The sequence below is a fragment of the Schistocerca nitens genome, chromosome 9, assembly GCF_023898315.1.
Source record: "Schistocerca nitens isolate TAMUIC-IGC-003100 chromosome 9, iqSchNite1.1, whole genome shotgun sequence".
In the NCBI taxonomy this organism is placed as follows: domain Eukaryota; kingdom Metazoa; phylum Arthropoda; class Insecta; order Orthoptera; family Acrididae; genus Schistocerca; species Schistocerca nitens.
The window spans coordinates 246,026,409-247,086,133 of record NC_064622.1 but is presented as its reverse complement, the minus strand read 5'-3'; the positions used below and the strand labels follow the sequence as shown (position 1 = coordinate 247,086,133).

At 41.7% G+C, this 1,059,725-nt stretch overlaps 8 protein-coding genes and 1 long non-coding RNA gene across 14 annotated transcripts; 3 read left to right on the top strand and 6 right to left on the bottom strand.

Annotated features, from left to right (window-relative positions):
• Positions 1-28,060: 28,060 nt before the first annotated feature.
• LOC126204162 (cuticle protein 7-like) lies at positions 28,061-35,330 on the bottom strand. The gene is made up of 4 exons (XM_049938569.1): positions 35,283-35,330; positions 31,446-31,628; positions 30,030-30,225; positions 28,061-28,122 (listed from the first exon to the last, which is right to left on the bottom strand). Exons 1-4 carry the CDS (start codon positions 35,295-35,297, stop codon positions 28,061-28,063), a joined length of 456 nt encoding a protein of 151 aa, XP_049794526.1. The 5' UTR covers positions 35,298-35,330.
• Positions 35,331-84,945: 49,615 nt separating this feature from the next.
• LOC126203658 (uncharacterized) lies at positions 84,946-98,632 on the top strand. Of its 2 annotated transcripts, none has more exons than XM_049938024.1 (4): positions 84,946-84,977; positions 90,793-91,098; positions 94,305-94,401; positions 98,317-98,632. In XM_049938024.1, the coding sequence occupies exons 1-4, from the start codon at positions 84,963-84,965 to the stop codon at positions 98,505-98,507; spliced, it is 609 nt and encodes a 202-aa protein (XP_049793981.1). In that variant the 5' UTR covers positions 84,946-84,962; the 3' UTR covers positions 98,508-98,632. The 2 variants fall into 2 exon arrangements, with proteins under 2 accessions (XP_049793981.1, XP_049793982.1); XM_049938025.1 differs by having other exon boundaries at positions 84,957-84,977; positions 90,796-91,098.
• Positions 98,633-161,600: 62,968 nt separating this feature from the next.
• On the bottom strand, positions 161,601-227,614 carry LOC126204161 (shematrin-like protein 2). The gene is made up of 5 exons (XM_049938568.1): positions 227,502-227,614; positions 193,926-194,301; positions 166,809-166,997; positions 165,387-165,582; positions 161,601-161,677 (listed from the first exon to the last, which is right to left on the bottom strand). Exons 1-5 carry the CDS (start codon positions 227,612-227,614, stop codon positions 161,601-161,603), a joined length of 951 nt encoding a protein of 316 aa, XP_049794525.1.
• A 107,585-nt stretch (positions 227,615-335,199) lies between these two features.
• On the top strand, positions 335,200-384,171 carry LOC126203180 (uncharacterized). 2 transcript variants are annotated; one of them, XR_007540233.1, is made up of 4 exons: positions 335,200-335,342; positions 339,108-339,264; positions 380,521-380,626; positions 380,750-384,171. It is a non-coding gene; the product is annotated as an uncharacterized LOC126203180 (long non-coding RNA). The 2 variants fall into 2 exon arrangements; XR_007540234.1 differs by lacking the exon at positions 339,108-339,264.
• LOC126203179 (uncharacterized) lies at positions 354,326-361,148 on the bottom strand. The gene is made up of 4 exons (XM_049937420.1): positions 361,050-361,148; positions 356,299-356,829; positions 355,470-355,566; positions 354,326-354,612 (listed from the first exon to the last, which is right to left on the bottom strand). The coding sequence occupies exons 1-4, from the start codon at positions 361,065-361,067 to the stop codon at positions 354,338-354,340; spliced, it is 921 nt and encodes a 306-aa protein (XP_049793377.1). The 5' UTR covers positions 361,068-361,148; the 3' UTR covers positions 354,326-354,337.
• A 4,930-nt stretch (positions 384,172-389,101) lies between the features above and the next one.
• Positions 389,102-425,804, bottom strand: LOC126204159 (uncharacterized). Its single transcript, XM_049938567.1, has 7 exons — positions 425,698-425,804; positions 412,188-412,329; positions 411,667-412,067; positions 410,839-410,935; positions 409,840-409,965; positions 409,645-409,767; positions 389,102-389,364 (listed from the first exon to the last, which is right to left on the bottom strand). The coding sequence occupies exons 1-7, from the start codon at positions 425,713-425,715 to the stop codon at positions 389,102-389,104; spliced, it is 1,170 nt and encodes a 389-aa protein (XP_049794524.1). The 5' UTR covers positions 425,716-425,804.
• A 132,039-nt stretch (positions 425,805-557,843) lies between these two features.
• On the top strand, positions 557,844-1,059,465 carry LOC126203420 (uncharacterized). Of its 4 annotated transcripts, XM_049937727.1 has the most exons (18): positions 557,844-557,972; positions 668,745-668,910; positions 842,922-843,113; positions 849,558-849,780; positions 853,590-853,779; positions 887,502-887,853; positions 888,053-889,080; positions 934,901-935,140; positions 942,898-943,023; positions 957,425-957,661; positions 961,586-961,747; positions 978,911-979,037; positions 1,002,101-1,002,228; positions 1,029,139-1,029,225; positions 1,029,307-1,029,349; positions 1,029,481-1,029,774; positions 1,048,345-1,048,495; positions 1,058,252-1,059,465. In XM_049937727.1, exons 2-18 carry the CDS (start codon positions 668,850-668,852, stop codon positions 1,058,538-1,058,540), a joined length of 3,930 nt encoding a protein of 1,309 aa, XP_049793684.1. In that variant the 5' UTR covers positions 557,844-557,972; positions 668,745-668,849; the 3' UTR covers positions 1,058,541-1,059,465. The 4 variants fall into 4 exon arrangements, with proteins under 4 accessions (XP_049793684.1, XP_049793683.1, XP_049793685.1 ...); XM_049937726.1 differs by lacking the exons at positions 557,844-557,972; positions 668,745-668,910 and adding an exon at positions 693,998-694,091; XM_049937728.1 differs by lacking the exons at positions 557,844-557,972; positions 668,745-668,910 and adding an exon at positions 832,267-832,337.
• LOC126204158 (uncharacterized) lies at positions 588,243-598,977 on the bottom strand. The gene is made up of 5 exons (XM_049938566.1): positions 598,954-598,977; positions 592,544-592,696; positions 589,750-590,094; positions 589,404-589,500; positions 588,243-588,512 (listed from the first exon to the last, which is right to left on the bottom strand). The coding sequence occupies exons 1-5, from the start codon at positions 598,975-598,977 to the stop codon at positions 588,277-588,279; spliced, it is 855 nt and encodes a 284-aa protein (XP_049794523.1). The 3' UTR covers positions 588,243-588,276.
• Positions 600,146-651,284, bottom strand: LOC126204157 (cuticle protein 21-like). Its single transcript, XM_049938565.1, has 5 exons — positions 651,261-651,284; positions 649,784-649,909; positions 639,938-640,018; positions 629,580-629,802; positions 600,146-600,165 (listed from the first exon to the last, which is right to left on the bottom strand). Exons 1-5 carry the CDS (start codon positions 651,282-651,284, stop codon positions 600,146-600,148), a joined length of 474 nt encoding a protein of 157 aa, XP_049794522.1.
• Positions 1,059,466-1,059,725: the final 260 nt, after the last annotated feature.

Sequence of the window (1,059,725 nt, the reverse complement as noted above, 5' to 3'; positions counted from 1 at the left end):
CCCGCGCTCGCCTGCCATCCACCTTTTACCGCTCCCCTACAGACAGGGTATTCACCAAAGGTTTTACATTCCACATATCCTAATACATTGCCTACGTATGGACCAGACGCACAATTACAATTTTAAACATAATAAAATAGATTCAATATGGGTTACACTTCAATTCTGTTATAACATTGCTTGAAATTTCACATAAATATTAATATTCACATCTAAAGTTGCTCACAGTTTCTTTAACACAATGACATGAAAAGAAAAAGAAATGAAATTAAAACATTGCTTACACTAATTTATCGAAAATCAGAAGAAAAAATTATTATAGGTACAGTTGTTGTTACACATGCCCCTGTTTCCAGTAAATTTTACTAAGTACAAATTTAATGGGAACACAAAATTTTACATTTATACAGTGGTTCTGAATCTTTATGTGAATTTCCCATCCAAAAAAAAATTTTTTTTTTTTATATACCACAATCTTCCTTTCACTCACATTATGTAGGTCTATACTTTTTAACATATCAAGAACATTTACTTGTCATTTACTTAAGTGCTTTTTGCACAGTCCAACCTCCCATCACAACATTATTAAAATAGCAAATTACCCATTTTTACTAATTTTCTCAAAGAAATAATTTCAAAATCTGGAACACAAACATTTAACTACAAAAGCAAATGCAAATATCTGTATACACTATAAGACAATTTATTGATGCTTGCATTGAATGCCAGTCCATTTCCTTACTTACAAAAAAAAAACACACAATAATATTCAGAAAATTTACTACACACATTTGCTGCCTATTATTCAGACTTAAGCAGTCCATTTCACATCTTTTTACCACATTTCCTGTACCACACTTATAATTCTCCTTTGACTATTTATCTGCCCCATTGGTGTTTGGCAGTCCTTTATATTATGACTCATATACTGTCCACTTTGGTTTTCGGCATTTACCCTTTCCTTTTCAGTCCTTTTCTCCATACATTCTTACATTTATAGTGCATTTGGTAATCTGAAACTCACATAACTACATTAGCACACTGTCAATGGTATACATACATTTACAAAGATTTGTTACATCTGTAATAAAACAGTTTCAGCATAGGATACTGCACATTTACTGCAAATTGCTCTCTGAGTGTACTTATGTCACTTACTCGTAGGAACATACAGTTTCAGGTCCACAACATTTCTTACACCTAAAGGTCTTTTGGATTTTGGGTAGATCGGGTAGTAAGCATTATTGTGTGGAATGTTCTGTATTATATACAGCCCATTATAAATATATTTAAATTTGGAAATTTCATGGTACAGTTCGCTAGACTTTTCGTGGGTTTTTAAAAGAACATAATCCCCAATTTTAAATTTTGAAACTTTCAGATTTTTATCGTGTCTTTTAGATCTAGATTCAGCTTTTTTTGCTTTGCCCTTTTTCTGACTAATTCTTTCTTTTGACTCAACCCCAAACTTGTACAAGGTGGAAACTCTAGTTTTTCTTCAATTAAACTTTTACTTCTGCTGCCTAACAAAATTTCTTCTGGTGGGAACCCATAGTTTCATGATGTAATGTGTTCATGACATTCTCAAAATTCGATATAAATCTGCCCCAGACTCTAAATCATGCCCCTTCCTGTTTTTTCCGCAACGTACCTTGGTCGACTGTCACATAGTCCCAAGATACGTTCCTGACCTGTGAACCATTTATATCTGGCGGCTTTTTCGGTTTCTGGAGTTCAAACTCCTTGCTTACTTGAACTCTTTGTAAAATAAACACTGAGTCGTCCGGTGGCTCTTTCTTTCTTTGTTCAGTCTCAAAATCAGGGTTTTGTTTTGAAACTTCATCATCAATAGATACAATATCACAATTAGCTGAATCCCCATTATTTTCACCAGTACCGAAATATTCGTCATCTGAACCATCATCAAAATCCGACCATTCTGGATCGCTTTCAGGTTCTAACATAAAAGCTTTTCTGAGACAGGCACTAAGTTCTTCCTCTGCATTTTCGTCAGGCTTTAATTTTAATTCAATTTCCTCTTTTGGCAAAACGGCCTCATTATCAGCTTTACTCACATCTACTGTTAATTCATATTTCGTGTAATCCTCGTGGACTTCAATTATTTTTAGGTAATTATCTGCCCCTTCTTCACGGTGCCTTTCGGTAGCAGCTAGTACTGTTGGCGGATTGTTAACAGAAGTTACTTCCTCGTCAATGCTAAGGATTTCATCCTCCAATTCCTGCCTATCATTAACCTTCGTCCTATCGGCAGCACGCGTACTTTGCACGGCGCTATTTACTCTCTCCTCTTTAAACTCGGGCCTCGTCACCTTATCGACGTCCCTACTATCTCCTTTTCCACTAATTAATTTCCTTGCCTCATACTCCTTCTTAAAATCCTCCCACTCACATTGCTTTAGGCCCTTGTACAGATCGTCGATCTGCACACGCCAATCAGTTACTTCCGCTAATTCATTCTCGCCTTTTACTTTATTGCTAACACTGCTAACCGCACCTCTCTGTGTATCCACAGTTTCATATATTACTTCCTGCGCCACAGAATTACCACTCGTAATATTTTCATCAGCCCTTACGGCTATGTTCGTACCTAAAGCTGCCGTATTGCTAGCGGCTTCTCTCTGAACAGCTGTTCTGCTAGGCCGGGCCGTTGCCCTCTGATGCTCCACTTGTCTGTTAACAAGTAGCGCTCTGCGCGGCCGAGATGACTCATTCTGGCTCGCACCTGACGCTTGCTTCGCAACGACATGCTGCGTCGTTCCACGCCTGTCTATAACCTGTCTCATAACATTACTATTGGTTCGGTAACTTTTCTTAAATCGGGGCCGGTATATATTGTCCGCTTCCGTTTGGCCCGCAACGTTCGCGGAAATCAGTTTCCCGCGTCGTTATTATTTTGCGCGGTGTATCCTCTACCGCGACCTGGATAACTTCCTCTTCCTCTGCCTCTACCTCTCTGTATCATATTGACGCGAAACCCTTCGCCGTCATTTCTTTCGTCATTATTACGGTTATTTCTGTTACCAAAATTTTGATAATTGACACGACTTTCGCGCCAATGGTCTTCGTCTTCGACCCTTTCGAGAAACGCTTGGAAGCTGCGATGATTGCTTCCCACGTATCTCTTTGAATCTTCTGGAAGCTTTTTATATAGTTCCCATATTATTTCAGAATCGGATCTTCTTCCTCTTAAATGAGTCAACTTCCGGTACCAATATTCGCAGAAATCTTTTAAAGAATTCCTGCCCCTGTTATCATGAAGTTTGGCCATGATAAACTCGCGCCACAAATGATCCTGTTTTTGTTCGGACCAATATTCTTCCGTAAACTTTTGCTTAAATTCTTCGAACGTCATTCGTTCGGTATTCAAATTAATTCCCCAGCACTTAGCGTCACCTGCTAAGGCGCTAATTACTACGTTTATCTTTTCCTGATCAGACAAGTGTTCAGGAAATATCCTCTCGCAATTTTTGATGAAATCTAACGGATGCCATCCGTTATGTTTCTTGGCGGGATCGAAGCGTTCCTCACCTTCTAACAGCTTCGTAATTGGTGTGCCATTACAGACAGCACCAGGTCTATCTTTAATTTTACTCTCAAGATCGAAATTTTTGCCTTGAATTTTCGAAGTATTTTGTTCACATTTTTGTATACATCCGGTAACCTTCTCACCTAAATCTCTCTCAGTGTCCGAAACTGCCTTTTTCAATTATGAGATTCCGTGTTGACATTCGTTTACGATCTCAGTTTTAAGATCGAAAACTTTTTCGTCTACTTTCGTTTCAACTAGAGGCTCTACTTTCTCTTGGATGTTGAGAATTTCAACATCGAACCTACTGTTAATGTTACCAATTTCCCCCTGCATAGTATCCATATTTTTATTAATGATGTCAATTTCAAATTTCATAGTATTTACCACAGAACTTAAATTACCCACTTTTTGTTCTACCTGTTCTATTTGTTTACTAATTTTAATTCCTTGATCTTCGACCTGTGCTTTAATTTGACTAACGTGTGTTTTAAGCTGCTCGTTCTGTGTTTTAAGCTGCTCGTTCTGTGTTTTGAGCTGGTTACTTTGTGTTTTGAGCTGCTCGTCAACGTGTTTTTTAAGCTGATCATTCTGTGTTTTGAGCTGCTCGGCAACGTGTGTTTTAAGCTGATTATTCTGCCCTGAAATTTGTTTGGTTAATTGTTCAAATAAATCGTTCATGCTTAAAATCTTCACACTGTTTTGTTCTACGGAATCTGTGAGTTCCGACCCTACTTCAGAAGTTTCTTTCGGTTCTTTCTTTATCTGTGGTGAATCAAACATGTCAGTGGATTCATTCACATACCCACTATCATCTACAAAGTCACCCTCTACTTCCTGTTTCATTCCTTGCTGTGTTCGAGGCGATCTCGACATTTCAATCTGTTCGTTAACGTGTTCGTGATATTGTATGCACGCCAATTGTCTTCCGCTAACGCCATCTGTTATCTGGCCGCGTAAACTCCTGCTACTGCCAGCCGCATTTTCCATTACGCTCGGCACATCTACTTTTTCTACGTTCTTGTCCATACTGAACGCAAATTACACCACATTATCGTACTTGACGTTCACTGCTATTTACTTTACTAATTATTATTGCAATTCGAGCCACTGAACATCCACTGTTCGGTATTCACTTTAATTTGTGACCGACAACAACTGGATGTCCTGTCACCGGTAAGCCACTTGTAACGCTACGAGCTCGCGTACGTTAACTTTTTAAAGCCTGTACTATAGTAAGTTGACGGGCTTCACCTTATAAGAAAGGATTTTAGTAAATATGTTGACCGCGTGTACCTGAATGGAGGCAAAATCAGACTTTCACCCACTCAGTAACAACAATGATACGTCAAGCAAGTATAAAGTGTAACTACACGTTAGGACGGGCAAGAAACCTACACAGCAGATGCTACCAATTGTTAATAATACGGTCGCCAGCCTAATTAGGCATTAAGTGAGTTTTTACCTTGTACAAGTGGATGTACGTACAAGCATAACAACACGTAGTAATACTGCATTATATGGTAAATTTTAGAACCAGAAAAATCTACTGAACTAATATTTTCCCTTTTCTGTACTAATATGGACAAGCTATAAATACACAACATGACACTATAATGATTACTACAAACTGCGTTTTGTCTATTGATCCGACTGAAATCGGGCATAGGTTACCCTAGAAATAGCACTTTTGAAACACACATACAATGTTAGTTTTAATAAGGGTAAAACACAGGTAAATTTAGGTTTTATATTGACTTTGACTTTGCTGGTCAAATCAGTTCAGTACACTTCAGAATTTAAATGAATAGGAAAGAAAAAAACGGAGGGGGACGCTGAAACTGTTATGATCAATGTGTTGAAACTATTAACTATTGGAAACATTAAGCACTCAAGATTTACAAAATATGAGTTACTACTCTTTTTGTATTATTACTTCCTCATTTAACTACCATTATTTTTGTCTCCGATTAATTAAGCTTCATTACTAAACCAATTCCATAATTATCTTCCAACTTTGTTAGACCTTAGTTCTTTGCTTATATTTTCATTAATAATAAAACTCCTTAAACATCTTTCTAGCATAGATAGTTCTGCAGGTAATTCTTTTTAACATAAACTTTAAATCTTCATTTCGGGACACTCGTGTTGCACAACATATGGAAAGGACCCTGTCTAGGTTAGTGATAAGGATAATTAATTGCTAGGACAATTCTGGTAAAAGTTAAGTTATTATTGAACAGTCAGGAACAAAATTAACACTGGTCCACACGAATACAATTTTAAAAATTCAACCTGTTCGTGTCGATGCGGCGGTTGGCGGGCGGCGAGATGGCGAGGCGCACAGCACACATACAATCACGGCTATGGCTCTTGGTGTATCGGCACTTTGCTTCTTCTTAGCGTCGCCATCCTTTTCCGTTTAGTGCCTATAGAATATAGCCATGCTGTATAGTCGTCAGAAACGGCACATTCGAGGCTCAATGAACTCACGTTTTCCAAGAGAGCCGCCTCGATCCAGAGCGTGTTTCTCAGACCGATGCCCAACTCCGACTATATGGCTGAGCCCGTTATGCCGTGCCGCGCCCGTGTGCATTTTCCCGCGCTCGCCTGCCATCCACCTTTTACCGCTGCCCTACAGACAGGGTATTCACCAAAGGTTTTACATTCCACATATCCTAATACATTGCCTACGTATGGACCAGACGCACAATTACAATTTTAAACATAATAAAATAGATTCAATATGGGTTACACTTCAATTCTGTTATAACATTGCTTGAAATTTCACATAAATATTAATATTCACATCTAAAGTTGCTCACAGTTTCTTTAACACAATGACATGAAAAGAAAAAGAAATGAAATTAAAACATTGCTTACACTAATTTATCGAAAATCAGTAGAAAAAATTATTATAGGTACAGTTGTTGTTACAATGTTTCCTTCTCTCCCTTTTCCCACTGACGAATTCCAGTCACCCATGACTATTAAATTTTCGTCTCCCTTCACTACCTGAACAATATCTTTTATCTCGTCATACATTTCATCTATTTCTTCATCATCTGCAGAGCTAGTTGGCATATAAACTTGTACTACTGTAGTAGGCATGGGCTTTGTGTCTATCTTGGCCACAATAATGCGTTCACTATGCTGTTTGTAGTAGCTAATCTGCACTCCTATTTTTTTATTCACTATTAAACCTACTCCTGCATTACCCCTATTTGATTTTGTATTTGTAACCCTATAATCACCTGTCCAAAAGTCTTGTTCCTCCTGCCACCGAACTTCACTAATTCCCACTATATCTAACTTTAACCTATCCATTTCCCTTTGCTGCTGGTTTGGGGTGCTATTATGTGGGGCCGACATACGCCGATGTTGGTCATGGGAGGCGCCGTAACGTCTGTACGATACGTGAATGCCATCGACCGACCGATAGTGCAACGATATCGGCAGCATATTGGTGGGGCATTCGTCTTCATGTACGACAAATCGCGCCCCCATCGTGCACGTCTTGTGAATGACTTCCTTCAGGATAACGAAATTGCTCGACTAGAGCGGCCAGCATATTCTCCAGACTTGAACGCTTTCTAACATGCCTGGAATAGATTGTAAAGGGCTGTTTATGGACGACGTGACCCACCAACCACTCTGATGGATGTACGCCGAGTTGCCGTTGAGGAGTGGAACAATCTGGACCAACAGTGCCATGATGAACTTATGGATAGTATGCCACAACGAACAGAGGCATGCATCAATGCAAGAGGATGTGCTACTGGGTGTACAGCAATCTGGAACACCACCTCTGAAGCTCTCGTTGTATGGTGGTACGACATGCAATGTGTTGTTTTCATGAGCAATAAAAAGGGCTGAAATGGTGTTTATGTTGCTCTCTATTCCTATTTTCTCTACAGCTTCCGGTACTCTCGAAACTGAGGTGATGCAAAACTTTTTTTGGTGTGTATATGTTACTGAGCGCCTAGGAAGCAACATAATACACTCATGAGCAGCTGAATTAGAGACACCTATTCAGTAATGCGTTCGCCTGATTACGGCGGCAACGCGTTCCGTTTTTGACACTAACAACCACTAAAAGCATTTGGAACTCATAACTGCCTTCCACTGACGTTGCACTCCATTGTAGATCATCTTTAAAAGTAATGTCTTCTTGTGATTCGTACATAGATGATGTCTGTCATTTTGTGTAATTTATTTTAGATCGCGCAGTCATAGTAAAAGCGCAGAGCTGTTCAAAGGATCAGTAATTTTAGTTAGGAAATATAACAATTGTAATAAAGATTGTTTTTAATATACAATAAATGTATAAGCAGCAACAAAGTTTCTCATTTAGTATAATTAGTTCCCTTAATCATTGATTTCTGTTTAGGTTGGAATTTATATGTTAAAGAGCATTAAGAGATACTAAGATCTGCTTCAGGGGGTAGTCAGACAGAGCCAAATTTTCATTTTAGCGTTTATTATTCTCCGTTGTGCCGTCATTTAACACCCACCTGCAGTAGCGTCTTGGACGTTATTTGATTTCTGATGAAGGCACTAATAGAAGTGTTTAAACCTGGTCAAAAGACTTAAAATTTGTGACCGAGGGCTTATTTAGTTTAATACTACCAAGCATAATTTTTTTTTAATTTTATGTGGTGATCATTGCCTTACGGATTTCACAGTTCCCGCCTTTGTACAGATCTATGAGGTTTTCACTTTGTTTCCGGTCCCACGCCACTCCGGGGGACACCTCCCGCCTACAAAGCGAGAACAAGTTATCTGTCACAATGCGAATTCACGCATGCAGTACACTACAGGCCCGCCAAACGAAGCCCCCTCCAAACTGAGAGCGTGCGAACGCGCACCTTCCTTCCATGTACCGACAACAGGCGAAAAATAGCTCGAAGCGGCGTAGTTCGTCGTCCTAACTGGGCGCGCAGACCCACGCAGAGCCGTTGTGTGCTGCGTGGCGCGGGACGACGCGCTCAGTGTGGATTTGCCTTTTAGTCTTTTCGATTGAGGGCAGGCAATTTCTGAAAGAACTGATTCTCTGCTCACATATTCATGTGAGAAAGTTACCTTCTGATGATCATCAGAAAAACATTCACTTTCGATGATAATAAGATAAACATGTTCTTATTCTCTTGGGTTTTCCTGGTTTCAAGTAACAAGCACACTGTTCAAGGGAACACATCATAAAATTTAGTGAATCAATAAATCTCAAATTTATACTGCATCTCTACTCGTTATGTGTTACTGAAACACTCTTTGTCAAAGTTTTGTAGTTTACCACATTCACTGGTATAACAGAAACACGATCTGCTTTTAAAATAATTTCTTCATAGTCATCTGTTGCCTTTTGTTCACATAGATTCATGATCAAGAAATACCCGTCGTACTTGCTCAGATTGTGGTACATAGAAACGTCCCCTTAGAAAAATTTATGAGTTACTGTGCTGGTAAACCCCTTACGTTATTTGATTTTCAAATAGCTGAGCGGAACTAAACGTAGTCAGACATTTCTCTCTTTACTTATTCTGATCATCACTAAACTGACACACAATATTTTTAGCGCAACGCAATCTGACTTTCAATAATCCCTACAAAAGAATGGCCCTGACTAACAATAACCTATACCTTTCATGAATCACTTACCTCACAAAAATCTTCGTTACTCGAACTACTGCAATACAGCGAGCGCCAATATTGCCAACTAAATAAAAGATTCTAACTACTGAAGGCACTAACTACTGATAGGCATAGTTAGCAAATGAAGTATTTTGATAGAGAACAAACTACGTATTTACCTTAATAGTGTTCAAAAGCCATAATATACGAGGTGCGGCTAGAAAAAAAACCGGACTGATGCTGGAAAAAACATTTATTTACAATTATTTACAATTTCATGTTATCTCCTTCAATGTACTCTCCTCCTCGGTCTCTACACCGCTCCATACGAATTTTCCACTGTTCGTAGCAATGCTGCAGATCATTTTCGGTAAGTCCATACATTACTTCCGTCGCTTTTTCTTTTACTGCTTCAACAGTCTCAAATCTAGTTCTTTCATGAAGAATCTGCCTAACACTTTCCTTGTCAACTCCTGTTAACTCAGACACTGCTTTGATTGTTAAACGGCGATCTTGTCGAACAAGTTTACCGATTTTTCCAATGTTTGCATCAGTTTTTGCTGATAATGGTCTGCCAGTGCGAGTGTCATCACTGGTGTCTTCGCGGCCATCTTTAAATCGTTTAAACCACTCAAACACTTGTGTTCGCGATAAACAATCATCGCCGTACACTTGTTGCAACATTACAAACGTTTCACTTGCAGATTTTCCTAGTTTGAAACAAAATTTGATGTTAACACGCTGTTCTTTCTGTACACTCAACATTTTCCGACGCACAGACAAAACGTCAACTACTTAAAACAGACGCCACGGGCAGACTGAGTGCAGGAGGCAGATGAAACTCGAGCAGTAGGCGGAGCGAGAGTCACGTGACAGGCCACGCGACTTTCAGCCTTATTGCATTCGTTTTATTGTTTCACCAGTACTAGTCCGGTTTTTTTCTAGCCACACCTCGTATATATATCAGTTCATGGCATCCAGTCTTACAAAGTTGCACTCTCTGATGGGTATATCTTTCGGTCTCTTCCAATATTCCTTCAGCTCAAGGCGTCAGAAATATCGTCTGCCAATCAGAATTGCTCTTCTAAAACGGGAGAATGACGTTTCGTTTAAGGTGACCAATCCGGAAACCTGTAGCATCAGCGTTTGGCGTTTGGTGTCTCCCTGTGAAACTCTGAAACTGCATGCTATGTGTAAAGAATGCGTAGGCTGGCCGCTCCCACACAATGTAGCAGAATTTTCTTTTGAGCCAAACACGGGGTTGTTCCCCCCTTTCACTCGGTTCCACGCTGTCCGCTACACGGGCGATCACCGGCTGATATAGGGTGGGTCGTCCCCTGAAGAAACAGGCGTCCTGTTGTGCGGTTTCTCTCCCGAACTAAAAGCATCTGTGACCGTCCTGTCTGGAATGTATGTGTGTATGCCAGCCTCGAGTATTTCAACCACGGTGCGCTTACTTGTTAATTGCATATCGTTTTCATGAATTCATACTTTATCTTATCGAGTTTGGGTTCAAATGAAGCGTCTTGATGTGCGGAATATGGTTGTGAGAGCGGAATATGTAAGCAATGAAGGTCAGCAGACCACGACGTCTTACGTACCTCCCTCCTTCTGACAAAATTTTTGTTGGGGTTTGTCAATGCCGAGGAAAACATTGACTAAGTCAGGCAAAAATTGTTCTTTTAGATTTTCCAATAACCTTTTCTCAGCCATTCTTAACAATTTTTTCTAATGATTTCTTTATAGTTATTGTTTCTATTTTTTTCATTCTACAATTTATGTTTTGTTGTTAGGCAAATATAGGCTGTACAAAGGTTGTTATTCTTTGTCGTTGCCAGTACGTGTCTCTGTTTTTCTTTTTCATTTCCAAAAATTTGTTTTTACAACATTAATTTTTCTAAACTTGTAAGTGTACAGTGTATCATGTTTTAGTGTGGTTATATCTTTTCTTTAGTTAAGCTTGTGTAAATGTCCATAAAAGCTCTGTTGTGTTACTTTGTTTTATTTATTTAGGTATTATCTTTTTCTTTATGTGTCATTGTTTTTTTTGTTTTTTGTTTTTTTTTGTAAGAATGAAGAAGCGTTTCCTCTTAATTCTATCCTCGGTATTAATATTATTACCCCAAAAAGGTGCTTTTTGAATGTTACTTAAAGAAGAAAAATCCTGCACAAATCCTTTTCTAATTTTACATATAAAAGAAATAAATAGAATTTCCATGAGTTTGTGAGATTATATAACTATGCTAAGTGTTTTTACATAAGGTTTAAGGTATCTATAAATTGTGGACTTTACATACTCTCTCTCTCTTTTTTTTTCCTTGCTGCGTCAGATCTGTGCTCGATGATCCCCACTAAAATGCTGGAAGGCGTCGACTCATTTGTATGGGTGTCACAAATCATGAGAGAAGCACTCTAGCATTCGATGCCGGGTCTTACTTGTTGACATTGTCATCATGGAGTGGTACCTATAACCGATGATGATGACTGTGGTTTACTGCATAAACAGTGATGTCTTGGTACTCCTTTGCTGTCACACCTGGGATGGTGTGGCAGTTCGATGACTGTAGTTGACTACCGACGATCGTCACCCAATATTGTGCTGTGACCTCTTGGTACTTCACACCTGGTTCAGTATGGCAATTTGATGATGTGGTAGGGAGAATACTGTTCATTTTGCTGAGTCTGTTTCTAGATAATGTTGATTGGTACTACTTAATATTCCGTTTGCCGTTCGCTTGTATTTGTTTGACGATACAAGGATTACTTTTGGAGAGGTGCTTGTAGCAGTTGCTATGCCTCACAGTTCATGGAAAGACGTTTGTAGCAATTTGCTTTGTAGGATAGGAAAGAAAGGTCTCTTGCTGTCCTCTGCCCTTCTTCATCTTGCATCTTTTGTTCTTCTCTTCTTTCTTGCCGTCTTCTGTTCTTCTTGGGCTAGGAATATGTGAAATTTAGTCTAGGAGTGATATAGGATTTGTTGGATCTGACTGCCTTTCCAACTGTTACTTGATGAATTTGTAGATCTTAGTAATTTTTTGTACCTTCATTGTCGTCTCGTCATGTTATGATTCTCCCCACACCCGTGTGTGGTATAGCAGTGTCGTGACATATGAAATGTCGATGCTGCACGTTGTCCTCCTGAAGTCCAACCTGGTTGCAACCTGCATTTCCAGTGTGGCGTTGGTCTTCATGTTGTTGTTATTGCCCTAAGTGCTTTCTCAACATGTCTGTATCCTCTCCGTCGCTATCTCGAAGCATCTGGTGTTAAGGGAGCTGGTGATTGCTGTTGGTGGCGATGTCCCTCTGATGCGTAGAAATATTTACCATTTTTGTTTTACATATATTTGTTATTTACAAAAAAACTCTGATTTTATATAATGCAAAAATTTTCTGATAGTGGCAAAAATTATTGTATATAGTATATGATATCTTTCCTTTATTCTAATTATGTCCTACCACTTCTTCATTCTTTTAACTGTTGTGTACCATTTAGTGTTTGCGTGCATGTTGTAGTGTACTTGATACTACAAGATATTGTTAGTGTGTATTGTGTCTCTATTTTCTTTTAATTAATGTCTTATTTTGTTGATTCTAAATTTATTTTTTGATTTAGTGGTTAGTACACGATTTGCGATTGCCCCTCTGTCTGTTTCCCTATCTTCTCTTTTACCATTTCTTTCATTCACATTCTTTTAGGTGGCTCACGAGGTAGATGCCAATAATTTCACCTGTTTTTGGATGGCTCTATGGCATTTTCGTGAGCGATCCTGGAAATTATCATTGGCCCTTTATATATTGCAAACAATTTGCTGCATTTATTTTGACTCTTATGTGAAAGGTAATGAGGTTTTTCGAATACCTTTTGGCCCAGTGTGAAGTGTTTCTTTGTGGCAGATTTTTCTTGAGTGATTTTACGTCTAATTGCTGCTGAGCGAATGTTTTGTAGGGCAGAAGCTACGATTTGTCTATGTTGCTTTTGGGGAATAACTGTAAATTTAATGATTTCTTTAATTTTTCTGGTGGATCTACACTCCTGGAAATGGAAAAAAGAACACATTGACACCTGTGTGTCAGACCCACCATACTTGCTCCGGACACTGCGAGAGGGCTGTATAAGCAATGATCACACGCACGGCACAGCGGACACACCAGGACCCGCGGTGTTGGCCGTCGAATGGCGCTAGCTGCGCAGCATTTGTGCACCGCCGCCGTCAGTGTCAGCCAGTTTGCCGTGGCATACGGAGCTCCATCGCAGTCATTAACACTGGTAGCATGCCGCGACAGCGTGGACGTGAACCGTATGTGCAGTTGACGGACTTTGAGCGAGGGCGTATAGTGGGCATGCGGGAGGCCGGGTGGACGTAGCGCCGAATTGCTCAACACGTGGGGCGTGAGGTCTCCACAGTACATCGATGTTGTCGCCAGTGGTCGGCGGAAGGTGCACGTGCCCGTCGACCTGGGACCGGACCGCAGCGACGCACGGATGCACGCCAAGACCGTAGGATCCTACGCAGTGCCGTAGGGGACCGCACCGCCACTTCCCAGCAAATTAGGGACACTGTTGCTCCTGGGGTATCGGCGAGGACCATTCGCAACCGTCTCCATGAAGCTGGGCTACGGTCCCGCACACCGTTAGGCCGTCTTCCGCTCACGCCCCAACATCGTGCAGCCCGCCTCCAGTGGTGTCGCGACAGGCGTGAATGGAGGGACGAACGGAGACGTGTGGTCTTCAGCGATGAGAGTCGCTTCTGTCTTGGTGCCAATGATGGTCGTATGCGTGTTTGGCGCCGTGCAGGTGAGCGCCACAATCAGGACTGCATACGACCGAGGCACACAGGGCCAACACCCGGCATCATGGTGTGGGGAGCGATCTCCTACACTGGCCGTACACCACTGGTGATCGTCGAGGGGACACTGAATAGTGCACGGTACATCCAAACCGTCATCGAACCCATCGTTCTACCATTCCTAGACCGGCAAGGGAACTTGCTGTTCCAACAGGACAATGCACGTCCGCATGTATCCCGTGCCACCCAACGTGCTCTAGAAGGTGTAAGTCAACTACCCTGGCCAGCAAGATCTCCGGATCTGTCCCCCATTGAGCATGTTTGGGACTGGATGAAGCGTCGTCTCACGCGGTCTGCACGTCCAGCACGAACGCTGGTCCAACTGAGGCGCCAGGTGGAAATGGCATGGCAAGCCGTTCCACAGGACTACATCCAGCATCTCTACGATCGTCTCCATGGGAGAATAGCAGCCTGCATTGCTGCGAAAGGTGGATATACACTGTACTAGTGCCGACATTGTGCATGCTCTGTTGCCTGTGTCTATGTGCCTGTGGTTCTGTCAGTGTGATCATGTGATGTATCTGAGCCCAGGAATGTGTCAATAAAGTTTCCCCTTCCTGGGACAATGAATTCACGGTGTTCTTATTTCAATTTCCAGGAGTGTACATTCTTTAATACTGTATTTGGTGGATAAGTCGTGGTACTATGTGGTGTCTCATTAATTACCTCTTGGAAGTGTCGTAGATATATGTCCCAAGTACGATGGTTCTTTCTACAAAACAGCCTACAAAGTGTTCCCAAATCTTTCATGGTACGTCCGTCCGGATTTCCACTTGGTTTCTATTTGGAAATTGGTTTGATTTTTAATTTGTCTAATGTGTTTTTCCAATCCACTGATTTGTATTGGGGCCCATTATCTGAGGCGATCCTTTCCACTCTCCCAACTTGTTGTATAAAGTCCTTTTGAAATGCTTTTCTAGTTGTAAATCCTGTGGCTTTTTTCAAGGGTGTAAGTGTAGTGTATTTTGATGCTAGTTCAATTACAACAAATATGTAGGTGAAGCCTTTCCTTGTTCGTGGAATTGGACCATAAATATCGGTTGCGGCAATCTGTCTTAATTTATCAGGGGTAATTGGAAACATTGGGGGTCTGGTCTGAAATATCACAAGTTTTGACTGTATTCATTTTTTACAACTTTTAAGAACGCGTCGAATACATCGCTCCATGTTTGGGAAGTGTACTGTTTGTTTCATTTTTAGATAGCATTTCTTGGGTCCAAAATGTCCACTGCTAAAGTGGGTGTACCAAAGGTAATTATTAATAAATACGTCAGGGATGCATGCTAACCATTGTGAAGCATCATTACTACGTTTGAAATATAGGATATTATTCTTTACTATGTAATTTTTTCTAATCTCTGAGTTGGCTTTATCGGTAAGTTGGTGTTTGATCTTGAGGAGGGTCTGATCTTTGTTTTGTTCGTCAAGATAAATTTTTTAAAGCATTTGTGATAAAATTTTGGAATGGTACGTTTTTTAGATAATGGATAGTCCGTTTTTCATCTTCAATGTTGATTTTCTGGACCTCTGCCATTCTCTGTGGTAAACGAGACAATGCATCGGCCAGAATATTTTCCGGTGCTGGTATGTATGTGATTGAGAAAGTCATACTCCTGCAGTATTTGCATCCATCTTGCCAAACGTCCGTGGGTTAATTTGGATGAGATTAAAGACTCTAATGCTTTATGGTCTGTGTATACTTGTGTTTTTCTGCCAAACAGAAAATGTCGAAATTTTTGAAACACTCATACTGTGGCTAGAGCTTCTAATTCTGTAATGGAATAATTCTTTTCTGCTTTCGATAGTACTCTACTTGCAAAGGCTATTGTTTTATCTATTTTCTTACCTTTTTCCTCAATTTGTTGAAATAGTACCGCCCCTAGCCCAGTCTTTGCAGTATCAGTTACTAGACAGAACTCCTGACTTAAATGTGGGTGTGATAAACTTGGAGCATTATTCAATGCCTCCTTCAAATTATGAAATTCTTCATCTACTTGTTTATCCCATATCCAGGATGTGTTTTTTCCTGTCAGTGCACACAGTCTAGGTGCTGCAAGTGTGTCTATCCATATAAATTTTTTGTAAAAATTTATCAACCCCAAGATTCCCCTTAGACTTTTCTTGTTGTACGGAATCGGAATATTACGAATAGCGTCTATCTTTTTCTCGTCTGGCGTTATACCTTTTGCAGATATTTTATGTCCTAAAAATTTAATTTCTGATTTTCCAAAATGCGATTTAGTAATGTTGACGGTGACCTCATGTTTTTTCATAATTTGTAGGAAATTATCCAGTATATAATTATGTTCTGCCCAAGTTGCCTCCGCCACAAGAACACCGTCCACATAGCAAGTAATTTTCTGAAGTATGTCGAGATTTAGTATAGAATTTAGACCGCGAATAAAGGCAGTTAACGAAATTTTGAGGCCAAACGGTAAACGTTTGAATTGGTAGCAACGACCAAAGACATAAACACTGTGTATTTTCGACGTGATGGCTCCAATTCTATTTTCCAAAAACTTGAACGCAAATCGGTGGATGAAAAAATCTATACTCCATGGAACTTCTGAATCAACTCTTCCAATTTCTCTGGTCTATCTGTTTCCGAAATTATAATTGTATTTATTTGTTTTGAATCGAGTACCAAACGTATGCTCCCATCCTTCTTACTTACAACTTGTAAGGGTGAATTATATGGTGACTTGGTGGGTTCAATTATGTCATCATCCAACATTTTTCTGATTTCAAGAAACACTTGCTATCGATAACTATGTGGTATGGAATAAGGTGGAACACAAAAGGTTTTATGATCTTTGACTTCAAATTTGTATTGAAAATCTTTAATGCTACCTGTCTTTGGTGCAAATACCTCCGCATGTGATCTCAATATGCCTTCTAAATTTTTTTTTATCGTGGAGCGAAATATCATCTATTTCCTCCATCTTCTTCCTAATTTCTTGATGAATTTCTTCGATTATTTTGTGTGGGAATGGGTCAAGGTTTTCCTCAAACTTATATCTAGGGTGTCTCTTCTCCTCTATTTCATTCCCTTCTTGACTCAAATGTAATTGCTTTACTTTTCCCTGTTCTTTTTCATCGTTCAAAGTTTGAATAAAATACAGTATTTCATCATCTACTGTTACGAAGCCTTGTGGTATGCAAATGTGACCTTACCCTCATTAATGATATCTACACCGATTATCATATCAGCTGTAAGTCTTAGTACGATCATAAAATTGTTTTCAAATTCGTAACCTCGGCAATTGAATGAAAGACGTGTTTCGTATTTCACCTCTGTTGCATGTTTTCCTAAGGCTCCAAAAACTCTTATCCTTTTTCTCCTTAAAATCGGTAATTCTTTCTCTCTATTGCATCTTTCAAATAGGCTTTCTGATATAGCCGTCACTTGACTCCCACTATTTATGATTTCTTGTGTCGTGATTTCACCAATGTTTATCTTTAATGTGGGTTGTATAGTTGTGGATGTTACGATTTCCTTTTCTTGCATCAAATCCTCTGCTATAGATTCATAGCTTAACCTGTGGATAGTTGTACCTTCCCTTTGTGTATGTGTTTGCTTTGATGTTAACTCCGTGAGCAAAACTGTTTGCGACCCATCTATGTCTTCTCGTCTGTTTTCGAGCTCCTGCCTCTCCTTTTCCTTCATTTCCAAACATTCCCGAATGTACTCTCTCTCTATCTCCTCATAGTCACCCATGTTGTATACATTATACGTCTTTTGTGTTCGTGGCGTCTGTGTTTTGTTTTTATCTAGGATACTCTGCTGTTTTATTGATTGTTTTAATGAATGGACGTCAGTTTGCCTAACCTCTTCCGATGTTTCCCGTCAATCTTTACGTTTTTCAGGATTTGGTGGCCTAATTTCTACTTTTGGTTTCCCTTTGCTGTGTTGTTCTTGTCTCTGTGGACCATAATTTCCTAGGTAATTATTCGCGCTCTGGCCTCGCCAGTTGCTGTTTCTAACATCGTGACCGTTGGCATTTTGATTCCTAAATCCATATCCGCCACTGTATGAGTGTCCATTACCGTTCCTATTTCGGTACCAATTATTCTAGTTATCGTTTCTATGCCAATTGTCTCCATTGTGCCACTGTCCTTGTCTGTTAAATTGCCTGAAATTATTGGTGTTAGGATTACGATTATTATTATTATTGGAATATTCGTTCCTAGTCCTCTCCTTTTGCTGTTCCCTTTCCTTTTTTTTTCTTTCACCTTGTCTTCTTTAAACATAAATTCATGTTCTCTTAAAACCTCTTTGAATTCTTCGGTATTTTCATTTTTTCCTACTGTCGCCTGTTGATACTTTACCGGTAATTTCATTCTACATAGACGTATCAGCTCTCTGTTACTATATGGTTTGTCTAGGCATTGATTATTTTTGTCCATTGTATCAAAGAATTTTACCACGCTTTTCTCTCCTGAGTTTTCATATGGTGTCATTTGAAGTAACTCGTATTTAATTTTGTTTTGCGCCTCCTTAGACCAATATCTTTCGAGAAATGCTGTTCTGAACTGTAGGTAAGATGTACAAGTAGCCGCGATCTTTTGGATCACCTCTGCTACTGTCCCTGACATGTATGCACAAATGAAGTAAAGTTTGTGAGCTACGCTCCAGTGGTTTGGTAAGCCTACTTGAAACTGGTCGATGAATATGCGTGCATGCAAGCTACCGCCTTCTTCCTTGAAATGTTGAAATTTTCTAACTGTAAGGAAGTGGTCTGTATCATATCTACTCATAAATCCGGTTTCTGGCTGATTCATGGACTCAAATAATCTGCCACTGCTTGTGTCGTCGTGTTTATTCTCTGGTAATCTACTGCCTGTCTGCCTATTCTCAATTTCCTGACTCATACTCGCGTCATATCGTATCATTGGTGAACAAAAGTGTTGTTCGTGTGTTTCTACTCTCGTCGTTCGTGGTATAGTACCTCTGCTGCTATTATGTTGTGTCATTGGATTTACTGGTTTAGTTGCCTGTCTTTCGATTGGTATCGGCTGAATGTATGTGTTCCGTTTTTCTGGATACTGTGCCTGGTCCTGTGGCATGTCATGTATTACTTTAATCGGGGTTTTCTGTTTCGATATCTGCGCGAGTGTTACGTCTAGCCTTGGTTCTACTTGAACTTTCTTAGACGGCGCGTGTTTGTGTACTGAATTAATGCTTGACGCGCCAGTTGTTTCGCTACAGGTGTAATCGGTCTCTATCTTTTCTTCGATAGTTGTCTCAACTCTGTTCGAAGCTTTTCAAACTGATCTTTGTTTTTAAGTTCTATTTTATTAATCCGCTGATCATACTTTTTCAGTGCAACCTTTGTGACCTTGCTTTGAATTGCTTGTTCTTCCGAAATTCGTATTGCTGTTCGAGTGGCTTTTTTCGTAAAACGTTCCACCTTTTTGTCAACGTTTACGATGTCCAATTGGACCTTGTCCACGTCAGTGCGCAAGTGCTGCTGACCTTGTGTTAGTACCTGAATTCTTTCTCTAGATTCTTTCGCGACTTTTTTTATCTGAATGATCTGACTATCAATTCTGGCGATTCCTTCTTCCATCTGGATTTTAAGCTGTTGGATCTGTGTCTTAATAGCCTGATTGTCCTGTTTCAATTCCTGATCATCCTGTTTCAATTCCTGATACTGTTTTGTTATCTGTGTATTCTGTTTAGTCATACTATCGTTCATTTTTTGTAACATCTCCATGATCGTGTCCTGTCCTGTAACACTACCTTCTGCCGAACTATGTATTCTCGATCTATTGTTTCCTACTCGGTCAGTTACGTCGTTTACTGGGCTATGCTGTGGCGTTTCTAAGTTTGATAACTGCAATAACCCGTGCTGTCTGTGTTGAGGACTAGTTGCGTTTGTCATTAAACCATTACGTGGCGGAAACAACTCCGCATTCTGCCCTCTCTGTTGTGTATGTCTTGTGTTTGCAGGTACAGTTGCGTCTGTTACGGAACCTTTTCGTGGCGCTCGTAACGACGTATTCTAAATGTTTCCTCTCTTCCTCACTGTCTACCTATCTTTGAACGTTAGCTAACTGCCGGTTCATTGACTGTATTGACGCGTATTCTGTCCCTGAATATGCGGCAAACAAACGCGTTTCCTGTGCTCGTTTCGCTTCTATTCTTTGCCATTTCCTACGTGGGCTCTCTATTTCTGGCTCAGAATGTGCCCTACCTGGAATTTCAAATTCTGGAAATTCGATGTTCTCATTCCTTCGATTCCCATCTGTCTGATCTGTCTCAATTTTATCCCACTCTAACTGCAGCTCCCCGACTGTCCTATTCTCTGATTCACCGTCTGTCCTATTTTCAGGTTCACCTTCTGTCCTATTCTCAATAAGCTCGTTTACTTGCTGTCTATCTGGTTCATTCTCCCCCATCTTGTCTACTTGCTCCCGCATCTCGTGGTCGTGCGGTAGCGTTCTCGCTTCCCACGCCCGGTTTCGATTCCCGGCGGGGTCAGGGATTTTCTCTGTCTCGTGATGGCTGGGTGTTGTGTGCTGTCCTTAGGTTAGTTAGATTTAAGCAGTTCTAAGTTCTAGGGGACTGATGACCATAGATGTTAAGTCCCATAGTGCTCAGAGCCATTTGAGCCATTTGTCTACTTGCTGTCTCTCACGTAACCTTTTGGCTTGTGCTCTCATTAACATGGAAATTCTTTCAACACACCACAACCCTATCTACAAAACTGTACGACCACTTACCAGTTGGTTGAACCAACAACAACAACAACAACAACAACGTCGTGACTTCTCGGCTAATGTTCTGTCTCCTCTGCTACAGACTCAAATCTCTACCTGTGCGCTTGCAAAGGGAGAAAAATGATATTTCTTAATTCTAATTTATATGATGCTGCGTCACACTGCTTCTCTGCGTCACTCTGCGTCTGTGCCTATCAAATGAAAATTCTATGCCCTAGCAGCTACAGAAAAATAGTAAAAAAATGCAAAATTTTCCAACACAATAACACACGTCCTTTTCCCTACAATTCTACTTTCTTCACTACCTGTATCTATTCTGATCCCAATCATTGCAATTAGCTATTTAATACATGAAAGAAAGTTCTTCAAAGTGCTACTGCTGCGACCTGCCATACCTAACTATCCTGACACTTTCTTATCCTGGTAGCTTACCTATTTTACTTATCCTGCCAGGGTCGCCATTTTCTGATAGGTGGGGTTGGTATTTTATTCTTTTATTCTGCGCAACGGATTAATCTGAGATGTTGTAACGTTGTTGCTTTAATTTACTATGAAAGCAGTGCTGATAGACAATAAAAGCGGGTTAAAAGCTGTTAGCTGTCTGGGAAAGTTAACCTTGCGTTACTGCGCAACTGTTTCACCAGGTATCCAGTCTAGCGTACCAAATTCCCAACCAGACTAACATTAATTATAATATTTTAATAGTCATACGACAACTGGTGATATATATATAAAAAGACAATTTAAATAAAAAGAAATAAATCAGTTTATATTTGGAAATTTATTTTAACATTGATCATTGAAATTTTAGCATATTAAACTTGATTCATAACTAAACTGGTGCCTTATTTAGGATTGTGAAAATGTGAGATTGTAATCTTACGTAACACATCAAATATGGAGCCAAGATTGGGAGACTGCATACAACACTGCATTCATAAAATAACACATGAAGAACGTTGAAACATATGCAAGAGGAAATTAACCACAACCAACCGATTCAATTTTCACCCAAATAAGTTACCTTCGTAGCACAATCCTGTCCGTCATGTAATTACCACACACTGGTATACTAAATTTATACTAACTCTCTGTGAAATCTTCCCGAAAAGAATAGCTGAGGGCTACTTTGATGATTACACCACATGCTTCCCGTGGTCAACTTGGTTTACACAAAGAGTGTAACTCCACAATAATTTTGATAATTAAAATAAATTTGATCGAAAATCAATTTACAAAAGAAAAACCTCGAACTGGTTACTATCGCCTTACTATTAACCTGATGGGTCAAACAATTGTATAAGCATGTGGTACTGGCCTCACAAAGTACACCCCACATGGGTTGAACATAAAGAAAAGTTGCTATATTGAAAAATATTGTCAACATGAGACGCTATAATCTCACACACATTCGCATTTAAGATTGATGATCTTAGTTAGAGTTACTGATCAACACGTGGTTCCACTTTACTCACAAAGTAGTGACAAAGCAACAACCGGAATATATTCTGAACTTCACACTCGAATTACACTGCGTTGCAATTTAAGATAACATTAGATATTTTAGAGCTAAACCTGAAATAAAGGTGATTAAATTTTCAGTTAGGCTGATCTTAAGAAATCCATTGTCTTACAGACTTAGCAGACACGCGCTTAGCCGGAGATCTTACCACTTCAGATGCTCGCCGCGGACAGACTGACCTGGGCTCCTACTGAGCGTGCTTCCCAAATACAAACGGAAGTAACCAGAGAGGCAGCTCCCTATACCAACATGACAAGGGACGGACAGGACCATACTAAGAATAGAAACCTCTCTGCTTTTAGAAAGCGTAGCTACCTGTTCCGACGTTGGTCCTACTGTTCTCTAGCAGACAGGCTTGTCTGCTACCATCCAGCATGCAACTAGAAATACATTTGCTCATTCATCCTCTCACACAGAAGGGAAGGGGGATGACAGTATCTTATCATATACAGTATATAAAAAAAGCGGATGTAGGTTCTGTATGATACTGTGTGACATGAATTACATATAAACTGTGTTTTAAAGTGTAGTAGTGTGACAGATTGTTCTTCTTTATATGTAAAAGTAACAAGTTCCACTGCTCAGTCTCCTCCCAGATAGTCAGAAACACCACAGTAAATTTAGAAGAGGAATTTATGCCGTAAATGACAACATATTTAAGACATTAACAAGAAAGGAATCCAACAGAGACCTTTCATAACCCGAACGCTCTGGGAAAAGACTGTGCAGGGAATTTTCTGGCCATGCTAGGACATTCCCAAGCAGACTTCTCACATCCAACTTAAACCAAAAATGTAAAGAACAGGCAAAAGGTCACCAGCTATTTGCTAAACACAATAATTTCGCAGATCTTTAGAATTTACCAATCTCAAAGAGAAAAAGAAAACAATCTGTGACACCTATTTAAAAGATAGTGTGGACCTAATTCGGTCAGCAAGTAAAAACAATGGTCCCTGTGTCATTAATATGAAAACAATTTCTGGTTGTTACCCTTATGGAGTTCACCAGTATTTGCTCATTGCAAGAGCCAGCTGATCACAGGAAAATTTATGACTGTTTATTAACAAGCAAAACTTATGAAAATAGCAAAGGTGCCACAGCAATTTAAAAAAAAAAACATGACAATAACATCAGTATTATAAAGCAGAACATTACAATGCACAATCCGCAAAAGCAAAAAAATGATAAGAGAAAAAAACATGTTTTACAAAGTGGTTATCGCAAAAAAATTGTATATCTTATAAAACTTCTGGAGTCGTCTGCTGTAAGGAAATGACACAAAAATTTACAAATTTTTTTACGTAACTACTGGGATACTTGGGTACTGGAGTAGTGCTAGTTAGTGTAAGAAAAACATGAAACTAACGGAAGTTATTATTTATTTTGCAAAAATTCTAAGAAATCACAATGGCACTTTTAGTTATGAATTGAACAAGTTATACCCTGATTCTTTTCGGAATGTGAAGTTACCTCTCAAGGATACGATTCATTAATAAAATTTCTATGCAAAGGTTAAGATGGTTGTTGACTTGGCAGAATGGCTGAGAGGCGCACCTACTCAACTTGAATAATTATCCTTTAGAATGTTGCTAGGTATGGTCAAGGCTGTCGCGTGTGAAATGCAGTGAAGTGTACTGTTGTGGAAGAAATATGAGGCTCGCAATAGCTGTAGCGTACAATACCGTAAGCTGCGATGACTGCTGTCTGCGCCGCTCACTGCTGACAAATAAGATAACTCTCGTTCTATCTGGACTGATCTTCACCAATCAAACTCTCCCTATGCCTTGATGAAGTCAAGGACTCCTATTCACCCCTAGTCTAACTATTGGCGTGGTACAGAGGTCAGATAACCAGTCCACTGCGATGCCACTCAAAATTCGCTCACAGCTGTTTAACTATAACTCTGTCCGTTCACAGCACACAATAAGTGTGTCGGCCAACACAGTGAACAACGCTTAATCGCAAGGACTCAATATAGAGTAGCACTTCGATTTGCTCTCGACACAGGTGCTCTCCCAGTGAAATACTGAGGAGAGACTTGTTCCTCGCTCCAAGAGCGACAACGGAACGGCCTCTCCACGCCAGACGTGAAGGGGTATATCTTTCGGTCCCTTCCATTATTCCTTCAGCTCAAGGCGTCAGAAATATCGTCTGCCAATCAGCATTGCTCTTCTAAAACGGGAGAATGACGTTTCGTTTAAGGCGACCAATCCGGAAACCTGTAGCATCGGCGTTTGGCGTTTGCTGTCTCCCTGTAAAAATCTCTGAAACTGCATGCTATGTGTCAAGAATGCGTAGGCTGGCCGCTCCCACACAATGTAGCAGAATTTTCTTTTAAGCCAAACACGGGGTTGTTCCCTCCTTTCACTCAGGCCCACGCTGTCCGCTACACGGGCGGTCACCGGCCGACATAGGATGGGTCATCCCCTGAAGGGACCGGCGTCCCGTTGTGCGGTTTCTCTCCCGAACTAAAAGCTTCTGTAACCGTCGTGTCTGGAATGTATGTGTGTACGCCAGCCTCGAGTATTTCAATCACGGTGCGCTTACTTGTTAATTGCATATCGTTTACATGAATTCATACAACATTGACTTTATCTTATGGAGTTTGGGTTCGAATGAAGCGTCTTGATGTGCGGAATATGATTGTGAGAGCGGAATATGTAAGCAATGAAGGTCAGGAGACCGCGACGTCTTACAACTGCTTCCACATAGATGTCTGTGAGTTGGTCTGCGTCTTATCAGCGTAGCTGAGACATGCAGAGGTAACTCTCTCTCATCAGTGGACCACTGCTTGTATCTGGCAGTGGCAGGTAAGGATTACAGCTGACGCTACATAATATGTGTACTGTATGCATGTCTGTGATGAAAGAACATGAGAGATCGCAGTATTTATACTTTTTCAAAAACGTTACGATAAATTATATTTAATAACGAGACATAGGTGGAAAGATGTGAACCAACACATGAGCAAGATGTACAGTGGAGGTTGCATAATTTTTTTTTACTGCAGCCTGAGACATTTTTAATGCTATACTCTGGCTGGTTGGAATGAGGAGGGGGAGGTGAGTGTAAAGTACGTAACTGATTTGTTCGTAAATATTGGAACTTACGCACAATTTTTACACATCATTTAATATTATGTAACATGTATGTGACTTTCTAGGAAATACTGTTTATTTTTTTTTAATTTCAAGTGGAAGTGATGTAATGTTTGCTGCATATCAGAAGGTGGTGTCATTTTTTTACATTATGGATTGACTGGATGTAGATAGGAGGAGGGGAGTGGTAAGTGCATGTCAGGAATAATGTAATCTGACACAATTTCTACGCATCGTTTTAATACTGTGCTGTGTTAGTTGTAGACAGAGGGGACAGGATGTGTAATGTAAAGCACAATTTGCTAGTTTCAGTCATCTTAGATTTTTAATACTGCGCTATGATTGGCTGGGGATAAGAAGGGAGAGGGGCGTGACTTGATGCATACGTCGAAAATAAACTAATTTCATACCATTTTTACACATAATTTTGATACTATGCACAAACTGGTTGCCTTTTTTTTTTTTTTTTTAATTTTCCATCCACAATTAGGCTAGTCCTCTACGTTTGGATGTTTAATACTGCATTTAACTGGCTAAAGTTTGGGGAGGGGAGGGATTTTAATTACCTATTTATACAGTTGAGCTATTGCCTAATGCTGCATGCTGACTGGTTGGTGGTAGAGAGAAGGGAGCATGGAATACAATGCATAAAATTGGTCTGTTTTCATGATTTTTAATACTGCACATACTTCTAAACATATGGAGGGGAATGGGATAGTGTTTCAGATTTTCCATTAATAGAACTGGTCTATTTCTGCCATCTTGGAATTTTTAATATTCCATTATAATTGGCTGGGGATCACTGCACTGTAATTGGTTGGAGATAGGGACATAGGACGGTATTTTTAATTTTTGGCTAACATAATTGGGCTATTTCCACCATCTTTGATATTTCATTGGCTCTTTTACTTTTAATACTGCGCTATGATCGGCTGGAGATAAGCAGGAGGCATTGATCCCCATTGATAAGGACGATGATCTCAACGATTAGGATCATGATATCGTGACTTCAAGATCAACTACGACGTCATCCATGATCTTGAGGACCATGGGATGATCTTGACAACGTTTAAGGTCAGAGTGGACCAGAATGCTCATGTAGTTGAATTCTTAAGATTCTAGGTGGGTTAGAACATATGAGGATATACTGCTATTAAACTACGAAATGCAGAGTTGCATTCGAAAAGCTTAGAATCTGTGTTCACGGACTAGCAAAAAGGAGCCCCTTCGGTCACCGGCATAATTCATAAAAATAACGAAGGCTGCAGAACCACTGTAGGTAGATTACAACTAGTAATGAAGAAACACATCTGTAATATCAGTAAAAGAAATTCAAGAATTTCCAGCGATGTCGATCACTTTCAGACGTAGTCAAACAAAATTACTTCGTAAAAGCTGATTAATACAGAACGAAAAGTGCATAATTTAATAGCGATAGGTAACTCCCATATTGGGGTAACGAGTAGGAAGAACATTGTGTTCAGGTTCAACATCAGTTGACAATGGGATCATTACATAGAGATCGCAAGCATCAGTTCAACGAGACTGGGTGGCGTTTTCTCTTCATCATATGAGCAACACCAGATGAGACTAATCTGGATGGCAGAGTGAAGATTTGAACATCACATCTCCTGAATAGGGGTCCCGTGGTTTAAACTCTATGTAGCACTGCTCGGTCCCCGAGATGACATGGTGGCTATAAAGGGCTGGATGATGAGATATTTTGTGTGACTTTTACACCACAGAAGAATTTCAGCACCAATTGTGGAATGATTTAGATTTTCGTCTAAAAATCTGGACATAAATATATATATATATATATATATATATATATATATATATATATATATATATATATATATATATATATATAAAACACTGAAGTGTGGGCATATTTCTGATTCCAGACAAGACGGTAACTACAACTGGTACATGGAGCAACCTACGAAAATCCCATCTTCAAAATTTAGTCTTTGTAGCATCTCATCAACTTCATACTTGTAGGAAGTGGATTATGTCAACTATTTACAAACTACATATGGACTATGTCTAGTGTTAACGTGTCTCTCAGTATCAACTCCCCTACTTACTGTATACTAAGCAATGAACCTAATATTCTTTAATACCCAACAGAAACTTCGATTTCACTTCTTCTATGCCGGAAATTTAAGTAAAGAGTTTCGCATTGGAAAGTGTGTCAAATACTAGAAAACGCAAATCGTAATAGATTAGTACCTTGTTTTCGTACTCAAGAAAACGTGTCACTTCCAAAATTTAGTGGATAAACACTGAGGGTATTCCACTGCATACATCACCTTTTTTCTCCATATGACGTGTAGGCAGTGTAAGAGGTTGTGCTGGAGTTCCAATGAAACATTCTGCACTCATGTCGTGTCTGAAGATAATAATTTCTGCACTCAAACACCATGTATATGTTTAGAAAAACTTTTTTGTTGTTATTCTTATAGACATTTTATTTCTTGTCCCACACAGATTAATAAATCATACAAAACATATAAAAATCAACAGAAAATATATACATACAACTTCAGTAGTTATTAAGACAAACACAGCAGCTTATCTCATGGTTAAATAGGAATAAATATGAAAATGGTTCTGTGAAGAAAATTAGAGAACCTGGTACGCAGCACTTTGAACTTGGACGTTTCAGAACGCATGGTACGACGTGCCTTCAGTAGTAGCTGTGACCGTGTCCGTAACCGCCAGCACCGGCGCCAAATCCAGCGCCGTAGCCTGCAAAAAAAAATTCAAATGTCAGAAACTGAAAAGTACAACTGCATCGCAGATATTAACCTCTGTGACAGACGAGGCAAATTCCAGTTATTTGCACAGGAATTAATTAATTAAAACAAGCCAAGCATAAGGTAGGAGACGAGGTACTGCCGGAATTAAAGCTGTGAGGACGGGTCCTGAGTCGTGCTTGGGTAGTTCATTTGCTAGAGCACTTGCTCGCGAAAGGCGAAGGTCTCCAGTTCGAGTCTCGGTCCGGCACACAGTTTTAATCTGCCAGGAAGTTTCATATCAGCGCACACTCCACTGCAGAGTGAAAATTTCATTCAGAAGCCAAGCATACTTTTTTATGACTTGTAAACCAGAATCAAATTTTATCCTGTACACATGAAAAGTTGTTAAAAAATTTGGATGAGAAAAGAAAAATTAATTGAACACTACAGGGATGAAGATTAGTTCAACATCAGAATAATTTGAAGTAGAAGAGCCTATTGTCACATTTTGCATACGGGTGGAAGCATGAAATCGGAAAAATTACGAAACTTCGGTAGACCTACTGGATGTCCTCGATGAGGTAAATAGTGAAAATGAACATAACTGTAATGTAAGTTTAACGGGAGCATAAACTAAAGGTAAGCCTAAATTACACAGCCAAATTTGATTAAAACGCAGATCCTTCAGAAGTGTAGTTGAGTGTAATGAAGGGCCTATTTCGCATGTAATCTAGGTTAAGGCTAAATAAAATAAAAATGTAAATGGTAAAGTTTATAAAAGGAGAACACAAATCCGTGAAACTACAACATATGAAAGGCGCAGTAGAAGAACTGGAACAGTTCTGTTAACTACGCAGCAGAACAAAACAATATGATCGAGCAAACAAGAATGCTTACTTCAAGAAAATTATTCTGCTAGCATAAAATACTTCGTCTTCACGTTTATTCACGACGTAGTTGAAGCTTTGCTGGTATTTCATGGCACCGCTACCCGAGGTAACTTTTACTCAGACAGTTCTTGTAACATACTTTTTCCGATGATATTTCCTTACAAAAGTTGTTAACCATTGTTTTATAGTGATTGGTGCCGATAGTAAGTTACAGTCTGATCATCCCCTTGTAAAGTGAAATTCGTTTAATAAGACTATTAAATAATGTGGTCTTATTCTAAGTTTCCTTCCAGATCGTACATTTAACTTATTTCTTCTCAGTTGAATTATATGTTTGATCATATAGTACGGTAACAGCCGCGTCAGAAGCATCGGTCGTTTGTGACACAAATGGTATCGTTTTGAATTAAGACTAAGCATTTACCATTGGCTTCAACTCGAATCTGATGATGGCTGTATGCCGAAACATGCTACGTGATGGGAATTACATTAAATAAAGGTGTGACCTGGACGGATATTGTGATAACGAGCACAAATACTGTCCATATACACATATATTGAGTTTATTTCATTTATTGGCTACGTCGCTATAGCATATTCATGTGTCTCTTTATGGGAATACATAAATCATGACGTGATTAATGAGAAACCAGACGGTCAAAAAAGGTTCAAATGGCTCTGAGCACTATAAGACTTAACATCTGAGGTCATCAGTCCCCTAGACTTAGAACTATTTAAACCTAACTAACCGAAGGACATCACACATATTTATGCCCGAGGCAGGATTCGAACCTGCGACCGTAGCGGTCGCGCGCTTCCAGACGGTCAAGATCACTAACTTTGTTAATTTAGAAAACAAGACGTGTAATTAAGCAGTTATTCAGATATTGTGTAGCAAACAACAGTATGTGTATAGAACTCAAATAACTGGTGACACTGACGCAAAATAATGAACAGCGTCCTTGTCCTATTGAGTCGTGAAAGTACCATCCAACCTGTTGCAAAGTATGTTATTGGAATTGCTTACCATGGTGAGAGTGGTGCACGACGGGGTGGAAGCCGGACTTGTCGGCGTGGTACTTGACGGTGCGCACGCTGCCGTCCGGCTCCTTGAGCGAGTACTCGCCAGTCACGACGTCTCCGTCGCGGTGCTCCTTCTGGAAGTGGTGGTCCCCTGTGTGACCGTCAGACACCCCGTATTCGAATTCGTACTTCGGGTATGCCTGGATTTACAGAGAAAACCTTAATACTAGTCTGACACGAGCTGCATAAAAAAATTAACCCCCACCTCTTTGGATTTCAAATACAAAGAGAAACAGAGTTCACTATAACTAAGGGTGAAGCAGGTGGCAATGGTGCTGAAAGACTCGAACTGAAAATTGTGTTGCCCTCAGATGATGAAAATTCCAGCCGATGTGAATCCTAGGTTCTCCACCTGTCTGACCTCCACGTGAGCCAGAGAGAACGGATCAAAAGGAAAGAGCGGAGCCAACCTTAGCCGAGTGTTACTGTCATATCCTTGGGGGGTAAATCGGAAGGTGCTACTAACTTGAAACGTATGCGTGCGGAAGGTCTGTGGAATACACGATCATGCAGTCTTGGTGAGTTCAGCACAACCAATGAGGGAAGAACCTCGGCGAAGACGCTAGAGCAGGGTGCACGTATTCCTCAACATGGTTTGCTTTCTAGTATCGGTAGCTGATTACTGATTACAGATAGAACAGCTAAGTGTATTTCAAGTGAGAGTCATCGGGAAGTATAATGAATCTGAGACCATACGACCCCAAATGACTGAGGAAAACAGTTTCAGTGACATCCACAAAGAGTAATCATGCGAATTAAGGTTTCCCTTAGTGATAAGACATTAATTTTGATGGACTAACGTAGGAGTAAGTTAGGCGTTGCGGCGTGATGCGAGCCAGTTATAAAGGGGAATAAACACGTATGCGTAAGTATTTTGCAACGGATAACTAGCAAAGGGATCCTACTACCCTTTAAGCATATTAGTTGGATTTTCTAGAATGCCAGGGAGCGATACTACGCAATGAACTTAGTTTCGATGTGAGCAACAGGGGCCGGGGACCACCGTTGTTTTTCCCCCTGGTTAAATCAAACTAAATAAAATAAAAAAACATTTTCTAAGTTGTTGGTAGCTTTGGTCTCTCATTATTTCTGTGTTTATCCGTGGTGCATCACAATACATGAACATTCCTGACCAATATCTAAGTAGAGGATCGTACTTCAAAGATAGTGAACGGTCCCATTAACTGTGATTTTCATGTAAACTGAAAGACGGTTTGTTCATATTTATTATTCGCCAGTAAGACACTAAGAGGACACTAGGACGCACTTAATGAGATTAGTGGGAGATAGTCAGTCTTCTATCAACAGAATCGTTTAGAGAAGCGCCGTGGAGTACCGCCGTCACAAACTACATTCTTACCACGTAGTCCACACTGTGTCCTCCGTGTCCGTGTCCATATCCCCCGAAACCGGCGTGCCCCACAGTGACTGGGTGGGCGGGACCCACCACGGGGCCCGTCTGGTGGGCGTAGGAGTGGGCGTGGCCGCACAGCGCCTGCTGGCACTTTGCAGCAATCCCCAACAGCAACAGTGCTGCCAATATCTGAAGACAGGTAATGAAGTAAATTTGTACACAAATTAGCGGCTTCATATATGAAGGAAAGTATCATACATCTGTCAAGTGTACAATCATTTCCTGACTGACTAGTAACATATGAGAAAAACCGAAATGACATACCACCAATCACCTTTTGTAATTATTTATTTCTAGACTCATTCTGAAACCAGACTTTCGTTCCGTCTGATAATACTAATTTTTACCCCCAAAATAGTTCTGGTTACACACGAAATTGTGTCCCAACAAATTCAGAAACCTAATAACCAGCATTATAGATGACGATACAGCTCTTTGGCAATCAGCTGGAATGAAGAGCTGTAACAGTGACTCGTAACTACGTTGTCTGAAATTTATTTAGTAACAGGCTTTCAAACATCCACTCCAGAAATGAACAATGCATGGACAGGTGATCTGTTACTCAGATTTATAAAATAAACAGTTAATAAGTAAACTGTCCTTCAACCACAGAGGACCTACGACGTCGTTTTAGATCTCATTTGGTGAGCAGTTTGCAAAGTAAACAAAACAAAACGTAAAATACAGTGAACTGCTAAAGATTAAACACAAAGTCGGACATGAATGGGTATCTCAATTCACGTTTTAAATGATTTTCCCAAATTCTTGATCGAAGTTGTGCATTACTAAATGAACACGTTTTCGGAGCCAAAGTATTGGTATCTGTATTCTGTCAGCCACTTATCGATTTCTGACACTTTCCCCAAAATATTTCCCTGCTGAACTTTGGCACAATTTGTTATTACTCTTCTTCATTATTTTTCTATGACTGAGTGCCATTAAATTTACACATGCCTTCGCTGTTGATGCAACATTAAATACTGCAGAAATGTTTCGGGGAATATTTTTTCCTAGATCCCTCATTAAAATATTTTGCATTATTTACGTAATTCAGGCCATAATATTGTCCTGTAGCCTCCTCTACGCGCTATCTCATCAATATCTAACAAACGAAACTCTGTAAACCATCTGATTTAAAATATCCGGACACCTGTTAGAGGACACTGAGATAGGAGTGTCCCTCCTTTATGACTGCTTGTCCTGTGCTGGGGACCCTTTCAGTGAAGTGGCAGAACATTCCTCCTCACGAGTCGAAACCAGAGAAGGTAGTGTTACTGGACGCTGTGGGCTGGACAGAAGTCGATATCCTAAATCCCGAAATTTTTCCTCTCTGGGCAGGTCAGATCGTTTCAGGAATGTAATCGTCCACAAACCATCGCCCCACAGCTGCCTCTGCATAACAGCGTGCATTCTCATGCTGGTACAAACAGTCAGCGGCTCCGAACTGTTCCTCTACTGTAGGCGGTGTAAAACTTTTCCTTACCTTCCTCAATTAGAGTTTCCTTAAGCGCAATAAGGGGGGACACACCCCAAATTCGGAAAACACTCTCATACCGTAACACCACCTCTTTCGAACTTAACTGTTGAGACTACACACGATAGCAGGTAGTGTTCTCTGGCAATCGTCAAACCCAGACCATTCCGTCTAACTGCCAGAGGGTATAGCCTGATCCAGCTACCAGCGGCGTCGCCCTTTACGCCATTTCAATTGTCGTTTAGCACTGACTAAGGCAGGAATAGTTGGCTTATGAGGAGCTGCTCGACCATTCTGCTCCACGCAGTGTCACTTTGCTGGCTGGACTGATGGTAGCATTTTGTAACTCACGACTGATTCCCTCCACCGGTTTGAGGCGATTTTGTACAACCACCCCCCACAATGCTCGACATTGGGACATTGTTTTGGTTGTGGTGGTAGTAGTTTTCAGTCCGAAGACTGTTTTGATGTTGCTCTAACGCTACCCTATCTTAGGCAGCGTACAATCATTTAAAACTCCTTACTGTATTCATGCCTTGTTCTCCCTCTACAACTTTCATCTCCCTCCTTTCCTCACACTTCCTTCCATTTCAAATTGACGATTGCTTCATGCCTCAGGGTGTAACCATTTAACCTATCTCTTCTTTTAGTCGAGTTTAGCCATAAATATCTTTTTCCCCGAGTTAGATGTACTACCTCCTCATTAGTTATCTGATCTACCAGTCCAATCTACAACACTTTTGTGTAGCATTACATTTCAAAACCTTCTGTTTTATTCTTATCTGAAGAGTGTGTCGTGCATGTTTCACTTCCTGTAAGATTTTCTCCAGAGAAACAGCTCCGGAAAAGATTTTCTAACAATTAAATATATAATCACTGTCAACAAACTTCTTTTTTTTTTAAGAAACGCGTTTCTTAGTATTGCCAGATTGCACTTTATATCTTCTCTTTTTTGTCCATCATCAGTTATTTTACTTTTCTTCTAATTTTGTGTCTCATTTCCTAGTGTATATCCCTAAGCATCACCTGATTTAAATCAACTACAGTCTATTACTCCTGTTTTATTTGTTTTGTTACTCATAACCTCATTTCATGACACTACCCAGTCCGTTTAACTGCCCTTCCAAGTGTTTGCCCGTCTCCGAGAGAATTACAATGTCATCAGCAAACCTCAAAACTTTCATTTATTCTCCTTGTACTATAATGCCCTTCCCATACTTTGCCATGTTTCCTTATTTGTTTGCTTGGTGTGCAAATTGAATACCACCGGGCATAGTCCACAAAGCTACCTCGTTCTCTCTCAGCCACTGTTTCCATATAGCGTCTTTCAATTCTTATAAGTGCAGTCTCGTTTCTGTGCAAGTTCTATATAAACTTTCGCTCACTGTATTGTATCCCTGCTGCCTTCATAATTCTTTCCAGTCAACATTGAGAAAAGCTTTTGCAAAATCTATAGATGCTATAAGCTTAGGTCCGCCTTTCTTTATACTATTCTAAGATAAGACGTAGAATCAGCATTGCCTCGCGTATTCCTAAATTTCTCCAGTACACAATCTCATCTCTTCCAAGGTCGCCTTCTACCAGGCTTCCCATTCTTCCCTAAATAACTCTTTTCAGTATTTTGCAACAATGACTTAGCAAACTGATGTGTCGGTAATATTCACACCTGTCACCATCTGGAATTATTACATTCTTCTTAACCTGTCTCATATTTGTTGCACACAGTGGAATAGTTTTGTCATTACTGACTCTCCCAAGAATGCCCTATCAAACTGTTCTTGCAGTATCATATATTCATTTGCGATTGAATATTTCTCTTGAGTAAGGGCTATCGGGAAATGGTTATAGCTGTAACCTCCACCCTACTACGAATGAACGGTCCATGACTGCGTTATCTATGGACGTTTTAAAAATTTCTTAATCGACCAGAATACCACAGTCTACAATTCTTAAATGAGGATATCTTAAATGGTGAATACAGAGTGTGTACGACTGTTTCAAGTAGTCCTATTTAGCGTGTCCTTCATTTCTAATATCTACGTCGTCAACGCTAATCTTCCTTCCTTCCTTCCTGTCTTATCACTTTCTTGACGAGTATTAGGTTGTGCAGATGCATGTACGATTATCATAAATTCTTGCGAAAATATTAGGCCACAACTTGTTCCTGATGCAATAGTAGAATACAATCGAATATTTCTCTTGAGAAATAGTTATAGCATTAAGACAAACTACAAATCAGTCAAGTCAATAACTAAGTCGCCAAGTGATGTGAAGCTGAAGAATATCTCAAAGCTACCATTCCAGCTCACCTGCCCACGGATCATGTCTGCTTGTGAGTTCAGGTACTCGGGGCACACTTAAGGTGTAACTGGTGCCACTATTGTCGATCGGTGCCCATTTATACGGGCGGTGCCACAGCGCCCTGCGTAAGCCCCTGAAAAAGTCTGCTCCCGCTTCTTGCTCCACCCCCGCTCGCGCCAAACCGTTTCTTGCCACGAGGTGCCGTGTAGGCCCAGGCAAACGGGAGCGGCGAAAGCCCGGGTCCCCGTGGCGGCCAGATCGTCCGCCCGCATGGCACGCGATTCGGCCCGGCTCTGAGACGCAGTGACCGCGGCCCAGGGCAGTTTCAAAACTCGTCACGGGCGTGCACATATCGGAACGCCCGCCGCTGCTACGTGCAGCTATGCTGTGAACTACTTTCTTGCGGAAATACTGAATGTTTTTTCCCCTATTGAGGCAGTGGTCGCGCCCACCTGACGACTGTAGCCAACCTAACTCTCCTCTTATCGCGCAGCCAGTGATTACGTTGTCGTGCGTGTTTTAGCTTTCCTACCAATGCGCTGTGTGTATTTCGAGGCGTCACTCAATGGAGACGATCGTTCTAGAATGATTACACTGAAGCCTCTGAAGTACATTCGTGTACACATATAAATAAAATACACTCGCGGGAAAAACGTACTTCTTCCTACTTTTTTAAGGCTAGATTTGTCTCAGTACTGTTGTACAGCCACGAGTAGATTATTTTCATTACTTATCTTCGCACTATGTCGTGTATGTTGCCATCCGTACACTTGTACATTCTTTAAGTTTGTCCTTGGCTATAAACCTATTTTTTTTTTTCCTTAGAGTTTCCCCTGGCTACTGCATCTTTGAGATTTGAGTGTTACCCTCTGAACTTCAGGACCTAAAATCGGCCGCATGACACCTCCTGTGGTTCCGTTGTTACTTTTTGTAATTTCTTCACATACAGTTCCATAACCTAAATGTAGCGTCTAAATAATGGAAACATTTTAACCACCGTAGGCTGTCAGTTTTATTCCTTTTATGCACCGTGCATATAAATTACATTACTGGTCTTTTCCGGCCTTAGGTCATTATCAAATGTCAGCAATATGATATCAAAAGTATATTAAGTAAGTAAGACACATTAGCCAACAACATTACACGTGCGTACTATACATGTTGTTTAAATTACTTACAGGATATTGGTGATAAAAATGTTGGTTTCGTGTTACGTGGGGTCTGGCACGTTCCCACACATGCGCATCTCGAAAGTTATAGATACGGTCTTGCAAATACTAATCAGCTTACGAGAACAACTTTCACAACACGTCATGTAGGAAAAAACCTTACTAACAGACAGCTTCCTAGCCCTTGCACATTCGTTTAGCAGCATACCGTATACTTTTGTGCACTCATACATGCACGTAACTGTTACTAATCACGGAAAATGTGCATCAACAAAATAGAACCTGCAGTCATGTGATCACAGCCTCTCGTACATCACTTTGACCACGTCACTGCAGATCTCTCCGCCCATAACTTTGTCCATGCAAAATGACAGGTCTTAGTATTCTCTTTGGTTGATGCACGCTTTCTGCGATTTGTAACAGTTATGTGTATGTATGAGGGCGGAAAAGTACGCAGTATGCTGCTAAAGGAATGTGCAGGGGCTATGAAGCTACCTGTTAGTAACGTTCGACCTTTGTATGTGTGGGAAGGTGTCTGTCCCCACACAACACAAAACAAACGTTTTTAAATGTGACACTCATATCACCAAGATCATGTAGATAATTTAAACAATTATTGTAATACGCAGACGTAACATTATCTGCTAATATATCTTACCTATTTGCTGTAATTTTGGTATTATATTGTAGACATCTGATAATGCTCAAGGCTGTAATGTAATTTACATGCATGGTGCAGTAAAGGAATAAAACAGACATCATCCGGTGCTTAAAATACTCCCATCATTTAGACGATGTTTTTTAAGGTTTATATACAACAATAACTTACTGAAATATATGTAAAATACAGTGTATAACAGTTACATACGTCAAAAGACATTTTGCATCACCCCAGTTCCCAGAACTAATGAAGATAGACGACGACTGTGGATATTGTATCACAGACGTAGTCCCATTGACTCTTCAGAGATATCACTATTAAACGGAGGGTGTCTGACAGCCGATCAGTTCCAGTCATTCCACCAGGAAGGAGGTACACGGCTCGTGTTGTCTCTATTTCAACCTTGCCTAGACGGTCGATACCGCGGTTCGATCGCCTCCGCATTGTTACTTTGTGTCAGGAATGGCTCTCAACAAGGGAAGTTAATAATTTCATGATGTTTGGTGTGTGGGGCGCTGAATTGCGCCGTCGCCAGCGCCCGCTCAAAGTCCCAACTTTCACATAGTCCAATTTTATTCACAGCCCAATCTAGCCACTGTCACGAATGATGATGAAAAGTGGGACAGAAGCTGTAAACAGTGTACAGCAAGACTCATCCAACCAAATAACTTTCTTCCGGTGCTCCATAGTCAAGGTTTTATGGCTTCTGCAGCACGTTTCCATATTACGGGCATCAGCATCATTAACGCGTGGTTTTGAAATCTCAGATAGCCTTGCAGTTCCTTGCTCATGGAGCTCCAACGTTGTTTTGGCGCTGACGGGATTCGCGAGTGCGCCATTCGCCATTCAATTCTGCAGTGAATTGAGTGGTCGCAGTCCTGTTCAAAGGCCGTCCATCACGATCTTTCAACACATACTTTCGTCCGAGTTGTGACTCTGCGGATGATAGTTTTCCGCTTCCCCTGCCTGCGATATAAATCTTCGACACGATGCCTCGTGATATACCAAACACTTTGGCTGTATAGGTTACGGAAGCACTCTCCAAACGAACACCAACAATTTTTCCTACGTTCTAATTCATTTAGTTTCGATACAGTGCATTCAAAACTTCGCAAAACACTGTTCTGGTCACGGCTGACACTTGGTACGTATTGAGGACGCTGTGCAGGTGCCGTCTGCGGCACATCAGCGCATCCTGTAGGCCTCACCAGGATCTGTAAGTTCAAGCATGCATTTGTCGCGGTGTTTCCATATTTTTCTCCAACCCTTGTAATTCTCTTTTGTCTATTTTTAAAGTCCTCACGTTAATGATATTACTTACTTTTATGAGGAACATCACAGTTTGGATACAGATATGCTCCGGAGTTACACTTGCTTATTGACGGTATTGGCGTGCATGAGATGCATCGAACAGAAGACTCATTCAAAACAGAAGTAAGTAGAAATCAAATGTTAAATTCCGAAAAGGGTAGACTAGCAGTTTACTAGAGAAATGTTCCCGTACTTGGCTGAATATTGAATAGTTATTTAAATAACAAGTTGTTAATTTAACACGTTTTCAAGACTCACTAAAAGGTATAAAATCATTTCTCCCAGCCTCATGTGGATTCCTGACACCTTATAGGTAGTCCTGAGAATCTGTTCTCCAGAATTTTTAGTAACTATGACAAACTTGCAAAATTTCAAACGAAAAACGTGGGTCGCATGTGATAGATAAATGATTCATCCATTGTTCACCTAAATCACTAACAGTTTTGTTGCAGTGTAACTGATAAGAGCTGTTCTGTGATTTTTTCTTACAACAGCTACTCTCTACTCTTCCTATGAATATATGTCTCATGTGCCCACTTTCTTCATTTTAAATTTTACGAGTATTGTCGAAACTATTAGAAATTGACAAGACCAAATTTTCTGGACTATCGGTATGTGGTTAGGAATATGTATGAGGCCAGGAGAAATGATTTTGTACAGTTTAGTTCTTGTTAAAAACATTTTATATTAAAAAGGATTTTATTTAAATTGTGCTGTCATAAGCTGTCACCAGCACCCCGGTCATCAAAGATGTAGCAAGAAGATCGATACTAGGCGCTGGATCAAACTCGCCTATCAGGACAGGGCCACAGACAGACTCGTGAGCAACGCGCCGCCAACGCCCTCTTCGCCCCGATCGCAGCCGCTGTCAGGAGGGCTCAGTCGCGGTCTCTGTCTCAGTCACTAGCTCAGTCACTGGCGCATTAACTTGCATCCTAGTTCGACGTCCTTCATTCATTGCATAGCAGAACCTCCACTAGCAGTGAGGCTAACGTGGACTATTATTGAAGAGCTTGATCCACAACACATGGACTCCTGTTTATGTAAATAAAGAACCCTGTTAATACATGTGTGGAATTGTGTCGTACAAAGAGGGAACCAGCCACCAAACCACATCCTCTCCCTTGAGTCCTGTGGTACAGGACGCAACAGTGTCAACGAGGACACTAAATAAATAAATATTTTCTGCTTTTTAGTCTTGCATGTGCAAAATTTTTCAACCGATTTCAAACATGTTGATGAGATTACAACAGAGACATGCCATAAATATCAAGTTTCCTTCAGTTTCTCTTCACCTGTGTGCTCCTATGTAGATCTCACGAAAACTCCGTGAAAATAAAAATGAGTGAGAATCGAGCTTACACGGAGGCTCCAGCAATCGTCGATACCTCGAAATATTCGTGGATGGAATACAAAAATGACGAAATAGCAGCAATACACACTCTCACACACCAGTTAAGAAAGCGAGTTAATATAGCGCTGTCATCTAGCTCAGGGCCATGCTAAAAGCTTCATTCGTCTAGCTCATCAGAAATTACTTTAAAATTAAATGCAGAATTCGACCAAATGGATAGACAGACAAATAAACGATGTTCCCTCCACCACACACCAGACAAAACAGCGACGTAATATTGTGTTGTCAACTACGTCTGAGCTATGTTGAAAGTCTTAAGCCTCTAGCTCACTGGGAAGTTAGTTTAAAATTAATTGCAAGATCTGTATCGAACAGACAAACGGACAAGGAACTGACCTAATAGAAATGTGTTGAAAATGATGGAGATACCATCACAAACGTCATGCGGGTATACTCTGTGCACCAGTGCAGTGAACGAATGGAGATGTGTGAGGACAGAAATGGATCCCACGTTGAGGGCGACCACCACTAACACAATGGATTTTGAAAGTGCAAGTTTAGCAGCACTCTTCTCCTAATAAGTCAGACCTCTGAGCAAGAAGTAAAGGAAACTGAGGTATAATTTGGAAACGGAGCTAAATTTGAGGGTTAATATGAGGGCGTGCTGAGAATTAATGCCTCCAAGTTTTTTATTCTGTTCCAGATATCGGTTGAGATATTATTACATGTCATGCATATTACTTGGTCGGCCTTCCAGCTTCCCTGGTGCAAGTTGCAGCTCTCTGACCTTAGAGGGCTCTGAATCGTAGCGTGCAACATGGCAGTGTATAACATAACTATGTCAGTCCACAGTGTGCTGTAATCGACTTTCTAACTGCAGAAGAGTTTGTCCACACATGGAGCGCCCGCCCCTTCAGCATGACAATGCCGGACCATACACGTCTGCTGCGGCGTTTGCAACAATCCGACGCCTTGGGTTCACTTAATCGATCATACTCCATACACTCCCGACCTGACCCCATTCGATTTTCATCTGTTTCCAAAACTTAAATAGCACCTTCCAGGACTTGATTTTCATAGCGACGACGCGGTGCAAGCAGAGGTGAGGTTGTGGCTCCGTCTTCTACAGTTGATGGTATCAACAAACTGGTCTCTCATTGGTAGAACTGTGTTCATCGTCAGAGTCACAATGTTGAGGAATAAATAAGTAGTCATGAAGAGTAAAAATGTAGACTGTCAATTAAGTCTGTATTATTTTTAAAAAGTTTAAGATCTTTCGCATAAAATATCTCGAGGCATATGGAGGGTATGAAATCCTGCTTCCACTGGATTGCATCTTCAGCAAATGCCACTACAGGGATCTGCACTCCACATCTGGTGTGACACGTCAGGCAACAGGCCCGTCCTTTCATCCCACCAGGTTGGTATTGTCCTGCTTTCTATGCATTCCACAATTTATCATATACAGGGATCAGGGCATCTGCAAAGTTGATATCAGATAAAGTTGTGTGGGCAGCGTACCCTCGTGAATAAAAACTTTAAAATTAGCCAAAGATATTGCAGTTCTGTCAGAGACAGGTAAGGACTTGGAAGCTGAATGAAATGGACATTGTCTTGTAGACAGATTATAAGATGGACATCAACAAAAGTAAAACATATGTATTGGAAAGTAGTCGAAATAGGCCACATGTTCTTGAGGAATTAGATTAAGCTACTGATTCAGGTTAGTAGACAAATTTTGCTACTTGGTGTGCAAAATAATGGACGATAGTCGAAGTGAGGAGGATATAAAACACACACATGCAACAGCAAGAAAAGCGTTCCTTGAAAAGATAAATATGTTAATATATTTGCTGTGAATTAAGGCATGTTGAACTCCCTCCCGCTGCAAGGAGTATGTCCAGCGTTCACTTGCCGGCTTCTCCTCAAACACGTCGTTCGAATACCAGAGCTGTCGCGCTCAGTCTGCGAGGAGCCTCGACAGATGAAAGCTGCTGAGAGTCAATGGGGAAACTCACGGGACTTATCTGTACGTAGGGAGAGGCAAGTCTGCAAGGCATGTAGTCGGAGCAGTCTGGGGAGTCTGGGCCTGAGGTAGCAGCGACTTGTCGTCAACACAAGGAATTGGATTCTGTTCCAGGCGAACAGATGGTACCTGGCGCCATGGGTCCTGGGAAGTCTGTCTTGTGGGTGAGCCTGATTGCACACAGTTAAGGTCAGGTGTGACCTGACACATCTGTACACACTGTATCCAACACGACAGAGGCCAAGCATTGACTGTTGTGATCATTCAAGACACGTAACTGCAGTAACCATTCTTCTAGATGAATTAAAGAAGGAGCTTGTTACATCTTCATTTGGTGTGCTCATCTCAATTTTGGAAGCTATTGCCGTCTTTATTTTGTTTGGAAGTGTAAACCTACCAACTTTGCGAAATATACGATTTATGAACGCTGAATTTGGGGGTGTGGAAGCAAAGTCACCGAGGGCGAGTCAATTAAATGCTGTGGTAGGCGCTCGTTGTTCAAACCTACCGAGAATCTATTATTTATTTATTTATTTTGTGAAACCAATTACATATATCATTGAAGAACTGCATCAGTGTCTGAAGTTGAATCTTTAATTTATTAGTAAGGTTTATTGAATCTAACCTTTAGACGCATTTTTGAGATTTTCAATCTCACCGGGGTGAAAGACTTATTTGCTGTGAGACATCAAGAAGGTCGTTAGTCATATCATAATGCTAAAGTTAACTTCTCATTTCCTTTCTGTGTACATGATGCGTACAACTGACAATATCTGCAAATGGTTCTTTGTATCAGTTATATGCAAAGTTTTGTTAGTGTTACTATTCTGGCACTCACTTTCAACACATTTTAAAATTCACACAATAACTTGATTGCAGTGGCAAAATAATGATGGATACTGAAGTATTCTATTTATGTTTATTCTCGGGTAAAATGGGACAAAGATACTAAACTAATTGGAAAAATAATCTATTGCATGCTATAACCTTGTGTGTCAGGGCAGACCACTTTGCTTAAATACATTGTATTAGTCATACTCTACGTTTTTAGGATTGTGATGAGCGATGTTCACAAAACTTTTAATTTTATTGATATAAAGAACCATTTGCAAATATTATGAGCTCAGTACTCTCACTTGAAACTGATACTTGAGAAGAAAGCTGTTCTCACAAAAATGCTGTACCCATCAGGTACAGAGAGACGACAGTTAACTTTAGCATTGTGATGTGACTATTGACCTCCCTGGCGTCTCACAGCAAGTAAGTCTTACTGGCACCTGTCTTTCTCCCTGGTGAGACTGAAAATCTCAAAAATGTGTTTGAAGACAAGATTCAATAATTCTTAATAATAAACAACTAGGACAACTTCAAACACATCAATGCAGTTATTCAGTGATATGTATAATTGGTTGACAATATGGAAGCACTGGTATTAAAATTCCAGCCTTTAATTTTAACAACTGACATGCTTCGAGTTTAACGACCACTTTGTACAATGCTACTATCACCCAGCAGTTTTTACGTCAAAAAAAGAAGAAAAAATAGATTAAAAGAACATAGGTCGGTAGGTTCGATCACACAACGTCTACCGACAACAGCATTTCATCAAATGATCCATCGTGACTTTGGTTGCACACTGCCCAATTTAGCGTTCACAAATCGTATTGTGAGCTCATGTATCGGAAAGTTGGTAGATTCACACATGCAGAGAAAATCAAGACGTCGAAAGCTTCCAAAATTGCAATCAGTGTACAACCGAAGACAGAATGAGCTGCTCCATTATTTTGTCTGCAAGAATGGCCACCGCAGTTTAGTATCTTAAACAATCACAAAAGTCGATACATGGCTTCTGTTGTTTTCGATACTGTATGTACACGTCATAATGATGTCATATCTGACTTTACTGTGGGCAATCAGACTCTCCCTCGTGCTGAAGAACACAAGCGGACCTTATCTATGGTGTGTGCTCTAGAATGGCGATGCACATAGTTGTGATTCGTGGAAACACCAATGTGCGATGCTTGGGTCTGACTGTGCTTCAGCAGGTCGGTGTGGCCGAGAGTTTCTAGACGCTTCAGTCTGGGACCGAGCGACCGCTCCGGTCGCAGATTCGAATCCTGCATCGGCCATAGATGGGTGTGATGTCCTGAGGTTAGTTAGATTTAAGTAGTTCTAAGTCCTAGGGGACTGATGACCTCACATGTTAAGTCCCATAGTGCTCAGAGCCATTTGAACTGTGCTTCATGCTAACCTGTGCTAGTTGCTCCATTGCCAAAACAGCAGCGCTACTGCAAGAGCTACTATTGTTATCTGGAATATGTTTTGGTAGCAGAAGATTCTATGCATATTAGACCCTGACGGTGTACCTTATTTTATTGTCAGTTGTCCATTACTGATATACCTTTTTGACATATAAGTTGTTGGCCTTGTTTTGAATTACAAGGATTATTTCTTTCACCCATTTGCCCAGTTGGTTCTGTGTGGTTTAACTGTCTGTTTTCTATTATCTCATTGAAGATTTTGTAAGTCGGGTCCAGCTGGTTAATTTTTGAGCTACAGCCTACTTATTTTATTTTTCTTGTCATTCCTTCCAACTTTTACATCTATAAGTGATACGAGTGTTACTGTAAAGCAACAGTTACTTTAAGGTGCAGGAATTTTACTGTGCTGGCGTTTTGTGTTAGATATTAAGTTAATTTTTATCTGGTGTATTGAGTGCTGGTGATTTTCCTTTGTTTTAATTTTGTTCATACATTCTAATTTTCTGGATTACGTTATTAATGAATGTGTTCAAAATTTGTGAAGTATTAATGCCCACACAAACCTCGTCAATTTACTACACACACCGTTTCCCGCACCACTGCTGGTAGGAAAGCGCGGTTGTCTGTTGCGGGTGCATGTTGTAAGCAAGTAAAGGAAGTGTGATATTACCGTGTTCTTGCGCTCTTTCGCCGTTGCTGTTCCAGGATGGTGATTAGAGACGTACCAGGAATGCGTTGGCTGCGACAGGACGAGTTAGCCTATGAGGTTCCCATTCATGGACAAGCCACTGCAGATATGATGCCCGAGTTGATCCAGCAGCTTCAGTTGTTAGTGGGGGAAGCATTGCGGTTAGCATCAGGGGAGCAGCAGGACTTACGCAGCGCAAGTGCTACAATATAGTGCGCATTTACTGAAACTTGGAAAGTGAGCTGCCCTCCTGATCACAGGTGAAGAGATCTGAGGCCAGGGTAGAATATTTTTAAATCCTAACTAAGGATAGGTTCAACAGTGAGGTGCTGGAGGGGCTTCAGTCATACACAAGTAGATTTGACATTAAATGACATGCTGTCAGCAAGATACTAGGGCTAATTTAAACATGGAGCTGGAAAATGAGGTCGTCAAGATCAGGAGTTAGTAGTTCCTGATGTAGAGGTGGTACAGCGGAGCAAAGTCTTCTCCAAGTTACCACATCATCTTTCAGAGATGTTAAAGGAGTGAATGTTCCCAGTGCATTTTATCCCAGTGGCAGCACAGTTTTCGTGTTTTTTAGTATCGCTTGCTGAGCAAAAGGAAGAGTTTGGATTGGGTGACGTTGAAATCTTATAGATGTTGTATTCACAGACTATACGAAGTTTGCTTCAGAAGTCACAACAGGGCAGTAAATTCACAAGAAGTTGCTTTCACCAATAGTTCTGCAAAGAAGTGATCCTGGATAGGGCTACGACGCGACTGGCAAACACTCACTGAGAATGGGAATAATTGTAGGGAAGCCCTTTGGGGAATATTTGAATTGGGTAAAAACTGTGCCAGGGCGTTGTGTCTACCGTGCACCCAGCTAGAGGTAGTACTAAACATTGTGGTGTGGATCAGTCCACTGGACCCTTCACAATGGTTGTCTATCCACCCACAATATCCCAAGACTCAGAAGAGTTGGCGTGAAAGATCTAGAGCATTAGGTAACTATGTTAATCAAGATCGAGAGGAATGAAGCAAAATAGCTGATGTGCACAGAGAAAACGGATGGCACAGGTCTCAAGAGGTGAGGGAGTTCAGTTATTTTATCTGTGGTGCTCAAGGACACTTTAGGCGTGATTGCCCACAGAGGAAATGGGATAGCAATGATCCAGGTGACAGTGTGAAAAAGGTGTGACTTGGGTGGATAGCTCGCTCGCTGCCCTAGGTGAAGGCAAGGATATGACAAGTCAACAGCGAAACCTGACCCGTTTGTATGTTGCAAAATTAATAGTGAGCCACTTTGCACCCTCGTACATACTGGTATTTCAGTGATGGTTTTACTTGACTCACGGTTCAAGTCATATCAGTATGTGTGTATATATCTACAGTTGAATCAGGAAATCTAATTCACAGCGAATTTCAGTTCATTGCATACCTTAGGCTGGGTAAATTACGGAAAACTTGGAGAAATTACGAAAGTTGATGGGAAATACGTAAAGTTGAGGTAAATGCGACAGCAATGTGGATGAATGAGGGTACTTACATGCTCGCCTGAGTGTATGAACATCATTCGATTCCTCCACCGGGCCAATTCATACAAAAGAATTTTGTATTACAGAATGCTCCAGAAGGGGTTATGCTTTGTAAACTATAAAAATGAAAGACACGGTGTCTAAAGGTTCGGAGGTCATGATGACCACCACCTAGGACACCAAAACATTGATCATGTAACTGCATGCAATATGCACGACCAATATAAGGAATCAATGATCTTGGTCTCTTCTAAAACAGTACACCAAGAGATGTGCTAACTCGTCACTGTGGATCATGAATTTAAATGAAGAGGGCGTCACCTTTAGAGAGCATATGTCTCACAAAGTGATTCCACTGAGAAAGTTAGGGGCTAATACAAAGATTTTTACTGAGAGACAATTAGCAGCAGGAGTTCTATCATTTGTTGTCTTGATAAACAAAAAACGACATTCTTCCTCCACCGATGCGATTGACAACTGATGGGGCATATTAACCGTGATCTATCAATGGTTGGAGTGACATCTTAATAGGTAGACTATGTGCTTTCTTCGCAAGCCAATGTATGGCAGAGGGTGCCCTGTGTCACTGCGAGTCACTTCCTTTCCTATTATAATCACAAATAGAAAGAGGGAAAAAGACTGTCTCCATACTTCCATATCAGGGCTAATTTCTTACATCTTATCTTCATGATCCTTACATGAAACGTATGTTGGCAGCAGTAGGAATCTTCTGCTGTCAGCTTCATATATCGGTTCTCTAAATTTTATCAACAGTGTTCCTTGAAAAGAACATTGTCTTCCGTCAAGGGATTCTCATTTGAGCTACATAGCGAGTGTAATCGGATTGAATGAAAAATTACTCACCATAAAGACGACTTTCATGTTCAGTATAATTAATTAATCAATCAATTTGATATCTATAATATGCCATCATATGGGTGGGTGCATGAATGAGGTGGTCAGCATGGTTGCAGTTCCCAGCATGTCTTCCTTGTGGTTGGTGATAAGACGCAGTTGGAAGGTTTTTTTCACTTGATATTGGTTGTGGTGGTGGAGGAGGATGTTTGTGTAGCCACATACCTGTGCATACAAGTCCTCAGACATATGATGAGTGTTATTCCCACAGATTTCAATATTAAATACAGTCAATCAATTTGATGAGATATTTCCTGCCAAAAATGCAAGCAATCAATCAAAAGTGTACCAGTATTTCTGGGGAGGCAATGAGTTGTGGGATTGATGCAGTAATGATTTTGACCTAACTGCACCAGTATCCACCAGTAAGATGTGAAGTGATGTGATAAATGTGGAGGTACCACAACGGAGCTGTTTCCCACCTATTTTTTTTTTCTTTTGTATGAAAAGTGGCACCGGATTCCCAGATGGTGCAGCAGAGGGGTGTGAAAGGAGAAAGGTTGTGGTTTATTATGTCAATTGACACTGATTTCAGTTTCATGTCAGGTGATCCTTCATCTCCAACACAGACTGGGTCTTTCTCCCACCTATTTCCAGGTGGTGGAAGGGGGAGTGGTGAAGGAGAGGAGAGGGAAGGGGGTGGTGTGATGTTCCCTGGTGACGCCACTGTGTACTAGCTCAGTCAATCGCTGCATATCAAGGTGAGTACACACACCAAATTTTTCCAACAAGGAAATCTGCAGCAGTGTAATTACGCAAACCAGACACGTATTTGCTGTACATGCACTTTTCTCTCCAAATAGAGATATCCAACCGATGAAAATTGAATTTTATAAACAAATGTTACATCCTTTGCTATGTAACTGACATTCGTCCAAATTCCATATCATGAGATCCTTCCTCTCAAGCACAGACTGAGTCTTTTTCCCACCAATTCCAAGATAGGTGAGGCGGAGCTGGGCAAGCCACACAAACAAAATAGCCCAGAACTCTGTGTGCCCTACTACATGTAGTCATCAAATTACTCAGATGCAGTTGTCACTGTGTCTCACAATGAATACAGTCCACTTTTACCAACTATGTACTTTTATTTTCAACCACCTTTCCTTTGCAACGACTGTATTCATTCGTCTGGACAGTGGAAAGAGAGAGGCACAATTAGTTTGCGTTTTGTGGTTGCCTGTGTTTTGGTCTTCCAGGTGCGAATAAAACTATTCGAAAGTGTTCCAGCACAAACATTATTTGCTTTGATTTGTACATACTACGAATTGCTAGTATCTGGTTATCGTTGCTTTGTATATGAAACCCTGCGATTAGCGTGAGTTAAGAGTTTCTCACACACATCAACATTGAGGTATGTCCGCAGTAGAGCCCTCCATGCTCCAAATATCGCGTGAATGGTGTTGTGGAGAGGTCAGCATACGTCGTAACTCAGCCTCGCAGTTCCGACAACATGGTGACAGGAGCAGCGCCGTTCGTCGCCAACTCTGCCAGCAGTTGCAGCCCCGTCAGCCCACCACAGCCACAGGTACTGTTTTTTTTGTTCTGTAAGCAGTCTGGCTCTATTTCCTTAATCTGTTATCTTGTGCACTAACAATTTTATTAACCATGGATCCTGTCGGAAAACGAAGCTTAAGAAAAGAGCAATGATCAAGTCAGGAGTAACTAGGCTCTCCACATTTGTTAATAGCTTTCAACAAGGGTCAAATCTCAACGACCTTACAGTTAGGTGTCACTGCCGAATGCAAGAAAAGATGAATTCAACGACATCAAAATTCAGTTAGAGATTGACAATTTGAAAGGATCTCATGATGCAGATACGCAGTAATTTGAAGACTCTGCTTGGATACTGAATCAAAGATAATGACATTACTCCAGTCACATGTTATGTTACCTTTTCATTATGCAAGCTTATGCACTGCACGTGAAATAAAGCTCCACAGCAATTTCATTGCCAAAATTCAATGGTGGCGTTGCAACACTCATGTATTTTTAGGACTAGTTATCAGCAATGGGGCTTAACTGATGTCCAGCCGTATTACACTACGATGTTTTCAGTCGGTGAGATATCTGGAGAATGTGCTGGCCAGGGCAGCAGTCGAACATTTTCTGAATCCAGAAAGGCCCGTACAGGACCTGCAACATGCGGTCGTGCATTATCCTGCAGAAATGTAGGGTTTCGCAGGGATCGAGTGAAGGGTAGAGCCACGGGTCGTAACACATCTGAAATGTAACGTCAACTGTTCAAAGTGCCGTCAATGCGAACAAGAGGTGTCCGAGGCGTGTAACTAATGTCACCCCATACCATCACGCCGGGTGATACGCCAGTATGTCGATGACGAATACGCGCTTCCAATGTGCGTTCACCGCGATGTCGCCAAACACGGATGCGACTATGGTTCAAATGGCTCTGAGCACTATGGGACTCAACTGCTGAGGTCATTAGTCCCCTAGAACTTAGAACTAGTGAAACCTAACTAACCTAAGGACATCACAAACATCCATGCCCGAGGCAGGATTCGAACCTGCGACCGTAGCGGTCTTGCAGTTCCAGACTGCAGCGCCTTTAACCGCACGGCCACTTCGGCCGGCGGATGCGACTATCATGATGCCTTAAACAGAACATGGATTCATCCGAAAAAAAATGACGTTTTGCTATTCATGCACCCAGGTTCGTCGTTGAGTACACCATCGCAGGCGCTCCTGTGATGCAGCGTCGAGGATAACCGCAGCCATGGTCTCCGAGCTGATAGTCCATGTTGCTGCAAACGTCGTCGAACTGTTCGTGCAGATGGTTATTGTCTTGCAAACGTCCCCATCTGTTGACTCAGGGATCGAGACGTGGCTGCACGATCCGTTACAGTCATGCGGATAAGATGCCTGTCATTTCGACTGCTAGTGATACGAGGCCGTTGGGATCCAGCACGGCGTTCCGTATTACCCTCCGGAACCCACCGATTCCATTTTCTGTTAATAGTCATTGGATCTCGACCAACACGAGCAGCAATATCGTGATACGATAAACCGCAATCGCGATAGGCTATAATCCGACCTTTATCAACGTCGGAAACGTGATGGTACGCATTTCTCCTCCTTACACGAGGCATCACAACAACGTTTCACCAGGCAACGCCGGTTAACTGCTGTTTGTGTATGAGAAAACGGTTGGAAACGTTCCTCATGTCAGCACGATGTAGGTGTCGCCACCGGTGCCATCCTTGTCTGAATACTCTGGAAAGCTAATCGTTTGCATATCACAGCATCTTCTTCCTGTCGGTTAAATTTCGCGTCTCTAGCAAGTCATCTTCGTGGTAGCGCAATTTTAATGGTCAGTAGCGTATTATCGGTTGTCATGTGTGCCTCGTGAACCTCGTAAACTAACGGAAAAGTTAACGGTTACAGAAAGTAACTATAAGACTGCGTGGTCCCTGATTGTTGAAGGGTACAACAATCTCAAGTTGATTTGCCTGCAAAAGAATTTCTGAATCTGCCCAGTGTGAAAACTGAATCTGCTAAGGACTTACGGCTGTTGTTGTGGTCTTCATTCCTCAGACTGATTTGATACAGCTCTCCATGCTACTCTATCATGTGCAAGCTGCTTCATCTCCCAGTACGTACTGCAGCCTACATCCTTCTGAATCTGCTTAGTGTATTCTTCTCTTGGTCTCCCTCTACGATTTTTACCCTCCATGCTGCCCTCCAATAGTAAACTGGTGATCCCTTGATGTCTCAGAACATGTCCTACCAACTGATCCCTTCTTCTAGTCAGGTTGTGCCACAAACTCCTCTTCTCCCCAATTCTATTCAATACCTCCTCATTAGTTGTGTGATCTACCCATCTAATTTTCAGCATTCTTCTGTAGCACCACATTTCGAAAGCTTCTACAGTAGAGTCTCGATAGTTCGAGTCTCAATAGTTCGAGTTTCCAATAATCCGAGCCTCTTTTTTTAAAAGAAAAAGTTACAACGATCTACTTTCTTTTTTTTTACTGACATGATAAATAATGAAAACATCATTTCAAAAGATAGACAGGGAGAGTACAGCTCAGTGATAAAGCAGACAACAATGCAATCAACTCCGACGATTAGCTCGCTGCCCTGTTGCACGAACATCTGTTGTCAGTATGGCACGAAATACCCCGACTGCTGCCGGCTGCTACCGATCAAAACTGGAGAGTTCATACGCTGCTGTAGTTCCCAGTACCTGTACTGTACAGTGTTGTGTGTCGTTTTGTTTGTTGACTGTGTGTTCCGTTGTACGCCCTACAGAGATGAGTGCTGTAACAAAAAAGAGGAAATTTGTGCCTTTGCACCTAAAATTAGAAGTACTAAGACGACTTGACAAAGGAGAGACAATAAAAAAAATTGCTCTCTAATATGGTGTCGGTGAAGTTACTGTTGGTGACTGGCGAAGAAACCGACTTAAATTGGAACAGTTTTTTTCTCAGAAATGCTCACACGAATCTCTCAGTCGAAGAAGTATAAAGAAGTCAGACTTTGAAAAAACAAGTGAGGCATTGTTCATGTGGTTTACCCAACAGAGAGAGAAGGGTGCTCAGATTTCTGACCCAATCTTGCAAGAAAAAGCTTTGCTTCTCAGAAACCAGCTGCAGGAAGGAGATGTCAATTTCGCCGCTAGTGTGGACTGGCTCGACTAGTGGAAGAAGAGGTATGGAGTGCGTCAACTAGACGTATGTGGAGAAAAACTATCTGGTGACGCTCAGGCCGTTTCAAAATTTATCGTCGAGTCTAAAAAAATCATAACTGACGAAAATTTGTCTAATGAACAAATATATAACTGTGACGAAACTGTGCTAAATTTTAAAATGTTACCAGCGAGAACACTTGCTTCTTGTTAAGAAAAAAGTGCTCCTGGGCACAAAAAAAGCAAAGAGCGGCTCACAGTTATGGCAGCTTCAAATGCAACTAGAAACCACAAACTAAAACTAGTTGTGATTGGGAAGTCTGCCAAGCCAAGAGCATTCAAGAATGTATCCATCTCAGCTCTTCCGGTTGTCTATACACATCAGAATAATGCCTGGATGAATCAGGAAATCTTCAAGAACTGGTTTTTTTAACTCATTTGTACCTGACTCCAAGAATTTTTTAAAAGAAAGGGGACCGCCATGCAAAGCAATTTTGCTGATGGATAATGCGTCCTCACATCCAAGTGCAGGAGAACTGCAGTGTGACGGTATCCGCGCCTTGTTTTTCCCATCAAAAGTTACGTGTCTCATTCAGCCCATGGATTAGGGCGTTCTGGAAAGTCTAAAAAAAAAAGTATCAACGGCGATTGCTACAGTCAATCCTTTGAAGAAAGTGACTTTGAAGGACGTCGTGTACTGGATTAGTGAATCTTGGAGCGGAATAAAGTCAGATACAGTTTCTAAGTCATGGAGGAAAATTCTACAGGAAAGTATGCCAGACACAGAAACTGAAGATTTAGCAGATGAGGACGATCAACCATTGTGTAATTTAATCAGAAGATTGCCAGGGTGTGAAGAGGCAGAAGAGGTGGAAGTAGGCGTGTGGTTAAATTCGGACGAACAGTTGGAAGTGACAGACTCTTCTATAATTGACATGGTTAACATTCCATCGCAGTGTGAGAGTGACGAGGATGACGAGGCAGAGGCTGCACCGCTGATGAGTCAACCGATGGCTACGCTGCTCTCGAGGCCGCCATATGTTACGAGGAACAACAGCCTGAGGCGACACCAACTGACCTATTGCTCCTGAGACGGTGGCGTGACATTGCCGCGAGGAAACTTTGCAGCTTCGCCAAAAAAAAAAGACACTTCACCATTACTTGTTTAAATAAATAATTGTTATTCTGCCAATGTAAATGCATGTGTAAATACTTTTATTTTAATAAAGTTCATATTTTGACCTGCATTACTTACAATATCATAAAATTTCTTTTTCCCATTTAAATTTCGATAGTCCGAGTTTTCGATGGTTCGAGGTGGTTCCGGTCCCGTTCACCTCGAACTATCGAGACTTTACTGTATTCTCTTCTTGCCCGAACTATTTATCGTCCATGTTTCACTTCTATACATGGCTACACTCCATACAAATACTCTCAGAAACGACTTCCTGACACTGAAATCTGTACTCGGTGTTAAGAAATTTCTCTTCTTCAGAAACACTTTCCTTGCCATTTCCAGTCTACATTTTATATCCTCTTTACTTCGACCATCATCAGTTATTTTGCTCCCCAAATAGCAAAACTCCTTTACTACCTTAAGTGTCTCATTCCCTTTAATGTAATTCCCTCAGCTTCACCCCAGTTAACTCGAATACATTCCATTATCCTCGCTTTGCTTTTTGCTTTTGTTGATGTTCATTTACAGCCTCCTTTCAAGACACTGCCCATTCCGTTCAACTGCTCTTCCAAGTCCTTTGCTGCCTCTGACAGAATTACAATGTCATCGGCGAACCTCAAAGTTTTTATTTCTTCTCCATGGATTTTAATACCTACACCGAATTTTTCTTTTGTTTCCTTCACTGCTTGCTCAATATACCAATTACAGAGAGACCTAAGCCCAATTGAGGTCGTGCAGGTAAGCATTCCATTGCATGAAGTATTACCGTTGCACGTTTTGCTGGATCACATTAACGTGAATCTGAGGAAACAATGTAAATCTGAAGCAGGTAACACCAAAACTTCATCAGCAGAAAGATGTGGTGACATTGCTAGAAACCAGCTGTCAGACGTTAGGATGCACACAGAAAGGATGCAGGCTACCTGCGCAATGAGGAACAGCGCGAGGCGGCTTGAGCCGGAGCGGAAAAAACACCCTTGCTTTCTAATGAGGAAGCACACATTGGCAGCGGGCAGTACGCCTATAGGCGGCGAACCGCGCCTGCCGCCCAGCCGGAATAAAAAAAGACATTCTTTGTCTGCTTTCGGCGCGCCGGCTGGCGATGCGCTGCTCTGGTAGAATCGGATCGCCTGCCTTGCAACTTTACAGAAACCAGTCGGTAACAGAATTCAAGTTACTTATAGCTTCATATATCATCTTCATGCCCAAAATTTCAATAATAGTCATACTGTGATATTCTCGTTGAAGTAAGACGCTGCACGAAAATCGAAAAACATTGCAATGAAAAATATGGGTCGCCATGTTTTTTGTTTGGTGTATGTTAGACCATATCTTGGTGCAAATGAAATTTAGTTAATATACTGAATTTTTCTTTCGACTTGGGATGAGGTCTCTATGTGTCTCCAGTCTCGAGAAAATGGAACTTACGTAGTACATACATTTCCGAACACATGCGCTCTCGAATGAAATATTCATAAGATACTCATATCTCCTAATCAAGATATCAATACAACATTTTGGAAAGTGATACCACGCAAACAGGAGAGTAACTTGTTTTAAAGTTAAAACATGTCACTTTCTTATCTACAGCGATATAGCAGAAGCTACGGTTTTTATTCTATTTTTTCAATTCAGTACTGTAATTTTTTTAAGTCTTCGATAGCTATTGAAAAGAGATCTTGCTAGTATGAATATAAACGAAAAATTTCTTATATTATATTACAGAAAACTGACACAATGAGTTTTTCTGTAGGGTATTAGCCACCCTGGTCGCCTATTGTTTGTTTAATAACACATTTTGTTCTAAGACTCTGTCGCAATAGCTACAGGAAGGTAAGTTTGTGCAACTTACACTGTGTTTTGGCAAAAAAGCTAAATTAAACCTGTCAACGGGATAACTGTTACCCTTAGTCATATGTGATGAAGCTTCTTGATATGGGAAATGGTTAACAAATCAGACAAAAAGAAATCGCTAATTCTGTAGCAGTTTTGGCGGAATCCTGTGATTCCGCCGTATGTTTAATAGTGAACAACTGGGATGGAAACTTACCAAAGGATTTTCTCCCTATTGTTCATCTGAGAAATATGAAAATAATTCGCAGCGGATAGTGTAGCATGTTTCTGTTTCCATCCCGATTAAGAGTGTAGTGGTGAACTTCTCTACCATAATTATCTTTTAATGTGTTGGAGAGATTGTGTACGGTTATAATCTATCTTATCCTTAATCAGTAGTCTCAATCCGTTCATTAAGTAATGGCTATCGTGTTTTTGTAACATTTTTATCCACAGATACAAGGGCAATTAGTTATTTCTAACACGGCAAACTGCATTTCAGTTGTAGAGTGGGACTGACCAAATAAAACTCTTTCATAACTCTGAATCTGTGAATTCATTGACGACTTGCAGAACCTTGCAAAGTATTCGTCAAAGAGAATATACTAATGAATTACAAAATATTTATCGTAAGAAGATTCACTTCTAAGCTCTGTACAAGAATAGGGACGGATAGATTACAGATATTTGTTGTACTTTTTCATATATCAAACGTAACTGAGATGTAGAAAGAAAATCCTTTGGTAAGTTTCAGTCCCAGCCGCTCATTATTAATAATACACTGTGTTATAGGACTTCCCAGCAATTGCAACAGAATTGGCGATTTATTTTCATCTGAATTATTATATCAGAAAGAGACAAGGTTATTGCAATTTCAGAATAATGTTGTAGCCCAGTGTATTTTTAGTAACGAACAGGTGGCATGGAAACTTAGCAAATAATTTTATTTCTGCACCTTAAACCTCATAAAACTGTGGTCCATTAAATGATGAAATGAGAACAAATCAGGTCAATAGCGTTCCAAGAAGTATATCATCGATATGAAAATAAACATGCAATTTTTTCACTCATGTTGTTGCAAGAGCCGGTAGAAAATATTGTTCCATAACCCTTAAAAATTGCATTGTTTCATTACTTGCCAGCGAAAGGTAAAGGCCCTGACTTCGAGTCTCGGTCCAGCACACGGTTTTAATCTGCCAGGAAGTTTCATATCAGCGTACACTCCGCTCCAGAGTGAAAATCTCATTCTGGAATCCTTTGGTAAGTTTCCATTCCAGTTGTTCACTATTAAACATACGGCGTTTTACAGGATTACTCCAAACCTGAAACAGAATTGGCGATTTATTTTTGTCTGAATTGTTAACCACTTCTCATATGAAGGAGCTTCATCAGTTGAGAGGAACGGCTACATTTCTCTTGTTGACAGGTTTAATTTTGCTTTTTTGCCTAAACACAGTATAAAATGCACAAACTCACCTTGCAATAACTATTGCGACAGAATCTTAAAACGGAATGTCTTATTAAACAAGCAATAGGCGACCGGGGTGGTCAGTACCTTATGGAAAACGTCAACGTATCGGTTTGCTGAAACACAAGATAAGAAATATTCACACTAGCAAAATCCCTTCTCAGTAGCTCCGAAGACTGTTACAAGAATTACAGTGGTCAGTACCTTATGGAAAACGTCAACGTATCGGTTTGCTGAAACACAAGATAAGAAATATTCATACTAGCAAAATCCCTTCTCAGTAGCTCCGAAGACTGTTACAAGAATTACAGTACTGAACTGAAAAAAATAGAATAAAAACCGTAGCTTCTGCTATATCGCCGTAGTTCCATGCGTTAATCATATAACAAAATACTATCCCGTTTGCGTGGTATCACTTTCCATAATGTCGTATTGATATCTCGAACAGTTTAGGAGATACGAGTACGTTATGAATATTTCATTCCCGAGCGCGTGTGAGCGGAAATGTATGTGCTACATAAGTTCCATTTCCTCGAGACTGGAGACAGATAGAGAACACCACCCTAGTCCAAAGAAAAATTCAATATCTTAGCTAAATTTCATTCGCTGGAGCAAATGGTGTAACATGCACCAAACACAAAACATAATTTTCATTGCAAACTGTTCCGAATTAAATGAAAATATCACAATAGTATGACAACGAGATGATAGACACTTCAAAATCAAGTCTTTTGGATTAACCGATTCTGTAAAATCGTGTGAGAGAGGCTACAGAACTAACGGTGCAAGCTTTTCGTTCTGACCGTAATGGCACAGCTGCAACTTGACTAGCAGGCAACCGTGTGCGCCCTTAAGCCCGTCCCACACGGAGTAAGATTCGTTGTTATCTTACTTGCCAGCTCATGCGATGGCTCTCTGCTGGCCGGCTGTGCATGTTTCCCGTGATACTCGTAGGTCCGCTGCTATTTTGCTTGTGACGCCTAGTCGTGTTCACTACATACTACCTGCACTGGCCAATCAGGAGTCCTGTTTGGCGACTGACGTCACAGCCTACAACTCTGAGACAACGTGTTAACCCTACAGACTATAACAGAACGTCTCCTTCCGGTCGACCTTCTATATTTCTCAAACGATCGTAAAGAAACCATTAGTTTCAAAAATTTTACCTCACGCATCTTATAGCTTCACTCATCAGCTTCATGATAAACCGCCTATCATTTCGTTAATAGTCATAAGCAGATGATATTGCGACAGAATCATAAAACAACAACCGTTGGGAAGACATGTCAATATTTTTTGAAAATGCCCATTATCGACTTAAAATTAAAGTGAAACTTCCTCACTATGTTGTTCCAAACCCACATTAATTCTCATGCATGCTGCTTAAAATTCATCATTTCAATGAAAAAATCTGTAGACGCTTGAATATTGCAGTATATCTGGAAGTTTCGCATCTTATTCAAATGCTGAAATCTCTCCTCTTTGGCTACTATCATTTTCCGAAATATTGTTTCGATAACTAAAAGCGTTTACGAGTTATGAGGAGTTTTGTGAATATTTCATTCTGGCTTTTTCACTGGCGCGCGAGTTCGGGACGAAGCACCTTATATACGATCCATTCTCTCGAGATTGGTAATAGGTAGCAATATCCTTCAAAGTGTAAATGAAAAATCAATATTGCAGCTACATTTCATACGCAGCAACTTACGACGTAACATGCACCAAACGCAAATTCACAGCAACCTAAATTTTTCGCTGCAAACTTTCCAAAATTATTGCAGTAGTTTACTTACTGCTAAAAATCACAAAAAGTGAGACCATAAACGAAGTGATAGGCAGTTCATCATGAAGCTGTTGAATGAAGCTATAAGAGATGAGAGAATCAATTTTTTTTGCCTAGTAGTTTATTTACAATGGTTTGAGAAAGACTGCAGTTCGGCTGGCGCACGGGTCCTGCCTTTCAAGGAGCCGAGCCAGATGGCTAGCTTCGGCGCTGAATCATACACAACGTGAGAGGTGCGGTGAGCATGCGAGGTAGCCGTCACCCCCCACCTGGGTACCGGTAGAGAGACTGTATTCCCATCGCACCCCACTCAGACTTAATTATAAGTTGGCACAGTGGATAGGCATTGAAAAACTGAACACAGATCAATCGAGAAAACAGGAAGAAGTCGTGTGGGACTATGAAAAAAATAAGCAAAATATACAAACTGAGTAGTCCATCTGCAAGATTGGAGGACATTGTAAGCTTAGGAGCGCCCGTGGTTAGCGTGAGCAGCTGCAGAACCAGCAGTCCTTGGTTCAAGTCTTCCCACGAGTGAAAAGTTTACTTTCTTTATTTTCGCAAAGTTATGACCTGTCCGATCGTTCATTGACGTCTGTGTTCACTGTAATAAGTTTAGTATCTGTGTTTTGCGACCTCACCGCAGAACCGTGCGATTAGTAGACGAAAGGACGTGCCTCTCCAATGGGAAACGAAAACATTTGACCGCAAGGTCATAGGTCAACCGATTCCTTAACAGGAAAACACGTCTGATATATTCTATACAACACTGGTGACGGCATGTGCGTCACATGGCACGAACATGTTGTCGACCGACCTTACTTGTACACTTGGCGAATGGTAAAAAGATTCTTCTACCTTGCCCGATGTGATAATCACTCCCAAAAAAGTGATGAAAACATAAGAGTTTGTCACATAAACTGCAACAAATGAATGCAACAGTTTCACAGTCACACAGTTTTCCCTGTGCTCTGTCAAAACAAGTGTTTTTAATGTTTTCAAATTTTTCCGTGTGTAGACCGTCAAATCCTGCATTAGTCCAAGCAAATCTGAACATGTCCTGCAATTTTGGAGAGCGAAGTTGATTATGTGTGAGTGCCTGAACTTTGATAATTGACACACGATCACCCAAAGAAATACCATCAGATTGAAGTCGCAGTATTTCCTCTTCGTGTTCTTCGTACGGATCGTCAACAATCTCATCATCTGGTACATACAGCCCCGCAGCAATCAGCAAGGTATCGTCATCACCACACGTACTGTTTATCAACGAATGTAGGAAATAATCATACAAATGTTCGACAATCGTTCGATCCCTTAAGGAACTTTCCGATTCCTTACAGTTCGGAAAATATTCATTGACCCTGTTATTGAAGTCGCGAACTATATTTTTACATTCATGTTGCCCACGGAACACATCTCACGTATTTAATGCACTCTCGTCCAAAGTAGCGAACAGTCAACTGCCAGCCAGGGAGCCTCGTTAGCAGGAATACTCTCTCTTCCGCGCGCTGTAGTCGACTGACGTCGTGTGTTTCGATGTTTTAGGTGTAGCGTCCCCATACTACGGCGCAGTTACATCGCATCGGACGGACGGACGGACAGATAATAATTGTCTGAAAATAAAATATTAAACTTGCCGCTCGAGGGAAGACTTGAACCAAGGACTTCTCGTTCCGCAGCTGCTCACGCTAACCACGGGACCACGGCGCTCCTGACCTTACACTCTCCTTGTGTTGCCTATCTTGCGCATGGACTACTCAGTTTGTATAGTTTGCTTATTTTTTTCATAGTTCCACACAACTTCTTCCTGTTTTCTCGATAGATCTGTGTTCAGTTTCTCAAGGCCTATCCACTGTGCCAACTTATAACTAAATCTGAGGAGGGTGCGATAAGGAGGTTCCCTTGTAAGAATCTGACTCCGTGTGAGTTGGGCTTCCGGTGCGTATAGCTGCGCTGGACGGTGCCGTGAGTCAGCACACAGTCTACCGGTTTCTTTCTGTTTCTACATTTAGAGATTATTCATTCTGACAAAATACTACACCAGTCTCATCAACCGGCTGCGAAGGAGAGAACGGAAGCCGGTTGTCCGTATGCTGACTCGGCGCGTTGTACAGCGCAGCTATACGCGCCCACTGGCGCACACAGAGAACGTTAGCCAAGGTGCAGCAGTGCCATTACGGGTAGAACAACAACCTTGAACCGTTAGCTCTGTTGTCTTTCTCGCACGATTTTAGAGAAACTAATCATTAAAAAAACGTAATTTTCACGTTTATTATAGCTTTGTCAGCTTCATGACGAAGTGCCAAAAATTTCGATAATGATCATTCTTAACGTGATATTCGCATCTAAGTACGATACTGGACGAAATCCGACAAGTTTGCAATGAAAAATAGAGTTCGCTATGTTTTTGGTTTTCGTGCGTTAGCTGGCAACGAAATTTAGCGAAGATATTGAAGTTTTCTTTAGACCTGGCAGGAGATCTCTGTCTTCAGAAAATGGAATTGATGTAGGACGTTCACTTCCCACGGCATGCTCGCGAGAATGAAATAATCATAACGTCCATCGTATCTCCTAAACCGTCCGAGATATCGAAAGGAACTTTTAGCAAATGATAGCACCCAACGAGGAGAGTTTTTTGTCATCTGGTTAATATATGGAACTTCCTTATCTACGACGATATAGCCGAAACTACGGTTTTATTTTATTTTATTTTTTTAAGCCCAGTACTGTAACTTTTAAAAAGTCGTTGATGTCTAGTTAAAAGAGAATTTGATAGTATGAAAATAAAAGCGAAATTTTTTTCTCTTATGTAAAGCAAACTGACTCAATGAGGTTTTCTGTAAGGTACTGACCTCCATGGTTGCCTATTGCTTGTTTAGAAAGACACTCTGTTTCAACATTCGGTTGCAATAACTATTGCATGGTGAGTTTCTGCAATTTATACTGTGTTTTAGCAAAAAAAAAAAATTCAAACTGACAATAAGATTGCATTACTCAATGCTCGTCCCTGCTAACACTTCTCTGAAGTAAAAAAGTTTAACAAATCACATAAAAATAAATCGCCAATTCTGCTGTAATTTCAGGGGAATCCTGTAGCCTAGTGTATCTTTAATAATGAACAGCTAGGACTGAAACTTACCAAGGGATTTCCTTTCTACACATAATTTATGTTCGATGTATGAAAAGTGCAGCAAACAGCAATTTACAACTTACTCTTCCTATCCCTGTACAGAGCGAGGAAGTGAATCTTCTTAGCACGAATATATTTTAATTCATCACTGAAAGTAACTTTGGCGAATAGTCGGCAAGGTGCTGTACATCGTCAGTGTTTTCACAGCTTTGGAGTTACAGAGAGTTTTATTGGGTCACTCTTTCTCCGATTCATATATATAATCTGTTGTAAAATTATGATTAAAGAGGTTCATAAAGTAACGACTATCACGTTTTTGTAACCTTGTTATCCACAGATACACATGTACCGAATCTGTTATTTCTAGTAGAACAATGCTGCATTTTTAACACATCAAAAGACAGTTAAGGTGAAGATGATCAACATTTCACTCTGAATGGGGACAGGAACACAGAAAGGTACACTATTTGCTGTGAATTATTTTCATGTTTCTCAGGTCAAGAACAATACTAGATTAAAAAAATAAAATAAAAACCATAGCATCTGCTATATCTCAGTAGATAAGGTCGTCCCGTATATTAACCATGTAGCAAAATACCCTTCTCTTTGCGTGATGTTGTTGTTGTGGTCTTCAGTCCAAATACTTGTTTGATGCAGCTCTCCATGCTACTTTATCCCGTGCAAACCTCTTCATCTCTAAGTAACTATTGCAACCTACATCCTTATGAGAATGAGATTTTCACTCTGCAGCGGAGTGTGCGCTGATATGAAACTTCCTGGCAGATTAAAATTGTGTGCCCGACCGAGACTCTGAATCTGTTTAGTTTATTCATCCTTGGGATCCCTCTACGATTTTTACCCTCCACGCTTCCCTCCAGTACTAAATGGGTGATCCCTTGATGCCCCAGAACATGTCCTACCAACCGGTGCCTTCTTCTTGTCAAGCTGTTCCACAAACTTCTCTTCTCCCCAATCCTATTCAAAACTTCCTCATTAGTTATGTGATCTACCCATCTAATCTTCAGCATTCTTCTGTAGCACCACATTTCAAAAGCTTCTATTCTCTTCTTGTCCAAACTGTTTATCGTCCATGTTTCACTTAAATACAGCCGGCCGCGGTGGTCTCGCGGTTCTAGGCGCGCAGTCCGGAACAGTGCGACTGCTACGGTCGCAGGTTCGAAACCTGCCTCGGGCATGGATGTGTGTGATGTTCTTAGGATATTTAGGTTTAAGTAGTTCTAAGTTCTAGGGGACTGATGACCACGGCAGTTGAGTCCCATAGTGCTCAGAGCCATTTCACTTAAATACATGGTTACACTCCATACAAATACTTTCAGCAACGACTACATTTTATACCCTCTCTACTTCGACCATCATCAGTTATTTTGCTCCCCAAATAGGAAACTCGTCTACTACTGTAAGTGACTCATTTCCTAATCTAATTCCCTCAGCATCACCCGATTTAATTTGACTACATTCCGTTATCCTTGTTTTGCTTTTGTTGATGTTCATCTTATATCCTCCTTTCAAGACACTGACCATTCCGTTCATCTGTTCTTCCAAGTCATTTGCTGCCTCTGACAGAATTACTATGTCATCGGCAAACCTCAAGGTTTTTATTTTTTCTCTCTGCATTTTAACTCCTACTCCAAATTTTTCTTTGGTTTCCTTTACTGCTTGTTTAATGTACAGATTGAATAACATCGGGGATAGGCTTCAACCCTGTCTCACTCCCTTCTCAACCACTGCTTGCCTTTCATGCCCCTCGACTCTTACAACTGCCTTCTAGTTTCTGTCCAAATTGTAAATATCCTTTCGCTCCCTGTATTTTACCTCTACCACCTTCAGAATTTGAAAGAGAGTATCCAGTCAACATTGTCAAAAGCTTTCTCTAACTCTACAAATGCTATAAACGTAGGTTTGCCTTTCCTTAATCTAACTTCTGTGACAAGTCGTAGGGTCAGTATTGCCTCGCGTGTTCCTACATTTCTACAGAATCAAAACTAGTCCTCCCCGAGGTCGGCTTCTACAGCTTTTCCATTCGTCTGTAAAGAATTCGTGTTAGTATTTTTCAGCCGTGACTTGTTAAACTGATAGTTCGGTGATTCTCACACCTGCCACCACTTACTTTCTTTGGAATTGGAATTACTATATTCTTTTCGTTGTATCATTGCCAAAATCTCGTATCGATACCTCGAGCGGTTTAGGAAATATGAGGAATGTTAGGATATTTCATTCTCATGCGCATGCGGTCAGAAGTGAACGTGCTACATAACTTCCATTTCGTCGACACTGAAGACAAATGGAGACTTCCTCCCGAGTCTAAAGAAAAATTCATTTGTAGCAACATCTGATGTGATGTGCTCCAAACAAAAAATCATAGCGACCTTGTGGCCTTTTCACCTCAACACAGAAAAGCACAGTTGTCATAGTTTATCTCCAGAGGGTGGAAACGCGGCACGAAATCCATTCCATCACATCCAAACCAGGACCTTCTACATATACATAAGAGCGGCAGAGTGGGCCGTAGTCTGACTTACGCCAAAGTTGTCTCATCCCAAGCAGTCTTGGTTGACTTCATAGTAGTAGTCTGTGTTTGATAAGGTATTATTACAAATTATATCCTTTTTTAATTTACCCTGGGCTGAATTAACCGAATAATATTATCTCTTTCACCTTAGAGAACTGATGTGTGCGACATAAATAGAATTCAGAGGAAGTGACTTTTGTTTTACCTAACAAAAAATTAGTATTTTCCAACATCAGGATCTCTGGATTAAGTTACTTAACTAAAATAGTGTTTTTGTTTATACCAGATACAGGCCTAGGAACAACTTTCCAGAAGAGAACAAAAATTAAGTTTTCCCGTATCTATATACTTTGATCAAGTTATTTCAGTCAACTAGTATGTTTCATGAAACAATGTTCTTGCATTCAGCAAAAAGGAAAAACAAGAGAAATTGATCTTGACCACATACTAGTGAGTATTACGTCACATTATCACTCGGTAGTGACTGCCACATGTTTGTGTAAGCAAATAGACGACAACAAGATTTGCTTTGCATTTACTGTGGTTAATAAAGATAAAGTAACGTTTACTCTCATTCTTTGACATTTTCGGTGGGGAGATACGCAATCTGTGTGGATAAAACTCCTACGTCAATATCGCAAATGTTCGTGATTGATTACCAGTTTCAGCTCATTAATGAGTCATCCTCAGATCAATCTAAATTGTTGTTCAGTGGGTGACACCCATTACACACAGTCGTATTCTTAGAGCTAAGCTGACCTCAAATGAAAAATCGTAGTTGGTTATGTAAACTGACAATATTAATCACTAATCACATATTGTTACAGTGCCCATATTACCACCCATGTGTACAAACGACATCTCTCTCATACACACTTTCTTGTTACTGTTATGAATATCAGAAATGATATTTTATTTACATCCACTCATGGGCGATGCAGTTTTCATTTCCGCCGATCGTTTGTACACATGTGTGACAATACGGGCACTTTAACAATATTTGATTAGTGCTTAACGTTGCCAGTTTACATAACCGACTACGACTTTACATTTTAGTGCGTCTGAACTCTAAGAATACCACTATGTGTTACGATAGTCACACACTGAACAACATTTTAGATTGATTTGAGGTTGGCTCGTCAATTAGCCGAAACCGGTAATCAATCAAGAAAATTTGCTATCTTCACGTATGATTATTATCCACAAATGTTTCAAGTTTTACTGTTTGATTTCACTATGCGTATTGACAGTAAGAAATTTTCTTCTCTTCGAGGGATGGCTCGGTTATAAGGTTGTCGCACACAGCAACGGTGGATGACCATTATTAATATTATTATTATTTTATAATAGTATTATTAATGTAATAATCAATAGTTCTTCATTGAGGCTGACTGTGTCGCAAGGCAAGGAATGACTTTAGTGTTCATATGACGCGTTGCGAAATTTATCCATCGTCAGATGTCCAGAAGCGATTCTTTATCTGGTATTCGACTTTTATCATTGCGACCCACTAAGCTTGAATGCAGAATTACTGATTTTTCTAATTTCAAATTTGATGTCGCGGATGACAATGACAAAAAAAAATTTGTTCATATGATATAATTACAAATTAACCTTCCACTGCTTAAATTTTGATTTATTATAAGCATTGTCGGCAGAAGACATCAGGCATAAGAAGTCACCCTCATTCTGCCAATGGCCTTGTCAAAAAGGGCAGAGGAGCGGACAGAGGTTCGGGGCACTTTCTTGTCCTAGAGGTGGGAAACTGCCCCTTAAGACGGAAAAATCAGAAATGATCAATGCCATGAGAATGCAGAAAGCAATGGAAACCACTATGTTAAAGACGCATTACGTGTATCCACATGACATGTGTCCCATAATTGGAAAAGTGCGATGAAGATCTCTCCATTGGCAAAAGATTGCGGAATAGTCCGCCTATCAGAGGGGACTGCAAAAGGGGAGGTGACCATGAGAAAAAGATTGAATAACTTATGAGTAGGGGCGCGGAATGTAAGAAGCTTGAACGTGGTAGGGAAGCTAGAAAATCCGCAAAGGGAAATGCAAAGGCTCAATCTAGATATAGTAGGGGGTCAGTGAAGTGAATTGGAAAGAAGACAAGGACTTCTGGTTAGATGAGTATAGGGTAATATCAACAGCGGCAGAAAATGGTATAACGGGAGTAGGATTCGTTACGAATAGGAAAGTAGGACAGAGAGTGTGTTACTGTGAACAGTTCAGTGATAGAGTTCTTATCAGAATCGACAGCAAACCCACACCGACAACGATAGTTCAGGTACACAAGCCAACGTCGCAATCTGAGGATGAAAACATAGAGAAAGTATACAAGGATATTGAAAGGGTAATACAGTACGTAAAGGGAGATGAATATCTAATAGGTGTGGGAGACTGGAATTCAGTTGTAGGGGAAGGAGTAGTAGAGAATGTTAAAGGAGAATATGGGTTGGGACAAGGAATGAGAGAGGAGAAAGACTAATCGAGTTCTGTAACAAGTTTCAGCTGGAAATAGCGAATATTCTGTTCAAGACTCACAATGATGATGATGAAATCCCATACTCTTTGACAGAGTGTAGGGGACGATGCAGGAGACCCGCACCGCAGTACTAGGCAAGATCATAGTGGAGGTGGTTTGTCATTGCCTTCCTCCGACCGTAAAGGGGATGAATGATGCTGATGAAGACGACACAACAACACCCAGTCATCTCGGGGCAGGTGAAAATCTCTGACCCCGCCGGGAATCGAACCCGGGACCCCGTGTTCGGGAAGCGAAAACGCTACTGCTGGACCGCAACTTTCGGGTCAAGACTCACAAGAGGAGGAGGTATACTTGGAAAAGGCCGAGTGATACGGGAAGATTTCAGTCAGATTACATCATTGTCAGATAGAATCCGAAATCAGATACTGGATTGGAAGGTGTAACCAGGAGCAGACATTGACTCAGGTCGCAATATAGTAGTGATAAAGAGTAATCTGAAGTTTTAGATATTAGTCAGGGAAACTCAATGCGCAAAAAAGTGGGATACGGAAGTATTAAGGAATAAAGCGATACGGTTAAAGTTCTCTAAGGCTATAGATACAGCAATAAGGAATAGCTCAGCAGGCAGTACAGTTAAAGAGGAATGGACTTCTCTAAAAAGGGCGATCACAGAAGCTGGGAAGGAAAACATAGGTACAAAGAAGGTAACTACAAAGAAACCATTGCTAACAGAAGAAATACTTCAATTGATCAATGAAAGGAGAAAGGCAAAAATGTTCCAGGAAATTCAGGAACAGAGAAATACAAGTCGCTGAGGAATTAAATAAATAGGAAGTGCCGGGAAAATAAGACAAATTGAAGAAATCGAAAAAGAAATGATTGTCGGTAGGACTGACTCAGCATAGGGAACGTCTAAACAACCTTCGGTGGCATTCAAAGCAAGGGTGATAACATTAAGAGTGCAAAGGGAATTCGACTGTTAAATGCAGAGTAGAAAGTGGATAGGTGGAAAGAATACATTGAAAGGCTCAATGAAGGTAACATTTTTCTGGTGTTATAGAAAAAAAACAGGACTCGATTTAGAAGAGATAGGGGATCCACTATTAGAACTGAAAAGAGCTTTGCCGGCCGGAGTGGCCGAGCGGTTCTAGGCGCTACGGTCTGGAACCGCGCGACCGCTACGGTCGCAGGTTCGAATCCTGCCTCGGGCATGGATGGGTGTGACGTCCTTAGGTTAGTTAGGTTTAAGTAGTTCTAAGTTCTAGGGGACTGATGACCTCAGAAGTTAAGTCCCATACAGCTCAGAGCCATTTGAACAATTTGAAAAGAGCTTTGGAGGACTTACGGTAAAATAAGGCAGAAGGGATAGATAACATTCCATCAGAATTTTTAAAATCATTGGGGCAAGTGGCAACAATACGCCTATTCACGTTGGTTTGCAGGCAGTATGAGTCGGACGACATACCATCTGACTTTCGGAAAGCATCATCCACACAATTCCGAAGACGACAAGGGCTGAGAATTGCGAGAATCATCGCACAATCAGCTCAACAGCTCATGCATCCAAGTTCCTTACAAGAATAATATATACACTCCTGGAAATGGAAAAAAGAACACATTGACACCTGTGTGTCAGACCCACCATACTTGCTCCGGACACTGCGAGAGGGCTGTACAAGCAATGATCACACGCACGGCACAGCGGACACACCAGGAACCGCGGTGTTGGCCGTCGAATGGCGCTAGCTGCGCAGCATTTGTGCACCGCCGCCGTCAGTGTCAGCCAGTTTGCCGTGGCATACGGAGCTCCATCGCAGTCTTTAACACTGGTAGCATGCCGCGACAGCGTGGACGTGAACCGTATGTGCAGTTGACGGACTTTGAGCGAGGGCGTATAGTGGGCATGCGGGAGGCCGGGTGGACGTAGCGCCGAATTGCTCAACACGTGGGGCGTGAGGTCTCCACAGTACATCGATGTTGTCGCCAGTGGTCGGCGGAAGGTGCACGTGCCCGTCGACCTGGGACCGGACCGCAGCGACGCACGGATGCACGCCAAGACCGTAGGATCCTACGCAGTGCCGTAGGGGACCGCACCGCCACTTCCCAGCAAATTAGGGACACTGTTGCTCCTGGGGTATCGGCGAGGACCATTCGCAACCGTCTCCATGAAGCTGGGCTACGGTCCCGCACACCGTTAGGCCGTCTTCCGCTCACGCCCCAACATCGTGCAGCCCGCCTCCAGTGGTGTCGCGACAGGCGTGAATGGAGGGACGAATGGAGACGTGTCGTCTTCAGCGATGAGAGTCGCTTCTGCCTTGGTGCCAATGATGGTCGTATGCGTGTTTGGCGCCGTGCAGGTGAGCGCCACAATCAGGACTGCATACGACCGAGGCACACAGGGCCAACACCCGGCATCATGGTGTGGGGAGCGATCTCCTACACTGGCCGTACACCACTGGTGATCGTCGAGGGGACACTGAATAGTGCACGGTACATCCAAACCGTCATCGAACCCATCGTTCTACCATTCCTAGACCGGCAAGGGAACTTGCTGTTCCAACAGGACAATGCACGTCCGCATGTATCCCGTGTCGCCCAACGTGCTCTAGAAGGTGTAAGTCAACTACCCTGGCCAGCAAGATCTCCGGATCTGTCCCCCATTGAGCATGTTTGGGACTGGATGAAGCGTCGTCTCACGCGGTCTGCACGTCCAGCACGAACGCTGGTCCAACTGAGGCGCCAGGTGGAAATGGCATGGCAAGCCGTTCCACAGGACTACATCCAGCATCTCTACGATCGTCTCCATGGGAGAATAGCAGCCTGCATTGCTGCGAAAGGTGGATATACACTGTACTAGTGCCGACATTGTGCATGCTCTGTTGCCTGTGTCTATGTGCCTGTGGTTCTGTCAGTGTGATCATGTGATGTATCTGACCCCAGGAATGTGTCAATAAAGTTTCCCCTTCCTGGGACAATGAATTCACGGTGTTCTTATTTCAATTTCCAGGAGTGTAGAAGAATGGAAAAGAAAATTGAGGTTGCGCTAGATAACGATCTGTTTGACTTTAGGAAAGGTAAAGGCATGAGAGAGGCAATTCTGACGTTGCGATTAATATTGGAAGCAAGACAAAAAAAAAAATTAAGACAAGTTCATAAGATTTGTCGACCAGGAAAAAGCGTGCGACAATGTAAAATGGTGCAAGATGTTCGAAATTCTGAGAAAAGTAGGGGTAAACTATAGGGAGAGACGGGTCATATACGATATGTACAATAGCCAAGAGGGAATAATAAGAGTGACGACCAAGAACGACGTAATCGTGTTAAAAAGAGTGTAAGACAAGGATGTAGCCCATCGCCCCTACTGTTCAATTAGTACATCAAGGAAGCAATAGTGGAAATAAAAGAGAGATTCAGGAGTGGAATTAAAATTCAAGGTGAAAGGATATCAATGATACGATGCGCTGATGACATTGCTATCCTGAGTGAAAATGAGGAAGAATTACATGATCTGTTGTACAGAATGAACAGTTTAATGAGTACAGAGTATGGATTGAGAGTGAATCGAAGAAAGACGATAGTAATGAGAAGTAGTAGAAATGAGGAGAGCGAGAAACTTGACATCAGGATTGATGGTCACGAAGTACACTCATGCTCATAAATTAAGGATGATTGCAGAATGTGGTGCCACACAAAGTGGCACTACACGAAACTGGCGCTAATGGTATAGGCAAATAGGGAACACACACGACACAGATCTGTAAGTCCACGGTATTGGTGTGATAAGTTGAGGAAACCGTCCCGAAACACATGTGCTACAAAACGCCGCTGTTTCCTGCGCTTGTACCCGACATCAGTATGGGATGTTACCACCATGCACAGGTACACAGGCTGCACAACGGGTTGGCATACTCTGGATCAGGTGGTAGAGCAGATGCTGGGGTATATCCTCTCATTTTTGCACCAGTGCCTGTCGGAGCTCCTGAAGTGTCCTAGGGGTTTGAAGACTTGCAGCGATACGTCGACCGAGAACATCCCAGACGTGCTCGATGGGGTTTAGGCCTGGATAACAGGCAGGCCACTCCATTCGCCTGATATCTTCTGTCTCAAGGTACTTCTCCATTATGGCAGCTCGGTGGGGCCGTGCGTTATCATCCATCAGGAGGAAGGTGGGATCCACTGTACCCCTGAAAAGGCGGACATACTGGTGCAAAACGACGTCCCGGTACACCTGACCTGTTACAGTTCCTCTGTCAAAGAGATGCAGGGTGTAGGTGCATCAATCATAATCCCACTCCACACCATCAAACCACGACCTCAATACAGGTCCCTTTCAAGGACATTAAGGGGTTGGTATCTGGTTCCTGTGATTCGCGCCAGATGAAATACCGGCGAGAATCACTGATCAGACCATACCTGGACTCGTCCGTGAACATAACCTGGGACCACTGTTCCAATGACGATGTACTGTGTTCTTGACACCAGGCTTTACGGGCTCTCCTGTGACCTGGGGTCAGTAGAATGCACCTTGCAGGTCTCCGGGAAAATAAACCATGTCCGTTCAGTCGTCTGTAGACTGTGCGTCTAGAGACAACTGTTCGAGTGTCTGCGGTAAGGTCCCGAGCAAGTCTACCTGCAGTAGTCCGTGGCCGTCTGCGGGCACTGATGGTGAGATATCGGTCTTCTTGTGGTGTTGTACACTGTGGACGTCCCGTACTGTAGCGCCTGGACACCTTTCCTGTCTGCTGGAATCGTTGACATAATCTTGAGATCACACTTTGTGGCACACAGAGTGCCCGTGCTACGACCTGCTGTGTTTGACCAGCCTCCAGTAGCCCTAGTATTCTACCCCTCATAACGTCATCATGTGTTGTTTGAACCATTTTCAACACACAGTCACCATTAGCACGTCTGGAAACGTCTGCACACTTACTCGCTGCACCGTACTCTGACATGCACCAACAGACCTATGTGTATGTGAACTGCTGCCAGCGCCACCGTGCGACGACCACAGGTCAAGTGCACCGCATGGTCATACCCCGAGGTGATTTAAACCCGCAAACCGCCCACCAGAGTGTTGTTTAACCATGTATCAACATTATCCTTAATTTATGAGCATGAGTGTAGATGAAGTTAAGAAATTCTGCTACCTAGGCAGTAAAATAACGGACGGAGCAAGGAGGACATCAAAAGCAGACTAGCAATGGCAAAAACGGCATTACTGGCCAAGAGAAGACTACTAATATCATATATCGGCCTTAATCTGAGTTAGAAATTTCTGAGAATGTACGTCCGGAGTGCAGCGTTGTATGGTAGTGAAACATTGACTGTGGGAAAACCGGAACGGAAGAGAATCGAAGCATTTGAGATGTTGTGTTGAAAATCAGGTGGAATGATATGGCAAGGAGTGAGGAGGTTCTGAGCAGAATTAGATAGGAAAGGAATATGTGGAAAACCCTGGTAAGAAAGGAACAGGATATAGGACATCTGTTAATACATGTGGGAGCGAGTTCCAAGGTACTAGAGAGAGCTGTAGAGGGCAAAAACTGTAGAGGCCACCAGATATTGGAGTACTTCCAGCAAATAATTGAGAACGTAGGTTGCAAGTGCCACTCTGAGATGAAGAGAGGAATTCGTGGTGGGCCGTATCAAACAGGTCAGAAGACCGATGACCAAATAAAAAAAACCTAGGCTGCTGATCAATATCCTGTTGGCTTTCCAAGTTGCCCTCCCTACCTAGGCTCTCCAAACTTAAGGAATCCCGCTCCACTATACTCATTCTAACTAAATCAATTGCTCTTGCGCACATAAACTTATATATTGTCTGGTAAGCCCTCAAATTTTAATATGCGCAACACACCTAATGCATGTAAACAAAAATTGAAAATAGTAAGACACCACTAATTCCGTTACCTCATACATGAAATCAATCAGCAACCTCTACAGCCTCTGAAGCAATTTCACCTCGAAAACAGTGCATCACAGATGATAACGCTGTTCATAAAATCAAGATAGACGAATAAAAACCAATATTACACTAAGACAACGGTACAAACGGAGTGCATGGATTAATTTCTTGTGGAGGCAACTTAATTAGTTTCCCAAATTTCTACTGTTTATCGAAGTTATAACTAACATTCGTTAAAATTTCAACTCAACGAGTAGTGGCCTGTGACGCAAAATGCTCGATCAGCCAGCGAATCTGCACAGGATTCTGAATTTTATACTGTTGAGCTCTAGCCGTGGATCGGAATGACCAAAGTAACCGAAATCCTGTGCAGGCATCGCCATTTCCTTATGTGAGTAATCGACTGAGCCTTTGACATATCCCTCTGTATGTCAGAATGACTTGCGTAGGCTATACTGGGCGATAGTCAAATCCTCTCCATGGGCTCATATGTTTTAATAAAGCTGTAGCGCAATGGATAACTGATAGGACAGGCCTGGCCCTACAAAACATGAGACATGTGAAGATAATAAACAGGGGCATCACCTATGAAACGGAACGCTAGTCCATATCAACCCCTACTTAATATAAACTTCACTGTGAACATATACATTAATAGGAAACAATGAGAAGGTCATTTGATCTTTAAAAAAATGCAGGGAACACTAAATCTGACAACTATTATCATGGGAGAGATCTTATCCAACAGTGAAATAACCTGCCATACCCTGGATAGTTTAGGTGAGTGGGACAAAACTGGGATCTTACAAATGAGTTACGGAAAAAACAAATCTGTGATGAATGTTCAGTCATTGCCTGACTGCACCAGAAGAATGAAAAATTACAACATGCAGATAACATCACTGATCAAGTCATGAATGAGCCTTCACTTGGGAAAAGAATAACTTTCACGGAATCTGTTCGATCCCAATAACGTGCCCAGTAAGTCTAATACCCTAATAACTTAAGCTGCAATTTCTCGCCATATCCTGCTTTCAGTAGTGTGAAGAGTTCCGAGTGCAGTAATCTGCTGCCGTCTGCAACACGTCAACTGCCAATCTACATCTGTGGGCGAAATATAATTTCAGTGCTACCTCAAGATTTCCAAACGATGTCTTCTCTGAATCACATGCGAAGTGTTCTCTCCCCAAACATACTTCTCTCTTCCAGTCTACGCAAACTCCATGCACTAATGAAAGAGGCTATGCGAAATGCTGGGCAATGATACTGTTAACAAACGTTTTACAAAGTTAACCAATTACGTAACCCTCACGTACACAGTTCTGAAATAGCTCCATGTTGCGCTCCCATGCTTCAGGTAAGTTTTTCACTTCAGTCAACAAGTTAGCCTCCAAGTCTGAATTTCTAGGAAACTGGTATCTTGACCTCCCTCCTCTCCAATTTTTAACATTAACCAATGGGGAGCCCTGTACAGCTTTTTAGACAAGAAGATGTTCACGCTGCGTACAGTGGCGCCAGAAAGCCGGCCCCTTCGCTTTACATACACAGGAAAGGTTATGAAACTTACAGGCAGATTAAAACTGTGTGCGGGATCGAGACTCGAACTCGGGACCTTTGCAAAGGTCCCGAGTATCAGCACACTCCTCTGCGGAGTCAAAATTTCATTCTGGACAGGAAAGATTTCTTAACTCAATGCAGCTGCCTCCAGTTCTCGTGGAATGTAAAGATCTGTCTGTGTGGTAGAGTTCCGGCTCCACAGCGTTCCATAAAGGCAAGCCCTCGGCAAAAAGTTCTTTCGAAATATGTGTTGACTGGATAGCAAACCAAGATCCTACACTAGTGCAGGTGCTCGTTACAGTATGTTGTAAGGGTTCTTTAAATGGAGGCGTAGACCCCATATTGTGCAGGACACACCGTGCGAAGAACTGCCATAGTGCGACTCCCTGGTGCTTCATCTACATCTACATTTATACACATACTCCGCAATCCACCATACGGTGCGTGGCCGAGGGTACTTCGTACCACAACTAGCATCTTCTCTCCCTGTTCCACTCCCCAACAGAACGAGTGAAAAATGACTGCCTATATGCCTCTGTACGAGCCCTAATCTCTCTTATCTTATCTTTGTGGTCTTTCCGCTAAATATAAGTTGGCGGCAGTAAAATTATATTGCAGTCAGCCTCAAATGCTGGTTCTCTAAATTTCCTCAGTAGTGATTCACGAGAAGAACGTCTCCTTTCCTACAGAGACTCCCACCCGAGTTCCTGAAGCTTTTCCGTAACACTCGCGTGATGATCAAACCTACCAGTAACAAATCTAGCAGCCCGCTTCTGAATTGCTTCTATGTCCTCCCTCAATCCGAGCTGATAGGGATCCCAAACGCTCGAGCAGTACTCAAGAATAGGTCGTATTAGTGTTTTATAAGCGGTCTCCTTTACAGATGAACCACATCTTCCCAAAATTCTACCAATGAACCGAAGACCACTATCCGCCTTCCCCACAACTGCCATTACATGCTTGTCCCACTTCATATCGCTCTGCAATGTTACGCCCAAATATTTAATCGACGTGGCCGTGTCAAGCGCTACACTACTAATGGAGTATTCAAACATTACAGGATTCTTTTACCTATTCATCTGCATTAATTTACATTTATTTAGTTAGCTGTCATTCTTTACACCAATCACAAATCCTGTCCAAGTCATCTTGTATCCTCCTACAGTCACTCAACGACGACACCTTTCCGTACACCATAGCATCATCAGCAAACAGCCGCACATTAATGTAGATAGAAAACAACAGCGGACCTAACACACTTCCCTGGGGTACTCCAGATGATACCCTCACCTCCGATGAACACTCACCATCGAGGACAACGTACTTAAGTAGTCGTCGAGCCACTCACATACTTTGGAACCAATCCCATATGCTCGTACCTTAGTTAGGAGTCTGCAGTGGGGCACCGAGTCAAACGCTTTCCGGAAGTGAAGGAATATGGCATCCGTCTGATACCCTTCATCCATGGTTCGCAAGATATCATGTGAAAAAAGGGCGAATTGCGTTTCGCAGGAGCGATGCTTTCTAAAGCCGCGCTCATGCATGGACAGCAACTTCCCTGTCTCAAGGAAATTCATTATATTCGAACTTAGAATATGTTCGAGAATCCAGCAACAAACCGATGTTAAGGATATTGGTCTGTAATTTTGGGGATCCGTCCTTCTACCCTTCTTATATACAGGCGTCACCGGCGCTTTTTTCCAGTTGCTCGGGACTTTACGTTGGGCAAGAGATTCGCGATAAATGCAAGCTAAGTAAGGAGCCAATGTAGTAGAGTACTCTATGTAAAACCGAATTGGAATCCCATCAGGACCTGGCGATTTATTTATTTTCAACCCATTCAGCTGCTTAGGTTAAGGCATTGCACCTGCCGCCTACACACTTGTCAGTCTCATCCTTCCACCCCTCCCCCCCCCCACCCTTTGAATGAAGAATAAAACTCACAGGGGGGGGGGGGTCTGACTGGACAGCGAGTCACTGGCCTAACCCTCACCACCTAGCCTAGCTCATCATCGACTCTCATAAGCTACAGAAAATATCACAGGCAAACTGCTTCCAGAAAAGAGAAGGAATTAATATAAAAGTAGACAATTTAATCCGGGCAATCACTGAAGCTACTCACTACAAACGTTCAACATTTATTAATTAACAGCGACAGAACTCAGACTGTGACGAAACGTAGGAAGTGCCAGTTCAGCAATCGACTGATGGGTATCAGTTTAATGTCTTGCTCATTACATTTCATTACTTAAACACATATTCAGGATCTCATGTTCACCGTTGATCTATGAACGTTCCGCTTACTTCGGAATATTTAATCAGTAGTAGTCAGATGGCGTTATTGTTCATTCATGGGTCAAAATTAGTTAAAAAAGGGAATTTTTCAGAGTAATATACTGATGTCGTACCAGTTGTGCACTATGATCAAGTTTAAAAAGAAGTAATGAGCTTGCCCAGCTGTCAACAGCTTTCTCAATTCGAAAGTTAAGCAGTTTTTTCTTCGGAGAATACCAGTTCACTAATATTCGACGTCCTTTTTAGTAACACATCTCAAACGTTTCGAGTTTATTCTTTTTCCACAGTCTCATAGTCCACGATTTAGTCGCAAAGGTCCATTCTCAGGAATTTATTCCTCAAATTAAGGGCAACGCTTGATGCTAGTAGTCTTCTTTAATCCAGGAATGCCATCTTTACCTTTGTTAGCCTGTTTTTACGTCCTCCTAGCTTCGTTTCGCATGTGTTAATTTGCTTCAAAGGTAGCAGATGTCCTTCACTTCCTCTGTGTCGTAGTCCCCAATTTCAATGTTAAGTTTATCGCTAATCTCGTATCTTCTACTCCTCATTGCGTTCGTCTTTCTTCGATTTACTCTCAAACATACTGTGAGCTCTTCGGTCTGGTCATTCCATTTTAAAGGTTTTGCAATTTTTCACTTTCGCTGGGGTAGCAGAGTCAGCAGCGAATCGTATCATTGATAATCTTTCATATTAAGCGAAACCATCTCTTACATCCGTCATTGCTTTTTTCTTGTATACGTAGAACAATGAGGGTGAAAGACTACATTCATTTCTTACATTCTTCTTGTCCGAGCACTTCGTTCATCTATTTTAATTTCTCTTTTGGCTTTTCTACGTATTATTATAACCTGTACTTCCATAGATCGTACATATATTTTCCTGAGAATTTAGAACGTCTTACGACCTTTTACATTGTCGAACGCTTTTTCTAGGTCGTCAAATCCTGTGGACTTGTATTTACTTCTCTTTTGCTTCCATCATCAAGCTCAACATCACAACTGCCTCTCTAAATACATGCACCTCATTAATTGGCGATGCTTCAGTTCAAAAAAATGAATATTGTACAACGATGTTTCACTCCAGATAAGAATTCTTTCCCGGACGTGCCACTAACCGATATTAATTGTTGTAAAAATGTATCCCAGCAACCCTTCTGATTTCATTGTTTAAGTCGGTGATTAATGATTCCATGAATGTCCAAATTCTGAATTATTGTCGACGTAATGTGTAGCTAGATTATACGCTCTAATAAGTCAAGGCAGATGAGTATATAACTCGTACTATAGTTCCACTAACTCGAAAAATCTGTTGACCAAACCATACAGTGGCTATTACGTTGGGAACTTGTTCTCTGTACTTAACCAGTGAGCTATTAAGTGGCAAAAAAAGGTTCCACATTTTTCATTTCACAACAGTTTTGTTTTAATGGTGTCCACAACGTAATACATAGCAAGCTTTTATTATCTCACTGTCGTGTTATGACATTAAATCAGTACAGTGCTAATGGGGTCATTTTCAGTTGCTTGCTTTACTTATGAATAGTGTGAAATATCTGTCAGGGCATTAGATTTTCCTTTCTGTGCGGTGAGTTTTTATATGTTAATTGAATTTTTTTCAAGGCCTCTCTTTTCAGTTTGCTTTTGGTAATCACTTAAATCAACTGTGCATCAGTTACGTGCTCTAAATTTGCACTGTTCTTCTGTCACATTTGCACACGTACACATTGTGTCTCTTTACGTTTAGTTTTGATTACATTCTTTGTAATGTCTTCAAAAATGTAATGTCACGATAGTTCGATCAAATAGTTGTATTTGATCTCTCAAAGGATAAGCATGACAGGTCTCTAGCGCATGTTCCGTTGTTCAGTCTAAGTTAAGGACTAAAATTAACGAAAGTTTACTTACTGTTCACGGAATTTAAGCACTTCTTTCTCCATCTGTACTGAAATAGTCTGAGGATAATCTGAAAATTGTTCATTGACATGTACACCAAGAAAAACGTTCAAGTAGCACTAGAAATGGTGATATTCTTTTCTTCTTCTTCGTCGTCGTCGTCATCTTCTTCTTCTTCTTCTTCCAAGTACACACTTAGAATGCCTCTTCTACAGGGCGTTTCACAATTCATGTTAAACATTTCTAGAGGTCGTAAGGGGACTTAGTAGATCAAGTTTTATATAGGAACCCATGTCCGGAAACTTCATCCAAAGATGCTACAGGGCGTCAAAGTTAAAGGATAGCGTTAGACCGCGCGGCTAGCCGGGCGGACTTATTTCCCTTACTTACTTTCTCAAATTTAAAGTAAAACTAATAAGACAAAAACAGTAACTTCATTTCTAGTCGAAAAATGTTGTAAATTTTATTGAAAAAGTGGCTGGCGCTAAATGTCTTGTTTCTTTCAATCTGGTACTATAGATAAATTTTCAGTTTTTCAAGCCAAAAATAGACAAGGATCTTAAGTCCAGTTAAAACAACTTTTGTCAATGTTTATCTGTTTAGAACTGGCGCCCAATTTCTACACACAGTATTATTTATTTGCGGAAGGAAAATACTCAAGATGAATTTGTTCTGGATTCTGAAACATTTGAAAATACTGGTACTATGGTTTAGTGGAAAATACTGACTTATCGAAACGATAAATCAAGAGTGAAATGAAGAGATAATTGTTCCGTGTAAAACGATCCCCCTAAATTCCACTAAAAAGCTCCGGGAAATGATTGCCTTTACAATAATCAGACAGGTTTTACACAGGGTTAACTTTTATTAAATATTTAGTTTCGGTAAAAACAGTTCTCAAAAGTGCTCAGGTGTAATTTTTAATAATGTTCTTGAGCGCATAGTTTACGCCACGATAACGGCTAAAGGTTTTAGCAAGGTCACGAAACTTCGCAGTCGAGACTAACTACTCGTAAAGCGGATAATAAAAGTTCAAGATATTTAGCGACAATACAGAACGGAGTCGTTTCAAGGTGATGTGTCGTTATCATGAAATGTCTTTTCTTTCTAAACACAGCCTGAATCGTTTCCACCGACTCCTTACTTTTGATGGTCCCATATTTTTCTTTTCGGCGTAAACATTCACACCTGCCTACGACCACTGGTTCATGAGGAAATTATTACAGGATGTTTCTTTTATCTATGAGGGTCTTAATGCATACTTCTGTCATTTTTAAGCATCACTGGTGTTATCATATGCAACAGTCATTTCTATCCTGCTTTTAAAAACGTCTCTCGTGCAGATTTCACAACTGAATACAAATATCATCTATACATAGCCAAGACAATAACTTTTTTACGATGCATGCGCGAGACAGCAGCGTCCACACAGTCGCCACTAGCAACGCAATTTCCTCCATAAACGACCTTTTTTATTTTCCAGAAATGTCCATACTACTAGTGACTATTGTATTACAGAGCACAACAAACGTTAACGGCCCTCTGCAGGCTCTAGAAGGCTATTCTGCTCAGTGAACGCATACTAGTGTACAAAGACGGAAGTAACTTTCACATGACGTGTCATTGACAAGTAACACAGCTCCATGAAAGTTGAATCGTACGTAGAACTATAGTATGGAGCAGAAGATAACTGAAGGATATACACAATGAGACAAACAAAAATTACACTTTTATTCCAAGACAATAATTACACTGAAGTCACCGCGGATCCTGATGGTTCCCTGGACGTTACAAAAGGCCCGACGTGTTCTTAACACGGTGTGTTCACCACGGACGACCATGTATGTTCTGCGTCGTGCTTCCATACGGGCCACAGCGTTGGTTAGTTAGTTAGTTAGTCAGATGTAACACAGATCATTTGAATCATTCTTTTATTGAACTGATGTGAAATGAGTCAGTTCACAGGATATTTATATATGATTAGTGTTAACATTAATAAACACATGATTATTTTTAGTCTTACTCATGAACAATACTTTTTTAATAACGGCAGTTTTTCAATAGAAATTCATTAATGGAATAGAGGGAGTTGTCCAGGAGAAGTCATTTTAAATTAGATTTAAAACTATGCTTCACCACCTGTCAGGCATTTCAGGTTATTGGGCAAATGATCAAAAATTTTATAACTACATATTGTACTCTAAAGGTCATTTTCCCTCTAGTTTTGCAGGTATTTAGGTCACTGTTCTTCTCAAATTGTGAAAGGTTACTTATGACAAATTTCATTAGCGAAAATATGTGTCGTGACGGCGCTGTTAAAATGCCAAGTTTGTTTAAGAGGTATCTACATGACGTTCGTGGATGAACACCACAAACAATTCTTACTGCTATCTTTTGTGCAATCAATACTTATTTGTAAGTGATGCGTTACCCCAGAAAATAATTCTGTGCGCTATTATAGAGTGGAAACATGCAAAATATCTCAGGAAGTTAATACATTTGTTTCCAAGATGAGCAATTATATGAAGAGCAACAGTAGCTGAACTTAATTGTTTGAGAAGCTCAATAAAATGGTTCTTCCAAGTCAAGTATTCATTAATATACAGGGTGTTACAAAAAGGTACGGCCAAACTTTCAGGAAACATTCCTCACACACAAAGAAAGAAAATATGTTATGTGGACTTATGGCCGGAAACACTTACTTTCCACGTTAGAGCTCATTTTATTACTTCTCTTCAAAACACATTAATCATGGAATGGAAACACACAGCAACAGAACGTACCAGCGTGACTTCAAACACTTTGTTACAGGAAATGTTCAAAATGTCCTCCGTTAGCGACGATACATGCATCCACCCTCCGTCGCATGGAATCCCTGATGCGTTGATGCAGCCCTGGAGAATGGCGTATTGTATCACAGCCGTCCACAATAACAGCTGGGGTCATCAGTCCCCTAGAACTTAGAACTACCTAAACCTAACTAACCTAACGACATCACACACATCCATGCCCGAGGCAGGATTCGAACCTGCGACCGTAGCGGTCGCGCGGTTCCAGACTGAAGCGCCTATAACCGCTCGGCCACCCCGGCCGGCTGTGACGTGGTCAACGTTACCTTGTACAGCAGCAACTTCTCTGACGCTGACATTAGGGTTATCGTCAAATGCACGAAGAATTGCCTCGTCCATTGCAGGTGTCCTCGTCGTTCTAGGTCTTCCCCAGTCGCGAATCATAGGCTGGAATGTTCCGTGCACCCTAAGACCCAGATCAATTGCTTCGAACGTCTTCCTGTCGGGACACCTTCGTTCTGGAAATCTGTCTCGATACAAACGTACCGCGCCACAGCTATTGCCCCGTGCTAATCCATATATCAAATGGGCATCTGCCAACTCCGCATTTGTAAACATTGCACTGACTAGCAAACCACGTTCGTGATGAACACTAACCTGTTGATGCTACGTACTGATGTGCTTGATGCTAGTACTGTAGAGCAATGAGTCGCATGTCAACACAAGCACCGAAGTCGACATTACCTTCTTTCAATGGGGCCAACTGGCGGTGAATCGAGGAAGTACAGTACATACTGACGAAACTAAAATGAGTTCTAACATGGAAACTAAGCGTTTCCGGACACATGCCACATAACATCTATTCTTTATTTGTGTGTGAGGAATGTTTCCTGAAAGTTTGGCAGTACCTTTTTGTAACACCCCGTATACATCCAAAAATTTGGAGTGTGCTACCCTACTTACTGAATCCCGCTCTTGTGGTACATTAGTTATTGATAAGACTGTATTTCTTGTACAGACTGAAAGTAGCGTATTTTTTCAAAATTAAGGGAGAGTCCATTTTCAGAGAACTACTTAGTAATTCTTTGAAAAATTTCATTTACAAACTCTCTTGTTGTTTTATCTCTAATGAGATTTGCTATAACATTAGTATCGTTCGCGAAAAGTATAAATTTTGCTTGTTAAATGATAAGTGGAAGGTCATTCACACATATAAGGAACAGAGTAGGACCCAAGATTGAGCCCTGTGGGACTCCCTTTCCGATTTTACCCCATTCACTAAAATTTTCTACCTTTCAGACACTTTCTGAATTTTTTAACACAATCTTTTGCATTCTGTTTGTCAAATATTGTTCAAATCAGCTGTGTGTAAAATTCTCTAAAACTTGAGTTTTTCTGAGAGAGTATCGTGATCTACACACTCGAAAGCCCTGAAGTAATCACAAAAAGTATCAATTGGCGATATTTTATTATTTAAGGCTTGCACTGTTTGATGAGTGAACGTATAAATAGAATTCTTTCTGGAATCCAATCTTTAATATGCTAAGTAAATTGTTCCCAAATGCGACTACGTTGGAGCACATTACTGTTTCTAATATTTTGGAAAGAGATGTCAATAAGGAAACTGGACGATAATTGCTTAAGTCTGCCTTGTCATGAAGTGGTTTAATAATTGCTTACTTTTACCTGCCCGGAAAAATTTCCTGTGCCAGCGATTCATTTCTTATAACACTAAGGATATTATTATTTTTAAAAGGTAAAACGAACGTTACCAGCGTTCATTGACATCTATAACATTCAGCTCATATACCACTAACATTAAAGAAATTACCAAAATATTAATAAATGCCTTGTCTAAACCTTATGAAGTTAGATTGGTGGCAATATAATGCTAAGTAACACCGGCGTATTTTCAGCGTCTGATGAATTTCCTTCTCCGTAATCAGGTTCTTCATCACTGTCATCAAAAAATGGACCACTGTTGTTATTAACATTCACGCCAACCCTCTGTAAGTTCGTCTTACATGAAATGGTTGCGAGAACTGGACAGTTACCTCTGACTGACGTGTGGGAATAATCCCACCTCTTGTACAATCGAAAGAGGGGCCAGCATGCATCACTTGTATCCGTAGACTTCTTTTTAACAAAACAGTCCCTTCGATCAACACTTGGAGAATCGATCCAAGGGACCGCTTTGTTAAAAAGATGTCTTCGGATACCAGTGACTGTGTGCTGGCCCAAATTTCGATTGCCGTCCGGTGTGGCCGAGCGGTTCTAGGCGCTTCAGTCTGGAACCACGCGGCCGCTACAGTCGCAGGTTCAAATCCTGCCTCGGGCATGGATGTATGTGATGTCCTTAGGTCAGTTAGGTTTAAGTAGTTCTAACTTCTAGGGGACTGGTGACCTCAGATGTTAAGTCCCATAGTGCTCAGAGCCATTTGAACCAAATTTCGATTGCACGTGAGATGGGATGCCTACTACACGTCAGGGGACCTGAAGATGGCGTATTGTAATGCGGAAACTGGCTGCACAAATAAAGTAAAACCGGAAATTTAGATTGCTGAAGGTGTTTTCATTTGTCATTTTTTCAGGCGACACTTCCATCACTGTTGGCACCGCACAGTTTTCATCGAAAGACAAGAAAAACTACGACGGATAAAGTGACCACACTAATTCCCACTTTGATTCGCCGACCCCTTGAATTTTGTATGAAAAGAGGAATATTTTCAGGGCATTTTCTCTGAAATGATACGTTAGGTACTAAGTTCAAAAAAAGAAATAAAAAGATGGTTCAAACGGCTCTGAGCACTATGGGACTTAACTGCTGAGGTCATCAGTCTCCTAGAAGTTAGAAATACTTAAACCTAACTAACCTAAGTACATCAAACACATCCATGCCCGAGGCAGGATTCGAACCTGCGACCGTAGCGGTCGCGCGGTTCCAGACTGTAGCGCCTAGAACCGTTCGGCCACTCCGGCCAGCAAAAAGAAATAGGTGGCCTGCAACCTGTGCTTGTAAACAAATACACACTCACAAGGAAACAAAATGCAACCGGATTTCTGTAATTTTTTATATTAATGGTACATGAAGTTCAGAACTCAAATATCAGCCACCAAAAGCTGTTAAAAATACCAAATAAATAGAAAACCTCGATAAAATCGAATTTGAAGTTTCCCGAGCAGCTTCAATACTGTAGTGTGTGGTCAGTTCTTCACTAGACACTGTGGCTCTGTGGTAGAATGCTCCCCTGCCACTTGTGGGGCATGAATTCAATTCCCGACATATGCACATTTTTAAACAAACGGTTATGTTCTACGAACGTTTCCATGTTCTACGAGTGTTTCTATGAAACGTAAAACACACTAAGATGGGAAAATAATCAGCAGTGCTGAAGACGTAATCGCTGGATCAGTGATTCGTCTTGTTTCGGCCAATATTTTTTTGGTTTTTCCCATTCACTTCGAATACCTACGTAATTTAAACTTAAAATTAAACAAATATATGCTAATTAACACATATCAAATGGTCATGTTCTTGAAAAGTGCACGTCTTCTTATTTCTAATCACATGTCGCACACAAAAATCCAGTTTTCATTGCGAATATAAATGTTTAATCACTTATCTTTTATAAAAAGTTTTAATAACGATTGCTTAAGTTAAAGACATTATAAATTAAATTATTTTTCATCTCTATGTATTTTACTCTTCACGGAAATGCTCTAGAACAAACACCTTTCTTTAAAAGCTTGCATCAGTCGGGAATGTAATGTAGGTGCCACACATGGCAGGAAGGCCGTTTACCATAAAGGTACACTTCCTAGTGAAGAGCTGACCATACTTCACAGTACTGAAAATGCTCAGGCAACTTCACAGTCGATTTTCTCGGGAATTTTTGAGAGGTGCATCGAACTGCCTCTGACGTTGATATCTGAGCTCTAAACTCCCCGTAACATTAAAAAAAAGAATCCGGTGCGTGTGATCTCCTTGTCAGTTACGTAACTTTGTTTTCCATTTTTTTTCTTTTTTTTATGATTAAAACTTAATGTCTGCTCCTCATACCAGGGTGTGGCGCCTGCAGCAGCGGCGGTAGGGCTAGCGGGCGACGGTCGCGCGCCAGTGTGAGGGTTTCGTAGTAGCGACGTAGAAAGTCCGCGCCCGGAGACGGCGGCGGGTGTGTCGAATCCCCGAGCCGCGCCAGAGACGGGGCCGCCGCCGGTATAAAAGGCGCGCCGCCTCCGATGGGCGCCGTCACAGACCACACAGCTCCACAGCAGCGCCAGGATGGCAGCCTTTAAGGTGAGGACCGCCTCGGCCTTCTCTAACACTTCCGCTGCTGCTTCAAAGGCTAAGTACTTCGTAGCTCTGCGCCACCCAGTCAAGGGTCTTACTTAGATCTGTCCGTGACGCGAAGTCATGATTCCGGATTGTTTCCGTCTTACAGAAGTTCCGTGTGTGCGGTGGCCTTCAGGTCTTTGGAAGTGCAGCAGATGCCCATTCTGTAAGGGTACAGATACTTTCAGCCACACGAAAGTTCTATTAACTCGTCCGAGTTGCGCGACAGGACATGTCACTGCACGTTACATTCGTGAGCGAAAACCGAAGACACAGATTCACCAAAACTAATTACAGAAACTGAGATGGTGATAAATGGGAAGATTTCGGAGCATTTAGTGAGACGGTAATACTTTTGTCCACCGGAATACGAGTAAGCAACCACGCGGCACGGTGTTCATTCATTTCTTCATGTTCGGATCTCTCACAGGTCTGTTAGCACTCGTACATTGAAAACGACGTTTTAAGTTTCATTCCAGCACAAATTTCATACGTTCGTCCGAAGAGTAAATTTCAGCAGTATCAAAAAACGCTACGAACATAAAAAGTACCATCATACACTGTTGCCCATTAACAGCATATCTATAAATTTTCTACGGCGATAGTAGTAGTCCTATGTTAGTTGTGACCGGTATGTGACTGATGGTTGCATTGATAAGTTATCGACTTAGAGCAACACATTGGATGTTAGATTGGGGCTTTTTCTCCTCTCAACCGTCCACAGAGAAAGAGGAGAATAAAAGGTAAAGTCATAATTCTGGGCGTTTGTAGACACATCGCTCTTGATCACATCATTTCTGCAGTTTATGATATTTCCCTGTATATTGTAGTGGTTTGTAGACAGCCGTTTTGCAGTGGAGCCCTTTGTGTACAATGGTTCCGACGGAGAAAAAGTATAAATTATATATCTTAGTGTTGTGATGATGATTTCCCATACTCCGAGGAGCGTAGGGGACGATGCGGGAGAACCGCACCGCCGTACTAGGCAAGGTCCTAGCGGAGGTGGTTGGCCATTGCCTTCCTCCGACCGTAATGGCGATGAATGATGATGATGAAGACGACACAACAACACTCAGTCATCACGAGGCAGGAAAACTCCCTGACCCCGCCGAGAATCGAACCCGGGACCCCGTGCGTGGAAAGCGAGAACACTACCGCAAAACCACGAGCTGCGGACTTAGTGTTGTAATATGTCATTAATAAATCGGTATTGTAAGTAATCGGCTTTTTAAAGCCTCGCGGCTGGAGGATTTTCAAGTGGATTCATTGCTACAGACAACCAAGAGCAAATATTTAGCTTTAAAGCTACAAAACTTCAAGAGTTTCATTTTCTCTGAATCGAAAGCCACCCGGCTGTTCAAACACGGCTTAACCATAGACCGTATGTTGAATGAAGGAGGCCCGATTGGTAGTTTGTAGTACGGCGTTGACTAGACAGATACTCGAGAACAATAATTTCTTAGCAGTTATTACGGAGAACTGTTGCATTTACAGGCAGCAACAACGCCGATGATGACGACCTAAGTACAGAGACGCTCACTGTTTCAAAATACCCGTCATTAATGGGAGCGAGCCATAAACTGTGACGGCGCCTAGTAGGCCACAGATGCAGAGTCATGTACTTGGTATATTCAAGACAGATTCCTTTTTATATGGAAGATCAGGATAATCGACATGACAAGATAAATCATTTCCTGATACATTACAACTACTTATCGGACCGCAGCTCGAACTCGAAACACCATTTTTTGTGGATAATACGTTTCACGCCGTCGTTCGTACTTCAATGTTTTCAGTTGAGTTAAGCCCCAATTCCCCCAACATAAACTCTAGCATCTCGTATTCATCCACTTCACATAAACTTAGTCTGACGTAGGTAACATCACAAATTGCAAATTATCTCATAAGTTACAAGCAAGCTAATCCTTTTCTTAATGAATGCTTTCGTTATATGTGCAGTACAGATTAAATTCATCTTGTAGATACTTGTAGTTATATGTAATTATCAGTAACTGTCTAATCTACTTTTTATTCAGCGAAATGCTTTATTCATATCATATGCGTTCTCCAAATTATCTCCCCGAAAAATGGCAACAGCGCATGGGGTCCCGGATGGTCACGCACCCAAGTGCCGGCCACGCCCGACAATGCTTAACTTCGGTGATCTGATGGGAACCGGTGTAGCTATTCCGGCAAGGCCATTGCGTCATTTTTGTAGCTTCTGTACAAACAATATCTGTGTAAATCGCACAGCATGTGTAAATCGCACAGCATGTTTACCTGTGTTTGCGACATTCAGTTGTCACATGAAGATAGCCTGAAAAACCGAAGACTGGTTCGTGACTAAATAAATATAACTTTTCAGAACAGTAGAAAATTTTTTTCCTTTTTAATATTATTATCACGTTCTGCCAAGTATGGACGGAAAATTCGGTTAATGGTATATCAGAGATGCTCCACGAACTTAAACAGAAATCGTTGGAAGAAAAGCGATGCTGTTCTCGAGAAACTCTGTGGGTAAATTTAAAGAAAGGATTTCAGACGTTTATGGTACAATAATTCAACTGTTCTCATGATATCCCCCATACGTACAAAGAATAGGTGAGATGAGGACGAACGCGGAGGTGCGCAGTCTCACCATTCCCCAAACCACCCCGCTCCTCCATACACAAATGGAATACAGAGTAGTTAACTTTGATATAAAGTACCCTCCTCCAAGCACTGCATGCCGACTTGCTCAGTATGTATGTATGAGTAGGAGTTGTAATCTAATCTGAACACTTTAATAACGAGTGTATAATTGCAACCGTAGGAAATGTTGCGCACACTGACTCTGCACGCGTTGTGACGTAGTGTGTGGAGGCATTAACACGTGTCAGCAAAACTATTCTATATTCACCTACATTCGGCGTGGATGTCAACACCTCTCGTTAAGCAGTTGTCTAGCTCATCGCGTCTGGAACCTCCTTGTTCAGCACCAATGCTACAGTGTGAAATGCTCGAAATAAGACAAATAAAAAAAGATTTACAAATACACAACGGTTTTATCCTGGAGCATAGATTACTAACGATTGCTCAAAAACTTGCAACAGTTACAATTATGAGAGAAATATTGATCTACAGAATGTTTCATAAATAAAAGCGATATGGTGGAAGTACACGATAAAACAAGAAAAACTTTATGTTTAACACGTGTTCGCAATCGAACCGTTTGCGAGTTAGATGCGAATGGGTGATTACATAACGCTATTAACTTCAGTATCAAATATTGTCCTAGTTAGTACTAACGTATTTGAAATGTAAACTTTTCGATTAAATCCACGCCTCATTGGGCTCAAATTTCATTCATTGGGAATGCGGCAGATGCCTGATCTTCCGCGTTTTGCTACTGATGTCAGATGAAATGCGCGTATCAGTATGGTCCAGGGTGCGAGATCTTATGACCTCGATCCTGGTTTTTCTCTTTGGAGTCATCCCAACAGTGAAATCCACAGCAGTCCCGTTGATACAGCTGAGGAACTGGAGTAGTGAAGTTTACAGTCTTGTCAAGACTTACGAGATAATTCGGCGAATGGGAAGGGGAGGGGGGCGTCGAAATAATTGGCAACTCACTGCAAAGACGAGTGCATTACTACATCCAAATGCGGGGAAGCATGTGAAACGGTTTCTGTAACAGTTATGAGTGTACAGAAAATTATAACATGTAACGTGCTGAAGCACGTTAGGCCATGGCTGATATTTGAGCCCAGTTGGATGGATACCTAATTCAAATGTCTACATTTGGAATGTATTTTATACTTTATACTGAAGTCAGTGTTGGCACGCAATCACACTTCCACAAGTATATCGTCTGATCAAAAATATCAGCCTTATGAAGGCTTGAACTGTGCTCAAGACACAGTTAGTGATGTGTCTGAATGTCTGTGCAGGAATGGAAACCCATTCTTCCTCAGCAGCCGAAACTAGAAAAGGTAGTGATATTGTACACTGGGATCTGAAGCGAAGTCGAAGTTGTAACTCATCCAAAATGTGTTCCATTGGGTTCAGGTCAAGACTTTGGGCACGCCACTCCATTTCAGGAATGTCATTATCCACAAACGACTGTCCCACAGATGCTGCTTCACAATAGGGTGCACTGTCATGCTGATACAGTCATCGTCACTGAACTGTTCCTCTAGTGTACACAGTACATAAAGCTGTAAAAATTGTTCATATCGTTCCGCTAGCGCAATAAGAAGACAGCACCTCAACCACGAAAAACACCACCATGCTGTAACACCACTCACGACGGCAGGTAATTTTCTCCAGGATTTCGTCAAATCCAAACCCTGGCATTGGATTGTCACGAGGTATCACCACTCCAAATCATTCGTTTCAGTCACATATTGTCGAGTCGCATCGCTCTTCACATCGCCTAAAGTTTCGCCTGGGACAGACCACATAAATATGTGGCTATTGAGGAACAGAAGAGGATCGAAGCGTTTAACATGTAGTGCTGCAGAAGAATGTTGAAAATTAGGTGGACTCATAAGGGGCCAACGGTTTTGCCGCAGTGGTAACACCTGTTCCCATCAGCTTTCAGGTTTGGCTAGCACTTGGATGGGTGACTGTCGGGTCTGACGAGCGCTGTTGGCAAGCAGGGTGCACTCAGCCCTTGTGAGGCAAATTGAGGAGCTACTTGTTTGAGAAGTAGAGGCTCCAGTCAGTAAAACTGACAACGGCTGGGAGAGCGGTGTGCTGACTACATGCCCCTCCCTGTTTACATCCAGTGAGCCTAAAGGATGAGGATGACACGGCGGTCAGTGAGTCCCATTCGGCCTCCGAGACCTGCTCGGATCTGCGAGACCTGTTCGGACGGAGTTGAGTTTATAAGACAAGGAATGAGAAGATTCTCCGTAGGATCAGTGAACATGTTGAAACTATTGACAAGAAGGGGCTGGATGATAGGACATGTGTTAAGATATCAGGGAATAACCTCTTTGTTACTGCAGAGCTGCAGAGGGAAAGAACGGCGTAGCAGAAGACAGAGCTAGGAATACATCCAACAAAGAACTGAGGACGTAGGTTGTAAGTGCTACTGAGATGAAGAGGTTGGCGAAGGAGAGGAATTCGTGGTGAGCCACATCAAACCATGACACAAAAAAAAACTGTGGTACCATTGTTCCCCATTCTTTTTAACTACATATGCGTAATCATTGCCGGCCGGAGTGGCCGAGCGGTTCTAGGCGCTACAGTCTGGAACCGCGCACCGCTACGGTCGCGGGTTCGAATCCTGCCTCTGGCATGAATGTGTGTAATGTCCTTAGGTTAGTTAGGTTTAAGTAGTTCTAAGTTCTAGGGGACTGATGACCTCAGCAGTTAAGTCCCATAGTGCTCAGAGCCATTTGAACCATTTTTTTGCGCAATCATTGAGGCAGTTGGGCAGTTAGTAGCTGCTTGGAATTTACGAGTGATCCTGTCATTTCATCCTTACTGCCCCATCCTGCTGTCACTGCTTCATTACTGGCAACACAATACCATCCGCCTCCTTCTACACTGGTTCTCGTGACACCTAGTGGTCAGTTACCCATTACAAGCAGGTACCATTGAATGGGGGATACCATGAACCAGGTAGAGTATCTTACAAACCTTTTGCAGACCCATTTCTAGTGGAACGATCTTCCTTCTATTATCTACGCTTTCGTTCGGGTCAGATTGCGCTGTTAATAATGGTAAACCCTCTACATCCTTTTGCAATGCTGGTGTAGCTACAGAAGCCCCCCTGTCTGTGTGTGTACAGAAGATGTTGGCAGCAGCAGTTATGGCCGCAGTGTGCTTGCACGCAAGCGCAGGCGGGCACGGCGGGGGCGGTGGTGGTGGAGGCGGCCACGGCGGTGGAGGAGGCGGCGGAGGATACTTAGGCCCCGGCGGTCACGCGCACTCGTACGCCTACTTCCACGGCCCCGTGGAGGGCGGTCACCACGAGATCGTCGTGGACGGAGGCGACGGCGGCGGCGGTGGCGGCGGTCACGGGGGCGGCCACGGTGGTCACGGACACGGCGGACACCACCACACCCACACCGGCGGGAAGTACGTCGACTACGTGGTGAGTTACACGCCGCTGTTGTGCGAAACCGTAAGGACACTGAAGCAGTGTGTAACGTGGTCACTTCCAGGCGCGGCGCATGGTTTCCGTACTGGTGAACGCATCCACATTTTGTGATCATAACCGCTTAACTACTACATAACACCAAACGCTAACACAATGATAAGCTCTACGGATAGAAAGTTCAGCAGTCGATGTCACACTTTATCAGAACACACCTCGCTAACAATGACGCATTTTACAGAGATCTTTACTGCGGCGTATATTAGTTTCGCTGTATGCTCGATGTTTTTCGTGTTTTCAAATTTCGAACTAGAGTTGTTTTCTTATGTTTCTCGTGTGTGCTCAATACGCGGCGTTTATGAGTTCGCACGACGGAACAGCGATGTTCCGTGGCGTCACGGGTCCTGTGCTGTGATTGGCTGACAAAAGTAAGCCGAGTAGTCGCCATCTTGGTTAAAGAATTACCGAAACTATCGTGATTCAGTTATTGGTTTTCGTACTTTTACTTGCGTCTGACGAAAATATGTAGTTTAAGTGATACATTTCATTAAATACATCCCCAAAATGCCTCATTTTTAGAACGGTTTGTTGTACTGAAGTGTCGTGAAATGTGACGTCGGCGGCTAAAGGTGCTACGCCTGGATTTGTATCGTGTTTCTAATTTAACTGATATCCAGATCGTGTCTGTGTGCATCAAGTTCTTTCAGTTTCACTCCAAACTCAGGGTCCAAATTTTTGCCAAATAAGTTACGCACTGAATTTGTATTGTGCTGTTTTTAGATTCGCGGTATGCTGCGGCTGTTTTCAAAGAAAAGAAAACTCCCAAGTACTCGGGCACAATACGCTCACAAAAAGAAACTTTCTAATAACGTACTTTACTCCGCAAATGCCGCCAGCAAGTAAGGGAATTCTTAGCAGCTAATAAAGATAACAGGACATTACGCGTACTACTCTCCTCCAGTAGTACGTAAAAGTATCACTGTATGGTGTCACTTATGTTAACTATTGTAGTGCAGTCTAGCGAGACATTTACAAACCTACCTTGCCTTTCCTACAGTGGATAAAACGGGCAACACCAGAGACAAAAAGCTATCTTCAACACTATCGAACCATTAAAATCAAACGTCGATTATTTAATGGAGCATGAAAGTAGAACAGAGACATACAGAAACGGGGATTAGATGGCGGAGGGTCAGCCGCTCTGTTGGTTCCCTTTCGTTGTAAGCGACAGAACGTGAAAATTATGCGAAAGTTGATAGGTTACTCTTAGGCCGAGCGGACAGAACCTTCGGAAGATCTCTAAGAGCTGTACTCCTTCGAAGCCACGCCCCTAAATCTCTACCAGATACAACTAACTGGCATTTCAAGGTGCAGCTTTAGGACAAGCTACTACGTCTTTGAAAAACGTCACTTAGTGTCAACAAGAAGTATTTAATTCTGTGTCGGACTTATGCGAGGCCAGCGTCATGGCACTGCGACACATCGCTCCATGTAAACTGTAACGATTCCGATACTTCATACAACCGACTGAGATGAATGGTACTGAACAATTATCATAAAATTTCGTATTGCAGTTATTAATCTGCGGAAAAGAACAGGCAACAATCTGACACCCACTGAAGCCAGTTGCCTAACTGCAGGCGCCTAGGGCTCCTTCGCACATTTTCTCTGTAAAAGCACATTTTTAAAATTCTCAATAAATGTGCCGAATTCAGCCGAGAATATTGCATAACTGGGGGCCTCAGAAGGAACTCTTCCCGTTGTATTAACACATGCGCTAACGTCCAACCCTTCCCTGACCACGCAGAGCCGGCCGCGGTGGTCTCGCGGTTCTAGGCGCGCAGTCCGGAACCGTGCGACTGCTACGGTCGCAGGTTCGAATCCTGCCTCGGGCATGGATGTGTGTGATGTCCTTAGGTTAGTTAGGTTTAAGTAGTTCTAAGTTCTAGGGGAGTGATAACCACAGCAGTTGAGTCCCATAGTGCTCAGAGCCATTTGAACCATTTTTTTGACCACGCAGAGCAGGACGTGAAACAGGAGGGTCGAAAAAGCATAACCAACTTTAGTGCTACGGGTGGTTTCAATGGTCCCTGGTGGTTCCGAAAAGCAAAAATTGCGGTCGCGCTGCAGTCTAAAGGAGTTTGATCACGTTCAATGCTGACGATGTCCATAGTCAGGGGCTGAAACGTACGATCATGTCAGCAGTGGCACAGGTTCTCAAAAACATCTTCCTGTGTTTCATCGCAGTGCGAACTGTCGTTTTCAGTCGCGACATTTGTGAAACTCGACGTCACTGGGAAAGGGACGGTTTCATTGACACCCTTTATGCCACCTCCCTGAGGTATTTTCGTGTCTCATCTGAGACTTCTGGCTGTCTCTGGAAGGTTATCCTTGGCCACCCATAAGAGAACCGCATGATTTCAATGCTGGGTGGTGCAGTTCTGACCTCCATCTCAGAGGCGTGGAAAGAAGGGGTGAAATATAGGTAAGAGGTGATGTGACGATCTTCCCACCGTGTGACGTGTCCACTTTGCCGAAGACCGAAATTGTGGTGAAATTTGCTGTCAGTGTGAAATCATTAACCCACATTACCATCACACATGAACTTCTGAGCTCTGGCCTGTTTTTCTAATGTTTCGACACTTTGCTGTTTGAAGCGTCTGCGGCCCGAGGGTGAAGTCGCAGAGCTCCATGCTTTTGCACCGTTACAGAGGAAGGTTCTATGCACCTTTGAACCTAAATTTCAAACTTATGCATTCCAATAGGAGAGAATTATGGTGTTTCGGGAAAATGACCCTTTAATTGCGTAGCGCACTGTATTTCACTGACCATTTACTTACAAATGTCACACATACTATTATTAAATTTTAAGGCTTTTTAAATGCAGTGATATACAATGTTTCTAATTAATTATTTTTAACTGTATATCGAATATAAACAGAAAATAAGTAGGCTAGGTCGTTCCGTTATAAGTGAGCCATACAGAGTTGAAGCTGCTACATCTCTTGACAGTTGTTAAGTGAATATACCGCTGCATGTAAGCCCATCGCTGTAACTGAATGTTCACTAATCTGATGCTATCTGTAGCTCCATTTTATATTTACCGTATCGTACCATTAGAAGCATCAAAAGTAATGGTGTCATACAGTTTCGAGATGGTTGTGACAGACGCTGTAACTGAAGCGTTTCTCTCTTTATCGCAGGCTCATCCTCGGTATGAGTACGCATACGGTGTAGCCGACGGCCACTCAGGGGACCACCACAGCCAGAAGGAATCCCGAGATGGAGACAAAGTCGTTGGTGAGTACTGACAACCATTATTTGACAGTAATTTCCTCCTGCATCACAACTGCTTCGTATAATAAACATATATCGATGTCTGTATCTCATCAAGAGAAACCAGTACAGTAAATAATATACGCAGGTGGACCAGAAATAGCCGTGCGAACATTAGAACTGGCCACACTCTGAGATTACGTACGTCATGTGCAACCCTGTTTGAACCAGCATCCGTTTTGAAATAGCCTCTTTCACTGCAGTAACAGTCTTCGTACTTGCAGAAAGGTAGCATCTGCTTCCCAGTAAAGTGGCTTTTATAGAAGAAATGCACTACGGTAGGTAGATTATAAATTATTTAGAGAATTTAGATAACAATGTCGATCCGAAATCGCCGCTGCATAAAAGTTTAGCAAAAAAAAAATGAAACGATCGTATAGCATTGATGGTCGGGAGTCTCTGCCTAGGGAATTTCGGTTGCCGAGTTGCATGTCTTTTCAGTTGACGCCACATTGGGCTACTTATGTGTCAATGATGATGAAGAAAACAACACAAAACCCAGTCCTCGAGCAGAGAAAACCTCCGATCCGGCCGGCAATCGAACCCGTGTCCACCGCATGGCACTTAGACGCGATCACCATTCAGCTAAAGAGTCGAATTGGTTTGACCAAAACGCAGCATGAAATGTCGCATCGCTGAGATCTAGGCCTTGCCTAGTAGATATCAGCACTTGAATTTAGAAGCTACCTTCTTCAGCCACCTTACCTTAAAGTTGTATGGTCCTTTTTGTGAGGGTCAACGGTTAAATGAAATATGAATTCGTCTATAACTTATCGCTAATTTCACCACTTCTAACGGTTTATTAATGTGAAAAATATAAAGATAGTGAGTGTTTCAGAGTTCAGTTTGAATTTTAGGTCTCACAGTAACTGCTAAGCAAGAACAAATCTTAGAGGACGAAAGGGCATTCGACCCTAAATAGTCCCAGGCCAGGTGTAACACTGCAGTGTTAAAACCAACCTAGGGGCTGGGAACAACTTCACCTTTGGCGTTCTTTTAACATACTGGTATAATGTAGAAGAATTCCTTTACAAAATTATGGAATCGAATGAGAATGTTTCGTCCTCCCTGAAGCTATAACAAATTAACAAAGAAATTGATATGAAAATAAACGAGTTTTGCTCCTATATGATGCCAACAGAACATACGAGAATTTCGGCTCTCCCACCTGCCCCATTCATGTGGGTAATCCAGGTGCCTGACTGACGTATTTCCACTAAGGCCGGCAGTCATTGCTGTTTACCGGGGATAATTCTAAAGTAACTGCGGAAAGAAAGGAGGACAATTCGGAATGGACAGGGGATCAGCTGCATATTTTCACAAGAATGAAAATAACCCACTGCAGTTCAAAAGGAATAATGATGTATATAATTACAATACCAGGAGAAAAAATGACATTTACTGCCCAGATTAAGTCTACCTTAGGTCACCAAAATTTTTGAACAGTAACCCAATGATATAATGTGACCGACAACAAAGTTAAATTTGAAAACAAACTGCAAAGTTTCTTCCTGAAAACTCCTACTATGTAGAAAAATTCTTATTTATGTAATACATAAAAGGTAGTGGATAGGAATAATTAATTCCCATCTGTATTTAAGGGAAGAAAAGCTCTTGCCACTGTTCAGCATCTAGCCTTATTTACTTTTGAATGTAAAATAATTTTCAACTTTTGTGGTCCTGTCCTCCTCAGTTGCGCGTAATACTACGGTATATTGATAATTTTCACTTACATACAAAGCTCCCCTCCAAAAAAAAAAAAAAAAAAAAAAAAAAAAAAAACCATAACACCAAAATACAGACAGACACACACACACAGCACAAAAAAATATATATTACACCAAAACACACACACACACATACACAGGGCAAAAACAAAAATAAATAAATAAATACAATAAAATAAAATTAAATTAAATTAACACGACACCAAAACACACACACACACACAAATGCATACACGAACAGACCACAGATACTTCAATAGTTACTCATAAGTTTGGCAGTAATATTCGATCTTTGGCAAAAACATTTGACAGTCGGCAACAGAAACCAAAACATTGCATTAAAACAAGCGCTCAGTGCTTAGTGCTGTGGAATGCGGAAAAAACAGCAAATTGGCGCTCATAGGAAGAAGAACAACACCAAAAATGCAACAGGAGCGTAATATGTAAGAAACTGCCTACGCAACCTGTAAGTACAGTTCAAAACATTACTACTTAATAGGAAATACCAACCACTAGAACTGTTTATAACCTATAGGCACAGTGACAAAAATGTAAATAAAATAGCTAACATATGTACATATTCCAGGCCACTGATGATGCCTTGCAGAAAATAAAGGCGAAACGCGTATGGCACTAAAATTGTGTTTTATTCAGTTGCTGTCAGACGGTCCATAAGTGAAAATTATCAATATACCGTAGTAAAATAATTAGTTTCACATCATTACCATCCATTGTAGAAATCGTCCATGGAACTAATGTAAGTAATTTAGAGAAAACCCGGCAAACCTAAATCTAGGTGGCTGGCAGAGAATAGAATTGTAAAAAGCGATCAAAATCTTTCCGTTCGAAGGCCGTACAGTCCAGAACCGATATTTCAGTCAGGCAAAAACGCCTTGAGCATTGAGGCAATCATCCCACCAACGCATCAGGTTGAAGACATCTGCTTGGTGGTGCTGCATGAAGAACTCCGTAACTGCCTGCTGCACATTCTCGTCCAGCAAGTATGTCTTCCCTTTTTCAAGGGCTTTTTTAAGCGACCGAAGGCGTGATAATCGCATGAAGAGAGATCGGGGCTATAAGGCGTGTGCTCGAGTGTCTCCCAGTTGGGTTGGTGTAACGTCTGCGTTACGACATTTGCGACATGGGGACGCGCGTTATCACGAAGCACCATGGAACTTGGCGCACAATTCCACATTTGTGGTTTCCGACAGACATGCTGCCCTACACACATTGTCATTTGATGTCTACCGGTGTTTGTCCTTCGGCAGCTAAGTTCAAATGTGTGTGAATTCCTAAGGAACCAAACTGCTGAGGTCATCGGTACCTAGACTTACACACTACTTAAACTAACTTATGCTAAGAACAACACACACACACACCTATGCCCAACGGGAGGGCCTGCGCAATCCGTGACATGGCGCCTCAAATCGCGCGGCTACTCCGCGGGGCTCGGCAGCCAAGAAAAGAACACCACGTTGGTGCGTTTGGACGCATTAGATAACAACGTCGGCAAAGTTCGCGTTTCCGCATTTACCGCAACGTACGTCAGAGAGACACGAATACCACGCTAATCCCTTGCCTACGCCTCGGTGCTTGTATATCCGCGTCGGCGCCGCGCTACGTTGCATAAACGCTGCAACAACGCCGTGAAACTGAAACCTTTTATTCGCCCCTTTCACAAGAACTACAACTGAAAACAAAGTCAACTACTCTGATAGCAAGGTGACAACTTCCCTTCATAATTTATTACTCGGCCTCCACAGACATGCAGAATGCATATTTACCTCCTTACTTCAAGTGAAAGGTGCAGGGAACCGATTATCCCTTAAATAATTTATACTTGATTCGAGATACTTTTTTCTTCTTCAATACTAAGAAATACAAATTCTAGAATCCAAACATATGGACGGCTGTTTTGATCGAACCTCGGACGTTCCTAATGTCTTAGGATCTAAATTTTTATATGTTCTCATGTATAAATTCTCATCTTATGTGACGATGTTAAATTAAATTAAAATCCATTCGCTTGCATCTCTTTTCCTGCATACATTTTATTTCCATCGTCACCCCCCCCCCCTGTAAAACACAGAAGCAAAGAGTATGTACTGATATGTATTAAAATTTAACAACAGACTGCGTTTTGCCGTTATAGGAGAGTACACGATTAAGGAACCCGGCGGCAACGTGCGGACAGTGAAGTACTACTCCGACAAGAAGGGCGGTTTCTTCGCCGAAGTCCATAACAGCGGCGGAAACGACCACTCCGGAGGCACCTACGGAGGCTACAGCCACGGAGGACACGGAGGCGGCGGCGGCGGCCACGGAGGCGGACATGGGCACTAGTAATACGACTCGGCGGAACCACTACAATACAAGCTCAGCTTAAGCTTTTTGTATTTTCCTGTTGAATTTTTGTTTGTATATAATTTTTACAATTGAATTTAAAAAATAATTTATTACGATTCGAATACCGTCAGTTGTTCTGTCTTATTCCTGGAGGCGAATAGTCTCACCAACACCCCTTTCAATCTGCTCTATAGATCCCTGTTTTTATATCACCGTCACCCCTATCTAGAGTCCAGACTGTTATTCTAAATGAAGCATATTTTACGGTGAACAGAAGAGCTAAGCAACATGAAATTTCTTCATATTCTTAACTTAAAAGTTGGTACCATTGACTGAAGAGAAATGGAATAATAAAGGACTCTGGTTTCATACTATAAAAGCGTCAGTTAGTGTTACCAGCTTAAGATTGAGACAAGACGACTGAGACAAGAAAGCAGGAATTTGATAAAAGTAAATAACAAAACATATAAAAGTGGGGAGCGTGGGGGTATGGCCGCCCTGTAACTGGCTAAAACTTCTTAAGGAACGCTGACCTGTCAGAACTTTCCATCTGCCTAGCATTCTCTCGTTCTGAGACTTGGTGTCATCCATTTGTAATTGACCCTTTTTGGATTGCAGATGATATGAACAGGCAAAGTGCTGCGTCTTTATCTGCATCTACATACATCCTCTGCAAGCCAACGTACGGTGCGTGGCGGAGGGTATCTTGTAGCACTACTAGTCGTTTCCTGCACCACTCGCAGATAGAGCGAGCGAAAAACGACTATCAATACGTCTTCTTGTGAGCCCCAATTTCACGTATGTTATCTTCGTGGTCCTTACACGAAAAGTATGTTGGTGGCAGTAGGATCATTCTGCCGTCAGCTTGAAATGCCGGTTCTCTAAATTTTCTCAATACTGTTCCTAGAAAAGAAGATCGCCTTCCTTCCAGGGGTTCCCATTTGAGTTCCCGAAGCATCTGCGTAACACTTGCGTGTTGTTAGAACACACTGGTAACAAATCTAAGCTACACTGTTCTGTGTTGGTAAGTCTCAGCTATGTTCAGTTCATTTCTGATGGTAAAGCTTAAATCACATTTAGATTTGTGCGCAGTTGTCAAATGTTTGTGCTTGCTGGTACCAGCAACGTATTAACACGCTGGCGTTCGCAATACTGCGCTGACGCTTTGTTAAAAGTGTTAGTAAAGTTTAGTTAATAAACCCTGATGTATATAGTTACATACTCTTTACAGTGTTCACACTCCTGGTGACCTGGTCATTCATACAAGAAGAATAAAGCAAAAGTCGTACTTTCAGTCAGTTTTCTCTCGCTGCGTATCGGTCGTTCCCGTACGGTGGCTGACATAGATACACAGTAGGATATGCACTCAAACAGAAGACTTTTCTCACAAGTGCCACGAAAGTAGCATATATTCTACGTTTATACAAAATATATAAAAACATAAACGAAAGTCTTTCTGGTATTTGCTTTCTCAATAACAATATCCTCGTCTGATGATACAAGGTAAGCTTTCAAGGCTGGTACTAACTCATGTAAGACTTCCGGGCTAATAGGCCGTGGTCTATATATAAAACTTTCCCCTAACGTTTCCTCTCCGCATGCTGACTGTTGTCTATATAAAGATTCAAACCACCACCCCAGACAAAAAGGAGATGTGATTAAAACCTTGATATACAGGGCGTACAAAGTCTAAGAACGACTTGTTTAAAAGATGAGATTGAACATCTACGGTCGAAATTCAAGAAGAATGGTTATTCCAATAAAGAGGTAGATGGAGTACTCCGCCCTTGGAAGAGAATCAGGGTAGCGAGCAACAACGGCCACCCAACGCGAAAGTTTTCCTTCCATTCGTCACTAAGATTGCAGATTGCATTGGCAAAGTGTTGAGCAAACATGGTGAGGAATCTTCCATCAGATCCACCACGAAGATAAAAGAATGTTTAAGATCGTCAAAAGATGTGCGACATCCTTCGGCTACATCGGGCGCATATAAAATTCCTCGATGTTGTGGACTGGTTTACATTGGTACCACGAAAACAAAGTTAACACTTGCCTGGTTGAACAAAAGAGGAATTGTGGTCTGGGACACATGGATAAATTGACCGTAGCGGAACATGTTCACCAAGAGAGTAATCATATATTAAAATTCAATCAGGCGAGCGTCACATCGACAAACATCTCATTATCATGCGTGCACGTATATAGAGGCTTTTGAGATTTAAAAACACGTAATAATTTTAACAGAAAAGGTGAAGTGTTAAATTAAATAAAATTTGTATGTAAAAGTTTCAGCGTGAGAGTGACGATCGATTACTTTCCATCGAATATGTTGACATTACCAGAGATAATCTCGTAGCCGGCGTCACGTGATGGACTGTGGTGCCCTCTACACTGCCCATATATTTGGTGTTCCCTCGATTTCTGATCACAGTTCACCGCTTTATCTCTAAATATGTCTCCCGCAGTCGAAGAGGAAAAGTTCTAAGTGAATTTCCTCATCTTATCTTCACGAACCCTTATACCAACTTTGACTGTAAGACCTTGCTTACACAACCATGATACTTCTGAATCATAACATAAACAAAAATTCACTCAGAGACTGATAGTGTGGAAAATGAGGATATCATCTCCACCTTACTAAGAGAAACTTCCATAGTTTGAGACTAAAAGTCTAAATTTAATATTGTACAGTATAATGACCAGTAACGTAACCTTACCTTACCGGCAGAATAAAATTTGGAAAAAACATTTAGATGGTATAAAAACGAATGCAATGATTTTAAGAAGGGTCAGCCTCGGGAAAAGTATGTCACAAGCACAATGGCATGGTAGAATTTTCAATATTAGATCAAATAAAAAATGAATTATCATGAATAACTCCGTCAGTTTATTCTTTAAGATATAAATGTCATCTCATTTCCCTTCTGCTTTTGGAGTATCAGGCCATAATGTCTATCGTACAGTCTGCTGCGAAAGTCCTGTCACCCCAATCCTTTTTGGTCATAATGTTTATTTATTTATTTGTTTCGAAAATGTCACAGCAAATATGTGACAAACGTTGATACTTAAAGTTCCAGCTTGTTTAATGACCCAGAACATCAGTATGGGCACCATTATCATTGCGGCAAAAAATTATGCTGCGCCAGGTCCTGTGCGAATTTCACGGAAGCATAGGCAGTTTGATTTCCTTGAGTGCCTCCCTAACAGCTTGCTTCAATTCGTCATTTGTCTGGTATCGTTGTTTCGTGACATGCTGCTTAATATTCGCCACAGGAAATTGTCTCATGATGTCAGATCCGAACTCCCAGGAGGGCACTCGATCGGCGCTGGCAGATGCAATGATCTTGTCCAAATTCACCTCTAGGGTAACATTTGATACAAGAATTCTCTAACGCGGAAAGTGTATCGGCCAAGAGTTCCATCTTGTTGAAGTCAACTGTCACCAAGGATTTTCAGTCTCTGGAGCTCTGGAATAAAACATTCACGCAACATTTGCAAATTAGAACGTTGGTTCAACGCACCGTCAAAGAAATGGGGCTCTATGAGGTACCTACTGGACATTGTAACGCTGATCATAACAAGTGGGGAATTATTCTCTAACTCTTCGTAACAATACGGATTTCCTTGCTCCAGAAAAATAATTCCCCTATTCCGACAAGATCGATAAATTACACATTCGCCTGAGAAGAAAACTTTGACCTGTCTTGGGAGCGTTACAAACACATCGTGTAATCTTGAGCAAGCTTCATGTCTTCGCCGCATGTCCTCATCACCCAACTCATTTTTCGAAAGTTGGCCTAAAAACATTTAATTCCAGATCTTTCATGTGTGTCAGCTTAGTAGTTTTTGGAATTCCAAGTTCATCAGAGCTTTTCCACAATTATTTTATGGGAGGTCTCACCACAGAATCCACCAGAGCTGCACATTTGTTATAGTGTTGACGGTCGAACTGTGCTCTTTCCATCCAAAATGAATCCAGTTCCGGAGAGTTTCTCTTGCCATTGCAGTATCATTCGCTTTGGTGGAGCTTCTATATGGAATCGTGTCGCAAAATCCCGTTGCACATCTCTTATAGTTTTCCCGATGTTTGCATGTTCATGAGCCCATGCACTTGACAGATCATGTGTGCACTATGAGTGCACAGTCCTGACACGTATATCTGAAACATAAAAAGAAAGCTCACACAGCAGATTAAAGTGATCAACTCATAAGAGTCTAAAAATGAGTTGCATAGACACTTTAAATAAAATTAAGCTTATTATTCAGTAACACGTGCAATGTTCCGAGAGTCCTGGAAACATACCTCCTTTCACGTCCTGTATAAAAAGCAGAAGAGATATACCGGAAGAGGAATTCGTCTTTTCACAATATTTTGATTCAAAAAAATCAAACTGTCACTGAGACTGTCCTTTCAACTTCTCGCTAGCAATATGTATGTACTAACTTTAATATGGACTTCTTGACTTTTAATATATCATGTCGCTGTTGTGGTCTTCAGTCCAGAGACTGGTTTGATGCAGCTCCCCTTGCTACTCTATCCTGTGCAAGCTCCTTCATCTCCCAGTACCTACTGCAACCTACATCCTTCTGAATCTGCTTAGTGTATTCATCTCTTGGTCTCCCTCTATGATTTTTACCCTCCACGCTGTCCTCCAATACTAAATTGCTGATCCCCTGATGCCTCAGAACATGTCCTACCAACCGATCCCTTCTTCTAGTCAAGTTGTGCCACAAATTTCTCTTGTCCCCAATTCTATTCAGTACCTCCTCATTACGCATCTAATCTCCAGCATTCTTCAGTAGCACCACATTTCGAAAACTTCTATGCTCTTCTTGTCTAAACTATTTATCGTCCATGTTTCACTTCCATACATAGCTACACTCCATACAAATATTTTCAGAAATGGCTTCCTGACACTTAAATCTATACTCGATATTAACAAACTTCTCTTCTTCAGAACTCTTTCCTTGCCATTGCCAGTCTACATTTCATATCCTCTTTACTTCGACCATCATCAGTTATTTTGCTCCCTAAATAGCAAAACTCCTTTACTACTTTAAGTGTCTCATTTCCTAATCTAATGCCCTCAGCATGACCCGATTTAATTCGACTACATTCCATTATCCTCGTTTTGCTTTTGTTGATGTTCATCTTATATCCTCCTTTCAAGACACTGTCCATTCCGTTCAACTGCTCTTCCAGGTTCTTTGCTGTCTCTGAGAGAATTACGATGTCATCGGCAAACCTCAAAGCTTTTATTTCTTCTGCATTGATTTTAATTCCTACTACGAATTTTTCTTTTGTTTCCTTTACTGCTTGCTCAATATACAGATTGAATAACATCGGTGATAAGCTACAACCCTGTCTCACACCCTTCCCAACCACTGCTTCCCTTTCATGCCCCTCGACTCTTATAACTACCATCTAGTTTCTGTACAAGTTGTAAACAGCCTTTCGCTCCCTGTATTTTTTTCCCTGCCACCTTCAGAATTATAAAGAGAGTATTCCAGTCAATATCGTCAAAAGCTTACTCTAAGTCTACAAATGCTAGAAACGTAGGTTTGCCTTTCCTTAATCTTTCTTCTAAGATAAGTCGTAAGGTCAGTATTGCCTCACGTGTTCCAGTGTTTCTACGGAATCCAAACTGATCTTCCCCAAGGTCGGCTTCTACCAGTTTTTCCATTCGTCTGTAAAGAATTCGTGTTAGTATTTTGCAGCCGTGACTTATTAAACTGATAGTTCGGTAATTTTCACAACTGTCATAATTTTCACAACTGTCAACACCTGCTCTCTTTGGGATTGGAATTATTATATTATTTTTGAAGTCTGAGGGTATTTCGCCTGTCTGATACATCTTGCTCACCAGATGGTAGAGCTTTATCAGGACTGGCTCTCCGAAGGTTATCAGGTGTTCTAATGGAATTTTGTCTACTCACGGGGCCTTGTTTCGACTTAGGTCTTTCAGTGCTCTGTCAAACTCTTCACGCAGTATCGTATCTCCCATTTCAACTTCATCTATATCCTCTTCCATTTCCATAATATTGTCCTTGTATAGACCCTCTAAATGCTCCTTCCATCTTTCTGCTTTCCCTTATTTTATTAGAAGTAGAGTTTCCATCTGATGTCTTGATATTCATACAAGTGCTTCTCTTTTCTCCAAAGGCCTCTTTAATTTTCCTGTAGGTAGTATCTATCTTACCCCTAGTGATATATGACTCTACATCCTTATATTTGTTCTCTAGCAATCCATGCTTAGCCATTTCGCACTTCCTGTCGATCTTATTTTTGATACGTTTGTATTCCTTTTTGCCTGCTTCATTTACTGCGTTTTTATATTTTCTCCTTTTATCAATTAAAGTCAATATTTCTTCTGTTACCCAAGTTTCTACTAGCCCTTGTCTTTTTACCTACGTGATCCTCTGCTGCCTTCACTATTTTATCTCTCAAAACTACCCATTCTTCTTCTACTGTATTTCTTTCCCTCGTTCTTGGCAATCGTTCCCTAATGCTCTCTCTGAAACTCTCTCCAACCTCTGGTTCTTTCAGTTTATCCAGGTCCCATCTCCTTAAATTCCCACCTTTTTGCAGTTTCTTCAGTTTTAATCTACAGTGCATAACCAATAGATTGTGGTCAGAGTTCACATCTTCCCCTAGAAATGTCTTACAATTTAAAACATGGTTCCTAAATCTCTGTCTTACCATTATATAATCTACCTGAAATCTTCCAGTGTCTCCAGGCCTCTTCCATGTATACAACCTTCTTTCATGATTCCTGAACCAAGTGTTAGCTGTGATTAAGTTATGCTCTCTGCAAAATTCTACCAGGCGGCTTCATCATTCCTTACGCACATTCCATATTCTGCTACTTTTCCGTCTCTTCCTTTCCCTTCTATCGAATTCCAGTCACTCATGACTATTAAATTTTCGTCTCCCTTCACTATCTGAATAATATCCTTTGTCTCATCATACATTTTATCAATCTCTTCGTCATCTGCGGAGATGGTTGGCATATAAACTTGTACTACTGTGGCAGGTGTGGTCTTCGTGCCTATCTTTGCTACAATAATGCGTTCACTATGCTTTTTGTAGTAGCTTACACACGCTCCTGCTTTTTATTCGTTATTCTACCTACTCCTGCAATACCCCTATTTGATTTTGTATTTATAACCCTGTATTCACCTGACCAGAAATCTTGTTCCTCCTGCCACCGAACTTCACGAATTCCACTACATCTAAGATTAACCTATCCATTTCCGTTTTTAAATTTTCTGACATACCTGCCCGATTAAGGGATCTGACATTCCACTCTCCGATCCGTAGATCGCCAGTTTTCTTTCTCCTGATAACGTCGTCCTCCTGAGTAGTCCCCGCCCGGAGATCCGAATGGGGGAATATTTTACCACCGGAATATTTTACCCAAGAGGACGCCATCATCATTTAATCACACAGTAAAGCTGCATGCCCACGGGAAAAATTACGGCTGCAGTTTCCCCTTGCTTTCAGCCGTTCGCAGTACCAGCACAGCAAGGCCATTTTGGTTAATGTTACAAGGCCGGATTAGACTATCATCCAGACTGTTCCCCCTGCAACTACTGAAAAGGCTGCTGCCCTCTTCAGGAACCACACGTTTGTCTGGCCTCTCAAGCGATAGCCCTCCATTATGGATGCACCTACAGTACTGCTATCTGTGTCGCTGAGGCGCGCAAGCCTCCCCACCAACAGTAAGGTCCATGGTTTATGGAGGGGAGGAATATATTGTATGTTTTACGAAATATTTTTCTTACATAGTCATTAGTTCGTCTTAATTATTTACCATCAAAGTGAAAAACTAACACTCTTATTATAAAATACGCTTCAGGCTCTCTTCATTTCAGAAAAGGTGAAACTAGTTAAGAATTGATTCATGTATTTATATGTAGATTTGACGCCAAGCTATGAAGTCGAGTATGATACTCATAATCCTAAATATAAGAGTACATATGCACCGATGAGGGCCTAAGAGTATCACACAAAATTTCTGGGAGCAACAGAAGAAGTTTAACAAGATCACGACATTTTTAAACGGGGACAAATGAATGTTTTGTTATTATCTTCTCCACTGCTTGATGTGTGTAACCCACTCAACTACAAGGATTAGGTGAAGAGGCTCAGCAAGCTACGATAGCGATAAAAAGTTAAGAATAATAGTATATTTCCTCAAGAGAGTGTAAGAAGAGTTACAGAACCAGGTCTAATGCACGGCTTTCTGAATTGGGAAGGAGCACCTGGTCTCCGGCACAAATCCGCCCGGCGGACCTGTGTCGAGGTCCGGTGAGCCGACCAGTCTGTGGATGGTTTTTAGGAGGTTTTCCCTCTGCCTCGGCGAATGCCGGCTGGTTACCCTTATTCCGCCTCAGCTACACTATGTCGGCGATTGCTGCGCAAACAAGTTCTCCACGTACGCGTACACCATCATTACTCTTCCACGCAAACATAGGAGCTACACTCGTCTGGTGTGAGACGTTCCCTGGAGGGGGGAGGGGGGGGGGGTGATCCACTGGAGGCCGAACCGCACAATAACCCTGAAAGAGCGGTTCGTTGAGGGGCGGGGAGGGGTGAAGTGGACTGCAGTAGTCGTCTTGGGGTTGTGGACCACTGCGGCTCCGGCGGGGATGGATCCTCTCCGTCGTTTCTAGGCCCTCGGTTAACATACAATACAATACAATACACAACCAGGTGAAATGTAATCAAAAGACATTTGGCATACCAGGTGCCCAAAACAAATATTGAGAACCGTTATTAAACCGCGATATCTTGAAAACACAACAAAAAATCTGAAAAACCATTTCCACTTCCGTAAATATCAGTTAAAGAGGGAAACGGTCACCACTAATAAACACATGTACAGCAGCAAAGAGGTATTCGCCCTTAATGAGGTGTTTCAGCAGCTGAGTTGGCAGTAGATCTAACTTAGCAGAAAAAGCACCTGGTTCCGGCTGATAGCTTGTAGTTCCCCTCCATAATGCGTGTCAGATACACATTGCCGGTTCAAGAACTGACGATCTCTGCAACCCACGCAAAGGAGACAGTCATCTGTTTGGACTGGTTCCCTAAGAGCAACTCGATGGCGACAACCATTACCGTCGATTAAGAGGACAAATCTGGAAAAAATATGGTTGCGGCACCTCCACTTTGCGGCACTGATCATCAAGGAAAACGTGAATGATGCTTCATCAGACCAAAGCCTCACAATCAGTACGAAATTGTGTCAGAGGTAGCTATCTCCCAGTCCCATATGTGGCTAAATTTGGGGAAACGAGCTTAACTAAGTTTTATTTTTGTCAAAAATGTTAAATTGTAACTCACTTTTTAGTTAAAAATGTCTTCCACCTGTTCCAGGTAACCATAAAATACAAAAAATTTAAAAACAATTTTTTTCACGAAACTTATTTTTAAGAGGGTTAGTCAGGGATTCACATCTGTGATTTCAAGCCACAGTTGTCAAAACAAATGAAAGGTTTTGAAAACTCAAGTAATATATACAGTATAAATTTATTAAGCTATTATACGAATTGGTATTTTTCAAGACTCTTCTTTGTATTTTCCTTTGTTTACCACATTCATTTTGGTGTTCTGTCACAGCGGATTTATGATATTGTCCTAGCCATACACGACGCTCGTCTTATTTTAGCTGTGTCCTGATACGTCGCCACGCCTATAACATAAACTACTCTGCACTCATAGCTGATCTCGCAAGCTCCGTGCGCGAATTGTACATCGATGTTGCTTCGGTAGCTCGTTTTAATGCTCATTCAGCGAGGAGTTTCCTCCACACAGTCGGTGACTTCTTGCGCATACTGCAGAATAACAATGCGCGGTGGTTCCAATGTAAGGTGGTTATAATTTCGCACCTTGCAAGGACTCATCTACATTCTTTGCCGTGATTTACAATCGGAACTAGGTATCATCTGATAGGTTTTACATCATATATATGAATATTTACAGAAGAATGACATTGTCACATGCACCTTGTAAGTAGTTGTTAACGCCTATTGCATGAAAGATGATGGATTGTCTTTATTATCATAGCAACGTAATGAATGATTGCTTCTACTAGCAGAGGTTGGAACGCCAATGGGTACGAAACGGCAGGCCCTGGGTGGAAAAGCCCACACAGGTGTGTTGGTCCAGCTTAACACAGGTTGAGTGGCAGGGAATAGCTGGTGTCAGATGCTGGCTGCATAACACAGCAAGTAGCCCAAGACGGGCGATCGGGGCACCTGAGCGCTGAAGCACAATAGAGCGGCGGCCGGTCGCTGTTGTAGCGAAAATGAATACCAATAGGTATTTCCTCACAAACTTTTCGCCCTGGACGACAGAAGACCAAAATATGGTTTGTCGGCGTTCGGAAGAATCTGTAGAGAGGGAGAATATTCCATGGTTTCAAGAATATGATTCGCCTTCTGAAATTACGAGGTAGGGGAGCCGAGCTTTGCTGGGAAGCCAGCGGTGGAGAGAAAAAGGTCTTCCGCTTTGAGTGCCCGTGTTTGATGGTCGCTCAATATTAGCTGTTGTTGGTACAGACGGACTTGCTGTCTTTGCTCTCAGGAGATTTTTACAGTTAGTGAACGGTTAGGCACTGTACTATTGCGAATTTATAAGATTCTCGACTTAGCTTCCAGGTAGGGAGTCGTCGTTAAGTACGCAGCGTTCAATGATTGACAGCACTTCTTCTGTCTATACTCATGTTGAGACGTTATCTGAATTCCGTCCTTGTGGCTGGGAGTTCGCGTTTCTCGTCTGTAGAACACAAAGAGGAGAAGACAGTACTGGATTATATTAATCGGAGGACCGCCTTCTGCCGTCCTAGTGTTTGAATGAGCATTTTTTTATATTTTGTGGCTGGAGCTCTTCCGTCGTCGGAGATGTGTACGAGAAGCATCACTCCGAAACACCGAACACAGTACATATGATGATGTGACTAATTGCTTTGAGATACAAACTGCTTGTAGGGGTGGGTACGGTCCCAAAGTAAATAGGCATACTTGTGTTGATTCATTATGCCTTCCACAAAGACAAAAACGCTCCCTGGATCCTACCGTCGCTTGTTGCAGGGTATTTACTTCCAGGCGTTCGACGCCACACATGCCAAAGGTCATCTGTCTGGTGCAGAATAACACGTGATTCATCTGAAAAGGCCACCTATCACCACTTAGTGAACGAGCAAATTCTAGCATTTATCGCTGACTGACACCACTCAGCTTGGGTGGACGAAGCAGACGCCTCCTCCGGAGGCCCATTCGCAGCGATTTTTCGGAATGCTCGTTGAAGTCACATTATTGGTAGCCCCTTGGTTCTTCTGGGCGGTCAGTTGCTCCACAATTACAAGTCATTTCGTCCATACACATCTCCGCAGCCGTCGTTCATCACTGTCATCTAAAGTCTGTGGCGTACAACAGCTGCGTCTATGTCGGTTTTTGATAGCGCCATTTTTCCATGCACTGTATACAGGGGCACGCAAATAAAGTACAGTCTAAGTCATTTCGGAAATGCTTCCAACCTTCGCCCGAAAGCCAATGATCATGCGCTTTCGGACATCAGATAATTTGCTCTCTTTCTGCGTTACGACACCCTTTATACACCCTCCATTGCTAGTACTCTAACCTGCCGTGGTGAGTGGTTATTGCACGTTGACGTCAAACGTAGGTGTTGGTCGTATTAATGTCACTGGACCGTGTAGTAAATGAACGATATAAAATAATAATAATAGTAATAGTAATAAATCCCGGCAGATTAGTGCCGAGGCCCGGTGTGCCGGCCAGCCTGTGAATGATTTTTAAGGAGGTTTTCCGTCTGCCTCCGCTAATGCAAGCCGGTTCTCCTTATTCCGTCTCAGTTACACTATGTCAGCGATTGCTGCACAAACACTGTCTCCACGTACGCGTACACCGTAATTACTCTACCACACATACATTTGGGGTTACACTCGTCTGGTAGGACAAGTTCCTGGGGGGGGGGGGGGGTCCACTGGGGTCCGAACCACACAATAACCCTGGTTTCGGTGGGGTGGGTGGACTGATGTGGCCTGTTGTGGGATTGTGAACCACTGAGGGCTACGGAGGGACGAAGCCTCTCCAACGTCTCTAGGTCCCTGGTTTAATACACAATACAATAGTAATAATCTCTGATAGAAGGAAAACAGCCGACCGAGGTGGTCGAGCGGTTCTGGACGCTACAGTCTGTAACCGTACGACCACTACGGTCGCAGATTCGAATCCTGTCTAGGGCATGGATGTGTTTGAAGTCCTTGGGTTAGTTAGGTTTAAGTAGTTCTAGGGGACTGATGACCTCAGACGTTAAGTCCCATAGTGCTCAGAGCCATTTGAACCACTTTTTTGAAGGAAAACAGCTGGAGTATGGCGAGAGGTTAGCCACACCGATGATAACGAATAAAGCTTTGATCTCCTATTAAATGTTGCGTGGTTTTGGAGGAGACACATGTTCCAAGGTAGTTTGTTTGACAGTCATATGAATGAAATGAAGAAGGCGATCGAGAAAGAATTATTGCAATGAAAATCTACAGCCAAGATGCTGAACATAATCTGGTCCTACAGCTGCAGAATGATGATGGGTATTTGATATTTGATGAAAGATATTAAAAGAGACATCAGGGACTATGAAATAGATGAGGTAAACAAAGCGTTTGAAAATCACGTTACCTATCTGGTCGCACACAGCCTAAGTGAGGATAGGAAGAACTATCGTGATCAAATAACCGAATTTCACACAGATATCTCACTCTAGCCTTCATAGCTACCTCAAGTCGTCTGGGGTTTTCTCCGACTGTCCATCTGCTGTGCAGCGAGCTACGTTAATTTAAGTATTAACTGTATTTTTCTTACTTGTCACTTCTTCTTCCGTGTGTTTTTGCTTTTAGGAAGCTTTAATTTTCGAGTACTAGTAATAGTGTTCCATAGATTTCGTGTTTGTTTTGAATACAGCCAGGGTCCCTTTAGCCAGCTGTAGTGCCAGTAGTGCTAGTGTTTGTTTTGAATACAGTCAAGAGACTGCTAGTGCTTATTTTCTTTGTGTGCAACAAGAAGTGTCTAGTAACCACAGTTTAGTCAGCTATCAGTCGCCTTTAGTGAATTGGAAGTCTAGTTAAAAGTTGATTAATTCTTTACAGTAAATTGTTGATTTCTTAGGATGAATAGGATGTGTGACTGCTGTGTACGGACGCAGGAGGAGCTGGCCACCGTTCGCGAACAGCTGAACGTGTTGATGGCCGCGGTCAGCCATCTTCAGGCTGCTGCCTCGGAGTTTAGCGGCATGGGGAGTCTGGTGCGTCGCATGGTACACCCCAGGTGTTACACGCTTCACCCACGGTCTCTGCTGTCGAGACATCTTCGCGGGTACCGAGCGCGGTTGGGCCACCCTCTCACCAAGGGGAGTGGCGGGATCAGCGGCGTTTGTGGTGCACGAGGCGGAGGGTCAATGTGGATGCTGGTCGTGTGGCATCGCCCGCTTTGCCGGTGAGTGGACATGTGGCCGCTCCATCAGCGTGGTCCGAGCAGGCACACGGGGGGGGGGGGGGGGGGAAGAGGTTTTTTAGGTTAGAGAATTCCCCCCCTAGGCCCGACAAGACGCCTCCTGAGACGCGACAAGATAGTAGTAGGCAAAACGCAACAGGGAATAACAATATTAATGTGGTAATAGTAAACTGCAGGAGCGTCTATAGAAAGGTCCCAGAACTGCTCTCATTAATAAACGGTCACAATGCCCACATAGTACTAGGGACAGAAAGTTGGCTGAAACCAGATATAAACAGTAATGAAATTCTAAACTCAGATTGGAATGTATACCGCAGAGACAGGCTGGACAATGAAGGGGGAAGCGTGTTTATAGCGATAAAAAGTGCAATGGTATCGAAGGAAATCGAGGGAGATCCGAAATGTGAAATAATTTGGGTGAAGGTCACGGTTAAAGCAGGCTCAAACATGGTAATTGGATGTCTCTATAGGCCCCTTGGCTCAGCAACTGTTGTGGCAGAGCACCTAAAGGAAAATTTGGAAAATATTTCGAGTCGAAGTCCCGACCTTGTTATAGTTCTCGGTGGAGATTTTAATTTGCCAGATATAGACTGGCAGACTCAAACTTTATAACGGGTGGCAGGGACAAAGAATCCAGTGAAATTTTTTTAAGTGCATTATCTGAAAACTACCTTGAGCAGTTAAACAGAGAGCCGACTCGTGGCGATAACATATTAGACCTTCTGGGGACAAACAGACCCGATCTATTTGAAACAGTTAACGTAGAACAGGGAATCAGCGATCATAAAGCGGTTACTGCATCGATGATTTCAGCCGTAAATAGAAATATTAAAAAAGGTAGGAAGATTTTTCTGTTTAGCAAAAGTGACAAAAAGCAGATTTCAGAGAACTTGACGGCTCAATACGAAAGTTTTGTCTCAAGTACAGATAGTGTTGAGGATCAGTGGACAAAGTTCAAAACCATCGTACAATATGCATTAGATGAGTATGTGCCAAGCAAAATCGTAAGAGATGGAAAAGAGCCACCGTGGTACAACAACCGAGTTAGAAAACTGCTGCGGAAGCAAAGGGAACTTCACAGCAAACATAAACATAGCCAAAGCCTTGCAGAAAAACAAAGATTACGCGAAGCGAAATTTAATGTGAGGAGGGCTATGCGAGAGGCGTTTAATGAATTCAAAAGTAAAGTTCTATGTACTGAGTTGGCAGAAAATCCTAAGAAAGTTTGGTCTTATGTCAAAGCGGTAGGTGGATCAAAACAACATGTCCAGACACTCTGTGACCAAAATGGTATTGAAACAGAGGATGACAGACTAAAGGCCGAAATACTAAATCTTCTTTCTCAAAGCTGTTTCACAGAGGAAGACTGTACTGTAGTTCCTTCTCTAGATTGTCGCACAGATGACAAAATGGCAGATATCGAAATAGACGACAGAGGGATAGAGAAACAACTAAAATCGCTCAAAAGAGGAAAGGCCGCTGGACCTGATGGGATACCAGTTCGATTTTACACAGACTACGCGAAGGAACTCGCCCCCTTCTTGCAGCGGTGTACCGTAGGTCTCTAGCAGAGCGTAGCGTTCCAAAGGATTGGAAAAGGGCACAGGTCATCCCCGTTTTCAAGAAGGGACGTCGAACAGATGTGCAGAACTATAGACATATATCTCTAACGTCGATCAGTTGTAGAATTTTGGAACACGTATTATGTTCGAGTATAATGTCTTTTCTGGAGAGTAGAAATATACTCTGTAGCAATCAGCATGGGCTTCGAAAAAGACGATCGTGTGAAACCCAGCTCGCGCTATTCGTCCACGAGACTCAGAGGGCCATAGACACGGGTTCCCAGGTAGATGCCGTGTTTCTTGACTTCCTCAAGGCATTCGATACAGTTGCCCAGAGTCGTTTGATGAACAAAGTAAGAGCATATGGACTATCAGACCTATCGTCTGATTGGATTGAAGAATTCCAAGATAACAGAACGCAGCATGTCATTCTCAATGGAGGGAAGTCTTCCGAAGTAAGAGTGATTTCAGGTGTACCGCAGGGGAGTGTCGTGGGACCGTTGCTATTCACAATATACATAAATGACCTTGTGGATAACATCGGAAGTTCACTGAAGCTTTTGCAGATGATGCTGTAGTATATCGAGAGGTTGTAACAATGGAAAATTGTACCGAAATGCAGGAGGATCTGCAACGAATTGACGCATGTCAATGTAGACAAGTGTAATGTGCTGCGAATACATAGAAAGAAGGATCCTTTATCGTTTAGCTACAATATAGCAGGTCAGCAACTGGAAGCAGTTAATTCCATAAATTATCTGGGAGTAGGCATTAGGAGTGATTTAAAATAGAATGATCATATAAAGTTGATCGTCGGTAAAGCAGATGCCAGACTGAGATTCATTGGAAGAATCCTAAGGAAATGCAATCCGGAAACAAAGGAAGTAGGTTACAGTACGCTTGTTCGCCCATTGCTTGAATATTGCTCACCAGTGTGGGATCCGTACCAGATGGGGTTGATAGAAGAGATAGAGAAGATCCAATGGAGAGCAGCGAGCTTCGTTACAGGGTCATTTAGTAATCGCGAAAGCGTTACGGAGATGATAGATAGACTCCATTGGAAGACTCTGCAGGAGAGACGCTCAGTAGTTCGGTACGGGCTTTTATTTCAATTTCGAGAACATACCTTCAAAGTGGTGTCAAGCAGTGTATTGCTCCCTCCTACGTATATCTCGCGAAGAGACCATGAGGATAAAATCAGAGAGATTAGAGCCCACACAGAGGCATACCGACAATCATTCTTTCCACGAACAATACGAGACTGGAATAGAAGGGAGAATCGATAGAGGTACTCAAAGTACCCTCCGCCACACACCGTCAGGTGGCTTACGGAGTATGGATGTAGATGTAGATTGTTCGATTAAATAACAGCAGTAAAATTTTACAAGACTAAATATTGCTTCATCTTTTGTTGTTACATTTTTCTAAAGTTTTGGAGTGCATATAGGGAAGAGAGATATTTACTGCATGCTGCAGCAATTTGTTCTTCCCAGTTTAGATGCTTGTCTGTGACTGTGCAGAGCTGATTTATTGTTTTTGATACGATAATGGTAAGGTAACTGGATACCACTAAGAAGTATTAGAGTAACTGTTTCACGAAAACATCCGCTGATCAACTTTCGATGTGATATGAGGATGGCATGCGACTTCTTAGATTATGATTTGTGCCCATCATAATACTGAACAAAGTTCATAATTCATACTTAGTATGGCAGCAACAATCTTCTTAAGTCTGGCGCTTAAATACCATCGGATATAGTCAACATGTAAGTGGTAGCTGCAAAAATGAGGCATAGATAAAATATCATTGACGTACTGCGAGAAAAGGAACCCAGCAGGGGGCAGGTCGAAAAATCAGATATTTCCACGATGAGTTCTCCAACGTACCACGTACTGAGATCCGTTTTTTGAGGTAACTGCCGAAGCACAGCGGTGCGCTGTCTGGGAAGTTCAGCTGCTTTATTTACGTCAACAGTCGTGCCCAGTTATCATGTCTAATGTTCTAGAACACACTGTTAACAATGCGCTAAAAACATGCCATTTCTCTTCCAATACGAGCCGGAAACCGCACTAAAATTACGCCATTCTCTCTCTCTCTCTCTCTCTCTCTCTCTCTCTCTCTCTCTCTCTCTGTCTCTCTCTCCCTCTCTCTTTCTCTCTCATTCTCTCCCTCCTTTTTTTTCTGAGTGGTTTGATGCGGCCCGCCACGAATTCCTCTCCTGTACCAATCTCTTCATCTCAGAGTAGCACTTGCAGCCAACATCCTCAATTATTTGCTGGGTGTCTTCCAACCTCTGTCTTCCTCTACTGTTTTTGCCCTCTACAGCTCCCTTTACTATCATGGAACTCATTCCCCGATGTCTTAACAGAAGCCCAAAACGTCCACTTAGAAAAATTATAAATTACTGTGCTGGTAAACTTCTACATTATTTGATACAAAGACAGCTGAGTAAAACTGAACGTACTCAGACGTTCTCCCTTTACTTACTCTGATCATCACTAACCTGGCACACAAATGTCCCTGACTAACAACAACCTATACCTTTCATGAATCACTTACCTCACAAAAATCTTCGTTACTCGAACTACTGCAATACAGCAAGCGCCAATAATGCCAGCTAAATAAAAGATTCTAACTACTGAGGGCACTAACTACTGATCGGCATAGTTAGCAAATGAAAGATTTTGATAGAGAACAAACAATGTATTTACCTTAATAGCGTTCAAAAGTCGTAAAATAATATATATATATATATATATATATATATATATATATATATTATTTTACGACTTTTATATATATATATATATATATATATATATATATATATAATTTTGTGACGTCCAATTAAACAAATTTCCTTTTTCTGACGGACACACGTCCAGATCGTCTTCTCTCAAAAGTCTGGCATCTCTCTACCCACATCCACCATTGCTGGCGGCTCACCTCCAACTGCACAATGCTACGCGCTGTTCACATCCAACTGTCCAGCACTACATAAGCGAATATTCCAACAATGCCAACCAGCCACAGACTGCACACAGCACAGTCAGTGATTTTCATACAGAGCGCTGCGTGGCGATACCAAGATAAAAACCTAAACAGCCTACTTACAATAGCATCCCGTCCCTTGTTTGGGCAGTGGCCAATAATTATTTGCTAAAAATTTTTGTATATTAACAATAACAAATATATCAAATGCACACAATTAATGATACAATCTTGGTCAAAAGCAAAAATTGTTCTCATAAAGACAGTCCTGATTATTCATCACAGTAGTATTTACATTGCACAAAGTCTGATAAGTAAAAGAAAATGTACACGGAAGTAGTGGATTTCCATGCAGTCTTGAAGAAGTAGTGTTGTCCTTCCAAAGGAAAGACAGTGCTAACTCTTGACATGCAGACAGGTAGTGGGCCACAACAGAGCAAACCCACAGCAGAATCAGTAGAAGTTTTGAATAATATTGGTAGGTAGGTCATCACAGAGCAGACCCACAGTATTTCTGGTAGAGATTATGGTATTTTTGGGCCACCAGAGGTGCAGACCCACTGCAGTCATTGTATAAATAATAGTATTGGTGAGCTATCAAAGGTGCAGACCCACTGTAGCCCTTGTAGAGATGGCCAGCAGCCATCCATTCTGACTATGTGGGTGCACAATCGCCACTGAAGAGTCTTGCGGATAATATAGCAAGTCCATGAAACACCACTTGTGCAATCACAAAAAAAATTTGGAATGTCCTTAGAACCAGCAATAATGTTAACCAGTCCCTTGTTGAATTATCAGCACACGTGCAAGCACTAACAGTCCCCTTTTTTCTCTAACTTCTCACATATTGTACATATACTATGACCAACAAAATGTGTGTAGTGAAATGAAACTTAATTTGAAGAGCCAGTGTCTATACAATTACGAAATTACGACATGAGAATACAATTACAAAGGTATAGAAAACATCATTAAAGAACATAATAATACAAATAACATTTGTAGTATTACAGGCTTTACAAAAGAATAGAAATAATCATATACATCAGTGTTACAGACTTATGACATAAGTAAATAAATAAAATAATGAGGAGAGCTTTCAAACATTGACTTCACACATGAGCATTAAAACAGAACAGAATAAATAATGTTCAAACATTTATACAAAGTAAATAACATATTATTAATGCAAATCACATTTGAGGATAACAGTATTCCTCAACATCATAGTGAATGTAGCTTAGTATTAGAAAAATTCTACAACATAGCTCTTATCAGATAAACACATGAAAGACAGGAAGAATACAGATACACAAGGGTACACAATCACATAGCGGAATAACACAAAAGGGCAGGCCAGGATTTATTTTCAGTGTGACATTTGGTACTGCAGTATTTATAGTATTTGATTTGCAAGCAAAATTTTCTTTACTTCTCAGAGATGTCACTTAGTTCATCATTTGTTTCCAAGAAAATCCTATCTAAACTTGTTGTTCCTAAACTCTACTTTTTTGTTCATATCCTCTTTCAAAATAACTATTCTTCATTGTACACTACTTGTTTGGCCAAACCATTTTCTTTTAGCTTCTCAATGCATTTCTTCCATTCATCACAACTCATTCTCTTATATAGCCTACCCCATCTTAAGCTAACTTAAATCTACTGGGCTCAGCTGCATACACTAACGGATGAGGCAATGCAGCAGTGCAAAACAATTAACACAAACAGCAATGACAAAAAATGCAAATTGGCAAAGCAAGCAGCAGTATATCTAAATTAGCAAAGCAAATGCAACATTACAACTAATATGAGCCAATGTGCAGCAACAAGAAAAATAAATCAGTAGTAAAACTGGCTTAATACAACGTAAAATTCAGAAGGACAATACCTGACAAATGCAATAACTTATACCTAAACATGATAAAGCTCAAGCAGAAAAGATACTATATTAAAAATAGGAAATGTCTAACTCATATGTCACATCTTAACACTAGAGTGATGCATCACAATAATTTACTCTACCAAACAAGTTACCAAGTCACTGAAAAAATTATGTATGCAATTCCTTTGAAGGGAAATGTCAATTTGTGTTCCCTTTTTTAAGAAAGTAGTTCATAAAATTATTATTAAATTTTATTTTAACCAATGCTGCAGTGCAGCTAGAAACTAGATATTAAACAAAATAAGCAAATATATACATAAAGCAAGGCATGAAACGTTATTCACTAGCCATATGGCATTTCAGTAAATATCAGAAATTACGAGCTACAAAGTGTAATCATATGTCTTCAAGTATGAGCGTGTCGTATTTGCAATGCTTCCTACAAAGAAATGTCAATAGCGAGGTTAATGGCCTCTGTTTTCTCCACCTAATGGCTATTTTTTTTTCAGGCGACTGTCACGCAGCTGGGTGTCCACAACACATTATGTCAAGGTCACTTACGCTCCTTACCGAAATATTTATGACAGCAGTTTCCACTACAGTGACAGTTTCATACCAACAAAATTTCACTGGTCGAAAAATTACAGTAGAACTGTGTAGAAACGAAATCTCATGAATAGCAGTGTTGTGATACATTCATTCATGTAAACACATTTCATAACCCTTAAAGTACGATTCTTGGTTTCCAACATCCTTTTCACAAACTAGTGTCCCTAACCTCTTCTCATTATTCGTATACATATAAACAAATAATAACATTCCTCGTATAGCATCATCTTATTGATCACAAACATATCTCACCAGCATAATACGCATTACTGTTGTAATAACATCATCATAACAGATCAATCACCTCTCAAATTGTCGCAGCTTCTTTCAATAATATCAGAACCTTCAATAAAGTCATCTACCTCAAACTTACTTCAAAAATCATGATCCCATACCAAATACCTCATTCAAATCTCTCATAGTATTACAGTAGTTCAAAAAAAAATATGAACAGTTCATCGTGAATGACCGAACGCATTCTTACAGCAGGTTCATTCTCTAAGTAGCCACACATAAATTCTAATCTGTGCTCTAATGAGCAGTTGGGAGGAAAACAATGAGAGAACTGATGAAGCCTCGCTTGTGGATGAATGTCATTGCCAGAATTCTCAAATGTTTTCAATTTACTTTAGTAATAAACAGCTTATAGTCAAAATCATCATGTCAGCAAGTCGCATATCGGTCATTGTTACGTCATGTCGGCGGTTCCTTCTCAAAATTCGGTGCATCTTGCCAATTTCTCTCATAATTTCCGAAATGCCCTGTGTTATTATTTTGTGGCTTTTCCGTATTTCTAAGTCCCTCTTCACGTGTTGGAGCGTGAGTCTCCTCTGAAATATGTAATTCTTGTATTACTTGTGTCAACTGATCTTGTACTTCCCAGATTTCTCTATTGTGTTACATATTAATTTGATTCTGATTTTGTTTCGTAATTTGTTCGTACTCTTTTGTGTCAGTAAAGACTACTGGTGTCATTCAGATTATCGTCTACCTTCGTAGATAAATTATTTATCCGATCCGAAAGTTCGACTACTTTCTCTGATTTCCTCCGCATGCCTTTCTGAACCACGTTTCACAGTATCTACTGTGTCCTTTAAGTTTTCCTGAGTTTTTGCAACTTGCATAACCGAATAGGTAGATGCAACTGTGTCAATTTTAGCTTGCAAGGTGTCGTGATTTTCATGAACAATAGTTTGCAGTTCTTTTATGGCTGCTTGTGATTCTGTAATGCATTTTCAGGCCGCGAAAAAATAGGTTGAAAATTCTCACAAATTTGTGTTTTTACGTCATTACAGACTTTTTGACATATCGCTTCGATTTTAAGTAACTCAGCAATTAAAAATTCACGTGTTTGTTGAAGTGTTTCTTTAATTTGTTTCTGATTTTGTTCCATTTCTTGCTGTGATTGTTTTTGATTTTGTTCCATTTGCTTTTGATATTGTTTAATTTGTTGCATTAATTGCACTTATAATGTATTAGTGTCTGGAACATGTTCCTTTGTGCCTATCGGCAGTGCATTTGCACCGGCAGCATTCGTATTTTGAATAGCAGAAAATGTGTCTTGACTTTAACTGAGAAAAAGGTGAGGACGCAAAACCTGAATCTACGGTATTTGTAATATTGTCTCCTGTCATTTCTGGTTCCTGGGGCGAGCTGTTGCAGACCGATCGATCGACAATACTACCCTGTTCACTAGTTGTTTCACTGTCTACACGATTATTTATTGCCTAGTCCATTTCCCTATGCACAATTACCAAATTACTATTCTGAATATTTGTTAATTCATTACACGGTGGCGCTAAAACACTACTCTCGTCTTCACTGTCATTTCTGTTTACTTTGGAGCCTAGTATTACGTTTTTCACACGCTATAATTGTCACAATATTTCACACGATAACACAGAAAAACACAATTAGAAGAGCAAAATAAGAAAACACATAAAAATATCACTGAAAATAATATCCAATTACTTAGAAGCGCAGCTGCGGAATACTTGGTGCAAATCTACATGCACGAAACAACTGTTTTACGGTACAACAATGAAAAATTACAACTACAAAGAAGATTCTCTCTACAATTACGCGCTAGCAATAAACAATAACAACGCTAACTACACAAATTACAAGAAAAAATCAGAAGATTCCAGTGAGGTATCCTCGGCTAAGGGTCGACATATGAAACGTCCACTTAGAAAAATTATAAATTACTGTGCTGGTAAATTTCTACATTATTTGATACAAAGACAGCTGAGTAAAACTGAACGTACTTAGACAGTTCTCCCTTTACTTACTCTGATCATCACTCACCTGGCACACAAATGTCCCTGACTAACAACAACCTATACCTTTCATGAATCACTTACCTCACAAAAATCTTCGTTACTCGAACTACTGCAATACAGCAAGCGCCAATAATGCCAGATAAATAAAAGATTTTAACTACTGAGGGCACTAACTACTGATCGGCATAGTTAGCAAATGAAAGATTTTGATAGAGAACAAACAATGTATTTACCTTAATAGCGTTCAAAAGTCGTAAAATAATATATATATATATATATATATATATATATATATATATATATATAATTTTGTGACGTCCAATTAAACAAATTTCCTTTTTCTGACGGACACACGTCCAGATCGTCTTCTCTCAAAAGTCTGGCATCTCTCTCCCCACATCCACCATTGCTGGCGGCTCACCTCCAACTGCGCAACGCTACGCGCTGTTCACATCCAACTGTCCAACACTACACAAGCGAATATTCCAACAATGCCAACCAGCCACAGACTGCACACAGCACAGTCAGTGATTTTCATACAGAGCGCTACGTGGCGATACCAACATAAAAACCAAAACAGCCTACTTACAATACCATCCCGTCCCTTCTCCTTGTCACAGTTTTTCACATATTCCTTTCCTCTCCGATTCTGCGAAGACCTCATTCCTTGCCCTATCAATCCACCTAATTTTCAACATTCACCTCTAGCACCACACTTCAAATGCTTAAATTCTCTTCTGTTCCGGTTTACTCACAGTCCATGTTTCACTACCACACAATGCTGTGCTACAGGGGTATATCCTCAGAAATTTCTTCTTCAAATTAAGGCCTATGTTTGACAGTAGTCGACTTCTCTTGGCCAGGAATGCCCTTTTTACCAGTGCTAGTCTGCTTTTGGTGTCCTCGTTGCTCCGTACGTCGTTGGTTATTTTGCTGCCTAGGCAGTAGAATTCCTTAACTTCATCTACTTTGTGACCATCAATCCTGATGTTAAGTTTCTCACTGTTCTCAATTCTGCTACTTCTCATTACTTTCGTCATTCTTCAATTTACTCTCAATCCATATTCTGTACTCATTAGCCTGTCGATTCCATTCAGCGGATCATGTAATTCTTCTTTATTTTCACTCAAGATAGCAAGGTCATCAGCAAACCGTATCATTGATATCCTTTCACCTTGAATTTTAATTCCACTCCTGAACCTTTCTTTTATTTCCTTCTAGTTTCTTCCATGTACAGATTGAACAGGAGGGGCGAAAGACTACATCCCTGTCTTACATATTTTTATAGGAGCACTTCGTTCTTGGTCGTCCACCCTTATTATTCCCTCTTGGCTCTTGTACACATTGTAATTTACCCGTCTCTCCCTATAGCTTATCCCTATTTTTCTCAGAATTTTGAACATCTTGTACCACTTTACATTGTCGGACGCTTTTCCAGGTGGACAAAACCTATGAACGTGTCCTGACATTTCTTTAGCCTTGCTTCCATTATCAACCGCAACTTCAGAGTTGCCCCTCTGGTGCCTTGAGCTTCCCTAAAGCCAAACTGATCGTCATCTAACACATCCTCAATTTTCCTTTCCATTGTTCTGTACATTATACTTGTCAGCTACTTGGATGCATGAGCTATTAAGCCAGACTCTTACACTCTACAAACCAAAGCGACTAGCTGTTTTGTTGCCACTTAACGAATGATTTTAGAAATTCTGATCTACCCCTTTTGCCTCATTTGGTGTTAAGTCTGAAACGTCCCCTTTTTAACAATTATACACGAGACTGTGCTTAAACTGACACACAATATTTTGTTAGCGCAACGCAATCTGACTTTCAATAATCCCTATAAAAGAATGGGCCCTGACTAACATTAACCTATACCTTTCACAAATCACTTACCTCACAAAAAATCTTCGCTACTCAAGCTACTGCAATACAGCGAGCGCCACTACTGCCAGCTAAATAAAAGATTCAAACTACTGAAGGCACTAACTACTGATAGGCATGGTTAGCAAATGAAAGATTTTAATAGAGAACAAACAATGTATTTACCTTAATAGTCATCAAAAGTCATAATATATATAGGAGTTCATAACATCCATTCTTACAAATATCGAAACTCCGCCATTTCTCTCCCCACATTCACCACTGCAGGCGGCTCACCTCCAACTGCGCAACGCTACGCGCTGTTCACAGCCAGCTGCCTAACACTACAATGGCGAGTATTACAACAATGCAAAGCAGCCACAGACTGCACACAGCACAGCCAGTGATTTTCATACAGAGGTGGCGTTACCAATAAAAAAACCTAAACAGCCTACTTACAAGTCCTCTAATGCTCTTTAAAATACTGATTCTAATACTGGATCCACTCTCTCTTCTAAATCGGCTAATATTTCCTCTTTTAGCACATCATACAAATCTTCCCCCTTATAGAGGCTTTCAGTGTAATCTTTCCACCTATCCTCTCTCTCTCTCTCCTCTGCATTTAGCAGTGGAATTCCCGTTGCACTCTTAATGTTACCAACCTTGCTTTTAATGTCACCGAAGGTTGTTTTAACATTCCTGTATGCTGCGTCTGTCACAGCAATTACTTCTTTTTTTGATTTCTTCACATTTTTCATGCAACCATTTCGTCTTAGACTCTTAAGTTCCCTGCATTTCCTATTTATCTCATTCCTCAGCGACTTGTATTTCTGTATTATTGAGTTTCCCAGAAAAATTTTGTACTTATTCCTTTCAGCTATCAAATGAAGTATTTCTTCCATCACCCATGATTTCTTCGCAGTTACCTTCTTCGTACCTAAGGTTTTTTTTTCAGCTTCTGTGTGTGTCATTTTTAGAGATTCCCACTCCTTTTCAATTGTACTGCTTACTGAGCTATTCCTTATTGCTGTATCTATAGCCTCATAGAACTTCGAGCATATCTCGTCATTCCTTAGTACTTTCGAATCCCCCTTCTTTTCATACTGATTCTTTCTGTCTAATCTCTTAAATTTCAGCCCATTCGTCATCACTACTGCACTGTGTGCTCCTGGGTACGCCTTACAATATGATTTCGGAATCTTTGTCTGAGCATGATGTAATCTAACTGAAATCCTCCCGAATCACCCTGCCTCTTCCAAGTATATCTCCTCCTCTTGTGATTCTTGAACAGGCTATTACTAGCTGAAATCTATTATAGAACTCTTTCTCCCCTATCATTCCTTGGCCCATGCCCATATTCTCATGTAAACTTTGCCTCTCCTCCTTCCTATACAACTGCATTCCAGTTCCCCATGACTATCCCTTTACGTGCTATATTACTCTCTCAATATCCTCATATACCTTCTTTACCTCTTCATCTTCAGCTTGCTACATTGGCATGTATACCTGAACTATCATTGTCTATGTTGGTTTGCTGTCGATTCTGATAAGAACAACCCTCTGAATGAACTGTTCACAGTAACACACTCTCAGCATTATCTCCCTATTCGTAACAAATCTTACTGCTGTTATAACATTTTCTGCTGATGATGTTATCACCCTATACTTATCTGACTCTGCTACTGTTGATATCACCCTACACTTATCTGACCAGAAATGCTTGTCTTCTTTCCACTTCCCTTTATTAACACCTACTATACCTAGATTTAGCCTTTGCATTTCCTTTTTCAGGTTTTCTAGCCTCCCTACAATGTTCAAGTTTCTGACATTCCACGCACGGACTCGTATAACATTATCCTTTCGTTGGTTACTTAATATTTTTCTCATGGTCACTTCTTCCTTGGCAGTCATCTCGCAGAGATCCGCATGGAGGACTTTTCTCAATGGAGGAATCATCATGACACTTTCTCAGTTACAAGGCACATGTCCTATGGATACACGTTATTTGTCTTTAATGCAGTGGTTTCCATTGCCTTCAGCATCCTCATGCCGTTGATCATTGCTGACTCTTCCGCCTCTTAGAGGCAGTTTCCCAACCCCAAGGACAAGAGAGTGCGCTGAACCTCTATCCGCTCCTCCGCCCTCTTTGATAAGGCCGTTGGCAGAATGAGGGTAACTTCCTATGCCGGAAGTCTTCGGCCGCCAAAGCTGACTATTAATCAAATTTTAAGCGGTGACGGGTTTAAAACCCAGGAGCGAGAGCGTTCTAACTAATAATCAAAGCCGCTACTCCTAGACCACGGGTAATAGTGCCAGTGCTATTATGCAAATAAAAAGGACGAAAACGTGTGTCGTAGTGCTCTCTCCACGAAAAATAGAAACCAGTGTTAATTGCTGAAATGATTATCAGCCATGCTATGATCAACACAAAGAAAGAGCGCAGCTGTCTTTTTTCGGGTGTGCATGCTCTGATGTGACACTAACCATTCCGGCATTGCGAGCGCTACGTTGCTCACAGCTCTAGGTCAATGTCTTTCTTAACAATTCGTTGGACTGGGTTCGATCCCTGCTGCTATAATTTTTTCCATTTTATTTTATACGTCACAGTGTTAAACAATTAATTGTAAAATTTAAATACATTTAAACAGTTCAGTTTCTATATGTAAAATTAATATATATGTTTTAGTTATGATTACCCTTGAAACTTCCTGGCAGATTAAAATTGTGTGCCGGACTGGGTCTCGAACTCGGGGCCATTTCTTCTCGCAGGTAAATGCTCTACCTCCTGAGCTACCCCAGCACGACTCAGGACCCGTCTTCACAGTTTAAATACTGCCAGTACCTCGTCTCCTATCTTCCAAACATCACAAAAGCTTTTCTGCAAACCTTGCAGAACTAGCACTTCTGGAAGAAGGGATGGTAGAGCACTTGCCCGCGAAAGGCAAAGGTGACGAGATCGAGTGTCGGTCCGGCACACAGTATTAATATGCAGGGAAGTTTCGTATCAGCGCACACTCCACTACAGAGTGAAAATCTCATTCATGATTACCCTTGTTTAAATCAAAAGGCTGTAGATGGCGGTGAAAAAAGCATATACACGAGCTCATTAAATACGAAAGTTTTTTTCTGTAATGAATTTGTTAAAGCAAGATGGAATTTTCGTCTTTTGCTGCATTAATTTTATTTGTTAATGGCTAATTTCAGCCTTCTACGCCATTGTCCAAGGATTTTGTGGTTCTGCAGCAGAACAGTTTGGCTTAAATATTGAATCGTCAGCGTTTTTAACCGTGTGTTTTCTATTCCTTATTCCTTTCTGATTCACAAATGCTGTTTTGTTTGTCTGACAGCTTGACATTTACAGATGTACTGTTCTGCAATAGGAGATTATGCATTACATATTAAAATTTGTCAGCGTCGTTACGTTTTCTATTGGTTTTGATTCACAAATGCTTTCGTATTGGTTTGACAGCCTGCTGTACCTTTCTCTCGACTAGAATGTTCAGTTTCAGGCTTTCATTTTGCAGAACTGTTAAGTATCATCCAATTTCGTCAATAATGCATCTATATTCAATGAAACTGGGCATTTACATCTGACTGATTTGACTGTTGCTGACGAAAGCTCGGCGAAAAATGAACTCAGAAATACGCATTTGATGTGTTATTCCTTTCGACACATCGAAATTAAACACATAACCAGTTTGTAGTTGGCATACACTTCTGTATTACAAACACATGCTCCTAATGAAATTAACAGTGACAACGATTATAATAAAAGGCACCTGCCCTACAGAACCACCAGCAGGACACAGATTAAAACATTAATGCACTTATGTCCGATAGACACAGATCTTTCAAATTTTACTCAACCAATTTTCACTAATTAAAACAATGTTCATAAAACCACCATTAATCCAATTTAACTGACATAACAGAATCACACAAACCTTTTAAACATGCTTCATGACTTACACAGAAACTGGCTTTCACATAACTCATATCAAATTCTAAAACTACTTCCAACAACTAAGACATCTTCCATGGTCTGAATTTAAGCAATTCTATCAAATTAAAGGTATTATCAGATTAATACGCTCAACCAGGCTTCTCTTTAGTATTACTCACAGGTACGAGATTCACATTTCATCTCCAGAATATAATAATAGCATATTAAATAGTCTTAAAATGGGGCCGTTTCAGTTTTATGTTGAAAGTTAGTGATGGACGCGAGCAGACCGAAAGGTTCTAACAGATACAGGCGATTCACGGACCAGAAGGTGAAGTAGAACTATACTTAACTTTGAGCTACAATTAATCTTTCGGAAAGCCACAACGCTCCACCGGAAAGATGGAATTGCAGGAAACAAGGTAACCATAGACACCCATCCAGGTCCTTAAATTTCCCTCTTCCACCGTGATATCCCATTCGGAGTGGTCGCATCGACCAACGCCAGTTATCTGAAACATAAACACATCAGCGGCAGACAACACTCTGGCGCATCAGACACACAAAACATATCTGCCCAACTCGTTATAAATAAACCTTTTTTTATACACGGCACAAATGAACCCAAGCAGAATTAACCTACGTGATCACTTGCCCAGTAACGGCTCTTAAAATTTGATTAGCCAATTCTCTAGAACAAACAAATAAAATAATAACATAGAAAAGGAAATAGGAAAAATTATTTCGACCCGCTCTCGAACGCCAGGCAAAGACTTGCGCACTTCTTGGTATGACCTCTAGCTATGCATTAAGCACGGCTTCATGTCTATTTGTTGTGCGTAGCTAGCACTCCCTTAAATGCCGTCAACACATCAGGTGGCCAGACCAAATACAGTGACACGTAACTGAAACAATCAAGATAGTTTTCAGTGCACTCGGGCATTCAGTTAACGTGAACAGAACCCACCAAGACAACAATTCTATGACTCCAGTTCATTCACTTTGAGTAACATGTAACAGACACGAGGGAATCTGTTCTACAACTCTCAAGGAAATCCCAATTACCGTCGGCAGCGGATCTGCATTCCAACGGCTAAACACGCCGCAGCAGCTGCCCACGCCCCTCCATCGTACCGACTCGGCTACTCGCCACACGTCACTGACTCTCACACAGCAGATACCCGAACTCAAGCCCCAGCAGAGCGCGCACGCCGCAGTTAAATAGCCAACCGCCAAAGATGCTAAGATGACAAGCAGGCATCGAAAGTCGACTCACAACGATCGGGATGACAATCGATGGAAACTGGCGCCAGCAGCGCATCAGCTCAGCATTGATTAATCAGCAACCAAATTTCCGAATGTAGGTGTAACAAAAGCAAGAAGTAGGACGTGGCCCACCGACTCAGCTCAAATTATGTGAATAGAAGCAGGTAGATGCCCCTTTCAAGTTCCTAGAATATTTCGCCTGAGTGGACCATTGGAAAAGGTTAAAATACTCTCTTAAGGATTGAAACATAGAGTATGACGAAGTTTCGAGCAATGGCTGTCGGAACTGTGGGGTAGTCGGGTTGGCATCCCCTGTGGTTGGGCAGTACCATGCCTTGCTACGATCTTGACACGTGTACAGTAATTTCCGGAATGTTGCGGAATGACAACGTCCAGGCCAACGAATTGAATGTGTGCATTGGGAATAGCGCGGACGACTGCTTATTTCTTTTTTCGAGTTTAAATTTTAGTTCTTGTGTTTTGCGCTGCGACGTCGCTGGACTCGCCCCGTATGGCTGCCCCTCCCGCTCCTAGGAAGAACGGCCTATCGTAGTGTGGGAGAGGGAACATTGCAGTCAGTCCACAGGTTGCGATCCCTGCACGTTACGCCCTCATGCCCAACATGTCACGATTCAGTTTACTGAATTCTCAAAAAAGAGGGAAAAAAGCAGGTAGGTGATTGGACCACAAGTTTAGTACTTCGGAGGCCAAGTTTCTATTTCTGCCGGTTTCAGCGTTTTTTTCTTTCATTTTATTTTATTCCTCGCAATGTTAAACAACTAATGTACATAAAATTTAAATATATCTGAACAGGTTAATTTATATACGTAACATTTATATGTGTTACGATAGCTACCCTTGCAAGTAAAAAGGCTATAGGCCACGACATTTTGCTCCAGCCGCCTCTGTTCATAAGTAATACATCAAAATCAAAAGGATCAGAATTCTTGTTGAAATCAATCCGCTTTAAGTGCTCGCTTCACGCTTAATGCCGTCAGCCACTTTGATGAATGCACTTGCTGTGCTATGTTCCAGGAAGCCTGAATGGCACTTATCGCGGATGTTATAAGTTTTAAGATAATCTGTCAGTTCACGAACAATGTACTCCAACGGTTTAGATACAGCAGGCCTATAGATGCCTGGTGATATTTGGTTATAATTCTTGTGTACTGGTCGAATGAAGTACTTCCACTCAGTGGTAGATATTCCACTAAAAAGAGAGATTGCAGAGGTCTGTAAGAACTGGAATAATAGTATCGGTAAGGTCTTTAGTTGCATCTATGCTCATTTCATCATTTTCTACATTATGACAAGAGATTACCACGGCTGCTTTTCGTACTGTGTGTGTCAAAACATGTTTTAAGAAAAACGTATCTGTGGATAAAGCTCTATCTTACGGCTAACAGTTTATCGCAACTTGAGACCTAACTGGAAAAGCGTCATATTTCACCTTCTCTATGACGAACCCAAATACTTTCAATAACTTTTCTTATGTCTTGTATTGTTCCAAAAAACCTTACACGTTTCGACTTTCTGTCATTTTCAAAGGCAGTATTATGTCAGTCATATAAAATTGTTCATTAGATACGTAGTATCACGTCAACATTTTCAATCACAGGACAAGTGCAACTGGTCAAGTAGTTTGTTCCACAGTGCCATGAATTTGATTGATTCGTTTAGAAGTGATGGCGTATTACGCACCAAGTGCCCCACCAAAATAACACCAGCGGCGAAAGCCTGTGAACTTTGACAGGTCTGTTGATCGAGCAGTCCATCGCATGGGGCCACCAAGGTCAGTACATATTTTTCCCAACTGTATTTCAAACGAAGGCACACTTAGCATCGAATGGAAATGATACACAGTGAATGCTTAACCATAATCCTAGTTTACGCCTCAACATGCAGTGCCCGACAAAGAAATGAAGCATCCAGAAGCCATGGTCGGATATCAGCGTAATGGGCGAGCTCACATATTGGTAAGGTTGTTTTGACTACGCTGCGGAAGTTTCGCTGGAAAGCCCTTACACATTCTCCGTACATCCCGATCTCTTTCCATGCGATTTCTGTATTTTTGGAGACCTGAAGGAAGACATTCGCGGCCGTAGTTTTCTTCGGATGAAGAGGTGCGCGCCTGGGTACAGTCATAGTTCCATACGAACAGCAATCATTTTTCCATGAAAGCACTCACCGTCTAGTTTCAGTGTGGGATAAAAGTATTAACAGTTATGGCGATTACTTTTGACATAATGAACAGTTTAGCTACTTTTTTCATTTGACTTCCCCTTGTAATTTCGGTTGCTCATCCTACTCACATCTACCCTCACTTGCAGCTGTGGTAGGAGTAATTTTTCCAAGCCAATAGGCCGTAATGGTATTTGTATTATGTCTTGTTTAAAGCTCACCATGCTTTACGAAGCTGCACGTATATGTTACCACATTCCCTACCTTCCTAACACCCTCATGCGCAGGAGAGTTAGGAATGTCCCTGTCCCATCATATACATGTAAATATATGTAATATAATATATGTAAATACAGTAAATATAGGATACAGCACGAAATACCTCAAGACTTCCCCTTCGTAGGGCTAAAATCATCTCAGATCCACAGATCTTATCAGTAGAGCTTCGGCGTCTTCGCTCTGTGTTTGCTCAGAATAGATACGCTTGTAATCGAATTCGAAGTACATTACAACCAACACGCTCTAGACCTCATGAAAAGGCAGGAGCAATGGAGAACTCTACGACGATGTTTTTCCTACCTTATGTTGAAGGCGTGTCGTTAAATATCAGCAGACTGCTCAAGAAACATCAAATAACGTGTGTCTTCCGCCCTCCAGCGCGAGTGCAAACAGTGCTGTATTCTATTAAAGACGATCTAGGTCTAAGCAGCCAGCAATATATCAGATCCTGTGACAGTGCAGTAAATCATACGTTGGTGAGATATAAAGGCTGTTAAAGATAGATACGACAACATAGACGTCACACCACATTTGGTTAGCCAGAAGGTCTGTTGTTGCCCAACACTGCCTTGCACTGGGCGTACCATGCACTATGGAGAAAGAAAGGTCCTTTCGTCCGCCTCCATGTACGGGTCTCTGTAATTAAAGAAGCAGTCAATAAACACTAATTAACGACCTGGTTAACAGAGACACAGGGTCACCATTTACCAAGTCATCAGGAACAGCACTGGAAATTCTAAGCGATCGTCGGCCACAGACGAACGAATCCATGGAGTCAACACAGACGGGTAATCGAAGATCGAACACTTAAAGTGGGCGCAAACACCCTGCACGCCCGTGCTCTAGCCCCTACCTGAGGCTGCGCTTTTCCCGCATCGCGCATGAGAAACAACAAACATGTTTACACATTATATACACTTGGGGAGAGAAAGAATCGTTACATAAGGCGAGAAATAGATAAAGTTTTTAGAAGCTTGCTTTCACTTCATCTGACTACCTCTTCACGTTTGTCGGTGGATTCCTGTGAGTGGGTGGACAGTGCTACGTGGTCGCTTTCGGACTGGATACGGCAACAGATGGTGACGCGTTAAACTTTCAAGACCCATTCTCTTACGCGCTAATCATCGCAATAAGGTAAACCATGCAGCCGCGCTGTGTTCAATTTCACGAACAAACCACTGAGTAACGCTGCGAGATCAGTGTTGGAAGAGTAACTACATTTTGCGCCTACTCCACAAACTTTGCCAATCAAAGATTTTATCAGTGCCGTTGAGCAAGGTATCTTGACTGTTCCAAGTTAGACTGCTGAAGAAATAAGGCGAGAGACATGCAGCGCCGTAACTAGGCTGCCTGCACCCAAGCGGAACATCAGCACTGAAGAAAGAAAAGCGCTCAGTTCCTTAACAGAACGCACAGTATCAGCAATTATATCTGCTGATGCGGGAAATGCTACCGTTCTTCCGCCTGCAATATTTTTCTTTGCGAGATGGTGGATGTACTGCAGGACCCAGTGTATCGTCATCTCCGGAAGGAACCAACGGATGCAGTACAACAGAAGCCATCCACCCTCCTCAAATCCAGCCAATTTCATGTATATCTGATAAAGAGCTTAGCAGTGAAAGCGCCAGTTCCATCACTACTTTATAGCCCTCCTAAGACGTTCCACTTCAGCCCATTATGAGCAATATAGCAGCCGCTGCATACTACCTAGCAAAACATCTGGCTTAACTTTTGAGCTCTTTCGTAAGGAAATGTGAACACCAAATACGAAACTCAGATTATTTTATACAGTGACTGAAGAATTTGCGTCTCGAATTTATTGACGCATTAGTGAGTTTCGATGTGGTCTCCTTATTCACACGACAACCCCTGGTGGATTCATTCCAACTCATAGGAGCTAAGAAGGAGGACAGCTCACATCCTTTGAAAAATATGCTTACCTCGATTTACTTTTTATTTAACGAACAATACTTTGAGCGAACAGACATTGTTAATAGGAAGCAGCTCTTTGTCTCCCCTACTAGCAAAACTTTTTATGGAAGACTTCGAACACAAAACACTATAGTCGGTAGTTTAGAAATCCAAATGTTTCTTAAGATATGGCCACATGGGTCAGCAAAGATTCCTTCTTTTCTGGAACACCTTAACTCCCTCCATCCGAAAATTTACTTCACCATGAAAGCAGAGGAAAATGAAACCTCCCTTTTTTATATGTCTTGGTCTCAGTATGTTCCATAAACCAACTTACACTGACCTATATCTACGATCTACGGGCTTCCATCACACATACCAACACACTGGAGTATCAGGTACTTTCGTTCATAGGGGTAGAGTTACTTCATATCCAGAGAGATTATCAGCAAAGGTTAGCCATCCTCGTTCTGGCCCAGAACGGGTTATCCGATAACCAGATTCGAAATACACTTCAACGAACACGCACAACACCTCAAGAACAGACAGAAGAAACGGGGAACTCTATGAGAATGATTTTCTATGTTAGTGACATGTCTTTTAAGATCGGCAGTATGTTCAAGAAACATCAAATAAAATGTGTCTTCTGCGCTCCAACAAGAGTGCAAACGATTATAGGTTCTGTTACAGACAACCTAGGCGTGAGGAGACTAATAATATACCGCGTGATCAAAAACTCAGTATAAATTTGAAAACTTAATAAACCACGGAATAATGTAGATAGAGAGGTAAAAATTGACACACATGCTTGGAATGACATGGGGTTTTATTAGAATAAAAAAAATTCACAAAATGTCCAACAGATGGCGCTGGACAGCAAAACGTCAGTGACTGCGCATGACAATCGTGTATAAAAGGAGCTGTAATGAGAGAGAGAATCCATCTTCGGCGGTAATTCAGTCGAATACCGCCCTTCGATCTGTGCTGTTCTCGTACCGATCGAGGTGTTAGGTGTTGCAGGTGCCAGCCAGCCAGCCAGCCAGCCAGCCAGCCAGCCCATTGACGTGCAGCAGCCAGCAGCCAGCAGTCAGTAGCCAGCAGTCAGCAGCGGTCCTCGCCAGCGGCGGTCCTCGCCAGCGGCGGTCCTCGCCAGCGGCGGTCCTCGCCAGCAGCGGTCCCCGCCGGCAGCCGGCAGCCAGCGGCGGTCTACGCCGGCAGCCAGCAGCGTCCCCGCTAGCAGCACGCAGCGGTGCTCATCTACGCCGGCCCCAGCCAGCATCCAGCATCCAGCATCCAGCGGCCAGCAGCGGTCCCGCCACCAGTGGTTGCAGCCAGCGGCCAGCGGTGGTCCTAGCTGCCCCCAGCAGCAGCAGCAGCAGCAGCAGCCGGCCAGCCGGCCGGGTCGCCCGCCCCCAGCGGCAGCAGAGTGGGGCTTCGGCCCCAATCTCCTTCGTCATTCTCCGTCCCTCTCTTCTCTGTGTCTCTCGTTTGTTCCTTTGTCTAGTACTGTGTTTTTTTCCCCCTTATCATCATGTCCACCCCCACCACCACTTCTACAGCCACCACCACTGCCATTATCTACACCTCCCCCTCCGCTGCTGCCACCACTATCGCGTGGTGTGCCGCTTCCCTCCCCCCTCAGTCCATCCCCCCACTCCTCACTCTCTCATCTCCCTCCCTCTTTGTCGCCCCGTCCCCGGCTCCTCCCTCCTGCGCCTCCTCTGATCCCTTCCCTCCACTCCCTCCCCCTGCTCCTTCCGTTTCTGCGGCCCCCGCCAGGGTGGTCGCCCGGCGGGCTACTGCCCACGCTCCACTCTCCCCTTCACCTTCATCGTCTTCGTCGTCGGCTTCACCATCGCCTTCGCCATCGCCATCGCCCTCACCGTCTCCGGCGCCGACTCCAGCCCCGGGACCTGCCACTCCCCGCCACATTCCAGTTGTTCCCATCCCCCACACCTCCTCCACCGCCGTCAAGCGCCCCAGCGGCACCCCTGCCTCCTCTGCCCCCAAAAATGCTCCGCCTCGTCCCCCTTCCCCCACCCCTGATGCCATGGATGTCTCCCCGCCCGTCCCTGCCCCTCCTCCTCCTCCTCCTCTACCCCCTCCTCCTACCGCTACCTCCTCTCCCGTCCGGATCCCTCCCTCCTTGAAGCCCGGAACCTCACCCTCTTCCTTCACCAGCATTGTCCTGGTGCCCCCATCTCCCTCCTCACTCCTCACCGTGATTCGGTACTCATCTCCTCCCCCAGCCCTACCCTCCACACAGACCTCCTTTCCCGCATCCCTGTCACCCGCTTTGGCCCTCATGCCTCTCTCACCCCTGCTCCTTCATCACCTCCCTCCCGCCAACCCCAACCTCCGCGTCGCCCGCCAACCCTCACCGCCGTGATCACTCGGCTCAGTCCAGTGATCACGGAGGAGGAGGTTTTGGCGGAGCTTCAGGCCCATCCCCATCTGGAGGTGCGTGCGGTTCGCCGCATCCATAACGCTGCCGGCCCCACCCGCCTTATGCGCGTTTTTTCTGAGCACGCCCCCTCCATAGACCGTCTCCTGAAGGAGGGTGCCCTCCTTTTTAACCAGCGTTATAAAGTTGACCCCTCCCGTTCCCCTCCTCAATCCCTCCGCTGCCAAAGGTGCTTGCGATATAATGCGCACACAACATCTGAGTGCCGCGAGGCCCCCACCTGCCCGCACTGTAGGCAAGCCCACTTTTTACGGCAGTGCCCCAATCTCCAGTCCCCCCCCTCCTGTAATACCTGTAACCTCCCTCATCCCACCTACTCCCAGAAGTGTAAGGCCCAACCCCCTCCTACCACTCCTGAACTCACCATTCCTGTCCGCCCTCTGGACGCCCCCACCCCTCCCGGCAACTCCCTTCGCCCGCCCCCTACCGCTGAGGACATTATCCGATTCCTCACCATTGTCCTGCAGAATGTTCATCCTTTTCAGCGCCCACACACCCTCCAACAGATCTCCCTCGCCGCCCGATCCGTTTTCCACCTCAAAATGTACGCCACCTACTCCAACAACCAGGCCCATTTCACCTTCTCCCGTCTTGACACCCTCGTTTAAATCCCTGTCATGGCGCGACAGCAACGTATCCTTTTCAACAACATCCACTCCCTTCCCGCCAACAAGAACCTCTTCCTCCACACCCTTGCCACCCACCGCGTGGACGCCTTCCTCCTTAATGAAACCTTCCTCCAACCCCACCACACCGTCCACACTTCGCCCTACCTCCTCCACCGCTCCGATAATCCCCTCCCAATTGCGCGTGGCGCAGTTGCCATTGGGCACCATCGCCAGATCCCCGTTCGGCTCCAACCTCTCCTTCCCGACCCCACCGAACACCTGATCCTTAGTCTCTTCTTCCCTGGCCTTACCGTTACCTGCGCCACCATCTATGTCCGCCCCAACGCCCCTATTCCCTTCGACTTCCTCTCCCACGTCGACCGTACCTTCTCCTCCTACGTGATCGCCGCCGACCTCAACATCCGTTCCGCTGCCCAGTTACGGCGGTGGCATCGGTTCCTCTCCTCCCTTCAAGGCGACGTCATTCCCATCCCCCAGCACACCCGTCCCGAGTCCGACTCCACTCCCGATGTTATCCTCTCCTCCCCCAACCTCCTTGGCCGCATAACGGTGGATGTCCTGGAGCCTATTGGTAGCGACCATCTCCCTGTCCTCCTCACCGTTTCAGACGGTCGTCGCCCCCGCCCTGACCCTCGTAATGACCCTCCCCCTAAGTATGTCCATGACTACTCCGGTGCCAACTGGAATGCCTACCGGGATACCCTTTCCACCCAGGTCGATAGCCACCCCTTCACCTACCACCACCCTGACGATGTCACCCATGCCGCTTCCTTTCTCCAGCAGACCTTGTCTGAGGCCGTGGAGGCCCACGTCCCTACTGTCGCCATCCACCCCCACCGTCCTACCTTACCCCCACAGGCCGTCCTCCTCCTCCGTGAATCCCGTCGTCTCTACCGTGCCTTCCACCGCACGCGTGACCCGGACACACTACGACGCCACCAGCAACTCCAGCGACACATTCGTAATCTGCTCACGGCTAAGAAACGCCAGGACTGGCGACAGACATGCACCCGTTTAAATGCTACCCTACCAATAAACTCGTCCAAGTTCTGGTCGGCCTTCCGTCGCCTTACCGGAACTAAACCCTCCCCTTATTATCCTCTTCTCCATGATGATCACCCTTTCCCTGACTCCCTTAGTAAGGCCAACCACTTTGCCTCCTACCTCTCCGATGTATTTTCCATCCCCGATGATCCGCAATTCGATTACTCCCTCTTCCCGGATATCCGCGATCGAACTGACACATCTGTCCCTCCCCTCGCTCCTGGTTTCCAGTACTTGGACAACATTGCACACACGGAACTCAATGCCCCTATCACTACACAGGATCTCATTGCTACACTCCGCACAAAACGCAACATCACTCCTGGCCACGATCGTGTCACCTACCGTCACCTTCATGAAGCTCCTGTCTCTTTCCTCTCCACCCTGGCCAGGCTCTACAATGTAGTCCTGTCCACCGGTTACTATCCCGACCTGTGGAAAACCTCCCGTATCCTCATGTTCCTTAAACCCGGCAAACCGCCGTCCGCTGTCTCCTCCTACCGCCCCATCTGCCTTACCTCGGTCTTCAGCAAGGTCCTGGAATCTATCCTCACCCGCCGCATCCACCAGCATCTCCGCCAGCACCGCCTCCTTCCCGTTACCCAGTGTGGCTTTCGGCCGTCCTTCTCTTCCAACGACCTTCTCCTTCACCTCACGCATCTCCTTTCCCAACAGCTTAATTCCCGTCACTCCGCAATCTTCCTCTCCCTGGACCTCGAACGTGCCTATGACCGAGTATGGCATTCCGGTCTCCTCTTCAAGCTCCAAACCTTCGCCCTTCCCATCAACTTTCTCTCACGCCGTCCTTCCTATGTCACCATCCATAACGCAGATTCCTACACCTTTTTCCCCTCCGCCGGTGTGCCCCAAGGCTCCGTCCTCTCCCCCCTTCTGTACCTTTTGTACACGGCGGACATGCCGCCGCCGTCACCCCCCGTCCACCTTCTCCAGTTTGCCGATGACACCGCCTTCCTTGCCCTTGCCCCCACCCTGCAGCGCTCCCAACACCTTCTCCAATCCCATCTTGACCGGTTCACCGCTTGGTGCAACCAGTGGTTGCTCAAGGTCAATCCCTCCAAAACCCAGGCGATCATTGTAGGCAAAACCACCCCTTCCTTCCGCCTCCTTGATTTCTACATCACCATCTATGGCCGTCCTATCACCCTCACTCCAACCCTTAAGTACCTTCGCGTCACCCTCGACCGTCGCCTCTCCTGGACTCCCCACCTCCGGACAATCCAAGCCAAGGCACACTCCCGACTCAGTCTCCTCGAGCTCCTCTCCGGCCGCACGTGGGGTCTGGACCCCTCCACCATCCTCCACACTTATAAATCCCTCATCCGCCCTATCCTTTGTTATGCCCATCCTGCTTGGATCTCCGCCCCCCCTTCCTTTTATAAATCCCTCCAAATCCTTGAACGCCATGCTCTCCGCCTCGCCTATCGCATCCGTCTCCCCTCCCCTACGCGGATCCTGTACGATCTCATCCCCTTCCCCCACCTCCTTCTTTTCCTTGAAAGGATACGGATCCTGTACACCTCCCGCAAACTCGATCCTCCTCACCCGCTCGTCTCCCCGATCCTCTCCCACACCCGCCCGCTGCCGCGCCTGTATGCCCACGTCCCACCTGGTCTCCATCTCTCCACCCTCCTTACCCTCTCCCAAGGTGGCTTCCGCCAGCTCCCCCTCCCTGATGATGTCCTCCTCCCCTCCATCTACCCCTCCTATCAACTTTGATCCTCCCCCCCACCTCCTGTGTCCTATCCTTTAGGCACCCTCCCTCCCTCCCTTCCCCTCCCTTCCCCTCCCTTCCCCTCCCTTCTCTTTCCTTTCCCCCCTCCCTCCTCCCCACTCCCCCGTGCTTCCCCTCCCCCTTCCTCCCTCCCCCTCTCTCCTTTGCCCATGGCATCTCTGCTCTCCCCTCTCGCTCTCCCACCTCCCCTTCCTCCTCCTCCTCTCTTGGCAGGTCCCCGGACTCGCACACGCATAGTGAACATTCGCGCGCCGGAGATCATCGCCTTCTGTGTCTCGTGTGTGTGACGTCGTTTAGTGTTTTTGGTGTCCGCCGTCCCACTACTACGTTCACTTGTGCCGTCGGATTCATCAGTGTTCTGTGCGCCGTGCCAACGTGTTTTCAGTGTTGTTATCGTCACGTGTGAACGACTCCGTGTTTTTTGTGTCTCTGTGACCTCTCTCTTTTGCCCGTCACTTTGTTGATCATCATTCTCCGTTTTTATACTTTTGTAAAACGCTATGGCTGAAGAGCGGCGTAGTGTGCCGCTGCCAGCCTACCTGATTTGTACAGGTTTTAAAATAACAATAAAGTAAAAAAAAAAAAAGAGAGAGAGAGAATCAGCTGCGCCAGCAGTCGCAGCATGTTGACGTCACTTGAAAAAGCGCTTTCAGTGAAGCTGTATTATCAGAATGGGGAATGTGCTAGTTCAGCGTTACGATCCTCTCGCCATAGGAAGGGGATTCGAACGGGTAAAGGTCCGTTGACAAATGCAGCTGTGGCGAGAATGATTTCGAAGTTAGAAGCCACGGGTTGTTTTTACGATAGACCCCGTAGTGGCCGACCGAGCACAAGGCGTAAAGCTGCTGAGACAGTTCAGGAAGAAATGGAGACTGTAGCGGGTTCGTCTATGCACGGGGAAGTCAGCGCTCGTGCAGTCGCACGTCGCACCGGCATTCCATACTCTACCGTTTGGTTGGCACTTAGGCGTACCCTCCGATGCTATCCGTACAAAATCCACCGGCATCATGAACTGTTACCTGGCGATTTAGTGAAACGGAGGGCATTTGCGGTGTGGGCGTTTCAAAAGATGGAGGAAGATGACGATTGGTTGAGTAACGTGTTGCGGACCGACGTAGCTCATTTCACGCTCCGAGGGTCTGTCAACGCCCACAATTGCAGAATTTGGGCTGCCGAAAATCCTAGAACTGTCGCGGAAACTCCATTGCACGACGAGAAAGTCACGGTATGGGTTGGATTTACCACACCTACCGTTATCCGGCCTTTTTTCTTCGATGAAATGCGTGATTCTGCTTTGGAACTGCTACCGTGACGGGTGAGAGGTACGCCGATATTTTGCAGAATCGCATCATCCCCAGCCTCGCTGATAAACACCTGCTGAAACGTACGATGCTGGATGGCGCTCCACCCCATATTGCTAGAAGCGTGAAAGATCTCTTGCGCGCGTCGTTTGGTGATGATCGTGTGCTCAGCCGCCTCTTTCGTCATGCTTGGCCTCCCAGGTCCCCAGACCTCAGTCCGTGCGATTATTGGCTTTGGGTTTACCTAAAGTCGCAAGTGTATCGTGATCGACCGACATCTCTAGGGATGCTGAAAGACAACATCCGGCGCCAATGCCTCACCATAACTCCGGACATGCTTTACAGTGCTGTTCACAACATTATTCCTCGACTACAGCTATTGTTGAGGAATGATGGTGGACATTTTGAGCATTTCCTGTACAGAACATCATCTTTGCTTTGTCTTAATTTGTTAAGCTGATTATTGCTATTCTGATCAGATGAAGCACCATCTGTCGGACATTTTTTGAACTTTTGTACTTTTTTGATTCTAATAAAACCCCATGTCATTCGAAGGGGTTGGGTTGGGTTGTTTGAGGAAGGAGACCAGACAGCGAGGTCATCGGTCTCATCGGATTAGGTAAGGACGGGGAAGGAAGTCGGCCGTGCGCTTTCAACGGAACCATCCCGGCATTTGCCTGGAGCGATTTAGGGAAATAACAGAAAACCTAAATCAGGATGGCGGGACGCAGGACTGAACCGTCGTCCTCCCGAATGCGAGTCCAGTGTCTAACCACTGCGCCACCTAGCTCGGTATGTCATTCCAAGCGTGTGTGTCAATTTGTACCTCTCTATCTACATTATTCCGTGATTTATTCAGTTTTCAAATTTATACGGACTTTTTGATGACCCAGTATAAAATCCCGTTCCAGTGTGGGAAATCATACATTGATCAGACGTGTCGTACTGTCAAAGGTAGAGGTACAGAATACAGACATCACAGCAGATAAGGTCAGCTACAAGAGTCTGTCGTTGCTGAACACTATCTTGACATGGGACACAGCATGCACTACAGAAAGATAAAGATTCTACTTCCAAGTGCTGGGAATACATCATTAAAGAAGCAGTAGAGAAACAAATAAATATTGACTTGGTTAATAGAAACAAAGGTTTATGAATTAGAGAAGAGTATTGACAGTGCTATGGCATCATCGCCCACAGGGCAACGAGCCATCACCGACGGGGAATCGAACTCCGGACACTTAAACTGGGAGCCAACACACTGCCCGCGCACTAGTTGCGCCACAATCGTTTGCGGTTGCGTTTTTTCAGGGTCTCGCATGTGATGACCGCGACCCATTTCTCCAGCAGGCGGCTGTGGGTGTCGACGACCTCTCTGATTCGTCTACGATAACGTTATCGCCCCACGCTTCGCCGCCTGCGCTTTTCTTGTGAACCAGCGCACATATTGGCCACACACTGCGGCAACACATTAGTAATCTCTTCAGGATGATGAGCAACTGTCTCGTGGAAACTGAACAGCTATCACAACTTTAGCCGATGCGGTACCCATGAACCACTGAACCAGTTTTTACGTCGGGAAAGTCTCAAATAGCACATCCGTCTCTTGACTTACTATACGAGTGCGATTTCTTTGGCCAAGTGGGTTATGTGTAAGATTACTGCCAAAAGAAGGTGGCCTTCAAATCTCATCCGAGTAAGGACTGTCGGTTATGTAGCCTTGGCCAGTTTCGTTCTATTAATAGTATCGATTCAATTAATTTCCAATTTGATGTCTAACATTTTGGGTAGGAGAAAGCCCAACAGTTATTATTAAATGAATTAAAAAAAAAAAAGGTTGAAATGGCTCTAAGCACTGTGGTACTTAACATCTGAGGTCATCAGTCCCCTAGACTTAGGACTACTTAAACCTAACTAACCTAAGGACATCTGCAAGGTCTCTGTTGGATTCCTTTCATGTTAATTTCTTAAATCTCTTGTCATTTACGGCATACATTCCACTTCTAAATTTACTGTGGTGTTTCTGACTCTATCTGGGAGGAGACTGAGCAGTGGAACGTGTTACTTTTACACATAATCTAGAACGATCTGTCAGACTACTACACTTTAAAACACAGTTTATATGTAATTCATGTCACACAGTCTCATACGGAACCTACATCCACTTTCTTTTATATACTGTATCTGATAAGATACTCTCATCCCCCTTCCCTTCTGTGTGAAAGGATGAATGACCAAATGTATTTCTAGTTGCATGATCCATGGTAGCAGACAAACTGGTCTGCTAGAGAACTGTAGGACCAACGTCGGAACAGGTAGCTACGCTTTCTAAAAGCAAAGAGGTTTCTATTATTAGTATGGTCCTGTCCGTCTCTAATGAATTCTCTGATTACTACTTTGTTTTGTGGTTTTGTTTCTGATGAAAGTCTTTGTGTGTGAATGCAGCTTGCCGCTAACTTGGTGTAATGTTTGTCTGTACAGAAGTGTGTCTGTCGTCTTTATCGTTCCTTCACTCTCACACCTGAATCAGTACAGTAAAGTCAGGGCTTCGTGTATTATGATTGGCTGATCCGTAAAAGGACAGACAAACAATTATACTACTGGAGGATTCTAAGTAATTTCTAGAATTACATTCACTCTCTCTCTCTCTCTCTCTAATTTATATGTGTACAATGCAAATATAAATTACTTGAGATCAGCCTGGTCGAATCTCTGGTGGAGCCCTTCGTCTTAATATACAGCGGCTGTCTTGCTAGAAAAAATCTTTACATTTATTATTATGATTATTAAGCGCTGCATTCAGTTGGGAAAATCGATCGTTTGAACAATTCGTTCAGTTTACGACAGATCTAATATTTCAGATGTGGACGAAGCCTTTTTGGACGATTTATAAAACTCATAGATTGCAGGTTCTCTTCGTCACAGCTGAAACTTCCCAATTAATTACAGGCCTAGACAATCATCAATGATTCATACAGAGAACTCATTCTTCTTTCACTCTGTAATAAAATGGTCACAAACCTTATTTCTGATGAAAGATGTATATTGAATCCTTGTTAATTACAGGTTCCGTTTCCGTGTATTTTAAGTCTCAGGAAATTTACCTTTTTACAGGTTTATCATTTCTTTATCTATCCCGCTATCGGCACAAATTTCCCTTGTTCGCTTTAGTGCGAAGAAGAGTATCTAAACTTCTTTAGGAATCCAAAAAATCCTCCCACCGATATTTCCGAAAACTGTTCCCTTCTCTCTCTCGCTAAACTACAATAACCATGGAGTATACATATCTGTACCTCTGTTGTTCCAGAGAATAAACGTACTAGAAAAATACCTTGGCGTCGACGAGCTGTCGGCGCATATCTTACTAGAAAATCTGATCAGATCCTTTTCAAACGTAAATAAATGTGGATGATTTTATTGATTACTATTAATTAGTGCGTGGTAGAGGGTAATTTTCCGTGGGGATATTACACGTCCCTTGTCATGTTGGTATAGGAAGCTACCTCTCTGGTCACTTCCGTTTCTATCTGTGAAGCACCCTCGGTAGGGGCCCATGGCAGTCTGTCCGTGGCGAGCGTCCGAAGTGGTAAGATCTCCGTCTAAGCGCGTCTCTGCTAAGTCTGTAGGGTAATGGATTTCTTAAGTTCAGCCTAACTGAAGATTTAATCACCTTTATTTCAGGTTTAGATCTAAAGTTGTTATCTTAAATTGCAGCGCAGTGTAATTCGAGTGTGAAGTTCAGAATACCTTCCAGTATTTGCTTTGTCACTACTTTGTGAGTAAAGTGGAACCACATATTGATGATCCGTAACTCTAACTAAGATCATCAATCTTAAATGCGAATGTGTGTGAGATTATAACGTCTCGCCTTGACAATATTTTTCAATATAGCAACTTTTCTTTGTGTTCAACCCACGTGGGGTGTACTTTGTGAGACCAGTACCACATGATTATACAATGGTTTGACCCATCAGGTTAATAGTAACACGACAGTAACTAGTTCGAAGTTTTTCTTTTGTAAATTGCGTTTCGATGTAATTTATTTTGATTATCAAAATTATTGTGGAGTTACACTCTTTGTGTAAACCAAGTTGACCACGGGAAGCATGTGGTGCAATCATCAAAGTACCCCTCAGGTATTCTTTCTGGGAAGATTTCACAGAGAGTTAGTATGAATTTAGTATACCAGTGTGTGGTAATTTCATGATGGACAGGATTGCGATACGAACGTAACTTCTTTGGGTGAAAATTGAATCAGTTGGTTGTGGTTAATTTCCTCTTGCATATGTTTCAACGTTCTTTGTGTGTTATTTTATGAATGCAGCGCTGTATGCAGTCTCCCAATCTTCGCTCCATATTTGATGTGTTCCATAAGATTACAAACTCACATTTTCATAATTCCAAATAAGGCACCAGTTTACTTGTGAATCAAGTTTAATATGCTGAAATTTTAACGGTACAATGAGCAATGTTAAAATAAATGTCTAAATATAAACTGATTTATTTCTTCAAGGGCCTCGCCAGGAGGAAATGCGGGGATTTGATTTCTCTAACTTAAGCAACATGGACCAAGGGGATAATTTGATTTCGAATGTTAACGCGTCGGACGGTTCCGAAAATGCAATGGGGAATACTTCAGAGGAAATGCAAAACAGGACAAACGGGCTCACAGCAGAGCCAAAAATTTATTTGCCTCCAACTAACCAAATTAATTTGGCGGAACTCATGAAAGCCTTATTGCATCAAAATAAAAAAAATGCACAAATATCAGAACAATCGTTCCGAGAACAAAAAGAATCATCTGAAAAATCGATCCACGAGCTAGGTGAACAAAATCTGAAAAATCGATCCGCGAGCTAGGCGAACAAATAGACGAAAAACTAATCCAGAAGATAAATAAAGTCGACAAGTCGATGCAGAGTGTGTCACAAACAATAAACAATCTGGCAAGTGAAACAAAAAGTGACATTATGAAAGAATTAGGCCGTACATTTGAACAAATCGATGATCGTCTGCAAGCGTTAGAACAGGGCAAGCGGAATCGCGGTGTGGAATCGAAAGAGAGTGAGGAACAGCTACTTAGGAATTTCCAAGCGCTGAGAGAAGAATGCCAAAGGGAACACGAGCAGGTACTCTCCAGGGCCCAGGAGGCAGAAACGCATTGTCCCGCGTCCGTTAGCAACACAGTAGCGGACAACAGTCAAGAGATTCACGCACTCGAACAGCAAGTAGAACAATTGAAGCAGTCTGGGGCAGAGGACAACAGACAAATACATGATAAGATTGCGGCATTAGCGGACATCGTAGGCACGATAAAGGTGACAGAGAGCAATAACAATGTTACACCGGTAGCGGTCGCAGAGACCAAAGAAGTGCGTTCGCTTCTTAGATTTCAGAAGGGACAGTTCAAAGTGAACATGCGGCACTAAACTGTAACAGACGAATTACAAGAACACGTGGCGCATATGGAAAGCCGCATGGGGTGTGATTCCGAACTCGCCAATAGCACTAAAAAGAGCCGTACGAACAGTGCAGAGAGGGACTGCTGCCACGAGGGAGATTTTGACGACAGGGAAGAATTATTTTCAGGGGCAGACATGAGAAATATAGAAACATTCAAGGGCCTCGCCAGGAGGAAATGCGGGGATTTGATTTCAAACATTTCCTTACGGTGAGAAAGTTTGAGATATTTCGAAATTCGCAAAAAGGAATACATCCACGAGCATGGCTCGAGCAATTTGAATTCTTCCCCCCCGACTGGGCACGTTCACATAAGATAGAATATATGTGTGGCTATTTGGAAGACGAACCGGCGATTCGCATGAGGTCGGCAGCGCGACACTGCAACTCCACTCGGGAGTTTCGACAAGCCTTTCTGTCCACCTATTGGTCGGAAGCGGCACAAGATAGGGTCAAGCATGGCATAATTATGCTGACAAATTTGAATCAGTCTGGTTTCTGCAGCCCAGCACGCCTATTCGACCACATGCTCCAGGAGAAACAATTTCTATACGACCCATACGGGTCCGCGGAACCAATTAGGATGTGCATCACCAAATTGCCGATGTACTTGCGCCACGTCATTCTTGCGGGACGATGCAAAGAGGATGTGGAAACGTTTAAGACACTTCTCCAAGAGTTGGAATATAATACAAGAGAATGCCCGCCTAATCGGGCACAAAGTTATAACGGGGCACAGCAGCGCGACCGTAGTCGTGGCCGTAGTACTAATCAATGGCGTGACTGGTCGTCGCGACGCGAACGGAACAATAATCGGGACCGGCCATATAGGAACTTGGGTAACAGTCGCGAATACAGGTGGAACAACGGAAATGATCGAGGACGTGGTCAAGATCGTGAACGCAACAGTTACGGAAACCAGAATCGATACTACGGTGAACACAATGGGAATAAGAATGTAGGCGGAGCACCACATTATGTTGAAATTCGGCCGGCTAACCCTAGACATAATCCAGAAAATGGAAATGAACAAAATCGGCAATGACAAATGATCAGAGCAGAAGGCGCCCAATCGGAACAAATGAGTGACATGGCAAATGAGTACATAGGGTATATAGAGAAGGAAGATATTAGAGAGGACAGTGAGGAGTAGAGAGGACGGTGAGGAGAAAGAATTGATTAGTTTACATTTGTGACATATGCATTTTGAATAACAGGTTGGTAAAAATGACGATAAAGATGTTTCTATGTAACTGATTGAAGTGATGTTTGTGGTTTTTTTCTTTCCTTGTGCAATTAGGATTTAGGCTGGTTCAAATGTGAAGATAAAAGGTTTCTTTGTGAACGAGTGAAATGCTGTTCATGGTTTTTTTGTGTAAATTGAAAAGAGTCGCTTCTGAGGGAAGCAAGATCTGTGTTGAATTAATGCAAAACTCGGGTGAATATCCGATCTGTGGGTATTATGGGTCTGGCATATCCAGGTCCCCAGCTGTTAGTAGCCTTGTTTCCCATTTTCTGCTTTGACTGCTATTATCTATCTATTACTATTCTATATCTGTCAGTATAAATGAGGATCTCTTACTATAGCATGCGTGCTGTATGAATATTTTAAGATAGGAGAACTCTGATAAAGGAATGAGTAAGTTTAGAATCTTGAAAACAGGATGCAATAATACGATTGTTTAACCAATGGCTTCCCAATATGAGATGATATGTTAATATTGATGATATATGTCTTTTTTGTTTTTTATAGCTGAGTACGTAAAGTGCTGTTTGTGGATATCGTAAGTAGATTGATTCCCTTCAAGGTGAAAGAAGAATTGTGGTTTGTGTAATTTACGTGGGCCCTAAATATTATTGTGGTAGTCAAATGACGAGCAGTTTTCCAGCAAATTGAGAATGGAACAGAAATATGGATCCTTTTTGTAGTCTTGATTGATGTTGAGCCAGAGCCTGACAAATTATTCTGCGTTAATAATTGTCCTAGAAAAGTGACGTTTATGTGTTTTGCTGATGCTGTGAACATTACAGCTTACTGTTTTCGCTGGTGCGGGATGCACTGCAGCCTATATGAGTTGAACTGAAGAAATTTCCCTCTTGAAGGTAGAGGAAGATTAAATAATTTTGATTATGGGACCGAAGGAAAGCTTGGTTTAATGTAAAAAGGATAAAGAAAAACAATGGTCATTTAAACTACAGGAGGATTCGGATCTTTTGTGTGCCGGTGAACAATGATTATATGGTTCTTAGTCCAATGCATATATGTGTGTTTCTTTCAGAGAAACTTTGACTCGTGTATTTTGCAGAGGTTCGATTTAATGGTATTTTTTTATTAAACTGACTCTTGTATTCTGTAGGTGTTCTATTTTTTTTTACTCTTGTATTTTGCAGGTGTTTTATTTATTGGTGTTTTTTTTAGACGTGGACTACTGTACTTTCAGAGTTATTTCATTTATCAATGTTTGTTTTTGTGTGATGTATTAGATTTGTGATATTTTGTTTTGTAAATTCATTCCTGTGGCATTGCTTCGTTTATCAGTCGGATATCTATTCATTCTCATTGGACTGTGATCGATTAGCCTTTGCATGGGGGATATTTATAGTGAGGAACCCCATAAGGGTAACAATCACATAATTAATTGTAGTTTTAGTATAACGACACAGTGTTCATTGTTTGCTAACTAACTGGAACATAGTAGAGTGATTAAATTAGTGCCACAAAATTATTTATATATTTGCTTTTGCGGATTGTGCATTGTAATGTTCTGCTTTATAATACTGATGTTATTTTCATGTTTTTTTTAATTGCTGTGGCACCTTTTCATAAATTTTACTTGTTAATAAATAGTCATAAATTTTCCTGTGATCAGATTTTCTCTTGCAATGAGAAAATACTGGTGAACTCCATAAGGGTAACAACCAGAAATTGTTTTCATATTAATGACACAGGGACCATTGTTGTTACTTGCTGACCGAATTAGGTCTACACTGTCTTTTAAATAGGTGTCACAGATTTTTGTTCTCTTTGAAATTGGTAGATTCTAAAGATGTGTTCAGATTGTTTTTTTCTTTCTCTTTGAAATTGGTAGATTCTAAAGATGTGTTGAAATTATTGTGTTTTAGCAAATAGCTGGTGAGCTTTTGTTTTTCTTTACATTGTTTGGTTTAAGTTGGGTGTGAGAAGCCTGCTTGGGAATATCCTAGCAAGGCCAGAAAATTCCCTGCACAGTCTTTTCCCGGAGCATTGGGGTTAGGAAAGGTCTCCATTGGATTCCTTTCATGTTAATTTCTTAAATCTCTTGTCATTTACGGCATACATTCCACTTCTAAATTTACTGTGGTGTTTCTGACTCTACCTGGGAGGAGACTGAGCAGTGGAACGTGTCACTTTTACACATAATCAAGGACGATCTGTCACACTACTACACTTTAAAACACAGTCATTCATGTCACACAGTCTCATACGGAACCTACATCCGCTTTCTTTTATATACTGTATATGATAAGATACTCTCATCCCCCTTCCCTTCTGTGTGAAAGGATGAATGAGCAAATGTATTTCTAGTTGCATGATCCATGGTAGCAGACAAACTGGTCTGCTAGAGAACTGTAGGACCAACGTCGGAACAGGTAGCTACGCTTTCTAAAAGCAAAGAGGTTTCTATTCTTAGTATGGTCCTGTCCGTCCCTTGTCATGTTGGTTTAGGAACCTACCTCTCTGGTCACTTCCGTTTGTATCTGTGAAGCACCCTCGGTAGGGGCCCACAGCAGTCTGTCTGCAGTGAGCGTCCGAAGTGGTAAGATCTCCGTCTAAGTGCATCTCTGCTAAGTCCATAGGACAATGAATTTCTTAAGTTCAGCCTAACTGAAAATTTAATCACCTTTATTTCAGGTTTAGATCTAAAATATCTTATGTTATCTTAAATTGCAACGCAGTGTAATTCGAGTGTGAAGTTCGACATTACACATCACACACATCCATGCCCGAGGCAGGATTCGACCCTGCGTCCGTATGAATTTCCAGATACTTTGACTGACCACTCGGGCGTAACCAACTAATTTAACTATGAGATCCAGCTAAACCCCCATGTTTGGTGTATTACTCTCCTTACTGATTTTTGAGGCCCAGTATTCATGAGTTAAGGAATATTATGGATAAACAACTCCCATAGTGGGTCGTTAGGCCTTCTAACTCGCCGTGTGCCCCACAAGTATTTATGGTTCCCCAAGACAAAGGTGAAGATAATAGGCCCGTTGTAGACTACCGAGCACTTCACCAGAAGATAGGTTTTGAGTCGTTGTCCTTGCCTGAACTTCTCACATGTTTCTTGGCTTGGCTGGAGAGCGCTGTCTAGCGGTTTTTGGTGTGATTTAAGCCTACCTGAAGAATCAAAGTCTTGACTGCTCTTGAGTCGTGCGAGCAATCACATCAATACTTTTATTTGTAGAACGTCTTTTGGTTTCGTTATAAAGTTATAGTTTGGTGTCCCAGTAAGGGGTGCCCTTGCAGTGCCTCGAGCAGGATTTAAGAACACACTCAGCTCACACTGGGGATCTGTCTACTGGGGGTCAGGAATCTGGGAAGAGGTTGCTAGCTGTGGGGATCCGCTCTCCGCAGTTACATGCCGAATTTTTAATTTGAAGAGCTTTCCCACGCCTACTGGAGAGTCGCCGCTTCCCTCTGTCTGTGTTCTGGACATCGACAAGGCCTGTTTCTTGCTTCCGTGATTGTTGGATATATGCATAAAAACACCATTTCTTGTGTACGGTAAAGTGTCCGCTGCGGTCTGTGAAAAACTCTGTGCCTTGGCTACAGAATTTCGTTTGATGATCTCACCGAAGAGTGATGTAGCTTATATGCCGCCCATTGTTTCAGCCAAAGCCCTTGAAGTGGATCAGCATCTCAGTAATAAGGACGTGACCGAGTTAAACATTCATTCGCCTGTAAGAGGGCTTCCATTTTACTTTTTTCTATTTGTCAATACCTGCTCTAGAAGCACTTACTTTTACTCATACTTCTGGTGCGTGTGTTTTTCAGGGTTAGACATATATAATATTTTTCATTGTCAGTTAATATTAAAAGATCTGTGTGCGTGTTGTAATTTATTTACTTATCTAAATTCTACTTTTTTAATCCTACCTACTTGCGGATCAGACGGACTCAGTTTTCTGCCTTCATATTCTCTGTCATGGTTACAGGTCCATGTGTTACTGGCCCTTAATATATTAACAAAACTTAATCTATTTTCTAGTTGTATGTTTTAGAATATGTACTGGATCGAGCAGCTGTTTGCTGTGTGGGACAAGCTTAGGCTGGTTACCATGCGTTGGTTAATCCATACATTCAGCCTCATTATTTACGTTGGATTTGTCGTTGGTTACTCTTGCGAAGAACTGCTAATGCTTCCTGATTTGCTAATGCTCAATTTCGTATTTAAAATCGGTGTAGAAGTTGCATATTCTGTTATTACGGAAGTTTTTTTTAATGAGTGAAGTGTATGCATGTTGTTGTCTTTGTAATATTGATTTCCAAGTAGGCAAAACTATTGTTAGACCCAGTAAGTGACTCTGGGGCAGTTTTCTAATGTTTATAGAGTGCAAAGGGTTTGTTTGGTTTTATTTACAAAAAAGGGAATTCACTGTTCTAGTATAGAAACGGTGATTTATTTTTTATGTGGGGTGTTCCTGTGAGTTTAATGATTCGTAATTTTTTATGTTAAACTTTGCCTCTGTGGCAAATACGTATCGCTCATCTTTGCTAGTGTTACGTTCAGCCTGTGTGGTAAATAAGTATCGTATATGGATTATTTTCTTTATTCTCAGCGCCTTACCACTCCCAACCCCAGCTCCCTTTTGTAGCACCACTGCCAGGTTAGTAAAATTTTTGAGAAAGTGTGGTGGAATAATGCATTAGCCGCCGGTGGCCAGTGGGCGGGACATGTCGACATTTGTTTTAAGAGAATAAGGATTTGAAATTATTGCAAAACGGACTAGCCTCACTCGCCATAACTTGCCAGCACAACAGGAATGTACAGCGAAGGCAAGACAATGTCTCTATCATCGGGGTTCTGGTGGTGTTACCGAAAACGTGACCACGAATGGCCATTACACAACAAGTGCGCAGCTATCTTGTATAAACAGTCGTCGATTCTGAAACAGACTCAGCAGTACAACGAGGACACAAGGGCTATGCCAGACGTAGAAACGACATTGAGCTAAGGGTTCAAGGACGCCGCCGGGGTATATGCTTCCTCCATTAAGTTCATCTACCAGGCTTGGTGCCACACCACAGCGGACCTGTCGCACCCTCCAGTAGCAGCCAGACTCCTGCCTGGATGCAGAAGTTCGTACCGACGTTGAAGTGTGCGCTTCTCTTGCCACTCGCTTTGCCCGCCTGAGACAGGCTACCTCTGCTGAAATCCAGTACTCACCGCTAATGTCCGTGCTGTGGCTCTTGCAAAATAGCCACAGGCCCAGCACTGAGGGAAAATATCAACAAAACAGGGTGTCTGCACGTGCTGCAGCCTTGCAGCCAGCTGGATGGACGCTAGTCGCCAGCTTACCAACTACCGGTCAACTCCTGTGGAGGAGGGACGTGAGTGCCTCCCTACCACGCCGCATAACCAATGTGTAATTTGGAAATAAAATGCTAATTTTGGCAGCTGCTTCTTTTTCGGCCTCATTGGCCTACCATCCACTCCCACACGCCACCTATCACCTATCCTCCTGACAATGTAACCGCCTCACGCCACCCCGCTCCTCCTCCCTCGGGTCGGGTATAAAGTATTGTCAGAAGTGTCATCAGAGTATATGCCCACAAGGAGTAGATCCAGCTGCCAGTCCCATTTTTCGAAGGTCGTCTGAGGATATGACGTCGGCCATGGAGGATCTGAGAAGCGTCGAGAACAGCGTGAGATCCTTGTGGAAGGAGTTGAGCGCCATTACAAAGATTTTAGGGAAACCGTGGAAGTTGTTGCCAAACAAATAAAAAAAGCGAATGTATGAACGTATTGTGAGGTGACGGCGGAGGCGCTTAGAGTGTCCTGAAGATGCTGTAGTCTGATTCCTGATGATCTACAGAGAGGGGAAGCTCCGCATAAGATCATGCAAATTTCAAGGAAAATGACAGTGTCACACAGATGGAAACATCTTATTGAGTGATAGTTAATACGGTGGCCCAGTTAAGCATGAAAATATGCATACCACACCACACATGGATATTTTAGTAAGAGGAAGGGTCAACTATCTGTAACAGAAACATGTGGTCACTGTACAGTCAGATTTATCAGTTACTATTGGTTATCCGTCTGCAGTTTATGTAAAGAGAATTGCACCAAGCGCGTTTCGCTTTTATTTATAAAGCATCTTCCGCGGTTATTCTAAAAATTAGATATATATACGTTTGTACATTCAAACAAACTAAATGAACATTTAATAACTGGAGAAGGGACTACAATAGTGAAATCTAACCTTGGCACAGGCTGGTGAGCATGATAAAAGAATAATTATGGTAATAAATCACGGATACGGCCAATGACTGCAATAATGGTTAATGGATTAAAGAAAGGACCCACAAAGACAAGTACAAACATAATTAACATGGTCAATTGCTTTATGATACCAACTAGCTGCCTGAAAAAGCTAAAACTGTGCGATTAGCCCCTGATGGAAGTGAACTAACGTAGCGCCGCTACTCAATCGGTAATTAAAACAAGGCTCTCATCCAGAGAGTGACTAAAGTGAAAACTTCCTTCTATATGACAGCAAGTCTCGTCTGGGACTGAGTCCTTGATCTTTGATCACCAGACTGCAAGGGTGTTCACTTTTCAGTCGCTCTGTGTAAAGTGATCTTGATCTTAACACTCTGAAACTTGCCTGTTTCTGAGAGAGTAGGAGTGTCCAACAGCAGCAGACAGAGGGAGTTATATATATCCCAATCTCCATCGTTCAGGGTCATTCCAGTCTCCTTCATTAAGACCTCTCGCCGCCATTTCTTCGTTGACGTCTTCTCTTCGGCATCTCGCCGGTCTACTGCGCTTTCTTCTTTGATGTGGAGTCTATTACCATACACTTTCGTGCTTTCGACATTCATAACGTCTCTGATCCTATCATTTATATTATAATCAAGCTAGGAATATCCACAACTCCGTCTCCAGAAATCCATCTAGACAGCCAGCAGGCGATCTTTCTGCCTCTAAGTTAGTTCCCACAACTCTGCACCATACGTTGTGATACTTTCAATAATTGCGTGGTAAGTGGTATGTTCTGTTCTGTGCGTTATGTTTTTGTTCCAGAGGATACCATTTAGTTGTTTCATGGTCGCTTGCTTTGGCCATGTTTACTGTTTATATCATCCATACTTCTACCAGATACTTAAAATTATGACACCCTTTAACAGTATCAGCACCGAGTTGTAAGTCGTTAACAGCATTTTCTCCTAGTTTACTTATTTACTTACTTATTTACTTTACTTATTACTCCAGTAGTAACTTTGTAAATAAATTAAACAAATTCACCCGAATTTTGTTATTATTAACCACAGATGCCGACGTCTGAGGAGGAAGCCAGAGAACCTCTCCCACGATTCTGTAGTCGACGAACTGAACGGCTTGCGCACAGACACACACAAGAAAATCCAAGCTCTATAGAAATAAACATTATGAACCAATCATAAAGCCTGTTGCAAGGCTTTATAAAGAAACGTTCTTTCATGGCGTGGTTTCTGAGGCATCGACAGTTCTCACGCCACACTATCTCTGAAGGGTAGCACCTGGCTTTGATTTTTATCATTCCTAAGGATTCTTCTCATTGTCGCGAACGATACAGTCTTTTGGCAGACAGCTGGACTGCGCAGAGTGTGGGGGTGGGTAAAGCAAATTCCGCTTTCGACTCCCAGTGCTGAAAGACAGCCCTCAGCACTGAAGAGTTTATGGCCTCTCCTGGCACCTACTACTGTGTCTCTCCAACCAGCTTGGAAGCTTTCAGGTCCGCAGAAAAATGACAAAGCCCTCACTATAGCAAAACAGTAGATGAGAAGAAGCAACTAGCTGGGCGTCACTGGTAGTAGTGAGTACTGTCTGCAGTTACGATGCAGCGTAAGAGACCGACTACATTGACCAAGGGAATAGGTACGTAATATCATGAAATATGTTGCACGACAGTTTGGGGGAAAAGCTGCCATCTAACAGAATGAACCAACTCAGACTGATGAAGGAAATAAAATTTTGCTGTAGGTGGCCGGGTAAAGGGTGATCGAAGCTCGCCTAGAGGATTTACCATCGGGTATGTCGAGGAGAGTGTGCACAGAGTCGCCTACAGGTCTCCATTCAGTGGTGAGATTAGCAACGGGGTGCGAGAAGACTGATGTGTCACTGCATGTGAGGGGCAGCCATGGTGTATGTCTGATTCAGATGAGCAAGAACACATGCACAGTGGAGTTATCCATGGGTAGAGCAGGGGATCAGCATTGTCCAATGGTTATTGTGGATCCTAGGCCGTATATCCAGCAACCAGACCTGCTTTGGATTTATTCCAAATATGACAGTGTGGTAACAGGAGTGAGTTGCTACTAGCAAGGATGGCTCGCAAGAGTGAGAAAATTGGCTCTGAAAGATAGTGGGTTGTTCGTTAATTGGATGGCATGTGACATAACAGTGCTAACTTTCAGTCTTCCAGCCACATTGCCAGATTTACTCACTTGAACATAAAACAGCCACCCCTGCGCTTTTTGGACGAGCTACTGGAGATACTTCCAAAGCAGAACCTAACTTTCCTGAACTGTAGATGGAAATCAGAACTGATTAGTTCCCTGAACCAATTAAAAGCCACACAAGAGCTGTGAACCTCTGGAGAGCGGTTAATGCAGCATGTCAAACAGCACTGGGAAGAGCAACAATGAGTAACCATGACCTCAAGTGTCGTGAAACCTAGCACTGTAGTGGCTCTAACTCTTCTCTACACGGCCTTCATCTATTTGAGGTGGAGGGCTGTACGTCAGACCAGTCCACTGATGATACAAATCCCAGCAGATTTGATCCCTAGATTGTGAAAGGAAACGTGATGTTGTAAAACAAAAAACATTATCTGTTAGAATTTGAAAGAATATAAGGCCATGAAGTAAGCAGGTAATGTCTGCAAATTATCGAAGGAATTGTTTTAACAGAATGTGAGAAACATAGGAGCACATAGTGATGGAAGTTCTGCAAGAGTGGGGTAGACGTAGGCAGATGAATAGCATAAGGTGGAATTTGGCATGTAAATGTTGAACTTTGAAAATTGTACTGCCAGATGTTTTGTAAAAGAAACTCATATATATGACACATGGTTGGGAACCAGTCTTAGGAAAAGCCCAAGTAGCTGGGTCTTCTTTATGGAGGGCATAATGTAGCGCTGCTATGAGGTGAAGAGTAAAATTTATACGGTGGAACCTTGCATTAGCTGTCAGTGACCAGTGGGTGCGATGTGTTGACATTTGGGTTAAGCATGTAAAATTATTGCAAGACGGGCGAGCCTCGCTCAGTGTCTTTCCCGCACACCCCCAGTAATGCACGACACAGCCTAGGCGGTGTCTCTACCATTGGAGTTTCGGTGATGTTGCCGAATACAGGGCCAGGAGTGACACATTAGTACAACGAGTGCACTGCTATCTGGTATAAATAACCGTTGATTCTGTACTGCTACAGAATCAACGGTTATTTATACCAGATAGCAGTGCACTCGTTGTACTGATGTGTCACTTACTTGCACTCCAGCAGTATCACCAGGACGCAGGGGCCATGCCAGATGAGGAGACATAGAGCTACCAGCCACAGCCACAGTATCAAGTCCTCACCAGGCTACCTGTGTGCTGTGCTAATTTCACACACCAGAGTTGGTACGACAGAGCAGTGGGACTGTTTCTTCACTCCAGTAGAAGCCAGACACCTGCAAGGAGGTAGTGGATGGCACCCTGGGCACAGCAGCCACCTTCTGACATCGCAGTTGGCACCTCTCTTGCGGCTCGACTTGAACACACTTACTGAGATAGGCTATGTAAGATTTCAGTCCGCACCCCTGACGGTGCTCATGCTCATGCCACATTGCCGCAGATCCAGTGACAAGAACAGCCATGAGCAATGCAGGACGCCAGCACATGTTGCAGCCAGCTGGACTGACAGTAGCTGCCAACTGACATACTACTGGCCCCCTCGTGTGTGAACGACTACCCACCACGCACAACAACTACAGTATAAGTTGCAAATAAGTGTTAATTCTGAGAGCCGCTTCTTCCTGGGCTTCATTGGCCTGCCATACTGTCTCACCCCTTGGCTGTCCAGCCGCCTGACAATGAACCCAGCGAAGCAAGCCCCGGATCAACTATAGTACCATTTTAACGGTAGCAGAGTGGCATGGTTCTAATCATGTGCACTGATAGGGAAGAAACTTCAAAGGTCTACTGCTTGTTTTGTTGATTTCAGGTGACTGTAGGGGTGGAATCGGCCATGGGCCCGAGAACGGTGTTGGGGATATGTTACCAGACTAAGAACCAGCTCCAATATGAATCTGGTATACGTAGTTTACCTGCAGAAGGCAGCGTACCCGAGTTAGTCAACACCTGGGTGGTGCACCGGATTGCCATCTGAACTTCATGGCTGACACCATTGTCGAGGCAGGGGGGACTTCTGAGCTGTGTGATGCAGTTTGCTGTCTGGTGTGCAGGTGCAGATGAATAGAGTTAATGGAAGACAGAGTGCCTTATATTCATAGGTCTTCAGCATTCAGCCTCATTTGTGTAATAAAGTTCAAGAGTTAAGTATGATAAATAGCGATTTGAAATAAACCCGATTACTGAAAAGCGGTAAAATTATTCAGTACAGCTTGATGACAGTTTGCTGAATTGGAAAGACAGTTCTGGGTGGGATAAACGAAATGGTTCTCTTCCCGACCCAACTTCTCGTGGTGAGGGGTTTGGAACTTCAGGTAGAAACTGTGACGTAAGGTGGAAACTGTTTGATAAATTAGCTAATCAGCTTTAGCCAATAATACAAAGCATTGATAAGTTATCAATAGATAGAACTGGTAGGACTGCAACGGTTAATCGTTCATTTGCAAAATCGGGATAGAGTTCTACAAATTGTCCATTCAGTCATGCTTCAAATTATATACCCGTATACCCATGGTGTACTGATTAGAATTTCATCTGACCTCCTTGATATGGGCGCGTCATTGGTCGGCTTCTGTAGAAACTTGCTACAGGAAAATTTGTCAAGTATAATTAAAAATGAATTGACCAGAAAACACTCTGTCATTGCAAAATCATAGTGAGCGACTTGTCCGGTACATTGAGTATGTTAGGATAGCCGCATGTTCGCTCTTTGCCTTAGTGTTACGGAACTGGAAGCAATAAATGATATTCTAGGTGCCAAGCGTCAAGAAGATAGGTCCCGTATGCTTTTCACTAATAAAACTGAGACTTTTGCCGAGTTAGATAAATTAGTGGCGAGTATATGAACACCCATTTTGGCGAAGAAGGACGCGGCATCCGTAAATGCAGTTTGCAACCCTTTACAGCTAACAGCATACTCCCCGATAACAAACAGAAATAGGTGTCATCTGAGAGTAGTCAGGTCATTTAGTGGGGGACTGTTCAGTGCCCTAAGATAGAGCTCACACCATTGGGTGGTACCTCATGGTAAGAAGTGCCAGGAGCCACTGAGGATCTTTATTAGGGCGAAGGCGGTTCACAGCTCAATTTTACCATTTGCCTGCACCACTTTAAATCAAAATCCACTATGCACTCAACTTGATTCTGGTAGCAACATCTCTTTGCTCGATCAGCATTTGAGGCTGACTGCAGTACAATTTTACTGCCGCCAACTTATATTTCGCCGAAAGACCACAAAGATAAGATAAGACAGATTAGGGCTCGTACAGAAGCATATAGGCAGTCATTTTTCCCTCGTTCTGTTTGGGAGTGGAACTGGGAGAGAAGACGCTAGTTGTGGTACGAGGTACCCTCCGCCACGCACCGTATGGTGGATTGCGGAGTATTTATGTAGATGATGTAGATGTATCTGTAGTGTAGCAAGCAACTTCATATTCATAAACTTCTTCCTTGATAAAAGGTAATCAACCATTGTCATACGATCACTGGCGAATTGTACAGTGTTTGGCGAAAACTGTGTTAATTTAGGGAATCGCTGACTGGCATGGCCGATAAAATTTATTGTTGACAAGGGCCCATGAACTGATGTATTACTTGGTTCTGATTTTTTAAAGAAGACTTGACGTATTCTAGTACACGCAAGTACAGATCCTTTTTCAGTTTCAGCCTAATAAAAGGTGTTTGCTTGGTAACCATAATTATATTCAAGGGCTGTTCAATATCTAAGAGAAATTGCCGCTTTTAGTGTTGCTTATCTGCCCGAAATTGAAGCTCAACAATTGCTGGAAACACCTAGGCAGTTTCTCGATGTGCTGACTGATAAATTAGGGGTCAGTGATAAGAATGAGTACAAAATTCAGCTTACCGATCAAATACCTGCAAGCCAACCCCTTTACCGATTGTCTCCTAAAATAAAAGAAATACGTAAAATTATCGATCAGACTTTGGCGGATGGTGTGATTAATTCGTCAATGTTTCCGTAGACGTAACCAATTTTTCTGATTCCTAAGCTCAGAGGTGTGCATCACCAGTCAATGGTTAATTTCCGGTCCCTTAATCAAAACGTAGTATTAGAATTTGTGCCATTACTGGACCTCTACAACTGCTTTACCTGGTTTTAATCAGACCAATCTTCAGGAGCCATTGGTCAAAGAGTTATAACCCCACGCTACATGTTGCACCGACTGGCATCTGTCTGAATATGCGAGGGCGTGCTAAAAAGTAAGGACTCCAAATTTTTTATGTGAAAAGTCTTAAAGCTTTTTAAGTAAAATAAATGTTGCTAAAATTCTGCCTCTTTGTTCTTCGTGTCTATATATTTGCAACCCCCTGCTGCTAGAGGGCTCCGAATTGTAGTGTGTAACATGGTGTGTGTAACGTAACTATGTCAGCGTGTGAGAAACAGCGTGCTGAAATCGAGTTTCGAACTCGAAGAGTTCGTCCACACACTCCACTTGTCAGCACTCCAATACCAGGCCACACATAAGAGCTGCGACATCTGCAACCACCCACACTTAAAGAACATCCTCGAGAAGAAGCATTGCAAGCAGAACTGATGTTGTGGATCTGTAAACAAAGTCAAACATGCTACAGGGACGGTATCAACAAACTGGTCTCTCGTTGGGAGAATGAGCTCGTCGCCATGTGATTATCTTGAGAAATAAATACGTAGACATGAAGAATAAGGCTGTACAAGATTAATGGCGACTTTTCATTTAAAAAACTAAAGATTTTTCACACAGAAAATTCGGAGGCATTACATTTCAACACGCCCTTGTAATTGTCTCTTTTAAGTTAGCCATCGTGACGGCAGTGTTATCGCATTTTCTGGACACATTGTTAGGGGAGCTCAAATTTGAATGTATTTACAGTTATTTAGGCGACGAAGGTTTCGTTGTGTAGTAAGACCTTCGTTGAACATTTTGATCATTTACGCCAGGTCTTGTGCCATTTGTACGAAGGCGGGCTGAATGTGAAACCCTCCAAGGCTCCTGGGAGATTTCCACTTTGAGACGCACTGTGTGGGATAATGGAATCAGTGTGGATCGATATCTTACCAAGGCTGTCTACCAGTTCCCTCCGGACAGACAAGAAGGGCGTGACTAGGTTTATAGGAATGCTGATTTTTTTCTTCGAAAATTTATCTATAATATTGCCCAATTCGCCACACTCCTGAATCAGTTGTGCCAGAAAGACGAAAAATTTCAGTGGACCGACACCCAGCAATTCACGTTTGATGTTTTGTAAATGGCCTTGGCTACCGTGCCTGTCTTAGCTGTTCCTGATTCATGTTGCAAACTCATTGCTCAAATTCTGCGTTAGCGGTTGCGTTACTCCGAGATTGTGAGGGGGAGCGGAAGCCAGTCGCCCATGCGTCGAGGTGCCTGTCCTCTGCTAAAGTTTGTATGGAGCGGGAAGCCTTGATTGTATCGTTCGGATCGAGAAATGTGAGCTCTACATTGTTCATAAATAATTCCAGCTGGAAATGGAACACCAGGGTTTAACCTGAGTATTGGTTAGGCTCTATAAAACATGAAGGACTGCGCACTAGGTGGTTACAGTCTCTGCCTTCCGTTATTAAGTGAAGGAAATCCGAAGTTCAGAGAACTAAGTGGCTGATGCTCTCAATCGCGTATTCCAATGTGATTCGGAAGTTCTTGACACCCCACAAATCAGTAAGGAATCCATACGTTTCTCTGCTTTTCTGGGAGAAATTCCTATGCAGTTAAATAACTTCAAAGAGAAACAAGATAAGGATACTCAATTAAGGGACGTCAAACAACGGCTTAGAGACAGTGCTGGGTTATTCCATCAATAAAGGCCTCATGTGTTACCGTACCCACTATGTGCCCTTCTGTAATTTAGACCTTGATATTATACCTGTTGAACTCCATCCCTTGTTGTTCAAATTCTGGTTATACTAATTTCTTTCATAATCAGTACTTTTATGGATCATTATACACACTGTGTTTTCTATGGGATATGTGATTGTGTGTAAAATCTTTTTTTGTAAACAGTTGTCTTCTCTTCTGTGACAGCTTTTTATTAATTATGCCTTTGTGTATCTTAAATACAATATAAAACAATATAAATATTACAAAATTAATAACTTAGTATATATACAACCACAAAATGTAAGAGACCACACACTTCATATTCTGCTGTACCAGGCAGTAGATACAAAACAGATGTCGCACTGTTTTGATAAGAATAATATCATGTGTATTTAGAGTAGCTAATGCATTTGTACTTAATCGTGAAACTGAAATCTCTGAAGAGCAATATTCTGGCTGGAAACGAAAGAATATGCATTGTGCGGCCAGCATTGGACACAGATTTGCGCGAGTAGATATGTGGAAGTGCCCAAGTAAACTAACGAAGGCAGCAGCTTATCCAACATCCATATGAATACATAACGGGCAAGAATAAGTCAGCCGGAAAAAGCGCAGGTTTTCTATTGGCCACATTGACCTTTGTGCCTGGATCAGGTCATGAGTTTTCAGTAATACCAACCGTGACCATGATCATGACCATGACCATAGCCTCCGTCCCCAGCGCCAGCTCCGCCACCATATCCTGAAGACACACATAAATGTTCTAAGTTACCGTTTAAAACTGTGTGATATAGCATAGTTAACATTTTCTAAAGTAGCTATCTGGACAACGGATCTATGATCATAGTCAATAACTACACGATATTTTAAACAGTTTATTTACACTATTAACTTATTTTCTAAAGCAATACATGGCCCTCTAGGCTGTAATGTTCTTTATTAATTGTGCCGTTGGCCGATTTCGACATTTATGTCATTTCTCCATCGTTCACGGTCATTCCAGTCTCCTTCATTAAGACCTCTCGCCGCCATTGCTTCGTTGACGTGGTCTTTCCAGCATCTCGCAGGTCTACCGCGATTTCTTCTTTGATTTGGAGTCCATTGCCATACACGTATTGGCCATCTTGAGTCTGGCATACGCTGCCAGTGACCATACCACATTAGGCGCTTCCTTTCTATGTAGTCTAGGATTGTGCTTTCGACATTCATAACCTCTCTGATCCTATCATTTCTAATATTATCAAACCTGGAAAATTCTCAACTCCATCTCCAGAAATCCATCTCGACAGCCAGCAGGCGATCTTTCTGCCTCTGGGTTAGTTCCCACAACTCTGCTGCGCGTTATGTTTTTGTTCCAAAAAATCCAATTTAGTTGTTGTATGGCTTGCTTGCCCTGGCCAATTTTATTGTTTATATCATCTAAACTTCTACCATTGGACGACAGTGTCACTCCCAGGTACTTAAAATTATGACACCCTTCAAAAGTATCAGCACCGAGTTGTAAGTCGTTAACAGCATTTTCTTGCACTTTCAGATATTCTGTTTTAGATATGTTGTAAGCCACGTCAAATATTGTAAATCACATTACGGTTATCCACATGTGCTTGAAAATAACATAAACGTCGAAATCGGCCAATCGTACAATTAATACAGAATATAACAGCCTACTACAGGCCATGTTTCCCCTCAACAAAATTTTTGGAGGCTGTGAACGCACGAAAAAACAAAATTATATTTTTTAACTTGATTTTAGTCTTAGTGTTTGGAATGCTTTAGGCTTGCTGCAACTGCATATATGAATGAACACTGTATCTATTTTAAGAATCTACACACAAATTTCTGCTCTTAATCAAGAGGAAACTGGGTCAAGTGGACCAAAAGACTCCAGTTGCATATTATTTGGAGCAAACAAACATGTTGAATAGCTAATGAATTCATATTCGTATCTACTATCCCATGACGTTTGTTAGATACTAAAAAAGGGCGAGAAGAAGTGTTCAGTTACAACAATTTTTATCACTCTGGAGTTAAAGTAAACAAATAAATGTGAGGCTTACGACCTGTAATATGTCTTCCTGCTCGACGACCTTTCGGGAGTTACTCATTCGCTCGATAAAAGTGTGGATGAGTAGACACCATTCCGTACCTTCTCTTCTCGGACAAGTTCGATGTGGTCACAGAGAACAGACCTGACACCTCCAGTTCACTAGCTAACGATACTAACAATTAGAGCAAGCAGGGTATCACTCTTCCACTTCAGTCTACTAACAAAATTCTAATTCAGATGCACCTCCAGGAGAGAAAACAGCAGCACACTTTCCGTGCAAGACCTCGTTCCATTCAGTTGTGCAATGCAATAAGTATTATCTAAGAACTTCATCTGACACGTTTCCACATCGCTGAAAGGTCCCCTCAAATAGTAATAATTAAATGTAAATCCATAATGAACACTACACATATCTCGATTCTCATTTTCAGGCAGGCAAACAAATAACTCCGCGATCAGACCATGTGAACCACTAGATGTCACCCGATCGCTGTGTCATCCTAAGCGATATTGCGTCATTCGGGTGTCATATGGAAGGGCATGGACTAGCATACCGCTCTCCTAGCGGTGGTAAGCTTGCTAGACACAGGAAAAGCTCCTGGGAGTAGCCGGCATTAAACTCGGTTTCTCCGTATGACAGTCATACAAGCTGACCACTCAGTTACAGAGGCAGAAATATACAGTCAAGTAAGAGTGACCGCTGCAAATGCACGGGATCGATAATGAGTGTGTGACTGTGCTTTTGCTAGGCTAGTTAGTATGTATTCACCTTCCTTGGACAGGGGGAGTCGTATGGGGGCAGGAGGGAGGAGGGGTATGCCGACTTCAGCGATGGAGTCGTGCTCAACGAGGCAGCTATGTGTGGGGGACAGTGTCTCCGCTCAAGAGTTAGATATGATACTTGGTCTCTCATACCTCCCTATTGTGGCCGAGCTGGAGGCTTCTACTTGCAGCCTTTGTTTCTGGTGCGTTTCTTACAGCCCAGGCCAGGCAGTTAATTGGAGAAGTGCCTTAAGAAAGAAGTGAGCCATCGTGCATCAACACTGGCACACGACACCGACGGCTATGAAACCTTTATTCCGGAACAGTCACGTGAGAACCTTATATTAAACACCATTGCTTCGGACCATACCAGAGATTGGCAGTGGACTTTAACTTAATACTGTCAGCCATTACAGATAGCCGGCCGGTGTGGCCGAGCGGTTCTAGCCGCTTCAGTTTGGAACCGCGCGACCGCTACGGTTGCAGGTTCGAATCTTGTCATGGGCACGTATGTGTGTGATGTCCTTACAACAGTTAGGTTTAAGTAGTTCTAAGTTCTAGGGGACTGATGACCTCAGATGTTAAGTCCCATAGCGCTCAGAGCCATTTGAACCATTGCAGACATCTTGTGTTTGTGTTTTTCCGTGTCATTTGTTCTAAGTGATTGCACGTACTAATACTTCTCTGAGTCGCATGATAACAGTTGAATATTGTGTTTCCGAATTTTGATCATTATTACCTCAGCTGAGGAGTCATTTCGAAATAACTATTGTTCGTTGTTCTTAAGATTGATTTCGGGAGTGTCAAAGCAGAATACAATTAACCGGACTCGGCTGTAATTATCTTGTTTCTTTGGTGCTGTAATTTTAAATGTTTTAAAGTTTCAATCAAGTAGGCTTGTGCATCTCCCGTGCTTTAAGTGGTCAGATTTCATTTGTGTTTAAAGGTCTAAATGCTGTTTTTAATTCTGTTGCTTTCTGTCTGTTATAGTACACTGACATTTGTTATCTTGTCCATTTATTATTACCATTCCAATGCACCAGTCGGCTAGTTGAAGGGAACGTTAAAAACTACCCAAAGGTTGTATGGCTTCCATCTATAACATATTCCCTTATAAAATCGAAGGGGTCTTTAAAAAAACAGGAACTTTGTAGTCCTTTGCGTAATTTAAAATTTACCACAAGTTACTATCTTCGTTCATGTGGAAGATATAACCTTGTGAAACGGAATGAAACCTTTTGAAACACACTCTTTTTTTAAGTCTCAAAGCCACAGTGTCCAAACAATAACTATATACCACATCATCGAAGCCAGGAACAGTATTGCGTGCGTGCGTGCGTGTTTGTATAGTGGGGTGTGGGGCAGCGTACACGTGACTGTGTATGTTTGTGTATACGAGATGTGATGCTCTTAATTTCAAAATTTTCTGGAGGAGCATCAAACGTAGACGTTCCATTCCAGCATTTCCAAGGACAAGAAACACCACTTCGCATTTTACATAACAAAATTCCTGCTGCTCTGTTGCTGTTGTCCGTGTGGTTGCTTGAGAAGAGGTGCACGGCACTATGACCGTTAGAACATTATTTTTGGGACACTTCTTCAAACACTTCAACTTCATAATCACGACACGAGGAGCACTCACCGTGGTGCGAGTGGTGCACGACGGGGTGGAAGCCGGACTTGTCGGCGTGGTACTTGACGGTGCGCACGCTGCCGTCCGGCTCCTTGAGCGAGTACTCGCCAGTCACGACGTCTCCGTCGCGGTGCTCCTTCTGGGAGTGGTGGTCCCCCGTGTGACCGTCGGACACCCCGTACTCGAACTCGTACTTCGGGTAAGCCTGTAGTGTCACGTAAAATCGATAAAAAGTTGGATTACACGTTCTCGTGCAGTTATACTGGAAAATTCGAGACGCTTGTGTTAAAGTTATCACGCTCAAAGATCAGGAACATAAATATAGATGCATTAGCACTTAATTCAACAGAACAAATGCAGTAAACAGAAGCGCTGAAAGGCGTGTTACATAATAACTAAAATTTGGCCATAAATGAAAACATGAGAAAATTGAGTGAAAATCAGAGACTACAGGAACTGAAATTAACTACATTCGAAATCTCTAAGGGTTCTCTTTTGTGGTTGAACTGAAAGCACACGATGCTTGAATGCATGAATAGCTAAATGAATTTAAAAGATATGTACATCTCTTACGTCTAGTAGCAGTTCATTGCAGATATTGTGATCACCGGAACCTTAATATGGACCGACTTCACTGTGTTACTTGAATTTTGTCTGCCTCTAACAGCCTTCCTGCAAACACGTCATACAAGTTAATACTTGATGTTGTCTGAACCGTCGTAACTGCCCCACTAGGTGGATTAAACCTGTCAGAATAGACTAACCCTTTTGGTCCCCGCATCCATACTTCAACATCTGACCTGCTGCCTAGGGAAAAATAAGCATTGACACGTGTACCTGGAAGTACTAGCCAACCTAAACACATACTGCTCCCAATAGCCAGAAGAACTGGTCTGCAAATGAAGTAAAGAATAAGGTTATTCAGTACACTGTCCTCAGTACCCAATAAAAATATCTCCACACCCTATATATTTCAAGAAAATCAGTATGCTAATCGCAGTACCATGTGGCACCCGTCGCCTTACACCACCTTTCATATTCAGTATTCGCTGAGACATATCTTTGGATGTCGTATGTCGTATTTGAATGGTTCTCGAGTCAGTTGGCAGTTGATGGTTGGAGTGCTGACACATTATCTGCGTATCCAGTAATGCTGGCAACTGGTGTGTTATGCATGGGGATCATATCAACCTGTAACGCATCAAAAACAGCCTGAAGATGACGCACTGAAGCGTTGAAACTGGGAGCGACAAAATAAAATAAAATCATAAGGTCGGCTGTAGGTGTTTTTATTTGTCACGATGTCATATTCAGAGTCGGTCCCTGTATGCTGAATCTGGAGCATAATGCCCTGTTTCTTATTTTCCAGACATGAACACAACCGCTGATGAGATACGGCACCATCTCTGTGTGCTTGTCTTAGAGACTTACGACATAGTCCACGCTGTGTCCGTGGCCGTGACCGCCGTAGCCGCCGTGTCCGCCGTACCCTCCGACGGTGACGGCGTGGGCGGGACCCACCACGGGCCCAGTCTGGTGGGCGTAGGAGTGGGCGTACCCTCCAGCCAGCGCCCTCTCGCACATGGCGGCCACCGCCAGCAGCATCATCGCCGCACACATCTGGAAGCAATTGGATGTTAAGGTTTAGCCTGCACTCGGCGAGACATTAGATACGTAACTGGAAGTAAACGTAGCACCAACGGTAAACGATACATAAAACAAACAAGTCGCAACTGGAGACGACAAACTCAAAAAAACACTGAAATGACCAATAGGCTCAGTCGTTGGTACAGCTGGTGGCCACCTTAGGTTCATGTGTAGGATACTGCAGCCCATGAAGCGAATTCTTGCTAAACACTCGTGAAACCAATCCTTGAATACTGTCCAGGTGTGTGGGAAACCAAATCAGACAGAACTAACGGGTGATGTTTAAATTATACAAAGAAGGACAACAGGAATGGCCAAAAATTTGTTTGGTCCGCAGGACAATATATTGGAAATACTGAAAAGCATAAGAAGGAATACGTCAAGTATCTCGTGAATATCCGTTTACAAAGTTTTTACTACAAGCTTCACTTTAGGAATATAGGGGTATCCCTATCTATCGCTCATACACTGAAATGAAAAAGCCATGGGATACATGCCTTGTCAGACCTCCTTTTGCCTGGAGAAGTACAGCTGTTCCATGTGGCATGGACTTAACAAGTCGTTGCAAGTCTTCTGCAGAAATACTGAGCCTTGCTGCCCATATAGTCATGGATAATTGTGAAAGTTTTGGTGGTGCAGGATTTTGTGTATGAACCCACATACGTCTATTATGTGGGTGGCCAATTCATTCGCTCGAATTGCCCAAAACGTTCTGCGAATGAATAGCGAAAGGCCGGCCGGAGTGGCCGTGCGGTTCTGGTCGCTACAGTCAGGAACCGCGAGACCGCTACGGTCGCAGGTTCGAATCCTGCCTCGGGCATGGATGTGTGTCCTTAGGTTAGTTAGGTTTAAGTAGTTCTAAGTTCTACGGGACTGATGACCTCAGAAATTGAGTCCCATAGTGCTCAGAGCCATTTGAACCATTTGAATAGCGAAAAATTTTGGCCCAGTGACATGGCATTGTCATCAAAAAAGGTTCAAATGGCTCTGAGCACTATGGGACTTAACATCTGAGTTCATCGGTCCCCTAGAACTTAGAACTAATTAAACCTAACTAACCTAAGAACATCACACACATCCATGCCCGAGGCAGGATTCGAACCTGCGACCGTAGTAGTCAAGCGGTTCCAGACTGAAGCGCCTAGAACTGCTCGGCTACACCGGCCGGCTATTGTCGTCCATACGCGTTTTATTCATAAGCGTTCCACCGCTGTTTGGGAACATGAAGTCCATGAGTGACTTATAATGCTCTCCAAGTAGACCGAACATTACCATTTACAGTCACTGTCCCAGTCCATTCCATGGTAACACAGACCACGTCATTACGGAGCCACCACCAGCTTGCAAAGTGCAATGTTGACAAGCTGGGTCCATGGCTTCTTGGGGTCTGCGCCACACTCGAACCCCACCATCGGCTCTTACCAACTGAAATCGGGGCACATCTGACCAGGCCAAGGTTTTCCAGTCGTCTAGGGTGCAGCCGATATGGTCACGAGCCCAGGAGAGGCGCTGCTGGCGATATCTTGCTGTTAGCAAAGGCATTCGTGTCGTTAGTCTGCTGCCATTGCCAATTAACGCAAAATTTCGTGGCACTGTCCTAACAGATACGATCGTCGTACGTCCCACATTGATTTCTGCGGTTCTTCCACACATTATTGCTCGTCTGTTAGCAGTGACTACTCTAAGGAAACGCTCTCGGACGTTAAGTGAAGGCCGTTTATCACTGCGTTGTCCAACGTAAGAGATAATGTCTGAAACTTGGTATTGTCGGCACTCTCTTGACACTGTGAATCTCGGAATATTGAATCCCCTAACGATTTCGCAAATGAAATGTCCCATTCGTCTAGCTCCAACTACCATTCCGTGTTCAAAGCTCGTTAATTCCCGTCGTGCGGCTATAATGACATCGAACGCCTTTTCACCTGAATCACCTGACTACAAATGACTGCTCCGCCAGTGGAGCGCCCATTTATACCTTGTGTACGCGATACCACCGCCATCTGCATATGCACACCGATCTACCCTACGACTTTTATCACCTCAGTGCATAGGAGCAGCAAAGAAAAGATTGGACTATTTAGAGCATGCGTAGATGCAATCGAACACTCATTCTTGCCGCGCTGCACACACGAATGAATCAGAAAGAAATCGTAGTATGTGGTACAGTGCAAAGTACCATCTGTCAATATTTCATAGTGGTTTGCAGAGCCCAGATGTAGATGTAATCGAGACGTAGAAACAGAGTGGTTCACAGAACATGGGTGTAAATGTAGGCGTAGGAACACCACTGCTGTGTCTGACAGCATTCAGACGGATCTGAAATGAGTTCTCCGGGAAACTACGAAAAGCAATTAAAAATTATGGAATTGTGAAACAGTTAGTGTCGGGGGAGTCATAAAAGTAGAAAATAGCAAAAATATATCCCTGCGTCATGCTACTGATTTTTATGCACACAGATATCTTAAGGGGTAGGAATTGTATAGAAATGACCTAATCATGCGAGAAATCAATAGATTTATGACAGGTAAATTGTAAACAGATGTGGGAAAACCTTATGCTTTCAGGAAATGGCAAGGGGTTCTTTAAAGAAGGCCAAGAATAATTTAACCCCACAATCTTCCCCAATCGAATTCGAGATGAACAGAACTTCCTTTCCTCCTTTACCGCAAACAAGCAGATGGAAGTCGCCCGTGGCGGAGCACGCACTATATGAGACCGATCCCATAACAAAATTCTCCAACACGCCTGATTGTTCAGAGAAGTCATAGGAATTCACAAAAAGAAAAAAAGATAATCTGAACGTACGGATCCAGGATTCCGGTGTAACTGAAAACGAGCATTCCAGATCAAGAAGGGCAGAACCACGGCTATGATGACCAGTAAAATGCCCTCAGACGTGTCGCGACTGGTATATACAGGATGTTTACAAAACAAAGTGTCACATAATCCTATAGGGGCTAGTATTGGCCAAAACTAGAAGAAAAGTGCCTATAACGATAAGTCCGAAAACAATACCTATTGAGATGTGTGCCAATTTGTCCACTCATTCCCATCTGTCACTTGCGTAAAAGTACACACAACAGACAGTGCTCCACATGGCTACCTCGCATTCTGACAAATCCTTCGGCTGTTCTTCGAAGTGAATCACGCACTGTTTCAGACACACTTGGTTCCATTCAGACTGCGTCGCAAGCACTGGGCACACGCTCTCCATTGTCGATGGGCTGAGCAAACACCAGTACCTTCAAACGTCCCCATAACCAGAAATCCACCGTATTCAGATCCAGTGAACGGACAGTTCACGTTAGCGAACCCTCTCGACCTGTCCATCGCTCTTGAAACGTTACGGTATGGTATGGTGCACGATCCGTAGAAAATCGGTTGGTGGCTTTAGTACATGTGCCAGTCGTTGTTTCTGCAAGAGTAACGTTCACCAGTAGCGCTGGTAATTCATCGTGCTGTAACCGACGGTACACACTACCTGTTAATCTCTTTGGTGCGCTATGAGTCTGTTGCCGACAAGTCCTGCCCGTACACTGATATCAATGCGATCCTCCAGGCTTTCTCGAGACTTTGCATCTGCCCAAAAGTGCTTATTTTTATAATTTTCTTTTGCTATCTCTTGTAAGTACTACCCCATTTGTGTATAAAATGCAAGTTCTGAACTCTGGATCTTCAATGGCCCATTTTCAACAAGTAATGTTTTTGGACAAGTCATTATAGGAATTTTTCGTACAGTTTTGACCAACAGTACCTCCTGTAGGGATGTGACACTTTCTATAACAGCATAATGTCTGGCCGCCGTCGAGACTCCAGTCTGTCACAGCAATGGAGGACTAACCTGTGACAATGCTTGTTACTTGTGCTGATGAAATGTCAGAAAAATCGTTAAACAAACATCGGCTGTAGACCCCGTCACAAAAGCCAACAGACAACGCGTCAACGAATGGACACAAAAGCCTCAAAAACTTTGTTCTGTAGAGACAGCTAGGCCCTGAACACAAGAGATCAAGAAAATCTCCGAAAAATCTGTTTGTCAGTTGGTAAAGTATACTGATGTCGCTTGTATGTAAAAGGAGAAAATTCGGATGCATATGATAAGAAACGTGCAAAATCTGTATAAGACAACAAAATTCGGATAGTAAAAAGGAAACTTCCATGACCCGAAGTGTCACAATTAATAAAATATTCCGGGCTATTATGCCGTGGTCGGATGAATTTCACATTAAAACACAATGTTTCGTCAACATCTGCGGAGGATATTTTCAAGGGGGATCCTAGATTCTTTGAGTGTCACGCCCTGATTCCCTACTGACTGCAGAGAAATTTCGTTTATGTGTGTTCCCAGCAATGGCGTGACGTCACATGCCTTGAATCTCCGGGTGCAATTGACGTTGTCGGCTGCTGTCGTCCGCTGTTGCTATCATCCAGTGATGGAAGACTGGTACACTAGTACACGTCTTCTTCATCACTGGGGTCCAGATGTGATTAAATTTCATGCTCTCCTACTTCCTATCGAAATTCCTCGGATGTTCTCTCTGTGGCCTCTCTGTATAGCATTTCGTGGTATCCACTTGTGGCTACCAATACCAGAGTCCTGTAAAAATGAATGTGGTTGCAAATCATGTTCCACAACAGCTGATCTGTCAGTCTCTTCCCTTCTACATTTGGCCTTGTGCTCTTCAAGTCGATTTTTGGCCTTTTTTGTGGTACCCACATACACCACCCCATAAGTATACGGAGTCCTATAAATTCCTGCTTTTTCCAGTGGTTTGCGAGCATCCTTTGCCAATTTTAGGTGATCCTGTATCTTCGAGGTGGGTTTGTCAATTAAAATTGATTAACAGTCACCACAGATAGTCAGAACGACAAGATCTACAACTACATACATACTCCGCAAGCCAAGTATATGGCGAAGGGTACCAGGTACCAGTACTAGTCATCGCCTTTCCTGTTGCACTCGCAGATGGAGCGAAGGAAAAGCGACTCTCCAAAACCTCCGCATGAGCCCTAATATCTCTCACATTATGTTCCTGGTCCTTGCGCGAATTGCACGTTAGCGGCAATAAAAGCGTTCTGCAGTCAGGCTCAAACGCCTGTTCTCTAAATTTCCTCAATAGTGCCTCGTGAAAAGAACGCCGTATTCCCACCAGGGATTCCCATTTGAGTTCACGAAACATCTCTGTAATACTCACGTGCTGACCGAACCTACTGGTAACAAATCTAGCAGCGCGCCTCTGAATTGCTTCGATGTGTTCATTTAGTCCGACTTGGCGGGGATCCCAAGCATTCGTGCAGCACCCAAGAATGGGTCGCACTAGTATTCCACACGCCGTCTCCTTTAAAGATGTACTACGCTTTCCCGAAATTCGCTAACAAAAGGAAGTCGACGACTCGCCTTCCCTACTACCAGTACCTACCTGACGTGCTCGCACCATTTCATACAGGTTTGCAACGTTACTCCTAGGTATTTAACAGATGTGACTGTGTCGGACTGCACACTACTAATGCTGAATTCAGATGTTACAGAATTCCTCTTCCCACTCATCAGCATTAACTTAAAGTTTAGAGCAGGCTGCCATGCATCACACCAACTAGAAATTCCCAGATGTTGCCGCACTGACATCCTTTGTGATAAAAACTAATCATTCATATATTTCGTGGTGACTTTAGCCCTTGTTGCAATGAAAATAATAGAATGCGATATTGCAGTGCAATATCGTATTGATCCACCGAAGTCGGGCACGCGACTTGCACGTAAAATGTCTCACCTGGACGGGAATATACGAGGGTGAGTCAAATGAAAATTCTAAATTTGTAATAAGAAATCAAAATTTCGCGCCGTTATTCTGTAAGTTGTTAAGCGTGCTACAAACAGTGTGCCGAATGGCCTGTAGGTGGCAGCAGAATGCAGATGCACACATACCGTCGCAGTATCAGTATAAAGATGGCTGCCCCACTTGCGACTTGCACTAGGGAAGAACAGTGTTCTGTTATTCAGGTTTTGCGTAGTGAATGTGTGAAACCTATTGAAATTCATCGACGAATGTAGGTTCAGTACGTTTACGCATGTTTGTCACAGCAGCAAGTCTACGAATGGAGTAGGAAGTTCGCAAATGGTGTGACTTCAGTGGAAGATGCTCCTCGTCCAGGTCAGGCACAACGAGATGTGACTCCACAGAACATTGCAGCAGTTGAAGTCATAGTGAAGGAAACCCGCTGAGTGACACTGAATGACTTTGCAGCATGTTTACAGATTAGTCATGGGTCAGCAGACCTCATTGTACATGATGTGCTCCAGTTTCACAAAGTGTCTGCGAGATGGGTGCCACGGCAGCTGACTCCTGAAATGAGAGAACGACGTGTTGACGCTTGTGAAGAACTTCTTCGACGCTTTGAACGAGAAGGTGATGGCTTCCTTGCAAGAATCGTTACTGGGGACGAAACCTAGGTTCACTTCCACCAACCGGAAACGAGGAGAGCGAGCAGGGAATGGCGCCATTCCTCATCACCAAAACCAAAGAAGTTTCGAACAGAACCATTAGCAGGGAAGGTTATGCTGACTCTCTTTTGGGACGAAAAAGGCGTCATTTTGGAGCATTACATGCCTAGATGGACCACTGTCACCAGTGCATCATACACAGATCTCCTAAAGAATCATCTGCGGCCTGCAATCAAATCAAAGCGACGTGGATTGCTGTCAGCAGGTGTCCTTTTGCAACGCAAGGCACCACACTGCCCATACAACAGTTGCAACAATCACAGGCCTGCATTTTGAGTGTCTTCCTCATCCACCATACTCACCAGACCTTGCCCCATGTGATTTTCATATGTTTGGACCACTGAAAGACGCAATAGGAGGAAAGAAGTTCCGTTCTGATGAAGAGGTACGCCACGCGGTGAGTGGTTGTGCGGACTACCAAAAGAATTTTTGCTAAAGGAATTTATGCACTTTGTAAGCGCTGGAAGACTTGCATTGAGCATGGGGGAGATTATGTTGAAAAGTGATACAGCTTTGTACCACTTCTGCACAATAAATAATATTTAAAAAAATATTTAAGGTTTTCATTTGACTCACCCTCGTACATACTGGATGCACGCGTACTGGTTCGAGGCACAGGGTTGACGACGTATAGAAGTTTGGATCTGGCCGTAAGTCGTGCATGGATAACTCAGTGGTAAGGCGACCGCTCGTGATAAGCGGGAAAGCCGGGTTCAAATTCCAGTTGGGCACAGTTTTCCTTGTAGACATTCCATTTTACAACTCATAATTGTCCGTATTCTCAATTGCGATTGCGAATACACGTATACATTTAATGTACAAAATAACAGAACGACTATCTCCCCGGGTTTTGGCGCATCTACTACGAAAACAGTGGGCGTGAATGGATGAGTTCTTGGACTGTGAGCCAAGTATAAAAATTCTTATGCCAAAAGACAACCAGAGTTGCGGATAAAACACGTTTAACCAGTATGAGACCTGTTTCGTGTTAATACTCATTTTCGAAGACACCAAGGCTTGCAGAGTTAATGATCGTTAACTAACTTCAGTGATGTTCATTTGGGACTGTACATGTATGTACCGACATTATTCAATTTTATTTCGGAGGCATATTTAACTTCGGAAGCCTTGGTCGGTTCGAAAACGGGTATTAATACGAAACCGATCACCTATTAACTAATCGTCAATTTTATTCGCAACTCTGGTTGTCTTTTTGCATCTTAATCAGTAAGAGTTACTGCCTCATATCATCAAGCATGCTAGAAGTATGTAACAATTCTGACTGGTTGTACTGATGCATATGTTTGAAAGCGGCTTTACAGACAAAACTGCTTAGTATTGGAAGAAAAATAAAAAGTAGTTTTACTTGATCCAGAGTAGTAAAATAATCATCCAGAAAAGGCAGAGTGCTTCACATGCGACTTAGTCACTTTGTCTGGTTTTGCGCGGGAACCAACACCGGGGAGCCAGGCCCCGATCGCGCGTACATTCCGGTCTGTAGCTCCGACTTTGGTAGGTGGCGTATCGGCTTCCTGCTGAACTAAACTTGTTAGGGGCGGCCTTGGGAAGAAGCTCGAGAAAATCACTGCGTCATTTATCGGTTAACTTCGCTGTGTTTATCTTGGTACACGAACTAGCAGAACAATCGACGATATAATTCAGATAATCCTTATCAGTTGCATCAGAGCCTCTGCATCACTTGAGAACAAGACTGTGGTGTGCAATTAGTGCAACCTCTGGTAGATTAGCGGCTTACTGAACTAAACGCGCTGTACACTTCCAATTGAATTTAGACCGTCTAGCATCGAGACACTTCATTATTCTTGAAATTTGACAGCAATACAAAATAAACGAGGAAGAAACGTAAAGTATGGCGTAAAGTGTGGTTACTGAGGAAACAACACGAATTCGCACAATGAATTTAAGCTGGCTCGTAACGATTGGCACAATTGCTTAAAATGGACGAAAGTATGTACTTTTAGTGTTTCCATCATTAACTGAAAGAAAAAAATACTACGGTTACAATAACACTGACGCTCCTATCACAGGAGAAGTTCGCAGGACCTGAAGTTTACATCATAACCTCTCAATTACTTCTCGCGAGCATTTCTTTACGATACGAAAAGGAAAGTTTTGGTATGTACTCGTTATCTGCGATGAGCTTGTTTTCATGGACGCCTTAACTCTTATAACTCCTTCCTGCAGCTACGCCTCAAATTATCGCTTGTCTTTAGGACTATTGATTTCAAGCAAGCTGCTTCAGTTTCCTTCCAACCAATTCTTCCACCGGTCGGGCACACGCAGCGACCTCCTTATTCGATAGTCATAGATTATTTCGCCTTCGGCAGGCGACATTCGCTATGCTGGATGCTGATGAACTCCTCCAAAGACAGATTCTCTTTCTCTCTTGAACTGTGCGTATATCCGCAACAGTAATTACTTTGTGGCTATAGGTTAAAGGACAGTAGAAAAGTAGATATATCCGTCTATTCCTGATTTTGGATGGAGTGCCACCATTTGGGCTTGACTGCGCGTTCTCATGGACACGATAGGCGCGCTACTCATATCAGCAAGGACTAAGGATGACGCACATCCTTCTTCCTACGTTTCCGCACAATTACGTACAGCCCGCTTCCGTCCTATCGTCAACTGCCTTAGGTCTGGCTCGTTCCTGTTCCACTTACATTAACATAGTTGCGTAATTACCTAAAACTGCCACAAGGCGACATGAAGGCTCCTCTAAGACACTTCAGCCCCTTGACTCTTCTACTCATGGGGTGACGCCAGTTCGTTTATCACATACGATGCACCGTAAATAATGTTCGGTATAAAATTAGTGAATCGGTGAATGTTTCTCCTATATACAGGGTGTTTCAAAAATACTTTTACAAACTTTGGGACAGGTTCCTTACACTAAAAGAAGGAAAAAGTTCACAAAATAATATGTCCCAAAGATCATCCTTTCAATATTATTAATGAAAGTTTAAAATTTATCGGACCTCATCAACCATTAAATAATAAATCCTCGCAGTGTCTTCCTCTTCCTTCTAAACACTCATTCACTCACCGAATCATGGACTGTCACACCATTGCAATTACTAATTGGCGGTTTCGAATGGTTTTGCATGCTTCCTTGACACGTCGATGAAAAGTTTCTACATTCGAGTTGTCTGCTGCATAGACCAATTGTTTAAGGTGACGCCAGAGATAATAGTCCAAGGGACTGAGGTCAGACGAACGTGCAGGACATGCAACTGGTCCTGCTCTACCTATCTGTCATGAAAGATATCAGACAGTGCACCTCGAACACTGAGACTGAAACGTTCTCGAGCTCCACCATACAGAAACCATATGTTTCTCCATATACAGTATGCAGGAGCATTTCTTCTAGTGGGTCTTGGAAAGTGTTCTGAATTAAGTCCATGTTGACAGTACCTGCAAGACGTACTGAGAGAACGTACGGCCTCACCAAAAAGTCACCTATAATTCCAGTTCATACACTACTCTTAAACTGATGTCTAGCCTGTATTGCAGTATGAGGATTGCGATTGGCTCCCGTGTGTTGGTTATGCAAATTCCTTATTCCGTCTCTTTCAAACGTTGCTTCATCTGTAAACAAGACTGAAGAGACAGACAACGGATTGAAAGTCTGTGCAACAAACCATCGGCAAAAGGTCTCCTGTGGAGTTTGACGCGCAACTGTAAGGCCCTGCATACGTTGACGATGATACGGATAGAAGAGTTGCTCGGGAAGTATCCGCGACTCTGAACTTGGAGGTGTGCCACATGCCAGCGCCCTTTGTTTTTCGCTGAGACATGGCTCTTCTTCGACAGACCGTAGGACGTGCTCTTCCTAGTCAGACATATAAGCAACACATGGTCTTCCTCGGTCAACAGTCTATGGTGCTACGGACCCTGTCTCGGCAACGCGACGATACACAGCACCAAAGGTTGGATGACTCAGCTGTCTTAGGTGTGAAACGCCGTCTGTTATAGCAGTGCACGCTCTTCTCCATTGCCATTCGCGTGGCCATACAGAGAAATTATATTTGTCTGCTCACGAAATGAATATCCTGCCATGTTTGGGCGAAGCACTTTCAGTTATCTCACTACCCATAGTACATTTAGACAATAGCCAATTTTAAGACAGTAACAACACATCGCCATTGAGAATACGATAAGACAAACTGGTTCACAGACAAGTGAAACTGTTGGGTTGTACCTGGAAGGCCAGTGACCATCAACTTTCATCAATAACTCGAAAACGAAGGAATTCAGATATGTGTTTATATGGACCCTTTTTCTTATTTTGGTCTAAGGAACCTATCCGCGTAGTTCGTAAAAGTGTTTCTGAAACACCCTCCAACACTGACGAACCAAAATAATACGATCACTAATTAATTAATGTGGTGGTCCGCCTTTGGTATGCAGTACAGCATCGGTTCTAAATGAAATCGATTTCACAAGTTCTTGGTAGACTCCCAGAGGTACACGGCACCAATTTACATTACGATCACGTGCTCTGTAGGGTGATGGTTTGCCTTGCGAACGCAATACAGAAGAGATTCTGAATGTCATGGATTCTACAAGTACTTGGTAGCCTTCTGCATGTGTGTTGTACCATATGTCAGCGCACTGGTCACGCAATTCCCGTAAATTACAGCCAGTTGGTTTGTGGACGCGGTTCTGGCGCTAGATAGTCCCAGATGTGCTCCATCGGCCTCAGGTCAGTTGAATTTGGAGGCCAAGGCATGATCGTGAGTTCACTGTCATGCTCCTCAAACTTCTACAGCACGATTATGGCGTTCTGTTAGGGACTGTTATCCTTCTGAAAGATGTCAATGAGGTCGGGGAACCCAGCTGAACGTTCCCCACAGCTTGATACAGATTTCACCAACTGCTTCAGTAGTGCAGTGCACGTTTCCGAGCAGCCATTCGCCTCGGTAACAGAGTGTTCAGACACGACCACCGATCCGAACAAGAAACGTGAGTGACTGGACCAGGCGACATGTTTCCATTGAGCCACGTTCCAATCTCGACGATCCTGTGGCCACTGCAATCGTAACTGACCATGTCGCTGGGTCAACATGGGTACACGTACGGCACTAGCGCAATGGTGCCCCATGTTCCCACCTATCCAGCTTTACAGTGCGAACACTGCTCCGACTTCCACGTTCTGTGATGGGGCGTGGACGTCCAGCGCCTTGCCTCCTTTTCTCAACCACACTCGATAAGTTCTCACAGTAGCAGCACTGGAACAGCCGAACAGCTTCGTCGATCCCGATATTATCGTTCCCAGTCGTTCGTCTCACCTTAAGTGAAACCGTTTAAAACCGTAGAATGAGTGAAAAACATTCATATAGTTGGCGCAGAAGCAGAGGCTAATTTCATTCAATATACGTGCTGTCTGTTCTTTCGGACATGTCCGACAGAACGGGCACCATTTTGATCCTGCAGCTACTATGAATCAAGAGATAAAGGAGTTAAAGACAAGCAAGGGGCTCTACATCAGGAGTGTATGCATAAGTTGACAAATTGGGTCTGACAGGAGGCCTGTTAGAGGAGTACACGTAGCTGAATGGCCACTGCGTGAAATATCTTGGCTAACGTTCCAAACTCCTATGAGGTGAAACGAGCATATGAGAACTGTGCAAGGGAAGGCGAATGGTCAATTTCGGTTTATTAGGAGAATTTTTAGGAAAGAGTGGTTCACCTGTAAGGGAGACCGCATACAGGACGTTGATGCGACCCATTATTCAGTACCAGGTCGGATTGAAGGAAGGCATCGAAACAATTCACAGGCGGGCTGCTAGATCCGTTACCGGGAGATTCGAACAACTCGTAAGTGTTACGGGGACGCTCCGGGAACTCAAATGGGGATCCTTGGAGGGAAGGCGACGTTCATTACGAGGAACACTAGTGAGAAAATTTAGAGAACCAACATTTGAAACTGACTCCCGAACGATTCTACTGTCGCCAACATACATTCCGCGTAAGGACCACGAAGATAAGATACGAGAAATTATTCCTCATACGGAGGCATATAGACCGTCGTTTCTCCTTCGATCTGCGAGTGGAACAGGAAAGGAAATGACTAGTAGTGGTACAGGGTTCCCTCCGCCATGCGCCGTACCGTGGCTTGCAGAGTATCTGTGTGGTCAACGCATCTGCTTAGTAAGCAGGAGACCCAGGTTTAAATCACGGTCCAGCACAAATTTTCCACTTTCTCGTTGATTTATGTCAATGCCCACTGGCAGCTAATGTCTTTCACTTCTCTGTGTCTAGTTTCATTCGGTTATTTCATTCGACTGGAAAAATACGACTGAATGAAAAAACAATCGACTGGACAATCCTTTGTTAAAAGCAACGGTTGCCCAGTCTCTGCTGTTCAGGCACTCTCGACAGGTCGCCGGTCTTCAGGCGTAACTTCTGAGGCGTAACCGACTGCGCCGAGCGCGGCGGAGGGAATGTGGTCCCGACCAGCTGACGAAAAAAGCCGGTCTTTCTGGAGCGACGATGGTCAGTCTACTACGGTTTGTAGATATGGATAACGAAGATGGTTGAGACAGAAAAGGCAGATGACTCGTGCATTTCAGTCTGCCACGAAGTTCAGTACTACACTACGATCGAAATAGAACTTCCTGCTGGTTTCGAAAATTTCAAGCGAGCAGGAAGCTGATTACTAGCCTTTTTCCCACTTACATCTATAAGCATGAAAGGTAACTCTATCTGCGATTGTCACAAGAAAGAAGAAGCTATAAACCATTTTAAGAACCTTCAACATTGCAGAGCGTCAGCAGTCGTTGGTTAATATATTAAAAAACTAGAAACCCGCCTTGACTGCGAAAAAAGCACCTAAGGTTTACCTAGGTTTCGGCGTAGATAACTACACCTTCTTCAGAACAATAAAACCCACAAGTGCCTAAAAAGACCTTTGTCAATTATTAAAAGAACATTATTTATAAATGTATAGCCATGATGTTCTTTTAATAATTGACAAAGGTCTTTTTAGGCACTTGTGGGTTTTATTGTTCTGAAGTAGCTGTAGTTATCTACGCCGAAACCTAGGTAAACACTAGGTGCTTTTTTCGCAGTCGAGGCGGGTTTCTAGTTTTTTAATATATAAACCATTTGGAATCTTCCTGCAGTTTTTTCGAAGCACAGCAAATCTTCTTGGTGCAAAACCTTGTGCAAATTCATGTACCGATTCCAACAAGCGCTCCAATTTTATTGTATCCTCAAAACATTCAAATATTCAAAACCCTTTCCGATTTTATACGAGATGGTAACGTGTGTCTATGAAATTTCGTGTATTATCGATAGTCAGCTACACTTACACCTTAATTTCCAGAAGTAAGTTCCTCCTTTTTTATAATGTATTTCGTCTACAGCTGTGACCATCTCAAGATCCTGTAGCTCTATACACTGTCCGCCACATGTGTCCACCTCTCAAAAGCCCTTTGCATCGTGGACCGCTGCGAGACTCGTAGGATGAGAGTCAACAAAGTTCTGGAAGGTACCGTCAGAGACATGGAGCCATGTCGACTCTAGCGCGGTGGTCAGCTGCACTACATTTCTTGACTGACGATTCAAGGCGCGAACAGCCCGACCGATATGGTCCCGCAGATATTCAAGTGGGTTAAAATCCGGGGAATTTGATGGCCAGAGTAGTGCAGTAAGCTCATATTGGTGCTCATCAAACCGTGCATGTTCAATGCGAGAAGCTTGACACGTTGGATTGTTCTGCTGGTAGATTCCACCGCGCTGAGGAAAAACAAAATGCTTATAGGAATAGGCATGGTCCCCAAGCAAAGATGCATACTTGTGTTGATCTACAGAGCCTTCCAGAATGAGGAGGTCACCCAGGGAATATTTTCCAGATCACAATGCTCCTTCCTCCAGCGTGGATCCTTTACTTTCGGACGTTTCACTCCGTACACGCCATCTGCCCGATGGAGCATAAAACTTGATTTATGGCTACAGGCCACCTGTCACCACTCGGTGTACGTCCAGTTGGGGTACCGGCGTGCAAAGTCCAGCCTTCGTCGCTAATGAACAGCAGTTAGCATGAGTGCGTGAACCAGATGCCTGCTGCGGAGGTTCATACGAAACAATGTTCACCAACCAGCCATTGAGGAGACCCTGCTGGTAGCCCCTTGGTTCATCTGGGTGGTCAATTGCTCAACAGCTGCACGCCTGTTGCCTGTGCACAGCTCCGCAGCCGTCGTTCACACCTGTCATCTGCAGCACATGGGGCACTACAGTTGCCTCGGGCCACTTTTGGATAGAGCCATTTTGCCATGCGTGGTATAATTTAATCATGGTGGCACTCGAACAGTTTACAAACTTAGACATTTAGGAAATGCTTGAACTTTTATGCTGAATGCCAATGATCAAGACCTTCTGGACGTCAGAAAAATCGCTTCGTTTGAGTGGTTATTACACGTTGATGACGAACATAGGCAGTGGTCACGTAAATCTGAGGAAACGGTGTACATTGTGCCTACAAGGATACTCTAAAATAATCCTAAATAATTGCTCAGACTATTTATATTGTGATTTCTCGGTATAGAAGTCTTTTTTTTATATATTTGCACTTAGCTGTTGTCTAGTATGGTTCCATAAGCCTATATAATCATGGATCGCACATCTCGAGTGGTATCTCCGGTGTTATTTTAATTCTGATATCATTCGAATGCTACCTGCGCTGCCCAGCCAGATATCTTATCAGTGTATGACGTCTTACCCAGTAAGCGTGGCTCCACTAGAGGGATTCACGTTTGAAACTTAACTTTACTGTTTCAACGGTTGTGCATAATTTCTACATCTACATCTACATCTACATTTATACTCCGCAAGCCACCCAACGGTGTGTGGCGGAGGGCACTTTACGTGCCACTGTCATTACCTCCCTTTTCTGTTCCAGTCGCGCATGGTTCGCGGGAAGAACGTCTGTCTGAAAGCCTCCGTGCGCGCTCGAATCTCTCTAATTTTATATTCGTGATCTCCTCGGGAGGTATAAGTAGGGGGAAGCAATATATTCGATACCTCATCACCTTAAGTTGGTGCAGTAATGAATCAGAAAATTCCCAGTCAACACATCAAACAGCTGCGTGTTGAAGCCTCGTCAACTTGCTTGAAACATTAAAGAAGGTAAAGTTGTACACTTCATAAAATGAATGTGCGTTGTATCCTACCACTATAATATAAACGAGTCCCAATTTGAGCCATCAGCTCTAATACTTGAGTGAAACAATTTTTAGGGATCTGAAATGAAATGGTCACGTAGGTAAAGCAGGTAGAAGACTACAGTTAATGGGAAGTGGACTGTGGACAATACAGATCGCCTATAAAAATGTCTGTGCAACTCAGTCTAGAATATTACTTAAGTGGAATAAACCCATACCAATAAGACCAATGCGAGACGTATAGAAAGAAGGGCAGCATGAATAACTACAGGTTATTTTGATCTATGGAGAAAGAACATGGAGATTCCCGAAAACCTGAGCCCTTGGCGACAGAGGCATGCTACCCCGCGAAAGCCCGCTTGCAAAGTTTAAAGTACCAGTGTTACATTAGAAGTCTTGTAATATAATACGACTCCTCTACATATCGGTCCTGTAAGGAACCGAAGAGAAGTTTAGATTAGATTAATTTCAGTGAGCACAGCTGCGTTCAAGCATCATTCTTCCAGGACTCCAAACGCGAATACAACGGGAAGAATTGATGGAATGTGCTCGCAGCCATTCACTTCACAATAGTTTGCACAGTACAGATGTAGATGTAGAACTTCCATTTCTATTTGAATCTTGAGGCGAAATTCATCGCTAAATACATCTTCTAAATAATATTAAAATAATTTAACGTGCTACCATCATTGTAACGACACTTATGACGTCAAATCGTAATGGAAATGATAGTCATTAATAAGACGTTTCAAACTGTGGAAGATACAGACGAAATGTATTCGCAAACTGCGAATACGGTTAGACGTCAGCTCTCAAAGTTAACAGTGACACATGGCAAGTTGTGCAGAACTGAGAATCGAACTCTGATTTCCCACTTAACACGAGCCGTCGCCTTAACCCCTTCTGCTATTAGCCCACGCCTCCTAGACCGGTCCAAAACCTTTTACACTGAAGCGCCAAAGAAACTGGTATAGGCATGCATATTCAAATACAGAAGATGTAAACAGGCAGAATACGACGCTCCGGTCAGCAACGTATATATAAGACAACAAGTGTCTGGCGCATTTGTCAGATCTGTCACTGCTGCTACAATGGCAGGTTATCAAGATTTAAGTGAGTTTGAACGTGGTGTCATAGTCAGCGCACGAGCGATGGGATACAGAATCTTCGAGGTAGCGATGAAGTGGGGATTTTCCCGTACGGCCATTTCACGAGTGTACCGTAAATATCAGAAATCCTGTAAAACATCAAATCTCAGACATCACTGCGGCCGGAAAACGATCCTGCAAGAACGAGACCAACGATAACTGAAGAGAGTCATTCATCGTGACAGAAGTACAACCCTTCCGCAAATTGAGGCAGATTTCAATGCTGGGCCATCAACATGTGTCAGCGTGCGAAGCATTCAACGAAATATCATCGACAGGGGCTTTCGGAGCCGAAGGTTCATCATCCACCCTTTACGTTTGCACAACACAAAGCTTTACGCCTCGCCTGGGCCCATAAACACCGATATTGCACTGTTGATGACTGGAAACATGTTGCCTGATCGGACGAGTCTCGTTTCAAATTGTATCGAGCGGATATATGTGTACGGACATGAAGACAACCTCATGAATCTATGGACCCTGCATGTCAGCAGCGGACTGTTCAAGCTGGTGAAGCTCTGTACGCGCGACCGCTACGGTCGCAGGTTCGAATCCTGCCTCGGGAATGGATGTGTGTGACGTCCTTAGGTTAGTTAGGTTTAAGTAGTTCTAAGTTCTAGAGGGCTGATGACCTCAGATGTTAAGTCCCTTAGTGCTCAGAGCCATTTGAAGCTCTGTAACGGTGCGGGCCGTGTGCAGTTGGAGTGATATGGGACCCCTGATGCACCTAGATACGACTCTGACGGATGACACGTACGTAAGCATCCTGTCTGATCACCTGCATCCATTCATGTCGATTGTGCATTCCGACGGACTTGGCCAATTCTAGCAGGACAATGCGACATCCCACACGTCTAGAATTGCTACCGAGTGGCTCCATGAACACTCTTCTGACTTTAAACACTTCGCTGGCCACCAAACTCACCAAACATGAACATTATTGAACATATATGGGTTGCCTTGCAACGTGCTGTTCAGAGGAGATTTCTACCCCCTCTTACGGATTTTTTGTCAGCCCTGCAGGATTCATGATGTCAATTCTCTCCAGTACTACTTCAGACATTAGTCGAGTCCATGCCACGTCGTGGTGCTCGCGGGGACACTACACGATACTAGGCAGGTGTACCAGTTTCTTTGGCTCTTCAGTGTATCAGTGCGTCCATGATCCTTAGTTCTCGCACACATTATGTGATTCCCTCAAAATGTCATTGCAGTAGAGTCTCGATAGTTCGAGTTTCCAATAACCCGAGCCTCTTTAAAAAAAAAAAAGTTGCAAAGATCTACCTTCTTTTTTTACTGACATGATAAATAATGAAAACATCATTTCAAAAGATAGATAGGGAGAGTACAGCTCAGTGATAAAGCAGACAACAATTCAATCAACACCGACGATTAGCTCGCTGCCCTGTTGCACGAACATCTTTTGTCAGTGTGGCACGAAATACCCCGACTGCTGCCGGCTGCTACCGATCAAAACTGGGGAGTTCATACACTGCTGTAGTTTCCAGTACCTGTACTGTACAATGTTGTTTGTCGTTTTGTTTGTTGACTGTGTGTTCCATTGTACGCCCTACAAAGATGAGTGCTGTAACAAAAAAGAGGAAATTTGTGCCTTTTCATCTAAAATTAGAAGAACTAAGACGACTTGACAAAGGAGAAACAATAAAAAAACTTGCTCTCTAATATGGTGTCGGTGAAGTTACTGTTGGTGACTGGCGAAGAAACCGACTTAAATTGGAACAGTTTTCTTCAAAGAAATGCTCACACGAATCTCTCAGTCGAAGGAGTATAAAGAAGTCAGACTTCGAAAAGACAAGTGAGGCATTGTTCATGTGGTTTACCCAACAGAGAGAGAAGGGTGCTCCGATTTCTGGCCCAATCTTGCAAGAAAAAGCTTTGTTTCTCAGAAACCAGCTGCAGGAAGGAGATGACGATTTCGCCGCTAGTGTGGGCTGGCTCGACTAGTGGAAGAAGAGGTATGGAGTGCGTCAACTAGACGTATGTGGAGAAAAACTCTGTGGTCCGCTCAGGCCGTTTCAAAATTTATCTTCGAGTCTAAAAAAATCATAACTGGCGAAAATTTGTCTAATGAACAAATATATAACTGTGACGAAACTGGGCTAAATTTTAAAATGTTACCAGCGAGAACACTTGCTTCTTGTTAAGAAAAAAGTGCTCCTGGGCACAAAAAAAGCAAAGAGTAGCTCACAGTTATGGCAGCTTCAAATGCAACTGGAAACCACAAACTAAAACTAGTTGTGATTGGGAAGTCTGCCAAGCCAGAGCATTCAAGAATATATCCATCTCAGCTCTTCCGGTTGTCTATACACATCAGAATAATGCCTGGATGAATCAGGAAATCTTCAAGAACTGGATTTTTAACTCATTTGTACCTGACTGCAAGAATTTTTTAAAAGAAAGGGGACTGCCATGCATAGCAATTTTGCTCATGGATAATGCGTCCACACATCCAAGTTCAGGAGAACTGCAGTGCGACGGTATCCGCGCCTTATTTTTCCCACCAAACGTTACCTGTCTCATTCAGCCCATGGATCAGGGCGTTCTGGAATGTCTAAAAAAAAAAGTGTCAACGGACATTGCTACAGTCAGTCCTGCATTCCGAAGACAACGAAAGCATTGTAGGAGCTTTGAAGAAAGTGACTTTGAAGGACGTCGTGTACTGGATTAGCGAATCTTGGAGCGAAATAAAGTCAGACACAATTTCTAAGTCATGGAGAAAAATTCTACAGGAAAGTATGCCAGACACAGAAACTGAAGATTTAGCAGATGAGGACGATCAACCATTGTGTAATTTAATCAGAAGATTGGCATGGTGTGAAGAGGCAGACGAGGTGGAAGTAGGCAAGTGGTTAAATTTGGACGAACAGTTGGAAGTGACAGACTCTTCTATAATTGACATGGTTAACATTCCATTGCAGTGTGAGAGTGACGAGGATGATAGGCAGAGGCTGCACCAATGATGAGTCACACCGATGGCTACGCTGCTCTCGAGGCCGCCATGTGCTACGAGGAACAACAGCCTGAGGCGACACCAACTGACTTACTGCTCCTCAGACGGTGACGTGACATTGCCGCGAGGAAACGTTGCAGCTTCGCCAAACAAAAGACACTTCACTATTACTTGGCTAAATAAATAATTATTGTTATTCTGCCAATGCAAATGCATGTGTAAATACTTTTATTTTAATAAAGTTCATATTTTGACCTGTATTACTTACAATATCATAATATTTCTTTTTCCCATTTAAATTTCGATAGTCCGAGTTTTCGATAGTTCGAGGTGGTTCCGGTCCCGTTCACCTCGAACTATAGAGACTCTACTGTATCGTATTTAAAGGTTTTGAGTGAGTTAGGCATTTGGGTATTAAAATGAATCAGTGGTAACTGGCGAAAATGTGTGCTGGACTGGGATGCCACTTACCGCGAGCTGTCGCTATAAGCGCGTCTGCCCTCCAAGCACGCCGCCCATCCGACCCAAATTCTCAGCCGGTTACCCACTACTGGCGTAACGTCACCTACCAGTGAAACTCTTACTTGTCATTTCGGATTCCCCTAAGGCATGGAGTTTGGTGAGCATCTGCACTGATATGAAATTAGACAACATTGACCAGGGAGTACAGCGACCTGGTGCTATATTAGATTAAAATTAACAGTGGAGATGCAATAATATTTGTTTGTTTACCGGTTTCGGCTTATGTTAAAGTCATCTTCAGAATTTTTGGCCCCCTGTGGCTGTTGCTGGTGAGTCCTCGGTTTTCTCGTGATACCAGAATCGTACACTGTCTGATCGTAGTTATTGTGATCTCGAATATTGATTTTAAGGCTAAACATCCGCACAGAAACAATGGCTTTTTCGTCGTCGTCACCTAATTGATATGTCTAAAGAACAGGCGGCACAACATACATCTATATTATTGTCATTATCGTCATCTTGGCCTATCTTGGCATGTAACATAATTTTTCAGTGTCTGTATGTTACAGTGTTTGTGTAGTACTATTAAATGTCTTTCATATATAGGCCTACATGCTTGTCTGAAGGAATAGACACTGTCGACGATCCATAGCCGTATTAAATAGACTAAATATTTTCGCAGTTTTTTACCTCGCTTCAGTTCCTTCTCTTGTCCATGAGCCTCCATCTGTGCATAGCCCCGCACCAAAATTGCAAATGACGCTCATGTCGATTGAATGTCGGCACTCGAACATACGTGTTGCTATCAGACAACTTACTGCAGGGCTTGCACCGTGTTACAGCTTCTGCAGGTGAGCTGTCAGTCCCCATGGTCTACTAGCCAAGTCATGCGAGTCAACTAACGGGGAAACTTGCTCCGTGTAACATCAGCTTAGCAGTGTCTGTGCTCACCATCACGACGCTGCTGTCCAGTGCAAATCGACCGAATCGGCATCGATGTCGCTGTTTGGCGACAGCAAAAAATTAATCACCTCAAAATCTGTGAGGCTTATGGGGACGAGGTAATCAGTGGCGCAACGGTTCGTCGCTGAGACCAAATTGTCAGCGGTGCGCAAGAATCAACATATTTCGCTATTCCGCAAGTTCACTTACTAAACAGGCACGTAGTCTTCAGCAACCGACGTTGTTATACCAAAAATTAAAGCGATGTGCATATTAAAATAACTCAGCAGTCTATTTTTATGTGAAAAAGCATTTTTTATATTGGAGAATTTCTGAGGGATTAATTTCTTTAACGTTGTAGTATAGAATTGTACAGGTAGCCACTGCACATCCGTGAGAATATTTTGAAGTACTTCTACAGCTACAGCTCTACGTCTTTTGTACCTCATGTACTCAGAAACTTTCCGCCTCGACTCTAGAAGCCCTTAAACGTGTAACTGTGGATGATCTGCGTTTTGTCTTACCTACTTTGCAGGAGGCAATTACTTATTAATCTAGTTTGTTATGCTAATAGCATTTGCGTGCTCGATTCGGAAAAGGACCGCTTACGTCAAGAAGCCGCCATATAACGAAAGAAAAAAGGAATAGTGTGTCGAATTGAACTCTTACAGGAGAATATTAACCACGTGAGTAGCTCTCAGCCACTATGAATTTACGAAATACGAAATAGATTCCCACACCCCTTTTAAGGTGGTCATCTCTCTCGTAAGTAAAGCGAAGTTTCCCTCCCGGACGGCAGTAAGAAAACACGACGTATGGCATTTTTTCCAAGTACTTTTATCCACACCACCCAACTTCTTACTAGCTAACAAATATATTTACGTAGCCTGTAACCAAACCCTGATGCGCGTCAAAAAAATGGTTCAAATGGCTCTGAGCACTATGGGACTCAACTGCTGAGGTCATTAGTCCCCTAGAACTTAGAACTAGTTAAACCTAACTAACCTAAGGACATCACAAACATCCATGCCCGAGGCAGGATTCGAACCTGCGACCGTAGCGGTCTTGCGGTTCCAGACTGCAGCGCCTTTAACCGCACGGCCACTTCGGCCGGCGATGCGCGTCAACGAGACATATGGTACCTGGTACCTGGTACGATGCAACACATTTTCTCTCGGCCAGTTTCGATTGAAAAAATGCGGATTTTGTTGTGGAGCATCGTGTAATATTCCCGCATCAGCCCCTACAGTTTCAGGAAGTTCCGATAGGTGGCGACGCTATATGTAGCCTTCGAAACGGTGTCTGTATCTGAGGTACGTTGCAAGCAGAGAGCTGTGGTTAAGGTTTCTTTGGTGAGAAACCAGAGCATCGCAGATATTCATAGGCGCTTGCAGAATGTCTACGGAAACCTGGCGGTGAACAAAAGTACGGTGAGTCGCTGGGTGAGGTGTGTGTCATTATAGCAACAAGGTCGTGCAAACCTGTACGATCTCCCACGTGCCGGTCGCCCGCTCACTGCTGCGCATTCTGCGTTGTTGGAACGTCTGGACACTCTCATTCAAGGTGACCGACAAATCGCACACAAGCACTTCGCTGCAGAGCTGGACGTCTCTATTCGTAGTGCTGACGCACCCGAGAGGAGCACACGAAACTTCACTGGACTGTTCCTCACCCACTCCACAGCCCAGATCTTGCAGCTTCCACTTCCATCTGTTTGGCCACTTGTTTGGCAAAGTGAAAGATGCTCGCCATAGGAAGCAGAACGTCGATAATGCGGAGGTTTTTGGTGGATCAAGACGAAGTAGTGTAGTGCCGTCTGGCATACAGGCCCTCCCAGTAAGGTGTCATAATGTCGTCGCATTGAACTTAGATTACGGTATGTTAAAAAAAAAAAAAACAAAGAAAAAGAAAAAGAAAACACCAGGGTTTTGTAGCCAAAAGGGTAGGGTTTAATGTGGTGCATTTCAATCCTGAGTAAAACCAAACTGCTTTCAGAAAAAAGAAATGTGTTGCGTTACCTTGGGGAGAGTCCTACAGTGGCGGTCAGCTTGACCTTTTCACTTGTAGAATGTGAAATATTTAAGGAATTGTGATTTAATACAGTAATCTGGTACTTAAACTGATTCCTTATGGATGTTCATGATGATTTCCCTGAATTTTACATGAGCGACAGGTCATGTAGAAGTAAAAGCAAATGGTTTTTCAGCCAGTACAAGTAAAAACAAATGGTTTTTCAGTCGGTACAAAAATTGTCTTCCAGCACCGACCAGTGTCCCTATAGGAAGCCTTTCAAGATTTATAGATAAACAACATTACACAACTAAAGAAAACCATGAACAAAATTCACTATTTCAAAACCCATTGTTCACTTATTGCACTGATCAAAAATAAAATACAATATTTTTTCTCGGTCTGCTGAACCAACACGTGCCCACTCTTTACTGTTTGTTCACTGTGCCCATTAGCAAATGCTAACCTCAAGAATTCTTTCCTACTAAGTGGCATGAAACTGTTGTCTAAATCTTTCGTGTACAGAACAACTACGGTTCTATATCATTGTTGAATGTCTTCTTAAACCTGCCCATCGAAGGAGTTAGATCCACAGATGAACCTGTTGTAATTACTTTTATTCGATCACCTGAAGTGCAGCTTGGGACATGAAAAGACTCAGCTGCCTGCCTTGCTGTCATTGTCCCCGATATTATTTCACTTATTAGCATCATATTCCCTTCAGTCCATTTTCCTTTCATTTCGCCCTTATTCTCAGCCATTTTACACCAAAAAGTGAAGAGGAAGAGTTGTTATTATTTTTCCCCTAACGTTCTGACTGGGCGGTATAGGAAGACAACTGGGCGGCTGGTACTGTACGACGATCAAGCAATAAAAACGACACCTATTGCGTATTGTTTAACACGTGATATCTTGAAATTTTTAGCGTTACAATATCCTCAATCAATACCGTTAAAATAAATGTAGAATTAAATTCGATTGCCCGACTCATAAATGTGTACCACAGTCCTGTGACAAAATTCTTGTGTGCTTCTCTCAGGGGCAAACAACATTAAACTCTAACAACTAATAAAAAACTGAATTCAGGACAAAATGCCTGACGTATCAAGAGCGGGGATCATGGCGTCTTTCAACTCACCGCTTGTATGTTGTGCCGTCTAGTACCACAAAAGAAAACTAGCCTTGGCCGATACTGTAAAACGGTCGATATTGAACATAGTGCCACGGAACACCAGTTTGTTGCAGCTGTAAGACACGAAAAGAAAATTGAGGGTCTGTTAGATGAAGATCAGTATGACTTTAAAAAGGATAAAAACAGCAGAGAGGCAGTTATGACGTTGTGATTGGTAATGGAAACAAGGCTTACTTAAATCAATATGCCTTCGTAGGTTTTGTCGATTTAAGAAAAAAGCGATCGCAAATATATAATGCCGCAAAATATCCGAAATTCTCAGAAACGTAAGTGTAAGCTATATGAAATGACGGTTAACGGATGATATGTATAAGACAGAATAATAAGAATGTAGGACCAAGAACGAAGTGTTCGGATTAAAAAGTATGTAATGCATTCTTTAGCCTCTACTGTTCAGTCTAAACATCGAAAAATAAAAGAAACGTTCAGGAGAAGTGAATGGATATCAACGGTAACATATGCTGATGACAGTACTATCGTCAGTGAAAGTGAAAAATATTACAGGACCTCTTGAATGAAATGAATGAAGTACAGAAAATGAACTGAGGGTGAACCGAAGAAAGCCATCTCCAACATCTGAAGCTCTCTGAAGGTCTGGGGCAACATTCAGAAGGATCCTCACCTGCCTATTCATCAAGATATTTCACAAGTAGAACACTGACGCTTGAAATCAATGAAACCGTCGCAGCGCATAGGAAACAGCCGTATTGGATCCTCTTTCAGTCAATCATTCATCGAAAATCTAGAGCGAGCAGTCATCAGTACTCAACTAACGTTCAGTTAAGCACGCTTGTACGCACATACAAGGGCTCGATCTGCACAGACGTCAGTGGAGGATCAGAATCGGATTCGAACCAGACAAGGCAGAAGTGGTCTTCTATTGCACAATTGGGGATGGGCAGCTCTGTAAATTGCGGCTGTGCTGCCTCCTAAAGGTCAGTCCACCATATCATTGTTGACTGTCTTTTTTCGAGAGTGCAAACAAACAAAGATGGATATTCACCACGCATGAAACAATCGAATGGATCAGGGAACTAGTCCTAGTTTGTACGAGCTTTTGATTGTGCACAGTTAGTGGTGTTACATGCCCGGGTATTCAGAAGTTGCGGCAAATGGCCATGCTAAATGTCTGGGCAAATGCCCAAAATTCATAAATTCTCAGGCATTTATGCATTTTAAAAATTAATTGACAAAAATCGCTTATTAAAAAATTTAAGCTGATATTTTGTGTTGGAAATGGCTCTCGTAACACTGCTTCGTTAGTGGTTGGATAACCAAGTTGAAGAAGCAACTAGAGAGATAGGGGAGAGTTATTAGAGGAAATAAATTTGACTGTAAACATAACATTTTACATCTTTAATGAGATCAGTTCTTGGTGTCGTACACAATAAAAAAATGTCGCTACACATACCAATAAAGTTTCTTTTTGTTTTTTCACTGAAAACAGTTTAATTTTTAAAAATACATTCAACATCAAGAAAAACATTGCAGCCGCTTAATACAGTTAGTATTAATTTTGTTATCAATAATCATTGTTCAGCGATCTTCTGAGATTTGACACGGATTATAAAGTGCCTTACATTACAAAGCGATAACCTAACGACAACTATTTTTATACTAGCTTATCAATACACTAGTGTTCAACGCGGTGTGTGTGTGTGTGTGTGTGTGAGAGAGAGAGAGAGAGAGAGAGAGAGAGAGAGAGAGAGACCGATGGCGAAGAGCGGAGTTGTTACAAAGAAAAAGGATATTATAAACAATAAGCAGGTGTCAGCAACAGGCACCTTCCCTTGGTAGAGCAACTTGGAAAAATAGTGAAAAGAATTAAGAAACACGCTTCCCTCTTCTTTCCATTCGTTGTTGGTAATAAAGCAATGAATGACATACGTAGTTTAAACATTTCCTAATTTTTAATAACGAGAGTATCGCAACTCCCTTATTTTAATTGGTAAATTATACTGTCTAGCAGTAAAAACTTTAAGACGTCCTTTTTTATATAAATGCCCAGATTATGCGCGTAAACTGCTTTGGGCAAATTTCTAGGCAAATGATCATTTATAAATTACCTGCCCACTGAGTATTTGCCTAGCCCACATCAATGCGACATTTGTCTTCAAATGTTGTTTATTTATGTTTGTTTCGATCTTACCACAAATAAATAACGAAAATTATCTTTGTTTCATTTCTGTGAATGGCTACAATCCAGACAAATGTCTTCAGAAAAGTGTTCCTAAAACTTAAATTTATATAGGATATTTAAAATAATTGATAATTCTAAATTCTTGTAGCCATTGAAGAGTTTGCGAGAGCATTTGACTGCTGTCAGTTTTGTTGTTAAAAATAGTGTTCACCGTTTTCCGTTAGGCTGTCTCTATGAGGTATGTCCTACACCAACCACTGCACACCTTACTTTTGTCGACACTGACAAGCAGCAACTCCACGTGTCTTGGACGACTCTCAACATGCACTTATCTGCGAGACTTTACCTGATTGATGGCCATGCTTGTGACTTGTCTCGTGTGGTTACCTTCTATGCGCCTGGTGGCTGACTGGTGTCCCGGGGAATCGCTGGGCAATTTATACACACGGGGCCTGAAGGCTCTGCGTGATATGCCGAAAAACCGCCCGCCCCTCCCCACCGGCGAGTTCTTGCTGCCCGGACAAAGCTGCGACTCGCGAGGGGAAGGGCGCGGCTTGTCGTTTTCTCGCACGTCCTCCGGAGCGGAACTATCTGTGTGGCGAAAGCCGCGCCCCTGTGGCTGGGTCGGGCGCCAAGTGGGTGGGCCTGCGACACGCGACGCCGAAACGCTCGGCTGGCGCTGCGGCTGCCGGCGGTCGCGCGCCCGCGCCCATTCAGACAGCCTGTGAGGAAACCGCGGGGCGAAAACGCTAATTGCTCAAATATTTCCTCAAGGCTCCCCAGCTATCCGCCACGCTCGTTTGTATTCTCGAAACGATTGCTAACTGACTGCCCGTTTCCAAACGAGGCGCAGCGCAGTCCGAGCTGCTCTTGATAGTCTTCGGCCAGTGGATGAACGCAACAGCTGTGTCTGTGCAGTGTGCCACCTTCTGTAGTGCCACGCGGGATTAGCCGAGCGGTCTAAGAAGCTGCAGTCATGGACTGTGCGGCTAATCCCGGCGGAGGTTCGAGTCCTCCCTCGGGCATGGGTGTGTGTGTGTTTGTCCTTAGGATAATTTAGGCTAAGCAGTGTGTAAGCTTAGGGATTGATGACCTTAGCAGTTAAATCCCACAAGATTTCACACACATTTCAACATTTGAACCTTCTGTAGTGCAAACAATTATTGCCAATGCATAGTCGTGATCAGAGAGAGAGAATACACCGGGAGATTGCAGCACGTCATTCAGCGTTTCCTGCAGATCCACACCGTACTACAAGGCCCTACAAGTGGTCTACGGTAAACAGTCGACAAATTGAATAGCAGCCAGTGTTGTGTAAACTTACTCTCGGAAAAAAGTTCTGCTTTTCTAGTATATGGTTCAGAAAATGCAAGAGAAATGTAACAGCACCAAGTTTCAGTCTTCCTCAATTTCGATAGTTTGCAAGGAAACAACTTCCCTCGAAATGTTTTGAACACAGAAAATGGTTTTCTTCCGGTCCGGAACCTTGCCTCTTAACCCCAAGTAACCATTTCTCCTAAAACCTACGGTTTTGAAAAAGGAAACCTGCAAATAAATGCACGTTTAATATATTGCTGTCACGTTGGAGACACATTTATCAGACAAGTGCATTAACTTACAAAACATCTAAAAATATCTAAGTACCTATGAAAAGTAACATTGGTTCCTTCTCGAATTTAAATGTGCAATTAAACGCTGCACTACACACTTCACAATTTTTCTTCGCGTAAACTGGAGCGGATAGATAGCATATATTACTACTAACAAATACTGTATACGGGGTGGTCCATTGATAGTGACCGGACCAAATATCTCACGAAATAAGCATCAAATGAAAAAACTACAAAGAACGAAACTCGTCTAGCTTGAAGGGGGAAACCAGATAGCGCTATGTTTGCCCGCTAGATGGCGTTGCCATAGGTCAAACGGATATCAACTGCGTTTTTTAAATAGGAACCCCAATTTTTTATTACATATTCGTGTAGTACGTAAAGAAATATGAATGTTTCAGTTGGACCACTTTTTTCGCTTTGTGATAGGTGGTGCTGTAATAGTCACAAACGTATAAGTACGTGGTTTCACGTAACATTCCGCCAGTGCGGACGGTATTTGCTTCGTTATACATTACCAGTGTTAAAATGGACCGTTTACCAATTGCGGAAAAGGTCGATATAGTGTTGATGTATGGCTATTGTGATCAAAATGCCCAACGGGCGTGTGCTATGTATGCTGCTCGATATCCTGGACGACATCATCCAAGTGTCCGGACCGTTCACCGGATAGTTACGTTTCTTACGGAAACAGGAAGTGTTCAGCCACATGTGAAACGTCAACCACGACCTGCAACAAATGATGATGCCCAAGTAGGTGTTTTAGCTGCTGTCGCGGCTAATCCGCACATCAGTAGCAACAAATTGCGCGAGAATCGGAAACCTCAAAAACGTCAGTGTTGAGAATGCTACATCAACATCGATTGCACCCATACCATATTTCTATGCACCAGGAATTGCATGGCAATGATTTTGAACGTCGTGTACAGTTCTGCCACTGGGTACAAGAGAAATTACGGGACGATGACAGATTTTCTGCACTCGTTCTATTTAGCGACGAAGCGTCATTCACCAACAGCGGTAACGTTAACCGGCATAATATGCACTATAGGGCAACGGAAAATCCACGATGGCAGCGACAAATGGAACATCAGCGACCTTGGCGGGTTAATGTATGGTGCGTAATTATGGGAGGAAAGATAATAGGCCCCCATTTTATCGATGGCAATCTAAATGGTGCAATGTATGCTGATTTCCTACGTAATGTTCTACCAATGTTACTACAAGATGTTTCACTGCATGACAGAATGGCGATGTACTTCAAACATGATGGATGTCGGGCACATAGCTCGCGTGCGCTTGAAGCGGTATTGAATAACATATTTCATGACAGGTGGATTGGTCGTCGAAGCACCATACCGTGGCCCGCACGTTCACCGGATCTGACGTCCCCGGATTTATTTCTGTGCGGAAAGTTGAGGGATATTTGCTATCGTGATCCACCGACAACGCCTGACAACATGCGTGAATGCATGTGCGAACATTACGGAAGGCGAACTACTCACTGATGAGAGGAATGTCGTTACACGTATTGCCAAATACATTGAGGTTGAAAGGCATCATTTTGAGCATGTATTGCATTAATGTGGTATTTACAGGTAGTCTCGCTGTAACAAACAAAAAAAAAATCGCTCTGATCACTATGGGACTTAACTTCGGAGGTCATCAGTCCCCTAGAACTCAGAACTACTTAAACCTAACTAACCTAAGGACATCACACACATCCATGTCCGATGCAGGATTCGAACCAGCAACCGTAGCGGTCGCGCGGTTCCAGACTGTAGCGCCTACAACCGCTCGGCCACTCCGGCCGGCCACGCTGTAACAGCATGCGTTCTCGGAAATGATAAGTTCACAAAGGTACTTGTATCACATTGGGACAACCAAAATAAAATGTTCAAACCTACCTATGTTCTGTACTTTAATTAAAAACCCTACCTGTTACCAACTGTTCGTTTAAAATTGTGAGCCATATGTTTGTGACTATTACAGCGCCATCTATCACAAAGCAAAAAAAGTAGTCCAACTAAAATATTCATATTTCTTTACGTAGTTGATACCCGTTTGACCTATGGCAACGCCATCTAGCGGGCCAACCATAGCGCCATCTGGTTTCCCCCTTCAAGCTAGACAAGTTTCGTTCTTTGCAGTTTTTTCGTTTGACGCTTATTTCGTGAGATATTTGGCCCGGTCACGATCAATGGACCACCCTGCATACTGTCAAAGTGTGAGTGATTTGCTGCTGTTATTTATTATTTAGATTTCGCCTCATACCGAGTTTACCTATGGAAGTAAACTAACCTTGAACATCTGTATCTTGGAAACGGATAAAGATATGAAGAACATTGTCAAAGTTGTTCGAGAGCGGGATCTTTGAATACCTCGTTAGAGTTTCAGGCACGTGCTGTGCATAGCCGTTCTGGAACCCTCGCTTGGGTTTTGGTCTGCTGGTGACGGCGAAAACATAAAAAAACACTTTTTTGGGGTTTTCCCAGGAACCGCCCATGAACTGATGGTGGCCTCCATAAGTCCCATCAAGCAAACCGTAGACCACATCAAATGCAAGAAGAACCAACCGATTTACTCCATTTCCCTAAGCAGGAGGAAGTGTGTAATTTTCATATTTTGACCCTTTAATGTAGGATAGTGACACTAAGATGATCCTTCATTTGGGTGTACAAATGGTCCCTACCCCAGGGGCTATTCAAAACACTTGATCCTTCCTTTATATCACTCGTAGTACACGAGGTATGAGATCGGACAATCCCGTTTCTAAGTGCGGGCGGTGTTTTGGAACATATTAGGTACGCATGTCGTCACATGCGTACCGATTTACGCATGGTTTAATTAAACATGCATGACACGAGGACAGGTCCTCCTAAATTGAACGATACATTGACGCACTTTATAGCGATCTATCACTTGAAAATGGCAGTATAAGCCCAAATCGGGATCATGGTGAATAAATACATTTAATGATAGGCCTGGAGGAAAACTTTATCCTTTCTAAGATTAGTAGAAGCTGGACTGACATCACGACTTGCCATTCGTCATTCGCTACTTGCAGCATACGACAAGATAACACAGCTTATTGTATGGCGTGGAGCCGGAACTAACTGTGGTGCACTGAGTGGCATTCTGTGGTTTCCCATGACGAATATCACTTCTGTTTGTGACTCTTAAATCGGCACCGTTGTATCCGTAGATGATCTCGCCAAAGGTCACAGAAAGCAGCGATTCTCAAGACAGATTCCTGAAATTATGGAATGGGGAGGTGTTAGATATGATGACAGGAATGATTTGGTAATTATTGAATGGACGCTGAATGTTCGCCATTTTGTAGCAAGGACGACAAACTCTGTTGTCATACTTTTCATGTCCAGGGTACTAAATGGTATATTACACTAGGACATTTCCTGACCTCACACTGCTTTCGACAGCACAACCGCTTTGAGAAACCTATGGTTACATGACTGGCCTGGCCAGTCCTGATTTGTTATATGTAGAAGAGGTCTGGGATGCGATGTGCAAACGTATACTTTCATACCAGCCTTCTGCCAGCAACCTTCATGATCTGACGCATCATGAGCTTCAGGCATGGCAAGAAATTACTGTAAGTAACATTCGGAGGTTCTTTGCTTCCGTGCCACAACGAAAAAAAAAGTGTATTTGTGGCTGTAGGGGTCTTCCGGCATAAGAATTCAACTTCGTTCTGCCAACGGCCGTGTCAAAAAGGGCGGAGGAACGGACAGAGGTTCAGGGCACTGTCTTGTCCTAGGGGTGGGAAACTGCCCCTAAAGGCGGAAGAATCAGCAGTCATCGACGGCATGAGGATGCAGAAGGCAATGAAAACCACTGCATTATAGACACGAAACGTGTATCCACAAGACATGTGGCCTATAATTGAAAACTGTCATGATGATCTCTCCATTGGCGAAAGATTCCGAATTAGTCCCCCATTCAGATCTCTGGGAGGGGACTGCCAAGGGGGAGGTTACCATGAAAAAAAGATTGAATAATCAACGAAAGGATAACGTTCAACGAATCGGGGCGTGGAATGTCAGAAGCTTGAACGTTGTAGGGAAACTAGAAAATCCTAAAAGGGAAATGCAAAGGCTCAATCTAGATATAGTAGGGGTCAGTGAAGTGAAGTGAAGTGAAAATAACTTGTATCTGTAGGACATGCGGCCTGTAATTGAAAAAGTGTCATGCTGACCTCCCTATTGGCAAAAGACTCCAGAATAGTCCCCCATTCTGATCTTCGGCAGGGGACTGCCAAGTGTGAGGTGACCAAGAAAGAAAGATTGAATAATCAACGAAAGGATAAAGTTCTACGAGTCGGGGCGTGGAATGTCATAAGTTTGAATGTGGTAGGGAAGCTAGGAAATCTGAACAGGCAATTGCAAAGGCTCAATCTAGATATAGTAGGGGTCAGTGAAGTGAAATGGAAAGGAAGACAAGGATTTCTTGTCAGCAGCATAAAATGGCATAACGGGAGTACGATTCGTTATGAATAGGAAGGTAGGGCAGAGAGTGTGTTACTGTGAACAGTTTTGAAATAGGGTTGTTCTTATCAGAATCGACAGTAAACCAACACCGACAACTATAGTTCAGGTATATATGCCGACATCACAAGCTGAAGATAAAGAGATAAAGAAAGTATATGAGGATATTGAAAGGTTATTACAGTACGTAAAGGGGGACGAAAATCTAATAGTCATGTGAGACTAGAATGCAGTTGTAGGGGAAGTAGTAGAAGAAAAGGTTACAGGATAATATGCCCTTGGTACAAGGAATGAGATATGAGAAAGATTAATTAAGTTCTGTAACAAGTTTCAGCCAGTAATAGCGAATACTCTGTTCAAGAATCACAAGAGGAGGAGTCGTACTTGGAAAAGGCCGGGTGATACGGGAATATTTTAGTTAGATTACATCATGGTCAGACAGAGATTCCGAAATCAGATACTGGATTGTAAGGCGTACCCAAGAGCAGATATAGACTCAGATCACAATATAGTGGTGATGAAGAGTAGGCAAAAGTTTTACATAAGTCAGGAAGAATCAATATGCAAAGAAGTGGGATACAGAAGTACTAAGGAATGACGAGATACGCTCTCTAAGGCTGTAGATAAAGCAATAAGGAATAGCTTAGTAGGCAGTACAGTTGAAGAGGATTGAATATCTCTAAAAAGGGCCATCACAGAAGTTGGGAAGGAGAACGTAGGTACAAAGAAGGTAACTGCGAAGAAACCATGGGTAACAGAAGAAATACTTCATTCGATGGATGAAAGGAGGAAGTACAAAAATGTTCCGGGAAACTCAGAAATACAAGAACAAAGATCGCTGAGGAATGAAATAAACAGAAAATGCAGAGAAGCTGAGACGAAATGGCTGCATGAAAAATGTGAATAAATCTAAGAAGAAATGATTGTCGGAAGGAGACACTCAGCGTACATGAAAGTCAGAACAACCGGTGACATTAAAAGCTATTGTGGTGACACTAAGAGTGCAACTGGAATTCCATTGCTAAATGCAGAGGAGAGAGCGGATAGGCGGAAAGAATACATTGAAAGTCTCTATGAGGGGGAAGGTTTGTATGATGTGATAGAAGAGGAAAAAGGAATCGATTTAGAAGAGATAGGGGACCCACTATTAGAATAAGAATTTAAAAGAGCTTTGGAGGACATTCCATCAGAATTTCTAAAATCATTGTGGGAAGTGGCAACAAAACGACTATTCACGTTGGTGTGAAGAATGTAAGAGTCTGGTGACATGCCATCTGACTTTCGGAAAAATATCATCCATACAATTCCGAAGACTGCAAGAGCTGACAAGTGGAAGAATTATCGCACAATCCACTTAATAGCTCATGCATCCAAGTTGCTGACAAGAATAATCCACAGAAGGATGGAAAAGAAAATTGAGGATGTGCTAGATGACGATCAGTTTGGCTTTAGAAAAGGTAAAGGCACCAGAGAGACGATACAGACGTTGTGGTTGATAATGGAAGCAAGACTAAAGAAAAATCAAGACACGTTCATAGGATTTGTCGACCCGGAAAAAGCCTTCGACAGTGTAAAATAGTGGAAGATGTTCGAAATTCTGAGAAAAGTAGGGGTAAGCTATAGGGTGAGATGGGTAATATACAATATGTACAAGGGCCAAGAGGGAATAATAAAAGTGGACGACCAAGAACAAAGTGCTCAGATTAAATAGGGTGTAAGACAGGCATGTAGTCTTTCCCCCCCTACTGTTCAACCTGTACATCGAGGAAGCAATGATGGAAATAAAAGAAAGGTTCAGGAGTGGAATTAAAATTCAAGGTGAAAGGATATTAATTATACAATTCGTAGATGACGTTGCTGTCCTGAGTGAATGTGAAGAAGAATGACATGATCTGCCGAACGGAATGAACAATCTAATGAGCCCAGAATATGGACTGGGAGTAAATCGAAGAAAGACGAAAGTAATGAGATGCAGCAGAAATGAGAACAGAGAGAGAAACTTAATATCAGCATCGGTGGTCACGAAGTAGGTGAAATTAAGGAATTCTGGTACCTTGGCAGTAAAATAACCAATGACGGACGGAGCAAGTAGAACAACAAATGCAGACTAACGATGGTAGAAAGGGCATTCCTGGCCAAGAGAAGTTTATTAATATCAAACAAAGGCCTTAATATGAGGCAGAAATTTCTAAGAACGTACGTCTGGAATACAGCATTGTATGGTAGTGAAACATGGACTGTGGGAAAACCGGAACAGAAGAGAATCGAGGCATTTGAGATGTTGTGCTACAGACTAATGTTGAAAATTAAGTGGACTGTTAAGGTAAGGAATGAGGAGGTTTTTCGCAGAAGCTGAGAGGAAAGTAACATGTGGAAAACACTGATAAGGAGAAGGGATAGGATGATAGGACACCTGTTAAGACATGAGGGAATGACTTCCATGGTACAAGAGGAAACTTTAGAGGACAAAAACTGTAGGGGACGGCAGAGAATGGAATACTTCCACCAAATAATTGACGACGTGAGTTTCAAGTGCTACTCTGAGATGAAGAAGATGAAGAGGTTGGTACAGAAGAGGAATTCGTGGCGGGCCGCATTAAACCAGTCAGAAGATTGAAGCCGAAAAAAAAAAAGAGGGTCACTTCTCAGACTGATGTTGGTAGTGGGAATCAGTTTAGAATGAAATGAAAGTTTAATCATTTAATGGCAATTAAATTATATGATGAAATCCGCAAAGTTTGATACATATTGTACTGGTACTTCATAGTGTACTTAGAATGTGATGTTGATAGCAAACACTGAAATAGCGGGGAACTTTGATCTGGGATTGAGAAGCTGCTGAGCATTAAAAAGATAATCATTTTCAATATATAATTTTGCCAAATTTAACATAAGCAATTGTAAAGTGCAATATTTTTGTGGTTTACTTATTATGAGATTGAGGACAACTGTGTAAGTTGAAATGACATGTTTAATGTCGCAATATTAGCACAAAAATACAAGCTTTTACACAGTTTTCGATGTGACAACAAAAAACAGTTGAAAGGATAACGAATCTCGTCAACATCAAAAAGTGAAATAATCCTAAACACAACAATATCAAATATTAAGTCTCAGAAGATTGAATTATCATCAACACTATAATATTAAAGTTCAACTAGAAGTCTTTTTACAAAATTGTTCCTACACTTACGTTATAATGTTGGTCAGTACTACGAAAATCGTCCGATTCCGGTTCAAACTTCGGTACTATTTTTAGGACGACAATCAAGTCTACGGTGGATGGTTACTTATGTGACAAATTGAGCAAAAGATTGCCCAAGGTCGCTCGAGTTTACAGTGGACACAGGATGGTGAACCAACAAATTTACGCCTCCGCGCGTGGTATTTACCTCAAGCTGCGATGAACTCTCTTCCGCTGAAATTCCTATAAAGCTAATTACAACTTTGCTGAATTTTTCAGCAGAAACTTTCTCTATGTTTCTCGTTATGAGGGAGAACATGTACTCATCCCTAGCCTTAGACTGTGGCGATATACACGCTCATAGTTGGAGCAGCGTGCATATTATAATGCCCTCCCAGTTCTCGTAAGAACAATTAACTAATTGACCAGTTCGTTTCTCCTCAGTTGGAACTAAACGATGCTACAGCTAATTTCTAGCTGGATATCAGTCGCTGTGAACGCAGTGTTCACACAAATTACTCCTCTGTAAGGTGCGAATCTGACCATCATTTATTCTGCCACCTTACACAATGATGAACAATATTTATTTGCTACTGAGGCCAAATTTAACATAAACAACAGCGAACAGTTAAGCTCGTGGGAACACTGCAATAAGTTAAAAAAACTTTAAACTAATGTCTTTGAATATTTCAGAGAATTTACTTTTCTAACTTACAACAACGTAAGACATTTGAAGTTCGCACCGAGAGCACTGAATGGATTTAACAATTATTTTGGCTACTTTAAATTTGATATTATAGGCACAATACGAATAACACTTCGAACATTAAAAAGAACTACAAGCTAGCAGACTATGTAACCTCTACGTTGCATTTAAAATAAACCGGGAGCACTGCAAATCAACAAGCATTAGCACTTATTCATAAGCGCAGTCAAGGACAAATTCATAACAAATGAAGGGGTTGAAGATATGGGTTAGCCAACACATGCTAACTGGCTTGAGCTCGGCTAGCGCCCCGAGCTGTTCTAGCAGCACAAATTCTAAATCACACATATAGAATACGTGTGAATTAAATTTACATAACAAATAAATGGCAAATAGCACACTGGCCTCCAGCCATGACAGGGAAAATCAGAGCAGGCAACTGAACGTAACTGACCTACAAGTGCTTAAAGTTAACTGACAACGAAAAATAAACCTAGAAAATGCGTGCATCAGTGGCAGACACTTTACCGCACACGAGACCTGGTGCTCACCTTTTATTCCTGTGTCGTTCCTGTGAGAACTAAGGACCGTGTATGTGGTCATGCCTACCAAGAAAAAACGGGCCTAGTCTAACTCCCCAGTAGGTGTAGGCATCTAACTGAAATCCAGACGCGGCGATGGGACCTGCACAGGTAGCAAGTTCAGACCGTGATGGAGCCAGACTAACAGTCAACCCCCAGCAGATCTCTAGCCTGAGCTGTATGCATGCTTAAATCCTGCCAGAGGCGCTGCAAGTCGGCCACCTTCCGAGACGCGAGAGAAGTCCTAGCTAGGTAATGAAACCCAAAGCAGTTCTGCAAGCGAAAGAATCGATATGAGCAAGTGTGCTCTGCTCAAACACTTTAATGTATCGCCTTGTGTGATAGTTATTGGGCAAGGTGTGCTGGGGGTTGAATTTTTTATTTTGGCAGATACTTACCAATTCGTTTTTACAACGTCGTACCAGCCGCAACATATCCCAGTCATCACGCCTTTCATACGACATGTGGTTTAGAAGGAACCATCCAGACATTTGTCTTAACCGATGTAGGGGAAACCTAAATCCGGATGGCCAGGCGCGGGTTTGAATCATCGTCGTTCCGAATGCGAATCCAGTGTGCTAACCGCTCGCTAAACTTCCTACGAAAAAAATGGTTCTGTAAAAGGTCGTGGTTAACAGTGAGCGAAGAGAAACAAAAGTTATTTTGTTTGTATTGTGTGTTATTTGCTGCTGAAGTATTGTGGGCAAAAAAGTTCACAGAAGACCTACTACAATGTTACACAAAAACACACATACACACACACACATACACACATATTAGTGAGTTCACTTCTGAATACACTTAATTATTAGTAGTTCACGGATTACTTTTGTAGCTGAATAATTAGCATATTTACTATTTTCTAGTTTTTTAAGCAGTATGGTATAATCGTAGGCTATGTAACAAACAATTTGGAAAAGTTCTGTTATACAGCTTATTGACTTTTTATTGGGAACCTGCCAACGTAAACGAGAACTAGCCGCCAATGGAAATGGAAAAGGCAGAAAGACATGAAGACTGGAGATCTACTGTTGACTATATTGCTGCCAACTAATCCACAGACTGAGCACTAAAAGGGGATTGTTACATTCAATATTACGTTACTCCACCTGTGCACGGTAACAGCCTTGAATCCGCTTTGAAATGCTGTCCGGAAAGACTTCGAGGTATTCCTGCTCGAGCCTGTCCCATTAAACAATGACATCCTAACGGAATTCATCTACCGAGTGGGAAAAGTGCCTGCGTTAACCCTTTGAAAATTTCAAGCTGTCCCTAATACGATTAACAGAGTTTATGTCAGCAGGTACCACTGGCTTTTCCATTCCAATGATTTATGACTCCTGGAAGAAAGTATTCACGAGGTGCACATAGTGGCTAGTGAATGGTCGTCTTGAAGAACGAACCCTTCGCTGAAATGTTTATTATAGGGGCTGATACTGCACAATCCTCAACAACCTTGCTTTCGTATTTGAATTCGATTGTGATTATGACATGGTTTTGTTTGGTAGAGATATTACTGGTGAACAGAGGCGACATCCAGCACTGATAAAAACCGTAAAAAGCTTCAAGAAGAACGAACCGATTAAAGGAGAATTCCAGTCGTAAAAGTGTAAAATTGTAAAATTACATAAGAGAATCTGTGACCCGTTGGGGTGGAAATGGTTGTTCGTCCATCGAAGTTCATCTACATCTAGATGTCCTGAAGTATATCCACGATGCTCTAACATCTGGTCACCTGGGATTTGACTCTAGGTAGAATCAGACGGGGGTATTAGTGGCCAGGCCTCTACTAACCTATAAGAGTCATGTGCGTCACTGTAGGAAGTACCAGCGACGGAAGCACATTGCTGTAATTATCTATGGGGCACCTGATACCGTCACCACCAGCAGCAGTGCCATTCCACTGAACTGTGGGAGAGATTCCCGAAGTAGACTGACGGCATCGATCTATAGCAGTCTGCACTAACTACCTTACCAACTACACTGTTCCCAACGCTGCGCCGAGTGCTGAAGCTCCGGAACTTGCAAGGTTCCTTTGGTAGAGTCCAGTATTCCGTGTGATAATCTCTGAGCGTGAAAAAGTTCTCCAGTCAGAAATAATTTATTGCGATGTAATCCGCAGCATTGTAACTGTCAACCAAATACAGGCGTATGACCTCACAGTACGCTACATTGGGAAGTATGCTCTCGATTTACATTAATGTCGAACAGAGAGTTTGGGATGACGCCCTGTTACAATCCTGGAGCGCAGATCGACGGCGGGGATTTCTCGTTGACGGAAAGAGTTGCTCAACGATCGCAAAGAGAATGTGATAACATGACCCGAACGCGAGGATCTTGAAGCGCTGCCATACAGAGAATCACTGACAATATCAAGATCTAAGATGCTGTTGAGCGGTGTATCGACTCGTGCTACACCTTGTGTTTAGATTGCATTGGTTTCCCTTTTCTTCCCCTGACATGTTTGTTTGATATGTTGTCTGTCATTAAGTGGCTGCTTGGTTGTCTTTTCCCTCTGCTATCGATATCTGCGTTTTTGCTTCCGGGAAACTGCTATGGAGGAAGTGAGATCTTTGACCAGTTGTAACCTCGTGTGGTGGCGCGGAGGTAGGGGGTTACGCGCAGAGAGTGTGATGGACACGGGAGGGCAGGGTGGCTCTCCAGTGCGAAACAGGCGTGGTCGGTTGTACCGAGTCGCCACGTGATGTATGTCGGTTGTGTGTAATGAGCGGGTCGAGTTGTCGCGTGACCGTGGCGTGTTGGGTACGCTGGCGACGCGTGCGCGGTCGGATGTGTGGATCCTTGAAATCGGAAGTCGTGTACTGCCTGTTCGAGCATAATTGCGAGTTAAGGTCGTGGAAGGTTTAATCATTAAGTATAATTTTGTGTAACCAGCGACTCTTCTGCCTTGTGCCCTCCGGCGACCGGGTTTCCTGTCCCTGGCACCGGCGTAATTGAAGACAGTGATCTTTCCTCCTCCTCTGGTTACTGTCCGATGGGAGGTGTAGTTTTGGCAGTTTAATTGTTTCGCTATTCTGTCGTGGGTTATGAGTAAATTCATGCTTCTTGTTGGTTGATCATGTGGTCGCTCATTCAGGACTGTGTGGTGTAATGTTTCCTTGCACGAGGTTAGCTCTAATTCTGTCAGCAAGTTAAGCCATTTTATAACAAGTTTTCGCTGGCTAAAAGTCGGTGCAGTGACCAGCCTGAGAGTGGCAATTGTGTTTACGGGCTTATTTAAATTGGTCAGTATTCTGTCTAGCCTGAGCATCCCTGGGTGGGTGATTTGTGGCCGCCTCACACGGGTCCGTCATATCTGTTATGTTCTTATGATATTCCACAACACTTTTGTTTAAAATTTTCTTAAATTCCTCCAAGTTTGTAAATTCCTTTTATTGCCATTAATCGTGTGTTTTCTGAGACCTGTTTAATTTTTTTAATGGCGGTGTTGGTAGCTTCACTACCTCACCGTACTTTATTAACAAAGTTCTGTATTTATTTTAGTAGCCTGTTTACTAATGTTCTTTAAATTTTTAAACTGTTGTATTGCTATAAATTACTTGATTGCCGTTAGCGGTGTGTTCTAAAAGGTTGTTTATTGCCGTACTGGTAGCTCTTGTGTTTTTTTTAATTGTTTAAATTGTTGTAATGCTATAAATTACATGATTGCCGTTAGCGGCGTGTTTAAAAGGCTGTTTATTGCCGTACTGGTAGTTTCTGAAAGATACGAATAAACCATTTGTGAAAATCTCAACTCGACAGTAAACCACTTGAAATTTGGCCCCGTTTCCCAACTTGTGTTGCGGCTTGTAGTAAACGTAACCACTGTGTGTGTGTGTGTCAGCTGTAGCGAAAACTTCTGAAACAGCGGGTCGTTGTTTCTTGTGGTGTGGGAGCACTGCCACGAGCTGGGCTGCATGAAGTGCAAAGTAGCGGGAACCGACGCTGCCTGGTGCGCTGCGGGTCACCAGATCAAATCTGATCATCACTGAATGTTCATTATTTAGTATTTATCGCTTCTAGAAGGTTATTGAAATGTCTTACTTTCCGATATTTGCATATTCTGGAATATTCGATGTTTTGTATAAAAACAGCACTCTCTGTTCAGAAAGCAGTTCCCTTCTGTCTGTACTTTGGGGTTCATAATAAATGTACTTTTACTGCTGTGTGTTGTACTTCATTGACGACTCTGATTTCAGATTTGATCCTCAGTGTGGTTACAACATGACAATATATACTGTAATCGAAGTTTCATCACCAAAAGTACTTCATGCGTATGAATTACTTTGTGTATTACATTGGAATTACAATAACAAAACAGCAGAGGAATCTTCTTATGTGCAAGAACAAATAGAAAACGATAATTGTTTATGATTATAGGATAATACTGAAACGGTCCCAAATACTCTGCCTTCTGACTGATTAACCACCACGATGTTTCAACATAAGATAAGGCAGGTTTGTGGAACTTGTAACTACTTGACTTTCTCTACTGTGGCTCCCTCTGTAATTAACAAGTATGAGCAAAATTACTATCCTCTCTGTACTATACATTTAAATTCTGATAACAGGAATATACTATACTATCACAAGAACGAAATGACTCTGTATACAACATGGCCACACCTGCATCTTGGTAACTGAATATACACTCCTGGAAATGGAAAAAAGAACACATTGACACCGGTGTGTCAGACCCACCATACTTGCTCCGGACACTGCGAGAGGGCTGTACAAGCAATGATCACACGCACGGCACAGCGGACACACCAGGACCCGCGGTGTTGGCCGTCGAATGGCGCTAGCTGCGCAGCATTTGTGCACCGCCGCCGTCAGTGTCAGCCAGTTTGCCGTGGCATACGGAGCTCCATCGCAGTCTTTAACACTGGTAGCATGCCGCGACAGCGTGGACGTGAACCGTATGTGCAGTTGACGGACTTTGAGCGAGGGCGTATAGTGGGCATGCGGGAGGCCGGGTGGACGTACCGCCGAATTGCTCAACACGTGGGGCGTGAGGTCTCCACAGTACATCGATGTTGTCGCCAGTGGTCGGCGGAAGGTGCACGTGCCCGTCGACCTGGGACCGGACCGCAGCGACGCACGGATGCACGCCAAAACCGTACGATCCTACGCAGTGCCGTAGGGGACCGCACCGCCCTGGGGTATCGGCGAGGACCATTCGCAACCGTCTCCATGAAGCTGGGCTACGGTCCCGCACACCGTTAGGCCGTCTTCCGCTCACGCCCCAACATCGTGCAGCCCGCCTCCAGTGGTGTCGCGACAGGCGTGAATGGAGGGACGAATGGAGACGTGTCGTCTTCAGCGATGAGAGTCGCTTCTGCCTTGGTGCCAATGATGGTCGTATGCGTGTTTGGCGCCGTGCAGGTGAGCGCCACAATCAGGACTGCATACGACCGAGGCACACAGGGCCAACACCCGGCATCATGGTGTGGGGAGCGATCTCCTACACTGGCCGTACACAACTGGTGATCGTCGAGGGGACACTGAATAGTGCACGGTACATCCAAACCGTCATCGAACCCATCGTTCTACCATTCCTAGACCGGCAAGGGAACTTGCTGTTCCAACAGGACAATGCACGTCCGCATGTATCCCGTGCCACCCAACGTGCTCTAGAAGGTGTAAGTCAACTACCCTGGCCAGCAAGATCTCCGGATCTGTCCCCCATTGAGCATGTTTGGGACTGGATGAAGCGTCGTCTCACGCGGTCTGCACGTCCAGCACGAACGCTGGTCCAACTGAGGTGCCAGGTGGAAATGGCATGGCAAGCCGTTCCACAGGACTACATCCAGCATCTCTACGATCGTCTCCATGGGAGAATAGCAGCCTGCATTGCTGCGAAAGGTGGATATACACTGTACTAGTGCCGACATTGTGCATGCTCTGTTGCCTGTGTCTATGTGCCGGTGGTTCTGTCAGTGTGATCATGTGATGTATCTGACCCCAGGAATGTGTCAATAAAGTTTCCCCTTCCTGGGACAATGAATTCACGGTGTTCTTATTTCAATTTCCAGGAGTGTAGCTGCAGATGGCAAGCCCATTATGAAAACATCTGGCTGGTAGCTTTTCTCTTCACACCACACTGAAATGATCAATACAACACGCATGGACACCCACAGTGTCGCTTACGAAAAAACGAATACAATGAAACACATAAACAGATATAAATACACAAGTATTACAAGTATTACAGGTGTTGTTGCAGTAATAAAAACATCAAAAAAAAGTTTTGCATCACCTCGGTGCCGAGAGTCCGGCACCTGTACTTAAAATTAGAATAGAGATCTACATATATTTTTCATCATTTTTATTTATCATGAAAACCACACATTGCAAGTTACACCACCATACAGCGGGATCTTCAGAGGTTGTGGACCTTATTGCTGCACACACCGGTACCTCTAATACCCACTGGTGCATCCTCTTGGATTGATGCATGCCTGTATTCGTCGTGGCATACTCGATAGGGTTCATGTCTGGAGAACATGCTGGCCACTCTAGTCGAGCGATGTCGTCATCCTGAAGGAAGACATTCACAAGATGTGCACAATGGGGGCGCGATTTGTCGTCCATGAAGATGAATGCCTCGCCAATATGCTGCCGATATGGTTGCACTATCGGTCGGAGGATGGCATTCACGTATCGTAAGGCCGTTAGGGTGCCTACCATGACCACCAGCGGAGTACGTCGGCCCCACACAATGCCGCCCCAAAACAGCACGGAACCTCCACCTTGCTGCTCTCGCTGGACAGTGTGTCTAAGGCGTTCAGCCTGACCAGGTTGCCTCCAAACACGTCTCCGACACTCATCGGTGAAGAGAACGTGATGCCAACATCGAGCGGTCCATTCGGCATGTTGTTGGGCCCATCTGTATAGCGCTGCATGGTGTCGTGATTGCAAAAATGGACCTCGCCATGGACATCGGGAGTGAAGTTGCGCATCATACAGCCTGTTGCGCACGGTTTGAGTCGTAACACGACATCCTGTGGCTGCACGAAAAGCATTATTCAAGATGGTGGCGCTGCTGTCAGGTTTCCTCCGAGGCATAATTCATAGGTAGCGGTCATCCACTGCCGTTGCAGCCCTTGGGCGGACTGAGCGAGGCATATCATCAACAGTTTCTGTCTCTCTGTATATTTTTGCCATGAGTGAGAAGTGCCTGACTTGCCGTAGAATTGTTAGTTCCGGGGTTTGGTGTGATGGATGTAGTAGTTTTTTTCACTGGGGGGACTGCAGTGGCGTGGGTGTTGGGAAAGTGGATCAGGCTCATCAGTGGTTATGTAGGATTTGCAGCAGAGATAGGAAGATAGTGGAACAGGAGGGGAAAATTGCTGCCCTTCAGGCTGAGCTAGATCAGGCTAGGGAAGATCTGGACAGGTTAAGGAGGGAGAAGGGCAAAGAGAGGTGGGAAGTGGCAACAGGTAGCAGAAGGAACAGGCCTAGAACTAAGTCTGACAGTTTTGTGGTGAATGTCAAAAATAAGTTTGACCTGTTGCTTCAGTTAGAAACTGATGAGCCTCAAGCAGAGGTAGGTGTAGACAGGACACAACAAACTTTCAATAGGAAATTGAAAAAGAATGTAGGAAAGTTATCGAAAAGGAAGAAAGTTTTGTTGTTAGGCAGTTCTCATGCCAGAGGTGTAGGCCAACTTCTGCAGGAGGAATTAGGACCAGAATACCAGGTCACAAATTTTTTCAAACCAAGTGCTAGTCTGGATCAGGTGACAGAGGATTTAGGTTCACTCTGTAAAGGATTTACCAGGGAAGACACCGTGGTTATTGTGGGAGGGCCAGGGAACAGCATTGACAGAGATCCTGGGTACAGTATAGAGTGTGACCTGGTAAAGATTGCGTCGGCATCGAGACACACCAATGTTGAATTTGTATCTGTCCTGAGACGTCATGACCGGCCTCATTTGGACTCTTCTGTTGGGAGAGTTAATTTGGAGTTGGAACGGCTGCTTGGGTCGGGTGCGGGGGCTCATATTGGTGTGGTTCCTGTTGATTATCTCAGTAGGTGGGACTATACCAGGCACGGCCTACATCTCAACAGGAAAGGGAAGGGGAAACTGGCTGGGGTAATAGCAGGAAATTTAAGGGGGGGAGGCACTGCCATGAATGGTAAAATACCAGTGGTTACAGGTGTTGGAGCAGCACCTTTTTTAGGATAGGTAAGACAGAAAGATGTCAAGTTCTACGAGAGGTCAGGATTGAAACAAATCTTCAGTTTAGGAAAGAAATTAAACAGCACAATTCTAGCACATTGGATCACCAATCACAGCTATCAATTATAAATTTTCACCAATCACCAGAAATTTTATTTCCACCAAGTTGTAGCTCAGTCCTAGGTAATTGCATTGATGAATTAAAGTCACCCAACCCAGTTGACATAATCTGCCTCTCTGAACACCGTGTGACCACTGGTATAGGAGGAACTAGGCCTAAGCACAATGAGAAACTCAGACAGGAGAGTACTGCAAATGTTAGAATAAGGAAAGGTTCTCATAAAGGTATAATTAAAAATAATGTAAGTATATTTCATCAAAATATTGGGAGTTTAAAGAATAAAGTAGATGAGCTTCTGGTTTGTTTAGAAGATATAGAAGCTGAGAATGAAATAGATATACTATGCCTGTCTGAGCATCACATTGTTACTGATATGGATAAGGTAAATGTAAGTGGATATAAGCTCTCTGCACATGTAATGAGAGAAAATATGGAGAAAGGAGGAGTTGCCATATATGTCAAAAGTTATCATTGTGCAAAAAGTATAGAAACAAAAAAGTTTTGTGTAGAGAAACATATAGAAGCATGTGCCTGTGAGCTTAAATTAAATAAAGGCACATTTATAATTGTAACTGTATATAGGTCCCCATCAGGAAATTTTCATCTATTTCTGAAAAATTTGGACTCCTTGTTGTGCTATCTGTCAGACAGGGGGAAGCAAATTATTATTTGTGGGGACTTCAATGTAGATTCTCTGAAAGAGGGTAATAGGAAAAATGACCTTGAAGTATTACTCGGTTCTTTCAATTTGACACCCGTTATTGATTTTCCTACTCGGGTGGTAAAGGATAGCAGCTCACTGATAGATAACTTCTTTATAGACCAAGATAAGTTTAACCAGATAAATGCTCAGCCTGTTGAGAATGGTCTTTCTGATCATGGTGCACAGCTAGTTACAATATATGACATAGCTCCATTCAGCAATACTAAACAGTCCTCCAAAGTGGTACGTTCAGTCAACGATTTAACAATTGCAAATTTCAGGGAAAGCCTACAGCAGTTAGACTGGGATGAGGTGTACCGTGAACCTGATGCCAATTTAAAATATAATTTATTTCATGACATTTTTGTAAATGCATTTGAAAACTGCTTCCCCAAGAAAATAGTTAAATATACTCGTAAGAAACCTTGTAAGAAACCATGGCTTACTAAGGGTATAAAAATATCTTGTAACCGCAAAAGGGAAATGTATCTGACAGCAAGAAAGAGTAGTGACCCAGAAACTATCAAAAATTATAAAAACTACTGTGTTATATTAAGAAAAGTTATTAAAAAATCCAGGAGTATGTGTATCATGTCTGAAATCAGCAACTCTGATAATAAAATTAAAACAATTTGGAATATTATTAAAAGAGAAACAGGTCAACCAAGAGCAGAGGAAGACAGTATTACCATCAAATTGAATGAAAACTTTACGAACAAAAAGTCAGAAGTTGAAAATATTTTTAATAATCATTTTCTAAATGTTGTGGATATAGTAGGATCCAGGTGTTCATTAGAAGATGCTAGGCTGTTAATGGAAGAGGCCATACCTATGCAATTTGATACAATTGAAATCTCACCCACTTCTCCCTTTGAAATTAGGAAAATAATAAACTTGCTTAAAAGCAAAAACTCACATGGAATTGATGGCATTTCCAGCAAAATACTAAAAGCTTGTTCTCAACAGATAAGTAAGATTCTCAGCCACCTGTGTAATAGTTCTCTGGAACAGGGCATTTTCCCTGATAGACTGAAATATGCTATTGTTATACCTTTGCATAAAAAGGGGGATAGATCTGATGTCAACAATTACCGTCCAATCTCCCTTCTAACAGCTTTATCCAAAATTTTTGAGAAAGTAATGTATTCAAGAGTAGCTTCACATATCTGTAAAAATGAAGTACTAACAAAATGTCAGTTTGGTTTTCAGAAAGGTTTTTCAACAGAAAATGCCATATATGCTTTCACCAGTAAAATTTTGAATGATCTGAATAACCGAACACCACCCATTGGGATTTTTTGTGATCTCTCAAAGGCTTTTGATTGTGTAAATCATGAAATTCTGCTAGACAAGCTCAAGTATTGTGGCATGAGTGGGACAGTGCACAAATGGTTTAATTCGTACCTAACTGGAAGAGTGCAGAAAGTTGAAATAAGTAGTTCTCGTAACATGCAAAGATCAGCACATTCCTCAAACTGGGGAACTATCAAGAATGGGGTTCCACAAGGGTCAGTCTTGGGTCCTTTGTTGTTCTTATTATATATTAATGACTTGCCATTCTATATTCATGAAGAGGCAAAGTTAGTTCTCTTTGCTGATGATACAAGTATAGTAATCACACCTGACAAACAAGAATTAACTGATGAAATTGTCAATACTGTCTTTCAGAAAATTACTAAGTGGTTCCTTGTAAACGGACTCTCACTGAATTTTGATAAGACACAGTACATACAGTTCCGTACAGTGAATGGTATGACGCCATTAATAAATATAGACCTTAATCAGAAGCATATAGCTAAGGTAGAATATTCCAAATTTTTAGGTGTGTCCATTGATGAGAGATTAAATTGGAAGAAACACATTGATGATCTGCTGAAACGTTTGAGTTCAGCTACTTATGCAATAAGGGTCATTGCAAATTTTGGTGATAAACATCTTAGTAAATTAGCTTACTACGCCTATTTTCACTCATTGCTTTCATATGGCATCATATTTTGGGGTAATTCATCACTGAGGAATAAAGTATTTATTGCACAAAAGCGTGTAATCAGAATAATAGCTGGAGTCCACCCAAGATCATCCTGCAGACATTTATTTAAGGATCTAGGGATATTCACAGTAGCTTCTCAGTATATATACTCTCTTATGAAATTTGTTATTAACAACCAAACCCAATTCAAAAGTAATAGCAGTGTGCATAACTACAATACTAGGAGAAAGGATGATCTTCACTATTCAAGATTAAATCTAACTTTGGCACAGAAAGGGGTGAATTATACTGGCACTAAAGTCTTTGGTCACTTACCAAATAGTATCAAAAGTCTGACAGATAACCAACAAGTATTTAAGAAGAAATTAAAAGAATTTCTGAATGACAACTCCTTCTACTCCATAGAGGAATTTTTAGATATAAATTAAGAAAAAAAAAGAAAAAAATATTAAAAAAACAAAAATAAAAAATAAAGAAAAACAAAAAACACAAAAAAATAAAGTTGTTATATTAACTTAAGTATGTTGTTAAATTAACCTAATTATGTCATGTATTGGAAAATTCGACTCGTTCCACATCATTACGAAATATCGTATTCATGATCCATGGAACTAGTATTAATCTAATCTAATCTAATCTAATCTAACCTCCATTTCCGAACAACATCGCTTTGGTTCACTCCGACTCACCTGGACACTTCCCTTGTTGAGAGCCCTTCCTGACACAAAGTAAAAATGCAGACACGATCGAACCTCGGTATTGACCGTCTAGGCACAACACGAGCCGTGTACCTCCTTCCTGGTGGAATGACGGGAACAGATCGACTGTCGGACCCCCTCCGTCTAACAGGCGCTGTTCATGCATGATTATCTACATCTTTGGGTGGGTTTAGTGACATCTCTGAACATTCAAAGGGACTGTGTCTGTGATACAGTATCCACAGTCAACGCCTATCTTCAGGAGTTCTTGGAACCAGGGTTATGCAAAACTTTTTTGATGTGTGTATTTAGTGTGTCAGTTAACTGTTAGGTACGAAAAGTAGTTGTATGGGCTAGTTTCTCAAATACGTTTTCTGGAGTGGTCATGCACATAGTAAGCGAACAGAATTAGTTTGCTGAGGTGTCTTAATATATCACTAGAGCAAGTGTCCATATCGATCGCAATAACCAAATGTTAATTACTGTATCGGTTCTTGGTGTACAGCGATGTGAACTACAGCTGGAGCTAAATTATTTGTAATACTGACAGGTACTGTTGCATATGAACAATGACGGCATCTTAATCATGTATTCAAATATGTATCCGTCGGTTTATCTTTGCATTCGAAAAGATATATTGGAGGTAGCGATGAAGTGGACATTTTCCCGTACGAACATTTCACGAGTGTACCGTCTATATCCGACATCGCTGCGGCTGGAAAAATTTCCTGCAAGAACGGGACCAACGACGACTGAAGAGAATCGTTTAACGTGACAGAAATGAAAGTCTTCCGCAAATTGCTGCAGATTCCAATGCTGAGCCATCAACAAGTGTCAGCGTGTGAACCATTCAACGAAACATTATCACTGCACGACACAAAGCTTTACACCTCGCCTGGGCCCGTCTTCTCCGATATTGGACTGTTGATGACTGGAAACATGTTACCTGGTGGAATGAGTCTCGTTGCAAATTGTATCGAGCGGATGGACGTGTATGGGTATGGAGACAACCTCATGAATCTATGCACCCTGCAAGTCAGCAGGGGAATGTTCAAGCTGGTTGAGGCTCTGTAATGGTGAGGGGCGCGTGCAGTTGGAGTGATATGGGACCCCTGATACGTCCAGGTGACACGTACGCAAGCATCCTGTCTGATCACCTGCACCCATTCATGTCCATTGTGTATTCCGAACGACTTGCGCGGTTCCAGCAGGACAATGCTCGACAAAGACGTTCAGAATTGCTACAGAATGGCTCCAGGAACATTCTTCTAAAAACTTACGCTGACCATCAAACTCTCCAGATATGACCATTTTGGGTATATGTGGGATGCCTTCAGAAGAGATATCCAACCCCTCGTACTCTTATGGATTTATGGACAGCCCTGCAGGATTCATGGTGTCAGTTCCCTCCAGCACTACTTCAGACATTAGTCGAGTGAATGCCACATCGTGTTGCGGCGCTTCTGCGTGCTCCCGGGGGCCCTACACGATATTATGCAGGTGTACCAGTCTTTTTTTGGCTCTTTGTCTCTTATTTAATAGACGTCAATCATATCCATAGAGCTATGCTTGGAAATCAACTATATTTTCAATTTTTTCTGGTTTTATTTGTTCCCCATTTATACTAAATTTGTACACTTTATTTTGTGCAGCTTCATCATACGAGTAGTCACAACCAATGTCTAACATTCTACTATTAACGATAATTTCAGTTGACATAGGACCTTTGCCTAGGAAACCTTTTTTTTTTTTTTTTTTACTTTTATGACTTGGTACTTTCAAGTTACATTCAGTAAATATTTTTTAAGTTTGAAAAATTTAGGTTCACCTATGACACTGACAATTGAAATCTCGTAATTTAATCTGGAAAGAAAGCTGCTGCTAGACCTTAGGAACCAAACGATGACCATATTATACGGATTTATATATTGTTGTATCGTCTCCTTTCCTAAAAATATAAGTACCAAATTAAACAACGTGAAAGAAAACAGCAGTTGCCTCAGTACAATGCTTACGATTAACAGATCCTGGCGGAAAGGGCACCGCTTAACAATTTCTAGGAAACGTAATGGTACTGGTTTCGAAAAGAGCCCCGGATGTCCTGTGCGCATCTTCGTTTGTGTGCAGCTTGGCCGTGCAGTTGGGCTGAGTTAGCACTGCTGTGGGTATCGCCTTCCAGGAAAGCAACGGCTGTTCTCATTCTCGAAAAGTCGCCTGTAGGAGGAGGGAAGTTTAACTGGAGCGTGCTGAGTCGCTTGACTTCCTTCTTGAAATTCCGTCTTTGCGGCAAAAGCCGCTAGCTGGCTGGCGATAAGTTCCCGCTTCCACAATGAAAACTTGCACATGGATCCCACGCTATCGCGTCCCCAGAAAGTGCTTCCACACTCGCTGACGGAATCTGTGGTACTGAGATGGCATCGACTGAAGTAATTCGTGCAGGCAGTTGTAGCTATTCAGATTTTAGCTCAAGATCGTACAGAAACATTAACGAAAGACAATGGGACCCCATGATGTTCGACTTCAAAATAGATTTCGCACAGAAATCAATTGTAGACGTCAAACATCCTAATAAAATAGTTATTGGCAAGGAACAAAGTGGTTTACAGAACGAGATTTTCACTCTGCAGCGGAGTGTGCGCTGTTATGAAACTTCGTGGCAGATTAAAACTTTGTGTCGGACCGAGAGTCGAACTTTTCTTTTTTTAACAATCATGACTTTATTCAATTTAGTATGTATTTACAAACAGCACATGTCATTAAGAAGTGTTATACTGTATTTCGTTACAGTTTTTTCTTTTATAATTTTCCTTTTTATTACATTCTCATGGAATATCTTTTCGGTGTTGAGTGATCGTTTTGTTTTTGGACTTCGGATGTTTTTCCTTGAGTCTGTTATTGGAATGCTTTCAGTCTTCTTGTGAACTTTTAGCGAAGAAATTTTTATAAGATACCAATGTACGACAGTAGATTGACCGCCTACGCTGTTGCTATTGCTACTTTTCAGTGGAATATAGTATATTTCGATCTTTCGAGGACTTCATAGTTTGGAGGTCCTTATTTTATGTGGAGAAGGTGACAGTGACACTTATCACCGGGGCAATGTAAATAAAACACTTTATGGTTATAATATGGCTTACAATTTTAACATTATTAAGAAGTTGATAGGAAGACTATGATGCATAACAAGACCTGAATAAACAGAATAGGGGGAAACACATATCGAGAGGTAATTTCAATCAATCACTTCATCTTTAGAGTGACTAGGGACGAGATTTCAGCGTAGAATTTAGTCTTTTTTAGGAACTCGGGACTTTTGCCTTTCACTTTCAAGTGCTCTACCAACTGAGCTACCTAAGCCCTCACAGCTTTACTTGCACCTATGCTTCATCTCCTACCTTCCAAACTTCACAGAAGCTGACCTGTGAAATTTGCAAGGCTAGTGCTCCTGGAAGAAAGGATATTGCAGTGACATGGCTTAGCCATAGCCTGGGGCATGTTCCCAGTATAAGATTTTCACTCTGCATCGAAATGTGCGCTGATATGAAACTTCCTGGCAGATTGAAATTATGTGCAGGACCAATACTCGACCTCTGGACTTTCGTCTTTCGCAGACAAGTTCTCTACGAACTGAACTATCCAAACACGATTCACGACCGTCGTCACAACATGACTTCCACCAGCACCTCATCTTCTACCTCCTTTCCTCCATGAGTGCCAGTACGAGGTGCATTCAAGTTCTAAGGCCTCCGATTTTTTTTCTAATTAACTACTCACCCGAAATCGATGAATCTGGCGTTACTTCTCGACGTAATCGCCCTGCAGACACACACATTTTTCACAACGCTGACGCCATGATTCCATGGCTGCGGCGAAGGCTTCTTTAGAAGTCTGTTTTGACCACTGGAAAATCGCTGAGGCAATAGCAGCACGGCTGGTGAATGTGCGGCCACGGAGAATGTCTTTCATTGTTGGAAAAAGCCAAAAGTCACTAGGAGACAGGTCAGGTGAGTAGGGAGCATGAGGAATCACTTCAAAGTTGTTATCACAAAGAAACTGTTGCGTAACATTAGCTCGGGTGCGTTGTCTTGGTGAAACAGCACACGCATAGCCCTTCCCGGACGTTTTTGTTACAGTGCAGGAAGGAATTTGTTCTTCAAAACATTTTCGTAGGATGCACCTGTTACCGTAGTGCCCTTTGGAACGCAATGGGTAAGGATTACGCCCTCGCTGTCCCAGAACATGGACACCATCATTTTTTCAGCACTGGCGGTTACCCGAAATTTTTTTGGTGGCGGTGAATCTGTGTGCTTCCATTTAGCTGACTGGCGCTTTGTTTCTGGATTGAAAAATGGCATCCACGTCTCATCCATTGTCACAACCGACAAAAACAAAGTCCCACTCATGCTGTCGTTGCGCGTCAACATTGCTTGGCAACATGCCACACGGGCAGCCATGTGGTCATCCGTCAGCAATCGTGGCACCCGCCTGGATGACACTTTTCGCATTTTCAGGTCGTCATGCAGGATTGTGTGCACAGAACCCACAGAAATGCCAACTCTGGAGGCGATCTGTTCAACAGTCATTTGGCGATCCCCCAAAACAATTCTCTCCACTTTCTCGATCATGTCGTCAGACCGGCTTGTGCGAGCCCGAGGTTGTTTCGGTGTGTTGTCACACGATGTTCTGCCTTCATTAAACTGTCGCACCCACGAACGCACTTTCGACACATCCATAATTCCATCACCACATGTCTCCTTCAACTGTCAATGAATTTCAATTGGTTTCACACCACGCAAATTCAGAAAACGAATGATTGCACGCTGTTCAAGTAAGGAAAACGTCGCCATATTAAGTATTTAAAACAGTTCTCATTCTCGCCGCTGGCGGTAAAATTCCATCTGCCGTACAGTGCTGCCATCTCTGGGACGTATTGACAATGAACGCAGCCTCATTTTAAAACACTGCGCATGTTTCTATCTCTTTCCAGTCCGGAGAAAAAAAATCGGAGGCCTTTGAACTTGAATGCACCTCGTATTGCGGGTTTCGCAGGAGAGCTTATGTGAAGTTTGAAAGGTAGGAAATGAGGTACTGGTGGAAGTAAAGCCTTCAGTTCGGGGCGTGAGCCATTTTGGGTAGCTCAGTTGGTAGAGCACTTGCCCACGAAAGGCAAACGAGTTTGAGTCTCGGTCCGGCACACAGTTTTAATCTGCCAGGAACCTTCAACAAAGTGGTGTTCGACAATCACTTTCGGACGAGTGAAACTATATAGATCGAGGTAGTGCAGTGGTTAGCCCTTGCGTTTGGAAGGACACTGGTGAGAAATCCATGTCCGCGCATCCTGATTTAGGTTTCCCGCGATTTCCCTAAATCTCTAAATCCAAATATCGGATGGTTCCTTTGAAAGGACGTGGCCGATTTCTTTCCCCATTCTTGGAATAATCCGATATTCTGCTCCGTCTCTGATGACCTTGATTGCGACGGGGCATTAAACTGTAATCTTCCGTCGTTTTTAATTTCGACCTTTGTTTCTTCCTCTGTTTAAAAGTCCGAAATGGCTACACGAGAAGTCATGTTAGCTCGCGTTAGGTTACAAAGAAGATTGAGGTACCTGCCAGCATATACTCTTACTACCATTGTTGTATGTTTGCTTCATTTCATAAAAAACATATTCTGACTTTTCTTGCCAGACACCGGCTGTTAAATATCTAGAGGATAATATGAAAGTAAGGCTGTTATCTACGCTATTGTTTTTTATTGTTAGGCAAAGCAAACTTTGTAACACTGTGCACAACCAAGCATCATTCACTGTTTACGCCAATTAGAGCGCCGTTGTTTTCTGCACAGGATTTTAGTTTAGGCCAAGAATAACGTTAAATCTCTGAAGGCCCAAATATATTTTCTACTTACATTTTATTGCAATATTAACAGTGTGTGGTTAAGGTAATTTATTATCATTATACTGAAATCCAAACAACTTTAGAATATCGACATTTATGCAGTAATATGAATTTCTGGAATCCATAATCTGTTTTACAACAGTTTTTTAATATTGAAGAAAAGAATTTTTTTAAGAACCATTTTTTTTACTTCATTGCAATGCTAAAAATGATACTCTGTTACTTTAAGAACATATCATGCATAAAGGAAATTACTGAAGGCTAGATTGAGAGTCCTGTCACAACGTTCATCTACAGCTACATGGATACTATGCAGATGACACTTGAGTGTCTGGCAGAGGTTTCTCTGAACCAACTTCACAATAATTCTTATCATTCCATTCTCGAACAGCGCGCGGAGAAAAACGAACTCCTACTTCTCTACTCGCGAGCTTTATTTTATTATGATGATCGTCTCCCTATGTACGTCAGCGTCAACAAAATATTTTAGTATTCGGAGGAGAAAGTTGGTGATTGAGGTTTCGTGAGAAGATCCTGCCTCATGGAGAATCGCCGTTGGTTTAAAGATGTCCACCCCAAAACCTGTATCATATCAGTGACGCTCTCTCTCCTCTATTTCCCGATAATACAAAACGTGCTGGTCTTCTTTGAACTTTCTCTATGTTCTTCGTTAATCCTATCTGGTATGGACCCTAGACCGCGCAGCAGTGCTCCAAAAGAGCACGGCCAGGCGTAGTGTAGACAGTCTCTTTAGTAGATCTGTTACATTTGTCGCGTGTGTAGCCGTGCGGTCTGTGGCGCCTTGTCACGGTTCGCGCAGCTCCACCCGTCGGAGATTCGAGTCCTCCCTCGGGCATGGGTGGGTGTCTTGTCCTTAGCGTAAGTGTTACGTTATATTACGTAGTGTGTAAGCCTACAGACCGATGACCTCAGCAGTTTGGTCCCATAGGAACTTACAACAAATTCCCAAAAATTTCCTGTTACATTTTCTAATTGTTCTTTCAAAAAAAGTAGTGTTTGATTTGCCTGCCCCACAAAATTTTCTATGTGTTCTTTCCAATTTAAGTAGTTCGTAATTGTAATTTCTAGGTATTTAGTTGAATTTACGGCCTTTAGATTTGATTCATTTGTCGTGTAACCGAAGTTTAACTGATTCCTTTTAACACTCATGTGGACGACCATACATTTTCCATTGTTTAGGGTCAATTGCCAATTTTTCACCATAAAGATATATTTTCTAAATTGTTTTGCAATAGAATGTTACCCTCGAGGTCATACATAATGTTCTAACACAATTTACGTCCCAAAATCCTGCTGCATATCGACGTTAATGAGATGGGTCTGTAATTCAGTGGATTACTCCTATTGTCTTCCTTGAATATTGGTGTGATTTGTGCAACTTTCTTGTCTTTGTGTAGGGATGTTCCGTTGAGCGTGCAGTTGTATGGGGCTATTGCACCAGCATACTCTGAAAGGAACCTAATTGGTATAGAGTCTGGACGGGAAGGCTTGCTTTTATTAAGTAACTTAAGTTGCTTCACTACTGCAAGGATATCTACTTCTAAGTTACTCATGTTGGCAGCCGTTCTTGATTCGAGTTCCGGAATATTTACTTCGTCTTCTTTGGTGAACAAATTTCGGAAGGCTGTTTTTAGTGACTCTGGTTAGCAGTATTGTCATCGATATTTCCGTTACTATCGCTCAGAGAAGGCATTGTTGTGTGCAGCCGCTAGCATACTTTACAAACAACCAGAATCTCTTTGGATTTTCTATCAGGTTTCGAGACAAAATTTCGTTGTGGAAACTATTATAAACATCTCGCATTGAACTCCGAAGTAAATTTCGAGCTTCTGTAAAACTTCGACAATCTTGAGGACTTTGGGTTCGTTTAAATTTGGCATACTTTTTCGTTGTTTCTGCGAAAGTTTTCTGTTCCGTTTTATGTCCTAAGAAGGATCAGCTCCGCCGTTTGTTAATTTAGTTGGTATAAATCTGTGCTGTCGATACTAATTCTTTGATTTTAAGCCACATCTGATCTACATTTAGGCCTACATTGTTATTTTGGAAGAAGTGAAGATTGTCTCTTAGGAAGTCGAATTGTATTTGCATTTTTGAATAGGTATATTTTTCGTTTATTTTTGGATGATTTTGGAGTTACGGTATTCAGTGTCGCTGCGACAACCCCGCGTTCATTAATCCCTGTATCTGTTTTGACGTTCGTTATTAATTCAGGATTATTTGTTGCTAAGAGGTTAAGTGTGTTTTCCCAACCGTTTACTTTTCGTGTGGGCTCATGTACTAACTGCTCGAAATAATTTTCAGAAAATACATTTAGCACCCTTTGAGACAGAAGCCCTTTTTGTGTTTCCCCCAGACTTTCTAACCTAGAAAACCGAGCAGTTGTAAGATCACAGATTAAGGGTCGACCGCGAAAGCAATCGCACAACTTGCGTACGGGCCGCTAGACGCCGCAGCGAGCGCTAAGAGTGCATTGCGATAGCAGGCGCGCGTGTTGCGTACGGGCCACGAGGTACCGTCACGAGCGCAACCGTATAAAAGTGCCGACGGAGTTCGGCCAGCTCTCACGCCGCCGACACAGACCTGTAGAAGCTGGAGACACTCCGGAATCGTATACTTCGGCTGGCCTTACACCTGCCTTACGATTTCCCCAGCGCTCATCTTCACGACATCGCGGAAGTACCTCTGCTTCGTGGCCTCTTCAAGACGACCGCCCGCACCTTTTACGAACGTGCTGGCCGGTCAAACAACGCCCAAATCCGGAAGCTGAGCCGCTAACTGCCGCGCAGCGTCACCACCAGATGGCCACACCTGCTCGCTGCCTAGCTAGCACTGCAGAACTGTGCTGAGGAAACACCCCTGAAGCCAATCAACAAGTGAGGACACATTACATCAGCATGCATGGGAGGCAAAGTAATAACTGCTGCGAACTCCATCACACCTCGGAGGACAAGTTATCTCCGTGCAGATCCACGCGAGGCCAGCTCTCATTTTGTTGGCATCTCATTTTTGCCTATTCTCTTATTTGCTTAGTTGCTTAGCTCTTATTCGTTTATGGCTCATGTTATTGTGCTCTCTTTCAGCCATTCTTTTTGCTTTGATTTACTCCCAATTGAGAAGTGCTCATTTTGGCATTTCACTTTTGCATATTTCTCATTTTGATAATAATATGCTCCTTAGCTTTTCACATTTTAATTGTTAACGTAGTCTCATGAACTGTTTGTTCATTTTAGCCTGTTCATATTTTGATGTTCTTTAAATACTGTAATAATTATCGGAAGCATTTCTTCCCTTAAACTTGTGTAAAGTATTCTCGATGTAGGATTTGTTCTGTGACACAGAAACTGTGCTTTAAAAGGAATTTATTTTTTTAGTTTGTACTACATCAGACGACGATTTTGTGATATGAGGGAGAAATTTGATGGGCGAATCCATGGAAATAGTCTTAAGTGATCCCCTTTAAATATAAAAATTTGTGTGACACTGAAAGACGTGAAACTGTAGGCACCGAATATATATATATATATATATATATATATATATATATATATATATATATATATTCCACGCCATACAGCCCCTGCTACCCGTGTAGACGCCGTTTAAGAACATTTTGCCAGTTTGAGAAGTGTTTACTTTCGTAGTTGAAGACAACGTCAGGTTTTTGGCCATGAAGCTATTCATATACACGAACAAAGATTCTAGACCTGCACGGCCAAATCAAAGAATGCAGAGTGAGAGAAGATCCACTCAGCGGTAGTTTCCGAACTTCCTGGACGATGGTGGGGAAGGTGCGTGAGGTCAGTACATTGGAGTGACAAAAAATCGTGGGATACCCGGCGTAAAGTAGCAGGTCGACGTGGTTTGGGCTCAACGAGTCGTTGGAAGCCACCTGCAGAAATATTGAGCAATGCTGCCTCTGCAGCGAAAGTATTGCCAGTGCAGGATTTTGTGCACCAACTGGCGTCTGGATTGTGACCCATAAATGTTCGGTGGGTAGCCAAATCATTCGGTCGAATTGTCGAGAATGTTGTTCAAACCAATCGTGAACAATTGTGGGCCGTTGACACGGGGTATTGTCATCGATAAAAATTCTATCGTTGTTTGGCAACACGAAGTACATGAAAGGCTGTAAATGGTCTCCAAGTAGCCGAACAGAACTATTTCGTGTCAATAATCGGTTGAGCTGGACCAGAGACCCATTCTATTCCATGTAACTGCAGCCCACACTATTATGAAGCCACCACCAGCTTGCACTGTGCCTTGCACAGTCAGTCGAGTGATAGCTCTCCTAGCAGCAGCAGCAGTAACAACAACAAAAGCGTATCAGAGTATTGTGAGTAGGCACAACTTCTCATAAAAAGCGACTCATTTTAAATTTCGTCAGTGCTCTTTAAATTCAAATCCTGTGTCTGTGTATTTATCAGGCCATTTTTAGTACAGATAGGAACTGTGGCTGCTGTGTTCTGATGCGGGCCGAATTGCTCACAGCTCAGATGGTGTTGGCTTCAGTCAAGCAGCTTGAGGTTGCTACCAATGAGCATCACTGAAGGGGGACGGCGGGAGGGGGTACAGGGCGATCCAAGGGACGTGCAGCACAATCCACATGCCCCCCAATCAGCCGCTTGGAGTACTTGCAACGTACGGGGGTTTACTGTAAAATTATCGATATATTAAAAATATGTATTGGTAGTCTTAGTCGACCATGAGTTGCTATTTGACTTAAGTTGGCTCTGTTTAAACGCGCGGTTATGCCCCCAGTATCATTAGCATCGAAATTACCATTACACTTTAATTATTAAAGAAAAATATGGTGATTGCTAGCTAAATCAATAATGCGTTTATTAGCATATGATACCAAATTAAGATTTATTCAGAAAACAGGATGAGCAATATTTCTAGCCTAACATGACAATCCAATATACTCGCTAACCTAACTAGCCTATCATTGGCACAATGCATCCTCTTTTCCTAACTACTTATGTCAACACTGAACCCGCAAGTGACTCTATTGAAGTTCTGCCTGAACGGACGCAGACTCAGAGAGCGCCAGTCAAAGAGCTAGCGGAATACGAACTCATTTAGAATTACAGTGCCCTACTTTGGCTGATGATTGCTAATATCACCGTAATTCTCCGTGATGATTACGACGGTCCGCCCAGCCAACGTCGTGATGCCGTCTTTCCTGTGAACGAGCTTGGTTTTAATCTTCAACGTGGACGTGGTTTGCGTCCGTAAACTCCTGAACGCAAGTGTTCAATTGCGGAGTCCGTCACTAGTCAATACTCAAGCTACTTGCACATATGCCAACAGTAGTTGGTCGACTCAAGTGCGCTGCAGCAAAGGTACACATCAGATTGCATATGAACACCACAAGTTAGTACAAATCTCTTTCTCTTCTCATAGGAACAGATAATGCTTGCCCGCATCTCGTGGTCGTGCGGTAGCGTTCTCGCTTCCCACGCCCGGGTTCCCGGATTCGATTCCCGGCGGGGTCAGGGATTTTCTCTGCCTCGTGATGGCTGGGTGTTGTGTGCTGTCCTTAGGTTAGTTAGGTTTAAGTAGTTCTAAGTTCTAGGGGACTTATGACCACAGCAGTTGAGTCTCATAGTGCTCAGAGCCATTTGATTTAGATAATGCTACGTGTGTGGAGTCGTATGCTCCACACTATTCAGACTTGGAGAGTAACCACTGGACTCAATGCCGGTAATTTCTCCAACCTACTTCTCTCCACGATCTCCAAGCAGGGCAGCCAGACACCGCGACTGCTCTAGTCCACTGTTGACCCCCGAGTCCTCCTCCAGAGTTTTTGCAAACCTGGCCGTTCTTCGTCGCATGGATCCGTGCGCTTTAGTAGCCAATCACGACACAGACTACCATGTATCCATGCGCGTTTGTACCCAAACTTTTATTATGTATCTCTACGCGCTCTGCGCCAATCCCGTCACAGTCTTCCGCAAATTTTCCACTGTGGTGCGAAATCGTCTTTCTCTCTTTCGCATATAGTTCCTTCTCACTTCTTGTTGCGATGGCCCAGCCTCTCCCAACGTCTTTGGTGGTCTGAAATGCCAGCCGACAAAGGGGTCCGGCCGCGGCGATCCCGTTAGTTTGACATGACATAAATACCTTCCTTAGGGGTCCCGGCCGTGTTCCAACCTCTGCGGCCATCTCATTAGTTTGACATGACACACACAACTTCCTTTTCTGTGTCCATTCTCTCCTGCCGGTGGGCCAATTATCAATTATTATTCGGTGTATTAGTACTGATTTAACATCATGTAAGGTGCAAAATCTGCTACCTTACATACTGACTGGACTGAGATGATCCCTCAACTGTGGTGGAGAGGGCGTGAAGTTCGTTCCAAGGTGTGGTCGGCAGTGAAAGACTTCCTGAGAGGCCGATCAGAGGATCTCCCCGGTCGTCTGACGAAAAAGTGTTGGGCGCTATCTGTGGCTGATCAAGTCCCATAGCCAGATGAAGTCGCTCTCCCTGTTCCAGAGGAATCCTCTTGGCCTGTAAGCTCTGCGTGGAATTGCTGGTAGTTGGGAGCACTAACATTAGGTGCATAGTAGGGTCCCTTAGGGATATGGTTGGAAATGAGGGGAAGAAAGCCACTGTGTACTGCATATGGCGAGGAGTCATTCCAGATGTGGAATGGTTGCTTCCAGAAGCCGTGAAGAGCACAGGGCGCAACTAGGCGGTGACTCATGTTGGTACTAACGATGTGTGAGATTCTCTCCGGTTTTAGGTGGCTAACTGAAATAGTAAAAGCCGGCCGAAGTGGCCGTGCGGTTAAAGGCGCTGCAGTCTGGAACCGCGAGACCGCTACGGTCGCAGGTTCGAATCCTGCCTCGGGCATGGATGTTTGTGATGTCCTTAGGTTAGTTAGGTTTAACTAGTTCTAAGTTCTAGGGGACTAATGACCTCAGCAGTTGAGTCCCATAGTGCTCAGAGCCATTTGAACCATTTTTTTGAAATAGTAAAGACTGCAAGTCTTGCTTGCAAGAAGAAGGCGGAGTTAACCATCTGTGGCATCGACGACAGAACCGACTGTGGTCCTTTGGTATAGATCCGAGTGGAGGGTCTGAATCAGAGGCTCAGGTGCTTCTCCGACTGTATAGATTGCAGATTCCTCGACTTGTGCCATAGGTGGTGGGTTTCCGTATTCTTCTATGTAGGTTAGAAGTCCATTAGACGCAAGAAGCTGCTGCAAGGGTCGTGGGGGCTCTGTGAAGGTGAAAGGGTACAGTACCACCCGACATTGAAAATAGGTACAACATACTTCATTATGTTTGTCAGAACAACACATTTTTTTTGTAAAATAACTCAATTTCAATTAATACAGCAAAGCCGGATACCAGTGTGGGGAAGAATGACAATTTATTTATTTAATTGATCACATGTGCACTCCCACAAAATAAATCCCTACATCCAGTTTGGTGAGATCTGTGAAATGAATGAATGTATGGTCGTCTGCTAACCACAGATAGTGAATGTGAATATATGATCATCTTTGAGACGATCCTTTGGCCACCTTTGGTGGGACCAAAGAGATGAAATTTACCTGAGCTTTGAGCACCTGAAATGTGGCTGACCAATACGGTAGCAAGGTGCTCCCCACTTCAGCAAAGGTGCGAGAGGACCTGGAGAACGGCCATGTTTCAGCACTCTGCCGCTGGATCTTGTGCTGTTAAGACCTATTTTAGCTGTGCTCCGTAATGACAAAAGAGTGGAGACATGGTATGCATGTGGAATATTTAAGAGTAGTTTCAAATAATAATTTCTCTATTTCAGGAACTTTTGTGGGGAGAATTAAATGTCAGGCAGGTAATATTAATGGGATTGTAGTAATCTTCGGAAGTGACCAACGGTCACAATGAAACCACATGTAGCAATAAGTTGAAATACTTCCGTGTGCTTAAGTTAAGCTGAATTACTAGCGTGTGTACAATAAGTTGAAATATTTAAGAAATAGCGTGTGTACCATAAGTTGGAATATTTAAGAAATGGCGTGTGCAGGACTTGAAATTAGAGACGAGTACTTCCACGTGGTGAGTACTGTGCAAGTCTCAATCTGTGTATGAGACAAAGCATAAAGAGAAGTACTCGTCCATGGTATCAGTTGAGGACTCGCGTGTGTGATGAATACATTCTTAATATTACTTTGTGTGATATGATTCCGTGTGACGCTAGATTCAAACTCTGAGAGAGAAGCAAGGTAAGTCGGCCGTCTATCCAGCAACGCCACTTGGCTTGCATTGCACAGGAAGACGTGCATATATCTCCAGAGTTCATAGTAGGAAAGTAGAATTACGAAGTAGGGCAGTGTCGTGTGAAACCGGGATAAATATTAATTGAAGTGGGAAAGCTGAAAGTGATAATGTTGTGACTATTCCCTGTGTAATATTTCATACTGTAGTGTGGTGTATGTCATGTAATTTGGGTATGTGGGGTTTGCATGGGAGAGTAGCGAGGTAATTTCAAAAGATTAGTGGGTTATGCCTGTTCCTTCGGTATCGCTCGGTCTGGAGGAAAGTTTCGTGATGATTGTCAGAGTCGAAGTGTGAGGTGTAATAAAAGATCCACCATCCTATCCAGAAAGTGCACTGTAGCGTTAAATAATTACGAGACCATAATATAGAGATTCACCAATGCAAAGCCATGCCCACTGGGCGGAATTTCTCATGTGTTATCGTTGTAGGTTATAGAATTTGTGTGTTTAGGTTATAGAATTTATCGGAATAAATAAGATAGTGAAGAGAAAAAGATTGGTGGACTTTTCCTTCGAATTGTATGTTGTCATGATGTCCCGAATTTATAATGTGTGCGCCATTCATATTCAGTGTGGTGGCCACGTGTTGATAAAAGCCGTTAAATAAAAGACAAAAAGAAAATGTGGTATTGCCAGTGCGTAGTGAACAGTCAGAGTTCTGTAAATCACTGATAGTCAGATGTGCGTTTCCGTTGCGTATTATTCATACAGGAGGATAATTTGTAACTTAATTGAGAGTACGAGAGTTCATATTACTCGATAAATAAGAATGAATCCACTCGCTTGGCAGACCACTCATCTTGCAGGCCTGACTGCTTGATGCCACAGTATGAGCAAGGCATGTGGGTGCCTCTCATAATTTCGACCCTGCCAGGATATTTTGCTGTTAGGATTTTCTGTTAAGATTTTTTTTATTTTTGATGGAATATATTGTGATAGCGCTAAGAAGTAAAATTTTTTCTGTTTGCAATTTCTTTCTGGATTGGTGAGGATCTTTTATTTTTTTTATGTAATTAATTGCTATATCGCCCAAGGCTGGAAGATCGTTGTATAATTTTTTTTTGCGTAATGTCCGTAGTACCTAGGTCGCAGTCGAAAAGTATAGTCAGCATGGAGAATAGTGATTCTGGCGTGAACGTAGCAGTGCAGCAGGAAGTAGGTGTCGACCTTGGGTTAATGAGCGGGAACGGCAAACACTCGGAAGGGGCTGAATTGTTCAGCGGACCGCGGCTAGGTGATCCTTTATGCGGCGGGCTTTGTCCACAAACGGGGGCTTTTCCCGACGACGCGGGCGAGCCGGGACTAGGTCAGGATTGCAGTGGTAGTGCAGCTACCCTTAGCGAAGCTACGGTTTCTCAGGCGAACGAGGTGAGCGCACCGAAAGTAGCAAATGACAATGTGCTACTGCAGTTGTTACAGCGGATGGATAGAGATAATAAGGGGAGAGATAGGAAGAATAAGGAAAGATATGAAGCAAATATGGAAAGATTGGAAGCAATGGATAGAGATAATAAGGAAAGATTGGAAGCGATAGATAGAGATAATAAGGAGAGAGATAGGGAGACTAAGGAAAGATTGGAAGCAAATAAGGAAAGATTGGAGGCAATGGATAAGGGAAACAAAGAGGCAATGAGGAAGCTACACACAGTTATCAATGAGTGTCTGTCCGCAGTTAATAATCGGTTAGACGATCTAACCATGTTCAAAAAGTATAGATTAAATACATTCGGTGGTGGAGTGTTTATTGCTGTCAGTAGTAGTTTACCACGTACTGAAGTTGAAATGAATAGTTCCTGTGAGCTAGTACGAATAAATTAATAATTATTTCGTTTTACTGCCCCTCTGCTGTGCAGTTCAAAGAAAATCTGAGTGTTACTTCAAATAGATACGGCACTCATACGCTTATAGTTGGTTGTGACTTCAATCTACCCTCGATATGTTGACGAAAATACGTTTGAAGTAGTTGGTAGGCATAAAGTGTCGTCCGAAATCGTGCTGAATGCCTTTTCAGAATATTATTTTGAATAACTAGTTTGAGAGGTGGCAGAAGTCCCCTCTCATATTTCTATCTTACTCTGAGCAATTCGATTTTCCTCTCTAATTGCATGCGGTGAAAAGTTGCTATTCCTTCACATGCGGACTTCCCACGCAGCGTCTCTCGTCACCTGGGTGGTCCGGTGACAGGCGGGCTCCGCTGATCTTGAAAGGGTTAAGCCGACGGGTGCGAGGGAGTCGAGTGAATGCTTTCCAGACGCCAACATTGTCAGTAGAGCGGCGGAGACACGCCCGCAGGGGCCTGAAGGATCGGCTGGGCTAGAGATTCCATTACTTTGCAGAAACTTAGCGAAAACACTTTCTGGCGGCTACCAATGAGGCGTGGGAATGACTTGTGTCCCCAGGCAGTCTTGGCGGGCAAATTCCCGCGTTTTCTGCTAAATCGTAACTGTGATTGGCTTGCTCAGGACATAGCTCCGTGACGTAGCAAAATCGGCGCAGAAATTGGCACCAAGAATCCCCATTGGTGGAATGGTCGTACTTCGGCAATAGAGTGCAATTTTCCGTCGGTTTTCGAGTTGCTGATTGGAACGTATGACCACGGCCACTGTCGTGGGGGCGGAAGTGTTCTGTGTTCGGTTTGTACGGGTGCTCTAGTGGTAGTTGGCTCTCGCCTTTCGGTCGGAGTAGGTTACAAGACTGAGCTCTCGCTGCTCTGGACAGCCTGCCTTCCGTTGGCTGTCTAATATACTTTTATTTGATTGTAACTGTTTAACGAAGTTGCTGAAGTTTCGACTTCAACGTAACATTCCGAGTACAGTTGGCAATTGAGCGTTCTGCGTACAAACGGCCTATGTTGTCTGTCTTGGGCAGTTTTGGCTAAAGTTGACTGTATCGGAGTTACTGTGTGACTTCGCTTGTTAAAATCAATCACTGTACCGTCAGTGATTGTGTGGCGAGCCTTCTTCGTCTCCCTCAGAGGAGCATTTGTATTGATAGGAAGTCTTTAGTCTGGAACAACCAGACCAGGACAATTTGTTTCGGGCTATACTCGCGACATTATCATCACCACGACGGGACGTCGAAGCAACCAGCCATCGCTTCCGGTACGCCAGATCGTGTCCTTGCAGTTAAGAAGACAGCTTGGTAATGTATGTCCGCAGCACCGGCAGATTAAGGAATTTGCACTGTGATAATCAGAGCTCAGCAGAGCGCGCCTGTTCGTCTTTTCTAACTTTGTTCTGTCTTGGGTGTTCATTGTCTGAGTTCTCACAACTGTAGCAGCAATTAATGTTGGGTTGGCTGTGTGTCTCTCTTAAGACCTGAGTTGCAAGGAATTGGCTCCACATACCACTTCGTCATAAATGTCACAATCTAGTTTAGGGACAACTTCACCTTCACAGCATTTATCTGAGTATCCAATTTGAGCCAATGTGATGTATTGTAAATGTTTCATGTGTTTTGTTTATGATTTTGAGTTTAGTCATAATAAATCAAATTGTTATTTTGGATAGAACTTTCATTCTGTTAATCAGTAGAGCAACCCTTTCATTTCTCACTACGTTACTGAAACTTTCCTTTATTTAATTAATGTCTATCAAATTAAATTATTGCAGGTGCCAAACTCTTTTCTACCCCACTTGCAGAGTCAATTACAGTCAGTTCGCGTTTCTTTTTAGTCCATGTGGAACAGCAAAAGTCGGAGTTAGAATAGGGGGGCTTAGAGCATCATTTATATGTGAAGATTCTCGAAGAATTTAGTGTTAAATACACTACTAGTCCCGGCACCTCGCAAGTTTAGGAGCCCAATAGAAATGTAAATGATCGTGAAAACATACTTGACCTCCTAGCAGCCTCTGCTTCCTCGGAATGGTACTGATCGCCCATGGTACACAAAACAGATCACAATACCATTCGAGAAGCTGCAAAAACAGCATGACAAATTTAAAAGAATGCAAAAAACCAAGATTGGCGAAGTTTTACAGAAGCTCGAAATTTAGCATAAACTTCAGTGCGAGATGCTTTTATTAGTTTCCACAACGAAAATATGTCCCGAAATTTGGCAGAAAATCGAAAGAGATTCTGGTCTATGTAAAATACACTAGTGGCAAGATGCAATCAATATCTTCACTGCACGATAGTGGTGATGTTATTGATGACAGTGTTATTCAAGCAGAGTTTCTAAACACGATTTTCCGAATCGAGATAAATTAATTAAAAATAACCAAAATAATACATAAACAAATTTTTTTTAAAAAAATTTTAATTTATATGTTAAATATAAATGAAGTGCCTGATTAAAGGGTTACCTTGATAGGGTAAATCAAGTAAATAAAAATTACCTTCATTAAAAATTACATAAGACAGAATTAAACTATCTCCTTTAGTATGAAAAACTAACGTGCATCATACACCTTAATGTAAAAAGGTAAGCTAAACAAGCTAATGGGTTCATACCCCATTTATAGAGGTATCAATCCTCTCCTTTTTAATGACCAACAACTCTACAAAACTTCTCTTCCTATCAACATTAATGATAGGAACGATCCTGTCCATTTCATCAAACTCCTGATTCGGAGTTTGAATAGGACTTGAGATCAACTTACTTTCATTTATTCCGCTCCTAACAAGAAATAAAAATATAATAATAAATGAGTCGTCAATTAAATATTTTATTGTCCAAGCAATAGCATCGACAATACTATTATTTTCAATTTTACTGATTCAAATAAAGTATCCAATAGGGTGAGAAACAGAATTTATTCCATCAATAATAATCAGATCTAGATTATTATTAAAGATTGGGGCTGCACCTTTTCATTTATGATTTCCAGAAGTAATAGGTGCTTCGAGATGAAATAACTGTTTAACACTAATAACATGACAAAAAATTGCCCCAATAATGGTATTATCTTATTGTGTTCAACTAAGAACTTCCATTTGAACAATTATCATTCTAAGAATTATTATTGGGGCAATAGGGGGTTTAAATCAAACATCTTTACACCAACTTCTAGCATATTCTTCTATTAGACATTTAGGGTGAATAATTAGATCCCTAACAGTCAGAGAAAACATCTGAGAACTATATTTTATTATTTACTCACTATTAAGATTAATCATGGTTTTATTGTTTAAGCAAATAAACCTATTTTTTATAAACCAAATTTATTCGGCCAGAAATATAAAAACTGAAATTAAATTCAAAATATTTCTATCTCTCCTATCCCTAGGTGGTTTACCGCTGTTTCTTGGATTTCTAAGAAAATGAATTGTAATACAATCATTAATAGAAAACAACATAACAACTATTATAACCATTATGGTTGTATTAACTACAATTACACTTTATTATTATATACGTATTAGATTCTCAGCTCTTATTATGTCATACACAGAAAATTCATGATCTATAAAGATAAAGTCTCAAAAATCAAGAATTATTCTTCCTATAACAGTAATAATTTCAACAATAGGATTGATCTCAACATCAACCTTAATCTCATTATACTAAGGACTTAAGTTAATTAAACTAATAACCTTCAAAGTTATAACTAAAAGAATAATCTTTTAGGCCTTAGTAAAATTTTACACCTCTAGAATTGCAGTCTAGAATCGTAATTGAATATAAGACCTAAAAAATGGTAAGAGAGAAAACATCTCATAAGTAGATTTACAGTCTACCACCTAAAATTCAGCCATCTTACCGCAAAAATGATTATTCTCAACAAACCATAAGGATATTGGTACTTCCTATTTGGAGCGTGAGCAGGAATAGTAGGAACATCAATAAGAATACTTATTCGTGCTGAACTTGGTCAACCAGGATCTCTAATTGGAGATGACCAAATTTATAATGTTATTATTACAGCCCACGCATTTGTAATAATTTTCTTTATAGTAATACCTATTATAATTGGTGGATTTGGTAATTGACTTGTACCATTAATAATTGGTGCACCAGATATAGCATTCCCACGAATAAATAATATAAGTTTTTGATTACTACCACCTTCATTAACCCTTCTTCTTACATCTTCTATAGTAGGTAACGGTGCTGGTACAGGATGAACAGTTTACCCCCCTCTAGCAGGAGCTATCGCACATGGGGGTGCATCTGTAGACCTAGCTATTTTCTCACTCCACTTAGCAGGTGTATCATCCATTCTTTGTGCAGTAAACTTCATTACAACAGCAATTAATATACGATCAGAAAGTATAACTTTAGATCAAACACCTTTATTTGTATGATCTGTAGCTATTACAGCCCTTCTCCTCCTTCTTTCACTTCCAGTATTAGCAGGAGCTATTACTATATTATTAACAGATCGAAATATAAATACATCATTCTTTGACCCTGCAGGAGGGGGTGACCCAATTTTATATCAACACCTATTTTGATTCTTTGGACACCCAGAAGTTTACATTTTAATTCTACCAGGATTTGGGATTATCTATCACATTGTGTGTCAAGAAAGAGGAAAAATTGAATCATTTGGAACATTAGGTATAATTTATGCCATATTATCAATTGGACTAATAGGATTTATTGTATGAGCAAATCACATATTCACAGTAGGAATGGATGTTGACACACGAGCATACTTTACATCAGCAACAATAATTATTGCTGTACCTACAGGAATTAAGGTATTCAGATGATTAGCTACACTATATGGAACTAAATTCAAGTTCAATCCACCATTATTAAGAGCTTTAGGATTTATTTTTCTATTCACAATTGGTGGACTAACAGGGTTAGTATTAGCAAATTCATCACTTGATATTGTATTACATGATACATATTATGTAGTAGCCCACTTCCATTATATATTATCTATAGGGGCAGTATTCGCAATTATAGGAGGTGTTATTCAATGATACCCACTATTTACAGGATTAACTATAAATAATACATGATTAAAAATCCAATTTACAAATATATTTATTGGGGTAAACTTAACATTCTTCCCTCAACACTTCTTAGGGTTAGCAGGAATACCACGACGGTATTCAGACTACCCAGATGCATAAACATCATGAAATGTAGTGTCAAGAATTGGGTCTACAATTTCTATTGTAGGAATCATTATATTCATTGTAATTATATGAGAAAGAATGGTTACAAACCGAGCAATCATATTTAGAGCTAATATAAGAAGATCAACAGAATGACTACAAAATAACCCGCCTGCAGAACACAGTTACTCAGAATTACCATTAATTTCTAGATTCTAATATGGCAGATTAGTGCAGTAGATTTAAGCTCTACAAATAAAGGTTTGACCTTTTATTAGAAAAATTCACTAATGGCAACATGATCAAATTTATCCCTTCAAGATGGAGCTTCAGCATTAATGGAGCAACTATCATTCTTCCATGATCATACTATGGTCGTATTATTATTAATTACAGTAACTGTAGGTTATGCCCTAAGTTATATATTATTTATTGCCTATACAAACCGAAACATACTTCACGGACACTTAATTGAAACAATCTGAACAGCATTACCAGCAATTACGCTAATTTTTATTGCATTTCCATCATTACGACTATTATATTTACTTGATGATTCAGTAGATGCAATAATCACAATCAAAACCATTGGACGACAATGATACTGAAGATATGAATATTCAGACTTTATAGTCGTAGAATTTGACACTTATATAACACCAGAACAAGACCTAGAAAACGATGGATTTCGACTTCTAGATGTAGATAACCGAACAATTCTACCAATAAATACAGAAGTACGAGTATTAACAAGAGCATCAGACGTTCCACACTCATGAGCAGTCCCTGCATTAGGAGTTAAAATTGATGCAATGCCAGGTCGACTAAACCAAGGAACATTTACAATAAACCGACCTGGACTGTTCTTTGGACAATGCTCAGAAATCTGTGGAGCAAACCACAGATTCATACCAATTGTAATTGAAAGACCTTCAGTAAAATTATTTATCAAGTGATTATCTAAGATAATCTAAGGAGTTAGTTAAAATATATAACATTAGAGTGTCAATCTAAAATAACTAAATAATTAGTACACCTTGAAATACATCAGATGACTGAAAGTAAGTAATGGTCTCTTAAACCAAACAATAGTAAATTAACGACTACTTCTGATGGGGAAATTTAATCCAAATCCCTCAAATATCCCCTCTCATATGATTCTCCCTATTCATCATATTTTCGGCTACATTAATTCTATTTAATCAAATAAACTTTTTCTCATTTAAGCCAAATCTTATTAAAAGAGCAGAAAAAAGAACAATTGAGATAAAAAACTTAAATTGAAAATGATAACTTATTCTCAACATTTGACCCATCAACTAACATCTTCAATTTATCATTAAATTGAACTAGAACATTCTTAGGAATATTATTAATACCATCAATGTTTTGACTTACACCATCACGGATTAATATTATTTGAAATAAACTAAACTTAACTTTACACAATGAATTTAAAACATTACTAGGACCAAAATCATTTAATGGAACAACATTCATCTTTATCTCAATTTTTATTATAATACTATTTAATAATTTTATAGGATTATTCCCTTATATCTTTACTAGAACGAGACATTTAGCATTAACATTTGCAATCGCTCTACCTATATGATTAAGATTCATGTTATTTGGATGAATTAATCATACCAATCACATATTTACACACCTTGTTCCACAAGGAACACCTCCTGCATTAATATCATTTATAGTATTAATTGAAACAATTAGAAATGTAATTCGACCAGGTACACTAGCAGTACGACTAGCAGCAAATATAATTGCAGGACACTTACTATTAACATTACTAGGAAATACAGGACCATCTATAGCAATAAACTTAATTTCACTATTAATCATTGGACAAATACTTCTATTAATCCTAGAATCAGCAGTAGCAATAATTCAAGCTTATGTTTTCTCAATTTTAAGAACTTTATATTCTAGAGAAGTATACTAAACCTATGTTAACAACTCACTCAAATCACCCATTCCACTTAGTAGATTATAGACCTTGACCATTAACAGGAGCAATTGGAGCAATAGTTCTAGTATCAGGATTAGCAAAATGATTTCACCTATTTAACATTAACTTATTTGTAAGTTAGAAGCAAATACCTTCGGTGTAGCGAACAGAAACAGTAAATGCAAGACTCTGGTGCAGATTGTACACGTCAGGTTCATTTCAGAGTATGCTGATACAATAGCACCATACTTAGCAATCATATACAACCTCTCGCTCGTTCAAAAATGGTTCAAATGGCTCTGAGCACTATGGGACTTAACATCTGTGGTCATCAGTCCCCTAGAACTTAGAACTACTTAAACCTAATTAACCTAAGGACATCACACACATCCATGCCCGAGGCAGGATTCGAACCTGCGACCGTAGCAGTCGCGCGGTTCCGGACTGAGCGCCTAGAACCACTAGACCACCGCGGCCGGCCTCTGTCGCTCGTGGAAAGATCCGTACCCAAGACTGGAAAGGTGCACAAGTCACACCAATATTCAAGAAAGGTAGTAGGAGTAATCCGCTAAATTGCAAGTCGTCAAGACGTTAACGTCGATGTCCAGCAAAATTTTGGAACATATATTGTGTTCGAAGATTATGAATTACCTAGAAGAAGACGGTCTACTGACAAATAGCCAAGACGCACTCAGAAAATATTGTTCTTGTGAAACACAACTAGCTTTTTATCCTCATGAAGGAATGAGTGCTATCGACAGGGATGACAAATTGAGTCCATATTTTTAGTTTTTCAGAAAGCTTTTAAAACAGTTCCTCCCAAGTGACTTCTAATTAAATTGCATGTGTGACTGGATTCGTGCTTTCCTGTCAGAAAGGTCACAGTTCCTAAAAACTGTCGTAAAGTAATCGAGTAAAACATAAGAAATATCTGACGTTCCCCAAGGAAGTGTTATAGGCCCTCTGTTGTTTCTGGTCTACAAAACGATTTAGGAGACAATGTGAGCAGTTCTCTTAGATTGTTTGCAGATGATGCTGTCATTTACCGTCAGTAGAGTCATTAGATGATCAAAACGAATTGCAAAACGATTAAAACAAGATATCTGTACGGTCCAAAAGGAATCCGCTAAATTTCAGTCATGCGATAAATCACAGAAATCTGAAGGCTGTAAACTCAACTAAATACTTAGGTATTACGTTTGCGAATGACTTAAATTGGAACCATCGCATAGATAATGTTATGGGAAAAGCAAACCAAAGCCTACGTTTTATTGGCAGAACACTTAGAAAACGAGACAACCCTATCAAAGAGGCTCCTTGCACTACGCTTCTCGGCTCTCTTCTGGAGTACTGCAGTGTGGTGTGGGATCCGCATCAGAAAGGATTAACGCGGGACATCGACAAAGTTCAAAGACGGGCAGCTCGTTTTGTATTATGGCGAAATAAGGGAGAGAGTACCACAGATATGTTACACGAATTGGAGTGACAGTCTCTGAAACAACGGCGTTTTTCGCTGGAGCATCACCATCTCATGAAATTTCAATCACCATCTTTCTCCTCAGAGTGTGAAAATATTTTGTTGGTGTCCACTTACATAGCGAGAAAAGATCATCATAACAAAGTAAGAGAACTCAGAGCTCGCACCGAAAGATTTATGTGTTCGTTTTTTCCCGACGCGCTATTCGAGAGCGAAACGGTAGAGAAGTAGCTCAAAGGTAGTTCGACGAACACTCCGCCAGGCATTTAATTGTGAATTCCAGAGTAATTATCTAGATGTAGATGTAGATGTTGTTGACGATTTGGGTCCATGACTTAGTGGGGTCTGCGCCACACTTGAACACTTTTTTTCTTTTTTTGAGTCATAAGTCTCAGAGTAGCACTTGCAACCTACGTCCTCAATTATCTGCTGGATGTATTTCAGTCTCTGTCTTCCTCTACAGTTTTTGCCCTCTACAGTTCCTTCTAGTACCATGGGAGTCACTCCCTGATGTCTTGACAGATGTCCCATTATCCTGTCCCTTCTCCTTGCCAGTAATTTTCCACATATTCCTTTCCTTTCTGATTCTGCGCAGAACCTCCTCATTCCTTAGCTTAACAGTCCACCTAATTTTCAACATTCGTCTGTAGCACCACATCTCAAATGCTTCGATTCTCTTCTGTTCCGATTATCCCACAGTCCATGCTTCACTGCCATACAATGCTGTGCTCCAAACGTATATTCTCAGAAATTTCTTTCTCAAATTACGTCCTATGTCTGATCTAGTAGACTTCTCTTGGCCGGGCTAGTCTGTTTTTGATGTCCTTCTTGCTCCGTACGCCTTTGTTTATTTTGCTGCCTAGGTAGTAGAATTCCTTAACTTCATCTACTTTGGGACCATCAATCCTATCGTTAAGTTTCTCGTTTTTCTCATTTCTGCTACTTATCATTACTTTCGTCTTTCTTCGATTTACTCTTCATTCGTATTCTGTACTCATTAGACTGTTCATTCCATTCAGCAACCATGTAATTCTTCTTCACTTTCACTCAGGATAGGAATCTCATCAGCGAATCGTATCATTGAATTTTAATTCTACTCTTCAATCTTTCTTTTGTTTCCGTCATTGCTTTTTCGATTTTTAGATTTAACAGTAGAAGCGAAGGGCTACATCCTTGTCTTACACCATTTTTAATCCGAGAACATCTTTCTTGGTTTTCGACTCTTATTATTCCCTCTTGGCTGTTGTATATGTTGTGATCGTGCTTTGATGTTTCTTTAGTCTTGCTTCCATTATCAGCGGCAACGTCAGAATTGCCTCTCTGGCGACTTTACCTTTCCTAAAGTCAAACTCATCGTCATTTAATAGATCTTTAGTTTTCTTTTCCATTGTTCTGTATATTACTCATGTCAGAAGCTTGGATGCATGAGCTGTTAAGCTGATTGTGCGCTAATTCTCGCCCCTGTCATCTCATGCAGTCTTCAGAATTGTGTGGATGATATTTTTCCGAAAGTCAGGTGGTATATCGCCAGACTCACACCAACGTGAATAGTTGTTTTGTTGCCACTTCACCCAATGATTTTAGAAATTCTGATGGAATGTTATCTATAATTTCTGCCTTATTTGATCTTAAGTCTTGCAAAGCCTTTTAAATTATGATTCCAGGACTGAATCCCCTACCTCTTGTATATCGACTCCTGTGGCTCCTTCTACACGTCAGACAAGTCCACCCCTCATAGAGATATCCAATATATTCTTACCACCTACTTGCTCTTTTCTCTGCATTTAACAGTGCAATTATTGTTGCATTCTTAATATTACCACCCTTGCTTTTAATTTGCTCGAAGGTTGTTTTCGCTTTTCAATACGCTGTGTCTGTTTTCTCAACAATTATTTCTTTTTCAATTTCTTCACATTTTCATGCAGCGATTCCTCTTTAGCTTCGCTGCACTTCCTGTTTATTTCATTCCTAAGCGACTTGTGTTCCTGTATTTCTGAATTTCCCTAAACATTTTTATTCTTCCTTCTTTCAGCGATCAACGGAAGTATTTTTTCTGTTACTCATGGTTTCTTCACAGTTCCCTTCTTTGTGCCAATGTTTTTCTTTTCAACTTCTGTGACTCCCCTTTTCAGAGATGTCCATTCCTCTTCAACTGTACTGCCTACTGAGCTATTCCTTACTGGCGTATCTATTGCCTTAGAGAACTTCAAGAGTATCTCTTCATTCATTAGTAGCTCCGCATACCATTAATTTCGAGTTGATTTTTCCTGAATACTCTGTTAAAATTCGGCCTTCTCTTCGTGACTTCCACATTTTGATCTGAGTCTATAACTGCTCCTCGGTACGCCTTACAGTCCAGTATCCAATTTCGGAATCTCTGTGTTACCATGGTGTAATCTAACTTACATCTTTTCGTATATCCCGGTTTTTTCCAGGTATACCTCCACCGCTTGTGAATCTTCAACAGAATATTCGCTATTAGTAGCTGAAATCCATTGCAGAACTCAATTAGCCTTTCCCCTCTCTCAGTCCTACTATCAAGCCCATATTCTCCCGTAACCCTTCCTTAAACTGTGTCCCCTACAACCGCAATCAAATCCCCCGTTAGTATGAGATTTGCATTACTTTTTACGTATTGAATTACACATTCAGTGTCCTCAAATACTTCCTCTGTCACTTCGACTTGTGATGTCGGCATGTGTACCTGAACTATCGTTGTTGGTATTGGTTAGGATTCAGTTCTGATGAGAACAACGCTATGAATGGTACACAGTAACTCCCTCTCTGCCTACCTCCCTATTCATAACGAATTCTACTCCCGTTATACAATTTTCTGCTTCTTTTGATTTTACCCTATACTCATCTGACCAGAAATCCTTGTCTTCTTTCTATTTCACTTCACTGATCCCCACTATATCGATACTGAGTCTTAGCGGCTCTCACCAACTGAAATCGAGACTCACCTGACCAGGCCACTGTTTTCCTATGTCTAGGGTCCAACCGATATGGTCACGACCCAAGGAAAAGCTCCGCTTTGCTGCTAGCTGCGTCGGTCGTCTACTGCCACAGCCCATTGACGTCAAATTTCGCCGCACTGTCTTAACGTTCGCCGTACGTCCTACATTGGTTTCCGTGGTTGTTTCACGCAGTTTTGCTTCTGTGTTAGCACTGGCAACTCTGCACAAACGCCTCTGTTCTCGGTCGTTAAGTGAAAGCCCTCGGCCATCATTGGATTGTCCGCGGTGAGAGGTAATGCCTGAAATTTGGTGCCGGCCGAAGTGGCCGCGCGGTTCTGGCGCTGCAGTCTGGAACCGCGAGACCGCTCCGGTCGCAGGTTCGAATCCTGCCTCGGGGAATGGATGTGTGTGATGTCCTTAGGTTAGTTAGGTTTAACTAGTTCTAAGTTCTAGGGGACTAATGACCTCAGCAGTTGAGTCCCATAGTGCTCAGAGCCATTTGAAATTTGGTATTCTCGGCACACTCTTGAGACTGTGGATCTCGGAATATTGAATTCCCTAACGATATCCGAAATGGAATGTCCCATGCATCTAACTCCATTTACCATTCGGCATTCAAAGTCTATTAATTCCCATCTGCTGCGTAATGACGTCGGAAACCTTTGCACATGAATCACGTGAGTGTAAATGACTGCTCCACCAATGCTCTACCCTTCTATACCTTGTGTACGTTATCTGTGTATGTGCATGCTGCCCCATGACTTTTGCTACCTCATTGTAAGTTACCGAGCGATGTGGCGCAGTGGTTAGACACTGGACTCGCATTCGGGAGGACGACGGTTCAATCCCGCGTCCGGCCATCCTGATTTAGGTTTTCCGTGATTTCCCTAACTCGCTCCAGGCAAATGCCGGGATGGTTCCTTTCAAAAGGGCACGGCCGACTTCCTTCCCCGTCCTTCCCTAATCCGATGAGACCGATGACCTCGCTGTCTGGTCTCCTTCCCCAAACCAACCAACCAACCATTGTAAGTTAGGGAGCTTCTAACTTTTCTGTCGCCGGCCGCGGTGGTCTCGCGGTTCTAGGCGCGCAGTCCGGAACCGTGCGACTGCTACGGTCGCAGGTTCGAATCCTGCCTCGGGCATGGATGTGTGTGATGTCCTTAGGTTAGTTAGGTTTAAGTAGTTCTAAGTTCTATGGGACTGATGACCACAGCAGTTGAGTCCCATAGTGCTCAGAGCCATTTTAACTTTTCTGTCACGCCAGCTGGTACGACAGTGAGCCAGTTGGATGTTTCCACAGACCAGTTAACTGGCCACTGTGGGGGCCTTGGGTACTCATGTGCAAATCTCCACTGCCTATGCAAACGTGATTTAATGTATGTGACAAGAGCACAGCTTTGTGTGATGCACAGAAGAAACTTTGGAACAATTTGCTGCAATACATACTGGTCTTCCGCTCAGCATTTTCTTATTACTAACGTGAATAATTCATCGTTTTCGCTCCTTTCCCAATCCATACTGCATAGCTTGACACATATTTCTCAACGGACAGAAAACCTTGAATAGGTAAAAGTAATACCAGTTTTTTTTTTTTTTTTTTTTTTTTTTTTAACTGAGAAAATTTGACCCATATAGTTCCACGAACTAAGTTTTTCCCCTTGACAACGTTTGGTCACATGCAAGTGCAAAGTTGTACGCATTCTTCATAATCTTCTCCATTTTGTGAAGGGAAAATTATTGTGATCCCGTAGTTGATAACGTTTCTGGAAATAAATGTTCCCTTCAGGTACCACCTATGCCTGGAACAGGCTGCCAGGCGCTGTTGATGGAGCAGCAGCCACATGGGAGGCTTTCTGATTCATGTCGACAGTAGGCAGTAGATAATGTCCGCCTGCTTAGCTGGATGGTACCGTGCTTGCCTCCAGTGTACTGGGCCCGGGTTGGAGATTTCTATCGCTCGGGGACTGGGTCTTGTGTTGTCCTCATCAACAGTTCATCCTCATCACCGGCCGCAAGTCGCCCAATGTGGCGCCGAATGAAATAAGACTTGTACTTGTTGGTCGAAACCGACTTGGACATTCCGGCCAACAATGCCATACGCTCATTTAGTAGATAGTTACCAGGAAAGTCTGCCATCTTCGCTCGACAACATTCGCCAAGCAGCTATACTGGTCAAGCCAAAACGATGTAAGGTGTTTTCAAAGTTACAACCCTCTTTCCTTTAGTTCACAAACGAAACTTCTGACGCTTTTTACGACCTAAGCGCTTCATTTAGATAAGGCAGTAACATGAAATCTAAAAATGTGATCATTTTGCGTAAGTCAGTTAGTTCATGTTCTTCCGACAGGCAACAGAAAAGTAGCGACAGCTTTGTAAATATTGGTTTGCATGATAAAATATACACAACTATTCGATTCATTTCACCATCATGTGTAGGTCGTTTGATTTTTCGTACACCACGAAAAGTCGCCCTGTATAAATGTCCTAGCAGACAACGAGGCTCGCTCTCTGCGGCTATCACATACGGCAAAGTGAAATACAGGCAGGTCACGTCGTTAAAAATTGCAGTGAAATGAAGAAATGTTAGAAGGTGATCTGTGCTTGTGCGGAGACTGGCAGACGTAAATTGACTACACGAACGGCTACACTGTACGATCGGCTATCAGCCAGTGGAACCAACAAAATTCAAGTGTTTAGGTGCGTCTGTGATGAACTATTTGGTGATAAACGCTTGTCTAAATATAGCAGTGATGAAAGCAAAAGCCAGACTCAAATTCATTGGAAGAATCCTACGTAAGTATGACTCACTCAGTGTACTCTCTCTCTCAAGAGGGATCAAAGTAAAGAAAAGGACGCTAACTTGAAATAAATTTGTACTGGTTGATTTTAACTTCATTGAAAATATTAAATGCCTAAAGATTCAATTGTATTCACAAACGTAAAAAATCTTGGGGAATTTTGAGTCTTTGAAATTAGCGTAGCAATTTTTTTCTTCTTTAGAGTGGTTCAGTGAAGTGCATAAAATTCTCTACTATACTTTGAATAAGGCGGTGGTTGTACATATTACCTGGATGATTTAGTTGGCTGCTCGTTGATGAAGCTGCGATTTATCTGCAGAAACTGAAACCGCATGTAAAGTTATTACTCCATCGCTATAAATCGGCTGCAATCCGTCGATGTGCTATGACAGCGTAGTTAATGAAAATTCGATGACAGGTCCTCAGGTAGATTCCATTAATCCATTCAAAGCGGAACTAGAGTCTTCTTCCAAATAAAACTGACCGTGTCTGTAGGTTTATGCTACCAGTCCACTTTGCATTTATTCGGACGATCTATAGGACGCCGTAGTACTTTGTAATAAAGAATCTAGGTTTCGACGAAAATAAGAACAACCCGTGCTTTTACATACAGGGCGTCCATAATAAAAGTTGCAGTTTGCAAACTCTAAAGAAAGAGAACCACTGCTCAGAATAACGTCAAATTTGAAGAGGATATTATTGACGCAAGGGGAAACGTCGTGGGACAAAAAAAAAGTAACGAAAATTATACCAATATATAGCGCTGTAAGCATCTAGACGTAAATGGAGTCGGTTACGATTAATGACAAATGAATCGCAAGACGACGGTTATGGCTTGACTTGCACATTACACCATCCGTACTGTTCAATGTGTATGACTACATTATTTCGGCAGTCAAGAGTTGTGGGAAGGTCGTATCACATAGGATTGGATAAATGGGTTTTTAAATGACCTGAGTCCAAAGACGGCATAACAAGCAGAATGACGCCGATTTTTAAATGTTCTGGGACCAGTTCCCCGCAAAGAGCAAAATTACATCGATTACTAACTATCGTGAAACTGGCGCAAGACATGTTCAGTATGCTGTCAACCGTTTTCTGCCACAAGTTGAAATCGAGAAAAAGAATGTTCCGCAACAACAGATCGGAATATCCTGGGGGCCACGTTCAGAATGCGTGCCTTCAGTTCGGCTATTTTCGTAATTGGAGGACAGAGCACAACATCTTTCAGTTAACCCCACAGCCGGATGTCACACGATCTAAGATTAGGCGATTTGGACGTCCAGGAAGTAGGGAAATGACGGCTGATAATTCCAGCAGTTCCGAGGTGCCTATGCGGCAGCCGCTTCATTGGCTGTGCAACGTGCGGAGGATCGCCGTCCCGCATGACAATGATCCTACCCACACATCCATGCCGTTGAGAGGTTGGAATGACGTCGGCACCCACACTCTTGAAGGGTTGGAATGGCGTTGGTGCACAGAACACTCTTATATCGTTTACCAGTGATAGTACTGCACTCACCTCCTCGACCCGCAGGACTCACGTCCTCGGAAAACTACCGCCCTACGATATAAGAGTCGAGAGGCACGAAAGGGAATCAGTGGTTGGGAAGGGAGTGAGACAGGGTTGTAGCCTCTCCCCGATGCTATTCAATCTGTATATTGAGCAAGCAGTAAAGGCAACAAAAGAAAAGTTCGGAGTAGGTATTAAAATCCATGGAGAAGAAATAAAAACTTTGAGGTTCGCCAATGACATTGTCATTCTGTCAGAAACAGAAAAGGACTTGGAAGAGCAGTTGAACGGAATGGACAGTGTCTTGAAAGGAGGGTATAAGATGAACATCAACAAAAGCAAAACGAGGATAATGGAATGTAGTCGAATTAAGTCGGGTGATGCTGAGGGAATTAGATTAGGAAATGAGACACTTAAAGTAGTAAAGGAGTTTTGCTATTTGGAGAGCAAAATAACTGATGATGGTCGAAGTAGAGAGAATATGAAATGTAGACTGGCAATGGCAAGGAAAGCATTTCTGAAGAAGAGAAATTTGTTAACATCGAGTATTGATTTAAGTGTCAGGAAGTCGTTTCTGAAAGTATTTGTATGGAGTGTAGCAATGTATGGAAGTGAAACGTGGACGATAAAAAGTTTGAACAAGAAGACAATAGAAGCTTTCGAAATGTGGTGCTACAGAAGAATGCTGAAGATTAGATGGGTAGATCACATAACGAATGAGGAGGTACTGAATAGAATTGGTGAGAAGAGGAGTTTGTGGCACAACTTGACTAGAAGAAGGGATCGGTTGGTAGGACATGTTCTGAGGCATCAAGAGGGTAAAAATCGTAGAGGGAGACCAAGAGATGAGTACACTAAGCAGATTCAGAAGGATGTAGGCTGCAGTAGGTACTGGGATATGAAGAAGCTTGCACAGGATAGAGTAGCATGGAGAGCTGCATCAAACCAGTCTCAGGACTGAAGACCACAACAACAACAACACGATAAATGTAGCCGTCAACCTCCACTGCACAGTTACCTTTGCAGAATGAACTGGCATCGTCCGATGTACGTGAAGATTTTGCGTACTGGCACGTCGTTGGAGCTGGGAATGGGCTTCGTACATATACAGAATTTTCCATGGCCATTCGTTGTCCACTTCCATTCGAGCAAGAAATTACAGAGCGAACGTTTGTCTTGCAGGCAGCTCAGCAGGAAGCAACTCCTGAACTTAGGTGATTTTGAACGCTTAGGAATGCAGGATGTGTCGTAGGATTTTATGCACCGTACTCACAGGCTTGTTCAACGTTCGGGCAATTCTCCGTGCACTGCATGCTCACACCTCCGCTAGACCCCTCCCGCAATGCTGTGGCCACATCTTCGATAGACGTCAGGTCAACTTCTTTCCTTCTTCTGTAATATTGCACTTCAAAAGAACGTGTCTTTCAGAATTTTGTAATAATTTTCGCCAGGCTCTTAGCACACATCGAACCAACACCTTTTTTCATACTCTTGAATATCCGCAACTTCTGCAGGGCTCCTGGAACACAGTCACCGAGCTTTACTAGCAGCGTGCGATCCTTCATGAAGAGAGTCATGTTGAGCACTTCGTACGCAAACTGAGGAACAGCCGTGTGCTGCGCATCTGTTGATGTGCATATTCTGACGTTTACAGCTCCATCTGTTGTTCAAATCTTCGTTAGATTGTTTTTGTCCCATGACGATTCCCCTTGAGTCAATGTTCAAATCTGACCTCACTCTAAAAAGTGATTCTCTCTCTACAGAGTTTTGAAGCGGGAACTTTAATTGTGAACACCATGTAAATCAGCTTGTATTCTTCACATAACACTTTCTTTACATAAATTCGAACAAATTCTAGTAATGATTCTTTAGTGTTAATGACTTACACTTTCTTGAGATCAAAATTACCGCTTTGGCGGCTTACAACAATCGCCTTGATTTTACAAAGATTCACTCTCCAACAAATCTACTCAATTCCCTGACGTTTCACATAGAAGTGTCCGTTGCATTCCAGCGTCTATTAAAAAATACTGCGAGTGTAAGAGCGCTGAGTGTACTCGCACGCGTTTCTCTTTGGTTTTTAGCTGTAAAGAAATGACTGCTTCAGTACACACCATCCCTTACACCTGCACAGTTCGCTCCATTAAGTAACGTGTGCACACACATGTTAATTACTGGCTAGGACTCCATATCGAACGAAGGACGATGTCCCAGGCATAAATCAATAAGGTTCCAATCCCTCGGTTCCGATCCAGTCTTTTGGGAGGCATCCCCTTGTTGCAAGGCGTATGCCGGAACTGGTAAGCCGCAGTTGGGACCCCCATCGCCTCCACTATCAGATTACCTGAAAACTGGTTGAATGAAACCACGACTCTCGAATGGGCCGTGTTCAAATGGCTCTGACCACTGTGGGACTTAACATCTGAGGTCATCAGTCCGCTAGAACTTAGAACTACTTAAACCTAACTAACCTAAGGACATCACACACATCCATGCCCGAGGCAGGATTCGAACCTGTGACCGTAGCGGTCACGTGGTTCCAGACTGAAGCGTCTAGAACCGCACGGCCACACCGGCTGGCGAATGGGCCGTGTCTCGAACGCCTGCTCCACTCCTGCGACTGGAGGATTAAAAGATTTTTAAAAAATCTTTAAATAAAAGTGTCTTAAGTTTCGTGAGAGAGGCAAACATCTGTTTAAAACAAAGGTGTTGAACTATTAAAGATCGCTGACCATGCTCATCTTACTAAAGTTGACTGATCGACCACAATGAGATAATACATCACGAAGCAGCGCACTCTCAAAGCTCCCGTTCCATTATCAAGTTGGGGCTAACGGATCAGCTAGTGAAGAGAAGAGCTCAGTACGAGAAAGAAATGTTCAACAAGCTGCAATGAGAAAGGAGACAACAAAAGAAGCAATTTTCGTCTGGGAGAGTTCTGCTCGCAATATTCCGAGAGGTCTCGTTCTAGTTCGAGTCATGAAACAAATTACCTAGGGACCTACGGGTGTGTAATGTATACAGTTTCTTCCCGCGCGCCATCTACGCTTAAGTTCACCTGAAACAAAACCTAATTACGCGGTAACACGGCTGACCCCGAGGACAAACTGAAGGTGTCACAGTTATTCGAACAAAGTCTAGTGCGTGCATAATTAAGATCAAGAGCAAAAAAATATCAGGCTACAGCAAATTAAGTGAAACCGTTACGGAGATTGGGCAAGGGCTAGGGGCTGATTCCAATATCACCTTTTGGTTCATGGTCCACCTCCAGCTGGTAATCTGCACCATTAGGTTTTGGCACTAGAAAAATATGTGACGCTTACTGTTAAACTCATGGCCAAATCACCTCGCCAGCCGAAAGTTTCTCTTCAGTGTTAAGTAGTTCTTCATTTTAGGACGAAACAAACGATGAGGAGCATGGCTGACAGGAATTTGATATGTAAACTCAATTTGATAATCAATTTTTTCATTATATTTAATTTGTTGGTAAGGACATTGGGAATTTGATCAAGTAATTTAAGCAATGGTTGAACTTGTAATTCACTCTGATTCACCACTTTAAAAGGGAACTGCTTTATCTTGAGCATTATGAACACCTTGAATATAATTATAGGTACACAACAAATATCTTTTGCCCAACTGAAACTTAAAAAAATCTGTTTTATTGTGTAATCTAAAATGTACTCTGTCTTCTTCATGAATACACAGCCAAGCAACACATTTGTGAACAACTCCTCGATAATAGTAAAAGTTATTGGTCGTGACAAGCCAGGAACACCTGAATTGACACGGACTTCTCCTAACACAGTTAGCAATTCCTGTTGACAGTATAGGATTTCCTGCGGACTGATTGTAAAATAGGAAAATTACAAATGCGAGCATACTTACAATATCACCGATAATCAATTTGAGTCCATGAAGGCACATGCCAATTGATGGATTAAGCAGGCACAAAAAAAAAAAAAAAGAAATGAAATGAGCGTACGGCATCGTTGGCCGGGAGGCCCCTATCGGCGGAAGTTCGGCCGCCAAGTGCAAGTCTTATTTCAGTCGACGACACTTTGGGCGACTTTCGTGTCGGGGATGAGGATGAAATGATGATGAGGGCAACACAACACCCATTCCCGGCCGGGAATCGAACCCGGGCCCGCTTGCATGGGAGGCTAGCACGTTACCACCCAGCTACGCAAGCAGACTAAAGAAGCACAAACAAAGAGTAAATGTTACATCAAAACAGCCTTTACCTTATTACAGCCTTCTGGTGGCCCTCAGGACTCCTCCTGTAAGCTACCGACCAACGGCGTTAGCTGTTTTTAACCTCGTCTCACGGTACTGGACAGTTGCGCACTAGGTGTCTCAATTGACTGCAGAGGAAACAAGCTCTTGTTATCAGATGATGTGTTTTTGGTAGAAGAGGGCTCAAACTCGAATTCATGACTGCCGTACTTTTTGTTACTTTACCAGATTTCTCTGCACACACTACCACCGTATCTAATATGGCAAAAGTGTCCAGACTGTTAGCGAACGGCATAAAAGAAACGTCTTATGTGCGAATACCTTATAGGATATTATAAACCGCTTCTTAACCGTAAGGAAAAGAGCAAACATGGTAATCTGAATATCGTCCATACATTGGACGAGTGACACCATCATGTTTTTGAGAGACCTGAAAGCCAGAACTCAGAAGGCACTGAATTTCTTGAAGCGTCCTAGCCACCGGTCTTGGGGAGCGGATAGCGTGTGTTTTTCTCCATTTTTGTAGGTCTTTCGAGCGATCACGGCTAGACTACGGACGTACACTATACGGATGAGAGGCGCCCTCGTCTCTGAAGATTACTGACGCCATTTACCATGTGGGTGGCTCCAGGTGCTTACAGGACCAGTCTCTGTGTTGAGGCTGGAGAACCGTCATTCACCATGTGGCGGCAGCGCTTGATACGTCAGGTATGTCAGTTCCTCGCTGCTCCCAATTTAACTGCACACCTTACCGTTGCTCGTCCTGTAACGCTTTTTCGTCAGTCGTCCACGAGCAACAGGGCCATTTCGGATCCGCAAGCGGCGTTTGCTGGAGTCACTTGGTGTGGAACAAACACAACCTCAGTTCCAGCGTTTTAACCGCCTAACACCCTGGTTAAGGGCGGATATAGCACTCAAGGAGGCGTGTCACGATCCTCAATCACTTCAGTGTGCCATCCCTTTGCATGCTCTCGCCTGGCTGTTGAGGTACAGTGTTATGCGTCGATGGGAAGGAAAATAGCTGGAAGAGACAGATAATAACTACGTTTCTTTTAAGTCCACAACACTGCCGTGGCGTACCTCCTTCCAGCCACATAGGCGGGGTGAGGTCCTCCTAACTCGTCTTCGCACAGGCCAGAGCCCTATGACGCATGCCTTCTTGCTCCGGCGAGACTTGCCCAATGCGAGGTGCTTGTGGCGTACAGATCACAGTGCGCCACATTTTATTAGAATGTGTTTTATTTTCGGACCATAAGGCGGCAGCACATTTGCCGACAGATTTGCCGTCTGTTTTGCTGGCAATCAGACGAATGTGGTACGACTTTTACAATTTTGTGGATTGTCCGATTTGTTCGCTGAAATTTTAGAGTGCCGTTTTTAATGTGTTATTCGGATGGCTGGCTCAGCCGTGTATTTTCTATGTGATCAGCTAGCCACATATTGCCGGGAATCTCTTTTAGTTTACATCTAGTCTTCGTTGTGTTTCAATTGACAGTTTTCGCACATCTCCCCATTTATGGCGTTGTTTTTCATGGCGGCGCCGCACGACTGCTGAGGTCATCGATCCCTAGGCTTACTCGCCCGAAGGAGCGAAGGAGGACTCGAACCTCCGGAAGGGGGGGGGGGGGGGGGGGTGAACTGTGAACTGTGACAAGACACGCCCCAGACCGGGTGGCTACTCCGCGAGTGTGATAGTGCGTTTGAGCGAGTGATCATGTTTGCGATTGGAAGAGAGTGGGTGCGATTTTATCGCAGTTTACTTTTTAGTTCTTTTGTCGCATTTTGTATGTTATAAACACATTCGTTTCAGTTGTTCTTCGTATGGGCGCTGGTAACCTCGATGTCGAGCGCCCCTAAACCACAAACGCACACACAATCCATCACGATTTTGAACACTCTAAAACTGCTGCTTGGCCGATTCATTTTCATAAAATTAAGAACACTGAAAGTACTCATCAAAATTGAAGGACCAGAACCAAATTCGTTTGATTATTAAACTGGTGTTGACGTAAGGTGGCCAGCTAGAGCTTAGCCTTGACATTGCTCAGTCGCTTCAAGCATCTCATTATGTATTCTAAAACACATACAGGGTAAAATTTAAACACACAGTCACAAGGTGAAGACAATAACAGAAATGAACATAAAACCCTCTCGAGTTTTAAGTGTGACTCCGTAATGTTCAAAATATTTGTGGTAATTTAACACAAAGAAATTTAAAAACACGAACAAACACCTTAAACTATTAACCTCTCATAATTACACATGGGCGTTTGAAGGAAGCGCACCGTTTAATAACTCGGGCATGTCTGGCAGGCATACTTTGAATAGCTGATCCACACTGGGGACTCAGACCAAGATAACGGTCGTCACCTAAAGTTGCACAGCGTTGCACGGGAGAATCCAAATTAAATCTCTATAACAGAGCCTCGCTCAAGGAACAACAGTTTTTGCAGATCTCAACTTGTACTTTAGTTACACTTTTTTCTTTCTATTCCAAACCGTGGTTGGATAGCAAACACCCGCCGCTCAGTATCCGCAAAAACAAAACAAAACAAAAAAACCGAAATGAAAAACGTGCCGACGCTAAGACCCAAACTCTGTACCACGAAGGCAGAGGACAGCAGTATTTCTTCAAATATGATAAGCAGACTTTTCACAGCCATCTATAAGACGACGGACCAGACCTCGGTCCTCGGTGAGCAATTCTTGTTGCTATGCGGACCGGCAAGCAAACGTAGTAGTTCCGAGGAAGCAGCGTGCGTGCGGTTAAATCAGCTCAATACCGGGCCACGCTACCTCTCACGGGACGCCGGCAAACAAGTTGCGTATGAAGACCAGAGAGGTTTAGTGAGCAGCAGATGTCGATTCTACGATTCTAATGCACACACGGCTCAATAATAGTCTTATTGGCGTGTGGAACAGTAACATGTAAGAGGATGAAACTTCATGCTGGCATACTCCTGTAGAAGAGCACTATTGCGACACTGTCTGACGGACGGTACATGAGGAACATCGTTGCACCCTCCCAGACAAAGTGAAGAGGCATAGAATTTAACCCAGGAATTTTCTGTGAACTTTGTTGATCATCTCTTCTTTTCGTACCAACGAATACCCCCCATCCCTCTCGGTCCACCCACCCTGCCCGTCCTTTCACACACCTACACACAAACACACACACACACACACACACACACACACACATAAACACAAAATCGCGCGTATGCGCACACACACAATACCAAAGTAACATAACAATAACCAGTAACATTTTTGTACAAATTTGCCACTGTTGCCAACATGATTATTTTACATGGTCTTTAACTTTGTGTTTCTGATAATTCACCCTTGCTTGCTCAAATATATGCAAAGTATGTTATGTCAACTTGAAAGGACAAGAATCTGTGGCCACTGGAGTTATTTGTATTTATATTTCTGTTCATCTTTGCAACCAAGGACATTCACCATGCTTTGAAACTTTCGACGACAGTGCTTTGTTTCTGCAACTGTTGATAAGATTATTATTTTATATAGGATATGAATAAACTACGTATACTAAATTTTAGTGTGTATAGAGGAGACAGAAAAATGCTTTTTTATGTGGCAAAATATCTCAGGTGCACCATTCCTCGCTAGAGGTCCATGCAGATTTTAACGTCATTGATATTCAGAGAGAGGAATGAAACTGCCGTGCTGGAGATTTTGCTGATGTACTTCTTTTTGTATGGGTGTGTGTGGAGGGAGAAAGGAGGGGGGGGGGGGAGATGCGTTTGGCCTACGAGTCACCTTTAGACATCACAGAAGAGCTGGTTGACGGTTTGGCTGAATCTGCAACCGTCAGTGGTGAAACACCTGGTTGTTTTGAGTGCGTTAAGCAATCATTAGTACGCAGATGCCAATTGTGCACTGATGTAAACAGAGAACATTTTCAGCAACATCTCTAAAACAATATTCATTACACGGCAGTTTGAACAGTCTTACTATCGTCAAAACATTCACCGACCTCTAGCAGATAAACGATCACCTGTGATAGTTCTGACATATGAGAAAGTGTTTCTTTTTACCTCCTCTAAACACTAAATTTTTTCTTTACATAGTTGTTTTACGTCCTCTGTATTCTGTGCTCTTGCAGATTCTAGACATTTTCTTTGTTTACTACAGTGTTTACAAACTACATGTGGTGTTAAATTTCCTGGCAGATTAAAACTGTGTGCCGAACCGAGGCTCGAACTCAAGACCATTGGTTTGTTGGTTTGGAAGCTACGAGACAAGGTACTGGCGGAACAGAAGCTGTAACGACGGGTCGTGAGTCATGCTTGAGTAGCTCGGTCAGTAGAGCGCTTGTCCGCGAAACGCAAACCTTCATAGAACTTTAACGAGAGCATGTTGTTGTTGTTGTTGTTGTTGTTGTCGTCAAGTCTTCGAAGAATTGAAATACGAATTCACCACATCCAGATATTGATGGCTCCAGTACGCCAACACCGACACGTTTGAATGTCTATACGTGAGGCACAAAAATTGGGACCTTAAGATGCATACTGAATTTCCGAAACTGGTTGTGAAAATAAAATAACTTCTCAAATCCCACAGCTTCTTGTCTATTTTCCTTGTTTAATGAAAAACTTGCACTAAAGTTGCAAACACGACAGATATATGACTTTTAGTCGACCACAATCTTCAAAATGGTTCAAATGGCTCTAAGCACTATGTGACTTAACATCCGAAGTCATCAGTTTGAATGTCTATACGTGAGGCACAAAAATTGGGACCTTAAGATGCATACTGAATTTCCGAAACTGGTTGTGAAAATAAAATAACTTCTCAAATCCCACAGCTGCTTGTCTATTTTCCTTGTTTAATGAAAAACTTGCACTAAAGTTGCAAACACGACAGATATATGACTTTTAGTCGACCACAATCTTCAAAATGGTTCAAATGGCTCTAAGCACTATGTGACTTAACATCCGAAGTCATCAGTCCCCTAAACTTAGAACTACTTAAAACTAACTAACGTAAGGACATCACACACATCCATGACCGAGGCAGGATTCGAACCTGCGACCATAGCAGCCACGTGGTTCCGGACTGAAGCGCCTAGAACCGCTCGGCTACCGCGGCCAGAGACCACAATGTGATCGCACCTGTGAATCGTGAGTTTTTATCGCGATATTTCACCTGGACACGCTGAACCACTTGATAGTATAGACATAAGTGTCCTGAAATCATTCACAGTGTGATGCGTTTTCCTTATTCACCAGTGTACTTGTTTACTCTGACGTCATCACATATTTCGGATAACGGCCACGGGAGGCCAAGAGCAATAATACGGTGGCTGAGTAGTATTCATACACATAAACGCACATGACGTTGGAGGTTTAAACCTCTGAAACTCGCAGTGGGAGTAAAATAAACCGTGACTGATGACAGTAAAATTATTGTTTCACTCAATATCAGTAAAAGTCACACTAAAGCATCTCAGAGACTAGAGTCGTCACAGAAGTATTTCTTAACGATCTCGACAAGGTAGCAGGCTTCCATTTGTGGCACTGTTCGTTAGATTGTCGCAAATGCACGCCAATAACAAAGAAATTAAATACCGTAGAGAAATAACATCGCGCCGACAGTAAAGCAAGCTGAACAACCCTCCACCGTGTTTTATGCCTCCAAAACGAATGGGCGTTTTATAGGATAGTGCTAAGTAATCTGTAAACTAAACTGTTATGTTCAGCAGGTACAGCCAGAAGCGAAATTACCCTGGTCTTAGGGGGACTAACAGTTGGTATATATCGCTTTTCAGCATGACTGTAACACATACAAATAAATACTCCCGTTTCAGACGATCTATTGACTCACATTTAGAGTAAGAAGACATGGTTTGGAAAGTTCCGTTTAGGATTGATCTTCGTCTGGGTTGATACATGCTTTACTTAGCACAAGATACAGCCAATACGGAGAAAAGAAAAAATCAGTTGTAGATATGCTTAACAAAGTTTCGGAAGTCAGAGCCAAGGAAAAAAAGTTGTAGGAAATACAATTTCTATTAAAACTTGAAATAAATTATGTGTTACGTAGATGTAATATGGAAATTGCGACTCAGAGATTAAGCACCTTACTAACCGTACCATTAAGCGGTATATGCAAGTAAGATGTTGTAGATTGTAAGCTACATAGCTAAAGTAGCATGCTCCTGAATTAGCTCATCATCTGCTCATTAAATAGATTAAAATTTTGCTAAAGGACTACCTGTATACGAAAAGATAACAACATTCTTTCATACAGTAATTTGCGCTTTCCACTTTGCTTGCAATAGTTCCTATTGTAATTTTAAGTTACAATTCAAAGTAAATAACTGCCCTCTCACAGGAAATTGCACGTCTTCGTGTAATTTATGTTTCTATTGTAGCGACACCACCGTTTAGGATATGGAAAGTTAGTTTTGTGCAATATTCTGAGCGCAAGTTACAGCCAGGTGCGGGCCGGATTGCAGTGAGTTGCGCATACCAGCAGTGGGAAGTAGAAAAGAGACCACAGGGCCGTCAAACTGCTGAAGGAGTAGACGTAGCAGTTTTGCATGTCACAAATCACAGGCAGAAGGGGCCCACTGGCCAACCTGGCGTGTTATGAGTACGTGACACGAAGCGGCGCATATAGCAACACAGAGGCACACAGCCGTGTATAAATAGGTGCAGGTTTCTAACGAGATTCATTCAAGTGTGGCAGCTCTCCTGGACAGCCGGGTGTGTCACACCACCAGCTACACGCAGCAGCAGATGGGGCGCCAGCATTCCAGTGAACGGCAGGTCGCTGGTTCGACCCTTTGAGGCTGATGTGGGGTCGTATCCAGCCAGCGGAGTGTCACTCCATGGCTCGCTACAGTGGGCAGTCGTCCTGGCTTCCAACACACGCCGGCGGCATCCCGAGGCGCTGGCTGCAGCTTCGGACTCTGGATTGTGGGCGCTCGTTGTCGCCGCGATCTCAGCCACGTCAGCCAGAAGGACGCAGCTGGCCGCCTGCGGCTCACACCGAGCGGCGGTGAGTCGGCAGGGACGCAGACCGCCGAGTTAACTGCCAATATCCTGACTACACCGCAGCTGCGATGGCGTACAAGGCCGAAACACAGTGCACGGGCCGCTGACGCAGCCATTCCTTGCCAAGCCATTTCAAAGACAGCAAAGTGGTGTCCTCAGCATTGCGGGACCCGGTGACGCAGACTTAGGGGAACAAAGCACTGCAGTTGGATACAATAAATCACTTGGAAAGCTCGGACAAGTCTTAATACCGTGCCTTCTACCTCTTCCTGCTACATTTGGTCATCCTGATACATTTGGTGGCAGAAGTCGCCACTACACTATTGTGAACTCATACTACTACATTTAAAACTTCCATAAAGCAACAAAAATAATTATTGGAGAAATGTCTGGCAAAAACTGAAACGCTTACTTTATAATACTCATACAAAATGGACGTAATTCAGTATAGCCGGCTGGTGTGATTGTGCGGCTCTAGGCGCTTCAGTCTCGAACCGCGTGACCGCTGCGGCCACAGGTTCGAATCCTGCCTCGGGCATGGATGTGTGTGATGTCCTTAGGTTAGTTACGTTTAGGTAGTTCTAAGTTCTAGGGGACTGATGACCACAGATGTTAAGTCCCATAGTGCACAGAGCTATTTGAAACATTAATTCACCATATCTCAAATCGAGTAGCTATGTTTTCAGTCACAACAAAAACTTATGATCTTATGTTACAAAGTATGATGCAAGTCTTTGTCAGAATTCTCCATCGTCACACAGTTCTCGGGATATCGATTGGATTAAGGTGTATGACAGCGAGAACTTGGATAAAAAGACTTTTACTACACAAGTAAACAAACAATGAATTCACACAAAATTCAACACAGTTACAGAACATATGTAAAAATACGATGGTTAGAACTTATATAGCGACAACTATTTATTCACAACCGATACAAAAGAGTTACATATTTTCACCTGTTTCTGTCCTTCAAAGTAATCACAAGCGTTGTGGAGAACCCATTGCCAGCGATGTGGAAGGCGTAGTATACCGTTAACAGAGCCCGTTCTGTTGATGGTGTGAATGGTGCGGTCTAAAGTTATGGTGATTCTCATGTACAACAGTGATGGTGCTATCCTAACGCGTTACGTTCCTCCACGACAGTTTGTCAATGCACAGTATTACTGTTCGTTATTGGAGCATCACCTGTGTCCAGCTTTGCAAAAGAAGTGGCGACACTTTCCGTGCAACCCACCCATCATTTTGCATGACAAAGCACGGGCGCATACAGTGCAAGCTGTTGCTGCTCTTTTCGGTCTATGGGACTCGGAAGTACTGTATCATCCACCATACTCCCCAGACGTAAGTACTTGTGACTTTGATTTGATTATGAAGATGAAGGAACCACTTTGTGGCATTCACTTCAGAACTGCTCCAGAGATTTGGCAGGCAGTAGACGCTCCATTCGCACCATCAACAGAACAGGCCCTGCTAACGGTATACTACGCCTTCCACATCGCTGACAATGGGTTCTAGACAACGCTGGTGACTACTCTGAAGGACAGTAACAGGTGCAAACATGTAACTCTTTTGTATCGGTTGTGAATAAATAGTTGCCACTGTGGTTGGCCCGCTAGATGGCGCTCCCGTGGGTCAAACGGATATCAATCGCGTTTTTTTTTTTTTTTTTAATAGGAACCCCTATTTTGTATTACATATTCATGTAGTACGTAGAGAAATATGAATGTTTTAGTTGTACCCTCCTAAAGAGGGGTAGCAGCCTTTTCAGTAGTTGCAGGGGCAACAGTCTGGATGATTGACTGATCTGGCCTTGTAACACTAACCAAAACGGGCTTGCTGTGCTGGTACTGAAAACAGCTGAAAGCAAGAGGAAACTACAGCCGTAATTTTCCCGAGGGCATGCAGCTTTACTGTATGGTTTAATGGTGATGGCCTCCTCTTGGGTAAAATATTTCGGAGGTAAAATAGTCCCCCATTCGGATCTCCGGGCGGGTACTACTCAGGAGGACGTTGTTATCAGGAGAATGAAAACTGGCGTTCCATGGATCGCATCGTGGAATGTCGAATCCCTTAATGGGGCAGGTAGGTTAGAAAATTTAAAAAGAGAAATGGATAGGTTAAAGTTAGATATAGTGGGAATTAGTGAAGTTCGGTGGCAGGAGGAACAAGACTTCTGGTCAGGTGAATACATAAATACCAAATTAAATAGGGGTAATGCAGGAGTAGGTTTAATAATGAATAGGAAAATAGGAATGCAGGTAAGCTACTACAAACATCATAGTGAGCGCATTATTGTGGCCAAGATAGATACGAAGCCTACGCCTACCACAGTAGTAAAAGTTTATATGGCAACTAGCTCCGCAGATGACGAAGAGATTGATGAAATGTATGATGGGATAAAAGAAATTATTCAGATAGTGAAGGGAGACGAAAATTTAACAGTCATAGGTGACTGGAATTCGACAGTAGGAAAAGGAAGAGAAGGAAACGTAGTAGGTGAAATGGAATTGGGTTAAGGAATGAAAGAGGAAGCCGCCTGGTAGAATTTTGCACAGAGCATAACTTCATCATAGCTAACACTTGGTTCAAGAATCATAAACGAAGGTTGTGCACAGGGGAGAAGCCTGGAGATATTGGAAGGTCTCAGATAGATTATATAATAGTAAGACAGAGATTTAGGAACCAGGTTTTAAATTGCAAGACATTTCCAGGGGCAGATGTGAAATCTGACCACAATCTATTGGTTATGAACTGTAGATTCAAAGGGAAGAAACTACAAAAAGGTAGGGATTTGAGGAGATGGGAACTGGATAAACTGAAAGAACCAGAGGTTGTACACAGCTTCAGGGTGAGCATTAGCGAACGATTGACAAGAATGGGGGAAAGAAATACAGTAGAAGAAGAATGGGTAGCTTTGAGAGATGAAATATTGAAGGTAGCAGAGGATCAAGTAGATAAAAAGACGAGGGCTAGTAGAAATCCTTGGGTAACAGAAGAGATACTGAATTTAGCATGTATATGAAGATGAAATAGGAGATATGATAATGCGTGAAGAGTTTGACAGAGCACGGGAAGACCTAAGTCGAAACAAGGCCCCGGGAGTAGACAACATTCCATTAGAACCACTGATTGCCTTAGGAGAGCCAGGCCTAACAAAACTCTACCATCTAGTGAGCAAGACGTATCAGACATGTGAAATACCGTGAGACTACAAGATGAATATAATAATTCCAATCCCAAAGAAAGCAGGTGTTAACAGATGTGAAAATTACCGAACTATCATTTTAATAAGCCACGGCTGCAAAATACTAACACGAATTCTTTACAGACCAATGGAAAAAATGGTAGAAGCACACCTCGGGGAAGATCAGTTTGGATTCCGTAGAAATGTTGGAATAAGTGAGGCAATACTGACCTTACGATTTATCTCAGAAAATAGATTAAGGAAAGGCAAACCTACGTTTCTAGCATTTGTAGACTTAGAGAAAGCTTTTGACAACATTGACTGGAATACTGTATTTCAAATTCTGAAGGTGGCAGGGGTAAAATACAGGGAGCGAAATGCTATTTACAATTTGTACAGAAACCAGATGGCAGTTATAAGAGTCGAGGGGCATGAAAGGGAAGCAGTGGTTGGGAAGGGAGTGAGACAGGGTTGTAGCCTCTCCCCAATGCTATTCAATCTGTATATTGAGCAAGCAGTAAAGGAAACAAAAGAAAAATTCGGAGTGGGAATTAAAATCCATGGAGAAGAAATAAAAATTTTGAGGTTAGCCGATGACATTGTAATTCTGTCAGAGACAGCAAAGAACCTGGAAGAGCAGCTGAACGGAATGGACAGTCTCTTGAAAGGAGGTTATAAGATGAACATCAACAAAAGCAAAACGAGGATAATGGAATGTAGTCGAATTAAATCGGGTCATGATGAGGGAATTAGATTAGGAAATGAGACGCTTAAAGTAGTAAATGAGTTTTGCTATTTGGAGAGCAAAATAACTGATGATGGTCGAAGTAGAGAGGATATAAATTGTTGACTGACAATGGCTAGGGAACTGTTTCTGAAGAAGAGAAATTTGTTAACATCGGATATAAATTTAAAGTGTCAGAAAGCCGATTCTGAAAGTATTTGTATGGAGTGTAGCCATGTATGGAAGTGAAACGTGGACGCTAAATAGTTTAGACAAGAAGAGAATAGAAGCTTTCAAAATGTGGTGCTACAGAAGAATGCTGAAGATTAGATGGGTAGATCACATAACTAATGAGGAGGTATTGAATAAAATTGGAGAGAAGAGAAATTTGCGGCACAACTTGAATAGAAGAAGGGATCGGTTGGCAGGACATATTCTGAGGCATCAAGGGATCACCAATTTAGTATTGGAAGGCAGTCTGGAGGGTAAAAATCGTAGAGGGAGACCAAGAGATGAATACACTAAACAGATTCAGAAGGATGTAGGTTGCAGTAGGTACCGGGAGATGAAGAAGCTTGCACGGGGTAGAGTAGCATGGTGAGTTGCATCAAACCCGTCTCTGGACTAAAGACCACAACTACAGTTGGACCACTTTTTTCGCTTTGTGATAGATGGCGCTGTAAAAGTCACAAACATATGGCTCACAATTTTAGACGTACTGTTGGTAACAGGTAGGTTTTTTAAATTAAAATACAGAACGTAGGTACATCTGAACATTTTATTTCGGTTGTTCCAATGTGATACATGTACCGTTGTGAACTTATCATTTCCGAGAACGCATGCTGGTACAGCGTAATTACCTGTAAATACCACATTAATGCAATAAATGCTCAAAATGGTGTCCGTCAACCTCAATGCATTTGGCAATACGTGTAACGACATTCCTCTCAAAAGAGAGTAGTTCGCCTTCCGTAATGTTCGCACATGCATTGACAATGCGCTGACGCATGTTGTCAGGCGTTGTCGGTGTATCACGATGGCAAATATCCTTCCACTTTCCCCACAGAAAGAAATCCGGGGAAGTCAGATACGGGGAACATGTGGGCCATGGTATTGTTCTTCGACGACCAATCCACCTGTCATGAAATATGTTCTTCAATACCGCTTCAACCGCACGCGAGCTATGTGCCGGACATCCATCATGTTGGAAGTACATCGCCGTTCTGTCACGCAGTGAAACATCTTGTAGTAACATCGGTAGAACATTACGTAGGAAATCAGCATACATTGCATCATTTAGATTGCCATCGATAAAATGGGGGCCAATTATCCTTCCTCCCATAAATGCGCACCATTCATTAACCCGCCAAGGTCGCTGATGTTCCACTTGCCGCAGCCATCGTGCATTTTCCGTTGCCCAATAGTGAATATTATGCCGGTTTACGTTACCGCTGTTGCTGAATGACGCTTCGTCGCTAAATAGAACGCGTGCAAAAAATCTGTCATCGTTCCGCAATTTCTCTTGTGCCCAGTGGCAGAACTGTACACGACGTTAAAAGTCGTCGCCATGCAATTCCTGGTACATAGAAACATGGTACGCGTGCAATCGATGTTGATGTAGCATTCTCAACACCGACATTTCTGAGATCCCGATTGTAGCGCAATTTGTCTGCTACTGATGTGCGGATTAGCCGCGACAGCAGCTAAAACAAATACTTGGGTATCATCATTTGTTGCAGGTCGTGGTTGACGTTTCACATGTGGCTGAACACTTCCTGTTTCCTTAAATAACGTAACTATCCGGCGAACGGTCCGGACACCTGGATGATGTCGTCCATGATACCGAGCAGCATACATAGCACACGCCCGTTGTACATTTTGATCACAATAGCCATACATCAACACGATATCGATCTTTTCAGCAATTGGTAAACGGTCCATTTTCACACGGGTAATGTATCACGAAGCAAATACCGTCCGCACTGGAGGAATTTTACGTGATACCACGTACTTATACGTTGGTGACTATTACAGACAGCACCATCTATCACAAAGCGAAAAAAGTTGTCCAACTAAAACATTCATATTTCTTTGCGTACTACACGAATATGTAATAAAAATGGGTGTTCCTATTCTAAAAAACGCAGTTGATATCCGTTTGACCTATGGCAGCGCCATCTAGCGGGCAAACGTAGCGCCATCTGGTTTCCCCTTTCAAGCTAGACGAGTTTTGTCTTTGTAGTTTTTTCGTTTGATGCTTATTTCGTGAGATATTTGGCCCGATCACTATCAATGGACCACCCTGTATTCTATCCGCATTTATCTAGAAGAGCCATCTCCTCGTCTTCAAAAATCTTTATTTGTAATCGAGAAACTTCCCAAAAACATGGATTTTGGGTACAAAACCCAGCTGCGGTTTCCGAGAGGGCTATGCACAGCATATGCTTGAATTTTTACGATGTATTCCTAAGATCACGATCTCGAACAATCGAAAATGTTCTTCGTGTCTGTATCCGTTTCGGAGATACAGAGCTTCAAAATTCCTCTCCTTGTACACGTAAAGTACGCTCGTAAAATCCGCGTGAGGCAAATCGTAGTTTATAAAGTGACGTAGCGCGGGAAAATATGCTATTAAGTGTCTCCGTTATCATCTGGGAATCGCATTTCGTAGTACTGAAGTATAAGCAAACATTTTACTAACGCAAAATCCTGCCTGACGTAAACTTAGTTCTGCGTTATTTCAGTTTTACATAAGTAAGCCATCTCACCAACCCATTTCTTTTCATATAAGTTACAAGACCAGCTGCAGCATGTGAAAAGAAGGGAACCAACGGAAAACGCTCTTTTCAGAGCACACAAAATGCGAATATGTTCCTCTGTTGAAACGTCCCCTTAGAAAAATGATATATGACTGTGCTTAAACTGATACACAATATTTTTAGCGCAACGCAGTCTGACTTTCAATAATCCCTACAAAAGAATGGCCCTGACTAACATTAACCTATACCTTTCACAAATCACTTACCTCACAAAAATCTTGGTTACTCGAACTACTGCAATACAGTGAGCGCCACTACTGTCAGCTACATAAAAGATTCAAACTACGGAGGGCACTAACTACTGATAGGCATAGTTAGCAAATGAAAGATTTTAATAGAGAACAAACACTGTATTTACCTTAATAATCATAATATATATAGCAGTTCATGACATCCAGTCTTACAAATTTCAAAACTGCGCCATTTCTCTCCCCACATCCACCACTGCTGGCGGCTCACCTCCAACTGCGCAACGCTACGCGCTGTTCGCATCCAGCTGCCCAACATTACAATGGCAGACAACAATGCAAACTAGCCACAACTGCACACAGCACAGCCAGTGATTTTCATACAGAGCGTTACGTAACGTTGCCAATAAGAAAACATAAACAGCCTACTTACACTGTATTTAAAAGACTCTGACTGGAAAGTGGGTTACCAGCTGCCTCGTTCTGCTTTCTTCAGCACCTTTAAAACTTTTCCCAAAAAATTTGACATGCGAACATATTCGTGCTTTTTTATGTTGAGAGAGAAGGAGACAGTGGCAGTTGCAAAGAGAGGGAAAAGTAATAAATACTGGAAGATAGCAGATGGCGGTTATAGAAAGAGTTAAGGAATCAATGGCAATGTGAGAGAAAGAGAGGGACACAGTGGAAGAGGAACATAATTGACAGTGACCAGAACAGTGATAGGAAAGGAGTGAAGGAGACAGTGCTGTGGTGGGGTGGGGAGTGGGGTTGGAGGAATAAAGAGAGAGAAAAAGTGGAAGTAGGTGAGAGCCAGTGATAATGAGACAGAGTATATCACAATAACAACGAGGACGAAGGAGATACTTACAATGAGTGTTTTCATAAAAGGAAAGATGCATTAGCGCACAGCGTAGTGAAATCACTTGAAAATGGCATTATAAGTCGAAATCGCAGTCATGGTGAATAAATGAACTTAATAGCTCTCCAAGTGTGAGATGTTGTCCCTTCTCAAACGTTACAGGACTGTGGGCACAAGTAAACAGAATGGAATCGTTCGAGTGACCAGTTTGCAACGGTTCGTGGTGAAACTTCCTGGCGGATTAAAACTATGTGCTGGACCGAGACTTGAACTCGGGACCTTGCCTTTCGCAGACAAGTGCTCTACCAACTGAGCTACCCAAGCACGACTCACGCCCCGTCCTCACAGCTTTAATTCCGCCAGTACCTCGTTAAAGCTGTGAGGACGGGGCGTGAGTCGCGCTTGGGTAGCTCAGTTGGTAGAGCACTTGCCCGCGGAAGGTAAAGGTCCCAAGTTCGAGTCTCGGTCCAGCACACAGTTTTAATCTGATCAGCGCACACTCCGCTGTAGAGTGAAAATTTCATTTTAGGTTCGTGGTGACTCTGCCTGTAATCTCAGTTGTGGTCATCCGCCTATTCGTCAGAGGCAGTTGAAAAGTCCTACGATGTTCTCGTTGCGTAGTCCTTCTGGAATGGACCATGTCTTCTTGCCAAGCTGTTGTCTCAAGTCCATCTAGCCACCACGCGTTCTGCAGTCATTGCACTGCAGCCAACTGTCTGTGTTATCTGTCGGTATGGTGCTCCGCGCCCCTCCTGACGATGATTCGATCTTTCTCACCGTCCGAAGGGTATCGATAACCTGCACGCGCATGCTGTCTTGCAGTCTGTACCTGAAAAGTTTCAGTAAAGGTAGATACACTAGCAAATGGTTCAAATGGCACTGAGCGCTATGGGACTTAACATCTGAGGTCATCAGTCCCCTAGAACTTAGAACTACTTAAACCTATCTAACCTAAAGACATCACACACATCCATGCCCGAGGCAGGATTCGAACCTGCGACCGTAGCAGTCGCGCGGCTCCGGACTGAAGCGCCTAGAACCGCTCGGCCACCGCGGCCGGCATACACTAGCAACCTTCGTGTTTTCATACTACTCTGTACCCTTAGGCACAGTTTTAATCCTCTAGTAAAAACAAGCTCAAGTAAGGATGATTTTAATCAAAATATCACACAGGCGTGGAAATATCGGGATATCGGCTAGACAACTTTCGACCGAAGTGTTCATGGTATGATGTTTTCCGTTTCCTTAAGACACGAATATGTAAACTTCTGCATATGGCGTCTCAAGGTGATTCTTAAACGTCTCGAAAACAAATTCATGATAACAGAGTAATATTTCATAAGCAGTTATGTTAATGTACAGTCCCATTGTTCCAACATATTGGTAATGGACAGGGTTGCTAAGAGATTTTACTGTTTTGTTACTTTTTTCTGCGCGTATCTTCACTTTCACAGCTTTTCTAGCTACGCGTTTCGAAGGCATACCACATCTCAACCTGACATCGTGTTACGAATATGTGCTCTCAAATGTGCAAATGTGTGTGAATTCCTAAGGGACCAAATTGCTGAGGTCATCTGTCCCTAGTCTTACCCACTACTTAAACTAACTTACGCTAAGAACAACATACACACCCATGCCCGAGGGAGGACTCGAACCTCCAGCGGGAGGGGCCGCGCAGTCCGTGACATGGCGCCTCAAACTGCGCGGCCACTCCGCGCGGCACGTGCTTTCATTTATTTATCACTATCGAAATGCTTAAACACCTAAACAAATCTTCATCTGCTATGCGGATGTTGTTAGAGCTGATGAAAAACAAAAAAGCTATCGTACTTCGCTTACTCTCTTTATAAAATGTCATACGTGACCGCTCACTTATGCAACTCATCAAGACAAGCTAAGATTTAGAAGCACGTACACGTATGATACGAATTAATTGTGGTGTAAACACAAGAACGTCTTGCAGAGTCCTGTTCAAGGAGCTGGGGATATTCACTACGTTTTTCCAACACGTTTATTCGCTAATAAAATTTGTCGTAAATTACGCAATCTTTTTCAAACCAATTGGACAGGCCATGGACTGATGTGTATATAATATCCATAAAAACAAAAAATAATGCGAGAATTACATAAAATCTGACTTTTGTTCAACTTTTGTGCAGTAATAATGTAGATAAGTTTTTTTTGGTAGTTATCTCTTTGATGACGTGTGGCTAAAATAACCTAAGAAATACCATATACACCTCAGTGTACTGTACATTTACACATTTTGTGAGAAGTGTTATTACCCTTTTAATTCAAATATATTTAAGACTGTTTTGCTTTTTCTACATCCACGAGGACAGTATCAGTTGGGATCTGAGGTAGGTGCATAGCGTATTTCTTTTTGTTTGTAAATATGTAATATGTATTCTTGTTTCATGACATGTTCTACATCTTTGGGTCTCTCCAAATTATGGATCTATGGAAGAAAAAGTCCAGGTAATCAAATCTTACGCTTCAGTTTAGGACACCAGTGCGTACACCTACAGAAGTACAACCTGACCTTCCACAGAGAGCGTTACAGTGTCATATGCTGTGATGTACGCGCCACGTTTATCTTCCTCGTGGGCCAAGGTTCAGGAGATATGAGTCATAAGCACTGAGATGCGTGAAAAGCTGCCGCATCATGCACGACGTTTTAATGTATTACTTCTTTACTACTAACTCTATTAACAACACGGTTTTGCAAACAGCAGTTACCACTAGATTTATCTGCAAAATTACGTCATTGTACAGCACACAGATCACTAGATACGACGTCATAAAGATTGAGCTGCGTGAAAATGAAACTGCAAGTCGAAATCCGCTCGAGATATAAGTCAAATGTGTACAAATATGTGTAAAATTCGTTAAACATATGTCAAATATAGTGACTGAAAAAAAAATCGCAATACCGAGGAGCTGTGCGATATAAACGAAAGTTGGTAGGCGTGTCTGTACATCTGGAAGATGATGTATCAGAATTCACGCCAGTCGCGGGCTAGGCGCAAATTGAGACGTGTATAGCGCATGTGGCGCGACGCAGCGCAGCGCGCGTTTTTGTAACATCACCGGTTCAAATGGGACCGCGCAAATTGCGACGCGACGCGACTGGGACGCGACACGCGCCTGCGCCAGGTCGCGTGGCGTTGTGGTTGAGGCACAGATTCTCGCGCCGCGCGTCGCGCGTGCCTCGCTAGCACCGTGGGAAATTTGAGGCGGAGAGCGGAAAGGTAGCCCGGCCATATGCTCACATCGGCACGGCGCATATGAGCAGTAGTAGCATTGCCCATACGATAAATTTTGCCTTACCGTGTACTAAATTTCATTGCTTTTGGGTAGTGTTTCGTTTTTCGCCATTTATACGCTCCATCTTTCTTCGTTAATACATTATACTTTCCTGTTATTTATATTTGTATAGTTTTGTTTTATTTTCCTTCTTTCAAAAAAAAATGCATGCTTCAGTAACTGATGAGCCATTGGCCGCTGGAATTGTATCATATGCCTCCGCGATGTTTTCAGATCGCAAGAAGGGCAAGAGGATAGTGAATAAGGAAGCAAGGAATATTATGAAATCATGTGATTAAGAATCTAGGTAGGAAAGTAAAACAAGGTTATCTTCTCGCTGCCTGGTATGCTGGCGTATCTCTACGATCTGTTACAAAAATTTAGAAAGTGATAATCTCCACAGGTGTGATCCCTTTGTGCTCCTGGTAAAAAGCGTCCAAGATCTGAAGTATATAGAAGTCTCACTGTGATTATTCTGATATGGATGTAATAATGTAATACGACGCACTGTACTACATGCATGTGAACATCACATTTCCACTGCAAGCTAGAAACAGTCGAAAAGCAGTCCCAAGTAACAATGTTTCAATTGGTTCGCCCTGATGAGAAAAAGCATTTCAATTGTTGCATGCAAATTATCAGCATTAATAAACTAATTATACAACTTTCTACACAAATGAAGAAAATGGTCGGTATTATTACGAAAGTAGGAATATCCTAAAAGAGCGTTATGATTAGATATATTTAATTTGTTGAAATGTACTGCTGACAAAGGTAGATCTACTTTCATGACAATGTTTTTCGAACTCCAACTACAAGGCACAAATGGCTAGCTTGCGCATTCCTGTCGCGCGCGTCATCCTCCGCTGCTGACAATACACCGACCGTTGTGGTGTGCGACAGATCAGTTCTTTATTTTTCTCAATAACAATTATTTTATTCGCGATTACACATTGTCAGTTTGGCAAGCCGTAGGTGAGTAACCAGTATCTGGCATGTGCCTATCATTCCGCCTGAAGGAACGCTCGTCATTATTTTAATACCGCTCAGATCAAGAGAAGGAATAAAATCCTTTGGTAAGTTTCCATTCCAGTGGCTCAGTGTTAAGAATACGATGGGTTACGTGGATTCCACCAAAATTCTAACGGAAATGGCAATCTATTTTTGTGTGAGTAGTTAATCTTTTCTCATTCGAAGAAGCATCACCGTTTGTAACGGCCACATTTCTCTTGGTGACTGGTTTAACTGTACTTCCTTTGTCACAGTGTAATTTGCCAAACTCATCTCACAGCAGCTATGGAGACAGAATTCCGAAACGGAGTGCCTCATTAAACAAGTAATTGACAATCACAGAGCTCAATAGTTTACGAAAAACCTCACAGTATCGGTTTGCAGTAACATAAAAGATGAAATTTCATGTTTATTTTCATACTAGGAAGCTCTCGTTTCGCTAGCTGTCGTTTTAAAAAATTACAGTCACTGGAGTGAAATAAATAAAAAGGGAAGTATAAGTATTGATATATCGCCATAGATAAGAAAGTACCATGTGTTTAAGAATTGACAAAACACTCTCCTCCTTGTGTGCTATCATTCGCCAAACTTTCGTTTCGATGTCATGAGCGGTTTAGGAGATACGAGAGATGTTGCGAGTATTTCATTCTCGCGGGCGTGAGATCGAAAGTGAGCGCGCTACATGGGATCCATTTTGTCGAGGTCGGAGGAAGATAGAGACCTCCTCCGAAGTCTAAACAAAAATTCAGCATGTTAGCTAAATTTCATACGCAGCAACACATGGTGTAATGCGCACCAAACGCAAAATCATAGCGATCCCTAATTTTCGTTGCAAACTTTTTGAGTTTTGCCTAGCGCCTTACTAAAATGTGTACACCATAATAAGAATGGTCATTAGTGAGTTGATGGGCACTTCGTCACGAAGCTGACACATAACGCTACAAGTAAGGCAAAAATCATATATTTTCAGTGAATAGTTTCTGTAAAATCGTTTGAGAAAGATAACAGGTTGCGCGCGCTTCGGTTCTGTCAGAGCAGAGCGTCGCCAGTCGGCGCGTGCAAAGTATTGTGTAAGCGTCGCAATATGCGCTGGACCCGCGCGACTCGTGCGGCACGTGCGTGTCGCGCTGTAGTGTCGTGTCACGTCCCACGTGCTATACGCGTCTCAATTTGCGCCTAGCCTAGGCTAGAGATGTGTAAAGCGCGTGTGGCGCGACGCAGCGCAGCGCGCGTTTTTGTAACATCACAGGTTCAAATGGGACCGCGCAAATTGCTACGCGACTGGGACGCGACACGCGCCTGCGCCAGGTCGCGCGACGTCGTGGTTGACGCATAATTTCTCGCGCTGCGCGTCGCGCGTGCCTTGCTAGCACCGTGGGAAATTTCAGGCGGGGAACTGAAAAGTAGCCCGGCCATATGCTCACATCGGAACGGCGCATAGGAGCAGTGGTAGTATTCCAGAATGAGATTTTCACTCTGCAGCGGAGTGTGCGCTGATATGAAACTTCCTGGCAGATTAAAACTGTGTGCCCGACCGAGACTCGAACTCGTGACCTTTGCCTTTCGCGGGCAAGTGCTCTACCAACTGAGCTACCGAAGCACGACTCACGCCCGGTACTCACAGCTTTACTTCTGCGAGTACCTGGTCTCCTACCTTCCAAACTTTACAGAAGCTCTCCTGCGAACCTTGCAGAACTAGCACTCCTGAAAGAAAGGATATTGCGGAGACATGGCTTAGCCACAGCCTGGGGGATGTTTCCAGAATGAGATTTTCACTCTGCAGAGGAGTGTGCGCTGATATGAAACTTCCTGGCAGATTAAAACTGTGTGCCCGACCGAGACTCGAATTCGTGACCTTTGCCTTTCGCGGGCAAGTGCTCAACCAACTGAGCTACCGAAGCACGACTCACGCCCGGTACTCACAACTTTACTTCTGCCAGTACCTCGTCTCCTACCTTCCAAACTTTACAGAAGCTCTCCTGCGAACCTTGCAGAACTAGCACTCCTGAAAGAAAGGATATTGCGGAGACATGGCTTAGCCACAGCCTGGGGGATGTTTCCAGAATGAGATTTTCACTCTGCAGCGGAGTGTGCGCTGATATGAAACTTCCTGGCAGATTAAAATCCTTTCTTTCAGGAGTGCTAGTTCTGCAAGGTTCGCAGGAGAGCTTCTGTAAAGTTTGGAAGGTAGGAGACAGAAGTAAAGCTGTGAGTACCGGGCGTGAGTCGTGCTTCGGTAGCTCAGTTGGTAGAGCACTTGCCCGCGAAAGGCAAAGGTCACGAGTTCGAGTCTCGGTGGGCACACAGTTTTAATCTGCCAGGAAGTTTCAGTGGTAGTATTGCCCATACGATAAATTTTCCCTCACTGTGTACTAAATTTTATTGCCTTTGGGTAGTGTTTCGTTTTTCGCCATTTAAACGCTGCGGCTTTCTTCGTTAGTACGTTATACTTTTCTGTTATTTATATCTGTATAGTTTTGTTTTGTTTTGTTTTCCTTCTGTCAAGAAAAATGCATATTTCAGTAACTGATGAGCCATTGGCCGCTGGAATTGTATCATATGCCTCCGCGATGTTTTCAGATCGCAAGAAGGGACAGAGTGTAGTGAATAAGGAAGCAAGGAATATTATAAAATCATGTGATTAAGAATCAAGGCAGGAAAGTAAAACAAGGTTATCTTCTCACCGCCTAGTATGCTGGCATATCTGCACTATCTGTTACAAAAATTTAGAAAGGTATAATCTCCACAGGCGTTATCCCTTTGTGCTCCTAGTAAAAAAACGTCCAAGATTTGAAGTATAGAACTCTCACTGTGATTACTCTGATATGGATGTAATAATGTAATATGACACACTGTACTACATGCATGTCAACATCACATTTCCACTGTAAGCTAGAAACAGTGGAAAAGCAGTCACAAATAACAATGTTTTAATTGGTTCGGCGTGATGAGAAAAAGCATTTCAATTGTTGCATGCACATTATCAGCATTAATAAACTAATTATCCTTCCCCCATGAACCATAGACCTTGCCGTTGGTGGGGAGACTTGCGTGCCTCAGCGATACAGATAGCCGTACAACCACAGCGGAGGGGTATCTGTTGAGAGGTCAGACAAACGTATGGTTCCTGAAGAGGGGCAGCAGCCTTTTCAGTAGTTGCAGGGGCAAGGCTTTTTTTCTAACTTGGATGCCTAAGGAGGGGGGGGGGGGGTTCGGCGAACCCACAGGTATTAAATATGTTTACTGACGAAAAATTACAACTTTCAAAATGGTTTATGTATTTTAACTAAGGCATCGGTTTATAAATGTTGTTAATTGTTATAAATATTGGATTGAGTGAATAAAAAATTGACATATTACAATACAAAATACAGATGTGTTCATATCCAATTGCCTACTCTGAGTCATCAACTTCAAGACAAGAGACAAACTTCACAATTTTTTCTGAATGTGTGTTACACACATGTTTATGACACTGCCCACAATACTGTTTTGGTTTACTTAGATTGTTGTACTTCTGCTTCTTTGTTTTAGCTTTTCTTACACAAATATGGCACCGACCTTTCCCTGCAGGAGGCTGACGTGCTTCTGTTGTCACTTCTTTGATTTTCTTTTGTGGAATAGTCTCCATTGATTGAACAATTTGATTAGATAACCCTCTTGCATTGGCACTTCTTTCTTCTACCTGCAATTTCACTAGTTCCATCCCAGCTTGCAGAAGATAAAGTTTACGTTTGTTGTGTTTCTTTTCATTCCATCTTGGATGTTGCTGGATGAATTTTGTGGTTGCATTGATAGCACAAATGTCGATGAGAGAGTAAAATACAAATAGAGGCCATCTCTTTGTTCCCCTCTTGCAGGTGTACATACGCGCCATTTGATCAATGGTATCAATTCCACCTTTAGTGGGATTATAATATGCATTTATCTCGGTTTTATTCTTCTCTCCTCCAACAGAGCCTTTATCTTGGTGCATTGTTGACAACATCAGTAAATTTTTACTTGGTTTCGTTTTTGCTGTGTAGGACACCAAAGTTCCTGGAGGCCTACGTGTTGGGAACTGCACTAACTCACTGCAAGTTTACAAGATAAATAACAGCTGACTGACATCAACAATGACTTCCTCTGAAAGTAAACCAATTGTTGTGAATATCAAGAATACCAACCAACAAGAAACGCATTGTTGTAGAGATGAGAAATACGAAATCCTACTAAGGGAAATTTTCTATAGCATGGAAGCCTAAGGGGGGGGGGGGGGGGGGGGTTTGTTGGACCCATAATAAGTTTATTTATTTTTTCTTTCAAAGCAGGAATTTTCTATAAAATATATTGACACAAACGTTTCATAAAATAGCCAACAAACAATAACTCAAAGGGAATACGTAGTATGAAAGGTACTTGAGCAAAAGCAGGGGACATAAAAAAATTGTGGGTTCAGCGAACCCCCCTCTTAGGCGTCCTAGGGTTAAGTGAGGCACTGGGAGACTGTTGACTCCGTGGTTTGTAACGGTGAGCCCAGAGCGGGCTACGTAGACCGTTGTGTTGTGGCCAGGAGCTTCACGGATGGCAGTGCCGCAAGTTACGCGCGGCCGCACGCCGCGCCGCCGTAGACGGGCTGCCATAAAAACAGCTGCGGCGACCCTCAGGCCTGGCCTTGGCGCTTATCGGGCCAGCAAGGGCCTACTCGCTTCCGTTCCGTCTTGCGGCGACACATATATCCGCCGCTGTTCGTCTGACGCACGGGACGTGCCTCTGTTTACGTTGTACGATACCACAGATTGTATATATATGGAGCGAGCACAGCCTACTGCGCACGTTCTCAATATCAAACCGAGCTACTCACGTTATTTTGGGACGACACTGCTTGTCTACAATTTTCGGTAACAGCGAAACTGGAATATTACACGTTGTCGCATTGTTTTATACAGGTTTCTCCACGTCTGAGTTTTAGTAACAGCTATGGTGCAGTATTGCCGTTGCTACAGATGTAAAGAGATGCATGAGAAAGGTGGACCAGTTACTTTTCGTAGGAATGTATAACAAATGTATAATCGTAAATGTCATTTTGATATGAGGCACTTCATTTGTTGAAAAATATTTAGACGCAGTATTATAAAGTCCTGTATTTTTAGAGATAATTTATGGTATTTTATTGCCATGTGTTTACAAGACAAGCACTATATAAATTTGTAAGTGTTCACACATTGGTGCTATGCCAATACTCAGATGAAATTTATACATAACAATCTGATTAATTCCCCACAATGTATGCAGGTTCTCAAACCCTTTTGTGTGTCTAAATACATCTGCATGAGGGAGTTCGTATACAGTGTTATTGTAATGTAATTAATTAGAACAGGTTCGACAATATGAACCATTGCAACATCAAAAGTATATATATATATATATATATATATATATATATATATATATTGTTGGCTGTCACTTTTTATCCCGTTACCGAAAAAACGGAAAAAAAGTGGAATCTGAGCTATTATACTGTGGCGAAAAAGCACAATATCATTGCTCTTCACAACTTTCAGCCAACTTGAGTTCCTGCTACGAAATTGTTAAGATGTCCGTAAAACGCGCATTCAAAGTTTCACGGTGCTTCTGAAGGTGATCTACCAGTCGCACTGAAGTAATAACAGTCGGGTACGCTGAACGATATACGGGCTAAAATGCGCCGACCCAGAGTCACGTGACTTGAGCGCAGGAGATATTGCGGATAGAATTTTCGTTCTGAGTGTCTGAATGCTCACTCCACAGACATTACGAGGGTTGAATGAAAAGTAATGCCTCCACCTTCGTTAATTGGGTTTGGATGGGAATATTTTAATAAATCAAATGCAGAAATAATCCTTAGAATGTGATCTTTAATTACCAAATATTCACTTTCCCACATAATCACCAGCAGATGATACATTTCTGCCAATGATGAACATTCTTGGGAAATGCCGACTGTGCTTGCAATTTCTGAGTGATACGATGATCGTCCTGAATCAGTCTGTCAAGAAGAAGTCGACACTCTGTTACCGCAACCAGTCTCACAGTTATCTATACGTCTTCATCAGAAGCATAATGATGTCCCCACAAATCGTCTTTCATTATCAGGAACAGATGGAAGTCAGACGGTGCTAAATCTGGACTGTATGGAGGATGCGGTGGTGAGATTCAGTCTCTGAAGTTCTGCTGTGGTGGCATGTGAAGTGTGTGGTTGGTCAAGCAAAGCAATAATGTGACCCACACATTCTTGTGAAATGCCGACAGTGCTTCCAATTTCTGAGTGATACGATGATCGTCCTGAATCAATCTGTCAACATTTTTCTTGTGAAACTCGGTAGTTGCTGTCACAGGGCGTCCAACTCTTTGGTTGTCACGCAGGTCAGATGTTCCCGCCTCAACATCTGCAAACTTACTTGCCCAACGACGCACAGTACTCACATCAACACAATCACCATAAACTGCTTTCATTCTCTGATGAATCTCTTTTGGGGTGACACCTTCTGCTGTCAAGAATTCAATGATTGCACGTTGCTGAAATCGCATTGACAGGCCGTCTGCGCGGGGTTCCATACTTTACACTGTAACAACACAATCGTTCAATGCTAAGGTTTGCCACTAACTAGAGCTATAGAGAAGAGGCTACAGAACATGATAGTACCTGCCGCATACCAATGCTGCCAACTGTTCAAGAGTTACGAAGGTGGAGGCATTACTTTTCAGTCAACCCTCGTAATACTCTTTGTACGAAACAAGATAAACTGTGGGAGTAACATATTGTTCACAAGACTATGCAAACGTGACGTCATTTTGACGTCACCCGCTGTTCGAAGTCGAAGACAGATGTCTATTGATTTTCACGGTCGTTCGGTTCACTACACGTGAGGCGAACATGACGTTCAAAATAATAACATTCATATCGAGTAGAGAGAACTGGAGCTTACGCTTTTTCTTTGCATGTGTGTACGTCGTCATTGAAGTTACATCGTTTATGAATTTGTTACGTTCTGTATTCATGTGAAACGAGCTGTGGGTGAGAGACAGGGTAAAGTATTGGCAAGAACTAACTCTGAAACTTACTGAAAAAGTGGTGCTAACTATTTTTCCTAATACGCCTTCATCAACTCCGAAAGTGAATCGACTTACTGATTTATCAGCAGAAACAAAAAAGCTGAAGCCAGCCAGCACTGAATCCAATAACGTATATGTTCAACAGTGTTCAGTAAGGTATCTCAACAAAATAAGTTTATTTTTACAAACTCTGTAAACTAGTTTTAGGAGTTGGTCTGTACAAACGCAGGATAGCCATTCCAGCAGACGAATTAAAGTAGCAGATCGTTTACCTTATGTCAAATGAACACATGATCTTTCGAAACACCAACACAATGAGAATCTCTCGAAAATGCGTCGCTATTGGTAAAATTTGTTGTAATCAAATATCGTAAAGCATGACTTTTGTTTGGGAAATGCGCTCTAAAATAACTAGCTCGTAAACTGTTTTTTATACACTTTATAAGTGGCTGTGACTAAATTACCAACTAATTCTGTTGCAAATGTGTGTCTTTTCTATGCTTTTTATTTTGAAAGATAGTTTGCTTTACCAGACGATCAACTGCGAATAGTTATTCTCATTTCTCTGTGTCATGTTTAGCTTGTAAATTATTGGCAATGACAGCACACACAAGAGAGAGAGAGAAAGAGAGAGAGCGCATTTCTATATAGAATATTACAAAACATACTTCTAGTGGCTTAATAAAGAAGTACCCGAATCTTTTAGAAAGGCAAAGGCAAAAAAAGAAAAAAAAAATGGTTATGGCAAGACGCAAACTACCTCCACAACTACCATGTATTCTGTAATCCAATGCCTACAACCACCACAAAAATGACGAACTAAGGAAACGTAAACCTTTGACCTGAAAATTAGAAGTAATTAGAACTATAACGTCACTGTAAGACGTTTAATTAAACAAAGCGTACCAAGAATGACGTGTTTTTAAAAATCATTGTGCCGTTGCCTTCAAACAGCGTACGTTCATAACACGGACGTTACGATAAAAAATCCAGTATGGTGTCTCCAAGCACCCCGCATCGGACGTTAACAGTCGATGATAGCTCTTGTCGTCTTCGATAGCTCGGTTGACGTCAAAATGACGTCACAGGTTACCTGCACTGCGGCTTCACTCCTTCCAAACATGTACTCTGGCTTTCTCAAAGGCAGTGATAGATGTGTCTCTCGTCAGAATATGGTCGTGACTGCGGTAGCCATTGTAGCGGACGACAATGTTTCGTTCTCACTATACCCCAATGTCCTTGGTGGAGAAGCTGTAAGACAGAGGACTGTAACGAACGTGGGACCACGACCCTGGACTGATCATTATCAGAACGCAACAGCAAAACACCACGTTGAACAAAAAGTCTCTCCTGGTGAACAAAAAATCGGCGAACCAACGGGTCCCCGATCCGTGACTTTGACAAGGGCCATTGCGTAGCAACAAAATGCAGAACGGTAGCAAGGACAGGGTCGGCAGCTGTGGCTGTAGCTACACGACGAAAATCAATCGGAAACGATTCGACCACGTCATCGCTTTACGCTTCAATGAACATGCAAGCAAGTTCGGAGGAATCGAGTGCCCTATCCTCAGCAACAGGCAAGCGGGACAACGCATCGGCGTTTCCGTGCTTAGCAGTGGACCGGTACAAGATATCGTAGCGGTACTGCGACAGGAAAATAGACCAGCGAATGAATTTCTGCGCTGTACGTAGAGGTACAGGCTTGTTCGGATGAAAAAGCGATGTCAAAGGTTTGTGGTCTGTGATGATGGTAAAGTGACGACCATACAAGAAATCATGAAACTTTGTAACAACAAATACGAGAGCCAATGCTTCTTTCTCGATCTGTGAATAATTTCTTTGCGCAGACGAGAGCAATTTGGACGCAAAGGCAATAGGGCGATCGTGCGATCCATCTTTGTGCGCAAGCACAGCACCGATCCCGAAATCCGATGCATCCACCATCAACAAAAGGTGCTTCTGTGGATCGAATGGCGTAAGGCAAGTATTGGAAAGCAACGCCGATTTCAACTGGCGAAAGGCACGTTCGCATTCCGTCGTCCAGACGAACGGAACACCTTTACGGCGTAAGCGATTAAGCGGAGCTGAAATGGAAGAGGCGTGTGGAACATATCGGTGATAATAGTAGATTTTTCCCAGCACACTCTGTAGCTGCTTCAAATTCTGCGGCGAAGCAAGTCTTGTATGGCACGAAGGTGCGTGGGACTGGGATGTATGCCTTGGGCATTGAGTACATGTCCCAGGTATGGCAAATCACGAGCAAAAAACACACATTTGTCCTTCCGCAAGCGAAGACTATTTTGTCGCAAGACCTGAAATAATGTTTTCAGATTGGCCAAATGTTCTTCTTCAGTCTTTCCAGAGATCACAATATCGTCCAGATAATTTGCTGCAGTAGGGACCGACGCACAAACAGTTTGTAGATATTGCTGAAACAATGCAGGGGCGGATGCACTCTCGAATGGAAGTCGTTTGAATTGATACAACCCAAGATGCGTGTTAACCACCAAAACGCACTGGGATTCTTCGTCCACCGGTATTTGCAAGTACGCATCTGCGAGGTCCAACTTCGAAAAATATTTACCCGGGCACAGTTTGTCAAAAAGACCTTCGGGGTGGGGTAAAGGAAAAGTTGCAATCACTGGTTGTGGATTCACTGTTGCCTTGAAGTCCACACAATTTTCCGGAAGGTTTTGGCAAAATTACTAAGGGTGATGCCCAGAGAGAAGCCTGCACACGTTCAATTACATCTTGTGATTCCAAATCGTGTAATGTTTTTGCGACCTCATCACGCAATGCGTGGGGAACATTGCGCGCTCTGAAAAATTTCGGTCGCGTGTTTACTTTCAGTTCCAAATGTGCTTTATAGTTCTTAGCGCAACCGAGGCCCGGTGCAAAAATGTCTGCAAATTCTTCACATAGACGAGAAACACTGTCTGAAGGCACAGTCTGGTTCACTGATATGACCTGATTTACTATAGACAAGTTAAACAACTGAAATAAATCGAAACCAAACAAGTTCACTGCAGAAGAAGAACGAAGGACGTAAAATGACACAAGTTTTGTTTGTCCTGTGTATGTTGCAAGAAGGCTGCACTGTCCTAACACAGGGATATCTTGACCTGAATAACTAGTTAACTTAACATTTGCGGCACGCAACGAAGGTGTGCCCAGCTGTTTGTACATGTCTTGATTGATCAGCGAAACTGCAGCTCCGGTATCAAGCTGGAATGGTATTACTTTGCCGTTAATGTCCAAGTCTACAAAAAGTTTATTGTCCTGCTGACGACAAGAGCGACTGTCTCGTGCAACGTGAACTGACACTGGTACAAAATCACTTGCGACTTGACGGGAGTTCCGGCGATGTCGACGCACACTATTTGTGGGATGAACACAGTCACTGTTAGAGAGAGTGGCACTGGGCGGAGTGGAATGAACTACATGAATTTCCATGGGCGAAGTTTCGCGAGCCTGAGTATCCTTGGTTCGATTCCGACTCCGGCGCGAAGCAAAGGGCCTGGAATGGTTTTGAGCTTCCGATCTGAGTTTTTTCTGGCAAACACTCTGAACATGTCCTTTTTTATTACAATAAAAGCAAATAGCTTGGCGCGACGGGCAATTCTCATGCGAATGTTTAGTAGCGCACTGTGGGCATGATTTGATCACTGCATTTGCTTGCCGGCGCGGCACACGTGGCTGAGAGCCTGGCGGCAGCGGCGCGGTTGGGCGCGAGGGCTGTTTACTGCTCCGTGCAGCTCGCCCGGCGGGCCGGTTAACCTGACACACGGCTGGCGAAGTTTCAAATGATTCCTGAGCGAAGTCAAGTGTGTCCTGCCGATCCAATATGTCCATCACTTTTTGAAGGGAGGGATTGACTAGTTTCAAAATCTGTTCCCTTATACGAAAATCAGAAACGTTCTGTGCAATTGCATCACGTACCACAGTATCTGAATAAGGGAGTCCACATTGACACTCAATAGCACAATTCCTAGTAAGGCCTTGCAAGGTTGCAACCCACTCCTGATTAGTATGACCTGCCGTACGTTTTGTACGAAAGAAGGTATACTGTTTCACAACTACATTGACTGATTCTTTGAAATATGCATCTAATGCAGACAAAATTTCTTCGTAGGACAGAGTTGCTACGTCGCATCAGGGAAATAATTTGACTATCACACGGTACGTGTTCACCCCGACTGATGATAACAAAAAAGGCTGCCGCTCGTTACCTTGAATTCTGTAGGCGGCAAGATGGAATCCAAACTGGCGTGACCACTCCGTCCAGCTTTCCAGTGCAGCATCAAAAGGTCAAAATATTCGTGCAACTGTGTGTTGGGGCTGCGTTAGCGGTGGAGCGGCTGCTGCTGCATCGTTTTGCATCGCACGTTGACCCTGGAAGAGCTGTCCAAGGGCATGCACTACGGCCTGCATCTGCTGATTCTGTAAGCGATAAAATTCGGACAGTACATCTGAAGACTGTGGCGAAGCCATTACAAAAGTAAATCAGGGCAATATCGATAAGAACGCGGTTTTGCCTCGTCGCCAATGTTGTGGTCGGCAGGAGAGCCAACACCGTGTTACTAGAGGAGGCTGAAAGGCTCGCGTTTTAGCTCACGGAGGCTGGCATGAGGTCTGGAACAGGACAAGGAAATTAGAAATTAGAAAAACGGATGTAGCTGGTGCAATACTTAACTTGAATCCATTAATGATGAACGTCGCTCTTGATGGTACATGATTCACAATATCAATAGTAACTGAATATGGCGCCTTGCTAGGTCGTAGCAAATGATGTAGCTGAAGGCTATGCTAAACTATCGTCTTGACAAATGAGAGCGTATTTTGTCAGTGAACCATCGCTAGCAAAGTCGGTTGTACAACTGGAGCGAGTGCTAGGAAGTCTCTCTAGACCTGCCGTGTGGTGGCGCTCGGTCTGCAATCACTGATAGTGGCGACACGCGGGTCCGACGTATACTAATGGACCGCGGCCGATTTAAAGGCTACCACCTAACAAGTGTGGTGTCTGGCGGTGACACCACAAAGGGTCCGATGTAACAATAGACCTGATCAGAACGAAATGGCTTTTGCGGGAAGGTCATGTCGCTCACATCGATAGACATCGACGGCTTTTGTAATCCATGGAGTTCACTTGCATGGGTGATTGGCGGCAGAAAGTAGGAAATAGACTCCAGTGAAAGTGAAACCTTGTAGTTGCACGCGGTCCTCTGGGCCTGGTCGCGTAAATGTTGTGTATGTGAAATATTGAACAAGAGGACACACCAGGTTAGCCGAGAGCGCTAATGCGCTGCTTCCTGGACTCAGGTAGGCGCGCCGGCCCCGGATCTAATCCGCCTGGCGGATTAATGACGAGGGCCAGTGTGCCGGCCAGCCTGGATGTGGTTTTTAGGCGGTTTTCCACATCCCCCTACGTGAATACCGGGCCAGTCCCCACATCGGCTCACAGACATTTGAACATTTTCGTATTATTCCATGGATTACACTAGGTGCAGACAGTTGGGGGTACACTAATTCCATCCCGGGGGGGGGGGTAGGGGGTGGCGGCAGGACGGGCATCCGGCCACCCCTTCCACGAAAATTGCCAAATCCAATTAACCATGCTGACCCTGCCTAACTGCGTGAAAAGGCACAAGCGAAAGAAAGAAAGAAAGAATGTGAAATATTAAATAAGAGTTATTACCACCAACAGCTTTGAACAAAAAGAAGTGGTATTTCTAAAAAAACTAATTCCACTTTACAATTGTATTAACAGAAAATTTTGCAACAGCATAATATAAAAACATGCAAGACTAGCCGGCCGGAGTGGCCGTGCGGTTCTAGGCGCTACAGTCTGGAACCGAGCGACCGCTACGGTCGCAGGTTCGAATCCTGCCACGGGCATGGATGTGTGTGATGTCCTTAGGTTAGTTAGGTTTAATTAGCTCTAAGTTCTAGGCGACTGATGACCCCAGAAATTAAGTCGCATAGTGCTCAGAGCCATTTGAATTTTGCGAGACTATTTAGCTTTTCCTGCATCTTTAAAAATCATTTTTCATTACAATCTAGTACTATAGGAAAAACATGATTGTCAAGTAAACTTATATTTCTTGTGAATCATAGATTGGAGATCTGACACTATTGTCTCTGATATTCGAAAATATTTTTCATATTCACTTGTTAGAGTTTACATGTTATGGTTTTCATTAATCTTCTTACTATTCTCTTTGATGCTCAAAAAGTAGTCTTAAACAAACTTTGGTTGCGATTGATATTACATTATTTTCTGTTATTTTACTTACAAGTTCATATTAGAGTTTTTCATAATTGCACTTAATGTATTTCTGAGTAGCATGCCTTGTTCTGTAAGAAAAATTCCACTTTTAAAATCTTGCAGACAATGTGGTGAAGCGCAAACAACGCCAATGTAGCGCAAGAGAAAGTAGATTTCAAGAAAGGGGAAAAAAGCTGCCAAATGTATACATACAATGAAGTTTCCTTTGACTTCAGGTTTCGCTAACGATGAATGGAACAGCAATGGTTTGCAGCATATGTAAACAACAGGCAGAAACGCCATAAGTAAATTGCACACCAACCTTAAAAAATATTTTGTTTTCAGTCTGTAACAATCAAAATGAGTAAACATATGTCCCCATATTTACAGAATGACCACAATAGATGTTTTGCAAATAAAAGCGAAATGCATGTGGTGTATTATTATTATTATTATTATTATTTATTATTTATTATTCCATTATTATTATTTATTATTATTTCATTTTATTATTTATTATTATTATTATTTTATTATTGTTATTTATTATTTGTAGTAAACTTAAGACAGAGAAACCAATAATAATTGATTTAACAGCTGCTGCGGAAGATATCCATGCATACAAAGATGTTCTTGTGTCTTCTTCTCGAAATTAGCTCCACGCTGTGGAAAACTTTCTCTAATTTAAAGACAGTATTTCGTACTTTTATCGCTGCAAATGTTGACTATTGTCCAATGACATTGCTTTTAGTGGTTGAACGTTCGCCAGTTCACTAATAAAATATCGTATGGCATTGGTAGCTGCATTCAGCCGCCTGATCGAAAGTATGTTCATCCACTGCACACATTGGTCACTTACCTTGCAGATGTGTGAGAACTATGTCTTGCGTGTGGAGTGTGGGCAAGTGTAATGGATGCATGTATACTGTAGTGTTATGTTTATGGTGTACAATGATAATGAGAGAAGGGAGAAGGTGAAATCTGGCTCCATCATGCAGCCTACTTCTCTCGAATAGCAATAAGGAGACTGCTTCCAACAAGTTTTAATTTGTGTTGGGCAATTCTTGGGGCACTGATGTTTTCGGTTTCGGATGGAAGTGCAGTTTACTGAGCGTAAAAGGTGGTGCCCTATTCCTTAATTCTCTCACGTCAGTAATGCACATGTGTCTTAGGGCAGAAGCATACTCTCGTCTGCAGCGAATGGAGAAATAGTATCAAAATCACGAGAAACGTAGCTTTGGCGTACGTTACTCACAGAACTCAGAAATTTTCTTGTTCTATAGGGTTTCCCTGTTTCGCCAATGCCAGACGATGTATAACGTCTGTTTAGCAGAGCTGAAATGTACTCTAAATCAGTGCCGTCAAAAGTATTAATGGAAGTGCTTCTTCTTTTTAAACACATCAGTTCTATGATACAAATTCATCATATCTTTAATTTCGAGTTACTTTAACACTGTGATATTACAATCTGTGGAGGTACTTTCTAACATTTCGCATCTGATGGCTGAATCTGAAATTACATGTCAGAAAAATAAAGAAATAAAGTGTATAGGATGGAGTGAGATGCTGAATAGAACGGAAAAGAAAAAATATCACACCCAACTCGAAGTCTCCATGTCCACTTAAGTTGTATGAGCCAAACCACCTTATCTTCAATTTTGCTTTACTTTAATGCTCTGTTCTTACATGGCTATGAAGATACACAACACTCTGCTACTGATTCCTGATTGTGAAATTACATGAAACGCAAAAATAGGAAAAGAACGAATAAAAGATAGAGTGATGCTGAAAAGAATGAAAATGTAAGAAACGTCACACGTAACTCAGATACTCCAGGGCCGTCAACCCAGGAACTCACAAGAACGAGCTCCTGGAGGTGATATGAAATCTCTACCAAAGAATCATTTGAGCTGTAGACTGTACAAAAGCACTTTAGAACTGACATCTACGACGGAAGCAGTGGGGGGAAACCCACGTGGGAGGTACTCCCGCATTCCGCAAATCTCACGATACCTGAAGCCGCAGCAAAAATCTGGAAATTGTCAAACCTTCACCCCATCACCACGTCACTCCTCGCTTGCAATATATTTGTGTTTCAGGCAACTTGCTGTGTAGTAGTTACATGTTATGATTTTGTTTGTTGTCGTTTTACTATTCCAGGAGTTATTATTTTATTTGTTGAGTGGTACTGAATAATTTCATAAATAAGTTTATCGAAAGTTATGAGTGGAAAAGTTCAGAGTAGTTCTCTTGGTTAGAGGATTGCCGTGCGAAAGCGTGGAGGAAAATGGTGTAGGCGTTACGTACTTACTTTGAAACTGAAGAACTTAGTGGTGGCCCGCTGCTTTCCGTTAACAAGGTAATGGATAGAAATGCTGCAGCTCTGAACATAAACAAGAGCACTAGTGTCAAGACTGGCAAGAAGGAAATGTTCGAGAAATAAAAGGAACTTGGAGACACATCTGAGCTTGAAACTGTTGGGAAAAAACATTCCATGGATAAGTGAGTTACCGATATAGATTCACTTGCTGAGGATCATGTTTAAGATTATTGTAGCATAAACGAAAATCCGACAGCCAGTAAGTTACTAGTCTTTTTCGAGGTGGTTGCGTACATTTTTTTTTATTTCATTAAAAAAGAACAGTAACACCCATAGTGATACTTCAAGCATCTGTCATAAAGGCGAGAGTAATGTCAGTGAAGTTTTTCCATCATCGCCACAGAAACGAAGCAGAGGCGGATTCTGCTCCATGTTTGAAGTGTTCAATGTACAATGTACAATGATAAGCAGCTACATAACAACATTATATTTTCGTATATTTTAACATTTTAATAAGAAGGCCTTATCCTCTTCACACCAAACAAAATGTTTCTATTAGTTCAGATTTTTTTATGAGACGTGGCATATGGATATCATAAATGAGCATTGTAGTGGTAATTTTCAATTACTGCTCATCCGGAGAGAGATTTTCCCACGACCGGCTGGCTGGACTCCAAAGCTTGCTCTTGGAAATAATTAAGAAGAAAACTGAGTATGACATTCGTACTTATGTTTCTTTTGGGAACACCTTGCAGAGGTCGCCAGCAGCGGCCGCCATGACACGTTGAGCGTAATATCTCAATGTAGCCAACACCACAGAAAAAGTATTACTGAGAAAAAATTCTGGAGATAGCTAAAATATCCGCCGCCCTAGACACATGTTTACAGTACATAAGAAACTGTAATTACAGTTAATACAAAATAGAGAAGTGACATCAAGCCGGCTGGACACCGAGACTGAAGTAGTTGTCGGCAACCAACTCGAAGTTCCTCTCAGGAATTCAGCCTATACCACACACAATCAATATTACCGTTTACAATATAATTGCTGAAATGTTGAAATTAAATCCTTTTTTATCACTTTCATTGTTTCTCTCAATACTGGTTGGCCTATTTAAGATTAGTTTTCTCACCGCGATAAACACGCATAAAGCTGTTTTCCTTATGTTAGAAAGAAATAGGTTGATCAGGATAATTAACAGCAAGTTACGTAATAAAGTCGGTATCCGCTTCCCGTAGCAAAACCATACGGCTTAAAAACTGAAGCGCGAGTCGACCATAGGGAGTCATATTTGACTGAAATAGTCTCGCGTTAGAAAACATTGACAGAGTTCTGGTTTGGATTAAACTGAATTTTGATGTATGCTTTAAGATTTCGTTTGCTTAATGTGCTGGTTCATATGGTTCAAATAGCTCTGAGCACTATGGAACTTAACATCTGTGGTCATCAGTCCCCTAGAACTTAGAACTACTTAAACATAACTAACCTAATGACATCACACACATCCATGCCCGAGGCAGGATTCGAACCTGCGACCGTAGCAGTCGCGCGGTTCCGGACTGCGCGCCTAGAACCGCTAGACCACCGCGGCCGGCACTTAATGTGCTCATCTAAATTCAATACCAAAAATGTTTTCCGCAAGTCGAAAATTTGCTAGCGTCGTCAAAAATCGCATTTTCATCAATAGTCCGGATATCGCCTCAGTAACTTGCTATCGCAAATCAAACTGAAACAAAACATACTGCAGCTCTTACTAAACATGGTTCAAATGGCTCTGAGCACTATGCGACTTAACTTCTGAGGTCATCAGTCGTCTAGAACTTAGAACTAATTAAATCTAACTAACCTATGGACATCACACACATCAGTGCCCGAGGCAGGATTCGAACCTGCGACCGTTGCGGTCGCCCGGTTCCAGACTGTAGAGCCTAGAACCGCACGGCCACTCCGGCCGGTAACTAAACATATAGATGCAATTTACATATTTATATGGTGAATAGTTCGTGATTTTGAACGAGTTGAATGGAACAAAGATTACATGTGTGTTCCATGAGGAACGTGGCAACTCTGATCCGTACCTCTATGCCACCACACTGGAACAGGCAAGGAAGTCAGCGATTGTCGAGCATTGTTTAGAACTCAATCATTCTATGAAGTATAACGATGTCAAGATTTTAAAACAAACATAGAGTACTGGGACAGTGCCATCAAAAAATGCATTGAGATTAAAGTAGCGGAGAATCTCATTAGCGAGTCACCGAGTTACAGCTGAGCCCGACTTGGAAAGTGGCACTTGATCTTCTGAAGACGCAGCGGAGGCAAGACCCCGAGGGACACAAGTATGAAAATGGAATTAGAGATAACAGCCCAGTGCATGTAACAAAGGACACTCGTGAAATGGCACCTCAGGCAGCAGACAAAATATCTGAGGACGTTCTTCCGCGTCTCGAGCGGAAACTCGAACAGCATCGGCCTGAAAATAGCACTGCAGCGGCTCCTGGGGGCCAAGGACATCGGACGGACCGCCGAACACGGCACACCACGGTAACGGAACGTCCTAATTCGCAGAAGGACTTAAATGGTGACAATCGGAAAGTTAAACGTCTAGCACGCCTGCGACGTCATTCAGAACTTAATTCAGCAATACTGACAACGGATAATAACCACGAAGTATGCGCACAGCGTTAGGAACAGCCGCGGCTAGAAGAAAACGCTACAGCCGCTGTTATTGGTCGGCGCACACAGCGGACAGAGCGCCGGACGCGCCGCGAACCGCAGACGGAACGCCTAGCACAACTTTAGGCATAAATACCGGACTCTTTCCACACTGCAGTCAGTGTCACACAGCACCTGAAGCTGACTGTGAGTCATGCAGTTGAAATACCGCGCAGGAAAGACGCGAATAACCGGCTGAAACCGGATTAGTCAACATGGCAGCAATTATTGTTTTCAGCAATTACAATGGAAGTAATAATAAATTAAAAATACATTAGAAACTGAAAGAAAAAGAACACAATTATATTCAGATGTTAAGAAGATATGATGATAGATGATAGGAATAACTTTGGGGATGAGAGACAGAGAGAAACGTTACTCGATCTGAGCCTGCCTGGTCTGAAAACCTCGGAACTACTTCGAGCCTTGCAGTCCCGGTTCGCTACGGTTTAATTTAAGAATTAATATTCTAAACACTGTTTACAAAAACACTGTAACTATTATGCACATTGTGAAAAGCGCAGTGGTATGTGAGTGTGAAGTATGTGACTTCTTGGGGTTATTAATTAACCTTCAGTTCCTTTATTATGTGTCTTGAATTTTTACCTGTCATTTTGCTTATGTACTAAGTGTTCAGTTCCAAATGTTACATCCCAGCAGCGGTATAATGACATCGGGATGGATATGCCTGCTGTTTATACTTAAATCAGAACTGGTTTATAGGGTTGATTGCATTACACTGTTTATTCTGATACAGTTTCATTATTTTAGATTTGGTACGTCTTGGTGAAAGCGTTCGCTGTTTGAGTGAGGGTCTGTTTCAGTGCTGCTGTCTGTGTTGGTGCACGATTTGTAATTACTGTCTTGCATGATTCGTGTGAGTTGCAGTGTTCTGTTATACGGCTGTGTCTGTCTGTATTCGTCATGTAATGTCCTTGAGACATCATCAGTGATTTTATTTACTATTTCCCTCTCGTCTTTGTCTCTTATTGGCAGTATCGCGTCATTGCTGACTTGCGTTGGTGTCTGGTGTGCTGCTCTGTATGTGTTCTGGGGTTCCACGTTCCCCACATGTACAAGTAGCACTCTGGCTGCGGCCTACCGGCGTGAGTGCGCAGGGTGAGGTCCGTAACCCGTCAGGAAGTGAGCCGTACTCCGGCTGGGATTGGTATAGCTGAGTCTCAGACGTTCGATGAAGTCCGCGAAGAACTGACATGCCCTACATCCCTTATCGTTTAACTCCCATTCTCTTTGCCAGGTATCGACCCACCATTAAACGAGTTGGCGCTTCTCGGTAATGTCACGTCCGGTAATCTCGATTACCTTCTCCTGTCACCCTCTCCTCGGCCAGTACATTGCACCCCGAAACCGAATGATTATGTCCGTAGGGAAGGTTCCAAGCACCACGCAGAGTGATTCCAATGACGTGGCGTCAAAAGTTCCTGAAAAGGCACTTCTCTGCCCTCGCCCCACGATGTTCCGATTCGTCACCAGACGCACTCGGTGGGTCCATGCAGTGGCCGCAAATCAGACCACAGACACAAAGAGCGCAAAATAATAAGTTCTCGGTGTACGTAATGGTACCCTGGAGTGTGTTATGTTGAGTCTGGTCAACTTGTACATGATCTTCGCTGCTCTGTCAGTCTTTGTTCTAATGTGTTCGTCAACGGACAGTCGTTCATCGAGCTACACACCGAGGTATCGTGTTTTCCGTTGTCTGTGTATGATAATGTCGTGTAGTTTTATGGTTGGATTACTTTGTAGAGTTCCTTTGAGTAGTATATATACTGTTTTAAGTAGAACCATCTGATGTTTATCATGTTTGCACCACTGGCTGATGCTGACCGATGTGGCCAAGCGGTTCTAGGCGCTAAAGTCTGGAACCGCGCGACCGCTACGGTCGCAGGTTCGAATCCTGCCTCGGGCATGGATGTGTGTGGTGTCCTTGGGTTAGTTAGGTTTAAGTAGTTCTAAGTTCTAGGGGACTGATGACCACAGATGTTAAGTCCCATAGTGCTCAGAGCCATTTGAACCATTTGAACTGACTGATGCTTATGAGTAGCTGTGTTGACTGGTGTTCGAGTTGGGCTCTGGAGTCTGCGGAGATCAGCACTAGAAGGTCATCTGCCTATGCTATCAGCCCGTGCGCACGGTTATCCCTATCCAGTCGATGCAGGAGGGGTTCAAAGGCGATATCCTGAGACACAGATTGATCCTTATGGTCAACCTTTGATGATTCTTTTAATCATTTTCCGATTTTCCGCGCGCCATTTAACAATCCTATTTCTACAGTAGTTAGAGAGGCTATCGTAGAGGGACTTAGGTACCTGCATCTCTCCGTCTTGCAAGCGGGCCACCAGAGATTATCAAAGGCGCCAGAAATGTCCCTAAGAACAGCAACTTAGTGCTTCGTTTCCATGTTATTAACAGTGGTTAGCACCTTATTTAGCGCGTCATCTGTAGATTTTCCTGCCCTGTAACGGAATTGAGGGGGTCTAAGGCCAAGGATCTCCCTCTGCGTTTGCTAGCGATCGCACAGAAGTCGTTCCTGGACCTTGGCCAAGGTGTTAATTAAGCATATAGGTCTATACTTTTCGGATCTGAAGGAGCCTTGTCCTCTGACTTTTTAATTATGACGACATTTGCTGTTTTCCAGACCGCAGGTACCCGTCCCAGCTGTAACGCTTCGTTGAGTAGATCTATCAGGCGTGGAACAATCTGTGGAACAACAATTTTCAGTGTCTCGGAATGGATACCATTTGGCCTAAGGCCTTTTTTGTTCTTTAGTTTGGCAATCGCAAGCGCGACCTCCTCACATGCAAACGGAATAATGACGGTACCATTTTCATAACGAGAGTTCATAAAGGGTGTCCAGTATGAAAGTATTGATCTGACTGTTGTTCGTCACCGGCGAGGAGTTTGTTTGGCAGGAATTCCGCAGAACTTCTCCATCCCTCTGTTGTGGTACCGTCATCCCGTCTCCGCGTTGCTAAGACCAGTGGCCGTCTTCAGACGCTCCATTTGTATTTTGAAGGATTTCCCCCAAATTTTGGTTCGGAGCTGTTTCTGCACTTGTGTGTTCCAGTGTTCTCCTCACGTTTTTTGTAAATCTTGTTTGTAGCGTTGTTTTGCCTCCCTGAACTGTATGAGTCTGACATCATTGTCCCTTGCCGTTGTCGCTCTTTGATACCATTTCCGTTTTTTTCTTGCTTCTTTGCGCAATCCTGTTAGTCTTCTAGTCCATGGGATGTTTAGCTTTCGTCCTGTGTCAGTCGTCGGAATTGCAGCTCTTTGTGCTTTTTGTAGTAAGTCAATCAAAATATGTGCTTTGTAATCCACTGACGCCTCAACTGCATGCATATACGGGGAAGTCTCCAATCATTTGTCTTAGTTTTGCCCAGTCTGCCTAATGAAATAACAGTCGCTGATGTCTGTCCGGTATAGGTGAGTATACTTGCGTGTCTATGTTCACGATGATAGGGTTGTGGTCGCTGTGAGTAGCGCCATCCGTAACCTGCCACCCCGTTATAAATGCAACAAGTTAATCCCGCTGCTGGCTTCCGATAGCGCTATGTGGATAGGTGGCTGATACAGTCTACTGACGATGTTTAGTTAGCATCTCATGGGCATGGTGCCCCCGGTCGTCCGTTGTGTCAGAGTGCCATGTACTCGACCTAGCATTCATGTCTGCAGCTATTAGTAAGTTTCTGTTATTGGCATATTCGACAACGTCTCTGATGTAAATGAGATATGGTTCAATGTCGCGCGAGTACTACGCTTATAACGAAGCAATAATGCACTTGCTGCCATCGTGCACTATTTCTAATGTTGCGCGCTGTTCGGAGCATGGATGAGCTATCTGTGTAACTGTAAAGTTGCGACAACGATCGCAGCCTTCGAATTGGATGTACCTGTCACGCCGGGGGCTGCACTAGAGCTGTGAGTGTGGCGCCTCAGACGGCAGCGTGGCTCCGGGACATACGAGTGCTCATAGATCGTGGCAGTGACACCTATGTGCTACGCAGCGAGATGTGACTTTGACCCTCGGCGACGCACAGCCGCATCGGAACCTTGCGCAGGGATCCCACCTGGTCGAGACAAATCAGAGTAGAAATGCGTAACACGGCTTCCGTTTGTCCACCCACTGTTCTTTCGGATACGGCCAATTAAAATACAGACAAGTACAGGTCGCATCTGGTAGTGATAGAAATAAAAAATTATTTTTGGCGTCTCTCTTGTGCAGTGCGTATTTCAAACATTTCTTAGACGTACTAGTAATTCGAATATAGCAAATCGTTTTTGAGTCTAAGAATAAACACTCCAAAGATGTGAAATAGTCATTAAATTTCTTTTGAAAAATAATTATGTTTTGGGAAGGAGCCTCTCCTTAAAATAGAATGTAGCTGTAGAGTGTAGCTCTTTTCAAAGGGATGAGAAGTAGCATAATGGTCGGGTTAGGAGCGTCAAAGCAGTCAGTCACATCAACATCAATGTATCAGTGCAAGATGCCTACTCTGTGTGTTTATGGGGTGGTATCTTGATACGCTTAGAGTTCTATTAATGTGCTTCAAAATTTTGACCACAACGAAAAAATTCAGTTTACAACAACACTTTACTAGCTTCCATGCAAAAGATTATGGATACTTGGAAGGCGAACAGCTGGAAAGAGATGTGAAAACAAAGATTGAGGAAAAACGCATTTAAGCAATATGACTGAAGAAAGTATTCATCATACGGGAGCAAAGAAATAAAGATCTCAATATTTTCCCAACATTTTCACTACAAAAACACATTTTTACTTTTTGTGGAAGAACACTCAACGAATAAATCTGCCTTTAGATTAAGTTACCACAACTGCTTTTCTACTTGCAGAGGGTCGTGCACTTTCGTTGGTGTTCGAATTATGCTGACAGTGTGGAAACTCGGCTACAGCTAGAACTTATACACCTACAGTGTGACGTTCGTGTGATTATAGTTTCGTAACAAAATTAGTTTCATCGATTTCTGCTTCTTCACTGTAAAGTTTCACGACTTTAGAAGCCTGCAGCTACGGTTATGTCGATGTTTAGACTTACATGTTCATGCCGCTGTTTTACGTAATGAAGAGAACGAAATCCGCCCACAGAAGCTCACTGGCAACTTAAGAACTTGGCTTCGAATTAGTGTTACTTAAAAAATGCTACCAGACGTTGATCCTTTAGTGAAAAGCAAAATAAGTAATGTTCATTGATATTCTGTGTTTTTGTGTTTAGCGTTTAAATAAAATGGTAATAAGATAAAAGTTCGTCGATTTAAATTTCGTCCTAAAATGGTAGGCATCAAAAGGCTGCAATTGTCGTAAGAAGTACCATGTTTCTTACTTAGCTGCTCTCCCCCCACCCCCAACCCCGTTCTTTGAATCATCAAAATCTCAAAAAAAGATGTTGAATTTCATTGCCATTCCTCGTTATGTTAAATGTCATTGCAAGTTCTCATTAATACTGGCCGCGCCCCACTTCTACAGCAGCATCTAGATTAGGCCCTTCAAGACCAGAGACTAAGGGATTATATATACTTAAGAGATATCTTATTTGCATGTCGCCCTTTGCTTGCGACACTTCTCTCAATGGTAGGTATTGTCATTGTTCATTTCGTAATAAAACTCATTAATAAGATTTGTTTGAATTATTCGTCTAGCGATCCGAGGAATCAGGTTTCCTAGATCACACATATTTGACATCAAGGCAGGAATTAACACCATCCGACGCGTATACTGCAAAGTCTCTTGCAGAGTATAGATGTAGATGCAGAATAGTCATTTGTTTGCCACATGTCCCTATGATTTTAGAAGTTCCGAAGGAATGTTATCTACGCCTTCCGCCTTATTTGCTAGCAAGTTTTCTAAAGTTCCGTTAAATTTCGATACTGGAACTCTTATCTCTTCCTTACCGATTCCCGTTTGTTTTATGATGTCATCAGGCAGTTCCTACTCCTCGTACGGATTTTCAGTGCACTCTTTCCATCTATCAGCCCTCTGCTCTGCGTAACATCGGAATTTCGCTTGCGGTCTTTATGTTGTCGTCTTTGGTTTTAATTTCGTAGCCGGTTATTTAGACATTTCTCTTCTTGAATTAATCGCTCAGAAGGCCATTTCTTTTTCCATTTTTCCTGCTGCGATTTCACCTTGGCTTTCCCGCACTGCGTATTTATTTCATTCCCGAAGTGACCAGTATTGTTGCTATGAGTCTGAATTTCCCTGAACATTTTATACTTCTTTCTTTCGTCGGCCTCATATATTGGCACAAATATATTGATATTGAATGAAACAACAAGTTTATTGTTACCAGTCACTGTTTATTTATCTCTAAGACGCGCTTCAAAGGTTTAAACCTCCATCATCAGATAGATTTACATTTGTTAGTATATTTGTGTGTGTGTTGTGTTACGATTTTTTGGAGGAACTTGTGGCACTGTCTCCAGTGGTCACAGGTTCCTTTCACTCTCGTGACGCATCACGTGTATGCTGTCATGTATTGTTCCGCTATGGCTCACCTCTCCGAATAAAAATTTGATGTGCAGCTGCTGCTCCTCTCATCCCTCCACGTTCTTACAGAGCGGTATATTCGCGTGTCGGGTAGATCAGTGGAGGTAGACTGAGATACTGCCTGCACCCTCGGCCTTGCTGTGTTTGCCGCCAGTTCCCGGAAGGACATCTTAATCCGGAAACCGTTGGAGAAACTGCCCTTTGTGCGCTTCGCCGAGACCACCTACGTGGCGGTCGCTACAGTCGTAAAACAAGACACAGACGCACGGACGGTTCATCCGCTTCCCCTCAGGTCACTCACAGCGAGAGCAAGTGCGTGGCCGTCCATCTTCGCAAATGTAGGACATATTTGCGAAACAAAAGTATCCAAGATATTCTCGTTTTTGAACGAAAGCAATAATTTTCTTTTAATGTATTAAAAGAATGACGCCAAGGGACCATCATTAGCCGTTGTGATGTATATTTATTCACTGATAACCAGTCTCTAAAGGCAACCCCCTTCAAGTCACTTACGTTTTTACTGTGGCGTACGAAGTTGTTACATTTCGGTAGAGGCTTTATGTAAGTTCTTGCTCGCTATATACTAGTTTTAATTTCTTCCGCTGATATGCTGGGATTGCGCTTTTAACTCGGTTCAGGCAGGGTCTAAAATATTTTCTGTAAAGAGTGTTGCACATGTTCAGTGTATTTAAATAATCGCACCATTCTTAGTTAAATGCCAATAAAGCTCCGATTCTTTAAAGAAACGAACTCCCATGTGTAAAACAGCTTCAGACATAGATTACTTTTCAATGTGTTAAACAGACTTAGCACGTCAGCGATAGAAATTTTGGAAAAAGTTTTAAATTACCCTTAAAGTTCGTTGGACGTCGCTAACTGCTGTTATTCTGAAACACTGGATGAATGTAGTCTGGGTGATTTGCACTCCATTTTAAGCAGAAACAAGTTTTCAGAAACCTCAATGTTTATGACGTCATATCTCCTCAACTTTCTGGTGTACAATGGTATAATTTTGGAGGTACCTCCAGAGATCTATGTGGGTACTGGCGTGCGAAGTATGTTGCGAATGGAGTCGGTAGTAACGAGTAACAAATTAAAACGCCATACTTCATGCAGCAGTTTTACTGCTGGAACAGCGAAAATGTAGTGAGCGATAAATATTTTCCTTTTCATCATTTTGCCGGGGGTATCAGCGAGAACAAGCTCCGTAAATATTTGAAATTAGTTTGTTGGAGGTCTTCGAGCGCTCTCATTCTCAAATACAGGATGAATAAAGTTGCATGCCGTCAGTTACACTGCCCCAAGACAAACACACGCATTCTAACCGTAACACTTGTCTTATGGTGTTAGACTTTTAACATAAGACTATACCTATTAATGAGAGGACTTCGACAGCCTTTTAAATTTTTTAAACTCGGTCAGTAATCACACGAAATATTGAAAATAATATTTTTTTGGTCCTCTAAGCAGTCAGATAGCCAACCTGGAACTGGTATTCGATTTCAAGTTCTGGGATAGTCACTTAGCAATCTCATAGATTTTCTACAATTTTTCTTTACAGAGAACAGGACAACATATTTAAAACATGTAATTGTAATTCATAGTTTTACGTATCTTCTGTCGTTCCTTGTATCTAAAACTAATCGCAGGCAAGGCAGATGGCAGACTGAACTTCATTGCAAGAACTCTCAGGATGTGTAGTCCATCCTCGAAAGAGGTAGCTTACAAAACTCCCATTCGATCAACACTTGAATATCGCTCTCTGTCTGGGATCCGTACCTGATACAACTGGTAGTGAAAGTAGAGAAGATTCAAAGAAAGGCAGCACGTTTTGTTACAGTTTCATTTAGTTCGCGCGACATAGTCACAGAGATGTTCAGCTAGCACCAGTGGCAGACACTGCAAGAGAAGCGTTCTGCTTCACGGTGTGGTTTACTATTAAAGTTTCGAGAGCTTTCGTTCCTAGAAGATTCAACCAATACATTGTTCCCTTCCACGTACATCTCGTGAGAAGACCGCGAAGAGAGCTCCGAACTCCGAGCTCACACGGAGGCTTACCAGCAACCGTTCTTGACAACTGGAAGAGGAAGGGGGTGGGGGGGAGCGATAGTGGTACACAGTGTGCCCTCGGTCACACACCGTGAGGTATTTGTGGAATATAGGAATATAGATTTAGAGGTAGAAAATATTGTTAGTATCTTTTTAGAACATAAATTCGTCTCTGCCACTGGAAACGCTGACGCAACTGACTCAAATACACATTTTGTGTCTTACTGTATGTCTATACAATCACATGTTTTACCATTTGTCTCATTATTAGACCAATTTGGACACTGACACTGATGTGGCGAGCAACTGTAACAATAAGAAATTAAGACATGGGACGGGCCCGTATTAAAATATGGCCTGCACAGTCTTCACACCGCCAGGAAAAAGAAATAATGTTATCGCTAAAAGTTAATATTAGTATCTTCTCCCATCCACCTACATAAATGCTCTGCAAAACATTGTGAAGGACAGAGGACTACATTCCGCTCTGGTATTCACTTATGGAGTACGGGAAGAATGATTGCTTAAAATTTTTATCGCTCCTGTATGTGCCGTAGTTACTCCAGTCTTGATTTCAAGATCCTTAAGGGTGTGATACGTAGGGAGTTGTTCTATATTCTCAGGTTCTTCACGTAATACTGATTCTTCCATTGCCACTCTCCACCAGAAAGTCACACATATACACACACACAGAGAAAAAAACGAAAACGACTTTAATACGGAGGCTCGCTCAAAGTTTGTGACGTGATTGAAGGACGTAGAATTTTATTTTGGATGGATAACCAGCGACAGACATAGAAATAACTTGGGGTATGCCCCCAGGCAAGCCAAATAGTTTGATCTCTACCTCATGAGCATAAAAAGAGCTACTACTTGATTTAATTTTTTTTTTTTTTATTCAGTTCTCTACTGGGTAGCAATGTGATAGACGGTACTCATATTTTCCGCACTGAAAGCCAATACTTGGAAATTTCTACGTAGTTTTTCACATCTTTGAAGCAGTAATCACATTTGTTTCAGATGTTAAGTGCTGTTACTTTTTTCGTAATGTTAAAAAGCCTGTCAGTGTTCACGCTGCTCTCCTTTGTACAGGGTTTCGACAAAAATAATGAAGCATAGCGATAAATGCTTGCTTGAACGTAAATGCACATGTTAGACAAGTCTGCAGGTTGTACTGTTGTATTTGTCCAAGAAAGGCACCTGCCTAACGCCCTCAATGTGTTACAAGCGTCAGTCGTGCTCAGAACAGCGTTCTAGCTGTGAGTGCATTTGTCGAAGGTAAATGAATTCGAACGTGGACAAATTTTTGGTGCTTCTATGGTGGGTGTCTCCGTGACCAAGGGAATCGAAGAGCTTGGTGTTTCAAGAGGTGGCGTATCGAAGATTTATAATGCGTACAGGAAACCAAGTAAGAAATTAAGACATGGGACGGGCCCGTATTAAAATATGGCCTGCACATTCAAATCGCCAGGAAAAAGAAATAATGTTATCGCTAAAAGTTAATATTAGTATCTTCTCCCATCCACTTACATGAATGCTCTGCAAAACATTGTGAAGGACAGAGGAAAGTTTGTGTTGAGCGATCGTGACAGACTGTCATTATAGAGGATGGCGTCGGAAAGTAAGAGGACAGCTACAAAAATCACTGTAAAATTCAATGTCGCACTCGGGAAACCGGTCAGCACCAAAGCAAAACGAAGCGAGCTTCATGAGCAAGGAATTGCAGGATGAATTGGAATTCCAAAGCCATTCATCAGTGATGCAACAGCTCATAACAGGAAAACATGGTGCTGTAGCCATAAATACTGGACTATGGGGCAGTGGAAGAAAGTCATTTGGTCAGATGAGTCTTGTTTCACACTGTTTCCAACTTCTGGCCGATTTTACGTCCCAAGAATTAAATATGGCGCGGGTTCGGTGATGATTTGGGAAGCCATATTATGGTATTTCAAGGGCCTCAGGGTTTCTCTAAAAGGTCGCATTATTGACAAGGTTTATGTGACCGTTTGGGCTGATCAGGTCATCCAATGGTACAATATTTGTTCCCCAATGCTGATACTGTGTTCAAAACGGCAGGGACTCTGTTCATACAGCTCGCATCGTCCAGGGCTGGTTTTGCGAGCACAAAGACGAATTGTCGTATATTCTCCGACCACTGCCATCTCTCAGTGTTATTGAGCTTTTGTGGACTACGTTGGAGAGAAGGGTGCGTGATCGCTATCAACTTCCATCACCGCTACTTGAACCTACCACCATTTTGCAGGAAGAATGGTATAATATTACTTTGGAAACCACACAGGACCAGTATTTAACCACTCCGAGACGACAGGAAGCTGTTTTGAGTCCGCCGGCCGCGGTGGCCTAGCGGTTCTAGGCGCTACAGTCTGGAACCGCGCGACCGCTACGGTCGCAGGTTCGAATCCTGCTTCGCGCATGGATGTATCTGATGTCCTTAGGTTAGGTAGGTTCAAGTAGTTCTAAGTCTAGGGGACTGATGACCTCAGAATTTAAGTCCCATAGTGCTCAGAGCCATTTGAAACATTTGTTTTGAGTCCCAACTAGGATTCCCAACTCTCCCGTATTATATGGGAACTCCCGTATGATTCTGAATTTTTAAGCCTTCTCCTTTCTCCCATTTTTATTTCATGCGGAAGATAAATCTCCCATATTTGAGAAAATGACACCGATTAAGATTTAAACCTTCCGCAAATTTTGAAATCTCGTTGCTGGACGATTGTTACAACATCGATTAATCGATATAGCATGGTATTATCGATACAGTTACCACATAGTTATGTGGAACACACAACATAACACGGTGTCCAAAATTCCGTATAAAAAGAGAGGAAAGTACTTCTGTACGCATCAGACGAAATGGGGAGAAACTCATTTATGGGTTAATCATGTAAAAGGATACAATTCTAAAGCGTATTGCACCCTTTGCAACCGTGAATACAGCGTAGCACATAGTGGTAACACAGACTGTCAGCGGCACGCCAACACCGAACGACACAAAAGCTGAGTTAGGTGAAGTAACACATCTAAGATATCCAGTTATTTTCAGTGCCTAAGTAATAGTCCCACTAGTGGTGAATCCGACAAAGTTGCAGTGGGTGAGTTATCGTTTGTGTATCATACAGTATATATATATATATATATGTATTACAAAAAGGTACGGCCAAACTTTCAGGAAACATTCCTCACACACAAATAAAGAAAAGATGTTATGTGGACATGTGTCCGGAAACGCTTAATTTCCATGTTAGAGCTCATTTTAGTTTGTTCTTCCACCTACGCTCAATGGAGCACGTTATCATGATTTCATACGGGATACTCTACCTGTGCTGCTAGAACGTGTGCCTTTACAAGTACGACACAACATGTGGTTCATGCATGATGGAGCTCCTGCACATTTCAGTCGAAGTGTTCGTACGCTTCTCAACAACAGATTCGGCGACCGATGGATTGGTAGAGGCGGACCAATTCCATGGCCTTCACGCTCTCCTGACCTCAGCCCTCTTGACTTTCATTTATGGGGGCATTTGAAAGCTCTTGTCTACGCAACCCCGGTACCAAATGTAAAGACTCTTCGTGCTTGTATTGTGGACGGCTGTGATACAATACGCCACTCTCCAGGGCTGCATCAGCGCATCAGGGATTCCATGCGACGGAGGGTGGATGCGTGTATCCTCGCTAACGAAGGACATTTTGAACATTTCCTGTAACAAAGTGTTTGAAGTCATGCTGGTACGTTCTGTTGCTGTGTGTTTCCATTCCATGATTAATGTGATTTGAAGAGAAGTAATAAAATGAGCTCTAACAAGGAAAGTAAGCGTTTCCGGACACATGTCCACATAACACATTTTCTTCCTTTGTGTGTGAGGAATGTTTGGCCGTACCTTTTTGTAACACCATATATATATATATATATATATATATATATATATATACACTCCTGGAAATGGAAAAAAGAACACATTGACACCGGTGTGTCAGACCCACCATACTTGCTCCGGACACTGCGAGAGGGCTGTACAAGCAATGATCACACGCACGGCACAGCGGACACACCAGGAACCGCGGTGTTGGCCGTCGAATGGCGCTAGCTGCGCAGCATTTGTGCACCGCCGCCGTCAGTGTCAGCCAGTTTGCCGTGGCATACGGAGCTCCATCGCAGTCTTTAACACTGGTAGCATGCCGCGACAGCGTGGACGTGAACCGTATGTGCAGTTGACGGACTTTGAGCGAGGGTGTATAGTGGGCATGCGGGAGGCCGGGTGGACGTACCGCCGAATTGCTCAACACGTGGGGCGTGAGGTCTCCACAGTACATCGATGTTGTCGCCAGTGGTCGGCGGAAGGTGCACGTGCCCGTCGACCTGGGACCGGACCGCAGCGACGCACGGATGCACGCCAAGACCGTAGGATCCTACGCAGTGCCGTAGGGGACCGCACCGCCACTTCCCAGCAAATTAGGGACACTGTTGCTCCTGCGGAATCGGCGAGGACCATTCGCTACCGTCTCCATGAAGCTGGGCTACGGTCCCGCACACCGTTAGGCCGTCTTCCGCTCACGCCCCAACATCGTGCAGCCCGCCTCCAGTGGTGTCGCGACAGGCGTGAATGGAGGGACGAATGGAGACGTGTCGTCTTCAGCGATGAGAGTCGCTTCTGCCTTGGTGCCAATGATGGTCGTATGCGTGTTTGGCGCCGTGAAGGTGAGCGCCACAATCAGGACTGCATACGACCGAGGCACACAGGGCCAACACCCGGCATCATGGTGTGGGGAGCGATCTCCTACACTGGCCGTACACCACTGCTGATCGTCGAGGGGACACTGAATAGTGCACGGTACATCCAAACCGTCATCGAACCCATCGTTCTACCATTCCTAGACAGGCAAGGGAACTTGCTGTTCCAACAGGACAATGCACGTCCGCATGTATCCCGTGCCACCCAACGTGATCTAGAAGGTGTAAGTCAACTACCCTGGCCAGCAAGATCTCCGGATCTGTCCCCCATTGAGCATGTTTGGGACTGGATGAAGCGTCGTCTCACGCGGTCTGCACGTCCAGCACGAACGCTGGTCCAACTGAGGCGCCAGGTGGAAATGGCATGGCAAGCCGTTCCACAGGACTACATCCAGCATCTCTACGATCGTCTCCATGGGAGAATAGCAGCCTGCATTGCTGCGAAAGGTGGATATACACTGTACTAGTGCCGACATTGTGCATGCTCTGTTGCCTGTGTCTATGTGCCTGTGGTTCTGTCAGTGTGATCATGTGATGTATCTGACCCCAGGAATGTGTCAATAAAGTTTCCCCTTCCTGGGACAATGAATTCACGGTGTTCTTATTTCAATTTCCAGGAGTGTATATATATATATATATAAGCATGGACTGTGCAAATAAACTTGCAAAAAATGCATTTATGGATTCGGATGCCGCCAAAAAATACGTTGTGGTAGGACGAAAGCAGAGTCCATTGCAAAAAACGTGTTGGTGCCTAGAAGTGTAAGTGATTTCCTAGATGTGCTTAATGATCCAGAGAAGTGTAGCACCTTTTTTCTGTGGCTTCAGAAGCGTCGAATTTCAAGAACAAGAAAATTTTCCTGTATTAACCAGGTACTTTGAACCTTGTTTTGGCATCAGAAATAAACTATTAGATTTTGTGGAACATGCAGATGAGAGTGTTAGTGGTATTCATGCGTTGATAGAAAAGTCTTGAATTTCATTCATTACATGTAAATAACACTGCGCCTTATAGTGCTGATAATGCTAGTGTTATTTATGGTAAAAATAAATCCGTGATGAAATTGTTGGGTGAGAAAAATAACAAAATATTTAAAGCAAACTGCACAAATCGCATAATCCATAATGGCAGTAAATATGCTTCTGATGTCTTAGATGTAGACATAGAAATGATCGTTGTTAATATTTATGAACACTTTTCAGTGTCAGCAAAATCCAGGAAAGAATTAAGAACTTTTTTTAAATTTTGTTGGTACTGATTGGTGTGAAATTTTAAGGCATGGCCCTATAGGTGCCTGTCTCTCACACCAGCTGTTGATAGGCTAATAAAGAACTGGGAGCCAAACCACAAATGAAACACCTAAAGCGTTGTAATTGTATTTTGTGATGAGGATCCAAGCAAAATGTTAATTCTCAAAGCATGTCTTTGATTTTTTTCTTACATTGGAAATATTGTTTTGGAAATCTCAAATCTAGAGATTTCAGATTCAACTATAATGGAGTCCTGTAGTGCCATTGAAGCTTTGTAAAAGAAAATTTTACAAAGAAAAGATGACTCGTTTTTTGGAAGCAATACACACAATATTTTAAAGAGATTAGATCCTGTCAATCAGAAGAGAATTCAAAGTAATCTTGTTGAATTTTATGGTACCTTTCATACTTACATTGTAAAAAAAGTTAACATTTCTGACAGTGCTACAATAAAGTCCTTGCTCCCACTGTCCCTAAAGAATTCTGTTAATTTTAATGATTTTCAGAACATGTTTACTCGTATTCAGGTAGACGTAAACAAGGATAATGTGTACAATGAATTTTGTTCTTTGAAAAATATAATAAATACAAAAATTGCCACCGACGGTAGCACAGTTGAAAAGAGGGTATCCGTGATGATTGAGGCAGAGGCCGAAGAAATTAAAGCCAAGGAGCTAAATAAGGTTCTTGGCTTTTTCTCAGTATATCGGCATCAAATGCTCACATTGAAAGAATTCTTTCTTTGATGAACAGCAAATGGTCTGATTATAGAAACCGTTGCAATCTAGATTCAATGAAAGCTGAGCTACAAATAAGTGTTAACTTTTGTTACACATGTGATGAATTTGTCCAATTTGTAAAGAACAATCGCAAATTTCACACTGCTGGCAAAAGTGTAAACAAATATAGTTTTGAGTAAAACATTCTGTAGACCTTCAGCTTATAACTGTTATGAAGAAATTTTTTTGTTGGTCCCTGTAATAACCCTGTGTTAAGATTTAAATAAATTGTGTTAGGCCTATTAATTTTGTCGGGTCGCAGTCTCCCTTATTCTGACAAAAAAAAAAAAAAAAATTGGCAACCCTAGTGCCAACAGGTTTCCTACACCGTATTATGCGTGGTAATGTTTTGTGTTTTTGTTGTTCCTTATTTTCGTCTACCTTCGTGTATGCTTAGTGCTCCCTGTGAATTCCACCTGATGCTGATATCACACGCCTGAATATTCTTTCGTTCGGAAGTTACATCTAGTTTTTAAATAACGATTCTATAAATCGAGGCCTCCCATTTAATACACCTACGACCGAATCAGCAGTCCTTCCAATTCATTACGGCTGTTGACATACCTGTTCGTAATTTTAGCTGCTATATCGTATACAGCATAGTTTCCTAACTGGAAAGAACCTAATCAGCATGAGAAAACGACAACAAGCTACCATTTCACCAATTATCGTCCCACCTTCATACCTTCAATAACAAAATGTTGAAGTGTTGCTATCTCTCGCATGTTCAGAAGGATATTTCCTATTCACTTTAACTTATACCACAAAGAGGAATTATATACACTTCCAGACAAAAAATCGCAACACAGAAAATAATTAATGTAGAGTAATGAACTTTCAGGAATACCTTTGTCTATGCAACATATTTAAGTGATTTACACTGCAAGATCACAGGGAAGCGCGAGATAAGCCACTGAAAATGTCAAATGCTTGGTTAAAGATCAGTCCTGAAAGACTGGAAAGTTGCACAGATCACACCAATATTCAAGAAAGACAATAGGAGTAATCCACTAAATTAAAGGCCCATATCATTAGCGCCGATAAGCAGCAGGAATTTGGAACATATATAGTGTTCGAACATTATGAGTTACCTACAAGAGAACGGTCCATTGACACACAGTCAACGCGGATTTAGAAAACATTGTTCTAGTAAAACACAACTAGCTGTTTACTCACGTGAAGTGTTGAGAGCTATCGACAAGGGATTTCTGATTGATTCCGTTTTCTAGATTTCCAGAAGCCTCCTGACACGGTACCTCACAAGCGGCTTGTAATGAAACTGCGTACTTATAAAATTCCGTCTCAGTTACACGACTGGATTCGTGATTTCCTGTCAGAGAGGACACAGTTCGGAGTAATAGAGGGAAGTGATCGAGTAAAACACAAGTGATTTCTGGCTTTCCCCAGGGTAGGGTTATAGGCCCTTTGTTGTTCCTTATCTATATAAACGATTTAGGAGACAATCTGAGCAGCCGTCTTAGGTTGTTTGCAGATCATGCTGTCGTTTATCGTCTAGTAAAGTCATCAGGAGATCAAAACAAATTGCAAAATTATTATAAAAGATATTTGTATGGTGCGAAAATTGGCAATTGATGCTAAATAATGAAAAGTGTCAGTTCACCCATGTGAGTGCTACAAGGAATCCGTTAAACTTGAGTTACACCATAAATCAATCTAATCTAAAAGCAGTAAATTCAACTAAATACTTAGGAATTACATTTACGGACAACTTAAATTGGAAAGAACACACAGAAAAGATTGCGGGGAACGCGAAAAAAAGGCTGTGTTCTATTGGCAGAAAGAAAATGCAGCAGATCTACTGGAGAGACTGCCTACACTACGCTTGCCCGTCCTCTTTTGGAGTACTGCTGCGCGGTGTGGGATCCTTGCCAGGTGGGATTAACGGAGTACATCGAAAAAGTTGAATTAAGAGCAGCACTATCGAGAAGTAGGGGAGAGAATGTCACGGACATGATACATGATTTGGGATGGACATCATTAAAACAAAGGCGTCTCTAGTTGCGGCAGGATCTTCTCACGCAATTTCAGTCACCAAATTTCTCCTCCGAATGCGAAAATATTTTGTTGACGCCGTCCTACATAGGGAGAAACGATCGTAGTAATAAAATAAGGGAGATCAGAGGTCGCACGGAAAGATACAGTTATTCGTTTTCACAGCGCGCTATTCGAGAGTGGAATAATGGAGAATTGTTGCGAAGGTGGTTTGGAGAGTATCCGTGTAAATGTATATGTAGAAATGCTGGAACATTAGTAACTGTTATAGCCGCCAGAATTTTGAATGCAATCGTACAAACGTGCGTACATTGTACTGTACACGTGCCATATGACAGTTTGTGGGATGGAGTTTCATGCATGTTGCACTTGGTTAGACATAACAGGAATGGTTTATGCTGTTAGTGGATGACGCTGGAGTTGTCGTCCAGTGATGTCCCATGTATCTGGAGACAGATCAGGTGATCGAACAGGCATGGAAACATATCGACACTCTGCAGAGCATGTTGGGCTGCAACAGCGGTATGTAGACGAGCGTTATCCTGTTGGAAAACACCACCTAGAATGCTGTTCATGAATGGCAGCACAACAGGTCGAATCACCAGACTGACGTATAAATTTGCAGTGTGCGTGGGATAACTATGAGAGAGCTCCTGTTGTCCAGGTGTAGGTCCACAAACTGGTTGGCTGCAGGTTCTCGACTGGCCTCCTACTATCCAACATACAGCCATCACTAACACCGAGACAGAACCAGATTTCGTCAGAAAACACAAGAAACCTCCACCACGCCATCCAGTGAGCTCTCGCTTAACACCACTAATGTCGCAAATAGCGGTGGTTTGATGTCAGTGGAATGCACTTCAGTGCGTCTAGCCCGGATCTATTCTTGAAGTAACCGATTTTTAACAGTTCGTTGTGTGACTGTGGTGCCAACTGCTACTCAAATTGGCTCTGCAGATGCAGTACGATGCGCCACAGCCATACGCCGAACGCGATGGTCTTTCCTCTCGATAGTGCCACGTGACCGTCTGGGTTCAAATGGCTCTGAGCACTATGGGACAACTGCTGTGGTCATCAGTCCCCTAGAACTTAGAACTACTTAAACCTAACTAACCTAAGGACATCACACACATCCATGCCCGAGGCAGAATTCGAACCTGCGACCGTAGCAGTCGCACGGTTCCGGACTGCGCGCCTAGAACCGCGAGACCACCGCGGCCGGCCTGACCGTCTGGGGCCGGGTGTTCTTGCGACCTTACATTTTCGTGACCATCGCTGTCAGCAGTCATGTACAGTGGCTACATACCTGCCAAGTCTTTCTTCACGTAGCTCTATTACACGATATTGTTCAAATTCAGTGCGGTGTTGATAATGGCCGGCCGAAGTGGCCGTGCGGTTAAAGGCGCTGCAGTCTGGAACCGCTAGACTGCTACGGTCGCAGGTTCGAATCCTGCCTCGGGCATGGATGTTTGTGATGTCCGTAGGTTAGTTAGGTTTAACTAGTTCTAAGTTCTAGGGGACTAATGACCTCAGAAGTTGAGTCCCATAGTGCTCAGAGCCATTTTTTTGTTGTTGATAATGGCGTCTTTGTCGCCTTAAAGGCAGACGTGACTAAAATCAACTCACCACATCCAATCCAACTCTTCTGTGATTGGCGTGACATGTTTCAGATGTAGAAACACGCCTAGCAACTTTCGTTTATGTCGCACAACTGCTTCTTGGTATTGCGATTTTTTTTCCCGTGAGCCTATTAATGTAAGGTACCAGAGGCTGGTTTTAGATCTTTCCGCAACGCTTTTCACTCGGGACTGTGGAAGTCGAAGCACCTTGAGAAAGACACTGTGGAGTGTATAAGTCATGCACCTGTTTTAAGTGATCATCCTATACCTCACGCGACATGCGGAAGAAATCATCTTTTGTCTGTTTAGTTAGACTGCGACCCCCTATTGATATAAATGTAAAACAATGGAATATGTTTTAATTAGCATAATCCAACGTAACTTATAACTAACCGTTTATTTAAATAAATATGATACAAAAACGGTAGCAAATCTCTATTTACGTCTACTCAGATCAAAATGCACCAGGAGAAAACAAATTACATTTGCGTCTGCCTTTTTCACTTATTTTAAGACAACTGAAAATCACGCAGCAGCAAGGGAAGGTCCTGTTCGATGGCGAAGGATAACTGACTAAGAAATAAAGTTCTAAACGCTGCATAAAACCACGAAACTGAAACAGCAACCAGTCACGAGTTTGATTTACAAAAATTTATTTAAAACAATAACTCTTGTAAACCATACTTGTGGCTGGTTGGTGTTTAAATTATAAAACTTACAATTGTACCATAGTCACGGTTCTCAATATGTCTACTTTTGACATAAGCGTTAAACAAAAAGAGTTACGTCGCAGACGATGGAGTTGTAATATATTACATGATGACGTACATCAAATGCTATCCAACAAGCGAAATGTGTCACTCTGACTGAGGCTATTAATTCATGTTGCACTTCGTATTTGCGTCAGGCTAAATACAGGATACATTTCCCCATATCACAGTAAGGTAATAATATTAAGGAAGAAAGTTTAAGATTTAATGACCCATGCTAAGATTGGGTGGAAAATTGGCATTGTCCTTCTCAAAAACATATGTCTTAACACATTTAGGGAAACCAGGAAAAACCTAAATTAGGGTCGCCAGATAGGAATTACAACCTCACCTTTCCAGAATACGAGGCTAGTAGTATAAGAACCGTGTCACCAGGCCCTGCAGAAGTTTTTTTTTCCCCTCATTCAAGAATTGACATAATGTATACGAATTCCTAGATTCGAGTAACTGTACTCTCGTCCGTTTATAACACAAACCGAACGTTAAAACTTTTCAAAATAGAAATGAATTAATGACATTAGCTGCCAGAGGACATTGATTTAAATCAATGGGGAACTGAACTTTGATCTCTTGATTTTAATTTCAGTCTTGAGTTACATCCAAAAAAACTGTAATAGCAAACATAGTCTTATTCAATTTCAAATTTTTGCCTTTCTTTGTTGTTTTCATGGCGACATCTGTTTATTTTTTCACATACATTTGTTTTGTATAGTGTTTCTCTCCATAACTTCTTCATATTAGTATGGAATGTCACAACCTAGATAACTAAATGCTTCTTTGTGGTACTTTTTCTATTTCAACAACTATTTTCGTTCTTAAGCTCTGGTTTCGCTTAAAAGTTAAACTTACTTTCTCTGTTGACACAATTAGTTAGCTCCTTGTTCCATACAGCATATGCATGATAAGTGTTATGATGTGGAATGTGTCATCAGAAAACCGTCACAGCCTAGATAATTCAGTGTTCCGTTGTACTAATATTTCATTTTCAACAACAATTGTTGTTTATATGTTGTGATTGCCATTAAATGTCAAACACTCAATTTTCTGTTGACAGAGTTAGTTGTTCCACAGATCATATTCACAATATATGTTATGATGTGGAATGTGTCACCAGAAAAATATCTATAAAAAAAAGATGGAAATATGGATTATATTACTTAGATATTAAGCTCAACAAATAATTTTGTTTTGTAGATCATCCTCTGTTTCTACCGAAAATTGTGGTGTTGTCTTCATAGAAAAGACAACTTTATAACAATATGCCTAGATGCTGAGTGCAACCCTCAAACTGGGTTTTGTTTTCAAGTCAAATAAAAACTTATGGCGGAAAATGTTGAGCCCCCGCTTTTTCCTTCCTGATGCACGTGGTGTTAACTTCTTGAGACCTGCACACTAACTTTCAAATTTATTTGAATTCCTGTCTGAAAATTGAGAAAACGTCTAATATGGCTACTGACATGTTATGCTCTGGTGGTCTCTACAGTTCCTTCAAGTGGTCTCCGAAAATTGAGAGAGCGTCTCATATCGTTGCCTCTTCACGGTGGCATGCTATGCTCTCTGATGCTCTCTAGCCCTGGTTCATAAGCTATATTGGTCGTCAATCCCACTCTCGAGTAAAAAGTATTTGAGGATGGCCAACGAGCTGCATTCCGTCGTCCAGCACATTTCAGTCGTGCTCTTTACATTTCAATATTGGAGACACCGCAAACAGATACATTCGGTGGATTACCTACGAGAAATTCATCCACCAGAGTAACTCGATGAAGATATACATAGTCAATAAATCTGGACTATAAGCACACCTGAAACAGTTTCAGTGTTGTTGCAGTTTCTCTGTATATACGACCATTAGCCCTGTGTAATCGCCTCATTAAGCTAATGGAAGATACGGAGTTGGCGTCATCTGAAATTCTGAAGTTGGCCGTTGGCGGCAGGCTGCGCCTGAGTGTGGAAATGGCTGACCTCAGGCCACTGCAGACAAAGCGACAACACTGCCGGCTGGCGGCTTACTTCAACCGCAGTCTAATGTTAGACTCTCCTTCAACTTCCTGCGACGAGTCTTCCTGCCACTGGCGTCCGCAGAACTTTATCCAAGATCAGACAAGATTCTAAAATTGTCGTTTTCTATATAAATGAACAGTTTGGCTTGAGAATCTTTCGAATTTCACTGTCTGCAGTTACATCCTCATATGATGAAATCTAGCTTATTCAAGTTAGGAAATATGTGTACATATGTAATGCAATTTATGAAGTCGGTAGAAAATCGATCCCATATTCACTTCAGAAATTTCATGTAACTGTTGAGGTAATCTATGTGCGTTTTTGCAGAGACTTTAATTGTTGGATTTTATTGTGATGGCAAGAGAAAGCTGTGATATCTTATAAATGTAACGTTAGTACGAAGTTCTCAGCTGACATATTGTCAAAACACTAGTTGTATAACAGATGAAGTGTGAGATTGTTTCGGTTCACTGTTTATGGTTATGGAATGTCGAAACGTTTTCGTATAATCCCATTGAGTTCCATCTTATTGAGGCAATCATATCCAATTCCCAGGAATTCTCTCGTTTGTCGTCGCTGGTGCTGTTTTACGTGAGAACCTCCAACAACTACATTTTCAACAGCTTGAATTACAACAAATCAAAGCACTTAACAGAAGGGAACTGCTGTTTCCCTGTAGCATTAGGTATTGTTGTCACACAAAAACTGTAGCAGAAGCGTGTTACTCACGGATGTACAAAGAACCGATACGTAAATATGGACCAACAAAGAAAAGGACGGACTCGGCGGTTGCACCACTGGTGTTGATAAATTCTGGCCTGATCCGTGACTCTTCCAGACTGAAGGATCGCTAGAAAGCTAGAGGGAGTAGCTCATACTAGAATTTTTCTACGCGAACTACAAATTTGGATTATGCAAATGAAGACTGCGTGATTGTAAAAAAATGCAGATCAGTCAAATAATTCTGATACATCCTGCGAAAAATATTATTTATAGAACAGTTACGAATGCAATTGCTATGTATTACTACGTGAATAATAAGGGGAGATAACACAAACATATAGGTGACAATGTTTAGCTCGATATCTAAATATAAGTTGCATCATCAGTTATAAAAAGTATTGTTTCAGTAACGACCAAAAAGGATGCCTTGTTAGAATCCTGTATGATGACTCATTTACTGTTTAGGAGCACGTCGTCAGTAATGGTGGTTTATTATAACAAGCATAGTGTATACATAAGTAGCAGAAGAGAGTTTCTGAAACATTCTTCAGTCATTTCATAGTATTCACAAAGAATATGGCCTTCGCCGTTCTGTAATACATTTCTACTGTAGATTATCTTGCCCTCGTACCATCGTTTATAAACGCTATATTCTCATAGTGATCCCCTTGTACGCATTCCTACTGGCCCGTTTTCTCCACAGATAGGTACACTGCATAAAAAATCAACTCCCGGAGACTTCACGCTAATAAGAGATAACATCATTATTTACATTTACATCGACTTCTACATGACTACTCTAAAATTCCTCTTCTATTACACTTTCGAACAGTGTGCGAGAAAAACGATCATTTAAATCTTTCCTTACGATTATCATTTCTTGGCCGTGAACAAAATACATTTACACATTCTGAGGAGGAAGCTGCTGACTGAAGTTTCGTGAAAAGATCTCGCCGCAACGAATCATGGCTTGTTTTGGTGACCGCCACGTCTACTCGTTTATAGTATCCGCGATAATTTCCCCTATATTTCGCGATAACACAAAACGAGCTGCTCTCTGAACTTTTGCGATGCCTTCCGTCAGTCGTATCTGGAGGAGGAGGAGGAGATTAGTGTTTAACGTCTCGTCGACAACGGGGTCATTAGAGACGGAGCACAAGCTCGGGTTAGGGAAGGATGTGGAAGGAAATCGGCCGTGCCCTTTCAAAGGAACCATCCCGGTATTTACCTAAAACGATTTAGGGAAATCACGGAAAACCTAAATCAGGATGGCCGGAGACGGGATTGAACCGTCGTCCTCCCGAATGCGAGCGTATCTGGAAAGGATCCCGCACAGCGCAGCAGGACTCCAGAAGAGCATGGACACGCGTAGTGTAGGCAGTCTCCTTAGTAGACCTGTTGCATCTTCTAAGTGTTCAGCCAATAAAACGCTTTGATTTGCCTTCGCCACAACATTTTCTATGTGATCGTACCTATGCAAGTTGTTCGTAATTGTTATCCCTAGGTCTGTAGTTGAATTGACAAGTTTAGATTTGTGTGTTTTATCGTGTAGCTGAAATTTAACCGATTCCTTTCAGTACTCAAGTTGATGACATCATATTTCTCGTTTTTTAGATCAACAGCCACTTTTCACACCACACAGATACAGTATCTTGTCTAAATCGTTTTGCAACTGGTTTTGATCTTCTTATAACTTCACTAGACAGTAAACGACAGCATCATCTGCAGACAATGGAAGACGACTTGTCAGTCTTCTCTATAGATTAGGAACAGCAGATGGGGGGGGGGGGGGGGGGGTAAACACTTCCATGGGGAACGGCAGATACAGCTTCGGTTTCACTGTGAACTGTAATCTTTGTGACAGGAAAACACGAATCCAGTCGCACAACTGAGACGATATTGCTTAGGCATGCAATTTTATTAGAAGCCGCTTGTGAGGAATTATATTAAAAGTCTTCTAGAAATGTTGAATATAAAACCAATTTGAGATCAATATCGATAGCACTCATTTCCTCCTGTGAATGAAGAGCTGGTTACGCTTCACAAGAATGATTTTTTCTGAATCCGTGCTGAGTACGTGTCGAGAGATTCTTCTCTTCAATATAATTCAGTCTTGAAACACACTATATGTTCCAAAACCTTGTAGCAAGTCTACGTAGGTGTTATGGGGCTAAAATTCAGTGGATTACTGCTATTTCCTCTCTGGATTATTGATGTGACCTACGCAACATTCCAGTCTTTGGGTACAGATCTTTCGTCGAGTTAGCGGTTTTATATTACTGCTAAGCAAGGAGCTACTAAATCAGCGTTCTCTGAAAGGACTGTAATTGGTATACATTCTGGACCGCAAGAGTTGCCTTCATTCAGTGATTAAGTTGCTTCGCTACACCGAGAATATCTACATCTCCGTTAGTCATGTTGGTGTCTGTTCTTAATTTGGATTGCAGCATATTTACTTCGTCTTGTTTGGTGAAATAATTTCAGAAAACCGTGTTTAGTAACTCCACTCTAGTGGCAGTGTCATCGGTAACATTACCACTACTATAGCGCAGTTAAGGTACCGATTATGTCTTGCCGTTTGTGTAATTTACATTCACTGTTTCAAGTAGTCCCAGGTACTGCCTATGGGTTTAAGATCGAGTGGTTTAATGCATCAGTTAAGGTGCGATAGGATGCCTGGGCGGTCGTCAAACCGAGAAAGTACGCTTGCAGCCTAGGAATGGGAAAAACCGACAGGTTAAAAGCGATACCAGTCTTTTAGTTCTGAGTAACCGATATTTTTCCCTATTCGTTTGATCTCGGTTATAAAAGGTTTTTTTAATTTTTTTTCTTATAACTGGGAAAGAAAGCGGCATATCCATTTACTATAACAGAAGTGCTAAAATTTTCGGTTGTTAAATAAAACCTTTTTTGAAAACGAGTACTGTTTATTCATAAAATTTCCATTGCTTTGAAGTATTGGATAGGGTCCGTTATGGAAAGCGGGAAAAGCGGTCGGCCTTATTTTAATAACAACACCAACAGCTAGAAACAAGCAACAACTACATAACATAAGAATCGGTTCAGCATTGCAGAGACAGTACTGCAGCTGTTGCCTCGCGACGTGGACATTAGACGGTGAGAGAGTACCTGCATTGTATGAGACTTGCCCCCACCTGGTCAATATGGCAGTTTCTCGCTGCCGTTTTCGGGCATCAGTAATGTCACATAATGGTACAGTAGTCTCGATTATCTGACCTTCGGTTATCTGACCTTCTGTGTTATCCGCCCCTTTCACTGCGCCGGCCGTGCGCCAGCCGAAGACAGGTCAGTGACTAACGTGTTGTTTGGTGATTAAAATTCTACTTCGTATTATGCCGCGTCATTGCTAAAAACTAACAATAACGTTTCGGCCGAATTGCAACGGCCTTCCTCAGGGCACGACTGGTTTTGCATGGAGATAGGTGCTTCTATTTATTACAGACTATCGATGTCTGACGTCACTGTTGTAAAACTTTTAATTGGCCCTCTAATATGATTGGCTAGTCATGAGGTAAGGGAAGATGGAAAGAAAGAGGCTATTCGTGGATGTCCATATCGTCTACGATTGGTAGCTGTCCGCCAATCAGCGTTCGGCTTCTGGTCGGCAAGTTTTCCTCCTGGTGTGCGCGGAAGTGGACTGACAGTTGTTCTACAGCTGTTTGTGCAGATACGGTCCCTGTCCCGTGTAGCTTCTGCCCCGCGACCGCTCGCTCCCGTTGGACTGGGATGACCGGCAGCCAGGACGCTGGGAGCTTATAGCCATCTTCTCTGTTGATGTTTAATAATTTCGATCGCCTGCACAAAAAATATAAAGTTCACACATGAGACCGAAAACAATGGTTCCTTGCTATTTCTGGATGTGGAAGTATACAGAGCTGCCGAATGTAAACTGGAACACAAAGTGTGCCGGAAACCCACGAACACTAATCGGTACCTGCACGCGGAGAGCCACCACCACCCAGCTCAAAAGTATTCTGACCTGCATACGTTAACTGCCCGAGCCTACTGGATAAGCGATGAAAATAACATCAATGAAGAATTAAAGGAGCTACAACACACGTTTCCTGCCAACGGCTATGATGACAAAATCATAAGCAAGGTAGCTAAAACCAAAGGGAGCAGAACACGAGAAGATGGCAAAGAAAAGCTGCCACTGGCCGGCCGTTCTAGGCGCTACAGTCTGGAACCGCGCGACCGCTACGGTCGCAAGTTCGAGCCCTGCCTCGGGCATGGATGTGTGTGATGTCCTTAGGTTAGTTAGGTTTAAGTAGTTCTACGTTCTACGGGACTGATGACCTCAGAAGTTAAGTCCCATAGTGCTCAGAGCCATTTGAACCAAGCTCCCACTGGTCAGTCAGTGAACGGCTAGACAATGTCCTCCGCCGACGAGGTTTTCAAACCGATTTTTCGAAGCAATCACAGGATCCACGAAATGATAGGTCCCACCAAGGATGTAGTCAACATTCTTAACACTGCAGGTGTTTACGAGCTACAGTGTGAGTGCGGAGCTGCCTACATAGGAGAAACAGGGAGACCTGTCAGCTTACGAGTAGCAGAACACGAACGCTATGTACGATTACAACAACATAACAAATCGGCGTTAGCGGAACACCACCGTGACTGTGGACAACCTGTTCAGGTTCCAGCAGGCCCGAGTACTGGCGAAAGAGTCGTGGATGCGAGAAACCCAAAATACGGCAGGCGATCGAAATTATTAAACAGCCTGACAACATCAACAGAGAAGACGGCTACAAACTCCCGGCGTCCTGGCTGCCGGCCATCCCAGTCCAACGGGCCGCGAGCGGCCGCGGCGCAGCAACTGTCAGTCCACTTCCGCGCACACCCAGAAGAATTTTAATCACTATGACACCGGCCGCGGAAGCCTACGTTCTTATATCAACGTGTTGTTTGTTGATACTCAGTTCATTGTCGCCGTCTGCTACTCCTCACTCATCAGTGCTAACTTAGATCTGTAGTGGAGAGGATGTGTTGCACTTTGTTTATTGTAAAAATTTGTGGTGATCGCTTCAAAACGGAAAAAGGTGGTCGTTTCATTGGAAGAAAAACTTAAAGCTTTAAAAAGAATAGACAATGGCGATACTTTATTAACAGTGGCGCAAGATTATAACGTCGGGAAAACAACAGTTGGAGACTGGAAAAGGAAACGCAATGAAATTGAGAAGTGGTGTTATCAGCGAGCAACCTCGGCTGCTTTGGAAGATCGGAAAACCATGAAAAAATGTGATTATGAAAAAGTAAGTGAAGCTTTGTTCCTATGGTTTACTCAACATAGAGATAAAGGTGTACCCATCTCGGGACCTATTTTGCAGGAAAAAGCCTTAAAGTTTCGTAACGCACTAAACGAAGGTGAACCTGATTTCAGTCCGCAGCTCGTGGTCGTGCGGTAGCGTTCTCGCTTCCCACACCCGGGTTCCAGGGTTCGATTCCCGGCGGGGTCAGGGATTTTCTCTGCCTCGTGATGACTGGGTGTTGTGGGATGTCCTTAGGTTAGTTAGGTTTAAGTATTTCTAAGTTCTAGGGGACTGATGACCATAGATGTTAAGTCCCATAGTGCTCAGAGCCATTTTTGAACCTGATTTCACAGCTAGTGTAAGCTGGCTCGATAGATGGAAGAAAAGATACGGAATTCGGCAACTTAATGTCTGTGGTGAAAAGCTTTCAGCAAATTTTGAAGCTGTTCAATTGTTTAGGAATAAACTTCACAAGATATTGGACAAGGAAAACTTAAGAGGCGAACAAATTTTTAACTGCGACGAGACTGATCTCAATTACAAAATGTTACCGGAAAAAACATTAGCGTCAAAGGCCGAAAAGGCACTGCCAGGCTAAAAACGTAGCAAAGAAAGAGTGATAATTCTTGCATGCAGTAACGACACAGCAAATTTGAAAATGAAACTGTCAATGATAGGTAAGCCAAAAAACCCGAGAGCATTTAAAAATGTATCTAAAAATGCTTTACCGGTGAAATATTACAACCAAAAAAAAAATGCTTGGATGAGCTCAGACATTTATAAAGAATGGTTTTTTAATGAGTTCGTGCTACAAACTGAAAAGTTTTTGAAAGCCAACAACTTGCCCCGTAGCTCACTGTTGCTTCTAGAGAATGCCACTTGTCATCCTAATGAAGATGAACTTCAAGATCAAGATATAAAGGACATGTTTTTCCCTCCAAATGTCACATCCTTATGTCAGCCTATGGACCAAGGGACCTTAGAGACACTGAAGAGAAACTACCGCAGAAACTTGCTTTCCTCTTTAATTAATGCTATGGACAATGGAGAAGACATGCTAGAGCAGTTTCGCAGTATTAATTTGAAAGACGTAGCTTATGACGTGACCCAATCTTGGGAGAGTGTTGGAGCAAATACAACTGAAAATTCCTGGAAAATTTTGCTACAGGAAAATCAAGAAAATTCTCCAGATGATGAAAATCTACAGCAGCGGACCGAACCAGAAAATACTACCCTGCTTTCATTGTTACGAAAAGTTCTGGGATGTGATAACGTCACAGAAGATGACATAAATGAATGGATTGTCCAAGATGAAGAATTTGAAGTGACAGATGAAGAAATAGTCAATATGGTAAACGAAAAGAAGAAGCCGAATAAGAAGATGTAGTAGAGGAAAGTGCGCCCAAGATTTCTCACAACGAAGGACACAAGGCCTTAGAAACTGCTTTAAAATATGTAGAGGAACTGGAGGAAACATCGTCTACCGAGGTTTTACTTCTTAAGAGACTACGTGATTTAGCGGCAAAAAAAGGCAAACAGCAGACAAACAAAAGACAGTTACTAACTTCTTCACAAGGTAAATATCTATTTGATTCTAATTTTATTTGTATTGTATTAAATGTTTAACTCATTTGGCCTACTTTAGTTTAATTTTTGTGTTTTTTTGTATTATTTTCCATGTTATCCGACCTTCCCGCTTATCCGACCTTGCCGCGGCCGGTTTAGGTCAGATAATCGAGTCTCTACTATAATGTCCTTCATTTGTTGAAGTACTTTACAAAGTGCGGCAGGAATGAAGTACAATGCTCCTTTTCCTTTAAAGGATTAAAAACGGCGGGTGGCATAACAGACCTGATACATCGTACAAGAACACACACACAACCTTCCTTGGCAGAGAAGGTAACTTTGCTCGATATACCTATAACCTTATTGACGTGCTATAAACTTGGGATAGTAACAGAACCCTTAATTTTGTGGTTGCGTCAGAGCGAAAAATTGATACCATCCAAAAGTGACAATGCAAGAAAGTCATCAAATTGTGGCTGGCTCTGAGCACTATGGGACTCAACTGCTGAGGTCATTAGTCCCCTAGAACTTAGAACTAGTTAAACCTAACTATCCTAAGGACATCACAAACATCCATGCCCGAGGCAGGATTCGAACCTGCGACCGTAGTGGTCTTGCGGCTCCAGACTGCAGCGCCTTTAACCGCACGGCCACTTCGGCCGGCTCATCAAATTGTGACCTTTCGCTCTTGCTGTCGCCGCATCCTTCTCCTTGACCTTAGCAATCTTTGCTGTAGACAATGAGACAGAGTTCTGCTGCAGCCTCAACCCCATATCGATCGTGATCTCCTACTCCTTCGCCTTTATTAGAACTTTTCAATCTTTGTTCGAAGTCTACGTTTATTACTGGAAGTAACAGCAATAAGAAAACCTAAAAATCTGAAACCTTTTATTTTCATCGGATTTAACAGTCAGGCTTAACTGGAGACGAAAAGAACCGGTGTAACCGAAAACCGGTTGTTTCTGCCCTGTAAACATAGCTGTTGTCATCCTGGGAGATGTTGAAGATGTAAAACAAAGGGCATAACTTGGTCAAGAAGATCCTTAAAATAAACGTCCTGGTTCACGTTCACGGTAACCCGAATCGACATATACATCTATACTCTGCAAATCACCGTGAGGTGCATGGCAGAGGGTACGTCCCATTGTACCCACCGAGCGAGGTGGCGCAGTGGTTTGCACACTGGACTCGCATTCGGGAGGACGACGGTTCAATCCCGCGTCCGGCCATCCTGATTTAGGTTTTCCGTGATTTCTCTAAATCGCTCGAGGCAAATGCCAGGATGGTTCCTTTGAAAGGACACGGCCGACTTCCTTCCCCGTCCTTCCCTAATCCGATGAGACCGATGACCTCGCTGTTTGGTCTCTTCCCCCAAACAACCAACCCAACCCATTGTACCAGTTATTAGAATGTCTTCCTGTTATATTCACTTGTGGAGCGAGGGAAGAATGATGGTTTGAATGTCTCCGATGCCTGCAGTAATTATTCTACTCTTATCCTCACGATTCCTCTGTGTGCTATACGTACGGGGTTGTAGTATATTCTTAGAGTAATAATTTAAAGCCGGTTCTGGAAACTTTATAAATAGACTTTCTCGCGATAGTTTACGTCTCCAAGAGTCTTCCAGTACAGTTCGTTCAGTATCTCTGTGACACTCTCCCACGGATTAAACAAACCTGTGACCATTCTTGCTGTCCTTCTCTGTATAAGTTCAATATATCCCCTGTCAGTCCTATCTGGTACGGTCCCACACACTTGAGTAATATTCTAGAACCAGTGGCAAGAGTGATTTTCCAAGCAATCTTCTTTGTAAACTGATTACACTTCCCCAGTATTCTGCCAGTAAACCGAAGTCTACCACCTGCTTTGCCCACGACTGAGCCTGTGTCATCATTCCATTTCGTACCAGGTATCTAGACGAGTTGACCGATTCCAGCAGCGACTCGCTGATATTATAGCCATAGAATACTACGTTTTTTCGTTTTCTGAGTTGCTCAGCTTTACATTTCTGAACATTTACAGTAAGTTGACAGTCTCTGTGCCAATTTAAAAACTTATCAATATCTAATTACACATTTATGTAGCTTCTTTCGAACACTGGGCACTGCTTTTCGTACCAGGGATCTACGATAGATTACAGTTAGAAAAGCGCCTAACTCAGCTGCAAATTCAGTATAGAATCTAATGGGGATTCCATCGCGCCCTGGAGCTTTGTTCAGTCCTAACGATATCAGCTGTTTCTCAACACCTCTGGCACTAATACTTATTTCATTCATCTTTCCAGGGGTACAAGGATTAAATCGGGGCAGTTCTCCTGGATTTTCCATTGTTAAGGAACATATGAAAACGGAGTTAAGAATTTCAGCTTTTGTTTTGCTGCCCTCAGTTTCAGTTCCTGTCTCATTCGCTAGGGATTGACCACTAACTTTCGTGAAACTAATAGCTTTACACTTTTTTTTTGAGTCATCAGTCTTCTGATTGGTTTGATGTGGCTCGTCACGAATTTGCCTCACGTGCCAACGTCTTCATCTCAGAGGAGCACTTTCAACCTGCGTCCTCAATTGTCCGCTGGATGTATTCCAATCTCTGTCTTCCTCTACAATTTCTACAGCTCCCTCTAGTACAATGGCAGTCAGTCCCTGATGTCTGAACAGATGTCCTATTATCCTGTCCCTTCTCCTTGTCAGTGTTTTCCACATGTTCCTTTCCTCTCCGATTCTGCGCAGAACCTCCTCATTCCTTACCTTATTAGTCCACCTAATTTTCAACATTCGTCTGTAGCGCCACATGTCAAATGATTCGATTCTCCTCTGTCCAGACGTTTCCACAGCCCATGCTTCACTGCTATACAATGTTGTGCTCCAAACGTATATTCTCAAAAATTTCTTTCTCAAATTAAGTCCAATATTTGACATTAGTAGACTTCTCTTAGCCAGGATTGCCTTTTATACCAGTTTAGTCTGCTTTTGATGACCTCTTTGCTCCATCCGTCATTGGTTGTTTTGCTGTCTAGGTAGCAGATTTTCTTAACTTCATCTACTTCATGACCATCAGTCCTGATTTTAATAGTCTCGCTGTTCTCATTTCTGCTGCTTCTCATTACTTTCGTTTTTCTTCGATTTACTCTCAATCCATATTCTGTACTCGCTAGACTTTACATTCCATTCAGCATATCATGTAATTCTTCCTCTCACTTAGGATAGCTTTGTTGTCAGCGAATCGTATCATTGATACCCTTTCGCCTTGAATTTTATTTCCGCTACTGAACCTTTCTTTCGTTTCCATCATTGCTTCTGCGATGTACAAATTGAACAGTAGTGGCGAAAAACTACGTCTCTGTCGTACACGCTCTTTCATTGTAGCGTTTTATCCTTGGTCGTCCACTATTATTATTCACTCTTGGCTCTTGTATATATTGTATATTACCCATCTCTTCCTATAGCTTACTCCTACTTTTTTCAGAATTTCGTACCTCTTGGGCCATTTTACATTGTCGTACGCTTTTTCCAGGCCAACAAATGCTATGAACGCGTGTTGACTTTTTTTTAGTCTTGCTTCCATTATCAATTGCAACGTCAGAATTGCCTCTCCCTTTTGGCTTTACCTTTCCTAAAGCCAAACTGATCGTCATCTAACACATCCTCAATTTTCTTTTCCATTTTTCTGTATATTATTCTTGTAAGTAACTTGGATGTATGAACTGTTAAGCTGATTGTACGATAATTCTTGCACTTGTCAGCCCTTGCAGTCCTTGGAATTGTATGGATGATATTTCTCTGAAATACCTGAGCTATCATTGCCAGTGTTGGTTTGCTGTTGATTCTGATAAGAACAACCCTATCACTAAACTGTTCACAGTAACACACTCTCTGCCCTATCTTCCTATTCATAACGAATCCTGCTGTTGATATTGCCCTATACTCATCCGATCAGAAATCTTTGTCTTCTTTATATTTCAAAAATTGGTTCAAATGGCTCTGAGCACTATGGGACTTAACATCTGAGGTCATCAGTCCCCTAGAACTTAGAACTACTTAAACCTAACTAACCTAAGGACATCACACACATCCAAGCCCGAGGCAGGATTCGAACCTGCGACCGTATCGGACGCGTGGTTCTAGACTGAAGTGCCTAGAACCGCTCGGCCACAATGGCCGGCTTTCTATTTCACTTCACTGACCCCTACTGTAACTAGATTGAGCCTTTGCACTTCCATTTTCATATTTTATGGCTTCCCTACCATATTCAAGCTTCCGACATTCCACGGCTCGACTCGCAGAACGTTATCCTTTCGTTGATTGTTCAATCCTTTTCTCGTGGTCACCTCCCCATTGGCAGTCCCCTTCTGGAGTCAGAATGGGGGACTACTTCGGAGTCTTTTGCCAATGGAGAGATCCCTATGACACTTTTTCAATTACAGGCCGCATGTCCTGTGGATACACGTTATGTGTCTTTAATGCAGTTGTTTCCATTGCCTTCTGCATCCTCATGCCGTTGATCATCGCAGATCCTCCCACCTTTGGTGGCAGTTTCCCACCCCAAAGGCAAGAGAGTGCCCTTACCCTCCCTCCGCTCCTCCACCCTCTTTGACAAGGCCGTTGGCGAATGAGGATACTTCTTATGTCGGAAGTCTTCGACCGTCAGTGCTGAGTATTAATCACAATTTAAGATGGGGAGGGTTTCGAACCCAGGACCAAGGACAATTTCATTACAGATCAAAGACATTACCTGAAGTCACAGGTCTCTCTTTATATACGATTGTCTTTGGGTTCTTTGAAAAAGCACTTGACAGTATTCTGCTACAGTACTCATTGAAGGCTTCACGCATTGGTCTCTTGACAGCCCAACACGTTTCACTCAGCATCTCTCTATCTATAGCCTTACGCATTGGTTTACATTTACACACATCAAAAAAAGTTTTGCATCACCTCGGCTCCGAGTGTTCCGGAACCTGTACAGAAAACTGGAACAGAGATCAACATAAACATCTTTACTACCCTTTTTATTGCTCATGAAGACCACACATTGCATGTTGTACCACCACACAGCGAGACCTTCAGAGGTGGTTGTCCAGATTGCTGCACACACCGGTTCCTCTAATACCCAGTAGCAGGTCCTCTTTCATTGATATATGGCATATTATCCACAAGTTCCAGTTCATCAAGGCACTGTTGGTCCAGAATGTCCCACTTCTCAGCGGCGATTCGGCGTACATCCCTCAGAGTGGTTGGTGGGTCATGTATGCCATAAACAGCCCTTTTCAATCTATTCCAGGCATGTTCGATAGAGTTCATGTCTGGAGAACATGCTGGCCACTCTAGTCGAGCGATGTCGTTATCCTGAAGAAATCATTCACAAGATGTGCACGATGGGGCCGCGAATTGTCGTCCGTGAAGACGAATGCCTCGCCAATATGCTGCCGATATGGTTGCACAATCGGTCGGAGGATGGCATTCACGTAACGTACATCCGTTATGGCGCCTTCCATAACACCCGCGGCGTACATCGGACCCACGTAATACCGCCCCAAAACAGCAGGGAACCTCCACCTTGCTGCACTCACTGAACAGTGCCTCTAAGGCATTCAACCTGACGGGGTTGTCTCCAAACACATCTCCGACGATGGCCTGGGTGAAAGTATATGCGACACTCACCGTTGAAGAGAACGTGCTGCCAATCCTGAGCGGTCCATTCAGCATGTTGTTCTGCCCATCTGCATCGCGCTGCGTGGTGTCGCGGTTGCAAAGATGGATTGCAAAGATGGACCTCGCCGTGGACGTCGGAAGTGAAGTTGTGCATCATGCAGCCTACTGCGCACTGTTTGAGTCGTAACACGACGTCCTGTGGCTGCACAAAAAGCATTATTTAACATGGTAGCGTCGCTGTCAGGGTTCCTCCGAGCCATAATCTGTAGGTAGCGGTTATCCACTGCCGTTGTAGCCCTTGGTCGGCCTGAGCGAGGCATGTTATCAACAGTTATTGTCTCTCTGTATCTCCTCCATGTCCGACCAACATGGCTTTGGTTCACTCCGAGACGGCTGGACACTTCTCTTGTTGAGAGCCCTTGCTGGCACAAAGTAACAATGCGGACACAATCGAACCGCGGTATTGACCGTCTAGGTATGTCTGAACTAGAGTCAACACGAGCCGTGGACCTCCTTCCTGGTGGAATGACAAGAACTGATTGTTTGTCCGACCCCATATGTCCATCAGGCGCTGCTCATGCATGGTTGTTTACATCTTTAGGCGGGTTTAGTGACATCTCTGAACAGTCAGAGGGGCTGTGTCCGTGATGTAATATCCACTGTCAACGTCTGTCTTCAGAAGTTCTGGGAACCTGGGTGATGCAAAAAGTTTTTTGATGTGTAGATTATGCAGCAACCTGTTTCTTTAGGAGTTTGTTTATAGTGATTGTACACCACGGAAGTTCCCTATCACTGTGAACTGTTCTACTGAGTACATATCTATCCAGTGCATGGTTGACTATTCTTTTAAACTTAAGCCAGAGTTTCTGTACGTGCTCCGGCCCTGTGCTGAAAGTTTCAAGTTCCTCATTGAGCAATGACTCTACGTTCCTTATTTACGTATGACGCTACTGATCTGTTATCTAGTTTACTGAACATATATATCTTTCTGCTTGCTTTAGTTGCCCTTTGTATTTGTGTAATCATTGTTGTCACAAACATATCATACCACTGATACCAGTTTCGATGTGGACATCTCCAAAGAGCTCAGGTCTGCTTGATGCTATTAGACCCAATTTATTTCCATTATGAGTGGGGTTCATAACTATCTGTACTAGGTAGTGTCCAGAAAAGGCATTTAAATTTCACAGGATGTCTTATCACGTCCACCAAAACTAAACTGTAATTTTCCCAATTAATTGTTGGACAATTAAGTCTCTATTGATGACTAAAGTATGACTGTGGAACTTAGATACAAGTGGAGATTTTCTCCCGTTTTCCGTTACGTCAGGGGGCCTTTCTCATGGAATGAGAAGCCCTCCAAAAATATCACAGAACAGCCTGTGGCTGCTACATTCTCCATGCACTGGGTGTTAAAAACCTCGTTGGGCCGTCAATACACTCGAAGCCAGACGTCATTTGAAACGAGGCAAATTCCCTACTCGTCGAACATCACCACATGCCCCCAGTCGGCTGCTGCCCAGTTAAGGTGTAGTTTCAGTGTTTGAAGACGTGCAGCTCTGGTGCCACTGTGGACAGTGGCAATTTGCGAGGAACATACTATAATTATTCAATGCGTGCAATTCTCCTCGCAATAGTCACTCGGAAACTGGTTTAACTGAACCTGTATTCATGCACGCCAGCGATTCTAGTAGTTTTGAAACCATAATTAACAAAGTCACACACAATCTTTTTATATCAGCTGTTCTTACACCTTGTGTCGTGGCTGCAAGTGCTACTTCATACCTAGAATACAGGTCGCACTGTTGATATATCAGTAAATCAGGCAGCTTCATTCACGATGTCGTCATGGACACGCCCAAACAGGATATACCCATCCTGACACGTCACCGTATCGTCCAATCTTACTACATAGCCACATACTCGCCTGGTCACTGCCATGACTTACGTCGGCGATGGAGCGTCACTTGACCACTTGGAACCAGTTCTACAAAGTCTCCAGCGCTACAAAACGACCAGAGTACACTTCCAATGTGGTAATTGATATGAGAGGCGTTGAATAAGTAATGCAAGAAACTTTTTTCTGAAAGCAGGGCGGTTTATTCGCGATTCTAGTATACGATATTATTGCGCCCTCTTCTGGCTACAAAACCCTGTTTTTCAACATAGTTTCCTTTGAGTGCGCCACCTTACTGGGAGGGCCTGTATGCCCGCATGCTACCACCTCGCTGATTGACGTCGCAGACAACGTCTTACTACATCAGTAACTTCTCCGTCATCGATGTATTGCTTCCCGCGGACTGCGGCCAACAGTGGCCAAACAGATGGAAGGTGCGAGATCTGGGCTGTAGGATGGATCAGGAAAAGCAGTCCAATGAAGTTTTCCGAGCTCCTCTCGGATGCACAAATTTGTTGAAACCTTGCGTTGTCATGGAGAAGGAGAAGGTCCTCCACTGCTTTTTAAGGTCTTCTGTTATGCGGCGGGAATCCCAGTGGCCACACACCTCTGAGTACCGCAATGAATGAATGTGTCAGCACTACCAACGAGATGTCCAGCGGAGCAGCCAGGTATTCGCTTGTGATCCGTTCATCACCTCGAATGACGTGACTTGGCTGGAGTCACACTTGTGTGCGGCCGGCCGGCACGCGGGAGAGGGGACAGGTTTGCACGACCTGGTTGCGATGCTGGCAGACGCCTCGCTCAGTAACTCATAGTGCTTTCTGGGACGCGCTATTTGCGTCCATTAATAAGACACGAAGCAGCAGGGCCATAATTATCAAACATACATAGCTTGTGTTAAAAAATGTTTATTACCTTGCACAATGCAATACAATAAAACAGGTAAATTTGACCTCACAGCAGCACAAAAAATTTTTCTTAAACCCCTTTTAAAATCGGCGTAACAAATGAATAAACAGTAACAAAATTTCTGTTGGTGGGAATTGTTAATAAAATCAAAATTTGCCAGACTCGGAATCCGCAAGGCTATCCTGTACAATGACTTCTCTGTTACAATAGAAATTCATACCAAGGTATAACATTAAGGCATAACATAAGGCACACAAGTAATAATAAAAGCAACTTCTTAACCGTCTACGCTCGGTAACGAAGACACCGGGCACACTAATTTCTGACTAACGAATAATCCAGTTGATGCCAGTACAGGGAGGCACTAATTAAAATAACAAACAATTATTAAAAAGCAGCGCCTCAGCATCTAAACACTCCCTGAGAACATACACACGTAAAAACCTCCTTTATAAAAAATTAAACTTCACAACTAGAATACAAGGTACAAATACAAGGGTTGGAACTTAAATAGTGTCAACTATTTATTCACAACAGAAGAGTTACATATTTGCACCTGTTACTGTCCAAAGTAGTCACCAGCGTTGTGTAGAACCCGTTGCCAGCGATGTGGAAGGCGTAGTATACCGTTAGCGGAGCCTGTTCTGTTGATGGTGCCAATGGAATGGTCTACTGCCTGTCGAATCTCTGGAACAGTTCTGAAGCGAATGCTTCCTTCATCTTCGGAATCAAATCAAAGTCACGAGGACTTAAGTCCGGGGAGCATGGTGGATGGTACAGTACTTCCCAGACCCATCGACCGAACAGAGCAGCCACAGCTTGCGCTGTATGCGCCAGCGTATTGTCGTGCAAAATGATTGGTGGGTTACGCAGAAAGTGTCGCCGCTTCTTTCGCAAGGCTGGTCGCAGTTGATGTTGCAAAAACGAACAGTAATACCGTGCACTGACGGTCTCTTGTGGAGGAACGTAATGTGTTAGGATATCACCATCACACTCGTACACGAGAATCGCCATAACTTTAGACCGCTTCATTCGCACCATCAACAGAACAGGCTCTGCCAGCGGTATACTACGCCTTCCACATCGCTGGCAACGGGTTCTACACAATGCTGTTGACTACTCTGAAGGACAGTAACAGGTGCAAACATGTAATTCTTTTGCATCGGTTGTGAATAAATAATTGCCACTATTTAAGTTCCAACCCTCGTATAATAAACAAATGCCTGATAAGGGAATACAGAATTAATAACGCGCAGCCTCCAGCAATCTGATCGGGCACTAATTACAGAGTGAAACCCAGTTTTACAGGTTTAAATTCATATTTCGAGCGAAAGGTGCATTAGCCAAAGCGGCGGAGGAACGAGCTACAAAGCTTAACGACCTGCCAGAGCCAGGAACGAAGAGATCAGCAATATTCAACTTAAGGATGAGATCGACACAGAAGGCCAGCAACATGGAGCCAAGTCTAACGAATCACAGTTTCACTGGCAACGGCCAAGTCGCAAGCCCCGGTACCACGCCCCACCGTACCGGACGAAATACACTGCGCTCCGCCCAACTGAACCATAAATCACCTACAACAGCACGCCTGCAGTTGCACATTCATATTACATAAAAGAATAAAACATAACCTTAAAACAAGAAAGCTCGCAATTTTTTTTTAACTCAGCGCTTTAGAATTCATTTAAACACTACACTACTCTTAGACAAGATTGTTCCTTGCAACGTGATAGTAACAGCTGAGTGTTATTATAAGCCTACCAGAACTACACTTTCATGGAATCTGATGTAGTTTTACGAGGCAGCGTAGTATTTTGTTATTCGTAAACTAAGGTGCATTTAATCACAAAGGTTACAACAACTTTAGATATACAATCACTCAATAATGAGCATGGGTTTTGCAGGGTTGTCAATAAATCCGTAAGAGTACGAGGGGGTGGAAATCTCTTCTTAACAGCGCGTTGCAAAGCATCCCAGATATGCTCAATAATGTTCATGTCTGGGGAGTTTGGTGGCCAGAGGAAGTGTTTAAACTCAGAAGAGTGTTCCTGGAACAATTCTGGACGTTGGGCTATCGCATTGTCCTGCTGGAATTGCCAAAGTCCGTCGGAATGCATAATGAACATCAATGGATGCAGGTGATCAGACACGATGCTTACGTACGTGTCACCTGTCAGAGTCGTATCTAGACGTATTGGGGGTCCCATATCACTCCAACTGCACGCGCCCCACATTATTACAGAGCCTCCACCAGCTTGAACAGCCCCCTGCTGACTTGCAGGGTCCGTGGATTCATGAGGTTGTACCCGTACACATCCAGCAGCTCGATACAATTTGGAACGAACTCGTCCGACCTGGCAACATGTTTCCAGTCATCAACAGTCCAATGTCGGTGTTGACGGGCCCTGCCGAGGCGTAACGCTTTGTCTCGTGCAGTCATCAAGGGTACACGAACGGCTCCGAAAGCCCGCATCGAGGATGTTTCATTGAATGGTCGCACGCCGAGACTTGTTGGTGGCTCAGCATTGAAAGTTGCATAAATTTGCGGAGAGTTGCACTTCAGTCACGTTGAGCGATTCTCTTCAGTCGTCGTTGGTCCCGTTCTTGCAGGATCTTTTTCCGGTTGCAGCTATGACGGAGATTTGATGTCTTACCGGATTGCTGAAATTCACGGTAGACTCATGAAATGGTCGTACGGGAAAATCCCCACTTCATCGCTAACTCGGAGATGCCGTGTTCCATCGTTCGTGCTCCGACTATAACACCACGTTCAAACTCACTTAAATCAGGATAACCTGCTATTGTAGCGGCAGTAACCGATAAAACAATTGCGCCAGTCACATGTCATATATAGGCTTTGCCGACCACAGCGCCGTATTCTGCCGGTTTACATATTTCTGTATTCGAATACACATGCCTATAACAGTTTCTTTGGCGCTTCAATGTATATAGGCTGTGGCAGTGAGTATGAAGGCTTATCAACAAAGAAAGACTGGTTGAAACGATGTAGAAAGTTCTATGTTGAAAGGGAGCGAATATGTTCGCAAGCCAAGACTTTTAGTTAGGAAAGAGGAATATGGTCTCAGGCTGCTGGTTCCCCATTTTTGTGTTAGAGCCATTTAAAGAGGAATATACTCGCCATTCTTGTGCTCCGACAGGAGCATTTTTCCGCTTGTTTTATACTGGATCGATTCATTCCGTTCCATTCCTAAGCAGCGCCGCGCGAGGTGGCCACGCGGTCTCAGGCGTCTTGTCACGGTCCGTTCGGCTCCCCTCGTCGGAGGTTTGAGTCCTCCCTCGGGCACGGGTGTATGTGTCGTCCTTAACATAAGTTAGATTAAATAGTGTGTAAGCTTAGAAACCGATTACCTCAGCAATTTGGTCCCTTAAGACCTTACCACAAATTTTTAAAAAAATGCTAAGTAGCCATTTGAAGCTGATCTTCTAAAGGGAGGGGAAATTACTTTTCATTTACAAGAATTCTCACTGTAGCTGACAGCATAACGCTTTGTATTTTCAAACAACACTCACTTTGTTGCAGTGCCACGCTCTTCATATGAATCCGAAGTGGATTGCAGATACCAGTAACTCAAATTCTGTTAACAGTTGCTTTTCACCTGGTTTATCCTCCCTCTCACCATCTTCCCTGGACACAGCCCGATTCTCCGACGTCAGTTATGTTTCCATCTTGTTCCAAAATTAATCGGTATCGTGAGGCTGAAGATTGTGAGATCTTGCCACGATTTCACTTATCTCCTACGATTGCACAGCTAGTTGGTCATAAGGGATTTGGTAATAACTCAGCTACAGTTAGCCCCGCTATCCCGTTTCCCTCTACCCTGTTTGTGTCAAACAGATCAAACTCGTCGCACATAGCTTTGTTGTAATTTCTGTGGTCTGTGACTGTTAAATTTTCCGGTTTCCAAACCATCCAAGATTAAAAAAAACACATCCAGCTCTCCTCATTTTCTGTTCATGGTAAATTGTTAAATCTGGTTCGAGATCTAATGAATGCATCCAACTTCTTCCTGCTGATACAAGCATTTGATTCCAGTTTACTCCCCGTCTCCAAGACCACTCACTCTAGATTCTTAGTGACATTTTCACAAAGGTCTCCTCATTCATAACCTTGGCCCACAGTGTTTCTCTGGGCATACTCATAAATCATTCATCTGAGACTTTATTGTATACTGATGTGCAAAACGTAGGGATGAAGTAACTTTCACATGGTGTGTCATTGCCAATTAAAATACCTCGATGGAAAGAAAGAAAGAACTGCTACTGTATACGAGTAGTACTGAAGGTGACTGATAGAATTACAAAATCTTACGAATAGGAATTAAACTTTTATTCAAAGACATTAATTACACTGAAATCACCACGATTTATTACGGTTCCTTGTACATTACAAAAGTAGGGACATGGTTCTTAAGAGAGTGGCTGATCACCAGAGACAGCAATGCATGAGTAGTAGGGCAACAAGGACATCACCCCACATTGCATGTGCCTACATGAGGGCAAGTATACATTCAGGGGCAAGCGGATTGTTCTCTTTTGCTGACAGGCCCTTAACCAAGTTTGTGCTAAGAAGATTATGACCCCATGGGAATAATCTATCCTTTTGACTGACGAGCTCTTAACACATTGTTTGGTTAAGTAGTTTTCTAAGAAACCCCACCGCTCCGCCTCCCCCACCCTCCTTCTCCCCCACCCCTCTCGGAACTCGCCTCACTGATACAAGCACACGTTTGATGTCAATTCGATTAATTAATCAATTAAATCGTTCAATCAGTTAACTCCTCCACTTATTCCTCTCCCTCCCTTTCCCCACCTGAAAAATGGCGGGAAAAAGACTCAGTTGAGTAGCCATTTGGCAGGAAATCGATTGCAGAATATGGAATACTGTTTAAACAATTTAGACAATATGTGGAATATTGCTTATTTAAACAATTTGTGGGATATAAATCCGTGTAAGGAATATTGTTTACTTATTTATGTAAAGAATTTGGCAGGAAATCGATTGTATTATATGGAATATCGTTTAAACAATTTAAACAATGTGCGGAATATTGATTATTTAAACAATTTGCGGGACACAAAGTGATGTATGAAATATTTAAACAATTGCGATGCTTTTTCATTCCGAATGCTTAAGGAAACATATAATTACGCTTTCACAGTTCGCTTAAATACATCTGCACAACTTTCTCGCGTCTCTCCACGCGAGCAAGCTGCCTGGAGTCGGAATGTGCTGGAGGGATTGTGGTAACGCCAGTGGGCTCGCCGCCCCACTGTCGGCTGTCAGCTGCCGTCTCAAGTGGTCACGTCCTGCTTCTGCATGCGTGAACAAACCTGTCGGACACCGGCGCACGCGAGAGACGCCTTCCTTCCAAAGCAAATACATGACTGGTAGTCGATCGTGAAATACTGTTTAAGTTAATAAATAATTAATTTTCGGTCACATGATCATGATGTAGGGAATATAGTGTGGACGCAGTAGCTATTTCACTCACACACCCACACCCACACATACACACGCACATACACACACGAGCAAATTGACAATGTCACAAGCAGCCTGAGTCGAAATACACTTTAGAAAAACATCGTTGCGTACAAAGAGAGAGAGAGCTGTAGTTTGCTTTGCAGATGATATGGAAACTGGCATGGGATATTTCATTCCGCTATGGGTTCTAAAGTGTCCCAGCTTTCCTGACACACTTCGTTGTGGAGCATTTCGCGAACTGCTTCAGGAGCTACTAAAGATGGTGGGGAATATCACACCTTGAAGATGTCACAAATGTTGCTTCAGAACATGTGGCATGGGAAATATTGATTAAATCGTTAACACAGCGTTCAAACACAGTTTAAAACTATTCGAAATAAAAAAGTTCGCCACGGCACAGTAGTTTGATTACATAAAAGACAGTGTTGTATTTTTGGCGAGAAATTTAATTAAATAATACAAACTTATTATTATTTAACATCACGATTGGAAGCGGTGATGTAAGAAATGATAGTTAGATTTTCAAATTTCTTTGTGAATTTACACAGGCACGATTATAGAGTTTCCGACCACTACAGGTCTCGTAAGTGTACTTTCTTTTTTAAAGCACTATAGAATTCCTATGTTGACTGGTTCCCTACACTACAAGAGGACGAAGGAGAAGGGAGGAACGGGTCTACACGTGATGGGATAGTAACAGCAGCAACAACAACAACAACAACAATAAATACCTCTGCAAGACAGAGTCCACTGCAACGTGTTGAGAAGCTCTAAACAAGACACACTGAAACCGCAATCCGGTTCGTAGTAGTAAGTTTTCATGGCTAGATGTCTGCCATCAATCGAGAATCCGATGTAGCAATTGTGTTAAAGCGCTACAGAATTCCCAAATTGGTTCTCTCCACTACATTTGAAGGCCTACTGCATGATAGGATAGAGGCAACAGCAAACAAAAAACGATCCAGTCTGTAGCAGTAGTTGCCATGGCTATATGTCGGAAATGGCTGAAACACTCATATATCCCGCGCGCTCATATCCTGAGGTCCACACGCCCGTCCAACCCCCTCATATGCCGCCGCCGCCAGCGCTCAGACGTCGGTGTAAACTACCGCCGCGATCGCAGCCACAGTCGTGGACGAGCGGGTATGCCAGAGTGCACCAGCCCCGGCCATGGAGGGCATCCACGGATGGGATGTTATCAATACATCCAGCGCAGACATCTGTCATTTTGAATCTTCTATCACACAACACATACGTCCACTTCTGCCGCGCTTGCCTAGCACACTGGTCACTTCGCCAGGCCTAGCTGCCGTGGGCAAGATCAGACAGGTCTGCGCATTCTTTGTATCCGTCACAGGCTGAGCTAATCCGCAACTTCTGGTCGCCGAAACCTCGTGACCGCCCTTGCAGCCAGCCTCGGTGCACTGGGAAACAAGCAGCTGCAGCTTGGACGTATACAGTAATTCTAAACAATTCCACCCCGACATAGACCCACCTGTTTAGAAAATCCAGTTTATCCAATCCAAGGCAGTAACATTGGCCGGCCGCTGGTGGCCGAGCGGTTCTGGCGCTACAGTCTGGAACCGCGCGACCGCTACGGTCGCAGGTTCGAATCCTGCCTCGGGCATGGATGTGTGTGTTGTCCTTAGGTTAGTTAGTTTTAAGTAGTTCTAAGTTCTAGGGGACTTATGACCTCAGCAGTTGAGTCCCATAGTGCTCAGAGCCATTTGAACCATTTTTTGAGCAGTAACATTGTTGATCATACACCTCGAATTTCACATTTGAAATATAGATTTCGCCCTTTTACGCGAGTTATTTTCGGAGATGGAAGGCATACACACTTTCTCACATCGCTAAAGTATCGTTACTTGTTGTTAAGCCGGGCGGAGTGGCCGAGCGGTTCTAGGCGCTACAGTCTGGAACCGCGCGACCGCTACGGTCGCAGTTTCGAATCCTGCCTCGGGCATGGATGTGTGTGATGCCCTTAGGTTAGTTAGGTTTAAGTAGTTCTAAGTTCTAGGGGACTGATGACCTCAGAAGTTAAATCTCATAGTGCTCAGAGCCATTTGAACCAACTTGTGAAAATCCTGCAACAGTATGGCATAGGCTACATTTCCTCTAATATTTGTGAACCGTATCATCTTCATCTTTGCCTAGGTGTGGTGTGTCGTCTTCCGGAGCCTTGGCTTTGCTCTGCCGCGATTGGTCCGTTTGCTTTTAAATTCCGGAGGGCGCTGCGTTCTGGAGAGACCTGCTGACGACGAGAGTATCGAGTGCTGCTGCCGGAGTGAGACGGGGAGTTTAGTTTCCGGTTGTGTGGCAGCGCAATGTTGCGGGAAAGGTGGTGTAACTTCCTGTGAACGCATGTGATTGCAACGATCGTCTGTACTCGGGAATGCGGCAGTCGTTCTGGACGGGCTGTGTGATAAGGAAGCTCGGCGTGGCAACTGTTGACGCGGCGTGTCCGCGTTGCTATGGCGGAACTGGGGCGATTGACATAACTCGAGTTGGTGCTGGTTGCAACCTGTCGCCGAATGCTTGTCTGCCTTCTGGACTAACGGTGAGAATTTCTTGACTTGATGCGTCTCACTCAATGTCTGCCCGTGTCGTCGGGTGTGTTTTGCTCTAAGGTCGTGTGCCATGGTGTTGCGCAATTTTAGTAGGCTCAGGCGTGCCCGAAATCCCGATTCAATGATCTGCTGTTATGTTGTCAAGTGTAACTATCACTACAAAAGAGTGTTAAATCTCTGTGCCTTAATAACTGAACCTAAAATATTATCTGTGGTTGAAATTTTATTCTGACCCAAGTGCAATAACGATCTTGTATTTTACAATTTGTTGAGTGGTATTATTATTTAGTACTGGCCGTCACATTTACTAAGTCGAAGATTTACGAAGGCCAGTGGGCGTCATAGACAGCTCCTGCCTAGATAGGCGTTATATTTTGAGGAGGAGGAGGAGGAGGAGGAGATTAGTGTTTAACGTCCCGTCGACAACGAGGTCATTAGAGACGGAGCGCAAGCTCGGGGGAGGGAAGGATGGGGAAGGAAATCGGCCGTGCCCTTTCAAAGGAACCATCCCGGCATTTGCCTGAAGCGATTTAGGGAAATCACGGAAAACCTAAATCAGGATGGCCGGAGACGGGATTGAACAGTCGTCCTCCCGAATGCGAGTCCAGTGTGCTAACCACTGCGCCACCTCGCTCGGTTATATTTTGAACCATGTGTTTCAATGTTTAGTAATTTTTATTTTATGTGTTATAGAGAGTTGCTGTCATGTCCTATGTGGACGATTCGCCATGTTGGTGAAGTTTCTAGTTGTTCTGCTGGTCTGTGCCATATTGCCGGCCGAAGTGGCCGTGCGGTTAAAGGCGCTGCAGTCTGGAACCGCAAGACCGCTACGGTCGCAGGTTCGAATCCTGTCTAGGGCATGGATGTTTGTGATGTCCTTAGGTTAGTTAGGTTTAACTAGTTCTAAGTTCTAGGGGACTAATGACCTCAGCAGTTGAGTCCCATAGTGCTCCGAGCCATTTGAACCATTTTGTGCCATATTGCTGAAGCAGGCAGTCCTAGCACAGCTGATAGTAAATTTTTCCTAGTGGTGAGGAGCACGGGTTGGTTTTAAGTGCTAACTCACAAACTTCAACCATTCTCAAATATTTATTACTGCTGATATTCAGGCCCTTCAGGCCGAGTGGTGACGTCACTACCCCTTTCTGGTTATTAATTTTATCTTGTTAGCTTGTTTCATTAAAAAAAAAACCTTTGGTATCTGAATTTGTCTTTTGGTCTTTACTGCTCCTTTGGACGAAGTAAATTAACTGTTGGTTTTGCATTCTTGTAGCATTATCAAAACAGCATTTGTGGTTATATTTGATTGGCCCTTCTGGCCGAATGATTAAAGTCATTCCTTTCAGTAACTTATTGTACTGGCCAATAATTAATCAAAGGTGTTGGGTCCTTCAGACCGTGATTATCTCCTTATGTTGAATCTTAAGGTTGTCATTCTGACATTACAGTTGTGAATGTTCAGCGGCCCTTCAGGCCTGGAGTTTAAAATTTTTTATTGTGTTTTGTATATATATATATATACCAGTGAACAAGTGTTTTTTAATGTTTAATGTTTAATAAAATTAAATTATGTTTGAAACTGAAACCTCATTTGGGTCTACGCTTTCACTCCCTGCAGCCTTTGAGCTCTGCTTACCTTACGTTTTGGTTAAGTTTTCCCATACCACGACGTATCAATTTGCTCATTAGAAAGTAAAAAATCTTCTCTTATCTGTTACATCATGTATCACAGGACTAGAGTATTTAAACTCATGTTTGGCTCATGACACAGTGCTAAGATCTACCACTGTCACAGGACGCCTCCTCACTTTCGAAATCCCTCTTAAGGTAACCAGATGTCTCACCACATATGAAGTCTCTTAGGGTAACAGCACAGAGAAGTTGTAAATATCAGGTTTATACTACGTATCACTTCATAAATTCGGTAATACATCTGATTTTATTACGACAGTTGTTTCTTCCTGTGTAGCTGGCAGCTTTAAATATCTTTAGAAGATATCGCTGCAACGAACAAAATGTCAAGTCAAGAATCATATCCTTGATGCCCTAGCCATCGCCACCATGCACCAGGCCACTGATATCAAATTTATAGGCTAATTAATTAAACTGATCATGAGAGTCACTTTGCATGGCGCATAATTTTTCTTTTTCAGTAGTCGGATTACGCTCACCAGGTAGTTCAAATGGGAATCCCTGGAGGGAAGACGATGTTCTTTTTAAGGAAGGCTGACCTCAGAAAGATTCTACCACCGACAACAAACATTTCGCGTAAGGACCAAGTTATTAAAAACACGATAACAACGACTATGTTACCCTCACTTGCATAAAAAGCGGTCTTGGTCCTACAGGCACACACAAGATTCGCTGATAGCGTTACGCTTTCTGGTAGAAATGCTGTCTGTGATATGAAATCAAGTCTCTCCATCCAGCCACATACTTGTATTGGATCCTATGAAGGCGTCTTTTAATGATTACAGCCACTGGTGAATCATATTCGTGCCACTCTCATTTCTTCGACGAGGTCGGTTGACAGCTGCTGGATGGTGATTGGTGCGCGTGGAGGTCTCCCCACCGTATCTCACACATGCACGTTGAGATTTAAATCGTGGGAGGCCATCCATTTGCGGAATATCCTCTCGTTATGAAGTTCCTCCACCTGTGCTGTTTGATGTGGTCACACATTACAACCATGCTGAATGCACCCCTGAAACAATGGGCATGGGGAAAAGAGTACAGTATCACAATAACATTAAGTGGCGAGCGTACCATTGTCCACATCATACCAACGGGATCACCAAACCCAACGTGTTCGGCTAAGTTCCTAGGTGCATAACATGTTCCCACCTCTCACCATACGAGAATACGTCCAGGTTATGTTGAATATTGCAGTACGTTCGGATGTAGCAACGACCACCACCAAGTCAACTGCTCTGATGGAACGGCCTTCCACAAGAACTCTTTACTAAACTTGTGTCCAGCATGCACTGCTGTGATCACACACCCTCTTAAGAACCATGATCTGCAATTTGTGATGTCAAGGGCATTATCAAAAATCACGGTGACTTCAGTGTAATTATTGTCTTTAAACATGTCATTTCCGTTCGCCTCCTTGCATAATTCTTTCAGTTACTGTGACATCTGGGCACCAGAGTTAAGTGCATGCAGCACTTCAACACATTTATTAATAACGTACTGAATAATGAACAAGTTTCATGAACCAGTATATACAAAATAGTCGAAATGACATCGTAGTGAATAAATCTGAGTTCGTAGTTAATTAAGCAAAAGAAGAAAAAATTATAGGATAGACTTGAAGAATTTCTTGTTGACGCTGAAGTAAAATGAACAGGCATTTTAGTCGATCAAAATTAATTCATACCCTGAGTAAATGAAATAAAGTTCCATTACGCAGTAACACTCGGCTACGCGAAATCAAAACAGTCACAGTAAGAAGTCGGCAGTGAAAAGTTAATATTCGACTAGCTAAACAATCGAAAAAAGTCGAAGTGCTGCAAGCACTAAGTTAGACAGGGTCTTGACGGAAATCAGCACACTAACGATATATACCAATATCCTGGGTAAACATATCGGCCGTTTGCCATGAACAGAAGTTCCAGAAGTGACCATCTCCACACGGAGTACTGTGGTAGTAAGAGACAGAATCCTGATTGTGTTCTTAACGAGCAAAATGTCTCGAACCAAAATTTTACTTCGTAATCTCTGATGAACTTATTTCCTGACGTTTGTGTTCCTAGTGGGAAGTGTGACCGTGCACCGTTGAAGGCTTGCAGAGCCGTACAGCGCCTCCATCGTCTACACAGGTCTTTGGGCGCCCTTCACACGGGACGGTGTGCCTCTGGTCCCTACAGAAGCGTCCGCTACCTGGATAGCACAACAAGAACTACACCCAAGGTAAACTAACATGCAGCTACGAGTGACCTGCCCCATGTAACGACTATCGCTGCACTTCACCACCTTCGCACTACAAATTATGCTATTTGTTATTTATTTTATTGAAATACTGTCGTAATTTACTTGTTTCAGCTACTTTACGTCCATTCCTGTTTCATTTTTATTTCTATTATTTATTGTCCTAATCAAAAATATAATCTGGAATATGAGAAACAGGACAATGTACATGTTCTCAAAGTCTGTTCTGTCTTCTTCATTTATAAGTGAGATTTTAGACCCTTCACAATGTATTTAATTTTAGAATGATTTCTGTAATCAGTTTTTGTTTCTTGAACATTCAGTTTAAATCTGACTAGTTTAAATTGCCGGCAGACGCATAGATTTTTCAAATAGTTAAACATCTTTTTAAAACATCTTGTTTCCTTATATACAACTGAGTAAATTTTAAAAGAACTGTACTTTTAAATGAATTTATTTGTACATCTACATCTACATCTATACTCCGCGAGCCACCTTACGGTGTGTGGCGGAGGGTACTTATTGTACCACTATCTGATCCCCCCTTCCCTGTTCCATTCACGAATTGTGCGTGGGAAGAACGACTGCTTGTAAGTCTCCGTATTTGCTCTAATTTCTCGGATCTTTTCGTTGTGATCATTACGCGAGATATATGTGGGCGGTAGTAATATGTCGCCCATCTCTTCCCGGAATGTGCTCTCTCGTAATTTCGATAATAAACCTCTCCGTATTGCGTAACGCCTTTCTTGAAGTGTCCGCCACTGGAGCTTGTTCAGCATCTCCGTAACGCTCTCGCGCTGACTAAATGTCCCCATGACGAATCGCGCTGCTTTTCGCTGGATCATGTCTATCTCTTCTATTAATCCAACCTGGTAAGGGTCCCATACTGATGAGCAATACTCAAGAATCGGACGAACAAGCGTTTTGTAAGCTACTTCTTTCGTCGATGAGTCACATTTTCTTAGAATTCTTCCTATGAATCTCAACCTGGCGCCTGCTTTTCCCACTATTTGTTTTATGTGATCATTCCACTTCAGATCGCTCCGGATAGTAACTCCTAAGTATTTTACGGTCGTTACCGCTTCCAATGATTTACCACCTATGGCATAATCGTACTGGAATGGATTTCTGCCCCTATGTATGCGCATTATATTACATTTATCTACGTTTAGGGAAAGCTGCCAGCTGTCGCACCATTCATTAATCCTCTGCAGGTCTTCCTGGAGTACGTACGAGTCTTCTGATGTTGCTACTTTCTTGTAGACAACCGTGTCATCTGCAAATAGCCTCACGGAGCTACCGATGTTGTCAACTAAGTCATTTATGTATATTGTAAACAATAAAGGTCCTAACACGCTTCCTTGCGGTACTCCCGAAATTACCTCTACATCTGCAGATTTTGAACCGTTAAGAATGACATGTTGTGTTCTTTCTTCTAGGAAATCCTGAATCCAATCACAAACCTGGTCCGATATTCCGTAAGCTCGTATTTTTTTCACTAAACGTAAGTGCGGAACCGTATCAAATGCCTTCCTGAAGTCCAGGAATACGGCATCAATCTGCTCGCCAGTGTCTACGGCACTGTGAATTTCTTGGACAAATAGGGCGAGCTGAGTTTCACATGATCTCTGTTTGCGGAATCCATGTTGGTTATGATGAAGGAGATTTGTATTATCTAAGAACGTCATAATACGAGAACATAAAACATGTTCCATTATTCTACAACAGATTGACGTAAGCGAAATAGGCCTATAATTATTCGCATCTGATTTATGACCCTTCTTGAAAATGGGAACGACCTGCGCTTTCTTCCAGTCGCTAGGTACTTTACGTTCTTCCAGAGATCTACGATAAATTGCTGATAGAAAGGGGGCAAGTTCTTTAGCATAATCACTGTAGAATCTTACGGGTATCTCGTCTGGTCCGGATGCTTTTCCGCTACTAAGTGATAGCAGTTGTTTTTCAATTCCGATATCGTTTATTTCAATATTTTCCATTTTGGCGTCCGTGCGACGGCTGAAGTCAGGGACCGTGTTACGATTTTCCGCAGTGAAACAGTTTCGGAACACTGAATTCAGTATTTCTGCCTTTCTTCGGTCGTCCTCTGTTTCGGTGCCATCGTGGTCAACGAGTGACTGAATAGGGGATTTAGATCCGCTTACCGATTTTACATATGACCAAAACTTTTTAGGGTTCTTGTTTAGATTTTTGCCAATGTTTTATGTTCGAATTCGTTGAATGCTTCTCTCATTGCTCTCTTTACGCTCTTTTTCGCTTCGTTCAGCTTTTCCTTATCAGCTATGATTTGTACATTAAGGGCATGTCAACGACCTGTAAAATTGCTTTGCATTGTATACCCTCAAGCGCCAAAGAAACGGCTATAGGCATGTGAATTCCAATACGGAGAAATGTAAACAGACAGAATACGGCGCTGCAGTTGGTTACGCCTAATAAGACAACAAGTACCTGGCGCAGTTGTTAGATTGGTTACTGCTGCTGCAATGACAGGTTATCAAGATTTAAGTGAGTTTGAACGTGGTGTTATAGCCGGAGCACGAGCGATGGAACACAGTATCTCCGAGGTAGCGATGAAATGGAATTTTCCCCTACGACCTTTTCACAAATGTACCGTGAATAGTAGGAATCCGGAAATCAACAAATCTTGGACATCGCTTCGGCCGGAAAAAGAACGGGACCAAGGGCGACGAAAGAGAATCGTTCAACGTAACTGAAGTGTAACTCTTCCGGAAATTTCTGAAGATTTCAGTGTTGGGCCACCAACAAGTCTCCGCGTGCAAACCAATCAACGAAACATCATCGATATGGACTTTCGGAGCCGAAGGCCTACTCGTGTACCCTTGATGACTGCACGACACAAAGCTTTACGCCCGTCAACAGCGACATTGGATTGTTGTTGTCTGGAAACATGTTACCCGGTCGGACGAGTCTCGTTTCATATTATATCGAGCAGGTGGACGTGTACGGGTGTGGAGACAACCTCTTGAATCCAAGAACCCTTCGTGTCACCAGGGGACTGTTCCAGCTGGCGGAGATTCTGTAATGGTGTGGAGTGATGTGGCCCCTGATACGTCTAGATACGTCTCTGATAGGTAACACGTGTGTAGGCATCCTGTCTGATTACTTGCATCTGTTCATGTCCATTGTTCATTCCGACGGATTTGAGCAATTCTAGCAGGACAATACGACACCCCACACGTCCAGAATTGCTACAGAGTGGCTCCAGAAAAGCTTTTCTGTGTTTAAACACTTCCGCTGGCCACCAACCTCCTCAGACATGAAAATTATTGAGCATATCTGGCATGTCTTGCAACGTGCTATTCAGAAGGGATCTCCAACCCCTCGTACTCTAACGGACTTATTGACAGCCCTTCAGAACTCATCGTGTCAATTCCCTCCAACACTATTCAACTGAAATTAGTCAACTCCATGCCACGTCGTGTTGCGGCACTTCTGCGTGCTCGCGGGGACCCTATACGATATTAGGCAGGTTTCTTTGGCTCATCATTGTAAGTTCCACTGTTTCCTTTTTCTCCGATTGATTAACAGTACACAGGGTGGTCCATTGATCGTGACCGGGCCAAATATCTCACGAAATAAGCGTCAGACGAAAAAACTGCAAAGAACGAAACTTGTCTAGCTTGAAGGGGGAAACCAGATAGCGCTATGGTTGGCCCGCTAGACGGCGATACTCTAGGTCAAACGGATATCAACAGCGTTTTTTTAAATAGGAACCCCCATTTTTTATTATATATTCGTGTAGTACGTAAAGAAATATGAATGTTTTAGTTGGACCACTTTTTTCGCTTTGTGATAGATGGCTCTGTAATAGTCACAAACATATGACTCACAATTTTAGACGAACCGTTGGTAACAGGTAGGTTTTCAAAATTAAAATACAGAACGCAGGTACGTCTGAACATTTTATTTCGGTTGTTCCAATGTGATACATGTACCTTTGTGAACTTATCATTTCTGAGAACGCATGCTGTTACAGCTTGATTACCTGTAAATACCACATTAATCCAATAAATGCTCAAAATTATGTCTGCCAACCTCAATGCATTTGGCAATACGTGTAATGACATTGCTCTCAACTGCGAGTAGTTCGTCTTCCATAATGTTCGCACACGCATTGGCAATGCGCTGACGCATGTTGTCAGGCGTTGTCGGTGGATCACGATAGCAAATATCCTTCAACTTTCCCCACACAAAGAAATCCGGGGACGTCAGATCCGGTTAACGTGCGGGCCATGGTATGGTGCTTCGACGACCAATCCACCTGTCATGAAATATGCTATTCAATACCGCTTCAACCGCACGCGAGCTATGTGCCGGAAATCCATCATGTTGGAAGTACATCGCCATTCTGTCATGCAGTGAAACATCTTGTAATAACATCAGTAGAACATTACGTAAGAAATCAGCATACGTTGCACCATTCAGATTGCCATCGATAAAATGGGGACCAATTATCCTTCCTCCCATAATGCCGCACCATACATTAACCCGCCAAGGTCGCTGATGTTCCACTTGTCGCAGCCATCGTGGATTTTCCGTTGCCCAATAGTGCATATTATGCCGGTTTACGTTACCGCTGTTCGTGAATGGCGCTTCGTCGCTAAACAGAACGCGTACAAAAAATCTGTCATCTTCCCGTAATTTGTCTTGTGCCCAGTGGCAGAAGTGTACACGGCGTAAAAAAGGGTCGCCATGCAATTACTCGTGCATTGAAATATGGTACGGGTGCAATCGATGTTAATGTAGCATTCTCAACACCGACGTTTTTGAGATATCCGATTCTCGCGCAATTTGTCTGTTACTGACGTGCGGATTAGCCGCGACAGCAGCTAAAACACCTACTTGGGCATCATCATTTGTTGCAGGTCGTGGTTGACGTTTCACATGTGGCTGAACACTTCCTGTTTCCTTAAATAACATAACTATCCGGCGAACGGTCCGGACACTTGGATGATGTCGTCCAGGATACTGAGCAGCACACATAGCACACGCCCGTTGGGCATTTTGATCACAATAGCCATACATCAACACGATATCGACCTTTTCCGCAATTGGTAAACGGTCCATTTTCACACGGGTAATGCATCACGAAGCAAATACCGCCGCACTGGCGGAATGTTACGTGATACCACGTACTTATACGTTTGTGACTATTACAGCGCCATCTATCACAAAGTGAAAAAAGTGGTCCAACTAAAACATTCATATTTCTTTACGTACTACACGAATATATAATAAAAATGGGGGTTCCTATTAAAAAAAACGCTGTTGATATCCGTTTGACCTATGGTATCGCCGTCTAGCGGGCCAACCATAGCGCCATCTGGTTTCCCCCTTCAAGCTAGACAAGTTTCGTTCTTTGTAGTTTTTTCGTTTGATGCTTATTTCGTGAGATATTTGGCCCGGTCACTATCAATGGTCCACCCTGTATACTACTGCTACGGTGTACTCTCACACGTAACGGTGTCCTTTTACTTTCTTTCCCGCTGCCACGGTTTCGATCATACTTCGACAAATCAAATCTTATTTTTTGCCCTATAACCACGTGTTTAAAATTTCACTCCATAATGTGCCCTCCACTATACTACGTCTTAACGTTCGCCAATCTCGGAGGGTCCAGAACCACCAAGCCTACGTGTAGTCTCCACTGATCTGTACATTTCATTTCCATTGTCTCCTCTTTCTTTTACTCAGATAACTTCTATCTCCACACATCTCTCTTTCTGTTTTACTGCTATTTTCTCTCACTGACCACCAAAATCTCCTGTCTCTTTGGCTCCCATTACTGTTATCTTCATCCATCTCTGTTTCTGTTTCACTGCCACTGTCTCCTCTTTCTCTCCCACTCTTCACCGTCACTCTCTCTCTCTCTCTCTCTCTCTCTCTCTCTCTGCTACTCACCTTCCGCTCAAGAACAAGGCGGAATGAGGAAGCTGGTTCCCCACTATTCTGTTATAGTTTTTTAAAGAGGAACATATTCGCCTTTTTGTACTTCAAATAGAGCATATTCCGCTGCTTCCCTTCTTTTCCCCGTTGCAGCAGGTTGTGCTGCTTATGTAAAAGGAATTCCACTGGGCAGTAAAATTTTATTTATGCACTTCGATACATTTATATACTTTGATACATAAAAACAATAAATAAGTACACTTAATATAAGATTGGACAAAATCGTTTGCTTTACATTTGTCTGCATTCTTTGCTTATCGATCGCAGTTGATTGAAAACACTTGGCTTATGATTTGTATCTTAAAAGAGTAAAAATTTTATTTTATTAAATTTGTAGTGTTTCCAGTTTTACAAAATTTTTGGCACTCATTTTTTTTTCAGGTACTTGAAGACTCTTTGTACCCCATGTTGTGTCATTCCAGTACCAGTTTTGGGCATATTTGTAGATGCGTGAAGTGCCGATTGTACAGCGACAGCGCTGCATAAAGTTTTATTGGTGGTAAAATACTGACTAAAAAGAGAGTTTGGTGACATCAGCACAGTTGCGATGGCCATAGAGCCCTTGCCCATTTTCACTACGTCAGTTAAGCTACATTTACGCATCAAGTCGCTTATTACGCACATATTTTTCGTGCATATATACTGTAGCTTCGGACCTCTTGATCTCTGTAGCGGATGATGATATCGAAGGAGATTTAGTGTTTACCAAGAATAGTGACCAGTGCACCGAAGTGAAGTCGCATCAGGCGAGCTGCCGGTCGAAGGTACGATGTCCCAGCGTGATGATGGTGATGGTTTCACAGTTGTCTGCGATGTGACTGCCGCTGGAAAGTGCGGGGAGGGCCTAAATAGTCGCTAGCTCAGAGGTTCTACACTGAGGTGACAAAAGTCATGGGATACCTCCTAATATCGTGTAGAATCTCCTCTAGCCAGTCGTACTGCAGCAACTCGACGTGGCATGGACTCATGAAGTTGGAAGACCCCTGCAGAAATAATGAGCCACGCTACCTCTGCAACTGTCTATAATAGCGAAAGAGTTGTCGGTGCAGGACTCACACCTCAGAGCCAATATCAGTTAAATTAAATAAATTAAACTACTATCAAATCCACCTTCATTAACAGTATTTCCATCAAATCCGTTATAAACAAAAATCTATTGTAACCCACGAGCACGAAATGACCTCTCAATTACGTCCCATAAACGTTCGATGGGATTCACGCCGGGTGATCTGGTTGGCCAAATCATTCGCTCGAACTGTCCAGAATGTTCCTCTAACCTAACGCGAACACCTGTAGCCCAGTAACATGGCACATTGTCAAATGGTTCAAATGGCTTTAAGCACTATGGAACTTAACACCTAAGGTCATCAGTCCCCTAGACTTTATTTAAACGTAACTAACCTAAGGACATCACACACACCCATGCCCGAGGCAGGATTCGAACCTGCGACCGTAGCAGCAGCGCGGCTATGGACTGAAGAGCCTAGTACCGCTCGGCCGTGGCACATTGTCATCCATAAAAAAATACATCGTTTTTGGGAACATGTAGTCGATGAGTGACTGTAAACAGTCTCCGAGTGCCCGAATATAACCATTTCCATTCAATGATCGGTTCAGTCGGACCAGAGGAACCAGTCCATTCCATGTAAACAAAGTCCACATCATTATGGAGCAACCACCAGCCTACACAGTGTCTTGTTGACTACTTGGGTCGATGGGTTTGTCGGGTAGGTGCGACACTCGAACTGTACCATCACATCTTATCAGCTGAAATCGAGACTTATCTGAGCAGGCCAAGGTTTTCCGTAATCTGGAGTCCAACCGACACGGTCACGAGCCCAGGAGAGGCGTGCAGGCGATGTCGTACTGTAAGCAAAGGCACTCACGTCGATCGTCTGCTGCCATAGCCCATTAACGCCAAATGTCGCCACACTGTCCTAACCGATACCTTCGTCGTACGTCCCATATTGATTTCTCCGGTTATTTCACGCAGTGTCGCTTGTCTTTTAGTACCGACTACTCTACACAAACGATGCTGCTCTCATTGAACTCCGTTGTCTGTGGTGAGAGGTAATGGCAGAAATTTGATGTTCACGGCACACTCTTGACGCTGTGGATCTCGGAATATTGAATTCCCCAACGATTTCGGAAATAGAATGTCTCATGCGTCTAGCTAGAATTACTATTCCTCTATCAGAGTCTGTTAATTCCCGTCGTGTGGGCATAATCACATCGCAAACCTTTCCACATGAATTACTTGAGTACAAATGACAGCTCCGATTTTTTTCCTTCTTTTTTTTTCTTTTATTGTGAGGCGGAGGGCGGGCTGTGAGATGATACGAGCCGCAGTTTTTCAGCCGGATGAGAGTAAAAATTTATGAAACATATTATGAAATGGGACACAGCGGTTGACAAAATGAACGTTTGACGTAATAAAAAGACATTATTAAGTTGCATAATTAAAAATTCAAAAGGCGGATTTGTTGATTAATCAAAGGTTCACAAAGATGAAATGGAAAATATATGTTTCACAAAAGATAAAAGACAGAGGAACAGTTGCATAATTTAAAAAAGTAAAAAGCCGGTGTTTTGACTGATTAAGACAGAGACATGAGTGAAGTGATGGACAGGCCACGACCACCAGAAGGAGGGGCATCATCGGAACGTAGCAGTTGGGCTTTTGTGTAAGAGGATCTTTCTGTGGGCGGATGTTTGCAGCAAGAATTCGGGAGAGTGAAGAGGGATGCTGTTCCGGACCAGATCCTTGGGATGTATGTGGGAAGGTATGAAAAGGAAGGGAGTGCTGACCAGGAGAAGTGGGGTGGGTTCTTTTAGAAGTGATAGGACTAGTATACATCAGAGCAGATTTCATGGTCGGGTATGGGAAGGCGATTAAAGTTTCGTTGGGAGAGAATTTGGAGTGTGTGGAGCTGTAGCGTCGGGGGAAATGTGGATGTAGCAACGTGGCAGAGTATTAGGAGCAGTGAGCAGGGGTGAAACTAAGGGATAGGTAGTGTCGAGTTTACGGGTAACGCAGGATATTCGGACCATGGATGAAGGTAATCAGACGGATGCCATATTCCTTGACTTCCGGAAAGCGTTTGACTCGGTGCCACACTGCAGACTCCTAACTAAGGTACGAGCATATGGGGTTGGTTCCCAAATATGTTAGTGGCTCAAAGACTTCTTAAGTAATAGAACCCAGTCCGTTGTCCTCGATGGTGAGTGTTCATCGGAGGTGGTGTCATCTGGAGTGCCCCATGGAAGTGTGGTAGGTCCGCTGTTGTTTTCTATCTACATAAATGATATTTTGGACAGTGTGGATAGCAATGTGCGGTTGCTTGCTGATGATTCTGTGGTGTACGGGAAGGTGTCGTCGTTGAGTGACTGTAGGAAGACACAAGATGACTTGGACAGGATTTGTGATTGGTGTAAAGAATGGCAGCTAACTCTAAATATACAAGGTGTTACAAAAAGGTACGGCCAAACTTTCAGGAAACATTCCTCACACACAAAGAAAGAAAATATGTTATGTGGAAATGTGTCCGGAAACGCTTACTTTCCATGTTAGAGCTCATTTTATTACTTCTCTTCAAATCACATTAATCATGGAATGGAAACACACAGCAACAGAACGTAGCAGCGTGACTTCAAACACTTTGTTACAGGAAATGTTCAAAATGTCCTCCGTTAGCGAGGATACATGCATCCACCCTCCGTCGCATGGAGTTCCCTGATGCGCTGACGCAGCCCTGGAGAATGGCGTATTGTATCACAGCCGTTCACAATACGAGCACGAAGAGTCTCTACATTTGGTACCGGGGTTGCGTAGACAAGGGCTTTCAAATGCCCCCATGAATGAAAATCAGGAGGGTTGAGGTCAGGAGAGAGTGGAGGCCGTGGAATTGGTCCACCTCTACCAGTCCATTGGTCACCGAATCTGTTGTTAAGAAGCGTACGAACACTTCGACTGAAATGTGCAGGAGCTCCATCATGCATGAACCACATGTTGTGTCGTACTTGTAAAGGCACATGTTCTAGCAGCACAGGTAGAGTATCCCATATGAAATCATGATAACGTGCTCCATTGAGCGTAGGTGGAAGAACAAACTAAAATGAGCTCTAACATGGAAATTAAGCGTTTCCGGACACATGTCCACATAACATCTTTTCTTTATTTGTGTGTGAGGAATGTTTCCTGAAAGTTTGGCCGTACCTTTTTGTAACACCCTGTAGATAAATGTAAATTAATGCAGATGAATAGGAAAAAGAATCCCGTAATGTTTGAATACTCCATTAGTAGTGTAGCGCTTGACATAGTCACGTCAGTTAAATATTTGGGTGTAACATTGCAGAGCGATATGAAGTGGGACAAGCATGTAATGGCAGTTGTGGGGAAGGCGGATAGTCGTCTTCGGTTCATTGGTAGAATTTTGGAAAGATGTGGTTCATCTGTAAAGGAGACCGATTATAAAACACTAATACGACCTATTCTTGAGTACTGCTCGAGAGTTTGGGATCCCTATCAGGTCGGATTGAGGGAGGACATAGAAGCAATTCAGAGGCGGGCTGCTAGATTTGTTACTGGTAGGTTTGATCATCACGCGAGTGTTACGGAAATGCTTCAGGAACTCGGGTGGGAGCCTCTGGAGGAAAGGAGGCGTTCTTTTCGTGAATCGCTACTGAGGAGGTTTAGAGAACCAGCATTTGAGGCTGACTGTAGTACAATTTTATTGCCACCAATTTATATTTCGCGGAAAGACCACAAAGATAAGATAAGGAGATTAGGGCTCGTACAGAGGCATATAGGCAGTCATTTTTCCCTCGTTCTGTTTGGGAGTGGAACAGGGAGAGAAGATGCTAGTTGTGGTACGAGGTACCCTCTGCCACGCACCGTATGGTGGATTGCGGAGTATGTATGTAGATGTAGACGTGTTTACAGTGGGCAGCTCCGCCAATGCACCGCCCTTTTATACCTTGTGTACCCAATATTACAGCCACCTGTATGTGTGCACATCGTTATCCCATGACTATTGCCACCTCGGTGTATATTTCTGATCTGCTGCTCTTGTCTCCTCGGCGGCAGGGAGCAGTGTGGAATGCGCGCGCCACAGGTGAAGCGCGTGTCGAAGTGTGCTGGCCGGTCCGTGGTGGCCGCCCTGTGTTGACCGAGGCACGTGGCCGTTTTCCTCCTGAGGTCGCAGCACGGTTGCAGTTATGCAAAGTGCGCTGGCTGGGCCGATGTCGCGAGAGAGTACCGTCTGCGCAGAATGGCCGTCGCTCCACGGAAGCTACCTTCTAGACCACTCGTATACGGTAACAGGTGATTCTATGTACGGTCCAAGTTTCATCGGGCGCTGTTACTTGACAGTGACACTTAATGCCAAAGTCACATTCGCTCTTAACTTATGCACACCAGTGCACTTCCATTTGAATGAAGTATTACATCAGAAAGGTTAAAAAAAACTTTTGTTACATATCCACAGTTCACTATTCCAGCTACTGGGAGTCGCTGCTTATTTCCACAATGGACAGCCATAGTCGTGACGTCTGCTGCTTTTTCACACTAGCGAACAAGAAGCAGGTTCCTAATAGGATAAGCTAAGTGCTTAATACCGTGTCGAGTGTTGCCCCATAGCCTCAAATGGGTCAAATGGCTCTAAGCACTATGGGACTTAACATCTGAGGTCATCAGTCCCCTAGAACTTACAACTACTTAAACCTAAGAACATCACACATATCCATGCCCGAGGCAGGATTCGAACCTCCGACCGTAGCAGTCGCGCGGTTCCGGACTGAAGCGCCTAGAACCGCTCAGCCACAGTGGCCGGCCCCATAGCCTCCCTTCGCTTCCCAACGAGGTGAAAATGCCAATAGTTTTTTTTTTTTTTTCGTTTCTGTAACTGTGTGAAGAGACAACTGTTGAAAACAAATTAGCAACTTTCATTGAAAATTAAACTGTTATTAATCTATGAAAGCAATATTTAAATAAATAAAATGTCGACATCAACACACAGTAAACTAGTCGCATAAATGTTATTATTTCGAACTATCTTCTTTTTATTCATCTACATTTGTACTCCGCAAACAACTTTACCGTCGATACAGAAGCCATCAAAATAGAAGATTAATAAATAAAACCGCACTCAAGGCAGGCCCGCTGGCTATTGCCAGTCGGCAGTCTGCAAACTCTACGCCCAACATCAAAAGAGTAAAAGGAACTACACTGTTATGTGTGGAAAGAGTACGCTGAGAGCGTCTGGAAACGGAGAAAAGTTTGCTAAATTAGTAGAAGAAAAATGGATGTCGATTTGGAAGGTGTAGCGGATCCCATATCAGAGTTTGGCATAGCATTGGAAGACCTGCGATCAGATAAGGCTGATATAGATACCATCACTTGGAGAGCTTGGCAACCAAACGATAAATCTGTTAGACTGGAGACATAACACTAGGTTTTCATAACTGTATCATTCACTTAATCCCGAAGATGGGCATGAATTGACAGCTCATGCACACAAGCTTCTGACGAGAACACAAACTGAAAAGAAAGATGAGCATGTTCTTTGTGACGATCTGTTTGGAGTTTGGATAGGTAAAGGACCAAAGATGTAGTTTTACGTTGGACTTGATAATGGAAGCAAGACTTACGGAAAATCAAGGATTTGTTGATCTAGAAAAAGTGTTCTACACTGTAAATCTGTGGTAGATGTTTGAAATGGTAAGAAAAATAGGTATACGCTATAGCGGAAGACGGATAATAAGCAATATATACAACAACGAAATGGGAATGATCAGAATTGACGCCCTAGAGAGAAGTGCAAGGATTACAAATGACATATGGCAGGAGTTTAGACTTTGTCTTGTATTGTTCAGTCTGTATATTACAGAAGCAATAAAGTAAGAAAATGGAAGGTTAAGAAGAGGGCTTAAAATTGAGGGTGAAAATGGGTCAGTTATATGGTTCGCTGATACCACTGCCATATTCTACGAAAGTGAAGAAAAATTACAGGGCACTCTGAATGAAATGTAAAGTCTACTATTTTTATAGAGTGAACCAAAAATTAGAGAAGTATTCACAATCAGCATAAATGAGACAAACAACATTTTAATTCGACACTGTATAATGAAATAACGAAATTCTGCCACTTTGGAAGCAAGCTAGTGCATGAACGGTAAAGCAAGGCTATAAGACGCAGGTTAGTTCAGGTAAAGACAGCATTCCTCGACAAAGGAAATCTACTAGTGTCTAATTTGTGCCATAATTTGTGGAATAAATTTCTAACGACTTTTGGTGTGATGTGACTCTTATATGTGGAAAATTAAAGTAATTGAGAAGATTCTCCACAGGATCGGCGAGAGAAATAATTTGTGGATAATACAAAAAAAACTGGACGACGGGATGATAGGACATCTGGATATAGCTGCCATGTAGAGTAAAAATTACAGGTAAAGACGGATGTTCCCATATATGGTGACTAGTCATAAATTAACCTCTGATTGGATTTTAAACAAAAACAAATGCTTGTAGTTTCATGATGCTTGCGTGGCTGGAAAAGGATATTTTAAGGTCACACTGCTTCAGTGATCACGTGATCACGTCGCTGTGTTCGTCAGTGTGTAAGGAGCAAGCGACTGAAATAGACGGTGTTACTGCGTCTTTCTGCAATTACGAGGTACGTTCTGTCGTTCTCTTCCTGCAAGCAGAAGGATTCAATGCTGTCGGTATTCAACGTCAATTGTGTTGTGTGTGGGGTTATGAGCGATCATCCTGTGAGGAAGTGAGGCTGAAAATTCAATGCTGTGATGAAATTGGTCGAGGAAGATACTCAAATATGAGAAACTTGTACAACATATTGACGAAATTATGTTATACAATGCTTCACTGATTCCGAACTTTCTGAAGATGTGCTTTAGATTGCTGAGCTAACCCAGGTTACCTTAAGTCCTGTGCATGGTGGGTATTAAAGTGTTTAAATAACTTATACGAAAATGAAAGGTTGATTTCAGCGTTGACATTCCCTCAGCACTACTAGGAAGAGAGAGGGAAACTACTGAACAGAATCTTGAATGAGGTGCAGTCTAAACAGTGGATGCACATTCATGCTTCCTATAGAGCCAAAAAAATCAAGTAAGCGTCGTCAAACTGCAAACTAATGGTTACAATTTCCTGGAACTAAAAACAATTTTGAGAGTAATGCACGAAAAATACTGTGACATCACATGTGTATTCTGAGATCCTTCGATGGTCACTCCAAAACAAATAACTCCAGATGATCGCCGAAGGCGCATTCTCCCACACGACAGTGCAGGACTCCATACTGTGAATCGAAGAAAAAACTCTGACTTTTTGATACGGAGAGTTTTCGACATTCTTCCTATAGTCCGACTTTGGGATCAATTGAGATTCATTTGTCTTTCCATGTGAAAGCCTGGGTGGCTGCGCTGCACTTCACAACCAACGATGAGCTCACCTTGTAAATAGATACTGTATATAATTTTTATCTATTTTTATAATAGGCAGTCGTATGTTAATTTAGCAATAGCTCTCGTATACAATAAATAATTCAAGCTTTTGGGTTTACGTGGTGCTCTGAGATTAAAAGAGATTGAAAGCAGAGAGGAAATTGTGGTGGGCCAGGAAATTGTGGCGGGCCACCAATCAGAACACTGATCTTCAAAAAAGTCCAGATTGTTCTCAGTACAAAGTGATTCTCTCAGAAAATGTTACTAGCTTTTTGATCTTTCATTTCCTCTATACTGAAAAAATCAACCCAACCTCTGTAGAAAAATACTGTTGGTGAAATGACCAAGCAGGGGACTTTCAATATGCAATGGCACTTATTCAGAACCATCAGCATTTAGGGTTTGTCAGCAACCTCTGTATTACTCAGTATTCAGTTCCATGTAGTGCAACAGGTTTCGCCAAAAACTTACACATCTTGGTTCAAAGTACACGATTGTAAGAAGAATAATGCAGTAAATGTGCTAAAAACATTTATTTACACAAAAGCATTAACAAACATAACAGAAGAATCCGATCACTAAAGGCGTGGTCCAGGTACAGTGTCGATCAGTAGTGACCTCCATGGCCGCCGCCGCCGCCTCCGTGGCCACCACCACCGCCGCCTCCGTGTCCACCGCCTCCGTAACCTCCGTGGCCACCGCCGCCGCCGCCGCCTCCGTGATGGGATCCGCAGCCGTGGCAGCCGCTGTGGTAGCCGGAGTGGTCGTTGTGACCTCCGCCTGCGGCGCCGCCGCTCACGTGAGCCTGGAAGCCGTGCTTGTTGTCCGCCTTGTACTTGACGACGCGCACGTCGCCGCCCGGCTCCTTGATGTGGTACTCTCCTGCAGGAATCACGTATGGATTAACACATAAACAATGTGGCTGACGATGTACGGGATTATCCGTAAGTACCTCTGAGGCTTTAGAAGACTGTGCGAAAACTACAGCACCTACAAAAATATGACACCATTCAGTGGACAGATCATCTCTTCAGTTTTCGATTATTAACGAGCAACACGGTGTGATCGTACTGGGTGGTAGGCGAGTCAGACCACGCAGAAAGTCAACCGCTCCATATTGTCGGATTGCCTATTAGGCAGTTCGTTTAAGGGGGCTGATGAACTACACACGCATATCGACATTTCCCAAGTCACAAACAGTGCCCATACTGAGCAACTGTATTGTGAGGTAAGAGTTTGGAAAGGTGATCCGCCCACTAATAGGTGTCTATTTTCTGTATGTCTTGTAGGTTTGACACAGTCACCTTCTGAAACCCTTCAGGTACTTAAGACTGACCCTGTACATAGTTTACTCTGCAAGCGCTAGTTGGTCTCTGACATGAAGTGGATGGATACAGTTCGTTTCACAAGTCTTCAGCACTGTTTTCAACAGTTTGCCTGTACACACATATGCTTCAAGAAGGGACGTATAACATTTGAATACACCGAGCCTTTGGCATCGTCGCAATATAAAAACATTATATTTAGCTCCACTTTCTAATTGTTCACTGTGCAATATAATCGATAATTCAATAATGAAACTGAGTATCTCGAAACCGATTATGCGAATAAATAAAGGAAAAAGTTCCTAGCATGGGCTGTGAAAGCGTTATAAATTTTCTTTGTAAATTATTTAAGGTGTGGACCCTTACAATCATCGCTAACATGAACAAAACATTACAGTGGTGTCTGTAGCTTACCGATCACACTGTGTCCCTTTCTGTCCTCCTTATGTCCGTGGTGGTCTCCAGTGTGCTTGTCAGACACGTCATAACCGTAGGTGTACAGTGGGTAGGCCTATAAGGCAAACAACAGATCATGGTAAGCACAAGATATGGCAAGAAGCAATAACAACTTAGGCAGCAGAAGAATGCATAAGGATATCTAAATGGCCAATCAACTGAGAAAAGTTTTCAGCTCATACAAAATGTTGCTTTATTACAACGTAACTCGTTCCAATCATGCTAGAAGAAAGAGAAAATAAACTACAGGTAGTCTGACAAAAGCTTACAAACAACACAGTACAGTAAAGGTCAAAAGTAGGCAAATCACCCTAAATTTTACTAGCTATTGAACAGAAATAAGCTAAACTGTCTCACATATTGGAGATTTGTTCTAGAAGATTGTTATGTACTCGCTTCCATAACAGAAAGTGATTCAAGTGATGGAAACCAACGCTTCACAGCTAGGTTTAAGTGACACATGTTAGTCCTATATTCTCAGTATCATTTCTGGATATCTTACATGAATTTTAAATTACTAAAAATCTGTGATAGATATTCCCATATCAGTTTAGTGCTTTATACTGAAATCTGCTACTCCTGTCTTACATACGAATCCTTATGAAACTGGGCCCACAATTTTTCATAGGCAAAAAATTATTTCACTCATCAGTGGCTGCCAGTCACGTCATTGTATTGGCATCTGTTTTCAGTTGCAGTGTCTATGAGAAGCCAACGGCAAACTAAACTAGATTTGTTGAATATAGCAGATTTGGATGGTATTACATCTTCTTTTAGATGTACTTACGACAAAGTCGGTGTAGTGTCCACCACCGCCGCCTCCATGGCCGCCACCTCCGTGCCCGCCGCCACCTCCGCCGTGACCGCCACCGTAGCCTCCGTGACCGCCTCCGTGTCCGCCGCCACCGTAGCCTCCGTGACCACCGCCACCGTAGCCTCCGTGACCACCTCCGTGTCCGCCGCCACCACCACCGTGTCCTCCGTGTCCGCCACCGCCGCCGCCACCCCCGTGACCTCCGTGTCCGCCGCCGCCTCCGCCACCCCCGTGGCCACCACCGCCGTGGACAGCCTCATGGGCTCCAGCTACCGGTCCGTGGAAGTAGGCGTAGGAGTGGGCATAGCCGCCAGGTCCTCCGAGATGTTTACCGTGACCACCTCCGCCGCCTCCGCCTCCGCCGTGGCCGCCGCCTCCACCTCCGCCGTGGCCGCCGCCTCCACCTCCGCCGTGGCCGCCGCCTCCACCGCCTCCGTGGCCCCAAGGCCGTGCCATACCATCCTGGCTCAGCACTGCCAATAGCAGGCCTGCTGCCACCAGTACCTGCACACCAAACAACAAGCTACAGTTCAGCTCTACTTCTCTGTGGTTGTCAACTGAAAATCATTGCTGGCTGATTAAGTGGTCAAAAGCGTGGAGCTTTATCTAACCCACTAAGTGCTCTACCCACTGGAGAAATAACAAACCCACTTCACAGTTTAGTTCATTGCCTTAATTTGCGAGTACCTCTCTGCATCTCTTCCAAAGCCTGCAGGAGATCTCCGTACCACATTGGGCAATTACGTCTGCGAGAAATATGGTGGTTGATGCCTTGATGATAGAATATGGTTTATAACGTTCTTCAGAGGACATTATTTTGCTATGGATTGTCTAGTGTTGTCCAGCACATAATTACGTTTGAGGAAGTTTCGTAACAGCATATACTACTCTGCAGACTGAAGCAGACTTTCTTTTTGTGCATTGCTGTCATTTTCGCTTTTATAATAACATCATTAAACCGAATTCACTGTTAATAAAACGTATATGTTTACCGTTGCATTCCTACTAATATCTAGAAAAGACAGTTTAACCATCAGAAAATTAAGAAAGGCAAGATTTCCCTGCAGAATAATGCAACTAAACGCTAAAGCAATAAATATTTCTATAAAGTTCCGAACTACCATCCAATCGTGTAATTATGCTAGCCATCTTTCCCTGTTAAGTCATTTGCATAGCTTCTGAATGTCTCGAAATGTGTGTCGTTACTGATCATCCGCTGACTGATCTGTAGTTTCAAAATCTGTCTGAAACGACTGCCTGACTAATGCTAAAGAGATGTTAACGTTTACTCAGCTCTCAATAAAGAGTGGGTAACGATATAAGGAAACAGATAAGTAGATGGCTCTGTGGAAAGATTTCTGTTTGATTAGAACAGTGGTACCTACACTGATATTTATACGTATTTATTTACTTTCATTTGTGGGTAGTTCACCGGAGTTTCGATTATTGTAACATCTGCGGCAGCTTCATACTTTTATCAGCCCAAGAAGTCAGTGAATCGTACAGGTCTCTCAACAAGATGTGTAGATTAATCTTTATAGGAAGAAAGTTACCTGTAGAGGTCTGGTGCGGTGGATAGCGTTCTCATAATACGCACAAATAATTGTAGAAAATCTACACGTACAAATATGTGTTCATCACCTACCGTTAACGTTATGCGGCACTACACCACTTTTACTTATTCAGTGCAGATATCTGTTAATCGTGACAGAAGTCATTACGTAAACTGTCAAATACGAATCTAGTTCCTTGATGAGGTCTACCTAAAAATTTTGTTCTTGGACAATGTCGGGAATGAAGTTTGGCTGTAAGGTGCACGTTGACATTACAATAATGAAATGCTGAAATCTAAGAAACTGCCTGACACACACAGATACCTTTGAAATGTGTTGATATCAAGCGTGACTATTTGAGTTTAGATGGGCATGTAAGTGCATGTTGTGTGTAGTGTCTTGTTAATGTTAACGATGTTGATCAAGGCCTGCTCTCGAATTGCACAAAAGAGGAAGCATATCTGAAGGATGGCAAACTTCCATGTCAGTTGGTAATAAGCTGTCTCTGGTCTCATAAACAGCAAAGATTTGGATGACATGCGCGTAGGATGCAGAGTAATCGTCTCTCTGAGCTGTAGATTAAAAGTAATTGCTCCTATCCAGCAATGGATAGCAGTGAGTCTGTGAGACTGGAGGTTCTTGCAAGAGATCATTGAACTGAGGCGGATCTCCCGTGAAGGGAAGTGCTCCGGTTTCAGACAGCGAGCAGTCGCGGTGCAGACCGAGGATTTCCTCGCGGAGAAGACTTTAGAGAGCGGATCGAATGTCTCAAGGGACAGCAATTACAGACAGCGACAACCTGACTACCGGGCGCAAGTCCCTTCGTTCTGCACTGCACGGGTCGGCGAAAGCTGTCCATTGTCACTCGATTCCTGTTGCACTGTGTCTCAGATGAAGAACACTATATTTTGTTATGGCGTGGGTTCATTGTTCTCACATTATGGAAGGGCTTGCGCGGTTTATAGGTATATATGGTACCCTTATAATATTCTGCAGGCTTGCAGTTGGCCAACACAGAAGCGTAGAGCGACATATGCGACTACTAGTCGAACGACAGATCGTTCCACGAGAATTTCTATTGGTTTCTCCTCAAAATCTGATGATGATCTGTTATAAATTGCTCACTGGTTTTGTGGCAACTAGTCACGAAGGAACTGCAATAATCGGCCCAAATCTTCACCAGATATAATTCATAGTAACACTATCTCCCATCGTGCAAAACTCTAAGCTAGTAGTTCTCACTTAATGTGTATATATTTACACAATTCTAAGTCAGGGTATTGATATCTATATGACACAAAAGCCATGAATCAATACTTTAACTTCGTTCTTGGTACAGGCGTTAACCAAGCGGAAGACAGTACAAGCTACTGGAGACAATTGTACCTTTGTGTCCCTACCCCTTTTTTTGTTGCGATGACTATGACATTCCTTCCTTACAGCCAACGACGTGAAATGAGGCTAGGGAAACTTGAATATTGCATGCAGATGTAACTAGCTGTAAGTAGAGGAAATAAGTTTGAATGATCTGCCAGAAAACGGCGACTATTTTCTTACATCATCCCCAGTTACAGTTAGTTGTGTTTAATGCTTGTTCTTACTTATTTCAGAACTTTTGCATAATTTAAACAGAACAGAAAAAGACAGATGCTTCACAAATAAAGGACTAATGGTGTGTCTTCATTATTACACATATAAATCTATGCAATGGTGGCTGGCTGTTGCACTAAAAATGTGACAATAAATCGAATAAATGAAAGAAAAGCAAAACGTATTGAGATATTTAGGGACGAAGTGCTGCAGAAGATTTAGAAAGAAACCTGCGGTAGTTTTAAGACGCATCCCCGACGTTTGCCCGAAGTAGCCTAGTCATTGCAGGGAAACAGGGAAGCTCAGACAAAATGGTTCAAATGGCTCTAAGCACTATGGGATTTAACATCTGAGGTCATCAGTCCCCTAGACTTAGAACTACTTAAACCAGCTAACCTAAGGACATCACACACATCCATGCCCGAGGCAGGATTCGAACTTGCGACCGTAAAAGCAGTGCGGTTCCGGACTGAAGCGCCAATAACCCCTCCGCCACAGCGGCCGGCGAAGCTCAGACAACTGAACTCGCTGGAACCAATACGCTTATTTAGAGAGAATCGACAATGGAGGTAGACTACGCAACAACATTACCTGTTCCGTAGTCTGTTTCGCCTAAGGATCGTGTAAACATGAAGGATTAGAGTCTTTATGGGGTTATTTTTCTGCGACTCATGCGCGAATTGGGTAGGACGGAGAACGACTAATACTGGTGAGAAGTAAATTCCTCATTTACTGTAAAGTGGACTGCGGGAATGAAGACGCATATAGCCAAAATCAGGATACGCAAATGGGTATTCGAACTCGGTTCTTCCCAATATGAGTATATAGTCTTAACCATTAGCTCCTCGTTGCTTGGTACAATAGGAAAAGACTAGAGAAAAGATTTTTTTAACTAATGACACACACTGCAACCACCTTTTTAGTGCAAAATTGTAAGCGTTTACGTCCTTGTCTTTAAATCGCTCTGTAGCTCTGAATGTTGCAGGAGTAAAGAAGTGAATGCCGGCAAACATGAGAAAGATACAGCTGACGACACATTCAGCCAAGAACAAAAACAAATTTGTTAAGTAAATTCAGTATTCAGAACAGTAGAAATAAAGTCTGAGAGAGGTTTACCTGAAAAGAGTTCCATAGAAAGATAAGGATTGCAAAATGGTTGACAGATGTGCGACCGTATCTCTGTACATCAATGCAGCTGATGATGGCAAAGTAGTCAGTTGCCGAAACATTGCACCCATCGGACATCGAGACCCGAATGTACCGTCCTGAATTAGTTGTGATCTAAAAGTCGCTGCCACAGACTGCAGAAAACTGCATTGCGATGGTTGCCTGTTAATTGAATTGTAAAATGTGCAATCCGTCCTGTTCGCCTTCTTGTATCCCAGAAACACAGAGGGATAGAGACGGAGTTATTCGAAATGACTGACATTTATATAAGGAAAGATTTATTTCAATGGAGGAGAACTAGGGAAGAATTGCGAACTGAGGGAGAAAATATTTATCACCAGAGTAAATGCGCTGAAAACAGGAGGTATGAAGTGTTTTTGTAATTGCAAGACTGGTATTTGGTGCGCGGCTTACCCTCGTCGTGCGGCCCATGTCGCTCGCTACTCGTGCGGTGCTCGGCTTGCTGCTGGCAGCGGACACTTGGAGACTGGTGGCGACTCGGTGTCCAGCCGAGCGTTTTATACGGGCGGCCACCGTCTGGTCCTCTTCGGGAGACGGGGCGACGAATGCGGAATCCCCGCGGCCGTGACGTCACCGGGTTCGTCGCCTTTCGCCGGTCCGGAAACAAGAGCAGAGAGCTTCGCAACTTCCCGAGATCGGGCGGCAGTTTTTGTGTTCGACCGGGCGGGCGCTGGCCTCTTGTCTGTCGATTTACACGCTTGCCGTCACCGTCCGCTGGCGGCCAGCACGTCGCCACACGGGACAGCGACAGCTGCGCCGAGCCCAGCTGCGCTTGGGAAACGTCTGCTGGCGCCTTGCGACACGGCTGCAGCGCTCTCCACAGGTGCCACACTTCGCTGTCCCATCACCCCACAACGTCAGAAGCATCAAGAAGGACCTTGAACAGGTTGGCTCTGAGCACTATGCGACTTAACTTCTGAGGTCATCAGTCGCCTAGAACTTAGAACTAATTAAACCTAACTAACTTAAGGACATCACACACATCCATGCCCGAGGCAGGATTCGAACCTGCGACCGTAGCGGTCGCTCGGCTCCAGACTGTAGCGCTTAGAACCGCACGGCCACTCCGGCTGGTCCTTGAACAGAATGACCCCCTACATGCTAACCGGAATAAATTCTGTGAACAACAATCGTATGAAACCCAACTTGTATTTTTCTCACATGACATACTGAAAGCCTCGACAAGGCAGCCAGGCGGATGCACTATTTCTCGTTTTCGAAAAGTATTTCGCTCAGTACCACACCTATACTTATTATCAAAAATACGATCATACAGGATATCGAGCGAAATTTGTGACTGGTTTGAGGATCTTTTAATAGGGAGGACACAGAAATTCTATTTGAATGGAGAGTCATCAGCAGATGAACAAGGTGAATCTATGATGACGTTACAAGCTCTGAAGTATGACGGAGAACGTTAAATACATCAATGGGGACGGACCCTGGTCCGGAAATGACAGGGTCGATAGATATAAGCGAAAATCGTTCTGATTCTTTGACAGTGGACCACTTCCACTGCAACCCCTTTGGTTTCCATATTATACCGAACTAAAACAAGGAAAAAAATATTCTATATATATTGGCTCTAAAATTCATACCTTACGAGCTATGAGGGTTTAAAATTACACTTATAAAGGAAGAAGACGGAATTAAACTCTAGAACATGCATTTTGACCTGTTTCTCATATTCTAGGTTACATTTTTATCAGGACAATAAATAATAAAAATGAAAATGAAACAGGAATGGACGTAAAGTAACTGAAAGAAGTAAATTACGACAGTATTTCCATGAAATAAATAAGAAATAGTATTATTTGTAGTGGGAAGGCCGTGAAGTGCAGCGACCGACGCTAGATGGGCAGGCCACTCGTAGATGCATGTTAGTTTACCTTAGCTGCAGTTCTTGTAGTGCTATCCAAGGTAGCGAACGTTCCTGAACGGAGCGGAGGCGCACCGTCCCGTGTGCATGGCGCCCAAAACCTGTGTAGACGATGGCGACACTGTACATCGTGCAAGCCTTCGAGGGTACACGATAACACTTCCCACTAGGAACACAAATGTCGGGAAGTAAGTTCATCAGAGATTACGAAGCAAAATTTTGGTTCGAAACATTTTGCTGCTTTAGAACACAATCAGGATTCTGTCTCTTACTGCCATAGCAGTAATTGTGGGGATATCCACTTCTGTAACTGCTGTTCATGGCAGACCGTCGATATGTTTACCATACGTTACTATGATGATCTTCTCGAGAAACTGTGAATCTTTTTCGATATCATCATCCGCTACAGAGGTCAAGAGGTCCAAGGTCATAGTATACATGCTCAAAATATGTGTACATAATATCTGGTCTAAGGCTTAAATGTAGTTTTAATTTAAATGTAGTAACTTCCAGCAAGGGTTCTGAGGTCACCAAATTACGTTTTGAGTCAGCATTTAACCATCAATAAAACTTTATGACGAGCTGTCTCTGTATAATCGGCACTTCACGCCTCTGCAAATATGCCCAAACTAGTGCTACAGTGATACAAAATGGGCTACAAAGGGTCTTCAAATCCCTGAAAAGAACTCAAAATGACTGCCAAAATTTTTTTGAAACTGGAAAGACCGCAAATTCAGTAAAATATTTCAAATCACATTTAAGCTCTTTTAAGATTCAAATCATAAGCGGGATGTTTACAGTGAATTGCGATATATTAGTGAAGTATTCAGAAAAGATGTAAAGCAAACGATTTTGTTCAACGTTGTATGAAGTGCGCTTATTTAACGTGTACATGGGTAAAGTTTTTGAGTTGTCGAAGTATGGTCGGAAACGTGGCAGCGGGAAAGAAACACAAAAGGAGACCGTTAAGTATGAGAGTAGACAGTATCAGTGGGATATTCGTAAATCAATTGGAGAAAAAGAAATTAGTGGGACACATACTGAATAGCCAAAGAAATTGGTACACCTGCCCCACAAGCACACACAAGTTCCGCAAAAGGCCGTGGCATGGACTCGACAAATGTCTGCTAAGTGGTGTTGGAGTGAATTAACACCATGAATCCTGCAGGGCTGTCCATAAATCCGTAAGAGTACGAGGGGGGGGGGGGGGGAGATCTCTTCTGAACAGCACGTTGCAAGGCATCCCTGATATCCTCAATAATGTTCATATCTGGGGAGTTTGGTGGCCAGCGGAAGTGTTTAAACTCATAAGAGTGCTCCTGGAGCCACGCTGTAGCAATTCTCGTGGCTCGTGGGCTATCGCACTGTTCTGCTGGAATTGCCGAAGTCCTTCGGAATGCACAATCGATGCAGGTGATCAGACGGGATGCTTATGTACGTGTCACTTGTCAGAGTCGTATCTAGACGTATTGGGGGTTCCATATCACTCCAACTGCAGACACCCCATAGCATTAGAGACCCTACACCAGATTAAACAGTCCCGTTCTGAAATGCAGGACCCATGGATTCATGATGTTGTCTACATACACGTACACGTCCATCCGCACGATATAATTTGAAACGAGACTCGTCCGACCAGGCAACATGTTTCCAGTCATCAACAGTCCAATGTCGGTGTTTACGGGCCCAGGCAAGGCGCAAAGCTTTGTGTCGTGCAGTCATCAAGGGTACACGAGTGGGCCTTCCGCTCCGAAAGCCCATATCGATCATGTTTCATTGAATCGTCGCACGCTGAGACTTGTTGATGGTCCAGCACTGAAATCTGCAGCAATTTGTGGAAGGGTTGTACTTGTCACGTTGAGCGATTCTCTTCAGTCGTCGTAGGTCCCGTTCTGACAGGATGTTTTTCCGGCCCCAGCGATGTCGGAGATTTGATGTCTTACCGGATTCCTGATATTCACAGTACACTCGTGAAAAGGTCGTACGGGAAATTCCCCCACGTCATCACTACCTCGGAGATTCTGTGTCCCAACGTTCGTGCGCCGACTGTAACACAACGTTCACACTCACTTAAATCTTGATTGCAGCAGCAGTAACCGACCTAACAACTGCGCCAGACACACGTCTTACATAGGCGTTGCCGACCGCAGCGCCGTATTCTGCCTGTTTACGTATCTCTTTATTTGAATACGCATGCGTATACCAGTTTCTTTGGCGGTTCAGTGTATATACGCTGTGTCACTGAGTATGAAAAACTTTGTGTTCTGCCGTACGTCAGGTCTTGTGATGGGGGATGCCTCGTCAGAGAGGTTCACCGCATGAGCGTCTAGGGAAGTGATTCCAGTGGAGGTTTCCCATTTCCTTCTGCTGATGATGATGAAATGATAATAAGGACAACACAACACCCAGTCCCTGAGCGGACCACTCAGTTATCGGGGCGGACACTGAGTATGAAGGCTTAACTAGAAAGAGAGAATGAGTAAAAGGATATAGAAAAGTCTATGTTGAAAGGGCGCGAGTATGTTCGCACGCCAAAACTTTTAGTGAGGAAAGAGGAATGCGGTCTGAGGCAGCTGGTTCACCACTTTTCTCCTAGAGCCACTTAAGGAGGAACGTACTTGCCATTTTTGTGCTCCTACAGGAGCGTTTTTCAGCTGGTTTTACACTGGATCGATTCATTTCGTTAAGTCCTTCCATTCCTAAGTAGCCATTTGAAGGTAATCTCCTAATGGAACGGGAAACCATTTTTTATTTACAATAATTCATTTCGTTAAGTCCTTCCATTCCTAAGTAGCCATTTGAAGGTTATCTCCAAATGAAACGGGAAACCATTTTTTATTTACAAGAATTCTCACAGCAGCTGGCACCATAATGCTTTATAATTTCAAACGACACTCACTTTGTTGCATTCCCTTGCTCTTCGTCTGAATCCGAAATGGAAAACAGATACCACTAGCTCAAATTCTGTTCACACCCTCTCTTCACCTGGTTTATCCTCTTTCACCCTCTTCCCTGGACACGCCTGATTCTCCGATGTCAGTTCTATTTCCATCTTGTTCCAACGTTAGTCGGTATTGTAAGGCTGAAGATTGTGATATCTTGTGACGATTTCACTAGCCTCAGATTGCACAGCTAGTTCTAGTGGTCATCTAGAATCTGGTAATAACTCAGCTAGAGTTGACCCCTCTACCCCGTTTCCGCATGTCCTCTTTGCCTCACTAGAACAGATCATCATACACGTAGCACATGGCTTTGTTGGAATTTCTGCGATCTGTGATTGTTGAATTTCCGGCTTCCAAACCATCCAAGATAACCAACACATTCAGGTTTCCTCAGTTTCTGTTCCTGGTTAAACCGGCCGTAGTGGCCGAGCGGTTAAAGACGCTACAGTCCATAACCGCACGACCGCTACGGTCGCAGGTTCGAATCCTGCCTCGGGCATGGATGTGTGTGATGTCCTTAGGTTAGTTAGGTTTAAGTAGTTCTAAGTTCTAGGGGACTGATGACCACAGCAGTTAAGTCCCATAGTGCTCAGAGCCATTTGAACCATTTTTTTGTTCCTGGTTAATTGTTAAACATGGGTGGAGACCTAATGAAATCATCCAACTTCTTCCATTGACGCAAGCATTTGATTCCACTTTACTCCCAGTCTCCAACACCACTCACTCGAGATTCTTAGTGACAGTTTCACGAAGGTTTCCTCATTCATAGCCATGCCCCACAGTGTTTCTCCGAGCGTACTTATAAATCATTCATCCGATACTTTATTGTACGCCGGTGTGCAAAACACAGGGACGAAGTAACATTCGCATGTTGTGTCAGTGCTAATTAACAGCTCGATGGAACGTGACCCATACACAGAAAGAACTACTACTGTATACGAGTAGTACTGAAGGGAACTGATAGAGCCGGCCGGAGTGGCCGTGCGGTTCTAGGCGCTACAGTCTGAAGCCGAGCGACCGCTACGGTCGCAGGTTCGAATCCTGCCTCGGGCATGAATGTGTGTGATGTCCTTAGGTTAGTTAGGTTTAATTAGTTCTAAGTTCTAGGCGACTGATGACCTCAGAAGTTAAGTCGCATAGTGCTCAGAGCCATTTGAACCATTTTTGAACTGATACAATTGCGAAATAATACGAACAGAAACTTAATTCGAAGACAGCAATTGTACCGAAGTAACTGCGATATTACAAAAGTCGGGACGTGGTTCTTAATAGGGTGTCTGATCAGCAGGGATGGCAATGCGTGCTCTGCAACGTATTCCCATTCTGACCACACGATTGGTAAGGATTTCTTGTGGTAGCGCGTTTCATTCTTCCACCAGCGCGGTTGATAGCTGCTGGATCGTGGCTGGTGCATCTGGAGGTGCTGCAGATACGTCTGCCCGCCGCATCCAAATTAAGTGCCCGTTGGGATTTAAGTCGTGTGCTCGTTGGGATTTGAATCGTGGGAGGCCAGTCCATTTGCTGAATATGCTCTCGTTATTAATGTTCTTCCACCTGCACTGTTCGACGCTTTGACGTATTACAGACATGCTGAAAAGCCGCATATGGGGAAAAGAGTACAATGCCATAATAACGTTAACGAGTGAGCGTAGCATGCCACGTTATGTCTGTCCACCAAATCACTAAGTTCCTGGGTACATAATGTGTTCCCACCTCTCGCCATTCGAGAATACGTCCAGAGTCATGTCGAACATGATCATTCTGGTGGTCCAGAATCTTTCAACACTGTACATTCACCCGTCAACGTTATTGTGACACTGTACTCGTTCCCCGCGTGTGTCTTTTTCAGCTGTCCATTTGGCCCTGACTTCATTTTTATGGATGACAATGCACGACCGCTTCGAAGAGCGCAGGTGGAGTAGCTCTTGCTGGGCGGAAGCACAGGTCCGCGGGTTCCCATGACTTCAGTACCATCGTGCTTGTTTCGAATGCGTTGAGGAGACATATTGCTATATGTCCACATTCACCAACGACCATCCAGCAACTGTCAACCGCACTGGTGGAGGAATGGAACGACATTCCACAAGAACTCCTTACCCTCCTTGTGTTTAGCATGCATTGCTGTGATCACACACCCTGTTAAGAACCGTTACCTGAATTTTGTAACGTGCATGGGATTATCAAAAATCGTGGTGACTTGAGTGCAATTATTGTCTTTGAATAAGTCATTTCTGCTCCTCTCCTTGGGTAATCCTTTCAGTTACTGTTATCTGAGCACCAGAGTTAAAGACAGGCAGCAATTCAACACATTTATTAACAAAACACTGAATACTGAACAAGGTTCATGAGCCAGTATACACAGAATAGTTGAAATGAAATCGTAATGAACAGTTAAGAGTTCATAATTAAGTAAACCAAGAAAAAATTATAGGACTGCACTTTCAGTAGTTCTTGTTGACCTCAAAGTAAAATAAACAGTCAGTTCTTAATCGATCAAAATTCATTAATATCCTGAGTAAATGAAATAACAGTCGGCTAGGCGGAATCGAAACAGTCACAGTAAGTCGACAGGGAAAAGTTAATATCCGACTAGGTAAACAATCGGAAAAAGTGCGCCAAACGGCCGCATGCTAAGCTAGACGCAGTCTTGACGGAAATCGGCACAGTAACGAAATTGACCGATGTCATGGGAGTTGACCGGTGCACCGAAGTGAGGGTCCCAACCGTCGTGCTGTAGTTCGAAGGTTCGATGTCCCAGTGAGATGATTCCACAGTTGTAGTCTGCGTTGTGACTGCCGCTGAGAGGTGCGGCGAGTGCCTAAGTAGTCGCTTGCGCAGTGGTGCTACACTAAGGCGACATGAGTGATGGGATACTTCTAATGCCGTGTCGGACATTATTTTGCCTGCCGCAGTGCACCATCTCGACGAGGCATGGATTCAACAAATTGGAAGTCACATACAGAAGTGTTGCCGGTACAGGATTTTGGGCACGAACTGACCTCTCAATTGTGTCCCATAAATCTCCGATGGGATTCATGTCGAGTGATCTGGATGGCCAGACCATTCACTCGGATTATGCAGAATGTTCTTCGAACCTACTGTGGACAATTGCGGCCCAGTAACATGTCGCATTGTCAGCCATAAAAATTCCATCGTTGTTTGGGGACACGAAGTCCATGAATGGCTGTAAATGGTCTCCGAGTAGCCGAACATAATCATTTCCAGTCAATGATCGGGTCAGTTGGGCCAGAGGACCCAGTCCATTCCATGTAAACGAAGCCCAGACCATTATGGTTCAAATGGTTCAAATGGCTCTGAGCACTATGGGACTCAACTGCTGTGGTTATCAGTCCCCTAGAACTTAGAACTACTTAAACCTAACTAACCTAAGGACATCACACACATCCATGCCCGAGGCAGGATTCGAACCTGCGACCGTAGCAGTCCCACGGTTCCGGACTGCGCGCCTAGAACCGCGAGACCACCGCGGCCGGCCCAGACCATTATGGAGCAATCAGCAGCTTACACAGTGCCTTCTTGACTACTTGGGTCGATGGGTCTCTGAACAGCTGAAATCGGGATTCTTCTGATCAGGCCACGGTTTTTCAGTAGTCTAGATTCCAAGCGCTGTGCTCACGAGCCCAGGAGAGGCGTGCATGCGATGTCGTACAGTAAGCAAAGGTACACAGCGTCAGTCGTCTGCTTCCATAGCTCATTAACACCAGATTTCGCCACACTCTCCTAACGGATACGTTCGTCGTACGTCCCATACTGATTTCTGCCATTATTTGACGTAGTGTCGCTTGTCTTTTAGTACTGACAACTCTAACCAAACGCCGCTGCTCTCAGCGAACGCCGTTGTCTGTGGTGAGAGGTAATGGCAGAAATTTGATGTTCACGGCACACTCTTGACCCTGTGGATCTCGAAATATTGAATTCCCTAACGATTTCGGAAATGGAATGTCTCATGCGTCGAACTCCAACAAGTGTTCCGCGTTCAAAGTCTATTAATCACCGTCATGCAGCCAAAACCACATCGGAAACTTCTCCATATGAATTATTTGATTAGAAATGATAGCTCCTCTTTTTTTCTTTCTTTTTTTCCTTTCTTTACATTGCATTCCCCTCGCCCCGGATGGGCTGTCAGCTGATAGAAGCGGTCGTTCTTCAGCCTTATGAGGGTAAAAATTCATAAAATATATTATAAAATTAGACACGGTGGTTGACAAAATAAGTGTGTGACACAATAACAAGACATTAACAGTTGTATAATGTAAAACACAAAACACGAAAGGAGTTTATTAGTTAAAAGACTGACACAGATGAAATGACAAATTTTCCCTGTAAGATGAAATACAGAGGGGCACTGGATAAGTTAAAAAAGTAAATAGTCGCTGCGTTGACTAAGATAGAGAATGAAGCGATGAGTAGACCTAGAATGCAATTAAAATGGTATCATGGGAATTAAGCAGTTGGGGTAGTGCATACGAGAGTGTTTGTGTGCTCAGATGTTGGGGGGAGGAATTCAGGAGAGTGAAGAGGGATACTGTTCGAGACCAAGCCTTGGCATGTGTGTGGAGAGGAGTGGAGGGGAAATGAGTCCTGCCCAGAGGAGGTGGGGTGGGTTCTTTTAGATCCGGTAGGACGGGTATACATGAGGGTAGCTTTCATGGTGGGGTAAGGGAAGTTTCATTGGAAGAGGATATGGGAAGTCTGGAGGTACAGCGTTGGGGGAATGTGAGGGTAGAGGCGTGGCAGAGTACCAGGAGCAGTGCTCAGGGAGGGGGGAAAGAGGGGAGTATAGTCTGTCGGTAAACTGAAGAGCGAGCGAGCGAGTCCCTACTCTGCCAACCCAGCTGCGTCACAAGGCGCTTCTACAGGCTGTTTCACAAACGTAGTACCCGCCCTGCCGCGGCGCGCGCTTCAAATCTGTGGCGACGCCGTGTACAGATACGTCTCGGCTGCGTTCATTTTTAGACAAATGCAATAAGACCATAACGAATACAAAAAACGATAGCTTCTTCCGAAACACAACATTATAGAGTAAATAATATTAAGATAAGAATGGAAATCAGGATTATACTACAAGCATAGGACCGAATGCCTGTTCATGTGAATGTATTGTATGTTCCTCTATTACCATTCGTAAAACGAACCCCATATAATGCAATCAACCTGTATAATTTAAGGCTTGTTCTTAAAAGGTAAAAGTTTTCTTTGAAAGACTGCATTGAAACCAATTTTTGCAACACGAAGAGTGTTTAAAAAGTAACCAGAAGTTTATAATTTTGTGTGTTGTATTAGTCCGATCTGCAGTACTTTTTTGTCACTGACGGCGTAAACATGTCTCAAAAGTATGTGTACAATGTTATGCATACTGGGTATTTACTCTGTTGTCAGCTGTCAAAAAGGTTACATGTGTTTTGGTAGCACCAACGATTGTTTGTTCTGTATAATAACAAATTAGAGAATCTGTATTAAATTTTGTTATAGGAATGGAATAAAGTGTACGAGATTTTTAGAAATGTTAAATATTGCTTTTGGTGGGCCTATTGAGTGAACCAAGGGCATACAAGTGGTATAAACATTTCAAAGCAGGCCTTAAAGGACAGTAGTGTTACAAGCATGGCTGGGATTAAAAATGCACAGTTAAGTGACCTATAAACTATCACGAAGAAACAGTTCCTAAAGAATTTCGCGAATTGGAAAAGGCACAGGCACAAGTGTATAGTATGTAATGGGGAATATTTTGAAGAGAATAACACTGCTGTAGATTAACAAATAAAGTTTTTACCAAATAATAAAAGTTAATATGTGAATGCACCTCGTATGTCAAACCTTTTGCTTAGGAGTCCAAAATCGATGTACATGTTTCGAAGAAAATTTCAGCAGTGTTTAGAATAGCTATGCGCACATATTTCAACAATATGTCTAAGAATGAGGTGAATAGTGACCGAAATAGAGATTTAGCGTTCCATAAGCATCAAAGGTTTTACGTGATTTTGAAACTGTCTGTAACGATAGGTTTCCTCCCAAGATTATTAGTTTTCCTTCGTGGCGATTCCACTAAACCATGCGGCTTATTTTCGCGTTCCTTCCTTATGCGTCCCATTGGACGAGGCTGGCGTTTGCATAAATTGCAGCCCTTTGATTGGGACTCGCAATATTAGCCAACTTCTTTTTGGTTCGCCTCTTCAATACACGGTGTAATAACATAAGAGACGCTCATTACCCCGCAAATGCCTCCTCTTCCCCGTATTCTGCACATTTTCTTACAATGCTAGACGATTATACATATCGAAGTATATCAGCAAGTATACAAAGTCAACTGACTCACACTGGGAACTAAGGTCCCACAAACGACGTATATCACTGCACGCCGATCTACTCTGCTAGACAGGTAACAGCCAACAGATTTTGGGTGCCCCTGTAGGCCGGTGGCAGCGTTCTTCCGGGAAAGCCCACTTCCCCCACCAAAAGCGCTGCTCGCTCTTGAGTTTACAGACAGACTATAACTGTGGGTGGGTAGCGTCGAATTTATGGTGAATGAAGGACATTCGGGCGTGTTCAAGATGGGCAGCTAAGCCAATGCACCGCCCTTTTGTAACTTGGTACGATGTCGTCATATCCCTATCCCATGACTTTTGTCACCTCAGTGTATATTTCTGATTGGCTGTGGTTGTATTCTCGGCGGCCAAGTAACAAAGCTCGATGAATCTTTGGACCTTGCATAGTAGGAACTGCTGCAGTGTAAGTGCTGCAAATGCCTCAGTCAACACAGGATGGCTGCCACGGCCTGACCAGCAAACTTCGACACGAGCCTCCAGGCCTCACTTGGCAGTGACACTTAATGCGAAAGTTGCCTTTGCCTTTAAGTTTTGAACACCATTGCACTTCCCTTTGAATGAAGCGTTACATCAGAAAGGATGAAAGGAAGTTTTATTATACATGCACAGCCTTCACTACTACAGGAATTGGGAGTCGCTGTTTATTCACGCAATGAGCACTCATGGTCGTGACATCTGCCGTTTCTTCACACTGGCAGGAAAGAAAAAGCTTTGCAATAAGATAAGCTAAGTGCTCCACACCGTATCGAATGTTGTCTCCACTCTCCCTTCGCTTTTCAGCGAAGTGAAAAGGCCAAGTGTTTTTGTTTTGTTTATATATCTATGTGGTTTGCATCAACTGTTGAAGAACAATTTAGCAAGTTTCATTGCCAATTAAACTCTAAAGAATGTAGAAGGACAATGGTTAAACAGACTCAACGTCTACGTCAACAGACAGTAAGCTAGTTTCAAAACTGTTATTGTTTCGAACTATCCACTATTCATCTACATTTACACCTGCAGGTAAGTTTACGGTCGATACAGAGGCCATCAAAATAGATGATTAATAAATAAAACCGCCCTGCAAACAAGCCTGCTCACTTTTGCCAGCTATCAGTCTGCAAGCGTTAAGCTCAACGTCAAAAGACCAAAAGGAACTACACTGTTGGAATTGGACGAAAGAATTTATATGTGAGAAGAGTACGTTGAGAGCATCTAGGAAGGGAGGAGCTGTTTGATAACGTAGAAGAAGTAAAATTGGGTGTCGGTTTGGAAGATGTAACGGATCCGGTATCAGTGTTTGACATAGTTTTGGATGACCTGCGATCAAACAAGGCAAATATAGATAACATCACTCGGAAGACTTGGGAACCAAATGATTATTCAAGTTAGTGTGAGGAATCTAATAGACTGGAGACATAACATTGAGCTTCCAGAAGTATACCATTCATTGAATATAGAAGATGGCAAGGGCTAGAATTGACATCTCGTGCATACAAGCTTCTGACGAGCGCGCAAAGGTTAATTGAAAAAGAAGCTGGGCATATTATGAATGACGAACAATTTGGAATTTGGGTAGGTAAAGGCACCAGAGATGCTGTTTTACGATAGGCTTGATAGTGGAAGCAACACTTAAGATAACTGCCTGCCGCGGTGGTCTCGCGGTTCTAGGCGCGCAGTCCGGTCGCAGGTTCGAATCCTGCCTCGGGCATGGATGTGTGAGATGTCCTTAGGTTAGTTAGGTTTAAGTAGTTCTAAGTTCTAGGGGACTGATGACCACAGCAGTTGAGTCCCATAGTGCTCAGAGCCATTTGAACCATTTGAACTTAAGATAACTCAAGGCCTATAAAAAGTGTTCGACAATAGAAAGTGAAGCTATATGTTCGAAATCGTAAGAGAAAGATGCGCTATAGCGAAAGACTGGTAGCACACAATATCTGCAGGGTAGTACACAAAGTCTGCAAAGGGAAGAATCAGAATGGAGCCCTAGAGAGAAGTGTTCGGATTACAAACGTCTTAAGCAGGAATGCAGACTTTCTCTTGTACTGTTCAATCTGTATATCGAAGAATTAATAAATGAAGTAAAAGGAGGATTTTGAAGTGGGCTTAAAATTGAGTATGACATTGTGGCAGTTACATGATTCCCTAATGATACTGCTATATTCGATGAAAGTGAAGAATTACGGGATCTGCTAAACGAAATTTAAAGTCTACTCAGGGTAGAATAGAGTGAACCAAATAAACTTGAAAGTACTCGGAATCAGCAGATATGAGACAAAGAACGTTTTAATTGGAGACTATGGTAGATGAAATTAAGAAATTCTGCTACAGTGGAAGCAAGGTAGTGTATGAAAGACGAAGCAAGGACATAAGATACAGGTTAGCACAAGCAAAGACAGCATTCCTCGAAAAAAGGAAGTCTACTTGTATCAAAAAAAGTCCAGAATTTGCGAAATAAATTTGCTATGAATGACGGTTGAGGTGTGTTGTAACAGTTGAATTAAGAAAATCAAAATAATTGAGGCGATTCTCCACATGATCGGCGAGGGAAGTAATTTGTGGAAAGTACAAAGAACACTACAAGCCATTAAAATTGCTACACCACGAAGATGACGTGCTACAGATGCGAAATTTAACCGACAGGAAGAAGATGCTGTGATATGCAAATGATTAGCTTTTCAGAGCATACACATAAGTTTGGCGCCGGTGGCGACACCTACAACGTGCTGACATGAGGAAAGTTTCCAAACGATTTCTCATACACAAACAGCAGTTGACCGGCGTTGCCTGGTGAAACGTTGTTGTGAAGCCTCGTGTAAGGAGGAGAAATGCGTACCATCACGTTTCCGACTTTGATAAAGGTCGGTTTGTAGCCTATCGCGATTGCGGTTTATCGTATCGCGACATTGCTGCTCGCGTTGGTCGGGATCCAATGACTGTTAGCAGAATGTGGAATCGGTGGGTTCACGAGGGTAATAAGGAACGCCGTGCTGGATCCCAACGGCCTCGTATCACTAGCAGTCGAGATGAGAGGCATCATATCCGCATGGCTGTAACGGATCGTGCAGCCACGTCTCGATCCCTGGGTCAACAGATGGGGACGTTTGCAAGACAACAACCATCTGCACGAACAGTTCGACGACGTTTGCAGCAGCATGAACTATCAGCTCGGAGACCATGGCTGCGGTTACCCTTAACGCTGCGTCACAGACAGGAGGGCCTGCTATGGTGTACTCAACGACGAACCTGGGTGCACGAACGGCAAAACGTCATTTTTTTCGCATGAATCCAGGTTCTGTTTATAGCTTCATGATGGTCGCATCCGTGTTTGGCGACATCGCTGTGAACGCACATTGGAAGCTTGTATTCGTCATCGCCGTACTGGCGTATCACTCGGCGTGATGGTATGGGGTGCCATTGTTTACACGTCTCGTTCACCTCTTGTTCTCATTGACGGCACTTTGAACAGTGGACGGTACATTTGAGATGTGTTACGACCCGTGGCTCTATCCTTCATTCGTTCCCTGCGAAACCCTACATTTCAGCAGGATATTGCACGACCGCATGTTGCAGGTCCTGTACGGGCCTTTCTGGATACAGAAAATGTTCGACTGCTGCCCTGGCCAGCACATTCTCCAGATCTCTCACCAATTGAAAACGTCTGGTCAATGGTGGTCGGGCAACTGACTCGTCACAATACGCCACTCACTACTCTTGATGAACTGTGGTATCGTGTTGAAGCAGCATGGTACACGCTGTCCAAGCTCTGTTTGACTCAATTCCCAGGCGTATCAAGGCCGTTATTACGACCAGACGTGGTTGTTCTGGGTACTGATTTCTCAGGATCTATGCACCCAAATTGCGTGAAAATGTAATCAAATGTCAGTTCTAGTATAATATACTTGTCCAATGAATACCCGTTGATCATCTGCATTTCTCTTGGTGTAACAATTTTAATGGCCAGTAGCGTAGAATATAGGACCGGACGGTACGGACGTTCCAATATACGGTGGCTATTCATATATTAACCTACAATTGGCTATTACACATAAACGAATGCATGTAGCATCATGCTGCTTGCATGGTTGGCAAAGGAGCAGCAAGCGACTGAAGTGGGCGGTGTTACCGCGTCTTCCTACAGTTGTGAGGTATGTTCTGTCATCGTTTCCTGTAAGCAGAAGGAATAAATTCCGCCAGCATTCATTGTCGATTGTGTTGTGTGCATTGGGACTGAATTATTAGTCATGGTGTTGTGAGGAAGTGGAGCAGAAAATTCAAACTTGTGATGAAAGTGATCGAGGAAGATATGGCAAACTTGTGCAACATATTGACGAAATCGCACATGTGATACTTCAATTCGCGACCTTCTGAAGATGTGCGTCAGATTTCTGGGCTCCTCTTTTTAACATTATCAAAGAAGTAGTGGGATAAAGCCGGTACAACTCTGATAACAAATTAGTTAACTGACCAACTAATCCCCTCTCCTCCTGATGACATGATGTGCTTTACCCATCCAGCATGTTACCCTTCTGTCTGGAAAATCCTCATCCCTCACCCCTATCCCTCCCCCTCTAACCCCACCAATATGAGTGCACTTTTTGAATTTCACCCTTTTTTGAATGGGGTTTCGTGCGCACTTTTCTTTGTCACCCTTCCCTCAGGGAAATCCCCAGCCTTCCTCCCTCCCAGAAACCCTGCACCACATTTGATATCAAAATAATTAAAGGTGGCAAACAATTAAGGTACCTCCCCTTAACCTATTGTTCCACTTTCGGTATTCTGTCGTTGAAGCTGTGGGTGAGGCCTGAGTTATTCGAAAAGTCTACCTCCCACTCAATCAAATTGATTGACTAATTAATCAAATCGATGTCCTTTCGTGTGGGACAGTTTTCCTTCGTGAATACTGCCCCCTTCTGGAGATATTGATTGACTGGCGGGAAATCGGTTGCAGTGTGTGGAATACTGTTGATTTAAACAATTTGCGGAATAAAGCGTGTGGTATATTTAAACAATTGCAGCGTTTTCTGATCCTGATAGCGTAAGGAATACTATCACGAAACACTCAACACACGTAATTACACTGTCACACATCACGCTAAATATATCTGGCAATTGCCAGGCTGCACAACGTGCCACCGGAAGGAGCAGCGCGCGACTGCTATTTGGTATCTCACTGCCCCGTGAAGGACCGCCAGCCGCCTCGCAGTATTAGCGCGCCACAAGTGGCGACTTCCTGTCGTGTGCCCTTGGAGGCATTCGGCCCACCCTGTACAAACCAACAGACAATGGTGTCTCAGAATGCAGTAGATCACCCTGTAGTCGCAGTGGCGGTGTCCTTTGCCACCTCGAGTGGCTACTTCCTGTTTGTGCGTGAGCTGAACAACTTGTCCAAACCTATCAACTAAGGTACCACCGAATGCTGCAATCTGATTGGTTCCCCCCCCCCCTCAAATTAGTGGGCAGAGCTTGACTCTATATAAATTCTACCCGCTCCACCCCTGGCCTCATTCTACTATTGTTCGGGTTTGGGTCAGCTCGATTTGATTCCATCCTTACCTTACTGGTCTGTTTGCTTCGTCTTCGTCTTATCTGTACCATCATGAAGTATTATTCAGCATCATCAGGTAACAGTAGCAGTAGTGCTAGTGGTGACATACATCCATGGTAGTCGCAGGAATAGGAATTTCCCAAGTACAGATTCAAATCGGCAAACTGTAACTTTTTCTTCCGCTAAGAATTTCGTGGTAGTGGCATTAAATACATTTCATCTTATTGTTTTAGCATATATCCACCAATCATGGATGAGTTGGAGGAGAGAGTTCGCAGTGGCAGCAACAGCGTCATATAGTCTTCTTCGCATACATATGTTGCTGTTACTTTGAGGTCTGTCAGTGAGTCTTTGCTGTTATACATGATTTCGAAAATTAAAATCGATAACTAACTTTTTCACTGAGAATTTAGTAGTATTGAATAAATTTTGTCTTATAGTTTCAGTATGTACAGTGGAACCTTGCACAGCGAGCATAATTCGTTCCAGAATCTTACTTCAAAAATGGTTCAAATGGCTCTGAGCACTATGGGACTCAACTGCTGAGGTCATTAGTCCCCTAGAACTTAGAACTAGTTAAACCTAACTAAGGACAGCACAAACATGCATGCCCGAGGCAGGATTCGAACCTGCGACCGTAGCGGTCTCGCGGTTCCAGACTGCAGCGCCTTTAACCGCACGGCCACTTCGGCCGGTCAGAATCTTACTCATAGTACGAAATACTCGTTAAGTGAAAAAATATATCCTCTATAAATTAATGAAAAATACAATAATGCGATCCATGTGGAAAAAGTACCGAAAGTTTTATCTTATTCATGCTATTTATTCCAAGATAATTGTACATACAGTATTACGTACTTTATTATTCATAAGACATAACTAGTTCCCTTTTACTAAGAAGCTATCTATAGCCATTTATTTCTGCCGACGCTTCAACACCTGGGCGACAATGCGGCACAGCATTATAGTCAAATAAATTTGTAGCATTTTTAGTCACTGCTTTATTGGGGTGTTGATTTTCAGTGTATGATGCAACCGATTCCCACACTTTCCGCATTTTTCTTATTGTGCCAGAAGAATGCTGCTTCGCTGTTACTGCCTCCTCCTCCTCCTCCCCCTCCTCCTCCTCCACAACTCCTGCTGTGAAACACATTGTAGCTCCATAAGCTTTTTGGTGGTCATTTCTTGGCTGTGATCTTCCACAAGCTCATGGGTATCATTGTTATCCACTTCTAGTCCCTTGCCCTCGGCCAAAGATGCAATCTCGTTGACTACAGGCCCCACAGGTACTGACTGTCTCAAATGCCTCAGAGTCACATTCTACAACGGACTCTGGCCCAAGCCTATTCCAAGCAGAAGTGAGACTTCTCTTGGTGATCCCTTCCCACACCTTTTCGAACAACTTGATGCAGGCAAGACGTTGAAGTGATATTTCCAAAACTCTCTGAGAGTGTGATTGGTAGCTTCAGCCAACTCAAAGCAATTCTTGAAGAGTGCTTTAGTGTAGAGTTTTTAAAGTTAGGAAGTAATCTGCTACTCCATAGGATGGAGTAAAGGAGTGGTGTTTGAAGGCAGAAACTGGATCTCGATTAATTGAAATTCTTCAAGGAGGTGGTCTTGTAGGCTTGGAGAATGGGCAGTAGCGTTGTCCATAACAAGCAAGACATGGAGTGGCAGATTCATCTCAAGCAAATATTTTTTCACCAAAGGACCAAACACTTCACTGATGTAACCACGAAAAAGGTTACCTGTCGCTCACGCCTTGTTGTTGGAATCCACATCAAATTTTACATGCTCTTCTGGACTTCTTGAAGGCCAGTGGAGTTTCTGCATGAGTGATAAACAAGCAGTTGTTTAATTTTCAAATCACCGCTTGCATTGGCACAGAATAGCAGTGTGAGGTGGCCTTGCCACCGAGCAATGCATTCTCCTCTGCTGGTATAAAGGTACGCATCGGCATATTTTTCTAGAACAGACACGTCTCGTCGCAACTGAAAACCTGTTGCGGCAAATAACCCGCAGAATCTACGAGCATCTTAACGTTGCTGATGAAGCTCTCTGCTGCCCTTGTGTCAGAGCTTGCTGCTTCGCCGTGCCTCACAACGCTGTGGATGCTGGTTCTTCTCTTAAACTTCTCGAACCACCCATGAATTCCCTGAAACACTTTTTCATCCGCTGATGATCCTGGAGTCTTCTTAACCAAGTCAGCGAAAATCATTATCGCCTTCTCACAAATTATATTTTCGTTAACAGTGCCGCCTTGCAGTTGCTTTTCATTTATCCATACAAAGAGCAACCTTTCAACATCATTCAGAATACTAAACCGTTGTTTATATATTCTTATCACACCTTTGAAGCATCTACCTCATTATCATGTCCTTGTTTTTGGGGATAGTGCAAATAGTTGATGTAGATCGACTGAATGTCTGTGCTATACAAGCAACGCTCACACCACGTTCGCGTTTTTCAATGACTGTAAGTTTCATTTATGAGCACATTTTCTTTCTCTTATGGTCGTATTCCTGCGGCGTTATCTTCGGGACCATTTCTGGGAAGGTTATTAAAATTTGCACACAAAAAGACGCTATGTTAACACAAGTTTAGAAAAATGTGTGATCACAAACTGCACTAAGATGGTAGTAGAAAGAGCGCTAAATCCAGACTGCAGTACGTACTAAAGACATTGTTCATATGCCGCTGCTGGCAATGAAATATGTTCATATTGTTCAACGTTTCCCCCGCCGCGCGCGCGAACGGCTGGTGGCGTCACAATAAATCGTTATCACTCATTGTGCGAAACATCGCTCGTTAAGCGAATCATTTTTTTACAATTTTTTTAGCTCGTTATGCAAATTGGGAGTTATGGGAGGTGCGCGTTAAACGAGGTTCCACTGTATTAACACATGATTGGTGAGCTAGCTGCTCAAATCCAGCAGCAGTGACAGAATCAGCATTTTAAGTAGTGTACGTATTTTTCCTCTTCGTTGTAGTGTGTGTGTAGTATGCTGGTGTTTGACAAAAATTTCAATGTATATGTAATAAGGTGCATATTCTTTGTCGTTGTTCTGGATGATTTCCTGACAGAAGAAGAGTTTGTGTGTGTGTGTGTGTGTGTGTGTGTGTGTGTGTTGAGTGTGCGTGTATTCTTTACTAGACCACTATGTTACAGGTGATATCTGTGAGGAGGGCAGATGGCTCTTCCCCAATTCAGAAGAGGACGAAATGCCACAGTGGGTGGAGGATCAGAGAGATACCAATGAGCCAGAGCGAAATAGGTACTTTATATATATGTTCTCATTCTGCTTCCCACTAGTCAGTGTTCTTTCTTTCCTTGCTGCAGCTGACAGTGTCTGGAACGTTGTACTTACCTTTTTTTCGTTATTCTCTCTCTTCTGCAGCGACTGTGTCAGAGGAACAATTTCCGCAGTACACTGTGCCGCGGGTAATGGGTGCGGAAAGCCTGCTTCACTGAAGTGGTGTCCAGTGAGGCATGCCGCGTCGGTAAAGGTGTCGCTAATCGCCATCCGAGAAGCCACCGCCGATGCCGTCCCCGAAGCCGCTGTCGCTCAGCACTGCCCTGATGTCCACGGATCGTTGAAGAACAAGCTCCCACTCTTCAGGCAAGCGGGTCAGCCACAGCCAGACTTCCTGCACTGGCCTGATACCGCAGCACCTCCTCCTCCTCCACCTTTTCATCCTCACTGATCCCACAAAGTACGTGCAACTCGACGCATACCTTTCAACACCTCATCTCAACCACTTTCGCCAACACAGTGGAAGCAGTCATCGGCGGATGTTATCAATACGTCCAGCGCCAACACTCGCCATATTGAATGTTCTCAAATTTGGGCATAAAAACCGGAGAAACTCACAATGAACACAAACACGAAGGGTCCCCAACACATACTGAGTAATAGTTCGCTATTCATCAGCCGATAGTGCGATACGGTTTTACCCCAGCTGATTGGTTGAGAGGCTCAGTAATGGCTCCTACCTTAAGCCGGAAATGTCAGTTCATTCTGGTCACTGGCTGTCTCCGCCATGCTCCCTGAGGCCAGGCAGAAACGTCCTAGGAAACCAGCCACATATTTATCAGTGTAATTACAATTAAATATTACGATCATAGCACCAATCAGGAGACATGTGACAATGAACAAAGTATCGGAAATGTCTCCTCCTGATGGCTATGGCTCTGAAAACATCAGTATCTACACCATTCTTACGACTATACATAATTTTCAATGTAAAATCTTTCATCCCCCTTACAGCTTTCGATGCGTTGCAACTGCAATTTTCCATGTCAAATCCATACCTCTCTTACGACTGGACTAAGTCACTTTCTTTGCACATATCAGAACATCGACCACAGTAACTTTACACTGCTCATATACACATGTCAGAGAAGCATTGCAGTTATCATTTATATGTTTATAGCACCCAAAAAAATTGTGGTATGTCCACACTCACACCAGCTAGGTGTCTCGATTCTTCTCAGTTCTAGGAAATTATTTGACCTTTAAGTCTTGCTGTCAGCGCTTCCAAAAGGTGCTGCATCCTGCCAAGCCTCTTTCAAAACAGTACTGTAAACCACAGGTGAGTGGCATTATGCGGTAATCAACAGCTCTCCCAGGGACGAAAGAGTTGGAAAGACATCATCGATAGGGGTTGGTGTACTGTAACAAACATCGCAGTCGATAGTGAATCACAGAACACATGAGGATCGGCTTAGGGGAGCCGATGAGAGGATGTTCTGTATATCCATTTCGTTACAGCCGTATTGCCCATCCTATTTGTACACTATAGCAGATCCAGTTGAACCCTTGCATTGCTACATTATGCAGCTGTTCACGGAATGGATCTGTCAACTCTTACTGTCGGATATACTACTCAGTGCGTTGAAATCACAATTCACCATGTCAAATCTATCCTCCCCTTACGACTAGAAACACGTAGTCTTTTTACATGAATAGTAGTATGATCACTTCCTACAAACTTCTAGTGATATGTTTTAACATACGCAACAGTAACTTCAGCATAACATGTTTGGCTACCATTCTTATGTGTATAGAGTCCGAAAGTATTATATGTCCACACTGGCACAAGCTGGCTGTCGTTCCATACCGCCCGATAGCAAAACCACTGCCCCCCCTACCCCCACACTACATGGTTATTATCACATATTTGTTGAGGAATAAAGGGTGTAATTACAATCAAAAAAGCCCTAGCGTCTTTTTTATTTTCTCGATTGCACCACATCCACGAAATCCTTTCGTATTGTTATACTTGTAAATCCAGCCAACACAGTGGCGTCTTATATTTTCTGACCGCCAAATTGGAGTCTGTGTTAGAGCATTTGACATTTTTTTTATAAGTTTACACTTATAACCACCTTAGACCTAACACTCAGATCACACAAATTTCTTGACTAAGACATCACAGCGAGTGAAATATACTAGAGTACGTCCATTCGGGGTTAATTTTCAAGGACAAGTGAACAGGTGGAGAAACGTTTGCATATCGTAAAACTGTTCTGTATCGCATGTAAGCACATTTTATGTTCCTCTTGTTAAGCACCGTATCTGCTTAGCGCTTTGGAGGGGGACCACCCCGAGTCGGATCTCTTACAGCTGGAAAAAATGAGCTATTAGAGCGTGATACAAATATGTGTGAGAAACGATGACCTAATGATAGATATTAAACGGATATCTGTTTAGATCCTAGAACATGTGTGTCGAAGCTGAATTTTCAAAAAGAATACCATCTTATGTAGAAACCGTCAATAGGATTAAATGCAAAGCATGCTTTATTCGAAGCGTACAATAGACTTCTGTTTGCAACTCCAGTGCACCAGTTGTATAGAATTGAAAAATCACTATCAGTTATTGAACTTCAATCTCGTGCAGGATTTCTGTCAATAAGGTGGTGCTGTGGAGGCTAGAAGGAACAGCAGTAGCGCCGTACTTCTAATAGTGAATCTGAGCAGTGGTAGTGAGTGTATTGTGCAAAGTATGGTCGTGGATGCTAGGGTTCATGCTTCAGTTATCGCTATTTCAAAGGTGTTAAAAGGGTTTAGTGACTGCATGACTCAGCTTTATTCAAGAACACATCTATTACGACAATTAGCCTTTAGGACTACGAATTCTCTGGGAAAGAGAATGTTACTGCTTGCAACACGTTGGAGCGGATGAAATCAATAAATGCACGTAATGTACTCCCGGATATTTATGTGAAACATTAGAAGTCGTCGACATATGAACGCTCTTGATTACTACATGTTACTTATGATATATCACACAGATTCTATTTGTTACCTGAAGTGTTTAAATGGGATGAACTCATTTCAAAGCACTTTAAGCACTATGATATGAATGCACGACGCCAGATTGATGGATCACCATCAATTAAGTTGCATTGGGTTGGATGTACAGCTAGCATGACCAATAATAAATCATAATGTCTGTCCATTAACCAAGTAAGTTTCTACTACGTTTTTTAATAGCCTGTTGCTTTACTTTATGGTTTCTGTGACGATGTTCATAGACAGTTCGTATTTAAAGACGCATCGTTAAGTAATTTCAAGGATGTGAAGTATGCTAAAACACAAAGGAGTACAAATTGGTTACCATGGAATTCACCTGCATCCCTTATAAAGATATGGTGACGTCACTTCGATTATTCGACCAATATCTACATAAAGGGGAAGAAAAAGATCGCATGAACGTGTCGAATTTTCAAGTATGCTGCTATTCAAGAACTGGAATTCTAAGGGTGCTCTCCTCTCCGTCGACTCAAGAAGAAGATGTGTGAAAATGGTGTTGTTCTGTCTGCTTATGAAAATGTAAAATTAGTTTTAAGTTGGATGAGAAATAAATGAATTTTTACATCATAATATGTGTATGATTTCTCTTCGCCCTGTTCCCACTTTGACAGCAAAGTGTTGCCTGGAAGCTATGTTTATGGCTTGCTTCAAGCACAGGAGGTCTAATTTGAGACATGTTTGCTGCATGTATTTGGAAGGACACAGTCACAAGCCTCCTGCTCCCATAAGCCAATTCATGCTGCACTAGAGGTGTAATCCCATAAAACCAATCTATATGCTTTGTTACCTTCCATTTTAAACTTAATCTTCATGTTCAAAACTAATGTCATTTGTGTCATGTACATCCATTATAAACATTTGTTAGTTTACAGACTTGTGAAATAACAACAACAACAAAGATATTTGGTTGTGAAGCTTTTCATTTATTCATTTCACAAAGATACAATTTGATTTTTGAGATACAGTTCAGTTCTTGAGCTACAGTTTGACTCTGACATTTCAAAGCAAATGTACTTTTAACTTGCACACTATTAATAATAACTAGGAAAGAAGTAACCTCCCAATAGAGAGACTGGTTGAGAATATTTTTAAAAATTTTCCAGCAGTACTGGTTGAGAATATTTTACAATTTTCATAAATCTACTCTAAAAATTAATGCGAGTTATTTTACTACAACTAAATTCCACAGTGCAGAAGTAGAAGTTTTACAATAATTCTGATGGATTGTGTATGCTTAGAAACTAATCAGTCTTGGACTGCTAGCGCCAGGTGAAACTAAAAAGCTATTCTATTTACATAAAGTACATGTTGCATAGGTATCTATTTACACAGTATACATATGCTGCATATGAATAGATAAATATACATATACTTCCTTTTTTATGTGCTTTTATTTACATTTTTTTACTTTTTTCACACCCACGTACATGGTGTGTTATCCTTCTTTATGCTTCTTCCGCATATATATATATATATATATATATATATATATATATATATATATATATATGTGTGTGTGTGTGTGTGTGTGTGTGTGTGTGTGTGTGTGTACACACAAATAAACAAATAAAAATGTACACACACATACAATTATTTACACTATGATAAAGGGGCCATACTATTCTGCGCACACACACACACACACACACACACACACACACACACACACACACACACACATATATACACATACACTCTCATTCATTCTCTTCCTTTCACTCAGAGTCCCCCATCTTTCTCGCTACAGGTGAATATGTGATTATGGGAGAGTTTGAATCCTGTCATCATAAATGACCCTTTTATCATCATCACGTAACAGAACGATTTTACATTGCAGCGTAGTGTACACATTGTGTCCTCTCGACTGAATACTATTTTGCTGTACCACGTGTGGTGGCTGCAGGGCAGCATCATGAAAACCACTGCATGAGCACTGCTAACAGTCTTCGATAGAGAGTGCTCTTGATGTCAAATGACGCACACCCTTAGCCCACCTCTGGGAGGCATCTTCAAATGTACGATTCATATACATTTTTGAACACAGACCTAAAAACTCCACAATTGGCAATCCATTCGCCTCGCCTTTCATAACGCTGATAGCTTCCTTGTTCTGTGGAACACTACCATAAGTATTACTGCTTACTGCTCGTTTATGAGGACATGCCGAATTCATTACAGTGGTACCTCATTACTCCATATGGATTGCATGTCCTCGTCCGACAGATGACGCTATCTGTATCAATATGAAGCATCTTAGGACCTGTGAAATGAGTTTTCACAAACTCATAGTGCAATCACTACATGTAGAGTTCTGATAGGTCTAGTATGCAAATCCCCACATAAACAGGTTTCTTGAAATCTACTAAAGTCTTCGCCATCTCCACGACAATTGAAGTTCTTATTGAATATGATGACATGTCTTTTGGTCTTGCAATGCATTTCCTTAAGCCCCATTGCCCACCCCATTCGGTTCTAATCAAAATTTCGCTACATTCCCTCAAATTCTCTATTCCTTTCCTGATAACTGAATTACTCATTAATCTAAAATAATCTCTTTCGAAGTCACATGTCACGGAAGCCCTCGGAATTATGTTCAAATTAGGACTCATTGAAGGAGATAGCCCAGGTCATACTAACCAGCTCCATCCTCAAGCTGAGACACTGGTTGAAATTAAGATAATGAATAATATATCTCTGCTTATGTTTTGGGGTGGAGCCTCCTCACGGGATTATTTGCTCTGGACACAGTGGCAAATGAGCGTGCGCATCATGCAAACTAATAGATTATGTGAGTTCTGCCTCCACCACATACCCCACATCAGAATCAGCCTCCATACCATTGATTTTTCCACCTAATTCTTTTATTCGCCTTTGGGCACCCATCGAAACGCAACAATCAGCAGGGACTGTTGCATGGTGTGCCCATGTAAGTTATCTGCATGAAGTACATGATGTAATTTGAATCAAGGGATGCATTGAACCTGTCACTCATCCATAACCTGTCACCCATCCATGAGTTATTTGCTGTGTCATGTCTATGGACACATTGGGAAGTCCACCACGGATCCCTTGCTCAAACAAACGAAGCATGTCGCGATTGGTCAATATTCGATGCTGCACTACGTTTCTTGGGCATTGCATTTCAGGACAACCCAGTGCTGTGTAAGAAAAGGTGGGATCGAGCGAATATGCGGTCTTGGGAAGACTCCAGAATTTCTTGAAAACTTCCACAAACAAGTGCACTTCTGTATCCGTGTAAAGCTGTGCGTACTCTGCTAAAGTGGTGATGAATTCCAGCCAGACGTTCCTGGCATGCTCGTGCTCTGCGTCCGATATGGCATCTCCTGTAAGTTTGCTGTAGAATGCTTTTATGTCAGGTAGCCTAGTTTCATTGAGTTTTCCCATACTATCCAGATACTCGTGGAAACCCCCTTCCTCGTCAGGAAACGCAGCTTGGGTGATATGCATATTGTCCCTAGGTAGAGTTTCAACTAGTTTCCGGAGCGGTGTCTGAATAAAACATAGCGAGTCAAGAAATCAGTGTGTAATTCTTGGCGACATTCATTTCGAGAAGGAAATATATTTCTGGACGCTCTCAGGCATGACACTGATCTGATTTTTCTCCTCATTGTTATCAGCCAAGTGCTCAACAAGGAAGCGAGCGTCATACCCCCTTAAATTATGTAAGAAAACGGGTATATGTCTTGGTAATCGGTACTTCGAATGGCATGTATTGTGGGATGCGCCACGGAATCTCCCAGGAAGAGGACAGTGGTCCCTACTAGAAGATTCCGCTTTTCTGTCAAGCGGCAGCCCACAAATATGACAGCCACGTTACTGTACAAATCTTCATTCTCCTTTGATCTGGTTGTGGGAATGTTGTCGTCGTAAAGCCTATCAGCCTCCCATGAACGTTTTTCGATCTCAGTGAGTAGCCAAACCGCAGGATTATCCCCAAAATAAGATTTGTAGCGGTTATGACTTGAATCATAGGACGATACAATTTGGTGCCATGTCGCATGTGGTACATGTTTTTCTGTAAAGGTCTTAGAAGACAGAAGCGAGAAGCCATTCGAAGTCAGCATACGCTACAAACAGGCATCGCCCCTGATGATTAGCAGTTTTAAACTTTGTGAATTTGTCTTTCTCAGTAGGAATAATAACACATACCGGGTCCTTGATATCGTAATCTACTAGATGCACTGCTAATAACTTGTCTGAGGCAAAATAATTCAGCTACCTTGAGCGAATATGCTTTTTATGTTCATGTTTACTCAACTGAGACAATAGGGGTCGGGACATGTCTTTAATTCAAACATAAAGAGAACTGCCTTTCTCCTTATTTTTCTCATTGGAGAATAAGAGCATCTTTACATGCATGTTATGCTCATCGACGACTATATGCTTGTTCTGCTGATCTGACTGAGTTTCTACAGGCCATAATCAAGAACCGATATTCTGATATTCCGCACCTCAAATTTAGGTATGTCCTGGAGTTTGATGGGAACTCAATACCATCAAAGCTATAACACGTACGAGTGTCAAGGTATCTACCACATATATATACGTGTGCCTTGGATTCTCTTTAACACTTCCTTCGCAATCCACGATCGACCATGCAAAACAAGTCTGATCGTTTTAATTTTTCACATTAATACATGCCTTCTTATTATCTACATCCTTAGGAAGCTTCGTATAGATGGACCCTCCATTTACTGGATCATAGACGTATGTATGTATGTCCAGGTATAGTATTTAGCTCACTGCTTTAGCTGACCCCCTAATTTCCATTTTGGAAGACTGGGCCCATGTAGGTCTCAAGGAGGACTCACAAAGCCCTCAGTGGTTCACGTGCTCGTCTTTATCACGCCATTATTCTTCCAAAGATAATGAAGACTTGTTTCTTCAACACCAGGGATGAATTTTGGAGGGAGGGGGGGGGGGAGGAGACGTGCAACAGTACAGTGTACAGCCCTGCATCACATTTAATGGCGTGATACTGTTATCGCAGATCATTAACAACCTGGAGCAGCTCTGTTTCCATTACAGGAAGGCACGCCCTTAGATACCCAATAGGGTTGCAGTACGCTCCTGCCAGTTTCTCGATTCTAGTGAACGATGCTAACTCCTCAAAAAAGTAATTTTTGAGAACCTATCTCTCTGGAGTACAGCGGTTTATTTATTATTTAAAACTGAGTATAAACAGCCACAATTGCAATAAAATTTTTATTTATTTTTTTTTTTTATTCCACTCCTCAAAGGTGTCTGCAATTACCAAGTACTCTAACTGGTATGGTGTCACTGACCTGATGTCCTTCACTAAAAGGATGGGAGAGGGAATTGCCACTAGACACAGCATTACTACAATATTGCTACTACTACTACTAGATGAGATTACTACTGCTTGTGGTGAGGTATTGAGGGGTATGTGCTATACCTTGCGAGATTGGCAAGGATGAGATTGTGGAGGAGGAGGAGGAGATGCTGCAGTGTTGGGCCGTTGCAAGCAGCCTGGTTGCTGCTGCAGCTGCACCCCTGACCCACTTGCCGGAGGAGGGGTAGCCCACGGCGCCAGAGCGGAGCTGGTGTGGGGGCGGTGGCGGGGGCGGCGGCTTCTCGCGCTGCCACTAGCGGTGCCTTGCCGCTTTGGCGGAGTAGCCTTCACTGCCACGGCGTATTGCATGGACGGTGGTGCTGTAGAGAAAGAATAACGAACACGCTTAAGTAAAATGTTCCAGACATCGACAGCTGCTACTACTGCATGGAAAGAAAGAACACTTAGTATTTAAAAGTAGAATCTTATTTCGTTCTGGCGCCTCGGCATCTCCCTCAGGTCATCCAGCATCTCCTCACGCCGACGAAGGTCTTCCTCCATCTCCTCCACCCACTGTGACATTTCGTCCTCGCCTGAACTGGGAGGGAAGAAGGAAGGAAGATGGATTTAACGTCCCACCGACATGGAGGCCATTAGAGATGGAGTTAAGCTCGATTGTGTCAAGGATGGGGAAGGAACCATCGCGAAGGAAGGAAGATTTGGTTTAGCGTCCCGTCGACATCGAGGTCATTAGAGGTGGAGTTAAACTCGGATTGTGTCAAGGATGGGGAAGGAACCATCGCGGCATTTGCATGGAGTGATTTTATGGAAGTCACGGAATACCTAAATCTGGATGGCTAGACGCGCATTTGAACCGCAGTCCTGAACAGGGAGAGAGCCGTCGGTCCATCTCACTGATATCACCTAATACCACACATTATTTTTTTTAAATAAAAAAGCATATAACCACGAGAAAAAAATATTATTTTTAGAATATGCACTTACAGGAGATCAGCGATGGCTCCTGCCTATCCTCGACGAATACCGCTCGCTGTTCACCTTCTTCTACCAGGAAACCGTCCACAGCGACAACAGAGAATGTGCACCATATTATATACACATTGAAAGTTTTGTCAAGCAGCAACATATTATATATGCACAGTACTGTGAAGAAGAAAAATATGTATACTACTTACAATGCTGTTACTGCTACTATTACTGCATCTCAGCGTCCAGGTGGTCAACTATCCTCTGGACAAATACTGAAACAAGAAAACGAAATGTATGTAAATCTTAGTGGAAGAAAAAGTTACAGTTATCGATTTTGCTCCATCGAAAATGTCTACAATAGTAAATAATATGCAACATATAAGTATACGACGAAATTTTCTTTGAAAGAAATTAGTATATATACATACTCAAGACGATATCGCTGCTGCTGCTGTTGCTTCTTAGTATCCAGATCGTCAATTATCCTCTGGACAACTGCTGAAACAATAAGAGAACATGTACTCAATATTATAAAATTCTTAGTGAGAAACCTACATTTATATATTCTAGTCCTTAGAAATCATCAATAATAACCTCAGATACGTTGGTCGCAAGATATTACATATACCACGAAGATGAAGAAGGAAATATATACTTACGGCAATATAACAGCTGCTGTTGCTATTCCTGACGCATCTCCTACTGCTGTTGATGGCGATGACGCATCTCAGCACCTTGTTCATCAGCAATTCGGTGGATATACGCTGAAACAACAACACGACTTGTATTCAATACTACAAAATTCCTAGTGAAAAAAAGAATTGCAGTTTCCGCTTTGATTCTGTATTTACCAGGTAATTCTCCATCCTTCTCTAACGGTCTCAGCCACTTGCCGACTCTGGCACTGCTGCTGTTTGATGCCGCTGAACGCTTCATGTTAGATCGGCGACGAACCAACCTAACGATTAACGCAACTGAGCGAGAACAAGACAATCGACCTCACACAATGCGGCTGTAGATGAAGGCAGAATGAGAATTTGAATGGAGGGGTTAGGGTTTATATACCTTCACTGAGTCAGCTTCAGCCAATAGGAACACGGCATTCTGGAACACGTAGCCAACAGGAATGCAGTATTCGAGGATACCTTCGTCGATGGGTTTGGACAGTTTGATTCACGCACACACGAACAGGATATAGCCAGAATGGGGACATCTAGCTAATGTGAGTGTGGACGTACCATAATTTTTTCGGGTGCTATACACCTATATATGATAATTGCAATGCTTTTCTGAAACGTGTATATGAGCAGTGTAAAGTTACTGTGGTCGATGTTCTAATACGTGCAAAGAAGATGACTATGTCCAGTCGTATGGGAGTTACGGATTTGACATGGAAAATTGCGATTTCAGCGCATCTATAGCCATAAGGAGAATGAATCATTTTACGTGGAAAATAATGTCCAGTCATAAGAATGGCATAGATATTGATATTTTCAGAGTCACAGTCGTCAGAAGGAGGTACTGTCGATACATTGTTCACTGTCAAATGTCACCACATTGGTGCTATGATCGTAACATTTAATTGCAATTACACTGATAAATACATGCTTGGTTTCACAGGACAACTCCGCCTTGTATGTTGGTTCATGGCAGAGGTGTCCGGTGACCGGAATGAAATGACATTTCCGGTTTAAGGCGAGAGCCGTTGCTGAGCTTTCGAATTGGTCAGACGGGGTACAACCAAGTCGCCCTCTGGTCAGATAATTAGCGAACTAGTACTTAGTATGTGTTGGGCAGCCTTCTGATCGCGTGTGTTGCGAGTATTCTCTGATTTTTATCTCGGATTTTAAAAAGATTCAATATGGTGATAGCTGGCTCTGAATGGATTTATAATATCTGAATTTCAACCACTCTGATCATAGTGGACACTCTCTATGGCAGGGCAGTTCATTTGCAGCAGGCCAAGTCCAGCTGCAGATGGGCTGCAATTACTGAGACATGAGTCCCACTGTGGCAGCTGGCAGTGCACAACATTTGGCCTGGAGTGCTGTGTGTGGACATTTGGACATAAGTGTGCGGGATGTGCGAGTGTTTCAGTGAAGTCCGACATCTAGACATGACAACAACTACTACCACGGGATGGATCGTAGTTTAAGTGTGCTGTGTTCAGTTCTTCTCAATACATCGAAGTAGACTCTGTCTTGCAGTGGTATTTACTGTAGTTTTCTCCATCCCACTCCTTCCATATGTAGTGTAGAGAACAAGCTTAGGAATTCTATAGTACTTTGAAAACCCAACTGCAAAGTCAAATACCCAATTGTATAATGTATTGTCTCCAAGGGTGGTATAGCAAGCAAGTACACCAACCCAATCCCTGCACGGATTGTTTAAAGACATAGCATGAAATTGAGCTGAAAGTTTCCAGCTTAACGTACGTCCTACCACCGACCTAACTGTGCCAATATCCACCAATAGGAACCAAGGGGAAAAAAATCTAGAACAGTATGGAAACTAGGCAGTTCTGGGATCGAATCCCACCAAATATACCAATCTCAGCATCCACCAGGAGGAAGCAAAATTTATCGATTTAATTAATTAATCAATCAATTGGATAGAGTGAGGGAGTATTTCCAAGACATCCACAGCTGGGGGTTATCCTGGTCTCCAATACTTTGTTCAGAACAAATGTGGGGATTAGACACTACCTTGAATGCCTTTGTTCCAACAGCTACAGGTTTCCATAGCAAAGGAAGTGTGAGAACAAAGGGATGCACTGACTAGCAATGCCAAGTGTGCATGAGTGGCGAGAGGGATGGGGCGGTGGAGGAGGATTGAAGGGAAGGGGGTGGGGGACATCTTGGTCAATGTGTGTTTGCACACATTTCTTCACACAAACAGGAAGCAGCCACTGAGAGAGAAAGAGAGGGAGAGAGAGAGAGAGAGGGAGAGCATGAGTTGCGATAGAAATTTCTCAAGTCCCTGATGTGTCAAGTACGCAGTGCGGTGCGATTGAGCTGGAAGTCAGCAACATGACAAGTGTTTTTTTTTTCCACATATGTTTAACGCGATCTCTGACAGTATAATTACATATAGTGAGTGTTTCATGACACCCGGATTTGGTACTATTTCACAGATTGTATGTCAAGAAAGAGGAAAAATTGAATCATTCGGAACATGTATCTCTTGCGCAGTCGGAATAAAAAAGCGCCACAATTCTTTAAATATTCCATACTGCCTTGTCTCCCATTAATTGCTTAAATAAACAGTATTCCATTCACTGCAGTCAATTTCCTGAAAAATACTTTAAATAAATATATGAACTATATTCCAAACGCTGCCTAGTATCCCGTAAGTTGCTTAAATAAACGATAGTCTATAAATTGCATTGACTGCCAGAAATTGTTTACACAATATTCCACACACTTCAATCGATTTCCCACGAAATTCTTTAAATAAATAAATAAGCCATATTCCATATATCGCCTTACATCCCGCAAGTCGTTTAAAGAAATAATATTCCACACATTGCCTTGTCTAGCAGAAATTGATTCCCGACATGCTTCTTTCTTCTTTGAGCGAGGAATCCATTTTGGAATATGCCAAAGTGTCTATACACACACCAAGATGAGTGACAGGTTCAACACATCCCTTGATTCGAGTTCGATTATGATCCTCGAAGTGAATAACTCACCTAGACACACCATGCAACAATCACTGCTGACTGGCGAGTTTTCATGCGTGCCTGAAAATGAAAGTGGGGGATTAGGTGGAATAATCAAGGGTATAGCGGATGATTCTGATGTGAGGTATGTGTGGAGGCAGAACGCACATACTCTATTAGTTTGCATGCTGCATATGAGAATTTTCTGCTGTGCCCAGAGCAGCAAATTCCGTGAGGAGGTTCCAACCCAAACCTGATGACAACAGTGTTGAATAAGTGGAGATACATTATTCATTATCTTCACCAGTGTCTCAGCTTGGGAATGGCCTGGTTAGAATCAACTGGGCTACATCCTTCAATCACTCCTTCTGGTTGAAGGAGTGTACTGATTTGAATATAATGTTGAGGGCTTCCGCAACATGTGACTTCGAAAAAGATTATTTTAAATTAATGAATAATTCATTTTTCAGCAAAACATTGGAGAATTTGGGGCAATGTCGTGAAATTTTGATTAGAACCGAATGGGATGGGCAATGGGGCTTAAGGAAATGCATCACCAGACCAAATTTTAAGCAGATCACCATACTCAGTAAGAACTTCGTTGCCACGAAGATGGCAAGGACTGCAGTAGATTTCAAGAAACCTATTTATGTGGGGATGTGCATACTAGATCTATCTGATCTCCAAATGTACCTTTTCCACCATGAATTTGTGAAAACTCATTTCGCAGGTCCTAAATTGCTTTGTATGGATAGAAATAGCTTCATCTATTGGGTGAGGAACTGTGATCCATATGAATCAATGAGGTACCACAGTTATGAATTCGACATATCCTCATGAATGGCCAATAATCCTTATGGTATTGTTCCACAGAACAAGAAAGCTAGCAGCCTTATGAAAGATGAGGTGAATGGATTGCCAATTGTAGAGTTTTTAGGTCTGTGTTCAAAAATGTATGTGGATCACACATTTGAAGATGTCACCCAGAGGTGCTCTAAGGGTAGGTGTCATACATCATCGAGAGCCCTCTCTATCAAAGACCGTATGCAGTGCCTGTACAATGGTGTTCATCGTGCTGCACCGTAGCCACCACATGTGGTATAGCAGACTAGTATTCAATAGAGAGGACACGATGTGTACTCTATGCTGCAGTGTAAGATTGTTCTGTTACATTATGACGATAAAAGGGTCATTTATGATGACCGGTTTCAAACTGTCCCATACACACACTACTCACTTGTAGCAAGAGAAGGGGTGCAGGACTCTGACTGAGAGGAGGAGAATGAGTGCGATTGTGTGTGTCTATATATATATAATGATAAATATATCTCCACACCATGAGTGCGAAAAAAGAAAAACAATTTTATAAATACACTTACACCTACCAACGAAAAAGAAAGTATAAAATTGCACATTATATGACAAAAAAGTGTAAATATCATATCTAGAATGTCGTGTGCCATGTACATTTGTAAATAGAATAGTTAGCCACCCAAGTCAGATTAGTTTTTAAGTGTACATACACTCCTGGAAATTGAAATAAGAACACCGTGAATTCATTGTCCCAGGAAGGGGAAACTTTATTGAAACATTCCTGGGGTCAGATACATCACATGATCACACTGACAGAACCACAGGCACATAGACACAGGCAACAGAGCATGCACAATGTCGGCACTAGTGCAGTGTATATCCACCTTTCGCAGCAATGCAGGCTGCTATTCTCCCATGGAGACGATCGTAGAGATGCTGGATGTAGTCCTGTGGAACGGCTTGCCATGCCATTTCCACCTGGCGCCTCAGTTGGACCAGCGTTCGTGCTGGACGTGCAGACCGCGTGAGACGACGCTTCATCCAGTCCCAAACATGCTCAATGGGGGACAGATCCGGAGATCTTGCTGGCCAGGGTAGTTGACTTACACCTTCTAGAGCACGTTGGGTGGCACGGGATACATGCGGACGTGCATTGTCCTGTTGGAACAGCAAGTTCCCTTGCCGGTCTAGGAATGGTAGAACGATGGGTTCGATGACGGTTTGGATGTACCGTGCACTATTCAGTGTCCCCTCGACGATCACCAGTGGTGTACGGCCAGTGTAGGAGATCGCTCCCCACACCATGATGCCGGGTGTTGGCCCTGTGTGCCTCGGTCGTATGCAGTCCTGATTGTGGCGCTCACCTGCACGGCGCCAAACACGCATACGACCATCATTGGCACGAAGGCAGAAGCGACTCTCATCGCTGAAGACGACACGTCTCCATTCGTCCCTCCATTCACGCCTGTCGCGACACCACTGGAGGCGGGCTGCACGATGTTGGGGCGTGAGCGGAAGACGGCCTAACGGTGTGCGGGACCGTAGCCCAGCTTCATGGAGACGGTTGCGAATGGTCCTCGCCGATACCCCAGGAGCAACAGTGTCCCTAATTTGCTGGCAAGTGGCGGTGCGGTCCCCTACGGCACTGCGTAGGATCCTACGGTCTTGGCGTGCATCCGTGCGTCGCTGCGGTCCGGTCCCAGGTCGACGGGCACGTGCACCTTCCGCCGACCACTGACGACAACATCGATGTACTGTGGAGACCTCACGCCCCACGTGTTGAGCAATTCGGCGGTACGTCCACCCGGCCTCCCGCATGCCCACTATACGCCCTCGCTCAAAGTCCGTCAACTGCACATACGGTTCACGTCCACGCTGTCGCGGCATGCTACCAGTGTTAAAGACTGCGATGGAGCTCCGTATGCCACGGCAAACTGGCTGACACTGACGGCGGCGGTGCACAAATGCTGCGCAGCTAGCGCCATTCGACGGCCAACACCGCGGTTCCTGGTGTGTCCGCTGTGCCGTGCGTGTGTTCATTGCTTGTACAGCCCTCTCGCAGTGTCCGGAGCAAGTATGGTGGGTCTGACACACCGGTGTCAATGTGTTCTTTTTTCCATTTCCAGGAGTGTATTTCACTGCCCATCAACATCATTGTTGTTCATCCATGTAACTGCTACTATTATGATTGGTATAGTGTTACAATAAAAGTATATCTACATTGGTTTATATATTTATATATACATCTGCAAATTGTCAATATTTCAACCAGTAAATTTTTGTTTGTTATTGTTAAAAACAGTATTTAGTGAAAAACATGCAAATTGTGGTCTCAGGAATCAAATTGGAATCTCGAGAACTGGATTGTATCTCAACAACTGAATTGTAATCTCTAGAATGAAATTGTACCTGTGTGAACTGAATAAATGAAAAATCTCTTTGTCGTTGTTATTTACAAAAAAAGCCTATCCCAGTTCGCACTGAACATGAAAGTAAAGTTAACATGTAAAATAACAAAATATATAGAATGGTTGCATGTGATTTTGCATATTGTGCAGCACAAATTGGCTTAAGGGGGCTCGAGGGATATGACCATGTCCACTTCCAAAGACATATGGCAAACATGTCGAAAATTATTTCTTCTGTGCTTGAAAAAAAAAAAAAACAGGGATAATATCTGTACAAAGTTGCATACTATATAGATATGAAAGTGTGAGAAGGGTTAAATAAATTTTAAAAACTGTACACATGTTGCTCATCCAACTTAAAAGTAATTTTACGTTTTCATAAGCCAACACAGCACTATTTTGACACATTTTTTTCTACGTATTGAGCCGATGGAGAGCAGGCTACCCATTGCTCATCCAACTTAAAAGTAATTTTACGTTTTCATAAGCCAACACAGCACTATTTTGACACATTTTTTTCTACGTATTGAGCCGATGGAGAGCAGGCTACCCATAGAATACCAGCTCTTGAATAGCAACAAACTTGAAAATTCGTTGCATGCTTGCGATCTTCTTCCATTTCAAGTAGATGATGGTATCCTTGTGGTCGAATAATCGAAGCAAGGGCACATTATCTTTATAGGATAAGGTAGGATCATCCCAGAGAATTCCCTGGTAGTTACATGTTAACTAGTTTCCACTCCTGCGTGTTTTAGCACACTTCGAATCCTTGAAAGACCTCGTTGATGCAATGTTTGCTGAGAATGTCTCTATTATTCCGGCATCTTCTGTTTATGCTATGATGGAACATCTTAAAATATGAACTGTCTATGCTCGTCACCATAGAATGTCTGCAATGATGTACACATCTTGAGATACATTGTGGACTAATGACCTCAGAAGTTGAGTCCCATAGTGCTCAGAGCTCAAATACATCGTGGTATGCTCTGGATACGACACAGCACCTCTTCATTTATGCCAGTCATTGCACAACACCAGTGAGAGGGCATTAGTTGATCACACAGTCATGTAGAACGAGAGCATGCGCTGCAATGTGTTCTGGGAAATTTGTCGAAGATTCAAATTCAATTCGCACATCTGTAGGCCCAGATTTTACTGTCTCGTTCTGTTTTGGGCAATCTTTTATGATGTCTGGCACCAGCTCCTTGACTTTCCGTGGACTGAGTAGGCATCCTTTCTCTTCATAGTATGAAGTATGGAACCTTGCATGGCTGTCGTATGATGGACTGTATACGTTTTCATCCACTCCAGATCTAAATAACCACATGGGTAGAATTCATAATTAGGGCAGACTCTGGCATTAGTCAACCTACAATAGTCAAATTTGGTGGAATCATTTGCTATATTCCCTCGTCTATTTGTCTGAAATGCAAGTATAGTGAATGGAGTGACTCCAGTTGAGTAGCGGTTTTAACAGACCACGTTTGTCTGCTTACAGTCAGTAGTACTGGGTATTCGAAAGCCTTTCATGAACAGAAAGATAATGGCAGAAATACCCCAGCATTCAGAACTATAAGAGCTTCAAACGCTGCTCATCAGATAGAGTGGTGTGTGGCATTTTTCATATTATTTTATTCATGGTGATCTCATTCTCCTCTTGAACTGCTTGAAGGTATGAGTTGTTATCCATTGCACTCCATACCAGAATATGTTCCTGTTTAGCATTCAGAGCAATTCCCCGCATGTCCTCGAAGTATCTCATAAGCTATTTTAAAGGTACAAATGCACTAAATCTCTTGTTCTCTTCCACTGTTGCATACACTAGCTTGTCTATAAACCATCCAGCGTTTTCTAAATCGTGCAGATCCGAGCGAGAAACAGAGATGAACGTTTTAATAGTTGACGTTATGCCCAAATTGCATGTACTATCAATCTTGACCCAGTTAAGTTCATATCATATGTTATGATAAAGTAATGCTAAAGTGTTACGTGTATGGTTCGACGCCACTGTAGCCGTACCATACCTTTTCGTATATGAAACTCTTGCACGGGAAGGGTAAGGGTCTTGGTGTTCGATGACAATCCTAATTTTCATCGTTCTTGTTAAATGTGGTTGATGCATAATGTTTATGTGGGAAGTATTCCTGGCATATAATACACTCGCCATATTCCACTAGGATAGGTATATAGAACGACGTCATTCCGCGGCTACAATCTACTGATTTAAGAAATTTGCAGTTTCCACGTGTTATCAGCTTGCTGGTCTGTTGTGAAGTGCCACGTTGGGCGTTGTGCACTTTGATTTTATACCTTACGCCCATCCTTTCTCGCTGAGAATACGGGGACACTGCATTCTGGGGTGGCCGAAGCTCGCGGCTGACGCTTTCAGTCTGACAAGTTACAGGTCATCGCTTCTGCCTCCGACAGGTCCCACATGCTTGAAGGCCAACGCAGCTTCTGGGTCTCTTCACGTTCTATGTCTCTGCTGGTTCTGCTTTAGATATCGCTGTATAATGATTTCCCCGTCACGAATTCTGACAAGTTGATTCTCCTGGTCGACAATACGCAGCTCCAGGTAGTCCTAAGCCTGAACTCTTACTGGGAGGTAAATAGCGTTGGTAAGGATCTCAATGATCTTATGCCCTGTTCCACTGATGAGAAGAATTCATAAACTGTATGGATCAATCTGTTGTTGAAGTAAGAGTCTGTTACAGTGTTGCTGAACCTTTCTGGTTAACGCCAGTCATTGCACCCGTTGTCTTTATTTCAGATATAAGTGTACTGATGTTTGCACGTAGTGCAATCCCTTTTCCAGACCGTTTTAAAACATCGTTTAAATCATCACTGTCTTATTCACCAGATTCTATTTCCGTAGTTTCTTTTCCACCACTAATTTCCAGATGAAGTTTGTTGTTATGCTCTGTGATATTCAGAATGCTATTGTAAGTCTCCAGTCCCATCAGTGCAATTTTCCAATCCCCATTTGTTAAATCAATCATTGGGAAGTAATTCAGGTGTAATAATAGCGATCGATCTTTTAAAGGTAGAGTACAAGATATTACATCTGAACTTCATCTGAAGGTTGCATACTTAATGTATCTCCTTAAATATATGCTTCTTTGTAAATATTAGGAGAAATATGATGCACAGATGCCCACGCAAGTGGGCATTAAAGTCTTGATAGCGTTGAAAACTATAGAACACACGACTTCTGTGGGTGAATTATCGTTGTAACTCTTCTGGCGGCTGCAAGTCTCCAAATGAGTAGAAATAGTAGACGTTACTTGTATTTTCTTAACATATGCCACCAAATGGGCTTCTGGTCTCCCAGTAACATTTAAATTCACAATTCAACATAGTGTTCGGTAATGTATCCAACATAAACACACTACAGAATCCTGGAATGTTGAATTTTTTTCCTAACAACCTTACAACCTTAGCAGATCAGTGTTTGTAAGCTGTCTGTCTGGTAAAATAGCTAATAGGCATTTTTTTTATTTATGAGGAGACCTAGTCCTTCCTTGTATGGTCTCCTTTTCCAATGGCTGCAGCTTCCATCATGCGGTTATGTCTTCTTGATTCCTCTAGCTGCTCCTGGGAGTTCTGTGTATTCTTCACTGTTCTTGAGATAGCCATAGCACCACCAGCCATTGAACCCATCACTGAGTGACCTGAGAGGGCAGGAATAACGAACGAGATAATACCACCTGATTTCTTGGGTATTAACAGAACCCTGGGTGCTTTTACGGGTCCTTTATGGTTCAGAACGCTTGTAGCTGCATCCATCGCTGTCAGGATACAATTTTTTAAACACACCTTCTTCTTCTTCATCGTTGCCTTCTTCTTCTTCTTCTTCTTCTTCTTCTTCTTCTTCTGTGCACGACATGCAGCGTTCATAATGTGCTTGAAATTCACACCCAAACCAAACTTAATTTCACCATGCATGGTTTTATCAACTATTAATACTGCAATGCGCTGTTCTATACCAATATCCTATCTCGCATATACTGGCTTTGCTTCATCAGCTAAAGTTAGATCTACGGTGCGACATCCTTGGAGATCCCTTCATTTTGTGTATGCAATGTCATGTTCCCAACACGCCTCGTCAGCAGGTTAATCCCCTTGTCGCCACAAGCCAAACGTTGTTGAAGTTTTATACCAGTTCCACAGTAATTACACCCCAGAACGTGCAGTTCGAGGGCACGTTTGCCAAGAAAGCACAGCCTCCTATGATGCATCTACTATAACGCATGTTATGCTATGTGCTGGTTGTGCTTTGTGCATCCCATTACACAGAAAATCGTCAGCGTCAGTCCAGCTTTTCTGTGTTGCAGACAAACTAAGCCATTTAACTAGTGCTCCATCGTCGACATCTTATGTTCTATGAGAAACAAGTGGGATTCTGAGCTCTTCTGCATTTCCTCGGTGTAAAAGTATCCTGATAATTCAGTGCCATTGCTATTCTTTAAGATTTCGGTTCTGAGATTTGTTCTCTGCACTTTGGAAACTGTCAATATCTCAACCGACTAGTTTGGGACCTATAAGTTTTCAAATGTTGTCCTGTGTTTTGAGATACGTACCAAATCACCCATATTAAATTTATGTTTACCTTGATCGAGCGTTTTAATAAGCTAGTACACCATATCCATGAGTCCATTGTCATGAACATCGAATGGTGTCAATTTTGATTCGGTTATACTGTGCAATTATTTCTGTGAGGGTATCTGTCCATTTGTATGAGCCGCAAAGATTAAAATGTATCCACATTTTGTTCTGTTCAGATGTTTTATGATACACACCTTCCAGAGGGCGAATGTTCAGGAGTGATATACTCCATGTCACTAATTGTGTCTTGAAGTACCTGTTGTAACAGTCTCCACCCCTTGGTTTGGAGGTTGTCAGGGCATTAATTCATCCCTGTCTGCAACAACCACTCAAACATATCTGTGACCTTTCTCCCCATTTTTGTTTTAACAGATAATGCCCAAATTTGGAATATGTATCAATAACTATTGAAGTATATTTGAACCCATTATTATCATCTGAATATTCCCTCATATCTACAAGATCAGCCAGCCGTAAGTCACCCAAAAATTTAATCATAACATGCCTATGGGGATATGTTTAGCATGCTGGTTTGTGCAGTTCTCAAGCTTCTGTTTCCATACTCATTCGATAATACCTCTCTCACTAAGCTCTTGAATTATTGAGACAACCTCATTCGAATGAGCGGAATTGCTGTGGCAGCAGATGCAGTGAGTAGCCATAGTCGATCTGTAATCTCATTGGGGTCATCCTAGTATGTATACTGAGAGGGCTGATTTCTGCCCCTTTTATGATGAATGTCAACACCATCACGAATGCCATACTGACAATCTAATAATAACAGTTTTATAATGTCTCTTTACTTCGCACTGTATTGGTTTCCTGCTTTCCTGTGTACACAGCCGATTGTAGTATCCAGATCTTTGGGTGAAAATTTTACTGTTTTTGAGGGTTTTACGAAAATGAGGTTCAGTAGACCTGGGGTGTTCTTTAAAATTACGTATCCCCTATCTGTTCTGATTTTCTTTTAAAATAATAGATTGTGCGCCCAACATGTATGGTTTTTCACCACTGGCACTAAATGTTTTGTCTACCCGAGCATCTCTGTAATGATTAGTGAAACTGGCAATAGCTCCATCGTTGTTGTTGTGTAATTTCGCTGAGAGTTCATCGAGATATTCACTAACCGGCATAAAAATTTCTCTCAGTGTCTGCTCTCAATCCAAATGTCCTAAACTTAACAGCTGTAACTGCTCTCAAAGAGCTTTCCATGCAGCAATGACCTTATATGTAGTCGACATCTTGCAATGTATTAAGTAGGCTACTTCACAGGCTGCATCTTATGTACATTTTGCTCAACCTTTACAGTTAAGTCAAGAACTTCCTTTTCAATTCCACGAACCTTTACAGCTAAGTGGTTTATTTTCTGTCCAAGACTGACATGGGTGTACATTTCTAGCTCCTTTACCCTAGCATCTAACTCGTTGATCAGTCTCAGAAGGGCCTGAGCATACGTCTCCGGCATCGTAACTTTATGTTCGAGAGACTGAACTTTTCCATCTATGTACAGATGCCTTCTCTGTCCATGTACACATCTATACTCTTGGGCTGAGCACCTGATGCGTGAAATTGTCTATGGTGTGATGTACACTAACATACTCACCACTTCCCATAGCTATGTAGATAGAAACTCCTGGAAGTTCCCTCCATACCTACCATTATTCAGTTTTCTTGATTTATCAATAACAAGAAACCTGTACTTTGTGTGACTCTAGAAATCCGTGCATATCGTTGCCAAATCATGTCAGTGCCTGCATGCACCTGCTAATGTGTCTTAGATTCCAACTGTCTTGTCTAAAAGGCATAATGAGGTTTGCATAATACCTCACCAACTGTTTTGGGATTCTGGAATATGTCTGACTCAAATAAAATACGTCAGTACCAAAATGAAAATATTATAGAATTTGATCTTGGTCTTCCACAGCAACGGCATTGACTGCTTTCACTGAATGTTGTGTATGTTACACATCTACACTATGCAGTATCTTTTACAGTAGCTGATACTTGAGTTGAAATAGCGTTTTGAAAATACATATACATGTCCAAAGTAGTCTCCATCCAGGTGTGTTAGTAGTGACATGAGAACATCTGTCTTGTCGCTGTTGGATGGACCTACAATAATCACTTTTGTACAATCAGGTAAAGTTTCCAATTCTTCTTCTTCATCCCGTCTTCTTCTGCACCATCACAGAACCTGTCACTTATGACACACCCCTGATGCTTCATCCACCTTGCGATGATTCCGATTACATCAAGTTTTCATGTGCAATGGGCTCTTACAGAAAAATGAACACATGTAACAATAATATGTGTAGCCACTTTAGCACAATCATCTTACCAAAAGAGCTACTGTTGCTACCATATAATAAGAGAGTTATGAAGGAAAAAATCACACACACCTCAACAATGATACATGGGCTGCCTTACATCAACAAGAAAAAACACTGATTCATTTTTTACTGTATCTCCTGAATACTGTTTCTTGTATGCACTAAATTCGGTGTATATTTCTCTCAATTGATGAGTGTTCCTTCAGCTTCTTCTTTTGACACAGTATTGATACACTGTTCTAAATCATCTGCGGACACACTATAGGTACAGAGATAGTTGGAAAATGTGGAAATTTGTGGTAAGGTCTTATGGGACCAAACTGCTGAGGTCATCGGTCCCTAAGCCTATACACTACTTAATCTAACTTAAACTAACCTTCGCTATGGACAACACACACACCCATGCCCAAGGGAGGACTCGGACCTCCGATAGGGAAGTTGCATGGACCATGACAAGGCACCTCAGATGACATGGCGGAGATAGTTCATGATGTCTTTATACACAGCTTGAACACACAGCAACCCATGGTTCAGTCTTTCCAGCACAAGGGATAGCACCATACATAAGCTGAACACGTTTGTGATGATAAAGTGTTGCAGAAAAACGGATCGACCTCCTGATCTCATCATGAGTGTCACACCATTGTGCAATAATGTTATATATAGCGTCAGGCCCAAGCAGTAAATGTCCAGAAATGGAGAATACTCGGAGGTCATCTGCTGGTTGATGTGGTAATCTGCTTGACACATTTCATCCCATTCCAAATCCGTAAACAGTACTTTAACACTTCCCGATGCATTTTCAATCTCCAACACAACATGCCAGCCACTGTCCGCTTATTTCTATGGGAATATTTAAGCGCTTTGAACCACTAGCTGTTAAATTATAGTCTGAAATGAAAAGCAGAAGTGCACTAGGAGGATTCAGCAGCTTCTCATCCACCACATCAGTACTCTGCCATTGCAGTAACACCAGTGTTCTGAGATGGTGCATGTGTTGGGGTCCAGCACAGTCCCCCAGAAGCGACATCCGTATTTGTCGGTTTTAACGTGCTGACCATTTCCACTAGAGGATCACATGCCCCTGCATGTCCTCGAGAGCTGGATGTCATCTCCAGAGACCAAAAGTGGAAGAAAAGTTACATGTGTAACAAAGCAACTACAGGCAGAGAGAGGGATGAAGATGTATTATTAAGCAAGAAGTACTTACCCTACTGTTTCTCCCTAATCTGCTGGGAATAACTGCACCCTCTCCACTGTTGACACTTCATGGTTCTTCTTCTTCCAAAAACTGACTGCGACTGAGACCAGTGAGCTACCGTGTCTGCCTTATATCCCCTACATCACGATCATGAGTACCAAAATTAATTTGTCAACCAATTTATTGACTTCAACAGTATACCTGGATCGATTTCCAGTCAGTCATTTGCCTTGGAAGATGTTCTCAAATGCACCAGGATCCTGCAAGGGAAAAGCTGGAGGGGTTTCCTAGACAAACACTACTTTGTTCTCAGTCTGGACCAGACACGGCCAGTGGCACGTGCAGATGCAGCAGTGCCATGCGTCAGGAAGTAGCCACATGAGGAGGGCTAATACTGCAGGATAGCTGATGGTCCTTCATGTGGCAGCACAGAAGCCAATAGAGATCGTGCACCACTTCTCCCAGCAGTGCGTGGTGCAGCCCAGTGATGGCCAGATATATTTAGCACAATCCATGTGAGTGTAACTATGTGTGGTGAGTGTTTCATGACGGTATTCTTTACACTATCGGAGTAAGAAAAAGCGTCACAATTGTTTAAATATTCCACACACTATCCAATAAAATGTTTAAATAAACAATATTCCACACACTGCAACCGATTTCCCGCCAGTCAATCAATATCTCCAGAAGGGGGCAGTATTCACGAAGGAAAACTGTCCCACACAAAAGGACATCGATTTGATTAATTATTCAATCAATTTGATTGAGTGGGAGGCAGACTTTTCGAATAACTCAGGCCTCACCCACAGCTTCAACGACAGAATACCGAAAGTGGAACAATAGGTTAAGGGGAGGTACCTTAATTGTTTGCCACCTTTAATTAATTTGATATCAAATGTGGTGCAGGGTTTCTGGGAGGGAGGAAGGCTGGGGATTTCCCTGAGGGAAGGGTGACAAAGAAAAGTGCGCACGAAACCCCATTCAAAAAAGGGTGAAATTCAAAAAGTGCACTCATATTGGTGGGGTTGGAGGGGGAGGGGTAGGGGTGAGGGATGAGGATTTTCCAGCCAGAAGGGTAACATGCTGGATGGGTAAAGCACATCATGTCATCAGGAGGAGAGGGGATTAGTTGGTCAGTTAACTAATTTGTTATCAGAGTTGTCCTTGTACCGGATTTATCCCACTACGTCTTTGATAATGTTAAAAAGAGGAGCCCAGAAATCTGACACAATATTCACCACAGAAAACTGTCCCACACAAAAGGATATCGATTTAATTAACTACTCAATCAGTTTCATTGAGGGGAATGGCGTTACTGAAATAACTCAGACCTCATCTGAAGCCACCTGTGTTCAACGACAGAATACACAAGTGGCAAAATAGGTTAAGAGGAGGTACCTCAATTGAGCTATTTCATTTTTTCATCTGTTTAATTAATTAGTCAGTTAATTTGATATGAAACATGGGGCAGAGTTCCGGGAGGAAGGGAGTTTGTGGATTTCCCAGAGAGGAGGGTGATAGGGAAAAGCACACCAGAAACTGCATTCAAAACCGCGTGAAATTCAAGTAGTGCGTTCGTATCGGCAGGGAGGGAGGGGAGGAGGCAGGGGTGGGGATTTCCCAGAGGATAGGGTGATAAAGAAAAGTAGCCCAGAATCGGTGGCCACATGCCAACTAGGGAAAACCCATGACGTTTTCAGTGGGAGGGAGGAGGGGATTAGTTGATCATTTAATTAATTTGATATCAATTTGTCCTCATACAAGCTTTATCCCACTACTCACAGAGAGGTCACGTTACAATAAGTTATGTGCAAGGTGAGTATTAAAATGTCTAAATGATTTTCACAAAACTGAAATGGTGACTGCAGTCTTGACATTCCTCCAGCGCAACTATGTAGAGAGGAAGGAATTTCTGAATACAATCTTGAATGGGGACATGGGTGCAGTAGGTATACTCTGAAACTAAGGAACAGCCCCATTCTTCCGATAAACCCAAAGAATTCAAGCAGACGCTGTCGGAGTTCAAAATAATGGTTACAATTTCTTGCAATACCAAAGGAATTTTGACAATACGAGGTGCGGCTAGAAAAAAACCGGACTGATGCTGGAAAAAACATTTATTTACAATTATGAAACTTCCTGGCAGATTAAAACTGTGTGCCCGACCGAGACTCGAACTCGGGACCTTTGCCTTTCGCGGGCTATTTATAATTATTTACAATTTCATGTTATCTCCTTCAATGTACTCTCCTCCTCGGTCTCTACACCGCTCCATACGAATTTTCCACCGTTCATAGCAATGCTGCAGATCATTTTCGGTAAGTCCATACATTACTTCCGTCGCTTTTTCTTTTACTGCTTCAACAGTCTCAAATCTAGTTCCTTTCAAAGCTGACTTGACTTTACGGAAAAGAAAAAAGTCACAGGGGGCCAAATCAGGTGAGTAGGGTGGATGATCTAAGATGGGAATGTTGTGTTTTGCCAAAAACGTCTTCACTGACAACGCACTGTGAGCTGGGGCATTGTCTTGGTGAAGGATCCATGACTTTTTTCTCCACAAATCGTTCCGTTTTCTCCGTACTCACTCACGTAGGGTAGCCAGGACGCTAATGTAGTAATGCTGATTCACTGTTTGTCCCTCTGGTACCCAATCAATGTGCACAATCCCTTTGATGTCAAAAAAAAAAATCATCATTGCCTTGAATTTCGATTTTGACATTCGTGCTTTTTTTTGTCGTGGAGAACCAGGAGTTTTCCAATGCATCGATTGGCGTTTAGTTTCGGGATCGTAAGTAAAAAACCTCGATTCATCGCAAGTAATAACATTTTCTAAGAAGGTGGGATCACTTTCAATGTTTTCCAGGATGTCAGAACAAATCATTCTTCGGCGTTCCTTCTGTTCAATTGTGAGACACTTTGGAACCATTTTTGAACACACTTTGTTCATGTTGAAACTTTCATGAAGAATCTGCCCAACACTTTCCTTGTCAACTCCTGTTAACTCAGACACTGCTCTGATTGTTAAACGGCGATTTGTCGAACAAGTTTACCGATTTTTTCAATGTTTGCATCAGTTTTTGCTGACAATGGTCTGCCAGTGCGAGTGTCATCACTGGTGTCTTCGCGGCCATCTTTAAATCGTTTAAACCACTCAAACACTTGTGTTCGCGATAAACAATCATCGCCGTACACTTGTTGTAACATTACAAACGTTTCACTTGCAGATTTTCCTAGTTTGAAACAAAATTTGATGTTAACACGCTGTTCTTTCTGTACACTCAACATTTTCCGACGCACAGACAAAACGTCAACTACTTAAAACAGACGCCACGGGCAGACTGAGTGCAGGAGGCAGATGAAACTCGAGCAGTAGGCGGAGCGAGAGTCACGTGACAAGCCACGCGACTTTCAGCCTTATTGCATTCGTTTTATTGTTTCACCAGTACTAGTCCGGTTTTTTTCTAGCCACACCTCGTATATTTCGTGAGAGTAACACACAAAAATATTGTGATATCACATGTTTATTATGAGACTCTTACGAAAGTTAGTCCAAAACAAGTAGTGAGGGATGATTACCATAGACATCAATCTCCAACGACAGTGCACGACCTCATACTGTGAACTCGACGCCGCGCGGGATTAGCCGAGCGGTCTTAGGCGCTGCAGTCATGGATTGTGCGGCTGGTCCCGGCGGAGGTTCGAGTCCTCCCTCGGGCATGGGTGTGTGTGTTTGACCTTAGGATAATTTAGGTTAAGTAGTGTGTAAGCTTAGGGACTGATAACCTTAGCAGTTAAGTCCCATAAGATTTCACACACATTTGAACATTTTTTGTGAACTCGACAAATAAAATATCAGACTTATTGGCTGGAAGATTTTTGAAGATAATCTCTATAGTCTGCACTCGACACCAGTCGAGCTTTATCCCGTTTCCAAGATGAAAATGTTACTGGCTACTCAGCACTTCACATCCAGCGATGAGCTGAAGGACGCTGTCAATGACTGGCTAAAGCATCAGGTGGCAGCATTCTTTGGTGAAGAAATGGTGTTATAATATGACAAATGTCTGCATTTGTTTGTTTATTGTGCGGAGAAGTTATGTCACTGTGTGCATACAGACTGTAAATAAACCTTTTTATCTATTTTGAATAAGTAATAAGATCTTAATTTATGAACATCCTTCATACACAAGAAATAATAGCTGTTCCACTGAAATTAAGAGAGATTAGAAGTAGGGAGGAAATTGTGGTGCACCACACGAAACCAATCATAACACTGACGAATTAGAAATAATTCCAGGGTGTTCACAGTTGCTTGCTTTTCTCTGTGTGAAAGATCAACCAATACTTTGATGAAAAATGCTGTTAGTGACACGTCCAAGTATGGACACTTTCATTATCCAAAGGCACTTATTCAGAACCATCAGTACGATAGGGTCTATCATCAATCTTTGTATCACTCAGTATTAAGTTCTATGTAGTGGAATAGGATACTCCACCAACTCTCATATCTTGGTTCGAGGTACACGATTGTGAGTAGAATAATGCAGTAAATGTGCTAAAAATTTTTATTTATACAAAAACATTAACAAACATACAAGAAGAATCTGATTACAGAATGGTGTGGTCCAGGTACAGTGTCGATCAGTAATGACCTCCGTGGCCACCACCACCGCCGCCTCCGTGTCCGCCGCCTCCGTAACCTCCGTGGCCTCCGCCGCCGCCGCCTCCGTGACCACCACCGCCGCCGCCGCCTCCGTGTCCGCCGCCTCCATAACCTCCGTGGCCGCCGCCACCGCCGCCGCCGCCTCCGTGATGGGATCCGCAGCCGTGGCAGCCGCTGTGGTAGCCGGAGTGGTCGTTGTGACCTCCGCCTGCGGCGCCGCCGCTCACGTGAGCCTGGAAGCCGTGCTTGTTGTCCGCCTTGTACTTGACGACGCGCACGTCGCCGCCCGGCTCCTTGATGTGGTACTCTCCTGCAGGAGTCACGTAGTACGTATGGATTAGTGGTGAACAATGTGGCTGACGATATACGCGATTATTCGTAAGTACCTCTGAGGCTTTAGAGGACTGTACGAAAACTACAGAACCTAAAGAAAAATGGCAGCATTCAGTAGACAGATCATCTCTTCAATTTTCGATTATTAATGCGCGCCATGGTGTAATCGTACTGGGTGGTAGGCGTCTCAGACCACGCAGAAAGTCATCCGCTCCATATTGTCGGATTGCCTTTTAGGCAGTTCGCTTAAGCGGATTCAGTGAACTACATACACATATCGACATTTACCACGTCACAAACAGTGCCCATACTAAGCACCTGTAATGCGAGGTAAGAGTTTGGAAAGGTGATCCGTCCATTAATAGGTGTCTATTTTCTGTATGTCTTGTAGTTTTGACACAGTGACCTCCTGAAAGCCTTGAGGTACTAAAGAGTGAGCAAGTACATATTTTACTCTGCAAGCGCTAGCTGGTCTCTGACATGAAGAGGATGGATACAGTTCGTCTCACAAGTCTTCAGCACTGTTCTCAACAGTTCGACTGTTTCACACGTATGCTTCAAGAAGGGACATAGCCCATTTGAATATACGGAGCCTTCGACGTCGTCGCAATATAAAAACATTATATTTAGCTCCACTTTCTAATTGTTCACTGTCCAATATAATCACTCGCATAATAATTCTATAATGAAACTGAGTATCTCGAAACCGATTATGCGAATAAATAAAGAAAAAAGATCCTAACATGGGCTGCGAAAGCGTTATAAATTTTCTTTGTAAATTATTTAAGCTGTGGACCCTTGCATTCATCGCTAACATGAACAAACCTTTATAGCGGTATCTGTAGCTTACCGATCACACTGTGTCCCTTTCTGTCCTCCTTATGTCCGTGGTGGTCTCCAGTGTGCTTGTCAGACACGTCATAACCGTAGGTGTACAGTGGGTAGGCCTGTAGAGCAAAAAACAGATCATGGTAAGCACAAGATGTGGCAAGAAGCAATAACAACTTAGACAGCAGAAGAATGTACAAGGTTATCTAAATGACCAATCAACTGAGAAAATTTTCAGTTCATACAAAATCTTGCTTTATTACACTGTAACTCGTTCCATTCATGCTAGAAGAAAGAGAAAATAAACTGCAGGTAGTCTGACAAAAGCTTACAAACAACACAGTACAGTAAAGATCAAAAGTAGGCAAATAACCTTAAAATCTACTAGTTATTGAACAGAAATAAACTAAATTATCTCACACATTCGAGATTTGTTCAAGAAGATTGTTATATACTCACTTCCGTAACAGAAAATGATTCAAGTGATGGAAACCAATGCTTCACAGCTAGGCTTAAGTGACACATGTTAGTTCTATATTTTCAGTATCATTTCAGGATATCTTACATGAATTCTAAATTACTAAAAAAAGTTGATACATATTCCCATATCAGTTTAGTGCTTTATACTGAAATCTGCTACTCCTGTCTTACATACGAATCCTTATGAAACTGGGCCCACAATTTTTCATAGTCAAAAAATTATTTCACTCATCAGTGTCTGCCAGTCACGTCATTGTATTGACATCTGTTTTCAGTTGCAGTGTCTATGAGAAGCCAATGGCAAACTAAACTAGATTTGTTGAATATAGCAGATTTGGATGGTATTACATCTTCTTTTAGATGTACTTACGACAAAGTCAGTGTAGTGTCCACCACCACCGCCTCCATGGCCGCCACCTCCGTGCCCGCCGCCACCTCCGCCGTGACCGCCACCATAGCCTCCGTGTCCGCCGCCACCGTAGCCTCCATGACCGCCTCCGTGTCCACCGCCACCATAGCCTCCGTGACCACCTCCGTGTCCGCCGCCACCACCACCGTGTCCTCCGTGTCCGCCACCGCCGCCGCCGCCCCCGTGACCTCCGTGTCCGCCACCGTAGCCTCCGTGTCCGCCACCACCGTAGCCTCCATGACCGCCTCCGTGTCCGCCGCCACCGTAGCCTCCGTGACCACCTCCGTGTCCGCCGCCACCACCACCGTGTCCTCCGTGTCCGCCACCGCCGCCGCCCCCGTGACCTCCGTGTCCGCCACCGCCTCCGCCGCCCCCATGGCCACCGCCGCCGTGGACAGCCTCATGGGCTCCAGCTACCGGTCCGTGGAAGTAGGCGTAGGAGTGGGCGTAGCCGCCAGGTCCTCCGAGATGTTTTCCGTGACCACCTCCACCGCCTCCGCCTCCGCCGTGGCCGCCGCCTCCACCTCCGCCGTGGCCGCCGCCTCCGCCGCCTCCGTGGCCCCAAGGCCGTGCCATACCATCCTGACTCAGCACTGCCAATAGCAGGCCTGCTGCCACCAGTACCTGCACACCAAACAACAAGCTAGAGTTCAGCTCTACTCCTCTGTGGTTCTCAGCTGAAAATCATTGCTGGCTGATTAAGTGGTCAGAAAAAATAACAAGAACATTCGCGGTTTAGCTCATTTCTTTAATCTGCAGTATATCTCTGAAACACTTCCAAAGTCCGCAGTGGGCAACCACATCCGCAAGAAAAGATTTGGTAGATGACGGCTTAAGGACGACCTTCAGAGGACGTTATTTTCGTATGAATTGTCTACTGCTGTCCATCACATAATTACGTTTCAGGAAGTTTCGTAACAGCGTATATTACTCTGGAGACTGAAAGAGACTTTCTTTTTGTGCAATGCTATCATTTTCGCTTTTGTAAAACAACACTAAACATAACTCACTGTTGATAAAGCTTACGTGTTCGCCATTGCATTCCTATTATGATCTAGAAAATCCAGTTAAATGTCAGAAAGTTAGGAAAGGCAAGATTTCCTTGCAGAATTATACAACTAAACGCTAAAGCAATAATTCTTTGTTGACACTTCTGAACTACCATCGAATCGTGTAATGATGTTAGCCATCCTTCCCTGTTAAGAAATTTTCATAGCTTCTGAATGTCTCGAAATGTGTGTCGTTACTGATCATCCGCCGACTAATCTGTGGCTTCTACTCTGTCTGAAACAACTGCCTGACCACTGCTACAGAGATGTTAATGTTTACTCAGCTCTCAATAAAGAGCGGGTAAGGATATACGGAAACAGATAATTAGGTAGCTCTGCGAAAAGATTTCTATTTGATTACAAAAATGGTACCTACGCTGAAATTTAATATTTATTCACTTAATTTCAGTTGTGGGTGGTCCATCGGAGTTTCGACTGTTGTAATATCTGCGGCATGTTCATACTCCTATAAAACCAAAAGGTCAGCGAATGCTACAGATCTCTCAACAAGATGTGTAGATTAACCTTTATTGGAATAAAGCTACCTGTAGAGGTCTGATCTGATGGATAATGTTCTCATAGTATGCTCAAATAAAAATATAGAAGCTGTACGCATACGAATATCTGATCATAGCCTGTCATTACGTTATGCAGTACAAGTTATGAGTTGCGTGTTGACATGAAACTACTGAAAAGCTGAATCTGAGAATCTACCAGACACACGTAGAGACCTTTGGCAAGTGCTGGTATCAAGTGTGGCTGTTGCAGTTTTGGTGGCCATCGTAAGTGCATGTTGTGTTTATATTAACGATGTTGACGAAGGCCTGCTCTTGAATTGCACCAAAGAGGACACAAAACGAGCATAACTTCCCTATCTGACGGATGCCAAACATCCATATCAGCTGGCAATAAGCTGTCTCTGGTCTCAGAAACACTAATGATTTAGGTGACATGTACAGAGGATGCAGAATGATCTTCTCTCTGAACTGTAGATTAAAACTGATTGCTTCCATCCAGCAATGGACTGCAGTGGTCTGTGAGCCCACAGGCCCTGACAAGAGGTCACTGAACTGAGGCAGATCCCCCATTAAGGGAACTTGTCATGTTTCCAACCTTGTGGAGAAGAAGGTAGAGAGCAGACCGAATATCTCAAAGGACAGCAATTATAGATAGTGATGACCTGATTACTGGACGCAAGTCTCTGTATTCTGCACTTCACGGTTCGGGAAAAGCTGTCCATTGTAACTAAGTTAATGTTACACTGTGCCTCTGATGAAGAAACTGTCTTGTTACAGTGTGGGTTTACCGTCCTCACGTCATGGAGCAGCTAGGGCATTTCTAGAAAAATATGGTATCCCTAGCATATTTTACAGGCTATTAGCTGTGCTGCCTGGGTCTCCAACCCCACGCTTTTCTTCGATGTTGACACAAAGAGATGCCAACTACCAAATTCTCTTTCACTAGTAGTTAGGACCGCGCCGTTCCCAGAGACAGGGGGGGCGGGGGGGGGGGGGTGTTTGAAATCGTGAGGAAACAACGAAATGATGGGACAGTATCATCTCCAAGGGTTCAAACACAGAGAAAAATAGGAATCGGAACTCGATTCCCAGCCCAGTGCTAACATCTTCAAAATTTCAAGATCAGTTAGAATAAGAGATGAAGGTCAAATGACTTTAAACGACAATTGCTTTGTGAACTAAAATAACATTACTAGAGTAACAAAGCTTACTAGATGCATACTAGATACAGTCTTTCTGCAAGCAGCGACTTCGACATCAGACAGCCAAAACTAACCCAAATCTGTTCCAGACAGTAGCGAGTAGACATGTAGAATATTGATTTGGAACCACAGCACAGTCTTGCGTTCTTTACTCGGCGGTACTGCAGGTGAAGAGGGTATGCCTGTGGCTGTTAAAGAGTTGTTAGCCTCAGTGCGAACTGAACCCACGCCTTAGCCATTCCAAGCAAGCCTCGGTTCAACCAACCACCGAATTTCTCATATGTTATCATCATGTTTTTGTCGTAATGGGGTATGCAGCACACGGTACGAGAAGTGTTACCTTCCACCTCAGCTGTTGCTGTGAATAACCTATTCGTGGTCTAGCAGAGTTTGAGCCTGACAGAAGGTCAGACAGTTTCATTCATTTTCTATCCAGTCAGTAATAAGAAAAATCTTGCAACAACATGATTGTGAAAGGACTCGTGAGTGTCTCTCATGGCAAGACGAATTTCAGTGCGTCAGCCAGCGGCCACTTGATACAGACCGGCGTACATCCAAATGATCGCGACGCATTGGGCAGAGAGCCCATGATCTCCAGCGGTCTATTCTGTGCTCGAATTAGCAAGTAGAACATTATGGAACGTTGTGTATGATATAATATTACGTATCATTATGCTCTAAGGCGACTTTGTATATGATCTTTCTAAAAGTGTATTTAACTATGGTCTTATTTTATTCAAGTTCGGAGTGTAGCTCGTGCCATGACAACTTGAATATTTCTCATTTTTGACATTATGAGGAGCGTCGATTATGCATTAGAAAACGGAGTCTAAAAAGGAATAAAGTCTAACATTTGTGACATTGTGTTCTGTTTGTGTTCAATAAAAGGGTGAAAGCAGTCAAGGTAATTTGAAACACCTATCACTTGCATGGAGTGAGTATTATCGAGAAAGTCATGTTGTATTGTTTCAAGTGCTATCGTTTTGAAATAAATTAATCACCACGTTCAGGAAGACAAACAGGCCATGATGAAGGACGTTTCTGCGATTTACTACTATTGTCAATGACAGTGTCCCCAAAAATTGGTACTTGTGACGACCATTTACGCTTCCTGCGAGCCTTGCCTTCAGTAGTCATATTGAAGTTAAAAGAAAGGAAGGAGGATTACGATACATCTCGTCGAAAGCGTGATAAGACGCGAAGCAGAATCTAGATCTGGGGAGGTATTCCGTGTGTGCCCTTTCAAAGGACTGATCCCGGCATTTGCCATAATAGATTTATGGAAGTCACCGTAAACCGAAATCAGCGCCGCCTGATGGCGATTTAATGTAGCATATGGTAACTTCGTAAGGAGAAAATAGTGGATAAGCCATAACAAACATTATTTCAAATAATTGCCTGTATACGTCCACCAAATGCAATGTGATTGATACACATCTGGTGGGACAAAGAAGGTGTTTTGTGTTACGAGCTGCTTCACAGTAATGTGCCCTTCGCAGCGGACATTAGTTGCCAAGAAATGAGATGCTTTGCAGTTCCAGAGCAGTAAATGCGACCCTGGAAGACAGCACCAAGGAACTAGGTTGGCAACACGTTTTCGATAATGAGATCGAATATATTGTTGACAATTTCTCTAATATTTGTGTATATTTTGTTCAATAACGTAACGTGTAACTACGTTAATATGGACTACCCTAATAGTACTGGTGTCTCATCATAGTACCATACAACGAATGGCTATCTTAATCAAACATGAAATCTTTTGTCATACTCAAGTAGCTTTACCGGACTGCAGCGTGAATACAACAATGTGGCTGTGAGAGTAGTTGCTGAACATATTTGACAGAGTTTTCCGTGATATAGTTTCATTAACTGATTTGTGTATTTTCAGTAGCAGTTCCACAGTATTTTCTGTTTCTTACTCCTAGATCTACTGGTTACTGAAAGCATCGAGGCGTCTTATGACGATAAAATTTCTAAAGATGTCGTTCCGAGTTCGACATAACTGTTTGTAGTTCTGTCACAGAGGAGATGAAATGTTACGCTCGTGCCAATTTGGAACAGAGAGCTACTGCTTCTTACTCTTGACAATGTTTCGACATTTTCATGGAGCAATACAAATAATTCGCAATGTAACAACGAGATCAGTGGTTGCGTAAAAGTAATCTCACCTATCGGTAAATAGATATTTGATAAGACGATCACACGCCAAAGTGGAATCCATTCAAAATTATTTATTGGTATACAATGATTATATTAAGTGAATCTTCCAAGATAATTCTCCGTCGTTCCAGGAAGTAACAGAACTATCACAGCGTCACCAGTCATGTTCCATTATGTTGCCACGATCCTCTCATAGTCGATTATGTTCCTACACGCAAAGTCTTTGTTGAGTGGACTAACAGTTTGGGAGTGCGTCTTGTGCATCAACGATGCATCGGTTTACCTAATTTTTCTACGAAGTCAAGAGGAATATTCTAATATTTATGGTGAGGGAGGAGAATGGAAAGTTGCACAGACCATGGCAATACATACAAAAGAAAATAAACGTAATCCACTGAGTTACAGATATATTTCATTGATATCAACATGCAGCAGGATGTGTGAACAGATAATTTGTTCTAAGTTATGAAATAGCCAGAAATATTGGAAACCATTAGTGTTGTGGGACACAGCTGGCACTTTATTCTCACGACGTACTGCGTACAGGGGCTCTCAAATTGGTTCCGTATTTATAGAGTTCCAAAAAGGCTTTTGATATCATTCCTGACGAGCGGCTTCCAACCATATTGCTTTCCTATGGACTGTCGTCTCAGTTGTGAGACTGGATTCGTGATTTTCTGTCTGAAAGGTCATAGTTTGCAGTAACTGCAGGGGCGTCACCAAGTGAAACGGAAGTGATGAATGTGATTCCGCAAGTAAAGTGATGTAGACCTTCTGGAATTTCTGAAGTATATTTAAACTATTTAGCAAACAATCAGAACATTTATCTTAGATTTGTGGCACGTAATGCCACATGAAAACCAAAACAATTCCGTTAAAGTTCGCTTGCACGATGAATCAGTCATAATTAAAGGTTGTCGATTCAACTAAATATCTAGGAGCTGCAATGACAAACAACTGGAATTGGAATCATCGTATGGAAAATATTGTAGGGAAGAAAACCCGTTATTGGTAGAATACGTAGAAGTTGTGGCAAATAAATTAAAGTTGGTGCCTACAATACTCTTGTCCGTCCTCTTTGTGAGTGTTTCTGCGTGTTATGGGATCACTACGAGGTGGAAGTTAAGGAAGACATCGAAAAAGTTCAAAGAAGGGCAGATCGTTTTCTATTATCACGAAATAGGGGAGATTGTGTCACAGGTGGGGTAAACGAGTTAGGATGGAGATCATTGAAACGTAGGCGTTTGACAACGCGGCGAGGTTTTTTCGCTAAATTCCAATCGCCAACCCCCTCCGCTGAATGCTACGAAATTTTGTTTGCTCTGGCAGACATAGGGGACATGAACATTGTGATAATACATCACTGCTTGCAAGGTAAGGTTTAGTTATTCAGTATTTCCACAAGCTTTTTGAGAGTGAAAAAGTAGAGAAATTATGTGACAGTGGTTCAAGGAACCCTCTGCCGAGCACCTAATTGTTCAGAGTATTCATGTATATGTGGATGCAGATGTCAAAGGAGGTGCAGCAGGAAGCAGGGAGGGATCTAGGAATGGATAGCCTGCAAAGTGAAAAGCCTGCAAAGTATTCCTTACTGAAGCGTATGTCACAATTCGTTTTATCTTAGGACAGGGAGAAATGGAAGCAATGTTTTCATAACGAAAACTGGATTATAGACAAGGAGATATAAAAGAATATGGACTCAGAGGTTTTGAGAGGAATGATAGAGGACAGTAAATAAAGTATGAATTAAACGAGAACGTATAGTTTCAATGAGAACCGCAAGATTTGTTTATAACGTTTTGGGAGAATGGAGTAAAAGGCCAATTGAGTTGATAATGTAAAGACAGGCGAGAGAGAATGGACGAGAAATCAATAATGAATAAATGTAAGAAAAAATCGTTTGCATAATTTTTGTAGTACAGAGGATGTATTACTGTATGGAGGGGAAGAGAGAATACTTTGAAAGCGTCCTTCGAAACTGATTACTTTGTATCTAGACATGGTATAAATTAAATAAAAATAGAATATTTAACAAAGAGTACATCTAAAAGAAACTCAATTAAAAAGGTAAATCAAAGGAAAACTAACTCAAATTTTATTTATCTGTTGCCAAGCGATCTTTCACTGAGTAAAAATGAAGAAAAAGAAGACATAACAAAAAGTTGTAAGGATTCTGATACTTTATCCAAAATCCGACTTTTTGCACTTCTGGCATGCGCCTTGGCATAGAATCTATAAGCCATTGGACATAACAGCCTGAAGAAGCAACTTGCTCCTTGACTTCAAGAACGCAGTCTCAATGAGCGTCAGCTGTACTTGGTTGGTTTCGTGGCCCGTTCTCTGTTAATGTTCTGGCGACCTCAGCCCCATGTTTTCCGCAGGGTTCTTATTAGCCGCCCGCGGTATCCAGTCCATGACGTTGACGCCAATCGTGGAGAGCTGCTGGTGAACGAATGCAGACGTGTGAATGGGAGAATGGTCCTCTTGCAATGTGAAGTTCCCTTCTCCGCACAGCATTCGCACTGACAGAAGCATCACATTTTCCAATATGTGGGCACATGGCACTCTCTCGAGAGTTTCTTCTGTCCTGTGAAGAGCTCCTGTTCCTCTCGCAGGAATCCATCCCCAGCAGGAAACAGATAAACGCCCACTTCTTCTCGACATGCTTACACACTCGCGTCGATGACGAGTTCCTCGCTGCCCTTGGACCGTCGTTACTGGTGGAAAACATTTCCTCGTCAGTGAAAATGACGTTTTCCCACGACGCACCCGTAAGGACCTCCGCAAACGCCAGCAGGTGTAAAGCATTGTCTTCGCCGCGTTCTTGTTACACAGCGGCTCATCGTGCGTGCAGTCCAGTGTCCCTCTGCCTTCGGCGAATTGTGTCACTGGAGCCAGGGAAATTGGACTTCGGCCGCAACTTCTTCGCATACAGAAATGGATTTTCTCTGCTGTTAGTCACTAGTTCCCTGTCCTTCTGCTATGAGCTCACTCTCTTCCTGCCTGAGCCAGGAGGTCTATTGATAGTGCCTCTTTCAAGGTAGTTCCTCCACCATCTCGTTGCAGTGGTATGAGGCACGCTATACCTTCTGCCAGTTTCTCTGATGGAACATCCGCCTTCTTCAACAAGAGCGACGATGTATCTCGAGTTTATCTCTCCCAGTGAGCAATTGCAGCAGACGGCCTGATGTGTATTTCTGCTTGCCGCTCTTACACTGATGCGAGGAGAGGACATAAACACACTTATGTCAAAAGGAGTGGCAGAGGCCGAGCCATACCCTGCAGCCGCTGCTGACCCGCCACTGCTGGCTCATTCGCTTCAGTCTCGCCTCAGCACCGGCTGTAGCTGGTCGGCCATCCCATCAACCGTCCAACGTGGCTGACCGGTAGCTCGCAAGCTACGGCCAGTATGGGCCCAGGGCACAAAGTCACGCTCACCCTTTGAAGGATCAAACATTTCATCTACCCTATGCAAGTCTGTAGTATATACTAAAGCAGCTAGAGCTACTTTGCTATAACATAAGCAGGCACATCTTCTTTTGATGTTTCATTCAAATATTCAGTTAAAAAATACACTCATGGCAACTGTAGCTACCACAAAATATTTCAACTATAAGACCTCTGGATTAGATCCCGACGTAAGAAAATATGTATTCTTGCAAGATAAGCAAGGGGATTGTAAAAGTAAACAGTTTGGTGGCAACCTTGCCAAATAATTGTGTATAGTAGTATATAATTCACATTTTGAGCACTTAGAAAGTGTACACAATGACTCTGAAACAATAAGTGCTGCACGACGGAAATTAAGTTCTGCTCAGACATTTCATTTACATGGCAATGGTACACGATTACTCTGTAATTCACAGTTAAGTGTTTTGTAAAGCATTCACAGAATTGCTTCAACTTCTCTTCTCTTTAACAGCCATATACATACCCTCTTCACCAGCAGTACCGCCGAGTAAAGAACGCAAGACTATGCTGTGGTTCCAAATTAACATTAAACATGTCCATTCGTTACTGACTGGAACAGAGTTGGATTAGTTTCGGCTGTCAGAGTTGGAAGCCGCTGCTTGCAGGAAGTCTGTATTTAGTAAGTTTTCTCACACTAGTAACGTTATTTTAGTTCACGGACCAATTGCCATGAAAGATCTTGAAACCTTCGTTCCTTATTTTAAGTGACATTGAGATTTTGAAAATATTGGCACTGGACTGGAATTTGAGCTCCGATTCCCATTTTTCTATGGATCTGAACTCTTCGAGATGATATTGTCCCATCATTTCCTTGTTTCCTCACGATACTAAACTCCTCCCGGTCTCTCCGAACAGTGGTATCGTAACTGATAGTGAAAGAGAATGTGATAGTTGGAGGTTGGAGTCCCAGGCGGCACAGAACTATTCGTTGCGTTACCTCTAGTAACTAGTTGAACATGTGCACATCTCGTTACTAGTGAAGAGACAATAAATATTTCACGTCTGTTAGTAACTATAAGACAATAGCGGATTGTGCCAGGATTAGAACCCTGCAAGGTAAAAATCATTTGTATCGTCGTTTAAGGCTCCAATGTCATGCTATTGGTGAACATATTTAATGTCCAACATCTAATTATGATTATTTAAGAATTCGTATTGGTACCGGGTCCTACCCCCATCCAGCAAAACAACTTTACCTCATGGCATTTCGCAGTTGTGCTTTGCACTTTATTACATACCTTTCGTGGTTACTTCTCAAGGGCAATATAAGCTTCATGGGCTTCCTATTGTAGTTGTAAAGGTATCGTCGTTTCTTTCCAGGCTCAGACATTTGGCTATGTAAACTGGTGCTGGTGAACACTTCAGTATTTTACGTCTCTTTATGCATATTCTAGTCTCGATCAGGCACCCAAGCTTTCTTTGGTCAACATTGGGTTCAAATTCGGATAATAAATAACAACTTGTCATGTCATTTAATGAGTGTGATAAGACTTCTCCAGTGTCTCTTATTATAATGTAGTTTAATTTACAAGCGTTAGTGGTTGTCTCATATGTAATAACGTGTTTTCTAATATTTGTTGTATGACGGTATTACTTTATATCTGGACTGACTGACATAATGTGCAGTGTTCTCTTGTGGTAACCACTGTGTATAGTCAGACGACTGCATCCCAAAGGGGTTTCAACGATTAGAGAAACTGCAATACAGCTACGTTATGTTGCCTGCATTCAACAGAGTCCCACTTTTTTGCTGTCAAGTGTACACAGTTACACAATTCTAAGTTGGGGGAGTGATATCTATATGACGTGAAATCCATGAATAATTACTATGACTACGATTGTAAGTTCTTGATTCGGTGATTACGCTTTAATCAAGCAGAAGACAGCACAAACCAATGGACACAGCTGCACCTCTGTGCCTCTACCTACAGCAATAGCAATAGCTATAACATTATTTCCTTATAGCCAACGACGTGAAATGAACCTACGTCAACTTGGATACTGCTTGTAGATGTAATTAGCTGTAAGCAGAGGAAATAAGTTTCAAAGATCTGCCAGAGTACTGTGACTATTTTGTTATATTATCTCCAGATACAGCTAGTTGTAGAGTCCACTGCTTGTTTTCCCTTAATTCAGAACCTTTCGCATAATTTACACAGAACAGAAACGGATAGATGCTGCACAAATAAAGGACTAATGGCGTGTCATCATTACTACTCGTATAAATCTATGCAGTGCTGGATGGCGGTCGCACTAAACATATGACAATAAATTGATGAAATGAAAGAAGAGCAAAATATATTAAGGTATTTAGAGACGAAGTGCTGCAGAAGATTTAGAAAGAAACCTGTGATAATTTTAAGACGCAACCCCAACGTTTGACTGAAGTGACTTTCTCAATGAAGGGAAACAGAGAAGCTCAGACAACTGAACTCGAACGTTGGGTAGATTTAGAGAGAATCGATAATAGAGATAGACCACGCAACAGTATTATCTGTTCGATAGTCTGTTTCGCCTAATGGTCATGTAAACGTGAAGGGTTAGACTGTTTATGTAGTCATTTTTCTGCCGCTCATGCGCTAATGGGGTAGGACAGAGAACAGCTAAAAGTGGTGCGAAGTAAATTCTCCGTGTAGAAAAATAAAGATTACAAAATAATTGACAGATATGCGACTGTATCTCTGTACATCAATGCACCTGATGATGGCAAAGTAGTCGATTGCTGAAACACTGCTCCCGCCGGGCATCGAGATCCGAACGTACATCCCTGAATTATTTGTCATCTAAAGATCGCTGTCGGAGACTGCAGAAAACTGTGTTGCCATCTACATCTACGTGATTACTCTTGCTATTCACAATAAAATGCCTGGCAGAGGGTTCAATGAACCACCTTCAAGCTGTCTCTCTACCGTTCCACGGCACGCGGGAAAAACGAGCACCTAAATTTTTCTGTGGGAGACCTGATTTCTTTTATTTTATCGTGATGATCATTTCTCCCTATGTAGGTGGGTGTCAACAGAATGTTTTCGCAATCGGAGGAGAAAACTGGTGATTGAAATTTCATGAGAAGATCCCGTCGCAACGAAAAACGCCTTTGTTTTAATGATTGCCACTCCAATTCACGTATCACGACAGTGACACTATCTCCCCTATTTCGCGATGATACGAAACGAGCTGCCCTTCTTGGTACTTTTTCGATGTCATTCGTCAGTTCCACCTGATGCGGATCCCACAGCGCACAGTAATACTCCAGAATAGGGCGGACAAGCGTGGTGTAAGCAGTCTCTTTAGTAGACCTGTTGCACCTTCTAAGTGTTCTGCCAATGAATCGCAGTCTTTGGTTTGCTCTACCCACAATATTATATATGTCATCGTTCCAATTTAACTTATTTGTAATTGTAATCCCTAAGTATTTAGTTGAATTTACAGCCTTCAGATTTGTGTGACTTATCGGTAACCGAAATTTAGCTGATTTCTTTTAGTACTCATGTGAATAACTTCATACTTTTCCCTAATCAGGGTCAATTGCCACTTTTTGCACCATACAAATATCTTATCTAAATCATTTTGCAAGTCGTTTTGATCATCTGATGACGTTACAAGACGGTAAATGACAGCATCATCTGCAAACAATATAAGACGGCTACTCAGATTGTCTCCTACGTCGTTAATATAGGTCAGGAACAATAGAGGGCCTGTAACACTTCCTTGGGGAACTCCGGATGTTACTTCTGTTTTACTCGTTGACTTTCCGTCTATTGCTACGAACTGTGACCTTTCTGACAGGAAATCACGAATCCAGTCGCACAACTGAGGCGATACTCCGTAGGCACGCAGTTTGGTTGGAAGACGCTTGTGAGGAAAGGTGTCGAAAGCCTTCTGGAAATCTAGAAATATGGAATTAATTTGACATCCCCTGTCGATAGAACTTATTACTTCATGAGCATAAAGAGCTAGTTGTGCTTCACAAGAACGATACTTTCTGAAACCGTGCTGACTATTTGTTGTGTCAATAAATCGTTTTCTTCGAGGTACTTCATAATGTTCGAATACAGTATATGTTCCAAAACCCTACTGCAAATCGACGTTAGTGATATAGGTCTGTAATTCAGCGGATTACTCGTACTTCCCTTTTTGGGTATTGGTGTGACTTGAGCAATTTTCCAGTCTTTAGGTACGGATCTTTCTGTGAGTGAGTGGTTGTATATAATTGCTAAATATGGAGCTATTTTATCAGCATACTCTTAGAGGAACCTGACTGCTATACAATCTGGACCGGAGGCCTTGCCTTTATTAAGTGATTTAAGCTGCTTCGTTACTCCGAGGATATCTACTTCTATGTTTCTCATCTTGGCAGTTGTTCTTGATTGGAATTCAGATATATTTACTTCGTCTTCTTTGGTGATGGAGTTTCGGAAAACCGTGTTTAATAACTCTGCTTTGGTATCTTTGTCATCAGTGACTTCACCGTTGTTATCGCGCAGTGAACGTATTGATTGTGTCTTGCCACTCGTGTGCTTTATGTATGACCAGAAGCTCTTTGGGTTTTCTGCCCGATTTAGAGACAGAATTTCGTTGTGGAAATTATTAAAAGCATCTAGCATTGAAGTACGAGCCATATTTCGAACTTCTGTAAAACTTTGCCAATCTTGGGGATTTTGCGTTCTTTTAAATTTGGCATGCTTTTTTCGTTGCATCTGACCCGTTTTGTGTACCACAGGGGATCAGTACCATCAGTTATTAATGTATGTGGTATGTGTATCTCAATTGCTGTCGATCCTATCTCTCTGAAAACATTCCACATTCCACTTACATGATTAGATCGGAAGGAGTGAAGACTGTCTCTTAAAAAGGCGTTAAGAGCATTTTTATCAGCTTTTTTAAATAGATATACTTTGCGTTTCTTTTTGATGGTTGTAGATGTTACAGTATTCAGCTTAGCAGCAACTGCCTTGTGGTCGCCAATCCCTGCATTCGTCACAATACTCACTATTTGTCCAGGATTATTTGTTGCTAAAAGGTCAAGTACGCTTTCGCAACCATTTACGCTTCGAGTGGGCTCATGAACTAATTGTTCAAAATAGTTTTCTGAGAAATCATTCAGTACAAATTCGGATGACGTTTTATGCCTGCTGCCGGCTTTAAACGTATAATTTTTCCAGCATATCGAGGGTAGATTAAAGTCACCACCGACTATAATTGTATGAGAGTCAAGTTTTCTTTGAACTGTTCAGCAACTATATCTTCTGAGTCGGGGGGTCGGTAAAACGATCCAATTAATAGTTTAGTCCGATTGTCAGGTGTAACCTCTATCCATACTATGGTTGGCTGTTAATAGAATTCTAAAACCTGGGATCCGTCCTGTTCGCCTGTTCGCCTTTTAGCATCCCATAACGAGAGAAGGATAGGGACGGAGTTATTCGAAATGACTACCGTTTATATAACGAGAGATTTTATGTCAGTGGAGGAAAACAAGGGAAGAATTGCGAACTGAGGGAGAGAATATTTATCACCAGAGTAAATGCGCTGAAAACAGGAGGTATGAAGTGTTTTTGTAATTGCAAGACTGGTATTTGGTGCGCAGCTTACCCTCGTCGTGCGGCCCATGTCGCTCGCTACTCCTGCGGTGCTCGGCTTGCTGCTGGCAGCGGACACTTGGAGACTGGTGGCGACTCGGTGTCCAGCCGAGCGTTTTATACGGGCAGCCACCGTCTGGTCCTCTTCGGGAGACGGGGCGACGAATGCGGAATTCCGGCGATCGTGACGTCCGCTGGCGGCCAGCACGTCGCCACACGGGGCAGCGACAGCTGCGCCGCGCCCAGCTCCGCCTGGGAAACGTCGGCTGGGGCCTTGCGACACGGCTCAGCCCTCTCCGCAGCTGCCACACTTTGCTGTCCCATCACCCCATGGCGTCAGAAGCACCTTGAAGCACTTTGAACAGAATGACTTCGTGCATATTAGCCGGAATAGATTCCGAAAACATAGACCCTGTGAACCCAACTTCTACTTTTCTCACATGACATGCTGAAAGCCTTGATCAAGTCAGTCAGATAGATGCACTCTTTCTCTTTCCAAAAATCATTTCACTCAGTACCACATCTATGCTTCAAAAGACTGATCATATGAGGTATGGAGCGAAATTTGTGACTGGATGGAGGATCTTTTGGTAGGAAGGACGCAGCAAGTTATCTAGAATGGAGAGTCATGAGCAGATGTACAGAGTGATTGTGTGATGACGTTACAAATTTTCAGGTATTATAGAGAAGGGTACATACATCAATCTGAGGGAACGGACCCTGGTCTCTAAACGACAGACTCGATAGTTCAAAAATGGTTCAAATGGCTCTGAGCACTATGGGACTTAACATCTATGGTCATCAGTCCCCTAGAACTTAGAACTACTTAAACCTAACTAACCTAAGGACAACACACAACACCCAGCCATCACGAGGCAGAGAAAATCCCTGGCCCCGCCGGGAATCGAATCCGGGAACCCGGGTGTGGGAAGCGAGAACGCTACCGCACGACCACGAGATGCGGGCAGACTCGATAGTTATAAACGAAAATCGTGTGGTACTTCTGACAGTGTACCATTTCTAGTGTAAGCTCTTTGCTTTAGATACTTTGTCAGGAGGTAAAATGAAAGAAAACTAGGAAAAAAAATTCAATATATATGGGCTATAAAAGGCATACCGTAGGAGCTATGAGCATTTGTTCAGTAGAAGAGATATGTTTCACAATAGCAAAGATGACAAGTGCTCACAGCTCTTAAGGTACACAGTTTGGAGTCCATGCTTACTGGACACTTTTCCTTGTTTTAGTCCATACTACCGCCTCTCAAAATGTGGATGGCAAAGAGCTTGCAATAGAAGAGGTCCACTGTCAGAGGTATCAGAATGATAAGTTTCGTATCGACTGTTTCCGTACCAGGGTTTCCTACCTCAAATTGATAACTCTACCCTATCCATCATCTTGAAAGTTTGTAACATCATCGTCAAATCACCCCGTAGAAGTAATTTCTTGTGTGACCCAGGGAAATGTCTTAGAATCCTTGCTGTTCATGTTGGATATTAATGGTCTTGTGGACAATATTAATAGTGACCTCAGGCTTTTCGCAGACGATGCAGCTGTCTGTAATGAAGCACTGCCTGTAAGAAGCTGTACAAATATTCAGTCGACTTCGACAAGATTTCAAAGTAGCGCAAAGATTGGCCACTTGTGTTAAATGTTCAGAAATGTCGAACTGCTCACTTCACAAATCGAAAAAGAAGTAGTTTTCTATAAATATAATGGCAGTAAGTCACAGCTCGAATCAGACAACTGATACAAATACCTGGCTGTAGCACTTTGTAGGATAGATGGCAGACTTCGGTTTACTGGTAGAAAACTAGGGAAGCGCAATCAATCTAAAAATGAAATGGCTTACAAATGACTCGTGTGACCCATCCTAGAATAATACTCAAATGTGTGGGACATTGCTAAATAAGACTATAAGGGGATATTAGACGCTACAGAGAAGGGCAGGACGAATGGTCACAGCTTAGTTTCGCCTACACAGATGCTGAAGAAAAAACTTTGGCAGGCTCTTGACAACTGACATAAACTCTTCCGCGAAAGCCTGCTTACAAAGTTTCAAGAACCAGCTTTATATGATGACTCTACGATTGTACTATATCCCCCTACATATTGTTCCCGTAGGTATTGAGAGAGCGAGTTGAGCCATTTAAATTGTCCTTCATCCCACGCCCCACACATCAATGGAACGGCAAAAAGTGTTATTAACTGGTAACGCTCTGCTGGTTATTTCACTGTGGTTTACAGAATATGGATGAAGATAAAGATGAAGCTGGACTACATAAATTCTCGTAGAATTTTAAAATGGTAAGACCACTTTATTTTTAAAATAATTACATAGGGTGTTCCACAATTCATGTTACACGATTCTAGAAGTTGTACAGAGGACTTAGTAGGTCAAGTTTTACACAGAAACCCTTGTCCGGAAACGTCATCCAATGATGCTACAGAGCATCAAAGTTATAGGCGCCGGTGCCTGTAAATATATGTGTATACAAGGTGATCCAATGATAATGTTACAAACTTACTAGGATGATGGTGAAGAATAAATGCATCAATTTGAGATAAGGGTCCCTGTACCGTAAAAGAACGAGTCGAAAGTTGTAAGTCAAAACCGTTGTGATACCTCTGACGGTGGAATACATGTACTGGTGCTGTTGTTGCTAAGACTATAGGACAGGCAGCTTACAGAGGTGCTAGTATCCTCCAAAACAAGGAAAAAAGTCCAGTAAACATGAGCTCTAAAATGTATACGTGAGGAGCTATGAGACCTTGTGTAAAACTTGATCTATTAAGTTCGCTCTACAAGCTCTATAAGTGTGTAACATGCCTCATGAAACACCCTGTGTAGTAGCTGTTATTGGAAAAGGATAAGACGCATATTGTCACTAAAGAAGAATACATGGAACAATTAATGGAACTGAAAACGGGAAGACAACGGATAAAAGACAGTATACGAGTTGTTTGCTACACGTGGGGTATCACAGCCGTACATTTGTTAAAAGACATTTTGCAGTTTTGCACCTCTGCTGTTTTTGACAGGCAATCATTTCTGTATACCTTGCACAATTGGCCAGTTTCGGACTTAGAAGCCATTTTTAAGCCCAGTAGGTGTCGATGTGTGTACAGTAAATTATCCTGTTATTCAACGGCGGATATAGCTGATTAGGGAGCGGGCACATAACGTGCAAGTGGCAGAATTAAAACCAGAAAGCTTTCTATGTGCAGCGACAGTCATCTTGATAACTAATGCCATATTATAGGGCGCTATATGTGCTCGCTTTCGTTGTTGGACACCAGCAATCGGTTTTATCCTTCAAGAATTGCGTTGATTTCTCAGTACTATTCTTAACAGACATGAGTTTACTACAAGGGAATTTCCTGTATCAGCTTTATCATCATTATCGACGAGTTTTCCTCTTTAACTTATTTTATTTGTAACGTATTTGTAGTACACATGTTTTCTTCTTTCCTATTACTTTACACATATTCGTAAGAAATTTTATTACCTTACTCAATATTGTAACCTTGTGGGCTTTTGATCCTACTAATTGATCAACAGCGATTTTTGTATGAGCTGTCATCCACTTTAGCCATTTTGCATATAATTCACAACACAAATTATATTTTAAATTATTCTCTAATAACGTTATATCTCCTGGAGAAAATACAATGTCGATGAGATTAATTACCTTGTCATAGAACGGAAAGAAACTATTACCATCCTGTGGATGGATTTGTTTCTTGTCAACTCTCAATTTTCTTATTATGTCTGAGTACTACTGCCTGCATTTCACAAGTGACGTAGTAATTTCGAAGCTAATTACATCATTCAGAGTGTCATAATCAATCAAGCCAGTTAAAAGTGTATGTGGCAATTATATTTTCCTACTCAAGGATGCTTTACACTGATGTTTCCATTTAACTCATCTTTGAACCATTTTCTTTCACTACATTCCTTCCGTTTCTTCGACGCCACACTACTAACCTTCATCATAACTTCTACAAAAGTTAGAATGTTACTAAAATGCCTTTCTCGATTAAGAAAACTGCCTGTATACATATCATTAATTTCAGATTCCAGCACCGGTATTGGATGTAAAACATGAGGTATTTACAGTGTTACAGTACATGTAACAAGTCCTGTATATTACCCTTCTTATGACGTACAGTATCAGAAGTGTAAATCATCTGGTTGCTAAGTCCTTGGTGAAGCAGACTATGTGATTCACAATGACTATTTCCCAAGAACTATATTTGATAATTATTGTCTACCGCAAATGATTTACATAGTTTTACGACACAAATTTTTAATATGAAAGTTGTCAGTAGTATGGCTCATTACGTGTCAACTGACATATATTTATGTGTATTCGTACATGATAGCATATACAATGAAAGATTTCATGATTTTGCACTTGAAAATGTATGGAGCCTATTTCCTTTATTTCTGACATTTTGTACTTGATGTATTTTTGGGATGTATAGTTAGGTTACTAAGTTTTGGTTTCGCTTTCTTTACTTGTATGTATCACCCGTTGAGTAACGATCTCAGCTTATTTCATCTATGAGGGCTTGCTGAAAAGGAATGCCCCGAATTTTTTATTCCGTTCTCGATATTGACTGAGGTGTTACATGTCATGCATATTAGTCGGTCGACTTCCCCACTTCGCTGGCGCAATTTACAGCCCTCTGCCATTAGAGCTCTTCATATTGTAGTGTGTAGAATAGCGGTGTGTAAGGTAATTACGTATGTGCGTGGGAAACAGTGTGCTGTAATCGAGTTTCGAATTCGAAGAGTTTGTCCACACTTGGAGCACCCTATCCTTAAGCATGACAGTGCCAGACCACAAATGAGCACTGCGACATTTGAAACAATCTGATGCCTTGGGTTCACTGTCATCGATCATCCTCCACACAGTCCTGAGTTGGCCCATCCGATTTTCATCTGTTTCCAAAACTTAAAGAATATCTTCGAGGACTTCACTTTGATAGTGGTGATTTGGCGCAAGCAAAAGTGAGGCTGTGCTCCATCAACAATGTGAAACATTCTACAGTGACGGTATTACCAAACTGTTCTCTCATTAGCAGACTGCTGTAAGGTGGCTGTCCATTTTTACCACCTTCTAAGGGGAATACACAAAGAGACAATCCATTTTACCACCTTCCATGGGCATCTCCTAGACAAGGCGATTCGAATAATATATACCATACATTAGACGTAAAAGACCTAATTTGCTTATCAAATAACAATCACTTGGCTGAACGGAATAAGATACTAAGTTATCAATTTAGTCACTTGCATGTTATACATTTCAGTAGCAATTCAGACCTGGAACAGAGAGGAGACGATGAGCTACAATGCGACGTTTTTCTTTAAAAGCCACTCTACATGCCCATGTCCACTGATACAGATGTGTCATAAATATTACAACCAAAAGGGGTACTGTGTGGGTCTCAACAGAGTCACGTAACTTGTTTCGCCACAAGCGGCCAAAGGTGCCTTTACTGCCTCAGGTGTCCCAAGGGAGAAGTAGGTGGACAAAGTGGGGTATGGGCCATTTTGTTAGTGCAGGTTGCGCACATTAAAGAGCAAACATGATTGTTTTATGAGCCCTTACCCTTAACATATTGTTAAGCTAATTGATTTATGATCTGCTGGGATAATCAGTCCTTCAGAGAAACCCCCATCTCCCCACCCCTCTGGAAACCTCCAACCCTTCCTTCCCACGGTCAATAAAAGCACACTTTCAGACCTGAGTTATTCGAAAAGCCCCCATTACATTAATCTGATGACTAATTAATTAACTTGATCTATTAATTAATCTCTCCCCTCCCCATCTGGCAATCGGTGGGAAAAAGAGTCATTTGACTGGCTATTTGGTGGAAATACAACTGCATTGTATGGAATGTTGTTCAAAAAATTTCTGTTAGACAAGGGATTATGTGGAATATTGTTTATTTTAATTATCTGTTTTTGTACAAGGCAGTGCATGAAATATAGGGTTTTTTTTGTTTTTTATAGAATTTGGAGGAAATCGATTGCAGTGAATGGAATAATGTTTAAACAATTTCTGGTAGAAAGGAAATGAGTGGAATAATGTTTATCTAATCAATTTAAGGGATACAAAACAGTGTTTAAAATATAGTTAAATTATCTATTTAAGGAATCTGTCAGGAAACTGACTGAAGTGTACAGAATACTGTTTATTTAAACATTTGAGGTTGACAAGGCAGTATGAATATTTAAACAATAGCGGTGTTTTTTCATTCCACTCATGCAAGGAATACCATCATGAAATCGACGCCAACATAATTCATTGAACGTAATTATACTGTTAAAAATCGTTCATATTGACCACAGGGCATTGTTTACCCATAACCTGACCACTTCACTGGGCTGCACCATGCGCCAGTGTCCAAGAGAGAGTGCTAAGCCCCCTCAGGCCCCACAACCGCTGTTGGCTGCAACACCACCAGCCGGTTTGTGTGGCACACAGACTGGAAGTCACTCTAATTCCCGAACAAGACATCAAGTGGCGGCAACTCTTTGCTATCGATACCTGAGTAATTTTTGTTGAAACGCATGCTCTCCCTGTCTATATCTTTCTCCCTCTCTCTCTCTCTCTCTCTCTCTCTCTCTCTCCCTCAAGTGGTTGCTTCCTGTTTTTGTAAACTATTGTATGCAAACACACAGAGACCAAGTTGTCCCCCCCCCCTACCAAACCCTCCTCCCTTCCATCCCCCTCCCCTGCCCCCCTCGCAACTCATGCAGACCTGGCATTGGTAGCTGGACATCCCTTTGTTCTTCCACTGCTATAGAAACCTGTGACAGATGGAACAAAAACATTCAAGAAGAAGCAGGTAGCGTCTGTTGTGTACCACACTAAAAGCACATTTGTCCTGAACAAAATAGTGGACACCTGGTAAACCCTCAGCTACGGATGTCTTGGAAAGATTACCTCACTCTACCAAATTGATTGACTACTTAATTAAATTGATGCCCTTTGTGTGCAGTAAGTTTTCCCTTGCACCCTATTGGTGAATACTAGGACTGACACGTTTGGCAGGATTCAATCTCGCGACTGCCCAGTTTCCAAATCCTGCTCTTCCCCCTTCCAGACTTTTCCCCCTGCCTCCTATTGGTGGACACTGGGACCATCAGATCATTTCGTGGGAAGTCCGTTACATAGGTCGTAGCTGAAAATTTCAAATTTCACCTCAGTTGCACGTTATGTCCTTAAACAAGCTGTGGAGGAGTAGGATTGGTGTGTGTGATCACAGTACAAATATGGCAAACAATAAAGTAAACAGTCAGGCATCTGACATTGCAATTGGGTTTTTCAAGCGCTATAGATATCCTAAATTGGTTCTCTCCATTTGGAAGGAGAGAAGGACAGAGGCAACAATGAACTCCACAGCAAGAGAGAGTCCACTGTAATGCATTGAGAAGCACTAAACATGATACACTTAAACCACGATCCATTCCATAGTAGTAGTAATTGTCATGGCTAGATGCCATAGATCATTGAAACAGTCACACATCCCATGCACTCATGTCCCAATGTCCAAGTGCAACGCCCCTGGCCCACAGTTGTGCACTGCTAGTTGCTGCCATGGAATGTGCGTCTCAGTGACCCCCTCCCCCCCATCACCCTGTTTGCAGCCATACTCGGCCCGATGGGGCGGACCACCTGGCCATGGAAGATGTCAAGGATGACCATAGTGGTGGGAATTTAGATGTTGTCAAAATGTCCAGTGGCAACACTCGCGATATTGAATCTTCTCAAATTTCCACAGAGTGCACATGTGGGTTTTTTAGGTTAGAGAATTCCCTCCCTAGGCCCGACATGACTCCTCCTGAGACGCGACAAGTTAGGAGTAGGCAAAATGCAACAGGGAATAACAATATTAATATGCTAATAGTAAACTGCAGGAGCGTCTATAGAAAGGTCCCAGAACTGCTCTCATTAATAAACGGTCACAATGCCCACCTAGTACTAGGGACAGAAAGTTGCCTGAAACCAGACGTAAACAGTAATGAAATCCTAAACCCAGATTGGAATGTATACCGCAGAGACAGGCTGGACAGTGAAGGGGGAGGCGTGTTTATAGCGATAAGAAATGCAATAGTATCGAAGGAAATTGACGGAGATCCGAAATGTGAAATAATTTGGGTGAAGGTCACGGTTAAAGCAGGCTCAGACATGGTAATTGGATGTATCTATAGGCCCCCTGGCTCAGCAGCTGTTGTGGCTGAGCACCTGAAGGATAATTTGGAAAATATTTCAAGTAGATTTCCCACCATGTTATAGTTCTGGGTGGAGATTTTAATTTACCGGATATAGACTGGGATCCTCAAACGTTCATAACGGGTGGCAGGGACAAAGAATCCAGTAAAACTTTTTTAAGTGCTTTATCTGAAAACTACCTTGTGCAGTTAAACAGAGAACCGACTCGTGGCGATAACATATTAGACCTTCTGGTGACAAACAGACGCGAACTATTTGAAACAGTTAACGCAGAACAGGGAATCAGCGATCATAAAGCGGTTACTGCATCGATGATTTCAGCCGCAAATAGAAATATTAGAAAAGGTAGGAAGATTTTTCTGTTTAGCAAAAGTGACAAAAAGCAGATTTCAGAGTACCTGACGGCTCAACGCAAAAGTTTTGTCTCAAGTACAGATAGTGTTGAGGATCAGTGGACAAAGTTCAAAACCATCGTACAATACGCGTTAGATGAGTATGTGCCAAGCAAGATCGTAAGAGATGGAAAAGAGCCACCGTGGTACAACAACCGAGTTAGAAAACTGCTGCGGAAGCAAAGGGAACTTCACAGCAAACATAAACATAGCCAAAGCCTTGCAGACAAACAAAAATTACGCGAAGCGAAATGTAGTGTGAGGAGGGCTATCCGAGAGGCGTTCAATGGCTCAAATGGCTCTGAGCACTATGGGACTTAACATCTATGGTCATCAGTCCCCTAGAACTTATAACTACTTAAACCTAACTAACCTAAGGACGTCACACAACACCCAGTCATCACGAGGCAGAGAAAGGCGTTCAATGGATTCGAAAGTAAAGTTCTATGTACTGACTTGGCAGAAAATCCTAAGAAATTTTGGTCTTATGTCAAAGCGGTAGGTGGATCAAAACAAAATCTCCAGACACTCTGTGACCAAAATGGTACTGAAACAGAGGATGACAGACTAAAGGCCGAAATACTAAATGTCTTTTTCGAAAGCTGTTTCACAGTGGAAAACTGCACTGTAGTTCCTTCTCTAGATTGTCGCACAGATGACAAAATGGTAGATATCGAAATAGACGACAGAGGGATAGAGAAACAATTAAAATCGCTCAAAAGAGGAAAGGCCGCTGGACCTGATGGGATACCAGTTCGATTTTTACACAGAGTACGCGAAGGAACTTGCCCCCCTTCTTGCAGCGGTGTACCGTAGGTCTTTAGAAGAGCGTAGCGTTCCAAAGGATTGGAAAAGGGCACAGGTCATCTCCGTTTTCAAGAAGGGACGTTGAACAGATGTGCCGAACTATAGACCTATATCTCTAACGTCGATCTGTTGTAGAATTTTGGAACACGTGTTATGTTCGAGTATAATGACTTTTCTGGAGACTAGAAATCTACTCTGTAGGAATCAGCATGGGTTTCGAAAAAGACGGTCGTGTGAAACCCAGCTCGCGCTATTCATCCACGAAACTCAGAGGGCCATAGACACGGGTTCATAGGTAGATGCCGTGTTTCTTGACTTCCGCAAGGCGTTCGATACAGTTCCCCACAGTCGTTTAATGAACAAAGTAAGAGCATATGGACTATCAGACCAATTGTGTGATTGGATTGAAGAGTTCCTAGATAACAGAACGCAGCATGTCATTCTCAATGGAGAGAAGTCTTGCGAAGTAAGAGTGATTTCAGGTGTGCCGTAGGGGAGTGTCGTAGGACCGTTGCTGTTCACAATATACATAAATGACTTTGTGGATGACATCGGAAGTTCACTGAGGCTTTTTGCGGATGATGCTGTGGTATATCGAGAGGTTTTAACAATGGAAAATTGTACTGAAATGCAGAAGGAACTGCAGCGAATTGACGCATGGTGCAGGGAATGGCAATTTAATCTCAATGTAGACAAGTGTAATGTGCTGCGAATTCATGGAAAGAAAGATCCCTTATCATTTAGCTACAATATAGGAGGTCAGCAACTGGAAGCAGTTAATGCCATAAATTATCTGGGAGTACGCATTAGGAGTGATTTAAAATGGAATGATCATATAAAGTTGATCGTCGGTAAAGCAGATGCCAGACTGAGATTCATTGGAAGTATCCTAAGGAAATGCAATCCGAAAACAAAGGAAGTAGGTTACAGTACGCTTGTTCGCCCGCTGCTTGAATACTGCTCAGCAGTGTGGGATCCGTACCAGATAGGGTTGATAGAAGAGAGAGAAGATCCAACGGAGAGCAGCGCGCTTCGTTACAGATCATTTAGTAATCGCGAAAGCGTTACGGAGATGACAGATAAACTCCAGTGGAAGACTCTGCAGGAGAGACGCTCAGTAGCTCGGTACGGGCTTTTGTTGAAGTTTCGAGAACATACCTTCACCGAAGAGTCAAGCAGTATATTGCTCCCTCCTACGTATATCTCGCGAAGAGACCATGAGGATAAAATCAGAGAGATTAGAGCCCACACGGAGGTATACCGACAATCCTTCTTTCCACGAACAATACGAGACTAGAATAGAAGGGAGAACCGATAGCGGTACTCAAGGTACCCTCCGCCACACACCGTCAGGTGGCTTGCGGAGTATGGATGTAGATGTAGATGTAGATGTAGGATACTCGCAACACACGTGATCACAAAGGCTGCCTAAAAAATATCGAGTATTAGTTCACTATTCATCCGACCAGAGGACAATACAGTTAGGTCAACTGCAGCCCCATTCCCCGCCTGGGGCTCAGTGATGGCTCCAGAGTTAAGCTGGAAATATCAATTTGTTCCAGTCGCCAGCTATCTCTGCCACACACCCTCACGCCAGTCAGAATCGTCACAGGAAACCAGTCACATTTTTATCAGTGTAATTACAATTAAATATTACGATCATAGTGCCAATCTGGGGACATCTGACAGAGAGCGAAGTATCAGAAATAATGGCTCCTGATAGCTGTGGCCAGGAAATATCAGTATCATAGTTTTCCACGTAAAATCTTTCATCCCCCTTACAGCTATGGATGTGCTGAAATCACAATTTTCCACGTCAAATCTATACCTCCCTTACGACTGGACATAGTCTTTTTCTTTAGGCGTATCGGAACACTCACCACAGTAACTTGATACTACGACATATACATATTTCAGACAAGCAGTGCAGTTATCAGTTTATACGTGTAGAGCACCCTCAAAAATTATTATATGCCTACACTCACACTGGCCAAGTGTCTCGATTATTCTCAGTTCTAGGCAATTATATGACGTTCAAGTCTTCCAGTCAATGTTTTCGGAAGGCGCTGCATCCCTCCAAGACCCTCTCAAACAAGTGTTGTAAAGCACAGGTGTCCGGCACTATGAGAAAATCAATAGCGTCCCTGTGAACGAAAGGGTGGGAAACACGTCATCGATATAGGTTGGTGTACTGTAATAAACATCAGAGTCGATAGTACAACAAAGAATACAAGAGGATCTGCTTAATGGAGCTGAGGTATATCTATTTTGTTACAGCCATATTGCCCATCCTGTTTTTTCACCATCGAAGATCCAGTTGAACCCCTGCACTGATATATTATGCAAGTGCTTACGATATGACTGTACCAACCCTTATGGTCAAATATACTCCTCAATCCGTTGAAATCACAATTCACCACCTTAAATCTGTCCTCCCCTTAGGACTACACATACGTTTTTTTTTTTGTTTTTTTTTATATGATCAGTAGTCTTATCACTTCCCACAAACATCTGGTGATAGCCGGACCATAAGCCACAGTATCTTTACATTCAAGCAGCATAACATTTCTATCATTTATAGGTGTATAGCGTCTGAAAAAATTATAATACGTCCACACTCGCCGTTTCGCACTGCCCAGTAGCAAAACGCCCCCACCTCATTGTCATTATCACATATTTGTCGAGGAATAAAGGGTGTAATTACAACTGAATGCGCCTTTTTTATTTTCTCTCTTTCTCCACTTTCACGAAGCCCTGCCATATTTTTAATACTTGTAAATCCAGCCAAGACAGTGGCGTCGTATATATTCAGGCCGACAAGTCAGAGTTCATGTTCGTGCGCTTGAGCCTTATGCTGTGTTTAAACGCATAACTATCACAGAGCTAACACCCAATCATACAAGTACGACATCAGTACGAGTGCAATATATTAGAGTACGTCCGCTCGGATTACTTTTCGAGCAAATAGGTAGACAAACGTTTGCATACCATAACGTTATCACAAAGTTGTTATGTATCAAGTCGAAGCACATTTTAAGTTCTTCTTGCTAACCACCATACCTGTTTAACATTTTGGAGAAGGAACGTCCCTAGACTGATCTGATGCAGCCGGCAGAAATGAGTTTGTTGCAAAAAATAGAAGTAACGTGTTAGAACACCATGCAAAGATTTTGTTTCTTACGTATGCGAAAATACGATGACTTCAATCAATATCGAAATTAGACTATGCGTACTGGACGCCCAGGCTCATAGTGGCGGATGCACATTTTGTGTAACTGTCTGGCAGACAGGCCACTATGCAGCCACCGAGCGAAGTGGCATAGTGGTTAGCACACTGGATAGCATTCGGGAGGAATACGGTTCAAATAAGCATCTGGATATCCTGATTTAGGTTTCCCATGATTCCCCTAAATTCAGGCAATGACAGGATGGTTCCTTTGAAAGGGCACAGCTGATTTCCTTGCCCATCCTTCCCTAATCCGATGACCTCATTGTTTGGTCCCCTCCCCCAAACCAACCAAACTACCAATCATCCTGCAGCAGCCGTACCCCTTTGTTTATGGCGACGTCCTGTGCCATCTCTAATGGCTGTTTCCTGTTTGTGCGTGCGTGAACTAACCTGTCCAAACCTGCCGACCAATGTATCCCCATATACTGCGCTCGTATTGGCTAAGTGTCCCAAAATACTGTGTCCCTATAAGCTGGCGCTGAATCAGTGAAAGTATACAAACCATACCCCCTCCACTTTCAGTCTCGTTCTGTCTTCATCCGCCGTTAGTTTGGTTCGTCCTTGATCTAACATGAAATGTTCAGCGACATCAAGCAGCAGGAGTGCCGTTAGAGCACGAAGCAGAATTACTTGGCAAGTACAGATTCAAACCGAAAACTGCAACTTCTTTTTCACTAAGAACTTCGTAGTATCGTCTCATTGTTCCAGCGTATATCAACCGAATCGCTGATGAGCAAAGTGCTGAGACGCATCAGCCGCAGGAACAGTAGCAATTATATCATCGTAAGTATATATTTTCTTCTTCATTTTCCTAGTATATGTAATACGTTCCGACCAACGTGTCTGCGGCTGTTGTTGATGATTTCGAGGGATCAAAATCGATAATTTTAACTTTTTCTTCCACTAAGAATTTCGTAGAAGTGACATTAAATATATTTCATCTTATTGTTTCTGTTGTGACTTGGCAAGACAGCCAAGCCACTATGAGAGGAAGCCGAAAGGCACGCGTTTAAGCTAACGCAGGCTGGCGTGAGGTCTGGAACAGTTAAAGGAATAGAGACTAGCAAAAAAGGTACGTAGCTTCTGGAATACTTAACTTTAATCCATAATTGGTGAACATCGATCTGATGGTACATGCATCACAAGATAAATAGCAAATGATAATGGCGCCTTGCTAGGTCGTAGCAAATGACGTAGCTGAAGGCTATGCTAACTATCGTCTCGGCAAATGAGAGCGTAATTTGTCAGTGAACCATCGCTAGTTAAGTCGGCTGTACAACTGGGGCGAGTGCTAGGAAGTCTCTCTAGACCTGCCGTGTGGCGGCGCTCGGTCTGCAATCACTGATAGTGGCGACACGCGGATCCGACGTATACTAACGGACCGCGGCCGATTTAAAGGCTACCACCTAGCAAGTGTGGTGTCTGGCGGTGACACCACATTCCTCCCTCGCAAATCGGCGGACGGTTGTGGCATAAGGCTTCCGCCCGCTGTGGAGAGGACCCCATGTTGACGTATGAGACGAGGTGGGGAGCCTAACAACAGGCGAGGCTGTGCTACCCGCACCCTGCCATTCGGTCCGAGGGGAGCTAGGAAACGCCTGAAAACCTAGTCCAGGGTGCACGCCAACATGCGAAGACGACATATGGTCCGGAGCGGGCAAGAGGTCCATAGCGGAGGACAACTGGTCACGGGAAGCGATCGCCGGCGCGTGACCCATGGAGGCGCCCGGCGGTTGCAGCGACGCGTCCACTGCGGGCGTCGCCGGCGGGAGAACAGGCGGCGGCGGCTGCACGTCGCCATGGGGCAAAATGGAAGGCAGCTTCGGTAAAACCTGGGGCTGAGGCGAGCTAGTAGATGGGTCCCCAGGGCGCTGACCGGACGGCACCGTCGCTGAAAGCAGACGGGGAGCGGCAGATCCCGTGCGACGACAGAGGCGCAGCTGATTGAGATGCCGACGCACCTCACCAGAGGCCCCCAAAACCAGATACATAGCGCGGCCGAGGCAGCGAAGAATGCGCCCTGCGAGCCAACGCCGTGAACCTCGATATTTGCGGTAGTAGACAAGATCGCCTGGAGCAAAAGCAGGTGACTGCCGCTGCACAGGAACCTGATGCGGCGGATGTAGCAAAGACATCAAGGTACGATGAGGGCGACCGTGAAGCAACTCAGCCGGCGAGCGACCATCTCGAGGCTGAGAGCGATACGAGGACAAGAAGAGCAATAACGCGTCCTCCCGACCGAGACTCTTTCAGCTTCAACATCTGGGACTTGCAAGTCCTGACCAAACGTTCAGCGGCACCGTTTGACTGTGGCGAAAACGGCGCGGACGTCAGATGTTGTATCCCATTGGCCTTGCAGAATAACTGAAATTCTGCTGACATGAATTGTGGGCCATTGTCGGAAACAATAGTCTGTGGAAGACCTTCAATGCAAAAGATAGCAGATAACGCTTGGATGGTGGCAGATGACGTCGTGGAAGACATCCGGACAACAAAAGGAAAATTACTGAATGAATCTACCACAACCAACCATCGAGCATTCCAGAATGAACCAGCAAAATCGATGTGTAAGCGTTGCCAAGGGGAAGTGGCGTTTGGCCATGCAAAGAATTTCCGCGGTGGTGCGGATTGTTGTTCGGCACACGCCATGCAAGAAGAGCACATAGGCGTAATCGCAGCATCGATTCCGAACCAAGTACAGTGCTGACGAGCAAGGTGTTTCGTTCGCACTATACCCCAATGTCCTTGGTGGAGAAGCCGTAAGACAGAGGACTGTAACGAACGTGGGACCACGACCCTGGACTGATCATTATCAGAACGCAACAGCAAAACACCACGTCGTACAAAAAGTCTCTCCTTGTGAGCAAAAAATCGGCGAACCAACGGATCCTCGATCCGTGACTTTGACAAGGGCCACTGCGTAGCAACAAAACGCAGAACGGTAGCAAGGACAGGGTCTGCAGCTGTGGCTGTAGCTACACGACGAAAATCAATCGGAAACGATTCGACCACGTCATCGGTTTCCGAGTCAATGAACATGCAAGCAAGTTCGGAAGAATCGAATGCTTTATCCTCAGCAACGGGCAAACGGGACAACACCTCGGCGTTTCCGTGCTTAGCAGTGGACCGATACAAGATATCGTAGCGGTACTGTGAGAGGAAAATAGACCAGCGAATGAATTTCTGTGCTGTACGTGGAGGTACAGACTTGTTCGGATGGAAAAGCGATGTCAAAGGTTTGTGGTCTGTGATGATGGTAAAGTGACGACCATACGGGAAATCATGAAACATTGTAACACCAAATACGAGAGCCAAAGCTTCTTTCTCGATCTGTGAATAATTTCTTTGCGCAGACGAGAGCAATTTGGACGCAAAGGCAATAGGGCGATCGTGCGAACCATCTTTGTGCGCAAGCACAGCACCTATCCCGAAATCCGATGCATCCACCATCAACAAAAGGGGTTTCTGGGGATCGAATGGCGTAAGGCAAGTATTGCATAGCAACGCCGATTTCAACTGGCGAAAGGCGCGTTCGCATTCCGTCGTCCAGACGAACGGAACACCTTTACGGCGTAAGCGATGAAGCGGAGCTGAAATAGAAGAGGCGTGGCGCACATAGCGATGATAATAATTTATTTTTCCCAGCACACTCTGTATCTGCTTCAAATTCTGCGGCGAAGGCAAGTCTTGTATGGCACGGAGGTGCTCTGGACTGGGATGTATGCCTTGGGCATCGAGTACATGGCCCAGAGAGGGTAAGTCCCGAGCAAAAAACACACATTTGTCCTTCCGCAAGCGAAGACCATTTTGTCGCAAGACCTGAAATAATGTTCTGAGATTGGCTAAATGTTCTTCTTCCGTCTTTCCGGAGATCACAATATCGTCCAGATAGTTTGCTGCAGTAGGGACCGACGCACAAACAGTTTGTAGATATTGCTGAAACAATGCAGGGGCGGATGCACACCCGAATGGCAGTCGTTTGAATCGGTACAAACCAAGATGCGTGTTAACCACCAAGACGCGCTGGGATTCTTCGTCCACCGGTATTTGCAAGTACGCATCTGCTAGATCCAACTTCGAAAAATATTTACCCGGGCACAGTTTGTCAAAAAGATCTTCCGGGCGGGGTAAAGGAAAAGTTGCAGTCACTAGTTGGGGATTCACTGTTGCCTTGAAGTCCACACAAGGTCTCAATTTTCCGTAAGGCTTTTGCAAAATTACTAAGGGTGATGCCCAGAGAGAAGCCTGCACACGTTCAATTACACCATGTGATTCCAAATCGTTTAATGTTCTTGCGACCTCATCACGCAATGTGTGGGGAACATTGCGCGCTCTGAAAAATTTCGGTTGCGCGTTAATTTCAGTTCCAAATGTGCTTCATAGTTCTTAGCGCAACCAAGGCCCAGTGCAAAAATGTCTGCAAATTCTTCACATAGACGAGAAACACTGGCTGAAGGCACAGTCTGGTTCACTGATATGACCTGATTGACTATAGACAAGTTAAACAACTGAAATAAATCGAAACCAAACAAGTTCACTGCAGAAGAAGAACGAAGGACGTAAAATGACACAAGTTTTGTTTGTCCCTAGTATGTTGCAAGAAGGCTGCACTGTCCTAACACAGGGAGCCCGTGACCTGAATATGTAGTTAGCGTAACATTTGCGGCACGCAACGGAGGTGTGCCCAGCTGTTTGTACGTGTCGTGATTGATCAATGAAACTGCAGCTCCGGTATCGAGCTGGAATGCTATCATCTTGCTCTGAATGTCCAAGTCCACAAAAAGTTTATTGTCCTGCTGACGACAAGAGCGACTGTCTCGTGCAACGTGAACTGACACTGGGACATAATCACTTGCGACTTGACGTGATTTCCGGCGACGTCGACGCACGCTATTTGTGGGACGAACACAGTCACTTTTAGAGAGAGTGGCACTGGGCGGAGTGGCATGAACTACATGAATTTGCATAGGCGAAGTATTGCGAGCCTGAATATCCTTGGTTCGATTCCGATTCCGGCGCGAAGCAAAGGGCCTGGAATGGTTTTGACTGTCCGATCGGAGCTTTTTCTGGCAAACACTTTGAACATGTCCTTTTGTATTACAGAAAAAGCAAATAGCCTGGCGTGACGGGCAATTCTCACGCGAATGTCTAGTAGCACACCACGGGCATGATTTCACTGCATTTGCTTGCTGGCGCGAGACACGTGGCTGAGAGCTAGGCGGCTCTGGCGCGGCCGGGCGCGAGGACTATTTACTGTTCCGTGCAGCTCGCCCGGCGGGCCGGTTAACCTGACACACAGGTGGCGAAGTTGCAAATGATTCTTGAGCAAAGTCAAGTGTGTCCTGCCGATCCAATATGTCCATCACTTGTTGAAGGGAGGGATTGACTAGTTTCAAAATCTGTTCCCTTATACGAACATCAGAAACGTTCTGTGCAATAGCATCATATACCATAGTATCTGAATAAGGGAGTCCACATTCACACTCAAAAGCACAATCCCTAGTAAGGCCTTGCAAGGTTGCAACCCACTCCCTAGTAGTCTGACCGGCCGTACGTTTCGTATGAAAGAACGTATACCGTTTGGCAACTACATTGACTGATTGTTTGAAATATGCATCTAATGCAGACAAAATTTCGTCGTAGGACAGAGTTGCTACGTCGCGTCGGGGAAATAATTTCACTATCACACGGTACGTCTGGACGCCTACGGATGCTAACAAAAAAGGCTGCCGCTCATTATCTTGAATTCTGTAGGCGGCGAGATGGAATCCAAATTGGCGTGACCACTCCGTCCAGCTTTCCAGTGCCGCATCAAAAGGACGAAAAGGTGGTGCAACTGTGTGTTGCGGCTGCATGAGCAGTGGAGTGGCGGCTGCCGCATCGTTGTGCATTGCACGTTGACCCTGGACGAGCTGTCCAAGGGCATCCAGTAAGGCCTGCGTCTGCTGGTTCTGTAAGTGATAAAATTCGGACAGTACATCTGGAGATGGTGGCGAAGCCATTACACAAGTAAATCAGTCTGTATCAATACGAACGCAAATTCCTTGTCGTCAAACTGTTGTGACTAGGCAAGACAGCCAAGCCACTATGAGAGGAAGCCGAAAGGCATGCGTTTAAGCTCACGCATGCTGGCGTGAGGTCTGGAACAGTTAAAGGAATAGAGACTAGCAAAAATCGTACGTAGCTTCTGGAATACTTAACTTTAATCCATAATTGGTGAACATCGGTCTGATGGTACATGCATCACCAGATAAATAGCAAATGATAATGGCGCCTTGCTAGGTCGTAGCAAATGACGTAGCTGAAGGCTATGCTAACTATCGTCTCGGCAGATGAGAGCGTAATTTGTCAGTGAACCATCGCTAGCAAAGTCGGCTGTACAACTGGGGCGAGTGCTAGGAAGTCTCTCTAGACCTGCCGTGTGGCGGCGCTCGGTCTGCAATCACTGTTAGTGGCGACACGCGGGTCCGACGTATACTAACGGACCGCGGCCGATTTAAAGGCTACCACCTAGCAAGTGTGGTGTCTAGCGGTGACACCACAGTTTCAGTATTTGACCATACGATAATTGACCAGCTGGATGTTGAGAAGCAGCAACAGCAACAGCATCAGCATTATAAGTAGTATATATATTTTTCTTCTTTGTAGTTCAGTGTATAAGTAACATGCTGCTGTTTGACAGAAATTTCATCATACTCGTAATATGGTGCATTTTCTTTGTCGTTGTTGTATATGATTTCTTGGTAGAAAGAGATGAACAGTGAGGGATATGTGTCGAGGGTCGAGGATAAGCAGGAGCCACTGTAGATCTCCTATAAGTGCATGTTCTGAAAAATATTTTTTACTCATAGTTTTTCGCGTGTTCAAAATGGTTCAAATGGCTCTGAGCACTATGGGACTTAACATCTGAGGTCATCAGTCCCCTAGAACTTAGAACTACTTAAACCTCACTAACCTAAGGACATCACACACATCCATGCCCGAGGCAGGATTCGAGCCTGCGACCGCAGCGGTCGCGCGGTTCCGGACTGTAGCACCTCGAACCGCTAGGCCACTCCGGCCGGCTTTTCGTGTGTGTATATGCTTATATTATCTAAAAAAATTAATACGTGGTTTTAGGTGACATCAGTGAGATGATGGCCCTTCCCCAGTTCAGGCGAAGACAAAATACCATTGTGGGTAGAGCACGTGGAGGAAGACTTTCTTTGGTGTGAGGAGATACCAGATGACGTAAGGGGGAGCGAAATAGGTAATTTATACGCAACACTCATTTTACTCGTACTTACGAATAATAAGTGTTCTTTCTTTCCCTGAAGCACCCCGAGATGTCTGGAACATTGTATTTAATTTTCTTTGTCACTCTTTCTCTACAGCACCACCGTCCATGCAGTACACTGTGATGCAGGAACCCAGGGTGGTGAAATCCTACCTACGATAATCCACAAGCGTCTTTTGCACAGTTACTGTGCAAAACAGCAAAAAGTGGGTAATCGGATGACCTGGAAAAGTAGATGAAAGTAGGTACCTGAAACTATAATAACTCCCCTTTTGCACCTACACACAACAAAAAATGTTTTGCATCACCCTGGTTCCCAGAATTCCTGAAGACAGACATTGACTTAGATATTGTATCACAGACACACTTCCTTTGACTGTTCAGAGATGTCACTAAACCCGCACAAAGATGTAAACAACCATGCATGATCAGCGCCTATTAGACGGAGGGGGTCCGACAGCCAATCAATTCCGGTCATTCCACCAGGAAAGAGGTATACGGCTCGTGTTGTCTATAGTTTAGTCATGCCTACATGGTCAATACCACGGTTCGGTCCTTCCGCATTGTTACTTTGTGCCAGGGAGGGCTCTCAAGAAAGGGAGTTTCCAGGCGTCTCGGAGTGAACCAAAACGATGTAGTTCGGACATGGACGAGATACAGAGAGACAGGAACTGTCGATGACATACCTCGCTCAGGCTGCCCAAGGGCTACTACTGCAGTGGATGACCGCTACCTACGGATTATGACTCGGAACAGCCCCGACAGCAACGCCACCATGTGGAATAATGCTTTTCGTGCAGCTGTGAGACGTCGTGTATGCAATAGGCTGCATGATGTACAACTCCACTCCCAACGTCCATGGCGAAGTGCAGTACAGATGGGCCCAACAACATGCCGAATGGATTGGTTGGTTCAAATGGCTCTGAGCACTATGGGACTTAATTGCTAGCGTCATCAGTCCCCTAGAACTGAGAACTACTTAAACCTAACTAACCTAAGGACATCACACACATCCATGCCCGCGACAGGATTCGAACCTGCGACCGTAGCCCGAATGGATTGGCATCGCGTTCTCTTCATCAATGAGTGTCGCATATGTCTTCAACTAGACAATTGTCAGAGACGTGTTTGGAGGCCACCCGGTCAGGCTGAACGTCTCAGACACACTATCCAGCGAGTGCAGCAAGTTGAGGTTCCCTGATGTTTTGGGGTGGCATTATGTGGGGAAGACTATACGGCTGGTGGTCACGGAAGGCGCCATAATGGCTGTACGGTACGTGAATGCCATCTTCCGAGCGATAGTGCAATCATATCGGCAGCATATTGGCGAGGCATTTGTCTTCATGGACGACAATTCGCGCCCCCGTCGTGCACATCTTGTGAATGACTTCCTTCAGGATAACGACATCGCTCAACCAGAGTGACCAACATGTTCTCCAGACATTAACTCTATCTAAGATGCCTGGAATAGATTGAAAAGGGCTGTTTATGGGCGACGTGACGCACCAACCACTGTGAGGGATCTAAGCCGAATCGCCGTTGAGGAGTGGGACAATCTGGACCAACAGTGCCTTGATGAACTTGTGGAACGACGAATACAGGCATGCGTCAGTGCAAGAGGTTGTGGTGCTGGGTGTTAGAGGTACCCATGCATACAGCAATCTGAATCACCACCTCTGGAGGTCTCGTTGTATGGTGATAGAACATGCAATGTGTGGTTTTCGTGAGCAGTAAAAAGGGAGTAAATGACGTTTATGTTGATCTCTGTTCCACCTTTCTGTACAGGTTCCGGAACTCTAGGAAGACTTTTTTTGATGTGTGTATATGAGTTGTTATCTGTACCAGAATATGTTCCTGTTGAGCATTCAGAACAATTCGCCGCATGTCCGCAGTTTCTCATAAGCTAATTTAAAGGTACAAATGCACTAAATCTCTTGCACTCTTCCACTGTTCCATCCACTGGCTCGTCTGTGAACCATCCAGCGTTTTCCAAATCGTTCAGACCCGAGGGAGAAGCAGAGACATACAGTCAATCTCCATCCACATAAGTACATCTCGTGTCTTATGAAACAGGAACACACATTACGTGTATGGTTCGATGACACTGTAGCAGTACCATCCCTTTTCGTAAATGATCCATCAAAATATATAAAACTCTTGCATGGAATGGTTAAAGAGTCTTGGTGTTGGATGACAATCCTAATTTCATCGTTCTTGTCAAATGTGGTTGATGCATAAGATTTATATGAGAAGTATTTCTGGCATATAATACACTCATCATATTCCACGGGGCTAGTTATATAGAACAACGTCACTGCGTGGTTTGAGACCTACTGATTTAAGAAACTTTTAATTTACGATGTTATCACCTTGCTGTTCTTTTGTGAAGTCTTGCATTGTGCGTTGTGTACTTTGATTTTACACCTTACGCCCATCCTCTCTTCATTGAAAATATGGAGACACTACAATCTTTGAAGGGTTGAAATTCAGTGCTGACACTTCCAGTTCAACAAGTGAAAGATCTTGGTTTCTGCCTCAACAGGCCCCAGCTGCTTGAAGGTCACTGAAGCTTCTGGGTCTCTCCACGTTCTAGTTCACTGCTGGTTTTGCTTTAGATGTAGCCATACAATGATTTCCTAGCTAGGAAAATCGACAAGCTGATTATCCTGGTCCACAATACCCAGTTCCAGATAGTCCAAAGCCTGAACTGTTACTGGGAGGTAAATAGCGTTGGTAGGGGACTAAGCAATCTTATACCCTATTCCCACTGACGAAAAGAATCTGTAAACTGTATGAATCAATCCGTTGGTGAGATAAGAGTTTGTTTGCAATGTTACACTCGACATGCATAGTACCGACAGGAAGTATATCCACAGTCTGGCCAGATCAGTGGAATTTATTAGGATTCTTCTTCAAAATCTGTGCTTTTGTGAAACCCAGTAGCCATTCTATTGAACCTTTCTGGTTAAAGTCAGTCATTGCACTCATTGTCTTTATTTCATATTCAAGTGTATTGACGTTTGCATGTAGCGCGATCCCTTTTTCAAACTGTTTTAAAACTTCATTTAAATCATTAATATCATACAGATCAGATTCTTTTTCCACAATTTCTTTTCCACCATTAATTTTCAGATGAAGTTTATTGTTAGCCTTTGTGATATTCGGAACGCTATTCTAAGTCTCCAGTCCAATCAGCGCAATTGTCCACTCCCCATTGCTAAATTCAATCGGTGGGAAGTAATTCGGGCGCAATACTGATGATCGTTCTTTTGAAGTCAGAGTACACAACATTGCATCTGAACCTTGACTGACAGGTGGATACTTAATACATCTCCTTATATATGTGCTCCTTCATAAAAATTAGGTGGAAAATGAAGCACAGATGCCCACATAAGTAGGTATAAAAGTCTTGGTAGCGATGAAAATTGTACAACACAAATCTCCTGTTGACGAAGTATCGGTGTAACTCTTCTGGCAGCTGCTTGTCTCCAAATGCGTAGAAATAGTACACGTTACTTGTATTTTTCTTAACATACGCCACCAAGTGGATTCCTGACACCCCCCCCGCCCTCCTTCCCCCCCCCCCCCAGCAACATCTAAATTTCACAATTCCACACTCTCCAGATTTCCACATAATCTTCAGTTATGTATCCCACATAAACACACTACAGAGTCTTGGAATGCTGAATTTTTTTCTAACAACTTAACAGATCTGTGTTTGTAAGCAGTCTGTCCTGCAGAATAGCCTATGGGCGTTTTTTTTTATTTTTGAAGAGACCTAGTCTTTTCTTGTATGGTCTCCTTTTCCAATGGCTGCTGCTTCAATCATGCAGTTAGGTCCTCGTGCTTCCTGTAACTGCTCCTAGGAGTTCTGAGTATTCTTCGCTATTCTGGCAATACCCATAGCACCACCAGCCAGTGAACCCATCACTGAGAGACCTGCGAGGCAGGAATGAGGAAGGGGAAAAGTCCACCTGATGTCTTGAATATTGGCAGAACCTTAGGTGCTTTAACGGGTCCTTTATGATTCAGGTCACTTTTAGCTGCATCCATCATTGTCAGGATAAATTTTTTTTAAAACACCCCTTCTTCATCATTGTTGTCTTCTTCTTATTCTGTGCACGACATGCAGCGTTCATAGCTTGCTTGAAATTTATCACATCTGTGCCCAACTTAATTTTACAATGCATGGTTTTGTGAACTACAAATGCTGCAATGCGCTGTCCTGTGCCAATATTGTTTCTTGCACATACTGCATTGGCTTTATCAGCTAAAATTCCATCTGCAGCGCGACGTCCTGGCAGATCTGTATGTTTTGTGTTTGTAATGTTGTGTTCCAAACATGCTTTGTCAAGTAGATTAATCCCCTTATGACTATGAGCCAAATGTTTTTGAAGTTTTGTACCAGGTCCACAGTAATTATATCCCGGAATGTGCAATTCCACAGTAAATTTGTCAAGAATACCACCGCCTCTTATAATGCATCTCCTATCATACATGTTATGCTACTGTGCTGGCTGTGTTCTGTGCATCCCATTACACAGCAAATCGTCAGAGTCAGTCCAGTTGTTTTGCGTTGCAGGAAAACCAAGCCATTTCACTGGCGCTCCAACCTCGAAATCTTATCTGTTCTATGAGAAACAAGTGTAGTTCTAAGCTCTTCTGAATTTTCTTGGTGTAAAAGCATCCTGAAATTTTAGTGCCATTGCTATTCTTTAAGATGTCAGTTCTGAGATTTGTTCTTTGCATTTTGGTAACAGTGAATATCTGAGTCGACCAGTTTGGCAGATACAACTTCTCAAATGTTGTCTCATGTTTTGAGATACATACCAAATCACCTACATTAAATTTCGGTTTACCTGGATAAAGTATTTTAATACAATAGTACACCATATCCATGAGTCCATTATCACAAACATCAGTTGGTCTCATTTTTATTGTGCTTTGTTTGGTTCGATTATACTGTGCAATTATTTCTGGGAGAATATCTGTCCATTCACATAAGCCACAAACATTTGACCTTCTATTGTTCTGTTCACATGTTCCACTAAACTCGCCTTCAGGTTGGTGAACGTTGATTAGTGATGTATTCCATACCACTGCATCACAGTCTTGAAATACCTATTGTAAAACTCTCCACTGTGATTGTTTTGGAGGTTGTCCAGGCACAATACATTCCTGTCTGCAACAAAAACATACCTGCAACATTTCTCCCCATTTTTGTTTTAACAGGTAATGCCCAAACAAGTTTGGAATATGTATCAACTATCATTAAAACATCTCTGAATCCATTTTTCTCATGTAAATATTCTCTCATATCTAAAAGATCATCCTGCCATAAGTCATCCACACCTTCAATCATAACATGCCTGTGAGAGCCGGTGAGGCTGATTTCTGACTCTTTTACGCTGAATGTCAATACCATCACCACTGCTATACTGACTGTCTAATAATAATAGTTTTCTAATGTATCCATATTTTCAACTGCACTGGTTTCTGGCTTTCCGGTGTTCACCAGTCAATTATAGTATTTCATCATACATCTCCAGATCTTTGGGTGAAAATTTTACTGTTTTTGAAGGTTTTAGGAAAATGAGGTTCAGTAGACCTGGTGTTCTTTGAAATTCCCTACTCTCTATCTGTATTGCTTTTTTCACTTAAAGTTATAGGCTGTGTGCCTAATCTGTATGGTTTTTCACCACTGGTACGTGTATCTTAGCGTCACTGTGACAGTTAATGAAATCGTCAGTGTTGCGTAATTACGGTGAGTATTCATCAAGATATTCATTAACTGGTTTAAATATTTGCGTAATTACGGTGAGTATTCATCAAGATATTCATTAACTGGTTTAAATATTTCTCACAGTATCTGTTCTCAATCCAAATGTCCTAATCTCAGAAACCATGACTTGTCTCAAATGGCCGTCCAAGCAGCAGTAACCTTATTCTTAATCGACATCTTGCTATATACTAAGCAAGCTGCATCACAGGCTGCATCTTATATACATTTTGCTTAACATTTACAATCACGTCATGCACTTTCTTTTCAATTCCGTCAGCTAAGTCGTCTACTTTCTTTCTCAGAATGATGCCGGCATACGTCTTTAGTTCCTTAACCCTAGCATCTAATTCATTGATCAGTCTCAGAAGGGTCTGTTCATACATCTCTAGTTCCTTAACTTTATGTTCAAGAGACTGAAATTTTCCATCTATGTAGAGATATGTTCTGTGTCTATGCCCACCTATCCTCTCGGGCTGAGTCCTTACAAATTTGTCTTGGGTGTGATTTATACTAACATACTCATCATTTTTTCGTAGCTATATATCTAGAAACTGCTTGAAGTTCCATCTATACCTACCATCATTCAATTTCCTTGATTTAGCAGTAACAGTAAACCCATACTGTGTGTGATTCCAGCAATCTGCTCATACCTTTACTAAACGATTGTATGACTTCAGTTCCTACATGTTTGTGGTAAATGTGTTTATGATCCAAACTGTTTCATCTGAAAGCTATAATGAGATTTTCGTTATCCCTCTCAAACTGTTTAGGGGTTCTGGAATACATATGACTCAAATAAAATACATCAATACCTGTACAACGACCAAAATAGAAATATGGAAGAATTTGATTTGGTTTTCCACAGTAACATCATCAAATATGAACACTTTTCAGGCAGGGGAATTTGACTGCTTTGAATGAGTGTCGTGTATATTACACCATCAATGCCCTACAATGTCTTCTGCAGTATTGGTATGGCGTTTTTGAAAAGACACATACAAGCTCAAAGCAGACTCCATCAAGGTGTATTAGCAATGACATAAGAACATTCGTCTTACAACAGTTCGATGGATCTATAATTATCGCTCTTATATTATCAGGTAGGAGTAACCCATTCTCCTTCTTCTTCCAGACGTCTTCCACACCATCACAGGACCAGTCACTTACAATATTCTCTCAAGCTGTTGGGTGTTCCATTAACTTCTTCTTTCGACTCCAGATTAACACACTGTTCTAAATCATCTACATGCACACTAGATATGGAGATTGTTCTCAATGTCTTTATACACAGTTTGAACACATGGGAGCCCACAGTTGAGTTTTTCCAACACAAGGGATCGCACCAGCCATAGGCCGAAGATGTTTGCAGTGGTGGAATATTGCAGACAAATGGATTGACCTCCATATCTCACCATGAGGGTCATACTATTGTGCAGTGTTGTTATAGACAGCCTCAAGCCAGCACAGTAAATGTTTGGAGATGGAGAATACTCAGAGGTCATCTGTTGCTTGATGTAGTGTTCAGCACAACAGATTTCATTGCATTCAAAATCCATAAATAACATTTTAACATTCTTGATGCATGTTCAATCTCAGTCTCTAACATAACGTGCCAGTCACTGTCCACTTATGCTTCTACACCAATAGTTAAGCAATTTGAAGTGCCCCCTGTTAAATTATAAGTTTAAGTGAAAAGCACTAGATCACTAAGAGGATTTGGCAGCTTCCCATCAACCACATCAATAGTCTGTCCTTGCAGTAACAGTCAAATGCTCTGGGATGCCCCCTATGTCAGAGATGTCAGAGACCAGTACTGGCCTGTACTGTGTGGTGTAGGGCCCCAGCACAGTTCTGCTGAGAGTCGGGAACTTGTTGGGTGTCTTCACCACACAAATCATTAAGCCAACTGGATTATAGCAACTCGCTGTCCTGCTCCAACATGCTGGTCAGGTGCACGTACAGGATCACACAGTTTTGTTGGTCCTGACAAGCCAGAGTTCACTACGGGTCCTTCTGCTCATCCATATAAGCTGGATGTCACTGCCAGTCCAGAGACACAAGAAGCTGCTGAACAAAGAGGAAGAAGAAACAATAAGCATCCCAGACAATGACATGGAGTTGAACAAAGAAAGGGAACTTGACAAAGAAGAGGAGGATTCATTGCTACATGTGGTAATAGTAGCAATGTCATGTAATGAGTACTTGCTTTTACACTTCTTGTGTTATCAAGAGGCAGATGAGGATCTCGGCTGCTGTTGATGCTTCATGGATCTTCTTCCACCAGAGACTGATGTGACTGAGTCTGGAGAGCTAGTATGTCCACCTTATATCCCTGACATCACAATCACATGACCAGAAATTAATTAGTCAGTCAATTTATTGACTTCAGTCAGGAATTTGTCTTGGAAGGATTCGTTCTCACAGGGCAAGGCTTAGAAGTTTCCCAGGTAAGTACTGCTTTGTTTGCAGTTTGGTCTGACCATGATAGATGGCACATGCAAGTCCAGCAGTGGCACGCGATGGGATGTGATCACTTGAGAAAAAGAGAGAGGGAGAGAGGGGGGGAACGGAGGGAGGGAGGGCATGTGTTTCAACAGGAATTTCTCAGTTGTCAATATCAAAGGGTTGCCACCACTCAACACTTTGTTTGGTGATTAGCACGACTTCTGGTCTGCAAGCTGCATGAGGCAGCATGTCTCCTGGCCTGAGCATGTGGGTATACACAAGGCAGCTAGTGCATGGTATGGCCCAACAGATGGCAGACATGAGCGTTTTGCAATTGAAAGATTTTTAACAGTGTAAGTATTTCTTTTTGATGTGTTTCACAAAACCTGCGTCCCTTGAAACAGTAGAGAATGATTTCCCACCAAATAAAAAAGAGATACAACCCCTATGAACTGAGTTTTGTAAATAAACAGTATATTCTTTACTATATAATTGAATTTCCTGTTTTGAGATCTTTCCTCTCCAGCACAGATCCACCAGTTTCCAGGTGGGGGTAATAAGGAGGCTGGAGTATCTACCAAAGGGGAAGGGGTTAATTAATCTATTGATTTAATTAATTAGTCAATCCAAGTGATAGAGTGTGAGGGGAGCTGTTTGAATAACTCAGGCTGAAAGTACACATATTGGCAAGAGGGAGGGGGAAGGGTTGGAGGTTTCCAGTGGAGTGAAGGAGGGGGAAGGATCGTAAATCAACTAACACAGCTACAGGTTAAGAGGGGGGTGTCACAAATTAATCAAGTGTGCCTCTGAATAATGCAACCTGCACTAACAAAATGTGCTGATACTGCCATTACCCTACTACCGGAAGAGGGGACTGCCCAAGTCACACTAACTGGATAGGCCACATTACCAGTGGTGAAGAAGGTAATATGGAGTCAAAACAGCATGCAGCACTGATGTGAATTGTGAATGATCTCTATACATCTGCAAGTAAAGACCTGGGCATCTCATAGAATGCTCTCTCATTGGCAGAAGAGTCTGAAAACTTTGAGGGAAGGGAGACTGGACCCTTTACATCATTTCATGGGATGACTAAATCTAATGTTTTGAGGGTGGGAGAAATAACGCCTGTAAATAGCAGTTTGGTTGACACACCAATTTTGGATGGAGCCAATGTTCTTCACAGATAAGGAAGAGGTAGCAATATGCAATTTGCAGACAAGAAAGAGGTCTCTCCCTCTCTCTCTCTCTCTCTCTCTCTCTCTCTCTCTATCTCTCTCTCTCTCTCTCTCTCGGAAACATTGTTTTGATACACAGAATGCTTAATTCTCCATGGGTACGGAGAGAGATTTATTCTGTAGTTACTTTGATCACAATGGACTCTAAATAGATCAGCTTTAAATAAGCTGAGAGTCTTATATATTCTCCAAATGGAGAGATTGAGAAGAGTTGTGTTAGTAAATACGTATATTCTTGGAAGAACTGTGATGGCGTCACTGTGCACATTGCCCCACCAACCAGGCGAGTATATACAGCGATTATAGACAATTTCTCAGAAATGTATATGCAGACATGAAGAATGAAGATGCAGTATGTTAGTAATGTTTGTTTTACTTAAAATCCTATAAGAGTTTTCACATATAACATTTGGAGGCATTACTTTTCACCACATCCTCGTAGATTACACATGTTCACAAAGTTTACAATATAGACACACTGCAATACAATTTTTTTATTGCTGCTACTCCTCTGACTGCTGGCAGTCTATTTCTTTGTAGGTAACTTATATTGAATATTTTAGGACATACTTTGCACTGTATTCTTCGGAGTTCTCACTGAACATATGATCTGCACTACTCTACAGTCACCTGGGATCATTCTTCATGATTGTTCCTTTACATTTAGTTGTGTATTGTTGTATGATGAATTTCACGCTCTTGAATGCTACTGATGATACATGGTAGAGGGTCACATATACTTGGTGTAACATTGAGGATTTACGAAATATCTAAGCGAAAGATGAATTGCCTTCCATCTGATGTTTTTTCCTTTGTAAATACTTTTATATTTCTCTTTAACTTTAGTGTTAGTGTTATTTGCTGGACATAACGTGAGCATTGCATTTTTCACTTTTCTGTTGATAGTCTTCCTACGATGGTCTGAGAGACTGAAACCGATAGACAATGATGGTTAAAAAAGTAATTGTTTAAGTATCTGATAGCTGTAGAATGTCACTTTGCTAAAATATTAATGAATAATCTAAGTCAGGGGTCCATGAAAGGGACGATTTATTACTTTATTCCAGTTGTCACGTACAACCTCTACCCATACTAACTCACAAAAATCACCTACTTCAATTTCACTGCAAGATACGCTACTGCTCACAGCAACGAACACCCCACCACCAATATTTCACGTATCCTTTCAGAACACCATTAGCTTTCGCTGCCTATAGCGATTTGAGCTTCAGTGCTTTCTACAACTGCCTGGAGCTCTGGTTCTTTCCCAACACAGCTAGGACAATTTACAACTACAGTAATGATTGTTTCTCTGTCTACCCTCGTCCTGTGTCTGTCCTGCACCCTTTGAGACTCTAATCTTTTCTTTAGCTTCCCAAGAATCTCTAGCCTAAAAAACCGCACAGTTCATTCTACCCACTCCCTCCCCTCATTACCCACTCAGCCACCTCCTGTGTGTATTGAACTCCTGACCTTCTAAGTGGAATCCGAAACCCCACCACTTCATGGTGCAAGTCGATGATTCTGCACCCTATACTGTCACAGAACTGCTGAAACCTGTGATTCAGAGGCTCCACTGGCTCTATACCAAAGGTCAACAATCGGCCTTTTCGACGATGGTAAACTCAGTCTTCATCTCACAAGCACGTCTTGAAGTCTTCACCATTTCAGATACTCGCCTGAAACCATAGAGAATCTCTTCTGATCCTAAGTGACACACATCATTAGTTCCAACAGAAGGCATCACCTGTAGCTGGCTGCACCCTGTGCTCTTTATGACATCTGGGAATATTGGTTCCACATCTGGAATGACTCCTCCCAGTGGGCACACAAAGTGCACACTGGATTTCTTCCGCTCCTTGACAGCCATATCACTAAGGAGCCCCATTAATGGCCTAACATTGGAGCTTCCAACTACCAATAACCTCACACTCTGTGAATACCCAGATCTGAGGGGCCAAGAGGCTTCCTCTGAAACAGAGCAAGTGACTAGATCTGTCACAGATATTGCCTTAAACCTACTTGTCAGACGAACAGGGGAGGCCTTTCTGTCAGCACCCTCAGAGGATCTCTCACTGCCTGCCGCACTTTGAAGCGACCTCCCATTAAAGTACGGTAGATAGGTCTGCCTCAGTGGGGACAGTCACAGATATTGCCTTAAACCTACTTGTCAGACGAACAGGGGAAGCCTTTCTGTCAGCAACCTCAGAGGATCTCTCGCTGCCTGCCACACTTCGAAGCGACCTCCCATTAACCTGCGGTAGAGAGATCTGCCTCAATGGGGACAATCACAGATATTGCCTTAAACCTACTTGTCAGACGAACAGGGGAGGCCTTTCCGTCAGCATCCTCAGAGGATCTTGCGCTGCCTGCCACACTTTGAAGCGACCTCCCATTAACCTACGGTAGAGAGGGCTGCCTCAATGGGGACAGTCACAGATATTGCCTTAACCTACTTGTCAGACAAACAGGGGAGGCTTTTCTGTCAGCACTCTCAGAGGATCTTTCGCTGCCTGCCACACTTTGAAGTGACCTCCCATTAACCTACGGTAGAGAGGTCTGCCTCAATGGGGACAGAAACCAAGATGGTCACAGTAGTGGACCGATTGGGGGATATGTGGGGTGTGCTGGACATTCCTCCGATCTTCATTTTTGGCCTCCTACAGTGATACCAATGGTTTCTGTGTGACCAAATCCAGCACAGCCTGGATCTGTGAGCGAAGGGTCACTAACTCAGCTTACATCTGGACACAGCACTCACAGTCCCTGTACATACTAAAGATGGCGGAACTATAAACTAGACAGTTACTAAGAGGTGGAGCTATGGCTAACAGATATACAATCACGCAAACAATTTAAGAATTTAGACTAAAATTACACAGTAAAAACGTTACACTTCTTGTCAGATGCTCGTTACAAATCACAAACTGAACGCTGTACTGTGATGTTCTGCTGCAGGGACGGAAGCTGTCTCCCTAATGCAAAAACACAGGTAGCAATGTGCTTTCTATCATCTCCAGGAAACAATCAGGAGTAGCATTACATGAGACTGTTGATTCACAATGCTTCACAGCACTTGCCGGTTGCTGGCAGAATCATCGTAACAATCAGTATTTATATTTATTGTGAAAAGAGGTTTATATGTGGTCTGTAGGCAAATACAATGAAAATTTTCAGGTTGATACTAACTACAGTACGACCCATACTGTCACAATCCAGTAATCAGCACCATGCTGTATGTCACCTACGTGCCCCATCTGGAGACGAGCCTGAAAAGGTTCGAAAACTAGTTAATGGGGATAAAAAAATATTTCACACAATGTCTACTGGCAGTTTCTGTATTTAAACAGTGAGTAAGATGTAATACTTATGAAGTTTCCTCGCTGAACAGAATGAAGTGGTCTTCTTTTAATTCTCAGCCACACGTTGGGAACAATGTGCGAGATGATTCACAGGAACAAATAGCACTCTTTCAATCATTGTTTATCCATCCCGCTTTATTTTGTGACCATTTGCGTCGCCCAAAATCATTCTCCATACTGACCACAGATTGTAAACGGTCACCAAACCATCAGCATTCTGTTTTTGTAATACATGTCTGTCTGTTTTGGTAGAAACAAGATATTTCACGTCACCAATATATTCTATCGTGCTGTCTTCCTTCTGTGATTATGGCTCCTTTCTGGCGATACCATTATCTGATAACCAGCGTCGACAGGAGCTATCTCGGGCTGCAGCGCTATTTTCAGCTAGCGATATCGAAGGTCGGCTTTGGCGACTAATCGAATATTCGCTCGCTTATCTCTTTACTGTGCCTTGCACTTTCGGCGCCGTCGCCACTGACGAACCTTGTGGAAATCATTTCAGTAACTTCTCTTACTATCAGTAACTTAAACCACTGATTCATTTTTGGTGTGGATTGCTTCCGTGGTATAGACGTTGGCGTAAATGGCTACTGATACGGATATTCTGGACTAATTCCCATTAACACCTAAGATTTATCTGAAATGCGGGCCTATAACAAAGTCCCGGATTCATAGGGCAAAATAAAAAGTCTATACGTAAATAAGCATTGAAGCTGACACGCCGTCCGCCGTTCTCGTATCAAACCAATTGACTTGCACAGAACTGGGAGCCAACCGCATTACCACGCTTGTGGCGAGCATGGGAGCATGTTGCAGACTATCCACTGCCCTCTGTGATGATCAACACCATATTAAAAACCATGTTCCGCCTTTTACAACGTCCAGGAGACGATCATGAACCAATATAATTATTGTCTCTGAATTAAAGGGTCATTCTGTTGGTCTCATTGTGCATTACTTACCTTCAGTACCATATAGCTGCAATTCCTGTTATGTATGGGTCAAGTTACATCGAGCTATGTAGTTGGTATTTCCTTGTAGATAGCGACTTTCGGCTTTCCCACAGAAAAAAAAGTCTAGAGGCAACAAATCTGGGGAAACGGTCGGTCAAGGTTGAGGTCAATACAACGATTTGGAAACAGTTCGTGAAGACATGCTGTAGTACTTCCGACACTATGGGCTGGACAGCCATCATGTTGGTACCACAGGTTCCTCCTAGTTTGCAGAGGAACGTCTTCTAGCATCTATCGAAGATGGTCTCATAGGAGGCTGCGATACTCGTGAGCATTCAGTATTCCGTCTATGAAAGATGGGCCTATGAGGTGATAGTTCACTATCCCACACCACGTTTACAATTCATGGGTTCTGACGTTCCCACCTGACGAAGACAAAGGGGATTATCAACAGACCAATATTACATGTTTCAGCGCTTTACCTGGCTATAGTTGGTAAACGTGCGTTCATCATTAAACAAGATGCATGATACATCTGGAGTATCCTCATAAACGTTTTCATGCAGCTCTTGATGGGGAGAGATGTGATAGGGATGGAACCTTTCTCGATGGAGAAAGCGTGGGACACTTACCTGACTCAAGCCACTTCCTCGTGTGACTGTGCAGGAGGTAACGTCCGGATTAAGTGCAACAGCAGCAAGAAACTAATTTTCTCCTCTTCTGTCGTCACTTGTCTCCTTTTGTTACGTTGTCTAGGTGCTACACTACCAATTTCACGTAACTGGTTGAAGAGGTGGATAAATAACTGCCGTGGTGGATGACGTCTATTGTGAATGGTGGGTGACATCTGTTATGATATCTTGCAGCACACACCGTTCAAGAACGAACTGCATTCTTCCTACACTCTCCATACACCGTGAGCATGTTGCCTTTTCCTACCTTTGAAAATCCCTTCATCCACTTACGACCTACTGCTTAGGCTGTCCCATACTAACCGACTAGCAAGTCACAGTGCACTCAAGGGACACACAAGCACACTGTAAGCAAACATAACAACAACATCGTAACTAGCAACTACGCACGTTGAACGGTACAAAGAAGTGTCGGTGTGAAAATTTTTCAAAATACGATATCTCGTAAACTACTCGAAAAATGGTTCAAATGGCTCTGAGCACTATGGGACTCAACTGCTGTGGTCATAAGTCCCCTAGAACTTAGAACTACTTAAACCTAACTAACCTAAGGACATCACACACATCCATGCCCGAGGCAGGATTCGAACCTGCGACCGTAGCAGTCGCACGGTTCCGGACTGCGCGCCTAGAACCGCGAGACCACCGCGGCCGCCCGTAAACTACTCGCCCGAGAGTCCTGCAACAAATATCACTGACATTTAATATACCCTTCTTTTAGTATGTCAGTGTCAACAGGCATTGTTCCGTTTAAAGAGGACAATGTTTGCACAAAAAATAGAAAGGATTATTAAAATATGTTGACTGTCTAACAATACGAGCCCCTGACTACCAATCCATTGTGTAAAATCGAACTTCAATAACACTTTCTATTTCCATAATATCTGCGGTGCGTGTTTCAGGTGATTCACTCTGAACAAGTCCAGATACGAATGAAATGTGATTCCTATATACATTAGAGTTTAGACTACAACCAGAACAACTATTACACCCGTAAATGACGCAAGCTGGCATTTTTATAAGACACTTCCACCAGAAGCTAATGTTTTAGGGGCAGCTGACAAGGCAGACGTCGGCTTCATCTTTGTGGCGACATGACAACTGCTCTTTTCATAACTCCATGCATATATCCGTCTTTCCGCAGTTTCATCGACAATGTCACCGTTGATTTCAAATCAGCTGCAGCTTCTGCGCTAAAAGTTGTGCTCCCATTAGATGAAGTACATGGCTGCCATTTCCACATGAATAAATCTCTTCAGAGGAAAGTACAAGATTGTGACGTACTTGCAAATACAGAGAAAATGAAGAAGTAAGATTGCAGAATCGCATGTGTGCTGCTGCGGAGTTCCTTCGACCTGGATATGTCAGCGATGGCTGACTCGAGATACATTCACAAGCACCACATAGCTCCAAGCTTTCTCAGTTTTCCGACTTCTTGTACGAGGGGTGTTCAATAAGTAAGGCACCACTATTTTTCTGGGAGCAGTTTGATTTTATTCAGGATTTCAATACACTATATTATTCTTCACTCTTTCGGCGACAAAACCCAATTTTTAAACATAGCCTCCGTTCGATGTAACGGCGTTACGCCACGTTACTGGGAGGCCCTGTATGCCCGCATGGTTCCACTGTACTGGTTCCAGTCGGAGCAACGCCTTGTTGCTTCAATAGCCTCCCCATCGTTCACATGCTGCTTCCCGCGGAGTGCGTCCTTCATTGGACTACATAGATGGAAGTCGGAAACTGCGAGATCCGAACTGTAGGGTGGATGAAAAAGTCAAGTCCAATGAAGTTTTGTGAGCTCCTGTCGAGTGCGCAGACTTCTGCGAAAAATTGCGTTATCGTGGAGAATATGAAATTCGTTTGCATTTTTGGGGCGACTGAAACGTCCCCTTAGAACAATTTATACACGACTGTGCTTAAACTGACATACAATATTTTTAGCGCAACGCAATCTGACTTTCAAAAACCCTACAAATGAATGGCCCTGACTAACATTAAACTATACGTTTCATAAATCACTTACCTCACAAAGATCTTGGTTACTCGAACTACTGCAATACAGCGAGCGCCACTACTGCCAGCTAAATAAAAGATTCAAACTACGGAAGGCACTAACTACTGATAGGCATAGTTAGCAAATGAAAGATTTTAATAGAGAACAAACAATGTATTTACCTTAATAATGTTGAAAACTCATAATATACATAACAGATCATTGTATATCTTACAAATTTCAAAACTCCGCCATCTCTCTCCCCACATCCACCACTGCTGGCGGCTCACCTCCAACTGCGCAACGCTACGCGCTGTTAACATCCAGCTGCCGCTGCCCAACACTACAATGGCAGACAACAATGCAAACTAGCCACAGACTGCACACAGCACAGCCAGTGATTTTCATACAGAGCGCTACGTAACGTTGCCAATAAGAAAACATAAACAGCCTACTTACATAGCCCCCATGCTCCCCACAAAAAATTTTACAAATTGTTTTGGGCAGTGGCCAATAATGATTTGATAAAATTTTTCATAATTACAATAACAAAGATATCAAATGCACACACTAATTGATACACTGTTGGTCAAAAGCTAAAATTTTCTCACAGTCCATAAAGACAGTCCTGATCGTTCATCACTGTAAAATAGCAGTGTTTTTCTCAAAGTCTGAGCAGTAAAAGAAAATGCACACAGAAGTGGTGGATTTCCATGCTGTCTTGAAGAAGTAGTGTTGTCCTTCCAATGGAAATACAGTGCTGACTCTTGACAAATAATGGGCCACAACAGAGCAAACCCACAGCAGAGTCAATCGAAGTTTTGAAGAGTATTGGTAGGTCATCACAGAGCAGACCCACTGTAGTCCTGGTATTTAAACAGGGCAGGGCCCTCTCGACAAGGTGAATTTGTAGAAGTTAGGTCCCCAAACCCCAATAATGAAGCGCGCCAACAAAGAGACAATAGGCAATGACTCATACCGCTGGCAGCCACAAAACGTACGCATGAAACGTCCCCTTAGAACAATTTATACATGACTGTGCTTAAACTGACATACAATATTTGTAGCACAACGCAATCTGACTTTCAAAAACCCTACAAATGAATGGCGCTGACTAACATTAAACTATACGTTTCACAAATCACTTACCTCACAAAAATCTTGGTTACTCGGACTACTGCAATACAGCGAGCGCCACTACTGCCAGCTAAATAAAAGATTCAAACTACGGAAGGCACTAACTACTGATAGGCATAGTTAGCAAATGAAAGATTTTAATAGAGAACAAACAATGTATTTACCTTAATAATGTTGAAAACTCATAATATACATAACAGATCATTGTATATCTTACAAATTTCAAAACTCCGCCATCTCTCTCCCCACATCCACCACTGCTGGCGGCTCACCTCCAACTGCGCAACGCTACGCGCTGTTAACATCCAGCTGCCGCTGCCCAACACTACAATGGCAGACAACAATGCAAACTAGCCACAGACTGCACACAGCACAGCCAGTGATTTTCATACAGAGCGCTACGTAACGTTGCAAATAAGAAAACATAAACAGCCTACTTACACGACGAACAGGCTGAACTCGTTTCTTCAGTTTCCTGTGGGTCAGCACAGCACACTCCAGAGTTGATCGTTGCACCATGATGGAGGACAAACAGAATAACCCCTTCAGAGTCCAAAAAACCGTCGTCATGACTTTAACGGCTAGGGCGCGGCTTTGAACATTTTCTTGAGGTGGCGCCACTCCTTTTGATTGCCGTTTTGTTTCCAATTCGAAGTGATGCATGTTTCATTAGATGTGACGATGTTCGACAGGGAATTGTCACGATCAGATTAGTAACATGCAAGCAATGCAGCTCAAGTGGCCCATCGTTGCTCTTCATGGTCTTCTGTTAGGCGGCGAGGATCCAAGGAGGCACACACCTTTGAGTGCCCCAACTGATGGACGGCTGTGTCAGCATTGCCAGCAGAGACGTCCAATGCGTCGATCACCTCTAATGAGAATGTTCAACATTGCGGGAGTGACAGCTTTGTGCGGCCGGCCGGCACGCAGGAGATCGGATAGGTTTGCGCGTTCTTGTTGATGATACTCGCCTCGCCGAACGACTCGCTGTGCTTTTATTCGCTGCCAGATCTCCACAGATAACCTGCAAGCACCTGTGAATATCTGTCGTGCTCCGGTTTTCCGCAAAAAGATGTTCAAAGACAGCTGTCTTCTTGGAACACGCCTCCGTTACAGACTCCATTTTAAAGGCTACCTATAGCTCCGGGCGGGGACTACTCAAGAGGATGTCATTATCAGGAAAAAGAAAACTGGCATTCTACGGATCGGAACGTGGAATGTCAGATCCCTTAATCGGGCAGTTAGGTTAGAAAATTTAAAAAGGGAAATGGATAGGTTAAAGTTAGATATAGTGGGAATTAGTGAAGTTCAGTGGCAGGAGGAACAAGACTTTTGGTCAGGTGAATACAGGGTTATAAATACAAAATCAAATAGGGGTAATGCAGGAGTAGGTTTAATAATGAATCAAAAAAATAGGAGTGCGGGTAAGCTACTACAAACAGCATAGTGAACGCATTATTGTGGCCAAGATAGACACGAAGCCCACGCCTACTACAGTAGTACAAGTTTATGTGCCAACTAGCTCGGCAGATGATGAAGAACTTGATGAAATGTATAATGAGATGAAAGAAATTATTCAGGTAGTGAAGGGAAACGAAAATTTAATAAAAAAATGGTTCAAATGGCTCTGAGCACTATGGGACTCAACAGCTGTGGTCATCAGTCCCCTAGAACTTAGAACTACTTAAACCTAACTAACCTAAGGACATCACACACACCCATGCCCGAGGCAGGATTCGAACCTGCGACCGTAGCAGCAGCGCGGCTCCGGACTGGAGCGCCTAGAACCGCACGGCCACCGCGGCCGGCGAAAATTTAATAGTCATGGGTGACTGGAATTCGTCAGTAGGAAAAGGGAGAGAAGGAAACATAGTAGGTGAATATTGATTGGGGCTAAGAAATGAAAGAGGAAGCCGCCTGGTAGAATTTTGCACAGAGCACAACTTAATCATAGCTAACACTTGGTTTAAGAATCATGATAGAAGGTTGTATACATGGAAGAACCCTGGAGATACTAAAAGGTATCAGATAGATTATATAATGGTAAGACAGAGATTTAGGAACCAGGTTTTAAATTGTAAGACATTTCCAGGGGCAGATGTGAACTCTGACCACAATCTATTGGTTATGACTTGTAGATTAAAACTGAAGAAACTGCAAAAAGGTGGGAATTTAAGGAGATGGGACCTGGATAAACTGAAAGAACCAGAGGTTGTACAGAGTTTCAGGGAGAGCATAAGGGAACAATTGACAGGAATGGGGGAAAGAAATACAGTAGAAGAAGAATGGGTAGCTTTGAGGGATGAAGTAGTGAAGGCAGCAGAGGATCAAGTAGGTAAAAAGACGAGGGCTAGTAGAAATCCTTGGGTAACAGAAGAAATATTTAATCTAATTGATGAAAGGAGAAAATATAAAAATGCAGTAAATGAAGCAGGCAAAAAGGAATACAAACGTCTCAAAAATGAGATCGACAGGAAGTGCAAAATGTCTAAGCAGGGATGGCTAGAGGACAAATGTAAGGTTGTAGATGCTTATCTCACTAGGGGTAAGATAGATACTGCCTACATGAAAATTAAAGAGACCTTTGGAGATAAGAGAACCACATGTATGAATATCAAGAGCTCAGATGGCAACCCAGTTCTAAGCAAAGAAGGGAAAGCAGAAAGGTGGAAGGAGTATATAAAGGGTCTATACAAGGGCGATGTCCTTGAGGACAATATTATGGAAATGGAAGAGGATGTAGATGATGATGAAATTGGAGATACGACACTGTGTGAAGAGTTTGACAGAGCACTGAAAGACCTGAGTCGTAACAAGGCCCCGGGAGTAGACAACATTCCATTAGAACTACTGACAGCCCTGGGAGAGCCAGTCCTGACAAAACTCTACCATCTGGTGAGCAAGATGTATGAGACAGGCGAAATACCCTCAGACTTCAAGAAGAATATAATAATTCCAATCCCAATGGAAACCAGGTGTTGACAGATGTGAAAATTACCGAACTATCAATTTAACAAGTCACAGCTGCAAAATACTAACACTAATTCTTTACAGACGAATGGAAAAACTGGTAGAAGCGGACCTCGGGGAAGATCAGTTTGGATTCCGTAGAAATATTGAAACACGTGAGGCAATACTGACCTTACGACTTATCTTAGAAGAAAGATTAAGGACAGGCAAACCTACATTTATAGCATTTGTAGACGTAGAGAAAGCTTTTCACAGTGTTGACTGGAATACTCTCTTTCAAATTCTAAAGGTGGCAGGGGTAAAATACAGGGAGCGAAAGGCTATTTACAATTTGTACAGAAACCAGATGGCAGTTATAAGAGTCGAGAGACATGAAAGGGAAGCAGTGGTTGGGAAGGGAGTGAGACAGGGTTGTAGCCTCTCCCCGATGTTATTCAATCTGTACATTGAGCAAGCAGTAAAGGAAACAAAAGAAAAATTCAGAGTAGGTATTAAAAACCATGGACAAGAAATAAAAACTTTGAGGTTCGCCAATGACATTGTAATTCTATCAGAGACAGCAAAGGACTTGGAAGAGCAGATGAACGGAATGGACAGTGTCTTGTAAGGAGGATATAAGGTGAACGTCAACAAAAGCAAAACGAGGATAATGGAATGTAGTCGAATTAAGTCGGGTGATGCTGAGGGAATTAGATTAGGAAATGAGACACTTAAAGTAGTAAAGGATTTTTGCTATTTGGGGAGCAAAATAACTGATGATGGTCGAAGTAGAGAAGATATAAAATGCAGACTGGCAATGGCAAGGAAAGCGTTTCTGAAGAAGAGAAATTTGTTAACATCGAGTGTAGATTTAAGTGTCAGGAAGTCGTTTCTGAAAGTATTTGTATGGAAGTGAAACATGGACGATAAATAGTTTGGACGAGAAGAGAATAGAAGCTTTCGAAATGTGGTGCTACAGAAGAATGCTGAAGATTAGATGGGTATATCACATAACTAATGATGAAGTATTGAATAGAATTGGGGAGAAGAGGAGTTTGTGGCACAACTTGACAAAAAGAAGGGACCGGTTAGTAGGACATGTTCTGAGGAATCAAAGGATCACAAATTTAGCATTGGAGGGCAGCGTGGAGGGTAAAATCGTAGAGAGAGACCAAGAGATGAATACACTAAGCAGATTCAGAAGGATGTAGGTTGCAGTAAGTACTGGGAGATGAAGAAGCTTGCACAGGATAGGGTAGCATGGAGAGCTGCATCAAACCAGTCTCAGGACTGAAGTCCACAAAAACATAGCTCCGCCACCTATCAGAGCTTCGCGAAACTATAGATCTGAAGTGGGAATATTCAGCGATGTCCCAGAACAAATTCCACCGCTTTTTCAGCCGATACTGGCCGCGAAAAAGATGTGTTGCATTACTTACTGAACGCCCCTCGTAGATAGATGGTTGGAAAATGTCGGTTCCGATCAGTGTTTCCCGTTGCTACAGACGCCGCCATTGTACCGCCAACGCTGTAGCAAGCCGGTACAACGGAATTAATAATTTGCTCAGAAAACCAAATCCTAAAATTAAAGACGTAATCAGGTGTACGGAGACAGAAGCAGAGAACTCGGCGTGTGCGAAAATGACGTGAGAGTTGTGAGGTAAGGGGCGAGTCGTAGCGCCCTGAAAATATTCGAAGTTCGGAGGAAGCAGTGGCCGCACGGACCGTTTGGATGGCGCGGGCCGCCCGGCAGGCCGACCACGTGGTGCCAGACGTTAGCCGAAGCAAGAGGGGTCCAGCCGCGCAGCTGGGAATTCCATAGTGACACTGTGACGAGGACGGAGCTTTGTGTCGATGAAGGAGATTTCTATGCCAGGAGTGCCAAAGACGGCGGACTTTGTGGAACCTTAATGGCAGACATTTTACAGTTCATATAGAAATTAATAGTAGCCAGAGGAATCATGATACCTTAAAAAGAAACATGTACATTACCATTATTTGCACGACGGTTCTGATGGAGTAATCAGATTTTCATTATCTTCCTTAGTTTAAAGTTCAATATCTGACTGTAAATTAGACAAGTAACATCAAGCAACGAATTTCCAAAATGTAAACGCTTCATCCGATTTCGTCGATCGACGTGTCTTTAGAAAGCTATTAGTGTAAACCTAAATTGGTGTAAATTACAGTCATATAACTTGAATAGTACATGAGTTACAGTAGGTCAAAGTGGCCGATTACTATCGATCGCGTCAGGCCATAAGTACTCCACAGTTACACGAAAAAACGTTAGCAGCATTCTTATAAATATACTTATTAATTTATGTCTTTGTTTATATCCGATATATACTATTCATGAAGAAATTGGTTAAATATTTACTGCGTTTTAGAAAGCAGAGACATTAGGCTACTGGCCTACCTTTTGTTCTATTCCTTTGATATATGTTTATTTAATTTGTTTATGTATCTAATAACGTATGTTAGAGCGTGTTTATGGTCCACCCGTAGGAATATTTATTTAATTTCAAGTATTTAAATGTAAATCCAGTATTTCGTACGTGTTTCAATATGTTTGTGAGTGTACAGTGTGTAAAGTTTTAGATGGCAGACCTCTCCCTAGTCCTGAATCGGTAGAAGTCGGTAAACGTCGGGAGGCTTCGGTATGCACGCAGTTTCGACTACTGCCAACATTACGTAGCTGACTGTGTTGTACAAGGTAGCCACTGTCGTCTACTTCGTTATTGTTTTGCGATGTACTGTTCTGCGTGTTTTTATTGTGCAGTTGTGCTAAACATTATCAAACTGAGTGAAGAGGCAGTTACTGGCCCATCTCGGGAATCGCCAATAACCGTTACCGGTAGGCCTACGGTTAGAAGTAAACCAGTATTACGTAGCGATGCTCGCAAAATTATATTGCATGTGATTGAATGCTGCGAAAGGGAAAGGGAGCAGAAAAAATTGCTTCGCCCCATTTACAAATTAAGTATATTTAAATTCTATAATTAGTAGTTTAACATTGCGGGGAATGAAATAAAATGAAAAAAAATTGCGAGCAGTGGGAATCGAAGCCGGGTCCGCTGCATGACAAGCGTTTACCTAATGAAGTGCGCTACGCATGCTACAGTGGTTAAACACTTGTAACATTATTGATTACTCTTTTCGGGGGTTCGGAGAACAACTCACCAAAGTTTCATTGCAATCGGATGGTTTGTGAGCGCATAGTAGACAAACATACATACATTCATTTATATATATATATTTTAATGTACATGACGATTTCAGTTTCGTTTACGAGCAACATTTAAAGCGAGTTTTACTTCCAAGTCTTTCGTCTGCTTTCGTGTAAGCATGACGCGCAATTTGTAGTGCCAGCACTGCAACTGGTAGGCGTGCCTTGTGCCCCCCCCCCCCCCCCTCTCCACACGACAGTCAATGCTCTTGCTTCCTCCTCTCCCCGCACTCCCCTCGCAACTCTGCCGTCTTACAGTTAACGCACTGTACATTGGCATGGAGACATGGAGGGAGCGCTCTAGTCAATCACAGCGCTCGTTAATGGTGAGACTGTATGGAAGTGGGGGAGGAGCATCGTTCCCGAAAAGGACAGGGAGCGCCCGCGACAGTACAGTGCGACGGACGCACAGTCGGCCGAAAGACTTGGACAGTGGAGCAGTTTGCGCGTGGTCGCGGAGAATATAAATATTGCTCTTGTGTGATTTCCGTGGATTCTGCAGTGAAGTCGGAGTATGCGTTCAGAAGTGAATATCTCGCGAGCTGTGTTGTTGTTAATATCTAATTACGTGCTGTAGGAGCCGGCCGGGGTGGCCGAGCTGTTCTAGGCGCTACAGTCTGGAACGGCGCGACCGCTACGGTCGCAGGTTCGAATTCTGCCTGGGGCATGGATGTGTTTGATGTCCTTAGGTTAGTTAGGTTTAAGTAGTTCTAAGTTCTAGGGGACTGATGACCTCAGAAGTTAAGTCCCACGGTGCTCAGAGCCATTTGATTTTTGGACGTGCTGTAGGAATCTATTGTTTCCCTGTTATTCAACTTATATTTTATTTAGTTGCTAGACCATCGACACCAATAAGTGTTTTGCAGAAATATACCATATTCTGAAAAGTACTTCTACTATCGTACTCATCATTTAAAGTCGTTGAGAAAGTACCTGCAGATTTTATTTAGTTGCAATCTTTCATTTATAAACGTCTTTGTTACGTTCTAAATTCGCAATTGCCGAGTGATAGGAACCTTCCACCATTCGATTCATGTGTTCATTCTTATCGTATACTGTAGACTCAGCAGTATTTGGCCTGTAGTGCAGCAACTACGTATCCCAGCCCCTAGACAACGAAACCAGCCAAAACTTTTAATATTGCAACGTTCAGTCGGAAGGTGCGTAGTTGAGGGCCACATCACAGCATCATTCATTTATTGTTGGAAGGCCCGCAGAGTTAAATATGGAAAGCAAACTAAAGAAAACAACATACATGGAACTTTATGCAAGGCTGGAAAAAACAGTGAAGGGCTACTTTGAAAGAATTTCTTACCTCCGAAAATTTGAGTAAATTCAGAGGCCTGGTGTTAGACGATATATACAAAAGGTGTACAAAATGTAAATAGTACCTGATACATAAATTAAAAAAATAAAATGTAGATATGCTTATAAGCCGATTTTAAACACAGCTAAATGACAATTTACGTTTGCCGTTTAGCCAGTCGAAAGCCTGGATAAAATGTGATCGGAAACGGTTTATTATGAAAACTCCGTAGACAGAACATGATCACTTTCTGGGGAAAAAAAATTCGTTTGTGGAGCACCACTAACTGGTTGATAATTTCTTTTATTTTTCTCTCTGACGAAACCACATTTTTACGTATGACGGGTTTTGGCCAACGTCGACCACCTCTATAGAGAACGGAAAACTAGCTGAAAGATAAGTGACACAAGTTGTACACAGCGACACGTCCCATTCCTACCGTTACCAGGGCGCAAGACTTCAAAACAGGATAACAATTGGTAGGTGGTCAAAAGCTGGAACATATAGTTTGGAAGAAGGAGTTAAAATTGCGTTTAAAACAACACATAATATTAAAGTGCTTCACAATCTAGCAAAAGAATGACAAATAAGCAAATGCTGAGGTTTATAAAATATCCTGGCATGATTGTGACAAGACCTACATTGATCAGAGAGGAACGCCCTTCAACAAACGATTTAAAGTAAATACTTATGCCAGCAACAAAACTGCATTAGGTTTGCTTTTGACAAATAGAAATTTAGCGCGATGATGATGTTTGGTTTGTGGGGCTCTCAACTACGCGGTCACCAGCGCCCGTACGAAGTTCCACTTTTTTACACAGTCCACTCTCGCCACTGTCACGAATGATGATGATGATAATGAAATGATGGGGACAACACAGACATCCGGTCGCCGGGCAGAGAAAAACCCCAGCCCGACCGGGACTCGAACCCAGGACGCCGTGATCCAGGGGCAGCAACGCTAGCCACTAGACCACGATCTGCGGACGAAATTTAGTAGGATAACATTGACGAGCAAGTGTCGGTTCGAGACGTATTGGGATTGCTGCTAACTGTTATTGGGTAGTGCGGTCGTGTGGGTCATACTGTTGGCTGGAGGTGGATGTCAATAGAAAAGAATTTTCAACCCCTGGGTCAATACAGAAGATTTCAACTGCGAAGCTGAAAACCATCCATCGATACGCAGCCGGCCGATGTGGCCGAGCGGTTCTAGGCGCTTCAGTCTGGAGCCGCGCGACCGCTACGGTCGCAGGTTCGAATCCTGCCTCGGGCATGGATGTGTGTGATGTCGTTAGGTTAGTTAGGTTTAAGTAGTTCTACGTTCTAGGGGACTGATGACCTCAGATGTTAAGTCCCATAGTCCTCAGAGCCATTCCCATCGATACGCAACTTGGAGTGTGAAGAATTTTCAGAGAAATTACAAAAAATCAAAGTTTTCACCGTACGTCGGAGACAAATGTTCTTCGACGATTGGGGAGGGTCACTCACATTTCTTCCAGCTTGTGATCGGTCTTTTCATAAGTACTCAAAGTGTATTCGTATCTGTATCTGTCTCGATCAGGAACAAAACTGTACAACATAGAGCAATTTTTATAATATCTTCAACTAATTTTGGAGGTACATTCGAAGGCCAATCAAAATTTCTGTACTCTTCAGCAAGAATGCCACAAATACATTCAACATATCTTCTAGCTCTACAGAATATGTAACTGAAAACTTTTTGAAATAATTGTCTGCATCAACGCAGTAAGGAAGATGTTATACCGAAACCTTCATCACCAATGATTGCAAGTGAAAATTAATCAGAACCTTCATACGACTGCCTGTTTTGAGGAAATGTAGCTACATTGTCAATTTACTTCTTATGGAACAAACAATTCTTGGACACAGGTGTATTTGGTGATCTTCTGTTTGCTCCGACGTCCCTGAATATGAGTCTTTGTTTGGAATCACACATTGCCAGCAACAATATCGAGAACATGTTTTTATTTTTGTAATAAAACGTCCCCCGGTCAGCTGTCCTGATGATACGTATATGTATATGTATATGCGGCCGCCACACATTTGGTTAAATCGGCTGCCCTTTCAGGAAACTTTGAACTACTCTGTCTTTGAGAATAGTGGTGCGGTGCCGTCGAGTATCGAGAGCGGCGCGAGAAGTATCGACCAGCGCACAGATCCTGCGCAGTAAAGCGGTATCACGAGGCGCCAATGAGATGCTAGGAGAAGCCGTGCCTCCCGTAGTTCCGAGGCGCCCCTGCCCTGAAATAGCCGTTCTGTTCGAAGTCGGATCCTGCTGGCTTCCAGAAAGTTACTGTCGGAGTAACGTCGTGGTGCTGCCTACTCGCCGTGACACAGTCCGTGTCAACCGCCGGGGAGTGAAGGTACTTCCCTCTCCTGTGAACTGTGCCTACGCGGCTACGCTATCAGAACTGAGTCAACCAAGTGTCCACGAACTTCGGTTTTCTAGTGACTGCAGTAATGCCACAGTATGGCCATTCTGAGCTTTGAACAATTCGCCACTCTCATCGTGGTTCATTTAGTGTTTTCTAAACTGCAAATCCATATGTGCAGTTTCACAGCTACAGGCGAGCCTGTCGAGCAAAGATAAGGTATGTTGCAATTAATGAAGTATTACTTATTCAGAGTATTCTAATTAACTGTATTATTACTAGCCACCTCTGTGTCCAAGAAATCGGAAACAAGTGGTATCCAGGATTTACTTTTAAAGTACTGTTTTATTTTGTATTCGGTAAGAGAAGTAGCTAATGGTGGACCAATAAGGTAAGGAACGAGGAGGTTCTGCGCAGAAACCGAGAGGGAAAAAAATGTGGAAAACACTGACAAGGAGAAGGAAAAGGATGATAGGACGTTTGTTAAGACATCAGGGATTGACTTCCATGGTACTAGAGTCAGCTGCAGAGGACAAAAACTGTAGAGGAAGACAGAGACTGGAATACATCCAGCAAATAATTGAGGACGTAGGTTGCGAGTGCTACTCTGAGATGAAGAGGTTTGTATAGGAGAGCAATTCGTGGGGGATCGCATCAAACCAGTCCGAAGATTGGTGACTAAGAAAAATAAAAAAAGGGGGGAAGTACGAGAGAGGCGTCCTGCTCATCAGACTACATGGCGGAACCGAAACACGGCAGCGCGGCAGATCAAAGGGGCGCAGCGCGACAACAAAGGGGCCGCTTCTGTTTCCAGCAGCAACGCGGCCGGTGCTCTGTAGAGAAGCGTTTCTCGGCGGCCTCCTGTGTAGCCAGCACAGCGCTCTTGTCGTTGTCTTGTGTATGCTTCTCCCGAGATAAACAGCAGAAATGGGGCACCCTGGACTCAAAAACGATCATGGTAGCATGACCGTAGACACGTGTATAGGAGATAGTTGAGCGTCCCCATTTCTGCTAGCAGGAGACGACTGTGTGAATGTACGCACGCGGCTGAAACTCGTATTGGAACTTCCGGTTACACGGTCCCCGTTCGCTGCCAGTACAGTTGGAGCGCTACAAGTTTGTCAGTCGATCGTTTCGCTTTGTTACTGGGTGATTTAAAGACTTACACATTTGTTTTTGTTTCGCTCAAAACAGAAGATAGTTTCGTAGTATTGTGTTCCTAATTACTACTTTGTGAGTGGTATGTGTATGTCGCACCCTTTGATTTGCATTGTGAATATGTTGCTTGTAATCTGCTTGATTTTTGCTCACATCCGTAATATTTTCTGGAGTAATGATTCTTATTTTTTATCTAAAACAAAAGCTAGTTTCGTAGCACCATGTTTCGTGAACATTTATTCCTACTATGAACCCGTGAATGCTTTGTAAGTATACTGCATGCTTTGTAAGTCTATTGTTCTCATTCTATTTTATTTTTAATATTTCTCAACATTTAATGCAGAACTCCTTGTTACCTGATATCTCACTGTAAAAATACAGCAACCAGCCACTTTTTAATGCGTTTTATTTATGCCAATATGTATTTCGGGTTTGCACCCATCTTCAGCTGGCAAATGACATGGATCCTCAGTTACTACAGTAGTACTATCTCGACAGCAGTTTGGATGCTGCAGCAGGCCTGTGCAAAAGCAACGATTCCAATCATTTACTTCAATTTCGCGAGTTTAAAGTTACACACTATCAGTTGTTCATTTTACTTACATTCTCCTCTCCTTTGTTTTTTCTTGGCTTTTCTTCTTTTTTGCAACAACACAAACACTTTTTATCACGTATTTTACACAGGCGCACTGCGTTATCCGCCATGTTGTCGACTGACAGTTTTTGTTCACATACAAACGGTTTATCTATGGACAGAGTTACATTTTACGAAAGTTTTGAGGTTCTAAGATAAGCTACTGTTTTCTAAACATTGACTTGGGTGACAGAAGTATTCTAAGTACGATGTATACTTTTTTTTTTTTGGCAGTATTGAAGATAATAACATAACACATTTATACAAAGCAGTAATTCATACATTTACAATATAACAAAGATAGAATTAAGATTTTTATGTTTTATATTATTACATGCATTTGTTGGGTTTATATTAGATTATGTTATTTCTTCATTGTGCTTAGTAAGTGGTTTGATAAGTAGAGTGTGGAAGTTTTTCAGAAATATTCGGTTTGGCAGCTCTGTTTGGTCGTTAAGTATGTCACAAGGGGATGCATGTTTATGTGAATAAATTTCGATTTCTTCTAGGAGGTTCATTCTTTTTCCTTTGTTGGCTAGGTGGAGAACTTGTAGGTTATGGGATATGTCTGTTACTTGATGTTCTTCTTCTGCTACATGTTGGGCGAATGTGGATTTATTTAAGTTTTTTAAACGAAGAGCATCCATGTGTTCTCGAAACCGTATGCTGAAGTTTCTCCCTGTTTGGCCTATGTATGTTTTTGGACATGAGTTGCAGTTAAGTTTGTATATTCCTGATTGATTGTACGGTTTGGTATTATTTTTAATGTTATGGATAGCTTTGTCCTTTATTTTGTTATTTGTATAGTAGCTGATTTTGATATCTGTTCCTCGGAACAGGTTTGCTATTTTATATGACAGCTTTCCTACAAATGGCAAGCTTACATATTTTTCTTTTGGCTATGTTGTGGTATTCTTTAATGTTGTTTTGTTATTGTATTTGTTTATGTGGGGATTTATCTTAGAGTTTAGTTCATCTATTAATTTTGGATTGTAACCATTATTGTAAGCAATTGCTTTGATGGTGTTTAGTTCTTCTGTGAGTCTCACGGGAAGCGTGCAAGGGATAAGTCCCTGCAGTCGCGCTATTCATCTGTGTCCTCGGTGGCTCAGATGGATAGAGCGTCTGCCATGTAAGCAGGAGATCCCGGGTTCGAGTCCCGGTCGGGGCACACATTTTCAGATGTCCAACATCGAGGTATAACAACAACACCTGTCGGCAGCTGAGGTTGTCAGTCATCATTTATTCCAGGGAAAAGCTGCACGGTCATCAACAGTAACTGTTCTTTCGAGAACTAGTTACTGTCTTCGTATATATAGTTAAAGGCTACCCAGCCATTGACCTTAGTCTGTGCGAATGCGCACAGGTTGCCCAAACTCTTACGGGAATCGCCAAAGCGTGCGCGAGTAATGAGTGGGTGGGCAAATGTCTGTAAGGTACAATACATACGCAGAATTGTGGACAGTTGAGAATGTGAGTCTCACGGGAAGCGTGCAAGGGATAAGTCCCTGCATTCGCGCTACTCATCTGTGTCCTCGGTGGCTCAGATGGATAGAGCGTCTGCCATGTAAGCAGGAGATCCCGGGTTCGAGTCCCGGTCGGGGCACACATTTTCAGTTGTCCACATCGATGTATAACAACACCTGTCGGCAGCTGAGGTTGTCAGTCATCATTTATTCCAGGGAAAAGCTGCACGGACTTCAACAGTAACTGTTCTTTCGAGAACTAGTTACTGTCTTCGTATATATAAAAATCTTAATCTTCGTTATATTGTAAATGTATGAATTATTGCTTTGTATAAATGTGTTATGTTAGTTTATTATCTTCAATACTGCCAAAAAAAGGTATACATCGTACTTAGAATACTTCTGTCACCCAAGTCAATGTTTAGAAAACGGTAGCTTATCTTAGAACCTCAAAACTTTCGTAAAATGTAACTCTGTCCATAGATAAACCGTTTGTATGTGAACAAAAAATGTCAGTCGACAACATGGCGGATAACGCAGTGCGCCTGTGTAAAATACGTGATAAAAAGTGTTTGTGTTGTTGCAAAAAAGAAGAAAAGCCAAGAAAAAACAAGGAGAGGAGAATGTAAGTAAAATGAACAACTGATAGTGCGTAACTTTAAACTCGCGAAATTGAAGTAAATGATTGGAATCGTTGCTTTTGCACAGGTCTGCTGCAGCATCCAAACTGCTGTCGAGATTGTACTACTGTAGTAACTGAAGATCCATGTAATTTGCCAGCTGAAGATGGGTGCAAACCCGAAATGTATATTGGCATAAATAAAACGCATTAAAAAGTGCCTGGTTGCTGTATTTTTACAGTGAGATATCATTATCCACGGCCACGAAGCTCAACAGTCCAAATATAATGGACAAATTGTCCTTGTTACCTCTTTTGACAGAATTGGTATTCACCTTTGTTGCAACTTGCAACGAAATGAGTACGCATTTCTGTTTTGAGAGGTATTGCTTCTTCCCACTGAGTGTGCTTTGTAGTATCAGTGACAGTTACTACGCAGCAAGAAATTACAGATCGAAATACATGTTTATACATGGGATTGTGGAGTACAGTGTACCCGCCAGGATAGCCGAGAGCGCTAATGCGCTGCTTCCTGGACTCGGGTAGGCGCGCCGGCGGATTAACGACGAGGGCTGGTATGCTGGCCAGCCTGGATGTGGTTTTTAGGCGGTTTTCCACATCCCAATATGTGAATACTGGGCTAGTACCCATGTTCCGCCTCAGTTCCACGACTGGCAGACATTTGGAAAACATTCGCACTATTTCATGGCTTACACTAGACGCAGATAGCTGGAGTACACTCATTCCGTCCCGGGGGTTTGGGGTGGCGACAGGAAGGGCATCAGGGCACCGTCTGACACTAACATCGCCAAATCCATAGTAACCAGGCTGACCCCACATTGCAGTGGGACAAAGGCCCAAAGAAAATGATGATTGTGCCATACAGTGTGAAAGTATTTCTACTGCACTTAATGTTACTGCATTTAGTAAAACCTAGTTACACGGAATTCACTAGTAGATCTAATGATATAAGCATGAGAGTGTGTATTATTTATTTTTAAATTTTCATTGGACTGGGAGGAGAATTACAATACATTGATTTCTGCTAAAATGTATTTTTTGGAGTACCCATTAATAATGTGTGAAGACATTTGCATAGCTACTGTTGCATTTTTTAGCACTTTCAAGGGAGGATGCCTTAGCCATTTAGACTACGAAGCATACTCAATAGCAAGAAGCAACACCATACATAGTCATTCCGTGACTACATGTAATAAATTATATACTAGTTGTGTCAAAAGTTACTAACATACAGTTCTTCATTAAAATGAGAAAGTAGGATAAAGCAGCTCCGAAGCAAAAGGAATTAGTTTAGCATACAAACATGCTCTAAATATCTTTTTCACGTTGGTCTTTTTTCACGTTGGTGGTTCTAAGAGATTCTCGGACTTCGCTATTAACTTAATAAGTGTGTTTTTTGTGATATTCGATGTTATTTACATATCAACTTCCAACATGACCTAGAACTCGAAGTATGCTACAGATCAGTAACACCACAACCAAGGTTTTAGTGGAGTCAAACACCAAAAGCTTGACGGCCCCTTTTCATTCCGCACAGTTTACCTTAAATCGCGGCATCGGATTTTGTTTGCGTTGCATTCTATTTTTACACATTCTTTTCAGCAACGTCATTCATTTGGAGTTGTCAGTTTTTTGAGTGAATTTTCGAACTGTATACATGCATCTTCTACAGAAAGGCACATTTCGGAAATGTAGATGAGAAGCAGATGAGGCGTTATTTCGAGGGGCGGCTGTTGGGGTGCGGGGGCGTGAACAGGCACATCCGCCGTGGGAGACAGCAGTCGCTCTCTGGACAGGTCGGCTGGCGTGTTTTTCTTCGAACCGCTTGTCAAGGTATTCATGAAACATTCGTAGGGGCAGTACCAGTTTTCCATTAAAATTTGACACGCAATGCCACCCTCTGGTCAAGTTGATTACTACATTCATGTTACAAAACAAAACATTTTGTTGCTTAGAAGTCACTTAAGTATTCAGCACTAGCAACAAGCAAGTGCCAGTGCAGCGTAACTGTGTGTGATTCTGATCTAACGCTGTCACATGCAGTTTACTTTATGAGGAACATGTCGACAATTTGGTCTGACGCGGTGTCATTGACACTTGCTCTTTGAGCAGGTAGGTAGGTGGTACGTAAGTTCTTATGGGACCAAACTGCTGAGTTCATCGGTCCATAGGCTTATACACTACTTGTTTTTAACTTAGGCTAAGGACAACACACACACCCATGCCCCAGGGAGGACTCGAACCTCTGACGGGGGGAGGGGGGAGCCGCGCGATACGTGACAAGGCGCTCTAGTTCGCGCGGCCACCCCGCGCGGCGTTTGAGCAGGAAATTAGTTCATGACCACGTAGGGTTGCTAAATGTAGCTGGAACCTCGTCGGAAGACGCTAAGATGAAGGTATAGAAATGAAGTAAAAAATTTATTTGATATAATCACTTTTTGTTTAGAAAACAATTGTGTGGAAATTGTTGCGACTGAAGTAGTTGGTAGACCAGATTTTTCGGAAGATTCCACCTTTCTCAGCAAGACTTTTTTTCCTTTTCACGTATTTATAAAACTCCATGCAAATCAGCTTGTAGTTAAACTTGCACTGTACGACTGATTCCACAGGCCCTGGCAGCAGTCGATTTCTTCCAGCAGTACACTGGTCTGAGATCGGCGAAAATACTCTTTCCACAGTGGCGTTGTGTTCGCGAGTAGAAAACAAGTGCTCGCGTAATTTTAACAGATGGCATTCCCGTTCAGGATTTTCGATTCCCTTTAGAAAGTAAATCCACCTTCCTTCCACGGACTGTTTAGACTTCCATTTTAGTTTCTAGATAGCTCTTCAGACACATATATTCTTGAAAACAATTGTCGCTTAAAATTTTCAGATCATTTTTAGTCAGGTATATAACAGTGTTTTCAATCATCATAAAATCTGAGGTTTCAGATAGCGTCATACATCAAATGCTATGCATAGAAAGCAATTGTCTCTTCCTCAAATTGCGAAATCAAATTATTTCTTGGTTAGAGTCGTCATTCTTTAATTTGTTAAAATTCATCGTGGGCAGCATGCCAATAAAAGTGGCAGGCCTCCTTTCATTCAGACATCATTAACGGCAGCCATATTTTTTTTGACTGATATAGAAGAGAGTGATGACTGACATCAGCTTATAGACAGAACTCTTTCGGCTTCTCTGTCCTTACCATGTATATTGAAAATAATTAAATGTTTTCATGATGATTATTTCAATGTCGACAGTTAAGACTCCAGCAGTGGTTGATGTAGTGTTCTGTAGGATATGGGCAGGGCATCCAATTCCTTCTACATTTTTTTCTAGTTAGTCTTTAATTTGGTGAAACACATTCCGCTGGCCGCGTCGATGAAGCCCTCCGCAGTTGGTACTGGTATTGCCTCGGCAAGAAGCGATTCATTCTTCTAATGGAATTTCCAGTTGTCTTAAAGTGTCTAGACGAAACTTAGCAATTGTCTCCGATGTTTCGTTATTCAGCACATCGAACTTCAACAGCTTGTAATGGATTCCTTCAGTTTCAATAAAGTATTGAACAACAAAAGATAACATCTTTTCAGCCTTGTGGTTCGATGTGTCGGTGCTATGTCGTAAAATGAAAGTTGCTTTCGGACCAGGGGTGGGGCGCCGGAATATTTTTAACAATCATTGTGACGATTGATTCTGGCTGTGGACTGCTTTGCGGCGACTTTGGAGTCAGGATACATTGGGGCATTCAATTTTACCGTACAATCAATAGAACTGAAGGACTGATAATGCTTGACAAATTTATAAGTTGTTAGTTCTGCAGCAGCAACGGCAAATTCTTCCTATGTATCTTCTTTAGTCATGACTGTAGCAACCGGCTTTGATGTCGATGCTTCTGCGAATCTGTTTGTATGATTCTTTGTAGAAATGTGATGCCTCACATCTGCCTGAATTCCGTGAGTTACTGAGATGAAACAGTTACATTTCACGCCCTATACAGGATGGTTCCATTGATCGTGACCGGGCCAAATATCTCACGAAATAAGCGCCAAACGAAAAAACTACAAAGAACGAAACTTGTCTAGCTTGAATGGGGAAAACAGATGGCGCTATGGTTGGCCCGCTAGATGGTGCTGCCATAGGTCAAACGGATATCAACTGCTTTTTTTAAAAAAAATAGGAACCCCCATTTTTATTATATATTCGTGTAGTACGTAAAGAAATATGAATGTTTCAGTTGGACGACTTCTTTCGCTTTGTGATAGATAACGCTGTAATAGTCACAAACATATGGTTCACAATTTTAGACGAACAGTTGGTAACAGGTAGGTTTTTTAAATTAAAATACAGAACGTAGGTACGTTTGAACATTTTATTTCGGTTGTTCCAATGTGATACATGTACCTTTGTAAACTTATCATTTCTGAGAACGCATGCTGTTACAGCGTGATTACCTGTAAATACCACATTAATGCTACAAATGTTCAAAAAGATGTCTGTCAACCTCAATGCATTTGGCAATACGTGTAACGACATCCTCTCAACAGCGAGTAGTTCGCCTTCCGTAATGTTCGCACATGCATTGACAATGCGCTGACGCATGTTGTCAAGCGTTGTCGGTGGATCACGATAGCAAATATCCTTCAGCTGTCCCCACAGATCCGGTGAACGTGCGGGCCATGGAATGGTGCTTCGACGACCAATCCACCTAAAAAAAATGAAATCTGCTATTCAATACCGCTTCAACCGCACGCGAACTATGTGTAGGACATCCATCATGTAGGAAGTCCATCGCCATTCTGTCATGCAGTGAAACATCTTGTAGTAAGATCGGTAGAACATTACGTAGGAAATCACCATACATTGCACAATTTAGATTGCCATAGATAAAATGGGGTCCAATTGTCCTTCCTCCCGTAATGCCGCACCATACATTAAACCGCCAAGGTCGCTGATGTTCCACTTGTCGCAGCCATCGTGTATTTTCCGTTGCCCAGTAGTGCATATTATGCCGGTTTGCGTTACCGCTGTTTGTGAATGACGCTTCGTCGCTAAATAGAACGCGTGCAAAAAATCTGTCATCGTCCCGTAATTTCTCTTGTGCCCAGTGGCAGGACTGTACACGACGTTCAGAGTCGTCGCCATGCAATTCCTGGTGCATAGAAATATGGTACGGGTGCAATCGATGTTGATGTAGCATTCTCAACACCGACGTTTTTGAGATTCCCGATTCTCGCGCAATTTGTCTGCTATTGATGTGCGGATTAGCCGCGACAGCAGCTAAAACCCTTGCTTCGGCATCATCATTTGTTGCGGGTCGTGGTTGACGTTTCACATGTGGCTGAACGCTTCCTGTTTCCTTAAATAACGTAACTACCCGGCGAACGGTCCGGACACTTGGATGATGTCGTCCAGGATACCGAGCAGCATACGTAGGACACGCCCGTTGGGCATTTTGATCACAATAGCCATACATCAACACGATATCGACCTTTTCCGCAATTGGTAAACGGTCCATTTTAACACGGGTACTGTACCAAGAAGCAAATACTGTCCGCACTGGCGGAATGTTACGTGATACCACGTACTTATACGTTTGTGACTATTACAGCGCTATCTATCACAAAGCGAAAAGAGTGGTCCAACTAAAACATTCATATATCTTTACGTACTACACGAATATGTAATAAAAAATGGAGGTTCCTATTTCAACAAACGCAGTTGATATCCGTTTGACATATGGCAGCACCATCTAGCGGGCCAACCATAAGCGCCATCTGGTTTCCCCCTTCAAGCTAGACAAGTTTCGTTCTTTGTAGTTTTTTCGATTGATGCTTATTTCGTGAGATATTTGTCCCGGTCACTATTAATGGACCGCCCAGTATACCCGCAGTAAACACTTCAGACACAACTAACTTGCACTCGTTGTTCGTATTACGGTTAGGTAGAATAGTCTTATCAGATCGTTATTCACATGGGAACTGCCCGATTCTTCCGCGTTGCGCTGTTTTAATAGGTCCAGCCCCATACTACTGGAGAAGTCTGGTATTTTCTCGAATGATAGCGCTATATCTAGAAGCTGCTTGCATCGTCGATAAACGATACGCAACACGCAACGCCATCTGTGACACGACCTTGTCAGCAAAAACTTGTTGACAAAAATAAAACTAAATGAGACTGCATTTACATGTTGGAGTAACAGACGGCGTTACTTCAGTACTCGAGTCAAGCTCGTAACAGTATTTTGCAAAATCGGGACAAAATTGGGTCTTGGGATGTTGGAACAAGAAGGTCCATAACGGAGATGGGCTTGATATATCGGGACAGATGGCAACCCTATGACCACGGTTTGAACCGATACCACGTGTCCTTGCGACTGCAAGTGTTTATCACTAACTGCGGGATATACAGAAGAATGGGAGTTTTCTGCGATTCATCACTTATTTCCACGTCTATTCCACTTCATCAGAGATGAGTACACCGGTACTGTGCGCTTCCAACTGTGTTTTAAGTTTCTGCTTGCTTGCAAAATGTAGCATCTTGGCTCGCATGAGTGACGCACACACTACTTGGTCTGTTAAAATTTGTGTGAAGGGCGCTAGATTTACATACAAAAGTCCGACTCTAATAACTTCCCATAGGAACTTATACAAAATCTCTTTCTTTGTTAGTCTCGAGGATTGTAAAACTTTCTTTAGAGTACTTGGGTCAAGATCTACTTACAATCGTACTTAATACGAGGGCAGTTCAATAAGTAATGCAACACATTTTTTTTCTCGGCCAATTTTGGTTGAAAAAACCGGAAATTTCTTGTGGAATATTTTCAAACATTCCCGCTTCGTCTCGTATAGTTTCATTGACTTCCGACAGGTGGCAGCGCTGTACGGAGCTGTTAAAATGGCGTCTGTAACCGATGTGCGTTGCAAACAACGGGCAGTGATCGAGTTTCTTTTGGCGGAAAACCAGGGCATCTCAGATATTCATAGGCGCTTGCAGAATGTCTACGGTGATCTGGTAGTGGACAAAAGCACGGTGAGTCGTTGGGCAAAGCGTGTGTCATCATCGCCGCAAGGTCAAGCAAGACTGTCTGATCTCCCGCGTGCGGGCCGGCCGTGCACAGCTGTGACTCCTGCAATGGCGGAGCGTGCGAACACACTCGTTCGAGATGATCGACGGATCACCATCAAACAACTCAGTGCTCAACTTGACATCTCTGTTGGTAGTGCTGTCACAATTGTTCACCAGTTGGGATATTCAAAGGTTTGTTCCCGCTGGGTCCCTCGTTGTCTAACCGAACACCATAAAGAGCAAAGGAGAACCATCTGTGCGGAATTGCTTGCTCGTCATGTGGTTGAGAGTGACAATTTCTTGTCAAAGATTGTTACAGGCGATAAAACATGGGTTCATCACTTCGAACCTGAAACAAAACAGCAATCAATGGAGTGGCGCCACACCCACTCCCCTACCAAGAAAAAGTTTAAAGCCATACCCTCAGCCGGTAAAGTCATGGTTACAGTCTTCTGGGACGCTGAAGGGGTTATTCTGTTCGATGTCCTTCCCCATGGTCAAACGATCAACTCTGAAGTGTATTGTGCTACTCTTCAGAAATTGAAGAAACGACTTCAGCGTGTTCGTAGGCACAAAAATCTGAACGAACTTCTCCTTCTTCATGACAACGCAAGACCTCACACAAGTCTTCGCACCCGAGAGGAGCTCACAAAACTTCAGTGGACTGTTCTTCCTCATGCACCCTACAGCCCCGATCTCGCACCATCGGATTTCCATATGTTTGGCCCAATGAAGGACGCAATCCGTGGGAGGCACTACGCGGATGATGAAGAAGTTATTGATGCAGTACAACGTTGGCTCCGACATCGACCAGTGGAATGGTACCGTGCAGGCATACAGGCCCTCATTTCAAGGTGGCGTAAGGCCGTAGCATTGAATGGAGATTACGTTGAAAAATAGTGTTGTGTAGCTAAAAGATTGGGGAATAACCTGGTGTATTTCAATGCTGAATAAAACAACCCCTGTTTCAGAAAAAAAATGTGTTGCATTACTTATTGAACTGCCCTCGTATTACAAAGAATGCAGTGTCGACCTTATTTTTCTTTTATACATGGAGAAATACAGTATAAATCCAATACTTGGGCTACCATTGTTTTACACTCACACGCGATAAATCGTCACCTATGTGAGCACGGATCGGATATGACGACAAAACAAAGCAAAGAAAATAAATCGTAATCGCGAAAGAGCTCAAGGACTATAAATTAGGGTAAAACAGTCACTGAACAATTCAGAGCTCTCATTACATCAAGTACTACGACAGTGTGTTGCCTAAATACTACGAAATTGAAAACATATACAAGTACAATAAAATCATTTGCTTGTACTCTAAGTAAAAGATTATATGGCATACTTCTTACTTAACAGTATATTATAATATTCCGTGCAAACAGAAGTTTGACTTAAAACTATTGTGACTGGCTGCTCTTTTCTCCTATATTACACATCTTATGGGCATGCGGATGATTGTTTTAATCCCACTGATCAAACACGTGTAGAAAATGCACAATCCATACTACACTAACGAGCCAAAACATTATGACCACATGCTTAATAGCAGCTTTGTCCACCTTTGGAACAAAATGCATCACTGGTTCTACGTATCAGAGATCCGACAATTAGTTGGTAGGTTAGTGGAGGTATGTGGCATTAGATATCTATGCACAGGTCATGTAATTCCCGTAAATAATGGGCCGCTGATCTGTGTACGCGGTGACAGCGCCCGATAATTACCCAGATGTGTTCCACAGGATTTACATCAGGCGAATTTAGTCGCCGACACATCAACATGAGTTCATTATAATGCCCCTCAAACCACTGTGGCACGGTTCTGGCTCCGAGACACGGACGATTATACTGCTGAAAGATGACATCGCCGTCGGTGAAGAATCAAGCATGAAGGGATGCAGGTAGTTCGCAGCTGTCAGCGTGTCTTCGATTACTACCACAGGTCCCATGCAGGCGAAGGAGAACGTCTCCCATAGCATCATACCGCCCCCACCAGCCTGCGTCCGTAGCGCACTGCACGTTTCGAGCCACCGTTCACCTCGATGACGGCGTTTTTGTAGACCACCATCAACTTAGTGTAACAAAAATGTAATTCACCTGAAGAGCCGACGGGTTTCCATTGATCGACGATCGAATCCCGATGGTTCCGTGCCCACTGCAATCGTAATTTGCGATGTCGTTGGGTCCACACGTGATCACGTAGGGATGGTCTGCTGTGGAGCGCCATCTTCAACAAGATACGATGAACGGTGTGCTCCGAAACACTTTTGTATGCACCAGCATTGTGCCCTTCTGTCAGAGATGCCACAGATCACCTTCTATCCTACTTTACAGAGCAGACAAGCCTCCAAACCCCACTTTCTGTGAAGAGTCGTGGTTGTCTAACCATTTAGCGCCTCGTCATTGTTTCACTGTCCTTCTACCTCTTGCCATACATGCTCACGACAGTAGCACGTGCACATTCCACCTGTAAATGTCTGCTCCGCTTACATACTTTTCTAACCGCATCACATGCTCGCAACGCCACTGGGCGACATCCAACGTCGCGTTGGACAGTGGTCATAATGTCAGCCTTGTTGGAATCTGGATAGGCTATGAGATAGGATCCTTTATTTGGTACTACTGTAATCTTATAGGAACTAGTGTATAGAATCTGTTATTTCTTGTTTTTCTTTTGCAGAAGTGAGGGTCTGGGTGAGTTCTCAATAATATTTTGTGATCAACCTCAAAGTTCTGAATTTTTCACCGTCTTTTTTATCATATTTGGACTTTCTAAGAAGTGCAGAGGCTGTTAAGGAAATGAGGGCATGGCGTCTTTTTTCCTTCTCTTGATATGTCACACCCTAACATGCCGTAGGAGAGGGTTTACCCACTCGTTCTTCTCCCTGATTTTTAACATAACTTCAGCAGGCATGTGGTTCGTGGATGCAAGGGACAAATTATTCACTAGTTGTTCAAAAGGAAGTTACGAACTCGACCCATCTACTCTGTTGGTTGGGATTGTATGTCTTAATGAATCATCTGAACTCCTAAAAACTCCTTAGTGAGACTGGATTCAGAATAAAATTCCGAAATTAAAATTTACCTAATCTTTTGCACTTGGAGAAAGGTTTTCAATGCTTTACATGTAAAATTCAGGTCGTTGTCAGATAGCAGAGCCTGTGGTTTGCCAAACCTTGGGATGTAGTCCCCTCGCATCCTTTTGATAATCGGGGCTGCAGTAGTAGTCTTTGTGAAATAAGAGTCTAAGATATTTAGAAAACAAATCACACACATCTACGAGGTATCTAGCACCCCCACCAACCTGAGGTAATGATCTTGTGACGTCAAGGGACATAATTTCCTGGATGCGAAGGTATCTTATTAGATACGTTCCTGGGTTTTGCTTCCGACAGGCAACGCAAGTGCTTAACAGCTGGTGTGCCTGACTATGCAGATTAAGAATGTAACAATGAAGTGCGATCTTCCTCTTACATTTTTCCATTCCGAAAAGCCCTCATGCGAAAAACGTATACCACGTAAGTTGGTCGTGGTATGCATTTGAATCGGGTTTTTGTCTTTGGAAGAGAACATTTCCATGTACTTTGTGATATTGTGTGACCTTTTGTCATAGGTTTTGTACCAATAATTGTTTAACTTTGCTCCAACGAGGATCAGCGTCTTGTAGAACTCTCACATTCAGGCACATCTTCAGGTAATACTGTCGGTGTAACGGATCTTTCATTAACAGTATATCAAAATCAGACATTTGTTCAATTAGTTTGGAATACTCAGGTAATGTTTACGGAAGTCTGCACACAGCATCCCCGATTATATTCTCTTTACCCCTAATATGAACGATTTCATAATTATATTCTTGTAAAAAGAGTGACCATCCAGCAAGCCTCGGATGGAGCAGTTCACATGTGAGAAAAAAGCTTATTGCTTGATGGTAATAATAGAATTAGATGTGTTTGCCATGTACATAGAAACTGAATTTCTTAAACGACCAAACGACAGTCAAGGCCTCTAATTAAGTTGCAGAATACGATCTTTCACAATCAGTGAGAACTCGATTAGCAATGTTGATTACTCTTGCTTCATATTTACCACCTTTGGGTGTAACCTGCAATAGACATGCTCCCATTCTGCAGCAGGAAGCGTCAGAGGCTATGCGGAAATCTCTCTGCATGTCAGGGTGGTGTAAAATTTTTGAGGTGACTAAAGCATTTTTTTTTGTTTGTTAAAATCTTCCTGGTGTCAGACCAGAACCAATTTACATTCTTATGCAACAGATTCAACAATTACTACTGTTCATTAACTGTTTATGAACGGACCTTCTAAAAAGCAAGCAAGTCTTAGAAATGCTTTCAATTGTTTTTTCGTCGATGATGGTCGAAGACTTTCGATAGCTTTGATCTTGGGATCTGCAACAATTCCTTTGGACGAGATAATGTGACCTCAGAATTTGACATTATACATTGCAGATTTTGACTTTTATAAGTTAGCTGTGACTTCACTATTCGAGAACTTCGTTAATATACACTCCTGGAAATGGAAAAAAGAACACATTGACACCGGTGTGTCAGACCCACCATACTTGCTCCGGACACTGCGAGAGGGCTGTACAAGCAATGATCACACGCACGGCACAGCGGACACACCAGGAACCGCGGTGTTGGCCGTCGAATGGCGCTAGCTGCGCAGCATTTGTGCACCGCCGCCGTCAGTGTCAGCCAGTTTGCCGTGGCATACGAAGCTCCATCGCAGTCTTTAACACTGGTAGCATGCCGCGACAGCGTGGACGTGAACCGTATGTGCAGTTGACGGACTCTGAGCGAGGGCGTATAGTGGGCACGCAGGAGGCCGGGTGGACGTACCGCCGAATTGCTCAACACGTGGGGCGTGAGGTCTCCACAGTACATCGATGTTGTCGCCAGTGGTCGGCGGAAGGTGCACGTGCCCGTCGACCTGGGACCGGACCGCAGCGACGCACGGATGCACGCCAAGACCGTAGGATCCTACGCAGTGCCGTAGGGGACCGCACCGCCACTTCCCAGCAAATTAGGGACACTGTTGCTCCTGGGGTATCGGCGAGGACCATTCGCAACCGTCTCCATGAAGCTGGGCTACGGTCCCGCACACCGTTAGGCCGTCTTCCGCTCACGCCCCAACATCGTGCAGCCCGCCTCCAGTGGTGTCGCGACAGGCGTGAATGGAGGGACGAATGGAGACGTGTCGTCTTCAGCGATGAGAGTCGCTTCTGCCTTGGTGCCAATGATGGTCGTATGCGTGTTTGGCGCCGTGCAGGTGAGCGCCACAATCAGGACTGCAGACGACCGAGGCACACAGGGCCAACACCCGGCATCATGGTGTGGGGAGCGATCTCCTACACTGGCCGTACACGACTGGTGATCGTCGAGGGGACACTGAATAGTGCACGGTACATCCAAACCGTCATCGAACCCATCGTTCTACCATTCCTAGACCGGCAAGGGAACTTGCTGTTCCAACAGGACAATGCACGTCCGCATGTATCCCGTGCCACCCAACGTGCTCTAGAAGGTGTAAGTCAACTACCCTGGCCAGCACGATCTCCGGATCTGTCCCCCATTGAGCATGTTTGGGACTGGATGAAGCGTCGTCTCACGCGGTCTGCACGTCCAGCACGAACGCTGGTCCAACTGAGGCGCCAGGTGGAAATGGCATGGCAAGCCGTTCCACAGGACTACATCCAGCATCTCTACGATCGTCTCCATGGGAGAATAGCAGCCTGCATTGCTGCGAAAGGTGGATATACACTGTACTAGTGCCGACATTGTGCATGCTCTGTTGCCTGTGTCTATGTGCCTGTGGTTCTGTCAGTGTGATCATGTGATGTATCTGACCCCAGGAATGTGTCAATAAAGTTTCCCCTTCCTGGGACAATGAATTCACGGTGTTCTTATTTCAATTTCCAGGAGTGTACCTCAAGCAGTTTAAGATATTCCTCCCAAGTTGAAGTTGCTACTAGCAGGGCATCTACAAAGACTGTACCTTCATCTAATAGATCTGGTCCTAGAACAGTGTCCAAGGCTGTTATGGAAACCCCAGTCTGAAAGGTAATATTTTAAACTGGTATGAACTCCCCCCAGAAATAAAGGTAGTATATTTTTGTGATTCCTCTATTTTTACCTGCTAATAAGGGAGAGGAGATCTATCGTGGATAGATAGTGTACTCAGTAGAATTTTTATATTTGTTCCTCCAGTACGTCTGGTCATGTTCTTATCAAAAACATGATTTTATTAATGGATATTTCATCCATAACAAGCCATGCCCTCCACTAGACTTTTTTACGTGCAGCAGAGGATGTTTCTATTATGTCTCGCCGCAACAATTGTTAAATTTTATGTTTTACGCCCTCCTATCTAGCCTGCAGTACGGAACAGGATATGTGGGAATATGGTTTGTGAGGGACCACCTCCATATGATACTGATACCTCTTAATTACTCCACGTTTATGGGAGAAAACTTTAACGTAAGACAAGTTTACTAATTCGAGCCTCTGCTCCTCAGACAAACATTCTTATTCCTCACTTTCTTGTATACACATGCATGGTCACACATAGCCTCCTCACAATTCGATAGCACAGATGTGTTATTAGCATGAACAGGGCGATGGTGTGTGTACAACACCATAGAGCCTAGACAGTATGATTCTTACTTTAAGTCCTCGACAAAACTTACCACGATGTGCCTTTGTTTTAATTAAATTTAATACAGTCTCACTACCACTGACTATTAAATGGCACTGGCCGCTTGAGAGGTCGATCCTCGCGTTCCTTCCTCGCAAAAACTCCATGCCACGGAGGTAATTGATTCTTAATCCCTTCACCATGAGAAACGTCCAACAAATGGCTCCATCCTCAAATTTAACTTCAATCTGCACCTGCTTATCTACCCTCCGGCACCTCCCACCAATAGCTCCCGATGTCAAACAATCCTGTACTGGTAGACTAGGTAGTTTCATTATATCGGTAATTCTTCTAAGGAAGCCGTCAGCAAAAACGTTCATAGTTCCACCTGTGTCAAGTACAATGATGGTCGGAATTCCTCCCGTAACAGCAGTAACTGCAGCCTGAACAACTTCTTGTGTCGGTTCCCTACACGACTCAGAGTCGTCACAGAGCTCTTTCCTAATGTGTATATCATCATTATATAGCAGTATATGTCGTTGCTCAGTGGGAATGGACCCCCTTTTCGTCCTGTGACTGTCATCAGGTAGCACGATGGAGTCGCATCTAGTTTCACACTTCGTTCGTTGTCAAGGTGTACTCACCTCACCTCAACAATACGAACAGCATGATTCTCAGATCGCAGCCAATCCAGAGAAGGTTTCGAATTGTTCGCGTGTCTCTCTTCAAAATTAGTGTTTTGAGGCGGTGAATAATTTTCTGCAGGTCTCGCATTGCTCACCTGTCTCTTATCATAATTAACAGATTGCTACCTACCATAAAGAAGACACGTCAGGTTAGAGACAGGCACAATTAAAAGACATGTACGTAAAGCTTTCGGCCATAGCCTTCATCAGTAAAGAGAGACACACACCTCCAGCATCTGGGTCCAAAATGTCAGTGTTAGAATTTCGTGGCGGTGGTCGTGATTTTGGTGCCACTGTTTGTCTAAATTTGAATTACATTGGTTCTGTAGGATCACACTGCGGTTTGTATGGCGTCTCTGGTTGAACCGGATGCCGGTAAAAAAGCGCCGAGTTCCGAGTGTTTAGATGATTGTTTTTACTTGCCTGTGCGGGCTGTTTCTGTGCGCCGTTGCCACAGCGTTCTTCACAGTATCCGTGATTGTTAGCGTACGAGCCGGTGTTATCAGCCTGCGTGCCGCCGTTGCCGTCAGCAGGTTTAAGGTCGTCATGTATCACATCGATCGAATCTAGGACCGAGAAAAAGTGTTCCAAATCATCGCCCGGTATCATGATTAGCTTCTCACATATTTTAATCAGCAATTTTACCTCTAAAATCCGAAGCACATTTTCGTGCGCAACTGGATTGTCTCAGCAACTTTTCCCATTAATAAAGCGCTCAAAGTATTTTCTCGTGCTACCCTGTTTAGGGTTATAAACTTATAGGCTAAAAATTTCCTTCCGAAGACGCTCCTGGGCAGCTCCGGTCCAAAACTTAGCCAAGAAAGCCTTCTCAAACTCGTCATACGTAGCACAAATATCGGCATCAGCAGTTGCCCACAGGGCCCCTTCGCCCTGAACATATGCCGTGAAAACTGAGTTTTCTGCGTTTCATCCCACGATCTAGGCAAGACACCTCTAAAAGTCGTTACGAAGACAACGAGTCATGGGGATTTCTTTTCAGGCGAATATACACTACTGGCCATTGAAATTGCTACACCACGAACATGTGCTACAGACGCGAAATTTAACCGACAGGAAGAAGATGCTGTGATATGCAAATGATTAGCTTTTCAGAGTATTCACACAAGGTTGGCACCGGTGGCGACACCTACATCGTGTTGACATGAGGAAAGTTTCCAACCGATTTCTCATACAGAAACAGCAGTTGACCGGCGTTGCCTGGTGAAACATTGTTGCGATGCTTCGTGTAAGGAGGAGAAATGCGTACCATCACGTTTCCGACTTTGATAAAGGTCGGATTGTAGCCTATCACGATTGCGGTTTATCGTATCGCGACTTTGCTGGTCGCGTTGGTCGAGATCCAATGACTGTTAGCAGAATATGGAATCGGTGGGTTCAGGAGGGTAACACGGAACGCCGTGCTGGATCCCAACGGCCTCGTATCACTATCAGTCGAGATGACAGGCATCTTATCCGCATGGCTGTAACGGATCGCGCAGCCACGCCTCGATCCCTGAGTCAACAGAGGGGAACGTTTGCAAGACAACAACCATCGGCACGAACAGTTGGACGACGTTTGCAGTAGCATGGACTATCAACTAGGAGACCATGGCTGCGGTTACCCTTGACGCTGCATCACATAAAGGAGCGCCTGCGATTGTGTACTCAACGACGAACCTGGGTGCACGAATGGCAAAACGTCATTTTTTCGGATGAATCCAGGTTCTGGTTACAGCATCATGATGGTCGCATCCGTGTTTGGCGACATCGCGGTGAACGCCCATTAGAAGCGTGTATTCGTCATCTCCATACTGGCGTATCACCCGGCGTGATGGTATGGGGTGCCATTGGTTACACGTCTCGGTCACCTCTTGTTTGCATTGACGTTACATTTCAGATGTGTTACGACCCGTGGCTCTACCCTTCATTCGATCCCTGCGAAACCCTACATTTCAGCAGGATAATGCACGTCCGCATGTTGCAGGTCCTGTACGAGCATTTCTGGATACAGAAAATGTTCGACTGCTGCCGTGGCCAGCACATTCTCCAGATCTCTCACCAATTGAAAACGTCTGGTCAATGGTGGCCGAGCAACTGACTCGTCACAATACGCCAGTCACTACTCTTGATGAACTGTGGTATCGTGTTGAAGCTGCATGGGCAGCTGTACCCGTACACGCCTCCAACCTCTGTTTGACTCAATGCCCAGGCGTATCAAGGCCGTTATTACGGCCAGAGGTGGTTATTCTGGGTACTGATTTCTCAGGATCTATGCACACAAATTGCGTGAAAACGTAATCACATGTCAGTTCTAGTATAATATATTTGTCCAATGAATACCCGTTTATCATCTGCATTTCTTCTTGGTGTAGCAATTTTAATGGCCAGTAGTGTATATGAAACTGGCGATGTCTTAGTAAGCTTTCCTCGAGAAGAAACGCCACTAAAGTGGGTACTGTCTCCACCGTTTCATTCATATGCTCTGAATGGAGACTAACCGGTCCTGCTCCATTCTGGTAAGTTCGGTGTAAGGATCCCCCGAGTCATACATTTCGGGACTGCGGCTGCACGAACGGAGTGTTTGCGCGACGGGCGTCGTACTGCAGCGAAACGCATAGACCTGTGACCATGTGAAATGTGGAGGGACAAATATCGAGTCAGCTGACGTGCCTATCCGTCTATGTGGTTAGTTGCTCATTAAAACTTTTACTTTTCGCGTAAAAGATTAAAAAGCGCTGTTTTCAGATTTGCGTGTTCTGCCAAAGCGGTCTTACTTATTCTGTTGTGAAGAAACGATTCCATAAGATAAAGTTATTTTAACGCATATTACAGTCTGATATCACAGCTTGATGATGAACTGGCTTACTTTTCCTTATTGCCCGTTTAGCCACGACAGACTACGGTGCGCCACACTCGACGCTATGGCCGCTCGCTATGCGACGTTGTGCCTCATGTTTCTATCTCGTATGTAATTTATGAAGTCAGTTACAATTTCAAGTTACCGTTGCAGAAAGAGTTATTTTTCTTTTAAAACTAGAGACAGACATTCGCAAATCCAGGTACCGGATCAAGCTTACGCAAAATAGGCAACAAGGAATTGGGAGACGATACATCTTCGCCTTCAGAGGAAGAAGAAGGAAGTGAAGGAGGACTGATCGTGAATCTACGTCATTCAGCTTCAACATCAGGTTTCACACTTCTGTTATGTAGAATTGATGCGCCTACTGAAATCTGATCAGGTGTCATCCTATGTTACTTGACTGCCTGTTCTTGGTTCTAAAACAAGCGCCAAGAAACCTAGTCAGTCAGCATAAATGTACTTCAATCTTTTCAATGAACCAGGTATTTTTCACTTTCTTAGAATATTTCCGACAATAGTCAATAATGTTTCGCCACTTTTGTTGAGCCTTCTGGCCTACAAGAGAAAAAAAAAGCTAAACGGAAAATTAACATCAACTTCGAAATCTTTAACATCATTAAATAATAACTAAATATGAAACTTCCTGGCAGATTAAAACTGTGTGCCCGACCGAGACTCGAACTCGTGACCTTTGCCTTTCGCGGGCAAGTGCTCTACCATCTGAGCTACCGAAGCACGACTCACGCCCGGTACTCACAGCTTTACTTCTGCCAGTATCTCGTCTCCTACCTTCCAAACTTTACAGAAGCTTTCCTGCGCTCTCTGTGCTGTTTACGGTGAGTTGACGCTCTTGTAGCGTACACAGCTAAGGGTTATTGTGTGGAAAATGTCACGAATTGACTATGAATGAACTAGCACGAAAAGATACTTTGAAATTAAGTTTCGATCCGAAATATGCACGACCTAAAGCTTACGAACTCGAAGCATGGATTGAGAATGTTTTGAAACGATCTTTTGACGAAATAATCGGTGTACATCTTTCGATCGTTAGCAGTACTGCGCACATAAAGTTTAAAACTGCTAAAATATGCGATCAAATTGTTCAGTCATGCGGTGGTAGCCTTAAATTTACTCACGGCGATGGTAATATTGGCGACGTTCATGTATCTCGTGCAGCATTTAGTGTCCGCACAGAATTTTCGAACTGCCTTTTGAAGTTCCTGCCGACGAAATAAACGCAGTTTTGAAAAATTATGGCACGATTATCAGCAATATTGAGGAAAAGTGGATGTCCTTCAAAGTTCTTGTCTTGAACAGTGTTCGACAGGTGAAAATAGAACTGGAGAAACACATTCCATCATATATTACGATCTGTGGATACAGGGCAATTGTTATATACGATGGACAGCCTCGCACTTGCTCTGGGTGTTGTGCAACTGATCATGTTGGCGCGCAATGCGTACAGAGACGAGTGACACAGTTGCCACCAGGCGAAAGTGTTCCTAGTAACAAGATGTCATCGCCCGCATCTCGTGGTCGTGCGGTAGCGTTCTCGCTTCCCACGCCCGGGTTCCCGGGTTCGATTCCCGGCGGGGTCAGGGATTTTCTCTGCCTCGTGATGGCTGGGTGTTGTGTGCTGTCCTTAGGTTACTTAGGTTTAAGTAGTTCTAAGTTCTAGGGGACTTATGACAACAGCAGTTGAGTCCCATAGTGCTCAGAGCCATTTGAACCATTTGAACAAGATGTCATCAATGCCTCTAACTTATGTGGCGGCAGTCCGTTCGACCATGGCAGCGACGGAGGTCACTCACATGGACACAACTGTCAACACCACCGAAGCTGACCAGACACCAATGGAGACTGCCACCCCAGAGGGCAACGCTGACACCACCCCCGACGTGACGATGAAACTGAACGATCCGGAGGCTACGTGTTTGGTTAGCGCCCAGGTTGGCGAGAAACCCCAAGATGTTGAGAATGATCCACGCACCGACAAAGGAGCGGATTCTAAATCAATGGGAAGCGACGACAGCACCGGATTACCAATCTGCAGCTCTTCCTCAGTGACTGTGGCAAATGAAAGGGCTGACGTTTCTCCTCAAAAACACAAAAAGCGACGGATCGCTCACAAGGATGCTGAGAAAACAGCTCCACTGCTGCGCGAGAAAGGTGCGCAAATTGCCCGCGAATTAACGGACGCAACTCTTGACAGGACAGATGCGAAGCTATCGAGTGGCCACGACCAGGCGATAACAGTGGCCACGCCGAACTTTGGATTTGGAAATCAAGCTGCAGCAGACGAGGATCGGGTCTCTCAGCAGCCCCTGAGAGAGGGGCGAAAAGAACAATGCCCAACGGGAAAGCACTCAGATCAGAAGATGGACATGTCAAATGCAGGCAGCTGGGCTGATGATATCGAGGACATGTCGGTGGATCGAGGACTGACCACGTCTGAACCACCAAAGGAGGCTATGCCAGCCGGGAGAGCAGAATTACTTGTGACACGACAGCTTTCAACGAACCTGAGAAAAGATGATGATTCGGATACGTATTAATTTCTTCACCGACATCATGCTTTTGCTGACTGGTCAGAGACTTTTAACATAGAGAACTTCATGCCTCCTTTTCAGGACTACAAGATAGTCACTGTAAACATAAACAAAATAACTTCAGAGCAGAAGATACACAGTCTCCGCGATTATTTGTATAGCTGTGATGCAGACATCGCGATGCTACAAGAGGTGGCTCACCATTTCCTACCTGACTTTTCTGGGTATGACGTACTGACAAATACCATCCCAGATAGCTCCTCAGGCACAGCTCTGTTATTCAAAGAGGTTATTATTGTCTCGGACGTGGAAAGACTAGAGTCTGGCAGAGGAATCTCGTGCCTTATTAATGGAGTTCGATTGAAAAACATCTATGCTCCCTCGGGGAATCAAAATAGAGCTGCCAGAGCACATTTTTACGCTACTGACTTATTGTATCTTTTACGGACGAATGAGGAGGACGTGATCGTCGGCGGGGATTTTAATTGTGTTTTAAAGCCTAAAGACCAATGGCCGAACTTTAACGGTTGTGCGACACTTATCGGAACTGTTCGACTGATGGACCTAGAAGACACCTGGGAAATCCTGAACGGGGACCGACAGTGTTTTACGTATTTTACCGCTCAAACTGCCAGCCGACTAGACAGAATTTCCGTAGGAAAACGCCTGCGGGACAAGATCTCTGCAACGGAGACGTGACCGTTGTACTTCTCCGACCACGAGGCATATCACTGTACAATCCGAATGGTACGGCAGGGAACGTACCGTGGCAGAGCAGGTTGGAAGCTGAGTGTTTCAATACTCAATGATCAAGGTTTAAGAGAACGGGTGCAGGAAGTATGGGATCTCTGCTCACGGAGCCAACAAACTTACCCGTCGGTCACGCTGTGATGGTGCCGCTGCGCAAAGCCCAAACTTATTAATTGCGTGAAAGGTTACAGCTATTAAAGGAGCCGGCAGCAGAAAGAGCTTTTCGAATTTTATTTTCGATGTCTCCGTGAGCTGTAGTCTGCTCCTCACGTCACACAGCAGAACTTTGTACAGATCAAAAGGATTAAGGCGAAGCTAACACTATTGAAACGAAGACAACTAGAAGGAATTAAAATACGTTCTCGCGATGGTAACAGCGCCTATGACGAAAGCCCACCCTCCTTCCATCTTGCGAAAGAGAAACGCCGCGCAAGACAGAAATTGATTCACAGATTAAAAACAGAAGATGGCAGTGTCACCACAACCCAGAATGAGATACAGGAATATATAACCGACTATTACCGACGGCTGTACATGTCAGAGCCCACGAATGACGAGGCAATTACGACCATGAAAAACTACCTTACAGCGACCCTCGACGAGACGGACAGACAACTATTACTGAGTGATGTCACTGAGGAAGAACTTCGGGAGGCTTTGAGGAAGGCTCAGGGTAATAAATCGCCAGGGGAAGATGGCCTACACATTGAATTCTACAAACAATTCTGGTATTTACTCGAACATTGCTTTCTGAACATACGTAATGAAATTAAAGCAGGTCGGCAACTACCAGCAGGATTCAGTGATAGTCTAATTGTACTCGTCCCCAAAGAATACCCACCAGATGATGTCAATAAATTTCGTCCTATTTCCCTCCTCAACTCCGATTACAAAATTGTGGCCCGCGTTCTAGCAGCTAGAATTAAACATGTTTTACATAAAATCATACATGATAGCCAGACAGCAGCCGTCCCTGGTCGAACGATCTTTAGAAGTCTCGCAGATTACAGGGAGATCATCTCCTTTAGTGCTATTACCCAACCGGAGGCTGCAATTTTAGTTCTAGATCAATGCAAAGCCTTTGACAGGGTCTCGCACAGCTACCTTTTTCAAATTATGAACCATTTAGGTTTTGGTGACGGTTTTATTACGATCGTCAAAAATATGTACACCTCTGCTTGCTCTAGGATCGTCATCAATGGGCAACTCTCCCGGCAAATAACTATTGAGCGATCTGTACGACAAGGGTGCCCCATGTCAATGCCTCTTTTTGTCATTGCCATTGAGCCACTTGTTCGTTTGCTGAACCGTACACTTGAGGGCTTAACCCTGTATTCGACGACTGTAAAATGTGTGGCATACGCGGATGACATAAGTGTCATCGTACGTTCGGAGCGAGACCTACAAGAAGTCACTAATAGTGTACGGGAGTATGAAAGAGCCTCATGCTCAAAGCTCAACTATCGCAAGACTAAACTAATGCCGATCGGTAGAGGGTTTAGAATCGATGATAACTGCCCATATGTAGTACACGAGAGTATCAAGCTGTTGGGAATACGAATGAGCCGCTGCCCTCTGAAAACAACTACGGACAACTGGCAAGAGCCGGCCGAAGTGGCCGTGCGGTTAAAGACGCTGCTGTCTGGAACCGCAAGACCGCTACGGTCGCAGGTTCGAATCCTGCCTCGGGCATGGATGTTTGTGATGTCCTTAGGTTAGTTAGGTTTAACTAGTTCTAAGTTCTAGGGGACTAATAACCTCAGCAGTTGAGTCCCATAGTGCTCAGAGCCATTTGAACCATTTTTTGAACAACTGGCAAGAGCTTCTGGCTATGACGAGAGGTTGTCTCCAGCAAAATAAAGGCAGAGAACAGGACCTCATACAAAGAGTGCAGTTTATCAATAAAATGATACTTTCGAAAATCTGGTATGTAGGGCAGACAATCCCTGTGGTCAACAGCATTTCCAAGCAAATAATGACGGTAATTGGTTGGTATATTTGGAGGGGCGAAATATTCAAAGTGGGAATTAATGTTATTACTCTCCCACCAGAGAAAGGGGGCCTAGGGCTAATAGATGTTGAAATTAAATGCAAGGCTCTTCTTATACGGAGAACTATTCAGCTGTTTCAAGACTACCCAGACAGCGCGCTCCATATGGCCCTACGGATGTATACACCTCCTAATATGGCAATACCGATAAACCTGGGGGAAACCCACTACAACGCCAACCACATCAGGATGTTTCTGCTCGAAGTTAGTTACCTCCGAGCGAAACTGAGCGCACCCATACAGGACCTTACAACCGCCCAACTATACCGGATAATGAATACTGGTGGAAGAGTAAACCGCATGGAAACGAAATATCCCTTACGGGATTGGGCTCAAATCTGGAAGAACATCCACAACAAAGTGCTCGGAACAAATATCAGATCTACGTGGTATAAAGTAGTTAATGAGACCATACCTACGAAAGAAAAATTACACAGAATACGATTGTCGGCAACTGACAGATGTGGAGAGTGTGCCCTCATAGACAACTTGCTACACAGATGTGTCTGCGGAGAAAATAAATTGGTCTGGGAATGGTGCAGAATGAACCTTGCCTCTATCTGCAGGACAGCTCGACAGACAACCTCCATCACATCGGTGTTGCAACCTGATGGCACTTACTACCCCATCACGAAGCAAAATATATGGACATGGCTGACAGGACTTACTCTGCATTACCTAATTCAAGCCGAAGATGCGCCATCGTACCAGGGCTACAGAGTATATCTAGCCACACAAGCGCAACTGCTGATGAAGGATGACAAATACAGACAAAAGTTCGCGAACTATATACCAGCATTGAGAATAACGACACTATGAACGACGACGACGATGGAAAAAAAAAAAAAAAAACAAGGAACCACGAAGTAGATGTATGCACTGCGTCCGACTGTTAATAACGTTGATGGCAGTGGTTTTTTTTTTTTTTCACATCACAAACAGTGTGTGGCGTCCGGCAATTGGGCACTCAGTGCTAAGAGAAGACAACTGCCGACATAGGAGATCACAAACAAACGGGAAAAAGAAGCGAGACCAAGCTATATGCTTGGGGTATACCATAATAGGCAACCCTCGAGAAGACGAGCGTTGAGTGCCGTCAACAAGCCGAGATGTCTCACGCAAAGAATAGTGGTAACAAACAATTAAAAAAAATTTTTTGTATATTAAAAAAGTAAAAAAAAAAACAAAAAAACGAAAAACCAACAAAACATGATGAAAATAAAAGTCTTGCAGCGAAGAGTCATCAACAAGGAATGAAACGTTTCCTTTGCTGCAGAAGCAACGCACCTTGAACTTTCCACTGCAGTGACAACACGTTTTCCTTTCTTGATGCAGAAGAAGCGTCCTTTGTGTTAAACGTTCTTTTAATGGCATAGAAGCCAGGCTGAGAAGGCTGAAATTGGCAAGCGCAAGGAAGGGTTGAAGGGGAGGAAGGAGACCAAAAAAAAAAGTGGTTAAGGCGTCTGACTAAAACAAAAATTAAAAAAAAAAGGTAGCTCAGATGGTAGAGCACTTGCCCGCGAAAGGCAAAGGTCCCGAGTTCGAGTCTCGGTCGGGCACACAGTTTTAATCTGCCAGGAAGTTTCATATCAGCGCACACTCCGCTGCAGAGTGAAACTCTCATTCTGGAAATATCCCCCAGGCTGTGGCTAAGCCATGTCTCCGCAATATCCTTTCTTTCAGGAGTGCTAGTTCTGCAAGGTTCGCAGGACAGCTTCTGTAAAGTTTGGAAGGTAGGAGACGAGATACTGGCAGAAGTAAAGCTGAGAGTACCAGGCGTGAGTCGTGCTTCGGTAGCTCAGATGGTAGAGCACTTGCCCGCGAAAGGCAAAGGTCCCGAGTTCGAGGCTCCGTCGGGCACACAGTTTTAATCTGCCAAGAAGTTTCATATCAGCGCACACTCCACTGCAGAGTGAAAATCTCATTCTGGAATGACTAAATATGACCATAAGTAATATATGTTTATCCCTTTGGTTTTAGGTATTTTGTGACTTGTTTACAATGAGCAGACCTTCCATATTTTACGGGGTCGCCCCTTATTTAGCTTAAATGGCCCATTGCCCCAACAAAATACGTAGTGGAAGTATATTTTCCGATTTTCCTGTATGTTTTGATTTGGCGTGTTTTCAAGTAACGTGTAGAGGCAAAGGTGGAAAAATGGGCCCCTGCTGGTATTATGGGCCCCCTACATATTTGGAAGTACAGACCATGAATTCTAGCGGAGAGCACATGAGCTACTAGAACTAGTTGCCAAACTTCACTGTAGAGTATGCAGACGTAGTAACTGTCAAGGTTTGTGAGTAGCTGTGCTGTGAATTTTTTCGCTGTCATCAAAAGTTTGAAAGGTTAGTGTTTATTTGAATAAAACTCAAATTTCTAACATGTTATTACTAAAACTAAGGCAAGGTACGTATTTGGCTTGTTGTTGGGATCCCGTTTTACATTAATTAACGTCGGTTGCGAACCAAACTAACCGTAGGCAAAATTGTTTTTCCCAAGATGTCGAGGGTGGATATATGGGCCCCTTTTGCTGCTGGTATTATGGGCCCCTTAAAATCAATCAGATTTTATGGGACCATGTACAAATATTGCTTCTCTTTATGTTTCAGATGCCTCGAAGACATCTTGTACCATCAAAAAAATCGAAACGGCAATCGTGGGACAAAGAAAATATGTCAAATGCTATTGTAGCTATTAAAGAGAAAAAAAATGGGGTTGAAAAAAGCGGTTAAAGTGTACTCTGTCCCTCGTTCTACGCTCCAAAGGCTTTCACGAATCGATAAACCGGTCGAAGAAATAGTTAATATTAAACTGGGCCGTCCACCGGTTTTACCACAGGGACTTGAGGACGAACTGGTTAAATATCCTCTCATTATGGAATCCAAATTCTACAGCCTTACCAGAAATGACGTCAGGCGCATGGCCTACCAGCTTTGCACAAGAAATAAAATCCCTCATCCATTTGTAAAGGGCGAAGTTTCTGGTCGAACTTGGTTTGACCATTTTATGTCACGGCACAAAAATATTCTGTCTATTTTGAAGCCATCCGCAACTTCGATTTCACGTGCTAATGAGTTTAATAAACAAGTTGTCGACAATTTCTCAGTTTACATGAAGCTGCGTTCAGTAACTACAAATATCCTGCAGACAAAGTTTTTAATGTAGACGAATCAAAAAATGGCTCTGAGTACTATGGGACTTAACTGCTGAGGTCATCAGTCCCCTAGAACTTAGAACTACTTAAACCTAACTAACCTAAGGACATCACACACATCCATGCCCGAGGCAGGAATGGAACCTGCGACCGTAGCGGTCGCGCGGTTCCAGACTGTAGCGCCTAGAACCGCTCGACCACCCCAGCCGGCAGACGAGTCAGGTCTTAGTGTCGTTCAAAGAAAAATTGCTCGTGTCATCGGCCTGAGGGGAAAAAGGCAAGTTGGTGCATTATCTACAGCTGAAATAGGATCGCTTGTAACGTGTAAAAAGATGCTTATGTGTGTGACTATTGTGAATAGACTAGGCGTAGGCTGTGAAAATCATCCCACCAGTAGACTAATTAACAATGTTCAGAGTGAATCTTTCTTTCATTATATACAAAAATTAAATAAAAATATTTTTTTCAAATTTTTGTTTCTTTTTATTTCAAACTACCTTGGGGCCCATATTACCAGCACAAATTCTTGACGCAACAAAATGCAGACTATTAGGAAAAATAAAATTTTGTTTCAACTATTAAAAAGTTGAACCAAAACACGTCGTAACTATTTGCAGGACATACTAGAGAAATGCTTTATGTTAATTTCAGGTGATTATAGTAAAAATAAAAGGTGTTATATAAAAAAAACAAAGTGGGGCCCATTTATCCACCTTTACCTCTAGTATAACCAAATGAAGAGCAAATGTGTTCATACCCAAAGACAAAATAAAATCAAACTGAACGAGGTCAATCATTTTCAACTTCTTTACATCTCAACATAACTGCTGAAAGAATTTTCAGCTCATTACTGCGTTTGAGCCAGCTCCATATGGCGTAATGCTACTGCAGAAAGAGTGATCCCAATCACAAATTATTTGTTTATTGATGAAATGAAGAGATTTAGTGTCGAAGCCGTTACGAAAATAACTCTAACTAGGATTCATTTTCAGGATACATCATGTGTTAACTTTTAAAAATTCCGTTTGAAAATATCAAATTCCTGAACGGCGTACATTCTTCTGCGAAATATAAAAAGATTCGTCAGAAACTAGCCCTAGTTAAAGACATCGTTACATTAAACTGATATACTCTATTTGCATGTGACAACAATAAAATATTTGTGATTCTTGAAGTTTTCCCTGCGTATTGAATATTCAATGAGATTACGGGATTGCAGCCGGATCATGTTGACTTCTTGCCATAGTATTTCGGCTGGCAGTCGTCCAGCCATCTTCAGGTGAGTGTCCGCCACTGGAGACTGCAAGTCTTTTTTCCTTTATTGTATTTGCAATTCCCCATTCGGGGCGGGCTGGCAGCAGCATAAGCGCTGCTCTTCAGCCGAAAGACATTACAAGTAGACAGGAAGACATTTAAAACAATATAAAGGAGAAAACATTGCGGAACACAGATATACAAAAGGGGGAACGTAATGGAAGAAGCATAAAAAACGGGTGACTGTAAAACGGAGATGTGTTGTTGTTGTTGTTGTTGTTGTGGTCTTCAGTCCTGAGACTGGTTTGATGCAGCTCTCCATTCTAATCTATCCTGTGCAAGCTTCTTCATCTCCCAGTACCTACTGCAACCTACATCCTTCTGAATCTGCTTAGTGTATTCATCTCTTGGTCTCCCTCTACGATTTTTACCCTCCACGCTGCCCTCCAATGCTAAATTTGTGATCCCTTGATGCCTCAAAACATGTCCTACCAACCGATCCCTTCTTCTAGTCAAGTTGTGCCACAAACTTCTCTTCTCCCCAATCCTATTCAACACCTCCTCATTAGTTACGTGATCTACCCACCTTATCTTCAGCATTCTTCTGTAGCACCACATTTCGAAAGCTTCTATTCTCTTCTTGCCCAAACTGGTTATCGTCCATGTTTCACTTCCATACATGGCTACACTCCATACAAATACTCTCAGAAACGACTTCCTGACACTTAAATCTATATTTGATGTTAACAAATTTCTCTTCTTCAGAAACGATTTCCTTGCCATTGCCAGTCTACATTTTATATCCTCTCTACTTCGACCATCATCAGTTATTTTACTCCCTAAATAGCAAAACTCCTTTACTACTTTAAGTGTCTCATTTCCTAATCTAATTCCCTCAGCATCACCCGATTTAATTTGACTACATTCCATTATCCTCGTTTTGCTTTTGTTGATGTTCATCTTATATCCTCCTTTCAAGACACTGTCCATTCCGTTCAACTGCTCTTCCAAGTCCTTTGCTGTCTCTGACAGAATTACAATGTCATCGGCGAACATCAAAGTTTTTACTTCTTCTCCATGAATTTTAATACCTACTCCGAATTTTTCTTTTGTTTCCTTTACTGCTTGCTCAATATACAGATTGAATAACATCGGGGAGAGGCTACAACCCTGTCTCACTCCTTTCCCAACCACTGCTTCCCTTTCATGCCCCTCGACTCTTATAACTGCCATCTGGTTTCTGTACAAATTGTAAATAGCCTTTCGCTCCCTGTATTTTACCCCTGCCACCTTCAGAATTTGAAAGAGAGTATTCCAGTTAACGTTGTCAAAAGCTTTCTCTAAGTCTACAAATGCTAGAAACGTAGGTTTGCCTTTTCTTAATCTTTCTTCTAAGATAAGTCGTAAGGTTAGTATTGCCTCACGTGTTCCAACATTTCTACGGAATCCAAACTGATCTTCCCCGAGGTCCGCTTCTACCAGTTTTTCCATTCGTCTGTAAAGAATTCGTGTTAGTATTTTGCAGCTGTGGCTTATTAAACTGATAGTTCGGTAATTTTCACATCTGTCAACACCTGCTTTCTTTGGTGTTGGAATTATTATATTCTTCTTGAAGTCTGTGGGTATTTCGCCTGTCTCATACATCTTGCTCACCAGATGGTAGAGTTTTGTCATGACTGGCTCTCCCAAGGCCATCAGTAGTTCTAATGGAATGTTGTCTACTCCCAGGGCCTTGTTTCGACTCAGGTCTTTCAGTGCTCTGTCAAACTCTTCACGCAGTATCTTATCTCCCATTTCATCTTCATCTACATCCTCTTCCATTTCCATAATACTGTCCTCAAGTACATCGTCCTTGTATAAACCCTCTATATACTCCTTCCACCTTTCTGCCTTCCCTTCTTTGCTTAGAACTGGGTTGCCATCTGAGCTCTTGATATTCATACAAGTGGTTCTCTTCTCTCCAAAGGTCTCTTTAATTTTCCTGTAGGCAGTATCTATCTTACCCTTAGTAAGACAAGCCTCTACATCCTTACATTTGTCCTCTAGCCATCGCTGCTTAGCCATTTTGCACTTTCTGTCGATCTCATTTTTGAGACGTTTGTATTCCCTTTTGCCTGCTTCATTTACTGCATTTTTATATTTTTTCCTTTCATCAATTAAATTCAATATTTCTTCTGTTACCCAAGGATTTCTACTAGGCCTCGTATTTTTACCTACTTGATCCTCTGCTGCCTTCACTACTTCATCCCTCAGAGCTACCCATTCTTCTTCTACTGTATTTCTTTCCCCCATTCCTGTCAATTGTTCCCTTATGCTCTCCCTGAAACTCTCTACAACCTCTGGTTCTTTCAGTTTATCCAGGTCCCATCTCCTTAAATTCCCACCTTTTTGCAGTTTCTTCAGTTTCAATCTGCAGTTCATAACCAATAGATTGTGGTCAGAATCCACATCTGCCCCTGGAAATGTCTTACAATTTAAAACCTGGTTCCTAAATCTCTGTCTTACCATTATATAATCTATCTGATACCTATTAGTATCTCCAGGATTCTTCCAGGTATACAACCTTCTTTTATAAAATCTAAAAAAGTATTTTACACAAGAAATCACACACTGTAAGGATTGAAAGACACAAGGCAAAGTACAGCTGGACGATTAAAACAGCCACGTGATGGGTGGGGTAGCACAGAACAACCATGGACAGCAAAACTATATACAGGTCGAGCACACAATTAAAACCACAGCACTTGATGACACTCTACAATACCCAACACTGACGCGGCACACTTGAAGATGAATAAAAACCTGGGAGGGTGTGCCAGGGTTGGGGCTACAAGGGAGGAGTGGAAAAGGAGGCTAGAAGGAGAGGAGAGAAAGGAAGATGTGGTGGGGGAGGGAAGGATGGGAGAGGAAAACAGCTGAGGAGGGAGTGCAGAGAATCAGGTGGGGGAAGGAGAAGAACCACTCTGGGGGAAGGAGGGGAGGGGAAAGGATAGGGGGGGACCTGAGGGGGTGGATAAGGCTGGGCTACAGCTGGTAGGAAGGGTAGTCATCGCAGTGTTCATCATCCAGGAAGGGGAGGTGCTGGAAACTGCCTTGGAGGGTGGTGGAGAGACGGTGGGATACAGTGCTAGAGGTGTGGCAATGAACAGGGGGTGGAGAGGAAGGAGGACACCAGGGGTTGGAGGGGAATTAAGCCTGCAGACAGTGTAAAGCATGTGGATATGTTGGAGGAAAAGGAAGAGTTAGGAAAAGGGGATGATGTCATACAGGAGCCATGTGGGAGATGGAAGGTGGATACAGAAGGATACAACCCCATGTCCATCTGGACAGGAGTTTTAGGAGGCAGAGGCAGCTATGGGCTTTCTGCTGGACAGTCAGGAGATGAGGGGTCCAGGTAAAGTGTTGGTCCAGGGTGAGGCCAAGGTACCTCAGGGTAGGGGTGAGCTGGATGGGACGACCATAAATAGAGAAGTAGAAATAATGGAGACAGAAGGAGCAAGTGGTGTAGCCTATGATGATAGCCTTGGTCTTGGAGAGATTAATATGAAGAAACCGGTGGTTGCACCAAGTGGTGATCTGGTCAAGGTGGGTTTGGAGGTTTCGTTGGGACCATTGAAGGGTAGGGTAGAGAGCCGGAAAGGCAGTTTCATCATCATATTAGAGGAAGTGTACAGGTGGAGGTGGGTTGGGCATGTCGGTGCTGTACAGGAGATAGAGGAGAGGGGAGAGGATGAAGTCCTGTGGGATACCAGTGGTGGGATAAAAGAGTTGAGAGTTGGTATCGAGGAGCGTGACATAAGGATGGCCTGAGAGGAAGGAAGTGGCTGCATGGACAAAACTGATGGTCAGGGAATAGGTTTGGAGTTTAGACCAGGATTCCATACATATTGTAAGCATTTTGGAGGTCGAGGGAAACAAAAATGGCAGAGTGACAGGACTTAAGTTAGAAAAGGTGGATGAGGTTAACAAGTGGGCCTTTGGTGGAGAAGGAGGCTCAGAAGTCACATTGGGTAAGGGGGAGGAGGTGGTGTTGGTTAAGGTGGTGATGGATACGACAGGAGAAGATGGATCCGAAGACCTTACTGAAGACACATAGGACAATAGGAAGATCTAGCAGAAGGGGGTTTGTTGGGTTTGAGGAACAAGAGGACACAGGAAGTCTCCCACAAGTCAGAGTAAAAAACGGTAGAGAGGATGACATTATATAAAGCAGCAAGGACAATTAGGAAGGAGAATGGGCATTCTTTGTGGTGATGATAGGTGACACTGTTGTGACCAGGGGCTGTGTTCCATTTTGACCAGAGGATAAGTTTAATGTCTTGCACTGTGATTGGAGTATTGATGTCAGAGGGGGTAACTGCCCCAAGTACTGGAGAATGGGAGCGAGTGGAGCGATCAAGGTATCGGTGCATTCCATGATGGTGGGGAAAAGGGAATAATCCAAATGGGGATCATCAGGAATGGGGAAGACCTCAGAAAGATGGAAAGCGAAGTTGTCAGGAATGGAATCGTCATTATGAAGAAGGTGTAATGGGGTGTGGAATGGGAACCAGTAAGGCAATGGAAGGCCAACCAGTACATGGAGGAGTTTATAGGGAGAGATAGAGAGAGTGGTGTTGAGTCATGTACAGGTCTGGCGCCAGTCCCGGCATTTCTTTGCTGTAATCAGATTCCAAATGTGTCGCTGGAGTTGCTGGTGGCAGTGGAGTGTATCCCCGCCACGAGTGCGCAAGAAAGAGCGATAGAGGCGGCGGAATTCGCGGAGGAGGACAGCCTGTGAAGGGAGAGTGGGATGGTAGGTGTGGATGGGGCTCCACGGTATCGGTAATGGTCTTCTGAAGGAAGGACAAGGCATGGGTGATGTCATCAGGACGGTGATAAGTAAGAGGGTGGCTTTCGACCTGGGTGGCGGTGGATTCTCGGTAGGCATCCCAGTTGGCATGACGGTACTCATAGACTACCTTGGGAGGGGTTGCAGGGTGGGGAGCCAGGGGTGGGTGGTGAGCACATGTTATGGTGAGAAGGACCAGAAGGTGGTAGCTACCTGTGGTATCAAGGATGTCTATGATGATACGCCCAAGGATGTTGGCAGAGGCGGTGACAACATCGGGGGTGGTGTCACTTTCGGGACAGGTGTGCTGACGAAGAGGAATGAGGTCACCTTGCATCATGGGGAGGAACTGATGCCCACGCCGAAGGGCGGCAAGGGAGCGGCTGTGGATGTTGATGTTGGCAGCAATCACATAGGTGGAGAAGATGCGTTCAACATGGGAGATGAAGTCATAGGGAACAGGAGCAGTGGAGCGGACATAGATGGTGATGCAGGTGACGGTGAGGGAGGGGAAAAAGACGCTGAGGATGAGGTGTTTGGTGGGGTCATTGAGGAGGGGTTGTGGCCAGATGGGAATGTGCTTAAGGTGGCCGATGGCGACTCCATCCTGCACTCAGGAACCAGGATGATCTGTTCAGTGTCGGATACAGGGAGATGTGCGGACAATATGGTGGAGCTGGAGAAAGGTTTCATTCAGGAGGAAATTATCGACCCTGTGTTGGAAGAGGGTGTTCATGGGGAGGTATTTGTGGGTGCGGAAGGAGTGGATGTTCTGGAAGACGATGCGACATTCGTGCCACGCCAAGGGACTGCAAGTTCCCGGCGTCGTCTTTGTAGCAAAAAATGGCGCGAAACGCATGCGCATTGGCGGTGGTCACAGGAGCGTCCTCTATCGAAATCCGCGCCGTCTGCAAATACTGTTCTATCTGCGGCGAGCAGGCCCATGCGTAAAGGCCTCTGTCGGAATGCGCGCTCGCGTCGCTAAAACCAGACGCGTCATTATGAATAAACTGTTTTTTCTCAGAAGAAATTAGAGAGATCAACGGGTCCCAAGACTTGTCCAGTTGAACGCCGCTGTCACGATTTATAAGATTTTGTACTAGTCATATTTCGACAAATTCTTAATTACTGAATCCCAAGATTTTTGTGGCAGAAAAATGCATAGAGTGTCCTGTGGTGATACAATGCTCAGGTACAGCCGACTTACTGGGCTGCGAAAGCCGAGTGTGGCGCTCATGTTCAACGCACCTTTCAGGCAATGTCCGTATCGTCTGACCTATATAAGCTTTGCCACACTGGCAAAGAATTTTGTAGATCCCGGTCTTCCGCAGACACAGATCACATTTTACCGTGCCGAGAAGAGGGGACACTAATCTTCGCCGGGCCGGCCGTTGTGGAAGAGCAGTTCTAGGCCCTACAGTCTGGAACTGCGCGACCGCTACGGTCGCAGGTTCGAATCCTGCCCCGGGCATGGATGTGTGTGATGTCCTTAGGTTAGTTAGGTTTAAGTAGTTCTAAGTTCTAGGGGACTGACGACCTCAGATGTTAAGTCCCATAGTGCTCAGAGCCATCTGAACCATCTGAATCTTCGCCGGTGTCCGGAAGATTTCTTTAACTTGATGTTCTTAGGATCCCGCCTACTTCAGGGCTAAGGTTACTGACGTATGGAAGGAACGCCCTGGACTTGGACAGTTCCTCATCTTGTTGATGTTGTGGGTGGCCACGTGCTAATCTGATGTGGGGGGTAACCATTATCTTTGAACACCGACTGTAGATGCACTATCTCCTTTGTAAGGCTGTTTCCATCAGAAGCAACATGAGCCCGGTGCACCAACGTTCTAAGGACGTCGGTAGTTTGTGAAGGATGATGGCAACTCAACGCTTGCAAGTAAAGGTCTGTATGTGTGAGCTTACAATAGAGAGAATGCCCGAATGACCCATGCACTCTCCTAATAACCAAGACCTCCGAAAACAATAAGCAGCCTTCCTTCTCTATTTCCATCGTAAACTGGATGTTCTTCTTCACCCTGGGGTCACACTACAAAAGTGTCATCTACATATCGCCAGAAGACTCTCCGTTTAAGTTCTGCCGAATCAGGTGCCCTTTCCTCAAAGTCTTCCATATAAGAGTTTGCTCCCAAAGGAGAGACACGACTGCCAATAGCAACACCGACATTCTGCTCAAAACATTCGTTGTTAAATAAAAAGTAGGTTGAGGAAACGACACGCTGAAAATGTGTTTTTATATCGGCCGTGAACTTATTGCTCATGACTGCCGAAGAGTCCATAGGAGGAACCTTAGTGAAAAACGAGATGACATCGAAGCTCATAAGTAAATCAGTTTCAGTTGAAGTGACTTCAGTCTATTGGTAAAGTCAGCCGAGCTGCAAACATGATGCGCGCACTTCCCCACAAAAGGTCTCTGTAGAGAGGCTAGATTTATCTCCAAATCAGACGAGAGGGCGTCGATATTACTGACGATCGGCCGTAACGGAACTTCTTTTTTATGAATCTTTGGAAGATCGTATGAACTGGGTGGCACATAGCTGTGAGGTCTAAGTCTTTTGACCACTTCTTGCGGAACAGAAGAAGAATTCAGCAGTGCTGATATTTTCCTTTCCACTTTCGCTGTAGGGTCTTTGTCAATCTTCCGATACATTGGTTCACTCAGCAAGTTATAAGTCTTCTGTTTATAAACCTCACGTGGCAACAGCACGGTGGCGTTTCCCTTATCCGCTGGTAAGACCACCTTGTGAGTATCTTCTTGTAGCTGTCGTAGAGCAGCCCTTTCCATGGCAGAAATGTTGCTCTTCTGAGGTGGAGCTTTCGAGAGTGCCCGACATGTTTCACGTCTTATTTCTTCAGCAGCATCACTAGGAAGAGGTCTGACAGCTTTCTCAACACCACTAATAAAATCAGAGACAGGGTTCTCTGCGTAGGAGCGAAATTCAAGCCTTTCCCAAACACAGACAGTGCTGTTGTTGTTGTCTTCAGTCCTGAGACTGGTTTGATGCAGCTCTCCATGCTACTCTATCCTGTGCAAGCTTCTTCATCTCCCAGTACCTACTGCAACCTACATCCTTCTGAATCTGCTTAGTGTATGCATCTCTTGGTCTCCTCCTACGATTTTTACCCTCCACGCTGCCCTCCAATACTAAATTGGTGATCCCTTGATGCCTCAGAACATGTCCTACCAACCGATCCCTTCTTCTGGTCAAGTTGTGCCACAAACTCCTCTTCTCCCCAATCCTATTCAGTACCTCCTCATTAGTTATGTGATCTACCCATCTAATCTTCAGCATTCTTCTATAGCACCACATTTCGAAAGCTTCTATTCTCTTCTTGCCCAAACTGGTTATCGTCCATGTTTCACTTCCATACATGGCTACACTCCATACAAATACTCTCAGAAACGACTTCCTGACACTTAAATCTATATTTGATGTTAACAAATTTCTCTTCTTCAGAAACGATTTCCTTGCCATTGCCAGTCTACATTTTATATCCTCTCTACTTCGACCATCATCAGTTATTTTGCTCCCCAAATAGCAAAACTCCTTTACTACTTTCTAAGTGTCTCATTTCCTAATCTAATACCCTCAACATCAACCGACTTAATTCGACTACGTTCCATTATCCTCGTTTTGCTTTTGTTGATGTTCATCTTATATCCTCCCTTCAAGACACCATCCATTCCGTTCAACTGCTCTTCCAAGTCCTTTGCTGTCTCTGACAGAATTACAATGTCATCGGCAAACCTAAAAGTTTTTATTTCTTCTCCATGGATTTTAATACCTACTCCGAATTTTTCTTTTGTTTCCTTTACTGCTTGCTCAATATACAGATTGAATAACATCGGGGAGAGGCAACAACCCTGTCTTACTCTCTTCCCAACCACTGCTTCCCTTTCATGTCCCTCGACTCTTATAACTGCCATCTGGTTTCTGTACAAATTGTAAATAACCTTTCGCTCCCTATATTTTACCCCTGCCACCTTTAGAATTTGAAAGAGAGTTTTCCAGTCAACATTGTCAAAAGCTTTCTCTAAGTCTACAAATGCTAGAAACGTAGGTTTGCCTTTCCTTAATCTTTCTTCTAAGATAAGTCGTAAGGTCAGTATTGCCTCACGTGTTCCAGTATTTCTACGGAATCCAAACTGATCTTCCCCGAGGTCGGCTTCTACTAGTTTTTCCATTCGTCTGTAAAGAATTCGTGTTAGTATTTTGCAGCTGTGGCTTATTAAACTGATTGTTCGGTAATTCTCACATCTGTCCACACCTGCTTCCTTTGGGATTGGAATTATTATATTCTTCTTGAAGTCTGAGGGTATTTCGCCTGTTTCATACATCTTGCTCACCAGATGGTAGAGTTTTGTCAGGACTGGCTCTCCCAAGGCCGTCAGTAGGTCCAATGGAATGTTGTCTACTCCGGGGGCCTTGTTTCGACTCAGGTCTTTCAGTGCTCTGTCAAACTCTTCACGCAGTATCGTATCTCCCATTTCATCTTCTTCCATTTCCATAATATGTCCTCAAGTACATCGCCCTTGTATAGACACTCTATATACTCCTTCCACCTTTCTGCTTCCCCTTCTTTGCTTAGAACTGGGTTTCCATCTGAGCTCTTGATGTTCATACAAGTGGTTCTCTTATCTCCAAAGGTCTCTTTAATTTTCCTGTAGGCAGTATCTATCTTACCCCTAGTGAGATAAGCCTCTACATCCTTACATTTGTCCTCTAGCCATCCCTGCTTAGCCATTTTGCACTTCCTGTCGATCTCATTTTTGAGACGTTTTGTAACCTCCCCACAAAAATTTTCAAAGAGAATATTTATTAAAAATGGAGCCAGAGCTAAGTGTAAGCTCCCCAGAGAAATTTAATGACAAATACAATTAAATAAAATTAGCTATCTGACCCAAGTATAAGTTTCTCACAAAATGAAAGTCAATTTAGTGATAATAAAATCTCAGTGACAATGAAAATGCAAATAGACCGAAATGTCAGTCTTTGGCCCTGTGCAAAAATCAGAATTATTTTCTTACCTCAGTATAACTGCATGTCAAAGTTCTGCTCTTATTGTTGGCCGCGGCTTGGAGGAAATGCATTGCAAGTATTTTTTTTTTTAAATCTAACTGAAATTTTTCTTTAAAGGAAATGGAAGGAAATCAAATGATTTTTTTGTTTTGTTAAAAATTGCTTTGAAATCAGATTATTATTGGGACGATTATCGCACAAATTAGTTACAGTTAATTTACATCGTTAGCTGAGCGCAATGCTGCTTAATAATATACCTCGTCCTGAATCATGACCAGAGTGCGATGTCGACGCCCGCCGACTCCCCACACACAACTAAACTCTCTCGCATCTAGACCGCGACTGTGTCATCTCCGACGCGCTACTCGCAACTGCACTGGGCTAGCACTACCGACAGACTGCTCTTCGCAACTACACTCGACTACTACTGCCGACAGACTCCTGTACTGCACTGCGCCTCGAGCGCAACTGCTCTGGTCAAAGATTCTACAATGCCTCATCATCGCTGCCAACGAGTACATACGCCTTTCATAACCCTCCACTGGGGGGGGCAAAAATTTGGCAGCGATGGTGAGTCATTTGGACTTGCCATCGTAACAAAATTTTTTTTTTGTTTTTTAACTAATTAACTTTTACAATTTACAAAATATTCAGATATAGTACATGAATTAAATGTTGTGCACATGCACCGAGTACAAAACATTTCAGACAAGACAAAATATAAGTACAAAACATATTAGTAAATCAGAAAAATGTATATACAAATTATTTGATAGATAACAAAGTGCACACGCACTGTAAGATTCTGTAGCATTTTCAGAACAAATAAATAGAAAGGCAAAATAGCATGTTGACAAGTGACATGAGTGCACATGTACTGCAGTGGAGAACATATCAGCAAAAGACGAAATGTATATACAATAAGTAACAAATGACATAAAACATATCACGAAATCATAAAAGGTATACAGAATAAGCACAAATCATATTGAAAAATGAGAAAAGTGCACAGGCACTGAAGTTCAGTAGAAAACACATAAGTGCACATGCACTGAAAACTTTTGAACATTTTCATAAGAAATAAACACAAGGGTAAAAAAATCATCAAATCACAAAAAGTATACATAATATAGATGACAAGAGTGCACATATACTGCACTTCAGAACAAATCAAAAAATGTCCTTAGTATTTTTACAATAAATAAACTTAATGGCAAAAAAATCATGTCGACAGGTGACATAAGTGTACTTGCACTGGAGTTCAACAAATCGAAAAGAAATGTATAGGCCATGAACATAAATGATGTTAGCTAAAATGATTTTCACTATTAGGATAGGAAAGGAAAGGATTGCATCATGGTTGTAGCACTTTAGTTTGCACACAGCTGCACTGAAAGTCCATATCTTTCCACAGAATCACAACACTTAGTGATACAATCTGCAGTTCCGTTCCCAGAAGTATTTATCAGCGTATCAAGACACTGAAACGTCGTAGTAATATTCCATGCTATCATTTGGCAGTACACCAGGTACACCAAACAGTGGGACCATAATAACGTCTTCATCGCTTACGGTGGTGGACAGCATGTCGTGTCAACACCACGCTCTTAAGAGGCACACCAACGTAGAATTAGTGCAAAAACCAAATATAGTGCTCCATGATAATGAGGATGGACAAGACAAATGGATGTTACAGTAATTCCAGGTAGTTAGGTCAGAAGGTGAAGGACATTATATCACAGACTAGTTTTGATTACATTAGTAGTTTGCGGCATTCATAGCCTAGTTATTGAACATTTCTGTACCATGTATTTTAGTATTACAGAATAATGTTCATAAAATTAAATTATTGACCTCATGAGTAGTCGTATTACAATAAACAGCGGCAGTCTTTGTCCAGTTACAAACCATGTTTAGTGTGACAGAATAATGTTCATCAGAAGTCTTAATTACATTAATTATTGGCACTCAGTGGCCATTTACTAAAATCATTATTGAAAACAAGAGCTAATTAATGGCATAATTAATAACATAATTTATATAGTTACATTAATTATTGGCACTCAGTGGCCAGCAAGTATTGAATCATTCAGTATTATTCGGATCATTAAGACGTCATTATTAAAAAATTAGTTAATTACAATCATAGCATTAATAATCATGGGCATTATAAGTAGTCTCATTACAATAAACAGTGGCAGTTATTAGCCAGTTACAAAATTACAATCATAGCATTAATAATCATGGGCATAATAAGTAGTCTCATTACAATAAACAGTGGCAGTTATTAGCCAGTTACAAAATTACAATCATAGCATTAATAATCATGGGCATAATAAGTAGTCTCATTACAATAAACAGTGGCAGTTATTAGCCAGTTACAAAATTACAATCATAGCATTAATAATCATGGCCATAATAAGTAGTCTCATTACAATAAACAGTGGCAGTTATTAGCCAGTTACAAAGCATTTTTTTTTGTATCATTAAGAAGTCATTATTCAAGTGACATACTATTCAGAGCTGATCAGTATTATTCAGAATTGTCATAAACTAGTGACATTATGTGGGACTGGTAATACATTTTGTTTTTTTTGTGCTAGCAATGCATTGCTTTGGGTAATTATAAGGGAAAGCAAGAAGAAATAAGAGAAAAAAATTGCTTCTAGGTTGTTCCTATAAATGAAAAATGTGTAACGTCATTCGTCATGAGTCAGCTGAAGCAAGGTTATGCAACAAGGCAGTATATGTGATCACATTTATAAATGATAGACACAAATGGGTAAAAAAAATTGCAAGTACTAGAACAGGTATAATAAGTAACAAGTTTAGTAAGTATCATGAAAAGCTTCTCCTGGAAAAAATACAAAATGGATTATTGAGCTGAAAGAAGAAACGCAGACTATGCTGAAAAGTAGTGAACTTCGAATTAACAGGAAGTGAAATGTGTATAAAAAATGTGTTCCATAGCTGTCCTTTCCAAAACCTTCAGTCATCCTACTACGCAATATAACACCTGCTGTCAAAGCAAACTGCAACAAATACTTAAATAACTACATAGCATAAATACATAAACTTCAACATCATCCTCATCTGTAAAGAAAAAAACTTCATTATCCATATTATCATAACTTCATTATCATCATCACCTGTAAAGAAAAAACTTCATTATTCATAGTAGCATATTCTTCATCATTATTCTTCATCAGTATTCATTATCATCTGCAAAAAATCACTTCATTACTCATTATACAACTATTCCTTATCTCTAGCATATTTCATCACTTAAAACTAAGATGTGTAGTTCTGTCTGACAGCTTGCATCAATCGCCTTGTATTCTGAAAGAAAAAATTAGTTAAGACTGCTATTCTGCGATGTGTATAGTATATTCTTGTTAATGCTTGTTAATTCTGATCCATTTACTCGTCCTCATAAGGTTTTGTATCTTCTTTCATCTATTCCGTAGGTGAAATTCCCATTTCTGTTTAATTTATTTCCTTTACGCATCATTTCTTTCTGAAACTGATGAACAAAGATTAATGTCTTGCATTTAAATCATATACCCATTAGATAATGATTGGTTAATGGTGACACAATGAAGCATACAGCATAACATGACAGCAAACGTAATATGTCAAAAGCATAGACAGTGTTCAAAGGCAAAAATGTACAGAAAATATTACAATGCAGCAGCAAAAAAAAGGAAAATGTAAAATAGTCACGATGTTGAGATATCATAGGGCAAAATGTCAAAGTCAACTGGTGTGTTATACTTTAACTAGTTCACAGTGCATACAAATAGAACAGAAAAACAGTCATACACAAAAAAAATGAAAAATGTGCACAGTCTGATGTGTAACGACAAGAAAAGCGACCTGCTAACCTTACCTTGCCGGGCACTTGCCAAGAAAAAATACGATAATCATCATCAGTAATTAGTCATATAATTATAATTGCATAAGCGGTCATAAAATGTGTAAGTTCATCTGAAAAAATGTGCACAGTCTGATGTGTAACGACAAGAAAAGCGACCTGCTAACCTTACCTTGCCGGGTACTTGTCAAGAAAAAATACAATAATCATCAATAATGAGTCATGTGAATATAATTGCAGAAATGATCATAAAAATTACCAAATTAGCATTACAGCGTGATAAATCGTATAGCATGTTCACTCAATAAAGGGTTTTATGTTGGATAAGTGGTGGTTTCCTTTCGATTTTCTGGTTCTCAGAGTTTCTACGTGTACAACATTAGGGTGAGGAATACTGCGAATCCGATATGGACCTGCGTATAGAAGTTCAAATTTACTGCACTTACCTTTTAATTTGCTGGATAAATAGTGTGTACGTACTAATATCTTCTGTCCAACGTGAAAGTCTCGGCGTCTACAAACCTGTTTTTGCTGTCTTCTCCGGCGCTCTGCGGCACGTTTGATGTTGTTCAGCGCAATGTCAATTATTTCGTGGTGTCTTAGTCGACGAGATGTAGGAAAGTTTATTAATTCTTTAATTTTGTTTGGTGGTTCAACATTTTTCAGTATAACAGACGGAGATAGCATAGTGGATTCATTTGGAATGGAATTAATTACATCTTGGAAAGAGTGTATGTGTGTGTCCCAATTAACATGTCTTTTGTGGCAGTATATTCTACACAGTTTACCAATTTCTTTCATTAAACGTTCACAAGTGTTCGAAGAAGCGTGGTACTTGGATATATAGATCGGAGAAATATTTCTAGCTCGTAACATGCGTGTCCATATAGCAGATCGAAATTGTGATCCATTATCTGAAATTACTTTCACCACATGCCCTACATGAAATAAGAAATGCTTTACAAATGCTTTCGAAACAGTTTTGGCAGTAGCTTTACGTAACGGAGTGAAAGTAACAAATTTTGAAGTGAGTTCAACAGCGACAAAGATGTAGCAAAAACCTCTATTAGTTCTCGGAATTGGACCAAAAATGTCTACTGCGGCCATATGTCTTAATTTAACAGGTATAATGGGATATAATGGAGGAATGTGTGAAGTTGTGTCAGACTTAGCTTTCTGGCAAATTTTACATGACGCTAAAACTCGTCGTATACGTTTTTCCATGTTTGAAAAATAACAGTTCTGTCTCAGTATAAGAAAACATTTTCTGGCTCCGTAATGTGCATAGCTTAAATGAGTGTACCAGATTAATATGTTAACAAGTTCGTCAGGAATGCATAATAACCAATTGTTGCTGTCTGGATGAGAGCGGCGAAACAGAATGTCATTGCGTACAGTGTAGTGGTTTCTAATCGTAACATTATTCTTATCTTGCCAAAGGTGTTTAATTTCTTTCCACACATTGTCTTTGCTTTGCTCCTTTGCTATGTCCTGTAAAGACGATGAAATAAAATTTTCAAATGCAACTTGCTGAATGTACATAACGCTGAAATTTGCTCTGCAGAAGTTGGTTGCTACGTCTTGCTGATTGTTGCTGAGAGAACGAGAAAGGGGTCAACAGAAAGGTCCGATCTTACTCGTCGGCTTTGACCCGTGACGTAAGCGTGTTGTGGTGTGTGACGTCATTACGGCGCGGAAAACCTAACACATGGTTTGATGTACTCTTCTTTAAAGAACATGTATACGTAATATGAAGCAATTTGATGAACATATTGATCTGTAGCGTAGCCCACTTGAGGTTAGGTTGGGAGTTTTTTTTTTTTTTGGAATGCGGCCGCGGCAGCGGCCGCCTATGATTCGAAAATATTGATTTGACACTAATGAAGCCTGTGGGGGGATGGGGGGGCACTGCAGACTCCCCCCACCGCATAACGACATATTTAGTTTCTCCCCACCCAAAAACCCCCAATTTCCCACGCTTGTCCCGTTACAGTCATTAGGCTTTTTGTGAAACTTGTGTATTTCAGTGTTTACAATACGTATTCGATGTTTTTATATCCGCCATATTGGAATTGTTGTTTATGGTCGTTTCCGCGGTATTTGTGACGTCATGGGTCAAAGCCGACGGATAAGATCGGACGCTTCTGTATTTCCCGAGAAAGTGCGTCTGCTACAACATTTTGTGTGCCGGGAATGTGAACTATTGTAAAATTAAATTCCTGTAAATAAAGTTTCCATCTACTTAGTCTGTCGTGAGTAAATTTAGCTGAAAGTAAAAATTGTATCGCTCTGTGGTCTGTGTATACGGTGGTATGTCTGCCATAAAGAAAATGCCTAAATCTGGTAAAAGCCCATACAACACATAATGTTTCAAGTTCAGTAACAGAATAATTTCGTTCAGCAGGTGACAAAATGCGGCTTGCAAATGCGATGTTTTTGATTACTGTAGAGCCATCTTCTTCAATTTCCTGAAAAATATGTACGCCTAAAGCTGTGTTGGAACTGTCGGTGGCAATGGAAAAATTTCTAGTAAGATCTGGGTGTGATAAAAGTGGAGCATTCAACAAAGCATGTTTCAGGTTCACGAATTCAGAATGTGCTTGCTTATCCCATGACCAAATAGTGTTTTTACCTGTTAATTGACATAATCTAGGTGTGTCTAAAGCAGAGTGATGAATAAATTTGCGAAAAAAGTTAATTAAGCCCAAAAAACTGCGTAATTGTTTCTTTGTCGTTGGAACAGTAATGTCACGTAGAGCTTGAAGTTTTTCCGGATCAGGTGCAATGCCTTCTGCTGAAATTACGTGTCCAAGAAATTTTATAGAAGTTTTGCCAAAATGCGATTTACTGAGGTTAACTGTGAGTCCTTGTGCATGAAAAGTTTGCAACAGTCGTTGAAGAATCATATTGTGTTCAGACCAGTTAGCTTCTGCGATAAGAATGTCGTCTACGTACGTCGTAATTCTGTCTTTAAGTTCTGTTGGAAGTATCGTGTTCAAACCGCGAATAAAATCTGCAGAGGAAATAGTTAAGCCGAACGGTAATTTGCAAAATTGATAACAGTCGCCGAAACAGAGAAAAGCTGTATATTTTCTGCAATTCGGATGAAGTTGAATTTGCCAAAATCCCGATTTCAAATCTAATGTGGAATAAATTGCTGTACCGTGAAATTTCTGTAAAAGTTCCTCTAAAGTCTGTGGTCGATCTGTTTCATTAATAATAATGTCATTAATGTGACGTGAATCAAGTACAAGGCGTAGTGAGCCATCTTTTTTCTTAACAATATGTAGCGGGTTTATGTACGGACTAACTGCTGGCTCAATAATTCCTTGGTCGAGCATATCCTGCAACTCTTTTTTGACTTGTTCTCTGTGAATATACGGAATAGGATAATGCTTTGCTTTAAATGTGTCGTGCTGTTTGACTTGAAATTCATACATAAAACCGGACATAGTACCAGGAATGTTGTCGAAAACTGGAGTTTGCTGTAAAAGAATTTTGTGTAATTGCGTTCGTTCGTCGTCTGTATTTGCACTGCTTTGTTTAACTTTATCAGAAATCATCTGCATTACGTCGTAGTCAGCTTCGTCTGGAGTATTATAGTTGTGTACGTACGTATCCGTGAACAAAGTGGGATTACAGTCTATGTTACGTGTTGCGGAAATGACCTCTGTGCGATTAATTGTTTGTTCTTCCGCAGATAAGGAATGCTGAAATTCTAAAGTCAATTGCACATTTTCGTCCTTCAACATTAAATAAGAATTTTGAAAATCAACCACTGCGTCGTGTTGTACCAGAAAGTTCGTGCCTAAAATAACGTCTGTTGTCAATAAGGGAACAATCCAAAAATTTGAATGAAAAGTATGACCTCCAATACAAAATGATAAATGCGTCTGTAATTTCACATCCACTCCTTTACTCGATACTGCTCCTTTCGCTTTCGTTTTGCCTAAAGGTAATGTAGGATACGTATTCTCTTTGTTACACTCGTTAAAAGTTTCCTCATTAATGACTGACATAGGTGAGCCAGAATCAATTACTGCTGAAAATTTCGATGAACCAATTTTAATTTCGATGACAGGATGTGAAATAGTTTTCTGAACAATTGGTCTTTCCTGTAAAAGAGTGTCTCTGATATCGTCAAAAGTAATTACATTTTCGTGAATAACATTCTGCGTGTCAAAAGTAGTGCTTGTGTTATTGAAAGATGCGTCCTGTACAGTATCTAGTCAGATTCTATCTGACGTGTTATTATTATCAGGAGGATGCTGTGGCGTTTCTACAATTTGAACAGTTCTATTACTTCTTCCAGACGTATTACGCTCTGGATGATACCTACCGTCAGGTTCATTCATGAGAATATGTTCATGTGGATAATTTTGCTGTTGGTATGACCGACTGTTGTTGGATGTACGCTGAAAATTGTCGTCATTATTTTTACGTCTGTCGTAATAGTCATTCCTATACGGTGCATTGCGATAGGAATTGAAATACTGCGTCCTCTGTACGTAGTTGTTCCTCTGCTGCCGTGCGTTACTATTTGTTGTATCAGGGACTATACGTGCACGCGGCAAAGCATTAAAGTTTGGTTGACCTTGTGCATTCCATTGTTGGTTATGCAATCCAACCGGCTGACTTTCATGCTGTTGTGGTGGAAAACGTCTATTATTACCAAAATGTGATTCCTGTTGCTCAAAATTTTGACGATATAGATAATTGGAATTTTGTCTGCTATTAAAATTCTGGTAGTTGTCGTGCCTAAAGCGTCTGTTACTTTTACTATTGAAATTACGTGTCTGATCATAATTACTGTACGTCTGTTGGCCTTGGTTGTTATATGAAAAATTTTTGTTTACGAAAGAATAATCTGATTGCTGCACTTCTAAAAGCTGCAGCAGATCCCTGAATGCCGAAATATTTTCTTTTTGCTGACCTGTTAAAAGTGACACTCTTAACGATCGTGGTAGTTTAGAAATGCATAATTGTATAAGTGCAGATTCACTATAAGGTTCACTTAAATACTGGTTTTGTTGGACCATATGCTCAAAAAATTGCGTGACACTGGGAAAATTTGTGTTCTCATAATTTGGTAAACTAATTAGTTGATCTTTAATCCCGCGCTGTGTCGTCTTCGACCAATACGCTGATAGAAAAGCGTTCTGAAATTCTTCTACTGAATAACATTGTCTCGCGATTGGCCTCATACGAGTTGCCGGTTCGCCTTCCAAAAAACTGCAAATAAATTCAAGTTTGTGCGTAACAGGCCAAGTTGGTGGAAAAGCAAAGCTAAATTGTTGTATCCAATCTAGCGGATGAATCTGTGTTCTGTCATTCTTAAACACTTTAAACTTTCTCACTGACAGAAAATGTTTGTAATCGAAATTGTCGTCTCTATGTGATGGAACAGGTTCATGATTGCAAGAAAATCTGTTGAACTGTGGTTGTTCGGAATCTAAGTCCCGTACACTCTGTAGATTACTCAAATTACACGCACTGCGTGAGTCTGGCAAATGTTCGAAAAGTGGCGTCTGCTGTGATGTGTTATTAACTGAAATGTTTTTCATCTCTGTTACCTCCTGCTGTAAACTTAACAATTTTCTACGCAATGTGTTATTAGATGAGTCTATCTCATTAATTGTCTGCTGTAGATTTTGAAATTCCGGTGTTTGATTAAATGCAACCGGTGAAGTATCGTCTGATTTATTGTCATTAGTAGTTTCGATGACGTCAATACGACTGGCCAATTCATCACATTTTTCAGTCAGTATTTTAACCTGATCATCGGTTTTAGAATCGGAGGCACTAATCTGTTTTTGCAACTTACGTGTAGTTTCGTTCAGTTTTTTAACGTCAGCTTGAATTACATCGGAATCCTGTGTTAGTTCTAATTGTTCGAATCTGTCTGTCACTATCCGGATATCCGCTGTGTGTGTATCTGTTTTTGATTTAAGGTCAGAAATCTCATCACGTAATTCCGCGTTCAACTGTTTGATGGAATTAATTTCGTCGGACACTGTAGCAATATTGTTGTCTACGTATGTTTTTGCTTTCGCAAACGTTTTACGTTTGTCTTCCTGTCTCTGAACAGTGATTGTTTCCATTACTTGACGTTTTACTTTATTTTGATCATCAATAAATTTGCGGAAACGCGTATCACTGTTTTGTATGTGAAGACTAAGACGTTCGTTAATCTGTGTGTTCTGTTGGTCGAATTTCGCATCTATCTTAGCATCCATTGTCCGCGAAAGTTCTGCAGTCATTGCTTTAAACTCGTCGCGCAATTGTGTAGCCTTTTCAGAGCATTGTTTAGCGACTCCGCTAATTTCGTCTCTGAGTGTTTCTGTTGCAGCTGTTTGCAATTCTCTTAATTCCTGAGCAACAGACTTAATTTCTTCGCTACTTTTTCTTGAACAAGCCTCTATTTCCTCGCGTAATTGTTCCTTAGTGTCATGGCACTGCGCGGCAACGGCTCTAATTTGTTCACTTAACTGTCTGGAATTGTTGTCTAATTTTTCATTGAACTGTTTGTTCTGCTCACTAAGTTGTCTGAAATCTTCACTAAGTTTATCTTGTTTTTCATTATTAATGTCTAATTTTTCATTTAACTGTTGTTTTCATTCTGTTGTTTGGAATTTGCAGTAAGGTCGTTCTTAAACTGTAGCATTATTGCCATAAATTGATCCAAACCCAAAGTAGCTGTTGCATTCTCAGTGCTCTGTGATGGAGAACATGCAATTGTCACGTTTTGTGTGACCATTTGGTCATTCTGTAATTTACAAAAAGGGTCATCAATCGGATGTACACTGTCAGACACTATTTCGGAATTAAATAAATCCGTCGTACTTTGTGTATCCTGCTCATTTTCATTAGAGAAATTTGTCTGTACGTTATTTGAATTTTCCAAACCGGGTGTGTTAGGCTGGGCAGCGCTCATTACAATAGGGCGTCCCGCGTCATCAATTGTCGTCAAATTAACAGAAGACACAATGGAGTTCGTTTGTTCATCAGTAAGATAAAAATCGTCATTAGTGGTTGGAACGCATTGATTGTCAGTGAACGCAGCATTGTCATCATTACACTGCGTGTTACAAGTACTATCGGTCACATTGTTTAGGTCGGTAATTTCGTTCTAAATACCTCGCGATACACTATTCAGTCTTTCGCGGCATTTTTACAATAGTCACAATTATTCATAAAAGAAATAAGCACAATACAAAAGCAACACACAAATACAATAGAGCAACGAATTGCCGTTGACCTGTAGAAAGAAAGTCACAAGATTAGTAAAAGCGTTGCGCCAAATTCTAATTATATCTAAGCAAATAAGAGCAGATATCTGACTGTTTTTCAAAAGATTCTCAACGAAATACGATCCTGGCAGGGTCGCCAAGTGTAACCTCCCCAAAAAAAATTTCAAAGAGAATATTTATTAGAAATGGAGCCAGAGCTAAGTGTAAGCTCCCCAGAGAAATTTAATGACAAAGACAATTAAATAAAATTAGCTATCTGACCCAAGTATAAGTTTCTCACAAAATGAAAGTCAATTTAGTGATAATAAAATCTCAGTGACAATGAAACTGCAAATAGACCGAAATGTCAGTTTTTGGCCCTGTGCAAAAATCAGAATTATTTTCTTACCACAGTATAACTGCATGTCAAAGTTCTGCTCTTATTGTTGGCCGCGGCTTGGAGGAAATGCATTGCAAGTATTTTTTTTAAATCTAACTGAAATTTTTCTTTAAAGGAAATGGAAGGAAATCAAATGATTTTTTTGTTTTGTTAAAAATTGCTTTGAAATCAGATTATTATTGGGACGATTATCGCACAAATTAGTTACAGTTAATTTACATCGTTAGCTGAGCGCAATGCTGCTTAATAATATACCTCGTCCTGAATCATGACCAGAGTGCGATGTCGACGCCCGCCGACTCCCCACACACAACTAAACTCTCTCGCATCTAGACCGCGACTGCGTCATCTCCGACGCGCTACTCGCAACTGCACTGGGCTAGCACTACCGACAGACTGCTCTTCGCAACTACACTCGACTACTACTGCCGACAGACTCCTGTACTGCACTGCGCCTCGAGCGCAACTGCTCTGGTCAAAGATTCTACAATGCCTCATCATCGCTGCCAACGAGTACATACGCCTTTCAGTTTGTATTCCTTTTTGCCTGCTTCATTTACTGCATTTTTATATTTTCTCCTGTCATCAATTAAATTCAATATTTCTTCTGTTACCCAAGGATTTCTACTAGCCCTCATCTTTTTACCTACTTGATCCTCTGCTGCCTTCACTACTTCATCCCTCAAAGCTACCCATTCTTCTTCTACTGTATTTCTTTCCCCCATTCCTGTCAATTGTTCCCTTATGCTCTCCCTGAAACTCTGTACAACCTCTGGTTCTTTCAGTTTATCCAGGTCCCATCTCCTTAAATTCCCACCTTTTTGCAGTTTCTTCAGTTTTAATCTACAGGTCATAACCAATAGATTGTGGTCAGAGTCCACATCTGCCCCTGGAAATATCTTACAATTTAAAACCTGGTTCCTAAATCTCTGTCTTACCATTATATAATCTATCTGATACCTTTTAGTATCTCCAGGGTTCTTCCATGTATACAACCTTCTATCATGATTCTTAAAGCAAGTGTTAGCTATGATTAACTTGTGCTCTGTGCAAAATTCTACCAGGCGGCTTCCTCTTTCATTTCTTAGCCCCAATCCATATTCACCTACTACGTTTCCTTCTCTCCCTTTTCCTACACTCGAATTCCAGTCACCCATGACTATTAAATTTTCGTCTCCCTTCACTATCTGAATAATTTCTTTTATTTCATCATACATTTCATCAATTTCTTCATCTGCGGAGCTAGTTGGTATATAAACTTGTACTACTGTAGTAGGTGTGGGCTTCGTATCTATCTTGGCCACAATAATGCGTTCACTAAGCTGTTTGTAGTAGCTTACCCGCGTTCCTATTTTCCTATTCATTATTAAACCGACTCCTGCATTACCCCTATTTGACTTTGTGTTTATAACCCTGTAGTCACCTGACCAGAAGTCTTGTTCCTCCTGCCACCGAACTTCACTAATTCCCACTATATCTAACTTCAACCTATCCATTTCCCTTTTTAAATTTTCTAACCTACCTGCCCGATTAAGGGACCTGACATTCCACACTCCGATCCGTAGTACGCCAGTTTTCTTTCTCCTGATAACGACATCCTCTTAAGTAGTCCCCGCCCGGAGATCCGAATGGGGGACTATTTTACCTCCGGAATATTTTACCCAAGAGGACGCCATCATCATTTAATCATACAGTAAAGCTGCATGCCCTCGGGAAAAATTACGGCCGTAGTTTCCCCTTGCTTTCAGCCGTTCGCAGTACCAGCACAGCAAGGCCGTTTTGGTTATTGTTACAAGGCCAGATCAGTCAATCATCCAGACTGTTGCCCTTGCAACTACTGAAAAGGCTGCTGCCCCTCTTCAGGAACCACACGTTTGTCTGGCCTCTCAACAGATACCCCTCCGTTGTGGTTGTACCTACGGTACGGCTATCTGTATCGCTGAGGCACGCAAGCCTCCCCACCAACGGCAAGGTCCACGGTTCATGGAGGGGAGGGGGGCGTTGTCTAAAACCTTATCCGTTAAATTGACCACGGAGCGTCGAAAAGTATCTTCTTGCGGTAACGTTACTTATAGCCTGGCGAACTTCGAAAACTGTCTTGATGTAGACTCCTTATGCACCCAGTCCGATTTTGCCCAGGTCACGCCGTCGACCCATGCCCAGGAAAGTGATGGCAGACTGTATGCAATCTCCATACGCAGATGAAACAGCTGTTTCGATATGGCGTCCAGTTCACGGCGAGTACGCCGAATCCTCTCCATAACTTGTGCTAGTCTCGCTTTTCGTGTAATGAATTTTGCAGCGGCAGTCAGGATGAAATGTCTCACTCTTAAAAAAAACTGTTAAAATTTGTGTGAATTCCTAAGAGACAAAACTGCTAAGATCATCGGTCCCTAGACTTACATACTACTTAAACTAACTTATGCTAAGAACAACACACACACCCTTGCCGAGGGAGGACTCGAACCTCCGGCGGGAGAGGCCCCGCAATCCGTGACATGGCGCCTCAAACCGCGCGGCCACTCCGCGGGCTTGTCTCACTCTGGAAAATTTCGGAATAAAGCCATTGTCCCAACACTTTTGGAAATCTGTCGCCCTATACTTGTTGTTTGTTAGTTGAGCTCCACTGTGTGTGTGCCGGCCGTGGTGGCCGTGCGGTTCTAGGCGCTCCAGTCCGGAGCCGCGCTGCTGCTACGGTCGCAGGTTCGAATCCTGCCTCGGGCATGGTGTGTGTGATGTCCTTAGGTTAGTTAAGTTTAAGTAGTTCTAAGTTCTAGGGGACTAATGACCACAGCAGTTGAGTCCCATAGTGCTCAGAGCCATTTGAACCATTTTCCACTGTGTGTAGAGAACTGACACATCAACAGACTAGTGATATAGAGAGAACAGTGAGCTGTGCGATTTAAGGCTGCATGCGTGAAAGTGTCCGCCCCAGCCGACAGAGGCGGTGTGGAGGAACATTGCAAACGGATTCCAAACCCGTGCGAATTCCTGAATTAAGTAGGGGTAGTGATGGTACACACACGCGGTTGGTGAAGCCAAAGAGGAGTGGATCATTGTTTTACAATTATAAGAATTTGTTTACCATTGTTCTTCCAGGAGTGGCCGACTCAGATTACAGATTCACTTTTGTCGACATTGGCTCGTTTGGGAAGATTCAGAGGGAACGGTGTTAAAGAAATAACTGTTGTGGGACCATCTGAACGAATATACAGTGTACAGACCAGAGCCCTGTGGCTTACTAAATGCCAGTGAAATAGTTACTTCATATTTGTTTACTGGTGAGGAAGCATTTCTGCTCTCAGAGCACGTGGAGGTAGAATGCTGTGTGTCTGAAAAGAATTTTTAACTACGTTTCCTTGAGCAAATTGTCAAACAAATGGCGATTGTTCATGCGATCAATGAACGTGAAATCGATTTTGTTGTTGGCATAATAAAACCGTATTGTCTTCTGCATAGTTATGTATGTAAACACAAGTTGAGGATTCATTTACTGTGAAAGGATTTGAGTCTGTCACAAGCTTGGATGAAACAACAACAAATGTGACAACAATAATAAGAGATGTAATTGCAAATTATTTTCTAAATGTAGCTGGTAAAATGCCTTGACAAAACAGCAAAGTCTGGCGTATTACGTAAAACAAAATAAGGGCAGTCGCGTGCATCTTCCTTTGTACGTACAGTAAGAGACGTATCACTCTCTCCAGTAACATAATATTATCCAAAGCGATCACGTGGCGGAATTCATCAGATGCAAAGGGAATCGATATCATTATCGCCGATTCTTCAGGAACAGAGAGCTTGAACAGTATCCTTTGCTACACCTTGTAAGGAATTGTAATGCGAACTGCCACCCATGTTTCGTTCTTTGGGTCACTCATTGCATTTGTTCACGATTACAATAAAATAATCAATAAATTACATATTTATCGTCTTACCAACAATAAGTATATTTGTCATGCTTTCCAGTACCCAACCATCGATCAGTACCTCAAAAATCACATTATTGTGAGTCTTCGTAAGTATTTTATCTGCCTTGCCCTTTTATTTATTTTTAACCTCGTTATTGGATTCCATCATAATCGCAACTGAATCAGTATTTTTGTTAGACTGTGTCAGAAGAAGCACGCTGCAACATGCTAACAATGAGAAAAATGTAGTTTCTCAAAACTTGTCACTTTGACAAATTTCAAAATAAAAGTGGGTAATCCATTTGGAGAAACTATATCGCTAATTCAGTTGTAATTCCGACTGATCTTTTAATTCAGAGTACTATTACAACAATGGAGAGGTTAAAAGAAAATACTATCAGATTCTCTCTGTCTCTCAAATGGCTCTGAGCACTATGGGACTCAACATCTTAGGTCATAAGTCCCCTAGAACTTAGAACTACTTAAACCTAACTAACCTAAGGACATCACACACACCCATGCCCGAGGCAGGATTCGAACCTGCGACCGTAGCAGTCCCGCGGTTCCGGACTGCAGCGCCAGAACCGCACGGCCACCGCGGCCGGCTCTCTCTCTCTCAACTTGGCTCTGCGAAACCTAGAAATAACAGCCATGCCATATCTGTTTTGGTTTTATCCTTGTATTCATCGGTCCATATGTCCGAAATACAGTGCGCCTTCTAGTCCTCCATTATTAAAGTCACTGTGTCAGTTTCCTCAGTATCTACAGGACACCACGTAGTGGACACTTCGTAGCCGCGCGCAAATCGCTGCCTGTCTGTCAGCTGGCCGCTCTGCTCCGCTCACAGCACTGACTTGCCTATTGTCCCCTGGCCCTATTCGCACACCAGCCGCACTGCCCGTGTTAACTGCCCAAATGATCCTCGTGACCTATATACACACTGCAGCTACCGCCGCATGATTTCTGGCTCGCTATGGGCGATGTCGCTGCAAGTGGCGAAATTCCGCAGCCGCAGCCGTTCCACCCCTTGTGGACTACCGCATCCAGACCGTGCACCATAGCAATGCGTCTATTTACCGTGTAGCTGACGTTCCTCAAAAATTCCATTCGTGTGACCCCAGCCTTATTCCCCGTAATGTCGCGGTGCAAGTCAGTGACTTGAGTAGAGACGTGTTCGCGTCACTCACGAACGTGATGATTCAGTACACGCTTTACATCTGCGATCTCATTTTGAATACTGTAGTTTCATCCACAGCACCCGATTCAAGTGTTGCCTCTGCATTAAGTCACTATACAGTATCTTCCATTCGGTATTTAACTTTTAGTTAATCTCTTCGTATTTTTCTACCAACTATTCAGTAGATCAATTGGAAAATATTTGACTTTGAACTTCTAAGCGCTCACGTACACTTCCTCAGGGTCAAGTACTAAACTCTCAATTCTATGAGACACATGATGTACAGTGGTTTCTATGCTTGGCTGCATTGTCTGCAGTGACTGTACATCGCTTGTTAACTTCTTCAGTACCCCCGGTATGCCTTCGTAGGTTTTCTTAAGTTCCGAAATTTCGATAAAAGTACTTGACAAACGGGTATCAATGCGAGAGGCTAATTCTTTATTTCGCTCAGTAAGAGTGGTATTAATTTGAGCAACAAATTCATTGTCCCGTTCTGCAAGGGTATTGTCTATTTGCGCGGAAATTCGCGTGGTCAGCTGTTAGTCACGCTCAACAAGAGTACTATTTGCGCAGAAAGCTGTTTATCACGTTCTGCTACGGTATTCTTTATTTGCGCGGCAAACTATCACGCTCGTTCATTTGCGCGGCCATTTCCTGGTCGCGCTTATTAATCATTATTGCGATTTTCTTAAATACCATTGTGAATGGGTCTGCATTTTGTCATTTTGGAAATTTCCCCGTTACTTAGTGCTGTGAATTTCACTCTCTTTCAGGAATGGCGGCGTTCATTTCCCCTGTTGCCGGCGTCGGCATCAAATTCAACATTCATTTGATTTTCTGGATCCATTAGTAAGTATTCCCCTCTTTTGGTCGTTATATTGAAATATCAGTGCTATTTGAAACTGATTTATGTTGTAATACAAATTACAAATGTAACGATTACGAGTATAAAAATTAGTTCTAATTGCTGTTGAACAAGAGGGATGCTCCTTAAAAGAAAAGAAAGAAAAAAAAAACAGGAAAAAAGTTATCAACGCTTCATCTTATCCACGCGCTGCCGAAATGCTGCCATATTGGTCACGATCTCTTGCAACAATGCAATTAACAGAATTCAGTGTCTTTCAACACAGAACTTACAATCATTTAATTTAAATTATGAACTGTTCAGTGAGATATTTAAAGAAAAGAAAAGATTGTGACTTGCGAAGTGCGAGCAACATACCAGGCTATCCCTTCCCTTAATTTCTTTGATGTGTTACCGCTTCATCATATCACACAATAAAATTTCTTCTGTATATATTTTTCTTAATACACGTTTTATTCCAACGATATTCCTGAAGATATCGCTCCAGCACATTTTTTGAGCGTGAAAGAGAAAAGACAAGATATAATCACAAACAATAATAGAAATTTTCAGACAATTTTTCATGCCCCCAGTATCACCTCATTAGTTTCATGACCTACCCACCTAATCTGCAGCATTCTTCTGTAGCACCACATCTCAAAATCTTCTGTTCTCATCTTGTCTAAACTGTTTATCGTCCATATTTCACTTCCATACATGGCTACACTCATACAAATACTTTCAGGTAGGACATCCTGACACTTAAATCTATACTCGATGTTAACAAATTTCTCTTGTCAGAAACGCTTTTCTTACCATTGCCAGTCCACATTTTACATCGTCCCTACTCCGACCATCATCAATTATTTTGCTTCCCAAATAGCAAAACCCACTACTACTTTAAGTGTCTCATTTCCCACTCTAATTCCCTCAGTATCAACTGATTTAATTCGACATCATTCCATTGTCCTCGTTTTGCTTTTGTTGATTTTCGTCTTATATCCTCCTTTCAAGACACTGCTTTCCTTTCATGCCCCTCGACTCTTATAACTGCCATCTGGTTTCTGTACAAATTATAAATAGCCTTTCGCTCCCTATATTTTACCCCTGCCGCATTTTGGATTTGAAAGAGGGTATTCCAGTCAACAGTCAAAAGCTTTCTCTAAGTCTAAAAAATGCTATAAACGTAGGTTTATCTTTCCTTAACTTACCTTCTATAAGAAGTCGTAGGGTCAGTATTGCCTCGAGTGTTCCTACATTTCTACAGAATCCAAACTTATCTTCCCCGAGGTCGGCTTCTACCAGTTTTTCCATTCGTCTGTAGAGAATTCGCGTTAGTATTTTGCAGCTGTGACTTATTAAACTAGTAGTCGGTACTTTTCACATCTGTCAACACCTGCTTTCTTTGAGATTGGAATTATTATATTCTTCTTGAAGTCTGAGGGTATTTCGCCTGTCTCATGCATCTTTCTCACCAGATGGTAGAGTTTGGTCAGGACTGGCTCTCCCAAGGCTGTCAGTAGTTCTAATTGAATGTTGTCTACTCCCGGAGCCTTGTTTCGACTCAGGTCTTTCAGTGCTCTGTCAAACTCTTCACGCAGTATCATATCTCCCTTCCCACCTTCATCTACGTCCTCTTCCAAGTCCATAATGTTGTCCTCAAGTACATCTCGCTTGTATAGACTCTCTGCTTTCCTTTCTGTGCTTAGGACTGGTTTTCCATCTGAGCTCTTGATATTTGTACAGGTGGTTCACTTTTCTCGAAAGATCTCTTTACTTTTCCTGTATGCAGCCTCTATCTTACCAGTAGTGATGTATGCTTCTACATTCTTACATTTGCCCTCTAGCCGTTCCTCCTTAGCCATTTTGCGATTCCTGTCGGTCTCAATTTTTAAACGTTTATCACATTTTTATATTTCCTCCTTTCATCGATTAAGTTCGTTTCCTAATGCTCCCTCTGAAACTCTCTACAACGCCTGGTTCTTTCAGTTTAACCAGGTCCCATATCTTTAAATTTTGCATTAAATTATCAACTATGAGAATAAAAATTAGGGCAGAAATAATGAAACGTTTTACCTTTTTAGTCTGAGAAAATTTTTGGTTTCCTATTATTATTTTCATATGCTTCTTTGCTTTTGTTCGAATCTTCCTGCGGGTATTTTCCTTTGCTACTTTCTCTCTTTCATGTTTTGCTCACACTCTTCACAGAACCATGAATTTCGCCTCCGTCTTTTTTTCTGCACACTTCTACTACTGCTGATTCCCATATTTCTTTTTATCTTTTCCCAATGGCTTTGTGTCGAAATTTTCCTGCATTGTTAGAAATTCAAATCTGTTTTGGAGTTTAATGCATTTTCATTATCTTTCAGTTTGTCCGCATCAGTGTTCTATACCTTTATACTATTTCCTCTCCTTTGCTTTTCTATAGCTATTTGCTGTCGTATCTTTGTCATGACTTTTCATTACACTGCATTTGTGCCTTTGGTCACTTTACTACAATTATAAAAATTATTTTTCCTTTCTTTTATTGCTTTATGCGATGCAGATTATAAGTTCTCTTACATATATGTTGGAAACAGTTGTGACTCATCAATTTAAGCGACCAATTTTGCATGAAAAATTCGTCAGTGAACATTTACAAATATCGGAGACAAGCCCCATATCAAAGAATGGAGTGCCAAGGTCGTACGTCTTTGTCGGAGACGAGGCAGTTGGTATGTCTGTCCTTACAGAGGAAGGATTTAACAAGCAATAAAGGATTCTATGACTATCGACTGCCTCGGGCTAACCGGTTTATAGAATGCACGTTTTGCATTCTGGCGAATAAATGGAGAATTTTTCATTGTCACATACATGCACGAGAAGAATTTGCAATTGCCATAATAAAAGCACGCTGTGTTTTACATAATTGTGTGAGAGAATGAGAGGACTGTAAATTTGAAGAGACTCTGTACGTCCCTCCACAACTGGAAGTTCCCCCTGGTCCTACAGGCAGCGACCCTCAGCGTAATCTGTTTGCGGATTATTTTACGAATTCAGATCCGCTAGAATACCAAAACAGAATTGCACTGAGGTAGCAAGTATACATGTCAATTAGATCATATAACCATTATTGCTTTCATGAGATTTAGTTTATATAATTGTTTAGTGTACAGTGATACACTCTTCTGCCTTATTGTACGTATAACAAATTGTTATTATGTAATATTTTTAAAAAAAGGCTTAACGCATTCATTCTTTTCTTTTTCAGTCATATTCTCCTCACATGTCATATTTGCGATTTCCTCTATCTTTTTCTCTCCACATCAATACCACGGTATTCTTCGCAAGTTAGATCCCAGATTGCTTTTCTGTTTCCAATTTCACGAATAAATTGTTCCGTATCGAAAGTCAGAGCGAACTTTGTGTCGGGACGCAGACGAGGTCTGGCTGTTTCGCCAAGAAAGCAGCCACATATATTTTCCACGAGAGCCCTCGGCTCTTCTGCCTGCCGGGCAAGTTGTGAGAATGGGACGGGGAGACCTTTCCTCGACTTTTTCTGGGCACAGATTTCACTGGGTGCAGTTTACAGGACGCCGCACTATCAGGTCGACTGCCCATCTCAAGTATTTCGTGTAACGCTGTATCAATACTACGTCCGCATTTCGCTCGTATCTCTGCTGATATTATGACTGCCGCTGTGTTGATAAGAGTAAGACTGGCCACACGCTAGACGCTACAGCAAGATACCGAACGTTCAGTCCACCTAAGCGTGGCGCACAGTCAGGGCATGCCTTCTGTCCACTATGGTTCTAGACTTCGATATTTTACAAACTTGAGCTCTTACAGTTATTGTGGACCGTCACAAGGAGCGGTAGTTAACTCGTGACAATAATCAGTAGGGACTTTTTCAGACTTTGCATCTACTATTAGCCGACTTTCAAGAAAAATGATGAAGTAAACTCGCCCATCAGTCTCCCATCATTGTGAAAATGGCACAGGACGTTCAACCAACCGATTTAATAAGTGAAGAAACATCCCCGAATGTTAACGAAGGAACTTCCTGGAACAAAATCTTCCGCACAGTCAGACATACAGTGTGTTGATAGCGACAGCATTTCTATGAGTGGCACTGAACTTCACATTCCCGTCAGCCGGACATGAATAAGTATTATCACGTGGCCTGTCTTAAGTTATCAGCTGAGCTAACCAGGAGACAGAATAGCAGCTTGAGTTCGTGAGCCAGGGATGCCAGCTGACATTCTTTTTGGCAAATACACGTATAAAAAAAAGTTTTGCATCACCACGGTTCCCAGAACTCCTGGAGACAGACATTGACTGTGGATATTGTACCACAGACACAGTCCCTTTGACTGTTCAGAGATGTCACTAAACCCGCCCAAAGATGTAAACAACCATGCATGAGCAGCGCCTACTAGACGAAGGGGGTCGGACAGCCGATCAGTTCCAGTTATTCCACCAGGAAGGAGGTACACGGCCCGTGTTGTCTGTGTTCAACCATGTCCTAGACGGTCAATACCGCAGTTAGATATCGCGTCCGGGTTGTTATTTCGTGCCAGGAAGAACTCTCAGCAAGGGAAGTGTCCAGGTGTCTCGGAGTGAACCAAAGCCGTGTTGTTCGGACATGGAAATGTCGATGACATGCCTCGCTCAGGCCGCCAAAGGCTGCTACGGCAGTGGATGGCCGCTACCTATGGATTATGGCTCGGAGGGACCCGGACAGCTGCACCACCATGTTGAATAATGCTGTTCGTGTAGCCATAGGACGTCGTGTTACGACTCAAACTGTGCGCAATAAGCTGCATGATGCGCAACTTCACTCCCGACGTCCACGGCAAGGTCCACCTTTGCAACCACGACACCATACAGCGCAGTACAGATGGGCCCAACAACATGCCGAATGAACCGCTCAGGAATGGCATCACGTTCATTCCACCGACGAGTGTCGCATATGCCTTCAACCAGACAATTGTCGGAGAAGTGTTTTTAGGCAACCCGGTCAGGCTGAACACCTTAGACACACTGTCCAGCGAATGCATCAAAATGGAGATTCCCTGCTGTTTTGGGGTGGCATTATGTGGGGCCGACGTACACCGCTGGTGGTCATGGAAGGCGCCGTAATAGCTGTACGATATGTGAATGCCATTCTCCGACCGATAGTGCGACCGTATCGGCCGCATATTGGCGAGGCATTCGTCTTCATGGACGACAATTCGCGCCCCCGTCGTGCACATCTTTTGAATGACTATCTTCAGGATAACGACATCACTCGACTAGAGCGGCCAGCATGTTCTCCAGACATTAACCCTATCGAACATGACTGGGATGGACTGAAAAGGGCTGTTTATGGACGACGCGACCCACCAACCACTCTGAGGGATCTACGCCGAATCGCCGTTGAGGCTCTGAGCACTATGGGACTCAACTGCTGTGTTTATCAGTCCCCTAGAACTTAGAACTACTTAAACCTAACTAACCTAAGGACATCACACACATCCATGCCCGAGGCAGGATTCGAACCTGCGACCGTAGCAGTCGCACGGTTCCGGACTGCGCGCCTAGAACCGCAAGACCACCGCGGCCGGCACCGTTGAGGAGTGCGACAATCTGGACCAACAGTGCCTTGATGAACTGGTGGATAGTATGCCATGACGAACACGGAACGCATCAATGCAAGAGGACGTGGCTACTGGGTATTAGAGGTACCGGTGTATACAGCAATCTTGACCACCACCACTGAAGGTCTCGCTGTCTAGTGGTACAACATGAAATGTGTGGTTTTCATGAGCAATAAAAAGGGCGAAAATGATGTTTATGTTGATTTCTATTACAGTTTTAATCAAGCAAATGAAAATATTTTATTGTATTAAGCACTATTTTATCTTTACATCTTTGAGTGACAACACGCATTTCGAGGGCGCGCCGAAATAATCAGACATGTGTACATTGTAGTCTGTTCATACGGTGCCTGTTTCTACACCTGTGTATCACTTCGGTTGTGCAGTGAAAAGAAAACTGTCCAAGGGAAAGAAGCTACCTGGCAATCATTGCAGCCGTAATTGGTAATGAGGAAAAGAGAAAGTGAATGCCTTATCCAAGCCTGACTTAATGTGTTCACTTATCATCTGACTCTCTCTCTCCCTCTGTACAGTGTCTATCTTCGAAATAGCGTTTCACGCCCGAAAATGTCAAATACCTACTTGTACACATAACTGAAGAAAGTAAAAATAAAATATGCCTGTTAAAATGAAAAACAGTGTCTGTCATTTGAATGCAAAGCTACAGATGTCACAGCCTTCATGCACACGAAGGATTACATTTATCACAGTCGCTCGTAGAACAATGGAAGAGGTTTTATGCTCGCTATTAGTGACGTTCTTGGAATATGAAAATCTCTTTAAAGATCAACATAGAATCCGCAGACAGATACTTTTCGAAACTCAGCACGCTCTGATAGTCCATGATATCCAGAATTCCGTAGACAACCCGTCCCCAGGTTGGTGCTGTACTTCACTTTCGATAGGCATTCGAAACCGTTTCACATTCAAGTTTAGCGAGCAAAATACGAGAGCATCGATCAAAATTTGTGACTGCAGACAGGACTTCTTAGCAGACGGAACTCAACGCATTGTTCTTAACCGGACGAAAACGACAGTTGTAAAACTAACTTCAGAAACACCGCAAGGAAAGTGTTGTAGTTAGCGTTTACAATACATGAAAATGATATAATGGACAAATTCGGAAGTTCCGTGAAGCTGTTCGTGGAAGATGCTTTGTGTATAGCAAGATCGCAATGCCATAAGTCCGTAGCGAAATGCAGAAGTTCTGCAGAGCTAGTGCTCGGTTACCATCAAGTTTTCAAGTGTCGTCGACGGCTCCATTACTTGCAAGATATGATTCGAGTTGCTCACTGTTGTTGTCATCTACATAACTTCCCGGAGTTCACACAACAGATCAGTGACTGATCACCACTAAGGCAGCGTTCACTTGAATTCACAGGCGTTCTAGTTTTCTCCCCCGCGACTCAAGGAGAAAGACAAGCGAGACTAAAATTATAGGCAATAAAATAGATATCTACTTACAAAGTCTGCATGAATCATTTTGAGATACACGGCCTCATCATCATAAAACTGACTAACCATTTTATGAGTCGTGTAGGTTAATATTTAATAATTTCATAATTGTGCAGTTTGGCAGACATATTTGGTGATTGTAAATACAATTCATTAAACTGGCGTCCTCTAAAATTTTTAAGCCCACACTTCCCTCCATTACCAAACTGATGCTTTCTATGCGTCCTATAAATCGATTCCTTCTTTTAGTCAAGTCGTGTCATAAATTTATTTTCTCTTCAATTCGATTAACTACTCGATCTATCCATCCAATCGTAGGAATTCTTCTGTAGCACCACATTTCAAAAGCTTCTATTTCGTTGTGATCTGAACTGTTGATTGCCCACGTTTCCCTTCCGTGGAAGCTACACCTCACAAAGATACCTCCAGCAAGGATTTCCTAATTTTTAAATGAATATTCCATAATAACAATTTTTTTCTGTTTGAGGAACGCTTTTCTTGCTATTCGACTACATTACTTCACTCTTGTTTTACTTTTGTTGTCATTAATCTTATAACCTCTTTTCAGGACACTATCCATTCCGCTCAACTGATTTCCTTTTATGTCCTCCCATCCTTATAACTACAGTCTCGTTTCTGCACATGTTGTCTGTAAGTTTTCACTCCTTATATTTTATCCGTGTTACCTTCAGAATTTCAAAGGCGTATTCCAGTCAACATTGTCAAAAGTTTTCTCTATATCAACATATGCTATAACATACATTTGCCTTCCTTCACTATGTCTTCTATGGTAAGTTGAAGGAAGCTAGTATGGAGAGCTGCACTGAATCAGTTCCCGAACTGAAGACCACTACAAGTAGAATGGTCAGCACTACCTACTACCTCGCGTGTTCCTATATTTCTCGGGAACAGAAACTCATGTTCGCCGAGGTCGGCTTCTAACAATTTTTTTTCCGTTTCCCGTAAATAATTTCTATCGGTGTTTATAACTATGATTTGTTAAACAGATGCTGCGGTAATATTCAGTACCAGACTTCTTGGGATTTGGAATTAATATATTCATTTTGAAGTGCAGGGCATTGCCGATACGTATTCTCATTCACTGCAATTTCTCGCCAACTTTCACTATGCACCTGACTCCTCCATGCCATAAACTGCAACTTCACGACTGCTGAGGCAAGATCTTAAATACAGACTCGATATCTGTGAACTGTCCTTGCAGGAGTCACAAGTTTAAGCGGAATTGCTCAAATATATGTGTGCAAATCACGACTGCAAAGACAAATCGGTGCGTGTGAACTAGAAACTGTCTCAGATTTGGTGGGGAAAGTAAACGTTATCAAGTCTCGTGAACTGACTGACACTCGCCAGTATTCCAAAGAAATTTACAGGGGTTATCCGTATGTTTGTAACGCGAGAAGTAAGTGATGTAGCACTCGAAGAGATGAAAGGACACGCCATACTCTTATCTCACAGAAAAAATTGAAGTTGTTGACTCTCTGACGAAATCACTTAAATATATCACTAGGAAGCAAAATATCCAATGCAACCAGCAGTTACACGTATCAGAACACGTTCGTAAGTAACATCGCCAATCCGCGGCTTTATAATTTAGCTTACGAAGTAACTCTATTAGGAAATTCCTATGTCTTTAATAACCGCTGCCTTGACAATTGTATGCTGTAAACACCTTGTGTCTCGGACTCTTTGTTTGTACCAGCAGTCACGCTTCTCAGAACATATTCGCAAGTAATTTCGCCAGTCCCCGACTTCATAATTTAGCTTACGAAGTAACTCCATTAGGAAATTCCTATGTCTTTAATAACTGCTGCTTCGATATTGTATGTTGTAAACACCTCGTGTGTCGGATTCTTTGTTTGTATCTTTCCCCTCGAAGCAAACAGTAAATATTGACACAGTAGCCCTACTTCCATTATGAACTAGACGTGCAAGCAAGTGGACACAACGAAGTGGTAATTAGAATAGATAAAGTTAGGGTTGGGTATCAAACCCGAACTTGTCAGTTTGGCATAAGATGATAGGGGTGCCCGACATAACTGTTATCATATGAACGTGGGAAATTTGGGGCTTTCTAAGTCTAAACTAGTGGCAATCTGCTTCATGGACGTCCACAAGGTACTACAGGGAGGAGGGGTGTGTGAATGTGGCATGATGGGGTAGTGGCCAACCCCCCTTCTCCTTGGAGTCTGAAGTACAGCCTTTTTATTCATTATTGAATTCTCACAAACTTCTAGAAACGAAGACATTTCCGTTAACCCTGTAGGTTAACGTAGACGACCACAATGAGAAATACTAAGGCTTCGGGAGTCGTTACATAACTTGCATTTCTCTTGATGTCACACCGTTGAAAGGAAATTTCATCGATTCCGTTTGCGCTGACATAAACTCAAGACAGAAAGAAACTTTGCAGAACAATGCTGCAGCAGAGTGCCCAGTCTCTTTTCTGTAGTTCCCGGATGGTTGCTGTTGTTGGCTACAGAATCGGAAGATGGAGACTATTCCGTTTTACCCGACAGATCATTGGACTGGCACCAGAAGAAAGTGGTCGTGTTACACATGTGTGCTTGTTTCAGTTCCAGCAAAGCCCTTGTGCAATACTGTCATTTGAAGGATAAGACATGTTTTCTGAACCAGTAATATGCATGTTTTTTATTCAGCTCATACTGCATAGTGTCTAGCGTTGTCGATTTAACGTAAAAGCTACAATTTTTCTAAATTTTTCAGAAAATACATCGTTTAGAACTTGTCATTAATAATCAACGCAATTAATTTAGCTGACTGTAATTTTCTAGATTTTTTTCGTTATTTTCAAGAGCATATTCAGTTCTTCCCCCCCATGAACCATGGACCTTGCCGTTGGTGGGGAGGCTTGCGTGCCTCAGCGATACAGATGGCCGTACCGTAGGTACAACCACAACGGAGGGGTATCTGTTGAGAGGCCAGACAAACATGTGGTTCCTGAAGAGGCGCAGCAGCCTTTTCAGTAGTTGCAGGGGCAACAGTCTGGATGATTGACTGATCTGGCCTTGTAACATTAACCAAAACGGCCTTGCTGTGCTGGTACTGCGAACGGCTGAAAGCAAGGGGAAACTACAGCCGTAATTTTTCCCGAGGACATGCAGCTTTACTGTATGATTAAATGATGATGGCGTCCTCTTGGGTAAAATATTCCGGAGGTAAAATAGTCCCCCATTCGGATCTCCGGGCGGGGACTACTCAAGAGGACGTCGTTATCAGGAGAAAGAAAACTGGCATTCTACGGATCGGAGCGTGGAATGTCAGATCCCTTAATCGGGCAGGTAGGTTAGAAAATTTAAAAGGGAAATGGATAAGTTAAAGTTAGATGTAGTGGGAATTAGTGAAGTTCGGTGGCAGGAGGAAGAAGACTTTTGGTCAGGTGATTACAGGGTTATAAATACAAAATCAAATAGGGGTAATGCAGGTGTAGGTTTAATAATGAATAAAAAAATAGGAATGCGGGTTAGCTACTACAAACAGCATAGTGAACGCATTATTGTGGCCAAGATAGACACAAAGCCCATGCCTACTACAGTAGTACAAGTTTATATGCCAACTAGCTCTGCAGATGATGAAGAAATTGATGAAATGTATGACGAGATAAAAGAAATTATTCAGGTAGTGAAGGGAGACGAAAATTTAATAGTCATGGGTGACTGGAATTCGTCAGTAGGGAAAGGGAGAGAAGGAAACATAGTAGGTGAATATGGATTGGGGGGAAGAAATGAAAGAGGAAGCCGCCTTGTAGAATTTTGCACAGTGCATAACTTAATCATAGCTAACACTTGGTTCAAGAATCATAAAAGAAGGTTGTATACCTGGAAGAATCCTGGAGATACTAAAAGGTATCAGATAGATTATATAATGGTAAGACAGAGATTTAGGAACCAGGTTTTAAATTGTAAGACATTTCCAGGGGCAGATGTGGATTCTGACCACAATCTATTGGTTATGAACTGCAGATTGAAACTGAAGAAACTGCAAAGAGGTGGGAATTTAAGGAGATGGGACCTGGATAAACTGAAAGAACCAGAGGTTGTAGAGAGTTTCAGGGAGAGCATAAGGGAACAATTGACAGGAATGGGGGAAAGAAATACAGTAGAAGAAGAATGAGTAGCTCTGAGGGATGAAGTAGTGAAGGCAGCAGAGGATCAAGTAGGTAAAAAGACGAAGGCTAATAGAAATCCTTGGGTAACAGAAGAAATATTGAATTTAATTGATGAAAGGAGAAAATATAAAAATGCAGTAAATGAAGCAGGCAAAAAGGAATACAAACGTCTCAAAAGTGAGATCGACAGGAAGTACAAAATGGCTAAGCAGGGATGGCTAGAGGACAAATGTAAGGATGTAGAGGCTTATCTCACTAGGGGTAAGATAGATACTGCCTACAGGAAAATTAAAGAGACCTTTGGAGAGAAGAGAACCACTTGTATGAATATCAAGAGCTCAGATGGCAACCCAGTTCTAAGCAAAGAAGGGAATGCAGAAAGGTGGAAGGAGTATATAGAGGGTTTATACAAGAGCGATGTACTTGAGGACAGTATTATGGAAATGGAAGAGGATGTAGATGAAGATGAAATGGGAGATAAGATACTGCGTGAAGAGTTTGACAGAGCACTGACAGACCTGAGTCGAAACAAGGCCCCGGGAGTAGACAACATTCCATTAGAACTACTGATGGCCTTGGGAGAGCCAGTCATGACAAAACTCTACCATCTGGTGAGCAAGATGTATGAGACAGGCGAAATACCCTCAGACTTCAAGAAGAATATAATAATTCCAATCCCAAAGAAAGCAGGCGTTTACAGATGTGAAAATTACCGAACTATCAGTTTAATAAGTCACAGCTGCAAAATACTAACGCGAATTCTTTACAGACGAATGGAAAAACTGGTAGAAGCCGACCTCAGGGAAGATCAGTTTGGATTCCGTAGAAATGTTGGAACACGTGAGGCAATACTAACCTTACGACTTATCTTAGAAGAAAGATTAAGAAAAGGCAAACCTACGTTTCTAGCATTTGTAGACTTAGAGAAAGCTTTTGACAACGTTAACTGGAATACTCTCTTTCAAATTCTGAAGGTGGCAGGGGTAAAATACAGGGAGCGAAAGGCTATTTACAATTTGTACAGAAACCAGATGGCAGTTATAAGAGTCGAGGGGCATGAAAGGGAAGCAGTGGTTGGGAAAGGAGTGAGACAGGGTTGTAGCCTCTCCCCGATGTTATTCAATCTGTATATTGAGCAAGCAGTAAAGGAAACAAAAGAAAAATTCGGAGTACGTATTAAAATTCATGGAGAAGAAGTAAAAACTTTGAGGTTCGCCGATGACATTGTAATTCTGTCAGAGACAGCAAAGGACTTGGAAGAGCAGTTGAACGGAATGGACAGTGTCTTGAAAGGAGGATATAAGATGAACATCAACAAAAGCAAAACGAGGATAATGGAATATAGTCAAATTAAATCGGGTGATGCTGAGGGGATTAGATTAGGAATTGAGACACTTAAAGTAGTAAAGGAATTTTGCTAATTAGGGAGCAAAATAACTGATGATGGTGGAAGTAGAGAGGATATAAAATGTAGACTGGCAATGGCAAGGAAAGCGTTTCTGAAGAAGAGAAATTTGTTAACATCGAGTATAGATTTAAGTGTCAGGAAGTCGTTTCTGAAAGTATTTGTATGGAGTGTAGCCATGTATGGAAGTGAAACATGGACGATAACCAATTTGGACAAGAAGAGAATAGATGCTTTTGAAATGTGGTGCTACAGAAGAATGCTGAACATAAGGTGGGTAGATCACGTAACTAATGAGGAGGTATTGAATAGGATTGGGGAGAAGAGAAGTTTGTGGCACAACTTGACTAGAAGAAGGGATCGGTTGGTAGGACATGTTTTGAGGCATCAAGGGATCACAAATTTAGCATTGGAGGGCAGCGTGGAGGGTAAAAATCGTAGAGGGAGACCAAGAGATGAATACACTAAGCAGATTCAGAAGGATGTAGGCTGCAGTAGGTACTGGGAGATGAAGAAGCTTGCACAGGATAGAGTAGCATGGAGAGCTGCATCAAACCAGTCTCAGGACTGAAGACCACAACAACAACAACAATCAGTTCTTTTATGCTTTATGCAGGGTGAGTCAAAGGAAAGGTGCATGCTTTGAGGGTGATAGTGTTAGTGATCCTGAACATAAAACTTTATTGGGACATTTGCCCTGTTCTGAATAGCTTCCGAGATAGAACGTATTTAATATCACTTTAGTACGTTTTTCATGAATAACTCGAAAACCGAACCCTCCAGCAGAACCGTCTCACAGTACAAAATTATATTACATTAAATTCCCTACAGAAAATGTCCTATTCCTTTTTTCTCTAGGACTAATAGTTTGCGCGAAGAGAGCGCGAGAATACCGAAAATCTCGCAGGGCACTTGTGCGCGGTAGCTTAGGTAATTTTTGTAGGAAAGTTTGGTAATTTCACGACCTGATGGACCACAAGTTTCCTGTATCAAATTGTTCGTCTCAGCTTCCTCTTCACTACGGTAGTACGTTGTAAACAATGACAATGAGTGAACAATACAGCAAAATAAGTGACAATATACATTACATGTCTTCTACTAGAGTTGTGGCGATTCGTGAATGAGTCGTTCATTTGAACGACTCTAAATAAAGAATCGTAAGAATCGAATCGTGATACGGACGAATCGTCGTTCAAAAGAATCGTAAGAACGATTGCGTGTTTCCGAGTCGTGACGATTCCCAAGTACGCTATGCTTCGGAGGCAACTTCCGAATCATGCCGAATGATTACGACCGCCAGATGGCAGTCAAGTGGAGGAAGCGTGTGAACAAAGGAAGCTCGGAACAAACAAACGAAGTTCGTGGGCCGTAATATTACTCGTGAAAACCAAGCTGACACTTGGCGGTGGCTGACGGGAACGAGCGTAAAAGCATTTCCCAATTACTATCGCTACCAACAGCCAACGCGCCGACGTCAGCTTAGTTTGCGCGAGTAATACACGATCTTGTGATGACAGAAACGATATACAGCGAGCACACAGCTCCCAATACACCCGATTAAAATCAAAAAATCCAAAGTATGATGAATAAATACGTACCTCTTATTTGATGCAGATGCAATGCAAAACACACACACCTTCTTTACACACGAGTAATAGCACTTGGATTATGTATTATATTTCGCGTATCTCGAAAACGGCCGTAACGATTTGGATGAAATTTTGTATTTAGACTGGTTTTTGCTTTTTGAGTTCACCTACATAGTTCCATACTATTTCTGGCATATCTTATCATGACACAGTTCGATTCTAACCCCATTGACAATTTCAGACATGTCCTGTCATCTGTGAGTAAGATGTAGAACTTTTTGCATTCCGTAAGAGTCCTGCCATCGCAGACTAGAATGAATCGTGAACGAATCGTAGGAATCGATTCGCGAAGTGAGATTGAATCGTAGGAATCGAATCGGGAAAAAGAATCGTGTTGCCCAACTCTATCTTCTATCTCCGCAACCATTCGGAATAGGGGGTATCTCCAGATAACGTTTTTTATTCAGAATCACTAATACTAGAGCCCCTAAAAGCATGTACCTATCCTCCTGACGCACACTGTGTAGCCTTTTATACAGGCCTGTGGGAGCCAGGATGGGCCCTTGGGTAGGTCTCACCTGTCCTTTGACTTGACTGCGTTGAGTACCCAGTCTTCGTTAACCTTTTTTGAAGGCTTGTAAGTTAGCTTGAAGCAATAATTTCGAGAAAAGAATGCCGTCCAATTATAACAACCGTTATTCGCATATTGTAAAATTTCCGGCTAGGTGGCCGGTGGAAGTAGCTTCTTCGATTAAAATCGAATGCCATATTAACTACTTTCCGATTGCGGCCAGCTTTACACGGCAGAAAACATTGTGTTTAATAGGTCTAACACGTAAATAAATAGGACGATCCCAAATAAACTACACAGAACATCTCAGCAGTTGTTAATACAGACCATCACGTCTGCTCTCGTAGATGTAGGCGCAATAAACAATGCTGGCCATTTCAAGTTCGCAGTCGTCAACAATCAGTTAATTACGGTCGACGTCCTTTGATTTCTATCGATTAAAGTAATTCCAGCAGTCACCCCATCGAGAGTTTTCCTTGAGTGCTTTATAGTACGTACACAGCAAACAATTCACATTTTAGACAATTATGTATGATACGAGGGTTGCTTTTTAAGTAAGGGCCGTTTTTATTTTTAAAAAAAGATACAAATACTTTTGTAAAAAAAAACTTTTATTTTCTGATTATACACACTTTTACCTATTTTTCTACATAGTTGCCTTGTTTATTTAAGCACTTGTCATACCGTACAACTAAGTTTTTAATTCCCTCTTCAAAGAATTCGGCCGCCTGCTCCGACAGCCAAGAGTTCACGGCCGCTTTCACTTCATCGTCGTCATTGAAGCGCTGCCCGCCAAGATGTTGTTTCAGGTACCGGAAAAGGTGAAAATCGCTAGGAGCAAGGTCGGGGCTGTATGGTGCATGGTCCACAACTTCCCAGCCAAAAGAATCAATCAAATCCCGAGTCTTTTGAGAGGTGTGAGGCCTAGCGTTATCGTGCAGGAGCAAAACTCCTTTTGTCAGCATGCCGCGCCTTTTGTTTTGAATTGCTCTGCGGAGCTTCTTTAGAGTTGCACAGTAGGCATCTGAGTTGATTGTCGTTCCTCGTGGCATAAAGTCCACTATCAAAACACCGCGCCGGTCCCAGAACACAGTTGCCATAATCTTGCGCTTTGACAGCGTCTGTTTGGCTTTGACCTTGACGGGTGAGGTTGTGTGTCGCCATTCCATCGATTGTCGCTTGCTTTCGGGAGTGATATGGGATACCCATGTTTCATCTCCAGTGACAATTTGACTCAACATGTCATCCCCTTCTTCCTCGTAACGAATCAAAAAGTCCAATGAAGTGGCAAATCTCTTCCCTTTGTGGTCCTCTGTGAGGAGTCTGGGTACCCACCGAGAACACAGTTTCTTAAAGTTTAGGTTTTCAGACACAATTTTGTACAAAACCGATCTTGAAACTTGTGGAAATTCCAAAGAAAGAGTGGAAATTGTGAATCTTCTGTCCTCACGAATCTTTGTTTCGACTGCAGTCACCAAATCATCAGTGATCACAGAGGGCCGGCCTGAGCGTTCTTCGTCATGGACGTTTTGACGACCATTTTTAAACTCTCTAACCCATTGACGCACTTTACCTTCACCCATTGCATTCAAGCCATAAACTTCTGTTAACTGACGATGAATTTCTGCAGCTGATAGGCTTCTCGCGGTCAAAAAACGTATCACTGACCGTATCTCACACGCGGCGGGCGATTCAATAATCGTAAACATTATAAAGTAGCACAGCGATGCGTACACGTCAGCTACAGAGCTGCAACTTGCATCAGTGTGAACGGGAAGGATGCCGGCAAGTGGTGCGGTGGCTTGTTGCGGCGTCCGCGCGAACTACGGGACTATACGCGCGAACGGCCCTTACTTAAAAAGCAACCCTCGTATACGGCCTATAGTATATTCTACACTATGATTTAGTGACCTGCATTACGCGAAATTTAATTACCCAAACAGTCAGGCGATGCCTCGTAGTCAATTTGACAATAGCATGTCGAAGGAGGCAATAGTGGACGTGGACATGGTACAGAAGAGCTCCCTTTTTCTAGCCACCGTTTGTTACGCCTATACTGAAGCTCTTGTCTGGCTTCCTTGGAAAGAGCAGTTCTTGTATCGGAGCCCAAAGAGAAGAATATTTTCTTAATTACTTATTGAAGTATTCAGATTAAGATTAAGGCCTTCAGTAGAGTACCGGCGTTTCAGGGTGGCTCCAGAACGGCTCTGCTGCCATTAACGTAAGAACCACAAGATAAGGTTAGAGAGGTTAGGGTCCGTACGGAGGCAGATGGATACTCATTTTTCCCTGTTGTGTTTGCAAGTGCAACAGGAAAGCCAACGACTAGTACTGGTACAAGGTACCCTCTGCGATGCACTATACCACGGTTTGCGGAATATGTATGTAGATGTAGACACTAGTAATACAAAAAGGCGTACAACTGATGTGAACACAGCACTTAGAAATAAAAAATGGTTCAAATGGCTCTGAGCACTATGAGACTCAACTTCTGAGGTCATCAGTCCCCTAGAACTTAGAACTACTTAAACCTAACTAACATAAGGACATCACACACATCCATGCCCGAGGCAGGATTCGAACCTGCGACCGTAGCGGTCGCGCGGTTCCAGACTGTAGCGCCTAGAACCGCTCGGCCACTCAAGCCAGCCGTAAAGCTACATCTAGGCTACATCTACGTGATTACTCGGCAGTCCTTTCTTGAGTATTTGTCAGAGGATCCATAGAACTACTTTCAGACTATTTCTCTATCGTTCCAGACTCGAATAGCTTGCGAAAAAGTGCTCACGTAAATCTTCCGTGCGAATTCTTAATTTTATCGCAGTGGTCATTCTCCCCATATAAGTGAGAGTCAACAAAATACTTTGACACTGAGCTGGAAGTTGGTTAGCGGAAATTCGTGAAAGGATCTCGCTGCAATCAACAATGGCTTTGTTTTAATTATTTTCATCAAAATTCGCTTTTCAAATCCGTGACACTCTCTCCCCATCAGCGTAATAATACCAAACGAGCTGTTCTTTGAACTTTTTCGAAGTTTTCCCTCAGTCTTATTTATAAGGATCCGGGATAGAACGGACAACCCAGCTTAGGGAGTCTCTTTAGCAGATTTGTTGCATCTCCTTGGCAATAAAACGCAGTCTTTCCGTCGCCTTGCCCACAACATTTTCTGTGTCATAGGTGCAAGTTAAGATGTTCGCAATTGTAATACTCAGGTATTTTGCTGAATCGACAGTCTAAAGCTTTGTGTGATTTATCATGTAACCGAAATTTAATAAGTATTCATCCGGAGAACCTCACATTTTTATTTTTCAGGATCAACTGTCACTTTTCGTGCCATGGAGACATCTTTTCTAAATTGTTTTGAAAGTAGTTTTTATACTTTGATAACTTTACGAGACAGTAAACGACAGCATCATCTGCAAACAATCTAAGAGGGCTGCTCAGTTTTCTCCGAAATCATTTATATGGATTAGGAACAGCAGAGGATCTATAACGCTACTTGGGGCAACCCCAGATATAGCTTCGATTTCACTAGATGACTTCTCGTCAGTTGCTAGAAAATGTCGTCTTTCTTATAGGAAATCATCAATCTAGCAGAACTAAGACGATAATCCATGACCACGCAGTTTGATTAGAAGCCGCTTGTGAAGAACGCTGTCAAAAGAGTTCTGAAAATCTAGAAATTTGGAAACAGATTGAGATCCCCTGTCGATAGCACTCATTTCTTTGTGTGATTAAAGAGCCAGTTGTGTTTCACAATAACTATATTTTCTGAATCAGTGCTAACTGTGCATCATGTGTGGTTTTCTTCGAAGTATCTCTTAGTGCTGGAACATAGCATATGTGGAAAAACGGCAGAGTTCATATTAGTTCATGAAACGTAGAACAACAAAGGCAGATCACAGTCAGGTAGGTTTACAATAAGGGGACTGGTAGCAATGAGCGGGAGCCGAGGGGTTGGGAGAGGGAGAGATGAGGAACACAAGTAATGAAGAGACGCAGGGACAAAGTAGCTTAACTGACAGGAACGAAATGAGAATGGAGCATAAATGAAGAAACTGGAGGCATTTGCTTTAATGTGTGACAGAGAGACAGCTGGTCATATACAGGGTGTTACAAAAAGGTACAGCCAAACTTTCAGGAAACATTCCTCACACACAAAGAAAGAAAATATGTTATGTGGGTGTGTGTCCGGAAACGCTTACTTTCCATGTTAGAGCTCATTTTATTACTTCTCTTCAAATCACATTAATCATGGAATGGAAACACACAGCAACAGAACGTACCAGCGTGACTTCAAACACTTTGTTACAGGAAATGTTCAAAATGTCCTCCGTTAGCGAGGATACATGCATCCACCCTCCGTCGCATGGAATCCCTGATGCACTGATGCAGCCCTGGAGAATGGCGTATTGTATCACAGCCGTCCACAATACGAGCACGATGAGTCTCTACATTTGGTACCGGGGTTGCGTAGACAAGAGCTTTCAAATGCCCCCATAAATGAAAGTCAAGAGGGTTGAGGTCAGGAGAGCGTGGAGGCCATGGAATTGGTTCGCCTCTACCAATCCGGTCACCGAATCTGTTGTTGAGAAGCGTACGAAAACTTCGACTGAAATGTGCAGGAGCTCCATCGTGCATAAACCACATGTTGTGTAAAGGCACATGTTCTAGCAGCACAGGTAGAGTATCCCGTATGAAATCGTGATAACGTGCTCCATGGGGTCCAATCAAGACATCACCAACAATGCCTGCCCAAACGTTCACAGAAAATCTGTGTTGATGACGTGATTGCACAATTGCGTGCGGATTCTCGTCAGTCCATACAAGTTGATTGTGAAAATTTACAATTTGATCACGTTGGAATGAAGCCTCATCCGTAAAGAGAACATTTGCACTGAAATGAGGATTGACATATTGCTGGATAAACCATTCGCAGAAGTTTACCCGTGGAGGCCAATCAGCTGCTGATAGTGCCTGCACACGCTGTACATGGTACGGAAACAACTGGTTCTCCCGTAGGACTCTCCATACAATAACGTGGTCAACGTTACCTTGTACAGCAGCAACTTCTCTGACGCTGACATTAGGGTTATCGTCAACTGCACGAAGAATTGCCTCGTCCATTGCAGGTGTCCTCGTCGTTCTAGGCCTTCCCCAGTCGCGAGTCATAGGCTGGAATGTTCCGTGCTCCCTAAGACGCCGATCAATTGCTTCGAACGTCTTCCTGTCGGGACAACTTCGTTCTGGAAATCTCTCTCGATACAAACGTACCGCGCCACGGCTATTGCCCCGTGCTAATCCATACATCAAATGGGCATCTGCCAACTCCGCATTTGTAAACATTGCACAGACTGCAAAACCACGTTCGTGATGAACACTAACCTGTTGATGCTACGTACTGATGTGCTTGATGCTAGTACTGTAGAGCAATGAGTCGTATGTCAACACAAGCACCGAAGTCAACATTACCTTCCTTCAATTGGGCCAGCTGGCGGTGAATCGAGGAAGTACAGTACATACCGACGGAACTAAAATGTGCTCTAACATGGGAATTAAGCGTTTCCGGACACATGTCCACATAACATCTTTTCTTTATTTGTGTGTGAGGAATGTTTCCTGGAAGTTTGGCCGTACCTTTTTGTAACACCCTGTATGTTAATTTTCAAGAAGTTTTGACATTGGCAAAAGGGAATGCTTCGGCTACCACATTTCTTAAACGCAACAGTGCAGGAACCGGTTTTAAATGATGACTCTAGGAATATACTGTAACTCCCTAGTTTCGCTCCTGTAGGGATGGAGAGGGCAAAATTGGAATAATTACAGCATGTATGGAGGCATTCAAACTATCGTTCTTCCCGCGCTCCGTACGTAAACAGAACGGGAAAAACTGTAATAAGTGGTACAATACGTTGTACTCTCTGTTATGAACTTCACTGTGGTTTGCAGGGTATGGACTTACATCTAATGCATTGAATTTTGCACAGAGAGCAGGGTAGATTGTTCCAGAGGCGGACAGCGGCAACAGAGAAGTAGTTTGCGAATGTTTTTGTTTTATGGATGGCCGCAACTACGATACTAGCTAAATGAGCCCTGGCGCTTCGATTATGAGGAGCTCTTAGGCACTTGATCCCTGCTGTAAACGTAGAATTGTCCACTTCACAAAACGAACAAGCGCAACATCCTACAATATCAATGAGTCAGTCAGAATCGGTCAACTCCTACAAACACCTGGGCGTAACGCTTTGGAAGGATATGAAATACCGGCCAGAGTGACCGAGATGTTCTAGGCGCTTCAGTCTGGAACCGCGCGACCGCTACAGTCGCAGGTTCGAATCCTGCCTCGGGCATGGATGTGTGTGATGTCCTTAGGTTAGTTAGGTTTAAGTAGTTCTAAGTTCTAGGGGACTGATGACCTCTGATGTTAAGTCCCATAGTGCTCAGAGCCATTTGAACCATTTGATATGAAATGGAATGGTCAAAAAAATGGCTCTGAGCACTATGGGACTTAACTTCTGAGGTCATCAGTCCCCTAGAACTTAGAACTACTTAAACCTGACTAACCTGAGGACATCACACACATCCATACCCGAGGCAGGATTCGAACATGCGACCGTAGCGGTCGCGCGGTTCCAGACTGAAGCGCCTAGAACCGCTCAGCCACTCCAGCCGGCCTGGAATGGTCACATGGGTAAAGTAGGTAGTAGACTTCCTTTTATTGGTAGAATACTGGGGAACTGCAGTCAGTCTACAAAGGAGATTGCTTACAAATCACTCGTGTGACGCATTCTAGAATACTGCTCAAGTGTGTGGCACCCGTACCAACTAGGTCTAACGGGGGCTATTGGACGTATACAGAGAAGAGCGGCACGATTGGTTACATGTTTGTTTGAACTGTAGGAGTGTGTCACAGGGACGTTGGACTGGCAGACTCTTGAAGATGACGGAAACTATGCTGAGAGAGCCTACTTACAAAGTTTCAAGAACTGGCTTTAACTGATGACTCTAGGGATATGCTACAGCCCCCTACATATTGCTCACAGTGGGATTCTGAGGGCAAAATTAGATTAATAATAGCATACACAGAGGCATTTAAACAGTCATTCTTTCCGCGCACATACGAGAATGGAACGGAAAGAAATACTAATAACTGATGCAATGGGATGTACCCTCTGCCATGTACTTCACAGTAGTTTCCAGAGTACAGATGTAGATGCAGCTGTTGATATCGGGGTGCGTGCACACTTAAGGTGCCGATGAGAAGTAGACTCGCATAACTTGCCTGGTCGCATCCATCCTAACGGGAAGTGTGACGCACTGGCGTTGCCAAATAGACGGATGTTGCAGCACACATTCATCCATAATTCTAACCATCCAGAGTTTTCACTACTCGCGCCGTTTTTAATAACTTCGCAGCAGTCGAGGTTGGGGCAGAACGAGTGTTTGCACGTTTCCCATCCTATGGAATAATATTCTAAAATTTCTGAACAGCTTAGATGCAAGCGGAAATCTTCCAAGACGTGGCGACAATGTTTTTCTATACGGCTGAGTTCGTCCAAAATTACACATAAGTTGTTCACAGGTTTCGGATATGGTATAGGATACCGTCGAGAAGCGCAGGATCCAATTTTGCACGGCATTCAGGTTAGGCGAGCCGGGGCTGCAATGCACCCAGGTAGGCAAGCTTTCGTTCAGATCCCTGCCACCTCATTCTTAGAAGAGAAACATGTTCCGCCGACCACCCCTCGGAAAACCCCACGCTCGCCTGGGGCCATTAGAGTTGTCGCCAGTCCTCAGGGAGGCTCTCGTTAACCGCAGGTACTGTGTGTGCCATGTTAACTTCAAAACGCTGCCGACAACTTTATTTATTCCCGATGGGACAGAAATTCAGAACCTAAATCCGCTGTCTCATCTCACCTAGTAGGCCATCTGTAGCATCATAATGCAGTCCGTCACGTGAGAGACGTAGTGGAGCGATTGCTAAACACAGAAAAATATAGTTACGAAGAATAGTTTCTGACAAGAAACTTCTAATTATATACCATGTATACGAAGTATCGTCTCAGTTGTGCGACTGAATTTCTAATTTCCACTCAGAAAGGTCAAAGATCGTAATAATCGACGGAAAGTGACATCTGGCGTACACCAAGGAAGTGTTACAGGCCCTCCGCTGTTCTACATCTACATCTACATTTATACTCCGTAAGCCACCCAACGGTGTGTGGCGGAGGGCACTTTACGTGCCACTGCATTACCTCCAAGCCTCCGTGCGCGCTCGAATCTCTCTAATTTTACATTCGTGATCTCCTCGGGAGGTATAAGTAGGGGGAAGCAATATATTCGATACCTCATCCAGAAACGCACCCTCTCGAACCCTGGACAGCAAGCTATACCGCGATGCAGAGCGCCTCTCTTGCAGAGTCTACCACTTGAGTTTGCTAAACATCTCCGTAACGCTATCACGCTTACCAAATAACCCTGTGACGAAACGCGCCGCTCTTCTTTGGATCTTCTCTATCTCCTCCGTCAACCCGATCTGGTACGGATCCCACACTGATGAGCAAAACTCAAGTATAGGTCGAACGAGTGTTTTGTAAGCCACCTCCTTTGTTGATGGATTACATTTTCTAAGGACTCTCCCAATGAATCTCAACCTGGCACCCGCCTCACCAACAATTAATCTTATATGATCATTCCACTTCAAACCGTTCCGTACACATACTCCCAGATATTTTACAGAAGTAACTGCTACCAGTGTTTGTTCCGCTATCATATAAGCATAGAATAAAGGATCCTTCTTTCTATGTATTCGCAATATATTACATTTGTCTATGTTAAGTGTCAGTTGCCACTCCCTGCACCAAGTGCCTATCCGCTGCAGATCTTCCTGCATTTCGCTGCAATTTTCTAATGCTGCAACTTCTCTGTATACTACAGCATCATCCACGAAAAGCAGCCTGGAACTTCCGACACTATCTACTAGGTCATTTATATATATTGTGAAAAGCAATGGTCCCATAACACTCCCCTGTGGCACACCAGAGGATACTTTATAGACGTCTCTCCATTGAGAACAACATGCTGTGTTCTGTTTGCTAAAAACTCTTCAATCCACCAAACAGCTGGTCTGATATTTCGTAGGCTCTTACTTCGTTTATCAGGCGACAGTGCGGAACTGTATCGAATGCCTTCCGGAAGTCAAGGAAAATGGCATCTACCTGGGAGCCTGTATCTAATATTTTCTGGGTCTCATGAACGAATAAAGTGAGTTGGGTCTCACACGATCGCTGTTTCCGGAATCCATGTTGATTCCTACAGAGTAGATTCTGGGTTTCCAGAAATGACATGATACTCGAGCAAAAAGCATGTTCTAAAATTCTACAACAGATCGATGTCAGAGATATAGGCCAGCCCTAGATTGTTGGCAGCTGAAGCCGTCATTAAACGTCTCGTAAAGTCATCAGGAGATGAAAACCAGTTGTAAAATTAGTTAGACACGATATCTGTATGGTGCGAAAACTGGCAGTTAATCTAAATAAGGAAAAGAGTGAGGTCATGCACAAGAGTACTACAAGAAGTGCGTTAAATTTCAGTTACACCATAAATCACACAAATCCAAAGGCTGTCAGTTCGACTAAATATCTAGGAATTGTAATTACAGACAACTGAAATTGGAACGATCACACAGATCATGTTGTGGGGGAGGCAAACCAAAGACAACGATTTGTGGGCAGAACACTTAGAACATGCAACACGTCCACAAAGTACAGCTCTTTTATTATTATTATTATTATTGTCGCCAAATAGGGGAGAGAGAGAGAAGCGATCTGGGTTGGCAATCATTAAAACATTACCAACTTTCTCCTGTGAATGCGAAAAAATTTTGTTGGAACGCATCTACGTAGGCAGATATGATCATTATAATAAAATAAGATAAATCGTACGGAAAGACTGAAGTGTCCATTTTTTTCCACGCGCTGTTCGAGAGTGGAACCCTCTCCTAGGCACGTAAGATTAATTGCGGAGTAATCACGTAGATGTAGATAGTTAAGTTCACGTTGCAGAAATGTCGAGAGGTTAAGATTACTGAATGTTTCTCACAGGAATTTCTTTCCATAAAAAGGATGCCGTGCGCTCTCCATAAAGTCAGTATAATAGGTTATCAAAGTTTCTAAGGGCCCCTTATATTAAGGCGACACTGTCATTAATAAGGAGATGGCTACAAATTAACTATTACGAAGAGTGTTACTATTGATTACATTCTCAGCGACAACTGGAGCTGTATTTAGTTTGAATGATGAGGAACGTGAATCTCTCAGTAGCGTGAAAGCGCCTGACGAGAGGTTAGGATGAAACAGAAAAGGCGAATTTAATACGGACATTATCGAAGTGGTACTCAAATATGTAGAATTGCAGACTGCAAGTTTCGTATAGGAAAACATGTTGATGAGAGAGAGAGAAAAATATGTCATACTGATAAACAAATCGAATTTTACAATCGAGTAATATAATGGAGTTTATATTTATATATTTAGCACGTAGTACCTCAAAGACATTTCAGTAGCCATATCAGGCACCACAAAATATGACAAGGGTATAGTTTTCACAGAAATGCAAATGCGTAAAGGACTTCATCTCTTTTTGATAATGAATGTCAAATTTTGATAGAATGGTTACCTACATTTCACACTTGACACTGGCAGTCGGCAGATGGCGCTTCAGTGGACTGCGGTGTTGGCGCACTGCATTCGTTGTGGGTGCAATTACATTTCCGTGGAGTGAATTGGGTAGCTCAGCTGTCTGCAGGACCACAACAGTACAACCTATCGTCGAGAAAATGGAACTTTTCTAATAATGGGAATTCTAGACTGGAATATCAACAATGTAAGGGAAAGATAGATTGCTACTGGCCGTAAAGACGACACGTTAAGTTGCAGACAGGTACAATTAAAACACACTTACACATAAGCTTTCGCACAGCCTTCGTCGCAAAAAAGAAAGTGAAGCGCACACATCATTCATTCACACAAACAAGCACACATCACGAACACATGACGGCCAACTCTGCCAGCTCGGTTCAGGATACGTTGCTTGTATGAATGAATTTCTGTGTGTGTGTGTGTGTGTGTGTGTGTGTGTGTGTGTGTGTGTGTTTCTTTTCCTGACGAAGGCTATGGCCGAAAGTTAATGTGTGCCTTTTCCATTGTGCCTGTCTGAAACTTAACGTGTTATCTTTACGGTAGTTAGCACTCTCTGTTCTCCTTACATTGCTTAACTTTTCTGCTAATTTCTATATTAGAACAAATACAATATTACTCTATATATTGCTGTTAAGGCATACAGCACGACCTGCAACAGTTTTCAAATTGTTAGTTTTTCCGCTCCTTTTGAATCACCCGGCATGCTTGTTGTATTACGAATTTATATTTATTACAATACTACAATTTTTTACTGGAGTTAGTGTGTCACGTTGGTCTGTTAAAAGTAACAACAGCGAGCTGTGTGTATGAGGTAATCTCAGTAGCAAGCAGGCAAGCACGTGTATACCGCATAAATCGGCTTTAACCGAGAGATAACCTCGTGGGACTCAGTAGTAGCGCTACGCACGCGCATTGAAGTGGGCAACACTGCGCATTGCGTGAACGTGGGCGAACCAATCATCTTCCGAGGCTACTGTGACGTACTACTGCCCAAGTTAACAGAGGCGCGTTCCAGTTGACTCTGCGACAGTGTGAAGCGGGCGCGAACATTGAAGTTATGTGGTTGTGATGTGCGCGCATATAGTTATGACGAAGCTAAAACTGATAATGAATGTGAAATAGTGCTTTTTCTGCTGTCTTCCGTGCTTGTCACTGGGTGAGTTTCAGATACTTACAGAGCATGTTGTCCGAGTAGTTTTCGGGTAACATGTTCTGGAAAACTACACTGCGCATTTTCCGTACGGAGGTGTTCAAAGCAATTGTTATAGAACTGTAACGATTTAACTCCTGTTAAATGTAAAAAGGTTGAACAGAATTTCCATGTACATGAAACAGGCAAATTTATGTTCACAAATGCTTATACCACAGCAAACGAAAGTAAGATTTCTTGGTGTGATTTCCACTGCTATTTACACACAATTTATAGCTTACCTGATTCATGCAATTGTTTGTTAAATTTACTGCAGCCAACAGAATTATTGTAACTATTGTGATGTAATCCCAGTAGTACGATCGTCTTTATCCACAAAGCACTGTATAAATTAGTTAGAATTTGATTGTGGTGGGTATGGTTGCTTTAGTCAAGGGAACTTGCCCTAGATGTTTGCCGTGCAGCGGAGGTTCATTTTTCACACACAAGAATAAAATTTCTGGCTTTGTTTTCATTTAACATTGCTGCTAACTAAAGAGGAGCGGTTTTAGAGTTCCATTGAATCTTGCATATTTCGCAGCTGAAGACTTAAAATAGCCCGCAAAACGTAAGTAGTCTGACCGTAGGTACAGGTCAGTTTGTCGACTTATTACCGGTCATATGACCGCGTAATTTTTCATTATGAAGATTACGGCCTTCCTGTGCAGCATGTATTGAAAAAGACGGTAACATCAATTTCTTGAAATATTGCACAATAACAGCTTTATAAAAAATTTCTTTGGATTTTGATTTCTCTGTTTTCTTATATTTTATCGATTCCTACGCAGGTTAACGCATTTTCGGCAGAATGTGACATTGTAATAAGTGGAAGCTGTATTTAGTTACGTAGCGAACGAAGCCGAATTTCGTGTGAGCTACAACGTTTGTCGTATAACAATTGGTTGCTGTGTTGAGTGGTACTGGTGATATTTTAGTTATTCGTCCAAGTATAAGGTTTATCAAGGCAATAAGATACCAGACAATGAGCCAATATAAAGGACAGCGTATATAACATGCTTTAAGGGAATAGGGGAAGTAGCCTACTGGTATTGGACAGGTGGTCTGTCTTGGCATTTATATGACGTGACTTAAGCAGTAATTTAGCAGTCACTAGGCAAACTTGCTATTCTGTATCCTGTTGTTAACAGTTGACTGTCATGTTTGCGAACAGAAAACAATTTGCCACCAAAGCTAAGAAACAGTTCCCTCAAGAAGTAAAGCAACAGGTGTATATTGCAACTCCCAGTGAGAAAGCTTTGTTCGCGTTACCATGACGTACCTTTTGCAGACTTGAGCACTGAAATGTACCGTAGCTCTGAAGCACTGTAAAGATCAAACGCCGCCAGTAGTACACTAGAACCACAGTCCAGTACCTTGTTACAATGCTTTTTGCACCTAATCAGTAGGAAACGTGGTTGATACACGAGTGTTTTACAGTAACTGGTTTGGCAAACATAGAAGTTAAAATTTGTGGTTCATTTTCTTTGTCGGCCTGTCTGTGTGTTTATGGAAGCACTGTGCGTGATGTCTAGCGTCGCAGTAATTTGTATAGTGGTAACTGAGTGGGAGTATTTCGTCTATTAATACCACATTTTAAAGAATCAGTATGGTAATAACAGTAGATAAAAACGATCCGTATGGGGCTTGTTTTTACTGCCAAGCAGTCTTCAAAATGTCATCGTCCGGTTTTGAGATATTTCGTACCAAAAACAGTAGAAGCTTCTGCACTACGGTTCTATTTGTGACCGTAATTGTGGCATACATGTGAATTAGTATTACTCATGCTGAGAGACCAATAATGATGTACATTAGTTTCTCAATTACTTCAATATATCCATAGGATGTTGCTACCTGAACATAACTTGTCTTCAAACACGTAGCAGTATCGTGAGTTTACATTTTTGCGTCGTGTTCTCTCTCTTAAAGCTTGGTGCACTAGCTCTGCTTCTGGAATTTTACTAAAACAGGTCCACAGTAACTATTCCCACAACACACTGAACTGACATCTTTTAACTGTAGCTTATATCAAGAGCGTGTTGAAACAATGTCTAGAACTACTGTCTCAAAACTTATATTATTCCCATATCTCCCAGAGCAATAATAATCCTTAAGTACCCTAAATCAAACTTCTCATATCTGTGCTGTGGGATCTTATACATCCTGGCCTATGCCTCAGTCTCCAACAACAATAGTACAAACAGTGTAGAGCTGGTGAGATGATAACATGACGATATGCATGAGATCTGTCTTGTTAGTGCCATTTAGCATTCTATAATGTAATGTGACAACTGCCAAATTGTCAGGAGAAAGGTCACAGATAAACCTAATGTACTGAACACACTGTTGGTTGTAACATCTTGTAGTATAATGCCTGTGCCTGTTCTATGGGATCTCTTACTAAATGCATGCGAAAGTAAAAACTGTTTTAGGTGGCCTGACTGACACCTTGTACACTAGATGCTCACTTCATAACAATTTATTTTTGTGCATCCCCATTCATTATTCTAAATTTGCTACATGATCTCTCTATATTCTTTTTATGAGGATAGGTTCTGCATTGAAATTTTCTTTTATATATATATATATATATATATATATATATATATATATATATATATATAGAGAGAGAGAGAGAGAGAGAGAGAGAGGGGGGGGAGGGGAAACATTCCATGTGGGAAAAATTTATCTAAAAACAAAGATGATGTGACTTACCAAACGAAAGCACTGGCAGGTCGATAGACACACAAACATACACACAAAATTCAAGCTTTCGCAACCAACGGTTGCTTCATCAGGAAAGAGGGAAGGAGAGGGAAAGACGAAAGGATGAGGGTTTTAAGGGAGAGGGTAAGGAGTCATTCCAATCCCGGGAGCGGAAAGACTTACCTTGGGGAAAAAAGGACAGGTATAGACGCGCGCGCGTACACAAAAACAAACACACAAACACAAACACACACACACACACACACACACACACACACACACACAGACACAAGCAGACATTTGGGTTTGAAGTTCATCAAGCTTTAGTCTTCTTCTTCTACTTTTTTCTGATTATTATTGGGGCTCATTAAATTTGAAAATAGGAATTGGTTATAACTGATGGCTTTGAAATTATTTCCTTGTATCTCTCTCTTATTGAAAATTGCTGCATCTTTTCTCCAGTATTTCTAAATTTTCTTTGCAGGTTATCTTGTTCTTTGCTGCGTATTTCAACCAACAAAGTTATTGCCCGGCAGTTACAAACATACTATATTTTTTATTCTTCTGTTTGTACAGCAAGTTTGCTCCACATGTTTATTGGCAAAGAAATAATAGCTGCAACACTGCAAACATTATACATCTCCAAATATGTGACTTTTCTGTTTTTGGAAAAGTTCTTTATGCATCATTTGCAAGTATTGGGAAGTTCTTTTGATTGGGTGAGTAGGAGTGGGGGGGGGGGAGAGTTTGGGGCAGGAAAGATATGTACCGGCAGGACAATGAAACCCACTTACAAAAGTGTATTACAGGACAAAGGAGACAAAAGTTCATAGTCGGAATTCTGTCTGTTTGAAACCCATTACTTTTTCGAAGAGTACAGAGTGCAAGTTACTTGAAAACTGGAGGTGGCCTTTGAATTTGATCATCAGGTGTCATGTATGACAACAAATGTCATAGGTTACAAAACATAGTGTGAAAAGGTTGATAACAGTAAGGGCAAGGGCATCAAATATAAAATGAAGTCAATATGTAAAGTACCTTAGTCATATGAGGCAGATCCTTGTGAAAAAGTATAAAAATGAAGTAGTAGCTAGGAAGACCCAAAATAGAGCTTAGAAAAAATGGAGGTGCAGGAGGACAGGCCATGAAGAAGTGAGCAGCAAGTGTAAAATGTGTACGTCAGCCAGTTGCCGCCTTCAGAAAGTTTCTTTGTATGTTTAGTAGGAGATAACAAAGTGCAACCAACCATTAAATGCAAGGTCATTATGATGTGTTCAGTAAAATGGGTTTGCCATAGTAGGAGATTACTCTGTGTGCAATTTCCTGAGTGAGAGCTTGGCAGTTTTCACATTAATATGGAACATTGCTGACACTCTTGGGTAATTCAACATATCACATGAATTTGTCCTGCACTACAATCACATCAGCTGTACATGGTTTTTAGACTTGTTGTTAGAGCCTGTAGCGCATGGGATATAATTAACAAGACTCCCTTATACTGACAAGGTAAGTGAGGTAGTTTTGTTAGGTGTTACTTTAGCAGATGGAAATCTGTTACTAAAATAAAATTGTTCTGTGAGCTGGAAGAAAATTTGTGATAAAATCAATTATTGACACCTTTTTGTCATACTCATTCATCAAGCTGCTTTTAAAAAATCACTGGAGTCTTCATTGTGTGGCATGATGCTGCTTTAATTTAATTTAGGTACGTTTACATTCAGCTTATTTACACATACATAAGCCTTATAAATTACCTTAGTCAGAAGTTGATTTGTCTTACGGGTAATAGGTTGTCACTGCATCAGAACCAATTAAGTGCTAAGATTTAACTGAAAAAAACTTATGCAAAAGTGATAGTGGATGTCATTGTAAAAAAAATTCCTTTTTATGTTCCTGGTGAGGATGAAAGTGTTGCAGTGACAATCAGATTCCTAGGATATTTTGTTTACATATACTGCTTTTCATATGAAAATTTACATAACTTCTTGAGCAGAAGTTTGTTTGCTTCCGCATTTTCTTTAAAGACAGTTACCTAAATCATACAGCTGTGTAGTGTGATTTGGTGGCTAAGTGGGTAAATTTTTCAAACTACAAATTCAAAGCTCCAGCATTCAATCCCCCATCCTCCTGCCCACCTTGCCATTCATTGCTTTGTTTACTTCTAACAACAATTTGTTAATGGGAAAATACAAAGTTGTACTGAGGTTCAGAGATCGTAATAAATTGTACATGTTTCTACAAGTGCTGGAATAATATAGTTCAAAGATCAGAATTTGGTAGTGACATATCATCTAATAGGATAAACCTTCTTGGTGTTCCATCAACCTTTCCAGTAAAGCACAACTTCACCTTTAAATCACTGTAGATAAGCTTTGCAGTAAAATCTGTGCTGATTTGAAATATCTTCTTACAGTAATGTTTCCTATAACATTTTTATCTGTGGACTGCCAAAGTTGCTGAAATGCTATACTTCCTCGGATCCTCAGTTTGACTGAATACAGTGCACTGAGCTAATGTTTCACAGAAACCTTACAGACTGAGGGAGATGGTATTTCTAAAATATCTTCCAGGAAACACCCAATAAGAGTAAGTTTGCAGCGTATCTTGCAGAAAATTGTGCCAAGTTTATACCAGAGTGTAAACATATTTGAAGGAAGATTAAGAAATGTGATATTTCCATGAAAGCTAATGTCTATATTTTAATGGCAGTTCAGATTGAGTTTGTTCATTGTTAATGTTTTTTTATATCGCCATTAGTAATGAATGGAGTATTACTAATGGCAATGTTTCATTCATTTGTTCCATAGATTTATTCCAGAAGGAGAATCATTCAGGTGTATTGCATGTGTGAAGGTATGCATTACTGAATGGAAGCAGCTGTTACACTACTTCAATACACTGTATTTGTTAACTAAAACATTTTCTGAACATAATAGAAAAGTGAAAAAAACACTACTTTGACAAAATTACAGCTTCCTCAGTTATTTTAAATATTGGTATATGGCATTTACATAATTATGCTAGCTTAACATTTATGCAAACATATTTGTATCAGTTGCAACAAGTTAAGTTTTCAGTGACAGTTATTGATTTTCACACAGTTTGCAAGAGCATTCGTTCCTTGAATCTAAATAATTAGTTTTTAGGAGTGACTAACAAGTTTTAAATTTTCTCCAGGTTTCGAAGATATTCCTTTTCACTATGTCTGGTGGGGCATAGAGATTTATAAAATAATATAGAACTCCACTCTGAATCCTGTATCAGGAAGCAGTCTGCATGGATATATCCACTCAGTACTATGATATTGGTATCATAAGTTTCTTACCTGCATATCTATTGGTTTTGGCACACAAATTTGTCACAGAATTTGAAAAATAATTTTCCAATTCCACCTTCCAAACTGCACCTTCTTATCTGTGTCAGGATCATATTTCCCTCTAGCTGCTGTCTTAAACTAATGGATACTGCCATATGGCCCAAGAATGTTGTAATAAGGTTTTTATATTCCAGAGATCAACCATTGCCCCAGTGAAGTAGACTCTGAAATAAAAAATTGGGACCATGGACTATCAGATAAAAAGAACATTAATGATAACAGTAATATGCCATTAGTTATAGCAAGAGTAAATGTACATGGCTTAAGAACCAATGTGGACCTTTTATCATTCTTTCTAGAAGAAATGAAACCAGGTGTTTAATGTATCTGTGAGCACTGGTTGACTGAAGCAGAGGGTGTCTATTACAAATCTGTTGAGTATTTGGGCATGTGTGTCCATGCATGCAAACAAAAATATTAGTGTAAAGGAAATTGATTTAAAAAACTTTTATACAGCTGTGGATCTTGAACTAGCTGCATTAGTATTACCAAACATTGATCTCATTGTTATCTCTGTATATCATTCACATGATGGTAACTTCAAAAACTTTATTGCACTGATGGATTTAAGTCTAAACTTGAATTGTGTGGTGACTTCAACATACACATATGAAGTGGAAGTACTTAAGATAGGGTTGTCATGAACTTCATGAACAGCTGTGGGTTGTTTGTAGAAAACCAGCCCCCAACAAGAGGTGTTGCCTCTCTAGACACAGTTGCCACCAGCCTCAGTACTTAGGAATATAATATCAGTGCAGTTGAACCAATGATTGCAGAACACAGTGCATTAGTAATGGATCTTAGTAAGGAAAGCAAAAGTAAATTTCAACCAACCACTTGGCAGTCAAATTACACGTTTAGTGAAAAGTCTTTAGTGACCTTAAAGCAGCACTGTCTAGTGTGTAAACTGGCAACATAAACTTGCAGAAATGGGGTCCAGTGACTCAATTGAATGTGTTCCATACCTTAAGAACAAAATTTGATATTTCCCAGAAATCCCCAAGAAGAACCCTGCAAGCAAGTCATAACAAAGGGAAAAACCCATTAAAGGGAAGGTAAGGTATACATACTTACCTAAAGAAGCTACAATACCTCACTAAAATATTCGGAGACCATATGAAAATAGCCTTGGATCTTCCAACTAAAGACCTACTTCACTGTAACTATTTAAGAGCCAAAACAACCTACAGAAAGGCAGTGGATAATGCAAAAAAGAAACACAATGACAGTTTCATTAAAGAGGTTCATAATCCATGTAAAACAGCATGGAATCTGGTAAATGAGCACAGGAAGAAGCCTACTTCTGTCTTAAATTCCGGTAGTGCTGATACCTTGAACCAGTACTTTGTTAGCGTAAATGAAATTCCAGATCCGGGGTTAGATCCCTTGGCCAATATAAAATGTGGAAGCTGCACATTTAAAAACTGGGAGGAAATAAACCCTGAAGACCTTGTTACATTAGATTAGTTTTCGTTCCATAGATCAGTGCTGAGGAGATCCTCGTGGATGTGAAACATGTCAATTCGTTTTTTAAAGCTTGTAAAATTAGTGAAGTCCTATAAGCATCCAGAGTGTCCAGATGTCTATGGTATGCCCTGCACAGTACTGAAAAAAATAATACCAGAGCTTGGTCAGTCACTAGCCACAGTAATTAACAAGTGTTTATCTTCTCGTGTCTTCCCAGATTCCCTAATGGTGGCACGGACGGTACCAGTCTACAAAAAAGACAACCTATGCAAAGTGTCCAGCTTCAGACCTTTTTCAATTATACCCATTCTTGCTAAAGTCATGGAGTCCATAATGAAACATTAGATACAAAAATTACTTTGAAAACAATAAATTCTTTCAGGTCACAAATCATGGTTTTTGCAAGAAAAAGTCAACTGTTACAGTGGTACTGGACTTAATCATGAAGATATGGGAGTGATTTGAAGATGGAGTGAGTGTGGCATTGACACTCTGCGACATGAGCAAGGCAATTGATTGCATCTCACAAGTTACTGATTAATAAGCTAAAGTGTTATGGTATTGAAGGTGCGGTCCTAGCTACTCTTCAATCCTATCTTGAAAACTGAAGACAAATAGTATCAGTCCATGGAGGAACCTCTAAAGAGCAAAAATTGGGGCATGGCATACCCCAGGGATCCGCCACAGGACATCTCCTCTTCCTTATCCATGCCAATAATATAGGTTGTATCTATGACATTCTAGAGTTCGCTGATGATACCACACTCTTTGCCAAGGGAAATCGGCTGAACAAGCTCCGTTGGCAGCAGATATACTCTTTGAAAGCATTAAAGAGTGGTTCATTGAAAATAAAATGAAAATGAATCAAGAAAAAACACAACACATGATATGCAGTCTCAGCAACATCAGCTGCCAGGAGAACATGGAGCCTGTCAAACTACTAGGCTTCATGATAAACAGCAAACTAACAATGAACAAGCACTGTGTGTGTGTGTGTGTGTGTGTGTGTGTGTGTGTGTGTATGTGTGTGTGTGTGTATGTGTGTGTGTGTGTGTTCTAAGCTCTCTCGTGTTATATACCTGCTAAGAAAACTAAAAGGTGTATTAACTGACCAGTACATATTAAGTTTATTATGCACTCTTTCATAACAATATTAATTATGGTCTGCTGTTATGGGCACACTGCAGGTTGTAAGGAGGTGTTAATGCTCCAAAAACAGCTGTCAGAATCATTACACCAAGTAAGAAACAGGGGCACTGCAAACCTTTATTTACCAGGTTAGGGATAACGACAGTATTGAGCCAATATGTGTTTCTACGCCTCGGCAGTGTAAAGGAAAACAGAGATGATTCCAGCATGAGGGAAGACAATTATAATCACAACACCCGCAACAAAGGGAACATTGAAGTACCAAGTTGTCGACTGACTGAAACGCTAGACAGTTTTCCAGTGGTAGCTCTAAAAATGTTCAGTATACTGGATCGAGAAGTGCAGTCTCTGCCACTAGGACTGTTCGAAAGGAAAATTGCACAGGACTTGAAAGAATACCCATTGCATTCTATTGGAGAATTTTTCAATATTGACCAAAGTGAATGGGCAAAATAATAATGTTTTAATGTTATATCTGGCCTTATTTTTAATACATTTCTGTATATTGTATAAAATTGTAACCAAATCTTATATATGTAACCCTGAAGCAGTCTGACCAGTCATGACTGGTAAATGCACAGACCTAGTAATAATTCTGCTAATACACAGGCATATTACACTCTTCTGAGATACAGATATTCTGCCTTTGATTATTATTGTAAGCCTTCTTGTATCAAATATCTAGAAGTCCATACCGTTCTTGATATATTGATGGGAATGACTTAATGAAAAAAGTAGATTCATCGGGTTGTAGTTTTATGTATCGGTTGAACTATTGTCATTCTTTTCAGTGAAACCAGTCTGTGGAAGCAAATGAATGAAAAAAATTGGTGCAGTACATTGTAGTTTTGCATATTGAGTGAATTTTTCATTGTTCCTTTTAAAGTGAAACTAGCTGAAATCGTTACAGGAACAGAACGCTGGCTAAAGCCGGAGATAAATTCTGCCGAAATTTTTACAGAGGCACAAACCGTGTTCAGAAAGGATAGATTAAATAAAGTAGGTGGTGGTGTGTTTGTGTCTGTTGGTAGTTATCTTGTAGTGAAGTTGAAATAGATAGTTCCTGCGAATTACTATGGGTAGAGGTTATACTCAACAGCCGTACCAAAATAATAATTGGCTCCTTCTGCTGCTGACCCCCCGACTCAGGTGATATAATGCCTGAATGCTTCGAACAAAACTTGAACCTTGTTACAAATAAGTACAGTTATAATTGGTGGAGACTTCCATCTACCTTCAATTTGTTGCGAAAATACATGTTCAAAGCTAGTGGTAGACAGAAAACATCTTTCAAAATTGTAGTAAATGCTTTCTTTGAGAATTACTTTGAACAATTAGTTCATGCGCCCACATGAATTGTAAATGGTTGCAGAAACATACTTGACCTCTTAACCACAAATAATCTTGATCTAATAGAGCGCGTCATGATGGATACAGGGATCAGTGAACACAAGGTCATTGTAGCGAGGCTCAAAACCATACCAATCAAAACAACTAAAAATAAACGCAAAATATATCTATTTAAAACAGCAGATAAAAATTCACTTGATGCCTTTCTAAGAGAGAGTCTCTCTTCCTTCCAAGCGAATTATGTAAGTGTAGACCAGATATGGCTCAAATTCAAAGATACAGTATCGACAGCAATAGGTAGATTTATACCACATAAGTTAATAAGAGATGAGGCTGATCGACCATGGTACACAAAACATGTCACAACACTGTTGCAGAAGCAATGAAAAAAGCATGTCAAATTCAGAAGAATGCAAAATCCCCAAGACTGGCTAAGTTTCACGGAAGCTCGAAATTTTGTGTGGACGTCAATGCGAGATGCTTTTAATAGTTTCCACAATGAAATATTGTCTCAAAATATGGTAGAAAACCCTGTGGCAAAAACCAGTCAATACCGCCACTGCGCGATAGCGATGGAAATGTTACCAATGATAGTGCCTCTGAAGCAGAGTTACTAAATACAGTTTTCCGTAATTTCTCATGAAAGAAGACGAAGTAAATATTCCAGAATTCGAAACCAGAACAGCTATTAGCACGAGTGACATAAAAGTTGATATCTTAGGTATTGCAAAACAACTCAAAATCACTTAAGAAAGGTAAGTCTTCCGGTCCAGATGGTATACCAACCAGGTTCCTTTCACAGTATGCAGACACAATAGCGCCTTTCTTCGCAATCGTATACAACCGTTCACTTGACGAAAGACTGGAAAGTAGCACAGGTCACACCAATATTCAAAAGGGAAATAGGAGTAACCCATTGAATTACAGACCCATATCACTGACCTCAATTTGCAGTAGGGTTTTGGAACATATACTGTACTCGAACATTATGAATCACCTTGAAGAAAATGACTTACTGATACATAACCAACACGGATTCAGAAAATATCATTCTTGTGCAACACAGCTAGCTCTTTATTCCCATGAAGTAATGAGTGCTGTTGACAAGGGATCTCAGATAGATTCCATATTCCTAGATTTCCAGAAGGCTTTGGATACCGTTCCTCACAAGCGACTATTAATCAAATTGCGCCGTGCATATGGAGTATCATCTCAATTGTGTGACTGGATTCGTGATTTCCTCTCAGAGAGGTCACAGTTCATAGTAACAGACAGTAAATCATCGAGTAGAACAGAAGTGATATCTGGCATTCCGCAAGGTAGTGTCATAGGCCCTCTGCAGTTCCTGATTTATATAAATGATCTAGGTGATAATCTGAGCAGCCCCCTTAGATTGTTTGCAGATGACACTGTAATTTACCGTCTAGTAAAATCATCAGACGATCAATTCAAATTACAAAACTATGTAGAGAGAATTTCTTTATGGTGTGATAAGTGGCAATTAGCGAGGTCATCCACATGGGTACTAAAAGAAATCCGATAAATTTTGGGTATACGATAAATTGCACAAATCTAAGGGCTGTCAATTTGACTAAATACCTAGGAATTACAAGCAACTTAAATTGGAAACATCACATAGATAATATTGTGAGGAAGGCGAAACAAAAACTGCGTTTTGTTGGCAGAACACTTAGAAGATACGACAAACCCATTAAAGAGACAGCCTACATTACACTTGTTGTTCCTCTGCTGGAATATTGGTCTACGGTATGGGATCCTTATCAGGTAGGATTGACAGAGGACTTCGAAAAAGTGCAAAGAAGGGCAGCTCGTTATCATGCAATAAGGGTGAGAGTGTCAATGATATACGCTTGTTGGGGTGGCAGTCACTGAAACAAAGGCTGTTTTCTTTGCGGCAAGATCTATTTACAAAATTTCAATCACCGACTTTCTCTTACAAATGCGTAAATATTTTGTTGACACCCAGTTACGTAGGAAGAAATAATCATCATAATAAAATAAGAGAAATCGGAGCTCGAACGGAAAGATTTAGGTGTTCCTTTTTCCACGCGCCATTCAAGAGTGGAATGGTAGAGAAGTAGTATGAAAATGGTTTGATGAACCGTCTGCCAGGCACTTAAAAGTGTGAGTTGCAGACACTCTATTGTCCTTGTGGTGCGAAACTGCCCTTACAGGCAGATGAATCGGCAATGATAAATAGCATGATGATGCAGAAGGCACTGGAAACCACTGCAGTAAAGACTCATAAAGTGTATCCACGGTACATGTGGCCTGTAATTGAAAAAGTGTCATGATGATCTCTCCATTGGTAAAAGATTCTGGAATAGTCCCCTACTCGGATCTCCAGGAGGGACTGCCAAAGGGGAGGTGACTATGAGAAAAAAGATTGAATAATCAACAAAAGGATAATGTTCTAAGAGTCTATATGTGGAATGTCAGAAGCTTGAATGTGGCAGGGAAGCTAGGAAATCTGAAAGTAGAAATGAGTATACGGTAATATCAAAAGCAGTGGAAAATGGTACAATAGAAGTAGGATTTGTTATGAATAGAGATGTAGGCCAGAGTGAGTTACTGTGAACAGTTCAGCGATAGGGTTTCTCTTATCAGAATGGACAGCAGATGACAGTAGTACAGGTATATGTGCTGATGTCCCAAGTGGATTATGGAGAGATAAAGCGCATGAGGATATTGAAAAGGGAATTCAGTACATAAGAGGAGATGGAAAATCTAATAGTCATGGGAAGCTGGAATGCAGTTGCAGGGGAAGGAATAGAACAAAAGGTTACCGGAGAATATGGGCATAGGACAGAAATGAGAGAGGAGAAAGGCTAATTGAGTTCTGTAATAAATTTCAGCTGGTAATAGTGAATACTCTGTCCAAGAATGACAAGAGGAGGAGGTATACTTGGAAAAGGCCAAGGGATATGGGAATAGTTCCATCGGATAACATCATGGTCAGACAGAGATTCCGAAATCAGACATTGGCTTGCAAGGCTTACCCACTAGCAGATATACACTCAGATCACAATTTAGTAGTGACAAAGAGTAGGTTGAAGCTTAAGAGACCAGTCAGGGAGAATCAACATGCAAAGAAGTGTGATACGAAGTACTAGAATGACCACACACTCTAGAAATTCTCTATAAAGCTGTAAATACAGCAATGAGGAATAGCTCAGTAGGCGGTACAGTTGAAGAGGAATGGACATCTCTGAAAAGGGCCATCACAGAAGTTGGAAAGAAAAACGTAGGCACAAAGAAAGTAACTGTGGAGAAACCATGGGTAACAGAAGGAATACTTGATTTGCTCGATGAAAGGAGGAAGTACGAAAATGTTCAGAGACTCAGGAATACTGAAATACAAGCCACTGAGTAATGAAATAAATAGGAAGTACAGGAAAGCTAAGGTGAAATGGCTGCATGAAAAGTGTAAAGAAATCAAAAAAGAAATGATCGTTGTAAGAACTGACTCAGCATATAGGAGAGTCAAAACGACCTTCGGCGAAATTAAATGCAAGGGTGGTAACATTAAGAATGCAATGGGAATTCCACTGTTAAGTGCAGAGGAGAGAGCGGATGGGTGGAAAGAGTACATTGAAGGTCTATATGAGGGGGAAGATATGGTTAATGTGACAGAAGAAGAAACGGGAGTGGATTGAGAAGAGAGAGGGGATCCAGTATTAGAATCAGAATTTAAGAGAGCTTTGGAGGACTTACACCAAATCAGGCAGAAGGGATAGATAATATTCCATCAGAATTTCTAAAATCGTTGAGGGCAAGTGGCAACAAAATGACAATCCACGTTGGTGTGTAGAATGTATGAGTCTGGCGATACACCTCTGACTTTTAGAAAAAATATTGTCCACACAATTCTGAAGAGTGCAAGAGCTGACAAGTGGGAGAATTACCGCACAGACAGCTCATGCATCCAAGTTGCTGACAAGAATTATGTACAGAACAATGGGAAAGAAAATTGAGGATGTGTTGGATGACGATCAGTTTATCTTTAGATGACGATCAGTTTATGTTTAGGGAAGGTAAAGGCACCAAAGAGGCAATTCTGTCTTTGCTGTTGATAATGGAAGCAAGGCTAAAGAAAAATCAAGATATGTTCATAGGCTTTGCCAGCTTAGAAAAAGTGTTCGACAATATGAAATGGTGCAAGATGTTAGAAATCCTGAGAAAAGTAGGGGGTAAGCTGTAGGAAGAGATGAGTAATATACATCATGTACAAGAGGGAATGACAAGAGTGGGTGACCAAGATGAAAGTGCTCAGATTAAAAAGGGTGTAAAACAGGGATGTAGTCTCGCGCCTTTACTGTTCAATCTGTACATTGAAGAAGCAGTGATGGAAATAAAGGTTCAGGAGTGGAATTAAAATTCAAGGTGAAGGGATATCAACGATAAGATCTGCTGATGACGTTGCTATTCTGAGTGAAAGTGAAGAAAAATTACATGATCTGCTGAATCGAATGAACAATGTAATAAGTACAGAACACGGATTGAGAATAAATTGAAGAAACATGAAAGTAATGAGAAGTAGCAGAAATGGGACAGCGAGAAACTTAAAATTAAGAGTGATGGTCACGTAGTAGAATAAGTTACGGAACTCTGCTACCTAGGCAGCAAAATAACCAATGATGGACAGAGTGGGGACGACGTGTAAAGCAGCCTAGCACTGGTAAAAAGGGCATTCCTGGCCAAGAGAAGTCTACTTGTATCAAACATGGGCCTTAATTGGAGGAAGAAATTACTGAGAATGTATATTTGAAGCCCAGCATCATGTGGTAGTGAAACAAGGACTGAGGGAAAAGCAAAACAGAAGAGAATCAAAGAATTTGAGATGTGGTGCTACAGACGAATGTTGAAAATTAGGTGGATTGATAAGGTAAGGAATGAGGAAGTTCTGTGCAGAATTGGAGAGGAAAGGAATATGCAGTAAACACTGACAAGGAGAGGGGACAGGATGATAGGATACCTGTTAACCATGAGGGAGTGACTTCCATGGTACTAGAGGGAACTGTAGAGAGACAGAGACAGAGATAGGAATACATTCAGCAAATAATTGAAGATGTAGGCTGGAAGTGCTACTCTGAGATGAAGAAGTTGCACGGTATAGGAGCTTGTGGTAGGTTGCATCAAACCAGTCGGAAGACATATGACAAAACTAGTAAGTGAAGATATCTCACATTACAGTAAGTGCTATGTATGGGCTAGTCATTTAATTATGAACAGAATAGACTAATTCTTCTTTTCATCATTTAAAACTGTTAAATGCATTGTTGTGGATTAAGTTGTTCCAGAAGCAATTAACATGAGACTACTGAAGTTGATACATCATGGAGGGGTACGGTAGTACAAAGTTGCGCCTAAAAGTTCCTTTAGTTGTGAGTCCATTAATTAGAAACCAGTTGAATTTAGCCTCCAGACGTTTAAACAATCAGTCATTTACCCCCTGATGACACAGAGTTCTTTCGTGAGTTCATGCATGGTGCACACGGGGCTTAGGTTTACTCTGGCCCATTCTTCCTTCCCTGGCTGCATTTCCTTCACCTTGACCCTCCCTCCCTATCCTCACTCCTTCCCCGTTGCCCCACCCTCCCTATCCTCGCTCCTTCCCCGTTGCCCCACCCTCCCTATCCTCGCTCCTTCCCCGTTGCCCCACCCTCCCTATCCTCGCTCCTTCCCCATTGCCCCACCCTCCCTATCCTCGCTCCTTCCCCAATGCCCCACCCTCCCTATCCTCGCTCCTTCCCCATTGCCCCACCCTCCCTATCCTCGCTCCTTCCCCCACTGCCTGTCCTTCTCCCTCGGACTTCTGACTTATGTCAATCTGGCTATCCATCTACTTCCCTATATTGCTTGTAATTTTGTTCCTCCTGCCTGTTCTTTTATCCTGTCTGACATCCACTTCTAAATTTTCTGTTTTTAGTGTTAGCCATCTGGGGGAGAATTCCTTTCCTAGAGTGTACAGCATGGATTCTTATCCCCTCTTCCTTCCCCTCTTCCGTCGCTACCGTACTGCCCTCTGCCCGCTAGGTCACCAGCATGTGTAGCCATTCCATGTGGTGGGGCTGTTGTGTACACATCTGGCTGATCCCCTGACAACACAGGGATCACACTACTGATACCTGAGCTGTTCCCTCCCCATGTACGCCAAGGAGTGGTTGCTTGTCTTCCTGGAGCATTGGAACTCTCGGCAACAGCTGCTGTGGCTGTGGCTGTGGCTGTGGCTGTGGCTGTGGCTGTGGCTGTGGCTGTGGCTGTGGCGAGTCCCTCATCGGAGTGGGAGTTCAGGGTGGGAGCTTGGCACATAAAGTGTTTCAGGCTGCAAAAATCTGGCTGTCTATGAATGGTACTGGATCACTGAATGCTGCTTCATATGACCTGGCTTCCTTCCCTTCCCTGGCTATACTGTGAAAGGAGGGCCAGGCTCTCCGTCTTGGGATGAAACTCTTTCCCTGCCTCCTCATCTCTACTTGGACTGAAGGGACACATTCTCCGCTACAAAGCCATATGTTGTTTTTTGTGGAGAATATCGAGGACAAGGTCGGTGAAGTGGAGTCTCTCATTAAGGTGTGGTCGAGCTCCCCGTTGATCAGAGCTGCTTCTGCCACCCAATCTGCAGCCTTTAGTGCTTGTAATTAACTTGGCAATGTCCCAGTGTGTATTACCCCTTACCAGTCTCTCAATATGATCCAGGGAGTGATTTTTGTTGGGACCTTATCCTGCAAACTTGTGAACTCCGGGCTAATTTGGAGTGACAGCGTTCATTTTGTTTGATTTGTGCAGAACAGTTGTAATGACAACTGCAGTGATACCAGTGACTTCATTCCGGCTTTTGAGGAAGATACCCTTCCAGAGAAGGTCAAGGTATTGTGCTACAGGTGTTATGTGAAGCCTTACGTCCCACCACCCATGAAGTGCTTTCATTTTGGGCATATGACTTCCCACTGTACTGCAGACCCTCTGTGGGGTGACTTGGACACTCACTCCATGAGTTAAGACTCTTATGTTCCACCAACTGTGTATGTCAATTGCCATGACTGCCACTCTCCACACTCGCCAGATTGCCTAGCTTACAAGAGAGAAAGCAGGTCCAAGAGTGAAAGTCCATGGATTGCCTGTTTTATGCTGAGGCTCACCAAAACCTACACTCCATCCAGTGTCACGTTCTTCAAATTTTGCCTCTGTTACATTCTTTCCCTTCATACCTCTTAATTACCCCAGCCCCCTCACCCCCTTCACTCCTCTGCAGTTTCCATGCCCTTCCCTCCAGGTGCTGCTTTCCCTCCATGACCAAAGAAGTGCCCTTCTTATTTGGCACCTGCTGATGGTTGGGCTCCTCTCTGCATTCTGCAGAGCCAATTGACCTTTATATATGTCAATATCTCTCTCCCGAATTGCATTGTTTGTTTGCACAAACTTATGCTTCTGCGGCTATTGTCACAGCCAATAAAATTCTTCTGGTTTTGGGACTGCATTGTTAACTATAAAATTCCAACGTTTTGGCAACTATTGCAAGATGCCTTCTTCAAGGTGTATTGCTTACTGCTGAATTGGCTGTAGTTTGATTACTTATATACTATGGAGGAGTGCTGTCATTGGATTTGAGGATGAGGAGGAAGGGTATTAGTTACTCTTTATTGGTCTTTGCATTGCGTGTCGTCATTGGCAGAATTAGGCAGTTTCCCATTGGACTGCATTGATGTGGTCATAAAGGGCATCTCTGCCAGTATTCTTCATGCTGCTGGTGCTGTTGTCCCTGCTTTCCCCCTATCCAGAGGTCCCCCTCATTGTTGACTGGTACCATGTTGGATCAAGGACATAGTGGTAGCTCTCCAGGACTGTTGAAGGGTGCTGCAGTGATCTAAAAGACACCCTTCACAGACCAACCTCCTCACTTTTAAGTGTGTTCGTGCTAAGGCTCACTGTCGTATTAAGTGGAGAAAAAAAAGCAATACTGGGAATACTTAAGTTTCCTCCCTGTGGACGTACGCCTCTTCATCGCAGATTTGGTCCAAGCTCTGTAGCCTTCTGAGCCGCTAGCAAATGTCAACTGTCCAGTCACTTATCCTCCAAAGTGCTCTGTGTACTGATTAATTGGTCCTTGCAGAACATCATGTGAGACACTTTGCAATAGCATCAGCATCCTCTTCCTATCCTGCTACCTTTCTCTGGCAGAAACACTAGGTTGAATAGATCGCCCCCCCCCCCCCTCTGTTTCAACCCCCATCAGGCTGACCCTATAATGAACCATGGGAATTCTTGCAGGCTCTTACCTCTTCACAAGACATGGTCCCATGCCCAGATTCCATCCGCAACCAAATGACCCAATACTTGGACATTACCCAGAGGTAACATCTACTCAGGGTCCTCAGCCACATTTGACTCACGGGTGCTTTCCCCTCGCAGTGGTGAGACCATATAGTTATCCTCCCCACCCCCCACCCCCACCCCCACCCCACCCCCGTCCTTAAGCCCATGAAGAATCGAATGTCACTAGAGACGACGACTGCCGATTAGCCTGACAAACACACTTTATAGATTTGTGGAGTGGATGGTTAGCTTCAGATTATGTTGAGCACTCAAATCATGGAGCCTTTTGTTCCCATATCAGTGTGGCTTCTGGGAAGGACGGTCTTCTACTGACGATTTACTCAGATTGGAAACAGCAATCCAACAGGTTTTTACTGCCAGCATCTTGTCGCGGTCTTCTTTGACCTACATAAGGCATACAACACAGATTGCTGCCATCACATTTTAGTTACCCGCCATGACTGTGGCTTTCCGTGCCCCCATCAGGTTTTCATCTGTGGGCTTTTATCCCACCAGCTCTTCTGGGTTCGAGTTGACATTTTACTCAGCACCCCTTAGATTCAGGAGAACAGTATCCCACAGTATCCCCCTAGCCATCTGAAATTTTGTGAACTGTCAGGCATCATCCTTAAATTGGTGGGGAAGGGTGGCAGGCATCAATACATTATAAACAGCTCCTCATGTGGGGACAGCCTTCATCCCCATATGTGTGATTAACATGCTGACTTTTCGTCAGGGTGCTGATGACCAAGATGTTGAGTGCCCCTCAACCCAAATCATCGTAGCTATCAATGGGCTTGTAAGCTAAGTTGGGCCTCTGCTTGTGCTGGCACTGTATATCAATGATTTTTGCATTATCTTCCACTCTGTAGCATCTGATGAGCGCCGGCTCCAAGGTGCCATCCGACGGGCCTCTTCATGGGCTGACTCCCATGGCTTCCAGTTTTCTCCCTCCAAAACAAGTTATGCATTTTTGTCACCGACCCACAGTACACCCCAATCCAAAGATTTATTTATGTGACCAGGTCCTAGATGTTGTAACACAGTCCTATTTGTTTTGCTTTATTTCTTAAGAAAAGCTGACATCGCTGCCCTATATTTGCCACCTGAAGACTACACGCATGTGGAAGCTTGGTGATCTCCGCCTTCTGGCCTACGCATCTTGCGATTTAGACTGTGCCACTCTTCTCCATATTTACCGTGCACAGGTCTTGTCCAGACTAGACCACGGTTGTCACGTTTATGGCTCAGTGACTCCTTCCACTCTGAAAATGCTTGACCCTGTTCACCATTGTAGGGTGTGTCTGGCTATTGGTGCCTTTCATACTAGTCCCGTTGACAGTCTCCTCACAGAAGCAGGGATTCCCCCTCTACTAATACGACGGAGTCAACTCCTGGTTTCACCATTCGCCGCCAATTCCCTCACCATCCCACATACCCTGTCCTCTTTGCAAACAAGTGATGTCTCCCTCCCTGATAACTGCCCACGGGTGGGATTTCTGGTTGGAATGCATCTCTCTGACAGAATTACAATGTCATCGGCGAACCTCAAAGTTTTTATTTCTTCTCCATGGATTTTAATACCTACTCCGAATTTTTCTTTTGTTTCCTTTACTGCTTGTTCAATATACAGATTGAATAACATCGGGGAGAGGCTACAACCCTGTCTTACTTCCTTCCCAACCGCTGCTTCCCTTTCATGTCCCTCGACTCTTAACACTGCCATCTGGTTTCTGTACAAATTGTAAATAGCCTTTCGCTCCCTGTATTTTACCCCTGCCACATTTAGAATTTGAAAAAGAGTATTCCAGTCAACATTGTCAAAAGCTTTCTCTAAGCAAGGACTTGGAAGAGCAGTTGAACGGAATGGATGGTGTCTTGAAGGGAGGATATAAGATGAACATCAACAAAAGCAAAACGAGGATAATGGAATGTAGTCGAATTAAGTCGGGTGATGTTGAGGGTATTAGATTAGGAAATGAGACACTTAAAGTAGTAAAGGAGTTTTGCTATTTAGGGATTAAAATAACTGATGATGGTCGAAGTAGAGAGGATATAAAATGTAGACTGGCAATGGCAAGGAAAGCGTTTCTGAAGAAGAGAAATTTGTTTACATCGACTATAGATTTAAGTGTCAGGAAGTCTTTTCTGAAAGTATTTGTATGGAGTGTAGCCATGTATGGAAGTGAAACATGGACGATAAATAGTTTGGACAAGAAGAGAATAGAAGCTTTCGAAATGTGGTGCTACAGAAGAATGCTGAAGATTAGATGGGTAGATCACATAACTAATGAGGAGGTACTGAATAGGATTGGGTAGAAGAGGAGTTTGTGGCACAACTTGACCAGAAGAAGGGATCGGTTGGTAGGACATGTTCTGAGGCATCAAGGGATCACCAATTTAGTATTGGAGGGCAGCGTGGAGGGTAAAAATCGTAGGGGGAGACCAAGAGATGCATACACTAAGCAGATTCAGAAGGATGTAGGTTGCAGTAGGTACTGGGAGATGAAGAAGCTTGCACAGGATAGAGTAGCATGGAGAGCTGCATCAAACCAGTCTCAGGACTGAAGACCACAACAACATGCATCTCTCTTCCCTCTTTGGGATCTCCCATCACCACTCACCAGAATGCGCCCAGTGTATTTCCTCCCCCCCCCCACCCCCACCCCCGTGGAAGCCAGCTGCTGTGGCCAAGCAGTTCTAGAGTTCTAGTCCGGAACCACACTGCTGCTACGGTCACAGGTTTGAATCCTGCCTCGGGCATGGATGTGTGTGATGTCCTTAGGTTAGTTATGTTTAAGTAGTTCTAAGTATAGGGGACTGATGTACTCAGATGTTAAGTCCCATAGTGCTTAGAGCCATTTTGAACCCACCCCCCTGGATGGTGTCTAGACTCCGGATTACGACAGACCTACTCCAGGGTCCTAAGGTCTCTTCTGCCACCTCTATGGTCTTCCGGCATCTAGTACGTTCCGTTGTGGCAGATTTCCAGGGTGCCACCATCTTCTACACTGATGGTTCTAAGGCAATAGATAGGGCGTGATATGCTTTCACATCCCCTACTTCCTTAGAACACCATTTATTGCTGGGATCATGTAGCGTGTTAACAGCAGAGCTGCTAGCCATCAAGAGGGTGCTTCATTTTGTTAGTCTGGCCTCCCTCCACAGTGTTTCAGTGTGTACTGACTCACCTTTTCGTCTCTGCTATCCATGACCTCCTCTGCCCTTGGCCATGCATCCTTCTCAGTTGTCTTTCTCTAGGTCACAAGTCATGAAGGTATCCCAGGGTATGAGGTGGTTGGCCATTTGGCTAGAGAAGCAGATTCTTACCTCCCATTCCCTTTCATGAATTCTGCTGTGGATATGTGGATCTAAGTCAGATCTTTCTTTGCCCAAAAGTGGAATGGCATCTAGTGCGCTACTGCTCTCAGCACAATTAAGGAATCGATTGCAGTCTGGCACTCTTCCTTCTACTCCTGTCAGGATGAGTCCACTGTCTCATGCAATCTACGGACTGGTCATATCAGGCACATAGATTGTTTCCTCTTGTATAATGAACCACCTTCACAGTGTGGTTGTGGAGCCAGACTTAAGCTATCCCAAAAACTGGTTGAAAGTCAACTTCTTTTTGGCATTTCATACTAAGTATAATGTTCCAGATGCCTTGCAGTGCACTAATGGATGGTTGAACTGGTCCTCAGTTCCCTCCATGAAAGTGGTTTTTATTTTCAGGTATAAGGTTTTGGTTCACTCTTGGAGCAGGCACAATGTGGTTGTCGTTGGGGCCTCTCTTAATGTTTTCTTGGTATGGGACCACATGACCATTTCACCAGTGGAAAGGCCTCTCTTTTTTTCCAGTTTTTAGATTTGGTCTATCCTTTTATGTCTTATTAATGGGTGTTTTAACTTCCTCATTTTATAGTTTGACTCCTCTGGAAGGATCCATCCACTTTTAGTGGACCCTCTCTCTTCCATGAGTAACTTTGAAATTACAGGATTGATGACCTTCCTGTTTAGTCTCATAACTCCTCAATTAATTAGTCAGTCAGTCATTTATTTGTATGGAGAGTAAATATATGCAGAGAAGTACATTACTGGTTATCTACATACAAATTGTACTCATGCACACAAATATGTTAACATTTTACAACCCTTGAAAAGTTGCATGTATACTATTTCACAGGCCTTCATGTACTGGTATGTAAATTTCCTACTCAAGTCATCACTTTAAACAATTTCACAGCATTAACTAAACAAACAATGTTTTTTAGCCTTGTTTCACAATTTATTATTAATGTTATTGTACAACCTAGGTTTCAGGTTGTAAGCCCATTTCAGGTACATTACTGATGGCCAAAGATAATACATAGGTAAACATGATTGACAGGTTGAAGATAATCTCAACTTCTTACGTATCAATCCATAGCTTAATATACACTCACATCAATTTTCCGAAGATGTCAAAAATGTGCAATGAACGTTTTTGACATCATTGGAAATGCTATTTTAGACTTAGTTATGAACTGGAATAGGCTCTCATCATGAAACTAGTCATTGAATGAATAAAGGTAAAAATTTGCAACTTGGATTGATTCTTCGTTCTTCTTATTGTAAGGTTTATTGGTCTGGTTAAGAGTTTCTCAATGTGAAACGCACACAATGACAAATTCCCTCCTAAAAACTAATATTTTTAAAAAATATATTTTTTTTCTATAAAACTTGTGGCAAACCTACTCATAGTTCATTCGCAACTGAAAAGGCTGGAAAAAGTATGTATGTGAAATCATTAAAACACAGAGTAAATGAAAACATTCATGTAACAGATGTGTCAGTTGATTCTCACACTCAGAACTGGAGAATGAGTGAACAGCAATCGTGTATTCTGATGTGGTGGCAGAGAATTATTCCATTTGGTTATTAAAACAAATTGGATGTCCCATCATTATCTTGATGGCATTGCATGAAATGTTAATGTCTGCAGATAGCATTGACAGTAAGGCCTTACCTGTTAATATCTTTGCAGGATGTCTATAATCAAATCAAAGATGTGAAGGCTGATTGCAGACATTGATGGCAAGCTGGCTGAGAGGTATCCATTGACAAATGAATTTTAATTTATGTCCTCCATGGTTTGTACGCACATCGTTGGGACTAGCTTTTCTCACATAAATCTCCATATTCCTGCTGTGGCATCCTGTCAGAAGCTTTCCCTAAATGTTAAGAGCAAGTGTATTTCGTAATTCCGCTCTTCATGTGTATTCGATAAGGTATTGGGTTGGAGAGATGGCACTGCTGAATTTCTGTGACTTTTGTATTAAATAAGCTAATTAACAATTGCACTTAGAGGAAACGTTGTTGTTGTTGTTGTTGTTTTCAGTCCGGAGACTGGTTTGATGCAGCACTCCATGCTACTCTAACCTGTGCAAGCTTCATCATCTCCCAATACCTACTGCAACCTACATCCTTCTGAATCTGTTTAGTGTATTTATCTCTTGGTCTCCCTGTACGATTTTTACCCTCCATGCTGCCCTTCAATACTAAATTGGTGATCCCTTGATGCCTCAGGACATGTCCTACAAACCGATCCCTACTTCTAGTCAAGTTGTGCCACAAATTTCTCTTCTCCCTAATTCTATTCAATTCCTCCTCATTAGCTATGTAATCCACCCATCTGATCTTCAGCATTCTTCTGTACCACCACATTTCAAAAGCTTCTATTCTCTTCTTGTCCAAACTATTTATCGTCCATGTTTCACTTCCATACATGACTACACTCCATACAAATACTTTCAGAAACGGCTTTCTGACACTTAAATTTATATCCGATGTTAACAAATTTCTCTTCTTCAGAAACAGTTCCCTAGCCATTGTCAGTCAACATTTTATATTCTCTTTACTTTGACCATCATCAGTTATTTTGCTCCCCAAATAGCAAAACTCCTAATCTAATTCCCTCAGCATCACCCATTTTAATTAGAGTACATTCCATTATCCTTGTTTTGCTTTTGTTGATGTTCATCTTGTATCCTCCTTTCAAGACACTGTCCATTCCGTTCAACTGCTCTTCCAAGTCCTTTGATGTCTCTGATAGAATTAAAATGTCATCGGCGAACCTCAAAGTTTTTATTTCTTCTCCATGGATTTTAATACCTACTCCGAATTTTTCTTTTGTTTCCTTTACTGCTTGCTCAATGTACAGATTGAATAACATCGGGGAGAGGCTACAACCCTGTCTCACTCCCTTCTCAACCACTGCCTGCCTTTCATGCCCCTCGACTTTTATAACTGCCTTCTAGTTTCTGTACAAATTGTAAATATCCTTTCGCTCCCTGTATTTTACCCTTGCCACCGTCAGAATTTGAAAGAGTACTCCAGTCAACATTGTCAAAAGCTTTATCTAAGTCTACAAGTGCTAGAAACATAGATTTTCCTGTTCTTAATCTATCTTCAAAGGGGGGGGGGGGCTTAAAAGAGGAAAATCAGGATTCATTTAGAACCACGGACATGTCAGTTCTGACTCCCCTTCCGGCAGGCATTATAATAATCTTGTCTCATATTGCTTCATGTTTATTTGCAGATTGCGTTTATTCAACATCTTGAACCTATTTTTTTTATGTTACGTGCACAATGAGACTGCAGGATTCCAGGAGTGGAAGGGGGGGGGGAGGGAGGAGAGGAGAGATCAGGTTCAAATGAACATGTAGGCAAGTACTGCACAGCCAGTGTCTTGTTTGCAACATTGACTATGGCAAATTGTCTAAAACAGAAGAGGACATTGTAAATGCCATAAATGATATTTTGGATCATGAAACTGAGGGGAGCTGCTGGAGTTTTCATCCGAGGAAGAACTACCACAACCTGTAGATTCAGATAGTTTATCAGAAGATGATGTTACACCACATGATGATTTACTGAGTATTGAAGAAGAAGCTGTTCATGTTTACATGTTTATTTTCATGATTTTTGATCTCTGTGTTGCATTCACACACTTTTCTGTTGCAACAATTATGTTTACATGTTATTGCTGTTTTCCTTGAAAAAGCAGACAATTTGTTTCACCTCCTGCCTGTCTGTGAAACCTTCAAAGCACAAAGCAAATGCTACAAGTATTGTAGGCACCATAAATTGACCTCATAGGGAAATACCAATCTCTGTCAAGAAGCACAGAGTTGTTAGAGAAAAATGAAAGGCATTGGCTGTATATCAGGGAAAGAGCAGCAAGAATGCCCTAACTCCCAGCACTATGCATCCTTATGTGAAAATAGAGGCTTGTTTGAAAGAAGCAGCCCGATACAGTGGCTCGTAAACACTCGAAGCACCATCCAAACAGTGGTCTGTTCATAAGTTCTAGAACGTGCTGTATGTGGCTGGGATAAATACCTGGGCATTATACAATACTCTGAATGAGAAAAAGTTGAAAAGCAGGTATTTTATATTGCAGTTTGTGGAAGAGATTGCTGAGAAATACACAGCTACCAGGAAGCCTAGTACCTGCATCACTCCAGAAGATATTCCTGAGAGACAAGAAAAGTGAACATGTTGCCTTGTAAAGTCTGACTGCACTGGAAACAAATCATTTGTTAAGTGTCATGTGTGTAAAAAAAAAAATTGTCTGCAATAATTGCACATCAAAGGACTATTATTTGTACTCATAATGTGATGCTAGCCAGTAAAGGCACCCAGCAAATGTAAGTTCTCTTAATAATTGATAATTCAAGAAAAGCTACTTAATTTTTGTTGATTTATATATTAAAAAAAAAAAAAAACACTTTGAGCACTTCAAAGAATAGATTTATCAGTAGGTGCGATAGCCCACTGACACAGGATAATGAATGTCATAAGTGACCCAGCTGCAGTTCTAAGTATGATCACATGTCAGTGATTCTAGGGTTAACAGGGAAAGCAAGCTTTAACTTTCCTGCCATTGTACCTTACATGACACTGAGTGGTGGTCAGTTCTGTGGGACCAAACTGCTGAGGTCATCAGTCCGACATTGAGCTAATTTGTATTGCAGTGGGTATGTACTAGTCTTGGATGAAATCTATACAGCCAGAGACAGAATGTGTAGTAATCAAAATAGTTGTATATGTCATTGGAAAAGGATCTATCTTACAATTTCGAAGCGCCATCAACACACATTCATTGGCTACTTGTGAGCAGACATTGTCAGTGATAGGTTAACACACCTTCAGTAGTTTCTTTCCTACTTGACTCTGCAGGTGTAAAATTTCGTGGAGTCGTTACCCACGTGTTGGGAGGCATACCACTTCATCTTCATACATGTATGTTCCAACATGGAATTCCAGATGACGTTAAATATCTTACTATTGTGAGTTTATGCCTGCCTTGAAACTAAACAACACTGTTGTGAATGCTGCACCTCATCAAAGGCATGTGTACAGATAAAATTATTGAAAGAAAGCATTTACTCACATTTTTCTAATTGTCAGATGCCGTCAGATTTGATATCTTCACATACAGCTTTCAATGACTCATTGCTTCCCTCCACAAATTGATACAAATGCCTGTCCTCACGAGCCCTGCAAGACTGTACCATCACTGTTTGTGTGTTTAAATATGAGTAGGAGTAATTGGAGAATCTGTTTGAAATATTTTAGAGCTCAATAGTGCAAGTTCTAGTGAAGAAGTCTTCAGTAAGCTTTGGTAGGTCATTGCTCTGTCACAACATAAATAGAATCCAAAAGATGCTTACTCTAAAGCAGACAAATGCTTTTATATATTTTAACCTTTTCTTGTATTGCACCACCCCCACCTACCCACTTTGTAAGGACAGTATGATGACAAAAATCTCATTGAAAATATAAACAAGGCCTCTGTGTGTCCAGGAAATGTGAAACACACGCAGATAATTCTGCAGAAATAATGTTGGTCTCCTTGAGTATTGTAAGGATACTATTAGAGAACTGTTTAATAGTTATAAAGTATTTACTTTCATCCTTAACTTTCTTCATTCTGATGCAAAGGAGCCTTGGTGTGTTGTGTAAAGCAGATATGGAGGAACCACTTTTCACCTATATGTTGCTGAAATGAACAACACCATGTTGACAAAGTTTTTCTTTTTTCTTTAGAAGGCATTATCTGTAAGTGAAATACAGTTTTCTGAAAGTGCAGTAAATAAATTTCATGGTGAGATAGTCCTAAAACCTGTAAAATGCACTCCAGGGAACAACTTGTGTCAGTGTGTGATACTAATAGTATGATTCACGATTACAATCAAGCCATTTGCAAAAATACCTGAGTGTAACAATGTGCAGGGACACGAAATACAAGGGTCAGTTGTAGGTTAGGCAGGATACTGGGAAAGTGTGGTCAGCTTACAAAGGAGGTTGCTAAGAAAAGCACTTCTGTGGCACTTCTGCAAATAATGTTACAGTGTGTGGGAGCCAGACCAGATAGGGCCAATGGGTGAAATTTATGGTACAAATAAGAGTGACACAGATTTGTTTGATTTATGACAGCTCAATGGAGTTGATTTTAAGACAAACAAACAAATCACAAATATTCAATAACAGCAGGAGACAGGAATCGAGCAGTGACATGCACACTGCCAGTCAATAACAACTGTTCCGTGGTGGTGGATGACACACATTGTAGGACAATATTTATTTCCATATACAGCTTAGATTTCAGTATTTCCTCCATTTAATCTTCTAACTTACCATCTGCAGATATTGAGACACTACTTCTCCATGTATGCCAAGTTCTACAGCTATTACCTTTACCCTGTTCACATTTTGTGTTTATTGCACTATAAGTATTACAAAGCTTATTTCCATGGGTCATAGTGCCATATCAAGGAAGGTAATATATTCTTGATACAGTGATTTTTTATCAAATGGCTGAAGAGACTATATTCATGTTATTATTATACTTCAGAGACAGGTCAAGTTTCTGGTTGTTCTGTTGTCGTTTAATACGAATGTGAATGGGAAATCTCGTGAAAACATTCTTTGAGTGTCACACTGGTTGCCAGAATTGGACATTACGTAAATATTTCCTTTTCTGAGGAGAATAATTGTACGAAAAGCAGTTTATAGAATTAAATTTTATTAATAATCTATTTCTCTGTTTCTCACACACTGTTGGCCTAGTAAGATTTGGCTAGAACGTTTTACATTTAAAGTATTTCTCTCATGTCTAACGTACAGATTTCAGAATAACTTTTCACTGCCTCATCAGAACTAAAGGTTTTTACGATTTGATATAGTTTAGTTAAATGCTTAATTCGTTTCATTCATCATGTGGTATGATGTGAGGCATTTCAGTTGAACAAAATGTCGTGGAAATCATATTTACGTTGCTTTGTGGTGACAATATTGAGGCTTGTAGCCGAGTAAATGTATGCATTCAAGGAATACTCTGTATTGTAAAGGAGAAAAATAGTATTGTGTGTCTGAAACTGCTGTTGTCACATTTTATTTCTGTTGGCAGATTGTCAGAGTTCAAGCTGTGCATTTTACTGCTTTAGGTTCTCCAGAGGGTGGTGCAGATATATGTTCCACAGTAATGGGGACAAAACCCAACCTTGTGGGCACCCTGTGGTGGTGTTCATCAATCACCATTTTCTCATTCATCATACTTACTTCCACTGTTCTTCTGTTACATATTTCTGTATTGTTCATGCATTCTGGCTGTTTGAAAATTTTGATGAATAAATCTACTGAGAAACTTTGGTGAATACTGCCAGCTGCTTAAACAGATACCTTCAAAATGTAGGTGTGTGAGTACTATGTATAATAGCCAATAGTTATTTATTTAATAAATAAATTTGGCAGTGATTGTCTCATTGTGATTTCTTGTGACTAATCAAGAGCACAAAATCTGCTTATTAAAGCCATTTATGTATAGAAAGCAAATACTACTTAAGTGAACACACAAAATTTGTAGAAAATTGAATATTTCTGAAGTGTTGGCTAAGTTTTACATGCCACTTTATTAAGATAATTATTACATTTCTTATACTTTGAAAGGATTTGAGCTACTGTGAAGTACTGTGAACTTAAGCTTAGTTGCCTGAACCTGGAAACTGGCACATAAGATTTTAGTTTTCAGGTTTTAGAGTGGGCCAGGTGTGCTTTATCATTGGCATTCCGGTACAGTAATTTCATAATTTCAGTACAAAAGGAGAATAACAGGGGGTGAGGAATTAATAATGGATCGCTGTGGAGGACAAAACAAAAATAATGGGGGGCGGGGGGGGGGGGGGTGAGAAATGAATAATGGATAACTGTGATACCTTCCTAGTCGTTGTGGTCATAGGGGAAATATTTGATAATCTGAGGTGGGATAAGTTATTGTAAAGCCTGAAGCATGCACACACACACACACACACACACACACACACACACACACACATATATATATATATATATATATATATATATATATATATATATATATATATATCAGATATTGTGAAAAGGAGTCATTGTACCATTACAATGAATGGAGAGGTTATGCAGTACCATTTTTGTGGTAAAGGATGTGAAGAACACTTCAAAGGAAAAAGGTTGTGAATTACTAAGCGTGATAGTTAGATCATCCCCTAACAGATTAATAATGTATTCTGCTTAGAGAACAAGATTTATATGAAAGGTATGCATTTTTGTGGAAAATTTAAGAAGAGTCAAAGATGTAGCAGTTTAAAGAGAAACTGTTCTGTGTGTGGGTAACTGAAGTCGGCGGGGTGTTGTGTAGGCCAGTCAGCTCAGGAGTCAGAAAACTTCAAAGATACTGCACAACAAAACTTAATCAGAATAAATTATTTTATTTCAATTGTAGGAATTATATACAAACAAAAACTCAACATGGAAAGGTACAAAAGAGAACGTGTGTTGAGCAGAAGCTGTGGTGCCGCCAAGTCTCGTCTAGTAGTGTCCGTGTCCGCCTCCGTGGCCACCACCGCCGCCACCACCACCGTGGCCGCCTCCGTGGCCACCACCTCCACCACCACCGTGTCCTCCGTGGCTGTAGCCTCCATAGGTACCTCCGGAGTGGTCATTTCCACCACTGTTCTGGACCTTGGCGAAGAAGCCACCCTTCTTGTCAGAGTAGTACTTGACAGTTCGCACATTGCCACCAGGTTCCTTTATCGTGTATTCTCCTGCAAAACAAGCATATAGGTACTAGTACTCTCGACCCACGTCGCATACAGTAGTGACAATATAAATACGGTGTCTGTACAAAAGGAGTTCTAGAACAAAATACGTGTCAGGTGCAGAATTTATGCAATGTGATTCAGGAAAGTTCAGATCATGGTTTTGTGGACATTGTGTCCTACAAGTAAAGTTCAGTGTCTGCCATTTCACTTCGTAATTACACTCGAGAACCATATCTGTTTCGTCAAAGATAATAATCATAGAGCTGCTATGAAATGTATCATACTTATTTTAGAATACTTGAAGGATGAGCAATGACTCTGAATATGTCTGAAGTATTCAGTACTACCTTTAAACTCTATACATTCAAATAAAAGAACTGAATGTTTATTTTGAGAACTTTCGTCAAATTTATCGGTTTGTTATCAAGATTTCTTCCTTGCCATCGAAGAGGGCATGTTTATGTGAAGTGTGGTACTATGAACCACAGCTTCTCAGGACCATAAATTTTTCCGATGGGGGGGGGGGGGAGGGGCACTTTTTGACACACCCTCTCTGGAACTTGGAGCCTAATAGAGTTACTATACACTTCTAGAAGTGAGTGGATAAGCATCAGTTCTTCGGGATGTAGTAAGTTATCCGTGTGTCACATGCAGTTTAGTTCTAGCGCCACGACGTGTCTCGAAATGGACCAACTAATTTGTGTAAAAATTGCGATTTAAGTCTTGCCGCCGTCCTCCGTCCATTGGGCCCCGGAGAAATTTTTGTGGACGCCTGTGGTGTGTGATATTTGGAAAGAACATTATGATGTGAATGCTGTCTGTGAATTGTACTCAAGTGTAATTCGTCAAAGTAACTAATGTAAATGAAGAGGCCTTCAGGTTCAGATTACTTACCGACAACTTCGTCACCGTCGCGGTGCTCCTTCTGACCGTGGTGGTCCCCAGAGTGGCCATCAGTTACACCGTATGCGTATTCATACCGAGGATGAGCCTGAAACAAAGTGGCATTTTCCGTAAATAGTGACACTGCCTGCTGGGAACCATATGACTAATGCTGTTTATGGATATTGCGAAATGAAACTATAAACACGATTAGGTCCGGCCTGTAGAGGTATTATATGGGCACTGCAACTTAGCAGTTTGCACAAAAAGCCGAATTTCAGTGAGCGTAGAGTGCTATTTAGCACCTCCGTGTAGTGTCTAGGAGTGCCTTGTCACAAGACAGCAGTGCGGAACTTACCACGTAGTCGACGTACTTCCCGCCGGTGTGGGTGTGGTGGTGTCCGCCGTGTCCGTGACCACCGTGGCCGCCCCCGTGACCGCCGCCACCACCACCACCGCCGCCGTCGCCTCCGTCCACGACGATCTCGTGGTGACCGCCCTCCACGGGTCCGTGGAAGTAGGCGAACGAGTGCGCGTGACCGCCGGGGCCTAAGTATCCTCCACCGCCGTGGCCGCCTCCACCACCGCCTCCGCCGTGGCCGCCTCCACCACCGCCGTGGCCGCCACCACCGCCGCCTCCGCCGTGGCCGCCTGCGCTTGCGTGCAAGCACACTGCGGCCATCACCGCCGCCGCCAACATCTTCTGTACACATACAAGGTCTACATTAGCTAAATCTGTATCGCGGAACTGCGGCAAAATTTCAGATGCTTTCGGGGTGCGGATATTATAATTAATTTGTATAAGGGGAACGTGCTCTCAAGTGGCTTCTTACAGTGTGTTAATGTAATTGTGAGTTTGTCTATCACAGTTGCTTCAGTGAATATGCTTTCGCAAGAGTAAAATTGTCACTAATATGTAATCAACACAATGTACAATACAAAACACACAGTAATGCATTAACACTCACATGCAAAAGTACTGCGATGTGGTTGACGTCACTGCAAGGACAGTTCAGCATAGCGTCGTTGTTTATTGAGTGGAAACGTAAACGAGTTGCTCATCGTCCTTCAGAACAACAAAAACCTATCCATACTGCAGTGTATCACTGTTAACGTAAAACACTGCCGGGAAAAAAAAATCGTACAAAAATTTGAGGAGTGCTGAATTGCAAGCTTGAGGGCGAAGAGTGAAATGTATGTAAACCTGTTGCCAACAGCAAGTAAAGATTGAATGGAACTCGTTTGTGCCAAACAAGACACACTGCGAATTCTGTCGACTTTCAAAAATAAATGAGGGTGAGAACCACTGCAGTTATTCTGTAGCGAGGCACCAGTCACCGCGGGTCTCCGATAACAAAATTCGCAAAACATATCCCTGAACATGAGACATTTTGGTGTAGAGCGGCTGGTACTGAAGTTGTTCAAGCTATTTATCGCGATAATCAACTCAAGTGTAAGCTTTTGTTTGTTTGATAGTGGTATTTTGTCCGCGGTGCGCTTTGAAAGAAATACGGAACGTCACGTTACAAATACTGATATCCTACCTTTGATGAACTAATACAGGAAAATCTTATGACCTGCGCCAAAGAATACCGATATTGCTCATATATAGAACTGTGGCGCTGGTGAAAGAACGCGTAATTATTCTTTTAGATAAGGGTTCTCAATTTTGTGTCCCATGGTAGAAAAGAAACGTTGTGTAGAAAAACAGAATCCTGTTTCTAGATAGGATGTTCAGGGTTATTTTATCCAGTATTTTAAAAAGTTTGGATGGTGTTAGCTACAAATGACTTGAAAAAAGAAATTCCCAATGACATGTAAGACTTATTTTAGAGGCAATGTAAAGTCACATCCCCCCCCCCCCCTCCCCCCCTTCTTCTCACGGTTAGGGCAAGTTCGATGCGAGACTCGCGCTAAAGCCACTTCGCACACCGAACCATCAGTACGGTTTACGCTGGCGCTGTGCACGATTCTGTGCCGTCTACGGCACCAAGGCATTCAAGGTGTATTTTATCTGCCGACATGTTAATGTGGTATTTTTTTCATATCGCATAATTATACGGTAGACAGAAATTTTAATAGGTTTATGCGAGTTCCTATCGCTTATAGGTGCTCTGCGCCCCAGTTTAATCATGGACTACCGCTTTTTAGCATGCCATCTGTCTTGATGATGAACGATGTGAATTGGCTCTGAGCAGTTACTTCGCCGTGCCATGGCTGTTTCAGAGACCCGAAACAACACAGTTCTCATTGATATATGGCGCTTTATGGCAGTACAGAGCTATTCTCAAGCAGTTGCAAATCTGTAATGTTTTAACTTCTTGGCAGATCACCTCATCATGCATCTCTATTGATGCGAAACCGGTAGTGACTTATTACAAGTATTTTAAGTTAGTTCGGAAGATTGTATTCACCACATGAAATCATTAGACATACACCAATTTTACCAGCATGAAAATGTACGCGATAAACCAGCAGTGACAGCGTAAACCACGTGTATCGAGGTCTGAGATAACTCTTAGAAAGATAGCGATCTTTGATATGTCATTGTTTGCTGTTTGACACTGCGTGCGCTGTTGTGACACTGATGCTGTCCAAAGGGCAGAAGCTTACTAACTCCTTTGAAATGTTCGAATGACCGACAGACCAAGATCAAAATGGAGACGATAAAAGGAGGCTGTTGTACGGGTGAGAACATTTTTGCATTTAGACTGTAGGGTAAAAACAGTACTTTGGTTTCGGATCTTTGCCTCACAGTGAAATATCTTGACGAACAAGCAGGATAAGTTGTTTTGCAATTAGTTGCCGCGAGAATATTCGGTCGCCACCCACCTTTCTTTTTGAGAAGTCACCCGTGCTTCTAATGTTCACTGACATTTGTAATCACACCAGCGATAATAAATAGAAATGTCTCGAACGTGCTGATATGCTTCGTAGGTAAGAGTAACATTACAGTTACAGAAAAGAGCTCAGATATTGAAACCGTCAGTATTTGTATATCTGCAGTATACTGCAAAGAGTATTCCACTGTCAACTGGCATTATAAATAGAAATAGTATCACTAAAAGAACCTGTGACACGAAGTAGCCAGTCCGTTTGACAGCGACGTAGTGCTGTGGTGATCAGCAACGAAAAGCAGAAGTGGTGCTCACCTTGATGGCTGCCATGGCGCTGCTCCTGCTGCTGTGGGCCGTGTGGTCGGTGACGGCTTGGATCTGGAGTGGCGGTGCTTTTATAGCAGCCCAGTCGCCGTCGAGAGGATTCGTCACAGCAGCCGCCGTCCGCCGTCTCCTAGCGAGTACTTTCTAAGGCGACACCCACGAAATCGCGTATTCTGCTGCGGCGTCGGCCATCGCTAGCCTCCTTGCCACCGATGCACACATCATAGGAGGAGGATGAGGATAAATTCACATATATGTAAAAGTACAACTAGAATCATTAGTAGGAGCGTCATGTACCGGCCCACTGATGTTTCCACGTCTGTTCAGAGGCAAAAGAGAAAGAGGAAAAAGTTAGCAGGAGGGGACCGAGAATTACACGAAAGTTAACACACAACCGTATGCCGGATGTGCTGAGTTTGTGTAGCTGTTGCAATAAAATCAGCGACAAACGAACAGAAGTGTGGTTCTCTCTTACCTTGCCCCACCTAATGCACGTAGGGTTAAGGGCTCAGACAACTGTTTAAATTAGCTCGAGTTGAATAGTCAGCTCGAGTTCAGACGTTGACCGGGGATGAAGATACATTCAGTGTACTGTGGAAGTACCGTACCGAAGTACTGTACCCATAGGTCAAAAGACAATATTATACATCTGAGTATTTACATACAGAAACTCTTGTGTTTTTACACGCAGATCTATATGCCTCCATGTCACCTTCATTTTGTGGAGATTCTCGGAGCTCTTCTCCGAGAAGCTTCCTAGACTTCAGCGCCATTCCCCATAATGTGTTGTAAAAATAAGGCCGTATATTGCCTGTGGTGTCATGACCTACCTTGATACAAAGGGTATTAAGACAATTGCCCCGGCCAGCATGTTGTGCAAATCTGTCATTGGAAACCTCTGTTTTTGGATGTCAGAGACTGGCACGTCACCAGTCGACGGCCATTACGAGCGATTCAGCAAAAGCAGCACATGTACATCCAAGCATAGCCGGATTAGGGACATTGTTGCTGCCAACAATTAGGTCAGTAAAGGTTTGTCAGCACACCCATGGACGGGTAATGCAGGAAAAGGTCACCACGCTAGTAAAAGTTATATGCCAGCTAGCACCGCAGCTGAAGAAATTGGAAAAAAAAGAAAGAAACATAAGACGAAGGAAATAATTCGGATAGTTCAGGGAGACGAAAATTTGTGATGTGTGACTAGAGTTCGGTAGAAGAGAAAGATAACGAAGAAAAACTAGTAACACATGGACTGCCGAAAAGAATGAGACGAAGCGTGGTATTGTTGTACAAAGCAGAATTTAACCATTGATAATTCTCCAAGCATTATGGAAGAAGGTTGTAGAAGTGGAGGACACTTGGGTGCACTGGAAGGCTTAAGATTGATTACATAATGGTTAAACAGAGCTTCCGAAGCCAGATTTTAAACTGTAAGATATTACAAGGACAGGTGTGCAGTCTGTCCATAATTTCATTACGAACTGCGTAGTATAACTAAAGAAACTGCGGGAAGATACGAGATTGAGACGACACCTGACTAATTGAAAGAGCCCGAAGATGAGAGTTTCAAAGGAAGCGTTACACGACCATTCACGGAATCAAGGTAAAAGAATACAGTGCAAACCTGGCTGAAAATGACTCAGAAGTTCGTGGCGCCTTCCATCGGTAATGCTGGAATTAAGTATGGTGTTGGCCCACCCTTAGCCTTCATGACAGCTTCCACACTCGCAGGCATACATTCAATCAGGTCCTGGAAGGTTTCTTGGGAATGGCAGCCCATTCTTCACGGAGTGCTGCACTGAGGAGAGGTATCGATGTCTGTCGGTGAGGCCTAGCATAAAGTTGGCGTCCCAAAACATCCTTCGATTCGCCGAATCCGACAGTAAACACTGCGTATTTTGAAGATTATCCTGCTTGTCAAATACCTCCGTAGTACTGCTTTCGTCCGCGAGTAAAATAACAGTATCCAAACTCTGAACATGAAGCATTGCTATCAGTTGCTGTTAAATCAACTCTTGGGTGAACATGTCCCACTCAAAACACGACATCTTGATTCCTAACCTTCTCTATAGCATCAGAAGGCAGTTTAAAAACCATCTGTTCAACAAAACGTGTAAAATAAAAAGCTGGTAGAAGTCTCGGCGTCGGAGCAAAATTCATTTTCCTAGAGAGGCCTTGGCTTCGGTCGTCGTGTGGAATATAACACAGAGATCGTAGCACTCAGTTCCTGATGTTGGGATAATGTTATTAAGGAAGCAAGTGACCTTATTGCGTAGGAGATTTTTGCTTAAATTCTGTGAGGAATCCTTAGCTCTCCCCTGCCAAAAGACGCTCGTTGGTTATTAATATTCGCTATGGATAATCTTTGATGTCGGTCGTCTTTGGTTTTGTCAAAGACCTTGTAAAAAATAACTAGAATCACTGATGGCGCTGCAGTCGCGGGATTATTTGAACCTTCGGCTGGACGCCATTATAGTGGTTGTAGTCTGATGAGTTGTGTAGTATTGTTGTTTATGAAGACCCTGATTCAACGTTGTATATTTGTTGGGGCGTACATACAGTATTCGTTACTCGTAATTCTACTGTCTGTACGTTCCAATCAAAAGAAGTACAATGGTGGAGAGTTGTGCAGCGATTAATTGTACAAATAAATTCGAGAAAGGAACGAATATTACATTTCACAGGTATGTGAATATTTTAAGTTGTTTTGTATGTCAGTGCACTTGCTTAATAAATGTTTTTGTAACACGGTATTAGCATAATGTCTGTGCATCTATTTGCAGGTTTCCTTTCTCAAAACCACAGCTGTTACAAAAATGGTTACACGCTGTCAGGAGGCAAGATTTCCGACCGACAGAATACCATTTTATATGTTCTGATCATTTTGAAGAAAGTTGGCTGATCGGTAGTGTTTTCATGGTCTAGGTTAGGTTGAAACTTGATAATTTGGTCTTGAGTTGCCAAAGCACTATGCCATATATAACGCACTTCTCATAAAATCTAAAGCAAGGTAGAGTCAGAAAATATCTATTAATATAGTGGGTATATCTTCGAGAATTTTGATGCATTTTGCGTACATCTATCGTAAATGAACTACGAAAAATGCTAGGGGTCCAGTACATAACTTTTAGCTACGGCAGATTCCATGTAGTACGTAAGATAAATTCATAAACAGTGACTAGTTGCTGTTTGTTCATAAATTAAAAAGTATATTGTAGTAACGTATTTAAATGAGGCATTATGTTTGCGACCTAACTCAAGGGAAGGCATTTTATAACCAAAAGCGATGTATAAACATTCGAACTCCGCGCGTCAGTTTACCACTCTAATGGCCGCCGGCCAGCTATTCAATTTGTCCGCTCTTCACAGTCGACCACTCGTGCGGTTGTGGGGGCCTGGGTTTTGTGGTCACACGCACGCGTGCTTTTTTCAAATCTGTGCAACCACAAAGTAAACTTTGGGTTGGAGGCTGAATGGCACTTTTTTGCATCTTGCCATGGAAAAAATGCATGTGATGCAGTAGGAGGTACAACAAAACGTGAACAAAGTAAAGCCAGCCTACAAAGACCAACCACAGACCAAATTCTCACAGTACAGGACATGCAGCGGATAGGCACTTGGTGCAGGGAGTGGCAACTGACCCTTAACTTGGACAAATGTAATGTATAGCGAATACATAGAAAGAAGGATCCTTTATTGTATGATTATATGATAGCGGAACAAACACTGGTAGCAGTTACTTCTGTAAAATATCTGGGAGTATGCGTACGGAACGATTTGAAGTGGAATGATCATATAAAATTAATTGTTGGTAAGGCGGGTGCCAGGTTGAGATTCATTGTGAGAGTCCTTGGAAAATGTAGTCCTTCAACAAAGGAAGTGGCTTACAAAACACTCGTTCGGCCTATACTTGAGTATTGCTCATCAGTGTGGGATCCGTACCAGATCGGGTTGACAGAGGAGATAGAGATCATCCTACGAAGAGCGGCGCGTTTCGTCACAGGATTATTTGGTAAGCGTGATAGCGTTACGGAGATGTTTAGCAAACTCAAGTGGCAGACTCTGCAAGAGAGGCGCTCTGCATCGCGGTGTAGCTTGCTGTCCACGTTTCGAGAGGGTGCGTTTCTGGATGAGGTATCGAATATATTGCTTCCCCCCTACTTATACCTCCAGAGGAGATCACGAATGTAAAATTAGAGAGATTCGAGCGCGCATGGAGGCTTTCCGGCAGTCGTTCTTCCTGCGAACCATACCTGACTGGAAGAGGAAATGACATGATAATGACAGTGGCGCGTAAAGTGCCCTCCGCCACACACCGTTGGGTGGTTTACGGAGTATATATGTAGATGTATGTCTTTTGCAAGGATAATATTAAAGGCATTACCTATTTTCTGGTCCAGAAGTAAGTGGTTCTGTATATGAAAACAACACTTCAAACCAGATTTGAAAACTGTATAGCAATAAAAGAAACAAAGCAATTCCACAAATTCGTTGGCATTGCAGAAAACTTACTTCGATGCTATGTAACATCAGAAACCGAAATTTGAGGATCATTGTGTCAGTAAAATTACATCTGTCTTTAACGCTGGATGACATTGTGGCCTGTGTTTATGATGGACAGTGGTGGCTTGCAGAGGTCGAAAGAATAAGTTTGGAAAACAATGATATTTTTGTACATTTTTACCACCCTGCTGGCCCAAGAACATTGTTCAAGAAATCTATTAGTGACAAAGTTTGGATACCAATGAAAAATGTTTTAAGGAAACTTTCAGTGCTTGAACTTACCACAGCAACTGGGAGGTCCTATTATACGAGGGCGGTTCAGAAAGTAACCTCCGATTGGTCACAGTGCGGGTTGTGGGGGGAGTAGCGACGCCATCTGTGCGTTCACGCACTCAACAGGTCAGTCGGCATCAAGCCGTGGTCGAGTGAACGTCGTACCTGCACTAGTTTAGTTTTTGTGGCAGTTTGAAATGTGTGCTGCAATAGAAAACCCCGCCAAATGTGAAGTGCGTGCTGTCATAAGGTTTTTTTACAGCCAAAGGATATTCTGCAGCAGCTATTCATCGTGAGCTTTGTGCCGTGTACGGACCAAGAGTTATGAGTGAAGGAGTTGTCCGTGAATGGGTACGTTTATTTAAAAGTGGACGAGAAAACGTTCATGATGAAGAGAGGAGTGGTAGACCATCATTGGTGACTGACGAACTCGTTCAGACAGTTGATGCAAAAGTTCGTGAAAATCGACGTTTCTCAATGTCGGAGTTGTCTACTGGTTTTCCACAGATTTCTAAGACTCTCTTGTACGAGATAGTGACAGCAAGATTGGGTTACCGTAAGTTCTGTGCACGATGGGTGTCCAAAATTCTTACCAACCACCACAAAACTCAAAGAATGGCCTCTGCATTAGACTTTCTGTCACGTTATGAGGACGAAGGAGAACCATTGTTAAACAGAATCGTGACCGGTGACGAAACCTGGATTAAGTACGTGAACCCTGAGACAAAAGAACAATCAAAGATGTGGGCACATTCAAATTCGCCTACCAAACCAAGAAAAGCCTCGCAAGATTTTTCTGCCAGAAAACTGATGGCAACGGTGTTTTGGGATGCCAAAGGGGTGTTGTTGGTTGAATTCATGGAATGTGGTTCAAATGGCTCTGAGCACTATGGGACTCAACTGCTGTGGTCATAAGTCCCCTAGAACTTAGAACTACTTAAACCTAACTAACCTAAGGACATCACACACATCCATGCCCGAGGCAGGATTCGAACCTGCGACCGTAGCAGTCGCACGGTTCCGGACTGCGCGCCTAGAACCGCGAGACCACCAAGGCCGGCCATGGAACGTGGTACGACCATTAATCAAGACGTGTACTGTGAAACAATAAAAAAAGTTACGACGGGCTATACAGAACAAACGCCGTGGTATGCTGACTTCCGGTATCGTTTTTTTTTGCACGATAACGCCCGTCCTCACTCTGCTCGCAGAACAACGGCCCTTCTTGAGTCCTTCAAGTGGGACGTTATCAACCATCCACCTTACAGCCCAGACCTGGCGCCAAGTGATTATCACCTCTTCATGCATTTGAAGAAATGGCTCGGGTCACAGCGGTTTGATGACGACGAAGAGCTCAAGGATGCGGTCACAGGCTGGCTCCAGGCACAAGCGGGTGATTTTTATGCAGAAGGAATTTCAAAGCTTGTGAAGAGATACGATAAGTGCCTCAATCGCTATGGAGACTACGTAGAAAAATAGTGCAAAGATGTAGTTGTAAGATGTATATATTAAAATATTTTTATTTAACTTGGTGTATTTTTTTAAATCAACCGGAGGTTACTTTCTGAACGGCCCTCGTATATCACAGTAGCTGTCTGACGAAATAAGTGTTCTTTAACACTCACCACCAGGTTTAGGAACAGTCGCATCCCGAAGGATGTTAATTTGATGTTTCCACTTTTTGTATATAATTCAATACCTTCAGAATACATACTTCAGTAATAATTGATTATATCCCGCCAATATCACACATCAATAGGCAACAGCCATAAGATCTGTTGTAGAGTAATATCTTTGTCCACAACCAGATATCAATGCTGAAATTTTTACAGTACGTTGCTATTATATAGGTGTACTAACTTTGCAAAAATCATATTTTTATATTCAGTCCCACCGGAAATAACTAACCCCAAACTTTACAAAAAGTCATTAAAAATTAAGGAAACATTTGTAAGTGTTCTTGATTTATTTGAGGCTATTAGTGTATGATATCTAACTATAGGAAAAAATAGACCCTCATAAATCACTCCTTGTTTGTTATTTTTGCGCCTAAATAGTGGATTTTTGAAAATTTGGATACCAAACTGTGGAGGTCATTTTGACTGGTTATTTTTGAATTTAGGGTTTAATAGACACTGTTGTAGAGGACCCTTTTCTAAGAATAGTTATGTCAATTGCAATGTTGTAACTTAACCCAGAGCAGAGATATTCATATTTTTGCTAACGTCTCTAAACTGAAACATCGTCGCGCGCTTACAAACTAAAATGGCCGCCATTTGGTAAAGGTGAATTTTTATTGGACCACTTCATTTGGATTGACCCACTTGTAGACGGATACCAGGGCTTGACTATGGTGTGTAGGAACAAAAGGATGTAGCTTGATGTAGGGTGAAGTGGGGTAAGTGTAACCAAGTTTTGGCATAGTTCAACTTTGACACCAAATTGCCAACTTGTTATTGAAGATATGATTTTGAAATTTCTCATGCTTAAAGTTTGACTTACTGACTTTTAAACAATACACATTTTGTTTTTGAAAAAAATAATATGGTCAAATAATTGTTTTTAAAATTTTGTGTTGTGAGGTTACACTTGCCCCATGGTTCGGGGCAAGTGTAACCCCACATTGTTGTAACCATACAGAGCATTGTAAAAGAGACTTGGGATAAGTGACCTGATTACCCAATTTTTACTGAATTTGAAGGTTTTTAAATTATTAAAATATCTTAAATTTTACTCAAGATATGAACTTTTTTTGCACACGCCTCTTTGTATATTGTGAAATACACAGAAAATGTTAGCTAAACTAAAAAATAAGTGTTAGCCTAAACCATAAAACACTGAAACAGAATGCATCATAGATGATTTATTTTTGTTTTAGGCCAGTAATTTATTAGTTTAAATTCTACAAAAGTAATTTTTTTCTTTAGTAGGCAATTTAACAAAAATAATAAAATATCTAGCCTCAAGAGAAAAGTAAATTCACTTTATAAGTTAACTTTCTATTATTTTTCATGGAAATTGAACTAAAGTTGTAGGCAATTTGTGTTTAATGCTAAACTGCCCTAATTCAACTTATTATATTCACACTTAGGCCCTAACTATTATTTAGTCACTGAACGTTGTATGAATCAAATGTAACACCAAATGTCAGGCTCCCTTGTGACCCAAAGTAGGCTCAGGCAGCACTGAAATGACATCAGAGGATGGAACTTCCGTCTCATCTCTTCTATCAGGCTAGTAGGATGTGGTGCCATGCTTTGTTTATCTTTGGCTTCAAAAAAGTTTGCCTCTTCTTCTTCACAGTTTATCATTTCTTTCCTGAGATTGTCCATTGTTATGGTCCCATTTTCTTCATCACTACTTATTAAAGGTAGGCCTCCTTCAGTTTCACATTCTTCACTTGTTGATTCAACTTCCAGTCTTTTTTTCTTTGTTACCCACATGAGCAATCAGGGATTTTTTTCTATAACATTCTGAGATGCCATTTCTTTGTTTGGAAGATCTACTTTTCATTACCAAGCCCTTTTTTATGCCAATAATGCTTTTTTGTTTTTCTTGCTCCTTATTATTCTTGTTTCCTTTAAAATCTTTTTCTTTATAGATGGCATCTTGAAAAGTGATAACTTCAGCTCCTGGTGCAATCCTTTTCTTCTTTGTTTTACCAGTGGGACTACACTGTCAGACTGTTTCCAATAATAAGCTTTCAAATGACAAATCAGAAGTTCCAGAGCATAATGAAACATTGGTTAGCTCGGGAACGGTTGAGAAAGAACTCTGATACTGGGAGAACTGCAGGGCTCAGTAGATGTAGGCCGATAAAATTCTGGTGGTTGTTCAGCTGGAAGCTTCCCAAAAATCTGAGCTACTGTCTGTTAGGGACGTAGCTTCCACACAGTCCATGGCTGCATTATCGTTTTATCAATTACTTCTTTACTGTAAGGGAATATTCCTGCTTTTTGAAAACCACTTTTCAACAATTCAGGTGGTGTTTCATTCCATACACCAGTGAGGAGATTGGAAAAGTCACGTTTGCTAATTTTTACCCCTTGATGATGTGTCTGGTGACGAGTTAACTTGTGGTCCCGAGTGGATTTCACACTCATAAACACTGCTACATCCATTGGCTGCAGGACGAATTATCAGGCTCAACATTGTTGTCAGTCAAACAATGGTTCACATACTGTACTTTAATTGAAATGGCGGCATTCTTTACAGTTCTGTGTCATCATCATCATCATTTAAGACTGATTATGCTTTTCAGCGTTCAGTCTGGAGCATAGCCCCCCTTATACAGTTCCTCCATGATCCCCTATTCAGTGCTAACATTGGTGCCTCTTCTGATGTTAAACCTATTACTTCAAAATCATTCTTAACCGAATCCAGGTACCTTCTCCTCGGTCTGCCTCGACTCCTCCTACCCTCTACTGCTGAATCCATGAGTCTCTTGGGTAACCTTGCTTCTCCCAAGTTCTGTCATATTTTATAAAAGGAAACGTGGTTTAAAAATACAGTAGACTTACATAAAAAAATATATATCTCACACAAACTCAGTAGACCTACAAATCCAGCACATCAGGTATTCTGGTATCCATATGTACAGGAAGGCCAGTTTAGTTGATCTAGTGTGATGGCAAAAACAAGGTTACAGCAATAAATAAATAGGTTCCGGTAAGTTTGTGTGGGGCAAGTGTAAACCCCCCCCCCCCCCCGGTTACACTTGCCCCAGCCGATTGGTTACACTTGCCCCACATGGGAAAAAGTTGGGGTAAGTGTAACCATGCCTGGCATAACAAGAGCTTTATCAGTAGAGTAAAACGAATCTCATATTTGAAATTATCATGCAAAAGTTAGTTTGTAACCAAAAAATTGTGCAGTTATCTTTAAAACTGCAAAAATGACAGACGACCAAATTTTGAGTATGTCACTCTCTCGCAGAGTGAAAATGTAGACGTCCATTCAAGTCCAAAAATTAATTACCAATTTATGTCAGATTTGACAACTTATGGTTAAATATAACAAAGTAAGGAGTAAATTAACATGTGTGGTAAATCAGAGGTAAAAATACAGCTTCTTTAAGGCACCACAAGCCATGGTTACATTAACCCCATGGTTACACTTACCCCACTTCACCCATAATTAAAAGCTGAAGAGGCTTGCGCGAGGTAGACTAATGCTGATGACTCCAACATTTACTAGCTGAGAAACCTGGCATTGTCCGGGTATTTATTTGTAGCTGTATTGTAGACGTCGTACACATGGAACTTCTTTTTGTCTTCTAAACCTTCTTTGTATACAACTTTTGAAGTAGTTTGGTGGGTGCATGAATGAAGTGCTCGTTTGCTTCATTAACACCGAAGAGTTGGCCGTGCGAACAGCAACTGACTCTCGAAGTTCCAATCGTACAACACGCAGTGTCTGGCCTTTTGCTTTAGTCGAGGCATGACGAAGCTCACCAAGAACTATAAACGTTTAAAGCGAAATGGTAAATTGTTTAGAATAAGCGGGATTCGGGATATAAATACTCGCTTTGCTGTGCCAGTTTCCATGAAAATATCTGCATGGTGTTACTTTGGAGAGAAGTGAAGGGAAGTAACTTCAAAGCTTCATGAGTGAAGGCTTTTGGAAGGACACTCCAAAGAGCTATTTCTGGAGCAGCAACAAGTGTCGCCTCACGACTTTCATTGGAGTCTTGAGAGCGTGTAGTCCTGTCTTTTGAGGTATTATTGTGTATTCAAAAAGACTCACCTGTTTTCTGGGTACTTTTATTCGTAAACAAAACGTAATGGAGGAGGCACCCAAATCACAAATATAATACAGTATTCGTTTTTCCTAGCAAAGAATATAAATAAAACGTATCGAAAGAAGCATAAGCACTGTCGTAAAGTTTTTAATGCTGGCCGGTGTGGCCGAGCTGTTCTAGGCGCTTCAGTCTGGAACCGCGCGACCGCTACGGTCGCAGGTTCGAATCCTGCCTCTGGCATGGACGTGTGTGATGTCCTTAGGTTAGTTAGGTTTAAGTAGTTCTAAGTTCTAGGGGACTGATGACCTCAGATGTTCGTCCCATAGTGCTCAGAGCCATTTTTGTAAGATTTTAATACACAAAGCGAAATTAGTAAATTCGTATTTCCTAGTCAAGTAAATTCGAAGTTAGTTTGTATTCACAAAGATAAGATTAAGGCGATTAATTCTGTCACTGACGTAAACTTCCGAAAACACTTTGTCACTGTGTCAAAAAATGACGTATTTGTTCTTCGGTGTACTATGCCGTGATTAAACACCGGAATTACAAAGCTGAGCAGATTTTGGATGAAACTTTGAATTATCATGCGTGTCCTTTCCGTGTTCCGATTGCGATGAAATAAAGCGTATATGTTGACCCAAGCTACCCTTAAGTTAACTGTGAAAAACCCATGAAAATTCGTACAGTAGTTTTGGAGATCTTTGTGCTCAGTCGTAACGTTTTAACGGTTTTATTATTAATATCCATGCATACAGAGTTTTCGGAAATTCCCGTTACAAACTTCTATGATTCTGAAGGTTGTGAGTACATAATATTTTGTGTACGAACCGGTGTTCGGAAACCTACCGTTTCCGTTCCACAACGGTTTCTATATCCAGTTGTTTAACTGACTGACTTCTGAATGAGGAATTTAACTAGGCCGGACACAGTACAATTATTGGGTAACAGTTCGAAAGGAAACATAACGAAACATCCATTTATCACTTTGTAGATACAGCGGAACCTCTACTGGCAAGAGTTCTGGCCGCTGCACTAGAAATTGAAGGGCACCGGGTGAGATGGAGAGTGCGTACCAGAGCCTGCTTCGTAGGTACAGTGTCCGTAACAACGTTGGTGGTCGCCACATGGAACCGCTGTTGTATGTGCGTACAGGATGCTGGATTCATTTTGTTTTAGAATAATGTAAACAAGCAATGTGTGTGTGTGTGTGTGTATGTGTGTGTGTGTGTGTGTGTGTGTGTGAAGATAAACAAACGTGCGTAAGTGATAAATGAATGTTTCGTGTCCAATTGTTACCAAATAGTTGTACTGCGTCGCGCCTATCTTCAGGCAGAAGTCGATGAATTAAACATCTGAATTGCAACCGTCGTAGAATGGACATGGGTTTCTCTTCGAAATGTTACGTACTCACTCCCTTCTAAAAGTTCTAGAAGCTGGTTAAGGGAACTTCCAAACACCCTATATTATAAAAATGTATGTATGCTCCGTATCTCCTCCTAAAACTCTGGACCGATTTCAACCACATTTGGTACACAAATCACTTACTGTCTGTAAATCATCGCTGTGGATATAAGAACCATCTACTTATCAATGGGCTGGGGAGTGAAAAAAAAGTGTGGCCCCGACGCCATTCTTTAGCCATCCAGTATTTGAGAAAGAAAGCACTTAGTGACTTGCAACAAACTTTACCAAATTTCAAACGTTTAATAAACTTTTCCTGACGACCCCCACAAAACACTGCCGCATAGTGCATGACGTTTTTTTGCTACTTCTTTTCTGATAACTGTACTCGCGATAAATTTTGCAGACAGTATTCACATATACCTCTGAAGATATCAGAAACATTACATCATTGTACGACACACAGTTCAGATCTGACGTCGTAGCACTACATCTGCGTGCAAACGAAACTTGAGGGTGAAATTCGCCAGAGATACAGGTGAAATATATGTACGAATATGTGTGAAATATGTTAAATATATTTCACGTGTGCTTACTTGGGCACAAAACCGATGGTGAACATTTCATCATGAACCCCAGGGAAGATTTAAACTAAATTTGGTACACACATTAAGTTACAGTCCGGAAATAAATACTGTGGGGTAAGAACGATCAGCCTCCTATTGGGGTGGCCGTGGCAAGTGAGGAGGTGGCGATGGATGGACTGAGATAGTGAGGGCAGAGAAGGTGATGGACTAATAAAAGATCGGAATAAATACATAACCAGCTACGCCGGGCACTCGGCGAGCAAAAGATATCCTGCTGTTAACGGCCAGTTGTGTATTATTTGGGGAAAGGTCGTGAGAGAGTATCCAAGAATAGTAAGAGGTTGGAAGGTGACACACAAAAAAATTCTGGAGGCAGAAAAGGTTGTATTACGCTGAACAGATAGTGAAATGCGTGTAGTAGGTACGTAAAGGTGACAAGGTGAGAACAAGACATTAGAAAATATACAGAAGCAATATTTACGCACAATAGCCGAAAGAGTAACGTATAGAGAGTAGAGAAACCTTTATCCAATTTTGGATATATTGAACTGATTATCATGATCATCCTGTAAGCTAATGGAGTAAGCTGGTTGTGTCAAAGTTGTAACAGGTCGAAGGGGCAAGTAGGGATATGAACATAGTAATCAATTAATTTTGTATATTGATATTTATCTCACATTGCCTTCCAGTCATCTGTTACTGTATAGGATGAACTTCATACCGTCGGATTCATACCGCATACGACAGTATTTTTAATGCAAGATATGGCGGTGGGATTGACAGCTTGCTAACAGTGATCTACGTTTGATGCCTTAAACACATCTTTACGCCAAAATGAAAACGAAACCAATGTTAAATTAAGCCCATGGAATCTGTTACTTGAAATGCATAAGTTGACTAGTCAGATTAACCTAGGCCCCGCATAAGATGGCTAAAACCAAGAAAGTATGTGGCAGCCTCCGTTTTGTGCCGGAAAACTTCAGAGCAGGTTAAGAGGAATCCCAGAATCCCAGGGAAGCCAGCGATTCCCTGGAGACGTTGAAAGGTGGCTACACTGAGCCACAGCGCCAGAGATCGCGCTAGAGAGTATTGTTCCGCCGCCTCCACTGGCAGTGATTATTGAGAACTCGTAGTGGGCAGTGCTTTGGGAGAACTCGTGGTAGTCAGTGCTGAGATGTCGTAGTGAGAAGTGTTTGTTGAGATGAGCTAGTAGGCAGTGCTTGCTGAGATGTGATACTGAAAAGTTCTTGTTGAGATGTGATAGTAGCGAGTCAGTGTGGAGAGATTGTAATGTCTAGAGTGCTTTTCATCAATATAAATTAAGGTAACAAACTACTTTTCTTTTCTTTCTCATTATTTCAATGTCCTGAATAATGCGTCATTACAGGTTCAGTCAACAAAGCATCTGGCTTGTGTTCTTGTATTAGAGTGTAATTCTGGTTTTCTTGAGTAATTATGGTATTTCTATTTTCTTTAATTAATTCAGTATAAATGATATTTAAAATTTCTTGTGTTATTGAAGAAGAACCGTGCCAGATGCGTACGTTGAGTCATACTTCCACACACAGAACAGTTATACTTGTGCTTTGGTTTCGTAGGTTTTATAGTTGCTGGGGACTTAATTAACTAATTGTGTTAATGAAAATTTCCATTTCATTCTTGTTATTGTTCTATGCAGTCAGATAGCGTAATAATACTAGTCAGGGCCAACCGTTACGAGACTTCGTAACCGAACAGACAGCTACTGAATCAAAAAATTAAAATTATTTGCATTTCATCTTTATATAATTAAGCCCCCATGCACGTGGCGACCGCTGCTTCGGATCGTCCCTTGGAATCTTCTGATTGTAAAAATAGTAGACAGTAGTATTGTTGTAGTAATTTGTAGTTTAGCAATTGTAGTCTATTTTGCATGTGTAGATTTGGTAATTGTCATTCTTCTAATGGTTTTTTTTTTTTTTTTTTTTTTTTTTTTTTTTTTTTTTTTGCAAAATTTCATTTCTGTTGTCTTGTCTATGGGTTTGACAATTAGTGCAATTATTTCAATTGTTCGATTAATCGTGTTTGAGGGAAACATTTCGTGTGAATGGTATTGTTGGAGATAAAGTGTCATTGTGTGTAATTTCATATAGTGACGAGTTTTGTTTGTTTTGTAAATGATTACGCGGTCGATGAAAAAGGCAAAAATGGACAGTGAGAATGACGAAATTGTTGACATGGCGAACTCGCCAACACAGGACAACAGTATGATGAATAATGGAGTGGAAAACAATTTAATAAGTCGGGAAAATAGTCCGGAACCATTTCAAAATTTTTCTCAATCAGGAAATTCACAGAATACGAGATTAACGTTAGAAGAGTCTGAAATAGTATCGAACACAGATAGCTTTACAGCTATGACGAAGGAAACTGGTTTTGCGGGAAATGTTAGGGGCGAAAGGAGTTTCGAATCAGTTACTATGGAGCAGTTGATGAGTGCTATATTAAAAATGGAAACACGGTTTGGATCTGAATTAAAAACACAGAGGGGAACAATGGAATCACTGGGATCACAAATAGGAACAATTAAAACAGAGATGGGAACTTTACGATCTGAATTAAAAACTGATATGGGAACAATGGAAACACGGTTTGGATCTGAATTAAAAACACAGATGGGAACAATGGAAACACGGTTAGACTCACGAATAGGGACATGTTTCAAAAACATGAAAGATGAATTAAAGAAAGAAATCAGAGAAGAAGTTCAACCGATTTTGAATGCTCACAATAATAGATTAATTGCAGTAGAGATTAGACAAAGGGAACAGGATAGAGAACAGGAGGAAAGAGATCGCGTGATAGTACAAAAATTTTCAGAGTTAAATTTACAACGTGCACATGATAAGGAAGAAATATTTGAGAGAATCGAGGAATCCGTACCAAATGACAGAATAAATAATCTAACACAACAATATGAACAGTTAACTACCAAATGTGTCAATACTGAAACCCGAGTCGCGACACTTACGGAAGACGTAAGTAAATAGAAAGAAAAAATAGGTGACTTATCGGAAAGAGTTGAGGAGATTTCAGATAAATTGACAAGTCTTAGCTTAAATGGGGATAGAGATTCAGATGATACAGCTCCATTACCATTTGCAGAAACCGAAGAGTACCAGAACATAAGTAAGCATGTTGAAAATCAGGGAAAATTTAATGAACGCGTTAAAAGGGAAGTTGAGGCATTACGAAAGCAAGTCAAACAAATTGAAGGCGAAATCGTAGGAAAGGACAGCAAAAGAAATTTGGAATCACAGTTAGCGGAGGGGTTTGAAGAAAATAATTTGTTTCATTTACGGGATGCAACAAGGGAGCGCCAGGCGCGCGAACTTGACAATAATCAACATTGGGACTGGGACAGACGCGGTAGGTCTTTGTCGCCACGAGGCGAAAACTTTGACTATAAACACTTTTTGACTGTTCGGAAATTTAAGATCTTCCGCAATTCTAAGAATGACGTACATCCACGTGCATGGGGGCTTAATTAATATAGAATGCAAATAATTTTAATTTTTTGATTCAGTAGCTGTCTGTTCGGTTACGAAGTCTCGTAACGGTTGGCCCTGAGTAGTATTATTACGCTATCTGACTGCATAGAACAATAACAAGAATGAAATGGAAATTTTCATTAACACAATTAGTTAATTAAGTCCCCAGCAACTATAAAACCTACGAAACCAAAGCACAAGTATAACTGTTCTGTGTGTGGAAGTATGACTCAACGTACGCATCTGGCACGGTTCTGCTTCAATAACACAAGAAATTTTAAATATCATTTATACTGAATTAATTAAAGAAAATAGAAATACCATAATTACTCAAGAAAACCAGAATTACACTCTAATACAAGAACACAAGCCAGATGCTTTGTTGACTGAACCTGTAATGACGCATTATTCAGGACATTGAAATAATGAGAAAGAAAAGAAAAGTAGTTTGTTACCTTAATTTATATTGATGAAAAGCACTCTAGACATTACAATCTCTCCACACTGACTCGCTACTATCGCATCTCAACAAGAACTTTTCAGTATCACATCTCAGCAAGCACTGCCTACTAGCTCATCTCAACAAACACTTCTCACTACGACATCTCAGCACTGACTACCACGAGTTCTCCCAAAGCACTGCCCACTACGAGTTCTCAATAATCACTGCCAGTGGAGGCGGCGGAACAATACTCTCTAGCGCGATCTCTGGCGCTGTGGCTCAGTGTAGCCACCTTTCAACGTTCGCTGCGGCAGCAGTAGGCAATGCGCTGGCCTTTTGTGCCGCTACCTGTGGCTATTGTAGTGGTGTCCTGTAAACTGCATCCAGTGCAATTTACGACCAGAAAGTGTCGAGGAAAGATCCATTTATCTCCCCGTCTGATCTCCGCAACTTGCCCGTCGGGTAGAAGAGCCGAGGGCTCTTAAGGCAAGTTTTGACACACGCCTTATTTTACGGCAGTGTGCGACCTCATTAATGTACTTATCTTTACGTGATGTATTGATGAAGAGCGCTGGAGAAGCTCGAACGAGAGCTGTAATGCCAAATTTGTTGTTATCAGAAGTAAACATTTTTTTATTATGACTTTTACTTCTGACGGTATCTTCAGAAACAACGGAAAATATGATAAACAAATTACATACATAGCATTGAACAATCTTATTACTTACAGTTGCCAAGGCGTACTTTAAAATGAACATAAAATATGGTCCACACCCATGGATCAAGATGCGGTACGTACAAAATATGCTTTGTCATATTAACGAAAAGTCCAGGAGTAAAGTCCCATAGTGCTCAGAGCCATTTGAACGATTTTGAACCATGCCATGAACCATTTTGAACCATGTGTGATTTCAAAGCAAGAAAACAATTTTGCCATTAAAATTCTGCTTAAAATAATCAGTATCACCAAGTGCAGATGTAACAGCATTATAAAATTTTGTATTAAGTAAGATATACGTTAAAAAAATAATCAGTATTACCAAGTGTAGATGTAACAGCAGTAAAAAATTGTGTTTTAAGTAAGATATTCATTAAAAAAGACAGAGTACGCATCATAAAATAAATTGTGTAATAACTAAGAAAGTATAAGATTGCAACGCATGACGTAATTTTCCATATTACGACAGAGTATGCATGTAAAAGAGGGAACAGCAGGAGTTAAACATTAAAACATCTGTAACCAATGCAGTACACGAGTGAACGATGGCATGTGGTAGAAAGTTACGTCCACCATTAGTATCCCTCTTTCTGCGGCCAGAGGATGTTTTGTTGCTGGTCATTTGTACCTCGGCGTCAGTGCGGCTCGGACAGGGTGGCCAGCACCTTACCGCGGGGACCAGCCAGCCGACTCCAGCCGCAATCGAGCAGACCTTCACAAATCTTGAAGTAGGCATTGGTAGCAAGTTCGTTTTATTTGTTTCTTTGTTTCTTCTTACTAAGTACATCTCCAATGAGGAGTCGCCTGACTTTTTCTGTTTTTATGCATCGTTTCCATTTGTTCTTCAGTGTTACCTATGCTAAGGTTCTCCGTGTTGCTGGCCCCAAGTATTTTCTTTAAATAGTGTGTTGAAGGACCCTCTTCCCGGCCAGTGTTGGTATCGTCACAATCACGACAGGATATTGTATAAATCCCACGCTTTGCAGATTTGTCTTTCTTTTGTGGTTAGTTGTGAAGCACTCGCACTACAAGAATACTTCTTGTTCAAAACGCAATATTAACTCTGTTCTTCCAAAGTACATGCCTCAGTTTTGAGGGCATGCAGATTATTCTGTTTTGAAGTCATATATATATAGGACGAACATCTAACGGTAGGAGTGGGAGAAGGAGCTATGTGTAGCTTATGTCACCTATACACGGGCATAATCCTGACCTTCCAGTTAGTATGACGATGCATATTACATACTTTCTATTACATATACCATCCATAGATATCTGAAATATTTTATGTTTATCTTAATGTATTCTTTCGTCAAGCAGAAAATAAACGATTTTTAAATTAAATTTTTGTATTTTGGTTTTTATGTCTTCCATTATTTCTGAAGATGGTCGAAACTAGTTATAAGTAAAAAAAATTGTGATTGGATGACAGATGAAATAAAATTAATTATGAAGCAGTAAATGAAGGTGCTCCATGCATGAATATTTTTTTCAGAAAGTGATCGTGTTTGGTCTACGAATTTTTCGTAAAAGCACTCCCATCACACTTTATCCAGATTTGGATTGGCTAAATGGCGAAAGTAAATTATGATTTAGGCGTGTTATAAAAATAACATGTAAATATCTTTTAAATTTGTAAGTTGCTTTTTATATTTTGTATATTTATTTATATACACTAAGCGACGAATTTACTCAATTTTTTTGGAGGTAGGAGTTTGCTTTTGAAAGAAACGTGTCGTCACCTTCCTCTTCGTCTTCTTTTTTTTCAGTCTTGTATCAAGCTTTATGTAGATTGTTTTCTTTAGTGTGCTTTCCATCCTTCGTGCCACTTTCTGCTTCATACAAGTTCCCATAGAAACGTGGCGATCAGAATTTTAATGTTCAGCCGCCATGCGTTCAGATCCTCCTTATAAGGCTAGATTCTCACAAACTGTCTTCCTTGCCGTAGTTGTTCAAGCCTGCCACTGTCGTCCTACGAGACTGACATTTCCTGTGCCTAGGGCTTATTTTACAGAGGTGTGCTAACGGGTGTTCCCATGATGACCTGTCAAGACCTCGTGGTATGTCTTCCTATCCCACAAACTACTGTAGTCATTAAATCGTATACAGCGCCCAAGGGATAAAACCACGAAACCAGAATCACTCGCATAAAAATAATTTGTAGCTTTCAACCACTTTCGTACTTAATATATATCAACAGCGCTTTTCGGGAGCCAGTTCTTTCGTCTGGTTTTCAGTGATAAACACACATGAATAAAATACGAAAATTCCAACACCCTTAGAAGGTAAGATACGGCGGAAAATTGCCGGAGCTTGGAGTGTGAGATCAGTCGGTGTATTTATGGCGTCACCCATGAAGGCAAGGGTCCAGGAAGGTAGAACAAGAAGTGAGTTTCTGTGAACAGTTCAGGTCGATCACTGTTCTTATCAGAATCGACAGCTTGCCAACACCGAAAACTATAGTTAAGGAATACATATCGACGTCGTAAGCAGAAGATAGAGAAATCGAATTTATATGAGAATACTGAACGGGTAATACTGTATGTACGTAAACGGAGATAAAAATCTAATAGTCGTGGTGGACTGGAATGAAGTTTTAGGGGAAGGAGTAAAAGATGTGGTTACAGGAGAACGTGGACTTCGGACAAAGAATGAGAGAGTAGAAAGACTAATTGAGTACTGTAATAAATTTCGTCTAGTAATAGCCAATACTTTGTTAAAGAATCACAAGAGGATGAGGTATACTTGGAAAAGGCCAGGGGACAAGTGAATAGTTCAGTGGTCAGAGATTCCGAAATCGGATGTTGGATTGTAAGGCGTACTCAGGGGCAGATACAGACTCGCATCACAATTTGGTAATGAAGAGTAGGCTGAAGTTTAAAAGACTAGTTAGGAAGCATCTATGCGCGAAGAATTGGGATACGGTAGTACTAAGAAATGAAGAGGAATGGGCGTATCTAAACAGCGCAGTCACATGAGTTGGAAAGAAAAACATTGGTACAGAGAAGACAACTGCTAAGAAACCATGGATAACAAAAATTGTACTTCAGCTGCTTGACGAAAGAAGGAAGTACAAAACTGTTCTGACAAATTCAGGAACGCAGAAATACAAGTCACTTAGGAATGAAATAAATCGGAAGTACAGGGAAGTGAGGTGAGACGGCTACATGAAAACTGTAAAGAAACCTTCGCTGAAATTAAAAGCAAGGGCGTTAACGAAAAGGTCTATGGGAATTCACTGTTAAATGCGGAGGAGAGAGCCAATAAGTGAAAAGAACACATTCAGGGCCATTATGAGGGTGAAGACTCAACTGATGAAGCGACAGAAGAAGAAGCAGGAGTCGATAGGGGAGAAAGAGGGATCCAGTATTAGAATCAGAATTTAGAAGATCTTTGGAAGACTCAAAATCAAGTAAGGCAGAATGAATAGACGAGATTCCATCGGAATTTCTAAAATCATGGGGGGGGGGGGGGCACCAAAACGATTATTTACGGTGATGTGCAGAATGTATTAGACTGGTGATATACCATCATAGTTTCAGGAAAACATCGTCCACACAATTCTGAAGTTAATAAAGAGCCGACAAGTGCGAGAATTATCGTACAATCATCTTTAACAGCTCATGCGTATAAGTTGCTGACAAGAATAACATACAGGAGAATGTAAGAGAAAACTGAGGATATGTTGGATGATGATCAGTTTATCTTTAGCAGAAAGAAGAACGACGAGAAACTTATAATAATTGGCGATCACGAGACAGATGAATTTACGGAATTGTGCTTGCGGCAGCAAAATGTCCCATGACGAAGGGATCAAGGATGACATAAAAAGCAACAAACACTGGCCAAGAGGGAATTCCTAGCCAAGAGAATTCTACTTGTATAAAACATAAGCCTTAATCTGAGGAAGAAAGTTCTGAGACTGTACGTTTGGAGCACAGCATTGTATGGCAGTGAGACATGGACTGCGGGGAAAGCGGAACAGAAGAGAATCGGAGCATTTGAGATGGGGCGCTACGGTATAACGTTGAAAACCAGATGGACTAAAGAAAGAAATAGTTCTCCGCAAAATCGGCGAGGATAGGAATACATGGAAAACACTGAAAAGAAGAAGGGAAAGGCTAATAGGGCAAACGTTAATGCGTTGGCACAGGAGAGGAATTCGTGGTGGGGCGCATCGAACCCGTCTGTTGACTGATGACGCAGAAAAACCTCCAGAAAAAAATACCTTATCAGCAGGCATCAGTAGCTCTTTAATTGAAACGAAATAAAGAAAGTAAGAGCTGCCCATAGAAGACTATTCGTGTCTATGTAGATACTGTAGACAGCATTGATTGAAACTGGTAAGAAATGGACACTGGAAAATATTGACAGCTGCATAGTAGTGAGGTAAGAATTATTTGAATAGAGTACTGCACCTTCATTCCGGAGAGGTGAAACAGAGTTAATGATTTAAACTAAAATGTTCTCGACGAATATAATTTCAGCTTTAGATGGTGATCCGTGTAGCTCAACGGCCTAGGGCAAGTTGCTACTTAGGTTACTTCCGTGTTCCTAACCTACCTCGGTAATACTATCGGGGGAAGGGAACTTAGAGATTTACATGTAATCTGAAATACGTTTCGTTCCATGCGAATTTTCACTGCGAGGTATTCGGTGCCTTCTGAAGTTTTTAGCCTTAATTTACATATTCAACGATATCATTCTGGAGAGACAGCTTTCTCCGCTACACAGAACTTCTATAGAGCGGAACATTTCAGGCAGGACTTGGGGAAAGTCGCATGTAAATTTCCTGCTCATGTTGTAGTATCACATAATCAATTTTTTACCGACGAGCGTAAACTGGACGAATTTAACGTGTGACAAGTGTACGAAGTGTCACTACCGAAAAAATAGATATTAGTTTCTTACATGTAGACATCAAACGATTGTCTTGTTACAGGGTTTGGCTTACATTCGTTAATCATATTTGTTCCTAACAGTTCGGATGTGTTCTGAATAGTTCAATTCCCAGAATATATGTGAGGTCTAGAACTACTTCTTGAAATTCTGGGCTTTATTGTGAAAAACTTACATAAAATTTACGATTCAAAGTACTGGCCACTACTTTCTCCCATCTTTTGGGCAGCATACAAATCTCGCGGCGGAAGAAGTGGGCTCATCAAGAGAAGGTCGACGAATCGCTCCAATTTTGCACTTGTTCATATGACCAGAACCGCTAGTGAGCCAGGCTGTGTGCCAGTGATTGAGAAGGTGGTGGAGGGAGGAATGTTGTGTTTACTCGACCCAGTGCACCACTGTGGCGTTCGACTAGCGTTCATTATTACGCCGCAAGGTTTTTCGGCTGTGGAGACGGGATGGCGTAGTCTCAGTACGCACAACAAACTGCGTGCCATTAAGGAGACTGCTTATGTGTGGAAGTCCTCCATACGGGCCTCTCGCAGGGACTCTGTAGTTCTCTGCCGGCTCCGCAGTGGTCACGTTTGGGCGACCCACGGTTACCTCCTGCGCCGTGAAGACCCGCCTCAGTGTCGGTGCTGCGCCCGGTTGACAGTGGCCCATATTCTTTTGCACTGTCATAGTTTGGCTGTCCTGAGGTTACCGGACTCGTTATCATTAATTTTAACAGACAGCGCTTCATCGGCTGATTTGGTTTTACGTTTTATACGTGAGGGTGGGTTTTGTCATTTGATCTAAGTTTTAGCGCATGTCCTTTGTCCCTCAGTGTCCACCACCCTAGTGATTTAGGGTGGAGGTTTTAATGTGTTGCAGAATGGCTGGCTTATCGTTTTATTTTCGTGGTCAGCCAGCCACGTTAATCTGCTCTCCTGTTTACTCTCTTCTACCTATTTCTTGCGTCTCTCTGTGTTTTTCTTGCCCTATTTTGTTCCTTATAGTGTTCGTTGCTCTTCTGTCGCTCTTGCGGTTTTTCCTTCGTATCTGTATTGTGCTGTATGTCTAGTTGGTTTCTTTCCCTTCCCCCCTTTTAAACCAACCAACCAAACAAATAATTACGGCAAAATACCCGTTTTTCAGGACTAAAATATCGGTTTCGGTTTTTCCCCTCTCTAGTCTGGAGAAAATGATTGTGAAATTCGAAGACAGGTTCTATTGAAGTGCAATGCGGCATAGGGAGGAAAGCCGTTGATCCGAAGTATGTCGAAGACGTGGCCGCAACATTGCGGGAGGGGTTGAGCGGTGGTGTGCAAACATGCAGCGCTCGGTTAATTGCTCCAACGTTGGACATACCTGCGAGCACGGTGCAGAATTTCAGAAAACGGCAATGGAAAATGCGCATGCTTATCAACCGGTACTACTTCATTCTACAAAGGCGATTGTGTGAGGTGCGGATTGACGGCATCGTTTATCGTAAGGCCGTATTTTTTTCGAGGGGATGAGCCCTGCGGGTCCATGTTTCGTCCCTGGTAAAGGCTGCAGAGCAGCATCGTCCCAGCCCTTCAAGTAAGCGAAGTGTCTTCCTGGATAAAATACATTTCTACTAGAATAGCGCAAGCACCAATTGCAGTAATTGTCTTCCATACAACCACTGCTTCTCTCGGGACTGATAAATGACTTCGCAGAATAGCGGCAGCCGAAATAGAAAGATAGAATAGGGAACATCAAATTACAAAATGAGGCAATTGTGGATAAACGTGAACATTACCAGATGCTAAGTCAGCAAGCCCAAGGCTTCTTATGTTTGGGATAGGCCCAGCAGTACAAAGCCTGGCGACATTGTCTGGGGAGCCATTGGGTATGACCCCAGGCAGCCCCGGATCTACGATATTTCCGAATCGGAGCAAAGACTTGATACTGGCGCCCCCTCCCACTCGGGCCTTTGGGATAGGACATCAAAAATTTTAAAAATCTATTTTTCAAAGATATATTCATTTTCTTGCGCACATATGTCTGAAGAGTTTGATGTATGAAACATACATGTTGCAGGAAATGGCCTTAAGTGTGCCAAAGGGCAGTGTCACGCCTCTTCACACAACATTCTCCAATCGCACGTCACTGTATTTCGCTTTGTGGGATTCAAACGTGTATATTTTGTAATAGAAGCCATCAAACCTATATACAGGACAGTAGAAATTAAAATATCCTGTGGTGCCCCTCCTGCTCCCAGCCGGCCAATTTGACATCCTACCCCACTTTAAAAAGAACTCAAAATTAATACTGAGTGGGATTATTTGTGACCCGAAGAATAAGAACTGTTCAGAAAAATTGCACTCTTTATTGCCTATTAGCAAATAACTTTCTCTTGTGTGCGACATAAAACCAGTAAAAACAAGAGACAAGCAAGATAGTACACATTTTTTCATTCCTTAGATCCCAGCATTTTTTTCTCTTCTCTTGCTACACCTTTACACAGCGCGCTTTCCTGTCTGCGAAACAATTTATTACCTCATCACAGTTCGTCAAACGTTTTGCCGCATGAAAAATCAGAAGTAGACAATACTGAAAAAGCTGTTAATACAAATAGTACTCAAAACCGGTGTGGTTTCTCGATTTGATTACGTCTATTTTGTCACTGTCCGCGAGGTAGAACGAAATAGGCCTTTCTAATATTGCAGCAGTTTTAACACACGCCAAATAAGCGAGATCGTTTTGGCACAAATGGTCATTTGCAGAAGTGGTACAAAGTTGTATCACTTTTCAACATAATCTCCCTCACGCTCAATGCAAGTCCTACAGCGCTTACAAAGTGCATAAATTCCTTTAGAAAAAAATTCTATTGGTAGTCTGCGCAACCACTCATGCACCGCGTGGCGTACCTCTTCAAAAATGGTTCAAATGGCTCTGAGCACTATAGGTCATTAGTCCCCTAGAACTTAGAACTACTTAAACATAACTAACCTAAGGACATCACACTTCCATGCCCGAGGCAGGATTCGAACCTGCGACCGTAGCGCGCCGGCCGAAGTGGCCGTGCGGTTAAAGGCGCTGCAGTCTGGAACCGCAAGACCGCTACGGTCGCAGGTTCGAATCCTGCCTCGGGCATGGATGTTTGTGATGTCCTTAGGTTAGTTAGGTTTAACTAGTTCTAAGTTCTAGGGGACTAATGACCTCAGCAGTTGAGTCCCATAGTGCTCAGAGCCATTTGAACCATTTTTTTGCGACCGTAGCGGTCTCGCGGTTCCAGACTGTAGCGCATAGAACCGCACCCCTCCGCTTCAGCATGACAGTACCAGACCATACACGATCAATGCGACTTCTGCAACAAACCGACGCCTTAGGTTTACTGTCATCGATCATTCTCAATCTGGTTCAAATGGCTCTGAGCACTATGGGACCTAACTTTTGAGGTCATCAGTCCCCTAGAACTTAGAACTAGTTAAACCTAACTAACCTAAGGACATCACACACATCCATGCCCGAGGCAGGAATTCGAACCTGCGACCGTAGCTGTCCTCAATCTGGTCTCTCGTTAGGAGAAATGTGTTCGTCGCCAGGGTAAGTAGGTTGAGAAATAAATATGTAGGCATGAAGAATAAAGATGTAGAAGGTTAATAACATTTTATTTAAAAAACTTTCAGAGTTTCCAAATAAATTTGGAGGCATTACTTTTCAGCACGCCCTCGTCCAATGGGATAGACCTGCTGAGCCAAACTGCTCACATTATCCATAGCAGTAATGGATCTTGCAGAGTGCCCATGGAATACCATTATATGGATGCCCAAATTATCACCAAACCCTGGTCAGGGTTTCACTTTAGGGACATAAACTTGGATAGAAATCGGAAACAAGTGCGCAACAAGACATAGACGACCAAGTAACTTTCTTCCCTTGCTCCATAGTCGAGGTTTTATTGCTCCGGCCACACGTTTTCCAATTAACGAGCATATGTATCACTGGTGAGATATTGAAGTTCCAGCTCGCCGTGCTGTTCCCTGTTTGTGGAGTTCTCTTCGTGTTGTGGTGCCGAGAGGGCTCGCATTGACTTTTGTAGGTGTCGCTCTCTTATTTTTCGGCACAATGGTCTTCAATGACCGTCTGTCAAAATCGCTCAACACACAGCTTCGTCCGCGTTCCTTGCATGCAATAAAAATTTTTAGTATTGGGCCTCTTGGAACAGCAAACACTTGAAGCTGCCTTGATTACGGAAGCACCCACCATACGAGCACCAACAATTAATCCACGTTCGAATCACTTAGCTCCTACATATCGCTCTCAAAAGTACACAGAACACTGTTCGTACCACAACTGACACTTCCAACATATCGAAGGCGTTGCACTGGTGCTCTTTGTGGTCAAACAACATACTCTGTAGGCTTGGCTAGCGTCTGCATTTATATTCAAGCCTTGGCTAGCGTCTGCATTTATATTCAAGCGTGCATTTCTCGTGGTATTTCCATCGTTTTGTGCAACCCCTGTATTTCATAAGGGCCTTGATTCCTCGCAGCTAAGGCTGTGTTCAATGCTGTATATCTTGAGACTTTCCGCTAGGAAAAGAGTGGTGGACACCGGCAGGAGCTACTTGGCGCGATTCAGCTCGATACCGGCAGGAGCTACTTGGCGCGATTCTGCTCGATAGCGCTCTCTCTCTCTCTCTCTCTCTCTCTCTCTCTCTCACTCTTTTCGGCAGTGTGTCGCAAAGTCTGGCAAGAGAGCGGAGACTGGAGTCGGCTTTTGGTGACGGGTGTGTGGCGCGATACGGCGCAGCGCTACCGCGGAACTGAGCCGCTAGGCGGGCGCGCCGGGCTGGAAAGGAGCGCGCCGAATCGCCGCCGCCACTGCTGCATGCCACCGCTCCGCGCCCCCTCAGTCATCTGGCGGCCCGCCTGCGCGCTGCCTTGTCTGCTTTTTGTTTCGAGTGGCATGACAGTGCCGGAAAAGAATAATTTTGTGTCGGCAGCTCACATTTCAGTCTTAACACTGTCGCTGAATTTAGGGAGCGCTCTTATAAACTGCTTCTCCTGTTACTGTTCATCTCTCCATGCATTCATAAATCCTTGATTCCTTGTCATTCTGTCCTTCCTCCCTTTACGATCTGGGATGGAATTATTTAAATAACTGGCGAACCCTGCAATGCTTCCCTATTGCTATGTATGTATGGGAATCGGATATGTATCCACAACTCCTATCCCTCTTTCTGTCCATCTCGTCCTGCCCCCTCTCTCTGTCCATCTCCTCTTGCCCCCTCTCTTTACCTTGAACCTTCGTTATTGCCACTGCAAACGAAACCTTGGTTGGAAATTGAAAGTAGCTCCAAACGAATGCCTAAATGCACGGTCTACTCACATTAATGGTGCCGCCGCGTGTGTTCGACGTCAACGTGCAATAACTACTCACAGACGGCAGGTGACACCACTAGCAGTGGAGGGTATATGAAGCATGTCGGGGGGACGCGGAAACTGCGCATTCTTTCTCGTAATGCGGAAACGAAGCCTTTATCTGACGTCCAAAAGGAAATGATCATTTGCTTTCCGGCCAAGGGTGGAAGCATTTTCGAAACGACTAAGCTTGTAAACTGTCCACATACCGCCCTGGTTGAAGTATGCCATTCATGGCAAAATGGCGCTATCCGAGACTAGCGCCAGGGCAACTATGGTGAACCGAGTGCCGTAGATGAAGGGGTGAGAGGCAGATGTCGAGATCTATACTGGCGAATAGACGTGCAAGTGTTGAGCAACTGACCACCCATATGAACCGAGGGACTACAAACAGGGTCTCCTCAACGACCGTTATGCGAACGTTACTGCGTATGAGTCTGCGCAGCAGGTGCCTGGTTCATGGACTTCATGCTGACCGCTGTTCATGAGCGACGAAAGCTGGAATTTGCACGCCAATACTGCTATTTGACGTCTGCTGAGTGGCGACAGGTGGCCTTTGCAGACGAATCTCATTTTATGATTCATCGGGCAGACGGCCGTTGGCAGTGGCGGCTCGTGAGTATGCATTGTGGATGTTCACAGATTTTTAGATTCAGATAAATTTGAGAGTGGAAAATTAATAAACAGCATCTGTTTTAATAGTTATGCTTATCAACAAATTTATAAAACTACAGCCACTGTCAATAACAACATTAATTATAAAAATAATAAACATAATCATAATTTATCTGACAAACGAAAGAATAGTTTTTTTGGAATTTCGTTGTTTTGTACGTAATAAAGTACAGTTTAGGGCAATAAGAAATAATGTGTAAGCTTTTGCAACTCTGCATATTGCATTTTTGCGTAAGTGGGAGTTCTCGTGCTTTCCCATTTTTTATCGGACAAATGTAAAAGATCTCTAACAGACGTATTAGTTCACGAATATACCTCTGGGCGGAAAATCAGATAATTCTTACGCTGCACCCTCACAACAACTTGTGTTAACTGTACGCTTCCTTGTTAAGTGTTCGCTTGTAGTCACGCTTGATTTCGTCACTCTCTCAATCAAAGGATCTGTTCTCGGAGACCCTACTTTCATTGCGGCTAACTTTTCCCAGAATGAGATTTTCAGTGTGCAGCGCAGCGTGCGCTGATACGAAATTTCCTGGCAGAATAAAGCTGTGTGTCGGACCGAGACTCGAACTTGGGACCTTTGCCTTTCGCGGGCAAGTGCTCTACCGACTGAGCTACCAAAGCACGACTCAGGACCCGTCCTCACAGCTTTATTTTTCCGTTGGCGTTTAAAATAGATTAAATGTAGTTCATATTTACACTGCGCACGAAAGCCGATTCCCGCTCATTAAGCAACCAACTCCAAACACAAGGTGCCGTTTGTGGAAATGATTAGTCTCAAGTAGTAATGTATACCACCATGTCACTTGACACTAGAATACAAGCTGAGATCCATAAGGCACACTGCCGTCGATCCCACATTTAAGTGAACATCAGAGAAATCAGTTCAAATGATTCAAATGGCTCTGAGCACTATGGGACTTAACTTCTGAGGTCATCAGTCCCCTAGAACTTAGAACTACTTAAACCTAACTAACCTAAGGACATCACACACATCCATGCCCGAGGCAGGATTCGAACCTGCGACCGTTGCGGTCGCGTGGTTCCAGACTGTAGCGCCTAGAACCGCTCGGCCACACCGGCCGGCGAGAAATCAGTGATACGGCTTTTCGTGAATTTTCATATAAGCAATGTGGGCCTAAAGCATAGATAAACCTAACTCACCGTAAGATCAACAGATTTCAGAAGCATGAATATATGCTAATCTCACATTCGACAGTGATGTGCTTTGGGCCCTTATGATAAAAATTCATGACTTAATATACTATAACTCATTCAGAAACACACAAAATAGATTTAGTGTCAGTACAACTTTAACATATACTGGCGTCCAATCTAATTTTACAATATGTAGTGAGTGAATTAGCATATCTGAGGAATGTGCTATCATCTAGCAGGAAGGGGAATGGGGATGAAAGTTTGCCGTAGTGTGCCACCACCTCGTGACACTGACAGAAACTTGTAGTTGAGTGGCAAGGGCTAGCTGTGCACGTAGTGAAATGTGCACATAGTTTATCAAATCTGCATGTAGTTGCCCTATAGGGCAGTTACGTCACGCGAGTTGCGGATGCGCGAAAGCTTGCTTAAAAAGTGCACAACTGGAGGTGTGCTCGAGACCCCCTGTCGCCAGTTTCACGGAGTCTAGAGGAGCAGTAGCGCGGAAGATTGAAGTGCCGCATGTTTTCGATTGCAGCATCTGCATTAACAGCATTCAAAGAAAAATAACCAATAAATCCGCAAGGTGTCGAATGTGAGGGTGTTCCAGTGCTCTTGTGCTCTTATACAGCAGCCGCTACTGGCCACTGGCATGTACGGTGTGAAACGTCAATCGTCAGACGGGTCCAGGCTGGAGGAGGGACCTTTATGGTCTGGGGAATGCTTTCGTGGCATTCTCTGGGTGATGTCATTCTGTAAGGCAAATTGGATTAATACAAGTACGACTCTCGCAGTTTGTTGTTTCTCAGAACGTTGGCATCTACCAACAGGACAAAGCAAACGTGTCACATCGCTCGCCTGTGCGGCTGGTCCCGGCGGAGGTTCGAGTCCTCCCTCGGGCATGGGTGTGTTTGTCCTTAGGATAATTTAGGTTAAGTAGTGTGTAAGCTTAGGGACTGATGACCTTAGCAGTTAAGTCCCGTAAGATTTCATACACATTTGAAAATTTTTTGAACACAGCGCTCGCAGTGGACGTGTGTGGTTCAACGAGCACCAGGATGGGTTTACTGTATTCCCCAAGCCAACAAGCCGGCAGCTGTGTCCGGTCGGTTCTAGGCGCTTCAGTCTGGAACCGTGCTGCTGCTAGGGTCGCAGGTTCGAATCCTGCCTCGGGCATGGATGTATGTGATGTCCTTAGGTTAGTTAGGTTTAAATAGTTCTGAGTCCAGGGGACTGATGACCTAAGATGTTAAGTCTCATAGTGCTTAGAGCCATTCGAACCACCCAAGCCACCAACCCCCCCTCCCCCCCCTCCCCCACGCGGTTTTAAACCCAATCGATGATCTGTAGAATCACTCGACCGGTCTGATCACGCCATGGCTCACCAACCGAGAAACCCAGTGCGGCTGACCACAACACTGGAGTCGTCATGACTCCACCAATCCCTTCGGTACTTACCAGAAATTCAGTGACAGTCTTCTGCTCGTCTCGCAGCGGTCCGCGCTGCAAAAGATGGTTATTCAGGCCTTCTAATTAGACTGAACAGTGTATATGGGAGGAACAATTTGTCTAATGGTTTACATTTACCCTATAGAAGTCAAGAAATAGCGAAAAAGTAAACGAAACTACAGATTTTCACATCACAGCATTTTCTATCTTATCTGTTTTATCAGAAAACCTGTGCGTTGTCATAAAGCCTAGGCCAGTCTGAAAGTTCGAGTAAAACCGGTCTACAACTTTTCGAGATTTTTGCCAACAATATCTCCGTTTTATTTTTTTGACAACAATATCTCCGTTTTATCTATTATAAATAGTTGTATTTATGCACTATATATACAGATCCTTAAAAAATAAGCAACCTATGTCCGCCGAAATGTTTGATAGAGTATCGTCTAAATCGTCGTCGTCGTCGCGAATCATTTGCGATTAAATGTAATCTAGTTAACAGCAAGGAATCGTGATGAAATGAACATGGAGGTTTCGATAAATAGACGTTAATTTCATAAAGATTCCTTATTTATATTCTCGCCACGAATATCACCGACGGCTGGCGCTCTCGTTTGGTGTTCAGCAGGCTGCTACATATTTGAACATTGATTTCGCGGAAACGCTTGAAAAACGCATCATACTAGAACAGCATTTGTTTCACAAATGCTCACTACTGACGTCTGAAACAGGAGTAAAATTGGTGACTGGTTGGGTGGTTGCTTCACTTGTCAATGCCAAGAAGCACAGAGAGGGTTATTTCTCTATCAGCACAAATTGTCCAGTCGTATTTTTCAAAGTAACTTAAAGCTAGCGTCTAAACTGTTGTATCGGCCAGTTGCAGCCAATTTATTCTCACAAGAGTGTATAACTAATTCGCTTCGATGCCCCTAACGAAATGTAGACGGGCGCGTCACAGTTAAAACTCTCGATTACAGTTTTCAACTCGAGGAAGCAGTCATTTTCCTAAATCATGTCAGCCTAGTATGGGATGGTGCCAATGAGGGGTGTTCTTTACGTAATGGCAATGTCATGAACAAGACGTTCTAGCTGCCTTTCCTTTCACGTAGGAAGCGCTATTAAACGTGGGAGTTTCAGGGACACTGGAAATTGCTGTTTCAGACAAGATATAAAGTAACCGGCCTTCGTACTCGTATTTAATGCATAGAAATTGGCGTACTACTATTACTGGCCAAATGAGAGATAATAAACATCTAAAAGTATAAAATTTCCTGCTAACAAAAACAAACGCAGCAGGAAAATATCAAAAGTTATAACCACTTTTCAGAACAAGTGTCGCAGAGCGCCATTATTTTTCCACGAAGTCATTGATTCTGAATATTATTCGTATTGGAGCCTACATTACTACACTCATCCTTGTTCTTCTTATGCTTCGACATCGGCGTTGTTAAAGAGAAGAGGTTAGCTGGACGTCCTCCTTGTAGCCACCCCTTTGCCTCCTCGGGAGTGAATATGTACATCACAACTGTCTGTGCCTAGTGTTACCGATTTAAAAGTGTGTGAACATTTTCTAAGTGTATGCGAGTCGTGTAACTGAGGCGGGTTGTGGGTACCAGTTCGGTCTTCACCTAGTGGAATGTGGGAAACTGCCTAAAAACCACATAGAGGCTTGTCGGCACATCGGCCTCATTAATCCACCAGGCAAATTCGATTCGGAGCCGGCGCCAGCGCGCCTGCCCGAATCGCGGAAACGACGTGCTAACACGCTTCGCTATCCGACCGGGTCACAGCACCGCACTGCAAATTCTACAAAAGGCAGTGAATCACGAGATTAATACTTCGTGAACAACGAGGCTAAACGGCGAAGTTTGAACATAGCCTAACTGAAACCGTCTATAGAACACCACACTCGGATAATTTTGTTTAGCGTCCTGGAAAAGCTGGAAAATCGGAGTTAACGTGCGAAAGAATAGACTCTTGTTTCACTGATTCAAATCCAATGTTCTGTAAAGCATCCGGTAAGTTTGTAATGGTTTATGTTTGCTGTATCGCTTTTTCAAATTCTGATATTGGAACATTAACTTCGCTGTTCCCTTTCCAATACAAAGTGAAGCCACTCTGCAACGGACACAGAACGTAACTTCTGAAGAACCGTTATCGAAGAAAACAGATTCGAAATTACAAAACACACATCATTCCAAACATAAAAAAGATGTGAAAGCGTCAGTGCTGCAAGCACGGGTTGCTAGGCTATATACAAACGAACTTGTGTGAAAGCTTTTCCGCTTGACTGGAAAGCAATGCTGCGTTAAGGTGATGCAACTTCCTAAACCACGAGCGTTTCACTAGACGAGACTGCTGTGTTATTGAATAGACGCTTTCGTATTGAGCAAGTGTATCCAGTTGCTGGTTTGGAAAGCCCTTGCTATGGAGTATCACTTTCAAACAATTTTGACAAAGTCTCTAAAGATTGGAGAAATTGACTCACTTATTTAACATCTCCTGGATAAAGGCCTCCGTTAGTCTTCTCCATGCGTTATGGTCTTCACCTGTCTGCCTCTAGGTTAATCGTGCTCCTCTGCCTTCTTTCTTATCGGATAATTTGCGACATGAACTACCGTTGTCCATCTATTCGCCGGGCCTGCCTTCTTTCTTATCGGATAATTTGCGACATGAACTACCGTTGTCCATCTATTCGCCGGGCCTCATGTCTCGCGCACTTCAGATACATTTTCATTATAGCCTTAATCAAGTTTTCCACACCAATTTGTTTACTGATCGCATTCACACACCCTTCCCCTTCCCAGTAATTCCCAAAAGACGTTTCCCAGTACTTCGCTGACTACTCTTCATCTTGAATGGTTTCTCGAATTAAAAGCACGTGTCTCACTGCACTAAGTACATCTCACGATTCAGAGTTAACGTTACCTTCGTTTGGAAAACTTAAAAGTATATCAGACCATTTTTACTCTTTTGCGGTCCGAACAGTTACTGTCTTCAGGTGCCCTAGATACAGAAATTAGTTACTTGCCCATTCGCAATTTCTACGTCTTCACTGTGCGTTCTTATAGTTCTGTTGGCATCGATTTTTAGGAGTGATTTCAGACTCGCTTGTTTTTCCTTTCATTGTGACTGTTAGTGCACTAAACGCGGACAGTAGTGTCGTCAGCAGCGGAAAGGTGTGTTAGATTGAGAAGGCGATGATCACAGCTTGTAGAAATTGTTAAAAAATCACGGTTGCACACGGCTGTATCAATTTATTAAACAGCCAGATTGTCATAAACAGACTCTCTTCGTGGGTTTTGTGACATTGTAATCGGATGTATGATAACGTATACCCACTATGAAGCATCAAGTCGGAAACCAACTTCTCCGTTCAGCTATAAATCAGGAGCTCGTACGACGTGCAGTAGGCATATGGCGAGGCACTTCATAAGTATTATAGTTAGAGATTTTGCTTTGTAACATTATGCTTGATAGTGGTTATGGGTTGTCACGCATCACATGACGCTGTCCCAATAAACCTGAAGATGGTCTGCTTGACTGAAACGGGTTGTTGATAAATTAGCTAACGTAGTTGTGTACATCGTTTTTCAAAAAAAAATGGAGACTGGTTAACGTATGTTCCATTTACACTTACTCCATCATCGTTTTCACATTTTAGGGATCTCACAATTTCCTCTTGAACTGTTAAGAATTGATGAAAGGGAATCTGGTTGGCTGATTTCTTTCATTTGAATTTTATCACTATCCTAATGGAAGCTTTAGCATTGAATAACGATGTCTGCTTTATACTGAGTTAAGTTAAACCAATATACGCTCAGTACTTCGGGTACAAAACAATACGAAGAACCAAAAGCACTTTTTTTAAAAGAACAAAGAATCAAAGAACTTTCAAAGGGGCATCGCAGTGTAGCATGTGAAGGTGACGATGATCCGCGTTAAGGACGCAGAAGGATCTAATAGTACCAAGGCGCTAGTAGTCCCAAAGATAATGTAATAAGCACTTGAAGGATATGACACATTGCATTCAAGGAAAAGCCTTGGACAAGACACACAAGGAAAATACGGCATAAAATTTTCAGTACATGTAGATTGTGGGCAAGTGCGAATACTGTAATGTCAGTTTGTGACACAGCAAAAAAGATGATAATTCGGCTTGTTCAAAATGTTTAGGGGCTTTGGGTTTATGGACTGCTGACAGTTGAAGACTATGAGAGTTGTTACGATACACCGTACACTTGAGGGCTTACCACACAAAGTAACAGCACACTGCCATCAGGTGACCGGGGTGACAATCTAGAGCTGCGATTAGATGGACCTGCGCTAACAACTCTGCCACGCGTGAAGATTGTGTTAATATGATCGACGGTTCGGCCGGCTGTATGGGCATGTGCTTGACAGCGACGTGGAATCACCTGGAAGCCTCAAGGTCTAATCTATTTGCTTTTTTCAGTGATTCACGAAGCGACTTAGAATCAAAAGGCTATCACCAGGCTGTGTGTTAAGTATTCATTCGCGTACTGTACTGCGTTGTTGTACCCAGTATTTCTGCAGATGGTGCAAGTAAGATTTGTTGTGATCATGAATATCATATAGAGATCATAACTGATTTTCAGAAAATCAAAATAATAGATCGTAATTAAGGAATTATCTTTTCCACTGGTCTTCGTTTGATGCAGTGTACATAAAAAAAATATTTGTAAGAGAGAAAAAATGTACATTCATTTCTCTTAAAACTACAGTCAAGTCATAGCATTTTTCCAGGTTTTCTTCTTGGAAGAATACAAAAGTTTCGCTTTCGTATATTTTATTTGCTATGCACAATACTTACAGTTGTTAAAATCGTTCAAGAACTTGAGTTGTAAAAGATTTTACACATTAACATCCAGTATATATTAAGTCTGCCCTCTGTATTTGTACAGATGAGGAAGTAATTGGTACAAGTGATGCTTCTTACAACTGAATGTATCATTCCCTTAGAACTGTTACGCGGTTTGTTAAAGGTACCCATAACTTCAACTACCATTAACTACAGTTGTGAAGGAGACTAGATGTTATTGCCGTATTCCTACAAACGTTTCACACAGTTAGTGTTTTGTCGTGGAAACTAAATCAGTCTTAATAGGAAATGTAACTCTGAAGTATTATCATCATGGACGCTCGTAGAAATCATCTGGGGAGGGCGGGGGCGGCAGACTTTAAAATTGTCATTTTTTATGTAAAAGTGTTCATCAGTTACAGATGTCATGCCGCAAGAATCAAGTTTTATAGCTGACACAGAAGGACATATCATATCCCAGAGAACTGATTGTTATTTGCTACAAATTGATTACATTGATAATTAAAACTCTGTACTCCAGATGTCCCCATTTGCGTAGGCCTATAGTAGTCCTCTGGCATTGCAGTACACCGAACTCTTAGCGTTCTCAATCAGTCTGAATTCCTCATCAGGTAGCAGCGGCTTAGTTTGGTTACATTTGCGAAGACAAGGGGGAGGGTGGTTCGAGTGTGTATATAATTATTACAGAAAAGGTCCTGTACAGAAAGCGTATTGGTGCTAAATATGTAATGGCATTTTGCAGGGTAATTTCACTCTGTGAGCTAAGTCTTTTGAAAACCGACACCGGAAACAGATGGTCGTTGAAATTATATCTGGTAATTAGGAGGACGCACAGTTCATTTAACGTATGCATTTACGAGAAACGGAGCAACAGTAGCTTACTCTCAAGAAATTTGCCTGTCATTGGGTGCTTCAGAGAACAGCATGCATGTACTGATTACGTAATTTCTAACTTCATTACAATTCTTGAAAATTCCGTATCCGAACACATTGTTTTTGACAAAGTATTGTGTTTACTGATTTGTTATCCCACAGCTTTTTGCCGAAGATATACCCGTCAATTTATTTATGATCTTTAGGTATAGTGGCTGTTCTAAATGCCATTTGAAGTAAATTACTTACACCAGTGCGTGCGTAGTCTGTCGTGTTTGGAACCGGCATTGGCATAGGATGGCTTTTACCAGTAGCTGGGACGAGAAGTGTACATAAAGTTTGATGTGTTGTTCGGTGAAATCTACTGCCTAAACGAGCTTCAGTAAACAATCAGATTACTTTGGCTTTTACTAGGAGTAAGAGTATTGCGATGTAGAGGTCCTATAGTAAATTCTACCACGATAGGAGTTTGCGACAGTGGAGGAAGTGTGCGAGTTCGTCAATAGTAGTAGCTGTTGTAGTTGTGGTTGTTGTTGTTGTTGTTGTTGTTGTTGTTGTTGTTGTTGCCCCTGTTGCTTGGCTGCGAGATGGCGGTGCCGCTGAAGGTGACGTCGGCGCGGAAGCCGTGCTCGGGGTCGGCGGTGTAGACGACGGTGCGCGTGCGGCCGTCCGGCTCGAGCAGCGTGTACTGGCCCTTGACCACGCCGCCGTCACGGCGCTCCTCGTGCGCCTGTGCGTTGCCCGACTCCGGGTCCTCGACGCCGAACGCGAACGAGTAGTCTGGCTTCGCCTGTCGACAGTATCACACAGCGGTGCAACAACTGGAAGGGTGTAGAACCGTAGAGTAACATCCTTAAACGACGCTGGCGCGTGCCGCATGATTCCATGAAACTGTGAATTTCCCTACAGAAATACTGAGCCATACTGGCTCTGTAGCTGTCTATAAATACGAAAGCGTTGCCGTTGCAGGATTGTGCACGAACAGACCTATCGGTTATGTCCTATGAATGTGCAGTGATATTCATATCGGGCTATCTGGATGGCCAAATAATTCGTTCGAATTGTCGAGAATGTTGTTCAATCCAGTCGCGAAAAGCTGTGACCCGTTGACACAGCGCATTGTCATCCATAAAAATCCCATCGTTGTTTCGTGCAGTTGGTCTCCAAGTAGCTGAACACAATGATTTAGTCAGTGATTGGGTTCAGTTGGACCAGAGAACCCAGTCCATTCCATGTAAAAGCCCACACCGTTACGGAGCCACCACCAGCTTTCACAGTGCCCTGTTGATAAGTTGGGCCCATAGTGTCGTGGGGTCTGCGCCACACTCTAACCCTACCATCAACTCTCACCAGCTGAAATAGAGACTCATCTGACCAGGCCACGGTTTTCCAGTCGTCTAGAGAGTCCAACCGGTATAGTCACGAACCCAGGAGAGGAGCTGCGGGACATGACGCGGCGGTCGTCTGCTGTCATAGCCCATTAACGCCAAATTTCGCAGCACTTCTAACGGATACGTTCGTCGTACGTCCCACATTGATTTCTGCAGTTATTTCACGCAGTGTTGCTTGTCTGTTAGCATGGACAGCTCGACTTAAACGCCGCTGGTCTCGGTCGTTAAGTGAAGGTCCTCGACCATTGCGTTGTCCATAATAGGTAATGTCTGAAATATGGTACTCTCGCCACACTATTGACGGAATATTGAATTTCCTGACGATTTTCGAAATGGAATGTCCCATGTGTGTAGCTCAAACTGCCATTCCGCGTTCAAAGCATGTTATTTCTTGTCGTGGGGCCAGAATTACGACAGAAACCTTTTCACATGAATTATCCGACGGAACATGACAGCTCCGACAACGCACTGCCCTTTTGTTCCTTGTGTATGTGCATATCACTATCCCAGACATTTGTCAACCTCAGTGTACTATGTGTGTATAAGAAGTTTTTTTTTTTTTTTTTTCTTCATCAGTCTACTGACTGGTTTGATGCGGCCCACCACGAATTCCTTTCCTGTGCTAACCTCTTCATCTCAGAGTAGCACTTGCAACCTACGTCCTCAATTATTTGCTTGACGTATTCCAATCTCTGTCTTCCTCTAGAGTTTTTGCCCTCTACAGCTCCCTCTAGTACCATGGAAGTCATTCCCTCATGTCTTAGCAGATATCCTATCATCCTGTCCCTTCTCCTTAACAGTGTTTTCCACATATTCCTTTCCCCTCCGATTCTGCATAGAACCTCCTCATTCCTTACCTTATCAGTCCACCTAATTTTCAACATTCGTCTATAGCACCACATCTCAAATGTTTCGATTCTCTTCTGTTCCGGTTTTCCCACAGTCCATGTTTCACTGCCATACAATGCTGTACTCCAGACGTACATCCTCAGAAATTTCTTCCTCAAATTAAGGCCGGTATTTGATATTAGTAGACTTCTCTTGGCCAGAAATGCCTTTTTTGCTATAGCGAGTCTGCTTTTGATGTCCTCCTTGCTCCGTCCGTCATTTGTAATTTTACTGCCTAGGTAGCAGAATTCCTTAACTTCATTGACTTCGTGACCATCAATCCTGATAAGTTTCTCGCTGTTCTCATTTCTACTACTTCTCATTACCTTCGTCTTTCTCCGATTTACTCTCAAACCATACCGTGTACTCATTAGACTGTTCATTCCGTTCAGCAGATCATTTAATTCTTCTTCTTGGTAAGAAGGACCATTAAGAATGGAAGACGTAGAATGAAGAGCTTTGATAAAAAGGTATGTAAGACAGGGACGAAATCTTTTGCCCCTAATGTTCAATCTGTACTTCGAAGAAGCTGCAACCAAATACAAGAAGGGCTCAAGAGTGGGATTAAAATTCAAGGTGAAATGATATAAGATTCGCAGATGACATTGCTATCTTCAGTAAACGTGAATCACTACAGGATCTGTTGAACAGAATGAATCGTGCAATAAGAACAGAATACGGAATGAGGGTAAACCAAGGAAAGACTAAAGCACTGAGTAGCAGATAACATTAGCGCTAAACTTAACGTCAAAATTGATGACCACAAAGTAGATGTGAAGTTACGGAATTGTGCCACATCGGACGAAGCAACAACGACATGAAAATCAGACTAGCATAGGCTAAGAGCATATTTCTGACTTAAAGAAGTCTTTTAGTATCAAATACATTCCTTAATTTGAGGAAGAAGTTTCTGAGAATATAGGATTAGAACACTGCATCGCATGGTAGTGAATCATGAACTGTGGGAACACTGTAAAAGAAGGGAATCAATCGAAGCGTTTCAGATGTGGTGGTATAAAAGGATGTTGTAGGGTAGTTGGACTGATAAAGTAAGGAATGACGAGGTTTTCAGCAGAATCTATGAAGAAAGGAAAATTTTAAAAATACGGAGAAGAAGAAGAAGAAGAAGAGCCATCATGTTAACACCAGCAAACAACTTCTATAGTACTAGAGGGAACTGTATAAATGAAAATTGCAAGGGAAACAGACTGCGGGCCGCTGTTGCCGAGCAGTTCTAGGTGCTTCAGTAGGGAACCGCGGGTTGTTGAGCACATACGGTGGATGAGAGAGAGTGGCACAGGAGATGAATTCGTCAGATGACTGTTGACTAGACAGAAACATCACCAACACAAGATAACTGTACAATCGTTGGCTGCCGAGACTGCTTTTCGAGTTGGTCGGAATCACAAGTGTGTTGTGCCAATACGGAATCAGTCGGTTCAGAAGGACTATACGTAGCCCTGCAGGATCTCAACAGCTCCATATGGCTAGGTCCCAAGGACAGACATTGATCGCTCGGTCGTGGAAGATCCGTACAGCTACGTTACGTGCCTTGCGTTAAGAAGTCGGCTTGTTCACAGCAAAAGAATATCCACACTGGCAGTGTTAAAGCGCCTGGAGTAGGGCTGTTAATAAAATGTCGGAATATCGAAACTTTTCCAAAACGCTCGATATTAATCGGCGATATTTTTCCCCTCGATATATGTATATCAAACGGCGTTATCGAGTGCAGATTTTTCATTTTGTATTATATTTCTTTCACAATTTTCGGAAAATACTTGACGCTGTTCTTTTGAAATTGTAGTTGGACACAATTTTACTGTGTGAAGGAGTCTTGCTTTTTGAGGTTCCATCACATCCAGTCTTTCTCTTTCGCTATGTGAAACTATTATATGTGGCACAAAAGAACAACTGCGATTGCTTCGGTGGGGGGGGGGGGTGCTATGTGAAGAAACAGCACACCAATTGCGTTAAAAAACAATTTTTAGCGCAACTAATGTACTATTTCTTCAGATCGACATTCTTCAAAAACAGTTGCCGAAAATGATGAACAAAAATCCGAGTTACAAGATTGGTCTTTGCGGTATGTGGAGACGTGTGAGGGAAATGCTGACGAAATAGGCGCTCTCCGCTACCAACAGTAACTTCGACGTTTAGCTTTTCCACGTAGTTTTCACACAACTGCTAGATCGCTGGCGTTCGCAGAAATGAGGGGAAAAAGAAAAAACCGGGAAGTTAACATGAAGTGTTCCGGGCAAATCCGATATGTGACGAAATCGAATGACAGACCCATCAGAAACCTTATTGTGCCACTTAACATTTAGTTTCCAATGTTAGCAAAGTGGTTATCGCCAAGCGTGAACGTGCATCGTTTTCCTTTCAATTCAAATATCTAAAACCGGAAGTAGATTTACAAAGTGCAGCCGATATTTTTATAGGCAGCTACGTCGATATTTTCTCCGCCTGTTTATCGTTAATTTCTTCGATGTATTGAGAACCGATAATGACAGTTTATAAACATCCATACATCGGAGACCCAATAGTTTTGAAAAATATCAGCAGTCCTAGTCTAAAGCACAAGTGACTCAGCAAGGCGACCGTTGTTGCGGCTTCCTTTGATGGTAGAGACTCCAATGGCAACACAGGACGCAGGCTTTTTAAAGGAGTCCCAGTTGTACGTACAACGCGCAACTGAGATACATATGCGTCGAACCTCCGCGGAAGACCAATGTTGGCAGATTGCATTTATCATCGTGTGAGACCATGTAAAGTCAAACAATAATCCAGTTGCTGGTATCTCAGATTTTGTTAAATTTTGGTCCAATGATAGTAGCGGAGTGCAAGAGAAATCTCAAATGAATCTTCTTTAGATCTTGAGTTTCTGAGTTATTAAAGTCTAAATTTAAAACATTGTGCGATGTCACGTTTTCAAACATTGAAATGGCCATATCTCAATTTAACTGACTTGCTGACCTATAAGTTGTACAATTTTATTCAGTTTTGTGTAAGCTTGGAAAATATTTACTACTTGACCACAGCCATAGAACTGCTGAATTTTCTCAAAAAAATTTTTCTTAAATTAAAAAATTTTTGTTTTTGTTTTGGACCAAAAAATGTCATAAATTATTTTTTAAAGCGTTTGCCAAATTTCATGATAGCGTTTTAGTGGGAATATATTAAAATACGATTTATTGTACTGATAAGCACAGCATCCATTACGTAGTGTGTTTGGCTCTGGATTTCGTAACAAGTTCTTGCATGGCAACAAACCATAAGTGTCTGTAAGATCATTGTTATTTTTTATCTGTTGACTGTTCATTACATTATTAGAAATTATCCATTTAATTTAAGATTTCGCTCTCCCTTGTCACTTACGAGAGCATTTTAACATCATAACAACGCATGCTCAATAAAGACTGAATGTTACTTAAAGGACGTATATCTACCTTAGGTTTCATAAAACAGATTTTAAAAAATCATGCTTGTCCTCGCCATCTTTGCCCATAGAAATGTAACTTTTTTTGCTATGCTTTTGTCTGCTTGTATCAACACAAGAAAACTCTCAAGAACAAGACTGTTTTTTGCAGCAAGGACTCCTCAGGCGTAATGTTGGGAATAGATAGTACGTCTCTTCCTTTCACTTCTTTTTTTTTTTTTTGCCTTGTTTTGATTTTGTTGCAGTGTAGTTGCTTGCTCCAAATTCTTTTTCTTTAAGAGTATACGTCCAATTTTTGGGTATGAAAATAAACATTACAAACTTTTCACTTTCAGTAGAAATGTAAAATCTGTCAAATTATTGATCAATAATTGCTGCTTGTGGATGAGCAAAAGTTTGTGTTTATTATTTTAGTTATCGCGTATTCTACAACTCTGTGCAATTTTCCGTCCCTTTTTTTCCAGTGAAATGCAGTTCCAGGACTGAGGGCAATGAAACAATGTCCCCAGTTTGGAACAGGGTTTTTAGTAAACATAAAAATAATAAATTCAGTAACGGATTTCCAAGCAGTATCACCAAGAATTGCGACTCTAAGCTTTAAAACAATGAATAAAACCTATACAATAATAAATGCTCATGCACCAACAAATGAAAAAACTGTCTAACAAAAACAAAGGAGGAGGTAGATAAATTTTGGGACCTTCTAGAACAAACTGTGACCAGAGTAAATAAAAAGAATGTAAAAATCGTATTCGGAGATTTCAATGTTCAGTTGGGAAAAGAAAGGAAATATAAAGATATAATTGGAAAATGGAGTCAACATAAATTTACGAACAAAAACGGTCAAAGACCTGTAGAACTCTGCAGAGAACACAACCTTATATCTAAATCAACATACTTTAAGACGAAGCCAAATAAACTTAAAACATGGAAACATCCAGACTGGAGGAAGGGCGAGTGGCAGCTAGACCATGTCTGTACGGACAAAAATTTTCATAAGGAGATCCACAATGTTAAAGTACTGAGAGGAGTAGACACAGGCTCAGACCATTATATGGTTAAAATTAAAATCAAATTCACTCAGTTAAAGAAGAGGACCAGAAAAACAAATAAAATAAAAAGGAGGTTTGACCCACATCAGCTAATTAAAAATAATAAGTACCAACAAATAACACAAACCATCAAATTAACAGATGATCTAGAACAACTAGTGCCCAATCTTAAAAAAGAAGCGGAGAATCTAGCTCCCTTGAACCCACGAAGGAAACATGCATGTTGGACATCAGAATGTGACAAATTCCATGAAGATAGACACCAAGCATGGTTAAAGTTTCAAACACACAAAACTGAAGAAAATGCCATCAACCTAAAAAATGAAAGAAAAAAATTCACACAAAATATTAAAAGAATCAAGAGAGGATTTCATAAAGATATTATAAACTCTATAGAAGGTAATTATCATAAAACCAACTCCAGGAACTACTATAAAATCTTTGGGAAACAACTACAACAATATGAGGCCCCTACACTAATAGTGGAAGATGAAGATGGAAGAATGACACACAGTAACAAGGAAAATGCAGAAATCATGGCAAAAGCATTTAACAAACGTCTGAATTGCGAGGAACCCAAAGAACCCTTACAAATCAACATAAATACCCCAATAAAAACCAAACCTAACAAACTAGATCCTCCAACTTCCCAAGAAGTAGAAAAAATTCTTAAAGAACAAAAAAATTATAAGGCATGTGGAGAAGGGCTCTAACAAAAATTTGGGTAACAGAACGATTTCCTGAATATTGGACCACAGCTATCATCCACCCACTACACAAAAAGGGAGATAAGAGCAACCCAGACATCTACGGAGGAATCTCTCTCCTAGATTGCACATACAAAATTCTATCCAAGATCCTATATGAAAGACTCAAGGGGCAATTAGAACAGGAGTTAGGGGAATATCAGGGAGGTTTCAGACCACGGAGAAGCTGTGCAGAGCAGATAATTAGTTTAAAATTGATTATAGCATACTACAAGAAACGGAACAAACCTCTGGCAGTAACATTTGTAGATTTTAAGAAGGCATATGACTGTCTCCACAGACCTTCAGTATTAAAAATTTTAAGAAATCTATGACTCCATCCAAAACTAATTAAAATAATACAACTCATTCTAACCAACACCAAATCAAAAGTGAAGTTTAGAGGAGAAATTTCGGAACCATTCCTCATAAAAACAGGCTTGGGACAAGGTGACTGCCTATCACCATTACTGTTCAACTGTGCACTGGAATACATAATGAGAGAATGGTAAAAGGACAATCCAAAGATGATAAGAATTGGAAGTGCAAAAGATATTAGCTTAAACTACTTGGGATTAGCTGATGATCTTGCTCTCCTAGCCAACACCGTTCAAGAAGCCAGGCAACAAGTGAAATCAATACAAGATATAGCAGAGAAAGTAGGCCTTAGAATAGCATTTGAAAAAACGGAGATTATGCTAACTGATCCACCACTTGCAAACAAAATTAAAATAGGAGAACAGGAAATAAAAATTGTTGATAAATTTAAATATTTAGGCGAAATAATAACATACAATCTAAATGAGAAGCCATCATGGCAGAATAGAATAAAAAACCTGAACTACGCAAATTACATTACCAAAACTACATACAACAAAAATCTATAGATGCATTCTATAGATCTATAGATGAAAAATTAAAACACTATAAAACAGTTACACAACCAGAAATAACGTATGCAGCTTGAAACTATCTTCAAGACAACTAATACAGCAGAAATTGACAGAATACTAAAAACAGAAAGAAGAATAATTAGGACATGTATAAATAAACAGTATAAAATAAATGGACATTGGAGAATAGCATCAGATGAAACAGTATATAATGAAATAGAACCAGTCATGAGCACGATCAGGAAGAAACGCATCTCATTCTTTGGACATCTGATGAGAACTCCAGAAAACAGAATTAGTAAAAAAATCATACAAAAATTGTGGAATAGCAAGAGCGACATTAAATGGATCACAGAAATTAAGGAAGATATAAAAGAACTTAAAATTACAGTAGATGACCTAAAAAACAAGACAGAGAAAACCAGAATACTGCAAGACCCGCAAACGAAAATCAATAAAAGGAGTACAGGAAGAGTGGTCTCAGATGAAGAAAGAAAGAAAATATCGGAAAGAATGAAGAAATATTGGGCAGACAGAAGAGCAAAACACCTTTCATATAAGAATGGACTCTAATAATTATATTACCTAAATATCATATTAAGTTATTGTTGAGACAAATTGTATCACTGTGTAACAACTTGTTTACAACTTTGTATTTTTACTAGAGTGGTCCAATGAAGGCCATAAAATAAATAATAAAATAATAATAATAAACAGTTCCCTTTCTCTAGATAATTTTAGTCTACATAAAGTGCAGATTTTCATTTTTGTTCAATACCCATTATGATGTCAGTCGTCCAATATCCTTAGTCACCCATTGTGAGTTTCTTTTTAAGGGATTGAAACAGTACTTTCACGTTTTATGCCTAGCTTTTGATATGCAACAACCTGCTTGCCCATCACAGCCCAGTGCTATGGTAATTTTATCTCGCCGTTTCATCTCTACTGAAGTGTGTTAAGTGTCAGTAGAAGTGAATATTTTATTTTATTGTTGCTTGTCAGTAATATGTTTATATTGTGCTACAGTCATAAGCTAGCACTAATTCAAAAGTTATATAAAATTAAGTAAATCGTTATGTGATATCATTTAATGCATTTTTTGAATGAGGTACCTAAGTGTGCGTAATTAGTACACGCTAACTTCATTCTAAATTCAGTTTTATGAACCAACTTGCAAACCACGAACAGTTGTGTTACAGTTGTGGATAAAAAATTTTAGTAAAATAAATGAATTATATTCCCATTGGAATACCGTCGTGAAATCTAGCACATATTAGCGCACAATTTACGACACATACATTTTGCACAACTTTAAAAACTTGCACTTTCTAAATTTTAAGATTTTAAAATTAATTAGTTTGAAAAAATTTAGCAGCACTGTTACAAACTTGCTTAAAAGCACATATTTTTAAAGCTTATTAAAAACTAAGTCAGATGGTAGAAATATGTCTATAACTGAAAGTTTGAGATACGAACGTTTTAAGGTGTAAAAATGCGACAAAATCAGACAATTTTGGAAACTTTGAAAATTAAAAACTCGAAAACAAAGTGTCAAAAATCTTTAATATTTGATAGTAGAATAAAATGGCAAATAATCACAAAATTCTAAATCGTCAAGGATCAAATTAATTTTTATATTGGTTGATTTCATTCGGAGTGACACCATTTACAAACTGGCTCACCGCTTCTCGTGAGGATATAGGGTGCAGATGGGTACACTGCACGATGACCTCAGGTTCGCAGACTCGCCAAGCTGGACAGCAGGCGTGACATCTCTAATGTTAAGGCTGGTGGCTCTATTTTTGAGGTCTTACAGACGTTATCTTTCAACAAGATAACACAAGACCGCACTTTGAGAGGATATTCGGTTGTTGCCTTGACCATGACTTCGTACATGTATCATGAATTGTCGCCAGCCACTGCCATTAACAAAATTGTGGTTTAGAGCTGTAGCAGCGTGGAATGCCGTTACCGTACTGGTCACCATGCTCAGTTCGACTCGATGTCCAGCTGGATTAGTCATTGTTGCTGCCAGCGCTGTGTACTAAATTTCGCACTCTGTTCACCCCAAATCAGTAACAACATTAATCATTAGTTTTCTTACAATACTTTGTATGCACTATAAGTGAAATGTTTTTATTTGCTATCTTTCCCGTCATTTTTTGGTGGTTAGGCGTGTGTACGCATATTTCACTCTGGAGCGGGGTGTGCGATGCTGCGAAACTTCATATCAGATTAAAACTGTTTGCTGGACCGGGAATGGAGCTCGGGAAATGCTCTTACCAACTGAAATACCCAGGTCGTCATCCCAGCCTTAGCCCTGCCAATACTATTCCACCTACTCACGAAACTTCACAGGACGTCTCCAACATAAATTCCAGGCCTACTGCTTGTAGAAGTCTAGGTTCGAATTCCTGTACACCACACGATTCTAACCTACCCAGACGTTACGAAACAGACAACTTCTGTATCTCTGCCAGTCTGTTTCCACACGACGCAGTTTCCTCCAAGGAGGTAACGATGTAATTAACCTGTATCGAAACTCTCTCCACATGTCTGCATCTGATGTAGAGACTGGCAGTTGGCTCCCACGCAAAGCACTTAAATACGCATTAAGACAGTGCGCCAGTGTTTACGAGTGTCTTGGGAGCGATGTAAGCGGAATGTTCACATTAATCGAGCCTCGGGGAAGGCAGAGGCCAATCATTTGAAGAATCCGAATAACAATTTATTCATGCACGAAAGAATTGCTTGCAAACCCTCAGTGCACCAATTGATGAGTATTTTTCATCGGTCTGAGATCGTAATTCATTTGGACTGACGCATTTGTTTTCCTGCTTACTACATGCGAAGGGACAAATGATTCTTGTACAAGATGTGCTCTTCGACTCCTTATAAGATTACTTGCGAAGTACAGAAAGATCCAATCATTTATTTTGTCTTTCTTTGCCCATTGTACTGGAAATTAACTTGTAGTCACTGTCTCGAAGACGAACAACAACAAAAAAAGTCTAACAGTATGTAGTTAATACCATGCATGCAGCTTTTAATGAACGCCACTAAGAGTTTACGTTAGTAGGTGTAGTCTGAAGGATGATGAGTTCATTGCAACATTCCAGTTGATTTCCAGGGATATCCGAGCCTCATAAGATTAGTGTTTCCATCCCGATAGAAGTAAAATTCTGCTATTTCGGCGGACTGAATGCAGATTTGTCTCCATATTTTCACAAGAGTTTTTTCGATGACTATCACGAGGGTTACACGTGCTCAGAACAACAATTTCACATAGCAAACAAATCTGATGCTTTCTGTAATCCTGGATTAGATATCTACATAGCTCTCCAGTAACACTAACCACTAACCTAACCTATGAAGGCTTTCGTGGCCGTCTATACAGATTATATAGATTTTTGATACATGCTTCTATTCAGGACTTTTTTTTTTGGAGAACGTATGTATAATGCATGACGATACATACGAGTAAACTGATAGATATGCTATTCGCTACAAACAGGCAATATTTTCGTGAATCAGCGTTTTTCGCTGTCTTTGGTAAGTCGTCAAAATAAATCTCTCTCTCTCTCTCTCTCTCTCTCTCTCTCTGTGTGTGTGTGTGTGTGTGTGTGTGTGTGTGTGTGTGTGTGTGTGTGTTTTGTCCAACTGTGAACAGCGTTTAACTCTCGAGACCAACGAACGCTATGTCAGACGGCTTTTAAGAGCCATTCTTGTTTTGGATATTTATCTTCTCAAGCAGGCGCGGCCGACTTGAATAGGTAAGTGTCGAGAACAGGAGTGGCCAATATAACAGTCTGCTGGTAATAACGTGTCCACATATTCGGACTGGAACAGACACCACTCGTGTATACGCGCATGATGCACACATTTATATGAAGTAGAGAATGAGAAAAGGGAGGGGATGGGTGGGAATTAGTGCTGGACTGGAATTCGAATCCGTATTTACTGTCATTGTAACCAATTACAGGTGCAACCTCATATCACGACGTTGAGCGCCCTAAATCCAAAACAATTGTCTTGGTATGTAGTCACACTTCCCGTTACACATCGTCGACGGAGAGATCTGAGACAAGGGACAAGAGGTTAGGTATTGTAACGCAGTTATTTTGTCAAGCACAAAATGTACGTGGCAAAGCGCCGAGGTGGCCGAGCGGTTCTAGGCGCTGCAGTCTGGAACCGTGCGACTATGGTCGCAGGTTCGAATCCTGACTCGGGCATGGATGTGTGTGATGACCTTAGGTTAGTTAGGTTTAAGTAGTTCTAAGTTCTAGGGGACTGATGACCTTAGAAGTTAAGTCCAACGTATGGAAACGCGTTACACGGTTACCCGTCATTTATGTGATCATCTTTGACTATGTGTTTCTCCAGATTATCCCGACTTTCATTTTCTGTAGCTTCCCTACTGCCCGCATTGTAAATAAATTTCTTACTATGCGGTGAACTATCCGCTGTAAGAAACTAAGTCCGACGTCTGGTACAAGAGATCCGCAGGTGAGTGATGTGCTAGGGAACAATGTTAGTCGGGGATTCTTTGCTGATCTGCTGCGGTTACATCCAACTCCCAAAGGCTGCAGGATATGTTGACTGTGTCTGCGGTTTCGATCGGTAGTGGTTTTTGTATCTTACGGGAGTCCAATTTGTGATGTAACTATCTCCTAGCGGTGTGGGTCTACTGCACAAGGTTGGGGTTTTTCCCGACTAACAATGGCATCTTTAAAGTCGACATAACACACAATCATTATACAGATTTTGTGCAGGGATGTTTTAAAGAACAAAGCATAGTCTTACAAGGGGAGGCCGCCAATTGTGAAATTCAGATTCGATTCCTACTGCGCATAATAAAAGCTCATGGCCAGAGGTGTAATGTGGCAAAGCACCAAGATGCACTTCTCAGCCGTTGTCGGGAAAATCGACAGTTAAAAGAAACCGTTGCGGTGAAATACTCTCTACGATTAATAATTTTCTGCAGCGTCGTGGCGCAGTGGTAAGCGCTCGGGATCGTAATCCGAAGGTCGCCGGATCGAATCTCGCACCATGCAACTTTTTATTTTTTTTTTTTTTTGTAATTCAAATGTATATATATATATATATATATATATATATATATATATATATATATATATACCCCAGGTGGTAACAAATCCTCCGCCATCAGTGGCGCAACTAGTCTATCGGATTCTGGGGAGACTAGGCTGAAACGCTATATCCCAAACCAGAGGAAATCGAAGTCTTTTGACCGACTCATGCCCAAGGTCGAAACATTTTTTGGCACTATCAATATTAACTCTCTCTTGATACCAGGAAAACTCTATAAATTAGGAGACACACTAAAAGAACAAAATATCAAAATTTTAGCCCTGCAAGAAACAAGGTTGCCTGATGAGAATACCATGGATTTTGGAAACTACCGATTGTTTAAAAGTAAAACAGACAAAAGAATTCTTAAAAACACTCCGCATCTGGGTGTTGCATTCGCAATTTCGCAAGACATTCTTGGCTCCGTAATCGAAGTAAATCCAGTAAACAACAGACTAATGACAATTTCCATGAAATGTGCAAATAAAATGTACTGTTTAATTAACGCACACATGCCTATCAACCAGGAGAATAAAACAAATCCAGAAAAAGTAAATAAGTCATGGGAAGTGTTAGAGAATACAGTCTCCAAAATTCCTCAAAATTATGTAAAGATTTTAATGGGCGATTTTAATGCGCAGTTAGGGAAAGAGAGAAAATTTAGAAAAACGGTCGGTGAATTCCCTGCACATAAATGGACCAATCAAAATGGAAAGAGGCTGGTAGAATTTTGCAGAAATTTCAATCTCAAAATTATGTCAAGTCATTTTAAGAAAAAACCTTCAAAACAAAAGACATGGCGATCACCTAACAAGGACATAGGTGAATTCCAAATTGACCATATTGCAATCTCGTATCCATGTCACAAAGAAATTTTAAATGTTCAAGTTCGTAAAGGCGCCAATATTGACTCAGACCATTACTTAACCCGTGTGAAACTAAAGCTAAAACCCCAAAATTTCAACAAAAGGACACCATTAATCCCCAAATTTGACACCAGTAAAATCCAACCATCATTATTAGCAGACGAATTTGACAAAACAAGTGCACAAAATTGGGAACAACTCAAACACAAGATTATCAAAACAGCTCAAGATCAAATTCCTTTACGAAAACACAAGAAACATGCTTGGTGGAATGAAAACTGTGATCATGCAATTAAAGCCAGACAAGAGGCATTTAAAGCATGGAATAGCAACAAGACAGAAGACACATATGATACATTCATGGCAACTAGAAAAGACACTTCAAAACTAATTAGACAAACAAAAAGACAATATGAGAATAGTCAACTCTTAGAAATTGAAGAAGATTTTCAGAAATACAATACCAGAAATTTTTATAAAACTTTTAAAACCAAAATAAAGGGGTACCAACCCCAGAATCTTTGCTTCAAGAAGGAAAATGGACAGTTGGCTCTTAACAACCAAGAAAATTGCAAAGAACTTTCTAAATATTTTAAGAATCTTCTAAATTGCCCCGAGCCCACAGAAAGATTTCCACCAAAAATTCCCCAACAATGCAATCCAGTTTCACTTGCACCAAATGAAGAGGAAATCATTAAAAAAATTCATAGGTTGAAAAACAACAAAGCATCTGGTGAAGATGGAATTGTTGCAGAACTTTTAAAGGCAGCTGGTCCAAAAACCGTTAAAGAAATTACTTCAATCATGCAAAACATTTGGCAAACTGAAAAAATTCCTGATGAATGGAAAACCGCCTTGATTCACCCACTTCATAAGAAGGGAGACAAAACTGATGTTAATAATTACAGAGGAATTTCTCTTCTTCCAGTCACATACAAAATCCTCTCTCAATGTCTTCTGAACCGAGCACAACAGCAACTTGAATGGAAAATTGGCGAATATCAAGCAGGTTTCAGGCCAAATAGATCTTGCCCAGAACAGATTTTAGTCCTCAAACTAATTCTCAGACATCAAAAAATTTACAATAAAAAACTAGTTTGTACCTTTGTAGATTTTAGAAAGGCTTATGACTCAGTGGATCGTGAATCTCTTTTCCAAATTGTGAAAGAACAAGGCCTGGATCCTAAAACCACGGCAATTATCAGAGACACGCTAACTGGTACAAAATCAAAAGTAAAGTTCAGAGGAGATATTTCAGAATCCTTTGAAATAAAAACAGGCGTGAGGCAAGGTGATGGACTCTCTCCGTTGCTATTTAACTGCGTTCTAGAAAAAGTAATACAAGAGTGGCGCGAACGAAAATTGGAGTTCAAAATTGACCAACCAGTGAAATTAGGACGCACAAATATTCGAATAGACTGTTTGGCCTTTGCAGACGACTTGGTTATTCTAACGCAGGACATCCAAATTGCTCAGAAACAAATAGAAATCCTTAAAGAAACAGCAGAAAGAGTAGGTCTCCAAATCTCATTTGAAAAAACACAGTATATGACTAGCAACAAACTGGCACCTAAACTTTTGGAAACTAAGTATGGAAAAATCAAAAGAGTTTCGCAATTCAAATATTTAGGTGAAACAATCTCAGAGACTGGTCTAGAAAAAATTGGAAATGAAATTCGTTGTCAAAGGATGGAGACAGCTTTTAGACTTACAAAAGACATCTACAACAAAAAATGTCTCTCGAGGTACTCTAAATTGAGACATTACAACATGGTCATAAAACCAGAGTGCCTTTATGGGGCTGAAACGCTAATTTTAAACAGAAAAAAGGACATTCAAGAAATCCAAAAAAGAGAAAGAAAAGTAATCTGAAAAATTCTAGGTCCAAAATATACTGAAGAAGGAACATACAGGCTAAGAGCAAATAGTGAAATTCAACAATACACCAGCATATATTCCGATATGAAAAAACGCAGATTTTATGGGCATATTAAAAGAATGGATGCTACCAGACTAACTAAACAAGTAGTGGAATTCTACGAAAATCGAAGTAAAGCTAAATTTGAGACAATAAAATGGATTGCTGCTATAAAAGAGGACATGGAAGAGGCAGATATAAAACAAGATGAAATTCAAGACAGAAAATTATTTAGGCAAAAAATTCATGACTGGGTAGTTGGTCAAGCTGAAAAACCAAAGAAAACTGGAACCACATGGTCTGATGAAAGGAAAAGAGCTCATTCCGAGAGAATGAAAACAATTTGGGCAGAGAGAAAGTCTAAAAGAAAATAACTGAATGCCCCGTGATTGTACTTCGCGTGGTCCAGTAGGGCCCAAACGTGAATAATATATATATATATATATATATATATATATATATATATATATATATATATATATATATATATATTCCCGGCAATTAGTTGCAACAATTATGCATATAATGTTGTTGAAAGTCGTTTGTCGTGCAAAAACTGGCGACTTCGAACATCATTATGTTTTCCGCAAACAAAGTTGTATTTCACAAATGTTATTAATTGTCTTCATAATGTTTACCACGTATAGTTAAGGGAAGACGTAGAAACGATATTCCGAAACGAATATGTATAGTGTAAGTCAAACGTTCGAATTAGAATAGAGACGCCATGAACACAAATTTGCTGTGGCAGGTATGAAATATAAACTCCGTTAGTAGCTCGTTACACTTCAAGGACAGATGTTGAATGGGCCGAAACGAGCCGCCGCATAACAACATATGATAGACAAACACAGATTTCGTATATTTCTTATATAAACGATATTTTTATATTTTGTTTGTCAGGGTGCCAGTACCAGTCCACGTTCAACAGAACTCTCGCCGAAAAAGGGTCAAAGGCTGTCTTGGTAACCCGACACGACATGAACAAGGTGACGCATTCGTATACGGCACAATATTCAATCACGATGTCTGGACGAGTCTTGCCTCTTGTTTTCTTATGCCTCCAAGAGTCCACAGGTACGTTTGGACCCAGAGTACAGAACACAGTCGACGAGTACGCCAAGAAGTATACCAACGTTGTTATTACATCCTCCAAATCCGGTAAACTAACAACGGGTTTGTTCATGGATTTCTTGCGTAATGCTTTGCAACCATACGTACAAAAGAAAGAATTTCTCCTTCTGATCAACTCTTGGGGTGGGCAAATGAACCCGGCGTTATACGATGAGATGTTCCAGGACGATAAGAAGTTACCAATGTGCACTATAAAAGTCATTCCTCCAAAGTGCACTCCTCTCGTCCAACCGTGCAGGTACCGGCAGGTAAAAAATTTGATTAAGCGCCTTCAAAATTGTGCTTTGTTCATCGAGCGAAACCGTGACATGAACTCCAGAGACGATTGTATAAAAATCCAATCCAATCCATCGTCCACCATCAATTGTCTTCTCCGATTTTTGCCGATATGATACGATACGCGTGGTATGCATCAAACCTCACGAACGATAGAACAATTTTTCAGAATGTCATTCAGGTGTGTTTCCCAACAGATAATTAAAATAAAAAAAACAATTGTTCTTGTAAAAACGCATCGTTTATCAGATGTGCTCGATGTCGTGCTGTTTTCTACTTTCCATGTTTCTATGATAACTATCACTCTGGTTCGTGCGATACTCCAGCTACTTCTGGTCACTAATTGTTAATTATGTGCGAGTGTATACCGAACTTTTCAATAAATTGTATCCACTTGAATATTATTTGTGATATTGTGTTTTATTTCAAGTATTATTTTTCCACAACAAACGACTTTCAACAACTTATTATATACATAATTGTTGCAACTGATTGCCGGGAATTGTGTATATATACATTTGAATTAGAAAAAACAAATAATAAAAAAAAGTTGCATGGCGCGAGATTCGATCCGGCGACCTTCGGATTACGATCCCGAGCGCTTACCGCTGCGCCACGACGCTGCAGAAAATTGTTAATCGTAGAGAGTATTTCACCGCAACGGTTTCTTTTAACTGTCGATTTTCTCGAGAAGGGCTGAGAAGTGCATCTTGGTGCTTTGCCACATTACACCTCTGGCCATGAGCTTTTATTATGCGCAGTATGAATCGAATCTGAATTTCGCAATTGGCGGCCTCCCCTTGTTAGTTCACTTTGAGCAGGCCTAGAGTCGTTAGATCGCAAGCCATCAGGGACTATCAGGAATCTGATATCTTCCGATCGCTGAATGCATGTCCCACCTCGTACTCGATTTAAAAAAATCCCAAGACCGCCATAAGCTCATTGGATCGCTGCCACGTTAGATAGTTGTACATTGAAGAGCCAAAGAAACTGGTACACCTACCTAATATCGTGTAGGGACCCCGTGAACACGCAGAAGTGTCGCAGCACTACGTGGCATGGACTCGACTAATGTCTGAAGTAGTGCTGGAGGAAAATGACACCATGAATCCTGCAGGGCTGTCCAAAAATGCGTAAGAATACGAGGCAGTGGAGACCTCTTCTGAACAGCACGTTGCAAAGGCATCCCAGATATGCTCAATAACGTACATGTCTGAGGAGTTCGGTGGCCAGCGGAAATCTTTGAACTCAGAACAGTGTTCCCGGAGCCTCTCTGTAGCAATTCTGGACGTGTGGGGTGTCACAATGCCCTGCTGGAATTGCCCAAGGCCGTCGGAATGCACACTGGACCTGAGTGGATGCAGGTGATGAGACAGGATGCTTACGTACCTGTCACTTACCAGAGTCGTATGTAGACGTATGAGGGGTCCCATATCACTGCACACGATCCACACCATTACAGAGCCTCCACCAGCTTTAACAGTCCCCTGCTGACATGCAGGGTCCATTGATTCATAAGGTTATCTCCATACCCGTATACTCCATCCGCTCGATGTAATTTGAAACGAGACTCGTCCGACCAGGCAACATGTTTCCTGTCATTAACAGTCCAGTGTTTGTGCTGTCGGGCCAGGCGAGGCTTAAAGACTAGTGTCGTGCTGTCATCTAGGGTACACGAGTGGACCTTCGGCTCTGAAAGCCCATATCGATGATGTTTCGTTGAATGGTTCGCACGCTTACGCAAGTTGATGGCCCGGCATTGGAACCTGCAGCAATTTGCGGAGGGGTTGCACTTATGTCATGTTGAACGATTTCTCTTCAGTCGTCGTTGGTCCCGTTATTGCAGGATCATTTTCCGGCTGCAGAGATGTCAGAGATGTGATATTTTATTGGATTGCTGATAATCACGGTAAACACGTGAAATGGTCGTACGGGAAAATCCCCACTTCATCGCTACCTCGGAGATGTGTTCCACCGGTCGTTCGTCAACTATAAACACCACGTTCAAACTCACTTAAATCTTGATAATCTGACAAAGCAGCAACAGTAACCGGTCTAACAACTGCGCCAGACATTTGTTCTCTTATGTACGCGTTGCCAACCGCAGCGCCTTATTCTGCCTGTTTACATCCCCCTGTATTTGAATATGCATGCATATACCAGTTCCTGTGGCACTTCAGTTTATATGGGAAATGAAAGATTGTTGGTATACTTCCGTTTTAAGATAGAGTTCTGAAATTTACATGCATGTGCTGGAGAAAGAGCTACTTCTGCTTGTGTTCTTCAGTACTCACTGTCAACCGAGCGAGGTGGCGCAGTGGTTAGACACTGGACTCGCATTCAGGAGGACGACGGTTCAATCCCGCGTCCGGCCATCCCGATTTAGGTTTTCCGTGATTTCCCTAAATCGCTCCAGGCAAATGCCGGGATGGTTCCTTTCAAAGGGCACGGCCGACTTCCTTCGCCGTCCTTCCCTAATGCGATGAGACCGATGACCTCGCTGTCTGGTCTCCTTCCCCAAACAAACCAAGTACTCACTGTCCTGTGTGCGTTACTTCGTTGTGTTCACAGAGATAAAGGCACGGCTACTTCAAGAAGGTTCAAGTGGATATTGCAATTGTTATGCAGTGATGGAGATGCACAACAATAAGTCTTGTGTTAAGAGACAGCAGGTTACTTTTGTCCTGAGTTGCTTTTTGTGGCACTGATATATTGGGCAGAGGATGTCACTACTTCTAGTTTTTGGACAGGTTTGATCTAAAAGGTGTCCCAGACTGTTTTCATAAACAGCCACTCAACAAAGCTATTACCTTTGTGAGTGCGACTTATCTGCGATAATTGTGTGAACAGCTCTCCCCTCTTCTCCCTCTCTGTTCCTCTTTTCTAGCTCGTATCTCCGAGTATATGTGTGTAATAATTTGTGGAACTCGAAAGGATACCGTTGCAGAACAGTGAAATATTGTACATAAAGTGCATGTGGTATGTAAAAGTTGTAATTGCGTTTAATAATAAAAGATGAAACACTATACCTCGTGCAACTGCAATTAGGTTTTACATTAATTCAACGGATATGTACTAACCACGAAATCCACAGCTCCACGCGGATTAGCCACCACCTGTCGAATGGCGCCAGAAACGGGCCCAGAGAAGGTACTGTAGTGGCCACTCGTCTGCGTTATAGCAGCCGCCGTCGTAAAGGAAGCAAGCTGGAAGCAAACGAACCAGTATCACACGTCGGAACTTACAGGACTACATGTCAAGGAGTGTGAATACCTAGCGAAATTATAGTTGCAGTTCGTAGAGGCATGGCCCAGCTACTAACACTGCAAACTGGAGACGTTTCGGCTATCGTCGCCATGATCATCATTAAGAGAAAAATCTTATGTAGTCTCTTGCAAAGTACGTTAGTTATGGAGCACTACTTCAGTACCCTAGACGTTGTGTATGATGTCAGATCTTGAAATACTTTCAGTGCGCAAATTATAGTCGACTGCTGGACCCACTAAATTTGAGCGCATAATTGATGAAAAATATTTATAAAAAATTTCTGAACATAGCAGTGAGCTCAGTTTGCTTATTTGCTTGTGGTCTGGGTTCAGTGATACTGCGCCATGTTACACAGAGCTTTCCATTTCATGTTAGATATCGTACTCATTTAGTGTAAGATATACAGCACAGATACTGGTATGGCAACGTCGTCGTCTACTTCTCGTAGACTATCTACTTGATACCTCACCAATCGCCCACCATCAAATATCACAACGTATTTTCTGTTTTTCTATATGGATGCATTTTCTCTTATGTCCTCTGTGTGAATTATCTTCTACAAATGTATGACAACCTTTGAATGGAGTCTCCCATCTCTTAACTGTTCAGAATTAGGTAGTAGACTCCTTACAAACATTCAGAAACAAGAGAATAATTTCCATGGCGATGAACCGCCAAAAACATGACATTTTACTACATCGTTTTCCTGTTTATCCGTTTTAAACAACGCACGCAAGACTAAACAGTTTACGTTTGTCTTTAGTAACAAAAATAATTTCATTTATATGACTCTCATCTTCGTGCCAGAGGAATTCATCCTGCCTTCGTATCACGAAGGTAGTTCGAAACGTAATTTCACCACTGAAGACTACTTAACTAATTTCCTGGCGTGGCTGCAGAGTTCCTTCTTGCAGTAGAAATTCGCTTGGTTCTTCCATTTTTGTATTAATGAACAGGCAACAGAGCGCGAAATTTCCTTTAAACGGGTATTGCGTCCCTTATTTGAGTAGTTTCTGCGCTCTTGGACAAATCGATTTTTTAAATTCATTTTTTATGATGGCAGACACTGATACGAGCTTTTGTAGTAGGAACAATTCATTGATCGATATGTATAAATAGGCGTGCCAAAAAAGTGTCTCGTAATGCAATTGGTCGAGCACGAATACTTCATTAGACCCGTTAATACACCGCACCTTGTGCGTTTTTACAATTAATTCACTGTGTGGCTTTAAGTTTAATTTGTAAGTACTCTCTGGATGACTAATTTCAAGATGAAAGTAGTTTACATACCATGATCAGAGCTGCCACGGTCATTTCTGTACTGGATACCGTCAGTGTTCTGCGCTGCAGGTGTTCCCTGACTGATGCCAGGGAATCGAAAAGGGCAGTTTATATAGTACTGGTCCCACCACCGTACGCACATCTCCAATTTGCGTAAGAACGTCTGCAGACGCCATGACAACCGCAGCTGTCTCCCTATAAACCGCGAGTCGAATGCCTGGTCCGCACTGCTACCTTCTGAGAAACCACACATTTTCCATTCAGTATACACGTTTCGGACTGACAGCTACGATCTCTTCCGTCAGGTCCTTTCGTACAGCTTTTACCTGCGTTCCACACGGAGAAACTTTAGACGTGCTTGGTTCCAATATAAGTGCGTTCATGTTACTTCCGAGTGTAAAACAGAATTAGTTAATGTGTATGCATTAATCGAGGAATACTAGCAAAATCGGCCGCGGTGGTCTCGCGGTTCTAGGCGCGCAGTCCGGAACCGTGCGCCTGCTACGGTCGCAGGTTCGAATCCTGCCTAGGGCATGGATGTGTGTGATGTCCTTAGGTTAGTTAGGTTTAAGTAGTTCTAAGTTCTAGGGGACTGATGACCACAGCAGTTGAGTCCCATAGTGCTCAGAGCCATTTGAACTAGCAAAATTAAATCCCTGTTCCAATGGCAAAAGCGATAGTGACTGTTGTTGTTGTTGTTGTTGTTGTTGTTGTTGTCTTCAGTCCTGAGACTGGTTTGATGCAGCTCTCCATGCTAATCTATCCTGTGCAAGCTCCTTCATCTTCCAGTACCTACTGCAACCTACATCCTTCTGAATCGGCTTAGTGTATTCATCTCTTTGTATCCCTCTACGATTTTTACCCTCCACGCTGCCCTCCAATGCTAAATTTGTGATCCCTTGATGCCTCAGGACATGTCCTACCAACCGATCCCTTCTTCTAGTCAAGTTGTGCCACAAACTTCTATTCTCCCCAATCCTATTCAATACCTCCTCATTAGTTATGTGATCTACCAATCTAATCCTCAACATTCTTCTGTAGCACCACATTTCGAAAGCTTCTATTCTCTTCTTGTCCAAACTATTTATTGTCCATGTTTCACTTCCATACATGGCTACACTCCATACAAATACAAATACTTTCAGAAACGACTTCCTGACACTTAAATCTATACTCGATGTTAACAAATTTCTCTTCTTCAGAAACGCTTTCCTTGCCATTGCCAGTCTACATTTTATATCCTCTCTACTTCGACCATCATCAGTTATTTTGCTCCACAAATAGCAAAACTCCTTTACTACTTTAAGTGTCTCATTTCCTAATCTAATTCCCTCAGCATACCCGACTTAATTCGACTACATTCCATAATCCTCGTTTTGCTTTTGTTGATGTTCATCTTATATCCTCCTTTCAAGACCCTGTCCATTCCGTTCAACTGCTCTTCCAAGTCCTTTGATGTCTCTGACAGAATTACAATGTCATCGGCGAACCTCAAAGTTTTTATTTCTTCTCCATGGATTTTAATACCTACTCCAAATTTTTCTTTTGTTTCCTTTACTGCTTGCTCAATATACAGATTCAATAACATCGGGGAGAGGCTACAGCCCTGTCTCACTCCCTTCCCAACCACTGCTTCCCTTTCATGCCCCTCGACTCTTATAACTGCCATCTGGTTTCTGTATAAATTGTAAATAGCCTTTCGCTCCCTGTACAGTAAAGCTGCATGCTCTCGGGAAAAATTACGGCTGTAGTTTCCCCTTGCTTTCAGCCGTTCGCAGTACCACAACAGCAAGGCCGTTTTGGTTAATGTTACAAGGCCAGATCAGTCAATCAACCAGACTGTTGCCCCTGCAACTACTGAAAAGGCTGCTGCCCCTCTTCAGGAACCACACGTTTGTCTGGCATCTCAACAGATACCCCTACGTTGTGGTTGCACCTACGGTACGGTTATCTGTATCGTTGAGGCACGCAAGCCTCCCCACCAACGGCAAGGTCCATGGTTCATGGGGGCGGGGGGGGGAGGGGGGGCGATAGTGACTATGTTAGTAAATAAGAGGTAGAATGAATACCTGTGACGGGAGTCATCGCCTTTCTGAGTCTCAGAACGAGGTTTGGATCGAGTTGGGTCATCTTAACATTATTTTTCTTCGTTGTTCACCTAGATGATGCTGGTCTTCACTAGTCCTGATAAAATTTTCCTTACAGGCTGTCGTCAACCATCCATTCTTCTCAGACCATACCCTGCCTGTCCAGTGAATTGCCTGCCGACGATGAAATTTATATCTAAAATAAATAAGATTGTATTATCCCCCCTAAACCCTAAGGGCAATTAACGCTGTTCGATCGGAGATAGGTTATAGGTGAATACTTCGTTACAAAGAATCACAGATGGAAATTAATATCTTCCGCGAAACAAGAGGACATTAAGACGGGCGCGTTGATAAAGTCGATATATTTTTATTGGAATATTTTCATCTGTCGCTTTTATCATCGGTGTGGCTCTGGATTCACAGAAGATTAAGTAATACGGTAGTAGGAATTTGGGAGCAACATCGTGACAAAATTCCCATAATACTTTTCAGGGATATTGTTTCGTTCATGGTTTAATTAAACTCCATAATTTTTGCAAACAGTTTTTCTATCTTTCCATCGCTCTTGAAAGACAAGTTAGTGACATGACGATGAAATTACATGTACGTTCAATGTAATTTTATGTAAGCAGAAATCCTATTGTAGATAGAAAGCTGAAAATCATATTATAATTTAGGACTATTGTGCAGTCTTAAGTTTTCTCGTTTCAGTACTAAAATTGTTGCCTAATATCAGATCGGGGTGATTTTCAGTGGAAAAAGAGAAAAACATAGTTTTATTCTCATTACAGTTACTAGTAGTGTGAGTAATATGAACAAAAAATCTAAACAGTGGTTTCAATTTCCCTGTCATGAAAACAAACAACAGTAATCTCAAAAAAATGTACGGACGAAAGAAAATAGGGGTACCTCACAGGAGCAACAGACAACAGCAAAGGAATTTTTTTCACACACACAATTTCACAAAAATATGCCAAATCCATCACTCAGGATTGAAAACTCTTGGAAGTACCGCAGAGAATCGAAGACGAATTTATAACCATTTGCAAACTTTCTCAGACCGCACAGGAGAAGCTAATGCCGTCCAGTATGGTGTAAAACATTCTGTAATATAGTGACATAAGTCGAGAAGAAAGGGTGAGGGAGGGAGCATGTACATTCCCCTATACACAATTTAGCTTCCCAGTTATGTTTACAAACATATGAAACGATTTCTTATAAATTATATGGGCATATTTCATAGATTAACTTCTTCCACGCATGACAGTTCGATTAAAAAAAAATACTCAAATTACTTTCGGTCATATAAATAAAATAAACTGGACCTGGGGAGAGGGATTTTATGGAAACTTGTAAGAGGCTTTGGCTCTGTAAACTATATTAATATCATTGCAAGTCAAAGATTCGTGTTCAGATAACATACACACAGTACTACCTGTGTGTACTCGCCGTAGGACCCTGCTGAACAAAGAGCGAGCCTGGCAGCAAGAGCAGCAAGTCTCCAGCACTGTCTCAAAGGAAATTTGCAGAAGCTTTTGGTGTACTAAAGGCACTGAAACAGGGCAAGTAGGACAGCAGGGTTCATAGATCTCAGGGGCCAGGGGGATACACAAACCGCGCGTCCGCTGATACGATAACGCCATAACCCTTGCGGTTCTCACGCAGCCTTTCAGTATTCGCGACCCAATTTTCCTGCCCTCTCCCCCTCCCCCTCCACCTCTCCCCCTCCACCTCTCTCCCCCCTCTCTCCCTCCGCCTCACTCCCTCCCCCTCTCTCCCTCCCCTCTCTCCCACCCCTCTCTCCCACCCCTCTCTCCCTCCCCCCCTCACCCTCTCTCCCTCTCTCTCTCCTTATTTTGGTACATTGACAAACCCTCAATCGATGGCCCCTCTACTGCTCTGTCCTAAGGTAGCGCGCGAAAGTTTTTTACCTCAAGGGAGTGCGGCCACTGGCTTTGAATAACTTTGCTCTCCGTGGGGGTCACTAATACTAATTACAAACTTGTTTTTAATTTAATATTGGAAAAGTTAATTATTAAATTCATTGTACAGTACTGAAACAATTCTGTTATTTAAGTGCTTTGTATCAGCGTTAATGTGAATTTTAATTTTTTATTATATTAGAATTTATTTTGTTCTGCGATACTTTTAGTAAATTAATCAGTTTCTAAATTAATATTTTTTTCGTACCAATAAACTGGCGCTTCTTACTTCCTACCCTGGGGAACCACCGCCAATTGATCAAGGTCATCCAGGGGAACCTCCAATATGTCTTACGCAATACTGAGAGCTATATTCAAGATAATCATCCAAGGGAACTGCTGCCCTACATACACTCCTCAGGCAATGGGACACGTAACTCGAAACTGGTTACGTCATATAAAATTGGCGGGAAAGTCCTAAACCAATGAGAGGACCTTAAAATGGCGGGAAAACACTCCAGTCCTGCTGGACCAATAACATTAGAGCTCCCCCTTCTCCCCTCTTCTCATCCTTTATAACTGCACACGTCGAATAAAGTTTTGCATCACCTCGGTTCCGAGAGTTCCGGAACCTGTACAGAAAATTGGAACAGAGATCAACATAAACATCATTTCCGCCCTTTTTATTGCTCATGAAAACCACACATCGCATGTTGTACCACCATACAGCGAGACCTTCAGAGGTGGTGGTCCAGATTGCTGTACACACCGGTCCCTATAATACCCAGTAGCACGTCCTCTTGCATTTATACATGCCTGTATTCGTCGTGGCATACTGTCCACAAGTTCATCAAGGCAATGTTGGTCCAGATGGTCCCACTCCTCAACGGCGATTCGGCGTAGATCCCTCAGAGTCGTTGGTGGGTCACGTCGCCCATAACACCCCTTATCAATCTGTCCCAGTCATGTTCGATAGGGTTCGTGTCTGGAGAACATGCTGGTCACTCTAGTCGAGCAATGTCGTTATCCTGAAGAAAGTCGTTCACAAGATGCGAACGATGGAGGCGCAAATTGTCGCTCATGAAGACGAAAGCCTCGCCAATATGCTGCCGATATGGTTGCACTATCGGTCGGAGGACGAATTCACGTATAGTACTGTCGTTACGGCGCCTTCCATGATCACCAGCGGCGTACGACGGCGCCCATATAATGCCGCCCGAAAACAGCAGGGAACCTCCATCTTGTTGCACTCGCTGAGCAGTGTGTCTAAGGCCTTACTGGGTTGCCTCCAAACATGTCTCCCACCGTTGTCTGGTTGACGGCATATGCGACACTCAACGGTGAAGAGAACGTGATGCTAATCTTGAGCAGTCCATTCGGCATATTTTTGGGCCCATCTGTGCCGCGCTGCATGGTGTCGTTGCAAAGATGGACCTTGCCATGGACGTCGGGAGTGAAGTTGCGCATCATGCAGCCTATCGCGCACAGTTTGAGTCGTAACACGTTTATTCACAACATGGTGGCGTTGCTATCAGGGTTCCTACGAGCCATAATTGTCGGCAGCGGTCATCCACTGCAGTAGCAGCCCTTGGGCGTCCAGGTCATTGACAGTTCCTGTCTCTCTATATCTCCTCCATGTCCAAACCGGTTTGGTTTACTCAGAGACGCCTGGATATTTCCCTTGTGGAGAGCCCTTCCTGTCACAGAGTAACAATGCGGACGCCATCGAACCGCGGTATTGGCCGTCTAGGCATTGTTGAACTACAGACAACACGAGCCGTGTACCTCCTTCCTGGTGGAATGACTGGAAGTGATCGGCTGTAGGACTCCCTCCGTCTAATAGGCGCTGCTCATGTATGGTTGTTTACATCTTTGGGCGGGTTTAGTGACATCTCTGAACAGTCAGAGACTGTGTCTGTGATACAATATCCACAGTCAACGTCTGTCTTCAGGAGTTCAGGGAACTGGAGTGATGCAAAACTTTTTTTGTGTGTGTAGTTAAATAACGCACCGCACTTCATTCGGCGTCCGTGCACCACGGGAAGAGGTAAACATTTGTTATAAACAATAATTGTATAGTAAATGTATTTCGAAATGTAAATGGTGTAATAGTTTATGATTACTAAGAATTTTGTCTTTTTTGTGATACTATTTTTACTATAATTTTTTGTTGCATATTCTGAAAACTTAACATGCATTACTAATACTACCAGGTACACTAAACACTTCAATACTTTGTGTCGTTGATTACCGTGTTTAACATTTAATATATACAATATTTACATTTTAATCATCTTTCTGATCATATATTTGTCCATATATTTACATACAAACTGTGCAGGCCACCGTACGGTGCATGACGGAGGTTGCCACTTGCCACTGCTAGTCACTTCCTTTCCTGTTCCACTCGGAAATTGAGCGAGGGAAATGAGATTGTCTACTAGCCTCCATACGAGCCCTAATTCCTCGCATATTATAGTCGTGGTCCTTCCGCCAAATGTACGTTGGCGGCAGTAGAATCATTCTGCAGTTGGCCTCAAATGCCGATTCTACAAATTTCTCAACAGTGCCTCTCGTAAAGAGTGTCTTCTTCTCACCAGGGATTCCCGTTGGCTTGCGTGCTACCGTTAACATATCCAGCAGCATGCTTCGAAGTCTTCTTTTAACCCGACCTGGCGCAGATCCCAAACACTTGAACACTACTCAAGAACGGCATCGCTTAGCACCCTACATGCCGTCTCCTTTACGGATGAACTATTCTTTCCCTAAATTTTCCCAATAAAACAAAGTCGAGCGTCCGCTTTCCCTACTACCAACCAGATGTTCTCATTTCATTTCGCTTTGCAGAGTACGCGTAGATATTCAGTCGATGTGGCAGTGTCAAGCAGCATCCATCTAAGCTATATTCGTACGTTACAAATGTTTTTACCTTTCTCATCCGCAATAATTTCAGTTTTTCTGTATTTGTAGCAAGCTGGCACTCATCACACCAACTACAAATTCTATCAAAATCATCTTGTGTACTCCTCCAAGTCAACGACAACACCTCCCAGTACAACACGTCGACGTCGACGTCAGCAGCAGCATCACCTAACAGTTGCAGATTGCTGTTAACGCTGTTTGTCTCATCACTTATTTATAGAGAGAATGACAGCGGTCCTACCACACTCCTGACGATACCTTTTGTCTCTGAACTCTCACCGTCGATGATAGTGTACTGGGTTCTATAACTTAAAAATTCTTCGTGCCACTAACATATCTGGCAACCGAAATCGTATGGGAACCTAAACCGTATGCGTCGTCGTTTGTCACCCAGTCAAACATTTACGGAAATCTACCTGTTACCGTCCGTCCATGATTCATTTGATATAATGTGAGATGAGAGCAAGTTGAAATTCGCACTAGCGATACATTCTAAATCCGTGCTTTTCTGTTCAAATGGTTCAAATGGCTCTGAGCACTATGGGACTTAACATCTGTGGTCATCAGTCCCCTAGAACTTAGAACTACTTAAACCTAACTAACCTAAGGGCATCACACGCATCCATGCCCGAGGCAGGATTCGAACCTGCGACCGTATCGGTCGCACGGTTCCAGACTGAAGCGCCTAGAACCACTCGGCCACACCGGCCGGCCGTGCTTTTCTGTCTCCAGGAAATTTATTGTATTTGAACTCAGAATGTGTTCAAGAATTCTGCAGCAAAGCAGTGTTAAGGATATTGGTCTATAATTATGCGAGTCCGTTCTTTTATCTTTCTTGTGTACCTGTATATGAGTCACGCGCGCTTTTTCCCACTCGCTTGAGACTTTTACCACTGGGCAAGAGATTTGCAATAAATGCACCCCCAGTAACAGGCCAGTGCTGCAGAGTACTGCCTGTAAAACAGAACTGGGATGCCATCTGGAACAGGAGACTTGTTTGTTTTCAATTCGTTAAGTTGCTTTTTTATGCCACGGATGCTTATATCTATGTCGTCCATGCAGGGGTCCGTACGACAGTCAAACGGGGGTATGTATGTTGGATGTCCTGCGTGAATGGTTTCTTAATCCTGAAATTTAAAACTTCATGCTTTTCTTTTGCTGGCTTCTGCCACCACCCCAGACTAGTTGATGAGTGACTGAATAGGAAGTCTTCGAACCCCTTAGTGATTTTATGTATGACCAGAATTTTGTCGGGTGCTCGGCAAGATGTTTCACTAACGTATGACGGCGGAAGTTGTTGTACGCTTCGCGCATTGGTCTTACTAGGGACGCCCGAATTTCTACTAAATTTCGGCTGTTAACATTCGCTCTTTTTTGAACCGGTAGTGTACAACAATCTGTTTCCTCAGCATTTTCCGAATTTAATTATTTAACCTCGGAGGGTCTTTTCCATCCCTAATCCACTTAGTACTTACATCTCAGGGGTAAGGTATAAAATCAGTTTAAACTTTTGCCCACGATTCCTCTACGTCCGTCATATTGGAAATAAATCATGTATATTCACTGTCTAGATGGGGTGTTACCAACTGCTTATTTGCTTCTTCAAGCATAAATACACTCCTAGCCTTCTTGAAGGATTTATTAACTTTAGTAACCATCGTCACCGCATCGCAGAGCCACTGTTGACGAGGTCAGGCCCATTTGTAGCTAGAAGGAGTAACATATTTGTCTAGTTAGTTGTTCAAGGTAGTATTCGGAAAACGCGTATTCAAAAATATTTAACAAGACTGTCTGTCCGTGCCACTTGCAGGGAATCCATAGACTTTCCCACTCTATACTCGGTAGGTTAAAGTAGCCTGCAATTAAAGTTACATGATCTCGGTTGTACCACGCTACTGAGCGTAGACTTCACTTGAATGATTCAACAACTGTTGGGGGTGGCCGGTAAAAACATCCGAGAATCAACTTTAGTACTCCTAGGCCTGCTACTCGCGTCCAAATAACGCACGGTCAGACTCATTTTACCTCGATGGGCACAATATTTTGCCAATGGCAGTGAAAACTCCGCCTCCTACGTCGTCTAATCGGTCTCTTTTGTATACTTTCCACGTCTCGCTAAATATTTCAGTGCTTTCTGCTTCGGATTACAGCCAGCTCTCAGTTCCGAGACTAATTAGATCGCGGCAACTTTCCTGGAGGTCCGGATATTGAGAAAATTTGTTAGGAATACGGCAATTTACCCTTGAAAATTTTGACAGTCGAAGTGTCTTTACTTCTTATATGATCTTTTTTCGCTCTCTGCCTATCGACTGACGAGCGTTAATGAAAGGACATAAGACAACCGCCTAGACTAAAAAGTCCCCATACGCACTTCACAAGCACTCTTGTTAGACGAGTAGCTGCTTCCTTTGCGGAGTCCTACAACTCTCCTCCCCATACGGCTGGTCCTGAAATCTGCAGCCAAGACCGTCACTGAATCGACAAAGCCTCTGGTTGAGACCCACAATTCGGCGTCAAACCAAAGGACCCCGATCGACTCTGGGTACGATGCTGCAAACTGTGGGCTCTGCTTGCACCCTGCGAGCAAGGTCAGCAGTCTTCACCACTTCCACAAGCCGCCTGCAGGAACTGATGTTGCCCTCAGAACCCAAGTGGCAGGCGTTATTCGACTCGACATAAACAACAGCTTGCAGTCCACTGCACCCCGCACCCGCGAAAGCCGTAGGCAGGACTGGAAAGTGCCTCGACAGCACAGACCATGGGCGGAACAACAACACCTAAAGTGTCCCCTGCGACGTTCCAGTTTCTCCGCTACTCCCACACTCCAAGGCAGCAGTCTGCAGACGGCTGACTGGCCATAAAAGCGTCTTCTATTCATAGGAAACTGCAGCCAGCTCCTCTTGCGTCTGCACACAGCACGTACATACCCTGCCCATCCTACTACTAACTTCAGAATTAAACTATGAAAACAAACCGAAAAATCTCGCTAGTCTCCTGGTGCTTCACGAAAGGAGGTTGGCAGCTGAATTAACTGTGGTCGAGAGTTACAGACCCTCCAAAATATGCGGAGGACCACTTCATTACGGACTACACAAATTTACGCATTACCGTTGCTAAAACGCATACTGTACCTCTCAAATACAAAAATACGTCATGAATTTTAAGAATTAAGCAGTGAAAACAAACAGAAGTGCTAAATATGTGACTCGCTAGTCTTCTGGGGCTTCACCAATGAAGGCTGGCGACTGACTATGCAATATCTACATGGAAAACAAGGACTATCAGCATGAAATGGAAAAACTTAATCCCCACCACCACGCGCACGCCCAAATATGTAAAATAGTTACAAGCATACGTCGTGTCGTGTGCACACAATTTACATATGTTGTTGTTGTTGTTTTTGTTGTGGTCTTCAATCCTGAGACTGGTTTGATGCAGCTCTTCATGCTACACTATCCTGTGCAAGCTTCTTCATCTCCCAATACTTACTTCAACCTACACATCCTTCTGAATCTGCTTAGTGTATTCGTCTCTTGGTCTCCCTCTACAATTTTTACCCTCCACGCTGCCCTCCAATGCCAAATTTGTAATCCCTTGATTCCTCAGAACATGTCCTACTAACCGGTCCCTTCTTTTTGTCAAGTTGTGCCACAAACTCCTCCCCAATTCTATTCAATACCTCTTCAGCATTCTCCTGTAGCACCACATTTCGAAAGCTTCTATTCTCTTCTTATCCAAACTATTTATCGTCTGTGTTTCACTTCCATACATGGCTACACTCCATACAAATACTTTCAGAAACGACTTCCTGACACTTAAATTTATACTCGATGTTAACAAATTTCTCATCTTCAGAAACGCTTTCCTTGCCATTGCCAATCTACATTTTATATCCTCTCTACTTCGACCATCATCAGTTATTTTGCTCCACAAATAGCAAAACTCCTTTACTACTTTAAGTGTCTCATTTCCTAATCTAATTCCCTCAGCATCACCCGACTTAATTCGACTATATTCCATTATCCTCATTTTGCTTTTGTTGATGTTCATCTTATGTCCTCCTTTCAAGACACTGTCCATTCCGTTCAACTGCTCTTCCAAGTCCTTTGATGTCTGACAGAATTCATCGGCGAACCCCAAAATTTTTATTTCTTCTCCCTGGATTTTAATACCTACTCCGAACTTTTCTTTTGTTTCCGTTACTGCTTGCTCAATATGCTGATTCAATAACATTGGGGAGAGGCTACAACCCTGTCTCACTTCCTTCCCAACCACTGCTTCCCTTTCATGCCCCTCTACTCTTATAACTGCAATCTGGCTTCTGTACAAATTGTAAATAGCCTTTCGCTCCCTGAATTTTACCCCCGCCACCTTCAGAATTTGAAAGAGAGTATTCCAGTCAACATTGTCAAAAGCTTTCTCTTAAGTCTACAAATGCTACAAACGTAGGTTTGCCTTTCCTTAATCTTTCTTCTAAGGTAAGTCGTAGGGTCAGTATTGCATCATGTGTTGCAACATTTCTACGGATCCAAACTTATCTTCCCCGAGGTCGGCTTCTACCAGTTTCTCCATTCGTCTGTAAAGAATTCGTGTTAGTATTTTGCATCTGTGGCTTATCAAACTCATAGTTCGGTAATTTTCACATCTGTCAACACCTGCTTTCTTTGGGATTGGAATTATTATATTTTTCTTGAAGTCTGACGGTATTTCACCTGTCTCATACATCTTGCTCACCAGATATAGAGTTTTGTCAGGACGTTTGTATTCTTTTAGCCTCCTTCGTTTACAGCATTTTTATATTTTTTCCTTTCATCAATTAAATTCAATATTTCTTCTGTTACCCAAGGATTTCTACTAGGCCTCGTATTTTTACCTACTTGATCCTCTGCTGCCTTCACTACTTCATCCCTCAGAGCTACCCATTCTTCTTCTTCTACTGTATTTCTTTCCTTCATTCCTGTCAATTGTTCCCTTATGCTCTCCCTGAAACTCTCTACAACCTCTGGTTCTTTCAGTTTATCCAAGTCCCATCTCCTTAAATTCCCACCTTTTTGCAGTTGCTTCAATCTACAGTTCATAACCAATAGATTGTGGTCAGAGTCCACATCTGCCCCTGGAAATGTCTTACAGTTTAAAACCTGGTTCCTAAATCTCTGTCTTACCACTGTATAATCTATCTGATACCTTGTAGTTGGAATGGTTCAAATGGCTCTGAGCACTATGCGACTTAACTTCTAAGGTCATCAGTCGCCTAGAACTTTGTTAACCCCAATCCATATTCACTTACTATGTTTCCTTCTCTCCCTTTTCCTACTCTCGAATTTCAGTTGCCCATGACTATTAAATTTTCGTCTCCCTTCACTACCTGAATAATTTCTTTTATCTCATCACACATTTCATCAATTTCTTCATCATCTGCAGAGCTAGTTGGCATATAAACTTGCACTACTGTAGTAGGCGTGAGCTTCGTGTCTATCTTAGCCACAATAATGCGTTCACTATGCTGTTTGTAGTAGTTTACCCGCACTCCTATTTTTTATATTCATTATTAAACCTACTCCTGCATTACCCCTATTTGATTTTGTATTTATAACCCTGTATTCACCTGACCAGAAGTCTTGTTCCTCCTGCCACCGAACTTCACTAATTCCCACTGTATCTAACTTTAACATATCCATTTCCCTTTTTAAATTTTCTAACCTACCTGCCCGATTAAGGGATCTGACATTCCACGCTCCGTAGAACACCAGTTTTCTTTCTCCTGATAACGACGTCCTCCTGAGTAGTACCCGCCCGGAGATCCGAATGGGGGACTATTTTACCTCCGGAATATTTTACCCAAGAGGACGCCATCATCATTTAACCATACAGTAAAGCTGCATGCCCTCGGGAAAAATTACGGCTGTAGTTTCCCCTTGCTTTCAGCATATATACGCGCACACAATGCAGTTACGCATGAATACATACGCACGTCTATGATGGGCGGTTCATCCAGTTATTTCGCACACACGGGCACACACGTCCACTATTTACAAATAGGTAAATACATGACTACAGACTCCATCTCTCCAATGAACAATGTGAGTATAGGAGGGTGCCGATCCCATCCCCACAGGATGAACCATTTGTCGTCATGATGAGACAGCCCTACTTTCAGTTGCAGTGCATTATTGACCTCACGGCCTCTCGATAGAGAGACGTCTTGACGCATCATATGTGGAACAGCGCCAACCTTCCTCCCCCCACCCCCACCCCCTCCCATTGAACAGGCATTTCTTGTAACCGCTATGGAGAAAGCCTCTGAGGCAAAACGATGGACCCTCTCAGCTTGCTTCTGGATGGCACCTACATCTATGTGATATGCGTACATTTTTGACATCCAGTGTTCTACGAACCATTCGCTTCGTCTTTCATTGGGCGTAACCGTCTTGTTTGTTACTCCTAAAGGATTATCGGTCGCACATCCACACGTGTCGAATTCTTCGTGATTGTACTTAATTACTTCAAATGGATCGCTGTCTTTCATCCACGAGATAAAACAATCTGTATCCGTATAAAGTAACTTATGATCGGCGAAGTTTAGTTTTGCAAACTCGTGGTGGAATCGGCACATGTGGAGTTTGGAGAGCTCCAGAACACACACATCGATATAGACACTCATCGTTAGGGACAACTCGGCCCGAAACGTGAATAACCAAAAGCATTTAAGGATAGCGAGAACCAATAGCGTTGCTTCGTTTCGGATGAGCTTGTGTGCAGTCTGACGGAGACCTTTTTATCTTCGCCTTTCTGTGGGCGACGAAAGCTATATGTTTACGTGTGAAACATTGCGGAAACAATTTGTGCAAATTATTCATGGAACAGTGTTTTGTCAGTTCGTTACTGCAGTTATTTTTGTGAAAAGGGGGGGGGGGGAAGTAAAACTTAATCCATATTTTCAACAGGTGAGTGCTAGTGTTGCTGACTTCTGTTTCACGTATTGTAAAGATTCTTCGTCTTTAAAGGATCATTTAGCGAGATGTAAAAGTGAATTATGGAAATAGTTGTACAAATCACAGTCTGACACCTTAATAGCAATACCCATTCTCTTTTTTGCAGAAAGTGCATCATCACTATGTGTGTGTCACTCCTGAATTTACGCAAGTGTTGTTAAGGGATCGGTCAGAGCTACATATTTATGACAAGCAACACACCCTCGGAAATGCGGAGATACTCAAAATAAACAGCAAGGGATTCCTAACATGCTACACTGGACTCGCATTCGGAAGGACGACGGTTCAATCCCGCGTCCGGCCATCCTGATTTAGGTTTTCCGTGATTTCCCTAAATCGCTCCAGGCAAATGCCGGGATGGTTCCTTTGAAAGGGCACGGCCGACTTCCTTCCCCATCCTTCCCTAACCCTATGAGACCGATAACCTCGCTGTTTGGTCTCTTCCCCCACACAACCAACCAACCTAACATGCTAGAATACAAATGTCATTGCTGGGCGTTTCATTTTCGGGAGTTTCATCTTTCGTTTCTTAATCAGACTAAAGTTACAAAATCGAAAAATTCGTTCGTAAGAGAACACGCTCTTTACGTAAGTAACTTCGAATGTTGCAGAAGATACTTTTATTACATGACTAAGGAAGAAGCAGGATGTGTTACAAACGCGAAAATGGAAGGAAAGAAACATATTTCCATCTAACACGACGCAAACGTGCTTCCTTAGATCATGACCCATGTATCTCACCAAAAGACCATGTCGTTCAAATACGAAGTTGGCCTTGGTATTGTTTACCTTACGTTCTCCAAAAGCCTTTTTGCCGCTGATGTGGCCGTAACTGATATTTAATTGTAACAAATCGTACAAGTATGTCGCGATAAATCTTCAACGTGCCATTACTTTGAAACGGCATACTCTCGTAACACAACAGTTCCAAGAGTAACAACCGAATACGATGAAATCCAATATTGAGTCTACGAAGTGGCAAACAAGCAACGTTACGTTACACGAACCGAATGCTGTAAAATGCTGTTCATTAGTCTTCTTCTGGGCCGAACTGTCCCTAACGATAAGTATATAGACAGGGTTCGTGAGCTGTACTGAAACCTTGCCATCTCCTCAGCGACTAGTCCTTCATTGAAGATTGTGACCCACTTGAAATTTGCCTGGCGATACGCCATATAACGCCTATTCCACCAATAAACTAAAGGAATTTCGCGATGTTCCCTAGCATTTTCCACTATTTTCAGAAAATTGAATGGTGCATAAACATTGAAAAAATCTTTTCTCAAAATCGCAGCAATGAACTCTTTCAGCCAGCAACGCTGTTTGGATTAGGTGCCACGAGTGGCACTAAAAAGTTCCATTCCCAACCTGAGACATTGCCGGAGGTTTCTGTAGTACAGCACATATCGCTGCATGTTCCCCAGCGTTGTCATCATCTTGGAGACAGAAACTTTGTGCTGAACTTTTGGCGCTCTGGACACGGTGGCGATTGTGTGTGTGTGTGTGCGCGCGCGCGCGCGCGCGCGCGCGTGCGGATAGAATATGCCAGTTCTACCTCCTAAGTCCGCAGCTCGTGGTCGTGCGGTAGCGTTCTCGATTCTCACGCCCGGGTTCCCGGGTTCGATTCCCGGCGGGGTCAGGGATTTTCTCTGCCTCGTGATGACTGGGTGTTGTGTGATGTCCTTAGGTTAGTTAGGTTTAAGTAGTTCTAAGTTCTAGGGGACTGATGACCATAGTTGTTAAGTCCCATAGTGCTCAGAGCCATTTCTACCTCCAGAACACAAACCTCACCAGCTGCCACGGCCACATACGGATATTTTCCTTCAGTCTGATTATTTCCCCTATGTACATCCGTCGTAAGCCTCCAAATTGTACTTTGTTGGTTGGCGTACCCACAGAGATTGTATACTTCCAAGTAAAGGATGTAACTTAAGTTTTCAGAAGGCCTGTACTACTATTCACTCACTTTTGGGTTATTCGCCATGGTCTAGCTATGGCAAAGAACACCGTGTTCGAAGAAGAGCAACGTGTAAACGTCGGTCGACAGTTTGATGCTGACCAACGCTCTTCTTAGCACTGTGTCCTACGGAAGCTCTGGCGCGTGAAATACACAGAAGCGTCACAGAAACTGGTACAGGCATGCGTATTCAAATACAGAGCTATGTAAACAGGCAGAATAGGGCGCTGTGGTCGGCAACACCTTTATACGACAACAAATGTCTGGTGCAGTCGTTAGATCGATTTCTGCTGCTACAATGGCAGGTTATCAAGATTTAAGTGCGTTTGAACGTGAATTTTACAGTCGGCACACGAGCGGTGGAACACAGTTATCTCAGAGGTAGCGATGATGTGGGGATTTTTCCGTTCAACCATTTCACGAGTGCACCGTGAACATCAGGAGGCCGGTAAAACGTCAAATCTCTGACATCGCTGCGACAAGAAAAAGATCCTGCAAGAACGGGACCAACGACGACTGATGAGAATCGTTCAACGTGACAGAAGTGCAACCCTTCCGCAAGTTGCTGCAGATTCCAACGATGGGCCGTCAGTAAGTGTCAGCGTGCGAATCATCGTAAATGGTGTGAGGCGTGTACAGTTGGAGTGATGTGGGATCCCTGATACGTCTAGGTACGAGTCTTGCTGGTGACACATACGTAAGGATCCTGTCTGATCACCTGCATCCATTCATATTCATTGTGCGTTCCGAAAGACTTGGGCAATTCCAGCAGGACAATGCGAAACCCCACACGTCCAGAATTGCTACAGAGTATCTCCAGGAACACTCTTCTGAGTTTAAACACTTCCACATGAGCATATCTGGAATGCCTTGCAACGTGCTGTTCAGAAGAGATCTCCACCCCCTCGTACTCCATAACGAATTTATGAACAGCCCTGCAGGATTCATGGTGTCAGTTCCTTCCAGCACTACTTCAGACGTTAGTCGATTACATTCCACGTCGTGTTGCGGCACTTCTGCGTGCTCGCGGGGCCCCTACACGATATTAGGCAGGTGTAGCAGTTTCTTTGCCTCTTCAGTGTATTTTAATGTAGACATACACGTTGATGAGGTGCTCAGTAGCTTAATCTAAAAGAGTCGCCGTATGAATAGTGTCTTAATTTGCTGTCTTCCATAGCTTGTTCAATATGATTTTCAAGCATGGTGGAAATGTGTGAACATTATTTCAAAGTTAAACTGTATTGTGATAAACTTAATTTTACCTCCAAAATACCAAAATAAAATTGTTCAGCACGTAAAGAAGAGACACTTAAAAGCTAGATATTCTAAAATAGAATATAATTTTTTGTCAGTATTTTGTTCTTCCTTGGAACTGTGTGGCTGACAGTTGCTTTTTTTTTGTTTTCTTAATAATATCCATGAAACAAATATTGTCGTGTAGTTGATTTCGTGAAAATGGAGAGAGTAACAGTATATTGTTGTAGGGAGGGAAAGGGATGTATACTGGACGGAAACATGAACGTAAAAACGCTAAAACTCTTTCAAATATCGCAAAGGTTTATGTTTTCTGAGATTATTGTTTCCTATCACTGTATTTTTTGTTCTTTCAGACTGGAGTGCTTGAACCGGGAGCATTATACTCCATTGTCAAACACTGCTCTACGTGCGGTCTACGCAGATCCAATTCGGAAGTGCCGGGAGATACCTACTGTGAAATGGATCGCACCCAGAAGCCAATATTTGATGCGTTCCAGTATTTATTGGAATTTCCCACAGGTGAGTTTTTTTAGAATGTACTTAGGCTGCATTTTTAAAGTGTGCATAAATTCACATTGACACGATTGAGAGGACGCTGTTTCGTAAAAGCAGCAATGTCGTCTCGAAACCAAGGACGGATCATGGCTTTATTGATAGTGCCGTTTGCACCTATAGCATTTTATTAAAATCTTGACCATAATTCAATACAGTTAAATTTAAGGAACATAACAGAAGAATGGTCGTTGTGCGGTACAGTTATTATTGTTACACGACTGAATTCCGCGTACTTATTTTATGTTCTCCATACCGCAATATACTGCTTTGTAAGTAGTAACCAAAGCAGCAGGAACACTTACAGTGAGTGCAGTAGTTTCTGCTCCACAAATAATTCATTAACAATGAAGAACCTTTTTTTAAATTTTGTGACGTGCTGGCAAGGTAATTATTCTTAGAACACTTTATCGTCATTAGGGTATAAAGATTGGTTATGATTCTTTCCTATATTGTCTATTTAGCTCAGATTTGGTGATACAAGTTTGCTTGGTTACTAGTTGAAAATAATCAATTTTTTCCTGCAGCTGTGATCTTCCCTGCACGAATCTTTAGACTGTTGTGTGCGCTCCTAACTAGGACGAAAAGTCTGGAATGGACGTATTTAGTCAACTATAACCAGTATGGATCAGTTTTACGCTCGTGATTAAAATGCCCTTTCCACACTTAAATTCTTCAAACTGCAGTATGCAAAGCAAAAATTATGTATTTATTTTACGATTCTTCACGTTATTGCTCATTTCTCTCTCTGCTGCGTAATTTTCATTTGTTTCAAGTTTTCGTTTGTTCCTTGCGGCTTAAACATTACGACGCCATGACTGTTGTTGACTATTATATGTTTAACGTGATATATGGTTTCAAGGAAGGGAACAAAAGGCGCTTAATAGTTAGCGGTTTGTGTGGATTTAATATGAATGAGACTCCTGTTGCCGTACGTAGATCTACACGTTAAGATGTCGACCACATGATGTGAAGTGATTGCTCCCCATTATCGTCTAACGGTAAATTTAATTGAAAGTTATGTTTGACGATATTGTGTAGTTCTTGTGCATGAAGTTGCTAAATAATCCAAATTATCACGCTGTAACGCGAATGATCGCAATTTTTATCCAGAATCTATATGAAATGGAAGCTAGTTTGCAAAATTTGCAATCGATTGTAAGTAGAAGGTATCCTGCCTTTAGATATTTGTGTGTTGCCTCAACAGGGGGCGTACGTCCAACATTCTAAACTGTTGCCTTTATTAATGCATTGCCTCCGAAAATTTTTAAGTGCCAGTGTAAGATTGTACTCAACTTGTTATTTGTGGCGGGAAATGGCTTGATGTAGCAGAGGTAGTAGTGCATTAAAGCGAGGCCACAAGAATTTAGATATTGTGCATCGTTTTTAATGTAACTGAGTTCTCGTTTATCGAGCAGATATAATCGTTAGGCGAGATTTCCAGTTACGTCAATTTGCCTACTTTTAAAGTTAGAAGTGAGACAGTTACCTAGGCCTCAGGCTGTAGTTCAGTTGAGACTATAACGGAAACTAAGATGTAGATAAGTAATTTTTTCGGTGAATTTGGCTTATGTCGTGCAGATGTACTTACCAGAAACGTTCGACAAACAACTTGCCTTCATTTGCATTGCCACTGTCCATAATGTCGAATCTATCAAAGCACTAATCTTCTCAGTGGACACAATGAAAACAAACACTGTTATATTATATTTGCCTGTACTACTTCAATAAGTTTCCGGACACGTATTAAACAAATGTTACGTATTGTGCAAGGGCATTCACTATTGTTGCTACTTTCCTGTTCGTCTCCGCTCTGCACTGTAACCAGTCATTAATAATGTACACGTTTTGTATTGTTAAGTGTATTCACACTTGTAGACGCGAAATACGCCTTACTACCTAAAACAAAGTATGGTAGTGTCCCAAGGTGAGTAAGCTCCGTGTGTGGATTTTTTTTTTTTTTTTTTTTTTTTTGTATAAGTAAGTAGGCATAACCATTTGTGGTACGAGATAATACTTTTCATTTTTCAAATAATATTTAAAACAAAGACGTTCTTAATAAATGAACAGTAGTTCCCTATATTAATTTGACTTTCTATTACTTCAGAAAGTTAATTGTGAAATGTATTTTTGTAGTCTGCAGAGTTTTTCCCGTTTTCTCTGTTATCTCAACATTCTTTTTATTTAGCTCTCCTGTATGTGAGGAACAAAATGACTTAACGGCTTCGATGAGTTAGCAGTCTCCGTAATGCGAAATGTGAAGTAGACGCTGATATTGTTGAAGATCGCGGAATTGTTGATAGTGAAGTTCCGGGAGTGCGTTTTCAATTACGAAATTGAGTAGATAAACCCTTCAATTTCTCGAGCAAGTATAATATGGTAGTGTGCGAATAAAATCTGCGTATGAGGAGGTTGCGGGGAATTGCAGAATCGAAAGAAGTCGCATCACTTGAATCGGTACATATTTATTTCTTGTCACTAGCAGCTTCAGCCAACACTGTTTAGTAATCAGTGTCTGAAAACAGAAGGGACACCGAGTTAGTTAATGATTGCTGAAATATTAGGAGTAACTTAATGTGATACACTATTCATGTACATTAAAAACTGCGTTGTCTGCTAGCCAACATTGTTAGCGAGTGGAAACAGATCAGTATCGATAAATGTTATAAGATTTTTATCGATTCAGCTGCTTCTATCAGTCACCTCGCCAGTGTTGCCGAATCAGCTGTTTTAGAACTAACTATGGCATATTTTCAAAACCCTATTGCAAGATGATGAGTGATCCAGCTGTGGTCTGAAAGTTTGACTTTTTTCTGAACAATAGGAAAGTATTAAAATCCATGTTGATTACAGGAAAATTATTTGTAGTGAACTAAGATTTCAAAACAGTGTAACCCTCCGTTGCTCGCGCGGATGACACTCGTCATCCACATGACTTTCCCGCTCAGTTTTATCTGACATAGTGATGGGGAGCTCGTGAATGAGTCGTTCAAATGAACGCTACACTCTTGTGAAGTGTGAACTAACCACTCAATTTCAGTGATCTGGTACTTCAAACTCTTCGCAGATAGCACACCTTACACTTTTTTCTAGTACGTTCACTCACCCTCTCCCCCTCTCCGCTACATCGGCGCTACGTCACTAATTCTCCCTTCGCTTCAGTCCTCCTCCTACTGCCTGCCGACGAATCGCGCGGTGTTTGTGAGGAACGATCGGTTTACGCGGGGTTTGGCGGTGAGGGGCGAGGGGAAAGCAGCGTCAGTTGCTTCCTGCAGTGCTGACATCATTACCCGTGACTATTTGTGCAGTTATACTCACGTCTAAGGATAGCCTACCGTTGGCAGCGCTTGCAGACAAATGAATATTAAAGATACAAACGAAGAAGCTGGCTGTGTGAGCACGCACAGCCAACATGAAAATGAAAGGTTTGTTAATGACACTGAAAGAGGGGTTTTACTCGAAATCTTACCAATGACTACAGGTGACAGTTTACGTTTTGAATCTGAAGGGTTATTATTCTCAACAAAAATAAAATATACAGGAAAACGTCCCGAATAATTACTTAACGTAGGTATGTAGACTTTGTAACAGTGGTAAACATACTCATTCTATTTTCCATTAAATTTTAAAAGGAACATAAAATTGGACTGCATTTCGTTGGTAGCCCTAGTTTTCAGTCCATGGATACAACAAATAATTTTTCATTTGACAGATAAAGACTTCTTTGGGTGCTTCATGAGAAAATGTCGAGCAAGATTAAATGTAATACCTTCTTTATATGTGACAGGCTTCTCTGTTTATCTTTCCTTTGTCCCCTTCGACCATGTTCTATTTAACTCAGACGCTGTAAGAGCGTAAAACGTTGCGTGCACATTACTGCATAGTTCGGCCACCTGTTGGTAAAATTATTAAGTATTACGAAGCTTTATTGTACGAGCGGGGCGAAGCGAACGTAGCCGAGGCTGAGCGGCGAACTGGGCAACTCCGCCAGGCTTCCCTACTTCATGAATGAACTACTTCATTTGAACGCTTCATGGCAAAGAGTGAAATGAATGAAGTAGTTCACTGGAATGAACGAGTTCGACCTATCTCTAATCTGACAGGGCTGGATTGAGTTCGCGCCATTTTCAGTACCTTTGTTAACTGTCCGGCTGTTAGCTCCAATCATTGTTGGCTTTCAGTTACGAAAGATACATTGTTTATGAAACATTGTTATAGTCTGGAGGACACTTCGACACCCGCGCGAGCTCTCCTGCCACAATCTGAAACAAAGTAAGTCTGTATTACTTTATTGATTTCCTAGATTCAAGCGATCTTACCTGTGCGTAAATTAAGACGTATTGAAACTGATTGCATTTACCTTCCATGTTACCTAGTATTCTCTTTATTTTTAAATTGTAGAAGAAATGTCAAAGGCAAAAAGCCTCGGATAGGGTTTAGTAGAGATCCTAATGTATGGTTGGAATGGTTCAATGAGCTGAGTGATGAAGATGCTCACAGTGATAGTGCTCTGGACCAAAAAAATCAAGCCCTTATAAAAAAAGAGAGAAATGGAAATTCTGAATTTGTTCTTATGAAAACATAATCAGCATTATCGCAACATGCACTAGTATATTCATCAATTAAGTTCGTGGCAACTTCTCTAGGGAAAAGGACGCTAGAGAAACAGATTCTATAGAGATCAGAGCTTTCATTGGTTTGTTATATTTATGTGGATCTTTGAGATGTTCTAGGAAGAGTATATCGAAATTGTGGGATGATTCAGAGTGAAACGGACTTGAATCATGTTATTTATGCATAAGTGAAAACCGATTCAGGTTTCTTGTGAGATGTCTTGAGGTTTGATAATATCCGTAATAGGCAGAGAAATTGACAAGTTGGCTGCTATTAGAGGTATCAGAGAGGTACTTGAACTATTCACGAACAATTGCCAAAAATATTGTTCACCTAGTGAGAAACTGCCCGTTCAGGCAATATATTCCTAGCAAACCATCAAACTATGTGGTAAAGGGTTTGCTTTGGCTGATGTAAAAACAGCTTCCACTTTGAATTTAGAACCGTAAATCGGTAAGCAGCAAGAGAGACCATGCAATGCCCGTAATTCAGCTGAAGATATTGTTCTTCGAATGGTCAAAATGTTAAAAACGTTAGAATATATTATACTGTGTACAAATATTAAATGTATTATATTTAGATTTAATAAAAAAATTATAAAACCAGTCATAAAGACCGATCAAAGTATACAAATAGACCGCTTACTTTGTGGATGACACCAGTCATCCACGCGAGTGACGATGACACGAATTTTCGCGCGAGTAACGGAGGATTAATATCTCATGAAATAAAGCTTAGCCTGTGTGTGTGTGTGTGTGTGTGTGTGTGTGTGTGTGTGTGTGTGTGTGTGTGTGTGTGTGCGCTACACTTGCCTAAGACCAAAAACATAACTACGAAATATAAACAGTTGAGAGCGTTACTAGAAGCCGTGTTGCAGCATAACTGACATCAGCGAAGCATCGCAACTTCACAATAATTAAGGACGCTTTTCTAAGCAAAGCAGACTGTGTGAATTACGTAGAATGACTCAAGGCATATACTTCACGGTTACAGTAAACAATGAGCGAGCGACTATACAACACAGGAGAGGAACAGCGAACGTCTGTTCAGTGCAATAGTTTGCTATAATTCTGAAATAATGTAATATTATAGTGCTTATATTGTGAAGTTTGCCCTGTAAGTACTTAGCACACACATTATTTATATTTTTATTGTGGCGTAGGCCTTAAGAGAGTTAAGCGAAAGAATTGACGTGAAGATCTTAGCTGAAATACATTTTTGCGTGAAAAATCAAGATTTTAAGACTGGGCTTATAGACAAAATATCAGACTCATTTCGTAGAAACAAATCTCATATGTGCATCCAGAAATCATTCCTCGAATGAGATGCACAAGGGCACCCAAAATTTTTATTCGTTCGTACCTTCCGGAAAGTTTACACTTTTCGGTATTTATACATTTTTTCTTCTGCTATTAAAGCCAGTATAATGAAACAACGTACATGCATTTAAGAGATGATGCACAATTGTTCTCCTTACAGCTGTAGTTGTCTAACAGTGTTTACATTATTGTATTTTCGTGTAAGTCCCTCCGCCCACCCTAATTAAATTGACTACAGTAAAATAATAGGTCAGCCACGAAAAGTTTAGTTATTGTTTGAGGGCATGTAGCTACTGTTTTTGGCAGTGCCTCGATAGGTATCTTACGCCCAGAAATTCCGCAAAGGGTGGCTCAAAGAGGGACAATTTCAACTTTTAATGGCTGAAGTTGTGAAAAGTTAATGCACATTGTGTCGGTGCCAATCGGTAGCATAAATTTTTTATCTTCAGTACCACGCTAAGAAGAGGTGTTGCTATGAAACGTTTCTAGCCGTCCGGGGTGGCCGAGCGGTTCTAGACGCTACAGTCTGGAACCGCGCGACCGCTACTGTCTCAGGTTCGAATCCTGCCTCGGGCATGGATGTGTGTGATGTCCTTAGGTTAGTTAGGTTTAAGTAGTTATAAGTTGTAGGGGACTGATGACCTTAAAAGTCCCATAGTGCTCGGAGCCGTTTGATTTTTTTTTTTTTTTTGAAACTTTTATCGTCAGCTCACTAGAGGTAGCTAGATGCCCAGCCCAGCCGAGTCTTATCAATGAAAACAAGCTGTACTGAGGGTTCGAATGGCTCTGAGCACAATGGGACTTAACTTCTCAGGTCATCAGTCCCCTAGAACAGAACTGCTTAAACCCAACTAACCTAAGGACTTCACACACATCCATGCCCGAGGCAGGATTCGAACCTGCGACCGCAATGTGTGTATGCACACATAGGCCTACTGCTGTAATGGCGACTGATCGTGCTGGTCAAATTTGTCGTTCAAAATTCCTTGATAGTAACACAGCTAGCTAAACATTAAGAACGTCCTAGCAAGTAATTTCAAGGAGGATCTTTGTAAAGATACAGGCCTTTCAGTTTGCTTATTGACAGGCCAACAAATTTTAGCGTAAGCAAACATTTGGGTAGTTCTTCATACTACATTGAGAGCTAAGGAAACAAAATAAGTACTTACATGTTGAACGCCGTTCTTACAGTGGAAGCAGGACTTCAACGCAACAATAACTGTTGGAAGGATTACGTTCTTCTTCCACGTTGCATTTAAACAAAAATTGGATAATGCAGTGTTCTGTAGGTGAGCAAGTGTCACTACAATGTATACACTATTTATGATTTCGATGAAGCAGCATTAAATGTAGGTTTCACGGCTGCAAATTGTCTAATATGTATAGTGTTATATATCTTCAGATTTAAACTGTGATAGTGAAAGTCTATAGTTTCCATACTGTGAAACGTATGTAATTCAGATAATGTTATGCGTTCACAATTCATCGTTTGTACTACTGTCCGTTACACAGTATAGTTGTTGCAAAAAGAAAGTTGCACAATGGTACACATTGTTTTATTTCAGCTTTTTGATGACTTTATTTTTTATACACACATTTAACTACTTTCCTTTTGGAGGGTAGGCAACACAGCACCGACGTTAGGAGTCATAAAATATAGGGACGACCAATTCATGTGCGGAAGTGTTACAGATCGTGTGTGGTGATCTATTCGTTCGTGCTACTCTGCTTGAGAAAGCGAGGCTGGACATTTTATTTTTGAGTTGTTTTCTGTTAAGTGTCCAATGTGACACATCGGCCACGAAACCTCGGATGGAAAGAAGACGGTCTTTGATAGATTTTCTTTTTTAATACTGATGTTCCAGATCTCTTAGGAAAAGGGGCAAAATTAGGATGGGGAGAGGTGTATTATTCGAATATGTGAATCCCAAGAGAAGCATCAAGTTCTGCAGTTGCAGTATCCTATCGATTCTTGAAGGAAAAATGCACCACAGACTAGTTGAGTTTTGTACATTTTTTATTTATTTTTAGAAAAGATAGGGAAAGCATATATTCCAAACCGTGGACGTTGCATCTGTATGTATACATTAGCTAATATCGTTACGTGAGTAAGTGTGCAGTTGACTTGAGATTTTGAAATAGGGTAAAATTTTTAAAATTTTTTCTTCTTTTGAGTACAGTGTAAATATCAGTCCTGTAAAATGGGGTTACTTGAAACAGTGGGATAACTTGAAACGATTTGCAGTTAACCTTTTCTTAATGTTGGCATCATGGTGTGCATAATGTAATTACGCGTTTTGTGCTTTATTGGTAACAACCATACTATGAGCAGTAGTTTCAGCAAGAAACTTAAGTAAATGATTGAAGTTCTCATCCTCTGAATATCGTTATTGTGCTGACCGGCACTGCGTCTTATTCCAATATACAGGGTTTATCAAAAAGAACCATCCAGTTTTTAAAAAATCGTAACTATTATGTTATTTGAGATGCGTGCGTGAACAACGTACATGTTGCTAAGAGCCAACTCTCGAGTTTTACATAGTTCCCACTAGATAGCAGCAGTGTGCACTCAATTTTTAAATCAAAGGATTGCTGCACTGGTTCATATGATTCAGTCTTATATTACTGGCCTCCAAGGTCACCGGAGCTGACTATGTTATTACTTGTGTGTGTGTGTGTGTGTTTATAAGAGACTTTTTATGTGAGTCAGTTACCAACAACAGTGAATGAACCGAGACATCGCAAAACAGCAGCTGTAGAAGCTGTAACTCAAGACGTGATTGCTGCAGTGTGGGAACAATTTGAATACCGCATTGACACAGGCCATGCATCTCGGGGGGGGGGGGGGGGGCGGGGGGGGCGTATTGACACCTATGAAAAAAAAAAATCTTTTTTAGTTTCCCGTTCATCAAAAAACAAAATTCATTGTATATGTTTATTAGTTTCAGAAATATAGACGTGCCAAATCGTATGATACACCCTGTATTATTTCCCTTAAGCTTGTCAGTCTCAAATCATGAGATGGAAAGATTTCCATCGATCATCACTATAATGTTGCAGTAAATATCTTGCCCCAAGGCAGTGCCAGCAGGCAAAGGATGCGAAATCCTGAAATTTATGATCAGTATGAGAAAACAATCTGTTTTTAAATACCCTGTCATCCTGGTTCTGATCGGTGGATGTCGGGAAAGACTCTGAATTCGTTCAGTTGTCGTTCTGTTAAAACTTGCAGTGAGAAACAAAGCGCACCATATTTTCATAATTTTATGATTATCATTTTTAAAACTATTTTTTTTTCAAACTCACCACATCATATATGTAATAACGCGTGTTCTTGAACGCACAAGACGGTTTAGTTTCTACATGATTATATCTGAATTGTTAATCATAATGAACCCGCCTCCGTGGCGACGACTCGCACAGGGGGGAAATAGCCATGCGACGCTATTGCCACTAGTGGAAATATCCACTGTCACTATCAGACTTGTTATCACGGATTTTGATGAGTCAGGTATGTCATAGAGGAAGCTGCGCTGAATACCTCGCTATCGGATATCCTCATAGGAGGTACGCATAAAATTTCGAAATCGATTTTCTTGGAAAGTAGGGCCGTATTGAGTTTGCACACAGCAAGCATAGTGCAGCGGCTGAGGTTCACGACTAATAAGCTGTCGGTACGGGTTCAAAGTTTAAACCTTTTCCGCGTGTTTTTCTTTTTCTTCTAATTTTTTCCTACACAATATCATTTAATAATGTATCCTGGAAAATTATTCAAAAATAGTCATTTTAGCAGTTGTAATTAGTTAATACATCAGTGATAAGGCAAACTTTCATCAAATGTGTTTTCAGTTTGCTACGACATATATTACAGAGTCGTTACTTGCCGTCGCTTGCTGTGCTGGAACAGAATTCCGGATGATACCGTAGAAGCAATCGAAGCACAAATTCGTAGAGCACCGCGCACATTTGATCGAAGCTGGTGCCTTGCAGGCACATGGATTTTTCAAAAGCGGTGTCTGGAATTGCGAAGCACAAATTCGTAGAGCACCGCGCACATTTGATCGAAGCTGGTGCCTTGCAGGCACATGGATTTTTCAAAAGCGGTGTCTGGAATTGATGCAGAAGTAAAGAACGGAATTTTGTGGATTCTCGCTCGAATCGATTTCTGTATTAGTCATTAGCGATTCGGGAGCATTCTGATTATTTGTGAAAATTTTAGCCAGTCTGTAAAAATAAACATCAGAGTTGCCAAAATGGAGTACATTTTGATGGTTAATTTCCACAGTGCACTTCAATTCTTTCTTTAATCAGTAAAAACTTGATCGTAAAATCTGATCAACCTGCCCTCCCCACCAATCAAAACGTTTGTCCCACGTATGGAAAACGACAGACTCTGAGGACGTATTCGTGCAGTACTTGCGTGAACTCTCTGATTTCGTGCAGGTCTCAATTACATTTTTCTTAAATTTATATGTCAACTCATCAACTCTTTTTTGAGCAATCCAATCAAATTTTCCCTATGGTTCGTGCATACATAAGGAAAAGAAAGGGATTTTCTTTCTGCACAGGGTCAGTTTTCGCTCATCGTTCCACAAGGGATCTATTGTACGTTGATTGGTACTGGCAGCCGGTTTGATCGATATTAATTAAATAATCGACGACAAAATTAGGGGTGAGTCTGTATCTAAATTTTTTCCGCAGCTGTTAATTATTTGTCCATATTTGAGATTTTTCTGGAGCTGCCCAAATATTCCAATTTCAAATAAGAATCACAAACGGAACACAAATTTGAAGAATGTGTGCTGTAATGACTGTCGTATTAATAAAATACGACAAAATAGAAAATAAAAATACAGTAGTTACCTTCGTAGACTTCAAGAAGGCCTACGACTCAGTTGACAGACTAACACTATTCCAGATACTTTATGAATCAGGGATAGATGAAAACACCAGAAGACTTGTTGAACAAACGCTCACAGATACAACATCAAGAATTAAGTTTCAAGGCGAAATTTCTGAACCATTCAAAATCAAAACAGGAGTTCGACAAGGTGACGGACTGTCCCCAATTCTCTTTAACTTGGTTTCAGATAAAGTAGTAAAAAAATGGGAAAACACATTAAGAAACAGAGGCACAAAGGGTATAAGTATGGGCCAAGGAAAGAACAAATTTGAAGTAAAATGTTTAGCCTTTGCGGATGATATGGCATTGATAACTGAAAACCGAACAGACGCAACAGTTATGCTTGATATGTTACACGAGATTGCTGAAAAGACGGGGCTAAAAATATCCTACGAAAAAAAACGAGTATAAAGAACACAAACATAATACAGGAAAGTTTATGAAAACAAAGTACGGAAAAATTAAAAGAGTTGAAAGATTCAAATACCTAGGGGTGTGAATCCAAGCCAATGGACTGGATAACACAACAAATAAAGAAAGAATAAAAAAGTTGGAATTTGCATATATATTAACATAAAACTACTACAATAAGAAATCAATATCCATACAAGCAAAGATTAAACATTATAACTCAGTTATATGGATCAGAGTGCCTAACATTGAATAAGAAAGGCGAATTAAGAGAACTAGAAAAAAGAGAGAGAAAAATATTAAGAAAAATTCTAGGTCCTGAGAAAAACAAGGAAAATAGGTGGATTAAAAGGAGAAATGAAGACCTATACAAAAATACAGAAAAGATCACAGATACAATGAGGAAGAGACGGCTAAAATTTTATGGACATTTAAAAAGAATGGAAGAAACACGGATTACAAACAAAATTTTTAATTACGTTAGTAAGCTGAAAAAAACTGTAGGATGGATAGAAGCAGTAAAGAAAGACGCCAACAAAATAGGTGTTACAGAAGAAATAATACATGACAGGAATAACTTTAGGCTACTTATAGAAAAAACAAACTATGAAGAAGATGCGCCAAAACCTCGACCCAAGAGAGTGTGGACAGATGAGCAGAGACGAGCAGTTGGCGAGAAAATGAAGAAGTACTGGGAAGAACGGAAGAAAAAGAAACACCATAAGTCTTAAGTTGTATGCGGGCCATAGCTGGCCAAATTCATAAATAAATAAAAAAATTACTACAGCAGAATGATAGTATTCCAATAAATCTTTATGGCGTTAGCAATTTGATGACATTCTATACGATGAATTTGGGAAAAGAAGTACAGGGGCAGTATTTGAACTAGCGCCACCAGTGTGGTAGCCATGAATCTCAGTCGCTGATCTATGGGCAAGAACTGAGCAGAGGTTGTGTACAGGGAGTGAGGGAGAAGTAAAAAGTGGTGTGCAAAACGGGGCTTTAAAGAGAGGGGTGAGGAAGTGGGAGGGTGAGCGAGTGAAGCGTAGAACAATAATTCTGTCTTCAACTAACCCCCTAAAAGTCCCTTCATCTCTGGAATTTTTAGCCTTGGATGACAATGTATAAACTCTCACAAATGAATTTATAATTACAAGTTCATTATATTTACATATAGTTTTGTGTAACTACAGTTGCATTTCCCTTTTGTATGAAGTATCTTAAGTTATGTAGCTCACGCCCCTTCACTTTATTAAATCACTTATCTTTACATATGTATTTTTTTTCTCGGATAATTAGTTCTGATGATTGTAGTCTATGACTTTCTCAAATTTCGCAGTAATGAATGAACTCATCGTTTTATTACTTTATGAATAACTGTTCACATGACATTTATTGCTCACAAGGTGAAAGTTGGGAATCAAGCATGCTACGTAAAATTAGTGTCGTGTGTTGGGTTGGAGGTGGGGATGTTAATTTAGTGAGTTGAGCATGCATTTTATCAGTTTAGACTCCACAGGTAAAGTTTGTTACAAAATCTGCAAATATTTTACACATAGTGCAGCATGCAGTGATAATTTATTTTCAAGAAATACTGCCACAATTTTTAATTATTGTTACAAACTATAAGCAAATGTCCTTATCTATACATATTATAAATTAAAGATCCCCCACCATGTTTTTCTCTCTGTATGTATAGGCCAGTCTTAGGAACTACTGTAGGGATTTTGTTACAGTCGTGACTAATAGATTGAGTGATTCACGAGGAAGAATTGTGTGTGTCAGTACATATTATAAACAAGTAATCTGTCTGTGTAGGTGCTTAGTGCTACATGCGCGAAACTGGGACTTTTCGCTAGTTTAGTAGTAAATCAGTACATTTGACACCACAGAGTTGTCAGATTGGGATTCTAACACAGCTTGTTGACTCTTACAGGCAACATGTTAGTTCTGCCTTTTTGGCATACTATGGGCAGAAGTCGGTGTTGACCTGCCAGTGCTATTGTTCTCATTTTGTTCGCTCTCTGGAACGTCGACCCATTCGAGATTTTGTTATTAAAAAAAATAGGTGAATACAATTAACAAGCTTTTTTCAAACATTTGATCAGAAGTAACAGTTACACAATGGATGGTGACGTCCTTAGAACTGAGCAAAGAATCCTGTCAGGAAATTAGTTAGCTCTCTGTATGGTGAGAAAGTCAAGAATAAAATGGTTAGTGAACAAAGTGATATACAATCTGTGAATTACTTTAGACCCATTAGAGAACGTGGCCTGATCCTCTGTATAGTAAGATAGTGGTTGTGATATCCTAATGTAGGCATTTGTTTTTTAAGACATAATCACTATTTCAAGTGCCTTGCTGCATCTACTTATCTTGTATGAAATATGTTTTAGACTCAATTTCTGTAAAGTGTGAAAGTATGTATAGACATACAACAAAGCTAGAACATTCCTTTCACTGGAAAAGTGTTGAGTGTCTGTACATTATAAAATAGATAGGAAGATCAAGTTTTTAAATTTTTGCTAGCCACGTTCAAGGTAACAAAGCTTACGTTAGTGGACACACATACGAAGGTGACGGTAAATCGATGTAGAGAAAGATCAACGAAGAAAAGACAAAATAACCCCAAAAACGAAGGATTAACTATGTTGTCAAACCTATGTTGGTATGGACACAATTGGTTTACTACGTGTGACTGTATTGGATGTGGTACGACCTTGCCTTTCTCCAGTCTTCGATATGACTTAACCAACTGAAAGAAACCTACTATTTTCACATCAACAAAACCTAACCGGAAGTGGAAGAAGCGATACGTAACTTAACAAAAATCCCATGGCCGACGACGCCTTGTCTCTATCCAATTTCTCTCTCTCTCTCTCTCTCTCTCCCTCTCTCTCTCTCTCTCTCTCTCTCTCTCTCTCTCTCTCTCTCTCTCACACACACACACACACGCACACACGCACGGTTCCATGAGTTTTAAACTTTGCTCTCTGTTAAATATGAAAGAAAATTGTGTGCTGCAGCAGGAAAGGAAATAGCGGACTGGGGAGGGGGACTGTAGCAGGTGAAATTTTATGCCAACTTTAGTGAATTAGTGGCCATTTCCTTATCCATGTTTCTCATTTACTGGAAACGTATTTATAAGCGACAGAACATGGCTGCGTCTCTACAACGGGCGGCCACCGGTTTTTGCGGAAGGGTGCTACGGTCCAGCGACGTTTCGACTGTAAAAACCGGCGTTTCGCCATCACTGAAAACTCATGGTTCACCAAGCGACGCACGGAGCGAAGTCTCAATAAGCGTAGCTTTCTAATTTCATTTGCCAAGTCAGCGAAAAGCTGCTGGCCGCTTTTCAGTAATCTGCAGCGTATGCTCTGTGTCCTGCTACAAATCTTGAAAAACTTAAACGTTTAAATTTTCGACAACGTTCTCGCCCTCTTCTGCAGCCGTTGTATTACAATGGATTGAAATGTTGAAATGTGTGTGAATTCCTAAGGGACCAAACTGCGTAAGTCATCGGCCTTTAGACTTACACACTACTTGTACTAATTTACGCTAAGAACAAAACACACACACACACACACACACCACACACACACACACACACACACACACACACACACGCCCGAGGGAGGGAGCAATCGAACCTTTGGCGGGAACTATGGATTAGAGCGAAGACCTTGGATAATTTGTTTGTATAGGACTTGGGGCATAATTTGACATGCTAGAGATGTATCATCTCCATATCATCTTTTATTTCCTGGAAAAGGAACGTTCGACACAGTTCTGTATCGATATACGGTGAACATTTTTGTTTTAGGAAAGCATAGGTTTCCTGCGGATCTGCTGCGTTGCTACTGGACTAATAATTTCGCCTATATGTGTCAGAAATAAGTGTTGAATTTCAGATTTGTAATAAATTCTGCAGATAGGCAACATCCAGTATCCATATTTCGTTCCTTTTTTTCTTTTACCACGATTAACATGTTATTTTAGGCAGAACTGTGTGGGTGGAAGACTGCGAATGGTGGAAAGGAATGCCCTTTAGGCGTGTTCGGCGCGTTTATATTCCACGGATACTGTGCTGTAAACCTAATTTACGAAATCTTGAGTTCAGCCAAGTTTTATAGTGTCACCATAAACGATTCTTCTGTTTTCGAGAAACTACTGCACACATATAACACCACTTTCCTGATGAAGCGAAACCGCCAGTTACGACGCAAATAAATGGTTTCGCTTTGTGTGTTACGCGGCGTCTCCTATTGAGATCATGGAACTTGGACAGTGAAATGTTCTGTAAACGAGAACCATAAAGTTCGTACTTGTATATACCGGCTATCCAGAATTTCTATTCACTCACCGATCTAATAATTGAACAGTACATTTTTAGCCCTGACGGAAAGTTTGAAAAACAGAAATAAAAACGTTAGCACTAATATAGATTGTGGTATATTGAAAACTTTAAAGACACATTCTTCAAGTGGCGAGAATATTGTCATTTACTGCGGATGACTTTCTCCTCCTACACAAAAATGGTTGATTATAAATGACTCCAAATACAGATAGCGACAAACTCCATGTCCGGTGGAGTTCGTGTATGTGAATAAACAAATGCAGACAGCACATAAATGTATTAAAGAAGTAGCCATTAACTTAAATGAAGAAACGGCAGTTTCCTAAATCAATTGCTGCTATGGTTTTTTAACAAAAGAAAAATGTCTGGGCAAATTGTGACGGTGCTGTATGGTGCTAGGGTTGATCAGATGAGAACCGCGCCACTTTGCGTCGAGCTCTGTGTATGTGCACAAGGCCCCCACGGGTACTTATCCACTTTTGATGATTAATAAATTTAACATGGTGTAGCTCAGTGGCCTGTTGCAATTCTTCAACTGGACACCACTTCGGCGACGTGCCTGACCCTAACCTACCCCTGTTGTCCAACCGGAGGAAGGGGACGTACAGTTTTAACGTGAGATCTGAACCAAGCGGCATTTTTGGCGACTCCTTACATCCTCGAGAGATGAAGCCTGAGATAAAACTGGAAAATCAGTGATCCGAGATTCGATTGGCGATCTCTCGGTTTCCAGTCAAGCGCTTTACCGCTGGATCACAAGGCCCCGCATTTGGATGATGATGGGTGGGCCTTACATGAAGCTAGGCCAAATTACAGCGTGATAAGAAGTATTGGATGGGGCCAGTAGGAATGTTTTTCTAAAGGCTAGTTTTCCCATGTAGCGACAGATACAAATAAATCACCAGGTTTGTTTTACTGTTGCTAAGGGGACTCTCGTGCTGAAACTAGGTGATTCTGCTCAACCTCCAATGTACAATCCTAGTTGCTAAACGTGTGTTCGATTACAGTGGTTTTATCACAGTTGGCTGGGACAGAATGATTATCTGATATCGATTTTTTCCCTACTTTGCCAGAATCGGTGGGCATGTGACAGCACGCATACCAGTATGTTCCAAAACGCTGCGCAAAAGAAAAGGTCACCCTGGATTTTCCGGTATTCATACATCGGATTCTATAGGCGATGAAAAGTATGGGGTCAGAAGTTTTGGGTAGCTCTTGAGTGGGACCATTTGTAACTCAACAAAAGTGGTATCACTGTTCTACAGTGTCACACTTCTTTCTGCTTAGGCAAATGGAGCGAATCGGTTGGTTCTTGCATTTGATGTGTTCTACCGTGGGTTTGATGGGACAGACGGAGGCACCATTAATTATGGCAATTCCTCGGAAAACAAAAGAGGGGGCTTTTCTGTATTTTCGCCGTAACCCGCGGACCGTAACCCATTCAGGTATCCAGAGATGGCGGTGCACAGAAAATGGTTGAATTTTTTCCGATATTTTCCCAAGATCCCGATCTCGAACATACTTGAAAATTTTCATGATAGCAGTTTCCAAGATACAGTGGTTGAAAGTTACTCCACGTCTCCAAGTTAAATCTGGTATGAGGCGAAATCTAAATAATAAATAACCGCATCAAATTTCTCATTTGAACGGTATATTCTCAAGACATTTATTTAGAAGACCCAGTCCCCGTTTTCAAAATTATCTTCAATTTTTTGTGTACCAAAATCCAGCCGCGGCTTCCGAGATGGCTATGCACAGCAAATGACCGTCAATTTTATGATGTATTCCTAAGATCCCGACCTCGAACAGCCTTGAAAATTTTTTCGCCCCTTTTTCCGTTTCCGAGATGCAGAGGTTTAAAATTACCCTACTTTTACACGTAAAACACGCACATCAACTGCGGTGTGAGGCGAAAACGTAGTTTATAAAGTTTCATAACGCAGTGAAATTGTTGTAAAGTGTCTTAGTTATCATCTGGGAACCCCAGTACTGACGCAAATGCAACGTTTTTTTACTCTTATTGTTCGGTCTGAGGTCTACAATTAGTTTTGCATTATTTCAGTACTACGTAAGTAAACTTCCAAAAGTTGACTGACTCAAGTTCTTTTCATGAGCCCTGCTGCGGCTCGGAAAGAAGGGAACTAAGACGAAAATGCTTTTGTCGGAGTACAAAAAAGAGGAATGCCACTGTTTTCACTAAAAGACTGATATGCAGCGGTACCAGCTGCCTCATTCTACCTCCCTCAGCACCTTTAAAATTTTTTGCAAAAATATTATCATGTGAACATAATCGCCCTTTTCTATGCTGAGGGAGGAGGAGACAAAAAAAATGGTTCTGAGCACTATGGGACTCAACTTCTGAGGTCATTAGTCCCCTAGAACTTAGAACTAGTTAAACCTAACTAACCTAAGTACATCACAAACATCCATGCCCGAGGCAGGATTCGAACCTGCGACCGTAGCGGTCTTGCGGTTCCAGACTGCAGCGCCTTTAACCGCACGGCCACTTCGGCCGGCCGGAGGAGGAGACAGTGGGAGCGGGAAGAACTTGGAGAAGTAATAAATACTGGAATATGGTAGCCAGTGGTTGTGGAATAGAAAGAACAAAGGAGATAACGGCTATGTGAGAGAAAGCGAGGGAACGATTACGTGAGAGAAAGAGAGGGACACAGTGGCTATGGAGCATAGTAGAGAGCGGGAGAACAGTGCTGGGAGAAGAGTGAAAGAGAGAGTGCCAGTGGGAGAGGATTTAAGAGGAGAAGGAAGTGGAAATTGCTTGTTAAAAAGAGCGCGATTTTGTTCCCGTGCCAATATTTTTGGGGAAATTTTTAAAGGTGCTGAGGAACGTAGAATGAGGCAGCTAGTACCCCACTTTTCAGTCAATCTTTTAATGAAGAGGAGCATGTTCACCTTTCTTGAGCTTCAACAAGAAAGAGGAAAGCCTTAAGGTAAACGGATCCTGGTTTCCCTAAGGCCGTGTCCTACGTGAGCGACAGAAGCGAGTGACAGCGAGCGACTTCTGGATAAGCGACACTCCAGCGACAAGCAGCAGCATCGGGCGAAAACCTCGGGTGTCCTGCGTGCTAGCGACCATGTCGCGCTACAAGATCGTTGCTTAGAGCTGTTTCTATAAAACGGCGTCCTTAACCTGTAGAATACTGTAGCTGGATAGTAAGGCTACAGAATTAGGTTTACTTAAGAAAATAAAGCGAAACTATGCATGAAATTTACAAAGGGAGGAATGTCCATTGAGAATTTCATAAAAATCATCAACTACAAAGATCACCAGACAAATTCTTCGAATACATGTTAATGAGCAGAGGAGCATTCGACTATCTCATCAATAAGTTAAATACGAATGTTTTTTTACTTGATCAAGAACTTTTAACAGCCAATAAATGCGGAGGAGTGACTATTACACGACTAACTACGCTAAATACAAACATAAGCACAAAGAATGTTGCGCAGGGGCGATAGCTAGTTGTGGTGTAGGTGTAGCATATACAGTTCGTAATTACGTGCGATGATAAGGTCTTGAGTACGATTCCCGGCAGTACTCATGTTTTTACTGACTCGATTAAGATTCTGTATACTAAGTTTTATATATACTGTTTACACTGCATCGCTAAGTATATTTTTAAGGTCTTGCCAAAGAACTTGATCTTCACACCTATCGTAGTATATCACACACATTTAATACCTAATAAATAACAATTAACCATGAAGTTTTCCAGATATTTCATGTTGCGAACGTAATTCATCAGCAGTCATTGTTAAGGTCAAGCGTTTCTTTTACTTAAAATAGTCTGTAAAAGTAAAGCTTACAAAATTTTGGAAAAGAAAGTCAAATGTTTTGTGTAACTGTTTGTCTATAAGTATGAAATAAAAAAATATTGGGAAACGTTTGGTCCACCTCATTTTATGTCCATGATTTCGATCATCATTCGAAGGCACGTAGAACGTTTCTCTGATCTACTCATTTCATTTACACAAATAATTTCATAAAATATTTGAGTGATTTCTTCCATATTTTAATTTCAAGTTTCATTCAGAAAGCATGATCTTACTGACTCCTCGTTTGCCTTCGTGGCGTACTTGATTCGAAGGAAGCCTTTTTGACATTTAAATACCGCACCAGTGTATCTTTTTATGTGCAAAATACCTAGGTCTTGAACAGATGACATTTTTGACACTTCATTTAAAGCAGCTTTTCGTGAAATATTTCAATTTTTCCTCAGCTTATTAATTAAGTTTTCGTTCATTATCCTGATTACGTTCAAGCAGTTAAATATTTTTATGCCAAACCAGGCCTCATGCTGGTCACTTTGACACCCGGTTTACCTGTTTCTCTCCCTTTGTTTGCCTATGAAAATTCGGACAAAACCTCATGGTGTAAGTTAGGAAGTCTTGTTTTTGCTCTGCTCACGCGTTTACAAAAACGTATCGAGTATTAATCATATGATAAAATAGTCCTTTCTGCATGCTGTCATTTCAAAAAATCGTCGTTTCGATGTCTTGAACCATTTGTGAGATAACGACGATTTTTACGACCACTTGATACCCGAAGCGCAGAAAAGGTTCGGACGCGACGCGAGCGACTCGTCCGCGGATATAACAACCAATATCTCAAGAATGAAAAGCGATATCATTCCGGTCTCAACTTTAAATACAATTTAGATATAATGGTTACATTTCATACGCAATAATGTATGGCCTTAAATGAGCTCAAATGTACACATTCAAATAGTCTACAATTTCTATGCTTGCAATAAGTCAGAGCATGCTTCTGAACTTCATTATTAGTTTGTCTCAAAAATTAAAGAACATTTCCCTGATCAAACAAAGAGTGTTCTTATCAATAGTTCAAAGAAAAACAAAATCTGAGAGGACCTTTAACACACATCCTTTTCAAAATCAGACAAAATTGATGTATAATTTGGTTTTAATAGATTGTACTCATGGATAATAAAGTAATTACTTGAGTAATCAAGATGCTGCCTGGTCAGTCTTATGACATTCTGACTGGCTGCAAATGAGAAAAAAATCAATATCAGAAAGTCGTTCTGTTACAAACTTCCAGAACATTACCCAAATTTGAAATGATAAGATTTATGAGCTAGTTTTTAGGTTTTCAAAGTTGAGCAGAAGTTTCAGCCTGAGAGTCCCACTTGGAGAAAGAGTAAACTAAACTAGGTGATCTATTTGAATCTGTCGCGATGTAGATAAATTGGCCTTTACAAGGTTGCCGCTATTGGCTATAGCTTTCATCCTGTAAAATTTCATCAAAATTGTAAAGGGTCGAGTGATATTTCATAGGCCACCGGACACTGAACGACCCGTAGGTACCGTTTAGCATTTCTTATGTTGCAGTTGAATGAATAAAAGGTTCATAACATTCATGAAAATCTTGATTGAAACTTCTTGATTAACCCATTATGCAAATGGATTTATAGTATTTTGTTCCCTTAGTTTTACGCCGATCTCAATAGCGGCTATTTGGCGAATGTGTATTTGGGGCGATCCATGCTTACGAAACGTCATTAGTGATGAACGGATCAGCAGGCTTGCCCCAAACAAGATTACATTACATGATATGGTGGTATGTGTGACGATAAATTATTAAACTCATTGGACGCATGGACGCATTGTGATTTATGGCCTAGCATCTGACACCTGCTCTGTAACGAATAGACTCCATTACTAAGTGTATGCTAATGAAGCTGATGTGCACCTTCTTTGCCGTGGTACTGTAGTCATATCACCGCCACCCCCCCCCCCCCCATTCCCCCCCCCCCCCGCCCGGTCCTATCTATCGTTCCCATTATTAACTTGCTAATAGGTCTTTCTTTCCTCGTCTGCGTCCAGTGGTTCACCGTGCTATTTTTTCCTCATTGCAGATGAGAGAAATAACTCGGTTTGCCGTTGCTATTATTCTGCTTTACGTTTAAGGATTTTGAAATGAACCAAAGGGGATAACAAAAGGATAGGCTAATGGGAAATGATGCTGTATTCGTCGCAGTAGACAAACTCAATTCCACAGAAATAGTTGTAGCTGCATGCGAGATCATTTGGATAAGACATATTGTGAAAGGTCATTAATTTATTATCGTATCACTTATCGACCAACCGATTGATTGCCCAGATGTAACCGAAAAGTTAAAAATAACATCAGGTCTTTATTACGTGTGTCGCCCGTTATACTTTCATTATTGGAGGAGAACGTGATGGATTCTCCAACAAACTATAGGAATAATTACAGTTTTGTAAATGATGAGCGTGACAAAATACGTTGTGAAACGATACTAGATGCTTTCACTGCATCTACCAACAATGGATAGCTCGGAAGCCCATTCACGAGGGAAATGTTAGATGTAGTTGCCACAAATAAAAACGATCTCTTACGGGATGTGCGCGTTGAAACAAGCATCGGGCAGTCCCAGCAACAATGATTACCAAATTTCAAAGGTCAAATAAAACAATAAGAAAGAATGACATGTTTAGTAAAATGATTAAAGAAGCAGTAGTGTCATATCGGAAGGAGAACTCGAAACCTTTGGATCGGCATGAGCAAGTACAGGAATTGAGAAAAAAATTACATATCACTGGGCAAATATGTATCTAGTAAACAGCACATCATGGGATAGACCCTCCATGACACACAGTCTGCCCAGAGAAACAGCGACCATTGCGCAACAGGTGTAAAATAGTGTGTAGAGAGAGATTTCAAACGTAACCCATTTACCGTAGAGAAGGGCAATGCTTTAAAGCCTATTATTACCACCGTTGAGCTATCTAACCGATAGATCTCCACAAAACCTAACTACTGTTCATATGGAAAGGAAGTCAGCGGGACCAAAGTTAATGTCCAGACATTTGTGGATGGTACAAGAACTGTAACTGAGAGGAGAGAAGCAAAAGCAGAAATGTTGAACTCTTCAACTTTTTTGTTGCAAATAAAGGAGTAGAGCTCGAAGTTAATTCTTGCAATATTGCAAAGAGGAATGATACAGAATTAGTTGGCGAATAATAGAGCAGTGAATCCACGAGATCGAGGTTAAGCTCACCATGCTACCTGATGCCTCTGGCGTATGTGAAGATCACAACCCTCCTGTAGGCCAATTGTATGACTTAAAAATGGTGGGAAAATCAGGTCACCCATAATGATACACGCCATCGTAACGCCTTACGCCCTCCCCCACATGCCTAGATCGATTTTGTAGTTTAATAAGGTGTACTGAAATTTGCGCCAGGAAAAGGTTGAGGGACTCAATCTAGATGTTACCGACGTCGAATTTTCGACAGAATGCTGTTAACTGAGATGGTCAATGTTTAGAGTGCATCGATAGCTTTCCACACGTCGCAGAACCATGGTACATATGTCAGATCCTACTCATTTGATTAAAACTTCAGAAACGAAGCTTCCAACTATTATACAAAAATCACTCGACAGTTACCATGAGATTTCTGAAGACGGGTATCCTTTCACAAATTTCATAAGATAACTCTTTTTTCGAAAGTGAAATTAAAAATTACCTTGGTTCCACAATGAGTCAAGCATGACTCTCTAATTTAGCTGTTAGTCAATAAAAAATGCGCAAGCTGAAGATACCGACATTAATGACCCAGTTTCAAAATTTGCAGTCCAGAAAGAAAGAAAATATACTAAGCTACGTGCTAGTCACCTGTTACTAAGTAGATCTTCTGTTACTTGTTGTGCTTCCTTAATAATCAGTTAAACAGTGTGTTTTAAATCTGTTTTACTTGTTAGTTTTCTGTTTGCGAAGTAGTTAACATTATATGAAAAAACTCCTACACACAAAATTGTTTGGCAATGATGGAAAGGTAACTGGATGGGTATTGGTCTCTTTATTTGTACTCCCAAAGTCTGCTTGAATGGTGTATATTGCGAAAATTGTTTGCCACAGCACTTGAACGTACCATCCATAAAAAAGCCTTATTTACTTCTTAGAACCTCTCTCCCTGCTCTTCCACTAAAAACTATTATCCTTTCCCCTAATTAATCATTGCCTAACAGAAAACTGCTACCATCGTTCATAGCTAGTAACTCTGCTTTGAGGTCACTTTCTTCTCTTGCGTGCAGATCTCTCCTGTCCTAGTGATTTTGCCTACTGGTAGTACAAAGTTCTCTTTGTTGCTAGCTGCTCTGGCATTTCAGTGACAAAATCAGACTGTCGGTTATGCAGGCAGCCCAGCTCCTCTGAATATATTTTGGAAATACATATCTCTCCCTCTCATGCCCTATTTTCTTTACCTGATTCAAGGTCTTCCCTGCTTCGTACCGAGCGTCATCTGGAGCTCCACATTGATGCTAGAGTGGAAAAATCACTGTCGAATCCTTGATTTTAAGCATTCCTCGACAATGGTTTGCTTTCTGTCTCAAACAGCGCCACGTCACAGTCCCATCTTCTTTCATTCTCTTCCCTATGTAAGAATAACCTTCATAGTGACAACATGGCTTACCACGAATGGTCATTGAAACTTCCATATCGGAACTGTTGTGACAAAAATACAAAAGTTGCACAATGTCAACTCCACTACAGCTAGAGCGGTACTGAGACTGTTTGTTTAGACTGTCGGCTACTGTGGTAGAGGTGGTCTATTGGGGCATAGTTCGGCCATGGCTGGGTAGCAGGTAGTGTATAGCAATTATGGCGGTCCGGGTGCAGGTAAGTCGTGATACAAAGGGACGAAGTGTTGGGTGCAGTTTTCTGGTTGGGCGCAAATTTCACTGGGTGCAGTTTTCATGAATCTCTAAAAAATGACGGGAATTTCTTCGTCTTGGCTGGGGAAACGAGGACAGACAGATTTATCCTCCTCTTCTCTCTCTAGGCCAGTTGTGTATATCTTGTTACTTCTGTTCTGCCCACTGTAGTTGAAGATTCAGCATCATCAGAGTTAAGCCATCCTCTCCGGGCCGAATGAAAAGAACGAGAAGACTGTCACATTGGAATGTAAGTATTAATTCACTCCTCTCAATACGTATATGTGTAATTTTGTGAATATTTGCGATTTTTCTTTTTTGAAACAGCACGACAGTGCTTTGATGCAGCAGTGGCTGCTAAGTTGGAGCAGGACATGTTCTTTGCACAATCACTTGTCAGACTGCAGCAGCACCCAGTTGGGTTTTCTGATCTATCATATCAGCCAAACAAGCTTCCAGCATCTGCGGCACCGCCACAGTGTCCCTCAATCGACTTACCTGTTATATGGGACTAGAAGATACATATAATGGTTCCAGTGTACTCCTGTTTGCCACTACATATAATTTGACTGCCAGTGGTCCAAAACTTACAATTATAAACATAGAAGCAAATAGTGACTGTCATGTAGTAATAGAAATCGAGAAGGTAAAACGTGTTACAGTGCAGTGTACATCGTTTCAGTGGGCCTGGCTATTTGGCATGATGGAGTACATCGTTGCTCAGATGACGAGCGAATATGATCCATTCTGTACTCATATTGACTTCTTTGTCTTCAGCTGTAAGGAATCATCATGGATGTTTATGCAGCTTCTGTATTTCAGGTAATATTTGGAAACGTGTCCGTTTATTTAAAGGGTTTGAATTTTAATAACTAATGTGGCCTAGAAAGTGCATTACATATTGCAGCATCCAGATTGTCGCTGGTAGCTGCATGTCTTTGCCTTTTCAATGATTGTAAACTATCTGTGTGAATAGTATGTGAATTAGTGAGTCAGAATAATGTATAAATTCATGCAGTACCAAAATCCCCTCCAATCCTCTCCATAAGTATTAAATCTATAATAGTTGAATTTAAGAATAGTTGAATTTACGGATGGAATGCCTCAATGTATTACTGTCCCTATAACATTGACATGATACAAGCTGAATTTTAGGTAAACAGAAAACATATTATTTGTGAAATATTGCAAAAAAAAGACTGATATTTTAGCTGTTGTGATTGACGATGCACATAAACATATAATAATAATTAATACATGGCCTAGTCACATAAACAAGATCACTGTTGAGTGCAATAATCACTCACAGATGCTAGGTGTCAGCACTAGCAGTGCAGGTTATATACAGCATGTCAGGGGCATGGAAAACAGCGCAGTCATTGTAATGGATATTTAGTAATCAGTGGATTTGGAGAACAGTGCGGTTGTTGCTGTAATGCAGAAATGGAACATTTATCTGATGTCGAAAAGGACATGATCGTTGGCTTTCGGACCCAGGGTGGGGAAGCATTTCTGAAATGGCTAAGTTTGGAAACTGGTCACATGCCATCGTGGTTAAAGTATGCTGTCCGTGGCAAAATGGCGCTAGCCAAAACCTGTGCTGAGGCAACTGTAGTGAACCATCGACCATCGGTGACAGGGGGAATGATCTCAAGCTGAGATCTGCTAACTACTTAACAAGAAAGTGAGCATTATACTCGCTCAAATTGTGGAAGAAAACGGGTACGTGTCATGGTAGCCAATCTTTAAAGTTACACGCATTATGTGCTTTGCTACGGAAGGTGTTTAACGACAGACCACAAATGTGACAGTTAAATGTTTCCTTGTTTAATTTGGCATTCTCCTACAATTTGGTGGTAGGAATGTCTGCTTGCTAATCCACAACATAATTTGCAATTTGTGAAATCTCAGAGAGCAACCATCTTGCAGGATTTATCCCCACTGGTTGAGATTTGAGCTATACGAGCGCACAGCTCGATACGCTGCTGCATATTGTACGTGTTCTCTGAAGGCATACGAGAAGCTGTGGGGTCACCCTTACAATGCACCACACAAATATAGGCCTCAAATTCAGCATATACTACAAAGAGGTAAAACTCATCATGGTGGGAGTTCTTCAACTCTTAGAACGTTTGCCTCAGTAGGCATTTCCACACATCTTGGTTCCTGACATTTAGCAGTGTACCAAATGCTTTACTAAATGCTCACTCAAAGTAAACATGTTGAGACATCCAGGACAAATTCCATGCACCACAATGTTTCGACAATTGGGAGGCAGGCTATGTTTTTGATACAGACATAGTGTTGTATGCCCCCCGGTAGAGAAGCAACAAATTTACGGGTTTGGGATGCTGAGTGGTTACTTCGAAAATGTAGAATGGTCTGACAAATTGGTACTTAATTTTATTATCCTGTGCATCATGCTCGCATTATAGCTTGCTTTCTTATTACTATTCTTTTTCCTTCCTTCTTTACACCTGCCGTGAGTATGAACTCTCGTATAGCTGGATTCATCCTGTCAGATTTAGGTACATCCTAAAGTTTAAGAGGGAAATGGGTATCTCCTAAGGTTCAACACCCACAAACATTAAACATTTGGTTCCTAGTTGAACAGTCAGCACGTGTTTTATAATGTCTTTTGCAAGCCAGAAGTGACCAAGCAAAGCAGAATCCATGTCTTTATGGTGGACATTAAGGCAGCTCTTTTATTTAGGTATACCCTCTGGAAGTAGGCTATAGCTCGACCATCCATTTAATGGATCAAAAACGTGAGAATATATGTCGAGGTGGAATAGATGGCTTTTCTTTCCTGCATTTCAGAAAACTGGCCTTTTTGAATACAAAAATATTTGTAACCATTCAGTGTTTGCAGTGCCCACAATATCACACCATTCCTCTATATATATATATTAGTTCGTCAATGACTTTGAGTAATTTCCCATAAAGTTTGGGCCAAGAGTGGCATCAGCATGAAGTTAACTGTCTCACCATGACCAATGTGAGGGACTGTGTCATCGGCATTGACCTGCTGATATGTTGTGATATGATCCAAACCACCCTCACACAGGGGGGGGGGACATGATACTTAGGTGATATATCACTGGTGTAATGCATATATCTTGGGAACAATCAGTGTACTGGACTTGATCATGGTCGATAATTCACAGAAAGAGCTCTGAAGTACCTGCTTCCATCGGTGATTGTCACCTGAAAAAAATAATTACTTCATAGCTATTTGTGACCGCACACCCACATTACTTTTCAATACATACCTGCAGACTCATCATCAGTCAAATGAGGGCACTTGCTCACTTTGTCATTGAATTGGTGGAACCAGTGTTTCATAATAACTGGTGTCAGTAGTTAGACTAACACTGAAGTTAACACAAGCTGTGCGATGCGTCCTGTATACACTGAGGTGACAAGTTATGGAATACCTTCTAATACCCTGTCGACCTCTTTTAGCCCAATGTAGGGCAGTAACTCAATGTGGCATGGTCTCAACATGTTGTAAGTCCCATGCAAAAATATGGAGCCATACTACTGGCACAGCCGTCCATAATTGCAAAAGTGTTGCCGGCACAGGATGCTGTGCACGAATTGACCTCTCAGTTATGCCCCATAAATATGTGATGGGATTCATGTCTGGTAATTTAGGTGGCCAACTCATTCACTCAAATTGTCCAGAATGTTTTTCAAAACAGTCACGAATAATTGTGGCCCAGAGACATGGCGCATTGTCATACATAAAAATTTCATAATTGTTTGGGAACAAGTCCATGAATGGCTGCAACTGATCCTCAAGTACCAAAACACAACGATTTTTAGTAAATGAAGGGTTCACTTGGACCAGAGGACCCAGTCCATTCCATGAAACATCAGCCTCACCATTATGGAGTAACCAACAGCTTACATATTGCCTTATCGACAGCTTGTGTTCATGGCTTTGTGGGGTCTGCACCGTACCATCTGAAATCGGGACTCATCTCGCCATGCCACAGTTTTTTCAGATGTCTATGGTTCAACCAATAGGGTCACATTTCCAGAAGTGGCATTGCAGGCAGTGTGCTGTTAACAAAGGAACTCACATCGGTCTTCTGCTGCCATAGCCCATTAATGCCAAATTTTGATGTGCTGTCGTAATGGATACATTCTTTGTATACCCCACATTGATTTCAGTAGTTATTTCATGCAGGGTAGCTTGTCTGTTAGCACTGACTACTCTAAGCAAACATCGCTGCTGTCAGTTGTGAAGTGAACACAGTCAGCCACCGTGCTGTCTGTGATGAGAGAGAATGCCATATTTGGAATTCTCAGCACACTCTTGACTGTGTATCTCAGTATGTTGAATTCCATAACGATTTCCAAAATGGAATGTCCCAAGTGTGTAGCCCTGACTACCATTTCATGTGCATAGTCTTAAGAGTTCTCGTCAAGTGACCAACAACATGTCGGACACCTATTCTCAGGAACCACTTGAGTACAAATGACAGCTCCACCAATGCATTGCCCTTTTATGCCATGTGTACTTGATACTACCACCATCTGTATTGTGCATACCACTATCCTGTGACTTTTGTAACCTCCGTATTGTTCGTTAGTGGGGAGGAAAACTGGATGCACCCACATCAAGATTCTGTGTGTTGGCAGGATCAAATCCGACCAGTAGCGTACTTCCCGTCTTTTTATAAGCTAATAATAAGAAAAGATCTATCATATATATTAGTCCTCATGAGGCAGCGTTACTTCGTGACACTAACAACAAGCAATGGTGCGTGACACTAACAACAAGCAACGGTGCAGGTTACACTATCTACAGCCGGATTGCAGGTCACGGTCTGTTTAAAGCTGTGGTTGTCACAGTGGGATAGAGATACATCTGTCGGAGGGCTGTCGTTGCTGCTTCCACTGATGAGAGAATGATAACATCGTGTGGTCTGTGACACATTGCCAGCACTTGGCTAATGGAGGGTGTGGTGCACCATGTCCGCTGATGCGACTGTGATAACATGTGGATTGCTCACTGCCAGCAGGTGGGTGCTGGCATAATATATGCAGTAGTATGCATGTTTACTCATGTGGCCACGCAGCATTACATTAGTATAAAAGGCTGGGAGCGACAGAAATGTCACCTGTATGGATGTACACAGGAAGTGAACACAATGAAGAAAGTATTGTTTGCAGATGATAACTTAACTTAGTCAATGAATAATTGCACAGGAGTTTGTGTACTTAGCTACACACATCAGCACATGGAAAAGTCTGGAAGGGATCATTGCTGGTTCCAAATCTTTGTTGAAAAGACGTGTAAACAATTATCTCCTATAGTAGAGAAGCAACATAGGCACAATGTGTGGACAAAACTACATACTTAGTGTGAATAAATCCTTGCCTCCAGACATGTTACAACCTGGTGGTGGAGGAGGACGATGGACTGAGGGGGAGGGGGGGAAGTTCTTAAAAATCTTATCCAACTTAAATGAAATTGTACAGTACCTGAAGTGCACATAAAACTTTTTTTTGCGCTCTCATACATCTGCTAGACGAGGATTCCATATAGAAGCATTCTTGTACATTTCACGCATCGACAGATCTTCTCATAGCCATTGACGGAGATGATTGTGTGTTTGTCATCAAAGATTTGGAGCAATGTCACCATGTCTTTTCAAGGCACTCTAGGATCATCCCCACGGTTTGCATGGCAACTGCATGTCAACTATAATACAGTCCTAAGAGTCTTGGCACACTTACCTTCTCTGAAAAGTTTGGGTGATGACACATTTGTGGAGTAAGTCACTGTTAAACTTCCAACGTTTCTGAATACAGTGAAAATGGTATCCTCAAATACATTACAGAAGCTGTGGGTGTCAGTGATGATGTTTGCACGTTGAGGTGTCATTGCGAAAGGTCTTCAATGCTGGACAATTTATACAACACACTGCAGAGTTCCAGTGTGTGGTGAGTAAGTAATCGTGGAGTCTTGAAGTAATAATGTGTATGCTGCACTGTCTTGGGGAATTTTTCTTAAGAGTTATATTCTGTACTGATGTCTGTTGGCACCAATTTCGCACTTTCATTTTGTGTTGAAATTTATCATGACAATGGATGCCAATTCTTTAAATTTCTGTGGGCTGAGCATGCATCCAAATCCATTATCAGTCTTATAGTAAAAAGGGCAAAACCTTCCATACACGTTGTACAATAGGCTACACGTTGTACAATAGGCTGTACATGTTTTTGCCCCACTCAAGATGTAAACTGTCATGTGGGTAAAATTCAAGTAGACTTCAGCATTGGTTAGTTTACTGTTGTTAAATACACTCGAATCCTTTGTCAACGTGCCCTTCTGTTGGGGGAAGCCCAAGTCTGTCTGGATGTAGTCAGTAGAATTAGATTTTCAAAAAGTTCCCATGAAGGGAACATTAATGGCAGGAATACCATGAGTTCCGTACCTTAAACAGTTTCAAATGCTCCTCCTCTGTTAATGAAATGTGAGGAATTTCCCACACCAATTTCTGCAACACAGTTTTATTCTCTTTGTGATTAAGCTGTTTCACTTCATACCAGAATTGGTTCTTATTTAGTGCTCATGATGACACATTTCATACGCTCAAAGAATCCCACAAGCATCTTGAGCCGGATACACACTACTAAAGTGATGGAAATCACATATTGATCCACATGTGAATCTTTGTGCATTTTGAAATCCACTAAAGCCTGAAGTTAAAGTGGAAATGTATGTTTTAATAGTCAGTGTAATTCCAACTTTTGTTGTACAGTCAATATTGATGCCAATAAGTTTCTATCTTATTTTTTGAGATAGAAAAGTGGAAGTGTTACATGTAACTTTTGATGTTGATACAAGTGCTTCTTCCTTCCTCACAAATTTTTCTTCCAGTTGTGGGACACTATTGCTTGGAATTGTTCAAGCATCCCATGTTGAATGAGAATCCTAATCTATTATTGTCATCATCATCATCATCATCATTATTATTATTATTAATATTATTATTATTATTAATATTAATATTATTATTTTTAATATTGGTTTGGTCTGTTAAGGACCACGTGAAATAACTTATGTATTCTTTCTTTTCTCCTTTCTTTCTTTCTTTCTTTTTCATTTCTTCCCTATGTTGTTCTCTTCTTTCTTCTGCCCATATTGTATCCATTTTTTCCCCTTTGTTTTCTCCTGGAAGCCCATGAAATCTTTTACATTTTCTCTGAACTTCCATTTCTCTTAGGCCTGTTTTAACTCGTTTTATCCACATCATTGATGTTTTGGGATTTTTGTCTAAGAAGTTAAGACTTATTTTTGTTGTCCTTTTTTTGTCCAGTCTTTTTAGGTGATTCTCTTCCTCATTGTGTCTAATATTCACTCTATTTTTTCATAAGTTTCTTTATTACTTTGTGATTTACATTTCCCATTCTTATATTTTGGTCCAAAGATTTTCCTGATTATTTTCCTTTTCTTCTTTTCTACTACACCTGATTGTTTTGCTGTATTCAACGAAAGACACTCTGGTTTAATTGCAGTATTGTAATGCTGAAGGTGTCCATTTACAGAAATAGATTTTTTTAAATACATGTTTTTTGTTAGTTGAAAATCCACCTGTATTTTCCTTGCCCTTGCTAGTTTAGCTTCTTTGTCTAAAGCATTTGGTTGTATTTTTTCACCTAGATATGTAAATTTTGTACCCTTTTTTGTAATGCCATAATCAGTTTCCATATATTTTGGTGCTTACTTCAGATCTGTCATGTACTCTGTTTTTTCAAAAGATATATGTAGGCCTGCTTTTGAAGCTCTCTCTTGTAGCAGATTTAGTGCCTTGATGCATCTACTACAGATTCAGAGAAAATGACAAGATCGTCTGCAAAAGTCAGACAGTCAAAACTCAGATTGTCCCCTTTCCTCCCAATTGTGATACTTCTAATTCCTTCTTTTTCTGTTTTCTTCCTCCATTCCCTGGTTACCTTTTCTGGCACACAATTGCTCACCAGTGGGGGCAGTCCAGCTCCCTGCTTTATGCCAGTTTCGATCTCAAAAGCCTTGGAGGTTTCGCCTTTAAAAAAAAAAAAAAAAAAAAAAAAAAAAAAAAAAAAAAAAAAAAAAAACACACACAGCGTTTTGCGTTTGTTAGTATGTCCTTTATGATTGTCGCTGATGTGTTGTCAGTTCCAAACTCTTTTAAGGCGTTGAATAATGTTTTCCTGTTAATTGAATCATATGCCTTTTTGAAGCCTACAAATGTTATATAAATTCTTATAAATCTTGTTCTTCTACACCAGGTTAGGAGTTTGGGATTTAAAATTTGTTCCACACAGGTTCGTCCTTTTCTAAAACCACCATGGTACTTTACAAATTGCAGATCCAGTTGGTTTTCCAGCCTATTTTGTAATGAGTTGGAAAGATTTTTGTAAGTCATTGGAAGGAGGGATATTCCTCTATAGTTGTTGGGGTCAATTTTATCTCCTTTTTTGCGGATTGAGTAAATTATGCATTTTTCCAATGCTTCAGTTTCCCAGATTTTTTGAAAGACTCCGTGCATTTTTCCAATGCTTCAGTTTCCCAGATTTTTTGAAAGACTACCTGTAGCTTCTTGACTGTTCCTGCACATCCAATTTTCCACATTTCAGCAGTTACTGAATCTACTCCTAGGCCTTGTCATTCTTCAGACCTTTCATGATATTCTGGATTTTAAACATGCTGGATGGTTCTGAGTTTGTTTAAGCATATCGTGGATTTTGGTCTGGAAAATTTCCTCTTGGTTCCTTACAATTTAACAGCTTATTGAAATAGCTTGCTAATGTTTCATAGTTTTCTTTGTTGTTTAGGGCTAATTTTCTGTTTTTATTCTTGAAGTAATAGGTAGGTAGCTGGTGTGTTTAAAGTTCTTAGTATTGTTCTTTCGGAAGTCTTCTTCAATTAGTGCTAGCTGGTTTCTTTCAAACTTCCTTTTAACTGCTGTTATCGTTTTTGATGTTTCAGTCCTTTGTTGTGTCTCTTTTATGAACCCTATGCCCCTGTCTTAGAATCCTTGTTTGTGGAATAAATTTCATTTTTATTGTGGTTAGATAGTGATCTCTTTCCACATTTGCACCCTTTCTAACTTTTAAATTCATAATTTCTGTTTGATTGTTAAAATATATAGCTACATGGTCAATCTGAAATTCTCATGGTTTTGTATTAGGTGATTTCAGAGTTTCCTGTTTCCTTGGTAGTTTCTTAAGATTTGTGGACTTTAATGTGAGGTTAAAGTCTGTGCGTAGTTCTATTAGTCTTTCCTATTATTATTTGTTCTTTTGTGTGCTGGATAGTTTCCAGTGGTTTTCTAGAACTTTCTTTTCGAAACTGCACATTCAATTGGATCTTTTATAGTTCATGTTCCAGTGATTTCCAGAAGCTTTCAAAATTTTCTGGATTCCGTTATTGTCCACATTTATTGGAACATGACAGTTTATTAAGGTGTAATCTTTATTTGCACATCACAGAGTAAGATTTGAGTGCCTTTCACTTCGGGAATAAAAATCCATGACTGAATTTACTATTGTTCTGTTTACAATGAACCCTGTTCCTAGATGCCATTTCCCATCTGATTCCAGCTTTTCTTTCCTTTGATAATCCTACATCCCTCTGATTCATTGATGTCTTCATCAGTGAGTATAGTTTACTGAAGAGCCAAGAGATGTATTTGGTATTGGTGTAATACTTTTATTAGTTCTTTTAATTTCCCTATTTTCTAAAGTGAATTTATGTTTATGGTGCCAAAGAAGTACTTCCTTTTTGTTCTTAATTTACATGTAGTTAGGGTTCCAGAGCATTGCGAGTCCTTTACATTGCATGCTGTTCAGAGCTCTCCAGAATCTGATGACCCAGCTGTCTAACATTTTGCGATGGAGTATTTCCTTTTAAGGTTACCTCCTGGGGTAGTTCCATTTGGAGAAATTTCCATCATGCTTAAGCTACGTGATATTCCTGTTTGGGGGATTGAGTGTCCCAGAGCCCTTTTCAGCCGCCTCTTACATGGTGTACAGATGCTGATTTTAATTTGTAGCCTTTATGTTGTCCCCAAAAGTAGGGTTGCCTCTTTCACCAGTTGTGCCATATTGACGATCTTCATTTCCATCTTCAGTGTCATTGATGTCTTCACCCTTTTTTTCTGGCAAGGGGCCTTCATGAGGTACTATCACTGGGCAGGTAAACCACGTTTTTTTAAAAGAGGTGTTACGCGTCCGCCTCCCCCTCCTCCTTTCCCAACTGGGCTTAGGAGCAGCTATGACAGAGTAGTTATTATTGTTATTATTATTGTATGTCATTGAAGCAAAATGTTCGTGGGAGATATATTCCTGACAAGTGATTTACTCCCATATTGAACTGGGTCTGTCAGTTTAAGGAACTTGTAATTCTCACATGTTGTAACATTGTGCTTCCACTGTAAAGTGGGTTTTGATGGTTCTGTGCAAAAGTTTTATACCTTATACCCATGCTGCTCCTTAAAGTGTAGTTGTATAAGAGTCTCTTTCCACAAAAACCAACTAAATTCCTATCCTGGTCTACAGTATTCAGCTCAAGATGAGCAAATGTCTGGATTGTCTTTGGAAAATATATCAGCTTATGTGGCACCTCAACAATCGTAGATCCTGTGCATACAGCAGGAGAGGATCCGTAGATTATATGAATTACCCGTCATCGAGATATGAATTCATTATGATGATGTTATGCTAGACATGAATTGTGGTAACAGGTAGTGTACCCACTGGAAGAGCTTATCCGTAAAGTTTGACTCCATGAGAAACCTAGTAGTGATAATATTGAACCTTAAGAAATGGATTTGTAAATTGTGAATATGTATGTTGTCAACAGTATGTTTTATTGTTAATACATCAAAATCTGTGCTGGTCCAGGATTCTGATGCAGATTTCCAATTTTTTCCAAGTAGTCGCCTAACCACTATCCATCCATGCATGCTTCCTGGACTGACACAAACTTTGATATGCCATATAGTCCATATTCCCTACTTGTACTTCTTGAATTCCGCGTAGGGAGAGAGAATATTTATCACTTTCAGTTTAGCCCATCAAAGCATAGCCTATATAACAAGATGTACAGAATGTTTTGTAAAACACAAACACTGTATAAACAAACATTGTGTACAACATTGACATATGGAACTTTCCTGGCTAAAGTCTGTTGTCTGTGTAGTCCTTATTTCTGATTGAAGTGTGTTGATTGTGTGCACATAGCACAATCCCTTTTACTTCCTGTTTTAAAAATTCATGTAAATTGTCATAATCGTGTGAGTCAGGAGGTACTTATGTAACTTGTATACAAAGTTTATTGTACACTCCATTGATTAATACATATTAACAAAGATACTTTCGTGAGACAGATGCATGTAAATTTCAGACAGTTTCTAAATTTTGCGGACCTGTAACATTCTTCACAGTTGTCATATACCTCTGCAAATTGGTAGTCTTCCATCCCTTATCTAGATCACTGAATGCACCAAATGTTAAGAAATCTGAGTGGGTCAAGTTCAGTGCCGCATTGAACTGACACGTACACAATCACAGTGAGTGCATAACTTTATAGTCAATTGACTCACATTTGACTGAGAGAACAGGATTGGACAGTGTAAGTTTCGTAAGAAAATATTATTAATGTGTAATATGATATTTTGGATGCAATGATTCATTTTTTCCTGCAAAGGCAGTCATACACCGTGTGTAATAAATACCCCTCCATATCCCCATCCACTGACTCCCAAGGCCTGAAGATGACATGCTGGCCAGTCGGTACCATTGGGCCTTCAACACCTGTCCAGACTGTGTTTGTTTATTTGTTTTTAATTTACTGATTCTTTTTTATACGTTTAAAGTTGTACAGTATGGTCCAAATTTATACGTTGTTGCCAGTCATCTGAATGTGTAGACTATGCTCACACGGATAGGTTACAAAGCCTGCAAGTACAGCTTTGACATAATGATTCTGCCGATTCAGTCTGTCTGACATAATTCATTATTTACTTTCTAGACATAATGCGCTCTCTAGACGACATCGGCTGATGACACTTGAGCGAATTAAATAAATCGATGAATCTTCAGGTGTTACCTCAAGTACTTCACTCCATGTATATACACTGACGTGCCAAAGAAACTGTTATAGGCATGCCTATTCAAATACAGAGATATGTAAACAGGCAGAATACGGCACTGCGGTCAGCAACGCCTCTATAAGACAACCAGAGTCTGTCACAGTTGTTAGATCAGTTACTGCTGCTATAATGGCAGGTTATCAAGATTTAAGTGAGTTTGAACGTGGTGCTATAGCCAGAGCACGAGCGAAGGGACACAACATCTCCAAGGTAGCGATAAAGTGGGGATTTTCCTTAAGACCCTTTCACGAGTGGTAGCGATAAAGTGGGGATTTTCCCTTAAGACCATTTCACGAGTTTACTGTGACTATCAGGAATCAGGTAAAACACAAATTTCCGACTTCGCTGTGGCCAGGAAAAGATCATTCAATAATGGGACCAATGACAACTGAAGAGAATCGCACAACGTGACAGAAGTGCAACCCTTCCACAGATTGCTGCAGATTTCAATACTGGGTCATCAACAAATGTCAGCGTCCAAACCATTCAATGAAACATCATCGATATGGGCTTTTGGAGCCGAAGGCCCATTCGTGTATCCTTGATGACTGCATGACACTAAGCTTTCTGCCTTTCCTGGCCCTGTCAACACTGACATTGTTGATGACTGGAAACATGTTGCCTCTTCGGAAGAGTTTTGTTTCAAATTGTATCGAGTGGATGGGTGTGTATGGGAATTGAGACAACATCATAAATCCATGGATTCTGCATGTCAGCAAGGGACTCTGTAATGGTGTGGGGCGTGTGCAGTTGGAGTTATATGCGATCCCTGATAGGTCTAGGTATAAATTTTGATAGGTGACACATACGTAAGCATCCTGCTTGATCATCTGTAGCCATTCATGTCCATTGTGAATTCCAACGCACTTGGGCAGTTCCAGCAGGACAATGCGACACCCCACACTTCCAGAATTGCTACAGAGTGACTACAGGAACACTCTTCTGAGTTTAAACACTTCTGCTGGTCACCAAAGTCCCCAGACATCAACATTATTTAGCATATCTTGGATGCCTTGTAACATGCTGTTCAGAAGAGATCTCCACCCTCTTGTACACTTATGGTTTATGGACACCTGCAGAATTCGTGGTGTCAGTTTTCTGCAACAGCACCTCAGACATTAGCAGAGTCCATGCCACATCATGTTGTGGCACGTCACCATAATGAGATTGGTAATACTCAGTCATATGAGGATTGGTGTATGCTATCACACAACATAGCTCATCCCCCTCTTTATAATCTGTTCTTTGACACCGTGTTTAACATTCTCGATTGCCGTTGCTATATGGCCGCCACTGTCTCCTTCTGTGCCTGTATTTTACACATTTGGTTACACTGGCAGTCAAATTATATTTAGTGATGAACAGCAGTGCACTGGGACCACTTACTTGTGGCTCATTGAGCAACGGTGCAGTGAATAGATGTTTGTCATGTTCCAGTGTATGAGCCAGTGTTGCATCAGAGGGCTTCTCAGCCCTTGAAAAAAGGAAAATCGCAAGTATCTGCAAAATTACACTGATGTACAATGAGAGAGAGAGGTGAATTGATATATTTGAATGTGATTATATTGTGCCCAGGTGCAGTGGCTGATCTCTTATTATGCTTCATGATGCCGAACCTTAAGCTGCAGCAAACAGAACGAGAGTGACGAGACTTGCTTAGGCAGACTAGAGAGAAGGGGGGAAGGACAAATTTGGCTGTCTTCATTTCCCCAGTCCATACGAAGAATTTCTCACCATTTTTAAGCCATACAGTGTCACATTGAGAGGGGACCTTAATTTTCCCGCCATTTTAAGTCTTACAGTGGGCTTACATACATCGGTGGTGACTACAATTGGCATAGAGGCATGGGTGGTGACCTAGATGTCAGCGTGGTATCAAGTTATATGGTTGTCTTGATCTTGACCTTGCCCTCATACATACATACATTGTCCCACTACTTCAGAAGTGTTCATAAATGGGTGCAATCTCCAAAATTGTACGAAACTCCATGTCTGATGGAACTTTGATTAGAGTTAATGGAAAATTTGTGAGCGAGTTAACTCCTATCCAACCACAATATATCATTTATTTATTTAATCGTATGGCTAGCCCCCCGCCGGGCAGGCTGTTGGCCGGGTGCCGGTCTTTCAATTTGACGCCACTTTGGCGACCTGCAGTCGATGAGGATGATAGGATGATGATCAGGACAGCATAACACCCTGTCCCGGAGATAATTCCCCGACCCAGCCGGGAATCGAACCCGGGCCCAGAGGATTGACAATCCGTCACGCTGACCATTCAGCTACCGGGGGCGGACTCACAATATATCATACACCTCTCTAATAAAAAACTGTGGTTGGTAGGTAGAAGAAAGCATGGATGACGTTTGTAAGGGACAGGTTGCAGAAATCTCCTAGAAAATTTTACTCAGTACTACACATCACTTACTAATAAAAGTATAGTTATATCGGGATTTCAAATGAAATTTTTGACTGTGTTTAGGATTTTTTGGTAGGGAGGACACAGAATGATAAATTATATGGAGAGTCTTCACCAAATGCACACGCAATTTCTGGCTTGCACGAGGGAAGCGTTAAGTGACCTTGTGTTCGTTCTGTATCTTAATGACCAGAGAGATGTATTAATGGAAACTTCAGTTGTTTCAGTTATCTGCAATAAACTCCTTTCTGAGGAAACACAACACAAATATTAAGTCAGTTCTTGTTAGAATTTGAAAGCTGTGTAAAGATAAGCAACTTTCTATAAATATTCAGAAACGTAAACAAAGTATCCAATGACCATAATTTCAAAGATTTATAAATGGATCAGTCAGTTCATACAAATAGCTGAGTGAAACAGTTTGTACGTTTATGAAATGATATGATCACACGAATTTGTATATGAAACAAGTGGTTGACTTTAATTCATTGGTAGAATAATGGGAAAATGCGGCCAATCTATAAAGGAGATGGCTTACAAAACACTTGTGCAACACATTTTACGATATTTCTCGATAAGTGGACTCCTACCAGCTTCAATGATGATAGTTTGGATGATCCGTTATTACTAATTTACAGGTGCAGGTTTTTTATTGTTTCTTGTGTGTGGTGTTGTTACATAAACCCTTTCCGATGTGCTATTACATCCACAGTCTAGAGTTTAAACCAACGGAAATAGTTTGATAAATGTAGATCAATTCCTGCATGTGTGACGTATGTTACAGATCGAATCTTTGCGAACCTATACTTGTTGCCAAGATTGGATAATTTCAAAAGACTGCTTCAGGAGGCTTTCCAGGAAGGAATAGACTACTTCATATCATTTACTGACCAGTTAATCAGCTGCGCATTTCTCAATTAATGGTAACAGGGGCCTGATAACTGTAGGAGACTTCAGTGCATTGCGATCAAATCTTTCCCAAGTCAGCTGCCATTTCAACGTATTTTTGGAGAAGACTCCATGTTTTCTTTGGTTACTCATATCCAATTCATATTTTTCTGTAATATGCTTTCACCCCTTTAGGGGCTCTTCAGACGTCCAGAAAGAGTGGACAGAGTGTGTGCTTAAAGTAATGCAGGTGACGTCATTGTGAAATGATTGTATGACATAGCGTTCAGACTGCTTAGGTTAGATGGGGCGAACGCTTGGAATCACAACTCCGTCAAGGACAGTTTGCTCTGAGCAGTGGTTGTGTTAGTATCATTGATTTTGAGAAACATGTCTCAGACTGTGTCACTATGTACGATGGAGCAAAAGATTGAATTATGATACGTGATTCTGCGTCAAATTCGGCAAAAGTTATACCGAAATCAATTATGTGATGCAGCAAGGCCAGGAAGATTGTGCTGTATCAATTTCGCAAGTTTCTTGGTCACTGAAGTTGTTTAATTAAGGAGGGCCTTTAAGACGTTATACAGTCCTCTACCCTCTGAACGGACAACAACCAGCTACACTGACGAAAATGTGGCTCGTGTGCTTGGCATGTTGAACAGAGTAAGTGTAGGGGTGATTGTGCGCAGACCCTGAATCTTCGGATAGCACTGTATACACCATCATGACGACGATGTGCACCAAGCTGGTCTTCAAAGTATTGATCGACGAGCAAAAGTTCAGTCTAGCGACAATCGTGAAGCAATTTTCCCAACTTGTTCACAATAAGCCTGGTTTTTAAGATCCTATTTTCGGAGAAGAAAATTGGGTGTTTGAGTGCGACCTAGAGGCGAAGCGCCAGTCCTGAAAGGCACACCCCAGCATCACCCAAACAAAAGAAGACAATAAGGAGGAAATTAAAAGTAAGAATACTGCCGGTAATCATTTGCGATGCTAAGGATGTGGTTAACAAGACGTTTGTACACTATGTGATCAAAAGTATCCGGACCCCCCCCCCCTGTACGCGAGATTTCCACACTCTAAACACACCTATGTCCACTGTTTCCGATGTGATAGTGAAGTACGTGAAGGGATATGTACAACACAAAAGCGTACAGGCCGACCTCGTCTGTTGACTGACAGACCGCCGACAGTTGAACAGGGTCTACTGTGTAATAGGCAAACATCTATCCAGACCATCCAAACTGCATCGGGATCCACTGCAATTACTACGACAGTTAGGCGGGAGGTGAGAAAACTTGGATTTCATGGTCGAGCGACTGCTCATAAGCCACACATCGTGCCGGTAAATGCCAAACGGCGCCTCGCTTAGTGTAAGAAGCGTTGGACGATTGAACAGTGGAAAAACGTTGTGTGGAGTGACGAATCACGGTACACAATGTTGCGATCCGATGGCAGGGTGTAGGTAAGGCGAATGCCTGGTAACGTCATCTGCCAGCGTGTGCAGTGCCAACAGTAAAATTCGGAGGCGGTGGTGTTATGTGGGCCTCGCCGACGGACACCGATACCTCATCTCAGTGCAGCACTCCGTGAAGAGTTAATTGGCTGCCATTCCCCAAGAAACCTTCCAGCACCTGATTGAACGTATGCCTGCGAGAGTAGAAGCTGTCATCAAGGCTAAGGGTGGACCAACACCATATTGAATTCCAGCATTGCCGATGGAGGACGCCACGAACTTGTAAGTCATTTTCAGCCAGGTATCTGGATACTTTTGATCACATAGGCAGCCCGTCGACGCTGCGTTCTACGTGGATGTTTTCTATGGAATTGGGAAAAAGTGTCGTTCGCGTGCGAAATGAGAGGCCGCTACCTGGGTGCTCTCAATCATGACACTGTTCCCAGACGCACTGCTCTGGTCGTCCGTAAGTTCCTAACGAACAACTTGTGTCTGAAAGGGCGCTGGAGCGCGTGCGGCAACGCTCTCAAAGGACACAGTTTTGACAGTGTCAAGACTGCCGTGACGACCTTTCCGGAAGACGTTCCCGCGAAGGCCTTCTAGGGCGAGTACTGTGCTTGGGGAAAATCGCTGGAAAAATTGTAAGATTAATAACCATTTGTAACTATATCTTGAACAATTTATTTTACTCTGTTGTGACAGTCAGAAAGAGTCGACTAGCCTCCTGTAGGGTAGAGATGAGAAGCGGTATGGGGAAACAAAAACTAGAATATGCAAATCAAATGCTCAAAAAATGTATTTCGTGAAATTTGGCCCAAAGAAGCCTTCGTTTTTGACTGCTATTTCCTAAATGTCAGTTTCCTGACTGAGTACTTCTTAGCCATTATTCTGTGTTGCAGAACGGCACAGGGAATTACTTATACTTGATAGGCAATATTCAATCCTTCGGTTGTTCACCTCAGATTTGTTGGTTGCTTGAATTGTGTTACTGAGAATGCAGACGACTTTCTGTAGCTGTATCAGCCCTATTTCTGAGGAGATAATTTTTAGCCAGAAATGGAATTTATTTGTAAAAGTGCAAAGCATGGGATAAAACTAAAAATACATACTTTCATGGAAACAGTCATAGTAATTTGCGAAGGGATGCTAACAATCGTAAACATACAAACGTGCTTCAGTGAAAAAAAAAAAACGAGAAGCAATTTCAGTTCTACGGAATCAAGAGCAAATACTGGAAATGTGGTTTGTACTATAGATTGAAGGTTTAAGGAAATAGAGGCCCTCGGTGCAAATATGACAGTAAAGTGAAGCTGCACTCAGATTTGTTAGACTTTGACTACAAAGTAGAAAACGCATCGTCATCTTAGTACGAGAACGAAGTAACTTGAAATAGTTATTATTTAAACAAATACGTTTCGCGGAATTTGAAAGATCCACTGTACGCATTGTTCGAAGTAATTCTGGTGTCATCTGCGTGGTTTGTTTGACAGTGTCAATACTTTTAAGTTTGTTCTGCTTTTCCTAACAAAATTCCTTTTTACAAAAGAAAAAAAAACCTACCCACTTGTGACATTGATCCAGGTGATCACCTAAAGCAACTACTAACTATCGTAAATATATTTATTTGCTAAGATATACATAGTAATGTTGAAATATGCAATAACTGTTTCAGTTGAACACTGCACTGTCATCTTAGGAAATACCCACTTCTTTATTCAGTTTCTCTTCTTCAAATATACCACAAAACGTCAAACAATTGTCATTGTCTGAAGTCATCCGCTGCACCTTCAGGGATGATTCATGTGTTTCTGGATTTCTTCGATTTAGAAAGTTTTCGTGAAATACCTAATATCGCGATCCTAGTGCGGGAAGCATTAACTGGAACATGGGCAACAAATAATTGTAGCCTTCCTTTGTTATAGGCAGGATGGACATGTAGTAAGAATTGTTATCATACAATGTGATCGTGTTGATTTTTCTTGTTACGGTCCAGACCTGTACACTTCTAGTCAAAGCATTCTTTAAATCGCATAACAAGTGGAAGCTGTTTTGTGAAGTTACGCAGCATATCGTCTGCCATCCGACTGACTCACTTTCAAATCATTCCTAATAGACTTGTGGCTATTGAGATGGTACTTTCAGTCGATAATCTTCTCATTGGTTGTTCCGTAAACAATCAGCTTGCGCTACTGGTAGTAATCTTCCAATCAACAGGCCAGATCATTTTTCCGTCTCTTTTCTTCCCTTTGTAATGATTCCTAAATTCAATTAAGTCTCATTACATCCCATTGTGACCAACAGCCATTAACGTTTAAGTCAATGGTTTCTATGTTAGGTATTCCATGAACACCGGTCACGCACATTGCAGCAACAAATTTGTTTAGATCCTATCGTCAGCGGCGATCGCTATAATAGGAAATGTGTTTTATCATTGTAGGAAGACGTTTTAAATATTCATACGAACGGCTTTCTATCTCGCAGCTTCCTTGTTTTCCCAGTATTTCCGACCCCACTAAACAATCGCGTTTTTTACGTCATTCACCGTACATAAAGATTTCAGTCGTTGCTTGCGAAACAAAGCGTTGTTCGTGGGATGAGTTGGTGCCGACAGAACTAGGAGATCGAAGTTGAGCCAGTGTTTTGTGCTCGCTCCTTGCCTTGTTTCTTCTCTTCTCGAGCCTTGTCTTCCGTTAAAGATGAATATGATGATGATAACTGAGGTTGTAGGCCTCTGAAAATGTCTTCCTGTTAATACGGGCTTTGACTGCTTCAAGACCATTTTCTTTATGTGCGTAGCTGTACAGGAAGTACGTGAGAGTGATATCAAGTAAAGTACTATGAATTTTCTTTTTGTCACAGAGCGACAACAGTTGGATTCAGCAATTACAAAGCTTTTAGTGTGATTCCTCATACTATCCAAAAGTTCATCATAGAACTCCTTCACAGATGTCAAGTGTGTTCAAAAACATGATCTTATAAACTGTGATGGTGCTGTTTGTTGAAGTTGCTGTTTGAATTTGATCATTTGCTAGTCTTACGATGTATGCGTTACTGTGAATAAAGCCTTTTTTCTCTCATACGTCTCTAATCTATAATATCTTTAATAAATGTTAATTCTTTCTGCCTGTGTAAACTTTTTATAAACACGTCCAACTGTAGATATTTCCAAATGGATCTTGCATGCATACTCCTGGAACATGCACCTCTCTGACTGAAACAAAGAATTCTCCGCGCTGCCGTCTGATATTGGGAACATTTCTTGCCAACTGTTACGAATGTTTGGATTTTTTTCTAGCGTTGGTTGTTCTTGAAGGTACTTTTTCTACGCCTCCAAAATTCTGTTCTTTAAAGGCTGCACGTCTGTAACGTCACCTCCACTTCCTATTTCCAATGGCTCTTGTTGTGCCGAGTTAACATCAGCTGGTTTATAATGTTTCAAGCTCCAAGTAAAAAGAAAAGTGGCTTTTCCCTGAGGAGATGTGAAGAACCAATGCAACCTGCAGTAAAACAGGAATATGGTTTAGTGTACTGTATATTTCATATTTAAAACATATCGGGCTATTCAGCTGAACAAACGTTACAAGAAATTAAAACGATATTTTTTTTTTTTTTAGTTTTTCCGTGATTTCCCTAAATCGCTTCAGGCAAATGCCGGGATGGTTCCTTTGAAAGGGCACGGCCGATTTCCTTCCCCATCCTTCTCTCATCCGAGCTTGCGCTCCGTCTCTAATGACCTCGTTGTCGACGGGACGTTAAACACTAATCTCCTCCTCCGATAATTTTTAACGTCTGAATTTAGTATCCATAGACAACTAGCTGAGTACTCGTCGTTGCCCGTGTATGTATTTATTCCAAACTTCTGTTAGTGTTTCCCCTTCTGTCTCTTCACGTTGTCACCTTTACGACAAGACGTCGCTGGTTCTTTGTCCACAGTACTCATTTCCACCTAGTTGGTAGTATGTGTATTACGTTTTGTTGAAGTGGGTCCAGGAGTTTTAGGGAGCAGCTTATTACCCCTAGCTTTGCCCACATACACTCATGTCACATTTATTTCACATAAATATAATATATTTCACACATGTTACACACGTTATTTGTGTGTACCTCTAACAAATTTCGCCATGCAGTTTTATTTTTACGTAGTTCAAGGTTCATGACGACATATCTCCTGAACTGTGTGTCTTTCAATGTTGTGATGGTGCAGGAACATTCAGTGCTAACGGCCTTGCTGCAGTGTAACAGTGGTTCCCGTCAGATCCGAAGCTACGCGCTGTTGGGCTGGGCTAGCACTTGGATGGGCGACCATTCAGTCTGCCGAGCGCTTTTGGCAAGTGGGGTGCACGCAGCCCTTTTGAGGCAAACTGAGGAACTACCTGTTTGAGAAGTAGCGGCTCCGGTCTCGTAAACTGACATATGACTGGGAGAGCTGAGGATGACATGGCGGTCGACGGCACCGTTGTACCTTCATGGACTGTTCGGGCGGAGTTTAGTTTTTAGGAACATTCAGTGGTATAAGTAAAAACTGTCTACAAAAGTGTCGCGAATACAGTTAGTAGTAATGAAGCAATGAATTAAAATGTTATGCCTGATGCAGCAGCTTTACTGCATAAATATGTATTATGCGATAAACTTCCCTTTCATAATTTTGTTTGGGTTATAAGCGAGAAAAAGTTTCTTGAAGGTTTGAAATAGTGTGTTCATTTGTTGCAAGTCACGCAGTGCTCTAATGCTCAAATACTGGGTGAATAAATCTGTGTATTCGCCCGTTGAGGGCTACCCTTTTTTCTCTCACCTCCACCCCTTTGACAGGTAGGTGGTTCTACACAGCGAGTTTTTCCAGACTGTAAGAGACATGTGTAGCATGTTTCATTGAACTGGATCAGTGGTTTAGGAGGAGATGTGGAAGATACGAGAGCTGGAACTTAAATAGTGGCAACTATTTATTCACAACCGATACCAAAGAGTTACATGTTTGCACTTGTTATTGCCCTTCAAAGTAGTCACCAGCGTTGTGTAGAACCCGTTGTCAGCGATGTGGATGGCGTTGTATACCGTTAGCAGAGCCTGTTCTGTTGATGGTTAGAGTGAAGCAGTCTACTGCCTGTCGAATCTCTGGAACAGTTCTGAAGCGAATGCCACGAAGTGGTTCCTTCATCTTCGGAATCAAATCAAAGTCACAATGACTTAAGTCCGGGGAGTATGGGGGATGGTACAGTACTTCCCAGTCCCATCGACCGAACAGAGCAGCCACAGCTTGCGCTGTGTGGGTTGGGTGGGTTGCACAGAAAGTGTCGCCGCTTCTTTCGCAAAGCTGGTCGCAGGTGATCCTCCATAAACGAACAGTTATACTGTGCATTGACGGTCTGCCGTAGAGGAACGTAATGCGTTAGAATGACACCATCACAATCGTACACGAGAATCACCATAACTTTCACCATACTGGGCCTCTGATGCACTTTCGACTTTCGCGGTGACTGATAATGACGCCATTCGTTTGATTGGCGTTTCAGTTCTGGCTTCGTGGCATTCGCTTCAGAACTGTTGAGAGATTCGACAGGCAGTAGACCGCTCCATTCGCACCATCAACAGAACAGACTCTGTTAACGTATACTACGCCTTCCACATCGCTGACAACTGGTTCTACACAACGTTGGTGACTACTTTCAAGACGCTCGGGATTAGCCGAGCGGTCTTCTAGGCGCCTACAGTCATGGACTGTGCGGCTGGTTCCGGCGGAGGTTCGAGTCCTCCCTCGGGCATGGGTGTGTCTGTTTGTCCTTAGGATAATTTAGGTTAAGTAGTGTGTAAGCTTTGTTTAAGTTCCAACCCTCGTACATACATCCATGCATCAATTTTTATGATTGTGTATGGATAAAAAAAAATAGGGAAGAGATATAAGGCGACGCAGTATGTATGGATAAAGAAAATAGGGAAGAGAAATAAGGCGACGCAGTGCGATTTCAAAACAGCGGGACTTGGAAGAATATTGCAATACATACCAGCATGGACTCTTTAAATTTCCTAGAGCAGCTACCACCATTTTTTTTCCCCTCTGGAACTCATAACTAACAAATTAACATTAAAAGACACCTCTGAAATCAAAGAAATACACATGATTTCTTCACTCTTCGCAGCATAAACTGGACAAATACATAAAGAAAGGGGAAAACAGTACTCGTCTAACAATGTTGGCAATGTAGACAGCATTATTGATGAACTGGCTACGTAAAGATCAAAACATTGCTCGCTTTTAACAGAAGATATCTACTACTAACGTTATCAATTCTCATCATTGGCAGTTCATATTGTGGCGTAACAGAAATTCCAGATATTTATTTGTAGCACAAAAATATTCTCTGGTTAACAGTTGCCTATTTGTCGAAATACGTACTGCATCCCAACAGTAGATTCTGGCAGACATCCACTTGTAGCATTGAACAAGCGCCATCAAGTAGACAGGAGTCATTTACGTAACTCAAATATTACCTATTTGTTGTACTAAGGTAACGATGAACGCCCCCTCCCCCCAAGAACCGTGGACCTTGCCGTTGGTGGCGAGGCTTGCGTGCCTCAGCAATACAGATAGCCGTACCGTAGGTGCAACCACAACGGAGGGGTATCTGTTGAGAGGCCAGCCAAACATGTGGTTCCTGAGGGGCAGCAGCCTTTTCAGTAGTTGCAGGGGCAACAGTCTGGATGATTGACTGATCTGGCCTTGTAGCACTAACCAAAACGGCCTTGCTGTGCTGGTACTGCAAACGACTGAAAGCAAGGGGAAACTACAGCCGTAATTTTTCCCGAGGGCATGCAGCTTTACTGTATGGTTAAATGATGATGGCGTCCTCTTGGGTAAAATATTCCGGAGGTAAAATAGTCCCCCATTCGGATCTCCGGGCGGGTACTACTCAGGAGGACGTCGTTATCAGGAGAAAGAAAACTGGTGTTCTACCGAGCGCGGAATGTCAGATCCCTTAATCGGGCAGGTAGGTTAGAAAATTTAAAAAGGGAAATGGATAGGTTAAAGTTCGACATAGTGGGAATTAGTGAAGTTCGGTGGCAGGAGGAACAAGACTTCTGGTCAGGTGAATACAGGGTTATAAATACAAAATCAAAGAGGGGTAATGCAGGAGTAGGTTTAATAATGAATAAAAAAAAATAGGAGTGCGGGTAAACTACTACAAACAGCATAGAGAACGCATTATTGTGGCTAAGATAGACACGAAGCTCACGCCTACTACAGTAGTACAAGTTTATATGCCAACTAGCTCTGCAGATGATGAAGAAATTGATGAAATGTGTGATGAGATAAAAGAAATTATTCAGGTAGTGAAGGGCGACGAAAATTTAATAGTCATGGGTGACTGGAATTCGAGAGTAGGAAAAGGGGGAGAAGGAAACATAGTAAGTGAATATGGATTGGGGTTAACAAATGAAAGAGGAAGCCGTCTAGTAGAATTTTGCACAGAGCAGAACTTAATCATAGCACTTGGTTCAAGAATCATAGAAGAAGGTTGTATACATGGAAGAATCCTGGAGATACTAGAAGGTATCAGATAGATTATATAGTGGTAAGGCAGAGATTTATGAACCAGGTTTTAAATTCTAAGACATTTCCAGGGGCAGATGTGGACTCTGACCACAATCTATTGGTTATGAACTGTAGATTAAAACTGAAGAAACTGCGAAAGGGTGGGAATTTAAGGAGATGGGGCCTGGATAAACTGAAAGAACCAGAGGTTGTAGAGAGTTTCAGGGAGAGCATAAGGGAACAATTGACAGGAATGGGGGAAAGAAATACAGTAGAAGAAGAATGGGTAGCTTTGAGGAATGAAACAGTGAAGGCAGCAGAGGATCAAGTAGGTAAAAAGACGAGGGCTAGTAGAAATCAAATCGTTGGGTAACAGAAGAGATACTGAATGTAATTGATGAAAGGAGAAAATACACTCCTGGAAATGGAAAAAAGAACACATTGACACCGGTGTGTCTGACCCACCATACTTGCTCCGGACACTGCGAGAGGGCTGTACAAGCAATGATCACACGCACGGCACAGCGGACACACCAGGAACCGCGGTGTTGGCCGTCGAATGGCGCTAGCTGCGCAGCATTTGTGCACCGCCGCCGTCAGTGTCAGCCAGTTTGCCGTGGCATACGGAGCTCCATCGCAGTCTTTAACACTGGTAGCATGCCGCGACGGCGTGGACGTGAACCGTATGTGCAGTTGACGGACTTTGAGCGAGGGCGTATAGTGGGCATGCGGGAGGCCGGGTGGACGTACCGCCGAATTGCTCAACACGTGGGGCGTGAGGTCTCCACAGTACATCGAAGTTGTCGCCAGTGGTCGGCGGAAGGTGCACGTGCCCGTCGACCTGGGACCGGACCGCAGCGACGCACGGATGCACGCCAAGACCGTAGGATCCTACGCAGTGCCGTAGGGGACCGCACCGCCACTTCCCAGCAGATTAGGGACACTGTTGCTCCTGGGGTATCGGCGAGGACCATTCGCAACCGTCTCCATGAAGCTGGGCTACGGTCCCGCACACCGTTAGGCCGTCTTCCGCTCACGCCCCAACATCGTGCAGCCCGCCTCCAGTGGTGTCGCGACAGGCGTGAATGGAGGGACGAATGGAGACGTGTCGTCTTCAGCGATGAGAGTCGCTTCTGCCTTGGAGCCAATGATGGTCGTATGCGTGTTTGGCGCCGTGCAGGTGAGCGCCACAATCAGGACTGCATACGACCGAGGCACACAGGGCCAACACCCGGCATCATGGTGTGGGGAGCGACCTCCTACACTGGCCGTACACCACTGGTGATCGTCGAGGGGACACTGAATAGTGCATGGTACATCCAAACCGTCATCGAACCCATCGTTCTACCATTCCTAGACCGGCAAGGGAACTTGCTGTTCCAACAAGACAATGCACGTCCGCATGTATCCCGTGCCACCCAACGTGCTCTAGAAGGTGTAAGTCAACTACCCTGGCCAGCAAGATCTCCGGATCTGTCCCCCATTGAGCATGTTTGGGACTGGATGAAGCGTCGTCTCACGCGGTCTGCACGTCCAGCACGAACGCTGGTCCAACTGAGGCGCCAGGTGGAAATGGCATGGCAAGCCGTTCCACAGGACTACATCCAGCATCTCTACGATCGTCTCCATGGGAGAATAGCAGCCTGCATTGCTGCGAAAGGTGGATATACACTGTACTAGTGCCGACATTGTGCATGCTCTGTTGCCTGTGTCTATGTGCCTGTGGTTCTGTCAGTGTGATCATGTGATGTATCTGACCCCAGGAATGTGCCAATAAAGTTTCCCCTTCCTGGGACAATGAATTCACGGTGTTCTTATTTCAATTTCCAGGAGTGTATAAAAATGCTGCAAACGAAGCAGGCTAAAAGGAATACAAACGTCTCAAAAATGAGATCGACAGGAAGTGCAAAATGGCTAAGCAGGGATGGCTAGAGGACATATGTAAGGATGTAGACTGTAGAGGCTTATCTCACTAGGGGTAAAATAGATACTGCCTACAGGAAAATTAAAGAGACCTTTGGAGCAAATAGAACCACTTGCATGAATATCAAGAGCTCAGGTGGAAACCCAGTTCTAAGCAAAGAAGAGAAAGCAGAAAGGTGGAAGGAGTATATAGAGGGTCTATACAGGGGCGATGTTCTTGAGGACAATATTATGGAAATGGAAGAGGAGGTTGATGAAGATGAAATGGGAGATACGACACTGCGTGAAGAGTTTGACAGAGCAATGAAAGACCCAAGTCGAAACAAGGCCCCGGGGGTAGACAACAATCCATTGGAACTACTGACGGCCTTGGGAGAGCCAGTCCTGACAAAACTCTACCATCTGGTGAGCAAGATGTATGAAACAGGCGAAATACCCTCAGACTTCGAGAAGAATATAATAATTCCCATCCCCAAGAAAGCAGGTGTTGACAGATGTGAAAATTTCCGAACTATCAGTTTAATAAGCCACGTATGCAAAATACTAACCTGAATTCTTTACAGACGAATGGAAAAACTGGTAGAAGCGGACCTCGGGGAAGATCAGTTTGGATTCCGTGGAAATATTGGAACTCGTGAGGCAATACTGACCCTACGACTTATCTTAGAAGCTAGATTAAGGAAAGGCAAACCTACGTTTCTAGCATTTGTAGACTTAGAGAAAGCTTTTGACAATGTTGACTGGTATACCCTCTTTCAAATTCTGAAGGTGGCAGGGGTTAATTACAGGGAGCGAAAGGCTATGTACAATTTGTACAGAAACCAGATGACAGTTATAAAAGTTGAGGGACATGAAAGGGAAGCAGTGGTTGGGAAAGGAGTGAGACAGGGTTGTAGCATCTCCCCGATGTTATTCAATCTGTATATTGAGCGAGCAGTGAAGGAAACAAAAGAAAAATTCGGAGTAAGTATTAAAATCCATGGAGAAGAAATAAAAACTTTGAGGTTCGCCGATGACATTGTAATTCTGTCAGAGACAGCAAAGGACTTGGAAGAGCAGCTGAACGCAATGGATAGTGTCTTGAAAGGAAGATATAAGATGAACATCAACAAAAGCAAAACTAGGATAATGGAATGTAGTCGAGTTAAGTCGGGTGATGCTGAGGGGATTAGATTAGGAAATGAGACACTTAAAGTAGTAAAGGAGTTTTGATATTTGGGGAGCAAAATAACTGATGATGGTCGAAGTAGAGAGGATATAAAATGTAGACTGGCAATGGCAAGGAAAGCGTTTCTGAAGAAGAGTAATTTGTTAACATCGAGTATTGATTTAAGTGTCAGGAAGTTGTTTCTGAAGGCATTTGTATGGAGTGTAGCCATGTATGGAAGTGAAACATGGACGATAACTAGGTTGGACAAGAAAAGAATAGAAGCTTTCAAAATGTGGTGCTACAGGAGAATACTGAAGATTAGATGGGTAGATCATATAACTAATGAGGAAGTATTGAATAGAGTTGGGGAGAAATTTGTGGCACAACTTGACTAGAAGAACGAATCGGTTGGTAGGACATGTTCTAAGGCATCAATGGATAACCAATTTAGTATTGGAGGGCAGCGTGGAGGGTAAAAGTTGTAGAGAGGGACCAAGAGATGAATACACTAAACAGATTCAGAAGGATGTAGGTTGCAGCAGGTACTGGGAGATAAAGAAGCTGGCACAGGATAGAGTAGCATGGAGAGCTGCATCAAACCAGTCTCAGGACTGAAGACCACAACAACAACAAGGCAACGATGTTATTGGACGGAAAAGAAATTTGGATGAAGGTCTCTTGACAGATACTATCAAAACAACAGTAATCATTTTATGACAATACAGTCTTGTTGAAAACGTGAGAAAGGTTGTGTGGGTAATGTGGTTCAAAAAGTTCTTCAGATGACGAGCCAGTGCCTACATTTTATCCGAAATGTGTTGCTGCCCGTACCAAAAAGCGCTACATTAGGAAATTTTGGTTAAATTTTAGCACAGTAACAAGCTCCCAGTGGCAGCGATGGTAGAAATAAAACAGTTTTTCAACATCTTGGTGATTCGAAATTGCTAAATGTGCGTGTGGGCGGATTAATTAAAAATGGTAACGAGTCAGTTCATTGCAGCGTTTGGAAGACTGTCCGAAGTCCTTGTAAGAAAAATACTACTATTACGAACTTGTAATATTGTGATTACGTTAGTGAAATTAGTTACCGAGAATAAAAAGGCCTGTGAGGCAAGATATAAAAAGTTTGAAGATTGAAGACATGTGGAGAAGTAACTCTCCCAAAGAGAGTATATGTTCCACCAAGAAGGCAAGGAAAGCAGGAAAGAGGCTGAAGCTACCAAATGAAGCAAGAGCATTTAGTACACTATTCATTTCGTAAACCATCTTAAGGTATAGTACAGCAGTTTTCGAGCTTCGAAGCTGATTTCATCGGTGATAAAAGTACATATATTATAAACTTACCTTCTTCTTTGTTAGAGTATTGCTCTTATGAGAGGTTTCAACTGGGGGCTCTCCATTGTATCCTAGTCTGAGCTTTATCCTTCATCTGTTTGTATGTTCGTCCTCATCTGTCATCCATCATTCCAGCTATCTTGCTACCCCTTCGTCCCATTCCTTCAAATTTTTCCTGTACAATTCATTGTTGCAGACAATTCCTACGCAGCCAAGGTCTTTTCCTCTTCCTGAGCGCTTCCAATAATTTACTTTCTTTTCTTATTTTCTTCATTCTTGAAGTATGTCAGTCCAATTCACCTTATGCAGTCTTCTCTATAACCGCATTTTGAAACTTTCTAAATATCGTCCTTCTTTCTTTTCAACTTTCCAAGATTCGCTGCGATATAATACTACACTCCAGACATACCATTTTGCAAATGTTTTCCTCGGGCTATTGAAATTCTTCTAGATTTTTGTAAGTGTTTCATTTTTTCAAATGCTGCCTTTTCTATTGATATCCTCCTCATTGTCTTCTATACAGCTTCCATTTTATGTCATTAAGCTTCTCTAGTTCAGAAAGGATTTTACTTGTTCCTTTTCCCCCATAGGAATATGTTAACCGCTCATTGTGCTCTTTACTTTTGTCTTTCCTATATTGATGATTGCTTATTCCTTGACCCATCTTTTAATATCCTTCATCATCATCATCATCATCATCATCATCTTTTGCTCCTCTTCTGAGTACGCCGGCACTGCTGTCTCATTCGCGTATTTTATAGTCTTTATCCTTTTCTTCTCCAGTTAGAATGCCTCTCGCATCCTTCAAAAATTTAACAGGGCACAGAGAATACTCCACCACAGAACAATGTCAGGTAGGGAACCTGGGGTCGGAGAAGCCAGCTCACGGAGATAATAGGAATAAAATCACATTACTGTGTACTTTCTTATTTACATTAGTTTTTTTGCAAATACTATCATTGACACAATGAATGTACCATTTGTATTGTATCTTACAAAACGTGCTGAAACTGACGACCATCAACCTTAATGGAAGCGTGACGTCGGCGAACAAGATTCTGAAGCACCCTGGCAAATATCCGTAGTGTGTTTCGAATCATATCACTGGCAGCTAAAATTCCGGCAAGTAATCCCATCTCCTATCCACTGGGGTCTCATACACAAGTGACTAGATCAAGTGGTGGCAGGTGATCTCTCAGGCCATGGAACAGGACCTCCCCTTCCAATCCAGCGACCAGGAAATAATGTACAAGTACTGCTTCGTCGTGTTGTACTGTACGTCTCTGAATAGCACTGAGTATTGAACGAGGCAGTCGTTGATTCATAGCACGTTCTGTCATGGGACAATGTAAATACGATACAACAGAGCCATTTTTTCGACAAAAACAAAACCTGTTTCATGACTTTCTGGTAATAAGGCTCGACCCCCTTGGTTCCTTGCTGGAAATAAAGAATGTACATGTAAATAAACAGCACAGTACGTGCAAACTTGTAAATAAGCTGGAAAACAGTAATGCTAGACAAACCGGGAGGCAAGTTTACTTCCGTATCTCCTTAAGCTGGCTTCTCTGACCCCAGGTTCCCTACCTCTAATTGTTCAGTGGAACATTCTCTATGTCCTGTTACATTTTTGCACGCTCTTGCGGAAACGCCCTGTATGTTGAATAGCTTCCGTTATAGTGAGCGTCCTTGCCTTACACCCCCTCTCCTTATTCACTACTCTTCCACTCTCTCTCTGTAGGATAAACCAGTTGACTCTATCGAAAGCCGTCTCTCCTTCGATAAAACAGATGTTCATTTCTGTCATTCTTTCTCCAGTCATCCTCAGACATCCTACAGCACCCCTACTGCTGTACCCTTTCTAAACCTGAACTGCTGTATTTTCCTCAGTCTGCTTTTCAGTTCTTCTTAGTATGATTCTCGTTATAGCCTTTGTTACTGGGGAAATCCCAAAAGTAAGGTCTCCCATTTTTTTATAAGTACATAGACCTGTTTATTTCTACAATGGTTTACATCAGTTTAGAGATTGAACATTTAGCTGCTTTTCGACACAATCATCATTTCTGTCGATGCATTTTTGTAGACGCAGTGGCAGTTTTTGTTTGCCCATGTCATAGCAGCTCGCCGCCATGCTGTTCAGAAAGTTATGAACCTCTCCTTTCACCTCGCCGTCGGTGCTGAATCGCTTTACGCCCAAATGTTGTTTTAACCTAGGGAACAGGTGATAGTCACTGGGCGCCAAGTCAGGACTATAGGGTGGGTGAGTGATTATGTTCCACTGAAACTGTTGCAGTAGAGCAACGGTTTGCCGAGAGATGTGTGGGCGAGCGTTATCATGGAGAATGTGTACGGCCTTGCTCAGCATTCCTCTTCTCTGGTTCTGAATTGCCCGTTAGAGTTTTTTCAGAGTCTCATAGTACCTGTCAGCGTTAATTTGGGTCCCAGCGATTCAGCTCCAACGACGAGATGAAAGAAGAGGTTCATAACTTTCTGAACAGCATGGCGGCGAGATGCTATGACATGGGCATACAAAAACTGCCACTACGTCTACAAAAATGCTTCAACAGAAATGGTGATTATGTCGAAAAATAGCTAAATGTTCAAGCTGTAAACTGATGTAAACCATTGTAGAAATGAACAGGTCTATGTACTTTAAAAAAATAGGAGACATTGCTTATAGGATTATCCACGTACATGACTAACAAACCTGATAGCTCTGTAGTCTTTGCGTTGCACTTTCTGAGTAAAGACAATCGTATATTCTGTTTGCTACCTGAGTCAAACTGACTATTGAACTTGAACTTAAGACGTACATCGCCTCGGAAGTTATTGTTACAGCTCAATGCAATTTTTTTTCCTGAGCTATCTCCAGTTCTCATTTCAGTGCCTTGGGATCTTAACGTCTTTTACGTCCCGTAAAAAATACGAGACACTCAACTTTTCTGGTCCAGGTGTCCGGCGTCCACGTAATTTTTGTCGTGATGCACAAATTCCCGTATATTAAAATTTTGCAAATACATTTTATGCAGTAAATTAATAATGCAAATTTATATTTAAGTTACGTGTAATGGTTTGAAAATGTAGATCTGTAATTTTGAAAATACATCGTAAAATTATCATATTTTCTAGATTATCGTTGTAATTATTTTTGTTAGGTTTCTGTTAAAGTACCTGCATGCTTCCTCAAAACAAAAATGGTGAGCAGTCGCCTCCCCTCCTTCGAGCCCTTCCACGCCCCCTGTATCTCGATTGCACTAAACCACGTTAATATTGGCTTTCAAACAGCAACAATGCATGACTTCGTTGTTGTTGTGGTCTTCAGTCCAGAGACGTCTGATGCAGCTCTCCATGCTACTCTATCCTGTTCAAGCTTCTTTATCTCCCAGTACCTACTGCAACCTACACCCTTCTGAATCTGCTTAGTGTATTCATCTCTTGGTCTCTCTCCACGTTTTTTACCCTCCACCCTGCCCTTCAACACTAAATTGGTGATCCCATGATGTCTCAGAACATGTCCTACCAACCGATCCCTTCTTATAGTCAAGTTGTGCCACAAATTTTTCTTTCCCCCAATTCTGTTCAGTATCTCCTCATCAGTTATCTGGTCTACCCTTCTCGTCTTCAGCATTTTTCTCTAGCACCCCATTTCGAAAGCTTCTATTCTGGAAAATACCAAAATAAATTGTGAGGTTTATTGCGCACAACTTGCCACAACACATTTTCCATTGCACATGGTGGAAGTTAAGACATTTTACAGCACGAGAAAACTATAAACATAAACTGAGTTCAACAGCTGCTACAACATCTTCGAAAAGAGCACCTTCGTTCCCAGTACAACATTAGATATGTTAACAGAATATTGCAATATCGGAATCTTGTACTTTTGTTATTAACTACTGCATTTTTTATTTTGTTAATAACTTTCACAAATTCCTTCTTTCTCAGGCAATGAAGGAATTAAAATTGGCTGCGGCAGAAGGAATATCATTTGCCTACCACAAGGAATGATCAAGAAACTGTATGATGTCAAGTTTAGTTGTGCAAGGACAAAAACAGAATGTGTTGTTAATAATGTATTGGCTCCATGGTGCAAAGGTCTTCTTACTGAAGACCTTAATGAAATTAATTTTGTAAGCATTTCTATCGATACCAGCAATCATAAATCAACTAAATTACTTCCTCTCATTGTTAGATATTTCACACCTGAAAGTGATGTACATGTAAAATTGTTCGATTTCTGCTCTGTCGAAAATGAAACATCAGCTGTCTCACAGCAGGCTCATAATTTGGAGTCAAAATTTATGTCCCTCAGCTGATAATACGAATAGTATGTTTGGTGGGTCAAGAGAAGAGGTAAAGAAAACGTTTTCAGCAAATTAGAGGTAAGTCAAAAAACGTCTCTTGTAAGGATTGGTTGCATGGCACATATAATTCACAACAGCGTAGAAACAGAAGTGGGCAAGTTACCAATCGATGTAGAAAACATTCTGTGTAAAATTTAAAAGTATATTCAGTGTTAGGGTTGAACGACGAAAGGATTCGTGAAACTGTGAATATATTGAGTATCAGCAAGTACTGTTACAGCAGCACAAGGTCATTAGCATTATTACCTACACTTGAAAGGATTGTGAAATTGTATCCTGCTTTAAAATCATATTTGCTATCAGAATGAGGGAGCTTGCTGCTTTGCGTACGTTTTTCAATAACGAGGAATCAATTACAGTAATCGTTTGTGCACAGTCAGCTACATATCTTTCAAACGAGCACTCTAGAAATTGAAAGGCAGAATATTTGTGTTGTAGAAGCATTAGGTTGTTATGAGCTCCTAAAAACAAAGGTAAAAAATAATCATTCATTCATTCACGCGATCAGGCCCAGTGGACTGCACGCCACCACAGTTAGAGCTCTCCATCCATCTGTCTGTCTTCTGCTGTCTCCAGTTTTTCGTGACTCCCAGCTGCAGCAAGTCTCTCTCACTCCATCGATCCACTTCTTTCTAGGTCTTCCCACTGGTCTGCTGCCTGACGGGATCCAGTCCATTGCAATTTTGGGCCACCTTGTTGCCTCTATTCTAACAACATGTCCAGCCCATTGCAGTCTTTTGCTTCTCATCACTCCCAAGATGTTAGGCTCGTTGTATAGCTCCCCTAATTCTGTTGTATGGCGTCTTCTGCATTCTTCAGTAGTCTGGTCTCGGACTGATCCAAATATTTTCCTGAGGACCTTCCTTTCAAATGTAAGCAGTCGGTTAAGGTCTTGTTTTCGAGTGCTCCAGGTTTGGGAACCATGAAGTACTACTGGCATTATTAGTGTCTTATACAATCGTAGCTTTAGTTGTTGAGACACACTTCTACATTTTAATATAGGGTCTAGATAGTGACAGAATCTGTTTCACGCCTGCAGTCGTACTTTTATCTCTGCTTCAGTTGATGTTACTACTGTAAAAATTGATCAAAGATATTTGAACTCTTTCACATCTTTATGCCTGGTGTGGTTCACAATTAAATCTTCGAGAGTTTTGGATCTTTCTTCATATGGTCATAAACTCAGTCTTTTCAGAACTAATTTGTAGACCGATCTTTGCTGCCAATAACTCCTAGGTCTGGATACTTCTTTTCAGATTATCTTGTGTGCAAGCTAATAGTGCAGTGTCCTCTGCAAAGGCCAGATACGTAATGTGTTCATTGCCAATTTGAATGCCCTGGAATTTTACTTTGTTGAAATCTCGCATTACCTTCTCAAATGCCAGATTGAAGAGGAAAGGTGATAGCCCATCTCGTTGGCGTAATCCTGTTACAACTTGGAAGCTTTCTGTCATTTTATTGTTACCCAAACCCTAAATTTTGTGCTATTTAGGCATGTCTCTACCAGTTTCACCAATTTCTTTGGCATACCAAACTCTGTCATCGTTCTAATCAGGCTTGGTCTATGTATACTGTCGTAAGCCTTCTTGATGTCTACAAACAGGAGATGTTTCTCTCGGTCGTATTCGTACATTTTTTCACAGACCTGTTTTAGGACAAAAATCTGGTCCGCTATTGATCGTCCTGCTTGAAAACCTCCTTGGTATTTTCCAATTACGTCTGTAGGTAGAGGTTTTATTGTTGTTGGAGAAGATCTTATAACAGATGTTGAGTAGCGCTATGCTCCTATAGTTCTCACATATTGATTCGTCTTCCTTTTTATATATGGGGCATATCACAGCTACCTTTCATTCCTCTGGTATTTCATGTTTTGCCCAAATTTGCTCGATTAGCTTGTGGATTTTGAAACAGAGGATTTCGTCTCCAGCCTTGAGAAGTTCAGCGGGAATTCCATCCTCTCCTGGACTTTAACCATTCTTAAGGTTTTTCATCTGGTTCCTTATCTCTTCAATGGTGTGCGGAGGATGTTCTGGTTCTACTGTTACTGGGTCATCAAACTCGAGTTGTTCGGTTGGTTCATCAGAGTTTAGTAATTCTCTGAAGTATTTCACCCATCTTCTCCGAATTTTTTTGCTCTTCTGTTAACATTCTTGCACTGGTATCTTTTATGAATTTGTGTTTTCACGTTCTTTATGCCTATTTCCGTGAAAGTCTTCTTGCGCTTCCTCCGTGATGCTTTTTACATATTTTCTCTTTGCTTTCCTGAATGTGGCTTGTGTCTGCCGTCGTATTTCTTTGAACTTAGATTTTTCTTCTTCCTGTATATTACTTCGCATTCACAGTATTTTGGCCCGTTCTCTCTCTCTCTCTCTCTCTCTCTCTCTCTCTCTGATAGCTTCCTCGCACGTTTTCCCTTAAATCCGCTTTGGGATTACTTCTTGGGCTGTTTCTTTGATGGTCTCTACAATCGCCTACCAGTTCTGATCTACCACAGTATCTCCTTCCTCTTCATTCAAAGCCTCAAAACAGCTTGTCAGTACCATCTTGAAAGATGTTCTTATATTATCTCTAATCAGAGTCTCCTGGTCATATCGAGTTACTCTGCATTCTTTCGCACTTCCTGGCTCTCCATATTGTTTTCATCCTTCCCCTGACAAGGAAGTGGTCTGATCCACATTCCGCACCTCTTGCCGTTTTGACATTTTGTATCCACTTCTTTCTTCTCGCCACTACTATTAGGTGGTCAGTTTGGTTCACTGTCTTCCCATCCGGGGACACCCACATTCTTTTATATATTCACTTCTTGTCAAAATCAGTACTCAGCTTTATCCAAAATTCTTGAAAAAGTGGTGTATTCAAGAGTAGCATCACATATTTGTAAAAATGAAGTACGTACTGACAAAATGTGAGTTTGTTTTACAGAAAGGCTTTTCAACAGAAAATACTACATATGCTTTCACTGATCAAATATTAATAACCGAACATCAGCCATTGGGATATTTTGTGATGTGTCAAAGGCTTTTGATTGTGTGAATCATGAAATTCTTTCAGATAAGCTGAAGTATTGTGGTATAGTGGGACAGTGCAATAATGGTTTAATTCATACTCAACTGGAAGAATGCAGAAGGTTGAAATTAACAGTACAGATAGTCTACAAAAGTCAGCTGTCCTCTAACTGAGGAGGCATCCTAAATGGTGTCCCCACAAGGTTGTCTTGGGTCCCTTACTGTTTAATATATATATATTAACGACTTGCCACTCTATATTCATGAAGATGTAAAGCTAGTTCTTTTTTCTGATGATACGAGTATAGTAATCACATCGAACAAGCAAGAAGCAGCTGAGGAAATTGTAAATAATGGCTTTCAAAAAATTATTAAGTGGTTCTGTGCAAATGGACTTTCACTAAATTTTGAGAAAACACAGTTTATACAATTCTATACAGTAAATGGCATAACACCATTGATAAATAAAGACTATGAACAGAAGTTTGTTGCTAAGGCAGAATACTTAAAATTTGTGGGTGTGTGCACTGATGAGAAATTGAATTCGATGAAACACATCGATGATCTGCTGAAACGGTTATGTTCAGCTGCTTATGCTATTAGGGTTATTGCAAATTTTGGTGATAAACATATCAGTAAATTAGCCTACTATGGCTATTTTCATTCACTGCTTCCGTATGGCATCATATTTTGGGACAATTCGTCATTAAGAGATAAAGTATTGATTGCACAAAAGCGTGTAATCAGAATAATAGCTGGAGCCCACTGAAGATCACCTTGCAGACATTTATTTAAGTAACTCGGGATATTCACAATACCTTCGCAATACATATATTCACTTATGAAATTTGCCCTTAATAACCCATCCCAGTTCAAAAATAACAGCGAAGTGCACAGCTACAGCAGTAGATGAAAGTATGATGTTCACTATTCTCGATTAAATCTCACTTTGTCACAGATAGGGTATATTATGCTGCCACAAATAGTATTAAAAGTCTTACTGATAGCCGACCGACATTGAAAAGCAAATTAAAAGAATTTCTAAATGAGAACTCCTCCTACTCAATAGGTGAATTCTTAGATATGAAATAGTAACTGTAAAAATAAAAATAAAAAAATTTTTAAAAGAAAAAAAATTAATTATTTTGTGTAAAGAAAACATGTTAAAGTGACAAATTACACATCATTACGAAATGTCGTATTCATGATGTATGGAACAAGGATTAATGTATGTAGGTATATATGTTTGAAGGCTGCTTCTTTCCCTATTTTCACATTAAAATCTCCAAAGATAATTTTGTAATGTTCACTTTGTAAATTGTCTAAAACGGTTTCTAATTCCTTGTAGAAAATAACTTTTTCGATGTCATCGCTTTCTTTGGTTGGAGCATGACAGTTTATATATGTGACTTTGTGTTTTCCTGTGTCTATGTTTAGGAGTGAGATTCGGGGGTTGATTGATTTCAAATCTATGAGAGTGGTACAGAGTGATTTCTTCACTGCAAAACCTGTTCCTAGTGAATGGTTTGCTTCTGAGGCTCCATGTAATATGACAGTTTTCCATTTCTTTAGCTTTGGTTTCTGTCCACCTTGTCTCTTGCAGAGCCAGTAGATCTATTTGATACTTACCTGATTCCTTTACTATGCATTTTGCTGTCCCAGGCTGGTTTAGGATTCCTACAATCCAGGTCCATAGTTGTATTTCCTTCAGTAGTTCTTGTTCTTGCTTAGGTCTTTTTACAGAGATCAGTCCTATCCGAAGCTCTTCTGCGATGCTCATACCGGTGATAATTTTTTTTCAAGGACGGGTTGGTAGCCCGTCGCCAACCCTCAACTTGGAGGATCAGGATTTTTCATTCGGGGTTTTCTCCCTTAGAAAGATTGGCTTCTCCACGCCTATAGAGTTCTTGCTGCCCGTTTGTACATATACCAGAGAATGACAGGAAAAAGGAAATGGCGAGGACAGGTTTGGGATAGGAAAGGGAAGCGATAGGTCGTTGTGGGGACACACTTTGTCTGGCTCCTTCCCTTCGACCTGACCGGCTTGGGTGGCCCTGCTGGTAGGTACGCTACCACCGGCATAGCCCTCTGGATCCGGAGCACTGAAGAAACCACCTCGCCCGCACGAGTAAAAAAATTTTTTTTGGTCATCAGTCTACTGACTGGTTTGATGCGGCCCGCCACGAATTCCTTTCCTGTGCTAACCTCTTCATCTCAGAGTAGCACTTGCAACCTCCGTCCTCAATTATTTGCTTGACGTATTCCAATCTCTGCCTTCCTCTACAGTTTTTCCCTCTACAGCTCCCTCTAGTACCATGGAAGTCATTCCCTCATGTCTTAGCAGATGTCCTATCATCCTGTCCCTTCTCCTTATCAGTGTTTTCCACATATTCCTTTCCTCTCCGATTCTGCATAGAACCTCCTCATTCGTTACCTTATCAGTCCACCTAATTTTCAACATTAGTCTATAGCACCACATCTCAAATGCTTCGATTCTCTTCTGTTCCGGTTTTCCCACAGTCCATGTTTCACTACCATACAATGCTGTACTCCAGACGTACATCCTCAGAAATTTCTTCCTCAAATTAAGGCCGGTATTTGATATTAGTAGACTTCTCTTGGCCAGAAATGCCTTTTTTGCCATAGCGAGTCTGCTTTTGATGTCCTCCTTGCTCCGTCCGCCATTGGTTATTTTACTGCCTAGGTAGCAGAATTCCTTAACTTCATTGACTTCGTGACCATCAATCCTGATGTTAAGTTTCTCGCTGTTCTCATTTCTACTACTTCTCATTACCTTCGTCTTTCTCCGATTTACTCTCAAACTATACTGTGTACTCATTAGACTGTTCATTCCGTTCAGCAGATCATTTAATTCTTCTTCACTTTCACTCAGAATAGCAATGTCATCAGCGAATCGTATCATTGATATCCTTTCACCTTGTATTTTAATTCCACTCCTGAACCTTTCTTTTATTTCCATCATTGCTTCCTCGATGTATAGATTGAAGAGTAGGGGCGAAAGGCTACAGCCTTGTCTTACACCCTTCTTAATACGAGCACTTCGTTCTTGATCGTCCACTCTTATTATTCCCTCTTGGTTGTTGTACATAGATGACCCGTCTCTCCCTATAGCTTACCCCTACTTTTTTCAGAATCTCGAACAGCTTGCACCATTTTATATTGTCGAACGCTTTTTCCAGGTCGACAAATCCTATGAAAGTGTCTTGATTTTTCTTTAGCCTTGCTTCCATTATTAGCCGTAACGTCAGAATTGCCTCTCTCGTCCCTTTACTTTTCCTAAAGCCAAACTGATCGTCACCTAGCGCATTCTCAATTTTCTTTTCCATTCTTCTGTATATTATTCTTGTAAGCAGCTTCGATGCATGAGCTGTTAAGCTGATTGTGCGATAATTCTCGCACTTGTCAGCTCTTGCCGTCTTCGGAATTGTGTGGATGATGCTTTTCCGAAAGTCAGATGGTATGTCGCCAGACTCATATATTCTACACACCAACGTGAATAGTCGTTTTGTTGCCACTTCCCCCAATGATTTTAGAAATTCTGATGGAATGTTATCTATACCTTCTGTCTTATTTGACCGTAAGTCCTCCAAAGCTCTTTTAAATTCCGATTCTAATACTGGATCCCCTATCTCTTCTAAATCGACTCCTGTTTCTTCTTCTATCACATCAGACAAATCTTCACCCTCATAGAGGCTTTCAATGTATTCTTTCCACCTATCTGCTCTCTCCTCTGCATTTAACAGTGGAATTCCCGTTGCACTCTTAATGTTACCACCGTTGCTTTTAATGTCACCAAAGTTTGTTTTGACTTTCCTGTATGCTGAGTCTGTCCTTCTGACAATCATGTCTTTTTCGATGTCTTTACATTTTTCCTGCAGCCATTTCGTCTTAGCTTCCCTGCACTTCCTATTTATTTCATTCCTCAGCGACTTGTATTTCTGTATTCCTGATTTTCCCGGAACATGTTTGTACTTCCTCCTTTCATCAATCAACTGAAGTATTTCTTCTGTTACCCAAGGTTTCTTCGCAGCTACCTTCTTTGTACCTATGTTTTCCTTCCCAACTTCTGTGATGGCCCTTTTTAGAGATGTTCATTCCTCTTCAACTGTACTACCTACTGCGCTATTCCTTATTGCTGTATCTATAGCGTTAGAGAACTTCAAACGTATCTCGTCATTCCTTAGTACTTCTGTGTCCCACTTCTTTGCGTATTGATTCTTCCTGACTAATGTCTTGAACTTCAGCCTACTCTTCATCACTACTATATTGTGATCTGAGTCTATATCTGCTCCTGGGTATGCCTTACAGTCCAGTATCTGATTTCGGAATCTCTGTCTGACCATGATGTAATCTAATTGAAATCTTCCCGTATCTCCCGGCCTTTTCCTAGTATACCTCCTCCTCTTGTGGTTCGTGAACAGGGTATTCGCTATTACTAACTGAAACTTGTTACAGAACTCAATTAGTCTTTCTCCTCTTTCATTCCTTGTCCCAAGCCCATATTCTCCTGTAACCTTTTCTTCTACTCCTTCCCCTACAACTGCATTCCAGTCGCCCATGACTATTAGATTCTCGTCCCCCTTTACATACTGCATTACCCTTTCAATATCCTCATACATTTTCTCTATCTGCTCATCTTCAGCTTGCGACGTCGGCATGTATACCTGAACTATCGTTGTCGGTGTTGGTCTGCTGTCGATTCTGATTAGAACAAGCCGGTCACTGAACTGTTCACAGTAACACACCCTCTGCCCTACCTTCCTATTCATAACGAATCCTACACCTGTTATACCATTTTCTGCTGCTGTTGATATTACCCGATACTCATCTGACCAGAAATCCTTGTCTTCCTTCCACTTCACTTCACTGACCCCTACTATATCTAGATTGAGCCTTTGCATTTCCCTTTTTAGATTTTCTAGTTTCCCTACCACGTTCAAGCTTCTGACATTCCACGCCCCGACTCGTAGAACGTTATCCTTTCGTTGATTATTCAATCTTTTTCTCATGGTAACTTCCCCCTTGGCAGTCCCCTCCCGGAGATCCGAATGGGGGACTATTCCGGAATCTTTTGCCATTGGAGAGATCATCATGACACTTCTTCAATTACAGGCCACATGTCCTGTGGATACACGTTACGTGTCTTTAATGCAGTGGTTTCCATTGCCTTCTGCATCCTCATGTCGTTGATCATTGCTGATTCTTCCGCCTTTAGGGGCAATTTCCCACCCCTAGGACAAGAGAGTGCCCTGAACCTCTATCCGCTCCTCCGCCCTCTTTGACAAGGCCGTTGGCAGAATGAGGCTGACTTCTTATGCCGGAAGTCTTCGGCCGCCAATGCTGATTATTTATCAAAATTTAGGCAGTGGCGGGGATCGAACCCGGGACCGGAGACGTTTTGATTATGACTCAAAGACGCTACCCCTATACCACGGGTAAAATAGGAGAGAACAAATTTTTGAGTCTCAGTTAAATCCATGTTACTGAAATGTTGCGGTGTGACCGACCAGCTCAAGAGTAGAAAAATTTGTGTAAATGCAAAGCTAACAACATAGCAGTACAGGAAAAGTGGTTGGAAATTTCGAAGTATTAAAGGACAAACCGAGCGGCATAAGGCGCTGCTGTCATGGGCTGTGTGGCTGGTACCGGCGGAGGTTCGAGTCCTCCCTCGGACATGGGTGTCTGTGTTTGTCCTTAGGATAACTTAGGTTAAGTAGTGTGTAAGCTTAGGGGCTGATGAGCTTAGCAGTTAAGTCCCATAAGATTTCACACACATTTGAACATTTTTTTTAGTTCAAGGACAAAAACATTGCAATAACAATCCTCCATAAGCTTATAGCAGTTATCTTTTGCCCTCCAGGCTCAGTGCACCAATGTAACGTATTTTATTCGAAAAAAGGATTAAAGACTGAAAAGTCATACTGTTGCAATTTCTTTAGTGCTACAATGTAAGACATTTTGTTGAGTCTCAATCCAGTATGTAAATAAGTAAACGTGAATGACTGCATGAGGTTTGTTCTATGCATGACTGATTTGTGGGAAATGTTAAATTGTTTTAAATATGATAGTGTTCCTTCGTTTAACTACTTTGTATTAGTTTTATGTAAATGGTAATGACTTTTTATTATCTGTTAAATGCAATTTCCTTACACAAATATTGATGGTAAAAGTTATCATCATAATATTCCAGCCACGAAAAACCATTGTCCACCCGTTTGTGCTCCAGTTAAACAGGATCCACAAGTGATTTTTGTTGTGTTGGCAGAAGTGCCAACACCGTGTTACTACTAGAAGCCGCAATGCACGCGTTTTAGCTCACGCAGGCTGGCGTGAGGAGGGAAGAACTATACTGACGTGAGGTCTGGAACATGACAAGGAATTAGAATTCTGAAAGCGGACGGAATTAGTTTGATACTTAACTTGAATCCATTAATGATGAGCGTCGCTCTTGACGGTACATGATTCACATTATTATCTGTTTAGAATTTATTCTAATTACTGAATATGGCGCCTTGCTAGGTCGTAGCAAATGACGTAGCTGAAGGCTATGCTAAACTGTCGTCTCGGCAAATGAGAACGTATGTAGACAGTGAACCATCGCTAGCAAAGTCGGCTGTACAACTGGGGCGAGTGTTAGTGGAGTCTCTCTAAACTAGACCTGCCGTGTGGCGGCGCTCGGTCTGCAATCACTGATAGTGGTGACACGCGGGTCCGACGTATACTAACGGACCGCGGCCGATTTAAAGGCTACCACCTAGCAAGTGTGGTGTCTGTCGGTGACACCACAATTTTAGTGGATGTACAGGTCGTCTTCGTCCCCAAGGGACGATACTAGAACTTGAGTTGTGGAGCGTTATATCGTAAAAGCAATTGTTATGTTGCCTTGAGGCAAACACCACGTCGTTATTAGTATTCCCGACGGTAATAATGGTTCTTAAAGCAGCCACAACCTTACAAAATAGTGAAGCTGAAAGTCACAAGTTCCTTCCGAAATTTCTGCCTTACCTGTTGAAGCAACAGCGCAAGCGAAGTTTCCGTGCCGGCCGTGTAGCCGAGCGGTTCTAGGCGCTTCAGTCCGGAACTGCGCTGCTACTACGGTCGCAGGTTTGAATCCTTGAATCCTGCCTCGGGCATGGATGTGTGTGCTGTCCTTAGGTTGGTTAGTTTTAAGTAGTTCTAAGTCTATGGGACTGATGACCTCAGATGTGAAGTCCCATAGTGCTTAGAGCCATTTGAACCATTTGAAGTTTCCGTCGCAGCGGTTGATGACATTCATTTTCCTTCACCTCTTAGTTTGCCAGACATTGGAGAAATGATATTGTCTGCTTTTGTCTTACTATTACCTCCTAGCGCCAACATTGAATTTGGGCCTGAAATAACGCATACCGCCGAGAGGCTGCTTTTTGTCCAGAAAAAGCCTGTTTTAATGCCGTGACTGTAGCGTCACGTAATACATATTAATGATGAACTTTAATTGTTAGTCATATTAGTAACGTGTATTATCAGTTTCCGCCAACTGGGCTATTTATTCACAATTTTGCGATTTAGTTGCCTTGCATTGTATTTGGCTGAAAGGCTATGAAAATAACCGAACCCTTCCTTCCATAGACTACATGAAGTCCATTCGGGTAAGGAATTCACGAAGACGTAGTCATCTTGGTATTTTGACGCCTTTTCGTCCACTTAATTTTTAAATTCCTCGTGGAGTACAACCTTTCAAATGAATAGAATTACTTCATGTGCATTTTTCCTCAAGACCATGTCACTTCGCAGTTTGATAAAAACAGATTTTTCTCCGCAGAAGAAAACTGTCTTCTCTCATTCTTGTCCTACTTGGTTTAGTCTACTAGTTTTATCTTAATCCTTTAAATATCAAGTTTCGTTAATTGTGTCATTTAGTTGCGTTGTTGTCATCCTGTACAATTTCTTCTTGTGTCTGCAAATATTAAATCAGCTTTCACACAATGGATAAGACTACAGTAGTAAGAGAAGTGTCAGTTTCTTCCTCATCTTGTATATGTATAATGTATACTTGCGAAGTGCGGCTGAATGCTGAGGAAGTTGAAAACGACAATGTGGCTTTGTAGCTTTCTTCCTGAAAGTAAAAAAAAAGCTGAACAATCCGTTGTAGAGGAAGCATTTTGTTCAAAGTAGAGCTCATTGCTCTCTAACAGATAACTTAAACTGCAAAGTGATAATTGTTACATTGGTGGATGGTTACTGTTTTTATTTCTTTTTAACACGCTAGAATTACCCATTTTGGATGCAAATAAGATTTTATATCAATGTAGTTTGTATGATCATTTACGTTACTGAAATGTCATTCGTTCATATTGCTGATTACAGCTTCCAGTTGTGAAAGACATCATGACATAGCAAAAAGTTCTGTCAAGTACGTTACAAGTATGGCAACTCATTAGCTGTTGTGTCGATTCCATAGCTGCTGGTAATCAGATAGAAAAGATTTAAAAAAATGAAATCCAGGTCTCATTAGAATTGTGCTGACGTACTGACTTAACTGACCATAGGGAACCGCTTCTTGCATGTTTTTTGAAGGAAAAAAAATTGAATTTCAAAACATTTATAAGGTTTTTTTGTAAACATTTTTGGAATACAGTGATCAATAGATTATATTTTAATTAAAGTTAAGTCTTGATCACAACACTTAGTCTCAATTGACATAATAATTTTGTCTCAATTGAGACATAAGTGTTGTGATCAAGACTGAACTTTAGTTAAAATATATTTATAAGTTTATTTCAGAATAAAATTCAGTCATCACTTGCAGAGATTTTTATTTTGCTTTGCTGGTTTGACAAATGAGTTATTTTCAGATGCTTAGTACTGGTTTAGCAAATGTCAGTGCCTTCTTCACAAAAGCACTATGCCATATGTCCAAAATCGTACATGTTGTCGAGTGACAGATTGGCGATTTACACAAAATTATCCATTTGTCTTTACGTTATTCACATAGATATGTACGTTTTTGGACATATGGCATTATGCTTGTGCGAGCCTTGAAATTTGTGATAGAGTTGAATTAATTTGAGCAATTAATTTCTAATGTGGTGCAGTTTTTATAAGCTACACCACGAAAACCCGACCGAAAGTGGCAATGGGTTCTCAATTGTTTTCTTTTTTCTGTGGAACATATCACTGTTTCTAAGTCAATTGAGCCATTTACTCAGAAATAATTATAACAGCCGCTCCAGTGCACTTATTATTTTATTGCAGTTTTTAAGATAATGAAAGAGCATTACGTTGCCTTCTGTAATAAGACTTTGTCTGCTATATTGTTAGACACTAATTTCAAATTGAAGTATTTCTAGTAACACAAGCTTTCTTTTTATGCTGCTAGAAGTTTTCATATATGAGAGAGAATCAAAGAGCCACATACTCGCTCATCTCCTGCAGAGTGACCTCTGTGTGTTTTACACTCCAGTTTGTTACCTTCGATAGTTAGGCTTTTACCAGAACATATGTTTTTTGGCACTACTCTGTACTTATTCTGATCACACAAATAATGTACCCAGGACAGTTTTTAATTCACTTACGTTACAGATTTGATTTAGATTACCATGTGCCTGTGATAATCAGGTCGTTTGCTCCACACTCGGTATATACTCGTTAATCCTTCCTCGGAAATACTTCATTTGTTGCTTTTACTGAGCTTAACCACTAATGATCCATGCAGTGTTTCTCGCGCCAAGACAGCTCTAAATACTGTAGTTTTGGTACTATCAGTGGTTCACTGCAGGGTACACCAGGAAGCGAAGATGTGGCAGAGAAAGATGTACTTGAACTCTGTTTACAGTTCCGTCAAACCGTTTGTTGATGTCAGTATCGAAATTTTAGCGTTAGCCATGAAGATATCATCGACTGATATGACGAATATCGCACCTGTTTTCCGTTTATCGAAGTAAGGGTTGACTCCTCTGACGCCACAAGAGTGGCAGAAGCAGCTTGTGCTAATAGCCCACGCACAGTATTCAAAATAACTACAAATAGAAACCTATCTCACACCTTGACTCCGGAAGGAAAGCTGCGATAAAGCGGATACGAAGGAATAGCACTATAGTCAGTTTAAAATTACTTGCTAATTGATACCTGTCACTTATTGCTACAATTTTGCCACAGCCGTTGCCGTTCGTTCAAATGCGACACGCAAAGACGGCGGGCTACGTCACAACGTGTAACGCAGAACAGTGTTGGAAGTAGCTGCGGCTAGGTATGCCGAGAAAGCGAGATAATCTGCCCGCAGTGACCAGTGACTGAAGTGCGGCAGACGACGCGTTTTGTAGTCATGAATTTACACCCGTGTCCTAACTGAACCACGAACTCGTGCAGTGTATCCGAGAAAGCTGCGGGCAACAACCTGCGGCAGAACTGTTAATCACTCTTACTTTGTTCACGGCGGTTAAAGCTAACCTTTACGAGCACAGTAAAGATAGAAAAATTTAAGGTTCAGCACTAAAAGCGAACTTAATTTAACTCTTTCATTGGTTATCTAAAACTATCCTCACAATGGCTACATGAGCTGCCGCGATATCCACCGATGAGCAGTCCTGTTTGGCACTCGGTTACAGGTCATAGGCAACACAGGCGGATTCCAAACGAGAAAAGAATGGGAGGAAAACATAAGAGTAAATAAAAACAGTCAATACGACGATGAAAATAACGGGACAAAGGTTTAAAAATAAAAAAAAACTTTTAAACCAATTGAAAATTTTTTATTTGTCGAGATGGAACTCACGACCTTCTGCACGTCATGACTGTAACCTACCTATTACACATAATCACCATTTGTCGTTACGGCGTTATATTTATTCCTTTACTGAACCAGTCACAACGATGAGTTGCTGCATTCAAAAACTTGGCCTCGTGCAATGTTGTGTGAAGCTGCGCGCACCTGCTTGTTGCTTTTAGTGTGGTTATCATATCTGATGAAATGTGAAATGAAAGTGCCAGGATTCGGGATACAAACGCATCAAGAAAAACAGCCAGACGGGGAGAAGTACTGACAATGTGTTGTGACACATTTTCAATGGCTTACAGTTCGGACGTGACGTTAGCACTCTTACTGGAGGAAACCAACTCCAATGCGTGAAGTATCAACTAACAAGTAATGTCAATCAGACTACAGTCGTCGTACCTGTTGCCAGAAGAAGATTATACACACCAGTACTCCTTCGGTAAGCAGACGTAAATCTAATTACAGACTATCACCCCAAATCTACCAAAAATAGTTATAATTTACCCCCATGTTACGATTAGGCTACTTGATTAAATTCAACTTATCAGCGAAATAAATTTCTGGTGATTTCATCTAAACGGCGATCTGCAGGCAGGAGTGTTTTCCTGGGCACTGCGCGTGATACGAGAAAAAGAACCGTCATGAGTAAGCGAAAAAGTGCGTAAAGCGCCGAGAGCATTTGAAAAACAGACTGAAACTACTATAGATTTGATATGACACACACCTCACTGCTGCGTCTACCGAATTCCCAGGTGCACATTGCGTTTGCGGCCTTATCAAGCCTGCGCTGACCCTGGCTGCCGGACGTAGGTTGTGCGCAGAGGGGAGCTGTGTCTGAACAACGCGGAACTCGTCGCCTCCTCCTCCATTGCCGAATGAAAAACCGGAAATATCAGTGAACGGTAAGTATGATGTGAAACTCGAAGATCCGAATCTCTAAAATCCCACTGAGGTGCAACTTCGGGAAATACCAGACCAAGGCTCCACCCCAAAACATTTCTGGCGTCCTTCAGATCATGGAGAAAACGCCCGTACAGTCTTTGCGGAAAATCACAGAAAGACAAATTTTCATCAGTCCAGGATCTCCAACCAAAATCACAGACTTCCACCAGCCGTTACAATGTATTCGCCAAACAGCATCGAGAATTCAGAGAGCAGACAGAAAGTAAAGATCTCTCGGAAACGCTTGTTTTTCGGAACGGGAAGGAATTTCAACGGGGACTTAACACGACGTTCTCTCTAGACCCTTTGAAAAGAGGAATTCTAAGTGTCCAAATTTAGGTTTCTGAGGACAGGATAGTAAGTGCACAATGCAACGGATTACTCGGGGCTCAGGCTTCCTTGTGCCCCGCTTCTCTATTCACCACGCCGGCCGTATACGAAAGTTGGCCTCCAGTTCTGCTGATACTGGACTGTAGGGATTAACAAGAGGTTTCTCCAGCTACCTGAGTGCCTCTTGTTATGGGACAGCCTAGTGCTCAGACAATACCTGGTTCCTTGCAGCCACGACAACGCTATTTACCTGAACTCTCCTCCAAACAAAAGGAACAACTACTGTCCCCGAGACTAACGCAATGAAAGGACTTTTCTGAGACTGAAAAGTAAACTTACTTACGACCAGACGGCAGCAAGAAAACTTGAGCTACGCCCTAACCACTCATGTAATCAGTGCGTAACTACATGGAAGTTCCGTAAATCAAATTGAAGCAGAATGCAGATGAATAATGAAAGCTCACTATACAAATGTGGTATGGAAATGAGGAGAAAATTGCAGGCCCGGATCAAGCCGCCAACTCACACTGTCATGAAATATATCATACCAACTTCTCTGTACAGGATGTTTCCGTAATAACGTACGAACGCTCCACAGAACGATTTGAGGTAGGAAACCTGGGGGTCGGAGAAGTCAGCTTAAGGCGCGATATGGAAGTAAACTTGCCTACCGCCATGTCTAGCGTTGCTGTTTTCCAGCTTATTTACATTCTTTATTTCCTGCAAGGAAACACGGAGGACGAGCCATATCTTCTACCTGGCCGTCTGAATGATGACCACATGTACTTGAGGTTCGTGTACGGAGTTATACTCGAGTTGATGGAGAATGTACCCTTGGCTATTCGTTCGTGAGAGAATGTGGATACAACGTGACGGTGCACCGCTTCACTTCAGTGTGGATGTCCGCAACCATCTCAGTGCTATATTTCCTGGTCGCTGGATTGGAAGGGGAGAGCGCCTCCTCTTGTTCAGTGTGGAAGTTCAGTGATACAGTGTTACATGTTACAGTGTCCAATCTAAGAGTCTAAAGAGCAGTTAACTGCGAAGAAAATGTCACTTTGCGTCCTTGACACTAGAGGGAGAATAATGAGCTAATGAGCTAGTGCAAATGGGGTGGGAGGATAAATGTCAACTAATTAGATTTATCATATCGTGACAATTCACTTTGTATAGGGGATATTGCACCTCGTTTATTTTATTGTAAATTCGTATTCCGTAGTACTACTCTAATCATAAGCTGATAAGCCATCTATACAACTTTCCTGTATTCTGCGAAAATCAACTACGAGGAAGAAACAGAACTACACATTTTTCTGTACATATTATATATGGGAGAAACAAATTGTCTGACAGTGAGAAAGAAAACAGACCTGCACTTTTTCACGGCAGAGCACAGCACAGAATTTCCTTTCGTGGAGCCGATTTCAACAGAAAAACTGTACATTGTTGTTTGAAAAATATGTAGCCCTCGTCCGTCCAAAGAAGTACATCGGCCAGGAACATTTCGAGATTTTTACGAGGTGATTTAGCTGCCTCTATCTATTGGTTTTATGCAACGCTCAGAGCCTTCGAATACCACGCGCAATATTTTCATATTCCCTCACTGGCTACACCCAGACTGTTACTCCCACAGAAAAACTGAACCGGACCCTATTGTAGGAAATTTAATGTAGTTAAATATTGTACGGGGATAAGTTTTCGCTGGAGGCCGTAGTTTTCGAATTATTAAACAAAAAAAAAAATCATGCGAAGATGGCCTTCAAAAGCGTTTTTCTTGACTAAATCTAGAAGTATGACCTCTAATGAAAACTTATCCCAGCACAAAATTTAACTGTATTAAATTTCCTACAAAAAGCTCCTGTTTAATTTTTCTGTAGGACTAACACTTTGCACGTATTGCACGAGAGAATACGATAATCTCGCGTGGTTTTTGAAGGCGTTGCATGTTGCATAAAACTCCTACCTAGGGCCAGCTGAATCATTCTGCATAGCCTCGGTCCGTCCGAAAGTTCGGTATAGAATATCGTAGAAAATTTGAAGTAAATCAGTCAACAACTTTTCAAGATTATTTCGTAACAACTCTAAATTACGATTTGTCTTTGTAGAGTAATACAGATCAGGTACAGAAGCTGGCTAAAAGCCAAAATTGATAGCAGTGAGCCTTCGGGGTAAATCAAACGTGTATCGAAAGGACAAGCTAATGGGAAATTATAGTGTCTGTTCAAACCCACTGAGGCAAAAATGGAAGCGTCATACAAGATTGTTTTGTTTGAGCAAGACCCAGTCTCAACGGTGGGTATAAGCACACATCTCTATCTTTTTATAGATAGCCAGACTTGCCACCAGATGTACCCGAAACCTTCAGAGGAGTTCACGATTTCCCCATTCAGTCATCGAGGAAGATTTTAAACATAAGACGAACAATTGAGATTAAGTTTTGTAAGTGACAATACATGTTGCCAAACATTGCCTTCAATGAAAACTACATAGAACATGGTAGTTTGGAAGCACACTCCCACGGTGGGCGTATTAAATATGTCAGCTTGGAACATATAATTCCGAGCAGAAGCATGTAGAAGAACGTAGCTCAAGTTGAAGTGGGTGATAATGCTCTGGGTAGATATATATCTAGTATGGCAATTTGCTGTTAGGGGCCTCCGTGGTATAAAGTCCCTGTTGGGAAACTACTGAAGAAACAGAGCGATACCACATAACAGGTTTAAAACGAAGCCGGCCGCTGTGACCGAGCGGTTGTAGGCGCTTCATTCCGGAGCCGCGCTGATGCTACGGTCGCAGTTTCGAATCCTGCCTCGGGCATGGATGTGTGTAATGTCCTTAGGTTAGTTAGGTTTAAGTAGTTCTAAGCCTAGGGGACTGATGACCTCAGATGTTAAGTCCCATAGGGCTTAGAGCCATTTGAACCATTTGGAGAGTAGACGACAGGTTTAGAAGTAATTGAAGGCGTGCACCAGGAAATGTTTTGGTTCCCGTATTTTTATGTTGTATGTTAATCACCAGGCATATTTACTATTTTCGGCAATGCAGTCATCTGTAGTGAAATATTATCCGGGAAAAACTGCACTAATAATCAGTCAGAGCTGGCTTTCAATAATTTACACTTCCGGGATGCAGATGATGAAACATGTTGAATTATATGATCTTATCCGAAGTGGTAATTTTAGTTTCTTTATTCTTGAACTTTCCTCTACTTGCTCTTTCTTCTCGTTTGCTTATGTTACTACAGTATTCAGCATGAAATTAAAACCAGTTTGCATATGTAACTACAGTATTTAGCTTGGGATAAAAACCAAACAAGTACCAGGCTTCCGAATATTTCTAGGTTAAATTATAGAAAATTTTTACCAAAGTAAAAGTAAGTTCGCATCAGGATTTCTGCCTCCATTGCCATCAGGGAGCCCACCCCAAGAGTTCAACCATTCCTTTTTTTCTTTCTGTTAGCATAAAGACACCGTTTCTCGTCATCGGTAAGGGTACAGGATGGTCGTGTTGCTCCCGAGCCAATTGATGGCGAGCAAGCAGAGCTTGCACATACGGCTCACCCGCTGATTTTATTTTCGCTTGGAACATGCGGTATCCATACACGTGATTTTTGAACCTTCCTCATTGCATGCAAATGCTGCACGATAGTGGAATGATAGCAGTCCATCACGTTTGCCAGTTCTCGAGTACACTGAAGTGGAGCATTGCGGAGTAATACGTTTAAACGACCTTGGTCAAACCCTGAAGGTCTTCCTGAATGTGGAGAGTCACTAATGTTGAAACAATCCTCAAAACGAGAAAACGATTTTCATGCCGTACGTTGGCCAGTGATATCTCCATCCTCTGAACAAATTTTTCTGGCTGCCTCCGCTGCTGTCACCTTTCTGTTGAACTCAAACAGAAGAATATATCGTAAATGTTCCGATTTCTCCTCTTGGCATTCCATATTAGAATGTATCGGAAATGTTCCAATTTCTTCACGTGGCACTCCATATTCTAGCGTCCACAGCTCCACTCACTATCTCCCAATGACAAAATGTGAACTCAAATAGCATATGTGAACTACAAATAAAAAATTACAGCTATAAACAAACACACAGCAACAGGCATACCAACGTGCAAAACAAAAATGCTACGAACTTGTGCATCAACGTAATCGTGTAAAGTAAAATCGAATTCAGTCATGCTTCTAACCATCCGGTTGCCGACTTCCCGCTGCTGCTGGTGCCACACGGCACCTTGAGAAACAGTGGCCGGGTGGCGGTCGCATCGCATGTGCGACGAACGGCTAGAAGCTCCAGCCACAGTAGGAAGCAGCAGCCGCGTCTTGGACAACGCACTTTAAGGTATTCAGAGAATTGGCGCACCGTTCTCGGAACTTAAAAGGAGCCGCATGCATATTTTTTGGAGTAAGCAAGCCTCAACACATGTTCAGTCAGCAGGCATAAAGAAGTTATGTGAAGCGTGTTCAAAACATGAGGACAGAAGAAACCAAGAAGTTATGCGAAATGTGCCTTATTTTTGTGTCCAAAATTTTCATTTCGTGTTGAAAATTGCAGGTAGCTTGTTATAGTCAGAAAGTATATACATATTTTTACCAAATTTAATGCAATAAATAAAAATTTTAACTTGTAAATTTTATTCTGACTCTTAGGCATCTGATTACATACCAAAGTGTTAATGCGACGTGGAAAATTATTATTATTAAATGCATAATGCACAGCCTATCAGCGAGACCGTTAAAATAGGTTCTAACAAAGCAGATGCTCCAAGAATATGATCTGAGAGACGTCATGATATTAATACAGCGGCAAATTTCCCCCATTGCTTAAGTCCACGATAATGCTTAATACATAAAACGCTGATTAATCCATCTTTGAGTTTAAAGCTCTGTTGATGCAACATGTTAAATAACTAAAAAATGGTTCAAATGGCTCGGAGCACTATGGGACTCAACTGCTGTGGTCATCAGTCCCCTAGAACTTAGAACTACTTAAACCTAACTAACCTAAGGACATCACACACATCCATGCCCGAGGCAGGATTCGAACCTGCGACCGTAGCGGTCGCACGGTTCCGGACTGAGCGCCCAGAACCGCGAGACCACCGCGGCCGGCTGTTAAATAACTACTACATACTCAGTGTTACTGGCAGAGTACAATAATGTAGGAAATGCTCTTAACAGGACAATGATTAACTCATTTACTGATTTCCAGTTTCCAGTAATTGTGTAATGTCGTCTCATTCCACACACCAGTTGTATAACTCTCTAATCTTTTGATTTGAATAGTCCCGAGTAGGAAATTAGATTGGACACACGTATAGACATTTTAGTTTCGTCATAAATGGAAAGAAACAGCATGAATAAATGTCCGAGGAAGAGACAAGGCCGCAGTACATCAAGCAGATAACACAAGCTCTAAAATTAACAACTTCAGCAAGATGGTAAGAAAGGGAACACACTTCTGCCTCTGACAATTCCAATGACTTGAGTTCGAAAGAAGGAAGAAGCATAATTTTTAAGCGTTTTTGTTACTTTTCTCAATGAGATCCTAAGATACGGTTTACGGTTTGTTCCTCTTTTGTAAATTATTGTATTCTTGGTGTTGGTAATCCTTTCCGGGTATAAGGTCGTGATCCACGAAATTCTACTGTCTGTAATATATACTGTAGAAAAAAAGACGTGGCAGGAGCTACACGTAATATATATGCCGTTCTCTGACGTCCGAGCCGTCAGCCGGGAAGATTCATTGGAGGAACAACGCTTCAGAAGACGTCCAGCGCATTTATCGACGAAACGTTAGGAACAGAACAGTTTCGTGGACGACGACCTTATACCCAGAAATGTTTACCAGCAGAGTGCCATCGGGTAGTTCACAGCCTTCGCCTTGGGCTTTGCAGAATTGAAGATGGTTCTGTATGCCAAATGAGATAAAAGGGTTTGCAGTGTCACCGGAAGAAAATGAACACTTTTGGTATATTCTTCTCTTTGAGTTTAGTAAATGAGCAAGATCAGCTTTATAGATTTGGAACGGAAAGTAATGCTGCTGGAACAGAACCACTACTAGGCAGTCCTGTAGTTGCAGATGGAATCATTCCAAGTTGAGTAATTTGCCACACCAACTACTGAAAGATAAATGGACTTGGAAAAATTCCTGAACACTTCAATTATATTGACCCACCAGAGAAATAGCAGACAAAAAACCTGTTCAGTGAACCAGGAAGCGACGCGAACACTCCGTGGACAGTGTTGCAAAATGTGTGTCGGTGCCGTACGCTGTAAGCTAAGGGAGATTAGCTCTGTATGCATATTGCCTTATCTGTTTGCTTGTTAATATTGACCATTGCTATTCAGGATTGTTGTTGGTGACACGCAATTCCTTCATGTCAACATAAAAGGTATCGTTAGCTTCAAATGAAACATCTACACCTGTACAAAAGAAATGGTTGAGTTCAAGCATAAGCTGTACTTGTCAGAAGTTTGCCAATTTATAACCTATAAGCTTCTACTGGAAAGAATGTTTGTGTATCATCAGTTGCTTTTTGCAAGTTTAACAGTTAATATCAGCGGCATTGTGACTACGGACAAGCAGTAGGAATGCATCAAAGTACATACTGCTCTCTCGAACACAGATAGCTTTCCAGGCTTTACAAGAGCGCAGTATGTTGCCTTATTATGGTTTCTGGGTAAATATGTTTTTTTTGTACCGCTGAAACTTGGAACGAAAATTGAACTGTACCATTCCGACACTTCCAGTGTTCTTATTTAGCTGTGCAGCACATGTACCCTGCAGATAAAATTATCCAGAACAATAGTCTGAGTGATACGTTTACGGAAGAGTGAAAACTGCTTTCTGAAACACGTCAGCCTAGGCACTTCTGCATTACGTGACTTTCACTTGGTTAAGTTAAGAAAAAAAACTATTGCGTACACTTGTGAAATACAAAAAAAAAAAAAAAAACTTATTATCAATTGGTGTAAGTACTATACGGAGAACGGAGGAATGATCTCCAAAATATTACAGATTTCATTTTCACCTTACGCTGGCGCATACAGTCTTCACTACAAATTCCACCCTATCATTTATGAAGTCAAAGTACGTTTCAACTACTAACCTTAATGCAGGGGGAAAATTCCATATATTGCTGTTGTCCCCGCACGTAATATGTACTTTCCCGATGTGAAGTAGCTTGCGCACCTCAGCGTTACAGACAGTTGCAATCACAATAGAGGGGTATCTTTAGAGATGCCAGGTTAATCTGTGGTTACTGAACAGAACCAGCAGCCTTTCCAGGAGGATAAATGACCTGGTATTGTCACATAATGCCAACATGGCCGTATGTTGGTACTGTGGTCTCTTCGAAGGAAGGGGAACTACAGTAATTATTTTTCCCGAGGGTGTGAATCTCTACTGTAAGGCTTTATGATATCTTCTTAGGTAAATTATTCTGCGATCTCGGAGCGGACGGCGACCTGGCGTTCTACGGGTTGGAGCATGGAATGTTGGGTCACAAAACTAAATAGGGTTAATCCAGAAGTAGGTCTAATCATAAATGAGAAATACGTATATGGAAATGTACTATAAACAGCATAGTGAACACATTGTGGCCAAGAACGACACGAAGCCACAACCAGTATACTAGTACAACTTCAGCGTCAACTAGCTCAGCATACAGGTATGATAATGAGACTGAAAGATTGTATTAAGCGATAAAAGAAATAATTCAGGTAGTTGAGGGCCAAAAATTCAGCTGTGATGTGGGACTGGAATTCACTAGTAGGAAAAGGAGCCAACCTCCGAGTATAAGTTTTGACTTTGAAGAAACGCGGTCCTCTTCTAAAGCTCTGTAGATTTTCATAGTGATACGTACTGCATCATTGGGTGTGCAATGAGAACAAAGCTCAGGTAAACAATGGAGGACAAGTTGATTAGTACGCACATGAACTCAAATCTCGTTTGAGTAAGTTTTTACATTGAGAGTAAATGGTTAAGTCAGAGTTTCACTTGAATGGCACAGTAGCTGTTGGGTTAAGGACCCCAAGAAATATCGAAGTTGATTGCCGAGTTCACTTTTGAATCCGTCGAAGATCCTGCTGGTTCTGTAGCGAAACTGTGATTGATGAATCACTACTACAGTTGACGCCTGGCCCAGAGAACCAGGATATAGCTGGGTCTGTCTGTGGCCATGTGACCCGCAGAAGTAACTTGGTCCATGGGGCGAGTGACCTCTTTGGCGATTACGCCGCCACCTGCTGGCCGGACGAGCACGCAAAACCTGCCGTTGGTCTGCTAGAGTGGCAACTGCGGCTTTGCAGTGTAGACCATCCGCTTGATTCTGATGTCTGCCTGGTTGATGTCGAAGAGTGAATGTCACGATGTACCACAATACAGAGTGACGCTCGTTGGATTTCTGATGGTAGCTAGGATAAAGTACAAGGAGCGAAATATCATCTATAGCTTTTACCTACGTCTAACTGCAGTTAAGAGTCGAATGACATGAAAAGGAAACAACCAGTAGTTGAGAAGAGAGAGACACTTGGTTGTAGCCTGTTGCGTATGTTGTTGCGTTTGTACATTGAGCTAGTGGTAGAAGAAACCAAGGAGAAATTTGGAAAGTGAATTTAAGTCAAGGGAAATGCAATAAAACCTTTGCAGTTTGCCAATAACATCACTTAGAAGAGCAATTGAATGGAATGGATAAATGCCGTGAAAATGAGTTATAAAATCAGTATTAACCAAAGTAAAACAAGGCTAATGGGATGAAGTCGAATTTAAATGTGATTCTGAGGGAATTAAATTAAGAACAGAGACACTAAAACTACAAAGGTTTTGCTGTTTGGACAGCAGCAAAATAACTAATGATGACCAAGTAAAGAGAAATGAAATGCAAATCGGAAAAAGCAAGAGAGCGTTCCTGAGTGAGAAAAATTTATTAACATCGAATATTAATTCAAATGTTTGGAAGCCTTTGCTGGATATATTTGCCTGGAATGTGATCCGTGGACGAAAAGCAGTTAAGACAAAAAGAAAATGCGAAGTTTTGAAGTGTGGTGCTACAGAAGAATGCTAAGATTAGACAGGTAGACTGAAATACTATTGAAGAGATACTGAATCTAATTCGGGAATTAAGAAATTTATGCCATAACTGTTAGGAGAAGCCGTAGGCATGGATACATTAAGCAGGTCCAAATGGATGTGGGCTGCAGCAGTGATTTAAAGATCATGAAACGTGTTCCGGACAGACTAGCTGTGTCAGACCTGCCATCGAACTGAAGATCGCAATAACAACAGTGCTATTGTTGACTTGTCGTAAAGAAAAAAAGCTGTCGTTTGAATAATGGATTTTATTTCATTCGGCAAGAATGATCAGTATTCACAGAAATGACAGGAACGATTATTCGAAGCAAAAAGGTCTAGTAAATGTGGACTCCAGAATGCATGCCTTAAGAGCTATGAGCACATGTTGTTATTCCCTACAGTGAAACACATTTCTTCTACTGAACAAGCGTTCATAGCTCTTAGAACCGATGTTTACTAGACTTGTTTAGTTCGAATGATCGTTACTCTCATGTCCCTGAATGCTGACCATTCCTCCTAGGGCACCCTGTGTAGAATGGTAGTGTTACTCTCACAAAGCAAGTAAGGTAAGTTGTTAGACAAACGGAATATTTAAACAGAGAACGGATTTTGTCCGTGCAGTTGTTCTTCTCCAGGGGCATTTTTGTTGTTCATAGCTTTTACTCTCAGTTCTCGTGCACAGATTCACATTAGCGACCAGCAGTGTTTATGATGATTAGTAATTTTCGGGCTTAAAATTCGAAGGAGTTTTTCGTAACACGAATCTCACACCTGGTAAGGTTTTTTGCGCGTAGGTATTTGTAGTTCGTGGTGGTAGTGGTGATGATTTCGTCTTGGTTCGTATTACGAGGCATGTTCTTTTCTTTAATAAGTACTGTTTTGAAATAAAAATAAAAATGGTTCAAATGGCTCTGAGCACTATGGGACTTAACATCTGAGGTCATCAGTCCCCTAGAACTTAGAACTGCTTAAACCTAACCAACCTAAGGACATCCCACACATCCATGCCCGAGGCAGGATTCGAACCCGCGACCGTAGCGGTCGCGCGGTTCCAGACTGAAGCGCCTAGAATCGCTCAGCCACAACAGCCGGCAATAAAAGTAAAGCATGCAGGCTTGTTTAACAATTTTATTTTTACATAAAAGCCTATACTTTAGTCTATTTTTTAAGTAATTTCCAACAGCATTCCGCCGGTTTACGTTTGTTTCTATTTGAAATGCCACCTCCGATTGAGAATCCTGCCGACTGTGAAATACTCGCTGTGACTCGTTTTCTTAGTGCTGCAATTAGTCGTCAAGTTAGTGAAGTGCTTGGAGAAAACATTATGAAAGATGGGCTGTACGGAAATGTACGAGAGCTTTTAAAGATGGATATACGACGAAGTGGACGACCTTCTGTCATTACTGACGATTTGGTACAGAAACGTTAGAGAGAAGATTTGGTACAGAAACGTTAGAGAGAAGATTTTGTACAGAAACGTTAGAGAGAACACGCATTTTACGATTTCGACGTCATGTGAGGAGTTTCCTCGAGTGTCAGGAGGTTGCGTTTTGTAATTGTTGCCTTATCAGGCGGCAGATTTCTATGAGGATGATATTCGAAAGCAGGTTCTACTACGAGGGCTATTCGGAGAGTAAGGAACGATAGGTCGCGAAATGGAAACCACAGTAAAAATCAAAACTGTTTTATTTGCAACACTTAGCTACAACTTGCAGCTAATTATCTGCATAAGCGCCTATCCAACTTACAAGTTTGTCGTGGCGTTGTTACAACTTCCAGAACCCTCGTTATAGAAGGCAGCCGCCAGTGCTTTCCGCCAATTCTCTACGCTGGCCTACAGCTCGTTGTCTGTGCCAGAATGTTGTCTTCATAGCCAGCCGTTTATGTGAGAAGAGATGAAACTCAAAGGGAGACAATTACGGGATGTATTGTGGGTAAGCAAACATTTCCAATTGAAAACGATGCAGGAGCATCTTCATTGGCCATACAGAAAGCGGCTGAAGAAGAAGAAAACGCACGGCATTTATGTAATGTTTGCTGCATAGCTTCAGGCGAAATTTCTCACCAGGCCCTCGTACTTGGCGGGAGACACTATTGTTCTAAGTATCTTTATGTGCTCCCTGTGTGCTCAGAATTAAAAAGAATGACGTAACGCGATCGACGGGCGTACTAGACATTGCTCAACACACTTGTGCAAAACTTCATCGGATTTTCACTGTGGTTTCCATTTCGCGATCGATCGTTCCTTACTTTCCGAATAATCCTCGTGTATGATACTTGCCGTAACACTGGTAGGAATTCCGTTAAAAAGTAGATTTAAGTACATGCTTTAAGGAAAAATGAAACTGCTCACAAAAATCCACCTTCTTTATTTCAAAACGGCACGTACTTAAAACGCCTCTTACATAGAATTGTAAAGCGCCCAAATCTTGGGCTCAGCCATTTCGTAGATTGGAGGAAGACATTCATACAGTCATCAGTAGCATAATTTCCAGTGAATGGCAGCAACGTGAGAACAAATTTTAAGTTTGACTTACACTTATATCCTTTACATCACTGAGATTTTCATAACTTCACATTACATCATCACTTTTTTATCAGTTATTCTCAGTTCCTGCTGCAGTTGGTTTCCAACACGTACAGTAGTATGAGATTAACCTTTCCAGTAAATTTATTTCGGTTATTTTTCCGCATTTTTTTTTTTAAATCCACATCGTTTCGGTAACTCTTAAGACGCTTGCACGGTAGTGTTCGAAGGTACACTTAAAGTGAGATGACTCCTGTACGTAACACCAAAAGAAATCTAAAATTTGAGGATTGTTTTAAAGAAACCAGTACTTCGGCCCTGCCACTACATTCCTGTGTTGTACTAACTACGTGTAGAAAGAATCTAAAGTCTAATGCTTTGTGTACAATCTAATGATCATTACAAATAACACATGGGCCCACATCGCCGAAACAAGAATATGGCGAGCACAACAGACATTATGTTCGAGGAACCGCAACATCTCCAGCGCATGTATTGTACGATGATGGTGCAGACCTTACATGTGATCTAATAAACGGAAGTGCTGGAAACTAATAAACGGAAGTGCTGGAAAAGCTCTTCCCCTGTTTGGACAGATTCCAGTAGGAGGCGCCCAAATGTACGTGTTATTAGGATAATTACAGCTCCACATCGCAACGAAGTGGATGGCATACCAGGTAAATAGAGACTTGTGGTATGTGTCACGTGTAAAGATTACTGAAAAGTATTTCAAACTTGATGTACACGATAAGGTGATCCTGCTTATCCGTTTGGAAACCTCATAAGAAAACTATGTACCGCATATATTACACAGATGCCTTAAAAGTTGTTCCTGCGAGCAGCCCAAAAAGATAGACAGGGCATATACTGCCTTTGGGAGACAAATTCCAGACGCGGGTCACAGAAATAGTATCATTCCCGGTTTAGACTGACTACCAAGTCATGAGCAGATAAACTGTATAAAAACCAAGGAAAAAGTGTAATAAACTAGCATGAAACTAAATTATCATGTGAAGTTTTAATGTACATACAGATGTGTACAGTAGTTTGACCTGTAGCACGTTGTGCACAGAAGTAGTTTGACTAGTAACACGTCAACGGTACAGGCCTGGGGAGGCGTTGCCATTGTAAACCTACATGCGTTTTGATTGTTAAAAACTTAAGTTACTTCTATGTCCGCAACTATTTAACCTCAATAACTGAACTATTGGTGTGTGTAAGGTAGACGTGCCCTAGGAGCAGGACAGGTAATGCCCGCTAGAAGACACGATCCGCGAGCAGCAAACTAGTACCCAAAACCCGCAAGTGCACACCAAAAAATTAGTATGAAGGAACTGTAAATGAAGCTAGTATTGGACAATGTGAGTCCACATAAGAAAGGCTCAATAAAGAAGGGATATTTAGTGTAAACTTACGATCGCCATCTACAACTAGCCGGTTACCATCGATGACCGTAATGAGACAGACTGGGAGACGCATACGCTTCGTCAGAAGATGGAAAGGTAAAAAAGGCGGCAGCAAACAAGAGATTTTATTACCATAATATTACTACACATATAGTATGCTGTATAACGTGCAGTGATTGTCGTTGTGATAAGCGAGACCTTACGAGAGCATTGAAATAAGAAACCTTGAGGGAATATTTTTTTTTTAAATTTTATGTTTTAAATAAACCTCGCTACCGAAAAGCATGATTTCTGTACTTGTAGTAATTGTTACAGCTAGTTTCTTTTGAATTTATTAAGCGAAAACTGTTGCAGATTCTGGTATATGTCAGGCAGACACCAGAATAACTGACATGACATGTTCATTTTAAGTAATCTTTCAAACAACGAACATTGAATGTGGGCTGAAGCATATCAAGGATTTTTTCCTTTCTGCTGATACCGATGGTGTGACGAGTCTACGAAATGAAATCCTTATTGGATAAGGGAAAGGCCACTGCAGACCATTGAAAATTGCGTGCGTAGCAGGTGGGGGCAACGCCTTCTACATTCTGTAAGGGAAGGTAGTGCATGGGGTTTTATTCAGAAAAGTAATTTGAATGTTTGGGTTGTGCATCTTTAAGGATGAGACACGGGAAAGCCCGTGTCGGAATCCGACACCGGCTGTCTGAACCTGCAGAGATAGCGCTTTGCCGGCCGAAGTGGCCGTGCGGTTAAAGGCGCTGCAGTCTGGAACCGCAAGACCGCTACGGTCGCAGGTTCGAATCCTGCCTCGGGCATGGATGTTTGTGATGTCCTTAGGTTAGTTAGGTTTAACTAGTTCTAAGTTCTAGGAGACTAATGACCTCAGCAGTTGAGTCCCATAGTGCTCAGAGCCATTTGAACCATTTGAGATAGCGCTTTACCGTTTCGCGATATTGAGGCTCATGCGACTAGCGCCTCAGGGGACAGACATACTGTCAGCTCGGCCGTGCAAGATCTTAAAGCTACGTTTTGTGTCTTATGTCAGGAAGAGCACTCACTCACAACAAGACAGATATCTACACGGACTATGCGTAAACGTCTGGAGGACAGTGTCTGTTAGCACGTTGATCATTGTTGAGGCATGTGTGAGCAGGCCTAAGCAAGATAATTTCAAGAGCCCGCCAATTAAGGATTCTCAACATTTCGACGACGCTTCCCGTCAGCTGAACCCAAGTCACCATTCGTGTAACCATTCTTGCATGGTGTCTGATTTGGTATGGGTACCAGAGACGCTATAAGACGAGACACAAGTGGTTTGTAAGCTGTCCCCTGTGTAGACTTTCCCAAATATCTTGCTGATGAATCGAAATCTTACCATTTACCGTACCTACAATAACCCATGTGATGATTTCATTATATCCCGATATATTACCACAGCCACATATTTGTAGATTTGATTTAGTGTACTTGTGAATCGTTAATATATAACTGAATTTTTGAGCAGTTTTTCCGGGTATATTGCCTGCCCAGTTATTAATATACAACGTTAATAACGAGAGTCCCATCACACAACTGATACACACCTGAAGTTACTTGCACTTCTGTTGATGACACCACAACTGGAGTAACGTGCAATGTCGTTCCTTCCAAGAAACGGTAGACTCATGTCAAATCAAGAAATAGTGCAGCTACATGATTATATTGATCCTTTGTTAATAATATTTCCGCCAGTTGTGGTGCATGCTGTGTGGCGTTGTAGTTTGCGTCATTTGACTGGCAAGCTGCAGGTCACTAGTTGGAACCCAACCACGAGCAATTATCTGTTACGTAGTAGTTGTCATTTCTGGAAGGTTCTTGAGATACCTTAAGTTTGAAATGTCTTTTTTTTATTCTAGAGTATCAGTACCAGAATTGTGGAATATTCCATGTTTGTATAAAGAAGTACATTCTCTGTCCGCCGGCCGGAGTGGCCGAGCGGTTCTAGGCGCTACAGTCTGGAACCGCGCGACCGCTACGGTCGCAGGTTGGAATCCTGCCTCTGCCATGGATGAGTGTGATGTCCTTAGGTTAGTTACGTTTAAGTAGTTCTAAGTTCTAGGGGACTGATGACCTCAGAAGTCAAGTCCCATAGTGCTCAGAACCGTTTGAACTCTCTGTCCAGGTGGTCGGTTCTGATCTGGCTGTATATCGGTGTTCGTAATTAATGGGCTTTCAGTGTTGCGTGTTACATTTCACTGACGACCCTGCTTTCTTGTATCTCGACTTGAATGTGGTTATGACATGACATGGTTTGGAGATGCCGAGTACTTCAAAACGTCTACATCACCGACGCTTCACTTAGGCAACATAAAAGCTGTCGCCTACATGGTAAAAGCTGTCGCGTACATGGACAGGATCTAGAAATATAAGCCGTGCTTCGTTCCTAGTCTGTGTATTCAGAAGACCAATGGATTACGTGCCAGTAGTAAGTCAACCGCACTTCAGGCATCTTGTGTTTCCACAGCTGCGGTCAGGACCTGACGAAATGGCTGAAAGGCTTCAACTGACTCTCTAAGTACAACAGGCGGATGAAATGTATTTGGTAAGTGTACTTTTATACCTGGACGGCACAGCTTCGAGAACAATGAAGACAAGCTCAGTAGATAGGGTGGATACCAGGCCGATCTGATGGTGGTGGTAAGTTTCTATGGAACCAAACTGCTGAGGTCATCGGTCCCTAGGCTTACATACTACGTAATCTAACTTTTGCTAAGGACAAAAAACACACACACACACACACACACACACACACACACACACACACACACACACACCCTTGGGAGGACTCGAACCTCCGAGCCGCGCGAACCGTGGCAAGGCGCCCTAAACTCGCGCCTCCGAGCTGAAGCAAGTGTAGCGACAATTGGTAGCACATGTGAAGAACAAGGATGAACGTCATGCACCAACAACAGTCTTACATACAGTATGATTTTGCATGATGCCACATTGTGAATCTAAATATGACGAAACGTGACATTTAATGCAAGGATTTGCAGAAGACATGTACCGAACTCTACCGTTAAAGGATGTCACAACCAGTGAGGAATTCAGTAAGTGGTGCCTCTAGAGTAAATGCAACAGACAATAATTGGAGAAAAGTAGTATGACAGTCTCCAGTGTTGACCATATGACTGTTGTGAAAGACCACCACGGCCTCGCCTCTCCTGTAACTCCAGGTAGTGCGAAAAGACAAGCAGCATTTCACGGCAACCAGAACTGTTGAATTCACTAAGCAACAGATAGCAGCCATGAATGTCCACCTGATACACCAGGAGGCAATCGAGAATGTTAATGAAACGGAGGTGTATTCATCTTTAGCATCCGTTCTCGCCACGATCCAAACTTGCAAGGAAGACGAAATTGCCCAAATCGGACTTAAGGCATAGATTTCAAACGACAACGTAGGTACAATTAACTCCTACGCCATGTATAACACCATGTAGAACAACAGACACTCGGAAGAAAAGACATCACGCCAGAGTGATTCCACTGTGAACACTCTAGAAAATTCGCATACAACTACAAGGAAAAAGAGGAGACGAAGAGTGTTATGCTGCCATTCGTCAAACTTTGCAACAGCTCAATTCAGTCGAATCAAATGCGGATTATGATACTCGATCTTTGGGGCGAAACTTGTTGCTGTATGCTGGACGAGCCTCGTAACACCCCCCCCCCCCCCCCCCCCCAAAGATACCGTAGCCATTATCTGTTGCTGTACAGAGGTAATAGCCGCTCGCGCAGTTGCAGACTTCAGGAAAGCTATACCTTGTGTGGAGGTCAGGCCGCTACAGATACTCCATGAAAGGTAGTCACAAAGATATGAGGAATTTCATTCTGGGAATTACGTCCAGTCCACATGAACATGTACTTCAAGAATAACTATCAGTAACAGAACAATGCGCTTCTAATTTGTTGTTTTTTCAGACTGTAGTCCTAGTGTTCATCTTAGCTGGGAAGTCTTGCTGGTATCACAATCGCTCATAGATCGTGAAAGGTGAGAGCTCCAGATCAAAGCAGTTCCAGCAACGACACAAAAAAATATTACTCTTGGCGTTTTTGAATTGTTGAAAACATTGTTATCCCGTGTAGTCAGATTGTGAAACCTTTGTCAATCGCACAAAGATACTCAGAAATCTAAATGCCAGTGATGATCATCAGTATTGGTGTGGTCAAAGATAACTTTGAATCGCCAATTTTCAGAAGCAGGCACAATTCATTTCTAAAGGCTTGTGCATAGTGGCAGTCCAAGAATGGCAGCCTAGTGTCAAGATGAAGAATTGTGCTTTACTACCACTACAGACAATCCAGGGGAGGAAGCTTCTATCAAACTGCCAATGTGATCTGGCCTGACCGACGAATGACGTTAGTGAGTAGTAGCCATTCTGTACCAATCGTATGATGCTTTTAAATCCGGAGTAGAGAAAAGACAGTTGTCCATTGTGGAACACTATATTAGCACTGGGGAGCATCTGCCTGTTAGCCAGCACTCGTAACTAGTGTCACTGGCTGAACTAGGGATAATCTGGGAGGGAGTGGGGAAGATACTGCAAGATGACATTATTCAGTGTTCAGAGAAACCTTGGTCTTATCCTGTGAAAAGACTGTACATGGCTTTTGTGTATCGACTACCGACCACTGAATATTTTTCTCAGACTATAATTGTACTGTTACTGATGCGTTTTGATAACTTCTGTACTTCTCTGCTTGAATACGTGAAACGAAATCTAGTGGTTCTCCATCTTTCCCCTCTCTCCATGCTGGTGAAGTGCAGGCTAAGTTTATTATTTCCTCTTCTTAATAAAGCTTCTCAGTTTCGACTTTCGGCAAGAGATTTAATTTTGTTTTAAGCCGACGCTATGATTAAGAAGCGTCTGTAGTTCTTTTTTACACAAGTTTTGACAGTATGTGTAAATCGGCTAGTTTGGAACAAGGCATCCAGTTTATCTTAATTAAGTTCGTCCATCGTTTCTGAATGAGTCTGATTATTGACAACTGTATACCAATATCGACAATGACTAGTTGATGTTGACTGCGAGGGAAGTTTGGCAGTACTTGAGTGAGGTAGTGGAATTTAATTGCATCTGTGGTGGCTATAGCCAGATGTTAGTCACTTTGTCATTGAGCTGAATGCAAGTTTTTTTATAGTCGTTGCCATTGAACGCTAACTCTTAGCATCCAATCAACGCCTCACTGTTCTTACCATTTGCATGTCATCTCCAAGTGACCTGGTGACTATTGAGATACAGACTGGTGCTTTAAGACTGGACTGTTTAGTTAATTCGCCCGCATGTAATGTTACTGAACTACCTTGTATGATATCCGGTAGAATCTATTGTTCCAGTCTTTGATCACAATTTAAATTCCTTTGACGGTGACTGGTTTAAGTTGTGATCAAAGACTAGAGTAAAATAACGTTTGAGAGTATTGGATCACTGTTCATATTCGCGACCATGTTGCAGCTGGTGAGAATCTCTTTTATTTCAGAACATGTATTCTCGTCCTACATTTATCTATGTTATTAGTTAAATTAAGGTTGTCTGAAGTAGTTAAAACTTTACAGGTAAACAGGAATACTTTAGGAACTATGATTCTGTGTGTCGTATCCTGACTGGAATCACACAGAGGGAGCTTATGACCCTAAAATTGACAGTCTGATACAAATCATTTCGTTATTTTCGAGATGTGTCGTTGCCACAAGAATTGCAATCAGCCATGTAATGCTACAATTAGCTAAACGTCTGTTCCCAGACCCTGCTTGGATTTAAATTAAATTCAGTTTGATCATTATTCGTGTGTTAACTCAAGGATTCAGTACATGAGAATGGACAACAGTCCCTAATTCAGTACAAGTAAAATAAAATGGTTCAAATGGCTCTGAGCACTATGGGACTTAACATCTGCGGTCATCAGTCCCCTAGAACTTAGAACTACTTAAACCTAACTAACCTAAGGACATCACACACATCCATGCCCAATGCAGGATTCGAACCTGCGACCGTAGCAGTCGCGCGGTTCCGGACTGAGCGCCTAGAACCGCGAGACCACCGCGGCCGGCTACAAGTAAAATATATAAATGTGGCTGTTTAACGGGTATTTTCGCCGTAACAGTTACAGGCCGCACTGGTTGCCATTGTTTCATTACCTACTTCACTGTGGTTACTGTCGCTCTGGATCGTTCCACATGAAAACACGAACCTTGAGTTGAAACCTCATATATGACAATTGCCACTTCTTATTATTCACAGATGGTTCTTAACTTTATGATTAAAAGTAGATTGAGAGAATATAGTCTTTTCTTTCATGATTTCCTTCACAGTAATCACTTTACCCCTGTTACTGATATAAATTACTGTTACATGTAATGTAATTTCTTCATGAGCAAATCAAAAATTTTATGGCGAACACCAACCAGGAGTAAGTGAAACTAAAGTAGTAAGTTACTAAGAGAGAAGGAAATCGGCGACTTCCAGTCGATAGTACTGAACTAAAGGAGTAAATAACTCCAGGAGTAAATTTTTCATTTACTTCCGAAGTAAATTTATTAACTCCATTACTGATGGAGAGCACCATGGAAGAGTACTCTACTACGTTAGTAACTTAAGGAGGAAATAGGCCGAATATACTCCTAGGCAGTAGCAGGAGTAAAGTAAGAGAGCAAGGCGCGATCTTTATGAGGGTTATAATGGAGAGAAGAGACCCATTTGTGGTGTATAGCGGCACAGATTTCAGAGAACGGTTTGGGTTTCGTAAGGAATATTTTGAGTTACTGCAGCACAATTCCGACAGGAACCGTGCTCTGTCTCATAGGCTGCAACTTCTTTGTGGATTGCAAATCTTTCGCACAGGTACTTTTCAAATCGTAGTGGTGGATCTCATTAATATCCATCGTACTATTGCCGGAAGAGCGTATAACAGTGTGATAAACAGCTTAACTGCCTTAAAGCCACTGTACGAGGGGCGTTTGAAAAGTCCGTGCAAAGTCAGACACATGGCACCACCGGCGCGTATCGAGGTCATGTTTAATTAGTAGCATCTTTGGAAAGAACGCACACCAAGTTTCAGCCATATTGGTGTATTTATTTCTGTTTGGCATTCGCGTGAATCAAGGAAGTCGAGTGATTGTCAAAAAAAAAAAAAAAAAAAAAAAGAATTTCGTGTTGTGATTAAACATTACTTTATGAAAGGCAAAACGCCCCAGGAGACTGAAGAGAAGCTTGATGAACATAACGGTGACTCTGCACCTTCGATTAGAGCAGTTTATAAGTAGTTTCAAAATTTTCGGAGTGGCCATATGGGCACAAGTGATGCTGAACTTTCTGGACGCCCTGTGGAGGTTACGACTCTAGAAATCATTGATAAAATCCATGATATGGCGATGGATGACAGAAGAGTTAAGGAGCATGAGATTGCTAGTGCTGCTAGCATCTCGAATGAACGGGTACATAATATTTTGCATAAACATTCGGATATGAGAAAGCTATCCGCAAGAAGGGTTCTGCGATTGCTCACGCTTGACCAAAAACGGAATAGTGTGTAAGTGTTGGATGAGCTGTTCAGGAAGAATCCACAGGACTTTAAGCATCATTTCGTCACTGTGGATGAAACATAAATACATTACTATACTCCTGAGACCAAACTACAATCTAAACAACGGGTTACCAAAGGAGAATTTGCACCAAAAAAGGCGAAGACCATTCGTTCGGCCGGAAAGGTTATGGCGACTGTCGTTTGGGATTCGCAAGGGATAATCCTCATCGACCATCTGGAAAAGGGTAAACCTATTATTACAGGTGCATATTCATCGTTATTGGACCGTTTGAAAACCGAGCTGCAAGAAAAACGCTGGCGATTGGGCCGCAAAATAAGTCCTTTTCCATCACGACAATGCACCAGCACACACCTCAGCAGTTTTGTTCGCAAAATTAATGGAAATATGGTTCCAAGTCGTTTGACATGCCACCTATTCTCCAGACTTGGCTCCCTCGGACTACTATTTGTTCCACAATTTGAAGAAATGGCTGGCGGGACAAAGATTTTATTCAAACGAGGAGCTGATTGCAGCAACTAATAGCTATTTTGCAGACTTGGACAATTCCTATTATTCGGAAGGGATCAACGACTTAGAATATAGCGTTGGACGAAATGTATAAGTCTAAATGGAGAAAAATAAAAAAGGTTTATCCCAAACACGTAAGTAGTTTTTATTTTTGCACGGACTTTTCAAACGCCCCCCCTCCGTGTGTCCATGCCACAGAGCCAAGAAAATATGTCAAAGAACAAAAGGCAATTCTGTCGAACTGGTGGATTCCCAAGCGTCATAAAGGCCATAGATCGTGTACATATACCCATACTTTGCCATCCTGGAGCACAAGCAGAATTATACAGAAATCTTAAGAATTTCTTTTGTATCAATACACAAATCATCTTGTGATGCCAATATGAAGATTTTGAACGTGGTAAGCCATTGGCCGGGTTCCATGGACGAAACACGCTTTTGGGATAATAGTAGAGTCGCTGCAGAATTTGAAAATGGTCAATATGATAGGTTGCTTGTTGTAGATGGTGGATACGCTCTCTTTAAACATCTTATGACGCCTGTGTTCCGAGCCCACGCTGGAGCCGAACGGCGCGAAAATAGAGCCCATATTGCTACCGGGTGTTTGGAAGAAACGTTTCCAAATTCTCACTAAAACGATGCGATTTAAACCAAAGAAATGTAGGAATGTTATTTTGGCTGCTGCAGCTCTACACAACTTTGGAACAGAAGTTTCAGATAGAAGGTCTATTATATTTAATTAGTTTTATTAAAATTGTACATAGTTCGAAAGTAAAATTGGGTAAAATTGAAAATTAGGTTAAAGACTTTCCTTCTTGAATGAATAAATAAGCCACGGGATTGTCACTACTGCAGTGAAAAGTGACTCATTTCATTTATGTGTAATTTTATAGCCATGTTCTTTCTTTCTTTCTTCTTTTTTGCAAGGCAATTAACATTCTCATTTTATTTCTAAAAGAAAAGACTTCTTTTATAATATTGCAAATTCAGATAAATATTAGAATGTGTTATTGACAAAAGTTAGTACCGATGCTGAAATGATGATCACAAATATTACGCCATAAAAGAAACAAGAACATAGTAACCAATTGCAAAAAATCAAGGAAATATGATGTTTCATACATATGTATATTTTCTTATTCATTCACAAAAACCCAAATTTTTCGAGCACATTGGCTGAAGAACTGGAACCTGAAGTTTGCTCCATTACGTTCCTGAACTTATTCGTAATTTCCTTTTTAAGGTTATTCTCTTCTTCCATGATTTCTGTTAGTCGTCCTATTAATAACATTTTTGCATTGTATTACTCTCGTATTAAACGCATTTTTAAGGAATGAAGCTCGTCTGCTTTTTTTTCAGTTCCTCTCGGCTCTTCACAACAATCGCATGTGCTCTCCCTCTTTTGCTGGGCGCATGTTCTGATAAGCTCCCACCAGAGAATGCAGGCCGAGGTTCATGACGACGGGATAAAGTTCCACCTTCAGCAGTTTCATTGCTACCTTCAGAGCAGTGATCATCATCAAAGTGCTTGAAAGTATCGCATTATTTTCAGATGTGTCATTGTCGTTAACTCCAGCTATCCCCTCGAAAATTTGTGGGATCATATCAACAACCGGTTGGCTTATATCTCCATCTTCGTCTCACCAGTTTGAAATTGTTCTCGGTTACATTTAGTCTTTATTTTCTTTTCTTTCGCTTTCATGTCCTTCCAAATTACTTTAAGCTGTACGCAAAAGGTGGTGCAATAATGTCCGCCGACAATCAATATTTTCCGAGAGGGAACGTGATGCACGTGCCAGCAGTGTGCAGAAATGGCTTACATCAATAGTAAAAAGGCCTTACTACTTTAGTTACAACTAAAGAAGTAAATAGAAATCGAGCTCTCCAACCGTTACTAAAAGAATATATTACTAAGAAGTAAGTTATAAAGTAGTCCAGAATAAAGAAGTAAGAGTTACTACAAGAGTAATTTATATTAGTTTGGTGCTCGCCACCCATAATCTCCGGCAGACTCAAGATTCACTGACTGTATAAAATGCACGTGATGACCTTCAATAAAAAAACTTCTCAGCGTCAGCACACTAAAGCCTAGCGGCTGTTTCCCAGTTATCAGAGAATTTGGACGCAATGGATAATGTACACTTAGTTAGCAGTTCACATTATTTGTTAACTTTTCACACAGAGAAGTCAGTAACGAAGATACACTCCGCAGCCCGGTCTGTTTATAGTAATGACATTTAACAATGTTTCATGTTGTTTTGATTACGAATACTAACTGATGCAAGTGAATATTTGACTGCGTCAGTACTTAGTGAAGAAAATTCAGTGACGATTCAGCAGTGAGTTAGTGAATGTTAGAGGATGAATGGATAGTGGCAACTACCGCACAATTTCATGGAATCTAGAGGGTTACCGACTGTCTGCGAAGGAGCTAAGCTATGACTGACTTAACAGTGGCATTACACAGAATGCCCATTTACTTACTAGGAAATTTTCTAAAGTAGTTTGCAAATTTTTAAAATACAGGCTGCATATGTAAGAATGGCAAAACATAACTGTTGTAGGCAATGTTTATAAGGACTTAAACGAAGTTGGTCTGTTTAAGTGGTGGTATCTTTTAAATGATTCTGACACTGGATTCTATTTACATGGGCGGATTTTTAGGAGGCAAATTTCTCCTCTTTTCCCTTTTTTTTAAAAAAATAGTGAAGCATGCTAATATACAAACAGATTCTTGTGTTTGAGATGTTTCACTTTCCCAGTAATTGTATACATCTTGAGATGTAGCAAACCAAGGCTGCGAAATGGTTATATAATGGAACTCTGAAAGGTTTTGCCACACAATTTGTACAATCTTGTGACTACCACGAGCTCAAAATTTTGGAATACCAATATTTCCTAATCTATAAAATTTCGAAAGAAGCTTGTTTCTTTACAAAGAAGAAATGACTTCATTTTGAAGTTTATCAGTACTGAATCAGTGATATCAAAATTTTAAATGCATATGCTGTTAGTAAATTATGGTTGTTATACCTTAAAACAGCCCCGGAGAAATTCAGCCTGTAAAAGAATTTTTAAATTTCGTATACACATTGTATATGAAACACACATGCGAAGATATTGTGGTAGACAAGAAGGAAAAAAGAAGGTATTTCATCCTGCCATGTTTCACATATTTGACATCTCATTTTAATACGAAGATAGAAACATTTGCAGAAAACCGATAAACGGCAGCACAGGTTCCTGGCTGGAAGTGGAGGAAAAGGTACTATGAACATGTTGTCGTTGCACGCGCACCGTCCATTTCCGGACACAAGTAGTCCCGGAACACAGTATAGAACTGAATCGCATTCACGTCACAACAGAAGTTCAAAGTGGCCTCCATGGGATTGCAGGTGACAGGGATATAATCCGTACATCATAAGAATGAACCTGATGCAAACAAACATAAACGCGATGATTTGGTCAGAAGCCGAAGCACACGTACACTGTTCTGTACGCTCTTCGAATTAGGTCCTACTTATGTATTATACACGTTATTACTAAGTTACGTTAAATGGAGCTTTAAGATATTCAAATGTATTGACAGTCATCAACGTTTTTCTTAATCACGCTTTATCTACGTAGCTTTTATTTAAAAAATCGTCTAGTCACAGTGTTGTGCACTGATTGTCGCGCTGTTAATGCGCAGTATGAAGATGCTTTCTGTTCTGTAGTGGAATACGGATAAAAAGTGCCGAGAAAGAGGCTGTTCTTGATTTTTTTCATAAATTTACGGAGATAATATGCTTTGAAGTTTTCCCAGCGTTGTATATAATGCAGTTTAAGGACAAACCTACAATTTATTGTGTAACTCTGTCAGTAGCGTAATGGTATGTGAACCATATCGGCTATTCGTGCGTTGGTTCATATCTGCCAGTGTCATTTTTTTCTCGTTCAATTTGAAATAACAACATCTCGTAATTATAAAACTCATCATTTTTTATGAATAATGCACGTCTTCTTGTTTCTAATTACATATTGGACGCGAAATTCCTATTTCCATTTCAAAAACAAATTCTTGATCATCGATGTTTTATGAAAGACTTTATAAAAGTTGTTTACATTAAGAAAACATGACAATTTAAATTTTTAAGGGAAAAATGAAAAAACAAATCCTCTTTATTTGGGCTATGTCTCTTTTTATACTTCAGACGTAGATAAGTATCGTAGAGACATGAAAAACAACAATTTTCACAGCATCCAGCACATACAAATGCTGCATTTTTACATTTGCTACTGTACCATTTCAATATGAACCAACGGAGCTGATCTGGAGCCAAGCTGCGAGATTTGGACCGAGAAGTAACAAGACTTAAGCTGCCAGACGTACTGGAACTAAAGCACACGGCTTTTTCACACATCAGTGCCGAATGCTGGCGGAATATAGAACGACTCGCCATAAAAGAAGAGAAAATGCTGCGCCTGGTTGGCATTGTGGATTCTTTTGTTGATAGGCTCGTTATCAACGTAGCAGGTCACACCTCAAGAACTGAAATGTATTTTTCGGATAAGGATGGAGCTGTGCTGGTACTGCGAACGGCTGAAACCAAGGGGAAACTACAGCCGTAATTTTTCCCGAGGACATGCAGCTTTACTGTATGATTAAATGATGATGGCGTCCTCTTGGGTAAAATATTCCGGAGGTAAAATAGTCCCCCATTCGGATCTCCGGGCGGGGACTACTCAAGAGGACGTCGTTATCAGGAGAAAGAAAACTGGCATTCTACGGATCGGAGCGTGGAATGTCAGATCCCTTAATCGGGCAGGTAGGTTAGAAAATTTAAAAAGGGAATTGGATAGGTTAAAGTTAGATATAGTGGGAATTAGTGAAGTTCGGTGGCAGGAGGAACAAGACTTTTGGTCAGGTGATTACAGGGTTATAAATACAAAATCAAATAGGGGTAATGCAGGAGTAGGTTTAATAATGAATAAAAAAAATAGGAGTGCGGGTTAGCTACTACAAACAGCATAGTGAACGCATTATTGTGGCCAAGATAGACACAAAGCCCATGCCTACTACAGTAGTACAAGTTTATATGCCAACTAGCTCTGCAGATGATGAAGAAATTGATAAAATGTATGACGAGATAAAAGAAATTACTCAGGTAGTGAAGGGAGACGAAAATTTAATAGTCATGGGTGACTGGAATTCGTCAGTAGGAAAAGGGAGAGAAGGAAACATAGTAGGTGAATATGGATTGGGGGGAAGAAATGAAAGAGGAAGCCGCCTTGTAGAATTTTGCACAGAGCATAACTTAATCATAGCTAACACTTGGTTCAAGAATCATGAAAGAAGGTTGTATACCTGGAAGAATCCTGGAGATACTAAAAGGTATCAGATAGATTATATAATGGTAAGACAGAGATTTAGGAACCAGGTTTTAAATTGTAAGACATTTCCAGGGGCAGATGTGGATTCTGACCACAATCTATTGGTTATGAACTGCAGATTGAAACTGAAGAAACTGCAAAAAGGTGGGAATTTAAGGAGATGGGACCTGGATAAACTGAAAGAACCAGAGGTTGTAGAGAGTTTCAGGGAGAGCATAAGGGAACAATTGACAGGAATGGGGGAAAGAAATACAGTAGAAGAAGAATGGGTAGCTCTGAGGGATGAAGTAGTGAAGGCAGCAGAGGATCAAGTAGGTAAAAAGACGAGGGCTAATAGAAATCCTTGGGTAACAGAAGAAATATTGAATTTAATTGATGAAAGGAGAAAATATAAAAATGCAGTAAATGAAGCAGGCTAAAAGGAATACAAACGTCTCAAAAATGAGATCGACAGAAAGTGCAAAATGGCTAAGCAAGGATGGCTAGAGGACAAATGTAAGGATGTAGAGGCTTGTCTCACTAGGGGTAAGATAGATACTGCGTACAGGAAAATTAAAGAGACCTTTGGAGAGAAGAGAACCACTTGTATCAATATCAAGAGCTCAGATGGAAACCCAGTTCTAAGCAAAGAAGGGAAGGCAGAAGGGTGGAAGGAGTATATAGAGGGTTTATACAAGGGCGATGTACTTGAGGACAATATTATGGAAATGGAAGAGGATGTAGATGAAGATGAAATGGGAGATAAGATACTGCGTGAAGAGTTTGACAGAGCACTGAAAGACCTGAGTCGAAACAAGGCCCCGGGAGTAGACAACATTCCATTAGAACTACTGGCGGCCTTGGGAGAGCCAGTCATGACAAAACTCTACCATCTGGTGAGCAAGATGTATGAGACAGGCGAAATACCCTCAGACTTCAAGAAGAATATAATAATTCCAGTCCCAAAGAAAGCAGGTGTTGACAGATGTGAAAATTACCGAACTATCAGTTTAATAAGTCACAGCTGCAAAATACTAACACGAATTCTTTACAGACGAATGGAAAAACTGGTAGAAGCGGACCTCGGGGAAGATCAGTTTGGATTCCGTAGAAATACTGGAACACGTGAGGCAATACTGACCTTACGACTTATCTTAGAAGAAAGATTAAGGAAAGGCAAACCTACGTTTCTAGCATTTGTAGACTTTGACAATGTTGACTGGAATACTCTCTTTCAAATTCTAAAGGTGGCAGGGGTAAAATACAGGGAGCGAAAGGCTATTTACAATTTGTACAGAAACCAGATGGCAGTTACAAGAGTCGAGGGGCATGAAAGGGAAGCAGTGGTTGGGAAAGGAGTGAGACAGGGTTGTAGCCTCTCCCCGATGTTATTCAATCTGTATATTGAGCAAGCAGTAAAGGAAACAAAAGAAAAATTCGGAGTAGGTATTAAAATTCATGGAGAAGAAGTAAAAACTTTGAGGTTCGCCGATGACATTGTATTTCTGTCAGAGACAGCAACGGACTTGGAAGAGCAGTTGAACGGAATGGACAGTGTCTTGAAAGGAGGATATAAGATGAACATCAACAGAAGCAAAACGAGGATAATGGAATGTAGTCTAAATAAGTCGGGAAATGCTGAGGGGATTAGATTAGGAAATGAGACACTTAAAGTAGTAAAGGAGTTTTGCTATTTAGGGAGTAAAATAACTGATGATGGTCGAAGTAGAGAGGATATAAAATGTAGACTGGCAATGGCAAGGAAATCGTTTCTGAAGAAGAGAAATTTGTTAACATCGAGTATAGATTTAAGTGTCCGGAAGTCGTTTCTGAAAGTATTTGTATGGAGTGTAGCCATGTATGGAAGTGAAACATGGACGATAAATAGTTTGAACAAGAAGAGAATAGAAGGTTTCGAAATGTGGTGCTACAGAAGAATACTGAAGATAAGGTGGGTAGATCACGTAACTAATGAGGAGGTATTGAATAGGATTGGGGAGAAGAGAAGTTTGTGGCACAACTTGACTAGAAGAAGGGATCGGTTGGTAGGACATGTTTTGAGGCATCAAGGGATCACAAATTTAGCATTGGAGGGCAGCGTGGAGGGTAAAAATCGTAGAGGGAGACCAAGAGATGAATACACTAAGCAGATTCAGAAGGATGTAGGTTGCAGTAGGTACTGGGAGATGAAGAAGCTTGCACAGGATAGAGTAGCATGGAGAGCTGCATCAAACCAGTCTCAGGACTGAGGACCACAACAACAACAACAACAACAATCGTCTACCAGACGACTGACTGTAAGTAATACCTTCAGTGGCTTCAATATTTTACTATACGGTGAAATCCTTCAATACTCTCTTACTATACACACGGTTTATGCAGATAAATTACCCTGTGGTTATGTCTGGAATTTTCATCATTCTTGTTTTTAATTACAATAGTATGTTAGCTAAAAACAATGTGTTCCGGTTTTCGTCTAGTCGTCCAAGGAGCGTATTGTGGGAAATTTGCAGTGTATTATTTTGTTCTGCAGAAAAATTAAATGACATTTGAAGCTGTATTGCTCCTCTGCTCATCTCTTTTTATGTATGAACTGCAGCTGGTCACGTCACTGCAGTGTAGCTGTACCAACCAGTATTGTCCAAGCGCCGGTAAAGCTGTTGTCCCGTATCATCGCTAAGTCGATGTGCGCGTAACGCACAGCCCAAAACGCCCCCCTTATTATCGTACTTGACAGTACTCGAAAAGATCGGCTGCAGTCCCACGTGGAATGGAAATCCAATGAGGTTCTAGCAAACGCGGAAGAATACATAGTGCAATGTTTACATCAGGTTTATTCTTATGATGAACGGATTATAGTAGCGGTTATCATACAGGACACAATTAATCATACTTTGCCTTACATAATGGTTCAAATGGCTCTGAGCACTATGGGACTCAACTGCTGAGATCATAAGTCCCCTAGAACTTAGAACTACTTAAACCTAACTAACCTAAGGACAACACACACATCGATGCCCGAGGCAGGATTCGAACCTGCGACCGTAGCGGTCGCGCGGTTCCAGACTGTAGCGCCAGAACCGCTCGGGCACCAGCGGCCGGCCTTACATAATGTTGGCGGGCCACTTGCTGGAGCTTGTACTAGGGTTCCTCTCAATATCCTGCAGAATCCGCTCCTCCACCATTGGTGCGCGCACAGTCCGCCGTCTCTTTGCACTTTCTTCTGTCTGAGAGGACTTATGATCACATAAACACCCAAACAGAACTTGAAATGTTGTGTGATGTGGCTGTAGATGGTGTCTGTGGGGGTACGTTTTTTGTTATAGCCTTGCTGCCTCTCGACTGTTTCCATCTGCTTGGCTGTACACAAACACAACCTCGTGCTTGGCTGTACACAGAATCCATCTCGGCTAGTTCTCCATATGAATACCGGACTATTCTGCTTCTTAATAGTTCGCTGCGCCAATCACACAGCCTGCAACACATATGAAATACACGGAACATCGTCAGAGGAACTGTCATTCGTCAGTGCCATCGACTGTGGCAACGATGCATTTCCGGACATACACAGGTGGACAGAAGTATTCACACGCAGTTTTGTTTGTAATAGATCCTGCCTTTATAATGAAGGTGATAAACTGTCGATGTTATGTTCATTGTTTATGCCATGTGCCCCAAATGTTTGCGTATACACAAATTTATTTAAATCCAGAGCACTGGTTAAAAACCAGAGACAGAAACGCTGATAGATGTAGTTGACACAGACATAAGTATTCACACACTGGCGGTACAATGCAAACATATCGCCACAGTTCCAAGCTGGATGTCGCTGAGTGAAGACAGCAGCGAGATCAGTGTGCCGAACACGCAAATACGCCAGTGACAGCAACTTGGGTAGAAAAGGGAAGGAAACAACTCCAGAAGAGAGGAAGATAATGGTAACGTTGTATGAAGAGGGTAAATCTTATGCCGAAATAGCAACCATCGTTAAGAGGAGCCTTTATGTAGTGTGAAGCGCTGTTAACAGGTAAAAAAAAAAAATAATAATTGATAAATGGGCATCGTGTTGGAAGACCACGTCACGTTTCAGAACGAGAAGAGAGGCACGTTGTAAGGATTATTAAGAAGACATCTAAACTAAGTTTATCAGTGATTGCGACACAAATACTCGAGCTTTATTTGAAACAAGTTCACCCAAAGACTGTCCGGAGGATGTTTCATCGATCCGGCTACAAAGCTCGAGTTCCAAGAAAGACACTCTATATAATCAAGGCAACTAGGAAGAAATGGTTGCAATTTGCAAATCAATATGTGACCAAGTACTAGAGTTCTGAAACAGAGTTATTTTCTCTGACGAGACCAAGTTCACCCTTTTCCATCACGATGGACGTATTTTAGTGTGGAGAAGAAATACCGAATTGGAACCTGCTAATATGGCCTCTACTGTAAAATATGGTGGTGGCGGTATCGTGGCCTGGGGGGGGGGGGGGGGGGCATAGCTGCGTCAGGTGTGGGCAAACTGGTATTTATTGATGAAACTATGGATCAGTATGTGTATCTGGATATTTTAAAGAGACCTTTGAAAGTCAGTGCTGAAAAACTAGGTTTGCATACTACTATTTCCTACAGGACAACGATCCAAAACATACAATGTACGTTAGTGGATTCTGTGTAATTCCCCCCACACTCAACAAAAGCCACCTCAGTCGCCAGACATGAACCCTATTGAACGTTTGTGGGACGAGTTAGGAAGAAGAATCAGGAAACATCATATTTTCAGTAAAACTCAACTGAAGGAAGTGATTGTTCAAGAATGGGGGAAGATGACGCAGCGGTAACGAGAAAGATAGTACAATCAATGCAGAACAGGCTGAAGGCTGTTATTAGAAGCAAGGGAATGAATACACGCTATTAGAAGTATGCTGCTAAATCAAACTGTGCAACGTAAGTGACTGTGTGAATACTTATGGCCGTCCATTATCACAGTACAACTAAGACTTTTCTTTTCGGAACAGTATTAATAATTATTTATGTGTGTGGTTAAACGGAAATACATGGAGAATTCTTTTCGGAACAGTATTAATAATTATTTATGTGTAAGTGTCGTTAAACGGAAATACATGGAGAATGGATTGGATTGTTTCAATTTGGTATTAATAAATGTTATAAGTAGTCTAAACATTAAATGTAAAAATTATATATCCTGATGTGTAAATTCTTCTGTCTACCAGCGTATGTTCATAGGATCTTCTTTCTTACAATTCCATCGTTGATAGGGAAGAGGGGTGACCATCTTAAAGAGGATAAAGATGCGGCCTTCTGGAAGTTCACATCCGTTCCTTAAAAATATGGTCGTTTGGAGAGAGGGTTGGCTTCAAGGGGTAATCTTCTGGAGAGCTTATATATGTTGTGTACAATTGTTTTACATGTTGATATTTATAAACATGTTGTCCAATAATATCAAAACATGATGGCACACCATGCACGCATGCACAAATTTGGCTGGCACCAGGCCCTTGGCAAAGTTTCCTCCTTTATGTGTTCAGTGTATTCCGATCTGTCTGCTTGTAAAATTGAATCAGTATTCCGCAACATGTGGTTGACATGTTGGGTTCATGAAAATGGGAGGAGGTTAGTACACAATCCATTATTGATTTACTAAGATGATATCTGTGACCAATCAGCTCGTTAGAATCAAATTACAATGAAATGAACACCCTTAACTGCTTACAGGCGTTGACATACGTCAACAGGTTCAGATGAAAATGTGTGCCCCGATCAGGACTCGAACCCGGGATCTCCTGCTTACCTGGCAGACGCTCTATCCATCTGAGCCACCGAGGACACAGAGGACAGGGATTTATATCTGGCACGCCTCCCGTGAAACCCACATTCTCAACGTATTGTCCCGCACTACATTCGTAGTGCCCCCGCCCATTATACTCATTACTCGCGGCGCGTTGCCGATTCCCGTAAGAGTTCGGGCACTGTTTGGTGCATTCGCACAGAAGAAGATGGTATCTGTTCTTTCGGACATGTCCGAAAGAAGCAGATAACTTCTTAGTTAAGGCTCACCGGCGACTCGACCATCTTCTTCTGTGCGAATGCACTAAGATGGTATCTGTTCTTTCGGACATGTCCGAAAGAAGCAGATACCTTCTTAGTTAAGGCTCACCGGCGACTCGACCATCTTCTTCTGTGCGAATGTACAAACAGTGCCCGAACTCTTACGGGAATCGGCAACGCGCCGCGAGTAATGAGTATAATGGGCGGGGGCACTACGAATGTAGTGCGGGACAATACGTTGAGAATGTGGGTTTCACGGGAGGCGTGCCAAAGATAAATCCCCGCAGTCGCGCTATCCTCTGTGTCCTCGGTGGCTCAGATGGATAGAGCGTCTGCCATGTAAGTAGGAGATCCCGGGTTCGAGTCCTGGTCGGGGTACACATTTTCATCTGTCCCCGTTGACGTATGTCGACCCCTGTAAGCAGCTAAGGGTGTTCATTTCAATGTAATTTCACTATAGATTTTTTTATATAAGATTTTACAGAATGATTCTTTGCATTCCATAGTGAGGGACTGAATGAGTGCCTATGCGGACGCCATGTTATCACAGCATTTCAGCAATTTTTTATGGTCAGTTGTAGCGGAGACCTGGAGAAATGTAAAAATAAGCCTGCAAAGTTCTTCCTTGTTTAGAGCATCAAGTATCGCTTTAGTGAACTGTGCTATGGCAGATTGAGATGGGTATTCTGAAATAAATATCATCACTAACTGTGGCAAAATAATGTCTCTTTTTAAACTGTATTTCTTTTTTTACATAAATGCTTCTTTGTCGTACATTCTTTAAAAACGTCCTGCAATTGCAGATTGCTTACCTCCACACCAATATTCGGTGGTGCATACTACTGTCTAATCTAAGAACTGCAGTTTAACTTCGAACAGTATTTACGTACTGCATATTTTGATGTATACATTGCATGTTGCCATTACTCGCGAAATTGTGGGCTTGTTGGAAAAGTACCCATACTAACTTCTAACAGGAGACCTTGCTTTTTAGATTCATTCTAAAAAGATCTAATTCCCATAACCGTAACAAATATTTGACCAAAAAATATCTCATGTCTTCACTAATCAGAGCTCAACCAACTTTCCCTTTATACTCCTGTTCAGGTATAGGGTCTGCCTTGTTAAGTCTTATACGTCACTAGTCTTCATTGGCACCACCTCAAAAAATGTTCAAATTCGGCATCTGTCTTTGTCTCGCCTCCTTCCCCTGCCTCACATTAATAGAGCTTACAGCACTAGTAAGGTGTCGGTAATGATGCTGGAGCAGCTGAAGAATGTGCATGGTGTTGCCACATACCTTGGAGGCTATCTTTTAGTGATACGTACCCATGTAGTGTGCCGAGTTCCCACCCAAACTGTTCATGCCCAACCAACTACTATTATGTCTGATTTTTTTGGAAAATCGTTACATAAAGTCCTGAATCACTTGATTCAGCTATCCTCGAACCGTTTCTCGGCTTTAAATGGTATTGCGTAACAGCAGTACTAAACACTTCTAAACATTTTTATGTCCTTGCACTTCCTGGTAAGAGAGGTGCCTGTTGCATGTTTTCTATTCCTCACTTAAATGTGGCAGCTGGTGAAACTTATTTTCCAGGTATACAACAAAACTCTCAGAACGTGTACTTTTCTTCTATATCGTAGTTTCCATCTATTCCCTTTCCACTCCACTTTAACTATTCTTCAGAAGTTTTCATTGATTGCTTCAGATATGCCTGAGGGGCATAGACTTACCCCTTCTTGTTCCGTAATTAAAACGCTCTTACTGCAAACATGTCAGTTCCACCTATCTTCCCACAGTACCCCCGTCCCTGCCCTTCAAAACCAATTCTCCCAAGAAACATAATAAATCCTGTTATTACTCACACTTCCATTCAAGGTCAAAAGCTTTTTACGAAAACTTAACGATGAAAGAACCCAGTGTATGGTGAAATACGTTAATTTGTGGGAACATGTAACATTAGTTATGGGTACAAGTTCAGTATCATTAGCGTGTTTTGACATATGGTATTTTAGTACAACCTTCCCATCTGCGTAGCCAGAGCAACGCCAGTCTCTCTCTCTCTCTCTCTCTCTCTCTCTCTCTCTCTCTCTCTCTCTTCCTCATCCTCCCCGCCCCCCCCCCCCCCCCTTTGTTGCAAGTTCAAAGTTAATATGAGTGCAATAGGAATTTGCTGCTCTGTGTTTATTTGACTAGTTCAAAAATGGTTCAAATGGCTCTGAGCACTATGGGACTCAACTGCTGTGGTCATAAGTCCCCTAGAACTTAGAACTACTTAAACCGAACTAACCTAAGGACATCACACACATCCATGCCCGAGGAAGGATTCGAACCTGCGACCGTAGCAGTCGCACTATTTGACTAGATTTTTCATAATTTATCATTCGCTGGATTACGCCAACACCAGAAATATCCCCCCTCTGGGTGCCAACAGCTCTTTTATGGTACGTAGGCAGAGCGACTGGGGTCCCAAGTTATTGCAGCCTTCATTCCCTCCCAGGCTGTGTTCCCTTCCCCATATCCATTCATTCCTGTCCTAGCTTCCTCCTGTCTAGCGCCCCATCCTCTCTCTCTTGGTGTTTCCCTTTGTGACAACCAAGATATTTCGTCGATTCCGCCGTGCCTTTACAGCCTTGTCTTCTCATTCACCCATTTTTGGTTTTTTCTCCGGTCCCTCTTAGAGTTTAACGTCCCTTCCTAAATCGTTTCCTTATTGTGAACCATTTGAGGAAGTTCTACCTCCCTAGCGTCTCTGTCGGGGATTCTCCCCTCCCTCTCCGTCCCCTTCCTTCCTTCCTTGTCGTAGCCCCCCCCTCCGCACTAGGTCACCAGCTCATGTAGGTAGTCCATGTGATGGGACTTGTATGTAACTAACCGGCTGAGACCCCTGACAAGAAAGGGATCGCACTTCTGGTACCTGAGCTGTCACCATTTCGCCCTAGGAGTGGTTGCTCCTCTTTTCGAGGCATCGGAACTCCTGCCAACGACCGCTGTGCCAGACGACCCTTGCTGTGGCTGGGTTGCGCACACAGGGTGAGCCCCTGATCGCAGTGGGTGGTACCAGGATGGACGTTCTGCACACAAAGCGTGCTAATTCCATACTTCTGGCCACTCTTCTGGGTCCATCCTGTGAGAGAGGAATGCTCCTACTTATGCTTCCTCGACCTTGCCCTCCCTGGCCATTCCATGGGAGGAGGGCAAGGCCTACTACCTTTGGGTTGAAACCCTTCCCTGTTACTCAGTTTGTTCCAGTACAGATGGCGAGACTTTCGCCGCTACCAAACTACTCTTTTTTTGTAGAAAACATCAAAGTTAAGTTTGATGGAATTGACTCGTTTTGTTAGATGCGATCTCGTTCCCTACGTATTAAAACGTGTTCTGCCAGCCAGTTGATTTCCCTTTGTGCTTGTGAGTGTTAAAATAATATCCCAGTGAGCATCATTCCTCACCAGTCCAAGACAGTATCTTCCACTGGGGACCTTCTTCTTCAATTGGATGATGTACTCAATACTAATCTGGTATGGCGCTGCTTTCATTTCGTCCAGCGAGATGACAGAGGTCCTAAGAACAATCTTGTTGATACTGTCTCTTTTAGCCTGTCTTTTGTAAGGGGGACACCCTTCTGGAAAAAGTCAAAGCTATAGTTTACTCGTGCAACACGAGGCCCTAGATCCCACCTCTCATGCACTGTTTCCTGTGTCCCCATTTTAGTCACATGTCTTCGCAATGTGAGGCGAATCCTATTTGCAGTGACTGGCTGCCCTATCCGTGTGGGGAGTCCTTGCAGTCCTGCCACTTTTAAGTTCTTGAATTGTTTCAGACCACATTCTCCTCACTCGTTGGATTTCCTGTTCTGTGAAAAGGTCATGAAGATTTAGGAATTCAAAAATGTCGACCATCATCATACTCGGGCCTAACAAAAATTCGACTATCTCTAATATCTTTAACATCTACCTTTGCTTCTGTTGCGTTCTTCCTCCTTATCTCCGTCCTGTCCCCCTTCTCCTCCTCGCTGGCGGTTCCTGTTCCCTTCCCTCATGGAACTGCTCCTTCTCCTCAGCATCTCCAGGACAAGAAGCCTGTTACTCAGATGCCGCACCCATGCTCTTTGGGCCTCAAAGCTGCTCATTCAGTTTCTGATCCTGATATTGCTGCGACTTGCTCTCTTTTCAATCATACCTCTTCTCCCTCCCCCCTGAAGAAGGAGGAGGAGGAAGAGAAGCTGTGGAAGTCTTGGAAGGAGTTCTTCCTTCCTCGACATCCCAAGGAGAGTCGCATGAGAGGGGCCCCTGTTGCCTGTTCCCGAATTTTCGTTCATATTGCACTTCTCAGGTAGAAGCTGGCACCTGGCACCTTCGGTACCACCTCCCATCTGCAGGAGATGGGGATCTGCAGGATTCTGTTTTGAGTATCCCTCTCCTTTTAGTAACCATGAATGGTGTGGTGGTTTTGTGACTGGTGTTTGACGCCCAGTTGACATGGCTTCCCCAACTTTGTCAACTAAAGCACACGTGTTGATCCCACATCAGTGCTCCTTGATGCCTTAATAATGTCATCATCTTTGATGTTACAGATGCTGGACCCATTACACCATTGTGGGTAACGATTAGGCTTGATGGTTGTTGTCATGCTGGCTTTGATTACGTTCATGTGGGATGTATTGAACTCCACTCTTGCTGCAGTGTTTTCACTGTGGAGTTGGTAGCCATCTCTCGTGCTTTGACCATATCTGTTCCTGCACTGGTGAGTCCTTCCTCATCTGTAGTGACTCGTGGAGCAGTATACGAGCTCCTGACCAATATCACCCTCGCCATCCCTTTATCCTGGCTATCCAGGATTCTTTTTTTGCCCTCAAACGACGTGGACACTCGGTGCTCTTTGTCAAAACACCAGGTCATCTTGGGATCCTGGGGGATGAACTCGCTGAGAGGTTGGCCAAATTGGCTACCGGCAAGCCACCTCTCGAGATTGCTATTGCGGAATCAGTCATTCGATCTTTTTCACTCTGTCAAGTTCTAAGAGTTTTGTGGAGTTCCTCCATGAAGGCCTCTCACAAGGACTCCAGTGTCCGTAGCCAGATCCACATTGACCAGTATGGCAGTCTCACGATCATTTCCTCGGCCGCGAGGGTGCGCCCTACTGTCGTTGTGGTGCCCATTTGACAGTGTTCCACATTTGCTGGAGCAAACCTAGCCGCCGTACGACGGACTCTTTAATCTTCCTGACTCGCTACCCCTGGTGTTAGTGGATGATACCTCAGCGGCTGACATGATCATATGGTTAATTTGTAAAGGTGTTTTTTACCATTCTCTGTAAGAGGGCGCTTCAGCCTTTTCAACCCATTGAGGGGTTGGCAGGATGCCGTGTTGCCTCCTGTGGCCCAAATTGACAGCGGCTGTTTGGGCTTGGTGGTCTGCCGCAGTCCTCGCCCTGCCTAGTCTTTTGCTCTTTTTTCCCCTTCTCGCGTGTTCTGTTTGACTTGGTGGTTTCCCTCTGTTGTCCCATGATCACACTCTCTGCCTTTGGCGGCCCTCTGGACGGGGCAGCTCGCTCGCCTTTTTTCCTTTCCTCCATTGCCTTCTTCTTTGTTCCTTTCTCTAGGCTCTGTTAACATTCGGTAGACCTTGGGGTTTCCTTTCCTTCGGTTTCTCTTACTAGGCCCTTCTTTGGTGTGTAGTTTTGTTGACTTGCCTCTTGCATGTAGGGGGGGGGGGGGTGGAAGCTGATGACCTCGTAGTTTGGTCCCTTTAATCATTAAACCAACCACGTACTGTCACGGCACTCTGTGCTGAGAAAGTTATGGTTTGACAGGTAGAGCGACAAAAACTCAAAAAGTAAGCCATATTTTGAAGTCTTACACGTTAGCCAAAAATTAAGAGACATGAATAATCACGAAATAACGGTGAACGCAGCTAAAACTCTGGAATGAAATGACACATGTTACAAACAATTCATGAGGAAATATGCGGGAAATGGAATATAACTGCAGCTTACCCCGCAGAAACCAAGAGAATGTGAACACAAAATTCATGTGTAAGAAGTACGGACGTGTACTACAAGGTGTTTTGGACATTTGTGGTAAGTTCCTATGGGACCAAACTGCTGAGGTCACCGGTCATACAATGATTATAGCCACTTAAATGCACGTTTGCCACGTATTTCAAAGCAATTAACGTCGTTCAGAGACTTCCCAGACACGTCTTTGGCCAATAATTGCATAACATTCAGTTAGAGAGAGAGAGAGAGAGAGAGAGAGACAGACAGACACTTCAGCCTACTCTGCTGATATGATTCATTATTACTATTGTTATTAAATTGCGATAAGTGTCTATCTGCTCTTTCATAGGCTTTCAGTCAAAGATCTCACTTTCGGAATCTGTCTCGCCATTATGTAATTCTGTAGTTTTCGTCCTTAACCTACTAAGCCTTTGAAAGTGCACCACATCTTCCAGTTATTTGTTCGTTATTGTGAACTGGAACTGCTAGTAGCAGCTTAAATTTTATCGCGGGGTTCAGAGAGATGAGGTGGTTGTTTGTGTGTGTGTGTGTGTGTGTGTGTGTGTGTGTCGGTGGGGGGGGGGGGGGGGCTTCGTGGTCGTAGTCCTTCCTTGCGACACTAGCAGAACTTGGGATTCATAACTAATGACATCGTTGTTGACCAGACGTAAAGCCCAAATATTCCTCCCTTCCTTTACTGCATGTGAATTTTTGAAAATAATTGTACGTTTTGGCAATAGAATCACAATGGAAATGGAAATGAATGTTTGGCGTCATTGGCCGAGAGGGCCCTTGCGGGGCAGGTCCGGCCGCCTTGGTGCAGGTGTTATTATATTCGACGCCACATTTGGCGACCTGACCGGAGAAAAGCTCCGACCCAGCCGGGAATCGAACCCGTGCCCATAGGAATCCGTCACGCTGACCATCGTTGTCTTTGGTCGTTGCGGACGTCACACGACATCCGTTCAAGCTCGTTTGTTGAATCGTCTACGCAGTTTTTTTTATTACAGAGGCTATCCAGCTCTCTGACCGAACACGCTGAGCTACCGTGCCGGCGCTTCTCAGCTATCGGGGGTGGGACAGAAGCAAAATTAAACCTCCCAACAACGGAACTGGAGCCGTTACTCGTAGATGATGACGCTTCTTGGAATGAGAGAAGATTGACAGTTCACACAAAAATAAAGCGCCAATTCTGTTGCAATTTTGGCGGAATCCCCATAACCCATCGTATTTCTAATAATGAACGACTAGATTGGAAACTTGCCAAAGGATTTTCTTTCTTTTCTTCAGGTGACAAACATGAAATTAGAGGTGAGTTTGCCCTTCAGACGGAGTGACCCGCACATGCCAGACGCTGGTTACGTAATGCGGCTTGTCAAGCTGACAGTGTGTGATTCGCGAATAAAAAAGTTATTGTTGAGAAAATTAAACAATTGATCCACTGCACAACATGGTGGTAAGTGTACTTTCAGCAGGCGCGAATAATGCGCGTGACGGGAATGTGGAAGCTAGCCAAGAGTGCCTTGTGAGGGGAAGATTTCACGTCGTTCAAAAAAAGAAAAAGAAGAAGTCATGAATATAGGCCTGCCTTCGTCAGCAATACAGTTCAGCAAATTAAGTATATCAAATCACCACATTCTCATACTTTTGGAATAACGCCGACCACATTCATCATTTGTGTAACCTGTTGTATAATTAGCTTATTGATGTATGCAACCACTGCAATGCTTTTTCTCGTCACTGCGCGTCAATTCAAGCATTGTCATTCATGGAGGTTTCTCGACTGTTTCTAGCTTACTCCTTACTATATCACTACCCTCACAAATCAAATGGTTCAAATGGCTCTGAGCACTATGGGACTTAACTTCTGAGGCCATCAGTCCCCTAGAGCTTAGAACTACATAAACCTAACTAACCTAAGGACATAACACACATCCATGCCCGAGGCAGGATTCGAATCTGCGACCGTAGCGGTCGCGCGGTTCCAGACTGTAGCGCCTAGAGCCGCTCGGCCTCACCGTCCGGCTCAGTACCCTCACAATGAATCGTCTGTTCCTTCTTGTGATCTGAAGATACTGTGCAGTCAGATGATGTAATCATTCACTATACTTATTGAACTGTGCATTGTTCTTGACAAAATAAAAAAGAGTAACAAAACAAAACTGCAAAAACTTTACGGATATACAGGGTGAAGAAAAATTCACGCACGCGGAATTCGCAGCTCGGTTCCTCACATACTACATAGCAATACAAAAATGTATATTAAAATTTCGCCATACCCGTATTTCTGGCAGGAAAAGGACTTCAAAGACTGGCAATCAGGCGACACTGTAATCACATGTGAGGCATGTGAGGTAACTACTTCCGTCGGCATATAGGAGTAGTGCTGTGCTGTGCAGTGCAGTCGCGTTTTGGGTTAGCATGCAGGAGGTCGAGAATTCGATTCTGGGACGAGGCGTATTTGTTTTTATTTGCCAACTGTAGCATGCGTGGTATGATATCTGGCGTTTTAATCGTCATACAGCGATTACAGCGGGTCTTCTACAAAACATTTGTACGACCACAGAAATAGAAGTACAGTCGTTTTCATTAGTCAGCTTTTAAAGAAACATTCTGCACGTCGTGGACGCGAATTGTTTCACACAATTTCATCTAGATTCCAAACCTGTTTCCTATATGTGTGTGCCCCCCCCCCCCCATGGTCCCATCGATTAGTACCAACTGTTATTCCTACCACGTTCAAGATAATGGAAACTGAGAAAACAAATAGGTGGACTGTCAACAATTACTAAACAACCAGGAAAGCAAAGGGCGGAAACCAAAGCTTTACTTGTAAAAAGACGAGAGATGAAAATTAAAACTTCAAGTGACAAGATAGAATATTCAGAACTGTGTAAGTGTATAAGGAGTAATATGAAAGCCGACATACAAAAATACAGTGAAAACACCATAAAATTAGCATTAGAGAATAAAAGGACTGTAACAAAGCTAAACAAAAACTTATGAGTGATTAAACGAAATCATACCAATTGACGGTGATAATGGGTGCATAACGGAAAAGGTAGACATTCTAAAACATATAAAGAATTTCTATAGCAAATTATATGAAAGAACTTTTGAGCCACTAGGAAAGCTTTACGCAGATGATGATGAAGTCCCCAAAAACCTCCCGGAAGAAATAAGAAAAGCTATAAACGAGATGCAGAATGGCAAAGCAGGGGGTCATGATGGTCTGACAATTGACATACTCAAGTTTACAGGGGAGGAAACAGAGAAACATCTGGCTAAAGTCTTTATTCGTGTATACTGAATGGCAGCATCCCAACCTGCTGGAGCAAAGCAAATATAATCTTACTGCATAAAAAGGGAAGTATTCACGATCTGAAGAACTACCGCCCCATTAGCGTACTTTCTGGTATATATGAAGTGTTCACTAAAGTCCTCATAAATCACATTAATAAAGTAGTGGATACTGCACAGGCCATAGAACAAGCTGGATTTCGCAGTGGTTTCAGTAAAATTGACCATATAAACACACTGCGTGGGGTAATTAGTCGAGCAAATGCCACTATGCATAGTCTTCATTGACTTCGAAAAAACCTTTGATTCTGTCAGCCACTCTGCAGTCATACAAGCATTGGCCGAGCAAGGAGTGGAAACAAAATATATAAACACATTGTGCAACATTTATGACACGTCTGTAGCATCTATCAACATAAGAAAAAACAAAATGCGAATTTCCCATTGGAAAAGGAGTAAAGCAGGGCGATCCTATATCCCCGAAGTTATTTATAGCAGTTCTCGAGATGGCTATGTCCAAAATTATTTGGAACAACAGAGGAATAAGGATAAATGGTAAAAGGCTCACCAACCTGAGATTTGCTGACGGTATAGCGGTCCTAGCTAACAATTAAGATGGAAATGCAGTCCTCTATAAAAGACTTAACAGATCGTTGTCAGTAAGCTGGCCTTAAAATAAATCACTCTAAAACTAAGGTTATGCATAGTAAGTGGGTAGCTGCAGGACAAGTAACACTGAATACGTTTATCTGGGGACAATTAATTGACACAAAAGGGGATTTGAAACCTGAAATTTTTCGTCGAATTAAACTGAGTTGGAGGGCTTACGGAAGGAATGCAACTGTTTTCAAGTCTTAACATGCCAGTCTACTGAAAGAAGACGTTTTTGATCAGTGTCTCCTACTGGTTTTAACTTACGGGTGTGAAACTTGGACTTTAAATGAATGTTTCAAAAGGGAGCAGCTCAGAGAGCTATGGAAAAGTCAGTGTTACGTCTCACTAAGAAAGATCGACAGAAAATTGGAAGGCATACGAGCAATAACAGGAGTTCAAATGGCTGAGCACTATGGGACGTAACGTCTCAGGTCATCAGTCCCCTAGAACTTAGGCCTACTTAAACTTAACAAACCTAAGGACATCACAGACATCCATGCCAGAGGCAGGATTCGAACCTGCGACCGTAGCGGTAATAACAGGTGTAAAAGATATTATAGAACGGGTTAAGACTTTAAAATGACAGTGGGCAGGACATGTTGTACGAACGAAGGATGGAAGGCGGACAAAATCAGTTTTAGAGTGGAGTCCCAGAGAAAAACGAAGACCACCAGGGAGATCACCTGATTGCTGGGATAAGGAACTCGTGAAAATTGCTGGCTTCAACTGGCAGAAGACAGCAGCGGACAGAGATGCTTGGAAACACCTCTTAAAATGTATTTAATAACTTAAAGAGGCTACATCTTGTATACATTGAATTGGCTGAGAAAAAATATAAATAAACATTTCGTTAGGGCCTTAACGCCATTGCAAATAATTTCCAAACTCGATTGCCATTTGTATGTGGGTAGCTGCTAATTGTACCTTTCAACATTTGGCGTGATGAGCGCATGCTGGTAAGTATCTCCATGTGTTGTTATTATTATTAGTATTATTATTACTATTATTATTAGGCCTATTATTATTATTATATTGATGGAGATGTGGAAACATCACGTCCATTACCGCAAGGGAAACAGTGTAACTCGAAAACGAACATTTCAAAATTAGCACTATCGGGATGTATTATGCAGTAGAAAAGCTGTATGCGCTGTTCACCAGACGGGCTGGTAGCTAGCGGAGTAACGCACCCGTGACATACTCCATGCACATTCGTACACCTATTATACTTTCTTCTTGTGTTATTCTAAAACAGTGTGGCAGATGTCTGGCGTATCAAACAATGAATGCATGGTGCATCTGATAACCGGTCTGTTGTTGTAGCTCGTGAATATACTTATGGATGTCATGGTCGACGTCATCCAGATAAATATGTTTTTCATCATCTGGAGCTTCGCTTTAATGAGACACATTCTCACCTTCCAGCATCGCGTGACAGAAGTCGTCCACGGACTTGCCGTACTTCAGCTACTGAGGAAGCTATTGAAGCTATTCTTGACGTCATACACCAAAGACCCAACGAACCATACGTAGTGTAGCTAGACAGCTCCGTGTTTCGCAACGCAAGGCCATTGACGTGCTGCAGGAGCATGGGCTGCATCCCCATCATTATTCTTCAACGCAATACTTGCATCCTGCAGACTGCCGTCTGTGGATGCAATTCTGTGAATGGTTCCAACAGGAAGCCAACGACGAACTCATAAACACAGTAATACGGTCAGATGAAGCAGCATTCACTCGTGAGGTGTCTTCGAAATAGACAGTGCCCACCATTGGTGTGATGTTAACCCGCACGTCACTAGCGACTGTGGATATCAAGTTCGCTTTAGTATAAACGTCTGGGCCGGAATAATTGGAGACGGGAGTTTGGGTCCCTACTAATTGCCTGACTGGTTAACTGCGCGAAGGTATCATGCATTCCTCTCAAACAGTTTGTCTTAAGCACTGGAAGATGCTCCACTTTATGTTAGACAGAGATTATGGTTCCAACATGATGGTGCACTTCGGAACTAGACAGAGATTATGGTTCCAACATGATGGTGCACTTCGGAACTAATGTACGACGGTAATTAGACAGAGCGTTTCCAGGGAGATGGCTCCGATGGGGAGATGCAGTTGTATGGCGTCCGCGTTCACCCGACTTAAATCCCGTGGATTTCCTCCTTTGGGGACACTTGAAGGAGAACGTGTATTCTGTTTCGCTGGCACATGTGGAAGAATTGATAGCGTGTGTTCATGCTGCTCTTGTATCTTGGATGCAGCCATGTGGCAAAGAGCCCACAGCTCTATGATCCAGTGTGTCGCACAATGTTTGGACGTGGAGGGAGGTCGCCTTGAGCATCTGCTCTGAGGACAATGTATTCTTTTGTTAACGTCATGTGGTTTATTATTGTCGCTGGTGTGTAAATTATTATTGTCACTGGTTGCTAATATGTTACAACTGAGCGGACGTACTGCCTGTAGTATAAATAACTAGTAGATGATAAGTTAGTTAACTTTGCAGTCATCTGTAGCATCTCGAAATTGATACTGGTTTTATATCTATCATGCCCTATGAAGGTCATTTGTTTCGACTGTCTATTTCTGACTTTTCAGGCTACGTTTTTGTTATGTTCACCTTCACAAAACACTGTACTAAGTAAATGTCGAATACTTGTGGCTTAGAAACTGTGTATACAACATTATTTCACGGCAGAATAAAACTGGCAAAAACAAATACACCTCGACCCAGAATCGAACCCTCAACTTCCTGGACGATCACCCAAAACGCTGTAGACTGCACCAATTGCGCAGTACTTCTCCACTATGCTGACAGAGGTTACAGTGTTGCCACATTGACAGTCCTTAACTTTACTGCCAGAAACATGCGCAGTATTGTGACAGACATTTTTGTATTGCTAGTATGTGACAAATCGCGCAGCGAAGTCCGAATGCGCAAATTTTTCTTCACTCTGTACATAACTAAAAAGTATAATGTGCTGATGAAAAAACATAGAGAGCTTAAATAACCGAAATCGAAACATTACTGAATGACAATACAGTTCATTAGTAAGGCAATATATTTCGGACAACCAGTACTACTACCACTGCCAATATGCGCAGTGTCGAAGGTAGAATATGGGAGGATTGCCCCCCTGCCTCACCTCTCCCACAGTACCAGCGTGTCCCATGGTACTAGCACGGTGCGAGAAACTGTGTCGCAACCACAACTCTGTGCGACCATGCACAGGTGCGAATCGCCCATCAATTTTTGTAACACCAGTGGTCGCGTGGTTGACTGTCAACCAACCATCATTTTCATTAAAGATGAAAACTAATAAGTTTATTTTGGATTTTTAGTTAATAGAAAAACAAATTTTAATATTTGACCTTTATTGTTTCTAAAGATAGTTACAAAATCTAATTAAAGAATCTTAGTTTTTAACAATACATTCCTAACACACAGAATAAAGTTAAATCACATTTGACCTGCATTTGTTTCTCAGCACATGTTACTCATATAGCATTTATTGGATTATGCTCTCTTCATTGAACATGACTATATTGTTCGTACGTTAAAACAGAGTTTACTCATCCTGTTCCTCTGCTTCATCCACAGTGCTACATGCACACTTTTCACACAGAACTGCGGAATGCTTATTGCATACAAACATCTTGCACTGACTACAAAGAATTTTGGTGACAACATTGTTTTTTCTGCCACACATACCGCAGCGACTATTGTTTTTGTTTGGAAGTTGTTCTGGTTCTTGCTTTTTATAAGGCACCAAAAATATTTCGAGATCATTTGTAAGTACCGAAATGTGGGATCTTGTAACTAAATGATCTTTCATAAGTTGTTGGGACAACTGTTTCAAAAATAGCCTCCTTGGTTTTTTTTCTGCGTTGCAATGAAACAGTATTTGGGCACTGCTACCAGCTCAGTTTACTAAAGTGAACCATACAGCCATCGCCTCCTCCTTGTTACTCGTGCAACAGAATATTTACTGCACATTTGGTCGTGTCAACCCCTCCTTTTGTCATGTTGTAGTTCATGACAATGTGTGGTTTATTGGTATTCTCATCAAGTGTGCCTTTACTTTGCTTGGTGGTAAGCAGAACAACACATTTCTTTTGGGCATACATGACACCAGTGGTATCCAACAGTGAAGAGCCAATGTTCCTGGATTTCAGACGTAGGAATTCCAGAGGGATTTCCGTTTTTTCTTCAGAGTTCCAATGCATCTGATATTTCTCTTCAAAAGTGAGAGTGCCAGTGGATAACCGGTATATCAGTTACCGAAAGTAATATTCCGATTTGATCCCTGCAGAGGTTCTGCCAGACGATGCTCAATATCGTACGGTTTATTTGACTCCTTGTAAGGGTCATCTGGTTGTGTTCCACACTACAGCTCAACAGATGCTGTATAGAACGTTTTGGCATAGCAAATAGCAAAAAATTTCAAGCCATACTTTGCTGGTTTGTTCGGTATGTACTGAACAAATGAACTTCTCCCTCTAAAAGGCGTTAACATCTTTCCTTACAATAGGTGATAAATTTATCTAAATATGACCTGATTGCTGCTAATTTGTCTCTATCGCGTCTTTGTGTTCATGTCAATTTGTCGTCAAATCTCACGCTTCTGAGGAGAAATAAGAACTGTCTGTTGACATGCAAGCTCTAAGGATCTTCATACAAGTGCCTACCATCTTTACTCCAAAGTTCTTCAACATTTGTTTTATTTCCACCCTTCAAGCCAATCAATATAAGGATTCCACTGAGAGCACCTATCTCTTCCCTAGAAGTTTCCTTCGTATCTCTCTCTATCTACCCCCCAGGGGTCCACAACGCTTTTGTGGATACGTGCGTGGCGAGCACGGGGCCCCGAGCCATTGCAGCCTTCTTTCTCTCCAGGGCTGCATTTCCTTTCCCTTCCCCTCCTTGCTCCTTTCCCCTCGCCCTCTCCTCTCCCTCTCTTGGTGTCCTTGCTTATGTTGGTCCCCGCTATCCTCCTGGTTCTGTTGGTTTTCCAATTCGGCTTTGTTGCATAATCATCTCCTCCTTTTGGCATTCCTTGGTCCCCCTCTGGGGTTTGACCTCCATTACAAAATTTCTCCTCCGTAGTGTGAGCCATTTGGGGAAGAGCACCTTACCTAGTGTCTCCGACGTGCGCCCTCCTAGTACATTCCACCTTTTCTTTCACGTCGTTGTCTGATACTAGGCTGCATAGCCAGCACGGTAGCCAGCCCGTGTGGTGGGGTCGCTATGTACCCTTTTGGTTGAGCCCCCTGAACACACAGGGATCACACTTCTGATACCTGAGCTGCGACCTCCTCATGCATGCCTTGGAGTGGTTGCTCGTCATCCTGGAGCATCGGAACTCCCGGCAATGGCCGCCGTGCCAGACGGCCCTTGCTGTGGCTGGGTGGCGCCCGTGAGGAGAGCCCCTGATCGGAGTGAGTGGTATCAGGGCGGGCGCTATGCAAATGAAACGCATACGGGTCCAGAACTCTGGCCGTTCTTCTGCGGCCGTCTCTCTGCGTGGAACTGATTCCTCAAGTGCTGCTTCTCTTGCCCCTTCGGCCTTTCGATCCATGGCTACCCCCTGGGAAGAGGGTCAGGCCTGTCGGCTAGGGGCAAAACCTTTCCCCCGTTATCTAGTTTGCACCAGGACTGATGGAGATACTTTCACCAATACCAAACCTTTATTCTTTGTGGAACACATGGAAGACAAGTTTGACGAAGTGGACTCCCTGAGCAAGATGCGGTCGGCTTCATTGCTGATAAAAACTGCTTCAGCTGCCCAATCTGCGGCCCTTCGTGCCTGTACCCATCTTGGCACAATTCCTGTGTCCATTACCCCCCACCAGTCTCTAAATATGGTACAAGGTGTGATTTTTCACAGGGACCTCATCCTTCAAACTGATGAGGAACTTCGGGACAATCTCGGACGGTGGGGTGTTCACTTTGTTCGGCGTGTTCAGAAGGGTCCTAAAGACAATCGTATTGATACTGGTGCCTTTATCCTGGCCTTTGAAGGGGATACCCTCCCTGAGAAAGTTAAGATTTTGGTCTATCGCTGTGATGTGAAGCCGTACATCCCACCTCCTATGAGGTGTTTTAAGTGCTTGCGTTTTGGACACATGTCTTCCCACTGTTCGCAGGCCCCTCTCTGTGGTGACTGTGGACGTCCACTCCATGAGGGGAGTCCCTGTGTTCCCCCTCCTGTGTGTGTAAATTGTCATGGTAGTCATTCTCCACGTTCACCAGATTGCCCAGTATATAAGAAGGAAAAAAAGATACAGGAGTATAAGTCCCTCGATCGTTTAAACTACACAGAGGCCCGTAAGAAATATACACGACTTCACCCTGTGGCCATGACATCTAGTTACGCCTTGGTTACATCTACACCCCTTCCTCCCCCTTCCTTACCCCCATCCCGGACCCCTCTCCTCCCCCCCTCCCCTGCGGCTCCCAAACCTTCTCCTCTGGGCGCTGCTCCCCCTCCCAAGCCGGAGAAGTGTCCCACTCCTTCGGCGTCTGCCTGTCAAGGGCGCCTCTCCCGGGATGCCCCTTCCCGGCACCTTCCAGGCCAAAGGTCTGCTGCCGCGCGTCGACCGCGAGAGCCGCGGTCTGTCGGCCCCCAGGTCGCCCGGTCTCTTTCTGTTCCTGATCTTGCTGCAGCTGGCTCCTTTATGCCACATAGCCCTCCTCGATGTCAGCCTGAAAAGAAGAAGAAACATAAGTCCCGGGACAAAGAGCCTCTGGTGTCACCGGAGGTTCCTTCCCCGACTTCACAACCGGATTCTGACCTGTCGTTCATGGATGTCGCCCCCCTCCTTGTCGGTGACGGGTGGGGACCCGGCGGTATGACTGGATTTAGTGTGTTCAGCCCCCATTTAAACCATCGTTCTGTGGTTCTCCAATGGAATTGTAATGGATACTATCGTCACCTTCCGGAATTGAAATCCCTTCTTTCGTCCTAGTCTGCAGCTTGTGTGGTTCTCCAGGAATCTCATTTTACTGATGCTCACTCACCGACCCTCCGTGGGTTCCGTGTTTTCTGTCGAAATCTGGTCGGACCCCTGCGGGCTTCTGGTGGCGTTTGTACGTTGGTCAGTACAGACATTGCTAGCACGTGGATTCCTCTTCAAACTACATTGGAAGCGGTTGCTGTTAGGGTCCACTTAGACTCTGCGGTCACAGTTTGCAATGTTTATCTCCCTCCTGACAGGACTCTTACACCTGCTGCCTTAACTGCCCTTCTTCAGCAACTTCCTCCTCCCTTCCTCCTCCTTGGGGATTTTAATGCTCATCATCCCTTGTGGAGCAGTGCCTTTCCATCTAGACGAGGTCTTATAGACCAATTTATTGCAGACCACGATCTGTGCCTTCTTAATGATGGCTCCCCTACTCATTTCAGTGCCGGTCATGGTACCTTTTCTGCCATTGATCTTTCTCTTTCTTCTCCCTCTCTCCTCCCTTCATTACACTGGTCGCCACACGACGACTTTTGTGGTAGTGACCATTTCCCGTTGATTATCACGCTCCCTTCCCGCTCCCCGATGGACAGGTTACCTCGTCAGTCTTTCCACGGCACCGATTGGCCTCTATACACTGCACAGGTCGAGTTTTCTCCCTCTTTGTCGGGTTGTATTGATGACGTCCTACGTGATGTGTCTGACGCGATTGTTCGCGCTGCTAGCCTTGCTGTCCCGCGCTCATCTGGACCATTTCGTCGCTGGCAAGTCCCGTGGTGGAGTACGGCCATTGCCATTGCCATCCGTGATCGCCGTCGAGCTTTGCAACACTTTAAGAGGCACCCATCCGTAGCCAGCCTTACTACCGTTAAACGCCTTCGCGCTAAAGCCCGTTATTTAATCAAACAGAGCAAGCGGATATGTTGGGAACGATTCGTTTCTTCCCTTGGTTCTACTGTCCCTCTGTCACGGGTATGGGCTACACTTCGCTCTCTCCAAGGTTGCCATCGGCATTCCACCCTCCCAGGCCTTCACCTCCCAGATGGCATTTGTACGGACCCATTAGTTCTTGCAGAACATCTTGCGACCCACTTTGCAGTGGCATCAGCGTCAGCCTCCTATCCAGCTGCTTTCCTTCACCAAAAACAGCGGGCTGAAGCTTCCACCTTATGTTTCACCCCTTGTGAGTCAGAATCTTACTACGAACCTTTTACTGAATGGGAATTTCTTTCTGCTCTATCTTCTTCTCATGATACGGCCCCTGGCCCAGATTCCATTCATAACCAACTGCTTCAACATCTCAGTGCTCCACAACGGCAACATTTTCTTCGGGTGTTTAACTGTATCTGGCTCCAGGGTGACTTCCCTTCTCAGTGGAGGGATAGCATTGTGGTTCCTGTCCTTAAGCCTGGTAAGAACCCCCTATCTGTTGACAGCTATCGGCCAATTAGTTTGACCAATGTTGTTTGTAAGTTACTTGAACGGATGGTAGCCCGTCGGCTCAATTGGGTCCTCGAATCTCGGGATCTATTGTCCCCTTACCAGTGTGGCTTTCGAGAGGGACGGTCTCCAATCGATCATTTACTTCGCTTGGAATCCGCAGTTCGGCAGGCTTTTTCCCAGCGCCGCCATTTGGTTGCAGTGTTTTTTGACCTTCGCAAGGCCTATGACACGGCCTGGCGCCATCACATCTTACCCTTCATCAGTGGGGTCTTCGGGGCCCACTCCCGATTTTTATCCGCCAGTTCCTGATCCATCGGTCATTCAGAGTTCGAGTTGGTACTGCTTTTAGTTCTCCACGGACCCAGGAGACGGGCATCCCACAGGGTTCTGTCTTGAGTGTCCTACTTTTCCTCATTGCTATCGATGGACTTGTGGCCTCTGTCGGTCCCTTGGTCGCCCCTGCCCTGTATGTGGATGATTTCTGCATTTGGGTTAGTTCCTCCTCGATGGCATCTGCAGAACGGCAGCTCCAGGTAGCTATTCGGCGTGCCTCTGCATGGACCCTCTCACACTGGTTTCAATTCTCTCCTTTAAAATCGCGGGTGGTCCACTTCTGTCGCCGTACTACGATCCACCCTGATCCAGAGCTCTATCTTGCTGCACAACGATTGCCTGTGGTCCCACAGTTTCGTTTCCTGGGTCTTCTTTTCGACAACAAGCTCACTAGGCTGCCCCATATCAGACTCCTGAAGGTAGGATGTTTCCGTAAACTCAAATGTCCTTCGCTTCCTTACCCACTCCTCTTGGGGTGCGGACTGTTCCCTCCTTCTCCGTCTTTATCGTGCTCTAGTTCTGTCTCGTTTGGACTATGGTTGTCAAGTTTATCGTTCAGCTGCTCCTTCCACACTGCACGTGTTGGATCCGGTCCACCATCGTGGTATCCGTTTGGCCACCGGTGCCTTCCCTACTAGCCCTGTTGATAGTCTCCTGGTTGAAGCTGGGATCCCCGCCCCCTTTTCTGTTCGGCGGTCCCAGCTTCTGGTGTCTTATGCACTCACTATCCGTTCCTCTCCCACTCATCCTGTTCCCAGACCATGGACGTCGCCCACCCGACTCCCGCCCTCGGGCGGGTTTACCGGTTGGGCTCCGCCTTGCGTCTCTTTGCCGTGATTTTCAGCTTTCTTCTTTGTCCTGCCTTCCTCGCTCCCTCCCCTCCATCCCTCCTTGGTTAGTTCCTCGGCCTCGAATTCGGATGGATCTCCGCCGAGGTCCGAAAGATTCTATCCCACCGGTGGTGTTCCGTTCCTTTTTCCGCCAAATTTTATGGGAGTTTCGGGATGCTGTTGTTTTTTACACTGATGGCTCGAAATCTGCTGATCATGTTGGGTATGGCTTCACGTCCTCTGTTGGAGCGGAAAATCATCTGCTGCCACCTACATGTGGGGTGTTTACTGCGGAATTGGTGGCAATCTCCCAGGCCCTTACCTTTATTAAACAGTCCCAACACAACCGCGTTTTGTTACGTACGGACTCGATGAGTGGCCTTCTTACTATTGACCGGTGTTTTTCGCGCCACCCCTTGGTCTCTGCCATCCATGACCATCTCGCTGATATTCACCGTGCTGCTTGTTCCATTGACTTCCTTTGGGTCCCTGGCCATGTAGGTATCCCAGGTAATGAGCTCGCTGATCGTTTGGCTGGGGGAGCAGTCACTTACCCCCCCCCCCTCCCCCATTTTCTGTAACCCCTCCTGCAGCGGATTTACAGCTTCACATCAAATCCCACTTCGCACAGTCATGGGCCAATTCTTGGGAGGCTACTCCCCTGTCTTAATAAACTTCGAGCGATTAAGGTGACACCAGGCCCGTGGCGTTCTTCCTTTCCCCTCTCCCGAAAGGACTCGATCACACTGTGTCGTCTCCGCATTGGCCATACCAGGGTGACCCATGGTTTTCTTTTGCGTGATGAGCCACCCGCACTTTGTGGTTGTGGAGCCTTCCAGTCAGTGGCCCACATTTTGGTTGAATGCCCCCTTCTTTTGGCTCTGCCTGCTAAGTACAGACTCCCCCACACTTTACCTTTGATGTTGGCTGACGATTCCCGGATGGTCTCTCTGGTTCTTGGTTTCCTCCGGGAAAGTGGTTTTTATTCTCAGTTTTAAGGTTTTTAATCTCTCTCTGGTGTTGGGGGCGGGGCGGTGAGTGTTTGGGTGACTCCCACTGTAAGCCGTGTTTGGAGATTCCCGATTCACCTCCCTGATCGAGATCCTCTCTTCTTCCCCTTTTACTCTGTTTTTTTTTTAAGGACTGGTTAGTCTCGTTTTCCCATACGTATTTCTACATTCTTGCGGTTGCACCTTTTAAGTCACAGGTGGTCTTGCCTATGCTGCTTCAGCATAGCGTTGGGTTCGTTCTCGTGCCGACTTCCCTCATTTTGTTTTTACCAATGACAACATGATTGCCCTTTTACGTTTTTACCTTTTTCCGTTTTATTGTTCTGACTTTCCTCAGATGTCCCATTAGCGGAATGGAGCATATTTGAAACAAGGGACTGATGACCTTGCTGTTTGGTCCCTTAAACCTCAAACAGCGAACCAACCATCTCTCTATCTAGAAAACATGTTCTGTGATACTACGTTTCTGATATGCAAATTGGTGTATTCCACAAGTGAATCAATCATATCTGCACTAACAATCGCATTGAATGCTGTCACTCCATGTGTAATACCCTTAGCAGACCTCTTTGGACCAGGTAGAATTTTTATTATATTTTTTGTGGTTGTTTCGCCGTTTTGACTCTTACACCTTCCTTAGACGACTTACTTTTGCCATCTTTACCAACAAAATACCCACATATAAAAATCAATATTATTGTCACCATCTTCTTCATCTTCATGACGTTGCATTTCCCCTTCAGTATGTGTATGTCCTCCTCTCTCTAAAGGAACTACTTCCATTTCTGATTCAATGTTGTGATCACTGACTACTATTTATTCTTCTTCCCCGTCAGACCAGTCAAATTCAGAAGACTTGCTGTCGTCCGAATCTTCGTTTTAAAGTCTTTCATTCTCTTCCTCTGATAACCCTTTTTTTAAAAAGGCCCCAAAAGTATAAATAAAAGTAAAACATTGTCGTTAGTGAAAGATTTTAATCCAAAATAAAGACGGTATTCACAAATACCATAAAAAATACTTACATCACATGTCGCGTGGCTGACTCTACACCAAACAGAACTCGGACTAAAATAAGCTGCAATTGTTGTCAATGTGGGAGCGCTATGAACGCAGCAACAATACATGTGACCTACAGAGGTCCAACTTGAACAATGCGTATTTTGAATTCAGAGCGAAAACACGAAATTTTGTTGACTCACTCAACCAATGCGACCGCTCGAGGTTTAAATAATATCTACTGCATCATAATGCATGTGAATTGTTGGGCTATTAATGCGAAGAACAATACGAACTACGGAGATCAAGATCAGTGGCGACAAGGTTAGGTGTGGCCCTTTGATTTCTTGGTACTGGGGTCAGTACCACATCCCATCTAATCCCATACAGGAAGATAAAAGTTAAAATCAAATCAACGAGATTGCGAAGTCCTTTACGTTATGAATGCATAGGTTTGCTTCATTTGGAGAGTTCTAGGCATTGTTCTGATGAATCTACTTGCTGCATTGGGTGTTGAAATGTGGGGAGCACAGGGAAAAGCAATTTGTGGAGTAGCTTATGTTTTGTGTCTACGTTTCGCTTACGTACGAGGTTGTGCTCCAATACCTTCAGAAAAGACTTTTGTTAATGTTCATATCCGACAGCGTTTTTCAAGACCTTGTCCGTTCAACTGATATTCCACATCGTTTGCTGTCTGATACAGAATGATAATGTGGTCGGTAAACCTAAGACTTTTTATTTCATCATCCTGAACTTTAATTCCCTTGCCAAATTTCTTCTTTGACTCCCTTACTGCTGCTGTAGATAGAGTTTTAAGTATCACTGTGCAATATCTAAAGCAGTGTCGTGGCTTGCCTTAGACGGGCCTTGTATAAAAATTTGTCGCGGAGCCCTTTTACCGGACTGTAGCGAAGTTCAAACGTAGGGTAAAGATTTTTTCACGAAAGAAACAGAAACTCGTTTTGAATAAAATAAATATTTATTGATTAAGTATAGGTTACATAGGTAAGTAATTATTAACAACTCCTAGGACCCAAGTTGGCCAAACAATTCAAATATAGCATATACTTTCCTCGTTTTTTTTCCCCGGCAAACATAATTATTAAATCATCCAAAGCCAAACTTAATTATTAAATCATCCAAAGCCGAAGACGAATTTATCTTTTCGAGATGTTCTGCCACTATAGACAACACTGACAAGTCTGAAAGACGATCTTGGATCATAGGAGTCCTAAGATAGGTTTTAATCAGTTTTAATTTCGAAAAACTTCATTCATCTGTTGGAATTGTTGCAGGAAGAGTCAAAAATTAAATACATAACTGTTGTTACCTCCAGAAAACTGGATGCAAGGCTATCGAATTTAATCGTCTTTGACAAACCGACGGCCGCGCGGGATTAGCGGAGCGCTCTCTGGCGCTGCAGTCATGGACTGTGCGGCTGGTCCCGGCGTAGGTTCGAGTCCTCACTTGGGCATGGGTGTGTGTGTTTGTCCTTTGGATAATTTAGGTTAAGTATTGTGTAAGCTTACGGACTGATGACCTTAGCAGTTAAGTCCCATAAGATTTCACACACATTTGAACATTTTTGATTTTTGATAAAACGACGGTAATAAGAACATAATTCCGTGAGTTCCTTAATGGAATTTTTTTCTGAATTTCATTTGTTAAGCACATTTTCAAAGAAATTAATTGATCATACAGATCAAATGACGTCTTTACTTTATTTAGCAGTCAGTTTTACCGTTTCCTTTTTATTATTTCATTTTAAAATGATACGAGTTTCTCTGGTTGCATCACTTTGAATGTATTACTAAGGTCACAAAGGCTTTTGAGATCTTTGGTTAGTTCGAGAAATTAATATATCTAAACAGCAATAGTACACATTGACTCTGAAGTACGTTTCCGGGTCTGAAAATCTCTCATTTTCTGATAACTAATCAAAATATCCTTTCGTCATATTCCATCTTTTATTTTTGAAAACAGTTGCACTCCCCCCCCCCCTCCCGCGCTTTTGCTTGGTCTCTAGACCCGTTTAGCAAACCCTGAAATGAATTTTGACTTTTTATTTCGCTTAGTCTGTTCAAATCATAGTGAAATAGTAGCTATTTTCATGCTGTAGAGCCTTAGAAATTAGATTGAGTTTCAAATAATTAAAAACAGGTGACAAGCACTGTAAAATAGTAGCTCTCTAAAATGTTAATTATACTTTTACGGTCGTCGTACTCGTCTTTTTTAGTGGAAATTAAATTTATCTGGTACAAAGTTCTCATTAATGAATAATTTTTCTTTATAGCCGATAAAGCGCCATGTCTTGCGAAGACCATCCAGTAGGGAATAGCTTCTTGGTAAATTTATATTTAAATTATTTATCGTTACTCGTCATTGACCAACGTTTTATACTATTGCCAAAAAAGGGTATATATATTTTCCAAACCATCGAAAAAAATTGACACATCGGAACACGTTTCGCAGCACCATTTAAAATTAAATGTAATGCGTGTGGGGCACCATGAATAGAATCGGCATTTGGCGCATGCTCTTTCATAAGGGCTTGTAATCCTTCATATAAACCCGACATAAGGTGTGCTCTATCGTAATCCTGCGCCCTAGATTTGGACAAATTAATTCCATATTCATTTATAGTATTAAACATTTCTGTTTTAATCTCTTGTGCACTACGATCAGTTACTGATATAAATCTCAGAAAAGACTCAGATTTTTCTTTAGGCACACGATCGTCATTTTCTGCTATCGAGACGTACCGATTTTTTAATTTCTGAAACAATATTTTCTCTAACTGCGATAGGAAGTATATTAACAATCTCGTCTTGAATCGTGGGGCTTGAGTAATGTTTGTCATCTTTTGACTTTAAAAGTTCTTTTATAATAGAATCATACTCGATAGTAAACGTAAAACTGAAGTGAAATTTCTAGAATCAGAATTACGCCCTGTTAAAGATAATTTGCATGAGCTAAAGTAATTATGACATTAATAAGACGATGCAATACATCTCGCCAGAAAGTAATTTCATTATTGATTTCACTTTACAGTATATTATCGATAGTATTACCTTGTAATTAATTATTAAAAGATAGAGCCGCGTTAATATGCTGTTGTGAGTTTCCATGGTCACATATACTTGCGTAAAATAGTTTCTAACACCGTTAACCAATGCGGAGGAATATGATTTGCTTTGACCATCTGCAAACAACCAAGAGCAGTGACAATACGGTTTGTTTAAAATAGAATAACATAGCCGTGGCCTTGAAATTTTTATACCAGCCTTATTGAAGTATGAGTAATGATAGAAAAACATCGCTTTATTTCTAGATCCTTCGGTAACCGTCGTTTGGGTTTAAATCGGCCCAATTTAAAAATTATTTTTCGTTCGAATTCAGTAAGGATGACGAAGACATATTATGAAATTCCTTAGAAGAATCCCGTATCGAAGATCTTTATAAGTCTGTTTCCCGAACCCCTGGCAAAAAATGTGTTTCAGATGAATAAAAAATAAACGAAAGTAAAATTGATATTGAGAATTTTTGAAAATTATTCAAACTGTAGGTTTAAAAATGTTAATTGAACAAATCTTTTAATTTTTTAAATTAATGTTAAATTGAGGCCCGGCACCATTTTCGTGTCGTGCCGCACGACTGCTTTGGTGGAGAATCGACAAATACAAGTGGAAGCACTTTCTTTTCAGGGTCATTGATATTCATTGCGGTACATTTTCTACCAAAGAACATGACATTAACGTAAGCCAGTTCTGATACGTATATTTCATGAGTAAGAGAAGACTAACGTAAGCCAGTTCTGATACGTGTATTTCATGAGTAAGAGAAGACTGACATGTAAAATACGCTACTTACTAAACGTACACGATCCTATTGCGGTCCGTTGAGGCGTTGAAAAATTAATAGATTATATGCCAGGAAACTTTCCTCGCCCTTCCTGTACTGTTAGAAAGCCAACTCAGCGCTCAACAAAGCTATATTAACAACAATAAAACATACGCGGCGTAACTGATACTGCAGCGCAACACAGATGATCACTGTATAGATCGGCTGTTGTTTCAAAGCAGCACGATAAGTTCTAAGCATCACGGGCGAGATTCCTTCGCCTGCCGTAGTGGCCGAGCGGTTCTAGGCCGATACGGTCGCCGGTTCGAATACTGCCTCGGGCATGGATGTGTGTGTTGTCCTTAGGTTAGTTAGGTTTAAGTAGTTGTAAGTTCTAGGGGACTGATGACCTCAGCAGTTAAGTCCCATAGTGCTCAGAGCCATTTGAGATTCCTTCAGAACATAGTGGGACCGTCAAAATGTGAACAAAATAGTGTACAGGGCTTAATTTGGGCCGGAACGGCGTTTCGGCACCTCCGAGCCACAAAATTTTTTTGGAACCATTGGACCAAGTCCTCAGCGGAGCTTGAAAGTAGTACAACTACTTTAAATCGCAAAATAAAATTGAATTCGCCGCTGTGCAGGCACCGTAAACTTAACAGTGATTGGCCAGTGTGTTACAAAGAGTGTTAGCGATTTGTATCAGCAAGAAACATTCCACACGAATATCAGTTTGCAGCAGCTATAAAATTGCAATGTGCGTAGACTGACCTCTCTGTGGTTGTGCTCTTCCCATTTGTAATCCTCTGCGAGTTTGGTGTATATCGAGAGATATTATTTCTTTTATTGAGAGGTATTTCTGTTCGTTCATGTTACACTTTTGCAAAGTGTTACTTGTATATACTGTAGTGTTCCTGTTCTATTTCGATGTAAAATGTGGCCTTTCCTTTGGTGAGCCGTTTTTTCATACTTTCCATTCATGGCAAATGAATGTTGTAATAAGTACTGTGTGAGCATATTGACCTATAATGTTTTCCAAGGCGCATCAAGATTAGAAACAAATCTTTGTAGGAGCTATAAGACCAAATTAATGATCTTGGGAATATGTAACCAGCAGAGAAAACACATCGAAAATACCATCCTGGTATTTATATCGCTGCTTCAGACGTTTTCGTTTAACGCACAATCCATAAATTCATCGATCTTTTCTCAAAAACTTGGATTATCGCCCTTACAACGAATTTTCCATCGGGCCAGTTCTCCCAAGGAACTATTTTTTTGCTGTTGGAGATATCAGCTCTTATTTTGTTTTCATTACGCGTGACAAAGCATAAATCTGTAAAACATACTTTTATAATATTTGGTTAAATGTACTGAACATGCTGATAATCGCGGCTCTTGATCTACAATATATTAGAAACCCATCAACAATGGGTGGTTAGCTCTGTAGTTACATTTCTTGCATTCATTTCGGAAAAAATAACTTAACATTGGAAATTTGTGCAAAAAAGCAAGTTAATTACCCTTGGGACTGAAAAAGGGTTCGTAATTCACCTTAACCGAAATTCCTGTTAACCGATAAAATTTACTATTACAATTAATGTATCCTTGCCTGGGTTAAACAGTAATGCCATACTATATTGATTAAAATTTTATTTTATTAAATTTGTACTTAATAAAATCTACAATGACTGATTTTATTTTTCATCGCCCTTACCGAACCAGAAGTGTTGGCTGGAAAAGCTCCCTTAAGTGAGTTAAGTGGCTCCGGAAAGGCTCAAAATCATGAAAAGTTCAATTTTTACTTTTTTGCGTTTTCTGAATCTGCAGACTATTACCTTTTAATAGATATATAATTTATTCAATTCCGAAGACTACAACTATTTTTAAATATTTTTTGAAATGTGTTCTACATGGGCGTGACCCACTGTGGCGCTGTTAAACTGCTGTCAAATGGTGTTATTATTAACGTCCGTGTTCATCAGGTATATTTTAGCGATGTGAGATAAAGTATGTGTTGTGGCTAACCTGTGATGATTCAATATATATCGCTGGTGTGATTGTCGATTGTTTCATGTTTATTTACTCTGTCGTTATCTCGAAAATATTCGTAATTAATTCTGTTTCTTGAGTCTCTGTTTTGTTGAAGTATAATAATGAGTAAAAGTAAAGTTATTAGAAATCCTCTGAAGGCTTTTAAGAAAAGGAGAAATGTTGGAAAGCCAAAGGTATGTGTTATTACTGTAAACAATAAAGACGATGAAAATCCCCAACATAGCTTGTGTCCCAAAGAAGAAGACAGTTGGTGTAAATATAACAAAGGATTGCTAACTGGTGAAGTGTACACTCATAAGCATAGTCTGCCTCATGCAATAATGGAGGTGATAAAACCTATTTTCAGAGACTTAGCAGCACCTGAACTGTTGAAAAAGTGTATTCACGGAAAAACTCAAAACCCCAGTGAAAGTGTAAATAGTGTTATATGGTCGAGAATCCCCAAGACTGTATTTGTTGGAATAGAAACACTTCACTTTGGTGTGTATGATAATGTTGCGCCGGCCGAAGTGGCCGTGCGGTTAAAGGCGCTGCAGTCTGGAACCGCAAGACCGCTACGGTCGCAGGTTCGAATCCTGCCTGGGGCATGGATGTTTGTGATGTCCTTAGGTTAGTTAGGTTTAACTAGTTCTAAGTTCTAGGGGACTAATGACCTCAGCAGTTGAGTCCCATAGTGCTCAGAGCCATTTGAACCATTTTTTGATAATGTTGCGACTTTCAATGATGGCAACATTGTAAGGTGCAAGGTATTTAGAAATATGGGAATGAAGATAGGTTCTAACATGGTACGAGCGATGCTTGCTTTAGACAAGGAACGCCTTCGGGCTGCAGACAGGGCTGTAAAGAGTCTAGAAATACAAGCAAGAGTAAACAGGAGGAGGAACAAGAGGAAGCTGGAGGAGGAGTTTGCAGAGGATGAAGATAATCCATCCTATGGACGTGGAATGCACTAAAAAGTTAATCCAATCTTTGTCGCTCGATTCCCAAAACTTTTATTTTCTCATACTAATTACATGTTTTCTAAGGATCTTCCAAACATATTTGTTTCAAACTTTCAGTAAATGTTACACAGTACCTTCTGCATAATATAACACAGCCTTTTTCCAAAAAAACTGTATATTTTTGAATATATAAATAAAAAATTGCAAAAAAATGTTGTGAATTTTCATTACATTTGAAAAAAAATCATCTTTAATAACTGAACTAAAATTTTGTAAAATCCCTGTGTTAAGTTGTAGCCCATATTCCAATAAATAATCTGTAAAAAGTTCAACTTCCTACCTCAAATACTTTGTGAGGAAAGATGTAATTTATAAGCGTTATTTTAACATTGCAAGTATAGGGCGTTCCGGAGCCCCTTAAGGGCTATCTATAGTTGCTTTTTAAACGCATTAGCTGAAGAGTGAGCATCACTACCTTCTAAGAGTCTATAAAACGTTGTTATTATCGTTTTCGTGTTTACACTAAAATAACGCACAGTGATGCACGTTATTTTCTTGGTGTCAGTGGACGTACTCTTGTCTATTACCATCAAATAACGGCTATCGCCAATGACTTGCTGAAGAAAACTTGGTGAAATCACATTAGTAATCAGCCCTGCACATTTAGTGTGATGCAGCTTCATTCCACTGAGAACAGTACATGACTTGTCCAAAGCTGGCAGCAGACCTGCTGGATGGTCTGCTGCAAATATCGAACAATGCTCTGCCATTTTCAGTTCTGCAATTTTTCTTTCTCTGGGTATATTTGAGCCATAAAATGTTGTTCATTTTGAGTTGCTGCAATCGAGTTGTTAAAATTTGAGGTTTTCTAAATGCTTCTTACAATTTGCGTGGTTAGACAAATCTTTTGCTTGTGCTTGTAGTGTGCGTGTGTACAATCTGCAAAACGCTTTGGTACCACCGCCTTTTGAACGTGTGAGCCACCCTGAAAAAACACCGGAATATTTATCCTGACCGCAGAAAGCCAATTATGAAAAGAACATTAAAAAAATTATTACATGTTAAATAGTAAAAAAGGGTTACTGGTGTTTCACTTATCAAGTAAACATTACATTCTAGAATCCTCCTATATTTAGTACAAATTTTCATGTCTCATATTTGGCATCGATTCAACACGTGTTACCGAAATTAAATCGGAATAATATTTATTATGAGAGTTATTAAGGTCAAACAGCAAAACCTTCGACGATATATGATTAATTACGCGAAAAATGCCACTGATGGCTTGGGACACAGGGATGGCAACACCAAGCAAACAAAAAGGGCCCACGAACTATAATACCAAAGTCTGGATCACCTACTAAACCAAAGACCGCACCGCGCTGTTCGTTTCTGACCAACGAGAGTGAAAGATATTTATGTGTATTTTCGATCGGTCGGTGGTGTATGGTTTGGGTTCATTGGTTAGCATCATTTGGTCCTATCGCCTACAGGCGCTGTAGGTAGCGAACCAGAATATTCCACCAAAACGAAAATAATCCCTTAACGCCAGCAGTCCAGTTACCATTAACATGTAGTTAATTCTTATTTTAATGGCATACAAACAACACGAAAACCCACAAAGCCAACTCAGTAAAAATAAAAACACAAACCAGTACCCAACTTTCCATATTTCATTGCTCCACTAAGTGCTGACTGATCTCACTCTATAAATAGATTGGAGTGGTATGATATCGTACAGCGTGATTTCGTCATAATTGCATTTGTAAAAATAAAATGTAAATCGCTTATTTGTAGTTTTTTTTTAGACGAGACTGAAACTCTAGTCCTCATCAAGTGGAGTATCTAGAAACAGTAGAAATTCAAAAGCTTACTAGAAAATCGAGGTTTGGCTTCCCATGCAGGCCGATGTCTTCGCATGGAAAGTAGTTTACGTAATAGATACCTTCATGAAGCTAATGCCAACCACCAGAGACGAAAACGGAAAGGTGTATAGATTGATTTGGAGAGAGCGAGGGCGTATCTATAAACTACGTATGTGCTATTTGCACTAAAATATCAGAGACGACGTTAGTAATATGTTTACATAGAAGAAATATTTCCCCAATTTCCTCAATGCCAAATTTTTTTTTCCTCCAGAAAGTTTCCCCAGAGTTTTCGTTTTCCCAAAAGAAATATTTTCCCAAAAATTGTGAAAAGCACCCACTGGCGTATAGATTGTATTCGTTCAACAGAAAAGGAGAAATACAGTAAACATTGTTGTCTGCTGACGTGCGGCGCGGGAAATCTGAGACGTTCAGTGTTGCCCACATTTGGACGCCCGCTTAATTAAGGTTTTATGGTACGGCCTAAGGCTCAAACGTTCGCCTTGAGTGAGATTGTGCAAAACATTTTACAAATTTTTCCTTACACATGTCGAGCCCCCTGCAGCCCTGGGCCCCGTATCATTGACACGGCGGTAGCTACGCCCATGACCTGAACTCACACACTTTTCCATTTTTTTATCGGAAATTAAGTAGTCGCCAAAGACATGTTATTGAAGGTCCGAGGACAGACGGACAGTTCGTATGCATTGCTGTTGGGAATTCCGTTCCTTGTCTGTTTTTTCAAGCGTTGTTCATCCTGCTGGTCTTCATTTCTTCAGGTATAAGCGTCGGAGTATGACGCACGAAATAGGCCACCTATCAGGCCCATTTTGCACAAGAGACAGATAAGTAGTTAAAGCACAGATGTATTATTATTTTCTTGAGCACGGGTTATTGAAAGAAGTCATTTCAATACAAGGTAAAAACTATTTCTCTCTTGTTATTCAGTTGTAATCTTAATACTTACAAATGCACTGTACTGAGTATCTTTCATGTTTAGTGTCCTATGTAAAAAGTATGTGGTTGTTTGTGAATAATGCGATGATAGCGGCTACAGAGCGAAAACTAAGGAATCTGCTTACACTGAGTTACTAGTGGCGTCGAAGCAGTTACATGCATTTTGGTAGAATGCGAGACCATTGTGACTCTTCGGTGACTAAATAATTATCATCTCATTTTCTAAGAAGAAACTTCCTGTTATCAAACTTAATCAAACCTTAAACAGCATTAAGTTACACCACGCCATTTAACGAGACACTTCAATTTCTCTAGTTTTATTTAATTTCTTTAAATAATTAATTGCCTTCGTGGACGCCACAGCTATTGATAAGCTACAACTGTCCCGCTCCCTTCACGATTAATGCTTTCTTTTCGTGCCCTTAGCCATCTGAGATGCAAACTGATTAATGTAAAACTTACTTTATCCCTGCCGCCTTCAGAATTCCAAAGAATTTCAATCATCGTTGTCAAAATCTGTCTGAAGATCTACAAATGCCAAACATTCCTATGTAAGATTGCCATTATGCACCCGCGCTTCTAACAAGTAAACCAACCCCGATTGCCATTATGCAACCGCGCTTCTAACAAGTAAACCAACCCAAAGGATGCCGTTCGATTTAGGTCAGCTTTGAATATGTCGCAGTGTAGAGTAAAATAAGTGACATATTCTTTTATACGTGCCCCCTGCGGCCGTTAATGGTGTGAAACACCACCTGGAAAAAAAGTGTAATATTTCTAAATGAATACCGTGGAAACAGAAACAGGCAAAAAAATAAATAAAAGTTCTGTGACTTTCTTAATGTGCGTTACAATCGTGCACACAGTTTTGAAAAAAAAGTCGTATTTTTCTAATCCTCTCGCAATTTTTACGTTTGGACATTTGACTGATTAGAATCGTCAATACCAAATTCAGTCATATGTTATGAAGTGAATTCTGTGAAATACAAAATACTTTGTGTTATATTTCTCTTTTTACATTTGGCGTTTTCTAACTTCCTCAAATTTAATGAAGTTTTATTTGAAATTGTTTGTACATTATTGTTGCATTATTTTTGTCAATCTGTATAATAACAAATACATTTTTATTTTTGCGCGCCAATGTACATCGGACAATTGTAATTTCATGATAGAAGTCACAAACGTCTTCCAGTTTGTAACCACTGTTGTACAATGTATATTTGAGAAAGTTGAAGAACCTGGAAGTAGAAAGTTGATCGCGAATAAGGGATTGAATTTTTAGGATGTTAGTTCTTAAATGCAAGTTAACACTATAATTATATTTTTCTTCACGGCTGAAATGTGTACACGGAAGCCACTCCTATATGGCAAAGAGCCATAATTTTATAATTTGATTAATATTTTTTTGCAAAATTGTTAATTATTCAAGAATAGCCATTTCAAAAAAAGTAGTGTACTAAGAACTTCTAGGCATAAAAACTTACGTAATCTTTTTTTGTCTAGACAGTAGTGTCTCACTGTCATTTTGTCTCAGCTCATCTTCTCTCACGTCGTCTGTGTTAACTCTTGTGAGCGCTTATAACGTAATTGTCAAAATATATAGTGCGAAAGTATTCAAAACCTTAACTGCAAGAGTACCTTCCACCTTATCTGAAAATAATTATATTTGTGAAAGGGAAACGTTTGATTATTAAAAGAGAACTGATAGTTAATTTTTAAGTGAGTTCAGGGAAGTGAGATATGGAGTTTCAGTCGATAGTAATTCAAAGTTGAAACTGTGAGAACTTTAATTATTTTCGATCGCTGCATTACGCAGTGCAGTGATCGTCATATTTTCATGAAGTCGACCGAAAGTTAACACCATGGAGGTAAAAAAAAAAAAGGTTTCATTACGTCACAGGCTTGAGGCCGATGTCCGCCATCTTAACTAATTCAAAACATTAGGTTCACCGCATTCATACTTATCCGTGACGTCATTCTGAAGTGCACGTGCCCAGTTTCGACCGTGTTGGGTGCTGTGATTGTGTGGAGATTTAGTTGTTTTATAAAAAATGCCAGCTTGCATTGTTTACGGGTGTACTAATCGATCCGATCGCAATCTGAAGTTTAAATGATTCACATTTCATTCGTAAGTGGAGCAATTCAAGCAATATTTCCTTTTGTATACTCAATTATTGTTGTACTGTTTTCTCTTATTGTAATGGTTTTATTTCTGTCATTTGACTTTCCGTTCTTCCCTATGTTTTTCATTACCTTCCAAGTCACAAACAGTCAGACATCCGAGCCACACTGTATCAACTCTCTCGTCCCCGCACAACACAAGGCTGCGTAACCGCCCTGGTTGTTGGGGCAACATCCGATGCTCTAAATTCCTTTCGCTAATAATTTCATGTGAACGCACTTTCAGTCGTCCCTGCCTTGTACTCGGTGTGTGAGCAGCAACCTTTCCGTTTCTCGGTATAGTTTTTCCCTCTCGAAGTTTGTTGTAAATAATCCAATCCACTCCACTGCACTTCAACGGCACCAATGATGCACATAATTACAATACCAGAAGAAAAAAAAATTACGTTCATTACGCCACATTAAGATTATCTGTAGCTTAAACAGGGGTTCACAATGCTGCAGCCAAAACTTGAGACCACTTACCAAATGATATACACTAAATACAGAGAGACGTAAACAGGCAAAACACGGCACTGCGGTCGGCAACGCCTATGTAAGACAACAAACAAGTGTCTGTGGCGCAGTTGCTATATGGGATATTGCTGCTACAATGGCAGGTTCAAGATTTAAGTGAGTTTGAAGTGGTGTTACGGCCGGCGCATGAGCGATGGGACACAGCATCTCCGAGGTAGCGATGAAATGGGGATTTCCCCGTACGACCATTTCACGAATGTACCATGAATATCAGGAATCCCGTAAAACTTCAAATCTTCGACATCGCTACGGCCGGGAAAAGATCCTGCAAGAACGGGACCAACGACGACTGAAGAGAATCGTTCAACGTGACAAAAGTGAAATTCTTCCGCAAATTACTGCAGATTTCAGTGCTGGGCCATCAACAAGTGTCAGCGTGCGAATCAGTCAGCGAAACACCATCGATATGGGCTTTCGGGGACTCGATATGGGCTTTTGGAGCCGAAGGCCCACACAACACAAAGCTTTACGCCTCGCCTACACCTGTCAGCTCCGACATTGGACTGCGGATGACTGGAAACATGTTGCCTCGTCGGACGAGTCTAGTCTCAAATTGTATCCAGCGGATGGACGTGTACGGTTATAGATACAACCTCATGAATCCTTGGACTCTGCATGTCAGCAGCGGACTGTTGAAGCTGGTGGAGGCTCTGTAATGGTGTGGGGCGTGGCATTGTAGTGACTTGGGACATCATGAAGATATTCGTCAAATTCCATAATACAGGGCGAGTCAGAAGTCCTTGGACATCTTCATAAGTTGGAAGATTAAGGGAAAATTGAAATGTGATGTTGGGAACATAGGTTTATTGTGGGGCCGCACCTTTTGGAGTTAATGCCATTCATGGCTGCCATCTTGAAATCCGCCATTTTGGATTCAAGTCTTTTTTTCTTATGGGAAGGGGGATGTATGAAACATCAAATAACACTCGCTTGAGCTCTGGAATTTAGTGGTGTAATTTGTTCTTGTCTATCTTGTACATTTTAGAGGTTATTAATGAGCGCCACAGATAGAACAGTAGCTCCAGAGGGCGCGGCTTTCAATAGAGGATGCTCCTGTGACGGAGGCCAATGCGCATGCGTTTTCGCGCCAATTTTTTGCTATAAAGTTGACTCCGGGAACTTGCAGTCTCCAGTGACGGACACTCAACTGCAGTGACGGACACTCAACTGAAGATGGCTGGACGATTGCCAGCCGAAATATCGTGGCAAGAAGTCTACATGATCCGGCTGCAATCTCGAAATCTCATCGAACAATATGGTTCCTGCTACCACCTACTCGAGTGCAGTCCTTCGTTGACTGGCTACCTCCGGACTCTAGTCAACGGAACGATGCTGGTGAATTGTCAATACCAAAGACTCGTCTTCCAGGCTTGTAGAGCAAATATGTTTTCAAGAACAGAAAAACGTCGCCCACTTTGGCTTCAAAACGACGCACAGCGTAACCCTGTAGTGCCACCTCCCTTCATTTTTTTATCTCATTACTGATTTTACGAGTGTTTCTTGTTCATTGTTTCTGTCGTGTGCGCGCATCACACTGTTTTAAATACTAAAAATTATAGAGCTTACATGAATAACAAAGTGTCAGGAAGGAAATTCGAACGTTTTTCTGCCCTTGAATGCGTATTTGCTCTTGTAATACGATACAGAGTGACATCACAGGGAAGTGACACCGCGGTGAACTAAGGGGGTACGAATGCGGTAAACCTAATGTTTTGGGCTAGTTAAGATGGCGGACAACGGTTTGAAGTTAGTGACCTAATGCCACTTGCCTTCTTTTTTTCCCCTCCATGGTCTGTAGTGCCACCTCCCTTCTCTTTCTCACCTCCATGGTTAACACAGGCATAGGATCTTTGACTACCATCATTAATGAACATAGACTTCAACTAGCAAAAAAACTTTTGACGTGAATTTAACTTACATGCAAGAGGATAAAATCAATTTGGAAACGACTTGCTTAAAGAGTATCGTCCTTATTCATCGTGTAATTCATCAAAGTTAAAGAGGGAACAAAGTATTCAGTTCCACTATGAATCCTCTTTCATGACGAATTTTAAAGATAGTAAATTGTGGCGTCTTCTCGCAAAGAAAATTAACAATTACGACGCTCTGAGATCAGAAAGAAAGAAATATTAGCAGCGACTAACCACTTGCAATTGGTAAGGATACATGAAGATCACGAGAGCTGCCACGGAACACGTCTAATGGTTGAATCATATCGATCGTTCTGGTAGGAATCGTTAAATATTCACTTCAATTCCATCTTTATCACTGGTGTTAAATACGTTTTAGTTTTGCGCGGTCGATGAATCTAAAACACAATAAAGAAAAAAAATAATAATTCGTATTAGGTATTTCCGTAAGAGCTCCGGTCCTAATGTACCGGACATACAAATGAACACCAGGATATTATCTCATTAAATTTTTGTTTTTTCGACCTTTGGCCCGAACTTGCTATCATTTTCTTTTAGAACTATGAGGCAAGGGGGACATTAAATCCCCGCTTGCGCATATAATGGATTGTGTTGTATAACAATTTGTTAAGGCGTCCAGGGATTTTCCTCGTATTTCAGCTTTGATGTTCCTCATAAGAATAATGTACGTGCTGCATACATTTTCAAATTGAAACCCGACTATTCAGAACTATACATATTTTGCTCTCCAATCAAGCTTTACTCTTCAGCTTTTTATTCTCAATTTGCTCTTGATTGACGAATTCATTGATTTTCCGTGAAACAATCCGACGTCTTACTTTAAAATAATGAATCTTTTCTGAGGAATCCTTGAACAGAAGTAATAAATTACCGTCATCTATCGCTTGTGAAGCCCATCTCTATATATCCAGCTCATGTATTTTAACGAAATCGTCGGAATATGAATGGAATTGATTGATTTTTCGTTAAAGAATAATAATAAATTTTATCTTTTGCTTTTAAGTTAATTTTCTTTCGTGCGAACTTTGTTGTAGAACCACTCTCTTATTTTCGTGTGGTAATAAAAAATTTTACTTTCTTAAGAATTACGTACATTTAAAGAAAAAATATTTACGTGAACTCATATGAACTGGTTAAGAATATTTAGTTGAGAATTGAGTCCTTTAAATCATTCGGCCTTGGCATACACTTTCCAGATGCAGTGGGTTTTTTTGTTAAATATTTTTACTGAATTTTATCCCGGCACTAGCCATAGAACACAAGATTATCTCTATCAGCAGAAAATGTTTTAATTATTGCCAAGCCGTTTTAATTATTGCCAAGCCGATCTTTATCACTGATCAAGCCTACTTTACTATGCATTTGAGTTATTTTAAAGAACCGAACTGTTTAAATTTCAATGTTAACTAACATTAACTATCCGCCTACGAATGCACAAACGTATAATTAATTCAAATTTTATCAGCCACAGGATCACTGAAAAGGAAAACAATTTCTTAATTCACTATTGATTTTTATGCACCTGTTCCCGATTTACGGGTTTGATAATTTTTTAAATGTGCCGCCTCTTCAGATTGCGATTGTTGGTCGCGGCACAGCCCAGCAACACCGCTAAAAATGCTGAAAAATTCTTAAAGACATTTTATAGATGACGTGGGCAAGCTAATTTACATAAATAATTCACACTTCTGATAAATACTGATATATTTAGCTCAAACAACAATTCAACTCACATTAATTCGTAACGCATCGTCTAATGGCGGCTAAGTCCAGACAGAGACAAAAGAAGTCTACACATTCGTTAAAAGCTTCTTCACACTGCCCTACCTCGATAACTTCTGAACAGAGAAGACCAAAGAATACATAATGCTTAGTGCTTATATAGCGTTTGCCGACTATTAACATTTCTTTGTAAATTGACGATATTATTCTCTTCTGGCGAATTTTTATGTCTCTGATACCGCAAATACTGACACATTTTACAATCACATAATAAATACAGAAAAATTCCTATCCTAAATACAGAGAAATATTACAACAAAAAATATAATGAGAATAACTAATGTATTTTATACCACATTCAGTAATATTTTTGTTCAATAATTACGATATATACAACTTGCCCAGAGCGGCGTATATGGTACAAATACACTCTTGTTGTTTAATAACGTGAAAATGCCAGGGAACGTTACAGTATCTGTACTGATTTGTCAACGGCAATTTGAAATTTATCTACTACGGACTTAGAAATACCTAGTAACTATCCATTTCTCGTCCCAACTGCAGCAATTTTTGCTTCCCGTTTGTACAGATTCTCTCTCTTTGTAACCTTGGTATCTGTTTTACAGTTTCAAATTTGTTTTTAGTAGGGCGCCCACTCCACCACACGTCCAATAGGGTAAATTCGGTAGGCCAAGGAAAAGAGCGGGGAACCGTCTCTTCCTTCCCGCTCCTATAAGGAAATTAAATTGTTCGATGTGCTCGGTGCGCAAAAAGTGGATTGAGCATTTTTGTTACCCTCAACGATTTTGCTCTTCCTTATTTTGGACAGATTTGCATTAATTTACAAATAGTTCTAAATATAACAGATTTAAATCTGGAAAAGTTGCAACTTGAAAACAAATATACCAAATATAAAAAGAAATCGTAAATACAACAAAAGATATTGTATATTTCATGAAATTATAAGAAAATTATTTATAATATACATTTAGAGTATATTTATCGGGGAAATTCTTATAAACAAGCCAACATGACAATTAGATTTGGAGGGGACACACATCGAGATGTAGAGTTAGTTATGACAAATGCGTCTTTGGAATACCAATTTATCATACAGGATGATTTAGCTGTCCCTACCGCTGTCATTTTATGCAACCTGCAATGATATTTTTGCTCCTCACAAACCATGCACCAGATTTTCAGATTCTTTTACTCGCTACGATCAAACTAATTAGTCCCATAAGAAAAATAAGAAGAACCTTTCATTATATATATACAGTGGCACATGTTGGCCAGAGGCCGTAGTTCAAGAAAACAAAAGTGACCTTCAAATTAACCCCGACTCTCACAGTCAACCCAAAGTGGTCAGGATTTCTACGATGTTGTTCATGAAACTTCTTCCTACTACTGTACAAAAATTTGCGACTCCATCATTTATTTCCCACATTCGATAGCTTTTGGTCTTCATTGACTGGCCTAATTACACCACCGGCTTAGTCCAGTACTTAAAAATTGTAAAATTGACTGTTGTGTAAAGTTTAACAATTTTGTGAATATTAAAAGCATAAAATAAACGATTACATTGTTGTATTCGTTAGGCGTTCTGACTACGAAACTACTGTGCCTGTAAGGGTTAAGTTCGGACCAAACTGTCAGTGTAATTAGTTTTAGCGTAACGTTTACATATGGTGCTTTCCTTTCATTACCACCACGGACACGTTTAAATTAATAATGTTAACGAAATAGCCGACTGTGCTAGTGGGCTAATAGCTCAGCCAATAGAGACCAAAAAAGGTCGAGTATGGGAAATAGGTCGTATAGTCGGAAATTTTTGTGCAGTGGTAGGAGGGAGTGCCACTAACAACATACTTGAAATCCTGACTAGTGAGTATGGGTGTGGAGGTGCTTTTGAAGGTCATTTTTGCACCTTTTTATTGAATAACTCGATATTCATCGTAGCATTGTGTAATATCTGTGTTGTCTGTGGGTTCTGTCACCCATATACAGGCCATTTCGGGATTGTAATATCAAGTGTTTTAAATAGTTGTCAGTTGGCCTCTCCTTACATTCATTGCCCCCATCCATGTACTTGCACCATTTTTCCTTATCTTCCTTCACCCGACCTAAATTTCAGTTCTTCCCGCAACCACTCTTAAAAACTCTCACTGTATCTAACTTCAGTTCTCTTTGTAAAGACTCAATATACTTCCCCATTTAAAGGATTCCACGCTTCGACTCGTACGGCGTCAGTTCGGTTTTCTTGGTGACAAGGTCGTCCTGATTACTGCTCGGAGATGAAAGTGGTATCGTGTTTTGGCTTCAGGGTTTTTTACCCGAGGGGATGTCACCGTCATTCAACCACACAGTAAAACAGCATGTCCTGGGGAATTACAATGGTTGCAGTTCTACAGCCATTCGCAGTACGAACAAAGCAAAGGCCAAATTGGCTAAAATTTCAGTCACATCAATCACTAATCCAGACCGTTGCGTTGGCAGCCACTGTAAACGTGCCGTCTTCAGGAAGCGAACGTTGGTCTGTCATTAGAAATCAGCGAATGAATATAGAAGTCAATTTTTCGAATTTGTGGTCTTAAAATACACAATTATCCATTATGCAAACGCGTTCACGTCTAAGATCTTTGCAGGATCATCCTGGTGCATGTTAGCTGTATGCAACATGGTGAAAGTATTTAGCTTTCATTGAACATATCTTCACCTTTTCCTAGAACACTGTTCTCACCCTTTTCAGACATAGTTACTGCTTAGTGCAAAAGCTTAGTAAATAATTTTAAACTTCATTCCTGGTTAAATTACTTAGCTATATTTTTGTTTAACATCAGTGCTGTCTACCATGAATGAAAAGCTGACCTGATAATAGTCACAGTTCCACGTGTGAAGGTAGGTGAAGTAACGTAAATCGAGAAGTAGACCCGAGGGCGTCTGACAACTTCTGGAATCGTCGGTGGGGAGGGATCGAGGAGAAAATGCTGGCCGGTGAAGGCTTCAGTGAAATAGTAGTACCAAGTGTTACTCATGTGAGTGGTGGTACTTTTATTAGATGTTAGTGTATTGTATCACAGATCTTTTCTGCGAGCCATAGTTGCAAATACGGTAAAGCAGCAGTTTCTTTCTAATACTCGTCACTGATTGTATTTTTTCTTGTGATGCATAATCTTCAATCCCTCCTAAACTGGTGATGAAAGAAACGACGTTAGGCGGTGACAGCACGCATATTATCAGACTGAATACACGAATGTTGTGGCATTGTAGCTGTGGTTCAAAAATGGTTCAAATGGCTCTGAGCACTATGGGACTTAACATCTCAGGTCATCAGTCCCCTAGAACTTAGAACTACTTAAACCTAACTAACCTAAGGACATCACCCACATCCATGCCCGAGGCAGGATTCGAACCTGCGACCGTAGCAGTCGCGCGGTTCCAGACTGAAGCGCCTAGAACCGCTCGGCCACCAGCGGCCGGCGTAGCTGTGGTAAAGTAGTTAATTTGAGTCTTGCAACATTTTTCTTCTACTTGATCTCAACTTCGTCCCAACCATTTTTGTAATAGTTATCAGTTATATGTTCCTAGTGATATATTGTCATCACTGTCACCTTTTGTGCGCAGCCCGTGGTCTAGTGGCCAGCGTTACAGCCTGCGTATCACGGGGTCCGGCCGGGTTGGGGATTTTCTCTGCCTGGGGGCTGGGTGTTTGTATTGCTCTCATCATTCCATCATCGTTCGTGAACGTGGCTAGTTGGACTGTGTACAGATTGGGAATTTGTATGGGCGCTGATGCCCGCGCAGTTGTGCGGCCCCCCAAACCGAACATCATCACTCTCCCCTTCCCCCTGACACCTACTTAGAGTTCACAAACATGACATGTGTGTGGAAAATAATGCTGATGTAAACACCGTAATATTCCACACAAAACATCGCACTGTTCACACTGTTAAATACTCGTTGTAAACTTAACGTTTTCTAATTCATTTGAGAATATTGTGACATCATAGATGTGCATTTATCCTCAAACAAGCCCCAGATAAAAGATGTAAACATCACATTTTTGTGTTGCTGACATATTTTGCAGACCTTTTAGAATACTGACATCATAAATGTGGAAAATAATTCAATGCGCTCTATTGTGTCTTAAACGAAGTGCAGTTAATAGATCGAAATTTTTATTTCTCGGTATAGACTCCTGTTAGTAACAGTGAGAACAACTCTTGGTGCAGAGATTGAGCTTGTGTCGCTTTTTAACAGTGTAACCATCTGTTCGTGACAGTAGACAGCTGGGATGTGGAATAGCAGTTTACTTTATTCTGGGGTTTCGGAATATTATTTGAGGTGAAACCCGTGTCCGACAACAACATATTCCTAGTCTGCCTAGTCCGCGCAGCGGTAGCGTTACCGCCTACCACGTAAGGGGCCGCGGGTTCGATTCCCGGCAGGGGAGTGGGTGTTGTGTATCCATCATCATTGACACTCAAGTCGCCGAAGTGGCGTCAGCTTGCAATACGGCGGCCTAACCCCGGCCAATAAATGTCATACGATCATTTCATTTCACATATTCGTAATTGTTTATTTACATTTTATAAGCAATTGTTGGTTTTTAATTGTTTGTAGGGAATTATGCTACTACAATCGTCCCAATATCGCATAGCGAGCAATTCATAGTTTTGAATGAAACTTACTAATGTGACTGGTGAGTCAGCCGAAAACCAGTTTTATTTATTTATTTACTTTTTTTTTTTATAAGAAGATACGTCTGGGATAGTTTGGAGAACAGCTCAAATGGGGTTACATTGTAGTACTAGTAGGTAGGAATACCAGGTTGTAATAGGAGAGGAGAGAGATGAGTCTCATGTACTTCATATTTGATAAATAATTTAGTAATTTAGGCCGTTTGGCGACTTTCAAGCACAGTCCAAATGTGGCTACATTGTTATTGGCTCTTGCGTTGCTTCACTAGGCTCTGATTGGAGGGGGGAGAACACCATGCAATGGGTATGCGTCATTTTATGTATAAAATACATATCTTTGATCTTGCACTCATTTCAGTGTAGTGTAAGAGGTGTATACGTGTACGTAAATAATTTGACACTACTTTCATGCTAGACATAAATATCTTTCGAAAGTTATGAATATTTTAGGCTGTAATCTGAGTTTTACGTAATTTTATAGCACATTTGGCGCTGTTTTTGCTATTACACTCTGATTGGTTGGAGATACGTGTCAGTCAGAAATGTAATTTGACATTTACATTTCTGCTATACTCTTACTAGCAGGAAAGAGACCTGGATATTGGGTATCATGTACACCGTGTATGTCCCATCAACTTCCAGTATTAATACTGCACTGTGATTGGCTGGAGGTGTGTGTATGTGTGTGGGTGGGGGGGAGAAGGACTTACTTAAAATTTACAATTAAAACATTTGGACTTTTTCCACAGTCTTGGATTTTTTAGTATTATGCTATGATTGGCTGAAGATAAGGAGGGAGCATTGACACCCATTGGTAAGACTGATGTCATGCATGATCTCCAGCAAAAGATTAGTGACTGAGCTAAAGGTGAATGAGTGTGTCTATAATGATTAGTTGTGCCTGTCGCAATACGTGTACTATTATTGTCTCATGGTTACAGATACGACTTGTGGGGAAACCTCTCCTTCCAGCATATGGCGACGTCACAAACTTCGTACAGTTGCGAATGAAGGTAAACCACCTGCTGCACTGGTTCTAGCCAAGATAGCGATCAAGAAGAGGTCACTCCTCCCTGAGCCAACAAGAAACTGGCTACACCTCCCCCTTCATAATACGAATCCAGCTGTCATTTGAGGTCTGTACGCCTTAGTGAAAGGAAGTTGTTTACTTGGGATCAGGGTATAGATATTTATTTTCATAAACAAAAATAGATTGAAGGTCATATTTATTATTAACAATATTTTTAGCTGCTCCACTCCATTTATTACGACGCGTGTTTTTTTTTAAAGTAAGTACCGATTTGAAGTTAAAAAAAGACGTGCTAAGATATCTCAATAATTTTCTTTTTTACATGAAAGCATGTATCTTAATCTACTTTTCTACATAATTTCCGTCAATATTGAGGCACTTGTCATAACGTTGTACCAGTTTTTGAATACCCTCATAGAAGTCTGCCGCCTGACTTGTTAACCACTGCATCACCACTGTTTTGACTTTGTGATCGTCTTGAAGACACTGACAGCCCAGGTGTATTTTCAAGATGAAACATGGGTGGCCTACGTCACACCAGAATCAAAGCAACAGTCCATGGAATGGCGGCATTCAGATTCACCCAGAAAAGTGAAGTTTAAGCAATCACATCTTTTCGATGGAAACTCTAGATCATCCTCCTTACAGCCTCGATCTTGCGCCCAGTGACTATCATCTGTTCCTTCACTTGAAGAAACACACTATGACGAAGTCAAAACAGTGGTGATGCAGTGGTTAACAAGTCGGGCGGCAGACTTCTATGATGAGTGTATTCAAAAGCTGGAACTACGTTATGACAAGTGCCTCAATATTGACGGAAATTATGTAGAAAAGTAGATTAAGGTACAGGCTTCCATGTAAAAATAAAATTATTGAGATACCTTAGCACGTCTATTTCAATTTCAAAACGGTACTTGCTTAAAAAACACGCCTCGTACCATAGCCTCGTCATTTCAGTTCTCTACACGCTAGTGAGCGGAACTCTCGCAGCAAAGCAATTCTAGTTCAAAGATGGCTGTAAAGATCGTCATAATAACTGAGGTAAAACACTTCGCCGTTGCAGTGTGTGTCTGAAATACTGTAATAAAACGACACAACATCATTTTCTGTAAGAACACACGCTATATGCAATAATTTTACCGGTTTTCTCCATACACCCGCGCAGTGCAAGTAAATGTGTAAACAGCATTATCAGTGCGTGAGGTCGCTATACGAGGTGCGGCTAGAAAAAAACCGGACTGATGCTGGAAAAAACATTTATTTACAATTTCATGTTATCTCCTTCAATGTACTCTCCTCCTCGGTCTCTACACCGCTCCATACGAATTTTCCACTGTTCATAGCAATGCTGCAGATCATTTTCGGTAAGTCCATACATTACTTCCGTCGCTTTTTCTTTTACTGCTTCAACAGTCTCAAATCTAGTTCCTTTCAAAGCTGACTTGACTTTAGGTAAAAGAAAAAAGTTACAGGGGGCCAAATCAGGTGAGTAGGGTGGATGATCTAAGATGGGAATGTTGTGTTTTGCCAAAAACGTCTTCACTGACAACGCACTGTGAGCTGGGGCATTGTCTTGGTGAAGGATCCAAGACTTTTTTCTCCACAAATCGTTCCGTTTTCTCCGTACTCGCTCACGTAGGGTAGCCAGGACGCTAATGTAGTGATGCTGATTCACTGTTTGTCCCTCTGGTACCCAATCAATGTGCACAATCCCTTTGATGTCAAAAAAAAAAAAATCATCATTGCCTTGAATTTCGATTTTGACATTCGTGCTTTTTTTTGTCGTGGAGAACCAGGAGTTTTCCAATGCATCGATTGGCGTTTAGTTCCGGGATCGTAAGTAAAAAACCACGATTCATCGCAAGTAATAACATTTTGTAAGAAGGTGGGATTACTTTCAATGTTTTCCAGGATGTCAGAACAAATCATTCTTCGGCGTTCCTTCTGTTCAATTGTGAGACACTTTGGAACCGTTTTTGAACACACTTCGTTCATGTTGAAACTTTCATGAAGAATCTGCCTAACACTTTCCTTGTCAACTCCTGTTAACTCAGACACTGCTCTGATTGTTAAACGGTGATCTTGTCGAACAAGTTTACCGATTTTTTCAATGTTTGCATCAGTTTTTGCTGACAATGGTCTGCCAGTGCGAGTGTCATCACTGGTGTCTTCGCGGCCATCTTTAAATCGTTTAAACCACTCAAACACTTGTGTTCGCGATAAACAATCATCGCCGTACACTTGTTGTAACATTACAAACGTTTCACTTGCAGATTTTCCTAGTTTGAAACAAAATTTGATGTTAACACGCTGTTCTTTCTGTACACTCAGCATTTTCCGACGCACAGACAAAACGTCAACTACTTAAAACAGACGCCACGGGCAGACTGAGTGCAGGAGGCAGATGAAACTCGAGCAGTAGGCGGAGCGAGAGTCACGTGACAGGCCACGCGACTTTCAGCCTTATTGCATTCGTTTTATTGTTTCACCAGTACTAGTCCGGTTTTTTTCTAGCCACACCTCGTATTACTGTCCCTATTCGACCTGATAAAACACACACACACACACACACACACACACACACACATTTCGAAATGTACGCTGTAAGTTATTACTGTTATTTCAGCTAATTACATTTCAACATCAGAAGAGAGTCTATAGGCAATAGAAGACGATAAGTTTTCTAAGGGAACATTCATTAATGGCATGAGGTAGTACCACAGAACAATACTCGACAGAATAGGACTATCGGGTGTATTGTAGATGATCTCTTGGTGAAAATGTTAACATTTGCATTATCTACAGGAATAATTCTCTATCTGTCTTAAGATTTAATTACGTACCTATAATCTAGGAGGTTGCCAAACCAGACGACATGTGTGTTACATGTCAGATCAATATTTCAGCTGGGATACATTTTTCCCTCAATCCAAGATCTTATTAAAGTGTTATGACACAACACAATGAAATTCTATATTCCATCTATCGCTTGAGCCTTGTCCCGCAGTTACGCAGGGTCACCCATCGTTAATCGGATTTGGCATGTTAATGTTTAAGGGGTGGCCGGATGCCCATCCTGCCGCCATCCCGTACCCCCCGGGACTGAATAAGTGCACCCCACCTGCCTGCGTCGAGTGTAATCCATGGAATAGTGCGAATGTGCTCAGATGTCTGTGAGCCGTGTAACTGAGGCGGAACATGAGGACCAGCACGGTATTCACCTAGCGGGATGTGGAAAACTGCCTACAAACTACGTCCAGGCTGGCCGGCACATCGGCCCTCGTCGTTAATCCGCCGGACGGATTCGATCCGGGGCCGGCGCGTCTACCCGAGTCCATGGAAAATAACAAAATTGCCTTTCAACCGTGAGAGATCCAAAAACTACAACATCCTTCTCTGGTATGTTGTAAAACATGATTGGGGGTCTGAACATGAAAAGTGTAGTTGTTTGATGTGATATTACGCATATGTTTTGCGTATCAGCATCAAGGTTTGATAGAATCCTTAGCTCAACTGGAATTGATTGCAAGGTTTACCTTATACATGCCAGCTTCTCCGACCACCATACGTCGTCATTAAAAAAGGTAAAAGGTCTGCCTTGGCCAAAAATAGTTGAGGAGGATGCTGAAAATTTGTAACAGGCTACGAATAGTATGGGCGATTGTTACCAGTCATGGGTCAGTCGAAGGCATTTCTTTCATGATGGTCACGAAACCTTGTATTCACAGACTATTAAAAAAAACCTTCAGTTAAATGTGGCAGGAGAATGAGCATCAAATATTACTACCTTCAAACTCGTGTGAACACGCAAGTATGTAACAGGGCAGATTGGGCTAGAGATTTAAAGGTAACATTTTAGACAGAGCTTCAGGAAAGCATGTGAGATGAGAGAATTACCACAGGTACAGATTATGGATATTTTCCAGATGAGGTGTAGAGCATTTTAACATAGAGTAGGAATATGGTGTACGATTAACCATTATCGAAGGTCATATTAAAAAACACTCATAACAACAAACGACAGGAACCTTGGTGTAAAAGGTATCCCCTAAGGATTTTACAAAAACTTTCTGTCCAGTTACCAGGAAAGTGTTCAAGGAGGTAGTTAGAGAGAAACAGTGCTGAAGACAGAAACTCTGGAATACTGGTACTCGTTTCCACAAGAAAGAACTACAGGATTAGTCAAAACGACTTTCCAACTATGGAGTGGTACAGAAATGTAATAACTTACATAATCAGTAGATGTGTCATTTTGTAGCAGACAATCTCAAGTTTCATACGAAAGTGTCAAATGTCTTTATGGTTCAGTGTGACTACCATGGGTGATGCGGCAAATATCCTACTGTTAGTAAATTTCTTTCCACACTCGCTGCAGCAAATCGTTGCAACGGCAGCGTAGAGTCGATTTTTCAGGTCGGCTAAATTGTTTGGTAGGGGAGGAACATACACACGATTTTCAGTGAAACCGCAGAGAAAGAAACCCAGTTGTCAAGTCTGGGGGGCGACGTGGCCATGCGATTGGCCCTTCACCGCCAAGCCGGCCGCTGGTGGCCGAGCGGTTCTGGCGCTAGTCTGGAGCCGCGCGACCGCTACGGTCGCAGGTTCGAATCCTGCCTCGGGCATGGATGTGTGTGTTGTCCTTAGGTTAGTTAGGTTTAAGTAGTTCTAAGTTCTAGGGGACTTATGACTTCAGCTGTTGAGTCCCATAGTGCTCAGAGCCATTTGAACCTTCACCGCCAATCCACGGACCTGGGAAGCGCGACGTGGGGAAATGAGGTGGTGCACCGTCTTGCTGGTAGTAAACCATTCCATCTCGGTCATCTTCTTCGATATGTGGAATTAAAAAGTTCAATGAAACCAAAACATACAGCAAGCACGCTCCGCACCAGGAAAGCAGCCATTTTAACTGTGTACTACGCTGGCGCTCCTGGTGGAGGAACGGGATACTGATGCACTGTGTGAATCATATTTGAGAGTGTTTGCTACAAAAGACATCTAATTGTTCTCTAAGTTATGTTAATAAATTTCTATATCATTCAATAGTCGTTAAGTCTTTTTTGATTCACTCTGTATAATGGGTTTCATGCGTACAATGTTATTTTGTGCGTACTCTAAAATCTTAGGGACAGGATTAAAAACAAACCAATCCAGACATCTATGGGCCAGAGGGTACCCAACAAAAGGACTATATATAACCGTTTTCCATGTCAGCATCAGGCTTAATTATTAGACCTACTGAATATAGATTTCGAGAAAACCCTACTGAAGCAGCATGTTGCTTGAATTCTGATTATTACCCTATACCACACTTACACATCTTAAAATGTTAAGGCCAGGATTTGCTTAAGTATGTAATACTTGCCTGAACACTAGGCCACTTTGTAAGTTGGTATGAGATCATGACGTCACTTCGTGGTACGACTCCTAAATAATTTTAGAATACAGACACCTCTACATCTACATACATACATACATACATACATACTCCTCGTATGGTTTATTTCGCAGGATGCCGTGTACCAGTACTAGTCACTACCTAATCTGTTCTCTCCGCAAATAGAGTGAACGCGAAAAACATCTGTGTTTATGCATCCGCGCTAGCCTTAATTTCTGTCGTTTCTTCGTGGTCCTTACGTGAAATATATGTTGGTGGCAGTAGAATCATCCTGTACACAGCTGCACATGCCAGTTTTCTTATTTTTTCGTTATTGTTGGCCGAAAAGAACGTGGTACATTCTCCACATGTACATACTTGGATCATCTCAGTAAGTTATTGTATTTCATTTGCTGATTAAGTTCCTAAAATACGTATGTAGATTTCAGAGGGAGTTGAGTGTGTGCTGTGTCCAAGATTGTGGTGGTAGTGGTGTAAGTCTGATGTACTTCAGGTACTATACCTAGAATAGTCTAATTAAAATTAAAGGTTTTTTGCATTGCTCTTGAGAACTATAAACTAGTTCATAGTTACTGCAGCAGACGGAAGAGGTATATACAGATAAGATGAAACATGGTGACCACTGCCCACTGCGACGTTGGATGCCGCCTGATGGCGTTGCGGCCACGTGACGCGGTAACAAAAGTATGTAAACGGAGCAGACAGGAATGAGGATAACGCTAACGATATATTGGCTGCAAATGGGGAAATCGATTGAGATAAGCGACTTCGAAAGGGACAGATTATTAATATGCAGTGGCAGCGAACGAGTATCTCGAAAACGGCGAAACTGGTCGAATGTTCGCGTGTTACTGTCACGTCCATCTACAGAAAGAGGTAGGGCTGTGAAAAGGACAGATTATTAATATGCAGTGCCAGCGAACGAGTATCTCGAAAACGGCGAAACTGGTCGAATGTTCGCGTGTTACTGTCATGTCCATCTACAGAAAGAGGTAGGACTGTGAAACTACCACTAGGCGCTAAATGGTTGGACTTCCACAAACTCTTCCAGAACGTGGGGTCCTGTAGTAATAATCGAAGACACGCTGACAGCTGCGAACCACCTGCATCCACGCAGGAAGTCTTCCCCGACAGCGATGCCATCCTTCAGCAGCATAATTGTCCGTATCTTGGAGCCAGAACCGTGCTACAGTGGTTTGAAGAGCATTATTGTGAACTCACTTTGATGTCCAGGCGACCAAATTAGACTGATGTAAGCCCTATGGAACCCATCTGGGTCGCTGGGGTGCAGATTGCACTATCCTTTTGCAGCTTTATAAAGCCCCGATACAATCCCACATCGATTATGGGAATCTTGGCATACAGTTTGGCATCACCTTCAGCATTGCGAACACTGGGTAGCAGGGTTCAACATGTGACAGGAGCCTTTCGAACTATCCCTGTGAACAGCTTACTAGTGAGGTGGGGGTCCCTCCGTTGCGGATCAGGTACCAACAACAGCATGTCAGTTATACTAACCACATTCGCAGTTGGGAAGCATCCTAACTACTGCCTCTTCACGTCAAACATGATATGCTATCCCCCACAATGGTGACCCCAACCGGTGATTATGATTGCAGTCCGTGTCTGGTCTGTCCTTTCTGAACTTCAATTGTTTCCTCTTCCACCTCTCCTCTCGCCTCACTCCTGTACATCTCCATGTTGCAACCCTTGGCCACAGCTTTGTCTTGATGTATCACAAGGTGCAAATGACACGGTTAATCCTTGAGGACTTCTGCCACTAATTTTTCACCATCCTTGGCGCATCCCATGCTTCAGAAGTCACCTATACTGATGGCTCAATGGTTGCAGACTATCAGCAAAGCGACTCTTGAGATCGTTATTCTGGAAACAGACCTCTGAACAGTATTACACCATTGAGTTTTTGGTGCCTGAAATACGGAATGGCTCACTCTGAATTCATCAAACAAACTACAGGTGATAAAGGAGGCTACGAATCTGTGGAGGTCTTCCATGCAGACCTCTCGCAAGGTCTCTACCACTGTTTGCTGGGTCCGCATCGGCAGACTGGATTGACTCATAGTCATCTCCTCCGTAGTTAGGACCCGTCCCAATGTCGCCGTGGTTCCCCTTTGGCAGTGGTCCACATCAACCTAGCCACTCTGCGGCAGACTCTTAAGCTCCGTGACCCGCTACCCCTGGTGTTAAGAGACAGTGCCCCAGCAGTGTTACGTTTTAGTCGTGAAGCAGGCTATTACCACTCTCTTTAAGGAAGGGCCACTTAAGCTTATCGGCCCATTTGTGGGGTTGACAGAGCGCTGCTGCCTCCTCTGCGTAGACCGAGCTGCAGCTGCTGTCTGGGATTGGTGGTCCAGCCTGGTCCTCACCCTACCAACTCGTGTACTCTTCTTCTCCCCTCTCGTGTGCCCTTTCATACTAGTTCATCTTTTGTCTCTCTGTAGTTCTCTAGCTCTGTTCAAATTGGTAGTGTTTCCCAGGCAGTCTCAGAGTAGAGTACTTTCGGTAAGTGGCGGGGGCTGGCGAATGTATGTACCCTCATTACACTCTACATTCAGGGGCTTCCGGCTGCTCCCTAGATGGGTAGCTTGCCTTTCTTCCTTTGTCTTTTTGTCTCTTTCCTCAGCTTTGCTGACATTGGTAGACCTCGAAGTTTTCTTCCCCTGGGTTTTGCGTGGTGGGCTATCTCTGATCCGCACTCCATAGAACTGTCTGTTCGAGGTCAAAGGGACTGATGACGTAGTAGTTTGGTCCTTTTAATCAGCCAATCACTGCCAGACAATAGCTTCCACAGCAGTAAGTGTCACGTATGTTTCTGTTATAGTTGGTCAATACAGAGAGCTCTGACATGTTCTTATTTCCATTATAAAGATCAAAGATGATTGACTAAAGTGCGCGTCATTTATGTTGGCGGCCCGAGTATAGGTTCGTTCTGCGCATCTGACGTCACAAAATACAGTCAGCCAATGAACAGAGAACGACGTTGCCAGATCTCGACTGCAGAGGAGAGCACGGACGATTGTCTTCAGTTTTAGAAACGTTCAGTCATAAATAAAGTAATAGAACAAAAGCAATGTCTTGATAGCAGACTTTGTTTTATAGAAAGTTTGGAAAAACCATTCTTTATACCAATTACTTCATATTCTATTAATTAATTAAACCAAACAAGCAATAAGACTCCTAATTCAGGCGATAGCAAGGAAAGGTGTTTGTATCAATTTCACGAACCGCTTTTTCGCAATAAAGAACAGCGTTAATTGTTTATTTCCTATTGTACTTCGACGAAGTGCGAGTAATTCATAGGCATACCAACAGTGTTTGTCAGAATTTTGCATGGCCTGTTAGAGTCCTTATTGAAGCATATTGCAGGACGAGCTGCGTTAGCGTAGCGGTTAAGGCGTTGGCATAGCAAGTGATAGGTACATAGTTCAAACCTTGTGTGATGCTAAATATTTTGTTTATTTAAAAACAATATCGAAGTGTCATACTTCACGAATTTTATTCGTTTGAATGCAATTTTTTGAAATTTCTAGTGGTTTGTCTCTTCATTACCCCTTTCGCTGCTGCAGTCACGTGCTCCCTTCATTCCGCACTACGCCAAACGTGCCCGGTGTAAATAAAACTTTTGTTACAGTCGCGAAAGACGGAATATTTCTCAATATTACATACGGCACCTATGTGGTGCTTAAATTAAATGAGATATTGTTATACAGTAAATTTTATAAGAAATTTAGGTATCTTGTCCACATTTCATTCTCAACATTGTGGCAACTAAAATCGACCATACGGAAAGTATACTCTGTGGACTTTTACCTCTGCAAACTCTTCAAAATTTCGTGCAATGATTTACTATATTTAATGGTGCATAATAACTGCGTTGAACATCGAAACAAAATTGTCATTTATGGGGGGAAGGTATCAGTCAAGAAGATGTGTAAAAATCTAATTTTTGGGCCAAATAGTTTTTGTGGAATCGAATGATAAGAGTGTCAAAGCAGTCGGAACACTATGTGTCAGCACAGGCGAGCAGTGCAGTGACAAAATCGCGCGGAATACGGGGAGCACGTCTCTGTAGCAGCGAAAGGGTTAATGCGGCCGTGGTGGCTTTACTTCATGAACTGCGCGCTCCCCCCCCCCCCCCCCCCCCCCTAAACGTAAGCTTGCGAACTATGCTATACTATGGCGCGTGCGTCGTGTGCAACTGGCAACGCAGCAATCTCCCGCGTCTGGGCGGGCATGCGCGAGCCGCCAAGATAAAAGAATTCAACTATAATCAGTGATACTGGATTACATCTTTCTGAAGCTGAAGTCCTACAAAAGTATGTTGTTTTGATGAAACGACTTATTAAATGGGTGTGTCTCAAAATATGTACTCCGTGATCGACTTGGTCTACAAAAATGTCAGAGAACATGACAGAGATAGATAAGTTTTACCCAGTTACGTTTGGGACTATGAACAGACACCCAGGCCAGTTGCTGTGCACAAAATTCGAAACTTAATTACTATTTTTATACTGCTGTAACGCATGTAACACCAGTGAAGTATCTTCGAAGACAGATAATTGAGGTAACATAACAATGGATTCATTTATTTGCATGCAAAGATACTCCATTCCAGAAGAGCTATAAGTAAGTAAATATTTCAGCATATATTGCATTTTTCCATTGCTCTAAACCTATAAATTTTAAACCCACTTTAGAGATATGCTAGAGGCACGTACAGCACATCTACATGGCCCTTATTTGTACCTGCTAGTGGTTTATCAACATCCCATGAATATTAAAGTTTTGTGAAGATATTTAACCTTTTATGCAGGATGGAGCTCCGACGAAAGGCTTGCACCTGGTCTAAATTTTCTATTTTCGAAGTCTGACACTGTAATTTCCATCCCACAGATTAATAATGTAGAAGCTGATCATGTTCACATTCAAGTACATCATAGGTTATCATATTTTTTATAAATTCCATAGGCTACAACTTTCAGTTCTAATTACAGAAATATAGTTTGTGCAGTTTTCTGTAAAATATATCGGCAACATTGGGAAATCAAATGAAGTCGAGTTACAATTTATTGTCACATCTTGCACACGTTTAAGATTCTTCAGTTACCCAGTCAAATGTTCGTTAATTCATCATCATTTAAAATAATGCACTGCATAGCATTGTGCTGCAAGGGGAGGGGGTGGGGCAAGTGGAAACACACCTGTGAGAGGTCATGATGGCTGCTGGGAACCTTTGATGCCTGTTTGACACTAGTATAACTAATAAGCCCAGTCATTGATTCACTGTATTTACAATTCATTGCCCTGCCGCAACAATCTTCACTTAACTGTGTGTTGGATTCTAGCTGACATCTGTTGAGGCGGCTCATTGTCTGCACAGCCAGAAAATGGTGTTGGTGATCTTGGTGCCACACACAGTGGGTTGCTGGATAGCAGGCGGCGGCCGTGCTCATTGAGAAATTTGAGTTTTGCATTGGCTGTTGGAGTGTTCTTGGTCCCACTCTGAAAACGACTATTCCCCATCAGCGATTTACCTGGTGTCAGTAGTCGTGTGGCCAGTTGATATCCTCCCTAACGCCCTGCTGTTTTTGAGAACCTGGAGGCATCTGAGATTTGAACAGGAACACTGACCCTTAAAATGCCCCATTGCTGGCTTCCGTGTTGAAGCTCAATGCTGGCAGCACTCTGCTGTGGGGTGTTGTGAGAAGACAGTCAGTTTCTCCATCAATAAACACTAGGTGGCAAGAAATGTGAAGTCCATCAAGTGAATACAATCATTTTGAGTACTACTTCAGCTAGCTTGTTGAATAGTTCAAAGACTGTGCTGGAGCATATAGGACATAGATTCAGTACAGTGTCATGATCATGCAATCGAGTGCATTGCTCTGAATGCCATCAATCCCAATGATCAACTGACAAGAGCTAGAAAAACTGGAGTGTTTAAAGTGAGTTAGTGCGAGGCTGTGACATCTGGCTTGGTTCATAATAACCGCATGTGCCGTCCTCATTCCGTTACATTCACTTAACAGGCTGTTAACTGCTGTGTCAGGTCCTCGCTAAGTGTTTTTGTATGATAGAGAGAGTTTCTTGCACCGTATTTTAGGAGGTAACAAATATGCTTCTCTCTCTTCCCTTGGTTATCTGTCACAGTGTTCTTTCTGCTGCTGAATGTGTATTTCTCACTTAGAAGACGGTGTCGTGATATGTCGAAGGCCTGGCCCACTTGCTACATACTGGTACGGTTCCTGCTTCAAATTCCGTCTCTGGCTTTACGTGAAAGGCCTGTTGTTTGTGGTAGTGTGAACAAGTTTAATTTTCCACCGCCTACTATTGTATGCCGTAAGTGCACATTCTAAATGTATTTAAGAGAAACTTCGATAGCTAACCAATATTGTGTCGCGTGTGGTGAAGATTATAATTGATGCAGTCTGTTACGACGCCCTTAATGTCCATTTGGGGCCGCTGGTGGTAACTGCCCAAGCGACCTCTTTCACTGCAAACAAAACAGGAATGACTCGAGCTAGTACATAGGAAACAGCATGCACAGGTAAAAGTCGCGGAAATCTCGAGATGAAATGAAGAGCGTGTTGCGATCTGTTGCACATGCGAATGTCAACAACGAATCTTAATCTCATCTTCAGCAACCATAATGACTGAAACAATTTTCATTTCAGATCACACGTGATGAAACAGACTAAAATCGTTATATTAACACTATTTTTCTAACGTTTAACCACAAAGTGATAATAATAATTACAGACGTTCGCAGATACACTCGTGGATATCCGCATGACCATACGCTTTCATCCACAGAGCAACTAATGCTGCCGGATGAAGTCTGAGATTAATTAAGGATCTTTAGAATGGTACTCTGGAACTGTCACAAGATCGTTAATAAAAAAAACTCTGGCACTCTGTTAACAGATTGAGAGCTCACAGAAAGTAAACAAGTAAAAAAAAATGGCGATTTCCTCATATGTGGTTGGCTTTTAATGTAGTCTATTCATGCAGCATGGAGACATGTAAAGAGAACTATATTCTTAATTCGGCTATTTCCTTTTGACTACTAGTTAATGGTCAGCCTGATGATAAAACATTTTTATCTCTGTGGAATTGGAGATTAATTCCATATAGCTAGAAATCGTGTTTCTATCATTGTAATATCTAAATCATTGTTCTAGTGTGGCAATCTCTATATCAAGGAATAAATATATTCTCACAGATGTAAGAATGTTAAGTTACAGCTTTTGTGACTGGAAGCAACTCGATATTTCCATGGAAATACGACCACCTCACGGTCAGTGCAAAATTTTATTTTCATTTAATTTTATTGGCTTCTACAAACGGCAGTCTGTGGTATGTCGGAGATTTGTCAGGTTCTTGCAGGTAACGTGCTATCACCGTGTTAATATTATCGTGATTAATTAGCGTTTTAACTAATGATTGTTGACTGGGTAATCTGCATTTTCGTGAAGTTTTCCCACAGTTAATTTTCGTATGGAACATATTTAGTGCTAAGCAGTAACAGGAGTTCAGATCTGCGTCCTCTTTTGGATGTTCACGGCAAGTTCAGATCATGTAGAGGTAAAGCATGTTTAAAAAGGATAGAACGGGATGTCTGTAAATATTATTGCCGCGCAGGGAAGCGTGTTTGCGTAGAGCCGTAATTAAGCATGCTGAAAGGGTTCAATGGTTCAAATGGCTCTGAGCACTATGGGACTTATCATCTGAGGTCATCAGTCCCCTAGAACTTAGAACTACTTAAACCTAACTAACCTAAGGACATCACACACATCCATGCCCCAGGCAGGATTCGAACCTGCGACTGTAGCGGTCGCTCGGCTCCAAACTGTAGCGCCTAGAACCGCACGGCCACTCCGGCCGGCCCCAAAACGCAGTGAAGCTCACGTAATACTGATTACAGACAGTAGGTTAACACTTGACATCGATAGCAGTGAGACTTTTGGGACTAACTAACAAAACGATAGGCTAATGGGAAATAGATGTGTTATACTTACCGCAGTAGATGAGAAACTCACATCCACCAGATAGAAGTTGAAGCTGCATGACAGACTGAGCAAGACTAAGTACGAAGGATGGGTGTAAATTAATTACTATTTCTTTCGAGCACCAAACTCACCTCCAGATGTACCAGAACCCTTTAGAGAAAACCTCAGCACACTAATACGTGTGTCGTCCTAAAATACTTCTTCATCGAAGGAGACTTTTTTTCATCCAACTATTATCAGCGGAAATTACAGTTTTGCAAGTGATATGCTTGACAAGTCATCCTACAAAAAATAACAAATGCTTTACTTAAAACAAATAGTTCGGAAGCTCACTTATGATGGAAATATATTAGATCGAATGGCGACAGACAGACATGACTTCTTTGAGGATGCTAATACTGAAACTTTTATCAGTGACAATGAGGCAGTCGTATCAAGTATTACTACCAAAGCCCAAAGGATGGCGAAAATAGGTACGAAGATATACATTTTAGTAAGTTACAAAGAAGCAGTATTGTTGCATTGTAAGTAATTGGAACATGTAGCTCGGGGAAGGAGCGTGTAGAGAAACTAAGCCATAATAGATGCAAAGCCAAATATAGGGCTATAAATACAGAGATGCTAAAGAACCTTTCGCTGCCAGGAGAACGCGCGATGCTTTCAATAACTACTGTAGTAGAAACACTTAACAGACGCTCCTACAAAACATAAATAAATTCATGTTGTAAAGTTTGTCAGGAACACCAGATTTAGGGTCCAGACTCTGCCTAATGACAACGGAACTGAAATTGAGGTAGGTAAGCAAAAGCAGACGTGACTTACGATCCTCCTGTGCAAATGAACATTTGAAAATGGAGCTAACATTTGAAAATGGAGCTAAGAGTAATGCCACAGTACTCAAGCATGTGCAGGTCTAAATGATGGAGATATTAGTGTAAAAGGCGTTAAGAAATAGCTGAAACCTTTAAAATTGTATAAAATTCCTGGGCCTGATCGGATCCTTGTCGGTTTATAATATACAGTATGTCCCACGTAAAACCGGTTCGTTTCACCTGACACTCACGAAACGGTGAACGAACGGAAAAAGGATAGTCGTGAAGTTAATTTCTCTATTAATATTCTGTTTAAGGGGAGTTATATATGAAAATAAAACTTTTTTTCACATATTCGGATCTTTATCTCATTATAACATTTCAATTTTCCGAATAATACACTTACAAACTCACATGGCATATAATCTACACTGGTTGAAAATGTTAAAATTTTTTACGAGCATTACTTCAAGAACTAATAAAATTGGTAATTTTTTATATAGAAGGCTGTGGATTGCTGTGTTATAAAGATTAAATTACGTGTTTTTATTGGTAGCACTGTCAAAAACAGTATCGTATCGTTTCATAGTATAAACACGCGTTGTATGTCGAAGCGCTAACGTTTTCCGAGGGAAGTGAAGAATAGATTGGCAAATCTCCAAAAAGTTAAGTATGGCGCCAAAACGAAGTATTTTTAAGAAACATGGGTTTCACAGTAATAGATTACGAATAAAGGGAAAAATTGTGTTCAACGTGTGGCATGTGGTAAGTGACAGTGAAGTTTCTAGAGAAACACCCATTAGTGATTCGAAGATTAAAATAAAAATGTGAATGTCATGTGACTAGGGCCTCCCGTCGGGTAGACCGTTCGCCGGGTGCAAGTGTTTCGATTTGACGCCACTTCGGCGAGTTGCCCGTCGATGGGGATGAAATGATGATGATTAGGACAACACGACACCCAGTCCCTGAGCGCAGAAAATCCCCACCGGGAATCGAACCAGGGCCCTTAGGGTTGACGTTCTGTCGCGCTGACCATTCAACTGCCCAGATTAAAATAAAACGTTGTGACATACAGTTTTCTCAAAACGAAAGTGATGTAAATGGTAGGTTAGGTTGTATTCTGATAGATTTACACATCCTAACAATCGTAGAGGGAGACCAAGAGATGAATACACCAAGCAGATTCAGAAGGATGTAGGTTGCAGTAGGTACTGGGAGATGAAGAAGCTTGCACAGGATAGAGTAGCATGGGGAGCTGCATCAAACCAGTCTCAGGACTGAAGACCACAAAACAACAACAAGAGTATTAGGTGAATGTGTGTGTTGTATAATATGTGGAGGTCCAGTTAGTTTACATGAAGACAGAGAGGTATCAAATGGACTAGACAAGAAACTTATCATTAATTGTGCCAGTTGTAAATATACTCATTCATTTTGGAATTATGATAAGTATAAAGATAATTATTTTGAAGCAAGTGTTAGGTGGTTTTATGGATTGAGAGTTATTGGCAAAGGACACACAGCAGCAGAAACAATGTGTGCTGTGATGAATATGCCACGCCCACCTTGTAAAATCGACAAGTATTTATTGGAGCTGCTGTGAAATCTGTTGCATGCGAGTCAATGAAGGGTGCTGCAAACGAAGCTGTTGAAATAAATGATATGACTGACATGCCAGTAGCGTTTGATGGCACTTGGCAGAAGCGCAGCTACAGTTCTAAGAATCCTGTTGCTACGGTGACAAATGTGGATACTGGAAAGGTAATAGATTTCCAGGTTTCAACCAAACATTGTTGTACGTGTAAATCAGGGAATGATGAAGGGCATATCTGTGACTGAAATTATGAAGGAACAAGTTGTGGTACTGAGGCCTCTGCAGCTATTGTAATATTTAGTCGATCTGTGAACGAAAGGGGAGTGTGCTACACTAATGTGTTGCTCATGTCCAGAAGAGGATAGGCACCAGGCTGAGGAAGTTGAAAGAAAGATTGAGAGACAAGAAATTTTCTGATGGTAAAAACATAAGAGGCAGGTTGATAAACAAAATGATAGATGAACTGCAGCAGTATTATGGGATGGCCATTAGAAATAATACTGAGGATTTGTTGAAAATGAAGCAGGCAGTATGGGCTACCTTCTTCCACATACTATCAAAAAACCAGTACAACACCTTTGCCCTCCTGGACCTGATTCATTGTGCAATAACCGCAAAGCCCAGTACTCAAACAGTTCCTACAGCCATGAACATTCCATACCAACAGCAGTCATGGATATCATAAAACCTATTTACAGAGACCTAGCAAATCCTGAATTACTGAATAAGTGTCTGCATGGTCAGACTCGAAATCCCAATGAGGCGTTCAATAATCTTACATGGACTCGCTTACCAAAAAATGTTTTTGTTGGAATGAAGACACTAAAGTGGGGGGGGGGGGTGTCAGTGATGCTATTATTGTTTTTAATGACGGCAACATTGGTAGGGTGAAAGCTCATGGGGATTAATATTGAAGCAAACTGCATCAGACAGCTTGAACGGATGGACGTTCGCATTGATAAAGCAGAGTACGCAGCACAGTTGACCACTAAGGACTCCAGAAAGAAGATCAAGAGGATGATATACAGTATGGTGCAGGGTGCTTCTGAGTGACAAAAGAATATATTAAGTCAGTCTTCTGGAACTTTAAAAGCCGATCCTGAAAGTTTACATTTTCTGTTGCATTTTTCCCTAAATCTCAGAAACCACTTCGAGTAGAGTATTTAAATTTTTTGGGAGTAATACATATCCTGAGTCTATTGAACTAAAAGAAGAACATAATGTTACGTATTATTAAAACGATTTAGGATAACGTACAAATAAGTACACAAAATTTTAATCATGTGCCGGCCGGAGTGGCCGTGCGGTTCTAGGCGCTACAGTCTGGAGCCGCGTGACCGCTACGGTCGCAGGTTCGAATCCTGCCTCGGGCATGGATATGTGTGTGGTGTCCTTAGGTTAGTTAGGTTTAAGTAGTTCTAGGGGACTGATGACCACAGCAGTTAAGTCCCATAGTGCTCAGAGCCATTTTTTTAATCATGTAATTAAAAAATTGTATTTCCGAAAGCAGTGGCTGAAGTGCAATTATTGTAGTTCACTAGACTCAGAACATACAGTTTAATGTCCTGTAAAAGTTTCATGTCAATGGCTACAGTGATTCCTGAAATCAGGGAAGGCAAGTCACTAAATTTAACATTGTTGGGATAGGGCGTACCAACTCCCCTTAAGATCGTCTATTGTGCAGGGATTATAAGCATACACTTGTAGCGTGTCCCATAAATAAAAATCACACGATCACCAGAGGCCTCTACTGACAAGTGTGTCTTCAGCGAACACGTTGGTGTCGTAGGCAGTTCTTTGGTTGGATGAGAGAGCGGTTGCTCTATCTTGTTGGAATACTGCAACAGCTTCTCTGCGTTTGTTAACTGTGCATTGAAAGAGTCAAAGATCTCTAGTTATCTGGCAAAAGGTGCAATCGAAAAATATGGAATCAATAATGCGCATGCCGGACAATGCACAGCAAACCCCTGTCTTCACCGACTGAAGAAGTTCTTCATGCAGATTATGTTGGTTGGACAGCAACCAGTATCTGCAACACAACCTGACAAATGAAATCAGGCATTCTCATCTTAATCGAGTAAAGCAAGGGTTCTAAATAACCGTTAGCGATTGATTTTAACAGCCAGTTGCGTTAGTTGAATGAGCGTCCACAGGTGATCTGTACGAATAATAAGGAAAAATTATTTTATAAATAATCCTTAACACTGGTCTAAGGAATAACGGGATGCTGAAAAGAGATGAGCAATATTACTCTTTGCATTCAACTTACGTAATATATTTTTGTTAATTTTACCAACAAAATCGGCATGATATCTATTTCAATCTGCTGTGAACCGTATTATTTTGAATTTTCGACCATGAGTTTCACGGGATATTGGGGCACTATGCAGCAGGTGGAGCAGAGCCCTGAATGCTGCCTTTTTGAACTGCAGTGGATGGTTAGAGGTTTTGTGTACAACATCAGAAGTGGTTGGCTTCCGAAGAATATCGTAACTAACCGAACAACCATCAGTTCGTCTTGTAATGCCCATGTGAATTCTGTCTGTAATTTCAAGGGAACTCAATGTCGGTTGTCTGTTCCGCTGCACATTGTGAAAGGATCCTACAGCCCCCCATTTCTTGTACAGATCTTACTGGTCGTGGAATCAGAACATGTCCCAATTTTTGAAGAGAGATGTCAAAAACGTTTTCTCATAAACTACTTGCTAAACACTGTGTGTGAGTTGTCACTGAATGGAAGTGGCGAGGGTGTGTAAAGTGTTTGCCGGATTACTTCCCTTGAAACATTCTATACATTCCTGGATGGAGCCTGTCGTTATGTAACACTCCACGATATCAATTCGCAGCTCTGATGCAAACTGCCTCATTTGTACGAGGGCTGTTTAAAAAGTAAGGCGACCTTTCAAATTGCGTGGGCAACGGACTCGATTATCGATTTTTTATGTTATGTTAGTAGTAGTTGTAGTAGTAGTAGTAGTGCATAGCATGGGGGTAAGTATTTATAGAAAAGGAAAAAAGAAGGAAAAACATAGTGTGAAGGTGTTATGTGGAATGTTGGATGTTTTATAATCATTATTACCATTTATTTGTATCACATTTCTTTACCAAGCTCCTACTCGTGTTTTATCTAAGTAATCCTTCAATGTTGATACACATGTTCCGAACACAAGTTCACAGTTTCAAGTGTACAGCGTACTTCGTTTGTTTCTGACAGATAGAAACATTAGACGTGTTTTAGTGTGCTCGGCGACTTTCGATTATTATAAAAAAAAAATGGAACAAAGAGTGTGTCATGAAATTTTTCGTATATTTTGGGCATGAGATGTGTGTCCGCGAAGTTTGTGCCAAAACTTCTCAATTTTGGTCAGAAGAACCGTCCGTCGCACGAGTATCGCTCAGGAGCTCTAGAATGACGTCAGTGGTGATCCTAATTTGCTCAAAAGGGTCACAACTGGTGACGAAACATGGGTTTACGGTTAAGACGTCGGATCCAAAGCCCAATCGTCCCAGTGGAAGCATCTCAGAGAGCCAAGACCGAAAAAAGCACGCTAAGTTTGATCAAATGTCAAAGTTTTGCTCACTGTTTTCCCCAATTACTGTGGCGTAGTGCATCATGAATTTTTGCCGCAAGGTCTTGCGGTTAATAAGGAGTATTATTTTGACATTATGCGCCGTTTGCGAGAAGCAATATATCATCGTTGCGTGTGAGATTTTTTTTGGCAAAAACAATTCGGCCGTCATGCCTCAGCCACCATATTCACCGGATTTGCCCCCCTGCGGCTTTTTTCTGTTCCCAAAACTGAAGAGACGTATGAAAGGACAAAGATTTTCAACGATTGAGGAAATAAAAACAGCATCTCTGAAAGTACCCAAGGCTGCACCAAAAAGTACTTCTGAGAAATGCTTTGAGGATTGGAAGAAGTGTTGGCGCAAGTGTATTGTATCTGAGGGGAATTACTTTGAAGGGCTCAATATGAATATTGATGAATAACTAAATATTTTTTCATAAAAATATACGAGGTGTTTTCAAACAGTAAGGTAACTTTATCCTGCCTCAGGCATGGATGTGTGTGATGTCCTTACGTTAGTAGGGTTAAGCATTTCTAAGTTCTAGGGGACTGATGACCTCAGAAGTTAAGTCCCATAGTGCTCAGAGCCATTTGAACCATTTTTTGTAAGGTGACTTTATAACAGCAATATGAGCTTCTCACAACAAAAGAAATTAAAGCAATAACAGCCCTCTGTCGCAAAATGAAGTCTTCTTGACCTAGGTTTCGGCCACTACTAAAGAGTGCCTTCATCAGAAATAAAACATTTAAACCGACATGTCACGTATAAAATAAAAATCAAGCGATAACACTTCAGTCACAAAATATTAAAATAGAAAACATAGAAGGCAAGCCACTATGGGCTGCTCGTAGCCGGCCGCTGTGGCCGAGCGGTTCTAGGCATTTCAGTCCGGAACCGCACAACTGACATGGTCACAGGTTCGAATCCTGCCTCGGGCATGGATGTGTGTGATGTCCTTAGGTTAGTTAGGTTTAAGTAGTTCTAAGTTCTTGAGGACTGCTAACCTCAGATGTTAAGTCCCATAGTGCTCAGAGCCATTTGAGTCATTGGGTTGCTCGCACATGTCGAGCTGCGGTAGTATTAGACTCTTAGTAGTGGCCGAAATGTAGGTCAAAAGACTTTATTTTGCGACCGAGGGCTGTTATTGCTTTAATTTTATTTCGTAACGGTCGCTGACAACGCAGCCAGGTTTAAAACTCACAATAACTACCGTACGAACACACAGCTGCACTCAACTTTCCGATAAAATGCTGTGTAACCAAGCTTGGAGACAGTGTTGCCACTTCACAAGCTGGTTGACTACGGATGATTAACCGGCACATGAGGTGTACCGGTTTTTTGTGAGACACCCTGTAGAATATGATGGCACCCCTGTTGGTTTATCTACAGAATTCACAGCAGATTATGTCCCATTTAATTGTAATGTACTGTAGATCATTTAAACAGAATATTTACACAGTAACTGAAGGAATCCACAGGTCACGTCTGCCAACAGAAAGAGTGGCAGAAGTGACGTACAAAAGTTCTGTCCAATATTTTATCATCACCAATTATTTGCAGAATGTTGGAACACATCATTATCAGAGTACTGTCATTAGAGGTATAAAACGAAACCTGCGGCTGGATTTTAGGATTTTGTGATAGAGAAGATGCAGCTTGTTATTTTGGATAATATGCCCTGGACAGATAGAGAAATAACATCTGGCGTGCTGCGGAGAAGTGTGTTGGGAACCTTGATGTAAGTAGTGTGTTAAAGACCAGGCAGACAATAGTACAAGTAGACTCTAAAACGATACACTTATCTGTAATGTGGTACTATCTGGACAAGCTGAACAATCATTAAGACAGATCTTGATAACGTTTCAAATTGATACAGATACTGGAAACTGCCTTCAAATGTTAAGAAATGCAAAATTGTGCACACAGTTCGTATGATGATGAAATGGGATGATCAGGCTCAATCATAGCGGAAGCAGGCGGCAGACGTGAGGAAAATGCTGTCAATCTACAGTGTAGACTGCTTACAAAATACTTTTTAAGTTCTTTGAATATTCTGGAAGTGCGTATACCAGGTAGTTCTAAATGGGGTGATATTTAACGTACACAAAAGAAAAGAGCAGTACAAATACTGTTATCACACTAAAACCTGTACTGCGTACACACAATTGGCAAGTGTGTAGGGTGGTCAGATGCAATCAGAAAAGCTTATAAGGGCATTGCAGGGTAGATTGCGTTGAGAAATAATTGTTAACAAAAAAATTCTATACTGTCCTTTGTTTCCGAGTTGATTAGCATTGAAGGTAGCCAATGAGGCTGTTGCCTGTGCAACGTGAAAAACTGCCGCATTATGAATGACGTTCAGATTGATTAGTTCTGTGGTACTAACTATGGTTTTGCAATAAATTCCGCAGATCGTATCCACAAATGCCGCTAAATGTATCTACAAAATACATCGTGAAACCACATATAATTCAGCAGATTTGACGTCATAAACATCGACGTGTGGGAAAAAAGATATCCATATATGCCGCTGACTGTACCTACATAAATGTCTTTCTACGAGTTCAAGAGAGCTGACTTCATAGATGCTGAGATGTGTGAAGTTTTAATACATTTGTTATTTAATACTCAAACACTCCAACTGTCGAGTCAACATAAACTGGAACTGCTAATATTAACAGAAGTAACACACACTGCCAGAATGAAACATTGTTATGCACTTTTAATAAATTTGTCATACACAAAATACCTTATCTTGACTGTTGTGATCAATTACTGTCAAAACCGAAATCTAACAGACACTTTTACTTAAGCTGGTCGAACAGTTCCTCTTAACGTATTCCTCTATAGAGTAGAAGGAATTGCATTTAAAAAAAACTTTCAAACTATGTCTAAACCATGCTTTATCTGGAACCAAATTTTTTTTGGTTGCTGGCAATTTACTGAAAATGTTACTGAATATTTGACCTCTTTTTGGACCAAAGTAAGTGATTTTAGGTCTTCGTGTCTGCCTGTTTAGCTGAGTGGTAATGTTGTTGCCTCCCATGCAGCGGACACGGTTTCCATTCCCAGCCGGGTTGGAGATTTTCTCCGCTCGTGGCCTGGGTGTAGCGTTGTCCTCATCATCATTTCATCCTCATCACCAGCGCGCAAGTCACCCAATGTGGCATCGACTGAAATAAGACTCTCACTCGGCGGCCGAACTTCCCCGGATTGGGCCTCCCGGCCAACAATGCCACATGATCATTTCATTTAGGTCTTTATGTAGATTGTTCTTATACTGTGTATTGAGCAGTGGGTAGGAAATAGAGATATATTCCCTGCAACAAATTTCATTAAGGTATAAATATACTGAGAAGCAGTGGTTAGAATACAAAGTTACTTGAATACGTTTATACATGATGTTCTTGAATTAACACCACAAATGATTCTTATTACAAACTTTTGCCCTGTTTTATGAGTTACCCTAGAATGTGATCCCGTATGACATAATAGAATGAAAGTAAGCGAAGTATGCAAGTTTTTTTGATATTTGTCTCGTACTTCTGACATCATTCTCACTTGAAAAATAGACTTGTTTAGGTGCTTGAGCAATTCTGTGGTATGCCTTCCCAACTGAATTTATTATCGAATTGTAATCCCAGAAAATTAATAACACTGTCAACTTCTTAGATCTGCATGCCCTCAAGCCGGCCGGTGTGGCCGTGCGGTTCTAAGCGCTTCAGTTTGGAACCGCGTGACCGCTACGGTTGCAGGTTCGAATCCTGCCTCGGGCATGGATGTGTGTGCTGTCCTTAGGTTAGTTAGGTTTAAGTAGTTCTAAGTTCTAGGGGACTGATGACCTCAGATGATAAGTCCCATAGTGCTCAGAGCCAGTTTTTGCATGCCCTCATATGTTATACACATCCTGGAAGGAAATCTCTTACAGGTTCTGAACTGCATTTAGTGGGGCTTTTAAAACTTTAATGACTGTGAATGAGCTTTAAATTAATTAATGCCAGTGAAAATTTGATTAGCAGCTATTTCTAAATCTGTACTTGACTTGCTACTTATTGGAATGTGTGTATCATCTGCAAACAAGACAAACTTAGCATCTGGCAACATAACATATGAGAGGTCATCAATGGAACCTTGAGGAACACCAAATGTAATTATATCTCAATCAGACGAAGACTGACTGCTTACTGGACAGGTATTTCACAATGGCACGCTTTGTTTCCTGGTAGTTAGATAAGACTCAGATCATTTTTCCACACTGCCAGTGACACCATAATATTGTAATTTACTAAAGAGAATGCTGTGGTTCAGACAGTGAAAGGGTTTTGACAGGTCACAGAAAATGCCAGTAGCCTCTAATTTATTATCTAATGAATTATGAACATTCTCGCTGTAAGTGAGCCATAGCGACATTTGCAAAATCGTGTTGTAGGTACGTGCGAAGAAGCATTGCCCAGTTTACAGGTACTGTCTAGAATATTACACAACACAAACAGTTAATTTCTTTTTGTTTTAGTTTTTAATGGAAAATCGGCAGAATCAGTACCTGGGCAGTACTGGGTTTGTCAGCTGGTAATATAATAAAAGCAGTAACAGCTAAAAGCAACAAGACATTTAAAAAAATTTTCAGTAGTGTTTCACAAAAATAATGTTGCCTTTCATCAAGGGATTCCCATTTAAGTTCTCGAAGTATCTCCGTACGTGTGATAAATCTAACATTATGCCTCTGAATTGCTTACACATGTTCTTTTAATCTGACTTACTGGGGTTACCACACTCTCGAGCGGTAATTCAAGAATGAGCTGCATTGGTGTTGAAAATACAGTCTCCTTTACAGATCAATATTATCAAAAATTTTTCAAATAAAGTGAAGTTGCCCATTCACCTCCACAATAACCATCCTTCCATGCTCGTTCCATTTCATATCAGTTTGCATCGTTACACGTAGGTATTTAATTGATGTGAATTTGTCAAGCAGCACACTACTAATGCTGTATTCGAACATTATGGGATTGATTTTCCTACTCACCCGTATTAACTTATATTTTTCTACATTTGGATCAAGCTGCCATCAGACCAAGTAAGAATCTGGTTTTCCGTATTGTATCCTCCTGCAGTCTTTCAACAATGACACACCTACTCAAACACTACAGGCTAAACCCAGAGAGGGCAAAATATGTAACTTTCTGCTGTGCTGTCCATATATACACCTCCATTGTTGTTGTGTCAGTGGTACGTTAAGTATGCAATCCACCCACTTCGGCAAGATCCATGGTGGAAACTGTCACAGGATAATAATAGTTCCTTGGCATCTTAATCAGAAAACCACCCCAAAAACATCCAGTAAGAATAATATGTTCTGATCATCGCACAGACCTCTGTTTAAGAAGTTATGAATTTCGACTGCAGCTTCACAGTATGTTTAATCCATCTTGACATTTGTTGTGAATAACCTGCTGCAGTTCAAAAGGAACAATGATACATAATTACAATATTGTAAGAAAAAGTGGTGTATATTATTCTACATTAAGATGGTTTTAGCACAAAGAGAGGTGCACATTGCTGCCACTGAAGTTCTTGATCACTTACTCAGTGATGTAAAATGTGTGACAAACAGCAAAGTTAAGTCTGTATAAAAAGAAGAGTTTGTAAATGGGTAGCATGTAGCCGTGTTTACATGGGAATGGTGGAATATAAACGTAAGGTGCTGTGTTCCATATCATTATGATAAATAATATAAATGATCATGGAACATACAAGCGCTACGCAAAGCATGGCATAAAATCATTTGAATTGATTAAAAAGTTTTAAACATGTTCTTTTTGAATTTTTGCAACTGTTACATTTGGATATGTGTTTTCTATCCATGAAGGCCATGAAATCTCATGAATAAGAATTATAATTCATGAACTTCATCTCTCTTGCTTTCCCAGAAGCATAAAGCAACACACTGCATTATGTGTATGAACAAGTCCTTATTTGTGAATGAAATAGAGAATTCATTAAAAATGTTATTTGCTTAGCATTAAATAATTATTATTTGCTCTCGAATTTGACTTAAATGTGAATTAAATGTTCGTATACTTTTATACTTCAAGGAAGTGTGTGCCCAAATCACTAAATTTTATAAAAGAAAGGGGTGTCAGGTGGTTTCATTCTGAGAAATTGTATTAACAAATTTGTTTCAGGGCGTAATGCAAAGCGTATAGTGCTTCCACTGGAGTTGGAGCTGACATACCATGAACGACAGAGCATTACACTGAAGATAAATGAATTAGGTGGAGAAGTTATTAGTGAAGAACATATGTGCTCAGCAACTCACATTGTTGGCTCTGGTCTGTACAGTTATTCACCTACATTACTTGAAGCACTAGTAAGAGGTAAGCTACTTAGCACATAGCTAACCTAATGATCTTAATAGATTAAACCAAAGTAGTTAAACTTTTAAATTGGCTACAAGGCATAGAAGTTTATTATGCAATATTCTGTGGTTCCAGCATGACTGTTGTTGGTTTTTTTTTTTTCTTTTTTTTCCCCCCCAAAGAAATGAGCAACAGTGTATCAGTCTTAAAACAGTAACCCCTGTTTTAAAAATCTGCTTCTTCCTCTCAATACCTATTCAAAAACATACCACTTATTCATGCAATTGCAACATTTAATTTGATAAGAAACAGCAATGAGGATTTTTAATACCATTTGTAGTACTGTAATCCATATATGGGTACAGAAAGGGATAGGACATTCAAAAGTGCTGAAAGTTGTGGCCATGGACAGTAATGTGCTTGTCCACATTTTGTGTGGAAGATTTCATTGCTGTTTCCGATGTTGCCTGCTGAAGTGAGTTGCAAATAAGCAAAAAACATGCTCCACATTCTCTGAAGGTTTTGAAATATCGTGATAGCGAACATCTTCCATGCATCCCCAAAGAAAAAGTTCTGAGGGATCATGTCAGGAGACAGAGAAGGCCAATCCATTGTTCCTTCAACAACCAATGCATCTGGCTGGTTGCATTTGGTTCAGAAAACAGCATGCATGAAAGGCATTATATATTGGACTTCTGTTGTGTTAGTGCCAAAAAAGCAGTCTGGTATTGAGTCCCACTTCATCCAGAAGACAAGCAAAAATTAATCTGAAAAAGTTGGCAAATGCACTGTTACTTAGGTTACGATTGATGAAATAAGGGCCAATATTTGTAATACCATTCATTCTATGCCAGACATCTCTACACTGACTCTGATGTTCCACATGTCCGTCATCAGGGGTATTCACTGGACGTTCTTGTTGTGGTCTTCAGTCCTGAGACTGGTTTGATGCAGCTCTCCATGCTACTCTATCCTGTGCAAACTTCTTCATCTCCCAGTACCTACTGCAACCTACATCCTTCTAAATCTGCTTAGTGTATTCATCTCTTGGTCTCCCTCTACGATTTTTACCCTCCACGATGCCCTCCAATACTAAATTGGTGATCCCTTGATGCCTCAGAACATTCCTACCAACCGATCCCTTCTTCTGGTCAAGTTGTGCCACAAACTTCTCTTGTCCCCAATCCTATTCAATACTTCCTCATTAGTTATGTGATCTACCCATCTGATCTTCAGCATTCTTCTGTAGCACCACATTTTGAAAGCTTCTATTCTCTTCTTGTCCAAACTATTTACCGTCCATGTTTCACTTCCATACATGGCTACACTCCATACAAATACTTTCAGAAATGACTTCCTGACACTTAAATCTATACTCGATGTCAACAAATTTCTCTTCTTCAGAAACGCTTTCCTTGCCATTGCCAGTCTACATTTTATATCCTCTCTACTTCGACCATCATCAGTTATTTTGCTCCCCAAATAGCAAAACTCCTTTACTACTTTAAGTGTCTCATTTCCTAATCTAATACCCTCAGCATCTCCCGACTTATTTAGACTACATTCCATTATCCTCGTTTTGCTTTTGTTGATGTTTATCTTATATCCTCCCTTCAAGACACCATCCATTCGGTTCAACTGCTCTTCCAAGTCCTTTGCTGTCTCTGACAGAGTTACAATGTCATCGGCGAACCTCAAAGTTTTTATTTCTTCTCCATGGATTTTAATACCTACTCCGAATTTTTCTTTTGTTTCCTTTACTGCTTGCTCAATATACAGATTGAATAACATCGGGGAGAGGCTACAACCCTGTCTCACTCCCTTCCCAACCACTGCTTCCCTTTCATGCCCCTCGACTCTTGTAACTGCCATCTGGTTTCTGTACAAATTGTAAATAGCCTTTCGCTCCCTGTATTTTACCCCTGCCACCTTTAGAATTTGAAAGAGAGTATTCCAGTCAACATTGTCAAAGTCTACAAATGCTAGAAACGTAGGTTTGCCTTTCCTTAATCTTTCTTCTAAGATAAGTCGTAAGGTCAGTATTGCCTCACGTGTTCCAGTATTTCTACGGAATCCAAACTGATCTTCCCCGAGGCCGGCTTCTACTAGTTTTTCCATTCGTCTGTAAAGAATTCGTGTTAGTATTTTGCAGCTGTGATTTATTAAACTGATTGTCCGGTAATTTTCACATCTGTCAACACCTGCTTTCTTTGGGATTGGAATTATTATATTCTTCTTGAAGTCTGAGGGTATTTCACCTGTTTCATACATCTTGCTCACCAGATGGTAGAGTTTTGTCAGGACTGGCTCTCCCAAGGCCGTCAGTAGTTCCAATGGAATGTTGTCTACTCCTGGGGCCTTGTTTCGACTCAGGTCTTTCAGTGCTCTGTCAAACTCTTCACGTAGTATCGTATCTCCCATTTCATCTTCATCTACATCCTCTTCCATTTCCATAATATTGTCCTCAAGTACATCGCCCTTGTATAAACCCTCTATATACTCCTTCCACCTTTCTGCTTTCCCTTCTTTGCTATGCCAGACATCTCTACACTGACTCTGATGTTCCACATGTCCGTCATCAGGGGTATTCACTGGACCAGTAACACAAATTCTTTGTATTTAAGTGTCCTTTGTTTGAGAAGGAAATGAACAGTGGAGAAGTAGTTCCTGTCGGTAAGGACTTGCTCCTATGCCCACTGACAAGTAGAACACAAAATTTTCGAAATAATGCCCATGCGAATCCTGGTGTAAGTTGACATGATTAGGTGCAACTCGTGATTTGTTGACTTATCAGTTCATGGTAACAGAAGTAAGAACAGGTACCTATGACAGTATCATCTGTGCAAGTTCTACAATGATTGCATTGCCTTGGGTTGAAACTTCACATTTCTTGAAGCATTGCAAAAGCCAAGAAAACATTCATTGGAAATGTGTGTTCTCGTCAGGATATTGCTGTCTGCGAATTCCTTCGTGTGTGTAGCATTACCCCTACCTTTAATTACAATACATGAAACATTATGATGCAGTTTTTATTTGATGACTGTCTTTGGTAAACACGAGGTATCATTTTAAAGTATTACACTACTGTACTATGTGTATCTGTATTGTAAAAAAGAATAAATTGAGCTTTACTTCTGCAAGTTCCTCTTATCCTACCTTCCAAACGAGTGGCTTATTTTGTAGAGTATGTGCCTGCGAAAGGCAAAGGTCCATAGTTTGAGTCATAGTCCAGCACAGAGTTCTAATCTACCATGAACTTTCATATCAGCACATGCTCCACTGCAATGAGAAAATTTGTTCCAAGTTCCTAGATGAGAGCTGTGGTCTGGCACACAGTTTTACTCTACCAGGAATTTTCATATTGGTGCATACTCTACTGCAGTGTGAAAATTCATTATGGAATATTGCAACTTGTGTTGTGCTAACTTGGATTCTCCATAGATAAATAGCATTTCTACCATCTATAATTGATGTAAATTACACTCACAAGAACCTTTGAATGAATATGGTTGGCTGAGTGACATGTTTGCACCTGTTTAATGTCAAGTCCTGGATGTGGAGTAGTTATGTTACCTATGGTACCTGCACAGTGTGCGAATATGAGAGATGAAAAGTCAATTTGTGTTAAATTTTTTAAAATGCCATGTTTACATGATTGGTACACTGTGATACGCTTTTGAACAGGTCTTGAGGAAAGGAAGTGGATTACGAACTAAAAGCTTTAGGGCGCTATTTAGAAAAAATGTGCTGCTGTTCACATCTTCGAAATGAACAAAGCTACAAAGGCAATTATGCTGGTTATTGTCCTCTTGATAGTTAAACAACATTTGGTTGGGACCATCCAGATTTAAGTTTTGTTGAGAGGGAATGAGATGGCTAAAAGAAGTTTATTCTATTGTATTTGTTGTACAGCTGGTATTAGATGTACTTCTGTATGTCACAGCAATAATACTGAGTGGGTTTCTTATGTAGGTGAACAGCCATTATTGCAGAAATCGTACGATGAATCCCTTGAGTGTGAGGTCGCAATTTCTATCTTTAGTAAGGCTCATTTGAAAGTATTTTAAATAATGACTCGTCACGAGCATCAGGTGGGCGACAGAAAACTAGTGTCAGTGTGATCCAAATATCAGTCTTCTATGGGTTTTATGTATTTCACTTCACAAAATGGATACAGTCAACATTCAAGAAATGTTCAAAATGAATCTTTAACTTGCACCATGAACACCGAGTGAAAGCTGGCTCACCACGTTGATAACAAAGGTTTCCGCTGTCAAGATTGAAGGTGAACTACTTGGGAGTTACAAACTGTGCAGGATGTTCAGATGGGTACACACTTAAACAGTGCATATAGAATCATATTGGTGCATTGGGGCTGATAAGAACTCATGGAATGTGATGGTATGCAACCGAATACAAGATGGTCTGTCATGGAACGTAGTACCAGGTGGTATGAATTGCAGTATCACACACTTTTCAGGAGAGCACTTTGCTCTAAAGGAGTATGATTGTTATGTCCAAGCCAAGAATCGATCAAAAGAAAGCTATTTTGACCAGCTAATGGCCAAAAGCAGTGCTTATACCACAATTGTAGTTCTTCTATGCACATTTTCCCGCTGATTCTTATTGTGATGTAAATATTCTCTACTGCCTTTGCAAGAACATGCACACAAGGAAGAATCGTAGGGAGCGAAGCACCTCCAGCTTCTCGCAATACAGTAAATAACTTTCCAGTCAATTTACCATTCAGATTAATAGTCGGTATAATTTTGCAAGAATGTGCTACAGCATTGAAGTTAGTTGATCTTGATAAAACTCTTGTGGTACCTCTTAGAGGGTTCCTTTCTTATACATTTCCTCTTCAAATCCTGATTGGTTGGAACTGAAAACAAATTCCTTACTGAATGATGGGAGTAAGTTTGTGTATCTCATCTACAAATTTTCATCTTTATTCCTCATCTAGCTGTGCATTGTGAAGTTGATGCTTTGTTTGAAATTTCATTATCTTACATCTTCCAATTCTGTAGAACTGTTTGAAGTTACGCAATCATCCACTACTTCCCTGGAAATCATTATAATCTATGTTGCGTACAGTTTGTTGCGGGTAATATAGTACTTCATTATCATGCACATCCTGAAAACTGTATCAAGCATTCTTGAAATGCATAAACACCAGCATTTGTAGCAAGTGTGCCTTGTCCTCCCTTGAATATCTGTAGTTTTTCGTATGCACTATACAGTCATATTGCAGTCGACTTATTCCAAATCTGTTCATAGTCGTTTTTTTACTGTGTTACATGATCTTCCATGTATATAATTATGTTTAGACCCACTCCTTAGACACAGATTGTCCTTTACTACATTTCACTGGAGACAGAATTTGTTTCTCCGTGTCCAACAAGGACTACATGGCTCAAAACCTGTTTCAGTATCACTTTCACTTGTTAAGCACGTTTTGTAATCACTGTACTTCTCATGTACATGTCGAGCTTATACACATTCCACTAACTCATATTGCAGAAATGCTAATATTCCATTTGCCTCTTCTTTCTCACTCTGTGAAATTCCTTCAGTTATAGGTACAATGCAGTGTTGCTTTTTTTATCATTGCCAATGCTCTGCTTTGTGTTACACTACTAGCACTGTGGCAGTGTTAGTTACTTATCAGCCAAACAGTTCAACTATGCTCAGTAGTCTCATGCTGTGCTCACCATTGGATACCACCAGTCCCACCCTCTGTTGCCATCAGGAGACAGTATTGTGCTTGCATGCTAGACAATATGTGGGGTGTCGAATGCCATAAACATCACTGGCCTTTTGCGACATAGCACACAGGGGATTCCTTGTTAGAGGAAAAGTAAGAACATGTGTTTTTTTTTTAATTTTTATTTTAATGTGGACTATTGCAAAACTTATATGTAGCATCACACACATTGAAATGGTTAATCATTCAATTCACCTATTGCGGAAGATCTCTTAGTGGATGGTCTCTGCATTTTAAACATAACCGGTGAGTGTGAAGCGCATGCTTGAGGCTGAAACTGGCATGAAGAATATTATGAAGAGTTTGTGTTTCAGAATGATATATTCTAAATAAATGTGCTGATTACACTTCTGTAGTTTGCTGTCCTCCTGAAAAAGCATAATGGTCAAACCAATTCCAAATTCCATCTCTCTCTCTCTCTCTCTCTCTCTCTCTCTCTCTCTCTCTCTCTCTCTCTCTCTTAATGACATCATCATTGACAGGGCATTGACCTCTTGTCATCCCTCCCTCCTTCCTTCCTTCCATCCAAATTAGTCATGTTTAAAGCGTGAGGATATTTAGGATTTTGTGTTGTTTTACATTGATTCTTAAAATATTAGAGTACTGGTAGTATTACATTTACACTCATTTATTGTATTATTCATAGAATTTCTTGGCTCCATTGCAAACATTTTGCATAATAAGTTTAATTTCCTCAGGTCTGTGGATAGTGAATATTTTCTATATAACAGATAGTTATGAACAGCTTAAGTGGCTAGATGAGCTACAGTATGAGGTGAAGCTGGAGACAGATTTCATGGGCTGTGCAGCACGCAGGAATAGGGAGTTGGCACTTGTTAGAAGAAGTCCAAACCTTTCCTCATGGAAGATTGGTCTCCTTACTGACAATTGTGATCCTGTCAGCAAAAGTGTTTTTACTAGGTGAGTGTGTTACTGGTAGCATATTTGATGCAGCTGTATTTTTCTGCATTACTGATTGAGGAATTTTCTGTGTGTATACAATTTTACATCAGTCTGTTGGCCCCCTGAATGCATAACTCAATGTGCATGCTTTTGCTGTACTTGCAAAAGACATGGTTTAGCAAATCAGAGTGGAAGTGTTTTAAGATTAATGTTCTTAGATTACTCGTTATGATAAACTCGTCCTTGAATTCTGTGTTGTTTTGAAAGAAAAAATGGTTTGTTTATTAAATAACTTTCATTGCTGTCATTCATTATTTTCATGTAGTTATTTCTTGAATGAGGTGTTTTGGAAATGTTTCCTGGCCTCTTTTTTTTTTTCCCCAGTCAGTAAGAACGGAAGGAACTCTTGTAGGATCACTTTCTTGTTTGTCTTTCTGTCTGTCTGTCAAGACTGTTTTTGTCTGGAATGGCAAGAGGTATCAACTTCCTTGTCACATACCATGGGCTATGATTGCTTGGCAGTGTGAAAAATGTAAAGTTTCTAAGTCAGTGCAGTCAAAGACATGGCCACTTAGGTCACACATTTCAATAGTCAGAAACTCGTTTATCAAAACCTATAGGGTACTTTCCGATGACCTGGAATCATGAAATTTGACAAGAAGCAAAGTTTCACAGTAAAAGAAAAGCTCCAAAAATTGCTTTGTAATTTTATCACAAAAAATACTTTTTTGTCATTTGTTCTTGTCATTTGTTATCCATCTGTAAATGTCCATCTGCTCCCCTTTTTCTTGGGACTGGTTAGAGCTACCAAGCTTAAATTTGTCACATACTAAGATCTACAGTCCCTCAGTGGTGTGAGAAATTAAAGCCTCTATGTTAATGCAAAAAAAAAGATACAGCCATGTCTCACATATCTGGATACTTGCACGCTCACTCGGCAAAATTTATAGACGGAACATTTGTTTGCGTGTCGGGCCTTGTGGCCTAGTAGTAACACTCAAGTTTTAAATCTGTCAGACTATGAATTTTCCAGTCTTCATTTTAACCTAACTTACATATCTTAATAATGTCTGGCCTTGCCAGAAACAACCTGTGGTTTGAATATCACGTTATACTGTAGCTCCCCTTTCCCTGGCTGGATAAGTTTGTAGATTAGGGCCACACAAGCCAGTGAAGTGAAGTGGTATCTAATAGAAAGACTTGCAGCAGGCCATTGAGCACCAGTAATTAATTATCTATACACATAATGAAGTTTGTACAGAACCCTCAGATCATGTATTCTACTCATACTTGTCTGTTCTTTTCCTGTTTTGTGGCATTTATGCGATGTTTTTGATGTGCAAGGTGCTGCATTATTCTGTTGCCTTTACTGTGATATATAAACTTGCACAACCTTGTAATTAATGATGAATATTTGTCCATAGTTCATGGCAGATTTGGGAAAAAAAGACATTTTCTTGTAGTCCACATTGGATGGTAATTGGAATTCATTGTTTATAGCAGAAATGGTCATTGATAAGATCCAAATGGCAGTTTGCAGATAAGAGTCTGCTGTGGTAAAGTAGTCATTCAGTATAACCAAAATAGGTGAACAATGTAAAAAGGATTCAGTCAGTTGAAAGTATGCAAATTTAGTTATGATAAATCGTAATGATATGGAATGAGCCATTTTACAGTCATGTCTCAAATTAATTTAAATGTGGCTATATGCTGAACACACAAAGTGGAGTAACTATATAACCTTAAAAACAATAAAAGCAGATGCTAGATTGAGGGCCATTGGAAGATTTCTATGGAAGTGTAACTTTGATCTATAAGAGGGATAGTTTAAGAAAACCCCACTTGACCATTCTTTGAGTGTTGTTCATCTTTTTAAAATTCTTAAGAAATAGATTCATGGAAGAAGTGGTCCATAAAATGGCAGCACATATGTCTACGATTCGTTTATTAAGCACAATCGTGAAGACATTTATGGAATTTGAGTGGTGTTCGCGCATTGTGCAGCATGGACAGGATTACTGATAAAATCCCGAGAACGTACCACACCAAATGACCAGAGAAATTTAAACATAATGGAGGCTTACAGTAAGTCTTTCTTCCATTGCACCATTTAGTAAGGTGGTTTGTGGAGTATAGGTGGGAACATTTTACAGCCATTGTTAGTAGGATATTCAGATCATTACATTGATGTGATTATGTTTTGTAAGGTAAGGATGTTGTAGGTGATGTAATATTGAGTTGTTTATGCTTTAAACATCTACTCCTGAGTAAGGCCTCATGATAATTTGAGAGGAGGCTCAGGAATGAATACAGTTTTGGAGAAAGACAATATTGGTAAAAATGTTATACAGATAATTTTGGCTGTGTCACCATCTTGCATGTAGGCCACATTTTAACCCTTTGGCAAAAGTATTTATGTTCTGTGTGCATAAAGATGTCTCTTGCCATTCTTTCAGTTGCTTATCTGCAAGCTACTAGGTGAGAGGCACATGTTAATTCATAATCATAATACGAAAAAGGTGGATTGTTACCCAGCCCATAGCGGAAGCATTGACTATGAAAAGACTGCTAAACTATTAGCTTTTGGACAAAAAAGTCCTTGAGAAGCAGAAAACACACAGACACTCTCACAGAAGCACGACTCGCACTGGTTACTGTCTACAGCTCTTGGGGCCCCACTAGCCTCCCCCCCCCCTCTCTCTCTCCCCCTCTCTCTCTCCCCCTCCCTCTCTCCCCTGAAAGACTTTTTTTTCTGAAAGCTGATAGTTTAGCAGTCTTTTTCATTGGGCCTCTTTGAGACTCGATGCCACCTTCTATGTGCAGAGTAGTACTCCATCCTTTCCATGTTGTTATTCCACTGTAGTCTTCGCATTGTTTAATTTACAACCATGTTACTTTTGTGGCTGCTCTTTGCTTAATAGTAGTAGTAGTAAAGGTATATGAATACTTACTTCCTATAACATAACTATTTAATGAACTATTTAATGCATATTAGTACATCACGTAGAATTATGGAGAATGTAAAAGAAAGTTCAGAAATTTTTAAAACATGTTTTATAGATTTTAAATTGTTTATGTGGACAACACCTAAATGATAATCCATGTCAGACCAAAATTATGAAGAATACTTTCAGTCACTGATGCAGGCACATTAGAAATGCACCTTTTAATGCCTGGAATGGTTTTGACAGAGGAAGCACATAAGCAATGTCTTTCACATGACACCATAGAAAGAAGTCCAAGGGTTGTCAGGTCCAGAGATCTACAGAAGAGTTGAAGAGGTCAGATCCCTGATGATTGCAGTGGGCTTGGCTTGGCTTCTTCTACCATCTTATCTCCACCAATCACATAGCACAGATTTTGTTTATATCTGTATGGCAGCACCTCAGTGTTGTCACAGCTCTATTGTTAATGTCAGCAGCCATGTACACTTAACAGTTAAAAGTTAGCAGCAGCAGTGACAGCTGCCCGGAATCATCTCTTGCTGACTGTAGTATAGATGGCAGAGAGCAGAACACAGTATTGTTATGTTCAATATGACCAGTCCAACAGTTCAGTAGACATTGATTTGAAAATGTGTGAACCTCCGTACCCCATTTCAAATTCACTGCACATGCACAACAATCAAAAGTTTGAACTGTTTTTCATTCTGTATAATTCTTATCAGTGTATTCCTTTAGGTTAAATGGTTATGGTTGTTTGAAATTGGTATAGTCATTTGGAACTGCCCTGTATTTCTCTCTTCGTTGAGGGAGTCTTAAGACGAAAAAAAATCAACTTATATTAATTTCATCTCTGGTGTATAATTTACAACAGTTTATTTACAGATTGCTGGAGGCTGGTGGAGCAAAATACTTCCATATATCCAGAAGGACAGATATTTTCACCCTGGTATATGAAGTAGATTGGGTTCTTGTATGCGGACGTAGTGTAAACTGTGAGGAGATGGTCAACTGTCTTTCACAGCAAGGGATTCTTTGCATACGCCTTGGTTTTCTTATAGACACATTATTGATGGTAAGATTTTATCCATACCTTGTAATTGTGGTTGGCATGTTCAGTATTAAGGGTACCATTAATTAAATTTTATGCTATGATGCCAGTGAGATTTACTTTTAATAATTATAAAGATGATGATCTAATATGTTTGTTTACAATCTGTACATATTTTAAAGAAAGCCTGGGAGCATTACTTTATTCAAGGAAAATCCATGCAAACATATTTTGATAAAAAGATAATTTTTGGTTTCGTGTAATAACGCAGTTCACTCATGTTTAATACTGTTTAGACTATAAGAACATGTGAAATTGTTCTGACTTTCTTCCAAAAAAGTATTGGACAGCAAAGTGTAAAATTTTTGAGTAGATAGTGGTTATACACTTCCTGAAAATAGTAATAAAAATAATGAAATAGAAATCCATAAATTTGTCCATAAAGGATATTTTATTTGATCAAATGCAGCAGACATTGTGCAGCTGTGTTCTGCAAAACCTAGAATTTTTATGAGACATCAGAGATTAAGTTTTAAAACTAATTACTTCAGTACAAGAAGCTGAAAAATGAATTTTTGTTCTGTATATTGGGAAACAATGTTCAACAAATTTCAGTGAAACTGTACTCAACATTGGGGATAATCATGGAAAGTTGGCTACATCCCCTCCAAATAAAAGCACCAATGGCTCAACATGTGTTTACACACACACACACACACACACACACACACACACACACACACACACACACAAGCAGAGAATTTGTAAATTATTTCAGTTTTCATTGAGAGGAGCTGTTTGTGAAAAAAGGAAAAAAAGGGGTTATTTTGATATTATAATGGCTGTTCAGGGTGTTTCAAAATTCCTCTTACAGACTTGTTGAGGTTGTAGAGGGGACTTAGTACATGAAGTTTCAATAAGTAATGCATGTCTGTAAATGTATAGTTTGAATGTAATATACGTTGGAAGACTGGCTCACTTGAAAACCGATCACTTCATAGTATGCATACAGTAGAGAGAGTGAGATGTGACCTGTGTACCCTATTGGATCCCTAGCATGGGCAATGTTTTGAGCACTCGGAATGTGTTCTCTTACAAGTGACAAAGGATGTCCTCTTCAAAGTCGAGAACGTGATGCGTCAGAGGAGTACCACAGTCAATCGTCGTAGTTGGGAATGTATCAGTTTCTCACAGCCATTGTTGTAGTTGGGCAAACATGGTATGTTATGTCATCGTCATAGCAGGGACTGACAGTGGCTTCCTGTTATCAGTTTGTGTGCGCACTGTGAAAATTTTATATCCAGATGGTACATTTCAGGATGCGAGTTCCTTACAAAACTTGATTTACTAAGTCCTCTCTACAACTGCTAGAAGGCTGTAACAGTAATTGTGAAACGCCCTGTATATGTGTGTGTGCATACTGAGGATGCATTTTTGTGGGATCACATGCATTTACCTGATAAACAAGATAATTAACTACACTTGTCAAAATGCTGGATGATTTTGGGACAGTATTCGAATAAATTAATAAGTAAATAAAACCCTTCACAAATGTAGGCGTTGACAATGTTGACAGTGTTTGTTAGGAAAAAAAGTGATAAAATGTTAAGGAGCTGTGACTGGTGGGTTACATTTAAAGTTCAGTTTTCAGGCTATTAAAGTATCTAGTTGCCAATTTTGTATCTACTAGCATCATCTTGAAGGAAATTCTACTCAGTTACAGACTTCATATGGATTTTGTTTCATTCTTCTTTTGTTGATTAAATTATTTTCGAGCACTGTTAAGCATAAAATATTAGTGGTTCATTAATCGATTCATTGGTAGCTTAGTTTGTAGTGTTAGCATGATCAAATTGAAATCATAACATTGCAGGTTTGAATCTATCTAGTAGGAAAGTCCCTTAAATTTCATGTTTATTAATAAGTGGAAATGCTCGTTAACAAATAGGGAATCATAATTTCTTAAGAAAAATACCACATGAAAATGTGGGTATGGACACTAAATTAAAATTTGCTACTAAAATGAGACATAAAATAGAAACTCGTATAACATTTTGTTTTGTTTAACAAAAATGCGTTTCGCATAACTGTATCAAATTTTAATTTGTTTCCATGTGGCCAGTAATTGAAAGCAAAAATGTTATTTTTATGAAAAAATAATAATTGATGATTGTTAATTATCCATTTGCATTTATTAATAAATATAGATTTAAAAAAGGACAATACTAGAGAGATTCAGACAAGTGACATTACAATTAGTCAAATTACTTTATGAAGTGAGCTACTGACTAAGTCAAAAAACTACAAACATTTTCTATTTAACGGTGCTAGAAAATATAATTAACTTCAAAGGTTGTTTTCAGTTTTTTTGAGAACTATGTCAAACTGTTTCGGGAAACTGATGTCCGGGCACTGACATTTAAATTCTGTTATGTGTGAAAAAATTAAATAGGGCCGGTCCCTAAAGTGACCTTCTCAGATGACATTTGAAATCACGAGATTATCAAGTTTTGTAGACTGTTAATACTGTTATGTAATTCAGTCTTTTCTATTAACTCATTTGTTACAGTGTGAAAGAAGAATAACATCTGTGCACAATTTCTGTATTTCGTTGGACACACTTATCATGGGTAATTACGTTTTGATAAGTCTGTAGTCTTAGACAAACCCAATTCTCCACCCTCTACCAAACACTGTAAAAAGGCAAGTGGAAATTTATTTTCATTGTCTTTAACCTTTTGAATGTCAAGGTAACGATCTGTCGTTAACCCCCTACTGACGCTAATATTGTCAGGGTGCCGATTCGTCGGTACTCTGCTTCATCTTGTTTAGCTTACATAATCAGCAGTAGATGGAGTTGGCGTGCTGATTACAGATGCTCTTTGAATCGAGCTACGTGTAGATCGATAGCTATCGACAATTGAGCATCGTTTCGGTGAAATATTAGCGTTCAATTATTCTGCTTTTGCATCGTTTGTTTGTTGATGTCGTGATTCGTAGTACCTGTTTACATTCTGTTATTGCATTCTACGTTCTTGATTTTGCGCAGTGCTGTTATTTATCATTGTTTCTGTGTGTTTTTCTTCACGATAAGAGTTTGCAGTTTGTTTATTTTCTCCGTTTTTTGTGAAAAATGTGACCTACATCAGGCCACAACAGAGGACTTACCGCCGAAGAAATTTGTGAACTTTTAGAATGTACTAGTGATACAGAGTGTTTTAGCGAAAGTAGCAACAGTTCAGAAAGTGGCAGTGATGCACTTGACGATATTGTGAACGAAAGTGAAGACGAAATGGAAGATGTACAATACACTGAAGTACTTGCGCCTGAAACACTACAACCATTACCACATCCATTTCAAGAGCTGCCAGGACCAAAACATATACCACCAGTAGGATCTCCTGTGATAGAATATTTCAATTTATTCTTTACTACAACGTTGCTGCAGCTTATTGTAACTGAAACGAATCGCTCAGCTAAACAGTTTATAACTAAACATGCTACGTTTTCCAAACCATATAAGAAATGGAAGAATGTGACAAGTACCGAGGTAAGAGGTTTTATTGCTTGCTTACTAAATATGGGACTCAATAAAAGGCCCACAATGTTATCATACTGGAGCACAAAAACATCACAGGCATTTCCATGGTTTGGTAAAATGTTTTCTGCCCACCGATTTAGGCATCTGATGAAATTCTTTCATCTTGTGGATAGTGAGAAATGTCCAACACCAGGCCATCCTGATTATGACCCATGTATCAGGTACCAGCCATTGGTAGATCATGCTAATAATATATTTAGACATCATTACACACCTCATGGACAACTTAGTATTGATGAGAGTCTAGTTGGCACTAAATGTAGGGTGTATACGACCCGGGAATTTTTTCATCCGGGAGGAAACTGGGAATTTTTTAGAATTCCGGGGATTTTTCATTGTTTTAGTTTTCAGTTAAAATTTTATAACTTTGACTACTAAGAACCAATACTCTAACAAAGAATATTACCGTATCTCACTAATGCAGAATAATAATGCAGCAATAAAACACGAACGAGAGAAAAAAATGAAAATAAAACCTAAGTTGCAAAGGAAATGCGTCATATACAGGAACAAAACACAGTGCTCATACAAGCGTCTGCGAACAGCAAAATGTGTCAAGGCTTTAGGAAGACTATGCAATGTTTCATAACAACAAATTGCCTCCGATGAGTGCGACGTCACAGCTGTTTTACATTAGATTCTCCCGTATTTTTATGGAACAATCAGTACGCCGGGAAAGCTTTAGCGAGCGTATGCGCATGTGCAATTGAGTCGCGTGTGAGTAGTACCTTCTCCTGCTTCTGGCTACAGAAGTGTGGCAGTTAGCTGTATATGCAAAAGCAACAAGCAGCCAGATACTATCCGGAAAAATTTTACTGGTGCACCTAAGCTGCGCACGTATGCGCAACAGGCCCGGAACTAGGCGGCGGGGGCAAACTGGGGTATCTATCTGTCCCAGGCTGCAGTTTCAGGGGGGGGGGGGGTCACCAAATTCATAATATTGAGGAAAAAGGCCTTGTTGCATCCAGCGCACGTTGGTCTATCAATTACTCAGGTGATTTTGAGCACATCCCTGTTGGTTTTTGAACATTTTTGATCAAATTCTAAGTTGATTTCTGAACGGATCATGATTCGATTTTTGAATGCGTGCATAGTGTACGTGATGTCTCTGCGATTGGAATCCCCATCGCATCTAGAAATAAACTTTCCTGCAGACAAACGGGGATGGGTCTATATGAGCTGAGCGAATAAAGCCGAAAGGGTGAATGTCAATCGCTCTTTATGTGGTTGACTGGGTTTGCAAATGTTTAGCATTGTTATGATTACTAGCGAATTCCATAGATTCAGACTACCAGAGTGGAAATAAACGACTAACAGGAATAACGGGCAACTAAGATTACATATTGTCTTCTCCGTGTACCCAAGAAAATGAAATTTTGACAGAAAATTTTTGGCCCGGCCGGTACCCTACTAATGGTCAGTTACACAGTCCCCGGCTAGCAGCCACTAAAGTTCTATTCTGGGAGTAGTGCGGAAAACGCGTTGTACGAACACTTCATAATGCCTAACTGGAGATCAAATGTGGTATATAACTAAACTGGTGATTGTGGCAGGGTTAGTGAAGTTAACCAGAGGATAAATTTTGACACTGGCAGGAATAGTTACAAAATTGGTGATGACAAGATTTTTGTTAGAACGAGGAAGGAAAAGAAACGGAGACTCTCACAAATGACTGAAGAATACGATGATTCTAAATTGGTATAAAAATTTCGTACTACTACTTTTCGATTTCATGCTTCAGAAGCTAGAGAGTAGGAATGAAATGTGAAACTATTTCCTAACATAAAACCTTTTGCTTGTAGTAGGCCTAATATGCATTTGATATTGGTACTTCGTGAATTAAATTCTGTCGTGTCATAAAAATGACCATTTGTGCTAAAACAGTCTCGTTTATTTGGTGTGTGTAACAATTGCTACAATATTAAGCAGGCCTATTTCGTTTTATCTAGCAGATTATTTGGGTACTATTTGTATTAACAGATTTTCTGAGTTTTTTCATGTAGCAAAACGTTGACGAACTTTGATGGCGTAATACATCCTTTCCCAGAAAGGAAAGTACGCCATATAAAGCTGTGGCAAGAGTAGAGAGAGAGAAAAAAAAGCTAGGACTTAAGGATTGAAGAAATGTGTACTGTCTTGCTTGTGTCTTGTCTTTACTCATTTTATCTATCTTATATTTAATTTTATGTCACACAGAACAGCAAGTTATTAGCTAAAAGGCAGTAAAGTCTGAAAATTTTCCGAAGAGTTCTTGTCCTCCCGTTTACAAATAATCCCATACACTACTAATTGCGAGATTTTTTTAAGAGGGGCAGGATGTCAAACCGGCCGACGGAGTGGGAGACTCACCACAGAACATTTTAATTTCGACTGGGCTGAATATAGTTCTATGGCACCCATTACAAAATATTACACCTTTGAATTCCACAGAGCGAAATACAGAGGCGTGCGATGGAAGAATTCTGTGAAGAGGCTTAGCACTGCACTTCGGCACACTTAAGACCAAATAACATGTCTTACGTTCCCTCGATCATATATGTTTTATGTATCAGACATCTTCAGAAAGATGTGAGCTACAATATGAAGATATTTTTGAAAAGTCGATTTTTTAAATTTTTGGCGTCCTACCTCAAACGCTCGAGGGAGGGGGAGCGCCACTATCTAATATTGGCCCGGTTCGGAAATATCGTAGATCCGGACCTGATGCACAGAGCAGTCTGAGTTATAGTGGGGAGGTGGTAGTCTCCACGTGACCCATGTTTCCGTTAAGTGATTTTGCTGTTTCCTCTTCATTTATTGCTCTCACGTCAAATGAAAACAAAACGGATTTCTGTGGTCGGGAGCTATCAAGTGAATTAAAATACATTAACATAATTATGGAAGGCTAAAATTAACATAATTACAGAAGGCTAAAATAAGTTATTAGTTTCAGATTTTATTTTGTTTCTACCTTTCTGATAGTCGAGCGTTAATCGCCTTGCAGAGCAATGAAGTTATCTCTGTTAGTTTGTTAAAAAAAATTGACTTTTATTAGTCTTTTCTGCTGAGGCAGTCAATTTATTTGAAACAAAGTGTTTAATTCCACACTATTGCCTAGTTTCAACTGTTCACTACATTTCAAGCTCACGTTTTCATTGTCTAGAAAGTATGTCATTATGCCATAATAAAGAACCAAACATGAGATAATGCGGTACTGGTTCTCCAAGAAAATTTACATCTGAATCTGGACATATGAATGTGCATTTTAGTAGGATTCACGAAATTCCCATGCTCTTAGAGTATCCCCTAACGTCTTGTTTCGTTTATGGCATAATGTAAGATCTTTTTATGTTTTACACGTACGAACATACGGGCCTGCTGAAATGACTCTATTTCTAACAGGTCACGGGAAAATATTCTGAATGGTTGTTTGAAAAGAGTTACCTTCAGGTGAAGTTAATTTCCTTTTACACAAGATGAACTCTGTCCGCCAATGTCCGATGAATTTATTAAATCACAGGGCGTTTGACTCTCATTCAAAATTCAAAACTTTGAGAATGACCATTTTGAATATTTTCGAGCCCAGAAGATCAGACATTCATGTCGTCGTTAAAAATTTTACTGGCACATTTGTGTGATATATCTTAAAAGTGTAACACGCGCAAAGAAGATCAACATTATTTGTGAAAGCTTAGCTTCTCTTGCAGCTTATTAATCTTGGAGGCCGATATTATAGGCTACGTGAAAGCTTTTCTTTTCTTTTAGCAACACTATATTAATTTAAACCATTACTTTGCCCTATTTGTGTGTTCGCGCTATTTAACAGTGATGTTGCTATTGGCTGACCATATCACGTGTTCTATGCTCTGAATATCCGCTGTCATCGGCTGGTGAGATTGCTTGACATGAGCTACGACTGGCTTACAAAAACACATCGCAGTCTCAATCTCAATCCTTCAGAAAGTAACATGCGGTGTTTGGTGAAATTCGAATTTCTACTTTAGTAATACGAAATATGCAGTGTACATGTTGCTGCACATCGGAAGTGCCGGGAAATTCTATGCCGTGTATAAAACCACAACCATTGAAAGGATTAATAAGTTTTACAGATCCGAGGAAAAGTATACTGTTACTTAACTTGGAAAAGTGTATTTTCGTCCTGGAGGAAGTGTATTTTTAACTGGGAAATCCGGGAATTTTTTTTTCTTCGTCCACGTATACACCCTGTAAATGTCATACTTCCCTATTACAGTATTTGCCAAACAAACACCAACACCGATGGGGAATCAAATTCTGGATGCTGTGTGACTCTATAACACACTATTGTCTTGGATTTTATACGTACAGAGGTGCCAAAAGCCAAGAAGATAAGGCTAAGATTGCAAGACATGGCTTAGGTTACTGTGTTGTCCAGAAGTTACTACGTTTGGGCAGTTATTTGAACAAGGGATATCATACCTTTGTGGACAACTTTGTCAGTACCACTTGTAAAAAGTCTCTACAAATTAGGTACGTACATTACTGGCTCTGTAAGAAAAAAACAGGAAATATTTGCCAGAGCAATTTAGAAAGAAATTTGGAATTGGGGAAAAGATGTATTGTAAGTCAGGTTTGGTACTAGCATGTGCGTACCGAGAGAAAAAATCCCAGCGTACCTCAATTCCCTTATTGTCAAGTAAAGTTGGTGCTGGTGGCATTGAAGTCCAAAATAAAAATAAAACAGTAAAAAAGCCAGAAATAATACACCAGTACAACCAGTATATGGGTGGGATAGACACATCCGACATGATGCTGTATGGGTATTTGGATGAGAGGTGAACTCTTCGTTACTGGAAGAAGGTAGCTTTTAACATAATGTCAAGAATGGTGCTGAACTCTTATATATTATACAAAGAGCATAATAAAGGAAGGAAAGTTGTTTCCAGATATGTATATACTGTAATGATAATTGAAGCCTTGTCAGATGAATGGCTGCAAGAAAAAAATGCAACTGATGATCCTCGTGGTGCTCCAGGTTTGAGAAAACTTCCAGAGAAGAAAGAGTCAAGATGCTGTGTGTGTGTACTAGTGAGGGAAGGAAAAGGTCAAGAACTGTTTGTAATAAAAGTCATATTGTAGACATGGAAATTCTGTAATGTTCTCTTCAAATAAATAATTATTATCTTTCTAAATAATAACACAAATTTCATATCCCTTATGTCATTTTACTCAGAAATGTGTGTAGATTCTATGGACTGTAGTTAGCCATCTTAAATTGAAGCACAGTGTTGGATATATGGAATCAAAGTCATTTTTATAATATTTTTCTAAAAAAAAATATTTTATTTGGACTGTCACAATCAAATTCATTTGAAACATTATCATAATCTGTGTAAGCCATAATATTCTACATACTTTTATGGATAAGTGGTTTTTTCATATTTTTAAAGTGAATACTGTGTGATATATGGCAATTTAAATATAATGTAGCATAACGGTATAAATACGCATTACATTTTTAGCACACACCACTCCAAATTGGCTGACTGCAAAAGGGTTAAGTGTTCTGTGGATTCACAATGCTATATCCATCTGTCCATACAGAGTCCTCTCCTCTGTTTTCATCTTAACACCTTGATGACACGCCCCGGAAATCTCCTTCTTACAGTCGCCAGGAGCAGCAGATGGGGTACGGAAATGTCCATTTTCCTGCACAGCCATTGTTTATGGCCTGTTGTACTCATTTTTGGGTAAATTTTGGATTATTTGGTGACCTAGTACAGAGTAGGAAGACTGTAGATGTTGGTGTCAGTATGTTTGACTACTTGTACAATCATGATAGCTTTGAAATCTTCATGTATACTAAGGTGATCTTACATGCCAGGAGTCAATGCACAAGATGGCGTGGCCTGAGCAGTGTGCTTTGTGCAATGGTGAAATTTTTTCGTGATTTACATCTACATTCATGATTGAGGGTGATGTGTACCAAGTGATACAGAGAATGTCAAGAGTGATAATTCTATTGACAATGGCAGTTAGTTTGGACCATCTACGAGGCATGTTTTTTAAGTAAGTACCATTTTGAAATTAAAAAAATACATGCTAAGATATCTCAATAATTTTATTTTTACATGAAAGCCTGTACCTTAATCTACTTTTCTACTTAATTTCCGTCAATATTGAGGCACTTGTCATAACGTAGTTCCAGTTTTTGAATACCCTCATAGATGTCTGCTGCCTGACTTGATAACCACTGCATCACCACTGCTTTGACTTCATTGTCGTCTTGAAGACGCTGAACGCCCAGATGTTTCTTCAAGTGCAGGAACAGGTGGTAGTCACTGGGCACAAGATCGGGGCTGAACGGAGGACGATCTATAGTTTCCCATTGAAATGATGTGATGAGATCTTTGGTCTGATTCGCCACATGCGGACGGGCATTGTCATGCAGCAAAATGCCCTTGCTCAACTTTCATGGACTGTTGCTTTGATTCTGGTGTGACGTAGGCTACCCCGGGTTTCATCGCCCGAAACAATTTGGCTTAAGAAATCATCACTGTTGTTGTGGTACCGCTCAAGGAAAGTCAGTGCACTGTCTAAACGTTTGGTTTTGTGCACATCCGTCAACATTTTCGGTACCCAACGTGCGCCCAGTTTTCGGTAATTCAAGTGCTCGGTCACAATGCCATAAAAAACACTACGCAAAACGTTAGGAAAGTCATCCAGCAAGGAGGAATATGTCCACTTCCTGCACCAAACTCCGTTGTTCATCATGCACATTTGTGCGGCCATCTTGAAATGCTCTCACCCACTTTCTTACCATTCCATCACTCGTAATGTTTTCTCCATAAACTGCACAGATCTCACGATGAATATCAATTGCTTTTAGGCCTTTACCACTAAGAAATCTTATAACAGCCCGTACTTCACAGTCGGCGGGACTCAGGATTATCGGAGGCATCTTAAACACTCAGTACACAATGTAAACAAGGAAGAATCAGAGGTGCGTAGATTAAGGTACAGGCTTTCATGTAAAAATAAAATTATTGAGATATCTTAGCACGTCTTTTTTTAATTTCAAAACGGTACTTACTTAAAAAACACGCCTCGTACATCAACCAAACATCAGAAACATCCACGTATGTTCGTAAGTGACAGTGATGCTGGCAGTGATGAGGAGGCAGGTATTTGTCTATATGGAATAGATACAAGCAATGGCTATACAAAAGGCAATAGAGCACATTTGGAACCTTTTGAAGGTCAGCCAGGCCTTAACATTTGTTCCTGATGATCCATGTAATATTTCATAGGTTGTTGCTGGCTTTTTTGGTGATGGATTATTCGATATTTTCATAACACAATCTAACCTATATCACAGTCAGAATTTATGTAGGTATAAAGCATCATCCAATACTCTAAACTTGACTGGCATTTCAATTGTTGAAATGAAAAGATTTTTAGTGATTATACTTGTGATGGGACAAATTAGAAAGAATAATTGTCGGGAGTGCAGGAGCACAGACACTTTTATTGAAACTCCTCTCATCAGACAGCTACAGCATTGCAATCAATGTGTAATGCAAGGCTTTTCCTCAACAGGATGATCCAGCAGACAGTCTCTACAGGGTCTGACTAGTTCTCTAGCATTTTGTGGGTTGTTTTCAGACTGTTTGTAAATTCATACAGGAGATACCACTTGATGAGGCATGATACTTCGAAGAGCCCACCTGGGATTTAGGACCTGTAGTCCTGGAAAGCTGATGAAATGTGGCTTACATGGGTGAACGGTACGTGAGGCCACAAGAAGTTACATATGTAACATGGAATTGCTGTTCCAACAGGACAATGCACGTCCGCATGTATCCCGTGCCACCCAACGTGCTCTAGAAGGTGTAAGTCAACTACCCTGGCCGGCAAGATCTCCGGATCTGTCCCACATTGAGCACGTTTGGGACTGGATGAAGCGTCGTCTCACGCGGTCTGCACGTCCAGCACGAACGCTGGTCCAACTGAGGCGCCAGGTGGAAATGGCATGGCAAGCCGCTCCACAGGACTACATCCAGCATCTCTACGATCGTCTCCATGGGAGAATAGCAGCCTGCATTGCTGCGAAAGGTGGATATACACTGTACTAGTGCCGACATTGTGCATGCTCTGTTGCCTGTGTCTATGTGCCTGTGGTTCTGTCAGTGTGATCATGTGATGTATCTGACCCCAGGAATGTGTCAATAAAGTTTCCCCTTCCTGGGACAATGAATTCACGGTGTTCTTATTTCAATTTCCAGGAGTGTATTATAAGGTACATAGCATGCAGATCTGATTGTGCAAAAGTGAACATGTTACAGGAAGTGCGGTAACTCTGCCTGTTTTGATTCTCCCATAGAGCACATATTGATGACAAATCTATAAAATAAATTGTTTGTTTGTTGTGAATTTAAGATACATCTTTCACTTGACATTGCACTTTGAAACTAAAGTAACCTTATTAACTGCATTGGACAGACCCTTGTTTTGACTTCTGGCTTTGTGGAGAAAATCTGATACATTAATTGTAGAGTGGAAATCGGTAACTGGCTAAGTGCAAAAAAACTGAATTTATTCAGTTTTCTTCATTTTGAGAAATATATTTCAATGAAAAAAAAAACCATGAACAACATTTTTTATTTGTCTACAACAAGTCACACAACTATTGCAAATTTATTTTAAGTTACTTTTCTTTTATCAGTGAAAATAAATATTTTATTCTGAAAAATGCAGTACATATTAAATGCCATAGTTACCAGAAAAAATAAGGTAAGTGCCAGTGAAAGAAATCTCAGGCATTTATAAGTTTATTATTTTTAAAAAAAAGTTTTACTGATACACTATCCTGGATTCAATTATTTTTAATCTGTCTTTTAATTTTATGGAGCACAAAGAAATTTTAACTGATCAACTGTTTAAAAAGTGTTCTATTAGCCACTTTCAAATACGGCAGCATCTGTTGCAGATCCCTTTTCCTTTCAGCTGACAAGTTAGTTTTACATTGTTTTGATGGTAAAACGAAGTTCTTTATTATGTCAGTGGTAACCTGTTTCTTGAAAATCTTGTAGGCGCTCCAGTCTTGAAAATTCATTAAACACTGTTCTCATATTGATGAAATTAGGTGCAATTTTTTTCACTTTAGTCCAACTACATTTGGAAATATTTATTTTTGTTGTGTTAATATGTGAATGAGCTGCTTTTTAAAAAAATCACAGGCTGATACATAGAACCAGAAATGAATTGTTAGATGTCACATTCTCTATAAGTTTTACAAGGTCCTTAGGTATGTGACATACTTCCAGCCTCTTACAGTTTTCAGTCTGGACAAAATCGCTGTCACACAATGTAAATGAACTGCTGCAGGCCAAAAAACTGAGTATGGCTGCACAGCATTTTTGCAAGTAAAGAATTACAAAGCTTTGTGGTATTTAGTCCACTTTAGCCTCACCAGTGGGTTAGCACATACTTTTTGGTGCCATCTTTCAGGCCTTAAATGCGCTACTAGAAATGTTCATAGTGCTTAGTCCACTTTACAGGTTGTTGGCAATGGCACTTAGTGTAGTTTTTCTGCTCTTTTTTTTTTCTTCCTCCCCCCCCCCCCCCCCTCTTGGCCTGTTCTTGATTTCCACTTTGCAATTGTGCTGGGGACCAAAAATGTATGCTAAACACTGTAGAGGATAGTGAACCATGCAAAGAGTAAACTCTTAATACAGGGCGATTCAAAAACAATTTTCATTTTTTGAATGCATATATTTATTAAACTTTAAGACATATGAATATGAAGGTTTTACAAACCTCGCAAGTTCAGATTACAGATGTTCAATATGTGCTCCATCAGCGACACGAACAATATGACTTTGATACTTAAATTCCTCCCATATTCGGGCAAGCATGTGCTTTGTCACTGGTGTTATGGTAGTATGGATCCGGCTCTTCAACTCTTCCAGGCTCTGTAGAAGTGGTGATACATAAACGTTGTCTTTAACAAAACCCCACAGAAAGAAGGCAGAGGGTATCAGATGTGGTGACCATGTAGCCCAGCGTTGTCTTGTTGAAAAATGAAGTTGTCTTTGTGCACCTCAGAAACAACCAGTTTTTTAACATAGCGAGCTACTGCTGACTGTTAATCATGTTTTCATTAATGAAGAATGGGTCGTAAACAGATGATCAGGATATTGCGCAAAACACATCGACTTTGGGTAAGTCTCGTACACGTTCAGTGGTTGCATGTGGGTTCTGTAGCCCCCAAATTCGAACATTGTGTTTGTTTACCTGGTCACTAATATGGAAAGTTGCTTCATCATTGAACATGATGCATTGTGTGTAAGGATTATCATTGTCAATAGCATCAAGAATCTCGTTGGAAAATGCCACATGTTTACGTTTTTCATCAGGGCGCAGAGCTTGTAACACTTGTAACTTGTACGGCTTCGTAACCAACCGACATCTCAGAACACGCCAAATTGTTGTTGTAGGCAGCTGTAACTCCCAAATGGCACGACGAGTTGATTTTGAAGGACTGCATTGGAAAGCAGTTTAAATTCGTGCAACATTTTCTTCAGGAACATGAGTGTGGCCAGGACTCTTTCCTTTACATACACATCCTGTATCTAGAAACTGTCGATACCATCTGCGAATGTTCCACCTATTTGGAGGATCAGTTTGGTATCTCAACCTGAAATGTCTTTGTGTTCTAATCATCGAATTGCACTTCGCAAACTTGAGAACACAAAATGATTTCTGCTGCAGAGTAGCCATTTTAAACATATGACAGTTACCAAGCAAACCAGAAGACAATGGACATCTAGCGGCTACTAATGTCAACTAGACTATGTATTCGTTTCTCCAATAGCTGAGCCAAGGTGCAGTGATTGACAGTTTAGACGAAATAATACTTTGTAATATGTATATTATTTTTGAAACACCCTTGTATATCTTCTGTTCATCTTTTTTTGTTTGTGGCATAGTCAGCCAATTCAAGCAGAGCAAGCAGTAAACGAAATCAAAGAAAAATTTGTAGTAGCAATTAAAGATAAGGGAAAAGAAATAAAAACTTTCAGGTTTACCAATGACACTGTAATTCTGTTAGAGACAGCAAAGGAAAAGAAAGATTTAAGATGAACATCAACAAAAGAAAAACAAGGATAGTGGAATGTAGTTAAATTATATCAGCTGATGCTGATATGCACTTAAGTTAATAAACAAGTTTTGTTATTTGGGCAACAAAATAAATGATGCTGGCTAAATTAGAGAGGACATGAAATGTAGAAGGGCAGTGGCAAGAAAAGCTTTTCTGAAGAAGAGAAATTTGTTAATATCGAATTTTGATTCAAGTGTTTGGAAGTCCAGAAGTTATTAAGAATGTAACCATATATGGAAGTGAAACATGGGGATAAACAGTCATGTGAGAAGAGAATAGATGCTTTTGAAATACGGTGCTACAGAAGAATGCTGATGATAAGATGGGTAGACTGTGTAACTAATCAGGATGTACTGAATAGAATAGGGTACCGGTAGACAAGAAATTTGTGGCGCAACTTGACTTCAAGAAAAGATTGGTTGATAGGACACATTCTGAGACAGCAAGGGATCACTATTTGTTATTTGGGGGGGGGGGGGGGTAAAAATTGTAGAGGGAGACCAAGAGATGAATACGTTAAGCGGATTCAGGAGTATGTGGGTTGCAGAAGTTATGTGGAGATGTGAGATTTGCTGAGGATAGAGTAGCATGGAGAGCTGTAGCAAACCAGTCTGTGTACTGAACTTACTTTACTTTTTTGTGTCTGGAGATTTGTTTCAAAGCCTGTCAGCCCAATGTCGGGCCAAGTCCAATGTTTCTTTCTTCTGAAGCCATAGTTCGTCAAGGGTACACTTTGTGGGGCAGATGGAACACTGTAGGTGTTCCATATCCTGAACTTCACCACAGTCGCATGTGTACTGAAAACAATAATAGTAACAACCATCACCATTGTTTATGTTTGCATTAGAAAGTAATGTGGAAACAAGTGGTTACATCTCTATATTTAATCAGTCATGGTTTAGTATTTCCAAATCTTGATTGGTATCAACCTAAGATGTTCCATGTTCCATACTCTGAATTGGCAACCCGACATAATACAACTGATTTTCGTCATCGTACATTCAGTTATGATCTCCACTGGATTTTCTAGATGCTATTATTAACCTTGCTCATTAGTACACAGCAAAATTAATTTAATGAAATTAGGTTATACTAAGTAGCCATGAGGGTTAGATAAGAATTATTTAAGCTCTAACTTTGTTTATTTGTTGTAAGAATAAAGATATGAGAGTGATTTATCAATACTAGGACATGTCTACTCCATTCAGTAAAGCAGCATTTGTCTGCTTCCAGATGTTTCCCTGCAATGTCTCAAATGAAAAGCTAAGACTGAATTTCTGTCAGTGTTTAATACCACTTACACTATGTGATCAAAAGTATCTGAACACCTGGCTGAAAATGACTTAAAAGTTAATGGTGCCCTCCATTGGTAATGCTGGGGCGTTGGCCCCCCCTTAGCCTTGATGACAGCTTCCACTCTCACAGGCATACATTCAATCAGGTACTGGAAGGTTTCTTGGGGAGTGGCAGCCCATTCTTCACAGAGTGCTGCACTGAGGAGAGGTATCAATGTTGGACGGTGAGGCTTGGAATAAAGTCGGCTTTCCAAAACATCCCAAAGGCGTTCTATAGGATTCAGGTCAGGACTCTGTGTAGGCCTGTCCATTACAGGGATGTTATTGTCATGTAACCACTCCGCCACAGGCCGTACATTATGAACAGGTGCTCGATATGTTGAAAGATGCAATCACGACACCCGAATTGCTCTTACAACAGTGGGAAGCAAGAGGGTACTTAAAACATCCATGTAGGCCTATGCTGTGATAGTGCCATGCAAAACAACAAGGGGTGCACCACAGCACATCACCACCTCTGAATTTTACTGTTGGCACTACAGACATTAGCAGATTGTGTTCAACGGGCATTTGCCATACCCACATCCTGCCATCGGATCGCAACATAGTATACCGTGATTTGTCACTCCACACAACGTTGTTCCACTGTTCAATCGTCCAATGTTTACGCTCCTTACACCAAGCGACGCGTCATTTGGCATTTACTGGCATGGTGTGTGGCCTATGAGCAGCTGCTCAACCATGAAATCAAAGTTTTCTCACCTCCCGCCTAACTGTCATAGTACTTGCAGTGGATCCTGATGCAGTTCGGAATTCCTGTGTGATGGTCTGGATAGATGTCTGCCTATTACACATTACGACCCTCTTCAACTGTCGGTGGTCTCTGCCAGTCAACAGTTGAGGTCGGCCTGTACACTTTTGTTCTGTACATGTCCCTTCACACTTCCACTTCACTATCACATCAGAAACAGTGGACCTAGGGACATTTAAGAGTGTGGAGATCTCACGTACAGACATATGTCACTAGTGACACCCAATCGCCTAATCACATTCGAAGTCCAGAGCACCCCATTCTGCTCTCTCACAATGTCTAGTGACTACTGAGGTCGCTGATATGGAGTACCTGGCAGTAGGTGGCAGCATAATGCACTTAATATGAAAAATGTATGTTTTGGGGGATGTCCGGATACTTTTTATCACATCGTGTAGGTGTGAGTCAATTTAAATGTTGTATTGCATCTCAGGTATGTCATCTTACACCAAAGTTTCAAACCAATAAAATGCCTCCTATACTTGGCAGTTGCCAGGAGGGTTGCATAAGTATCTGAATGAAACACTCAGAATGATCTTATTATGATAACTCTGAATTTCTCTTTGTCCATAGGCTTTATTTTCCTAATTCGTCTTCACTGAAATCCTAATAACTAGCATGTCCTCCTCAGTCTGTCTGCCTTGGTGTTACATAGATAACAGCCCACACCTCAAAATAAAGGATGACTTACTAGAGTCAAGTTCCTTATGTTATCAACTGACTACATGTCATGTGTGTTCCAGGTGTGTGTGCTGGCCTTCAGTAGTACTTGCTTCACATTCTGCTTTGAGCTTGTGATCTGGACATAGTGTGCCATTGACACTGAGGAGAGGACAGCCTGACCAGGACATGCACACTGTGAAGTACATCACCACCAGATTAGTTTGTGACAGTTACGCTGTCTCAGATGTCACCCAGGTACTCCCTTGCTGTTGTACCTTGAAGCAGCAACTTCTCACACCTTGGTTCACTGTTAGCTGTTGACAACATTCTTTCATTCATATCTAGATTTCCTAGAAGTGAGATAATAACAAAGGAAATAAAGCTAATTAAAGGCCCATGTGGAGAAATGCAACCAAAACATGTAAATTAGTAGGATTAAAAAATGTCAGCATGTAGTCATACACTGAGAAAGTGGTGAGACACAAATGAGGGACGATGACAATTTGTTGAGGTGATCTATTGCTTGTAGTAGATTCTGTTTAATTTATGTAAAGAAAAAGTCACTGATAAGGTATGTTCCCATCACTTGGCAGGGCATTGTAGAAATTGGCAATGATGTACAACACAAACACTCTTCAGTATTTACATCTGAAAGAAGAGTTCAGCATGTGTGACAAGTCACATTAATTCATTTAAGCATCAACAGTTATCTTGGTTTACATGTTGCTATAATTACAAATAACAATTTTATTTGTTGCTTGTCTCATACAAGTAAGGTGTCCCCCCTCCCTCCCCCTCCTCTTTTGTTGCCCATGCTTTTGTTGTGTTTGATAGTACCTTAATACACACGAAACAAACTCTAATGCTCTTTTGAATGTTTATACTCAATAGAAGGGAGAGCCTTGTGTTAAAACTGACATCAGAGACAGGGACTCACATGAGATTTTTCTGAATGTATAGCCTCAAAATTTCTTTGAACAGCTAGAGAACAGACTTGACAGGAAAGTGTCCTAGACCAGCTAGTAACTAACATAGCTATCTGAACTTTTTTAGTCAGTTAATATAGAGGCGGGCATCGGGGATTTTAAGGCTTTTATAACATTAATGATATTGAGCAACACAAGGAATGTTTAGAAAAAGATAGGAACATATTTTTGCTTAGCATGATTGAGGTATAAAAAATATCTAAATAGTAAACATCGAATATTCAGCTCTGAAGACAAAGATGTGGAGCTCATATGAATAAAATCGGAAAGATTGTACAATAACCCTTAGGCCAGTATGTTCTGAGCTAGATTGTGAGGGATAGGAAAAAGCCTCTGTGGCTCAATAACCATGTTAGAAAAACAAAGAGCTTCATCACAGATGTAAGTAAAGTCAGAGCCTTTTTTTAGCAAATAAATGCTGAATGGAGCCAAAATGAGCAAATTTTAAACATTCTGTGAAGCCAGTAAGCAGACCATCATCATCCATTCTGGCACAGCAATGGAAGATGACATAGAGGAGGCCAAAGTACTGAATTCGGCCTTCCGAAACTGTTCCACTGCCGAAGATGGTCATACAAATGCTGAACTGATGTATGTCAGGACAGGTGATCAAAAGCTGCTCAACCAAGGAAATGCATCAAGACCATGTGAGATTCTACAGAGGCAGTGAAAAAATACTTATTCCCTTCTAGCAGCAGTCTATCATAGATGGCTGGAGAATAAAGAGTAAAAAATTAACTTACTCCCAATTTCAAGAAAAATCACCAAGCAAAAGCACATAATTATAGGTCACTGTTTTGAATTGCTTGACATGTTTTATACTCTCACATTATGATGTTTTTGGAGAATGAGAGTCTCCTATTTAAGTAAATCATCATGTATTATGTAAACAGAAATCTATTCAGACTGCCTTAGACAAAGGTGCCCACATTTATGCCATGTTCTTTGACTTCCGGAAGGCTTTTGCTACAGTTCCAGACTGTCATTGAATGAACAAAATATGAGCTTACAGAGTATCGGAACATATTTGTGACTTTATTCAGAATTTCCTAGGGGGGAATTTCAAAACATTGTCCTTGATTGGATGAAACAGACAGATGTAAAGGTAATTTCAGGAGTGCCTTGAGATGTAAATATGCACAGTGTGTCCCAGGAGGAATGGTGGTATATATGGATAGGACAGGAACGATAATTTGTCTAGTAAACAAGGGCTCTAAAATGCATACCTTAAGTGTTGTGAGCAGTTGGTCTGTAGATGAGATGTGTTTCACTGTAGCAAAGATGAATTGATGCTTGTAGCTCATATGGGATGCGTTTTAGAGCCCATGTTTGCTAGACTTCTTGACTTCGAGTGATCGTTCTTGTCATATCCCTGAATAATGACCATCCCTCCTTGGACATCGTTATAGTATTTGACCTGGTAATTGAAATAAAAAAAGAGCACATAAATATCTGAGTCATTACTATTAGATTACATTATTGGTGACAAATCACTGGGAATGAAAACTACCATAAAATACTGAGGAGTAACTATCAGTATGGCCTTAAGTGGCATCACCACATCAAACAAATTGTAGGGAAAGTAAATGTCAGGCAGAGATTCATTGGGAGAATCTAAAGGAAATATAATTCACCAACTAAGGTGGCTTAAATTAAATAATATACATTCGACATGAGTATTGCTCATCAGCCTGTAGAAGATAGAGCTAAGAAAACATCTGACAAAGAATGGTGCGTTTCATGATGGGCTCATTTAGTAAGTTTGAGAATGTTACAGACACACCAACGAACTCAGTGGCGGACACTACAGGAGAGGTATGGTGTATCATGGAGATATTTATTTTTGATCTGAAGTGTGTGCATTCCAGTCAGTCTGGTGACATTATTACCTCCACATGTCTTATATGACCACGATGCAATAATAAGAGAAATATTAGTTGGTACAGGTGTTCATCGACACAGTTGTTCTTCCCACGCTCCATTGACGAACAGAACAGAGACGAGGAGAAATGATGGTGCATTGGAAGCATGATATTACGCAGTTGTCAGGGGACATGCTTTACTCCCTCATTATTGTGTATCAGCATTACATTGAGAGTAAGCCTTCTAACAAAAAACTAGACGTGGAAAATTGGGAAAACATGTAATGCAATATTATACATATTGTTCTCAACTGTATTTAAATTTAAAGAGCATTAGAAGTAAAACGTTTCACAAACTTACCAAATAGGATACAGCAATGGGACAAATCATTCAGATGTTGACTGAGCAATAACATGTGTTTCATACAAATAAACAATGGAAACTCCAGGTAACTTACCATAAAGAAGACACGTCAAGTTGCAGACAGGCACGATTAAAAGACACTCGCATATAACGTTTGGCCATAACCTTAGTCAGTAGAGAGAGAGAGAGAGAGAGAGAGAGAGAGAGAGACACACACACACACACACACACACACACACACACACACACACACACACACACGAGCAAGCAAGAACACCTCATGCACACACAACTGCCAACTCCAGCATCTTGGGTTAGAATGCAACATCACATGGGATGCAAGCAGCAGTCTGGAGGAGGTGGGGAAGGGTAAGGGATTGTAGTGTATGGATGGGGGGAAAGTGTGTAGGAACTAGACTGCCAACAGGCACAGCATCAGCAGTTTGTAGGGCAGGGAGGTGGGGAGAAACAGAACAAAGAAAGAAGAGAAGCAGGGAAAGACGGATAGATGTATTGACAGAGGGCTGCAAATAAAACAGGGTGGGAGATGAGAAAGAGGAGGAGATGATAGGAGAGAGAGGGTGGAAACTATTCGGGGGAGGGTGTGGAGACAGTGAATAACCTTAGTTTGAGGCTGGGATAATTATGGGAGTGGAGAATGTGTTGTAAGGATAACTCCCATTTATGCAGTTCAGAAAAGCTGGTGGTGGAGGGAAGGATCCAGATGGCTCTTGAAGTGAAGCAGGCATTGAAATCAAGTGTGTTATGTTCAGCTGCATGTTGTGCCACAGGGTGCTCTACTTTCCTCTTGGCCACAGTTTTGCAGTGGCCGTTCGTCCTGGTGGACAGCTGGTTAGTAGTCATACCAATATAAAAAGCTGTGCTCTCTGAGCAGCTGAGCTGCTAAATGAGATGGCTGCTTTCACAGGTGGCCTGGCTCCTGAGGAGGTAGGATTAACTAGCAACAGGACTGGAATAGGAAGTGCTGGGTGGTTGGATTGGACTGGTTTTGCACCTGGTCTTCTACAGGTATTATGATCCTTTTGGCAAGAGGTTGGGATTGGGAGTGGCATAGGGATGGACTAGGATGTTATGGAAGTTGGGTGGGCAAGGGAACACCACTTTAGGAGGGGTGGCAAGTATCTCAGGTAGTGTGTCCCTGATTTCAGGGGATGCTGATAGCCAATCAAAGCCCTTATGAAGGGTTGAGGAGGCCACGTGAAGCGGATGGTGGAGAAGGTGTTGAGTTGAAGGCATAACACAATTTTACATGTAACATGAATCATACGAAAACTTTTTTTCCACAATTATTAAGCACTGAAAGAGAGGGCTTTGAGTTTAAATCTACTTGGCCAGCTGAGAATGTAAAGATATACCAATGAGAAAGAGCTAGAAGATACTCAAAACACAGAAGGAGTACTGCCCATGAAGGTAAGCGTTCTGGGAAAAATTGTGCTTGAGCTAAGTTGTAGTCATTCAGACAGATTGAATATGTAAGTGTCTTCTACACGAAAGTCATTCCAAAGAGTGTGCATGTGTGTGCATGTGCGCGTGTGCGTTTATACAGAAGCCCACAACTGTTTGCTTGGTCATTTAAACAACAAGCCTTTGTGACCGATATATGTTGTTTAATGTTCTCATTGCACATTTTGCATGAATTAATGTGAAAAGTGCACCAACAACATTTAACGCCATAAAATGGTTGGCAATCACACATGCTAATTAAAACATTAACCACCTTCTGCCACAGTATTTCCTGTGTTCATTATGTAGTTTTTGATGGACTGACTTCAATAAGGTTTTCAACAGACATTTTAAACTTTTATGACATACTACCAAACCGCCAACCTAACCTACCTAAATACTACTCCAGTCTACTGGCCTCTCTTTTCTATCAAATTATCGCTCAATATTATCACTCAATATATAACACACTTGATTTCGATGGCTGCTTCACTACGAGAGCCATCTGGATCCTTCCCTCCACCACCAGCTTTTCTGAGCTGCACAGATGGGAGTTATCCTTACAACACATTCTCCACTCCCATAATTATCCCAGTCTCAAACTAAGGTTATACACTGTCTCCACACCCTCCACCAAATAGTTTCCACCCTCTCTCTCCTATCATCTCGTCCCTTTTCTCATCTCCCACCCTGTTTTATTTGCAGCCCTCTGTCAATACATCTATCCGTCTTATTGCATTGGGAAGTGAGATAACACAGAAAGTGAAACTGCAGGTTGAAATCCGCAAAAGGGTGAAACAGAGCAATGCCTTTTATCTGTGTGTGAGAGGCTTAACGTGGAGGATAGGGGTGCCAATGAATTGTAAAGAACTGTTGTACAGGACGCATTTTACACCCATACTGAAATATGAATTGTAAAGAACTGTTGTACAAGACGCATTTTACACCCATTCTGAAATATGCGTCAGAGTCTTGGACAGTGCCAAGAAGAGAGGAGAAGAGAGTAGTTTCCAATCTAGTGAGACAGTAATTCCTAAGAACAGTGTGAGGGGATGTGCAGAGAGAGAGGTGAGAAATGAAGACTTTAATAAGGAAAATAGAAGAGAACGATTGAATGATAGATTTGAGAAGAGGGGGTTAAAATGGTTTGGACATATAAAGGGAATGGAAGAACACCAAATTAATAATTGACAGCATAGGCGGAGGGGTGAGTGGAGAGGGGGCAAGCAATGGAATGAGTAAGCTGGGCTGAGTCTATCTGGATCATTCTGAGGAGGAGGAATCTGGACTGCATCAATGAAGTTGTAGAAGAAGAATGGTAGAAAGATGAGGGAAAGTGGAGAAATACCTGTACATGTCCCAACCTGTTCTGATGCTGGGTAAGTAGAAATGATGATGATGATGATGATGATGATGATGATATCAAATTAGCATGTCACGTCTAATGAAGTCCAAGGTGATTATGTTCAATGTTCAGAACGCTGTAAAAAAAGGAACCACTGCTCATAATGAAATCAAATTTGAATGGAATATTATCAAATAAGATTGGAATGTTACGAAAATAATAAAAGTTTAACAAAAATTTTATCATTAGATGACACTATAAGGTGCAGAATATGCAAAATAAAAGATGCGGAGTACACGGTTGTTCCCGAGTTTGCTTATGAGACACTTGATATGACTGTCTCAATGGAAGATCACGTACTGCTGGTAAAGAACTTACAAGAAGGTGACTGTGTGCCAGTACCTCTATGGAGAAGTTCGGACATGCAAGGGTATGAAAAAAAAGCATTGGTCCGATGCCTGCCAAGGAGAAAATTATTATGAAATTTGAAAATGCAGGTTCTTTTGAAGTGCAATGGGCAGGTGGAGGAAAACAACTAATCCGACGTCGGTAGGGGAATGTAGCCACAACATGGCACCAAGGCTTAGCAGTGGTGTGCATTGGGAATTACCCGAATTTTAGCATGCTTGTGAGCACAGGGCATAGAATCCTACATAATATCCTGCATTGCCGTTTATTCAGAATTACTCATGTTCATGAGTTGCTTCATAATGACTTGACAGTAAGACAAACATGTGTCCTAGAATTCCTCGCTCACATGGAAGTGGACAATGAATGGCCATGGAACATTCTGTGGACAGACAGAATCCATTTTCATTTTCAAGGACATCAGCTCACAAAATTGCAGAATATGGGCAATGGAAAATCCGCTTGCATATCAAGTGGTACCATTTCATTGACTCTGTGGTGTGCATTGATGGCATTGTTTATTGTAGGGTTGCCTGTTTTTTCGAGAAGATGTGTCCTTGGGGTCTCTTACCTGTACCATCATTAGTAAATTGTATGAGCATGATCCCTGAGACTCTCCGATCTGTTGTGGAACATGCTGTTTCTCAGTTTCAGCTTGCATAAGAAAACAGTGGAGATTGTATTGAACAAATATTGCACCAGCCTCATGACTATTAAAAACTGGTTTAATTGTTGTTTTTTCCACAGTTTTGGCCTCAGGACAATTAAAAACTGATTTTTCCTATCCAATGTGTTACGCCCTTACTGTGGTTGATTGTTTTACCTAAGAGTGCCAGAATTGCTAAATGCCAAACTTGTTTGGTCACACATGTTGTGCAGTACAGTTGGTTTAATGTGTAACTCGTGCCATAACTGCCATACTGCAGTTCATCTTACGGCACCATCTAGAAGGCTATATATTATTTTTTAAATTTTTATTGTTTCAATATAGTTTTCCCTTCTCCTTCTGTTCGGATCTGACATCAGTTTCAGCTGCATTTTCTCTCTCTCTCTCTCTCTCTCTCTCTCTCTCTCTCTCTCTCTCTCTCTCTCTCTTTTACAGCTTTTTGAAGCTGTAACTTCACCTTGTGCATGAAACTGTTCTGGTATGTACTTCCTCCTCCAAGTAGAACAAGCTGTCAATCATTTACTGTCACTAGCCTAAATCTTCTACTGTAATTGCACCCACAACCTGTTCCACCACCACAGACACAGCTGCCACTCATAGCAAGATTGAGAACTGGTCAGCTATACAGAAACAAAACTGATAACTGTCGTGCAGCTGTCATCATGTTCCAAAGTGTAAGTGGGTTACAGCAACATAGCTAACAATGTGTGACTGCTTTTCCACCAAATACTAGAAAAACAACAAGGAAGTCTTACGGAATTGTTGTTTGTAGACTTTACATAGGTGCATCTGATTCTTTTACATATCAGTTTCAACCATTTATTTTATTCTGTGAATGTTGCATTACATACTTTCCTCAACGGCATTAAGAAAAATTTAACAATGCATGTGGATAATCAGCCTAAGTACCTTTTGCACAATTGCTCTACCCAAGCACCTTTTCTGTACTCCATCAGCATTTCCCGTTTCAGCACTATATTGTTATATGCCGCTCTTCTAGCTACACTGTTATCTGACCACACATGAGTAGCTCATATTACCAATCTGGCCCTCAGAATTGCTTCCAGAAGAATTGCTTCATTGACTAACTGAATGTTGCAAGTTTGGCCAATTTGTGGTAGATAAATATGGGCATTAACCTGTCCAAAGAAAGCAAGTATTGGTGTCCATCTACTGCGGTCGTGTCTGTCCAAAAATTGAGCCCCTTGGACAGAAGTCTTGCTGTGTGTAGACACAACCGTGCTAGTCTGGTCTTGTATACAGTACTGAATTCAAAATAATCATCTAAATCTATACTTTGCTAGTCACCTTACATTTTATGACAGACCATACTTTAAGTATTACAATAGAAGCCCAATACAACACTCTCCAAAATAAAGTATCATTTATGAAGTATTTTTGCACACTCAGTATATTTTATAAACTTAAAAAAAATCTTATTACTGCCTACCTATAGACATAATGTAGTATAATTTACTGCTGCGACCTCCAAGCTCTGTAAATAAAAACCAAAATAGATAGACATAATGAAAATCAACCTTCGGTTTGTCTTATCAATGTACCAGGATTGCTGCTGAACAGAAGCTTTGAATACATGTCTCATGGTTAACATTGTGACGCAGTTGACAAAACACAAACGAATTCAAGGCATTAGCTGCCAGTGGGCACTGATCTATATCAAGTCGAAAATTTGTGTTGGACCAGGATTCGAACCCAGGTCTCCTGCGTACTAGGCAGATGCACTGACCACTAGGCCATCTGAACACAGTTATCACAACTACTGCACGACCTACTCTAGTACACCTCCCATTAGACACAAATTCTCAACTTATACTGCATACTACTGATGTAGTGCACCTGCTCATTAGCCTCATTGCTCACAGAATCCCCTAATTCCCATAACAGTTCGCGCTTGGTGGGTGCTCTGAATGTATCATTTGCTGTCATCACCTTACTAAACATGCAGTCAAAAAAGTGACTATACTGCAGTGCTGTGCAATAATCAAAGTGGGCACAACCTTCACACAATTGCCTGGTTCTCAGGTTAGTATTAGGTGTGGATATACCACTTCAAGTAAACAATACATATTAAAGCACTATATTGTAGAAACCAGTCTTTGTAATAATGAGAATTTCACTAAAATCTAATGATATTTCAACAAATCTATGTTGCTAAGAGGTTATCCCAATTCAAGGTTCGCTGTGCAAATTTCAGGTGCAACTTGCCCATCTAACAGGTTCCAGTGGCAACAAAAAATTGACTTAAAGCATTTCATATAATTATTGACTAAATTTAAAATTCTGTCATAATTTGCTCATTAAGAGGTATATTTTGTGTTAATAGTTCTTGCACAGACAGGTATAACAGTTGGAAACTGTGTACTTACAATAAATTTCTTTTATTTTGCCTCTATGTTCTTGTAGGTCCTCAGACTATTGGTTTCAGTCAGCAATAATCATCTTCAGATATGCAGCAAAATATGGCACAAACACAAATACAGCTAGTGGGTTGTGCACAGCTTTAAACATTAAAACAATGCATGCTGAAAGGTATTACTGACATGCGTGTAAAAATTGTGTGCTTTAAATATGACGAGGCATACCTGTTTGGTAAAAAACATGTCCTAATATACTGGAGCCAATGTGGCTTCATCAAATGCTAAACACAGAATCAGTTCAACCATCGTCACACATCTGTAATTTATGGTGTATACAAGAGTCATCTTGTCAGCTGCACAACTGTTCAAAACAAACTGCTGCACACTGGACTCGCATTCGGGAGGACGACGGTTCAATCCCGTCTCCAGCCATCCTGATTTAGGTTTTCCGTGATTTCCCTAAATCGTTTCAGGCAAATGCCGGGATGGTTCCTTTGAAAGGGCACGGCCGATTTCCTTCCCAATCCTTCCCTAAACCGAGCTTGCGCTCCGTCTCTAATGACCTCGTTGTCGACGGGACGTTAAACACTAACCACCACCACCACCAAACTGCTGCACAGTAGCCACAAAATGTTTGTGTCACAAGCTCGCCAGATGTCGCTACTGTAGGCGCACACACACATCCTCCAATGGTAACTGTATGATCTAAAATAAAAAGTGGGATATAATCAGTAAAGTCTCTAGTGGACTTACAAGGGGAAAAAGGCATTGTAAAAATAAAATGCGGTAAATTAAGCATGACAAAAGACAGATTGTTAAAAACAAAAAAGTTACTTGACAGTATTTCTGATACTCTCTAGTGACATTATTTTAGATAATGGTATTAATAATGAACAGCTTCCAGAGTACACATAGTAATATAAAATTTATAATACAGATAGAAGCTCAATGAATGAAAACTGAAGCAAATAATCAGCGCCCTCTGTTCGCGTTAATGCAAGAATGTCGCATAGTTGAGAAGTGGTCAGAAGAACATCACTGCCAGAGGGCTCCTTGTACCGACATGTCATTCCAAGAAAAGAATGAAATACTTAAAGAACTCAGCATTTTAAAGCAAAGTGCTGCAGCTAACAGCTTCTTTGTAAATAACGTCACCTGCCCTTACAGTGGGCTAAACAAACTTATAATACAGCTGGCAGACACACATGGCCAGAATATAGAACCAATAAAGAAAGAACAAACACCATTCCTATGAAATTTCTCTGCAAGATGTTCCTGCAAATAGAAAAATGATTTAGAAAATCTGACGTCGGATGTATTTTTCAGGTTAACAACCCCTAAAACTGTGAGTAAAACATAAACTGAGAAGCACATATGACAAATTTGACGGCTGTGGAGTATACAAGATTCTTTGCAGTAACTGTGATAAATACTATGTCAGTCAAACTGGCTGCTCTTTTAACGTAAAGTTTAAGGAACATTCACAGCAATGTAATAAAACTGATCATTCCATAGGGAGCATTGAGAATAGTATGCTTATTCACCACAATCTTTTTCCAAAGGGTGGAAAAAGGCCTCTTAACTTGCTAGAACAGCTCGAAATTTATAAAGTGAAACACCCAGAGCCAGCAGAATTACGTAATTGGCGAAGCAATTTTGCACCCATTGCCTACTTCACATTGTTCTACTTCAATCACAGAACAGCTCTGTTGCTTATATCCTGCTTTTGGCTTCACCCAGTATACAATGCTTTACATATTTAGCTTGTTCTCTTACATTGTGCGTAGAACTCTGGTGTTTTCTTGTCCCTTCTCTGTTTATATAATATACTTCATTAACTAGATAATCTTGTTCATGCACTGGTATGGTGCTTCGTCATTCTTCTCGTCGAATGTCATGCCACAGGGAACGAGGGGGATAACGGTCAAGTTTCTCTGATCACTTCTCACCTATGTGGCATTCTGACGGTAGCACCAACTGAGGGCGCTGATAATTTGTTGCAGCCTGTTTTCATTCATTGGGCTCCTTTAGCTATCTGTTTTTTATGAAGGTTGACTGAAAAGTAATGCCTCCACCTTCGTAACTCTTCTACAGTTGGCAGCATTGGTATGCGGCAGACATTGGCTTGTTCCGTAGCCTCTTCTCTACAGCTCCAGTTAGCAGGAAGCCTTAGGATTGAATGGTTGTATTGTTATAGTGTAAGGGATGGAACCTTGCACAGACGGTCGGTCAATGCAATTTAAGCAACGTGCAGTCATTGAATTCTTGACAGCAGACGGTGTCTCCCGAAAGGAGTTTCATCAGAGAATGAAACCAGTTTATAGGGATTGTGTTGATTTGAGTACTGTGTGTCGTTGGGTGAGTAAGATTAAAAATGTTGAGGTGAGAACATCTGACCTGCGTGACAAACAAAGACTTGGATGTCCTGTGGCAGCAACCACAGTGTTTCACAAGCAAAATGTTGGCATATTGATTCAGGACAATCTTCTTATCACTCAGAGAGAAATTGCAAGCGCAATTGGCATTTCACAAGAACGTGTAGGTCACATTATTGCTTTGCTTGGCTATTGGAAGGTCTGTGCACTTCACATGCCACCACAGCAGAACCTCAGAGACTGAGTCTCACCACCGTACCACATCCTCCATACAATCCAGATTTACCGCCGTCTGACCTCCATCTGTTCCTGATAATGAAATCTGCAGGGACATCATTATGCTTCTGTTGAAGATGTTGAGAGAACTGTGAGACTATGGTTGTGGAAACAGAGTGTTGACTTCTTCCGTGACGGCTTCAGAAAACTTGTTCAACATTGGTGGAAATGTATCCAATCTGCTGGTGATTATGTGGAAAAGTGAATAATGGTAATTAATATCACATTCCAAGGATTCTTTCTGCATTTGATTTATTAAAATATTCCCATCCAAACCCAATCAATGAAGGTGGAAGCATTACTTTTCATTCAACCCTCGTAATTTTTGTATTATTATATGTACTCCAGAAGCTGTTCACTATTTACACCGTTATCTAAAATATCGCCAGTAGAGCATATCAGAATTACTGTCACTTAACTTTTTAGCTTTTAAGAATCTGACGTTTGTCTTGCTTAATTTACTGCATTTTATTTCTACAATGCCTTTTCCCCCTTATAAGCCCACTACAGACTACTGATTGTATCCCACTTCTTATTTTACATCATACAGTTACCATTGGAGAATATGTGTGCGCCTACAGTCGCGACATCTTGTGACACAAACATTTTGTGGCGACTGTATGGCAGTCTGTTTTGAACAGTAGTGCTGCTGAGAAGATGACTCTTGTATACACCATAAAATACATAAGTGTGATGATGGTTGACTTGTTTCTGTGTTTAGCAGCCCGCATCTCGTGGTCGTGCGGTAGCGTTCTCGCTTCCCACGCCCGGGTTCCCGGGTTCGATTCCCGGCGGGGTCAGGGATTTTCTCTGCCTCGTGATGGCTGGGTGTTGTGTGCTGTCCTTAGGTTAGTTAGGTTTAAGTAGTTCTAAGTTCTAGGGGACTTATGACCGCAGCAGTTGAGTCCCATAGTGCTCAGAGCCATTTTTTTTGTGTTTAGCATTTGACAAAGCCACGTTGGCTCCATTATATTAGGTGCATGTTTTTTGTAAAATAAGTATGCCTCATCATATTTATAGCGCACAGTTTCACATGTATGTCAGTAATACCTTTCATCATGGCTCACTCTCTCTTTTGTACTATTTTAAGCTGTAGACAATCCACTACACGGTGGCGCACGATAAGTCACCAGATTTAATTTTGATCCTACAAGTATACTATTGGGGCAGTAGCTTTCAAATTGTGCATTCAACTTCATGCAGTTCATGGAAATCGTGCCAGATGTTGTTGCGAGTTCATCGCTTCCATTGTGAGTCCGCCGTTTCAGTATGCCGCGATGTCGGACAAAGGACGGTTGACCGTCGCACAAAAGACAAATACTGTATTACTGTTTGCAGCGGCAAACAGCATTATATTGGCCAGAGATGGTTTCGTGCTCATTTCGGCACACGATTACCTCTCAGCCCACAGACAATACACAGATTACATCAGAAATTTGAAGGTACTGGGTCTGTTTTGGAGTGTGGGCGGCCACATGCACATACCATACGTTTGTCGCAAAACATGGAAGCAGTTTGAGTGGCTTTGAGTCGTAGTCTGAGTAAATCAACAAGAAGAGCCATTACCGAGTTGGGAATTTCACGCTGATCTGTACAAAGAATTACTCAATCCAACCTTCGCTTGTATCCATGCAAGATGACTGTGGCGCATAAGCTTACTGTGAGAAATAAGGAGTGGAGACGGAAGTTTGCAAGGGGGGCAATAGAGCAAGACCAAGAGGCAGTGCTACACAACATATGTTTTTCTGCCGAAGCTAATTTTTACTTGAGTGGTGTGTGTATGTGGGGGGGTCATGATGTCAAGTCATGGAATTATTGGTCCGCTCTTCTTTGATGCTGCAGAAACCGGTGAACGCTATTTACACATGCTACAAAACCAGTGCTTTCTCAGCTCATGGCCTCACGTCTTCCATTGCAGACACAATGGTTTGTGCAGGCTGGAGCACACCTACATACTGTCAACATTGTGCTTGATTTCCTACATGAAAGACTTGGCCTTAGGGTATTGTCAAACAGATTTCCAGAATGTTATGCAGGAGGAGGAATGTGGCCACCCCACAGCCCGGACTTTAACCCTTGTGACTTCTTCCTTTGGGGGTTCCTTAAAGAGAAGGTGTACCACAGTAAACCTGAAAATGCAGTGCAACTTAGGGCCATCATTGTGGAGTTATGGTGGGCCATTCCAAAAGATTTGTGTCGGAGTTTCGTCACAAATGCATGTAAGCGACTTGAAGGAGCTGTAAACAAAAATGGCAGTCATATTGAACATGTGATTCATTAGGTTGTATTTCCAAGTTGTATTCTTTACTTCTACATCAATAAATTACAAATCTTGTCAACAACAAATGTGTTATTCATGAAACAATGAGGTGACTACCATTGTGCGCCACCCTGTATTTTTGCCATATTTTGCTGCAGATCTGAAGATGGTCATTGCTGGCTGAAACCGGTTGTCTGAGGACCTACAAGTTTGTGACCATAGATGTGAAATAAAAGAAATTTATTCTAGATTTTCGTGTCACTGTTCCATTCACGACCATGTCACAGCTTGTGAAACTATCTGTATTTATTGAGGCAGCATAACGGACTGCCACACTTGCCAAAACTATGTTCCTCCAGTATTGGAGAAATCATGCACTAAGTGACTTGCAACAAACATTACACATTTTCTAACCTTCAGTATACGTTTTCCCTTACTGACACCCCCACAAAATGATGAAAGGAAAAAAAAAAAAAAGTTTCACTAGCTAAATTTTTGCTGTTCAGACACGACACTTTAATTTATTACTTCTCTACTACTAACTATATTCACAACTCATTTTGCAGACAGTGTCAACATACACAATAAAACTTAGTAATTCGCACACCGTCAATTGAAACTTCGGTTTTATGAGATGCATTACTGATGACTACTGTGCTAATAATAACAGTAACAACAACATCAATAATAATAATAATAATAATAATTTGAAGGATGTTGTCGCTTGGGACCACTTAAAATCAAAAGCACTAAAACAGTCATGGGAAATGCAAGAGAGACACAGTGAAAGTGAAAAAATAATGAAAACAACAATGACACTATCAGACGAAAATGAAAATGAATGGTTGTTAGATCTCATTCAACATTTTTCTGGGTGTGAAGATGCAGACAAAACTGAACTGCAAATGTGGTTGAACCAAGATGATCAGTATGAAGTGACTGACAGTGCTGTTGTGGTAATGGTAAATGAATGAAGCAGAGTGTCTACTGATGAAGAGAAAGAGGATGATATTGGTGCCAACAAAATGACTCACATTGATGGATTGGTGGCATTAGAATTAGCGTTGCACTATTTGATTCTTTTTCAGAAAATGTGCAGTAGTAATGGTTGTACAATAGTTTATGTAATATGTATGTTTTTATAGTACAGTGTTTGAGTTTCTACTAGAACTTTGTTTCTAAAGTTATACATTAACTGTTGCAATAACTTTGTGTACTGTAATAATACTCTGAACATAATGTTCCGAATTTGTTTTTAAATAAAAGGTCTCTAAAACTGTCCCCATGTAATTTTTAAGTTTTTTACATATTTGAGCTCCACTTGGTCCCAGTTAGATTGATTGTACTGTACCACAGGATGTACCTGCAAAATTATATCACTGTACAACACACAGTTCAGGAGATAGGAAATCATACACATTGAGATATGTGAAAAACTACCTTTTGCTTACGATGGAGAGTGCAACTTATCCAGACTATACTCATCCATTGTTTGATAGTAAGAGCACCTAGTGACTCCTAATAAACTTTAAACACAATTTCAAACGTTGTTTTTTTTTTAAACGTTTCTCACTTACGTGTTTAACTTCGAATATGTAACACACACACACACACACACACACACACACACACACACACACACACACACACACTCGTTTATAAAGTAATCAGATGTTTGAAGTTTTTTTTATACGTGGGAGTCTGATTCTTTAAAGAATTGGGGGTTTACTGGTGTTAAACTAAAAGTTCTTTCTAAATTTTAGATTTTAATGTTTCTACTTTCCAATTATACTTAGTGCATTGAAGTGTATCAATTTTGCCTTCTCATGTTTCTGGTGAAATAGTAAGCAAATGTACATTCTTTCACAGCGTTGTCCAGAACCTATGACAAGATACATCTTGCACACAAATGACATTAGTTGTCAGCAACAAAACATAGAATTCAATCTTGTTATGTATGGTTATTCGAAGAAGAGGAAAAACACCTTTCTGGATCAGGATAATTCGAACAGAAAGAGGGAGAAACTCTCAGACAAAAGGAGGTGCAGAATTTATAATCCAGCTTTTTGTGAAAACCAAGATGATTTTCTGGAACTTGATGACGAAAGTGCAATTTGTAATAGTACGTATAACTGCAGTAGTCATCTACAATCTGACAGTTCACACAGTTTCTTGGAGTATGAAAGGGATGTACTACAATCTGTTACAGCATATCCAGAATGTAAGTTCATTGCTTTTAACTGTACTCACGTTATTTATATTACGAGAAAGCATTGTCTTATATTATCCTCAAAACTTTGGGCTTTGCAAATCAGGTGGTGCAGTGCTTGGTAGCAGTAAATTATGAAAATGCATTGATATGCGTATGTAACTTGGTACGGTAGTTGTAGGCTTTTCTCATGTTTCTGCTTTTTTTACAGGTGGGTATATGCAGGAATACAACCAGAATAGAGTGGAATCTCATGAAAATTTAAGGACATATTTATTTAACAACTGCTCTACATCAGTAAAAAGAAAAATGTCAGGTTCACTTCCACAGGAACTGGGTGATATGGTGCACTGTGAATTAAATATGGAAGAAACTTCACAACTTGAGGAACTTGATGATGTAGATTTTTCACCTGTAGAAGACAGCCCTGATGAAATGGAAATTTTGGAAAATTGTATTTATGACAAATCTACAATTAACTTGGATGAAGTGCATGATCGACAGTCTTCAGCCAAGCCCTCTAGATGTAGTGATGCAAATGTTGTAGACACTGATGGATTTGCTTCCCAGGATGTAATGTTACAGGCAGATGCATCAGAAGTGGAGGTTACTGACTGTGCAGATCTGTATGAAATCAAGGCAAGTAAAAAAAGCTGTGTACCTACACAAGAAGAAAACACAGCATTATATTCTAAAGGAATAATTGACAGGAGCAGCTTTTCCAATGAATCATATGGTACACATTTTCGTCCTGATACCATTAAGAGACATAATCCTTCCATGGATGAAGAAAGTGGATTTCATTCTCTTGCGGAGGAAGAAAAAGTCGATGATGTGCTAGCAAAGGAGCATAGTGTTAATCTCCAATTTGTAGATGGCAAATGTGGGGAAGTTCAGAAAGAAATTTGCTGTGAAGTCTCAGATCTTGCCAGTGATGTTTCACAGCTCCTTATGGGTGGAAGTAATTGTGCGTCTACACTTTCAGAAAATTGTTGCAGTGGTAATAATCCATCAAAAGAAAGTCAGTGCACTGATATAAATTCGTCCCAAATGGATTACGTTAATGACAAGTATTGTTTTTCTGATTGTGTCAAAAGCAAAACTGAGGTGAGGTGTGGGAATGAAATGTGTGGTTTTCAGTGTGTAAAACTGAAAGTTAAGAAAAATTCTGCCCCTCATTGGAATCGACCAAGAAAATTATACAAAATGACCCTGCAGGAAATTCGAAAATTGGTGAAGGTAAGAGCAAACCACAATGACGGATCATCTCATAGTAAGTGTTTTTTATTTATGAAAGATTATGTAGCGTGTATACTTTATATTGGAAAAAACGGTTCGAATTTTTTTTTAGGTTTTGTTTTTGAACATGCTGTTCTCGAAGCCACGAGTTAGAAATGAAAATTGTGTTGTCTTATGATACTGTACCAATAGCTAAAACATTTACTTAATAAAGTCATTAACATTGTGACCCAACCGTAATTAGAGTGGTAAGACACATCATCATTATTTTCTAAACTTATGTTGTGAGTAATGAACACAACATCTACAAAATCTCTAACTAGTAACTAGCTACCTGTTCATTCAGAAACAAATATTTTTTACAAAGAATGTCAGCTAAATACAAAAAGGTTTAAAAGGAAGGTGAACTAGTGCTCACCCCATGATAAAAGTGTTCCACTGGTGGAAGGTTGCAGTTGGAAATCATTAGCTCTTCTTTTTACGCTTTTCTAACCTAATCACTGTACTACCCAAGGAAGGAATTAATAGCTCCAGAAGCTAGGATAGTGCCATCGTGCTTTCATGTGCATCTGTCAGCAACATTAAATATTATTTGGTCATAGATTAACTTTTTTCGTAGCTGCCATAAACAGTGATCAAAGTTTCAGAACTCTGGTCCATCATATCTTTTTTTATGTTAACTGAGATAATTAAGGGCCTGTGAAAACTTTGCTATTGTCCATATGCTTTTATTGAACATTATTGTCGATGGTGGGTAAAAGTATCCAGTCACTTCAGTTGAGCCAGTGTGACAGCTTCTACTTTTTATGCATGCACTTCCTCTTCGTTTCATTTAACAATACCTTTGAAATATTGTGCATTTCATGTTATGGAAAGATCTTTTTTTATGCCTACAGTTTCAAGCAGTTTCCAGACCAGTTTCTCCTCTTATTTTGTTCAAATGCTGAGACACATGATTTCCCAGTCTATATATGTAACCAAATGACCAGTGCTGAATTTGTAATTACGCATTTTGCAGTGTTGACCAACGTGAGAGGCCAAATCTGTGAAGGTTGTTTATGAGGGTGCTCCTGATTTCATCCTTGATATTTGTGTTTGTGTTTCTGGTATGTGTAAAAATAAATTATCATTGTTTTTGAAAGGTGAGACTTTTCCCAGGACTTATTTAATTTAATTAGAAAGATGTCTACACTACCAATAGGTGAGTGTTAAACACAGAAAATGATTAATTTCTTGTAACGGTTTATATCTGTTCAGTGTCCAAAGTTTTATTGTTCAGCATCACCAAATATGATTAGGCAATGGCATAAGTGCATAACCTTCTACCCTTTAAGCCTCCCACCCCCACCCTACCCACCAAGAACAACGACGACAACTGGATCTACTGTAGAGCGATTGATACAGTTTACACAAATAGGTAGACCAATTCACAATGAAGGTTTGCTTATATAATTTATTACCACTATTCAAGACAAGTCATCCGGCCATAGATACTTAGACCTGCGTGTGCAAAGCTAGGTAAGGTCACTAGTCATTCATAATTTAACATGTAGTGATCAGCATGAGAAAATGAATGTTTATCTCATTATTAAAGCACTGTATAACTGCGATGGGCAACTAGTGAAACTGGCTATTATTTGGCCTGGAGATATCTCAGAGCTGTAATGATCCATATGAGGAATCTCGAAGCAGAGAAGGTGAGGCTTATTAATAAAAACTAGTAGAATGTGCAATAAAAATAACATAAATGGGATTGAATTGGATAATGTTTAATGAATCACACATTAATGTGTATATCAATAAGTTTTAATTGGTATTTCCTTACAGTTGTTAAGAAAGTTCAGAATTTTTTAAAAAGCGAATCATTTTAAAATGAGAAAATTTAATATGATTGGAAAAAGGCTCATGAGAAAATATGCTCAGTTATCTTCATTATGCAAAAATTTGACAGTATACATTTAAGAAAGGTAACAGTTGGTAGTGGTGGTGGTGGTGGTGGTGGTGGTAGTAGTAGTAGTAGTAGCAAAGCTACTACTTCTTCTTTATGGTGATGGCGTTGGTGGTGGTAGTGATCATCTTAAATGTGGCGAGTAATTTGATCAGCTGTCAACAGTAGTCAATTATGTCTGTGATGTACATATTTCCACCTGCATACTGTAGCCTTCCTCTACAATTTGTACACCAGACATTTCTCTCTATTACCAGATTACATACATACTCTTCAAACCACTGTGATGTGAATGCAAGTGGTAATTGGCATGGTACCACTTTTTGGGATTTTTTCCCATAGCAGTGGCAAATGGAGCAATGGAAAAGTGGCTTTATGTGAACTGTAATTAGTCTATAAATTTGTCTTCATTCTACATATGGATGTGATAAATATATGCAGAAGAATCTCTGTATATTTTTGAAGTACTAATTATTGAAATTTTAGTAGGCAGTTGTGGGATAATTTTCGACTATCTTAAAATGTCTGGCAATTCGCGGTTTTCAACTTGTCCATAATGCTCTACCATCAGTAAAACAAACATTTGATCATTTGTGCTGGCTTTCTGTGTGTACATTCAACTTGAGCAGTGTTGTCAGGTGGGATGAATAGGTGATTTTTAAGCAATCTCCTTAATAAATTGACAGCCTTTTACCAGTATTCTACCACTGAACCAAAGTCTGCCATTTTCTTTACCTGCAGCTAAGCCTATGAAATCATTTTCCACAAATTGTAACATCCAGGTATTTGTACAAGTTGACTGATTCTAATTCTGAGACATTGATATTGCATTCATAGTCGATACATTTTTCTTTTTATGAAATATGTAATATTATGTTTCTGTACACTTACAAGAAGTTGTCATAGTCTTCAAAATTGTATCAATTGATGGAATATGTCCACAGCTTATTTTAGACAGTACTTCATTATAGGTAACAGCATCATTGCAAAAAGTTTGAGGTTGTATTAATACTGCCTGCCTGGCAGACAGTTCAGAAGCAACCCCAGACTTCTGGCAATGCTGCAGTTGATTGTACTGAGGTACTGTCTAAAATTAACAATGAATAACAGGAGTGTGAAAGCAACATCTAAGTCTCTTGATGATGCTCTATCCATGCAATGTACTCTCTCCTCCCCACCATACATTGAACCCTTCCTCAAATTGCGTTAGTACCTGATATAATTGTACTTTTGTAAATAAATATAGGTCTCAGTTAAATGCTTTTTTGAAATCAGGAAATACTGAGTTCATCTGATTGCCTTGATCCATAGCTTTCATGATGTCATGTTGGAAAAGAGCAAGTTGGGTTTCCCATTATAGATGTTTTAGGAATCCATCATGAGTGATGTGAAGAGGGTAATTCTGTTCAGGGCATCTTATTATGTTTTAGCTCAAGAATATGGTCTAGGATTCTACGACAGATAGACGTCATTGAGACAGGACAATAGTTATTATGGATTAGTTGTGTTAACCTTCTTGCGAACAGGTGTGGCTTTTGCCCCCCTTCCCCCCCTGATTGGGCACAGATTTTGATCCAGGGGTCTATGGTGTATTATGGTTAGAACGAGAGCCAGCTTGTGTGAAAATTCTTTTGTTCACCTGTCCATTCTTTTATATCATCAAAAGTAATCTACTTTTGTGAGTATAATGTTATCGAATGGATAAAAGGTAAATTCACTCAGCGGTACCAGAGCAACACACATGCAAAATTATTAAAATTTGGAAGCTTTCGGAGCCAATGGCTCCTCCTCCTGGCAGAACGGTTTGAAGGGGAAGGAAGAGGGATAATAAAGAAGACTGTTGACATTTTGGGAAGTGGGAAGGTTTTGGAAAAGTCGCCCAGAACCTGCATCTCGGGAGACTTATTGGATGGGATGAGAAGGAAAGACTGATTGTTAGGGACTACACCAGGTGAGATTTGAGGATCTGAGAGCTTAAAGGTGGAAGACCAGATAATACGCAGGACAGAAATTACTGCCAAAACATTGTGCATGAGTTAATAAGAGCGGAAAACTAATTATGTTGTACGTGTTAGAGGTGGGGGTATAGACAGGTGAGGATATGAAAGAAATAGAAAACTAAATGGGAGTGTAGAAATATTGAAACTGAATAAATTAATGGAAACTAAGGCCAAGTGGGTGGCGAGAACCAATGACTTGTAATGCCAGTTACAACCTACAGAGTTTCTCAAAACTGGTGTCTGGGGAAAGAATTCAGATGGCACGTGTGGTGAAGCAGGCACTGAGGTCACCACTGTCATGTTGTACAGCATGCTCTGCAACTGGATATTGAATTTTACAAAGAAGAAAATGTATTTATCAGTTCTGTGTTACTGAAACTAATCAGAATGCTTTATGTTCATAATATCTTACCTCAAAAGAAGTGCTGTCCAATAGAATACCATAACTGCATTTAGTCCATGACAAGTCATAAAATCTTGATAGTAAAACAAAAAGAATTACCTTATAATTAATGGAAATGTTGAGTCGCAGACAGGCACAACAGGAAGACAGCTAAATAAGTAAGCTCTCAGCCAAAATGTATTCTTCTGAATTGGAAAACACATACATACACATTCATGCAAATGCAACTCTCACACACATGACCCCTGTCTCTGGCTGCCAAGGCTTAGCATCATGGCGCACAAAAAAAATGTTGCCAAACGGGCTTGGAATGAAACCTGGATGAATAGTATTGAGTTCTCTTCACTTTCATCTTACAGTCGTCATAGAATTGTTCAGTGGCATCTAGGTATTGTGGACAGTGTGGCCGGGAGAATCAGAAACTTGTAAAATGCACAGGGTGAAATAATCATTGAAAGTTACCCAGCAAAAAATTTAGGTTTTACATATGTGCACTTCCAGGCTGCCTTTATTTCAAATATTATTTTGTTTCTGTTTCACAATAATGTATTTTCTTTAACCACTTATATTTTGGAATAACTTCAATCCCTGCAGAAAATTAATGAAACTTGTATCAGTTTCAAAAGAATAATATCGGAACTGAACACTGTAAAAAGTTTTGATGCAATCTGCCACGAATTGCTCTCCTATACAAACCCCTTCATCTCAGAGTAGCACTTGCAACCTATGTCCTCAATTATTTGCTGGATGTATTCCAATCTCTGTCTTCCTCTACAGTTTTTGCTCTCTCTAGTACCGTGGAAGTACCCTGATGTCTTAACAGATCTCCTATCATCCTGTCCCTTCTCCTTATCAGAGTTTTCCACATATTCCTTTCCTCTCCGATTCTGTGCAGAACCTCCCTAATTCCTTACCTTATCAGTCAATCTAATTTTCAACATTTGTCTGTAGCACCATATCTCAAATTCTTTGATTCTCTCGTGTTCTGATTCTCCCACAGTTCATGTTTCACTATCAGACAATGCTGTGCTCCAAATACACATTCTCAGAAATTTCTTTCTTGAATTAAGGCCTATGTTTGATACTAGCAGACTTCTCTTGGCCAGGAATGGCCTTTTTACCAGTGCTCCTGGGCTTTTTACCAGTGCTAGTCTGTGTTTGGTGCCAACCTTGCTCCATCGGTCATGGCTTATTTTACTGCCTAGATAGCAGAATTTCTTAACTTCATCTACTTCATGATCAGCAAATATGATGTTGTTAAGTGTCGTACTCTTCTCATTTCTGCTGGTTCTCATTAATTTCATCTTTCTTTGATTTACTCTCAGTCCACATTCTGTATTCACTGGACTGTTTATTGCATTCAGCAGATCATCTAATTCTTCTTCACTTTTACTGAGGATAGCAATGTCATCAGCGAATCTCATCATTGATGTCCTTTCACCTTGAATTTTAATTCTGCTCTTGAACCTACCTTTTATTTCTATCATAGCCTCTTTGATGTATGGATTGAACAGTAGTGGCAAAAGACTACTTCCTGTCTTACATCCTATTTAATCTGAGCATTTTGTTATTGGTCTTCCACTCTTATTATTCCCTCTTGGTTCTTGTAACATTGTTTATTACCTGTCACTCCCTACAGCTGTTGATGTTGGTTTGCTGTTGATTTTGATGAGAACAATGCTATCACTGAACTGTTAACAGTAACACTCACCTTGCCAAACCTTTGTATTCATAATGAATCTTACTCCCGATATAAAATTTTCTACTGCTGTTGATATTACTCTACATTTATCAGAACAGAAGTCCTTGTTTTCTGTCCATTTCATTTCACTGACTTGCTGGAGTTGGCGGTCACGTGTGCATGAGGTGTGCTTGCTTGCTTGTATGAATCGTGTGTGTCTCTCTTTTACTGATGAAGACTGTGGCCGAAAGCTTTATGTAAATGTCTTTTAATTGTACCTGTCTGCAGTGTAATGTCTTCTTTGCAGTAAGCAGTAATCTGCCTTTTCCTACATTTTTGACTCCTACTATATCTAGATTAGGCTTTTGCAGTTCCTTTTTCTGTTTTTCTAACTTCCCTACCTTGTTCAAACTTCCAGAATCTGTTTGCCTAAGAGAGATCATCATGACACTTTTTCAATTACAGGCCACATGTCCTGTGGATACACATTGAGTGTATTTAATGTAGTGGTTTCCATTACCTTCCGCATCTTGATGCCATTGATCACTGTTGATTTTTCCACCTTTAGGGGCAGTTTCCCACCCCAGGGCAAGAGAGTGCCCTGAACCTCTGTCCGCTCCTCCATCCTCTTTGACAAGGTCGGCAGAATGATGGTGACTTCTGATGCTGGAAGTTTTCGGTTGCCAGTACTGATGATTTTTGTTCAAAATTTAAGCATGGGGGGGTTTGAACCCGGGACCAAGGAAGACCATATATACACTCCTTACACTGCTTGAAAGAACCAAAGTATTTCTCAACTATGGAATTGGTACCAGGCTTCTGGCAAACCAAGGTTGACACGGATGGCCAGGAAAAAGAGTGCTTTCGTAACCCCTGGTGGCCTCTACAAGTTCAAAGCGGGGGTGGGTAGACGCGATTACAAGGGTGTGAGCACCCGTGTGTGCCCACACTGGTTGCCCGTGGGCACTGTCAGCTAGCAGTTTCCCCTTCACCGCCTGCTAACATCACTCGTTTGTTACTGGTGCGTGTGCAGCAAGTGTGTCTAATCTGAACTTAATGATTCTCACTAAGGTTTCATGTCTTAAGTTAATAGACTTTTCAGAATGAGATTTTCACCCTGCAGCAGACGAGATACTGGCAGAAGTAAAGCTGTGAAGACGGGACGTGAGTCGTGCTTAGGTAGCTCAGATGGTAGAGCACTTGCCCGCGAAAGGCAAAGGTCCCGAGTTCGAGTCTCGATCCGGCACACAGCTTTGAACTTCCAGGAAAGTTTAATAGACTTTACTAAAAAGGCATGTGTTCTTTGCTTATTACTTTGTTTATATCCTATTTGTGACCAGGAAATTGTATCACTGAGAGTGATACTTTATTCTTATTTCTTTTATCCCTGAACCAAGTCCCCACTGGCTCTGCACTGAACAGAATGAGAGAGACAGAATTTGGAAACTTATAAAGCATCATACTGTTTGTATCTCCTGCCAACCTATACTGTGTGTTACTTTAGGGTACTTCTGTGCTCAAAGCAGCATTACAGAGTGAAAAGGTTATTGTTTATTTGTTTCTTTGTCGCTATGTCATGTATTAATTGAATTGCTGTAGATGATCAGTTGCTATTTTATCTTCTGCTGGTGTCATCCAAATGTGTATCTGCCCTCAGTTTTTTCGAATGAAGTGAGAATGGTGCATTCAAGCTCAGAGGAAAGTAGAACATCAGCTGGTCAAACAGGAAAATCAAAAATAAAATTTCACTCACCGTCAAACAAAGGAAAACAACATGACTATTTTCATTGACAACCAAAACCTTCTGAGACGAACTGGTACATAAAAACACACATTACAACAAAATTCATCAGCTTTCCTTCACAATGGAATTGTTGTAAGCTAAATGTTGTTACAGTTTCTATCTGATTGAACCTTCGTGTAACACAAGAGAGGCTACACTGTCACAGGATACTGTGTACGTGTTACATTTGTGTTGTCCTACTCTAATAATTATGACGATGAAAATAATACTTGTAACAATCTAATTTTACCACAAATTCGAGTGTCAGCTGTCATTTGTGTGTTGTTGGCTGTCTTCAGTCCTATTTGCGTGAATAAGAATGCAAGCTGTGTGTACATTGTGCCTGCAAGGCGATACAATCACCCATAGTGCCTGCGGGCTGGCTAGTGGGTAGCCCACGTGCCCAGCCCTTTTAAGTTATGACATTTGGGTTGTGTGATGCTCTTGCCACCTTAGAGTGTATGATGGACAACCTGCTTTGACACGTTAAATGAACAATGTGCCTTTGCTTTCTGGATGATATTGTTGCTTCTTTGAAGTGATCTGAGGAACTTCTCAGTCAACTAACAACTGTGTTGAAATGTGTTCAAATTGCAGCTCTCCACTTGAAGTGGAAAAAATGTGTTTTTCTTGCCAGAGATATACAAATCCAAATACGATCCAGATATAATGAGAGCAGTCAAAGATTTTCCAGCTCTTTGGCACATTTGTGACTTGAGGAGTTTTCACAGAATATACTCAGACTACCAGTGATTCATAAAGGACATCTGTGCCTAGGCACTTAACTTGCAAGAACTAGCGCAGGGAGATGCTGAATTTTCCTGCAATGAGGCCCAAGAATGATCTTTCGTCTCCTTATGGAGGTGCTAATATCTGCAGTTCTAGCATTGTATGATGAGAATGCAGAGACTGAACCTGACACCAATGCTAGTGGTTTTGGAGCAGGGCAGTTTTAGTGCAAATTCAAAAATATGCTGACAACGTGGTAGTTTATGATTCCATGTTTCTCCAAGTCCAACATGAACTACTCTACACCAATAAAGAGTGACTTGCAATCGTTTGCATCATCAACAAATTCCAGTCATATTTATTTGGCGAACCATTCACTATTGTGATGGACCACTATTCTCTGTACTGGCTGACTGCATGAAGGAACCATTACATTGAGAAGCATGATTGACACTGAGGTTTCAGTAGTATTTGAAGTAAAGTAAAACACCATGCATATTTTGAAAAAAATGTTTACAGTGAAAAGTGTCGATGCTGGCCAGTTTACATTTGGTGTATTAAATGGCATACATCGCTGTGTATAAAATACAGCTAACACACCAAATTGTTTTTAAAGTTGAAAGGAGAGCGATACCTCTTTAGATTCTTGGAAAAATACATGTCATACAAGGTGTGTAACTAAAGGAATGAGACACATAGCATAGTGTTCAATCTGGCAACGCTTTTTATGCCAGTCTTGGAGGGGAAGCAAGAGAACATGACATGCCATTACTGTGCGTTGAACTGTGCAAGTGTCATGTTGCCCCCCCCCCCCCCCCCCCCCCAGATTTTTTAAAGTGAAGGAGTTCTTGGTTGTGCACTCTGACAATGAATGACAAATTTTAGCAACAGTGTGCGATCATAATTTGCTTCAGACTTGGGCACTATGCACTGCAAACTTCTGCAAAAACTTTGACAGGCATAGGTAACAGTGTTTTGTCGAGTCTCAGATGTTTTAGTGGTTTAAAGCATTTGTGGATGGTCGGTTGGAGATGAACTTCAAAGTGGAGGCCTTTGGTTTCAAGAATTTGTGTAAATATTAGCAGAGTCCAAGATCTTTTGTGTGCAGACTGTTGGTTGACAGTTGGAATGACTTAAATGGCAGATTTGAATATGAGTCCTTCCACCGTTCATCAGAGACAGAACATCAAAAATAATTGGGTGTTGCATCACGACAATGCTCATTGTCACACAGCAGTTTCAGTAAACTTTTTTTTTCCCCAATGAGAACATTGCTGGGGCTTGTCAGTCTTCTCATTCACCTGACTTGAGTTGTGTTTTTTTTCCGATATTGTAAACACAACTCAAGGGATATTGCATAGGGTCCCTGCACAACATTCAAATGGATTTAACTGACCAGCTGAAGGTTATTCCAGTATCGAGGGTTCCAGCACTGCTATGAGGAGTGGAAGAACAATCTTGAGGGCTTTGTGGCTTCCCAAGGTGAGTACTTTGAAGAGGACAGTGTTCAGCTGTAACATTATTGCAGTGAAACATGTGGAGGAAAAAAGAAGGAAAAAAAAAAGTTATTTACATACCTTGTACATTGGAGAGTGTTGTAACGAGGTGTAGTGTTTCGAGAATTTCCACGTAAATTCTAGAACCACTCAGCCTTCTACTGTCTCGAACACACGATATTTTAAATATAAGTGTGAGAGAGGCTATTTACTGTGCATCACTTGTCTGTGTGCAGGTTTGAAGTTTATCATGAGACGACTATAGACGTGGTGGTCGAATGGCACCGACAAGTGTCGTGTCATGGAAGCCGTAGTGAAAGAACAAGGAGTGTTTATGTATTATCTGCTGTTTTATGGCTTTGACTATTGTAGTGAAAAAAAAAAAAAAAAGAAAAAAGAACGACCATTGAAGTATTGTTAATTAATGTTCATTATGGGCATGGAGAGGAAAAGACATGTATTGAAATGCATATTGAGAGAGGACAAGGTTAGCAAGCCAACCTTACCATATATGTAAATCTACTTTGTTTCTAAAATTTGGAGATGTGAAGAGACTTACTTGATAGTATTAAATTTGTAAAAAGTTTGAGGTTCAAATATACCTCGTTGCAAGAAGCAAAAGAAACTGTGTATGCCTGCTTATTTTTATAAGTAGAAAGAGTCTTGAGAAATTCCTGTTCCCAGCAAATATACTTCGGAGAAGAAGAGGAAAAGGAGGTTGGAGCAGCAAGCTAACCAGCAAGGAAAGTCGGCTGACTATCTCAAATCGTGCTTCGGTAGCTCCGTTGGTAGAGCACTTGCCCGCGAAAGGCAAAGGTCCCGAGTTCGAGTCTCGGTCGGGCACACAGTTTTATTCTGCCAGGAAGTTTCATATCTCAAGTAAGTCATATCGTTAAAGAAGTGGGAGTTTACACACATACTTCACCACTTTAAGTTGCCCAAAATGTTAGAGAGATTGGCAGCTAGGTGCCCCATGCAGTGCTATTGTTGCTAGCTATTCAGAGTGTAGAGATGCTTTCTGTTTCTCTTCTTTTTGTATGCTGCTGGTACAAGCCAAAGCTCAAAATGGAAATCTTACTGAAACAAAAATACCAGGACTCATTAGCTAATTCTGTGCTCCCCAATTTGAGAAAATTCCTGTTACTTTTGAATGAGCAACTGGGCAAAGCCAATGATACATCAAGATTTTCCTTATCTCATAGACTTCTTCCTTTTCTTGAAACACATTGCCTATCGCTAAGCTGAGTTCACCACCTACTGCTACACTATACCATGCTAGGTGATCATATTAAAAAAAACTGCTACACTATACCGCACTAGAAGGGCATATTAGAAATAATCTTTACATAGTGGCATTTTGAACACCACTAAATCACTTGCACCAACTTACTTACATTACTGTAATGTTTCACTTCTCAGCAGGAGAAGTAGCCAGTCAAAAACTTGTGTCCTGCTTTGTCAGAGTAGGTAATACTAGTTGCTCTAAAAAGTGGAAACTGTTCAGACTCATTGTGTAGAATTTTTCTTTGTGTTGGGAGAGCTCGTGCGAAAGCACAGCGAAACTATGTTTAATATTTGTAGCATTTTACAGGTCACCCAGTATTTCCCTTTCCTCTTTGAGTTTTTTGAGCTTTAAACAATGAGAAGCCATTATAATTTCTTCTTCAGATGATCTCATGATTGCTGTTGAAACTGAAACAGAAACTTTATCTTTGCTGTCTTGTTGTACGGTGAATCGTGTTGCGTGTATCATATCACGTAAAGTATCATGTCACATACAGTATCACCTCATTGGGAGTACAAGTATCGCACTTATATGTGCTGCATCGCTTGACGTGTACTGTAATGAGTTGTGTCGTCTCAGTCTGAAACGTGTCTAAGGAATGCCAATGAATAAAGCACTTGCTGCTGTTACCTCTGGGGTATCTGCTACAAATCCTGCTTGCAGTAGTGCTATTTCATTGGATTGGAATCAACCTCTTGGGGAGGTTTCCAAAGTTGACAACCAGTAATTGTTGGATAATGGTCTGCACTGACTACCTCACCTGCTATGCTGTCACTAAAGCTGTCCGATTGCCTAAGCTTGGGAAACTGCTAAGGTAATTGTATAAGATATTTTGAAAAACAGAGCGCCCATGTGATCTGTGGTTGTGGACATTGGTGCTGGCAGATATACCCTAGAAGTACATTGATGTCAAACAGAGAAATCAGTACAGTACTGCCCCCTCATAACATTTGTGTAAAACACAATGAAGCAACACATTACAGTCTTCAGGTGGTTCTTTCAGCTCCACAATCACAAAACTGAAGAGTCAGTTTATGCGCTGCTCTCATTTCAACTGGACAATGTGCGGCGGTGCGGTTCTTTCTGCCCTTTATGACGAACCTGCACCTACCTGTGAACATTGTCTCAGCATTTCATCAGTAGGGAAGCCGAGCGAAACCTACTGTACTTCGACGTGATCCAGACTGCAATTGAAGTCACTAATCCACGTTTTGGGAGAAAGTTTTCACAAGAAATGAAAGGTTGGAAATTTTGTCCTCAATTAATATATTCTGAAACTTAAGTGAACAAGTATCACTGCCAAGCCCGTGCTAGTCTTAACACAGTCACTCACAATCCCTTTACTCACGTTAGCAATTTTATGGTGTTTCATTTCCCGGAAACGGAATAGCTACAAAAATACTAATTGTTTTTGATTGAGAATGCTCGCCAAATATTAAGTCTGTCGGTACCTAATGCAGTCACAGTTTTTAGCCACCAAACTGCTCAATACGCCACGTGGAATATGTGTCTTTTCTTGTCACAAAATTCACTTAAAAATTCCGAAATTCCTACACACACATCGGAATAATTATGCCGTCACTTTCCAACACTTTTGATGTATGAAACACTGCTAGATCCGGCAACTTATCATTTCCATCGGAACTACTACTACACACGTCCGATCTGTTTCATGACTAGGTTTTGACTCCTCTCTAGAATACTCTAAGTCTTCTCTACCAGCAGAGAAAGGCGCATGAAGAATATTGCTTTACCATTGGTCAGTTTACTCAACAGCCAATAGCAAAACAACATTCTGTCGTGTAAATCCGCACTTTTCCTCAATAACCAATTGCAAAATAGTAAACCTAATGACTGCACTTTTTACCGATGTAATTATCTAAAATGCTGAAGTTTTGCTTATACATAAAAAACTTTCACTCCGCTTGAAAATATTTAATGGTAAAAATCACATTTCCTATAAAGCAATTATTTACAAAAGTTTTTGTAGTACATAGTTACCACTTTTTATGTAATGTCTCTTTTCATCACTTCTTCCTCATAGTTTCACCACTATGTAACAGAAATCGAGAACTGTATTTACAAAATATACATATATTCTCCACATTCATTCATACTCCACTCGTAAAAAATATTCTTCACCTAGATCTCCTTTACTAACTGCCCTTGTCACGTCTGGTTATTCTCATATTTGTACATGTCACTCAGCCTTCAATCACAAACTGAACCCCATCTCTCTCACCACAAAACTTACTTCATCTTAATTCCATGACTCCATCTTACACCTACAAACACACCTTCCCTGATAGAGAAGAATATTACAGAAGATAGATTCAGCTCAGAATGATTAGAAGAGGAAGACTGGCAATACGAAAAGAAAATGAAATAGCACTGCTAGTAACTTCAGTACCTGGTGTTCGCCAAACACCTAGCATTGCACAGGTTGCAATGCCCTCTGCGGCCTCCAAGCTTAACTCACATCTACCTCTGGACCAATGTATCTTTTGAAATCAATAATATTTCTTAAACCCAATGGTTTCCCCGACTTCCAGTACACTAATTTATATGCATTTGGGTGTGATTTTTCAGTAATTCTAAATGGACCCATTTATTCATCAGTGAACTTTTTTGTTTCTGCTGTAATCTTTTTTGATTTCTCCCTTGTTTTTATTAATACCAGTTCTCCAATTGGGAAACTTGTCGGTGGAGCCTTAACATCATGGCATCTTTTATGTTCCAATGCTTTTTTCTTAATGTTTTCTCTATCAATTTTTTCTTTTACACTCAGTGCCACGTCTACAATAACTGGAAACTCTACCTAGTCAAACGGCAAATTGTCTGGTCTTACCCCCCCCCCCCCCACCCCACCCCACCCCACCCCCCCCAACCCCACCCCACACACACATCAATTCACAAGGAGCGAACCCTGTAACCTCATGCTTTATGTTATTCATGACATTCTCAAATACTGTGCCCATGCCGTATGTTTTCTATGACAATAAGTACGACATAATCTTTTCAACTCCTTCATAATTCTTTTGCACATGTTTCCTTGAGGAAAGTACGCTGAAATCTTTATGTGCTCAATGTTCCTGCTTTCTAAACATTCCTTAAATTTGTTGGAGACAAACTGCAGACCATTGTCTGACAAAATGGATTTTGGAGCTCCTATCACCACAAAATACTCTCTCTGCAAACAATTTACTAGCACTTTCACATTAGCCTTCTTAATTGGGTATAGTTTCACAAATTTTGTGAACCGATCCACCAACACAAAAACGTATTCACAACCCCCCTCGAGACACAGGCAAAGGACCGAACAAATCACAGGCTACCAGGTCTAATTTATTCTGTGGCTCAACAGTATACATGTCTCCTTGAACTATTTTGTTATTAGCTCTCACTTTTTGACATCTGTCACACATTTCAACCCTTGCTTTTACTCGTCTCCACATATTATTAAAAATTACAGTTTCACTGAGTTTAGTTAACACATTTTCTGGCCCCATAATGCCCAAACTTCTTATGAATATAGTCAGTTAATAAACTCACATGTTGATCAGCGAAACAAACCTTGCATTGACTATCAGTATTTTTTCTCCGGCGGAATAAAACCCCTTGATGCATCTTATAATATTCGGCAACTTTAGGATAAGCTGGATTACCTAAATAACTTTTTAGTATTTTCAAATTGTCATATTGGTTCTGTTCCCTTCTCAATTCTTTACACTCTTTTTTTCAACTGTCCCTCCTTCTCAATCTTCATCACAGTTGCAAATACATGAACCTCTTCTTTGTCTGTCAGCATATTTCCATTATCCTCATTATCTTCTACCCCCCTGGATAATGCATCAGCCACCACATTCTCAGATCCTTTTATGTACTTAATTTCCAAATCGTATTGTTGCAAGTATAGAGACCACCTAGTTAGCCTGGGGTGTTTTAATTTGCATGTCTGCAGATATGTCAACGCCCTATGGTCACTGTATACAAATACTTTGTCCCAACAGTTATTGTTTAAATTTTTCTAATCCAAAGATAATCGCTAATGTCTCTTGTTCTGAAATGCAATAATTTTTCTCAGACTGCTGCAATGATCTACTCGCAAATGCTATGGTTTTCTGAACCTCGTTATCTCCTTCTTCACACACTTGGAACAGCTCTACTGCAATCCCGTATCCACACGCGTCTGCCATTAAGCAAAAAGGTTTGGAAAAATCAGAGTATTTGGCTTTCACATGAGGCTTTCTTTAGTTCCTCAAATGCAATTTGACATTCATTGGTCCATTTGTATGGTACATCTTTTCTCAGCAAATTTCTTAAACAGGTTGCGTTAAACAATTCCCCTGGTACAAAATGCCTGTAAAATCCAAATAATACAAACATCCCTTTTAAACTATTTCTACTATTCGGAGCTTTGTATTCCATAATAGCCTTCAATTTTTCTGGATCCGGCATTATTCCTTTCCCACTAACGATGTGACCTAAAAATTTTAATTCTTTCTTAGCAAAATCAGTTTTTTCCAATTTCAATTTCAGTCCGCCTTTTTCAATAGCATCCAAAAATTTATTTAACAAAACACAATGTTCTTCCCATGTGGCAGTTGAAATTAATATATCATCTACATAGACTGTTATTTTCTTAAGTAGGTCATCCCCCAACACTTATGACATGGCTCTGACAAATGCGCACACACTTATATTTAAACCAAAGGGTACCACCTTATATTGATAACATCTGCCTTCAAACAAAAAAGCAGTATATTTTCTGGATTCCCTGGCCAGCGGCAGATTCCAGTAACCAAAGGTCACATCCATAGATGTAAAATAATTAGATCCCTCAAATTTTTGCAGTAACTCATCTGTGTTTTCTGGCCGGTCACTCTCTGGTAACACAACTTTATTCAAAGCTCTAGCATCCAGCACTAGTCTTACAGATTCATCCCTCTTCATAACCATGATGACCGGATTATTATATTCACTCACAGCCTTTCCAATAATCCCCCATTTAATCATATTCTGTATAAGGTCCCTAACAGCTTCCCTATGTCTGCCAGCGATAGGTATAGGTTTTTTGAAAAAAGGAGTATCATCTTTTACATTTAAGTAGCATTCATACCCCTTGACTAAGCCAGGTTTATCAGAAAAAAACATTTTTATGATCTAGTAACACTACTCTTAACTGGTGCCTTTGATCCTCCTCTAAATCTGGCACCTCTTTCACTTTTTGCTCTATTTTTTTACTTGTACCACCCACATTTCCTTGGGTCCACCCCCACATCATCTCCATACTAATTGTAGTCCCCCAAATCCTCTGTCCTACAATACCTAACTGGTATACTGGCTACTTCTTCATTGACACAACAAACTTTCAATAGGAAACTGAAAAAGAATGTAGGAAAGTAATCGAAAAGGAAGAAAGTTTTGTTGTTAGGCAGTTCTCATGCCAGAGGTGTAGGCCAACTTCTGCAGGAGGAATTAGGACCAGAATACCAGGTCACAAATTTTTTCAAACCAAGTGCTAGTCTGGATCAGGTGACAGAGGATTTAGGTTCACTCTGTAAAGGATTTACCAGGGAAGACACCGTGGTTATTGTGGGAGGGCCAGGGAACAGCATCGACAGAGATCCTGGGTACAGTATAGAGTGTGACCTGGTAAAGATTGCGTCGGCATCGAGACACACCAATGTTGAATTTGTATCTGTCCTGAGACGCCATGACCGGCCTCATTTGAACTCTTCTGTTGGGAGAGTTAATTTGGAGTTGGAACGGCTGCTTGGGTCGGGTGCGGGGGCTCATATTGGTGTGGTTCCTGTTGATTATCTCAATAGGTGGGACTATACCAGGCACGGCCTACATCTCAACAGGAAAGGGAAGGGGAAACTGGCTGGGGTAATAGCAGGAAATTCAAGGGGGGGGAGGCACTGCCATGAATGGTAAAATACCAGTGGTTACAGGTGTTGGAGCAGCACCTTTTTTAGGATAGGTAAGACAGAAAGATGTCAAGTTCTACGAGAGGTCAGGATTGAAACAAATCTTCAGTTTAGGAAAGAAATTAAACAGCACAATTCTAGCACATTGGATCACCAATCACAGCTATCAATTATAAATTTTCACCAATCACCAGAAATTTTATCTCCACCAAGTTGTATCTCAGTCCTAGGTAATTGCATTGATGAATTAAAGTCACCCAACCCAGTTGACATAATCTGCCTCTCTGAACACCGTGTGACCTCTGGTATAGGAACTAGGCCTAAGCACAATGAGAAACTCAGACAGGAGAGTACTGCAAATGTTAGAATAAGGAAAGGTTCTCATAAAAGTGTAATTAAAAATAATGTAAGTATATTTCATCAAAATATTGGGAGTTTAAAGAGTAAAGTAGATGAGCTTCTGGTTTGTTTAGAAAATTTAGAAGCTGAGAATGAAATAGATATACTATGCCTGTCTGAGCATCACATTGTTACTGATATGGATAAGGTAAATGTAAGTGGATATAAGCTCTCTGCACATGTAATGAGAGAAAATATGGAGAAAGGAGGAGTTGCCATATATGTCAAAAATTATCATTGTGCAAAAAGTATAGAAACAAAAAAGTTTTGTGTAGAGAAACATATAGAAGCATGTGCCTGTGAGCTTAAATTAAATAAAGGCACATTTATAATTGTAACTGTATATAGGTCCCCATCAGGAAATTTTCATCTATTTCTGAAAAATTTGGACTCCTTGTTGTGCTATCTGTCAGACAGGGGGAAGCAAATTATTATTTGTGGGGACTTCAATGTAGATTCTCTGAAAGAGGGTAATAGGAAAAATGACCTTGAAGTATTACTCGGTTCTTTCAATTTGACACCCGTTATTGATTTTCCTACTCGGGTGGTAAAGGATAGCAGCTCACTGATAGATAACTTCTTTATAGACCAAGATAAGTTTAACCGGATAAATGCTCAGCCTGTTGAGAATGGTCTTTCTGATCATGGTGCACAGCTAGTTACAATATATGACATAGCTCCATTCAGCAATACTAAACAGTCCTCCAAAGTAGTACGTTCAGTCAACGATTTAACAATTGCAAATTTCAGGGAAAGCCTACAGCAGTTAGACTGGGATGAGGTGTACTGTGAACCTGATGCCAATTTAAAATATAATTTATTTCATGACATTTTTGTAAATGCATTTGAAAACTGCTTCCCCAAGAAAATAGTTAAATATACTCGTAAGAAACCTTGTAACAAACCATGGCTTACTAAGGGTATAAAAATATCTTGTAACCGGAAAAGGGAAATGTATCTGACAGCAAGAAAGAGTAGTGACCCAGAAACTATCAAAAATTATAAAAACTACTGTGTTATATTAAGAAAAGTTATTAAAAAATCCAGGAGTATGTGTATCATGTCTGAAATCAGCAACTTTGATAATAAAATTAAAGCAATTTGGAATATTATTAAAAGAGAAACAGGTCAACCAAGAGCAGAGGAAGACAGTATTACCATCAAATTGAATGAAAACTTTACGAACAAAAAGTCAGAAGTTGAAAATATTTTTAATAATCATTTTCTAAATGTTGTGGATATAATAGGATCCAGGTGTTCAATAAAAGATGCTAGGCTGTTAATGGAAGAGGCCATACCTATGCAATTTGATACAATTGAAATCTCACCCACTTCTCCCTCTGAAATTAGGAAAATAATAAACTTGCTTAAAAGCAAAAACTCACATGGAATTGATGGCATTTCCAGCAAAATACTAAAAGCTTGTTCTCAACAGATAAGTAAGATTCTCAGCCACCTGTGTAATAGCTCTCTGGAACAGGGCATTTTCCCTGATAGACTGAAATATGCTATTGTTATACCTTTGCATAAAAAGGGGGATAGATCTGATGTCAGCAATTACCGTCCAATCTCCCTTCTAACAACTTTATCCAAAATTTTTGAGAAAGTAATGTATTCAAGAGTAGCTTCACATATCTGTAAAAATGAAGTACTAACAAAATGTCAGTTTGGTTTCCAGAAAGGTTTTTCAACAGAAAATGCCATATATGCTTTCACCAGTCAAATTTTGAATGATCTGAATAACCGAACACCACCCATTGGGATTTTTTGTGATCTCTCAAAGGCTTTTGATTGTGTAAATCATGAAATTCTGCTAGACAAGCTCAAGTATTGTGGCATGAGTGGGACAGTGCACAAATGGTTTAATTCGTACCTAACTGGAAGAGTGCAGAAAGTAGAAATAAGTAGTTCTCGTAACATGCAAAGATCAGCACATTCCTCAAACTGGGGAACTATCAAGAATGGGGTTCCACAAGGGTCAGTCTTGGGTCCTTTGTTGTTCTTATTATATATTAATGACTTGCCATTCTATATTCATGAAGAGGCAAAGTTAGTTCTCTTTGCTGATGATACAAGTATAGTAATCACACCTGACAAACTAGAATTAACTGATGAAATTGTCAATACTGTCTTTCAGAAAATTACTAAGTGGTTCCTTGTAAACGGACTCTCACTGAATTTTGATAAGACACAGTACATACAGTTCCGTACAGTGAATGGTATGATGCCATTAATAAATATAGACCTTAATCAGAAGCATATAGCTAAGGTAGAATATTGCAAATTTTTAGGTGTGTCCATTGATGAGAGATTAAATTGGAAGAAACACATTGATGATCTGCTGAAACGTTTGAGTTCAGCTACTTATGCAATAAGGGTCATTGCAAATTTTGGTGATATACATCTTAGTAAATTAGCTTACTACGCCTATTTTCACTCATTGCTTTCATATGGCATCATATTTTGGGGTAATTCATCACTGAGGAATAAAGTATTTATTGCACAAAAGCGTGTAATCAGAATAATAGCTGGAGTCCACCCAAGATCATCCTGCAGACATTTATTTAAGGATCTAGGGATATTCACAGTAGCTTCTCAGTATATATACTCTCTTATGAAATTTGTTATTAACAACCAAACCCAATTCAAAAGTAATAGCAGTGTGCATAACTACAATACTAGGAGAAAGGATGATCTTCACTATTCAAGATTAAATCTAACTTTGGCACAGAAAGGGGTGAATTATACTGGCACTAAAATCTTTGGTCACTTACCAAATAGTATCAAAAGTCTGACAGATAACCAACAAGTATTTAAGAAGAAATTAAAAGAATTTCTGAATGACAACTCCTTCTACTCCATAGAGGAATTTTTAGATATAAATTAAGAAAGAAAAAAAAAAAAAGAAAAAATAAAGAAAAACAAAAAACACAATAAAATAAAGTTGTTATATTAACTTAAGTATGTTGTTAAATTAACCTAATTATGTCATGTATTGGAAAATTCGACTCGTTCCACATCATTACGAAATATCGTATTCATGATCCATGGAACTAGTACTAATCTAATCTAATCTCTAATCTGATCACATAGTCATTTCGAAAAAATGGCACAACCACATCTTTCCCATTTATTTCAAAAATGATCACACTTTCTTTAAAATTTAATCTCCCTTTGTAATGGTTAAAGAAGTCTACACCAATCAGCATTTTTATACACAGATCTGGAATTATAAGGAAGTTATGGAATACTTCCACCCCATTTATTTTCACTGGCAACAGAACTTCATGTCTAACAGGTTTTTTCACTTTTTCAGTAGCTACAATAATCTGTACCCCCATTACTGGCATAATTACAAGATCATTCCCTTTACTCACAGCACATAAATCACTACCTGTATCTGCTAAACACTGTACCTCTTCATCACACACCTGCAGACTAATTATTGGTTGTTTCAATACTTCCCTTTCCTTGCTAGTATCAGCTCCCTCCTCCAACAAGTTGTTCACAACCTCTCTTCTATCGAAACCTTGCCTGTTTCCGGAAATTAAACAGATTTTTGCAGAATCACATTCACCACTTTTTTCCCTCATACTAAGTATTGTATCCACTAGTGACAACTCAACTCCTTACTGGCGCTTCACTGTTCTCCATTATAGCCTCTCTCTCTCTTCCATTTCTCCACTACTAATTAGTCGACCCCCACTTTGGTCACCATCCTCCTGATTCTCCGTAATAGCCTCACAAATGTTGTCATTTATAGACGCTAATATTTCCTCCACACTGGCATCACTAATTTCCTGTAATTCTGCAGCCTCTTTCACTAATACACCATCCCCCTTGTCTGCAATACAGTGCTTATCTTGTTTATGTCTATCCAAAAAATCCTCTAAACCTCCATTAAAAGTACAGATTGTTACGTAGCTCGTTTCGTCTGTTGCTGCTACCTTCTGTACCTCCCTTACAGTCCCTGTCTGGTTACTATTAACACATACAAAAGGTTTTGCTAGTGGGCTCAAACTACTACTTCCCGTCTGGTAAATGCTAGCCCTTTCACAGACAGCATTTAGTTTGACGGATTCTGTAATTCAGTATCCTTCCTTACGTTTACCCCTCTCCGCTGTTGCCTTTGTGCAACATCATTCTCTCACACTGGAGAATACGATCGATAATCGTGCACCTGCTGTCCATTACTTTGCCTATCATTTGCAGGATAGCGCCACCTCCTGGCACCTCTGCCCCTGCCATTTCCACGGAACACGCCAATTCTGTTAATGTTTACATTATGTTGCGGTCCTGCATCATTTGGTGGTCTGTCATTACGATTTGCATATTCCTCCTCATGCAATAACTTCTCAACCCTCTCCAAATGACTAATGAACTTACGCACATCATCCCTCGGCGCTGAAATAAGTTTGTTCCGCCAGTGCATAGGCAGTTTACCTTCCAAACCCATAACAATTTGCTCTGGCTCGATTTTGTTGTTTAAGTATGACAAATTTGTCATCCACTTTAAAGCGAACTTTTTTACACTTTCCCTTCTGGGATTAAACTTTTCCCCCACCCAGAAGCTATTTAATAACTCCATCTGTTTTTACTTACCCCAATATTCTTTCAAAAATGCATCTTTAAATTTATCCAAATTATCGTACTGTTCAGTAGCAATAACCCCCCAAGCTCTGGCCTCTTCTAAGAATTTTGACGTAATAAAACCTATTTTTTGTTTGTCTGACCACTGACTAGGTAACACACCTTCAAAATCATTCCAAAATTCTTTAGGATGCACATTTACTGTTGGATCAAAACGTAAAAACTGTCTGTTACTGACATATGAAATTTCAGATGATTCTACCACAGAACTACACCCACTATTGTTAATTCCATGTTTGAGGTTAGTTTCAACTTGGCATAGCCTACTGTCATGCTCATCCAACCTACTTTCCACCTCTCCTACTTGGTTGGTTAGCTGAAGAACATTTTTTTTTCAGACTCATCCACTTGTTCTGACACAGTTACTTCATTCATACATTTGTCAGATTCACAGCTGATTTTGCTGGCTAACACTTTGTGATCAGTTTCACGTACAGATTCTACAGCCGCTATTTTAACCTGTACTTTTTGGTATACCTTCTTTAATTTCATCTACTCTTTGTTTGTTGCCAATAGCAACTCTCTTCAAAGCCTCTGTTAATTCACCTTTTACAATGCTAACAGATCTTTTGCAGTTATTCTCAGCTCGAGAAATTTTGTCATCTGCTTTATTTTCTAATGACTTCAATTCATTTTCCCACATTTCTTTTAAAACAGCAGTCTGCTTTTCAAGTTTTTCATTAAGCCCACTATTAAGTTTACTAATTTTTTCATTAAAACCACTGTTAAGTTTACTAATTTTTTCATTAAAACCACTGTCAAGTTTACTAATTTTTTCAGTAAAACCACTTTCAAGTTTTTCGAGTTTACTGTTAATTTTTTCAGCCAAATTAGATTGTCCTTGTACAGAGCCCATTAAAGCGGCAAACATTTCCTGCATACTTCCTAGTTCCATTTTTGGCATCACTGTTTATTGTTTACCTTGTTCCACCGGAACTATACCAAATTTGGTATCCACATTTGACACGTTTGCCACATTTGATTCAGTAACATTATTAACACTATCATCACACAACTGATTGTTACTGAGCTCGTGCTTAGTGTCCCTTTTGGGATTAGTATTATCCCCACTAGTTACATTAACAGACATACTTGAAGCAGACTCAATTCCACTGTCCGTAAATAACATAGAAATATCATCAAAATCATCCCCTTTTATTTTAACATCTACTCCTTCTCTCTGTTCAGGTGTGCTAGTGTGTGAAGCACTCACACTGAATCAAAGTTCTTCCTCCTTCACCGTATTCACAAAATATTTATCACTTGCCATGTTTCCCAGTCTTCCAGCACACACACACAACAAATGTAACAAAGTTGACTTATCTTTCGTCGAATGCTGCCGCCTCGGCGTGTTGAAACTGCGAGTCTGATCCCCTAAGGCTGCCGTAACAGTTTCTGGGCCCGCGCTCGTCGTGTAGGCTGGGCGTTTCCCTGTTGTACTGCTCGCCGCCACCGCTAAGATGCCGTCTGCTTCTTCGCTGCATTCTCGTTGCTGCTGCAGCCGTTGCGGGACATCTTCTTTCTTGCAGCTCCAGCAACTCGAAAGGGGTTCCGTTCAAACTCCTGCTAGTACTGGTTCAGTAAATTCTTTCAGTAACATTCGCTGTTTGGTCCATCAAAATCTTTCTCTCGACCGCGGATTCAAAATACTATGGCTTTTAGTGCTTCCCGACACTGATTCACCACATGCGGCGGCGCGGTTCTTTCCGTCCCTTTACGACGAACCTGCACCTACCTGTGAACATCGTCTCAGCATTTCATCAGTAGGGAAGCCGATCGAAACCTACTGTACTTCGACGTGAACCAGGCTGCAATTAAAGTCACTAATCTACATTTCGGAAGAAAGTTTTTACAAGAAATGAAAGGTTGGAAATTTTGTCCTCAATTAATATATTCTGAAACTTAAGTGAACAAGTATCACTGCCAAGCCCGTGCTAGTCTTAACACAGTTACTCACAATCCCTTTACTCACGTTAGCAATTTTATGGTGTTTCATTTCCTGGAAACGGAATAGCTACAAAAATACTGATTGTTTTTGATTGAGAATGCTCGCCAAATATTAAGTCTGTCGGTACCTAATGCAGTCACAGTTTTTAGCCACCAAACTGCTCAATACGCCACGTGGAATATGTGTCTTTTATCGTCACAAAATTCACTTAAAAATTGCGAAATTCCTACACACACATCGGAATAATTTATGCCATCACTTTCCAACACTTTTGATGTATGAAACACTGCTAGATCCGGCAACTTATCATTTCCATCGGAACTACTACTACACACGTCCGATCTGTTTCATGACTAGGTTTTGACTCCTCTCTAGAATACTCTAAGTCTTCTCTACCAGCAGAGAAAGGCGCATGAAGAATATTGCTTTACCATTGGTCAGTTTACTCAACAGCCAATAGCAAAACAACATTCTGTTGCGTAAATCCGCACTTTTCCTCAATAACCAATTGCAAAATAGTAAACCTAATGACTGCACTTTTTACCGATGTAATTACCTAAAATGCTGAAGTTTTGCTTATGCATAAAGTTATTTACTATTGTTATTTATACCTGAATTAACTTTCCCTTTACCATAAACTTACTTTACAAAACTATTCTACAAAAATCCCCTTTGTCCATATCCATACTACTTCGAAATGTTCCCACACTAAATCCTACTACATAACTCGTTAAACAATTATCTTCATATTAACCTTAAACCACACTCATGCATCATTCATACTGCCAAAACACATTTATAACATTGTACATACACAAAAAGAAATAATAACACTTTATGAAAATACTAGAACAGTTTATGAAAAACATTCTATTACTTTAGTGCACTCTAGTGGGCACAATTGAAACTTAAACCGCAGTCCCCCTATCCAATATTGTCCTCTATTGGCTGATACATATACTACGTGCGCGTCCAGTCTCGCGTCACCATCTGTCACTATTCAGCTCTGAAACGCATCTCCCACTTAACTGCCTCCAAGGCAGGTTAGTTATACGGCGCTACGCCTCAAATGCTCAGGATGACTGTGAAACACCTATTTGCCAGAACCAGTGAATTGAGTCACCTGGCTGTTTGACAGACCCTGGACACAAGGAGAAAGATTGAGAACACTAGAATACTGAGCACTGCCCAGTGAGACATGATTTAGGAGTCTTGATACAGATATTTGCACTTGTGCTGGAAGTTCAACTATCAGAAAATGTTCTGAAGCACTACTTTGGGCCATAAGAAGACAAAAGTGCAGAGACATTATCCATGTTCTCATTATGAAGCCCTGCTATAGTTCAGGTTTTCAGTTCGACAATGCGAGATTCAGGTTTACAGTTCGACAATGAGAGTTTCAAAGAAACTGATAATGCAGTCGTCATTCTCCATTCATGCTTTGACTTGTGGGGCTACCTTTAATGGTCATTGCAGTGAAGAGAATATGACAACACCCACCAGTGACACTGTACAGGGGACAGTTGACAGGCTCTAGACCCATTGTTCTGTAGTCTGCTCCAGTGACAATTTCTGAAACAGCAGGTCACTGTATCTCTGGGAGAGCTGTGCACTGTGCTATAACACTGGCAGTGTGGCGTAGTGGTTAACATTGTTGGTCGGTGTGCTGTGGCTCACCAGTTCGAGCCTAACCATGGGCAATTATCTCTAATTTAGTATCTATAATTTCTGAAATGTTCTTCAAATATATTGTCCTTGTAATGTTTGTATATTTTATAATATGTGATAGATGTACGAGGTGCATTCAACAAGTCACGTAACACTTTTTTTTTTTTTGGTCCATCTTTGATTGCCAAAATGTGGGACATTGTGGAACATTCCTGTTTCAACCACTATAGTTTCATGAAAACATTGAAGATCCTGCCGTCAGATCTGGATTTGATTGTGGTTTTGACATGACAATATTCACAGCTTATTAACACACGTAAGTGCCAGTTATACTTGTATCATGCAGAGATGCTCCCCCATGGGCAAGAGTATTAAAATGCTACTAGTTAACTGCTGAAGCATTCACAACAAAGTTTTCAAGTTTGAAGGGCTCCTGAAAAGCAGTGAAGCACAGATAACACTATGTACAGAAAGCTGAAATTGATAACACTGAAATTTTTCAGGAATTGGAAGGACAGGCTAATAGGAAATTGATGTAGTGTAGTTGTTGGACAGTAGACAGGAAACTCAAATCCACCAGATATAAATTGGAGCTGCTTGTGAGATGGTTTGGGCGTGACTCAATACAAAAGGTGGGCATAAAATGGTGATTGGATCCTTGTATTGCACCAAGTTTCTCAATCTTACTATAATCATCGGTGGGGAGTGCAACCATCAGAGAATTGATTGGGGAAATTACTCTTTTGTTAGTGGTGGGTGTGAAAGGCATACTGCAAAAAAATTACTATATCTTCTCTGAAAACTACCTAGAACAAATATGATGGAACCCCCATTCATGATGGAAATATATTAGATTCAGTGGCAACAAAAGGACCTCACCACTTTGGTGATGTCCACATCAAAACTATTATCAGTGACCATTATATGGTTGTGGCAGCAATGATTACCAAATTACAAAGGAGAACTAATGTTCAGTAAACTAGACAGAGAATTTGTAGTATCTTACCTCAGTGGGGAACTAGAAACTTTCAGCACAGGACAGGAGCATGTAGAGAAACTCGGGCTCAAGTTTAAAAGAATAGTTGACCATGTGCTGGATGGATATGAACCCAGTAAAACAGTTCGTAATTGGAGGGACCCTGCATGGGATACGGTGACTGCAAAGAAATGTCTAAAGAAACAGAGACTACTGCATAATAAGTGTAAAACAAATCATGCGGCTATGTATTACATAGATGCTGAATGAAATGCATTTGCCTGTCAGGAGAACAATGCATGAAGCCTTCAGTGACTGCTATCTATAGCAGAGTATTGTCAATTGATCATTCACGAAACCTAAAGAAATTCTGGTTGAATGAAAAGGCTGTTAGTGACCCAAAGTTAGTGCCCAGTCATTCGCGAATAATATGGGAACTGAAATTGAGTATAGCAAAAGGAAAGCTGAAATGCTTAATTCAGCTTTCAGATCCTCTCCAAAGGGAAACCTTGGAGAATTACCACAATTTAACCCTCATACCGCTGAAAAGATGGAGTAAAATAAGTATTAGTGTCAATGAGTTGAGAAACAGATGAAATCGTTAAAATTGAACAAATCACAGGGGATCAACAGAATCCTTATTGGATTCTACACTGAATTTGTGGCTGTGTTACCCCCTCTTCTAACTATAATGTATTGTACATCCCTGGAAGAAAAAGAACCTTTCCATTAGCTGGAGGAAAGCACAGAACACACTCGTGTACGAGAAGAGTAATGGAAGTGATTCGCAACACTATTGCCAGTGTCCGTGACATGATTTGTAATGAAAGATTTGGATCAAAACAGATAGATGCAGTATTTCTTGATTTTCGAAAAGGATTTGACTCAGTACCACATTTATGCTTATTTCCAAAAATATGATCGTTTGGGGCATCTAGCAAAATTTGTGTCTGGATTGAGGATTATTGTGCACTTCACAAAATGAGAAAGTGTAGTGTCCTACGAGTAAAATATCTGTGAGTTACAATTCGAATTGGCTAGCTCATACAAATATGGGGTGAAACACTTAGTTGGGATGTGAAATAGAATTAATCACATAGGCTCAGTTGTGGGTAAAGCAGGTTGTAGACTTCTGTTTATTGGTAGAATACTGAGGAACCGCAACCAATGTACAAAGGAGGTTTCTTACAAATCACTTGTGTGACCCATTCTAGAATACTGCTGAGGTGTGTGGGATCTGTACCAAATAGGACTAACGGGGAGATATTGAAAGGTTGAACTGTAGAGACTGCCACAGAGGTGCTGCAGAAACTGAACTGGCGGAATCTTGAAGACAGACAAGAAACTATCTTGAGAAAGCCTACTTACACATTTCAAGAACTGGCTGTACGTAGAGACTCTAGAAATATACTACAGCCCATTGTGTATCGCACACGTAGGTACTGTGGGGGCAAGATTAGGTTAATAACAGCATGCACATAGGCATTCAGTCAATCTTTCTTCCCATGCTCCCTATGTGGATGGAATGGAAGGAAACCGTAATAACAAGTGGAGTGGAACGTACCCTCTTGCATTCATTTCACAGAATCCAGGATTGTTTGGACAGTCTCTGTACTCATATGTTGTCAGTACACTAATCTCGTTAGGTACACTTTGTATACTTATTCCCCAGTACTTGCATTTTGTCTCCAGTTGTTTATGGCTTCTGTATAATGTTTCTTTTATTATGAGATGTCTTTCTCATATCTCTTGGAACGGTGAGAAGTATGCTATTTATTATTTTTATTCTGTATTTATAGTGTGTCATTTTACTCTGGGTTTTTGTTGTACAGACAATGCATATGGAAAAACGCAGAGGAATAGGTCAGCTAATGGTCAGCCACTTGCATAAATAATGAAATAGCATCTGCTACTGCCCATCACTATCAGGCCTATTTGTATTGTATTTGACAATTGATAGTGATTTTGTAACTGTTTGCTATGTGGATTCATAATCTGTACCATGATGTTATGAACTTTTGTAGGGATTAACTAATCTATCATCAGTCCTTCCATTTTCTGATCATCAGTCTTTGGGAATAGTGAGAAACTGTCTTTCCTTAACCCTGTTTTGCAGATTTCCTATTCCACTGTAGTGTTCCATTGCATTGTATTTCCATATTTAGTACAATTTTAGTGCTGCAGAGCTGTTGTGATAATTGGTACGTAAATGCAGCTTATCCTGTTAGAAATACATGAATTTTCCATCAAAGATTTTCCCACCCATATCGTTAAGCATCTGCTTGAATAAAGTACACCATCCAGATTTTTTACCTTACACATTTTGATGCCATATTTATGTCTTTCATGATATACACTGAAGAGCCAAAGAAACTGGTTCACCTGCGTAATATCGTGTAGGACCCTCAGGAACATGCAGTAGTGCCGCAACACCAGTTGCCATGGACTCAACTGATGTCTGAAGTAGTGCTGGAGGGAATTGGCACCATGAATCCTTCAGGCTGTCGATAAATCCATAAGAGTATGAGGAGGTGGAGAACAGCATGTTGCAAGGCATCCCAGATATGCTCAATAATGTTCATGAATGGGGAGTTTGGTGGTCAGCAGAAGTGTTTAAACTCAGAAGAGTGTTCCTGGAGCCATTCTGTAGCAATTCAAGATGTGTGGGCTTTTGCATTGTCCTGCTGGAATTGCCAAAGCCCATCAGAATGCACAATGGACATGAGTGGATGAAGATGATCAGACAGGATGCTTACATACATGTCATCTGTTAGAGTTGTATCGAGACAATATTGGGAGTCCATATAACTCCAACTGCACATGCCCCACACCATTATGGAGCCTCCGGATTCAGGAGGTTGTCTCCATACCCATACATGTCCATTTGCTCGATACAATTTGAAACGAGACTCATCTAACCAGGCAACATGTTTCCAGTCATCAACAGTCCAATGTCAGTGTTGATGGGCCCAGGCGAACTGTAAAATTTTGTATCGTGCAGTCATCAAGGGTACAAGAGTGGGTCTTCGGCTCCGGAAGCCTGTATCAATGATGTTTCGTTGAATGGTTCACACATTGACCCTTGTTGATGGCCCAGCATTGAAATCTGCAGCAATTTACAGAAGGGTTGTGCTTCTGTCACATTGAAAGATTCTCTTCAGTCGTTGTCTGTCCCATTCTTGCAAGATCTTTTTCCAGTCGCAGTGATGTTGAGAGATTTGGTGTTTTACCAGCATAGTCCATATCAATTCCGGAAGGCTACTAGGAAAAAATGTTACCTTCATAGTAGCATATGTTAAAATGAAGGACTAAGTAAGGATCACGCTTCCCCCCCCCCCTCCGCCCCCCCCCACCCCCTTAAAAAAATTCTGCTCCGAGATACAGCCCTCCAAAGATGACACTGCACATACCATTTTGAAGAGGCGAATTTTGGAAAAAATTTTAAAATGCTGTGTCTCTGGAACAGTTCTAGATATTTTGTTGGTTTACTTTTTATTTGAACGATAATTACTTTATTGCAAAGAAATCCTCCACTTGGACTCATCTGTCAAAGTTCTTTTACTCTAGCATTCTGAGCATTTTTATAATGTATGGAATTTGTTTTTTCCAAAAATGCCAATCCATGATATTTTAATTTATTCTCTGTTGGTTAGTACCATATAGTTCTACATTCCCTGAAAAGGAGAGCTTCCACTTTTAGGTTGAACAGGTTTTATAAACAATTGAAATTTTTGCCATACATAAAACCTGTGAAAGCTCCAAAGATGTAAAGGTTTCAATTATAAGTCTGTGTACTCTGTTTTGTACTGAAAGTAGCCAGTCAATGAACTAAAAATGTATTCCACTGCTTCAGTATCTTCCTTTGATATAGAGTTATGCCTTTCTGTGGAACCAATAGGAACTGGAGCACTTAAACAGGAAGTGAGCACTGATGGCACCGTTGTCCTTCAGCTGGAAACCTATATCCAGCAGCTGGTCCAAGTGGTAGCATAAAGTTCACTACAATTTCGTTTAACTCATAGCTGATGTCTATAATCTCTGCGATCCACCAGCCACAGTCATACACACATGCCAGAAACATCCCCCTTCTCAGGTTGTGAATCTGGATATTATCCTGCTGTTTCTGAGGTGTTGGTCAAACAAATGAAAGTTCTTTCTTGCTCATTAAAGTGCATGCAATATGAATTTGCCCATCACTTTGAGTCCAAAAATGTATCTTCTGAATTTGTTTCACAGGAGTGGTTTGGACCATTCTTATTTTTTCTACTCATGGAATTCTTAGATTTCCTCTTTGGACAAAAGAATGAGGGCTGTGGATGTGTAAGATTTCATGACTCTCGTAAAATCCTCAGCATTCTGATTCACAGCTGTATTCGGTCTTCAGCAGACCACCTACATCATCACAAAGCCCTTCCCATTACCGGTAGCAGTGTATACCCAGTCAGTTGGTGCGAGCAACTTACTCAATTCAAGAAGCTGGTAACGATTTTTAAAATGACTAGGAGCACCATCAGAAATAATTATGATTTTTCTCTGCTCATGTTTGCAGTTGAATTTTGCGCAGTACTAGCAAAGCATGTGCCGTGTCATGTCCTGTGTCATCACTTATAACTGCAACAGTTGTGGTCTTGGTTTGAAAATATGTCACTCCTGGAAAAATTGGAACCTGATCATTACTCCAATGATACCCTTGTATTTCTTGTGGGAGGACTACAGACCAGTTCTCAAAAAATCACAGTGGACTAACATAGTTCTTCAGCCTGTATACACCCTTTCACTTCTCCAATGTGTCGTGGTTGCAATTTCTTCAGATGCTGGTATTCGTATTATTCTTATGCTGAATAGTGATACAGTCAGAAACGAAGCACAGCAACTGACTAGATTTTTGAATCTAAGATGACTCCTCTAATTTATGTGCAGAATGTAATGTACTAAAGAGGTGTCTGCAAAGATTTTCAAACGAAGAAAATTTTTTGCTAAACTCTCGTTCAGAATATCTTCTATCATACGCGGTCCATTATTTGGTTCTTGTTGATCATTGTCAAAGAAAGCAGCAGTGTAAGTAACAACAAATAGCAGTCACTTGCCATTGTTTCGCTTATGAGACAATTCCTCTCTCTTTTTTTTTTTTTTTTTTTTTTATTGTAAGCGGCGGTAGCGCGCACAAAAGCCTGCCATGCCGCGAGCGGTGACAGGTCGTAAACACTCGATATCAGAATGCATCGAACAGTGCATGACACAGTACGATAATGCATTTTCAGCTTGGAGTGATGTAAACACCTATAACAAAGAGAACAGCAGTTATCAGATCAAAGCAAAATAAGCAATCGATTCAGACCAGACGAAGCATGTGAAAAAGGAATACAGACAGCGTGCCTGACACCTAGCAATGGCTACCTGGTAAAGCTTAACTGTTAAACTTACGACTCAAACCAAACTACTGTAGCTGTATCTTCATCCATTTGACCTAAATTGTGTCTCAAGTTACAATGGACCAACTTTGTTTCGATTTGGAGGTGCGGTCTAAAACTTTTACCTCCCCTTGAATTTCGAGTCTTAAATTTCAGGTGCAGCTTAGATTCGGGATTTTTTTTTTTTTTTCCTTGGTTTTGAGTCTCATATTTCAGGTGCGGCTTAGATTCGAGTAAATATGGTACCCATATGTAATGAAATACTCAAGAAGACAATATTTATTCTGCACTATCAGGTTTCTACAAATACTAGACCTATCCTTTGTATTTTCACTCAGAAATATATTCAAAAAGTTGTCATTAGTTTCATTAGCTTTACACTGAAGCATGTCACCTGTAAGTAGTGGCCTAAAAAAATCCATTTTTGTTTTGCTAGTAGGATAAGTAAAAATCCTCCTTTTGTTAGTGGCTGATGCTTCCTGTGGTATGGTTTGTTATGTTGTATGGTTTGTCATACTAAGTCTTGCCTGATTTATAAACTTCGGCAAGTGTGGGTTCATCATCATTATCTTCATCATAATCACTAACACCACCATTATCATCCGTATCTTCCTATTCTGCATTGTCACGAGTCATATTTGATAGCTCTGCTTCCACACTGTCATCTCCCCCCTGCGGGTTCGGGGGTTAGAATAGGCCCGCGGTATTCCTGCGTGCCGTAAGAGGCGACTAAAAGGAGTCTCCACTGTTTTGGCCTTATATGATGGTCCCCTCTCGGGTTTGACCTCCATCTTTCTAAATTATTCCAAAGAGCGAGCCAATTGGGGAAGGGCACCTTACATGGTGCACTGTATCTGTCGTGCAATTAGACCTTTAGCCGGCTTTCTCGTCGTTGCAATGGTGTCCTGCTCATTTTCGATCTCTTGGGCGATTACCACGCTGCACTCTGCAGTGTTTCTTTTAACTGCGACGACGACCTTGGACAGTTTTGCACCTGAGATCCAGCACGGTAGCCAGTCCGTTGTGGTGGGGCCGCCATGTACCCTGTTGGTTGTAGCCCCCTGACAACACAGGGATCGCTCTACTGATGCCTGTGCCGTTAACTCCCCACGTATGCCAAGGAGTAGATGCCTATCCTCCTGGGGTATCGGGACTCCCGGCAACGGCCATCCTGCCAGGTGGCCTTTGCTGTGGCTGGGTGGCGCCCGTGGGGAGGGCCCTTGGTCGGAGTAGGTGGCATCAGGGCGGATGACCCGCAATGAAGCGTGGTACATCATCTCTCGCTGGCGGCCAGCCGCCAGCAGTCTCTAAGCGTTCTCGGGCTCAATTTAATGCTCAGAAGTACGATCCAAAAACGTTCCCCTCCCTGGCCACGCCGTGGGAAGAGCGTAAGTCTCAGGATGGAGGTAATAGTTATTCGCCCCGATTCTTAGTTTGCACGAGAGCTGATGGGGAGTCTTTTCTCTCCACAAAGCCTCAGTTCTTCGTAGAGCATTTAGAGGACAAGTTTGGGGAGGTGGAGGGCTTGTCTAAAATGCGCTCTGGGTCAGTACTGATACAAACGGCATCCTCCGCCCAGTCACGCAGGTTACTTGCTTGTGACAAGTTGGGGGATGTTAACGTTTAAATATGGTCCAGGGTGTTATTTTCCATAGGGACCTCCTTTTGCAGTCTGATGACGAGCTGCGCGCCAACTTAGAACGTAGAGGTGTTCATTTCGTCCGGCGCGTTCATCGGGGTCCGAGGGACAATCAGGTTGCTACCGGTGCCTTCATCTTGGCCTTCGAGGTTGATACGTTACCGGAAAAGGTCAAGGTGATGGTCTACCGATGTGACGTCAAGCCCTATATCCCTCCCCCGATGCGGTGCTTCAAGTGCTGGAAGTTCGGCCATATGTCTTCCCGCTGCACTTCCAGCCTCACATGTTGAGATTGCGGACGCCCATCTCATCCCGATACTCCATGTGCCCCGCCTCCCATCTGCGTCAACTGCGGGGAGCACCATTCACCTTGCTCGCCGGACTGCAGAATATTCCAGAAAGAGCGCAAAATCATGGAATACAAGACCCTGGACCGACTGACTTATACTGAGGCCAAAAGGAAATACGACCGATTACATCCAGTGAGAATGACATCTTCCTATGCCGCTGCTACAACACCTGTGCTCGCCCCATCAGTTTCGCGACTTCCGGCCGGATCGCTGAGTGGTACAACTCCTCCTGCCCCCTTGCCAGTGGGGGGCTCTACCCACCAGGTTGCTCCTGCGCCACCTACCTCAGGGGCAACACCATCCCCCCCATCAGGGACGTCCGTCCCTGCTTCTAAGCCGGAGAAGTGTCCAACTTCTTCGGCTTCTCACGCTCGCAAGGGGTCCCTTGGGTCCCTCCCTTCCCAGGTTTCCACCAGCAGGAAGGCTGACGACCGACAGTGGCGTAAGTGCCCACAATCAGCTGGTCGAAGGGCTTCACGATCCTCCTCAGTCCCGGAGACTGAATCGGTGAAGCCCTCCCAGCCAGTTAAACCCAAGGAGCAGCGTGAGAAACCAAAGAAGAAGAGCTCTAAGCCCAAGGAACTCGCGGTGGCAGCCACCCCACCGCAACCTTCCAGCTCTGCGTCTGAGGACGAGGTGGAGATTCTGGCGTCCGCTGGGGACCTCGATCTCGCCGGTCCCTCAGACGCCATGAATAGCACTAGCGCGGGTGCTCAATCGGAGGCAGCAGGTGACCCGGCGGCGTAATCTGCCTTCCCAGTCCCGTCACGCCTTTCCCAGCCATGGCCAATACCATCCTCCAGTGGAACTGCAGCGGTTTCTTCCACCATCTAGCTGAGCTCCGCCAACTTATCAGCCTTCACCCTTTCTTCTGCATTGCTCTCCAGGAAACTTGGTTTCCAGCAATGCGAACCCCCGCCCTCCGTGGCTATCGGGGTTATTATAAGAACTGAGCAGCTTACGAAAGGGTGTCTGGTGGCGTCTGCATATATGTCCTTCACACTCTGCACAGCGAGTCTGTCCCTCTCCAGACGCCTTTAGAGGCTGTCGCTGTACGCGTGTGGACGCCACAGGCTGTTACCGTATGCAGTCTTTACATTCCACCGGATGGTGATGTCTCGCAGCATGTCCTGGCTGCACTGGTCGCCCAATTGCCGCCACCTTTCTTGCTATTGGGCGACTTCAACGCCCATAACCCTCTGTGGGGTGGGTCAGTGGCAACAGGTCGAGGCGCCATCGTTGAGCATTTATTGTCGCAGCTCGATCTCTCGCTGTTAAATGATGGTGCCTTCACACACTTCAGTGTGGCGCATGGCACCTACTCCGCCATTGACCTTTCAATCTGTAGCCATAGCCTCTTACCGTCTGTCCAATGGAGTGTGCATGACGACCTGTGTGGTAGTGACCACTTTACGATCTTTCTGTCACTACCACAGCGTCACTCTTCTGGGCGCCCTAGCAGATGGGCTATGAATAAGGCTGACTGGGACTTGTTCTCCTCCACTGCCGCTTTTGAGCCTCTCTCTACTGATGACATTGATGCGGTGGTTCAATCGGTCGCCACCGGCATCGTTACTGCCGCCGAATCTGCCATTCCCCATTCCTCTGGGTCCCCTCGGCGGAAGGCTGTGCCTTGGTGGTCGCCTGAGATCGCTGAAGCGATTAACGATCGCCGGCGGGCGCTCCAGCGTCACAAGCGACATCCCTCCATAGACCACATTATCGCCTTCAAACGGCTGCGTGCGCGGGCCCGCCTCCTTATCCGCCAAGGCAAGGAGTGCTGGGAGCGGTATGTGTCCACCATTGGCCTCCATGTCACTCCATCGCAGGTCTGGACCAAGATTCGATGCGTCTATGGCTATCGGCCACCTGTCAGCGTCCTTGCGCTCTCACTGAATGGAGCAGTTTGTACTGACTCCGACGTCATTGCAAATCGCTTAGCAGAGCATTTTGCTATGAGTTCCGCTTCTGCGAATTGAATTACCCCCAGGCCTTCCGCTCCATTAAAGAGCGGATGGAACGTTGGAGCCTTTCGTTTCGCACCAACCACCCAGAATCTTACAATGCTTCATTTAGTGAGTGGGAATTTCGCAGTGCCCTAGCTGCTTGCTCTGATACCGCTTCTGGGCCAGATGGCATCCACTGTCAGATGCTGAAACACCTTTCAGTGGACTGCCAGCGGCACCTTCTCGATCTTTACAACCGTCTTTGGGTCGAGGGGGAGTTTCCGTCGCAATGGCGGGAAGGCATTGTCATCCCCGTTTTGAAGCCTGGAAAGAACCCTCTGGAGGTGGACAGCTACTGTCCCATTAGCCTCACCAACGTTCTTTGCAAGTTGCTTGAACGGATGGTGAGCCGGCGCTTGAATTGGCTACTGGAGTCTCGGGGCCTTCTGGCTCCGTCTCAGGGTGGGTTCCGTAAAGGCCGCTCCGCCACCGACAATCTGGTGAGCCTGGAGTCGGCCATCCGTACTGCCTTTGCCCGCCGTCAGCACCTGGTCGCTGTCTTTTTCGACATGCGGAAGGCGTACGATATGACATGGCGTCATCACATCCTTTCTACGCTTCATGGATGGGGTCTTCGGGGTCCTCTGCCGATTTTTATCCGCAATTTTCTGTCGTGTCGTACCTTCCGCGTGCAAGTCGCGGCCTCGTATAGTTCCTCCCACGTCCAGGAGAACGGTGTGCCACAGGGTTCTGTTTTAAGTGTCTGTCTGTTTTTAATAGCCATTAACGGGCTTGCTGCGGCCATGGGAAATTCTGTCTCTGCTTCCCTGTATGCTGACGACTTCTGCCTTTACTACAGCTCTACTGGCATTGCAGCGGTTGAACGTCAGCTACAGGGCGCTATCCGTAAGGCGCAGTCTTGGGCTGTAGCGCATGGGTTTCGGTTTTCAGCAGCCAAGACCCGCGTTATGCATTTCTGCCGGCGCCGAACAGTCCATCCTGAGCCGCGGCTTTATCTTGCCGACGAACTCCTTGCTGTGGTGGAGACCCACAGGTTTTTGGGGGTGGTTTTCGATGCCCGGTTGACTTGGCTGCCTCATATCCGGCAGCTCAAACAGGCGTGTTGGCGGCATCTCAATGCACTGCGATGTTTGAGCCGCACCCGCTGGGGCGCCGACCGCTCTACCCTGTTACGGCTCTACCAGGCGTTAATCCAGTCCCGTCTGGATTATGGGTGCCTGGCATATGGCTCAGCATCCCCGTCTGCGTTGCGGGTGCTGGACCCAATTCTCCACAGCGGGATACGCCTTGCCACTGGTGCTTTCCGCACCAGCCCTGTGGACAGCTTACTAGTGGAGGCAGGTGTCCCTCCACTGCGGTTCCGACGCGAACAATTACTGGCTGCTTATGCTGCCCATGTTTTTAGCTTGCCCGGGCATCCAAATTACCGTGTGCTGTTCCCGCAGTCGGTCGTCCATCTGCCAGAGTGTCGGCCCCGGTCGGGTTGTCCGATCGCCGTGCGCGTTAAGGAGCTTCTCTCCGGGCTTGGATTTTTCCCTGTTCCACCTTCTTTCCAGGCCACTTTGCGTACACCCCCATGGTGTGTTCCTCGCTCTTACCTTCGGCTCGACTTGGCACAGGGCCCAAAGGACTCAGTCCCTCCAGAGGCCTTCCGCCGCTGCTTTTCTTCCATCCTGGCCACGTATCAGGGCTCTGGAATTGTTTGCACTGACGGTTCGGTGGTTGCTGGTCGTGTCGGTTATGCGCTCACTCTAGGGGACCAGTCCGAACAACGTTCCTTGGCGGCTGGCTGCAGCGTTTACACTGCTGAGCTGGTCGCCATCTTTCGAGCACTAGAGTATATCCGCTCCTGCTCAGGTGAGTCCTTTGCTATCTGTAGCGACTCCCTGAGCAGTTTACGAGCTCTCGACCAGTGTTTCCCTCGTTCCCGTCTCGTGATGGCTATCCAGGAGTCCCTGTCTACTCTTGACCGTTGCGGCCGCTCTGTGGTCTTTGTTTGGACCCCAGGCCATGTTGGGATCCCCGGGAATGAGAATGTTGACCGCCTGGTGAAAGAGGCCACCAGTCAACCACCTCTGGAGATTGGCCTCCCGGCGACTGATTTGCGGGCACTATTACGCCGCAAAATTTTCGCTTTATGGGACGCTGAATGGCGCAACCTGCCCATACTGAACAAACTCCGTTGTATCAAGGCGTCGACGACTGTGTGGCGGTCGTCCATTCGGGTCTCCCACCAGGAGTCTGTTGTCCTCTGCCGGCTGCGCATTGGGCACACTCGGCTGACACACGGCCACTTATTGCGCCGTGAGGACCCATCTCTGTGTCGCTGCGGCTCCGTTTTATCTGTGGTGCACATTTTATTGGAGTGTCCGCTTTTAGCTGTGCTCAGGCAGACGTTCGCACTGCCTGACACGCTCCCTGCCCTTTTACTAGATGACTCTGCCATGGTGGACTTAGTTTTGCGATATATTCGGGCAGGGGGTTTTTATAGTTTAATCTGAGTGTTTGTTTTTTAGCGTTGATTCTGGCTTTTAGCCTCTGATTTTACACTGAGTTTTTAATGTGTTCTTGGTGGTTGGCTTTTCCTCTTTTTTCTCTATGGTCGGCCAACCACCGTCACACTCTGTGTGTTTTACTTTGTTTTGTCTGATCTCTGTCGGAGTCTTTCTCGTCCTGTGTCGTCTGACGTCTTTCCTGCTGTTTGTTTTTTATTCTCTTTGGGCGGTTTTAATTTTTTTTGGAGAAAGGGACCGATGACCATCGCAGTCTGGTCCCTCTAATCCCACAAACCAACCAACCAACCACACTGTCATCTCTCTGTCCAGTTTCTACATTCTCATTATTCGATGAATCTTATTCCAAATCGTCATCTTCAAATTCAAAGTCACTATCTTCTAATATGTTCAGTAACTGATCGTGTGTAAATTTTTCATTCTTTTTACGTGTTTTAACATTTGAAGGTCTCAGTGTCAGTTATTTGGCTACCATATCGAATTGTGTACATTCTGGACAACTAATCACAAGAAAACAAAATTGTAGGCACAAAAAACTGTTCCTGGACCTTTTTCTAACTGTATAAAGAAGTGTTCACAGCTTGACTGCATAATACACCTGTGGACAGTTGCACTTATAAGTGACTGGCACACTTGTTTGCTGATTGTGGAAATGCTTATAAGCATCAGCAGCTTTAAGCTAGTGGCTCTTGTGGACTTAGACTGACCAAAATTCCATTATAACAATAAACTTCTTTCCTGGTAGTCTCCTTGGGTTTGCTGCCAGATTCTAAAATCAACCTGATTCTATGTTTTGGTGTTCTCCTTGTCCCCCATCTTCAGGAGAACACTGCTGCTGTTGAGTCCTGATGAAAACTGATACAAAGGCTGCAGATAGTTGTCCTGTATTGGCCTCCATTCAATACAGAGTGCATGTGTCACCCACCACAAGTGCTGCTCTCAAGGCTAGGGTGGTGGCACAGCCCCTAGTAGAACACTTGACACAGCCATGCCAGTACAGGGTTCCATGCCCTATTAGAGGAAAAAATCTTGTCTGTATTATTCTGCATTTTCTGCCAACATAATTTTTATCACCCTTTTGTAAACACTGTTCAGGAAACCAGTAGTGTGTAATGGTCGCCTAGTCGTTGATATTGCTAATTGCTGTAATCGCACTATTTCACTCCCATTTACGGAGCTTGTTAGCACTTGATGTTAGGTTGGCGCCATTAAAATGCATTGTAGTAATCGCTGCTGCTTGCTGGATCGCTGCTGTGTCTCGATGCTGATGCTGGCTCTAAATCTGGTTGTCTAGGGTTAAAAATATGAGGTCCCGTGTTTTTTATTTGCTTTTGATGATAAAGAACAAACGAAACCAACACATATGTAAACATCAAATATTTATTACTTTGGTGGCCATCTTAATTCCACTGTCCACCAAAGACCATAACACAACACAAAGTAGTACTTCCTTTACATGTTCTTTGCATTGTTTTTCCATCCCAAACAATAACACAGAAACACACTTCACCAAAGTGACATTCCGACTGCCCCTGACTGCCTCCGACTGCCCGTATTTATAACATTGTCAAAGAACTACTAAAAAGAGATATAGTTTATAAGTCACATGTACATCTGTTATCATAATTTGTGCAGAAAAGTTATTAATTTGCATCGAGTGACATAATTTAACATGTTATTAAAATGACAGACAGATTTGTTGACTTGACAGAATAATTCTTTGTTACAAAAAGGCCGTTTTTTAGAAGTTTGTCAATTGACTTCTCTAATTTGCATAAATAAGTAAGTAACATGAATGATTAAGAATTACATTGGTTTTCGTCTAAAATAGGATTGATTACGTGAATACTGAGTGAAAACGCTCCTAGTGAACAAATAGGTTTCACTGGGTGATTTTTATTTAAGGAGATCCAAAATACCTAAGTTGGCCACTATTTTTCGTACTTCATATTAATTATTTAAGATGAACTTAGTGTTTTTACATGATGACATTTGCTGTATCAGTGATCAAGTGATATTAACTTTTGTGTGGGTCAGTTATTCATTATAATTTAATGGGTTGACTGTTTATGGAGACATGTTATGCAATCATTATTAACATACACAATAACTTTTCTATAATCATAAATATTCATTAAACTGGTTGAATTTGGAGCGTATCGCATACTTCGGTAAAGTAAAGCCTTTAATATGTTCCGTTACAAGTGGCATCTATCAGTCTTGTCAAATTTCATCCGTGTCCCCCATTTAAACATTGTTGGGCTACCACTGATTTTTTAGGCTGTTGTAATATTGTGTGATGGCGATGTTCCATGAACCTGTGCTTAACTGCGCAACACTAATGGAATTTTGCATATTTCAGTCTTCCTAGGTCCCAAATCATCTTTGACAGAGCTGAGTAGTGTCTTAATCGTGGAAGTTAGACAGATCACACTCTTAACGTTAAGTCCATAAAATTCTTCCAGTCTCCAAGGATATGTCTCCAGCATAAGGAATAAAGGCAACAGATCGATGCTGCTGTTCATGCACCTCCAGGGATGGTCCAAGCTCCATAACCCAACGAATCTGCATCTCAGTGTCCATTCTTCTTAAACACAGCTGCCAATTGCACAAATTCATGGTTTATACTGTCCGCATTGGAAATAGCATATGCTGTGTGTACCAGAGTCCTAAAGGTACTATTTTGGTGGTGCAGTGGATGGCAACTGTCGATATGCCAGTCTGTTTGGTATGAGTCAGATTTTTGTGAACACTATGTCCCAGAGTACCATAACGTTTTTTGTAAACCATTACATCCAAGAATGGAAGCCTCCCATGTTCTTATGTGGGATGATTATGTCTTTAAAATGGATTCGCTGCTCAAAGACTCGGCTTACAGAAAGTTATGCAGCAACCCCACAGAAAGAATTGACCGCAAGACTGCATCATTTTGGAAAATGAGTAATTTATCAGAAGATTTGTGCAAAAAGCTTCATCCTGGTGCTGCCATTCCACCTAGGTTGTATGGTCTGCCAAAGATTAATAAAGAAAGGGGTACCCTTATGCTCTGTAGTTAGTAATTAAGATGCACCCACCTATTGTATGTTTCACCACAGAACTACACAGTCAATACAGTAAATCAAACAGTAAACCAACATCTTCAGCCTCTTACCTGCTACCCACCCTCCTATACAAAATATATTAATCATTTCCTCTACTGACTCTCCACAGTTCCTGTTCCTTTATCACATGGTGCCGTGCTCGCCACTATTGTTGCCACCTGCCTTTACACTAACGTCCATATCGCCCATGGCCGCACAGCTATTGAACGCTATATTTCCCATTGCCCCACGGATTCCAAACCATTCACCTCCTTCCTAGTAGCCACAACCGACTATATCCTCACCCACCATTACTTCTCCATTAGAGACATTACCTACTAACAAATCCGGGGTACAGCTATGAGCACACACATGGCACTGTCCAAAGCCAACCTGTTCATGGGCTATCTAGAGGAATCCTTTCTAACCACCCAGAATCCCAAACCCCGCATGTAATTCAGATTCATTGATGACATCTTCGTGATCTGGATCAAGGTTGAGGATGCCCTATCCACATTCCTCCAGAGCTTCAACACCTTCCCCATTTATTTCACCCGGTCCTCCTAACAAGAAGAGTTTCTCAATGTTGACCTCCACCTCTCTATACAACTCCTGCTCCCAACCCCTTGCCTCATGGCTCATATCCCTGTAATAGACCTAGATGCAAGACCTGTCCCCTATATCCTCTCAGTAGCACCTACTCCAGTGCGGTCACAAGCATCACCTGTTCCATCAAGGACTACCTGTGAAACCGGCCACGTGATCTACAAGCTAAGTTGCAACCACTGTGTTGCATTCGATGTGGGCATGACAATCAACAAGCTGTCTTTCTGCATGAATGGCCGCCAACAAACTGTGGCCAAGAGACAGCTGGACCATCCCATTGCTGAGCACACCACCCAACACGATGTTCTTCATTTCAGTGACTGCTTCACAGGTTGTTCCATCTGGATTCTTCCTACCAGTACCAGCTTTTATGGATTGCACAGGTGGTGAATTCTCCCTACAATATACCCTATGTTCCCATTACCCTCCTATGTACTTCCCTGTTCCCATTCCAGCACTACACAGCCCTCTATTCCACCAACACAGCCACAGTGTTTTTATTTCTCTCCTTTTCAATCTCCTCCCCCTCCTCCCCCTCCCCTCCTGCCACTTACCCACTGTCCAACCTCTGACTAGACATTCTTGTCCTACCCTCTCCCCATTTCATCCCTGTATGCTCCCACAAGCAGCACTTGGCCATCCCTCACACCTACCCTGCTATCCCTTCCCCTCCCAGCCCCAGCCTCCTCCTCCTCACTCCCACCACCTAGTTTATTTCTTCCATCATGCACTGCTGTTTGCAGTCTGGCCTTGGCAGCCAGAGACTGTGATCATGTATGTGAGTTACACGTGCGCTCTTTTGAAGGCCTGTTTGAGTGAAAGCTTTGTGTGACACTCCTTTTCAAGTGTATACCTGCGACTCAGTATATCTGCTGTGTAGTGAGTAGCAACTATTGTTTTTGTAATATTGTCATTATTCCTTCCTGGATTTTCCATTGTTTGAAGTAAGCAAACAGCCATTCTTTCTTTGCTGAACACCCAATAAAGAACAGGATGCGAACTATCTAACAAAGAATGGCATGTGAAAATTGTTAGGATGAACAATAACAGCAAAAGAACCCTAATATTACAGTAAAACTTCCACATACCATGAGCCCTAACACTGAACAAGAAAGTAATAAATGACCAAATCGATTCTAGTAACAACTCATTGATCATATGATCAAGTTTGGTCACTAAAACAATAGCATTGTGTTTTTTGTTCATCTTTTGGTGTCTATATGTCATTTAGTATTCTTTTGGTTGGTGTGTGTGTTTTTTGTATGGTTGGTGTCTACATGTCGTTCAGTATTCTTTTGGTGTGTGTGTGTGTGTGTGTGTGTGTGTGTGTGTGTGTGTGGGTGTGTGTGTGTGGGCGCACGCGCAGGAGGGGGGGAGAATGTTGCACGTCTGTTGTCTGTTATTGTTTTAGTGGCAACCTTGATAAATGAGTTGTTACTTACATTAAATTGGTCATTTATTGCTATCTTGTTCATTGCAAGGACTATATGTTCATCAAAGTTTTCTAGTAATGTTAAGAACCAAACCAAAATGTTGTGACCAGTGGAAGTTAGGCATTAAGGTGGTGCATGGGAAAACTGGACAGCCTAAGTATGCATACTATCTAAGTAGAAGTCAGTTATGGCACATATGCACTAATAAGATACCAGTTCATAAGTAGAAACAAGTATTACGCTAAAATCATGAAACTGGTGCCACAGAAAGTTCTTTCTCACGTAACAACAAAAGAATAATAAAAAGGTGTAATGTAGTAACAAATCTGTTATTGTTATATAACACAAATTTTGTTTACAGAAACAAAGTGAGTTACAGACCACTAAGATGCTTCACAAATCAAATAAATGAAACACACATGGCACAATAAAAACAGCCTTACATTTAGGTGCATTTGGGGAAACACATGCCAGGAATAGTTGGGGTGTTTCAAAAATACTTTTATAAATTTTGGGGATAGGTTCCTTACACCAAAACTATAAAAAAAGTCTAATAAACATGGAGTGTAAAATGCACACCTCAAGAGCTATGAGTACTTCTTCAGTAGAAGATACGTGTTTCAAAGCTGAATAAATGCCCTACCTCTTATGTTACACATTTTAAAGCCCGTGTTTACTAGATGTTTTTTCCTGGGTTTGGTATAAGAAAAATGGCCCCAACGTTTGTAAAAGTATTCTTTATGTAGCCTGTAAACGCAACTAAGGAAACAATAGAAAACATAAAAAATGACAGTGTAGTTACATTTATCTTCACTACTTAATGTTGCAATTTGGTTGCTGTGCCCAGTCTTTGTTAACGTTGCTGCTGCTGCAACACTTAGTCACTTGCATATTTCAGTCAGAACAGAACCACCAAATCATATTAGTTGCCATGTTATTCATTTAGAACATTACTCATTTAGATTTCTTTCACCTGTCACCCCCTGCCTGAGTTTGAAAGAATAGAACTTGCATATTTAAAAAAGCTTCTGATTCTGATTAATTTACATATGAGTTAATGTGTCAATTATTTGATGTTCAGTATGTAAGCAAGAAAAAGTTGAAATATTTTGAAATTATTTTTAAAGTTTGTTGGAAGTCGCAAAGTGCTGTCAGTGCTGTCATTATCAAACACTGAATGAGTATAATCTGAGTAATTTGCACTACTTTATAAGCAAAAGGTAGTTTTTCACACACTCAGTGTTTCTATGTCTTATCTCCTGATCTGTGTTTTATATAGTGACATAATTTTGCAAGTACATCTAAGTGGTGTATGTGGATCCTGTTTGCAAATGTGTTGTGAATAGAGTTATTAGTAGAGAAATGATATAATTAAAATGTCATGCATGATGCAGCAGATTTACTGCGTGAACACCTTAATTGTAGTAAGTGATAAACTTTTTCCCCTTCGTCATTTTGTGGGGTATCTCAGTGAGAAAAAGTTTCATAATGGTTTGGAATTATGTATCAAGTTTCTTGGAAGTCATGAAGTGTTCTGGTTCTCAACTGACAGATAAGGATAGTTTGGATATTCGTGCTCATGCTGCGCCAAGCCATATATACAGTTTTTAAGTGCAACTTATTTTACCGTGTTAATTTAACGTAAGATTACATCTTTTAATGAGTAGATTATGACTGCATTTTAAATGCAATTTCGTCAGTATTTGTGTGGAGGATTGAAAATCAAATTTTTGTTGCCCCTGTAAGCGGTTGGATAAGGCAGCTTGCACCACAACCTGGGTTTGCTGTTTAGCAACTGGAAATTGCTGTATGGTGAAGAAATGACTGGCAGTGAAATAATAGTAACTGTTTCAGGAGGAAATGCTGTGACTGTGATTGAATGCCTAGTGAGGAGATTAAGACTGTTTTGCTTTTGCATACAGGCTCACATTGAAGCAGATCTTGATGAACCGTGGCTCTCAATTGGTGTTCCTGGCCCACCAAAATGTTGTGAAGGAGTTCCAGCTCGTGTGCAGATGTTCAGTGTTCCTGCTTCTAATATCCTCAAATCAATGCTCAACAGGGGTTTGTGGTTTGGAGCATTTAATTTTTTTGACATGGCAGTTGATATTGGAATGCTACCTGATGCTCATACAATTCAGATGATCTTTGATCTCATACTGGTGAGTTTTATATTTTTTTATATTCATGTTTGTTTAGCCCTGCTCCTAACCCTAACCAAAAAACGTCTTGATATTGACATTGTCCTATTCTGCATGATTACGGACGAGGAGAGGCCATGATGTTGGGATTACAGATTTACTTCAAACTTTATACCCCTTTAGTAGGGCATTGAAACAACAAAATGTGCAAGTAGTAAGGTGCATTACTCTGGCAATTCAGAGAAAATCACAAGAGAAATTTTATGCACCTATTATGTGTTTTATGTGTCTGTGCATAGATTACAGATGTTAGAATTCATGGTGGTCAAGTGATTAACATTTGAGCTTCGTAACAAAAACGTGTATGAGGCGAAGGTTCAACTCCCGCTCAAACTTAATTGTTAATGTATCTTTTTTCATGTTATTTAGTTTATATTACAGTTGAGAGGTAATATAATTAAAAAAAACACATGTGTTGCATGAAGTTCAGTCAATTTCATATTATTTTATTACTTACTATTTTAATGATATTTAATTATTAGAACAAACATGTTTATAACTATCAACAAGTAAACGAAAAAATGCATGTATATGATGACATCTTAACTGATGGCGCAGGCCTTCCAACTTGCACAGTTAAAGTCATACCCTCAAAGTGTACTTCGACTTGCCAACCATGTCACATTTATTTCTAAAGGTAAGTAAAAAGCTTTATCAAGCACCTTCAGACCTGTTCTTTTCTGATTAAGAGTGAAAGATAAATTGCTTCTCGTGAAGATGCTATTAAAATCCCACTTCACTGTACATCACCAATTGCCAGCACCTGTATTCGCGAAAATGTTGCATTACTCATAGTATGCATCCAAACTATCAGAAAAAAGAGAAATTTTCTAAAATGTCAATGAGATGTGTTTTCCATTTGAAACTCTGAAAATTCCCTGTAAATGCTGGGAAACTGAATTCATTTGCTGTAGTAGATGCCATTTCAATTTATGTATTCCATGTCTGTACGACAAATACCCCATCCTGCAATGTGTTATGTTGAGAGAAAATCCGACAAGTAATTGTACATTACTCTTGTGGTCTAGTACATTATGACTTACTATATTACTGATTATGAATAATGTGATTAGCATAATTATTTATTGAGGTTTGGCTTGGGCTTACCAGGCGTCTCCCTCATCTTTGAAAAATTAATTAAAAATAGTTAATAATCAAATAACATATGAAATTCACTACAATTTCATGTAAATTAAATGTGACCAGTGATTAAAAAACTAAGTGTTAGCGGGATTCAAATTGTCGCCTCATCCGCAACCTTCTCATTAAGTGTGAATGCTAATCACTTGACCACAACAACTTCTTACACCTAGCACCTTTGCACACATACCTCACATATCTAATAGACATGTAAAACTTCTCCTGTGAAGTTCTCAGAATTGCCAGAATAGTGCACCTTACTACTTGCACATTATGTTCTTTAAATGGCCTGTTAAAGGTGTACAAAGTTTGAAGTAAATCTGTGATCCCAGTGTCATGGTATCCTCTTGTGAGGTAAAACACATTTAATAAATATTGTTACTGATTTTCTGTATTATTCACTACATTGTCATTGCTTACAGTGTACCACAGTAGTGTAGAGAAAGTAGAGACAAGCAGTTTGATATAAGACACTTAGGTCTATTAAGTTCGGGATACTACCTAAGTTATAGTGTGCGAGATTTTTAACATTCTCTCACTTTGTTTTGCGCAGACTATTAGTCCTTGAGACTCAATGAATAGGACCCTGTTTGTAGGGTTGAGGTAGGTTGGGCTAGAATGTGAAAGAGGTTGGGTGGGTGAGTCACATAGTGTGCACCACTAACCCAAAAAAAAATGTATGTTAGATGTGTTCTCTCTCAGAACCCATTTAGAATAGGGCATATGTCCATATGAATTTTTTTTCCTTCAGGTGATCAATATGAGAAAAAAGCACTGCTTACATGCAGCAGATATCAACATGGGTGAAGATACCCAAAGGTTACCTTTTTAATCTGGACAAGCTTTTCAACCACCGAAAATAGGAAAACATTGGATGAAAAAGGTTTACCAGATAGCTAGCAAAGAGTTAAATATTGACTTATTAGATATTACTGACTGGCAGGAGTACGTTGTGGTAGGACAAAATGACAGGGGATTAATCACTGAAAAAATGCTTGTAAGAGATTTTAAAACCTTAGATGTTACATCTCATCTGTTATTAGTATTTCATAGTTGATTTATCATGTCACTTGCCCTGCAGTGAATCCTTTGACCTGAAGTTGGGGGGTTTCCCTACTCAGTAAAACATTTCTTGTTTTCCGTCTGTTAACCTGTTGTATTATTAATGATTAGTTTTATAAATAATGTTTTTGTAATTTTTTACATTAACTAAAAAGTACACTTCATTCATTCTTATTATTTGACATGGTCAAATTTGGAGATTAGTGATCTGTTGTGTTACAGCTGTGGATTCAGAAAAACCTTTGATAGTCAGGGTCACAAAAATAGTTTTGTTGATTTATAGTTTCTGCTTATCTACAAGCCATCTTCAGATCATAACAGACTACAATGATTAGTATAAAACAGCCAAATAGAGGCACTTGCTAGCGTAATTTGCATGAGTAGGATGGAACAATGATGCAAATCATTCCACTATAAAAGGTTGTCATATGTAATGCACGTTGGCGGAATTGGACAGTTCACATACGGGGACTCAGAGGACATGCTTGCCACATCAATTTATTCTAAAGCAATGTCAGAAGCAGTGACTGTTATGGACTCAGTAGAACAAGATGCCGTATTCCACCCCAGGAAATTAATATGTAGTAACCTCCATATGTGAACAAAGTGTTGTGTGTCGCTCATGGCATAAGCCTTTGTAGATAAGGAAGTGCCCAGGGTGCTCAGCTTTTAATTTCAGCATTAAGTATTGTTTTGTCATTTGATGATTTTTTGACGCAAACAAAACCTTTCTGTAAATCTTCTTGTAATTTTGATAGGAGTTTATGAACTCTGGCTCATTGTGAATTTTCCTTGTGGGACAAAGATATTTCATGAGCTGGGAGGATTTTCGGATATGTGCTATCCATTTTCTTTAATTGGGCATTGCTGTTGATGTGGATACTCTTGGAAATAACTGCTCAAATTTTATTTTAAATATTGTACAAAACTTGGAAAAGTTCTGCGTCTACATTATTTCTGTGCACACTTCATCCCAGCTTCGGTATAAAAATACCTTGGAAAAATTGTGAGTACTACATTTTGAAAGATGTCTTTATTAAGTCTGCAATCAGATGAGCTTATCCAACACAGCTTTTACTTTTATTAACTGGCAGAAATGATCAGAGAGTCAAATATCATTTACTTTTTCCTTCTGTTTCATTTTCCTTTGTTATTCCACCAAGTCGATTGGGAAACAATCAGTTTTTATACATATAATAATTATAAACAAGAACCGCAATGGTAATTATCGTAAAACAAACAAAGCAATAGTTTTTGCGACATCTTGCGCAACATATAAAAGTGGATTTTTTACAATCACAGGGCATTTGCAATAAATCTGTACAAAAACATGCCCCATTAACATTTATGATAATGTTTCGAGTTTCTGATAATTTGGAGACAAACCAGGCATATTGAACCATGTTTCGGAATATTGGTGACGATGATTGATGGTGAATTATAGAATGAATTTTTATACAATCTTCCTGGGAATTAATTTCACGATTCTCCTGTAACAATGCGCTGCAATTTTGCAAGCGCTTGATGAAATTTTTACCTTGCTTGTAGAAGTAAACATCACAAGGTTGCACCAAGAAGTGCATTTTGGAGATATGACTTTTACAGACCAAGTTGGCATCTTGAAAAATTGCATCATATATCTCACATTCGTTTAACCTCCACAAGAGTCAATGAGAAGTAAATATTTCCAGAATGAGATTTTCACTCTGCAGCGGAGTGTGCACAGATATGAAACTTCCTGGCAGATTAAAACTGTGTGCCGGACTGAGACTCGAACTCGGGACCTTTGCCTTTCGCGGGCAAGTGGTCTACCAACTGAGCTACCCAAGCACAACTCATGCCCCATCCTCACAGCTTTACTTCTGCCAGTACCTCGTCTCCTACCTTCCAAACTTAACAGAAGCTCTCCTGCGAATCTTGCAGAACTAGCACTCCTGAAAGAAAGGATATTGCGGAGACATGGCTTAGCCACAGCCTGTGAGGACGGGGCGTGAATCGTGCTTGGGTAGCTCAGTTGGTAGAGCACTTGCCCGCGAAAGGCAAAAGTCCCGAGTTCGAGTCTCAGTCCAGCACACAGTTTTAATCTGCCAGGAAGTTTCATATCAGTGCACACTCCGCTGCAGAGTGAAAATCTCATTCTGGAAACATCCCACAGGCTGTGGCTAAGCCATGTCTCCACAATACCCTTTCTTTCAAGAGTGCTAGTTCTGCAAGGTTCGCAGGAGAGCTCTGTTAAGTTTGGAAGGTAGGAGACGAGGTACTGGCAGAAGTAAAGCTGTGAGGACGGGGCATGAGTTGTGCTTGGGTAGCTTAGTTGGTAGAGCACTTGCCCGCGAAAGGCAAAGGTCCCGAGTTCGAGTCTCGGTCGGGCACACAGTTTTAATCTGCCAGGAAGTTTCAGAAGTAAATATTTATTCTCTCCGACGTAAGATTTTAAACATTTCCGGAGAAAATCCATGTATAAAACTGTTGTTAATTTTCCGGGTTTCGATGATGCTACGATGACATACGTATAAGTATTGGCATAGCCATCTATTAATTTGTGAGTACGAGGTCTGAAATGACCGGTCGCTTCTTGTAAGCATATGAAGACATGTGCGAGCAGTTTTCTGGATAATGTTATTGAATATTGTGCGGTGTACGAATGCGTCACTTTATTCAAATCCAACTTTTTCACGAAAACTAAACAGATTGATAATGGCATCCTGAAACGATAGTGTTTTTAATATTAAACAATATTCGAATGTGTATATAAATATCTTTTTCTATAATTAAATTTGAATTGATATATTGTAAATCGGTAAAAACATTTTGTACACAGAAATCATGTATTTACCTGTTTGGTCAGTATTTATCACATAATCCTCATGGTATTGAGGAATTAAACGGTACGGCTGCCGACAAAAGGTCTCTGCAGAGGCCTGGATGTCCTCCATTGACGCCGCTTCTTTTTTGAAACCAGTTTCGTGATCTAGCGTTGTGAAATTCTGTGCTTCTGTTTAAAAGCCGTAACCAATCGATCAGAAGCCTTGAATTTGAAATCTATGGATTGCGCAGCCAATGCCTATTGCTGTAAATTTCTTGTCGTGACTTGCTGATATTGCTGTCTTGCTTCCACAAAACAATCGTAGGTCCACGAATCTATCGCCTCAAATTTATCCATTCGCATACCACCACTTTCAATATCTTTCTCCCATTGTGAAAGATATTCTTTTCTCTTCAATTGGCAGCATCCTTTTTCTTTTTTGCAATGTCGCCAAGGACCATATGGGGTGTGCTTTAGCAATATTCACGACTTTGACTTTGTAGGCAATGGGAATCATGTCACTTTTAAATCTTTTCGGTGACTGTTTATATTCGTCTGGAGACGAATCACTTCGTGGCACTTCGAAGTGTTCGTCGTTCTCCTCACATTCTTCGCAATCCTCATGAGTGTGGATTAATTCCTCTTCAGTTACGAATGTTTTTTCACCCAAAAGTTCCAGTATATTATTATGAAGTTCTCCGGCCAATAACATATCATTGCGAGAGATTTCTTCCGAAGATGTCAATGCAATTAAATTATTTTCAGTCAACAGCTTTTCATAATACACCACTGTGTCCTTCAATCGTAATTTTGATAGATCACTATGAATGGATTCTTCAGGAATTTCTTCTCCTATTCCAGATGAGCCAGCAACTTCTTCAGTCGACATGTGTAACTTCGGATCGGAATAACACGTTGAAATTTGAAACAGGCATGTCCGTTCACGACAAAATTGAAAAACAAACTGCCGTTTACTTCTCATGGCTAGGGCACAGTCCTATGCGCAGATGGCCGCAGTAATCCCAGAGGGACCCCTTTAAACCTTGAAACCCCATAAAACAAAATAGAACAACGAGCACGAATATTTTTCAGTGAATGAAAAACTTTATGTTCTTGAGCTAAAATAACATTTTAAAAATAATGTAGGTTTGAGAAACTTTTTGAATAATTGGTGGAATAACAAAATAAAATGAAACAGAACAAAAAATAATGCCGGAGGAGGAATCGAACCCGAGACCTGTGGTGTAATAGTCCGAGCCCAAACCATCTAGGCCAGACGGCGGCTCAGCAATGGACTAACATTTTATACTCGTAAGGCTCCTAAGAAACTTTGGATCGATTTTACTTGGGATTTTCCGAGAAATGCGTCCTAATATTTTAACCACGTGAGGTGTTAGGGGTCCTCTTTCACCACACAAAATTTTGGACAAATCCCCGACACCACAGTCGTGCCATCTCCTTGTGAGTGTAATCTAAAAAGGCACAAGTTGTTCTACCAGTGATGAGATGTAGCCTGAGACTCGTCCACTATTTCAGTAACTAGGCCAACCAACCTCCCCTTACCAGTCCTGTTCAGATCATAGGCCATGTCTACTGAAGCCCCACCTGTCAACAATCCTAACTGGTACCAGCATAACATGCACAGAGTCAACCATCATCAGCATACTGAGCCCTGAGTGAAAGTACTATTAAGGCGTGGCCCATCGTATGCTCTAAGATCATAGCGGATTACCTGTTGGCGCCCAACTCTATTAAACTATCTCATCACCACATATATTGTATGCCCAGTGTCCCTGTATAAACAATTTCCTTCCACACCCACTATTACTACCTCATACTAACTCGTGACAATATTATGGAGTGTGTGTGTGTGTGTGTGTGTGTGTGTGTGTGAGAGAGAGAGAGAGAGAGAGAATTGTGTTTTTGTGAGTTTATGTATGTATGTTGTCTAATTTGGAAGAAGTCCTTTTGGTCAAAAAGCTTACTTGTGTGACAATCTTTTTGTTGTGCCTATCTGTGACTCAGCATCTCTGCTATATGGCGAGCAGCAATCCACGCTTTTTACAATATCATCATTATTCCATCCTGGATTTTCATATTGGCATGTTAAATTCTTGTACAAATGCCCTAAGTCCTCTGTCACTTGATTCTGCCCCGCAGTAGGTTTAAAATTACTAGTAACGTGATACTCTTGACCATAGTATTTCCTGTGACTGGTGGCCTATACTTCACCCTTGGCTACTGCACATGACTTTCTTCTTCCTGACATTTTTTACCCACCAAGGCTTCCTGATCACTGCTAGAGTCCTCTGTATATTTGCTAAACTGCCTCCTATCTGAGATATCTTTAAACATAATCCTGGCTGCTGCTGAAACTTGTTTTCTTTGAGCGTAACAAAACCCTCGGACATAATCCTCTGCCTCCTCAAATTTCTGCCAGCTGCCAGTCAGAAAATTAACCCTGAACTGCAAGTGGTGGAGTTTCTGAATAAACAGGAGATGTTAAATAAAACATGCTGTGGAATGTCAGCTCTTCACTTACCTGACAATAAGAGGCACTACAAATATAACAAGATCAAGGATTACTGATAAGCTTTTACAGCATTTACATTTTGCACTTCGTTCTGGTAAAAGTACATAAATTATTGTGTTAACTGTATCACTCTTTAGTTTTTGTCTTTGAATGTGTTTTTATTTATTATATTTCCAGGATGCACATGATGATGACGTGTTGACTCGTACTCGCTGCTCCATAGACAGATTATTTAGGAAATATCCACCGTGTTCTCTCCACTTCAATGTGTACTATAAAAAGGTTTTAGCAAGTAAACCAGAGGTAAGTAATAAATTTCTCTGCATGTGAGTTGCTCTATTTTAGCTGCAATAAATGTATGGACTACAGTTTTAAATCTGCAAATTAAAGCACTGTATCACATTCGAAATTGAGACATGTTGTATTGCTGTTATTGGGAGCACTTTAAAGTCACAAATTTGAAACTTGTATGTCATTTTCAAATCTGTTGAATAGTTTTGTGAAAACTTTTCCAGTTCGCTAATTGGACAGTTGTTGCAGGAAGGTATAATTGCTGGCTAACTCTAAAGACAGTTGATCTGAAAAAGAATTTCCAAAGCCTACATTAACTGTGTTGAATGTCAGATTGTGCACATACGAGGAGGTACCCGAAAGAATTTGAACTTTCTTATAACAGTAATAGAAATTCCTGGATGGAACTGTATGTAAAATAAGTGAAAGGGAAAAATTGACTTATTCATGTAACAGAAAGCATGTAATTTTGCTAGAAAAAGAGCCAGAGCTCGAACGCTAGTGAATACTTTTGTCACGTGTATCTATGCACTGAACTTTCTTTACATTTATTTATTCAATGTTTTAAACAAAAGACCTCCTGTCCCCTTTAAAGTATCTGCCACTGCCTCAAGTACACTTCTTTAATGTTTTATTTCATTATTCAAATTTTTTTTTTTTTTTTTTTTTTTAATTTGTCTTCTATGATGGCCTACAGCGTCTCCAGGTGCTTCCACCCACATCCGCCCAACTTCCACCCATTTCACCTCAGCAATGTCAGTGAAACATTTATTTCTTGTGTCTCTTTATTCTGGGAAATAAAGTGGGGGGGGGGGGGGGTTATTTAAGAGGAGGAATGAGACACAGAGATCTTTCCATTTTTGGTCAAAAAATGGCAAGACAAAGTTTGTGAGGTGGGGCTGTATTGATGTGGAAAATCATTCGTCCAACTGCCACAAACCGGGCTACTTTCACCACAAATTATTTCGCAGTGTTTTCGAAAAATCCACGTAGAAAGTCTGGTTAAATGACTGACCCTGTGAACAAAAACTGAATGGACGACTCTCCTCACATCTTAAAAATTAATCAGCATTGTTTTGATGTTAGACTTCCTCAACGAGCTTTTTTGCAGTGTGAGAAACTTGAAATCTGCCTGTGGCTTGATTGTTGCTTTGTTCAGATTGTAACTGCAACACCACAATTTGCCAACTGTGATGACTTTGTGAAAAAATTGGGATAATTTTGGAACACACTTTTTTTTTCCCCAGAGCACAGCGTGCTTTCAAGCTATGTTGTAGTTTAAAGATTTTTGATAACTTTATTGGAAATGTAAGTAACTTTTTCCTTTTGTTGCTAATTCTCTCTAAGGAATATGTGGTAACAAGTATAATAAAAGTTACACTCCATACGCGTGAGACAGCATGCACTACCTAATATGTTTGAAAATATCAAGCATGTGATTACTCTGGGGCACATACCTCAGATTCTTTTGGTGATAGGAAGGTATGGTCATGTGTTTTGGATAGCTCTTGGACTGGGGCCATTTGTATACCCAACAGAAGGATTGTCTTAGTGCACTTTCCTCTGCTTGTGGGAATGAGTGATGAGCTGCATGCCAAAAATTTTGGGAACATTTTTAAAGGCGCTGAGGAAGGAGGAATGAGGCAGCTGGTACCCCACTTTTCAGTTCATGTTGGTATTGGTTAAAAAGTGACAGTCGCCTTTTTGTGCTACGATAAGGAACATTTTCCTACTGATGACATACAGAACAACATGTACCCTTAGATGGTGTGCAGATAAACTTAGCAGAACATTAACATATGTCAAGAGTCACTTCACTGAATGCTGAATAGCATAGGAGCGCTATTCATGAAATAGGTGAAGGCTCCTTTCTTCACCTCGTGCTTGACCACAGATTTTCTTTAGACAAGTGGAGGAAAGAGGAAATCAGTTGTTTGTATTTGATGTGGTGTACAGTGGGCCTTAAGAGGCTTATGGAGGCACAATTAGTTCGTGGGCGGGTCGTCATACCAAAATGGAGCCGTGGATTCAAAGACTGCTACACCAAGCAAATGGCTGAAATTTTCATGATAAACTTCTAAGAGCCCGATCTGAAACAACCTTGAAACTTTTCTCGATATTTGTATCCATAACATGGCTGTTATAGGTGGTGGTTGGAGGGTGCATAGAGCAAGTTTCCCAGTGGGGACGGTCACAGGGGTAGGGGCCATAGGGTAGGCAGATGGGTGCAAAAAGAGCATTGGGTCTGACGAGAATATTGCAGAGATTCGGAGGGTGACAGAAAGCTATTCTAGGTGTGGTGCGCAAAATTTCAGACAGAATTGATCTCATTTCAGGGCATGATTTTAAGAAGCCATGGCCCTGTCGAAGTAGCTGATTAACACATTCCGGACCAGAGTAATTCTAATTTTTTCCAACATTTTTCTTTGTGTTTCTTCCATTTTTCTGTCTTTTCCATCCTTTGTTTATATATTTATTTATTCATAGTAATTATTATTATTATCTTCTTTCCTTTCTCAGACCTTAGGTCTGGTTATAAATGGAAAGTGACGCGGACCTTGATCAAGCGTGACTTCCTTTTAACTGTACGGTATATGTTATATTGCATTTCGGAATTTTCGGGTAGTTGAACATGTATCAATAATTACAGATTTCTGTAGTTGTATATATAAGTTTGGATGTAGCTGTATTGCGTTGATGTACTGGTGGATATTGTTTGGTATGACTCCTGTAGTTGATAGTATAATTGATACAATGTCAACTTTATCCTGATGCCACATGTCCTTGACTTCCTCAGCCAGTTGGATGTATTTTTCAATTTTTTCTCCTGTTTTCTTCTGTATATTTGTTCTATTGGGTATGGATATTTCGATTAGTTGTGTTAATTTCTTCTTTTTATTGGGTAGTATGATGTCAGGTTTGTTATGTGGTGTTGTTTTATCTGTTATAATGGCTCTGTTCCAGTATAATTTGTATTCATCATTCTCCAGTACATTTTGTGGTGCTACTTGTATGTGGGAACGTGTTGTTGTATTAGTTTATGTTGTATGGCAAGTTGTTGATGTACTATTTTTGCTACATTGTCATGTCTTCTGGGGTATTCTGTATTTGCTAGTATTGTACATCCACTTGTGATGTGATCTACTGTTTCTATTTGTTGTTTGCAAAGTCTGCATTTATCTGTTGTGGTATTGGGATCTTTAATCATATGCTTGCTGTAATATCTGGTGTTTATTGTTTGATCCTGTATTGCAATCATGAATCCTTCCGTCTCACTGTATACATTGCCTTTTCTTAGCCATGTGTTGGATGCATCTTGATCGATGTGTGGCTGTGTTAGATGATACGGGTGCTTGCCATGTAGTGTTTTGTTTTTCCAATTTACTTTCTTCGTATCTGTTGATGTTATGTGATCCAAAGGGTTGTAGAAGTGGTTATGAAATTGCAGTGGTGTAGCTGATGTATTTATATGAGTGATTGCTTTGTGTATTTTGCTAGTTTCTGCTCATTCTATAAAGAATTTTCTTAAATTCTACCTGTCCATAATGTAGGTTTTTTATGTCGATAAATCCCCTTCCTCTTTCCTTTCTGCTTAATGTGAATCTTTCTGTTGCTGAATGTATGTTATGTATTCTATATTTGTGGCATTGTGATCGTGTAAGTGTATTGAGTACTTCTAGGTCTGTGTTACTCCATTTCACTGCTCCAAATGAGTAGGTCAATATTGGTATAGCATAAGTATTTATAGCTTTTGCCTTGTTTCTTGCTGTCAATTCTGTTTTCCGTATTTTTGTTAGTCTTTGTCTATATTTTTCTTTTAGTTCTTCTTTAATATTTGTATTATCTATTCTCATTTTTTGTCTGTATCCTAGATATTTATAGGAATCTGTTTTTTCCATCGCTTCTATGCAGTCGCTGTGGTTATCCAATATGTAATCTTCTTGTTTAGTGTTTTTTTCCCTTGACTATGCTATTTTTCTTACATTTGTCTGTTCCAAAAGCTGTATTTATATCATTGCTGAATACTTCTGTTATCTTTAGTAATTGGTTGAGTTGTTGATTTGTTGCTGCCAGTAGTTTTAGATCATCCATGTATAGCAAATGTGTGATTTTGTGTTGGTATGTTCCAGTAATATTGTATCCATAATTCCAATCCCAAAGAAAGCAGGTGTTGACAGATGTGAAAATTACCGAACTGTCAGTTTAATAAGTCACAGCTGCAAAATACTAACGCGAATTCTTTACAGACGAATGGAAAAACTGGTAGAAGCGAACCTCGGGGAAGATCAGTTTGGATTCCGTAGAAATGTTGGAACACGTGAGGCAATACTAACCTTACGACGTATCGTAGAGGAAAGATTAAGAAAAGGCAAACCTACATTTCTAGCATTTGTAGACTTAGAGAAAGCTTTTGACAATGTTAACTGGAATACTCTCTTTCAAATTCTGAAGGTGGCAGGGGTAAAATACAGGGAGCGAAAGGCTATTTACAATTTGTACAGAAACCAGATGGCAGTTATAAGAGTTGAGGGACATGAAAGGGAAGCAGTTGTTGGGAAGGGAGTAAGACAGGGTTGTAGCCTCTCCCCGATGTTATTCAATCTGTATATTGAGCAAGCAGTAAAGGAAACAAAAGAAAAATTCGGAGTAGGTATTAAAATTCATGGAGAAGTAAAAACTTTGAGGTTCGCCGATGACATTGTAATTCTGTCAGAGACAGCAAAGGACTTGGAAGAGCAGTTGAACGGAATGGACAGTGTCTTGAAAGGAGGATATAAGATGAACATCAACAAAAGCAAAACGAGGATAATGGACTGTAGTCAAATTAAATCGGGTGATGCTGAGGAGATTAGATTAGGAAATGAGACACTTAAAGTAGTAAAGGAGTTTTGCTATTTAGGGAGTAAAATAACTGAAGATGGTCGAAGCAGAGAGGATATAAAATGTAGGCTGGCAATGGCAAGGAAATCGTTTCTGAAGAAGAGAAATTTGTTAACATCGAGTATAGATTTAAGTGTCCGGAAGTCGTTTCTGAAAGTATTTGTATGGAGTGTAGCCATGTATGGAAGTGAAACATGGACGATAACCAGTTTGGACAAGAAGAGAATAGAAGCTTTCGAAATGTGGTGCTACAGAAGAATGCTGAAGATGAAGGTGGGTAGATCACGTAACTAATGAGGAGGTATTGAATAGGATTGGGGAGAAGAGAAGTTTGTGGCACAACTTGACTAGAAGAAGGGATCGGTTGGTAGGACATGTTTTGAGGCATCAAGGGATCACAAATTTAGCGTTGGAGGGCAGCGTGGAGGGTAAAAATCGTAGAAGGAGACCAAGAGATGAATACACTAAGCAGATTCAGAAGGATGTAGGTTGCAGTAGGTACTGGGAGATGAAGAAGCTTGCACAGGATAGAGTAGCATGGAGAGCTGCATCAAACCAGTCTCAGGACTGAAGACCACAACAACAACAACAATTTGTATTATTTAGCATGTTGGATAGTGGGTTCAGTGTAAGGCAGAACCAGAAAGGACTTAATGAGTCCCCTTGGTATATTCCACACTTAATCTGGATTGGCTGTGATGTGATATTATTTGAATTTGTTTGGATATTAAGTTTGGTTTTCCAATTTTTCATTACTATGTTTAGGAACTGTATCAATTTAGGATCTACTTTGTATATTTCCAGTATTTGTAGTAGCCATGAGTGGGGTACACTATCAAAAGCTTTTTGGTAATCAATGTATGCGTAGTGTAGCGACCTTTGTTTAGTTTTAGCTTGATATTTCATCTCTGCATCTATTATCAGTTGCTCTTTATATCCTCGTGCTCCTTTGCAACAGCCTTTTTGTTCTTCATTTATAATTTTGTTCTGTGTTGTATGTGTCATTAATTTCTGTGTAATGACTGAAGTTAATATTTTGTATATTGTTGGTAGGCATGTTATGGGGCGATATTTAGCTGGGTTTGCTGTGTCTGCTTGATCTTTAGGTTTCAGATAAGTTATTCCTTGTGTAAGTGTATCAGGGAATGTGTATGGGTCTGCAATGTAACTGTTAAATAATTTGGTTAGATGTGAATGTGTTGAGGTGAACTTCTTTAGCCATAAATTTGCTATTTTATCTTTTCCAGGGGCTTTCCAATTGTGAGTAGAATTAATTGCTTGGGTGACTTCATGTTGCAATATTATCACTTCAGGCATTTGTGGTATCATCTTGTATGTGTCTGTTTCTGCTTGTATCCACCGTCGTGCATGCCTGTTATGTTGTACCGGGTTTGACCATATGTTGCTCCAGAAGTGTTCCATGTCTGTTATGTTTGGTGGATTGTCTATTTTAATGTGTGTGTTATCTATTGTCTGGTAAAATTTCTTTTGGTTTGTGTTGAATGTTTGGTTTTGTTTCCTTCTATTTTCACTTTTTTTTGTATCTTCTAAGTCATTTGGCCAATGCTTGTAATTTCTGCTTCTTTTCATCTAATTGCTCTATTGCTTCTTGTTGTGAGATTTTACCTAACCTTTTTTTTTCTGACATTTCATTTCTTATAAATTGTGTTAGCTGTCCGATGTATTTTCTCAGTTTTTCTATTCTGATCTGTAGCCTGTGTTGCCATGCTGGTTTTGTGGGTTTCTTCTGTGTGTTGGTTGGTTCTGATCTCTGCCTAGTGTGTATATTTAGTGTAGTGAGTGCTCCTATATAAACCAGTAGTTGTAACTCTTCCATAGTTGTGTTTTCATTCATTTTGTTGTGTATGATTGTGTTGATAGTTTTTATTGTTGTTTCGACTTGTGGGTTATTTGGCGGTATATGCAAGAATGGTCTAATGTCTGTATTCGTTGTTCTGTTAAAAATTTTAATACTGGGTATTTGGTAATAAATGTTGTGTATATTTGTGATCTGTATCCAGTTGTGTTGGTTCCTAAGTTTGTTGCTTGGTAATAACAGAGCATGAGGCGTCGGTTAACTTCATCTGACCATCTCATCCTCTGTCTTTGTTTTCCTTCTAGAGTGGTTGCAGGAAGCATATTATTATTATTATTATTATTATTATTATTATTATTATTATTGCCACTCCCACGATAGCCAACTCTCCAAACTGTCCTGTCTTGCCACGATGAATCCCATCTCATATTACATCCGTTCTCTTCGAAAACATGCCTGTGCATAATCAAAACTAAGGTCCCACATTCTGTTTCTTGAAACCTGCTTGTCCCTTGAAGTTACACCAAAGGGCCTAACATTCAAAGTCCCTGTTTCTGGATGCAATCCTACCTTACACCAGGCTCTTTTCGAATTTCAGGTACAGCAATCTCTTGTTCTTACCTGGCTAATATGTGACCTATAAGCCTCATCATCCAGTTTCCACTCTACTAGACTTCTCTCCTTCTACAATAGCTGCTGTTATCTACCCCTCATGTTTCCTTGACTGATATCATGTGCCAAGTCAACTTCAGACTGCAACAATATGCCAGATGTCACTTCAAAAAGCTATTCCACCTTCTCCTAAACTACCTGAATAGTGGTGTTTCCCTTCTTGTCTCTTTGCAGCTCCCTAAACAGCCACACCATCAACCACCACTCCTCTCTTACAAACTGAGCTTGGGCGAGCTCCTTAACATCTCGCAAGCTTCACCACTGCCTCCCAGACAAAGACAAAGAATAACCCATGTTCACAAGAACCAGTCACTACAGTACAGTGTCCTTAACCTCATCTAAAGCACTCTCCTCTCCTGAATTATATGTATTATCTAAGAGTCTCACTTTCAGTCCTAAACTTGTCTTTGAGCATGCTGCTTTGGCGAAGGACCTACTCTCCTTCACAAGAAATATATATAGGAAATATCACTTTGCAACCCAATCTCAAAATCTTTCCAACAGGAAACCTGACATTGAACCCTGCCTTGAACAGTTCAGAAAACAATCCCAACTTGATCCACCACCACTACCTCATTCATAATCATCCCTTGCAAGCCTTGTAAGAATTCCTCACATCCAGCATTGCTTCACAACCCTTCCTCAGATCCCTACAACATGACCCTAACTTGTCCTCTGCAGAACTCCAGACTCTATGTGCCCTAAAATCTGATGACTCCATAATTATCCTCCCAATAGACAAAGGATCTATTACTATAGTACTTGACCGAAAGGCGTATGTTAGTGCAGGTCTACGTCAGCTGTCTGAGACCTCTACATACAGCGTCTGCCATCAAGATCCCATCCCATCCCTGTGATTCAGACTGAGCTGCAGTCCCTCCTTAAAACCTCAGGCCCCTCACAAGGACTATCACTATCAAGGACTTGTTCGGATGCAGACTTTGCAGCAATACACCACCATTCTCACCTCAGCCTTCACTGCGTGTAATTATCCCATCATCCTAGTTAAAAAGTAGATTCCAGGACCATCACATCCAATTCTGGTACAGCTGATCCCTCCAAAAAACAACTTGGTGACTCAGTATTATCCTGGTCTGGAATGGGTTAATCAGCTACTTTGGCAGGGCCATGCCTTCTTAAAATCATACCCTGAAATGAGATCCATTCTGTCTGAAATTTTGCCCACCACACCTAGAATAGCTTTCCCATCACCCTCTCAATCCCCAAAACATTCTTGTCAGACCCTATGCTCCTTCTGCACCCGTCTCCCTAACCTATGACTCCTACCCTTGTAACCCTCCCCACTGCAAGGCCTGCCCTTTGCTCCCTCCTACCCTATAACAGCCCTGTACGTGGCAAAACATATACTATCAAAGGGAGAGTCACTTGCGAAACGACACAAGTCATATACCAGCTGTTATGTAAATACTGTTTGACCTTCTGCGTCTGCATGACTACCACCAAATTAACTGTTAGGATGAGTGGGCATAGGCAAAAGGTGTATGTTGGCAGCTCGCAGAGCATGCTGTACAACATGACATTCGTGACCTTGGCACCTTTTCCACCACACGTGCCATCTGGATTCTCCCCCCAGAAACCAGTTTCTCAGAACTTTGCAGGTAGGATCTGGCATTACAACATGTCCGTGGTTCTTACCACCCACCTGGTCTTAGTTTACGTTAATTTCTTCTGTCTCAGCATTTCTTCACTGTAACTATTGTTTGCTTCACTCAGTTTTAGTTTCCTAAACCTTTCATTGTCTTTCCAGTCTGTTTTTCACAACCCTCCTCCCACCTCTGTAATGTGAAATGCACTTAGCTTTTGACTCTTATTAACTTGTGTGTGATGTTTAAGCAGTAATCTCTTTCTGCATATTACCCTTTTTCCACCTGTAAGCTCTCAGGTTTTCAGATCTCATCCGATGCAGTCCCCAACATTCAGTCTTTCCTTCTCGTACCGTACGATAAGTCTCCGCTAACCTGCGGTTCTGGGTGAGTTTCCCGAAATATACCCCTTCTACTAGACCTATCCAGTCCTTTCCCTTCACCCCTATTCCTTCACCTTCAACCCTTCTGCCTGAAGGAGGAGCCACTGGCTCCAAAAGCTTGCCAATTACAATTGTCTTCTATGTGTGTGTTCTGCCACCGCTTGGTGAGTAGATTTTTTATCTATGCAATTAAAGAATTCAAATATTTGCTATCTTTACTACCATCTGTGTTTTTGAACCTCTTATATAGATTATTATTGCTAGCAAATGCTAAAGTTATGTTGATACTCTATTATTGTAGAGTTCTAGGCCGACCGCTTCGAAAGTAACAGACACTGTTCAGCTAATCAACGTTCTTGTCTACATGGTGACTAAGGGGTCCTTTGCTGGTACATCTTTGGCTCATCAGTGTTCATATCTATAGTGACTGACAACATCTATCACCGGACATCTCTTGCTTCTCATCTGCCTTGCAACAGCCATGCTTTATTGATACACTCCATGCCACCCATCTTCATGACAACTGATGGCACCATATGCATTCATCTTTGAGTCAATCAAGATTCAAGAACTTTGTTAATTTCACATATTGCCCATAGTGACAGTTGCAGTTCTTATAACTGATGTTCATTGGTTATGTATGTATTCTTAATTATCAGTGTCTGGTCCACCTGTGAAAGCAGCCACGTCATATACCAGCTCTGCTGCACTTGTTACACAGCTTTTTATATTGGTATGAATACCAACCAGCAGTCCACTAGGACCAGTGGCCACTATCAAATTGTGGCAAAGAGCCAAATGGATCAGCGTGTGGTACAAAATGCAGCTGAAAGAAACGTGTTTGATTTCAGTGGCTGCTTCACAAGGCACGCCATCTGGCTCCTCCCGTCCAACACAAGCTTTTCTGAACTGCTCACTTGGGAGTTATCTTTGCAAAATGTTCTCCACTCTCAAAATCATCCCAGCTTCAACCTACAGTAACCTAGTGTCCCCACACCCTCCATCCAACAGTTTCTGCCCCCTTTGTCATGTCACCTCTTCCCAGTCACTTGCCGTTACCCTCATTGTGTGTTGCTCTCTGCCAATTCCACCATTGATGGTTCCTCCTCCTCTGCTCCTCTCATATCCTTGTCCACTCCATTTCCCCACACCCCTCCCTCCCCCACAGCCTCCTCACATTGCACATGGCAGCCTTGTCTGCCACAGTCTAGCCCCTGCATTTTCTGCCAAGCAGCTCTGACTACCATTCCCCGAGCTGTATCCTGTTACCTGTCCCCCCTCGCCACGCTTCCTACTCCAAATTGCTGCCCCATTCAATGCGATACAGTTGCAGTCTGGCTGGATTGACCAGAGGTGTAACAGTCTTTTCGTTGTGGCTGTCTGCTACTCGATGTGTGAACTTCACAGTGAGTTGAAGTCTATCCTTTTGACAATATTGTTGATATTCCAAGATGGACTTTCCATTGTTTGATTATTCTTAATTGTATTTTTACAACTATAACTAATGTTTATAGTAACTAATTTTGATGTATTTTAACCTGCTATACTGTACCGTATTTACTCGAATCTAAGCCGCACTCGAATCTAAGCCGCACCTAAAAAATAAGGCTCGAAATAAAGGAAAAAAAAATTTCCCGAATTTAAGCCGCACCTGAAATTTGAGACTCGAAATTCAAGGAGAGAGAGAAGAGTTTTAGGCAGCACCTCCAAATCGAAACAAAGTTGGTCCATTGTAATATGAGACACAATTTAGGTCGAATGAATGACGATACACCTGCAGTAGTTCGGTTCGAGTCGTAAGCTTAGCAGTTAAGCTTTACCAGGTAGCCATTGCTAGGCGTCAGGCGCTCCGTCCGTATTTATACGGGTACCCTTCCTTTTTCACGTGCTTCGTCTGGTTTGAATCGATTGCATATTTTGCTTTGATCTGATAAGTGCCGTTTTCTTTGTTATAGGTGTTAACGTCACTCTAAGCTGAAAATGCATTACTGTACTGTGTCATGCATTGTTTGTCGCATTCTGATAGTGCGTGTTTACTTCCTGTCGCCGCTTGCAGCATGGCTTGCTTTTGTGCGTGCTACCGCCGCTTACAATTAATAAAAAAAAGAGAGGAATCGTCTCATTAGCGAAACAATGGCATGAGACTGCTATTTGTTGTTACTTACACTGCTGCTTTCTTTGATAATGATCAACAAGAACCAAATAATAGACTGCGTATGTTAGAAGATGTTCTGAACGAGAGTTTAGCGAACATTTTTCTCCGTTTGAAAATCTTTGCGGCCGCTTCTTTAGTACATCAAATTCTGCACAGAAATTAAGAGTCATCTTACATTTAAAAATCTAGTCAGTTGCCGTGCTTCATTTCTGACTGTATCACTATCAGGCATAAGAATAATACGAATATAAACATGACACGATACATATATTCTTCCACGTTTGCTATTGTCTCACTCTAGTTTCGTAGCTTATTAGGCAGACAGGATTTAAATGAGATAGCAGCAAACACGAAAGAATACATGGCAAAATGTTTATATTCGTATTATTCTTATGGTGAAGAGAATACTGTATGTGATTCACATTTCATCAGGTTCCTATTAGCAACCATCTCTTCTCACAGGTAGGAAAAAATTCAGAACGTAGAGTTGGCCATATTGACAAACATCCCAAACAGTCTTGCCAGTCAGATTTTCGTAGCACATTGAAATTCTGCTACATTCGAAGATGAACAATATGGAATTTGTATTTATTTCTTTGGATACAGAGACACGATGTTACCCTGAGCTGTTGGTAGCTGGACCATTCAACCGGTGCCAGGGACCAGTGTCAGTTGGTTCATACCCCTCCACAAACTCTGCTCATTAAACTACAGTCACAGTGACATGGCCAGGCAGTCTCCCCTTTTACCGTTTCGCCCCTCTCCGTAGCGTTGTATAGGGCCAACTCAGGCAGTCCCCATGGATGGACCAGCTCGTGCCTAGCTCCCTTTCCCCACTCTCCAGTGAAACTTGCTGTCCCTCTCCCCTCTGTGTTCTCCTCTCTGCTCGCTTACACTATGTTTGGGGCCAGGTGGCTAGGGCACGTAGACAGTCACTGCCAAATCTGTCCACCCCATCCCAGAAGAATCATCTTTCTGCAAGTTTTTTTTCACAAGCATAAGATATTTTGTAATCTGTAAAGTAAGTTCAATAAAAGTGTTATTGAAGAATGTTATTTAAATGAGCTGTATACACGAAAAATGCTGCATCCAACAAATTAGATGTATCAGTGGAATAAATTAACTACAAATTGTCCAGACTTTAAAAGAAAGTAAAACAAAATCTGTCATGGATTTTATTATGATGTATAATAAATAGCAGATTTTATTTGCACCTATTGAATTATCAACAGGAAATCATTAATAAGATATAAAGAAAAAAAGTGCTATAATTAATTTTTGCACATTCCTTTCCAAGAATTGTGTTTTATTATAATTTTACTTTCTATTTCCTCGCTTTGAGTGCAGCAAACTCATTGATAATATTGTTGAAGTCAAATTTAGCAGCTGTGTCATATTCCAGCAACAAGGTAGCTGAATTTGACAGTCCACTTCACCTACACTTGACTATAAGTAGTTTTTTTATCATCTTTAGTTTGCTGAAAGTACATTGTAATTGTCACAAATATCCTCAAAGTTATTTCAATGTTTGCATAAGCACTCATAAACCATACATAAAACACAGAAAATTCAATGTATCCAAATGGCAATCTGTTTTAGTGCTCTTCATTAGCTCTTTCTACTGGAATTTGAAAGCAGCTGTTTTGTTAATTAGCTCTGGTGTGTCCGTGTTTCTTTTGTATTTGGCTCCATAATCTGCTGTATATGTCTCAAAATAAGATACAGAGCTCTCATTGAATGTGCTGTTCTGGTAAGAGATTAAAGTGAGATGAAATGTTATATGTCAGATCTGTTTCCCATTTCAATTATTATTCTATCAAATATTTTGAAGCAGCGTAACTTTAACAGTTCCTCTCCAGTCCTCAATTGGCTGAAATCGGCAAAAATAGGAATCCTTCCATTGAATAGCATATTATTTGCTTTACTTTATTATTAGCTAAGTATTTCTTGGATTAAGCCTATATTTATAAATTTATAATTATAACATTTATTATTTTTCTAGTGTTTTTTTAAGTAGGAAGACGTAAATGAAGGTTATATAACAAACAATTAAGAGCAGTTCTGATACAAAATTGACTTTATTGTGAGCCCCATCAATGAAAACGAGCACCAGCCACCACTGAGAAAGAAGTATACTGATAAGTAGAAAAACTGAACCATAGCTGACCAGACACAGACCAGGTAGTAGCCAAGTTTGCTATGAACCAGCTAAAAGCCCAATTATGAATGTTCCGTGTACTTCCATTTCTCAAAGAAAGACAGTCTGTGCAAAAGGGATGCCATTAACAACATAGCATTTCACTTTTGCCAGTAGAATTATATGTACCACATGATTGTAGGCATTGGCAAAGTCGTAATGATTGTAGGCATTGGCAAAGTCGTAGAACGTTCCAAGAGGATAACTTTTCTAGGTCACCTCTGTCAGTTCAGAAATTCTTACAGAGGCAAACTGAGAAGCTGTTTGCATGATATACTTAAAAAAAATAGTGTTTTGTACTTTAGTGTGCCTTTTCAAATTTTTTGGTATACTAGTAGTAGTCAGATAAACGTATAGTTCCCTTACATTGCTGCTGCAAAGACTGAGAGAGTGCTGGGAGAGTATCATTGATATTCACCTTCAACTAGCCAGAGAGAGAGAGAGAGAGAGAGAGAGAGAGAGAAGAGTGTGTGTGTGTGTGTGTGTGTGTGTGTGTGTGTGTGTGTGTGTGTGTGTGTGTGTGTGTGTGTGTGTGGGCGCGCGCACGCGCGAGTGCGAGTGCAATGAAACCTATTTGTAGTGATGAATAGTATCTACTTTCAGAAACAGAGATGAATGTGTGATTAGTATACTGTTATAATTTTATTCCTCTAAGGCTGCTCTATTCATTAAAATGACTAATTAATGAACGTTGTCATATTTTAGGATGATGTGCTACATCCTGGTGGTATGGTGGCTACTTTATTAGATCTGCTTGAAGATGAATTGAGTGACACACCAGAAAAGGAGCAAATTTTCGCTCCAAACTCAAAATCAAAGAAACAAAAATATGTGGACCTTCCAAAATCTAAACGCTTTCAACGTATTTTTATGCTTCTGGACTGTATCACTGACGTGTTAGCGAGTGATCTCGGACGATGGATGCAGCAGCACTATCTTTCGGTTAGTGGATGTTTGAAGTTTTGTTGGATTTTTAAGGTTTACACCATTCTTGTTGGCTCATTAAAGTTACACCATTATTTTACTGCATCAACCTAACTTCTTCAAAAGCTCACCATTCATACTCTGTGAGAAACCTGCAATGTATTTGAAGGTAAATGTCAACTTGTCTGTAATAGATCTGTGTAAGACAGTGAAAGTGTGACCGTGGGACAGCCTCAGAAATTTTGATCAAGACATTTGAGGTGGAAAGATTTCCAATGACGACAAGTTGCACAAATAAAGTGCTTCAATAGAAAATCGGCAAGACACCAGAACTATGGAAGACCATTAGCAGAGAAAGAAGAAGAAGAAGACGAAGAAGAAGAAGAATCAATGTTGCCATTCATCAGTGTTGCTAATCTAAAAAAAGTCTTGAAATATTCCGAAGAGGCAGTGTGACAAGATTTATTGACTAGTTTCTGGTTTATAAAATGAAATAAGATTCAGAGGTGACAACATGTTGATAATCAGAATGTGTGAAGTAAATATAAAAACAAGGGATTCTCAAATCGTACAAAGGACGTGTGTGGGTGTGAAGCCACTAATATGAGGAAAGTTGTGGTGTCATTACATGTTAGTCAGGTACCCGATTTAACATAAGGTAATTCAAAGAATAAAACTGTTTTGTCTTTACTTTCGTGATAAACACACTAAACTCTCGCTAATCCAGGCCTCCTGGTAATCTGGCCCACATATAGCCTCAAATCACTCAAGCAGAAATGATGCATACAGTAATGAATTCTAATGTACAACAATGTTGTTGGTTAATCACAACATTAAACAATGCTATACATTTTCAAAATTGTGGCTTTCTTTGTAGTTCAGTATCATGACTTCTAAAATGAAACACATTTTGCTAGATCTCAAGCAGGAATACCATTGCTGCTGAGTACATTGTTGTACTAGCAACTATTTATGACCAGGCTTTTAACAGACAAAACAGACAAAGAGATAATCAAAACCGTACAGGGAAGTTATGAAGAAACTGATGAAGACAAGGACGTGGAAGGAGAGAAGAAGAAAAAGATATCTTGTACTGCTTGTGTTGAAGCTGCAGATATCTTCATGGAGTACGTTATATAAAAATCAGAAACATGTAGTTCTGATGTAATGCTTGTAAAGCTGTAGTGTAATAAAGCATATTGCCATTGTAGATCATTGTGACAACAAAAAATTTGGGACGTGTTTCATAGTGAGTGATACAACTGTTCATATACACACTCAAAGGACTAGGTTTTCCATAAAAATGAATGTCTCTTTGAATTTAATGAAATGTAATCCCTATGTGTTCACACTAAATTTAAGACACTCTCAATAATCCAACACATCAACTAATTTGGCATGCATATTTGCAAGGAATGGCCGAATTAGTGAGAGTCTAGTGTGCTTACTTTTGACTGTTACCTGCAGGAAGAATTTCGTTTCACTTGGATTCAGGTGCATCCAACACATCTCATCTTTGTGGTGTTACTTGACGTACTCCACTTTAATTTTGATGTTGTGCACAGCCAAGGACATGCTACTAATCAGAAGTTCAGTTTGGAATTTGGTGTACATTGATAGAAATTTTAAGTGGGAAAGGAAAATGAATTGAGAGGAAAACACATTTTGGAGATTTCTAAGCCACTCAGTTCAACTAGTTAGGAACTTGTGTTACTACAACTGTTGTGCATAAATAGATCGGCAAGTTAATGTGCTTCGCATGTCTTCATGCAATAATGCCATGTGCAGTTGTGTTCTGGGGTAACACACTTCAAAAAAGAAAAGTTTTGTTGTTCACATGTGAATGTTTTTTGGACATCTAGTTTAGAAGTTGTTCACTTCTTGCGAAAGTTGTTGTGAATATTCCGTTGCAATTCAGAGGGATAAATTATGCCAGTTATTGTAGTATTATAAGATATCATGAAAGTCATTATTGTTCATCAAAATCGACTGTAACTCAGGAAAGAGAGAATAACCACACTACTTAAATCTTGGATTTAGTAAAAAATGTGATTACAGGTAAAATGGTAATGGCAAAGCCCTGAGTGGAATACAAATAATCAAAATGAAAAGTCTCCTAAAAATTGAGAATAGGGTGTCAATTAACACTTTTACTAACACTTAATTTGAAAAGACTTTGAGCAAACTTTTCTGAGGGTTCAATTGAAAAAGGAAACAAAAATCTTCTGAATATCCAACAAAAAGTTAACTTCTTGAAGTTTCCAGGTCCAAAGAATTAAATTTGTTCTTTCCTAGCAGGAAACTCACATCATCTGGTGGGGAGTGGGGATAAGAAAAGTAACTACTCTGGAACGTAATATGTCCTGCCTTGCTGAAGTGTGTGTCCGCGTTGGACATGAAAATTTATCCAAGTTCACTACTGGAAACTTCTCCAAGACCAAAAGTGCCATTCTGAGCGTGAGCCATCCCCAGAAGCGTAACATCGAAGGCAGATGGCGATAAGGGGAGTGATTTGGAGATGAACATCAGTCTTCAGCGGATGGATGAACTGCCAGTTGCGGCCAGAGTGTGGTCTTAAATCCTGGCCATGCGTAAGACTAAAACTTTCTTACTGAGTGCTACCCTTGTTGGAGGGTGCATAACGTAGTCCTATCAATGCACGCCGCTGGCTAGTGCATGTGCCGATTGCTAGCTTGATGTGGCAACTGGTATGGCACCCCAATGGTCCACCAGCCAACGTCCTGTTGTTGCACTCTGAAAGTTGGCTGCTGGTAGTGTGGAGGCGTGGGAGTTTAAATGTTGCAGCCCACGGCCGATCGGCTTTTGGCACTTAGCACAGGGCACGCCACACTACAAAGGAGTAAAGCTATCCATTCACCGTATATTTGAGATGTTGAATCGTCATCAGGAATATAAACACGATTGAGAACATTTCTGATGTTATTGACAATGTTTTAACTAATAAAACAGACAGAAAGTTACACTATGGGTTTTTAAAATTTATTCAAAAGGTTTGCATTAGCCAGTTAAAATTCTATCTAAGTGTGAATTTGTCATTACATTAGTTGAGATTCAAAGAATTCAGTAATTACTATTATTCGGGTGTGATTAAAGTGTTATTGATTGTGGGAGAGAGTTAAGAGAACTTTCAAATTATCTTAAAAATTGATTTTACTCAAGTAACTATATGAAGTGGAAGACTAGCAATTGCCAACCAGCCTCAGAAGAATGGTCCTGGGTCTGTGGTTGGCTATTTCATTGTATAATTTTATAAACTTGCAGAAACAGTGAATTTTTCAATTCTATTGAGAGTAACTGTAGCAGACTTCAGCATTCGTCTGACTTTCAGTAGTTCAGTATTGTTGTAATACATAACTACCTCATGCTAAGTTTATTGTTCATCTTGTGTGCACAGAAATGTCAGTATCCACTAATAATTTTTTTCAATAAACACTCCAAGGGCAGAATTATTTATTTACCCAATCCTGCATTTACCATATTTGGAACTGTTTCTTCCTTTTAATTCATATGTTCCCACAGGAAACGCCTATTCATTTGCTTCTTCCTTCTCCCCTATGCATCTAACTTTCTATTCGCATTTCACCAACCACACACCTGATCTGCAACTACTCCTGTTCTTTATGTGAACCCCTCCCTTTCTCCACCTTTCATCACTCATTGTTCTATCTCATAATAACGTTCCAACTAACACTACTTAAATCACTTAAGTGCTGGAGACTTCCTCTGGTGTTTATCTGTCACTAACAGCGCTACAGATGGCACGCCTTCATGGGAAAGATGAGTATAGTAATGTTATTTTAGTTGTAATGGCATTGTATTAGATTACACATGAAGCAGTTGCAGTAGATCAGAGGCACTTATCACATGTTCCAGATTTTCTCTAAGGAGAGGAAGCTGTAACTAGAAATATTTCTTTCGCAGGTGGACAGAGCTTTATGGCCAGAACGACCTCTAGCTGAGTCAGCACTGAGACAATGGGGTACTGGTATTCCAACAAAGAGCGACATAAAGTTGTTATTTCGTGTCTGCCTGCAGTTGGGGGATCCAGGCAAGTTGTCTTACTGCAAGAGTGATAGCCTTCTAGTAAGTTGTTTTTTTATGCTGTAGTTGTGATGCTTCTGTCAAATTATGTTTGTTCTTTAAAACTGTGTATACTATCAAAAACTGGATAATGTTCTGCAACACAACTCACAATTAGTAATTTTTTTAGATGGTCCAAGCTGTCAAATAAAATGTCAGGACCATTCTTGTAGCATAAAAATTACAAAGTATTTTATGCGATAGTTGTAGACAAATTTTAATGACATTTGTCAGTTGAAGGAATAGATTATCACTTCCAGAAGTACCTTCTGCAGGGGAGTAGGTAGTTGTCCAAGGGAATAGACAAGGCAGTATTTGATTTGACAGGAAATTGTTAATTTCTCTCATACTCCTACAAAACCTCTTAACTTGATTCTCACTATTTAAATAATTCTAATGTAAGTCATTTTATACCTCCTGCAAATTATCCTTCATTGGTAGGTGACATGATATGTGTGAAGCAAATCATCGATAGCAAGTTACATGGTGCAATTGCCATGTCAAATGAAAAAAACTTTTGTCTGCACTCTTTCAACAAGTGTGATAAAACCCAATTTTCTTTCATTGTTTTCATATTATAGAAATCAGTTTTTGGTTATTAGAGCTGGAATTGTATGGCTCTCCTCAATTGTGTTGCAGTTAATATATGATCTTCGATCTGATGTCGATAATTATTGAAATTTGACTGATTTATGGAAAGTATAATAATCTAAATTTAAAGTCATATCACGTATGATGGAAAACACCACAGTTTAACTCACTTGAAAGGAATTTGAATACCTTTCTTTAAGGAACTGGTTACATAAATCTATGGTTGTGTCCTTGTGCTGCACAGATTATGATAATTGGGGCATTGGATTCACATCCAAGATGCGGGGATTGAATTCTTGATTCGACCTTCTAAAGTTAGGTTTTGTATGGGTTCCCAAAACAGCTTAAGGTAAATGCTGTCACAGTACTCTTCAACGGGGAATGGCATACATTTCTCTTTATCCTTCCTCAATTTAAGCTGGTACTCATTCTCTAATGATACCATTTTCATCCAGCTACTTGTCTCCTAATCCCCCTTCTTTTTCACCGGTACTATACATTGACATAAGAGAGGTCAGCATATGAACTGTTGTTAAACTGCAGATGTTTATTACCTAAGACCCTTACTGGTTTTTTACATCTTTCTGGACCAAAGTGAATGTAGAAAGTAACCGTGTAATTACCTGCAGCTTTTTGACTTCCTCTTCCATTGGCACCACATCCTGGGTGGTACTTGACCTCCTCACCAATTTTCTGGGATTCCTCTCTGGACTTCTCCATGGACCTCCAGTTGTGGCAACTGGATTCACTGGAATAACATCTAGAATCTCACATATGAGATTGAAGACCCGATTCTCAAACTACTCCTTGATCAACAGGGAGCACACTACTGGTATCTGCACCGTGAATACCTTGTGCAAGCCTAGGAGTGGCTGCCCACCTTTCTGGGGCATCAGAGTTGCTGGCAATGACAGTCTTGCCAAGCAGCCGTTGCTGTGGCTGGGTGGAACCCATGAGGCAAACCCCTGTTCTGTGTGGATGGTACCAGGGCAGACGCTCAGGGCATGAAACATGTTGAACTCTCTGGCCGCTCTTCTGCGGCCACGTCTCTTCCTGGAAGTAATTCTGTCTCAGTTTCTGTTCCTGTTTCTGCTTTCCTGGCCTTATCCTGCTTGGCCACCCACTGAACTGACGGGGAGACATTTGCCACCACCAAACCACTTTTCTGTGTGGAAAGTTCAGTGAAGTTGAATCATTAATGAAGATGAGATCTGGCTCTCTCTCCTTACAAAGATAACTTCTGCCAGCCAGTCGCCCTCCCCCTCTACCTATGACTGTTCAGGAGACATCCCCATGACTACTGCTCCTCACAAGTCAATCAATATACACAAAGTGTAATTTTTCATAGGGACTTTCAGCTAAGTCCGATGATGAACTTAGGGCTAATCTGGAACGACATGGCATATACATTGTCCAGTGTGTCCAGAGAGGCCCTAAGGACCGTTTTGTAGACACTGGCACTTTCATCGTGGTATTGGAGTTGGATAGCCTTCCTGAGAAGGTCAAGGTAATGGTCTACATATGGGATGTGAAACCATACAGTCCAACTCCCTTCCATTGCTTCTGTTACCTCAAGCTCAGCCACATGTCCTTGCGACGCTTTGCCACTCCTATCTGTGGATGCTCTTCATGTGGGGAACCCTTTAAACCCACTGCCTAACTGTGTAAATTGGTCTGGTCTCCATTCTACCCGCTAATCAGAGTGACCAGTGAATATGAAGGAAGAAATAATTCAGGAAATAAAGATCCTTGATTGTCACAGCTACTTCGAAGCCTGGAAGAAGTTTGACAAACTTCGTCATGTGAATCTCTCCTCTACCTTGGCCTCAGTTTTGTCTTACCTCCTCTCCCCTCCCCCTTTGCCCCCTTCCCTTTCTTCACCCTTGGCATCTCCCATCCCTTCCCCTCAAGGAATCGCTCCTCCTCCTCTTCAGCTGGGGAAGACATCCTCTTCTCTGACTCCTACTAGGGATGGTGCTCCCTCTTGGAACACCCTTCTCCGACATTCTCAGGGTAGGAAGCCTGCAACCTCGGGTTGAGTGACGGACCCATGCTCCGAGGGCCCCAAAACCGCTCGCTCTTTGTCCGATTCCAACATCGCTATCCCCTTCTGATAACGCCTCATCCATCCCTCCGAGGCAGAAGAAGCAGCAGTGCAACCTATCGGGCATTAAAAATCTGACCAGCCAAGGTGTTGTTGCTGGAAATAAACTCATTATTTGCGATTTCATGCTCTTCATTTATGCTTTATGGTGTGTGTCATGCATGCTACGGAGAATTGTAGTCGTGTCACAGTCCAGTTTTCATATATTTCCAGCTTTCTTGAAAGCACTCGCAGTTTTGGTACTCACAGATGTAGCACATCCCAGTAAAGTTTTGTACACTTTCACCTCCATATACATTGCACGCACTGTGGAGCATCTATGTGCATGGATAGTAAACCAGTGCTACAGTTTTTTCCAGTTGGTAACACTATTCACTTCATTGTAAATCCGTCGTTTTACCATAGCTGTGTTTTTGTCGGAGGAAATTTACTGTATCACTCAACAATCATAGTTTTATCATTTCGTATTACTCTTAAACAACTTCGTGCTGTTGGACCAGACATTTGCGTATGTTTAGTTTAAACTATTTGAACTGAACAAAATGAACGCTCTGATATGTCATCCATCACTTTGGTGCTTGTTAAATCCACTTAACACATAAGTTTATGTTTCACTTTGGCATGTGTCACACATAAAAAGTTCATTCACTGTTCACTTTTACAAAACATTTCTTAGTAACAGTCACAGTCGGGGGGGAATCAGAGCGTTTGTACTAAGAATAACAAGAATCATAGGTATTAGTTTCCCATACAACAGTTCTTTGTAGGTCATGACTCATGTAATTAATATGGTTGTAATGTTTTTGTAAAGAAGGTTCACCATTATCAGTTTTTGACACTTTGTAATTCATAACAAAGTTTTTTGTGGTAAATAAATTTCACTTTCACAAAAGGTTATCACAGAAATGTCTGCTCCAGAAGGCAAGCAGCACAGTATGTTTTCCTTCCTTAACCTATCTTCCAAGATAAGTCGTAAGGTCATTATTGCCTCATGTGTGCCCGCATTTGTCTGGAATCCAAATTGATCTTCCTCAAGGTCAGCTTCTACGAGTTTTTCTATTCTTTTGTAAAGAGTTTGTGTTACCAGTTTGCAACCATGACTTATGAAACTGACAGTTTGATAATTTTCACATATGTCAGCACCTGCTTTCGTTTTGAATTGGAATTATTACAATCTTCTTGAATTCTCAGGTAATTTCTGCTTTCTCATATATCTTACACACTAGATGTAAGAGTTTTGTCATGGCAGGCTCTCCCAAGGCTATCAGTAGGTCTGACAGACTGTTGTCTACCCCTGGGACCTTGTTTCCGTTTCAGTCTTTCAGTGCTCTGTCAAGTTCTTCTTGCAGTGTTGTGTCCCCCATCTCCTTTTAATTTACATACTCTTCCATTTCTGTAATATTGCCGGCAAGTGCATCTCCGTACAAACCCTCTATATACTCCTTCCACCTTTCAGCTTTCCCTTCTTAACCCCATTCCTGCTTAGCCATTATGCACTTTTTGTCAGTCTCATTTTTTAGACATTTTTACTCCCTTTCATCTGCTTCATTTGCTGCATTTTAATATTTTCTCCTTTCATCAATTAAATTCAATATCTCCTATGTTATCCAAGGATTTCTGCTAGGCCTTGTTTTTTTTATCTGTTTGATCCCCTGCTGCCTTCACTATTTCCTGTCTTAAAGCTACCCATTCAACTTTTACTATATTCCTTTTCTCTGTTTTGGTCAGTTGTTGCCCATTAAACAACCTCGGTTCTTTCAACTTAACCCAGGTCTCATTTTCTTAATTTCCAACCTTTTTGCAAGTTCTTTAGTTTTAATCTACATTTCATAACCAGTGAATTTTGGTCAGAGTCCACATCTGCCCCCGGAAATGGTTTACAATTTAAAATCTGTTTCCTAAATCTTTGTGTTACCATTATACAATCAATCTGAAATCTTCTGGTGTCTCCAAGTCTCTTCCATGTATATAACCTTCTTTCGTAATGCTCAAACCATGTGTTAGCGATGATTAAATTATGCTCTGTGCAAAATTCTACCAGTTGGAACTCAGCTTGCATCTGATCACAGCAATCACAGTCCCCATCTATACCAAACACAGCAAAACTCTACGCCTAACAGTTATTAGAACACTAGACTGTTCATAGTAAGCACTAAAACACACAAGAAATTAAAAAACTAAACTAGAAACCACACAGATAAGTGGAAATAAGTTGCTCCTATTTGAAGATCATAAAAATCTAAAACAAACGATATAATTGCCTTATCAGCAGCAGAAATGCAAGGTCCTCTCTCACTGATGGTCTAACCAACATTGACTGTGCTGATTAACTTATAACGGTGGAAACAATTACTTTAAATTATGGAAAATAATATTTCTATGGACAAGGTTATTCCAAAGTGGATGATAGTGTAGTAGAAGTATTTACGTTAAAAGACATTCATTTTAACCCTACCAGTCGGCTTGTCATGGCCATGTGTCTTAGCTTGTCGTGGCCATGTGTCTTAGCTTGTGTCTTTCCTAGTACAGGCTTGATTTCTTCACGTGGATCTTGAATGACTCACATGATAAGACACTGCTGCCCAGCAAAACTTATAGATAATAGTGTGATCCCAACTGTGCAACAACTATTCTCTGACCCCCTCCCCTCCCCTTCCCCCACTACCACCAGCAGGATCAGTCTCCAACCACTCATTGGTGTCACAGCGAAGGTTTGAACTAAAATGATCTCAGATGGCCCCCTACTGAGAATATCATCAAATTCAATGAAAACATATGAGCAGAGGCAAAGGGAGTGATTCAAGGAAGCTGTCCCAACCTGATACGTAGAACCCAACAAGAACTTTGGAATTAGATCGGAACTGCTTTGAACAAACCAGTATAAGGGATACAGTGTGTTAATGCAAGATCCAGGTATTTTCCTATATTCAACTCGTCTCTGTGTCTAACTAATCTCATAGAATGCCTTTTGTGGCTATGTAAACCTTTACTCAAGACAATACAAGATTTTTGTGGGTTTTAACACTCTGGGATAGACACCAATAGAAAGTCCAAAGCAGATAAATTTTCCCTGTGATAGGCATTTCAGTTGTTGTTGTTGTGGTCTTCAGTCCTGAGACTGGTTTGATGCAGCTCTCCATGCTAATCTATCCTGTGCAAGCTCCTTCATCTTCCAGTACCTACTGAAACCTACATCCTTCTGAATCTGCTTAGTGTATTCATCTCTTGGTCTCCATCTACGATTTTTACCCTCCACGCTGCCCTCTAATGCTAAATTTGTGATACCTTGATGCCTCAGGACATGTCCTACCAACCGATCCCTTCTTCTAGTCAAATTGTGCCACAAACTTCTCTTCTCCCCAATCCTATTCAATACCTCCTCATTAGTTAAGTGATCTACCCACCTAATCTTCAAGATTCTTCTGTAGCACCACATTTCGAAAGCTTCTATTCTCTTCTTGTCCAAACTATTTATTGTCCATGTTTCACTTCCATACATGGCTACACTCCATACAAATACTTTCAGGAATGACTTCCTGACATTTAAATCTATACTCGATATTAACAAATTTCTCTTCTTCAGAAACGCTTTCCTTGCCATTGCCAGTCTACATTTTATATCCTCTCTACTTCGACCATCATCAGTTATTTTGCTCCCCAAATATCAAAACTCCTTTACTACTTTAAGTGTTTCATTTCCTAATCTAATTCCCTCACTACAAAGTGTAATTCAAGTATTGTTCACTAAAAGGTGCATGCACAATAAAGATGCTTGTATTAAAAGACTGCGTCTGGAGTCTATGTTCACTCAAAATGCTTGTCAGATTGAGTTCTGTGAAAATCTGGCAGATGTCTATGTAGTTACTTTGGACACTGGGACAACTGGATTAAACTTTTTACACAACCGTATGAGCATTCCATGATCAAATTGCGAATAGTATAATTAACTGATCGACCCTCTGTAGCCTGTTGCAGCATCATGGCTCATGGGTATTTGCCTGAAGGGATTGTGAATGCAAACCCGGATTCTATATGTCCAGAGTGTAAAAAATGGTTCCTGTAGTGGCAGCAACTAGTCAGGACCTAAATACAATTGCGTACTTCTACTTTAGCAGGTGTTCAATTCCTCTCACTGAGCAAGATGGTGCAGCAGTCAGCACGCCGGACTCACATTTGGGAGGCCGACAGTTCACATACACCTCTGGCCATAAAGATGTAGGTTTCCCTGATTTCCATAAGTCACTTCAGGCAAATACTGGTTAAGTTTCTGTAGAATGGTACAGTCAATTTTCATCCCATTCTTGAAACACTCTCAGCTTGTGCTCCATCTCTGATGACATCAATATTGATGGATGGGATGTGAAACCCTAATCTTCCTTCCTTCCATTCCACTGCTCTTGCCCAGTTTCACCACAACATATCTGAAGTACATATCTGAATAAAATGACAGAATGTAACTTCAGAAGCATTACTAGCATTAGCAAAAGAATTTGTAGGTAAAAATATATGGAAATTTAGGTCAAAAATCATCAGATGGAGTGTGTTTCTCAGTTTATGACAGTGTCTTTTAGGTGTCAGTTTTTAAGCTGTCCCCAACATCCTGCCTGATTCTATAATAGTCTCTCCCAACATTAAAAAATTGGGCAAATAATACGAGGGCCGTTCAGAAAGTAACCTCCGGTTGATTTAAAAAAAATACACCAAGTTAAATAAAAATATTTTAATATATACATCTTACAACTACATCTTTGCACTATTTTTCTACATAGTCTCCATAGCGATTGAGGCACTTATCGTATCTCTTCACAAGCTTTGAAATTCCTTCTGCATAAAAATCACCCGCTTGTGCCTGGAGCCAGCCTGTGACCGCATCTTTGAGCTCTTCGTCGTCATCAAACCGCTGTGACCTGAGCCATTTCTTCAAATGCATGAAGAGGTGATAATCACTTGGCGCCAGGTCTGGGCTGTAAGGTGGATGGTTGATAACGTCCCACTTGAAGGACTCAAGAAGGGCCGTTGTTCTGCGAGCAGAGTGAGGACGGGCGTTATCTTGCAAAAAAATGATACCGGAAGTCAGCATACCACGGCGTTTATTCTGTATAGCCCGTCGTAACTTTTTTATTGTTTCACAGTACACGTCTTGATTAATGGTCGTACCACGTTCCATGAATTCAACCAACAGCACCCCTTTGGCATCCCAAAACACCGTTGCCATCAGTTTTCTGGCAGAAAAATCTTGCGAGGCTTTTCTTGGTTTGGTAGGAGAATTTGAATGTGCCCACATCTTTGATTGTTCTTTTGTCTCAGGGTTTACGTACTTAATCCAGGTTTCGTCACCGGTCACGATTCTGTTTAACAATGGTTCTCCTTCGTCCTCATAACGTGACAGAAAGTCTAATGCAGAGGCCATTCTTTGAGTTTTGTGGTGGTTGGTAAGAATTTTGGGCACCCATCGTGCACAGAACTTACGGTAACCCAATCTTGCTGTCACTATCTCGTACAAGAGAGTCTTAGAAATCTGTGGAAAACCAGTAGACAACTCCGACAGTGAGAAACGTCGATTTTCACGAACTTTTGCATCAACTGTCTGAACAAGTTCGTCAGTCACCAATGATGGTCTACCACTCCTCTCTTCATCATGAACGTTTTCACGTCCACTTTTAAATAAACGTACCCATTCACGGACAACTCCTTCACTCATAACTCTTGGTCCATACACGGCACAAAGATCACGATGAATAGCTGCTGCAAAATATCCTTTGGCTGTAAAAAACCTTATGACAGCACGCACTTCACATTTGGCGGGGTTTTCTATTGCAGCACACATTTCAAACTGCCACAAAAACTAAACTAGCACAGGTACGACGTTCACTCGACCACGGCTTGATGCCGACTGACCTGTTGAGTGCGTGAACGCACAGATGGCGTCGCTACTCCCCCCACAACCCGCACTGTGACCAATCGGAGGTTACTTTCTGAACCGCCCTCGTATATTGGGGAAAATGATGTCCAACCCTGTCCAAGGCCATACAATCAAATAAGTTTTCGTGTACAGCAGACATGACTCTATTGCTGGTTTACTTAGTTGACAATAATTGTACACAGTTGGTGACAACTCACTTCCCGAGGGGGGGGGGGGGGGGAGACTAAAGATAGTCAATTCGGCATTATCCATTACCTATGCTTTGAAAATAATCCATAAAAAAGTTACGGCTCTGAAAGACAATCAGGTAATGGGTCTTTTTCAAAGATTAATGCTGCCAAAGACAATATCCGTTTCATAGCAAAAGCTGTTGGCATCAATCCACTACAGACACTCTTGAAGGAAGAAACAGAGAGTATAAGCCTACCTATAATTATACATTCTATAGTTCTGTAGCAAGACTGAGCTCTTAATGTGAGAAATGCCCTACTATTCATTTTACTTTGCTGTGCGTCCAGAAACTAAAAGGCCACTGCAACACAAAACCCAACCGTAAAGGGGTATGTTTATTTGAATGGCGTAGGTCCATATTTTTCTTTAATATAAACTCCCCTGCCCCCTACGAACTGTGGTTGCTGTTGGTGAGGAGGCTTGCCTGCCTCAGCGATACAGATAGCTGTACTGTATGAGCTACCACATTGGAAGGGTATCTGTTGAGAGCCCAGACAAACATATGACTCCTGAAGAAGGACAGGAGCATTTTCAGTAGTCACAGGAGCAACACACTGGTTGATTGACTGATATGATCTTGTAACATCGACCAAAAGGGCCTTGCTGTGCTGGTACTATGAACAGCTGAAAGCAAAGGGAAACTACAGCCATAACTTTTCCCAAGGGCATGCAGCTCTACTGCATGGTTAAGTGATGATGGGATTCTCTTGGGTAAAATATTTAGAAGGAAAAGTAGTTCCCCATGTGGATCTCCGGGGAGGAACTACTCAGGAGGATGTTGTCATCAGGAAAAACAAAACTGGCATTCTACATATCGAAGCATGGAACATTAGATCTCGTAATCCAGCACGTAGGTTAGAAAATTTAAAAAGGGAAATGGATAGGGTGAAGTTAGAAATTGTGGGAATGAGTGAAATTTGGTGGCAGCAAGAACAGGACTTATGGTCAGATGAATACAGGGATATAAATCCAAAATCAAATAGGGGTAATGCAGGAGTAGGTTTAACAATGAATAAGAAAATAGGAATGTGGATAAGCTGCTATGAACAGCATAGTGAATGCATTATCGTTGCACACACACCGCAGTAGTACAAGTTTATATGACAATTACGTGTGCACATGATGATGAGATTAGTGATAAAAGAAATTATTCGGGTGGGATTGGCTTCAGTCTCCCAGCTTGAGGCTGTTGCCAGTGAGCATCACTGTGGGGGGCTGGATATGAGGATCTGAGATAGGTCCAGCATGTTCCATGTGTCCCCTGATTGGTCCACTACTTTGGCTGCCTGGGAGCTGTCTACACTGAGGATGAACCTCTACCCATTGCAGAGAGGGGTGTTGTTCCAAGATATGGGCAGACTTTCTGTCTTGCCTATTGGAGGTCTCTTTGGTTTGTATGGCAAACTGGTTTCAGGTGTTATCTATGACAGACGGAAGACACTGAGCAAAATGCAGCCGTTTGTCCTGTTCCAGAAAAAACCTCTGAACTCACGAGGTGTGGGCATTCACAGAGGGTGGGATTACTGGTAGTTGGGCGCTTCAGCTTAAGGTGCATGATGCCACCCCCCCTCCCTCCTCCTCTTAGGGATATAGCTGCTATGGAGGGAAAGGAATACAATGTGCTGTTTGCATACTGCGAGGAGTCACTTCAGATGTGGAGAGGCTGCTTTTGGATGCCATGAAAAGCACAGGGTGCAGCCAACTGGAGGTGGTGGTTCATGTTGGTACTAGTGATGTGTGTCACTTCAGATTGAAAGAGATTCTCTTTCGTTTCGGTCGGCTAGCTGAAGAGGTAAAGACTGTTGGTCTTGCTTGTGAGATGAAGGTGGAGCTCATCATCTGTAACCTCATCAACGATACCAACTGTGGTTGTTTGGTACAGAGCTGAGTGGACATCCTGAATCAGACGCTCAGGCAGTTCTCTGACCGTGTAAGCTACAGATACCTCGAATTGCTCCATAGGGTGGTGTATATATATATATATATATATCGGGGCGGTTAGTAGACCCGCAACCGAGCGCCTCCCCAGGTGGCGGATAGGGGAATGCCTCCTAGATATAGGTGGTACCGAGGAAATGAAATACTCGGGGCGGACCAAAACTACTAGTAGCGTCTGTTCCCACAGTGGGCGGCTACAAAAGGCGTCTGCTCCACATGTCAGTGGCGGCCTCAACCAACCTCCTGATCTGGAAAGTCAGGTTGTAGTCGGCAGCATGCCATACATCCAACTACTAAACATCATGATGGTACAACGAGAAAAATCTCACTACCCCGGGCCCCAGTCAATAGACTGGGATCGTCGTGAGCATCGGATTCCGGGGGCTCACGGACATCATGAGAAGAATCGGAGCTTCTCAAACTCCCTCAAGACCAAACGCAAACACTACATCGGCACACTCAAAGTGAACACACTGATGAAGACAGGAAAGATGAAACAACTGACAGACACTCTCGAAAAATTTCAAATCAAAATATGTGCACTGCAAGAAACACGATTCACAGACGAAGACCATTTCAACACGGAGAATTTCAGAATATACAAAGGAAAACCATCGAGACAACTGAAAAACCTAAGGCTTTTTGGCACAGGATTTGCAGTACACAGGTCCATCACGGACAGCATAATCGACTTTTCGTCACCAAACGAAAGAATCAGCACCATCACAGTGAAATCAGCCAATAAATCCTACACAATAATCAACGCACATGCACCGACTAATGACTACAACAGGAAAAATCCGGACGAAATTGATGACTTCTGGACGACAATGGAAGAAACTATCAGAAAAATTCCTGCACATAGAGTCAAAATAATACTGGGAGACTTCAACGCCAAACTCGGAAAAGAAAAGATATACAGACATATCACAGGAAAACATACTCCACACAAGGATACCAACAAAAACGGAAAACATCTGATAGACTTCTGCAAAAGCCACGACCTCGCCATCATGTCAACAAAATTCAAGAAACCAACACGAAAACTTACCACATGGAAATTCCCCAGCGGAAAGCAAGAACTACAAATCGACCACGTAATAGTGCAGAAAGACTCACAAAAAGAAATTTTGAACATAGACACCCGTAAAGGCTACTTCGACTCAGACCACCACCTACTACAGATCAGGATTCGTCTTTTGCCCAAGAAAAAGCTCCAGAAGAACAAAATTGTTCGACCAGATCCAGAATACGTTACTTTAAACCAGACACAAATATTACACAAAATTAAAATGGAGAAAACGACAGACTGGACACAACTTTCACGAAGAATCCGAGAGGCCATGAAACTAGCACAAGCACCACGAACACGGAAACACCGTTGGTGGAACCACACATGTGACCAAGCTATTGACCAACGAATCAGTGCATGGAAAAAATTTAGTTGCCATAAATCCCAAGAGAATTGGATGAACTTCTTGAAAACACAGAAGCAATCAAGCAAAATCATTCGCAGTGAAAAACGACAGTATGACAAACGGCGACTGACAGAGATCGAATCGGACTTCATGAAGAACAATACAAGAAACTTCTACAGAACGTTCAGAGAAAATATGACTGGATATCAACCACCCAACTTGTGCTTCAGAAGACCGGATGGAACCCTAGAAACCAATACCAAAAACAATTGTGACATTCTGGCAAAGTACTTTGAAAAACTGCTCAACACGGACCCCCCCATGGAAGAAATAATGACAGAAACGAGCACATACAATCCAGATAGTGAACCTCCAACTCTAGAAGAAGTTAAAGAAATAATAAAGTCACTCAAGAATCGTAGAGCACCAGGAGAAGATGGCATCATCGCGGAAATCTGGAAGTTACAAGACCCAGAACTCACCAAAGACATCCACAGGATCTTGGAAGACATCTGGAAGACCATGAAAATTCCTGACGACTGGAAAACTGCCCTGATACACCCACTACACAAAAAAGGTGACAAGACTAACCCGAACAATTACAGAGGAATATCCCTATTACCGGTCACATACAAGATCCTCTCTAAAGCTTTACTGAACAGACTAGAATGCCAAACCGACCACTTGATTGGGGAATACCAAGCAGGCTTCCGTAAAGGGCGGTCTTGTGCGGAACAAATTTGGAACCTGAAAATGATTTTACAACACAAACAGTACCTGATCATTACCTTTGTTGACTTCAAAAAGGCGTACGACTCTATCGACCGGAAAACTCTCTTCAAAATTCTAGCAGAATACAAAGTAGACAACAAAACACGGGCTATCATAGAGCAAACTTTAACCAACACGACCTCCAAAGTAAAGTTCTGTGGGGAACTATCAGAGCCCTTTGAAATTCGCACAGGTGTCCGACAAGGCGATGGCCTCTCACCTCTCCTTTTCAATCTGGTGTTAGATAAGGTCATAAAAGAATGGGAAACATCACAACAGGGGATAACCTTAGGAAACCTACAGATTAAATGCCTGGCTTTTGCAGACGATTTGGCGATTGTCACGAAAGGTATAAAGGAAACAAAAGACGCTATTGAAAAACTGCACGAAATCGCTGCCAAAACTGGACTACAGATCTCTTACGAAAAGACACAGTTTATGAGCACAAAGAAACTCTCATCTCTGAACACAAAGTATGGCACGATTTACAAAACGGCAAACTTCAAATACCTCGGTGAAACACTACAAATGAGTGGACATAACAGAGACTCAAACGAAGAAAGAAAGACTAAACTGGACAAGGCATACAAAGTAGTGTGGAATCATTACAACAAGAAGTCTATCTCACAAAAAGCCAAATTACGACATTACGACACGGTGGTGCTCCCCGAGGCACTATATGCAGCAGAGACCACACTAATCCTAGGGCATACACGTATCAGACAATTAGAAAAAGTAGAACGGAAAATACTTAGGAAAATATTTGGCGCAACTAACAACAATGGAATATGGATCAAGAAACCTACAAAGGAACTGTACAAACATACGGAGACAATCACAGAAAAGATTAGAAAACGCAGACTACAATTCTATGGACACCTATACAGAATGCCATCACACAGGCTGACCAAACAGATCTTTGACTGGGTAACCACTAGAAACAACAAATGGGTGGCAGAGGTAGAAAACGACCTGAACCAGCTCAACATAACAGCAGACACAATAAACGACAGAATAAAGTTCAGAAACATCATTAAGAAAAGTAAACTACATGAGATACAATGCGACAAACGAACAGGCATAAAATGGACCGAAGAACGCAAGCAAGATCACAGCCAGAAGATGAAAGAAATATGGGCAACCAAAAAGGCAATCAAGATGAAGCCGAAGACACAAAGCCGACAAGAAGCATGGACAGAGGACCGGAAACAGAAACACAGCGAGCGAATGAGGGAAGTTTGGGCAGCAAGGAAGGCAGCAAAAGGAACTGGCCATGTAGTTTAGTCCAAATGCGCTCTTTAAGGGCAAAACACCAATAATATATATATATATATATATATATATATATATATATATATATATATATATATATATATTATATTAGAGGGTCTTGGGAAAACTGCAGAAAGGGCATCAGTCTAAAACGGTGTAGAGCAAACGCAGGGAGGTAGACGTAGCAACAATCAGTATTGTAGTTGTAAACTGTCGTAGTTGTGTAGGAAAAGAATCAGAGCTCCAAGCACTAATAGAAAGCACAGGAGCTCAAATCTTTATAGGTGTGGAAAGCTGGCTAAAGCCGGAGATAAGTTCAGCCAAAATTTTTACAAAGGATATGTGTTCAGAAAGGGGAGATGAGATACACTTGGTGCTGGAGGTTTATAGCTGTCCGAAGTAGTTAATTTTGTAGTGAAACTTCCTGGCAGATTAAAACTGTGTGCCCGACCGAGACTCGAACTCGGGACCTTTGCCCGCGAAAGGCAAAGGTCCCGAGTTCGAGTCTCGGTCGGGCACACAGTTTTAATCTGCCAGGAAGTTTCATATCAGCGCACACTCCGCTGCAGAGTGAAAATCTCATTCTGGAATTTTGTAGTGTTAATTTGTTCCTTTTCCTGACCCCCCCCCCCCCCCCCCCCCCTCCTCAGATGATACAGTTGCTAAGTAGTTCAAAGCAAACTTGAGTCTCATTTCAGTTAGGTACCCCACTTGTACAGTTCTTGGTGCCTTCAGTCTACCCTTGATATGCCGACAAAAATACATATTGAAAGTCATTGTCGTCTGAAGCGTACTGAATGCCTTCTGAGAAAATTATTCTGAACAGCTAATTCAGGAGCACACTCAAAGTGTAAATGGTTGTGAATACATACTAGACCTCTTAGCAACAGATAACCCTGACCAAAGAAGGAGTATGAAGACAGATACAGAGATTAGTGACCCAAAAGGTTGTTGTGGCTACACTGAACACTGTAACATCCAAATCTACCAAAAATAAATGCATAAAACATGTATTTAAAGAAGCAGGTAAAAATTCACTTGACACCTTCCTAGGAGACAGTCCCCACTCCTTCCAATCTGCCTGTGCAAGTGTAGACCAGATGTGGTTTGGATTCAAAGAAATAGTATCAACGGAAATTGAGAGATAAATTAATAAGAGATGGTACTGTTCCCACTTGGTACACAAAACAGGTCAGAACACTGTTGCAGAGGCAACAAAAAAAGCATGCCAAATTTAAAAGAATGCAGAAGCCGCACGATTGTCGAATTCTTACACAAGCTTGACATTTAGTACAAACTTCAATGTGGAATGCTTTTAATAGTTTCCACAAGAAAACTATGTTCCGAAATCTGGCTGAAAACCCAAAGAGATTCTGGTCGTAAGTAAAGTACACCAGTGGCAATACACAATCAGTACCTTCACTGCGTGATAACAATGGTGGTGATAGTACCACTAAAGCAGGGTTACTACACACAGTTTTCCAAAGTTCGTTCACTTAGAAATACAACATAAAAGGCATCAGAAGATCAAAGCCAATTGGAAAAATATTTAGACAATGTGTGATGCAGAAAATGGTAGTTGACGCTAAACCATGAAAAGTATGAAATCATCCACATGAGTACTAAAAGGAATCTGCTAAATTTTGGTTGCATAATAAAGCACACAAATCTAATGGCTGTCAATTCAACTAAGTACTTATGGATTACAATTACAAATAACTTAAACTAGAATGATCACACAGATAATATTGTGGGGATAGCAAACCAAAGACTGCGATTTATTGGCAAGAAACTTAGAATAGGCTTCATGTCTACTAAAGAGACTGCTTACACTGTGCATATTGCTGTGCTGTGTGAGATCCACATAAGTTAAGTTTGACAGAGAACATTGAAAAAGTCCAAAGAAGGGGAGCACGTTTTGTATTATGGCAAAACAGAGGATAGGGTGCCACCGATATGATAACACAAACTGGGATGGGTATCATTACAACAAAGGTGTTTTTCATGCTGATAGGATCTTCTCATGAAATTTCAATCATCGAGTTTCTCCTTAGGGTGTGAAAGTACATTGTTGCATGTTGCACCCATTTACACAGGGAGAAATGTTCATCATAAGGGGGGCGGGGGGGGGGGGGGGGGGAGAGAGAGAGAGAGAGAGAGAGAGAGAGAGAGATATCAGAGCTTGCACAGAATTATTTAAGTGTTCATTTTTCTATTTATTTGAGAGTGGAGCGATAGAGAAACAGCTTGTTGAAGGTGATGGGTTGTAGCCTGTGCCAGGCAATTAATTGTGAATTATAAAATAATCGTGTGGATGTAGAGATTGCCTTTTCCATACATTTACACATTTGCTTTGCTCCCAAAAGTTTGTACACAACAGTACCAGGGGTGCACAGTAATTTTTCGTCATGTCTACTGCTGGAAGCAACGTTCTTTTATTTCTACCATAAAGGTTGCTTACTGTGAAAAATTAATGGCTCTTCATCACAGTTGATAAAGATATTTCATATTTTATAGTGAAAATGTGCACAGTTATTACAGAACTGTATCATCAATACGAAAAAATCAGTCTCCCATTTACCCATTTAGTCTCTGTAGGGTGTATAGGATTTCAACTCTGACTGTGTATTATGTGGCCACTTCTCTTGCTAATTTACTATTTGGGTATGTTTTTAATTACCTTCAGAAATAAAGTTCATTATTCTCTCTCTCTCTCTCTCTCTCTCTCTCTCTCTCTCTCTGTGTGTGTGTGTGTGTGTGTGTGTGTGTGTGTGTGTGTGTGTGTGTGTGTGTGTAGGCGCGCATGCGCATACTTCATTTGGATTGAAAAAGAAATTTTTCAGCCTTAATAACATTTGCATTATTTATATCCAACAAGCATGTTCTTTTCTGTACCACAGTTGTCTTTAATGTTTCAGAAACTGATGCATATAGCCGCTGAAGTATTTCGAATCGGTGAAGATAATCCAAAAATGCAATATCCACATTTTGGAGCAGAGTGTGAATTCTTTGCTGACCAGTTGTTTCTGCAAATGGAGGAGTATGGTGAGTGATGTGCTTTTAGGTTTATAATTGTAAATTTCATAAATTACCCAAAACACAGATGGCTGGTTATAAACACAGTTTAACTGCTCTTTGTTGTGTCAGTGTAGTTCTAATTTATAAAATTTAGTGACACTCAATTTTCAATGATAAACAGAATTGTTCTTATTGGACATTGTCATTGATGATAAAACATTTTGTGTAAGTTTGATGATGATGATGCTGCTGCTGGTGGTGGTGGTGGTGGTGATAATAACAACAACAACATTGTTTGAAAATATGGAAGAGCTGAATAGTCTGATTTATCAATCAGACATTGAGTTACAAGGAAACCAGTTTCCCTTTCACACAGAGAGAGTGTTCTGTGGAACAGCAGAAATTCTGACATTGATGAAAACACTCATAAATAGAGATTTTCATTAGCAGAAGCTGCTACATCATGCTAGCAGCATTACTGCAGAAAAGGTGGCATTACTAGAGAATGAGAATAGTCTTGTGTAGTGACAAATTTATGAAAAAGCTGTACAACATCCTCAGCTTAACAGGGTTATGACATGCAGAGATTTACTAGATCTTACCCTGTTTCACGTGGAGTAAGGTTCACTATAAGTTTGCTAGGTGGCATACTTCACTGTTGGCTGGCAGGGAGGGGAGACAACTAGCTCGTATGCCAAACTCTCTAAGGATGTAATAGGTAGCAGGATCATTTTACTCTGTCAATGGCAACGCATGCAAGTCAGCCCATCTGCAGTCTTTCTCCAACTATTTTAATCCTATACACTCTGTAATGCAGGTACTCTCTTCATTAAATCGCCACCACCAGGGTGGTGAGTGTGCTACAGAGAATTGTGTGAATCTCTTTGTGGAAATGATGAGGCCACTGGCCAACAATTAAAGATATACATTAAAGTAAAAAGTGCACTCTCATTCTGTTACATTAAGTTAGTGCATTAGTTCGTAGGGTTTTGCATGTTGATATTCCAATTGCTATGGGTTTATATATCAATTGCCATTTTTTATTTGTTCTTCCCTGTTGTTATTTTAGTTTACATTTTCTCATTTGGAGATAGTGAGTACAACTGTGGATGCTTGAAAATTGAATACCAAATGGAGAAATCGAAGTTCAATACAGGGATGACAGCAGTGGAGGCAGCCAAAAACATTTGTGCCAAATATGAAGATAATGCTGTTGGATAGAGCACTGCAAGAAACACTCTGCATTCAAGAAGATTTTTGGTGTTTGATGAAGACCATTTAAACACATTAATTCGCAATGATCCACATCAGTATACTCGAGAACTGGCAAATGTGATGAACTGTGATCGTTCCACTATTGTGCAAAATTTGCGTGCAGTGGAAAGGTTCAAAAGTCAGTTGTACGTCTACCGCATGTTCCAAGTCAAAATAACATAAATGAGAGGGTGACCATATGTGTATCTCTGCTTGCTCATTGCAGTTGGCTCATGAACAATGCTGACCATTCCTATCCTATACCATTACTGGTAACAAGAAGTGGTGTATTTATGCTAACATAAGGAAAACAAAGGGATGGTTGAGTCCAAACAAAGCAGCAAGTCCTCCAAAAGATATGTTATGCATCTGGAGGAACAGTGAAAGTGTGGTGTATTGTGAATTGCTTCCTCGATGTGTAACCCTCACTTCTGACATTTACTGTCAACGACTGAGGCTTCTAACAGATGCAGTCCAAGAATGGCAACCAGCAAGATGCTTGAAGTGATGTTAATCCATTATAACACCCACCTGCATTCAGCTAGATGGACCAAAACGAAAAAAAAAGGTATACAGGATTTGGGTTCGGAAGTCAGTCGACACCCACCTTATTCACCTGATCTTCTGCCCTCAGATTTTCATCTTTCCTGCTCCATGTTCCAAAGCCTTCAAAGAACTTACTTTGTGGATGAAAATGTTTCCTGAACATGGTTCAAAGTGTTCTTTGCCTCAAAACCACATGATTTCTACAGTCACAGAATTAAAAAATTACCCCAGCTTTAGCAGACTATTGTAAATAGTGATGGAGAATAAGATGACTAAAGTCTCCATTATGTGTATCTGTTGTGTTTATTAACTTCATGGAAAAATGTTACAGACTTGTGCACCTACCTAATATTTACAGAAACATTATAATACAAACATTCATTCAAATTGTTTACACATGTATTGTTATCATCTTGAAAAATATTATCACTCTTGTTTTCATTTAGACATTCCTCTACAAGCTCTACAATCTCTTCCTCAGAAAGAACTGTGCATGAAGAACTAGCCATTTAGTACTATCTAATTTGAACGTAATAATTACAACCTTTTTCTCAACACAATTGCTACATATGACACAGAGTTAAGACGGGCTTCAACCGAGCGAGGTGGCGCAGTGGTTAGCACACTGAACTCGCATTCAGGAGGACGACGGTTCAATGCCGTCTCCAGCCGTCCTGATTTAGGTTTTCCATGATTTCCCTAAATCGTTTCAGGCAAATGCCGGGATGGTTCCTTTGAAAGGGCACGGCCGATTTCATTCCCCATCCTTCCCTAACCCGAGCTTGCGCTCCGTCTCTAATGACCTCGTTGCCGACGGGACATTAAACAACACTAACCTAACCTTAAGACGGGCTTCTCTAGATGCAGTAGTGTGCAGTGTTGATGCCTAGTACAGTCAGCTTCAAGGAAAAAGCATGTGAAAGCTAAAATAAAAAAAAAAGGCTTAAATGAGGCTCAACATCAGAGTGGAAAATAAAATTTGCCAAGTCAAGAACAACTTGTTGTTAGAGTGGAAAGGATTAAAGAATTTATTTGGTAATAAAATTTGGTTGTTGCACATCTCATAGTGTCATTTATCAGCTTCTTGATGAAGTGTCTTATGTTTTCATTAATGGTCATAGTTATTGCGGTATTTCGAGGTAAAGTATCTTACTGCAAGAATTTTGAATAGTCTGCAATAAAAAGTTGAGGTTGCGATGTTTTTGCTTTTGGTGCATTTTAGGTCATACATTGCAGTAGAAAAAATATAGCTAACATATTTCATTGTTCTGTAAACTTGGGAGGAGAAGAGAATGGGTTGTATGTAACGCACTCAGTTTTGATCATGCACACCAGCAATAAAATGTATCCTTGTAAACTTTGCTGTGTTGTGACAAGAAGTAATAAAGTGTACATAGCAACAAGAGAAGTTAGGCGTTCCTCAAGACTCATCACTAATGACATTTTTCTGAAGGAAAAAAAAAAGGAGTAATATGATGACATTTTTCTGAAGGAAAAAAAAGGAGTAAGATGTGTGGGGAAAATAAATTGAGAGTTCTGTTGAAATTTTGGGGGAATCCTATCCCCCGGTGTATTTTTAATAATAAATGACTGGCCAAAGGGTTTTATTTTTAAATCTTAATGATCTGAGAAATGTGAAAAAAACAAAATCAGAATCCTGCCAACTACCCATCAGGATGTAAACTGAATATTAATATATTTGAGGAATTAAAAGATACTTGAGATGAAAAAGTACAGTCCTACGGTCTTTGTAGTGATACGAAGTAAAAGATTTTATACTATGTGGTGCGAACTGATCTGATATTTCTTACAGGGGACTGACATGTGAGACATAGAAACAAGTATTAGAAAACAGTTACCACTAGCTTTCAAGCTCATACTCTTTTTCTTATAAGGGAACACACATTCACACACAAGTGGTTGTTTATGTGGATGTGTGTACTCTTGCTAAAAAAAAGAGCAAGTGCTCGTAAGCCAGTTTTAACAATTTTCTATTATGTGTTTCTGTATGCCAGGCATCAGTCCTCTATAGGTCAGTGGTTGCCTTTCCCTTGCTTCATGATTCTTTCTGTGCAGGAATTTCCATTCTTGTTTTGCGTATTACTCAGATAATTAAGATATAGATATCAGATCCTTTGGTCAGTTTTAATCCCAATCCATCATTATAAAAATACACGTGAGTATAGGGTTCCACCAAAATTTCAAGGTAAGTAGTGATTTACTGTCCCCAAACTTCTTACTTTCAGGGTTCTGACTAATAACTAACTTCTGTTGTTCCCATGTAAAAATTTGAAACAGAAGCCTGGAACAGTGTATTATTAAACTAGCATCTATGGGCAAGACAGCTCAGTAGGTTAGGAAAAAGTGTGTTCTCGATATAAAAATAAGTGTAATTTCTTTACTTTGTTGTTCCAAAACCCACAGAAATCCTCATTTTACCAGCTATTGATGGCCCTGAAAAATTATTTTATTGAAAAAATCTGTAGTTACGTGAATATTGCAGTAAATCAGGAAGGTTCGCATATTAGCCATATGGGAAAAGTATCTCCTCTTTGTGTGCTATTACTTGCAAAATCTCACTTCAATACCTCAAACTGTTAATGAGATGTGAGGGATGTTTTAAATATTTCATTCTGGCTTAATACTTGGTGTGCACCATTGGAACTGAGTGTTTTGCATACAATCTTTTCTCGAGACTCCAAGCAGACAGTGATCTCCTACCAAGTTTAAATAATAATTCAATATGTTAGCTACATTTTGTATGCAGCAGTGTATTACCTTACAGGCACCAATCACAAACTCGTAGCAACTCCTATTTTTCTTTGCAAACTATTTTAATTTCTTGCAGTAAGTCACTTGATCTTGAAATATCACAATAACTATGACTGTTAACAGAAAGACAGCAGAACTACTAAAGTGTGCATGACATTGTTTAATCTTGTGGGTTAACCAGTTGTCTCAAAGTGTTCCCACTTTGCAAGCTGTGAAGCCAGATGCCAAAGAGGACTCATAATTGGCCAGCTCAGGTTGCATTCAAAGGACTACAAGAAAACCAGCATTTGAGCTACAATGGGAAACAAATGAAGCTCTGTGCAGGGGAGCTGGCTAAGAGATGACAGAGACTGCTGGGGAACCGTCACTGAGGTGCCAAGTAAGCGTACAGTGAATCTTACTCTGTATGAGTCGGGCTTTAGACACTAGTCGTTTAAAGGAAATGGGAGGCTGTTACACAAGCGTAGTGGGTAAATTTATTGACAAGCTAAAGACAAGATTCAAGAGACTGCAGTACTGGAGGTGATTTTCAACACATCTGTCCTCCAAGTTATATTAAAACGTATTATATTTACTTTAAGCTTCAGAGGATGAAGTGGACAGAGAATGAGGGGCAGAAGAGATTGACTGACAGACAGACAGAGAGATGGGAAGGGAGAGATTAACAGAGAGATGGGGAGAAGAGATGGACAGGCAGACAAAGGTGGAGGAAATGCAGCAGGAGGAGGAGATACGAGCAAAATATGTGCTGTACACATACACATACACAGATGAAGCTGCGGATAAAAGGCTAGCGAATAATAAATCATTTGAATGCTGTTAAGCGGTAAAATGGCTTCAGTTGCCTTTTGTTTCTTTGAGCTGGAAGTTTTGTAGTAGCCTCAATTTTATCTTTATCAGCAAAATTCCATTTTGTGAAATAAGGAGCGCTAAAAATTTTAACCAGTTTATCCTAAATTTACAATTCCTCCTTGCCTTAATAATCCAAAATGTTCTTCCCAAGTTTCTCAAGTAATTAAAATGTCATCAACATATACAGTTAATAATTGACACGCAAAGTAAATTTCAAAGAAATTTCATGAATCAAACAAAATCCATTGCTCTAATAAATTGTGCAACAGAAACAATAAACTTGGCAACAGAAACATTTAATCCAAATGGTGCTATACAATACTAGTATTATCTACTTCCATATAAGAATGCGATATTGCTTTTTGGATGTATGGTTGAGTGGTACCTGATGCAACCCTGAAGGAAGCTACTACCAAAGGATTGTTACAGCCAGTTACTCGATTTTACCACCCCTCCCCCTCCACTCTTATGAATTTCTGTCTCAGCTGCTTCCCTTATTGCAAAGGGGATCCCATACATACAGTTTGTGATGAACAGTTTAAACCACAAATTGTAATTATACTGCCCGCATCTCGTGGTCGTGCGGTAGCGTTCTCGCTTCCCACGCCCGGGTTCCCGGGTTCGATTCCCGGCGGGGTCAGGGATTTTCTCTGCCTCGTGATGGCTGGGTGTTGTGTGCTGTCCTTAGGTTAGTTAGGTTTAAGTAGTTCTAAGTTCTAGGGGACTTATGACCACAGCAGTTGAGTCCCATAGTGCTCAGAGCCATTTGAACCATTTGTAATTATACTGATGGCGCGCGCGCCCACACACACACACACACACACACACACACACACACACACACACACACACACACAAAGGAAGGGAATTATCTGTATCAGGTGGAAATTGGTAGATGTGTTGTACATATGCAGACAAACAAATCATTAAAATTTCAGAAAAATTGGATGATTTATTCGAGAGATAGAGCTTCAGGAATTGAGAAAGTCTGTAATCCATTGGTCCATCTGTGGCCCTTATGCAAGCAGTTATTCAGTTTGGCATTGATTGATAGAGTTGTTGGATGTCCTCCTAAGGGATATCGTGCCAATTTCTGTCCAATTAGCGCTTTAGACTGTCACTCCTGGTTGTCGGGCTATATAACGAACGAGTCAGGATGGTATCCCACCACTGTCCAGTGCGTCTCCAGAGACTTCTTTGACTTTGAGTCTCAGTGACTGGAGTAGAATTGTCTTCAGTAATGAATACTGCTTCGACTGAGCCCCAATGACTAGTGAAGACATGTCTGGAGACACCTCAGACAATAGTGAGATACCAACCTGACTGTTGCCTGCCATACGACACCACAACCTGGAGTGATGATCAAGGGCATCATTTTGTTTTATAGTGGGACTCCTTTCATCGTCATCCATGACACCTATACAGCACAGCTTTATGACGTTTTGTTGCCCTTCATGCAAAGCTGTGCTGGCCATGCATTCAAGAAAGATAATGCCTGCCCGTACATGGCGATTATTCAGACTGCTTGTCTTTGTGCTTGCTAAACCCTACTTTGGCCAGCAAGGTTGCCAGATCTCTTGCCCATTGAGAATGTTCAGAGTATTATAGGCAGAGCCCTCCAACCAGCTCAGGGTTTTGACGATCTATTGCGCCAGTTGACAGAATTTAACACGATATCTCTCAGGACATCGAATAACTCCTATTAATCAATACCAAACCAAATAACTGCATCCATAAGGGCCAGAAGTGGACCAACATGTTATTGACTTTCTCAAATAGTAAAGCTCTTTCTTCTTGAATAAATGAGCTATTTTTTTTTCAACAATATAAGGAATACGATAGATTGATACTCACCATAAAGATGAAAAGATGAGTTGCAGACAGGTACAACGAAAAGACTGTTACACGTGCAGCTATCAGCCAAAGCCATTCTTAGTGAAAAAAACATGCACACATGTTTACACAAGCAAGTAAAACAGTCTTTTCGTTATGTCTGTCTAAAAATCAACTGGTCTTCTTTACGGTGGTGTCCGCAGCTAATGGTCTAGTGGCTAGCGTGCTGCCTCCGGATCACGGGGCCCCGGGTTCGTTTCCCAGCCGGGTTGGGGATTTTTTTCTGCACGGGGACTGGGTGTTTGTGTTCTCCTCATCATTTCATCATCGTCATAATTTGTGACAGGGGCTAGATTGGACTGTGTAAAAATTGAGACTTTGTACGGGCACTGATGACCATGCACTTGAGCACCCTACAAACCAATCATCATCATCTTTACTGTGAGGAGCAATCTATTGTATACCTTATATTGTTGCTGTTGTTCCAACGTGGAGTTTCCATTGTTTGATTTCATCTATTTGAACTGAAAATGTAATCACTTTTTTGTTTGTGTATTTGTGCATCTACTGATTTCTCTCCCTGTCTTATAATTCCTTTGCAGTTTTGTGAATACAGTTAAGACTTAAAGCATCTTCCAATTTACTGTTTACCAGTTCTTTAAACCTTTGATTCTCTGGTTGATCTAAAGACATTTCCTCAGAAAAAATATTGGTCTTCATCATTACATGTTACTCACCAGGGTGTATACGACCCAGGACAACCGGGAAATCCGGGAAAAACCTGGGAATTTTTTCATCCGGGAGATAATCGGGAAAAGCCCGGAAATTTTTCGGAATTCCAGGAATTTTTCATTATTTTTAGCTTTCAGTTAAATTTTTGTAATTTTGACTGGTAAAAATTGATTCTGTAGCAAGGAATGTTACTGTATACTGCAACTGGAGAATGATACTGCAGCAATAAAATATGAACAAGAGGAGAAAAAAAAAAATTTTAGTGGCAAAGGAAATGCGTCATTTGCAACAACAAAACACCATGCACGCACAAGCGTCTGCAAATGGCATAAGTATGTCAAAGGCCTTAGGACAAAGTCTATGTAATACTTCGTAGCAGTAACCTGCATTCCATAAGTGTGACGTCACAACGGTTTACATTAGGTTCATTTGACCAGTTGCCAGCTGGCTCTTGCGCATGCCCAGTTGACTCGTGTATGAGCAATACCTTCTCCCGCGTCCCGCTACTTGAAGTGTGGCTTTTGATTGTATCGGCAGTAAGGCTCAACCAGCCAGATGCTAACGAGAAAAAGTTTTCTCATGCGCCATAGCTGCCAGATCCGCGCATGCGCCCCTGTTTGCATCAAGTGATTTCGCTATTTTATCTTCGTTTACAGCTCCCATGACAAATGAAAACAAAACGGATTTCTGCGGCCGGGAGCTATCAATTGAATTATAATACATTCACATAATTATGGAGGGCAATAATATATTATTAGTTTCAGTTTTCTGATTTTATTTCCAAATTGTTAGCAGTCAAGCATTAATCGCCTTGCCGAACAATGAAGTTATTTTTGTCAGTTTGCTAAAGATATTTGGCTGTATTAATCTTTCCGCTGAAGCAATCAATTTATTTGAAACGAAGTGTTTCATTCCACAGTATTGGCTAGTTCCAATTGTTCGCTGAATTTCAAGTGCACGTTTTCATCTTCTGTCATGTATGTCATTATGCCATAATAAAAAACCAAATATGACATAGTACAGTACTGGTACTCCAAGAAAACTTACATTCCAAAAACCACACTGAAAAGCTTAATATCACATGGGATATACTTCACTGTGAATCTCGAAAAAACTAATGTGCACTTCAAGCCGATTTATTAATTTCAGTATGGTTTACGAAATTCCGATACTCTTGGAGTATCCTCTGATGTTATGTTTCTTTTTCGGCGTAATGTAAGCTCCCTTAGTGCTTTATACATACGAACATGCGGGCTTCCTACACCACTGCAGCTGCGCACACGCAATAAGGCGTGTTTCCTGGCGCTCTCTGGCAACTGCTAAATCGAATCTATTTCTAACAGTCTCGGGATAGTATTGTGAATATGGTTTGAAAAGCATTACTCGCAAAGTAAACTTCTTTTTACACAAGATGAATTATGTTAACTGTGAGGAAGTGGGATGAATATCTTAAATCACAGAGCGTTTAAAATTGAACACTTTGACAGGGTGTATACAGCCCGGGAGATCCGGGAAAAACGCGGGAATTTTTTCATCCGGGAAAAGCCTGGGAATTTTTTACAATTCCGGGATTTTTCATTGTTTTAGATTTAAGTTAAAGTTTTGTAGGTTTGACGTGTAAGATCTGATACGCTGACAAAGAACTTTCCACTACTGCTGAATAATACTGCAGCAATGAACCATAAATCAGAGAATAACACCAAAATAAAAGTTTTGTTGCATAGAAATGGGTAATTTACACAATACACAGACCAGTTTGCCGACACCGAAAAGTGTCAAAGGCTTTAGGTCGAAGATTATGCAGTACGTCCGTAACAACTAACATGCATTCGATGTGCGTGACGTCACAATTGGTTACCTTTCTAACAGATCACCAGAAAATATTACGAATAGTGGCTTGAGATGTGTTACTTACAAAGTAAATTTCCACGCAAGACGATTTATGTTACGTGTGAGAATGTGCAGTGAATTTCTTAAATCACAGGGCATTATAACTCTCATTCAAAACGGAACACTTTGAGGATCAGCTATTTGAAAAATGTCGGGCCCAGAAGATAAGTCAATTATGCCACTATTTAAAATTTCACCGGTACATTTGTATTTGATATGACTTAACGTGTAACACACGCTAAAAAAAGACCAAGCTTCAAGTTAGTTTTCATATTTAATGTTGTTCTTTCATAGATAAAAAATTATGCAATCAGTGGCAAAAAGTGTAATTGACCTTCAAAAAAATGTGCATAATGTGTTACTGAGCAATGTCACAAGTCTCTTCATGCCAGAACACCTCGACTTTTCTACGCAACTGATAATCATTTTGGCATGATTTTAATTGCCAAATTAGTGCCTGTTAGTAGGCCTACGGACTTCCTGTCATTGTAGGACAAATAACAGTGGATGCCAGTAGACGATGCAATTCTCGTTCACACATACACATCTACTTAAGAGTTAACCGGTGTAGTAACGCACTTTGCTGATTTGAGCGAGCTCGGCCTACCTTCATAACGTACGCACCGCGGCCTGTTTTTCTCGTAGGCCTCGTGCTCTGAATAACTGCCGTCATTCGCTAGCGAGATCACGTGACATGAGCTATGACTGGCTGACAAAAGTGCATTGCTCAACGCAATCTCTATTTTAGAGTTTCGGAAGCTTCCGTGCTGTAATTTGTGGAATTTGTATATATACTTTCGCAATACGAAAATAAACTCTGTGCATATTTTCTCACATCAAACAACTTTCCAAACGCATTGTTTTTCGTGGATTTCGTTTCCTAAAGTGCTGGGATGTCCTCCGCCGGTATAAGATCTTTACGATTCAAAGGACTGATAGGTTTTACAGCTCCAAGGGAAAGCATACTGTTACTTAACATGGATGTATTTTCACCTGATTTATACGTAATTTCATCCGGGAGAAATTGTGTTTTTAACTGGGAAATCCGGGAATTTTTTTTTCTTGTCCACATAGACACCCTGCTTTGAGGACCAGCCACGTAGAAGAATTTCGAGCCCAGAAGTCCAGATATTTATGATATTATTTTAAATTTACTGGCACATTTGTGTGATGTATCTTAAAGTATAACACATGCAAAATAGATCAATATTACATGTGAAAGCGTAGCTTTTCTTGTAGCTATACTATGTATGTTAATATAAACCATTAACTTTTCCTCTTTGTGTATTCACACTACGTAACAGTGACCTTGCTATTGACTGACTACATCACGTGTCCCATGCTCTAAATATCTGCTGTCATCGGCTGGCGACATCACGTGGCATGAGATATGACTGGCTTACAAAAGGACACCGCAATCTCGATTTCAATGCTCCGGAAACCATCTTGCTGTGTTTGGTGCAATTCGAATTTATACTTTCGTAATACGAAAAAATGCAGAAGATATGTTGCTGCACATCAGAGGTCTTTCCAGAACGTCTTTCCTATTTTTTTCATCAAAAGTCTCTCCAAAACTAATAAGGCAAACAATAGCATGGAACTTCCTGAGCACATTAAGGCAGGTTTCCTCCACACTAAACAAGTGGCTTTATGTATCCAACCCAATTCAATGTTTCAAATGCCAGCACTTTGGGCTTACTACTCTTTGGTGTCATGGAGAAGATACTTGTGGCAAATTCAGTAATGCTGCCCACAAAGGTGTCCATTGTTCGTCTCCATTGAAGTGTGTGAATTGCTCTGGAGCTCACCGTATCTGGAGTTGGGACTGCAGCATGTATCTGGAAGAACAGAAGATACAAAATCTTAAGACTATGAAACACTGCCTCCTTTGCTTCAGTTGTTAAACAACCAGAGCAGAAAGCTGATGCTGCTACACAAACAGAGGTTGCTATTGTCAGCAATAGTACCTGCATTTGTCCATGAAGTTGTGCTGTTGCAGCCATTTTGAAGCCTGTCCTTTGCCCCATCCATAACTTCAGAAAAAGCTGTTGTTGCTGGCATTGGGTAGCTCCTCACCCTTCCAATGGTTCAATCTGGTACAACATCGAGTGCTGGCACAACCACAGCCACGGTTGTAGCTGCAAAGCCCACACAGCGTAAAAAATCAAAGGCAAAGCATCCACCCCATATGGATTTGGGAAATAAACAGACCAGTGATGGCAACATCATGCCCTCTGATGTCGCTCTTGATTCTTCTTTGGAGGTGCTGGATGTTGATGTTGAACTTAGACAATCATCTTGCCCCAGGACTGAGCCTCCACTTGTGGTAGGCTGCCTTCCATGGTAGAATGTCAGGATGAAAGTGCTACCCCTGTAATAGAAGCCTCCCATCCTCCAGTGGAAGGAGCATCTGATGCCCCTGTCTGTGGGGGTATACACTCTTTATTACGTGGGTGTCCTGACTGGGGAAAGGGCCAAGGGAGCGGTTGTACTGGTTGTAAATAATGCATACCACTTCTCTGCTCTTCTTCTGGCTATTGGCCTGCAAACAGTTGCAATTGAAATTTGTGCTCATCGGAGGATTACTGTTTGCTCGCTGTATTTACCTCTTCTAGATGCAGTAGATTCTGAGCCTCTAACAGATCTTACGGATAAGTGCCCTGACCATTTATCTTCCTGGAAGACTTCAGTGCCCATCAGGTCTTGTGGACTTCAACCTTTACTTGCCCTCAGGGTCAGATTTTGAAGAGCCTCCTGACATCTTGAGCTGTGCATGCTAAACAATGGTGTGCCCACTCGTTTCTGTGCTGCTACTGAGTCATTCCCAGCCATTGACCTATCTCTCTGCTCTCCAGCCCTGACAGACTGTGTTCAGTCTGGTGACCTCTTCCCATTCCACATTGACCTTCTGGATGGAAGATTGCTTGACTAGATTCCACCAAAATGGATGGTCAACAGAGCTAACTGGATGCTGTTCAGCAAGCTGGCTGTTTTCAAACACCACGACAGCCTCCAGGGATGGGTGGACCACATCACACAAGTGATCCATCATGCTGTTGACATATACATCCTAAAGTCCTGATAAGTGCCATCCAGCAGTCCAGGACAGGCATGTGGCTCTAAGCTGGTTTAAATGCCGCCCAACAGCAAACAGCCTCACAGGTTTTAGTCGTAGACACCAAGGCTCAGCATATAATTAAGGAGAGCAAGAGGAGGTCATGGCTGGAGTTCCTGGTCTCCATCGACCGTACCACTTGCTCTACAAAATTATGGGAAGCCATCTGTAGGATTTCCGGTAAACTCTTTTGTTTACCAATAGCAGCAATGTTGAAATAGGCATGCCTCGAGACAGCATCTGAGGACATTGATCAGACACTGATAGAACATTTTTGAAAACCTAAAGTCAGTGTAGTCCAGAATCCAACATTTTTTTGCTGCCAAGTGATTGTAGAGAGGAAAAGTTGGACTTCAGATGAAACAATTCTGAGTATTACAACTACCCTTTCTGCATGTGGGAGCTGGAATCAGCACTGCCAGAGACTCATGGTAATGCACTTGGAGACCAGAACTGGTACTGCGTGCTTAGACATTTGCCAACAGTATCAAAGGAAATTCTCCTTGAATGTTTCAATCTTATATGTCAATCAGGTCACATCCCCAACTCATGAAGAGAGGCTATTCTGATACCTTTCCCCAAACCAGGAGAGGACTGCACATGTTCCGGTAGTAATTATTGGAGTATTTCCTTAACGAGCCGCGTAGGAAAGACCCTAGAGTGAATGCTGAACCATTGTCTGATCTGGTTGTCAGAGCTCAGGCAACTCCTTACCTACTCTTGGTGTGGATTTTGGAGGTTCAGCCCACTGTAGACAGCCTGACCCTGCTAGAGGCAGCTATTCAGCAGTTTCCTATGTAAACATCACTGTGTTGGCATATTCTTTGAGATCAGTAAGGCATACAATACTACCTGGTGACACAGTATACTCCCACAATTGCATCAATGAGGTTTTCTTGGCCAACTCCCCGTCTTCATAGAGCCTTTTGTCTCCGTGGTTATTGAGGACCAAACTTGGTAGTACACAGTCAGATCATTTTTAGCAGCAGAATGGTGTCCCTCAGGGCAGTGTTTTCAGTGTCACCCTCTTCACCATAGCAATAACATTATCAGATGTATGGTAAGGAGTCCTGTACAGTGCTCCTTATTTGTGGACAATTTTGCTGTTTTCCTATCCTCCTCCAGCGTTGCAACAGTGACCCGTGAGTTGCAACTTACAGTGCAGAGGTTACTGAAGTGGACTGCAGAGACTGGTTTTCTGTTTTCTGCAGATAAGTGTGTTTCTTATTTTTAATTCACCTGACTTGCATATGAGGGACACCATTCTACATTTTAGAGAGAGGTGAGGTTCTTGGGCCGCATTCTTTATTCCAAATTGTCATGTTTGCCACACCTGAGAGACCTAAGAGCCAGGACCTTGAAGGCTCTGAGCATTCTAAAGTGACTTGGCCAGAGGTCTTGGGGTGCAGACAGGGTGAGTCCACTCCAGTTTCGTAGGGCTTTCGTGCATTTGCAGTTACACTACAGATTCACAGTGTATGGATTGGCAAAGTTTTCTTATTTGATGATCATTAATGCTGCCCACCACGAGGGGATTTGGCTTGCCACCGGCGCTTAAAGGACCAGCCCCATATCCAGTCTCGAGCACTGGAGCAGATGAGACATTCTTCCAGTGCTAAATTTGTTTTCTGTTCAGATTTTCTGAGTGCCCTTCACTCTCTGCAATGCTTGTATCCAGCAGATAATGTAGTCCAGAATATCCAGGACGCCCTCACCCATCTACAATGTATGGGGAAGGAAGTGTCTTCCTGCTGGGCACTAGGGCACATGGGTATTGTGGGAAATGAAAGGATGGATCTAGCAGCCAAGGAAGTGTGTCGTGATCCTCATTTATTTCAGTGTGCCATGGCATTGTTTGCTGGATGTCCCTGTTGAGGTTCAAAGTCATGTGTCTGTGGGAAGATGAGTAGCTGTAAGTGACAGACAGTAAGCTCCATCTAGTAAATCCCAATTGCGGCCGTGGCGTACCTCCTTCCAGCCACATCGATGTGACGAGGTCCTCCTTACTCATGTTCGCATAGGCCACAGCTATAGCCCGATTCATGTAAGAAGGCACTTCTGTGCATAGAGGCAGAGTGATAGGGAGGTGTGGAGGGAATGAGGTTTGCGCATGCGTGGTGGCAGAGAGCATGCAGACCAAGTCTGTGTTGCCGAGCTGTGTCACTGTGGACAACAATCGTGTTCATTCGCCCTAGGTACATTGTATTATTCATTCAAATGTATGAGAGAATAACACATTGTAAAATCGATTTTGATCATTCGTCTACATGAGAGAAACCTTACTTTTGAGTCTTGAGGTTGTGTCCACTGTTCCACAGCAATTGCCTGTGTGATGTCAGAAGGTGAGAACTCCTGATACAGCTTTTGTGAAGATGTCAAGAACAATTTTTCTCAAAACGACGTTTGTCTAATGAAAAGATCAGCAAAAATAGTTGCCGTTTATTGTGATTTTGAACAGAACAAACTTCAAACTCAAACTGAAATCGTTATATTTCTTTGAAAACTGCTTAAATTCCATATAATTTTTAAAATGTGGGTAATGCGCGTATGTGGGTGTGTTTTACTGATGTTCAATGTAAATTGCTAGTGTAAAAAAGAATTACTGGTAGCAAACACTATTGCAAAAGACTATTGTAAAAATTTTCAGTACATTATCATATTTTACGGTGTCAATAGGCACTACGAGTTTAAACTAACCTATTCAACATTACAGTGGGAGAACGCATTTATGATCCATTGAACAAGCTAACAATTAACTATCTTCTGTATCTAACTCGACGGAATGCTGACCGATAATGTCGAAAACCACCAATATATCGACAGCTAACTCTCCCTTTCATTTTAAGGCATTTTTCAGTTTGTGCCACGAAAATGACAGGAGTTTATGTGTTGAAGTACTGGAGTTTGTGATGAATTTATCCAGCTACATTGTTGCAAGTAATACAACAGGCTGGGAAAAGCTTCAGTTCTCCTTGGGCAACATGTTGAACATTATAGTCTGAATGCTCCACAGCTTACATATTCCTAATCAATAAAAGCTAAGAAGTTCTCACGCTCAGTGTATTCAATTGATATGTTGACAAAAACATTTTTAAGCTGTGAGTCTTGAAAACCGAGAAAGATCGTTACTTTGTTTCAAAGTTTACATCATAATACCATCTACTATCTGAGTCTATGTCCGAACCATCTGATTATAAATTTAGGATGATATGTCCAAGGCTTTATCTATCTTCATCTCCCTGTGAAAGTCTTATTTTTAAAACTTTTCACCATGATGCACACAGTGTGCCGATGCTGAAGGGGGACGCTGTCTATTGCGTCAAGCACAAGCTTTCAGTGTCTGTTATTGACTTTTTTTATTTACTCCCACACACAGCTTGTAACCTGTGCGGAAATTAATTCTATCGGATTGCACGGACAGTAATACGTGGGTAAATGCAAAACTGTGTGAACACATTCACATGCAAGAAAGTCAAATTTGTACAATCTGTCACGTGAGTTTTATGCATTAATGAGCTGCAAGAGTTCCGCAAGAGTCTGGCTTATATTGTCCGGAATATTTTTATTCTTCAGCCAGAGCACAATATTCCATTCCTGGTGCACGTCCTTGGTCACTTCTCTGTAACAGCTGAATGATAACTGGCACGGATATTACAATGACAACTTTGAAGCTAGGTATGGCAAGAATTGTTCAGTGATTCACTTCTTGAAAGTGGCAGCATTCATTTCTGAATGGTAGTCACTACTGTTTTTCTGACATCTAAATACAAATTTACTCTCAGGAACCAAACCAGAAAAAGAGCCAGCATGCAGAATAAGAATCCGAGAACTTTTTCGTAAGGGAACTTCAAAACCACCTGTACCATCACTCATTTCCCATCAGGTATTCATGGAATGATTCTGATTCACCCATGTTTCATCAAGGTAATATACTGTAGAACTACCTCCTCCTCTTGTATCGTGCATCTTTGTAACGGGTGTGCATCTGCTGCTACGTCACTTCTTTCAATTAAAAACACATTTCTTAACATGTTGAAAACCAATGAATTTTAAAATTCTTTTCATTGACGAAGCGCTACCTTTGAAGCCAATTTGCTGAGGCATAATTGCAACAAGTTTTTGCAATGTTGGGTATTCCCTTCTTATATACATTTGAAACGCTGAGCACTTTAAAACATCGTTGTTAAAACCATCTATTTGTGTCACAGGTTTCTTGTGATTTCTATGCTTTTCAGGTGACACAAAAACAAAATTTCCTGAGTTTTCTAGAGCTCCGACATTTTTGACCGAGCGAGGTGGCGCAGTGGTTAGCACACTGGACTCGCATTCGGGAGGACGACGGTTCAATCCCACGTCCAGCTATCCTGATTTAGGTTTTCCGTGATTTCCCTAAATCGCTCCAGGCAAATGCGGGGATGGTTCCTTTGAAAGGGCATGACCGACTTCCTTCCCCGTCATTCCCTAATCCGATGAGACCGATGACCTCGCTGTTTGGTCTCTTCCCCCAAACAACCCAACCCCTCGGACATTTTTATTTACTATTTACTGCTCCGACACTTTTGTGTACTATCCTCTTTACAGTTCTCTTGCCGACACATGCTTCTGCAGTTCATTCTTGAGTCTTGAAAATTTCAGAAATAGAAGTATCGGTTTCAGATTCAAATTTGACGATGTTGTAAGTGATGTACAGAGATCACCTCTCCTGCTTGTGAAGCATCTACATCTACATGATTATTCTGAAATTCACAATTAAGTGCCCCACAGAGCATTCATAGAAGCACCTTCAAGCTGTCTCTCTACCATTCCCCTCTCAAACAGCGCACAGGAAGCATGAAAGCTTTTATCTTTCCTTCCAAACTCTAATTTCTCTTATTTTATTATGATGAACATTCCTCCCTGTGTAGGTGGGTGCCAACAAAGTATTTTCCAAAAGTTGGTGACTGAAATTTCTTGTGAAAATCCTGCCACAACAAAAAATGACGTTGTTTTGATGATTGCCACCCCAATTCGCATAGCATATCTGTGGCAGTCTCTCCCCTGTTTCGCAAAAATACAAAACGAGCTGCTCTTCTTTGAACTTTTCGATCAGTTCTATCTGCTGTGGATCCCACACCTGACAGCAATACTCCTGAAGTAGATGGAAAAGCATAGGGTGAGTAGTCTGTTTAGAGGACATGTTGCATTTTCTAAGAGTTCTACCAATAAATTGCAGTCTTTGGTCTGCTTTCCACACAATGTTATCCATGTGTTATAGTTGCATTTTAAGTTATTTGTAATAATTATCCCTAAGTGTTAGTTGGATTCACAGCCTTTAGGATCATGTTTTTTATTTTGTAATCCGAATTTAGCGGATTCCTTTTAGTAATCGTGTGGATGACTTCAGACTTTTCATTATTTAGAGTCAGTTGCCACTTTTCTGACCATACAGATATCGGCCTAAGTCGTTTTCTGATCTGTTTTAATCTCTAATGGCTTTATAAGACAGTAAATCACAGCATCGTCTGCAAACAGTCTAAGAGGGCTGCTGAGATTGTCTCTTAAATCTTTTACTCGGTGATTTTGTGTCGATTACGTTTCTGACAAGAAGTCATGTAACCAGTTGCACAACTAAGATGATATCCATAGACACACGATTAAGTTAAAGTTGCTTGTGAGGAACTTTACGTTTATTATGTCGCCTGACATTCATTTGGAAACCACACTAAAACATTTACAGATACACATTCGCAGCTATACTGCTACAAGAAAGTAATATCGATATCTGAATGGATAATTCTGTTGCTCTGTGAATGAAACTGCATTGTCACAAAATACGGCAACAGCACAGCACATGGGAAAGAGATTCTCACAGTCCAGTTTGTAACTCACTGCTAACCACTCGGAAAGAGAATGAATCTTACTGGCTACTAGCAGGTAATGGTGGGGGATGCGCAGAACAACTGAAAATAGGGCTGCCTTCCAACATGACGCGAGCTATACTTATCTTCTTCACTGGTATTTTTTGCAAAGAATTGATGTTTGTGTATAAATTCTCCCTTCTGCTGAAACATAAGTCAGTGTTAGTATCTTATCCTTGTGTACAAAATTCCAGACAAATATTTCCTACTTGAAACCACCCTCTTCTCATTTAACGTAAGAATGATGAACTTCCATCGGAATATGCAAAGTGATAATTGTTCATAATTACTATGAAGTTCTCTAGCAAATATATTGCTATTTCAGCTGATTTAATGATCTTGGCTAAGAGTAGTGGATCAACGCAATAATTAATAGAACAAAATGCTGCTATTTTATAGGACTTTGCTGACATGCGGCTCTCATAACCCTAGATGACATGAAGGGTCTTGTTTACAGGCATAAATGTTGCTATGAATTTATGTTTTTGTTTATTTTCCTCATTTCTCATTAGTTGAAAAATGGTAAAATGTCACAGTGATTCATCACATAGAAGAAGATACCTCATTTTCACAAAACAGTTAGTTTTGAGTACACATCACCACACTTCTCAAGTAAAACCAACACGCTAGTGCAAAGATGTCACAGTCCCATACAATTTTAGTTAACTAATGATCTACAAATCACTTATAAAGAGTAGTATACTATTAACTGTACTCTTGGTACCGATTGCATTAAACTGTCTCCTATGACAAACCACAAGGAATGGCCCTTAATTGGCATGTATTGTATGGTGTGCATATAATTTACTTTGTGTGCACAAGAGTATTTTGTAAGCCTCTGCAGCAGATCAGTATTATGTTAAAATCTGGTTTTATTAACATTGAAAATTTAGTTAAAATTTACACTTTTATGATTAGAACATCTGTGAATCAAAGCAGTTATAAAAGATATTTTAAATAGTCCAGAACTAGAAATCGTCACTTCCAAAATATTCCACATCAATAAGTTTGTTTACATTGTTAAATACTGTGTTCGTGACAAAAGAAATTGTCTAGTGAAGTTAAATGTGTTTTCTTACTATTATGAGGCTAGTTATTTAATGAGTAATAAATTTCAGCTTGATACAACTGAAATAAAATTCAGAGATTAGGGTACATGTGCTTTTGCCCTGGCTGTGTCTTGTTCGGACGACATAGCATTTCCTAAATCTTTTGACATGGAATTGAAAGAGGCCAGATATGTTCCTATTGAATATCCCACCAGAGTTCATGTACAAGTCCGCAAGTGCTTATTAACACCCAAGATGATATGCTAAGCGTGTGTTTTACATATAGCCCCACAAGGCAGGCTTCCAGATTGCAGTCACCATTTAAGCATATAGCACATGGAACTATTATTAAGGGTCATATTGAAGTAGGTCTCACCCATAAACACAAGATTTCATCACCTGAAATACAAGGGACCAATCTTGAACGCCCATTACAATCTGAAGGATTTTAGTTTTTCTGGATAATGGAAGCTGACACAATGGGATGTGGACCACCAGTCCAACCTGCAACAGGCAGCCTGGAATTATGAACACATCCATATCTTCTGCAGTGCTTAGTGCCACACACAGGGAGAGGGAAAGGGAAGGTGGAAGGGGCTTATCTCTGAAGGATACTGTTCATAGGCTCAGCCATGCTTTCGTTCTCCCTTATATGCCTGTTGACCACTCAGTGCCTTAAGTATTACTTGGCAGGGTAAACTGGTAACTCGTTTTGGTTGTGTGACTAGGTACAGACATGTTCTAGTTATAAGTGGTGTGTGTTGTTAACTTGTGGTGCTGGCATGAACAGTGATTGCGAGAAATTCATTCACAAAGCTGGACAACTTGATCCTAACATCATTAATTTTACTGAAAGTGAGAACTATAAAAGTGTAATAGGTGACAGATGCAAGCAAGTTTTGGCAAGCAAAAGTTAAGTAAATCAGTTGCTTGCAAATTACAGGAGGGACAAGATGCTGGGTGGAGCAAGATTTAAGTAACTGCCCCAAAGTAGAAGAAGTAAAATGCGTACAGCGATGACACAGATAAACCTATTATTAGACAAGAATTTCCCTGATATTATAAATAATACAAAGAAAACCACCTTTGCAAAAACTTCAGCTTTTGTTGCATGGCACTGGACTTACAGGTTAGTAAAGAACTCTGAGAAAAACTGTTACAGCTATGGTATTTGATTTTAGAAAGTGCCTCAATGAACGAATTGTTATATGTAAACGAGAGAACAGATTTTTTATGAAAAAAAGTAGAATGTAGCATCAGAATTAAAGCGTGCAGTGGTCTCCTCTCTCTCTCTCTCTCTCTCTCTCTCTCTCTCTCTCTCTCTCTCTCTCTCTCTCAAACACACACACACACTACATTGCGAATAAATACTGCAAAGTAACAGTGTCTGACAAGTATTGTGAAACGAAGTGCCTGACAACATTTCATTGTTGTGAATGCATAGTTCTTTTTTGTGGTTGCTTCTCCTCTGTTGTGACTACAACAGAAGAACCTGAGATTATCATGCCAAAATGGACAGAAAAAAAATTAAAAGTACATAGAGATGAGAAAACCCAAATTGTTGACATTAATTAATTAATGAGCACTAATCTTGTCTTGACTCGATTGAAAATTTGGAAGAAAATAGTTCCCTACCTTCTGCCGCCATACTGTCTAGACCTAAATCCTATACAAATGTTCTGTGGAAACTCACAGAGAATAAGATCCATGGTTATAATCCATCAGGCGTCTGGGTCTCTGACCCGAAAATGTAACTGCAAGTAGCTTTTCAGTTGCCCACACAACTGTGAGTGAACCTCCTTCCAGACCTCTCCACCAGAAAAAGGTGGTCACCAGTAATCAAACACAGGACCTTGCTGATGCTAGCCATAAATGCTAACCACTAGACTGTGCAGTCAGTTTGCTTTCGCGCTAGCGTGTTATTAGTTTTTGCTGTTGTGACATTAGAGGACTTGAAATGCTGTGTACCACACAAGAGAGAGAGAGAGAGAGAGAGAGGTGATCACTACTGGAGGAGAGATACCTTGAGGGACAGGAAACTGAAAGTGTAATATGGATAATTCTAGATTCTGAAATAGTGTCAGCATTGTTATCTGAAACTGGAACAGCAGACAATGACTCAACAAGTACTGCTGTGGAAAATAGCGACATCACCGGGGAAGGTAGTTTTATGGATATTGGCAGTGAAGCATCCTAAGCAGTAAAGGTGAGAGATACTGTACATCCTTTCTCTGTTCTTGGTCTAAACGAGCCTTTGATTCAGTGGTGCATAAAGACCCATAACTTGTCAGCACTCCACTAAGGGGTACACCTCCCCTCCATAATTCTCAGACATAAAACAGACAATGTTGCCCCACTGGCTGTATAACTAGTTCACTTTGCCAGGTAATATACAATTTTTGATGATGGTGATGGTTGTGATTATGGTGGTGGTGGTTGTTCATTCACATCCTTCTCCTCCCTCCCTCTTTTGTATCTTCATGAAACATTGAAGGGAACCACAATGCATATTTTCCTTAAATATGAAGCTATTGGTTTTGAAGGCTCATTTGAGCATCTAAGGATGCACGTCATTACCTAAGCTGTCATGTTGAATATCTGGTTTACATCGTAGGTAGATGATTACAGTCTTCCAGCCTTTAAATGGGATTCAAAATCATTCATAGATAGATGAATTTCTATATGGCTGGACTGGTTGAGGAGGAAAATGAGATTTTTATTTGACATTTAAAGTTGTAATAATAGGAGAGAGAGCTGATAAGAAATAGCCATTTTCTTGATTTAATTACTGTGCCATCATGAAGTTTTGAAAGGCAATTAGACATACAGTGGATAAGGAAACGGGAATGATTTTCATTTAAAATTATTAGACTCTGGAACACCAATACCTCATATGCTTCTGCTTCATTCTATAAAATAAATTTAATGTGTGACGTCACAAAAATTGAGCTGTTACAATGCCTGACTGTGTGATAATTATTGTGTGAAGTGCAATGGCATTCAAACGATCTGGCAAGTCAAGTTGAGAACACTTTCATGCCATCCAGATTTGTTTCCTGTTGTTCAAAAATTGAGTTGGTGCATTATGATTCATAAATTACAGATTGTTTCCAGTTATTCAAGAATTACAACTATTGATTTCAATTCCAGGCTTAGATTCAGAAACTATTTCCAAGTTCCTTGATTCTGTCACTCCGCCGTGGGTGGCTATGTTGGTTGGCAAGAAACTTATTGAAAAGCAACTTGGTGAATCACTAAGGCACCCTCTCCTCAGCATTGTAAGTGTTGTCATTGATTTAATTAATTAGTTTTACATTAGATTAGTCATGTTTGGTGGCTCCCGCATAGAGAGAGATCTCTGGGATATGGGAAGAAGTCAAAGATGTAGATTTTATTGAAAAAGAAAACAATGAATTCAAGTTATGAAATATTAATTTACAACAACACTTATAATTATTTATGATATAAACTAAACTATTGTTATATTAAAATGCAAGGTTTCATGGTTTACACTATTGGAAGTCTTAACCAGGTTATAAAATATTTCCACTTTGGGAAAAATTTTTTATTTATTGATTCACATGTCATCGTAAAAACAGTGTGTACAGTTAACAGCTGTTTCTGAAGAGTAAGATGTTAAATACTAAGAACTTTTTATAATCTTCTAATTGTTCATAAATTCTGTTATGTGTGATATCCTCAATAATCACTTTGAAGCCGCCCCCCCCCCCCCCCTCGCCACACACACACACTAACACACACACAAGAACGCATGTGCGCAGACAGAATTTATATGCCGGCGGTAATTTTTTACAATTATTTCATAGCAATGTATTTAAGTCTGTCTTGGAAAATACCAGCAGGACATGATTCATTACATAAGTAACTTTGTAATGTACTAAGTTCAGCTGAACAGTATTTGATAATTTTATGGCTGGGCAATCTTTACCAATCAGGAAATGATATTTGCAGTACTGCTGATAGAATTTTCTGCTTTAAAGCATTTCTAATTCTAGTGTTGGAGACTAGTTTTGGTTGGTTGGGGTGATTAAAAAAGGTGGGCACAGTTCAATTAGGACAGGTTGTTTTAGCTGTGTCCCATGGGACATGGGTGCCCACGAGTGCCTGCAGCTCACTCACAGGCAGGCACATGTAGATTAGGCTTCCTGTGAGTAGGCCTTACTGCACTACATTCACTTCTTGCTCTGTTGCATTTGCAAGGCATTTACCCACACCTGCCTATGACTACTCAGTGAAGGCGTACAGTTCTATAGGTTATTGCCTGACTCCCTGACCCATGACTCAACCGAGGTATCTGCCCCCGGGTGCCAAATTTATATTCTTGAAGAAAAAACCTTGTTTCGCAAAGTGCCTGGCATCCAGAGCATGTTGGTCCATCAATTATTCATATCACTTTGAAACGCGACCCAGTTAGGTTTTGAACGTTTTTAAACACATCCTTAGTTGGTTTCTGAATGAATCGTAAGTTGATTTCCGTTAAAAAATCAAGTTTTTGCCCGGTTCAGAAATATTGTAGCTCTGGGGCTGGTTGGCAACATGTGATTTGCAGCTCACTTACCGCTCCCCTCTGTGCAATCATTATAGCTGCTCTGTCAATCTGGTGTCACTGGTCACCTTCCAATCCTTCCGTACTGCCTGTCTTGAGTACTATCTCCATGAAAGGTCTTTCCACCTTAATTTATTCTCATGATAACAATTACAGTCAGTTTAATATGATGTATTTTCTTTGTTGGCCATTTCATTCTGCATTATTTTCCTTCTTGTTTCAACTGAACGTCACCATCATTTCCTAAAGCCGATTAAAAGCTGGTAACATTTTTACCCAGTACTCAAATACGTGAACTGCAACCGAATCTCTCCTTTGCAGTCTGCTTAGTAAATCACTACAGTTTCTCGTAACCAAATAAGCTTCTTTTCATGTATGTTACTTTTACTTACAGAGCGATGTTTGTATACAATATCCATACATTTATGGGAACATTTATTGCATATCTTTTCAGATACAACCAAAGTTTGGAAGATGATGGAATTTAATTGTATTTCCTCCTGGGTTTTTCAAAATTGATACATTTTAATCAGAGCAATAGACTGTTGTAGTGGCTAGTTCATAGTTTCCCATGTATCTCTTGCACTATAGTTCAATTCTTTTATCTTGGCGGCTCGCGCATGCCCACCCAGACGCGGGAGATTGCTGCGTTGCCAGTTGCACACGATGCATGCTCCAAGAGCAGCAGCGCCATAATATAGCATAGTTCGCAAGCTTATGTTTAGGGGGGGAGCGCGCAGTTCATGAAATAAAGCCACCACGGCCGCGTTAACCCTTTCGCTGCTACAAAGACGTGCTCCCTGCATTCCGCACTGTACGTGGCAATTAAAATCGACCATACGGAAAGTATACGCTATGGACTTTTACCTCTGCAAACTCTTCAGAATTTCGTGCAATGGTTTACTACATTTAATGCTGCGCAATAACTGCGTTGAACATCGAAACAAAATTAAGTCATTTATGGGGGGAAGGTATCAGTCAAGAAGATGTGTAAAAATCAAATTTTCTGGCCACATAGTTTTTGTGAAATTGAATGATGAGAGTGTCAAAGCAGTGGGAACACCATGTGTCTGCACAGGCGAGCAGTGCAGTGATGACAAAATCGCGTACAGCGCGGAATGCGGGGAGCACGTGTCTGCAGCAGCGAAAGGGTTAATGAAGAGACAAAGCACTAGAAATTTCAAAAAATTGCATTCAAACGAATAAAATTCATGAAGTAAGACACTTTGATATTGTATTTAAATAAGGAAAATATTAAGCATCGCACAAGGTTTGAACTCATAATCTTTCACTTAATAGCCCAACACCTTAACCGTTACGCTAACGCAGCTCACTTGCCAATGTAACTCCATGAGGACTCTTAACACGTCACGCAAAATACTGACAAACACTGTTGGCATGACTATCAATTGCTCATGCTCTGTCGAAGTACAATAGGAAATAAACAATTACCACTGTTCTTTATTGCGAAAAACGGTTCGTGAGATTGATACAAACACCTTTCCTTGCTATCGCCTGAATTACGAGGCTTATTGCTTGTTTGGTTTAATTAATTAATCGAATATGAAGCAATAGGCATAAAGAATGCTTTTTCCAAACTTTCTATAAAAGAAAGTCTGCTGTCAAGACATTGCTTTTGTTCTATTACTTTATTTATGACGGAGCGTTTCTAAAACTGAAGACACTCGTCCGTGCTCTGCACTGCAGTCGAGATCTGGCAACGTCATTCACTGTTCATTGGCTGACTGTGTTTTGTGACGTCAGATGTGCAGAACGCACCTAAACTCGGCCGCCAACATAAATGACGTGCACTCTAGTGCTGCGCAATTCATTTCATGTGATTGTTCAAGGTATATCAGTGGTATAACAAGTGCTTGCTGGAACACGAGTATCATTTGTCGAGCCCTGCTATTTCGAATTTTTCGAAATAAGTCTGCATGTAACCTCAATAGCCAAAGCTTCATCTGTAAATTAAGACTACCCCTATGTACTGTACAAAACAATGTAAAACTGTCGACTTCATCAGCAATAGTTCAATGTGCGTATACAACATGATCCTGTATTTTACGAATGACGAATTTGGAAAAAAAATTCATCTAATAATTTGGTAAATAAAGTATTCATTTATTTTTATTATTTTTTAAACTTCCATTAAGACATAGTACTATTAAAGAATGTGAAAGGGAAACCAGCAAGAGTTTAAAGACTATTCCATTGGTGTTAGATATTGATTGTCTTTCTTAATGATCTCACCTGATGTGACCTAGCTAAGCACCTGAATAAAGAGCCCACTTCGGACATTTTGAGTGATTTGTCACTATGTCAACTAAGAAAAAACTTTAATGATAAGTTTAGTGACTTAAATCAGTTTGAATTTATTTTGAATGTTGTTGCACCTCATTTTTCAGTGAGCATTGTAAAGATGCCTCCTGAAATTTGTTTGGACCTCGTTGAATTCCAGTTCACCCAAAATGTGAAGGAGGGGTTTTGCATTGGAAGATTTTTAAAATGTGTTATTAGAATTTTCATCATTAATTTTCGCAGTATGTTCACAAGGACATGTTTTTGTGAGAGGCTTGTTTTCAGTAAAGAAATTTAAAAAAAAGTAAAGCTGATGAATATTCTCACTGATGTTTGCTGTTTGGAGTAATCTGTTTTATGACTAGTTGTTACACTCCAGTCATGGAGTTTTTGACAAAAAGACTTTTAAAGAAAGTGTTTACTGCTTCCAAAAATTATTTCTTTGTGCAAGTACTTGGTATGCTTCCTACTTCACACATCTGTGTAAGATTGAGTGAAGTCAAATAATAGATGTTCAATAAATAGCATATGGTTGCCGCTTATTATTATTCAACGAGCAGGATAGCTGCAGTTGCTGAAGAACATCACTCGTTGCACTCTCAGGGAGACCACTCTGCCTACAGTTACAATGAGCCACCAAGAAGGCAGCTCTAGCTGTGCTGTAAAGAATGTTGAGCAATTGGGAAATGGGTGTCTGGAAAGTCTCAATTTCCCATGTGCCCATTGTGTGCTCAGCCGATTTAGTAATGTTAATTCTCATATTAAATGCTACTCAGTGGACACAAGTTAGTCAACAAAGAATGTGCTTGTAGGATGTATCTGTGGTGGGATTGGAGCAGGTAGTACTGAGTGGATGCATGCATAGTGCAGGTTTTTCATCCAGGATGATTACAGGAGTGGCAACTCTGGGTAGGGATAAAATGGTGCCTCTCATCCTAGGTTGTAAATGGCCTAGCCTTCCTATTTTAACTCCACGATCTATGATTCTGTCCTCATTGAGGAAGGAACTAATAGTTCTGAAAGTTAGGATAATTTTATCACTTTCACTTTTATATGCTTCTATCAGCAGTACTAAGAATGTTACGTCTTGAAGGTAAAATGATGGCTGGCAGTTCTATTTCGTAATTTATTGGAGTTGGAATTTTCTGTTTTGAAGTATTACAACAGCAATACTTTCAATTTCACATCTTGAAGCTGAGAACTGGTTAGTTCTTCTGTTGCCTTGTAGTTTTGTTGTTATCTTAGTAGCTTTTTTTTCCACCAAATTAATTATATTGCTACTGATTCTTTGTTTTTAAGAGAGTTGCTGACATTAACTAAATTACCCATTGCTGACAGAAGTGTGTTATTAGGAGAATTTTGCATATTTGAGACCAACTTTAATCATTTCATTGCCAGAATGAAAAACGCTCCTATCACAGCATAGAAAAGGCGAATATGTCTTGAGCAGAGTTAGGGCTGCAAGGGGAGATAACTAGCTTTCTGACTTACCTGGCAGCTTCAAAGACATTTAAAACAAAACATCTTGACAGATCTACACCTTTTTACTTGTTAGTATTAGCACCCATTCTAACATTTTGACGACACAAGGAGTGGTGCGAAACTGGATTGCATTCACAATTCATACCTCTCTCTCATCAGTTGATTTACGTGGCGGGTGTAGCCGATCCTCTTCTCTGGATAATCAGCTACGTTGATCTCCCAAAATCTTCTTCAAGGAAGACTATTGCTGGTTATAGGAATTTAAAAGACTCTACTTTTGAAATAATTGGGTACTTGTAGAAAACTTTCAGTTCAATCATGATATATTTTCATTTCAGTTGGAAACTGCTTAACCTTTTCTTGTATAAACACTTAAACTCTGTTAAGCCAACGGAGTCATCAAACATTAGACTCTATTAATATACATTTATATCATGGTTGGTTTAATAACCACCGCAAATTATTAACATGTCTCACCTTTGGCGAGTCCCAAACATGAATCAAATGGTTCTGAGCACTATTGGACTTAACATCTGTGGTCATCAGTCCCCTAGAACCCAGAACTACTTAAACCTAACTAACCTAAGGACATCACACACATCCATGCCCGAGGCAGGATTCGAACCTGCGACCGTAGCAGTCGCGCGGTTCCGGACTGCGCGCCTAGAACCGCTAGACCACCGTGGCCGGCCATGAATAAAGTAAAAGTCTATATTCAATCCATGCTTCATCTGTCTCTTTAACAATTATCACAGTACCATAAACAATAGAATATTACACAAACACTCCTTGTCCTTTTAATACAGCTTCCAAGGTGCAACCGGCAAACACTTGTTGGTGCAGCTCGTCTGAGCAGCTCTTGTCCTCCCATGACAAATGTCAATCCTGCACAGACAGATGTGTTGCACAGTAAATAGGCTCTCTCACACTTATCTTTAAAACATTGTGTGTTCGAGGTGGTAGAAGGTTGTGTGGTTTCAGAATTTACTTGGATATTCTCTAATCACTACACCATGTCATGTAATGTAATGCATTGTGTGAAGTAAAATAACATGTTATATGCAATATAAGATGAACATCAACAAAAGCAAAACGAGGATAATGGAATGTAGTCAAATTAAATCGGGTGATGCTAAGGGGATTAGATTAGGAAATGAGACACTTAAAGTAGTAAAGGAGTTTTGATATTTGGGGAGCAAAATAACTGATGATGGTCGAAGTAGAGAGGATATAAAATGTAGACTGGCAATGGCAAGGAAATCGTTTCTGAAGAAGAGAAATTTGTTAACATCGACTATAGATTTAAGTCTCAGGACGTCGTTTCTGAAAGTATTTGTATGGAGTGTAGCCATGTATGGAAGTGAAACATGGACGATAAATAGTTTGGACAAGAAGAGAATAGAAGCTTTCGAAATGTGGTGCTACAGAAGAATGCTGAAGATAAAATGGGTAGATCACGTAACTAATGAGGAGGTATTGAATAGGATTGGGGAGAAGAGAAGTTTGTGGCACAACTTGACTAGAAGAAGGGATCGGTTGGTAGGACATGTTTTGAGGCATCAAGGGATCACAAATTTAGCATTGGAGGGCAGCGTGGAGGGTAAAAATCGTAGAGGGAGACCGGGAGATCAATGCACTGGGCAGATTCGGAGTGATGTGGGTTGCAGTAGGTACTGGGAGATGAAGGGGCTTGCGCGGGATGGGGTGGCATGGGGAGCTGCATCAAGCCGGTCTCAGGACTGAAGACCACAACAACATGCAAAATGACATAATTTGTCATTGAAATTCAGGATGTATGCATCCCAAAATAGATACTTCCTACTGTAGATGCATCCCACTCTCTTGAAGCACAACCCTCACAACATATGCAACAGGCAGTGGTTTGGGGGAGAAATGGACCCTCAGGGGATAAAATCAACTCCCCCCCAAAACTTTACACTTCCATAGACACTCATGCGGTGGACCTCTCTGACGAGACTTCCCCCATGAAAAGACTTACCGTAAAACAGAACACAAAATTGTATTTTTTTTTTCATACCTTTTCTTAGCAGTTCAATATGCCCCCTTGACATGCACGGCATGCATGTCTTGAGTTACAGCTCCCACAGCTGCTGTTATGTGATGTCTCAGCTCATTCATTGTTGTTGGTAATGGAGGCACATAAAGAAAGTATTTTAGAAACCCCCCACAAGAAATAATTTCATACAATCAGGTCCGGTGACCTTGGAGGCCAGTAATGTAAGACTAAATCATTTGGTCCAGTGTGACCGATCCATTGTTCAGTGATCCTTCGATTTAAAAATCCCCACACTTCCAGACGCCAGTGTGTTGTTCGAGTCAGTCTCCAGCTGTGGGAAAAGAAAGTTCTCAAGCATATCAAGGTATGTGCTTCGTATAACAGTGTTCTCGTCAAAGAACAATGGACTATACACTTTTTCCCGCGAAACTGCACAAAACATATTAAATTTTGGAGAGTCCCTCTCATGTTGTATAATTTAAAGAGGTTGTTCCATACCCCACATTCTCACAGTTCACCTTTCCACTTAAATGGAATGTTGCATCGTCACTTAACACTAAGCGTGGAAGAAAACTGTCATCCTCCATCTCGGCAAGAAAAAAATTACTGATTGTCACATGTTGTTGTTTGTCACTTTCACAGTAGCTGAATTCTGTGTGGTTTCATATGTAAACTTTGATGCAACACATGCCAGACAGACATCGGGGGCATGTTGAGCTGTCGAGCTGCACGGTGAACGGATTTCTGCGGACTCATTGTGAAACTGTGGCAGATGTGTTTTACATCTGTGTCAGACATGCGGGGATGGCCTTGCGATTTGCCTTCACACAAACCATCTGTTTCTCAGAATCATACATGCCATCGTCTAATGCCTTTCCTGTGGGAGGATCCTTAAGATACGGTGTACAAAAGTCACGCTGAACAGTTTTTACAGACTTGCAACATGCTTTCTGTTGTCTCAACACCATTTTTACTAGAACTGAAGTGGGCACACACTGCTGCTACCTGGTGGGAATCATGTAAGACTCGGGAGTTCGCTTTTTCCAACAGTACATTCTTCATGCACATATCTCAAATAACATAATAGTTATGATTTTTTTAAATCAGATGATTCTTTTTAATACACCCTTTATATTGTTTACTAACCTGTAAATTGCAAGATGCAGGTGTTCCACCACCTTCCAGCTAGGAGAGCGTATTGCACTGGTGATGTAGGGTTGAGTCATAGAAAAGTGAAAATACGTCAAGATGTTTTGATTTAAATATCTTTGAAGCTGCCAGATGAGTCAGAAATCTAGTTCCCTTCTTTTACCTCCCTAACTCTGCCCAGGAAATATTAGCATTGTTTGTGCTATGATAGGAGCAATTTTCATTCTGGTTCCCACCTTTTACTCTACCATAATTTTGACATGAGATTTCCATAGCAATGTAGATTTTTGTTGGCTCAGGTGATGACTGATCAGGTGTAGCCTACTGTGTCCTGAGAGCACACAAGCCTGACGGCAACATTAGGGTGACATGCCTACAGGTGTACCTCTGGTTTTTTTAAATTTCTTCATATTTTTTTATTATTTTGTGTGTGTGTTATTTTTCATATGTTTGCAAATACAGTCTCATGCATGTATGAATAAATCTCTATCTCTCTCTCTCTCTCTCTCTCTCTCTCTCTCTCTCTCTCTCTAAAGATACGTGTGTGTGCATGCATGCGCACATCTTTATGAGACTGTATATGCAAACATATGAAAAATAACTTCTGAACAAAATATTAAATAGTATGTGGAATAATGTATAAGTTGTTTATATTATGTAGATAAACTTTTTGATTCGTACAAAAATTTAGGTTGCTAATAACAAACAAGACATGATCACATGGTTCCTGTGTAGTAGCAGCTTCAAAACGTAGGAAATTCTCCAGATTTCTCCATGTCCAGATACTGCTGTTGAAGAAGATTACTTGTCAAATGACGTCTGGACAGTAAAATATTTTTGCCTAATTTAACAGCAGCACAAGACTGTGCATTATTGAGCTTCTTAAGAGTAGTTGCAAAGTAACATGCAACAACCATGTTATCTACCACACTGGAATATAGTGCGAAATAATACACAGACAAAAATACAGTTGCCTAATATAAAATATGAAAGTATCTTTATAATGAATCCCAAACTACAGTCATCAGCATGCTAGAATAGCCTAGCTCTTTGGCATCCATTGATTTGACAAACAGCAGCATCCTAAGATACCAAAAGAACCAACTGACAATTTAATTAATTTGACTAATTAATGAGTCATTTGACCGATTAATTGAAGAACCAAAATATACCCAATTTATTGGGAACCCTGATCTGTGGTTAAATCTAACTTACCGATCAGCTAAGTGAACATATTGTTTTAAAATAATTGAAAATTTTCCAAGTGATATTGGAAATGAAATGCAATCTGAAACAAAACAAGGAGGAGGTAACAGTGTAATGAATTAGCACTGCATGAACACTGTACGAATTTCACAACAAACAATAAACTTTTGAAAAGTACATATATTGTTATTGTTTCTTACCTTAAAATTCTTGTCATTGTTTATTTTAAGAAGAAATCATCAGTAATTGTGGCATGAAATGTTGCAATAACCAATCCATGTTAAGTGTGACTGGCAGAAATAAGCAGAACAACTGTGATACAATGTGTGCACGACAAGACACTATCAACTTTTCGACCCTGTACAAAAATTGACAAACTTAAGCCTGTTTCGTCTGAAAATAAATTTTGTGCAAGGTAGCATAGCAGTTTTTGAAGAAAATGCCGTAAAACATTTTCTAATGGTTAGGAATGAGGTGACTTTTTTCTGACAGTTATATCTGCAGCAGTTTTTGCGTTAGATTAATTTTCTGCATGGTCGTCGATACAACTCTGTGGTGCATGATTTCCACTGTAGTGGACACTTTTAATATTCACTTCCATGTTGTTTTCAATCAGTTATAAGGCTGCAAATGCAAACAGTGCACAGGGCCACTAGGGAGTACTCTCCGCATTGGAATGTGTGCATTAGCAGCCTCAGGAATGATTCAAAATGTCAAAGGTGCACCATTAACAGCTGTCCACTGTTGTGGACACTGTGTGCCACAGGATTAGATGCTTGATCAAACAGTATATCATTTTGTACAGGGCTGGGCATACTTCTGGTTTGATACATGCACTGTTTCACAAGTCCAAAGATTTTTCTAAGATTTTAATCCACTGGTAAAAAAAATCTTGAACGAGAATGAAATTTTCACTCCGCAGTGGAGTGTACACTGATATTTCTTGAAAGATTAAAGCTGTGTGCTGGACAGATTAAAACTATGTGCTGGACCGAGACTCAAACTCAGGACCTTTTCTTTTCACAGGCAAGTGCTCACAGACTGAGCCACCTAAGCATGACTCACAACCCATCCTCACTGCTTTACTTATGTCAGTACTTTGTTTCATACCTTCTGAACTTCCGGCGAAGGTAAAGCTGTGAGGATGGGTTGTGAGTTATGCCTGGGTAGCTCAGTCGGTAGAGCACTTGGCTGCGAAAGGCGTATGTCCCGAGTTCAAGTCTCGGTCCAGCACACAGTTTTAATCTGCCAGTAAATCTTGAGTCAGGGTTGCCACAAGTTTTTGAAAAGAGGGAATTTCAAACGTGTCAGGGAAATACCAGGGTAAGTTTTGGGGGGGGGGGGGACAAAAAAACCTTGAAAAATCTCGTTTTTGTCTCAGTAGATGAAGTGGTTTGTTTACTGAGATGTCATGCTTCGTCACTGGCTGGGCACAGCTGAAAATGTGTGCCACTTCCCTACTCCCTCATTCTTACTGCTTCTCCCTTTCCTACCACTCCCCTTAGCTTGCAGTCAGTGCTGTCACCACTTCTTGCCACTAGCCTAGCAGCTAGCAGTAAGAGGCAGGAAGGTGGGAGGAGTGGTTTGTTCGGATTCGATTCTCAGAGATTGTTGACGCCGTGGCCAGAGATGGTGGTCATGTATCCATGAGTTATGTCCGAGTGACTGTGTGAATGGGTGTAAGCTCTTGTTTTCTGACAAAGGCTATGGTCGAAAATTTAATTGTGAGAATGTGATTGTCTTTTTTACATGCCTGTCTGTGGCTCAGTGAGCATGTTTACAGTGAGTTGCTACCTATCCTCATTAGTATTGATTCTGAGAGTATTTGCACAAGTTATCTGTTGCATGGATTGACCAGTGCAGTCTCATTTCATCAACATGGTGTCTGTGACACTTGACTAGCTGGCCACAGGAGTGGACTTCCATGACAGGCCAAAACCACAGGTCATTTCTGTGGGTATCTTCAATGGATTGGGCCTGTCAATCTAAAGCCCATCATTTCCCACTAATGTGCAAGCCCTGCTCATCGGATCTAGTCTCACCGATCTGTCTGCAGTCTGGGTCTGTTTGTGTGTGGCATAATACAACAGGTTTTCGTGGTTTATCCAAGGACCTAGGACTGCGGTGCTCCTCGTGAGGCCAGAGGCCATGGGCGATGGATTTCAGGAATTGCAACTGTCTCACCACATGTATATTGTGCAATGGGGCATTTTATAGACATTTTATTTATTCTAGTACATTTTGGAACTTCGAAAATAATTTATATATTTAAGTATGGACGATAAAAAGAAGAAAATTGTGGCAGTCACTGGCGGTTTGTATGCTATGTACTTATATATTTCTTGGAAGAAAAGTCATATAATACCTGTAAAATAATAGACGGTGACTAATAACCGCAGGGTGTATACAACCCGGGAAATCCGGGAAAAACCCGGGAATTTTTTCATCCGGGAGAAAACCGGGAAAAACACGGGAATTTTTTCATCCAGGAGAAAACCGGGAAAAACCCGGGAATTTTTCGGAATTCCGGGAATTTTTCATTGTTTTAGCTTTCAGTTAAATTTTTGTAATTTTGACTGGTATGAATTGATTGTCTGACGAAGAATATTACTGTATCCTGCTACTGGAGAATGATACTGCAGAATAAAATATAAACGAGAGGGAAAAAAATAAAACTTTAGTGGCAAAGGAAACGCACAATTTACGACAACAAAACACCGAGCATGCACAAGTGTCTGCAAATAGCAAAAATATGTCAAAGGCCGTAGGGAGAAGACTATGTAATTCTTCATAACAATAAACTGCTTGCTATGAGCATTACACCACAACTGTTCACATTTGGTTCGTATGACCACTTGCCAGTGGGCTGATGTGCATGTGCAGTTGACTCGCATATGAGTACCTACTCCCGCTTTCTGCTACTTGAAGTGTGGCTGTTAGCTGTATCGGCAGTAGCAGCAAGCAGCCAGATGCAAACGAGAAAACTTTTTCTCGCTCCCGCCCTAGCTGCCAAATTCGTGCATGCGCAGAGTAGTAGTGGGGAGGGCATTACTCTCCCCCGTGTTTGCGTTGAGTGATTTCGCTGCTTCTCTTCGTTTACAGCTCCCATGTCAAATGAAAACAAAACAGATTTCCGTTTCTGGGAGCTATCAAGTGAATTAAAATACATTCGCATAATTACGGAGGGAGGGCAAAAATGTATTATTAGTTTCAGTTTTCTGATTTTATTTTATTTCCAAGTTATTAGCAGTCAAGCATTAATCGTCTTGCAGAACAATGAAGTTATTTTTGCAAGTTTGCTAAAGAAATTTGGCTTTATTAATCTTTCCGCTAAGGCAATCATTTTATTTGAAACGAAGTGTTTCATTCCACACTATTGGCTATTTCCAACTGTTCGCTGAATTTCAAGTGTACATTATCATCTTCTGCCACGTATGGCATTATGTTATAATAAAGAACCAAAATTGAGATCGTAGAGTATTGGTACTCCAAAAAAATTTACATTCCGAAAACCACACTGAAAAGCTTAATATCTGATGGGACCTATTTCATTGTGAATCTGGAAAAAACCAATATGCACTTCAAGCAGAATTATACATTTTAGTATGGTTTACGAAATTTCGATGCTCTTGGGAGTATCCTCTGATTCCCTGTTTCTTTTATAGTGTAATGTAAGCTCTCTCAGTACTTTATGCACATGAACATGCGGGCTTCCTACATCACTGCAGCTATTTATGCGCAATAATGCCTGTTTTCTGGCGCTGTCTAGCAACTGGTAAATCGAACCTATTTCTAAAAGTCCCCGGATAGTGTTGCGAAAGGTGGTTCAAAAAGTGTTACTTTCAAAGTAAATTTCTTTTTACGCAAGATGAATTATGTTACATGTGAGAATGTGAGATGAATTTCTAAATCACAGATCATTTAAAACTGAACACTTTGAGTACCATCCACTTACAAGAATTTTGAGCCCAGGCATTTATGTCATAATTTTAAATTTACTGGCACATTTGTGTGATGTATCTTAAAGAATAAGACACGCAAAAAAGATCAATATTACATGTGAAAGCTTAGCTTTTCTTGTAGCTATACTATGTATATTAATGTCAACTGTTAACTTTTCCTCTTTGTGTGTTCGCGCTACTTAACTAGTGATCTTGCTATTGACGACACTAACACGTGTCCTATGTTCTGAATATCTGCTGTCATCCGCTGGAGAGCTCACGTGGCATGAGATATGATTCGCTTACAAAAGGACATCGCAAGCTCGGTTTCAACGCTCCGGAAACTAATGCACTGTGTTTGGCACAATTAAAATTTATACTTTCGTAATACGAAAACATGCAGCGTATATGTTGTTGCAAATCAAAGGTCTTTCCAAAACTTCTCTCCTTTTTTTCATTAAAAGTCTTTCCAAAACTTTTCTCCCCCATCTTTATTTTTTTTTCCGGGAAGTTCTACGCGAGTGTATAAAACATTAACCGTTAAAAGAATTGATAAGTTCTACAGTTCTGAGGGAAAATCTATGGAAAACCTACCGTCACTTAGCATGGAAAAAGTGTATTTTCACCCGGGAAATAGCATATTTTTTTAAACGGGATATCCGGGATTTTTTTTTCTTGTCCCCGTATACACCCTGAACTGACAATAATAGACAGTGACTAATAACTGACAATAGTAGACAGTGACTAATAACTGACAATAAAAGATGTTGTAGAACCAATATTTTATTGGTGGTCACCTACAGTGTTGATTTACACAACTCTTCCCTGCCTTATAGACTTCTTTCAAGAGGCCTACTTTTCTGTGAGGTTATTTCTGAAATCAGTGAAGGTATTTTAAACCTGTCTTGTGACTCCAAGGAAATGCTTATTTTTGTCACAAATGTATTTCATTTCATTGAAGTAAATTAACAACAGTGGTCTTAATGAAACACACATACCATTTGCGTTGCTTTCTCTATCTAAAACTAGTTCATTGCAAAAGGTGTAGAAGTTGGTACTTAACAATTGTTGCTCACACAGGGGAGTAATCTACCATGGGGCCCCAGTCTTTGCAGCATCTTTCCCCTTCCATGCTGCATGTTGAACCTCTTCCTATTCTTTTTCCCCTCCCTTGGGGAACATGTCTGGCGTGTTTTTGGGAATGTTCCACACTGTCTGTAGCTGACATAGGAACAGTCTCACCACTGTTTTTCATTCATTTTTCCTTTCTTCATTCACCTTCTACCCTTCCTCCACTTCGGCGTTTGAAGCTCCTCTTTTTTCATTTTCTTCCCTGTGCGCTCCTGAAGGTCGGCCCATGCATCTTGACGTGTAACAGGTGGCTGGGTAGTGCGTAATTCCCAACCCCAGGTCAACAGGTAGGGTTTGCACATACCCCCTGGTACAGGCAAGGCCCATGGAGGGGTGATAACCTAAGCTGCTACATTCTCAAATTGCAGATTGGTCCCTCTGTCAGGTGTTAGGCAGGTGTGACCTGAGGTGTGAACAGTCACCTAAGTTTCACCTAAGTTGGGTGCACCCCCTTGTGATGGGGGCCCCCAGTTGGAAGGAGTGCGCCATTGGAGACACTGGCAATCGTGGGGGATTTTCTGACAGTGGGTCAATCAACTTCAAGACAAATGTCTACAAAATGTAAACGGAATGAGGCTAACAATTCTAAGACCATCCCAGCTGCACCATGGTTCCTCATGGTTTCATATGTTGAAGAGGGTCAGTCCTTCACAAAGGTAAATCCGTTTAGTATTCAGAAAGGTGTTGATGCAGTTGCTGAGCCTGTGAAATCCTGCTCTCATTTATGGAATGGCTTTTTGGTTTTGGAGACTACTTCTGATTCTCAAGCACAACAACTGCTTGCCACTTCGCTTCTTTATGGCTATCCTGTTCATGTCGAGGCCCATAGAACTATGAATTCTTCCTGTGGTGCTATTTAGACTACGCTGCTCGATGGTCTGACCAAGGCCAAAATCCAAACATACCTCTCTGATCAGGGTAGGGTGTCTTTGCCAACCACACTCTCTTTCTCACCTTTGACAGAGTGGTGCTTCCGTCCACTGTGAGGTTCTCACAGTCTGACCGTACATTCAGAACCTGATGCACTGCTACCATTGTCAACGCTCAGCCAAATATGTAACCTGTGGTAAAGATGGGCACAAGGGCGATTGACCACCTCCTCCTCCCTGCAATGGCAACCATGACGCCGCCTCTAGAGATGGTCTCATGTATGTGCAGGCGGTCCAGGAGATCCGGGTAAAGGAAAAATAAAGGATAAAGTTCCTTACCAGGTGGCTCGCAAGTCATTGGCCAGTCACAAACCCTGCATTCTACCATCTGGCACGTTTACTGTTCTTGCTTCATCTCGCTCCATGAAGGACATGGCTACACAGACATGTGACCTTAAATTCAGCTCTGAGGTTGTGAAACCACTCATTGTCAAGGTAGCATCGCAGTCCCCTCGTTCAACTGTGCAAGAAGCCATCAGACTCTCGCCTCATGGGCCGAAGTCACCAGATACACAACCGGCAGGCTCGAAAGGACAGAAGGAAGACTGCCATGAAGACTTCCTACATCCCTCTAGCCAGTCAACACATGAGTCTTCCTCTGCTATCTGGTAAGGCTCAAGGAAGTCCAACAAAGGCAAACGGTCTTCTCCTTCGCCGACTCGAAGATCCTCTTCGATGGTGTCACCATGTGATACCTTCTCCTCAGCAGCCTTTGTGTCGCCGGTGTGCACCACCAACCGTTCTTCTGCCCTGGACTTCGAAGGCCGACAGCAGAAGAAAGCTGACGCTTCTGTGGACCTCATGGAGCAGGATCCTTTTGCCTCTGCATCCTGTAGCAGTGAGTATTCACAGGCTGTCACTTGGCAGCCGCCGAGGTGACACCCCTTCATATTTTCCTTGTCATGACTCTTCTCCAATGGAACATTGGTGGCCTTTGATCCAACAAAGAGGATTTACGGGTGCTTTTATAATCGCAGCGTCCACTTGTACTCTGACTTCAGGAAACAAAATTGCGTCCTCACACGACCACTTTGAGCTTTTGCATTTCTTCCTGGTCCATTTTGACCTTCCGCCCGAGGTCGGCATTCCATCTCATGGGGGAGTCGTGCTGCTCATACGGGGTGACATTCATAGTCAATCCAACCTGATTACCTGTCTTCATGCTGTTGTAGTGTACCTTTTCCTTCCTCACTTGACCTTTTCACTTTGTACCATTTAAATCCCTCTATCATTCGATGTCACCAGGACCGACTTCCTCCTGCTTATTGGGCCTCACCCATTTCTGCTGCTCGGTGACTTTAATGCACACCATCCCATTTGACACTCTTCCAGAGCCTGTCAGAGAGGTGCCCTCTTGGCTGACCTTAATCAACTTAACCTTTTTCTGCCTTAACACAGATTCCCCTATTTCCATTTCGATCAATCCTTCTGCACTGCCCATCGTCTGGAGTGGTCCGCTCTTTCTGACACCTACTCGAGTGACCATTTCCTATATGCTGTCCATTTGCTGATCGTTACCCCACCTCCATCAGTACCCAAATGGCACATTACTAAAGCTGAGTGGCGGCTTTACTCGTCCCTGGCAACCTTCAGTGAACACAATTTCCCCAGTCGTGATGACCAGGCGGAATATCTTACAATCGTTGTCTTTACCGCCACAGAACATTCCATTCCTTGCATTTCCTCTTTACCAGACCGTGTCCCGGTCCCTTGGTGGACTGAGGCATGCTGTGATGTATTTTGCATTCTTCGAGATAACCAAAAAAAAGCTAGCTGGATTTCATTCACTAGTTCTTTTAACAGTTTCACCCCCCTCTTCCGTCGTATGGGCCAACATCCAATGACTCACTGGAACCAAGATCCATTCCCCAATTTTCCCCCCAGGGGGTCCACAACTCTTTTGTGGATACGTGCGTAGCGAGCACGGGACCCCGAGCTAATGTGGCCCTCATTCCTTTCCGGGCTGCATACCCTCCCTTTCCGCATCCTTCCCTGTCCCCCATCTTTGCCCCCCCCCCCCCCGCCTCACCTCTGGCTCTTTCCTTCCCTTTCTCCCCCTCTGGCAGTATGGTTTGTGCCTATGTCCGGAGACGGACGCTCGAAACTGTTACAAATTCCGTGCTTTCTATACTTGCAAGTCTTCATCCTTCCTCTGTCCTTCTCTTTTCCTTCCCTCTTCTCTTTTCACTTTTCTCCGCTGCGGTGTTTGAGACCCCTCTTCTTTCCTTTACCTTTCTCTTTTATCCTCCCTGTGCGTGTCTGAAGGCCGACCCATGCACTTCCATGCGTAGCCGGTGACGGGGTAACGCGTAATTCCCCGCCCCGGGTAGACAGGTAGGACACGTACGTACCCCCTGGTAACGGCCAGGCCCAGGGAGGGGTGATTACCCGAGCTGATACCTTCCGAAAGTGCCGATTGGTCCCTCCGTCCGTTTGTCGGGAGGTGTGACCTGAGGTGTGAACAATCACCTAAGGCGGGAGTGCCCCCCAAGAGGGCCCCCACAAGGGAGGAGCGCGCCTTCGGAGACACCGGTAATCATGGGGGATTCTTCCGCAATGGTTTCCTCACCTTCCACTATGTCTGCTCACAAGCGTAAGTTCACTGAGTCTCAGTCACAGACAGTTCTTCCATCGTTGCCACAGTTCCTTGTTGTTTCTCGGTCTGACGAAGGTCACGACTTCTCCACGGTCAACCCTTTCTTGATTCAGAAAGGTGTCGACGCAATTGCGGGTCCTGTAAAGTCTTGTTCCCGATTACGGAATGGCACCCTGTTGTTAGAAACAGTCAGTGCCCTCCAGGCACAAAAATTGCTGCGTACCTCACTACTACACACCTTCCCTGTCCGGGTGGAACCGCACCGTACTTTAAATTCCTCGCGTGGAGTCGTTTATACACGCTCCCTCGATGGATTGTCTGACTAAGAAATTCAGCACTACCTGTCTGACCAGGGCGTAACGGCTGTTCATAGGGTTATGAAAAGGTTTGACACGAACATCATTCCAACCCGCACTGTCTTCTTGACATTTGACAAAGTTCAACTCCCATCGAAAATCAAAGCAGGCTATGAGATAATTTCCGTTCGCCCTTACGTCCCAAACCCTATCGGTGTCAGCGGTTCAATCACACCAGCCAGTCCTGTTCCAATCCGGCCAAATGTGTTACGTGTGGCAAGGATGCCCATGAGGGTGCTTGTCCACCTCCATCCCCTCGCTGCATCAACTGTATGGGTGACCACGCTGCTTCCTCTCGAGAATGCCCCATTTTTAAGGACGGAAAGCTCATCCAGGAAATTAGAGTGAAGGAAAAGGTGTCGACCTTTGCTGCTCGAAAATTATTCATCAGTCGACAGCCCACCGTGCCTCAGACAGGATAATACAGCACTGTCCTTGCTTCTTCTTGGCCAACAAAGGAGGCGGCCACGCAGACTTGCGACCTCGCCTTTAGTACCACGGTCGTCAGATCGGCCCGCGCAAAGATCGCCCGTTCAACCTCACCACTTTCGCCTGCCCTCTCTCTGTCTCACCCTTCGTCGGGTTCTGCTAAATCTCGAGCCCAAAAGTCAGACACCAAGACTTCGAAAAAAGAGCATACTCGTGAAGAGTTTTTACGTACCGCAACTTCCCAATCATCGGTTCCTCCTTCATCTAAACATCATACTTCCAAGAAGGCTACAAAGAAACCCAGTTCCTCTCCTTCTCCGCCAAGGCGTGTCCCATCTACAGCACCACCTGGCGGAAATCGCCCTCGGCCGTCTTCTGTGTCGCCGAGGCGCACTGCTGGCGGCCGATCAACCGGCCGATCGCTGGTGACAGGAGCTGCTACTGACCAACCTATAGATCAGGATCTTCTGCCTTCGGCTGAATGCCATTCCATGCTGTCGGTCGCAAGCTCTGAGCAGTCGTTGAGTTGACAGCGACCTTGGTCACATTCCTCCATTTTCTGTTCACCCTATGTCCATTATCCACTGGAATATCCGCGGTATTCGAGCCAATCGGGATGAATTGTCGATCCTCTTGCGATCCTACTCGCCGGTCATCTTCTGTCTTCAGGAAACAAAGCTGCGTCCCCATGACCGCTTTGTTCTCCCTCATTTTCAGTCCGTCCGATATGATCTCCCCTCTGTTGAAGGCACACCAGCACATGGAGGACTCATGATTCTTCCCCATGAAACTCTCCATTATCACCCAATCCATTTAAACACTTCCTTCCAAGCTGTCGCCGTCCGTCTTTCCCTTTCCGGATACACGTTCTCTCTTTGTACTGTATACATTCCATCGTCCACACCAATGGCACGAGCTGATCTCCTTCATCTTCTTGGTCAGCTTCCACCCCCCTATTTGCTGGTTGGGGACTTCAATGCCCATCACCCGCTTTGGGGATCTCCACATCCTTGTCCATGTGGCTCACTATTGCTAGACGTCTTCCACCAAGCGGATCTAGTTTGCCTCAACACTGGGGTCCCCACATTTTTGTCTGCTTCCACGACAAATTTATCTCATTTAGACCTTGCGGTCAGTACTGTTCCGCTAGCTCGGCGCTTCGAATGGTTCGCCCTTGATGATACACACTCGAGTGACCACTTTCCATGTGTCCTTAGACTGCAGCCTCAGCTGCCACATATGCGCCCGCGACGCTGGAAGTTTGCCCAACTCGATTGGACACTTTTTTCGTCTCTAGCGACATTCGATGACCGTCGCTTTCCCAGCGTCGAAGATGAGGTCACACATATTACCGACGTTATTCTTACAGCTGCGGAACGTTCAGTACCACGCACCTCCGAATTGCCCCGGCGCCCCCCAGTTCCTTGGTGGAACGAGGCATGCCGTGACGCAATACGTGAGCGGCGACGTGCTCTTCGCATTTTCCGCCACCATCCTACTTTGGCCAACTGTATCCGCTATAAGCAGTTCCGTGCGCGATGCCGTCGCGTCATCCGCGATAGCAAGAAGGCAAGCTGGAAATTCTTTATTAGCTCATTTAACACCTTCACTCCCTCCTCGGAAGTTTGGAGTCGGCTCCGACAGTTCTCAGGCGCGCCTAGTTTCTCCCCAGTCTCTGGGCTCACTGTCGTGCATGATACATTAGTGGACCCCATCGCAGTTTCTAACTCATTGGGTCAGCACTTTGCTGAGATTTCGAGCTCTTCAAATTACCTGCCAGCGTTTCTCCCGAAGAAACGTGCAGCGGAAGTGCGACATCTTGCTTTCTCCTCTCAAAATCGCGAAAGCTACAATACTGTTTTCTCCATGCGGGAACTCCAACATGCACTCTCTTCTTCTCGCTCCTCCGCCCCAGGACCGGATGGTATCCACGTACAAATGTTGCTGCATTTATCAACCCATAGTTTGCGTTACCTCCTTCGCCTTTATAATCGAATTTGGACCGACAGTACTTTTCCCAGACGATGGCGGGAAGCTATCATCGTTCCCGTTCCGAAACCTGGAAAGGACAAACATTTCCCCTCTAGCTATCGCCCCATTTCTCTCACGAGTAGTGTCGTTAAGGTTTTGGAGCGTATGGTGAATTACCGTTTAGCTTGGTGGCTGGAATCCCACAGTCTTTTAACACCTGCCCTATGCGGATTCCGAAAGCATCGTTCTGCAGTTGACCATCTTGTTGCTCTCTCCGCTTATATCATGAACAATTTTCTCCGGAAACGCCAAACAGTAGCAATATTTTTTTATCTGGAGAGAGCATACGATACCTGTTGGAGGACAGGCATCCTCCGCACACTGTTCTCTTGGGGCTTTCGAGGCCGGCTGCCCCTTTTCCTTCGTGACTTTATGGCAGAGCGCACGTTTAGGGTGCGGGTGAACACTACTCTCTCCCGTACTTTCTCCCAAGAAAACGGGGTACCCCAGGGATCCGTGCTGAGTGTGGTACTGTTTGCCATTGCCATAAATCCAATTATGGATTGTCTCCTTCCTGATGTCTCGGGCTCCCTCTTTGTGGACGATTTTGCGATCTACTACAGCTCTCAACGGACCAGCCTTCTTGAACGGCATCTTCAAGGATGTCTCGATCGCCTCCACTCTTGGAGCATCGAAACCGGCTTCCGTTTTTCTCCCAGTAAGACCGTTTGTGTTAATTTTTGGCGGCGTAAGGAGTTTCTTCCACCCTCCTTACATCTAGGACCTGTCAACCTCCCGTTTTCAGAGGTCACTAAATTCTTGGGTCTTATGTTTGACAGAAAACTGTGCTGGTCCTCCCACGTTTCCTATCTTTCGGCTCGCTGTCTGCGATCCCTCAACACCCTCCGTGTCCTGAATGGTACCTCCTGGGGAGCGGACCGAGTGGTCCTTCTCCGCCTCTATCGCGCCGTAGTGCGCTCGAAATTGGACTATGGAAGCATAGTCTACTCCTCTGCTCGGCCGTCTATTCTTCGGCGTCTCGACTCTATCCACCACCGTGGATTACGTTTAGTGTCTGGAGCTTTTTACATCAACCCTGTGGAAAGCCTTTATGCTGAGACTGCTGAACCTCCGCTGTCCAATCGGCGAGCAGTCCTTCTGAGTCGTTATGCTAGCCATCTGTCTTCCATGCCTGCTAATCCAGCCCATGACATTTTTTTCGACGCCTCCTTCGATGTAGGGTATGCAGGCCGCCCCTCCTCCCTACTACCACCGGGAGTCCGCTTCCGTCAACTGCTCCATTCTCGTTCCTTCCGCTTTCCTAAAACCTTCTTGACAACTTGGGGTACAGCACCACCTTGGCTCCGTCCCCGGACCTGCCTGCTCAGTGGCCTTTGTCGATTTCCCAAGGATGGTATCCCTTCACTTGTTTATCGTCGGGAATTTGCTGCACTATGTGCACAAATGACGGACGCCACATTTATTTACACCGACGGCTCGAAAACATCGTTAGGTGTAGGGAGTGCCTATATTGTTGGTGACACCCCAAATCAATTTCGGCTTCCCGATCAGTGTTCGGTTTATACTGCGGAGCTTTACGCTGTTCTCCAGGCTGTCCACTACATCCGCCGCCATCAGCGGCTACAGTACGTAATCTGCTCAGATTCTCTCAGCTCTCTCCTCAGTCTCCAAGCTCTTTACCCTGTGCACCCTCTGGCCCACCGGATTCAGGACTGTCTGCGCTTACTCCACCTGGGGGGCGTCTCGGTGGCGTTCCTCTGGCTCCCGGGACACGTTGGTATCTGTGGAAATGAGGCGGCCGATATTGCAGCCAAGGCTGCAGTCTCTCTTCTTCGGCCAGCTATCCAATCGATTCCCTTCGCTGATCTACGGAGCATTTTATGTCGTCATGTTGTTCATTTATGGCACGCGCATTGGTCGACACTTCCTCATAATAAATTGCGGGACGTGAAAGCTCTTCCTTGTGCTTGGACCTCTTCCTCCCGAACGCGTCGTCGGGAGGAGGTAATTTTAACTAGACTCCGGATAGGGCACTGTCTTTTTAGCCATCGACATCTTTTAAGCGGCGATCCTCCCCCACTCTGTCCCCACTGCTCTCAGCTGTGGACGGTAAGACATCTTTTAATTGAGTGCCCCTATTTTAATCCGTTACGCTCCCGTCTACAGCTATCGCCTGATATATCGTCGATTTTAGCAGATGACACGCGCTCAGCCGATCGCGTTCTCGAGTTTATTAGTGCCAGTGAAATGACGTCAGTCATTTGAAGCTTTTTTTCGGGACAACCAACCCCTTTCTGTAGTGGATTTTTAAGCCTTCCTTCTGCTTTTAGTTTCTCCAATTTTATTACTTTCGTTCCCATTGCTGCTGGTTTCCACTGTCGTTTTTTACTGTTTTTTAAGTTACGGACCGGGCGCTAATGACCATAGCAGTTTTGCGCCCTAAAAAAAAAATCCCCAATTTTCATCCTGACAGAAGCATGCAAAGTCATCATGGACCCTATTGCTATCTCTAACACCTTGGGCCGCCATTTTGCATAAATTTTGGGTTCCTCCCACTATCACCCTGCCTTCCTCCATTGGAAACAAGCGGAGGAGGCTCGGGCGATACCCTTCTCTTCTCAGAATCATGAGTGTTACAATGCTGCCTTCTATGAGGGACCTAGATCATGCTCCAACTTCATCCACATCCTCCGCCCAAGGCCAGAAGCTGTTCACTTTCAAATGTTTTCTGTTGCAGTCAAGCACTTCCTGCTTAATACGTACAACTGCATTTGGGTAGAGGGCATGTTTTCCAGACACTGGCGTGAAGCCACTGTGATACCTATAACTAAGCCCAGTAAGGACAAACACCTTTCTTCTAGCTTTCGCCCCATCTCTCTCACCAGCTGTATTTGGAAGGCGATGGAATGTATGATTCATGCCAGGCTAGTATTTCGAGTGTGCCATTCTGACCATCTCATCACTTTGTCCACCCATGTCATGCGGAAATAACAAACTGTGGCCACGTTTCTTGATTTGCAGAAAGCTGACGACACCTGCTGGAGGGCTGGTATCCTCCGTACTCTCTACAAGTGGGTCTTCCGTGTCTGCCTGCCCCATTTCCTTGAGAAATTTTCAAAAGACTGAGTTTTCGAGATACGTGTGGGTTCTGCCTTGTTGGACACCTTTATCAAGGAAAACAGAGTGCCTCAGGGTTCTGTCCTGAGCATTGTCCTCTTTGCTATCGCCATTAACCCTATAACTGCCTGTCTCCTGCCGGGCATCTCTGGGTCCTTTTTTGTTGACGATTTTGCCATCTGTTGCCTTTCTTCACGGACTTCTCATTGAATGGCATCTTCAGTGATGGCTTGATTGTCTTTACTCATGGAGCATCGTCAGGGGCTTTCATTTTTCCACTGACAAAACCGTTTGTAGGAATTTCTGGCAGCGCAATTGGTTTCTCCCACCACTTTTACATCTTGGGCATGTTGCTCTTCCATTTGTTGAAACTACGAAATTCCTGAGGCTCCTGCTCGATGGGAAACTGTCTTGGTTCTCCCACATGTCTTACCTGGGAGCCGCTGTACGTGGTCCATCAATGCCCTTTGTGTCATCAATGGTACTTCCTGGGGTGCAGATCAAACCACCCTCCTCCGTTTGTACCGGTCTCTTGTCTCTTCGAAACTAGACTATGAGTGCTTTGTTTATGCATCTGCATGTCTGTCACTCTTACGCTGCCTCAATACGGTCCACCAACGTGGCATCTGTTTGGCCGCTGACATCTTTTATACTAGCCCAGTTGAGAGTCTGTATGCAAAAGCTGCCGAACTACCACTGTCCTACTGCTGTGACTTTGTCCTTAGCAGTTATGTGCGCCATTTGTCTGCCATGCATGGCCACCCACCCATCCTGTGTGTCCTCCTTTGATGACTCCTTTGATTGCCTGTATGGGATGTGTCCCTCTTCTCTGTTACCTCCTGGAGTTCGCTTTTGGCTCTTGCTCCGTCAAATTAACTTTACGCTCCCTGCAGCTTTCTTGGTAGGTGTGAACCCTTCACCACCGTGGCTTCGTGTGTTCTCCTTGGTCTTCATTTACTTTCTAAGGACACGACACCAGCCTCCCTCTATCACTTTCAGTTTCACGACCTCCACATGGAATTTCGCAATAGTACCTGTGTGTACACTGATGGCTCTTGGGCTGACCGTGGTGTCAGCAGACATATTACTTTGTGTCTGTTGTGTGTGTGTGTGTGTGTGTGTGTGTGTGTGTGTGTGTGTGTGTGTGTGTGTGTGTGTGGGCGCGCGCACGTGTGTGTATACCTGTCACTTTTTCCCCCTAAGTTAAGTCTTTCCGCTCCCTTAAAACCCACATACTTTCGTCTTTCCCTCTCATTCCCTCTTTCCTGTTGAAGCAACCTTGGGTTGCAAAAGCTTGAATTTTGTGTGTGTTTGTGTTTGTTAGTGTCTCTATCAACATACCAACACTTTCGTTTGGTAAGTTACATCATCTTTGTTTTTAGATCTATTTTTCCCACGTGGAATGTGTCCCTCTGTTTTATATACACACGAATGCTGTGCATAAAGTTCAACACATTTCTTTGAAAAACAGCTTCATGTGCAAACTCATGATTTTTTGCACATAAAACCTGAAGTTATGAAAGATTTTTGCAAACACTTTTATAATTACTGTAAAAATATATTACTTATTATCATAGTTATGACTTTAAATTTAGTCTTATCACATGCAAGTCACATAAAAATGGATTTGACATGCATTATATGTACAGCTTTCACCACCCTATTGTGACATCAGACGAAGTTTTCATGAAACAACAGGACAACCATTAATTACATGTACTTGTCTAACTTTTTACAATATTGGAACCTATTCACACAAGTTTGAAAAATGGAATTTGTGCACGGAAAAACTCACAAATAATGTGTTGTATGTATGTTGCAGCTTAGTTTTTAGTGGCCTTCCCTTTGATGGGATAGATAAAGAATATAATCTGAGAACTACAAAAAGTAGTAAGTCAGTTAAGTTGGTAGCCAAACATTATTACTACAATAACACGAACAGAACGTAACAAACAAGCAACTAGATGGTGGTATCACATAGATGTCAAAGCTATCAGATATATGTAAAAGTGTACAACAATGAAATCCATAAATCCTGTATAAATCGGTGTTGTACTAATGAACCTAATTCATGGTGATGTTCATTCAAGTGTATGGGTTTGAGTGGCATTATTGAGACAACATTTGCCAAACAATGTTGTCACTAATGTTGTTCCTTTTCTTTTTTAAAACTGTAGAATGATTGTTTGAAAGGGGAATAGAAATTACAGTACCATTTTGATTCACAAGCAGATTCCTGGTGCATATCAGTCAGTTCCAGAGCTAGATAAATATTTAGTTTTGCAATTGGCTCCAGTAGCACAAGAAATTTGCTTGTGAATGAAACTGGTAGAGTACTTTCTATAGAAAAGTAGCAACAAGTGTCCAACTCTTGTTACTCAGTACCATCCAGGTATGTAAGTACTGTACCCATCATTTTCTGTACCAATACTGTACCAGAATATTTAAATCTTCTGCCTTGTAATGATGCAGAGAAGTGGTGGTATCTCTGGCTCATTTTATGATGCCAATCCATGGATTGGCAAGATAATGTTCAATTTTCAGTGCCTTACATGCAAATTCTTAATGTCACAGCATAATGTGTTTCTGGGCTATTTAAACATAACTCATCAGTTTTGATGTAGATTCATCTGAAAATGGAAATATTTATTGATTTCTTATCCATTATACTAGCTGTATGACTTCAATTACATAAATTTAATGGTGAATGCATTTTTTTAATAAATAAGTTTCTCAAAAGTTATTAAAACTACAGATTATGTAGTATAAGTTTAGAGTAAGAAAAGTCTGACCTCAAAATTGACAATACCATATAATCCACAATATGATGCCAATATTTTGTTTCTTCTTTTATTAAACAATATTCATGTTTTATTTCTGTCATATGCACAACGATTAAGCTGTATACAGTTGAACAGCATCTTATAAGTGTGTCATATTGTATTCTTAAACATCTTTGTTTTCACTCATTGAAGGCAGCTGTGTTAAAAGAAAGGCTGAAGCATATGAAAGAAAGGAATGGTGACAAAGTAAACAAACAAAGCCAGAAAATAGTGAAAGAGGTTGGTTATTCCCAATATTACACTTAAAAAATACAAATAAATTTCTGTAATTTTCTACAAATAAAATTATTTTATTTCTAGATCTTGCCGAGGAAACAAGACTTTACAAAAGATGCTTCTGCAGGTGAGGCATTTAAATCTAGTTTTTTAAAAATTGATTTATCAATATTTGCTGCTTAATAAGTTAATTCCATTGCAGCTTGACAGCTGCTATACCATATGAAAATTCTATGCTGATTGTTCTTTGCTTTGTAGGTGAAAGCCGTCTGCATACTGCTTGTGCCAGAGGGAATGTGAATGAAGTTCATCATATTCTGTCCACTTCCTGTGTCGATGTTAATGAATATGACTCCTCTGGGAATACAGCATTATCTATAGCTGTACAGCACGGGCATAAAAAGTGTGTTTCTGTGTTGCTGAAGTTCAAACCTTTAAATGGTAGCCAGCGTGTTAATGCGTCAATGCCTGGAGACTGTGGTGACCCACCAATACTGGCAGCAGCCAGCAGTGGAAGAACTGACATATGTGACATGCTGTTGGAGCATTCAGGTTTGTTTCAGTAGAATATTAACTAAATAATATACAGAGTGGTTATAATTAAACTTCAGCTACTTGAGAGGGTCCCCATGAAAATAAGTGATCATAGTACAATGGAACTTTGCAGACACTTTCCTAAGGACATGCGGAGGAGAAGTAACAAATAAATTATGCTTCATCACTCCAAAAAATGTTCCCCAGGCCACATCTCGTCAACTTAAAAAGTTGCAAGAAATGTAAGAGCAAAGTGTACTCGAATGTCTGCATCATGGAAAAAGTTGGTGAATGATGTGAAGCTCATACAGATATCATTTCACTATTGTTTGCAGCAATTCTCAAATTGTGGACCATAGAATGTTCAGCAGTTCTGACACAGCTTGTGCACTACTTGAAGATCACACATTGCGTCCAGTGTTCTCAGCCATGGCAACAATATCATCTTCAAAATCATCTGCTTCTTCCAGGAACGTCTGAGCCACGTTCTTCAAATCTGTTGTGGAAAGAGTACCACTCTGTATTCATTTAATGCACTTATACTCATAAAGACCAGCAGTGGCATTGCTGCTGTTTTGATAAAACAACTGTACGAGTAAAGCCCTTTTCACCTTTTGGAGATCCATGTCTATAACTATAATGCACATTGATGCTTATGTTTGAATGATACATCATGATACCAGTGCCAGCACCTAATGGCAGGTCATGACACTAACACTACCAACGGTGTAAATCGATCAGCTCACTGTCTGATAATCAGTCTTATAAAGTTGGGTACCCACATGGTAAATTTTTCCATCTACTTCACGTCAAGTAGCAAAAGTTTAATTATAACCACCCTTTATATCAAAATGAGAGTTCACTTGAGAAAACAGAAACATTACGAGGCTAAATATGGGTAGCTAGTACTTTCCTTCAGTAGGCACAATTCCAGTGGTGTCAATAAACAATGAAAGTAATGAAAAACTTTATTCCTAAATTTTGGAATTGTTTGTCAGGGAGGAAAGAGGAGGATCACTCAGATCATAGGATGCCAGGGCCTCAGTAGAGACCACTATTAGTTGTCAGTGTACTGGGAAGGTATATTATAAAATAAAATAAAATAAAATATACACCCTGGAGTCCAAATACTCTGGTACATTATAAAAATTGAGCAATTCATAGGCAACTCTCCTTGTGCAAATTAAAGCGCCCGAAAATAACTTTCTGCCACAGTAATATATGACCAGGTCAAAACAGCAGAAATGATGGCTGTGAGCAGGGTGTATACGACCCGGGACAACTGGGAGATCCGGGAAAAACCCAGGAATTTTTTCATCCGGGAGAAAACCGGGAAAAACCCAGGAATATTTTAGAATTCCGGGAATTTTTCATTGTTTTCAGTTAAATTTTTGTAATTTTGACTGGTAAGAACCGATACTCTAACAAAGAATATTACTGTATCCCGCTACTGCAGAGTAATACTTCAGCAATAAAACATGAACGAGTGTAAAAACGAAAATAAAACTTAACTGCAAAGTAAATGCGCCATATACATCAACAAAACAAAGTGCTCATACAAGCGTCTGCCAACAGCAAAATTTTGTCAAAGGCTTTAGGAAGAATATGCAATGATTCGTTACAACAAATTGCCTCCGATGAGCGTAACGTCACAACTTTTTACATTAGATTAGTTGTAGCAGTTACAAGCAGAATCGTGCGCATGCGCAGTTGAGTAGTACCTTCTCCCGCTTCTGGCTACAGAAATGTGGCTGTTGGCTGTGTAAGCAGCCGCAGGTTCGAATGCCTTGTTTCTTTTATGACCTAATGTAAGATCTTATAATATTTTACACTTACGAACATACGGCTCCCTACGACATTGTAGCTGCGCAAGCGCAGTGACGCCTGTCATCTGGCGCTCTCAGGCAACTGCAGAAACGAACCTATTTCTAACAGGTCGCGGGAAAGTATTCCAAATGGTGGTTTGAAAAGCGTTACTATCAAAGAAATTTTCCTTTTATGCAAGTTGAACTACGTACGAGAATGTACGATGAATTTCTTAAATCAAAGAGCGTTTGAGTCTCATTTAAAAATAAACTCTCTGATGACAAGCCATTTAGACGAATTTCGAGCCCAGAAGAACAGACATTTAAATCATTATTAAAAATTTTAATGGCACATTTGTGTGATATATCTTAAATTGTAATACGCGCATAAAAGACCAATATTATATGTGAAAGCTTAGCTTCTCTTCCAGCGTATTAATCTTATAGACCAATATTATAAGTGAAAGCTTTACAAGCTCTGAATACCTGGTATCGTTGCCTGGTGAAAATCACGTGACATGAGCTATGACTGGCTTTCAAAAGCGCTTCGCAATCTTGATTTCAGTGCTACGGAAAGTAACATGCGCTGTTTGGTGGAATTCGAATGTATACTTTCGTAATACGAAAATATGCAGCGTACATGTTACTGCACATCAAAGATCTTTCCAAAACGATTTTTCCCCCTGTGTTTTGTTTTCCAAAGCACCAGGAAATTCTACGCCCGTGTATAAAACCATAACCATTCTAAGGATGGATAAGTTATACAGTTCCGAGGGAAAATGTACTGTCAGTTAACAGGGAAAAACTATGTTATCACCCGGGAGAAAATGTATTTTTAACTGGGAAATCCGGGAGAAATCCGGGAATTTTTTTTCTTTCTCCGCGTATACACCCTGGTGAGATTCAGTGACGAAATATGTCTTATTTGAGAACAGTTTTATTGCTGCCTGTGATCACAACATATAGAAGGAGCGTTCAAATGAAGAGTTATGAAATGTGGAGTGTTCAAATGAAAAGGTACGAAATGTTATAACAATGAAACTGGTTGAAATTTGCAGACACCGCTTTGGGATAATGTAGTGAGACGTCTAGGGACAGGAATGTAATGTTACAATGGAAGTGTGCATCACCACCTCCCACTAAAAACTTCAAAGCTGTGCCCTCAGCAGGAAAGGTGATGCTCACATAAAGTGTAACCGCCAAGTTGAAGTGGGGGCAGCTTGACGATCTATCTACAGTCTCGACAGGTTACCCTGTGACTTCCACATGTTTGGTTCAAAAAAGAAGGGGAGGGGGTGGGGGGTTGGCTCTGTTGCAACTGCTGAAACGAACCTATTTCTAACTGGTCGCTGGAAAATATTGCGAATGGTGGTTTGAAAAGCATTACATTCAAAGCAGATTTCCTTTTACGCAAGATGAACTATGTGTGAGAATGTACGATGAATTTCTTAAATCACTAAGCGTTTGACTTTGATTTAAAAATCAGCTCTCTGAGGGCGACCATTTAGAAGAATTTCGAGGCCAGAAGATCATTTATGTCGTTATTAAAAATTTTACTGGCCCATTTGTGTGATGTATCTTAAAGCGTAACATGCGCAAGAAAGATCAACATTATATGTGGAAACTTAGCTTCTCTTCCAGCTTATTAATCTTAGAGACCAATATTATATATGAAGGCAATGTATATTAATTTAAACCATTAACTTTTCTTATTTGTGTGTTCGCACTACTGAAGAGTGATCTTTCTATTGGCTTACCACATCACGTGTCCTATGCTGCCATCTGCTGGCGAGATCACGTGACATGAGCTATGACTGTCTTACAAAAGCGCATCGCAATCTCGATTTCAATGTTTTGGAAAGTAACATGTGGTGTTTGGTAGAATTCAAATTTATACCTTCATAATACAAAAATATGCAGAGTACATGTTGCTGCACATCAAAGGTCTTTCAAAAAGTGTTCCCCCCCCCCCCCATGAGTTTTGTTTTCTAAGGTGCCGGGAAATTCTACTCAGGTATGTAAAACCATAAACATTGAGTTTGACTGTGCCGAGGAAGAGTATAGTGTCACTTAACATGGAAAAAGTGTATTTTCACCCAGGAGAAAGTGTATTTTTATCCGGGAAAAATCCGGGGAATTTTTTTTTTTTTCCTTGTCCACTTATACACCCTGTAATAGCACTGTACAGTTCTGTGTTGTGATTAGCGAACTGTGTCTTTTTCCTCCCACTCAAAAGCTTCCTGTAATATTACCTCCTGCAAGTGACACGTTTTCTAAAAGGACAGAGAAAAGAGGTAATGTACGAGGGTCACTCCAAAAGAAATGCACACTATTTTTGTAAAAATACAGTTTTCATTCTGCATGTGTGAAAGTTTCACAGTGTGTAGATACATCCTTCCCGCTTGTTTTCAAACTTAGTTTTTCACAGTGTGTAGATACATCCTTCCCGCTTGTTTTCAAACTTAGTTCAACCTGTGCCCGTGAGTGGCGCCGTCACAGCATGTCTTCAAGGTGGCTGCTACATTGGACGTTTGTCAGAAGCAAGATGCTGTCATAGAATTCCTGTGCTGTGAAAACAAGACAGTGGGAAACATCCACAAAAGGTTGAAAAAGGTGTATGGAGATACTGCTGTCGATCGCAGTACAGTTAGTCCGTGGGCAAGCAGGTTATGTGATGAAAGCGGGCATGGCAATATTGAGGATTGTCCTCGCAGCGGCAGGTCTCGTACTGCACACACTCCAGACAATGTGCAGAGGGTTAACGAATTGGTGGCTGCTGACAGACGCATCGCAGTGAACAAATTGTCACGCTACATTGGGATAGGGGAGGGAAGTGTTTGCAGAATACTGAAAGTTTTGGCGTTAAAAAAGGTTTGTGCCAGGTGGGTTCCCAGGATGTTGACAGTGGGTCACAAAGAAACAAGAAAAACGGTATGCAGCAAACTTTTGGAACAGTACGAGAATGGTGGAGATGACTTTCTTGGAAGAATTGTGACAGGTGATGAAACATGGCTCCATCATTTTTCATCAGGGATGAAGAGGCAATCAATGGTGTGGCATCATGCAAATTCACTCAAGAAAAAAAAAATTCAAAACCAAAAGTTATAGCTACGGCGTTTTTCGATTCCGAAGGACTCTTGCTTGAGGACATCATGCCAAGTGGAACCACCATAAATTATGATGCATATGTGATGACACTCAAGAAACTTCAAGCTCGACTGAGTTGTGTTCGACCACATCGGCAGAAGCAGGATGTTTTGCTGTTGCACCACAGTGCATGGCCACATGTCAGTCAAAAAACCATGGAAGCGATCACCTGCCTTACAGTCCTGACTGGGCTCCATGTGACTATCATCTCTTTGGGAAACTGAAAGACTCTCTTCGTAGAACAAGATATGAAGGTGATGACTCCCTTGTGCACGCTGCCAAACAGTAGCTCCTACAGGTTGGTCCAGAATTTTACCGTGTGGCGCTGGTTCCAAGATGGCGTAAGGCAGTTGAGAGGGATGGAAATTATGTGGAGAAATGAAAATATTGTTCCTAAAGGATGTATCTACACACTGTAAAACTTTCAAACATGTAGAATAAAAGATGGATTTTAAAAAAAATAGTGTGCATTTCTTTTGGAGTGACCCTTGTTAAAACAATCCTTCTACACATTAGAATAGGCTTCGCATCACATGTTGGTCTCTGTACTCAATCAGTTTCAGGTAATGCACAGTCTCCAGCACATTGTTTTGTTAGTTTATATAATTCCGATTCCTATTCAACATTAACAACACATTATCACAAAGTGTCACGCTTATGTATACTACACAGTCTCTTTTTATTTTGCAATTATTGGACATTGTCATCCTTTATAATCATAATTATTGTTCATATTATGTAATGAGCTACTCTCTTGTAGTTACACATTTCAGAATAAGTTTCTCTCTTTGTAAAAAGGGGGAAAAAAATCACTACCAGCAATGGAGTGTGAACCTCTGACTTTGCCAGTCACACATGCTGGTGAAATTTCCAAAATCATTAAATGAAGGTCAGGTGGAGATCCTGACATACAGCCAACAGGCAGTATGGCAAAGAAAGCTTCCACAGTTTTGTAAACTGAATTCTGTTATCTAATTTCTTTCACTATATATCCAGTGTCAGGTGGAGCACTATACTTGTTTGTTGTTGTTTCTTGTGCGGGCACAGATAACAAGTGGCTGTCTTTATGGTTGGATAAAAATGTGACAAGCATGAAGCATCAAAGAATGGGAAGATGTACGCACTGGCAGTGAAGCCATTTGCCCCTTGGCATCAGGTGATGGTGAGGCTTGCTGGCCCATCTGCTACTGATGCCGGATGCTGGATACTGCATGCTGGTCAGCATTAGCTGGCGAATGCTTGCCAGGGGTCTCCATTTATGGAGCCTATTTTAGCAGCTCTAAAAAGCACTATCCATGTTAACTGCAGTGTACATCATCCTGTCTTTCTGTGGATGGTCTACACCCTGGCCAGTGCTGGAAATACAGGTGGTGCAGTGACAGTAGTTGGTTCATTGCTTTTTTCTTTCGTTGGTGGTGTGTGAAATGTACTGAGGATTAGATTCAGTGCTGGTTGAGTTAGGACTATTCCAACAAGTGTTATAATTTGATGGTCAAACATTTGCATTATTTACTCTTTCTCCTGATTGCTTTGCGTGTGAAAAAATGGAGACGTGAGTTAAATCTCTCTCTTCCCCACCTAGTGTTTCTTGAATTGCTTTGCTGTGAATCAAGGCCATTTATCCAGCACTTATGCAACAACCCCTTGATTTTGAAAGTTTCAATTAGGGAGTGGATCATGGCTCTGGTGGTGGAAGACTGTATTTTGGCAATATGTTGAAAATTGAAAAGTATTTCTGTTACCACCAACCACATGAATACCGTGAATGGATTCACGAATCTGTTCCGTACAATGGGTGGAAGTGGTCCATGAACAGAAGCCGGTCTGCATGGCTAGTTGATATTCTGCACATCTGGGACGTTGAAAAATATAAACACAATAAAGAGGCTCCTGCACAGCCTGAAAATCTGTTGACATGCTAGGTGTTCAATACAGGTAATTTCCTAGTCACTTCTTTCTAGCAACTTCAGAATGTATTGTCGTAAAATTTGGAGAATGAATACCCGTACTGCTGTGGGTTCGAGTCAGTATTGGCATCTCTTAATAAGATCACATTGTCGTGTTGCAGAATGGCCACGCCACTAATGATGTCCTCATCAGGACACACTTTCTAATATCTTGAAGTGGTTTGTGTAATAGTGCTTGCATTTACTGGCAAGTCTCTTACAGTTTGGTGTTTAATATAAAATGTTGATTCTCATGTTTGTCAGACCTCTGGTCCTGCAGTCTGGAGAGAGCACCTACATTGGTGTTATGGTTTGTATATTGTCTTCTATAGATCACATCTAAAAATAGGGCCCCTTCTAATGGCCTGATTCAAACACTCCAGTAACAGAAAATCAAATCTAATGATTCACATTCAGAATTAGTCTTGTTAATCAAAGCCAAGTGTAAGGAGACCTACTTTAATTTTAATGAGTCCAGTCATTCATAAGCAGTTTCAAACCACCTCACTCACTTCCTTCTGTTCGCTATGTCACTGAATTTATTGTTCTCTAAAACTGTGAAGTAATTAGTACTGTGCACATAATTAATTAATCACTCATTAATTTAGATAAAGTTTCGCCTTTGCAGAGTAGTTTTGAAGAAACCAGTTTGTTTAATAAAAGTAAAGTAATTCAGGTAATTATGTCAAGTTAAGGAAAGAATAAATACATGAGAGCCGTTTATAATATGTAGTAGCTAACCAGCTAAGTCCTGAAGTAGTCGCAGTGTGCCACAATGACACACTGTAGATTGGCCATTAATAAATGCCATTACTTCCTATTGCTTATCCTTCTTCTTTTGTACAGTTTGTGGCAGTGCAGTACACACAGCTAAGACAGAAGCCAGTACGTACCACTGACCCATCCTCCTGAACGTTTAGTGATGATAAAAGAATATTGTGAAAGTTTTTAAATTGAAAAACTTGACTGTGCCAGAATCTGATTATATAGTAAATATTAATTCAAGCACAGGCTCTGACTACCTTGGAAAACTGTTACGGTGTCTTTAAACATGACAAAATAGAGCTGCTGTCGCCTGTATTGAATCCAGTAATGTATCAGTTATAATACTGAGTAGGATTTAAAGTAGTCCATCTGCATGAGTTTTATTAAACTAATGACACATTTTATTTACTTGAACAGCTAAGTGTGCCTGGATACAAAAAGGTTTAAACTTCATAAACTCACGGAGAATCACTACAGCTTGTCTTGTATAAGCAAAAGCAACGGCCATATAGTAACTTCAACAAGTGTATGTACACTAACGATGTTGCAAAACCACTGTATTATTGTAATCACTTAATTACTTCTCATTAGTGTACTTCTTCAGACAGTATAACAGCAATTGTTTTCTCAGTTAACTAATCATGTGTGCATTTTATTACTTCCATGAGCTTTAATAAACATAACCGCTTTTACTATTACTGAAGAAATGCTGTAAAAAAACACCGTTTCTTTCAAATAGTCTCAACAAAGTGTTAATTATTGTACCTGCTATCTGAGCATTTAGTAAATGTATGAAAGCAGTTACTTCTCCCTTTAATTACTCTAAATAAAAGCACAAGCACTGTCATGTTACAGGGCTGAAGGCCTTTGGTATTTGAACTAGTTTGTACAAAGCAATTGAAGACAATGACTTTGTTCAAAACTAGCAAATTTTTTAATCTGCACTCTGTTACAAAAATAATGTATTCAAGGTTTCAATCTTTCCTTTTGGTGGTTGTGGCTGATGAATTATGTGCTCTGATTGTAGCTTTTTGGAGATACAGCTCCTTATAATACGTATCCTGTATTTGTATGCATGTTACCCTCTTGAAACACAATTACATGCAGCTGTATGTGATGTAGACAATTCATTAGAAGCTGGTAACTGGTGTTAAGAACAGAAAATCCACACAATACATCTGGTCTAATATTCTTCTTCTTCTCTCATATTGTATATTAGTCACATCCTTACAAGAGCACACACCAGTGTACTTCCAATCATTGGACTCATACTGTAGTTATCACAGTATGCACAAATTAACTATCACATAGCACTGCCCAGTCTTTTAATGAGCAAATGTGAGTCATCTCATGCCAAATTTACAATGGTCAAACTAGTACATTCTCACAGTTCTAACGCCGTAGAGTGATCATGCTCATTACATCTTACTCTATTGACTGCCTACTTCAGGCTGTCGCTTTCTCTCTCTGAACATTCTGGTGCACTTGCTAACTTTTTGCTCCTTCCACGTCATCCAAATGGGTAGACCTTTGGTTATAAATACAACAGTATGTAATTCCACATTTACACATAATTTCAATTTTACATTAAATAATTCAAGCAAAAAAAAAAAAAATTGTAAAAATACGCAAGGAAAAATTTGAGTACATTTTCTTGCTGTGTTAATGCTAACTTCACCCTCTTTGTGGAGACACTGTACTGTCCTTTTTTTGGTATTTGATTTCATGTTTCAATGGCTTGGGTTGTCTGGTAATGGGAAAAACATGTTATGGAGTGCTTGTGAAATCCTGGATGTGTACATTTTTTAACACCTCTTTTTCTACAATGGGGATGCAAAATTTAGGATGAAAGTAACTTTCCCATGGTGTGGCATTGCCAAGTGACATAACTCAACAAACTTTGAATCATACATAGACAGAATTCCTGCAGTAGAGTATAGAAAGTAACTGAAAGAAATACACAGTGAGAGAAAAAATGACAATTTCATTCAAATACAATAATTAAAGTGAAACCACTGTTTTTCACTATCATCCCATGAACATTGCAAAACCCTTTTACTGATACAGATGTGCTCTCTGCATTCTGTGCTGAGTGCAGCTTTGTTGTTGCCGTACTGCTTGCCAAATGCTGTTACCTGTGTCGAGAGACAGCGTTCTGGCCGCTATGATATACTTATAATATTTTAAGAAAACTATTTGGTGAAAAAATTTGATTTTTTCACATCGCTCAATAAAGGTCTGAATTCCATTTTGTTTATTCATCATAGTTACTGTGCTGCATCAAATTAAAGAAACCATTGCATGAAATTTTAATGCTTTTGTACAGGTACAAACATATTGCATAAACTTTGCATATGGTTGATTTTAGCTCATACATTGTTGCGTATGAAATTTAGATAAGATATCAAAATTTTATTTAAAAGTGAGAGCAGAACAATCTCTCATTTAGGTCTCAAGTTATTGGTTTTAATATCTGGTTAACAGTCCCATGTGACTGGCACATTTCAGTCAGTGCGCATTGGGAATTGTGGTAATAACAATAATCATATTTCATAAATGTTTCAAGATACTGGGCAAATGATAGCACACAAAGAGGCACATGTGTTTTATGATAGATGCTCAAACTATTTTTATTCACAGAAATATGGAAAAAAAAACTTGCCCACAGCAGTGACGGTTCGGTGGAAGTGTAAACATGTCAATAACACATAAGAAAAATCCAGAGGCCATGTTTTAAATACATCTTCGGCACTGAGGGAGAGACGGAGCATGATGAGTTAACCCACCTAATGTGGTCAAAGGGTTGATAGGGGGTTTGATCACCACAGATGGCAGAGCATGCTCTGTAATGTTCTCTCATGTACAGAGGCATAACGTGGCATGGATGTACTCTTCTCCAAGTGCTTGAACGTGGTCAACACTATTGTGACACTGAACTACAGTCCCATGTGTGTCTTTGCAAGGGTGCAATTGGCCCCTGCTTTGTTTTTAGGGAGAGCAGTGTGCAACCACTTTAAACAGGACATTTGCAGGAGCTTTTAGAATGAGAGGATATTTGGCAAATTAAGTGGCCTGCCCATTCACTCAAATGAAATACAATTGAGCATGTGTCGGATTTATGGAGTAGATGTATTGCAGTATGTCCACACGCCCCATTACCATCCAGTAGTTGTCAACTGTGCTGGTGGAGGAATGGAATGCCCTAACTCAACAACTCGTTACCAACGTTGTAGTCACCTTGTGTGCATGTTGCAGAGCATGCATTGCCATCCATGATCTCATTTCTTTCAGTTACTGTCTGTATTGTAATGTAACAGTTGAGTCTATGTATGATCCAAGTTTCAACAAGCTATCATATTTACCCGATTGTAAGACAGGTCTTTTCCCAAATTTGCCATTTGAAAAATGCAGGGTGGTCTTACATTTGGAAATTAAGCTGTTGCTGCTGAGGTTAACATTTCTACATTGTTTAATAAAGTACTTGGCGGTCATCTTACATTTGCAGATGAAGCTTTGTCCATTGAAATCATGTGCAAATTTATTTTGAAGAATTTGTAAGGGTTGGGCTGGGCAAGTATTCTGGCATTCGAACAAGCTCAAGATTTACTGATACACCAAAGCGCTTGACACAGTATTGATGATGCTTTACTGATACACCAAAGCGCTCGATGTAATATCGATGATGCTTGAACAATCACATGACTTTTGACATGTGCAGGGCTTGTGCAGGGGATGCATCAGAAAATTTGAACTAGCTGCTATAATATACTAGGAACTAGCCACTATGATATACAGTCTATTGCTCTGCTTAAAATTTGACAGTTTTGTGAAAAACAGGAAGAAATAGACCCAAATTCTATCATCTTACATACTCCTGTTGTATATGTATAGGTTTGTAAGAAAAGTTCTCATACACATACAGATACTATGTACAAATATTAATGCTGCTATTTAAATAAAAGTAGCATTCAAAAGCGGAAATGATGTTCTTCAAAAAATTTTACTTGCTTCGAAACCCAGATCAGTATTTTATTTGATTATGAGGCACTAGTAATTTACTAAGTGGTGCAAATGAAAAATTTGGTCACTGTACACATATTAGAATATCGTTTTACATTACTGGCTTTTAATCACATTTAGAACAGGTGGGTGACACTTAGATGAAACAAAAGAAAAATTAATCGAGATTGAAATCTCCACAAATGAAATAAATCATATTACATTGACTAATTGTTGCCACAAGAATAAATTACAGTGGCAAGACCTGTCATGGTGATAGTACCAATAGACATCACTAGATTGTGGGATGAGCAAAAGTTCTGGAATTGGACTGAACTGTTGTTGCAATCTTTTATTTATGTATTAGTTGCTGTTGATACATATGACTTGCACCCTAGAAGATAATGCTGTCTGTGTTTCACAGTTGCTCCAGCACAGCCCTACTGAAGGGTTGGAGGGGAACATTGGTACCAGCTTGGCTGGAGTAGTGAGTGGGCAGCAAATTACACCATGTTGACAAACATGGGAATCTGTACTGTGAACTTTGGCTACTTAGGAACACCTACCATGTTTAAACTGCTGTTTGCCTGAGTCTGTTTGAAGCTGGAATTGAATTGACTTCAAAATTGGACCCAACAATAGTACACATTTCTGCAGGAGACGGTAAACGTCTAGGGAGTGGTGTACTATGTTTTTAAAAAATTCCCCTGAAGCCTCTTCAAAAAAGAGGGTCATCTTATAATCAGAGTCGTCTTATACTTGGTAAATATGGTCTTTTACTTGGCAGTGATACATAATGCGAAAATTACTTTTATCTTTATGTTTTGCACACTTGTACTTGAGAAGTAGTACATTGTTCCACATTGAGTGTCTCTTAAAATGAATGCAGTTAACTCTTTCGAGCCATCTGGGTTGAGATGTGAAAGGACTGTACCTGTTCTGTGTTAGGATTTATCATTTGCCATAGATTATGTTGCTGTGGAACTTGCTTGTGAATGTAGGAAATGCCCACTCGTATGCTGCAGAGCATTTGAACTTTGTGGCACTGCAGCATACATATTTATTGGATATAAAAAGTCAGAAGTGTGGCAGGATAAATTGCCCATAGCAATTATTTTTTTTCCTAAAAGTGTTTCAAAGGACATCAGTCATTGTAGATGGTATCCTATACGTGAAATGTTGATCATGCTACGGAATACCCCAAATGTATGGCTTACTTTTGTGACGCTTCTATCGTACACGTACATAATTGCCATTTTGTTCGATGCATTTTTGTAAACACTGTGACAGTGTATAGTGCCCACGTCACACCAGCTCGCTGCAGTGTCCTTCAGTAAGTGTTGAACCTCATCTTTTGCCTTGTCGTCGGAGTGGAATGCCATCCAGGCAAACGTTTCTTCAAATTAGGGAACAGTTTGTAATCAGTATCCGAACTGTTTGGTGAGCGGGTGATGACTAGAGACCAGATTATATGCATTTGCATGTTGCATATGCATTTGCGTATTTGGCTCCTTTTCACCAGTTATTGCATATTTTAACTAAAAACTAGTGATAATGCATATTTTTACTCTATGTTTACAATATTTTAAAAATTTAGATGGGCAGTCTCTAGATCGATCTAGTTTTGATGTCTCACAGATTGACCGTGATCTAGAACTGTGCGCAGCCGCTAACTAAGAGGCCACTGCCTAGTGAAATCGCTACAGAATAGGAACAGGAACAGGCAGACAGACAGAGTTAATGCTCCTGCTCCTGCACCTGCGTGTGTAGTGTGTAATGTGTTGTGTGCCATGCCGCTTGGAAAAAGAAATGTTGTTTCGTCGATAGCTGACCATCCTGGAACATTTAAATATGACGGAATTGTTTTACATTGTCGAGTTTGCGAGAAAAATGTTTCATGCAAAAATAATTTCAAGTAGACCAGCATTTCAAGACAAGTCTTCATATCGTTGGAACGCAGAAGAAAGGACCATGACAACAACTTCTGACAACAGCAAGTTGCAGTAGCAGGGATTTGTCCAAAGGTAAACAAAAGGGTTGGTTTAACAAAGATCTATGTGAAGCATTCATTGCAAGCAGTATTCCTCTTCACAAACTTACAAACCGTATCCTCAAAGGCTTCCTGCACAAATATTGCTTATATCAAAATATATCAGATGAATCAACATAATTTAAAAATTACATACCGACAATTTACATAAATGTTCTGGAAGAAATACGCAATGAACTCAAGGACAGCATTATCTGGATTTCAGTTGAAGAAACTACAGATGCATGTGGCCCTTACATTGCAGATTTAATTGTTGGCGCTTTAAAAGAACTTGAAAATGTAAATCATTGTATGATCACCAGATTTGTGAATGAGGGTACCAGAAAAATATTTCCAGAATCTTCTGCTGATTAAAGGGTGTTTGTGTTTATTTCAGATGCTGCTCCCTGTATGATCAAAGCAGGAAAAGCCCTCTGAGTATTTTATCCCAATTTGATTCTTGTGATGTGCTTTGATCACGGAGTACATAGCCTTGCTCAGGAAGTATGTTCCATGTTTGTCAATGTAAATAAACTGATTTCATCCACAAGGAGAGTGTTTCTAAAGGCCCCTGCTCGCATCAAGACCTACAAAGAAAAACTACCAAATTTGCCTTTACCTCCCGAACCAGTGGTAACGTGTTGGGGTACTTCGGTTGAAGCTGTGTTGCTTTACAGTGAACGTTTTGAGGCCATTAGGGAGGTAGCAAACCGCTTCGATAGCGCAGAGACTTTGGCAGTTTGTCAGTGCAAGGAAACTTTTAATGATTCCGGTATTAAAAAAAGACATTGCTGTGATTAACGCTCATTTTTCCCATATATCTGCAAGTATTAAAGAGCTTGAAACTCAAGGTTTAGCATTGAATAAATCTATTCAGTCAATGAATAAAGTTCTTCTATTGAAGTCCTCATTGCCATAGGTATTCCCAAGAAAACTTCAAGGAAAGTTTGAAAATATTTTAAACAAAAACCCAGGCTTTGAACCTTTGCAGCAAATTGATATTTTTATTAATGGGCTGGGTGAACTTTGACCAGAAACAATAAGTGCCAACATAACACCCAAATTCAAATAATGCCCAGTTAACTCAGTTTATTTAGAATGGTCCTTTTCTGCTTATAAAAATGTTTTAAGTGATCGAAGACACAACCTTACTACTGAACATTTGGAACAGTACTTGGTTGTTTTTGTTTACAATAGTAGAAAAATGTAAAATAAATTGTAAATGATGCTTTGGTCCAATAGTATTAATTAAAGGTTAATGTTGTTAAAAAATATTCATGATTGTATGTCGTTTTGTAAATAAAATATTATGGAGTCTTTGTTCCCCCCTGCATGTGATATCTCAAAGTTGTCCTGTACATATCAATCGTTTTGCTGTGAAGCACTCCCATCGCATCTGCTTGTTATGACAACAATAGCAAAGAAGGAACAATTCTTGAAACATGGTATGCATCCCCAGTTTGCAAACATTTGGAAAATAATCCCAGAAAGGCCCCCTTCCTAACCCTCTACCAGAATGTACCGATTTTTTGCTTGGCTGGTGCTGCTATTCCTCTTTATTGATACATACAGGTTTTAATTTGAGGTATAATGGACGCAGTAACTACCATGTTTTTTGTTATTTGATCTTGCATATTTTGACACTTTTCATGCATGGTTTAAGGGGGGATGTAATGGATTTTGGTCCAAAAAATCGATTTTTCAAAAATATTATTTTCTTGATCTACACAGTTTGATCTATGTTGTGTGTTAATTTTATCGTGATAGCACCTTTAAATTGTTAAACTGATTAACTCTGCACTGGCGCCACTCCCACCTTTTCCGACATGTAGGAAACTGCTTGCTTTAGCAGAATTTTTGTCAGTGTGAAGGCTATTTTCTTTCAATACCTTCGGCTGACATCTATATCTTTGCCCAAAAACTTTCTTGCATGAGGTTTATTTACATTTTGACAAAGCTAACATATATTGGTAATGGAAGGTTGAATTTGCAAACCTTTATGTGGAAGTCAAGATTTATGCATAATGGGTCTAAATACTGCCAGCAGTGTGCAACAGTGAAAATGTCCAACAATGAAGACAGTGAGAAACTGTGGCAATAAAAGCATGCAGTAGCATTCTCTAAAAATTATAGTGGCTCAAGTGGGGTACGGAGGCTGCTGCAGTTGTGAAGATGTTCTCCAGATCTGAGGACCAGTATGGTGTTGTTACGTATACTAAATGCCTTGGTGACGGGGACCCCTCTTCATTCAAAGCTGTAACAGATAAAAGTCCGTACAATACAACGATAGAAAAGTTGGAATGTGTTGGTCACATGCAAAAGAGGCTTGGTGGTGGGCTTCGCTGCTTGATGAAAGAGAAGAAAGGTGAAGCACTTGAGGATGGAAAACTACTAGGAGAAAAAGGCAGGCTTACTCTGAAAGAAATAGATTCTCTTCAGTTATCTTATGGGAGAGCTATCAGAAAATTCAGAGGCAAAGAGGCGTGCTGTCTGGGCAATTTTTTTCCACAAACTATGCACTGACCAAACAGCAGTGCACAATCTGTGTCCGAAAGACGATTGGTGTAAGTTCAGAAACAGAACCTGTTAATGAGTGCAGTAAAGCCCACATTCAGGTTTCTGCAAACCCTGATTTATTGAGGAATTGTCTTCATGGAAAGAGACAAAGTGCAAATGAAAGCCTCAATAATTTAATTTGGTTTAGATGCTCAAAAAGAACATTCTGATGACTTGAAGTACTCAAAATAGGAGTCTATGATGCAGTTTTATGTTACAATAACGGAAATAATGGCAGAATTGAAGTGCTGAAGAGAGTTGGTATAGATCCTGGTGTGTTTACAACAAAAGCATTTTACACAAGCATTTTACACCACAGACGAGAGCAGGGTCAAGAAAACTTGCAGATCAGTGTCTCACCTGCAAATTCAGGCCAGACAGATTCAAAGAGGAAAGAAGAGAAGCCTGAAGTATGAGCAGTATCAGTGTGGAGGATTTTAAAATTGAAGTATGTTTATTACATGTAGAAGTATGAGAAGAAAATCTTTGGAACTAATTTTTTCTGTTTTACATTTTTTTTACGTTATTAGAAGCCTTGTCTCAAAAGGTATTTATGTGCTAATGTTATGAAATTTTCAGGAACTGTTCGCAACGTGTTGCTGTCTCCCTGGAACTAAAAAATATGAGATCCCGCAATTATGTTCTGGTTTTAGATGATTGTATGTAGAAAAACAAGTTAATTTTGGATGTGCAAAATTGAAAACTCTGTTAATGATACAATTTGTACCATAAATTTATAACTGTAGTTCACTGGTCTTATAAACTTCTCAGGGCACTACAATTAAATTTTCAGATTAACTGCGTGATTAGAATTTGAGTTACAGCTTTTTATACAAAAAGACAATAAAAAATTCAGATTTCTGGCAAAATATTAATCCTGCATATTTTATTACATTTTTCCATTAAAACACAGCTCTTTTGCTTTACACATGCAAAATTTTATATTTGTACATTGATAATTGCAGCTGTAATGACTTTTTTAGATAAATATTTACATGTTCCATTACATCCCCCCTTAAGGTTTTTATGATGAATATAATCTGGTCTTTAGTGATAATGTTCCAAACAAAGTTTTGTAAGAGATTGACAAATGGTGAACGATATGTGGGCGGGTATCAACGTGGAGAATTCTTTATGCCCTTGCTCATTATTACTTTTCTCCAGTACTGAATTGCCCTTCTCAGTTTTTTTAATGTCTCACAGTACCTGTCAGCCTTTATTGCTATCCCAGCATGCAGAAAACAACCAACAGTAACCCCTTCCAGTCACAGAACACAGTTGCCATGACTTTACCAGCAGATCTGTTTTTGACGAAAAGGGATGTCACTTTTTCCATGACTGTTGTTTTTCTTCAGGTAACTGAATGTAGAAGACAAATGGCAGGCTATACATTATGGGCCAATTTGTATCTTTGGCTTTGTTTAATTACTTTGGAAACACTTATAAAGCTTACATACAGAACTATAATAAAAACAAAAGATGTGACTGTGTAATTATTGGTGGCTGTTTGCTTACCCACATAGGTTGAATCATAAACACATCTTCTTCAGATCAAGGGATTTCTAAGCAACTGTAGCTGCATGTCTGGTTTTATTGTTGTTATAGATGCATCAGAATCTTGAGAAAACTTAGTCCAATTTGGTGTCTTAATTTTTTTCACATTTTTTGCAGTGCAAATTTGAGCTGGTATGACAACTTTTGGTGACAGAAAATCCCTTGATGCTATTGACATTACTGTCACAGTTACTCTTAAGAAAGAATTCATTTTGACACCATATTGCCCAGTGCTTCTGTGATGAAGTTGACTAGTGAGGCACTCAGTGACACATAGATGGTACTTCTGGAAGGAAGACATGGATGATACTTCCAGAAGGAAGACTAACATTTGTCCACATGACAAAGCAGACACGTCTGACAGCTTTTATGCTTTACAGTTGATATTTTTGCTCCTTGTTCGCTTAAAGCTGAATAGTTGGTCATCACACTGATGTATGAAACAGAGCAACAGATACAGATTAGCAGACATATAAGTCATCTCTCTATAAGTTCTGTGTGATGAAACAAGCACTGACTGCATAGTATCTGTATTGGATTGTTCAAGACAGATTATCAACGAAGAAAGGTTTTTAACATCAACTGCTGTACTACAATGCTATGTCCATTTTGGCCTGAAGTAATTGGGTGACTAACCTAGTTAATCTCTGTGTGGCAGGTTTCTTCCATCATTTCTCCCTCTTGACAGGTGGGGAAAAAACCTTAAGTCCAAAGCTAGCATATTCACTGTCTTATTTTGTCTATTGACATTTGGTGGTAGACTTTTCTATTTTGTATTCTTTTCCAGGTCCAATACTTTTGGAATGTGTGACACATCATCAATTGAAAACAGTATTGAAAGCTGTACCTGAAGATATACGCATCATTCTACAGGATCCTTGGAAGTTCTATGGCCATGTGGTACCTCCTATCTGTAGGCCATTATCTCCTGAACTGTGGTAAGAAATCTTAATAATTAATGGTAGTGTAAGTTGGGACTAATGTGCCAAAGTACCTGTTTGGACATTTTGTTTGAATAAGCTTTAACATCAGGCTTTTGAGGAAGAGTAGGAGAAGTGAGTAAAGAGGTGAGAGAAACCAACCACCTGCAATAGCAGAAGTGACAAGCATCCTCCTACTGGGTAAACTGAATGGGGACATCCCACTGTCTGTGAGACTTGTATTGTTTTTGTGGCAGCAATGAAAGCCACTAGGCTGATCGGTCTGATGTTGTTCCTAGCTAAGGACATGTGGCAAAGGCTGAAATGTTTTATTTCACTTTTGACTTGAGCATAGCTGCTCTAAATTCTGTAAATTCTGACCATTTCTTTTTAGCAGTATTTCCAACCGGTTGGCTGTATAATCCTATGTTGAAACTAGTATACGGTTGCTGAGAAGCAGCCATGTTTAAAACTGTAAACTGAAAGAGTTGCCAATGATTTTACAAACAGGTACTACTCTTCACAGTTTCAATACCAATGTCCTACCACACTTCCACAACTTCAGGATTGCTTACACACTTGTTAATCACAGATCAGCTCACCACTCCCCACCTTTCTGGAAATAATCAGTGAAAGGAAGAAAGGAAAGTGTTATAACGTCAAGTTTAACACATATATTTCAGAACGACACAACACATATAAGTCACAGAGTAAGTTGACAAGCAGGACATGTGTACACGTTAGCATTCGAATGAGCACTGAGTCCCAGTCTAGCAGCCGCTGCTCGGCTGGACGCTTAGGTGGCGCAGCTGCTGCATGGCTGGCAGACAGCGCCGCACGTAGAAGACACGCGTAATTGCGTGGCAGCGCTTTGAATGATCGGCGAGTCACTACACTTTTCCCCCCTTTGAAATTGTTGCACTGGTCTTGATGGAGGTGTCCTGGAGATGGCTAACGTCCATAGGCGTTGTTTGACTTGCCGTAAAGTCTCGAGGAGGAGGCTTCCCGTACGGACAGAAGTGTCCCCGATGATAACGGGTCGACATGACAGGAGACGAAGGGGTCGAATCTGCTGGGGCTCCATGCACCAATCTGCCCGTTGCGTCGAGTCCAGTTGATATGACGGGAGACATGGGCGATGTGTCGGCGTCCGTTGGAGGAGGAGGCGAGTAGATTTGCCCTGACAGAGGATGGTCATCCGGTTCCTGGTCGTCTCCTGGTGGCGTCCGTTCTTGTGCTGGCATCGTGATGACTGTGAGAGGGCTGCGTTGTGATTATTTAGAGATGCCAAGATCCCGAGCGTCAGGTAGAGCCGAAGGTGGTGTAGTGGCATTCGGAACAGGCGTTGCCAGCACACGAGGCCGAAGCTGGTCCGAATGACGCACTGCAACACCCGTGTCCGTCTGGATTTGATACAGGCGTCTGCCACGGTGTCGTAAGATGCGACCCGGGCTCCATTTTGGCCGCCTGCCATATCCCCGTGCCCAGACGAAGTCGTCGGCGGTGAACCGGCCAAGTGAAGGCACCCGCGGCCATGAAGTGGAAACCGCAGAAGATGAAGTAGCTTGCGGGGCTGTCGGCCATGTAAGAGCTCAGCCGGGCTGTGGTCGCCCATGGGGGTGAAACGGTAAGACGCCAGAAACTGGAGAAGCGCATCATCAGCAGCAGAAGAAGTCAGAAGTTTCCGCATCTGAGCCTTAAATGTGCGGACCAGTCGTTCAGCCTCACCGTTGGATTGTGGATGGAACGGCGGGGCCGTGACATGCATTACGCCGTGATGAGCACAAAAATCCGCAAATTCGGAAGAGGCAAATTGCGGACCATTATCAGTAACAAGAGTAAAGGGGAGGCCTTCCAAAGAAAAAATGCGGCCGCGAAAGCACAGGTGGTTGCCGCAGTGGTAGGTGACGTGCAACGGACAATGAAAGGAAAGTTAGAGTAGGCGTCAATTACGAGTAGCCAATAAGTACCTAAAAAGGGTCCCGCAAAGTCAGCATGAATACGCTCCCAGGGCTTATCAGGCGAAGGCCACGGTGACAAAGATGACTTCGGGGCAGCGGCCTGTGACGCACAATGCCGCAGGCAGCGACCATGTGTGCTATTTCAGAGTCGATGCCAGGCCAGTACACATGACGGTGCGCCAGAGATTTTGTGCGAGACACACCCCAGTGTCCTTGGTGAAGGAGGCGCAAGACCGAAGCACGCAAAGACGCAGGTACCACAACACGCGGTGAAGCATCGTCAGTGGAAAGGAGGATAACACCATCCCTAGCCGTGAGGCGGTAGCGCAAAGCGTAGTAGTTCCACAACGGATCAGAAGTCTTAGCGGACGGGCGATCTGGCCAACCCTTCTGAATACAGCGTAAAACCCGGGAGAGGGTAGGGTCAGAACCCGTAGCAGCCGCCAGCCTGTCCCCAGGGATGAGGAACCCGTCCACAACCCGCTGCTCGGCAACATCCAGGTGGAAACACAAAAGTTCGTCCCTATCGAATGCCTGATCAGGACCCATGGGAAGGCGAGACAGAGCATGAGCATTTGCATGTTGAGCCGTTGGCTGCAAATGAATCTCATAATTGAAACGAGACAAGTAAAGAGCCCAACGCTGGAGGCGGTGTGCAGCCTTGTCGGGAAGTGAAGTTGATGGATGAAACAAGGAAACAAGTGGTTAGTGATCTGTAACAAGATGAAATTTTGAGCCATAGAGAAAAACACCAAACTGATAAAGAGCATAAATAATGGCCAAAGCTTCTTTCTCAATTTGAGAATACTTTTGTTGGACATCCGTGAGCGTTTTGGAGGCATAAGCAATGGGTTGTTCTGAACCGTCAGAAAAACGGTGCGCAAGGACTGCACCGACCCCGTATTGAGAGGCATCTGTGGCAAGAACAAGATGTTGGCCAGGTCGATAAGTAGCCAGGCATGGGGCCTGTTTCAGCATAGTCTTCAATTTCTGGAAAGCCGCATCGCATGACGCGGACCAGTGCAAAGGCACGTTTTTATGCAACAGGCGATGCAACGGCTGAGCCACCGAAGCCGCAGACGGTAAAAACTTGTGATAGTATGCTATTTTCCCCAAGAAGGCCTGCAGTTCCTTAACAGATGTAGGGGGAGGAAGGGCATCGATCGCAGTGACAGTTTGCTGAAGCGGACGAATACCATCCCAAGAGAGTTGAAACCCCAAGTACGTGATAGATGCCTGAAAAAATTGTGATTTCTGAAGATTACACTTAAGACCGGCTGTCTGTAAGACATGAAAAAGTGTGCGGAGATTTTGAAGATGTTCTTCAGTGGTGGAGCCAGTGACAACAATGTCGTCCATATAATTGATACACCCAGGGACAGGGAGCAATAATTGTTCCAAGAATCGCTGTAAGACAGCAGGGGCGCTAGCAACCCTGAATGGCAATCGTTGGTATTGATAGAGGCCGAAAGGCATGTTAAATACCAGAAACTGCCGGGAAGCAGCGTCGAGAGGAAGTTGATGATAAGCTTCTGACAGGTCAATTTTAGAAAAATACTGGCCTCCAGCAAGTTTAGTGAACAGTTCTTCAGGACGGGGCATAGGGTGAAGTGTTGATGAGGCATTGAGCATTTACAGTGGCTTTGAAATCGCCACAGAGACGAATATCACCATTTGGCTTAGTAACGACAACAACAGGAGAGGACCACTCACTGGAAGTGACAGGAAGCAAGACTCCTGAAGTAGTGAGACGATCCAACTCCCGTTTTATCCGATCACGAAGGGCCACAGGAATGGGCCGAGCCTGAAAAAACTTAGGCCGAGCAGTGGGTTTGAGCGTGATATGAGCTTCAAAGTCATTTGCACGGCCTAACCCCGGAGAAAACAGGGACGAAAATGTCGTCGACAAGGAATCCAGTTGAGCATAAGGAATAGCGTCAGAGACAATATTGACAGTCATCTATGGAGAACCCAAAAACGTGAAAGGCATCAAAACCAAAAAGATTTTCTGCGTTGCTCTGGTCGACGACAAATATGGGAACAGTGTGAACGACGGATTTGTAAGATACCTCAGCATTAAACTGTCCCAAGAGAGAAATCTTCTGTTTATTGTACGTCCGTAATTGCCGAGTGACAGGTGACAGGAGTGGAGAACCCAACTGAAGATACGTCTGAGAATTAATTATAGTGGCAGCAGAACTGGTATCCACCTGCATGCAAACATCTCGACCAAGGATTTGGACAGTGAGGAGTAACTTCCCTGAAAGGGAAGAAGTGCAATTGACAGACAACACAGAATCAGAATCAGCGTCATGTTCATGAACATCATGTATGCGGTCGGATTTGCAAACGGAAGACACATGACCTTTCTTTTTGCAATTGTGACACACAGCCCAACGTTGGGGACAACCTCGCATGAATGTTTCGTAAAACACCGCGGACATGAAGGAAGTTGCCGGGGGTTCTGCTGCAGTTTCTTAGCGGGTTGTTTATGGTTAGGTCGAGGCTGTGCGTGGGAGCGCACTGCGGCCACGTCGGCCGGCAGGGACACGCCGCACGCGTCGTCAACAGCGCACAGAGGTTGTATTTCCCCGACATCACCCCACGCCTCTATTTGAGCCCCAGCGGCGCGAGAAATTTCAAGAGACTGCGCAATGGAGAGAACTTCATCTATAGTCGGATTTGCCAACTGAAGGGCCCGTTGCCGAACTTCTTTGTTGGGCACCGACCGGATAATAGCATCCCGTACCATGGAATCGGCATAGGATTCTTTGTGAACGTCAGTAACAAATTGTCAGTTTCGACTGAGGCCGTGAAGTTTAGCAGCCCAAGTGCGATAGGATTGATGTGGCTGTTTTTGACAACGATAAAAGGCAACACGAGAGGCTACCACATGAGTTTGCTTTTGAAAATAGACAGACAGAAGTGATCACATTTCAGCAAAGGACAAAGACGGAGGATCCTTCAAAGGAGCCAATTGCGACAACAACCGATACATTTGAGGTGAAATCCAGGAAAGGAACAGAGACTTACATGGTTGTTTGTCCGTGACATGAAATGCCAAGAAGTGCTGTCGAAGATGTCTTCCACCGACTCGTCGTAAGGAAGAAAAGGAGGTTTAGCCAACGACGAGAAACGACCCGCATTTGACGCCGCGACGAAATCGCGAATCGCCGCTGTTAGAAGCGTTTGCTAGTAATCAGACCAGTCTTCCGCCGTCTCGTCGTAAGGAGGAAAAGGAGGTACAGCCAACGACGAGAAACGGCCCGCATTTGACGCCGCGACGAAATCGCGAATCGCCGCTGTTAGAAGCGTTTGCTGTTCAAGGAGATTTTGCAATAGTTGCTCGACAGTAGCCATGGAAACCTGTGGGTCAACGGTGAAAAGGAAAAATCCCATCCTCGTCGCCAATTGTTATAACGTCAAGTTTAACACATATATTTCAGAACAACACAACACGGAGTAAGTTGACAAGCAAGACATGTGTACACATTAGCATTTGAATGAACACTGAGTCCCAGTCTAGCGGCCGCTGCTCGGCTGGCCGCTTAGGTGGCACAGCTGCTGCATGTCTGGCAGACAGCGCCGCACGTAGAGGACGCGCGTAATTGAGCGGCGGCGCTTTGAATGTTCGGCGAGTCACAACAGAAAGTAGGTAAAGGTTTAATGCTCCTTTGATGACTGGGTTAACAGAGACTTGAGCACAAGCTCAGATTGGGAAAGAAAGTAGGCTATATGTCTTTCAAAGAGTAAGTGATTTTGTGGGACAGCAGGAAACCTTAATCTTGGTGGCTATGCAAAGATTTAAACAGCCTTCCACTCAGATGACGATGGGTTGGATTGTTTTCTGATCATTCCTGAAGTGAGAAACATTCTCCCCAAACTTTTCCTACTCCTCATAAGTAGTACTCAACCACAAAACCAACCTATCAGATATCATTGTCCATTCTTAGGCCACTCCAGAAGCTAACATCCTACTCAGTGATCATATCCTTCGTGATAATCCTTATTCAGTTAGCTCACCCACTGCCATTTATCCTAATCTGGTCAGTTCAGCATATGCTGTTATAAGTGGAGCCAGGTGTGTAAGCAGCCTTGTGATATGGCATCTTTACTGCCGTGATGACTTGACACTGTCTTTGTGAGCTGGGACGCTTCCTTGGGTGGGGGGGGGGGGGGGGGGCTAGTTCTGTTTGTGAACAACTTCACTGGCTGCTTTATAACACAACGCATGAGAGAGCGCACTCTTGACCTCTCCTTTTATACTTTTCATTGACTTGTTGGTGATGGTTTTGCCTAGTTGCTGTCATGCTACACCCGCACCTTGGAAACGAAAGGTGCCCAATGGACATGAATAAACAATGCTTTTCCAATTTAGGCAGTTATGCCTGTAGGTTGAATCCCAGACAAATGGCCAAATGTTACTTACATATATTTTTTACTTCGTTGCTGGGGTCTCTCTTCTTCAGCCCAGCTCTGTCTTATTTGATTCACTTTTCTGAAGGACTTGCGTGAATAATTTCTGCTGTGGCAAATTTTTCTCCGACTCCTTTCTTTCCATTGACAGATCAAGAAACCTGTCGTGCTAAGAGATAGAACCTTTTGTTCTTATTTTTTGACTATACCTACATCTGTTGTGCTGTGTAGATTCTATTATTTTGATTTCTTTGTGTGTGAAAATTCAGTTTCACTCTGCACTAGACCTGTTAATATTCTGGCTGTAGAAACCAGGCCATTTTAGCAACATTCTTATACGTTCCATTGTATGATTAGTTACCAGAGTTGGCCATATAAACTATTTTAACACAGCATTTAGACTCTGTTTTAAGAATTAAATTTCAGTGAACAAGTTTTGTAGAAAGGAAGTCATGACACTTAAGAATACACTCCACTCTCTTTCACAAGGAGTGTTTACTTGAAAAAACTATAACATTTTTAGAATTGCTGGTTAGTTCTCACGTTCAGAAGGTGAAATGTTTTGTATTGCCAATCAGACAGGTATAAAAGACAATGCAGTATCCTAGCTTTCAGAATTGTTAGTTCCTTCCTCTTGAAAGAAAAAGGAATAGGTTGAAGAAGCTTAGAAATTTAAGGGCATGTCACTCAGGTCCTAGGATGAGAAGGACCAGCTTACTGCAAGTTTGAGAACAAAAAAAAGATAAAAGGGCAGGCATGAAAGAAGAGGGGGCGATCAAACTAATCTCTTTGACACCATCCCTTTGTCTTTGGCTCCCCTCATCCTCACTAGAACTGGGTCGCCCTCATCTTGTGGTGTGAGTGACCTGCAATTTAGCAATCTTCCTATCATCCTGTGCACTTAAACACTCTTGATATTGTCATTATGTAGACCTAGTATGATTTTCTTTAACCTTCTGCAAGCTTCTCCTCTCTGCTGTCTGAGAAAGGAACTAATAGTTCCAAAAGCTGGGATAGTGTCATGTGCCTTGTGTGTGCATTGGCAGTACTAAATATTTCACCACCTGAAGATCAGTACTGATTAGCAATTCTGTTTCTAATTCCTCGCCACCAGAATAAAATTCAGTCATCAGTTGCGAATATATTTTTAATACATTTCACCAGTTTCGAAAAACAAATTTATCATCTTCACAAGTGTAGTACTGGTTTAGCAGATATCATTACTAGTTCGTAGAAACATTATATGCCATATTCAAGATGAAACTGAAAGTAGGCATAATTGGTACTTTCTATTGTCCTGTGAGGCCGGCCGCGGTGGTCTAGCGGTTCTAGGCGCTCAGTCCAGAGCCGCGCGACTGCTACGGTCGCAGGTTCGAATCCTGCCTCGGGCATGGATGTGTGTGATGTCCTTAGGTTAGTTAGGTTTAAGTAGTTCTAAGGGGCTGATGACCATAGATGTTAAGTCCCATAGTGCTCAGAGCCATTTGAACCATTTTATTGTCCTGTGACTAAAACAAGATTTCAGTTTGCAGAGTTGGTATCAACTTTTGATTAATTTGCATTCAAATATTCTTTGTGCTTATTCTTTTTCAAATTACCTTATGACCAATGGCCTAAGAATTAAGTTTCTTTCACTTATCATCAATGATAAATTGGAAGCAAGGGTCATTGTTGTGGACTGATGACCAAGCAGTTTTATCCCCCCCCCCCCCCCCCACTTTTAAACCAACCAACCAATCATTGTTGTGAGAAATGTGAAATTGTAGTGAGCCTGTTGATTTACTGTTTATTATAAGGAGATTATCTTGCACTTAGTTGCATTGATAGTATAATGGAGAACTTAAATTATTTGCCATATTCACTGGGCTATAAGACTATTCTCCCTCTCACCCCCTCCCCCAACACACAAAAAAGAGAGAAAATCCATCATTCTAAAAATGCAGGGTCATCTTGCATTCACAGATGAAGCTTTGCTAGTTGAGGTCACATGCAGATTTAATTTGATTATTTCACAAGTGTGCATTGGGATGCAGTGACACCAGCACGGCTGAATGTGGTGAGCAGCAGGAAATTTTGTTATGCTGCCAACTGTGGGAATGCATTTTGTGTACCTTGCTTTTTACGAACGTCTGACATGTTAAACCCGTAATTTACTTGAATCCAAATGCAATTAGAACTGAACAGATTTACATTTCTACAAGAGAAAAATTGATGCTAAAAAATGTGTTCACACAGAATACCCAGAATGTGCCATAACTGAAATAATGATTTAAATGATGGCATGACAGCATTGTTAATTTTCAAGATCGGCAGCAGTCGATGAAGTACACTGTTAGCACAAAATGGTCAGTTTTCTGGCAGTTCAGCACTAAGGAGCTTAGATGATAACATGTTACTGTGATTCAGTTTGCTTAACACTGTAAAACAGTAAATTGTAGCAGATAATGGTAGATGCAAACTACAGCCGTGACTCTGTTGAGAAATGTGGACCTAAGAGTTTGCAGTTGGCAGTTGATTCACTCAGACAATGTGAAACTAATGTTTAACTAGTAGCTATTAATGACACAGAGGCTACAAACATTTCCACAGCAAGAGGAAAATTTGGTATCACTGTTTTAAACAATTGTAAGTGGTGTCAGATAAGGAATCAGTTACAGATAATCAATTCTACACATCAATTTTTTTTTAGGGGACCAAATCAGCAAGATTTCCTGAATTGGAGCAGCAGGCTGTTCAGCATGTGCGAGATAAATTCAATTAAGGCTTCCGGATTACTTGATAAATTTTCTGAATGAAGCTTCTGGAGTTACAGAAATTTTCCAACTGTCTGCATCTTGAAACCCAAAGCAAGTACAAGCCGGTGTGAGACGATGATGAAGAGGGTGGGACTTCCGTTAAAACACAGGACAGCTCTAGCTCACTGACTTCCTGCAGCATTGGCAAAAGCATATGCATGTATAAGAGTCACAGAATCTAGCCAATAAAACACAATGACTGTTTACAATAGACAGTGTAATCTTAAGACTTGCCTAAAAAGTTAATTTAAGTCAATGAAACTGTTTATAAATGTGATTAGTAAGATACATTCAAAATAAAATTTCTCAAAGACCCTCTTAAAAAAAAACTGGAGGGGGGGTGTCTTGTCTTCTTGTTGCTTGGTAAAAATGGCATGTTCAGTGAATAAGTAGCTAATAATGATAGGGTAGCGAACAGAAGCTGGTCGTAAAAGTGACTTTTGGACATGTCTAATCATATATGAACCTCCAACCCCTTCTATCTCTTGCTACTCACCCCTCCCCCATGTGTGTGTGTGTGTGTGTGTGTGTGTGTGTGTGTGTGTGTGTGTGTGTGTAAAATTGATTGAGTAGAATAACTATTTAAAAATTTTTCTTTCCAGGTCTGTTCTGTCACCTATTCTGCCAGTTTTAACTAAAAGCTATCTTCACGCATACAACTTCATAGCAATTTTTTGTGATCATAATGTGCAGAGAAAAGTGCGGAGAAACAGTGGTACGCCAACTCCAAGAACTATAGGGCAAAATGTCGCACATGGCTATCGCATGATGAGTTATCAGTTCAATAGTCTGTTAAGGATCCTGAAGAGGATTGAGAAGTGTAAAGATGTTAATTTTAATGTGGATGCATATGAAAGTATAACTATTATGAATGCAAAATTGCAGGGGTGAAGATGTAGCATGACAGTTGTCTGTCTATGATAGAGGCTGAAATCTGACATACTCCTCTACAGCATTTTAATTGTAAATATATTTTAAATGTGATGATTGTGATGTATACTCAACATAAATGTCAGACAGATGTGAATTTCTGTTATGTGTGATTCTTTTTCTGTATTTGTTACACCTGCATGTCTCAACTTAACTTAATATCAGTTTATAGATGTTAAAACTAGGGAAATGATGATGCATATTTTATTTCACTGTTACATTTTTGAGTCACAAAAAGACAGGATATTTCACATCTGCTTAATTGTACCTTTTGCAAGAGTGTTTTGGTAAACAGTAAATAGCTGACCTCCAATTCATGGTCTGAACATCACTGTGGAGAAGTCAGTGGAAACAAATCTGGCTTGAGATATAGAGGTAATATATTTGTGGAATGATATACTATCTTTCGTTTGAACATCTGGAAATGTTGTTCACAGTTTCCACAAAGGGATAAGTAATTTATTATACAGACTACTTTCAGAAGATGCCAATTTCCTAAGAAAATGTCGCTCTTCAAATGTTTCTCAACTGACTTCATACAGTTTTGCCTTAGTGATATGTGACTGTTTAAACAGCAGCTTTTCTAAATGTGTAGTACTGAATTTAAATTGTGACAACTGATAATGGATTCTTAGAATTAAGAGACAGTATTGAATTTGAAGGTGATACAACAATCTTCCTAAACTGAGAAGTCTCGTCTGTACAGGATTTGAAGTGTTTTAAACATTTTATATGTGTGTAATATGTGAAGAAGGATAATTACAGACATTTTAGAAAAGAAAAGTGCCGTAGCTAACAGTATTAAAATAAAAGTACAAATTATTTTATAATATTTTAAGAGATATTTTACTGCATAATAAAATCAAAAGTAAATTATTTTCTGGTATACGATCTTTTTGTTTGTGCTCTCCAACAAATTCCCACTCACAGAACCACAACTTCTTTAAAAAAAAAAAAATTATAAACTTTTTCTTCTTTGTAAAAGATGAAACAGATAGAACTTGTAATCATGTGGTGTCAATATGCTACAACAGTGTTAGCATTTTTCCTGTACTATCATGCTGCAGTGGAGCGTACATTATCAGTTATGTCATGAAAGCACCAACACCACTGGGTAATGGATGTTTTGATTTACACAGATGATTA

Bases quoted from the DNA above. Each gene is read 5' to 3' on its own strand.
- LOC126204162 (XM_049938569.1), bottom strand. The intron at 30,226-31,445 runs GTAAGAATGTAG...CTGTAAATCCAG, and splicing joins GACACAGTGTGGACTACGTG to GCATACCCGAAGTACGAATT. The intron at 28,123-30,029 runs GTAAGCAATTCC...TTTTTTTTGCAG, and splicing joins CGTGCACCACTCTCACCATG to GCTACGGCGCTGGATTTGGC.
- LOC126203658 (XM_049938024.1), top strand. The intron at 91,099-94,304 runs GTGAGTTACACG...TCTTTATCGCAG, and splicing joins GGAAGTACGTCGACTACGTG to GCTCATCCTCGGTATGAGTA. The intron at 94,402-98,316 runs GTGAGTACTGAC...TTGCCGTTATAG, and splicing joins AGATGGAGACAAAGTCGTTG to GAGAGTACACGATTAAGGAA.
- LOC126204161 (XM_049938568.1), bottom strand. From the start codon at position 227,614: ATGCGACGAAGAACGGCCAGGTTTGCAAAAACTCTGGAGGAGGACTCG. The intron at 166,998-193,925 runs GTAAAGTCTCGC...AATTGCTTCCAG, and splicing joins CAAGCATGGCCATCAATCAG to ATGTGTGCGGCGATGATGCT. The intron at 161,678-165,386 runs GTGAGTGCTCCT...GTGTGTCTTCAG, and splicing joins CGTGCACCACTCGCACCACG to GATATGGTGGCGGAGCTGGC.
- LOC126203179 (XM_049937420.1), bottom strand. The intron at 355,567-356,298 runs GTAAGTACATCT...TTTGCCTTATAG, and splicing joins GACACTACACCGACTTTGTC to GCCTACCCACTGTACACCTA. The intron at 354,613-355,469 runs GTAAGCTACAGA...TGATTCCTGCAG, and splicing joins AAAGGGACACAGTGTGATCG to GAGAGTACCACATCAAGGAG.
- LOC126204159 (XM_049938567.1), bottom strand. The intron at 410,936-411,666 runs GTAAGTACATCT...TTTGCTCTACAG, and splicing joins GACACTACACTGACTTTGTC to GCCTACCCACTGTACACCTA. The intron at 409,768-409,839 runs GCTACCACAGCG...GCGGCCACGGAG, and splicing joins AGGTCACAACGACCACTCCG to GTTATGGAGGCGGCGGACAC.
- LOC126204158 (XM_049938566.1), bottom strand. From the start codon at position 598,977: ATGCGACTGTTCCTAAACCTGGTG. The intron at 589,501-589,749 runs GTAAGTTCCGCA...ACTTTGTTTCAG, and splicing joins GGAAGTACGTCGACTACGTG to GCTCATCCTCGGTATGAATA. The intron at 588,513-589,403 runs GTAAGTAATCTG...CTTGTTTTGCAG, and splicing joins CGACGGTGACGAAGTTGTCG to GAGAATACACGATAAAGGAA.
- LOC126204157 (XM_049938565.1), bottom strand. From the start codon at position 651,284: ATGACCGTGGCAGCTCTGATCATG. The intron at 649,910-651,260 runs GTATGTAAACTA...GTTTGCTTCCAG, and splicing joins CCGTGGCAGCTCTGATCATG to CTTGCTTCCTTTACGACGGC. The intron at 640,019-649,783 runs GTTAGTACATAT...TGCGTATTTAAG, and splicing joins GTGGAGCTGTGGATTTCGTG to TGCTTTGCGTGGGAGCCAAC.
- LOC126203420 (XM_049937726.1), top strand. From the start codon at position 694,007: ATGATCCATTCTGTACTCATATTGACTTCTTTGTCTTCAGCTGTAAGG. The intron at 849,781-853,589 runs GTGAGTGTGTTA...GTTTATTTACAG, and splicing joins AGCAAAAGTGTTTTTACTAG to ATTGCTGGAGGCTGGTGGAG. The intron at 889,081-934,900 runs GTAAGAGCAAAC...TTTTGCATACAG, and splicing joins AAATTCGAAAATTGGTGAAG to GCTCACATTGAAGCAGATCT.